This window comes from Myxocyprinus asiaticus, chromosome 9, assembly GCF_019703515.2.
Source record: "Myxocyprinus asiaticus isolate MX2 ecotype Aquarium Trade chromosome 9, UBuf_Myxa_2, whole genome shotgun sequence".
Lineage (NCBI taxonomy): Eukaryota > Metazoa > Chordata > Actinopteri > Cypriniformes > Catostomidae > Myxocyprinus > Myxocyprinus asiaticus.
In genome coordinates this window covers 27,815,223-28,873,203 of record NC_059352.1, presented here as the reverse complement: position 1 = coordinate 28,873,203, position 1,057,981 = coordinate 27,815,223, and the positions used below count along the sequence as shown (strand labels likewise).

At 39.0% G+C, this 1,057,981-nt stretch overlaps 23 protein-coding genes, 2 long non-coding RNA genes, 2 other non-coding genes and 2 pseudogenes across 59 annotated transcripts in view; 20 read left to right on the top strand and 9 right to left on the bottom strand.

The window, feature by feature from the left end:
* Nucleotides 1-6,782, bottom strand: part of LOC127446521 (serine/threonine-protein kinase 25-like) — an 8,446-nt gene extending 1,664 nt beyond the window's left edge. The window contains exons 1-10 of the mRNA XM_051707506.1: nt 6,654-6,782; nt 6,284-6,514; nt 5,651-5,707; nt 3,696-3,804; nt 3,422-3,579; nt 3,017-3,202; nt 1,110-1,255; nt 912-1,014; nt 643-714; nt 405-541 (exon numbers count right to left, since the gene is read on the bottom strand). Of these exons, the coding sequence (XP_051563466.1) occupies nt 405-541; nt 643-714; nt 912-1,014; nt 1,110-1,255; nt 3,017-3,202; nt 3,422-3,579; nt 3,696-3,804; nt 5,651-5,707; nt 6,284-6,514; nt 6,654-6,749 (1,295 nt within the window). The 5' untranslated portion in view covers nt 6,750-6,782. The remainder of the gene's footprint in view (nt 1-404; nt 542-642; nt 715-911; nt 1,015-1,109; nt 1,256-3,016; nt 3,203-3,421; nt 3,580-3,695; nt 3,805-5,650; nt 5,708-6,283; nt 6,515-6,653) is intronic.
* A 53,273-nt stretch (nt 6,783-60,055) lies between these two features.
* On the top strand, nt 60,056-76,153 carry boka (BCL2 family apoptosis regulator BOK a). The gene is made up of 5 exons (XM_051707512.1): nt 60,056-60,309; nt 60,576-60,905; nt 62,275-62,403; nt 66,754-66,917; nt 75,006-76,153. The coding sequence occupies exons 2-5, from the start codon at nt 60,680-60,682 to the stop codon at nt 75,129-75,131; spliced, it is 645 nt and encodes a 214-aa protein (XP_051563472.1). The 5' UTR covers nt 60,056-60,309; nt 60,576-60,679; the 3' UTR covers nt 75,132-76,153.
* A 7,442-nt stretch (nt 76,154-83,595) lies between these two features.
* On the top strand, nt 83,596-92,105 carry LOC127446519 (cysteine protease ATG4B-like). Of its 8 annotated transcripts, none has more exons than XM_051707503.1 (13): nt 83,687-83,837; nt 84,328-84,429; nt 84,511-84,582; nt 84,726-84,824; nt 84,984-85,085; nt 85,199-85,263; nt 85,349-85,460; nt 86,266-86,465; nt 86,577-86,655; nt 86,818-86,963; nt 91,281-91,337; nt 91,440-91,530; nt 91,966-92,105. In XM_051707503.1, exons 1-13 carry the CDS (start codon nt 83,738-83,740, stop codon nt 92,022-92,024), a joined length of 1,284 nt encoding a protein of 427 aa, XP_051563463.1. In that variant the 5' UTR covers nt 83,687-83,737; the 3' UTR covers nt 92,025-92,105. The 8 variants fall into 8 exon arrangements, with proteins under 8 accessions (XP_051563461.1, XP_051563465.1, XP_051563463.1 ...); XM_051707502.1 differs by having other exon boundaries at nt 91,951-92,090; XM_051707504.1 differs by having other exon boundaries at nt 85,199-85,271; nt 85,381-85,460; nt 91,951-92,090.
* Nucleotides 92,106-92,623: 518 nt separating this feature from the next.
* dtymk (deoxythymidylate kinase (thymidylate kinase)) lies at nt 92,624-94,398 on the bottom strand. Its single transcript, XM_051707513.1, has 5 exons — nt 94,112-94,398; nt 93,767-93,875; nt 93,297-93,387; nt 92,915-93,112; nt 92,624-92,791 (listed from the first exon to the last, which is right to left on the bottom strand). Exons 1-5 carry the CDS (start codon nt 94,239-94,241, stop codon nt 92,681-92,683), a joined length of 639 nt encoding a protein of 212 aa, XP_051563473.1. The 5' UTR covers nt 94,242-94,398; the 3' UTR covers nt 92,624-92,680.
* Nucleotides 94,399-103,491: 9,093 nt separating this feature from the next.
* Nucleotides 103,492-109,805, bottom strand: agxta (alanine--glyoxylate and serine--pyruvate aminotransferase a). The gene is made up of 11 exons (XM_051705991.1): nt 108,798-109,805; nt 108,228-108,420; nt 105,832-105,896; nt 105,340-105,440; nt 105,074-105,144; nt 104,910-104,994; nt 104,698-104,796; nt 104,481-104,550; nt 104,225-104,320; nt 103,992-104,120; nt 103,492-103,864 (listed from the first exon to the last, which is right to left on the bottom strand). The coding sequence occupies exons 1-11, from the start codon at nt 108,954-108,956 to the stop codon at nt 103,757-103,759; spliced, it is 1,176 nt and encodes a 391-aa protein (XP_051561951.1). The 5' UTR covers nt 108,957-109,805; the 3' UTR covers nt 103,492-103,756.
* Nucleotides 109,806-109,942: 137 nt separating this feature from the next.
* Nucleotides 109,943-124,917, bottom strand: zgc:103559 (Allantoinase, mitochondrial). The gene is made up of 11 exons (XM_051705988.1): nt 124,696-124,917; nt 124,020-124,171; nt 116,097-116,211; nt 115,847-115,993; nt 113,434-113,479; nt 113,236-113,329; nt 112,930-113,116; nt 112,629-112,767; nt 111,007-111,179; nt 110,817-110,849; nt 109,943-110,681 (listed from the first exon to the last, which is right to left on the bottom strand). The coding sequence occupies exons 1-11, from the start codon at nt 124,840-124,842 to the stop codon at nt 110,535-110,537; spliced, it is 1,380 nt and encodes a 459-aa protein (XP_051561948.1). The 5' UTR covers nt 124,843-124,917; the 3' UTR covers nt 109,943-110,534.
* Nucleotides 124,918-135,064: 10,147 nt separating this feature from the next.
* Nucleotides 135,065-248,795, top strand: LOC127445723 (kinesin-like protein KIF1A). Of its 11 annotated transcripts, none has more exons than XM_051705969.1 (50): nt 135,065-135,300; nt 145,855-146,018; nt 162,364-162,437; nt 162,996-163,175; nt 163,492-163,560; nt 163,841-164,019; nt 165,712-165,823; nt 166,021-166,098; nt 166,387-166,452; nt 166,568-166,585; nt 167,012-167,090; nt 167,177-167,255; nt 167,891-168,033; nt 171,591-171,629; nt 180,239-180,372; nt 181,768-181,847; nt 183,395-183,470; nt 184,396-184,475; nt 184,595-184,701; nt 184,793-184,873; nt 185,951-186,131; nt 186,218-186,290; nt 186,873-186,963; nt 187,094-187,242; nt 187,330-187,508; nt 187,757-187,894; nt 194,412-194,705; nt 209,588-209,706; nt 211,556-211,662; nt 212,006-212,141; nt 212,906-213,068; nt 213,373-213,463; nt 213,562-213,680; nt 218,029-218,084; nt 221,520-221,628; nt 221,981-222,047; nt 222,184-222,268; nt 222,356-222,461; nt 230,768-230,794; nt 235,473-235,587; nt 235,815-235,948; nt 236,066-236,127; nt 237,653-237,798; nt 237,913-238,110; nt 238,334-238,405; nt 239,008-239,132; nt 239,775-239,903; nt 241,888-242,080; nt 244,510-244,628; nt 244,732-248,795. In XM_051705969.1, the coding sequence occupies exons 2-50, from the start codon at nt 145,913-145,915 to the stop codon at nt 244,772-244,774; spliced, it is 5,406 nt and encodes a 1,801-aa protein (XP_051561929.1). In that variant the 5' UTR covers nt 135,065-135,300; nt 145,855-145,912; the 3' UTR covers nt 244,775-248,795. The 11 variants fall into 11 exon arrangements, with proteins under 11 accessions (XP_051561929.1, XP_051561926.1, XP_051561925.1 ...); XM_051705966.1 differs by having other exon boundaries at nt 180,170-180,372; nt 211,577-211,662; XM_051705965.1 differs by having other exon boundaries at nt 180,170-180,372.
* Nucleotides 248,796-249,987: 1,192 nt separating this feature from the next.
* scly (selenocysteine lyase) lies at nt 249,988-265,808 on the top strand. Its single transcript, XM_051705989.1, has 13 exons — nt 249,988-250,247; nt 251,075-251,208; nt 251,303-251,412; nt 251,498-251,598; nt 251,727-251,910; nt 252,905-253,032; nt 254,111-254,272; nt 254,359-254,465; nt 254,589-254,625; nt 259,912-259,995; nt 260,119-260,221; nt 260,808-260,883; nt 264,196-265,808. Exons 2-13 carry the CDS (start codon nt 251,078-251,080, stop codon nt 264,347-264,349), a joined length of 1,377 nt encoding a protein of 458 aa, XP_051561949.1. The 5' UTR covers nt 249,988-250,247; nt 251,075-251,077; the 3' UTR covers nt 264,350-265,808.
* Nucleotides 265,809-266,275: 467 nt separating this feature from the next.
* Nucleotides 266,276-300,419, top strand: espnla (espin like a). Its single transcript, XM_051705981.1, has 10 exons — nt 266,276-266,569; nt 269,886-270,076; nt 274,160-274,346; nt 275,855-276,037; nt 276,164-276,295; nt 295,968-296,108; nt 296,279-296,423; nt 296,662-296,807; nt 298,346-298,510; nt 298,634-300,419. Exons 1-10 carry the CDS (start codon nt 266,276-266,278, stop codon nt 300,131-300,133), a joined length of 3,084 nt encoding a protein of 1,027 aa, XP_051561941.1. The 3' UTR covers nt 300,134-300,419.
* Nucleotides 300,420-300,622: 203 nt separating this feature from the next.
* Nucleotides 300,623-308,239, top strand: klhl30 (kelch-like family member 30). Of its 2 annotated transcripts, none has more exons than XM_051705986.1 (8): nt 300,623-300,754; nt 301,467-302,305; nt 302,453-302,633; nt 303,895-303,981; nt 304,684-304,839; nt 305,031-305,219; nt 306,829-306,974; nt 307,657-308,239. In XM_051705986.1, the coding sequence occupies exons 2-8, from the start codon at nt 301,532-301,534 to the stop codon at nt 307,900-307,902; spliced, it is 1,779 nt and encodes a 592-aa protein (XP_051561946.1). In that variant the 5' UTR covers nt 300,623-300,754; nt 301,467-301,531; the 3' UTR covers nt 307,903-308,239. The 2 variants fall into 2 exon arrangements, with proteins under 2 accessions (XP_051561946.1, XP_051561947.1); XM_051705987.1 differs by having other exon boundaries at nt 300,670-300,754; nt 301,583-302,305.
* An 811-nt stretch (nt 308,240-309,050) lies between these two features.
* LOC127446495 (rootletin-like) lies at nt 309,051-402,580 on the top strand (annotated as a pseudogene).
* Nucleotides 402,581-404,028: 1,448 nt separating this feature from the next.
* Nucleotides 404,029-477,250, top strand: LOC127445725 (sushi, nidogen and EGF-like domain-containing protein 1). Of its 4 annotated transcripts, XM_051705977.1 has the most exons (33): nt 404,029-404,526; nt 416,900-417,187; nt 417,342-417,482; nt 417,704-417,866; nt 417,958-418,083; nt 418,336-418,449; nt 418,856-418,969; nt 419,505-419,618; nt 419,899-419,949; nt 420,043-420,150; nt 421,664-421,756; nt 423,312-423,443; nt 423,769-423,888; nt 424,075-424,191; nt 426,466-426,609; nt 427,810-427,983; nt 429,329-429,442; nt 430,902-431,015; nt 431,427-431,540; nt 434,621-434,737; nt 434,955-435,242; nt 436,180-436,363; nt 456,744-456,856; nt 456,933-457,211; nt 457,308-457,440; nt 457,531-457,613; nt 474,890-474,955; nt 475,228-475,326; nt 475,779-475,895; nt 476,194-476,281; nt 476,385-476,464; nt 476,681-476,711; nt 476,793-477,250. In XM_051705977.1, exons 1-32 carry the CDS (start codon nt 404,317-404,319, stop codon nt 476,704-476,706), a joined length of 4,224 nt encoding a protein of 1,407 aa, XP_051561937.1. In that variant the 5' UTR covers nt 404,029-404,316; the 3' UTR covers nt 476,707-476,711; nt 476,793-477,250. The 4 variants fall into 4 exon arrangements, with proteins under 4 accessions (XP_051561937.1, XP_051561939.1, XP_051561938.1 ...); XM_051705979.1 differs by lacking the exon at nt 418,856-418,969; XM_051705978.1 differs by lacking the exon at nt 474,890-474,955.
* A 2,164-nt stretch (nt 477,251-479,414) lies between these two features.
* LOC127445727 (tyrosine-protein kinase RYK-like) lies at nt 479,415-570,863 on the top strand. 2 transcript variants are annotated; one of them, XM_051705983.1, is made up of 16 exons: nt 479,415-480,039; nt 519,146-519,267; nt 520,534-520,633; nt 524,948-525,079; nt 526,746-526,811; nt 526,927-527,068; nt 528,641-528,741; nt 538,842-538,925; nt 544,799-544,924; nt 551,719-551,805; nt 553,261-553,330; nt 557,181-557,313; nt 561,122-561,231; nt 564,104-564,263; nt 568,764-568,900; nt 569,752-570,863. In XM_051705983.1, the coding sequence occupies exons 1-16, from the start codon at nt 479,817-479,819 to the stop codon at nt 569,861-569,863; spliced, it is 1,905 nt and encodes a 634-aa protein (XP_051561943.1). In that variant the 5' UTR covers nt 479,415-479,816; the 3' UTR covers nt 569,864-570,863. The 2 variants fall into 2 exon arrangements, with proteins under 2 accessions (XP_051561943.1, XP_051561944.1); XM_051705984.1 differs by lacking the exon at nt 538,842-538,925 and having other exon boundaries at nt 479,416-480,039.
* Nucleotides 570,864-580,476: 9,613 nt separating this feature from the next.
* Nucleotides 580,477-620,369, top strand: LOC127445728 (solute carrier organic anion transporter family member 2A1-like). Its single transcript, XM_051705985.1, has 14 exons — nt 580,477-580,599; nt 595,142-595,279; nt 595,959-596,121; nt 597,365-597,580; nt 597,659-597,757; nt 597,864-598,000; nt 610,692-610,770; nt 611,884-612,048; nt 612,901-613,108; nt 615,339-615,486; nt 617,321-617,481; nt 618,111-618,175; nt 618,498-618,618; nt 618,785-620,369. The coding sequence occupies exons 1-14, from the start codon at nt 580,540-580,542 to the stop codon at nt 618,903-618,905; spliced, it is 1,881 nt and encodes a 626-aa protein (XP_051561945.1). The 5' UTR covers nt 580,477-580,539; the 3' UTR covers nt 618,906-620,369.
* Nucleotides 620,370-622,709: 2,340 nt separating this feature from the next.
* Nucleotides 622,710-771,855, top strand: LOC127445733 (ras-related protein Rab-6B-like). The gene is made up of 8 exons (XM_051705992.1): nt 622,710-622,900; nt 686,453-686,511; nt 713,889-713,942; nt 714,367-714,472; nt 716,677-716,788; nt 742,369-742,462; nt 757,362-757,428; nt 769,447-771,855. The coding sequence occupies exons 1-8, from the start codon at nt 622,831-622,833 to the stop codon at nt 769,509-769,511; spliced, it is 627 nt and encodes a 208-aa protein (XP_051561952.1). The 5' UTR covers nt 622,710-622,830; the 3' UTR covers nt 769,512-771,855.
* An 8,585-nt stretch (nt 771,856-780,440) lies between these two features.
* LOC127446320 (RING finger protein 223-like) lies at nt 780,441-784,254 on the bottom strand. Of its 2 annotated transcripts, none has more exons than XM_051707134.1 (4): nt 784,126-784,254; nt 782,396-783,052; nt 781,712-781,850; nt 780,441-780,957 (listed from the first exon to the last, which is right to left on the bottom strand). In XM_051707134.1, exons 2-3 carry the CDS (start codon nt 782,737-782,739, stop codon nt 781,742-781,744), a joined length of 453 nt encoding a protein of 150 aa, XP_051563094.1. In that variant the 5' UTR covers nt 782,740-783,052; nt 784,126-784,254; the 3' UTR covers nt 780,441-780,957; nt 781,712-781,741. The 2 variants fall into 2 exon arrangements, with proteins under 2 accessions (XP_051563094.1, XP_051563093.1); XM_051707133.1 differs by having other exon boundaries at nt 781,746-781,850.
* Nucleotides 784,255-787,458: 3,204 nt separating this feature from the next.
* LOC127446494 (centrosomal protein of 63 kDa-like) lies at nt 787,459-810,298 on the top strand (annotated as a pseudogene).
* trnap-ugg (transfer RNA proline (anticodon UGG)) lies at nt 788,407-788,478 on the bottom strand. Its single transcript has one exon. It is a non-coding gene; the product is annotated as a tRNA-Pro (tRNA).
* On the bottom strand, nt 788,712-788,783 carry trnap-cgg (transfer RNA proline (anticodon CGG)). The gene has a single exon. It is a non-coding gene; the product is annotated as a tRNA-Pro (tRNA).
* Nucleotides 810,299-844,435: 34,137 nt separating the features above from the next.
* LOC127446509 (angiomotin-like 2a) lies at nt 844,436-854,011 on the top strand. Its single transcript, XM_051707480.1, has 11 exons — nt 844,436-844,636; nt 845,545-846,327; nt 846,448-846,640; nt 848,127-848,271; nt 848,374-848,460; nt 850,034-850,329; nt 850,429-850,628; nt 850,734-850,835; nt 850,957-851,120; nt 851,459-851,641; nt 852,016-854,011. Exons 2-11 carry the CDS (start codon nt 845,615-845,617, stop codon nt 852,102-852,104), a joined length of 2,172 nt encoding a protein of 723 aa, XP_051563440.1. The 5' UTR covers nt 844,436-844,636; nt 845,545-845,614; the 3' UTR covers nt 852,105-854,011.
* A 13,066-nt stretch (nt 854,012-867,077) lies between these two features.
* Nucleotides 867,078-892,017, top strand: LOC127446126 (histone deacetylase complex subunit SAP130-like). 2 transcript variants are annotated; one of them, XM_051706800.1, is made up of 21 exons: nt 867,078-867,142; nt 867,885-867,988; nt 868,083-868,339; nt 868,712-868,876; nt 868,974-869,097; nt 874,030-874,154; nt 879,718-879,842; nt 879,949-880,093; nt 881,978-882,068; nt 882,165-882,269; nt 883,002-883,143; nt 883,287-883,405; nt 883,491-883,769; nt 884,353-884,530; nt 885,418-885,516; nt 886,388-886,743; nt 887,212-887,466; nt 889,295-889,420; nt 889,623-889,726; nt 889,867-889,980; nt 890,832-892,017. In XM_051706800.1, the coding sequence occupies exons 1-21, from the start codon at nt 867,099-867,101 to the stop codon at nt 890,988-890,990; spliced, it is 3,216 nt and encodes a 1,071-aa protein (XP_051562760.1). In that variant the 5' UTR covers nt 867,078-867,098; the 3' UTR covers nt 890,991-892,017. The 2 variants fall into 2 exon arrangements, with proteins under 2 accessions (XP_051562760.1, XP_051562759.1); XM_051706799.1 differs by having other exon boundaries at nt 868,080-868,339.
* A 1,730-nt stretch (nt 892,018-893,747) lies between these two features.
* LOC127446125 (unconventional myosin-VIIb-like) lies at nt 893,748-932,752 on the top strand. Its single transcript, XM_051706798.1, has 47 exons — nt 893,748-893,797; nt 894,016-894,117; nt 894,214-894,360; nt 897,373-897,557; nt 898,217-898,338; nt 898,760-898,902; nt 899,410-899,523; nt 899,686-899,839; nt 899,931-900,007; nt 900,764-900,883; nt 904,457-904,599; nt 904,882-905,092; nt 905,307-905,442; nt 905,553-905,710; nt 905,834-905,974; nt 906,047-906,205; nt 906,380-906,469; nt 906,547-906,641; nt 906,722-906,806; nt 909,307-909,525; nt 910,134-910,343; nt 910,436-910,645; nt 910,766-910,933; nt 912,893-913,162; nt 913,331-913,491; nt 913,579-913,705; nt 914,149-914,268; nt 914,382-914,555; nt 914,680-914,907; nt 915,049-915,216; nt 917,073-917,190; nt 917,379-917,505; nt 917,685-917,839; nt 917,956-918,137; nt 920,757-920,875; nt 921,027-921,181; nt 922,721-922,874; nt 923,350-923,505; nt 926,728-926,833; nt 927,041-927,154; nt 927,304-927,391; nt 929,159-929,265; nt 929,494-929,679; nt 931,050-931,166; nt 931,255-931,338; nt 931,592-931,711; nt 931,836-932,752. Exons 1-47 carry the CDS (start codon nt 893,780-893,782, stop codon nt 931,923-931,925), a joined length of 6,633 nt encoding a protein of 2,210 aa, XP_051562758.1. The 5' UTR covers nt 893,748-893,779; the 3' UTR covers nt 931,926-932,752.
* On the bottom strand, nt 921,236-926,251 carry LOC127446127 (uncharacterized). Its single transcript, XR_007898146.1, has 3 exons — nt 925,978-926,251; nt 922,644-922,801; nt 921,236-922,533 (listed from the first exon to the last, which is right to left on the bottom strand). It is a non-coding gene; the product is annotated as an uncharacterized LOC127446127 (long non-coding RNA).
* Nucleotides 932,753-934,957: 2,205 nt separating the features above from the next.
* LOC127446167 (uracil nucleotide/cysteinyl leukotriene receptor-like) lies at nt 934,958-940,919 on the top strand. 2 transcript variants are annotated; one of them, XM_051706873.1, is made up of 3 exons: nt 934,958-935,356; nt 936,206-936,308; nt 938,625-940,919. In XM_051706873.1, exon 3 carries the CDS (start codon nt 938,627-938,629, stop codon nt 939,650-939,652), a length of 1,026 nt encoding a protein of 341 aa, XP_051562833.1. In that variant the 5' UTR covers nt 934,958-935,356; nt 936,206-936,308; nt 938,625-938,626; the 3' UTR covers nt 939,653-940,919. The 2 variants fall into 2 exon arrangements, with proteins under 2 accessions (XP_051562833.1, XP_051562834.1); XM_051706874.1 differs by lacking the exon at nt 934,958-935,356 and adding an exon at nt 935,787-936,111.
* A 4,401-nt stretch (nt 940,920-945,320) lies between these two features.
* Nucleotides 945,321-982,890, top strand: LOC127446034 (phosphatidylinositol 3,4,5-trisphosphate 5-phosphatase 1-like). 2 transcript variants are annotated; one of them, XM_051706639.1, is made up of 28 exons: nt 945,321-945,661; nt 946,110-946,173; nt 951,168-951,303; nt 955,229-955,394; nt 955,632-955,772; nt 957,403-957,493; nt 957,623-957,703; nt 957,818-957,895; nt 958,249-958,372; nt 958,604-958,710; nt 958,821-958,923; nt 962,715-962,828; nt 963,940-964,136; nt 964,626-964,743; nt 964,859-964,955; nt 965,379-965,517; nt 965,864-965,972; nt 968,298-968,386; nt 968,569-968,650; nt 968,754-968,843; nt 969,008-969,118; nt 969,267-969,346; nt 969,449-969,536; nt 969,782-969,928; nt 970,207-970,270; nt 971,149-971,370; nt 980,543-980,976; nt 982,479-982,890. In XM_051706639.1, the coding sequence occupies exons 1-28, from the start codon at nt 945,522-945,524 to the stop codon at nt 982,526-982,528; spliced, it is 3,462 nt and encodes a 1,153-aa protein (XP_051562599.1). In that variant the 5' UTR covers nt 945,321-945,521; the 3' UTR covers nt 982,529-982,890. The 2 variants fall into 2 exon arrangements, with proteins under 2 accessions (XP_051562599.1, XP_051562601.1); XM_051706641.1 differs by lacking the exon at nt 962,715-962,828 and having other exon boundaries at nt 945,322-945,661.
* Nucleotides 982,891-987,097: 4,207 nt separating this feature from the next.
* Nucleotides 987,098-992,080, top strand: LOC127446160 (U6 snRNA-associated Sm-like protein LSm2). The gene is made up of 5 exons (XM_051706858.1): nt 987,098-987,154; nt 987,633-987,700; nt 987,818-987,848; nt 987,990-988,049; nt 991,600-992,080. Exons 1-5 carry the CDS (start codon nt 987,152-987,154, stop codon nt 991,723-991,725), a joined length of 288 nt encoding a protein of 95 aa, XP_051562818.1. The 5' UTR covers nt 987,098-987,151; the 3' UTR covers nt 991,726-992,080.
* Nucleotides 992,081-992,334: 254 nt separating this feature from the next.
* LOC127446174 (uncharacterized) lies at nt 992,335-995,295 on the top strand. Its single transcript, XR_007898159.1, has 3 exons — nt 992,335-993,446; nt 993,622-993,678; nt 993,781-995,295. It is a non-coding gene; the product is annotated as an uncharacterized LOC127446174 (long non-coding RNA).
* Nucleotides 995,296-999,461: 4,166 nt separating this feature from the next.
* Nucleotides 999,462-1,040,563, bottom strand: LOC127446173 (B-cell lymphoma 6 protein homolog). 6 transcript variants are annotated; one of them, XM_051706881.1, is made up of 10 exons: nt 1,040,390-1,040,563; nt 1,009,875-1,009,967; nt 1,003,576-1,003,747; nt 1,003,243-1,003,464; nt 1,002,156-1,003,124; nt 1,001,637-1,001,818; nt 1,001,384-1,001,551; nt 1,001,168-1,001,298; nt 1,000,945-1,001,082; nt 999,462-1,000,849 (listed from the first exon to the last, which is right to left on the bottom strand). In XM_051706881.1, the coding sequence occupies exons 1-10, from the start codon at nt 1,040,415-1,040,417 to the stop codon at nt 1,000,706-1,000,708; spliced, it is 2,247 nt and encodes a 748-aa protein (XP_051562841.1). In that variant the 5' UTR covers nt 1,040,418-1,040,563; the 3' UTR covers nt 999,462-1,000,705. The 6 variants fall into 6 exon arrangements, with proteins under 6 accessions (XP_051562841.1, XP_051562839.1, XP_051562840.1 ...); XM_051706879.1 differs by lacking the exon at nt 1,040,390-1,040,563 and having other exon boundaries at nt 1,009,875-1,010,464; XM_051706880.1 differs by lacking the exon at nt 1,040,390-1,040,563 and having other exon boundaries at nt 1,001,637-1,001,815; nt 1,009,875-1,010,464.
* Nucleotides 1,040,564-1,057,537: 16,974 nt separating this feature from the next.
* Nucleotides 1,057,538-1,057,981, top strand: part of LOC127446356 (lipoma-preferred partner homolog) — a 324,624-nt gene continuing 324,180 nt past the window's right edge. For both annotated transcript variants that reach the window (XM_051707243.1, XM_051707241.1), the window contains exon 1: nt 1,057,538-1,057,709. The gene's annotated coding sequence lies outside the window, so the exon portion shown is untranslated. The remainder of the gene's footprint in view (nt 1,057,710-1,057,981) is intronic.

Sequence of the window (1,057,981 nt, the reverse complement as noted above, 5' to 3'; positions counted from 1 at the left end):
ATATATGTTAACATGATTTTAGTGTGATAAAAACACTTATCGGGATTACAGGGTTTGTCAACGTTGTGAAGTCATGACAAAGTAGTAATATTGGATATAACTTTATACAGCTACGGTTAAGTGACTATCACATTAAAATCATTTTAACATGTATAATAATGTTTAAGACTTTTGGCTATAATTTTGAAACGGTGTATTTTAATGTTTATGGACTGGCCCCATTGACTTCCATTATAAGTGTTTTAAAACTGTGATTTTTTTGCTTTTTGTTAAGTAAACGAGGAACGAAAAGTTTTTGTTTTTGTGGGAAACTAAATTCCAAAAATGCTGTTGATTGCGCTTTACTTGTATTGAACCCGGAACATTCCTTTTAAAAACTGCATTTATTTAAAACTAATTCCTACTTGCACACTCTCTCCATGATGTGACTGATTAACCGATCAGAGATTCCAGGGTGTGACTCTTCAGCGAGTTTGAAGGTGTTCTCCAGCTCCTCCAGGGCGCACACACCACTTCCACTTACACGCCGCTTCTCTTTCATCTGCAAACAAAACATGTCAGAATGCTAATCCACAGTGTTTAGGCAGATGCACCAGTAGTGGCTGGAAGCTCATTACCAAAAGTAAGTTTAAATCCTGTTACCTCTCTGAAGATGGGCGTAATGAAAGTCATCAAAGAAGGTGACTTTGGCTGCCTCTTCAAAACATCTGTTGTCTTTTATAGAAAACAGAGTTACCTAGATGATCACTTGCTTTAAAACTCATTGGGCAACCATGAGTTTTGTAATGCCACTATTCAACATAAACCAATAGCTTTGTCAAAACTAATTAAGCCATATCACACGAACAAGAGTGCTGTTGTGTTTGACTGAAATTAAATGTTGTATAATTATGCCTTAAAACACATATTACCTTACTGTCTGAATGATTGAGGCCTCTCTGTAACTTGTTCAAAGAATTTGGCCGTACAGTAGGAAAAGTCCACTTGGGACATTGGTCTCCATCATCCCCTTCCCTGAGTTAAAACATATAAAGTAAACATACTGTACACAGTTTTCAAAGGTAACACTGAATGCTCAAAGCAGAAATATGGACTGGACACATACTTACATGTCCGAGTCGTCAGAGCTTGATTCCTCCCTGTGGCCCTCTGACCTCCAGCAGCGGTATCGATCAATGAGTTCTGTCAGGTATGAGGTTTTCTTGGTGTAGCGGGTAATGAATTTGTTTTTCAGCAGCTCTTTGGCTGTTGGTCTCTGTGGGATGCAAACAGCAAAGCAACCTGTCTGTCAAATTTCAAGTTTAATTAACATCTTCACACTAAATGCTAACTGTAAGAGCGAAGTGCACCGCTTGCACAGTTTTAAAGGAAATTGTTGCAAGAGTTTGTATTATAAAGGGTATCTGGATACGTAGCCAAATTTCAACTAAACATGAATTCCTTATGTATTTTACAACTTTTTTTATTTCCACGATGTAGTACTCTCAAAATTAGGTAAAAAAACAAACACTGTGTCCATGTACAGTAACAGGCAAAAATTTGAACACACCTGACAAAGAATATTTCACAAAGATCTTCTGATCTAAAGGTTTTTGCTTAATGCTTGAAATTAGTTTTGTGGGAAAAATATACACTCACTGAGCACTTTAAGAACGCTATGGTCCTAATAAAGTGCCAGATGTGGTCTTCTGCTTTTGTAGCCCATCCAACTCAAGGTTCAACATGTTGTGCATTCTGAGATGCTGTTCTGCTCACTACAATATTATGGAGTGGTTATCTGAGTTACAATAGCCTTTCTGTCGGCTCGAACCAGTCTGGCCATTCTTCATTGACCTCTCTCATCAACAAGGTGTTTCCATCACAAAACTGCCACGCACTGAATGTTTTTTGTTTTTGGCACCAACTCTAGAGACTGTTGTGTGTGAAAATCCCAGGAGATCAGCAGTTACAGAAATACTCATACCAGCCCATCTGGACCTAAAAATCATGCCACGGTCCAAATCCCTTAATCACATTTTTTTTCCCCATTCTGATGGTTGATGTGAACATTAACTGAAGCTCCTGACCCGTATCTACATGATTTTATGCATTGCATTGCTGCCACACGATTGGCTGTTTAAATAATCACAGGTGTACAGGTGTTCCTAATAAAGTGCTCAGTGAGTGTAAATTGTCTATGTATGAATTTCTCTACAAAACTAAAATTTTAATTAAAGAATTTATTTAAATGGATAAGCTGGACAAGGCAGAGAAGGTTTAAAGCAGACAAATGTGCCTAAGTTCTCCTTAAAGAAAAGCATCCCAGGTAGCACTTCATAAATTTGGTTGAGGAAGTACCAAGAGTGTGAAAATGGTGGCTACTTTGAAGAATCCAAATATAACATAGTTTTGATTTGTTCAACATTTTTAGTCACTGTATTTCTCATACTTCAATTTGTGTTATTTCATAGTTGTTATGACTTAAAGCTGAAGTATTTTTTTTTTTCTGTGTTAATATACTTTCTCCATATCCCAGCTTAATATGTAGACACAACTATTGGTAAGGTTAATTTTCTAGAAAATTGAAAACACTGTTTCTGTGGTGCTATGAAAATTGCTCTGTTTGTTTTGAGACACGCTTAGACCTGCCCCAACAACGTTTCTCAACCAATGGCGAGTGAGTTGGGGGCGGGACTATCTCTTTGTTTGATCAATGGCAGATGGGGGTATTCAGAAAGCTGTTTTGAGCAAAAAAAAAAAAAAAAAAAAAAAAAAGTTTTTGCAATTCAGTTTGGTGGCGCTAGTGGCACAGAAATTGCATACTTCAGCTTTAACAATTATTCTAACATGTGGAAATTAGTAATAAAGAATTAGTAGGTGTGTTCAAACTTCTGACCGGTACTGTCTTTAAGGCTTAAAGGTTCAAACTGTTTATACTGATTTCAAAAAACACATTACTTGAGGGAACACTGCTTGAATTAAACAGCATTAGAATAGGATCTATTCTTCCAAGTACTAAATGTGCAGAGGTACTAACAAATTGTGGGTCTTTATTGAGACAAGCTTCAACAAAGTCCTTAAAGGGCTTGCTGTAGGAGCCTTCCAGGGTGGGGGGGTTATTTTTAGGGATGAGGAACAGGACTCTCATGGGATGAAGTTCTGAGTTTGGGGGCTCTCCTTGAGCAAGCTCAATGGCTGTGATACCCAAGGACCAGATGTCAGCCTAAGACAGATGGAAAGAAAAGGGTAAAAAAAAAGTTGGGGGTGAGTGCTTTTACCATCTGTCTGTCTCTGAATATTTTATTGAGCTTATTTTCATTACAGAACAGAAGCAGTCTTCAGTCCTTACTAGCTAACAGATGTTCACGTGGAAGACTTGAACATAATACCTGTTAAGTAAATGTCAAACTCAAGAGCAGATGAGACAGGGACGTATTCTTACCTTGAAGTCATATGCAGACTGTTTGATAACCTCTGGTGCCATCCAAAATGGTGTTCCTACAAATGTGTTCCTCTTAATCTGTGTGTCTGTCAACTGGCCTGCCACACCAAAATCTGCCAGCTTCACTTCTCCATGTTCGGATAGCAACACGTTGGCCGCTGTAGCCAAAGGGTAGGAGGTTATCAGTATTATCACTTAATGTTCACAGCACTAAAATCAACAAGAATAATCAACAAAACTAATTTAAAAGTAGAGACAAGTTTTAAATACGGACCTTTGATATCTCTGTGAATCTTCCTTTCTGAGTGGAGGTAGTCGAGTCCTTTCAGTATTTCTCTGAGGATGGTGGCAATGTATGTCTCCTTCAGAGGCCCTGGCTTTAGCTGTCCAATAACACAGTAGAGGATGTCGAACAGAGGCAGAAATTAACCAGGGTTTGAGCTATTTATACATTTGTTTTTTTAATTTTGAAGGAATCAGATCCAAACAATATTCTTTCAGTTTAAAGGAATAGTTCACTCAAAAATGAAAATTCTCTCATCATTTACTCACCCCCGTGCCATCCCAGATGTGTGACTTTCTTTCTTCAGCAGAACACAAAGATTTTTAGAAGAATATCTCAGCTCTGTAGGTCCATACAATGCAAGTGAATGGGTGACAAAATGTTGATACTCCAAAAAGCACATAAAGGCAGCATAAAAGTAATCCATAAGACTCCAGTGGTTAAATCCATGTCCTCTGATTTGATATGATAGATGTGAGTGAGAAACAGATAAATATTTAAGTCTATTTTTGCTAGAAATTCTTCTCCCTGCCCAGTAGGGGGTGTATGCATAAATAATATGAATCACCAAAAACATAAGAAGAATGTGAAAGTTAAAGTGGAGATTTACTGAGCAGGGAGGATAATTTATAGTAAAAATTAACAAACATATTGATCTGTTTCTCACCTACACCTATCAAATAGCTTCTGAAGACATTGATTTAACCACTAGAATTATATGGATTACTTTTATGCTGATTTATGTGATTATTGGAGCTTCAAAATGTTGGCACCAATTCACTTGCATTGAATTGTCCAAAAGAGCTGAGAAATTCTATGAAAAATCTTCATTTGTGGTCTGCTGAAGAAAGAAAGTCATACACATCTGGGATGGCATAAGGGTGAGTATATGATGAGAGAATTTTCATTTTTGGGTGAACTATCCCTTTAACAACACTTCGATCTCAAGATGCTGTATTAAATGTTTCCAATGGATGTTGGTATGTCTATATTATCAGATTTGTTGTTGTTTACTTTTATATATACCTTTTTATGTCTTTTGTTCTGCTTTCTGTCTATTGTTGTGTCTGGGGTTGATATATTTTTTGTTGTCAAAATCAATAAAGATATTGCTTAAAAATGCCACTGAAAGTGAAAATAACCCAGATATTTAAAATATAGGGGCAAAAAAGTGCATTCCTCTGTTTATTTTTATTAGTTATTGAACATTTGATATATTTCAAATACTTTAGGTAAATAGTCCAAGTTTTTTTCTATTCTGTCTCTTTATTTGTTTAGCTATATTTAGACACCATAGTGACCTGTAGCTGTCATATTTCTGTATTCACTGACTTGTTATTGTGTTAAAGGGAGAGTTTGCCTAAAAACAAAAAATTCTGTTGTCATTTACGCCCCTCATTTCATGCCAAACCTGTATGACTTTCTTCCTTGGAACACAGAGAAATTTTGAAGAATTTTGACACTGCTCTTTTTATCCATACAATGAAAGTAAACGGAGACTGAGCTGTCAGTCTTAACATTTTGCCTAAAATCTCCTTTTGTGTTCCACAAAAGTTAGTTAGTTATGTGGGTTTGGAACAACATGAGGGTAAGTGATGACACAATAGTCATTTTTGAGGGAGCTATTCCTTTATGATTTCTTGTGCATTATTTACAGATACTTTTGTATTTCCTGTTTATTTGATTTTATAGGAAACATTAAAAAAAAAAATTGCTCATTTTGAAAATATATTTCAATTAATTGATTCAATTGAAGCATAGGACATCACACTGCGTGTTTTCATACGGTTCGAAAAAAATATGCCCTCATTTCTGATACTAATATCAAATGTAGTGATAATCAACATTTTCCAGTGTAATTCTTTCAGTCATTTCTGTAGTTCAGTGCTTTCTTGCTTTCAAGAACCCATTAACATCTCCAATTCCAGCTGTACAGACCAACTTACTAAGTCCAAGGCTGATCCACCTCCCAAATATTCCATAATAATCCATAGTTTAGTCCCCTGAGAAAAACACACACACACACAAAACATTCCTTTAAAGTTGCAGCATAATCTAAATAGACGTTTAATGAAATCCCTTAAAAGAATACTTCTGTGCAACGGCAAAATACAGTAACTACACGATTTGAAATTGAGTTACAAATCAGATGAATGACTGAAAAATGACTGAAATTGGGTCTCTTAGACTATGATCTGTCCTAGGTGTGACAGAAAGGTTTGTTTCAACAATGCTCAGATTCATGCATATATCTAATCATTGCATTACAATGTGTGCATATACAAAACATTTGGCTGGACAATTAAAAAAAAACTTTGAAGCCTTTTTTCTCAGTTTCAGTGCTGGCATAGTTACTTCATTTTGCCTTAGCAGGGCAGAATAGTTCACCCCAAAAATGACCACTTTTGTGGGGCTTTTTTGTTGTTTTGGGAGTTTAACAGCTACTTGTCGCTGTCAACTTTTGTTGTATGGCAAAGAGCAGCTTGGACAGAAAAAGCATGACATTTGAATGAACTATTCCTTTAAAATGTGAAAAGATGGTTTAAAATAGCATTTTATAAGAAAGAAAGACCACCGACCATCAGATAGGAGCTGTAGTATTTGGTGACATAAGGGCTGTCACACTGGCTGAGCAGTGTGATCTCCTGCTGGATGTCCTCAATCTCATCCTCTGCCTCCTCCAAGTCAATAATCTTAATGGCCACCACCTCTTTTGTGTGGTTGTTTATGCCCTTGTAGACCTCTCCAAAAGAGCCTTTGCCAATTCGATCCAATTGGGTGAAGTATTCCTCAGGATTCAGGTGAGGATTCTGACACAAAAACACCCCAAATAGAAAGATTAAAAAATTTGTACCTGTTGTATACGACGAGATGTTTATTCCTAAGATCAGCAGTGCACTCTACATGTTTTGCCCCTTTTTAACAAGCAAGAAGTTCAGGAAGGTCTACCAGAGGATAGTTCCTCTTCTGTTGGTTCAGAGAAGATGAGAATCCATTCTGGGGACTACTGGAAATCCACTGAAGTTTTTGATGCAGTTTTCTCATTTTTCTGCCCTCGGTCTGCTAGGAAAATAATTAGAGCCTCTGCTTCCTTGTTCTGTGTAGCATAAAGTAAATTGTAATAAACAATCCATGTGGAAGTGGCACTGTTTTATGAAAATACAACAACCACTTCTTGATCTCAAAGTTCAGGAGATAACAGGGACAACTCTTGGTATCAGTTCAACATCTGATTTCTGCATTTGTTTGACTAACTGAACTTTGTTTAAAGACTGAGCAATCTAACCACTGATCTTTCCTACTCTCTGTATCATCGAAACACTGGAGCCCCCATTAAAGTAACTGGGATAACTGAACTTGGTATGCCTTCTAATAACTCCCTGAAACATGGGTTTATTACTCTGCTAACTAGGACGGGTGATCGTTGGGTGTGCCACTTTCTGGTCAAAGATCTACCTATAGATCTAAAACTCTAATTCCTTATCAAAACCAAATTAAAGTGCAATTACCCTAATGCGACTACAAAAGCTGAGCATGGGCAACAAAACTACCCTTTTAAATGTATTACAAACTAAATAGCCAGCATCAATTATCCTTTAATGCCAAATACTAGGTCGTCACTAGAGATGCATGATACATTTGTGACCATATTGGAAAACCATTAATGAAAGAGAATTTTATGCATCCATCCATCCATGAGGAACACCAAAATCATTAGTGCACATAGGGCGTGTGTCACACTTTACAGTGCAGTACAATGTTATAGTGTATTTAAATAAACACTGCATGTACAGTACATGCAATTATTTAGTGGAGCAGTTAAAAATTACGTTTAACGTTAACGCTTTACAATAAGGTTCCATTCGTTAACATTAAAGCATTAGGTATCATGAACTAACATTGAACAGTATATTTTTTACAGCATTTATTCATCTTTTTTTAATGTTAGTTAATAAAAACACAATTGTTCATTGTAAGTTCATGTTAGTTCATAGTACATTAATGTTAACATACAACTTTTTATTAAAAAAAAAAACGATCAATTCGGGGGTTCACAGATCCCCCCCCCCCCCCCCCCTCTCTCTCTCTCTCTCTCTCTCTCTCTCTCTCACTCTCACTCTCTCTCTCTCACTCTCTCTCACTCTCTCTCTCTCTCTCTCGTGACTATGACGGTATATCACAATATATTTTTTTATTCGTAAAGCTTGTTTTTTAACTTCATTATACAACAATATACATACATTACATTAAAGATTATATATATATATATATATATATATATATATATATATATATATATATATATACACACTATATGGCCAAACGTTTGTGGACACCCCTTTCTAATTAACGAATTTGGTTACTCCATTAAATCCAGTAAAGTAAAATCTTAATGTTTCTTTATGTAATGGCATGGGCTTAGTGTGCTTCCAAATTTGTGGCAACTGTTCGGGGATAGCCCTTTTCTGTTCCAGCATGACAATGCCCCTGTGAACAAAGTGAGGTCCATAAAGAAATGGTTTACTGTGTCTGGCGTGGAAGAAATTGACTGGCCTGCACAAAGCCCAGACCTGAACCCCACTGATCACCTTTGGGGTGAACTGGAACAGGTAACTGTAAGTCAGGCCCCATCGACCAACATCAGTTCCTGACCTCACTGATAGCCTGATGTCTAAGGTTTTGAAATCAAATGTTCATCAAGCACATATGGTGTCCACAAACTTTTGGCCATATAGTGTATATATATATATATATATATATATATATATATATATATATATATATATATATATATAACACACACACACACACACACACACACACACACACACACACACACTGGCGGACAAAAGTTTGGAATAATGTTCAGATTTTGCTATGAAATTGGTACTTTAATTCACCAAAGTGGCATTCAACTGATCACAAAGTATAGTCAGGACATTACTGATGTGAAAAACAGCACCATCACTATTTGAAAAAAGATTTGATCAAATCTAGACAGGCTCCATTTTCAACACCTTATCCTTAAGTAATCATGCTAAATTGCTAATTTGGTACTAGAAAACCACTTGCTATTATATGAAACACTGTTGAAAATTATTTGGTTCATTAAATGAAGCTTAACATTGTCTTTGTGTTTGTTTTTGAGTTGCCACAGTATGCAATAGACTGGCATGTCTTAAGGTCAATATTAGGTCAAAAATGGCAAAAAAAGAAACAGCTTTCTCTAGAATCTTGTGATATACAATGCTTGAAATTGAAAGATTTTATACAAAGGTGTACACTACAGTCTTCAAAGACAAAGGACAACTGGCTCTAATAAGGACAGAAAGAAATGTGGAAGGCCAGATGTACAACTAAACATGGGGATAAGTACATTAAAGTCTCTAGTTTGAGAAAGAGACGCCTCACATGTCCTCAGCTGACAGCTTCATTGAATTCTACCCGCTCAACACCAGTTTCATGTACAAGAGTACAGAGAAGACTCAGGGGTGCAGGCCTTATGGGAAGAATTTCAAAGAAAAAGCCACTTTGGAACAGAAAAACAAAAAGAAAAGGTTAGAGTGGGCAAAGAAACACAGACATTGGACAACAGATAATTGGAAAAGAGTGTTATGGATCTTAACCCCATTGAGCTTTTGTGGGATCAGCTAGACTGTAAGGTGCGTGAGAAGTGCCCGACATGACAGACACATCTATGGTAAGTGCTACAGGAAGTGTGGGGTGAAATGTCACCTGAGTATCTGGACAAACTGACAGCTAGAATGCCAAGGATCTACAAAGCTACAAAGTCATTACTGCACGTGGAGGATTTTTTTATGAGAACTCTTTGAAGTAGTTTAAGAAGTTCTGAAAAAAAATAATAATAATAATTCAAATTGTAATAGTAATTTTTCACGTTATTAATGTCCTGACTATACATTGTGATCAGTTGAATGCCACTTTGGTGAATAAAAGTACCAATTTCTTTCCATAAGAGCAAAATCTGAACATTATTCTAAACTTTTGGCTGCCAGTGTGTGTGTGTGTGTGTGTGTGTGTGTGTGTGTGTGTGTGTGTATATATATATATATATATATATATATATATATATATAATATGGGCTAACATGCTCATATTAAGAATGATTTTCCCCCTCATGTTTTTACTCTACCCTTTACTGATTCAAGATCACAAGATCACATCAGTTTTATTGACATGACAAACATGTGTTTTTTTCCACCTCATTTTATCTGATGAGACAAAATGGATGTAGCTGCAGGCATTGCTCCAAAAAGGGGCAGGAGCTCCAAACCGCCATTAAAGATAGGGAGCCCCTTACCTAACCCTTTCTCTAACCTTAACTGTGAGTGGAAGTGACACCCGTTTGGAGTTGACGCAACCCCTTTTGGAGTAACCACGCCCCCTCTTGGAGTAACCCAGCCCTCCTTTTGAGAATCCGCCCCCTTTTGGGGGTCTCTGGCCTGCAGCTATACCTACTTGAAAAAGTGTGCCCCACTGTGAAAACTAAATACATTCTTGTTAGTTTTAGGTAGTCCTAATATGCTCTGCTGGCTTTATTTGGAGGTTATGTATGCATAGAATATTCTTGTAGAATTCTGCAAACCCCTAATGGGTCTGCAGTGGTACCTCTGGGATTCCACAAATTATGGATTGATCTCAAACCAAAATTTTCAAATATAACACTGAAAGTGCATTAAACAAAAATACACTATTAAGTTAAATTTAACAAAAGCTAAAGCTTGGCAAAAAACTTTTTTCCCACATTAAAATTAAAATTAGATTAAAATGATATGTACATGTAGGTCTACATGACTCTGTACATCAATAATATGTATTTAAATGCCTTTGCAATATAAGCAGTAAACAAAGTATGTTAATACATTAATACGGTACTAAATGCATGTTATTAAAGGCTAGCTTAAAATGCAATACTTTATTCAATAGGTATAAAAATGCTCCGACTCTATCCACCAAGGGGTCCTTGGCCTGAAAAAAGTTGAAGACTCCTGCCCTATAAAATGTCTATCCAATCTTGTGAACGCTTGATTTTGGAGTGGACCCTAGACTTCACATTCTGATTACTTATTTTAAACAGATTTTAATACGGATGCCAATTTGGAAACTTTTTCAACAGCACAGAACACTCTTCATGCCTTATATATTTCTCCTCCAGCATAGTTTTATACTTGATTATTTTAGGGTTTGTATATAGTCTGAAATAATGTCAGTATTATTGGAGAATCCAGGGTCCAGGGTTCTGGTAACCTTTGATGATTTCCTAAAGCAAATGATTTATTATATAGGCTAATGCAGTTTGTTTTTGTTTTTTGTTTGTGTTGCTAAGAAGGTTGGAGAGGAGGTTTCCACATAAATCATCTCCATTTTGGATGGCTATTTCCTCTAAATAGGATTTGTTTTAGTGTGCTCCAATTCTATAATTGCATTTTGCCGATTTAGGATCTAAAGATGCCCTAAGGATAAACTAAAATGGTTTGATTTTGTGGTTCCTACAGTGCATCCGTAAAGTATTCACAGCGCTTCACTTTTTCCACATTTTGTTATGTTACAGCCTTATTCCAAAATGGATTAAATTCATTATTTTCCTCAAAATTCTACAAACAATACCCCATAATGACAACGTGAAAGAAGTTTGTTTGACATCTTTGCAAATTTATTACAAATAAAAAAAATAAAAAAAAATCACATGTACATAAGTATTCACAGCCTTTGCCATGACACTCAAAATTGAGCTCAGGTGCATCCTGTTTCCACTGATCATCCTTGAGATGTTTCTACAACATGATTGGAGTCCACCTGTGGTAAATTCAGTTGATTAGACCTCCGAGACAGGATTGTATCGAGGCAAAAATCTGGGGAAGGGTACAGAAACATTTCTGCAGCATTGAAGGTCCCAATGAGCACAGTGGCCTCCATCATCTGTAAATGGAAGAAGTTTGGAACCACCAGGACTCTTCCTAGAGCTGGCCGCCTGGCCAAACTGAGCGATCGGGGTAGAATGGCCTTGGTAAGGGACGTGACCAAGAACCTATGGTCACTCTGACAGAGCTCCAGCACTTCTCTGTGGAGAGAGCAGAACCTTCCAGAAGAACAACCATCTCTGCAGCACTCCACCAATCAGGCCTGTATGGTAGAGTGGCCAGACGGAAGCCACTCCTCAGTAAAAGGCATATGACAGCCCGCCTGGAGTTTGCCAAAAGGCACCTGAAGGACTCTCAGACCATGAGAAACAAAGATTGAACTCTTTGGCCTGAATGGCAAGTGTCATGTCTGGAGGAAACCAGGCACCGCTCATCACCTGGCCAATACCATCCTAAAGTGAAGCATGGTGGTGGCAGCATCATGCTGTGGGGATGTTTTTCAGCAGCAGGGACTGGGAGACTAGTCAGGATCGAGGGAAAGATGAATGCAGCAATGTACAGAGACATCCTTGATGAAAACCTGCTCCAGAGCGCTCTGGACCTCAGACTGGGGCGAAGGTTCATCTTCCAACAGGACAACGACCCTAAGCACACAGCCAAGATAACAAAGGAGTGGCTCCGGGACAACTCTGTGAATGTCCTTGAGTGGCCCAGCCAGAGCCCAGACTTGAACCCGATTGAACATCTCTGGAGAGATCTGAAAATGGCTGTGCACCGATGCTCCCCATCCAACCTGATGGAGCTTGAGAGGTCCTGCAAAGAAGAATGGGAGAAACTGCCCAAAAATAGGTCTGCCAAGCTTGTAGCATCATACTCAAAAAGATTTGAGTCTGTAATTGGTGCCAAAGGTGCTTCAACAAAGTATGGCTGTGAATACTTATATAAATGTGTTTTTTTTTATTTTTGTTTTTAATTATTATAAATTTGCAAAGATTTCAAACAAACTTCTTTCACGTTGTCATGGGGTATTGTTTGTATAATTTTAAGGAAAATAATGAATTTAATCCATTTTGGAATAAGGCTGTAACATAACAAAATGTGGAAAAAGTGAGGCACTGTGAATACTTTCCGGATGCACTGTATGTAGCTACCCATTTTTCCCTGTAGAGAGCAGCACTGTATAAAATATTGCACATATGTAAAATAAATGGATTATTTCAGAGGTTTTCAGGGTAACTGTTTATTTGCATGTCTGCAAAATTTTATTTGTATCTATAATGATCAGTGTCCCTATCTGTGATTCAGATATGAACAAAGGCCTTCACAGCATGGGAAAAGAAGAGAAAGAGGTCATATGACAGGCATGCAATGACAAGTACAGGTTATGCAGAAAAGCTCACCATTATCCCTCAGGGAATAAAAAGGAGTGGTGTGTTAAAGCTTACTGACAGTTCTACTGAAAATGACAAGTCTTCTCATACCATTCTGGGACATCCATTATTCAATGGAAATGAGCGAAGCGGAAACTCTGTGGTGTTTTACACTTAAATTATTTAAACTAGACCTTCTGGAAATTAAGAATTAATAAAAAAGTCACTATTTAGACAGTTGGATTTGATATATTTTAAATGTAATGTAAATGTGGGCAATAACACTGGCCTTGTTAAAAAAAGACCTTCAACCTCTTTGACTGTATTCAGTTGAGTTTTGACAAGATAAACTGTCACAAGCTATATATAACAGGCAGAAGAATCGTCTTTAAAGACTCTCTTTAAGCTGGGATACAGAGGAAATCTCAAATGTGGTCAGAAAAAAAGGAACTGGATCATCAAGATAAACTCATAATGTTCCAGTGTTTGACAGAACTGCCCCATTGATCATGTTACTTTCTGTTCTTTTGTGTCCCTTTTTAAAATTAAATCATTAAATAAATATTTTTAAATAAAACCTTTAATACATAATTAAATCTTTAAAAAAAAAAAATACTATAAAATGATTAATCATTAAATAGCTAAATTCATTAATAAATGTCCCTTCTGTTTGAAGTTAGCACTATTTTGCATTCATTTTCATTTTAGCATTATCTTTGGGTTGATGTTACATTTAAGCATGAGCTTCATATCTTTTCATTTTCAGGGTTATGGTTATTGGCACGTAATTTAACGACAGTGGGCAAAATGTCAATGAAAAGACTTGTGCTTAACTGAAAAATCAACCAAAAGAATGGCTGAAATGAAAATAGCACAAGCTAGTTATACAATTGACATTTATTGAATTATTTAGTGATTAGATAATATATTTAAATATTTATGTAATTATTACATTTGGAGTAAAGTGGCCCTGCAAGTATATATATCAGATTGAGGTCAGGGCTTTGAGATGGCCACTCCAATACCTTGACTTTGTTGTCCTTAAGCTATCTTGCCACAGCTTTGGAGGTATGCTTGGGGTCATTGTCCATTTGGAAGACCCATTTGCAATCCTAGATTCAGGTAAAGTTTAGTTGTAATTTCAGAGGCTTATATATATATATATATATATATATATATATATATACACTGTATACTGTATATACAACAGTTAGTTCCGTTTCTCAAATCTGATTGGACAAGGGGCGTTCCAAGGGTGCTGATAGCTCAGACCATCAGCACTGGGATGCTTTATTTTTGTATCACTCTGCTTGTGTTCGTGGCATTCCAAACTAATGTGAAATAGCAGTGCAGATGTGTAAGAGCAGCCAGATGTGTGACCAAACACCATCTTGTGTGTAATATGAGCGAGCTGAGCTGACGTTGACAAACTGTGTTGTCAGTCAGTGCGCAAGTTTCTTTTAAGCTATTCAGAATTGTCTCTCGCACCACCCAGTTAGCAAAAGTAAAATACAAAAGCCAGTTTTGATTAAATCCTCATCAACCGGAGTCTTACCCCTCGACCCATTTCCATCTGCTGTACTCACTGAGTACTCACTCCCAGAATCCAACCAGAATCAATCGGGCCAGATGCTGCAGCCGGTGACACGCCAATGCTGCAGAAGGTAAGACGGAATCGGCACAAAACTATAGTGGACAGCGTGCCAGAGCTGGCCCGAGTTAATTTTTGCATGTAACCATATAAGGTTCATAAATGTTACATTTTAACATGGATATTTAGCCTAATGTTCTCTTGCATTTTAATTAGAGTTTGTAATACATAAATATATATATTTTTTAAATCTGTATAACCATCTCGTTATTATAAATGTAAAATAACTCACTTGAAAGTATTTTGAACGTTTATGTACAACATTACAAAAACAGCAATTGATTAATAAGAATACTTTTAACATTTACAACATTTTATAAACATTTTAGTGTATGATGCATATGAATTTAAAAAAATAAATGTCACAACCAGCATTTAGGCCTATATAAATATGCTTTCAAGACAATTTTACAACTCACATTGTTGTAATTGAGTAATCTTTACAACTGAGTAATCTTTAGATAAAGTACATACAACCCCAATTCCAAAAAAGTTGGGGCAGTATGAAAAATGCTAATAAAAACAAAAATCTGTGTTTTGTAAATTATAATCACCCTTTGCTATATTGAAAGCTCTACAACTACACATTATATGATGTTTTACCCTGTGAATTTCATAGTTTTTTTTTTTTTTTTTTAAATGTACAGTCATTTCAAATTAGATGATTGCAACACGCTCCAAAAAAGTTGGGACAGTCGTGTGTTTACTATTGTGGAACATCACCATTTCTTATAATAACACTTATTAAGCATTTGGGCACTGAAGACACAAGTTTGTTAAGTTTAGAAAATGGAATTTTCCCCCATTCATCCATTGTGTAGGTCTTTAGCTGCACAATTGTACGGGGTCTTCATTGCCAGTTGGTGTGCTTTAATAGTGTGCCACGCATTCTCAGTTGGATACAGGTCAGGACTGCAGGCAGGCCAATCTAGCATCCACACTCTCTGCTTACACAGCCATGTACTTGTAATCTGGGCAGTATGTGGTTTGAAGTTGTCCTGCTGGAAAATGCAGGGACGTCCCTGGAAAAGATGGTGCTGGATGGCAGTATACGTTGCTCCAAAATTTTTACATATCTGTTTGCATTCATGGTGTTCTCACAGATGTGCGAGTTACCCATGCCATGGGCACTGACACATCCCTGGCCCATACAGACACTGGCTTTTGGACCTGACGCCATTAACAGCTTGGATGGTCCTTTTCCTCTTTGGCCCGGATAACAATACGGCTATGTTTGCCAAAAAACACAATTCCACTGTTCTATTTTCCATCTAAGATGAGACCGAGTACAGAGAAGTCGGCTGTGCTTCTGGACAGTGTTGATGTAGGGCTTCTGCTTTGCATAGTAAAGTCTGTGGATGCAGCGGTGAGTGGTGTTGACTAACAGAGGTTTACTTAAGTTATCCCAAGCCCATGTTCATGATGAATGACGTTTTTTAAGACAGTGACATCTGAGGGATCAGAGATCACGCGCATTCAGAAGTGGTTTTCGCCTTGCCCTTTATGCACCGAGATTTGACCAGATTCCTTGAATCTTTTAACTATACTGTGTACTGCAGAGGGTGAAATGTCCAAAATCCTTCCAATTTGTCTATGGGGAACATTGTTCTCAAAGTGCTGGATTATTTGCTAAAGCATTTGTTGAACGATTCTTGCTTTGAAGGTCTAGGCTGTTTTTGGAGGCTCCTTATACAGTATACAGTACTATGACATGATTGCCTCACCTGTTTAACATCTCCTGTTTCACATTGCCTTGTTATTTCAACTCATCAAATTGTTATTAGTCTTAAATTACCCCTGTCTCAACTTTTTTGGAGTGTGTTGCAATCATTTGATTTGAAATTACTGTACATTTTCAAAAAAAAAAAAATAAATAAAAAAATTCACATGGTAAAACATCATATTATGTGTAGTTGTGGTGCTTTCAATATAGCAAAGGGTGAATTTGTTGAAATTTGTTGAATTTGTTTTTATTAGCATTTTTCATACTGTCCCAACTTTTTTAGAATTTGGGGTTGTATTATGAATTTAGAATATCTGTGAAGTATTTACAGTAATTAAACTTAAATGAGGAGCATGAACTTATAAAATGTAGCAGGACTTAACAAAATGAAGATGTTTTAAAAAATACAGTTTGGTAAAAGGCAAAGCAGCTGCTTAATTGACCTCAATTTATATTTAGCAAACTGTGATGAGGAGGAGAGTGTGGCTGGACCGAGTGGATGCGTGCCCGGCACTAAGTTGCCCAATCAGCAGGAGGGGGATAAAGGAGGAGCCGGGGATGCTAGAAAGAGAGAGAGAGAAAGAGAGAGAGAGAGAGAGAGAGAGAGAGATGCATGCAGCCGCTCTGTGTGTGTGTGATAAGCTTGTTTCACTGCAGTATCCTGCAAGAGTTTTTCTCTGAAACCCACCTAAACCCCAGCTCCACCTGTCTAAATCTGCTACATGGGGATTGTATGTATGTCTATTTTTGCAGCAGCATGTCCTAAATTCTTGATGCAGCATGTCATGCGTTTTGTCTAATTGTGCAGCAGCAGCAGCAGAATGTCCACATGATAACTCAGTATGTCTGTGTATGTTCTAGCAGTAGCAAGTCTCCGTAATTGCTCAACAGCAGCAGCAGCAGCAGCAGCAGCAGCAGCAGTGTTGTAGATATTGTCTGCCTAGACCAATATCCTGTCAGTATATCATACCCACATTGACATGCTGAATCCTTCGGAGAGTTGACATGACTTAACAGTAGACATTAGATCTGTCGGTGAATGGCCACATGTTACTGTTGCAGTTGTCACTTACCAAGTATCAGGAGTTATTAGGACAGGTTTTAAAACAAAAAGAGTTGCCTGCCAGAAATTCAAGTATTGGCATTTTTCTGATTGGGATGAAACAAGGAGACTGGTGGATCAACAGTTCTTGTTGTCATGTTGTCCTTTAACACACTATCACGGTGTATGCAGAGAAAATAATGTTAATTTATAGAGAAACGCTCCAACACTGATTACACTGAGCCTGCTTCATCTTTAAAAGAGAGAAAGTGAAGGATGTTTGGTCTGTGCAGACAAGATGTGACATGCAACGCATGGCTGTGCACCCTCTAGATTTTCAACGTCTGCTGGCATGATTACTAAAAGCATTTGTTCTGATATTTATTAATCGATGATCAATAAGCTTAATAGATCACATTATTACCAACAATTAATCAATTATTGATTAATCATTCACATCCCTAGTGGGGAGCTGCAGTTACTGCAGCATGCAACTTTGGTGCAACTTGTCAGATGACTGCCCATGTGACAGCAAGCTCTGAGACAACCGTGGCAGGAACCTCAGGTGTGGCAGTAACAGAAACCTCTGGGGAAGCCATTAAGGGTGAGCTTTGGACCAGCTTGACAGGGAGCTCTGGAACAGATGTTATAGGACACTTTGGGATGGTATTTAAGGGTAGCAGTGGGGTGACCCTGACAGGGAGCTCTGGAATAGCTGTGGCAGAAACCTCTGGGGCAGCAATGGCAGGAAACTCTGGGGTGGTTTTGACAGAAATGTTTCGTGCTACCTTGACAGGGAGCTCTGGAACAGCCATGGCAGGAATCTCTGGGGCAGCAGTGGCAAGGGAGGCAAGGAGATGTTGAAGTCTAATACAAAAAGTGCCAAGCAAACGAACTGTTTACAAATGTACAATATTGACACATCCCTAGGAAAGCAACATTGCCAGATGCAAATATTACTGGCTCAAGCCAAGGTGCCAGACGTGACCATGGCCTGCCAACCTTGCAAGACACTAAGGCTGGAGGGATGGAGAGGTCACTCATGTCAGCCCACCAAACGCAAAGAAGAAATTTTTGTACTTTGTAAAACAATATAATTAGAACTATAATTTCTTACATAAGGTAGAAACATAATTATGCAGTGTATACGGATTGACAGTTGCAGTAGGTTTTAAATGATAATGTAAGAAAGCTAAATGTCCAAACTGCCCTAAAAAAAAAAAAGCCAAAACACATCACTGTACCACTGAAATGGATAAAAATGGATTCTAAAGTAAATTTTAATTGTCTAAGTCTCACTACCTTGAGCCAGTTGTGGAGAAGGATTTTTCCCAGACCAATCTGCCACTTTGGCTTCCGCTGCATGCAGGAGCTTATGAAATGGTAACACTCTGTGCAGAAAAAGAAAGAGAGAGACATCTGATTGTCATCTTAAACTTCACTTTGCTCTCTCTGATCATGCTATTCTAAGCTTTAAGGTGTTTAAGGCTTTAAGGAATCTAGGTGAGAAAATCTTAAACATTTTTCACATTATCCATTCAGCTATTCTTTATAAAGCAATTTGGCTCAGGTGTTACTTTTCCTGTCTTGATTCTTTGTTCTGTTTTGTATGATTTAGAATTACAATTGACCTTCTTTGCTGTGATGAACCAGTCGTGCAGAAGGATCATGCAACCAGGCCTTTCCGGCAAACCTTGCAAGTCGCTAAGGCGGGAGGGATGAAGAGGCCACTCATGTCAGCCCGCCAAATGCAAAGACTAAAGAGATAAATAAGTTAATATATATCACAATAGACAAAATAATATAATAGCAAATGTGCATAAGAGTGAGGGAACAATCTTAAAGATGAGAACTAGAAATTTTAGAACTTTGGAAAACATTTCATGAAGCACAAATATCATCTATGCAGTGAATAAGGATTGAAATTATGACGTATTGAATGATAATGTAAGAAAACTAAATCTCTATACTGCACTACAAAGCAAAAATGCAGTAACTATGCTACCACTTAAACAAAAAAAAATCTTTTCACAGTTTTTACATTTCCAGCAAAATGTAGAATATAAAATAGTCTCACTCCTCTTTCTTTGAATATGTGCATAGTTGAGCCAAACCTGCCTGTCAAAGGATAGATCATAGAATAAGAGACCAGATTTCAGTAGTTTCTGTGTTTTGCCTTTGCAGGGAAGAATAGTCTAATAATCATACTAAACAAAGAAAAAATTACTTTGAAAACTTGGAATTTCTTGGGCAAAATATAGTCATCTTCACTGACGTGCACAGAATGGGGGCTACAGGGGCACAAGCCCCTGCCCCTTTCGTTCACAACTCTAAAGGTGCCCTTCACAAATCTAAAAGTGCCCTTTTGGTCGAGGGGATAATTAAGCGGATGTGCCATTAAGAGCGCACGCTACAGCACAATCCCCTGCTGACAGGCTGAAGCAGTCAGCACATTTCCCATAACGGATTTCGCATGGAGTTCAAGTTTGGTGAACATTATGGTGAACTTTCCAAGTATGTATAGCTGCCAAGTGGGAGGGTCTCACCTCCAAGTGTGAGGAGCTTACGCTGTAAGTAGGCGGGCACCTCCAAATGGGAGGAGTTTATGCTGCAAGTAGGAGGAAATCCCCATCACAACCGAGGCTGGAGGTTTGTAGAGCTCTCTTGGAGCTAAAGCCCACCCATTTGGAGATGGCTTCGACCTCCGTTTATATCAGACTCTAAATTTCACCACGTTGACCAATAGGAAGTTGCTAGGTTTGGCAGTAACCTCTGAGTGGGTGGTGCTTTGTACACAGCTAAACTGACTATACAAAATGGACAAGGATATTATTTCAGCGGCAAGCCTCTTTTCAACTTCACTCTGCCAGAGTATGAAGTGCAACATTAAAAGAGGCTGCTTGGCATTTATTTTTGGCTGAATTCACACACACTCAACATCCACCCATGCAAATTGAATGGCAACACTTTGTGCAGAAAAATGAGAGAGATGCTTGATTATTACATTAAACTTAAGACCTGCCCTATTTGATCATGTTTTTCTAAGTTTTAAAATCTGACTTTAGGTCAGAAAATATTGAAAACTTCCTGAATTATTCATAGGCAAGCTTTTATAAAGCCACTTGGCTCAGATGTTACTTTTCCTGCCTTGTTTCTTTGTTCAGTTTTGTAAGATTTTGAATTACAATTGACCTTCTTTGCTGTGATGAACCAGTCACAGAGAAGAGCCATTTTACCAAACTGGTAAAATGTATTGAATGAATGAACTGTAAGTCACTTTGGATAGGAGCATTTGCCAAATGCATAAATGTGAATATGTAAATAGAAAATGGCTACCAAGTCTTTTGATTGTCCAGCCAAATAAGGTTAAATAGTCTCACTCCATTTTCTTTGATAATGAGCATAGGTGAGCCAAACCGGCCTGTCACAGGATAGGTCAGAATTTATGAGACTCGATTTCGGTTATAATTAAATTCTGTAGTTACTGTGTTTTGTTTTTGCAGGACGGCATAGTCTGTTAATCAAACAACAACAAAAAAAGACTCTAAAAACTTCTAAATATAAATATACTGAATGTAATTTTAGTTGACCTTAGCCTCAGTACCATAAGCCAGTCATGGAGAAGGGCCTGCCAGCCCCACAAGACACTAAGGCTAGAGGAATGGAGGGGACCCTAATATCAGCCTGCCAGATGCAAAACGGACTTAAGGGATAAATTAAAACTCCCAGGGCAGTCATGACAGAGAGCTGTTTTCTCCTTTTCTCCAAATATTATGAAGTGACCTGAAACAAAAACAGAAATCAGGTTTATTTTCTAAATATATTAAACTTTTATACTAAGAACAGATTTGACTTGCCAATTTCTTCCCATGACACAAAAGACAAAATAAATTAATAAATGGAAAGAAGGGAGGAAAAAATCTTGAAGAACAGAATTAGAAATTTTAGAACTTTGGAAAACATATTTCACAAAGTGCAAGTATCATCTTTTAAGTTTAACAGGACTGACTAACAGTTGCAGCATGAAATTAATGATAATTTCGAAGAAAAATAAAACCTAATAATTGTCCATACTGCTCTACAAAGCCAAACTGCAGTAACTATGCTCCCACTGGAATTAATTAAAAATGGCTTCAAAGTTTTTTGATTGTCCAGCCAAATGAGGATAACTGAGTTTGAATATGAGCATAGTTTAGTTAGATTAATAATAGATTAAAAGACCCATTTTGGTTATAATTCAATTCTGTAGTTACTGTTATTTGCCTTTGAAGGACAGCATAGTCTGATAATCAAACAAAAAGAAAAACTTCAAACTATAAATATATCTAAAATCATATATAGTTATGATTTCACAAAATCATTATAGTAACACCTGTATAAACCTAGTGATCATGGCATTTATATTGGATGATTTACAATGACTTATAGCCATGTACTTATTGCTATACTGTGCTTTGTTTTTATTCTGATGGCATTTTTAATACATTAGACATGACAAATACCTCCATAGCTGTAAAGAATATCTTCAATTGGTGTGCAGCAAAACTAACAGGTTGACTGCAGATAAGTGACACTTAATTATATGAATAAATACAAGATAAGCATATTTCAAATGAGTAAACATAATAATTTAATTAATAATGGAATGCAAAGATATAACAAATCATGTACAAATTTAAAATGCATGGGATTGGAATAAGAGATAATAAATCATGTACAAGTGAACTTGGAATCCTGTTCATTTCTTGTTGTTTCATGGTGTTCTTACTCGTCATCCTCCACAACACTGCTCACAGGCAGTGAACACCAGAAAGCCCTCCTGTTTGGGGGCATAAAAGGACATAGATTTTTTATGATGTCCTTCTTCTTTGCCTCTTCAATCCCCCGGTCATGTGGTCTCAGTAGAGAGGGTAGGCCAAGGTGATCTCTGCTGCACTTCACCCTGCCGTGCCCTCATTCCAGACCACAGAGATGGTGTTTTTTTTTTATTTTTCTTCTTGCCTACAGAGGCATAGATCTCATGGAATGCCACGATACATTTGATTGATTTACATGAAGATTGATGTTTTCAGCCCAGGCATATGAGGCAACATGATTACTTTTTGAAGGTCCACACTCCTCACTGATGTGTCCTCTGGCCAGTCATTCTCCGCATCAGCCTGGTATGTCATCCTGCTCTGCACGGCAGACTCCTTATGCCCATGCCACCTCTGGCACTGCAAGCAGTCCGTGACATGGCCATCCCCATCATGGTCATTTTTCATGTGCTGATCCTGCAGTAGGCACTCCTGACATTCCTCCTCTCCAAGCTTTGCAAAGCTGATGTTCTTATGCTTCACAGATTTGCGGTAGCTTTCATAGGAGCAGCTGCTGCCTTTTTCCAAATAATCAGCATACATGAGCTTGATGTTAATGTCGCTAGGGAGGTAGCGACGATGTGGGGCATGCTCCCTTCGATAGTGTCTGACTGATGGGTGGAAGGATTCAATATGGTCATATATAGGCTGCATGTCCAGTTTGTTGGCCGGTGTATGTCTTCCTCTTTGTTCTCTTGGGATCACTTAATTTCCTATCTCCTTCCCCATCACAGAGAGGACCAGGCTGTCATTCGCCGGGTGGTACCCCAAAGTGGCCAAAAAGAAAGTTTTACAGACCTGCTCTGGGACCTGATCTTCATTATTTAGCCTGTAAACAAGGGACCTGCCACGCCGACTTGTTTTTCCATCCACACACATTTTGATGTTGGTAGCTGGCTGACACTGCGGAACATGAATGCACGTCTGTCTGTGTATTCCATGTCCCAGTACCTGTTCCAGATCTCCTTACGCCTCTCCTCACTAAATTTGTCTGTGCATATTCTTCTGCATTTCTGGCCACACGGATCTCTCATTGGTGGGGTTTTGGATGGAGTGAGGGTGGGCTCTGGTAGTAGAGCTGTGGCTGGAGCGAGGGTGGGCTCTGGTGCTGGTAGTAGAGCTGTGGCTGGAGTAAGGGTAGGCTCTGGTGCTGGCAGTGGTGCTGATATTTTATATATATATCCAATACACATAGGAAATAATATTGTAAGGTCCATCAAACATTTGTTTTTACCAATAGGCTATTTGATTAATCAATGTCTATTTTAACAAATTGGGCACAGCCACAGGCCTACAAGGTAGTGCCACAGCTGGTTAATCAAGGGTTAAGTGCACAGCTCTCTGACTGCTGGACTGGATTGGCTAATCTCAAAGGCTATAATGTAGAGTAATGTGACTATATTAATTGTTTTTCTGAATCTGACCGTAACTGACATCCAGACAAAAAGTTATACATGTGGTTGGATACCGTTTTGAAACCAGTTTATTTATTGCAGTGTTCACTAACGTAAAAGGATACAAGACATAAGTTAGCCTAAGTGCTTTTACAGCGAATTGAATGAAAGTAGCTGTTGGGCCTCATGTATTCAGACAAAGGCAGGCCTAACACAGTCGTAAAAACCTAACTCAAGCCCCCACATTCCAAGTCGTAAATTATACTGATAAAAATCGCACCAAAATCAAACAAAGGGAGTCCAAAACAGACTACAAATCCCATGAAGCCTTGCTCACTAAGGGATCAAACTCTCAACTCCTATTGGATGAGGCACACAACAGAACTTCCCTCAAACCATGACATCATCAGGAGTAGAAATACCTCTGAAATGCTTCCGGCATTTTTCCAGCAACTTTGTTCACCGGGTATAGACGTAGCTCATCGCTGCTCTCAGGTGCAACCTCATGGCACAAGGAAGCAACGTCCGACTTGAAACTGTGGCCATACAACCTCCATCTCGCTGGACGAGTTGAGATTACTCTGTGTTCAACCGAACACTCTAATGGATCCGAAGGAGACCGTTGCCATCGCGGGTGAAACCGGCAAACTGAGTTATCTATTAAAGAATCAAAGAACGCGGGACTTTTATGAGCCGTCCACCTCGCCTCTGAGCGATAAACTAACAGCTGCTTTCTCTCCCACGATCGCGAAATCGGCTTTAGGGCCGTCACTTTATTCTCTCTCTCTCTCTCGTATTAACCACACACACACACACACACACGCACACACGCGACCCCTCACAAACATTCTGGCACACATTTTTGGCTCGTAGATAGCTTAATGCTAAAGCCCAGCTTTGTCCCTAAGCTATCGTACAAGTGGATACACGCGGTAATTGGTAGACGCCATTGACTGGTTTCTCTCCGCCCCCATTCGCGGTCATATTCCCTGGCCGGAAGTCTCACGTGACATACTCTCCACGAGAGTCACGTCCGCCATTTTGTGCACGTCCCTCCTTACACACACACACACACACACTGTCACACACACACCTTATGTGTTATAGGATTATTTTAGTTTCCATATCTAATCATATCACTGTTTAGTTTGTAGTTGTAAGTCGGAAGTTTATTGACTGCACTGTATTAATTATTAATTGATTTTACTGCATAAATAAACTTTGTTTATATTACAAAGAGAAGTGTTTTGGTTTGTTTTGCATACGCCTGTGTCATGCTGACGGGATGTCAGTGCTCGGATTCAAGCCTTCATTCATTGTTTTTTTTCTCGAAAATCGAAATTCTTCAGATGTCGATTTTCCTAAGAAAACAATCTAATATTGTGACTGTTATACTATCTGGTTATTAGTCCCTAATTCCAGGGTGGTGCCCCGTCAATGTTAATCCTTATTAATATTCTGTTGATTTTTGATAATTGATAATTATCTTTGATGATTGTTGAATTTGAATGATCAATAAGCTAGTGTTAATTTTAATTAATGTTTCATTGATGTTAACAATTAATGATTATCTTTGATAATTGTTGATTTAAAGGATTAAAAAAAAAGCTAACATTGATTCTCATCAATGTTCTGTTGATTTTAATAATTAATAATTATCTTTGATAAAGCAAAACCAATAAAATAAAGCCATCTATGGTGTCACGGGAGACTATCCTTTTGACAAATTGGACTGTTTTGATGTCACAATGTCGCTTCCACCTGATGTGATGCTCGACTTTTTAGAGGGTGTAGTTCCGGTAGTACTGCGACTTGTTTTAAGCAAAGCTCACAGAGAGAATGTCATAACAATTCAAAAGTTTAATGATGAGCTAAGGATAAAGACTCTTGAACAGAATGATAAGAAAAACAGACCTGTTCCTCTTTCTGATTTTTTTTTTACAGAATTCCAGTGTTGTAGGATCGGCCTCACAGAAATGGTATTTGTTTCGCCTTCTGCCCTTTTTGGTAGCACAAAGAATCCCTGAGGGCTGTAGCAACTGGCACATCTACTTACTTTGTTGTGAAATTTCCAACATAATACTGGCTCCAGTTGTGAAAAAAGAATGTCTTCCCAATCTTGATCTGTTAGTTTCTGAGTTTTTGTTATGTACAGTTGAATAGTTTGGGAATGTTCTTACTTCAAAATGTCATTATTTAATACATTACTCTTGCTTGATCTTAGCATATGGGCCGTTACGTTCTTTATGGTGTTTAAAGTTTGAATGCAAACATCAATATTTTAAACAGGTTGCAAGCAATTTTGTTAACATTGCAACAACTTTAAGTAACCGCCATCAACACAGACAATGTTGAAAATTTTCCTCTGTCAATTTGTTGGGGGAGTACGAGAAACTTCCTGGAAATTGTGTGAGCACACCACAAGGTCATTACCTTTGGCTCTACGGAATTCAGTCATTGCAAGTAAGAAGTAAGAGAAATGTCAATTTTGATGGCAAAAACCTTCAGCGAGTAACAGAAGTAATGATTAATGATGTAAAATATTGTGTTAAAAGATGTGTTTTGTGTAGTTCTTATGCATGCAGAAGTAGTTCCACTGTTCTTTCAGATTAAATACATTCTTAACATTGACACAGACTGGGTATTGTGTGGCAAGCTCTTAATTCCAGTGTCATTCTGTTATCATAATTTTTCATACTGTGTGAAATGTGAGGAAGACTGGACTGTCCTCTCACCAGGTGAGGAGGCTGATTACCAGGCACTTGATACATATGTTGTTGATGAAAAATTGTTTGTTAGCACTAGGTATTCCTGCTGAAGAAAAAAACTGCACTATACTGTAACCCTAAAAAGGTGCAGTACATGTATTAATGTAGCCTATATAAGGTGTATGCATATCAATGTTTAACATTGGTTTTTATTTTCTGTATGTTTGAGATTTAATTTTGAATTTGACTTTATGGACTTGGATTCATATATGAATTATATTACAATGTTTGTGTTCTTTACATTTCAACATATAACTCTTACAATGTTTTAAAATTTGTCATTTAATGCCCATTTTAAATTACTGCTTTATATTGTATTGTATGTAGTGTATTTACTGTTTAATGTATGTGTAACAGTATAAGGACTAGCAAGGAGGAGGTGGGAACCGGCTGAACAGTAAACATAAACTTTAATGGTAAATTTAAAACCAACATAAACAAACATGCAGCACGGCCACATGCGTCTCTCTCTCTCAAACTGGTGTCTCAGGCCGCCCATTTATCTCGCTCTCACACTGATCAGCTGATTCAGCGCCGACCGTGCTCCATCACGGCCCGACCATACCCTCCTCCTTGTCACAGTATGTAATAATACATATTGATCCACACCTGCTGTTGCGAGATGTGCAAAGTTATGAACTTAATGTACATTGAACAAAAATATAAACGCAACATGTAAAGTGTTGGTCCCATGTTTCATGAGCTGAAATAAAAGATCCCAGACATTTTTCATACACATTGATTAGATTAGATTAGGGCCTAATGAATTTATTTCAATTGACTGATTTCCTTAAATGAACTGTAACTCAGTAAAATCTTTGAAATTGTTGCATGTTGCATTTATATTTTTGTTCAGTATAGCTCTCTTTGAAAAAAGAGATTTATAAATAAAACTGAATATCTGTAAGCCTGTGTCCTTTTTTTTTTTTTTTTTTTTTTTTTGCCACCTAAAGGATCAAAATGGCTCTGTCACTGGAGTGGTACCCTAAAGATACAAAGTTGTACCTTTTTGTACCTTCTTCGTAGAGTGCACGATTGTACCTAAGGGTACAAAATTGCCTTGTAAATGGTACAAAGTTATAAGATACAAATGTATTCCTCAATTAGATACAAAAAAGGTCCCCTTAAAGGTACCACTCCAGTCATGGACACTTGTACCCTAAAAGGTACAGTTTTGTTCTTTTTTTTTTCTTTTTTCTGAGAGTGTGCTGTTATTCACCTTCTCTGCCTATCTTCATCTTCCCCTGTCTCTCAACACCAACAGGTGACAGATTGTGGTTCACCGCCGTGTTGGTGCTGGATTTTGTGGTGTACATTGATGGAGATTGTACACAAACTCGCAGGTCTCATCTTTCTCAATTTGAAAACTTTTCTTTTCCATGATGACTGTCATGCACTAAAGTCACAGCAGACACAGAATGATTTAATGATTCGAGTTTCACGCCTTCATGTAGTCTCAAACGCGTCACGTTCTAAAACTCTTCCGATACTCTGCATGACGTAAAAACATAGCATTAAAAAATAAATTATAAAACAGATGAAAACTTACTACTATATATAGTTTTCACCTGTTTTATTAATTTTATGTGATCCAAAATAAAATTAAACAATTATATTTAATATTAAAGACTAAGGAATGCCTAAGTGCTCTTTTTATCATTATCATGAATTCTCAAACGTTACATTTTTTGATGATTCAATTTGTAATAAAATGTCAATCATTCAATCAGTCAGCACATTAGCCTACACTGTAACAAAATCCTATTATAGATTTAGAGTAAAATAGCCTACTTTCAGCAATATACTGCAAATATAGGCTTAATGTATTAATGTATAGTTCAAATGCAGTTTTTACTGTATTCATGAAATACTGGCAGCTACTGTTTTTTTTTTTTTTTAAGGAATATTTGGGGTTCACTACAAGTTAAGCTTGGCATATGTTTATTACATTATATATATATATATATATATATATATATATATATATATATATATATATATTATTATTTATTTTTTTCTCGTTCTCGACTCGTTCTTCTTAAAAAAATTAAAAAAAAAAAATCTTACAGTGAGTTACAAGTTACAGTGAGAATCTTACAATAGAAGTGAAGTTGTACTATTGGTTATAACTTTACACAGAAAAGGTTATTAAGCGATTTTATCACACTAAAATCATTTAAACAAGTATTTTGTTTGTGTTTTATGGCTATATTTTTGAAATATTGAATATTTGAATGTTTACGGATTGGCCCAATTCACTTCCATTGTAAGTGCATCACTGGAACCCAGATTTCTGCTTTTTTTTTTTTATTATTTTTTATTTTTTTTTTTTTTAAGAAAAGGAGGGGCAAGTCAAAATTAATTTTTGTGGTAGTCAATATTGTCACAAATGCTGTCAATTGAGCTTAACTTGTATTGAACCTAGAATATTCCTTGAAGTAATTACAGTACAGTTTTGGCAGCAGCACTGTAAAGTACAGTATGTTACTGGCAGCAGTTTCCCCAAAATGTAACTTTTATAAAAAAATGTTTTACAGCTCTGTAGCTCTTACTGTTGTAGTACATTTCAGTATAATACAGTATTACACTGTATTTGCAAATGCAACATATAACTGTATTTTAGTACAGTCATCTTTTGTATATTTACAGATTAACTGTAATAGTGTGATGTTCACAGTATGTTGTTGCTTAAGTTTCCAGCATACAGTACACAAAGAAATTACATGGATTGTTTTTTTTTTTTTTTTTACTATTAACTGGTTTATTTTTCTGTTGTTTTTGTTTCAGTCTTAGTTACTTGTTTTTTAATGTTCAAATTTTACTTTCTAAAAGTATGTTTGTTGATTGTCGCCATTAAGTTTTGAATGCTGAGTGTTGATATCTATGTGTAGACACTGAGATATCAAGTCATTAGTTCATCAGAAACAACAATTACCAAATGTACTAAAATAACTTGCAGACCTCTCTTTAAATGCTTACAATTATTTTACTTATGTACTGTATAATGACAGTATTGCCACATATAGTGGCATTTTCAAGTTATGATTAGACTAACAAGTTTTGCTTTTTTGTCTTCCAAGTTACACAGTGATACAATCGCTTTTTACTAAAACACAATTACGCTGGCCGGAAGAACATAATATAATAATAAAGAAGGTCCAATGTGCCAAATCAAAAGCACACTAATCACCATAATGGTGACTTCAAACAAAATACTGCTATTTATAACAACAACAATAAATAGTGTTAAGAGTTCCATTAATTCTTAATATATAAATAAAAATTCTGCATGTCCCTATAAAGCCCCAATGCATTGCCCAAGCATTCATACTGTACATTAAAGAGCAAGGGCACTGTAATGCTTGGCAAATCACAGCTATTTACCACCAGTCAATCCATCTTCCAGAATAAAAAAATTTTATACAGCAAACTGTTGTATTTAAGAATTATATTACATTGCTGTTAGAATTTTGTCATAAATTTACAGAATTGTTTTACAGTGCAGAAATTTACTGTAAATTACTGAAATTCAGCCTGTATTTAAAAAATGCAGTAAAACTCTATATTTTATCTTTGCAGTAAGACTACTTTGCATTTTACAGTAAGTGGCTGGCAACTGTGCTGCCAGAACTTTACTGTAAATTCTACGGCCAATTTTTTTAAAGTGTAGGAAGATCTAAATGTCAAACGGCTTCCATCACCCAAAAGCTGACATTAAATCACCTTTACATCCCTAGGATAGGTGAACATGGTCTTACAGAACTAGAGAGTGCATATAACAGTGCAATGTTTGGCCTAATTGACTACATTAAGAAATCCACGGACAAGTTCACAAAGATGATCAAAAACCATGAAAATTCCAAAGCCAAATGCTCCCTCTCTAATATCGGATCCTATCCCCTAAAGCTCTGAGGCTGGCAAGAGCAGCATCCAAATTGTCTGTTGTCATTCTACTGGACCTGTCTGCTGCTTTCGACACTATCAACCACCAGATGCTCCTTATGAAATGCGCTCTGCTGGTTTGAGCCCTACCTCACAGGTAGGTCCTTCAAGGTGTCTTGGAGGGGAGCGGTGTCCAAGTCTCACCAACTAGCTACTGAGGTACCTCAGGGTTCAGTGCTTGGGCCCTTCCTTTTCTCTATTTACATGACTGTGGCAGGGCGGGGGCCTTGAATAACCTGTGGATTTTACATAATACACACTGAGTTCTTCTAATATTTACTTAAAATAGTAAAGTGAAAATCTTGGTTAACCCTTATAATGAGTCAAGTGTTACCACATCCAGATGAGTACAAACAGGCGTGGGTAAAATAACCAGGGCAACCAACAATAACAGAGACAGGGCAGTAACGTAGTCAAACAGGCAAAGGATTGGGGCAGGCAGCAAAACAGCAATAGAGATAGTCCAGGCAAACACAGTAATAGGCAGGCAGCAGAGAATCATACAAGGTAAATCCAAAGCAGAGTCAAACATGGGTAGATCAACAGAGTAAGTAATAATGCTCAGAAATGTAGCCAGGGCAAACAAGACTTTGCAATGAATGAACACACACATCGGGCTTAAATAGTCTGAGTGATATGAGGCAGGTGTAGGGTAATCAGTCCAGGCATGTGGACACTTGGGAAATGTAGTTCAATTTTAATATTCAGGTGAGTGAGACCTCTGGTGGTCGATTGAGGAATCTTCACCGGCATTTGTGACAGAGCACCACCCCCCCCCCCGTGAGCGGCTCCTGATGCGAGAGCACATCCAACGTCGGGGTCTTCCTCGAGGCCGAGGGGCCGGTTTCTCCGGGTGAGTCCTATGAAATTCTGTGATGAGATTGGGGTTGAGGATCTCATCCGCCTTGACCCAGGACCTCTCCTCCGGACCATACCCCTCCCAATCTACCAGATATTGGATCTGGCTATCCCGACGTCTGGAATCTAGCAGATCTCGTACTAGGAATGCCTCCTGCCATCCACGATCATGGGTGAGGTGCCTGTGTCACCGCCTTCCTCCTCCACCCTCGGACCACCGGCAGGTTTTAGCAGAGAGATGTGAAAAGTGGGAGAAATACGATAATTAGCAGGTAATTGGAGGCAATATGAAACAGGATTGATTTGTTTTAGGATTTTGAATGTACCCACATACCTGGGACTGAGCTTCTCGCAAGGTAGATGGAGACGAAGGTCCCAGGTTGAAAGCCACAACCACTATCCTGGAACGTAGTTGGGACTGGGATGATGATGGCGGTCCGCTTGTTCCTTTCCCCTGTTGATGGCACGCTGTAGATGGACATGAGCTTGATCCCAAACAGCCTCACTATGCTGAAACCAGTTGTTAACAGCAGGTACTATTGGCTGAGCGCAAGTATTCGAGGTTGTGATGATCGGTTAATACCAGAAATGGATGTCTGGCCCCCTTCAGCCAGTATCGCCATTCTTCGAATGCTGCTTTCATGGCTAACAGTTCACGATTGTCCAAATCATAATTCTGTTCAGCAGAGGAGAGTTTACGTGAGTAGTATGCACAAGGGAAAAGCTTAGGAGGATTATCTTGGCGTTGAGAGATTAGCACCAATACCAGTGTTTGATGTGTCTACTTCAACCATGAAAGGTACGTTGGGATCAGGATGATGCAGAATAGGAGCAGAAGTGAAGCAACTTTTCAATTCATTAAAGGCTTGGATGGCGTCAGAAGACCAGCGAAGCTTGGTATTACCTCCCTTTGTCATGGCGGTGAGTGGAACGGCGACAGTGCTGAAGTTTCGAATGAATCTTCTGCTAAAATGTGCAAATCTTAAGAATCGTTGTAGTTCCTTTACAGTAGTGGGTTGAGGCCAGTTTAGAACCGCTCGTACCTTGCCTTCGTCCATAGACACCCCTTCTGATGATATAACCGAGGAACGAAATTGAAGTTTGGTGGAATTCACATTTCTCTGCTTTGGCATACAATTGGTGTTCCGTGAGATGCATCAGAACTGCCCAGACCTGCTTGATGTGTTTCTCCAGGGTGTCTGAATAAATCAGCATGTCATCTATATATACAATTAAGCCCTGGTTAAGCATGTCTCTGAATACGTCATTTATGAAAGACTGGAACACAGATGGACTATTGGACAGTCCGAACGGCATAAAGAGATATTCATAGTGCCCGCTGCTGGTGGAAAAGGCAGTTTTCCACTCATCCCCCTCTCGAATGCGAATGAGGTTTTATGCATAGCGTAGATCAAGCTTAGTGTAAAACTTAGCAGTTCTTAGTTGAGGAACTAACTAACTGAGGAATCTTTACCGGCGTTCGTGACAATCCTAAAGTGAAAATCATGGTAACTCTTTATTAATGAATGGGATCTTATTGATTCCTTCCATATGTGTTAATGGTTATCTTGAACAGTATTATAAAGTGAAAACACATTTTAAACCATTAACAGTAACTGAGGTGTTATACATTTTATTAATTGAATCAAATACATAAATAAGTTACATAAACATTCACACATTTTCAAAACATCTTTCTGTGACATTAAAGTAATTGGCCATATACTGCACAATAAACACTTTAATGGTGTACAATATGTTTTATCAAACATAGAGCAGGATATACTGTAGCAAATGCTTTTAAAGGCTATTACACATGCTGTGTGCTGTGAATGAGTGCTGATTGGCGGCCACTGCAACTTGCGGTGAGCGATTTAAAGGAATCGTTCACCCAAAAATGAAAATTCTCTCATCATTTACTCACCCTTATGCCATCCCAGATGTGTATGACTTTCTTTATTCCGCAGAACACAAATCAAGATTTTTAGAAGAATATCTAAGCTCTTGCAATAATAATTTTAATCAGTTAAAATGGACATATAAACATCCTGTAAAAAGCTTTCAACATTTTATTTTAATGAACAGCCTCTTTAAAAAGTCTGGGGAACTAAAATATGAATCCCATAAATGACACCTATTAATGAAGGAACACTATTGTTAAGTGTTACCTTCCAGGACACCTGTTTGAACTTGACAGGAACTAACTTCAGTTCATATAGTCACTATTTAAAAATCACCTTGACACCAGCTGATTAAAAGTCATTGCAAAAATGGCTCAGAAAAGTGAAGTTAGTTCTGAGAAAAGCTTTAGCGTCATTTGTTTGAAGATGACATTTCCTTTGATATTTTTCAATGACATTCCTATTATTTAGGAATATGTTTTTGAGAGTATTTCTATCCACCATCAGCCTTTGTGAATGAATGCTTTAAATATGCTATATTTCTTTAAAATAAACAGCACTTGCGGTTTGATATGTTGTTATCTAAAGCAATGACATTCTGTTTTTTTTTTTTAAAGTATGAAGCTACCTTTAAAGTGCTACAAAAAGGTTTATTATTATTATTATTAAATGTTATTGCAAATTGAATAATCAAAAATGGTAACGTTTGAGGATTCATGATATTCTCAGTGAAAATACGATGGCATTCCACGCGAACAGTAGCTGTACAGCTACTGCTCATTAATATTAAATGTTTAATTTTTATTTTGAAACACATAACAATATAAATAAAACAAGTGAAAACTATATACATTTGTCAGTTTTCATCTGTTTTATGAATTTTTGTTACGCTATGTTTTTACATCATGCAGAGTATCTGAAGAGTTTTAGAACGTGACGTGCTTGAGACTACGCGAAGGCATGAAACTCTAATCATTAAATTTAGCGCAGGACAGTCATCATGGGAAAAAAAAGGTTTTCAAAGTGAGAAAGATGAGACCTGCGAGTTTGTGTACAATCTCCATCAATGTACTCCACAAAAATCTAGCACCAATACAGCAGTGAACCACCATCTGTTGCCTTTGGTGTTGGTGAGGAAGATGAGAGACAGGCGATGAAGATAGGCAGAGAGAAGGTGAATAAGAGCAGGAAAAGAAAGAGGTTGAGCTCTTCACACCTGAGACCTGCAAAAACCACAAGGAGCAGTTCAGGTCGGACTGAGAAGGTGGACCAGTGTGCTGAGGTGGTACCTGGGACACGAAGGCCTACTTACGGTACATTACATAATAAAAATGTTATACAATTGAACTGTTTTCCATTTACTGGTGCTCTGTAGGCTACATCATATTCACTTCATTATTTTCCATTATATAAGTATTTATAAATGGAAGTTTTTAATTAATCAGTTAATTAATTAGGGGGACTTGTCTGTCCCTTAAGCAGCATTTCTTAAAAGCGGAAAATGCCTTAAAAAAAAAAAAAAAAAGACAGTCTTGTTTGATGGTGCATTCACTTCATGTCGTTATTACTATAATAAGGGATTTGCAAGAACATATAGAGGTGAACTAAAGAATTCATGTAGTGATTAAACATTTTGGTTTCATCAACAACAAGGCCGCACATGGATTTGTGTATGGCGTTATGAGTATTGCCATAGAAACGAGTGATTTCTGAATCCGGTGACGTTACAGCTCCGAGTAGAATCAGAGTCATGATTCTGACAACACATTCGGATTCCTTAACGCAGCAATAAAGGATAGATTATAATAACTTTTTTTATTGTCTCTCTGTAATCACATTTTTTCTCATTTTTAGAGTGCTGAGTAGCCTAATTTGTCAGAATTTAATTTATTTGGGCTTTTTTCCCACTCACACTTTTTTAATGTCTCTCATCTCCTAATTAAAAAGAAGTAAATTAATAAATAAAAAATAAAAGCAATTTATTTAGCATTCATGTGTACAATTTAAGAATTGTTGCCCTGAATACTGCCATTATTACCATTAAACTATTTTTTATATGTGACCGATTAAAAAGAGTTCCTCTGAAGAAGGAAACGGGAGCCGGGTGAACAGTCTTTATTTTTCCACTTTTCAGCTTAACACAACAATTTGCTTTTCAGCACAATATAAAATGAACGAACACACAGAACACTCTGCTGTCTCTCTCTCTCTCTCTCTCTCTCTCTCTCTCTCTCTCTCTCTCTCTCCTCCAGCAGCCTGGACACCCTTTTTATCCCCCTCCAGCTCTCACTGTAACACAGAACAGCTGTTAGAGATAATTTCCCACAGGTGTCAGTCCTTACCGTTTTTCCTCTCCCAGCCTCGCTCTCCACAGATGTCGCTTGGCCACATTACCACACACCCCCATCGCCCAACTCAGGCCGGGGACCATTCGGCCTGTGACTTACTCCCCCCATTTCTAGAGAGGAAATCCACCACAGCCATCTGTGCCCCCGTCCTGTGGACCACCTCGAACTTAAAAGGCTGGAGAGCCAGATTCCGACGGGTGATCCGCTTGTTGGCATCCTTCATGTGATGGAGCCAATGGAGCGGGGCTTGGTCCAAACAGAGGGTGAACAGATAGTACCGGAGGGTGAGCACTGCCCACTTGATAGCCAAACAATCCTTCTCTATCGTGGTGTACCTAGTCTCCCTCAGAGAGAGTTTACAACTAATGTACAGCACGGGGTGCTCCTCCCCCTCCACCATCTGGGACAGTACCATTCCCAACCCCCTGTCTGATGCGTCCATCTGCAAGATAAAAGGGAGCGTGAAGTCAGGAGAGAGCAACAACGGCCTGCCGCAAAGTGCAGCTTTCACCAGCGTGAACGCCTGCTGACATGACTCCATCCACTGGACCCGATCTGGTGCCCCCTTTTTAGTGAGATCAGTCAGTGAGCTGGTGACTTGTTGAATAACAGGCTGAAGTCACTGTGGTTTTATCAATTTGGGGCCGCACCTGCCTGTGACCCAAGTGGAAGCCCAGATCCCGTACTTCCACCCACCCAATTGCGCACTTCTTTTGGTTTGCCGTGAGTCCCAGGTGCCGCTGCCAATCATTACTGTAAATAATGATATCATCCAGATAGGCAGCGGCTTAAGCAGTGGGCGGTCTGTGGATTCGGTCTATGAGCTGGGGCCCCGAACAAACCGAATGGAAGCGTAACAAATTGGTGTAATCCAAATGGTGTGGAAAATGGCATCTTTTCACGGGATCTGCCAATATCCCTTCGTTAAATCCAGTGTCGAATAAAAGCGAGCCACGCCTAACCAATCGAGCAGTTCATCAATCCAAGGCATTGGGTATGCATAAAATTTTGTGGGATTTTTCTATTACCCCCATATCTAGCATGGCCTTTAATTCTCCCTGAATCACTTCTTTTTTCTGCTCGGGTAATTGTTAGGGACGACTAAGTACCACTACCCCTGGGGTCGTTTTGATATGGTGCTCTATGAGATTCGTATGATCGGGAAGAGGCGAGAACACATCTGAGAATTCTCCTTGCAACCTGGCAACCTCAGTGACTTGTGACGGTACGAGGTGGTCTCTGCAAGTGACTGGGGTAACTTGATCGGTGGCTTTTAAGTTCACCTCGGGTCTGAGCTCCTCCCTTTCCAGAATCACCATAGCCTATCTCCAAGGTTTTAGAAGATTGAGGTGGTAAATCTGACATGCTCCACCTCTATCCATTCGTTTAACCTCATAATCAACTTCCCCAACTATAAGTAATTTAGAGCTTGATGTTGGGAGCACTTTATCTCCCGGTATAAATTCTCGTAGCTGAGTACCCCTATTATACAGCCAGCTTTGACGTTCTTGAGCCTGGAGCAAATTCTCTGTGTTAATTGCCCCAGTGTGTGGAGTTTTGCTCTCAGGTCAAGAACATATTGAATTTTATTTTTGCTGTTTGAAGGTCCCTCCTCCCAGTTTTCCCATAGGACGTCGAGCATGCTGCACGGTCCACGCCCGAACAATAATTAAAATGGGGAGAACCCCATGGAGGCTTGCGGGACCTCTCGTACTGCAAATAATAGGGGCTCAAGCCACTTGTCCCAATTTCGATTGTCTTTGTGCGCAAACTTATGAATCATATTCTTTAGTGTCTGATTAAATCGTTCGACCAAGCCGTACGTTTGGGGGTGGTAAAGGCTGGTCCTAATCGATTTAATCCCCAACATTCGTACAATTCGCGTAGTGTATGTGACATAAACATAGTGCCCTGATCAGTGAGGATTTCTTCTGATTATTCTGAAGAGTGCCTCCGCAACACTTCATGCCGACGAGGTCCATGCCAATTCTTTCAAAGGGGACCTCAATCAATGGAAGGGGATGCAATGGCGCTTTTGGGGTGGCCACGGGATTCACCAACTGACATTCACGGCATGCCGCACACCACCTGTGAACATCCTTGTGAATGCCTGGCCAATAGAAATGGGCCATCAGACGGTTTAGTGTTTTTCCCTGCCCTAAGTGATTTAATGATGAGCCGTCTGGAATAGCATTTTCCAACGGCTCTTTGGTATTAACAATTGGGTTATTGGAGTCAAGTGACGCCATGCGAGGTTCGGACGTGTGAACAGTGAGATTTGCGCACTTTGCTAGTTTTAACACTGTTAATGTCATAGTCGTAAACCGGTGAGATTCGATACACCCTGTTCCATAACTGTTCTAGGAAGACAATATGTCAAATAATTCCAAATCCTCGGGCTCTGGAGACAAAAAAAAACACTTTTGGCACTCAAGGCCGCAGACCAGGGAGCCAGTTTGGTCGGAGAAGTGAGGGAAATTCGGCTAGAATGGTTGAGAACATGTCGGCAATGCTGACGAAGGTTGCTGTTGACTTGGAGGAACTTGCTGTAATACATCGATCGATCACTGCCATGGAAATGAAATTCATTGAGGTCATTACAAGAATGGGGGATGTCGAGAAATGGATTGATTATCTGGAGTCATCGGAGAGGGAATTATATGCAAATCCACTAGCAAACAAGGTGGATTTAAAGCGCTCTGGGAAAAGTTGGAGGATATGGAGAATCGTAGTCAGTGGAATAACATCCGTATTGTTGGAATTCCTGAGGCTGAGGAGGGTCAGGATATGGTGAAATTTCTGGATGGGCTCTTTCCGTGTCTGCTTGACATAACAGGCCATAAGCTGGAAATCGAGCGAGCTCACAGGGTTCCAGCTTGGTGATCTGCTGAGGGAGACAGGCCCCGATCAATTCTGACCAAATTTCTAAGATCATCCGATAAAGATCTCGTGTTACGTGAGGCGAGGAGTAAAGGAAGGCTTTCTTGGAAAATTCACAGCATTTTCTTGTTCCCAGATTTTGCAAATTCGATAAGAGAGAATCAGAATCAGAATCAGCTTTATTGCCAGGTATGCTTACACATACAAGGAATTTATCTTGGTGACAGGAGCTTCCAGTGCGCAACAATACAATACAGCAACAAGACAGAGATAATAATAATAAAAAAACATTTTTTAAATCAATAAATAAATAGAAATAGAATAAGAATAAAAATTGGATAGAAAATAAAGTATATAGAGAATACACAATAAGACAATATATATATATATATATATATATATATATATATATATATATATATATATATATATATATATATATATATATACGTAGTGCAAATACAAATCTGATATATACAGTGCAAGGGAATGTAATGGCAGTAGAGTTAGGATGTGTGGCCAGAAGGCAACAGTTCAAAAAGGGAGTGGGCAGGGTGAGTGGGGTCCAGAGTGATTTTTCCAGCCTTTTTCCTCACTCTGGAAGTGTACAGTTCTTGAAGGGAGGGCAGGGGGCAACCAATAATCCTCTCAGCAGTCTGAACTGTCCTCTATATTCTTCTGATATCTGATTTCGTAACTGCACCAAACCAGACGGTTACCGAAGTGCAGAGAACAGACTCAAGTAGAACTGTATCAGCAGTGCCTGTGGCAGGTTGAACTTCCTCAACTGGCGAAGGAGTTACAACCTCTGCTGGGCCTTTTTCACAATGGAGTCAATGAGTGTCTCCCACTTCAGGTCCTGTGAGATGGTATTGCCCAGGATCCTGAATGACTCCACTGCTGCCACAGTGCTGTTTAGAATGGTGAGGGGGGTCAGTGTTGGGGTGTTCACAATCATCCACAATCATCTCACCGCTTTGAGCGTGTTCAGCTCCAGGTTTTTTTGACTGCACCAGACAGCCAGCTGTTCAACCTCCCTTCTGTATACAGACTCATTGTCATCTTGGATGAGGCCAGTGACAGTGGTGTCATCTGCAAACTTCAGGAGCTTGACAGAGGGGTCCTTGGCAATGCAGTCATTTGTATACAGGGAGATGAGTAGTTGGGAGAGCACACTTCCCTGGAGAGCACCTGTGCTGATTGTACATGTGCTGGAAGTGAATTTCCCTTGTCTAACTAGCTGCTGCCTGTCCATCAGAAAGCTGGTAATCCACTGACAGATAGACGTGGGAACAGAGAGTTGGTGTAATTTAGTCTGGAGGATAGCTGGGATTATGGTGTTGAAAGCCGAACTGAAGTCCACAAAAAAGATCCTTGCATATGACCCTGGTCTGTCCAGATGTTGCAGGATATGATGCAATCCCATGTTGACTGCATCCTCCACAGACCTGTTTGCTCGATAAGCAAATTGAAGGGGTCTAGAAAGGGTCCAGTGACGTCCTTCAGGTGGGCCAACACCAGTCTCTCAAATGACTTCATGACCTCAGACGCCAGGGCGATGGGTCTGTAGTTATTAAGTCCTGTGATTTTGGATTTCTTTGGGACAGGAATGATGATTGTTTAAAACAGGATGGGACTTCACACTGCTCCAGTGATCTATTGCAGATCAGTGTGAAGATGGATCTAAGGCCCTATGCTATCCTTGTCTTTTGTTTTCAGAAGACACGGCACACCTCTTCTTCACAGATCTTAAGTGCAGGTTGAGTAGCAGGAGGGGGGAGGAGGGGGGTTGCAGGAGGTGTTGGTGTTTGTGTGAAGTGAAGGTCAGTGCGGTTGTGGGGTGTGAGATTGGGCCTTTCAAATCTACAGTAGAACACATTCAAGTCATCAGCTAGGTGTTGGGCCCCTACAGTGTTGGGGGCAGGAGTCCTGTAATTCGTAAGTAGTTTCATGCCACTCCACACTGATGCAGGGTCGTTAGCTGAAAACTTGTTTTTCAGCTTCACAGAGTATCTTCTTTAGCCACTCTGATTTCCTTATTCAGTGTGTTCCTGGCCTGATTGTACAATACTTTATCCCCAATTCTGTAAGCATCCTCTTTTGTCTGACAAAACTGCCTGAGTTCTGCTGTAAACCACAGTTTGTCATTGTGGCAGGGCGGAGGGTGGGGCCGGGTCGTGATTCCACACACCCGGCCCCTAATTAGGCTGATTAAGCCTGAGAGGGATAGGTCCGACCGGAGACGACACTGCGAGAGAGAGAGAGAGAGTTACGGACAGCTGTCCGACACCTTTGTGTGTGTGTGTGTGTGTGTGTGTGTGTGTGTGTGTGTGTTTATCTTTTAGGTTAAGTTTCTCATTAAATTATCATTTATATTGTCAAGCCAGTTCTCGCCTCCTCCTTTCCATTGAGCTGCGTTACAGTCATTGTTGTATATTAAATAAGTCCTAGGAGGAATGCACATATCCTCACAGAAATGGATATATGATGTCACAGTATCTGTGAGCTCATCCAGATTGGTGTCTGCAGCCTCAAATACACTCCAGTCAGTGCAAAGCAGGCATGTAGTTCCAGCTCTGCTTCATTGGTCCATCCTTTACAGTCCTTACTACAGGCTTAGCAGATTTGAGTTTCAGCCTGTAGGTTGGAAGAAGATGAATCAGACAATGATGAGAGAGTCCCAAAGCTGCTCTAGGGACAGAACAGTATGCATCCTTTATTGTGTAGCAATGATCTAGTATATTTCTGTCTCTGGTTGGGCATGTAATGTGCTGTTTGTATTTGGGCAGTTCATGTGTGAGGTTTGCTTTGATAAAATCTCCAAGAATAATAATAACTGAGTCCGGGTATTGTTGTTCCATGTCTGTGATTTCATCAGCCAGCTGTTGCAGCGTGGTACTCACGCATGCATGTGGTGGGATATAAACACTCACCAGAATAAGCAAGGAAAACTCCTGCAGCAAGTAGAAAGGCTTACAGTTAATAAAGAGCGCTTCCAAATTAGGACAGCACATCTTCTTTAACGTTGTTATCTCTGTACACCAACCTTCATTGATATAAAAGCATGTTCCACTGCCTCTCGTTTTCCCCGTTAAATCCACGATGCGATCCGATCTGAACAGCTGAAAGCCCGGCAGATGTAACATGCTGTCCGGAATAGCTTCACTCAGCCAGGTTTCTGTGAAGCACAAGGCAGCAGAGGTTGAAAAGTCCTTGTTTGTAGAGGTGAGGAGATGTAGTTCGTCCGTTTTGTTAGGAAGAGAGCAGAGATTCGCTAGATGAATACTCGGCAGCGCTGTTCGAAAGCTGCGCTGGCGGAGCTTGACTAGCGTGCCAGCTCATCTCCTTCACCTGCGTCTCTTGAATAGCACAGCTGCGCCTCCGACTAAAATGTCCAGCAAAGCATCCGAATAGTCAAAATCCGGGAAAAGATTGTCTGGTATATGCTGCCAAATATTCAACAGTTCGTCCCTGGTAAAACTGATTGGAAAAAGATTACTAAACACAGGACAAACAAACAAAAACAACAAAAGAATTGGAGAGCTCTACACCGAGGTGGCCATCCGTGGCGACATCTTCCTCCTCGTGATCGAACGTGACCGATTCAAGGAATGCAAGAAACTCTTATATCAATGGAAGGTCACTTTTGCACTGAAGTTCCCGGCCAAGTTCAGAATAGATGCTAAGGATGGCCTAAAACATTCACAGTCAATGGAGTGAGTAAGTTATTTTGTGGTACTCACGCTGCAGCCGTGCACTTGACTGTTCTAGGAAATGAGTGCCTTTTTTGTTTCTTTTTGTGCTGGTTCCACCTAGCGGCTGAAGTTTGTTTGTGGAATAACACTCCTTCAGGACAGTGTTGTGGATGAATCTGCACGTTCTTTGTGCTTATGCCTCCTACTGGTTGGAGTTTATTTTGTGCAGTATTTCTTGCAAGACATTGGAGTGATTAGGTAATTTGTTGCACTCACGTAGCAGTCAAATGGGCCGGTTCACTGAACATTTGTTTGGCTGTCCGAGGAAAATGAGCGGCTATTTTTTTTTTGTGCTGGTTCCGCCAAGCGGCTGAAGTTTGTTTTGTGGAGGAACACACCTTCGGGACAGTTATGTGGATAAATCTACACGTTCTTTATGTTTATTCTGCATATTGGCTGGAGTTTGTTTTATAGATTATCTTTTGTTTTGTATTTCTGTCTCACAAGATTTGTATAGAAACACCGGACTTGGACTGTTTGAGTTTAGAGGTATGGGCGCCAGTTGGCGTTGTCGTGTGTGGAGTTAGTGCGCATGTTTTCTTTTTTCTGTTTGTTTGGTTCTGGGGGATGTTTGGGGTTTGATTGTTGGTCTAATGTTGGAATGTGGTCTTTATAATTTTGTTTTTGACACATAATCTATTTTTTCTCATATGTTAAAATGTCAAATGTTAATATGAGCGGATTGTCTCTCTCCACGTGGAATGTGAATGGGTTGGGGCACCCCATAAAAAGAAGGAAGGTGTTTTTCTCTTCTTAAGCGTAAGAAATTTGATATAGTGTTTCCTCAAGAAATGCATCTTTCCCCACAGGAAGCTGAAAAATTTGGGAAGATATGGGATGGACATGTTTTCTTTAGTACTGGCTCAAGTAAGAGCAGGGGAGTCATTACACTGTTAAATAAGCATCTACAATTCAAATGTCTCTAACAGATTAAAGATAAATTAGGAAGAGTCATTATTGTTTTGGAAGAAATTCAGGGGCAAAGTCTTATTTTGGCTAAATTTACGCACCTAATGTTGATGATCAGGGCTTTTTATAGACCTTGAAGGGATGTTGCAAGCTGCTGGCACCCCTCATGATATAATATTGGGAGGAGACTTTAATCTTTTGATGGACTCAGTCTTTGATCATAGTGAAGCAAAAGTGTGCAAGCCTCTTAGAGCAACATTGATGCTTCACAAGATGTGTAAAAATCTTGGTCTTACAAATATTCAAGACTTTTGAACCCATTTGGTAGGGACTATACAGTTTTTTCATCAGTCCATAAGATTTTCTCTTGAATAATTGTTTTAATATATCCAATAGCATAATTCCCTCATTTCATCTGTTGTTGACTGCTCAACTGGAAACATTTTAGTCTCAGGTCACGCCCTGGTGTGTTCAGAGGTGTTGCCACATACAGAGAAAAAGAAATCATGTAGTTGGTGCTTTAATGTATCCCTTTTGCAAAATCCTGAATTCCAACAAATTCAAAAGGCTGAAATCAATGTTTATATGGAGACCAACTGGTCCTCAGTAACCTCTGTGGGTGTGGCTTGGGAGGCACTTAAGGTGGTTCTTAGTGGCAGTCTCATACAGTATGCCTCATTCACCAAAAACATCCAAAGCACAAGAACTCGTGGAATTGGAAGGGAATATTAAAAATGCTGAAGCACAGCTGAAGCACTGAATGTCATCTAATGGCCTCAGAGAAATGACACGATTGAAATATAATACTGTTTTGTCGCGGAAGGTGGAGTTTTGGCTATTCGGGGCAAGACAGTCATACTTTGAGTCAGGGGACAAAGCAGGGAAGCTTTTGGCTAGATATACTGTATAAAACAGAGAGTCTTTTTCTACCATTCGCTCAGAGAATTCTGCTGGTGGTGAACTATTTACCTCGGCAATTGACATTAATAATGCTTTTAAAGAAGGGGCCTGGGTAGCTCAGTGAGTAAAGACACTGACTACCACCCCTGGAATTCGCGAGTTTGAATCCCATGGCATGCTGAGTGACTCCAGCCAGGTCTCCTAAGCAACCAAAATGGCCCGGTTGCTAGGGTGGGTAGAGTCACATGGGGTAACCTCCTCATGGTCGCTATAATGTGGTTCACTCTCGGAGGGGCGTGTGGTGAGTTGTGCGTGGATGCCGTGGTGGATGGTGTGAAGCCTCCACATGTGCTATGTCTCCATGGTAACACGCTCAACAAGCCACATGATAAGATGCATGGGTTAACGTTCTCAGATGAAGAGGCAACTGAGATTCGTCCTCCGCCACCCGGATTGAGGTCACTAAGCCACCACGAGGACTTAGAGTGCATTGGGAATTGGGCATTCCAAATTGGGGAGAAAAAAAAATAATGCTTTTAAAGAATTCTATCTTGATCTATCTTGATAGTTCCACGTCATCATCTAATGATGAAGATATTAGAAACTTTGTGAAACTATTAGAACTTTCTAAACTGACGACTGAGCAAAAAAATTCTCTTGATTCTGAGATAATCTTAGAGGAGCTTGGTGAGGTAATTAAGGCCTTGTCTAGAGGCAAGTCTCCAGGGACAGACGGCTTTGCCGCTGAATTTTTTAGATCTTATGCTACAGAACTGGATCCACTTTTGCTAGAAGTTTATACAGAATCATTAAAGAATGGAAAGCTTCTACCAACCATGACACAAGCTCGGATCAGTCTGATTCTTAAAAAGGACAAAGATCCAAATGAGTGTAAGAGTTACCATCCAATTTCCCTGATCCAGCTAGACATTAAAATATTGTCAAACATTTTGGCTAACTGATTAAGTAAAGTTATGACATCTCTTATACATATTGATAAGGTGGTGTATATTCGGGGCCGTAGCTCTTCTGATAACATTAGGTGTTTCATCAATATCATTTGGTCAGTGGCGAATGGTCAGACCCCGGTTGCTGCCATCTCACTTGACGCCGAAAAGGCGTATTTTGGAAATGTACAGGTTCGGGAATACTTTTATTGGATGGATTAACTACTTTATAAACACCCAGTAACGGTGGTACAAACAAATGGATTAATTTCAGATTTTTACTCTGGATAGGGGCACCCGTTAGGGTTGCCCTCTTTCCCCATTATTGTTCTGTCTTGCCTTGGAACCATTAGCAGCCACGATAAGAAAGGAGGATGATTTTCCAGGGGTGTTGGTGAGAGGTGTGGCGCATAAACTTTTGCTTTACGCAGATGATATTTTATTATTCGTCTCCGACCCTACTAGATCTATGCCTTGACGCCACAGAATTATTAATTCCTTTTCTAAATTCTCAGGATACAGAATCAATTGGTATAAATCTGAAGCTTTGGCTCTGACAGTGTACTGCCCAGTAACGGCTTTTTAGCCAGGTGCCTTCCAGTGGCCCAAACAGGGCATTAAGTATTTGGGCATTTTATTCCCAGCAAATTTGTGTGATTTAGTTAGAGTCAATTTTGAGCCTTTAATAAAAAGGTTTTCGAGCGATGTGGACAGGTGGGCTTCATTACATTTATCTATGATTGGGAAGGTTAATGTTATTAAAATTAATTATATTCCAAAATTCAACTACCTGTGACAATCTCTCCCTGTAGATGTCCCCCTCTCTTATTTTAAGCAATTTGATAGCATAGCAAAGTCCTTCATTTAGAATGGTAAACGTCCCAGATTACATTTCAGTAAATTGCATATGCCGACTGACAAAGGTGGGCTAGGCCTACCCAAGATTTTGTTTTATTATTATGCATTCGGTCTCAGACATTTGGCTCATTGGTCACTTCCACCTGAGAGAGCCCCTCCCTGGTTTTGTATTGAACCGGAAGTTCTTGCCCCTATTTCACCATTGCAAAGCTTTTCTATCAAACTAATCGGAAAAATTAAGTTACACCCTGTTATCACGCATTTGCACTCGGTATGGACAAAAGTGTCCAGATTGTTTAATTCAGACATTTATTTAAATGTTGCCTCGAGCATATGGCTGAACCCCAAATTATGTGTTAATAAGTCCCCTTTCTGCTGGTCAGAGTGGATTGTGAGGGAGGTTAATACACTCAGTGACCTATATGAGAATGGAGTGTTGAGATCCTTTGAAAATATGGTTCAACATTTTGGGATTTCCAGATCTCAGTTCTTTAGGGATTTACAGTTGTGCCACCTGCTCTGTACTATTTTGGGGAGTAGCATACACCCCCTATAGCGGCAGATACTCTGGGAGTGGTGATTACTGCTTTTGGAAAAGATCAGGCATCAGTGTATTACTCCCTGCTAATTCAGAGTCTGGGGGATGGAGATTATGGGAGAAAGATTTAAACTTGGTATTGGAGGAAGGAGTGTAGGCTAGGATTCTAAAAAAATGTCAAGTCTGCATCTAGAGATGCAAGGGTGCGCCTCATGCAATTCAAGATTTTACATAGATTCTATTGGACCCCCTCTAGATTGTACAAGCTTGGTCTTAAAGACACACCCACCTGCTGGCGATGCCAATCAGAAGATACTCTACCCATGTATTTGGTGGTGTGTTAAGATCCAAGAATTTTAGTTGAAGGTTCAGAGTTTTATGTGTGATGTATATATGTATATATATATATATATATATATATATATATATATATATATATATATATATATATATATATATATATTATTTTATTTTTTTAATTTTTTTTAAATTTTTTTATATAATCATGTGTGACCACAGGGATGTTGTTGAGGGTCAGGGTGGGGTTGGAGATTGGGAGGGGTAATAGTGGGGGTTAAATGTTGATTCTGTATATATATGTTTTGCTTTTCTTTGTTATCTATATGAATCAATAAAAAAAATTAAATAAAAAAAAAAAAACAATTGGGTTATATCCTCCTTTGTCTGAGTGTCCTGCGTCACTCGATACAACCAGTCCTTGATAACTGAAAAATACAGAAATGCAAGTGCAATGTTTGGCTGAAGGTGTTGACCATCAATCACTTTCACTTGATCAAAGGCGTGCCGAAGGGTCTTGTCTCGTGTCTGCTCCAGTGGGAAATCCCCTGCCTTAAATCTTCTAAGGGCTGGGGAAGCCAAGACTTCCCCCTCCCTTACGTCCTCCTGACATGGAGCTGGCATAGATGGCCCTGGCACCGCTTCCCCAGCCAGTGAATCACACATCACACACCAAAACTTTTTGTTGCAGGACTTATCCACACACATTCCCCTTAATAAATTTGTAAATGCCGGCCAATTTGTACACAAGATTAGTGGATGGGAGAGGCGGGGACTAACCGCAGCCTTGATACTATGCTTTTGTCCCTGAAATTGAATAATGACTGTCACTAACAGGTAATCGTGAATATCCCCATGCACACACCTCACCTTCACCCGATGGCTTGTACCCAAAGCCTCGTCTTGAAACAAGCATTGGTGGTTGGAGGTTTGGTTACAACCCAAATCCACCAAGGCTCTCAGGCATCAGTAATACTCACGTGGAGGTTCATGCCTCTTCTGAGCGATGGCGAAAGCACCTAGGTTAGCGGAGGCTTCATCAGTATACGGCGAATACTCCTCGCGTAGGGCTTTACAAAGAGCTGAGTAGCGGTCTCAGGTACCAGTCGGTAACATTTCCATGAACACATGGACACTCCTCATCGTGGTCTTCCATATGAGCTTGAGTTTTTCACGCAATGAAGCATGAGGTAAGTCAACAAGGCAGCACTCAATGTCTCTAAGATAATCATCGATGTTTGAATCTCGACTACTCGGGTCAAAGTGCTCTATATCCCTTGCGAGGGACTCGAGTTTTTGAGTGTGCAAGCCTTGGTGTCAGTATGACCGCAGGTGGTCCAAGTCATCCGAAACACCATAGTCACTCAGATAGCTATAGCAATGAGGACGACTTCTTCCCCTTCATCACATGGGGGTGGGCCACGTGTTGTGTACAGCTCCCTGGCTAATGGGGCCCTCGAGCCGCTTACACCACTCTGGGCTTGGAAGTCATTTTCCCCCCTTCGTGGTGTGGAATCAGTCTGGTCAAAATGCAAGGTTGCGTAACTGAAAATGGACTGAGGGGGGCAACTGGAAGGAGGGGCACCTGCATCCAACCAGTGAGCAGTCAGAGACTATACCACTAGGGGCAGCTCGGCCTCTAGCGTGTGTCCCTGGTTTCCTAGGGGCACATTTCTACTGGTTGTGCTAAAGAGGGGGCCCTCTTCAATGTCAGATGTGGTGCTGTGCGTTTCCTGGGTGGCCAGGTCAGCAGCTGCACTTACCTGATCTGACCTGCTCTTAGCTGGGCAGCTTTGAGCTGCCTGCGCAGAGTTTCATTGACCTCCTGCATCTGGGCATTATCATCCTGTGCCCGGAATCGCTCAGCTTGGGTGCACCTAACTTCTTGGCGCAGGCTGAGATTTTCCCTCTGCACCGCCTGGTAGCTGTTCTGCAGCTGGGTGAGCTGGGCCTGGTGCTCTGCAGTTTGCAGTTGTGTTCTGCAGTGATGAAGGAAAATTTGGCCAACGAAGTCTGAGATTGTGCATAATAATAAAACAAAATCTCTGGCTTCCTGACCGTGTTGTTGATATAATCAACTAGTTCCTGCAATGCTTCATCACAACGACTAACATTGTAGCCATTGAGGTTATCTCTCTCCTCTGCGGAGAGGCGGAGGACAGCGGTGACCACATCTTGCAGTGCTGGGTTGTCTGACTTCTGAGGAGCTTCAGATCCGGCCACGTGGGGCGACTGGTGACTTATTTTACCAAGGCAGTAAAAATGCTCGCGACACAGTGGCTCTGATAGCTTATTGTGTTACAGTTGCTATAATGCTGACACGAACACACAGGTGAGAGGCTTCGACCTGTGGCTTAAGGGTTACTGTTATGCAATGTGCAAATTTCACTGCGACCTCTCCTTGGTGGACGTTAATTAGGTGACCTGACACCTCTCTGTAACATCTAGGCAAAAACGTTAGGAGTTAAATAACAACAGCAGCAGCAGGCTTGGAGCAGACTATCGTAAACTTACCAACCCCTAATCCACTCAAAGAGCATTTTCACACCACACTGGCTTATGCTTGGCAAGTCATGAGAGAAGTCAATCGTCAAACAGAACCAAACTTTGAACTAATGATTCAAGTTATTACTTTGGATCCTTATGCATACACACTGTGACATAGGAAGCATCACATGGGATGGGGACAGCGGATTTGGTTATTAGCAATAATTAATAATTATCAAAGATAATTATTAATTATTAAAATCAATAGAAAATTTATTAGAATCAACATTAGCTTATTAATCCTTCAAATCAACAATCATCAAAGATCATTATTAATTATTAAAATCAGTAGATATTGATAAGAATCAACATTAACTTATTAATCTTTCAAATCAACAATCATCAAAGATAACTATCAATTATCAAAATCAATAGAATATTAATAAGGATTCATATTGCCAGGGCACCACCCTGGAATCAGGGACTAATAACCAGACAGTATAGTAGTCTCAATATAGGATTGTTCTCTTAGGAAAGTCGACGTCCGGAGAACATCGACATTCAAAATGTAAACAATGAAGGCTTGAATCCGAGCACTGACATCCTCTGCCAGCCCTTGTTACAGGTGCATGCAGAACAATACCAAAACACTTCTCTTTAAAGTACATGTGAGAAAAGTTTAGCTATTAGTTGACTTCTGAGTAAATATATTTAAGCAAGCTGACATTTCACAGCTAGTACTCAGTTCCTATTTTCATAGTGTGTGTGTGTCAGTAACGGAAATCATGTGGAAAGGGTTCCCTGTTTTACTCCTCCGAGTGTCTGAAGTCAAAATTTGAACATCACACCTGTATTCTAGAACATTTGTTATCATTTACATAATTAATGCAGAATCTGTATGTATGTCTTTTTCAAATAAGGTAATGACTGATCTCATTGGATAATGTAGTTAGTGTACTGCTTTTCCTGTTCTACAAAGATATATAATGCTGTGCTGAACAATAAAGTACGAGAAATCTCTGATGCATACTTAAGTGTCTGTGTCATTCATTTCTCCCCTCACGAGGATCCGGATCGAGACAGAGACTGCAGATCTGACTTGATACTTAGGGGCCAATCCTGAAAATTCCTAACAGTATAACAAAGTTTATTGAGACAGTAATATCAATTAATCATCAATACAATGCAATCGATAAACTTCCGACTTCCAACTACAAACTAAACAGTAACATGATTAGATATGGTAACAGATAAGCCTATTATACATGAGACGAGGGTAGGTGTGTATGTGTGTGTGTAAGAAGAGAAGGAGTGCACAAAATGGCGGGTGTGGCTCTTGTAGAGAGTACGTCATGTGAGGTTTCTGGCCAGAGAATGTGGCTACGAATGTGGGCAGAGAGAATGGTGAATGGCGTCTGCCCGTTTAACGCGTGTCTCTGCTGGTACGATAACTTAGGGACAAAGCTGGGCTCGATCGCCAAGTTATCTGTTTGCCAAATGTGTGTGCGGGGTATGTTTGTGAGGAGTCGTGTGTGTGCGGTTAGTGCAAGGGAGAGAGAACTGAGTAACGGCACCGAAGCCGGTTTAGCGATCGTGGGAGAGACGGCAACTGTTAGTTTTTATCACTCGGTGACGCGGCTTCGTAATCCATCCGCCACAGTCGTTGGTTCTTTAATGGATAAACTCAGTGTGCTGGTCTCACCCATGATGGCGGAAATGCACAAACAGCCCAACATGGTTGGACAACAACACAGCAAATCTCATTTGTGGTAACAGTAAGTTACAGTAATACCTTGAGTATTATTAGCAGCAATGAGCAGGCTCGGTGGTCAGTAAACTGTACAGGCAATAACCTTGATACACAAGAATAACACACTATAATAATCTATCTCTACCCAGACATAAACCTTGAGTCGCATGAGGATGCAGGTAGAATATGTGTTTGTCCGTCGTTTGACTCCGACTCGGTTCCTCGAAGCTCGGGTGATGAAGGGAGGCCGATTCCTTGTTCTGTTGGCAGGCGGTACGGCAGCTGATTCTCGAGATATCAGCGAAGTTGACCTGGTTGAAGAAGGAAGAGATATTTTCTTTCTTCACTTCTGCAGGCAAAAGGGTGGGACACGGATTGCTTGCCGGTCTTCTTCGGATCCGTAAGCATGCTCGGTGGAACACGGAGAATCTCAGCTCATCCAGCGAGATGGAGGTTGTATGGCCAAAGTTCAGGTATGTACGTTACTTCCTTGGGCAGCGAGGCTGCACCTGGGAGCAGCAGGGCTGCAACTAGATGCAGCGAATACTGTCACTGTAAGCAAGGCTTAGGAGGAATCTCCGGGGTTTTATACTCTCGATGACATCATGGTTGAGGGACGTGTTCTGTTGTGCATTTCATCCAATAGGAGTTGAGAGTTCTATCCTTCAGAATTTCACACCTAGGTGTAAAGTGAGCAAACTTGATGGGATCTGTAGTCTGTTTGGTCTCCCTTTGTTTGATTTTGGCGCCTTTTGTGTTATCAGGCTTTGAGAGTTCCTACAGGCCCCAGTCAGGCTTTATGACTGTGTGTAGGCCTGCCTTTGTCTCCTATCTGAGCACATGAGGCCCAACACAGTGTAACTGACTCGCCTACAACACAAACAGTATCACATTTTATCACTTTATTCTTTTGCTTTTCACTCTGCATGTAGAAACACATGGATTACTGATATTATTTCTCATAACATGCTACAAACTGATAGACAATATGCTCATGGCTAATGTTGTGTGCTTGTTTTTATATTCAATAGCCAAAAAATCATAACTGAAGACCCTGAAGAAATGGCAGACATTAATTTTCAGACACTGTGAAAACCAAAGAACCGGGGAATCTCAACAGAAGAGGCTGTGAAGTGGATCATGGGCAAGCTTTGGCAGCTCCATGACTAAATGTGAAAGATGAAAGATTTTTGGGACCTACTTTATATTAGATGGCCTTAACTACTATGTACTTAACCATTTGATACAATGTACTTATTATGTACATACATGTTGTTGCATTGTAACTACATTTAAAGTACTTGCATTTAATTACATTTGTAGTTACACTGTTAACTTTACCCCTAACACAACCCTTAGCCCAAAACCTAACTCTAACCTCTAACCCTAACCCACCCTTACTCCTAAACCTAACCGTACCTCAACCTCAGTAGCAGCAAATGTGGGAATTTTGCAGAACAACATGTAGTTACACGGTAAAAACATAGTCTTGTATGTATTTAATGTTAGTACATAGTACTTAAGACCACCTAATATAAAGTGTGACCGATTTTTTTAATCTGTAAGTAATGCAATATACATATACATGTTCATGTAGTATATGAGAAAACAGCTTCTATAAGACTGGTTTACTTTGTTATATGCTGAATGTGTATTTTTGCCGCTTAAACAAGCCTTGTTTTATTGTTTCACTGTTATTGTTTCTGAACCGCAATGATCAGGGGGAAAATAAGTGTATCTACTTGCTCTGTTTGATGTTACACATATTTCAGTATTAATCATGCCACTTCTTGTTCTGTCAATAAACGTTGCATTGTGAATAATCTATCAAACAACATTACAGGTGTTGGCAATACATGAAAAATGGGCCTTCATTTGAATATATTTTATTTAATTAAGTTTGCATTCAGTTAGACCATGTTGCTTTTATTAATAACTTCTTGTACTATATTATTTACTCTTTACAGGTACATCAAAGAAAAATTCCCACAAAGAATTCACTGGATTAAGATGTTGAAAGACATGTTGCACAGTGACAAGCTCCTGATAGAGTAATTGCTGTTTCACACAGAAAATAATAGTCTGATAATAGTTTGATTTAAACAAATGGTTTAAATGATTTAAATATGTTTACATTTGATAAGTATAAAATTAGTTCAATTAATGACAAAGACAATATTGTTGCTTTTGCCTTTTACCAAACTGTATTGTTTAAAACATTCTAAATCAGCCTCTCTTCACAACATGACAGTTTTAAATATTTTAATTTTGTTTATTTATTTATTTATTTTTTAGAATATGTTTCATGTTTTTAAAAATATGTTATTTGAAAGCAGAAAAACGTTTAAGAAACATCAGGATTTTTTTATGATAGAACTTAAATAATTAGAACTAAAATGTTGAAACCATGTATGAATGAACATGTTCACATTAAACAAAATAATTATCATATAATTTAATGACTGTAGAAACCATATATGAATGAAAATGTTCACATTAAACAGAAGAATTTTCATATAATTTAATGACTGTTTAACATTTCAAACATTGGTCCCCCACCACCACTTTAGGAATACCATCCATTGGTATTCACGGTCATTTTTGACCAGAAGGTTTAGATGTGTAACCCTTTTTTTAATGATGATGATGATAATGATACCATTTTGTATTCCCTGAAGTAAGAACAATACAATTATGCATTTCTTTTCGGATTTTATGCTATTTTAATCTTACATGTAAATGTCAACATTTTTACTATTAATTTGCATATACAAATAAGCACATATTTGGGAATCTTTTTTTTTTTTTTTAAATCAGAACCTATAATCCTATAAGTTTAAACATGAAGAAAATATGAGAATGTGACATAAATTGGAGGCAGATTGCTGCCATATGGTGAACAAACTATAAATAACATGACTTGAAAACCATGTAATGCCTGTAACAGCCAGTAAATGGCTGTAGCCACATACTGGTAGTCTGATGGTTTGTTGTAATACAATTTAATATTTTATCACAAGATATGCATTTGGAAATATATTTAGACATTATCAAACTATTATTTGTCAAAGTTTAGCATTTTAAAGTGGATTTGAAGTGTCAGTTTTTGCAGTTTATGTCATTATGCTTGTCATCAAACCTGACCATGGTGTTACAAAGAGAATAATAAGCGTTTTTCTACCTATAATTTATTTCAGACATAAAAATGTAATAACTCGAAGTAAATGCATAATAATGTCAAGAAAATGAACATCAAGAAACAAATGAACTGCAAAATTCTGAAAATTCAATTAGAGTATAAAACAGAAGAATCAGAGTAAACATTTTTCAATTTCAAACTATTTATAGTAAAAATTTATTTTGCAAACATGTATGTGTGTGTCAGATTGTTTTCATGCCCACCATCACCAAGTCTTGTACTGCTCAAATAAAGGAAACCATTTTTATTAAATTTTAAAAATCTATTTAGGTCAAAAATGCCGGTCAAAATAAAAATGGTTTCCTTTATCTGAGCAGTACATGGATTAAATATATAATACCATAGAAGGGTTAATGTCTGTGTCAAATATGATCTTACTTAAACATTTTCAGAAGCTTGCATCACCTCTCTGTCTACACTGTTAACTTGGTCAGTAATCTTTTTTCTTTTCTTTTCTAAAATAGTTATGCCACAAACATCACCATTACCATTCATCTATATTCAATATAATAGCCAAACAAAAAAATGAAAAGGTCAAAGAACAAAATCATTGTTTAGATGTATACTATGTCATAAGATTATATTTGTCACACTTACACACGAGTCTATTAAATAAATCCGAATGGCTGTCTCCTTCAGTTTTTTGGCTGGGGTTGTCCATGAGACAGTATTGGTCATTCAGTGTTTCATTGAAGAAGACTAACAATAAAGAGGTCAGAGGTTTAAAACCTGTTAAAATGTCTTGTCTCAGGTAGTTTGCCTGGCAGGCTGTTGGGCTCATTAATATTAATCACGTTGTCTGCGTCAAAACTTGGACTGTGACTTGTGAGCTTTCAAACTAGTTCCGCCAACTACCGAAGCAACCAGCTGGCAGAGGCTTATGCTGGGTCTTAAAGGCTTCATTTTAGGGGAACGGCTGCTCTTTTTTTTCCCCCATTGCACTACAATTAAGCAAAATAAATTTATTAAAATGGATTTATTATTTCTCAAAATTGTTTTATTTTTTAATCCATATGTATTATACAGTAAAATGTTTGTAAAATATTGAAAATGTTTAAAGTATACTTATTAAACAATTGCTGTTTGTGTAACGTTGTAAATAAATTTTCTTCATGCATAGTTATTCAAGTGAGTTCTTTTACATTTATTTTAATTAGATGGTTATATAATTTGCCTGGTATATATAATGGTATATTGCTTAATTTATTGCTTTGTAAACTTTTAATATGCTTAATAAAGTCACTGTTTTTCCATCATCATTGGTGTGAAGTGAACATACATTAGATACTTACTGTACTGTTACACTTTATTTAAATATGTCATTTTAAAATGCCATATTACAGCATAAGAGCGTGCTTGTGGATAAGATGTATGGACATTTCCGGACATTTTTATAAGTGGTACACAAGAATTTATGTGCTAGTGCACGGGAGTGCTCAGTTGTGCTTCGGCTGGTGCGCAGAAGTGTTTGGGTGTGTTTTGACTGGTGTGCAGGAGTCCTGTGCACAAAAGTAGTCCATTCCTGCAGGTGTACACTAAGCGTGTTAGCTTGAAATTGTGGCACACTTTCCCATAAACTTTTAGAAATCAGATTTTTTATTAAGTGTTCACAGTTGCCTTATAGATTTGCCCTTTTAATATGAATCTTTACCAGTAAAAGTGTTACTACTGTAAAAACATTCTAGTAAGGATGATGATGTGTACTTTAAAAAAGCAGTGTAATTAATTTTGGTGCATGACACAATGTTGTCTCCTCTTTACCTCATCAGAGCAGTTTATAATGTTGCTGCTGTCAAGCAGTTTGAGTAGAAACTTTAATGTTGCTTTAAATTAGAACATGTTCTGTAGAATTCAAATGAGTCACAAGTTTTGCTATCCCAGAGCTCTGGCTATCCCTTTTCGAATGCTGATTTTTTCATTCACCCGCGCATATGCGTGTCATATTTAGTGCTTAGAAAGCGTTCAAATACAGTTCAAATTTGCTTCAGCGGCCTGACATTCACAGAATTGTCAATGCAGGAAAAACCCTGAAAATGTCACCCAAAATAGTGGCTAGTAAAGGCCTTTGCACAACAAACGTGAATTTTTGGTGCCATCTTAATGAGCCATTCTCACCTGGAGCGAACATTTGCACTGAATCATGCGCTGACAAAGCAAAGCTTTTTTTTTTACACTGTCATTTTTTTTTTCTTTGCACAACAACAAAATGCAGTGACCAGAAGCGGATTTAGGCATGGGCGACATGTGCAGTTGCCCAGGGCAGCATCTTGCGGGGGGCGGCACAAGGCACCCACACAGACCCCCCCCCAATCAACAACTTTGGGGGCGTGTTGAAGCGGGTTTCGCGCAGGGCACCAAAAAGCTAGAACCGCCACTGGCAGTGACCAATCAAATCTAAGCTTTAGATCACATGTCAGGAGCTGTTGCAGTTACAACTTACCAGAACCAGCACAACTAGTACCACTAAAGCACATAAAGTTGTTTTTACTGCCAACATTAAACGCCGAATCAACTCGGGGAAGAAATCCTGAACCGGCAGTGAGGATGTATAATTAATTTGCATGAAATGCCTTAAAAACTGAAGAAGAAAAATTACTCTTGGGTTCTTTTAACATGTAGGCCTAAATGATATTGCTGCATCAATGCCTTGCATACCCTTTAAAAATATTGTGATCTTATGTGGATTGTCTTCATAACTATTCCATTTAGCTGCATTGTTTTGCCTTTAATCTTACATGAGTTCTCTTATAAAAACACTTATCTCGAATGTTTTCTTTCTCGTTGTGCAAATCCAACAATAAACTCGTCATCGCTGCTGCAGCTTGTAGGGAAATCCATATTATTTTTTCGATCTGCTTGCTAGCAGAGTTGCCAACTTTGGATACCAGGCTAGAGTGAGATTTTTGTCTTGGCCAGGGCTGCATTAATGAACAGGCAAATCATCGTTCAATCCAGTAGAGGTCTGCACGGGCCTTAAAATGAAACCTGAACCCGACCTGTACCCAAGGCTGTGTGGCCCGACCCTACCCGGCCCGAACGATACCATCAGATTTTAAGCCCGATCCCGAAATTGTTTACTATCTAATTTCTTCTAGCAAGTACTGTTGTAATAGGCTGTATTTTAATGAAGCATATAGGCAACATGCGTAAAAGTACTGAAACAGTAAACATACACAGTTTTAACAAGGCACAGCAGCCCCTTAGTACACTAGAGCAGAAGGAAAAATAAGCATTGACTCACCATTTATTTGCTGAAACTTCACTTGGTGCAGAACAATCTGGAATAAAATGAAACAATGCAACATTCCCCTCTTGGTGCAGAACAGTCTGGAATAATATGAAACACTGCAACAGTCCCCTTTGTGCTGCCTAAACTTGTTCCGATTGTTGAATCTTTTTGACAACTGTGCTAAAAACAAACTAAGTGCTGTCATGTAAAAGCATCATAGTGTCAGCTATCATAAGGCCTTAATGACATGATACTGTATCATTATAAGTGGTCTTGGCCTGCTTTAAGTAAAGTTACAAAAGCAAAGTCTTACAAATAGTCATAACATAAACTTGTAACATACAATACATTACAGTATTACACGTCAAGCTTATATAATGGGAGTAATATAAAAATGCACAGAATACAATGGAACACATTCACATTGTAAATTTTTTCCTATGTAATTTTGCCCAATAGTGTGTAATTTAAGTGGAACACAGACCATAGGCCTACTGAAAATGTATAATAAAGCTTTCAAATAGATGAAAATATGTAGTAAGCATTTTACAAGCTTGAAAAATATCTTATGGATGTTTATTAGAAGACATTGCTTTTGTCACTTAGCTTAAACCATACCTAATATATATAATATAAATATATATAACACAATATAACTTCTACAGATCAAATTTGAGGTTGGTTATGTTATAATGCATTATATTCTAAGATATTCTATGAATATTTAAGTATTATAATGTGTTATAATTATGAGAAGTTATATTTTATAAGGTGTATTATAAAACATTACAAATGCATTATGATAAATTTAGAATGCCTTTAAAATGCATTATAAAATATGGGCTTCATAGAAAGTGATACCGAGATTTCTTGTTAACTCTTGCCGCTGAAGTTGCCATTGAGAACATTGACAATTACTTAATTTGAACCCATATAGACAGTGTAAGGGAAATGTTGGCCAATATAAATAACCGTAAACATTAGCTTAGCTGTTGATTGTTAGAGAGAAGTTTATGGAAGAGGACATCCATTGTGAAAGCGACACCCACTGTTGTTGAAAGATAATTATAAAATGACAATGGATGCAAACCAGTGCCATAGGCGTAATTTACGGGTGGGACATGTCCTTTCCACTTTTTGCCTTTGCCAATTTTGTCCCCACCACTTTTTGAAATAGCTTCCATCAGGTAAGTGTCTAATGCAGAAGAAACATCTCCAGTTCTTGAGCAGGAGTTTCCATTTCATTTGTGTGTGTTATAATAAGTGGCGATCTAGCGCTGAAGTTTGTTATTTTTAAAGTTATGATGAGTGTTTGTTGCGGCTGTTATCAGTGGCGTTTAGTGACAGCGGGCTGCGGTTTTTTTCTCGCGCATCCAGACGCCAGCTTGCGCTCCTTTGCAGTTAAATCACAGAGCAAAATGCAAACAGATGTGTCCCCACTCATAATATACATCCACTGATGAGCAGATGCATTCTTTGTTTATTAAAATAAAAAGTTTTATTAGGGCGGATGAGAACACAGAACTCCTTATACTGGAGGCGAAGATTTTACCATGTTTTAATCCACTAACAAAATCCAATTACTGACAGTATTAGATGTACAGATCAAGTTATCAAATTAATTATGTAAAATATTTATTGGAGCTCTTAAATTGGTCATCAAGACAGACTGTTTATCAAAACAGTAATATATTATTTGACATAATCTGCACATAACCTAATTAATATTCATGAGTTTGGCCACTTAACTACTCCCCCCCCCACCCCAAATAAAACTAAAATAAAAATGTCCGCACCACTTTTTAAAACAAAGTGACGCCCATGACCAGTGCTAAAATGAAATACAAGGGACAATTACTGATTTATTTAGTGATTTAATGATTGATTTAATAATTTTTTATACAGTATCACATCATTCATTATGTATTTAATCATTTTTGTATATATTTAAATATTTATTTAATGATTTAATTTTGAGTAATTTGGTCCTCCATATTTGTTTTGGAGGAAATTTAGCTTCAGTATGATTTTTGTTCTTTTTTATTTAATCAGTTATTCAACATTTAAAGAAAACCGATACGCTTTGCATAATACCAGAGAATGTTAATCACAAGGCATGTAAAAACAGATCTTTGGGTATAGTGTTTTTCTGCATGCTATGGGAAATCCTGACTGGGTGGGTGATTCTAAAGAATCGAAACAGGCAAGCTTAAAGCAAATAACAATTACGACTTGTAAAACAACTTGTAAAATCATAGATGGGGCTGGGATTGGAGTAACATAACAATTTCCATTCAACAGTGACAACATGTACACTAAAATTACATTTAAAAACATTACGATTAGCCTATATGCACAAAACTCTACTTGTTGGAGTAAAAAGGCTGACGATACAGTGAATTTGGGGCTGACAAAAAAGCAAATCAGACTGATAAATAAGCATCATCTATTGCAGTCGTAGCATAATGTATGTGCAATTGTTTTCCATGGTATGTATTGCATGGATGGCACATCTAAAAAACGATATACTGATGGGCCAATCCATCTGTTGTATGACTCGATTAGTTGTTTTTCTGTTCTATTTGGAAAAGGAATGTTTACAAATCTAAAACTGATATTTACTACTGACACACTAAAGCAGAAGATATAAAATAACACATCTAATGTACACATGACAGCCAGCCAGACAGATAGATATATTGTTGGCTCCTAGTCCAATCATTGTTGCTTGAATAACCAAATCTTCGGCTTGCTAAATACTAGGTAGGATACAATGCTCTTCGGGAGGGGCGGACTATCAAAGCCATAACTCTGCTTATCTCCGCCTTAACGGAGAGCTTATCCATAGAAGGAAACTTCATGTGTGCATGCGTACACAGCCCATCTGACAACAGAACGAAGCGCTGTCTCTTGGAACAGCAGTTTAATCTTATCCTCACAGGGTATAGTTAATAAATCTGTAGAAAGAGCAGTTAGCATTAGTTATCTTTTGTGAGCATGTCGATTTAATATATTTGAGACTTTTTAAGGATTTTGATGACTTGAGAAAATAATCGATCATCTACACTTCTTCTGAATCTGTGTGGTTCTAGTTAATGTTCATCCTAAGTGACCAAAAAGGTGAGATCGAGTCTTTTTAACACATAATGTACGACTTTAAAGCATATTGTAGCTTACTTTTTTAACTACTTAAATTGTGATATTTACCATGTTCTTCAAATCCAACATTTTTTGTTGTAAAGGTAAACAGGCAGAATTTGAACAAAGACAGCAGTTGCATAGCCTACTTCATTTTATTATTATTATTATTATTATTATTATTATTCTCTTTTTCCTGTATTCGATGTAATGACACTAGCTTTTCTCTCTTGTGGATGCATATTAAGACTCCAGCAGACATTGCAAAGAGAAAAGGAAGGAGAAAACACTTCCATACACGGTGCTGGTGGAAGTTGTCAGCTGATTGAGGAGAGTTTGTTGTTCTCCGCTCATGAGGGGCATGGAGATGTTGCGCCGCTCCTCAGTGTTTGCGGCTGAAGTCATGGAGGTGTTTGATCGCTCCCCGACGGATAAGGAGCTGGTGTCTCAGTCAAAAGTGCTGTGTAGGGATTACATTCACTCCAGACTCCACCGGGCTGGGATCGGTTGGTCTAAACCGGAGCACGGACCATCGGGAGGAACACTGGCTGAAGTGTCTTCAGTCCTGCTGTGGTTAGGTAGGTAGGACATGTGAGATTTCACTTGTGTACATTGAATCATGTTGGGGATTTCAGTGGCGCTCATGTATAGAAATCGTTTGGTATAAATGGTAACCATGATGGTGCACTACGGTCAAGTAGGCAAATTAAATGACATTTAAATGAATATGAATGATTTAACACAGGCCAATGTATGTAAAGGTTTATTCCTTGATCATAATGTATAAAAGGTGCTGAAGAAGGTTACTGTGTTTTATGTAACCTATTTATACACAATGTTGTGCATTTATTTATTGACTTTTGTTTGGTTAAACTATGGAATCATTGTAAGACTAACAGCTAAAAGTACAGACCTTCCTGTCAAATTTCTTTCTTTCTTGAGTTGTGCTGTGGTTCATAAAAATATCAGTGGAATATTGGCCATCCTTAAATGTCCCACGAGCTTTCAGAAGCTAGAATAAACCCATGTGTTTTTCAACTTCCTCATAATCAAAGCATAGGATTGCATAAGAATTTACAACACACTTATAAGGTTCATCCATGTGTCACCCATTGAAAGGTTTTGCCAAGTACTTTGCCTTTGTACCATGTTAATTGAAATGCATTGTGGTCTACTTTGAGATCTTCCTTTATTGCTGTGTCATGCTGTTAAACATTATGAGAAGGATGATCAGACTAGAGCTATAAGCCCCCTAGACATATACCATATGACTGGCATCTGTGTTATTCTATCATCTTAACTGCCATTGCTCTGTAAGAACCAGTTTTTCTCCTCTAAGTAAACAGGAATTTTAATGGTACACAACTTGGTTACGGGGAAAGCTGCTTTTTATGGACAAAGCATGAAAACTTGCAGATCGTTATCACAAGGAAGATCGAGGGTTCCCCACCCACACTTAAACAGATTAACCCTATACTGTCCTTGACCTATTAAAGTCCTCCACATTGTGACAGACAACAAGCACTGTATGCCTTCCAAACACACCTCACCCACATGAATCACCTACATTAACTAAACTAATCCAAAAGGCTTATTTGTTCACTAATGGAACTTCACTCCAATATTCAATAGGCTATATTATTCCATAATTATTATTCATAGAGGATAAGGCCATATAAAATAATTTAAATAAAAAGCTCTTTCTGAAGTATCACTCCTTTTAGGCCTGTGATATGGATAAATAGTGGTAATAGTGTAGCCATGTTGTTGAGTCATTGTTTGAAGCTGCACTGAAAAAATGATTTTATTAGATAAGAATCTCAACAATTTCTTCATGTGATGAGAAAACTGATAGCTTGAGCCAAGGCAAGAAAACACATTCCTCTCTCTCTCTCTCTCTCTCTCTCTCTCTCTCTCTCTCTCTCTCTCTCTCTGTCTGTCTCCTAGGTGACGAGCTGGAGTACCTGCGTCCAAATGTATACCGCAATGTAGCACGACAGCTCAACATTACAGTTGCCTCTGAGAATATAGTTTCTGATGCCTTTTTGGCCGTCGCTGCAGAAATTTTCTCCACAGGTTGGTCAACATGCTCCTGCCCGAGTCTTGATGTGCATTTACTAGGGAAAACAATTTATATTGATGAAAAGCTTGTAATATCTGCTTCCAGTTCCAGAGATGTTGTCCATGCTGCCAGTTTAACCTTAGCAAATATTAACACTAAAATCAGTGAATAAAAATAAAAAAACACACACACAATGAAACATGGTTTATTTGCTCTGCATTTTATTTTATTTGTTAGATAGCAGAATCAGGGTGGAATGTACTGCCTATACATTTTACAGTTCTCTTAAAAGTGATTTATAGAGAGACACAAGCTTTGGTCCTTTTAAGGAAGAAAAAAATGTATCCTTTCTGACATTTACATATACACATAGAGACAGTGCCGCACTCGTCCAGAGAATTCTGACAGCACCATAAAATATTTCTTTTTCTTAAAGTAAACAGTGTCTAGGCACCATGGAATTTCTTATTCCCTTTGCTGCATATGTCGCTCATATGTAGTGCAAACCCATGGGATTCAGATTAGTTCACATAACAATAAAGCTTATTTGACCTCCCATGTTTTAAGGTTTGCAAATCTACAACATACACCCTGTGACACCCTTGCACCTCCTGACCTGTCCTCAGGCAGAATAGCTGATGTGGTCTGGTATGATCATGGGTGTTCATTATTTAGTTTTTTCAATGTCCTGTCATACCCAGATTCAACTCCCGGAATGCTGTTTTGCTAAAGTATTGTTGTATTACTTAAAAAATCTACTTTTAAAGGATTTGAGGAGATTGATTGCTAATTATTAATTACTAAGAGTAATTTATGACAGAATTTTCATTTTTGGGTGAACTATTCCTTTAAAGGTGCACTCAGTAAGTTTTTATGTATGTCATCTTGGAATTACACTGACACCTAGGGATATGGGTGCAGCATCATTCAAACACAATAATAGAAATTCACTATTCAAAGTTGGCCATGATTAAATTAGACCATGAGTGAAAGTGTCCAATAGCTGGCCAGTTACTGAGATTAAGTGAGTAGTATTCAGCTGGTCATGTGATTGTAACATGGTAGCCTCCATGAAAGGACCCTCTCCATGTAGAATAAAACAGCTTTTATAAGGTAACAGATCGGACTGGTGTCTTCATCTCATATCTCATATCATATCTAACATATCATACATAATTTCTTTAGGAGTAAAAAATTACTGAGTGCACCTTTAAATGGTCAGTGTGAGACAGGGATCATGGTAGTGATCAGTGTGTTAGCTATTAAAAGGGAAACCTCACACAGTCACAACATTGATGTGAGTGATGAAGTGAGATCATAATCACTGTATTTTAGTGATATGTAGGAAAGCCCAGCTCAGTTTTTGATAGTGTTTCTATACAGACAGGGATTGTATTGTTGAAAAGGATTATGGTGTTTGTCCTGTATTTTCGTGCATAAATGTACGAGAGTCTGTGTGTGCCCATATTTATTTAATTGCTGTAGTAATTATACTGCAAGATATGACTTCTGGAATGTGAATTCAGCAAGTAACTGTCTTGCCAGAGATAGTGGGAGGGAAGTTTTTGCTGTTTATCTTAAACTTTAAACCCAGCATTTATTTCTGATATGCCTCAATATGGTTTCCTATTCTTACTTTGCCTTTTGTGCTTCCTGTGTATGCTAGTCTCAGATTACGTGTCTGACCTCGTCTGATCCCCCTGGGGACTTGCAGCTTTAATAAGTTAAATTTCATGCGAAAACACTAACCAATATTTTACATAAAGTACCATGATACTATGGAGTTTTTGGAAATATACTATGGTAGTTCCATGGTATTCTTTGAAGTACCTTGGGGCACCATGTAAAAACCATGATATATGTCAAATAATCAAGTATCTGAAACCATGACTGTACCATGGTACAACCATAGTACTTTTTAAAGGAAATGTATTCTGTATGTATTCTGTAAAAATGCATTCAGTATATGTATTAATGTTTTTGAAGGTACAGTCAGATCTTTTGGAATAGTGTATCAAGGGATTCTTAGTCTATTAGTGCAAAAGAGGGCTTTTGTTTTCGTTGGTTTATTACACTAGCTCTAATAAATCAGGATGCCCACTTAACATAATCGTTTACAGAGAGCCTGTTTGCTGTGCTGAAGAAAAGTTCCTTCTGTCCCTCTGTTCCAGACTGGCTGACAGCTTGCCTGGCTGCTAATACAGTTATGTAACAATAACCCACCCACTTGCACAGTACAATGATTTTGCTGTCTTAATAAAGGGGTTAGGGATTGTCCTATTAATATGTTCTTGTATAATCTGGTGTCCCAATGACTCACCTGGTTATATATGCAGTCAGAAAACAGTTGTTTGACTCAGAAAACAGTTGTCTGACTCAGGCTAGTATGCAGCCACAGACTTGGCAAATAGTATCTAAATCGGTTAGAACAGTCAAGACTATGAGAGATTTAAATGATAGTTCAGCCAGTTCTGTCATCATTTACTCACCCTCATGTTGTTTCAAACCCATATGACTTTCTTTCTTTTATGGAAAACAAAAGCAGATGTTAGGCAGAATGTTAGGGGGCTGACCTCCTCAGTCACCATTCACCACCATTGCATCTTTTTTTTCCACACAATGACAGTGAATGGTGACTGAAGTGGAACGTTAAGTCATACGAATACAACATGACAGTGAGTAAATTATGGATGAACTATCCCTTTAACTTGCTCATTGTCAGATAGGTTGCAAATTAATTTAGCTATGAATGTGTAATTTTTCTTACCATGTCATACTGTTAAATGGTTTACACTGTGTGCCCAATTATTAGGCAAACTGTATTCCTCAGTATTCATTTTATTGTTGAAAAAACACAATGCTCTCAGTCAATCCAAAATGTTATTGAACCTCAAACCTGAATGTTTAACAAAGAAAAAGTGAGTTTTGTCTTTCTCAGGGGAATATATGTGTGCACAATTATTAGGCAACTAAATTACAAAAATAATTTCTCCCAACTCAATTGTTTATTCTCAATTTTTAGAGTAGGTACAACAAATAAGTAACACAAAATGACAATTAAATAACATTTTTGGCCTTTCAAAAATATTCAGTGACCAATATAGCCACCCTTCTTTTCAATAACTGCCATAAGCCATTGGAAGATAATCCATGGAGTCTGTCAGTTTCTTGATCTGTTCACGATCAACTTTCGCTGAAGCAGCAACCACAGCCTCCCAAATGCTGTTCAAAGAGGTGTATTGTCTTCCCTCACTGTAAATCTCACATTTGAGAAGGGCCCACAAGTTCTCAGTTGGATTTAAGTCAGGTGAGGAAGTCATTATTTGGGCATCTTTGAGGCCCTTGCTGGCTAGCCAAGCAGTGGAGTACTTAGATGCATGTGATGGAGCATTGTCCTGCATAAAGATCATGGCCTTCTTGAATGCTGAGGACTTCTTCCTGTACCACTGCTTGAAGAAAGTACTTTCCAGAAACTGGCAGTAGGTTTGAGAGTTGAGTTTCAGTCCATCTTCAGCTCGAAAAGGTCCAACTACCTCATCCTTAATGATAGCAGCCCATACCAGTACCCCTCCTCCACCTTGCTGGCACCTGACTCGAAGTGGTGCCCTGTGTCCATTAGTGATCCAGCCACGGGCCCATCCATCTGGTCCATCAAGAGTCACTCTCATTTCATCTGTCCATAAAACCTTTGAAAAATCTGTCTTCATGTATTTCTTTGCCCAATCTTGTCGCTTCAACTTGTGAATATATTCAGTGGTGGTCGTGTTTCAGCCTTCTAAACCTCGGCCATGTCTCTGAACACTTGACACCTTTTACTTCTGGACACTCCAGAAAGGTTGCAGTTCTGGAATATGGTAGCATTGGAAGATAATTGGTTCCTGGTAGCTTCATGTTTAATTCTTCTCAAGTCTTTTGCAGTTAATTTGCACCTTTTCTTCTCCATGCGTTTTTTTGCACCCCAGATGACTATTTGCAACAAAATGTTTGATTGTCCGGTGGTCACGCCTCAATAGTATAGCTATTTCAATAGTGTTGCATCCGTCTGAAAGGCATTTTACAATATTTGACTTTTCAGTGTCAGTTAAATCTCTTTTTTTAGGTAATGAAGCTGCATAATAATTATGCACACCTTGATATAAGGTGTTAGTCACTTTCACCACACCCTCCCTCATTACACAAATACATACCACCTGAAAATGATTTAATCCAATAAGCATTCAAGTTTATATGGTTTAGTGTTGGAAAATGTGCATGGAAACAATGATAAGATCAGAATACTCACTTGCCTAATAATTGGGCATGCAGTGTATATACAGTACATACATATATACTGTAGATGTCTATCTTTGTCTGTCTTTATACAGGTGTAACTTGGGGGAAGATTGTGTCTCTGTATGCAGTGGCTGGAGCTTTAGCTGTGGACTGTGTCCGGCATGGCCATCCAGCCATGGTACACACCATTGTTGACTGTATGGGAGAGTTTGTCCGCAAGAGTCTTGTGTCTTGGTTAAAAAGGAGAGGAGGCTGGGTAAGAAATTAATCCATTTATAGCACATTTATTTTCTATGGAAACAGCATAAATTTTGGAACACTGTTGCTCCCAAAAATACTAAAATTGCAAGCGAAATGCTCTTTATCAGATACAACATTTTTGATAATGTCCCCATATGAGTGTGGCTTACCACAAAAACCTGAACCAGGAGATTTAATGAAATGTTATTACATGTGTTGACTGTGTGGCATTAAAACATCTAGCCTGATCTCATGAAATTTACGTGACAATGCCAACATTTTTGCAAACCAAAATTACGTGCTTCATTACACGTTTGGCTGCAGTTTCCCAGTAAAATGTCCAGCGGGGGTTGCCAAAAATGAGTGAAATGATGTTGTAATCAGATGAGGTTTTTAAGGTAAATATTAGAATGATGTTTTAATCAGTAAAACGTACCCCCCTAACATAAAATGTTAACCTAAACCTAACCAATAGTCTCTTACAAGATAAGGTGAACAAGACATCCTTACCTTAACTATGCCTAAACCTAACCGATAGTGTTTTAAAAGCAAATTTGACATGAAAAGCACTTTTGCTTCATTTTCACTTTCGTTTCGAGCGTCCTTAGTTGGGCTGGAGGCTCGTTCTCCTAGTCCGAATCCAACACTCTGTTAGTTGAGCTAATCATGTTAGAATAATTGTGTAAATGTAGGTGGGTCTGTAATTCAAGTGGTAAAATTTATTGTTTTTCAAATGATGCGATAGAGTAAAGGTGTTTTGATATAATAACATAGCAAGGTGTGAGTAATAGTGCGAAAAATAAGTGTTTATAATAGGACTGCAACTAATGATTATTTTTATAATCGATTAATCTAACAATTATTAGAATGATTATTCGACTATTTGGGTGATTATTGCAATGATTAATCATTAGTTCTTAAACGACTTGTGCCCTGACTTAAAAGGTTGTATTAAACGTGCTTGCTAACAATAAAGCAGACAAAATCATCTTTTAAAAATACCTCTAAATGACATTCACTGAATGTAAGGAAAAATAAATACTTTTTTATTAAATTTAATTCCGTAAAAAAAAAATTCACTGCAAAAAATCCTATTGTTATCAAATGTTTTTGTCTTATTTTCCATTTCAAATTGTCTAAAAATACATTTTCTTGAGAAGCAACATATAAGATATTTAGACTTGCTTTAAGAGACAAATATACAGTAAGTGTATTTTTTCGCTTGATTATACTTCTGTGAGTGCTGTAAAGACAAAATGTACTTATATTCAAGATCTATTCTTTAATAGCAAGTGTAAATATCGTATATGTTGTTTCTCAGGTGAATGCATCTATTTTTAAATGATTTTTAGATATTTAAAAATATTTGTATTTTTAATAATATATTCAACATTCTCAGATTAAAAAATGTCTTCTGCAGTATAGTTGCTAAAGTAAATGTACGTTGTTTTAAATGAGTTTAAGATATTTATATTGGAAAACAAGCCAAAACAAAAACATATCAAAAATGTATTTTGTTGCAGTGTATAATAGGGGAAGACTACCCTCTCTCACCTTTTTGTTCACTTCAATCCATCTTTCACTCACAAAAAAACAAACTCTCTCTTATTAATAAAGTTGCATATTGCCAATTTTCTTCATGATAAGAAATGCGCAGTGACTGTATTATGATACAATAAGTCGTGAGCCATCACGTTATAATATAGCAGTAGCAAGCGTGCATGCTCGAGGGACAAGCGTCCCTGTGCCAGAGTGTGCCTCAGCCAGATACAGTTTCAGTCTCTCCCTCTTAGATTGGGACACTTTGCGCAACTCATAGAAGAGGCTCTGACTGCACAGAGAAATGCCAGTTTTGGAGTTTGTAGTTATTTACATGACCTGCTTCCTTATTATTTGAACTTTAATAAAGCTATAACACATTAAATATAACTGCATTAAAGATGTAACACCGGGGTGTTTCCTTTAAAGATGCTTGACATGCAAGTTTTGCTTCATGGGAGAGGCAGCTCCGGCTCCACTTATTCCGTAACGAGAGTGCTTCTGTATGTACTTATTTGGTATTTTTGTATAATTCCCTCATACTGTGCATCTGGACTGTGAGCTGTGTTTTCTTCCTCTCCTCAATCAGACGCGAGCTGCAGTGCTGCTCTCGCGCGCCATCACATTGTCGATAATGTCGACTAATAGTTTTAGCCCTATTTATGAAGTCATAATCAGCCATAGTACCCATGATTTGTGTTGATGTGAATAAAACACACTGTCACGTATTCCCTGTTATTGTTTAGACTTCTATGTTGAAATTCTTGTTTAGTTCCCTTGTTCCTGTTTCCTGTTAGTTTTGTAGTCCTTTGTAGTTTCTTTTCATGATTGGTTTTCCCCTGATTGTTTCCCCAGGTGTTCCTCGTTCAATTGTTTCCCTTGTATATTTTAGCCCTTGTTTTCCCCTGGTTTCTTTGTCAGTCTTCACATGTATTACGCTGTGCTCCGTGCTTCATTCTCTGTGTTTTGTTTTGTTTCGTTATGTTCTGAGTTACGTGGTTTACTTTTGTTTTATTAAAAATTGTGCATTTAGATCCTCATTCCTTGCCTGCTTCATTACAAAAAGACTCACCATACAAGATGGATCTAGCGGCTTTGTTCACTCAGTTGAGCCGGGAGGATTTACCCATAAGGGAATACTCCCTTCATTTTTGCACCATTGCCGGCCTCACAGGTTTTGCAGACTCCCATCTCAAGGCAATATACCGGATTGGTTTAATAGCTCACCAGTGGAGGGAATTGCCTGAGATTGGAGACTATGGAGGGAGTATGTGAAGTTAACATTAGAAGCTCTAGCTTCAGAGGATCCTCCTCCTCCTACCCTGATCCCAGCTTCCAAGCCTTCCACGCCTGAGTCTGCTCCATGTCTTGTCACAGCCACACCTGAGTCTGCTCCATGACATGTCACAGCCATGCCTGAGTCTGCTCCATGCCATGTCACAGCCACGCCTGAGTCTGCTCCACGCCATGTCACAGCTGTGCCTGAGTCTGCTCCACGCCATGTCACAGTCACGCCTGAGTCTGCTCCACGCCATGTCACAGTTACGCCTGAGTCTGCTCCACGCCATGTCACAGTCACGCCTGAGTCTGCTCCATGCCATGTCACAGTCACACCTGAGTCTGCTCCACGCCATGTCACAGTCACACTTGAGTCTGCTCCATGTCACAACCAAGTCTGAGTCTGCTCCACGCCATGTCACAGCCAAGCCTTCCGCAACTCCTTGCTCCAAGCCTCGCGCAGCCCCTGTCTCAAAGCCTTCCACGGCCCCTATCTCCAAGTTGAATGATCTGCCACTGATGTCGGTGCTTAGGGCCATGAAGACCCTACCTCACAAATTGTCAGCACCCACGCCTGCCACAGCCAACAAGCCAGCGTCCATGCCTGCCACGGCCAACGAGCCAGCGCCCACGCCTGCCACGGCCAACGAGCCAGCGCCCATGCCTGCCACGGCCAATGTGGTTGAGCCAATGCCCATGCCTGCCATGGCCAACGAGCCAATGCCAATGCCTGCCATGGCCAAAGAGCTGGAAGTCTCATCTGTCCCAGAGCCTGCGTTGTCTGCCTCAACTGTCCCAGAGCCTGCATTGCCAGCCTCGTCCGTCTCAGAACCTGCGTTGCCAGCCTCGTCCGTCCCAGAACCAGCGTTGCCAGCCTCGTCCGACCCAGAGCCAGCATTGCCAACTGCACCCTTCCAGAGGAGGAGGAGGAGAAGAAAGGCTTCTGCTCCCAAGTCTCTTCCCGTGTACACAACCACGGAGGTCATTTCCAAGTCTCTGCCCATGTTCATGACCACGGAGGACGTTCCCGAGTCTCTGCCCATGCCCACGACCACAGAGATCGTTCCCGAGTCTCTGCCAGTGTTCACGACCACAGAGGTCGTTCCCGAGTCTCTGTCCATGCACACGACCAAAGAGGTTGTTCCCGAGTCTCAGCCAGTGTTTACGACCACAGAGGTCATTCCCGAGTCTCTGCCAATGTTCACGACCACAGAGGTCGTTTCCGAGTCTCTGCCAGTGTTTATGACCACAGAGGTCGTTCCCGAGTCTCTTCCCATGTTCGCAACCACGGAGGTCGTTTCTCAGTCATCCAGGACTCTTTGTCTCGAGCCTCCCACGGCTCTGCCTTCCATGGCTTCTCCCCTCGAGCCTGCCATGGCTTCGCTTTCCTTGGCTTCACCCCTCGAGCCTCCCACGGCTCCGCCTTCCATGGCTTTGCCCCTCGAGCCTCTCCTGGCTCCACCCGCCTTTGTCGAGCCTGCCCACAGAGTCTTCCAGGTCTCCGCCCACAGAGTCTTCCACGACTCCACCCACAGAGTCTTCCACGGCTCTGCCTGCTTCCCCAGAGACTATTCCTCCAGCGGCTCTGCCCACTTCCCCAGAAACTCCTCCTCCAGCAGCTCCACACGCTCGTCCAGAGACTCCTTCCCCAGCGGTTCCGTCCGCCTTACCAGAAACTCCTCTTACAGTGGCTCTGCCACCTGACTCAGTCCCTGTCCTGTGGCTGCCTCCCAGGCCTCCTGACCCTGTCTCGGCCCTGCAGCCACCTCCCAGGCCTCCTTACCCTGTCTCAGCCCTGCAGCATCCTCCTAGACCTCCTGACCCTGTCTCGGCCCTGCGGCCACCTCCCAGGCCTCCTGACCCTGTCTCGGCCCTGCAGCCGCCTCCTAGACCTCCTGACCCTGTCTCGGCCCTGCGGCCATCTACCAGGACTCCTGACCCTGTCCCCACCTTGAGGCCATCTCCTTGATCTGCTGGCCATCCGCCTGATCTGCTCTGGTCTCCGTGGTCTCCTGGCCGTCCGCCTGATCTGCTGTGGTCTCCTTGGTCTCCTGGCCATCCGCCTGATCTGCTCTGGTCTCCTTGGTCTCCTGGCCATCCACCTGATCTGCTCTGGCCTCTTTGGTCTCCGGTTCCGCCTTGGTCTCAAGCCTCCCTGACTTTGCCTTGTTCCTCTGCTCTCCTTACCCCTCATGCCCCCTTGAACTGCCTGTTTCCCCTTCCCCCCACGGACAATTTATCATTATGGAGCGTCTGGAATCCGCTCCTTAAAGGGGGGGGGGGGGGGGCTCTGTCACGTATTCCCTGTTTTTGTTTAGACTTTTATGTTAAAATTCTTTTCCTGTTTCCTGTTAGTTTTGTAGTCCTTTGTAGTTTCTTTTCATGATTGGTTTCCCCTGATTGTTTCCCCACTTGTTGCTCATTCCCTTGTTTTCCCTTGTGTATTTTAGCCCTTGTTTTCCCCTGGTTTCTTTGTCAGTCTTCACATGTATTACGCTGTGCTCTGTGCTTTGTTCTCTGTGTTTTGTTTCGTTATGTTCTGAGTTACCTGGTTTACCTTTGTTTTATTAAAAATGCTGCATTTAGATCCTCATTCCTTGCCTGCTTCGTTCTACCTCTTGTGTTCATTTCACCAGGAAACTGCAGCAAAACGTAGAAAGTGGCATGTAAAACTCAGTTTGTAAAAATGTAGTTAGAATAACATTCATTTTTTGAGACAAGGTTGCAAACGTCTGTGTAAACACACTGCTTTCATGTGGCTTCTGTGATGCAGCTGTGGAGTAAAATTGCTCTAGATAGGCAAAACATGATTACTGTCTCATAACGCCAATGGGTTATATCCCAGTTTTTAGAACTGGAAAAAATAGGTGCTCCTTCATGGTTCTGGAATTGTGTGCTGTTCATTTTATTTCTACCAACATGACATTGACCCCTTTTAGTATTCCTGAAAGTCATTCTTAATGGTGGTTTCTCAGTTATGGTCTGTGATGTTAGAGGGTCTTTTATCAGTTCTCAGTTAAACTAAAAGTAAAGGTATGTATTTTTTATATAACTAAGCTCAAATAATGCTGCCTTTCCATCTTTGTAAGTATGTATAGACAGAACATTCAGCGTTTATGCAGCTTTTGGGTGGAAATCAGATTAATCTCTGAAGACAGGCACAGTTCAGCAAGCCTGTTGAATGAGGAGCTGTGCTGGTATGTGCGCCTTTCTTTGCAGGGCATGCCTGTGGTGTCTGTGTTCATTAGACTGTCTTTGTTCAGGCAGATTCAACATCGCCCTGAGGCAGAGTCATAACACGTGTTTAGGTCCATATCCAACTCTTACAGACCTTCCAGTCAGGTTGGTCTTCTTTCCAGTGAACTCTCTCTGATTCTACATGTTCTAGGCCTGCTTTTGGTACTGTACTTTGTTCATAATGATTAAGATAGTAAGCTTGATGTCTGTTGTTTAGAGAGATCAACAACATCAGATATGTTGTATTACTTGTTTGGAAATGAAACATGATGACATTCAGTACTATTAAAGTATCAACTTAGTTCAAAGTTGGTTTTAGTATTCTTTTGAAGACTGCAGTGGGAAAAGGGAAATTTAATTGGATGGGTTAAAAATCATAATGGTTGCTTCAAGCAAAATCATTCACAGCATTCATCAAGGTGTTCTTCTTGGGAGTGTCCTGATATTGTAACTGCTGTTTTTGTACAAAATGGTCACACCCACACACTGAATTGAACCTGAAAATTGAGGACTTTTTGTTGGGAGCATTAATTGAGACTCTGTGTGGCATAAATGAGGACCGGCTGCACAGTATTTTCCATGCTGTTGATTTGAGTATGTGGGCACTTGTGTCTACGTGCCATTTGGTGTGTTTTGCTCTGCGGGATTGCCCTGGGAACTAAACACACACTCACTCACACACACGCACGCACACACACACACACACACACACACACACACACGAGAGAGAGAGAGAGAGAGAGAGAGAGCGAGAGAGAGAGAGAGAGAGAGAGAGAGAGAGAGATACAAAAACATTACAGAGTAGCATAAAATTCCTAATTAAGGGATACCCCCAACTTTTCTTTGTTTTTCTTGATCCATCAATTTGTTTCTTGATGAATTTCCCTTTTGAGAGAGAGAGAGGATTTTCATTTCTGGCTTCTGCCATAGAGAAATGCTGTGAGGTAATTTTATATTTTGTGATGCAGGAATTTCTATGTATATTATATGTATTTTTATATACTGTATATACTGTGTGTGTGTGTGTGTGTGTGTGTGTGTGTGTGTGTGTGTGTGTATATATATATACATTTTTTTAATTTATTTATTTATTTGCTTTTAATTAAGATATTTCAACCTTCTGTGCTGCAATGCCAGATTTGGCCCTGTCAGTTTCCCTTAGCAATGAAATTGTTGTTGTTGGCCATCCAAATCCAAACAAATGGAACAATCCATGCTGAAATCTAAAACATTTAGGCCACTGAATATTGCTTTTGGCCGAAAAGGTATGGAGGGCCAAATTACTCAAAATTAAATCATTAAATAAATATTTAAATAAATAATTTAATACATAGTGAATTAGTGAATTAAATGCATCATTAATAAACAATTACATATTTAAATAATTAAATAAATAATTAAAAACATAGTGAAGTAATTACATGCTAAATTAAATACATATTTAAACATTTAAATAAATAATTAAATACATTATGGAATTTAAAAATAAAACTATAAAAATATTAAATTGATGATAAAATAATTTAATGAAACAATAAATACCCCTTGTATTTTATTTTAGCACTATTTTGCATCCATTTTCATTTTAGGGTTGATTTTACATTTATACATTTACTTCTTGTCTTTTCATTTAATTTTTCAGGGTTATGGTTTATTGGCAAACCATGGCAAACTTATCAACAGTGGGTAGTTTTTTTTTTTTTTAACTATGATTTAATGAAGCATTGAATTAATTCACTAAGTTTAAAAAAAATAAATAAATAAATAAAAAAGGGTTTTTTTTTATATTTAAATATTCACTATGTATTTAATTATTTAATTTGGAGTAATTTGGCCCTCCATAATAAGGCACATACTTTAGTGCACACAGCTATTGTTATTTGTTATTGTCAAATGTCTTTAAAAAAAAAAACAACAAAAAAAAAACTTTGTTTTAGGTGTTTAATGAAAAACTCTGTATGTAAATGTTTTGTGCTGTTTTAATAGTATTTATCAGCACAACTGAGTAAAGTTTTTTGTATTTAAATGTGTTTTCTGTACTCTCTTACAGACTGATATCACAAAGTGTGTAGTCAATACAGACCCCAGTTTCCGTTCTCACTGGTTAGTGGCAGCTGCCTGCGCCTGCGGTCACTATTTCAAGGTTGTGGTCTTCTACCTGCTTAGGGAAAAATGAAGGGTGACATTAGGAAGTGATGGACTGCTGGACTCTGGCAGAAGGGGTTTCTACTCACCGCTTCAGTCTTTCACTGCTCTTGATGTGTTTACGCTTGCACAGAGTTTGCACTTTTACTTTAATGGACACTCTTGGGCTCCAGGATGGACCGTTATCTTCAAGGCTTTGTTATATGTTTAACCTGGCCTCTTGCACTCTTAAATCATTCCTTGCTGTTACCAGTTCTTTTTGAACGTAGTGCTGATATGTAGAATGTCAAGCCCAGCGGGACACAGCTTAGTGGAAGCTACCATGACCTTTGTATTTGCAGTGGAATATAATGCTTGTGTAATGAATATGTACTTGTCTTTATGCTACCTAGCCCAACATTGGCTTATCAGATGTTTTTTGTAATTGATATTGCATTTTTCAATGTCTTAAATTGATCAAATGCAGTTTAATAAAATTGCCAGGAACCTATAAGCAAATTGCTCTCTGTGGAATGGATATCAAAGGATTATCCTCCTTTATATTTCCCAAGTGAAATGTTTATTAAGGGTCCAATTATGTAATTGGCCACAGGAGAGTGAAAGTATGCAAAAACAGATTTTGGTTGGCTTTTAATCAAATATTATTTGAATTATGCTCACTATTGAGCGAGCAGAGAATATGCAAATGCTCTGTAATATATCATTTCATGTTATATTTCAAGTCTGGACCTGTCAACCAGTATATGACTGCCTCAACAGTCCTGAGCAGTCAACAGTCATGTATGGGTGTTTTTTATTTATTTTTCTTGTAATTTGTTATCCCCCTTATGTTTCATTTGTTGTGGTGTTTCTGGTATTGTTGGTGCCACCCTGAACAACTGTAAGACATTATGGAACCATAACTTAAAACCTGCCATTTTATAATTTTATTTGTTTTGTTCTATTTTATATTTTAGTTCATAAAAATGATTCTGTGAATAAGGACACATTTTATGTGTGTGCCACACTGAATGTATTCAAAAAAATAAAAATAAAAGTTTTGTATTGATGATACTTTTGTGAAACATTCTTGTTCCGTATGCTTGTCTTGTGGTTGAATGATCATTATCACAAAACTTTCACCTTCATGCTGATATCTATATGCAACATTAGAGTAAACCATAATTTTTATTTGTATAGGCCTAGTGCTTTTACAGCACACATCGTTTCAAATCAGCTTTACAGAAAATGATGCTGTAATGTCTGTAATGTCTTGAAGTCAGACAGATTCAATAAATAAAGTTATCAAAAATCATGCTTTTAAAATTATTTACAGTTGTGCACCTACAGTTGTGGCCAGACATATTAGCACCCTTGGTAAATATGAGCAAAGAAGACTGTGAAAAATATGTCTTTATTGTTTATCTTTTGATCTTTCATTCAAAATATTCACAAAAATCTAACCTCTAATGGATATCAAACAATTGCAAACACATCACAAGTTTTACCAAAAAACAATTTATTTCTCAAATATATGTGTGGCACAATTATTGGCACCCTTTTATTTAATACTTCCCTTTACCAAGATAACAGCTCAGAGTCTTCTCCTATAATGCCTAATAAGGTTGGAGAACACTTGGCAAGGGATCTGAGACCATTCCTCCACATAGAGACTCTCCAGATTCTACAAAATTCAGAGATAAACGGTGGTGGACTCTCCTCTTCATTTCACCCCACAGGTTTCCTATGGGGTTTAGGTCAGGGGACTGGGATGGGCATGACAGAACCATGATTTTGTGGTCAGTGAACTTTGTGTTGATTTTGATATGTGTTTTGGATCATTGTCCTGCTGGAAGATCCAACCACGGCCCATTTTAAGCTTTATGGCAGAAGCAGTCAGGTTTTTATTTTTTTTCTGTTGGTATTTGATAGAGTCCATGATACCATGTATCCGAACAAGATGTCCTGGACCTCTGGCATAAAAACAGCCCCACAACTGGGGCATGATGTACTTTTCCATCCGGCTACCTCTATGTGTTCGACAAATCCATCTCTGGTGTTTGCTGCCAAAAAAACTCTTTTTTTGTTTTATCTGATCATAGAACCCGGTCCAATTTGAAGTTCCAGTAGTGTCTGGCAAACTGAAGATGCTTGAGTTTGTTGTTGAATGAGAGCAGAGGCTTTTTTCTTGAAACCCTCTCAAACAGCTTGTGGTGATGTAGGTGACATCTGATTGTAGTTTTGGAGACTTTCTGACCCCAAGACCCAACTAATTTCAACAATTCTCCAGCTGTTATACTTGGAGAATTTTTGGCCACTCAAACCATCCTCCTCACCATGCGTGGAGACAATATAGACACACGTCCTCTTCCAGGCCGATTCTTAACATCTCCAGTTGACTGGAACTTAATTATTGCCCTGGTGGTGGAAATGGGTATTTTCAATGCTTTGGCTATTTTCTCATAGCCACTTCCCATTGTGTGGAGCTCAACAACCTTTTGCCACACATCATAACTATATTCTTTGGTCTTACCGATTGTGATGGATGACTAAGGGAATTTGGCTTGTGTGTTACCTCATTTTTATACCCCTGTGAAACAGGAAGTCATGGCTGAACAATTTAATGTTCCTAGTCACCCAGGTGTTCTTAAAATGTAAAATATGAATGGGAATATAGATATATTTTACTCATATAAATAGATTCAATTAGTTTTAATTAACCACCTTTCAATTAGTTTACTTCAATTAAAAGTTAGATTTGTTTGAATATTTGGAATGAAAGATCAAAAGGATAAACAATAAAAACATATTTTTCATAGCCTTCTTTGATCATATTTACCAAGTGTGCCAATATTTGTGGCCACAACTGTATAGTGAGCAAGCCAAAGTCAACTATGGCAAGGAACCCAAAACTCTATAAGATGTTAGTAGAAACCAAGCTCAACTGGGGGAGCCAGTTACACTTTTTTTTTTTTTCTTCAGGTATAATGTTTTATTTTGTCATTTTAATGTACATATTCTGGTTAAAATAGTATTACAGTAGGAAGACTAGCTTTAGAGTCCTGCAGCAATAGACCATACTCATTTGGTTGGCCCAATTCAGGGTTTTGCTCTAGACAAGGCCAACCAGTTAACAATACTTCAACCCCACCACCTTTAAAATTCATAAACAATAAAGCTTGCAGAATGCCATCTATTTAGTTAACAAAAATCCATTCTTCAATAGTTAATACAGTATGTAGTTCAGTAATACTGTTTGTCTTTATCTGTCATCTTTGTAGGGGAATACAGCTTGACCCATCAGAGACCAGTATGAACAATGAAGAGTTGAGTTTCAATTAGTTGAAAGAGAGTTTACTGAAGACAAAGTTCTGCACATTTTCAAAGGCAAAAGAGAGAAACAGAAAATGAGTTGAGGATCTAACCTTGAACTAACAATGGTAATTATAAGCATAAATGAATTGACATCCCTTACAAGAACAGAGTTCTGATAGGTGAGCAATACAGATAATTATAGAAATGTCCAAACATGGTGTTCTGTTCAACAATGTGAATGCAATCATTTAAATATTTTTTTTTTTTTTTTTTTAAAGATTAAGTCAAGATCATTTAAAGATTAAGTCAAGCTGGTCAGCAGATAAGTGTCAGAGGTGAGTCATGAATTGAGAGGCTCATATCCTTTTAGATAACTTTGGAGCTCAATTCCTTAGACTCAGTCTCATGACTCTTAAAACTCCAAACAATCCCTGCAATGACAGAATTAAACAGAACAAATCAGAGGGCTATCATTCCCTCAAGGTTGAGGCAGACCTCACTAGAACACAGGCCTTATCCAGCTGGAACAACATGAAAATAAAACAATACGTCCAAACTCAACAGAGAAAGTTCGACTGAAATGTACTTTTAGTTACAAATGCTAAGAATGCATTTATGTCAGTAAAACATGGTACATTAGTGACCTAAAACTTAAACACACTAAACGCTTGCTTAATGTAATTATGACTGATGAACTAACTACAAATCACACACATTATTATTCTCAGGGAGCCGGGCTAAATGAGCAAGCACTGTTACTGCATTCCTGACATGGGTCAGACCCTCAGTCACCCCTCAGAGACCAATACACAAATGACCTGTAACATTCATAATTATACACATAACCTGAATAAATGCGAATGGTAAGAAGACTTTTATTACCTTTTGATTATAACAATTGCTAGTCAATGTATTCAACTCATCAGTAGGCCAAAGAGACAGGAGTGAACCCACCCCTTCATCTTATTATCTTTCCATAAACATCCATTGCATTAGTGTAAGAGGTGGAAAGTGAGTGGGAGGATGTAGTTGAGATCAGATAGCATAGTTAATGGATATTGTTACTATGGTGATCAAGCTCAACATGTGGTTTTATTTACCCAGAAACAGATTAAAGTCCCTCTGCTTCTGACTTGAGCACACAGCCATAAATTAATATAGAGTGCTTTGCTGATGTACAGCATAAACATCAAGCAGTAATGCAAGTGAGTGAGTTCTACACATTTTACCATCTTAAAGAGATCGTTCATCCAAAAATGAAAATTCTCGTATCATTTACTCGCCCTCATGCCATCCCAGATGTGTATGACTTTCTTTCTTCTGCTGAGCAAAAACGAAGATTTTTAGAATATCTCAGCTCTGTAGGTCCTTTCAATGCAAGTGAATGGGTATGAAATTTTGAAGCTCCAAAAAAGCACATAAAGGCAGCATAAAAGTAATCTATAATACAGTGGTAAAATCCATATCTTCAGAAGTGATATAATAAGTGTGGGTGAGAAACAGATCAGTATTTAAGTCCTTTATGACTATGTAGGTGGCAATATGCACGAAGCATCCAAATTGCCAAATACAAAATTAATTTTCTTTATTTATCACACATTATACATTTGCACATATACAGTGAAATTCTTCTTTTTTTTCACATATCCCAGCTAGGCTGGGGTCAGAGTGCAGGGTCAGCCATGATACGGTGCCCCTGGAGCAAATAGGGTCAAGGGCCTTGCTCAAGGGCCCAACAGTGGCATCTTGGCAGTGCTGGGGCTTGAACCCCTGACCTTCTAATCAGTAACCCAGAGCCTTAACTGCTGAGCTACCACTGCCCCTCAGAAGAAGAATGTGAATGTGGAGATTGATCAAATAAAGGACTTATATTGTATTGATCTGTTTCACACCCACACCTATGATATCGCTTCAGAAGACATGGATTTAACAACTGGAGTCGTATGGATTACTTTTATTTTTCCTTTATAGGCTTTTTGGACCTTCAAAATGTTGGAACCCATTCACTTGCTTTGTGAGGGCCTTCAGAGCTGAAATATTCTTTTAAAAATCTTCTGTTCTGCAGAAGAAAGAAAGCCATACTCATCTGGGGTGGCATGAGGGTGAGTTAATAATGAGAGAATTTTTCATTTTTGGGTGAACTATTCCTTTAACAACTGGGCCTAATATGTGGAGAAATTGAGGACTCTATAATAATTCAGATCAATATTAGATCAAATCTCGTGGGATTATGATCCAGAATATTATGATGGAACGGGCGGTTGTAGGCATGGGCAGGGGTGGGCTGAGCGCACCCAAACGTGAGTCTTGCCCACCCAGTCAAACATTTGGGAAACACGGTTTTAAATAATATATATATATATATATTCCAATTTGTGCATTGGTTAAAAGCAATATGGGGGCGGGCTGTGTGTTGCAAACATTGAGGGTGGGCTGTAGACTGCCCAACCAATCACAAAACAGCACCAGAAATGTGAAGCGTTTTTCTATTTTTGTCATTGGCCGAAAGCAACAACACACTCAAGAAGCAGCTGCTGCAAACCAGAGAGTCCGAGACGTTATGCGAGCGAGAACGGTAATAAGAGATATTTTTGTGTAATGTATAGGATTTTAATGCCCATAAAGAAGCCTGGTGCTGTCTCAAGTGTGCTGTGACCATGTGGCTGCTGTTAATGTATCACAGGCTCCCTCTTATGAAATATCTCCCTCCAAATCAGCTACCCAAAATAACGCTGCAGGTGTTCGTGAAATACTGGACATGAATTATAAAGTAGAGGTCTATGCGGGATGGTTTTTTCAGATCCGCTCAGGAGAGTTTCTGTCCCTCTCCCGCAATTTTTTTTTAATTTCTTTTTTTTTTAATATTTTGTCCTGCTCCCGCCCGCAAAATTTTTCAGCCCCACTCCCATAAGTTTCTGTCCAGCTCTGGCATCATAGGCTATTTTTATTCCAATTCCCAATCTGAAAAAAACAAACAAACAAAAAAACAGGTAGAGTGAAAAAAAAAAAAAAAAAACAAAAAAAAAACAGGTTTTGTTATCACTCTAACATTGCCAAATATCTGATTGACATTTGGCTGGTTTCAAAGATTTGTTTGTACCTTTCTTTAATAACGCGTTAACATCCATAGCACTAAGGGACTTTACGCTGCATGGAGCACAAATAACACTGTACCTTAAATACATGAAATACATCTATTTTATTTTTTTAAATAGATTTATATTTTGCGGGAGTCACGCGGGCCATTTCTTTCTCCTGTTTCCGCGCACACATCATCCGCCCGCACCTGCACTCAGCAATCAAAACTTGTCCTGCACCGCACTGTTGCGGGACGTGTGCTTCTGTTTTCCCTGTTGTTAATTCGGTGTCGATGAGAGATTCTGTCTCCACGCGTCTTACATCTCTTATACATCTTTTTACAGTGCTGTGACAGTTTTTTGTTTATTGTTGGTCATCGCTTTTTAAACTACTGTATTTTTGCTATGAAAATAACCTTTGGTGCTTACATGGCATTACTTTCCATCCATGCATCCATCCAAATCCCTGTGTTCCCTAAATTACTTTACACATAGTTTCACTGGTAAAAAAAATATGCAATACCCTTTGCTACCCTACAAATGCCATATTCATTAATGGTTACTCTGAATTTCAGCATATGAGGCAAACTCGTCTGTCACTGGACAAATCATAAGAGACCTGTTTCAGTCAGAACTCAATTTTGCGTTTTGCCTTTGTAGGGCAGTATCATTGCTTATTACATTTCTGTCAAACAGAAAGAATTGTCATCATTTAATATGATATAATTACTTATTTAAGCAGTTCCCATCTGTGTTTCAGTTCCATCAGTTCCCATCTTCCCATCAGATTTCAGGATCTTTAACTTATATGTTATTAATCTCTCCATCTAATACAGGTGCATCTCAATAAATTAGAATGTCGTGGAAAAGTTCATTTATTTCAGTAATTCAACTCAAATTGTGAAACTCGTGTATTAAATAAATTCAATGCACACAGACTGAAGTAGTTTAAGTCTTTGGTTCTTTTAATTGTGATGATTTTGGCTCACATTTAACAAAAACACACCCATTTTACACAAATGTGTAAAATATAGTTATATTGGGTCTTATGATCTTGACAATTATGCCATGTTACGCCAATTAAAGACATTAAATTAGTAGTCTGTGTAACCCCTCCCCCATCCCAAATGCCCACCTATGATATCCCCCAGCCCACCCTAGCTGTCAGAAGCCGGGCCTATGATGGAATGACTTAGAAACTGTGTCATCTTGACTAGATCTTCTATGTAAATTTAAACTTTATATGTACAGGGTGCAATTTTTATATTGTGACGATACACTGACATCTACTGTCTATAATGAGAACTATCCTTAAATAATGACACGTGGGTGCTTAGAAGTATTTATCAGTGCACAAAACGCCTGTGGTAATGCGGTGAAGATGATCGAAGTGATTTAATTGACACTGTTCTTCATTTATAGAGGTAGCTCTCATGTACCAATAGACTTTAACATTCAAAAATGTCACTGATGAGTTCTTTCGGTTTTCCTTCTGATGGTTTAATGTTGATCGAACTAAATCAATGGCACAAAAAAAGTGTATGTGGCTAGCCTGTCCAATTTACACGTACACCGATGTAATGTATACAGTATGTGAAAGAATTTAAGAGGGTGTCCTGGGACGATGGACTTGAAGACTCGAAGGGTGTACCAATAAATGAATAAATCACGTTTTATGGTTGTGCCCGATGGTGTTATTGCTGAGTTATTTATAATGAATTAAATTTGTATTAATATTATTGTATTATTTGTTGTTGTCATTTGCATATCAATTGAACAACTTCCAGGCTTCTAATTGTTTTTATCAACAGGTCGGGTTCTCATTTATACCGAGCAGCATCCACGTGACACTGTATTGAACAAAGCTGCTTACATCGTACACAACGTTTCTTGTGTAAAGTATCTTGGTTTATAAAAACATGAAACCATTTAAAATGGGGAATGCTAATATAATGCCAACATTCCACAACTTTGGCTTGCGAAAAATATTTTGGCTTGTTTACATCAGCTTCCCAGAAAGGGCAACATATCCCTCACTGGGAGAAATTCAATTGGTTAAGAAAACATCCCAGTCCGTAAAAGTGATTTGATTGGTTTTAACATATATGACGCACCCGAGGCAAAGCGGAAGTCATTTCCTATTGGTCCGTACAGTGTAAAGAACGCTCAACAAACAACATAGGCTGAATCACTGTCGGGATGGATGCAGGTAAGAAACCAGCAAGGAAACAAGTCCTTTACATATTCGGTAACCTGTCCGGAACTAATGAAATGGTTAAAAAGCAAGATTCTTCTTTCGACAACCAAATACGTGCCGGTTTGTGGAGAGGCGGCCTCTACAGTTTGGGATTTTGACATGAAATATGGTACATACCTGCCCCAGCTGCTGCCAGCTAGACAGTAAAATGGCACAAATCTAGTGTCAGTTGAGGGACAGACACACTTTTGTTTTTACATCTCACTGCACCAAAATTCCACGGTTGTGCAAACAGTTATGTTTTAAAGGCTGTTTCAAAAACTAGTAAGCTGCCTACTTAACGTTTGATAATGCGGTCTTGGTAAAAAGCTCACTAGGTTTTGAGACAAAGGTATGTGGGGTAGCACTTAAATTACTAGAGCTGGAGACGCCGATGCAGGTTGTCCTTGTCATTAGTAATAAGTTGTTATCAATTAGGTAAGTAGTTGTAGCATAGAGACTTGAATGCACCGTGTCATGCTCTAATGTGACATAAAAGATCAGCAGGTGTCTAAAGGAATGTCTTTGGTTTTATGAGAAGATAAAAAGTAAAGATTTTTAATGTTTCTAGTGTTCATAGGTGATGAAAATTGTTCAGTTTTCCTTTTTCCTCAAAACAGCTACTCTCACATACGACTCATTGCGTTTTGGAGAGATCGAAGATTTCCCAGAGACCACAGAGCCTGTTTGGATTTTGGGAAAGCATTTCAGTGCACTAACAGGTAGGTGTGAAACATTTGTGCTTTTGTGCTGTTGTCTCTAATTTTGGCTTCTAAGGAGATTTGCATTTCTTTGTATCTCAGAGAAGGATGAGATTCTGGCTGATGTCACTTCACATTTGTGGTTCACTTATAGAAAGAACTTTCAACCAATCGGTGAGAGTCAGAGTCATAATCCTCAATCATAATGGTGTCGGCACACTTACAGTCTAATGCCACCATTTCATTATTCATGCGCATAGTCCATTTAGTTTTTTTTTTTTTTCTCAGATGGTTTGTTAATGGACGTTATGTTACAGGTGGCACTGGGCCCACTACAGACACTGGCTGGGGCTGCATGCTCCGATGTGGGCAGATGATTCTTGGGGAGGCATTGATCTGCAGACACTTGGGTAGAGGTAAGTCGGCCACAATAGAAACACTGTATTTTATGCTTTTTTTAAATATATATATATATATAAAAATTAGATAATGTGCAAAAATTGGTCCTAAAATTTGAAGATCAAATGTAAATCCAAGGGTTCACTTTTTACTGCAACTGTGTTTTGTTTTATTAGACTGGAGATGGAGTCCAGGTCAGCGGCAGAGAGCGGAATATATCAGTATCCTCAATGCCTTCATTGACAAGAAGGACAGCTATTATTCCATTCATCAAATAGGTACTACTCAAGTCAGCTGCCTGAATAGTATTACATCATAACAGTGGTGCTGCAGTTACTGACTTGGAGTAAATAACTCTGGATGACAGATATGGCTTGTTCTTTTCTTTTAGCTCAGATGGGTGTAAGTGAGGGCAAGTCTATAGGCCAGTGGTATGGTCCTAATACAGTGGCACAGGTACTCAAGTAAGTGCCAAATTAGATTAATAAATATTTTTTGTTATTAAATGTTAAATGATCTGTTTTGTTTCTTGCTTATATAGAAAGATGTGCTGTTGTTTCTGTGCTCATCCAGGAAACTGGCAATTTTTGACTCCTGGAGCCGACTGGCAGTTCATGTAGCTATGGACAATACTGTGGTCATAGAGGAAATCAGTGAGTTCTCTTTCATAATGTCTCACAAGTGAGCAAATGGTGACGTACGTATCTGTTCTACATAAATCCCCCATAAGTGAGGTTTATGTCAAACCATTTATCTAGAATCCCTTAGGGTGTTATCAGATACCTCCATTAGTACAAGGATTGTTTAAAAGTATAGTTCACCCAAAAATGAAAATTCTCTAATCCTTAACTCACTCTCATGCCATCCAAGGGAGGTATGACTTTCTTTCTTATGCAGAACACTAAGATTTTTTGGAAGAATATCTCAGCTTTGTAGGTCAATAAAATGCAAGTGAATGGTGACCAAAACTTTGACATTTCAAACAGCATATAAAGGTAGCATTAAAGTTATCTGACTTCAGTGGTTTAACTCTTTTAATGTCTTAAGTGATCTAATCAATCTGTATGAGAACAGACCAAAATATAACTCCTTTTTCACTGTACATCTGCCTATAGCAGTCTCTTAGCATTATCATGACTTCAAGCTTGATTACACTTCCTAGTGCTTGACGCATGAGCAGAGCACTAGATGGTGCTAGGAAGGGAAATCGAGCTTGAAATCATAATCGTAAAGGAGACCACTGATATCAAGATTTACTGTAATAAAGGAGTTATTTTTTGTATAAGTGAACTAGAGAATTTTTATTTTTGGCTGAACTATTAGGAACTGGTTCTTGAAAGGGGACATCTTTCCTTTGTTTACTTTTATTCACATAGGAACTCCTATTTCAAGATCATTGTGACATAATTAATCACATGTCTGATATATGAGTTTGATCATTGTTTCTATTGTCTGTAGAGAGGTTGTGTATGCCGTGGCTGGACTTTGATAGGGGAGCGTGTGCAGCTTCTGAAGAGCCTCGGGAGATGAATGGATATCTGGAGGGGGCTTGTGCTCTTGCAGAGGAAGAGACAGCTCTGTGGAAACCTCTCGTTCTATTGATTCCTCTAAGACTGGGCCTTAGTGACATCAATGAAGCCTACATTGAACCACTCAAGGTAAATATTTCATATCTGTTGTACAAATAGATGTGAGCACTTAACATCTTTCTGTTAAGGCTAGTTGCTGAAACTTATGTGTTCAAATTTAATTTCATATCTTATCCACAGCAATGCTTCATGATGCCTCAGTCTTTAGGAGTAATAGGTGGCAAGCCAAACAGCGCTCACTACTTCATTGGCTTTGTAGGTAAGCAAAGTTAATCAAGCTTAACCCATCTATGCCATTAGTCGCATAGTAGTCTGGAAGTTTATCTGTGTTGTAGACATTAAGTAAATGTTGAGAGCCACATGGCAGTATATTCTATTTGAAACTGCATCATGCTTTTTTCTTATTGATGTCATCCTGCAGGTGATGAGTTGATTTATCTAGATCCCCATACCACTCAGCCAGTTGTGGAACCGAGTGAAGAGGGTCACTTCCCAGACGACTCCTACCACTGCCAGCATCCTCCCTGCCGAATGCATATCTGTGAGCTTGACCCCTCCATTGCTGCTGTAAGTAGTGCCAAATATAAACAAACACTAATTTTCACCATGAAAGGTGTTGCCAAATTCAACGTTAAGACCCTACCAGGCTTGGTAGCAGTGTTGAGGAGTATCTATGTAAAAGTAGCAACATTCCCAGTAGCATGTCAGTAACTCGCTATTTTTAATATAGTGTAGCTTGTCCAGTAAAAAGCTACTTTTTCCATGTGATAAAACTTCAATGTTTGCACACGCTGCTTAACAGCCAGGCAAGCTGTGGCATTAATCAAACTTTCTCTCCTAAACTGTCCTCTCTCTTATACGTATGTAGTGTTGGAAAGTCCAACACATTATGATGAATTGGTTTGTTCAGATGGTTCAAAAAAGTATTAACTGATTCAAGTCCCTGCATTGTATTGTAAATCATTATTCATTCAAACAATCAAAGATTGTTCATTATTCATTCAAAAATGTATATATAATTTTTTTTTTTGTGCCAGATAAATTTGGATAAAATCAGATTAAATTATATAATTGGATGTTATATATTTAAGCAATATCACGAGCAGTAGTGCTGTATGGCCCTACATCAGCACGGCTGTGATGGTAATGCCATAGGCGAGTGTAATACTGCTTATTTTTTTATTCATTTGTTTGCTGAACTGTTGTATATGAGGAAAAACGAAGGACTTCTAGCCTTGAGTATGTGTGATTACTAGGGATGCACCGATCCGATACCTGGATCGGTATCGGCTCCGATAGTGACGTTTTTAAATGGATCGCGTATCGGTCCGACGAGTCTGATCCAAATCCGATACTGTGTGTTAGTCATGTTCGTTACTGTCAAGCTCAAAATGACAAAAGAACCATTAAAACACAAAGTAGTTCATATGAATCGTGCATTTTATTCAAAGCCACTTGAAGACGATCGATAGCTCTGTGAATCACAAAAGGCTGTTTAATAAGTAAATTTATAAAATGCATGCGCAGCTCCAGCGAGTTATTGAATGCCGCTGCTCTGACACACACTCGCGGCTATTTTTAGCCTTCACGCGGTGCGCAATATTTGAGCGCTACTCACAAACAACATCTCAGATGTAGATATAATATGCATTTAGAATGGCACTGGAGGTGTTTTTTTTTTTTTACCAGAATTTGAATAAGAAGCAAATTAAACTACTGTGAACTTGTCTACAAACAGACACATACATGACTTCCTGGAGAGTTCAGAATGTCAAAATAAAAACGTGAGGGTTTTAAAAGTTAAAGGTGTCATGGAGAGACTCACGGAGGCAGAGATATGAACTCAGTAGCAGGGTTTATTGAACAGATGATTGAAAAAGTGATGTAAACATTGTGAGTAAATCCAGTTGAGCAGAGTGGCAAACAGCAGGTGAGTAATATCCAGACAGGGTATAGACACGATGAACAGAACTCACAACAGTCTTATGATACTTGCAGGCAATAATGAAGACACGGGTATGTTTGACATAGCAGAAAGGTGTCTCAGAGATACTATCGATGAAAACAGACAAAGCGTGTGTGTGAAAGCAGGGTATTAATGCAGTCCTTGATTAGCCACTAATGATATGCAGGTGAGTGTAATCAGAACTCAGGGGAGAGTGAGCGCTGTGACGGCAGTGAGGAAGAAAGAGAGAGAGAGATACCGGTGGATCTGTGACAAAAGGTGCATGATTGAGATATTACTATTATAATATATTATTATTATCATTTGTTTACAAAATATAATAAAATGTAAGTAGAATGGGTTCCAAAAAATTACTTTGTGAAAAAGTGGACTGATGTCTTACAACTAAATTGAACAAAAAAGAGATCTGAATCCTTTAAAGTCCAGATACAAGTTGAAAAAAAAATTGCAAAAAAAAAAAAAAAAAACGGCTTCTTTTCTACTGATGACTTGTACTGGAATTACTGTTAATTTTGCTGCTACATTATCCAGTATACTAGTTAACAATAACGTTTTTCTTAATAAGCTATACATTTATATTGAAATAATGTGTAGTTAGAGGTTTGTGTTTCTTTACATATTAAAGATTACACCCAATTAGTTCCACACAATAATGTAAAGATATTCTAAACTGATTATACAAAAAAAAACACTGGTATCGGATTGGGATCGGTATCGGCTGATTCTGAGATTTCCGATATCGGAATCGGAAGAGAAAAAGTGGTATCGGTGCATCCCTAGTGATTACATCATCTGTTGTGTCTCTCAGCTGCGATAAACCTTAATGGTGAAGCTGTACTTCCCAGTTGTAGTCTGGTAGTAATCCGAGCGATCACTGAGTGAGAGGCAATTGCCGATGACTTTAAAGAAACTGCTCACTGACTGGCAGCGCTAACTCAAATGCACGCCAGTTCAACTCGCTCACAGCACACAAAAATGGTCTTGTCACCACCTGCTGGCTAAAATGTTTAATGTCACAGGGAAATATAGTATACTACTTTTTTGTTCAATGCCTATAGAAAATATCATACCCTTTGGAATAGTCAATTTTTTTTGTGTGTGTTAAAGCCTGAAATCAAAACCCATTAAAAAACAAAAAAAGCTTTTTTTTTTTTTTACAAATGATTTACAAAAAGGCAATAGTTCCAAAAATGTAGAGGATGAAAAACTAGAATAACAGGTTTTGAAAAGTGATCATACCCCTGGATTTAATACTTTGTAGAGCTGCCTTTTGCTTTAATGACTGCCATCAGTTTGTTTGGAGATGTCTCTACTTGCTTTGCGCACCTAGATTGGGGAATCTTTGCAGAATTGTTCAAATTGCGGGGCGAGCGGCGATGACCTTCCTATACTTGAGCCACTGCATTGTTTTTTGGGTAGTGTGTTTAGGGTCATTGTCATGCTGAAAGGTGAACCACCTGCCCATCTTCAGTTGTTGAGCAGAGGGCAATCCTCAAGAATTTGGGTGTACATGGCAGCACCAACTTTCTCTTCAATCCTGACCAATTGCCCAGTCCCCGATTAAGAGATCACCCACAGCATAATGTTGCCAACACCATGCTTCACAGTAGGTATGGTATATTCTGGATGGTGTGCAGGGCTGGATTGGTAATATGGCATACTGGGCATTTTCCCGGTGGGTCGACGCACTTTGGGACCAATCAGGGGCGGATTGGCCATCGGGAGAACCGGACGGGCCGGCCGCGAAATGGGCCACGATAAGCTGAAATGAGCCACCACGTTATGCAGAACGGGCCACAAAACCCAAGCTCAACAACTTTTGGGCCAGTTGCTATGTAAAATCCCGGGCTGATTTCTCTTCCCAGTCCACCCCTGGTGGTGTGTGTTTGGTTCTCCTAATGTAGCACTTGGAGTTCAGTCCAAAAAGTAAAATTTTTGTCTCCTCTACCCATTAAACCTTTTGCCTTTTGTCTTGCCATACAGGCCAGCTTTATGTAAATCTTGAGAGATTGTCGTCATGCACAGACAGATCAGTCTCAACCGTAAGGGCTTGTAAATCCTTCAAAGTTGCCTTTAGCCTCTTGATAGCTTCCCTGATCTATATCCTCTTGGCATGATCATCCGGTTTGGAGGGATGGCCTGATCTGGGCAAAGTTTTGGTGGTGTCATGTGCTGTCCAGTTCTTAATAATGCTCTGAAAGGTACTCAGAGGGAAAGAAACATTTAAAATCTTCTTGTACCCTTCTCCTAAACTATGTCTTTCCACAATTTTATCCTGGAGTCCTTTTGAAAGGACTTTTCCAACCATGGTGAATTCTTGAATTCATTACTATGCACTACTTAGTAATGGAATTCTCATGGAACAGCCGGTTTATTTCTTAAGTAATCAACTACTACAATTGATGTCAGGTGGGGGCCAGTTAGTCAGGTATGTGATCTGAAAGGTGATTGGTTGCACCTGAGCAAGTTGTAATGGTTAATCTTGGGGGCTGATCACTTATCTAAAACATGTATTTTACTAATTAATTTTTAATAATTGTTCAGAATGTTTTACATGGTATTTTCACTTTGATGTTGAAGGTCATGTGTAAATACAGCTGAAGATGGTGAGATTATATTTATTTAAATTTCCAGGTTGTAATGTGACAAATGATAAAGAATTTGAGAAGGTATGACTTTCTGTAGGCACTACTTTTTCAAAAGAGCAGCTTGACTGTAGTTGAAGTACTTTATATTACGAGTAGCTTGGCAAGGTATAGTTTCAAAATAGCTTCCCTTACACTCCTAACTGAATTGATAAGTGTCAAAACAGCAAAGGTCATTTTTTTTGTGAATAACATGGGACCCCTTGGATTAAGTTGCCATTTTGCAAATAATCCTGCATGTGCAGTAACATCTGTACTAAATTTGTGTCTCAGGGCTTCTTTTGTCAAACAGAGGATGATTTTGATGACTGGTGTGCACAGATTCGTAAGGTACTTGGTCATTCCATTTTTTATTTTATTTATTGTTTTGTCTAAATGTTGCACTTTTTATATTTATTAGCTTCTGTTCACTGTCCTTTTTTCCTTGTACAGGTTTCAAACTGTAGAGGTCTTCCTATATTTGAATTGGTGGACAGCCAGCCATCTCGTCTAATTAGTGCCGACATACTTAGTCTAACTCCAGGTAACATCTTATACTATTCGTTTTCTGTATATTCAAAATGGCCACGTACTTACTGCAAAGTGTTGGGAGTGTCAACCCCTACGTTTCTATTCCGTGTGTATACAGGAGTCACTCCCGAAATTGCGATGGATGACAGTGATAACCATAGCAATGTTTTGGCGTCTTGCGCCTATAATTGAAACAAGGCATTTTAATACCACTGGTATTAACTATCGACAGAGGCGCAGTAAATGTGAAGTTGATTCTAGAATGCGGTTGTCACTCTCCTAAATAACTGAGTGACAACTGTATATAGCTGCAGTGTATATGTGGCCAATAAGCTTTAATGCTTTATATATATATATATATATATATATATATATATTAGTATACACTTATGGTATATATTTTTTCTTAGCCCCTATATAAATTTCTTAACAGACTTCTCTGATTCAGACCGGCTAGAACGCTTATTTGATTCTGAAGACGAAGAGTTTGAAATCCTGTCTTTGTGAAGAAAGGTTACTTTTGTGAGACTTCCTGAATCCTGTGGTAGAACCTCCTTGGAGGACAGAGGGGAGTGAAAGATAAAAACCATTGATGTCCAAGGCCAGTGTGGCATTTGGTGGCATAGTCACTCATGTCAAACACACAGCTTTCTTCTTAAACAGCTAAATTGACTGCCCTGTGTCATCTTGAGTGAGCCAGGGTCAGGACTCACAGTCACTCAGGATCATCAGTATGTACATTTTATGTGTATCCATATTGAGTCTTAACACAACAGATTTATTTTTAAGTGATATGGTGCCTTTTTACCCCCTTAACTTAACCACAGGTTTGCCATAACACATTTTATGGTTTTGGTTTGGAGCACTGCTAATTGGATCTGAGTTAGCATTTACTCTTAAGTCAGTGAAATTTTGGATGCGTATCAACTTATAAATGGCAACCAAGGAAGGTTGAGCATTTACCGACTGTGTAAGTTCTGTAATTATACAGACAAACGTTTTTTTTCTTCATGTTTATAAATCTATGTACACAAGTGTATTTTGAGTATTTATTTAATCAATTCATTTTAAAATAAAAAATAATACAATCAATTTATTCTCTTGTTTTTTTTTCACTAGTTAGGTCAATATGAAAAGCTTATCCATTGCAAGTGGAGGTTTGTTCATTTCCACAGATCTCCAATCAGTTGATTTTCAGATAATCTGATGATATCCTCACTCAAAAGCTTAATATCTTTGTGCACCTCCTCTATGGTCCTAGCAGCATCAATCACCTAAACAAGGAAACTTATGAAAGTCAAAATAGCAGACATCATCTGATAGAGTCAAATTATTAGAATATAAATGGATATATACTGCAAATGTACAATATACTGGTTTATATGAAAATAAATCACCTTCCAGTTGACTGACTGATCTTTCATGAGCTCTTCAAACCTCTGCTGAACTGTGCATTGAAAAGTGCTTGTTTCATACCGTTCAATTCCATATTCTCCACGGTTTGCTGCAACATTAGGATTCAGCTGCAAAAACATTACCAGATCTGGCTTCGGAAGTCCCACGTCTGGCCGTGTGCACCACTCCAAAGAGAAGCCCTGAACACACAAAACAATTAAACTGAGGTATCTACATATGCTCAAATTGTGTTGCTATTGACTAATAAAAAAATAAAATGAAAAATGTGATGCCATTTATGCTCATTTAAAAATCCACATTTCTACACCTATTTTTTCTATATATGTCTAATTTATATTAAACTGTTGTGGTAATAACACTCACAGGCTTGGCACTAGTGAAAGCCACTCCTGAAAATGCATAGCCGTCCACCACTAGATTTATGCCTTGTTCCAACTTCTGTTTCATCAGAGGCCTGAAGTTAGAAAAGAGCTTTGAAAATGCTGACTTGTTGCACTTCGATCAACTTTTGACAAAGTATAATCTCTAACTGCAAACAACAAAAATAAGATTTGAACAAGGCTAAAGGTCAGTGCAATCTAGTTAACCAATGCAACGTCAACAAATTTTTTTTATCTTTGATTCGCATGGACATAATGAGGGAAAATACATAAATTATGCAATAAAGATTTTAAGTTATGAGAAAGAAACCCTTTTTTGGTGATTGTGATTGACAGACGGATGGATAGATAGATGGATCAGTATCAGTCAATGGGACATTCCTGTGCATAAGATTCACTGCATTTCTAGACACACCATGGAACTGGATGTAATACTCTGAAGTGATAACATACACCATTTCCCAGCGGTTTGCTGAAAAGAGCAGGTGGACTGTGTGATCCTCCAGATTACTCTTCTTCTCCAGGTATGAACTGATGAGCTGGCCAATCTTAGTGGTTCTGTCTGGATGGAAAACACTTTATGCGGTCAATACAGAACAAAGACAAACACTATATGGATTAAGTCTGTGTCTCGAATCCAAGTGAGAAGCCTGCTTAGACAAAATTTTTGTTCACAGAAGTGTTCCAAGTAAGCTACATTTTTGGACCTATGATTCACATTACTCTGAGAGAATTGCAGTATGTCTAGATAACAAACACTTCTTATAGGTTGGTCAAGGACGGGGTCCGTGATTTTACCAGGAAAGCGCATAATTTCTGCGGCTCGTCCACTCTGCTGTAACGCCTCCATGAGTTTGTGACACTGTGTGGTTTTCCCGGCTCTGTCTACTCCCTCCAGCACAATCAAAGCTCCTCTTCCGCAAGACATAGCTCTTCAAAAAAAAAAAAAACAAACACTTTAAAACCCTAAGTAAACGATAGCGATAAACGATAGCAAATCGTGCTCAATCCGTCATGTCTTTAAGCGGTTCTTTTCTTCAAAAAAAAAAAAAAACACATTTCTGTTTGATCCTCCCCCTTCTACGGTGCACGGGAAAGGACAAATAAGATTCACTAAATTGTGTAGTGGTCAAGTCATATACAATTGTAGAGGCGAGGTGTTGTGTCGAAGTCTGTTCCCCCGTCGGATTCTGTTTCCCCGTCGGATTCTGTTTCCCCCTAGCCCCGCTCCCGTCCAAACGGCGAAGGAAGCGTAATAATTTTTTTTTTTTTTTTTTTTTTTTAATGGGAACAGTGTCCCCCAAACAGCTCGCTCGCTCGCTCTCTCTCTCTCTCTCTCTCTCTCTCTCTCTCTCTCTCTCTCTCTCTCTCTCTCTCTCTCTCTCTCTCTCTGTCTAAACCATGCCAGCAAGCATTTTATATATATATATATATATATATATATATATATATATACATACACACACTATATTGCCAAAAGTATTCGCTCACCCATCCAAATAATTGAATTCAGGTGTTCCAATCACTTCCATGGCCACAGGTGTATAAAATGAAGCACCTAGGCATGCAGACTGCTTCTACAAACATTTGTGAAAGAATGGGCCGCTCTCAGGAGCTCAGTGAATTCCAGCGTGGTAATGTGATAGGATGCCACCTGTGCAACAAGTCCAGTCGTGAAATTTCCTCGCTACTAAATATTCCACAGTCAACTGTCAGTGGTATTATAACAAAGTGGAAGCGATTGGGAATGACAGCAACTCAGCCACGAAGTGGTAGGCCACGTAAAATGACAGAGCGGGGTCAGCGGATGCTGAGGCGCATAGTGCGCACAGGTCGCCAACTTTCTGCAGAGTCAGTCGCTACAGACCTCCAAAGTTCATGTGGCCTTCAGATTAGCTCAAGAACAGTGCGTAGAGAGCTTCATGGAATGGGTTTCCATGGCCGAGCAGCTGCATCCAAGCCATACATCATCAAGTGCAATGCAAAGCATCGGATGCAGTGGTGTAAAGCACGCCGCCACTGGACTCTAGAGCAGTGGAGATGCGTTCTCTGGAGTGACGAATCACACTTCTCCATCTGGCAATCTGATGGACAAGTCTGGGTTTGGCGGTTGCCAGGAGAACGGTACTTGTCTGACTGCATTGTGCCAACTGTGAAGTTTGGTGGAGGAGGGATTATGGTGTGGGGTTGTTTTTCAGGAGCTGGGCTTGGCCCCTTAGTTCCAGTGAAAGGAACTCTGAATGCTTCAGCATACCAAGAGATTTTGGACAATTCCATGCTCCCAACTTTGTGGGAACAGTTTGGGGATGGCCCCTTCCTGTTCCAACATGACTGCACACCAGTGCACAAAGCAAGGTCCATAAAGACATGGATGAGCGAGTTTGGTGTGGAAGAACTTGACTGGCCTGCACAGAGTCCTGACCTCAACCCGATAGAGCACCTTTGGGATGAATTAGAGCGAAGACTGTGAGCCAGGCCTTCTCGTCCAACATCAGTGTCTGACCTCACAAATGTGCTTCTGGAAGAATGGTCAAAAATTCCCATAAACACACTCCTAAACCTTGTGGAAAGCCTTCCCAGAATAGTTGAAGCTGTTATAGCTGCAAAGGGTGGGCCGACGTCATATTAAACCCTATGGATTAAGAATGGGATGTCACTTAAGTTCATATGCGTCTAAAGGCAGGTGAGCGAATACTTTTGGCAATATAGTGTGTATATATATATATATATATATATATATATATATATATAATACAATTGTCAATGTTAAAATAAAATGTAATAAAAAAAAAGAAAAAAAGGGGGTGATCACGTGATGCCATGCGAGAAGCAGATGTGTGAGCGGCTAGCTCTGCGCACTTTGCTGTTTTTTTTTTATTATTTTCATGTTATAACCGATGAGATTCGATACACCCAGTTACATATTTGCTCTTTGAGGTAAACATGGCAAAGAAGTAAAAATCCTCAGACTCTGGAGACATTAAAAGACACTTACGTGTTCAAGCTGAGGCCTCTAAAGGGCCTGCGAGCCGGGGACTCGATTTGGACGGCACGTCGGGAGATGAAATCCAGCGTCAACTGTCCAACATTACAGTGATGCTGACGAAGGTTGTTGCTGACTTGGAGGATCTCGCTGTAATACGTCGATCGATTACGGCAATGGAAACACAATTTTCTGAGTTGGTCACGTTAGTGACAGATGTTGAGAAACTAATCGATTGTCTGGAATCATCGGAAAGGGAATTATCCGCTAATCCGCCCGCGTACAAAACAGACTTGGAATTTATTTTGGAAAAACTGGAAGATCTCGAAAATAGGAATCGAAGGAACAATATTCGAATTGTTGGAATTCCTGAACATGAAGAGGGCAGAGATATGGTGAAACTCCTAGACGAGCTCTTCCCAAGTCTGCTCGACATAACAGGCCATAAGCTGGAAATCGAGCGAGCTCACAGAGTCCCGGCTCACAGATCTGCTGAGGGAGACAGGCCCGATCAATTCTGGCCAAATTTCTGAGATCATCCGATAAAGATCTCGTGGAAAGGAAAGCTTTCTTGGAAGAATCACAATATTTTCTTGTTCCCGGATTTCTTGTTTTGCACTGGTGTTTCTGGCCAAACTGAGAATAGACAGCAAGGATGGCAGCAAAGTATTTTTATGCCCCAAAAAGGCACTGGCCTTCATACAAACTATGGGTGAGTAAACCAATTTCTTATGTGAGTGGACTGACTCGCTGTTCAGTGACTCGACTTTTTTTTTTTCTTTCTGCATTGGCTCCGCCTAGCGGCTGGAGTTTGTTTTGTGGCATGACACTCCAAGAAAATTTTGCATTGACGGAAGTTCGCTTTTACACTGAAGTTCCTGGCCAGATTGAGAATGGATACTATGGATGACTGCAAAATATCTACATGCTCACATAAAGACGTCTTTATAATGTTGACAGACTGAGTAAGTCATGATGTATTTTTTTTATGCGGCCTCCGAATGAATTTGACTCTTGATCACCCAAGGAACCAGGATGCCTGCTTTGTTTCTTTATGTGCTGGCTCCGCCTAGCAGCTGGAGCTTGTTTTGTTGAATAACACTCCTTCTGCTCAGCTGTGGATGAATCTGATCATTCTTTGTGCTTACGCCTCCTGTTGGCTGGAGTTTGTTTTGTGGAGTAATTTTAAAGGACATTAGAACATCTGCTGCACTCATAACAGCCGGCTCACTGAACAATTGTCTGTCTGTCCGAAGAAACTGAACAGCTTTATATCAGCTGGAGATTGTTTTGTGGAGGAACACACCTTCAAAATAGTTCTGTGAATGAATCTACATGTTCTTTGTGTTTATTCTGCCTGTTGGCTGGGGTCTGTTTTACAAAGTATTTTCTTTTATGTAATTTTGCCTCACAAAACCTTTGCAGAAGCACCGTACTTGAGCAATCCGATGGCAAATTTGTTGCAGGGGTTCTCGCATGCGTACATGGACTCTTTGAGTTTAGACAGATTGACGCCAGTTGGCACTGTCGTGCGCGGGGTTAATGCGCATGTTTTTATTTTTTCTGTTTGTTTTGTTCGGGGGGGAATTTCGGGGTTTGATTGTTGCATTAATGGGGAATGTGGGGAATGTGGTCTGTATAATCTTGCTTTTGACACGCTTATGACACACAATTAATTTTTTTATTATATCAATATGTCAGTTGTTAATATGAGTGGATTATCTCTCTCCACATGGAATGTCAATGAGTTGGGGCACCCCATAAAAAGAAGGAAGGTTATTTCTATTCTTAAGCGTAATAAATATGATATAGTCTTTCTTCAAGAAACGCATCTTTCCCCACAGGAAGCTGAAAAATTTGGGAAGATATGGGGTGGGCATGTTTTCTTTAGTGCTGGCTCAAGTAAAAGTAGGGGAGTCATTATACTGATAAATAAACATCTACAATTCAAATTTCTCAAACAGATTAAAGATAAAATAGGAAGAGTCATTATTGTTTTAACAGACATTCAGGGGTAAAGGTTGATTTTGGCTAATATTTACGCACCTAACGCTGATGATCAGGGCTTTTTTATTGATCTTGGAGGGATGTTACAAACCACTGGCACCCCTTATGTTATAATATTGGGAGGAGACTTTAATTTATTGATGGACTCAATCCTTGATCATAGTGAAGCAAAAGTGTGTAAGCCCCCTAGAGCAACAGTGACACTTCACAGGATGTGTAAAAAATCTTGGTCTTGCAGATATCTGGTGACTTTTGAACCCATCTGGTAGGGACTATACATTTTTTTTAATCAGTTCATAAGATTTATTCTAGAATAGATTATTTTTTTTATATCTAAATCCCTCATTTCATCTGTTGTTGACTGCTCAATTGGAAATATCTTGGTCTCAGATCACACCCTGGTGAGTTTAGAGATGTTGCCACATACAGAGAAAAAGAAATCATATAGTTGGCGCTTTAATGTATCCCTTTTGCAAAATACTGATTTCCAACAAATCTTAAAGACTAAAATCAATGTTTACATGGAGACCAACTAGTCCTCAGTATCCTCTGTGGGCGTGACTTGGGAAGCACTTAAGGCGGTTCTTAGGGGTAGGGTCATGCAGTAGCCTCATTCATCAAAAAATCCAAAGGACAAGAACTCGTGGAGTTGGAAGAGAATATTAAAAATGCCGAGGCAGAGCTGAAGCATCAAATGTCGTCTGATGGCCTCAGAGAATTGATCTGATTGAAATACAGATATAATACTATTTTGTCACGGAAAGTGGAGTTTTGGTTGTTCAGGGCAAGACAGTCATACTTTGAGTCGGGGGACAAAGCAAGGAAGCTTCTGGCAAGATATATAAAACAGAGAGAGTCTTTTTCGACCATTCCCTCAGTGAAATCTGCTGGTGGTGAAATATTTACCTCAACCATTGATGAAAATAATGCTTTTAAAGAATTCTATCTTGATCTTTATAGTTCCATGTCTTCGTCTACTGATGAAGATATTAGAAAATTTGTGGAACCATTAGAACTCCCTAAATTGACGACTGAGCAAAAAAATTCTCTTGATTCTGAAATAAACTTGGAGGAGCTCGATGAGGTAATTAAGGCCTTGCCTTCAGGGGCCAGATGGTTTTGCCGCTGAATTTTTTAGATTTTATGCTGCAGAACTAGCTCCACTTTTATCAGAAGTTTATACGGAATCATTAAAGAATGGAATGCTTCCGTCAACCATGACGCAAGCCCGGATCAGTCTGATTCTTAAAAAGGACAAAGATCCAAGCGAGTGTAAGAGTTACCGTCCAATTTCCCTGATCCAGCTAGATGTAGAAATATTGTCAAATATTTTGGCTAATCGATTAAGTAAAGTTATGACATCTCTTATACATATAGATCAGGTGGGGTTTATTAGGGGCCGCAGCTCTTCTGACAACATTAGGCGTTTCATCAATATCATGTGGTCAGTGGCGAATGATCGGACTCCGGTTGCTGCCATCTCACTTGACGCCGAAAAGGCGTTTGATATGGTAGAATGGGATTATCTTTTTAAGATTTTGGAAATATACGGGTTTGGGAGTACATTTATTGGTTGGATTAAGTTAATTTATAGACACCCTGTAGTGGCGGTACAGTCAAATGGATTAATTTCAGATTATTTTACTTTGAATAGGGGCACTCGGCAGGGTTGCCCTCTTTCCCCATTATTGTTCTGTCTTGCCCTGGAACCATTAGCAGCTGCGATAAGAAAGGAGGAGGATTTTCCAGGAGTGGTGGCGGGAGGTGTGGCGCATAAGCTTTTGCTTTACGAAGATTATATTTTATTATTCGTCTCTGAAACCACTAGATCTATGCCTTGCCTAAGTTTTCAGCATACAAAGTCAATTGGTCTAAATCCGAAGCTTTGGCTTTGACAGCGTACTGCCCAGTAACGGCTTTCCAGCCGGGTGCTTTCCAGTGGCCCAAACAGGGCATTAAGTATTTGGGCATTTTATTCCCAGCAAAATTGTGTGATTTAGTTAGAGTTAATTTTGACCCCTTAATAAAACGGTTTTCGAGCGATGTGGACAGGTGGGCTTCATTGCATTTATCTATGATCGGGAAAGTTAATGTTATTAAATTGAATTGTATTCCAAAATTCAATTACTTGCTGCAGTCTCTCCCTATAGATGTCCCCCTCTCTTTTTTCAAGCAATTTGATAGCATAGCGAAGTCCTTCATTTGGAATGGTAAGCGTCCCAAATTACATTTCAATAAGTTACATAGGCCGATTGACAAAGGTGGGCCTGACCTACCCAAGATTTTATTTTATTATTATGCATTTGTTCTCAGACATTTGGCTCATTGGTCGCTTCCACCTGAGAGAGCCCCTCCCTGGTTCTGTATAGAACAGGAAGTTCTTGCCCCTATTTCACCATTGCAAAGCCTTTCTATCAAATTAATTGGAGAAGTTAAGTTACATCCCGTTATCTCACATTTGAACTCAGAATGGACAAAAGTGTCCAGAGTGTTTAATTCAGACATTTATTTAAATTTTGCCTCGAGCATATGGCTGAACCCCAAATTATGTATCAACAATTCCCCTTTTTGCTGGTCAGAATGGATTGGGAGTGGGGTTACTACACTCGGTGACCTATGTGAGAGTGGAGTGTTGAGACCCTTGGTTCAACTTTTTGGGATTCCCAGATCTCATTTCTATAAGTATTTACAGTTGCGCCACCTGCTTTGTACTGTTTTTGGGAGTGGTTTACACCCCCCTAAAGCGGCAGATGCTCTGGGATTGGGGGGGGGGTATTAGTGGGTAGTTAGGGTTAAATATTGATTCTGTGTATATATATGTTTTGCTGTTTCTTTCTAATAGATGAACCAATAAAAATGTTAATCACAAAAAAAATAAAAAAATACAAAAAATAAATAAATAATGAGACACCCTTTACACGCTATGTGAAAGTCTGAACATTGGCTGTTGCAGACCACTCGACAAAAGCGGGGGAAAGATTCTGACCAAGCAGATAAGTGAAGAAGTTAATGTTTTGCTGTTGTTATCATTGAAATACATTATTTTATTTTATGGAAACAGAGAAAATAAGGGTCTTAAATTAACAGGTAACCACTTTATTCTGTTTGCTAAATTTTATATTCATAAGCAAAAATAAAATAAATAAATAAAACAAATACAAATAAAATGCCCACTTAAAGGGATAGTTCACCCCAAAATGAAAATTCTCTTAATAATTTACTCACCCCCATGCCATCCCAGATGTGTATGACTTTCTTCTGCTGAACACAAACAAATATTTTTAGAAGAATATCTAAGCTCTGTATGTCCACTCAATGCAATTGAATGGTGTCTAAAACTTTTAAGCTCCAAAAAGCACATAAAGGCAGCAGAAAAAGTAATCCATATGACTTCAGTGTTTTAATCCATGTCTTCTGAAGCAATTCAGTCAGTTTTGGGTGAGAACAGACCAAATGATAAATTTTACATAATTCATCTTGTTAAACACACAAATGCACTTCCTGACAGAACATGTGGTGCCCTTGCATAATTGTGCCTCAAGGTGGCACTCTAATATTAATTGGGATGTTCTTAGATGCTTTGATTTTCAAAGTACTTTATTGGTATGGTTGTTGTACATTACAAAAACTGTTTACACAACACACTGTTATATGTTCATCGGTACTACTTGTCATCTGTTCGTTACGCAATCTGTCACACTGCTGGTGCGCACTATTGCTGCCCCTGTAAGTGCACATGGGAAGCTCATATACCTTAGTCGCATTCAAGTCAGAAACAAACTACAGAAGATGCCAAACTAAAAAAGTACACAATGAACTGTTTTGCTAGTGGATAAGCATAAGCGAATACACCTGCATCACTTTTACATGACCTATATGATTTAATAATGCAAAATCCCCTTTTGGAGTTGGTGCAGCCCCCTTTTGGAGTAACCCCTCCCCCTTCTGGAGTAACCCCTCCCTCTTCTGGAGATTCTGCCTCCATTTGGAAATCTCTGGCCTGCAGCTATACCTACATGGATGGTTCAGTTAGGGCTTGTTGCAGTTCCATATTTGACCACAGATTTCCATTGGGAAAAATGAGGGGCGCTGTGAAGTTATGATGGGCAGCAGATTTTCCAAGTAGATGCAGGCCGGAGATCTCCAAAGGGGGGGAGGAATCTCTAAAAAAGGGCGTGGTTACTCAAAAGGGGGTTGTGCCAACTCCAAAGGGGGGGCGCCACTTCCACACATGGTTAATCCCAAAGTATGCTTCGATGCAAATTTTGTCATCAGCAGAGTGCTCGAACACTGAACGAACGCAGCCCAATTATTCTGCATGCGCCTGATATTATTTGCACTACTTAGTGGGTCCACAAGTTTAGCCGTTGAAGTCATGAAGAAGCACTAGAAGATGTAACTGCCTCTAAACAACAGGAGACGAAGGTGGTAACAACAACAGTGGATGTGCACGTCAAGAGGTCAGGAGGCTGAAGAATATAAAGACATATTTATGCATCTAAACTCCTGAGGAGAAATTGTCCAGTATCTCATAGCAGTCGTAGCACGCATGTGCCAACCGCCCATGTGCCAACTTTGACAGGCTCGCATTCGACTCTGCGTGGAGTCGACGCTGAGCATAAAGTATACTTTGGTCTTTAGGATTAAAGAAAGGGTTAGATTAGGGGCTCCCTATATTTTTGGTATATATTTGTTGGTTTGAATCTCCTGCCCTGTTTTGGAGCTCTGACTGCAGCTATATCCTTCTCATATTTTCTGCCCCATATGCTACCACAGAGTGTAACGGAGATTTCGGCTACATTTACATACATGTTGTCAGCATTTTTAACACATTTATGGGTTATCAAATAAATCTTTTGGCAGTTTATAGTATGGATCTCTGTTTTCAAATGGATAAATATGTTAGTAGGACACTGCTCCATCTGCCCATATAGAGGAGCCGTGGCTGATTAAAACACTTATTTAAATCCATTTCCTGCAAAATGGGAGAAGTAAATAAACCACAACAATGGGTCCATCCTCACCGTTAGTCAGAAATGTTAAATTTATCATGCACAGGACCTGCATGGTGACTTCTGCTCACCTTTGTCCTATGGGTGAAATGTATTCTTAAGCATGTGACTGTAATAAGACGAAATGCACTTTCTTAACCCTATTTTAAGTTGTCCGAAAAAAACAAAAACAAAGACAAAGTCTCATATTTTATTTAAATATAAGTAATACTTAGTAATTAAGATCTCGCTATACATATGTAAGGTGGTTACGTTTTGGAAACAAACACATTTGTCAGATTAAGGGTGTTATGGCTCAGTCACATTTACTAAAATTTTATGTTGTACCTATAACTCAATACACCAAGATTAAAATATCAAAGCGATAAAATATCACAGCTGTATTACTTCAAAGACTAACTTTATATGGGGTTGAAAAGATTGACAATGATGGTCATGCTGTCAAACTCTGCTCTTGTGGCAGTGTTGAAGAGCATCAGCCAAGGCCTCTAACACCTTGTCCACATTAGCATTGCTGCTGTTACATCCCATCAATCCCACACGCAAAACCTGTAAAACAACACGAGAAGTCTCTTTAACAGAGCCATGACAATGCACAGGCAGTGGGTTATTGTTCTGTAGTTTGATCAGTCAATTGTAAAAAATAAATGGTTAATTGAAGCCAATAGCTCCTCACCATGCCAGCAGAGGGCCCCAGGCCCCCAGAGATTTCAATGTTATAGGTTTTCATAATGTACCCAGTAATTTCTCGCCAGTCATATCCTGGGGGAGCTACTATTGTGGTGACTGTTGGCAGTCGTGCTTTCTACAAGACATAATAAGTTTTCAGGTAATATTTGTTACATTCACTTGATTGATATATTTTCCTTGTAAAATGTGTAGAGATGTTTGTTGCTCTCTTCTGTTCACCTTGTCCTGCACAAACAGTTTTAGGCCCATCTCCTCTAGGCCCTTATGGAAGTACTCTGCGACCTCTCTATGTCGTTTCCATGAGTTTTCAAGACCCTTTAAAAAAAAAAAAACGATATTGGCTTTTCTCTAAGTAACTGTGTCATGTCTTTGATTTGCTCATTTGCTCTTCAAGTGAGCACAGCAATGTGGAAATGGCAGAAAACAATGTGAATTTGAAAAATAATGTGTAATACAGAATACTTTATATGCTCACACTTTCTGTGAGGATGGACAGGCTCTCCCGTAGACCATAAAAAGCAGACACAGGCCCAGTGTGATGATAACTGCAGAAAAAGCATCATATTCTTTTATTATTTAGCAATGGAAAATTGATTTCTTTGATTGTTCTTCTCTAACAAGGACAAAATATTAATGAATGCAGCCTATATGTATTATGTCCGTGCTTGGTAAACGTGATAAATGATCCTTACACGCGTACAGGTTTGTCATCGCAACCCCAATAGTTTGCCAGCCAACTCATATCCAGAAAGTAAGAGATTGGCTTTGTCTTCCTGTTAAATATTTTCTGACTGCAAAAAAAAAAAAAAAAAAAAAAAAAAGAAAGCTGTTTAGAAATGTGAACTTTTCAAACAACAAAGTAAAAAATCTGCCATTATTGATGCTTGTAGCTGTTCTGTCTCACCATGCCTTCTCACTGAAGGAGATTGGTGCAGTTCCCGGAGGGGCATTCAAGACCTTCTGAGAGCCAGTATACATAATGTCAATACCTACAGACACAAAATGTATGTTTAAATCATGGATCCACAGACAATGATGGTGATCCAAGAACTTGTAAAAAGGCAATACCTTGTTTATCCATGAAGATGGGAGCACCTCCCAATGCTGCCACAGAGTCGACCAGAAACAAGCAGTTGTACCTGAAAAACACATCAGAATTACTAAAAAAGTTCAAATAAAATAAAGTTAATAAGTACATTTGTGTGCCAACAACAGCTCAAACACAAGGAGGGAAAATATGGACAAGTTAAGAGAAAGAATATAAAAGAAGATGAGGTAGTTCAAAGGAAGAAAATCTGCCTTTCTAATCTGACACATCTGTTGATATTTCTTACTTGTGGCAAAGTTCACCTATGCCATCAATGGGGTGGACCACTCCTGTAGACGATTCCCCATGTGTGAGGAAGAACACCACTGGTCTATATTTGTCTAATCCCTAAAAAACAGCAGACATTTTTTTTTTTTTTCAATTATACTCAGTAAATGCGTATTGCAACTTATACAACAGTTAGTTCCAGTCCTCCAATTTGATTGGACAAGCGGTGCTCTAAGAGTGCTGATATTTTATGTAATAGCACATGGGAAATACACTGTTTTTATCACTCTGCTTGTCTGTGTTTATGGCATTCCAGACAAGCTCTCAGTCTGTGTATTGCTCAGCGACATGCAGTGATTGCTACTTCTTTGGCTTCTTTTGAAATTATTTTCAGTGGTGGAACTATTTCATAGAATTGTTGTATAAAAGTAAATAAATGCTGTTGTAATGAACACAAGCACCCTTGTTCGTGTGATATTGCTGAAGTATAATTTAAATGTGAAAACATTACCTGCTCAATTTCCTCATTTGTGAAGTACCCACCAGCAGAGGTAACAACTGTGTTCACTTTGGCACCTGTTGAAAGCAGGATGAGTATATGAGTTGATCATGTTCTGAACCACCTCTGAAAAACCCATAGATTTATGCTGTATACTTAAATGGATAGTTCACCCAAAAATGAAAATGATCCCATCATTTACTCACTTTCATTCCATCCCAGATATGTATGACTTCTTTTTCTGAAGAGCACAAACAAAGATTTTTTAAAAGAATATCTCAGCTCTGTGGGTCCATACAAGTCAGATGAATGGTGACCAGACCTTTCAATCTACTAAAATCACATAAAGGCAGCATAAAAGTAATCCATATGATGCCAGTGGTTTAATCTATGTCTTCATAAACTATATAATAGGTGTGGGTGAGAAACAGCTCAACAGTTAAGCCCTTCTTTTACTATGAATCTCCACTTTCACATTCTGAAGTGAAAGTGGAGATTTATAGTAAACAAAGAAAAAAAATATTGATCTGTTTCTCACCCAAAGTGATTGCATCGCTTCAGAATACATACAGGTGCATCTCAATAAATTAGAATGTCGTGGAAAAGTTCATTTATTTCAGTAATTCAACTCAAATTGTGAAACTCGTGTATTAAATAAATTCAATGCACACAGACTGAAGTAGTTTAAGTCTTTGGTTCTTTTAATTGTGATGATTTTGGCTCACATTTAACAAAAACCCGCCAATTCACTATCTCAAAAAATTAGAATATGGTGATATGCCAATCAGCTAATCAACTCAAAACACCTACAAAGGTTTCCTGAGCCTTCAAAATGGTCTCTCAGTTTGGTTCACTAGGCTACACAATCATGGGGAAGACTGCTGATCTGACAGTTGTCCAGAAGACAATCATTGACACCCTTCACAAGGAGGGTAAGCCACAAACATTCATTGCCAAAGAAGCTGGCTGTTCACAGAGTGCTGTATCCAAGCATGTTAACAGAAAGTTGAGTAGAAGGAAAAAGTGTGGAAGAAAAAGATGCACAACCAACCGAGAGAACCACAGCCTTATGAGGATTGTCAAGCAAAATCGATTCAAGAATTTGGGTGAACTTCACAAGGAATGGACTGAGGCTGCGGTCAAGGCATCAAGAGCCACCACACACAGACGTGTCAAGGAATTTGGCTACAGTTGTCGTATTCCTCTTGTTAAGCCACTCCTGAACCACAGACAACGTCAGAGGCGTCTTACCTGGGCTAAGGAGAAGAAGAACTGGACTGTTGCCCAGTGGTCCAAAGTCCTCTTTTCAGATGAGAGCAAGTTTTGTATTTCATTTGGAAACCAAGGTCCTAGAGTCTGGAGGAAGGGTGGAGAAGCTCATAGCCCAAGTTGCTTGAAGTCCAGTGTTAAGTTTCCACAGTCTGTGATGATTTGGGGTGCAATGTCATCTGCTGGTGTTGGTCCATTGTGTTTTTTGAAAACCAAAGTCACTGCGCCCATTTACCAAGAAATTTTGGAGCACTTCATGCTTCCTTCTGCTGACCAGCTTTTTAAAGATGCTGATTTCATTTTCCAGCAGGATTTGGCACCTGCCCACACTGCCAAAAGCACCAAAAGTTGGTTAAATGACCATGGTGTTGGTGTGCTTGACTGGCCAGCAAACTCACCAGACCTGAACCCCATAGAGAATCTATGGGGTATTGTCAAGAGGAAAATGAGAAACAAGAGACCAAAAAATGCAGATGAGCTGAAGGCCACTGTCAAAGAAACCTGGGCTTCCATACCACCTCAGCAGTGCCACAAACTGATCACCTCCATGCCACGCCGAATTGAGGCAGTAATTAAAGCAAAAAGGAGCCCCTACCAAGTATTGAGTACATAATGAACATACTTTCCAGAAGGCCAACAATTCACTAAAAATGTTTATTTTTTTTTGTTGTTGTTTTTTTATTGGTCTTATGATGTATTCTAATTTTTTGAGATAGTGAATTGGTGGGTTTTTGTTAAATGTGAGCCAAAATCATCACAATTAAAAGAACCAAAGACTTAAACTACTTCAGTCTGTGTGCACTGAATTTATTTAATACACGAGTTTCACAATTTGAGTTGAAATACTGAAATAAATGAACTTTTCCACAACATTCTAATTTATTGAGATGCACCTGTATATTAAACCACTGGATTACTTTTATGCTGCTTTTATGATTTTTTGGAGCTTGAAAGGTCTGGTTACCATTCACTTGCATTGTATGGACCTACAGAACTGAACTATATTTCTAAAAATCTTTGTTTGTGTTCTGCAGATGAAAGAAAGTCATACACATCTGGTATAGCATGAAAGTGAGTAAATGATGAGAATTTTCTTTTTTGGGTGAACTATCCATTTAAACTGACTGCAGAATCAGTACCTATCCTCTCAGCTATCTCAGCAGCCCTCTCCCCCCATATGCCATTGACTGCTATGAGCACACTTTCTCCGGGCTCCAGTGAGTTAAAGATGGCACACTCCATTGCAGCATGACCCGGTCCACTCACAGCCAGAGTCATTCTGTTCCGAGTCTGAAATGCATACTGAATGCCACTCTTAATGTGATTCATAATCTGAAATGAACACAAACAAACTTTAATGCATCTGATCAAATGAAAGAGCGGCAAGAATTTGGCACATATTAAAGAGTTGGCTGATTTCTAGAAAAGGACAATTGATTTACTTACATTTATAAAAGATTTTTTTAAACATGGTAGTCTCTGTTGTTGTTTTCTTTACCACTTTTTGACTTATTTCTACAAGATCTGACATTACTAAGGCAATTCAGTCCCACACTGTATTGTATTTATTCATCTGAGCCAGTGCAGTACTACACTGTAAAGCACCACCTCATTATATAACAAGAAAGACCAGTCATTATGATGTTTAGAAGTAGTTTTAGACATTTCAGAAGTCATTAAAATATACACTTAACCAAAGCATATATTACCTCAATGGTTTCTGCATGCAAGTGACCCAGCATGGGTTGGGCTCCAGCTGCCGAGATCCGTGCAGGTACATTGGACGGTCCTGGTCCAAGCATAAGACGCTGGGGGACGGTGAAAGGCTGTAACAGACATGCCGGTGGAGGAACAGATAGAGAGGACATAATGCTGCCGGCACACAGAGAGGCTGAGGCAATGGTTAACTCCTGTAAACTGTGTGTAAACCTTTCACCTGTTGGTCAATCATCTAACTTTGAGTTCTGATACAAGCTTGTGGCTGAACAGTGACTGTAACTGTTTAATAAAACAGTCATTCATTTTCCTTTATATTCTGTTTAACTGAAAAAAGAACCATTTTGTTGAGATCCTAAAACCATAAATTGTGTTTTAGGTCAGAATATTTAAATCTGCATACACAAATTAACAAATAAAAGTAAACCTTAGTAAAATAGCTATGTGGACTGCAGTAAATAAATACGTTTTTGTCAGCCCTCTTAAAATATTTTTGGACATTTAGTTTGTGTAAGAATTTTACAACTACTCTTCCATCAAAAAAAGAGCAAATGAACAGATTTCTGTTTAATAACACAAAAATATTTACTCCATAAAAAAAAAAATAAATAAATAAAAAAAAGAGGCTTTATTAATACAATTTTACATGTATGGCTAAACTACTGCTGAGAATGTAAATGTAAAAATTCAGTCATTGCTCCCCTGTTGGGTTAAACATTATTTACTTATCTTTGCAGTGATGTAATCAAATCTTATTTACATTTCCTGATAGCATCTACAATTTACACGTCATGAACAACATTGTACAGCATGTTAACACTATTAAAGGTAATGTCCAAATACAATATTCATATTTGAATGTACATAAAATACTGATCTGATAACCTTGATGTTCTGTTTTGTTTCTAGGGTATCACAAGGCCAATTGATTATAAAATAATTTAAGCTTGATAACATGCTAAAAATGTTACATTACTTCTGTTTGGTGTCTCCCATGTATAAACATCAATACAAGCTAAGATTTTATAATGGCCGCAAACAGAAACAATATTACTATCCAGGACAACAGTCACTTTTCATTTCTACACTGGTGTTGGGAACACCAAACAAAAAACACAATCTCAACAGAGAACAAGTGTTAAGCATTATTTAAAGTTTATTTGTTTTATTCAATACTATTTTTTTTTTAATCATTAACAATGACATTTTTGTAAAATTAATAGATGATTTTGGTCTTACAGTAATACTTAATTAAAAGCACAATAGTTTTGAGAAAATGTCCAGGACAAATTGTTTGCAGATGCCACTGCGTTTGATATTTTGTTTCTAATTCAATGAAACTCATACATTCTATGTGTTACTTAAGTGTCTGAATACTTTTAGGGGCTGATGATAAACACTTGTATTTGATCATTCATGTTTTCATATCAATGTCAAGCATCAGTGATATTTTTATTGTAATGTACTGCAAGTAATGATTTCAATAGATTATTCAAGTTATTAATTTTTTTAAATCATTAACAATTTTGTTTTATTATTATGTTTTATTAATATACATCAGTCATTAGATAATTTTTTTAAAGACAGTAATAGGCTACTTTATTAAAAGCACAATAATTAAAATAAATGGCTAATTAAATATAATATAATACGTATATATAGTAGCATCAGCACTGTAGCACATCACAGTGAGTATATGGAAAGATGCAAGAGTAATGTGCTGTATATATTCACAGAGAGTTCTGTGTCTTGTGCTGAATGAGCAGATGCTTCCCCAGGGGCTGAGAACTAAAAGAGCCATGACTGTAAACCAGCCTACCTCGGACTATAGTGCCCTTCACCTCCCCTTGCAGAGCAAGGCCAAGGTATGGCGTCAACTGAAAAGAGAGTGGAATTTTTTTCCTCATATATACAAAGAATATATATATATATATATGTTTACATGTATATGTGTCAATATATGAAGAGTCATCTTCAGCTTTATGTTTTTTTTTTTATGTAATTGTACTTACTTTGTTTTTGTGATGAACATTGTCCCCTGTCACCTAGGAAATTAAATTACACATATTTACTTGCACACATGGCAAGCTTTTTATGTATTTATAGAAGAATACAGAATTATAGCAACAAACAGTTAGTCATTTATAGCACAGCTGAAGGCCTTGACAGAATGAATAGGTGGAGTGAATCTCTCCTTCTCACCGTAAACTCTTTTTCTGGATCCCAAATGACTAAGTCTGCATCGTGACCTGGAATGAGACTCCCTTTTTGGTTGTCAAGGTGACAGAGTTGAGCAGGCTCTTTACACAAGAGTCTTACTGCGTCGGAAAGTGAAAAACCTCTTTTAGAAGCTGAGGTCCAGAACAGAGATAAACCTGTTGGTAAAACAGTAATATAAATCAAAATTGTAGCTTGTACGATTAAGTTTTTGCTTAATCGTAACATACAGTGGCTCCAAATGTATTTGGACATTTAAGCCACACTTAAAAATACATGAATGTTTTTGTGACATATAACACCATATCTAACCAAGTAGCATTTATCGTAAATAAATGGGGTAGAGAACAAACTCTTTCCAAGAAAAAACATTTCACAAAAAGAAGTTTGTAAGACTTTACATTTTGAAAATGTAAATATAAATTATATGGACACTCTCTGGTTGTAAAACTTTGTGGAACATGTCCATAGATGATGAACTACACACATGGTTACTATGCTTTGCTACACCTGTGTGAACTTAATTTCACCTATCCACAAATAATTACCTTTGGACCAGTTAGTTTAAGATATATTCGCAAAAATGGCGGCGAAAACTGGTTAGTTTTGAGAAAATGTCCTGGACAAATTGTTTGCAGATGCCACTGTGAAAAACATCTTGTTGTTTCAACTAGAAATGAAGTGTTCATGCTGCCTTAAAATTTTAAGTTGTGTCAACTTCAGAGGGAAGGTTGTTTAAACAGAGCGTAAAGTTCACTTAAATCAATATAACTTGTTAAATGTTAAACCTTAATGTCTTTTAAAGTAAACCTTACTTTCTTAGTTCAAACAACTTAATTCTAATTCAATTTAAATTGAATATAGAAATACAATTACTTATAATATATTATTATAACCACTGAGGTAGTTAGGGCTATCCCACTGACAGAGGTAAATAAAATCATGTGATGGCAAATGGTTAGTTGATTATCAGAGACCATCATCTGACTCTGATCATTCTAACATATTCAGACATAAGCTTGCAAAGAAGACACACATAGGCCTCAACTCTTTACATGAAAATCACAATGATGGTGATAATCATCATAATCATCGAGTAAAAAGATGAGTTTTGAATTATTGCTACATGTCAAACAACTGGAAGTGACAACAAACATAAGAACCAACAGCATAAATAAAAGCAGCAAACAGTAAAAAATTTAAAAGACAGTAACACTGCAATTTGCATAATTTATGCATGCCAAAATTACTGAGTGCACCTTTAAGTGTTTGAATACTTTTTGGGGCTGATGATAAACACTCTTGTATTTGGCATTTATGTTGTCATATCAATGTAAAGCATCAGCGATACTTTAATTGTAATGTACTGTAAGTAATGATTTCATAAAATAATTCATAATTTAGCACTTTTTAAAGTTAGAATTAGAACTAGAGACTCTGACCCCTAAACGATTCCTAATTCTTTCTGTAGAGTCAATCATTATTCTGATTGGTAAACAGTTAGTGGACCACTGTTTACCTCCCACAGGACTTTGGCCATCAAAAGGCACACATAAATAATAGGTGTGTGAGTGTATAAATGTATTGGTTCACCAGTGACAACCTACCAAATTGCAGAGAAGAGATCCCTCCCCACGCCTGCATGAAATCCCCATTGTCCAAACACTTGAGGTCAGGCGTGCAGGGTGAGTGATCTGACACAACCATGTCAATGTCCCCAGCTTTAAGTGCAGACCACAAGAGCTCCTGACAAAGAAATATAAAAAAGATTCTTTAACAGATGGGTAGATAGAACATGCAGAGTTTGGTCTTAAGAGAAAAACTCTTTAAACCCATAACTTGCCTTGTCTGTATTCATTTATTAATGTTGTTTAAAAACCTTTCTTGGGGTTTAATTTTTTCCTATACCTGGTTGGCTGTGTCTCGGATAGGAGGGCAGCATTTAAACTGAGTGGCCCATGCTGGGATGTTCTCGGAGGACAGGTTGAGGTAGTGATGTGTGGTCTCCACAGTCAGAGGAGCTCCAGCCTGTCTGGCAGCCCTGATAAGCTCGAGAGGCTGGGCTGATGACAGGTGCACAATGTGGCAACGCACTCTGATGGATAATTAGAACAGAGTTACAGTCAACATTTTACCTCTCATCTCCTATTGGGCCATTAATCAAAAGTTGAAGACTTGATAGCTTTCAAATGTTATGGTCTCATCATAACATACTGATACTGTAGGCAGAGTTGAGTGACAGTGCGGATGGCCTCAAATTCCATGATGTCAGGTCTGGACCTCAGGAAGGTGGAGTATTCACATGGATCTGAGGAAAGAAAAAACAATAACTTCCATTTAGAAGATTCATAAATGTTCACAGTCTCAAAGTAGGATTTTATTTAATCGACTTTTAAAAGGTAAGAATCATACCTCCCTCGTCAGCAACTGGATGCTGGACTTCTCGCTCGGCATGAAACTATACCAGATAGGAGCATATAGTAGTAACACATTCACAACTCCGGCAACATCATTAATTTAACTTCCATGAGTGATTGACACCAGGGTCAAAAATGCCACAAAAATAAAAATAAAAAAATAAATTAAAAAAATTACAAAAATGCCCCAGAAATTCAAAATATGGGGGCAAAAATGCTCTTTTAATGAATTCTTCTGTTTTTTATTTGTAAAATTTGATTTAGTTCATTTTCTATTAAAGTCCTAGTTATACATACTATGGCATATACTGTAAGTCAACAGATAAGACACAGTTTGTTTTAAATGGATGGAAAAAAATATGTCCTCATAAAGGTAATTAAATGCCCCTTAAAATCAAATCCAGGGGCAAATACTGACACTGACTGACACACACTATTATTAATTTAGATCATTCCAAATTCTCTGTGTTTATAACTGATATTTTATGCGGTATAAAATAGTTCACCCAATAGATCATCCAATAATTAAAATTATGTTGTCATTTACTTGTGTCGCCATTCCTCACACAAACCTTTGTATGATTGCAGAAGACTTTTGAATATACAGTAATGCACAGTGGCAATTTCTCAGGGCCAGCAAAGCCTAACATGCCAAATAAATAAATATTTTTCATCCTGTCATTCTCAGTCACCTTTTTGCCTATGTATTTTTCACTCTTAATTAATCTACAAACAAATAGAGAAAAACGAAAAGTTTAACCAGTCAGAATTTATTCCTTGATGCTTACAAGTGAAGCCTGAAAACTGTTTCACAAATCACATGCCTGAAGCAGCGCGTGAGTCTGAGCTCCACCCCTCAGGCCTTCAGAATTTCTACAAAATCCCTCAACAGTGCAAATGAATGGGCAACTAAAGTCAGATTGTCAGATTCATCAGACAATCAGATTGATTTATTTGTTCTTGGTGGGTGTGATCTTTAGGATATGTCCCAGTCAAGGCCTTCTGGCTGGCCTTGAGTGACGCAATCATGCTTTAAGTGATGTAGGTAATTCAAGAGCGAAAAGCGCGAGATCTTTCTGACCAGTTGGCTGTCACCACCACATCACCACTGAGAAAGAGATCCTTATGGATTTAAAAACACGAGATGGTCTGCATGATTTTAGTTGGATTTTACAACTTCCTACTAGGAAAAGTGCAATTGAATGCATCTTGAAGTCAGAATTACAACTTGTAGGCTCATGCAGAAATTCTTAACTCTGATTTCACCGAGATGCAGGGGCATGATGTCACACAAACATGTCGACACACAGGGAGATATACAAAGTAAGTGATAAACATTCACTTTATTAAGTAATATCGATAAATGAGTTTGCTTCCACATTACATGATATTAAAGCTTGTTTAAAAAACGCCTGCAGAAACAGGTGTATAAAACATTATAATCTCTTATGATAATCATACACCTGAAGTTCAAATGCTAGCGCTGCAGCACTGTTTATCAGTTGGGTTGATAGGAGACATCTCTAATGAGAGTCAAACCCCTGCCAAGCTAACGGGAGCATTGCAGTTTTGTTTCCTTAAACATCATCTTCCGAATATCGGGGAATGGAATGCATTTATGGTCAGAGATATCAAGTAGGAATATCCCTCATCCAACTTGAATGGACGCAGCATAACCGTGTACCCTGACGAAACAAAATGTATTGCAAGCAACATTTAAATCGCAAATATTATTAGATAGATTTTTCCAGGTATTATAGAACTTGGTAAATTCATATGAAAATTTATGATTTTTGAATGTCTGTTCAGGAGACATTCATTTCACAAACAGTCATTCTGCAGTTACAATTAGGCTTGCTTGAGCATTAAGTGTCATTTCAAGTTCTGGCTTTCATGCGTGGACATGTTTTTAAAATGTCAATTGGTATGACTAGTTAGCTGCAACATAATGTATGATGCCCAAAGGCATAGGGTGTCTTATTCATTGTGAAACTGTGTTTTCTAAATGGCATGAATCACACTGAAGGCCTGGACTTAAAATGCACGGCCCGCCACTGGTAACGCATGATTAGGATGGGGTGCTTTTGTGTCCTTTTTTGTGTCCAGTGTGTTAATTGTAATTGCTTGAAAATGAGCGTCCAGAACATTCTTCTACAAAAAAATAAAGTCATACGGGTTTGAAATGACATGAGGTTGATTAAATGATTTTGTTGTTTATGTATGAACATAGATTTATTTTTACCACCTGTTCTCAGTGTCTGTTGTGCAATAAGTTGCATCATATAGCCATTAGTACATAAAGTTTTGAGGTTGTAGTAGTAGGAAGCATGGCAGAAATGTTACATGAAATCAGAAATCAGAAATGGAAATGGAAATGATTGCGCCAAAGAGAAAATGAGGTGGCTCACCAGCAGAACGCTGTCTGTGCCCTGGAGCTCTTTCATAGCTGCATGCAGATCACTGTCACTCACATGAGGAAACTCATCCACTCCACTGTGAATCAGAAAGCACTTAAACCCGGCCACACCTGCCTGGGCCATCGGCCTCAGCTCCAGCTGACATGGAGAAACAGAGAGAGATGGACAATATTGGTAATTTATAGAAATCAGAAGGTTAGAATATCAGACTAAAACTAGAGCTGGTACAGTATGTTAGTACTTGGTTGCCAGGGATGACCCCTCCCCAGAATGCGGTGTCTACAAAACACTGTCCAGTAGCAGCATGCAGCTTCTCTTGAAAGTTTCCAAGAGTGGTAGTTGGTGGGATGCTGTTTCTATAAAAAGGAATGTGTTGACATGATACAAATGAGATTTTAGCTACAGTATAATATTTCAAGACATTGAACTGAAGTTTTAATTTCAGTTGCAAGCAACTTAGTTTGTATGGGTATAGTTACTGGCAGGGTTGGGAGGGTTACTTCTGAAATGTATTCCACTACAGATTACAGAATACATGCTGTAAAATGTAATTTGTAACATATTCCGTTAGATTACTCAAGGTTAGTAACGTATTCTAAATACTCTGGATTACTTCTTCAGCACTGGTAGATTTTTTTCACTTGTTTTGACTATAAAAACTCTGCCAGTACAGTAAAACAAAATACACATGTTAAAAATACATTCTCTGAAAAACCTAAATATCTTATGCAGTGTTGTTTCTAAAACAAGATAAATCAAATTGATCTTGTTTTAATATTTTTAGATATTTTTACAGGAAAACAATACAAAAATTATTATCAAAAATAAGATTTTTGCCCTAATATCAAAGGTCTTACTTGAAAAAAGAAATTATGATCCAACGTGAATTTTCTTGATAAAAAAATAGGTAACGTGCATGTAAAATGGCTAGAAATAGCATTTTAGCTTAGCATAAAGCTGAATGTTTACACAAGGTTTATTTCTATTTCTTCTGCTCCAAACTTCAAACTTAGTTCTCTGTCTGCTAGTGTGAATGTAACACATCATAAGAAAGTGTTTCACTGCTGTTCAAATGCTCTTTGGATTGCATCATTTATATGTATAAATGTTTTCCATCTGAAAGGACTAAATATTAAATGAAACAAATGACAATAAAATGCAAATTTCTTCAGTAATCAAAATACTTTTTTAATGCAACTGTATTCTAATTACCAATTATTTAAATTGTAACTGTAGTGGAATACAGTTACAGTTGTGCTCAAATGTTTGCATACCCTTGGAGAATTGGTAATATATGTACCATTTTTAAAGAAAACATGAGTAAGCAGACAAAACACATTACTTTTATTACTAATGGGATTCATATTCAACTGTAGGTTATAACAGAATGGCACAATCATAAAACAAAACATGGCAACAAAGAAAAAAATGAAATTACCCCGTCCAAAAGTCTGCATACCCTTAGTTCTTAATACTGTGTATTGCCCCCTTTAGCATCAATGACAGCGTGCAGTCTTTTGTAATAGTTGTCTATGAGGCCCCAAATTCTTGCAGGTGGTATAGATGCCCATTCGTCTTGGCAAAATGCCTCCAGGTCATGCAAAGTCTTTGGTCGTCTTGCATGAACCGCACGTATGAGATCTCCCCAGAGTGGCTCGATGATATTAAGATCAGGAGACTGTGATGGTCACTCCAGAACCTTCACCTTTTTCTGCTGTAACCATTGGAGGGTCAACTTGGCCTTGTGCTTAGGGTCATTGCCATGCTGGAAAGTCCAAGAGCGTCCCATGCGCAGCTTTCGTGCAGAAGAATGCAAACTGTCTGCCAGTATTTTCTGATAACATGCTGCATTCATCTTGCCATCAATTTTCACAAGATTCCCATGCCTTTAAAACTCACACACCCCCAAAACATCAGTGAGCCACCACCATGCTTCACAGTGGGGATGGTATTCTTTGCACTATAGGCCTTGTTGACCCCTCTCTAAACATAGTGCTTATGGTTGTGACCATAAAGCTCTATTTTGGTCTCGTCACTCCAAATTACAGTGTGCCAGAAGCTGTGAGACGTGTCAAGGTGTTTTCGGGCATATTGTAACCGGGCTTTTTTTTTGTCATTGCCGCAGTAAAGGCTTCTTTCTGGCAACTCGACCATGCAGCTCATTTTTGTTCGAGTATCGTCGTATTGTGCTCCTTGAAACAACCACACCGTCTTTTTCCAGAGCAGCCTGTATTTCTCCTGAGGTTACCTGTGGATTTTTCTTTGTATCCCGAACAATTCTTCTGGCAGTTGTGGCTGAAATCTTTCTTGGTCTACCTGACCTTGGCTTGGTATCAAGAGATCCCCAAATTTTCCACTTCTTAATAAGTGACTGAACAGTACTGACTGGCATTTTCAAGGCTTTGGATATCTTTTTATATCCTTTTCCATCTTTATAAAGTTCCATTACCTTGTTACGCAGGTCTTTTGACAGTTCTTTTCTGCTCCCCATGGCTCAGTATCTAGCCTGCTCAGTGCATCCATGTGAGAGCAAACAAACTCATTCACTATTTATACACAGAAAATAATTGCAATTTAAAATGCCACAGGTGTTTAGCCACTTGAGTACAACCTTTAATTGCCATTTAAACCTGTGTGTGTCACCTTGTGTGTCTGTAACAAGGCCAAACATTCAAGGGTATGTAAACTTTTGATCAGGGCCATTTGGGTGATTTCTGTTATCATTATGATTTAAAAAGGAGCCAAACAACTATGTGATGATAAATGGCTTCATATGATCACTATCCTTAAATAAAGACAATTTTTTTTTTTTTGCATGATCAGTCATATTTTCAAAATCAATGCCAAAATTTCACAATTTCTACCAGGGAATGCAAACATTTGAGCACAGCTGTACTTAAATTTTGTATTTTAAATACTTAATCCTGTTACATGTATTCATTACTCCCCGACCCTGGTCAATGGAAGGCCTGTATTTTGTAATATGTTTAAGTGCATAAAGGTCAGTGTTGGGTGTAATCCAATTACAAAGTAATTATTTACTGTAATCTAATTACCTTTTAGTAAAAAAAGTAGTGTAATGCATTACATTTAAAATTCTTGTAATCAGATTACAGTTACTGACTTTCAGTGAATTTACTTTTAAGTTAATTATAGGGTTATGCTTATTTCTAATATATTATTTATGTAGAATACATTAATTATGGCCCCATAACGAGTCATTGTGAAGGAGAAATGTGAGGTATGACTTGTGTATAACAATGAACAAGAAAGAAATATTGACATTATTTTGAACGGTGTTTTAGAAAGTAACTTAAAAGTGGAGTAATTATTAATGTGATTAATTTCTCAATGAAGTAATTAGTAAAGTAATCTGATTACAATTTTAGATAAATAATTATTAATTTATATAACTATTTTTAAGTAACTTACCCAACACTGATAAAGGTGTATAGGCCCTACTGTATGTATACTCCCAGTGGCATGTAAACTTACTATTGAACTTGCACTTACTGTACCAAAAAAGAAAATAAAAAAGTCTTTCTCTGTCTCTTTCTTCAGCGCCTGCGCCCAGAGGTGGGCAGTAATGCGTTACATTTACTCCGTTACATTTACTTGAGTAACTTTTAGATTTATTTTTTTACTTTTAGAGTAGGTTTAAAAGTGGGTACTTTTTACTCTCACTCAAGTAAATTTCTAATGACATTTTTTTACTTTACTTCTTTACAATAGGTGGTGTTGCTTTCGTTACATTACTGGGTTTTATTTTAATTAATGTGTAATTTATTGAGAGATTATTGAATAGGACTTTTATGAGAGCGGAAGTTCACACAGCTGCGCGCGCTGAGCCGCTGTCACAGACTGTCACTCAAGTCATCAGTGCTGCAGCATCATGCTCTTCAAACAAAGTGAAACACTTTCTTCGCTCCTCACAGTGAAAAAAAAGAATAGTTTCATCATGCAATGCCTTCATTTAACACCAAGACAAGCTGATATTTCAAGATTAAAATCACAGCTCCAACTTAAGGCAACACGCTGAGGTAAGTTTTGGCTCTAATCCTAAAAAAAGCCATGCTTTTCTGTGTAATGAGATGGTCATTTTCAGGGTGATAATGTAACTGGGTCTTATGACATCAGTTTTTAAGTGTACATTTTTAAATCAGTGCAGCAATATATCAGTGCGCTTTGTCCCGCGTCCCACTTGTCATGAGCAGTATTTACGCATTTAAGGCAAATACTAACTTAAATGCGTTACATTTAGTTACTGGAAACTATCACAGCTACTTCAGGCGGATTAACTGTATAAATCCATGTAAACATCCAAGTTAAGTGTAAATCACTGCCATTTGTGTGATCGACAACTGGAGCACGAACAGACATCATTTCTGTGCATGCACAATGAGGGCGCGTGAGTGAAATGTGCGGGCGCGAGGCAGTCGTATGGTGAAGAGAGTGTCCACAATGGTTCACTCATTCACTATTTCCTATGTAGTGAATGGCAGTTAGTGCACTATATCTCAGCAGTAAGTGAACGAAATTAGTGAATTCAGACGCTGACGTATACACGGAGCGTCGAAGCTCTGGGGCTGTCGCAGAAACAACGTCACATATGAAATTTTGAAAATACTTGGGCCTTACTTGTTATTCTTATTAAATAATATATTAATACAATAAATCTTCATTCTGTTTGTAAATTTTAATATATACTGTGTGTTAATATGAAGAGTAAACACATTTGATCAAATAAAGAGTACATTTTAAAATGTATCTGTATGTTTTGTCTCTCTATATGTTATGTTATTTTAATCAAGTAATGGTTTGTCAAAAATTAATTTACTACATTCAGCATGAAATAAAACATTGCAGGAGTGAAGGAAGCAGTAAACTCCCAGCTCGTATGTCTTCCCTGTGGTGGATTGTGGGAAATTAACCATTGTCGAGTGTACATCAAATGTACACTTGAAATTAGAGTGCTTTGTGGGTAAGAATGAGTGAACAAAAGTAGGGAACGAGTGGCTCACTCAGAATTCAGACACTCCTACAAAATGGCAGACACCCGAAATAGTGCACTATATACAGGTGCATCTCAATAAATTAGAATGTCGTGGAAGAGTTCATTTATTTCAGTAATTCAACTCAAATTGTGAAACTCGTGTATTAAATAAATTCAGTGCACACAGACTGAAGTAGTTTAAGTCTTTGGTTCTTTTAATTGTGATGATTTTGGCTCACATTTAACAAAAACCCACCAATTCACTATCTCAAAAAATTAGAATATGGTGACATGCCAATCAGCTAATCAACTCAAAACACCTGCAAAGGTTTCCTGAGCCTTCAAAATGGTCTCTCAGTTTGGTTCACTAGGCTACACAATCATGGGGAAGACTGCTGATCTGACAGTTGTCCAGAAGACAATCATTGACACCCTTCACAAGGAGGGTAAGCCACAAACATTCATTGCCAAAGAAGCTGGCTGTTCACAGAGTGCTGTATCCAAGCATGTTAACAGAAAGTTGAGTGGAAGGAAAAAGTGTGGAAGAAAAAGATGCACAACCAACCGAGAGAACCGCAGCCTTATGAGGATTGTCAAGCAAAATCGATTCAAGAATTTGGGTGAACTTCACAAGGAATGGACTGAGGCTGGGGTCAAGGCATCAAGACACAGACATGTCAAGGAATTTGGCTACAGTTGTCGTATTCCTCTTGTTAAGCCACTCCTGAACCACAGACAACGTCAGAGGCGTCTTACCTGGGCTAAGGAGAAGAAGAACTGGACTGTTGCCCAGTGGTCCAAAGTCCTCTTTTCAGATGAGAGCAAGTTTTGTATTTCATTTGGAAACCAAGGTCCTAGAGTCTGGAGGAAGGGTGGAGAAGCTCATAGCCCAAGTTGCTTGAAGTCCAGTGTTAAGTTTCCACAGTTTGTGATGATTTGGGGTGCAATGTCATCTGCTGGTGTTGGTCCATTCTGTTTTTTGAAAACCAAAGTCACTGCACCCGTTTACCAAGAAAGTTTGGAGCACTTCATGCTTCCTTCTGCTGACCAGCTTTTTAAAGATGCTGATTTCATTTTCCAGCAGGATTTGGCACCTGCCCACACTGCCAAAAGCACCAAAAGTTGGTTAAATGACCATGGTGTTGGTGTGCTTGACTGGCCAGCAAACTCGCCAGACCTGAACCCCATAGAGAATCTATGGGGTATTGTCAAGAGGAAAATGAGAAACAAGAGACCAAAAAATGCAGATGAGCTGAAAGCCACTGTCAAAGAAACCTGGGCTTCCATACCACCTCAGCAGTGCCACAAACTGATCACCTCCATGCCACGCCAAATTGAGGCAGTAATTAAAGCAAAAGGAGCCCCTACCAAGTATTGAGTACATATACAGTAAATGAACATACTTTCCAGAAGGCCAACAATTCACTAAAAATGTTTTTTTTTATTGGTCTTATGATGTATTCTAATTTGTTGAGATAGTGAATTGGTGGGTTTTTGTTAAATGTGAGCCAAAATCATCACAATTAAAAGAACCAGAGACTTAAACTACTTCAGTCTGTGTGCATTGAATTTATTTAATACACGAGTTTCACAATTTGAGTTGAATTACTGAAATAAATGAACTTTTCCACGACATTCTAATTTATTGAGATGCACCTGTAGTGGATAGGGGGTGGTTTCAGACACAGCGAGTGTTCCACGACCGTATTCACTAGGCTGCATATATGCATTTAGTGAGTGGCGGTACTGCTGTACAGAACTAATGATCTACATACTTACAACACTGAAAACTGTAACTACACTGAAATAAGAATCCGCACAGGACTTTAAAAGCTATGAAATAGCGAATGGAGGCATTAATAAAGCATGATCTTGCTTTGGTTTATATTTCATCATTATATATAATGTCCTTGTGGGACATTTTCATGTTTTCACTGTAATAATTACTAGAAATGTTTCCAAACCTCTCTTCTTATTGACAAATTCATCCAGATCTGACAAGAGCCCTTAAAGGGATAGTTCACCCAAAAATTACAATTCTCATTATTTACTCACCCTCATGCCACCCCAGATGTGTATGACTTTCTTTCATCTGCTGAACTCAAATGAAGAATTTTTAGAAGAATTTCTCAGCTCTGTAAGTCCATACAATGCAAGTGAATGGGTGCCAACATTTTAAAGCTAAACAAAATCACATAAGTCAACATAAAAGTAATCCATAAGACTCCAGTGATTAAATCAATATCTTCAGAAGCGATGTGATAGGTGTGGATGAGAAACAGAGAATCTGATCACTTTCACATTCACATTTTGGTGATTCACATTCTTCTCTGCATATCGCCCCCTGCTGTCTAGCAAAAAATGACAAATATTGATCTTTTTCTCACCCACACCTATCATATTACTTCTGAAGACATGGATTTAACCACTGGAGTCTTATGGATTACTTTTATGCTGCCTTTATGTGCTTTTTGGAGCATCAAAATTTTGGTCTATAGAGCTAAAATATTCTTTTAAAAATCTTAACTTGTGTTCTGTAGAAGAAAGGAAGTCATACACATCTGGGAACACATTAACTGAAAGTGACTCAGGCAAACATTCAGTCTAATATCTCCTTATTGTGTTGCATGCAAGAAAGAAAGTCATACGGGTTTAGAAAAACATGATGGTGAATAATGACAGAATTTCCATTAATAATAATAATAATTCTGTAGTACATGTTCAATGTGAATTATGTAATGGAATATAGGGGAGTAAACGTCTATTATGTCATTTGTGAAAGTAATGAGTTACTCACTACTTGAGTACTCTTTAAATTGAATACTTTCTAACTCTTACTCACATAATTATTTATGTTAGTACTTTTACTTCTACTTGAGTAATTATTTTTTTGAAGTAATTGTACTTTTACTTGAGTACAGTTTTTGGGTACTCAACCAACCTCTGCCTGTGCCTATACTACTCCAGCCACTTTGAAAACTTGGCAGTACAACACTGCAGATGTTGTTGAATGTATGACAAATTGCTTGCTATGTTCCTCATTTGTAAGTTGCTTTGGATAAAAGCGTCTGCAAAAGGACTAAATGTAAATATAACAAAAGTGTGAATGTATATGGAGACTCACAGCGGCATGTCTACAATGGCATGTGTGCATATACTGTACATACTCACAAGGGCATGTCTACAATAGTAGTCACCCCTCCAGCAGCAGCTGCTTGTGTGGCGGTCCAGTAACCCTCCCAATTTGTACGTCCTGGTTCATTCACATGAACATGACAGTCCACTATACCTGGCATTACCAGACTGTTACCCACATCCAATACCTGCAATAAAGATGTTTTCCAGCGAGTGCAAGAATGATAAGCACCAATACAGAGTTTTACTTGGTAGAAAAATCAGTGTTGACTTAGAAGCTTAAAATTAGACTGTTGTTTTAGGGATCTACAATGAATGCTCCAGAACAAAGCATATTCCATTGTCCAGCCAAAAAGCAACACTTCACCTTTATCTCTAAAAATGTCAGTCTTTTCTGAACAAGATAATATTCACAAAATGTTTGATTACAACAATTTTAGACAGTCCAGTTGATAGTGGTTTTCTAATTCATGGTAGAATATTTGTTAACTTTGATTTAATGTATTTAAAATAATAAATGTTATATATACATATGTAAAAAATATACAAAATTTTCACAATTAGGCATTTCAGTTATCAGTACTTGAAGAACAATGTTGAGTTGATTATGACTGAATTCTACCACACATCCTTCAGACTCAAGTGAGAACTGCAGTGCATTTAGTCTCCAGCAGGAGGGGTATGTCTACGTCCTGCTCTCAAAGTATCTTACCTCTCCAGCTGTGTGCACTGAAGCTCCAGGATCAGGCAGAATGCTATGAATCTTTTCTTCTTTTATAAAGATGACTGCAGGTCGAATTTCCTCTCCACACAAAACCCTCTGGCTCCGCACAGCACTGACTATAGATCCTGGCTCCATTTCTGCACCTAGCCTGCAAATCTTATGTAGTCTTTATGAGCCTCTGTCTTTCCTTGTTCTGGCGACCACAGCAAGTTACACTTGAGGGTCAATGTACCTCCACTCATTGCTCTTTATGTAAGAGTTTCAGCAGGGAAAAAAAAGGTTGTTGACCTGTTTTTGTCTTGCTTCCTTTAACTGTAATAAAATAAATTAGCATCCTAAAAAATTTTTTTTTAAAAATGCCCTCATGGGTGATGGCAGTTACACCATAAAAGGTGCTGTAAGTGATTTTTTTCTTGAACAGGCTCTGTAAACAACAAAGAAAAAAGTTTCCGTGGGCCGCGGTCTCTTTCACTTTCTACCTGTCAATCATTTTGCATATTCTCATAATATTGTAGTTGCAGCAATTTACTGAGGCTCAAAGGGATAGTTCACACAAAATATCTCATACTCAACCTCATGCTATCCCAGATATGTATGACTTTCTTTCTTCTGCTGAACACAAACAAAGAATTTTAGAAGAATATCTCAGCTCTGTAGGTCCATACAATGCAAGTGAATGGTGATCAGGCCGTTGAAGCTCCAAAAAAGGAGATAAAGTCAGCATAAAAGTAATCCATACAACTCCAGTGGTTTAACAATGTCTTCTGATGCAATCCATTTAGTTTTGGGTGAGAACCAATCAAAATATATCTCCTTTTTCACTGTACATCTTGATGAAAAATTCTAAGGAACTCACTGCGCCTTTCAAAAAGTCCAAAAAACCATTCACAGGTGCGTAGGCCACAAAAATCCAAGTCGATAATCCATATGCAAAAAGAAGCCTGCACATTATCACTTCATGTGAGGTAAGTATAGGTTTACTGAAGGTGAGCAGTGTGCAAACATTTAGGTCACACGTGACCTTTCTCAAGCACTGAACATCTTGCCATTGCAGTCTCTATGTACAATCATGATTTCAAGCTTGATTACACATCCTAATGCTTGACGCATGTGCAGAGCGCTAGATGGCGCTATAAGAAGTGTAATCGAGATTGAAATCATGATTGCCAAGGAGACTGCTGTCAAGATTTGTGTTCTACTGAAGAAAGAAAGTCAAACACATCTTAGATGGCATGAGGGTGAGTGAATGATGAGAGAATTAAAATTTTTGGGTGAACTATCTGTAGAGTGGAGGAGGGCAGGGCCGTGCTGGAACGACGCACGCCCAGTCCCCAATCAGCCTGATGGGGTGCGCGAGAGATAAAGGCGGCCGGAGACGACAGTTCGAGAGAGAGCGAATTACAGGCAGCTGCCCTGTGTGTGGTTATGCTTGTGTGTTTTTGGTTAAGTTGATCATTAAAATATTATACTGTTAAGTCGGTTCTCGCTTCCTCCTTTCCACTGAATTGTGTTACACTTGTGCCGAAACCCGGAAAGGAGGAGGCGAGAACCGACTTAACAGTATAAATGTTAAGTAAACTGTCGTCTCTGGCAGCCTTTATCTCTCACGTGCCCCATCAGGCTGATTGGGGACTGGGCGTGTGTCATTCCAGCCCGGCCCTGCCCTCCTCCGCTCTACACTATCCCTTTAATGGAAATTCTAGAACGGCCAAAATTGCTTACAGAACCTTTAAAGACTAAGCTTCTAAATAATGCCTGCCAAAACCTCATTTCTTTTGAAAACTGCATTCTGTATTGAAGGTTCTTTATAGAGTGGAGTTAAATTCCTCAAAAGTTTATGCAAAGATTAAATGAAAACCTCAGAATGAGTCCTTAGTCAGGATTATAGACTAGCACTAGTAGGATTAATTCAGACTGATTTATTTTGTGTAGGTTACACAGATATTTATACAGATGATTATTGTGTTGCAAAAATATTAGAATTGTTTTGTTAGGATGTATTATCAATGCCTATTGTGAAACATTAGCAGTACTAATTTTGGCAAAAGGCATGTCCCTTTAAGACTGTATCAGGTCAGGCCCACACCAGTGATTCTTAGCTGGATAAATTATTCATGGTATTGCTCTACTGAGCTGAAAAGAGGAGTAGGAAGGGTTGGGAGGGGGAAATGGACAGAAGGAGAGAGAAGCAGCCACAAGGGACTGGTCAGACTGGCATTGTGTCGAACTAAAAGCTGGTTTCTCACTGCTTGCTGTGCCTTCCTGTCTGGGCCATATACCTTTCTTGTCTTCCTTTTTTTACTCTGATCACACACTCTGTCATAGATGGAATGGACAGGAGTTACATTTAGAATCAGGTGGCCATTTTGTTCTCTGCACAGCATTAGTGATGTTTTAGATTCACGTTTCTGGAGCGGTGTGAGTCACACACAAATGGATCTCTGTGTGTCATGATTGAGTTGCCTTGGATACTTTGATAGTTATGAGTTATTAGGAACTGATGATATAGCTTGATGTAGCTTGGTCATACTGTTTGTGGCTAGAGTGAAATAAAAATAGAACAAGAGGTGTTAGGAAGTATATAACAAACAAAAAGATGATAGAATAAGAAGGAATAGCAAATAAACAATAAACAATTAAGTCCCAGATCAACAACCAGCTGATGGGCTTTGTATATGTGTATAGCTAGATCAGTGTATTGTTTTACATTCGATATGTGTGAAACCCAAGTGGCCACTGCCATGGTATGTTCTGGATGCACCATGGATGGTCTGTGTCCTTTCATTTTATTGTAGATGGACAGACCAAACAATTGCTTTGAACTACACACAAAAACTATATCATCATAACAGCATTCAGAGGGACTGATGTGCTGGTCTGTTTTTCATTCTTACATTGTCACATTGAGGCTAGCAGCACAGATGTTCAGTCCTATAACATGTAGCATCTAACATGTGCCTTTATTTTTAATTAATTTAATTCCTCCTTGAGGTTCACTTATAATATTAGTAAAGTTGTTTGCACAAAAAAATTTATATTATCATATATTTGTAAAACATGACAATTTTTCACCCTCATTCTGACACTGTCAGAAAGGCTCGGTTTTGGTACTGCTTCTCCTTTAAGACCTGACAGTTAATGGCCACTGTTATGATTGGTTCTCTGCTCTTGACTGACTTGCCCGCTTCTTGCCATCTCACTGCTCACCGCTGGGCAGGCTAAGGTAAATTAGGCATTGATGTGTTGCTGTAGAAGCAGTCAGATGCAAATGTTTGCCACAGTGTGACATCACAACGTGGAGGAAGTAGAGAACGAGTTGTTTTGGCAGCTTGGTTTCAATAAATGCTCTTTTAGCAGTGTAGGGCTTTACTGGTTGTTTAGATCAGTGTTACTATCAGAAATAATTAATAATTATTTCTTTAGTTATTAATTAATATTTAAATTAATTAATTGAATCTAACTCGTTAAAACTTCATATGGGGCTCCAGTAAATGTAGTGTGCTACGTTTAGTAGCAAGTTTGGTTATTAGCAATAATTAATAATTATCAAAGATAATTATTAATTATTAAAATCAATAGAACATTGATGAGAATCAATGTTAGCTTTTTTAATCCTTTAAATCAACAATTATCAAAGATAATCGTTAATTGTTAACACCAATGAAACATTAATTAAAATTAACACTAGCTTATTGATCATTCAAATTCAACAATCATCAAAGATAATTATCAATTATCAAAAATCAACAGAATATTAATAAGGATCAACATTGACGGGGCACCACCCTGGAATCAGGGACTAATAACCAGATAGTAAAACAGTCTCAATATTAGATTGTTTTCTTAGGAAAATCGACATCCGAAGAATATCGATTTTTGGGAAAAAAACAATGAATGAAGGTTTGAATCCGAGCACTGACATCCCATCAGCATGACACAGGCGTATGCAAAACAAACGTAAACACTTCTCTTTGTAATATAAACAAAGTTTATTTATGCAGTAATATCAATTAATAATTAATACAATGCAGTCAATAAACTTCCGACTTACAACTACAAACTAAACAGTGATATGATTAGATATGGAAATAAAAATAATCCTATAATATATAAGGTGTGTGTGTGTGTGTGTGGTTAGTACGAGAGAGAGAGAGAGAGAGAGAGAGAGAGAGAGAGAGAGAGAGAGAGAGAGAGAGAGAGAATTAAGTGACGGCCCTAAAGCCGATTTCGTGATAGTGGGAGAGAAAGCAGCTGTCATTTTATCACTCAGAGACGTGGTGGACGGCTCGTAAAAGTCCCGCGATATTTGACTCTTTAATGGATAACTCAGTTTGCCGGTTTCACCCGTGATGGTGAAAATGCACAACAGTCCAATTTGGTTGGACCACAATACAGCAAAACAAATTCGTGATAATTAATATCCTGAGTATTAATAATGAGCAGACATGGCGGTCCGTAAACTGTACAAGCAAAAACCTTGAAACACAGGAATAACACACTATAATATTCTATCTCTGCCCAGACGTAAACCTCTTACTTGAATCGCATGAGGACACAGGTAGAATGTGTTTTCTTCCGTCCTTTAACTCCGACCCGGTTCCTTGAGGCTTGGGTGATGACGGGAGGCCGTTTCCTCGCTCTGTCGGCGGGCACGGCTGTTGATTCTTGGCGGGCTGGCAGAGAACTCAGAAATATCGACTTGATTGAAGATGGAAGAGAAATCTTTTCTCTCTTCACTTCTGCAGGCAAATGGATGAAGATGCAGATTGCTCGGCGGTCTCCTTCGGATCCGTTAGAGTGTTCGGTTGAACACAGAGTAATCTCAACTCGTCCAGCGAGATGGAGATTGTATGGCCACAGTTTCAAGTCGGACATTACTTCCTTGTGCCACGAGGTTGCACCTGAGAGCAGCGATGAGCTGCGTCTACACACTGCTAACAAAGTTGCTGGAAGCAAATCCCAGAAGCATTTCAGAGGTATTTCAACTCCTGATGATGTCATGTTTGAGGGACGTTCTGTTGTGTGCCTCATCCAATAGGAGTTGAGAGTTCGATCCTTTAGTGAGCAAGGCTTCATGGGATTTGTAGTCTGTTTTGGACTCCCTTTGTTTGATTTTGGCGCGATTTTTATCAGTAAGATTTACGACTTGGTGTGTAGGGGCTGAGTTAGGTTTTACGACTGTGTAAGGCCTGCCTTTGTCTTCTATCTGAATACATGAGGCCCAACAGCAGCGAGGAGGAAGTTTTGAGTTCTGATACTTACAGTATGTTTTTATAGTACAATGACTTCTTATATGTCAAAAGATCAAGGAAAATTTAATTCCTCATGTACTGACCTTTAACATATTTTATCTTGAAATTATATGCATAAAAACCTCCCTCATCTTCTACAAAAGATGCCTATGAATTGCTACTACATGCTTTTGATTGTTTAAACCTTAATAATTTTTTCAAGATCACCAAAAACCTTTTTACTTTAAAAAAATAAATAAAACAATCAATAAATAAATCTAGTTATTTTATTCTTGCCCGTTTACAGGCAGAAACTGAAACAGGAAGCACCCACCCTCAGAACGATCCAGTGCTGGTCGGACCAATCAGACTCTACATTACAAGACTGTTTTGATCACACGGACTGGGAGATGTTCCGGTCCGCCTCTGATGACGACATCGAGCTTTACGCTGATAGCATAATATGTTTCATCAGAAAGTGCGTGGAGGACGTCGCTCCGACCAGAACAACACGGATCTATCCTAACCAGAAGCCATGGATAAATAGCGATGTTCGCGTGGCACTTAATGTGTGGACCTCCGCTTTCAATTCCGGGAATGCTGAGGAGCATAAACAAGACAGTTATGCCCTCCGAAAAATCAGAACAGCAAAACGCCAGTACAGGAACAAGATTGAAGGACAGTTTAACACCACCAACTCTAGGAGCATGTGGCAGGGAATTAACATCATCACGGACTTTAAAGGGAATAAAAACTCCACCATGAACACCGCTGCCTCTCTCCCAGATGAGCTAAATACTTTTTATGCTCGTTTTGAGGGAAATAACACCACCCTCGCGGCGAGAGCTCTCGCAGCCGAAGCTACAGAGGTTAGTTCACTCTCCTTCTCTGTAGCGGATGTAACCCGATCCTTCCGACGGGTGAATATCCGCAAAGCCGCGGGCCCAGATGGCATTCCGGGCCGCGTCATCAGAGCGTGCGCGAACCAGCTGACTGGTGTTTTTACGGACATTTTCAACCTTTCCCTCTTTTACCGGGGCCTAGGTAGCTCAGTGGTAAAATACGCTGGCTACCACCCCTGGAGTTTGCTAGTTCGCTAGTTCGAATCCCAGGGTGTGCTGAGTGACTCCAGCCAGGTCTCCTAAGCAACCAAATTGGCCCGGTTGCTAGGGAGGGTAGAGTCACTTGGGTTAATCTCGTCGTGGTTGTTATGATGTGGTTTGTTCTCGGTGGGGCGCATGGTGAATTGAGCGTGGTTGCCGCGGTGGATGGCGTGAAGCCTCCACACGCGCTATGTCTCCGTGGCAATGCGCTCAACAAGCCACATGATAAGATGCGCGGGTTGACTGTCTCAGACGCGGAGGCAACTGGGATTCGTCCTCCGCCACCCGGACTGAGGCGAATCACAATGCGACCACGAGGACTTACAGCGCATTGGGAATTGGGCATTGGGAATTGGGCATTCCAAATTGGGAGAGAAAAGGGGAAAAATCCCCCCCCCCCCAAAAAAAAACTCTTTGTCTATAGTCCCCACATGCTTTAAAACATCCACCATTGTGCCTGTTCCAAAGCAATCAAAAATAACTTGCTTAAATGGCTGTCGTCATGTTGCTCTGACCCCCATCATCAGCAAATGCTTTGAGAGACTAATCAGAGATTACATCTGCTCTGTGCTGCCTCTCTCTCTAGACCCATTGCAGTTTGCTTACCGCAACAACCGCTCCACTGATGATGCCATTGCATCTACAATACACACTGCTCTCTCCCACCTGGAAAAAAGGAACACTTATGTGAGAATGTTGTTTGTAGACTACAGCTCAGCATTCAACACCATAGTGCCCTCCAAGCTAGATGAGAAACTCCGGGCTCTGGGCTTAAACAGCTCGCTGTGCAGCTGGATCCTGGACTTCCTGTCAAGCAGACGCCAGGTGGTTAGAATAGGCAGCAACATCTCATCACTGACCCTCAACACTGGAGCCCCACAGGGCTGTGTTCTCAGCCCACTCCTGTATTCCCTGTACACACATGACTGTGTGGCAACACATAGCTCCAGTGCCATCATTAAGTTTGCTGATGACACGACGGTGGTAGGTCTGATCACTGACAGTGATGAAACAGCCTACAGAGAGGAGGTGCACACTCTGACACACTGGTGTCAGGAGCACAACCTCTCCCTCAACGTCAGTAAGACAAAGGTTCTTGTGGTGGACTTCAGAAGAAAAGACAGAGAACACAGTCCCATCACCATCAATGGAGCACCAGTGGAGAGAGTCAGCACCTTCAAGTTCCTGGGTGTCCACATCACTGAGGAACTCACAAGGTCCATCCACACTGAAGTCGTTGTGAAGAAGGCTCATCAGTGCCTCTTCTTCCTGAGACGGCTGAGGAAGTTTGGAATGAACCGCCACATCCTCACACAGTTCTACACCTGCACTGTAGAGAGCATCCTGACTGGCTGCATCTCCGCCTGGTACGGCAATAGCACAGCCCACAACCGCAAAGCACTGCAAAGGGTGGTGCGTACTGCCAGACACATCATCGGAGGTGAGCTTCCCTCCCTCCAGGACATATATACCAGGCGGTGTGTGAAAAAAGCTCGGAGGACCATCAGAGACTCCAGCCACCCGAGCCATGGGCTGTTCTCACTGCTACCATCAGGCAGGCGGTATCGCAGCATCAGGACCCGCACCAGCCGACACCATGTTAGCTTCTTCCCCCAAGCAATCAGACATTTGAACTCTTGATCTCCCACGATCAAAATACATCAGCACTGCACTTTATTACTCTTACTCTTATATCTCATAGCAGACTGTCATAAATTATATTATTATTATATTATATTATATTCTCTCTTAACAGCTTACTATCAACCGACAGCCTGAATGTCAATACAGTACAACCTACTGTACATTCTATATATACTACTATATATACTTTTTTTTAATTGAATAATGTGTATCTATATTGTGTGTATTGTATACTGTACAGTGTATATTATTATTTGTATATTGTGTTGTGTGTAATTATGTGTATATTAGACTTTAAATTGTGCTGTGTTAATTTGATGTTATTGTAAATTGGTGTATGTCTCATCACTGTCACGACTGCTATGTTGATCGGAACTGCACCCAAGAATTTCACACACCATTGCACTTGTGTATATGGCTGTGTGACAATAAAAGTGATTTGATTTGATTTGATCTTAAATAGTTAAAATTCCCAGAATTATTCAAGTTTATCCCTTGAATTATTATTTTTAATTACAGTTTTTAAAAGGACTGTTAAAATAATTATCAGATTAGGCTACTAGAATTTTTTTTTTTTTTGTTTTACAAAAGATACGTTTCTTAATCATGATTACATAATCAGATAAATTTCTTCACTGGTTTCATTTCCTTTAAGTCTTTAATTCACTTCCTCACTTCAGAAAATGCAAACAGAGGCTGAGTCAGAAGAACAGAGGTGGATTAATGTCAGAAGGATGTGTCTCCTTTTTTTGAATGTGTTACATGGGTTTACTGGATTTGTGGGGAGAGTACAGTCCAATTTGCTCTAATAGTTTGTGAACTGAGAATAATCTGGAAAGCTGATTTTCCTTGACAGATAGCTCAGAGGAAAGGCCAAAAGGTGGCTAAACATTATTTACAATGTTTTGCAATTCTGTTCACTCTTTTTATTGAAAAAGGAAAGTAAATGGAAAGTAGTACTATTTTGTAATGTAGATTATACAGTTACCAGCACTGCTGAATGCCTGATTCTGATTGGTAGACAGACATTCATTATCTACCATATAACTGCATGGTTACAAAGTAGTTGTTCTGTTGTTCTAGGTCTGTTGTATTTTCCAGCTTGAGGTGTGCATTAAATTTCAATAATTCAGTGGTTCATTGTCAATTATTCTTTGCATTATGTAAAATGGTTAAGGAATACTGCTGAGCCACATTTCCTGAAAATTGTGTTTATAGTTCAACATTTTGACCTTAAATCAATTAAAGAGATAGTTCACCCATTTACTTAACCTCATGCCATCTCAGATGTATATGACATTCTTACTTCTGCAGACCCTCAGTGGGTCTGTATAATTCAAGTGAATGGTGACTAGACCTTCGAAGCTCCAAAAATCACAAAGGCCACATAAATGTAATACATGAGACTTCAGTGATTGAATCCATATCTTCAGAAGTGATATGATAAGTGTGGGTGAGAAACAGATCAATACTTAAGTCCTTTTTTACTAAAGATCTCCATTTTCACATTCTTTTTGAAAGTGAATGTGGAGATTTAAGGCAAAAAAGGACTTAAATATTGATCTGTATTTAAGAGTCTTATGGATTACTTTTATATGGCCTTTGTGATTTTTGGAGCTTAAGGTCTGGTCTGGTCATTCACTTGCATTATATGGGCCTACACAGCTGCGATATTCTTCTAAATAAAATTTGTTTGTGTTCTGTAGAAGAAAGTCATACACATCTGGGATTTTGGGTGAACTATCCCTTTAAATTAAAACAACGTATAAACTACATTATGTAGATACATTTTCACCATTACAGAAGTGTTGACGGGACATTTGTTGAACTTTTAAATTCCTTAATTTAGACTAGTCATGAAAATGTTTCATTTAATTTATATTAGCCTTTCAATTACCTGAGTTGTCAAAAACATACGTATTATTATCTAGAATTCTGAATTATGTTTCTTTTGGGACCAAATTTTAATCAATCAAGGTTCTTAAATTTATCCTAGGTACTTACATGTTTGGTTTCTTTTAACACACTAACCACATACAGTCATTCTAACCAGTATTAGCCACTGAATGTCAAGTATTTTAAACAGGTTATGCAGAGCTGTCTGTGTGTGTGTGTGTATGTGTGTGTGCATGTGTGCAGTACTCCACAGGGAATCTAATCTCACATTCTCCATCCCCCCTCCCCCTCCTCCTCCTCCTCTCTTCTCCTCTCTCCTCCCCCCCCCCCCCCCTCTCTCTCTCTCTCTCTCTCTCTCTACTGCATTGATGCTGCTGCCTTCACAATGATGATGTCACTGGTTCAGTCAGTCTCAGCATCACTGCTCTAGGCAGCCAGCAGAGCCATTTTGGCTTTTACATTACAGGGCACTCCAAGATCTCTCCTCCAAGAAGACTTCCTCCTTACGAGTAGGCCTCACTGGGCACCCAGCTACACGACACCTCTCTGGAACAATAAAGGACCCTCTGTTAAACAGAGGGAAAAGGAGATTGGTTTCGACATTTAAGAGGAAAAGCTGGATAAAACAAGAGCATTTGAGAAAGCGACACAAGAGGCAGTAGTGGGAGATCATCCTTAGAGTCAATAGCTGAGGGCATAAGAGAATCATCATTGTAAAAGTAAGAGTTTTTTTCTTTGTCATTGTGTTCTAGAGGATAATGCAGTATTAATGAGGCTCTGTCTGTTTATTTGGTGTGGGTCACCAGGGTGGAATTGCCATGGGGTGCGGCCATTCAGGGCCTGTCAACAAATCCAGACATTAGTATTATGAGAGAGAGAAAGAGAAGTGTTTTATTGAGTAGAGGAACAGATGTTGTTCGCCATAAATGGCCCTCTGTCCTTGTGTACATATTTCTAAGTGTAGGCTGGATAAATGCACTGTCATTCAGGGTCTCGGGTTGGCAGCCACTCAGTCATAGTTTCAGGATAGAGCTAATGAATCACGATTGTATTGTTTTGCCTGGGAAAGTTTAATGTATTGATAAAAATGATAAATTCTCTATCTTTTTTGAGGAAATATAGGACACATGTTTCTTTTTATTTCATATGTATTATAATAGCTGGTTGGGTAAAATATAATGACATCTGGCTTTATAAGCTTATGCAGTTGCTTACAATATGAATCCCACTACGTTCTTAGATTACGATATTCTAAAAGTGAGATCAGGCAAGATTAATTATTTCTTGACTTCTTGATTTCTTGACAGTTGCCTTGAACAAGCCTTGAACATTTTTATACCTTGATTGATGATTTTATGGGAAAAAAATTGGAAACATCTTTCTGCTTATCTGTAATGAAGATCTGTAATGTACATTTGAGTGCATGAAGTGGAACGGAAGTCCAATCTTAATTGTGACAGCAATTCTTTACAAAATATATGACGTTTGTATTTTGAGTGACTGTTCTTGTTTTAAGGGATGTCTTTTTGACTTTTTGACCTTTTCCTTTGTGGCCAATTCCTCAAAATAAAGTCAAGGTCAATCACAAATTATTTGGAATGGACATAAACAGAGAAATTATAAGGTAATTTATAGATTTAAATTTAAAGGTAAATTAACTGCAGGTCACCATTATTTTTTATTGTTAATACATATTTTTGTTTATTCTGTTCCTGCTTAATTACTTTCCTATAACACCTCAGGGGGGAAATTATAGCATAATACACCATTTGCAGTATACAGTATATACACTACTGTGCAAAATTCTTAGGCACATAAGATGTTTCACAAAAGCAATTGTCTTAAGATGGTTATTTATAACTTCAGCTTTAGTGTGTCAATAGGAAATATAAATGTTAGACTCCCAAACATTACTTTTGCAAATAGAAAAGATTAGAATAGAAGAACAGGGAGCCCTGCAACAGATGTCATGGCCCCCACAAAGCCCCCCACTGAACATTGTGTCTGTCTGAGATTTCATATAGAGACAGAAGCAATTGAGACAGCCTCAACAGATAGAAGAACTGTGGCGAATTCTCCAAGAAGCTTGGAACATCCTATCTGCCAACAACCAAGACAAACTGTGTCCAGGTGTACCTAAGAGAATTGGTGCTGTTTTAAAGGGAAAGGTGGTCACACCGAATATTGATTTAGCTTTTTTATGTTTACTGGATATGACATTAAGTGATAAATGAAAACTAATTATTTCATTACCTTTGAAGACATCCTCACTATGCAACATTTTCCACAAGTGCCTAAAACGTTTGCACAGTACTGTACATAGAACCAACTTGTTAATACAAGAACAATGCAGCTTTTTGACTGAAACTGAAACTGTGTTATAACTGTCATGCTGTCTTGAGGTTCATGTCATGGATTCTAACTAGACTAGAATAAAGAGACTCCTTTATGACACTGAACTCACCCTGACACACCAGAATGTGACTCAGCATGATGTCAGTCTAAACGAAAATGACAGAATTTAGCTCATATGTGATCACTATATTTTTTAGTCAAGCAAACAACCATGCTTTGATACACAACACTGGAACTCGTTGAAGATTGAGGCTTATAGCCCATAAATCTTCCCTGACACATTTATTGTACCTCCATTTTTGTCTGACATAGAGGCTGAGCTGGACTCTGGGTTTGTGGCAGCCAGCTCTGTTACTCAGTCATTGTAATCCTAGGAAGCATACTGACATTTAGCCAGCCATGCACTTCTTTTGTTGCTGTCGGGCCCAGTATCTCTCTCTATCTGTAGCTGACAATGCATGATCTTTTTTATGGTGAAGTCATATAAGCCCAACCTTCCTGTTTTGCCTGAACATTAAAATATTGCTTGTACTATGCAGAACATATTTGTTATTGTTTAACCTTATCTTAAGTCGCCACCGCTCAATTGCTATTAATTCATGCTTACCTTATTTGCTTTAGATGTAATATGTTTTCATATGCTAACCCCTCATGAAATTTCTTTATAGATACAACAAAAATTATTCGCATAGGTTGCTATGGTGATGGGCAGTTTAACAGCCTCTCGAAAATGTAATTTAATTTGTGATGGAGAAAGCCTAAATCAGTATTTCTATGCTGATATATAATAATGGAACTACAAAAGGGGTAATATCCTTTCTTTATTTTTAAAAGGAACAAGTGCTGTACATGCATGCAAATCCAATTAATCCATAAATAAATCTTAAAGCGATCATGACATACTCTTATTATTTTATTATCTGCCCTGAGGTCAAATTATAATTTTAGTATAGTATTTTTTTTTTTTTCATTTTTCTTTTTTTTTTTTTTTTTGCACAAAAATGTTTATAATTTATTCATATATAATAATTTTCCACCCTGTCTCTGGCCCTCTGTCTGAAAGACTCGGTTTTAAGCTGTCTGGCCCTTTAAGACTTTAATGTAAATGCACGCTGTTCTGATAGCTTAACATCGTGCAGCCCTTCCAATACAGCTATATTTGAAATGCAATCCGAAGAAAATGAATAAACTCCACACTACATTTCAGGGTAAGCACATAACATACACCCAACACATTTCATCTGAATATATTAAACTGTTCACTGTTCAACTGTTCAAGCAGCTCCATAAAATATTAAACAGTCATGACATTTGAAATATTCATGATAAAATTGTTTACTTACGGATTTGCAGTCCACTAGTGTTTTAACTGCCCCATCCTTCAACAACAATTCCTTTGCAAATCTTGAATCATATTGTGACTGTAAAACAATCCATGATGTTGGGTGCTTCAACAGGCCAGAGCTAAGTTGCTGCTCTTCACATCTCACATCTTCCGTGGTTGTTTACACACAAGACTGCATGTTTCACCCATCCAGTGGCAGCATCAGAATGAGACGCTTTTTAAAAGTTGTGCCTGTGCACTCTTAAAACATGGTGCACATCGCCAGTGTTGTGCGGAAAGGCACCAATACGATCAAAGATGTCCATGTTTACAAAAGGCCAACAAATAAAAATAGCACAGATGGGTGCAAAAACGGTCCAGGGTGCCTTCAAAACAGCACAACAGCATAACAGTGCAGCTGAATGAAACACAATGGAGGTTTCTATTTTATATGAGTTATAACTTGACATCGCGTCTTTTAAAAGCGGCCCGAGATGTATGATAATGGTCAAAGCCATTCGTCTAGTTCAAGTTTATGTAGAAAAACATTTAAATCCAGACAGGAAGGCACATGAAGGTGTCCTGTGTAAGTCCACTTTGGATGAATCTCTCATGACAGGTCCATCTCACTTATTCACCTGTGTGACTGACTGAGCATCAGTGGGCGGGTCCAAGGGTGCAATGACAGAAAAGTAGGCATTGCATATGCAGATGCATTTGGTCCTTGTGATGTCACAAGTTCCACAAATTCCAAACGAGCAATTTTTGCAGCTTAAATAAATGCTATTTTTCTATTAAGGAGGAAGTTTTCAGTTCTGAAACTTTCAGTATATTTTTATAGTACAATGACCTCTTATATGTCAAAAGATCAAGGAAAATGTTATTCCTCATGTCATGACCCCTTTAACTAATATGCATTCAGTTAGATTTGCTGTACATTTATTGTATCTCCTATTGTTTTGTTTTGTTTTGTTTTTTGCATTGAACAAAATGTATGTTCTTTTAAAAATCAATTAGTATATTTAAAGCTAAAGTGTGTAATTTTTCCAGGGTTACTTTTTACTATCCCAACTTAATGTTTTTATTATTAACAATTTTTATTGATTCCATTCAACAAATTAAATAAACATAACAGAAAATGCAGAATCAAATTATATCAAATTAAACCCTTCCCCCTGAACATAACCTCCCCCCTCACCCGACACAAAAACACACTTCAGTGGTCATAAATATTTAGAAACATAAAAAAACACAAAACGCACGCAAACACGCACACAAATATACTTTTAAAAAAACAATAAAATTGCACAGATCCCTCTCCACTACCCCTCCCCGAGAGCCTTCCAAAAAAGCCAAATATCTGCCCAATTTCCTATCAAATAACCCCAGACTGCCCAGCCTTCTATACGTCATCTCCTCAAATGCCGCTACCCTGACCATCTCCATGCACCACTCTCGAAATGAGGGCACTCCAGCCGATTTCCATCCCCTGAGAATAACCCGTCTGCCGATCAAAACACTGGCCAGGACCCACTTCTTTATGTACTTATCCCCTATATTAATGACCGCCCCATCGTCTAAAATACAGAGTCTGGGGCAAAATGAAATTTGAGTGCCCAATATGTCACACATAAAACTCTGAACCCTCAACCAAAATTCTTGAATCTAAACACACCACCAAAAAACATGGGTTGTGTCCCCATCTTCTGATTGGCATCGCCAGCAGGTGGGTGTGTCTTTAAGACCAAGCCTATACAATCTAGAGGGGGTCCAATAGAATCAATGTAAAATCTTAAATTGCATAAGGCACCCCTTTGCATCTCTAGATGTAGACTTGATTTTTTTTTAGAATACTAGCCCACACTCTCCTCCAATACCAAGTTTAAATCTTTCTCCCATAATCTCTTGAGAGAAGCCAAAGCTTCATCCCATAGACACTGAATTAGCAGGGAGTAATACACTGCTGCCTCATGACCTTTTCCAAAAGCAGTAATCATCACTCCCAGAGTATCAAAATATTGAACCATATTTTCAAAAGATCTCAACACTCCACTCTCACATAGGTCATCCCTCACAATCCACTCTGTCCAGCAGAAAGGGGACTTAATAATACATAATTTTGGGTTCAGCATTGTGCTCGAGGCAACATTTAAATAAATGTTCGAATTAAACAATCTGGACACTTTTGTCCATACCAAGTGCAAATGCTTCTCCAGTTAGTTTGATAGAAAGGCTTTGTAATGGCGAAATAGGGGCAAGAACATCCTATTCAATACAAAACCAGGGAGGGGCTCTCTCAGGTGGGAGTGACCAATGAGCCAAATGTCTGAGACCGAATGCACAATAGTAAAACAAAATCTTGGGTAGGCCTAGCCCACCTTTGTCAATCGACCTATGTAATTTACTGAAATGTAATCTGGGACATTTACCATTCCAAATGAAGGACTTCGCTATGCTATCAAATTGCTTGAAATAAGAGAGGGGGACATCTATAAGGAGAGATTGTCACAGGTAGTTGAATTTTGGAATACAATTCATTTTAATAACATTAACCTTCCCAATCATAGATAAAAGTAATGAAGCCCACCTGCCCACATCGCTCAAAAAACTTTTTATTAAAGGGTCAAAATTAACTCTAACTAAATCACACAAATTTGCTGGGAATAAAATACCCAAATATTAATGCCCTGTTTGGGCCACCAGAAGGAGCCAAAGCTTCAGATTTAGACCAATTCACTCTGTATCCTGAGAATTTAGAAAAGGAATTAATGATTCTTTTGAGGCAAGTCATAGATCTAGTAGGGTCAGAGACAAATAATAAAATATCATCTGCGTAAAGCAAAAGCTTAAACGCCACACCTCCTGCCGCCACCCCTGGAAAATCATCCTCCTTTCTTATCGCGGCTGCTAATGGTTCCATCCAGGGCAAGACAGAACAATAAGGGGGAAAGAGGGCAACCCTGCCGGGTGCCCCTATCCAGAGTAAAATAATATGAAATTAATCCATTCGTTTGAACCGCCACTACCGGGTTTCTATAAAGTAAATTAATCCACCCAATAAAAGTATTCCCGAACAAGTACATTTCCAGAATCTTAAAAAGATAATCCCATTCTACCAATTCAAATGCCTTTTCGGCGTCAATTGAGATGGCAGCGACTGGAATCTGATCGTTCGCCACTGCCCACATGACATTAATGAAACACCTAATGTTATCAGAAGAGTTACGGCCCTGAATAAAAACCACCTGATCTATATGTATAAGAGATGTCATAACTTTACTTAATCTGTTAGCCAAAATGTTTACAATATTTTAACCTCTAGCTGGATCAGGGAAATTGGACGGTAACTCTTACACTCGCTTGGATCTTTGTCCTTTTTAAGAATCAGACTGATCTTGGCTTGCGTCATGGTTGATGGAAGCTTTCCATTCTTTAATGATTCCGTATAAAATTCTAGCAAGAGTGGAGTCAGTTCTGTAATATAAGATCTAAAAAACTCAGCGGCAAAGCCATCTGGGCCCAGAGCCTTGCCTGTAGGCAGTACCTTAATTACTTCACCAAGCTCCTCCAAGGTTATCTCAGAATCAAGAGAATTCCTTTGCTCAGTCGACAGTTTAGGAAGTTCTAATGGTTTCACAAAGTTTCTAATATCCTCATCAGTAGACGAAGATGTAGAACTATAGAGATCAAGATAGAATTCTTTAAAAGCATTATTAATATCAATGGATGAGGTAAATATTTCACCACCAGCAGATTTCACTGAGGGAATGGTAGAAAAAGACTCTCTCTGTTTTATATTTCTAGCCAGAAGCTTCCCTGCTTTGTCCCCCAACTCAAAGTATGACTGTCTTTGCCCTGAATAGCCAAAACTCCACCTTCCGCAACAAAATAGAATTATATCTGTATTTCAGTCGGGTCAATTCCCTGAGGCCATTAGACGACATTCGGTGCTTCAGCTCTGCCTCAGCACTTTTAACATTCCCTTCCAATTCCACGTGTTCTTGTGCTTTGGATTTTTTGATGAATGTGGCATACTGTATGATCCAACCCCTAAGAACTGCCTTAAGTGCCTCCCAGGCCACACCCACAGAGGATACTGAGGACCATTTGGTCTCCATAAAGACACTGATTTCAGTCTTTAGCATTTGTTGGAATTCAGGAATTTGTAAAAGGGATACATTAAAGCGCCAACTATATGATTTCTTTTTCTCCGTATGTGCCAACACCTCTAAACACACCAGGGCATGATCTGAGACTAAAATGTTTCCAATTGAGCAATCAACAACAGATGAAATGAGGGACTTAGATATATAAAAAAAAAAAATCTATTCTAGAGTAAATCTTATGGACTGATGAAAAAAATGTATAGTCCCTACCAGATGGGTTTAAAAGTTTCCAAATATCTGTAAGACCAAGATTTTTACACATCCTGTGAAGTGTCAATGTTGCTCTAGGGGTCCTGCACGCTTTTGCTTCGCTATGGTCAAGGACTGAGTCCATCAAAAGATTAAAGTCTCCTCCCAATATTATATCATGAGGGGTGCCAGTGGCTTACAACTTCCCTTAAGATCTATAAAAAAGCCCTGATCATCAACGTTAGGTGCATAAATATTAGCCAGAATAAGACTTTGTCCCTGAATTTCAGCTAAAACAATAATGACTCTTCCTAATTTCTTTACACTGTTTGAGATATTTGAATTGTAGAAGTTTACTTATCAGCATAATGACTCCCTGCTCTTACTCGAGCCAGCACTATAAAAAAAATGCCCACCCCATATCTTTCCAAAATTTTCAGCTTCCTGCGGAGAAAGGTGCGTTTCTTGAAGAAACACTATATCATATTTCTTACGCTAAGAAGAGAAATAACCTTCCTTCTTTTTATGGGATGCACCAACCCATTCACATTCCACATGGAGAGAGACAATCCACTCATATTAACATTTGACATTTTGACATATAAGAAAAAATAGATAGTGTGTCAAAAACAAGATTATAAAGACCACTTTCCAACATTGGTGCGACCATCAAAACCCAAACTTCCCCTAGAACAAAACAAACAGAAAAAAGTAAAACGTGCACATTAACCCTGCGCACGACAGCACCAAGTGGCGTCCATCCCTCCAAACTCAAACAGTCCATGCACGCCTACGAGAGCCTCCTCAACAACTTTGCCATTGGATTCCTCAAGTCCGGTGTTTCTATACAAATTTTGTGAGACAGATTTAGACCACAAAAGATAATCTATAAAAAAAACTCAAGCTAATAGGCGGAATAAACACAAAGAGTGTGTAGGTTCATCCATAAAACTGTCCTGAAGGTGTGTTGCTCTACAAAATAAGCTCCAGCCGCTAGGCGGAACCAGCACAAAAATAGCGCACAGATTCTTCAAACAGTCAAGCAAATGTCCAGTGAGCCGGTCCACTCGGCTGCAATGTGAGTGCAGGCAAATTACTTAATCACTCCAATGTCTTTGCAAGAAATACTCTGCAAAACAAACTCCAGCCAATAGGAGGAATAAGTACAAAGAGCATGAAGGTTCATCCATAAAACTGTCCTGAAGGTGTGCCACTCTACAAAATAAACTCCAGTCACTAGGCGGAAACAGCACAAAAGAAAAGCACTCAGTTTCCTCAAAGAGCCAAGCGAATGTTCAGTGAGCCGGTCCAATTTGGCTGCAAAGTGAGTACCACAGGATGACTTACTCACTCCATTGACTTTATGAAGGACATCACTTGCTGTGGGCATGTGAATGTTTTACTGCCCTCCTTAGCATCTATTCTCAATTTGGCCGGGAATATCAGTGCCAAAGCGACCTTCCGTTGATTTTAAAAGTTTCTTGCATTCCTTGAATCGATCAAATTTTTCTCTTGTCGAATTCGCAAAGTCTGGGAACAAGAAAATGTTGTGATTTTTCCAAGAAATCCTTCCTTTACTCCTTGCCTTGCGTAACACAAGATCTTTATCGGATGATCTCAGACATTTGGCCAGAATTGATCGGGGTCTGCCTCCCTCCGTGGATCTCTGAGTTGGAACCCTGTGAGCTCGCTCGATTTCCAGCTTATGGCCTGCTATGTCAAGCAGATTCGGAAAGAGCCCATCCAGGAATTTCACCATATCCTGTCCTTCTTCACCCTCAGGAATTCCAACGAAATGGACGTTATTCCACCAGCTACGGTTCTCCCATGTCCTCCAACTTCTCCCAGACACGCTCCAAATCCACCTTGGTAGATAGCGGATTAGCAGATAATTACCTCTCCGATGACTCCAGATAATCGATACGTTTCTCAAAATCCCCACTCAGTGAACTTCACTTCCATGGCAGTGAACGATCGACGTATCACAGCAAGATCCTCAAAGTCAGCAACGACCTTTGTCAGTATTGCCGACATGTTCAGCATCTCTCGCCGCATTTACTGCACTTCTCCAACTAAATCGACTCCCTGGCTCACGGCCTGCTCAGGGGCATCAACTTGACCATGTAAGTGTCTTTTAATGTCTCCAGAGCCTGAGGATTTTGAAAGATTTGACATATTGTCCTCCTAGAACAGTTATGGAACAGTGTATCGAATCTCACTGGTTTATGTCATAAAAACTAGCAAAGTGCGCAGACCTCACCGTTCACATGTCCGATCCTCGCTTGGCAACATGTGACTCCCTCCAAACTTAATATGTTGAGATAAGTATAAGTAAGCTATTTGTAGGTTGATTTGTAGGTTCCCAAAAGGTGTAAACACTGTGTCTCTGGTGCATTCAAAACATTGCTTTGTTTGTTTGAGCAACCCACCCTGGGGTGAGTTTCCTGTACAACTACATAACTCACTGCTTAACCACCATTGTACGATTCATCGTTGGAGAAATTAACTAGCTAGTGACGAGTGTAAAAGTGACCTGAAAAATTAGCTGCAATAGTGAGGTTTCCCTTTACATCAGACTTTGGGGTTCCCCCAATGCACTTGAGCACATACGCACATGTGCACTCTTCAAAAACATATAACAACTTCACTTATGCGTTAACATGGACATATAAGCCACGTATGTTAAAGAGTTTTTTTTTAACAGCCTTCAAACCCTTAAATGGCTGCATTTGCGTTTATGTGATATTTCAGAATGCCATCTTGATAGAATGAAACATATATATGGAATAAAAGATATAGAAGCCTCAACGAAGTCAAATGATGTCCACACAGTAAACTAACAAGCAACTATGTTTCTAACCACAGGTAAAGAGCTGTAGTTCTATCCACACAAATTTGCGATGCTGTTTGCAAATGTTTGTTGAAACTACAGTTTTGGGAAATACCAAAACGTTGAGCTATGTTGGTAACAATGGAACTTGCAACCATAGTTGGCTAACGATGCTTTTGGGAAACGCACTTCTGCCCAACATAGCCAATGGCATGAGTCTGGGTTGGGGCTATCTGTCTGTACAGCTAATGGCATTTACAGTAGGGTGGAGTGTTCGAGAAACTTCTTTGAAAACAATTCCATTTGGTGACACTACTGGGGAAATGACACACTTCAGCTTTAATGATGTTGTTCGAGGTTTTATTTTGTTGAAATTAGTGTTGTGAATGCTCCATTTCTCTTTTAACAGGTGTGAGCATTGACCTGGACTTATAGAGGAGTACTTTCACCACACATAGAGAGGCACCATGGCAGGAGCCTCAGTGAAGGTAGCAGTGAGAGTCCGCCCCTTCAACTCTCGAGAGATCAATAAAGAGTCGAAATGCATCATCCAGATGTCTGGAAACACAACCAGTGAGTATGCAACTGCTCCCGTAAACAATTTCCTGCCATTAAACCCCTCAGAATGCCCCAAACAACCAGCTCCAAAATCAGGTTTATAGAGCATCACCTTTATTGTGTGTTTGGATGCTGCTTGTCTCTCTTATTGGATTTGTTCTGTGTTTATGGGCCCTGTCTGAGTGCTTGACCTCATATTTAAGGATTTCATAAGGGCAGTTTTGAGACGGTGTGGCACAGTATTTAACTGATCACTGACCTCGGGGGTGAACAAACGCAACAGAAAATCTGATCCGACATTAATTTCATGTTCAGCTATTAATCTAATGTCCCTACAGAGAAATGGAGAGCTATTAAAACAGAGATAAAAATAAAGGGGTGTTGCAATGAACTTATCACAACTGACTAGCAGCAATGTCAGTGACCTGTACAGCTGTAATTAGGAGTGATCAGTTTTGCTATGATGTTTTTGATAGTTGTTATGCAACCACTGTTTTAACTGGTAGGGTGAGTGATCATTTTTGAAAAATTATGGAGACTTTGAGAAGTCTTAAATGTATAGTTTACCCAAAAATGAAAATTCTCTCATCATTTACTCACCCTCATGCCATCTCAGATGTGTTTGACTTTCTTTCTTCTGCTGAACACAAACAAGGATTTTTAGAAGAATATCTCAGCTCTGTAGGTCCATACAATGCAAGTGAATGGCTGCAAGACCTTTGAAGCTCCAAAAATCACAAAGACAGCATAAAAGTAATCCATAAGGCTCCACTGGTTTAATATATTTCTTCTGAAGCGATGCAATCATTTTGGGTGAGAAACAAATCAATATTTAAATGTTTTATTTTTTATTTTTTACTATAAATCTCCACTCTTTAAGGATGTGAAAATGTGAAAGTGGAGATTTAAAGTAAAAAAATGACTGAAATATTGATCTGTTTTTCACCCACACCTATCATATTGCTTCTAAAGATATAGATTTAACCACTGGAGTCATTAATAACTTTTATGCTGCCTTTATGTGATTTTTGGAGCTTCAAAGTTCTGGGAACCATTCACTTTTGTATGGACCTACAGAGCTGAGATGGTCTTCTAGATATCTTTGTTTGTGTTTAGCAAAGAAAAGAAAGTCACATATCTGGGATGGCATGAGGGTGAGTAAATTTTCCTTTTTGGGTGAACAATCCCTTTAAACAGTTAGATGAGCTCAAATAAATGTGTCTGTTTCAATTATTTCCAATCAAACCTACACTTTAAAAAATGAAAATGTCCAGTTGTTACCTTTAAGGTTTGATCTAAACCCTTAAAATTAGTTTGGTTGGTTTAACCTAATATGCCCATTGTCATCATGCTGCAGAAATTTCCTGATTCTACAGAGTTGAAGGAACTTGTAGGAGACTAGAGAGCGATCTGATTTCTAATCTTCCTGGCAAGGCACAGCCATTGGTCAATAATGGATGAGAGCTTTTAAAATATTTAGAGTTTGGCCTAATTTAGCTTCCTCTCTTCTACCTTGTGTTGCTTGAGACAAACAATGTGTCCACCATTGTCTCTCAAGGTCACTCTTGATGAGGTGTTGAGAGATGTTTACATCAAATATTGAGTCAAAAACTACAGTGGGCCAAAAGACAGTACAGTATAAAAACTGTAAGCCAATTGTGATACCTCTGTTTTTGTAAAAACACTGCACATTCAGGCGTTTCAAGAAACAAAGGGGTCTTGATAGTGGATGTAACTTTACACCACAGTATGTATAGGACAAGTACAGTATAGGACAAGAGGGAGGTGCTCTGGCTAGCAAGATAAGCCAAGTTGCTGAAGATATTTTTGGTGTTGTAAGTTTTTCACCCCCTAAGTTAATGTGGCATGGTGTAAATATGATATTGTTCTAGAGTGATACCAGTGGGTGAGGATAAAATCCAAAATCAGCCTCTAGTTATTTTGTTTTGATGGGCGCAGGCTATGAACCTTGAAAAACAGAGAAATGAGCCAGCAAAATCAGTAGAAACACTTTCTATCATTGTAAATGTATTGTGCTAGTCAGCTCTCTCTAATGGTTCAAAGATGAACATAAATGCTCTGACAATATTTGTAAAACCATATCTGCCACCTGCTCAAACAGTGATGGAAATGGGAACTGTTGTTACCACATAATGACGTGGTCTGTTCCCTGCACCCATCATCCTGTTAATACTAGATTTCTAAAGCAAATCATTACCTTTTGTCTGTGACCTGTATGTTTGTTAAACATATTTTGCATAGGACATCAAGTGCTCTTTCTATTCTGACTTTAAAATATTTAACGTTACTCTCACAATTTTAAATGAATTCTGATATACTGGAAGCATTACACATGTTCTAATCTTAAACATTTACAGTTAAACATTGGAGGTGCATTGAAGTGCACAGCTGGTAGTGCCTAGTTGCAACCCTAGTTGAAAACTTTGATTAATATTACATAATGTAAATGTATTGTACAAACTGTTTTATACATTTTATTAGTTTATGAGTGTCCTGAAATGCAAGATTACGTACATTGCCTTTATTTCGTACTGTTTGAAATATACTTTATAATAGTTCTCAATTTCTGAAGAAACATTTTAATTATTTAGTTATTTATTGATTAAATTTCAGTTTCAGGATTTTTTTATAAGCAATGTTCCCAGGGTCATGGAAAATCTAAAAAATATGAGAAAAAAATTGCAATTTCCAGACCTTGGAAAGTCATGGAAATTTCTATAATCAGTTTTATTGTTTGTAGTTATACATAGCTCTAAAATATTTCATCAGTTAAAATACCTTTCTGTGAGTGCAATCTCTTAAAAAAATCCTTATCCAGTAATTATGAATGACTGGAAAATCCATCGAAAATTCATGTAAATTGATTGCTCAGAAGGTTTGGGAACCCTGTTTTAGTGTCTGCTTTAGGTTTTTCTTTTTCCGTGCTGATTGTCAGTTTTGTTAATAGGTACCATTTTATATTTATAACTGGATTGCGGATAAACAATGCTTTTCCATCCACTCCCCATCATTTCTGTGTGAACCCTATGACCATCTTGTCTCAGCACAGCAGTGCTGTAGGCCAGGACACAGTAAAAAATCAATTTGAAATGCAAAACAGTCTGTGTGGTTTGCCTGTGTCTATTCAGAGTCCTCCCAAAGACATCTATTCAATAAGGTCTCAACACAATGGCCTGGCTGCTTAAACCGAGCATTTAAAAGCTCAGCAGAGTGGCATAACGGAAGAGATCTATTCAAATCTAACGTGAGAAACCTCTAATTACTTAACATGTTTGACCTTTCTGTGGGTGAGAGAGCATTTTAGTGTATTCACATAACCCAAACAGTACATATACATTCACTAAGCACTTTAGGATCACCTGTACACCTAATTATTCATACGATTATCTAATCAGCCATTTGTGTGGCAGGAGTGCAACGCATGCAGATATGGGTCAGGAGCTTCAGTTAATGTTCAACCATCAGAATGGGGGAAAAAACGTGATCTCAGTGATTTCGACCGTGGCATGATTGTTGGTGCCAGACGGGCTGGTTTGAGTATTTCTGTAACTGCTGATCTCCTGGGATTTTCACACTCAACGGTCTCGAGAGTTTACTCAGAATGGTGCCGGAAACAAAAAACATCCAGTGAGCTGCAGTTCTGCGGACGGAAATGCCTCATTTATGAGAGAAAATGGCCAGACTGGTTCGAGCTGACAGAAAGGCTATGGCAACTCAGATAAACGCTCTGTACAGTTGATTAGAATAGCATATCAGAATGCACTTCAAACCTTGAGGTGGATGGGCCATAACAGCAGAAGACCACGTCAGGCACTTTATTAGGACCATAGTGCAAGTCTGCAATCCAAGTTACTTTTTCTATGGGCTAGTTAGCTAACATACAGTATTTAGCTACAATATAACATGTCTTCAGTTTTGAAGTTCTCTCTTTGGTATGTTGACATGGACAACTGTTAACTATACAATGCCATGGTCATAATAAAAAAAATATTTGACAGCACAATGCTGCAATTGTAATAAATGTAAAAATGCACACACAAAAACAGAAATGTTTCTCAATTACTATGCAGATTTTTATTTTTCACATCTTTGAAATGTAAACTCAGTTTCATGTCATGAAAGAGCCTTTCTAGTCAGCAGTAATTTGGAGAGAGGCCAGTCCCAGTCTCAGTCTGATGGTGTAAATAACTGGTTGTTAGCGGGAGTCTGAGCCCAGATAGTGTCTTTTGTGCTCTGTGCTGGCTGCTTTGTTACCACTGCCAGCTTAAGATGGGTCAATAGCCAAGTTCCAACAAAGCTGTAGAATGGTGGAAAGCTGAGTGATTGGCGGCTCTGGCTGGTCTAAGCCACCCAGCTATAACGGAGGTACCACTGGGCTGATCGCTCAGGCCTTTAAGTTCATTAAGTCTCATTATAGAGCGTTAGAAGATTTTATCTCTTCCTGTCAGAGCGGCGAGAGCGAGACAAACAGACCCAAGAGCAGAGGAACAGTTCAAAGGATTTATTCACAATAATAAAAGGTAGATCTGTGAGGAATCCTCCGTGAAAGATCGGCTGACACGCAGCAAACTGAAAGGCAACCACACACGACACGTGGGCAGAGACGAGGTATCTTCCATGGAAGATCGGCTGACATGCAGCAAACTGGAGGGCAACCACACACCCGACATGCGGGCAGAGACAGGCAACCAACAGATACACGAGACAGGACCAACTATGCAGAGAGAATGAGGTATGTTGCTTCACATCAAATGGCTCTCTATAATGACAACATAGAATGACCATTATAGACTACATTCAACAATACAGGAAAATATTCAGTCAACGCTGAACAACATTTACTACATTCAACAATCCAGCCAAGGACATGACACACGAGAGGATTAATATAGGTATGAACAAACAAGGGGCAGGTGCTGCTCGCCAGCTGAAAGTTGGCATGATCAGCGTTCCCATGGAAACAATCAGGGTTCCCATGGAAATGCTGATTCCATGTGTCAGTGGCACCTGAAACACATGAGGGCGAAAACGTCAACACGTTTGGGACAAAATAAACAGAACATGGATCATGAGTGTCCGGAACCTGACACAGACCAAAACCGATCCAGACACCATGCCCCGGACATGAAACACAAAACAGACAGGGAACGATGATGCTACGGTCCTCGTCAGAGAAAAACCCAGCCTGACAAGATGACAGGACCATGACATCACCAGTGAGTGCACGGTGGTAACTCACGCATGGCGGTCACTAACAACCGGACCCTTGCACTCACACAAAGAACGTACACGAAACACGAGACAGACATGGGGCAATGATGCCACAGTCCCATCAGACAAAAACCCAACCTGACAAGGTGACAGGACTGTGACATTTCCTGCGTGTGAGTGAGAATACTAATATAAGATTCAGTTTAATGGTTTCTAACAGAAAAGGATGTTCACTGAACAGCCTGAATTTCGTTAGTCTCAGTGGTGCTGTGAATTCTGTGTGATGTCTCAGTCGATATTGTGGTATTTTACCATTAGGCTGACCTCCATTTAGATAAGATACTGAATTGTGAAATCATATGATTATGGAAATGGAAGACTAGATAACAGTTTGTGAGGATTTGTCTGTCATTTTGTGTGAAGCATTAAATGATGCTCCTCTAATCACACCTGTCTCAGTCTCAATGAATTCTCTTCAGTCTGAATTCTGTTGCCTCTGTTAATTTGGGCCGTTGTGTATGAAGATTTTTTCAGGTTGTTCAGTTTATTTAATTCAAATTAACTAAAGCAACACAATTTTAGAACATTTTGTCACAACTTGATTTCATTGAGCTCTATACAGTTACATTTGTAAAATTTAAGTTTACTTAAACCATTTGAGTTTGGACTAAATTAATAGTTTTTGGATCATTGATGAAATTGGGCAGGGGATTTCCATTTCCCAGCATACTTTGCATGGGGATGGGTGGGATAAACACATTTTGAAATTAAGTGTTATTTTATGCATTTTTAAACAAGATGAGAGTAGGAGGAGATTTGTTCATGTTCAATGTTCTGTTAAACTGGTATTTAAAAAGAGGGTCTGTTAGGCTGGAGTTTTGTAGGTTACCATTGTGGTAAAGATTGGCGTTTATGCTTAGGTTGAGGATGGACGTGAATGGTGGTGATTTTGATACATTTCAGTGACTCCTGTCTTTTGAATCCGTTCACCAAAAAAATCAGATTCATTCATTGATTCGTTCATTGACCATTTCTGAAAATTACACTTTGCGCCAGTAGATGGCGCCAAATGACTTTTGCGTTTGGAACAATTATTTACATTAAACCAAAATCACAAAGTCATTCTGGATGGGACTAATAATTTATTTAAATTTAAGTGTCAACAAACATACTAAAAGACTTCAGCACTGCAGAGTGTTTAAGCATTTCCCCACAAATGACAACAACGCATATCGACCATACTTTGAACTGCTGAGCACAACTTTTTATCAAGCTATCCAAAAAAAAAAAAAAAAAAAAAAAAAAAAAAGACAACAATATTAACCTAAAATATAATTATAGTCCATATGTCATTGTAATGTGTGGTCATCACTCACTTATATTCATAATTCATCCAGCCCCTTTTCATGTTGAACGAGATTGACGAACTGAATGAACGACATTCAGCTTGTCCTCTCATTCAGTCGAACAGCTATTTACATAAAGTATAATATGCATATAGTAGTGTGTTGAGCATCAGTGAATGTTTGCACCTTGTGTAATAGTTGTGTATGAGCCTCTCAATTGCCCTAAGTAACAAAAGCTGGATCTCACATCATAAATAAATAAATTATACTGTATATACACCGATCAGCCACAACATTAAAACCACCTGCCTAATATTGTGTAGGTTCCCCTCGTGCCGCCAAAACAGCGCCAACTCGCATCTCAGAATAGCATTCTGAGATGCTATCCTTCTCACCACAATTGTACAGAGTGGTTATCTGAGTTACCACAGACTTTGTCAGTTCGAACCAGTCTGTCCATTCTCTGTTGACCTCTCTCATCAACAAGATGTACTTATCCTCTTGTTTAGTTGTACATCTGGCCTTCCACATCTCTTTCTGTCCTTGTTAGAGCCAGTTGTCCTTTGTCTTTGAAGACTTTTGTGTACACCTTTGTATGAAATCTTCAGTTTTTTGGCAATTTCAAGCATTGCATAGCCTTCATTCCTCAAAACAACGATTGACTGATGAGTTTCTAGAGAAAGCTGTTTCTTTTTTTGCCATTTTTGACCTAATATTGACCTTAAGACATGCCAGTCTATTGCATACCGTGGCAACTCAAAAACAAGCACAAAGACAATGTTAAGCTTCATTTAATGAACCAAATAGCTTTCAACTGTGTTTGATATAATGGTAAGTGATTTTCTAGTACCAAATTAGCAATTTAGCATGATTACTCAAGGAAAAGGTGTTGGAGTGATGGCTGCTGGAAATGGGCCTGTCTAGATTTGATCAAAAATTACTTTTTTCAAATAGTGATGGTGCTGTTTTTTACACCAATATTGTCCTGACTATACTTTGTGATCAACTGAATGCCACTTTGGTAAATTAAAGTACCAATTTCCTTCCGAAACAGCAAAATCTGTACATTATTCCAAACTTTTGGCCACCAAGACTAAGATTTTTTTTTTCTCTTATATATATATATATATATAAAAAAAAAGAATCTTAGTCTTTCTTTACTGTGAATAGATGACACAAAGACTACAAGAGTGCAAACTGAATGATATCCCAGATGCTGTTTATTGTGCTACTCCAATCTCAATCAATAATAACCAGGGGGGAAAAAAAGATTTGTTACATAACACAGGACTTTTACCAGAAATACACATGGGACTACTATTTTGAAATGTCTGCGCTCCCAGTTGTACTCACTGACGGCTGATTCGCTGAGAAATTGACTCGAATTCAAACTGCTAACCTGAGCTCCTGAGTTCAAAAGAGCTCTTGTTGGGTGATTCATTATAAAGACCCGGTTCAAAAGTCATTTGTTCACGAATCAGACATTATGGCTCACGCTGTGTTTGTTGTTGCGTGCAGCTAGCGAGCTTATATCATCAACAGAAAGGGTGAAAAGCTATGCGAGACACACTGGCACCCTAAAGATGTATTCAGTAACTCACAAGCTGATATCTGACGAAACCGCATATGAAAGCACACATACCGACTGTCGCCAGTGGTGACTAGATTTTAAATTATTGCAATCATTTATTTTGGTCACAGTCTGGAGCCCTGCTACTATTTCATTAAAGGTACGTATTCGTTCAGTGAGTCAATCCAATGATATGCTCCTTCACAGCCCGTTCTTGAATGCTCTTGGCTCACGCTAAAGTCAGTTTTTAAAAGCAACGCAAAGGGAATTTGCATGTCTACAAATGTACGAAGACATTTTAAAAAATAGAGTTTAAACACCATAACTGTTTTCACCACAAATCCTATATTGTCAAATGCTGGGCTTCATGGTCTTCAGTCATTTTTACACATTCATAAATTAGGGATTATGTTTGTGCATACATATAAATGTGTTTTAGTGCATTTCACCTCTTTCTCTCCTTGTTGAATGCAATTGATTAGCATGCCGAACTGAATGAGTGACATGCCTCCTCTCGTTCAGTCGTTCAACCCAGTCATTCAACTCATTCGCGAACGGGTGTACCAGTACATTCAGTTCATTTATGAACGAGACATCTCATCTCGTTCAGACTCCAACGACCGATTCGACTATTTCACTGAAGGGGCGTATTCGTTCTGCAGGTGAAACCAATGATATGCTGCCTCATATAAAATAAAAAATGTATTTTTATTTCAATTTGTTTTAATTTAATTTAATTCATAGCCCGCACTAGAATGCTATTGGCTCATGCTATAGTCAGTCTTTACAGGCATGAAGAGCAGTAGAGCTTATTGGCTTTGAAAGGTAAAGGTGAACGAGAAATATGAGTCAGTAGGTTCGTTTGAGATACCAAATGCCTCGCTTTGAAAGTAGATGAGAGTAGACGGCTGCAATCAGGGGAGGAGTGAAATATGTGCTGTCAAATTGGACAATGGACTCTATGCACGGCACGCAGCCTACGTATTTCTGCTAAAATCTCAGCCAGCTACTTGACTTTACTATATAGCGTTTGCCTATAGCAAAGTGTACTAGTGGAGAAACTGAATTGCAAACAACGATTATTATTTAAGTATTATATAGTTAAGTATTGTTATAAATATAAACATAAATAATATCTCATTATAGTAATGACTTCCAGAAAGTTTAAATATCAACGACGGGTAAACAATAGTTCGGCCGAACACTTTTGTTGTGGATGACTGTGTGCAATGCAAAGTCTACAGGCCTGTACCTGTCAAAGAGGGAACAGATGTCGGCTGAGGACAATTCTCGCACCTCGTAGTGGATCAGACACCTACGAGATCAAAGGCAGATATCGCGGGGTTCACGTTCATGCGCTCTTGCTGATAAAGTGGATATAATTTAGATTCTCTTGCTTTAAAATGAAAATAAATATGATGAAAAAGACATTCAATGTACCTGTTATTTAATTTTGCCAATAACAAGTGTCTTTCCATCCATTTTTAGTTTAATAAAGACACGTATTTTAGATATTTCAGAAATATGATAAAACTCACATATCCCATAGATCGAACTGTCAGAGTGTTGGGAATATTCACATATAATTTATACACATAAAACATGATATTAGAGAAATTTAAATGTTTTTTAGAAGAGAACTAAACATCACGGTTGTTTAATCCAATGAGCATTAAGCTGTGTCGTCAGCAAGTTGTTTCCCATCATGCTTGCAGCTTGCTCAACTGGAAAAATCCAACTGTGCCGCCTGAATTTTTTGGCATACGTCACCATGACATCACAGCAAGTCGGACAGATTTCTAACCGGCATGCACCTACCACTGATCACCGGTGATTGGTTCTGCACAGAACATGCTCATCTCAAATGAGTCTAGTGTATTGGGGTGAACTAGAATGATTCGTTCACTTAAAAGATTTGTTTCAAAAGACTGAATCGTTCATAAACGAAACATAACTAATGGACATTCACTTTCAAGTGAAACTTGATTTGAGTGCTGCTTAGCTCTTTAAGCAGTTGCTATCAAATTGACAGTGCAACAGTTTCACTGTTCTTACACTTGCTCACCTGGCATATATTAATTATTAATAAAATAAAGTAAGCTGGACCAACTAAAATAATTAAATGAAACATTAATAAATTTAATTTGACAAACCAAATAAAGGTGAGTTAAAACTACTATAGTACATAAATTTGAGCTAATCCAACTAAATTATGTTGGCTGAAAGACTTAATTTGAATGAAAGAAATTAAATTGCTTGTAAAAATTTCTCAAAATCAATGAAGTAAGAGAAATGACTTCATTTTTTCAGCTAAAGGTGTCTAATCTTTTAACAGAATTGAAGTCTGTAGAAATGGTAAATCTAAGCAAGATACCAGGGCAGGGCTCAGGGCAAAAATGTCACCAAAAGTGACAAAAATGCCCCATAAATGTGAAATGTGGGGGTAAAAATGCCATGTAGTGAATTCCTTCTATTCCTCCTATCTGTTTTTCTTTTACATTTTATCTATTTTAGTTTATTATTTTCTAGCCCTAGTTATCATTTTAGTGCTTTTGCAGACAACATAGTGACCAGTTGCTGTCAGATATCTGTATTCTCAGGCACAAGTGTTGTTGAATGCATAAACAGAAATCCCACAGAACTTGTTTTTAGTCTGATGCATGATGCCTTTCGTCAACTGGCTATATTCGAAAAACATTTTTTATTTATTTATTATGAATTGGCAAAGGTCCACATTCAAAGTGACCTTTCGTTTGACCTTTAATAGGTGTGCATGAGTCAATGGTGTTGTTACACACTGTTACACACATTTATACTAAAGGAAACTTGAACCCAGTGAGCACAAAAACTCCCTCTCTCTCTGCACACACACACACACACACACACACACACACACACACGTCAACTTTCACCACGTCCTCCTGTGGGCATTAAAAGTGATTAAAAATCCTCCTTATTAGGTTTGTTCATTTACCGCCTCAATCATGACTCTGACGTTATGTTTGCTGAGAAGGGTGGATGTGCAACATTGCCTCTGTTGAGAGGAAATGCAAGATGAGAAGAAAGTTTAGATATTTACTGTGTTAGACAATCATTTACTATTTACCTCCTAATGTATTGAGTTTTTTTTTTTTTTTTAACAACTTACTTACAGTAATGCTGCAGTACAACAGATCAGCAGCATGAAATCAAACTCCATGAGTCAAATGAATAATTCAAGCAGTGACATCTCAAGGTTAGCATCATTAGCACTGATTTGACTGGTTAGTGGACTCCACACCCATCACAGTTTCCACCACCTTGAGAAGAATGTGACCTACTGGGCTCCTAGCAACAGGCCTGCTGATAGAATGCACACAATCAGCAGTGCCACATTGTCTACAATTGTCATTTACACAGCTCAATGTCTGCCTTTTTAACTCTTTTTGCTATATCCGTTTTTCACACATTATGCTGGGTTCACACATCCTCCGTGAGCGTTGCATGAGTGAGGCGTGAGCGGGGCGGTCGCGTTGGACATTCGCATTGGCCACATCTCTTCTGCGAGAAACAGCAGCGCAGAAATAAAGTTATCTATGGGCTCCTACGCCAATTTTTTTCTTTAATAAGGTTGTAATTAGCTGAGGTTATTGCTGCTTCAAGAACAACAGGGGCAGTCACGTGCACTTCATCTTTATCAGCACACTTGGTTGTGATTGGTTAATGTTGTGTCTAAACTGTACACCTATATACTGAGAATGGCAAAAGGTCTGGCAGTTTATTTATTCTTTCCTTTATTAAGTAATTTTATTGAGTTTACTTGCAATGCAGACATCTAAATTGTAGTGTACTATTGGTTCGGTTTGAATTATTTTGATTTGCTTTTGTGTCTTTTTGATAATCTCTTGATTATTTTAGCGTTGTACTACACCCAGAGCTGCTGAGCTCAGCGTGGGGGGGAGGGGGGCGGGTAGATGCCCAAAAGTTGTTGAGCAGGGGGTTCGGCCCCATTTTGCAGCCGGCCCACTGGGCCAGCCTTGCGACTCACACCTGCAGTGTAAATGGTGTAATCTGTTAATATGGGTACTGAAACGAAAACGCCCTGCTTACGGAGGATGTGTGAACCCGGCGTTATGATTAATTACTGTATGATCTACTTCATTTTTTTTTTATTTTTTTTTATTTAATACCAGTTCACTTCTTTGATGAACTTTTATTTAAAAGTTATTTAAATTACATTTATAAATGTATATAGATCAATTTATACATTTAAATTTTCAATATTTAATCAAAAGCGATAGTCCAGTCTAAAAGCATTTATTTTAATTTGGCTTCTATATTCAATAATTGAGGTACAAATTATTATTTATTTATTTTTTTTAGAAGGTGCAGTGAAATATTACATTCCCTTTAAAGCATACCTTGTTCTTCAGCTGGAACACCACTTGGCACACAATTTGTAATTTACTTTCAGAGTAGACGTCAGTGCTCTCATACTGATGTCCCCTGTGCTATATAGCTCTATTATTATAACTCACACTTTATACTCTATGGTACAGCCGGTACTGCAGTGCCCTAGAGATAGTCAAACACAGATGTATAGACCTAGTAAAAGGATCTGTCCCTTTTTTCTGAGACAAGTGAATGAATTATTTCACTCCAACTCCTTAAGTGGGGTTGTTTATTTTAAAACAGGTCTTCCAGTGTTGCATAATGTGGCTGCAGGATGTTGCTTGATGTATGATGCAGATGATGCAGATGTTCAAATGGGTTTTGATGGTTACAACTATTTAAATTAGAGTTCCAATAGATCATATAATAAGGATATTTAAGCTTGTTTTTAGAGTAACCTGCATTATTTTTATTGCAAGATGAATTCGATTTGCTAATACTTGGAGCTCAGTTCTCTTATAGGTGTTTTAGCCACTAGACTGACTGATTGTTTTTAGGCATTAGCTTTGCTTGAGTGATAGTCTGGAAAACTGGAGCAGGGATTTACAGACGGGATTGTGTGACACATTCTTCTGTTACTTGGTGTGTGTGTGTGTGTGTGTGTGTGTGTGTGAGAGAGAGAGAGAGACAGAGAGAGATAGAGGGAGAGAGAGTGTGTGTCTTAGAGTCAGTATTCAAATTATTGAATAGCCCTATATTATTGAAGAACAAAATTACCTTTGGCAACCTTAGGTGATGCAGGTTATGGTTAGCCAGAGACTGATTGTGACAAAATAAATCCACACTATTTTTTTAATTAGTAAAACGAAATGTACAAAACAGACCTTAACAAAAGAGAACTGATTTGGGGGACCATGAATAAGGCCAAATTTACAATTGATGCTGAAGTGCTGTCACACCAAAAATAAAAACATATATATTACAGTAATTTTTCACTAGCATAGGGTTTTGAACTTTCAATGTGGTGAACAATATTTCTGTCTAGGTCGCATTGCAGTGCATAGAATATGAAATATATATAGATCAGCTATATAATGAGATTGTATGTTTGTTCACTGACAAGTACATGTCCCTGGAGAAACAAGCTAAGTGTTTGTGGAGTACAGAGAATCCTTTCTCTATTGACTATTGAATATCTATTGACTCTCTGAAGGTCAATCTATTGTATCAGAACACATTGTGCAGCTTGAAGGGAACATGTTGTGCAATTGCGGTTATATATGCAGCCCATGTATCTGATTTTCTGTTGACTATTTTGTTGTACTTGAGACAAAACTACTGGGAGTGTGTGCATATGTGTCCGTGAGTGTTCAGAAAGATTTCCCCATTACTGGTTGACTAAACTCAATCTCTCAGTTCAATAAAGGTTGCTCAACCATGTACTTGAAATAGTTTACTTGAAATGTCCTTTTCATGATATGTTTGGTTTAGGCCTTTTTATTTATGGATGAATATGTTTAATACATATTACTTAAATTTATATTTTTATACTTCAAATGTTTGTTTTTAAAAACAATTATTCCACATCACACCATATGGTAGCTGAGATGTATTTCAGAGCAGAGAGAGTATGTTCTGTCAGGATTTATGCTCATACTGGCTGTCAGACACTAGGCTGCACCGTCAGTGATGCCACGTGGGCCAGTTGTGAGTAAGCCTGACCGAAGACTGGTTAATGACATTAGGCGAGGTACTGATGAGCATACAGGGAAATGATTGTAGAGGCAATTTTAATGCAGGTATGTGATTCCAGTGACCTCATTTGGTACTGACTGAAAGTGGATGAATTGTACAATTCGCAAAAGGGCTATGAGGTCACAAGTGCTTGTTAGATGTGCCTACTTTTAATTGACATTTCCTTACATGAAAACATGAGCGATGCTGGCAGAAGGTTTTTGGAAATGCGCTTCTCTTTTATGTCCAAATATCATCTGCATTTGATTAACTTCCTGTGGGATAATGTTTGTTTTATCAAGTGCCAATTATTATTAATCCTTAATCATTACACCTACATAGTACTTATACTACTTTTTAAATTTGTTAAATAACTGTTAAGGGTAAACAAATTTGGCTTGAGCCTTCTCCCATTCCGTCTGTCACTTATTCTCACCACTTCTTGTTCAACAAGTGGAAGGGCTAGGTCTTTAGAACCAGCTATGCTTGACGAACTCAGAATCCCATGCTGCATTGCAATGTAAACAATATGGCGGCGCGCATAGCCAGCAATAGCGATCGCATCTTATCAATCATAATCAATCATTATAAACATCTAAAAATCACATTATATATTTGAAAATGTATAATCTGTCCTCCAGTGCATCTGCTGTGAAGTGTAAGGTAAGAATTTTTTTGTTTTTTAATTACAGCACGCATTAAAGAACTCAAGCTAGAGGGTCTGCAGTACAGGAGAAACTCGCATGCGAAAAAGTTTAATAGGTGCTGTATTCTAAAACAAATGTCACCTTACACCTCACAGCAGATGCACTGGAGGACAGATTATACATTTTCAAATATATAATGTGATTTTTAGATGTTTATAATGATTGATTATGATTGATAAGATGCGATCGCTATTGCTGGCTACGCACGCCGCCATATTGTTTACATTGCAATGCAGCATGTGATTCTGAGTTCCTCAAGCATAGATGGTTCTAAAGACCTAGCCCTTCCACTTGTTGCATAAGAAGTGGTGAGAATAAATGACAGACGGAATGGGAGAAGGCTCAAGTGGACTAACTATTTTATACATTCTTTGTTTGATGCCAGAAAGACGGTAACGGCTTTGAACTTTTATTTTGTGATTGTTTGAATGTTTGTTACATAAAAAAATAAAGATATTGTGATGTTGAAAAGACTATTTGAGCAGCTGGTTCATCATGACAACCGCTTCAGTCCCTCTTTGCTGGAAAACAGCAACACGAATGCAGTTCACACCAGTTTGATAGTACACCTCTGAGCCCAGCCTAGTGTAATCACACCAGTTTGATCGTACATGCAAAAGGGTTAAAAATTGGGACCCAAACTTTCTGCTTCAACAGGAAATACATCATCACAGTAAAATAAAATTGTACTCATCAAGCCATTTCATGGGGTCTTTAAACCAAAAGTCTCAACACTAACATCAGTCCATATATTTATGGTTTATTGCAGGACAATAAAGCAGTGATTCTGTATTATAAAACTGATGGTTCTGACTCTTTATGCTGATTGAATGAGCTGCACTCCATGCTGTTGTAAATGACTATAAATGCACACCTAGCATTGCACATTCTGTGTTAATGTGTAAGGTTCCCATTTTTGCCTAGCAGCCTCAAACAGCCTACAGTTAGGAAAATGAACTTACTATTGATATATGTAACTATTTATTGAACACTGGTGTCTTATCATTTTGCTTTTGCCACTTTTTTATAAAAGTCACTTGTGGCCCTATACTCATGGCTTATTTATTTATTGTATTATTACATGTGCATATTCCTAAATAGAATTTCCTTTGACTTTGAATGTTCAGATGACTGCAGTCTTTATGTGAAGAAACCGGTTTATTTGGTCATTTTCATTTACACCCATTCCCTTATTCAAATTAACATAATTACTGCCTGGTGAGATTCCTGCCTCCCTGTGATGATTTCCATTTGGGCATAATTCAGTGACTCAGCACTGCTTACTCTGTGTGGCAACCATTTAGTGTCTGACAGCCAGGTATTGGGTATCAATTCAGGAGGATCTCTAGCATGTTTTATTCACCTTAGTCACTCTCTGTTATCTTTTCACTGTCTTTCAGCTATCATCAACCCCAAAGCACCTAAAGAGAACAAGAGCTTCAATTTTGATTACTCCTACTGGTCACATACTTCGGTGAGTCAGTGAAACTGTATCAGAAAGTACATTTAGAATATTAAAATAAGAGAATCTAGATGAACTTGAATCAGCAACCTAAATGTGTAAATTCTGTTATCATTAACTCACCCACATGTCATTCCAAAACCTTTACGACTTTCTTCTGTTGAATGCAAAAGGACACAAAAGTACCTTAAAAGTGGCCTTTACTACTTTTTTTGTCTGTTCCTCACACAAAGTTATGTTATGGCATCAGAAGACTTGGAATATAGCACACAAGTCCTCTTTGAAGGTAAAAAGCCTCATTTCCCATGGGGACTAATTGAATGGAAAAGAGCAACCAGTACAATGATCTTTTTCTGTTCCACGGAATAAATATAGTAATGTGGGTTTGGAACGACATGAGGGTGAGTAATTGATTACAGAGTTTAAATTTTTGGGTGACCTTTTGCTTTAATTGTTGAAGTGCACTAAACAAGGCTTTTATAGGTGGGTATTCTTTTTGTTCTTAGAAGAAATAATGGCTATCAAATAATGGTTCAGAGATATTACATTTTTCTCTTCATCTATCCACAGCCAGAGGATATCAACTATGCCTCCCAGCAGCAGGTGTACAGAGACATTGGAGAGGAGATGTTACTCCATGCCTTTGAGGGCTACAATGTCTGTATTTTTGCATACGGCCAGACAGGGGCTGGCAAATCGTATACTATGATGGGCAAACAGGAGAAGGACCAGCAAGGAATCATCCCACTGGTAATATAGATACATGTTCAAACAAACACAATGAGGAGCAAGCATTTGCAAATATAAATTCAAGCACCTACATATGTTTAAAACTTGAGTGGCCTTTTTGTGGATCTTAAGCACATATTGTTACTTATGTCACATCACTACTCCTGTGTAAACATGGAAGTGATAATGCATTCAGAAGCAGTGTGAACAATGTCAGTTCAAACAGAATTAAATGACAAGTCAAACACTACGCTGAGACCAGTACACACAATGTGAAACGATTTATTCACTAACTACTCTCTTTATCTCTTTCTCTATTATGTCTCTCTCTCTTTAGCTTTGTGAAGACCTTTTCACCAAGATTAATGACAGCAATACTGATAACAGCATGTCCTATTCTGTGGAGGTAAGATTTCACTAAGCCATCTCTTTTGTTTCTCTCCAACTCTTTTTGCAGCTTATTTCAGAAATTAGTTTCCATAAATGGTCTTACGTGTGTTTGATGAATCTGAGCTCTGAGTTATAATATCCATAAACAAAACAACACCTATGGGAAACATTTTGTAAACATCTCATTATCAGTTGTGCTGTAACAATGTTATTGTGAATTCTGTAATGGATGATATAATCCTCTGTATTTTTGAGTCCATTTCTCCATTTCAAGTCTATCATTTTTGGTCTTTCAGGTTAGTTATATGGAGATTTACTGTGAGCGGGTACGAGATCTTTTGAACCCCAAAAACAAAGGAAATTTGCGCGTACGCGAGCATCCCTTACTGGGCCCATATGTAGAGGACCTGTCCAAACTCGCTGTCACATCGTATAATGACATCCAAGACCTGATGGACTCAGGAAATAAGGCCAGGTAATAGATCTATTCTATATTGCTCCTCACACTTATCGTATAGTGACCAGTGGTCTCACTCCTGAGTACAGTATGGACTTATATATATGGTTTCTGGTCAGATGTGTTGTCTTCTAGGAAAACACATGTTTACACATTGTGCTTGCATCACAAAGCCTTGGCAACAAATGGATCATTTAATTCCCAGAGGCATTGCTTTTATGTTGTTACCTAAGCATAGTGTCACTCAACAGTTCTCTAATTTGACTCAAGGAGTTGTACACCCCTGCAAATACATTACAACTGTTATCACGCACATTTCCTCCCACACCATACATTTAGCTTGTTATATAACAAGTCAGTAGCACAGCACAAAAAAACAGGAGCTAAATGAGTGGAATAAATAATGAGGTCTAAAATGTGTGTTGTGGATCAGAGCAAAAGACTTAAAGGAACAGTTCACCCAAAATTTAAAATTCTCTCATCATTTACACACCCATCCAGAATCCAGAATGTGTATGACTTACTTTCGTCTCTTGATTACAACTGAAGATTTTAAGAAGAATATCTCAGCTCTGTTGGCTCAATTAATGCAAGTGGATGGGTACCAAATCATTGAAGGTCCAAAAGCACATAAAGGCAGTATAAAAGTAATCCATAAGACTCCAGTGGTTAAATCCATATCTTCAGAAGTGATCATATCACTTATCATATAAGTGTGGGTGAGAAACAGATAAATATTTAAGTCCTTTTTTTACTATCAATCTCCACATTCAGGTTCACATTCTTCTTCTTTTGTTTACTCCATTCGTCACTCCAGGTCACTCTTCATGCATATCGCCACCTATTGGTTGGGAAGAGACTTTATAGTAAAAAAGACTTAAATATTGATAGTTAAATGACTATTAGTCTGAGGTCTACTGAAACTGAATTTTAGCAGTATTTGATGAATGTGTGTATAGATTAAAGAATGGATCTGAATGCATCAGGGAGACGTCTTCCACTTTTCTGTGCATTATTTGGAGCAGATGATTCACAGAGGAACAAACATTTATAAATGCTTTGATGTTATATTATGGCAATGTGATCTCATTATTATTCATAGATATTCATACGTAAAGTATGGTTCTATCATACGTAAATTTTTTAACGTACAATATAGATGAATTGACAGCATCTAAAATGTACTGTAGACCCCTTTAGGTTTGAAGAAATGTAGAGACATACCAGTATGTACTTTTGGATTAAAATAATCACGTTTCGGAACAATTGCGACAGCACATACACATACCAGGAAATGAGTGAAACGTTAATATTACACTTAAATTTCATACTTATTGAGCTTTAATGATTATATTCAGCCATACAAAAGTGTAAATAATTATACTTCATTTTTCTTAAATATGCCATTTAAAAAGGTCTTATTTTGGACAATGTTTCTCCATCATTCACGGATAAATAAAAGTCCCGCTCATCAAGATTTGTTCGTTTCTAAAGCTGCACATACGTAAAAGTGCTTACATGCTTAGCGTGTATACTTCAGTGGCTATCCAAACATATGAAAATGTATCTATGATATCTGTAATGTATCATATATCTATGAATTCTAAAATGAAGAAGACTTGCCAGAACACAACTTGCACCTATGTGTCTGAACACCTGATATGAATGAGGTTTCTGAATGGTGAAATTCTCCTGTCTCCTGTTATGCAGGACAGTAGCTGCCACTAACATGAATGAGACAAGCAGCCGTTCCCACGCTGTCTTCAACATCATATTCACCCAGAAGCGGCATGATGCTGATACAGACAACACGTCAGAAAAGGTATGCAATGCTCTGTCGTGTTACAGACCCTGTCAGTCACGATAAACAGTTCATTGCAGAAAGTAAGGCTGGACTGCTTCTTTTATGCCACACAATCCATCTAGTTGTATTGGATGACTTTTGACAATGGGAGTTTTTTTATGTGGAAGGTAATATAGGCTTGTCCATTATTGACCTCTCCTAAACCTCTCTGGCAGGTCAGCAAAATCAGTCTGGTGGATTTAGCTGGCAGTGAGAGAGCAGACTCCACTGGAGCCAAAGGAACGCGGCTCAAGGTGAGTGTTGTCTACAGTATTTTCCTCTCTTAATATCGCTATAGTTGTCTTCCACACCATCATGTTCCTCTGTGTTTGCTTTAAACCTCTACTTATAATCATAATCTCTGTATCCTTTTGCTTTCTACTTCTTTCTCTGCTTCTTTCTACATACTGTGCTTCCTGCTCTTCATTCATAAAGAGCATATTGGCATTTAGACAAGTCTCTCAAGCTTTGTAGTGTACCTCATTTAGATGTTTGACTTTTGTTATTTTAATTATATCTTTTACAAATTCATTTTATCTCAGGAAGGGGCAAACATCAACAAATCACTCACTACCCTGGGGAAAGTCATTTCAGCTCTGGCTGAGGTGGTAAGTGTTTTGTTTTGATCTGAGCTTTCAGAATGTTTGATTATTTATGAATATGTGCATGAAGAGTTCATTGTGCGTCATCTTAATCACCTGTGTTGCATTTTATCACTTGCAGGATTCTGGATCAAACAAGGTATAACCCTATCTCTCTGTCTGTCTGAAAAATCTGTCTGCCTGTAAATCTGTGTGTCTGTCTTTCTCATCTGTCTGTTTATTTATCCATCTATCTGTCTGCAAATCTATCTATCTTTCTGTCTATCTGGTCTTGTCTTGTTTTTCAGTAAAACATCCTTAATTCAATATAAATCTACCTGAATATTAAAACTGCATAAGATATTAAGACTTGTTTTTTGAGAAGTTTTGCTTTTCAGATAGAATAATCTTATATTAAGAATGTTTAGACATTTTTACTGGAAAACAAAACTTAAAAATATAAAATATATATATTTATTATTATTATTTTTTATGTTTATTTTTTGCTCTGTATCTTATTATCTTTTTATCTACTACTTAATATAATGTTAATGGTGAGTATTTTATGTTCTCCTGATCCACACAGAACAAAAAGAAGAAAAAAGTGGAAAATTTTATTCCTTACAGAGATTCTGTACTGACCTGGCTCCTAAGAGAAAATCTTGGTATGTATCAAAGGTATTCTGTCACATAAAGCAGAATTTGAATTTAGTCTCACTCTTGAAACACTTGAACTTATGACCTTGTGTAGGTGGCAACTCTCGCACTGCAATGGTGGCCGCTCTCAGTCCAGCCGACATCAATTATGATGAAACCCTCAGCACTCTTAGGTATTCTGCATCTGTAAAGCATTCATTCAATCATTCTCTCTCTGTTCGAGGTTGTTAATGAGCTGACAGCTAAAGCAGTGTGTTACGTAATGAGAACAGTCCCTCTCCACGCACCTGCCTCACACTTCAAACGCCCTTCAAAGATGCTGCTGTGCAGTAACACTGCTGAACTGAGTAATTGGGCACCCATGAGAAGTGTGCGCATGTTTGTGTTGGTGCTATAGACAAGAATGTCTCAAATCGCATTTTAGTTAAACTCAATCTCTTTCTTTTTTCTGAATACGTGGCATCATGAAATTGTACTTTGCAATATAACCACAAGAAAATCAATGTTGTTAAAGCACATTGTGGTACATACTGTACAGTGAGGTTCAAATGTCTGAGTCCATTATGAAAATGCTTCTGTTTTGCGTTTTTCTCATTTGGTGCAGTATAGTACAAATTATATTGTCAGCATAACAATTTTAGTGAAAAGTTGAAAAACATGAATCTCAGAATTTCTTGGTATTTTGTATGTCTCATTTTTTTTATTATTCATTTTATGTTATAACGTTCCTTTGTTTAAAATTGTAATTCCAGATTTTCAGTATTTCAAGTCCATGTCACTTAGTGACAATTCTGTGTTTGTGATACAGGTATGCAGACAGGGCTAAGCAGATCCGTTGTAATGCTGTGATCAATGAAGATCCTAATAACCGTTTGGTGCGTGAGCTGAAAGATGAGGTGTCCCGTCTGAAGGACCTCCTCTACGCCCAGGGCCTGGGTGACATTATCGAGAGTAAGACAGCTTTATCTGATAATCACCTCCGTTACATCACTATTATTTCATCAGGCAATGATTATGTCACATTGATAATTTTAAATGTGTTTATGGTTCTGAAGTGCTAAGTACCTACTTTTCTATGTCTATATAAGAGAATAAGAGAGTTGCATAGATAATCATGGATTAAATAGGCAATTAAAACACACCTGCATTAGGGCTGGGCGACATGGCAAAAAAATAAAAATCTCGATTTTTATCATTTATACGATTTACGATTCATTTTTTTTTTTTTCAACTTTTAAATGTACTCCAACATGATTCAAATTGCATGTTCTTTATTAGAATGTACTTGCTTGTTTTGATTATTGGGGGGTTACCCGGAATCTACGCCCCTGAGTACACTTGAAACACATCACAGAACAAAGCAATAACTAGCCATCTATCTGAATCATCATGGTAAAAGGAGCGGTGGATGTTCGATTCTCCCATACACAGTATAGCCTATCCATATGATTTGAAATGAAGCGCACATAACTGTTACATAACTAACGCTTTTTTTATGGGTAAAAAGAAAAGAAAGGAGACCATTCAGCAACATGCGCATGCCGAGGCCAGTTATGGTCTTAAGCCACCATAAAACCCAGCATTCTCTGAATTACTTCAGTGGCAATGTTTTCCCCAGTTTGAACTGAGACAGACACGAAGAATGGTCTGTACGCGCTCGATCGTGAGGTGCGCGCGCATGCTCATGGTGTCGAGACGAACCCCTAAAAAGGAGATTTGCTGGCTGGGGAAAAGTGTGCTTTTCGCACAGTTGACATTCAGACCCAGATTTTTCAGATGGCAAAGCAGCAAGTCTCTGTGTTCATTCAATAGTGCCTCTGATTGGGCTAGTAATAGCCAATCGTCAAGTTAACTCAAAACACGCACACCGTTCATTTTCAATGGGGCGAGCACCACATTGATACACTTCGTGAACGTGCGGGGAGCCAGAGACAGACCGAAAGGAAGGACTTTGAATTGATACGCAGTCCCCTCAAATGCAAATCTCAAAAACTGCCTGTGACGCGGTGCAATTGGAAATTGAAAGTACGCGTCCTTCAGATCTATTGACGCAAACCAGTCTGAAGACGGATGTGCGAAAAGATCTGTTTTTGAATGGGCGCTTTGCAAGCACGCGATTCAAGCATCTCAGATCTAGAATGGACTGAAACCCGCTGTCTTCAGAACGAGAAAATAATGGCTGTAAATCCCACTGTATCACGTTTTTTGTGAGAAGACTGTGAACTCGCACGGATGCGAGTTGGCCGGCGTATAAACTGAATTGTATAACCATGCTCAATTGTTTTTAACACTCAGTCTGACATGCCCATGAGGGCTCGCCACGCGTTCGCGCAGTGGGACAGCGGGCTTATTGATTTGCTCGCTATAGGAAATAGTTTCCACTCACCATAGGGAAGCGGTTGAGCAAAGTGTGTGGGATGTATGACACGTGAAGAGGAAATGTCCCTTTTTCTGAGATTGTGTGAGCATCCCGTGTTTGTACAATGGCACTTTTTTCTCTTTTGTGAGAACAACCTCTGTTTGAGTAATACGCACAGAAGCAACATTTTGAACAATGTCCCATTCCTGATGAACAGTAATGGGGAAGAGGGGAGAAACACTGTGCACCTCGAATCGAGCCTTCTTCGCTTCTGGACTGTGAATAACGGCAAGCTCTGGGCTCCTCTTCACGGGTCTGGGCATGTCAGGAACGTTTCTTTTGTCTGGCCCCGGTTTTTCCGTCAACGTGTTTTCGTGCAGAGACGGCGGGTGCTTACACTTGGGCCACGGTTTGTGTGGCTTCACAGATGGCTCAACAGTAGCTTTCGGCTGCGCTGGGGCAGCGAGAGATAGATTTTTAGCTGGGCGCTGACCGGAATTAGATCGGGAGCATGCCGGGAAAGGGAAAGTGCTACTTCTCTTTGGCAGAAAATGTTTAATCGCTTGAGATTGCTTTTGTGTTGTGATGAAGCACTCTTAAAAAGAGACCGTCGGGCAACACCGGGGTGTCAAAGAGGGCGGCTTTCTCTACGTCAAGCATCTCTGTGAGAGTCAGCCAAATATGCCAGTCCAGAACCACCAGGCTGCTCATCACTTTGCCAATGGCCTGAGCACCTGTGTCATGACTTGCAGCACCAAATCTGTAGCGGTGCAGAGCTCTTTGAACAGCTCTGGATCAGGGCCTTGCTCATCCATTTGTTTGAGGAGCTTAGCTTGAAAAACCTGGAGCACCGACATGCTGTGGAGTGCTGAACCAGCTTGGCCCGCTGCTGTATAAGCTTCTCCGGCCAGTGCTGATATCAGTCGACACTTATATCCCATGGCAGTATTACGGTAGAAGTGAGCTGTGACCACCTGTTCCACCGGGGGAAGCATTGAGTAGCCTTTTTCTTCGGCGTGGTCCACTTTAGTGAGGACGGCAGCATCTCTGACCTGAGTGCGTGAAAAGTAGGGCTCTTTGTGAGCTCCGTGTGGACCTCAGGGAAGAATGGTGCGCTCCTCCGAACCGCAGTCTGTTGACGACGGCCGGTTTGCAAAAACCATTCATACAGGTGAGACTTTTCTGGCTCTTCTGGAGGGAACCACTCAAAACCGAGCTCTTCAACCGCCCTTTCGAGAACGCAAAGAAGCTCCTTGTCCGTGGGGTGCGCACGTTCTACACCCTAGCTGGGGGAAAAAGCGGCAAACATTATGAGGCCGTGTTCTTCAAAAAAAGCCGGAGCTCATATCGCGCATATTGCACAGACGAGGCTCGCAGGGCTTGCACCGGCACGAGATCCTCTAATTCTTCCATCTCAACCTTGCTGCCCCATAGGCTAACTGCGCGCCTAAAGGGGCGGGGCTCAGACACCATTGCCAATCAGAAGGGTTTCAACAAGGTCATCTAGAAGAACTTCCCCATAGTGCTTACGGCAGTGCCGAGTGAACTGAGCCAATAAGGAACTGCGTTTACATGAGATTTTAAATCATCACCACAATAAGAATGCCAGTAAAGGTGTTGACATGCAGCGTGAAATCAAGGTAATGGGCAAAAATCTAAGTGTACCGATTGGTTTATTCTTAAGCCATTTATGACCTTACCCCAAAAAAGGAAAACCATTTAAGGCATTTACATGACAACACATGTTGTCGGCTTATTAAACATAATCAGTGAAAGATTGTGTATGTAAACGTGCTTATTAATTCACTGGGTCCTCTTCTCTTCCCTGTGCACTCCTAACTCTATTTCTCTCTTTCTTCTAATCACTCTTTCCTCATCTTATCATCTCTTGATGGTGATCCCAGTGGAGAAATGCATATTACAGAGGATCTGGAGTTCAGCTCTCTGGGTTTGCTTTAATTCAGTGTCAAGTGACTTTCAATAGTCTAGTTCAACTTTAGTTCAGTTTTCCCTAAAACTCTTCGCTTTGACTGTCTAACAATGAGTCTCACTTTCCTCTTTGTCTCTCTTTCCCTCTCTTCAATTTGACCTTTTTTGTCTCTTTTTTTTTTCTTCTCACTCTTGTTTCTCTTTTGTTGTTCTCTCTCAGCATTTCGGGGGACAGTTGAGGATTTTGCTGGTTTGAAATGTGTGTTTCTTGGGCTCTGTCTCACTCTCTCTTTTGTGCTTTAGCAAATTTTATGGATACAGATCTCTGCAGCACCAGGGTCCATTGAAACTTAATCAAATTTCCTGTTCTATCAATCAATCCAAAATCATATCAGAATCATATTGATGTCACATCACATGAAAGCCATATATTCACATCTGCTAATGGAGGGCAGCAGAATATAGAGTAGTTCCAACCCAGCTTGTACATAAATGCCTGTCATTTTTTAAATAATCCTGAAGACCTTGCTTAACTTGTTTTGGTGTGTTTAATTAGGGTTGGAGCTAAAGTCTAAAGGATGGTGGCCCTCCAGGAGCAAATTTTAATACCCATACCTTAAAGGTTAACTTGTGATTTGATAAGACTTTTAAACAATTTATCAAGATATTATAATTATTCATTTAGTAAATATTAATATTATTATAATTATTCATAATATACTGTAAATCTAAGAAAATGTACATTTGTACTAGCATAATATAGTCTTATTTAGGCCTAAATGATTATTACCAATATAACCCATTATGTTATTGTTAAAATGTATTTTTCTAACCCTGGTTGCTGTTATGGAAGCTGCTTTATCTAATCTGGTGCTGCAGGGCTGTATGCACTTTCTCTTTCTCACTCTCTCTTTCTCACCATTATCTTTCACTTTTGGCTTGCAATGTTAAGCAAGATGAATGTTATATCATACTGATGAACTAACTGATTTTACTCATCCACTCATCTGACATACTGTATCAGTTAAATGTTTAATTGCCCTCACATGTATCAATGTCTTTTATGCATTAAAAAAATTAAAAAATAATCTTAGCATTGCTTAAGAATTGTTTTAATGCTGAGAACAAATTCGTAAATATGCAAAAACATATGGCTTAGTTTAGTATATTTAATGAACAAAAATTGTACCAGACATAGGAGGAAGCCTTGACACCTCTTCGTCTTTTGTAGTAGCAGATGTGTGTTTGACTGACAGCTTTTGTTCTCTGAGACTTTATCGTCTGGCTGCCTTTACTGACTGCAGCTTTAGTAACAACTGAGCTTCAAATCTAAATCTTCTTAATGACCAGTTGTGTTGTAACTCACCACTGTTATTTTAAAAGACATAATTTACTCACCCTCATGTTGTTCCTAACCTGTATGGTTTTCTTTCTTCTGTGGAACACAAATGTAAGCCTCAGTCACCATTAGTTTTATCACGATACCAAAATTTCAGTTGTCGGTACCGATACAAGTAAAATCTTACTGTTCTCAATACCAATTTCAATACCACAGAAAAAATAGGTAATATGCTATTGACAACACACTCCTTTAGCCTATTAAAATGTTACATTTCTGTGTAAATAATTAAAACATTAGTGTTTCACAATTAAGTAAACATTGCTTCAAGTTTTTTTTTTAAGTAGGACCCTATGAAATTAGTTTGATTTTTTTTCTAAATTAATCACATTTTTAAATTTTTTGATGAATTCCATGTTTTAAAGTTTAATTCAGTTTCATCATTAAAATTGTATCTAATCAAATAAATCCAAACTTTACTCAAATGAAAACAGAAATGTTTTTTTATTATTTATTTTTATTTTTTAAATTAAGTGTTTTTGTGAAGATCCTCACAACATAATCTAAAACCAGGGGCGCCAAAACCGGGGGGCCGGGGAGGGCCACTTTTAGCCTATATCTCATCTGAAATTCGACTGACATAAAAATATGCGCACTTCTGGCACATGCATTAAGAGTAGTATAGCATGGGAATTGACTGAATAGAAATGATTACTAGCCGCTTAGAGTCATTGCTTTCTTGTTCTAGATAGACAACAAAGATCCTACTGATATCTCTCGAGCAATCAATAGGTCAGATTTGAGCTAACTTAAACTAGTGATATATGTATTCGTAACACGCTTCTTACAGTTTCTAAACCTTTACAAATCAGTTGTTTTGAACCAATGCTTCTTAGCACGTATCAAACTAAACAAGTCATGTGATTTCACCTGCGTGTGTCGCCAGTGTGAGATGTTTCAAGTAGCGATATCCAGTACATGAACGAATCGATCTTTTGAACTGGTTCTTTTCAGTGAACGAGTTGAACCAGTTTACCAAATCAGACTGAATCATTTGTTACAGTTCGCCTCTTGAGTCAACACTGATCCACAAGTTACTCTATCTTAACTTCTCTCTCGGACTTGCCTGACACTTCGACTCGGAATGAGCTGATAACCGGGAGTAATATGATCTTAGAACTGGTAATATCTGCTTTTTATAACTCTTCCTTGCAATGAACCGCTTCAACTAGTTCACAAATCGGACTGAACACTCCGGTCGCAACAGTTCTTGCATCACCAGTACAGTGAACCGCTCGCAGCAGGTGTCCGACATACTGAGAACTGATGAGCTGCTGATACTTAGCATACCTGTGCCGTGAAATTAAGGGGAGCGAAATGTATGTTTCTGATGTATTTTGCTGAACAGCAGAAAGTATAACAAATAAAATATACTGGAAATATTTTTATGACTTGATTGTATTACTTATCCAAGATGTAAGATCACTGAATGAAACACTAATGACAATAAACACCCTTATTATAACTTCACTGAATAAAATTTTATTATAAGCAATATGCGCTTACATATGGCTTTATAGAATGCGTTTGAGTGTATATTCCACAATGCCGGGTTATCATTATGTACAGTGACGTCATTAGTATTACGCAATGTCATAAAAAAATGGTTTACCGTTTCATTGAAGCAATCCATCCGAAAGATACTGTTTGCAGAGAAGAATCATATTTCCCATCACTAGTTTCAAGCATTTTGCGACAGTGATTAACTTTGCAAAGTTTCAAAAAGCATAATTTGTATCACCGTTATTTTTTTAACGGAATCACAACTAACTCAAAAAACTCTAATCTCACCCAGGGTAACAAAAAATAAACCCATGTCATAACATAAAACGACATAATTAACATTAAACAGAACTTTAAACACAACTATAACCCCCAATAACTTTTAAATGTTAATCAATAACACCCCCAAACAGTCCCCAAAACCTGCACAGACATACCTCATTAATTATGCAATGACAACAGCCAATAGCAAGTCCTCAAGTATAAACAACAACAGACGTTAAAGTATATTCCTGGTAAGGACTATAATTCGATGTAGTTTTAGCATCTGATTTTCATTTAAATACGTAAATGTGCCATTTTGCCCTTTGTACTAAGAAAAGTAAAAATATGCATACGTCTGATCTGTCCATAACCACTGATCTGCAAACGCTCCGGAACATGAATAAAACAAGCAAGAAATGAATGAAAGTGGATGAGGGCGCTGGCTATTTGTCACTGCCATTCTGTGTTTGTAGATGCATGTTAAACCATAAGGAACCGTTATACACAAGTCCAGATGTTTATGTACTGTAAATAGTTATACTTGCATGATATGACTTATATGATAGTTGTAGAATGACCATTTACTGTTTGCACAATGTTATGAAGCTAAACTGTTTGCACAGTGTTATGAAGTGGGAGCCAGGTAAACATCCAAATGTAAGACATTTATTAACACACACTTTTCAGTGTCACACATAACGGTTTGCTTTTTAGCACCCCCTCAACATAGATACACACACAGACAGCTTTGTGCATCTCTCTCTCGAACTGCGGCTCTGTCTCCTCTTTATCTGTCTCTCAGCTGACAGCCGTCTATCCTTATCATTCGGCCACGCCCTGCTCGCCACAGTTATCAAGCATATCAGGTAAAATAACAGTGTTTTAAAACCTATGTGGGTTTTGTGTTATTCTTCTTTCAAGAGGGAAATTGATATCGATGATCAGAAATAAAGTCAGCAGCATTAGACAATGTAGGATAATGAAAAAATATTGCTTTGTATCCTATTATTGGGGATGAGTAAAGAACTTTAACCCTTACCTCTTCAAGTCACACAATGTCAAATGTAAAATGCTGCTTTAAAAACAGTATAAAACACAGGACATGTTGTGCTTATGTAATGGTGTTGAATGCAGACACAAACAATAAAAGACTGTCGAACAATTTAATAGACACATAAAAAGAGGAACCCATATACAAGAACTCGCAGTTGAGCCAATACAGTGTTCCAGTAATATCCGAAACCGAAGTCAGCTGCCTCATCAAAAGTTCTCTCTCTGTGCCGGTGGCGCAGAAGCAGATTTGAATCTCTTTAGTTAGATTACGTCAACATTTGAACTGTGTATGTAGATAAATAACTAGTCAGTCAAGATTTTGACAATGTTGGAAAGTGGTCTGGTATAAATTGGTCATACTGACTGTGGAATGTTGTTGTGATTGATGTCACAACCAGTCCAGTTTACTGCCCCCCCCCCCCCCCCCAAAAAAAAATATAATTATGTAACTATAATTATTAAATTATAAATAAAAACATTGACAAAAACTTTTATTTAGTGCAACAACACTCTTGCTTGTGAGATATACAGTAGGTTCGACATGATGATAATAATAATAATAATAATAATCAAATGCATTTTACTAAACACTAGTAATATACTTCTGTTATAATTTCCTAAATTTCATATGTCAAACTTTTATATTGAATGAAACGTTTATTTTTACATGAAGGTGTTTCTGGTCCTTTTCTGGTCGGATGGTCTTCCGGGTAAGACGTTGGTTATATTACCCGTTGTGATTATTGAAGCGCAAAATGCTGCAATTTAATTAAATAAATATATAGTCTGCAGGCACTGCACACATCACAGTGAATGAGCGCTCTGTCATCTACTACAATAAGCACAGTGCGCAATGCTCATAAAATGTGGGGCTTTCAGCATATGTGCAGCTTACACTTTCACTTTGCAGAGCACAGTACATGTAGACTACATTTATTTAATTAAATCACATGTATTTACGGTTTAATAATCACACTAGGACATATCGCAGTTTTAATTTGATTAATTGTCCATTTCTGTGTAAAAGGGGTATCTAAAATACGCTCAAATGAGTGTGTGAGCATTTGTAAGCTGCTGTCTGTCAGCCAGGCAGCTTGTGGGGACTGAACTGAGTCTGTGCTCGGTACTACCGGTACTGCAGAAACACTGGTATCGTAAAATATTTGTTATTTTAGTATTGACCTGTATTACCAAAGTACAGGTACTTTTGACATCACTAGTCACCATTCACTTTCATTGTATGCAAAAAAAATATGCAATGAAAGTGAATAGTGACTGAGGCTAATATCACCTTTTGTTTTGCATGGAAAAAAGAAAGTCATATGGGTTGGGAACAACATGAGGGTGAGTAAATGATGACACAGGCAGGGAGATTTCGTGGTGTTGATCTTATTTGTTCAATTTTCTTAAGTTTTGTCATTTGTCACATTACATGTGATGATGTCTTTTTTATGCCCCAATTTTGTATTTTTATTTATTTATTTTATTTTATTTTTTTATTTGCCACTAGCCAGTTATGTAAAATATGCTTAGTGCATCTTTGATCGCATTTGCTCTGTGTAAGGTGCAGCCATTATTCAAACAGAAGATTTGTATAGAGAGGGGAAAAAAACCTCTTGAGTCAGCGAGGTACACAGAGAAGAAAGTATTAGCTTAAATTGCCCTTCTTCAATGTGCATTATGTAATCCTTGCATATCATCTGCCACTATGCATAGCACTGCAGAATCCTCAATCTCCATTTTAGATAAGGGTTTACTCATCCATCACTAGGGGCCACGTCTTCTCACGTTTTACCCAGGATACTTCCCTTGCAACTCCCTTAGGAGTATAGTAGCACCGAGTAAGCACTCTGTTGCCATAGCAGCACAGTCGTAGCTGAGATGTTATTGTGCTGAAGGTTACAGCGACATTACAAAGCCTGGCTCTCTATAAAAAATTAATTTAGCCAGTTACATTCTCTTGTCACATTTCAAATGGTACTAGCATTATATCCAGCTAGATCTAAATGATAGTGGTAGGATATAGGTGGTACCTTATGAAATTGTAAATGTGTCTCTTAACAGTGCATTAACCATCAAATGCATTGATGGTGACAGGTTCTCCCCAATGTTTACATTAATGGTTGACTAATATGTTTTTTTTTTTCCTCAGTCTTAAATATTTGATTACATCCATGCCTTGAAGTGAGAAAGATGTGGGAGGATATTTCCTGTGAGCTGTTCACAAGAGTTGCAAATGTTATTTTGTAGCTCAGATAAAGACTACGTTTTTTGCATTGTCAGATGGATTTCATGAGAGTATAATGGAGCTGGTAATGGAGGTTTTGTGGTTAGTGGTGATGACAATCACTGTTGTCAGTGATGACAGTAATGACTTTTAGCAGCAATGTGAGCTGCACTGCTAATGTTTAAATGTACCATAGACAACAGTTTCTTACATACAAAGTTTGTTCATCATTATGAGAGATGGGGCATTGCTGGATAACATACAAGATGTTTGGCTTTCTGTTTTGTTGCTTGAAAGGACTAACAGCATTGTTTTGCTCAATATATGCTAGCAAATGCAATAATAAATTGGTGTCAAATAAAGGGTTAGTTTACCCAAAAATGGAAATTCTGTCATTTACTCATGTTGCTCCAAACCTTTACGACTTTCTTTCATCCGTGGAACACAAAAAGGGCATTTTTGAAGAATATCCTGGCCACTCTTTTCCATTTAATGAAAAGGGGCTTTTAAGCTCCAAAACTATATAAAAAAAAAAGCGTCATAAAATTCTTTAATTGGCTTGTGCGCTATTTCCAAACCTTCTGAAGTCATACGATGACTTATGGCCCTGATATAAAAGGGCTGCTCGTTGCACAATAGTTTTTGTCTTTTCAAACATATTTCTCAACACAACTTTGGTTAAGAGTGAGTGGCAGGGTTAACTAAAGTGCGTCGTGCACCTGACATGTCTGGCAGACAATATGGCGCATTCTAAAATTTGAAACAATTGTTTTCTATGAAGGTACATACACTGCGGGTTTGCCATTTCTGGAGGCTGTTAAAAATTCTGCAGCGCCATAGAGCTCAACTCACATAGTTTTCCATTAAATTCAACCCAAATCATTATCAAAGGATATCGATTATTTACTCTAGTTATTACTGGATGATATATTGTGTATAAGTATCTTTATAGAGCCTACCCAATGTTTTTATTTTAATTTTATTTTTTTTAGTTAAAAGTATACCTTTTTGTGGTTTAACAGCTTAAATGAAAGACCTGTTCATGGCAACATACAGAGAAATGGCATAATAAACATCGGCATTTCTAATCATTCAGTTTTACACCAGTTTCATACACTAACCTCAAAACTCATCAACGTCACTGTTAATTCTTGAAGTACAAAAACCTTTGTAACTTTGGACTGCCATCAGCTCGTAATGTGGGTGTGATGCCTTGTTCATGCCGTGACTGGCTTCCGTAAGTGTTATGTCGCCCCCTTGTTTTCTCCCAAAGCTATTATGTCAGAGTACATTGAATGGAATGCAACTGGGAGTGAATTGAAAGCACACAAATTAGGCTTCTATTTTAAAAGTAGGCTGATGTTAATATATTGATGCCTCAAAAATGTATCTATAAAATAATTGATCAATAATCTATATATAAATCTTTTATGTTATCCCTACTGATAACACATTTTAATGTCACATTAGAGTCTTGAGCATCCTCAAATTTAAATGTATTTCTAAATGCCTCCCAGCTCCCACAGCGGTGTGGCCGGTGTCTGAATGTTCGCAAACTGTATACCGTTGCTCGGCTGTTTTGAACTTCGTTTTACCCCTGAATGAAGAACTTCTTCAGAAGTGTATCGGAGCCTTTAGTGTGAGGAAAAGACCGAAATCTTCCCCTCCAGTGAGCTGTTAACTATTATGACCAGTCAGATTCATGAACTAATCATTCAGACTAGTTGTGAATTGGATCAGCTGATTCATTAAAGATCCAACTCGAAAAGAATGATTTGTTCAGGAACTGGTCATTGGAAAAGAGATGGCAGGATTTTTAGAAATTCACATTTTGTGTTCCGTGGAAGAAAGAAAGCTATACAGGTTTTGTACGATGAGGGTGAGTGAATAATGACAGAATTTTTTTTTCGGGTGAACTATCACTTTAACAGCACAGATCAATGCATGCATGCCTGTTCAATTTTTCAAAGGTTGCTATCAGGTTGCTCTCATTGGGTGGCAAACATGCAATGCTTTAGCTTAAGCCTGCAGTGTTACAGTGTGCTTGAGATGGCTGGTGTATCTCTGTGCTGTGCTTTAGCTCCTATTTTATTTCCATTTGTCCCCTTTAGTAGGCTGCGAATGTCTCTCTCTTTTGTAACTCAGGCATTTCTCCTCACATGTGAAATTTCTGGCTCTCTGAATTTCAAATTCATTTCAAGCTACATATATCTTTCTGTCTTCTTTTCTCTACTTTTCCATCCTTCTGCTCTTCCTTATCTGTCTGCTTCTTTCTTTCTTTTTAAACTCTGTGTCTGTCACCCTCCGTCCCTCCCTCCTCTTCCCCCCGCACCTCTCTCCCCTTCCCTGACAGACTTATCCGATTACAAGAACAATAACAATAGTGGCCAAGCTGTCAATCAAAGAGGTGATCTCTCCACAGTGACCAATGCTATGACGGGGATGAGCCCCTCTCCCTCTCTCTCCGCCCTGTCCAGCCGGGCAGGCTCCATCAGCAGCCTGCACGATCGCATCATGTTCAGCCCTGGAAGCGAGGAAGCCATTGAGAGACTCAAGGTGAATGCCATAAAGTACCATATAAAAAACATCTGCAAAGTGACAGTACTGACATAAACATCTGACAAACATGCATCTCCCTTATACAACTCCAGATTAAAAAAAAAAAAAAAAACAGCGTTTGCAAGCCCTTTTTGCAAGCCCTTTTTGTGTATTCCACAAGTTACTTGCAGTAATTTAAAATAAAGGAATGGACAAAGAACCTGCAAGTTGTAAATTAAAGAAGAGAAATATAGGTATAAATGGGAAATATATGTATTAAATCAAGAAAACTCAAGAAATATGTATGTATTAGACAGATATATATACTATACATATATAATAATAGAAATATACATAGTTATGTGCAATACATAGTTACATACAATTATATTATAGAGAACTGTATGCTTCCAACTTTGTGGCAACAGTTTTAGGAGTGCCCTTTTCTGCTTCAGCAGAACAATGCCACTGTGCACAAAGCAAGGTCCATAAAAGAAATGATTTCTGTTCTAGTCTGGTGCCAAACTTGCCTGGCCTGAATAAAGCCCAGACCTGAACCCCACTGAACACTTTTGGGTTGAACTATGAGCCAGGCCCTATCGCCCAACATCAGTGGCTAATTTCACTGATATTCTTGTGTCTGAATGTGTCAGCCATGTTCCAACATCTAGTTCCCAAAACAGTGGAAGCTGTCATAACAACAAAAGGAGGACCAACTCCCTATTAATGCCAATAGTTTTGAAATTAAAATTCAAATAATTAATAAATAAACGAACATAAGTAAAATTCAAATTTATTAAGCACACATGGGTTTAGTGTTGGATTGTCCACATATTGTTGGCCATGTTTTGTACTTCAGAGAGTGAAACAGAATATTGAACGGGTAAAAAAAGAAAAATAAATAAATGTAGGGCCAGATTTTATTGGGATTGTGAAATCTAAATTACTGTAGTTGTAGGGGAGGGGTTGAAAATAAGAGGGCTTGGTGACATCAGGAAAGGTGTTTCAGAGGCGGAGAAAGTTGTAAAACAATTGTCATTGAAACCAACATTTTCTTTTACTTTGAAAAAGCATCTACTGATGAATCATTTACAGTAAGACCACTAAAATATGTTAAGAAAGTAAATAGGTAAATATCATTTTCTTTTACTTTGGAAAACATCTACTGATGAATCTTTTACAATAAGACCACTAACATGTGTTAAGAAAGTAAATAGGTAAATATTGATTTCATGTTGACTTCAATGCAAAAAGTAGTACACATCATAAGCGCATCCCAAAAGCTTGAATCACATTTTCCATGAACAGTCATTGAATAACTCTCTGTCTAAAGATTTGACATAAATGTATCTATAATGCTACCACAACCTTGCTTACATGGGTTAACTTGATATTGTTTTCAAATCCAACTAGGAAACAGAGAAAATCATTGCTGAGCTCAATGAAACATGGGAAGAGAAGCTTCGCCGAACAGAGGCCATCAGAATGGACAGGTTTGTTTTATAGAGCCAATAGACCCTTGATGCATTCCCACCTTAATTTAGCTGTGTAAATTTAGCAAACTTTTGTATATTTAAATTGTTTTTTATTATTTAATGTTAACTTATATAGTTGTTCTTTTTGTTATATTACCCTGTCATTAATAAAATAAAATAAAAAAACTAGTAAACATTGCTGTGATAAGGTTTCAAATACAGCTGCTGACAGTAAATTTGGTATCTTTCTTTCTTCTGACTGCCGTAATCCATCTCTCTTTTTTCTTTTTTTTTTTTCTTCTTTTGGAAAGTTGTGGAAACATACAGTAATAGTGGATGACTATGGCTGAGCTTAGTACAATAAGAGATTTGCAGAAGTTGTGAACAAAATATTAAACATTTCTTAATTTTAACCCATATAAAGAATGTAAGGGAAGTGTTGGCTGAAATAAATGCTTTAAATGACATTGGCTTAGGTGTTGATTCTGTGAGAGAAGGTCATATACTTTGAAAGGTGACACCCACTGTCTGCCATTGAGTGACGTGCTGAAAGCAGTAACCCTGAAAATAAAAAGACACAAAGCTCATGCTTGAAGGGATAGTTCACCCAAAAATGAAAATTCTCTCATCATTTACTCACCAATCATGCCATCTAAGCTGTGTATGACTTTCTTCTGCAGATTTTTAGAAGAATATCTCAGCTCTGTAGGTCCATACAATGCAAGTGAATGGTGATCAGGCCTTTGAAGCTTCAAAAATCAGATAAAGGCAGCATAAACATAATCCATCAGACTCCATGGATTTAATCACTGCCTTCTGAAGTGATCCAGTTGGTTTTGGGTGAGAACAGACCAAAATGTAACTCCTTTTTCACTGACAGCAGTCTCCTTGGTGATCATGATTTCAAGCTCAAATACAATTCCTACAGCGCCATCTAGCGCTCTGCGCATGTGTCAAACACTAGGAAGTGTAATCGAGCTTGAAATCATGATCGTGCATAGAGACTGCAATGGCAAGATGTAAAGTTACATTTTGGTCTGTTCTCACCCAAAACCAACTGGATCACTTCAGAAGACATTGATTAAAGGAATAGTATTCTATCATCATTTTCTCACACTTATGCCATCCTGGGATGGTATGAGGGTGATTAAATGATGAGATAATTTTCATTTTTGGGTAAACTATCCCTTTAAATGAAAAACCAACCCAAAGATAATGGTAAAATGAAAATAGACGCAAACTAATGCTAAAATTAAATGCATGGGACATTTAGTGATTCAATTATTCTTTTAATAATTTTATAGTTTTTAAAACAATTTATGTATTTAATAATTTATATAAATATTTCAATAATTATTTGATGATTTCATTTTTAGTCATTTTAAAACTTTTTTTAAAAATTTCAAACCACTATAGTTTACTTCCATGTTCTAAACCATGAAATGTGAAAAGGTTCATTCCTATGTGACAGCCAGAGCATGTGATTCATAGGCAGTTTTAAGCTATTGACATGACCACACACAACTTTGATTTTTACGAAAACATTTAAATAATTGTTTTTACAGAGAAGCACTGCTAGCTGAGATGGGTGTGGCAATGCGTGAGGATGGAGGAACTGTTGGAGTCTTTTCACCAAAGAAGGTAAAGTGATTATAAAGAGCTGAATCTAGTGAGGAACGTACACTTCAAACAGGTGGACCATATTTTACAGCTATTGTTTTGTTTGCAAATAACTAAATAAGCCTGTGATTGTTTACACTCCCCTTTTTGAAGCCTGCACAGAGAAAACCTCAGCCCGTTTTTATAGACACTGTTGGGCTGTTCTCTCCCAATGAGGTTGGTTGCCATGGACACTGTGTGGTTGCATCCTGACAGCTCTTTTAAGACTGTTCTAATGTACCTCAGTGTGTTCTTTCCCCTTCAGAACTCTTTTAAACACCATCTGTGATCTTTATTTAGGGATCTTTTGCTTATTACTATCTGATGTGAATTCTGAGATGCTGCAATTCCGCCTAGACTTCATAGTAACAGTAATGGAATACAAACCAGTCTTCAGATCTCATGCATCATGGCCCACACGTTGCTTTTAAAGGCCTTCCTGCTGGGAGCCTTAGACTTTTGTGACATTCAAATTTAATTGCATGCTATTTTGGTTGGATATCCAAATTGAAATTTGTGTTTTAAAAAATGATGTCTCAGTGAATTTTGTTTTCCTCTCTTAAGGGCCTTTAACATTTTTACAGTGCTTACAAGGCAGTATTGATATTTCTCAAACATTCTGGTTAGTTTGTTCTAAACCCCTATTCCAAAGGAATAAACTTCTGCAATGGATTCTGCCCACACCATTTAATATACTGAATACATTCATACTTTGTTTTGTAGATAATTTCAGCTGTAGGTGTTTTTGTAAACTTTATACTTTTTCTCATATACGTAGAACCAACGCCTAAAACCTCAGCCTATTTAAAACTTTAACACTGTTCTTTCGCTGCTTTGCATGCACTGGTATTTCCTTCTATTTGAGTGTTGTAGTGTTGATTAAAGTATTTTTGACCTGTAATTACAGACGCCCCACCTGGTGAATCTAAACGAAGATCCTTTAATGTCTGAATGTCTCCTGTATTATATCAAAGATGGAATTACCAGGTTAGTGTCAAGCCAAGTGTTTTCATTTCTCCATTGAGCATACTGTACAAGTCACATATAAACAAGTATGCTTTCGTTCAGTACGATTTTTACTAAGTTTGTTGTGTTGCTCTGCTCAGGGTGGGGAGAGAGGACGCCAGCAGAAGGCAGGACATTGTTATGAGTGGTCATTTCATTAAGGAGGAACATTGTACTTTCACCAGCACCACTGGACCCATGGGCGAAGGTTTGTTCAAAACTTTAGACACATTTACACATATAGAGTACATGCAGGTATTGGCCACAGTTCTTATGGCTGTTCTTGCTGTTGTTTACAGCTGTCATTCTGGAGCCATGTGAGGGAGCAGAAACTTACGTCAATGGGAAGAGAGTGACAGAGCCCACTATTCTCAGATCAGGTCTTTTTCAACTGTTTCCTCTTACAGTTGCCCTGCTAGTGGATTACCGAAACAGAGAATGGCATGGGAAGAGTCATTCATATTTATAAGTGCTACCTGATTTGTTAGGGTTACGTTTAGGGGTTGGGATTAGGGTTGGGTTATGGTTTCTCTGTCTAATCAGGTAGATTTTTTTCTGATGATTATTACTAAATCATCCAATCAGGTATAATTTCCTCATGTATATAAATAACTCTTCCCTTGTAATCCTACGTTTTGTACATTTGCATTTTGCTACAATAATTGTTCTGAGCATTATAGGATGGTGGGGATGGGCGGATTGATCTTGGAATATTGATAGTTCTGATCTTTACATAATAATATTTTATTTTTTTATATAGGGACAGTACAAAAACATGATTTCAGCAATAAATAAACAAATAGATAAATAAATAAGATGCATTGTAGATAGAGATAATTGCACATGCTAATTTGCATTTAAGGTCACTACGTAGATAGGCTTTTTCCCTAAAAAACAAGAATACCTAGATGTAACTAAACAAAAGTAAACCAAGAATTTGAAAACTAAAAAGAGAAAAATTTAAATGAAATTGATATTAAGTATAATAATAGATTAATTTATATTATTTATTTAGCATTAAAACAAAATACGTATCATAAGCTTTGAAAGGAATTTTGTTTTTTTTTCTGTGAATAGTTGTGCAAGGAAATACTTCTCCCTCCACTTTTGTTTCACTCTACCAGATAACAATAAAACTAAATGTCACATTTATTTTATTCGATTTTCTTTGATGTCTCATAATTTGATATTTATTTATCGTTAATGATGATGGCTTTTAAATATGATGTTAAATGGCTGAAGATTTCCATTTCACACTTTTAAGCATTTCTGTTTAAAAGAAATATAGTACTTGGTAGTGCTATATCAGCGATATTGACTTTGACAGTATCAGATTAAAAGGAAAATAACTGGTATCGCTAATCACTATTTTCAAGGAAGTATTATGGATTCCTATTCTAATCAAAGAGCCTTAGTATTTTCATTTATTGAAATCTTCACCCATTGATCTTTTAAAGGGAACCGAATCATTTTGGGCAAGAACCACGTGTTCCGCTTTAACCATCCAGAGCAGGCCCGTCAGGAACGGGAGATGACTCCGTGTAGCGAGACCCCGATGGAGCCTGTAGACTGGGTGTTTGCTCAGAGAGAACTGCTGGAGAAACAGGGCATTGATATGAAACAGGAAATGGATCAGAGGTAATAGAAATATGGAGGAAAACAAGAAAGTTCAAGACAAAGATTTGTTTTGTATTGCTTGACTCATCAGCTCTTTGTATGTACAGACTGCAGGAACTTGAAGATCAATATCGCAAAGAAAGAGAAGAGGCCAACAATCTGTTGGAGCAACAGAGATTAGTAAGTGTCATAGCTGACATTAAGAGTATAAATTGGTCCCTATCCAGGATATTTTCATTTAGAAAGTTTCACATGTTTTTATTTTGTTATTTTTTAGTTTCAGTTTCAGTAGGATATTCATTTAAGATTTCATCACTTATATCCATCTGCCAATGATAAAAACACATGCCAATGTATAAGAAACTGCTTAAAATAATAACAAATTACCTTTAAAGTTTTAATCACAACAACATAGCACAGTCCAGTATGTGTTTCATTGATCATTGATGGCCCCTTCCTTGTTTTTTCTTTTTTGACAGAGTGGTGATCCAGCATTGATTAAAAATAAAAAAATCTAAAGTCATTTTCGCCATGATTCTGTTTAGATTTCATTTGAATTATAGTTTTATAGAATTTATGGTTTTGTTTACGTTCTTTAGCATATTCCCAGTTTATTTTTTACTTAAATATATTTTCTCACCGCTAGTTTTCATCTATGTAATAGTGTTTGTTAACCTTAAACATGGGCCCCATACTTATAACTTTATTACTAGTATTATACAAGACTATTGAGAATTTACTTTATTTCATTGTCTTTTCCAGGACTATGAGAGCAGGCTAGAAGCCCTGCAAAAGCAGGTAGATCGTTGTTACCCTGATATAGCAGAAGAAGATGATGAACCTGAGGAGGAAGGTGAGATAATATCTAGATTGCACAAAGTTGAATGGCACAAAGTTGCATTGTGTTAGCTTGAACTGTTCAGAATGACCCAATTGAATCCCTTGAGTGTTGAAGTCTATTGTATGACATCTTTTACCTATAGTGCAATGGACTGAGAGGGAGACAGAACTGGCACTGTGGGCATTTCGTAAATGGAGATGTTACCAGTTTACATCCCTCAGAGACTTGCTTTGGGGCAGTGCCATCTTTCTTAAGGAGGCCAATGCCATTAGTGTGGAGCTTAAGAAGAAGGTGAAACTGCATCACTCATCTGTACCTATAAAATATGATAACATCATAAATGATCGTGCCTAATGGTAATCTTACATTCACTCACAGGTTCAGTTCCAGTTTGTGTTATTGACAGACACGCTGTACTCTCCTCTTCCACCTGATCTGTTACCCCCTGAGACAACCAAAGACCGGGAGAAGAGCCCATTCCCTCGCACCATTGTGGCTGTAGAAGTCCAAGATCAGAAGAATGGAGCCACACATTACTGGACCCTAGAGAAGCTCAGGTACAAAACGTTATGTATAAAAGCAAAACTTTATGTCACTAAATACATAACTTATATAGCTTTATATAACTACTGTACATCCTTGAGTTTCATGTCTAATATATTTAAGATCACCGTGTCTGGGTTTATTTTGGAATAATATCTGGCTGACTTTCATTTAGCTTTTATTTTTATCATAGTATGTAAATGTGTGCCATCTTGTGTTCAATATTTATTTTGTGAGTGGTGTGTAATTCTGCCCCCTGCAGGCAGAGGCTGGACCTGATGAGGGAGATGTATGATCGTGCTGCTGAGGTGCCCAGCAGTGCTCTGGATGACTGTGACAGTGTTTTGACAGGAGGAGATCCTTTCTATGACCGGTTCCCCTGGTTCCGTCTGGTTGGAAGGTGAGTTGTTAGGTTATATCAGTACAGTACAGTTTCAGGACAGAATGCTTCCTGGCAGATTGTTTTCTACTCCTCAAATGACACTTGTATTTGAATAGCCAATTGTAACTGATAGTATTTTAGTTATGCTGAATGGAATCTGATGTACTAAGCAGCATGTATCATTGTCTTTTTCTGCTTGTAATAGTAGATCATATTGCAGGGCAGGACAAGTGCTGAGACGAGGAAATGTTATGAAAACTTCCTGTAAAATTTGTTTGCTAGAGGATGTGCAAATCATTGACAGTATTCATTCGTCTGAGGACTTAGTCCAGAGTTATTGCCCACAGAATTTTAAGGATTGATTTTTAATGCTGCTTTATTCATTAGAGCATGAAATCGATTCTCCGTGCATTTTCAAATTAGGTCACACACTTTCCCTTGGCCTTTCTACTTCCCTTGAACTGCTCTATGGAATAGAATAGCTAAATCCTGCTGTTACTTTATCTTAAAGAAGCCATAAAATTGTGTGATGAGCACAGTTTTCTTCCCTTTTTTAAATCTCATATATATATATATATATATTTATATATATTTATATATATATATATATATATATATATTTTTTTTTATTTCTGTCCCTTTTTATAAAATAGCTAATAGACTTTAGTTATATCACACCCATTACCCATAATTTGCTACTTAACTAGCTAATTACTAGTCAGTTGCAGGTGGTATAGACCTTATTCACAGCAGTGCCATCTATTATTTTTGATGGGAATGAAAACTAGGCCATGAGGGATAGACTTACCGTCACTTCAATGGCATGCACTGTATAAAGCTATCAAAAAGCTCCAAGATCACATCTAATTTTCCACAACTCATGTTGTCTGAAGTTTTTTGTCTGCTGAAATTTCTTGGAAAGACGTTTTTTTCAATGGTTCATCAGGGGAACGATCCAAAAACACAAACAAATGTACAACCCATTGAAGAGACAATGTACATCTAACCTAGTCTCGCGTAGCCAGACCTATGACTAAGGCAAAGGTCTGGGCTCTATAGCGGCTTCAATTGGCCAAGAACTGCCCATTTAGACAGGGAAAGCCATCTAACTGATATGTTAAGCCAGGGGTTCTCAACGGGGGTGGTAGCATCCCCCAGGGGGCGTTCAAAGGATGCCGGGGGGGCTGAGAGCAAGTTAGGTTACAAATGGGGGGCATTTATCACTCATAATAATCAAATCTATCATCAAGTTCCTCTTTGCATTAAAACATTTATCTAGACTTTGAGTATATTATACGGGTTGGTATGCATTTGTACAGCGGTTCATCTGATTTTTAAGTCTAGCGACGCATCTGAAATATCTGGTTTAGCAGCATCAAATACACAGGCAGAGGCACAACCTCCGCTAATGCACCTGTATGGCTCTGTAGATGGATACGGCTCAATGGACAGAGCAGCGCGAGGCAAAGAAGGTGCTTTTTTACTCGCAGACCGGTCTCGGGCTCTTAAACTCGCAGCATTGCGAGAATCAGTGAGAAGCAAGGCGTGAGAAAGGGAAACCATTTGAATTCGGCACAGAATTCTACATCACCATCCTTGAATTTACTATAGTAACATTAACTGTACTTTAGGCAGAAATAGATTGATAATAAATATTATCATATCACTACATAAGCTCTAGTAAATTTGTCATAGGTTACAATAGGGGAGTGAGGGAATATAATTAAGTTTTGTAACAACTTATAAATATTTATATTTTGTATTTATTGTTTTTACATGTGTTTAGAGTAGGTCTACTGTTTATAATTTCAAAAATGCCATAGTTTGTTTTATAGAACTTATGTTACATCTAACCATGTTAGTGAAGAAGATCCATGCTTCCATGTGTTTACTATGGTCTTGTTACAAAAATCACTGTTAAAACTATACAAATATATAATTAATTAATAAAATTACAATTTTCAAAAGGTCAAATGCAAAATGCACTTTTTTTTTTTTTTAAAGATGAAATAGAAATTTGTAAATCCTAAAAAAAAATAGGCTAAAATATTTTTGTTTGAGTGTAAGAAAAAAATAACTGGTTTACTTTATGTAGATGTTATAGATAACCTTACTGTTGTTGATACGAGTAAATTAGGTAGGGGGGTGTTCATCAAAAAAAGGTTGAGAACCACTGTTAAGCGAAGAAATCACAGTCAGATTTGTCATTACGGGGTGTTTAGGGGCAGGATATTGGAGATGTATCATAGCATAATAAAAGGCCGACATGGGGAAAAAAATAATTTATATAATGGCGTGCAAGTCTCCGTGAGAAAATAACATGGGGAAATAGCAGAAGACGTGTACAGAGTCTACTGTAAGTACAGCACAGAAAATGTCTCCGGTTACTCACATAACCTCGGTTCCCTGAGATGAAAGGAACGAGACATTGCATTTGAACGCTATGGGGAAAATCCCTTTTCCACGACCTAGTTGAAGCCCTTGTATCATAACGGCAATCTTGTGATTAGCAGTGATGTTTGAGCTCCGCCCTTTTAGGCACGCATTTGCCCTATATAAGCAGGCGCTCAAACATCATTTCTTCAGACTTTCTGACTGCGGGACAAGAACATTGCTTGTTCCTCGAAACTCTAATGCCCTGTGACTCATAAGCGAGGTCGATCGCATCAACGATCCACTGAGAGAGCCTTTGTTTGGAGATGGATGCCTTTTGTGTGTCCTCCATAACAAACGAAGAGCTGATCTGACAGTATAAACTGGCGAGTGCGCTCCACTAACATGTGCAAAGCCCGCAAAAGGCGTAATAAATGTGCTAACTGCTCCTCATCCGAATTAGATGGTGGAGAGCCCTGAAGGGTATTAAAAGCACCTTAGGGACATTTTTTGGGTTTGATGGTGGCTTTTGAAAGCCCCGGATTGAATTCCAGACATGAACTGTCAACCGACAGCGCCCGTATATCACCAACCCATTTTACTGAGGCCAGAGCCAATAGCAGTGCAGTCTTTAAAGAGAGCACATGCAACTCAACGGATTCCAATGGTTCGAACGGGGGGCTCGTGAGCACCCTCAGCACCAGATTTAAGTCCCATGTTGGAACCATAGCAGGGCAAGGGGGGTTCAAGCGCCTCACTCCCCTAAGGAACTTTATGATCAGATCATGTCTGCCTATAGAAGAACCAGCCTCTCTGGCGTGAAATGCCGATATAGTCGCTACATAGACCTTATGCATTGACGGAATAAGACCTGCGTCCAACCGTTCTTCAGTGAATGTAAGGATCTCCGTTATGGAGCAATTCACTGGGTCTTTGTTGCGTGAAGAGCACCAATCAGCAAACGCAGGCCATTTTAGTGCATAGAGGCATCTCGTAGACAGCGCTCTAGCTTGCAAAATGGTGTTCCTTATAGACTGAGCCAATTCCGGCTCATGCGCTGTGCTCCGTTCAGGGGCCATACATATAGGTTCTACAGCTCCGGCTGGGGATGCCAAATCCTGCCCTGCGCTTGAGAAAACAGATCCCTCCTCAGCTGTATTTCTTATGGAGGGCCGCCTAATATCTCCATGGCTGCTTGGGCCATTTTGGCGCAACCAACAGAACTGTTTCCTTGTCCTCTCTGACTTTGCTGATGACAGAGTGGAGGAGACGGGGAAATGCATATTTGCCTTTTGTCGGCCACTTGTGGGCCAAGGCATCCACTCCCAGCAGGGCTTGGGACATGGAGTACCAAAGAGGGCAATGGGCTGTTTCTGCGGAGGCAAATAAGTCGACTTCTGCTTTTCCAAACATTTCCCAAATCCTCAGAACTGTCTGAGGATGAAGTCTCCATTCCCTGCCATCGGTCCTTGGCGTGACAGCATGTCCGCTCCGCAGTTCATTTGGCCCGGAACATATGTCGCGCGCAGGGAGAGGAGATGGCGCACTCCACATGAGGAGGCTCCACACGTGCCAGGCTCATCATTGATAGTGATCGAGTGCCACCCTGTCGATTTATGTACGCTACCATTGACATATTGTCTGTCCGAATCAGAACATGATGATTCACTATGTCGAAATGGAAAGCTTTCACCACCAAGAAGACGGCTAGCATTTCCAAGCAGTTGATGTGCCACACCCGTTTAGCACCTGTCCAAGTGCCAAAAGCCGGGCGTCCATTGCACAGTGCCCCCCAACCCGTGTTGGACGCATCCGAGGCCACCACTTTTCATCTGAAAACCTGAGCCAGCATTACACCCTGCTGATAAAAGTTTGGAGCTGTCCATGGTGCTAGAGCAGCCAGGCAGCGGCAAGTCATGGTGACATGCATGTTCCCCCAATGCTAGGCGTGACTCGGTACATGGTGTTTCAGCCAGCAATGGAGAGGTCTCATGTGTAAAAGACCTAACAGTATGGCCGCGGATGCTGCCGCCATAAAACGTTTTCTGAAAAGACTTCACCGTTCTCATTCATAGAGGGCAGAGGTCATCACGTGCGTACTGCATTGGCAAAGATGCTGCATGGGAAGATCAAGGGGCTCATGGGTCTTGTGCCGGCGTGAGATCCTCCTCGGGTTCTTCCATCTCTACCTCGCGGCCCCACCATACTTCCTCATGTGGTCCCTCGAGACTTAACATAGAGGAAGAGGTCGGGAGGACGCAGAAGGTGGAATCTTCCCTCAGAACGAGGGCGACTCTAGAGCAGAGCGTCTTGAGACTCATGTCCTCACTGTGAGGGTAGTCTGTCCCAAGAGAGCTGCTTCAGCATGGGTGTGCTCCAGGCAGCGAACGCAGCTCTCATGTTGGCCTGACAGAGCGACGTGTCGCTCACAGGAACACTTGCAATGACATCTTTAAAAAGACATGTACACACAAGCAGCTCTTTTATGTGTGTTTTACATCACTTGGATGGAATTATATTATATATATTGAAAGGATACAATTCCTGCCTGGATGCTGCGGGAAGTGGGTAGATGTCTTGCTGAGCAAAGAACCCGATCCAGTGGCGAGGCGGAGAGACTTCTTTGCCGGAACACTAGAGGGAACGGGTGAATCTTCGTTGCAGGTGGAAGGATGTCCGTTGACGGCAAAGAGTGGGCTGATCAGGATGAGATGATCCATCGTAGTCAAGACGAGACGATGTCAGTCATGAAGGAAGAAATTCTGAAGAAATGATGTTTGAGCGTCCGCTTATATAGGGCAAATGTGCGCCTAAAGGGGCAGAGCTCAAACATCATTGCCAATCACAAGATTGCCATTGTGATACAAGGGCTTCAACAAGGTCGTGAAAAAGGGATTTTCCCCATAGCATTCAAATGCAATGTTGAGTGAAGTGAATCGATAGGGAACCACATTATAGAGAATTTCATAGACATAACTAAGTAAACAAAGTAAAAAATTTAGTTCTGCTAGTGGATATCTGCTTCACTTTCTGCTACGTGCATCAAATTAAACTCTGAATAGCTTTAAAAGATTTGATGTCACTAACCTGGTAAATTTGGGCAAATTCTGTGATTATTTCGTCCTCAAAAGTGCTCATTGTATCAGCACGGAACCTTGTGAACACAACTCGGCTTCAAGGCAGACTGATAAAATGTCCTGTGTGTATCTACTCACGGAAGTTCCATTAAACCAGCCAAACATATTTGTGCTGAGTTGATCGAGAAAGTGATTTCCAGTTTTGTGTGCTATGTGCATCAGACGGTTAGAGAACGGACTGTGGGCATGCCGTCTGAGGCTGAGACAACCCTCACAGCCTTAATATCATTCACATCAAAAATCAAAGATGGCACTGCTTTGAATAATGTCTATTGGGTGAGGGACATCCTCATTCTAGAAAGCATTTGATTGGACAAAAATCGGTGTAGTGCATCAATATTTGTAGTCTGTTGTTCCAGAGGAGAAAGCTTTAAAGCTCATAGACATGGACTAAAAAAGTCACAAATCTCTCATTTTGACTTAATGTGGTCTTTAAAATGTGAGGATGGACCATCCACTTAAATAGGCTGCAGTTTACCTTTCAAACGGTTTCATGTCAGCCACTCAGAATGGCTGTGTGCCACATGGTGTGTGGTCAGTTTAGTTTTTTTAAGGACTGTATGTCTTGAAACCCTCCATGACCCAGCGGCTATGCTGCTAAGATGACCGGTAACACTTTACAATAAGGTTCCATTTGTTAACATTAGTTAACAACATTAGTTAACTTGAACTAACAATTAACAATACTTATTAAGCATTTATTAATCTTAGTTAATGTTAATTTCAACATATACTAATACATTTTTAAAATCAAAAGATGTATTAGTTAACATTAGTTAATGCACTATGAACTAACAGGAACAATTGTATTTTTATTAACTAACATAACAAAGATTAATAAATGATGTAACAAATAGTTTGTTAATTGTTTATTCATGATAACTAATGGAACCTTATTGAAAAGTGTCACCAGTTGGCCTCTTAAAAAAGTGTTTTCTCTCCCACTTGCGAGTACAAAAACAAACTCTTAAATAGACAGAATGCCCCACATACTAACTGGGCTCTCGTGTCTTTGGCTACACCAGAAACCCCCTTTTCTCCACATGCCTTAGTGAGCAACCGAGCAACCCCAACTCCTCCCCCACCCCCTCTGCACCCATGTCGAGCTCTGAACACACTGAGCTGGTCCATTCATGGTCCGACAAGAAGGTGGGAACAGAGTTGGATGACTTGGATGATGATTTCTTATCTGATGACCAATGCTCGGATTTTGAGGAGGAGGGGGAGGATGATGATGATGAGGGAGAGCTCTGCAGAAGCTCCAACAAAGCGGAGGACCCATTTTACGATCGCTCACCATTGTTCAGTGTAGTGGGAAGGTTGGTGAGGTTTCAGGAGTATGCTGGAAAAGGAAACTAGCTCTTTCACACTGAGACTACTGTGTTATTGTACAGTATTTCGTCTTACAATCTTATTGTACATTACACACACACACACACACAAAGAAATCACACAAGCATGCAGATACAGTGTAGTGCATGTAGGTTAAATTTGAGCTAACACTACACTCACACACATGTACACAAACACGTTTCCTATGTCGATGTAGTGACACTAGGGGTTTGCTCTTGAGAGCCCCAATCACCTTTGCTTTATTCAGAAAAGGCCAATGAAAATTGGCGAGTGGAATTTGCATGCCACTCTCCACCCCGGACATACAGGTATAAAAGGAGATGGCGTGCACCACTCATTCAGACTTGTTCTTCGGAGCTGAGCGCATGTTTGTGTGTGTTCGTCCCGTCACCTTATTCCTTGCTGCTGGAATTTATGGCACATATCAGCGGTCGCCCACGCACGGTCGAGTGTTGTGCTTCCCCTGGGCGCTTCGGCGGCTGATTCCAAAGGGGTTAAAAGAGTATATTCCAAAAGAGTATATTTTCTCTAAAAGAGTTCGCACAAACGATTGCCGTCTTTTTAAAGATGTCCTTTCACCTTTGTGCCACTGGGTGCGGCCGCTATCTCTCCCCACCGGGTGGCCATGAGATCTGTCTCGAGTGCTTGGGTCACCAGCATGCCAGGGCAGCTTTCGTGGAAGGGTCATGTTCTCACTGCGAGAACATGCCCATGAGAACGTTGCGGTCGCGGCTCTCTTCTTTCTTTGTGAAGCAGAGAGCCACCGCGGCTGCTTCCCGACCCGGTCCGTCCTGTGTTGAAACTCAGGTGGCTGCATCGGCGAGCGCTGTGGACGATCTGGATGTGGATATGGGAGCGTTTCCGCCGGCTCAATCCCCGTGGACTTCCCAGCCCCCAGCTCATTCTGCCCGGTAGAGTTCACGAGCAAGGTAGGTGGTCCGCCTCAGGGTGGATTTAATATCTCGTGAGGCCAAGTTATCGGTTGCAGCATCGGAGGGTGGGCTTCTGCTTTCAGAAGCGGACGAATCTTCTGAGCTCCCGCTCTCGGGTGATAGATCTCAGGATGAGGCGGACGCTGAGTTGGCAGCCGTGCTTGCCCGGGCGGCCGTGAACATCGGGCTGGAGTGGAACCCTCCACCCTGCCCTGAGTGTTTGCGGCTAGATGATTGGTTTCTGGGATTCCCTTCTTCCCGGAAGTGCATGAGGAGCTCGCGAAGTCGTGGAAGGCACATTTCTCTGCTCGTCCACCCTAACTACCCTCAACGGCAGAGGGGCTAAGGGATATGTCGAGCTTCCCCAGGCAGAGCGCGCCGTCACGGTGCATTTATGCCCGCAGGGCGCAGCCACCTGGAGGAACTGACCAAGGCTCCCGACCAAGGCTCCCTTCCAAGGCGTGTACGTTTTCTTCATCACTCATGGCGAAGGCTTACAACGCTGTGGGTCAGGCCGCTTACACCCTGCACACCATGGCCATTCTGCAGGTCCACCAGGCCAAGGCACTCAAAGATCTGCATGAGGGTAGGACCGACCCAGAGCTTATGTACTAACTGTGTACCACGACCGAACTCGCTCTATGGGCGACAAAAGTCACGGCGCGCGTCCTGGGTCGGACATTTTCCACCTTGGTGGTGCAAGAGCAGCATCTGTGGCTCAACCTTGCAGAGATGCATGACGCCGAGAAAGTCCGCTTTCTCGATGCGCCCATCTCCCAAGGGGGGCTCTTTGGTGACACTGTCGAGGATTTCGCCCACCAGTTCTCGACGGTGAAGAAGCAGATGGAGGCCATGAAACACATCCTGCCGCAGCACGGCTCGGCCGCCTATAGGCCTCCAAAGTCCCGTGCCCCGTCTGCCTCTCGCCAGGGCCATCCTCCAGCGGTGCCGGCCCCAGCTCCCCCACCACTGGAGCCTGTACACCGGTCTTTGAGAAGAAGATCCTCCTGCAGGAAGGGGGCACTGCCTGCCCGCCATCCGGCCGCCAAGAACCCTGGACAGGATTCGAGGTGGTCCTGAGACGGGCGACCCAGGGATGAGGCAGCGCTCATTGACTACTCTGACCCAGGTGTGCACACGGGCCACACTCCCACCCCTGGGTCAGCACGAGGTGGGTATCCCAACATCGCCGGATGCCTTCTGGGCTCTGGCACCCAAGTTGTCAATAAAAGAGCAGTTTCCTCATTCCCTGGGTCATTCTCCAATGCTCAGCCCCTCCGGCCCTCGCACCCGTGATGGCCAGGTGCTGAAAGTCTTTCCGGTCAGCGAGCGGGACGCGAGTATCTCGCGTTCCCTTGTTTTCCGTCAAAAGAATGCTGGCTAAACAGGTAAGTACGATGGTTCTTGGGGCCGCTCACCCGCCCCAGCCACCGGTCACCGTTGCGGGCTCACGGAGCAGCATGCCACCCCTGGATGATCCTCCCAGTGGGGCGTCTGCTCTGCCCTGCCGCGAACCACCCACTCCGGGCGTGATAAATCCAATCGTCCCCCTGGTGCTGTTAGCGCAAAGGCTGGAAGTCTGGTTAGTGCTTTCCAGGTCTCCCCTTACCCTGAAGGTGTACGTGGCTGCTATTGCAGCATATCATGATACACTTGATGGGAGAAACCCTCTCGATAGCATGACCTGATCACCAGGTTCCTCAAAGGCGCGAGTAGATTGAATCCCCCTAGACCGCTCCTGATTCCCTCTTGGGATCTCTCTGTGGTCCTACCTGCCTGACAGAGAGCCCCCTTTGAGCCCCTGGAGCAGGCCTCATTTTTATCAAGAGGTTGGGGGAACTGTAGGCACTCTCTGTCACCAGAAAATGCCTGGAGTTCGGGCCGGCACACTCGCATGTGATCTTGAGACCCCGGCCAGGTTACGTGCCCAAAGTTCCCACCACTCCCTTCCGGGATCAGGTGGTGAACCTGCAAGCGCTCCCTTCAGAGGAGGAATACCCGGCCTTGTCGTTGCTGTGTCCAATTCATACCCTGCACATCTATCTGGACCACATGCAGAGCAGCTCTTTGTCTGCTTTGGAGGGCAGCAGAAGGGGAAAGCTGTCTCCAAACAGAGGTTGTCCCATTGGATTGTGGATGCCATTTCTCAGGCTCACCAATCACAAGACCTGCCGTGCCCTTTGGGAGTCCGGGCGCACTCCACCAGAGGTGTTGCGCCCTCCTGGGCACTGGCGTGGGGCGCCTCTCTAGCAGACATATGCAGAGCAGCGGGTTGGGCTACACCCAATACCTTTTGCGAGGTTCTACAACCTGTGCATAGAACCAGTTTTGACCCAAGTGTTATGAGTGTATCACTTGCATTACGCTTTTCCCCTTTTGAGGTGATAATGTGCGCTATCTCGTCCACAACATTTCCCCATAACTGGTGAACACTGGACGCCTCTTTAATTCCTTAAGCACTACTCAGTGGTGAACTCGGCGGAGGAGTGATGCCGCCAGGCCCAGTACTCGTGGTATGCTCCCTTTCAGGTGAGCCCGTGTACTTGGGCTCAGTACTCCATACGTGGTGATCCCCCCCCTCGGTAATCCCGTATGATGCATTTCCACTGTTCGGTTTCCCCTCAGGTGAACCCTGTGTTTCCCCTCGTCAGAGCTCTGCTCTGCCTCGGACACTTTTGCTGTGTACCCTCTCCGTAGATAGGGTCATCCCCAGTGGCATCATTCCATATGTGAACTTCCCCGTCGGTAAGTCCATGTGAGGTATTCTCCACATGTTAACCTCCTTCCGGTAGAATGTGGTCTCCGTAGTGCTCTCCCTCCTGGAGAGGGAAGAGCACTTCCCCAACACTATTCTGGCAGGTGCTCAGTGGGAAATTACATAATACAAAAATCATGAAAGGCCACTGCCTGTATCTTCTCGGGTAAGTGCCTCCTCCCACCCATATTGGGACCCGGGAGATGCCTTACCTAACTCGCTGGAAGGTCACGACGTGGTCGAGCGCTCACTGTGAGGCACGCAGCAGTCTGCCCATGTCCGCTCCTCTGTATCTCGCGACACGGTTCAGCGCCTGCGGCATTTCGTATAGGAACCCCTAGTGTCACTACATCGACACAACGTCGAGTGAGTGACAGACAGGGAACGTCTTGGTTACTGGTGTAACCTTTGTTCCCTGATGGAGGGAACGAGACTTTGTGTCCCTCCTGCCGCGGCGCTGAACCGGCTGCTGACATGGCCGGGACTCTCTCTCAGCTCCTCAGCACAACTCTGAATGAGTGGTGCACGCCATCTCCTTTTATACCCGTATGTCCTGGGCGGAGTGTGACATGCAACTTCCACTCGCCAATTTTCATTGGCCTTTTCTGAATAAAGCAAAGGTGATTGAGGCTCTCAAGAGCGAACCCCTAGTGTCACTACATCGACACAACGTCTCGTTTCCTCCATCAGGGAACAGAGGTTACACCAATAACCAAGACGTTTCTCTTTCATGGTCATTATGAATGAAAGACATTACAAACAACATCTCCTTTATAGAGACATTGACATCATAGTTTTACACTTGTGCTCATCTTCTATCAACTCAAAAGACTTCAGAAGACATGACAACATTTCTGATACTGGAACTTACTGAGCAATGATGCTCCCTGGTTTTTATGGAGTATTCTGGGAATTTTTAGGGACCAAACACCCTAGAAATGTCTGACTCCTTGATCAGTGCCCTGACTACTGAACTAGGGAGCTAATTGAGACTAAAATTCTCTAGGAGAAGTAAAAATAGAAACAAATAAGATGGTTTTAATAATAAGTATATAGAGCTATAATTCTTGGAAGAATTTGATGAGAAATGTTTGAGTTGTTGAAATCTCTGGCTTTTTTATCTTGGCAAACCTGAGCACAGTTTGTGACATTGTTGAGATCATTGATGAGAACTCTTGAGGAGATACATGTGAGATTCAGATCTTTTGCTCAGAAGAAATATCTGAAAAGCAGGAGACATAAGCAGAAGTCCATTGGATCTCTATTTAATCTCTTTTTGTCTAGGAGAAAAAACAGAAATATTAAAGAGAAACCTTTTCCTGATTTTTCTGAATTTAGTCAGCATGTCTGAACTTTACCCCTGTCTTTTCTAATTGCCATACATTTGGCTGTCATCAGATCGCTGCATACACATACCTTGAGCTTCTGGGTTTAATTTCAGCCTAATGATTTTGTTAATTGAAATTAGAATTGGCTCAAACTCAGCTCAACCACCCGGCACAGCAATGCTTCTTGTGTCACGCCAAGGTCTGTGTCCATGCTTTCCATGCACTGCCTCACTCATATTGGCTGTTTGTTTTGTATACTGCTGAAACAAATAAAACCAGAATTTCTTTAAATGGCATGAACCTCTGATGAATGTGAATTAACCATTCATCTAACGACAAACTAATTGGTTCCTGTAATACATCATTATGGTTACTCAAAATGGTCACATATCTCAAGATGAAAGAGCTGGTTTCTAGCACAGCTGTCTCTCTTCTGGGCATGTGAGATCATACGCCTTATTTTAACCTTTTTTTGTGAGATTTTACATGGAAACTTTTGATGAATTGGCTCACTCCTTTAAGTTGCAGTACACTGTACATTTGTGATAGTACAACCGCTTTTTGCTGTATCTTATTTTGTATGCTTTAATTTTTTGGTATTTAGCACTGATCTTGCTTGCAATGTCCAGTGCTGTCACTTTTGTGTTACTGTTAACCTTTTGAATCAGTTAAACACGTTTTTTGTCCAAAGCATGCATTTTTGGACCCCACCAAATCCCTTGTTTTGTTCAGCACAACTGTATCTTAAAGTTTTTAACCCCTGACAATGGGTAATGTAGACCTTGCTGGCATATGGATGAAGGTGAAACAGAGTTAGGGCTGAGTTTTGACATTTTATTAATTATGAATATCAACATTATATATTCTACAGTGTGTGTGTATGTGTGTGTGTGTGTGTGTGTGTGTGTGTATGTATATATATATATATATATATATATATATATATATATATATATATATATATATATATATATATATATATATACACTAAAAGGTTTTGAAATACTTACTCATTCTTTATTATGTATTTTTTTTTTCTTCCACATTTCAGAATAATATAATAGTAAAGTCATCAAAACTATGGAATAACATAAATGGAACTATGGGAATTATGTTGTGACTAAACAAAATCCAAAATAAATCAGAACTGTGTTATATTTTAGCATCTTCAAAGTAGTCACCCTTTGCCTAGAATTTGCAGACCTGTACTCTTGACATTTTCTCAACCAACTCGAGGTATCACGCTGGGATGCTTTTTAAACAGTATTGAAGGAGTTCCCATCTATTTGGAGCACTTATTGGCTGCTTTTCTTTATTATTTGGTCCAAGTCATCAATTTCAAAAACTTTCTTTTTTTTAATTACATTTTTGTTTTATAATGAAATAAATTAATATGGTGGTACAATAATATTTTTGTCTACAAAACTAATTTTAAACATTTAAGCATACGCCTTCAGATCAAAAGATTTTTTAAGATCATTTGAAACGTTTCAATCAAGTGTTTCAAAACTTTTGACTGGTAGTGTATATGTCATTTTTTAATAAAATGTTGAATGGCAAACTCTAGGTTTGGGAAAACATTCAAACATACCTATTTCTAGTTTGGATCATGGATGTGTAGATTATACAAATACCCCACAGACAAACAGGTTTACAGTCTTTAACACAATAACATATTTAGTCCCTCTGCATGTACATATGAAATATATCATCGCTCAGACACAAACCTTTATTTTATATAGTGTATATCTTAGACACATAGGCCTATACATACAGTATTTAACATACATAAAGCCTCTTTTATTAGTTTCACTCCAATGCCATGCTCCTTAAACTCACCAAAAAAATTAGAATATAAACAGTATATAAATGTAAAAAAAAAAAAACCTAGCCTAAATTACCTTCCTGCCTTTAACCCTGTAAAGCCTGACCTATGAAAGATATGTCAGAAAATTATATTTGTTTTATATTAAACTATTTTTAGTACCATTAGACAAACTATAAAAAGAAATCTTAAAAACATTTTTTTTTTAAATTCCCCATGTTTTTTTAAAATCTTATTTGATACATTAGGCTTTAAAGGTCATTATCCTCCTGAGGCCCAGCAATTCATTTTTGTGTAGGACATTTGTTATTTAAGTTTTTTTCAGCCTATACATGCTACAGTGAGGTATTATCAGAGGACTTCCTGGGCTTTTCAGAGATACCAAATGTTTGAGATTTGGCCATGGCAACTTTCTCTACTTAGTCTATAAATGTGGAATGAAATGTATCACAGTTCATTTCAGCACATCTAATAGAATATGAATAAAAAATTAATCATATTGTAGCATGCAATGATAATGCAGGAGACCGATCTCAATAACGTTTTCATTTATTAATGGCTGTTGTCGGCCACAGCCACACCTTACACTCTAACTGGAGAACTTCACTTGAAACACCTTCACTTGGCGTCTCCCCCACACACACCCAACATTGAAAACAGCTCTGAAAGAAATGTGCAACACAAAATGTACAACCAACATTTCTCTAACAGTAAGAGTGTAACAAAAACAATAAACCGTTTTTGAACATGCTAAACTAGCTCCAAGATCGGGCATGGCCCTACCCAGTGGCTGTCCAGTTGGGGCACCTGCCTCTTTTTCTGACTGGGCTGTAGACCCAAACAAGTTCTCCAGCAGTGAAGTGGCAACCATGGGCATGGTTAAAAAAAAATAGGCCCTTTTTTGTCGCATCCCTGCACTCCACAGCTGATTTCTGGCACTGTCTCTAAGCGGCCCTGGAGCTGTCTTGCATACTCGGGTCCTGCCAGGGCAGGCAGAGCATCTGGTGGCTGCCCAAAGGCCAACTCTGCTGGGGTCCTGATCTCTCTGCCCAACATGAGCAGGGCAGGTATGCAGAAGGTTGAATCCTGGACTGCTGAGTGGCATGCCATCAGGACTAGGGGTAAGTGAGTGTCCCAGTCGTGCTGGTGCGTGGATGTTAAGATGGACAACTGCTCCACCAAGGTCCTACTGAATCTTTCCACCAGTCTGTCACTTTGAGGGTGGAGGGGAGTGGTGCGGGTCTTTGCAATTCCCAGCCGCTCGCACATGGTGGAAAATACCCAGGACTCAAAGTTTCTCCATTGATCACTATGGATACTCTGGGGGACACCAAGACGGCTAAACATCCCCTCGACCAGGGCATTAACAACAGTCTCAGCTTCCTGGTCAGGCAATGCGTATGCCTCTGGCCATTTTGTAAAGTAATCCATAGTGGTCAAGATGAAACTGTTCCCCTGTACCATGCTGGTAAATGGCCCCAAGATGTCCACTCCCACCCTCTGGATCAGCTTCCCCACTGGAAACTGCTGCAGCTGGGCCTGGAACTGTCCCTGCGGTTCCTTGCATGCTGTGCAAAGGTCGCAGCGCCTACAGAAATCCTCTACGTCCCGCCGCACCTGTCCCCAGTAGAAGGCCTGATGTAGATGGCGGAGCGTTTTCATCACCCCAAAGTGACCGGACCCCGCAGAAACATGTATGGCCTTTAACACTGCTTCCTATATGCCCCTAGGCACCAGGACCTGCCACCTCCTCTCCCCTATTGCAGGTACCACCCAGGATTGTTGGAGAACCCCCTCTAGGAGCCGTAGACTGTTGAACTTGGCCCACAGCCCCTTGGTGAATGGAGAAAGAGCCGCCACTTCTTCCCATGGTGGCCGCTGTTGCGCACCCACCCACTGTATCACAGGCTGCAGGTCTGGGTCCTGCCCCTGCTTTTCTGCCCACTCAGCAGCATCCACCTCCTGCTGCTCTTGTCACACATGCATGGCCACCCTGTGCCTTAGCTCACAGTCTTTGATCTCTCTGCACTCACAGTACCTACATTCCTGTTTGCTGCATGGCCGTCTGGACAGTTCGTCCGCATTGCTGTGGTGCTCTCCTGCACGGTGGGTCACTGTGAACTCATAATTTTGCAGTTCCTCCAACCAACGTGCCACTTGACCCTCTGGTTCCTTGAACGACATCAGCCAATGCTAGGAGGCATGATCTGTGTCAGCCACACAAGTAATACTTGAAGTGTTTGATGGCGGAGAGTGCCTATTCCTTCTCCATTTGCGTTAGTGTCCAGCATGAATGGTAACTGGGGTCAGGGGGTGCCAGCACAGGTGTGTTTGTTAGGGCCTGTTGCAGAGTGTTAAAGGCTTTATGACAGTCCTCTGACCAGACAAAATGTGTATCTTTTTTTGCAAGAGCCTGTACAAGGGGGCTGCAATGCAGGAAAACCCCTGCACAAACTTCCTGTAATATGAGGCCAGTTCCAATAAACTTTGGAGTTCTCTCTGGTCAGTTGGAATTGGCCAATCACGTATGACACACACCTTGTCCTCTGCTGTGCCAATCCCTTCACTGCCTATTTGATGCCCCAGAAAGGTCAGTTCCTTGCTTAGAAGCCTGCATTGGTCAGGGTGCAACTTCTGTCATGCAGCCCTGATTTTCCCCAACACCACACGCAGGGCAGTGACAGAGACAATGGACCAGAATATTGTCCAGAAAGACAAGGCACTGATGATGTGGAACCTCCTCTCTCACCCTTTCCATAAGGTGTTTGAATGTGGTAGATGCGTTGCAAAGGCCAGAGCAAAAGACCTTAAACTGCTACAGCCCTTTTCCTGTGCAGAACACCATCTTGGGTCTTGCCTCTGGGGCAAGCGATAGCTGCCAGTAACCACTTTTAAGTCCAATGACGAGAACCAGCATGAGCCAGCCACCAGGTCCAGGCATTCATCCACATATGGGAGGGGGTATGAGTCTTTTTCTGTGACTTCATTGAGCCATCTGAAATCCACACAAAAGCAGCACTCACCCCCTTCTTAGAAGCCATGACCACTGGGGATGTCCAGGGGCTCTCAGAAGCCTCAATGATACCAGCACGCTGCATTTTTACCAGAGCCTACTCTGCAGATTCCTGTCACCCCAGGGGGAGGCGCTGTGGCCGCTGTTGTATCGGCACAGCATCCCCTGTGTCAATGTTGTTCTGCACCAGGGAGGTTGCCCCAACTCCCCCTCATCACATGCAAAACAGTCCTGAAATTCTACCAGCAGCTGCCAGAGCTCTTCCTGCTGCAGTGTGTCCAGGACGCAAAGCTGTCTCCAGGAGGCTATTCAGGACCCTTGCCTTTTCAAGGTCTCTCTATGGAAACTGTGCGGGTTGTACCTGAAACTTGGGCTGGGGCATACTGTGTGGTGCTGCGTGAATGATTGTTCACCTTCCCCCACTCTGCATGTCAGGGCCCCAGCTGTCAGTTGACCACTGCCGAAACTCAACATAGCCCTCATCAGGTCCAACTGACAGCCATGATCTCTCAAAAAGTCCAAACCCAGAATGCATATGTCTTGTACCTCTGCTATGCACACAAGGTGCTGCATGTCCTTTCCCCCAACTGTCAGTGTCAGCAGTCCCCTCCCCCTCATTGGCACTAGCTTACCAGTAACTGCTGAACTGCTGTGTCCTCCAGGTGCGTTCCCTTTGGCACCACCTCAGGCCAGACCACTGTAACTGTAGACCCTGACAAAAGTCTGAGATTGAAGTCCTCCTTACCACCACCACAGTTTCAGGTTTATCAGTCCTGCTGTTCATGGTGGGTGGGGCTGCCTGCACCTCCAATGGGTGGGACATGGGTGTGGGGGCCTGCAGCATCCCACCTACTGCAACCCCATTTTGTTTCCTGTCACCTTTTCTAATGCAGGGCTGTTTTTAACCAAGTGTATTGGCTGACCACACCCCCAGCAGAGACAGCTTCTTGTCTTTTGGTGTGTGGGTGGGGGCACAGCCAACCCCTGGATCATCTCCGTATTTTCCTCCACCCACTCTGGCTTTTGTCCTACTATTTCCCTACCTCCAGCTGCTCTTACTGTGGGGCTTGTGACGTTTCCCGCCCCCAATTGTGCAGCTCCCACTGCCATTTCTTTCTCCAGCATTTTTTTTTCTTGCTCCAGGGCTTCAGGCATGTCGCGTGGGCGGGCGATCTGCGTATGGACACGTAGCTCTGCTGGGGAGAGCATTCTGATGTACTGACTGTGGGCCAACTCGCTCTTCACGGATGGTGGAATGTGCACGTAAGCCCGTTGTGCTAAACTCTCAATATAGTTTGCCAAAGCTTGCAACGGCTCACCTAGCAATCTTTGCCGGCTGTGCAGTTCAGCCCGGAGCAGTTCAGACGCAATGGCGGTCAGCTCCATGGCTCTTAGCAGCAGCTGGGTACTGCTCCATTACTGCATTCTCTATCTCATGACACCCGGAGCACCAATTGGACGTTTGTGCTGCTTCCACTAGGGCATACTCCTCATCGCCCTCCTTCATCATAATGCGGACAGAACGGCCCAACGCAGTGTTAGCAGCTAGGCGGCTAATGGGGTGATGGCTATGTTCAGCATCTGCAGCTCAGTTATATATGCCTCTCTTCTGACACCAGTTGTAGCGTGCAATGATAATGCAGGAGACCGATCTCAATAACGTTTTCATTGATTAATGGCTGTTGTTTGCCAATTTCACACCTCACACTCTAACTGGAGAACTTCACTTGAAACAGCGTGAACCCCAAGTACCCACAGTCTCTCTCTTGCCTCCCCCCCACACCCAGCATTGAAAACAGCTCTAAAAGAAATGCGCAACACAAAATGCACAGCCAACATTTCTCTAACAATGAGAATGTAACTAAAACAATAAACAGTTTTTTAACATTCTACATTATGTATTTTATGCACAAAAAAACTATATTTAAATTAAAAAAAAAAGTCAAATTTACTTTTTTAACTGGGTCTCAGGAAGTTATGGTAAGATGACATCATAATAGCTTGTAATTTAAAATAATGAGATCTTTATAATGATAGAGCAGGCTGCATATATGAAAATACACAGAAATATTAGTTCACACTTTATATCTTGTAAAATGTATGTCAAAATTTTCAAAGCTCTGTGGTTTTTTTTTTTTTTTTTTTTTTTTTTTGTGATGGGCATGAATTTAATGTAATGTTTATTGAGAGATATGCCTGAAAAGCCTGATGTATCATATTTGATACATGGTTTTCAAATTAGGGTTTTCAATCAAATGTTTTTCAAAATTTTAACCAAACACAAGTAGTTTATATTCAGCAAATACTCACTTTAAAATTCTGTCACTTTTACTTTATTAAAATAGGCTGTCATATATCCCAACATCACTTGCTATGAAGGTAAATCAGTAGCAAAACTCGAGAGCTTGCATATTTGGATTTGAGAACTTGTACAATAAATATGTGTACTCGTAATTTGAAACTTTGATGAAAAACTTGTAAAATAAAAAGTTGAATGTTGCAATCTGCACTCACAGACAATAATTCAAAGTTTGTGTTTTGAATTCACAATTGCAGACAAGTAGTCACAAATGTGTAAAATGACATTCACAGAAATACAACTGCAGACACAAACTTGTATTACACATTAACTTTTGTACTTTCACAGTACAACCACAAATCGGCACTTACAACCTTTCAAATCTGGCATTGCAACTTCTCTTCAAAATCTTCCCGCCTTGACATTTGCAACTACTTTTGTGAAAAACCTGTAGCAAAACTCATTTGTGCACTTGTAAAATCCTGATGCGAGAGAGAAAGACCAGTGTTTGGTGGGAGAGGCAAGTATAGGTCTCTGCAGAAAAGTAATGGGTGTTTTCAAATCTGTGGCTGTTTTCAAACTGGGATGGACATTTCTAAACTATTCAATGAAAGTAGGGAATCTCAGTGTAGAAATAAGTGGGCGTTTCCAATCCAGGATGGGTGTTTCTAAACTGACCAATGAAAGTAGGGAATCTCAATGGTTTGAAAACGCCCACTGATTGGGAAAAGCCCAATTTTTGTTCTGCAGAGATATAAGTCTTGGGGGAGGGGTCAATTAAGTCATTTTATTGGTTGATGCCTAGCCAGTGAATGCTACCAGTGTGGATCGTGCTAACTGGGGATGTTAGCGTGCATGTGAATAATTTCACTTGCCTTTTCAGCAGGTTTGTTCAATGTGAATTGTCAAGGAGCAAAGAAAAAACGTTTTGCACATTATAATTCTTTTTTTACATTATTAACCCACTTTGTTTCATGGATGTCTGTTCTAATGAATTTGACACAGGTTAAGAGTGATTTTAATGGTTTCACAGGGAACATCTGGTTTCCCATGTTAATGTGGGACATTGGTTTGAATTGGAACTGGTGATTGCACTTGTCAGAGCAGTAAATATCAAGTGGAATTATTTTATTTTAAAATTAAAGCATCATAGGCAGTTAAATGTTTCAATAATTGGCCTATACACTTAAATTACATTAATTTATTTATGAAAAATAATATCTTTATAAAATGATTGATCCCTTTTCGTTGGTCTAGTGGTAGCATGTCTTAATCTTTCCAATCCTTCCAGAACCTGGGTTCAAATCCCCTTTGAACATCTGGATTTTTATTTACATTGTTATAACAGCATCCTTTACTTTTCAAAGATTATGTTCAAGCCAAATCTACACCCTTGTCGCTGAATGTACTGCCAGTAGGATTAACCACTGGACCAGTGTCCCAGCTCTATTAGATCTGTCACTTTGTTGATATTCAGGTTAACGGTAAAAGCAATTGAAAGTATATTACTGACACATATCAGCCTATGATGCTTTAATGTTTCAAATAAAATAATTCCACTTGCGATGTACTGCTCTGACAAGTGTAAACGCCAGTTACCATTCAAACCAATGTCCCATGTTAACATGGGGAACCAGATGTTACCCTGTGAAACCGGTAAAATCGCTCTTAAACTGTGTCAAATTCATTAGAACAGACATCAATGAAACAAGGCAGGTTAATAATGATTGTTTTTATAATGTGCAAAATGTCTTTTCTTTGCTCCTTGGCAATTCACATTGAAGGAATCTGCTGAAAAGGCAAGATCATTTATTCACATGCACACGCACATCCTCAGTTAACTCAATCCACACCGGTGGCATTCACTGGCTAGACATCAAACAATAAATGACTTCATTGACCCCTCCCCTGCCAAACACTTGTCTTTCTCTCTCACATCAGGAATTTACAAGTGCACAAGTGAGTTTTGCTACAGGTTTTCGCAAAAGTAGTTGCAAAAGTCAAGGCGTGAAGAGTTAAAGTTGCAGTGCCAGATTTGAGAAGTTGTAAGTGCTGATTTGTGGTTGAACTGCGAAAATGAATTAAAGTACATAAGTTAATGTGTAATATAAGTTTGTGTCTGTATTTATGTAAATGTAATTTTACACACTTGTGACTACTACAAGCTTTGAATTATTGTCTGTGAGTGCAGATTGCAACATTCAACTTAATTTTTATTCTACATGTTTTCACATCGGTGCTGTGAGTGTAAAAGGCACATATTTATTGAACAAGTTCTCAAATCCAAATATGCAAGCTCTCGAGTTTTGCTACTGATTTACCTTTATAGTCTGCCACCATTTTAAATAGATTGATATAAACATTGAAACCACTTTTTTTCACAAATAACCACTAGATGGTGCCATAAACATGTGAAACTTAAATACCATAGGTTGTTTCCCTCATCAGCTTGAACAGAGAGTGAAACAGGAGCCACCAAACATTGTGTATCATATTTGATACACACAGCTTTATAGGGTTAAGTATATATCCTGATCTTTGAGGAACAATCAGGAATTTGTATCCTGATCTTCAATCTGCTCAGGGCCACAGCACTTCTTGCCTGTTTAGTTGCTTTGCTTCTCAATGTTTTGTTTTTCCTGTATGCTCTATAGTTATTATTTTACTTCCCTCTAAAATATTTCTCTCTCCTTTAGGGCTTTTGTATATTTGAGTAATCTGCTCTATCCTGTGCCCCTGGTGCATCGGGTCGCCATCGTCAATGAGAAGGGCGAGGTCAAAGGTTTCCTCAGAGTCGCTGTACAGGCCATATCAGGTAAGATTAGGACTGCAGATATCCCATAGAAAAACAAAAAAAATATGACTAATGTTCCCAGGTCTAATTACACTCTGGTGAGTGGCACATTTTCCCTCTTCATTATCCTGCATCACTTCTGTGTGTAGATCAGTGGTTCTCAACTGGTTTTGCTTTTGGGCTCAAGTGGACTCATTAAGGTTCTATTTGTTAACATTAGTTATAGACCTTATTCACAGCAGCGCCATTTAAGATTTTTGATGGGAATGAATAAAAAACAAAAGGCTGTGAGGAATAGATGTACAGTCTCTTCAATGGTTTGTACAGTTGTTTTATTTTATTTTTTTTTTATCATTCCGCTGACAAAACATTGAAAAAATATCTTTCCAAGGAATTTCAGTAGTGAAAAAACTCCAGACAACATGTGTTGTGGAAAATTAGATATAATCTAGGAGCTTTTTGTTAGCTTTATACAGTGCCTGTTATTGAAGAGACGTTAAGTCTATCCCTCACAGCCTCATTTTCATTCCCTTTAAAAAGATGCCAATACTGTGAATTAGGTCTATCACACAGGTATCTGGAATACTCATTCTGACTGGTCAATGGAGCCATCTAGCGGTCTGATATTTAACAGTAACAGCTGCACATCCAGGGATTAAAACATATCAGACCTGTCATCCGGTATTGCGAGTCATCTTTCCTACTACTCTTATCACTCTGCAATGTCTACAAGTATGTGTAGCGGTAGGCAGCTGGTACGTGATAGCTGTGCAGTGTGTAAACCTCACTCTCCTGGCCTTAAGAGACACTAGCGACGAAGGCTAGAGGCTATGGCTTTTATAGCGCATCCGACTCCCATGCCGGGTGGGGATCGCCAGTTCGAATCCAGCTCGTTGAGTAGGACCGGTGACATAAGCTAATAAAATAATATCAACTCATATCAATGTTTCATGTCCATTAATTTATTTGCCAATATGTCATGTAATAAGCTGGACAATGAACAGTAAGAAGGTCATTTTCGCAAAATAAACACTACCAGAACTCAGATGCAAACAGGAGGTGCAAATCAGCTGTTCAGTGATTTCTTTCTTCTCACATAATACCATAATTTCTACACAAATCAATGTTTCATTTTTTTAATTATGTGGTAGCTGTGTAGTAAGCAGGATAATATACAGTTAGCCAGTTGTATATGTATGTATGTATGTATGTGTGTGTGTGTGTGTGTGTGTGTGTGTGTGTGTGTGTGTGTGTGTGTATATATATATATATATATATATATATATATATATATATATATATATATATATATATAAAATTCTATTTATTAAACCAATAAATCACACCACAAAAAAACATTGTGGTTCGCACAAACTTGCAAATGAACCCATATTTAATGTAGTCTGTTTTTGTTTTTTTTTTGTTTTTTTTTATTTTTACCTTTTTTGTTATCTTTTTTTTATGGTTTTCGAGGATAAAGGCATGTCACAAAATCTGTCCATGTTGGCATCTACCTAATTTTTATAATGTAGAGAAGTGTAAAGCCTATTTCTTTGCTTTCCTAACTATGCAAGATTATGTCATGGTTAGTTGTATTTTATTATTAGTTGTATTTAGCATTGTTTTTGCCCTGCTGATCGTGACCCAATCAGAACAGACTAACCATTTTGAGTTTGGCCAACCATTTGAGAACAACTGATCTAGAATCAAAACTTTTTATTCAAGTGGTAGATAGAATATACATTGATATATGTTTTAGGGAAATAGGAAATAAGTTATTGGGGGATTTTTCTCCAAGTGTATTTAGACCTTGGAGATTATCTATCTGAAGGGCAGTTTGTGTGTGACTTCGTGAGGAAGTGATGTGAAGGTTCTCTGGTTTTTCCTCCAGCCGATGAGGAGGCACCAGACTACGGCTCTGGTGTCAGACAGTCAGGGACCGCTAAGATTTCTTTTGAAGACCAGCAGTTTGAGAAGGTATTTTTTACATATTTAAACTCTTAAAAATAAGGAATGACATAATGAAACACTCTATGGTAAGACCAAGGTCCCCTTAAAATCCGTGTTGACCATCTTACCCAAGCATGGATTTCCTTGCTGATCCTGGCTGTTTTATGCTGGTTTGGTGCTGGTCTAGCTTGTAAAGCTGGTTGACCAAGGTGGTTTTTCTTAAGATAATTAAGCATTCTGTTGAAGACAAACCAGCACACCAGCATCCTGTACTTGGCCCAGCATCCAAAACACAACATATGATGGTCTTACCAATGTATTTATATATGACTGAAACTCACTTGAAGTGTCTCTGTTTCCTGTTGAGCAGTTCCAATCAGAGTCCTGCCATTCTGGTCTGTCCCATGCTGGGGTTTCTCAGGAGGAACTGCGGATCGTGGAAGGGGAGGGCCAGAACACAGAGATGGGTCTGTCAGCAGATGAGGTCAACAATAATACCTGTTCAGGTAATACATGCTTATGTTTTTTGTATTTTTTTTTAAATATGAAAGCAACTTTTATGTAAAGTTTGATCCCATCTTCACATCACAGGCAATATTTTTCCCTAAATGTACTGTTAAATTTGCAGAAATTTCAGGTATATTCTGAAAGCATGACCTACAAGTGTGTGTGTGTGTGTGTGTGTGTGTGTGTGTGTGGGTGTGGGCAGGTTTAAGTGGTTTGTGAGGATTATTTTATTTTTTTTAGGTTACAAACTGGTAATTACAAGGGTATAATGCTATAAATGTGGTTTATGAGGACATTTCTAGTGTCCCCATAATTTAAATCACTTAAAAACATACTAAACGATGTTTTATTGAAAATTAAAAAATGCAGAAAGTTTTTGTGAGGGTTAGGTTTAGGGGGGTTAGGGTATGTCTATTGAGAGTCCTCATAATGATAGCTGCAACATGTGTGTGTGAGTGAGTGAGAGAGTGTGTGTGTGTGTGTGTGTGTGTGTGTGTGCGCGCGGTAGGGCTAAATCTGGCAAATAAAAAATAAAATAAAAAAACTAAAAAAAAACTTGAATGTCCTTAATTGTAAAATGTTTTAATAAATAAAGCAAAACCTTTTTAATCTAAAAACGCAAAAAAAAAAAAAAAAAAAAAAATTACTAATTGTGATATACTGTAGTCTATAGTCTAGTCTGTGGTATGTGTCTACAAGTATCCCATGGAGTTTTCCCATTTCTTTCACTTGAAGGACCTTTTATTTTATGTGGTTGTCTTAGCTAACCCAGAGGATCTGGACAGCCCTGTCAAAGCATGTCTTGATGGCATACTGGATGGAGCTCTGGATCACTTGAAGATTGGAGATGTCTTTACATTCAGAGTTACTGTGCTGCAGGCGTCAAGCATATCTGCAGAGTATGCAGACATATTCTGCCAGTTCAAGTGAGTGAAGCTATTCTATTCTAAACAAAAATGTTATGTTATTTTCTAAAAAAAAAAAAAAAAAAACCTTCCCTGCTGAAAAGACCAGAATGGCTGGTCACCAGCAATGTTGTGTTTTGGATGCTGGTCCCCAGTATGGAAATTTATTTTGGTCTATGCTGGTCTTTTCAGCAGCATTTTTCATTAAAACCGTATGTCTGTAAATGTGCATGAACATTTGTCAGTTTAAAGGCAGTGTTATTATTCTGTATCTAATGCGTATTCTGTATCTAATTTACTTTTATTTAACTCTCCCTGTTTGTAGTTTTATTCACAGGCACGATGAAGCGTTTTCCACAGAGCCATTGAAGAACACTGGACGTGGTCCACCACTTGGCTTCTATCATGTGCAGAATGTAAGATCTACACTTAACACTGTAGCACACAGCACCACATCATACTGTTTTATTAGGCTGCATAAAATGGTAAAACACTTGTTTCTCTAATTTTCCAGATTGCAGTGGAGGTGACCAAGTCCTTTATAGAGTACATAAAGACTCAGCCAATCGTGTTTGAAGTCTTTGGACATTACCAGAAGCAGCCTTTCCCTTCGCTCTGCAAGGATCTCATTAGGTAGGTCCTGGGACATATTTATTATTTCCAACTCTGATTAAAACATTAGCTCACTTAAATATGAAAATTCAGTCGTCATTTACTCACCCTCATGTAGTTCCAAGCGCACATTACTTTCTTTTTTCTGTGGAACACAAAATAGGATGTTAAAGGGATAGTTCACCCAAAAAAAAATTCTCTCATCGTTTACTCACCCTCATACCAGATGTGCGTGACTTTCTTTATTCTACTGAACACAAACGAAGGTTTTTAGGAGAATATTTCAGCTCTGTAGGTCCTCACAGAAAAAGTGAATGGGTACCAACATTTTGAAGGTCCAAAAAGCATAAAAGCAGCGTAAAAGTAATCCATATGACTCCAGTGGTTAAATCCATATCTTCAGAAACGGTATGATAGGTAGGGCTGCAGCTAACGATTATTGCAACGATTAATCATTAGCTCTTAACTGACTTTTCAGCTTGTGCCCCATACAGATTTTGTTGATTTGGAAGGAAACTGGTACTTTAATTCACCAAAGTAGCATTCAACTGATCACAAAGTATAGTCAGGACATTACTGATGTAAAAACCAGCACCATCACTATTTGAAAAAGTAATTTTTGATCAAATCTAGACAGGCCCCATTTCCAGCAGCCATCACTCCAGCACCTTATGCTTGAGTAATCATGCTAAATTGTTAATTTGGTACTAGAAAATCATTTGCCATTATAACAGCTTTCACAGTTTCACAGGTTTGTTAAATTAAGCTTAACATTGTCTTTGTGTTTGTTTTTGAGTTGCCACATTATGCAATAGACTGGCATGTCTTAAGGTCAATATTAGGTCAAAAATGGCAAAAAAGAAACAGCTTTCTCTAGAAACTCATCAGTCAGTCATTGTTTTGAGGAATGAAGGCTATACAATGCTTGAAATTGCCAAAAGAAAACTGAAGATTTCATACAAAGGTGTATACTACAGTTTTCAGACTCTAACAACAGGCTCTAACAAGGACAGAAAGAGATGTGGAAGGCCAGATGTACAACAAAACAAGAGGATAAATACATCAGAGACTCTAGTTTGAGAAATAGATGCCTCACATGTCCTCAGCTTCATTGAATTTTACCCGCTCAACACCAGTTTCATGTACAACAGTTAAAAAAAAGTCTCAGGGGTGCAGGCCTTAGGGGAAGAAGTGCAAAGAAAAAGCCACTTTTGAAACAGAAAAACAAAAAGAAAAGGTTAGAATGGGCAAAGAAACAGACATTGGACAACAGATACTTGAAAAAGAGTGTTAAGTGGATCTTAAACCCATTGAGATTTTGTGGAATCAGCTAGACTGTCATATACTGTATTATGATACAGTAAGTCACAAGCCATCACGTTATAATCTAGCTGCAGCAAGCGCGTGCTCGAGGGACAAGCATCCCTGTGCCAGAGTGTGCCTCAGCTGGATGCAGTTTCAATCTCTCCTCCTTAGATCAGGAGAGTTCTTGCAATTCATAGAAGAGGCGCTGACCGCACAGAGAAATGCCAGTTTCGGAGTTTGTAGTTATTTACTTGACCTGCTTCCTTATTATATTATTAAAGCTGTAACGCATAAAATATAACTGCATTAAAGATGTAACGCTGGGTTGTTTCCTTTAAAGACGCTCGACATGCAAGTTTTGCTTTAGCGGAGCGGCAGCTCCAGCTCCGCTTATTCCACAACTAGAGTGCTTCTGTATTTACTTATTTGGTATTTTTGTATAATTCCCTTATACTTTGCGATCTACATTACCTGAAGCTGTGAAAAATTAGAGTGCATCTGGACTGTGAGCAGTGTTTTCTTCCTCTCCTCAGTCAGGCACGAGTTGCAGTGCTGCTCTCGCGCGCCATCATTAGAGTTTCGTATGATCTTATGGTATGTTAAATGACATCAAAGACTATTCGACAATAGCCTAGTTTCCATCCACTTTTCACATTATTTTGTTATCGACAAACTGAAAATTCATAATTTATTTTTTTTTTAAATTTGCTGTCTTCTGCCTGTTTCCATTCAATTGGCCTTATATCGAAAAAATGGTGTGCGTGATGACGTCATGCCTAAAAAAACACTTTGTCTTGGTTTTGGTTTATCACAAAAGAAATTTGCCCTTAAGCCATTTCCATACAGAAATGTGTGTTTATCGCTAATTGTGTACCTTTCGCCTCCCAGATGTCCCTAATTTTTTTGGTAAGTTTTTGTTAAAATGGGGAGAGTATTGAGACAATTCATTGAAATTAGCCAGCTTACTGTCATTTTAATTTCACAAATAAATGCAATCAGAAGATGGAATTGCAATCAAAAGGGAACAGTTGCCCTTCTGATAGGACTGTAATATTGGTCCTGATGTTGTGCCTATCGCAGGTTGCCACCGGTTCCGACCCGAAAGTGAATCGTCATGGCCCTGTTCAAGCTGGCAACCTGCACCAAGTAGAGGGGGAAACTTTCGGTCTTAGTATAAGGACCATCCATCGATGTGTATATGTTGTGCACAGCTATTAAAGAAAAACTGATGCGGTGTAATATCAGGGTTTATATATGATACATTCCTGATATTCAATAGGCTATTTTAAACAATCATCTAATCTAAAGCATTGCCATCACAGCTGCATTATGTCCCGCATATTTGTCCAGCAACTTTTAACGACAAACTGAACTTGATTGTCATCTAAAATGCAATTTACATTTTCTGAAGAAGCTCAGCAAATGCGATCCGAGGTAAAGCTGGTTAGATTTAAAATATTTAAAAGTTTTAAAATGTTCAAAAACTAGTTTTCTGAAAGTGAACTCAGCATTGAACAAATAGTTCTGATAGTTTATAGTCTTGAAAAAAGTGCAGCACATTCTGAGAATGTCATTCAGCCGACTTTTTTCATCTACAGAACAGGGTAAGGCTAATTTAAGTTTGTGTAAAGAAAATGCATATATAGGTCTAAAAATATTCTTTTTTTCGTTTGGTAGCCTAATGAATTATTTTATTTGATGCTTTATTCATTTGGTAATTTATTTAGCCTAATTTAATACAGGGAATTTTGCCTGCATTTTTTCAAAAGTATAAACAATATTGTTTTAGAATTGGGCTATATGTTAGTGTTCCAAAAAAGCACACGGATGCTTTTATCCTAGTATTGTATATTTATTTTTAATTTAAAACATCTTTGTGCACAGAAATTATATGTTTTTTTTGTATTATGGGCTAATTCCATGACTGTCATCTATTATTTTGAATGGTGTGGAAAAGCAACTTTAATAAATAAATGGATGGATTAAATGAATCGCAAACAGTGGCCATTAATTTGTTCTCTATGCACTTGTCGACGTGCATGATACGAGATATTTGTGTTGGCACTCCTGGAAGTGTGGAAGTGTCATGTTTGCAACATTGGATCTATATGCTGTTACTGTAAGATCAGTCCATAATCACGTACAATTAATTGGCTTTCATGGATGTATACCGTCGCCGTCTAACGACTGGGGTAAAATCTGTCATTTGACATTACATTTTTGCATTAATGGCAATTTTCGCAACAAAAAGAGTTTCTAAAACAGTTTTTCACAACATTTGAAGTATCAACAGAGTTTATGCACAAGAGTTAAATGGAAAAATATTATGTCGACACGTGAAATTTTAGCGATAATTTGCGTTTCCATCAGCTTTATTTTGATGCGCTAAAACTTTTTTCACAAAAAATCCTTGGATGGAAACGTAGTTAATGAAAATTGTTTTCGACAATTTCTGCCCTAATAATAGGTGTGGGTGAGAAACACATAAATATTTATCTGTCTTTTTTTATTATAAATTGTAATTGTAAATATTAATTTTATTATAAATCCTGCCCAGTAGACGGCAATATGCTCAAAGAATGCAAATTGCCAAAAACAAAAGAAGAGGAATGTGAAAGTGGGGATTGTTCATAAAAAAAGTACTTAAATTAAAATTAAATCTGTTTCTCTCCCACACTTATAATATCACTTTTGAAGATGTGGATTTAACCACTGGAGTCATATGGATTACTTTTATGCCGCCTTTATGCTTTTTGGACCTTCAAAATGTTGGTACCCATTCACTTTTTCTGTGAGGAACTACAGAGCTGAAATATTTGTTCACCAGAAGAGAGAAAGTCATACACATCTGGGCTGGCATGAGGGTAAGTAAATGATGAGAGAATATAAATTTTTGGGTGAACCATCCCTTTAAGCAGAAAGGAAGTCAAACTGGGTTGGAACAACAGCAGGTGGTGACAGAGTTTTATTTTTTGGGTGAACTATCCCTTTAATGGATGCTGCAACGTGTTCACTTACCCACAGCTCTACTGAAATTACATCCAGATAATTTGTCTTTTTGCAGCCCGTTCCGTCTATGTCGGCGGCAGTTCCAGAGAGTCATGCCTCTTTCCAAACCAGGTGAGAGCAATGATCATTTTTATGACCATGAGCAATCTCCTTTTAACATAGAAGCCAACCCTTTTCATCCCATATGCCACTGCATGTTCCACAGCTTTTAAAACATAAAGCACTTGCAATTATTATTTGTTTTTGTTTTTTTTGTGTCCTGCTAAATCAGGTTTGAGTCTGAAACTGTTTAGCACATAGTCTTGGCTTCTTTTTTTGTGTTTTTTTTTTTTGCCTTATTTATGTTGCTGTTTGGGGTCCATGTGCCCATATCACAGTCTTTATGTTGTTGGTGGTGGGTGTAGCCGCAGACAACGACACTCCTCCTGATCGGGAGAAGAACCTGGAGCTGATTCGCTACCTGTTGCCAGAGGTCTTTAATGGGTCTCTGGTGGACTCGCTGTCAAGCCACGCTCTCAATGCAGCAGGCATGGCTATTTCCTACCTCCTTGAGGGGGAGGAGCAAGCCAGACTGCCGGCCCTGCCCTTGTCTATCTGTTCAGTAATAAAAGCACAGAAGCCGGGTCTGTAATTGTTATAAGTGCATAAGGCCAAAGAATGTCCCTGGAACTGAACATGTAGTCTGTCTAATGCACTGGGGTTACATTTTCAGATAAAGTCTAATTCCAGTCTGAGATCACTTAATTTCAAACTAAATTTGTCAATTCTTAAAGGGGTCATATCATATAAGAAATCATATTTTCCTTTATTTTATTTTTTAATAAAAGAGCTTGATTACTATAAGAGGACTAATAAAATTACTTTTAGAACTCAAGTCATTTTATTATTTGTATAGCGCTTTTTACAACTCACATCGTTTTAAGGCAGCTTGACAGAAATTGAAGTTGTAATCTCTTAAAGTCATCATTGTGCGGTTTAAATGAATAACGTGATTGTAGATTGTCAGAGGTGACTGTTGCAAGGATCTCAAAACTCCATAATATGGAGCCACATCCTCTCTGGCTAAACAGCATGAATATAATGCTAATATTAGTTATCAATGTGTAATGGTAACACATAGATGCTGTGTCCTTAAACTGGAAGAGTGTGTCTGAGTCCCAAACAATGCTAGGAAGACTATTCCATGGTTTAAATTCGTTTACTGAGTAGATGTTGGTGGCCAATGTTTAAATTAAAGGATTTTATTTAAACTGCAAGATTAATGACTACGTGTCTTTGAAGTCCATCCAGAATTAACTGTGGAAGTACACATAGATGCTGTGTCCTTTGTTATTTGGCTGGTGAAAGCTTTAGTTGGCATTAATTTATTGTCTTATCTATTCCATTTTAAGAGAGTGTAGTCCATCCTATGACCAAGATGTTTTAGGCAAAGTTCAGTGAGGGGCATCGCAGTCCGGCTGGAAGCGTGTGGCAGTTCATTTCGGTGAAATCTGAGGTGCAGGCAGTGGCCACAAGTATCCCAAGTCTTACAGTTGGTGTTGGCAGTGGTTCATCCTCTGTGACGTCCATTGTAGGAGACTGAAGTGATGTCTGGCTGGCACAGACTACAGTTAGTAGTCATCACTCAGCGACACATAAAAGTGGGAGTGGGACATTGGTAACCTCAGGATATGTATCCCAAGGATGAGACAGAAAAACAAATAGAAAAATATTAGCATAGATGCAATTTAATTTAAAGTTGAGTTATAGAATATGAGAAGTGTTTCCGGTTCTGGCAGACCTGACTAATGCAGCATAACTATGAGTTGTGGGATAAATTAGATTATATTATAGCGTGATAGAAGGTCTTGACCAGCTAAACACCAGCTTGGCCAAGCTGTAAAAATTTATCTTTTACAAATACGTCAACAACGTCTATTCAGTTTTGATAAAGATTTGATATCACAGTAAGATAATGAGGAAGTAGGATAGATACTTTTATTCCTAAACACCAAAAGAACTAACGTTCAGAGTAGAATGTGGGAGAGTCTGCCAAACATTTAGCTGTTTCTGGCTGTGTGTACCATCTACAGCTCTGCATATTCTTCAGAAGTACCTCAGCATTAGGAAAGAGTGGCTTTAGTTTGGGTATGCACATTACAGCATGGATTGTTTTGTTAACCTGTTACAATGCAATGCAGGCTTTGCAAAGATGCTGCTGATGCCTTGAAGGATGGGGCAGTGCCAACTATATTAGACCTGGCAGTAAATTTGCGGTGCGTCTGTACTAGCTGTTACTCGTTTCACTTGCAAAGAGTCTGTTTACGCTGAAGTCAACAAAAAAACATATTCTAACCAATTCTAATGATAAGAGAGAGGATGGAAAATGATAATGAAAAACGTAATCATTACAGTTTTTTTGGCTCCAAAAATTTGACGCATTATAATTAGGGGGGAAAAGTAAAATGTAAAATATGATCCCTTTAATAAACAATTTTACATGGTTAGAGAAAGCGTCCACTTATTTCCTTCATTCCACAGGGAGTCACACAAACTCTCTGCATTGACGGACTGAAGGACGCTTTGTTCCAGTGACTGTGTTTAGCCTATTAAACCTGTGTGTGGATATATTCTACATCTTTTTCTCTCCCTCAGTCTCTCCATTCATACCTCATCAAGCAGATGGACAGTTGTGGGCTTTCTCTCTGATATAATATACCATAAATAAATTGATGAACAGTACCAGAATAAGACTACATCACTGCATGAGTAAAACTGGGAGTTCTGTCATATTTGAAACTGAGCTTGATGGTGCAGTAGTCCCTAAACCTCTGCAAAATCTAAATCTAAGATTTTAGATTTGAGTTGTTATTAATATTTTTAGGTTCTTGTTTATTGTAGTGTTTGCTGAGATTGCAGTGTTTTTTGAAAGAGAAAAAAAGCTTAACCCAGCCTAAGGTGAATTGCTGGTCTCTCAGGCTTGTTAGGCTTGTCTGTTTTAATAGTTTTAGAGTGTTTTAGGCACTTGTCAGCAGGTCATGCTGGGAGACCAGCTGGCCGAAATAGCTTAACCAGCTAAACACTAGCTTGGTTAAGCTGGGAGACCAGATGCAGGTTAAACTAGACAAGAAGATTAAACCACTTTAGGCTAGTTTAGCTGTTATTTTTATTATTATTATTATTATTATTATTTCAGCAGGTATTACTGACTCGTCTTAAAAAGAGTGAAATTTTTAATAAGCTTAAAAAAAAACTTTAGTAAGAATTTGTATTAGTTATGTTTGAGCTCATCTTGCTATGTGCAGATGTTTAGGGTTCACTCTTTTTCACATTACTTTATTCATTCTAACAGCTGTGTGCCTTTAAACCAGACCCTGGTCTCCTACTCCTGCTCCTCTAACTACAGTTTATTCTTCCTCTTATACTGTGATTCATATCTTCCTCTCACCTGTGAAACTCTAGTATCCCTGTCATCTGCCATTGAGTTTTTATATCCTTTGGTCTAAGATTAGCTCAATATTGATTTGAGCCTCTGTTTCTCTTTGTCTTTTTCTGTTTTCTGCCTAGTACCTGCCACCAAACTGACAGCTATCACACGACCCACAGCAGGACCATGCCACTGTAAATATGACCTGATGGTCTTCTTTGAAATCTGTGAGCTAGAGGCCAATGGAGAGTGAGTGTCTTCTCTGAACAGATTTACACTGAGTAAAATAGATTACTGTCTCAGACAATAATTTCCTAAAGCCTGTAAAATCAATAATATCTAATGTATAAGTAAAAATTTTTTATTGTTATTTAGATTATAATGATATTAGAGTAAAGGGACATAAAATATAATATACAGAGGAAATTATATTTGAGTAATTGAATAAATTGGCTCCCTTGAAACTAATAACGTCAGAGAAAGAGCGAATATTTTTAGCACACCCTGAACTAGATATGCTTAAAAATGTACTAGCTAATAATAAATCTATTGGTTGTGTACAGTGTATATTGGTTGCATACTGTTTATCTCTCTTTTGCAGCTACATCCCAGCTGTAGTGGATCACAGAGCGGGCATGCCCTGCCATGGCACATTCATGTTACATCAGGTACTGGGAAATCTTGTTTTCTCTTTTTTTAATCTCAATATACCTCCATATATGGGCCTACCTGTTGCTGTTTACTCTCTATTATAAAATTAGAATATTGTAATATGAGGATAACAACATTATATTTACATAACAGGGCATCCAAAGGAGAGTGACAGTCACGATTGTACATGAGACAGGAAGAGATATTGAGTGGAAGGAAGTGCGAGAGCTGGTTGTTGGTGAGTTGGGGCTTAAATTTTTAACTTTAAACTTAAATATTTCGCTTTAACTTAAACCAGAACAATATTCTGATATGCATTTGACAGGGCGCATCCGGAATACACCTGAAGCAGATGAGACAATCATAGACCCCAACATTCTCTCTCTCAACATTCTGTCTGCTGGATATATCCGACCCGCACATGATGACAGGTAATTTCCAAGCTCATATACATACCAAGACTTTAAGAAATCAGAAGACCACTTTAGAAGTTTACAAATAAAATGTTCTCATGTTAAATAGTACTTTGTCTTTGGCACACAAGCCACTCCAAAAATGATGTTTGCTTGTCGTTTTATATTCATGAATAGTTCCACAGTTGGTTACAGTACATGTGTGGATTATATTCTTCTGTCTGTGAGGCCTGGGTCCCCTTGAGCAGTCAGCAGCAGATGTGCTTCACTTCGACTTTGTTTCCTATTCAGGTCTTTTTAGTACCAGGACTCCATTTTAGTGATTGCTTCACTTAATATGACTCTCTTCTCAGCCTTGGCATATGATCTGAGAACTGAAGCCAAACCTCCTACAAACATTTCTCTGAACAACTTTAAAGTGATGAGTTTTTGCCAAATAGAAATGAAGCCTTCCAAATGGCTCTTAAAGGCCTGTCACAAGGGAGTGCCTCAGAATCAAACAGCACAGCCACAGTGCCAGCCTTAGATAAAGAAAAGAAGAATATTCTCACTTTTATGTTCCTTTGCAAAAACATACCATAACTCTCTGCATCATTGTAGTGACTAAAAAACTGGTGCATGATAGAGTGGCCATATTTAGGCTTGTAGGATTTACATGGTACACTGGCAGTGTAAGCATTTCTGGCACTTTCCATGAATAGGGTACAAAGTAGGGCCTAAAAAGTGAATAAAATGTATTTATTTTTTATTTGTCAACAAATGGTCAGTGAAAAGGGTACTTAACCTTCAGAAAAGTTTTATATGATTTTGATTTGATTCAATCAAGTTCATCAAGATATCCTACAGGATAATGTCGGGGGGGCTGTGCACCAGCTGAAGCTCAGTAGAAGTTGGGTGATGCAGCAGGACAATGACCCTAAACATCGAAGTTAATACACTGCATAATGACTTAAAAAAATAGTCCCACTTTTGGAGTGGTCCAGCCAGAGCCCAGACCCAGTAGAGAACTGTTCACACCAGACATCCTGAGAATATGGCTGAGCTGAAGCAGTTCTGTAAGGATGAATAGTTAAAACTTCCTTCTGAACATTGTGCAGGTCTAGTCCGCAGCTACTGGAAATGCTTGGTTGAGTTTGTTACTACCAAAGGAGGATCAGCCAGTTATTAAACCCAAGGGTCCATTTACTTTTTCCACAGCGCTGTGAATGTTTAATGGGATGTGTTCAATAAAGACAAGAAAGATTATAATGGTTTGTATGTTGTTAGCTTAAGCACATTTTGTTTGTCTATACTTGTGACTTTGATGAAGATGAGATCAAATTTTTTGACCAATTCATGCAGAAAAGCAGATAATTCCAAAGGGTTCACATACTTTTTCTTGCCACTGTACCTAATAGTTATCGCTATAAATAAACATGGGATTTGTGCCTCTAATGCTTTATAATAAAAAAAAAAGTAATGGGACAAAAAAGTATACTATATTCATGGAAAGTGCCTTCTAGATATATTACTTAAAATGTCTCAATTCAACCAATCTCTCAGTACACCTCTTCCACAACTGTAGGGTCAGGTTCTGTTGTCGTTAAGTTTAATCACTGCAGAGAACCTCTTGCATGACATAACCGAAGAGCTATGGGTGAAGATGCTTCAAATGCTGACTAACAGACTAATCCATGCAGCTGCTTTTTTCTGCTTTTTTTGTGATTAACATTTTTATTGATTCATACAATAAACAAAGAAAAGCAAAACAGAATCAACATTTAACCCCCACCACTATCCCTCCCCCTCCCAATCCCTGACCCCACCCTGACCCCCAACAAACATTTTTATATATATATATATATATATATATATATATATATAATAATCACACACTATTTATAACTATACCTCTCTCTCCACTGTCCCTCCCCGAGAGCCCTCCAAGACGCTAAATAGTTGCCCCATTTCCCAACAAACACATCCAAGTTCCCCAGTCTTCTAGATGATGCTTCTTCGAAAGCCGCCACTCTCCCCATCTATGTGTATCACTCCTGAAATGGGGGTGCTCCAGCCGACTTCCATCTCCTTAAAATGACTTGTCTGGTGATCATAACACTGGTTAGAACCTTTTTTTTATGTGTTTATTCCCAATATTGATGACTGCCCCATCACCTAAAATACAGAGTCTGGGGCAAAATTAAATTTGAGTGCCCAGTACGTCACACACAAAACTCTGAACCTTCAACAAAAATTCTTGGATCTTAACACACCACCAAAAAACGTGGGTTGTGTCTCCATCTTCTGATTGACATCACCAACAGGTGGGTGTGTCTTTAAGACCAAGCCTATACAATCTAGAGGGGGTCCAATAGAATCTATGTAAAATCTTGAATTGCATGAGGCGCACCCATGCATCAGGCATTTAGAATCCTAGCCCACACTCCCTCCTCCAATACCAAATTTAAATCTTTCTCCCATAATCTCTTGAGAGAAGTTGAAGCTCTGTCCCCCAGACTCTGAATTAGCAGGGAGTAATACACTGATGCCTCATGACCTTTTCCAAAAGCAGTAATCACCACTCCCAGAGTATCTGCCGCTTTAGGGGGTGTATGCTACTCCCAAAAATAATACAGTGCAGGTGGCGCAGCTGAAAATACCTAAAGAACTGAGATCTGGGAATCCCAAAATGTTGAACTAAATTTTCAAAAGAACTCAGCACTCCACTCTCATATAGGTCACAGAGTGTATTAACCTCCCTCACAATCCACTCTGACCAGCAGAAAGGGAACTTAATAATACATAATTTTGGGTTCATCCATATGCTCGAGGCAACATTTAAATAAATGTCCGAATTAAACACTGATTAAACATCGAGTACAAATGCGATATAACGGGGTGTAACTTCTCCGATTACTTTGATAGAAAGGCTTTGCAATGGCGAAATAGGGCAAGAACTTCCTGTTCAATATAAAACCAGGGAGGGTCTCTCTCAGGTGGAAGCAACCAATGAGCCAAATTTCTGAGACAGAATGCATAATAATAAAACAAAATCTTGGGTAGGCCTAGCCCACCTTTGTCAATCGACCTATGCAACTTACTGAAATGTAATCTGGGACATTTACCATTCCAAATTAAGGACTTTGCTATGCTATCAAATTGCTTGAAATAAGAGAGGGAGACATCTATAGGGAGAGACTGTAGCAGGTAGTTAAATTTTGGAATACAATTCATTTTAATAACATTAACCTTCCCAATCATAGATAAATGTAATGAAACCCACCTGCCCACATCGCTCGAAAACCTTTTTATTAAAGGGTCAAAATTAACTCTTGTAGATCTTGTAGGGTCAGAGATGAATAATAAAATATCATCTGCATAAAGCAAAAGCTTATGCACCACACTTCCCACCACCACCCCTGGAAAATCCTCCTCCTTTCTTATCATGGCTGCTAATGGCCCCAGGGCAAGACAGAACAATAATGGTGAAAGAGGGCAACCCTGCCTGGTGCCCCTATCCAGAGTAAAATAATCTGAAATTAATTCATTCGTCTGTACCGCCGCTATAAAGTAACTTAATCCGGGTGTCTATAAAGTTACTTAATCCAACCAATAAAAGTATTCCTGAACCTGTACATTTCCAAAAAGCATAAAAAGATAATCCCACTCTACCATATCAAACACCTTTTCGGCGTCAAGTGAGATCGGAGTCTGATCATTCGCCACTGACCACATGATATTGATGAAATGCCTAATGTTATCAGAAGAGCTACAGCCCCAAATAAACCTCACCTGATCTATATATATAAGAGATGTCATAACTTTTCTTAATCGGTTAGCCAAAATTTTTGACAATATTTTAACGTTCCACAAAATTTCTAATATCCTCATCAGTAGATGAAGATGTAGAAATATAGTGCTCAAGATAGAATTCTTTAAAAGCATTATTAATATCAATGACTGAAGTAAATATTTCACCACCAGCAGATTTCACTGAGGGAATTGTAGAAAAAGACTCTCTCTGTTTTATATATCTAGCCAGAAGTTTTCCTGCCTTGTCCCCCGACTGAAAGTATGACTGTCTTGCCCTGAATAGCCAAAACTCCAGCTTCCGCGACAAAATAATATTATATCTTTATTTCAACTGGGTCAATTTTCTGAGTCCATCAGACAACATTCGGCACTTCAGCTCTGCCTCGGCACTTTTAATATTCCCTTCCAACTCCATGTGTTCTCGTGCTTTGGATTTTTTGGTGAATGAGGCATACTGTATGATCCGACCCCTAAAAACAGCCTTAAGTGCCTCCCAAGCCACGCCCACAGAGGATACTGAGGACCAGTTGGTCTCCATATAAACATTGATTTCAGCCTTTAACATTTGTTGGAATTCAGGATTTTGCAAAAGGGATACATTAAGGCGCCAATTATATGATTTCCTTTTCTCCATATGTGGCAACACCTCTAAACTCATCAGGGCGTGATCTGAGACTAAAATGTTTCCAATTGACCAATCAACAACAGATGAAATGAGGGACTTAGATATAATATATATATATATATATATATATAGATAGATAGATAGATAGATAGATAGATAGATAGATAGATTCTAGAGTTAATCTTAAGGACTGATGAAAACATTTATAGTCCCTACCAGATGGGTTCAAAAGTCTCCAAATATCTGTAAGACCAAGATTTTTAGACATCCTGTGAAGCGTCAGTGTTGCTCTAGAGGGCTTACACACATTTGCTTAACTATGATCAAGGACTGAGTCCATCAAAAGATTAAAGTCTCCTCCCAATATTATATCATGAGAGGTGCCAGCGGCATGCAACATCCCTTCAAGATCTATAAAAAAGCCCTGATCATCAACGTTAGGTGCATAAATATTAGCCAAAATAAGACTTTGCCCCTGACTTTCTGCTAAAACAATAATGACTCTTTCTAATTTATCTTTAATCTGTTTGAGACATTTTAATTGTAGATGCTTACTTATCAGTGTAATGACTCCCCTACTCTTACTTGAGCCAGCACTAAAAAAACATGTCCACCCCATATCTTCCCAAATTTTTCAGCTTCCTGTGGGAAACACTATATCATACTTCTTAAGCTTAAGAATTAAAATAACCTTCCTTCTTTTTTATGGGGTGCCCCAACCCATTCACATTCCATGTGGAGAGAGACAATCTGCTCATATTAACATTTGACATTTTGACATTTGAGAAAAAATAGATTGTGTGTCAAAAACAAAATTATAAAGACCACATTCCAACATTAGTGCAACAATCAAACCCCAAACCTCCCCCAGAACCAAACAAACAGAAAAAAGAAAAACATGCGCATTAACCCCACGCACAACAGCACCAACTAGCGTCCATCTCTCTAAACTCAAACTGTCCATGCACACTTACGAGAGCCTGGTGTTTCTATAAAAATTTTGTGAGACAGAGTTACACAACAACAGATAATCTATAAAACAAACTCCAGCAGATAGGCAGAATAAACACAAAGAATGTGTAGATTCATCCACATAACTGTCCCGAAGGTGTGTTATTCCACAAAAAAACTCCAGCCGCTAGGCGGAATCAGTACCAAAAAAACAAACAAAAAACAAAAGGGGCGCTCAGTTTCCTCGGACAGTCAAACGGATGTTCAATGAGCCGGCCCATTCGCCTGCTACATGAGTGCAACAAATTACCTATTCACTCCAATGTCATGCAAGAAACACTCCACAAAACAAACTCCAGCCAATAGGAGGCATAAGCACAAAGAACGTGCAGATTCATCCATTCAGCAGTCCCGAAGGAGTGTTACTTCACAAAACAAACACCAGCTGCTAGGCGGAACTAGCACAAAAAGAAACAAAAAATGCGCTCAGTTCCTTGAACAGTCAAGTGAATGTTCATTTGAGTCGGTCCATTCGGCTACAACGTGAGTACCACAAAATAACTTACTCACTCCATTGACTTTATGAAGGTCATCGCTTGCTGTGGACATGTAAATGTTTTGCGGCCATCCTTAACATCTATTCTCAATTTGGCTAGGAACATAAGTGCAAAAGCGACCTTCCATTGATGTAAGAGTTTCTTGCATTCCTTGAATCGATCACGTTTCTCTCTTGTCGAATTCTCAAAGTCTCTGAACAAGAAAATGCTGTGGTTCTTCCAAAAAAGCCTTCCTTTACTTCTCGCCTCGCACAACATGAGATCTTTATTGGATGATCTCAGAAATTTGGCCAGAATTGATCGGGGCCTGTCTCCCTCAGCGGATTGCCGAGCCAGAACCCTGTGTGCTTGCTCAATTTCCAGCTTATGGCCTGTTATTTCAAGCAAATTCGGAAAAAGCCCATCCAGGAATTTCACCATATCCTGACCCTCTTCGGCTTCAGGAATTCCGACGATTCGGACGTTATTCCGCCGGTTACTGTTCTCCAAGTCCTCCAATTTCTCCCAGATGTGCTCCAAATCCACCTTGGTCGCCAGCGGATTAGCAGATATTTCCCTGTCCGATGATTCCAGATAATTGATCCGTTTCTCGACATCCCACACTCTTGTGACCACCTCAGTGAATTTTGTCTCTATGGCAGTGATCGATCAATGTATTACAGCAAGATCTTCCAAGTCAGCAACGACCTTCATCAGCATTGCCGACATGTTCAACAATTCTAGCCGAATTTCCCTCACTTCTCCGGCCAAATCGGCTCCCTGGCTGGAGACCTCTGGAGGGGTGTCAGCTTGAGCACTTAAGTGTCTTTTAATGTCTCCAGAGCCCGATGTTTTTGAATTCTTTGACATATTGTCCTCCTGGAACAGTTATGGAACAGAGTGTATTGAATCTCACAAAAGTATTAAAACTAGCAAAGTGCGCAGAGCTCGCATTCACACGTCTGAACCTCACGTGGCGTCATGTCTGTCCCCCTTTTTTCTGCTTTAAGAAACTCAAAATTGTCATTCCTTTCCCACAGCACACAAGACAAAATGTGGTTTTATCAGCCTCGATGAAGGAGGTCACAAGGTCAAAGGAAGAATTAAAATCAGTGAACTAAGACAGACAGGAAATTGAAAGATGGTTCTCTAGTTCACCTCCTTGCTGGTTGTGCAAGTCTTCTCATCTGATGTTGGTCTGCATTTGTGTCCATTCCTCATCTATTCATTCCATTCACCATGTCTGTCCACACTATGTCACTCAAACTCAACTAATCACTGCTCACTGATTCACACAGTGGATAGAGTGCTTGACACCTCTGCTGATCACGATCACACAGCTGTGATCTGCATGCAAATCTTTAATCAGATGTATTTTATTGTGCTATAGGAAGGATGTTTTCATCTAAAATGGATGGTTCAGCCAAAATTTAAAATGTATTCATTTTCTCAACCTTATGCTGCTCCAAACCCATATGTCTTTCTTCCATGGAACACAGAGGGAGATATTAGGCAGAATGTTAGCCTCTAAGGTCAGCAGTCACTATTCATTTTCATTGTATGGAGATGGACTGAAAAAGATGCAGTGAAAGTGAATGGTGACTAAGGCTAACATTCAGCCTAACATCTTCTTTCGTGTGTCCACAGAAGAAAGAAAGCAAAAATGGTTTGGTTTAAATTTTTTGGGTGAACTACTGTATCCCTTTAAAGCAATGTGAACAGTATAAACCACTAAAATGCAACTTATTCTTTGTCGAACACTTTACTTATAAGATTCATCATTAACAAACCCTCATCATAAATGTTACTGTAATCAAGAGGCCACATTTTTCATGCACACAAGCAGCCTAACAAACATTTTGTCATAGCGTACATGTACAATGCATAACTATGGAATCACCTTAGATAAACATCATATATCAGCATCCAGACATTGCAAACTTGAAACGCTTTAAATGAAAACATTAAATAAAGTCCTAATGCCTCATATTTTAGATTTCTTTTAGACCCAACAGGACTTATCCACTTGCACGACACTGATGCAAAACAATTACTGAATAAAATACATTTTTGAAACTCCATTTTCAAGCAGTCGTGACCTCCTCTCCTGTGATTTAACCACAATGCTTTACTAGATAATCCACACTACCCATAAAACCATGTAACGAAGCTGGATTTATGCATCAATGGAAAGGAACAAGGAAAAAGATGTGACAGGAGAATTGTGCAGAGGCCTTGACAGCTGTGTGTGCCACATTATACCCCCCCAAAACAAACTTAATTAGGAAAAAAAGCGGCTGCAGTGATAAACTAGTCTCTGCAGTACAGCTGGGCATCAACACAAACTTTTCTCTACAACCTTCTTAGAAATTCTGGCATTTCTCTAGTTCACTAACAGAATGTTTTGTTGTGTTTTCCAGACAGTTTCTTGATTCGGACATGCCTAGGTATATTACTTTCAAATCCCTCACCTCTCATTTTATCAGACACAAACAGAATGTGTATTTTTTTCATCCTTTTATTCTCATGCCCTTCTGTCCACCATCATTGTTTGCATCTTTTTTTTTTTTGCTCTCATGTTTGTCTTCTTTCTGCTTTCCTGTTGGTTTGTTTATTTATTTCTCTCCTACTATTTCTGGAAATGTGAGAGAAATTTGCTCCCATGGAAATGCTTTTGTGTGTGAAGCCTCTGTTCTGTACTGTATGTTTTGTGTATGATATTTTGCAGCACCTCTAGGTGACTGTGGATTGCATGGCTTGGCTTTGTATGGGCTGCATTTTGGCTGTATCATTCACAGGAGGTGTGGTAGAGATCATAGTCAACTGATTGAACCCATTTTAAAGGTATAGTTCATCCAGAAATGAAAATTCAATCATCATTTACTCACACTGATGTTGTTCCAAACCTGTATGACATATTTTATTCTTCTGTGGAACACAATAGGAGATGTTAGGCATAATGTTAGCCTCTTAGGTCACCAGTCACCATTCACTTTCATTTGTATGCAGATGGAATGGAAAGATGCAATAAAAGTGAATAGTGACTAAGGGTAACATTATGCCTAACATCTTCTTTTGTCTGTCCACGGAAGAAAGAAAGTCAAATGGGTTTGGAACAAGACTATTGGAAGGGCACTAATAACCTAATAAAAATAACTGGAATCATAATCAATTACTCTTGCTACTATATTGACATTTTCCTGCAGTTTTATCTTTCTTAAAAGTAGTGAGTCATTCTTACCACCCACAGTCCCATATACATTTACAACTCTTGCTCAGCAAATTCTTAACAAATTGAGATGACATCTCTTAATTAAAAATGTATGGTTTAATTTAAACTGTTCCAAAACCAGATGAATTTCCAACATGAATGTCAAAGCAACACTGTAAAACACAACTTTGCCTGTGTGGGGTGATCAGTGTGGGCCAGACCACACACCATGAGATCTGTGTTGTTAATGGAAGGGAGGGCTTGTCCTGCTAACCTCAGTATTAATCATCTATCAACTCTGAGAAAAGTTAGTGTTTTATCAGTCCACTGAGATTTAAGATCTTATAAGAAATATGTGTTTAGTTTAAGTTTATTAGCACTTAGCCTCAGCTGGCATTCTATGCTAACTGTTAGACAGGGTTTTTTTTTTTTACCACTAGGGAGCAGTGTCGATCAAATTTCTTTAAAGGTTTCGCGAATGGCAGTCTTTCTTGTGCTGCCTGAAGCCTTAAGAGTAAACAAGGGTTGCTTGTCTTACAGACTGTAATTACCAAATCAGGACAACTTTAATCCCTGGAATTAGCTGCTTGTTTGTAAACATAAGGGTGGTGTTGCCACAGAGGGGTATGAGAGAATCGTTTTGATCCGAATCTGTTCTCTTCTTGTTCTGCCAAGACTGTTCTGTTAGCTGGGGCAATTGTAGATCCCACTGAGAATTTTATTTCTTAAACCTATAATTCAAACCTGGGGGACCTACAATGTTTTTGATGTATGTTTGATCTATAGGTGCTGCTTCAAACCTCAATTTCATACTTAAAAAGTAAAAAAATAAAAGTGCTTAAAAATAAATGAGACACTTTGGACCCTGAAAAAACATTCAAATTAAAAACAGTCATGTGCAAGTAATGGTTCGGGCAGGCCTAAGCAATAAGAAAGCTTCCCTTGACTCCTTCAAGCATTTCATATCATTTGTAGCACACACGTGTCACCTTGGCAACAGCACTGTAAGCAGTGTCCGCACCCCAACACCCTTCAATGTAGTTCCGAACATCCCAAGGGCAGGGGTTTGCAGAGGATTGTGGAACACGTTAAGGACAACGCTGCGGTGTCCCTCCCAACCATATTGTTACGGGAACAAGATTTAATTTCCAGCAGCCTGACTGACAGAGTGCAACAGCTTACCAATCCATGCAACCATTTCCTCAGTGGTAGCATGCTTTCTGTCTTACCCCTTTGCCTTAAGCAAGTCTAAAAAATCTTATTCAGGCCCTCAATGGAAGCAGAACCAATTTAGAAAGAAATGTCTCCCTGTATGTTTTGCCAAGAACATGACTTATAGGTTGGATTGGCTGATAGAAGAAAATGAAGAGAAAGAAATATTGAAAAGGAAGGTAAAACAACAGGAAATCTCTTTTATCATGTGTAAGTGGGAGGTGGAAGTTCTCCACACAATCCCTCAGCTAGCTTTGTATGCTGAGCTTGATAAATGTGGTTGTTTATATGTGTGCGAACAATGGTGTCAGAAATGGAATGATTGGGTGTTCTCTAAATCTAAGCCTCCATGTGAACTTTGGGAGGGTGTGCATTTGCTTTTGTTTGAGGTTCTCAAAACCTGCTGGAACCAGCTGAAAACTGATTAAGTTGGTGGCTGTGTTTGGAACTGGTTAAGGTGGTTGACCAGCTAAACTACCAGCTTGAGGTGACATGGCTGGGCTGGTAGACTATCTTGGTCAAGGTTTTTGGTGGAGTTTCAAGTAGTGTATGTATTTGTTAGAGTGTGTACAGGGGGTAGCACACCAAACACATCAGGCGGACAAGTACAGCACCCAAAAATTCGAATGGTTCTGAGCACGGTTAGTAATAGTTCCAGTAGCATTTCCACTTGAGCACAGTTCAGTGGGGTTAGATTACAAGCCATTCCTGCATTTCTCAGCAAGGTTAGTGGTAACACTTTACAATAAATTTGTATTTGTTAACATTAGTTAACTACATTAACTATGATTGGTCACTTGCTCAGTCAGTTAATTCTAATCTTGAGCTCGCAGCCCCAAAGTGGAAAGAGAAACCGTAACCATGCCAACGAACCCAGATCAGTATGGAACAGCACAGTTCCGCAACGAGAACCACTCGGCCTGATGGTGGAAAGTGGCTATAATTTTCTATGAATGTAAGCACACTGCCACCACAGCAGTTCACATCCTTTAACTTTGGGGGCTGTACAGAATTATTCAGCGCCACTGACAATATTTTTCCATTCAGTTCCAATAAATTCGACCCAAATTACATACAGTATATTGTGTATATTGTGAATAGGCAATTTTTCAGTAATATTATTTTTTTGTGGTTTGACAGCTTGAATAAAGCCTAGGCAAAAATTTGCATAATAAACATCTCACTTTCTAATCTTTCAGTTTTCCACAACTGCATCGTTGTTTTTATACACCAACCTGCAAGTTCATTGATGTCACATTATTCGTTCTTGAAAAAGGGCAAAAGCCTTATATATAACTTTTGTCTGAATTCACTGTTAGATTCACTGTTAGAATTACTGTTTTGGACTGCCTTGTCAATGCCACACCGCACTGACGCACTGTATTTGCGTTATCTGTGCTTTGTCCTACCTGTGTGACAATGTGGCGTGGCACTTTTCGTCCAGTGTGCGACCCCCTTGAGAGTGTGTTAAGGACCTTAATCAATTAAGAAGTTCACCCCATGACCCCAAAGCGACCAACAAGACTTATAGGCCTTGTTGTTTTATTTTCTTTCTCTCTCTCTCTCTCTCTCTCTCTCTCTCTTCAAATCTCACACTTTCAATGTTCTCTTTCACTCCCTTTTCCTTTTTGCACATCTGAATGACAACCTCAAGGCTACCCATTGGGTCATCCCAGTGCATTCACTTTAACACTCAACATCTAAAGCACACAAGATCCATCTATCACAGGCCTCAGAAACGCTCGACCCCTCTCATATATTTCTGATTCAGGCATGTAGATATTTAAGACCATTACCAGGCTGAGAGCCAGAAATATAAGTGGATCCAATGTGTGATAATTTCAATGGGTTATGACCTATATTTATCAGTGTAAGGGAGGGAAGGATGGAGGTTCAGCAGGGTGATCATAACAAATGAATCTATAAGAAGCAGCCCATACAATTTTCATGCAGTCTCTTTTCATGAAATTGGCATAGATTCAGGAGGAACTAATACTGTTCTATTGTTGGATCTTTGGTGAACGGAACATGAGATCATAACAGGGCAGAAGTAAGCTGATGCGAGATACATTATATAGACTCTTGTTGAAATTAAATTGCATTATCCTCAACTGATAAACAGATACTGCAGTTTACCTATCTCACCTACTATATGATCATTGATCTGACCTTTCCACCTAAAGCATTTCCTTGGGGATTGATCCTAGGTATAATTGTCCCTGTGTAACTGCCTCCCTCTTCTAGTCACATTTTTCATCCATCATCCTTTTATTTTCACTTTTGTCATTTTTGTCTATTGCAACTGTCATCATTCTATGCATCATTGGTGGTGGTATTCATATCAAGTGCTGATGTTAAAGTGTTTTATTGCATGTATTAATATTGTCTAAATCTTGTTTTTATATTATCACTGTTTTATTTAAATACTGTTGTGTCCTTAATTTGGCACTGTAAAATACAGTATGATCCATTGATATCAACCTTAAAAAACAATTACACAAACATTATAATGCTCCAAGTGCCTTGCAGCCACCAAACTGATATTATTCTGTATGTTATATCATAGTTAATGCACTTAATTATCTTTTAATATCCATGTAATTGTAACATAGGTAGGAGAACTGGTCAATTCATTTAATTTTATAATCTTCATATAAAATGATGTCTTTAAGGCTATTTTCTACCCTTAATATACTCTATAGGACATTCTACCATTTTGAGGCTGCTTGGGATTCATCCATGCACAACTCTTTGCTGCTAAACCGTGTCACTCCTTATGGAGAGAAAATCTACATCACTCTGTCTGCTTACCTGGAGGTAACAAAGGCCATTCAGTCATTTTATATAGGAGGGGGACACTCGTTTTTGGGAGTTGCAGGCCAACATTGTATAGTTTCAGCCCAGTGCATATGCAAAAGAGTGGAAAATGTCAATAAACATTGTGGCACTGTAGATATTGCTTGTTCTTCAGCAAGCAAGGGTTTTTTAATAGCTATTCAGAAACTATTTCAATTAAAAAGCTTACAATGTTTTTATTTTCCCAGATAGAGAACTGCACACAGCCTACAGTGATAACCAAAGACCTATGCATGGTGTTCTACTCACGAGACGCCAAGCTTGCAGCATCTCGCTCCATCAAGAACCTCTTCAGCAGTGGCAGTTTGAGGCCATCTGAAGGGTAAGGCTGCTCCAAATTACAAGTCATGGCACAAATCTTTTGCAGTGTTGCTCTTGTAACAGCATTTTAATGTAAGTTGCCTTAACAATGTATTCTATTGTTTGTTCTGATGTTTAGGAACCGTGTAACTGGTGTATATGAGCTCAGTCTGTGTCACCTGGCTGATGCAGGGAGCCCAGGTAAGACACCAATCCTCAGATGACTGCTTTCCAGAGTTTATGGATACTGGGCAATTTAAGGGAGAATATAGACTTGGTTAATTCATGTGTTCTTAATAATCAGATATCTATCCAATCATTAAAAAAAGACCAAGTGCGACTCGGCCAAGTGTAAATGCATCTGATTGTTCTGGCCACATACTGTACGTAAACTTTACTCCTCTCAAACAGAACTATTTCAGAATACATCAAGTTTGGGAGCCGCAAGTTTTTGTACCACAATCGACAAAGCAATTTTAGCTGCCTCCTCTTTGTAGTTTTTATGAGCCACATCAATTGCAGCTAAATTTAGCTTCCCAGGCATAAGCATCATCACGGAAGTTACGGTTCTCTTTGCTCTAAAATATTTAATGACCTAGATATTGCGTAATCTTGTCTAATGTGAAAACTCTCAAGCCATAGTAATGTCCGATTTGTTAGTGAATCATTCTTGTGAGTCATTTATTTTCAATCAATTAGTTAAAATTGTTCACAAAATGATCTAAATGATTAATTACTTAATTGGAATCAAAATGGTTGGTACAAATCTGTATCCAGTAGGCTTAGGATCTATGCCTTTTTACACATCAATAATAAGAATAGTTCCCAGACGATTATCGATATATATATATATATATATATATATATATATATATGAAGGTACATACACAGTGCGGGGTCGTTATCTCCGGAGGCTGCAAAAATCTGCAGCGCTCGCATTGTTTTCCATTTAATTTCACCCAAATCATTATCAAAGCACAAAGATTATTTACTCTAGCCATCAGTGGATGATATATTGTTTATATGTATCTTTCATACAGCCTACACAATGTATTTTCAGTTACATGTATGTCTTTTTGTGGTTTGACAGCTTGAATGAAACCTCTTCAAAGGTACATACAGAGAAATTACATAATTTCTAATAATTCGGTTTGTGCAATTTCATACACTAGCCTGCAAACTCATGAACGTCACTTTCATTCTTGAAGAACTACAAAAACCTTTGCAACTTTTGCGTGTATGCGTCCTGTGCAAGGAACTCTAAAATACCCATCCTATGTTGATACCTGTGCCTTGCGACCTGCTTCAGTAAATGTTATATCACCCCCTTGTGGTCTCCCAACGCTATTACACCAGACATTCAACAGAAGCCCAACTGAGTGAATTGGAAAGCACGCTAAATTAAATGTCAGCTAATTTTAATATATCTATACCTCAAAAATATATAGATGAAAAAACGTATTGATTGCTGATCAATAATCAGCATATGGATATTTTATGACATGCCTAGTATCCAGTAATCACGAACACCTGGAAAGGTAATGGAAAAGTCATGGAAATGTATTGGTCAAAAAGGGTGGTAACCATGCACATAGCACAGGAATACTAGATCAGATTTGTAAACAGAATGTGCATACCCAGTCTGACAGCAATCAGATAGATTAAGACGCATGAATTGAAAGTGTAAATAGGCCCTTGATTTTAAAGGCTGCTGTTGAATGTGTAGGAATGCAAAGAAGGCGCAGGAGGGTGCTGGATACGTCAGTAGCGTATGTGCGAGGGGAGGAGAACCTGGCTGGCTGGAGGCCCCGCAGTGACAGCCTCATCCTGGACCATCAGTGGGAGCTGGAGAAACTGAGCCTCCTGCAGGAGGTGAGAACATCCATTCATTTTATTTGGAGTGGAACAGTAAATGTGAAAAGATTGAACTGTATTCCTGGCTGTTCTGGTTAGGATCTAACAACTTATTTCCTTTTGCGGTGTTAGGTGGAGAAAACCAGGCACTACCTCCTCCTTAGGGAGAAGCTGGAGTCCACCCTGCTGCTGGGTCAGGAGTTGCTGCTGTCCTGCGGGAGTGAGGATCTAACCGAGTCCTCTTCCCCCTCCACCCACCTGGGCCTGGGTCACAGCCCTGGCCCCAGCCCTGACACGCCCAATGAGAGACAGAGAGAGCTGGCTGCCAAGGTGAATCAATGACTATCCTAAGGCGAACCAAGAGGGGAATATTTTTTAATAAGAACTCAGGGAATTTTCTTTTACAGCCTTGTTATTTCTTGATTAATTGCAACCAGCCACTGCATTCTCTAACTATTACTCTGATTTCCTGTAATATGATGAAATAGTTAATGTACAGGGATCATTTTAGTTATAGTGAATATAACACCCTTCTTTCTGTTTGTTCCACCAGTGTCTGCGTTTGCTTAACCACACCTTTAACAGGGACTACATCCATGTGTGTGTTAGCGCCAGCGAGAGCAAGGTGAAGATGTTATTAAGAATATTTTACACTAAAATCCAATTTTCCTGTTTTACCTCCTGTTTGCCATCATCAGTACATATTCATTACACAATGATACTAAACATTTTATAGAGGTCAGACCATGGAGATACACCTAATTGAAAAGAGTAATTACAAAATCTTCACTGAAAAACATGGGAATATATAAAAAAAAAGTTCTGACTAGTCCAGCAGAGAGAGTTTGTGAGAGTTTAAAAGAAAACAAAATTTATAATTTAGTCTTGTGAGAACTAAAGCTTGTTCCAGAGTATGTGCGTGTGTGTCCACAAGTATAGTAAAACCTGAAATCATTTTTATTTTGTGGAGTAGCCAATGGTCTCAATGAGAAAAAAAAATGGCTTAAAAAAACATATTAAATAATGTTTCAATTTAAATGTAAAAATGCACTAATTTTTGTGTGAGGGTTAGGTTTAGCGGTAGAGTTAGGGGATATAAAATGTAATTAGCTCAATATAAATACGGATGTCAATAGAAAGTCCCCATCATAAAAGAAAAATAAAGGTGTGATTGTGTGTGTGTTGTGTTTGCTGTGTTTAGTAACTGATTTCTCTTTTGTTTTGTAGTTGAGTGAGATGTCAGTGACTCTCCTGAAAGACTCTGCCTCAGTCTGTGATCAAAGCACACTCACACCTTCTTCCACATGCCCCTCACTCGTGGAGGGACGCTACAGCAGCAACACTGAACTCAGGTCAGTACTTACCGACTGCTGTCTCTAAACAGGATGTTTATAGCACAGGATGATTTTGCAAAAAAGTGTAACACGGTGACTCTATTAAAACATTCCTTTGTTTGTTTGAATGGCCAGGTTGACACAGCAACTCTGGCTCTACAAATTGTGTGAGTTTTGGGGCAGGATTATCTGTTTGCACAACCTATGTCAGACAGGAAGAGTTTTCTGGAATCTCTTTGAAAACAACGATTATTTTTGAAATTCTGTTTCGCAAGAAGGTCCCCAGTCCGAGTCCCGGCGCACCCTGTGCCTTTCTTTTGCATGTTCTCCCCATGTTTGCGTGGGTTTCCTCCCACAATCCAAATATATGCAGGTCAAGTGAATTGGAGACTCTAAAAATGTCCTATAGGTTTAAGTGAGAGTGTGAATGTGTTTGTCTGTTTGTTAACTCTGAGATGGACTGGCCACCAGTTTAGGGTGTTTCCCTGCCTTTGGCCCAAGGCAGCTGGGATAGGCTCCAGCACTCCCTACATAGGACAAGAGGCTATAGAAAATGGATGGATGGATATTTACATACAGTGTCTTTACATTCATGACTTTAAGTTTGGCTGGCAAATATTTTGTATTAAAAATCAATATTGTGACTACTCATGTGTATAGACCCCCAACACCTCGATCCCGCGCTGTCAGCCCGAACCCTGACTCTGAAACAGAGGGCAAGAAGTCTCCACCAGAGTCCAGACCAAGGACACGCACTTTTGTGCCAGACATTCAGGAAATCCGTGTCAGGTGAATAATAATAACAAATAACATCCCTCTTAAATACTGCTAAGTACAGAAATGTGTGATGTTAATGTATTGTAAAAGTAAAGATTTTACTTGCCAAGACAAATTACCAAATGCATGAGAATTTATTATGCTTAATTTGGTACGAAGATTGAATAGTGCATTCAAAGGAATGTATTTTATTCTAAAAATTAACAGAGGTTGAGTAATTAGTCTGTATATGAAATGCAATATCTGATATTTAATGAATGTCAATCAAGATTTTCTACATTTTACCAATTTTACATTTGCATATTTGGAAGTTGACTCCAACCCAGTGTTAATCTTGTCAATGAAATCACTGACAAAAACATTCATTGACAAAGTTTTTTTTTTATTATTCTGTCAACAATAACGAGTACGAGACGAAAAAGATGCATTATGATGATAATTATGATGATTGTTAAAGCATACTGTTGACGAAAAGATGATGAGAAAAAAAGATTATACTGCAAGATATTAACATTGCAAGAAATTGAGTTGAACGCGCTGAACACCTGCAAATGAACCGCTTTAAAATGAGTTAATTACCTCACTCAAACAAATCCTATTTATACATGATGAATATATTTAATATAATTTATAAATATCATTATATATATATATATATATATATTATACACTACCGGTCAAAATTTTGAAACACTTGACTGAAATGTTTCACATGATCTTAAAAATCTTTTGATCTGAAGGCGTGTGCTTAAATGTTTGAAATTAGTTTTGTAGACAAAAATATTATTGTGCCAACATATTAATTTATTTCATTATAAAACTAAAATTTAATAAAAAAAAAAAACGTTTTTGAAATTGATGACTTGGACCAAATATTAAAGAAAGGCAGCCAATAAGTGCCCAACATAGATGGGAACTCCTTCAGCACAGTTTAAAAAGCATCCCAGGGTGATACCTCAAGAAGTTGGTTGAGAAAATGTCAAGAGTAAATTTCTGCAAATTCTAGGCAAAGGGTGACTACTTTGAAGATGCTAAAATATAACACGGTTTTTATTTATTTGGGATTTTGTTTACTCACAACATAATTCCCATAGTTCCATTTATGTTATGCCATAGTTTTGATGAATTTACTTTTATTCTAAAAATGTGAAGAAAAAAATTATAATAAAGAATGTGTTTCAAAACTTTTGACCGGTAGTGTGTGTGTGTGTGTGTGTATATATATATATATATATATATATATATATATATATATATATATATATATATATATATATATATATATAAACTACCTTGCTTTGTGGTGGCAGCTTATACCACTTTTAGCTAGAAATGGCCCTGATCATTGTATCCACAACATGTGTGTAATATTACAACTTACATCTACACAGACAATGAAGCCAATGATAAGGTGTAGTTGAACTAAGTTACTCACTAGTCATAATATGCCTGATTTGCCTTGCGTAACTTGTGTGTTGAATACGCAGTGTCTGTAAAATAAAAAAATATAAGGTTACACTCAATGCAATATCCTAAACTGGATAAACACGGAAAATGTATACGTCTATAAAGCATGGATAATTCAGAAGCTAACTTATAAAGAGTAGTTAATACTTCAGTATATTCATTATAATTTCAGGAGCTCAGGTTTTCACAACCAGGTCAGTTGTCCAGTATTATGTATGTAGCCTGTCTTGTTTGATACATGTTTAAATTAAGAAAATGTCAACTCTGTAGTTTTTTTTCTAAATGTTTAAATATTTAATTTAAGTTTGGTCTGTTACAGTTTGAAACACATTTTTGTCATTTTGCACATTATCCTCAACTAAAAGATACTACTTTGCAGTAAAACTGTCTAAAATTAATGAATATGACATAACAAAATATTGACTAATTTGAATAGACATTTTTGTCAAAAGACTAAATCTATGACTAAAACAAAATTTGGTGTAAAATTTAACACTGCTCTAACCTGAATTATGTTTTGATGTCACAGCCCTATTGTGTCAAAGAAAGGGTATTTGCACTTCCTGGAGCCCCACAGTAATGATTGGGTGAAGAAATTTGTGGTGGTACGCCGGCCATATGTCTACATCTACAACACAGATAGAGACACAGTGGAAAGGGCCATTCTTAACCTGTCCTCGGCACAAGTGGAATACAGTGAAGACCAGCAGGCCATGCTAAAGGTAAACCACAGACACACACAAACACAAGTCTACATTATTTTAAGAATTTAACTGAATAGCTCAGTTCCAAAACCTAGTGAGCTGCCTTCAGTGCAATTCATGCCATTAAGAAAACACAGTTTCACAATAAATCATACATTAAGTGGCAGTCAACTAATAATACCAACTGACATTTTAAAAACACATCCACGCACGAAAGCCAGAACCAAGAAGGTCTAATACCAAGAAAAAGCTCTCTAATATAAATATTTGCGATTTAAATTTTGCTTGCAATAAATTTTGTTTCGTCAGGGTACACGTTTACTTTTCAAAATGTTTTCTGACACTGAATGCTCAAGCAGCCTAATTTACACTTAGAAAACTCCTGATGTTGCTATAACAATGCAAAAAGCACTTACCAATTTGCTTGAAGTGAAAATCAGTCCTCCTTTCCTGTTTAATTAATCAATCGCACGATCATGCAGAACATCTTAGGTTTTTAAATCCATAAGGATCTCTTTCTCAGCGGCAATAACAGCAGTGATGACAGCCGTCTCATCAGCAAGATTTTGCGCTCTTCGCTTTCAAATTACGTACATCACTTAAAGCGTGATTGCGTCATTTAAGGCCAGCTAGAAGGCCTGGACTGGGACATATCCTAAAGACCACACCCACCAAGAACAAATAAATCAATCTGACTGGCTGATGAATCTGACAATCTGACTTTAGATGCCTGTTCACTTACACTGTTGAGAGATTTTGAGGAAATTCTCAAGGCCTGAAGGGGTGGAGCTCAGACTCACGCGCTGCTTCGTCTAAGGAGCGTGGCTTCGGGCATGCGATTTGTGAAACAGTTGTCACACTTTGCTTGTAAGCATCGAGGAATAAATTTTGATTGGATAAATTTTTTTGTTTTTTGCTATTCGTTTGTAGATTAATTAGGAGTTGAAATGGATTGAAAATACATAGGCAAAAAGGTCAATGAGAATGAAAGGATGAAAAAATATGTATTAATTAGGCATGTTACGCCAGCAGAGAAGGCTTTGCTGGCCCTGAGAAATCACCACTGTCAGCAGATGTATTAGAAACCCCATCGCTGCTGTGGTAACTAGTATTTTTAAACTAATTGCAGGGTAATATAACACAAAGCATAATGTTATAATTCAAAAATATAAAAAGAAAATATAAAAAATAGGGATGTCCCGATACTGGAATCGGAATCGAGTCCGATACCCCGCTCATGTACTTATGCTCGTGCTCATAAAAATGCTCTGATACCAAAAAAACGATACCATCTTATGTATGAATGTCATTACGTTTGTCATTCTTAAACCACAAAGGTTGCGATTTATTGAGATTAATACATAGAGTTTGCTTGTGTTGCGCACTACAAATGTGAGTGTTTGTGAATGTGTGGAACCAGTGTTGTGTTGACATAAAGGCACAAAGTGCTCATACCTTTTAGAGGTCCTTGGCTCATACACGGAAAACACCATCATGAGCATCGCACACCTTGTTTGTAGCAGATGACAGCGAGCAGAGTGCTAATTCACTTTGTAACATGAGACACATACAAACTACATATTTATTTAATTAAATAGCAGCCTTTTGCGGTTTAATAATCACCTTGAGTCACATAGCAACCGGCTTTTCCACACTGAGAAAGTACCGTCATACCAACACAGAAACACTTCCAAATAAAAGCTCAGATAAAATAAAAGCTCAATATAAAGAGAAAAAAGTATTACATTAATAGATCACAACTGTATAGTTATGTAATATTCACTGTAATACTACTACTAATAATAATATTAAATAAATAGTTATTGTATTATATTTAAGCAATATGTCATCTGTGATGCTCTGTTATGCAGCACTTTATTTGACAAAAAAAATCCAATGTTGTAGTTTGGATTGTGCTGTGCTGTGCTGCATTTCTGTATAAAAGTACTTGTTGAAAATTAATTGTTATATTTTCATTTGATGAAAAAGTTTTAATGAATTCATTTATTTAAACACCATTTTGATAAAAACATTTTTTTGAAGTAAACTGTTGATATGGAAAAATAAAACAAAAAACAGGTATGAGACTCCGTATCGGCAAGTGCCAAAAAGGAATTATCTAAAAAAAAATGGTTTCGGGACATCCCTAAAAAAAAAGCAGTTTGCTAGATTTATGCTGCTGAATAAGGCGGAAACACATTCTGTGAAAAGGGTCCATTGAACAATTTGTAATGCCCTATATAGGCAGCAATTAATTTTTAATTACACTGAACTATGTTTGTTATCAAAATTTTTCAGTAATTAAGATGCCTAGCTTTTGGAACAGCCTTTGTGTTGGGCTATGACACCTTAAAATGAACAGAGCATAAATCTTACATTCAATATCTTTTTGAGTGAATTGACTCTTTATTGACTGAAATGTAATCCAATGTCTGCTTGAAATGCAGACCCCCTACACATTTGCGGTATGCACAGAGCATCGTGGGATTCTTCTTCAAGCCAGTAATGACAAGGAGATGCATGACTGGCTGTATGCCTTTAATCCACTGCTTGCTGGATCTATCAGGTACAGAGGATCAATGGCCAATGATACATCTACTTGTAACTCTTTCACTTTAACAACATACCCTGTCATACCAACATTAGCTAAACTCTCTCCTTCCCATTAGGTCTAAACTGTCTAGAAGAAGAGCCGTGCAGATGAGGTTTTGAGACCATCACACGTATACCCACTGTACAACTCTCCAAGGACAAAACACGAAAGACTTACCTTGTAAATAGATCTACTGACAAAGCCCCAAATTTCTGGGCTTAATCAAGTCTCTCACCCCTGTCCCTCTGTTACCTAGTACATGTGTTTACCTGCACCTACCCACACTAGCACCTACTGTGCACCTGTACATATTAAAGGCCCCATTGTTGTGTGTCTACAGTGGCCTAAATATTCAACTTATAGCGCCATCGGATCAGGCTAACTACTTTATTGGGTTAGAAGTAGTTGATGCTTATGTAGTCCTCAGCAACAGCCTAGAAAGAAACATGGCTGGCAATGGAAATTCCCAATTCTGAAGCTGTCAGCTCATGCTAACAGATCTAAATTTGTTACTGTGAAGAGCGAAGTCCATATCCATAAGGCTGTGCCTCATCTTGAGTTCAGTGGAAAAATGAAGACTAGTAAATTATTGCAGTCACATGGCCTTATTGTGTTAATCCTGAATTATGTAAGTCTCTAAGTTTAAATGGTTAAAACTGATCAGTATTTAAGTCAGAATACCATATGTTTATTCATCTCTTGGCTATGGCTGATAGAATTGATCAATGATAATAAATTCTTAGCAAGGAACACATGAATCACATCATATTACACTCTTTCTCTCTTTAAGTGCAGTTCTTGGTAGAGTAGAACCCGTCATAAATACTCATATACCTTTATAATGTTTCCCTTGTAAGGCCTTGAAATGCATAAAGATTTCAAAATAATCAGGACACATGAGGAAAAATTTGGCAACAGAATATGTTTGCATTCTCATATCTCTGTATGAGAAGCATTGTAAAGATTTGGCCTATTTTTGTTGGAGTACCGGTCGGTAGATTTATCTAAAATGTATCATAATGCAGTCTCATATTTTATATAGAAAGATTATCAGTATCCCTAGATGGTCTTATAGCTGTCTAATTTATTTTTAAATTTTCTATTAAAGTCTTATCTCCTTAGATATTTATTTAACATGTTTTACTTTATTTCAGGATGTATTTATTTACAAAGACTGTACTGTTTTTGAAGAAGTACAGTGCAATTTCTGCATATGGCACTTTTTGTTATCATGAGTTGACTAACCTCGCTTTTACTGACCACACTGCTTTCATTCCCCCAACACAGTGAAATGCATTTGAGGAACAAGATAGAAATGAATGCTGGGATAGCTACTATTACATGTAGATTACTTGAATTTTACTTTTTAGATATGTTAAGTAGTTGGTTAAGAAAAAGGATTTTTGCCAGATTTATCAGGTAGAGAAAAAAAAACACCATACTTATCAACCCAAATCATAAATGAGTGTGTGTGTACAGTGATAAAATGAAAAGTTTTAAAGATTGTTTGAACAAATCAACATTTTCTACAAACTCCCCAGTAAGAGAGATGAACTATGATTTTTGTGCATCTATAGCATCATACTCTGTTTTTGTTTTATATTCTTAATCATCTTAAACCCTGTACACTTTTTAACATGGTGAACTTCCACTTTCAGCTCCACCCATTTGTATCATCCTTTCTCTTTGTGTAAAAATGTGTAAAAACAGGAAAAAACAGTTTTCAGTTTGTTTGCATGAATATTCGGGTTTCAATATAAGTTAAGCTCATTCGACAGCATTTGTGGCATAATGTTGATTAAAAAAAAAAAAAAATCATTAACAAAAGCACAAATCTGGCCTTAAGTAAGGCACTTACTGTACAATGGAAGTGAATGGGGTCAATCTGTAAACATTAAAATACTCGCTGTTTCAAAAGTAAAGTCACAAGATGTAAACAATGTGTGTGTTAACATGATTTTAGTGTGATAAAATCACTTGCTAACCTTTTCTGTGTAATGTTATATTCAATTTTACATCTTTGTTGCCATGACGATGTAACGCTGTAAACCCTACAACAACGATTTAAACATCTTTACAGCTCAAATAATACACAAGTTTTAACAGAAGAATAATGCGTGCTTTTTTTTTAATTGTAAGTTTCACATTTCTGCCTTTAAACCCTCAAAAAATTGGCCCCATTCACTTTCATTGTAAGTGTCTCGCTATAACCTCCATTTTTGCTCTTTTTAAAGAAGGAGGGACAAGTTGAAGTTACATTTTGTGGTAATCAGCATTATGCCACAAATGCTGTCGATTGATCTTAACTTGTATTGAACCCAGAATATTCCTTTAAGAGATCTTGCCCTGCATTTAATGTGACTAAGTATAATGGCATTTTCCAAACATATCTAAATATGGTTTCAATTATCTTTTTATCTTCTTTCACTCATACAAAGGAACAAAACAGCCCATTTTAAGTTTCTCACTGTAACAACATCACCTCATCTCCGTATTCCAGAAATAAGCCCTGCTGACCATCCAAAATCGTTCAGCTCTGATTTGTCGTGATTATAATCATATGATATATTGCGGCATTTTATATCCTGATTTCCATTTTTAAAGTTGTATCAGGTCTTTTCCTTGTGATGTGCGTAATATCAATAGGCTTATGTTGCGCAAACCAGTAAGATGCTGCCTACGTTGTAAAATGCCAAACAAAATGTGCATGAAAATCCGGATCAGTATCACTTTGGATAGTTGAAACTGCTGACTTACAGTTGTTCAACCTCAGTCTTAACTACTTTTGGAATATGGACTCTGACATTACTAGGCTAACATAGTACCATAACCTCTTATTTTTTATGTATCACTGTTTTTATACAGAAGCATTTGCTAGCAAGTGTGGAGTCCTGTGTGGCAGATCATGACTTAGGCAGTCATTGGAGCAAAGCCCACAGATCCACAATTGTTGCTTTAAAAAAGAAAAAGCCAAACTGCTTATAATGTGGTGTGATTGAGTGATCCTGCTCTTTTTAAATTGCAAGCATTTTCTTTATATTGTTCAGAGTGCAGACCAACTGTTTGCATGTGGCGTAAGGTGTTTGGCAAATAGGTAGATTAAAAACCTGCAAGAGTCAGGCATATGAGTATGACTGAGGCCAGCCAACCTGCAGGGAATGCTCAGTACTGCAGGAATCTGACACTGAACAACTCCGCTTAAAGCCTGTACTGTATATGTTTGTAAGATCATACACACATAAATTCATATAGATTCAAATAGGATTTGCAACACTTGTGTTTGTTTTATTTGACCAGCTCTTTCTGTAAAAAACTAAAACAAATGGTATACAGTTGTTACCCAGTCCTAAAAGGCTTCTCAATCGCTAATGACTTTGTCATTTGTCATTATTTGTTTCTGTATGTTTTTTTCTGTTTCCGTTCTCTGTCACGACTTGTTCAGATTAAAAATAGGGTCACTCACTACTTTTAAAAATTGCGTAAGTCAATGGTAATAGCAGATTAATTTTTAAATGGTTGACCTTCAGGTTGACAATCATTTCCAGTTTGAAGTACATGCATGTAAATGAGAGTTGTCTTAGATTTTTGTCTGTGCGTCTTTTAGAAAGTAGGCTAACGCAGAGAACTGAATGGTGTTCTTCATGTTATAGCCTGTCCTGTACCATTTCTACAAGCAATTTACATAAAACATCCCATTATCATGTTCCCAATCTAAAGGCATCATGTACATATTTCCATCTCCAAACTGAAAGAAGGATGAATCAGTTCTCTTCATGACACCAATTATTTGTGTGCTTCCATTCTCCTCTTACAGACTCCATTCAGAGGCATTTTTCTAACGGTTTCTCTTGGTTTTACTTGCCTTTGTATATAAACATGATTGCTGTGAATGTTGTAATATGCAGTTTGTACCATCTTCAATGGGCAGTACTATCAATGTCTCTTTCTGAGTGTTGGATATGAGTCAAATGTTCTTGTACACTTAACACATTGTCAGTTATGAAATAAATGTTGAACTTATGCAACACAGTGAATGACTTTTGTGAGTGTTTAATGATTCTAAATGTAAGCCATTGCCTTATGAATGTGAAGATACAGCCTGTGGAAGATAGGAATAAAATATGTTGAATATTTGCCTGAGTTCATTTAAAGATACACAAGCTTTCTGTAACCATAAATACAAACAAAATATAGAATAGTAAACCCTCTAAGTGATATATGCATTGTTCGTTGCATTTAATAGCTTGACTGAATTAATTTGAATTTAATCTGATTCTCAATCAATTCAGTTGGGTTAATTTGTCAGTTTTGTATTGTTCGGTGACCCTGTGTCATCCCATGTTTTGTTTATTGTTTTACTCTGCAACAATAATATAAAAAGGTGAATATTAAATAGTCATAGGCATCTTTGTCGAAAATATAATACAAGTTATTGACTTGAGGACTTTTTATCATTTTAAAGGAATATTCCAGGTTCAATGTTAAGCTCAATCGACAGTATTTATGGCATAATGTTGATTACCACATAAAATAATTTTGACTTACTCCTTTTCTTGAAAAAAAGCAAAACTCAAGGTTACAATGAGGCACTTGAAATAGAAGTGAATGGGGCCCATTTTTGGAAGGTTTAAAGGCTTATAAACACGTAAAGCTTATAATTTTATAAAAGCACTTACTTTAATTCTTCTGTTAAGACTTGTGAATTATTTGAGATGCAAAGTGGTTTATATCATAATTTTTACAGTCATTTTAGGGTTTGTTGACATTACAGCTTCATGGCAATGAAGTTGTAAAATTAGATATAACTTTACACAGAAAAGGTTGGTAAGTGATTTTGTCACACTAAAATCATGTTAACACGCATATTGTTTTCATCTTGTGGCTATAGTTTTGAAATGAGTATTTTAACATTTACGGATTGACCACATTCACTTCCATTGTAAGTGCCTCACTGGAACCCAGATTTTTTTTTTTTTTTTAAAGGAAAGGAGGGGCAAGACAAAATGTATTTTTGTGGTAATCAACATTCTGCCACAAATGCTGTCAATTGAGCTTAACTTGTATTGAACCCGGAATATTCCTTTTAGCTATCAATAGCCTACTGGGGCCACTCCATTTATAAAACTGCTGTTGAGGTGATGTTTTTAAAAAACAGCATTTTTCAATAATAATAATACAAATAAATACATAAATAAAAACACTGAGCACAAATGTCATGAACCAGGATGAGGGCTTAGCTCATGAATATTAATTTAGTACCGTGACCTTCGGCTACTGGCCTAAATGATTGGCTGGAAGAAAATTGGGCGATAGTCATGTAGCGAATGAAGAAACAGTAGTATCTTGAAGACTTGTCTTATGAATATAGCTTATGATACGTGATTGGAAGCTTCATGAACGTTAGCAAATACCACCATGACCTAATTAATATGTATGACCAAAAACTTCGCCATAGTAGAGAGAGCTCGGTGGCTGTCTGTTAGAGGAGGGATTAAACTATGTGCGTTTCCTGATTCAAAGTCAAGTGTGTTGCATCATCACTTTTAAGTGTAACTGTGAATCATTGACAAGACACGCCAAAGAGCAAGAGAGGTCAGTAAACTAATTAAGCACAATTACAAAGGTTTATTAGCCTAGTCGTTATCTTCCTGGTGGCATTTCTTGTAAAACGACTGTATAGAGGATTTAAGGGATTTTAGCTATCAGGCTAAGCTAGTCGCGTTGACAGCACTTACAGTAATGTGTCTCCACCTGAACTGAATCACACGTATAATACTGTGTTTAATGAATCGGTTTTTCTATCACATACTATGTGACATATAGCAGCATTATGCTGCATTTATTTATTTATTAAGATTGCTTATTTTACCATGTACACCGAATGTCTGTCAACCTCTTTGTTGACATTGGCTTGACTAAAGTCTAAAACACATTTACCTGCTATACATATGGATGATTCTCACGAAACCTGTCAGGAAAATGTCCTGGTCATAAATTATATTTTGCATTAATGAAGCCTACATTTAGACCATAAGGGTTTTTATTTATTTATTTATTTATTTATTTATTGTGACTCATCACTTTAACACAGTCATCTTTTTTTTTTAATTTTTTTAAAAAAAATTTTTTTTATACGTATTAACTTTACGTTAGCGAAAATTAAAGGCAGTACCAGTCACTACTGTGATTTATAAATAATTTACAATTGAAAATTATATCATAATGACCATCTTTTTTTCGTATAGTGGCATCATTATTTGTTTTATTTTTAAGTAAAATAGGACCAGGAATCATCCATGTGCCTGATTACACAACCTATAGCTCACTGCTCATATATTCTTTTTATTTATATTAGGGATCATAGCCAAGTGCATGCCTTTTATCATTATGTATTTTTGTTACCTACCAATATAATCCAGATAATGGCTGAAAAGGATGGTACTCCTGTAATTCTGGATCATAATTTATGGGGCAGATTTACAAACTATGCCGGGACTGACTTGGATCATCATGTTGTTTTGGACCACCATGCTATGGTTGATGGACCAGACAGGTAATGAATAGGCCATATCAGTTCTAGACTCATTTGCATTCGATCTGCCATATACTTCAGAATGTGGTTTGTAAAACAACCTCATCTGATACAGAATATATATGGACTACAATGCCACAACGCCAGTGGATCCAGAGGTGGTCAGAGCTGTCACTGATGCTCTAACTGATGCGTGGGGAAATCCCAGCAGTAATTACCTGCCAGGTATGTGACTCTCACACACATACAGCAGCAGACCTCATAATACGTCTTCGGAACTTACTGTAATATTGTTTCTCACTGATTCTAGGTCTGAAAGCCAAAGACATTATTTACCATTCTAGAGACACCATTGCTAGGATGGTTGGTGGAAAAGCAGCAGACATTATATTTACATCAGGAGGAACTGAGGTGGGGACTTATTTGCAGTTGGCCAAAGCAACGCATACATTTCAAGCAGAAATTCAGCATACTATATACAGACTGAATACTATTTCGCTTTTTTTTTTTTTTTAATTATCTTTTTTTTGGTCCTTCAGGCCAATAATTTGGTGCTTCACACAGCTGTGGAGCATTTCAAGAAGAGCAGGACTTCTCCAGAGGCAGGCACAGACAGCCAGAAGTTGAATGGAAGGGGCGCCCTCCCCCATATTATCATCTCCAATGTGGAGCATGACTCCATCAAAGTCACAGTTGAACACATGTTGAAAGAGGGCAAAGCAGGTTAGCAGGACTGAACTTTCCTTTCAAAACTGTAAACGGAGACACTATCCGCGATTCCACTATCGGGCCAAATGTGGGCATGCTAGTGCGTGCCAGTTGCATTCCCACTGTCACTTCCGGGGCTTCATCGTGCCTCCTCAGGCTTTCTCAGGGCCAGCGGCAAATGGCCATCGGCCTGCCAATTACCCTTGGGCCAAACAAGGCCAACCGGGGATTGAGGTTGGTTCAATGTCAAAGGCGTAGTTTTGCCGAACTTCCCAGGTTGTATCCAGCGCACAACGGTACATATTCTGAAAAAAAAAAAAATGCGGGCACAGTACAAATCCGTTAAAACACCCAATAGACAAAGCGGCGCCCAAAGAAATTACTTTCCATGGTTTGCTGAAATTTCATAGACGGTGTGCTGGGACATCGTCCCGCTGATATGGAGAGGCCACTCGGGACACCATGGCAGTTACAGTCGGTGAGTTGTCAATGCTAACTTATCTTGCTGTTTACATTTGATATAAACTTGATATTCTAGGTAACTAGATAACATGATACCTCAGCTTGAGCTTCTCTCTTGCTTTTGAAATAGGCGGGGTCTGTGACGTTGGCACCGCAGCGGCATATTAAGGGCGGGTTTTTGGCCAACGCTGCAGAGTTATTGGCCCGATTGTGGAAAAGCAGATTGATTTTGGTCTTGCGGCTCGAGGTCCGAGGCTATTGGCCCTGGCTGGCCAGTTGATTGCCCTGGCTCACACTGGTCCGATAGTGGAAAAGCGGGTATTGTTCTACCCTTGTTTGCCTTGATAAAGGAGGAATGTATTCATCTCTGTGTTGTCCATAATGAGGAAAATTGCATAATTACATATTGTGCCACATTTAATTTTTGCCGGAATGAAAACAAGGCTGTGAAGGATAGAAGAACAGTCCATCTTAAAATACCATCTTAGAAAACATCCAGTGTGCTTTGATTGCACCTGATTTTGAACTGATTGGATTCTCGTTGTAGATGTCACATTTGTGCCCGTTTCCAAGGTGACGGCACAGGTGGAGGTTGAGGATGTGATTGCAGCAATTCATCCCACCACCTGCTTGGTGTCAATCATGCTGGCCAACAATGAGACGGGCATCATTATGGTGAGCATGTTGCCATGACAACAGACTAAGTGATAGTAAAGGATAGTTAACTCAAATTGTAAAATTCTGTCATCATGTACTCACCCCCATGTTTTTCCAAACCTCTGTGACTTTCTTTCTTCTGTAAAACACAAAATGACATGTTTGGCATCAGTCACCATTCACTTACATTATAAACAATATACATAGAAAGTGAATGGTGACTGAAGCTAACATTCTGCCTAACATCTCCTTTTTTCTACAGATAAAAGGAAGTCATATGAGCTCGGAACAGCATGAGGGCGAGTAAATGATGACAGAATTATTATTGTTGTGTTAACTATTTAAGTACATTGTAACAAAGCTTTATTAACAACTTAAAGGGATAGTTTACCCAAAAATGTTCTAATCATTTACTTCCTTTCATGCCATCCCAGATGAGTATGACTTTTCTTTCTTCTGCTGAAAACAAACAAAGATTTTTAGAATAATATAAGTCCTTTCAATGCAATTGAAAAATGGTTGCCAGACCTTTGAAGCTCCATAAGTCATATAAAAGCAGCATAATAGTAATCCATAGGACTCCCAGTTGTTTAATATATGTCCTCTGAAGTGATGCAATCACTATGGGTGAGAAACAGATCAATATTTTACTTTCTTTTTATTTATTTTTTTTACTATAAATCCACACTGTCACTTTCCCTTTGAGAATGTGAAAGTGAAAGTGGAGATTTATGGTAAAAAAAGGACTTAAATATTGATCTGTTTCTCACCTTACTTGTATCATATTTCTTCTGAAGACATATAATTAACCACTGGAGTCATATAGATGACTTTTATGCTGCCTTTATGTGATTTTTGGAGTTTGAAAAGTCTGGTCACCATTCACTTGCATTGTATGGACCCACAGAGCTGAGATATTCTTCTAAAAGTCTTTGTGAGTGTTCTGCAGAAGAAAGTCATCCACATCTTGGATGGCATGAGGGTGATTAAATGATGAGAGAATTTTCATTTTTGGGTGAACTATCCCTTTTTAGTTTGTTCTACAATTATTTTGCATGAACACCCAAGGTAACAGATCAGACATTCCTCTCAACAGCCAATTAAGGATATTTGTCAGAGGGTGAAGGAAGTAAACAAACAGAGGTCTTCGTCAGCTCCCAGAATTCTCCTGCATACTGATGCGGCCCAGGCTATTGGAAAAATTAGAGTGGATGCACATGAGCTGGGAGTAGACTATCTTACCATCGTAGGGCACAAGGCAAGTAACAAGAGTGCTTTTGATATATCATCTCACTCCAAGCATTGGAATTTAGAGATCACAGTCCTGTTGATGGTGTGTTCCAGTTTTATGGCCCTCGAATCGGTGCTTTATTTGTGAACAGTCCCGGAACTACAACCCCAGTGTACCCTCTGCTTTTTGGTGGAGGACAAGAGCGCAACTTCAGACCAGGGTTTGATACAGTGTTATTGTGTGGTGTTTCATATATGGGTGCTAAATTATTTAACAGAATTAACACAAACGGTTTGTTACTGACTCTGAAATTAATACTGTTTGTTATCTCTTTATTTCTCAGAACTGAGAACACCGCAATGATTGCTGGTCTGGGAAAGGTAAAACCCACCATATTACTGTTACTATCAATAATCACAAGTGTCTTTTTTTTTTCTTCATTATACCGTTTTATATATATATATACACATACAGGTGCATCTCAATAAATTAGAATGTCGTGGAAAAGTTCATTTATTTCAGTAATTCAACTCAAATTGTGAAACTTGTGTATTAAATAAATTCAGTGCACACAGACTGAAGTAGTTTAAGTCTTTGGTTCTTTTAATTGTGATGATTTTGGCTCACATTTAACAAAAACCCACCAATTCACTATCTCAACAAATTAGAATACATCATAAGACCAATACAAAAAAAAACATTTTTAGTGAATTGTTGGCCTTCTGGAAAGTATGTTCATTTACTGTGTATGTACTCAATACTTGGTAGGGGCTCCTTTTGCTTTAATTACTGCCTCAATTCGGCGTGGCATGGAGGTGATCAGTTTGTGGCACTGCTGAGGTGGTATGGAAGCCCAGGTTTCTTTGACAGTGGCCTTCAGCTCATCTGCATTTTTTGGTCTCTTGTTTCTCATTTTCCTCTTGACAATACCCCATAGATTCTCTATGGGGTTCAGGTCTGGTGAGTTTCCTGGCCAGTCAAGCACACCAACACCATGGTCATTTAACCAACTTTTGGTGCTTTTGGCAGTGTGGGCAGGTGCCAAATCCTGCTGGAAAATGAAATCAGCATCTTTAAAAAGCTGGTCAGCAGAAGGAAGCATGAAGTGCTCCAAAATTTCTTGGTAAACGAGTGCAGTGACTTTGGTTTTCAAAAAACACAATGGACCAACACCAGCAGATGACATTGCACCCCAAATCATCACAGACTGTGGAAACTTAACACTGGACTTCAAGCAACTTGGGCTATGAGCTTCTCCATCCTTCCTCCAGACTCTAGGACCTTGGTTTCCAAATGAAATACAAAACTTGCTCTCATCTGAAAAGAGGACTTTGGAACACTGGGCAACAGTCCAGTTCTTCTTCTGCTTAGCCCAGGTAAGATGCCTCTGACGTTGTCTGTGGTTCAGGAGTGGCTTAACAAGAGGAATACGACAACTGTAGCCAAATTCCTTGACACGTCTGTGTGTGGTGGCTCTTGATGCCTTGACCCCAGCCTTGAATCGATTTTGCTTGACAATCCTCATAAGGCTGTGGTTCTCTCGGTTGGTTGTGCATCTTTTTCTTCCACACTTTTTCTTTCCACTCAACTTTCTGTTAACCTGCTTGGATACAGCACTCTGTGAACAGCCAGCTTCTTTAGCACTGAATGTTTGTGGCTTACCCTCCTTGTGAAGGGTGTCAATGATTGTCTTCTGGACAACTGTCAGATCAGCAGTCTTCCCCATGATTGTGTAGCCTAGTGAACCAAACTGAGAGACCATTTTGAAGGCTCAGGAAACCTTTGCAGGTGTTTTGTGTTGATTAGCTGATTGGCATATCACCATATTCTAATTTGTTGAGAGAGTGAATTGGTGGGTTTTTGTTAAATGTGAGCCAAAATCATCACAATTAAAAGAACCAAAGACTTAAACTACTTCAGTCTGTGTGCATTGAATTTATTTAATACACGAGTTTCACAATTTGAGTTGAATTACTGAAATAAATTTTTCCACGACATTCTAATTTATTGAGATGCACCTGTGTGTATGTGTATATATATATATATATATATATATATATATATATATATATATATATATATATATACTATTGTTTACAAGTCATTTAGGACATCTGCTTTGTGCATGACACAAGTAATTTTTCCAACAGTTGTTTACAAACAGATTGTTTATCACAATTCCAGTGGGTCAGAAGTTTACATACACCAAGTTAACTGTGCCTTTAAGCAGCTTGAAAAATTCCAGAAAATGATGTCAAGCCTTTTGGCAATTAGCCAATTAGCTTCTGATAGGCTAATTGGAGTCAATTGGAGGTGTACCTGTGGATGTATTTTAAGGCCTACCTTCAAACTCAGTGTCTCTTTGCTTGACATCATGGGAAAATTAAAAGAAATAAGCCAAGACCTCAGAAAAAAATATTTGGACCTCCCAAAAGTCTGGTTCATCCTTGGGAGCAATTTCCGAATGCCTGGGGCCTGATGTATAAACGTTGCAGTTTTCTACGCACATATCGGGATTTATAAAAAAAAATAAACTTAGCGTAAATATCTGCGCATTGTACGGACACTCGTGACTGTGCGTACGCACTCTTTTAGTGGTGTGTGTGAACTGGCAACTTTAGCTGGGCAAATAATGAACTGAACAGACTGATTATAAACTCTGATTTTCATTCAATTCACATTTAGAATAAAAAAAGTATACAGTTAAGCCCTTGAAACAGAAGTAATCGTTATCAGTCCAATAGCAGGCTATATTATTTTTATGTAACTAATTGAAAAGGCATTCAAATATAAGCTGTAAAAGGGAAATATTGGTTTGGGATGCGCTGCGTTTGGAGAATTTTCCCGTGTCATCATAGAGAAGGAACATACAGTAACTAAAAATGACAGTGAAGATTTCTTAGTTTGAGATATTTTCTGTTCTATTACAATCATGTACTGAGATAAGTACAGCATTTGAATAAAGATTATCTGTAATGCGATGTGCACTTGACTCTGACTGACGAGAAATGGCTCGGTAAAACGGACAGTAGCTATAAGACAGGCACTGCTGGCCACATTCAGTAGTTGAATGGACCATAGGAGAGACGTCTCATCAGAAACAGTATTGTACAGCTGCAAACAGGTACAGCAATGCATATAAAATGCGTATCAAATGTGCTGCCTGCTCCACTTCATCCCGACCCTCATCAAAATGAAACCCCCATTCTAGTCTGATAAAAACATTATGAAAAGTACATTTGCCATTCAACTGTTTTTTTTTTTTAAATATAAAATACCAGTAAAATATCAAATCTTAGTAATCCAATGATATCAGACAATGCTGCACAAAGAATTGTAATAATTTTCGTTTTTTTTCCAGTACTAAATATTTAATTTCTCAATAAAAACACCCTTAAAATGATTTAAAAGATTTTCTGAGAAGCAAAATTGCCTTGGTTAGATTTATGTCTGCAAAGATAAAAACATTTTGCCAAGGGATAGGCCCTATTCAAGATATATTCTTTGAAAACAAGTTCATATCTTAATAAATAATGTTTCTTCATGGTGCAGCATCTAACCTTTGGGCACATGTGACATTTCTTTTATAATACAGTTTCTCGTACTGTTAAACGCAGTAATCACGTGTCTGGATGGTGAAATACATATGGTAATTGTATGCAGGTAAGGATTTGCATAGTAAAAACAGGCGTTGTACACTCCATATATGGTAATTTTGGGGAGGAGACTGGTGGGGAATGAATCACATGCATGTACGCACAATCTTCCGCTAGCTGGGATTTATTAAGGGAACTATGTGCAGGTTCTGGAGTAAGTTGGGTTTTATAAATCTGAATTTTTTTGTGTGTACGCAAAATCTGACTTTTGTGCTTACGCACACTTTTAGGGAGAAATCTAAGTAGAGTTTAATACATAAGGCCCCTGAATTTACCACGTTCATCTGTACAAACAATAGTACGCAAGCATAAAAACCATGGGACAATGCAGCCATCATACTGCTCAGGAAGGAGACGCATTCTGTCTCCTAGAGATGAATGTAGTTTGGTGTGAAAAGTGTAAATCAATCCCAGAACAACAGCAAAGGACCTTGTGAAGATGCTGTAGGAAGCAGGTAGACAAGTATCTATATCCACAGTAAAAACGAGTCCTATATCGACATATCCTGAAAGGCTGCTCAGCAAGGAAGAAGCCACTGCTCCAAAACCACCATAAAAAGCCAGTCTTCAGTTTGCAAGTGCACATGGGGACAAAGATCTTACTTTTTGGAGAAATTTCCTCTGGTCTGATGAAACAAAAATTTTACTGTTTGGCCATGATGACCACCATTATGTTTGGAGGAAAAAGGGTGAGGCTTGCAAGCCGAAGAACACCATCTCAACCATGAAGCATGGGGATGACAGCATCATTTTGTGGGGGTGCTTTGCTGCAGGAGGGACTGGTGCACTTCACAAAATAGATGGCATCATGAGGAAGGAAAATTATGTGGATATATTGAAGCAATATCTCAAGACATCTAAAGTTAAAGCTCAGTTGCAAATGGGTCTTCCAAATGGACAATGACCCCAAGAATACCTCCAAAGCTGTGGCAAAATGGTTTAAGGACTACAAAGTCAAGGTATTGGAGTGGCCATCACAAAGCCCTGACCTCAATCTCATATAAAATGTGTGGGCAGAACTGAAAAAGCATGTGCGAGCAAAGAGGCCTGACTCAGTTACACCAGTTCTGTCTGGAGGAATGGGCCAAAATTCCAGCAACTTATTGTGAGAAGCTTGTGGAAGGCTACCAAAAAAAAATTTGACCCAAGTTAAACAATTTAAAGGCAATGCTGCCAAATACTAACAAAGTGTAGGTAAACCTCTGACCCGCTGGGAATGTGATAAAATAAATAAAAGCTGAGATAAATCATTCTCTCAACTATTATTCTGACATTTCACAATCTTAAAATATAGTGATCCAAACTGACCTAAGACAGGGAATGTTTTCTATGATTAAATGTCAGGAATTGTGAAAAACTGTAAAGGTGTATGTAAACTTCTGACTTCGACTGTGTATATATTTTGACACTACCGGTCAAAAGTTTTGAAACACTTAACTGAAATGTTTCTCACAATCTTAAAAATCTTTTGATCTTAAGGCGTATGCTTAAATGTTTGAAATTAGTTTTGTAGACAAAAATATAATTGTGCCACCAAATTAATTTATTTCATTATAAAACTACAATTTAATACAAATAAAAAAAAAATTTTTTTGGAAGATGACTTGGACCAAATAATAAAGAAAAGCAGCCAGTAAGTGCCCAGTATATAGATGGGAACTCCTTCAATACTGTTTAAAAATCATCCCAGGGTGATACCTCAAGAAGTTGGTTGAGAAAATGTCAAGAGTACATGTCTGCAAATTCTAGGCAAAGGGTGAATACTTTGAAGATGCTAAAATATAACACAATTTTGATTTATTTTGGATTTTGTTTAGTCACAACATAATTCCCATAGTTCCATTTATGTTATTACATAGTTTTGATGACTTTACTATTATTCTAAAATGTGAAAAAAAAAAATATATATATATATATATTTTTTTTTTTTTTTTTTTTTTTTCAAAAGTTGACTGAGTTTATGTATGTAAAATAGACTTGAATTACTTTGCATTGTTTTCTTTTGTTAAGGCTGCAGAGTTGGTAAGCTTAAATCTAGCAGAGTATGAAGCCCATTTCCTGGACATCAGATGCTATCTAGAGCAGAAGCTGCTTGTAAGTCCTTTTTGTGGTTTACTTTAATATTGCTGACAGGTCTTTTTTTTTTTTTAAACATCTGTTTAATCTCTTTTTTTTGTGTGTTATATTTCTAACATTCTTTATTTTCATTATTTTCAGGCTGTCTTTGGAAAAGATAAGATTAATTTAAACAGCCATTTCCCTGGCTCAGACATTTTGCCCAACACATGCAATGTCTCCATTTTGGGAAGAGGACTTCAGGGTGAGTTGGAGGACGCTGTCCTAGTTTTGTTCTTTGTCTTTTACAGTACTTGAAGGCTGATTTTATGCCCGGCTATCCGTAGATACACAATTTCACATTATGCATACTGCCCTGCAAAGGGAAAACACATTTATTACACATTTTGTCAAAACTGAGTTGTGACTGAAATCGGGTCTCTTTGACTACAGTATGATCTGTCCTGTGACATACTGGTTTGGTTCTACAATGCTAAGATTCAGAGAAAATTTTTAAAACCGGATGAGGCTGTTTTAAAATCCATATTTAGCTGGAAAATAAAAAAACTGAAATCATTTATTCTCAGTTTCAGTGTTGGCATTTTGCATTTTGACTTTGAAGGGCAGAATAATGCTATATAGATTCATTACAGACACATTGTGTTACATTCAAGCTGTATTAATTGAAATGCAACTCTGGTGTCTCCATGTCCTCTAAAGATTAGTAAAGTTTTTTTTTTTTTACATTTCACACATGTTGGTCAGAAGTAGGTCAGGTCTTGACCCTGTAGATTTGTAAAACACAAGAGCTCCTTTGAATAATTCAGACTCTCCCCCACCCTCCGCCGTAGGACGAAGAGTGCTGTCCACCTGCAGGAGATTGTTGGCTAGTGTGGGTGCTGCCTGCCACTCAGACAGAGGAGATCAGTAAGTCATCTGTACTTACAATTGAAAGGGTTAAATTAAGATGTACTTTGGGGTCAATATCTTTTTGATTGTAATGGATGTGTGAATTTTTGCCAGGGTCCTGGCAAATCCTGGCCCCACGAACCCCTCAAATAATCAATTGACTGGAATTTTTGTTTTTTTTTGGGGGGGGGGGGGTTGTGGTGTGGGGAGTATTCTATTCATTGCCTGATTTTTTTAGAAATCACGTGATGTAACCAGCATTTCAAATCATAAAATTAAACACTTCTCTTTATCTTATGTTACCAAGCTAAACCAAATAACCTTGTAAGAGTATACCTCGCTTGTAAGCTTGTGGGTGATATTTCATAGTTGGTGAGTTTTGAGGATAGTTAAATTCTGCCATGCAAAGGCTGTCCCATTTTGGAGTGACTACAGCGCGGCTATATTTTGCACACCAATAGTCTGATTGAAACATAGAAATTTACAACAAACTGCACTTCAAGTGTTGCTGCAGTGGCATGGGGCGTAACTCCGGTGCGAATGCCCTTTTTCGTGCGGGCGACCCGTGTTCGGATCCGCCTTTTGTCCCACACATTTTTCCATCCTGTTTCCTGTCTGCAATCTTTTTTGTAATTTATTTATTTTTTTAATCCCCTTTTCTCCCAATTTGGAATGCCCGATTCCCACTACTTAGTAGGTCCTTGTGGTGGTGCGGTTACCTCAATCCGGGTGGCGGAGGACAAGTCTCAGTTGCCTCCGTGGCAGTTCAATCCGTGCATTTTATCACGTGGCTCATTGTGCATGACACCGTGGAGACTCCACATGTGGAGGCTCATGCTACTCTCCGCGATCCACGCACAACTTACCATGTGCCTCATTGAGAGCGAGAACCACTAATCACGACCACGAGGAGGTTACCCCATGTGACTCTACCCTCCCTAGCAACCGGGCCAATTTGGTTGCTCAGGAGACCTGGGTGGAGTCACTCAGCTCACCCTGGATTCGAACTCGCGAGTCGCGACTCCAGGGGTGGTAGTCAGTGTCAGTACTCGCTGAGCTACCCAGGCCCCCTCCTGTCTGCAGTCTTAAGATTTCCTTTAATACTATTTATATAAATAAAAATAAATTTAAATGTAGATTATATTCTCACAGTGATTTGGTTACGGTGAAGGTCAGGGAGTTGAAGATAAGAGGTGAGGTTTTTCTATCACACATGTTCCTCATTCAGGGTGAGAGGAGTGATTGCTTTATCCTGCAGCTCCGCATCGGTCGTGCGTACATTGTATTGCTCATTTTGCGAAAGTCTCGCAAGACTAACCTGTTAATTTAACATGGTTTTACTATAGTAATATTGTAGTAACCATGTTTTTGGTGTAAAGTTTAGATGCAGTTAACAATGGTGTTACTACAGTAGTATGTTATATGTGTTAATGTGTGTTTATTTGGAATAAGACAAATAATGTTAAAGTAAAACCAAAATGCTAAATATAACAGTATGCCACATTTCAGTTTAAAATGTTGCTGACCAATATTATTATTATTATTATTGTAAATTTTCCTCAAGAAACTTAAGATCTTCTCAAAGCAATGCGACAAAGAAAATAAAACATAAGTATTTTTTTTAAACTAATAAACACGAAGAAAATAGTGTAAATATCAAATAAATATCACTTCTTGCAAAATAAATAAATAAATATGACCGAATTAATGCAGAGTTCATCTTTTTGCTTTCATAATATTCTTTTGCGTGCTTCATTTTGAGGTGATAAAACAGATTGCTTGTATTACGAGTGATCGTCGTGCGACACAGTTTGCAGATTACATTTTTCTGCTTTGTGCCGGCTTTTGGAACCCACACCACTGATGTCGCACATGTTTTAATAACAAGCTCCTCTTCATTTTCTTGACCTGTTTGGGAGTTGTCCTGTTCTGTGGAGATTTCTTTCTTCATTTGGGGTTTTCCTTGGTCAAAAATGATTGAGTAGCTCGAGTAACCCGGCTCTGAGCTTCACTGTCTCTGGAGCACAAATATCGGAAAGCCTGCTGGACTCGCACGCACTTCGGAGCTCCAGAGTCAGTGAGCGCCAGAGTCACTTGAAACATTCACGTGTCAGATGAGAAGAATATTTTTTGCGCTTTTGAAGCGCCAAACGCGAGATGAAGGTCATTGGGTAGAATGTTCTGTGCCGGAAAACCCCTGTCCATTTTTCTTCAATTCTCTCAGTCTGACGCGAAGCCCTGCGCACTGATAGATAAGCCCACGCTGCACACATGGATATTTACATATCGCGATATACACGTTATAGCAAATCTCTATCGATTGACACTTTATATAGTCGCCACAATACATATCGTCATATAGCCCAGCCCTAACTAAAACCATGGTTTACTTTTGAAAGTGAGTGGTGGTGGTGTAGTGGACTAAAGCACTGAACTGATAAGCAGAAGGTTGTTGGTTCAAGCCCCACAGCCACCACCATTGTGTCCTTGAGCAAGGCACTTAATTCCAGGTTGCTCCAGGGGGACTGTCCCTGTAATCAGGGCACTGTAAGTCGCTTTGGATAAAAGCGTCTGCCAAATGCATAAATGTAAATGAAAGGGAAGGTTAGGGGTAGGGTTTGGTATAGGGTGTCTGTGGGACTCTAAATAAACAAGCTGCAGTGATGCCCCTATACTTACTGTATGTTAGTATTTAAATTGGTGTCTGACACTATTTGCACCTGGGTTGAAATCAAATTGACCACTATTTGCTTCAGAGTTGGGGTGCAAATAAATATGTGCACTATTTGCCATAGGGTGTAAATAGCATCTACTACCTTTAAAAATTTGCCTTGAAGGCCTTTCTCCGTCATTATGTACTAATAAATAGGAGAGCTGCTTGGAGGATTGTTGTGTTTCTGAACACTAGTCGCTTGTGCTGATGCTCTTAAAAATGCTCAAGCCACGTCCACACTAATATGTTTTCATTTGAAAGTGCACTGATTTTGCTACGTTTACGACCACCAAAAAATGGAGCATTTCGATAATGCTCTCCATCATTGCATGCTTTGAAAACAATGATGTTAGGAAACTGAAAATGTCCAAGTATTTAAGTACTTTAAATTATGACTGTATTTATGGGATCCACTACAACAAGGCAACCCATGGGTCCAAGGGGGGCAAGAGTTGTCACTAAGTATGCTATTTTTGCTGACAATTTGCGACAATTTATTGCATCGCTGTTAGTGGGAAGAGGCCCTTATATGTTCATTCTTTTCAGATGAAAATGTTTTATCTTTAGTATAATAGTTTTTGAGAAATTAAGATTGTCATGTTCTGTTAATTCCTCAGAGCTTCCCATATTCTTCTGAGCAGTGGAATTCCATATGATGTGGCTACCAATGCTCTGAGGATCAGTGTGGGTAGAAGTACCTCGCGTGAAGATGTGGACATTGTAGTGAAGGATCTGAGAGACACTGTAGAGCAACTGGAGAGAACGAACTAGTGCCATTTGTTCCATGTTCCTTGGGGCACCCCTGTGGCAAGGATGTTGCACAGACCTATTGGTATTGAATTCTAATTGGAACTGAGCTTGGCTGAACTAAGTATTTGCACACAAAGTACATTTTTGGTAAGATAGAGTGTCATGAGTATAGGCCAAGGATGCAATCTACTCACCTTTCAGTAAATTTCTTTTGAGTCCAAATTATGTCATTTACAGGTTGTGTTAACCAGCGAGTTTACGTCCAAACCAAAACATTGACTGACAAAATGTAAACGATGTGCGTCTCTTTGACAGATAAAAAAAAAAAAAAAGCAAGAAAGCCATTTAAACCTAGCACGTTAGTTTACATGGCTTCACTCTCTCTCTCCCTCTGTAAGAGAGCAAGACTTTGCAACACTTAAGTAGCTAACGTGCTACAACTTACTCTGTCAGAGTGATGGTGATGGATAATGAGTAGTTGTAGCACAACCGCTACATATGTGATTTGTGCAGACCTGAGGAGGTTTTTGATTTTGGGCATCCCAAGAGATATAAGTCCATATAAATGCCAATCTTATACGAAAATATTGCCAGAGTTTTTGCTTTTGCCTGGTTTTTCGTGTGGTAGATGTGTACACCCCACGAGATGTCCTTTCTTGAAGCTAATTCCCAAATTGTGACATTTTATACATTTTAATCATTTAAAGGACACTTTAAGCTTATACTTAAAAAATCTAAATGAAACAGACCCCCAAAACACCTTTTTCGTGAGTTTGCATCCCAGTGTTGGCTGTATGTTTCAGGGTTATTTTCCAACCACATGGATCTAAAAGCTCTTTCCTTTACAGCAGAGTATCATATTTAATGTAAATCAGATTAGATGTACCATGATCAATGGAGCTGCAGGATATTTAAAAGATCGATGTAAATAGTTTTAAGAAACTTTAACAGCTTGCATATGACTACTGGCATAGCCATGATAATTTCAGGTCACAGTTCTCCTTCAACATGGTTTTTGTAAGGTATTTGGGGTCAGTTTACCCCTCTTGATTTTATATTAAAAACACTGTGATATATTGTATATGTTCCTGTAATCATAGACATGTGGTTGCACTTGTATGGCCTCAGATGCACTAGATAATTCGGGAGATGATGCAAACAAATTTCATCACATACTTGAAAGATGTATAATACAGTAAGAGAGATTTACAGATTGTATTGATTGTGTTGTAGATGTACATACCCTATGTTTCATGGAGAGAAAGAGCCCTCACGTGTACATTGTAATTTGGAGGCTGCATTTACAATGGGATATGATGTAGTGTGCACGTACAGAATGAGGCAGAGATGTCTGTTACCAGTACAACAAAGCTGCAACAGCATTATTAAATGAGCTAAATGGTCTCTGTTTTTACATCCCATTGCTGAGCTGATAACATCCCCTGGCACTGAATCATTAAAGTTTATATGCTCTACCAAACTGCCCCAGTCTAATCCCTTGTTCTCTTTCCAGACACACTTTTGGCCATTCAGACAGAAATAAATATTTAACATGAAAATGAGGCTCACTGTAATCTCTAATCTCATGGCGCATGCATGCACACCAGTCACACATGTTTTAGTAGGTCTTCAGAGGTCAGAACTCTCATTACTCGGGTGTCTAGAGCCAGAGGAGAGGGCAACCTTGTGCAAGTTGGTAACAGAGCACAAAGGCAATGGCTGGGCCATGATGAGCACCTGTGCATTGTGACGTCTTTCATTACCTTTACAGCTCACCGGGCCAGACCTGCTCCTCTCCTCCGCTCACCTAACCCCACCAGCTGGCAGACGGTTAGGTGTCGGCTTCCCGTGTATGTGTGTGCAGTAGGGGGTAGGTTGAGTTGCCCAAGTCAGCCTACCAGATCCAGTCATAGGCAGCCAGTGCAGGTGCAGAGAGGCAGGGCTGACATGGTGCTCCAAAAGGCCATCACTGCAGCCCGTGAGGGAGATCTACAGGGCCTCCGGGAACTAGCTGAAACTGGATGTCTGACTGCAGCCATTGCGGATGCTCAGGGGGCAGGACTAGTGCACCATGCGGCTCGCTGTGGTCAGCTGGACTGCCTTCGATTTATGGTGACAGAGGCGGGGCTGGCGGCTGACACGAGGGCCCTTAATGGGGCCACACCTGTCCATGATGCTGCAGCTACAGGTCACACCCGTGAACTACAGTGGCTTGTACAGGTTGCAGGATGCAATGCAAAGGTGAGTGTGATTTAAAGAGGTTGTGGAGCTATTGGAGATTACAGGGATAGTTCACCCAAAAATAAAAATTGTCATCATTTACTCAACCTGATGTTCCAAAAAGAGCTGTTACGATGTTAGCCTCAGTCCCCATTCACTTTGATTGTTTGGAAAAAAGATGCAATGAAAGTGAATTATGACTGTAAAGCCATGTCCACATTAAAACATTTTCATTTGAAAGCGCATTCATTTCGCTTAGTTTACGCCTCCTATCCACCCTAGAACGCAGTTTTCTTCCACCGAAAACAGAGCATTTCAAAAACCCTCTCCATTACAGCGAACTTTGGAAAAAGATGATGAGAAACTGAAAGCAGAGTTTCAGACTTATGAACTTATCATTAGTATGGATGTGGCCTTTGTTTTGTTCCACGGAACAAAATTTTGGAATGGGTTTGGAATAACATGTTAACAGAATTGTAAAAAAATTTGGTGCACTATCTCTTAACGGTGGTGTGGACAGAGTTTGGTGGAAGTTTGATTATTAAATGTTTTCAGCACAGTTTTAAATGAACACACTGACAGTGCAGTCCTGAAATTCACCCATAGCTGCTGTCAAGTGTACTAAGATTTATGTACATCCACTTAACACAGAGCCCACACCCCTTTCCAACTTTTTTGCAGAGCTGTACATCTCACTCTTGCATATAGTATGTATGTGCAGTATTATATGAACTTTGTGCATGTTGCTTACTAAAATATAACACGGCACATGATGAGGTGACATAGCAAACGAGAATATCATTGGTAAGCTACACCTGCTCCAAATATAGCCCCTTACATAACAAGTGGTTCACTTAGTACAGGAACCGTAGAATGGTGTGAGTGGTGTGATTACATCACTTTCCCTTGCTCTGTTTACGCTCTGCCTAGTAGTATTGCATGACCACTGTAATCATGACCAGATGGGTTAGAGGGGGCTCAATCTAATCGTTAACACTGTTTGTTTACCAGGGGAGTGCAGGCCATGCCGCCCCTACGAGACCCCACTGCAGCTTGTTCTCACACTAATGCAAACCAGCTCTTTTAACCTCAACAACCTCTTGATCAAATTTATGGTCAGCTGTGCTGTATTAAAGTAGATGTTTTAAATGCCTTGTTATCATTGACCAAAGTGATAACAGTATTCCAAGTTGGTGGTCTTTCTGGGAGTTCATCACAGATTTTTTTTTGTTTTTTTTTTGTTAAGCCTATGCTTGCCAAGGTGAGGTCAAGGTTGTATGCGATTGAATTATTAATGAATATTTCCTTGGTCTGATTAAATAAAGATGCCTACACTAATTTGATCACATTGGGGGAATAGAGGAGTGCTGGCCAGTTGGAGAACCTGGTTCTATCAGGCTTTTGTTCGTACTATTATGAATTCAATGGCAGCACTTAAAAAACTGTAGGAAGTCAGTGATTACATGTCATATTATCAATCACATTAATAAGCAATAGCATATCATAATAATACTTACTTTCATTTCCTCTTTTCCCTGTCATGTTAAAATTGTGTTTGTGAAATGTCTTTTGCAGAGGAGGTTAAGTAGAAAACCGTTTTCACAGTAGTAAAGGTTTGGGTCATCACATGCAGTATAAGCTGTTTATTATAATCTCCAATTAAACTGGGGCCATAATAATGCAATTTTATAGTGTTTGTAAAACGTTTTATAAGGGGAATGGATTTTCTCACATGGGCTGTAATGAAAAGTAACATTACGTTCCCCTGCATTTTTATCTGATGCTTTCTTTCAAGAAATCATTGAATGACACAGTAATGTGATAAAAAATTCTTGGAGGCTGTGAAGCAAAATCGAGGCAAACAATTCTCACAGTCACTTAAAAAGAGACAAGCCTAATTTAATAGCGATTACATACCTGACAACATTAGTATAAGTGAATAGAACTGCTCATAACGTCTCTACAACACACTCAAATTGGTATTGAAAATTATTTATTTACCTTCACCTCTACTATGGCCTGAATCAGTACATACTGTATATAAATTAACGTTAAGTTCAGACATGACAGCTCTCTGAAAGATCTAACATGTTAATGTGGTCATGACATATTGATAAGATATTGGTCTTTGCAGACTAGATCTGCTAAGAGCAAGTTCTGAGACTTGCTACTGCTAGAACATACACAGACATACTGAGTTAAGCATGTGGACATGGTGCTGCTTCTGCACAATTAGAAAAACACAAGACATGCTGCATCAAGCATGTATGACATGCTGCTGGACAATAAGACATACTATAAATACAATCCCCCAAAAAAGCAGGGAAGCTGCAAAAACACGTAACACAAAACATAAACACAATCCCCCAAACAAGCAGATTTACCGGCAAGACTTGTGTACTGCTGCTTCTGGTGCTAGCTAGGTGTGCCTTGGCCTGCTTGGCCTAATGGCATTACACTTATGTACTAAAATCTCTATGTATGCCTAGGCCTGCTTGGCCAAATGAGTTAAACGGCCAGTGACTTGACTCATAATGTGTACTTGGACCAGGAAAGCCCAGAGGTTATTTAGCTAGTTATGTGTTGATTTATTTAAATAAATGACCTAAGATAGTGATGTTTGATGCCTGATTTTGCTATGGCTTACCTTGATAAAGATGCGCTTCTATGTGTCATGGCCTAAAGCGGACCTTACTGTGCAAGCTGATAGCAGAAAAATCCTAAGCAACCACCTGAGCAAAATTAGCATTTTCAGGGAAAACTCGCCTATCCCTCACAGCGTAGTTGTGATTCCCATCAAAAATGAAAGATGGTGCTGCTGTGAATAAGGTCTGTGAATATATGGGTGTCCTTACTATTGTTATACATGTTCATTTTGGAATGAGAGCTGACATATTGTTTAATCCATAGCATGCTTTTCTCAAGATTTATTTAAAGATACAAAAAAATAATACTGTGTGTTTCTTCTATGGGTTCCTCGTATCACTAACAAAAGTGACCCGATAATGTTTTTCCCTATATTCTTTTGATATTTTCTGTAAAATCTGCTTAAGACTACCCAAACACACATGACTTCCATAGACTCAAAACAACAAAAACTTGTCTGATGAAAATGGTGAACAGCAACATTTGCTAAGGTAGGACTGGTCAGTAATATTTTTAGGCTGGTCTAAATTTCTAAATTTCTATTTAGTTTGGTGACACTATGACTGCCAAACAGTCCTTAAAGGAATAGGCAACAGATTGATTGGCCTTTTCTGCTCAATGAAGAAAAACAGTCAAGCTTTTAGTGAAGCCTGTTGTTTGTAACTATTCTTACTTGTTTGTGTGTATTCAGAGCCAGGATTCAGGAGGGGCCACTCCACTCCACCTTGCTGCACGGTTTGGGAGGGTGGATGCTGTCCACTGGCTGCTGGCTCATGGAAATGGAGCAGAAGTGGAAACAAACTGCGGTGCTCTTCCTGCACACTATGCTGCAGCAAAGGGTGACCTCACCTGTCTGAAGTTGCTGATTGATCAAGCTCCAGGGTACGGTGTTACAAGATCAGATACATACAAATAAATTCAGATTAATCTCATGTGGCAGAGGTGGATGAAAAGACACAAGCTGATCTTGTGGGTCACTTTGTCTTTGTCTCATGCCTTGCATTATTTGTTGGAGTACATGTGAAAACAAAAAACAATTAAAAAAATAGTATCTTTTTATTCTAAAAACAGATTCAATGACTTCATGAAAGCACAGCCAATAATCTATTTCAAGAAGACAGACATTTTGTGATGATGGTACTGTATGATGTCAATTAATTTGAGCAATTCAATTTGCAAATTTGAGACTTAAAATACTTGAGGTGATTTCATTCAATTATTGGAATTGGAGCAGGATGAGCAGAAAAAGTTTTTAGAAGCACAATGATATTCTTCAAGTACCACAATGAATTATGGTTATAATTCTTGTGATGTCCTCTTGTCCTGATCCAATGTATCTTGTAACGAAGCCACCAGACATTTTAAAAAAACAACACCAGCAAAGTATCCTCTCAGGTTATTTATCCATGTTCTCTATGCTTTCGGCCTATTGCGACTCTCATGGAAATGTGAGTGTCTCATAACATATGCCCTCCTCAGGTAGTGTAACAGGAAGTAAACATGTGGCATAGTGTGACATGACAGTGTGGCATGTCACACTATGCCACATGTGGCCACACATAATGAGGCCATACATAATTCACCCCTGACACCAAGACAACATGACTGTGCTTATATAGTTATTAGTGTCATTGAACAAGATAAAGTTTAGAAGGCCTTACGCTTGAATTTGTCTCAGTTTGTTCTGTGCTATTCTGATTACTGATCTATTTTGATTTTGTGCCTTAAGAAATTGGATGTTGTCTTTGAATTATTGGACCCACTTTATATTAGGTGTCTTTAAATACTATTAACTGCTTAAAGGAATAGTTCATCCAAAAATTAAAATTCTCTTATCATTTACTCACCCTCACAAGACTTTCTTTCTTCAGCAGAACACAAATTAAGATTTTAAGAAGAATTTCTCAGCTCTTTTGGTTCATACAGTGCAAGTGAATGGGTGCCAAAATGTTGAAGCTCCAAAAATCACATAAATGTAATCCATATGACTCCAGTGGTTAAATCATTGTCTTCAGAAGATTTACATGTGTGGGTTTGATGTGTGGGTGAAAAACAGATCAATATTTTAGTCAATTTTTACAATATATTCTCTTCCCTGCTCAGTCAAACTCCACTTTCACTTTCACATTCTTCTTGTGTTTTTGATGATTCACATTCTTCATGCATATGCCCCCTACTGTGCAGAGAGTATAATTTCTTGCAAAAAAGGACTTAAATATTGATCTGTTTCTCTCCCACACCCATCAAATCACTTCTGAAGATATTAATTTAACCACTGGAGTCTTATGTGTTGTTATGCTGCCTTAACGTACTTTTTGGAGAGTCAAAATTTTGGTACCTATTCACTTGCATTGTATGGACCTACAAAGCTGAAATATTCTTCTAAAATCTTAATTTGTGTTCTGCAGAAGAAAGTAAGTCATACACATCTGGGATGGCATGAGGGTGGTGTAAGGGGGTTATTGTGAAAGCAGAACACAGGGAAGTGGGTTTTCCAGGCTCAGGTAAGACTTTTAATCAGCCACTTCAGTGCTTTACAACTTCACAAACTCATCAGCTTCACAGGCATGTAGTAACTTAAACACATCAGCTTCTCAGACACGTAGTAACTTCAACTCATTAGCTTCACAAACATAACAGAATAAATGTAACAGCTTCAGGAGCACGGTGGCCTTCCTTGTGCCAGACTCTCTCTCTCCCTTCTGCTGGTGGCGTGGCTGCGTATATGCCACTCTCCCCATGCTCACTGGAATTAGAAACAGGTGTTAAACATAATCTAGCTCAGGTGCAAGGGCCCTTACTGCTTTCTCTCTCTCCGGACGGACGCTTGACGACGCCCCCGCTGCCACAGGTGAATAATGATGAGATAATTTTCCTCTTTGGGTGAACTATTCCTTTAAGCATTTGATACAATGTTACTGTACCCAAAGGCCCAGTCCTCATGCTTAACACCTTTAAGAGATTGGCCCTGGATTGTGAAATCACTCTTAATTGTTCAACACAACATATGCTAAACCTATGCATTCTGAGCTCCAATAACATTTGAATATGTTCTAGGAATTTGTGGGTACCAGAACAGTGTGTCCTAACCAGTGTTGGTTATTCAAAATAAGTAATCCACTACAAATTACTAATTACTTCTCTAAAATGTAATCACATTACTAATTATTTTACTTTTATGTTACTTTCTAAATTACTTTTCCTAGAAAAGTTTTTGGTTCGCTCCTATTCAGAACGTCTATATTTCCTCTTCATTCAGTTGTTGCACACCCTTCAGCTGTCACCAAAATGCTAACAGACGTGCATATGAATTCATATTTTACATTTATTACACATATTAATTTAGCGCAAGTAATGTACCCCATGAATTCCTCTATTTCTTATATGTAACATCAGATAGTTTATTTCTTATTCTATTCTAGGCCGAGTATACTAATTATTGCATTAAATTATTCGATGTTCATTTAAATTTGTAGGTAACAACTTATCTGATTATTCAGATTTAACATGAATTTTAATGAAATAAAGTATTTGACATAAAACAATCATATCATCATATTGTCATATTTCATATTGTTAGAAAAAATATTCCCTAAAAATTCCCTCATACAGGTAAAAAATCCTCCTTAAAAACAACTCCAGGGGGGCAAATATTGCACCTTAATAGAAAAATTATTTTCTGACACTAGGCTATACCACTTATTTTCTTTTCGATCTGATACCAAGTACTATCAAAGACAATATCACAGATATCGATACCAAAACCTTTATTAAACTATTATATATTTTTTCTGAGGATGGAATGTGTAATTCTTTATTTTTTTGCATTATATTTACATTATAACATTATATTTAAAAACCAAATATATTTAAAGACAACATAACATTTTCAATTTTTCAACAGATTTTAATTGAATTGAATTTATAACAAACAAGGGTTTTGACTGAGTGCCGTCTGTGACTTCTGTCTTTCAGCATTTCTGTGTGTTAAGATGAGTGGATGGAGAAATAGAGCCAGTCATATGCAACTATTTTATTAAATAAACTAGTTCATTTTTTGCCTTTGAATATCATGAAATTCAATTCTTTTCATACTAAACAAAAAATAAAATCACCAGATCAGTAAAAACCTGTAGTATTGATATTTTTTATGTGAGTATCAATCTTCTAAATACAACATCAGTATCTCTGAGGTATCGATACTTTAGCATCGATCTGCCCATCCCGAGCTGTCACTCACTCATCCCTTATCACAGTCACGACTGGTTAGGACAAAATCACTGGTTTACATGGAAAATATTTAATAGCTTGACACTTTATCCCATTGTGTCTGGCTAGTACACCATTTCTATGAAGAATAAACTTAGAAGAAAGTTCACTTTGCTGAAGATATGGTTCAGTTTCTTGGTAGTGTTTTCAAAGCTGTTGGCTTTGGGATGTAGTTCAAGAAGATGGGGCCTTTAAAGACCCTTAAGATCCCATGAACTTTACAAAAAGCCCCAATGATTAATAGGCAGACAGTAATTGGTTTAACAGAGTGGTAGACAATCACACAATCTGGTTGAAAAAGCGCCCTCCTTTGCTCCATTTATGTTTGTTTAAATTGGTGATCTCATGGTTCAGATGGTACATCTAACCAGGCTTTATATTTCAAGATGCCTTTAGCACATGTGAGAATCATGATTAGATCAAATGAGTGAATCTCATGCTGCTGGCCACACAAGCTGAGATGGCCAGTGACACAGCAGTACAGAGAAATGGAAATGGTTGAGTAGTGAGGTGAAGAGGTTGATTAAAGGGGGAATGCAGTCATTCATAGATAATGACATGGGAACACCAATAGCCTGTGTGGAGAAGGGATTTCACTGTGAATTTCACTCATGGCTCATATTCATATCAGTCAGCCACTCATTTGGAAAGTATGAAATGATGCCTGTATAAACTTATAAATGGACCTTTTCTCAGGTGTGTTAATGGACAGACAAATATGGGTGCCACGCTGCTGTATCTGGCATGCCAGGAGGGACATCTACATGTTGTGGAATATCTGGTGAAAGACCGTGGGGCCGATGTGCATCTAAGAGCCCAAGATGGCATGACACCACTGCATGCTGCAGCTCATATGGGCCACCATGCACTGGTGGTATGGCTTGTGAGTATAACTATACACACTATTTAAAGGGCTAGTTCACCCAAAAATGAGATTTGTCATCATTTACTCACCCACATGTTGTTTTAAACCCATACGACTCACTTCCATGGAACACAAAAGGAGCTGTTAGCCTCAGTCACCATTCACTTTCATTGCATCTTTTTTTCCATACAAAATGAATGTTGACTGAGGCTAACATTGTGTCTAACATCTCTTTTGTGTTACATAGAAGAAAGTTATATAAGTTTGACACAAAAGGAGAAATTATGGAGAATGTCCTGGTCATTTTTTTCCATGTAATGCCAATGAATGGTGACTGAAGATGTCAAGCCTTAAAAAAGGGTGCAAAATCATCATAAAAGTAGTCCACACTTAAGCTTTATTTTCCAAGTCTTCTGAAACCATGCAATCACTGTAAAACCTGTTGCTAAAAATAATTGTTTTGAGTAGGGAAAAATGTAATCATACAAATTAGTTCAAATAAATGAACCTTGATGAGTATTTAGAAAATTTTCTTTTGAGTTCACGAACTTTAAGTAACCTGAATTGTTTTAAGTTTAATGAGCTTGTCTCTTTAAATTTACAGGAACTTAAATTTAACTAAAAACTGAGCAGGGGATTTCTATATCCCAGCTTGATCTGCATGGCACTCGACAGGGAGAGTAAATGTTATATCATGTGTCTTTGCGCAAGATTAATATAAAGGGGGAGACTTGTCAGTGTTTAATGCTTAAAGTTATTTAGAAGAGTTTCTGTTATGCTAAAGTTTTTCTGGGATTATCATTGTGGTGAATAGTGGAGCTTAATTTAGTTCTACAGTATATTGCTTTACTTGTTGAGCAATTACTTTCCAAATCAAAGCATAGTGTTTCTAATTTGCATGCATTCAGCATGCTAGCATTCACTGTACTAGCTTGTTCTACCTAGTTAGGTTTGCTCTACATGAAGTATTTAAGTTGAACTTGCATAGTAATTTTAATTTCAGCCAAAGAGTTAAATTTAAAGTTAAGTGCCATTAAAATAAATGTTAGCTTACTCAAGATTTCAAGTTAAGAGCAATTAACATGCATGTGTAGTACAAGATTAAAATCTGAAAGTTCTATTAACTTAAACTTGGGAGTTTATTAACTTAAAAAATTTGATGTAATTGACTGCCTTATTACTTATTAGATAACTTATTAGGGTTTGCAGTGTTGCCTTGTGTGAGGAACAGACCTACATTTTAAGTAATTTTTCACTGAAATCTGCCCTAGTTTTCTTGAGAGTTCATGAGAAAAGCTTGTTCACACTGAATCACACTTAAACTTCTCTTTTTATGTATCACTAAAGAAAGAAATTCAAATAGGTTTGGAATAACATGTGGGTGGGCAAATGACAGAATTTCAATTTTTATGGGTGAATTATTCCTTTAACTTCACTTTCCATGCTTTAGTATTATATTTTAGTACAGATCTACTGCAGGTTTTCGAGTACTTCATTAAGGGTTCAATACAGTTTCTCTGCTGCAGGCATCCTTCACAGATGTTAGCTTGTCTAGTCAAGATAATGAAGGGGCGACCGCTTTACATTTTGCTGCCAGTGGAGGGCACCATCGCATCCTGGAGCGGCTGCTACAGATGGGATCAAAGGTCAAGAAGGATTACTGGGGTGGCACACCTCTGCACGATGCAGCAGAGAATGGGGAGATAGAGGTATGCCTAAATTAGGGTGAAAGTCTGTTGTGTGGTGTCTAAAATGGAATCACATGTATTGACATTAATTGTGCTATTAAATCATGATTACAGTTATGAAACTGGACATTATACATAATTTTCCAGTGCTGTCGAATCCTCCTAAGTCACCAGAACAGCCCAAAAGAGAGAGACGTAGACGGCTTCACAGCTGCAGATCTGGCCGAATACAACGGCCACTTTGAGTGTGCCAGATACCTTCGCTCTGTGGAGAGAAATGTAAGATTTAAATTTTAACAATAGCAGGGGATAAATGACATACATCTCCTAATCAGTTAGGGTTAGTGATCAAAGTGCTCAAATGTCTCTCTAATGCTGTATGGCACGCACATGTTGAGAGCCGGCAATTATTTGAAATCTAATGCTGCTCATATCTTGTTTGTGGAAATATTGAAATCACTGACATATGACAGTCTAAGCGAGTTACGCAATATTGTTTTACAGTTTCTTTGTTTGTTTGTTTGATTTTTCTAGCTTTGTTGACTCTTTTGTCATTTTAAATTGTGCATTTTGATCTCCAGTCTGAAGCAATGTGTGAACTAAAACTTCTACAATCAGTTTTACAAAGACTGACTTTAAATGTAATTTGTAGTCAGAGCATTTCAGATTTAAAATACAAAACACTCCAATACGACAAGTTAGTATTAAAACATTGTAGTGATATGTCACAAAGATAATCCCTGAAATCAAAAGCTCTCATCCAAGTTCCATTTCTTGCCCTTAAAGGAAAAGATCACCCAAATTACAAATGGGTAGAGGGAACTGAATGCTCTTTTTGAAAGAAGCTGATCTCCTTCTGCAACAGTTCGCGGTCCGTAAAGCGCTCACATACCAGTCCGGTTCCGGCGTACGATCGCTTCTGCGAATTTCACTCTTTCCCTTGCTGCCAGAGGAGCTGCGAGCCGCGTGGGGGCTTGTAGCGCTATCTGGAGCATCACGTCACTCTCTGTCGCACCTCCGTGTCTCTTGTGGAGTGAAAATAAGCAGGTAACTACCAACACGCGCTGATTTGCACAGCAATCCGTTCTCACAGCTCACAAACTGTCTGTTAAAGAGCAGTAAATGTTTGTGATGAAGCTTATAAGCACCGATGTCATTTGAACACTGTGAAAAGAAATACTATAAAATGTCTGCCACTTACAAACGTTTACTATAACACAAAAAAAAATTTAAACACTTTTATAATTAAACAAAACATTATAACTTGCTTGTTTAAGCAGTTAATTCACCTGTTCTCAATATCGGAGCGTTATTGCATCTCTTTACGATCTGTCACTCTAGATTCTCTCGATGTACTGACTTTCTAAATTTCATTCAGTGTTGCCAACTAAACTCAGCAAAAAAAAAACGTCCTCTCACTTTCAACTGCTTTTATTTTCCACAAATTTAACATGTGTATGTATTTGTATGAACATAAAAAGATTCAACAACTAAGACATAAACTGAACAAGGTTCACAGACATGTGACTAACAGAAATGGAATAATATGTCCCTGAACAAGGGGGGGGGGCAAAATCAAAAGTAACAGTCAGTATCTGGTGTGGCCACCAGCTGCATAAAGTACTACAGTGCATCTCCTCCTCGTGGACTGCACCAGATTTGCCAGTTCTTGCTGTGTGATGTTACCCCACTATTCCACCAAGGCACTTGCAAGTTCCCAGACATTTCTGGGGGGAATGGCCCTAGCCCTTACCCTCCGATCCAGCAAGTCCCAGACGTGCTCAATGGGATTGAGATCCGGGCTCTTCACTGGCCATTGCAGAACACTGACATTCCTGTCTTGCAGGAAATCATGCACAGAATGAGCAGTATGGCTGGTGGCATTGTCATGCTGGAGGGTCAGGTCAGGATGAGCCTGCAGGAAGGGTACCACATGAGGGAGGAGGGTGTCTTCCCTGTAACGCACAGCATTGAGATTGCCTGCAATGACATTGCAATTTATTGCCCTGGCCACATCTGCAGTCCTCATGCCTCCATGCAGCATGCCTAATGCATGTTCACGCAGATGAGCAGGGACCCTGGGCATATTTCTTTTGATGTTTTTCAGAGTCAGTAGAAAGGTCTCTTTAATGTCCTAAGTTTTTATAACTGTGACCTTAATTGCCTACCGTCTGTAAGCTGTTAGTGTCTTAACGACCGTTCCACATGTTCATTAATTGTTTATGGTTCATTGAACAAGCATGGAAAACATTGTTTAAACCCTTTACAATAAAGATCTGTAAAGTTATTTGGATTTTTATAAAATTATCTTTAAAATACAGTGTCCTACATTGTTCTAAAAAAGAAATGGAAAAAGGGCCGTTTCTTTTTTGCTGAGTTTATTTCTCATGGGAAATGTCGCTAAAAGTAGATAAAACATGCGATAACGTCATTTATTACGTAATATGTAAATTAATTGGCATAAAGAGCTATGGCAATTCTTTAAAGGTGTAGAACCATACAGTTGTGCTCAAAAGTTTGAATACCCTGGCAGAAATTGTGACATTTTGGCATTGATTTTGAAAATATGACTGATCACTGGTCTTTTATTTAAGAATAGTGATCATATGAAGCCATTTATTATCACATAGTTGTTTGGCTCCTTTTTAAATCATAATGATAACAGAAATCACCCAAATGGCCCTGATCAAATGTTTACATACCCTTAAATGTTTGGCCTTGTTACAGACACACAAGGTGTCACACACAGGTTTAAATGGCAATTAAAGGTTAATTTCCCACACCTGTGGCTTTTTAAATTGCAATTAGTGCCTGTTTATAAATATTCAATGAGTTTGTTAGCTCTCACATGGATGCACTGAGCAGGCTAGATACTGAGCCATGGGGAGCAGAAAAGAACTGTCAAAAGACCTGAGTAACAAGGTAATGGAACTTTATAAAGATGGAAAAGGATATAAAAAGATATCCAAAGCCTTGAAAATGTCAGTCAGTACTGTTCAATCACTTATTAAGAAGTGGAAAATTCGGGGATCTCTTGATACCAAGCCAAGGTCAGGTAGACCAAGAAAGATTTCAGCCACAACTGCCAGAAGAATTGTTCTGGATACAAAGAAAAACCCACAGGTAACCTCAGGAGAAATACAGGCTGCTCTGGAAAAAGACGGTGTGGTTGTTTCAAGGAGCACAATACGACGATACTTGAACAAAAATGAGCTGCATGGTCGAGTTGCCAGAAAGAAGCCTTTACTGCGCCAATGCCACAAAAATGCCCGGTTACAATATGCCCGACAACACCTTGACACGCCTCACAGCTTCTGGCACACTGTAATTTGGAGTGACGAGACCAAAATAGAGCTTTATGGTCACAACCATAAGCACTATGTTTGGAGAGGGGTCAACAAGGCCTATAGTGCAAAGAATACCATCCCCACTGTGAAGCATGGTGGTGGCTCACTGATGTTTTGGGGGTGTGTGAGCTCTAAAGTCACTGGGAATCTTGTGAAAATTGATGGCAAGATGAATGCAGCATGTTATCAGAAAATACTGGCAGACAATTTGCATTCTTCTGCACGATAGCTGCGCGTGGGATGCTCTTGGACTTTCCAGCACGACAGTGACCCTAAGCACAAGGCCAATTTGACCCTCCAGTGGTTGCAGCAGAAAAAGGTGAAGGTTCTGGAGTGGCCATCACAGTCTCCTGACCTTCATATCATAGAGCCACTCTGGGGAGATCTCAATCGTGCAGTTCATGCAAGACGACCAAAGACTTTGCATGACCTGGAGGCATTTTGCCAAGACGAATGGGCAGCTATACCACCTGCAAGAATTTGGGGCCTCATAGACAACTATTACAAAAGACTGCACGCTGTCATTGATGCTAAAGGGGGCAATACACAGTATTAAGAACTAAGGGTATGCAGACTTTTGAACAGGGGTCATTTCATTTTTTTCATTTGTTGCCATGTTTTATGATTGTGCCATTCTGTTATAACCTACAGTTGAATATGAATCCCATAAGAAATAAAAGGAATGTGTTTTGCCTGCTCACTCATGTTTTCTTTAAAAATGGTACATATATTACCAATTCGCCAAGGGTATGTAAACTTTTGAGGACAACTGTATGTTGTTTTTTTTATTGAACTAATGATTTAACAATAAGTATTTATTTATCATTTAGCTATCACTAATTGAACTTGTCAAACATTCAGACAGTGGGGGATCTCTATGTATTTATTTATTTGCTTTGTAATTAAACTGCATTATTGAACAATGACAAAGTCCAAAATTATCCTAGCAATAGCAACCAGGGGTGCAGTGTTGGGGATGTTTTTTTTGTTTTTTTTTACATATCTGTTGTGTGATGCTGAAACATCAGTATGTATTACTTGTGCCAGTGTTACTGTGTCACAATGACTTTTTGACTGACACCTCATCTGTTCATATCACTTATCTCTACACCTTATTATAGATCAGGGTTTTTTTTTTGTTTATTTACTAGGGGGTAAAAGATCGCTAAGGGGTCAAAAAGGTCGCTAAATCTAGTTGGCAACACTAATTCCAATAACAACCCGCATAATAGTGTACGGGTGGGTCTTAAGCAATTAACATCCAATAAGATAAAAGTGAACAAACTTGATGGCAAAAGTTTTGCACAAGTGAAATTAAACCGAACTTTTATGTCTGCACAGGGTTTCTTAAAGAAACATTCACCTATATATACCATTGCAATTATATGGACTTTTACAACCCATAAAACATATCTAAAGGAACAAATAAGAATAAAATTGAATTATTCTCAGAATGTGTTTAAATGTACCTGAACATGTATTTATATAAGTGTGTGTAGACTTCTCTTTTTTAACTTCACTTTAAAGTGGGGTTACAAACACAAAAGGAGATGTTATGCAGAATGTTATCATCCAATTCACTTGATGCAATGAAAAAAGACACAATGAAGCTGAATGGAAACTGAGGCTAGCATTCTTCTTAACATCTCCTTTTGTGTTCCACAGAAGAATGAAAGGGTCAGTTATCCCTTTAATTGTCAGTTTCTCTCTAAGAATGGCATGCTTTTCATGAGCTCTATTTCTAGGTCTGTCTCCAAGAATGCCCACTCACACGACTCGTGGTTGATCAGTTGATCAGGATGTCATGTAGTGCCCATGTTCTGAGAAGAGGCTTTTGTGTTCACAGCATTGAATGATCTCAATTGCCTCTAAGAACGTCTTAAGCCTTCTTGTTGCACGTGGTAAATAAGATGCTGCTTAATTTGAGTCATGCATTTTTAAAGAGCATTGTAGAGGAGCAAGGCTGGGCTCACCAACTGAACCACACAGGACAAGAGAAATGGATTTCAGATTTAGAGCATAAAGCTGATAGATCAGTCTTTGGCATATTCTACTGTTGTAGGCCCATGTGTTTTCATTTATTATATCTCACAACTGTGCATTGTTCATCTATGTTAATGGTCAGTAGAAATAGCACCTGTTTTTGCTGTTACCATTCTAGGAGTTTAGATTTATTTCTTGGACGTCTTCCAACATACCTTGCTAAGCTGATAAAACATGTTTAACTAACTAATCCTGAACGTAGGATCTAAAATTCATATGAACAAATTCTTTTACGTATGGTGTATAGGGATATGCTGTAAATTTATATAAAAATTTGGACTATATTGGTTACTCAGCTGTTGAATTGTAATCATACCACTGACACTGACTTCTAGTGTAAACTGAGTGTAGGTCAATTCCAGATTATTTTCATGAAAGACTGGGAGATTGGGCTGCAAATTGAACCTGCAGTTGTCATTACAATTTGTTAGATATTTTAGATATTTTAAAACAATTATTTACTTTTTGGAATGAAACGGAACCATAAACCAATAAATGTGCCATATTAATTTGACTAAATAATAGAAAGAAAGCCAAGTAGGTAGATAAACAACTTATGAAGCAGTCTTTATAAACCCAAACATTTTTATTACCCTTACTTAATTGAATTGTAGAAAGGTTTTGCAAGTAATTTAATGTCTCTCATTCAGATTAAGTCAGTTTCATTGAGCCAGAATAATGTATTTGGATTAGGTTAAATTAATGTATAATAGTAGTTTTAACTCAACTTCATTAGGTTCGTCAAATACGATTTACTAAAGATTTATTTAATACATTTTCATTTGTCGGACCAACTTAGTTTATTTTATTAGTCATTAGCATATGCCAGGTGAGCAAGTGTAAGAACAGTGAAACTGTTGCACATTCATTTTAATAACAACTGCTTATACACCGATGAGCCAAAACGTTATGACCACTCACAGGCGAAGCTAATAACGTTGATCATCTCTTAACAAGGCCACATCATGTCAAGTTCTGGGTAGATGAGATGGTAAGCAAACAATCAGTTCTTGTAGTCAGTGAGTTGAATGCAGGAGAAAGGGGCAGGAGTAAAGACCTGAGTGACTTTGAGGGCAAAATTGTAATGGCCAGATGACGGGGTCAGTACATCTCTGAAATGGCAAGGCTTGTGGGGTACTCCTGGCCAATAGTGGTGAGTACATACCAACAGTGGTCTGAGGATGGACAAACCAAAAACTGGCGACAGGATGTTGGTCACCCAAGGCTCATTGATGTGCAAGGGCAATAAAGGCTATCCTGTCTGGTCTGTACTGACAGAAGTTCTACTGTGGCACAAGTCACAGAAAATTGTAATGATGGTTACGGGGAGGAATGTGTCACAACACACAGTGCATCGTACCCTGCTGTGTATGGGGCAGCGTAGCTGCAGATCGGTCAGAGTGCCCATGATGACCCCTGTCCACTGTCGAAAGCGCCTACAATGGGCACACAAGCGTCGGAACTGGACCTTGGAGCAGTGAAAGCAGGTTGCCTGGTCCGATGAGTCCTGTTTTCTTTTACATCACGGCCGTGTACGTGTGCGCCATGTACCTGGGGAAGTGATGGCACCAGGATGCAATGTGGAAAGACAACAAGCTGGTGGAGGGAGTGTGATGCTCTAGGCAATGTTCTGCTGGGAAACCCTGGGTCTGGCCATCCATGTGGACATCAATTTGACACGTGCCACCTACCTAAACATCGTTGCAGACCAGGTACACCCCTTCATTCCCTGATGGCAGTGGCCTCATTCAGCAGGATAATGCACCCTGCCACACTGCACATGTTATTCTGGAATGGTATTAGGAAAATTATGAAGAGTTCTAGGTGTTGCCCTGGCCTCTATTTTCCTCAGATCTCAATCCGATTGAGCATCTTCGTGATGTGCTGGACCAAAAAGTCTGATCCACGGTGGCTCCACCTTGCAACTTACAGGAATTGAAGGCTCTGCTACTAATGTCTTGGTGCCAGATACCACAGCACACCTTCAGGGGTCTTGCAGAGTCCATGCCTCGGCGGGACGGCACTGTTTTGGTTGCATGCGAAGGACCAACAGCATATTAGGAAGATGGTCATAATGTTTTAGCTCATTAGTGTAGAGCTAAGCAGCACTTGAGTCAAGAATCACTTAAGGTGAATATCCATCCTCAACTTAGGCACAAATGCCATTTTTCACCACAATGGGTAACCCCCAAAACTCCAGCATAACAGACCCTCATTTTAAAAACCACAAATTATTAGAACATTAAACATTAACAAATATTTTCCTTTTCTCATCTTGCTCAAATTACATAAAGTAACACTTAATTTCAACACTTTTTCTTCCTGTTCCATGTAAAGCATGTTGGGAAAAGGAAATCCCCTGCCCAGTTTCATCAATGCTACATTAACACAAGAAGTATTAATGTATTCCAAACTTAAAATGATTAAGTAAACTTCCATTTTACAAATTTAAATGGATAGAAAGCAATGAAATCAAGTTGTGACAAATGTTCTAGAATTGTGTTACTTTAGTGTGAGTGTAGTGTCAACAGGTTAAGGTTAACAGGTTTTTTTTTTTGGTTTTTTTTTAAAGAAAAAAGCAAATTAAGAATTTAATTAAAACGTTTCATTAAATTTTAAGTATTATATATTAGATTTCACACTAACCCCTTCGGATTAATTAATTACTTTGTATCCAGTCACCCTGGTCACACTCTTCTATAGATCTAATGCAGTAATATAAGCTGCCTGTCAACATGGGCATGAATAAATGAACAATCAATTGCTCATATATTGATGTGAAAGGCTAGAGGCGCCACTAGACATCAAAAATAAGCTGATCTGTCTCAACAATAGAGTTCTAATTAGTGAAGGGAGGCAGGTGAAGCATCAGATCCTGCCATTTGTAGTCTCTCTCCATGCTGGGGGTGTATCAGTTACCTTCTTACCAGCAGCCTAGCTCAGGTAGAGGGCCGGGGGCTGAGCTCGTTATGGGATCCACAGGGTTTGGTTTCAGGGTTTTTACCATTCTAATGCTTGGAAACAGATACACGATCTATCAAATAGGTTAGAGAACAGGATGTTTGTTGGCTTCAGATGTGCATCTGATTGTTTATCTTTTTTCTATAACCTTACTACCACTGTAACACATATGTTCCTGCAGTAACTCTTTTTGTAACTTAAAAGAATACGAGAAACAAAAAAGAAAAAAATTTGTATGTTGCTTTGTATAAAAGTTTGTGCTCAATGAAGAATAATCTAAAAAGAAAACTAGGGCCCCCTCCTTAAAACCTTGTCATGATCTGGATGGTGGGATGTTTAAAAAATCGAACTTAACAATAATGAATGTACAAAGTGATGGAAGAAAAAGTAACAACATGCTTTTAAAGGAAATCAACTTGTTAGTTTCAAAAGTTTTGTCAGCCAATTGGACCTGATATGCCCAAATTTCAGACAAGCGCCACCTTGAGGTAAATGTCTATGCTTCCAAAAGTGCCTTTGATGTCACACACTTATTGATTTTCTAATGAGACTAGTGAGATTTGCAAAGAAGAAGTTCCAAAACTTTCAATTTCCAAAAACGTTAAAGGCAGCTTAAAAGCAATCTATACAACCTGAGTGGTTTAATCCATGTCCTCTAAAGAAATGCAATCACTTTGATCACTTTGACGACCAAAGGTTTGTTGTGGAATAGTGATGGGTCATTCATGAATGATTCGTTAATTTTGAACAAATCTTTTATATGACTCGGGAAGAACGAGTAGTCTCAGATAATTAATTTAGTCGTGGCTGCACATGCGCACAATTTATAGTTAGTGTTTCGTTCATTTGACACATGACAGCCGCATAGACTCCGTACAGGAAACAGAAATGATTAGTTTACCACCTGAGCCTTCGGGTACAAGTCTTTCGTTCATTTGACACGTGACAGCTGCATAGGTAGGCTACCCATAGGCTCTGTACAGGAATTATTAATTCATCTCCTGACTGGGTCTTCAGGTATGAGTCTTTCACATTCATAAAGCAAGATGCCTTAAAGGTGCTATATGTAATGTTTTTACTGTACTAAATCATAAAATGACCATAATATGTCATTAGAGAATTAGGAAACATGCTAAGTTGAAATACTGGCTTCTCCGATAACAGTGCTACAGCCAGTATATTCTACTTCGAAGTTTCAATTCCGGGCCGGAATTTCTGTTTATGTTTTGGCCTGTGTGATCCCGCCCACTGCCCACTCACCAATAGTATTTCGACACCGAAATTACTATTGAACAATTTGCAGGCAAACAACACTGCGTGCTGCAGCCATGGAAGCCAGCAAACGAACTGGATCAGGGATAACGGATTCCACCCGACTGTTTTCATTGTTGATGGGTTTCCGAGCGGGGGGATTGCTAAACTGGACTGCGCAACCTTAAAGCCAAGGGATCCCCTGGGCAGTCAAGGGCCCCTGGACACTGGCCCCATTGGCCCGGTCGGTAATACATCCCTGCCGTCACCTGAATGCGCATCGCAACAACGGATGCTTCCAGTAGGCCTGCAGACAGCTAGGTAGATCATGATGGAAGCGTTCTAGTTTTGTTAAGTATGTAATAAACCATGTTGAATATATTAGGCTATGGTTTAATAATCTTTTAAGAGAATTACGGGAAACATTAAAGACCAAAACAAAATGCAGAAAGTAACAATTCATTTGCGGGCTGGGTTTGAGCAAATTGTTAACACGCGGACCGTATGAAACTTTCTCGCTGGCCGGTAGTTTGAGACCTTCTTATGATTTACGTCCTTCTTACGTCCTTGGTAAGAAATGTAGACCCAAATCAATTCCCTTTGAATTTGCTAATAGTCATCTAAGACCATTTTATTTGGCAGAATATAGGCTATCTAGTAAACACTTCCTGCATTCAATTGCCTAGGCCTACATGAAAATAATTCATCATGACAATTTGTATGATTTTAAAATGTCGTTTATTGTCACACTAACATGTATAGATCACGATACAAACAACTGGAACAAATGGAACTGTACGTGTTGCAGAGAAAAATAAACGAAAGACCAGTCATTTTCACTTGTGAACAAATCAGTTTTCTTTTATGCTGAGCCTAACAGCGGTCACGTGTCAAATGAATGAAAGACTCCGATCCGACCCAGTCGGAAGGTGAACTAGTAGTTTCTGTTTCCTGAAGAGCCTATGCGGTTGTCACGTGACAAATGAACGCAATGACTTGAATGAAGTTTTTTCATTTTGCTGAATGAGATTCAAAGATCCAAGTTAGTAAAATGATCCGAGCTTCCCATCATTATTGTGGAATCTTAAAAGGCATGTGTCCAGAAAACACAATAATATCTCTGCATGTGGAAAAATATCTAAAGTTCACTAATACATAGAATTAGTACATAGTACATAGTATCTCTCCCCCTATATAAAATATTTGTAATAATCATATCATCATTTTATTTTAATGCATCACCATCTCAACTGTATTATGTCCCACATTAAATATATATTACCTATACAAAGGGTCCATTGAGTTTCAAAGAGCCATACAGGCCTCCACAGCAAAATAACCAATTAAAACAAAGACACTGGCTAAGTACATCGGAAAGAATGACAATGTTTATAATATCTTACATTTATTTCAATTTCTGTTGAAAAGCACCCTTGCCCTCCCTCTCTCTTTCGCTCTCATCTCACCCAAACTCACACGATGGCACATACACACACACACACACATAGAGACTCGAGACACGACCAACAAACAGAGCCTTGATATTAATGCACCCCTGTGACTTAATCAATAAATCAGTTTCTATGTAATCCGAAAAGAAAGTTTAATATCTGTGGAAAGCACCCACACAGTTCCCCTCCCCCTCTCTTTCACTCTCATACACGACACACATATGCACACACATACTTGCGAGCCTGACACATAGCCTTGATGTCAACGGACCCACGCCACTTAGCAAAACAGCTGTATGGCAACAGAAAAGCTATATACAAGAATGGTGATGCTGTTGCTGAGAAGTATACTTAAACTTACATCTTGGCAATTTGAAGCGATGTAATTGCTGACGAGAGCTGCAGCAAACACAGGTAATCCCACGTGCAATTTCTCTGTTTTCTCTATTTTTCTTTCTCTCTCTCTCGAATACACACACACACACACACACACACACACACACACACACACACAGTAAGTGCTTGAAAGCAGCACAAGCCTCCATTACTAGTTCTAAGTGATGTTTTCGAACTAGTAATGCAGACTTGTGCTGTATCAAAGCAAGACGCTGAATCCATGGTGGAAAAAAGTAGTCCTCTCACAAGTGCTTTTTAGGGATGAAAACCAGAACATTGTTTCAAGGTGTAGTAATGTGGTATAAGTGGAATAATTGACTCAGGCCTGTTGAATTATTGTAAAATAATGCACACCCGAGGTGTAAAGGCCACGACGCGAAGTGGAGTCGGGGTGTGCATTATTTTTCAGTAATTCAACAGGCCGGCGTAAATTATTCTGCATAGTTCCACATTTATATCCTTTACGGAGCTTGAAAGTTTTGAACCCCATTGACTTACATTGTATGCAAAAAACATCAAAACATCCTTCAAAAAAATCTTTCTCTGCAGAAGAAAGTCATACGAGTTTGAGACAGTATGAGGGATGTGTAAATGATGAAAGAAATATACGTTTTCGGTGAACTATTCCTTTTATAAGCTTAATCATCAATCATTGTAACAAATCTTTACATAAAAAAGAAAGAAAAAAAGTTTATCTTAACCTAGGATGAGATGAAATTGATATAGCTATTTTGATCATATTTAAAAACAACTCCAATGACTGAAAATTATCAGAAAATGTCCCCTTTACCTGTATGCACCCTAAATAACAGTACATTTTCATTTATTTTCTTAATTTGGCAGACAGATTTATCCAAAGCAACTTACAAAAGAGGAATAATACATCATTAGCGATTAGTAGTATCCAAGCCAGATTAGAGTGCAACAAGTAGTATAATTTTTTTTATTTTTTTATTATGTAGGCAGTAGATGTTTCCATATCTCCAGTCATTTCCTTTTGAAAAACGTAATCAATCCAGTGTTTGTTAAAATGAATTTCCAGACAGTCATCCCACTGGTAAAGGTTAAAAAAAATAAAATAAAAAAATAATCAGCATTTTTTTGGAATACAGCATTTTGTTTCATATAAAGTATATACCCTTGTCTTCTACTGTACATCTACAGAATTGTAAGTAATTCACAAGGTTGTATTCCACCTCAGAAGGCTTGGGACAGGCCATCTTATTTCCTAACAGTGCCTGTAATGGATTGTTTGGGCCGCTGGCCAGAGAGTTGCGTGCTAGGTATTTCCTCATGTTTTGGTTTCATCCCAAAGAGGTCACCCTCCATGAGCACAGCCCTCTGCTCAAAGTGTGAGTGCCTTCTCTGTGAGACAGCTGCAATCAAATAAATGGATCAAGGGTTTGTTTTACAACACACATCTATGCTTTTCCACATCCTCTTCAGGCAAGGAAATAAAAGGCCAGCTGTCCTAAATGTGTCTTTTTTTCACTTTCCAAAGAATCTTGAGGTTTATTTCAGTACAAAAAAATAAAATAAAAAATTTAATTAGTGAGAGATGATTCTTGTGGGGTGTACAGCCCAGCTCTGTGATTTGTTTATTGCAGGAACTTTCAAGCGTTATAAAAATGTGCTCGGGGAGTTGAGGGACTTTAATCATGCGTGCAGTGTGAAGCCTTTATAGACATGTTGGTGTTAATCAGCCACTAGGGGGTGGTAAGGGAGCTTTTTAATGAGTTTACTAAGATAAAGTCTACTAAGATAAATCTTTAAACATGTTTCTCATCAAACGTTCAGTCATATCTCAAGAATGTTCTGATGGCTTTGACCTTTAGTGGTCTGATACTGACATAGAACAGTGTTTACCATTTAATAGAGAATGAACACTGATAAAAATCCTGGCATTTAGCTTGTGTACACAGCTAACTACATTTTAAAAAGTTTAATCTTTGAAATACTATGACATGAGAGAAAATTACATGACAGAAATTAGATTTTTTGTTGTTGTTGTAGATGATACAAAAAGAGAATGGGACTTGAAGGGGAAATGAGTTGTTGTAAGTGTAAATTTTATTTTTGCTGTAGGAATCTTTGTCAGCCAGTTCATATTTTTTTCCTGTCTTTGTCTTTCCTGTGGCAGTGGTTTTCAACCGGTTTTTCTTCAGGGCCCAGTTTTTCAAATGGCGGCCCAGTACAATACCAAAATTATTAACATGACATAGGCATGAAAAAGAAAACATACATTTTGTTAATTGTTTCAATAATTCATTTATTAAAACATATTGTAGTCAGCACAAACCATGTTTATCCTTACAGGTGAACCCATATTAAATTTGGTCTGAATCGTATTTTCAACTTCTACCAATTGGCTGATGCATTTGTGCCAAAATACCTTAGAATCAACAACAAAAGATATGGAAAGTGTTTTCTAATCCCTTTTAGAAGTTGATAAGCCTATTTATTTTGCTGCACTACTGCTTTGCACAATTATATGGTTAGTTGCATTGTTTATTTCCAGCTGTCAGAACAAACACGCGACCAACCACTGCTAAAAGGGAAATGTTTGCAGACAATCTCTAATCTGAGACATGATTTACTTTCACTAAAACCTACAATATTTTACTGTGAGCCATTGCATTATTAATTTAGAAAAACAGCTTTGGCAGTGAATTACCAGACTAATGTGAAGAGATCATCATTGGTTGCATTAATTGACCTGAGTGTGTTGTCACCAATTTTTCCAGGTCATAAATACTTAAGCAAATAATGGAAATGTTCTCCTTATGAAACTTCCTGTCCTTTCAGGGTAAGACTTGAGAATAGTGTTTCTATTAATTACTGTTGATGTGTGTAAGGTCACATCCTCCCAGTTTACTATGGTGCAAGAGTAAACAAAAAACATCTGAATGAAAGAGATACTGTGTCTCTGTCAGCATCTTCTGATTTGACTGTCTTTCTATTGTTCGCGTGTGCCGATTGGTTTGTTCCTTTTCCTTCATTAGTGGCATTGCTGGCTACCCAATCCACTGTGTGAATTATTAAGTGCATTCTCCTATCAGAGTTTATTGTTTATTGACCATTGTGCCATGGTCAGTTGTTGGGATGGTGTGAAAGGAGTCAAGCCATTTCTGGGTTTGGTGTTCAGACTGTTTGTCACTGTCTAGTGACACAGTGTGCTCAGGCACTGCATACGTGGATATCAACAAAAATTAAGCGGACAGTAGTTTGTAAGTAACTGTTATGCTTTTTGTTTATTGTATGTGTTGGGCTAATGCTGGTATCTGTTCTGCGTACTTATTTTGAAGAACACTTGGTTGTTAATTTCAGAAATATCATCACGTAAATGCCGGAATAATTTCTAAATTTGTGGTTTCTTTAGCATTGCTGGTTAAATAGAACCTGGTTGCTTAGTTTGAACACATTTTCACAATTGACTGTCAACTTGCTCATAAACCATTTAGATGTTTCTTTTTGTATGGTATATCTTAAAACAGACACAATATCTATCCTCTTGTTTTTCCTGTAATATGAACCTTAAAATATTTAAAATGTCTTCATAACATTAGGTTTCTTACATGTTTGCCATGCTATATCTACATGTAGATTTGAATATATGTTCTTATTACAGTGCAGTGTCTTTAGTGTAAGTTTATTGTTTTAGGGCCTCTAAACTTTCATTAATGAACAATTTGAATTTATTTTATAGATGAAATTTCTATTACAAACAAGCGCACCACTCCGCCACTTCCGGGTTCTATTGGCAGCCCAAAAAATGAGCTGCGTTCAATGGGTGCTTCGCACAAATTGTGCTGAAAATGCCACCCCTCCCCCCGATTTTTTTTTTTGTAGGGTTTAAAACACCCTGTTTTTCCTACAGATCACTGGAGATTATGCTTCTTTAATTTCCACCAGGATCAGTGGATAAGGACAAACTCTGGATTTGACATAAATTATGATATTTCACGCATCACTGTCATTGTTATCGCATCTGGTCTAATAAAACCCACTTACAACGCAGCTGCTGTTGGTAGATTTTAACTTTTCACAAAGAAATCACTCAAAATCTGAAGGCAAGCAGCTGTTTTTAAAGTGCAATCACTGTGACGGATATAAGGCCATGTTAGATCTAACAATGATCTTACATACACTCAATGACCACTTTATTAGGTTCACCTGTACACCTACTTTTTCATGCGATTATCTAATCAGCCAGTAGTGTGGCAGCAGTGCAGTGCATAAAATCATGCAGATACAGGTCAGGAGCTTTAGTTAATGTTCACATCAACCATCAGAATGGGGAAAAAAATTTTATCTCAGTGATTTCGGCCGTGGCATGATTGTTGGTGCCAGACAGGCTGGTTTGAGTATTCCTGTAACTTCTGATCTCCTGGGATTTTCATGCACAACAGTCTCGAGTTTACTCCGAATGGTTCCACAAACAAAAAACATCCAGTGAATGTCAGTTCTGAGGATGGAAACGCCTTGTTGATGAGAGAGGTCCACTGAGAATGGCCAGAATGGTTAAAGCTGACAGAAAGGCTATGGTAACTCAGATAACCACTCTGTACAATTGTAGTGAGCAGAATATCATCTCAGAATGCACAACATGTCAAACCTTGAGGTGGATGGGATACAACAGCAGAAGACTATATCGGGTTCTCAACAGAAAGCTGAGGTTGCAGTGGGCACAGGCTCACCAAAACTGGACAGTAGACAATTGGAAAAACATAGCCTGGTCTGATGAATCTCGATTTCTGCTAAGGTACACAGATGGTAGGCCCACTGCTGTTGTAGCCCATCCACCTCAAGGTTTGACATGTGCATTCTGAGATGCTATTCTGCTCACTAGAATTGTACAGAGTGGTTATCTGAGTTACCGCAGCATTTCTGTTTGCTCAAATCAGTCTATACATTCTCCATTGACCTCTCTTATCAACAAGGCATTTCCGTCCACAGAACTGATGCTCACTGGATGTTTTTTTGTTTGTTTTTGGCACCATTCTGAGTAAACTGTAGAGACTGTTGTGTGTGAATATCCCAGGAGATCAGCAGTATCAGAAATACTGAAACCAGCCCGTCTGGCACCAAAAATAATACCATGGTCGAAATCACTGAGATCACATTTTTCCCCATTCTGATGGTTGATGTGAACATTAATTGAAGCTCCTGACCTGTCTTTCATGATTGTATGCATTGCTGCAACACAATTGGCTGGATTAAGTAGTTTTACAGGTGTAATAAAGTGGTCGTGAGTGTATATTATACTATATACACTACCGTTCAAAAGTTTGGGGTGACTTGCCTCTCATGATCATAAAACCTTTTGATCTGAAGGCGTATGCTTAAATGTTTGAAAGTAGTTTTGTAGACAAAAATATAATTGTGCCAACATATTAATTTAATTACAAAACTAAAATTTTATTAAAAAAAAAAAAAAAAAAACGTTTTTGAAATTGATGACTTGGACCAAATAATTAAGAAAAGCAGCAACTAAGTGCCCAGCATATACATGGGAACTCCTTCAATACTGTTTAAATAGCATCCCAGTGTGATACCTCAAGAAGATGGTTGAAAAAATGCCAAGAGCACATTTCTGCAAAGTGTGGCCACTTTGAAGATGCTAAAATATAACATCGTTTTGATTTATTTTGGATTTTTTTTAGTCACAACATAATTCCCATATTTCCATTTCTATTATACACAATACTGTACAAAAGTTTTAGGCACTTGTGAAAAATGTTGCATAGTGAGGATGTCTTCAAAAATAATGACATAAATAGTTTTCATTTATCATTTAATGTCATACAAAGTCCAGTAAACATAAAAAAAGCTAAATCAATATTCTGTGTGACCACTTTTGCCTTTAAAACCGCACCAATTCTCCTAGGTACTCCTGGACACAGTTTTTCTTGGTAGTTGGCAGAGAGGATGTTCCAAGCTTCTTGGAGAATTTGCCACAGTTCTTCTATCTATTTAGGCTGTCTCAATTGTTTCTGTCTCTTTATGTAATCTCAGACTGACACGGTGTTCAGTGGGGCCCACTGAACATCGAGTCAGTCTGGGATTACATGAAGAGACTGAAGCAATTTAGACAGCCTAAACTGATAGAAGAACTGTGGTGAATGTGAATATTAACTGAAGCTCCTGACCCATATCTGCGTGATTTTATGCACTGCACTGCTGCCACACAATTGGCTGATTAGATAATAGCATGAATGATTGTTGGTGCCAGATGGGCTTGTTTGAGTATTTCTGATAACTGCTGATCTCCTGGGATTTTCACACACACAACAGCCTCTAGAATTTTCTCAGAATGGTACCAAAAACAAAAAAACATCCAGTAAGCGGCAGTTCTGTGGACGGAAATGCCTTATTGATGAGAGAGGTCAACATAGAATGGCTAGATAACCACTCTGTACAATTGTGGTAATAGCATTCTGAGATGCGGGTTGGTGCAGTTTTGGCCTACACAATATTAGGCAAGTGGTTTTAATGTTGTGGCTGATCGATGTGCGTGTGCGTGTGTGTGTGTGTGTGTGTGTGTGTGTGTGTGTGTGTATGTATGTGTATATATATATATATATATATATATATATATATATATATATATATATATATATATTAGTACATACATACACACACAGTATACATTTATTATAACTTTTATTAACACCAACAAAACATTTTACATTATAAAATGCTTAAAATATTATTAACACTGCAGCACTGCCCATATTCACAATTGAAATCTGCTGCTCGAACGAACCCAGAAGTCTGGTTGCATGGAGTGTGACAGAGTAATCTCCTCTTTATTCCGTTTTTTTCACTATATACATTAATTCATGTTACTATAGCTTTTCTTCTATTATTTAATCTGTAAAGTATATGGACTTATTCAGTTATCAATTTACACAAGCATTTAACTTGTGTGTGTGCGTGCATGCGTGAGCATTTGTTAAAAAAAATCTTTGCATAGTTCTGTGGTTGAAAAAAGATTTACGAATGCCATCTTCACCTCAATAGAATTTGTTTTCATTATCCTAATTTTATTTTAACAAACTTTACAGCACAGAGGTTTTGCAGGTGTGGAACAGAAACTTTGAAAAGCATTTTCACTCAATCCTCTAAATTCAAGAACTGTCAAACATCTTCATCAGGTGTTGTAACCCAAGGTGTAATTGTGATTTAACATAGCATATACAGTACATGTCAACAGAAGTGTGTGGTCTTGAATTCCTCCAGCAAGCAGAGATTTATGTGTGGGGTTAAACTTTAGTAAACCTTACTCAAGCTGGTTATGCCTACATATTTTTACCATTTCTGGTTCTTTTTATGTTAAGTATTTCATTTCATGTACTAGAACAGAACATTAGGAAATATTACATTGTTTCCCACTGACCTATTAATGATGCTGGTGTGTGTGTTTGAGATAAAGATCTTGTATATCTGAGTGATTTTTATCCAGATTTTTTCCTGATTAACTGACTTTGTGGAGCCACCATTGCAAATGAAAGACTGTCTGAAATTGCTTTACATTAGGCTTCCAACATATCACCATTTAGGACTTATGAATTTATGGCTTTTGCTGTAGCCTCCTCCTGTATCTCCTCCATCTGTGTCTGTGTGGCCCATGAGGCAGATAGGAGGATGGGAGGACTGTGTTACTCCTGCATCCACTGCCTAAGCTTTAGAATAGGATAGCTGATGGAAACCAAATGTGCCATGGTGTCCGCTGGCTTTGATTAAACCTTCACGCAGAAACAGATGCATCCTGATCGTGAGTGAGGAACTGAGCTGTTGCTAAAAGGTCATGAAGGGATGAGATTCCACTTTGTTAATGTAGTTTTGCCCCATATACCCACATTACCCCTCCCAATGTTTATCTATTTATGAATTGCACAAGTTCTGGGAAATTTATTCCTGCCTCTGTCCAAGCCATGTCACAGCGCATTTCGTGCTGTTTGGACATCAAAGTGCCGTGCAAGAGGAAATTGGGAGGACCACCTCACAGAGGCAAAGCAAAAAAGCATGCTGCGGCATATCAGTGCTCCCTTTGATGCTCTGTGTGTGTGTGTGTGTGTGTGTGTGTGTGAGAGTGAAAGCCCTTTGAGAACACATTTGATATGCATTCTGCATGGAGTCCATTAGGATATTACAGTTTCATCAGGGGTGATCTAAATGTTTCCATATACTCTGCTTTTTCTCTCTGGTGAAGTGGGATCTAGATGTTGGGCTCAGGTACAACTATTTTGCCCCCTAGCTCGGGCCCCTCTTACAGTAACTCCCACATATTGTTGTGTGGAACACAACATTGCACAAAAAAAGACGACAAGTACAGTAGCTGTTGTTTAAGTATATGATTATGATGCTGTGCAGCTAATCAAATGGCAGTAAATGGGCTTTCATTGCATTTCCTTACAAATGCATGTAAAATAGTTTGCTTTGATGGCATATTACCTGAATAAGTAAGTAATATGTGATCATAAAAACTCTGTATTGCAGCTCTGGGCAGCTGCTCAGCCTCTGGAGGAGAACTGTCCTATAGAGGAAGAGCTGAGAGAGAAACCAGCTGTGTCACGGCAACCCAGCTCAGATTATTACAGACAGATCACTAATATACAAAAAGACATGGACAGTCTCAAGGTGAACATTCTTAAGTCTTTGAAACATAAATATATGTGTGATAAAGCAAGTCATTATGTGCATGTTTTGATGTTCTAAATCAGAAACAAGGCTCTGGTATCTGGCTTAAGTAAGTGTCGGTTTCATTTTCACATAATTGATTGACTAACCATTTCCTTCAACCCCACCAGCACCCTGAGACAGAAGATTCCCCTCAAGCTCATTACCCCACTCCACCTCTCTCACCTCCTCCTCCCCCTACCCCCTCGGTCACTTCGCCTCCATCCTCTACTTCACATGGGAACACTTTTCAGCATGTCCACATGGCCACCATGGGTGAGAAAGTCTTAAGGGACTGTTTAATACCTCAAGTGCTATTTGTACGTTTTGCAATCCTGACCAAAACAATTTATGGGAACTGCTGTCACCATTGACTCATCCTTCCTTAATTTCACTTAATGACTTAATTCCACTTCATTGAGTAATGGTAATCAGCCTATGTGAATATGATCAAAACATAATTGGAAACAGATGAGAGTAACAAATAATGCTCTTGTTCTGATTGTCATTGCAGTGGTGAAGAATCTTAGCTCCAGTCCGCCTGAGAGTACGCCAGTACCAGAGAAAGTGAGACTGTTGATGGGTAAAATGAAACTGGGAGATGTAAAATCTATCGCCAGCTCGAAGAAATCTGGATTGACAGTGGATTTGACGGTTTCTGTTAGCAAATCTTACATATTCAGTCTCTCATGATATTTTAGTCTATTGACTTGACCTTTGAACGGCACAAGCTGGGTTTCCATCCACATATTTTTTATGGGATATTGCATTAAAAAAATGCTGGATGGAAACCCCAAGATGAGAATCGAATTTCCACTATGCGCATTATAAAACGTTTGCGCAATAAAAAATACAATAAAATTATAATATAAGAAGACATGCACATAAACTACATTGGAAACACATTTACCAAATAAATTCTTAGATGCACAACAAAAAAGCCTTGTTGCTGATAATTCGCTCATAATTAGATGTTTTGTCGCATAGCATCTCGAATGTTGTTCTAGACACTATGAAATGCTGGGGCCAAAGTCATCGAAACTATTGGCTGCTATTACCTCTCAGAACTTCTTGATAAGCTGTCGGTCCCAGACATAAAACAATTTCCACCAATTACTAGCCAACATTAAATTTGTCAGTGTTTTATCTTTGCACTTTAAATCACAAGAAAGTTATAAAAAAATTTTCTCCCAATTCCTCGGAAGTGAGTATTTTGTTCTCTTGAATGCATTGGATGGAAATGCTGCTTTGTTCGCAAATTGTTTTTGAGATATTACGATTTTCCCATAAATGTCACATACATTAATTTTGCAACTTGGATGGAAACCTGACTAATGTTGCAATAGCTATGTTTCCATCCAAGTTGCAAATTTAATTTATGCAAAAAAAAAAAACAAAAAAAAAAAAAACATAATATTGCTAAAATAATGTGCGAATAATGCCCATGTGTTCAAAAGAACAAAATTGTCACTTCCGGAGAAATTGTAGCCATTGTGTCTCTTTTATTAATAAAATACTCGAGGTTGAGAGCACAAAGGCAATACACTGTAAAGAACTTTGTCTCATGTCTGGGAGTGACAGCGTGTCACAAAGTTCTGGGAGCACTATGTGTGTGAGTTCCTTGTTCCTTATGTCTTTGCTGTGCGGATATATAAGATATTTTTCAAAAGTTTCAATAAATTTGCTCTTCGGCTCAGTTCAAGTTTGTATTGGACTTATTTGATATGCAAACTCTATGCAGGCTGAGTTATTTCAGGATGAACAGAGCAACATTTCAGATATGGTCATTGGTCCTCTGGATAGTCCAGTTATAAGTTATTCATTCACATTCCTTTTTTTTTTTTAATGCAAATCTTGTATTCCTAATAAAGTCAATAGGAGTTTATTTGGTAAACGTGTTTCCATTATAGTTTATGCAAATGCTAATTTTTACGCGAAAAAATGTATCCACCTCAAGTGACCATATAGGTTTTTATGCGCATTTTGGAGATTTTATTTGCATCTTGGTGTTTCTATCCAGCAGTTTTTATGCGATATCTTAAAATGTGCATAAAAATACGTGGATGGAAACCCAGCTAGTTTTGCATGCATGTAGAAGAAAAGTCAAGCATGATAGTGCTTCTTTTTCATGTACTTGAACTTGTTTAGGGCACCCTTTGAACTGCTCACCATTACATTATGCCTCTGCCTTTTATCAGAATAAAATGGTGGTGTTACCCACAGAGGAGGCTAATTTGTCTGATATTGATTACCTGGTACCCACCAATGATGAGAAGGGCAGACCTATAGCAGAGTGGAAGAGACAGGTGATGGTACGACAGCTACAAACCAGATTATTTGAACAGGAAACTCAGAGAATGAAGGTGAGATATAAATATTGCATGAAATGTCTTCTAAGCATCTGTGTGACATTACCATAGAAAATGAGCAGCTTTCTCCAGGTTAGCTTTTAACTGAATGTTTTTAATCTTATTTGTCTGTAACAGGAGAATGGTAGTAGATATGAAAAAATGGACAGTTGGAGGTTCTCCCAGGCTCACAATGCCATCCTGGGCCCATTTGGAGAGCTTCTAACAGAGGATGACCTCATTTATCTGGAGAAGCAAATTAAGAGTGTATCCATGCAAAAAAACTGTGAGGGCTATGAAATGGAACTTGCTCGTCTGGCTGAAGAACTACGGAACATTCTCCCGACACCCATAGTCAACATCACCGTCAACACCCAATACAGGAACCTCTCTACACAGACTCCCTTGCCAGTTTGGTGCAACCGTATTTCAGGCATTGTGAAGAGTATGTCACTGCTAATGACCAACCTAACAGACCAGCCCTACTGCAAAATGCCAAACACTGAGCTTGTGAATGTCTTCTCTCAGGCTTCAGAGAGACAAGTCTCCAAAAGAGGCAGGAGGGAGAAGATAGAAAACGAGATCCACCAGTTTGGGGTATCGGTGAGGAATCTGAAGGACAACTTCGAGAATCAGAATGCTTCCTCATTAGAGGGCTCAGAGAGTACAGAGTCATTGAGTACAAAAGAACAAGGGTTGAAAATAGAAGTAGAAAATGGATCAGATAAGGACTCTCAAAATCATGTACAAAGACCAGAGGCTGATCAGAGTAATGATTCCGGTACAGACTATATTGACATCAGTGATGTTATAGAAAGTACGAGCCTGCGCAAGGAACGTATTGTGGTCTTGTTCCTTGGACACTGGAAGAAGTCCGCTTACACTGTAACCTTGAAAAACGCCCATAGGAAGCAAAGTATTGATTCACTGGAGATGCCCAAGAAACCAAAGTGTGAACGCAAAGCTAGTTTGGATATATCTCAGAAGAGGACCATGGAGAATGGTAAATTAGGGCACTTCTTCAAACAGAGAAGTGCTATCAACAAGATGATTGGGAACTGGAGAAGCATGATCTCGTTTGTACCATCACGGCAGATCCGAAGACTCAACCGGCAACAGGCCATTTACTCACCTGAGCAGTTCCTGCCCCGTGTGGATGGATCTCCTGTTGACTATGACACACTGACCCTGGACCTCTTCATGCTTGGCTACTTCCACATACTGGAGCTGGATTTGCCAGCAGATGAGAGGAAAATGAGACATCTGCTTTGCTTTGAAGTTTTTGACCATGTGGGTCGGTTCACCTGGGAGAGAGTCAGGGATTTCCACAAGGCTGTAATTCAGGACATTGAGGCTGGAAACCGGGAATGGAAGGATGGATTTGAGGACATTAAAGTTAAGTTTTTTGGGGACGGATCAGGCCAACCAGAGCTTGAACAATCAGAGCAGACCACAACAGTAGAAACGAGGCCCGTGCCTAAAGTCATCATTCAGACACCCACCCCAGATGAGGGAGATGTTCTGAGAAATGGTCCAGATATTGGTAGTCTGAGTAATGATGAGATTTGTCAATATATTGACCGTAGTTTTGCTTTTTGGAAAGAAAAGGAGGCTGAGATATTTGACTTTGAAGAATGACAATAAGCTTTTCTTTTTTTCTTTTTCTTTTTGTGGAAACAAACATATACTGTAGACTTCACTGTCTGTATAAACTACATTTCTTTTCTTTCTGGATTTGCTGTAGATATGGTACCAATATGTATACAGTTTGACAGTTTGGTATACTTTTTGCTAATCTTATCCTCAATGGAGTTCATTGAAAGACTACCATAAACTGACATGTTTGTTACTCTGTTTTGAAGCTTTGTAAAAATTATCAAAATGTGAAGCTATTTTATTGAAGTTTTCGTTTCTCTTAGAGGATCGGCAGACTTTTTTGCTTTACCTTGCACCAATATTGGAGGCAGGTTACTGTAATGATTAAATAAATGATCAAATAACTGTCTTGTCTTGTCGTGTGCTGTTGTAGAATTGTGTCTGTCTCTTTAAGAGCAGGTGGGAATTCAACCATACTTTTTAAATTTCTGTGAATAGCCCCCCTGAATGACTGGCCTAAAAATAGCAGAGTGAAAGACAAGCATGCTGTCCCAGTGACTCTGCAGAAGACAGTGTGTCCCTCACCCAGCAGCAACAAAATACTTGGCCTTTTTTAACAAATGCTGTGAATAATGTGTGATTTCTGCTTTTATTTTCTACTAGGTAAGTTTGCTTTAGACATTTTCCTGTTTTGTTCTATTAAAAAACAAAGTCTATGCAAATACATATTCAAATACTGGATGTCCATTACTCCTTGGACAATAAATTTTGTAATGCTGCTTTGTGAGCAATGGAACTAAAATGATGAATGTTATCATTTTAGTTAGCTATAATGAACTTAAAATGTTAAAGAACTTGTACAAAAACGAGCAACATATTTGTATGACTTGAAGCCTCTTAAAAATACAGCATTAGAATTGATTTCTAAATGTTACATCACAAAGAGCATTTAACACAGGAAAGTCAAGGGGGAGCTAATTTCTCCTTGTTTTACATCCTCTGTGGCTTTGCCAATTAAACTTTTTTTGTATTTTGCGAGCAAACTCTCATAGGCAAGGAAATAATTTTTGAATGGTAGAAACTTTAATTCCTAGCCTTATACACTACCAGTGTGCTTGTCAAATAAATTGCTTTTGGCAACAATCGGTTTTTAAATTGTAAACGTCCAATAATTTGACTCTCACTGATGTGCTAACATGACTTCATTCCTGCTCGTCCAGTTGGTTTCTTAAATGTTTTGTCACCAACCCAGAAAGGCAAAAAATTGTCTTCGGGTCAAATAAGGCTCTAAGTGAACTACACTAAGCTATTATCATGAATGTTGTAATGGGATTGCATGTGACTCATCGTTCCCATTTTGTCTCATCCTGTATAGGTAAACACTGACAACAGCTGTTGGTTAGCTCTGAATGTATTAAGGTCATAGGTCAGAGTGTCATCATGGTGCGTAATGTAGACGACCTAGACTTCTGCCTCTCTTCCCATCCACAGAGCATCTTAGAGGGCCTGCGCTCCCTCTGTTCTCAACCCAAACTTGTGGATGTCACCTTGAGTGCTGGTGGACAGGATTTCCCCTGCCATCGGGGCATCCTTGCACTCTGCAGCCATTACTTCCGTTCCATGTTCTCTGGAGATTTTGTAGAGAGCATTGCTGCTCGTGTCGAGCTTCATGATGTAGATCCGAATGTGTTGTCAACCTTACTGGACTTTGCCTACACAGGAAAACTCACCATCAACAAAAACAATGTGGAGGGACTTATCTGCACTTCCAGCCTGCTCCAGTTCCATACCGTCCGTACTGTATGTAGCCGATATCTGCAGCACCAGATGGATGCCACAAACTGCTTAGGAATCCTTGAGTTTGGAGAGATCCATGGCTGCCCTGAGGTGGTGGCCAAAGCCTGGAGCTTCCTCCTTGAAAACTTTGAGGCAGTGCTACAACACGAGGAGTTTTTGCTGATGGAAAAAGACAGGCTGGTGGCCTGCTTACAGGATGAGGATCTGCACATAAGAGATGACCGTTCTTGTGCCCAGGCAATTTTGGCCTGGGTCAGGCATTGTAGAGACAGTCGGATCTGCCACCTGCGAGAACTGTTGAGCTTGGCTAAACTCTCTCTCCTCCCAGAATCTTACCTCACTGAGAACCTCCTTCAAGAGCCACTGGTGCAGGATTCACTTGACTCCAAAGAGTTGGTAGAAAGAATATGTAGAGAGGTCAGACAAAACGATACATTTTATACTAATCTTTTTTTCAAAATATACTTAGTAGATTTCTTAAACTTAATGTTCAGTTCATGCTAATCATATTGCACTACCAAATGTATTTTTGTTACAAATGTTTTTGTTTTGTTTTTTCTTCAGAAAGGAGAAATGACAGAAGATGATCCAGAGCAGAGAGTCGCTCAAAATGTCCTCAACCTGCAGGAGGTTTTATTTGTTATGGGTGGTCGATCACTGGATGACTCAGATGATGAAGATGAAGATGAAGAAAGGGATGTAAGGTTGAAGCCCAGAAACTGTGGGTTCTACAACCCAAAGCTTGGTAAGGACAAATTCTTCCATCAGCTGCCACATCTGTTCTTTTTGTAAGTTTATATATGGTTAATTAGAGTAATCTGGGACACTGGGTGATGTGGGACATGTAAGCTTGACCTAAAAGCTGACAGGCTTTATTTTCGTAACTGCGGTACGCCCAAAGACTGTGTGCTACGTCTTATCCAATTTTCGTTAGAGTGCTAATTCTAAGTGCAATTTTCGTGTCAACATCTGTGTATGTATTTGCGCAAACCGTGAGTGTATTGTATGTTAATGAAGTTGCGCAAAGTGCAGATTGCTATTTTCTGAGAAATGCGCTTGACGTTTGAGAAGCACGTCTAATCTCGATGCAAAGTCTAAACTCAGCACTTGCAGATAATATCAAAGAGCTATCGATCACTTTTAATAAGAGCCATAATTTGTGCATCAAAATGATTTATAATAATAATAATAATAGTAGTAGCCTATTAAGTTTATTTTGTATTGCCCCTTTCCAAAGCTCAAGGACACTGTACTGACATTAAACATAAAACAATAAACAGAGAAATATATATCAAATATACATTACAAATCAATGAGCAATGGGAGAATAGCAAAGCATATTTCAAGCGGGTGAGATATGGGTGAGCAGGACAAGAGCCAACAGCCAAGAGAGGCCAAAGGAGAACATACAACACATACATCGTGGTCCGGAGCAATGCAGACGGCAATATAGTCACAGAGCAGGGGATTCTTGCATACAGCCCATTTACACTACCAAATTCTTATGAATGGGCTGTCCGTTTATATCAATTTATATCGATGTTGCTTGACATGAAGTGAAATATATAATAGGATGTAGACAGTGCAATAACCAGATAAGAACCTCAGATTTGAACTGTACTTGACCCAGTCCATTAGCGCTTTGTGCGTATGATTTCGCCAACCCACTTGTGGGTAGACTTATCGCATACTCGCACGAAAATGTAACATTTTCATGGTCATGCCCACTGACTTTGCTCGTATAACGTATCATATAGTGCTGCACTTAAGGCATAGCACTCTTAAAATAGGGCCATATGTGTACATTTCTTGCTTCATTACAAGCAAGTGTACGATAACCTTACTATATTCTTGCGGGGTTGTCCTGTGATAAGGTCTCACATGTTGGTCACAGTTAATTATAGTAGAAAGTGCACAAAGTGTTCCAGAGCCTGTGTCATCCTACATATAAATGTGCATTTTAAAGATGTCAAAAATAATAGTGCATTTAATTCCTTTTTTCACAGGGCAGTGGTATCAGCTACCTGATTTTCCAAACTACAATAAATGGGGTTATTCTGTTGTCTCTTTAAATGATAACGTTTATGTCACAGGTGAGCTGAACTCTTTTCAATAGATATTTTAAATGACCTGTTGCTCAAACCAGGGCTGTAGAGGGAGGAAAACCAGAATATTTTATTCACAATATTGATTGTATAATGGAAGATTTGATGCTTTGCAAAGTTTGGGGGACGTGTCTTCGCCATAGATCTACACCGCTGTCTCAAACCAGAATGAGAGGATGATAGAGAGAGAGAGTAAAGAACAGAATGAAAGGACATCAACGAATAGAACAGGAGACAACTTCTATTTTTACCGAGAGAAAACAAAACCACAGATGAGCTAGAGATTTTTGGGGGGTGTTAATAGAGACTGGGCCCTTTGAGGAGAGGATCAGAGAGATTTATAGTTTTACTGCACACATTTAAAAGGTATGTTACATGAATGGAACATCATCTGCATGGAGGATTTGAAAATGAGACAGAACAGTCACCTGTCTTATAGACAATCCTGTTAAGATTCACAGAAGATCTGACACCACTTTAGAAATGAGGGGACTAGAGTACAAAGTAACAGAACATTTACTTTGTGATGACTTGGGAAAATAGCTGGGTGCATTATAGCCTTATGTTGCATGATCACCAATGGGGACAGTTTGAAATGCAGATAAATCAGCTAAATCTTCCTAATTCATCGGAATTTAGAAATAACACAAAATAAAAAAGTGGGAAAGTATTAGTTTATCTAACTCGCAGGAGGATCAAGAGGGTCTCAGTCCAACACCTGGTCCACCACTGAGACCTGGAAGTACATCACTCGTGAGGGGAAATGGGTCACAGTCGCCCCAATGTTGCGGCCCAGGACGAACCACGCCTCTGCAACTCTCAATGGAGAGATTTATGTAATTGGAGGTAAGAAAACAAATATATTACAAACAAAATAACTGGAGGCTTTAGAAAACTATTTTTGGGTATAAAATTGGTTAGATTCCCCTGCAGAATTAGACAACTTATCTCCATAATAGAAAGTAATAGCCTCATCTGAGTCACAGACAGCTCTTGCATTCTTATGTAAGATTTTAAATTTTTCTTTCCATTAATAGGAACTGCAATGGACTTTGTTGAGGTTGAACATTATGACCCATTCAGTAATTGCTGGACTCTCACTGGCCCAGCGCTGAAGTATGTGACTAACTTTACAGCCACCTCATGTGAAGGAAAGCTGTACCTCATTGGTTCTTGTGCTGTAAAATATAATGCACTTACTATGCAGTGTTACAACCCTGTCATAGGTAAGACACAACACTTGTCAGTGTGACTAGTATGGATTTAATGGTTATTAAAGGGATAGTTCATTATTTACTCACCCTCATGTGTACCTGTCATGACTTCCTTTCTTCTCCTGAACAAAAAAGGAAGTAGTTGAAAGAACGTCCTGTTGGCTGAATTCAATAGAATGGCAGTACAATGAGACTCACTTTAACGTTTAATAAAGCACCCAAAAGTGTCACAAAAGTAGTCTATGCAACTTGTGTGTCATATACCAAGCCTTGTATGATGAACAGACCATAATTTATGTCGTTTTTTAAATGTTTTTTTATTTAAGCACTGAAATCCAATATGCCAACTACATACAAACATACATACATACAAACCTCATTGGTTCTTACAAACGTAATCACATGTAATGCAACATATAGCAACCTTATTAATTATTGCGACTGTTACATTAAGCGTTATGCTGAATTCCATTCAAATCGAATGTGGGATATTCCTACTTGATATGTCCGATCTCCGACCATAAAGGCATTACATTGTCAGATGCTCGGAAGATGACATGTAAGGAAACAAAACTGTAATACTCCTGTTAGCTTAGCAGGGGTTCGACTGTCACCAGAGACGTCTCCTAACAACCCAACTGATAAACAATGCTTCAGCGCTAGCATTTGTGCTACAGGTGAACGATTATCAAAAGAGAGTATAATTTACCATGTTTTGAACACTCGTCTCTGCTAACATTTGTTAAAGGAATAGTTCATACCCAAACATGAAAATTAATTGACTGACGCCTAAATATGACTTTTGAACCGTCAAAGTGCTGGCACCCGTGTACTCCCATTTTAGGACCTGACAGAGATCTATCTGCTTCTAAAAATCTTCATTTGTGTTCTGCTGAAGAAAGACAGTCATACACATCTGGGATGGCATCAGGGTAAGTGAATAAGGAGAGAATTTTCATTATTGCATGTACTATTCCTTTAAACAAGCTTTAATATCATGTAATCTAGGAAATTTGACTCATTTATCAATATTATTTAAAGTTAATGTTTATCACTTACTTTGTTTATCTCCCTGGGTGCCGAAATATTTGTGTGACGTCACGCACCTGCATCTTGGCGAAGTTGAAAATTTCCGCACAAGTTTCCAAGTTGGAATTCCTACTTCAAGTGGCGTTCCATTGCACTTTTCTTAGTTGGAAGTTGGAAAATCAGACTTTCCTAGTTGAATGAAATGTAGCATATGTCACTATGTACTGCCATTGTATTGAATTTAGCCAACAGGACATTCATTAAATAATATCCTTTAGTGTTCACAGAAAAAAAGAAAGTCAAATGGGTTTGGAACGACATGGGGTCCTTAAATAATGACAAAATGTTCCTTTTTTGGAGAACTATTGCTTTAATAGATATTATAAGTATCAGTAATAACAAACAACCCTTGTTGCAATAATAACTTGTCATAACACGATTAATGTCTTATTATGAACATTTATTTTGCTATATGGGACAAATGATTCAAAACTATTTTATGAAACACTTTACAACTTGCAGTGTAAATTATAATGTTGTTGTTGGCTCACAAATCTAGACACATGATAGACATATTTCTCTTCTTTAACAGATAGCTGGAGCATCGTCTGTTCTCCTTTTATTCCTAAATATCTCTCTTCTCCCCGCTCTGTCTGTATGGATAGAGTAATTTACCTCATTGCGGATAACACCAAAAAGGTCTATCTGTATGACCCAGAGGGCAATATGTGGGAAAAGGTGTGTTTTAGTTTATATTTTTAATTTATTTTTTTAAACCAGTATGGCTTAAGTGCTTTGACAAAGAACAGTTATTTTATCTTAACTATTTAATTAGCCGATTTTTGATTAAAGGAATATTACGGGTTCAATTAAAAAAAAGTTAAGCTTAATCGAACAGCATTTGTGGCATAGTATTGATTTAACACAAAAATGAATTTAGTCGTTAAAATACTCACTGTTTCAAAAGTATAGCCACAAGACATTAACAATATGTGTGTTAACATGATTTTAGTTTGATAAAATCACTTACTAACCTTTTCTGGTTGAAGTTATATCCAATTTTACAACTTCATTGCCATGACGATGTCAACAAACCCTAAAACCCAAGTGTAAAAACTACAATTTAAACAACTTTACAGCTTAAATAATACACAAATTTTAACAGAAGAATTAATGTAAGTACTTTTATAAAATTATAAGCTGCACATTTCTGCCTTTTAAACCCTCCAAAAATTAGCCCCATTCACTTCTATTGTAAGTGTCTCACTGTAACCTCCATTTTTGCTTTTTTTAAAGAAAAGGAGGGAGTCGTCGAAATATTTGTTTTTGGTAATCAACATTATGCCACAAATGCTGTCAGTTGAGCCTAAATTGTATTGAACCCGAAATATTCCTTTAATAATGCCAATCTATTTTTCAGGTTCAGTCCCTACACACTCTTCATGAGAATGGGGGTTTGGTGGTTCTAGGTGGGCAACTTTATGTGACAGGGGGGCACTGGCAGGGCATGGAGGGGGATTACAGGGTGGAGGTGGAGGTGTACAACCGTGCCTCCAACACTTGGAAGGTGGAGTGCTTCCTTCCCAGGCTCTGGACCTACAGCGGCTGCTGTTCCATCTTCCTGGACACCTCGCAATGGACAGAACTATTCCCCGATGAGACTTAGGGTCTTCTGTATTGTAAATAAATCCTGCCTTAGGCTTTGGTGTGAAAAATGTTGTCTCCACATACACTGGTGATCATCATTTAGAATTTGACCAGAATCACAGTTTATAGCAATCATATTGTAATGTCACTGCAAATAATATTTCTTAGATACTTAATTATTTGGTTTGTGTGTGTTTTCGAATTTGTATATTTAGATATGCATTTTTATGAGCACTTGATATGGGATTGGTGTTTGTTTCTCTCTCTCTCTCTCTCTCTCTCTCTCTCTCTCTCTCTCTCTCTCTCTCTCTCATCTATGCAGCGTGTAAGTCACCATTTCCTCTGTCGTCTTCATATGGCAAATAAAACTCTTTGAAGTTAAATAGCCTTTTGATCATTTACTGTAGTTGAATGTAGGATGTTGCGATGTATGATAGTTATTTTGTACCAACAGTGTCATGCTACTTAAATTTTAATTTTCCCTAAAGAGTCCAAGCAGCCAGACGTCTTAATTCCATATTCTTATTTTTATTTTTATTTTTTTCATTCTCATTCTAATCTCCTTGGTAACTCAGAATGTTTTTATTCAGCAAAATTTTTTGATAATTACCCGCTGCGAAGTTCTAGTTCCTAGTTCTCCCTCGACTTATAATATCATGATAAAACTCCTGTTAGTTATTATTAACCTCAATGGAATCTAAACAAACACTTATATATATATACACTTGCTCAGACGTGACCGACAGTGTCCCTGTTACTATGGAAACTGGAAAGCTTGCTTTCTAATTCCCATGGCAACACCCGAGAGCATCCGATTTGCTTCACAACCATTGGCACCCGCCTCAAACAAGTGCTGTGATTGCAACTTTTACACTGGAGGCTTAAAACTACTAGTCAGAAGAACTATTTTGTTTTTAATTTGTTTATGCGCGTTATTAAAGCATTGGCATTTGATGCAACGCAGTGTGCAATGGCAAGCATTTATTTATAACAAGCAAAGCTTTTATGACATTTGATGCACTGTCATTAGTTTACATAGCAGCTGGCTAGCTCCAGTTTAAGGCTTTAAGTCTCAAAAACTCTTTAAGTCTCTGTAAGAATTGAGAACATTTGGAAAAACGTTGCTGTTCGGATATTAGCATACTTGGGATCGATACCAGTTTCCAGATGAGTTGTGAAGGGGAGCAGGGACTGGAAGCTGTGATTCAGGTGTGTGTTTTCCAGCTGGAAAGCAGATCTGCACATGCTGTAACTCAAACAGGTTATTGCACCGTTACCCCGTTCAAAACAGCATGTGTGAATGAAAGAGGAGAGCCCTTGATTTAATATTAACGAGTCTTGCAATGTTTCAACAAATTAAGGTTGATCAGGGGGTCAGTTTCAGGTTCATCTGTGAAACTTGAAGACAGGTGATGTACTGCGAAACTCATTTCCTTGTGCTGTTGTGACATCCTGCAAAACTGAAACAGAGACAGACGTGATGAAAAAGTTGGCAGTAAATAATATTCTAAATATTTAATCATTCATAAATATTTATTAGCAAACATCAAAGCAGTGTTTAGATCAATTCTACAAAAGGTGAGTGAGTAAAACTTAAAAGGCCGTAAATATTATATAATCGATTGATCGAGGGAACATTTGTGGTTCCTCAGCTGAAAAGGTGTCATTTACGGGTGGGACAGCTGGGATGAGGGCAGTGGTAGCTCAGCGGTTAAGGCTCTGGGTTACTAATCAGAAGGTCAGGGGTTCAAGCCCCAGCACCACCAAGATGCCACTGTTGGGCCCTTGAGCAAGGCCCTTGACCCTATCTGCTCCAGGGGTGCCATATCATGGCTGACCATGCACTCTGACCCCAGCCTAGCTGGGATATGTGAAAAAGAAGAATTTCACTGTATATGTGCAAATGTATAATGTGTGATAAAGAAAATTATTATTAAAATTATTAATTATAATTATTATTGATATGTCCCTACCATTTATTGCCTTGACCAATTTTGTCCCTACCACTTTTTGAAATAGCTTTCATCAGGTAAGTGTCAATTGTAAAAGAAACATTGCCAGTTCTTGAGCAGAAGCTTCCATTTCATTTGTGTGTGTTATAAGTGGCGATCTGGCGCTAGAATGTGTGATTTTGAATGTTATTATGAGTGCTCATTGTGGCTGTTATCAGTGATGTTGAGTGACAATGGGCAGCGATGTTTTCTCATGCACTCAGGTGTGCGCTCAACTCGCACCGCTGTTCCACACGAAGCACGTGCTCTTGTCCAGTTAAATCTCAAAGCAAAATGCAAACACGTGTCCCAATTCATGATATACATCCACTGATGTACAAATCTAATCTTGGTTTATTAAAATAAAAAGTTTTACTTGTACAAGAGGTGAAAAACTTTGTCATGAGACCTGTAGGTCACTGTGTATCCAATTGTTGATCCATGTATTTATCAATAAATTGACAAAATCCCAGGATCAATAGTTTTCATAAAGTTTTCAAATTAATTATGAATAATATTTATTGGAACGCTTGAAATTGTCTTCAAGAATGACTATTGGGGTTGGGGGTGAGGGGGTGATCAAGAGACAGACACAGTGGGCATGGTATCAAGCCTCGTAAAGGAGTTTATTAGAAATAATAAAAAACATAAATTGTCCAAAAATGGGGAAAATAGTGTCCAGGGGGAATGGTGTTCGAAATAAAAGGGGGTCTGGCATCCTCGCGGTGAAACGGGAATCCGTGAAGGTCGGGGGAGTGTCCATGGAATGGCCCAGGCGTGAGTAGGATCCGATGGCCATACGTGCTCCCCTCCTGGGTTTTAAGCATGTGGGGCGGCAGCATTCTTGGTAGCCTGTCTTCATAGGCCCACGGCAAGTGAGGGGGAAGGCGGCCTGGCCTCTAGCCCGTCGACCGCAACACGTGCTGTCCTCACCGGTGACATATCTATCTCATGCCGGGGGTCTGATGAGCGGGTTCGGCAATGCATCTAACTCGGCCAAACCCTTCCTGCTCTGATCCTGGGCCTGCGAGGATGCCAGTGTGTGCACACATGGAGAATAGAAATTGGCTCCCTGAGAAGAGGTGCGCTCTGTGTTTATGTGGCAGCGGTGACGAAGCTAAACACACATCAGGTGTGCCTTTTTCCCCCACTGCCCAAATGAGGCTTATTAATTATGTGCCTCTTCTCTTCTCCTGCCCAACTCCCGCCGTGAGCCTGGCTGAAGGAAGGGTGGGTCATTCCGCCACACTATTTATGAAAACAGTAAAAGATTGTAATTAATATTCATGATTTTGTGACATCATAACCAGCAGGCACCCTTTAAATTAGCCTCAAATATCCTATTTATGTACTTAAGGAACTTTCCTTTATGATGATGGGGTTACTGAAGGAACCGTTGACAGTCCTTAGAGTTGTTTTCAAAGAACTGAAAGGGTGCCTGGAGGATCTCCAGAGGTTTCCTCTGGTGTGGCTGCGGAGGAACCCCATATAGTGCCTCAAGTATTTTTACAGTAAAGATCACTTTACTGAGAATGTGTAAGTCTCTCTTCTGGAGGAATCACTGCTTAACCCAGATAGCAGTACAGAGGGGAAGACTTACACTGTGCGTGAGGATAAGGAGTCCAACATCACACCAGTTCCTGCCCGCATCCAGGAGATCATCACTAGAAACCTGGCGGAAATGCTCACAGGTACTCTACAATGTGCATAAGCTCATTGGGGATGGGTATCCAGGTATAACTAGAACACATGTATTTTCTATTTTAAAAATGTTTGCCATGCTTTTCCTTTGCCGATGTATCAGCTGAGAGCAGTGAGTTGGAGGAGAACCGGCTGCCGAAAGATCTGCCCTCTCAGATGTACACAGACAGAGACCTCCTGATCATCAGGCAGGCTGCTCTCACTAGCAGGGTAGGAGCACAGACACAAACCTCACAAACATGCCCTTGGATTCCTGGACGTTCAGTTCTTCGTGAAGTCTTCTGGATTCCAATTATGTTAGCCCAAACACAAAGGGTAATAACTGCATATGATGGAATGCATGTTAGTTTAAATGTAAAATGAAACTATCACCTGCATCTGAATACAGGTAGAGTATTCATGCATGCTTCCCTACCATATTACAGTAAAAAAAACACTCAAGGCACCATGTAGGGTTCCTCTAATGCCACACCAGAGGAACCTTCTGTAAATCCTTCAGACACCAATTAAAAGAGCCTCAAACATCATATGTACCTTCATCATATGTATTGAAGTAACTTCAATATATATTTTAAGTGCCTCGAAGCCTTTCCCTTATGATGTGGTTACTGAAGGAACAGTGTCAAATGAGTAGGATGTCTGAATTCGCAGTATTCATGAAATAGGAGAACAATACACTGATGGCCTACTGCATCCACATAGATTCTAATGTGTGTAACCAGTGGGCACTTTACTATCCCACTACAGTAGGGCCACAGGAGTTGAAAAGCTGTCCGATTAGAAATGTTGAATTAAAAAAAGCACAGAACCAGCAGTCGTGTGGCTCTTATCTAGTGTACATATTATAGGTACCAAAAAAGTTGTTCCTCATGTTACATTTTATTTTTTGACAACACCTGAGTAAATAAACAGTATCATACTGTAGGTCCAAGAACATATGGACCACTTGTGTTAAAATGAATGGGAGAAATTGGAATGCCCAATGGATGTAGCAAAGGTAGTCCTGTCTTACAGGTAAAAGAGCCAATCAGCTTTTAGACTCAGAGATTGCCTGTCAATCAACTCGAGAACTTGCATGCCAATAACTAAACCAGCCTGAAAAATAGTGTTTTCTATCATGATCTTAGCTAAAGAAGCACAATTTATGATACCATTGTAGTCAGATGTTCTTTGATCGTAATCTTGACCAATCGTTTTGGAGATTTTGGTCTTTCCCTATTCAAGTATAGGAGCTGTACTTTTATGCCACTTGTTTATATAGAAATTAGCTATGCAGGACCATTCCAAAAATGGCTGCCAAATGGACCGAATTGCCTTGAAAGGGACTTTAATATGGGTTAAAGAGCAATCCCCATGTTCCTGGATGTAGAATGACCTGGAATGTATGTAGTTCTACATACCTGCATACCTAAAGATCATAATTCATTAACAGTTCAAGAGAAAGAGTTAAAGTTCTTTATCAAATTCAGTACATAGTCTGAAAGTTTGGAGGCAGCTCATTAGTCTCATGTGTCCCTACTGTGTTCTGTCTTATCACCCCAGATAAAAGGCAAGACACTACTGTGATGCAATGGCACAAGTGTATCACTAGTGTTTTATGATCTGCAAAAAACAAAACATGAACCTCCAAGTTTTTGAGAACTGCACATTTGCTTCCCTGCTTGTAAGTCAAAACATGTCAGTATAATGTAGATTATTGCCTTAAAACTCTTTTGAGGCTCTGCATAATGGACACTGCGGGATTGTGGATCGGTGACCTGGTGGCAGAGGTTTCATGCACAGTGAAATAACGCAGTCTCTCTATCCAGGAAAAGATTTGAAGAAAGTGTTTCCCTATTCCAGCACTGTTTTTAAAGGACTGAGAACACAGAAGGGACCATCACTAATAACGTGAGAGGTTGATGGAGCACCTTTGGACCTTATTTTTATTTTCCTTCATTTTTTCTCCACACATGTTGGTGTATAGACAGATGAGTGTAGGGAAGAGATCAAGAGATAGAGGTACAGAGGCTCTTTGACAGAGATAGAAGGAGCCACATGGCTTTATGTGCACAGCAAACATCACAGCCATAGTGCTCTTTCCGAGAGGGAAAACCCGTTTGGAGTTTTTGATAAACAAACTCAGTGGTAAAGGGCCATGTGAAAATGAATGAGTCACTATGAGTCTAGAATAGTTTATTCTACATCTACATTTCATTAGATTTGATCAAAGTGGCAGCTCTCTAACATTTACATTTAAAAAAATTGACTCTTGTGTAAAATGTGACTTGGGATAAAGTAGCTAGTCACATTTGCTCAGATACGGTGATCACAGACAATACACTGTAACTCGGGTATACCTCAAACTATCATATTCATTGCAGAGCCATGTAGAAGAGTAGTGCTGAAGCATAACTGATGTAAAAAATAAATAAATAAAAAAATTCCAAACAAATTTGCCAAAGGAACGGTATCAGTAGGAATGGAAATCATAATAATTAAAAAAAAAAACAGACATTGATGAATAATTTGGGGAACGAAGGTTCTCTCTCTCTTTCTGAGGTTTATAGCATTACATTGGCCACTGTCTGTCTTCCCCCACAATGCTGGTTTGGGGAAACTGAGAAGGTCAGTGGCCTTCTCCCATGGGGCTGTGGAAGAAAAAGCTCATTTTACATGGAATGCAAAGCCACTGTTTGTGATAACAGTGCCCTCTTTTTGCTGGCCAAGTCTAATGAATGGCAACTGTGTACAAATCAAGTGGAACCTATTTTAAGATCTGTGCAGCCTATAAGAAAAACTTAATTAGTCTGGTTGGTATAAATAGTCTTTTTAATCCACACATTTATATTTTTGGAGACAAGAAAAACTTATGTCACAAGCACTTTGAGAGTGGAGACATGCTTTCTCTCTCTCTCTCTCTCTCTCTCTCTCTCTCTCTCACACACACACACACACACACAAACTCATTCTCTTGCCAATTGAAAATTTGCCAAAGTTAATGTGCTGCTGACATTGTGATGTTAATAGATTGCATGAATGTTATGGTAACACTGCAATAACTATGGCTCACAACTTTATGGTGGTAGCCAGTATATTAACATAACATCCTAGATGCTTGCTTATTCCTAGTCTGTATTCACCCTCATTCTGTCTTGATGTGGGAATGACATAATCTGGTGTTATCCATTTCATCTGTCATTTCCAATTAGAGCATCAGTCTTTGTGTCCTTTTTCATTCTTGTGCATACCACATAGAGCTCGCTTAGAACATGGATAAGTCTCTCAAGTTCCTTTTTTGATCGTTCATGTTGATGTTTGGCATATACATTCAACTTCAACTTGAAAAGTTAAAGTGACAAATTGTCAACATTTCTTTTAATCTTTGCTGCAAGCCACCAAAGATACCCCAAAGATTTTACAGAGCTGGGCCTGAAGTCTGCTTACCAGCACCACTGCTCATATAGTTTATCTTTTCACCTGGTGTAGATGGGTTTCCTACTTCGTGATTGTTATCATGCACAGATTTTTCATCAATCAGAGTAAATTCAATATCCCATCCGAATGCAACAATCCGATGGCAGATTCCAAATGTCATGTTTATACGTACTCTAAACTCTGCAAACCCATGAAAATATGTGCAGAACATAGGAGTCCCAATGGTCAAGTGATTAACGACCTCCCGCTGGCAGGCGCTAATGCGTGCGTCGTCTCCCTCCATCTGGCTGGTGATTATGTTAATGAAGCTCACACTTAAAAATCACTGAAAAATTCACTTAAAAATCGGCTAGTGTGGCGCCGACTTAAGAGAAAGTGGCACAGTCAGCAGGCTTATAAGGAGCCGTTCACACAGGACACATTCTAGCATTTAAAAACACAGCACAGCATAAACAGAGCACAGCGTAATGGAACTAAAAGCAAAGGTTATAAATTGAACTATTTTAAACCTGACACAGCGTCAAGTTAAAAATGTAACACGTTGTGAGACACTGAAAAAAAAGCAAACATGGCGCCACAGCCAAAGACATTCTTCTGTTGCAGATGTACATTAGATAGACTAAAGATTGATTAAAAAACTATTGTTAATCAGTTTTTTTTTAATCCATGGCAATTATTCATCTGTTTAACAGATTATTTAAGATCTGCACCACCTCTTTTAATCGAATATTAATTTAATTTGGATTGAGCTCACTCAGATATTTTTTTAGATATTTACATGTTTACCTTTTAATTGACCCATCTGTCAGACTTTTAAATGGTAAGTTCACCCAAAAAATGACAATTCTTTTGTCATTTATTCACCCTCATGCCATTGTTAACTTCCGTGGAACATGAGGAGAAATTTTTAAGAATGTTGATGCTGGTCTTTTGAATGGGAGTGAATGGGGACTGAGGCGGTCAGTCCTTAACATTGTGCCTAACATCTCCTTTTGTGTTCCATGGAAAAAAGTCATACAGGTTTGGTACATGAGGTTGAGTGAATGATGGTGAATTTTCATTTTTGGGTGAACTATCACTTTAGCGATTTATTAGGCTGCATGTAAAAGCAGTTTTAAATTTATGCGATCCTCAGACTGTAAATCACAGATTCAAGTGGGCTAGTTAGCACTGTAAGCTTTTATACAGTATGTGTTTATTGAGTCTAAAGTCTATCCAGTTTATTTAACTCAGCATCTTTGCAAAATTGGTGGTGAAATAAAAATGTATCTCTTTGATTGTGTGGTTGTATTGAAGCATTAATAATCCTTTGTCGTGTTTCTTGTTCATAAGTATGACAAGTTTATTAAAGATCGCTTTATTGATCTGATCTGTGAGTGTTCCTTCACACTCCAGGGGAGAGTCCCAGCATGATTGTGGCGGAATAGACCTGCTGTGGCACATTTTGTTGCGTTCAGCTAATTCAAAAAGAACAGTAAACCCCATAAAGTTTCTTCATGGCTCTCAAGACAGTTTGAGAGTGGCCTCCTAAACAAGAGAGGGAGAATGAAAATATTTGGGCAGAGAGCAAGGTTTTGCTCTTGAAAGCACACCTCTGTCTCCTGTTAAAATCTCAGTAATCTCTTGTGACCCTTGAAAATTGCCCCTGAACCGGGATAAACCTTGACCCAGTTAGAAAAGCTGCATCGTCTCAGGAGGACGAAGTAAATGTTGAAGTGAACTTTGACCTATCTGTGTTGATATTGGATTTCTGCCAGCTTGCAGTTTCTCAGGCACTGGGGCTGTGTATGTGCGTGTGTATTTGTGTGGGAGTGTGTACATTTGTATGTGTGGGTGTGTGTCAGGGGATTGCGTGGGTATATATTTTACAGCTCCAAGGCAGTTTTTGGACCAGGATTGTGTGAAAAAGTCTCCCTGTGTGTTTTTGTAGGCGGTACCAAAACGTAGAGTTAGATGTATGATAAAGCAGCAATGTTAACCAAATGGAGCACTGTAGAAAAACAACAATCACAGAGCCACAAGCTTTTAAGCTGAGAGATAAATCACCACACAAGAAATAAAAAGGGGGGTTGTAGCTAAACTGTGATGCTATTTGTCAGAAAACCTTTTGGAATTGATCTGGACTTGCAGACTAGTTGGAGACTTTTTGACAAAGAGCAGGGCAGCTTCCAGGATCAAAGTTTTTGTTCTAATCCCCAGTCCTTTTTTCTATAAAGGTCTTGTCAAACATGATTGCCACTGATAAGGTTGTTTTGTTAGGGTGGGTATGGTGTACTGTCTTCTCTGGCTCAATGTTTTGAGTTTGTTTTCTTGCCTACATAAAGCTGTTAAGCCTCGCAGTGGTCGTGAGTGGAGCTGAGTCATTGAGGCTGGATCTGTCAGCTGTCTCTGAGTTGTAAAAATGATGGGCACCCCACAAAATCATCCCTTAAAGTAGAGATCATCCCAGAGTCCTCACTACATTTAATTAGGTGCCTTTTATGTTTTTCCACATTGCCATCCGCCAGGGGACAGAGGAGTTTCTGCCATCCACCAGGAGCCAAAGGAACCGCTGCTGTCTGCCAGGGGACAGAGGACCCACTGCCATCTGCCGGTAAGCGGAGGAGCCATTGCTGTCTGCCAGGGATGGAGGACCCACTGCCATCTGCCGGTAAGCGGAGGAACCGCTGCCATCTGCCAGGGGGCGGAGGATCGGCTGTTATCCGCCTGGGGGCAGAGGAGCGGCTGAGGACCGGGTGGGCAGCATGCCTGTGGGAGCCGAAGAAGAGCGTTTTCTCTCTCTCTCCTTTCTCTCTCTTTGTTTCTCCTGCTTGCTCTTTCTCTCTCCCCCTCCTTCCCCTCGTCTCTCTTAGATTCTCAGGAGGCGGGGAGGACCATCGGGTGGTGGAACGGCTGGAAGGGCAGCGTCTCCCCTCCAGAGATGGGGGGAGCAAGCCAGTCCGGATGGCGCCACAGCCTGAATCGGGCGGTGGAGGAGTGTGACGAGGAGGAGAGCGTGGCCAGGCCGTGAGGATGCACGCCCGGCGCTGAGTTGCCTAATCAGCGGGAGGGAGATAAAGGAAGAGCCGAGTATGCCAGAAAGAGAGAGCGAGACCCATGCAGCCGCTCTGTGTTTGTTTATGTTGCTGTGTTTTCAGTTTGATGTTCTGTTAATTAAAGTCTTGTTGAATGTGGATCCGGCTCCCACTTCCTCCTTTCCCAGATGAACAGAGATCCTTTACAATGAAAAATGCTAATAAAAATAAAAAGGAGTGATTTGTAAATTATATTCACCCTTTGCTATTGTAACGCATTCACACGATGGGCAAGGAGGAGGCGGGAACCAGCTGAGCAGTCCACGTAAACTTTTTAATGACACAAATGAACAAAACACAACATAAAACTGATGCACATACACAACTCTCATCTCTCTCTCTCTCGAACTGGTGCCCCGGCTCCTCTTTATCCCTCTTCTGGCTGATTCAGCGCCGGGCATCCATCATTACGGCCTGGCCACGCCCTCCTCGTCACATACCCCCAACGCCGGATTCAGGCTGGGGAAACCTCTGGCCTGATTTACAACCCCTCTCCCTTCCTGGAGGGGAGGTGTTGCCCTTTCAGCCGTCCTTCCCGCTGACCGGTCTTCCCTGCCTCCTGGGAATCTGAGTAGGATGAGGGGAGGGAGAGGGGAGAGAGCGAGCGGGAGAGATAGAGAGAGAGGAGAGAGAGAGAAAAACTGGCTCGCCAGTCCCCGAACACGCTGCCGACTGGTCCTCAGCCAGCTGTGCAACGATCCTCCGTGACGCCAGGTGATGACACTGGACCTCGCCTCCTGGTGGACAGCATCAGGTTCCTCCACCCCCTGGCGGCCGGCAGTGGCTCCTCCGCTTCCTGGCGGACAGCAGCTGCTCCTTTGCCTCCTGGCAGACGGCAGTGGGCTCCTCCACCTTCTGGCAAACTGCTCCAGTACCACTGGACCATACCTCCTCGGTGTCACAACCCTCCATCAGCAGCGAGGGCTCTCCAACAGCACATCCCTCCCAGGTTTCTGCACTAATGTAACGCATTCACACGATGGGCAAGGAGGAGGCATGAACCGGCTGAGCAGTCCATGTAAACTTTTTAATGACACAAATAAACAAAACACAACATAAAACTGACACACACACACAACTCTCTCTCTCTCGAACTGGCGTGTCCGGCTTCTTTTATCCCTCACCTGGTTGATTCAGCGCTGGGCGTCCATCGTTATGGCCTGGCCACGCCCTCCTCCTTGTCACAGCTATATCGAAAGCACCACAACTACACATAATATGATGTTTTACCTCGTGAATTTTATTGTGTGGAGCAGGGTGTGGTCATGTGTCTGTCACTGGGGAGAGAGGAAGTGGTAAGGACCATCACCTGGTGATTGTTAACACTAACATCTGTGTCTCGTTTCAGTGATGACGAAGATGGGCTTTAAAAGGCTGCCGAAGCAACAGACAGGGAGAGAGAGTCAGGGACAAAGAGACATGAAGTTGTGAAGCTAAAGTGTATATTCTGTCATGAAGCTAAAGTGAATATTCTGTCGTGAAACTAAAATGTATATTCTGTCGAGAAGCTAAAGTGTATATAATGTTGTGAAGCTGAAAAGCCAATACTCTTTTGTGAAGCTGAAAATCCAAAGACTGTGTTTGTTAGACTGAAAACCCCATTAAAACTTGACTTACCTGGACAGCTCCCTTCCTTATTCCTGGAACCTTTTACACTGGTGCCGAAACCCAGAACTTCTGTGAAGACTGGCCACCATGGACACCTCACCGCTGGGCGAAGTCATCCGTGCTCTGGCTAGCATCCAGGAGACCCATCACCAAGCCCTGAAAAACATGATTCGCCAGATGGTGTGCGGCATTCCGTGAATGTCAGTTTCTGAATCCAGCGGCCACCCCAAGGGCCCCATTGCGCCCGTTACCGTTAATTGAGGCCCCCTTCGAAAACATTGGTATGGACCTTGTCGGGCCATTAGAATGGTCAGCACGCGGATATCAGTTTGTATTAGTCCTGGTGGATTATGCAATGCGATATCTGGAAGCAGTGCCTCTTTGCAACATCTCAGCATGCAGTGTTACGGAGGCACTCTTCAAAATTATCTCCCGGGTGGGAATTCTGAAAGAATTCCTCACCAACCAAGGCACGACGTTTATGTCATGTACACTACGCAAACTTTATGAATTGTTGGGGATTAAATCGATTCGCACCAGCGTTTATCACCCGCAAACTGATGGGCTGGTGGAATGATTTAATCGAACCCTGAAAAACATAATTCGCAAGTTCGTGCACGAGGACGCAAAAAATTGGGACAAATGGCTGGAACCCCTATTATTTGCAGTTAGGGAGGTCCCGCAAGTCTCCACGGGGTTTTCCCCCTTCGAGCTTCTGTATAGACGTCAGCCCCGTGGGGTGCTTGACGTCATATGGGAGGCGTGGGAGGAAGGACCTTCCCTAACCAAAAATTAAATTCAATATGTCCTTGATCTTCGAGCAAAGCTACACACACTGGGTCAGTTGTCACAAAAAAATTTGCTCCAAGCTCAAGAAACACAAAGCTGGCTGTATAATTGGGATACCCAGCTACGGTAATTTGCACCGGGAGACAAAGTACTTGTATTGCTCCCCACGTCGAGCTCAGAATTACTCGCCAAATGACAAGGACCCTTTGAGGTTACACAACGAGTCGGGGAACTCGATTATGAGGTTAAATGAATGGATAAAGGCGGAGCACGTCAAATTTACCACCTTAACCTCCTTAAATTATGGAGAGAGGCGGTCACCATGTCCATGGCGACGGTAGTTCCAAAGAGGGCAGAGCTCGGGCCAGAAGTGAAGTTCAAAGTTGATCCATTCACCCCGGTCCCTTGTGGAGACCACCTCTCACCGTCCCAGCTCACAGAGGTGGCCAGGTTGCAAAAATAATTTGCGAACATGTTCTCTGCTCTTTCCGGTCGTACTAATCTCATACAACAACATATCGAGACCCCACCGGGAGTGGTTGTGCGTAATCGGCCATACCGTGTACCCAAGCACAAGAAAAAGGTGATTCGGGACGAATTTGGGGCAATGCTCGAAACGGGGATAATAGAAAAATCGCACAGCGATTGGGCCAGCCCAGTTGTTCTTGTACCTAAGAGTGATGGGTCAGTCCGGTTCTGTGTTGATTACTGGATCGGTTGGGTGCGGCTCAATTTTATTCGACACTGGATTTAACTAAGGGATATTGGCAGATCCCCTTAACTCCATTATCCCCAGAAAAAAATGACTTTTCTGCACCGTTCGGATTACACCAATTCATCACTCTTCTGTTTGGTTTGTTCGGGGCTTCCACCACATTCTAGCACCTCATGGATAAGATTCTCCAGCCACACGCTGCGTATGATGCCACCTATTTTAGGGGGGGTTTAAGCAGGCTGGACATTGCCCCGGCCTGAGTCGGGTGGTGGGGGTATGTGGAGCGGGGCGTGGTCATGTGTCTGTCACTGGGAAGCAGTAAGGACCATCACCTGGTGATTGTTAACACTAAACACCTGTGTTAACAATCACCAGGTGATGGTCCTGTGTCTCGTTTCAGTGACGACAGAGACAGGCTTTAAAAGGCCGCAGAAGTGACAGACGGGGAGAGAGAGTCAGGGACAAAGAGACCTGAAGTTGTGAGGCTAAAGTGTATATTCTGTTTTGAAGCTAAAGTGTATATTCTGTCATGAAGCTGAAAAGCCAATGCTCTCTTGTGAAGCTGAAAAGCCAAGACTGTGTTTGTTAGACTGAAAAACCATAAAACTTGACTTACCTGGATTGCCACCCTGCTTCCCGCTCCTTTCCTTATTCCTGGAACCTTTTACATATTGTTTTTTTGAAAATGTACAGTAATTTCAAATCAGATGATTACAACACGCTATAACTAATAACAATAAAAGACTAATAACAATTTGATGAGTTGAAATAACAAGGCGATGTGAAACAGGAGATGTTAAACAGTTGAGGCAATTGTGTCATAGTACTGTATACTGTATAAGGAGCCTCCAAAAACAGCCTAGTTCTTTAAGAGTAAGGATCGTTCAAGACTTCTCAGTTTGCCAACAGATGCTTCAGCAAATAATCCAGCACATTGAGAACAATGTTTCCCAAAGACTAGTGGAAGGATTTTGGGCATTTCACCCTCTACAGTGCACAATATAGTTAAAAGATTCAAGGAATCTGGTCAGATCTCGGTGCGTATATGGCAAGATGAAAACCACTTCTGAATGCTCATGATCTCTGATCCCTCAGATGTCACTGTCTTAAAAAACATAATTCATCTGTAATGGATATCATGAACATGGGCTTGGGATAACTTTAGTAAACCTTTGTTAGTCAACACCACTCGCCGCTGCATCCACAGATGCAAGTCAAGACTTTACTGTGCAAAGCAGAAGCTGTACATCAACACTGTCCAGAAGCACTTCTCTGAGATCGGTCTCATCTTAGATGAAAAGTGGAACAGTGGAACCATGTTTTTTGGTTTGATGAGTCCACATATCAAAAAGGTTTTGAAAAATACAGCCGTCATGCTATCCAGGCCAAAGAGGAAAAGGACCATCCAAGCTGTTATTAGCATCAGGTCTAAAAGCCAGTGTCTGTATGGGTCAGGGGTGTGTCAGTGCCCATGGCATGGGTAACTCTCACATCTGTGAGAACACTATGAATTCAGACAAATATGTACAAATTTTTGGAGCAACATATACTGCCATCCAGCACCGTCTTTTCCAGGGACATCCCTAAATTTTCCAGCAGGACAACTTCAAACATCATACCGCCCAGATTACAAGTGTATCGCTGTGTAAGAAGAGCGTGTGGGTGCTAGATTGGCCTGCCTGCAGTCCTAACCTGTCTCCAATTGAGAATATGTGGCGCATTATGAAGCGCATTAGATGTCAATGAAGACCCCGTACAATTGTGCAGCTAAAGATCTACATAATGGATGAATGGGGGAAAATTCCACTTTCTAAACTTAACAAACTTTTGTCTTCAGTGCCCAAATGCTTAATAAGTGTTATTATAAGAAATGATGTTTCACAGTGGTAAACACTCAACTGTCCCAACTTTTTTGGAGCATGGTGAAATCATCTGATTTGAAATAACTGTACATAAAAAAAGAAAAAAAAAAAAAAATGAAATTCACAGGGTAAAACATCATATTATGTGTAGTTGTATAACTTTCAATATAGCAAAGGGTGATTATAATTTACAAATCACTCATTTTTGTTTTTATTAGCATTTTTCATACTGTCCCGGCTTTTTTGGAATTGGGGTTGTAACTGCATGCACCATCCTCTAAAAAAATAGATAATTAATCATTATTTTATCAAAACCCTATTTATGTGGCATATTTTCTTCTCTTACTTTATAGTTTAATCTTAGGATATTCCCAATCAAATTATGATTACAGTGTGCATGTGTTTTATACTTGTTCACTTTCTTATTTACATCCCTTGCCGTTCCAAGCCCAGTTGATGCAACAGTGTGCATGAACATGTGTTTGTGTTTTTGTTTGCATTTTGCTTGTGGATATGGCCTGTGTTCCATTCTTACCTCCACAGCAGCTGTGACTGTGGTCATACAGTGCTCCATGGTGATAGTTGTTGGTTTGTGCCTGGGGGCTTCACAGCTCTCTGTTTCTTGGCCAGCATTGTGTAATCACTCACAGTGGCTCTACAAAAACAGCTTTCAAAATCAGCTGGATGTCTCTCAGTGGAACAGCATTCCAGCAAGGACAGAGAGAAGGGCATATTAGTAGAAAGAGGACAGCAAGGCACAAGGGACCTGTGTGTGTGCATTTAGTATGTATGAATGTTTGTGTGCATGTTTGTATGGGTAGTTAACTTGTCCTGCAGTGTGACATGCTATACTGCCCTACAAAGCCAAAACGCAGTAACTACAGCAACATTAAAACTGAGAAAACTGTTTTTTTGTTGTCCAGCCAAATGTGGATTATAAAATAGTCTCACTCTTTTTGTTTCTGAATTTGAGCATAGTAGAGTCAAACTCATTTGTCACAGGAGACCCGATTTTGGTTTTAACTCAATATTGACAAAATGTGTAGTTACTGCGTTTTGGCTTTTTAGAGCAGTATACTCCATCTAAAACTATTTAAAACAGCATTTAGCTAATTCTTTTAGAATTATTATGTATTCATCTTTTATGACATCATATTAATTGAGAGGCTACATGGATTATTTATACTTTTAAAAAGTTGTTTGTCTCACTGCAGGACCATTTTAAATGAACTAGTGAAAGCAAAAGTTGATAAGCTTAAACAAAATGGTGACCAGTTACATGATTTAAGATATACACTTTATGTATCTTACATATCTTACATACATTTATATACATTTTAATCTAAAATCTTAATGTTGATAAAAGAACCATTTTCATTTGTGAATTTTCAAGTGTGTGAGACAGAATTCTTACAAGTTTGTGTATGTGTGGGGAAGTGAGTTTAGGTGTGTGCGTGTGAGTGTGTGTGTATACGTAGAGGATTTGTACGTCCGCTCCAGCTGTGTTTGGGAATCTGACAGATTATTCACTAAATTTATTCTCTTTATTAAGCCTCTGGGTCTAGGCCAAGCCAGTAAGAAGCACTCTCAGCTGTAACCCCCTCCATGCCACGGCACATGGCTGACTCACTGAGTGTTCTGTTTATGGGTGATATAGAGAGCAAGAGATTTTTTCATTTTCTCTCTGCTTGAAAGTCTGTGTGTGCACTCGTATATTTATGTGTTTCCGTGTTTGTGTATATGTGTGTTTCTTTGTCTACATGTCTGTGTGTGTACATGAATGTCTGTTTGCATGAGTGTGTGTTTATAAGAGGAAGTCCATGTGCGATTCACCCGTGCGGATTTCAAATTCTATGATAATTTTGTTCAGCCTTATATCATTCCAAACCAGTATGATTTTCTTTCTTCTGCGGAACACAAAAAAATAATTTTAAAGGATGTCCTGTTCACTGATTTCAATACAATGACAGTTGATAGGTACTCAAAAGGGGTCATGTCATGCATTTTTTCCCCTTTAGGTTTACTTAGAATAGTAAAAGTTTGTGCTCAAAAGACAGTTATAATATAGTATTAAATTACCTTTTTCCACCCTGTCTCTGGCCATCTGTCTGAGAAACTCGGTTTTCTTTGCTGTCCCCATTAAGACTTAATATACTGTGTTATGACTGACTAACATGTTTGAAATGCAAACATCCCCTGCCAACACTCGTAATAAAGAATTAAAATGTGTAAGCAATTTATAAAATCCACTGAAAGCTCAGTCCACGCAGTCATTAGCTATTTGTCCCAATTCATGTAAGCCACACAATCAAACTACAAAAGTTGTTCACTTTCAATACACATCCCGTGTAATGGGAAATATGGGATGTTTGCCGGTCGACTGGGGGAGGGGATTGCTCTCGACTGTTTCGCTTCTTTAATACAGGATAATGGGTGTCCTAGCTAATACAAACCAGATGAGACGGCAGCCACTAGCTTGTACTACACCATTGTATTTTGTTGCACTCTGTGCTACACGTTCTTCTTACTCAATAAAATCATTTAATCTTACATCAATATTTCATGATCAATATTACGTATTTCTTTGGTAAGTAACTGTGTAATAAGCACAATCCGCTCTGCACTGGATTCAGGGCTTAACATTAAATTTTTGGCTAACCGGCCTCTGTTGCTAGTGGTATTTCAGCCACTCAATATCTTCACTGGCCAAAATCCCCCGTCCCACAAAAAGTAATGAAACTAACTAGAGACTGTAACTGCATGCATTTGTTTTGGACATTTTATTTTAACAAGAATGATGAGCTCAGCAGGACGCACGCCTAATGATTTAAGTCGTCTCTTAGAATATCTAAAGCAAACATGACCAGTTAACTGGAGTAGGACAGAACAGGAGGAAAACTTTGTTAATAATTTTTTTATTGGTCTATGGAAGGTCAGAGTTTAACCCATTTTAACCCCTTTAAACATTCTAAAATGTACTTGCCTTTATGAAAGTTGTTCTTCTGTTTTTTAAAGGTGGCATTTGTAATAATAAAGCCATTGCCACAGGTAAGACCATGGATGGCTCCACATTACTCTGGTTAGGCCTAAACATGTTTAGAAACCTTTAACTACAACAGTTAATAATTCCATGGAGTACAAAATGGATAATAAAATGGAGATGTTAGGTAGATAAAACTCAGTCACTATTTACTTTCATTGCATCTTTTTCCTGGAATGGAAAAATACATGAATCTTTGATGGAAGAAAGTCTTAAGGGTTTGGATCAAGATAAAGGTGACTGAATGATGACAGAATAATTATTAATAATAAAGATGAAGTCTTGTAGATTAGCCCTAATCGATTTAATATGCATATACTGTATACCAGTTACCAGTTAGTGTTTCTGCAGTAAAAACATTTTAGTTTGGATGTATTTAAAAAAAACTTGTAATCGATGTTGTCGCAGGGCACACTTTTCCTCTTTTCAAGTAGAAACAATAAATGCTCTTTTCAGACTTGAGAGGAAATTTTGAGTTCTGTACATTTTGTACATGTGCTCTGCACATGCGTCAAGCACTAGGAAGTGTAATCAAGCTTTTATAAGTCTTTTAAAGACGTACGATAGGCTTTGGTGAGAAACAACCCAAAATGGTTGTTAAAAATCTTGACTTCAGCCATGGCTAACATTTTGGGTTGTTTCTCACCAAAACCTATTTTATGCCTCCAAAAGACTTGGAAAATGGTGCACAGGTCGCATGGACTAATTTTATGATACTTTTGGGTCCTTTTATACATTTTAAATGTGAGTCACTATCAACTGCATTGAAATCAGCGAACGGTAAATTTCATCCTTTAAAATTCATACAAGTTTGAAACAGCATGAGTAAATGATGACAGAATTTCAAATTTGGGTGAACTTTTCCTTTAACTGAAAACTGAAATCATTTCGAAAGCTTGAGGAAGCCTTAACTAATTAAAGGAAAGTTAATCTCTGTGACAAATATTTAGACCATTCCTTCTTCAGCAACATCTTGTAAACAGCCTTGACAATAATGTGAAAAGAGATTTATTCAGCACCACAACATGTTTTAGAAAGCTTAATAAATGGTAGCACTAGATTATGGAAATGCTGGTTTTAAAAATTACAAAATGTGAAAGTTTTGATATTCATTAAGAGTGGCTGACAGAGTCTATTTAAGTGAATATTCTGCACAAAGTTGAAACCACAGGAAGTTTGATGTAAAATTAACATGATTCTAAATATGTTTTCTCTCATATTAGAGGATCAATCCACTCTTATGACCACATAGAGGGAGAAGCTGAATATTCTTGGCCCTCTCGCAAAGAGCTTTCAGTGGCCTTGAAATTGTTCTCTTGTTGGCAGATGAATCAAAGTGCAGCCGTTCCTTGATGTATTGTGAAATATTTATCAAACAAGACAATGCAAGGAGTGGCACAAATCATAAATATTAAGTAATATAAAAATGCTAACGTGAAACACATTTTAGAGAAAGAGCAGTGCAGGGCCTATCTGTCCATAAAAAAATATACTGAATTCGGGGAATAGATGCATTAAAAAAAATGTGGAAACCAAATGCAATATAAACCATACATCTGGTCTTTTGCAATATGTTGCATGTTGACCATTATTGTTAGGAGTGGGAATTGCCACAGACTTCCCAATTCGATATTACAATGATATTTAGATGCTGATTTGATATGCATTTAAAAAAAAAAAAAAATTTATTGCGATTTTATCCACCTTATTTTGCAATGCGGAAGTAAGCAACGGCTGCGTTTCCGGCGAATGTGAGGAAGTTCCGCTGGCATTGACGAGTGTAAATAACTAGAAGGTTATAATACCAGAGTTACTGATCTGGGCTTATAAACTATCACACAACCACAGGATGTACAGCAGAATTATGCAGATAATTTTCTAATGTCAGCATTTATAGTAAAATACTAAGTAAATCATTCACTTGTTGCTGTTGTTGCATTCTGAGATGCTATTCTTCTCACCACAATTGTACAGAGCGGTTATCTGAGTTACCGTAGATTTTGTCAGTTCGAACCAGCCTGGCCATTCTCTGTTGACCTCTGTCATCAACAAGGCATTTCCGTCCACAGAACTGCCACTCACTGGATGTTTTCTGTTTTTGGCACCATTCGGAGTAAATTCTAGAGACTGTAGTGTGTGAAAATCCCAGGAGATCAGCAGTTACAGAAATACTCAAACCAGCCTGTCTGGCACCAACAATTATGCCACGTTCCAAATCACTGAGATCAAATTTTTTCCCCATTCTGATGGGTATGTGAACATTAACTGAAGCTCCTGTCCCGTATCTGCATGATTTTATGCACTGCACTGCTGCCACACAATTGACTGATTAGATAATTGCATGGATGATTGTTGGTGCCAGAAGGGCTGGATTGAGTATTTCTGTAACTGCTGATCTCCTGGGATTTTCACACAGCAGTCTCTAGAATTTACACAGAATCGTGCCAAAAACAAAAAACATCCAGTGTGCGGCAGTTCTGTGGACGGAAATGCCTTGTTAATGAGAAAGGTCAACAGAGAATGGCCAGACTATTTTGAACTGACTAAGTCTACGGTAACTCAGATAACCACTCTGTACAATTGTGGTGAGAAGGATAGCATCTCAGAATGCTATTCTGAGATGCGGGTTGGTGCTGTTTTGGCGGCATGAGGGTGACCTACACAATATTAGGCAGGTAGTTTTAATGTTGTAGCTGATCGGTGTATGTACCTGCATAACCTCTGATGATGCCTTTATTTATTTCCAAAGGCGATGTTTCATAAGCCATGCTGAATGTGAGATCTGCGTGTCAGTTTACTATACACTGCTAAGAAAGAGCGAATGCTCTCTGACAAGAACGGAGAGTAAAATGCGTTTATTATTTTGCCAAGATGAAACAAGATGCAGTTTTGGTGCAAAGAAAGTTGAAGCAGCATTTTCCCTGCATCTTTCTTCTTTCTGCTGGTTGTGTAAAGTTTGTGGAGGGCAGTGTGTCAGATGGCGACGAGGACTGTCCGTGTCAGCGCTTATTTGATTTATTCTGCCAGTGCAACAGTGTGTGATTAAACAATGGCAAAATGTGATAAACAGTAAAACTATATGCGCTCAAAACCAAAGAGTTTATGAAAATCGTAATTAATGATAATAATATGCCCACATTTATTGCCAGCCTGTAATATAAAGCAGCATAATGTAGTATTTTTGCATAGCTAAAATAGCTGGAAGTGGCTTATGCCGGAAGTGGTCCACATTCAAGGCTGATAATGGTGGCGCCCTAGTTATGCTGAAAAATAAGGTGGATATATTTAGCTGTGTTAACAGCATTTTGTCCATGTGACTCCCATACAACATGCTTCATAGGGATATATGGACGCTAAGCTCAGCCCTTTAACAGGGCAATTAATGGATACTTAACAAATAAATAGACTAAATATCTATAACTTGTTGATTCAAAGTTTAAACAAGAAAGATTTCAATTCAGATTAACATAAAACTGCTTATGCGCATCTCGGAAGCAGAATCATACACTTCAATATAGGTCTGTTGTTCTTCCCTGTTTTATTTGCAAAAATAAAAATATAAATAAAATGTATATTTCCTATTGACACACTAAAGCTGAAGATATAAATAACCATCTTAAGACAAATGTTGTTGTGAATTATCTTATGTGTCTTAAACATTTGCAAAATAATGTATGTATAATTATGTTTTTAGCCTTAGTCAACCTGTGTTGTGTGTTCACAGTTTCCTACATTCCTGCACCCAGAGGCTTTTCCTTGAATGCCTGCCCTTTTGTTGGGTAAAGTGAAGATCAATAGAACTTCAACATCACATCACAAGTTCTTCATATATAAACTTTTATTCTGAACAAGAAAAGCAAATTGATGTGTGGCTAACAACCATGTTTGAAAATTCATCACTTTTATACATAAAGCACAAAGGCTGAGTGGCCTCTAGACACATGTGACAGCATTCTCCCTGTGGGCGAGAGCCAAGCGTGTGGTGGCAGATTGGCTGCAACATGAGAGAGACCAGAACTTGAATTTAATTCCATCATAATGCTGGGTTTGTTTAGTGCCACTAGCAAGAAGGATCCAATATTGATACATATCATTGTATCATCCATCAACCCTGCTTCAGAAGTTGTAGACAACCTCCTGTCTTTTTGATTCTGCTGGTAAAGTTTCCCTCAGTAGCAAATCTGAGATCACTTTTGAAATCATATGATGGTGAATGTTAAGATTTGGATTGGAGAAGTTAGTTCTGGACAGTAATAAAAAGCAGGTTAGAGCCATTCTCTCAAAGTGCATGACAAATTATCTGTTTGGTAAAAGGAGAGATGCTGTATATCACTTATGCACAGAAGAGTCCATAATATAGCCTGTCCATGTGGATGCCAAATACACTTAATCAATCAAAGTCATAACCATGTGTTAATATGGAAAAATAACTACGATACTGACTTTGTTTAAATACAGTAAAAATAATTTCATGTTACTTTTGAATATTTCAATAAACACGTGAATCTTTCTTCTTATGGATGCATATACTGTACAGAGGTCAATGCATTTTAGAGGAGTGCTTAAAGGGATATTCCAGGTTCAGTACAAGTTAGGCTCAATTGACAGCATTTGTGGCATAATGTTAATTACCACAAAAAATAAATTCGACTCATCCCTCCTTAAAAAATAAAAGCAAAAATTGGTATTACAGTGAGGCACTTACAATGGAAGTGAATGGGGCCAAATTTGACAGGGCTTAAAGGCAGAAATGTGAAGCTTATAATTTTATAATAGCACATACATTAATTCTTTTTTTAAAACTCATGTATTATTTAAATTGTAAAGTTGTTTAAATCATAATTATTAGTCATTTTAGGGTTTGTTGACATTACATCGTCATGGTAACGAAGTTGTAAAATTGTATATAACTTTGCACAGAAAAGGTTAGTAAGCAATTTTATCACACTAAAATCATTAACTTTTATTGAACCCAGAATATTCCTTTAACTGCCATTGACCCCCATATGTAAAGGCAGTACAAAAAAAAGCTTGTGTAAATGCCATTTATTTCATGATTTTGCATCAAACGCATTTAGTAACCTTTTTGTGTTGTAGCAACAAATTGCTTCTAATTGTGCCAAAATAGTTGCAATGATACATAATCAATGGTGTAGCTCACAGCTGTTGCCAAAGTAGCCTTTAAACACAGCTGCTGCTGCACCCAACACCCCCCACTCCCCATCCCACCCTTCCATTCCCTCTTTCTCTCTTCTCTCTTTTTCTGACTCGTCCTCCACCCATGTTTTTAATTTTCTGTTCACTTTCAAAAGCTGTCACCTTAACAACGGACTATAAAATAAGTCACTGTTTCCTCATGATCCCTGAACCCCAAAAACCGCCCAAAGCTGAATACTGGTTTGCCCCACTTTGTAGTGTACGGAATTAAAGCTCTCAGAATGACTGTTTGAAAATATTTTATTAAGGTTTTGGAAGCCCTTGGCTCCAGTTGGGAACAGGGGGACTATTGTCCCTGCATCTTATAGAGGCTGCTGTTCTGCTTAGCACTATAAGATGAGGAGTGTTAACCCACGATTCAGAATTAGCTGTTAGTTGTGTGGATGTGTGCTTCTTACTTCTTTCTTTTTTTTTTTTTTTTCTTGTTGCAAGGATGGAGGTGACTTTATAACCAACTTTCTTCTCATGCTTTGTGTGAATCAGCTGAGGCAGCATGTTGTTGCGTTGAGGAGAAACATGTGGTTTTTGTTAGTAGGGACTGGTTGTCTGGCACTATGATATTCACTGGGGGTTAAAGATAAATGGGAGGGGTTGGAAGGGTAATGGGACAATGAGATTGAAGATCCTGTACAACAGGATGGGAATCAAGGGAGAAACACTGCTATTGTGATAGACAACTTTCTCCACTGAAAAGACCAGCATTACTGGTCACCAGCATACAGTATGTTGTGGACTGGATGCTGGTCCTCAGCATAGGATGCTGATGTGCTGGTGTTAACTAGCTTAACCAGCAATACTTCCTTGGTCAATTCAGATTCAAAGTTGTCACAAATGTAGTGTTGCAGTCATGCAGTGTGACTGCTCCTATGATATAAAAACACCCAGTCAGCTTTGTCAATCGGCACATTTGAGACCAAGGTCTCATACAGTCTGATAAGCAACAATAGCAGAGGACCGTAAAAATTGTACAATGTGCATCCGGCTTAAGCTATTTGTATGTTGATTTCACTTAAAAGTGTAAACAATGTGGCTCTGTGGCACTACTAAAATATGTCTCTGTAAGTTTGGGAGGCCTGTGCAGCCTGACACAGCAACATCAACTCGACCAGTGGTGTAAGTTTGGCACAGGACTATCTGTTTGTACAACTAATGGAAGATGAGGGGAGTTTTTTGGAGTCTGTTTATTTTAGCAGTTCCTCTTGGTGATGCAATCCCTTTTAGTGGTGTAGAAATTACATACTTAATTTAGACAAACCTGCAAATGAGTACATAAAAAATATACACACAACATGCACATCATACACCAATATTTTGTTTGTTGACCAATGTTCCCGAATTCTGTGATTCAAGGACATTTAATTTTGATTGCATTATTCACTGTAAATGTCACTAAATCATACTAATACAAATTATGAAAGCCATAAGGACTAAAAGGCACAAATGTTCCAATATGTGCATATGTATTTGCAGCTGGAGCAGATGCTGTTGCAGCAGTCATGAGATTCAGACCAGCAGAGTGTGTCTGGTGCAGAGAAAGGCTGGCTGAGAGAAGAAAGCAGATCTTATAGACTGAAGCTGCAGGCCTATCAGGAAGGCCAGCACAGACAGGCCCAGCTGGTGCTGAAACTACAGGCCAAGGTCCACTGTTAATCATTCAATCCATTCAGTTTTGTCAAAGACAGAGAATATATTAATTTCCCTGCTGAAAAGACCAGCTTAGACCAGCATGAATTTCCATGCTGGTGGACCAGCATAGCCCTGTTGTTTACCAGCACAAAATGCTGTCAGCATGGTTTCTGATTAAACTGGTTGACCAAGGGAGGCTTGCTGGTTAAGCTAGTTATGAAGCCTGGTAGGGCACAACCATACCAGCATTCAAAACTGTTCAAAGCAATGCTGGTCTTTTTAACAGGGCTGGGGCATTTCAACCATAAGATGAATTGATGTAGTTGGGAATGTGTTCCATCTTAAGTTGTGAAGAAAATAGTAAAGGTGTGTCTGTTTCCACAGTTGCTCCAGTTTAAGGAGAGATGTGGAAATCTAGAGCAGCAGGTCTTGGAGAAAACCTCAGAGTCTGAGAAACTGAGGCTCTCGGTTTGTCCCTCTTGAGAACTTTGCAGGTTTACTGAAGGAAGAACCTATCGCTCCCTCACACAGAAATTTCACACAAACAACACATAAAAAGCACAGTTGTGGCTCTTTGATTTAAAGAAATATATGTGCTCCTGTGGCTGTTTTCGTCTATTGTCAATCGTTGCCAGGTGTTGAACTGTATGTTGCTGTGTCCGGAGTAAACCTGTCTCTGTCTGTGTTTAGCTGCAGTCTCACCTTGATTCCTCAGCACAATGTCTCCAGCGCTTTGAGCAGGACCACAGCCTGGGAGTCCAGAGTAAACTCGCTCTGCTGGAGGATGAGCAGAAACGGTGAGAACAAGAGAGAAATGTGCTTCAGAAAGTGAGAGGCACAGAGAAAAATGCAGCCAGACAGATAGAGGTAGAAGAAGGGAGAATGGGTGAGAAAACCTGGGAAAGACAACCAGGCAAAGAGTGCATACAGAGTTGCTGTTTGGAACCAAAGGGGAGTTGTACATTTTGAGAAAATTAGAATGATAAACCTTGTAGAAAGGCTGTCTTTCTGGTTTTCCCTTGCTACAGAGAAATTGTTCTTCACTGTTCTTCCGTGAAGAACGTGAATTTTCTTGATAAAAAAATATGATTGTGCCTGGTAACGTGCATGTAAAATGGCTAGAAATAGCATTTTAGCTTAGCGTAAAGCTGACAATTTACACAAGGTATATTTCTATTTCTTGTGCTCCAAACTTACTTCAAACTTACTTCTCTGTCTGCTCGTATGAATGTAACACATCATAAGAAAGTGTTTCACTGCTGATCGAATGCACTTTGGATCGCATCATTTATATGTATAAATGTTTTCCATCTGAAAGGACTAAATATTAAATGAAACAAATGACAATAAAATGCAAAGTAATCTCTTCAGTAATCAAAATACTTTTTGAATGTAACTGTATTCTAAATACCAATGGTTTAAATTGTAACTGTAGTGGAATACAGTTACTTATATTTTGTATTTTAAATACGTATTCCCGTTACATGTATTTCGTTACTCCCCAACCCTGGTTATGTCAAACTGTGTGCTGCCAGGCTGCCAAGCTTTCATTCATTTTTAAACCTTAGTGGCTTTGTCAGAGAATGCACTGCAGAGCACAGTTAATTCTATCATCTGTGGCTCTGCAGTCTTAACACAGTCTATTTAATTTTCTGTGTCAGAGAAGTCAGCTGTGCTAGGGCTCATGAAAATTTAATCACAGGCCACAACTAGCTGAAAATCAGCTGGGAAGAAATGTTACATTAGCTGGGTTTCCATCAGATATTTTTATGCAAATTTTGGGATAAATACTGGATGGAAAAACCAAGATGCTGATAAAATTTCCAAATTGTGCATAAAAACATTTATACACTCACTTGAGAAGACGTGCAAAAAGTACACTGGAAACACATTTACCGACTAAATTCCTAGAAGCACATCAAAAATTTATGTAACTTTGCCTCAACAGGTCATGTGACTGAAATATATGCTCAAAACTGGACTAACCAGCAGAGCAATACCCTTAGAGGACAGGGTGGGAATTTTTTTTCTGAAATACTTTTGCGTGCCCTTGCAAAAAGTGTTGTGTGCCCTCGCAATAAATTTACCATGGTTTTACTATAGTAACCATATTTATCCATGATATTCATAGTGAAACCATAGTGATAATACAGGAAATCAAAACTATGGTAATAAAAATAATAATTTTGTGGTTATTATATTTCCCTTTCGTTTACAGTTCAATCGACATTGCGGTAAACGCTTTTGGGGAATTCCTTCTCTGACAACCTAATTGAAGCCCTTGTATAATAACGGCAATCATATGATTGGCAATGGTGTTTGATGAATGGCGGGCCCCTTTAGGCGTGCAGTTCGCCAATACAAGCGGGTGCTCAATCACCATTTCTTCAGAATTTACTTCCTTCAAGACCGACATCGTCTCGTCTTGACTACAACTACATCTCATCTTGAAAAGCCCTTGTAACAGATAAAGGCTGGATAGTCAACATAAATTGAATATAAATGAACTTAAAACCAACATAAACAGGGGGCCTGGGTAGCTCAGTGGTAAAGACGCTGGCTATCACCCCTGGAGTTAGCTAGTTCACTAGTTCAAATCCAGGGTGTGCTGAGTGACTCCAGCCAGGTCTCCTAAGCAACCAAATTGGGTAGGGTCACATGGGGTAACCTCTTCGTGGTCGCTATAATGTGGTACGTTCTCGGTGGGGCGCGTGGTGAGTTGAGCGTGGATGCCACGGTGGATGGCGTGAAGCCTCCACACGCGCTATGTCTCCGTAGCAAAGCGCTCAACAAGCCACGTGATAAGATGCGCGGATTGACGGTCTCAGATGGGACTGGGATTCGTCCACCGCCACCTGGATTGAGGCGAATCACTACGCGACCGCGAGGACTTAAAAGCGCATTGGGAATTGGGCATTCCAAATTGGGTGAAAAAGGGAAACCCCCCCCCCCCCCCCAAAAAAAAACAACAGACACAAAATCAAATCAAATCAAACCACATTTATTGTCACACAGCCATATACACAAGTGCAATGGTGTGTGAAATTCTTGGGTGCAGTTCCGATCAACATAGCAGTCGTGACAGTGATGAGACATATACCAATTTACAATAACATGAATTTAACACAACACAATTTAAAGTCTAATATACACATAATTACACACAACACAATATACAAATAATAACATACACTGTACAGTATACAATACGCACAATATAGATACACATTATTCAATAAAAATACAAAATAAAAAAGTATATATAGTAGTATATATAGAATGTACAGTATGTTGTATTGTACTGTATCGACATTCAGGCTGTCGGTTGATAGTTCATTTTTAAGAGAGAATATAATATAATAATATAATTTATGACAGTCCGGTGTGAGATATAAGAGTAAGAGTAGTAAAGTGCAGTGCTGATGTATTTTGATCGTGGGAGATCAAGAGTTCAAAAGTCTGATTGCTTGGGGGAAGAAGCTATCATGGAGGCGGCTGGTGCGGGTCCTGATGCTGCGATACCGCCTGCCTGATGGTAGCAGTGAGAACTCGGGTGGCTGGAGTCTCTGATGATCCTCCGAGCTTTTTTCACACACCGCCTTGTATATATTTCCTGGAGGGAGGGAAGCTCACCTCCGATGATGTGTCTGGCAGTTCGCACCACCCTTTGCAGTGCTTTGCGGTTGTGGGCTGTGCTATTGCCGTACCAGGCGGAGATGCAGCCACTCAGGATGCTCTCTACAGTGCAGGTGTAGAACCGTGTGAGGATGTGGCAGTTCATTCCAAACTTCCTCAGCCGTCTCAGGAAGAAGAGGCGCTGATGAGCCTTCTTCACAATGACTTCAGTGTGGATGGACCATGTGAGTTCCTCAGTGATGTGGACAACCAGGAACTTGAAGCTGCTGACTCTCTCCACTGGTGCTCCATTGATGGTGATGGGACTGTGTTCTCTGTCTTTTCTTCTGAAGTCCACCACAAGCTCCTTTGTCTTTCTGACGTTGAGGGAGAGGTTGTGCTCCTGACACCAGTGTGTCAAAGTGTGCACCTCCTCTCTGTAGGCTGTTTCATCATTGTCAGTGATCAGACCTACCACCGTCGTGTCATCAGCAAACTTAATGATGGCATTGGAGCTATGTGTTGCCACACAGTCATGTGTGTACAAGGAATACAAGAGTGGGCTGAGAACACAGCCCTGTGGGGCTCCAGTGTTGAGGGTCAGTGATGAGGAGATGTTGCTGCCTATTCTAACCACCTGGCGTCTGCTTGACAGGAAGTCCAGGATCCAGCTGCACAGCGAGCTGTTTAAGCCCAGAGCCCGGAGTTTCTCATCTAGCTTGGAGGGCACTATGGTGTTGAATGCTGAGCTGTAGTCTACAAACAGCATTCTCACATAAGTGTTCTTTTTTTCCAGGTGGGAGAGAGCAGTGTGTATTGTGGATGCAATGGCATCATCAGTGGAGCGGTTGTTGCGGTAAGCAAACTGCAATGGGTCAAGAGAGAGAGGCAGCACAGAGCAGATGTAATCTCTGATTAGTCTCTCAAAGCATTTGCTGATGATGGGGGTCAGAGCAACAGGACGCCAGTCATTTAAGCAAGTGATTTTGGATTGCTTTGGAACAGGCACAATGGTAGATGTTTTAAAGCATGTGGGGACTACAGACAAAGAGAGGGAAAGGTTGAAAATGTCTGCAAAAACACCAGCCAGCTGGTTCGCGCACACTCTGATGACGCGGCCCGGAATGCTGTCTGGGCCCGCGGCTTTGCGGATATTCACCTGTCGGAAGAATCGGGTTACATCCGCTAGAGAGACGGAGAGTGAACTAACCTCTGTAGCTTCGGCCGCGAGAGCTCTCTCCGTGAGGGTGGTGTTATTTCCCTCAAAACGAGCATAAAAAGTATTTAGCTCATCCAGGAGAGAAGCAGCGGTGTTCATGGCGGAGTTTTTAATTCCCTTTAAAGTCGGTGATGATGTTAATTCCCTGCCACATGCTTCTAGAGTTGGTGGTGTTAAACTGTCCTTCAATCTTGTTCCTGTACTGGCGTTTTGCTGTTCTGATAGTTTTTCGGAGGACATAACTTGCTTGTTAATGCTCCTCCGCTTTCCTGGAATTGAAAGCGGAGGTCCGCACATTAAGTGCTGCGCGAACATCGCTATTTATCCATGGCTTCTGGTTCGGGTAGATCCATATTGTTCTGGTCGGAACTACGTCCTCTACGCACTTTTTGATGAAACACATTACGCTCTCAGCGTAAAGCTCGATGTCGTCATCAGAGGCGGACCGGAACATCTCCCAGTCCGTGTGATCAAAATAGTCCTGTAGCGTAGAGTCTGACTGGTCCGACCAGCACTGGATCGTTCTGAGGGTGGATGCTTCCTGTTTCAGTTTCTGCCTGTAAGTGGGCAGAAGCAGAATGGAAGAGTGGTCCGATTTGCCAAATGGTGGGCGGGGGAGGGATTTGTAGCCATCCCGGAAGGGAGAGTAACAATGGTCCAAAACCCGGTCCCCTCATGTGTTGAAACTAATGCGCTGGTGGTATTTTGGTACGACTGATTAGAAAATGGCTTCATTAAAGTCCCCAGTCACAATGAACACAGCCTCAGGGTGCGCACTGCCAGTGCAGTATGCAGATGATGAACTCCAGCCTCTATTGGAGAGCACTGTCTGGTCACATACGGCGGTTCTGAAGGCAGAGATTATGCCATGTCCCTCGCAGCATCAGACATGGGCGAATGGTCCACGGAGGATGTTGCCACCCCTTTGCCCAGCGAGGGCAAGGAAAGTGCACAGGCCACTAACAGAGAGCTTCTTCACATCCTCACATGAGCGATTGAGGAGCTCAGTAGCTGGCACGTTCCTGACCGGCTCAATGCCATGAAGAGGAATCTGGAGCCCCCTGTTCTTTGCTGTTCCACGCTCCCTCCTTGCCGAAGTTCGTCAGGACCGGGATGTTATGAAAAATGTTGTTTCTGTGTGTTGTGTACAAATAAAAAATGCTTTCAAAAAGAAAAAAGCACTCTTTGCGGCTGCACGAGACACACATACATTCTCAAAGAAAAGGCTCAATTTCCCTTAACGCTTCTCATACCCCACACACTATGCACAACCGCTTCCCTATGGTGAGTGGTGCTTTATCTCCTATAGTGAGCGAACCGATGCACCCGCTGTCTCATTACATGAACTCGTGGCGAGCTCTCACGGGTGTCTCAGATTGGGTGCAAACAACTATCGAACGTTTTTATACAATCTAGTTTGCATGCCGGCCACCTCGCTTCAACGGCATTCTACTGTCCACAGTTCCGTCACGAGACACGCCTCTGTTACGGGTAGAAATACACAATCTCCTTGCAAAAATCGTGATAGAGATTGTTCCTGGATGCCATGCCAACAAAGGGTTTTACAGCCGCTATTTTCTCGTACCAAAAAAAGACGGTGGGCTTCGACCCATTTTAGATCTGAGACGATTGCAATACGCCTGCTCAAAATGTTAACTCAGAAACAGATCTTATTGCACATCTGCCCACAGGACTGGTTTGAGTCAATAGATCTAAAGGACGCGTACTTTCATTTTCAAATTGTACCGGACTGTTCTTGAGATTCACATTCATCAAAGTCCTCCCCTTCGACCTGTAATTTTGGATCCCCACACATTCATGAAATGTGTCTATGCAGCACTCGGCCCTTTGAAGATGAGCAGTGTGCGCATTCTGATTGGCTATTAATAGCCCGATCAGAGGCTCTGTTATGAAAGCACAGAGACTTCACCATTAGAACAGTCTTGGCCTCAATGCCAACTGGGCAAAAAGCACACTTTCTCCCAGCCAACAAATCTCCTTTTTGGGAATTCAATTTGACTCTGTGAGCAAAACAAAAACTGGCGCACCTCATGAGCGAGCCTGTTTTGACCATTCATCAGTGTCTGTCTCATTTTAAACTAGGGAAAGCATTTCCACTGAAGTCATTTCAGAGAATGCTGGATTTTATGACAGCAGCATCCGCCATCATACCGTAGGTCTTTTACACATCAGATCTCTCCAGTGCTGGCTCAAACATCACGTACCACGGCGCGCCTGGCGCCAAGGACACATGCCCTTGTGACTCGCCACTGTCTGGCTTCCCTAGCACCATGGACAGCTCCAACTTTTTATCAGCAGGATATTATGCAGGGTCAGGTTTTCAGGCAAAAAGTGGTGACAACGGATACATCCAACACAGACTGGGGTGTGCTGTGCGATGGACGCCCAGCTTTCGGCACCATGACAGGTGCAAAACGGGTGTGGCACATAAACTGCCAGGTCTTCTTAGCCATGAAGGATTTTCATTCCAACATAACGAATTATCACGTTCTGATCCGGTCGGACAACATGTCAGTAGTGGCGTATATAAATTGCCGGGGCGGAACTCGATCTCTAACAACGATGAGCCTGGCACAACGCCTCCTCATGTGGCGCGAGCACCATCTCCTTTCCTTTTGAGCGACATATGTCCTGGGCCGCTTGAACTGTGGAGTGGACATGCTGTTGCCCCAGGGACCGATGGCAGGGGAATGGAGACTTCATCCTCAGATGGTTCTGAGGATTTGGGAAGTATTCAAAGTGTAAATCGACCTATTCATTTACATTTATGCATTTGGCAGACGCTTTTATCCAAAGTGACTTACAGCGCCCTTATTACAGGGACAATCCCCCTGGAGCAACCTGGAGTTAAGTGCCTTGCTCAAGGACACAATGGTGGTGGCTGTGGGGATCAAACCAACAACCTTCTGCTTACCAGTTCAGTGCTTTAGTCCACTACACCACCACCACTCCATTCCCATAATACCCACCTAATCACCTCTGCGGAGACTGCCCACTGCCCTCTTTGGTACTCCATGACCCAAGCTCCACTGTGGGTGGATGCCTTGGCTCACAAGTGGCTGGCAAAATGCAAATACGCATTTCCCCCGGTACGTCTCCTTCACTCTGTCATCTGCAAAGTCAGAGAGGACAAGGAAACGGTTCTGTTGGTCGTGCCAAAATGGCCCAACCTGTCCTGGTTTCCGGAAATGATGGAGATATTGGACGGCCCTCCATGGGAAATACCGCTGAGGAAGGATCTCCTCTCTCAAGCACAGGGCACGATTTGGCAACCTACACGTGTGGCCCCTGAAAGGAGCACAGCGAACTAGCCAGAATTGGCTCAGTTGGTAATAAACACCATTTTGCAGACTAGAGCACCATCCACAAGAAGCCTCTATGCACTAAAATGGCACGTGTTTGCAGATTGGTGCTCTTCACGTGGCAAGGACCCAGTGAATTGCTCCATAGCGGAAATTCTTACATTCCTTCAAGAGCGGCTGGATGCAGGTCTTACTCCGTCAACGCTTAAGGTCTATGGAGCAGCTATCAACCAGAAGTTGGCTCCTCTATAAGCAGATATGATCTGATCATAAAGTTCCTTAACGCTTTAACCCCCCTCGCCCTGCTACAGTACCAACATGAGATTTAAATTTAGGTGCTGAGGGCGCTCACGAGCCCTCCGTTCGAACCATTGGAATCCATTGAATTGTGTGTGCTCTCTCTAAAGACCACACTTCTGTTGGCTCTGGCCTCATTTAAATGGGTGGGTGATATACAGACACTGTCAATTGATAGTTCATGTCTGGAATTTGGACCGGGGCTTTCAAAGGCCACCATCAAACCCAAAAAAGGCTATGTGCCTAAAGTGCTTTCCACGCCACACACTTTATCTCCCCCACCGTTTAATTCAAATGAGGGGCAGTTAGTGCATTAATTACGCCCTGTGCGGGCATTACACACATATGTGGAGCGCACCCGCCAGTTTAGGCTGTCAGATATGCTCTTTGTTTGTTATAGAGGATGCATAAAAGGCATGTCCGTATCTAAGCAAAGGCTCTCTCACTGGATTGTTGACGCGATCGCCCTCGCCTATAATTCACATGGCGCGAAATGCCCTATTAGTGTGAAAGTGCATTCAACTAGAGGCATGGCCTCTTCATGGGCATGGACAAACGGTGTGTCCCTGCAGGACATATGCCTTGTAGCAGGATGGTCTTCGCAAAACACATGCACGAGGTTTTATAATCTAGCTGTGGCATCCATCTCTTCGCGAGTACTCTCTGTATAGAGATCTTACTTTCCTAACACCCAGCGGGTGAGCCCAAGCTCCTTTATTACGGGTGGGTTACCTGTTATAATTTTAATACAACCGCCTGTGTAGGCTGTTATCCAAATTACTCTACCTAAAGTCACAAGCACTTCCAATAAGAATAAACCTCCCTCAAACCTCTGGTTAAGAAAGGGTTAAATTTATACTGTGTGTATTATATGACTCACATATGTCCCCAGCATAAGATTAACTTCCTGTCTGATGGTCTCCATGTGGGGTTATTCAGTATTCTATACGCTTGAAATATGTTGTGATAAGTCACCGCCCAACAGGCCCCTAACTTAATATACATATTCTTTTACAAGTGTTTATACTCTGGTGTATCTCTCGGGGTATGACATCATGTAGTGCGGCGTGATGGGACCGCAATGTCGAGTGAACTGTAATCGAAAGGGAACGTTTCCGGTTACACATGTAACCTCGGTACCCTGAGATAATGGGAACGAGACATTGCGAAAGCTGGCCGCACTACTGCTTCATAGTTTCGAGGTATGAATAATGCGCTTTTATCCTTCAGTCAGAAAATTCTGAAGAAATGGTGATTGAGTGCACGCTTATATAGGCCAACTGCATGCCTAAAGAGGCCGGGCTCAAACACCATTGCCAGTCATAGGATTGTCATTATTATACAAGGGCTTCAATTAGGTTGGGGGAGAAGGAATTCCCCAAAAGTGTTTACCACAATGTCTCGTTCCCTTCATCTCAGGGAACCGAGGTTACATGTGTAATCGGAGACATTTTAGTATACAAATACCATAGTTTAACTATAGTTTTACTATAGAAATATTGTAGACTGTAGTAACCATATTTTTGGGCGGAAAACATTTTTCTATAGGAATATTGTTTTAGGGTAACCATGTTTTGTTTTTGGCAGAAAGCATGGTTTTAATTTAGTATACTGTATCCAAATGTACATGTAGTACTATGGTGTTACTACAAATACCATGGTAACATTTTGGTTTTTATTGCCATAGTTTTAATTTTCCTGTATTATTACTATGGTTTTACTACGAATATCAATGTTAAAATATGGTTACTATAGTAAAACCATTGTAAATTTATTGAGAGGGAACGCAAAACTATTGTGAGGGCACACAAAACATATTATGAGGGCATGCAAAACTTCTTGCAAGGGCACGCAAAACTATTTCAGAAAACAATTCCTGCCCTGTTTTCTAAGAGGCTCTGCAGAGCAACATCATCACATAGCATATCAAATGTTGCTCTGGTCATTCTGAAAAGCTGAAAGTGGAAGTCATCATAACTATTGGCTTCTATTACCTCCCAGAACTGTCTCACACGCTGTCACTCCCAAACATAAGGCATCGGCATGAAGTTCGTCAGAGCTTTTTGTCACTAAAACACAAATTCGTTTTTTACATTTAATAAAACAGCCACAGCTGCTTCCCCAGTAGCTACAAATTCCATTTCTATTTTGCATTAATTTCCACGGAAGTGATGATTTTGGACTCTTTTAACACATAGGATGCAAAATTGCTTTATTCGCAATAATGTTTTACATAAATTAAATTCACAACTTGGATGGAATCTCAGCTATTGAGAATTAACGCTAAGCTGTCTGCCTTACCTTTTTTTTTTTCTCTCTCAGAGGGGTACAATAAGCAAATTAATCCAAAAAAAAAATTCACAGAGCTAATCCGTTGATTGAAAATTATGAAACACATTCACATGGCTTTGATCGTCACTCTCTCTCTGTTCCTCCACCTTTGATGATCATTTTGTCCATCACCCTCACTGCCTCACACCCTGGCATCAATCGTAGTGTGTAACTGGGTGGATTCTGCCATGAATGATGTAAATAACCCTGTAAACTATTTGACAAGAAAATCTGGTGACATTTCGGTTGGAGCTGACATGGACTTTATAAAAACTATCATGCACATTCCCCTCTAAGCGTGGCTGGCAATGCAGAATATGACGTGGGCCTTTACAAGCCTGTAAACATAGAAGCTGATAGAGACCGTACAATGGAGGGATGAAGGGGGGTGAGATCATGTGAGAAGTTTAAAAAGAACATTTGACTCGCAGCTTAACAGGTGGAGGCCCCAGGCTACAGTGCTCTGAAGCAATCGCATGTATTTCACAGGTGTTCTGGTTTGAGCCAGGTCAACGCGCTGCTCCGGGAACAACTCGAACAAGCTAACAAAGCCAATCAGGCCCTGACAGATAGCCTGCAGAAGGCACGAGAAGAGGCAGAACAGAGGGACACGCGACTCAGGAGGGATCTTGAGGTGAGAGGGAGGAGGAAGGAAGGATCTGCAGTGTATGTTTTTATCCAAATCCACAGTTTAAATCTTTCCTTAATCCGACCCAATGAAACTCAACCCTGGAACTTGTGGAATTCCGCCCTGGTGCCTGTTTTGTCAGTCTGGACACTGTCTTTGTTTTAAATCATTGTTGTGATTTTCTCAGCTGTTGTTTCCTGTGAAAACATTCCAGTCGATTGGAAAAAAAAAGAGTGAGAATTCATTGCTCTGTGCAAACATCTGGTGATATTAAAGAGCACATGTAGTTTTCAGACACATACAGTCAAGAAAAGTACACAGTACCATTTATAAAGATGTGTGTCTGCCTAAAATTTACATGTAGCCATGTGCTTGTGTGTATGCATGTATGTGCGGGTGCATTCATTATTTTTCATGTGTGCATGTGCGTTAATAATTTTTTCAATAATGGACACATCTTTTACCTGACACTGTTGGCCCCTTTATTACTGAAACTGCCGACCATATGACCATGTCACCCTGTGCCTCCCACAGATGTGTACCTCCCGAAATCACCGTGAGCAGGCCGGTGTGCGATTTCTGTGGTGTCAGGCTACCTTTCTCCAGAGCTTGTTTACCCAGACGCAGGCTTTTGCTGATAGGTAAGTGTTTCTTGCTTTTAGAACTGGCAAAATCATCCTGGTCTCATACAATCACATTACTATACCTACATTTTTGCTCGTTGTACGTATCACGGCCGTTTCCTGGTGAAATGAACACTAGAGGCGCTCCAACTATGACTTTTTTCCCCTTTCACACAAATCGTAAGTAAAATGGCAGATAATAAGTTCATAAATACTTATTTTTTCACCCTTTTCCTCACGCAATCTATGACAACTAACACATTTACTATAGCGCATGACTTGTAAGGTGAGACTTTTTAACATTTGAAGTACATAACCAACTACATTTAGAAGCTTGTTCAGGCATAATCAAGTCGCGCGGTAGCTCAAACAGTTAATTTTTTCACCGGTTTTTTTTTTAGTCATAGTTTCAGTCTTTTGATGAAAATCTCCTTTAAAATGAGTCAATATTTTGTCATGTCATATTCATTAATTTTAGTCAGTTTTGCTCTGACGAAAATGACAAAATTTTAGTCAACAAAAATTATATCTTTTAGTTGATGATGACTTTCAAAATTGACAAAAAGTGTGTGAAACTGTAAAAGACAAAACTTAATCAAATATTCAAACATTTAGAAAAAAATTATAAACATTTTCTGATGTAAACATGTATCAAACATATAAATATACATACTGTCCTTGTTGTGAACAACCTGAGCTCCTGAAATAATCATGAATAGAAGTTATCCTACTGTATTCTGAAATCTTCATGCTTTAGAGACGTATTATTTTTCTGTAAAAAGATATTATATTACGTGTAGTGTGTTTCTTACGGAAACAGCGTTGTCACAATGCAAGTTACGCAATGCAAATTATGCATGTTCTGACTAGCGCATCATTTAGTTCAAGTTTACCTGTTCATTCACTTCACTGTGCAGATTTAAGTTTTTATATTACATATATAGTGTTTTGTGGCTATAGTGATAAAACTCATGTATAAATAGGATGTGTTTGAAAGAGGTACTGTACTTACCACGTTTTGAAGCAGCTCATTATGCTGAGGTAGGGTAGTGTAGGTTAGCGTTAGGGTAGGTAGGGTAGGGAAGGGTTAGGCTTAGGTTTGTGCATGGGGGAACGTATTCTGACAGTGGAGAATGTTACCGTCAGATACTGTTCCCCCCATACAGATCTGCTGTGGGGAAACAGATCCCAATGGGGAAACAGAGTTCAACACAACACCTGTGATCAGCATGTTCAACTCATGCAGCTCAAGCGGAGAAATCCCTAACATACTGGATTAATGTATTAGATTAATCCATGTCTAATATTTTCTTCTATATACAGATTCTCAAGATGTTTCTTCTGTTTATATCTTGCACTGTTAATATCTTGCAGTATCATTTTTATCTCGTCATATTTTCATCAACAGTTTGTTTTATTAAAATCCTTTATTTATCGTCATGATGCGCCTTTTTCACTGCGTCTTCGCTATTGTAGATGAAGTCAAAAAAACCTTCGTCAACAAACAAACTGATTAACACTGAGCTCAACTGATAGATTGTTGCACTTCTGATACAAAGGACTGGAGTACAAGTCCAGCAGAGCACGTCAGTCGACACGTGAGCCAGAAGCGTCAAGAAGCACCAAAAAATTATGTGAATGCATCGGCAATCAGTTAGGTTTAAAGTTTTGGGTAGGGAGTTAAGTTTTGTAGATTTGAAACCCGATTAACCTTCAAAACCTCATTTGTTTGGGAATTCAACTAGCTTTTAGCGCCACACAATGGACATTTTTTACCTCGTAACTGCTGCGATATGTGTAACTAATCACGTAATTTCATTTTGCAAGAATGTCAAAATGAGATCAGGCTGGGTAAAATACTAATGCCAAAGAAACATGATCCCCTCCTTCCAACCCCAATGCCATTTATCCCCATTCAGGATCAAAGCATAGTGGGTCACCTGGGTCACCCCTCACCCATCCACACCACATCCTTTGGGGAAAAGTGATGGTTAGATTGCGCCTCAGATTAGCCCTGGACCATCCATCAGAGCCAAGCTTGATGAGGGCTCGGTCTGTGTAAATGCTGTGATCACTGTTGAGTAATTTGCTGTAATGTGGAATACTCAACACATGGACAGCGGAGAAAATGTTCATGACCCTTCCTTAGGCACAACACTGTTCAAAGAGTTTATTCCCAGATCGCAATATATAGCTTTATAGTTTCAGCCATCTGGCTCTCGTCAGTCGAGAGCAAAAAACATTTCCTTGGGAATGCTCTGAACCTAAGAACATACTTTTTGTAGTGTAAGGAAATGTTGCTCTTTCTCTGGTTACCCCCTGTAATCATTATTTTGTGCTTTACAGGAGTTTGTCGGACATGCGAGTAGAGTTTGCAGTGACTGGTCGCCTTCTTCATATAGCCTGTGTGAATTTGGAGGCTAGTATGAGCCAGCACAGTACCCCCACCAGCAATGAAGTATCGGCACTGGAGATTCAGGTGAGAGAGGCTATGCAGCTGTAGGCCTGCTTTGATGCAGAGAAAGTACAGCTTAGCTCTAGGTCTGTACAACATGTCTATCTGTTTACACACATGTCCCATTCATTTTTCACCCGGACAATATATAAGAAGTGTCATCATACTTGAGCAGCCGGCTATAATAAATATGTACAGTATTGCCAGCTGGGGTTAAATTATCATATTCAAAGGATTTTGCAGTGTCCAATATTTCAGCACATATCCCAAGATAACCAATGTTTTGAATTGAATTATTGATGTCCTGAACTTACATCTCCTAGATGACTCATTGCGCATTGTCCTGAGTGCTGACACACAGGGAAGGTCAGCATGGATTGCTTAATCAATCCAACTATGTAGCATGCCAAAACAAGACAAAGAAAGAGAGAGAGGGTGTCTCTTTTTGCTCAGTATGCACTACATTCTTCAATGACTTGTATAATGTGTCAGTGGTCTCTGACACTTTCTTTTGTGATCGGATCCATGGATCTGACAGAGCAAGGTTTGGGTCTTTTGATAAATAGAGTCATTGCAGCTTCTCTCTCCTTAATCTTTTCATCAGTTACAGTTTTATAATGGAGAGAGCAGAGATCATTCTCTATTTTGGTCATTGAACTTTTAGCTACACTTTATTGCAGAGGGATGAAAAGGACCATAGACAAACGAGAATCACTATAGTGTCTGATCATTTCACTGTAACCTAGGTAGTGTTACTCAAAATGGATTTCATTCTCTAATATATATATAATAATGTGTACAACCAGGGGTGTAACTACCAATTAACAAGGATGTATGCAATGTCAAAGTTAGCACCCCTTAAATATGGTGCCCCCTTAAATGTTTCTCCATCCTCTTTTGGGATGATTTGTTGCTTATGTGCTGCATATGTGCAAATATTCTAATATCTGAGTATAATAGGTCTCAGATAGTAATTTTAATCATACTTCAAAGCAGTGCTTTTTCAAGCAGATAACTTCCAGAATACAGCAGACGACGGTTCATTTGGAATAAGGTTGTGAATTTCTCAGAATAACATTTAATGAGAGTGCTTTTCTTGCTCAAGATGCATAACCTGATATGTGCAAATATCTATGCAGAATTCTGGAATTGGGGGAAATGGTGAAGCATCTCCGAGCACAGAACAGTGAAAAAGAAGGCAATGTGACAGAATTGCAGGGCAAATTGGACAGGATGGTAAGGCCACACAATGAGTAATGCAATGATATGATCGAATCATGGTGTAACATCATTATGTTTTTTTTTTTGTTTGTTTTTTTTTCTGGATGAAGTTGTCTTGTCTGATATGTGTCATGGCTGTTAAAGAAGCTGTCCATTGACCTGAATACTTTCCTGCACAGGAAATAAGTTGGTCTGAAGGTAGAACCGAGAGGGATACCTTACGCAGCGAGATCAGCAGTCTGCAACAGATACTCGACAACATTAATCAGGTTTAATGAACTTGTTAATTATATTTTGGATCAGATTTACTAAATATCTTAAGGCTCTTGACATCCGTGATGTGAAATTGGAATCACATCTACATTTCTTTCCATCATATATTTTTATGTGGCTGGAATGACAATAAACTACTTGACTATTGAACATTTTAGAGTATTTGTTAATAAAATGCCATTGACCACTCTTACTCATTATCTCTCCTCTGTTAGGTGGTTTGGGGAGAGGGTAGTTCAGAGTCAACAAAAGATGAGCAGGCTCCTTCATCTGTTTTTGCAGTATCTATTTCCTCTTCGCAACGAGACAGTATTCTGACAGCTGTGCAGAGAGTCTTTTTACAACGACGGGCAGAGATTCAGGTTAGCAACAAGCCTCCTGAACACCATCCTGATATGACACATAGTTAGCTTTTCTAAATAAGGTTAAATAACATGCATAATACTTATAAATGGAGGACCTGCAAGCACGTCTGGAGGCTTCACTGGAACAGGTTGCCACCTTGCGAGATAAGCTGCATGTGGGAGATGATGAACGCCGAAACCTGGAACAGAGAATTCGGGAACTGGAACAGGAGAACCAGCAGTTGGAGAGAGCTGAGGAGGACAGCAGAGATGCCCAGAGATACCGCACCTCACTAGGCTTAGTCACCAGGTCGAGTTTGGTACTTCATCAACCAGTGACTTCAATAAGAGACGTACTGTAATTGTTTAATGATATCAGTCGAAAAAGAGATTTAGAAGACTGCACATAAATCTGATTTCTCTAATTTGATAGTTAGGACTGATCACACAGTGATTTTGTAAGTGATCAAATCTGATCCATTTGTTCAGACAGCGTAGTGAATTTCCAGTGTATTTATATCTGTAGCTGTGGTAATGGTAAGTGTGTCACCACGATGCCAAGAGACATCATATGAGAGTAGCTGTCAGTGTATAAAGAATTGAAATAATAGTAGAACATTTTTCATGTCTATCATGAAAGAACACAGTCATTACTGTATTTACACATTTATGTATATGCTGTGTCCAAAACAACTGACTCGTTCACTCAATCATTGTTCACTACAAAGTTAATGTCATATGTTTGTTATAATATACATTTTAGTAGGAACACTATGGTCCAACATGGTCTTCTGATGTTGTAGCCCATCCACCTCAAGGTTTGACGTGTTGTGCATTCTGAGAGGCTATTCTGCTCACTACAATTGTACAGAGGGGTTATCTGAATTACCGTAGCCTTTCTATCAGCTCGAACCAGTCTAGCCATTCTCTCATCAACAAGGCATTTCTATTCGCAGAACTGTCACTCACTGGATGTTTTTTGTTTTTGGCACCATTCTGAGTAGACTCTAGAGACTGTTGTGCATGAAAATACCAGGATATCAGCAGGTACAGAAATACTCAAACCTGCCTGTCTGGCACCAACAATCATGCCACAGTCTAAATAACTGAGATCACATTTTTTCCCCATTCTGATGGTTGATGTGAACATTAACTGAAGCTCCTGACCCGTATCTGCATGATTTTATGCATTGCACTGCTGCCACACGATTGGCTGATAAGATAAATGCATGAATAAATAAGTGTACAGGTGTTCCTAATAAAGTGTTCAGTGAGTGTCTATTGATAGTATATATAAAATACAGTGCATCCGGAAAGTAATCACAGCGCTTCACTTTTTCCACATTTTGTTATGTTACAGCCTTATTCCAAAATGGATTAAATTCATTATTTTCCTCAAAATTCTACAAACAATACCCCATAATGACAACGTGGAAGAAGTTTGTTTGAAATCTTTGCAAATTTATTAAAATAAAAAACGAAAAAAATTGTGCATGGAACTACTTTCTTACATCATGGATCAGGATCTGCCATTGGTACAGTTGAAGTCAGAAGTTTACATATACCTTAGCCAAATACATTTAAACTCCATTTCACAATTCCTTACATATAATCGTAGGAAACATTCCCTGTCTTATGTCAGTTAGGATCACTAATTTATTTTAAGAATGTGAAATGTCAGAATAATTGTAAAGAGAATGATTTATTTCAGCTTTATTTCTTTCATCACATTCCCAGTGGTCAGAAGTTTACATACACTTTGTTAGTATTTGGTAGCATTGCCTTTAAATTGTTTAACCTAGGTCAAATATCTTGGGTAGCCTTCCACAAGCTTCTAACAATAAGTTGCTGGAATTTTGGCCCATTCCTCCAGACAGAACTGGTGTAACTGGGTCAGGTTTGTAGGCCTCCTTGCTCGCACATGCTTTTTCAGTTCTGCCCACAAATTTTCTGTCAGACTGTGGTCAGGGCTTTGTGATGGCCACACCAATACCTTGACTTTGTTGTCCTTAAGCCATTTTGCCAAAACTTTGGAGGTATGCTTGGGGTCATTGTCCATTTGGAAGTCCCATTTTTGACTGAGCTTTAACTTCCTGGCTGATGTCTTGAGATGTTGCTTCAATATATCCACATAATATTCCTTCCTCATGATGCCATCTATTTTGTGAAGTGCACCAGTCCCTCCTGTAGCAAAGCACCCCCACAACATGATGCTGCCACCCCCATGCTTCAGGGTTGGGATGGTGTTCTTCGGCTTGCAAGCCTCACCCTTTTACCTCCAAACATAACGATGGTCATTATGGCCAAACAGTTAAATGTTAGTTTCATCAGACAAGAGGACATTTCTCCAAAAAGTAAGATCTTTGTCCCCATGTGCACTTGCAAACTGTAGTCTGGTTGCTTCTTCCTTGCTGAGCAGCCTTTCAGGTTATTTCGATATAGGTCTTGTTTTACTGTGGATATAGATACTTGTCTACCTGCTTCCTCCAACATCTTCGCAAGGTACTTTGCTGTTGTTCTGGGATTGATTTGCACTTTTCGCACCAAACTACGTTCATTTCTAGGAGACAGAATGTGTCTCCTTCCTGAGTGGTATGATGACTGCATGGTCAGATGGTGTTTATACTTGCGCACTATTGTTTGTACAGATGAACGTGGTACATTCAGGCATTTGGAAATTGCTCCCAAGGATGAACCAGACTTGTGGAGGTCCACAATTTCTTTTCTGAGGTCTTGGCTGATTTCTTTTGATGTCAAGCAAAGAGGCACTGAGTTTGAAGGTAGGCCTTAAAATACATCCACAGGTACACCTCCAGCTGACTCCAATTAGCCTATCAGAAGCTAATTGGCTTATTATCTAAAGGCTTGACATCATTTTCTGGAATTTTCCTAGCTTCTTAAAGGCACAGTTAACTTAGTGTATGTAAACTTCTGACCCACTGGAATTGTGATTATAGACAATTAAAAGTGAAAATCTGTCTGTAAACAATTTTTGGAAAAATTACTCATGTCATGCACAAAGTAGATGTTCTAAACGACTTGCCAAAACTATAGTTTGCTAATATTAAATCTGTGGAGTGGTTAAAAAATGACTTTTATTGACATTAACCTAAGTGTATATAAACTTCTGACTTCAGCTGTAGTTCAAAAGATGCCACAATCCTCTGTTACTAATTCGAAAACGTCACTTTAGAACTAGTAACTGCAGCATGGGCTGTTTCTAACAAGTTATTGGAGAAACAAGGATATGTGTGTGTGTGTGTGTGTGTGTGTTTTTGTGTGTTTGTTTGTTTGAGAGAGAGAAAGGGAGAGAGAGAGAGCGATTGAGCAATTACTTGTGTCTGTTGCACCTCCCAAGCAGAGATAAACAGTAAAGCTATAGCTGTTTAACTCTATTCCTCATCATTTGTGTTAGTCAGCTTGCTGAAGATAATTTTCTCTGTGTAAAAAAATATCTGTCCAAGTGTGGTCTTCCCTGAGTATTTTGTGGTAGCTAGTTCGTTTCTATCCTCCTCCATGTTGAATGGTGTTTACATCTGAATTCTACTCCCAATGCGGAAACTCCGGTATGAAAGCACCTTGAGCATGCGTGATTACTTTGTCTGTTGTGTCTCTCAGCTGTGATAAACTGTGATAAGCTGAAGCTGTATTTCCCAGTTGTAGTCTAGTAGTAATCCCGAGCGATCATGGAGTGAGAAGCAATTGCTGATGACTTCAAAGAAACCGCTCACTGACTGGCAGCACTGACTGAAATGAATGTCAGTTCAACTCGCTAATAACACACAAAAATGGTCTTTTGTCACCACCTGCTGGCTAAAATCTTTAATGTCACAGGGAAAAATGAAAAGACACTTATCTAGCTTTTTACACATCTGCGCTGCTCTTACACTTTTGTTTAGAATGCCGCGAACAAATGAAAGAGTGAAGTGTTTGACTACTGCTGTTCTGAGACATCAGCACTCAAGGAACGTCTCTCGTCCAATCAGATTCGGGGACCAGAACTAACTGTTGTATATAATGTCATATAGTTTATTATATGAGGTAAAAATTAGTGAAAATTAGTGTATTTAAACACTATATGTGTTGTGTCTTAAATGATGAAAAAAACAAAAAAACATCTTGACATCCAATCTAAGAGTTCAGACTGAGAAGCATTGTAAGAAAATTTCATTTTAATCTGATTTCAAACCATTTTAATCAGATTTTAAATCTGATTTGTAAAGATTTCAATTGTTTTTAACTCTTCAGATTACAAACAACAAAACCGATTTGAGTCAGTTTAAAAAAGAAATATGCTGACTGTCTGAACAAAGCCTTTGTGTTTTGTGCTGTGACATGTGCAGATGCAAAAAGTGTTTCTAACTGAACATTTTTACCCTCTTCTTGAATTTACATTTATACATTTACATTGATTAATTTAGCAGACGCTTTTATCCAAAGCGACTTACAAATCTTCTCTCATCAGCCAGTCTATGACAATGTATTTTTCTAAAGCTAGCAACATCCGATGTGCACGCTCTCTCTCTCTCTCTCTCTCTCTCTCTCTCTCTCTCTCTCTCTCTCTCGCTCTCTTTCTCTTTCTCTTCTCTTCTCTTCCTAGTGAAAAAGGAGAGCTAGAGAGGCAACTCTCAGCCCTACAGCAGCAGTTGGAGTGTGTACAAGCAGAGCAGGAAGGCATGAGAAGTTCCTCTCTGGATGTTCAGAGACAGAGAGACCTCCTCAGGCAGCAGAGGGAGGACCTGGAGAGACAGCTGGCTCGAGAACGTTCTGAATCTGATGGGGGTACGGTATTGCGAAACCTCAAACTCCTGGACCTCCTTCTCGCCCTTGTTTGTTTCCCTGTCCTATTGTTTACAGTCAGTATCACTAGCACATGTTGTCCTTAAAGTAGCCTTGAACTAAACCAAAATAATATTGTTTAAAAAATCCATTAAACATGGAGATGCATAATGCAGTTACTTTACTGTTCAAAGGTAACAAGCCTGATCATGATGTGTGCGCATGTGCTGTGAGACGATGTGACCTTTAACCTCAAGTCTTCTTTTCTGCCCAGATGAAGAAAAACAACTATTTGAGGAGTGTGTTTACAGAAACATGTCTTCTTGTTTATGTTTGTGTGTACATGAGAATGTGTATATACCTATGTGTTTAGATTAATTTCATGTTTTGTTTGTGTGCACAGTTTTGTCATGAGGCTGGTTTGCTTGCTGTTTTCCCATAGTTTGCTTTAGTTTTCATGTTGATTCTTGTTGTTTGTGCTGGCTTTGTTTTGTGCTGCTTTGCCTATATCACAGATAAAAAAGTATGCATTAATGTGTGCATGTTTGTGTGCATTTTGTACAGACGACAAACTCTAGAGCAGCTAGAGGTGAGATAGATTCTATCCCCTAACCCTCACAAAAAACTTTCTGCATTTAAAAAAAAAAAAAAAAAAATTCTCCCCAATTTGGAATGCCCAATTCCCAATGCGCTCTAAGTCCTCGTGCTGGTGTAGTGACTTGCCTCAATCCGGGTGGTGGAGGACGAATCTCAATTGCCCATCAACCAGGGCATCTTATCACGTGGCATGTTGAGTGTGTTACTGCGGAGACATAGTGCGTGTGGAGGCTTCACGCTATTCTCTGCAGCATCCATGCACAACTCACCACGTGCTCCAACGAGAGCAAACCACATTATAGCGACCACAAGGAGGTTACCACATGTGAGTCTACCCTCCCTAGCAACTGGGCCAATTTGGCTGCTTAGAAGAACTGGATGGAGTCACTCAGCACGCCCTGGATTCGAACTCGCGACTCCAGGGATGATAGTCAGTGTCTTTACTTGCTGAGCTTCCCAGCATTTTTACATTTTCAAAAAAACATCATTTAGTATGTTTTTTTATAAGCGATTTGAATTATGGGGACACTAGAAATGTCCTCATAAACCACATTTATAGCATAATACCCTTGTAATTACCAGTTTGTAACGTAAAAAAATGTCCTCGTAAACCATCCAAACCCACACACACACACACAATGTCTGAGATGTAAAACAGTGCATATAGGCAAACCGGACTGCTGATATTATTTGTTCATTTGTTTTTTACAGCTATAAAAACTAAATAAATAAAACAAAAAAGTACAGCAGACATAACACCAGACATTCACATGTTTACTATATTATATACAGTATTTTTGTTATGACAACAAATCAAAAATTAAAATAAAATTTTTACCGGCTGTGCAATGACATGTGCAAAAATAATTCACTCCAGGGAGCACTGCAGAGGAATTTAGACTCTAATCATTAAAAACAACCTTATCAAAGGGGATAGCAGGCACAACAATGCTGCTACAACATGGGTCGCCATCTTGATTGTTTTGGGTTGAATGGATCACGACAGTGTCACATGACAACAAATACGTCATCATTTTTAAATATCTCTGTTTTCCCTGTCCAAGCTACAACATGATGGCAGCGTATTCAAATTTATTTGCTTGGGAGAGCATTTTCATAAAGCTCAGTTTTCTCTGGACAAAAACACCATCTCAGTGTGGACGGAAGGCCAAAATGTGGTGAAATGAATGCATTTTCAAATGAAAATTTATTAGTGTGGATGTGGCCTTACTCACTCAATGATTCACTTGTTTATCCACTCATTCACTCACAACTTCATTCTATCACACTCATTTAATCATTCACACATTCTCTCGAACCACTCACTCATTTATGCACATTTTACCTCACTTGTTTACTCCCCTCACTTAATAATTCATTCATTCACTCACTCACTCATTCCTTCATGATTTCTCCCTCCCTCTCTGCCTCATATTTCATTCATTCACTCACTCAATCACCCATGGCACCTATCTAAGTCTGTATACAGTAAATACGCTTTGACTGTGAATTACAACCAGTCATAAAACATGTTTATTCAGATTTTTTTGCATTATTTATCCACTAAATAAATACAGAAGGTTTTTTTCCTGTCAAAAGTCCAACTCAGTTGCTGAATTACTGGAAACTCAGTTTACGCTTTGACCATGAGTGAGTTATGTAGCTCTGCTTGTTTTTAGTGGTTCATATTTGCCATGCAAAAGTGCCTATGTAAGATTTTTCACCTCTTGCTCTGCCTGTAACTAACAGCTTTTCCACACATCCACAGTTCTGCCACAGGTCATTTTGGAGACAAAATGTAACTGTTAAACTCCAGTGCTCTTAACAAACATATTTTATCCAGACCACTGATTACAAAATAAATGGCAGTTTCGTGAACTCGGTAGCTAATCATTGTATGTAGCCAGACTCCCCACTGATTTTTGTACTGCCTCCCTGTAGGCAGAGGCCCTGAATGCTGAACAAGAACTGGCGCTCACCAAGCTACGAAGTGAAGGTGCAGGGCTACAGGACTCCCTAGCCAAGATGGGAGCCCTGAGTGAGGGGTTGGCTAAAGATAAGGTCAAACTGAACTGTCTTCTCCTACAGGTCAGGGTCATGGAAATGGATTGTGCATGGTGTTTATACTCTTTATATACTTTTGTATTTAATTTTGTATGTATTCATTTGAGTTAACGGTTAATTAGTTTATTGCAGGGTACCTTTTAAAGACACTTTGAAAAAAACTGTTGGTTGTATCTGCACTCTTAAATTTGTTTTGCATTCTTGTTGGAGTATGAAATATCGGTCTGGTATTACAGTCATCATTTTAATTAATCATAGAGAAATTGTGCTTGACCTATGGACCTTATTTAGAGTAGCATCGTTTAATTTTAGATGGGAATGAAAATGAGGCTGTGAGGGGTAGAAATACAGAATGTTCAATGGGCTGTTCTGTTGTTCAAATTGGTGTTGATTGTTCAGATGACAAAACATTGAAAATACATCTTTCCAAAAAGTTTTCAACAGAGAAAGACACTGGAAAATTAGATGTGATTTAGGACCTTTATATGACTGCATGCCAACATACAAACTGTAAGTCAATCCTCACAGCCTTTTTATCTGTGTAAAATTCAATATGGCGTCTACCTGGACTAAGGTCTATTGTGGAGTGCCATTTGAAACAACTGAAAATTATATTAAGGATTTGAGACACTAATGGTTAAAGGTGCACTCAGTAAATTTAGCTTTTAAATTGTGCTGACAATCTAGCATCAAAGATGCTGCATCATGCAAACATGGAAGTTCTCAGTTATCGATGTCATTATAGAAATATGCTATTTGCCGTCAACTATGAAAATATTCTGCGAGTGAAAGCATTCAAATGCAGAGGATTGTCGAGATAAAGTGAGTAATATTCAGTTGGTCATACGATCTTAACATGATGCCGTTCATGAATATGAGCCCAGCACTAGGATGTAGAAAAGGCCGCCTTTTCTCTTTGGGCATTTTCTTCAATTTCTTCTTGGTTCGTTTGCTTTCACAAGGCAGCATTTCAAAATGGTCCAAAACTGTGTCAATAAGGGTGCTTTCTCACTAGCACTTTTGGTGCGCACCCGAGTTGAATGACGTCAAAGTTCGGTTATTTTGGGTGGCGTGAACACTGTTTTCCGAACTCGGGTGCACACCCACGAACCGCATCTGAGTCCACTTGAAAAGGTGGTCTGGGGTACGGTTCATGTGAACTCCAGTGCAGTTCGTTGCTAATATAAACGCAATCGTACCAAATCGCGGAAGTGAACCCTTATTGTTGACATTTAATTCGCATCTTTGCAGGCTCCCGATCGCAATTATTATGGTTTAATGAATTTCTCATACCAGCTTGTGTCCAGATAAATCACCTTCAAAGAGCAGCTCACTTTCTTCACTCTTGCAGCGCATCCGCAGGCTCGCAGCAGACAAACGCTAATATTCTTCACGTCATTGCACATTCAATGCATCTGTGGCAGACCAAACATAATTGTCTTTTTGTGCATGTAAAGTTTTGGTTGTAAATCCAAAGAGATGAATACTTAAATAACACAGCAAAGCTGATGTCTTCTTGAGTTGTTGCTTAGTTACAGTAGTAAACAGCTACCGCTTGTACTCACATTGATGAAGTTATTGGACCGTGGTTCGGACCCAAAAAATATTATGTGAACGGGAGTCGGCTAAGACGGCGGGCTGAGCACATGTGCTTTTACCGAGCTTCCTAGTTAATCTCCCAATTTTGATTTGAAAGTTACAAAATTCTCATTTACACCTACCCAAAGTCTTATTTAGACATTGCGTGATTGTTTTTGTCCTCAAAATGCGGAAGTCTACTCAGCAAACGATTCACCCCAAGATTATTATTCCTCTGGCTCATCACATGGCCCCAGCCTCAGTTTAAGACGTCCCAGAGATAAAGTAAAGGCTGATTTAACAGAGACGTCGTGACTCGTCTCATTTCACTAGTACTAAGTCAAATACTTAGAAAGAATTAAGCAACTCTGCTACAAACCATTACTTCACTGACTGTTCGTTTTGATTCACAAGATGAAAAATTAGAAGAAATGGCAAATCAAATGGAAAGGAATAGTATCATGATAGGAGAGATTTCCAAGGCTGTTGAGTTCAATTCCGCTGAAATTAAAGAGTGCTAAGAAAAATGCCTAGAAACAAGCAAATCGTTCATGGGTTTAACCACATCACACAAAGAGCTGGAGAACAGAACATCTGATCTTTAGCGGTATAAAATGGTATCTCTGGATCAACGGCATGAAGGAGAAGCCTGAAGGGGATCCCCGCAGGGAAGTGATTGGCCTTATTGCTGAAATTGCACCGCACTTGATACAGAAAGTAGAAGATATTGTTGACACAGTGCACCGAATCGGTAGGAAGGAAGCAGGGAAACCAAGGCAGATGATCATGCAGTTCACAATGTGGAAATACAGGGATGAAATTTGGAAATTGACAAATAATTCGCCAGTCTGCCTGAACCATGGATTCAGATTCATGGAAGATCTTGCGAAGGACGATCGAAACGCCCGTGCTGCGCTGTGGCCTTTGATGGAGCAAGTGCGTAAAGAAGGGAAAAAGGCTTACTACCGGGAGCTGTTTGGTTACATTGAAGGAAGACACATTGACTCAGCATAATCTTTTACTTGAACCGATTACGGGTAGGATGGTGTGAGATATGATTATTTGGAGACATACTGGGTTGTGAGGTATATTCTGGTTTTGTTGATACCCAACCCTGAGAACCTCTCATTTCTTTTCATACCAGTGCTTTTTCTTTTTCTAATTTTACACTTTATTCTTTTATGTTTCCAGTTAAGTTACCATTTTCATTAACGTCATTAAATGTTTGGGGCATTCAAAACAAGGTCAAAAGAAAGGCAATGTTCTTATTCTGTAAAGGTAATGGCTCTCACTGTACTTTTCTACAAGAAACACACTCTAATGTAACTGACGCTGTTTTTGGTCCAATCAATGGGCCATGCCATGGATCTTCTCACTCTGCAGGAACTGCAATTTTATTTAATAACTGTCCAGGAAAAAGAATTTCTTCTAGAACTGATCTTATTGGACATTGGATAGCGGTGGTTTTAGATATTGAAAATATTTTTTTCTTTCTGATTAATATATACGGTCACAATAATGCTAAACAGAATCAACATCTGCTTTCTGAGGTTTCTTCCTTAATCTCTGATTTAAAGAGATTATATCCAATAGATAATATTGTTGTAGGTGGGGACTTTAATGTTGTACTAGATGAGACACATGATAGACATCCACCCAAAAGCGATACCTCCCAACCAAACTCCTTAATTACCCATTTTTGCAATAATCTCAAACTGATAGATGTGTGGAGATATCTTAATCCTGATCTCAGACAGTTTTCTTGGTTAAGACCCAATGCTTCCAGTAAATCAAGAATTGATTACTGGCTTATTTCAGATAATTTATTGTTGTTTGTAAAATATTGCCCTATCTCGCAGCACCTGACAGATCACTGTGCCATTTCTTTATTAGTTAAACCGAATTATAACACTTCAAGAAATAAGGGATATTGGAAATTTTATTCTGATTTACTTAATAATGAGGAATTATGTGATAGAATAAAAGATTTAATTTGGAAAATTAAGAATATTAATGACTTCAATTCTCATAAAGCCAGATGGAAGTATCTTAAATTTAAAATTAGTGATTTTTCTATTAATTATAGCAAAACACTCGCTAAAGTAAGGAGACAGCACGAACATAACATTATCTATGAGATTAACAAATACTGTAGTAAAAGTGTATTAAGTAATATTGAAAAAAGCTAAATGTATTTGCTACAATTAGAATTGGATGATCTTTACATTAAGAAAGCCAAAGGTGCATATATATGTTCAAAAGCTAAATGGATAGAAGAAGGTGAAAAAAGTACTTCTTACTTTTGTAGATTAGAAAAAAGATGACAGTCTAACAATGATATTCTTTCATTAATGGTGAATGATACTGAAAGCACAGATCCTAAATTAATAAGCAAGGAAATCCATCACTTCTACAGTGACTTGTATTCTTCTAACTTCTCCCCAATAGATTGTAATAATCTTTTTGAAAAAATAATACATTTAATTCCCTGCATTGACAACGAATTGAGAGATCGCTGTGATGGTGAGTTACAGATTGAAGAACTTGATTTAGCGGTTCAAAAACATAAGATAACAAATCTTCTGGTCCTGACGGTCTCACAGCAATTTTTTTTTATTTTATTTTTTTTATTCTGGAGTGATGTTAAATTGTTGTTATTTAATGCATTTGTAGAGTCTATGGAAGAGGGGTCCTTAGGCCCCACTATGAGTCAGGGCCTGATTACCTTAATCCCTAAACCAGATAAAGACCTAAGATATGTAGATAATCTTCACCTAGTTACATTGCTCAACAATGATTATACAATTTTCACACATATTTTTGTAAATAGATTAAAAGATGGCATTAATAATTTAATTAATGAGTCACAATCAGGATTCCTTAAAGGGAGATCTATTCATAATAATATAAGATTGGTTATGGATTTAGTGGAGTACAATCACTTGATAGAGGATGATGGATTTATTCTATTCTTAGACTTTAAAAAGGCCTTTGACATGTTAGAACACATTTTTCTTTTTAAAACTTTAGAACTTTTTGGTTTTGGTGAATGATTTGTTAGTGTTATAAGAATGATTTATAAAGACATGAACAGTTCAGGATCTCTCCCTTTCAATACATCACAAAGATTTCCAATTGGTCGTGGAATAAGGCAGGGTTGCCCATTATCCCCTCTTTTATTTATTTTGGCTGCGGATATGTTGTCCATTTTGGTTAGTCATGATTTAACGGTAAAGAAATTAAATGTATTTGGAAAAACTTTAACAATCAGTCAGTTAGCAGATGACACCACATTATTTTTACAAAATAAAGACCAAATCCCTCTGGCTATCTCACTAGTTTACTCCTTCTCTAAGGCATCAGGCCTTCAGTTGAATTTGAACAAGTGCAAGCTTATGGCCCTGCACCACAATGAAGTAACTTCTCTGTATAACATCCCAGTTAAAGATACAGTGAAATACTTGGGTATTTTAGTCAGCAGAGATTTGAAGATTAGTATGAAAGAACATTTTGAAAATAAGTTACAAAAAGCCAATAGAATCTTAAATTGCTGGTTGCAGAGAGATATTTAAATTTTTGGGAGAATTTTGCTGACCAAAGTTGTCATCCAAAACAATTCTTCACTGTTATTAATGCAAGACCTTCTGGTATAAAAATGACAATGAGATGTACCCTTTCTTATTCAAAAGTTACTGCAGTTCTTCCCTCTTTATATGTTGGTGATATTGAATTTAAGAATAAACACTGCAGTAACAAATACATAAGACAGGTTATAATCAAAACTTGCCATCCTTCTCAAATTTTAAGAAATAAATTAGTTAATATATTTGATAAAAATATGGTAAAATATTTTAGAACAGCCTATTTAAGATTTCCTCTGCCCCCCAAAGTGAAAGAAACACACTTCAAAATATTAAATGAAATATATCATTCTAATACATTTCTAAATCTAAAATTTAATCTTGAAAATGTGCCTTGTCATTTCTGTAATTGCTCTTATGAAGATACAGAACATATATTTTTTTCATGCAATTTCTCTAGTGCCTTTTGGAGATCATTACAGGATTGGATGATAGAAAAAGATGTGGTTGCTGATGGTTTCACTTTCACCTTGCAAAATATAATGTATGGGATGACCAAAGACTGCCATGTTTTGTTTTATTTGATTAATAACATTATAATATTGGCAAAATATTTTATACATAAATGTAGATTCTTTAAATCCCCTCCTCTGTTTATTATATTCAAAAATTAATTAAAACACTTTTCAGAAGCCCTGAAACAAAACTGTTTGATCTCCTTGTAATATATAATTTACTGTAGAAATTATGCCCCCTTGGATTTAATTTGGTTTTGATGTGTAGAGCCTTCCATGTCAGTTTCTTGTTTGAAAATTTACTATTTATGCCATTTTGTTGTAATCATATTTTGTATTCAATAAAAAAAAAAATGTCACCAATGTCAACAAACTGTCCCCTTATTGGTCAGAATGTTTGTGCACTGTTCTGGTATTTAGCACATCCATTGATATACCGGTTAAAATGATATACCTGTAAAGATTTGTCAACCGTCACAAATTTTTGAGTATTGTTTATTTCACGCTTATGCAAAACATCACCGCATGGTACAGAATGCACATCCCAGTCAGAGGTTGTGCTGCAAATAAACATTATCCGACACACGGATGATTTGATTTGATTTGTAAAAATTGTTATTTTTATCCATCATTAGTTGTTTTTGCATTATTTCTGCATTGAAAAGTGCCTGTTCTCACAGTCACAGAGCTCGCCCTGCCCCTTTCTCGTGCGCCACACACACACACACACACACACACACACACAAATAAACAGCAGAGTGAAGCTACGTAAATAAAAAATGGGACCCATTTTATATTAGGTGGCCTCAACTACCTTAAGGTACTTAACCATTTGATACAATGTACTTATTATATACATACATGTTGTTGCATTGTAATTACATTTAAAGTACTTGCATTTAATTACATTTGTAGTTACACTGTTAACTTTACCCCTAACCCTAACACAACCTTTACCCCAAAACCTAACTCTAACCCCTAATCCTAAACCTAACCCACCATTGCTCCTAAACCTACCCGTACCTCAATCTCAGTAGCAGCAAATGTGGGAATTTTGCAGAACAACATGTAGTTACACAGTAAATACATAGTCTTTTATGTATTTAATGTTAGTACATAGTAGTTAAGGCCACCTAATATAAAGTGTGACCAAAAATGTTGGTGACGCCATCCTACCTGTGTTCCGAAAGAGAGAAGCGATCATACTAAAATTACCTCAGGAATTATAAAACAGCTCTTATATTAAACATGCAATGATGTCTAATATAGTCGCCAAAAGGCTATATCCACATTTTGATTAAGAATTACAATGACAAGCTGATCCATCAGGTATGCTCATGGTTTTTATAGGGATTTTGTTTGGTTGGGTCGGATTGCATTCTCACCACAAGCCAACCGCTCCAGAGTTTGCTTGCAATCGGTCTGAGACCACCTCATCTTGGTGATCTCGGACCGATTGTTTTGGTGTGAATCCAAGTGCGATTGCTGTGTTTGTATATGCCTAAATGAACTGAAGCAAGGGAGAAAACACACCAGGTTCTGAAACAAATGCTCCAAACGAGCCAGGTAGGGTGAAAAAAACGCCCTTAGACTGTTTTCATCTCATTTGAGTGTATATCACTTTAAACATATTTTTTTGAATCACTGAGTGGACCTTTAATATGACACTTTGATTGTACATGCACACTTAAATTTTTGCATAGAGATTGCAAGAAGTACTGGTCTAGTTTTACAATCATTATTTTAATAAATCAAGGTGATATTGTGCTTGACATATCTGCTGCCAGGTCGAGGCCAAGAAGGCAGAGCTCAGTGAACGCAGACGGGAGGCAGAGTCAGAGAGAGCGGCAGCCAGGGTGGAGCTAGCTCGCCTACAGCAGGATCTGTTAGACATGACAGCGAAGAAGTGTGCTCTGGAGGCCTCAAACATTCACCTCCAAGAAGCCCGAGTAACCGAAGATGCAGAGTACAAATTCCTGCAGAGGGAGAAAAACTCAGCCCTGGAGCAGCATGCCCAGGTCAGCCCCTTTCCACCTCAATAAATGACTGGGCATGTGCCCTATTACCCGCATGATTCACAGCTCTCAGCCGTGCCCTGATGGCTCTTGTTGTCACATTAAAATACCCAGGAAAGATATTGGACCCATCTGCTGTGGTACTTAACATCTTCCTCCAGGCGTTCAGAATATGAATCTAGGCCCAAACGTGTGTTTTATGAGTGTCAAAGGAACAGAATGGGGGAAGCAAAGGGGATCTTAAGTACAAGTGGAGGAGAGGAAGATGGGAGAGATAGATATTACAGAAGGGTAATATCACAGTGAGAGAGAATGAGTGAGAAAAGCAGTAAATTATAGGCTTTATCTGTCTGCTCGTATCTCTGCTACAGACAGTGTGAATGTTTGTGCTCTTTCTCTAGACATAAAGTCATGTTTTAACGTGGTTTCACTACTTTAAAAATGTAGGCTTTAAACTGACATAAATGACTGGATCCTAATACCATTCAATTTTCTTGTCAATATACTGCAAATTATTATTTTGCTACTGTAGAGAGACTAACTAACCCCCCAACACAAGTTCCCTGTGAATTTCTCTCTGACAGCAAATTATATTAGTATGGCGATCAGCTTGTCCTCATGTTGCGCTGAGGTCAGACAGTACCCACCACACATCTTCAGAAATTAGTCACTATGTCTGATTTTGAGGCGATTCATTGCAAAACCCTGGAAGAAATAGTACAGCATCTTAAAACTTCAACCTGCTGTCTTGACACACTCCCCACATCATTTTACAAAAATGTGTTTAACTGTCGGGAAAAAGATCTGTTAGAAATAGTTAATACCTCATTACTTTCAGGCATGTTTCCGAAGTCCCTGAAAACTGCAGTTGTTAAGCCTCTTCTAAAAAGAGCAATCTGAATAACTCTATATTAAACAACTGCAGACCAATCTCAAATCTTCCTTTCATAGGCAAGAACATTGGAAAGCTTGTTTTCAGTCAGCTGAACAAATTCTTAAACTCGAATAACTACTTGGACTATTTCCAGTCTGGTTTTTGTACACATCATAGCACAGAGATTGCGCTCATAAAGATACTTAATGATATTCGGCTAAATACTGATTCAGGAAAAATATCAGTGCTTGTATTACTAGATCTCAGTGCTGCCTTTGACACTGTTGACCACAACATTCTCCTAGACAGATTGGAAAACTGGGGCTCTCTGGGACCATCCTTGGCTGGTTCAGGTCATATCTAAAAGGGAGGGGTTACTATGTGAACATAGGCAACTATGAATCTGACTGGACATCCATGGTGTGTGGAGTCTAACAAGGCTCAATTCTTACACAGCTCCTGTTCAACCTGTAAATGCTCCCACTAGGTCGAATTCTATAAAAGAACCAAATTGCATACCATAGCTGTGCAGACAACACCCAGATTTACCTAGCCCTATCGCCAAATGACTACAGCCCCATAGACTCTCTGTGCCAGTGCACTGATGAAATTAACAGTTGGATAGGCCGAAACTTCCTTCAGTTAAACAACGACAAGATAGAGGTCATTGTATTTGGCAACAAAGGCGAAATTCTCGAGGTGAACACATACCTTGACTCCAAGGGTCTACAGACAAAATATCAAGTATGTTTTTTTTTTTGTTATTTTGGATCAGACCTTTGCTTTAGTAGCCACATCAAAGCAATAACTAAATCAACCTACTATCATCTAAAAAATATAGTGAAAATTATATGTTTTGTATCCAGTCAAGACTTAGACAAACTTGTTCATGCATTCATCACCAGTAGGGTGGACTAATGCAATGGACTCCTTTCCGGCCTCCTCAAAAAGACCATTAGACACATGCAGCTCATTCAGTATGCTACTGCCAGGATTCTCACCCGAACCAAAAAATCTGAGCATATTACTCCAGTTCTCATGTCTTTACACTGGCTGCCATTTACATTTAGAATTGAATTTAAAGTACTGTTACTCGTTTATAAATCACTCAATGGCCTATGACCTAAATACATTGAATTACATATGCTTGTTGAATATAAACCTAACAGACCTCTCATATCATTAGGATCAAGTCAGTTAGAAATTCCAAGGGTTCACTCAAAACAAGGTGAGACAGTGTTTAGCTATTATGACACCCACAGCTGGAACTAGCTTCTAGAAGAAATCAGGTGTGCTCTAACAGTAGCCACATACAAGACCAGACTGAAAACACATCAGTTTAGCTGTGCATTTATTCACTGAGCACTGTGCTGCACTTACTGATTGCACTGCATGATTTTATTTCTTCTTTTTGATTTTTTCTTTTTTTATTCATTTTAATAATTTTTACTTTTTAAAATGTTATTTTATTACTTTTTATTCTTATTTCTATTCTTATTTATCTTGTATTTTCTTTATCATTTTTATGTAAAGCACTTTGAAATGCCATTGTGTATGAAATGTGCTACATAAATAAACTTGCTTTGCCTTGCCTATTTGTACATTATTTGTAATGTCGCACTATTCCTTGTACTCATTTACTCCTTTTTCAGTTGACCTGTTTGGCAATGAAGTGAAGTAAAATTTATTTTTGTTTGCTAGCGAATGGTTAAGTACAGACTCAGAGGGGAAAGTTTTTACATTTCAGGAAAGTATTCAGACACCCTGTTGTTCCTAAGAGGTCAGTTACTGCCATAATCAAAAATTCACCAAATTATTGGATTTCTTTTTGAGTAGATGACTCAATCTTGACATTTGATTTACTATCAGCAAACACTGGAATTTATTTCCATTCTTCCTGCCCTTCACCTCACTACCCCTATAAGCAAGTCTCAGTCTAAGTTATTCCAAACCCCTATGACTTTCTTTCTTATGTGGAACACAAAAGGAAAAATGTTAATGAATATCCTGGTCCATCTATTTAATACAATGGCAGTTGACAGTGACACACTTCAAAGCTTAAAAAAGGACCCAGAAGTATCATGAAAGCATTCATGAATGCTATAAAGGAAGCTTGTTCACATTGGCTTGCATGTTCACGCGAGAACTTGTGTTGTTTAGTGCTAAAAATAAAGCAAGTTCTTGCTTGAAAACTTCTCTAACATTGCTCATGAATGCGCAAAGGACGTCAAGATGTTTTGCTGAAATATTACATAACGGGATAGCTCACCCCAAAATGAACATTCTCTCATAATTACACAACCCTCATGCCTTCTCAGATGTGTATGACTTTCTTCAACAGAACACAAATGAAGATTTTTAGAAGAATATCTCAACTCTGTAGGTCCTTACAAAGTGAATCAGACCTTTGTAGCCCCAAAAATCACATAAAGGCCACATAAAAGTAATCCGTACGACTCTGGTGGTTAAATCTATATCTTCAGAAGCGGTATGATAGATGTGGGTGAGAAACAGATAAAAATGTAAGTCCTTTTTTTTTACTATAATTCTCCACTTTCACTTTTACATCTGAAAGCCACATTTAGTTTAACTTTCAAATCTGAAAGTGAAAGTGGAGATTTAGATTAAAAAGAGGACTTAAATCTGTATCTGTTTCTCATAAACACCTATTATGTCGCTAATGAAGATATGGATTTAACCACTGCAGTCATATGGATTACTTTTATGTTTCCTTTATGTGATGGATCATCATTCACTTGCATTGTAAGGACCTACAGAGATGAAACATTCTTCTAAAAATTTTTGTTTGTGTTCTACTGAAGAATGTCATACACATCTGAGATGGCATGAGGGTGAGTAAATAATAAGAGAATTAAAATTTTTGGGTGAACTATCCCTTTACATTTTTTGTTGTTTTTCACAAACCTATCTTCAGAAGACTTGGAATATGACAAACAAGCAGCATGGGCTACTTTTATGATACTTTTCTGTCACAAAGCAGAGGTTTATGTGAATATTTATATTTGTACTACCATGTAAATGTGTGTTTTGTGTAGGTCTGTAAGCAGAAACAAGCCCTGCAGGAACAGTTGAGCACATATCGCAGGGGAGCGGAGCTGAGTGCTGCCAAACTGCAGAGGACTTGCAAAGAGAGAGACGAACTGGCAAGAGACAAAGCCAATCTCACAGTGCAACTCACCTCAGAGCAATGCAAATCCAAGGCCCTGGCCCAAGACCTGGCTGCTCTGCAGTGAGTCAATGTGTGTTAGTGTTTTAGTGCGACTAGGATTTGGTGTATTAATGTGTTTATATGGGCTGTGTTTTTATTTATGTTGGAGTTTGAGGTTGGCAGGCAAAGTAAACTACCTGTTTTTTAAACTATTTTTTTTTTTTTGAGTTATTATTAATTGGGCCTTTTCAATCATGTAATTCTTCTTGTGAGAGAAAGTCTGTGTTTTGCAGTGTAAATCATGTCCAGAACATCTCATCAGTCTTTAAGGATGTTAAAGCTGGTGTGTAATTGTTTCAATTAAAAAAAAATCAAAAAGTTTGAGTCTACTCGTGAAAATGTTTCTAATTTGCATTTTTCTAATTTATTTGTTTGTTTGTTTTTATTACAAATGATATTATCAGCATAACAGTTTGAGTGAAAACCCAATGATTATGATATAATCATGATCCTGCATATGAATTTTCACAGAGTATCTTGTAAAAGTGCTTTAATGAAAAGCTTGTTCAAAATCGCACCTGCAGAATCCTAAAACTTTATTTCCAGGTTTCATTTATATTTTGAATAGACTTGAAAGATTTTTGAACCCCATGATGTGGGTTTATGTTTTCTCTTTTAATCGTTTAATGTAATTTTGAGTTTGACCATGGTTTAAGGAGGGTGTACCTGTATGCTGGGTTGGAAATCTCAAGGATTAATAGTGGTGTTTTCCTTATTACATCACGTGTTTTTCTGAAAGCAAAAAGAAACAAATAAAACAAGGAATGTAGGCTGTCATCCGCTCAGCCTGACTGAAGCAAAGCGGGTACGTTGACTCGTGCGATTAACCGATAGTGAAGCGCTGCCGGCTGGTGATGTGCAAATGGCTTGCACGTGCTGCACGAGTCTGTTGGGTGTACTGCAGACTCGTCACATTTTTGTTTAGCCTCCTATTCAGCTCTTGAAAACATGCTGCGTGATCACGAGGAAGGAGTACATCAAGATGTAGATTGGAATGCAGGTGCGGAATTTATATAAATAAAACAGTCTACTCCTCTCTTGCCGTTGCTGGTATGCCAGTGATTACCCCTCCGCGTGCCAATGCCATAGGTTGCCGACCCCTGATGTATAATGATTACATGTATTTTCTGGAAAATAAGTTGAATATTTTTTTACCCTCCAAAACGTCCTGCGATTTATATAGTCCAATGCGACTTATAGTCCAACGCAATTTACATAACATAATTGACTTTGGACGTTTGAACACATTGCACACCCACACCAGGGTCAGAAATTTAAGGGGGCACAGGGCAAAAAGCCACTGAAAGTAACAAAACTGCCCCAATGATTTAAAATGTTGTAAGAAATGCCCTCGTAATGCATTCCGCTGTTTTTTTTTTTTTTTTTTTTTTTAACATGGGTTTGCTTATGGAGGGTCTCATGGTCTTAATCATTGATCAGCATAGATCAGCATTAGGTTTGGACTAAACGTCACGTTATGCGGGCAGATTATATTTTGTTAAACCTTGTTTTGTACAGAGCTCTGGCATATGTTCTTCTGTAGTTAATAAAGTTCTGATTCAACTTTATACTGCTTTAATAACGGATACTGGGTTAAAAAATGGACCACACACTCATTGCTCTTTACAGGGTTCCCACTGTCATGGAAAACATGACAATTTCAGGGAATATAAAAAAATTAAAAGTCTATAATTAAAATGCTGTAAAAAAAAAAAAAAAAAAAAAGAAGAAGAAGAAGAAAGAAAGAAACTGGCAGCTGTGGTTGCCAGAATAATTATGTAAAAAATACAGTAAAAATGTAAACAACTTTACAGAGCAAGCTGTATATTTTACAGTGCAGTACCGTTGTTTATATTATTAAATGATAAACTTAATATATTAACCTTCAGAAACTGTAAAAATCTGCTTTTCACTTTATAATGTATTGTTTTATTTAATTTTATTTTTGTTTTTATTTTTGTTTTTTTTCCCCTTTTTCACCCAATTTGGAATGCCCAATTCCCAATGCGCTTTTAAGTCCTCGTGGTGGCGTAGTGACTCGCCTCATTCCAGGTGGCGGAGGATGAATCCCAGTTGCTTCCGCGTCTGAACCCGCGCATCTTATCATACGGCTTGTTGAGCGCGTTGCCACGGTGACATAGCGCGTGTGGAGGCTTCACGCCATCCACCGCGGCATCCACGCTCAACTCACCAATCAGAGCAGAGTAGGCTCTCTGAAAGGAGGAGTTTAGAATGAATCCTTTAGAATGGATCATTGAACAAGTCGTTTTTGACACTGGGAAAAAAGGCAATGCTGCAATTTAAATTATGAGCAAATTGAAGTATTTTTTGACCTTGGATACATGTAAATCTATTGTATGAGACCTTTAAAGCAAAATTAGGCACGTTTAAAAAACATAATAGGTGCTCTTTAACCAATGTCTTTGTTTTATATGGTTATTTTGATGTGGTAGTCTGTAATGCTCTTTGAAATAACTGAAATAATTTGGCAAAGTGATATGGAACCGTTATGCGGTCAAGGCCTGGAACTACTTCATAGCTGTGCGTTTACTGAAAAATAACTGCACACCTTAGAATGTCCATCAACCAATCAGAATCAAGCATTAAACAGACCCGTGGTACAATGAATGAATAAAATACAACAAGTAGATTGTTTCATTCACAAAATAAAAGATGTGTTTACAGCATAGAGTTACATATGTTATAAGAAGATGTAGCTTATTTGTCGTGTTTTTAATAAATCCTTAACAGAATATGAAAAATACTAATGCCTACCGAATGTAACCTGTGTCAGGCTATTGGTGCGACTTTTAACAGATGTGAGATATCTTTGTTTTTTCCTCTCTCAACAACACGATTTTGGCCGTGTGCAATTTATATTCAGGTGCGACTTTATATGGTAAAATACGGTATTTTTGCAATTACATTTGTTGACACTAATGTTGCAGGAATTACACACTTTAGCTTTAAAGAAACAAGCATTTAAGGATGTTTAATAATTACCTAAAACAACCCATTTTCTTTGTATTCCTCACTCTCTCACCATCTCTTGCTCTCTCTCTTGTTTGTTCTCTTTAATTCTATTCTCAGGGCTGAGAGAGAGTCTCTAGAGTCAGGCCTGTTGGACAGGCAAAAACTGGTCTCATCGCTGGAGGCCGATCTGTCTAGGCTAGAGGAAGAGAAAGCTAGTCTACAGCAGGCTAACAAGGCTTTGACTTGTGAGTGTCTCCTCAACCCCTTTCTCACTGACTTGGCTGAGTCTACTGGCCATTGGGCCCCAGAAATAACCCACAAGGGGCCCATATTTCAGCCCAGAACTAGGGAACAGCTGAGGGGTGAGCTTAACAAAGTTCCCTCACAGATAGCATCCACATTGTACTATTTATGTGTAGGTGCTGTCACTATATATTGTGCAGTAATGATACCAATGAGCATATAATTTCATATGTTTCCAGCATGTTGGAACTCAGTATACCCTAATGTATATTTTCATTAAAAAGCATGTTTCTCCTCTGTGTATATTCTTGTCCTTCCCTTTGCACAGGTGAGCTGTCTAGCGTTCAGAGTGAAGTCGAGCAACAAATGTCCTGGGCTTTGCAGGAGAAACAGGCTTTAGAGTTAAAGCTTGCTCAGCCTGAGAATAACTTACAACAAACCCTCATTACCACACAGCAAAGCTATCAGGAACAACTACATACTGAGCGAAAGAACAAGGTATCCATGAGCTTTTGATATATAAAGTGAACCCAGCAGGCAATACAACTTAGCAGACAACTTAATTCTAAACAATGGGATAAACTGAGCATTTTTCTCCTGAACGAATTAAAGCCCCCTTGTTGAACGAAGCCTGCATTTATACTAGGAGATGTGTCCTTTTAAATTTAGCTTGTTGAGGATCATGAAAGTTGTCTCGGGTGGACAAAACATCAGTAGGAAGTAATGCCAATAATGCAGGTTGTTTTTTCTCCAGGGATCGTTGCTTTTAGTGCTGTATAATTGAACTTGTGAGAGACAAAGTAATCTATTTTGATGTTAAGATAGTGTCCTCAGCTGGCTAGCGCAAATGTAAATGAAGAGCGACACATCCAAACCACACCCATGTTAAGTTTTAACAAATCATCAATGCTCTTCAACTAGCCGAGGACTCCTAGGTCAAGAATTTCAGCGGTGTGCATGAATAGGAGAAATATCACCAAACAAATATGTCAGTGCATTTCATCATAATTTTTAGGTTAACTAAAAGAAGACTGCTCACTCAGTAAGTATAAATTAGACTTTAGACTCTAGTATGCACAGTGTGTTTGTTTTAGACATGTAAAGTTAGAACTGCTATAGATTTGGGCCTTGACTTTCAGTCTGTGAGAGGACGTTGGCAGAGTGATTCTGAATTGATATGCAACAACCCTAAACTGTATAACACTCCTGTGGATCAAGAGAGTATTCATTCCAAAGAATTTCCAAAATACTCTCTGGATCAGCCTCTGGATGCTGAAATTCTAACACATGCACCTGTCCTGTGTGTCTCAGGAACGCATGCGTGCAGTGTTGTGTGCACAGAGCGAGCAGGCAGAGGAGCAGCTGCTAGCGGAGTGCACAGAGCTGCGCATGCAGAGTCGCAGAGAGCTGCAGCAGCTGCAGGAAGAACTGGCCAAACTGAAGCAGCACTGCACAGACAGCCTGCTTCAGGCCGAGAGCCACAAACAGCAGGTGTGTGTGTTTATCTGTCTTTCAGAGGAATAGATTAAAGATATTGTCACAGCTTCATTTCAGTCTGGTCAAAGGGTGTGTCTGTAGCCCCATATAGCCTTAAGGGTCAACAAAGTGACCTGAAGTCATTTATTTTCAATGAAAATTTGCGATTTCCAGCAATAATTCTTAATAAAGCCTTAACGCAACTCGGGGAGTCAAAACAGTGTAGCTTACACAAACTTCTATTCAGTACAGTAAACAAGTGTAGTTACTGAGAGCAATTTCACTGTTCTGTATAATTTGTCTCTGCCCACATCGTTCTTCATGCTCATGATGTGATGTATTTTGCACTGCTGCGATTTACATACAAACACTTTCCCCTGCAAAATGTTCATTTTTAGCAGCAAGAAAACTGATTCCTTGTCAAAATAGAATAAAATATAAATTTTACTGGCAATACATCTAATTTGTGATGAGATTTTCAAAAGCTATGTCCTGGTTGTGAAGCTCACCAATTAAGTTAAGGCATCAAGCAGCAGGAATACCTAATAGATCTAACAACCTGCAACAATATAACCACAGTGTGAACAGGGCATTTTACAGATCTGAGGTAAAAACATGGGGCTTCCATTGTTTCAGTACATTAATCTTGAGTTGACTGTGCAAATGGGGTTTTTGATTGGCAGGTCCTTTCTCAAAAGGAGGCAGAGAAGGCAACTCTTACTGAGCACATAATCACCCTGGCGCGTGACATTGAGACAGCTACCCTGTGAAAGGATTGTATGCACCGAGACTTCCTGAGCAACCGGGAGCAAGACAACGTGAAATAAATCCCAACAAATCCCAATCCATGTATCATGTTCAGGGCTGGAAGGGTTACTTTTAAAATGTAATCACTTACAAATACTGATTACTTAGTAAAAATGTAATCAGTAATTTAATCCAGTTACCCGAGTAAGAAAATAATGTAATCAGATTACTTTTAGATTGCCTCAAGATCGCATATGTGAATAAAGTCAAGAGAAAAGCAATATGTTCTTGAAGACTTTTAATCATGCCTTCTGAATGCAAACAAACCATGTTTGAGTAATGTAGCTATTATTATATATAAGAAAAAAACATGAAAAACAGGGACAGTGCCTCCTTATTAGGAAACTAATAAGTTGTTCTTAGCTTTTGTAACCAAATCAGGTGAGTCCTCTATCTGTTACAGAAAAAAGTTTATTTTCTCATTAAGCAAATACAGTTAGAATAGATGCACTGAATTATGTCTTGGTTAACATAAAACAAAATCTGGCAGGATATACCTCAGATTCAAAAACACTACAAAGTTAAATTCTGCCATGTATTGCAGTAGGCATGTAGACTAATTGGCACTGACCATTCATTAACTTCTGACTGCAATATGTAGATCACAGGCTATCTTCATCATTATCATTATTATTATTATTATTCTTGCAGTGCCTCCGGTGTCTGTCCTCTGCTTGCTCACGATCCACGGTCATACATCACCAGCTAACGTTTATGGGCGATTCTATGATAATAAAGTGTATCTTGTTTTAAAGAATAGATCGAAATAGATTTAAACCTTTTTAGTGTCTTGGTTTACTTATTCCTACTTTCTATGAGTTTTAAAATGTTACATTTGCCAGTATTTCTCCCTCACCCATACATTTGAACTGTTCTTAACAATACATTTATAATAAGTATCAAAATCAGATAAATTATCCATTGCACTTTTCCCTTAAGAACTTAATATTTTCAGTTCATTTGGTATTCATATGTACAATCAGGATTTTTTTTAACAAAGGAAAAAAAAAAGAAATGCTGTCCCAATACTGTTGTCATTACAACATGAACACATTTCAGAGAACAATTTTAGAGTTTCAACTGATGTTAAGATGGAAATGAGAAGTCACAAAGTTTAGACAGCAGGCATCCCGTGTACCAGAATACTGGCTGTTCACCGGGGGGAGTGGTCATTTCTCCACTTCTATTCCTGCTCCCGCGAAAACGATCAACAGACGGTCGGACGGCGAAATTAGGGAAAACTTATGACTAATTTTAGCTATTCTAGCTAACGTGATTTTCGTGTGGGTTTTACCTTTAAATGCTTCTTTAAATTATATGTCGAGTCCTTGGAAAATCAGTGCATCTTCACAACCGGAAGGTAAATTGCACTGAACTGTAATGTTGTTTCACTTTTCTCCATTGAAGAGACAAGAATGTTGGAATTTCCACAAAAATAATCATATTTCTCCATTGGCAATTGCGATTAAACAGTCCTTAATGGTTTGACCTTGTTTGCCTCGAGAGCACAGTGTTGATGTGTGACAGATGTTATTTGTGTATGCGACAGTAAGTGGCACCAGATTCACGTGATTCACGAGAGAGAACCAGAGGAGATCTCGAGCATGTATTTGATCATATCTGTATTCTGTACTAAAGCAAGCAGCGGTCTTTATCATTTTATGTCAGGAGGATCTTTTGTTTTTTGTTTTTGTTTTTTGTTATAAATTTAAAATTTTAATCCTGCTAGTAATCCCAATTTTTACCAAATGTAACTGTAATCTGAATACATTGGCTTTTTATGTAACTGTAACGGATTTTTTGTATCCTGATTGTGTAACGCCGTTACATGTATTCCTTTACTCCCCAACCCTGATCATGTTTTGTACTATTTAGCCATTTAAGAAATTCGGAATAACTCGATTTGTTTGGGGCCTGTCACATTCACCGATTAAGATCTAAATGGCTGCCTTAGACTTTTCTCAGTGCTTCACTATCACACCTCATTTTCAAATCAAACAACAGAGAGCAAGAGCACCGCACAAACATAAACAATAACCATGAACAACAATCAGTGCTTCACGGCAGCTTTTGCAATTTGTGTCTTAATATTTGCGGTTGCACATGAAAAGAAGCAGAATAAGCACCGAAAGGTTTGGACGAGATGACATTCGCATGGTCTCCAGCAGGAATTTGAGATAAGAAAGTGCTCATAACAGTTTCTTATTACACGTGTGAAAGGTTATAAATCGATATTAATAGACGGTTAAGTAAGGCCTAATATACAGTCACCTTGGACAGGTTTATTTTGGAATAATTTGGAAAAAATATGGAATATGGAATAAACGAAAACTTATTACAGAACTGCGTATGAAATATGTAGATATTAAATATTTTTATATATATATTACAGATAAACAATTTTATAATAATAATACGTTTTATTTATATAGTGCCTTTCCAAAAGCTCAAGGTCACTTTACAATCAAGATACATTTTAACAGAAGTCACAATCACAGTTAGAAAAAAAAAAAAATCAGCAATGGATAGATAGTACTCTGAGAAAAGATGAGTTTCAAGCTGAGACTTGAAGATGGAAATGGAGGAGATGTTGCAGAGGGTCTGAGGCAGTGAGTTATATAGTTTAGGTGCAATTACACTGAAGGATCTCCCACCAAAAGTGGGCAGATGAAATCTGGGGATAGACAGCAGTTTGGAATCAGAAGAACTAAGAGAACGTGCAGGTGTGTATGGATTAAGCAGATCACATAAATAATGAGGAGCCAGATCATGGAGAACTTTGTAGGTTAAGAGAAGAATTTTCAACTTAATATGGCAAGAGACAGGCAACCAGTGAAGACTAAACAAGGTAGGAGTAATGTGTGCAGACCCCTTAGTGTTTGTGAGAACTCTAGCTGCAGAGTTTTTGATATATTGTAATCGGGCAATGGTTTTAAGGGGTAGGCCAATGAAGAGGCAGTTACAGTAATCAAGACTTGATGTTATGAAAGCATGATTCATGCAATGTGACATAGATGGAAGAATGTAATTTTAGTGATGGTTCTGATATGGGCTTCAAAAGTGAGAGATGGAACAAAAGTGATGCCCAGATTCTTAATGATTTTGGAGGGTTTGGTCAGAATTCCATCAATATTGATACAAATGTCAATATTTCTTGTAAGTGTTTGTGGGCCAAAAATCATAATCTCTGTTTTGTCGGCATTGAATTTGAGGAAATTGCTTTTTAGCCAGATTTTTGCATCATTGATACAGGCTGTTAATGAGCTAATTGCATGAATTTAATAAAAACGGGCGGATGTATAAATCTGTGTTGTCAGTGTAGCAGAGATAACTGAGACCATGACGACGGATGATTTGATTTGAAAGTGGGAGAACATAAATTATGAAAAATAGAGGACCCAGAATGGAACCTTGAGGGATACACTGAGTGAGAGGAGCAGTAGCGGATTTGTGTTTATTAATTATAAAATATTGTCTGTTAGTAAGTTAGGAAGAAAACCAGGGAAGAGCAGTGCCAGTAATACCAATATCTGAGAGTCGGGAAAGGAGTGTGTTGTGGTATACAGTTTCAAAAGCAGAGCTCATATCAAGCAGGATCAGAATACTGAGGGACCCAGAGTCAGCAGAGAGGAGAAGATCATTAACAACCCTCAAGAGTGCAGTTTCAGTACTGTGGAATAGATGAAAACCAGACTGAAAAGGGTCATAGAGATTATTGGCTGCTAGATGTGATTGTAACTGTGAAGCTACAACTTTTTCCATGAGTTTAGATATAAAAAATACAGTTAAAGTCAGAAGTTTACATACACATTAGCCAAATACATTTAAACTCAGTTTTTCACAGTTCCTGACATTTAATCGTAGAAAACATTCCCTGTTTTAGGTCAGTTAGGATCACTACTTTATTGTAGTTAAGAATGTGAAATGTTGGGGCCTGGGTAGCTCAACGAGTGTTGACGCTGACTACCACCCCTGGAGTTGTGAGTTCAAATCCAGGGTGTGCTGAGTGACTCCAGTCAGGTCTGCTAAGCAACCAAATTGGCCCAGTTGCTAGGGAGGGTAGTCACATGGGGTAACCTCCTCGTGGTCGCGATTAGTGTTTCTCTCAGTGGGTGCATGGTAAGTTGTGCGTGGACCGCGGAGAATAGCATGAGCCTCCACATGCTGTGAGTCTCCGCGGTGTCATGCACAGCGAGCCACGTGATAAGATGTGTGGATTGACAGTCTCAGAAGCGGAGGCAACTGAGACTTGTCCTCCGCCACCCGGATTGAGGTGAGTAACCGTGCCGCCACGAGGACCTAGTAAGTAGTGGGAATTGGGCATGCCAAATTGGGGAGAAAAGGGGATAAAAAAAAGAAATTAAAAAAAAAATCAATGTGAAATGTCAGAATAATAGTAGAGAGAATGATTTATTTCAGCTTTTATTTCTTTCATCACATTCCCAGTGGTTCACAAGTTTACACACAATTTGTTAGTATTTGGTAGCATTGCCTTTAAATTGTTTAACTTGGGTCAAACGTTTTGGGTAGCCTTCCACAAGCTTCTCACAATAAGTTGCTGGAATTTTGGCCCATTCCTCCAGACAGACCTGGTGTAACTGAGTCAGGTTTGTAGGCCTCCTTGCTCGCACATGCTTTTTCAGTTCTGCCCACACATTTTATATCAGATTGAGGTCAGGGCTTTGTGATGGCCACACCAATACCTTGACTTTGTTGTCCTTCAGCCATTTTGCCACAAATTTGGAGGTATGCTTGGGGTCATTGTCCATTTGGAAGACCCATTTGCGTCCGAGCTTTAACTTCATGGCTGATGTCTTGAGATGTTGCTTCAATATATCCTCATAATGTTCCTTCCTCATGATGCCATTTATTTTATAAAGTGCACTAGTCCCTCCTGCAGCAAAGCACCCCCACAACATGATGCTGCCACCCCCATGCTTCACGATTGGGATGGTGTTCTTCGGCTTGCAAGCCTCACCCTTTTTCCTCCAAACATAACGATGGTCATTATGGCCAAAAAGTAACATTTTTGTTTCATCAGACCAGAGAAAATTTCTCCAAAAAAGTAAGATCTTTGTCCAGTGAGCAAACTGTAGTCTGCCTTTTTATGGCGGTTTTGGAGCAGTGGCTTCTTCCTTGCTGAGAAACCTTTCAGGTTATGTCGATATAGGACTCGTTTTCGTTTCCTCCAGCATCTTCACAAGGTCCTTTGCTGTTGTTCTGGGATTGATTTGCACTTTTCGCACCAAACTATGTTCATCTCTAGGAGACAGAATGCGTTTCCTTCCTGAGCGGTATGATGGCTGCATGGTCCCATGGTGTTTATACTTGCATACTATTGTTTGTACAGATGAACATGGTACTTTAAGGCATTTGGAAATTGCTCCCAAGGATGAACCAGACTTGTGGAGGTCCCCCAATTTATTTATTTATTTTTTTCTGAGGTATTGGCTGATTTCTTTTGATTTTCCCATGATGTCATGCAAAGAGGCACTGAGTTTGAAGGTAGACCTTAAAATACATCCACAGGTACACCTCCAATTGACTTCAATTAGCCTATCAGAAGCTAATTGCTTAAAGGCTTGATGTCATTTTCTGGAATTTTCCAAGCTGCTTAAAGGCAGAGTTAACTTGAATGTAATGAATGTAATGTAAACTTCTGAACCACTGGAATTGTGATATAGTCAATTAAATGAGAAACAATCTAAACAACTTGCCAAAACTATAGTTTGCAAATATGAAATCTGTGGAGTGGTTAAAAAATGAGTTTTAATGACTTCGACCTGAGTGTATGTAAACTTCTGACTTCAACTGTATACACTTCTGTACATTTATAAAAAAAAAAGTACAATGCCATGATTGACCAATCACAATCAATTATCATTTTTAAATATATAATAAGTACTATTATTATTAAGTACATTCTCAGAAATACTACAGTATATCTATAATATAAATAATATATAAATATATAATTATAATATAATTTGTCATACAAACAGGCATGTTAGCTCTAAAGAGCAATGATCCTCTTCTCCATATGCACTGTCCACAAGTGCTTTCCATTGGACACCATTCTTTTTTTGCAGAAAAATATTTTGCTTCCATCCTCTGAAAAACTTCTGGAAAACACCCATATCTATGAACTGGACTTCGGCATGAAGCTCATTGGTCACTGCCTTTGTCACGTATACTCATCCCACCAACTGCTAGCGATCATTTCAAACAAGCCGGATGTTGTTTAGGAGTATGTGAAGTGATTATCTCAGCAGAGAGTCCTGACGGTCAAGGAATTAAGGACCTACCGCTGGCAGACATTAATGTTTACTCCCTCTCCCTCCACCTGGCCGATGATTATGTACACACCTGAAAAATCAACAGAAAACTCTAGTATGGCACCAGCTTTACTCATAACATAAAAGATGCTCATTTGTTGCCACCTACTGGTGTAAGATGTTATCTGCCGAAATGGTCACTGAACGAATCAGTGAATGAATATAAACAAACCTTTTTGGTAAACAGATTTAAAAGACTCAACTCCCAGGAATCAAAATGGGAATCAAGAACCCAGCACTTTTGTAAAGCAATGATCACAGACAAGGAGAGCTATAAAAATAATGAAGCATCCTAGTGCTGTTATAGGAATATTAGCACTCTTGGAACACCCTTTGGCAAATAAAATTCGAGGACTGGAACTATCTGTTGTATAAATTTCATTATCATGCTCATTTTCTCTCTCTGTAGGACACAGTTTTAGGGTTGCAAGATGAGCTGAAAGACCTGCGCTCTTGTTTTGAGGAGTCTCTGAGTTTCCCGTGAAGTTTCGGAGCACCATCTGAATGACAAGATCAGAGAGCTGTTTATGCAGAGGCAGAAGGCTCAGCAAGAGGTACAACAACCTAAGACTTTACACTCACATTCCAATAGATTAGTCATAGAAACAAATTTATCATCCAGAACATGAGAAACCTATAGCCCAGGAGAGCAGAAAAATAATGTCTGTGCCAGAGCCAAATAACCAACGTCATGTAAGTGAGGAGGTGAGCTAGTTTATGTTGGGCCATAAGGCAACATAAAGCCTGTTGGAGTCCAGTATGTACCTACCAGAGGCAGTCCTGGGGAGAGTCATTTAGCACAGACTCCTGTTGAACTTGGCATTGCCACCAGTTTGATTGGTCAGCACACAGGAAGTTAGTTACATGATTGCATGTCTGTGCTTGTATCCGTGTATGTACACCTCCACCTTTAACGGCATAGTTCACCCAGAAAATAAAATTGTGTCATAATTTACTCACCCTCATGTTGTTCCAAACCCATATGACTTTCTTATGGCGCCAATATACATCAAGCAAATGAAGAAAGAATGGGTGTGACATAATTCTGAACAAAATCTGGCCAAAAAGAAGGTTTTTTAAGTTATTTGCAGTGGTTTGAAACAGCTTGCCAGCACGAACTTTAATGAAAAATCTGTACCGGCTTTTAAAAACCTTCATACTGCCATTGGTCCATGTAATCGGTGGGTGTACTTATTACATAAATGCAATTTATTAATATTTAACATACTTATGTAGTTTCATTTCATGTTAACATTGTATATACAGGTTATTTTTGCATCTGGAACCTTTTGAATTCCATTTTTTTGTAACTTTAAGCAAGGTGCTGTGGGGAATCAAACTTGATTTTATTAATACTTCTATAGGACTAGTTATTGTGATTGTACCCATGATTAAGCCACTTTACGGAGTTGGGATCAGTAAATACGCTTCTCATCTAAAACACGCATATGCTTGGCACGATTAAAGCCTGGTTTCACATGAGAAATTCGCGCAAGCCATCACAGAACTATTCCCTCAAGTGATCCGCTCTGAACTACCCTTTCTCGGGAGCTCGCATACCAGGGGAAGCCTGGTTGATGCGCGTTCCTGTTTGCTCCACAGATTGGATAGCGCAGAGTGTATGCGATGGCTCCTGGACATTCATGTGAAACTAAGCTACGATCCCCCGGTGCAGATGTGCGTTTAATAGGAGAAGCATATTTACTGCTTTTTGCGCACTGGACGTGAGCTGAATATAATTAAATGTGCTTTGGTTGCCCGAGATTTCGCTTGGCTGGCTGCCAAAAAAATTCTGATGTAGGAAAAACTCTTTTTCAGTGTTGATTTGATACTGGATGTATCATTTCATCTTTAAAAACAATTCCACAGTTCCTCTCTTAGACAATTTTGTATTTTACAGGATGGGTGGCAACCCTAATTATGACCATGTGTAGTGTGTTAGCACATAGCGCCGTGAAAACTAAATGTAAATATTACAAATTACACATTATCTACTGCATATACATTACTTTAAATCATCATCAAATGGTTAAAACGGTTTCTTTTACTGATCTCATATGGATTATACTCATAGAATGAGGCCTGTAGTCATTGATAACATACACTGTACTGATTGTGCTCTTATGGAAAGAAATTGGTACTTTTATTCACCAAAGTGGCATTCAACTGATCACAATGTATAGTCAGGACATTAATAATGTGAACAATTACTATTACAATTTGAAAAAAAATGTTCAAATCTTCTTAAATTACTTCAGAGTGTTCTCATCAAAAAATCCTCCACGTGCAGCAATGACAGCTTTGCAGATCCTTGACATTCTAGCTGTCAGTTTGTCCAGATACTCAGGTGATATTTCACCCCATGCTTCCTGTAGCAATTGCCATAGATGTGGCTGTGTTGTCGGGCACTTCTCACGCACCTTACAGTCTAGCTGATCCCACAAAAGCTCAATGGGGTTAAGATCCATAACACTCTTTTCCAATTATCTGTTGTCCAATGTCTGTGTTTCTTTGCCCACTCTAACCTTTTCTTTTTGTTTTTCTGTTTCAAAAGTGGCTTTTTCTTTGCAATTCTTCCCATAAGGCCTGCACCTCTGAGTCTTCTCTTTACTCTTGTACATGAAACTGGTGTTGAGCGGGTAGAATTCGATGAAGCTGTCAGCTGAGGACATGTGAGGCATCTATTTCTCAAACTAGAGACTCTGATGTACTTATCTTATTGTTTAGTTGTATATCTGGCCTTTCACATCTCTTTCTGTCCTTGTTAGAGCCAGTTGTCCTTTGTCTTTGAAGACGGTAGTGTACACCTTTGTATGAAATCTTCAGTTGTTTGGCAATTTCAAGCATTGTATAACCTTCATTCCTCAAAACAATGATTGACTGACGACTTTCTAGAGAAAGCTTCCTTTTTTGCCATTTTTGACCTAATATTGACCTTAAGACATGCCAGTCTATTGCATATTGTGGCAACTCAAAAACAAACACAAAGACAATGTTAAGCTTCATTTAATAAACAAAATAGCTTTCAACTGTGTTTCGATATAATGACAAGTGATTTTCTAGTACCAAATTAGCAATTTAGCATGATTACTGAAGGATGAGGTGTTGGAGTGATGGCTGCTGGAAATGGAGCCTGTCTAGATTTTATCAAAAAAGTACTTAGTGATGGTGCTGTTTTTTTTTTTCATCAGTAATGTCCTGACTATACTTTGTGATCAGTTGAATGCCACTTTGGTAAATTAAAGTACCAATTTCCTTCCGAAATAGCAAAATCTGTACATTATTCCAAACTTTTGGCTGCCAGTGTATTTTAATGTCATATTGGGTTTACATGTAGTTTGTTCTCTGGACAGCATGCATCTCACATCTAAATGCTGGCCCCAGTTGTGTGGGTGGTGTTCAAATGTTTCCAAACAGTATACCGTTGCTCAAATGTTTTGACCTTCTTTCTAGCTCTGAGCCAAGAATGAAGAAGAACTTCGCTATAAGTCTACCAGAGCCACACTTTATTGTTAACTTTCATAACCTATCATTAACATGTTTAGTCAGAAAAAAAATGAAATTGAAGTAATTTTTTTCAGTGAAAATCTTGACGTTCGTTGCGTGTTCATTAGCGCTATGAGAGAAGCTTGTTCACAGTGGCTTGCGTTCATGCGTTGTTTATCACTCAAAATGACGCAAGTTCTCACGTGAACACATACCACTGTGAAAGAGCTTTTCTCATGAACAAGCAACTGATCAATTTTTAAGCATTAAAGTGAGGTACTATCCACAGCCAATGAATTAAAAAACACAGACAATGATATTAATTAAAACCTTCTGTTTTCTGCATAATAAAGAAAGTCATACAGGTTTGGAACGACACGAGGATGAGTAAATTCTAAAAGAATTTTCATTTTTGTGTGAGCTATTCCTTTAAGGCTCAAGGTCACTATTGGGAATGACCTCTGAACAAACATTTATTTAATTCTACCACAGCCTCAGGCCACAAATTTGGATGGTCAAACAGTTTTTCCCCAAGCATCTAGGGTGAGTGGAGTGACTTAATGGATGTGGTGAAAACTCTGTCTCTGTGTGCGGCTGTATGCACACAAAGATGGATTCTCTACTTCTGTCTGATTATTTCCACTAATCCTCCTCTGATTTGCCCTGGTCAGACAATGACAAACCACCAGTAGTGGGGGGCTGTGTGAAGGGAACAATAAAAGGCAGATAAAAGAGGCTTTCTCTATGATAAAAAAAAAATTAAAAATGTTGTAATTAGGGTTTTTCCACAAATAAGCAGGTGCTCAGGAGTTTTATTTATTTATTTTTTTTTCTTATACTGTAGTGAATGTTTTCCCCATGGAAACATCCCCACAACTCTAAAACAGGGGTCATTTCTAACCCCTTTTACTGTCATTCACTGTCCTGCTAACCCAACCCCCCATCAATGAATTAAACCAATGTGGGCTTGGCACAGGCTTATTTCTCTTACATCAAGATTTATGAGAAGAAAACATCTTGTGTGGCCCAGTAAACTTACACACACACACACACACACTTCTCTTTCACACACCAGCATCTACACACACTTGTGCACGCTGCTGATGTTTCTCATCATCGCTGCTGTGTGTGGCAGTCTTTGGAGCCTGTCCTGTCTTTTTCTGTATTTTTCTTCTCTCTCTCTCTCTTCAATCTGGCTGCATTGTGAGTAAAAAAATAAACAAAAAATACACCGTAAAACGATTATCTGTAGCCAAGAAATTACCAGAATGTGGGTCATATTTCTGTGTTTACATGGGCCAGGAATTTCACCCTTAGCACATTTGATGAAAGTGTTCGAAAAAATTGTACCAGCCCAACTAATCACTGAAAAGAAGGCAGAACTCCTTGGATGAGTCTGATGCTCACATGCTTTGAGAAGCTGAATGGAACAAGGCAGTGGAATATTACTAATAGGCTGTGTTTCCATTTCATTCATCTCATGGAAAATGAAATTGAATTGTCTTCAGCAAAACAGTGCCACGTATGGAATATGACCATTAGAAGTCTTCCCCTCTCCGTCGTGTCACCTCACCATACTCGAGTCATTTAAATGGCTCAATGACGCTTTATTTTAGATCATTTAGATTTTAAAGTTAGACCATTTTACTCAGACATTCTGATCATCACAAGGGTTGGGGAGTAACGGAATACAAGTAACGGGAATATGTATTTAAAATACAAAATATAAGTAACTGTATTCCACTACAGTTACAAATTAAATAATTCGTATTTAGAATACAGTTACATTCAAAAAGTATTTTGATTACTGAAGAGATTACTTTGCATTTTATTCATTTAATATTTAGTCCTTTCAGATGAAAAACAGTTATACATATAAATGATGTGATCCAAAGTGCATTCGATCAGTGGTGAAACACTTTCTTATGATGTGTTACATTCATACGAGCAGACAAGAGAAGTATGTTTGAAGTAAGTTTGGAGCACAAGAAATAGAAATATACCTTGTGTAAATTGTCAGCTTTACGCTAAGCTAAAATGCTATTTCTAACCATTTTACATGCATGTGTTACCAGGCACGATCATATTTTTTATCAAGAAAATTCACGTTGGATCATAATTTCTTTTTGCAAGTAAGACCTTTGATATTAGGGCAAAAATCATATTCCTGATAATAATTTTTGTATTGTTTTCCTGTAAAAATATCTAAAAATCCTTAAAACAAGATCAATTTGATTTATCTTCTTTTAGAAACAACACTGCATAAGATATTTAGGTTTTTCAGAGAATGTATTTTTAACGTGTATTTTGTCTTACTGAGTTTTTATAGTCAAAACAAGTGAAAAAATCTACCAGTGCTGAAGAAGTAATCCAAAGTATTTAGAATACGTTACTGACCTTGAGTAATCTAACAAAATACATTACAAATTACATTTTACAGCATGTATTCTGTAATCTGTAGTGGAATACATTTCAAAAGTAACCCTCCCAACCCTGATCATCACACATCACTCTTTCTATATTTACAATATAATTTTGTTTCATTTCATCTTTCGTTCTCTTCTTTTGTCTATCTCCCTTTTCTTCATCCCTCTCTAAATCAGGTGGAGCAGTTGAGAAGGGAGCTGAGTGAGGTGGAGGAGAGCAGGGACTCTGGCCATAAGGAGCTGATCGAGGCTCATGGAGAGCTGAGGGAGTATATGCAGGACAGGGACGCTCAGCGGCATGAAAGCTTGGAACTAAAAAGAGCTTTAGGGAATGCTGTGAGAGAGAAGGAGGCCATCCAGACTTCCAACCATGAACTCCGAACAGCTGTAAAGAGGGCAGAGTCTGAAAATAAAAGGTCTAGCATACTTGGTTTACTTTATTGGGCTTGACAGCCCAGAGTGACAATCCACTTTCATTATATGTGAAGATAAAAAAAATAAAATAAAAAAAAATCCTTTTGTTTTCCACAAAATAAAAATAAAAGTTGTCAGAATTCTCATTTTGAGTGAACTATTCCTTCAACCTGGCTAATGTACTATATGTAACTTTAGATCATAATTTGAGATGTGATTATAAATGAACAACAAATGTCAAGTGATTTGTTCAAGAATATTCATTTTGCAATAGATTACTCTGTTCTCTGGACAAATTGTATGTAGGATAGCCTAAATATCAGTAAAGGAGTAGAAATATTTTGTAACAGATGGCATATTAAATATTCCCTGTAAGTGCCATTCTCAAAGGTGAGGTAGCAATTAATCTTTTGTGTCTTTCTCTTTTTCTCAGTTTAAAGCGAGCAGGAGAGAAGGAACAAAGACTGACAGTGCTAGAGGAGTATAAATCCTCCCTCCAGCAGGAGGTGCTGAAGCTGAGAACCAACTTGCGTGAGCTGGAGAAATCTCGCCTGCAGGCACGCAGAGAACTACAGGAACTGCACAGAAAGGTGAGGGCCATATACTGTAAATCAGAACGTTTTCCCTGGTAATCAGTGCCTTAACATCAACTCTTAGTATCAACACAGCCTGATCCAGGTCACTTTTTTGCTAAATAATGGCACAAAAAACATTTGTATGTGAACAGGTGAAGACACTGGAGGGTCAGTGCACTAAGCAAGGGCAGGAGCTGAGTGAGATGCAGGCCAGACTGACTCAGGAAGAGCAAAGAGAAGAGGAAATGAGGAGGGAGACCTTTACTCTAAGACAAAGAGTATTGGAGAGTGATGCTGGCAGAGAGGCAGCCCTAAAGGAGGTACAATACACAAAGAGACTGGTGTACAGTATGCACAGACTGCACAGTAAGGGGCAGTTCACACAGGAAGTATGTTTGCGTCAGCCATATTGGAATGGTCAGGAGTCTTTTGTTAACACATGAAAGCATACGGTCTGCAACAGCCAACTTTCACATTAATCAGATTTTCCATAAATATTGGGCAACATTTTAAATGTTATAAAATTCCAAAATTAAACTGAATATTGGTAAAACGCTTTTATAAATAATGTTGAAAATCAGAGCACTGTCTGATGCTGGAAGCATCAAGTAAGTGGTGGTATAAGTTATCATAATCACAATGGGATAGATGGGTCATAAGATGGGATAGATAGGTTATATATTAAAAATAATATGTTTGTTTATTCAAATCATAAATTAGTTTTTTAATCTAAAATACAAAATATAATATAACATCAATAGTAAGGTCATATTACTACACATAGTAAGTTGTATTTATATAACTTTTCAGACTTTTATGATAGTAAGTTGCTGTAAAATAAATCTTACCTGATGCAATTTCCTGACTATTTTTGTAGCAAACTGCAAATAAAGTCAAATAAATATATCATGGCAAACATACTGAAAATTAGCACCCAGTCAGTGAATTCATTACTTGATTAACTGTTTCCACACAAAAGCAGTTTATGCAGCAGACTGAGGCATCTCCTCCATTCACTTGCATTCAAACTGCTCTCCTTGTTGACCGTTCCAAGATGGAGCCGTGGTTGACGTATCCAAACCAGCCGAATAAGGCATCTGTGCATGTATAATATGGTGTGAACGGCTCCTAACACACTCAAACTGATAGAAGTGGTGTATGTCTGTGAACAGTCTGCAGGATTGCAGAGGCGTGTAGCTGAACTGGAAGAAGCGCAGCGCTTGGAGAGGGAGTTGCAGCAACTGAGGGATGTCAATCTTCAGGAAAGCCAATTGAAGCAGCACGAGGAGACAGCGCGCTTGGAGAATGCACTGCAGGAAGCCCAGGCCCAGCTCAGGGAGCTAGGTCTGAAGGTCAGTCTAGCAGAAACCAGAGCCCAGAGGCTGGAAGAACAACTGGGACAGAATGATGCCATACGGAGAGATCTTGACCACAGGCTGAACATTCTCAGCTCTACCCTGAGACGTACACTTGGAAGAGGGCATGGAAGATGTTCATCCACCACTGGGGAACGTGGACGGAGCCCCTCACCATGGAGAACTCGCTCACCTGTGAAAGGTATAGGGTTCTCAGTCTAATAATGAATCCTGTAGCAAAGGTTAGTTTAAGGTCAAGAGGAACATCACCACCCTTAGATTACAAAGGATTCTTTTCTTGAAGCATATTAAACAATATACTGTTGTAACTTACTTGGTGTTCTACCTTACACAACAGAGGAATTGCATGGAAAATGAGTGTGTGTGGGTATGTGTGTATGCCCTAAGGTGAAATCATGTCAGATGAGACTGGGATGGGTGGGTTGCCGGTTTGTGCTCTGTCCTCCTCCCGTGGAGAGGATGAAGAGCTGGATCTGGACTCAGTTCAGATGTCACTGCGCAACTTCCAGCAAGAACTCAGGGACACACAGAGAGACCGGGTACCTCTACATTACCACAAATACACACTTAAAGAGATGAAAAGGGATGAAGAGATTAAAAGAGATTAAAATACTGTCATCATTTAATAACCCTCATGTTGTTCCAAACCCATGACTTTTTTCCTTCTGCGGAACACAAAAGGATATTCTGTATTTTAAAGAACGTCCCAATCGCTGATTTTCATACAATAGCAGTTGATTGTGTCTCACTTTTGAAGCTTAAAAAAAGCACTCTAAAGTGTAATAAAAGTTGTCCATGCATCTATATTCCATGTCTTCTAAAGGCATACAATCACTTTGTATGATAAGCAGACTGAAATAAAAGTTGTTATTCACTCAAATAAAATAAAATCATTGATCAACACGTATACAGAGCCCACATCACATATGGCGACACATCAATAACATCAAACTCCAGTGACCATATTAACCTGAACATGACCAACCATTGACAAAACAACAGATTCCATAGTAAAAAAGTATAAAACAAGGCACACAATAACAACACAATTAAAGGAACCTGATCAAAACAAGGTAACATATTAGGCCATGCACACTGCTACAAGACATGATCCACTTAGATCCTTCTCTCTGATTGTATGTAGGATGAGGCCCAGTCACAGGTGCAGAGTCTCAGCAAACAGGTGGAAAGCCTGCAGGCCAGTCAGGAGAGAAGCAACTCACGAATACAGATGCTGAAACAATCTATCAGAGAGCTGGAGGAGGATAAGAAGGATCTCTAGTCTGAACCTTGGGTGCACTCCACTCAGTGATGTCCTTTTTGCTGCACTGTTTTAGATTAGCATGGATGTGAATGTGTGGGTGTGTGTTTGCCAGGAAAGCGTGAGCTGGCCGAGCATTTAGAGGGGATGCAAGCATCCCTCTCTTTACGGGATGAGGCATTTCAGTGTGGAGAATGAGAGAAAAGGATTATGAGTGAAGAGTTGGCCAAATTTAGAAACATCCTACAGATAACTGAGACAGAGGCCAAAGCACTGCATGTTAACACTAATACATACTATATACACACATGGATGGTATATACAGTAACCCCAACTCACCCTCATTCAAACAGTATAGCTTGAACTTATTATGGCAAAATAATTAGATACACACTGATGAGCCAAAACAGGTGAAGCAAATAATGTTGATCATCTCCTAACAAGGCCACATGTCAAGGTCTGGGTAGATTAGATGGTAAGTGAACAATCAGTTCTCATGGTCAACGTGTTGAATGCAGGAGAAATGGCCAAGAGTAAAGACCTGAGCAACTTTGACAAGGGCCAAATTGTTATGCCCTTGTCAATGACTGGTTCAGAGCATTTCTGAAATGGTAAGGCATGTGGGGTGCTCCCGGTCAGCAGTGGTGAGTACCTACTGACAGTGGTCCGAGGAGGGACAAACCACAAACTGGCAACAGGGTGTTGCGTGCCCAAGGCTCATTGATAGCAAAAGGCAGCGAGGGCAAAGAAGGCTATCCCATCTGGTCCACAGAAGGTCTACTGTGGCACAAGTCACAGAAAATTTTAATGATGATTAAGGGAAGAATGTGTCAAAACACACAGTGCATCACATCCTGCCGCGTATGGGGCTGCGTAGCCGCAGACCGTTCAGATTGCCCATGATGACCCCTGTCCACTGTCAAAAACGCCTACAATGGGCACACGATCATCGGAACTGGACCTTGGAGCAGTGGAAGAAGGTCGCCTGGTCCGATGAGTCACGTTTTTTTTTTCATCACGTGGACTGCCATGTACGTGGCATTTACCTGGGGAAGTGATGGTGCCAGGATGCACTGTGGAAAGACGACGAGCCGGTGGAGGGAGTGTGATGCTCTGAGCAATGTTCTGCTGGGCAACCCTGGGTTCAGCCATTCATGTGGATGTCAATTTGACACGTGCCACCTACCTAAACATCATTGCAGACCAGGTACACCCCTTTATGGCAGTGGTATTCCCTGATGGCAGTGGCCTCTTTCAGTAGGGTAATGCACCCTGCCACACTGCACACATTGTTCGGGAATAGTTTGAGGAACATGATTAAGAGTTTAAAGTGTTTCCCTGGCCTCCAAACTCCCCAGATCTCAATTCGATTGAGAATCTGTGGGATGTGCTGGACCAACAATTCCAATCCATGGCGACTCCACCTTGCAACTTCCATGACTTGAAGGATCTGCTGCTAATGTCTTTGTGCCAGATACCACAGGACACCTTCAGGGTTCTTGTAGAGTCCATGCTTCAGCGGGTCAGTGCTGTTTTGGCGGCACGCGGAGGACCAACAGCATATTAGGCAGCTGGTCATAATGTTTTGGTTCATCAGTGTATACTGTAGATACATGTTCATTCTCACTTCACCCCACAATCTTGTCAGGTCACGTGAAGTTTATGGACCCTTTTCACAGACTGTTATGTCGTATTTCCACCTTAATTTAGCAATGTAAATCTAGCAAACTTTTTTAGATTTAATTGTTTATTTTTTATTTAATGTATATTTATAACATAATTATTATTATATCACCCTGAGATTAATAATAATAATAATAATTATAAAAATCTTACTGCCATAATCCCTCTCTCTCTATTTTTTCCACTTTTGTCATGGAAACATAACAGTGGATTTTTTGTTTTGCTATGGTCTCCCATTCACTGCTACAGAAGTTTATCACACTAGAGTTTACTTCCGCATTCAAAACTCAGAAATGTCCAAGGGTCCATTATGATTCCAGCCATATACAAGTATACAGTGGAATTAAATGTTGTTTCACCGGGTCTGCAGTGCAACTTACAGACATGACAATAAACACTTGTAAACATCACACTGTAAGCAATGCAATAACTCCACTGTAAACAATACACTATGTAGACAGTAAACTGTAAACAGAAAACACTTTAAACAATAAATAAATATCAAAAACAATTATTTTAGGGATATAAATAGTGTACACACAGTTCTCAGAAACAAATGAAAACTGACAGGTGCAATACGATCCCGCAGTACAGTGCAGAACAAAACAGAGATGTTGTTTATGCAAGTACTAATTATTCGTTAAAGTTCACAGTAAAAATATCTGATGAGTTGCTCCTAGGCCAGTATCAATATCAGTATATCACTCTATCATGCTCAGGAGAAGCTGAAGCGCTCCCAGGCTTCTGAGGAGGGTCTAGATGCTGAGTGTCGCTATATAAAGGAAATGCGTGAGGCTGCGGAGGCTCAAGCCACCAGGCTGGAGCTAACGAGGCAAGGGTTGGAAGGAGAGCTGCAGCGTGCCCAGCTCCGAGCCACAGAGAGGGATGCGGAGGTCAGCTCATTGCAGGAACGCCTTACCAACCTCCACAGAGAGCTGGGAGACAGTGAAGAGCATGCTACCCTTTTGAAGGTGTGTGAAGGTTTGTGCAGTCTCTAGAGGAATGGTGTGCTGTATAGGTTAAAGATGTGGGCTGGTAATCAAAAGGTTGTAGGTTTGAACTCTACAAGGAGTGAGCCATGTCTTGCTCAAGGCAAGGGCACAACCCTGTAACAGCTAACAGGACATCAGTCATCTTTCTATCATCTTTGGACAACAAACTCTAATGCAGTTCTCTTGTCCCAATCTAGGTGGAGGGTGAGAGGTTGGCGACTGCCCTGGCACACACAGAATTGCAAGAGGCCCAATTGAGGGAGAAACTGCAGGCTATGGTTGCATCCCTGTCTGACAGCAATGCTGCTGCAGGAGCAATGCGGGATCAGGTCGCACAACTGCAGCGAGCTCTCACAGCCAGTGAGCTTGACCGGAAAATGCTGCAGGTCAGCATGGGTTTTGTGTCCCAATGTATGTAGATGCAGGATGGGTTGCAGGTGTATAGTTAATGTAAAGTATCAGAAATGTACAATATTTAAACATTATCTTTCCTAGTTATGAGTTAACACGTTTACATTGGGCCTATGTGAAAATTATTATGTTCAGTATATTAAATCTATCATAATGTAGATTAATGCAACAGCACCCTTTACTTGTCTTACTCGCTCATTGCCATTTTCTTAAACTGCATCAAAATACACAGGGAAATGCAAACACAGAACTCAAACCTGCAGTAATTAAATGATAGATCAACTTTACCCAAACTTTATGGATGTGGTTGTGTGTACAAATGCTGCTGGCCTGTGTAAAGTCCCCCGCTGGTGTTTGCATTTCTATGAATGTTGGTGCTTTGCTCATGGGGAATGTTTCACTTGAGCATCAATGATGATTAAATTCCACAATACAAAGTGCAAATGACTTCAGTTCTGATCAGTACTGAAAGTCTGTACAAATCACATATAACAGAATCAAACAGTTACAATGGCAAACTGAATAAATGCATTAATAGTGTTAAAAAAAATCTCACATTAATCATAATTAATTAATTGTATGCATTAATGTGTTAATTTCAACAGCTCTAATACTTATATTATCATATAAGTTATCTGACCTTACTAGCAGCGATATATACACTTACCTAGCACAATATTATAGTATATACTATAGTATATAGATAATAATATGGGTCTATAAAAACAGCCTGTACTACTGACACAAGGCTGGTTGGGTCCATGGATTCAAGCTGTTGGTGCCAAATTCTGACCTTACCATCTGTGTGCCTAAGCAGAAATCGAGATTCATCAAACCAAGCTACATTTTTCCCATCTTCCACTGTCCAGTTTTGGTGAGCCTGTGTCCACTGCAGCTTTAGCCTTCTGCTCTTGGCTGACCGAAGTGGAACCCGACGTTTGTCTTTGCTGTTGTAGCCCATCCGCCTCAAGGTTTGACATGTTGTGCATTCTGAGATGCTTTTCTGCTCACTACAATTGTATAGAGTGGCTATCTGAGTTACTGTATAGCCTTACTTTCAGCTCGAACCAGTCTGGCCATACTACGTTGACCTCTTTCATCAGCAAGGCGTTTCCTTCACATCACATGTTTTCCCCATTCTGATGGTTGATGTGAACATTAACTGAAGCTCCTGACCCGTATCTGCTTGATTTTATGCATTGCACTTCTGCCACATGATTGCCTGATTAGATAATCGCATGAATAAGTAAGTTTTCAGGTGTTCGTAATAAAGTGCTCAGTGAGTTTATGCTAGCTCTACAATAATCTCACATACAATACACATTAGCATCAATAGTCCAATAACAGCAACATAGACTAGCTCAAAAACCTCAACTTGATGAAACTTTGCTCTGCAACGAGTTAAAGCAGCAAGCTGAATTCTTGATCAAGACTTTGGGCTAATAATATTGCTTAATCTTGAACTCACAAACAACCTTATTAAATTCATTATGGTTTAGCAACATGCATACCGTAATTAGAACTACACCCATTTTGATCTCTCTTCACCTTAGTTCACGTACAGCTTTAATTGCAACTCCCAAATCATCCTCTACCATGGCCATAATATGCACTGATTTATATTGTGGTTATATAACCTTTCTAGATGATTTTTTTTTTTTTTTTTTTTTTTTGGTATTTACCTTTGCCACCGCCTGTTCCCTGAAGGTGCTGGATGACGGTGCAATAAAAAGCTGAACCGAGCTCATTAATTTTCTACGTCTCCTCTGGAGGGCTTTTAAGGCTTAGTATGCGTCTGTGTTTTAAGGATGCTGTACAAACAAAAACACTACGCCCTCAGTGTAAATCATTTTCAGTTTGCTTGAAACCGACCAGCTCTTGCCAATAAAAAGAGGAGAAAAAGAAAGAGAGGGAGAGAGGGAAAGAAGACAGAAAAACAGAGCATTGGTGGCAGCAAGGAAAAGTACAGCCTCCTCGTTAAACTGTGTATGGGGGTGTCTGATTATGCATGTGTGAATTGATGCCTCTTCATACTTGTCTCTGTGTGTACACAGGAAAGGTTGGATAAGACACAGGAGGCTCTGACAGACTGTAAGAAGCAAAATCATGGCCTAAGTGAGAGATTACAAAGCCTGCAGAGAAACCAGGAAGAGTCGGAGCTCATGGTCTCCAAACTGGACAAACACACACGTGGCCTGAAGGAGGTTATGCTCACATGTATAATCATACTGTTAACACAATGTTTCTAAAGGCATAGTTAATCCAAAAATGAAAATGTTGTTATCATTTACTCAGCCTCAAGTCAATGACGTTCTTTCTTTTGGTGAATGGATGTGGACCATGGGCTTTCAAACTCCAAAAAGAAAAAAAAAAAAAAGAAAAAAAAACACACACACAAAAAAAAAGCACTATAAAGGCATGATAAAGTAGACTGTTTGACTCAAGCACAATATTCAAAGACTGAAATTTAAGTCATATGGGTTTTGAAAGACACAGAAGACTTTTTCGGTGAACTATTCCTTTTAATATAATTTGGTCCTTACAGGCACACATCCAAAAAATACTGGAAAACTTATTGGTGTCACGTTAATGTGACATGCACCATTTTTAACATGCAACATTCTAGTCCTGAAAACCACGATGATCTACAACCAGTTCTTGTCTCGTCGACAGCCATATTAGATGGTATCTGTTTTATGTTTGTTCTAATTTACTAGGCCATGAGACAGAGGCAACAGGCTGAGCTGGAGGCGCAAGATAGTTGTGCACTCCTGCAGAGTGAAAAGGGCCAGCTCCAGGAGCATTTAGCTGCCCTGCAAGCCACTGTCCATCGAGTGGAGGGAGAGAAAGCTGAGCTGGAGAGGATGCTGCTTCATATCGGCAAAGACAAGTCCTCTCTAAAACGTACCCTGGAGAAAGTACACGTCATGTTAATGTGAACGAAGCCCAGCCATAATGACTTTCAATAAGAAGTTGCTTAGTAGCTGTGTCATTAGCTGTGATGTTTATTCTATGCAGACTAATCACAGTTAGTATTATTGGTTGCGGTAAGTTACATGAGAGCTTGTTTGATGTAACTCCCACATGGCAGATTTTATTCAGGCTTTGCACTGAAAAAGTCATTGTCTTAATGGTTTTCCAGTAAAAAACAAAAAATATCTAAACATCCTAAACAGAGTACATTTACTTTAGAAGCAAATTTACATAAAATATAATTTTTTTTATTTATTTTTTTTATTTTTTTGAGAATTCAAAAATAAAGTTATGCTTAAAACAAAACAACTATTTGGCAGTGGGTTAAGAAGAAACTTTTCCCCTTTAAATTAAGTTTATAATTTTTCTTTAACCCATTGGATAAGTTTTTTTCTTTCTTCTTGTTTTAAGCATAACCCTCACTCAGTTTAGTAAGAGATATCTCTAAAAAACAAAATGTAATATTTTATGTCATTTTGATCTCATGTAAATATATAATATAATATCTTGGAATATGACTAATATAATAGTAATATTATAGTATAGTAATAGTAGTAACCATATAATATTACTAAGATAATAGTAAATATCTTGTTTTAATGATGTTTAGATATTTTTACTTAAAAGCAAAGCAAAAATACTTAGTAATAAAAAAAAGATTTCTGTGAGTGACAGGCATGACTTTTATCTTTTAAATATGTCTGTGCGTGCGTGTTTGCTGATCACTGTCTTTGCATGTTTTTTTGTCTCTATGACTGAAACATCCTGAGAGGTGTAGCTTTTTGTGTAGAAGAGGTGTAGAAGTTTTACTGAGAAAGGAAACAATTGAATGCCTTTTCATCAGTTTCCATTTATAGATTATTGCCTTATTCATTCTTTAGCACAAGTCAAAGCTCATTTTTGCTTTTGTTTTAGGGGAGCTGTTTGTTGCATATTTGAAATTATAGTTAAAATCTTATGCTTATGAATACGATTAGATCAGCATCTAGTCAACTGAATATGTGTTCCAATGCTGAATTGAAAGATTCCACTTCCCTTTTTCAGCTAAATTTTTTTTGTGTGTGTATTGGATTCAACATGCCATTGACCCTCACTCAAGGTTATGTGTTGTCTCTGCAGTCCCAAATCTCTATCCTGGAGCAGACTCACTCCCAGAGGCTCATGGAAGTGACGGCTCGTCACAGGCAAGAGCTCGACCTGGAGACAGAGCGGATGAGGGACACCCAGCAGCAGGCAGAGAAAGCGCTGGAGGCTCAGGAGAAAGCCCACCACCAGAGGGTTCACTGCTTGATGGAACAGGTTTGAGAAAGCTTTATAAATGTGACCACATCTATTACAGATGGTACAGATGGTTTTCCCGCTGCGATTGCTGTCCACATGCTGCTGTAAATTGCTAGATGGCACTATAACTAAATGCATCACAGCTCACTTTTGCAAGAAGTAGATTGCTACTGTATTATATTCATAATGCGCCGGCGCGTCCTGCTGGATTTTTTCCTCATAACAGCGGAAACAACTTAAAATACTAATTTTTGGGCATACAGATAAGTGTAAGACATCATTAGAGACTATAAAGGGTCTACTTTTATTTGTGTACACTCACAATAACAACAAAACATTGTGCTTTTGTAAAATAAAGAAAATAAACAGGGTGCGCTTTCAGCCGTCTCTGTCTCCATGAGCATCTTTCTAAAACACGTCACAAAAATGAACTGAAACTCCACGAATACTTATTAGACAAACTTGAAACATATGTCTAAAGAAAGCTTAAAATGTCTACTTTTAAATTAAATAATTCAAATTTAAAACAAATACTCTCCTGCAATGTAATCTGTATGAAACTAAGCGATGTACAGTTTCTCCTGGCTCAGTTAATTATCGCTAATGTGATCCCACCCACCAGCAGAGCACGCTATTCATACGGTAATGTGCTGAGGCGATCAATGCAAATGATAAACGCCCCCAACAATGCCTTAAAAAGCATCAAGTTCATCATCAGATTCATTCACTTTTCTGCACGTTTGGAAGATGGCACGCTACACAGGTGAGGAAGCTCTACAGATTGTCCTGGATAGTGACGAAGAGTTCACAATTTCCTCAGAAGAAGAGCGGGACTCCGATGAACATTTGCATTTTGAAGAGCGACTTGATCCAGCCAAGGATACAATTTTGGATGAGTAAGTCATTTAGTTTTACTTACATATTAGTTGACATGCTATTTTATATAAACATGGACAGATTTTACTAGTTGGACTATTTCCAGACTTGCTAGCCAGTATTCAGAGTATTGAAATTTGAAATATGTCCTAATAGGCAAGTTTTAGTTACATTTAAATGTTGTTTCAGCTAAAGTAGGTATTTAAATTGTATGCTGTATGATATAAATATGATATGTAATATGATATAAAAATAATATGAATGTTTAGATTATATTTTAACTAGTGTTTATGCTGCCTCATCATCAATGAAGCTTGTGCTTGCAAATATCTGTTCGGGTGTAAATGTGTAAAATGTGCTGTAAATATGCCCATATTAGAAAATCAGCATATTAGAATGATTTCTGAAGGATCATGTGACACTGAAGACTGCAGTAATGATGCTGAAAATTCAGCTTTGATCACAGGAATAAATAGCATTTTACAATACATTCAAATAGAAAAGTTATTTTAAATTGTAAAAATATTTCACAATATCACTGTTTTTGCTGTATTTTGGATCAAATAAATGCAGCCTTAGTGAGCAGAAGAGACTTCTTTTTAAAACATTAAAAATTATACAGATCTACAACTTTTAAACAGTAGTGTAGGTCTAAAGTTTTTAAGTAAAGTCTTTATGTAAAGAAAATGTATAGTCAGATTACTTCTTTTAACTTAAACTTGATATTGTGAATAAGCTACAAACAATACATTCAATCATTAAGTCTCCTCACATTCATTCTCTCTCAGGGAATGAGAGTCTTTGTCTCCTCAGGTGTGAATCACATCAATATTCATGATCATCCACGCCTCCTCGCATATGGCCTTTCTAACACTAAAAGTGTCTTACAAAAGTTAAATGACTATATTGTTTTGTATGAATGAGTGATCAGGATGGTTTTCACATCATTTTTGTAGCAAAAAATCTAGGCTACAAGATCCATTTCTCAAAAGTCTTGTGAACAAATGTTTAGTATGTGTTATATGGCCTATTTCAGTGACTTAAAATTTTTGTTTTTTCAAAAACCATGCATAAACGTTATTTTCTCAAAAATACAAACATGTACATACATGTTGTTCCATATTATTGTACCCCAGTTTGTGCTGAATACAGTGTTATCAGACTTTAGCCATTAATAGGTTTTTAAGAAACTGAAAAAAGCACAAATGTCAAGGCATGTCAAAACTTCTCCAGGGCCCAAAACACCCTCAGACACCAAAGGGTTAAAGAATGTGACTGATAAGGAGACGGTTGTTGATAAAGCCCTGGTTCATGCAGTGTGAGAGACAAGGAGCTTATGTACAGTAAATGTGATTATGTTTAAAGCCACTGTTTTTACAGAGTGACAATGTGTACTACACTGCCTGGCCCAGTTGCATACTCTAATATTTGGAGTTGGACCCGATTACGGTGCGCATTCATCGTGGCATTGTAACGACAACCTTATGCAACGGCACAACATTTATTTCCATCCAGAGTTGCATTAATTTTTGGCCGAGATCTTGTACTGATGATGGGAGATTCGAACCACTCCATAAAATCTTCTCCAGCACATCCCAAAGACTTTCAATGGGGGTAAGGTCAGGACTCTGTGGTGGCCAATTTATGTGTAAAAATTATTCCTTATGCTCCCTGAACCTCTGTTTCACAATTTAAGCCCGATGAATCTTGGCATTGTTGTCCTGGAATATTCCTGTGCCGTCAGGGAAGGAAAAATCAATTGATGGGATAACCTGGTCATTCAGTACATTCAGGTAGTCAGCTGACTTCATTTTATTCCCGCATAACATTGCTGAGCCTAGACCTGACCAATTGAAGCAACCCCATAACACTGTCTCCAGAGGCTTGTACAGTGGGCACCATGCATGACGGGTACATCGCTTCATGCGCTTCCCTTCTTACCCTGACGTACCCATTGCTTTGGAATAGGGTATATCTAGACTCATCAGACCACATGACCTTTTTCCATTGCTCCACAGTCCAATCTTTATGCTCCCTTGCAAAATGAAGTTTTTTCTGATTTTCCTCACTAACAAGTGGCTTTCTTGTGGCCACACAGATGTTTAGTCCCAATTCTGTAAGTTCTCGTCACATTGCGCTTGTGGAAATGCTCTTACTTTCACTATTAAACATTGCCGTGAGTTCTACTATCAGTTTTTTTACGACGTGACTTCACCAAGCGTTTTAGTGATCTTCGATCACAATCATTCAAGATTTTTTCTGACCACATTTCTTCCACAAAGCTTATGGTTCACCACTATCCTTCCAGGTTTTCATAATGCATTGGACAGTTCTTAACCCAATTCCAGTGATTTCAGCAATCTCCTTAGTTGTTTTCTTTGCTTGATGCAGGCCAATAATTTGTTCCTTCCGAAACACAGTAACATCTTTTCCACAACCACGGGATACGTCTTCTTGTTTAAGAAATGAGAAGCTACACACTGCATCAGTTAGGGTTAAAAGCACTGTTGCCAGCTGAAACATATTAATCACTGCAATAATGATCCAGTCATAGGCTCTTAAGTATCTGCTTATTTAAATCCAAACGGCAACTTTTTTTTATGTAAATAGCACTAACTGCCTTCATGATCTGACCATTTGCACTCTAAATTAGAGGGAACCAGACAAAACTTTAGAAAACCACCTGTATTTAGTCAAAAAACTGGTGTGAAGAGTAGTGTTTGATTTGGTTGGAGTTTCCTGTGTTCTAATCTGCTTTATTTCAATCCCACTCTATCATCCGCATTTCAAGTCATAAAAGACATTTGACTTTATTTTAATAAATGCTAACAAAGTATTATAAACATGGAAATAAAATGTCTAAAGGGAGTATGTTGAAAGTGAAACTGAAAGTAAAGGTTGTTCTTGTGGTGACTGGATGGGTCCAGTGAAGACCAGGCCGCACAGAGAAGGCTTTGATTCAGGTAAGGGGTTAGGAGGGCAGCAGTTGCTTTCTCCAGTGCAGCCACCATCCTGGTCAATCGGCCCGATTCAGCCGATTCGGCGGACACACTTGCTTTCTGTCCGTGGAACGGGTTGGGGAATTTCATTCACATTTCATGTCAGTGAAGACAGACACTTCCTTTTAATAAACATTAACATAAAATAAGTTTTGCGTAAACGCGTAAAATACGGCCAAATACAATGTAGGTATAATACCAAACAGAAGACCAGATGACCAACGATGATCTTACAGGACACATCACATTGTGTCAGCACCATAGTATATCAAAAACACAAGCACACAAGAATGATGTTTGTAAGGTTTTGAATTTGGAACAGTGTCAGCACCAGCCACGGTGCAAACTGGCTTTTTGTGAAAGGATAAGCAAATGAAAAACTTCCAATGCTGAAAAATATGTCTTTCATGTTTTGAATGATGTAATTAACTTTTAAGTCATCTATATCAAGAGTGGGAGTGTGCAGCTACATTATATTCAATAGCAAGAAACCCCCATTGAATTCATGAAAGGTCCAAGTTACTGCTGCTTTGTAATAATTGATGTGTGTGGGGCCTGGGTAGCTCAGCGAGTATTGACGCTGACTACCACCCCTGGAGTCACGAGTTCGAATCCAGGGCGTGCTGAGTGACTCCAGCCAGGTCTCATAAGCAACCAAATTGGCCCAGTTGCTAGGGAGGGTAGAGTCACATGGGGTAACCTCCTTGTGGTCGCAAATAGTGTTTCTCGCCCTCAATGGGGTGCATGGTAAGTTGTGCGTGGATCGCGGAGAGTAGCATGAGCCTCTTGTGCTGTGAGTCTCCGCGGTGTCATGCACAGTGAGCCACGTGATAAGATGCGTGGATTGACTGTCTCAGAAGCAGAGGCAACTAAGACTTGTCCTCCGCCACCCAGATTGAGGTGAGCAACTGCGCCACCATGAGGACCTACCAATTGGGCATTCCAAAATTGGGAGAAAAAAGGGGATAAAAAAAAAACAATTATAATAATTGGTGTGTTTCTGTGTTTCTCAGGTGTGCACACTGAAGGAGCAGCTGAAGCAAGAGAAGAAGAGGAGGCAAGTGTATATAAGGCAAATGGTCAGATTGGGCTCTAAAAACCCAACTGGCTTGGGATTCAGTCCACGGTGACCAACATCTGACCACTGACAGCTTTGTGTCACCAAACATCTCAAAGCCCTTTAACCAATGAAGCATTGGAAACACACACACACAGAGAGAGAGAGAGATACAGATACACTTCTTCTAACAAACTGAAATCACTTGTCTCAGGGAGAATTGTTGAACTACATTTGCACAAACACTTTAAATAATCCTGATCCACACCATAAGAACCCAATAACAACAAACAAAGAGATCACTGTTTCTCCTATTGCTTCTCAGTTGCCAAATTGCTTAAAGGATTTGTGCAGCAAATTGTTGAAAAAGACCATAAATCTACCTTAAGTCTGTTCCTGTTTATCCTTGTGCATTAAGTACAATTTCAGCTCTATATTACACATGTACACGCACTCACACACACTACAACACATCTGTACCTACTTTAAACATCACCCGTACACTGTCACTCAAAATTCTTTCTTTATGACATGTCCTATACTCTGTTACATGTATGATTGCTATGATTATTAGTATTTAATCACAAAAAATAAATTTTGAGCATAAAGATAATATTATTTTAGTATATCAGCTTAAGTGAATCAGGACCGAAAATGATCAGATAGTTCCTGTATACTATAATCAGTAATATTCAGTAGTTTATGTTATGTGTGTTAATGTGATTCCTAATTATTAATCTGAATCACTGAATATCATTGCATATAACAACTGATTTGTTTTATCACAAAGTAACTTGTATAAGTCAATAAAAACTTGAAGTGAACAAACAACCAGATTTTTGTGGTCTGAAGAATTGCTTTTTTTTTCCTCTCTCTCTCTGACTTATTTTGGATAATTGCTGTAGTTTCTAATGATGTGTGCAAACAAGCTACAAACTACCTATATAAGATCCTCTTTGATGTTCTGGCTTCAATGTTTCATACCCATTACCAGTGGTAAAATAATTTTCACCGAGAGAAGAAACAATATAACCTTTAAAATTTACTGGCAAAATTGTATTTCCGTAAATTTCCATACAGAGACTACCTCCCCCCATAAATAAGAAATGATGTCAGTTTACACATACATCTTGCCTTTTGGTGAGTTTTAGCATTTTCAGGTTTATTATAACAAGTAAAATTATTATAAAATAGTTTTACTGTAATTTTAAATAATTTTAAGTCATATTGAGGCCCCCTTGGAAGTTAGCTGGTGCCCCCTGGTTGAGAACCACTGGCCTAATTCATTCTGTAACCCAAACAGCCAAAGCTCATTTTGTTTTAGGGGAGCTGTTTCATGTATAATTAAAATTGCATGCCTTCAATTATAAGTTTTGGGCGAAATTGATTTTCAGAGAGTAAGAAAACTATCAGTAACTCTCTAATCCAAAAAAGGGGGCCTTTGTATATTTTAATATCTTACACAATACAAGAGGAAGGCACTAACTTTGCATTATATGATTGAAAGGGCAACTTATGGAACTCTTACACCATATGGCATTGTGTAATTGCAGGGAAGGGTATTCCTCAGCAAGGGTTAAGAGCAGAGGAGTCTGCCCTGTCAGAGACTCTTTAAAGCAGCTCTTTGATTACCATAGCTCCACCCAGTGCTTATCCAGTTACTGGTCTCTCCTCAGCTATTGGATGAGAGTCCCTAATCATGCAAGGTAGTGAATCCCTGGAGGGGTGGGGTTGGGTCTGAAAGAACTCCTTTGGCAAGCAGAATAGAGGTTTTATTGAGGATATTTCTAAACTAACCATCAGGGACCAAGTCACTGGATTTATAAAAAAAAAAAAAAAAAAAATGAGCCAAATGACTTTGCTCCCTCTGCTTCTTTCTCTCTCACTCTGTTCATTTCAGTGAGCAGCAAGGAGCACGGCAGCTCTTGAGCACCCAGCAGCACACAGAATGCAAGGAATCTACCCCCTTGTCTTAGACCAACAGCCCAAGTACCAGGGTTGAGAGAAGATCTTTGAGGAATCAGAGGGAGGAAATAGACACAGAAATACAAAAAGAGGGAGGAAGGGAGAACACAAGGGAGAGGATCACTGATTGTATATTTGGCACAGGGGTTTAGTGTTGTCTTTTTGTCCTTTCAGAGTATCCGGAATCCTAGTCCTCTCCTCTCCATCCCGTGCAGACAAGGTCATGGGGAGGCTGAGGAAACCGGTGCTCTCCCTGTGCATACTATTCATTTTGCTTGGTGGCGTGGAGCCGGCTGTGCCTCTGGAGGACTTCTACCCATTTGGCCAGGATGATGGTGACTCCCAGACCATCAAGCAGGATGATGGAGGTTCAGGATTGGTAGCAATATCGGTGGCTTTCCCTTTCTTTGGAGAATGGCACACGGGACTCTATGTGAGTAAAGATTGTATGTTTGCATGTGTTTGATGATTGTGCAGGAGAATCAGCTCTTTCATTCAGTAACTTAATTGGTTTGTATGTGTGTCTTTAAAGGAGACAGAGCAAGGTCTCACAGGCTGAGATTTGATAATGATCCTATGCACCACAAAGTTTTTACATGTCACATACACATAAGGCCAAACACACAGTGACTGAACTACTTAAAAGTTTCTAGTGAAGAGATGACAGCTTACATTGCTGCCAATACACATCAGCATAAATTGTGGTTTGAGAGAATGAGGTGAAGAGAAAAAGTGAGAGGGACGACTGTCATGAGGAGAAAGTGGGAGAAAACATAAGCACATGTGAGGATGGTGAGTGCTCTGACAGGTCCCTCTGCTTTGATCAGCGTCATGACCTGCTTTGGGTTTGGTGAGCGGGACTTTTATCTGTGTCATGTACACTTCTCAGCATTAGAGCAGGGGTAGGTCCATCATTGTAAATCAACACCATCTGTTGTGTTGCAGCATCTTAACCATTCTGCCTCCCAAAATGTATTGGTCCATCCAGAGCACACATTCTTCCCATCATCTCTTCATCCCGTAACATCCTACTCAACCTGGGTGAGGTACCACGGCAACAGAGGTTAGGTTTCCAGACTGGGCTACAAGCGAGTGGATGAATGAGATCACATTCCCAATGCAGCAGACGAGTGACATGGCAGACATGCCACTCTACCATTTTCCACCCTGCCACCACATGTCATTCAATCAATTGCCCCCTCACAACATTGAGGGGTAATGATGTATTTCTTTTCTGAACTATTTTAAAGTCATGAAGTCACTTAGATTCATGTCCTGGCAAAGGCAGCTTGCTAACATAACACAAGGTTCTCTATAGAATAACGCAATGTTGTCTGTAGAACTTGGCTTAACTTGTGAAGTGTATGTGTGTCATCCTGAAGGCAAAATTATACTTATTGGGCAAACAGGCTTCTTTTAGTTTGCCTAAAAATTATGATGAAATGCACTGACATTTTTGTTCTGTTAAGTTTTTTTTTTTAAATGATATTTCTCCTGTTCGTGCACATCCCTGAAATTCTTGACATGGTAGAACTCTGCTAGTCGAAGAGCATGGGTAATTTGTTTAAACTAATCATGGATGTGGTTGGGACTAGGGATGGACATCTTCAAGTTATTTTGTATTTGAGTACTCTAACCCCCAAAAAAACAAGTAATTGATTACTCGTAAATTAAAATGTCAGTTGAAAATATCAAGTATGACAAGAATGTACAATTTATATTTTATTCACTTTTTTTTATGTTTTATTTACAAATGTTACCAAGAACGGTTTCAAAATAAGCTAACTTCAACAAACTATTAACTACAAATTAAATGAACAATATGCATTAATAAAATAAAATGATTTAAAAATAACAGTAAAAAACATTTGCGCTCACCTGGAGCTTATATAAAAACCAGTAGTGGTGGCATTAGGGTAATGCACATATATAAACTCTGAGTCTACATAAAAAGGCTATCACATTTTATCATTTCTATAAATGTTATTATTCAGAAAAACAAGTGGTGAAATTTGGTTTTTTATAAAATGTGATCTGCCCATGTTCAGATACTTAACTTACATACCAGTCTGATAAGCTTCAGAGTTTCTCGTACCGCTTCACATTTCCTTTCCATCATAAAAGCAGATGGAATGCATGACTCCAACAAGAACCGAATACCAATAGAGTAGATCTCATTAAGAATATTCCAAGTATTGCCACATTTAGCTTTGCTTCAAAGCACACAAATATGCTATCATGTTTCCTTCTCTCATCCATCACCTCGACAACACATATCCACAGCACTCCCCCAGCAGACTCAATTGTAACTGTGAACTCCAAAGGGAAAGTACAAGATAATTCAGCGTTGCCTACGCCAGGCAAATTCACAAAGAAAATCTATTTGCAATATTCGAGTAGTGTTTTTATTATTTGACTAGCTGGTGAAAAACGATTGGTCGATTAATCGTGTACATCACTAGTTGGGACGTGACATTCTTTTTTATTTTCCTCAAGAACTAATTTTAAAATGCCACTGCGTGTAGTATAAATGCAGGCTTTGTTCACCTAGGGTGCTTTAGTTCATTCAAGAGAAAATAGTTTGGCTTCTTTCATTGTATTAATTAGGCTTGAGTGGTATCTCATATCTCAGAGAGTGATGTAAATATTCATGTGAATTGAAGACAAGATAAGACCTGCTGCAGATAGCAATGCAGATCTAAAATTAGATTAGCTCAATGTACTTGAGCAGAGGAATGAGGTACGGCAACGGGTGGTAACTAGAGAAAGGGGGGGCATTTTACCCAACAGTGCACCAAGTTCAAAGGGGGGGGGGGGGGGGGGTAATTAAAATCAGATTTTGCAAGTCACCGGTGCGTTGAGGCATGCGACAGCATTCAAATTGCGGTCATGATTTCAGTAGCGCACCGAAGCTGCTTGAACTGAATCAATTTCGCTTCTGCTATATTGCACGCTAGCCACATGTCAGTCTGTTCCACAAGAAAGCTGCTTTTGAATAGGTGAGATTTCAGATGGTACATGAGGCCAGATCCTCATGGATAATTTCTTCCGGGATGGCATTCCAAGTGTTTGGGGCAGAGAAACAGAAAGGCTCTTGAACGAAACAGTTTAAGGTGGTTCTTGACAGTTGTCTCAGGATATTATTGTAATAGCTTCCATTAAGCAAAATGAAAGAATCAGTACTGCCTGCTTTTGTATGTTTCACCATCTTTCTGACATGCTCTCTCTCTGTCCACCCCCAAATTTTCTCATTTTTTTTTATTCACTCCCAGTCCACAAATTAAATACCTATTACAACACTACAGTGCTACTAATACTTGTTACATAAAGAACATACATGCCTCTATTTTCTACATCTCAGCATCATTGACAGGAACATTAGCGCAGTGTTCAGCCTGGGTATGTCTTTCTCATGCATTCCGAGTAACAAATAACTCTGGTGGTCATCCAGAATTCACAGAACCACAGCTACCTATGTAACTAGCATTCTGTTTCATTCCTCCTGACCGCCAGAGGCGGTGCTTAAGCACTAGTGGATGACTACTACCAACATAGTCATGAGGAATGCCACTCACCTGAAAAACAGTCAAGGCTGTCCCTGAAGAACCACTGAACACACAGCATCAGGGGTAGCAATATTGACCTTGTAGAAGTGAGCAAAGGTGCATGGAAAAGCGCAGGTAGCAGCTGCACAGATATCCACCATGGAGACTCCTCTAAAGGCAGCCCAAGATGTAGACACAGCCCTAGTAGAATGACAAGAGATACCTCCTGGCAAGGGCTTTTGGGCTTTCTTGTATGTCAGAGTGATCACCTCCACAATCCAATGTGACACTCCCTGCTTAGATACAGCGGCACCCTTCTGGACACTACCATAGCAAACAAATAGCTGATCTGTTTGTCTACGAAGAACGGTAGCATCCACGCAACACCTCATGGCTTGCACAGGACACAAGAGGTGATCCCTCGACTCATCTGATTGGGACGAACACTGAAATGCAGCCAAATTAATGGACTGATTTATGAACTGAGGAAATGATGGATTTGGCCGAAGCACAAATCCAGAATCATCCGGCAACCAACGCATGCATAACTCACTAACAGACAATGCATGTAACTCATTGACTTGCTTAGTGGAAGCAATGGCCAACAGAAAGGCACTTTTCAAAGATACGCACTTAAGGTCAGCCATCTGCAAAGGTTTGAATGGCAGCAACAGAGAAAGTCAAGCACAAGTGGTAAATCCCACACAGAAAAATGGGGGTTGCAGGCTGGCCTTAAATGTTTCGCACCTTTTAAAAAACTACAAACAAGATTATGGGAACCAAGAGTAGAACCATTAACTGGTAAATGATATGCAGAAATGGCTGCAGTGTACACCTTTAATGTGGACGCTGCCTTGCCTGTATCCATGTTGCAAAAAACTCAAAACTCTTGGAACTTCACAGTGTGTAGGATTCAACCCACAATCCCTGCACCATGAAGAGAAAATTCCAATGTGCAGCATAGAGCTGACGTGTGGATGCAGTCCTAGCACGAACAATAGTATGAACATTTGCAGTTAGAAAAGAGATTGGACCCAGAAGCCAAACACAATGCTGCAGATAGGCTGGATCCAGTTGCCAAACACCGCCATACATCTGCGACAGCAGATCCTTCTGGAGTGGATGCTGCCACGGTCTGCCCACCAACAGTTTCAGAAGTATGGGAAACCAAGGCCTGGCTGGCCATCGGGGTGCTACAAGAAGCACACTATGGTTGCACAGGGAGATCCTGTGTAATGTCTCCACAACAGTGGAATAGGAGGAAATGCATAAAGTAGGCAGTTTGGCCACTGGTGAGACAGCACCCTAACAGGATGTCCTCACAAACCACAAGCGACAATGGGTGGTTGCCCCTGATGCGAAAAGATCCAATTCTGCTTCGCCGAGCTGATGCAGTATGCTCTGCACCACATCTGGGTGAAGCCTCTCTTCTCCCAGATGCAGAAGATCCCTTGAGAGAGCTGCTGCTACCTGATTGCTCGACCCCGGGAGGTGAATTACCCTCAGTGATGCTAGTCGGGGAAGAAACCAGGTGAGAATCTTGGGAGTGAGATGCTAGAACTTGAGCGGCTTCGTGCCACCCTGATGGTTCAGGTGGAACACAGTCGAGATGTTGTCAGACCGAATGAGGACACGACGGCCTGCCAGATCCAGCAAGAAATATTGCAGGGCAAGGAAAACCGCACATAACTCTAGGAGGTTGATGTGGTCTGTGGACCAATGACCACAAACACCCCTGTGATTCCATGTTGCACCCCATCCCCAGAGGGAAGCATCAGTCATGACCACTTCCCGTTGAGAAGGAATGACCCCTAGGGGTACACCTGTCATTAAAAACTCCTAGCGATTCCATTGTGTCAATACATGAACACAACGGTAGGAAACAACAATCAACTGATGACAATGTCTGGTGGGGTTCAACCGCAAACTGTTGTTCCACCGCTGGAGAGGTCTGAGGTGGAGCAAGCCCAGTGGAATCACGGAAGTGGCAGCAGTCAGCATCCCCATAAGCTGTAGTAACACTCTGTATGGCAACATTGTTCCCAGCCGGAAACGAGCAAGGAGCTGCAGAATATTGCCTGGCCGAGCATGTGTGTGTGTGGCAGACAGTGCACGAGAGTCCAGAGTCATTCCAATGAAAGTAACCGACTGCACCAGTATCAGGCAACTCTTTGTCTCATTAAAGCAAGACCCAGTTTCTGAACATGCTCTAAAAGCAGTCTGGTGTCACGGACAGCTTGATGCCTTGAGGTGGCACAAAGCAGCCAGTCAACCAAATAAGAAAGGATCCTCAAACCTCTGGATCATAGAGGATACAGAGCTGCACTCATGCACACTAGAGGCCAGAGACAGACCAAATGGTAGGACATTGAATTGGTAGGCTTGGTTTTCGAAACTGAATCAAAGAAACTTCCTGTGCTGAGGTGCAATCAGAACATGAAAGTTGCATCCTTCAAGTTGACGCTCATAAACCAATCCTCCTTCATGACAGACTGAAGAACATCGGTTGCGCATAACATTCGAAAGGGCAGAGTTTTCTGGAACAAGTCTTAAATCGAGAATTGGACGAAAACCACCATCTTTTTTCTGAACTAGAAAATAAATTGAATTAAAACACTCCCTTTGAACGAGGGGATGTACCTTTTCTATGGCTCCCTTCTCCAACAGAGAACGAATTTCCTGAGAGAGAGCCACTGAAAGAACTGCATCCCTGACCACTGTAGGGAAAATTCTTGAGAACTTGGGTGGATGGCATCGAAACTGTATAGCATACCCTCTGCTCAGGTTAGTCAAAACCTAGGGATCTACTGTTGTGCTCCTCCAGTATTGTAGGTGTTGCATTGAAAAATGATCGGCCACTGGCCCATGCACTTCAAGCTTTATGGGTGTGACTTTTAGTGGGAGGGGTGGGGGTCCCCCTGGCAACTGCCGATGAGGAGGCTGAAAACATCTAGCATCATCAGCAGCACGGGGCCTCTGAGGGCTCTGAGGTGGTGGTGTAGGATGCTGGTGGAAGTGTTGTTCTGGCGTTGTATAGTGATGGCAACCTTGAGCTGTCAGCACCTTAAAGGCAGGATTGTGCTGCACCTGTGTCAGCTGGCGAGTGGCCTCAGACAATTTCACCCACTTTTCCAGCAGTTCTGGAACGTTAGGCCCAAAGAGGTGTCCAGGAATGATTGGGAGGTCCCGCAGAGTCTTCTTACAATCCTCAGGCAGTTTCAACTGAGCAAGCCACACTTGGCAGCAGGATGCCAGAAGTGTGGCAGTAAGAGTATCTAGTTCACAGGTCACATGGCTATTAGTCAGAAGAGCCATCTACTGGAACTGAGAATCTGAAGGGTCAACGTTTGCTGACTCCAATGTACTGGTGGTAGCGAGGAGTAATTGACAGATTGTATTCTCAGCGCATTATATAGGCAGCAGATTCGTATGCCTTTTTCAGCAATGTGTCTGTGTGACCACATTGGGCACTAGGGCACTGCACATTGCCCCATAGGGCCTCATCAGGTAACACCACCAGGGCTGCAACAGGCTGCTCTATTTCTGAAGCGCGGCCCACCCCAGTGGAAACTGCTTCAGCCATGGACGCTAGTGTACGAGCGGTCTTTGATCGCCGCTTAGGTGCACTAGAACCTGTGAGGGCGTTAGAAAATTCAGACACAATCTTTACATGGTGGCATAGCAAAGTACGTTGCAGCTGAGTACTGCCTAAAAAGACATTGGACTGGGCTGGTTGGGCAGGTGACTTGTTCAGCCCTAGAAGAGCAACTGCCATCCAAACCACAGCCAAAGTGTCATCTGAAGAGGATGGAGCCTGTCCTGATGACTGAACTGAATCCCCACTAGAAACCCCCCTTCTGAAAGACCAGAATGAACATCCTGGGGGGAAAGTTGCACAGTAATATCCACAGCATCCATCTGTGAAGCACTAGTAGAGAGCACATCCAAGTCAGAATGACGTGAAAGAAAAGGGTAGTTAAAGAGGCTCTTCCCCAATTCTTTAACTTGAACTATCCTCATCCTCCTGTGTTATAGTTACAGGAGTGGCAGGCACCCCAGGCTGAAGCGTTTGAAGGAGACGTTTTTAGCTCTGACATCTCAGAAGAAAGGACAGCAACTGTTTTGGAAAGTGAATTCTCCTCCATACGATCGCTCTGTGAATTTGCCTTTTTCTTAATGGGGCACCAGCTGCCGCAGATGCACAACATTTACGAGTCCGTGTGGTGGGTGGTAATTCCGACTCCCAGAGTTTCACCGTTGAATTAAGGTCTAACCCAGCTAGACGGAACCACCTCTCCGACATTGGCAAAAGACTACAGTGTAAGCACGGGTCCGTGATAGCCTCTCTCAAATGCTGAATTCCCAAACAAGGCAGACAGACATCATGGCCTTCGTCAGGGAGAAGAGTATTGGGACACAGCTTACATGTCATTTGGAGGCCAGTGGCAATAGAACCGTGAGCCATGATCACTTCGTTAACAAAAACACCCCTGGATAGTACCAAAAGGCTAAGGCAAGCAGAGCGGTAAATAGCCCAGGGAGTTATCGCGATGATGAACAAAAAAGTAATACAATTCCTCCGGATAGAACCGAAAGGAAGTACAGCAAGAAATGCTCGCAAAATGTTTTTAAATAGAATATATCCACACTCTGATAACTGGCCGCCAGATTGCACCAAGGAGCACAGCATATCACAAACATCCAAATAGAGATTTTAAATAGAGATAATCAAGTTAGCAGGGGACCGTCAACTTTTCAGCGTGGTAAACACTAGCCACCGGATAGCACCGAAAAGTACAAAGTGTTACTGACAGATCGTGAAAATATATCCAATAAAATACAAACGGTGACAAAATAATCCAATCCGGATCCAAAAGGCTTAGAAGCGCGCTGTCACTGCTTGCGAGGACGATTCTTCACTGCTCTAGTAAGCTGCAGCTGACAGCGTGGAATCACATGAAGAATAACGACCAATCTCTATCAGGCAAGAAAGTGAAAGAGGCTGAACACTGAGCTAATGTGGCTATTATCCTCGAGGCTCAGCATAGGTCACTATGTGACTTTGTTGGTATATTCTCTCGACCTGTCTAGCTGGCGCTGCGATAATCCATTAGTGCTTAAGCACCAAATCTGGCTGTCAGGAGGAATGAAACAGAACTACAATTAAATCTGATTTGTTATAATAAAAACTAAGTACACTTCTCCTTCCCCTTTTATAGTTTTAATATGAATCTATAACATTTCTTTCAAATCATACAGTGCTGTTTATAATGTCAGGTCTGACTGGCCTTATGAGATTTTGACATTCTTTATAGTGTTTTAGAGTAGAACATTTTCAGTTTATTTCAGGTTTTGTGGTCTGCGGCACACTAAACATTCCAGTAAAGCTTGGTTCATGATGCGTCCAGTCATACAGTAAGTTGCACCACGCCGTACAATTGGGAAGCTCATTTAGTGCTTAAAAAGCACTTTTAGTATAAACCATTTAACTTCTTTTGGTAGATCCCACACACTGGATTATCTTTTATTATCAAGTAAAAGTGGTCTTCATTTTAGCCAACCAGTGCAGGGTTAGTGGCCATTTATCACAAAATCATGGAGAAGACTTGGGGGTACTGCTGGTCCCCCTGTCTGTCCAGTGCCCTTAGAATTGTCCTAACCTTCCCCCCTGTTATGGTGCCCCTGGTGAAGAGCCCCCTAGAGTAACAAAATTCCCTCTCTGCCGCTATACTCTTGAACCAAACTGTCCTTTCCATGCTTCCATAATTCTGTCCTTTTGTTTTGGGTATGAGATATTTCACATGTGGCTGCGACCTCTCCTATCTCCCTTCTACTACCCTCACCCTTCCTCCTCTTCTTCAGCCTAAGATAACGAGGAGGTCTTCCCAATGGACCTGTCCAGCTGCTCTACTGCATAAAGGAGAAATCCCTTTAACAGAACACAGATGCATCTGCAAAGTGTCTCAGGGAAGCCAAACAACACAGGCCCTCAATTAACTAACCTTATGAATGGCTGGGATGAAGAGCAGAGAGGCTAGAAGATCTAAGGCTAGAAAGGAAAACACAAATTGGACTTTCAAAGCGTAAATAAAAAACAGAAAGTTTTAAATCAATGTTAATGAAAATTTGTGTAGGTTTGTATAGGGAACAGAACACAATGGATGATTTTTGGGCAGCTCAAGTTAAGAAAATGATACATCGCAACAGGTTGTTTAACATGAGAGGATATAAAAAGGATGTTTATAATTGTTTAAGGTGTAAAATTCAACCAACAGTTGAGTCAAATTAGAGGAGGTAAAATGAAGGAGACAGAAAGATTTGAGGTTTCATGGCTCACTGAGAGCACATCTGCTAAAGCTCATCCTCAGCACTTCAACACTTCATGTTTGCACAACTACATCTTCAAGGGAATCTTCAACTTTGAAGGATTTTTCCTCTTTATCTCTTTCTCTTTCCTCTTTGCTCCTCTTCTACTCCTCCTTTTCACTTAAGTAGCCCAAATATTATCTAAGTGTGTGAGAACATATGTGTGATTCTGTTAGGAGCTTAGCATGTAATGCTTTATGTCAAGATAAGTCATATGTTACGTTAGGCTTTAAGCTAATATTTGGACCCAGTTCAATAGGGGCAACCACTAAAATGAATTTTCTCTACTTGCCATAACTTATTTATCCAAGAATGGTAAAAATCTTTGTATATTATTATAAGATATGAATGAGCCCAGTGCCATACAAAGGGTCATTGCTTGGCGCTCTGTGGAATGCCAGTCATGATAAAGAAACCCACCAGAGCTGAACGAGGGCGTGGAGCAAGGGAAACAAGGTCAGAAAGTAAGGAAGCTGATCTTTGGGCACCTCTTTATGGAAGGATTTGTTTTGGCATGGCTTTTCCCAGGTGAATGTTTATTTTAGTCTCAAAATTACTTACCTCCAAAGAAAACTACCCTATGAAAACTTGTGATATATCTGGTGGGTATATACAGTATCTGAGAGTAAATGGTATGATGTAGACCTAAAAAGATATTGATATAAACTCATATAAAGGGTAGGAGATTAACCACGTCCTCATTTGGTTTATAAACGTACAATTATTATAGCTGTGTTGGATGATGGTATGTTTCCACAGATAAGATCCACCTCCTTCTCAAAGCTATTTTTCCAGTTCTGTGATCTCATCTGTCTGAAGTTCACATCCCAGATAATCTACCTGTTTGAATAAAGCTAGGTTTCCTTTTCATCACTTATTCTGTGGTTACATCCAATTACTCTATCCTATATTTAATAAGATACCAGGAGATAGAGGAAAAGCAGCAATTTTAACCTTTTCCAGATGCTACTAAAGATCAGAATGAATGCCAGTGCACATTACAGCACCATAGAAATACACAATAATGTAGTGTTTAGTGCTAATTTAGCAGCAAGGTAAGCAATTTTCATTCATTTCCCATGCGCACTCCTGCTACTTCCTTTCCACTACATGCACTGGTCAAAACACTGCTCTGCTTATTGGCTGTACAACTTTCCTTTTCCAGTTTGCTGTTTATATCATTACCATGCAAGTTTAATACTGTGGCTAATTCTCAAGTGTTTTGGTCATCTGTGAAACATTCACTCTAAATCACACTTTGGTTTCTGTAAATGGTTTGTATTTGTCAGTGAACTGTGCCTGCACTTTCCACCCTTCCATCATTTCCATCTCTCCAGCTTCCCTCTTTTTGTCTTTTCTTCTCATTCTCCTGATATCATAGAGCTCCTCTAAATGACCCCAGAGTTGTGGCCCTGCAGGCTGCACTCTATTTCTCTATGTTAACCACACTCTTGCCACAGTACGCTGATACAGAGAGGGGAAGACTGCGGTCGGCCAATTAACCAAGCACCCGAGTCAGGCCAAACAAAACTTCCTCTACTGTTTTTACAGCAAAGGCCTCCGAATTATGGTTTCCATACGCACGGGGAGGGGAGAAGAAAGGCTATACATCTAACATTGCGTTTGTTGCTGTTGCCGCTGTCCAATTTTGGTGGTACAATAAGGGGACCGGGTAATTGGCATCGGTGAGTGAACACATGGAGAGAAGTGCGATTTTGCAGGTGCACACTGCTTCCTTTAAGTTAGACACACTTTTTATTCTAGATCTGTTGCTCTGTACTGTGATTATCTGATATACATGCAATGTAGAATTGTTATTGATAGTATTTCAAAAGCTAAGAGAAATTAGACAACATATTCAATTAATATTTTGCAAGGAAACAGAAAATGTTTTTTAAACTTTTGTCTCGCAATGTTTTTTTTTTGTGTGTGTGCAAAATCTACATTTACATTTAGTCATTGAGCAGACGCTTTTATCCAAAGCGACTCACAAATGAGGAACAAAACAAGCAATTTGTCATCTAGTGTTCAGTGTTACAGGAAAGAGTGGCAACTTACATGTCAGCCTGGCTGGACATTAATCACAGCAAACTCAGTCACCAGAGCAAAGCCAGTGGTCAGCAGAGCCAATGTTGGGCTCTGTGGTAACTTAAGAGACAGTATAAAGTCCTCACCCTCTAAAACCACTTTTTGATCTGGCAGTGGACTGAAGCCAGGGCAGGTGTGTCGGTGTCTAAACAGTGCTTTGATTTTCAAAGCTGCAAGACATGGATGTCTGGCAGTACAAGGCAGTTGTCTGTTCCTTGATGGAAATAGATACATCCGCCACAGGAGCCTGACTCACTCTTTCATCCTGAAACGCTACTGCTTACTGTAGATTGTCAACACACTGCTGGACTCCTCAGCCTGACTCCCTTTATCCCCTAGTCAGCATATTCCAATACATCATAACATACATCAGATTACTGTTCCAGAGAGTTCCTCACAAAGGTCATGGTCTCCACACAGGCCTTTCGCAATATAATCTACTGTAGGAGGCACCAAAAGAAACTGAGTTTTTTGATGGATGTAGTCCTCCTGCTTGATAAATCCTTGGAAAATCACCTTTCTGCATAATTTGCTTTCATTTCTGTTGGTCTATAGTTTCACAACTCTGCAGTTCTCCTGAATAAACCAGCCCATTCTGTGTTGTCAGGTAAATGTTAGTGTGGAAAGAATTTAATGGAGATGAAATGTTATTTGCGCAACTCAGAAAAAGAATGTCCAAACATGCAGCTCATGGTGTGGTAAAGCTTCAGCAGTGGAATCTGGGGATCTGGAGTGCCAGAGGTGAGATGAAGGAAGCTTACTCTTCTAACATTGAGCATTTACTTGCTCTTGTTCTGTGTCCTCTAGGTCAACAATAATGGCCTGGTGTCGTTCCTGAGGGAGGTGTCCCAGTTCACACCTGTGGCATTCCCAATTGCTGGAGACCGAAGGGTGGTGGCTCCATTCTGGGCAGATGTAGACAATCGATGGGCAGGAAAAGTATTTTATAGGGAGAGCAAAGATCCTGCTATCCTGAGGAGAGCAACTGCAGACATTAGCCGTTACTTTCCAGAGTTTCCTATGTTTGTCACCACATGGGTGCTAATTGCTACCTGGTACCAAGTCACATTTTTTGGTGGCAGCTCAATAACTCCGGTAACCTCTTCACAATCTTCAAACTGACATAAGCAAAACTGCATTTTGTATAACTGTATTATTAATACTACTTTAGAAGACAATATAAATGGTAATAGTGAACACTGCATATTGGTGGTTGAGATTGTGACTTGCCCTCTGTTTTCTTCTAAAGGTGAATACATTCCAAGTAGTGCTTATTACAGATGGTGAGCTCTCCTTCACCATCTTCCAATACCACAATATTACCTGGACAACAGGGATGCATGTTACCAGTGGTGGTGATCTAGCAGGCCTGGGGGGCATAGCTGCACAGGTAAGGTCATTGCCTTTACTTTTCAACACCACCATTATGGATCTTAGTTATGAATGAATGAAAAATTCCGCTCTGAACCGCACACCTGTGTTTCCAAATGTCCTCTGAGACCTGTGGAATTTAAACTGTCAGACAAACAGCAAGCTCATTTCTTCTTATTACATGAATGTGAAAAGAAAACGCTCTGAGAGAACTGTCCTCCCTTTCCCCTCTCTTCCTAGGCAGGTTTTAATGCTGGCGATGGGATGCGCTATTTCAACATTCCAGGCTCTCGAACAAATGATATTGTAGAAGTTGAGACCACAACGAATGTGGGCTATCCTGGCCGTTGGGTGTTTCGTATTGATGATGCTCAGGTGCAAGTCGGCAGCTGCAATGATTCAGGTAAACCCCCAAAGAAAAATTTTTTTTGTGGAAACTGGAAAATCCATACAGTGTGACGACTGTAACCTCTCTTTTCTATTGTCCTCCTCAGCCTCTGTCTGCCCTAACTTGAGGCCTTGTCAAAATGGTGGCCGCTGCATTGACGACTGCATCACTGGAAATCCCTCTTTCACTTGCTCGTGTCCGGCTGGCTTCACTGGACGCAGGTGCCAGATAGGTAAAGGAATGACGAAATCCTTCCATCCCTCACAGCTTTTTACTCATCCTCCATGTTATTCCTCACCAGTTCATCTGTATGTAGTACACATACAGTAGGTCCAGTCCAACATTTAGCTGTGGTCAAATCATTACCTTTTCCTGCAACCCCCTCCATTTTAGGATTCCCTCATCTTTTCATTCCTGTGTGCACTTCTAATAAGAGTTACAAGTCGTATCTAATGGCTTGTTGATCTTTTATGTGTCTGGGTAGAGGTTGATGAGTGCTCCTCATATCCTTGTCAGAATGGAGGCACATGTGTGGACAATATCAACTTCTTCATATGCCTGTGTCCAGTGGGATTCACAGGGACAACATGTGAGACAGGTAACATCTGCCTAATGTTTCAAAACATTCCAATAAATAAAAATAAAATAAGCCTTACGCTATTTTGAAGCAATACAAAGAAGCTTGCTTTTCTCTAAATTCTCCAAGTTGCGTCAGGTGAGTTAAAATAGCTATAAAGTTACACAGATTTGGTTTGAACTCCATAACTTCTTTTTTTGTGCTGTGGCCTCTCTCATCACTGACTTTGTCCTCCTCTCCTCCCCTGATGCTCTGCTGGCTTCAACCTCCTTCTCATTCCCACAGTACAGCCTGCAGAGATGTATCAAACCTCTAATACCTTTCACAGCCAGAAGTGCATACTTTCAGAGTGAGGGGAACGGTGTGGAGGATATATTAATCAGCTGAATAAATATTCAGTGTGTGTATATGTGTGTATTGACTGCAGACATAGATGAGTGCCAAGAAACCCCATGCCTCAATAGAGCACGGTGCATACAGGGTGTGGGCAACTTCACCTGTGAATGCCAGGCAGGTTACACAGGGCTCCTATGTGAGTCAGGTGAGTGTGGCTCTTGGGAGTGTCACTGAAAGGGCAGGGCTTTCCCCAGGGAGCCTTTCCTTTTTTCCATGTTAGGCCGACTGATGATACCGATGATACTGTTAAGCACAGGCTAATGGAATTATTTTGTCAGTTACTCCATCCCCCCCACCCCATGCTTTCATTTTGGGTCCGGTTTTATGTTCCAAATATTCAGAGCACTCTGAGCAGTCCTTGATCTGACATTTTGAGAAACAGCACTGACATGACTGCCTTGCTTAGCAAATTGGACTTTTCACAGTAGAGGTTATTGATGAAACACAAGCCCAGCTGGGAAGTACTCTGGAAACTAAACCACTGGCTTTTGCCCATCTTGAACCCATGTTTCTACATAAGACCAGATTACTGTTAATACTAGACACCTGTTCAACAAAACCATACACCTGCATGAACTTTCATATATCCTAACATCTTAAGATATTGACATTTTTTGAGAAAATATTGCCTTTCTCAAAGTGTCTGCACTGATAAATTAATCCTTTGTTTTTAAATCCAGACATGAATGAATGTGCATCCATGCCATGTTTGAATGGAGGTGTGTGTGAAGACCTGGTGAATAACTACACCTGCACCTGTAAAGCAAACTTCACTGGAATCCACTGTGAAACAGGTGTGCAAGTTCAACTCCCCCAACCCTCTTCTGTGATTTTATAAATGCCAGCCACAACATTATCTGGCCTTTGTTTCCCTTTGCAATGAAAAAAATATTTAATGATAGAAGATGTTTACACAGCCATCCACTTATTTTTCTTTCTTTCTTTCTTTCTTTTATTTTTTATTATTTGGCTTCCTGTAACATTTTCCATCTGGGACCAAAACAAAGAAATTGAAAAAGTGAAAAGCTGCCTTTGTAATATCTGTACTATCTACTTTATTTTTCCCTAACACAGAGTTGGTTGTCATTGAAAAGTCCTCTACTACAGATGCTACAAATCAGACAGGTAAATAAATGTCCTTCAAGTTGTTGTTAAGCTTGTCTAAAATCCCTTTTTGGTTTCTTTAAAGACCAAATAAATGGTATATTTGACTTGCAGCTCCATGTGATGGGGAGGGATGTGAAAAGCATAAAATCTGCGAGTACACTGGCCCTGGAAACTATAACTGCACCTGCATCCCTGGCTACTATGGTGACGATTGTGAAGGTAGAGTACTCTGAGCCTTTTTAACCACAGCAGCAATTCTCCTCAGGCTGTTGGGCAGGAACATGGCACAGAAGAGAGTGAAGCAGACAGCACCATCCCACAGGAATTTGGAGCGCTGCCTGAGAAGACCATGCAGCCGTGATGGATGAGCATAATTATCCAAACCTACACAACCTCACCAAGTTTACTGCTCAGACCTTGCAGCAAGTCGCTTGATGTTGTAAATAATTGCTTCACGGCACTTTTTACTACTTTACCAACAAGAGGAAGGGCTCCTGTCTAGACTTAAAAGGGCCTCTCTTTTATGAGACAATCCTAATGTTTGGAATTCACTTCCACTGCAACAAAGCAGGTGAGATGTATTTGGAAGTGCTGACATCCAACCACAAATCTCCATTGGCTGGGGATATGAAGATGATATGATGTACTACATTCTCATCCTCAATCAAGGAGATGATGATTGCATAATGTCAAAGCCACATCACATAATACGTTCACCTGTCACACTACTGTGCTGACTTTCCTCCATTGATCAATGTTGGTGTGATATCACACTGTGTACGTCTTTGTGTTTGTTTGTTTTTTCATACTTTTGAAAAGGTAAGTGCATTTTTTAAATGAAAGGCAAGGTCTGCTCACAGGGTCACTGTGTCAACTGCACACTTTGTCCCCCTCCCTTGGTTTAATAGCACTCATGCAAGAGTATGTGAGCAATGGCAAATTCACACTACTCCTCACCCTTGAGCTGAAATAACTATCAACGCTTATATAGACTCTCTTAAATCTCCAGAATACCTTCCTGCCCGACTGACTTGGAAAGTGTAATGGAAAAAGTCATGCAGTCCTCCAAGGAAGAGGAGGTAGCAGCTCACAGGCAGAACCCAGGAGTGTCTAATAGGGCACAGAGATGAAAGACGCCGGCCTTATAGACAACAAATTAACAATCTATTAATTGCCCTCAGGGTTAAACATGTTTATCAAAAACATGTTCCATATTATCAGAAAAATAACACCCTCACGCAAGCCCCCTGGACTTCAAAAGGAAGCAATTTAACAGTGATACAGCTACTTACTTTGATCCGCTGCTGCAATTACTGGGGAAAGAGGAAAATAAAAACTTCCAATTTGTACAGCAAAGCCATACTGAATACCTACTTACGATCATGCAGCACACTATGAACTGTGTGGGAAAAGTTGTGGGAAAGACTGACCCATGAAAAAGTTAATAATGTACAAAAAATCCCTCCACAGTGCTAAACACACACACACACACACACACACACACACAGATTGTAACATTCCCACACATGTGCTTCCTCTGTATTTACACTGTGTGCCAATTTGACTGATGTGAAGAAAGAGCAGCATATTTGAGAATGGTTAGAATGTTTACTTATCCAGCACAGTGAAAACTACATTGACCTCTTTCCAACTAACAGCAAGAGCATACGCAACTCTTACAGTCTCTCTTTGTCTGTCTCTTTCTCTCTACTTCACATTCAAATCCATACAGAGGAGTGTCCCTGTCAGAACGGAGGAGTTTGTGCTGATGTGAATGGCACCTGCGAATGTCCGACAGGCTTCACTGGACTCTACTGTCAGTTTGGTATGTATTAACTGCAAAGGAAAACACACTTTTCAAAATTTTGTTTTTCTCAACAAAAACCAAATCTTTGGGCTGTCCATTTTCATTCACGTGTACATAGTTTGTTGTTTGCTGATCTTTATTTAGAGGGATGCCATCTCCTTTATTGTTCCATGTGTAAAAGGTAGGGGTGTAACAATTTGCTCTGACAATGATTCGATTCAATTACGATTCTTTACCTAACGATTACAATGCATCTTTAAATCTGAACTTTGGTCACGATTAGATCTGATCCGATTATATTATTTTGGAACGATTAATTTATTGGGAAATTACACATTTTATGGAGATACAAAAGCAATATTAACATAATATATCATAATCGGGGAAGAAGGCAAAAACAATAAACTTATTTGGTCAGATGAATGAAAAACATTTTGAATAATGACAGAGAAAGCCTAAAGCCCCGTTCACACCGCAAGTGACACGATCCCATTCATTTTCTATGAGAGCACAGCGACTTCCGGTGACATGAGCTGCCACGGCCATTGGCGACAGAGATCGCCAGTTGAGAAAATTTCTAATTTATGCAAATGACGAGCAACAGTTGCAAGCAACTACAGATGAGAGACAAGACAGCGGAGCTTACGTCACCCGTCTGCTGTCAGTGGAGTGGAGTGTCGAGATGGGAAGATGGAGGAAAAATTTATTTTAGTGGTCAGCAATTTTCCTGTTTTATATGATATGTCTCTGGCTTCATACAGGGATGTATTTTTTTTTAATTATGCATGGAAAGATGTGTCAGGGATTGTGGGCATTCCCAGTAAGTTTAATTACTGCATTGATTAACATGTAATATTACCTTTTCAATATTAACAGTGTTGACAACATGGCATGACATCGGCTAATTACGTTTCCTAGGCAACTAGCACTGGGAACGCCCACCTGTCGCCAGTGGCTGGCTTGAGAACGCCCACTAGTGACAGACTGCAGAGTCTAGTGAAACCAAGCTACAAAGTCGCTGGCGGTGTGAACGAGGCTCAACTCAGCATCAATACCATCAATCCATCCATCCATTTTATCTTTGCGGGGTGAACTCAGCACCATAATCTTTTTTTATTTCAAAGTGCACTTACTTTCCCTTCAATCTCGCATACTCCACTCCGTGTCTGTTGCGAGAAGGCTTGTGTAATAATATGAGACGGTCACATTCGTTATTAATATAGTGATGATAATCGATTATTAAATTCTTTAATCGATGCATCTGATTTTTTGTTTTTTGACAGATCCATTTTTGATAGATGCATTTTTACACCCCTAGTAAAAGGCTCCTCAAAACTTGGTTAAAAGTGATAAATGTGGTGTTGCTGAAGACATCAGTCAGATTCAACAATATCAGTTGTAAAGTAAAGGTCACTGCTGCTATATGCTGTGTTGGTTACCTGACAAAACTGTATCCACTCAAGAATGTACACAACTACATTGTTTCACACAATAGTTTTTCACAATTAATATTGGTGAATTTGTATTTTAAAATTAATTTATAAATTCATGAACAATATTTTTCACTCCTTAGAAGTAACACAAACACCCTGTAGTAACGGCAGACCGTGTCCTGATGGAGGCCCATGTTTAGAGTATGGTGGCACGTACCTCTGCACCTGCCAAACCGGTGCCGACTTTGACCACAAGGATTTCTATCCATATGGTAAGAGCCCTGGACAGCCGTAAAGGGAGGGCCATGTCTCCATGACAAATAAACAAATACTGTGCCAAGCTGTCATGATGGTAAATGCTGCCAATGCAATGCAGATGTTATGTTGAGGAAATGAGAAAAGAAAGATTTATTTGTATGTTGACATAACATGCAGGTAATGTTTCAACTTGGCCATTAAAGTACACAGAGGATCTATGCTGCAGTGTGCATTTAAATAAAATAATTCCAGCACACGCAAATAAAAGTTACCAGTGAGCGGTGAAAACAATCACCTGGTGTGAAGGAACGTGGTGAAGTCGGTGTGTGTGTTTTTCAGTACAGCCCCGATCAGCCTGCGATTCCTCACCGTGTCAGAATGGAGGGTATTGCTATGATCGAGACGGAGGCTACATCTGTGAGTGCAAGCATGGCTTCAGAGGCAAGCATTGCGAAAGAGGTATGTTAGATCGGCCATCCTTGTTCATATTTTGTCTTTGCATGCTTACATCAAAAGGAAGGCAGATCCTCAGTAAATCAATCATTTTATATCATGGTGTGTAATGCACCACATATCCTTTCAGCTGCCATTTTGCCTTTTTGCAGGTACATAGAGCTTTGATTTATTGCATTTTTTCCCCCTCAGTCAGATTAAGTATCTGTGCCTCTAGTCCCTGTCGTAATGGAGGCTCTTGTAAAGAAGAAGCTGACACCTACTGGTGCGTGTGTCCCTACCGCTTTACAGGGAAACACTGTGAAGTGGGTGAGTATTTAGTGTCCAAAATATTGTTCACCCAAAAATGAAAATTCTATCATTTCTTATGCGGAACAAAAAAGATGTCTTAATGAATATTAAAGTCCATCTTTTCAACACAATAAGTAGCTCTCCAGCAACGCAACAAAAGAATGATACCCAAGTTGTGAGCTTGCATTCTGAATTGAATGTGATGAGATAAAAAGAGCACGTGCCTCAATACCACAAAAACAACACGTCTTTCTATTACATTGTGTAGGGCTGAATGATCCATCGAAATTAAACAGAAATCAAGATGTGACCTTTTGTGAATGTTAAACCACAAAGGGCTGTGATTTAATCAAACAGTCTGCACGCACTGCTCATGAGCTGCTCTATTCGGAGCACACGTGAGGCGGTTCTGTGCTCGCTCCACGAATTTCATCTTGTGCACATAATAACAGATGTGTTGCATTCGATTCAGTTTGGTAATGTGTGCTGAGCTTGTTATATTTACAGCACTCAAAATGTACTTTAATTGGCCACAAGTTACTATGCAAATCTAAAACAACCCTATGACAGAAGAGGAGAGCATCTTGAGGGTCTAACCAGATCCCATAGCATTGCCACATTAAGAAACGATCAGAGAAATATTACTTGTATAAATAAAAATAATATGTGGCAGGGTGAGCAAGAGACAGACACAGTGGGTGTCGTGTCAAGCCTCGGAGAGGCATTTATTGGAAACAGTAATAAACGTAAAATGTCCAAAAGGGGTAATAAAGTGTCCAAGGGGGAATAGTGTTCATAATAAAGGGGGAATCTGGCATCCTCGCAGTGAAACAGGGCTCCATGAAGGGCGGGGTAGTGTCCATAGGATATCCCAGGCACGGGCTGGGTCAGTCGGCCGCTCACGCTCCCCTCCAAAGTCCACGGCGCGAGGGGCGGCAAAGTCACTGGCAGCCTGTCTTCCCAGGCCCACGGCAAGCATGAGGAGAAGGCGGCCCGGCATTTAGCCCGTCGGCGGCAACGTGAGCTGACTCATCAACGCGTCCGGGGGTCCGAGGAACGGGTCCGGCAGCACACCATCTCGTCCAGCTCCGAACCCTCCCAGCTCTGGTCCTGGGCGTGCGAGGATGCCAGTGTGTGCACACGTGGAGATTTGAAGCCGGCTCCCCGAGAAGAGGTGCACTCTGCGTTTTAAAGACAGCAGTGATTAAGCATTATTCCCATCAGGTGTGCTTCATTCACTGCTGACTAAATGAGGCTTATTAATTATGCCCCTCTTCTCGCTCTCCTGCCCAACTCCCGTCGTTAGCCTGGCTGAAGGGCGGCCCTAAGTGGTGGGGCGACGATGACGAGCCGGAGGGGCAGATCATTCCGCCACAAATAGTTTTTATTAGTTATTATAATACAATTGTAATATATTTCTATCATTTCTTAACGTAGTAATAATAACCATTATTATTATTATTCAGTATTATATTACAATGATACAATATTCAAGTTGACTAGGTTCCAAAAAATGTGGGAAAAATGGGCCCCATCACAAGGTCTTATGAAACCTTGACTCAGTTAATCAGTGTTGTTCAGTGTTTATATGACATGTGTAGCTAGCTACAGATAAAATTTTGCAATAATTTTTTTGTTATTGAATAAATGTAAATAATAAAATGTTACTGTATTAGTCAATGTATTAGTATTATTTATTCAAACAATGTCTTTGATACAAAGAGGCTTGTTAGCTGTCAAGCGTAAGTGAGTGCAAGCATATTAAATTCTTAGCCAGCAGTGAGCAACCAGGGGATGTCACAGTCCTCATTCACCCCTTCCTCTGCACTTTTCTGGTCAAAAGGAATAAGAGCCTAATCTGCTTCATGTTTGGAAAATGGCATTTCCGCACACAGAGTGCCATAAAACCCCGCAAAGAAAGCAGTTATTCAAAAGCCAAGAGGCTTTTCATCTCTGGATTTTCATTATCCCAACTTTGTCCCACATTAAAGTTGTGCAACTGCTTGGCCTTGTGAAACGATCCAATTTGCTGGAGTTTGTTCAACTCTTGGATTCCTCATATGTAGGAAAAAACAACTTACCCTGGCACATGCATGGAAAGCTGTTTCTCTCTTTCTCGTGCTACTGTAATGATCAATGATTTCTCACACATGTTGACCTTGTACAGAGGCGCACACACATAATCATATTTTCTTTTTAACCCCTTAAAAGTACATGTGCAAACGCACACTATAAATAAGCATACACACATGAACATAAAACTCTTTTAACCATCCAATACTTTTTGTTTAGGAAAGCCTGACCCTTGTGCTTCCAGTCCCTGTCTGAATGGGGGAACTTGTTTCCACTACATTGGTAAATACAAATGTGAGTGCTCCCCATCCTTCATAGGAAGACACTGCGAGATCAACAGAGAATCCAATCCGGCTTTGGAAGGTAATCAGTCTCTGTTTTTACCTCCCATTAGTTACACTGAGCTGTTCGCTAACACAACAGGAATCAGGTACTCAAACAAGCTCTTTTACTTTACGGTGGTCACTATTCATTCATTTAGGTGTAATTGATAGGCATGTTAGGATGAGAAGAGCAGTCATCCATCTTCATTCGTATGATGCCAGGAAGAAGCAGCAGGTGCCAGTTCCTGCTGTAAAGCGGGGTTGTGTCTCACCTCCCCAGAGATTGAGCTGGATAAAGTCCTCAGTGCATTTGATACTCTCTCTGAACAGGGGTAATAACTCTGCTGTGTCAGGTCTCCGTGTTACTGCTGGTTCTACAAGGTTTTCCATGAGGTGGGGTTAAATTTGTTTCCTGCTGTTCCATGATAATTTGAAATACCATCCCCTTGTCACCTAAAACATTTCACAATAAGAATGTTTTTACAGCTTCTCTCTCTATTTATGGATCTGCTTGTGGCTATAAATGTGGCCATGTGGATTAGGTAAAGTGAGACTGGTTGTTCTTTATGTTTTAGGGAAAAGCAATAATTTATTTTGAAAAGGAAAAAGAGACATATATTTTGCTGCCTCTGCTCACTGTGTTTTGCTTCATAGTGTTTTTTTAAATGCTGCAATATGGTTATATAGCTTTGTCAGTGGGGTTCCTCTGTAAGTGTTGTAAAAATATGGTTATGATTTAAAACCTTATGTTTATTAACAGATGTATTGGGCCAGATTATTCAGATTTTTGTCTCATTAGGTAAAGGTATGATCATATTACTATTCAGTGTATTTGCTGTATGCTGTCATGATGAGTGATGAAAATCATAGTATGTTCATATTAATTTTTGCCAATTATGTTGGTGCAAAGGTTTTAAGTTCTCTATACTTTGAAATAACTTCATTAATGCAAGTTACATTCCTTTTTGGATGCTTTGGTTAGATGCTAATTTAGCTAGAATTACATGAGCTGCTTCAGTGTTTTATTGTATTTTTTGTTGTAATAATGGCAAATAACTTAAAAACAAAGTAAACATTCTTATATTAGAATTGGTGTTTCTGTTTATGGTTAATAAACCTGATTCACTGCAAATGATAGATGATCCATTAAAAGGAAAAAAGATGATTAATTTTTAATAAAGAAGGCTTCTTTCATTGCCTGTAAATGACACCTTCTCTGTTTACTTTGTGCACACTGCAGGTTTGGACTGTGGCCCTCCTGTTAAAGTCAAGCATGCAGAAGTGCAATATTCCACCACTACCTCAGGATCCACGGCTCTTTATGCATGCCACCCAGGCTACACTCCCCTCCCCAGGGCCACCCAGAGCATTTGCAGCGGCCAGGGGTCTTGGAGCCAGCCTCCTGTCTGTGAAGGTTAGTGGAAGCTTACTGTATATTCAAAACCCTCGTTGCCTAAAATTGCTCAAGAGGCATCAACCTTGCCGCCCTGAAACTGACTTTCAAAAATGGTTGGTTGGTTGGTTGGTTTGGAATGCTGGGAAGAAGAGCTGAGTCTATTGTATGTCAAACAAGGAGAAAATAAACTCTAAAATAAATTGTAGTTGGAAACCAAGTTACGTAATATTTGTTAAGTTGGCTGTTGAGGTTCTAACAGAAAGTTTTCAGGCCTTTTAGTAGTGTGGTATACAGTTCAGAGCTCTTGAACACAAAATAATTGTGTCATCAGTCAGTGAGCAAATTTCTTTGAAGTAATCTGGATTCGTCTCTCACTCCATGATCGCTCAGATTACTACTACACAATAGCTGAGAAATAGAGTTTAACTAACAGCTTCAGTATTAAGACTTATCACAGCTAAAGAGTCGCAACACACAAATGAATCAAACACGCTCAGGGCACCTGACACAAGTTTCCAAGTTGTGAGGAGACAAACTTTCAACATGGTGGAGGAGAAAACGCTTTCTGTGTCTGTGTCAAAATAAGAAACTGACATCCTCCATGTTTTCTCTCCAACAACAAAACACTTGAACGTGAGTAAAATACTTGTAGGATAATTCTGATAGCATGTATGGCAGCATCACTCCATGATCGGAGCAGATTACTATTACACTACAGCTGAGGAAAATAGTTAAACTAACAACTGCTGCATTACTGTTCATCACTACATGGTAATCTCTCTCTCTCTCTCTCTCTCTCTCTCACACACACACACACACACACACACACACACACACACACACGCACACACACACACTTCCTTGTTTCTCCAATAACTTGTTAGAAAAAGCCCAAGCTTTTGTTACTTGTGCTAAAGAGAAGTTTTCGAATTAGTAACGGAGGCTTGGGCGCATCTTTCGAACTAGCAATGGCAGATTCTGAATCTGTGGAGAGAGAAAGTAGTTCCACAAACAGGGGACAGTCCTTTGTTTTTCCCTACTTCATTTATTTATTTACCCGTTCGTTGATCTGTTGTATAAAAGCAATATCAAACTCGCAATCATGCTGTATTGTCCATCTATCAGCACGGCTGTGATTACCTGCGTCACTCGGCCAAATTACAGTGATGCTGATAACTCGACATACAGCAGTCTTGCTCTGGTGATACTGCTTTATTAACATGCAGTGTTGGTTCTTGGAATTTCAGTGTAAATACTTAGGTCAGAAAGAAGCTGGGTCACTCTGTTTTCATGAAGCATTCCGATTTTATGTGCTGTGATATACAGTATATGTTTATAACTTAAACCATGTGTTTCTCCTCAGAGATAAACGAGTGTTTGTCTCAGCCATGTATGAATGGGGGAACTTGTCGTGACAGGGTTGCCTCCTACCTGTGTGAGTGCGAGGATGGTTTTACCGGCCAGCGCTGTCAGACAGGTAACTCACTGCACATCTCTTGTTCATTCTTTATCTCATAAATAAACATTATGACGTTATACTTATTAGCTCTGTTCCAAAAGCTAGTGAGCTGTCTCCAAAGGCAGCATTTTAAGGCATCATTGGTGCAATCCTGATGCAAAGCCTATGGAGCGCAACAGTGCCCCCCACTTTTCAGCCATCTGGGTTCCGGAAGTATTTTTCCCATTAATTTTTTGCATAGGCTTTTCAAAAAATCCATAAAAGAGTTGTAAGCCATGAACCAAACCAACCAGCTCCGAGATGAATCAGAACATTACAAACTTTGTTTCAAGGCAAAAAAAGTATTTGAAAATTGGACAAAAAGACATTGGTACGAGACTGTGTACATACCGTCTTTCATAAGAGCACGGACGAAAATGCCACTCACGAATGACAGAGTCAAATTAAAAATGATGGAAATATATTAAACTTGATTTTTGGAAGTATAAAAACAATATATTTTACATGTATTGCAAAATATTAAGACATGTACAAACATAAGTAGTTTAAGGGTTGAAGGGAGACACACTCTATTAAGTCATTCACAGTACATCATGGGAGTGGGCAATTGCTCCTGGGCTTGTTTCGCAGGCTTTGTTGGCTGCAGTTTCTGATTGGAAAAGCTTTCTCTGCTGGACCATGGGTTATGTAGATGTTCACCAGGAATTCCACAATCAAACACGATTTTTAGCTGAAATATCGCAGACTGATTGCTTCAGTGAAAACATATACCATTGATGAACAACCTCGGAGCTCATGATAAGTCTGTCTTTAAATGTTTCTATTTTTTCTATGGAAAATATTTATGTGATTTTTACTTCCGAAGCCAGACTTTTGCACTCTATTCTAAAAGTTAGGCAACTTAATTAGGCTGCCTCCTCAGATACCTCATTTTGGCAAAATTCAAATGCAGCTTTGTATGCATCCTTCACAGAGAAGGCAATCCCAAATTGTACTGTGATGAACTCGGTGAAAAAATAAATCCAAGATATACTTATAATCCATTCAATACTGAAAGGTATCGATAAAAATAGTTTAAAATAATAGAAAACTGCATATTTTTCCCCAAAATGTGTGTGCCATGTCCAAATGTATGCTCATTAGAGTATTGCATCATTCCTTTCACATTACCTGTATTCAAATCAATTGTGTGTCGAATCTTCCATGTGCTTCTCAGGAGGAGAGCTATTTGTGTGGTGCACAGAGTTGCCACCTATGTAGAGGGTTCCAAATCAGCCACTAATGAGAATCCATGTCAATTATAATGCTGCCATAGAAGGCAGCTGCCTAGGCAGAAGGCAGCCCACTTGGTTTTAGAACAGTACTATTGACAGCCAAGTGTGTTAAAATCTGGCATGCATGCCTTGAGTTCAGATTTGTGTTTGATTGGACATATCGCATGTGATTGGACATATTGCATGTGTGTTTGTTTTGGCAGATATTGATGAATGCATTTCTGAGCCATGTAAGCACAGAGGAACATGTGAGGATCATCCTGGCTCTTACTTCTGCCACTGCCAGCTGGGCTATGCTGGACAGGACTGTGAGATAGGTAACATTATCAGGAAACATATAACCTGAGGTGATTGTTCTGCAGCTTTAGGGTAGGTTTAGGAGTATCTACTGGAAAATGTATGCTTGTAACTTGTACTATAGCAATAATCTTTGAAACTCTGAAACTTGCATATGCGTGTGCTACAATATGATAACCATAGATAGGAAAAGCAACCTGTTTTTGATAAGCTAAAAACACCAAGAGTTAAACAACCTGATTTCCAACTTATTTTTCAGAATGATTCTGGGCCTTTGTTGTTCTTGTATACATAGATTTCAACTTTGATCCTGACTTGAATTTGATTTGAGAAATACAAATCTTTTCACCTACTGTATCTCATGCAGGCAGCCAACCTCTCAGAATGAAGGATTTCCCATCTTATGATACAGATGTGTGTTTGTTCTGCAGAACAGGATGGATGCGAGCCAAATCCCTGTTTGAATGGAGGTGTGTGTCGTGGTTACAGGAGGAACCACCTGTGTGTGTGTAAAGAGGGATATGTTGGAGAGCGCTGTCAGACATGTATGTTAACCATTTATTACACATTCCTATTTAAAGAGTGTACAGTAAATTAGAGAGTGATCATGGACATTAGTCAGGGTAAATGCCATATTTAATTTGGCTCAAATGAAAATTAGTGATATACGGTGGCAAGAAAAAGTATGTGGACCCTTTGGAATTACCTGCATTTATGTCTAAATTAAAATAATGGAAAAAAACAACAACAATCTGTTTTAACTAATAACACACAAATTATTGTATTGTTCTTGTACATATTAAATACATCATTCAAACATTTACAGTGTAAGTTGGCAAAAGTATGTGAACCCCTAGGCTAATGAGAGTCAGGAGTTGGCAAATCTGGCATTAAATTAATGAAATGAGATTGGAGGTGTGGGTTAGAACTACTCAAACGTGGGGCCTGGGTAGCTCAGCGAGTATTGATGCTGACTACCACCCCTGGAGTCGCGAGTTTGAATCCAGGGTGTGCTGAGTGACTCCAGCCAGGTCTCCTAAGCAACTAAATTGGCCCGGTTGCTAGGGAGGGTAGAGTCACATAGGGTAACCTCCTCGTGGTCGCGATTAGTGGTTCTCACTCTCAATGGGGCGCGTGGTAAATTCTGCGTGGGTCGTGGAGAGTAGCATGAGCCTCCACATGCGGAGTGAGACTTGTCCTTCACCACCAGGATTGAGGTGAGTAACCGCGCCACCACGAGGACCTACTAAGTAGTGGGAATTGGGCATTCCAAATTGGAAGAAAAGGGGATAAAAAAATAAAAATAAAATAAAGAACTACTCACATATTTGAATTTGTTATTCAAAACAAACATCTGCTGACATGAACCATGCATCGCAAAAAAGAGATCTCAGAAGACCTACGATCAAGAATTATTGCTTTTCATAAAGCTGGAAAGGTTTACAAAATTATCTCGAAGAGCTTAGATATTCATCTGTCCACAGTTAGATAAATTGTCTATAAATGGAGACAATTTAGTTCTGTGGCTACTCTCCCTAGAAGTGGCCGTCCAGCCAAGATGACTCAAAGGGCATACCACAGAATGCTCAATGAGGTAAAAAGAGTGACAAATAAAGACTTGAAGGAATCACTGGAACTGGTTAGCCTCTTTGTCTACTACATGGAAAACATTAAACAGGCATGGTGTCCATGTCAGGACACCACGAAGGAAGCTGCTGCTTTCCAACAAAAACATTGCTGTGCGCCTGAAATTTGCCAAAGACCACCTTGATATTCCACAACGCTACTGGAAAAATTTTTTGTGGACTGATGAAAATAAGGTTGAATTGTTTGGGGCACCGCATACCAACATGAAAACATCATCCCAGTGGTGAAGTACGGCAGAGGAAGCATCATGATTTGGGGCTGCTTTGCTGCTTCGGGGACAGGACCGATTGCCATCATCGAGGGAAAAATGAATTCCCAAGATTATCAAGATATCTTATGAAATTCACATTTTATGACCAATTAATGCAGAAAAACAAGATAATCCTAAAGGGTTCACATACTTTTTCTTGCCACTGTATATATATATATATATTTGGATATATATAAAAGTTTGGAATAATGTACAGATTTTGCTCTTATGGAAAGAAATTGGTACTTTTAATCACCAAAGTGGCATTCAACTGATCACAGTGTACAGTCAGGACATTAGTAACGTGAAAAATTACTATTACAAATAGAAACAATTTTTTTTTTTTAAATTCAGAACTTCTTAAACTACTTCAAAGAGTTCTCATCAAAAAATCCTCCATGTGCAGCAATGACAACTTTGCAAGATCCTTGGCATTCTAGCTGTCAGTTTGTCCAGATACTCAGGTGACATTTCACCCCACACTTCCTGTAGCACTTGCCATAGGTGTAGCTGTCTTGTCGGGCACTTCTCACGCACCTTACAGTCTAGCTGATCCCACAAAAGCTCAATGGGTTTAAGATCCATAACACTCTTTTCCAATTATCTGTTGTCCAATGTCTGTGTTTCTTTGCTCACTCTAACCTTTTATTTTTCTGTTTCAAAAGTGTCTTTTTCTTTGCAATTCTTCCCATAAGGCCTGCACCCCTGAGTCTTCTCTTTACTGTTGTACATGAAACTGGTGTTGTGCGGGTAGAATTCAATGAAGCTGTCAGCTGAGGACATGTGAGGCATCCCTTTCTCAAACTAGAGACTCTGATGTACTTATCCTCTTGTTTAGTTATACATCTGGCCTTCCACATCTCTTTCTGTCCTCGTTAGAGCCAGTTGTCCTTTGCTTTTGAAGACTGTAGTGTACACCTTTATATGAAATCTTCAGTTTTTTGGCAGTTTCAAGCATTGTATAGCCTTCATTCCTCAAAACAATGATTGACTGATGAGTTTCTAGAGAAAGCTGTTTCTTTTTTGCCATTTTTGACCTAAAATGGACCTTAAGACATGCCAGTCTATAGCTTTCAGCAGTGTTTGATATAATGGTGATTATATAGTACCATGTGATTTTCTAGTACCAAATTAGCAATTTAGCATGATTACTCAAGGATAAGGTGTTGGAGTGATGGCCGCTGGAAATGGGGCCTGTCTAGATTTGATCAAAAATAACTTTTTCAAATAGTGATGGTGCTGTTTTTTTACATCAGTAATGTTCTGACTATACTTTGTGATCAATTGAATGCCACTTTGGTGAATTAAAGTACCAATTTCCTTCCGAAACAGCAAAATCTGTACATTATTCCAAACTTTTGGGCACCAGTCTATATATATAAAAACAAGATGTACTGTATAAAGATTTCTGCTGACGTTATGGTTGATAAAGAGTATTACATAAGAATAAACTTAAAATTATTCCACTGTTATTTTACTTAAAAGCAATGAGACTTTATAACTAAGGATAACTTAACAATTTGACAAAAATTATGCATTACATTTTATAAATTTTAACTTTGCCTGGATCAATCAAAACCTTCACAGACAAAAATATTATTACTTTTTTGACCGTAAATAGTGGAAACGGTTTCTCTTGAACTTTGAGATCATTATCTGAGTTCTGTACCTTTATCAGACAGGGTGCTTTAAATCTAAGGTCTTGATTGGTCCTCTGTTGCCGTCTAGTGGAGAACCCTTGTGTACTGCAGCCATGTGGGAACCGAGGCATCTGTTGGAGTGATAGGAGGGGGAACTACAGCTGTGCCTGCAGGGTGGGCCACACAGGGAGAGACTGTGAGAGAGGTCAGCACCTGATCATCCATTATTCAGTTTCAAATTATATCTATTCATTTTAATTCTTTTTTTAGGTGTAAGTGGAAGCTATTTATAAACAAATTAGATATGAAGATAAAGTGAAATTCTGAGTTTGTGTGTTCTGTTTAACTAAAAACGTTTTACTGTTAAAAACTATTTTTGCCTGTACCAGCAATTTGATTTGTCATACCCCCACTGTTCTCAGACCTGTTGCCTCCCTCTGGCCTGCGTGTGTTACGGGTAGAAGAAAATGAAGTCGAGTTACGCTGGGACCAGTCAGATGCCACTCAGAATTTGATCAGTGGGTTTGCCGTTGCCTTTGCTCCCATTGGTCGTGGACCAAAGAAGACAGACTTCCTGGAGAAGCAGCACTCTACATACGTGCTACAGGGCTTGAACCCTGGACAGCTTTACAACATCTCTACCTTCTCTATCAAACGCAACACCAACAGCAAGGACATAAGCCAGCCCGCTTTTGCTCTCATCCGCACAAGTGAGAACAAATTTTTTTTTTTTTTTGTGAGCCTACTTGGTGATGATATCACATCCTGTTTTCTTACAGTTTTTTCAGGATTTGGGCCCATTGCTTATAGTTTTCAATAGATTCTTTAAATGTCTGTTTTCTTAAATGTTTGCTGGTTATGGTCCTTTAATGGTCCATTATGTTTGTGGTATATGAAAAAGATGCTAGGCAGTAGTGGCTCGTGACCACAGATATAGGTGGGGCAGATCCCACCCCACCCCCTTTTTTTTTTTACATTATTATTTTTTTTATTTTTTTTCTTTCTCCCCTTTTCTCCCCAATATGGAATGCCCAATTCCCAATGCACTCTTAAGTCCTCGTGGTGGCATAGTGGCTCGCCTCAAACTGGGTGGTGGAGGACAAATCTCAGTTGCCTCCGCGTCTGAGACCGCGCATCTTATCACGTGCCTTGTTGAGTGCGTTACCGCGGAGACGTAGCGTGTGTGGAGGTTCACACCATTCTCCGTGGCATCCACACACAACTCACCACGTGCCCCACCGAGAGTGAGAACCACACATTATAGCGACCACGAGGAGGTTATCCCATGTGACTCTACCCTCCCTAGAAACTGGGCCAATTTTGGTTGCTTAGGAGACCTGACTGGAGTCACTCAGCACACCATGGATTCTAAGGGTATGGTAGTCAGCGTCAATACTCACTGAGCTACCCAGGCCCCCTTTTTTCACATTATTAAAATATAACTCATTATTCAAACCCAAACGCGCTGACACAATATGTGGTGTCCTTGCATTATTGCACCACAAGGTGGTACCTTAAGAAAATAATGTATTCTAAATGAGTACGATTTATCTTAAAATGTTGATTTGCTGTTGTTCAAAATCAAAATGTGTTGCTGAAGAACACGTACATGTACTCATAGGCTCTTACTCTCTTGGTCTTTGTTAGGGCCACGTAAGGTGGAACAGCTGGAGGTAGTGAATGTGTCATCCTCTCAGGTATGGCTGCGGTGGCTGGTGCAGGTTGGCCGTCAAGCTGCAGTCAGTCAGGCCCGAGTGTCCCTGTTGCCTGCAGATGGGAGTGGACCTCGCACAGCCACACTCAATAGCAGCATCACAGAGTACACCTTCAGGTCAGTCATGGCATAGAACACAAACACACAGAAAGAGAAAAGATAACTTCATGTTAAGGAGATACTGTGCCTGTGTCCTGAAAATATATGCTACCTATCAGGATGTGCTACCAACGCTATATTCGCAAAGTTTTAGGGTTGGGATTAGGGCTTAGTACAGCCTCACACCATATCACACTTTCTGATAGTTATGCTGGTAGCACATCCTGATAGATATTATCTGCCTGACAAGATGTGCTCCCTAGGTTTTTAACACATTTCATGCTGTTGTAGTACATACCTACAGGTTCTCCCTTGCCTCCCGACATGTGCTACCCATGTTTTAACTTTACATATCACTGTTACATTGTTACTGCTGGTAGCACATCTTGAGCAGGTAGCACAGATTGTCAGAACACCTGCACTACTTGTACACTTGCTCTGTGACGTAATGTTCATAACCTCATGTTTGCCGGTTACAGTTCCAATGGCATGAGGTATGAATGTGTAAAACTTCCAAAATTAAAATCAGTTTATAGACAGAAAATAAAAGGTGAATAAACAGTGGTAAATACGTATTGAATATATGCCTGAATATAACAAAAACACTTGAACACTGGCAACTTGGGACTTTTGAAATTAAATATTAGAGGTTGGATATAAAGACTGTAGATGAATGAAACACCTGTCACCTGCATGACATTTTGTATTCAAAGCATCTTATGCTTAAGGTATATTAAAGCCCAGCGACACACAGGGACAAAGTAAAAGGATGTCATGGTTATGGTTATGTTTATTGGTAGGTGTAAGGGTGGCCTTCAGGGATAGTGACCAATGACTCCCTACTATAGTTATGGTTAGGGGTGGGGGTAAGAATCAATCAGGAAGTGTGTAGAACAAATCTGGCGAAGAATAAGATTTCAGCACAACACTGAACATTAAGTCAGGTGTACTGTCATTTTTACACATTGCAGAGCAATGAACAAAATGAAATGAGGTTCTCTCAGCAAAATACAGTGCAACATTTAACATGCATCCAAGCAGACATATGACACAAACTGATCTATATCTGCATGACAGTAGATTGCAACAGCCCCAACAGTAAATGACAAACAATAAATTCAACTTAGTTATACAGCATTTACATGATAGTGGATATATATATATATATTTTGTTCTTACTCCCCCAAGCACGAGTCTAGTGAAACCAAGATGTTCAATAAACCTGCACTAAAACAAGAGTTTAAACCTTACATGCTGCTTTTAAAGGAAATAGCCATCCGATCTGAACATTTTAAAACGCACGTAGTACACATACATGCACTAGAACTTGACAGAACTTCTTCAGTGTTCCTGATATCAACATAAGGTGACACAGATGAGAAGCATGTACACCCAAAGCTCGAGTGGTTCTTATACTGGGCACGTTTGCTGCGGCCTAATCCGAGTGTGATTGTTCCTGGCGCCCTACACCAGTAAAAGAACTGAGAATTCTGCTTGAAATGTTGTGTTTGTGCTTAGATTAAATTCAAGTAGCCTATAATAGTTGGTAGAACTGGTGTGCTGATTTTTTCTTTCTTTTTGTTCTTATAATTTTTTGCACTTCATTATCATGCTCGGTAGTGATAAGAGCGAGAGCGCAGTCATGCAAAGTTGGTTAAAATAAAAAAATAAAAAAGAGATGCACTAGGTTTAAATAGTGCTCGTTTCTTTTTTATTATTATTTGTCAAAATGATGGGCAGCATTTGGAATTATCTGTCAGTTTTAACAAAAATTATGTAAATGACGAAGAATTTTCAGCTAAAGGAACCCCAGGATGAGTGGTTCCAGTGTTAATTATTTTATTTTTATTTTTTTGTATCAATTCATCGTTGTCAAAATAATTTTCTTTTTAAAAATAGTATTTTATTACTAGTTATAAAAGCACATAACATGAAAAAAAAAAAAAAAAAATCATTGCTAAGTCATCAACTTCAAGTCTAAGTCGAGTCTTGAGTCATTGGTCTTCAAGTCAAAGTCAAGTCATTATTTAATCAAGCATGTCACAAGTCCTTAAATTTGCGACTCAATTCAGACTTGAGTCGAGTCATTTAACACAAGTCTCCCACCTTTGGTTACCACAAGCATAGATATAATTTTTAAAAGATAATGCGTGGAAAACCATATCATAAACTGTCGTCATTCTTAGCGAGTTTGATTCATATATTGATAGATAAGATAATTAATCTTGTTCATGATATGATGCATTGAGCACTGCTGCAGATTGTTAATAAAACCCTCTCCTTTGCAGACTGTTCATTTTTAGAGGCAAGATAACTGATTCCTTGTCAAATTAGAATGATATATTAGTTTTACTGACAGTATATTTAATCTGTGATAAGATTTTCTAAAGCTATGGCCAGTTGTGCAAGTCCACCAATTACATTAAAGGGGTCATGGGATGAGGAATCAAATCTTCCTTGATCTTTTGACATATAAGAGGTCATTGTACTATAAAAACATACTGTAAGTTTCAGAACTGAAATCTTCCTCTTTAATAGAAAAATAACATTTATTTAAACCAGGCTCTAGAAATGGCCGGTTTGGAATTTGTGGAACTTGTGACATCACAAGGACCAAATACATCTGCATAGGACTGCCTCTTCAGCAAAACATCAACGCCTAGTTTTCATCATTGTGCTTCTGGCCCCGCCCACTAGTGCTCAGACAGTCACACTCGCACAGGTGAAGAGGAGAGAGATGGGCCTGTCATGAGAGATTACAACAAAGGGGACTTACGCAGGACACCTTCATGTGCCATCTGGATTTAAATATTTTTTTACACTAGATGAATGGCTTTGACCGGTATCATACATTCCACTTTTAGAAGATGCCATGTTATTACTCTACAAAGGAGACCCCCATTCTGTTTCATCATGCTGTTTGTTTGCTCTCATGCTGTTGTGCTGCTCTGAAGGCATCCTGGACCCTTTTTGCACCCATCTGTGCTAATTTTAACTGTTAGTCTTTTGTACACATCCACAGTTCAATGGAAAGGAGGCGACGAGAACTGGCTTGACAACATAAATAATATTTAATGATTAATTAAAACAAAAAGACACAACCAAACACATACAGGTCAGCTGCCTGTAATTCTCTCTCTGTCGAACTGCTGTCTCCGGTCAGCCTTATCCCTCTCGGGCTTAATCAGTCTATTAGGGTCCGGGTGTGCAGAATCACGGCCCGCCCCCGCCCTCTGCCCTGCCACATTCCTCCCTCGTACTTTCAGGCCGGGGAGCCCTTCCGGCCCCGTCTGCCGGCAGGTCATTCCCGCCTTCCTGGATCTGGGAGGGGACAGGGGGAGGGAAACAACAATTACAAAAAAAAAACATACTTATACACCATAACGGTGATTATACCCAACTAAAACAATACTACTATTTAAAAAGAGAGGGAAAGGCCAACGCGGAGCGGCAGCGGGAGAGAGAGAGGAGAGAGAAAAATAAATCAATAATAATTTACTCGCCGGTTCTCTGATGTCGCCGTAGCCGTAGTGGACGACAGCCGCATCTCCCCAGGCGGATCGGAGGCAGTCCTCTGGCTCTGCCGCGTTTTTGGTGGACGGAAGGGTCTCCCCCACCCCTGGCAGTGGGTCTCCCTCTCCAGGCGGTCGGCCAGGAGCCCCTCCTCCCCTCGGCGGTGTAGTTTGTTCATTTTCTTCGGATTGCGTTTCAAATATGGCTATATTGGAAGGGCTACATGATGTTAGCCAATCAGAACAGTGGGCGTTTACATTGAAGTCATAAAGGGCCAAATAGCTTGAAATCAAACTTTTCAGACAGAAAGCCAGAGACAGGGTGGAAAATTATTATATATGACTAAATTATGACTGTTTTGGTGCAAAAAAAAAAAAAAAAAAAAAAAAAAAACTATACTAACATTATAAGTGGACCTCAGGGAAGAAAAAAATAGCTTGTCATAACCCTTTTAAAGCAGCAGTGGGAACATCCACTAGCGACACAGATTACAGAGACTAGCAACATAAAGGGCTGCAAAAATGGGGTATGCAACATATGCAACGCATAGGGGCGCCACACGAGGGCGCCAAGTTCATACTTTTAAAAAAACTAAAAGCACACTTATGAAAGGATGTATTTTATTTAATGTAAAATTACTTAGCATTTTTTGGGTTCAAATATGCACCAATAAAACCAGTCCAAAAACCAGCCCAATACCAAAACTTTAGGTTACAGTTTTAACCCCGGTTCTCTGAGGGAGATGAGTGAGACATCTCACTGTGGGACATGCCTCTTGTGTGGTAATCCATGAAGCCCTATGCAATCACGCTTAACAGGCTGCTGGCCAGTGCACCAAGGAAGCTCTGCCCCTTCCCTATATAATCAGTAGCACTGGCCCAAAATGGCATACATTACAGTTCTTCCGAGCGGATGAATAATGGACCCTCTGGTGAGATGTCTCTCTCATCTCCCTCAGAGAACTGGGGTTACAACCGTAACCTAAAGTTCTCTTTTGGTTGACTCATTCGACATCTCACAATGGGATATAGATACCACTGTGGGATATAGATATTATTCAGTCATCAGAATAGGCCTACCATCAAGGCACCTGGACTTATTAAGGTCTATCCATCTCTCTTTTCTTTTTTTTTAAGACTGTGCCTCCAGCACTGCCTGTGTTGAAGCGGATCTTGTGATATCCAACTTATAGAACCTCACGAATGTGTGCGGGGAAGCCCACTCAGCTGCCATACAAACATCCTCTATGGAGATTCCCTTGAATAAAGCCCAAGAGCAGCCATTCCCTTTGCAGAATGGGCTCTCAGGCTTCCTGATAACAACTATCCCTTCACTGAATAAGCCAACCTAATGGCTTCCACTATCCAGTGAGAGAGTCGTTGTTTTGATAGTGCCTTACCCCTCACTGGCCTTGCAAAGCACACAAATAGATTTTCTGCGTCTTATTCAGATATATTTATAATGCCCTCACCGGACATAAGTGATGCAATTTTTCTTTGTTTGATGAACCAAACGGAGGAGGGTAGAATGCTTGAATTTCTGTTTCTGTACATGAATAGCCAGGTTTAATCACCTTGGGCACAAACGCCTGGTTTGGGCATAAAGTGACCTTGGAGAAAATTTGTGTGAATCTGATACATGCAGGGTTAACTGAAAATGCGTGCAACTCACGAACACGCTTCATAGTGATCAGAGCAAGCAATAAAACTTTCTTATATGAAACCATCTTTATTTCTGCTTCCTCCAATAGTTCAAATAGAGCTTCGCTGAATGCTTCTAAAGCCAGAGATAAATCCCATGATGGTAACATGGGTTTAATGTCCGGCCGAAGACGACGCACACCTTTCATACATCTGCATATGATGTGTACTTACTGTCTTGTCATTAAACCCTACATGACGAGAAGAAATACAGTTGTGCTCAAAAGTTTGCATACCCTGGCAGAAATTGTGAAATTCTGACATTGATTTTGAAAATATTACTGATCATGCAAAAACATGTCGTGGAAAAGTTCATTTATTTCAGTAATTCAACTCAAATTGTGAAACTCGTGTATTAAATAAATTCAATGCACACAGACTGAAGCAGTTTAAGTCTTTGGTTCTTTTAATTGTGATGATTTTGGCTCACATTTAACAAAAACCCACCAATTCACTATCTCAAAAAATTAGAATACATCATAAGACCAATAAAAAAACATTTTTAGTGAATTGTTGGCCTTCTGGAAAGTATGTTCATTTACTGTATATGTACTCAATACTTGGTAGGGGCTCCTTTTGCTTTAATTACTGCCTCAATTCGCCGTGGCATGGAGGTGATCAGTTTGTGGCACTGCTGAGGTGGTATGGAAGCCCAGGTTTCTTTGACAGTGGCCTTCAGCTCATCTGCATTTTTTGGTCTCTTGTTTCTCATTTTCCTCTTGACAATACCCCATAGATTCTCTATGGGGTTCAGGTCTGGTGAGTTTGCTGGCCAGTCAAGCACACCAACACCATGGTCATTTAACCAACTTTTGGTGCTTTTGGCAGTGTGGGCAGGTGCCAAATCCTGCTGGAAAATGAAATCAGCATCTTTAAAAAGCTGGTCAGCAGAAGGAAGCATGAAGTGCTCCAAAATTTCTTGGTAAACAGGTGCAGTGACTTTGGTTTTCAAAAAACACAATGGACCAACACCAGCAGAAGACATTGCACCTCAAATCATCACAGACTGTGGAAACGTAACACTGGACTTCAAGCAACTTGGGCTATGAGCTTCTCCACCCTTCCTCCACACTCTGGGACCTTGGTTTCCAAATGAAATGCAAAAATTGCTCTCATCTGAAAAGAGGACTTTGGAACACTGGGCAACAGTCCAGTTCTTCTTCTCCTTAGCCCAGGTAAGACGCCTCTGACGTTGTCTGTGGTTCAGGAGTGGCTTAACAAGAGGAATACGACAACTGTAGCCAAATTCCTTGACATGTCTGTGTGTGGTGGCTCTTGATGCCTTGACCCCAGCCTCAGTCCATTCCTTGTGAAGTTCACCCAAATTCTTGAATCGATTTTGCTTGACAATCCTCATAAAGCTGCTGTTCTCTTGGTTGGTTGTGCATCTTTTTCTTCCACACTTTTTCCTTCCACTCAACTTTCTGTTAACATGCTTGGATACAGCACTCTGTGAACAGCCAGCTTCTTTGGCAATGAAAGTTTGTGGCTTACCCTCCTTGTGAAGGGTGTCAATGATTGTCTTCTGGACAACTGTCAGATCAGCAGTCTTCCCCATGATTGTGTAGCCTAGTGAACCAAACTGAGAGACCATTTTGAAGGCTCAGGAAACCTTTGCAGGTGTTTTGAGTTGATTAGCTGATTGGCATGTCACCATATTCTAATTTTTTGAGATAGTGAATTGGTGGGTTTTTGTTAAATGTGAGCCAAAATCATCACAATTAAAAGAACCAAAGACTTAAACTACTTAAGTATGTGTGCATTGAATTTATTTAATACACGAGTTTCACAATTTGAGTTGAATTACTGAAATAAATGAACTTTTCCACGACATTCTAATTTATTGAGATGCACCTGTAGTTGTTTGGCTCCTTTTTAAATCATAATGATAACAGAAATCACCCAAGTGGCCCTGATCAAAAGTTTACATACCCTTGAATGTTTGGCCTTGTTACAGACACACAAGGTGACACACACAGGTTTAAATGGCAATTAAAGTTTAATTTCCCACACCTGTGGCTTTTTAAATTGCAATTAGTGTATAAATAGTCAATGAGTTTGTTAGCTCTCATGTGGATGCACTGAGCAGGCTAGATACTGAGCCATGGGGAGCAGAAAAGAACTGTCAAAAGACCTGCATAACAAGGTAATGGAACTTTATAAAGATGGAAAAGGATATAAAAAGATATCCAAAGCCTTGAAAATGTCAGTCAGTACTGTTCAATCACTTATTAAGAAGTGGAAAATTCGGGGATCTCTTGATACCAAGCCAAGGTCAGGTAGACCAAGAAAGATTTCAGCCACAACTGCCAGAAGAATTGTTCGGGATACAAAGAAAAACCCACAGGTAACCTCAGGAGAAATACAGGCTGCTCTGGAAAAAGACGGTGTGGTTGTTTCAAGGAGCACAATACGACGATACTTGAACAAAAATTAGCTGCATGGTCGAGTTGCCAGAAAGAAGCCTTTACTGCGCCAATGCCACAAAAAAGCCTGTTTACAATATGCCCGACAACACCCTGACATGCCTCACAGCTTCTGGCACACTGTAATTTGGAGTGATGAGACCAAAATAGAGCTTTATGTTCACAACCATAAGCGCTATGTTTGGAGAGGGGTCAACAAGGCCTATAGTGAAAAGAATACCATCCCCAATGTGAAGCATGGTGGTGGCTCACTGATGTTTTGGGGGTGTGTGAGTTCTAAAGTCACGGGGAATCTTGTGAAAATTGATGGCAAGCTGAATGCAGCATGTTATCAGAAAATACTGGCAGACAATTTGCATTCTTCTGCACAAAAGTTGCGCATGGGACGCTCTTGGACTTTCCAGCACGACAATGACCCTAAGCACAAGGACAAGTTGACCCTCCAGTGGTTACAGCAGAAAAAGGTGAAGGTTCTGGAGTGGCCATCACAGTCTCCTGACCTTAATATCAGCGTGCAGTGTGCATTTTCCCTTGAGGCGAACAGATCTATGTCTGCTTGGCCCTATCTGTGGCCACCGGATAGAGCCTCCATTCTCCTGAGTGAGGGTTTCCCCTTGACAACAGATCCGCCCCAATATTCAACAGGCCTGGAGCATGTGATAGCAGATGTTTCTGGCTCCATAACATAAATTGTCTTGCCAGGGCATGTAGATGCCACGAGTGAGTGCCTCCCTGCCTGTTTATATATGCAACTACTGTAGTGTTGTCTGATCTCATCAATACATGACAGCCTTGTATTTGTAGGAGGAAATTTCTGAGGGCCAAGGACACCGCGAGGAGCTCCAGACAGTTTATATGCATCAGTCTTACCGGCCTCCCCCATATTCCATTCACAGGACATCCCTCCATGACTGCTCCCCAACCATGGGAGGATGTGTCGGTGGTGACAACTTTGCAATCTGATATCCTGCCCATTGTCATGCCTTGTTGTCTTAATGGTGTTAGGGCTGCTTCAACACATTTGTGGTAGAGAAAGGCCAAATGGAAGAACTTTGAACTCGTAAGTCATGTCTTCGATTGCAAACCTCAGAAATTGTCTGTTGGGGATGGATCTGGATGTGAAAATATTCATCCTTGAGATCGATTGTGGTGAACCAATCTTCCCTCTGTACAGAATGAAGCAGGGATTTGTGCATCAGCATTCTGAATCTGTATTTCCTCAGGTATTTGTTTTAAAATCTGAGGTCGGGCGGATACCTCCCTTCTTCTTGGGAATGAGAAAGTACCAGCTGAAAAAAACTTTCTGTGTTTCCTCTGTCGGAATTGCCTTTTTGAGGAGAAGAGAATTTATTTCTTCTCTCAGAATGTTAACATTTTCCCACGGAACATTTGACTGCTTCATTCCCGAAAAATGCGGGAGTTTTGTCACGAATTGCAGTCTGTAACCGTTTTGTATTGTGTTTAAAACCCACTGGGAGACTGTACACTTTGCCCAGTTGTGCAGATGGGCTGATAAATTCCTTAGCTCGCTCATTCGTGGTCTTAGAGAGACCTCTAGTGGCGATAGTGGCGATATTTAGGAATATGCAGGGTTCTTCACCTATATTTTGGGGATTGTAGATGGATTTTATTACAAAACGGTTTTTGCAGGGTGCTTGTGAATAACAGTATGAATGTGTTCAGTGACCCAAGAAGTTGCTGCATATTGGGGGATAAACGTTGTTTAATTCACCTGACGAAAATCGACAAAGTTTTCTCTGCACTGCTGTTTAACGTTCTCTGTAGTTAATACGGAAAGATTTGCATTATCCAGCTCAATCTGGAACTGGAGGCCATAGTCAGCTGCAGAGAGAGGCCGATGGTTGCTTTCTGTGGTTGCGTCAAAGTCAATCTCGGATCAACGAGTCGTGTCCACCAGGTTGAGTTTTGCAACCTTTTGTAGTAGGCTCAGTAACAACGTGATCAGTTCATGAAATAGATTGCATGGATTTGTTTTCCATCTGAAACATTTTGTTTACTCTGTTTGCTTCTTGAATGATGGGCCATAGGAACACTAAATACAGCTTGTTGACCGGATCTGAGTACATCTGAAATTGGACCTCCACACTGTAGTTTCTAACCTTATCCTTAGCAATCTGAAAGTGCAATTTCAGTTCATCATATTGATTCAGCACCCTACTGAAACATGCACTGACAATTAACATTCTCATGTCTGAAAGGGACAAAGCTTGTTCTCTTGCAAAAAATGTAGTAATGCTTCTGTTATTGACGTTGCATCTCCCCCGTCCAGATGAACAATCCCAGAAAAAGATGACACTATGTGCTGCTGTTTTTGGCTGTAATATCGAATTACAACAGATAGCTGATTATGCATGCCCACATCAGTGCTCTCATCGATAATTTAAGAATACAGTCCCTCCTCTATATCCGTTAGTAGTTCCTGTTGCTTGTCTGGCCCAATTACCTGCTTTATGAGGGTAGTCAGAGATCCTTCTGAGCAATTTCCCAGACAAGTTCACCTAAATAATCCACTGTCCAAATGTTTGAAAGGCACGCAATGTGCTGCCAGCACTGGCAATGACGGGGGAAATGACCTCCGTGGTCGTGAACACTGGCAGTGACAGGGGAATGACCTCCGTGGTCGTGAGCATAGGCAGTGCCTGAAGAGTAGGGGTCCTTCTCCTTCTCCTCTTCCGAGTGGTAAGAGGCACTGCAGTAGTATTGATCTCCGCCTCCTGGCAGTCAGCAGCGGACAAGGGTGCAGCAGCCGACTTCTCTTCTTGGGAGCGATAGGACGAGTGATAAGACGAATGGCTACCCCGTCCACTGCTGGTGAGTATCGTTGTCCTCGGGTTGGGGTGAAGGAAGTCCTCCGAGGCACATGCTGAGATAAACTCATCCCACTTCATGGCCAACTTGATGGTAGCGGCAAGACTTCCCCCATCACCCATCTCTGGGATACAAGATCTAACGGGCTTATTCAGACCAGCCCTAAAGACTTGCATAAGGCTGGCCTGAATGTAACCCAGACCCAAGGACAGCACCAAAAACTCCAACGCATATCCCCTAACTGACTTGTCCTCCTGCTTCAGATCAAAGAGCTTCCTGGACTGCTTAGCTATATGACATGCAGAAGGATGTGAAAAGAAAAAGAAACACTCATTCCTGCTGGGTCCATGGTTGGTCGGATCGTTATGTCAGGAACTGGTAATGTGAATGAGGACCCAAATGCAGAAATGATAACTAAAATATTTATTAAACAAAACAAAAACAAACAGGGAAACAAACCCTCTCGATTGAGGAAAATACAAACAACAAGACAAAACTGAACCAAATAATAACTAGAAGGGGAAACTGGAGTACAAAAAACTGACATCTGACAACTGACTGAAACAAAATGATCTGACAACCAGACAAGACAAATGAAGGAATATAAAGGAAATGGAAGGATTGAAATCAGGTGCTACCCATAAACACAAGCAGCACTAATCAGCTCTGATTTGGCAATGCTGATTGCGCTGCTGAGAAGCACCAGGAGAAACAAGACGGAGAGCAGAAAACATAAGCACATGGGACAACCTGAGAACTGGGTGGAGGAAACTGTCACAACCCTGCCAAAACAAGAATGACACAAGATCAAAATGGCAGGATCATGACAATAGTATGCTCTTCTCAAGATTTATTTAAAAGTTTTTAAAGAAGAAAGAAAAAAAACACTGTGTATACTCTTTACATACCTCGTATCAGGAAAATAAAGTGACAAAGTGAACAAAGTTCATGAGTTTGCAGGTTAGTGTATGAAATGGGTGTAACTGTGCAAACTGAGTAATTAGAAATGGCAAAGCATATTATGCAACTTCTCTGTATGTAGCATTGAATAGGTCTTTCATTTAAGTGGTCAAACCACAAAACAACATACTTCTAACAGAAAATACATTGTGTAGGCTATATGAAAGATACATATGCACAATATATCATCCAGCAATGGCTAGAGTAAATAATCTTATGTAAATAATGTTGTGACATGGGGGGGCGTGGTCATGTGTCGGTCTGAGGGAGAGGCAGAGTGGTAAGGCTCGTCACCTGGCTCATAATTATCTCTAACACCTGTCTCTTCACCTAATTATACATACCACATAATTATCGAGAGACAGGTGTTAGAGATAATTATGAGCCAGGTGACGAGCCTTATTACTCTGCCTCTCCCGCAGACTGACCACGCCCCCCCATGCCACAAATGTAAATAATGATTTGGGTCAAATTTTATAAAAAATAAATAAATCAGAGTTGGGCTCCATGGCACTACAGAATTTTGATGCTGAGCATTGGCGGTGTGTGCATATCTTCGTAAAAAATAATTGTTTCTAATTTCAGAACGCGCCATACTGTCCGCCAGACATGTCCGGTGTCGCTTTAATTTACCCTGCCGCTCACACTTTACCAAAAGTAAAATGTTTGGAAGATAAAGGCTATTGTGCAATGAGTAGTCCAATTTATATCTGAAAAAAATCCAGATATCCACCTTTTTCCTGTGGGTCTTAATGTGGAAACGGATGTGGGTGCAACTTCCGCCAGAATTCGTTCTATAGCATTTGCTAGCTTTGGATGCAGTCATTTGAGACCCTATTTACAAGTGGTATTAAGATGCATTTCAGATGATCCAAGCGCAGATGGTCAGCGCTAAATGGCAATCGGGAAGATTGGGAGAATTCCCGCTGGGCCGGTCAAAAATTGGGCCGGTTAGGTCCGCATGTTGATTGACAAACTTTCATCATATGTCGCATAACAATTGCCAACAGTCCGTAACATCCGGTATTTAAAGGATCAGAATTGCGTTCCGTATTATAGCGGACGCAGTCTGTATTTTATCATCTCACACCCAAACAAATGAGAGAGTAGCCTGTGAGAGATGAAACTGATGTTGCTGATGTTGCGCCACTTCACTTGACAGCACGGGAAGGATGATGGAAGATCCATCGAGAACAGATAGGCTACTAATAGCTGAATGGATGAACGTGCTTCAGGTAGACTACAAGATCATCTCAAGTTTAATACTGACTGCAGTCTCACAATCTCAGTCAATTAATATCTGAAATCCTCTTCCCAAGCAATGCAGAATGATAATAGCAAAATATTTTTTTTTGTCACAAAATAACAGAATACTTTAAGTAAATTAATACAGATGCAACAGCACGACACGGTACAAAAATTATGGGACTTTACAGCTCGCAAAAGATTAAACTCAACAAAACAAACTGCACAGAGTGCCTTCAATGTTGTATCATGCGAGAAAACCCTCTTAAAGAGACAGTAACCATTTTGCCTTTGTCCTGAACATTTACATTCCAAGTAAAAGAAAAGTACAAATGTGTTATTTTTAGTCTTTTATTTCACTCTTATCGTTGTAAAATGGCACGTTTTTGAATGGCATGTAAAAATGTAAAAACAATCACTCAACCTTCATTGTTTCACTGGATCTGTTGCTATTTTAATGATCTAAAATACAAAGCACTGACCATTTAAAGTGTGAGCCTGTACATTTACAGTTCTACAGTGTTATTATGTGCCTAGATAGTCTTTAAAATAAACTTATTTTACCCAAAAATGAAATTTCTCTCATCATTTACTCTCATAAATGATGCTGAGATAATCTTCTAAACATCTTCATTCACATTCTGCAGAAGAAAGTCATACACATCTGGGATGGCATGAGGGTGAGGAAATGATCAAATATCCCTTTAACATTCACTTATTTTTACAACACATACAATGAAGTCTTATGACAAAGCGAACATCTTAGTGAATGCTGTATGTGGAATAATGACATGGAGAGCTAAAATAGGATTGGTCAGAAAAGCTTTGAAAGCGGGGCTTAGCAAAGTGAGTCCGGAAGTGAACGCCCAATGGAGGAATTCATTTTATCCACCTTTTTCCTGAATGTGGAAGTATTCCACGGTTCACCTGTTTTGTATTACTGTTTATTCTTAGCGGTAAAGTATTACATTTGTACAAGTTGTCTAAAAACATGTGAATCTATAGTGCCGATTAGGGTTTTATATATATATATAAACACCATTTGATAATAATTCATTAAAACATTTAACATGGAATCCAGAAAAATTTAAATGGAAAACGCATAATTTGAATCTGTAAGACTTTATGCAGTTCTTTTAATTAAGTCATTTTCTGTGTAATTTAATCAAAAATCTGAGGCTTTTTATTTGTTGATTATAGTTTTGATTTAGTATCGATATTGAGGTACCAGGGCTGGTATCGTACCGAAGCCAAAATATTGGTATCGGAGCAACCCTAGTGCCGATTCTTCACAGAGTCGAGATGACTGCCGTAGAATCATCCCCTTCACAATGCTGTGAAGGAGGTGATTTGTCCCCCCAATCATGCATCTGTCCTTGTGTATATATTTTTATCAACACTGAAAATAATTTCGTATGGGATCCCTTGCAGTTGCGTGGCTGTGAGTCTGTCATACTGAGACAAAAAAACTGAAGAACCCCGTGTTGTATGAGTTGGTATCGCCCAACTAGACGGTGGTGTGACGTGGTACCTGTTACTTTTCTCAGCGCTGGCCAGGATGCATGAACTCACAGTCGTTTATTATTACTGGATGAGGATTTTGAAAAATGCTTTTATAGATAATGCTGAGGTGGAATTTCATCCACAGGTATGAATCCTTGCAATCATCAGTTTTTATTAAAAATAACTATCCAGTGTAAAATGTCTCCAAATGGATATAAAGCATTCATAGATTTAAATGCGGATGAATCAAGGATTCGGTTTTCAGAGCGTCAAGCGCCCCTTGCAGGAATAAAACTCACAAGACAGTCAGTGGCTGACAACGTGCAATTTTGGTCTGTAGGTCTTTAACCCACACAAAACTTTCGTATGAATTTAGAAAACATTAATATATCACATGAGTCATATGTGGTCATATGTTGGATGTTAAAGGCATCCAAAGAAATGATCAGTTGTTTTTCATGGTGAGGAAAGCAGACAGGTATTTCAGAAGAGCAGGTTAGAATTTAAATTTTCTGAAAGGGTCAATTTTTTCTCAAACATTAACCCTAATGCTTTTTCTGAATGTCTGACAAGATACAGCATATAAATATTTAAGCATATACATTGAATTAGGGATGACGGGAGTATACAGTTTTACTATTAACTGCGATTAAAAATATTACGGTTAATTTAAGCATAAGAATTTAGAATCCACGGTTAAAAACCGTGAAATGCTTTATTTACACATGGCAAAAATATTATATATAATGTATAAATATATAATATAAAAGAGTTTTTCGTAAGACTTTGAAAGCCTAAATGGGAAAACTCTCGTGCCTGTGTGGGTACTGGAGCTGTTGCTATGGTTACGGATGGTGGCCGTGTGGTGCTTTAATGGCCAGGTGTCACGAACTGAACGTGAACTTTCAATCCACTTGAAACTGAAGCTTAAACACACAAATTCCAAAATATAACAGAGGAATTCAATCTACCAGACTCATATCCATTTAAAAAAGCTACTTAAATTGGCTGTTTGGCAGCATTTAAATTATGCAGATAGAAAGTCATAGAAAGATACACATTCTAAAAATGGGACAGGATGCTCAACTAGTCGTCCAACAACAAACTAGTAAGTTTAATATTTTTAGCTGTATTGATTTTAAAAGTGATCAATTAAGGATGCCACTTTTTGTAATGATTAAGCATGCTGACCGTGTGGTGCATTTGCATGTAGAGTGGTTACTATCAGTGAGTAAACTTTGAAAAGTTGCGCCTTAGGGGCCGTTTACACGATAACGTTTTCAACTAAAAATGGAAAACTTTTTATGCTGCATTTTGGGACCTGAAAACGCAGGTTTTTGAAAACGATGCCGTTATCGTCTCTTTTTTTCTCAGACGATAACACTGTGTAACTATTTTTTTTTGTTCTTTTGTTTTTTTGTTCCTGGGTAGTAAGTGTTATTTCCTAATTGCTTATGCCTCAAAAGTACAGAAAATGGCTATTATTCCCCACAAACTTTGCTTTTGTGACCAGGACAGTGATATGTTGAAATGTACCTATTTCCAATGAGAAAACAGGTGAATTTGTGTCTTTTCGTTCACATAAAGTCAATAAAAAATAACATATGTATCCAAATTAACATGTATTTATACTAAAGTAATATTCAAAGCCGTGCTGGTCCATAATGGTAACAAGTACCCGTCTCTTCCCCTGGCTCACTCAAAGAGGATTACAACAGCATCATGACCTTGCTGGACACCTTTAAGTATGATGAGTATGGCTGGGAGGTCATAGGAGACTTAAAAATGGTGGCATTCCTGATGGGTCTACAAGGCGGCTTTACCAAGTTTCCCTGCTATCTTTGCCTTTGGGACAACAGAGACATCAAGGCGCACTACCACTGGCGGGACTGGCCACAGTGGACCGAGTTCTCTGTGGGGAGGAACAACGTCAAGTGGGAGCCACTGGTGGACCCCCGAAAGGTGCTGATGCCACCACTGCACATCAAATTGGGCCTTATGAAACAATTTGTCAGAGCTCTAGATAAGGAGTCGGCAGCCTTCAAGTACCTTCAAGACTTATTCCCTAAGCTGTCTGAGGCAAAGGTCAAAGCCGTTGTCTTTGTCGGACCACAAATAGAGAAGGATTTTGGATTCATATGTTGTTTTTTTCTGACTTTATGTGAACGAAAAGACACAGATTCACCCGTTTTCTCATTGGAAATAGGTACATTTCAAAATATCACTGTCCTGGTCACAAAAGCAAAGTTTGTGGGGATTAATAGCCATTTTCTATACTTTTGAGGCATAAGCAATTAGGAAATAATACTTACTACTCAGGAACAAAAATTGTGTTACATAGTGTAATCAAACCATCATAAACTCACACCATGGCATCTCTACATTGAATATACTTTTTTATTTATCTATGCATTAATTTGAACTGTTATTATGCATTGTGTAATGTGTTGTAATGAAACATTAGGACCCCCCACCCCCCTGGCCGGACCCACGATTTGGGCCCTCTCAATGTTCAAACCAAATCTACGCCATTGCTTAAATGGTTGTTCTTCTCTGTCTGGATCACTCGTTTTGGTTAGTTTTATATTGCATCTGGAGACCAGAAACAGAAAACAGGCTATTTAGAATCATCATGGTGCTGCCCAGTGGTTGCTCAAGAAAACTGTGGATTAAAAAATATAAAAATCTAAAATAAATATTTCAAATGTTGGGAAATTGTTCTGTTGATATGATTTCAACTATTTACTACACACAATCCTGGAAAGATTCACAATCTGCAATTGCACATGACATAATAGAACTCCATACAGAGCCCCTCCCTCACAAAGATCTCCACACAGTCTCCTCATCTAGCACACAGATCCAGCATTGGTAGAATATAAATTGGGTAGAGCAAAATAAGCAAACATTTCAATCAAATACAATTTATGCTAAATGACAAACCTTAAACCCGTGGGGGTTAGAATCAACCTGCGGCAACTGTTTAAAAAGTAACCCGGAAAAACCGCGGACTTGGCAACACTGGTTGGCGGGTATGAACGGGGCAAAACACTTACAAAATGTGAAATGTTATGTTTATTAACTCACATCATTACCCCATCCATAACGTCCGTATTTTAAATGTCACTGATTCTTACAATAATTTCATAATGCTTTAGTTTCATTTAGCTACATTGTTGCTTTAATCTCCATTTAACGTGATAAAAGTCACGTTACCAAACAACTCTCAAACAAAATGTTTTTCTTGCCGTAATATAATTATTTATTTAACATTATAAACGTAATATTTCATTAAAAGGTGAACTATAAAATTAGGTTTAAACATTGAATTAAGCCAAGTTAAACTTACTTCAGTTTGCTAATTTCTTACCACAGAGCTAAACGCATCTCTCCATTTTGGTCTGTCAAAGAACAAACAACCTCTTCTCAGTTCCACTTACTAACAGCCTCTTACATTGAACTGAACTGTATGTGTCATGTTTGATGTTTCCTTCCCACATACAAATAGGCCTAGTTAGTGTAGTTCGCATCTTTTATCGCTGTGGCGCAAGCGAGCTGATTCTTGGCGACCTTTGGTGGCGGTTTTAAAAAATATATTTTTCGTGTGTTAAGCGTTTTCGGTTCAAGCATCACTATAGATATATATAACCTGTCGAGGGGCCGTTTACACGACAACGTTTTCAACTGAAAACGGAAAGAAAGAAAAAATATGCGTTTTGGCTGTTCGTTTACACGACAACGGCGTTTTTGCCTGAAAACGCAACCTTTTGAAAAACGGGTTTCAATGTGCAAGTTTTTGAAAACGATGCCGTTATAGTCTCCGTGTAAACATACAAAAACGATGACGTCATGCGCACGCTTATTACGTGTTATATAAATAATTATGGATTGATAGGCATCAATTTGAGATGTATAATTATCAATATGAATACTGGTGTCTGTGCAAAAAACAATAATCAACAATTTATTAATTTGGAGTGTTTTGTATGGAGTGTGAACATTGTATAATAGGCAGTATCTGCAATTTTAAAATCTTGAAATTAATGTATGGATACAGATAGGAAAAATGTATTTGTATTTTAAATGTTATTTATTTAATTCATTTTATTTGATGTATCTTTATCCTGCAATTCATTCACCCACCGCTAATGTATATAGCCTATAGACAGAGATGTGATGCCATGTACAGTATTCAGTGAGATGCTTAGAATATGAAAACATGAGGCAGTGAAAATGCATGTTAGATCCAGTGTACACAAGACCTCTCTCTCCATCAGAGTATATCCGAGTTCTGTCTGATATCCAAAACCAGTCAACATCAACAGCTTGTTATGTTAACTCACTCTCCTACCAGCCCAACAGTCGGCAGGAGACGAAGTGATGGTAAAAAATGAGCAGAGTTTATTGAATAATCTTGAGAGTTCAGTCGGCATGCGCGAGACATTCAAAACTACAATGGCGGACTACAGGACTGTGTTTGTGCTGCTCAAGATTTTGAGTTTATTGACACTTCTCCAGCAAAGTAATTGTAGTAATAAAACAACCTCATCATCCGTCCAGACAAAATTGCTCGATGCTTTCGCCATCTTCATTGTTTGTATTGTGGAATAATGCTAATGTGCGTAGGCGCGTAGTGTTTCTTTACAAAGTGACATCGCCGACTACTGGCCTTGCATTCATAAAACAGCGTTTTTAGTCTTTTTCACGGGTCCATGTGAACGAGGATAGTTTTTGAAAATGTTGTCGTCTGTACGCGAAACTTTTCAAAAACGCAAAGGAAAAACTTTTCCGTTTTTAGTACATCGTTGTCGTGTAAACATACCCTAATCATATTTAAGTGTTCTGTACACGCAATTCCCCTGCCAAACTGCACTGGGCTGAACTGGTTCGGCATTGAACATTAGGCTACTATGGGGAAAGGCAAAACAAAATTGTGCATTAAACTGCAATTGTACTGCAATATACTGTACTAACGTGAATATCAATGGTTTATTGTGAAGTGCAGCATCATTGTACTATATAAACTAATACATAGAACACAGCAGTGTAGTAATATTGAAAATGTTCCAGTAGTTTGATGCTTTATTCAATGCATGTAGCTGTATTTTGAGATAAAGCAGAAACTTAGACTGACAAATTAGAAAATCAAGTATGATAAAATAATAATAATAATAAAAACAGAAAAAAAGGAAATAAGAAATGTATTAGTTAATTAGTCATCTGAATGGTTGCACCCGCTGTGAGTGTGTTCTCATGTAAGTTAGGACGTCAAGTTCACACTAAGGGCTTACTAGTTAGTTTGTAACTAAGTCAGTGCTTAATTTGGTTGCACCACCTGTTCTTAAGGCAAGACTTAACTAATAGGTCGTAAGCTCTCCGTAAAATGATGCGTAGTAGCATAATATGACGTTTACCTGTATTGATCCAATAAACAGCCTTCAAATGTGACACAGAAGTGTTAAAAAGCTGTGAACTTCAATTTGATCTTGTTACGGTTGATGTTCAAACCTTGTTTACTCACGTAACTGTCAGCTGTAATAAATTATATCCCCATTGTAATACGATATGTAATAAAACAAGATTTCATTAATGGTATATTTAGCCTATGTAAATAACAATATTTAATAGCTGTATCTGAAATGAATAAAGGACAATAAATATAAAATTACTTATACAACAGGCTGGAAAAATAGACATTTATTCATTTTTATATTTTATATATTTCATACATGTTGAAACTTGACATTGGGCGGCGTACACAGGAAAGTGCACCGTTAGATCGGTTTCATGCTGAAGAAGTGCATTTTTTACATAATGTTTTCTCCCGTACATATAAACGAGTGTAAATGCCAACATCATCATATATATTGGATTGAAAGGATTGAAGCCTGTCAACCAAAACATGATCTCATTGATATCATTAAATGAGTCTGCTTTTTTATTCCATCCGTTAATTCTGGTCGGAGGCTGCCGTAAATATTTAGTTTATACGTAGGGTTACGCCCTACCTAAGTTTAATGGTGCAACGCTCAAATATTTAGTAGTGCATAAATTGTGACTTACTTGCCCATTTACGCCACAACTAGGCTAAGTTTTAACTTACGTTTAGCTGGTGCAACCGGCCCCTGATGTCCTTTGAAAACGTAGTCCCATATTCATAGAGGGCTAAAATCTGAAAATGAAAAATACATATTTTACTGATTAGTTGTATATAACCCACAGCACATTACTCCCAGGTCAGATGTACACAGTAGACGTGGTTACACAGAGTGGATTGCGCCCCGAAGACCTGCCATCAACCAGCAAATCTGCTGGCCCACTCCACTTCTGGACCAGTGAGTATCTCTCCAGATCTGTGTTACAAACTCAAACATCTCTGTCACAACACCATTTTCCTGTGCTTTCAATTAGGACCCCTCCCCCCTCAGAACCTTTCACTTGCCCAAATCACCACCACTTCTGCACGGGTGACCTGGGACCGTCATCCTCGGAGCCTTCCTGATGGATTTGTGGTCAATGTTACTCGAGGCCTCAGCACCCGTAGCCGCTACTTGCCAGACGGAAGTTTAGGGATGTATACCCTACAAGACCTTGTTCCAGGACAGCATTATCGGCTAGCACTGACTGCTGTACGCAAAACAGGCCAGGACCACATTCAGAGTGTCCCCCAACACCTAGCTTTCACCACCCGTGAGTTGCTAACATTTAAGGTCACAGCTCATCCTCAAATTTTTCACATTTTGTTGCCGTCCATTGTGACCTGTCTCTGTAACCTGCATTGCACAGTATCTCTTGTGAAGAACCAAAGTAGAGGTGACAGACCTCACGGAGAACGAGACTACCAAGTGTGGCCGACCTTGACACAAATTCAAGATGGGGGCACAGTTGATAACACAGAACTTGTAGAAGAGCCAGTAAGGTAGAATACTTTACAGATCAACCAGAATTATGGATGTGATGATAAGGAGTCATTCTCAATAACCAGTTCTGTGTATATCTTTTCTCTCAGATATACAGAGCTTATTGATGGTAGGGGGAGGATTACAGCCAGATTTACCAACCGTCCACATAAAACCATCAGACATCACAAAAGTCAGTAATAATTGCACAGATAATTTTTTAACTAGTAATACTATTGTATTTAAGTTGAATTTTTCACTCTGAATTGATAATTGCTTCACCCTTGTGCCATTCCAAATCCGTATGACATTCTTTCATTGAACACAAAAGGAGATGGTAGGCAGAATGTTCATGCTGTGAAAGTAATGAAAGTAAGTGAGGACTGGTGATGTTGAGCTCCCAAAATGAATATATATATATATATATATATATATATATATATATATATATATATATACAGTACTGTGCAAAAGTTTTAGGCACTTGTGAAAATGTTGCATAGTGAGGATGTCTTCAAAAATAATGAAATAAATAGTTTTCATTTATCACTTAATGTCATACAAAGTCCAGTAAACATAAAAAAGCTAAATCAATATTCGAAGTGACCACCTTTGCCTTTAAAACAGCACCAAATCTCCTAGGGACACCTGGACACAGTTTTTCTTAGTTGTTGGCAGATAGGATGTTCCAAGCTTCTTGGAGAATTTGCCACAGTTCTTCTATCTGTTGAGGCTGTCTCAATTGCTTCTGTCTCTATATGCAATCTCAGACAGACACGATTTTCATTGGGGGGCTTTGTGGGGGCCATGACATCTGTTGCAGGGTTCCCTGTTCTTCTATTTTCTATTTGCAAAAGTAATGTTTGGGAGTCTAACATTTATATTTCCTATTGACACACTAAAGCTGAAGATATAAATAACCATCTTAAGACAAATACTTTTGTGAAACATCTTATGTGCCTAAGACTTTTGCACAGTAGTGTGTATATATATATATATATATATATATATATATATATATATATATATATATATATATATATATATATATATATATATATATACACTGGAAGACAAAAGTTTGGAATAATGTACAGTTTTTGCTGTTTCGGATGGAAATTGGTACTTTAATTGACCAAAGTGGCATTCAACTGTTCACAAAGTGTAGTCAGGACATTACTGATGTAAAAAACAGCACCATCACTATTTGAAAAAAGTCATTTTTAATCAAACCTAGACAGGCCCATTTTCAGCAGCCATCACTCCAACACCTTTTCCTTGAGTAATCATGCTAAATTGCTTATTTGGTACTAGAAAATCACTTGCCATAATATCAGACACAGACACTGAAAGCTTTTTGGTTCGTTAAATGAAGTTTAACATTGTCTTTGTGTTTGTTTTTGAGTTGCCACAGTATGCAACAGACTGGCATGTCTTAAGGTCAATATTAGGTCAAAAATGGCAAAAAGGAAACAGCTTTCTCTTGAAACTCGTCAATGCTTGAAATTGCCAAAAAACTGAAGATTTCATAAAAAGGTGTACACTACAGTCTTCAAAGACAAAGGACAACAGGCTCTAATAAGGACAGAAAGAGATGTGGAAGGCCAGATGTTTAGGCAAAATTGGAAGACCTTGAGAATCGTAATCTGCGTGGAGAGAGAGAGGCATAGATGTAGATGTTATGTGTATGATTATCATACTTTATTTATTTAATTATTATTATTATTATTATTTTATATTTGTTTTTGTGTGTCTATAATCATGTGGGACCACTGGGGTGTTCTTGTGGGTGGGGTTGGGGATGGGGGGGTGGGGTAGATTAGTAATAGAGGGGGTTAAACATTGATTCTGTTTGTAAATGTTCTTGCTTTTATTTGTTAATATATTAATCAATAAAAAAAAAATGTAATCTGAGAATTGTAATCGGCGAAAAAACGTCCGCATTGTTGGAATTCCTGAGGAGGAAGAAGGCAGAGATATGGTGAAATTCCTCAACGAGCTCTTCCCGAGTCTGCTCGACATAACAGGCCATAACCTGGAAATCGAGCGAGCTCACATGGTCCCGGCTCTGAGATCCGCTGAGGGAGACAGGGCCCGATCAATTCTGGCCAAATTTCTGAGATCATCTGATAAAGATCAGAAGTGTTACACGAGGCAAGGAGTAAAGGAATGCTTTCTTGGAAGAACCATAACATTTTCTTGTTCCCAGACTTTGCGTATTCGACAAGAGAGAAACGTGATCAATTCAAGGAATGCAAGAAACTCTTACATCAACGGTAGGTCGCTTTTGTACTGATGTTCCCGGCCAAATTGAGAATAGATACTAAGGATGGCCGCAAAACAAAATCTTGGTCTTACAGATATTTGGAGACCTTTTAACCCATCTAGTAGGGACTATACATTTTTTTTCATCAGTCCATAAGATTTATTCAAGAATATATATATTTTTTATATATATCTAAGTCCCTCATTTAATTGGTTGTGGATTGCTCTGTTGGAAACATTTTAGTCTCAGATCATGCCCTGGTGAGTTTAGGGGTGTTGCCACATATGGAGAAAAAGAAATCATATAGTTGGTGCTTTAATGTATCCCTTTTGCAAAATCCTGAATTCCAACAAATGCTAAAGGCTGAAATCAACGTCTATATGGAGACCAACTGGTCCTCAGTATTCTCTGTGGGCGTGGCTTGGGAGGCACTTAAGGCGGTTCTTAGGGGTCGGATCATACAGTATGCATCATTCATAAAAAAAATTCTAAGCACGGGAAATCGTGGAGTTGAAAGGGAATATTAAAATTGCCGAGGCAGAGCTGAAGCGCCGAATGTCTTCTGATGGCCTCAGAGAATTAACCCGATTGAAATACAGATATAATACTATTTTGTCACAGAAGGTGGAGTTTTGGCTATTCAGGGCAAGACAGTCATATTTTGAGTATCTTCTGATAATATTAGGCATTTCATCAATATTATGTGGTCAGTGGCGAATTATCAGAATCCAGTCCCGGCTATCTCACTTGACACCGAAAAGGTGTTTGATATGGTAGAATGGGATTATCTTTTTAAGATTTTGGAAATATATGGGTTCGGGAATACTTTTATTGGATGGATTAAGTTACTTTATAGACACCCATTAGCGGCGGTACAAACAAATGGATTAATTTCAGATTATTTTACTCTGGATAGGGGCACCTGGAAGGGTTGCCCTCTTTCCCCATTATTGTTCTGTCTTGCCCTGGAACCATTAGCAGCCGCGATAAGAAGGGAAGATGATTTTCCAGGGGTGGTGGTGGGAGGTATGGCGCATAAGCTTTTGCTATACGCAGATTATATTTTATTATTCGTCTCTGACCCCATTAGATCTACGCCTTGCCTCCATAGAATTATTAATTCCTTTTCTAAATTCTCGGGATACAAAGTCAATTGGTTTAAATCCGAAGCTTTGTCTCTGACAGCGTACTGCCCAGTATCGGCTTTCCAGCCGGGCACCTTCCAGTGGCCCAAACAGGGCATTATATTCCCAGCAAAGTTGTATGATTTAGTTAGTTAATTTTGACCCCTTAATAAAAAGGTTTTTGAGCGATGTAGGCAGGTGGGCTTCATTACATTTATCTATGATTCATTACATTTATCTATGATTGTTATTAAAATGAATTGTATTCCAAAATTCACCTACCTGCTACAATCTCTCCCTGTTGATGCCCCCCTCTCTTATTTTAAGCAATTTGATAGCATAGCGAAGTCCTTCATTTGGAATGGTAAGCATCTTAGATTGCATTTTAATAAATTACATAGGCCGATTGACAAAGGTGGGCTAGGCCTAACCAAGATTATATTTTATTATTATGCATTCGGTCTCAGACATTTGGCTCACTGTTCGCTTCCACCTGAAAGAGCCCCTCCCTGGTTTTGTATTGAACAGGAAGTTCTTGCCCCTATTTTGCCATTGTAAAGCCTTTCTATCAAACTAACCGGAGAAGTTAAGTTACACCCCGTTATCTCGCATTTGCACTCGGTATGGAGAAAAGTGGCCAGGGTGTTTAATTTGGACATTTATTTAAATGTTGCCTCAAGCATATGGCTGAACCCTAAATTATGTATTAATAAGTCCCCTTCCTGCTGGTCAGAGTGGATTGTGAGGGGGGTTACTACACCCTGTGACCTGTATGAGAGTGGAGTGTTGAGATCTTTTGAGAATTTGGTTCAACATTTTGGGATTCCCAGATCTCAGTTTTATATGTATTTACAGCTGCGCCACCTGCTCTGTATTGTTTTTGGGAATAGCACACACCCCCCTAAGCAGTACTAAAGATACTCTGGGAGAGGTGATTACTACTTTTGGAAAAGGTCATGAGGAATCAGTGTATTACTCCCTGCTATGTCTCGGGGACAGAGCCTCAACTTCTCTCAAGAGATTATGGGAGAAAGATTTAAACTTGGTATTGGAGGAGGGAGTGTGGGCTAGGATTCTAAAAAATGTCAAGTCTGCATCTAGAGATGCAAGGGTGCACCTTATGCAATTCAAGATTTTACATAGATTCTATTGGACCCCCTCTAGATTGTATAGGCTTGGTCTTAAAGACACACCCACCTGCTGGCGATGCCAATCAGAAGTTTGAGACACAACCCATGTCTTTTGGGGGGGTGTTAAGATCCACTTTTGGTTGAAGGTTGAGTTGTTTGTGTGACATTTTGGGCACTCAAATTTTACTTTGCCCCAGACTTTGTATTTTGGGGGATGGGGCGGTCATAAATTTGGGGGATAAACATATAAAAAATTGGGTTCTGACCAGTATCATGATTGGCAGACAAATTATTTTAAGGGGTTGGAAGTCGGACGGAGTGCCATCATTTCCGGAGTGGTGTGTGGAGATGGGGAGGGTGGCAACTTTCGAGGAGGTGGCAAATAAAAGGCTGGGGTTTGGGGACTTGTTTGTCAGGAAATGCAATAATTATTTAGCATTTTTGGGGGACTCTCGGGGAGGGGATGGGGAGAGAGAAGTCTAGTTTATTTATGGATGTTTATTATATATTTCATTTTTCTATTTTTTTTTTTTTTTTTTTTTGTGTGTGTATATATATATATATATATATATGTGACAACAGGGGTGTTCGTTGGGGGTTAGGGTGGGGTTGGTGATTGGAGAGGGATATTAGTGGGGGTTAAATGTTGATTCGATGTGTATGTGTTGTGTTTTTCTCTGCTGTGTTCTTTTGAATCAATAAAAAATGTTAATTACAAGAGAAGACTCCTTAAGAGTGCAGGCCTTATGGGAAGAATTTCAAAGAAAAAGCCACTTTTGAAACAGAATTAAAAAAAAAAAAAAAATTGGACAACAGATAATTGGAAAAGAGTGTTATGGATTTTTTATTTTTTTTATTTATTTAAAAAAAAAAAATTTTTTTGGTTGTCATTAACAATTTTTGATTGATTCCAAACTCAAATGAACACAAACAGCACATGAAAACACGGAATCAACTTTTATCAGTATATCTTAGTACAGAACCAAACAAATGTGGGCTATGTCCCCATCCTCCAACTGGCATCGCCAGCAAGTAGGTGTGTCTTTAAGGCCAAGCCTATACAATCGAGAGGGAGTCCAATAAAAGTGATGCAGAATCTTAAATTGAATGAGGCGCACCCTTGCATCCCTAGACATAGACTTGACATTTTAAAAAATCCTACACCATTCCTCATCCTCCAGTACTAATTTCAAGTCTCTCTCCCATAACTTCTTAAGAGATGTTAAAACCCCATCCCTTAGACTCTGAATTAGCCAAGAATATTGCACTGAAGCCTCGTGACCCTTTCCAAAAGCAGCAAGCACCATCTCAAGAGTGTCTGCCTCTTTAGGGGGCTGCGTACTACACCCAAAGGTAGTATAAAGTAGATGGCGCAGCTGTAAATACCTGAAGAATTGAGATCTGGGAATCCCAAACCGCTCTATAATATTTTCAAAGGATATCAACACTCCATTTTCATACAGGTCACCCAGCGTAGCAACTCCCTTCTCAATCCATTCTGTCCAGCAGAAAGGGGACTTGTTAATGCACAATTTAGGGTTTAACTAAATACTTGTGGCAACGTTCAGGTAAATGTTTGAATTGAACACACGGGAAACTTTTGTCCACACTAAATGCATGTGCGAGATAATGGGATGTGTCTTTACTTCTCCGTGCAGCTTGGTAGAAAGACTTTGCAATGGCAAGATAGGGGCAAGGACCTCCTGTTCAATAAAGAGCTCTCTCAGGTGGAAGCGACCAATGCGCCAAATGTCTGAGACCAAAAGCATAATAGTAAAACAAAATCTTGGGGAGACCTAACCCACCTTTGTCATTTGGCCTGTGTAACTTATTAAAATGCAACCGAGGACGTTTACCATTCCAGATAAAGGATTAAGCTATACTATCAAATTGTTTAAAATAAAAGAGGGGAACTTCAATGGGGAGAGACTGTAGTAGGTAGTTGAATTTTGGAATACAATTCATTTTTATAACATTAACCTTCCCAGTCATAGATAAATGTAGTGAAGCCCACATATCCACATCACTCGAAAACCTTTTTATTAAAGGGTCAAAATGAACTCTGACTAAATCACACAAATTTGCGGGGAATAAAATACCCAAATACTTTAATGCCCTGTTTGGGCCACTGGAAGGCGCCCGGCTAGAAAGCTGTAACCGGGCAGTACGCTGTCAGAGACAAAGCTTCAGATTTAGACCAATTGACTAATAATAAAATATCATCTGCGTAAAGCAAAAGCTTTTGCACCATACCTCCGCCACCACACCTGGAAAATCATCTTATTTCTTATAGCGGCTGCTAATGGTTCCAGGGCAAAACAGAACAACAATGGGGAAAGAGGGCAACCCTGCCGCTACCGGGTGTCTATAAAGTAACTTAATACATCCAATAAACGTACTCCCAAACCTGTACATTTCCAAAATCTTAAAAAGATCATCCCATTCTATCATATCAAAAGCCTTTTCAGTGTCAAGTGAGATGGCAGCAACCGGAGTCTGATCATTCGCCACTGACCACATGATATTGATGAACGCCTAATGTTATCAGAAGAGCTGTGGCCTCAAATAAACCCCACCTGATCTATATGTATAAGAGATGTCATAACTTTAGTTTAATCGATTAGCCAAGAGTTTTGACAATATTTTAACATCTAGCTGGATCAGGGAAATTGGACGTTAACTCTTACATTCGCTTGGATCTTTGTCCTTTTTAAGAATCAGACTGATCCGGGCTTGCGTCATGGTTGGCGAAAGCTTTCCATTCTTTAATGATTCCATATAAACTTCTAGCAAAAGTGGAACCAATTCTGTAGCATAAGATCTAAAAAAAAACTCAGCGGCAAAGCCACCTGGCCCCAGTGCCTTGGCTGTAGGCAAGGCTTTAATTACCTTGCCATGCTCCTCCAAGGTTATCTCAGAATCAAGAGAATTTTTTTGCTCAGTCGTCAGTTTAGGGAGTTCTAATGGTTCCACAAAGTTTCTAATTTCTTCATCAGTAGACAAAGACATAGAACTATAGAGATCAAGATAGAATTCTTTAAATGTATTATTAATATCAATGGCCGAGGTAAAAATTTCACCACCAGTAAATTTCACTGAGGGAATGATAGAAAAAGACTCTCTCTGCTTTATATATCTAGCCAGAAGATTTCCTGCTTTGTCCCCCAACTCAAAGTATGACTGTCTTGCCCTGAATAGCCAAAACTCAACCTTCCGTGACAAAATAGTATTATATCTGTATATCAATCAGGTCAATTCTCTGAGGCCATCAGATGACATTCGGCACTTCAGCTCTGCCTTGGCACTTTTAATATTCCCTTCCAACTCCACGAGTTCTCGTGCTTTGGATTTTTTGATGAATGATGCATACTGTACGATCTGATCCCTTAGAACCACCTTATGTGCCTCCCAAGCCATACCCACAGAGGATACTGAGGACCAGTTGGTCTCCATATAAACATTGATTGAGTCCATCAATAGATTATAGTCTCCTCCCAATATTATATCATGAGGGGTGCCAGCAGCTTGCAACATCCCTTCAAGATCTATAAAATAGCCCTTATCATCAGTGTTAGGTACATAAATATTAGCCAAAATCAACCTTTGCCCCTGAATTTCTGCTAAAAACAATAATGACTCTTCCTAATTTATCTTTACTCTGTTTGAGACATTTGAATTGTAGATGTTCACTTATCAGTGTAATGACTCCCCTGCTCTTATTTGAGCCAGCACTAAAGAAAATATGCCCACCCCATATCTTCCCAAATTTTTCAGCTTCCTGCAGGGAAGATGTGTTTCTTGAAGAAACACTATATCATATTTCTTTTGTTTAAGAAAATAAATAACCTTCCTTCTTTTATATGGGGTGCCCCAACCCATTCACATTCCACGTGGAGAGAGACAATCCACTCATATTAAAGAGCACCTATTATGGTTTTTAAATGTGCCTAATTTTGTTTTAAAGGTCTCATACAATAGATTTACATGCATCCAATGTAAAAAAAAAACACTTTAATTTGCTCATAATTTAAATTGCAGCATTAACTTTTTTTTCCCAGTGTCAAAAACGACTCGTTCAATGATCCGTTCTAAAGGATTCATTCTAAACTCCTCCTTTCAGAGAGTCTACACTGCACATTGGTCAGATGTCCCAGTCTGTTGTGATTGGTCTACCGCTTAGTGTAGTGTTTGAGGGCGGGTCAAAGCTGTTCGCGAGCAGCCAATGAAGACCAGAGGCGAGTTTTTTGTTACCAAATTACGTAGGTTAGTGCAGGAAGTAAGTCTGGAATTACTAACGACTCATTTCAGGTGTTCAGAATCGGTTCTTTCTTTTGGGAGTCAATAACTCCATTTGTCGTGCACTTTGATTTTTGACTTTTTTACATTCACAAACAGCTTTATAACACACTACATGAAAGGTAATATTTAAAAAACGATAATAGGTGCTCTTTAACATTTGAAATTTTGACATATTAGAAAAAATTGATTGTGTGTCAAAAACAAAATTATAAAGACCACATTCCAACACTAGTGCAACAATCAAACCCCGAACGTCACCCAGAACAAAACAAACAGAAAAAAGAAAAACGTGCGCATTGACCCCATGCATGACAGCGCCAACCGGCGTCCAACCCTCTAAACTCAAACAGTTCATGTAGGCCTATGAGAGCCCCCATGACAAATTTGCCATCGGATTGCTCAAGTCCGGTGTTTCTATAAAACTTTTGTGAGACAGAATTACATAACAAAAGAAAATCTATAAAACAAACTCCAGCCAGTAGGCAGAATAAACACACAGAACGTGTAGATTCGTCCACATAACTGTCCCGAAGATGTGTTCCACCACAAAACAAGCTTCAGCCGCTAGCGGAACCAGCACACAGACACACACACACAAAAAAGCTGTTCAGTTTCCTCAGGCAGTCAAATTAATTTTCACTGAGCCGGCTGTTACACGAGTGCAGCAGATGATCTAATCACTCCAGTGTCCTGCAAAAAATACTCCACAAAACAAATTCCAGCCAATAGGAGGTATCAGCTCAAAGAACGTGCATATTCATCCACAACACTGTCCCGAAGGATTTTTACTACACAAAACAAACTCCAACCGCTAGGCGGAACCAGCACAAAAAGAAACAAAAAAGGCGCCCAGTTTCCTCGGACGGTCATGTGAATGTTCAGTGAGTCAGGCCCTCTCGGCTGCAACACAAGCACCACACAATGACTTACTTATTCCATTGACTTTATAAAGGACAATGCTTGTTGGGGACAAGTAAATACTTTGCGGCCATCCTTAGCATCTATTCTCAATTTGGCTGGGAACATCAGTGCAAAAGCAACCTTCTATTGATGTAAGAGTTTCTTGCATTTCTTGAATCGATCATGTTTCTCTGTTGTCGAATTCGCAAAGTATGGGAACAAGAAAATGTTGTGGTTCTTCCAATAAAGCCTTCCTTTACGCCTCGCCTCGCATAACACAAGATATTTATCGGATAATCTCAGAAATTTGGCCAGAATTCATCGGGGCCTGTCTCCCTCAGCGGATCACCGAGCCGGAACCCTTTGAGCTCACTTAATTTCCAGCTTATGGCCTGTTATGTCGAGCAGACTCAGAAAGTGCCCATCCAGAAATTCCACCATATTCTGACACTCTGCTCGATTAGGAATTCCAACAATTCGGACGTTGTTTTGCCGGTTCCGATTCTCAAGGTCTTCCAACTTTTCCCAAACGCATTCCAAGTCCGTCTTGGTCTCTAACGGATTAGAAGCTCATTCCCTCTCCGATGACTCCAGACAATCAATCCGTTTCTCAACATCCGCCACTCTTCTAACCAACTCAGTGAATTTCGTCTCCATGGCAGTGATCGGTCGATGTATTACAGCAAGATCCTCCAAGTCAGCAACGACCTTTGTCAGCATTGCCGACATGTTTGTCAGTTGACGCTGAATCTCTTTCACCTCACTGGCCAAATTGAGTCCCGGGCTTCCGGCCTGTTGCTCAGGGGCTTCACTTGAGCATGTAAGTGTCTTTTAATGTCTCCAGAGCCCGATGATTTTGAATTCTTTGACATATTGTCTTCCTAGAACAGTTATGGAACAGGGTGTTTCGAATCTCACCAGTTTATGACAAAAAGTATTAAAACTAGCAAAGTGCGCAGAGCTCGCTGCTCACACATCCGAACTTCGCATGGCGCCATGTGACTCCAGTGAGTGTTATGGATCTTAACCCTATTGAGCTTTTGTGGGATTTTTTTGTGGTTAGACTGTAAGGTGCTTGAAAAGTGCCTGACAAGACAGCCATATCTATGGGAAGTGCTACAGGAAGCGTGGGGTGAAATGTCACCTGAGTATCTGGACAAACTGACAGCTAGAATGCCAAGGATCTGCAAAGCTGTCATTGCTGCACGTGGACGATTTTTTGATGAGAACTCTTTGAAGTAGTTTAATAGTAATTTTATTAATGTCCTGACTATACATTGTGATCAGTTGAATGCCACTTTGGTGAATAAAAGTACCAATTCTTTCCATAAGAGCAAAATCTGTACATTATTCCAAACTTTTGGCCACCAGTATATATATATATACAGTTGAAGTCAGAAGTTTACATGCACTTAGGTTGTAATCACTAAAACTCATTTTTTGACCACTCCACAGATTTCATATTAGCAAACTATAGTTTTGGCAAGTCGTTTAGGACATCTACTTTGTGCATGACACAAGTAATTTTTCCAACAATTGTTTACAGACAGACTGTTTCACTTTTACTTGACTCTATTACAGTTCCAGTGGGTCAGAAATTTACATACACTAAGTTAACTGTGCCTTTAAGCAGCTTGGAAAATTCCAGAAAATGATGTCAAGCCTTTAGACAATTAGCCACTTAGCTTCTGATAGGTGTACTGAATTGGAGGTGTACCTGTGGATGTATTCTAAGGCCTACCTTCAAACTCAGTGCCTCTTTGCTTGACATCATGGGAAAATCAAAAGAAATCAGCACAAAAAAAACTGTGGCCCTCCACAAGTCTGGTTCTTCCTTGGGAGCCATTTCCAAACGCCTGAAGGTACCACGTTCATCTGTACAAACAATAGTATGCAAGTATAAACACCATGGGACAATGCAGCCATCATAATGCTCAGGAAGGAGACACATTCTGTCTCATAGAGATGAACGTAGTTTGGTGCGAAAAGTGCAAATCAATCCCAGAACAATAGTAAAGGACCTTGTGAAGATGCTGGAGGAAACATGTAGACAAGCATCTATATCCGCAGTAAAACAAGTTCTATATCGACATAACCTGAAAGGCTGCTCAGCAAGGAAGAAGCCACTGCTCCAAAATTGCCATAAAAAAGCCAGACTACAATTTGCAAGTGCACATGGGGACAAAGATCTTACTTTTTGGAGAAACGTCCTCTGGTCTGATGAAACAAAAATTGAACTGTTTGTCCATAATGACCATCATTATGTTTGGATGAAAAAGGGTGAGGCTTGCAAGCCGAAGAACACCATCCCAACCGTGAAGCATGGGGGTGGCAGCATCATGTTGTGGGGTCCTTTGCTGCAGGAGGGACTGGTGCACTTCACAAAATAGATGGCATCATGAGGAAGGAAAATTATGTGGATATATTGAAGCAACATCTCAAGACATCAGCCAGGAATTTAAAGCTCATCGCAAATGGTCTTCCAAATGGACTATGACCCCAAGCATACCTCCAAAGTTGCGGCAAAATGGCTTAAGGACAACTAAGTTAAGTTATTGTTGTAGCCATCACAAAGCCCTGACCTCAATCCGATAGAAAATTTGTGGGCAGAACTGAAAAGCGTGTGCGAGAAAGGAGGCCTACAAACCTGACTCAGTTACACCAGTTCTGTCTGGAGGAATGGGCCAAAATTCCAGCAACTTATTGTGAGAAGTTTGTGGAAGGCTACCCAAAACAATTGACCCAAGTTAAACAATTTAAAGGCAATGCTACCAAATACTAACAAAGTGTATGTAAACTTCTGACCCACGGAATGCGATGAAAGAAATAAAAGCTGAAAGAAATAATTCTACAATTATTCTGACATTTCACATTCTTAAAATAAAGTAGTGATTCTAACTGACGTAAGACAGGGAAAGTTTTATATGATTAAATGTCAGGATTTGTGAAAAACTGAGTTTAAATGTATTTGGCTAAGGTGTATGTAAACTTGTGACTTCAATTGTATATAATTTTGGGAGCTCAGCATCACCCATTCAGAAGACTGTTTTCTTATGGGTTCAGAAGACTTGAGTCATGAACTACATCTATTATTTTATTTATTATCTATTATATATGTATATATACAGTTGTGCTCAAAAGTTTGCATACCCTTGGAGAATTGGTAATACATGTACCATTTTTAAAGAAAACATGAGTGAGCAGGCAAAACACATTTCTTTTATTTCTTATGGGATTCATATTCAACTGTAGGTTATAACAGAATGGCACAATCATAAAACAAAACATGGCAACAAAGAAAAAAATGAAATGACCCCTGTTCAAAAGTCTGCATACCCTTAGTTCTTAATACTGTGTATTGCCCCCTTTAGCATCAATGACAGCAGGCAGTCTTTTGTAATAGTTGTCTATGAGGCCCCAAATTCTTGCAGGTGGTATAGCTGCATATTTGTCTTGGCAAAATGCCTCCAGGTCATTCAAAGTCTTTGGTCGTCTTGCATGAACCGCACGTTTGAGATCTCCCCAGAGTGGTTAGATGATATTAAGGTCAGGAGACTGTGATGGCCACTCCAGAACCTTCACCTTTTTCTGTTGTAACCACTGGAGGGCCTTGTGCTTAGGGTCACTGTCATGCTGGAAAGTCCAAGAGCGTCCCATGCACAGCTTTCGTGCAGAAGAATGCAAATTGTCTGCCAATATTTTCTGATAACATGCTGCATTCATCTTGCCATCAATTTTCACAAGATTCCCCATACCTTTAGAGCTCACACACCCCCAAAACATCAGTGAGCCACCACCATGCTTCACAGTGGGGATGGTATTCTTTTCACTATAGGCCTTGTTGACCCCTCTCAAAACATAGCACTTATGGTTGTGACCATAAAACTCTATTTTGGTCTCGTCACTCCAAATTACAGTGTGCCAGAAGCTGTGAGGCGTGTCAAGTTGTTGTCGGGCATATTGTAAATGGGCTTTTTTGTGGCATTGGCGCAGCAAAGGCTTCTTTCTGGCAACTTGACCATGCAGCTAATTTTTGTTCAAGTATCGTCGTATTGTGCTCCTTGAAACAACCACAATGTCTTTTTCCAGAGCAGCCTGTATTTCTCCTGAGGTTACCTGTGGGTTTTTCTTTGTATCCTGAACAATTCTTCTGGCAGTTGTGGCTGAAATCTTTCATGGTCTACCTGACCTTGGCTTGGTATCAAGAGATCCCCGAATTTTCCACTTCTTAATAAGTGATTGAACAGTACTGACTGGCATTTTCAAGGCTTTGGATATCTTTTTATATCCTTTTCCATCTTTATAAAGTTCCATTACCTTGTTATGCAGGTCTTTTGACAGTTCTTTTCTGCTCCCCATGGCTCAGTATCAAGCCTGCTCAGTGCATCCATGTGAGAGCTAACAAACTCATTGACTATTTATACACAGGCACTAATTTAAATTTAAAAAGTCACAGGTGTGGGAAATTAACCTTTAATTGCCATTTAAACCTGTGTGTGTCACCTTTTGTGTCTGTAACAAGGCCAAACATTCAAGGGTATGTTAACTTTTGATCAGGGCCATTTGGGTGATTTCTGTTATCATTATGATTTAAAAAGGAGCCAAACAACTATGTGATGATAAATGGCTTCATATGATAACTATCCTTAAATAAAAGACAGTTTTTTTGCATGATCAGTCATATTTTCAAAATCAATGCCAAAATTTCACAATTTCTGCCAAGGTATGCAAACTTTTGAGCACAACTGAATATATATATATATATATATACAGGTGCATCTCAATAAATTAGAATGTCATGGAAAAGTTCATTTATTTCAGTAATTCAACTCAAATTGTGAAACTCGTGTATTAAATAAATTCAATGCACACAGACTGAAGTAGTTTAAGTCTTTGGTTCTTTTAATTGTGATGATTTTGGCTCACATTTAACAAAAACCCACCAATTCACTATCTCAAAAAATTAGAATATGGTGACATGCCAATCAGCTAATCAACTCAAAACACCTGCAAAGGTTTCCTGAGCCTTCAAAATGGTCTCTCAGTTTGGTTCACTAGGCTACACAATCATGGGGAAGACTGCTGATCTGACAGTTGTCCAGAAGACAATCATTGACACCCTTCACAAGGAGGGTAAGCCACAAACATTCATTGCCAAAGAAGCTGGCTGTTCACAGAGTGCTGTATCCAAGCATGTTAACAGAAAGTTGAGTGGAAGGAAAAAGTGTGGAAGAAAAAGATGCACAACCAACCGAGAGAACCGCAGCCTTATGAGGATTGTCAAGCAAAATCGATTCAAGAATTTGGGTGAACTTCACAAGGAATGGACTGAGGCTGGGGTCAAGGCGTCAACCACACACAGACATGTCAAGGAATTTGGCTACAGTTGTCGTATTCCTCTTGTTAAGCCACTCCTGAACCACAGACAACATCAGAGGCGTCTTACCTGCGCTAAGGAGAAGAAGAACTGGACTGTTGCCCAGTGGTCCAAAGTCCTCTTTTCAGATGAGAGCAAGTTTTGTATTTCATTTGGAAACCAAGGTCCTAGAGTCTGGAGGAAGGGTGGAGAAGCTCATAGCCCAAGTTGCTTGAAGTCCAGTGTTAAATTTCCACAGTCTGTGATGATTTGGGGTGCAATGTCATCTGCTGGTGTTGGTCCATTGTGTTTTTTGAAAACCAAAGTCACTGCACCCGTTTACCATGAAATTTTGGAGCACTTCATGCTTCCTTCTGCTGACCAGCTTTTTAAAGATGCTGATTTCATTTTCCAGCAGGATTTGGCACCTGCCCACACTGCCAAAAGCACCAAAAGTTGGTTAAATGACCATGGTGTTGGTGTGCTTGACTGGCCAGCAAACTCACCAGACCTGAACCCCATAGAGAATCTATGGGATATTGTCAAGAGGAAAATGAGAAACAAGAGACCAAAAAAATGCAGATGAGCTGAAGGCCACTGCCAAAGAAACCTGGGCTTCCATAACACCTCAGCAGTGCCACAAACTGATCACCTCCATGCCACGCTGAATTGAGGCAGTAATTAAAGCAAAAGGAGCCCCTACCAAGTATTGAGTACATATACAGTAAATGAACATACTTTCCAGAAGGCCAACAATTCACCAAAAATGTTTTTTTTATTGGTCTTATGATGTATTCTAATTTGTTGAGATGGTGAATTGGTGGGTTTTTGTAAAATGTGAGCCAAAATCATCACAATTAAAAGAACCAAAGACTTAAACTACTTCAGTCTGTGTGCACTGAATTTATTTAATACACGAGTTTGACAATTTGAGTTGAATTACTGAAATAAATGAACTTTTCCATGACATTCTAATTTATTGAGATGCACCTGTATATATTAGGGGTGTAATGGTACACAGAAGTCACGGTTCGGTACGTACCTCGGTTTTGGGGTCACGGTTCGATACGTGTTCGGTACAACAGGAAAAAGCAACAAATACCAAATGCCAGGTTTCTTTTCATTTATTTTGAACAGACAGTAGTGCAAATTACAGTTTGTTCCACCTAGCGGCATTTAGTTCCCCCTGAGGTAGTTGGTACAGTACAGCCTCCTTTAGTGTATTAAGCATTAAGCAGTAAACAGAATGCACTCTTGCATAGGCCATATGTTTTTGTAGGGTTGATAAAATACAAAAGGTATTTGGTCACAATCAGCTACAAAACTGAAAAGCATCTCTTGTGTTATAAAAGTACAAAATAAATAGAATAATTAAAAATAAAACTTGTGCATTCGGAGAAGCCATTCTTGTTTTGGGTTGGTGCATAGATGGTCTCTTCTTCTTCTGCTCTTTTTCCTGTTGTGGTGGTTAGCAAACAGCGTTGCCCTCGTGCACCCCCTTCTGGATTGGAGTATGGATCGCCTGTGACTGACTCAGATGTATTCTTCATCTGACTGTATGCACCGAACCATGACGTCAGTACCGTGATGGTTCGGGACGAATACATGTACCGTTACACCCCTAATACTGTGTGTGTGTGTATATATATATATATATATATATATATATATATATATATATATATATCACCATAATATATGTAGTTCATGACTCATCATGCATGTTATATTCCAAGTCTTCTGAACCCATAAGATAACTTCTGTGTCTGAAATTGGGTACTGTCAGAGTATGTACTGTATTTTATCACTGTATTTGATAAAGGACGCTATTTTCAGCTGGTAAAACAGTACGTTCTTTTAGGTGTGCATGCGAGTAGTAGGAATACATTCTGGACATACTTCATCTGGTGACATGGATATTGACCCGTGATCCATATATATGACGTAAAAACAACAACTGCTAAAATTTTGTGATTTGATTTTGATTTTGATTTGATTTTGTTAAACAAACACTGTTTAAGCAAAAGGAACAACTTTCTTGGTATATACACTCACCTACCACTTTATTAGGAACACCTGTACACCATAATTCATGCAATTATCTAATAAGCCAATCGTTTGGCAGCAGTGCAATGCATTAAATCATGCAGATATGGGTCAGTAGCTTCAGTTAATGTTAACATCAACCGTCTGAATGGAGAAAAAATGTGATCTCAGTGATTTTGATCGTGGCTACACGATTGACTGATTTAATCACATGAATAAGTAGGTTTACAGGTGTACCTAATAAAGTGGTCGGTGAGTGTATAGCACTTACAGTTAAAAAGAACCACCCGTCTTGTGGTTAACCGCCGTTCTTTTAAATCAAGCATTTTGAATGAGATGTCTCCTCAGCTCCCAAGGGATTATGGGATCGTAAAGTGTCCAGTCGATCCATATTTCAGAATCTCACCAGAAATAGTAAGTCATTGGGGAATTTCTCACTTATTGTTTTATGATTACTGAGGATTCTGACATACTACTCCTTTGGCATACTGGTTTTGGCATACTATATAGTAGGGAAGCATGAATAATCATACACAGTGCTGGTGTACTATTGAAATTTGGTATTGTAGCACTGCTAATATTGTTTGTTCCTTATGATCAATCACTTGTATTTGTAGCTCTCTCTCTTTTTTGTTAGTCACTTTGGATAAAAGATCCTTACCTGGCTGCTTTGTTTTCTTAAACAGATCCTGAACCTCCAATCAAATTAGAAAAGATAGAAGAAACCACCAATAAGATAAGTCTAGCTCTGGAAATCACTGAAGAAGTGACAAAGAGTAAATCTGGTAGGTGATCTTAAAATAAAGTTGAAAAAAGTGGAATTTGTTGGTTGGCTTTAGGCAGGGTGTTTGTGGTATTTGGAGCAGGAAAGTGCATTTTTACATAGTTGGTGGTATTGTTACTCTAATTTATCCCAGCTGAGAGGGGGACTGAGGCATTTCCTTTTTTAAAATACTATTGCGTCTATTCTGAATAATTTGCAGCATGACAGTAACCATAACAACCACACAATAATCTATGAGCAATCTGTTATGTTTCAACTCAAAATATAGTGACCTGTGGTTGTTTATAATTGTGTGTTGTTGATGTGCATGTGATTATGGTATTTGAGAGAGCAGTTAAAGGAACAAACAATGAAGAGCTGTAAGCTTTACAGTATTGCAGGTAATCAGTGGCAAAGGATTGCGTATTTGTTTGTATTCAAATCACTAAAACCATTTTATTTTTCTAATTTCAGAGTCATCCAAAGACTGCAGAACTCAGCCCTGCCAAAATGGTGGGACGTGTGTGCAGATCGACGAATCATTGAGCTGCAACTGTGCCACTGGTTTCAAGGGCAGATGGTGTGAGCTATGTCAGTATGATCATAGCTATTCATTCACAAGCATGCATGCATGAACAAACATCGATGTTGTCAATTACTAACAAAGCAATGTTGAATTAAACTCTTGGCAATCAAACACATTTCATTAGTGTTATCCAAATTTTCTTTCCCATTTAGACATCTGAATCTGTATTTTAATATGTAATTTGAAAAAGTTGTGCATTAATCTGAAATTAGATTCTAATCTTCCACTATCATGCCTAAATGAATATGATCTTCAGTCAACTTGGCCTTTCCTTATTTCCTTACTGTGTCATGTTGCATACAGATTGCCAGCGAGTGCCTCACCCATGTACTCGCCTTTTCTCTGAAACAAAGAGTGTGCCAGTGTGGGAGGAAGGTGTCTGCCATTATTTGTAAGTGTTTCTGTCTGGCAATAATCCAGCATTTTAAGATGCAGGTCTATTCCTGTTTTGTTCTTATCAAATCTATTAATTGCTTACCTGTTTTCACCCTCAGGTACAAAAGGACATATAAAGTTCAGCAGGATGTTTGTTTTAGAGAGATCTGTGAGCCTTTGCTGCCTAAGAAAACTCCAAGTAAGTACAACATATACAAACTATCCTAGATTCTGTCCTCTCTATTTTCACAGTGAGTATATATTTGTCCAATGAAAATGTGGTGTTAGGTGGCATGACAAACAGGGAGAGTCTATTCATGAATATGTAATGTAAATCATAGTGTGTAGCTGATAGATTGCTGTATTGCTGCTATGGATATGCGTTGGACATAAATTGTCTCCTGTCTCTCATAAGGCAGAAGAACTCGAAGACAACAATGATAGTGGTGGGTATATTTTCTGTCACTGAAAACAAAATCACTTTATCTCATACTTCATGTGTTATAAATTATTTTATTTTATTTTAGGAGGCTGAATCAATGAAGACTTTGGGGAGTAATGGCTTCTTTCAGTCTTAATTTAAATGAGGATGCATTCCCATCATTATTGACCATTTTTTCATCACTGGTCATCTTTCATTGACTTCACTGTCCTATGGACGTTTTTACAGCTCCAGTTCTTCCATACAATTTTGCAATTTACCTGCATCAGATAGCATACCTCAAATGTAAATATTTTGAGATATTGGCATGTAGTGACCGTCAAGTCCCTCAGGGAAATTTTCAGAATTTTGCGCCCTTTTTTTTTTTTTTTTTTTGGCCTGTTCCATCTACCAAACCTACAAGTCCTCTTCATTTAACCATCTGAACTGATTTAGGCCTTTTCCTCACAACAAGAGTAAACCAAAATACTGGAAAAATGCCACACCATTGTTTCTGTTTGTGTAAAGCAAAACTCTCCGCTTGCTACCATGTAAATAGTGTTTATAGTCTTTTTTTTATGTTGTTGTTGAATATTTTAATAAAAAATGTTAAAACTTCATGTTCTCTCCATCTTCTTAAAGTTTTTTTTTTTTCACTTGAAAACAAATAAATCTTGGTGGATTGCAGTGTGAGGATTTTATATAAACTCAGCAAAAAAAGAAACGTCCCTTTTTCAGGACACTGTATTTTAAAGATAATTTTGTACAAATTAATTTAACTTTACAGATCTTTATTATAAAAGGTTTAAACAATGTTTTTCATGCTTGTTCGACGAACCATACACAATTAATGAACATGCTCCTGTGGAACGGCCTTTAAGACACTAACAGCTTACAGATGGTAGGCAATTAAGGTCACAGTTATAAAAACCTAGGATACTAAAGAGACCTTTCTAATGACCCTAAAAAACACCAAAAGAAAGATGCCCAGGGTCCCTGCTCATCTGCGTGAATGTGCCTTAAGCATGCTGCATGGAGGCATGAGGACTGCAGATGTGGCTAGGGCAATAAATTGCAATGTCCGTACTGTGAGATGCCTAAGACAGCGCTACAGGGAACAGGAAGGACAGCTGATTGTCCTCACAGTGGCAGACCATGCGTAACAACCCCTGCACAGGAGTGGTACATCCGAATATCACACCTGTGGGACAGGTACAGGATGGCAACAACAACTGCCCAAGTTACACCAGGAACGCACCATCCCTCCATCAGTGCTCAGACTGTCCGCAATAGGTTGAGAAAGGCTGGACTGAGGGCTTGTAGGCCTGTTGTAAGGCAGGTCCTTACCAGACATCACTGGCAACAACGTCGGCCTACGGGCACAAACCCACCTTCACTGGACCAGACAGGACTGGCAAAAAGTGCTCTTCGCTGACGAGTTGCGGTTTTGTCTCACCAGGGATGATGGTCGGACTCGCGTTTTTCGTCAAAGGAATGAGTGTTACACTGAGGCCTGTACTCTGGAGTGGGATCGTGGAGGGTCTGTCATGGTCTGGGACGGTGTGTCACAGCTTCATCGGACTGAGCTTGTTGTCATTGCATGCAAACTCAACGCTGTGCGTTACAGGGAAGACATCCTCCTCCCTCATGTGGTACCCTTCCTGCAGGCTCATTCTGATATGACCCTCCAGCATGACAATGCCACCAGCCATACTGCTCGTTCTGTGCATGAATTCCTGCAAGACAGGAATGTCAGTGTTCTTCCATGGCCAGCGAAGAGCCCGGATCTCGATCCCATTGAGCACGTCTGGGACCTGTTGGATCGGAGGGTGAGGGCTAGGGCCATTTCCCCCCCAGAAATGTCCAGGAACTTGCAAGTGCCTTGGTGGAAGAGTGGGGTAACATCTCACAGCAAGAACTGGCAAATCTGGTGCAATCATTTTATGTTCATACAGATATTTACACATGTTAAGTTTGCTGCAAATAAAAGCAGTAGAAAGTGAGAAGACGTTTCTTTTTTGCTGAGTTTATATATATATATATATATATATCTGCAGGGAACTTACACTTCATTGGTCGGCATTCTTGTGTCCAAAGAATGAGTTTCATTTTTTCACATTTTAAAACGTTGACTCTACATCACCACAAGATGTCCCTATTTTATCAGAAAATGCAAGGGTGCCTCCCTTAATCAGGCAAAGTTTCCTGAGTTTGGTTTTCTTGTTTTGGATCATGCCCTCTAAACTCAAAGGTTGCAATCCAATGTAAGCAATGACGAACAAGACAGATACTGATATCAAATTCCTGCTAAGTACCTAAACCAAGTTGCTTGGACTGCAGTTAGTACACATACAGCCTATGTCACCATAGAAAAGTCTGATAAATGGTAAAAGGGACCGAAGTTTACAATCAAGGAAACAAACTGGTGTTGACACATACAAAATGTTATTCTTAGGTAGTGCCTAGAGACAAAATAAAAGGTAAACCTAAATTATAAAAGCATTTTGATGTGTGATACAGCTATGTAATATATATTATGTGTATAACCATTTTAGATATATTGCAAACTAATAATAGCTTAATAGTTCTCGACACCCTCCAATAGCCTAATTAGAGACAGTACAACAAAGCAATATTCGTATCTAACACACACTGCTCCAGGAACGAGCCCGACCGTGCGTGCGCGCGCGCACTGGTTGTAATTGACAACCCCCCTAACGGCCCCCTTTCTTCAATGAAAACTGAGACTGCGGGGGGAAAGCCCATGAAAGGAAAGAGCTATAGGTTACTTTTAATGGGTTGTTTGTTTGGGATAGTATTTGTGGCGTGTCCCCTGACTTTTTAAAGAAATAAACAGACAGGGGCTTAATACAGCCCAGCTGTTTCACAGGCCCCGCTCGCGCCCGTGTGGTCGCTGATACTGAGCGCGAGCTAACCGAAGTTAGCTGGACGGCTATCGGCAATCCAGGGGGACAAACCGGGAAAGGAGACGGGAGGAGAGGGGTCGACAGAGAGCGCCGTTGTCATCAAACTTAGTAGTATGTCGCCCTCGGGAAGTAACTTAAGCTTTGGATGAGGTTCCTTGGCGCTTTCGATCGCAGAGGGTTTTTTAACGCGACACTGGGCTGTGATGTTTGAGCCAGCGCGGGGCTCCGGTGGAGGCGCGACGGCGGTGGCGGTGTCCCGGGGTTGGCCGCATACGGTGCTGTGGAGTCTATGGGTTTTCTTTCTCCTCCTGGTCCTCGAAGGGGTCCGATGCCTCGCCAACCCGAGCAATGCGCCGGGCATAAACCATAACAATAGACCGAATGTGAACGTGTTCATGAGCGAGGAAGAGGTGAAAAAACTCCTGGGTATGTATACTTTATTCTCTTGTTTGCTTAACCTTATTCTGGCTTTGGCGCAAAGCTACTAAACATATCCAAAAGTTTTGCTTCGCCTAGGAATGTTCTGTCACTCCACAAACAAACTGATCTTCTTCTAAACTAACTACGAACTAACCTTGAAAGTTGTTTAGTGTACACAATAAGTACCATAAGTAAATCAGAGTTCTTGAAACATGCTCACAAACCTTTCTGTGTTGTTGTCGGTTAGCTCTCTCCACATGTTAGCTTTGATATTTAGGCCAAACAAAATATACACCGTCCTTGTAACCTCTAAATAGACCATTTATGTTTGTAGAAATGCTCTAAAAAAAAAATAGGCTTGAAAAGAAAAGCAAAACACACACTTTGAAACTATTTTCAGGGTGCTATTTTCCAGTAATACAAATAAAAAACCTTGATGCATGTAATTAGGGTTGCTTTAAACGCTTTTCAAGTGTTTTATTTTTAATTTTTTAATTTTTTAAATAGCTTTTTGCTTGTTTTGTTAGAGCCTTCATCAGTCCTATCCTAATTGTGTTTGTATCGCACTAATGCTTGTGGCTGTTTTGAGTCATTCATCCTGCTTGAGGTGTCTCAGAATCGTTGGCAGATAAGATCAAATGAAATTTATTTTCTGTTTAGTGAAAGGTTTCCGAGAATTAATGTAGCTCTGTGCCAGTTTAGTTCAGTAAACACTTAGTTTTAAATGCATATTTAAATCATATTTTTTTGTGTTGCTTTTAATTTTTAGGTATGGTTTATACTCTCGTTACTCTAATGAAATGGGTATGATTAAGATAAAGTATGCCTAAAACATAAATACTGCATTTGCACAGATATTTAAAGTCTTCTTCCTAGACTAAGAAGCCAAACCAAGTGTTTGAACCAAGTGTACTCTTTATAATTATATTCATTATTTGTACTGTGTTGTTATGAGTAACCCCTTGTAATGTATAAATTCAGGGTGGGCTCTTGATTCAGCACCACTGTAATTAATGCAGTGAGAACTGATTAGTGATTGTTAATTGCTGGGTATTAATGGCTGAGCCTGTAACCAGTCATTATCATTTCTAATGTCACAGGTAGTTTAATGAAAGGGTTGGGTGGTGGGGGGCTGGAGCATCAATTTCCTGCTGGAAAGAGGAGGCAGAGGCAAGGACATTTTGGAGCAGCCTTGTTTGAACTTGTTTGGAGGGGTCACCCATTCAGCTCACATTTTCCGTGAGACTGAAAACAAAAATTAAATGTGGCATTTATGTAAAGTGATGCAAATGCTGTAGCATTTTGCTTGAATGTTGCCTTGGTTCAAATTAAGCAGCAGCCTACATACTGTGCATGTCTTTGAATTTGAATGATTTGTGGCCAAAACACATTCACTGAAAACTAGCCGACATAAAACTGATTTGCAAGTCATTTGACTAGAACGTCAGTTGCATCTAGGTATCGACGTAACGAGATATTCAAGATTGCCTTGGGTTTACGTGGGTTACAGGGTGGTAACAGTTAGTGGTTGAGCTATGTGGTTTTTTTTTTAATTTAATTTAATTTTTTTATGGCTGAGAACAATATCTAGGGAGCAAGTAGCTGATTGTCTATAAATGTATATTTAATTCAGCATGAAAATAAGGGTGTTCATATGCAATATTGTATACCGATCATGCTTAATATGCAGACAACGTGTGGGGTCATGTAAATGCCTTCAAAGAATATTCCGGTTTCAATAGAAGTTAAGTTCTATCGACAGCTTTTGTGGCATAATATCGATATCCACAAAAAATAATCTGTGTTACAGTGAGGCACTTATAATTGAATGGGGCCAATCTGTAAACTTTAAAATGCTCACTGTATAGCCACAAGACGTAAACAATATGCTTTAAACAACTTTACAGCTCAAATAATACATAAGTTTTAAAAGAAGAATTAATGTAAGTGCTTTTATAAAATTATAAGCTTCACATTTCTGCCTTTAAACCCTCTCAAAATTGGCCTTATTCCCTTTCATTGTATGTGCCTCACTGTAACCTCGATTTTTATGAGGGACGAAATTATTTTTTTATGGTAATCAGTATTATGCCACAAATGCTGTCAATTTTGATGAGCTTTAAGCAACTTTGCTTTATCTGCTTAAACAATGGGTTAAGCAAAAAACTATCGGCACACTTTTTGCCCATTACTCCAATTTCGTGTTGCATGTAAACGCCTTTACTGGCATTCTGATGGCTAATTCAGTGTCTGCATGTGGTCTGCGCATACATCTTTACGTTTTGACTTCAGAAGCAGAGAATAACCAGATGATTTCAAGTCTCATGTAAACAGAGTTTTCCTGCATTGTTGTTTTCTTTTTTTTTTTTTTGGTCATTATAAGTATATTAGTGTGCATGTAAACAAACTCAATGAGTTTTACATATGATTTAGACCACATTTACACCTTGATTGAGATGCGTATTTGGTGATTCGATCACATGTGGTCCGCTAAATACAGGTCCAAATGGGGTCTAAACGTTTTGTTCACAAAAATCACATACGAATGTGGCCAAAAACGCATGTGACAACATCGCATTTGAGGTGTAAATGCTAATTTGTCCTGAATGCGTCCCAGCAGCAGCGAAGTGCCACCCCTCACCTGTCAATCAACCGCTGTGCTAAAACAAGAGTTTAAACTTTGGTGGTTATGAATAGTTTAAAAGGAAATGACCTTCCGATCAGAAGATTTCAAAAAAGCGAAACACAATAACTAAAGCGACAATAAATAGCTTAATAAACATCAGTGCTATATGTTTAGTATCAGACAATTGCTGACCATTTAAATAAAGAATAAATTAAAATAAAATAAAAATCTGTACTTTATGTTTAGTATCAGTAAAATGCTGATCATTTAAATAAAGAATAAATAAAAAATACAATATATAGCGAAATAAACACCAGTAGTACTGTTTAGTTTCAGTCAAATGCTGACCATTTAAGTAAAGAATAAATAAAAATAAAATAAATAGCTAAATAAACATCAGGGGCCAGTTGTACCAGCTATACGTACGTTACAACTTAGCCTAGTTGTGGCATAAATGGGCACTAAGTCAAAATTTATGCACTACTAAATATTTGAGTGTTGCACCATTACATTTATGTAGTACGTAACCCTACGTATAAACCAAATATTTATGGAAGCCTTCGACCAGGAGTAACTGATGGAATAAAAAAGCAGACTCGCCTAATGACATCAATGAGCTCATGTTTTGGTTGACAGGCTTCAATCCTTTCAATATATATGATGATGTTGCATAACACGTGTTTAAATTTACGAGAGAGAGAAAAAAAAACGTACATTTAAGCGGCTCTTCGGTATGAAACCGATCTAAGGGTGCGTCGCCTGGTGTCAAGTTTCAACACATTCAAAATATATATAGGATAATAAAATGAATAAATTATTTTTCCAGCCTGTTGTATTAGCATTTATTTATCACCCCTTATTTATTTTAGATACAGTTCCTATATATTATTATTTACACAGGGCAAATATACTATTTAATAAATCTACTTTTAATTACATATCCTATTTTAATGTCTGGAAAACCAGACTTTTAATTATTACATTTTGTAAATGCAACAACTGGAATTGTTCGGTTGAAGGGGGTACCAAACTGTGAATCCTGAACAAAACAGTTTGGTGAATACATGTTTACACATTAGCTTCCACTCAACTGATAAGCAATGAAAGTAACTGCGTGGTTAGCTAGTTAGCTATAAGCTCGTTGTCACAGAGAGTAAAAGATGGACCAGCATTGCGTCTCACCAACTAGGTAACGCGTAGCGTGAAATCAACACTCAACAGACATAATCCATCACAGCACCATTGTCTGCTGAGCTGCAAAAAGATGCTCTGACGTTTACCTTTCAATCTGCTACATTTCTTACTGCACTGACAACTATAGCTGGCTAACACAGCAAACAGACATGATAAACAGGAGTGACATGGTTGTCAGGGACAGGGTTAACGTTATATTAGTTATATAAAATGATGGGGTCAATGTTTATTAACTTTCCACTGTGTATTTCACAAACTAGTTAGCAATTTACCGAAGCACCTGAAAATGAATTTGCCGCTTAATTCCGCCCTGTCTGCAGAGCCACCGTCAGTTCAGCTCTGTAAACAATGGAGTCGGAGCACGATCTGCTGGACAAACTACGTTATGACACCAATTCTAAAGCATTGTTTTCTGCATTATATGTTCTGAAAAAGAGTTTTCATATCTGCGCATATCGGTAAACATATACGGCGATACCGATATATTGGCGAAAGGCTAATATTGTCCGACCGATATATCGGTCGGGCACTACATTTAAGTGACCAGGTGTAAACAGTGATGTGTTTTATCCGACCACATGTGATCGGATCACCCGAGATGCATCTTAATACCACGTACAAACAGGGTCTTACACAGAAATTTGTTCTGTCCGTGTTTTGATAGTGTGTGCATTATATTGTTTATTTTTTGGGTATATTTTTTTTAAATGACTCAAACCCTAACACTTCTCAATCTCAAAATGGTTAATATCAGCCGATTAATCAGCCTAGCCGATATACAGTATTAGTCTTTCTGCTCTTGCAGTCCTGCATAAATAGACAGTATTTACTGCTGGATATTGTAATCAAGAATCTAAATGTTAAGGGTTTGGTTTGTTATAGCTTTGCTGAAACCTGAACAGGTTTGAGAGATGACGGTCCTCCTCCGGCCACATACTTCTGTTATCTCCTGTAAAGCTGACCTGTTATGGAGCATATTTTTGTTATGACTGGCTTTGACAGCAGAGCTCATGTCTATGGGTGTCTTTCTGTGGGTGCGCACTGCATGGCTGTGTCTCGTCAGTGATGATTGATGAAGTTTGTGTTGGGCTTTTACACTATTTGATGCCCATATGTAATTATCAACATGTCGGCTGAAGTTTTATGTGGAGTGCTCTGGAATTTGTCTTGTGATGGAGGCCAGAATGCAACTCTTTAAAATAGGCTATATCTTTTGGGGGAAAGTGGAATGGAGCTGCTGTCTCAAAGCAGTGTGCAGCACCACACACACACACACACACAACAGATGTCCATTGCCCCTCAGCAATGTCACTTCTGCTGAGTGCATTCTGGTATCCTTAAATCTACTCATATTTCTTGCATCCATTTTCATTACCTGAAGGTCTTGTCAAGTCTTTTGTGCAGCATATGCTTTTTTCTAATAGCAAAGAGGCAACAATAATTACTCAAGCCTGTGCGTCTTTCTCTGTTAACATGCACTTTTCCAAGATATTTGAGGTGCAATAATGGGTGCTGTCCATCTTGAAATTGAAACCAACTTGTTACGCTGAGGCAGACCGAGGGCCATTGTATGTTGTGGAGTAGTGAGTGCCTGAATGCTCTTATCACAGAGACAAGAGCAGCCTCTGGTTTTGCACAGCCAGTTCCTCAGAGAATCAGGTGTATTCTGTACTGCACAGGAGTCCACTTACCACTGATGTGGTTCAGGGATCCTGTTCTATGAGTCACATCCCTTGGCTTTCCTTGACTTTTAAAAGTTTTAGATGCCTAATTTTTGGTGCTGTCTTGACTCTTATTTTTTAAGGTAGGTTTGCGTTTTCTCTTGAGTTTGTATAGCTTTGAAATCTTTGACTATTTTGGTGAAATGGATGCACTAATTTGCGGCAAAGCCTAAAGTTCAAAGTGTCTTCCAACACAGGGTTCTTTAACTTTGGTTCTTTTAAATCTACAGTGCAAAACGTACAGTGTTGCCAGTGCATTCCTATTCCCAAACTAATAATTCTTATGAGCCGGTCCTTTAGTTAATAATAATAATAAAAAAAAATACTTAATTTGGAGTTACTGACCTGACCTGACTTCTGTCATGTCCAGCTCGAAATGAACCAAGAGCTGTTATCGTGTTATGTTATGTCATACTAAAAGCTCCTGAAACTTAAAACCAATGTGTAGTTAAAGATAGGTCTTCACATAACAAGTTTTGTTGTAATCCATGGAATTATACATACAGTATATACATATTATTATTTATGAGAATTGTTATGTAATATATACTGTATATACAGTAGGTGCAATTATTGGATTGCATTTATGCCTCTAAAATTTTTTTGAAACATCATTAAAGTCTGCGTAAACACGCCTTTTGCAAGAAGTGCATTAAAGGGATAGTTCACCCAATAATGAAAATTCTCTCATCGCTTACTCACCCTCATGCCATCCCAGATGTGTATGACTTTCTTTCTACAGCAGAAAACAAAGATTTTTTGAAGATTATCTCAGCTCTGTAGGTCCATACAATGCAAGTGAATGGTGATCAGACCTTTTGTAGCTCCAAAAATCAAATAAAGGAGACATAAAAGTACCATAAGGGTCCAGTGTTTAAATCCATATCTTCAGAAGCAATATAATAGGTGTTGGTGAGAAACGGATCAATATTCAAGTCCTTTTTTTCTTTAAATCTCCACTTTAACTTTAATTTTAAGATGTGAAAGTGAAACTAAACAGGCACCACATATGGTTTCCGATGTAAAAGTGAAAGTGGAGATTTAGAGAAGAAAAGGACTTGATCTGTTTCTCACCCACACCTATTATATCACTTCTGAAGATATGGATTTTACCACTGGAGTCTTATGGATTACTTCTGTTTTCTTTGTGATTTTTTTTTTTTTTTTGGAGCTACAAAGTCTGATCACCATTCACTTGCATTGTATGGATCTACAAAGCTGAGATATTCTTCTGAAAATCTTTGTGTTCTGCTGAAGAAAGTCATACACGTATGAGATGGCATGAGGGTGAGTAAATGATGAGAGAATTTAAATTTTTGGGTGAACTATTCCTTTGAATTTGATCCCTGATTGTATTATCTGCTCTTTTGAAATCTGAAACAATCTAATCATTTGGCAACAGAATGCTGAAGGCAGTAAATGCAATAAAAATGGCATTTCTTCTTATTAAATATTTCTTCCTCAAAAGAAAGAATCGTTAATGGCACTGTTAAGGAATCAGAATCGTTAAGAAGAATCGGAACCGGAATTGTTAAATTCCTTATGATTTCCATCCCTATACACCACATTATTGCCCATGCAAGACAAATCTGAAAGCAAATGCTTCTCTGGTTTCTGGAGATGGAATAGTATAAAATTTGAGAATAATTTGGGCCAATTATTCAAGTCTTCAGTACTACTTTAAATTCTTCAGTGCTTTTTTGTTTTCATCTTGCTTGCTTTCTCTGTCTTGCTCTGTCATTTCCTGCTGTTCTGTCTGAGGTCTCCGGAGCTTTGTAATCCCTTTTGCAGACCTTAATCTTGTTCTTTTTTAATTTTTTTTTTTTATAAATGAATGAGTTCAACTCAGTTTGACATAAAAGTAAACTTAATGGCTTCGTAATAGGGTAGTTCACCTAAAAATTCAAATAATTTACTCACCCTCATGTTGTTTCAAAACCATATTGACTTTCTTTTTTCTGTGGCACACAAATTGTGAAGTTAGGCATGTTAGCTGCCATTCACTTTTATTGAATGGAAAAAGATGAAATGAAAGTGAATTGTGACTGAGGCAAACATCCTGTCTCATGTCTGCTTTTGTGTTTCACAAAAGAAAGTCATATTGGTTTAGAATAACATGAGGGTGAGTAAATGATGACAGAATTGTTATTTTTTGATGCACTGTCCCTTTAAATGAATATTACGGGTTCATTACAAGTAAAGCACAATCGACAGCATTTGTGGCATAATGTTGATTACCATATACTACGGATACTTTTAATTTTGACTCGGGCCTCGTTTTCTTTAAAAAAAAAAAGCAAAAATCAAGTTACAGGGAAGAATGGGGCCAATTTTTGGAGGGTTTAAAGGCAGAAATGTGAAGCTTATAATTTTATAAAAAAACACATTAATTCTGTTAAAACGCATGCATTATTTGAGCTGTAATGTTGTTTAAATCATAATTTTTGCAGTAGTTTTAGTGTTTGTTTACATCATCATGGCATCTAAGTTGTAAAATTGGCTATAACTTTATACAGAAAAGGTTAGTAAGTGATTTTAACACTAAAATCATGTTAACGTGCATTTGTTTAAATCTTATGTCTTTTGAAACAATTAGTATTTTAATGTTTACAGATTGGCCCCCATTCACTTCCATTGTAAGTGCCTCACTGGAACCCAGATTTATTTTATTTATTTATTTATTTTTTTTAAAGAAAATGAGGGGCAAGTCAAAATAATTTTTGGTGGTAATCAACATTATGCCTCAAATGCTGTTGATTTAGCTTAACTTGTATTGAATCTGGAATATTCCTTTAAAGAGACTGCTTTGGTTATTACTAGCTCTGCCTATTGTGATGGTGGTTGCTAAAACCCTATTTCTATTATCTATTTCAGGCCCGATTTCTGAATCATGTGCTGCATCAAGTACAGTCTCATTTCACTAATCTCATGACCATAATGACATTTTAAAAGAATTGGTTGTAGGTTTGTCAAAGTCATAGTGTATGAAGATCAGAACACATGAGCCAAATGTTTGCAAGAACGATTATCTCAAAGCATCAAAACCGTAATGAAATCAAATTAAGCGAAGAATACTCTTCGGTCAAGTAAACTTAAAAATTGTTTTAAAAAAAAAGCCTAATTTGTTGCAATGAACTTTAGAATTCTTCTCCCTTGTAAGGCTCTATGGCTTTCTCAATTACATCAGTGCTCTGTTTATCCAGTTTCACACTGATATAGTATGTGGAAAAGCTTTCTCTCCCTCTTCCAGAGTCCGAACTAAACACCATGGGGATAAAAAAATCTCAGTTATCCAGCTCTTCATTGGACAACAGACAGCGTCAGCCCTCTTGTGTCTGAGTTATTTTGGGGGATCATTATATGGCCTTTGTACAGCATGATGGTACATGGAATGTTTAGGTCACGAAACATGTCCACTCTGTCTTGTGAAACATTTAAGTGAAAGGGCCTCAAATGTGAAGCAGAATAATTTCTGCAGCTCTTCTGAGACTTTTGACAGAGAATTCTGAATTAAAGTTTGTTAATGGAAGCTTAAGGTTTATGATTTGTAAAGAGACATGATTATTGTTAAAGTTTAGGATTCACGATGAAAAGGTAATGAGCTGTGCGTTATATTAACAGTGCTCTAGATTCACTTTTCGCAAAATATCACATAAATCACATAATTCTAAATAACCCCATAACACCAGGTTTTTGTGCACAGAAGAATGGATGAGAGCATTTCTCTGCATTACAGTGCCATTGCCAACTCAACCACAAACAGAAATGTCTTCCTTGTTCTGCCAAAAATTGTGATACAATTTCTTGGATGGTACCATTGCCCAAGAAGATTCTGTATTGGATCACAGATCTGAACTGCATGCTTATCTGATACAAAGCCCTGGAGAATGTTTCTGTATACTGCTACTCTTTTGATGGGCCTTTTCATTTATTCTCTTTGGTGTTGTTCCAGAGCAGTCTTCGTCTCTGTGGCCTGTGATGTAAACCTCTGTCTTGTGGGGAGTTCCCTGAGTCTCAACTCATCAGATACCTCAGTATTAGTACCTTACATTCCTCAAAAAGAGAGGTTGCTCTCACTTGGAGAGGGTGGCCTGGGACCTTGTCTTCAGCAGGCTTTTTCCTGTGACTCCTTATTAGGAAAGACCTCAGGAGGTTGAGGAATTTGGCAAAGTCCAGTGCCTTATCAGTAGTTGTCATGGCAGCATAAGAGGGAGGTGAGTGAGTTTCTGTTTTAAATCGTAAGTTGTTTGTGTGGGGATTGTCCTGACACTTGACAGAGAAATGGCAATGATTGGAAATATGACACATTCATCCATTGTGTGGTGGTATGCAGACTGTAGAGAACTGATGCAATGAAGAATGTGTCAGCTGAACGCTTAAGAGAGACTCGCCACAAGACTCTGACTTGAGGGCCAGTTCAAGAGTTAATTTAGTTTAAACGGTTTCTAGTTAAACACATTTATCATTAATGCCGAGGCCTTTGCTGAGCATCCTTATAGACTTTGCATCAAGAGTGTGGTCACAGTATCACAGTACTCTCTTACTCCTGAGGTATTTTGTAGCCTGCATTGCAATTACAGATCAGCTTGGCCTCCCACTCATATGAGTAAGAGAGCCCTCCCTAATTTGTATCATACCCATAGAAGTTTGTTTACTTAAGCAGCAGCTGTACTGCCATGTTGTTCCAGTGAAGGCGGGAAGTTCCAAGGATCCCTCTTACGGAACAAGCCCTGTTTGCTTGACTGCAGTGGCGACTGCAGTGGCAACTGTAGTAGGATTGCTCATGTGGTTGTAATTAATGACTGGCGCTGACTTCTTTTGAGCACCAGACATGATTCATTACCGAGCTGCCACAACTCAGCCATGACAATCTGGAACCTGCCTCCTCAAAACAATGTGCTTTCCACAGACTGACCTTGCGGGCAAAGTGATCCCTCAGACACTGTCTTAAGGAAAAGTAGGCCTGCAGGAAACTAATGTTCATTAATGAGCTGAGTGCTAGACTCTGATGGGGCACTGAAAGAAAGGATTGTCACTACTTTAAATTTGATCAAAGAACCTGAGCTGAAGTCCAGCCATGAGGATACGTGAACAGCCTTACAATGAAGCTAAATATTATATAGCTGTGGAGCTTTGAAAGAATGGTAATTTTGACTGTTCTGTGCCTCCCAGTTGGGCCTCACATGATTTACTGAATTGTTTAAAATGCTGGTGAAACATTTTCAATCAGTCCATTTACATGCTCGATATTACATCGAGTATGCTACATAAGCCGGCAATGTGTAAGGTAATTTAAACACCTTCAGCAGTTTTCTTTTGTTGATGCAAGGTCATAAACTGTTTAAGGGAAAGAAAGAAAAAAAGATCAGCACGCATATATTATTGCTCATTACCACAATTTCATATTGCATGTAAACACCTTTATCGGCATTCTGGTGGCTTATTCAATATGCGCATGTCTTGTGAGCATATCAAAAAACTTATTACGTCAAAACCAAAACAATTACAGAATAATTTCAAATGTAAATGCCGTTTTCTTGCGTTGTCAGGTTTTTAGGATAAGCTGATTTTTTTTTTTTAATTAACATTTTTTATTCAAAGAAAAAAACACAACAGAGAAAAACACAACATATACACACTGAATCAACATTTAACTTTTAACCCTCATTAACATCCCTCCCCAAACACCAACCCCACCCTACCCCAAAGAACACTCATGTGGTCACATAAAATAATATGAATAAGCTGATTTTTGATAGTTTTTTAGTAGGATTGGGAACCGAGAACTGGTAATTCTTTTTTTTTTTTTTTTTTTTTTTTAAACTGGTTCCATTTAAAAAAAAAATAAATAAATAAATACCATAACCGTTTGATTTTTCAGGACATTCAGTTCCATTAACGGCATGTGCCAATCTCCACTGATGCAGACAAAACACCTTAATAAAATACTCTGGCAATGTTTCCTGCAGCACATTTCACTCGGAGCGCTGCCCCTACTGAATCTACAGCGTGAAACACAGCGGGTCCAGTGTATTCTGATTTTAGACATTAATGATTCTTTTAGGCTGGTTCTTAAGGAGGAATCAGAACCAGAATTGTTACATTTCTTCAGATTCCCATTCCAAGTTTTCAGCGTATTGCTGTGCATGTAAACACAAATGTGCATGTTCTTTTATTCTTACTACTAAGGACTACTTTTGGTCATGTGCTGCTAATTGATTTTCAGCACATAATCGCAGTATTCAGTATCCAAAAAGAAAAGAACAACCCCCTTGCTTCTGGTTAATAATAAGGATGCGCGCTACAACTAATTTGACTGTCGTTTAAATGGAAGTTTTATAACTGACTAGTCTAAAAGTAAGAAACCCCAGAAGACCAAGAAACTTTGTGTGTGATCCATTTGAAATACTTTTATCTATGAATTAAACAGTCAAATCCCATAATTAATGCCGCTAAAAATAGGCCATAAATATGCTATGTGTTTGCCTTGCGTTATGATCATTTAACATTTAGGCTGTCGTTAAAAAAACAAGCATACACTCAGCTTCAGCCAATATAGGCATATTTATTAAAATCAACTGGATCAGTGCAAGACCAATAAGTACAAATAATCAATAGCCTATTATTAACCGAATTCTTCAAATAACGTACTAGCCAACATATTACATCAACATATGTCAAAAACAATTAACGGGTGACCACTATTCTGTTAAGAAAGTTAACGATCAAGGAATAGCTTAAAATCAACCTTTGAAAAATGTAATTCATATAGGCTATATTGTCCAAAAAAAGACAACCATTCTCGAATAAAAATGTATATGCATTGTATATTAAACAATTTAATAGTGAATTTATTAGCACTTCGTTGAAACTGTGAAGGACTAACTACAAAAAAATCATGTGGAACTGATATTCATATCCATAAGAGTAAAACAATAACAAACAATGCCCATTTTACTTACTCAGACCATGCATTTTTGTTGAGTGAAATTAACATGTCATCGTGGTCTGGTGAAAGACGGGACCTGAGGCGATTTAATAATAATCCCTGCACTTGAAAAAACCCGCCCTGGTATTGTGTATTCAGGCTCGACGAAGTCCATCAAAGCGGTCGGGATCACCGTGGCGGCGAGTAAAAAAGTGAATGACGCAATGGGCATTTGCTTGTTTCGGCTAGTCTCTCCTATGCACCTATGTGTCTGGGCTGAATATGGTTACTTATGGCTCCAGTGGAATTATTTTATGCCAGTTTGACATGACATAGCTTACATAAAAATTCAAAATACTCCCACACTTTGCTCGTCTTTCGAGTGGTCATTTCTGAGCCCGCCACGATCTGACACGAAGAAAACACATGCGAGATCTGAGGTAAAATAAAAAGATTTCGTTTCTGCTCCAGATACAATAATGTACAATAATTTTTTTCAAACGTTTTATTTTAATGTGTTATTTTAATTTTTTTTTTAAACATAACATTAAAATGACAGTAATTTGAATGATTCTTGTGTATTTTTTTTAGTGTAATCGACTATTGTTTTCAGTGTCAACTAGTAGCAGCTGTACCATGTAGTTGACTAGTCGACTAGTCTCAAACATCCCTAGTTAATAATCGGCCATGTTCATGAGGATATATTTAACACTGTAAAATTTAGGGGGGCCTGGGTAGCTTAACGAGAATTGACGCTGACTACCACCCCTGGAGTGGCAAGTTCAAATCCAGGGCGTGCTGAGTGACTCCAGCCAAGTCTGCTAAGCAACCAAATTGGCCCGGTTGCTAGGGAGGGTAGAGTCACATGGGGTAACCTCCTCGTGGTCACGATTATGGGTTCTCGCTCTCAATGAGGCACATGGTAAGTTGTGCGTGGATTGCGGAGAGTAGCATGAGGCTCTACCTGCGGTGTCATGCACAGCGAGCCACGTGATAAAATGCTCGGATTGATGGTCTCAGAAGCGGAGGCATCTGAGACTTGTCCTCCACCGCTCGGATTGAGGTGAGTAACCGCACCACCACGAGGACCTACTAAGTAGTGGGAATTGGGCATTCCAAATTGGGAGAAAAGGGGATAAAAAAACTAAAATTTTCCAATCCACTTACTTGCTTTTGCATTCCTAGAAGTACAATTTTGGTTCATTACATACAGGTCTCATGTCTCTACTCTCTTCATCAAACACATTGCTGCGGTATAAATTGTGTACCTTTGCATTATCCATTACTTTAAAGGGAGGTTGTCTCTGAATTGAAGGATAGCCTCAGGACATAGGCTATCTCTGTCTCTTGTCATCACAGTTGCTTTTATGTATTACCTTCATGAGTATTTGGAATGCAAATACAAAATGGAAGAGACAGTAAGAGTTATCGTCTCCTGCAGTATTTCTAGTGGCAGATTTGGGCATGGGTGACATGGGCAGCCGCCCAGGGTGGCATCTTGCACCCTGAACTCCGCCAGCCATCTCATTTACAATCAAGCTCAACAAATTTTGTTAGCGGGGGTGGGGGTGTGTATGAGAACTGTAGATGAGAACTTTGTACATCTGAGGCTAGAAGTGAGGGTGTTCCTAGAAAGAAATCTATAAACATTAGCCTCAAAATGTGGACCTATAAAACAACAGGTCCACCTTCTTGCTATATATCAACTACAGTAGATTCAAGAAGCGCATTAAATTTAGCATGTTTACTATATATTTTTTTTCTTTTGTAAAACATCAAATGTAAGCAGTAGAATAAGACAGTAAGGGCTTTTTTTTATTTTTTTTTTTTTTTTTTTTTTTATAAATATGGCAACAACTTTTGACCATTTCATTTGTTTGGTTCCCAGCAGTTTGTCAAGTAATCAATGAGTATGTTTATGCGCAGTTATATTTGAGCTGCAGTGGGTTTTTCAGAGTTGAGCTACATTCTTAGCCTATGTATGGAAACACAGATTATCTGTTGGAAAGACAGATTATCACAATATGTAAAGGAGTATTTGAAGGAAGGATGTCAAATACGCTAGGTTAAATACACGTCGTGCGTTATCTCTGTATTTCGGTGCATTATCACCATGCTGAGGTGAATTGTGTTCTGAGAAATGTGTATAGGCTACATGCTAGACGAAGCCAAGCTACAATAGCATCATCTAGGTCTGTTAGTGCAACTTTGCAAAAATCAGACGGGTACGTTTTCTGTCGGACTAAAGCCGTTTACATAAAATAGACAAATTATTGTTTTGACTGAAATCGGACTTTAAAAGTGCAAATAAACATACTAACTGTAAAGTATTCTGTTGGTGTATTTCTTTACAGATTGAATGCTTTACCAAAAACCACTTGATGAAAGTCCCTCATTAACAGATGGAATTTGAGGACAGCTAGATCTTCCTTTCAGTGCCTATGTGGGATTTACATTTACTTAGATGCTTTTGGGAAGTATTTGTAATTATTTCTCCAAATGTGACTGCCACTGACCGAGCCTATAAATCCTTCACTGCTTGGGGGCAGTGTTATTATAATTAACGAAAACTGAACCTAAAACGAAATAAAAACATTTTCGTTAACTAAAAAAAAAAAAAAACTGAAACTAAACAAATACTTTAAGCTCAAAACTAATTAAAATAAAAATAAAAATGGTCTTAAATTCATTTTAGTTTTTGATATACTAGGGTGACTATGGGCAAAGTGGGACACTTTTGGAAATTTTCCATTTCTTGACACTTTTAATTATAATCCAAACACACATAACCTAACATTATACCTTTGAAGAAAGCTTAGGATGTCTTCTACTTTAGTCAACATAAAAAATGAAGAAATACTTGGAAGTGGAAACTTTGAAGACCCTCTTTTTACCAAATCCCAGATTTTTTTAAAACAGTAAAGTCGGACAGAGGAAAAATGTATTTTGAATTAATTTGTATATTTTATTATTCACTTTGTTCACTTTTACATCATAAATCCAAATTTAACATTTAAAAGCATTACACCTCAATTGATTGTCATTTTCTTTACCATTGCTTTTCCCACCAGTGGTCGTGAAATTGAGCTCTGCTACACATCCTAAAGTAAAATCATCATTTTAAAACATCAAAAAGTTAAAGAGATGGTTTACCTAAAAAATGAATATTCTTTCATCATTTACCTCATGCCATTCCAAATGTGTATGACTTTCTTTCTTCTGCAGAACACAAACAATGATATAAGAAGAATATCTCAGCTCTGTAGGTCCATAGAGTACAAGTCAACAGGTTCCAAAGCTTTGAAGCTCCAAAAAGCACACAAAGGCAGCATAAAGTAGTCCATAAGTGGTTTAATTCATGTCTTCTGAAGTAATCTAATCGGTTTTGGGTGAGAACGGACAAAAATTTTACTCTTAACACTGTACATCTTACAATTGCAGTCTACAAGAACGGTCATGATTTCAAGCTCGATTACACTTCCTAGTAGAGTTCGCAGAATGCTAGATGACGCTATTAACTGTAATCGAGCTTGAAATCATGATCGCCAAGGAGACTGCTGATGTCAAGATTTACAGTGCAAAAGGACGTAAATATTAATGTTTCTCACCCACACCCGTCATATCACTTCTGAAGATATGAATTTAACCACTGGGGTCTTATGCATTATTTTATGCTGCTTTTATGTGCTTTTTGGAGCTTCAAATTTCTGCCCACTATTCACTTGCATTGTATGGACCTACAGAGCATATATATTCTTCTAAAAATCTTCATTTGTGTTCTGCAGAAGAAAGTCATACACATCTGGGATGGCGAAAATATGAGAGAATTCATTTTTGTGTGTACTATCCCTTTAATTGTTTACTTAGCAAAGATTAGTTTAGTAATGATTTATAATGATTTAAGGAAATTCATATGGATACAATGGGGATCAAGTTTAAACGTCCTTTGTCACTTTACCCATATTCACCATGTATTTTAAAAATTGCTACATTTGCAATCCAAATTAAACATGATAATACAACTAGATAGAGGTAACACAAGACTGCCCTGAGAAATATAATGATGTTAGACATTTTAAATGATACCAGTAAACATTCAGCTTTGGCAGCCATAAAAAAATACTAAAACTAAAATAAAAATTAACTAAACTGAAACTGAGAAAACAAAAACTAAACTATAATATAAACAAATTTTGAATGACAAATTGAATATAAAATGGAAATAAAAACTAAATTAAAAATCTATAACAACACTGCTTGGGGTTTTAGGGAACTTTGGGGACCACACACACAAACATACACACATTTATTGTACCCCTGTTAAAGCACCTGGGGCTTTACATTTACTTTTTGAACCATGGTGCTCATCTTTTAGCCTTTTAATCCAGTTCAGATTAAAATGAAAATATGGTTCACTTAGGTTGATGAATTGCTTATTAAATCAGATTCTTTACTGGTCAGTTGATAAATTCAATCCAAGGGTTTTTCCAACCCTCTACGGACACGTTGCAGAAATAATTGCCATTGGCTAGTAAAGTTTTCTTTTTACTCCCCAGACGTATGACGACATGTTACCGTAATGCAACTGAATGGAAACAACAGAAAGGATATAAAAAGAGACATGGAAATGGGGTGCGTGGATCTCTTCTTTGGACACATATTACATGGAACACAGAGTCAAACCTAGCTTTACTCACATAATGTGTATTGACTTGGGCAAATATTTATTGTACAAGTTCTTAAATTCCAGTATGCAAGCTTTGGAGTTTTGCAACTTTTTTTTTTTCACCTTCCAGCTGTCATACAACAGACATGTTACACTGGTCTGTATCCATGATGTAAAACAGAGAATGTTGTTAAAAAGATTCAGTGGAAAAGTTTTAGCAAAATCAGAGTTGACATCATTAAATGCAATGTAAATGTAACTATGACGTATCATTTGCTCATCTAAAGCAATGGTGACACCGTGATCCACGACAGCTCACTGCAGCCAAATAAGGTAAATTTCCTTAGAGTGCATGCTCATGAGACATGGCATGCAGTGAAAGGATCTCAGTGCTAAAGTTCTTTTCCACTACGCAACTCAATTACTGGCAAATTAAATCTGAATATTAACTAGCCAGTGGCTAATAAGACTTTTTTTTTTAGCGCAAAATTTGGTTGCATATGTGAGTGATTTACTTGCAATGTAGAGGGCTGGTTTCACGTAATTCATCAATTGTATGTAGTTACTTACGTGTAGTTGAAACAGCTAGCCTGTTATTGCAGTGGTTTTATGAAAGATCCATTAGTGATCCATAGAGTGCATTAGCTTTCTGAAAAGCCCAAGTAGTGTAAAATAGGCACTATATTACAGGACATTTCTGCACTTTGCTCAGCACACCATATCAAATTTTCACTCATGATGGCAGAAGAGGTAATGGTCCACTGGAATGCCACCGAGCCTGAAACCGCAGAAGACCCAGTATCAAGTGAAATCATTCTCCATTAAACATGCCTAAAAGCTGCTTCTAAAATAACAGGACAAAGTATGACACTCTGGACAGATTCCTGTACATTGCCCAAATAGTCGCTTGACTTGAAAATGTGCCAAAGCTAGAAAAACCTGTAATCGGGCAATGTAGCCAGCTAGCTGCCACAGTTTCAATATGATTAATCTCACTGGATCTGCAATAGAGCAATTTCAAAGTAAAAGCACTTCACGTATGCTATAAATAAATGTCATATTCACTGTGCACTGTATGTACAATTAGTTTCAGTCTTTTTTGAGAAAATGCGATTGCTAATGCGCACATACCGTCCATGGTTGCTGGACTACTGTGTGCACTGTTGTTATTTGTTGTTCTTCTAAAATGGGAAGACTAAACAGAAATCAGGAGAAACTGCTATCTGTCATCTAAAACACACAATCTATATATTTATTTTTTTTTTGCCAATTTATGTCCTGTTTACCTATATATTTAATGTGTTATATATATCGGCCAATCGGCCACCCTGCTTTCTGTATATTGGCTTCAGCCATTAAAAAATCTATATCAGTTGGCCTCTAGTAACAACATACTATTAGTAAGATTTTGACACCAAAAAAAGAAGAAAAAAAAAATATGCACACACAATGGAAGTGGTCTTTTCCATGCTCATTAAGACATTTGCAACACTGTAAAATTGGCTTTGATCAGACTCTCCTTCCCTTATACTTCGCTTTGATTCTGCTGGTTTGTTATACTTGAACTTCTAGCAGAGCCACTCACTCCTCCCTCTCGCTCACTCTCTCACTGAGCATGGCTGCTGTTTGTGTCCATTGCACTGAAGGATTGAGAATGAACCAGACAGAGTACAGGAGTCTCATTGTTCTACCTGTGCTTGCCTCTTTCCCTGTCTCACTTTTTTTTTTTTTTTTGTCCTATCTTTTCGAAGACAGAAATGTGATCTCCATAAGGCCAAGGAATCCAAAACCACACTTCGATAACTTTGGCTGATTGGGGGGGATAATTTCTGTAGGCGATAATGTGAGATCTCATGATTCGGTTCAATGTAAGATATGAGGTTCACGATTCAGTACAGTCTCGAGTCAATATAATAACACATGACAGAAAATTAATTTTTTGGAAAATTATAATTCCTTATCAGAATAAAGTTCTTTAATACACAATATAAATTCTCAAAGTTCAAATAATGAAGAATTTCTTATATAGTTTTATAAGAAATGATCACAAAAAATAATTAAAAATAAACATTCAAAGATGGTTGGCTACATTCAATCTGATCAGGTGCATGACAAGCAATATAACTGAACAGAACCTGTCCTGAACGAGTGTGTGAAAGTGTATGTGTGTATATATATATATATATATATATATGTGTATATATATGTGTATATGTGTGTGTGTGTGTGTGTTTATATACAGTTGTGCTCAAACGTTTGCATTCCCTGGCAGAAATTGTGAAATTTTGGCATTGATTTTGAAAATATGTCTGATCATGCAAAAAACTGTCTTTTATTAAAGGATAGTGATCATATAAGCCATTTATTATCACATAGTTGTTTGGCTCCTTTTTAAATCATAATGATAACAAAAATCACCCAAATGGCCCTGATCAAAAGTTTACATACCCTTGAATGTTTGGCCTTGTTACAGACACACAAGGTGACACACACAGGTTTAAATGGCAACTAAAGGTTAATTTCCCACACCTGTGGCTTTTTAAATTGCAATTAGTGTCTGTGTATAAATAGTCAATGAGTTTGTTAGCTCTCACGTGGGTGCACTGAGCAGGCTAGATACTGAGCCATGGGGAGCAGAAAAGAACTGTCAAAAGACCTGCATAACAAGGTAATGGAACTTTATAAAGATGGAAAAGGATATAAAAAGATATCCAAAGCCTTGAAAATGCCAGTCAGTACTGTTCAATCACTTATTAAGAATTGGAAAAATCGGGGATCTCTTGATACCAAGCCAAGGTCAGGTAGACCAAGAAAGATTTCAGCCACAACTGCCAGAAGAATTGTTCGGGATACAAAGAAAAACCCACAGGTAACCTCAGGAGAAATACAGGCTGCTCTGGAAAAAGACGTTGTGGTTGTTTCAAGGAGCACAATACGACGATACTTGAACAAAAATGAGCTGCATGGTCGAGTTGCCAGAAAGAAGCCTTTACTGCACCAATGCCACAAAAGCCTGGTTACAATATGCCCGACAACACCTTGACACGCCTCACAGCTTCTGGCACGCTGTAATTTGGAGTGACGAGACCAAAATAGAGCTTTATGGTCACAACCATAAGTGCTTTGTTTGGAGAGGGGTCAACAAGGCCTATAGTGAAAAGAATACCATCCCCACTGTGAAGCATGGTGGTGGCTCACTGATGTTTTGGGGGTGTGTGAGCCCTAAAGGCATGGGGAATCTTGTGTAAATTGATGGCAAGATGAATGCAGCATGTTATCAGAAAATACTGGCAGACAATTTGCATTCTTCTGCACGAAAGCTGCGCATGGGACACTCTTGGACTTTCCAGCATGACAATGACCCTAAGCACAAGGCCAAGTTGACCCTCCAAGGTGAAGGTTCTGGAGTGGCCATCACAGTCTCCTGACCTTAATTTCATCGAGCTGCTCTGGGGAGATCTCAAACATGCGGTTCATGCAAGATGACCAAAGACTTTGCAATGACCTGGAGGCATTTTGCCAAGACGAATGGGCAGCTTTACCACCTGCAAGAATTTGGGGCCTCATAGACAACTATTACAAAAGACAGCACGCTGTCATTGATGCTAAAGGGGGCAATACACAGTATTAAGAACTAAGGGTATGCAGACTTTTGAACAGGGGTCATTTCATTTTTTCATTTGTTGCCATGTTTTATGATTGTGCCATTCTGTTATAACCTACAGTTGAATATGAATCCCATAAGAAATAAAAGAAATGTGTTTTGCCTGCTCACTCATGTTTTCTTTAAAAATGGTACATATTACCAGTTCTCCAAGTGTATGCAAACTTTTGAGCACAACTGTATATATATATATATGCACACACACACACTACCGTTCAGAAGTTTAGGGTCACTTACTCATTCTTTATTTTGTATTTGTTTCACATTTTAGAATAATAGTAAAGTCATCACAACTATGGAATAATAGAAATGGAAATATGGGAATATGAAATCCAAAATAAGTCAAAACTGTTATGTTCTAGCATCTTCAAAGTGGCCACACTTTGCCTAGATTTAGCAGAAATGTACTCTTGGCATTTTCTAAACCAACTTCTTGAGGTATCACCCTGGGATGCTTTTTAAACAGGATTAAAGGAGTTCCCATCTATGCTGGGCACTTAGTGGCTGCTTTTCTTAATTATTCGGTCCAAGTCATCCATTTCAAAAACTTTTTTTTTTTTTTTTTAAATAACATTTTGTTTTTTTAATGAAATAAATTCATATGTTGGTACAATTGTTTTTTTGTCTACAAAACTAATTTCAAACATTTAAGCATATGCCTTCAGATCAAAAGGTTTTTAAGATCATGAGAAACATTTCAAGCAAGTGAATTATATGTATAATACAGTGTTTACCCTAGGATCTTTTCAGCAGCGGTGCTGTTGTGCGTGCATCCACCAGCCCACAATGCCGGACCTGTGTTAACACGTGTTGGTAAAAGAATAGACTAAAACAGGGGTGTCAAACACAATTCCAGCCAGGGCCACATCAGGGTTAATTTGTGCCCTCAAAGGGCCCTTTGAAAATGTGGCACCAGCACCTGCTTTGGTAGCACCCATGCAAATAATATTACATGTTATGTGCATTGAAATGCACATTTGACAGTAAAGCATTGATTTTGAGGTTGGGATGCAGATGAAAATTATGATATCAACAACAGTAACATCTATGCAAAAAATGAACAGCTAATTTTTATATGGCTGAATTGAAATATTCTGGCAGTGTGAATAAGTTGGGTCTTCTTTACAGGTTCCTTTCATCAGGCTCCTACTAATTAAACTACAGTCATGTCTTGGAATTTTGAAGGCAATTTCATTCAACATTTTCCTATAATCAGAGAGCATTACAAGAGTACAGATTTTACACAGATGGAAAACTGATAGCTTGGTCCATAATAATGAAAGTGCACCATAGTTCTTCCATAGGATCCATAGTTTTAACAATGATATTTGTAATAAGACAGAGGAAACCATAGGTAAAACCATGCATGGCTCCTCACTACCATGGTTAGTAACTGGTTTCTATATAAAGAACTATTGCATTTTTGAAATGGAAAAAACAGCAGTCTAAATACATTTAGAAAGTTTTTCTGCCACAACTACCATAGGTAATACAGTACAGTTAGTGTTACTACTGATCAAACTACTGAATTGAAAAGCCTTCTAATTTGTTTTCTCCTGTTGTCTTTGTCAGTGCCGTTTAGAATGTGGGGCTGTTTGTTTTAAACTAGTTTCATCAGAGAGACATAAGAGTTCCCTTTCGAGTTTGGTCACTTACATCACGTCACTGATGCTTACGGGAAATATTCCTTTTCTCAGATTTCTGAACACCTATTGGATCATGCCAGTTCAGATGCAACTGAATTGAGCCAATGGCATTTGCGCCTGCTCAGCCAATGACATTGAGCGTGCGGTGCTCAGCTCTCAATATAAGCGGGCGGCATAACGCCATCAGTCAGAATTTATCTCCTTCACTCCTGGATTTCACCATTGAATCGAACTTATCTGCAGTGCACGGCGCTTTCCTTCCTGAAGACGACCGCTCCCCTGCTGTGCTCTGGTGATCTAAAACAGTTAAACAGTTTCCACACTTGTGCTGACTGGACCGTCTTTTTCAAGATGCCATCGCGTAAGTGCAGATGTGGGGAAACTTGTTCCCACGTCTGATGGCCACAAGAGCTGTGTGTTCTATCTGGGCCGCGCCCATGCAGAAGCAGTGCTGGTCCAAGCTGAATGTCTGCACTGATGCAATGTGCCTCAAAACGCTCTGCGCTTGGATAGCGCTGTTTAAGCGCAATGACATGACCGCTTTCGCTCCATTGCCTCCCCTGTCCCTCGAGGACCTGGTGCCACCTTGCACACGATTGCAGTGCTCCAGGTCTACCAGGCCAAAATTCTAAAAACAATGGATGAATCTGGTCTCAACCCAACCATGTTTAAAGAACTTCGCGTCGCGACTGATTTGGCGCTAAGAGCAACAAAGGCCACCGCTGGAGCAATTGGGTGCTCCATGGGAAATCTGGTCATCCTAGTCCATCACCTTTGGCTGACGCTGACCGACATGCGCGATGGGGACAAGTCGGCCCTCCTTGATGCGCCAGCATCCCCCACTGGTCTCTTCGGCAACGCAATGGAATTGGAGTGCTTCCAGACAGCCCAAAAACAGCAGCAGGCTATGAAGCATTTCATGCCTAAATGAGGCAGTGGCACTGCCCATGCTCCACTTCAGCGCAGCGTCCCCCGAAATGGCAGCACTCTACTCCCCAGGCCCCTCAGAGTCCATCTGAGCCAGCTGTTCACCCGAAAAAGCCTTGGTCGAAGCACTGCTATCCACAGCCACTGTGCCAAAGGCCCCGCCCATCAGAGAAACCTTCCTCTGATCAGCCTCAGCATTCCCGACAGCTTAAGCAGCGTAAAGAGTAGTCCGCGCTGTTCACCGCGGGGAAGCCCCGCCCCCAAGCCGCACAGAATGTCTGTTCTCTCCTCCCGCTGTTTCTGTTCGGGAGATTGTTCACAATTGTTTATCTGTGCCAATAAATTGTATAAAAAATATGCACTCTGCCCACCGTGCCGGCAGAGCGAAAAGAAAAAAATACACAAACACTCACAAAAAGAGCTATGTTCCTCTTCACGCACCCACACACATCCCACAAACCGTCAGCCCCGCCCCTGGGCCAGGCGCCGTGTTAAGCTCTTCAGTGATCTTGCTATCTGTGCTGTCCGAGCGAATAAAAGCATGGGAATACCTTCCTGGCATATCAATGCCTTGGGTGTTAACAACTCTAAAGCACAGTAACACACTTCAGTTTGCGAGACGGTCGTGCGCTTCAGTGGTGTGATGCCGTCCATAATGTCATCTCAAAATGCTCACATTCTGCGTGCAGAAATCGGCAGCCTGCTAGCAGTACAGGTAATAGAACCTGTCGAGCTTAGCGAGTGTCAAAAGGGCCTTTACAGCCATTATTTTCTTGTCCTGAAGAAAGACGGCGTGTTATTTCCAATTCTGGACTTAAGGCTTCTGAATCGTGCACTGTCAAAGCGCCTGTTTAAAATGTTGACACACAAGCAGATCATAGCATACATCCATCAGAATGCATTCGAGGAGATGGCATATCAATTCAAACTCCTACCGTTTGGTCTTTCCCTTGCTCTGCACACATTCACGAAATGTGTGGACACAGCTTTAGCCCCTCTGAAAGCGGAGGGGCTGCGCATTCTCCATTACCTCGAAGACTGCCTCATTTTAGCACAGTCAGAGACTGTGGCGCACTCGCACAAGGACAGGTTGTTCACACATTTGTATATACTTGGTCTACGGGTCAATGTAGAGAAGAGCTCATTAATTCCCAGTCAAGAAATATCCTTTCTGGGGTTGCGTTGGAACTCTGTAACAATGCGCGCTTCGCTCTCGGCCGAGAGAATACACTCGATATGCAGCATGGCAGCGAGTTTCAAATTGCCTTTATTTTTTACAGGAGCGCTTAGATGCAGGTCTATGCTAAAAGTATATGTAGCTGCTATTTCAGCAGATCATGCAGCTGTAAGTGACATGCCAGTATGTAGGTAGACACTGTTTCGTGGTCAGCTTTCTAATTGGCACGAGGTGATTGAATCCTTCCCGCCCATCTACAATCCCTACATGGGACCTGGCCTTGGTGCTGAACATGCTGACTAAAGCCCCCTTTTAACAGATCGAGACTATCTGCGTTCTCTTTCCTTTAAAACAACTCTCTTACTCGCCCTGGCGTCCATAAGAGGGTGAGTGATCTGCAGGCGTTCTCAACGCACAGCTCCTGTCTGTAATTCGGTTCGAGCAAATCTAGAGCCACGCTGAGAAAAAAGGTTATATTCTCAGAGTGCTCTCTACCCCCTTTTAAGGCGCAGGTAGTCACTTTACAAGCCTTTTACCCCCCTCCATTCCAGTTGGAAGAGCAACGCTCCCTTCATACGCTCTGTCCAGTCAGAGCGCTACACACCTATGTGTCCCTCACTAGCCAATTCAGACAAACGGACCAGCTTTTTGTCTGTTTCGGAGGTCGCTCGAAAGGCATGCCAGTCTCAAAGCAGAGACTGTCACATTGAATTGTCGATGCTATAACCCTGGCTTACAAATCTCAGGGAACCTATTGCCCTATTGGCATTAAGGCCCACTCAACGAGAGGTATGGCCGCCTCTTGGGCGTGGGAAAATGGTGTGTCCATACAAGAAATCTGCCTGGCGGCGGGTTGGGCTTCGCCCAGCACCTTTGCAAGATTTTACAACCTTGACGTGCATTCGGTGGCTTCACAGATATTTTCTGTGCAGCAGTATTAATTAATTGTGTTCTAAGGTCCGCTTCGAGAACTCCCGGACCGCGCACACGCCTGTGCTTTCCTAGGTCCGCTTATGTCTCTATTCAGCAATGCAATACTCGGCCCTTCATGTTAAGCGCCGTCATACTTCATTTATACTGCCTAATTACACTACATGCAATATCTCTTATGTCTCAGCTGTGCTTTAGACATTCGAATGTAAAGCGGTGCCACACTCTGGCTATACCGCTTGAATATATATATTTACTGTGTTTCCCACACAAATACGTTGATATACTTGTGTCTCGGCCATGCCTAAGACACTCATTCTCTGGTTAAAAGATAGATATGCGCTGTGTTTCCCTTAGTGGAACTCGGCTAACTGTTTCACTACTGGACTGTGCACCTGGCTGTGCTCTACTAGGTCCATTTGGAGCCCTCTTAAAGGCAAAGCATCCCGCTACTGAGCGATGCGGATGTGCTTGTTACCTCGCCCCCTCAAAACTGTCAGGGCGAGGTTGATTTCTTACAGCTTAAGCTAAGCATTGTATCTGTACGACACAATTTCATGTCCTGCCCCTTCTATAGACTCGGGGTAGTTACAACAATGTTCACTCTAGAATGTTATGTGTTACATGTCCTTTGTCCAGTACAGTGGCATGATTGTACACATTCCCATAAGCGTCAGCAAAGCGATGTAAGTGACCGAAATTGAAAGGGAACATCTCTGGTTACGTATATAACCTTGGTTCCCTGAGATGTAGGGAACGAGACATCGCGTAACTAGCCACGCTACTGGACGTCACTATCGGGCAGCTCAGCCACCACTTTCAGTCGATAAATTCTGACTGATAGCATTATGCTGCCCGTTTATGTGAGAGCTGAGCGCCGAACGCTCGTTGTCATTGGCTCAATTCAGTTGCATCTGAATTGCCGTGATCCAATAGGAGTTCATAAATCGGAGAAAAGGAGTTTTTCCCATAAGCTTCAGCAATGCGATATCTCGTTCCCTACGTCTTAGGGAACCAAGGTTTCATATGTAACCGGAGACGTTTTGCAATTATAGTTCTGTACCGCATTCAAACGGGTCTCACCATCCCCGCCATGCATCTCACTGGTTCACAGGCACATTTAAAATAGTCTGTTGTTTGGTTGAGACAGTCCGCGAATTACCACACCTGCTCTTCCCCGTGCTGCTATGATTAAGCCGTGTTGATAATTGACCCATGTAGCGCAGTTTCGTTACGCTTTTGGAGCAATCAAAATGCACTTCAAAACGTACAGATGACAGGGGAAGGCTCATTTATATTCACAAGGAAAGCGCAAACTGATTGTTCGGTGAAACATTGCGATCCCCTGCCATCCTACGTTTCAGAAATGAGCTCGCAGGCCACTTGAAATTAAGCAAGTTTGAAAGTGTTATTATGCAGTGACGTCACTGTGAGTAAGTGCATGTATTTGTGTGTGTGAAAGTGGTGGGGTCTCTTTCGCAGTGTAGAAAGTGCACAGCTTACTGGAACTGGCAAGCGTTATGTTGCGTCAAGAGTATTAAATAAACTATGTGAAATCCCAAGAGTGGCACTCATAATTCTGCAGTGGCGCAGCGCCGCTGCAAAATGCATATACGGGAAACACTGTAATAGTAATATGAGCTGTCACTGTTTGAAATAATGTGTTCAATTTACAAGTTTTTACATTGTTTACATTCATTTGTATAAAAAGCGCTAAAATGGTACTGTCTCTTTAAGAGTTCAATAAGGTCACGGTAACCTAGTTTCCATCCACAATTTTGCAAAATTTGCCTTCTGCTTGTTTACATTCAAATGGCCTTTTATTGATAAAAATGGTGTGCATGATGACATCATGCTTAAAAAAACAGTCGCATAAGTTTTGGTTTATCGCAAAAGAAATCTGCTCTGAAGCCGTTTCCATACAGAAATGTGTGTATATCACTAACTGTATACCTTTCGCCTCACAGATGTCCCTAATTCAACCACCTCCATTCATTGAAATTAGCCAGCTTACTGCAATCAGAAGATGAGGAATTGCAATCAAAAGGGAACAGTTTCCCTTCTGATAGGACTGTAATATTGGTCCTGATGTTGCGCCTATCGCAGGTTGCCACCGGTTCCGACCCGAAAGCAAATCACCTTGGCCCTGTTCAAGCTGGCAACCTGCACCAAGTAGAGGGGGAAACTTTCGGTCTTAGTATAAGGACCATCCATCGATGTGTATATGTTGTGCACAGCTATTAAAGAAAAATTGATGCGGTGTAATATCAGGGTTTATATATGATACATTCCTGATATTCAATAGGCTATTTTGAACAATCATCTAAAGCATTGCCATCACAATTGCATTATGTCCTGCATATCTGTCAAGCAACTTTTAATGACAAATTGAATTTGATTGTCTTCTAAAATAAATTTTAGCGTCATAATGCAATTTACATTTTCTGAAGAAGCTCAGCAAATGCGATCCGAGGTAAAGAGGGCTAGATTTAAAATATTTAAGTTTTAAAATGTTCAAAAACTAGTTTTCTGAAAGTAATCTCAGCATTGGACAAATAGTTCTGATAGTTTATAGTCTTGAAGAAAGTGCAGTACATTCTGAGAATGTCATTCAGCCGACTTTTGTCGTCTACAGAAAAAGGCTAATTTAAGTTTGTGTAAAGAAAAGGTAATTAAATAGGCCTAACAATATAATTTTTTATTTGGTAATTTGTTTTATTTATTTTAAACAGGGAATTTTGCTGTAATTCGATCAAAAGTAAGCTAAACAATAATTTTATAGAATTGGGCTATATGTTAGTGTTCCAAAAAAGCACACTGAAGCTTTTCTCTTAGTATTGTGTATTTATTTTTTATTTAAAACACCTTTGTGCACAGAAATGATATGTTTTTTGTATTGTGGGCTAATTCCATGACTGTCATCTATTATTTTGAACGGTGTGGAAAAGCAACTTTAATAAATAAACGGATGGCTACCGTGATTAATCGTAAAGAGCGGCCATTCATTTGTTCTCCGTCCACTTGTTGATATTGAAAGGTGCATGATACGAGATATTTGTGTTGGCACTCCTGGAAGTGTCATGAAGCAGATGTGTTTGCTGCATCGGATCTGTGCAGGTATGCCATTAAGACCAATCCATAACAGTGCGAGTAATGCTTGACATACAGTAAATTGGCTTTCCAGGATGTATACCTTGTCGTCATGATTAACACAGGCTAACGATTGGGGTAAATTCTGTCATGTGACAGAAAATTTTTGCATTAATGCCAATTTTCTAGACAAAAAGTGTTTCCAAACCAGTTTTTCGCGACATTTGAAGTATTGACATAGTTTATGCGCTAGAGTTAAACAGAAAAATATGATGTCAACATTTGTGAAATCAGCTATATCAGTAAACTTTTTGAACAGTCACAGAGATTTTGATGTGTCATTTAATTTATGATCACACGGACTGAAACAATTGTTGCAAATTTTGAAATATCAAGTTTTTTTTCCTCAGTGTTGTTCATTTATTTTGGTTCGCAATATTTCCAAATTTCATAAATTGTCCCATCCTTAGTAATAGCATATCTCTACTCAACGAGCTGAACAATTTGACATGTCATGACTGTAGAAAAAATGGTGTTGGACAAGTTAATCACCAAAGATTAAGGGTTTGTTCAAATCCTTAACTGTACATATGAGCAATAATAATAAATTTTGCCTTGTCGAGCACCACTAATAATTGCCTTTTCATGTATTGTCTAATTATGCTTTGCTATGTGTTCAAAACAAAATAGCCTTGTTTTTGTTTTTTGTTTTTTGTGTGTGTCCCAAACCACATTTAAAAAACCTAAAATTCTTACTATGCTTTGAAGTAGCTAAAATAAATCCTGTTAAATTTACGGTAAAAATCTGGCAGCTGTGGTAGCCAGAAATTCACTGTAAAATAAAATACGGGAACCACGCTTCAGGCTTTACAGGATGTAATTTTGATAAAACTTAATACTTTAACCTTCTGAAGCTGTAAAAATCTGCTTTTCACTTTATAATGTATTGTTACTCACCGTAGTATTTACAGATAGGCACATGATGACATGAAGTTCATCTGTAGTGGCCTTTCCAAGACCAATGACCATTAAACATGTAGAGACAGTGCTCAGTGTCACTCACAAACACTAAACACCATCAGGGTAACACATGTGAAATTAAAATAATGCAGTAAACATTAACTAAACATCAAATATAACACAGAACACCCCAATGTAGATAAGTGATATTAAAAATAAGAAGAAACAACTATTCCCATAAAATATAATGAAATGTGATTGGTAACACAGGGAATTCTGGGAATGCCTGATTATTATTTATTTATTTATTTTTTAACCATAATTTAACGTAAAAAGTACATGTACTCTCTTGTTAAAAATAATATACATTTATACCGTTAATTATACGGTAAAATCATACTTTTTACATGTAAATTTGTTTATTTTTACAACATTGTACTGTAAAATTACATGTATTGTCTTTTTAAATATATATATATATATATATATATATATAATTACCATATATTTTAAGGTAACTGCCCATTTACCAATGACATTTTTTTTTACTGTAGCATTTTTGCATTCTTTTACTGTTAAAATTACGGGCATTTTTTACAGTGTACAATACGTCACAAGCAGAAAATTTTTATGTTGAAAGTATATTTTGTGGCAGTAGTATTTTAAGACTTGTACCAACATGCATGGTCCTTCCAGTACCTAGCTGAATAGTGATTTAATGCCATCAGCTAATGAAGCATGTCACTCACTCTTGGCTTTCTATGGAAGATGTAAGAGCAGACAAAGAAGCCAATGACTGTCTGTGATTTGCCTACAGCATTTACATCTGGCCCTGTCTCTGTGCCCTTCCCATATCTTTATGAGACCATCATTTTTTTCTTTTGCCTGGGCCGGGTTGAAAATGACATGCAAAGCTCTTTCTGTTCGAAAGCCACCAACATAATGCAGTATGGGATTCTCGCCCTGTAGACTTGTTTTCTCCCTGCTCTCTGGGTTTTCAGAACAGTGGAAGCAATTCAACCATGAAAGGGGTTTTGAACGGCAGTGCTCTGTAAAGGTGGTTTTTTTTTTTCAATCTGTGTGGTTAACCACAGCTCTTTTGAAACAAACTTGTTACTTGAGCATAAAGAAATGGGTTTAAAATGGTCCCCACAGAGTTGCAAATAAACAAGTTTGAGAACATAGATTGTACATATGCCGTAATAAACTCATTGTCTTAATGATACAGCAATGAACCACCTCTTCAAGGTTGGGTTCACTTGCCACACAAGGAATTATGCATTTTTGTAAACCTATGGTCAGGGGGTTGACCACACTTGACTTGACCCATGAACTTCACCCTCTTCATCCACTGTAGTGTGGGCTCAGTCCATGACTGACCTAAGGCTCGAAACTCCTACAAAATCCTTCACCGATCCAATATATCACCGATTAGGGCCTTGGTTTGAGAGAAAACAAGGATTTTTTTTAAACTCAGAAAAGCTTCACTGCCACTCCCCACTTTTCCTGCCTCTGCTCACATGGCTGTTTTTTCAGGTATCAAAGCAGTCTGAGCAAGACATGGGAACAGTAATTAGTGTCAGGTCTAGTGTGGGTATGTCTAGTATATTTCACGCCTCAGTACTCGCTCACAGCTAGCTGATATTTTTTTCCTCATTCAGAGGATCATGTCAGGCAGAATGTCTGTCTAGACTGTGAGGACTCCTGCATCGTGACACTGTCTGTCACAGGAGCCATAGTTGTGCACAGACATAAGTTTGACTATCAACATGATGTCTGTTCCTCTTTTCAGTTTATTCTGGTTCTTATTCAGGAACCATCCACTTGAACATGAAGAGACCTGCGGAGTGAACACCCAGTCTTTTTTTTTTTTTCTTTTTTTTTTTGGAGGGGGGAAATCACACAAGTGTCGGATCATAACAATGTGTACAGAAAGCACACACACAAATTATTAGCGGGAAGTGTGTGAAGACTTTGAAATGAGAAAATCTGTGCATAAGTACAGATTATCTGGCAGACACAATTTAGAAAACAAAGTTTTATCATTTTGCATGGTTATCTTGTTTACTTGCTCCTAATTTCCTCAAACAGAACTTTGGGTGTTTCTCAATGTGCATTCTTATGTGTTATTATGTTCTTGTGGACTTGTTCGACATCATCATCCACTGCTTAAGTTCAATTCCAATACTCAAGAATGCATTAAATTATCCGGATGTGTTCTTGATCAGGCCGAAAATGCCTGATGTATCAGATGATGACCTTAAGCCAAGAACCCATCTGAAGTCCCAGAAGTCATAGCCGCACTATGGCGGAAGACGAAGGACATGTGTCATTATGTTTCCTGCTGTAAGCTAGCGAAAGTCTGACGGCTTGTGAGAGTTGTCATACTCCGTCAACATTTGTTGTTTAGTTGGGCATCATTTTAATAAAGTAATAAAAACGTAGTTAATGAGTGTTAACAGACTTTTTTCTTTTAACATGTCACTAGTCCTGCAGAACCTCACTGGTGTGATAATAACGCTGTCACTTCTCAGTGACTACAAATGTGCTGGGACAGGCAATTGCACAACAGGAAGATCGCAGCACACCTCAGAGCTCGCAAATGATGCGCTCTACGTCCTTCAGTCCTTGCGAGTTCATTCTTCCAAGGTAGCTTTGCAAGACTGGTCTTAATAACAACGCAAGTCTGTTCTCTGTGTTCTTAGCATTGAGAAGCACCTTTTGAATAGATTTTAAAGATTCGATGCCACTTGGCAAACTCTGATTATTGATTATTTATTTTACGAAAGCGCTCATTTTATCTACCCGCTACATTTTAAACACTTTTCAGTCCACGTTTCCAGGTGGACTGGTACACCCCGATACCTGGAAGTCATGTAGCACCAGACAGTCATATTGGAACTCATGAATTCTGCCAACGCTTGCCATTTCTTTGGTGCAGTACCCATCAGACAGTCAGTGAACAGACTGTGTACAATCTACTGGCATGTCTGATGGTGAGACAAGGGGCCACACACCCTGTTTGTTGCTTTCTCATATCACTGTAGGCCAGGTTTCTGATAACTCGGACTATCCTGTAATGCTGCCAGCTGGTGCTGAATGGCTTTGTAGAGCTTTCCTGAAGGAAGAAGAGATTATAGAAGCTTGGGAAAGAGAATCCTTTGTTAGAACCCTTACTTCAAGGATTATTAAATTACTCCTTTATTAAACATGCAATTATGTAGTCATTAACGAGTTTCCAGTTTTGTAGTGGAATGCTAAATCTAAATTTTTTTTTTTTTTTTATTTGAATTATATAGATGTGCTGACCCACAATTTTGTTCTCCATAGATTCATCAGGTGTACTCCTTAGGTGTGGGAGAAAAAAAATAGATTCTCCGATGCATCACAATTCTTTCTCCATCGATTCTCAAAAATTCAGAAATGATTTGGGGTTCTATTTAAACCGCGGGAGCGCGGTGGCACTTATGTGCTCACCAGAGACCGAGCGAGGGGCTAGAAACATGGTCAGATAGATATGGCACGGCTGACCGGAGCCTATCAGTCTGTGATGGGTCCTGCTCTAACACGAAGGGAGGGGAGTACATTAACCCTTTCATAGAACATATCAAATGAAACATTAAAAGATCATGTTTCGGCTGTAATTTTTGGTTTTAGCTTAAGTGTGAGCTGTACATCTGTGATGTAATGCCCTTAAAGAGAACATGAAATTAAAATGTACTCTATGTCGTTGTTGTCGCAAACTCTCATTCAGATCCAGCTTCATTCTGGAATGGAACATCCACTTTTCATGATTGGGTTACAGAATGAATTTATATATATATATATATATATATAATATTAGGGGTGTAACGGTACACAGAGGTCACGGTTCGGTACGTACCTCGGATTTGGGGTCACGGTTCGATACATGTTCGGTACAACAGGAAAAAGCAACAAATCCCAAATGCTAGGTTTCTTTTCATTTATTTTGAACAGACAGTATTGCAAATTACAGTTTGTTCCACCTAACGGCATTTAGTCCCCCCTCAGGTAGTTGGTACAGTATAGCCTCCTTTAGTGTATTAAGCACTAAGTAGTAAACAGAATGCACTCTTGCATAGGTCATATTTTTTTGTAGGGCTGATAAAAAACAAAAGGTATTTGGTCACAATCAGCTACAAAACTGAAAAGCATCTCTTTTGATATAAAAGTACAAAATAAATAGAATAATGAAAAATAAAACTTGTGCATTAGGAGAAGGAGTGTTACAATTTGTTCCACTTAAACTATTTGTTGTTTGTGTATATGCCAATTGCCTGGGTAATGACCCAATTGACTGGGTCTGTTCTCACATCTAGAGGCTGGTTAAAAGCTGCAGGGATATGTTTTTGCACTGTCATCTTTTTCTGCCTAGCTCCGGTGATTGGCACATCTGGGTAATGTTGTCTGATATGTGTTAGCATGTTGGACGTATTTCCACTCACATACCATACAGCTGCTTTACAACGTCAACACACCGTCCTCGTCCTATCTACCACTCGCTCTCTACTGCTGCCGTAGTTCACTGGGAACCCGAAACTTTCCCACACTGCTGATTTGAAACAAGTAGGCGGGTCTTCGAGCTCTTGCGTGTCATCTGAACTCGCCATTCTTTAGCAAAAAGCGTTGCATTACTGCGCGCACCCCCTTCTGGATTGATGTGTGAATCGCCTGTGACTGTCTCAGATGTATTCTTTGTCTGACTGCATGCACCGAACCGTGATGGTTCGGGATGAATACATGTACCGTTACACCCGTAATATATATATATATATATATATTATACAGTTGTGCTCAAAGGTTTGCACACCCTGGCAGAAATTTTGGCATAGATTTTGAAAATATGACTGATCATGCAAAAAAATTGTCTTTTATTTAAGGATAGTGATCATATGAAGCCATTTATTATCACATAGTTGTTTGGCTCCTTTTTAAATCATAATGGTAACAGAAATCACCCAAACCTGATCAAAAGTTTACATACCCTTGAATGTTTGGCCTTGTTACAGACACACAAGGTGACACACACAGGTTTAAATGGCAATTAAAGGTTAATTTCCCACACCTGTGGCTTTTTAAATTGCAATTAGTGCCTGTGTATAAATAGTCAATGAGTTTGTTAGCTCTCACGTGGATGCACTGTGCAGGCTAGATACTGAGCCATGGGGAGCAGAAAAGAACAGTCAAAAGACCTGTGTAACAAGGTAATGGAACTTTATAAAGATGGAAAAGGATATAAAAAGATATCCAAAGCCTTGAAAATGCCAGTCAGTACTGTTCAATCACTTATTAAAAAGTGGAAAATTCGGGGATCTCTTGATACCAAGCCAAGGTCAGGTAGACCAAGAAAGATTTCAGCCACAACTGCAAGAATTGTTCAGGATACAAAGAAAAACCCACAGGTAACCTCTGGAGAAATGCAGGCTGCTCTGGAAAAAGATGGTGTGGTTGTTTCAAGGAGCACAATACGACGATACTTGAATAAAAATGAGCTGCATGGTCGAGTTGCCAGAAAGAAGCCTTTACTGCGCCAATGCCACAAAAAAGCCCGGTTACAATATGCCCGACAACACCTTGACACGCCTCACAGCTTCTGGCACACTGTAATTTGGAGTGACGAGACCAAAATAGAGCTTTATGGTCACAACCATAAGCGCTATGTTTGGAGAGGGGTCAACAAGTATTGTGCTCCTTGAAACAACCACACCGTCTTTTTCCAGAGCAGCCTGTATTTCTCCTGAGGTTACCTGTGTCACCTTGTGTGTCTGTAACAAGGCCAAACATTCAAGGGTATGTAAACTTTTGATCAGGGCCATTTGGGTGATTTCTGTTACCATTATGATTTAAAAAGGAGCCAAACAACTATGTGATAATAAATGGCTTCATATGATCACTTCTTAAATAAAAGACAGTTTTTTTGCATGATCAGTCATATTTTCAAAATCAATGCCAAAATATCACAATTTCTACCAGGGTATGCAAACTTTTGAGCACAACTGTGTGTGTGTATGTATGTATGTATGTATGTATGTATGTATGTATGTATGTATGTGTGTGTGTGTGTATATATATATATATCTTAATACTGTGTATTGCCCCCTTTAGCATCAATGACAGTGTGCAGTCTTTTGTAATAGTTGTCTATGAGGCCCCAAATTCTTGCAGGTGGTATAGCTGCCCATTCGTCTTGGCAAAATGCCTCCAGGTCATGCAAAGTCTTTGGTCGTCTTGCATGAACCACACGTTTGAGATCTCCCCAGAGTGGCTCTATGATATTAAAGTCAGGAGACCACTCCAGAACCTTCACCTTTTTCTGCTGTAACCACCGGAGGGTCAACTTGGCCTTGTGCTTAGGGTCATTGTCGTGCTGGAAAGTCCAAGAGCGTCCCATGCGCAGCTTTCGTGCAGAAGAATGCAAACTGTCTGCCAGTATTTTCTGATAACTTGCTGCATTCATCTTGCCATCAATTTTCACAAGATTTCCTGTGCCTTTAGAGCTGACACACCCCCAAAACATCAGTGAACCACCGCCATGCTTCACAGTGGGGATGGTATTCTTTTCACTATAGGCCTTGTTGACCCCTCTCCAAACATAGCGCTTATGGTTGTGACCATAAAGCTCTATTTTGGTCTCGTCACTCCAAATTACAGTGTGCCAGAAGCTGTGAGGCCTGTCAAGGTGTTTTCGGACATATTGTAACCGGGCTTTTTTATGGCATTGGCACAGTAAAAGCTTCTTTCTGGCAACTCGACCATGCAGCTAATTTTTGTTCAAGTATCATCGTATTGTGCTCCTTGAAACAACCACACCGTCTTTTTCCAGAGCAGCCTGCATTTCTCCTGAGGTTACCTGTGGGTTGTTCTTTGTATCCCGAACAATTCTTCTGGCAGTTGTGGCTCAAATCGTTCTTGGGCTACCTCACCTTGGCTTGGTATCAAGAGATCCCCGAATTTCCCACTTCTTAATAAGTGATTGAACAGAACTGACTGGCACTTTCAAGGCTTTGGATATCTTTTTATATCCTTTTCCATCTTTATAAAGTTCCGTTACCTTGTTACACAGGTCTTTTGACTGTTCTTTTCTGCTCCCCATGGCTCAGTATCTAGCCTGCACAGTGCATCCACGTGAGAGCTAACAAACTCATTGACTATTTATACACAGACACTAATTGCAATTTAAAAAGCCACAGGTGTGGGAAATTAACCTTTTAATTGCCATTTAAACCTGTGTGTGTCACCTTGTGTGTCTGTAACGAGGCCAAACATTCAAGGGTATATAAACTTTTGATCAGGGCCATTTGGGTGATTTCTGTTAACATTATGATTTTAAAAAAAAACAAACAACTATGTGATAATAAATGGCTTCGTATGATCACTATCCTTAAATAAAAGACAGTTTTTTTTTTGCATGATCAGTCATATTTTCAAAATCAATGCCAAAATTTTGCAATTTCTGCCAGGGTGTGCAAACTTTTGAGCACAACTGTGTGTGTATGTGTGTGTGTGTGTATGTATGCATATATATATATATATAATATATATATAATTTGCACTGATGAATTGTGTAAGACCATAATGTTTGTTTTTTTTTTTTTGTTTTTTTTGTTTTTTTGAGAAACTTGAGTACATTTTGATTTCATGTTCTCTTTAAGGGTATTACACCACAGATGTACAGCTCACACTTAAGCTACAACCAAAAATTACTGCTGAAACATGATCTTTTAATGTTTCATTTGATATGTTCTATGAAAGGGTTAATGTACTCCCCTCCCTTCGTGTTAGAGCAGGCCCTATCACAGACTGATAGGCTCCCGTCAGCTGTGCTGGGGCCTTTCAGTCGTGATGAGGTTGCCTGGGGGCATGGCAAGAGATTCCAGCTGCCAGTCAACTTCACACATCCCCATGTTTCCTTTTGTGGGAATCGGCCTCCACTTGAGACTTCAGCCTCACGTCCATCAGCAGGGGATGGATGTAGTATAACTGAGAGCACAGGTGTGCCGTGCTGTCTGGGAGAAAGGTTGAGTCTGTCTCAGGATTGCAAGAGGGAAGGAAACCATGTTTAGACTACAGCGTCTTTAGCCTTAGGTTTTAGAAAATGGGGGCCAGGCAGAGAGAGCAGGGCTGTTTTGCTTTGGCAATAGAGAGGGATGAAGACCTTAAACGTAAACAAATACTCCACTTGAGCATTTTCTCTTCACTCTATAGTTGAGGTGATGTCTAAGGATACTGCCCTCTGGAAAAAGGGGAAATCCGCTTCTCTTGGTTTTAGTAGACCGAGTAAGAGAGAGGAATGAACTGTGATCAACAATTTGGGCGGCAACCTTGATAGTTTTATAGACTTAAAGGCATAGTTCATACAAAAATGTATTTTCTGCAATTTACTCACCAGCACGTATGTTTAATTCTTCCGTGGAACATGGAATGCTTGGCAGTATGCTAGTTTCAGTCACACTTCACTTTCATTGTATCTTTTTCCATACAATGAAAGTGAATGGTCACTGAGGCTGTCATTTTGCCTTTTGTATTCCACAGAAGAAAAAAAAAAATATGGTTTTGGAATAACATGAGGGTCTTCGAGAAAATAATGAAAGAATTTTCTTCTTTGGGTGAACTGTACCTTTAATGGGAAGCATTCTACAACCTCAGCATGAAAATAGAGCTGTTCAAGTTGTAGTTCACAAACCCGGTAGTCTAATTCGCCATTTGGTTCCCTCTGGATTTTCCTTTGGGTTTTATAATGGGGTTTTTGAACTTAAAATAATGTCTGTGGTAAACATTTCTTAACGATACTTGGATGTTTTGTTCTACAACATAAATTACACACTTTCATACCTCAAATGTGAATTTTGAAACCGAATTGAATAATTAAAAAAAAAAACAAAAAAAAACACGGCGGCTTCAAAATTCACGTTTGTGGTATGAAAGTGTGCAATTTATGTTGTAGAACAAAACTTCTCCGTATTATTAAGTAATTTGTATCACAGACCTTATTTAACTCAGAAGTTCAAAAACACCATTATAAAAACCGATAGGAAAATCTTGAGGGAACCCGGTTTCGCTTACAAATTGACATCACGGCTGACCATCTCTATTGGAGCCTGTTATAACTCGTATCCAGTCGGAAATTTATCATATTTCAGTGGTTGTCTCACCTGCACTTCATGATATGATGGATCCAGATCTTGCTCACGTTTGTATCCCGCAGGATGTGGACCCCTTCCAAGACAGTGGTTGGTCACCACACTAAAAGAATGCTTTGGTGGTTTTTTTTTTCTTCTTCCTTTTTTTTTTTTTACATTTTTTTCTGGAATGATTTGTTGCCATGGTTTCTTCTTGCACCATATACTTCCAGGCCCTGTAGAAGACATTAGACCCAAATAATCACATAAGATGTTTTGATGGTGAAATACAGAGTTCATATGAGTGCATAGCTGGAGTTTGGCAGTATGAAACTGTATTTTACATCTCCCTTGTTGGAGGGTGGTTGTAAGAAATTGAAAAGCTGTTTAACTGTTTAAGCTCCATCTATCCTGAGCATTTTGTCATCTCTCTCTCTCTGCAGGTCTGGATGCTGAGCTGTACTATGTAAGGGATGATGTGGTAAATCATTATGCCCTCTCCTTCATCCTCCCTGTTCCCAGTGACACCAACAGCTTGCATTTCACCTGGCACTCCAGCAGCAAGGTTGGAACCATTCATCCTATACACAGTAGCTACCCCTCATGTTTCTCTGTCCCAAAAGTTTCTCACAATCTGTAAACTTTCTTGTATGTTGTCATTAGGGCTGGATATTGATACAGATTTCCAGATTCGATTCTCATTTAAATTCTGTTCCATTTTATTTGGGTATAGTTATAGTATCCATTTTGCTTGCATACAAAATCATTTCTCTCTCAGCTAATGCTATTAATTATACAGGGGATCTTCTAACTTATATAAATGTTAAAAATGTTATTTTATCATTAGTTTTTCATCATTTTGTTCAAATTTAGCTTTTTAAAAATGTACATGGGTATGTAAAACAAATGCTAAAATGGTACTGTCTCTTTAAGGAAAGTGTAAGTTTAGTGAGCGTCTCAGAAGTGTTTTGGTTGAGTGCTTACTGAGAATGGAATCGCACGGCTTCTTTACCGTATCCGAGCTATATATGATTAAAAAAAATTGCTTCTTTTTTGTTGTTTTTGATCAACGGAGTGTAAAGAACAGAAAGGGTATTGAAATAGACTTATTCCATTGCAAATGGTTTGTGTGGATCTCTTCTTTAGAAACACATTGCACGGAATGAGTCAAACCAAACTCTTACTCACATTGTAGAGGGTTGCACATAGAGTAAAAGATCGATCTTGGGATTTTAAGAATCGATATCGGAATCGTTCTAATGAAGTTTGCGATTAATTGGAAAATCTATATTTTTACCCATCCCTAGTTATCATTGTCAAACAGTAAAATCTTGGCATGCTCAAATTCAAGATCCACAATGGTTTAAAGCAGGCGTTCTCATCCTTTCTTGTTCCATGACATTTTTTTTCATGTTCCAAAATTCTTGGGACATAGGACCACCTTCCTATTCCCACCCATGTCACCGAATTAGGCTATGCACTTTAGAATCTCATAGGTGTAATTACATAACTGGTAACGATACCAATAGTTTTAGGGCGTTCAGTGACACTTCTGAGTATTTGCTGTACCTACACAAGTGTTGTTACTCTTAAGTTGATGGTCACATTCTAGCCTACATTTCACAATATTTTAAGTACAAGTGAAACTACATATTTTATCTTGGAGTAAATACAAATATTTTCAAAATGTACAATGAATAAAACACAGTTGAGAAATCTCCCACAACCTCATTCACACTCCTGGCTACCCCAGTGAGAACCTCTTGTTTTAATGGGATCACTTTTGTTCACATCTAATACTTTTTCTCCCTACTTGTTGTCTCCATCACAGGTGGATTACAGGTTAGGGTTTCAGGTGGAGAACATGTCAGCCATGGATCAACCTCAAAGCAATATCTCAGCCCAAGGAGAGGTCCCTCGAACCCGTTCAGGTTAGCACTACATACACCCTGTTTTTGTGCTTTTCTTTACATTTACATTAAAGGTGCTGTAAGCTATTTTTTATTTTATTTATTTATTTTTTTTTCATGGAAAGGTATGCAAAAACATTTCATACTCCCTGAAAGATATTAATGAAGTAAGTGTTGTGAGATGTCACCGGTCTCTGTGACAGCACTAGACTAAATAACAAACAAAAAATTTGTCCGTGGGCCATGGTTTCTGATGCTTTGTGCCTGTTAATCATTTTGTGCATTCTCATAGTTTTGTATTTCAAGCAAATGATTGAGGCTTAATGGCATTTTTATGCCATGTTGTTCATAACAGTTGTCAGAGGCGCTATTTTGCTACTGTTGTTTTTGACAACCGCTTCTGCTCTGTGTCTGTCTCAATAAAGCTAATTTGTTATCTTTGGAGTGGAAAGAGGGTTTGTGGAAATCCAACGGCTCAGCTCATCCAAAGGCCACAAGTCATCTTTCTTGTTATATCTGTTGTTTATGATGAATAAAGATGCAACTGCTTTTAGTTTTTTAAAGCGGTATTTGGCTCTACCTTTGGATCTGTTTTTAAAAATCTTAATAAAAATGAATGGTGGTAACATTGGTAAATCTATTTTCATTCCTGACTGACTTTTATGTGTGAGGAAATGGTCATTTGCTAGAAACCCTTTAAGTTAGGAAAACTCTTAGTTATAATTGTATGTGTATTGTCAATAAGGTTTTTCTTAACTTAAGGGGTTTATTGCAACTGGCTGCAGATGTCATAACTTTAAGTCCCTGTGAACTGCCTTGACGAGTGCAGTTTTCTTTGGCTTGTTGACGTATTTCCTACTAAAACATGAAGTTGGGGTGGGACTTGTTGAACGGCCTGGCCCTTTTTTTATTTTTTTTTAGAAATAGCCAATAGACTTTTATTTACATCACCTAAATAAAAGTGTTTTTTAAAATCATATTTTATCAAACTTCACAGTGATGACTAAGACATTATAGATATTACAGTTTAATTTTCTGTTAATGCATGATATTCTGTAAAGCTGCTTTGAAACGATGTGTGTTGTGAAAGGTGCTATACAAATAAAAATGACTTGACTATGCCCTATTCCATTTAAATACAATTATCCTCCACTGTCAGAGCTTCAGTAATAATGGTCTTTTACAACTCACTTTTTAGGTGATTTAGATTGGCTCCCTTTGAAGCACCCTGCGAAGGTTAGAACACAGTCATGCGTGCTGATCAGATGTAGGGAGAGGGTCCATTCTCCATTTAGAAAGCGTTTGATTGGACACATTTTCACTGTGGTTGTGCCTGGGACTCGCTAGCCAAAAGAGAGAAATACTTTTGGAGATTTAAATGCTTCTATCTTCTGAAAACAAATTTTTGTCAACGTTTAGAGGTACAATAGTGTAGATTACCTTAAAGGGATAGTTCACCTAAAAATGAAAATGTTCTCATTATTTACTCACCCTCGTGCCATCTCAGATGTGTATGACTTTCTTTCTTCAGCAGAAAACAATGAAGAATATTTCGATTCTGTAGGTCCTTACAATGCAAGTGAATGGTGTAGCTCCATAAATCACATAAAGGAAACATAAAAGTAATCCATATGACTTAAATCCATATCTTCAGAAGCGATGATAGGTGTGGGTGAGAAACAGATCAAAATGTAAGTCCTTTTTTAACTCTAAATCTCCACTTTCACTTTCAGATGTAAAAGTGAAACTAAACAGGCACCACATGTGGGTTTCAGATGTAAAAGCGAAAGTGGAGATTTAGAGTAAAAAAAGGAATAAAAATTTTGATCTGTTTCTCACCCACACCTGTCACATCGCTTCTGAAGATATGGATTTAACCATTGAAGTCATATGGATTACTTTTGTGTCCTTTATGTGATTTTTGGAGCTACAAAGGTCTGATCACCATTCACTTGCATTGTAAAGGCACGGTCACACATACCTTTGCACTGCAAAATTCCACAGGCGAAGATGGCGTGGGTAGATGCTGAGCGTGTGAATCACCAAAAAAATAACTGCCAAGCAACCTCTTTTTAATGCTGCACCTCATACTCTGGCAGAGTGAAGTTGAAAAGAAACTCGCCACTAAAATGAAATCCTTGTCCATTGTGAGTATATAGTGTAGCTGTGTACGAAGCACCGCCCCCTCAGAGATCACTGCCAAACAAGCAACTTCCTATTGGTCAACGCGACAAAAGTTTCACCAAACTTGAACTCCATATGAAATTCATGAGGGGAAATTCTTCGCTACCGGAAGTACATCACACAGATTCCCATTGAGACGACTGTATTTTGCCCGTGGAATTTTGCCGTGCAAAGGTATGTGTGACCTCGCCTTAAGGACCTACAGAGCTGAGGTTTTCTTCTAAAAATCTTCTTTTGTGTTCTGCTGAAAAAAGAAAGTCATACACATCAGGAATGGCATGAGGGTGAGTAAATGATGAGAGAATTTTCATTTTTGGGTGAACAATCCATGTAAAGTGGTCATGACATGAGGAATCCATATTTCCTTGATATTTTGACATATGAGAGATCATTGTATAAAAACATACTGTACGCTTCAGAACTCAAAACTTTCTCACTGCAAAGAGTATTTGTTGAAACCAAGCTGCCAAAACGACACGTTCTCCATTTTCTCCACTTTAATTGTGATGTTACACTGTGGTAGACATTTGCATCTGACAGCCTCAACAACAACAACAACACCACATCAACTTTACCTTTAATCACTTCCGTAGCCTGCCCAGTAGCAGTGAGCAGTGAGATGGCAAGGAGAGAGCACGTTAGACAATAGCAAAGAGCCAATCATAACAGTGGGCATATACTGTAAAGTCTTAAAGGAGAATCAGCACCAAAATCAAGCTTTTCTGACAGAGGGTCATAATTAGGGTGGAAAATTATCATGTTTACAACTATATGACTATTTTTTTATGTGCATTTTTTTTTTTTTTTTTTTTTTTTTTAACTTATAAATGAACCTCAAGGAACATATTCAAATAATTGAAAAAGGCATGTCATGACCCTTTTAAAGCAGGGGTCTTCAACAGCTTTCGGACTAAGGACCCCTTGGTGGGTAGAGAGAGATGAAGCCAGGACCCCTGTTACATATTGGATAAAATTGAGTGTTGCATTTTATGCCTATAAAAATCACTGTTCCATACCCCCTCCTAATTAAAAATAAAAAAGACGGACAGACAAACAGACCCTGTCCATGCAGAATATATATATTTTTTTTATAAGGTTACTAATATGGAGTCTTCATATCATGTGTGATCAATTTTATACATATATTTTAAAATTCAATTTCATAAGATGTAAAACTCAAGTCCTTCATTAGTGTCCATTTCACATGTTTAAGAGCCCTCCAAAAAGTGGTTACTGGCAAAAGATCTTCTATATAATATGAAATATTGTGGGGCTGGGAAATTTAATGCTTTAATTTCTCAGATTAATAGTTGACTTGTAAAAATAAATAATGCAATTAATGCAGTATACATGTTTTTGTTTTTCTCTACTCTACTTCCTTAAACTTCACTAATATTTTTCCCCATTTTCAAAATGTGGCTAAAATTGCCATATATAAATTTACAGGCAGTACACGCTCGACTGGACTGTACATTCTAGCACAAAAACTGATTGTGTGAAGCAGTGCACACTTACTACGTGTGGCATATTGTATTAAACACAGGAGCGGATCTACTGTACAGAGAATGGAGACTTCACCGGCAAATGTATCTCAATACTGTATCTCTTCGCATCACCCGAAAACACTCACTCATTGTCATCTGAACCAGTGTCAAAAGCAAAACCGCACAAGAGACCCAGCGTGTGTGTGATTAGAGATTGAATGGCAGCCAGTGAAATTGATAGTTTTAAGTTTCAGCAAATTAACCTTAAAGGGGTTGTTCACCCAAAAATGAAAATTCAGTCATTGTTTACTCACCCCTGTGTTGTTATAACCCCTTATGACTCTCTTTCTTTTTCTTAACACAAAGGGAGAAATTGTGGAAAAAAATTTGTTCTCAGTGATGTCATACAATGGCAGTTTATGGTGACCACCTCTTCAAGCTTCAGAAGGACACAAAAGTATAATTCAGACATCTAATAAATTATTGTATGCGACTCATGTCTTGTTCTGAAGGAATAAGATTAGATTTGGTGAGAAACAAACTGAAATCTAATGTATTATTAAGTGAAACTCTTGACCGATCGTTGCCATTGTTGATCTAATATAATCAAATAAGGGTAACCAAGTTGTCAAGTGAGTGTATTTTTGTGTTTCTCCTCGATGTGTAGTGTTCAGAGTGGACCTCTTCTGTTCTGGGAAGGCTGACGGTGAAGCTGTGCTAACGGTGCAGTTGAACCTGACAACACCAGCCAACAACTTCACAGTGCTCAACTTCAAACGCAGGAAAATGTGTTACCGAAGTAAGATCTTACATACACTAACCTCGTTATTTTTTCCAATGCATCTTTGTTTAATCTTTAAGTGTGTGTGTGTGTGTTAGCAGTTCATTCCCTTTCACTCTTTCTCATGCTCTAATGAAGCGGTGTTTGTTGTGGATTTGGAGAAGCGCTGTTTTTGGAAATGTGAATCTTGACACAAACAGATTATAATAACACAAGCTCTCTGTCATATGCTTCCTGAGAGGAAATAGCCAATGACTTTATTCTTTGCTTTTTTGAAGCACATGAGCCAAATTAGCTGCTGGAGAAGAAAAAGTGTTTGTATGTGCCCCAATTTCCTCTGCCCTTGTAGAAGAACTGGGTCAGCAAGTGTGTGTGTAATGCTTCAGAACAGGGGTTTTCAAACTGGGTCCGGGGACCCCCAGGGGGCCTCGAGGGAGTGCTAGGGGACAAAAAAGTGCAAAAAAATCATGTTGAAGTAAAAAGTTTTATTTTCATTCAGTTTATTTTTGCTTTCTAAAGACAGGTCGTAAATCATGAGGTTAATCATGATTATTTATATTAATAAATAAAAACAAATTTACATATAGATTTTGGGGGGGGGGGGGTATGGAAAAAAAATTTTCATCTCTCCTTCCTTGCACCATACATGCTTTTGAGAATAGATTATACTTGTGGTGTTTCTTTCTAAGGAGTTCCTCCTTGACACTGTCACCTTTAGCTTGCTCACTGGGGTTTGTAAAGTAAAATTCTCTGTAAAGCTGCTTTGGAAAAATATATATTGTGAAAAGTGCTATAAAAGTACATGTAAATTAAATTGAAAATGTTTATCTTCAGGTTTTTGCATCTAACATTATATTGTGTAAAAAAAAGATATGTTGTCATCTTATTTTCCAGATATTTTAATAAGATTATATCCAACTTCTTTATTGTTATCTTTAGTGCAATAAAAATAAATAAAAGCCAGTTATTTAATTTTGGAATAAAATGTTGTGTTTATAATACATTTATTTTAGGAAGGGTGTTGTTCCTTCGCAAGGGAATCATAATATCTGGGGTGCCTTGATGCCATAAAAGTTTGAAAAACCCTGTTCTAGAAGATATTGTGTGTATCACTTTTTGTGTGGAATGAGTGAGATTTTACTGTGATGACAATGATTTGAACTGAATTTAAAACACATTGAACCATCAAATATTCATTGTGTGTTGATGTGTTTGGGTGAAAGTGACAAAACATGTCAGAGTCATATTTCACCCCAAAAAGAAATCTAAGAAATTATATTTTGTTTAAAGAAAATTAAGCCCCCATTCTCATTACTGTAATGCAAAACAATCTCATTCTTGATATCATAATGTGAAAATCTAATTCTGATTATGTAAATGGTATTTATTGTACTGCCTTTTTTATTTTTGCTGATTTTAATAAAAAGAAAATCATTGTATTTCAGGAATAAGAATCATTATTGAGAAAAATTTGATTTAAAGTCAAAAAGTACATTTTACGGTAATGAAAATTTGGGGACAAATGTGCTTTCATTTTCATAATACAGTTTTTTTTTTTTTCATGTCATAGTATCATTGCTGTATAATTTTCTATTTGTTCTAATGAGTTGCTGTAACATTCAGTGGTGTTTGATAGTGAACTGGTATTCATTAGCATGGCTTCCTTTCTATCTCTACTTCACAGGAATTGAGCAGCCAGAGCCCCCCAAAACTCTGCCATTCCCAAACACAACCATACAGAGAATAGACCGTGAGAATAATTATAATAATATTATATATAATGCACCTAATTACTTTTTAGTGAATGTTATTCTGTACTGAGAAATAATTAGACTCTTTAACTCTGTCCCGTCTTTTTTCCTTAGCGAGCAGTTCAAATGCTCCCACCACATCCACTCGAGTTTTCTACATCAGTGTGTGTGTGTGCTGCATCGTCATCTTTCTAGTGGCCATCATCCTTGCTGTGCTACACCTGCACAGCATGAAGAGAGTGGAAATGGATGACAGGTGTGTGTGTGTGTGTGTGTGTGTGCGTGTGTGTGTGTGCACTTGATGATAATTTTGTTACTCCTAGAATAAGAATGCAAATTTGTACTTTCTAGTATAGTGATTCTCAACTGGTGGGTCTTGACTCAAAATTAGGTTGCAGATCTGTTCAGCGGACAGCAGGGAGAAATAATGCAAATGCAACTTGCTATGCAATCGTGTATAATTAAAATAAATTGGCTTGTCAACTTTTAAAAGGGTTGAGAAAACACCTCCCATTCTTTTTTTTTTTTTTTTTTTCTTTTTTTTTGGTTATTGACACCAAAAGCTGGATGTCCAAACAAACTCTACAGTGCAAATTAATTCACTGGGTTGATTGGGTAAATTAGGTAGATGTCAACATGGACAGGTTCATGGAAATGCCTTCATCTTCAAACCATGCACAAACTATGGGTCGCACTTGATGTCCAATGTAAAATCTGGGTCACAAAGCAAAACCACTGTTCTAGTAATTCCTCAGCATGCAAACCATCTGCTTGTTATTATCTGTCATGGTGGGTTCCAGTAGTGAAGTGTCTGTTGTTTAGTGTGAATTGGGTTTGTGATGGTTCTGATCAGTTGTTGATTTTACTTTTCTCCCCTGGTCCAGGTTGTTGTAGCTATGCCTTGTTTTGAATATTATTGTTCATAAAGGGTCTCTGTTTGTTTGAAGATGAAATGAAAAAAAAAAGAAAAACATCTTTAAAAGGTTAATCTCTGTCAGTTCCATACCAGTGTAGTTTAATTGTGTTTTCTGAAAATTGAATTATACATCAGCACAAAGAGACATCTATTTCAGCATTATATATAAGGGTCATACTGTAGATTAGATCTGATCAGCCGGCATTCACGAGCCCGGGCACATAGCTCCACTTATCTCCTCAAACAAATCAGCCTCAGAACAAGGACGATTCCATCCCCCATTTACGTCTCGCTCCACAGCCCAGGAAGTAGACTAGAATTCTTTCATAATAATAATGATGATGATGATGGGTCATTGACATTAGAGTAGATTGGGTTCAATGAGTTTCTGGAGGCAGGTTAAACCTGTAGTGCTTTAAAGTCTTTGAACAGGGGACTCAGTGTTTAACCTCTACAGCGGGTGACCAATGGCTTTAATTAGTACAATTATACAGCATTTAGCTTTTTTATGCATTGGGGTTCAGGGCCAGGTAAAACTCTACACCTTCTGTGGATATAAAGAGCTGTAGAGGATCAGATAAAGAAGGCAATCATTTGATAGAGGTTATGATCGTTTTCAAAGCTGAAAGACTCTTCTGTTTCAGTAAATAAAAATGATGTATGACCCACAGTAGGGCTGTGTCTATAGAATTAAATCTCTCTCTCATATATATATATATATATATATATATATATGAGAGAGAGAGAGTAATATTTTTCATGCCAGGCGATACCAAGCCATAACACAGTTTGTTTTCTTGGCCCTCATTTCTGAAATACATACATAAAGTGCAAAAATAAGCCAACACATTTCTTGATTGGTGCATTTAAATTCCTAAAATAATTAATTCCCATCTGTATGTTCTCTTTCAGTGTTAGTGACAGTGGAAGCTCCCAGGGCCTGTCTCAGCCCTCCACCCAGACCACCCAGTACCTGAGAGCAGACACCCCCAACAACGCTACACCTGTCACCAGTAAGAGACACCACAACCACACCATGTTCCTCACCCTTGACCTCAGATCACCACCCTTCTTAAACATCACACCATTCTCATCCTACATCACCATTTGTACTCCTTTTCCATGTTTTTAAATGGCAGAACTATCAGTTAAAGAGTTAGTTCACCCATATACTCACCCTTTCTTGGAACACAGTAGGAGACATTTTAAAGAAGGCTTATGTAGCTCTTTCCCACAGGGACAAGGGGCTGCCATGCTCCAAAAGGACAAAAAAGTAACATAAATGTTAGGGGTGTAACGATTCACTAATTTCACGATTCGGTTCTGTTCTCGATACTAAACTCATGGTTCGGTTTATGATTCTTTTAAACGAAGGCTGAATCAAGAAATGTTAAGATTAAAGTTATAATAATAATAATAAAAAACATTCAAAGACATATGCAAAAGAGTTCCTTTAAAATTTAGGTGAAAGTACTGTTCTTTGAAGTGCTAAATGATCCATCAAAGATGTACTGGGACTAAAAATCAGCCCAGAAGTGGGCAATGGTGCAGCCTGATGTCACATAAAATTCGTCAAGTGTGTGCTGATTTTTCTTACAGTACCTCCAGAGGCTAAAGCGGTAAGTGTTTCAGAGCATATAAACAAGTGTGACATCCATTTATATCCAGGAGAGATTGCCAGAAGCCAGTTGTAAAAAGAATTGTTTTCAGCTGAACAGGGTATAAAACAGTGAAGAGAAATGTTTATTTTATTTAATCTACCCCCCAACCAAAACCCAAATCTAACCATAACCATTAGTAGAGACAAAATGCAATGTTAGGGATAAAAATGCATCCTCCTTATCACACTCGTGATTGTTTATACAAATGTGATTACTTCCTCATTTGACTGGGGATTGAACTGTGGTCTCACATGCACCTGACGTAACGCAATAACAGTAGTGCCATGGGGGAAAGGAATTGTTGTTGAGCCGTTCCAAATATGTCCAATGGGAGATATGGCATGTCAGTGAGTCGGCATACTGTTGCCGATCCTAGGGTACCAGAACTTTCGGAAACAGCATGCTGACTTCCCGTGTGATCATGTTGAATGGTGACACCAAATGGAAATATTAGCTAATAATTTGCTTACTGAAAATACGGAATTATGTTAGATGCATATGCTGCCTACACACCGTCACTGATTACATTTAAAATATTTTAAATGAGCATTTAAATGAGCAAATAATATTGTCTCTGATTACATCTAAATATTCTTTTAAATACAACACCTGTGGCTGCTAGTATGCAATTGTATTTTAGAGCTCCTTGTGTGAAATGAAACTATTTCTATTTGTATGCCTGCGTTATGTAGGCGTAGGACGCGCGTATTGGATAGAACAGATGCTAAAACAATAATATAAAAAAAAAAAATGTCCCATCTTTTACGGTGCATATCATAAAAAAATTTAACCGCAGTATATTTTATCGTGCCACGACAAATCCTTACACCCCTAAAAAAAGTAGTCCATATATGCTATATTACAAGTCAACTTCTAAAGCCATATGTTAGATTTTTGTGAGGAACGGACCAAAATTTAAGTCATTATTCATGTTGAAAGACCAAAATTTGAGACCCAAGTCACCTATTTATCATGCTTGTTTGTCCTTTGTGTCTTTTGCTTTTAGGATAAGTCATTGTGTGCTTTCATTGTATGGAAAAGAGCAGTGCGAATATACAAAATTAGGAATTTTAAATTCCATGGAAGAAAGTCAGTCATATGGTTTTGGAACAACATTAAATGATGACAGAATTTTCATTTTTTGGGTGAACTTACCCTTTAACCTGGAGCACTAACTTGCACCATACATTGCTCAAAGAGCAGATAAACACCACCAGGCTTCTTTGCTTTCTTTAGCTTCAGGAGCAGATTTTTAAATGGTTGTACATTTCACACCTCTGGCTGCCTCCTGTCTTCTCCTGGTCACACCAAATGTGCAATGATCACATTAGCTAAACTGGTATCAGAAGGTTAGAATAAACAAGCATGTACATTCCTATCTCACCCTCCACAATTTTGTTCTTAAATTTGGTACAGCGGTGTCTCTGGCAGAAATTATTTTTGTGGGATCAAAAAAGTTTGTGTGTGTTTGTATCTGTGTGAGTGTTGCTGGTAAGACATGAGGATAGTCTGCATTTTTAGATGTTCCTTGGGAACACTGTATGTATGCATTAGAAATGTGCCATGGTGGTCGTCTAATCGTCTTTTCGTCAAGCAGCTGACTAGTCGATTAGTGGGGCTGACTACTAACATTAATATTATATTAATAACATTCAGCACAGTAAAACCCTCTGCAAGAAGTTTTGTCTCTTTAATGCTTTAGGTTTCGTCTTTTTATGCGCTGTTCTTACAGCAAAGTGCTGCATCAACAATACATTTCAAGACGATCACTGTCAAACATGAAATCGTCTGCTGTGAGTAATATTCCTGTATTTGTAAGGTGCTGTGGAGAGATTATAGTTTTTTTGTCTGACACTGCTTGAATAGTTGGAGTAAAAAAGGTTTAAACAGCTTGATGCTGTAAAATAGATATGTACCCACAATATTAAACATACTGACTGCTCCACATCCCTCACATAAGCAAAAAAGTAATATGTCAGTCTCCCAGTATTTACTCAATCCCTCAATGTCATTTAAGTGTGATCTCAGAGAAAGGGGTCATAAAGGGGTCATGACACGCTCTTTATTTTTATATATATATATATATATATATATATATATATATATATATATATATATATATATATATATATACACACACACTGGCGGGCAAAGGTTTGGAATAATGTACAAATTTTGCTCTTATTGAAAGAAATTGGTACTTTTATTCACCAAAGTGGCATTCAACTGATCACAATGTATAGTCAGGACATTAATAATGTGCAAAATTACTATTACAATTTGAAAAAAATGTTCAGAACTTAAACTACTTCAAAGAGTTCTCATAAAAAAAATCCTCCATGTGCAGCAATGACAGCTTTGCAGATCCTTTGCATTCTAGCTGTCAGTTTGTCCAGATACTCAGGTGACATTTCACCCTATGCTTCCTGTAGCACTTGGCACAGATGTGGTCTTGTTGGGCACTTCTCACGCACCTTACTTTCTAGCTGATCCCACAAAAGCTCAATGGAGTTAAGATCCATAACACTCTTTTCAAATTATCTGTTGTCCAATGTCTGTGTTTCTTTGCCCACTCTAACCCTTTCTTTTTGTTTTTCTGTTTCAAAAGTGGCTTTTTCTTTGCAATTTTTCCCATAAGGCCTGCACCCCTGAGTCTTCTCTTTACTGAAACTGGTGTTAAGCGGGTAGAATTCAATGAAGCTGTCAGCTGAGGACATGTGAGGCATCTATTTCTCAAACTAGAGACTCTGATGTACTTATCCTCTTGTTTAGTTGTATATCTGGGCCTTCCACATCTCTTTCTGTCCTTGTTAGAGCCAGTTGTCCTTTGTTTTTGAAGACTGTTGTGTACACCTTTGTATGAAATCTTAAATTTTTTGGCAATTTCAAGCATTGTATAGCCTTCATTCAAAACAATGATGGACTGATGAGTTTCTAGAGAAAGCTGTTTCTTTTTTGCCATATTGACCTTAATACATGCCAGTCTGTTGCATAATGTGGCAACTCAAAAACAAATGCAAAGACAATGTTAAGCTTCATTTAACGAACCAAATAGCTTTCAGCAGTGTTTGATATTATGGCAAGTGATTTTCTAGTACCAAACTAGCAATTTAGCATGATTACTCAAGGATAAGGTGTTGGAGTGATGGCTGCTGGAAATGGGGCCTGTCTAGATTTTATCAAAAAATTACTTTTTTCAAATAGTGATGGTTCTGTTTTTTACATTAGTAATGTCCTGACTATACTTTGGGATCAGTTGAATGCCACTTTGGTGAATTAAAGTACCAATTTCCTTCCAAAACAGCAACATCTGTACATTATTGCAAACTTTTGGGGGGGGGGGGTCTACTAGAATAGGTTTACATGCTTTAATGTTCAAAAAACAAAATTTTTCTCATACTGTACATTTCTTTTCCCCTCTCTTCATCCTCTGGCTCAAATGCTCTGATTTACCTCATGTCTCTTTAAAGCCCCCCTTTCTGAAAAGCCCAGTCTGCTCTGATTGGTCAGCTGGCCTAGTCTGTTGTGATTGGTCAACCGCATAAAGCATGTGTCGGAAATGTAACGCTCCTTACCATTTCAGCGTTTTCATGCGTCTCTTCCTGAGCAGCTGTAAACACTATTGTAACTATGGTAACAGTGGCGTCGGTTTTTGCTGTACAAGCTCAAGCCCGATTCCGGTAATGAATGAAATAATGAAAGTTTGGAAGAACAAGCTGATCGACACGAACCACCTTCACAAACACGACTTGAGCAAGACGTTTCACAGTGGTAAGTTTTAATTTATTAGCTTTCTTACAAGTACACTGTTGATTATTGTGAACCTCAAAGCTTCAAGTAAAAGACACACAGTGCATCTAAGTTGGTCATCTTTTGCTGGAATGGGTGCAGCTGAACTTTTTTCATGCGAGATATGAACGGAAAACAGAGGCTTACTCCCGGTTAGTGAGCAAGTTAGGTGTAGACTACCCGATAGTGGCTGTAACATTACAGCTTGTAATTATATAATCATATAAGACTCTTGAGATCGACCATTTCTTACACAGTTTTAGGTAAATGCCAGCCCACAGCTGAATAGGAAACCCTTACCAAAACAATAACATTACATAGCAAGTTAGCCAAGCACTAACATGGATTGCAGATGTAAAATGACCGTTTGTAAAAATAAATCCATCTCCACACTTGATCACTATTCATGATAGTAAGAACGTCAAACAATCTGCATAATTCTACACAACTGTAGGTAAGAGTGGGCCCGCAGCTGATTAACAAAACTATTTCAACACAATAACATTAGCTAGCACGTTAGCAGAGGCCTACAGCTGTGCACTGGGTGTACACTGTAGCTACAACACAAAACTCCACTTTTGAGCTTTCGATAGTAGATCAAGCATACTTACAGTTGTGATCCTGAAGCACCAGATTTTCCCAACAAAGTGGGAACTGCACCATCTTTCAGGAGTAACTATTTTGAAAATCTGGCATTGGTTGTGGTTGTACTGCTGAGGAATATTGGTAAAAATACATTTTAACCACTGATACTTAAATTCGTCTGCCTTTGGAAGTCCAAACAAAGAGGTTTTGCTTTAGCAGTGAAGAAAACAGCGTCTTCTCAACATGGCGACAATACTAATCCAAATCATCCTGGCCTCGGCTATAACTGTGTTTGTTTGAGGGCGGGCCCTTAGGCGGGCATTATGCAAATGTGTTACATAGTGACATAGATACTTTACGGAAGAAATGGCTGTACTACAATCCAGCCGTTTCTTGTAGTTCATGAGCAGGGTTGTCTGTGGGAGAGAATAACTCCCTTTTGCGTGGACTTTGTGCTTTGTAACTTTGCAGATCTTTTACATGCACAAAGAGCTGTTACACACTAAAGGAAAGGTAAAATCCCAAAAAGCATAATAGGGCCTCTTTAAACTGTTCACTCAAGCAGCACCATAAACTATCAAACAGTCATGACATATGAAATATTCCTGGGGGTGGGGTGGGGTTTGGCAGGCAAACAGGCAAACAAACTGAAAATAAACAAAAAAATGGAAAATTCTTTCCAACACAGCCAAACCCACTCAAAGCAATATTTAACCCATTTAAAAGCACCAACAATATATGAAACCTTAGAAAATAATGACATTTAAAGAACTGACTTAAATGTAAATCAATCAAATTATCAGTTGGAACATATATTTTGAAAACTGCCAGTGCATTGCATAAAATGTAAGACTTTTTAATGCCAAAACCTTAATTTTTGCTAAATCAATTTAATGTCCATTCATATATTAATTATATACATTTTAATGGCCTGTTATAACAAACAATACAAACCAAAAAACAAAACGCACTGTAATGTTGCCTAAACACTGGCCAGTAGCACTACTTGAACATAATGCTGCCCACCTTTCCTTCTGGCCTACAAATTTTTCAATGACTTTCAGGTAAAATTCAGTCATCTCAGCCACCAGTCTCTTTTCCATTGACAACATGGCCATTGTATTCAGCCTCTCCTGGGTCATGTTGTTTCTCAAAGTCTTAATTCTTTTCAAGATTGAGAAGCACCTCTCAGCTTCCGCTGTGGTCATTGGTGTGGTGATGAGGATCTATAGGAGAGTGACAGTCTTTGAAAAGACTTCTTCAAGATTGTTCTCCATAAACAGCTGGAGTAGGTCCACAGCACCACAACAGGCTCTGAACTCTTCCTTGCTGTAGATGAGACTAAGCTCTGTCTTCAGCTTACTTCCATTGAGCACTGGATAGGCCTTCAAGGTGTTGCTCAGTGAATCTTCAGGAAATGCCATCTTGTACTGTTCAAACTTGTCCCCGTGAAGCAGGGTGGCACTAACAAGGTGGTTTGTGATGGATTACCGTTACTGGTGTGTCCCAGTATGGTATCGCAGACCTACAGAGAGAAGGATAAAAAAACATACAAATTATGTAGTGACAACAAAATGTCAGTTTCACCTGCAACATTTAAAATTACCAACCAACAAGTATTCTTTCTAAATATGGAACAACTAAAGTTATTTTTACGGCCACTGTTACAGTTTTTGAAGTCATAGAGAGTAGAATTAGCCAACTCTGAGGGCATTTACAGAGCCTTTGCTGCCATCTTCAGGACAAAATGTGTTACAGCATTTTGGGATGTTTTTTGGGACAAGCTAATACACATTTTAGAAAATATTTTGATTCCCCATCCTCACACCTCTAAAGTGCAGTGCAGCCAGAATAATAAAAATAACTTATAAGCTAACAATGCTACATCAAAAAGACAATAAATTGTGGGAAAAAAAAACAAATGAGGTAGTTATTTCTGATGAAAATGCCTCCAGTTAAACTGCATTGTCCTATTTTACCTTCTATGGGCATTTATACATTTCTTCTCACATGTTTGTCTTTGATGATTTTAAAATATTATTGCTTAAATCATGTAGCCAAGAATAGATCCTTAAATGAAAGACTAATATATATATATATATATATATATATATATATATATATATATATATATATATATATATATATACACACACACGATCCTTTCATGGACCTCTGGACTGAGTGATCGACACCTCTTCGCTGGCTGAGAACCACCTACACTGCTTTGGTTAACCATGGAATGGAGAGAATTTCTGTAAAGGAGAGAGAATTTAGCATAATAATAATATTAACAACAACAACAATAAGAAAAGAAGGAATACAGCTGCTACCTGATTATTTTGTTTGTCCTGGAACTGCTGGATGCTCCCCTTGATATGGACAGAATCCATGTCCTCCTTCTGGAGTTTGGCATAGAGGAGGTCCACATGTGGCATGATGTGGTGGAAAAGATGCAGAAAGAACTTAAAATCCTGATCATCCAGCAGCATGGCGAAGGCTCCTGCCTCTCTGACAGTAATAAGGTCAAAGTAACCCGAGTCTCGTATGCTTTCAAAACAGCGGACGAGGTTCTCTCTGTGCTCAAACACGGTATTGATGGCACAGCTGTGAGAGTAACATCTGACGTTGCTGGATGTTGGTAGTCTATGGGCCACTACTTTATCAAGAACATGTGCGCTTGGGTGATCTGGAAAAAAAGCTGGCAAATCCACCATCTGGCTATGTGAGAAGTGGCCTGTTGCAATATCAGATTGAGCTGATGTGCATGGCAGTGGATGTAGTGGGCATTTGAGTACACATCTTGTATATTCCTCTGAACACCTGCAGTGGCACCCCTAATCACGCTGGCTCCATCATATGCCTGGCAGATGAGCTTACTCTTCTGATGCTCAGGAAGGATGGCAGCAAGATGCTCTTTTAGTGCTGTAGCAATGGAATCAGCTGTAGCTAACTGCAGAGGGATAAACTATGTCATTAGAGAATGAGCAAACATACTAAGTTGAAATACTGGTTTCTCTGATAACAATGCTACAGCCAGTGTATTCTACATTGAAGTTTCCATTCCGGGCTGGAATTTCTGTTTATGTTTTGGCCTGTGTGATCCCGCCCACTGCCCACTCACCAGTAGTATATCAACACCGCCGGGTTGCCAGATTTGAACAAGTTTGCAGGCAAACAACACTGCGTGCTGCAGCCATGGAAGCCAGCAAACGAACTGGATCAGAAATAACAGATTCCACCTGACCTAAAAAGCCTTGCCTTCCGTTTAAAACCACCATGACCAGAGGCATAGTAAAACAAGGATAAATATTGGAGATGCCTTTGGAAGATGGAGACAGCTTAAAGCCCAGAAATCCTTTAAAAACGGATCCTGTTGCGTGTCTTCATTCTGGCAACCCGCATGAGCTTCGAGTCTGGGGCGGGGCAGACAACTCTCCAATATTTTGAATTTGGACTGCAGTACCCATTTCAAACGCTTGTTGTCAATCTTATATATAGCACCTTTAAGTTTCATACCCCTGTCATTGTCCACAACGCTTCAGTGCCAGGACTTTGAAATAGCATACAGGGAAAACAATAAAAGACATTACTTACACCGCATCCAGCTAACCAACTCCGTTTGCCATAACACTAGCTGGAGAAAGCGCGGGTGTAAGCTCGTCCTCGATCAATTGATGACTGCTGAATTTGTAAATTGGGCCGATCCAGTCCAAGGGTGCAATGATGAAAAATAGGCATTGGTGTCTTACTGAAGAGGCACAAATTCCAAACAAGCCATTTTTGCAGCTTAGTTTAAATAAATGCTCTTTTTCTGTTATGGAGGAAGTTTTCAGTCCAGAAACTTACAGTATGTTTTTAAAGTACAATGGAATTCTAGATAATACCAGAGTTAGGAAATTGGAAGGAGTATGTCGACATGAAAGATGATGGAAATCATTGATTTTGTAAAGTTATTTCAATTTTAGTGCTTTAGTTCAATAGTATTAATTTGTTATATATGACAATTAACTAATGACTCACCCTTTGCAGTTTGTTTTAAACAAATTAACATTGTTAGAAACCATGCATTAGTAAGTCATATAGTTTGTGTAAAAGTGATGCAGGTAAATTCATTAAAGCTTATTCACTGGTGAAACAAAAAAAAAAAAAAGGTGCTTTTAACATCATTTGTGTATTTTTTGAAGTTTGGCTTCTTCCGTATTTTGTTTCACACTTGAATGCATGAGGGAAACAAAGCTTCCCAAGTCCACATAAAGGCAGCATATGCCTCCCTCAAAGAATACCTGCACAGTTCTTTGAATTGAAATTTTTGAGCCAGTGATCTGAGCTATAGTGATTTGACTAATCACTCTGGAACTGATGGAAAACTACATCCTGATAACACACATTGGCTACACAAGAACAGTCCCAAGCCCTTAACTAACCACTATATTTTTGGTGCATTAAAACTCAAGTGTGTAATTCCTGCATCAAGAGCGTTACTAAATAAAATTGCGAAAATGCTCACTTATTTAGATGGGGGGTTTTCAAACTGTTTCTAGAAAACCCCCTTCTTCTATTGATTGTACTAACAGTTAGTCTCACGTCAAACTCGCACCATTGGTCGAGCCAATGTTGCTTTGTTGCACTGAATGTTTTGTTAGTGCCACAGTGTTGCACTTAGGTGAAATGATCATTCAAATGGCGTACTTAATATAGTTGAAAAAAAAAAAAAAAAAAGACTCCAGATTACACTACCTTTGAATGGCTCTTAAAAGAGGAAAATGCTCTTTAACCCTTGGAACATGTATTTATGGCATCTTCCAGCAGGGGGTAACTATCCCATGCTAACCAGCGAAACCCCTGACCCTTTGGTACTCCTGTTGTGTGTATTGCCTCCTAGTGGTCATACATGCTTAGTGCACTGTATTTCATGCTTATGCTAGCTGTTTTCTTGTGTCGCTCTTGCTCCTGTGTGTGGAACAGCTCAGGCACCATCTACCTGCCATGATTATCCATCCTTCATACACCTCTTTCTCCCTCTTCCTTTGTCTCTCTCACTCTGTCCTCCCTCCACTCATTTGTTCCTCCATCAGATGTTCAAACTGGCTCTGCACCCATGCTCCAGCTTGCAGGCGCCTCCTTTCCCCACCCTGGTTCCCCCTCGCATGAAACCAAAAGTAAGTTCTGCTGTTGTGTACCAAATAGAAAAAGCAACAGGGAATCATGACATCATGAATCTCAGTGTCTTTCTCTAACATCCTGTTTTCTGCATCACCTTCATCATTGGATTGTTGTTATTGGTCTTCACTGAACTTGTTCATTGGTTCACACTGTATTATAATGGGGCACACTGTAGAAAGACAATCTTAACTGCTCTGCAAGTCCTACAACAAGGAGAATCGGACAGAGCTATGATGAATTCATTTATTACTATTATTATTATTTTCTTTAAACAATCATGTCTTTGATTGCTTGTTAGCAAATATTAGACTCATTTTGGAGTATGAATCACATCTGTTTATCTGAAAGATTAAGCACTTTTCAGATGGGATTAGTTTTCTAAACGGTTGAGTTAGAATTATTAACTGTCATTTCATGCACTGATTCGTGCAGGATTGAGATCTGTGATCTGAGATATGATGACATAATTTTTTATTTTTTCTCTCTTTAATGCTAAGCTAAAAGTGTATTTTTTTTTTTTTTTTTTTTGTGGATGTGGGTGTTAAGGAAGATTCATTGTAAATAAAATAATATACAGCAATCATAGACATTTCTCTCTGGATGAGGTTAGTGTCTCAGAGGACACAATTTAACCAAAAAACAGTAGGTAAAGTTGTGTAAGAAAAACACCCAGTGTTTTCGATTCAGACAAGATTATAATCATAAAGTACATCTGTGAAACAAACATTTTCCTAACCTGCTCGAGAAAAATCTGTCACATCTGAATATTAATTTTTGCAGTTCAAACTTAACACAAGGATTGTTTGATGTTAATGCTCAATATAATGTCAGTTATCTCTCTTTTAATGTAAAGCTCTTAAGTAATATTTGTATAAATTAAAGAGAAAGTTCACCCAAAAATGAAAATTCTCTCATTGTTTACTCACCCTTATGCCATCCCAGATGTATATGACTTCCTTTCTTCAGCAGAAAACAAACAAATATTTTTGAAGAATATTTCCGCTCTGTAGGTCGATCATGTTTTCAACCTCGAGCTTGAAATCATGATCGTGCCTTGAGACTGCAATGGCAAAATGTACAGTGAAAAATGTGTTATATTTTGGTTTGTTCACATCCAAAACCAACTGGATAGCTTCAGAAGACATTGATTAAATCACTGGAGTCATATGGATTACTTTTCTGCTGACTTTATCTGCTTTTTGAAACTTCAAAGGGAAGCTTCACCATTCACTTGCATTGTGTGGACCTACAGAGCTGAAATATTCTTCTAAGAATCTTCATTTGTGTTCTGCAGAAGTAAGTAAGTCACACATCTTAGATGTCATGAGGGCGAAGTAAATGATGAGAGAATTTATTTTTGGGTGAACTATTCCTTTTAGGATGTTGGTATATTATGTTACCCAAAATAGCCACTTGGCGGCAGCGTTATGCACATTTACTGTGACCAGAAAAAATTAATTTCCCTGCCTTTGCCAACAATAGAACACTGGCTAATTGAATTGTCATTGAAAAGTGAATACACATTTGCATTTAAACCCTCACCTGTTGAAATGAATTCATTTAAATATAATCATTTATTGTTTTACCACAGATAAAAGATTACCACTGGGCAGCTATATATGAAAAAGTTAAATATTTGAGATAGCACACGATGTTTTATTAACAATAAGATATTAACTGTACCATTCTATAATTACTATTGAGTAACTTACATTTTATACACAATATGGCCAATTATTGACTCTTATTTTTTTCCACTATCAAAAGTAGTTCCACATAAAGCCAAAGCAGCATCAGTCATTGCATAATAGTTGTGTACATGCTGACATTTTGTGTGTGTGATATTTTTAAATATACAGCACTGTGAAAATGTTTTAGGCACATAAGATGTTTCACAAAAATATTTGTGTTAAAATGGTTATTTATATCTTCAGCTTTAGTGTGTCAATTTGAAATATAAAATGAAGGCCCCCAAACATTCCTTTTGCGAATAGAATAGAAGAACAGGGACAACAGATGGCATGGCCCCCACAGAGCCCCCCACTGAAAATTGAGTCAGTCTGGGATGACATGAAGAGGCAGAAGCAATTAAGACTGATAGATAGAAGAACTGTGGTGAATTCTTCAAGAAGCTTGGAACATCCTATCTGCCAACAACCAGGAAAAACTGTGTCCAGGTGTACCTAGGAGAACTGGTGCTGTTTTGAAGGCAAAGGTGGTCACACCAAATATTGATTTAGCTTTTTAGTGGACTTTTTATTACGTTAATTGATTAATGAAAACTACGCTGCCTGGCCAAAAAAAAAAAAAAAAAGGAAAAGTCGCAGTTTGGATTTAAATAAGCAGATACTTAAGAGTCTATGATTGGATCATTATTGCAGTGATTATTATGTTTCAGCTGGCAACAATTCTTTTAACCCTAAGTGATGCAGTGTGTAGCTTCTCATTTCTTAAACAACCATGTCGGAAGATGTATCCCGTGGTCGTGGAAAAGATATTACTGTGTTTCAGAAGGGGCAAATTAATGGCCTGCATCAAGCAAAGAAAACAACTAAGGAGATTGGTGAAATCGCTGGAATTGCATTAAGAACTGCCCAACGCATTATTAAAACCTGGAAGGATAGTGGTGAACCATCAGCTTCGCAGAAGAAATGTGGTCGGAAAAAAAATCTTGAATGATCGTGATCGGAGAGCACAAACGCTTGAAGTCACATCGTAAAAAATTGACGGTAAAACTCATGACTATGTTTAATAGTGAATGTAAGTACATTTCCACATGCACAATGCGATGAGAACTTACAGGATTAAGACTAAACATCTGTGTGGCCACAAGAAAGCCGCTTGTTAGTGAGGCAAATCAGAAAAAATGACATCAGTTTGCTTGGGATTGGATGGAAGAGCAATGGAAAAAGGTCATGTGGTCTGATGAGTCCAGATTTACCCTATTTCAAAGCGATGGGCGTGTCAGGGTAAGAAGGGAAGCGCATGAAGTGATGCAGCCCTCATGCATGGTGTCCACTGTACAAGCCTCTGGAGGCAGTGTTATGATCTTGGGTTGCTTAAGTTGGTCAGATCTAGGCTCAGCAACGTTATGCGGTAAAAAAAATGAAGTCAGCTGACTACCTGGATGTACTGAATGACCAGGATATCCCATCAATGGATTTTTTCTTCCCTGACAGCACAGGCATATTTCAGGATTATAATGCCATAATTCATCAGGCTCAAATTGTGAAAGAGTGGTTCAGGGAGCATGAGGAATCATTTTCACACATAAATTGGCCACCACAGAGTCCTGATTGAAAGTCATTAGGATGTGCTGGAGAAGATTTTACAGAGTGGTTCGACTCTCCCGTCCTCAATACAAGATCTCGGCCAAACCTTAATGCAACTCTGGATGGAAATAAATGTGGTGACGTTGCATAAGGTTGTCGAAACAATGCCACAATGAATGCATGCCGTAATCCGAGCTAAAAGTTGTCCAACGAATTATTAGCGTATGCAGTTTTTTTTTTTTGGACAGGCAGTATTTTTATGCCATTATTTTTGAAGAAATCCTCACTATGCAACATTTTTCACAAATACCTAAAACTTTTGCACAGTACTGTGTGTGTGTGTGTGTGTGTGTGTGTGTGTGTGTGTGTGTGTGTGTCACATTACCGGTCAAAAGTTTTGAAACACTTACTCTTTTTTTTTTTTTTAATTATTATTATTTTATTTTTTTTTTACATTTTAGAATAATGGTAAAGTCATCAAAACTATGGAATAACATAAATGGAACTATGGGAATTATGTTGTGACTAAACAAAATCCAAAATAAATAAAAAATGTGTTATATTTTAGCATCTTCAGAGTAGTCACCCTTTGCCTAGAATTTGCAGAAATGTACTCTTGACATTTTTTCAACCAACTTCTTGAGATATCACCCTGGGATGCTTTTTAAACAGTATTGAAGGAGTTCCCATCTATGTTGGGCACTTATTGGCTGCTTTTCTTTATTATTTGGTCCAAGTCATCCATTTCAAAAACTTTTTTTTATTATTATTACATTTGTTTTATAATGAAATAAATATGGTGGCACAATTATATTTTGTCTACAAAAATATTTTCAAACATTTTAAGCAAATGCCTTCAGATCAAAAGATTAAGATCATGAGAAACATTTCAGTCAAGTGTTTCAAAACTTTTGACTGGTGTTGTGTGTGTGTGTGTGTGTGTGTGTGTGTGTGTGTGTGTGTGTGTGTGTGTGTGTGTGTGTATATATATATATATATATATATATATATATATATATATATATATACACACACACACACACACACAAACACACAGTGGCATGCAAATGTTTGGGCACCCCTGGTCAAAATTTCTGTTGCTGTGAATAGTTAAGTGAGTAGAAGATGAACTAATCTCCAAAAGGCATAAAGTTAAAGATGAAACATTCTTTTCAACATTTTAAGCAATATTAGTGTATTATTTTTATTTTGTAAAATTTTAGAGTGAAAAAAAAAAAGGAAAGGAGCACCATGCAAAAGTTTGGGCACCCCAAGAGATTTGAGCTCTCAGATAACTTTTACCAAGGTCTCAGACCTAAATTAGCTTGTTAGGGCTATGGCTTGTTCACAGTCATCGTTTGGAAAGGCCAGGTGATGCAAATTTCAAAAAAGCTGTTAAAAAGCTGAAGATGAAAAGAGAATTTGCTTTTACAACAGGATAATGATCCTAAACACACCTCAAAATCCACAATGGACTACCTCAAGAGGCGCAAGCTGAAGGTTTTGCCATGGCCCTCACAGTCCCCCGACCTAAACATCATCGAAAATCTGTGGATAGACCTCAGAAGACCAGTGCATGCAAGACAGCCCAAGAATCTCACAGCACTATAAGCCTTTTGCATGGAAGAATGGGTGAAAATCCCCCAAACAAAAATTGAAAGACACTTAGCTGGCTACAAAAAGCTTTTACAAGCTGTGATACTTGCCAGGGGGTGTTACTAAGTACTGACCATGCAGGGTTCCCAAACTTTTGCTTCAGGCCCTTTTCCTTTTTTGTTATTTTGAAACCGTAAAAGATGAACATAAAAAGTTAAATTGCTTTAAATATTAAAGAAATGTGTCATCTTTAACTTAAGCCTTTTGGAATTCAGGCCATCTTTTGCTCGGCTATTCACAGCAAGATAAATTTTGAACAGAGGTGCCCAAACTTTTGCATGCCTGTGTGTGTGTGTGTGTGTGTGTCCCATTCATTGATACCACTGTTGTTTCAGCAATAGAGAAACAGCAGCTTTTGAGAAACAGTGAGAGCTAATTGACTACTGATTGGAAGTAAAACCTTTACCAATTGCACATGAATGTTTTTAGAGCTGTGAGAAACTTTAAAACATGGCAGACTGTGTCACATGCCTTCAGCACACACACAAAGACACAAAGAATACAAAATGTTTTTATCCGGATACACAAGCGAACTAAACAGGCCTTATGTACTTATTTATTTACTAGCAGTACATTTTGACATTGTCTTTTGGAGTGGCTTGTGTATTTTAAAGTACACTACAGCTAAATGATGTAATAAAACACTGTGTTTTCTCGAAACTTTTAATACAATTGGCTCCCTATAACAGTGAGATAAAATCAGTTACACACCAACACATGTTGTGCAAGAGTGACACTGCAGTGTTTGCCTTTGGCAAAGCTGTGGTTTTACTCCATTGATAAAGTGTCTAAATACTTCCAGTTGTTTAAATGTTATTGCAAACCGCTGTCTTTACCTGACTGTACATTGTTTGTTTTGATTTTCCTGTCATTAGACAGGCGTTAATTAGTACTAATGCGAGTTGTTAACAAATTTATGTGGTATACATGTGTGATTTCAGGCTATCCCTCGCTGCGGATAGAGAAGAATGACTTAAGAAGTTTAACTTTTCTTGAGGCCAAGGCAAAGGTGAAGGACATCGCCATCTCCAGAGAGAGAGTAACACTCAGAGACGTCCTTCATGAAGGTATCTACTAATTAACAAGCCAATCCACACCTTACACAATCATTAAACAGAAAACCCCAGCAAGAACATGTGTAGGCCAATGTCTAAAATTAAAAAGTGGCTTTGGTGAGCAAAAGAAGTCATCTCGGCAGTTGGTCTAACTTTTTAACATAATGTGTGAAATAATTCAGATTTGCTGTTTGTCACTAACAATAAAGGGAAAAAAAAGGCTTAATAATTCCACTGTCATAGGGACAAAATTATTGGAGTAAAACTAATGCAAAATAAAGTTTAATGGCCGGTAAATTTTGCAGTTCACTACGAAAGTGAACTTTGCTCAGTTTGGACACTAGTGTATATTTTTGAAAGCCTTGACTTCTCTGTACTCTATTCTTTTCTCTGCCATCAAAAATCTTTCTCTTCGTGTACTATGTTTTACTTTTTAATATTAGTTCCACTTTTAACACCTAGTTCAACTGAAATTGCATCACCGCCACCGTCATTTGGCTGCTCAGTCTGAGGTTAGGACACACTTCCCTCAGCAAGATCATTTTTTTTGGATCACACAAGAACTGTACTCCAGTGGAAAATCTGCACTCAAGCACTAAAGTGGAGTCCAAAAAGAAAACCTTTCTGCCTGGCCTTGTGCCAGTGCAGCTCCAGGAATGCACAGATGTTGTCACAAATGACATTGGTCACCTTATCTATAAAATTACACAAAACTCTGCATCAAGAACTCTCCTTATGACTTATGTTCTTCTTAAACATCTCTGATACATCTTTCCTCCTCTATTCACCTTATTCAGCCCTGTCCATTTTCCGTGCTCCGCCCTTCCGAATTTTGTCATCTAAATTCTTGTTTGTATTGAAGCTACTTAGAAGAGTCGATCAAAAGGGATTATGTGTGGGAGCACAAAGTAATTTTCACCAAGAGATGATGGTGTGAGTGTACAGCACCCCTTTACTATTCATAAATGCTAGTGAGGTGTTCTTTCTGTCACTCTAAATTTTAATTTTGTCCGACACCCGCGGAGGTAAATTGGACCTGGCAGATCATATTTGGACAGCTATGCCACACTGCACTTTTTCGTAATACAAGCGTTTAATTGTTATACGTGTAATTCTGGTTAATTTTTAGGTTTCAACTTCTATAATTAGTATTAAAATGTGTAGTTGATATGAAATTTCCAACAGTGACAGCTCGTATTATTACACATGCAAGTTCAACATTAAAGAAAATTACAATTGTACTTTTTAAAATTAATTTGTCACCCTTCATTTTTTAGAGGCTTAAATGTGATGAAAATAGTTGTAAACAGAATATAAAATAAAACATACACTTTCACATGTGACTTTGTGTGTATGTGTGTATAAATATAGTTACACCCTCGTCCTGGATTAATGCTCAAAAATCCTGCCTTAACTATAACATGATGGGTGAATGACATGAGAAGATGGTAAGAGATGTCGTACGAGATATTTTTAATGACTTTGTGTTGTCTCTTGGAGTTTCCTGAGCACAGAGGCACATCAGTAGTCCACAGCTTGAAGGTAAGATCGTGTGTATTATTTATGAATGAAGTACTCTTGTTTTAAAATCTCCCCACTCTGCTTCCAGTTGTTAACACTAAAATACTCATGATAGCTTTTGACAACTCTATAACCTGTAAATCTACTTCGCTGGCTAATTACACTTTGACTTCAACACCATAGATATCTATATAGAACCGTTATCTCCCGGTGTAAATTCCCATAGCCGAGTACACCTATTATACAGCCGGCTTTGACGTTCTTGAGCCTGGAGAAAATGGTCCTGTGTTAATTGCCCCAGTATATGGAGTTTTGCTCTCAGGTCAAGAACGTATTGAATTTCGTTTTGCTGCTTTAAGGTCCCTCCTCCCAATTTTCCCGTAGGCTGTTGAGCACGCTGTGCGGTCGACACCCGTACAATAATTCAAATGGGGAGAACCCTGTGGAGGCTTGCGGGACCTCTCGTACTGCAAATAATAGGGGCTTGAGCCACTTGTCCCAATTTCGAGCGTCTTCGTGCACGAACTTACAAATAATATTCTTTAGTGTCTTGATTAAATCGGTCGACCAAGCCATCACCACAGACCACTAAAACTGAAGTTCCGAGACAACATTTTCAAGATTTCTGCGTGCTAATTTCTCTGGTGCATAAGGTGAATAGCATCTTCTATCACAGAGGGTATTTTAATCCTGTGCTTCTATCCACAAGCTTGATAAAGCTGCTCAATTATTTATAGGGAGTTATTGTGTTTTAACTGCTGACATGGTGATAAAACTGAGTGAATCTAATTAAACCATGACTAGACTTTTTAATAGAAATTTAGGGGGAATGTCAGATGAATCCCTTTGCAGGGCCCCACAATGTGTGTGTTTTATGACCCACTCGGTGATCTTTATTGGAACAGCCTGAGCACAAATTTCAAAGTTCATTTACTCATTAAATATTTGCTGCTACTGCTTTATTTGGTAATAATAATGTTGTAAGGAGCTGAAGTCTATGCCAAAACAGCCTGGATATCTTTACCTCTTCATTGTAACAGTTAAATGGTAAATACAGTTTAAATCACCATTTTAAAATGGGTTTGATCCATCAATTGATTCAGAACACAGAACATATCCTTAACACTTTACATCTTAGGATATTCTATACTTCATGTCTTGGCAAAATATTAAGATGTTTTTATACCAAGAAATGCCCCAAACTACTGCATAAGGACATTTTTTTATCTGAAGTGTCAGTTCTCCCCAACTTAACTAACTTATCATAAACTACATAAAGATAAAAAAGACATGACTGAAACCAAGCAAGTTGCACAATGTATAATGCAATAATTATCCTTTTTTTTTTTTTTAAAGTCGGATGTAATTTAAGTTCTGCATTATGACAGAGAAACCCTTCATTTACAGGACTTACTACTTTTGTTCAGTTCGTTTGTCTTTCACCAGTACACTTCCAAGAAATTCACTTTCTATAAATTTTACTTGTGTAAGAACAAGATTTGTGGCCCAACCAATGTATTTGGCTACGTACGTCTACCCAACAGACAGTTGGAGAAACATATTGCATGCTAACTTGAACCTAACTGGCTTAATCTCACAAAACCTGTCAAAAACATGTCTGGTACATATTTCACCCCAAAGAAAGAGAGAAATCAGAAATTGCATTTTGCTTTAAAAATGAAGACATATAAGTACCATTAAGATTTTTTTCCATCAACATTATTGTCATGAAAAGCAAATTTTTCCCCGACCCATTTACATTCTCAAAAATATTATATTTTATTTTAATTTTGCATAGCTATACGGAATGGTAGTAGTATTTGCACTGCCTTTAATATGTTAATTTAAATGTCAAAATGACATTTTAGACATTTAAATGTCTAAAAAAAGTATTACAGTTTCCCTGTATTACAGGGAAAATATGCTTAATTGTCATAAATATCAACACAATGCAAAAAAATCAAAATTAGTAACACTACCCAAAATCAACCTATTCTGAAGTTCACGGCTCTACAAGATCCGCTGACCCATTACATTGTCGAGCGTCATCTGGGCTTATGGAAACTGCAGCTATGTCTGAGAAGCAGTAGAGCAGCATTGGAAAGAGGAGAGGCGGTCCTGTACCTGCTGGCAAGTCCATGCTGTGTTCATTCTCTGAGGTCATCCAAAATGCCTATTTAGGCCTGCTGTTTCAGGTTTTTCCATGCAAAAGTTTGGTTGGCCTTAACAGATGAATGCTGTGCTTTTCCAGAGATGCAGTCAAATGTATATGTCTCTATAGCTTTTCCAAAACCTAGTGAGCTGCCTCACTGTCACTGCCTAGACCAGCTTCTTTCTAAGACCACATTCACAATAATACATTTTCGTTTAAAATTGTTTTCTTATTTCGTCGTTTTTCAAAGTGTGTGGTACTAGAGACAATTTTTTTGTAGATTCCAGTGTGGATGAGAGGCATAAACATAGCAAAATCAATGCATTTTCAACTGAAAAATCAGTGTGTACGTGGCCAAGGACCATTCATAACAAATGCATGCTTATGCTAAAAAAGTTAGACACAGGTAAACAAATAGTACAGAACAAAGGATACATGCGATGCTGCCTTAGAGTTTAGCTAAAACAACATATCTTACAAAGCAACATAATCAAGTTGCCTACCTTTTAGAACAGACCTATATGTCTTAAAGGTGCATTCAGTAATTTTGGGGCTTTTACTTAACTTTTTTTTTTTTTTATTGGGGGTTTTACACATTAACGAATGATGTACACTCACATGAAATGAAGACTGTACTCTTAATATTTTTCTATAAAAAGTGTTTTTATTAGACATGGTGCGGGTCACACCCTTCAATGTGATTCACCTTGTTGAAATGACATGGCCCGCTGTGTTTCACTAAATGTCAAAGAGGAGAATCCTCATGCTAATTGGCTGCCGCCTATGTAGATACCCTTGGCTATGCTTAGAGCCGTGTTGTTTGGTGACGCAAAGAGCGAAAAGAAAACATTAGCTGTGTTCCAAATGACACACTATACACTATGCACCTACAAAATATGCTATGAATTTTCTAAGTGTAGTATTGTCCCAAATGGAACACTTAACAGTTTTTTACTACACGGAAGCGTTTGCCGCTTAACAGCTGATGGATGTGACCTTTCAAACCCAAGCGTTGTGTTGCTGCTAGCTTTAGTGCGCTATCCACCCTCAGTTCAACACTTATATCTCAATAATATACATATTCACGCAGCATGGTGTGATGGTAAAGCGTTTAACTCACTTTTGTAAGGTGCTGTCTTCACAGAAGTTTCACTAGTTGTCCTATTCTCCATTATTTACAATTATTTTGCCAGATCACCATCGCTGCCAGTAACTCCGCCCCTTTCGCTATGTACGGTAAGCCACGAAGTGCTCGAAGTGTCCAACATTCCACAGTCCCTTTTGATGGTTGAAAAAGTGAATCATCCGGGTCCTCATAGTACACTTTGTTGCATTTTCAGTGTAAACAAACTACTCGCACTACTTGCACTTCAGAATGACGTAAAGTAGTGCAGAACCGATAAGTATTCCATTTGGGACGATATTACACTTTGGAAATTCATACACTACATTGCTGAGTGCATAGTACATTTTGTAAGTGCATTGTGTATAGTGTGTCTTTTGGGATACAGCTCATGACTTTGGTTGCTTGGAAAACAAAACAATTTCGCCAAATACAGTATTCATGGACATGCTAAATTTGATCATCAAAAACAATACTACTGTTTCCTGTACCATGACTGTAAAGTGGTTTCTGTATCGCTAGATAATTAAGGTTCATTTTACGCCAAGCGTAAAGGTAATAACCATCTTTATAATGTGAAACGTAGACAGTCCCCAAAGATTATTGATATGAGGCACAATAATAATCTGTCCTTAACTGTAGAAGTCTGTTTGCTTGAATTCTGACGTTTGTTTTAGGCAAAGCAATTATATTATAGTAGTAATAAATAACTTTAGAAATTATCTCAACCTCTGACACTTTCCAGACACAAATGGTATTCCAGATCTGGCAGGGGCAGCAGCTTACTAGGTTTTGGAACAGCGCTAGGGCTGTCAATCGATTGAAAGTTTAAATCTAATTAATTCCATGATGTTCCGATTAATCTAATTAATCACAATTAATTGCATATGTCAAAGGCCCCCAAATAAAGTTAATTTAGTATATAATAATTAAATATAATATATAAATATAGCTGCGAGCAGCAGGGGCCAAGCACCTAAATACCCTATATGGACTACAGGACCCATAGGACCCACAGAGTGGGTATGATGTGTATTGCAAACGCACACTGGTTTGTATTGCGGTTGCTGTAATGTGTGTAATGGGAATTTTAATGTAAGGTGTCCTTTGGAATCATCAGGATGAGAGTAATCAGATGCAAAAAGATTTTCTGGGACAAACGGTTCAAAAGATATGCACAAAAGAAATTATAAGAATTTTTGAACTGGTGGTGGTGCAATAGAGTGTGTCCTAGAGACCCCAATTTGGTATGGAGGCTATTCATGCCCACTCCTATCAGTGTGCCAAATTTTAGCATTTTCCTAGTACATATGTTTCATAGGGTTGCATTAGACTCCAATGGCGGAATAATAAGAAAAGTTACAAAAGCAATAGGGCCCCTAATAGATATTATAATTCAGATCATTCAAATACATTACATCATATAAATGTATTGTGGCAGCAGACAAGAATTTTTACAATACAAAAACTGTCTTAAAAGTCAAATTGTTGTTTGTTTTATTTCCATATCATTGAACACAACCCTACCTTATTATTGGCCTACTTCCATCTGAACTACTTTTAATTGTTGGTCTATGTACTTATGCATCAGATGGACATTTTTGGAGGTTCTCACTTTGGTTGTCACATTTCACTAGTTTTCAGCATCTCTAGTCATAAGCGAGATACCTGCATTCTGTTGTGCTCGTCCAGCTGTCTTTGCGTGCAAAAGCGCATCTGTGTAAGGCTGTGCTGTCTTTTGCTCTCATTGGTTTGACGAGGTGTGACGCCTGTACAGCTGGAGCTGACTGCCCCCTACTAACACATCAAGCATAAGTTGCTCCGATGGTTGAAACATTACTTATTACACAATTTACATACGGATTGGGGGCATGATAGATTGCATTTTTTTTTTTTTTTTTTTATTAACCCTAAACTGAATATATATGTGTATACATGTGCACACTGAGGTACAGATATCCACCTTTTATGCTGCTTGTCTAATGTAACTTTTTTTTTCTTTTTCCTCAGGGACCTTTGGCCGCATATTCCATGGAGTCTTGCTTGATGAGAAAGACCCAAGCAAAGAGAAACAAGTCTTTGTGAAAGCAGTGAAAGGTACATCCGCTAACTCTTTTGATTCCTCCCTTGAGTACAATACTCCTAACATGAAACATTTTAAATTACTTTCCCTAACCTTCTCAGGAAAATCACGTAAAGATTATTTGTTGGTAATGTGCCTTTTTGTGAACAAAAGTTAATAAGTTTATTATCTACAGAAAAGAAGCTAGGGTATTTAAAATATTATGCCTATGTGTGGTAAACACGCAAATGCTATAGTTCACTATGACAACATTTTCTGTAAAAAAAATAAATAAATAAAAACGTTTTGTTGGGGAATCTACTTCAGCTCTTCCGGTCACATTGGTCACCCCTCATTTGCCCTTGTGCCCTGTTTACCCAGCAAATGGCTGGTGCCAGCCACCAAACAATACCACCGTACCAGCTTCTGCTGTGCCAAGCCATACTCTTTTACCCCCCAACCCATGCCCAAGGGACAGGAAACAATACACTTAACCCATACACTCTGCGCATCCGTCAAAAGCTGTACTTCGAGATAAAACCAGACCTCTGTGAACTCAACCACAATGTGTTCACTCTGCCAGAAATCTGTGAGACTGGTTGAAAAGAGCTGTAAGGCTGTTGTTAGAGCAATGAGACTTTCTCAAGTGGACGGTAGTTATTTAGAACTTCCTGCCAATATTCTCCTGAGCTTTCACTTGATTTACTCCCTTTTTTTTAATTTAAAGCTGAATTAAACAAGATGTCTCGGAATTGCTACTTTTCTTTGGTGCTACTTGATATTTCAGGCTTTTTCCAGAAGTTTAAAGGATGTGTAAAACTACGTGTTTTATTTTTTTTTTAATTAACTAGTTGGGTTATTTCACAACAAATTACTAACGCCAATAAGACCCTCAAAAGACCCTTTTAGTAATGTTACTATGCTGGCTTGTGAGTGTTATTCTACACAAACTGTTACAAAGAGCAATATCTTGTTGATTAAATATTTTGGAGTGGAGGACTAGAAAAACATCTATATTTACACTGTTGAGATTTTTTTTTTTAATCATAATTGTAAAATTTGAACACATGCATGTATTAAGGGGCGTTCACCAAGAGGCATTTTACAATTCAAAAGCAGCAAAATGGAGCAACAGACTGAAACAGAATGCAGAGGGCCTCAGATGAGAATGAAATTAAACTATTAAATTAATCAATAGATACATTTTTCTGCTTTAAAGTACTGCTGCTAAAAATATTCAAGCTGAAATATATAAAAATCTATATTAAACTGACAAAACAATTGATAAAATAAGATCAGATCAACCTCATTAATCGACTAGTCGGTTGTTGGACAACTAGTTGACTATCCTTTCCTATCACTATCACTTGTAAAATTTTGATTGGTGTGTAGGGAAATGGGGAGGTATTGCAAGATGTTTGGCTCAGGTTAGGGTTCTCCAAGTTTGCATCATAAATTGCTGACTCTGTTTGTTCTTGTATTTGGGTCAGATCACGCCTCAGAGGTTCAGGTAACCATGATGCTGACAGAAAGCTGTAAACTACGAGGGCTTCACCACAGGTGAGTCACAACCACCTCATGTTCTGCTTTCGTCAGTCCTGAACAACAAGTTTGTACAGAATGGTGTTTCTTCATTTGTTTGTAAACTCAATCATCTGATAATTGATTTGCTGCATGGCTGCACGGTGATCCATATATCCATCACAGAAAAACTAGACCCTGTTTACACCAGATATTAAGATGCATCTCAGGTGTTTCAATCACAAGTGGTCAGCGGAGACGCATTACTGTTTACATGTAGTTGTAACATGCGCCTTTATTTAAATAATAGAATTGGGGACCGTGAGCCGGCTCTTATTCAGAACCGAATAGTTTTCATGATGTTCGGTAACGCTAATGTGCATTCTTCTACGATGCGGACAGAAAACCAAAATAAGTACTTGTGTTTCCTGAACTGCTATTAAACAACTCCACAACAACGCTTCTAAATCTGCAGTGTGAAACATAAAGCGTTGCCAGTGTAGTCTGATTTGCAAACAAATTACTCTTGAGATTTTTTTTTCTGCTTTTTTAAGGGAATTAACTTCAGTGATCAGTACTTTTGGATTCCCTTACGAGTTACTCTTAAAAAGTATACTTCGGTTTTGACGTAAACGCTTGGCGTCTGCATACAGTTGAACGCTAGCTTTTCAAAGTATACTTCATTTGACTGCGTACATACACGGGTGGTTGGCGCAAGCACGCTACGACTGCTATGAGAGACTGGACTATTTCTCTTAATGAGTTTTAACCCATACATATGTCTTTTATATTGCTTCAGACTCGATTTATACAAATTGCAGGTATCTCCTGACCTCCACACACACGCATTTTTGACCTGCACATCCATTGTTGTTGTTTCCACATTCATCTCCTGTAGTTTACAGGCGATTACATGTTCTAGCGCTTGTTCGTGACAGCAACGGCTCGAAGGTGAGTTGCCACCTTGTGGACCCACTAATCAGTGCAAATAATTCCAGTACTCTGAACGCACAGTTAGAAAACTCAGGAAGCGCACGTTCAGTGCTCGAGCACTCTGCTGATGACGAAATTTGCATCACGTGTCCTGTATGCAGATGCCTAGCATTCACATCTGACCAAAGTATGCTTTTGGCTTTATGTCCCTGCTATTTCAGTGAGTCAGGTCAAGCTTTATTGAGAACGTTTACATGGGCAGTTATAATCGAACTATCGTGGGTTTTTGCGTTGTTGAGCTACAGTCTTCATTTCTCTGACCAAGTATACATTATACTATGCCCAATCGATTAGATGAAGAAAGGATGTTAGCTGAGGAAGTGACGTAGATGTTTTCTGGTTGACCTTTTGTGTCATAGTAGCTCATCGAAGAAATCAGTTAACTAGCTTGTCAACAGCGAGACGCACACAACAGGCACAACAACGTGGAAAACTTTACAGCCACGTGCATTTTTTATATTCTTTACACATTGATTTTGGTGCAAATCAGATGTATGACATTTTAAAAAGACAAATTATTGCTTTAATCCGACTGAAATCGAACATTTAATGTGCATGTAAATGCACTCATTGTCATTCAACCACATTCTAGCGGAACAAGATATAAAATCTCACGGACCACAGTGCCAAATATAAGCCCTCAATTAAGTACTGTACAAGTAATTATGATTTAGTTGGAAAGATAACTGTGTGAATCTGACTGAATTAATTTACTCGAATTAAACCAAAAACTGTTACTGTGTTATGTGTACTTAGAGGCTCCTCATACTTATATCAGTTACTAACTGGTTGTTCATATGACAAAATGTAGCTTAAGATGCACATTATAGGATTTATGTAATAAGTAAATAATCTGAAAAAGAGCTTTCAGACAGTTAAATATTTCATAAATTCAATTCTTCAAAAAAGCAGTTCTCTTTTAAGCTTGCTTAAGAGTATTTTTTATTTGATTCTCATGTCTGTCAAATCCACTTGTGAAATGCAAATTAGAAAATGACCAGTAAAAAATCTAACTGACTGGTAAATTATCTACTACCAGCCACATTTTGGACCATGCTGAACAATTTACAGTTTTTTGTTTTTGTTTTCTTTCCACAAAAATTGTCAAAAGAACCCCCCCCCCCCTTTAAATATAAATTATTTAAACAATTGACATGGTGTTTAGAGCAAAATTCTGTTCTTTAAGTGCTGTTTCTATATTAGGTGAACTTCAGATGTGCGTGCTTCATATGATCTGTGCCACTGCAATTTCTGTTAAGTCTTGTGCATGCACAATGAATGTATGGGATTTTCCTGTTATTTACTTTTAAAACTGCACAGAACTGGTTTAAAACCCTTGTTTTGTTACAATGATTGATTGACAGCCCTGAAAGCACACTTACGTCACCCAGACGTCTCTATGATGTGTACAATACAATACTGTACATTACTTTTTTTTTTTACATTGCTCATCTGAAATATGTCTATATGACGTTTCCTCTCGGATGTCAAGAGGACATTCAGCGGATGTCTTTTAGATGTTTGATTTAGATAGTATGTAAAATCAGCTCTTTTAAGTTGTCTATCAGAAGTTAATAAAAATGCTCTTAAACGGACATCTCAGAGATGTACGTGTGCTGTCTGGGAGGTGAGTAGGGAGACCTTCGCTGTTGTCTGGGATTCATCAGGATGGATTAGTGTTTACACTACACGTGTGATGTAGTCACATGTTTGGATCACAAAACTTTTAGACCCCGTTCGCACCTGTTTCCCGTTTCAGGTGCGAACGGGGTCTAAAAGTTTTGTGATCCAAACATGTGACTACATCACACGTGTAGTGTAAACACTAATCCATCCTGATGAATCCCAGACAACAGCGAAGGTCTGTCCACTTAAAATCGGGTCACCAGAGATGGATCTTGTACCTGGTAGAAATGGGATCCTAGTCATTGATCACAGAACCTTGTGGTTGTAGCAGGTCATGGTGACCTCCTTTTAAATGAATCCTTTAATATATGAGAAAAGCTAGCCAGCGTTTCCATGTCCCAGAGTCAGATGGAAATGTGTTGTGTAATATCTGAATGTGCGTACTGTACAGCTATGCCACTGCTATTACTACAGTCTGCACACTTCCTCTGCTGAGAGAATTACAGTTTTGGTTCTTCTGAATTTTTTTGTTTTGGCTTTTCTTTCCCCCAAATTTGGTTTCTTGTTTCACTTTTTGGCCTTTTTTTTTTTTTTTTTTTTTTCTCAAGTACATTTTTTGTGTATTCTCATTTGCCACGTTTCCTTTAACAACTAGAAATTGAACTGGTTTTAGATGCATTTCAGAAAAGCTATGGTAACGTGAGAGAGTAGAGCTGCCCAGTATTTATATTTTGTTCATCTGTCTGTTTCTTCTTTTAGTATCACTCAACTCTGCATTTATTATCACTTCATCTTCATTCAGAATTGTTGTCCTGAATTTAATACAGCAACAGTACAATGGTCCTAAGGTCATAGAGACTGTTTGGATTTTTTTGTTTCCCTCTTGGTTGTCTTTGGGATGGGCTCAAACCCATATCCTGTTCTGAGCGCACAGAGGTTTGCGGTCACGCAGGGCTGTGTCTGGGGTTAAATGGTCAACGCAGTCCACAACCTTAATGTTTTTCTGGAATCGGCTTTTATAGATCAAGTATCCTTAGAGAAGCATGTCACTTCCTGTCTATTTGGGCACTGCCATAGGTGTGATTTGTATATCATTTAACTGCTAGTGGAAATGTAATAACAATAAACCATTTCTCCAGTGTTATACATGGAATGAAACGGCAGGAGAGTGTTTGTGTTTTCCTGAAGAACTGTGAAAATCAGCCCTGTCCTGACATTTCTCCTGCATGATTTGATCTGAATTTTTTCTTTGTGGTCTGTTTGCCCATAGGAACCTTTTACCAATCAGTCATGTATGTATAGAAGATGGTGAGAAGCCCATGGTCATGCTGCCCTATATGAACTGGGGAAATCTAAAGCTTTTCCTCCGACAGTGTAAGCTCGCAGAGGCCAACAACCCACAGGTGAGACCAAACTTCTTTATCTGTACTGTTATCTATCTGTGTCTATTTGTCTATCTATCCTTTCATCTGCCGATTTGTCACAGTCCAGACTCTGTCTTGACCTGTCAGCAGTATGAACACTACTGCTATGTCATATCGCTGACATAGGGATGGGAATTGTAAGAAATTGAACAATTCCGATATAGATTCCTCTTATGGATTCCTCTTAATTCCGCTTCCTTAACGGTTCACAATTTTTTTTTAGTACTTTTCAAAATGAAATATTTGGAAATAAGAAATGCAATTCTTTTTGGAATTACTGCCCTCAGCAGCCTGTTACAAAATTATGAGTTCATTTAATATTTTAACAGAACAGATTCTTGCAAATGCGTAAAGGCAAAATAACCAACTCTGAATAGTTTCTTTTTAATTGGATGACAAATTAGAAGTGTTTTGTTTTATAACTTAAGAAATATGATTATTTACTCTACACCATACTGTTAGACATATGGTCAAAACATTGTACAGATTGGAAAGTTCTTGAGTAAAATATAACAAATATTGTGTCACATACCAAAGATGTATCGTGTAAAAGCACTAAAAAAGCCTTAAGAGAATTTAAGTTGTAAACCGATGAGTCTTTTTATGATGATTCTTTTTTGATACTTGCGGAGGAGTCGGACTACACTGGTCACGATGGATATTTTGTGCCACTCTCAAGAGTATTTTAGCATGGTGTTCTGTCCACATTGGTGGAAGAATGCACGTCCAAGTGCCATTAACGGAATTGAAAGTCATGAAAATAATTTGGTTCCAGTATTTTTTTTAAGAACTGGGTCTCGGTTCCCAACCTTACTCTGACTTTAAGTATGGTAGAGAGAACTACTGTAGAACACTTGCTTTCAAAAGTTGGTTTATGTAATATACAACACTTAAACACTATTTACATTTAAGTGGTGTGTGATTTTTGGCAGTGTGTGTAAACAGCTAAGTTATGCCACTGCTACTGCTGTTTGTAATAATTCTGTCTGGCAGGTGTTTATATAAGACGGAAAAGTATGTTCAGTGTTGTTGCCCTCTAGCAGAACACCTGGAGTATTCAGACCATCCTGATTTAATTGCTTTCTTCAGAACAATGAATTCGTTGTGCAGCTCCTCCGTCAACATTAAAAGAACTCACTATGATAGGTGTGCACAATCAAGCCTTTGTTATGGGTAACTCTGGGCCATCTGTCATCCTGTTGGCATTGAACTCTCTCCAAAGACGAGATCACATAGATTCGATCAGTCTGGTAAAAAGGGTGCTTCAAGCTAACAATTTTTTTACTTCAAGACTAAGCATGCTGTGGCAGTTAAAGATGCAAAGTGTCTTCCTGCCTCAAGGCACAACTGACATTTTTCAAAGATATAAATTATAAACTATCCATCCTTTAGTTAATAAATTAAGCATGCAGTAGGTTGTACTTAAAGGAATCGTTCACCCAAATATGAATGTTCTTCTATTTACTGTCCCTCATGTCACTCCTAACCCATATGCTGCTATCTTTTTTTCTGTGGGATACAAAAAATGAATTGGTAAAAGGAATCATTACACAGGTGTTTTCCATACAATGACAGTTCGGGCTGTCAAGGTTTAATACTATAAAAGCACCATAAAATTAGTTAATGCAACTTGTGCACTGAAGTCTTCTGAAGCCATATGATAGCTTAGGGTGACAAACAGACTGGAAAAATTGTGCACAAGTCGTATCGACTATGTCTGTGGTGCTTTTATAGTGCTTTTATGTCCTTTTTGGAGCTTGAAAGCCTGTGAACTGTCATAGTTTGGAAAATATCTATTTGAAGCTTCTTTCATGAAAAGATTTTTTCCATCTCTGTGTATTCCACAGAAGAAAAAATAAAAAAATACAAGCATACAGGATTGGAACAACATGAAGGGTGAGTAAAAAAATGACAGCATTTTAAAATTTGCTTGAACTATCCTTCTAATGCCAAGATTATCACCTTGAACTTCAGGTTTTGAATGGATCTTTGATGTTTGTTTGCCTTTCACGCGTACTGTGTAAGTAAAGATTGCAATCTGCACTAAATCACTGTAACAAAATTCACACCAAAAAACATGAATGAACATATCACCTGCATCTAAGTTTGTCATAGCAATTATTTTGTTCTAAGGTGTTGCGTATGTTTTTTGTTTTTTTTTGTTATTTTTTCTGTTTTCTTCTTATAAGCCAGACTCATTTTGAGAGGATTATGTTTTGACTTTGTCAGTTAGCACCCAATGTGTCTTGTGTCTGACTCAGGTAGATTACATAAGGATGCTTGAAGTTGAGCCACTCCCTCTGAATACTTAAACATTTGTCTTCAGCTAAGTGTCTGTTTTGCGTCTTGGTGAGGGGGATGTTTATCTTCAGTGAGGTAACTCATTACTGCTCAGACGTCACATTCTTCTTACTAACTGAGATTCAACAGAGGAACTTGTTTCATCAAGTCGGGTTTCTTAAGAGGTGAACTGTAACCACAAGTGTCTGGGTGCCCACTTATTTCTTGTGTTCCATCTCTTTTTTTTGTCGTCTTTTTTTTTTTTTTTGTCTTTCAGTTTCCCTTGTTGCGGCTCTTGCAAAAATTAAGCAGCAATCTTTGCAGTTCAGTGCAGCATATCCCAGTCTTACACTTGCTAAGACCTTAAAGGAGTAGTTCACCCAAAAATGCAAATTGTGGCATCATTTACCCACCCTTATGTTGTACTAAACCAGAATGGACTATTTCCACATAACACACACAGAGAAAATTAGAAGAATGTACTAGTCACTTTTTTCCATGCAATTACAATGAATGCTTTCAAGCTTCAAAAATGACTCAAAGGAAGCCTAAGAGTGGTCCATGTGACTTGCGCATAGAGTAAAAGATCTATCTTGGGATTTAAGAATCAATATCGAGGTCGTTCAAATGAAGACCGTGATGCATTGGGAAATTGATATTTTTATCCACCCCTAACGAGTACGCAAGAGAATTAGGAAAGTCCTACTTATAAGTCGGATCATTTGAAACGGTTGATCTGGTACAAAACTGTTCATTCACAAATCTGACTGATTAGGTGTTTAATGTTGGCTCTAAACTAGCTGATTTTTCCAGTGATTTTCAGGTGTTAGCTTCATTAACATAATCACTGGCCAGGTAGAGGGATATAGAGCGGCCATTAGCACCTCTCTGCGGGAGGTGTTAATCACTTGAATGTCGAGGCACTCTGCTGATCTCTTTTTGTTTGAAAAAATAATTCTGTCACTGAGAAGAACTGACAAGATGACAAGCTGATCCGAACTTATTTTATCACACTCAGCTGCATATCATCACAAACGCCAAGTAAAATCCATAGGGATTCTTTCATTCTGCAGAAATAATAAAAAAGTAACTAATGATGGATAAAAATAACCTTGACTGACATTTTACAGTTTTGGTGCATTTTAAAATATAACCATGTGAAAGCCAACCGAACCATGAAGAAAATGCAACATTTTAACTATTTTAGCCCGTTTCAGAACAATCAAGCAAGCTACAGGTCTAAAAACGCCCCAAATCACTCTATTGCAATTGCAGTTTTACTCATGTTGTTATTTTGTCAGAGAGATAGTTGCGGTGAGTTGGAAAGTGTGTCACCCCTCCAACATTTTAAGTCAGCAACTGTGTCATACCTCTGACTGAAGAGAGCTAGATCTCAGTCTGCATGTGTGACACCCTTGGCCAAAACTATTTGTTTTGAGTCTGCTAGTGTAGAGCCAGCTTAATTTATTTCTTAATCACTGATATTTGTCTTGGGTTACCCGCATAGGCCATCTCTCAGCAAGACCTGGTCCACATGGCAATACAGATTTCATGTGGGATGAGCTACCTGGCACGGAGAGAGGTCATTCACAAAGACCTGGCCGCCAGAAACTGTGTGTAAGTGCCTTTTAACCACTACTCCCCTACTGCTCTGCCTTTTACATGTAGGAATGCACAGTTGCACCATATGTTACATTTTGGCATTGGCATTAAAGGATTATTCTAGTTAAAATTGAAGTTAAGCTCTACTGACAGTAGGTGTGTTCAACTTCAACTGTGCCTGGCCTTACCGGGTGCAGTCTGGGGAGGAGATGCAGAGAGCAATCAAATTGGACCCTTCCCATAGCATGCTAAGGTTTTAGGATCACATTAGATGCTAAATTTGTCAGATAGACAGACACCTGAATTTTACATGTAATGAGTAGAAACACTATTAATTTGAATAGTTACGTGGTGCTTAATATAGTGCTGTGTGTACAAGAAGAAATTCTGAGAAAAGCCGAAATTAATTTAAAACCAATATAGAAGTTACATTTTTAATATATATATATATATATATATATATATATATATATATATATATATATATATATATATATATATATAATAAAATTTGTAATTATATTTTAATAAACATGATGTTAATAAGTAATGTCGTCATCAGAGGTGCCGATTGGTCTGCACAGCGGTGCATGAAATGGAACACACCAAGTATCTGTTGCATGCTTTTGTTGGCATCAGACAGTAATTTTTACTTGTACCTTAGTTTGTAAAAACAAACAAAATGTGTTATGCACATAAAATGGAAGTCTATGTTGCTAGTCACTATTTCTTAACCACACACGAAGCAACAAGTTTGTAGTGACGAGCAATTTGTCTGTCTGAATGCAAAACTGCTGCGTGATATGACAATTCCAGTCAATCAGAAAATATTTTTAATACATAGGTAAGTGGAGTTGGATTTTGAACCAATGAGATTTCACACTGGGCGGGGCTACCCAGCGCAACACCGCACAAAAAGAAACCAAGAGATTAACAAAATGGCCTGTCAGAATTTTTTGTGGACTAGATTTAATCGCTTTCTGCTTTATTGCTATTGTAAGTGTGCATTTCTGTTCAACAGGTTTTTTGCACCATACAGTGCATCCGGAAAGTATTCACAGTGCTTCACTTTTTCCACATTTTATGTTACAGCCTTATTCCAAAATGGATTAAATTCATTATTTTCCTCAAAATTCTACAAACAATATCCCATAATGACAACGTGAAAGAAGATTGTTTGAAATCTTTGCAAATTTATTATAAAATAACGTACATAAGTATTCACAGCCTTTGCCATGACACTCAAAATTGAGCTCAGGTGCATCCTGTTTCCACTGATCATCCTTGAGATATTTGTACAACTTGATTGGAGTCCTCCTGTGGTAAATTCGATTGATTGGACATGATTTGGAAAGGCACACACCTGTCTATATAAGGTCCCACAGTTAACAGTGCATGTCAGAGCACAAACCAAGCCATGAAGTCCAAGGAATTGTCTGTAGACCTCAGAGACAGGATTGTATCGAGGCACAGATCTGGGGAAGGGTACAGAAAAATTTCTGCAACATTGAAGGTCCCAATGAGCACAGTGGCCTCCATCATCCGTAAATGGAAGAAGTTTGGAACCACCAGGACTCTTCCTAGAGCTGGCCGCCCGGCCAAACTGAGCGATCGGGGGAGAAGGGCCTTAGTCAGGGAGGTGACCAAGAACCCGATGGTCACTCTGACAGAGCTCCAGCATTTCTCTGTGGAGAGAGGAGAACCTTCCAGAAGAACAACCATCTCTGCAGCACTCCACCAATCAGGCCTCTATGGTAGAGTGGCCAGACGGAAGCCACTCCTCAGTAATAGGCAAATGACAGCCCGCCTGGAGTTTGCCAAAAGGCACCTGAAGGACTCTCAGACCATGAGAAACAAAGATTGAACTTTTTGGCCTGAATGGCAAGCGTCATGTCTGGAGGAAACCAGGCACCGCTCATCACCTGGCCAATACCATCCCTACAGTGAAGCATGGTGGTGGTGGCAGCATTATGCTGTGGGGATGTTTTTCAGCGGCAGGAACTGGGAGACTAGTCAGGATCGAGAGAAAGATGAATGCAGCAATGTAAAGAGACATCCTTGATGAAAACCTGCTCCAGAGCGCTCTGGACCTCAGACTGGGGCGAAGGTTCATCTTCCAACAGGACAACGACCCTAAGCACACAGCCAAGATAACAAAAGAGTGGCTCCGGGACAACTCTGTGAATGTCCTTGAGTGGCCCAGCCAGAGCCCAGACTTGAAACCGATTGAACATCTCTGGAGAGATCTGAAAATGGCTGTGCACCGACGCTCCCCATCTAACCTGATGGAGCTTGAGAGGTCCTGCAAAGAAGAATGGGAGAAACTGCCCAAAAATAGGTGTGCCAAGCTTGTAGCATCATACTCAAAAAGACTTGGCTGTGCTTCAACAAAGTATGGCTGTGAATACTTGTGTTTTTTTTTTTTGTTTTTTTTTATAAATTTGCAAAGATTTCAAACAAATTTCTTTCACGTTGTCATGGGGTATTGTTTGTAGAATTTTGAGGAAAATAATGAATTTAATCCATTTTGGAATAAGGCTGTAACATAACAAAATGTGGAAAAAGTGAAGCGCTGTGAATACTTTCCGGATGCACTGTAGACTTCCATTGTAAGTTAATTTCTGTTCTGCACGTTTTTTTTTTTTTACAAACAAGCCAAAATTACTTTCTGTATTAATCAATGTGAAATATGCTGTAAATAGAGCTTAACTTTTTTAATTCAGAATATTCCTGCAATATTGTTTCAGTGCATATTTTTCAAAGCTCTAGCATATAATTACTGTTGCATTGTTTACATTCCTTATCACCACAAGAAATGTGAGTTAACACATATTGTGTATATTGTGTTTAGATGTCTGATGTCTCATCTTGTTTTTTGTCTTTCTAGAATTGATAACAGCATGCAAGTGAAGATCACAGACAATGCGCTCGCCCGTGATTTCTTCCCCATGGACTACCACTGCCTCGGGGACAACGAAAACAGACCAGTTCGCTGGATGGCCTTGGAGAGTTTGCTCAATAATGACTTCTCAAGTGCTAGTGACGTGGTAAGGGTTGCTGCTCCTGTTTGTTTTGCAACAAACTGTAACTTGCGCTCACATAATATTTTGTTTCAATCAGCAGCCAATCTCCTATAAATAATAAGCATTAGCTAACAATTTTTTTTTTCTTTTTTTTTTTTCTGTCCTTATGGATATTTTGCCTGTTAAAGAATATTGTAGCCTGTTAGTGTAAATTGCACAAGTTGGTTTGCTGTTTTAACATGTTCATTTGTAATGGCACACATAAAACTGCAGTTTTAAATTGAAGGCTTGCACAATCATTCATTAGTTTTCAGATTGTGTATCCTAATAACAGATTTTCAATTGCATAACTTCTCTACGTCATAGCGCGTGCTCCATCATGCTGTGTTACTGCTTACAGTTGCTGTAATCATGTTTCAGATGCCCATGAACATGTTGCGGCCTTGCTAATCTGCTTCATACAACATTACAGCAGTTAACAAAAAAAAAGAAAGCCAAAATGCAGTAACTACGGTAACACTGAGAAAATGGCTTCAAAGTTTTTTTGTTGTCCAGCCAAATGTGGACAATAAAATACTTGTGACGAGGAGGGTGTGGCCGGGCCGTAAGGATGGACGCCTGGAGATGAATTACCCCAATCAGCCAGGAGAGGGATAAAGAGGAGCTGGAGATGCCAGTTAGAGAGAGAGAGAGAGAGATAGATGCATGCAGCCGACCAACATGTGCATACTGCGCTGGGCCGGGAAGGCTAGCATTGTGAGCGACACAATCGCTGGCACACACACACACAGCTCTGTTAGCTGCATGCATCTCTTTCTCTCTCTCTCTCTCTCTCTCTAACTGGCGTCTCCGGCTCCTCTTTATACCTCTCCCAGCTGATTGGGGTAATTCATCTCCAGGTGTCCATCCTTACGGCCCGGCCACGCCCTCCTCTTCACAATAATCTTACTCTGTTTTCTCTGAACCGTATCATAGTCTAAGAGACCCGTAACCCAATTTTGACAATGTAGTTACTGCTTTTTGCTGTTGCACGACGTATAGTGAAAGTGCTTGTGCATGTTTACATTTAAGGAAACTTTTGCCTTTGTATTAGCAAATCAAACCCTTGGCAATTTTTTGTCTTGCTGAAAGAGTGAAGTGAGGGGAAAATGTGTGTCTTGAACAGTGTGTTTTTGTGACAACACACTCTACGTTCCCATCCATCTCACACAAAATGCCAAGGAAACAACCCACCCTAGACAGTCAGGAAGTACTGAACGCCGCCTCATAAATGACACTCCGGTTCAAAACCTGTCAGCTGTCTTACCTCCTTAGCCCTCTAAACTAACAGAACAACAGAGGCTAATGCTGCCCTCTTGCCAGAGACATTTATTAAGGTCCCATTTATTATAATACAATAGGAGCTGGTGATGAGCTGTTGGCTGTATGGAAATTTCTCCTGTTTACTGGGATACAGTGGAAATTCATCAGTGGTTTACAGTAAGTTCTTAAAGTGCAGGATACCACCCACCCAGTGAGACATTAGACAAAATTCCAGATCATCAGTGCATGTCAACTGTGTAGATTTGCACCCAACTCCCCTCTCGTGGCCTCAACAAACATAAACACATCAGTGCAGAAGACATCCTTTTATACGTTGTTAGAGACCTGTCTCCTGAATGTCTTGCAAGATGAATTGAAAGGAGTGGTGGGCAGATCTGTTGCTTTTTACTTTCAAGTGTGTTCTGCAGTCAGAACATTTGTGTTGCCCCCAAGCACAGACATGATTTTGCAGTGCTTTTTCTGTTCAAATTTTTCCAACATATTCCCCTAAAAGGCACACGCTCGATATGTGAAGAACTGTTTACAAAGCTATTTTACTGAGGTAACTGCTGAAAATAGTGCAGCCTTTTTATAATCTTGGTACTTTGTATCCAAACGTATTGACCCATGTTTAATTCAGACATGAATGGCTTCAGAAAATAGTCTCCATTACACTTTATTTACACAACAACATGCTGGAGCTCTAATTATGTTACTTTTGCATCAGTTAGTTTCACAGTTAATGTTGTAAAATGATTATGCTAAATGATTATGAAGAGATTTCATCTATTTAAAGCCCCTTAAAGGAATAGTTCACCCAAAAATGAAAATTATCTCATCATTTACTCGCCATCATAGATGTGTTTTGACTTTCTTCAGCAGAACACAAAGATTTTTAGAAGAATTTCTCTTTTTGCTCTTTTGGTCCATACAATGCAAGTGAATGGGTGCCAATATTTTGAAGCTCCAAAAATTATATAATAATCCATATGACACCAGTGGTTAAATCATTGTCTTCAGAAGCGTATGATAGGTGTGAGTGAGAAACAGATCAATATTTTAGTTAAATTTTTCTATAAATTCTCCTCCCTGCTCAGTCAATCTTCACTTTAACTTTCACATTCTTTTTTCACTTTCTTCTTGTGTTTTTAGTGATTCACATTCTTTATGCATATGCCCCCTACTGGGCAGAGGGGAGAATTTCTAGTAAAAATGGACTTAAATATTTATCTGTTTCTCATCCACACCTATCATATCACTTCTGAAGATATGGATTATCCACTGGAGTCTTATTGAGAAATTTAATGCTGCCTTAATGTGCTTTCTGGACCGTCAGAATTTTGGCACCCATTTACTTGCATTGTATGGAATACAGAGCTGAATTAATTTGTGTTCCGCAGAAGAAAGAAAGTCATACACATCTGGGATGGCACAAGGGTAAGTAAATGATGAAAGAATTTTCATTTTTGGGTGAACTATCCCTTTAAATATCTCAGTATGTTTACATGCACTTTAAAGTTCGATTTCAGTTCTAAATAGGGCTGTCACGATTATGACATTTGGCTGACGATTAATTGTGAAAGAAAACATTGTGATTATGACTATTAATTGTCTGTTTAAGGGCTCTCACGATTATGATGATTGTCCGTTTTAGGGCTTTCATGATTGTGATTATTAATTGTCATGCTTTTGTCATAGGAGTATGTGTGCTTCATAAACCTTAAGAAGTATTTTATTCATATTTAAATTTTACATCATTTTCTTTCATAAGGCTATACAAACTTATGACATTAAAAATATCCAAATATTTCAAAATACTTAAAATATCTCTTTGGTCAACTTTAGTCTTGGTCCATTTTGTATTTACACTTTTGCTGTTGGAACCCAGCCAACCTGAATAGTAATTATATTATGTTGTATTAAAGCAAAAGTAAAATATTTCTGTCCAAAACATAAAAAATACTTTCACACATTATTTTAAGGCTTTCTGATTAAACATAAAATGGTTATCTCTGGCATGACATGCAGCTCTGTGTCACTGCGTGTCATTAACACTGCGTGTATGAACCCACAATGACAAATAACATTTTCCATTACACGATAGTTAAATTTAAGTAAATCCAGAGTGCTTTCCATTCACTAAAATCCTTGTTTATATTTTCACTGTAGTTTGGTGCAAACCTCCACAGACAACGCATGCATCAGAGCACTTCAGAAGCGGTTAATCTTCACGCACTCTACAGGAGCTGCACTCGGTTCAAATAAATGAGACACTCAAACGTGTTTTTCTCTTATTTGAACAGTAAAATGTGAGTGGAATTTAAAGTACACAATAATCGCAGTTATCTGAAATAACCGCTTTTAGATCAAATAACCGTGATCAGACGATTATTTAATATTTGCGACAGGCTTAAATGTCATGTACTAAACATTAATGTGTATGTTGAACTTTAACCTTTTGTAAATGTAAGCTTTAATCTGACTGAAATCGCACCAGTCTGATTTTACGAAGTTGGACCTAGATAATGCAATTGTAGCTCTGCTTCATCCAGCATGTTTAAGCATTAATCGGACCACAGTTGGCCTCGGCTTTGTGCACATGCGCCAAAAGACGCGTATATAACACTTCCTCAGCTGACGTCCAGAAGACTGAAGTACGACTTACACAAAAACCCGGTTAAGCTTGATTGTAACTGCACAAGTAAACGTAACGTACTTCGTAAAAATGGCCATGAATGTTTTTAAAATCACTGGAATAAATCCAAGTTTCCTTCTTTTGTGTTTCTGGAATGCTTTGTTTCCACAGTGTTCACTGCTGTTTATGGCTTAAAGGAGACTTCATGGCTTAAACAGAGCCACATACAAAAGCATTTTTGCTGCATATTATTCTTCGCTGCATTTTCAAGATCATTGTGATTCTCTTTATTTATTTTTATTCGATCACACTTTCTGCTTTCAAGTCAATTTTGTTTTTATTTATTTATTTATTTATTTTTTATCTGTGGTATTTCTCAAGACAAAAAACTTAAGCTCCTCATTAAGATTCAAAGAGGAATGTCTGTCTTTCTGCATTCAGTTAGTGATCTATAAACAGTATCTATTTGTTTGCTGAATAATGTCCTCGTCTGTTATTTCGTCTTCACTGGTTGAAAGGGAGGGATCATTTTTCTGGTTCATTTCTTTTGTGGCTATTTTAAGCTCTCGTGTGATGTTTCTCCACAGTGGGCTTTCGGGGTAACTCTGTGGGAGCTGATGACCTTGGGACAGACTCCGTATGTTGATATCGACCCCTTTGAAATGGCCGCCTATCTGAAGGACGGCTACAGAATAGCACAACCCATCAACTGCCCTGATGAACTGTGAGTGTCTGCCAAGTGATTCAGTATTTGGCTTCTCTATTTTGGCAGTAAATAAATTCATTTAACAATAAATTGGTTTGGATAATTGTTATATAACTTTGTTTGTATGTACTGAGGTAATTTAGCAGAACCAATCAAAAGCACATTTCTCATCTGCTTGAAGGGTGCACATTTACAATAAACACTCTTGAAGTAATGTGGCATTCCTGAGTGATTGGCAAGTCTCCCAAATCGTCAGTAACAACTAATTTCTTAAATCTTGATTGTTTTGTGAGGGAACCAAACGAACCTTTAGTAAACCATTCGAGAGTATAAAACTGACATTTGGAGTTGAATAAAACAACTGCTGGCTCTCTGCACAATTACGATCTGACCCTTAACGGCATCCTGCAATTGATAGGGAACTGGAGCCATGATGATCGAACCAGCCAGGAATAAAAAAAGCAAGGAATGCCATTGACCATGTTAGTGATCCAGACACAGCAAGATTTATTATGTTGCACGCGGTCGCCGGAACACAGTTTACAGAAAGCAGGAAAAGCTAATCAGTGGTGGATCATAGCTTAGCACTCTTTTCCTCTAGAGAATAGGTGATAAATAACTTTCCTGCAGTATGCCTTGTATATTGGAAGATTTGAATGGAATCGCAGTGATAAGGTGATCAACTTTCACTCAAGCCTGTTTCAATTGTTGCTGTCAGAATTAATCAAGACCAATCTGTCATCGTGGCCATGTATTTTCTTCTTTTATAAGTCTGGAATAGATTCATCATTGGCTAAACTCACAGTCACCAATCTAATTAATATAAATGTTCTTGCTTATATCAGTACATTCTCTATCTGTTGTTTCAGGTTTGCAGTAATGGCTTGTTGCTGGGCCTTGGATCCAGAAGAAAGACCAAAATTCCAACAGCTCGTCCAGTGCCTTACCGAGTTCCATGCAGCTTTAGGGGCGTATGTCTAAACTCTCGCCCAAGGTTTCTTTCTCAAACCCAGCAGAGATGTGGAACAGCACTATTTTTCAGAATAAGAGTTAATGCAGTTCCTTACTTTATAAGAAAATCAGCCATTTTGTAAAATGTTTATTTCATGTTATATGAAATGTGGCTTTGTTTGAGAGGTGTAAATGGTGTATATGCGTGAAATATCAAGAACTCTTTCCCCATACTAAAGAGCACTCAGTACTCCAATATACACACAATTGTTTGGAATGCTGGTATTAGGTGTCTTCAGGAAGCTGCTGTTCTACTTGTTTCACTAAGAAACTTTTTTACTTTCCAACAAAAGAAACAATAAAAGAAATGGATTAGAAATTTCCTTTATGGACATATTTTAAATATTGTTGTCAGAAATATCTGTACATACATTTTCCAAAAGACTTGAGTGAGATGATCTACATCCACTGTATTAGGTCCTGCATTTATTTTTAAAGACAATTCAGTGAGAGAAGAAGACTGCATTAGAAGAGGAAAGCCTCAGCCTGGGCATGGCAATTGGTACGTGAAGTAAACAACCTTTTTGTTCTCCATCCAATCACACAACTGGGACTGAAGATGGTGGAGCCCTACCGCTGGCTAGAAGCTTTACCTCCTTTAATTATGAGATGGCCATGGAGGTGTGGACCAGCGTGTTGGGACCCTGAAAGTCAAATTGGACTTTGGTACAGGGTTTTTCAAATTCCTTAAGCTTTTGATGTTTGACTGTTCTGCGTCAGAACAATGCCTTCCCTGTATGTTTAAAAATGAGTGAATACATAGCAAAGAAATGCGAATCACTGTGAATATTTGGCATGTACGGCCTAGACATCATTTTCAACAAATCTTTTGTTCTGAATCTATAGGCTCTTCTTGCTATCTTTGTGATCACTGCATGTTGACTTTTTTAAGGGTTTTGTGTAAACTTTTCTGAATTCATACCTACCAATGAAATGAGGCCTCTAAATAAAATGGGATCTCAGTAAGGAATGTTGGTGCTTGTTGTTTTTGATGTATAATTTTTTGTCTTGAGGACAGGCGTAGAGCAATACACCAAATTTATTCAATACTAGATACAATGGTGCCATTTATTTTTAGTAATCTAAGCAATGTTATGAACTGCTTTTGTTGCATTTTAATGTTCCATGGAAACATTTTGCAATATTTTCCTCTGCTTTATAATGTCATGAATTAGATAAGCATGTCATTTGATGACTAAGCATGCTGTTTGACTACTTATGCAATCTTTACTTGTTGCTGTATATATCTGAACTATTCATTTGATGCCACTTTTGCTATAAAAAAAAAAAACAAAAACAAAAAACTACATTACACTTTTACATTACATTACACCGTACCTTACATTTGTATATTTAATATACAGGGTCCCTACAGTCGTGGAAAACCTGGCAATATCATGGAAATTTAAAATGGCTTTTTCCATACCTGGAAAAGTCTTAGAAATTATTAAAATCTTAATTCATGGAAATATATACACTCACCAGCCACTTTATTAGGTGATTATCTAATCAGCCAATCGTGCGACAGCAGTGTAATATATAAAATCATAAAAAAAATGTATCTCAGTGATTTAGACTGTGGCATGATTGTTGGTGTCAGACAGGCTGGTTTAAGTATTTCTGTAACTGCTGATCTCCTGGGATTTTCACGCATAACAGTCTCTAGAGTGTAAAGAGAATGGTGTGAAAAACAAAAAACATCCAGCGAGCGACAGTACTGTGGGTGAAAATCGCTTATTAATATCAGAGGAGAATGGCCAGACTGGTCCAAGGTGTCAGTAACCAAAATAACCACAAGTTACAACAGTTCTATGCCGAAAAAGCATTTCTAAACATACAACACGTCGAACATTGAGGCAGATGGGCTACAGCAGCAGAAAACCCCTCCGGGTACCACTACTGGCAGCTTAGAAAAGGAAATTGAGGCTGCAGTGGGCACAGGCTCACCAAAACTGGACAGTAGACAATTGGAAAAACATCGCCTGGTCTGACAAATCTGGATTTCTGCTGAGGTACACAAATGGTAGGCCATGCACTGCAGCCTCCATTTTCTATTCTTGGCTGACAGAAGTGGAACCCAATGTGGTCTTTTGCTGTTGTATCCCATCCGCCTCGAGGTTTGACATGTTGTGCATTCTGCTATTCTGCTCACTACAATTGTACAGAGTGTTTATCTGGGTTACTGTAGCCTTTCTGTCAGCTCCAATCAGCCTGGCCATTCTGACCATTGACCTCCCTCATCAACAAGGCGTTTTTGTCCACAGAGCTGCCGCTCACTGGTTGTTTTTTGTTTTTCGCACCATTCTCCATACACTGCGCATGAAAATCCCAGGAGATCAGCAGTTACAGAAATACTCAAACCAGCCGTCTGGCACCAACAATCATGCCACGGTCTAAATAACTAAGATCACATTTTTTCCCCATTCTGATGGTTGATGTGAACATTAACTGAAGCTCCTGACCCAAATCTGCATGATTTTATACATTGAACTGCTGCCACATGATTTGTTCCCATGGAGAGGATCAAACCTCAAAGTATAATTTGATGCAGTATTGGAAAGTTGTCTAAAGTCATAAGCTAATTTGTTTGAAGGCTAAAATCTGAGTATCAAATTAGACTAGGTTTAGAAAGATCACCTCATCCGAAGATCCCTTCTTTCTCGTTTCATTACGTATGATACACATTGTTTAATCTCATTGGTAAACACATTTGAGACTTATCAGAATGCATACATGCCTTCAGTGTACACAGGTACAGCAAAGCTTGAAAAGAACAGCATGCTGAGTGAACACTCGTAAAGTACTTATGGTGCACTGTTTCTGTAAAATCCTGGCAAACCCACAAAAATGCCAAGTCCCATTCATACAGGCTTTGGCCAGAAGCTCTGCAACTGACCGTCATCCAACCATCAGTTACTTGCTTTTTCTCTATGTTAAATAGTTATATGAAATGTAAAATAAATATGAAAGGTTGGATAATGCTTTTTAAGAAAAATATCTCATGTAACGGACCTGTACTCACACAACCACATTTATTTTTACTCATATTACTTAAAAGGTTCATGCACCCCACCGTACCTTCCTTTGATTCAGATTCAGTCTTTTTTTTATAACAATTTATAAAAATATTGTATGAAATTATATATATAAATTTTTATTTTTAGACCTCAAATTAGATATCTAGTGCTTAACATACTGCATTCCAACAAATATTCTGTGTTCGTCACAAATGTTCCAACATCCTTATATATTCCAAAGTTTTGTTGTCAGTTTCACAAGCTCTCCAAATAATCTCTCTAATTTGTCATCAGATATTTATTGAATTCATTTAAGAATACAGCTCTGTGGAAATGGCAATCTAATAAATTCCTGGAAACTTGTCAGAAAAGAACTATATTACAAATTATTATTTTTTTTCCCCAATTGGTTTTAAGTGTGATGTAACGTTTACGGCCTGTTCAGTGAAATCAGTTGTGCCAAATGGCACTAATTTCCAAGGTTTTGCTTTGCTTGACTATAGAACAGACAAAATGACTTTGTTCCATGTGTTTCTATGGGTACAAGGGAGAACTTGAGGCCCATTAGAGGAAGACTCTCATAGGGGAATTCATTAGGCGTCACAAACCACTAAAAGTTGATTTGAAAAGTTAAATTAAAGAGAATCATTTGAAAATACTTGGAAATAATCGTTTGTATGCCTTTTATCAGATTGTAAACTTTGACTCTAGACTGAATGAACCTGAGTCACGATTGTCAGAAGGTATGACATGTTTGTAAGAGTGGACTTTGATTTAATCACAATTACACCTGGACTTGGATATGATGAGCCTTTTCAATACAGACTGAACCTTTAGCCGACTACACTGCCTGGCCAAAAAAAAAAAAGTTGCATACTCTAATATTTAGTTGGACCGCATTTAGCTTTGATTATGGTGTGCATTCGTCATGGCATTGTTTTGACAACCTTATGCAATGTCACAACATTTATTTCCATCCAGAGTTGCATACATTTTTGGCAGAGATCTTGTATTGATGATGGGAGAGATGAACCACTCCATAAAGTCTTCTCCAGTACATCCCAAAGACTTTCAATAGGGGTAAATTCAGGACTCTGTGGTGGCCAATTCATGTGTGAAAATGATTCCTTATGCTCCCTGAACCACTCTCACAATTTGAGCCCACTTAATCTTGGTATTGTCATCCTGGAATATGTCTGTGCCGTCAGGGAAGAAAAAATCAATAGATGGGTGTAACAAGGAAGGACACCGGGAACTGGATTATTCAAACACAGGTAGGGAACTTTTAATTGACCACTTCTCTGGTTTACAGCTTCACAATAACACATCAGCTTTCCACTAACACATCAGCTTCACAGTAAGGCTCTCGACCCAGTCTCTCTCTCTCGATCTGGCGCTGGCATGGTCCTTTTATGCCACTCTCCCCAATCTCACTACAATTAGAGACAGGTTTTAGTCATAATTTGGCTCAGGTGTATGCACCCTTACCACTCTCTCTCTCCTGACGGACGCTCGACCACGCCCCCGCTGCCACATATCCCCACCGTCCGACTCAGGCCGGGGAGACATCTGGACTGCCTACCACTCCCGCCCATTTCTGGTCAGGAAGTCAGCGACAGCCATCTGCACTCCCGGTCTGTGGACCACCTTGAATTTAAAGGGCTGGAGTGCCAGATACCACCGGGTGATCCACGCGTTGGTATCCTTCATGCGGTGGAGCCATTGGAGTGGGGCGTGATCCGAGCAGAGAGTGAAGGCCCGCCCCAGCAGGTAGTAACAGAGAGTGAGGACTTCCCACTTGATGGCCAGACATTCCTTTTCCATAGTGCTGTACTTTGTTTCCCTCAATGAGAGCTTGCGGCTGATGTACTGCATCCGGCGCTCCTCCCCCTCCACCACCTGTGAGAGTACGGCCCCCAGCCCCCTGTCTGAAGCATCCGTCTGTAATACAAAAGGGAGAGAGAAATTAGGTGCATGTAAAAGCAGCCCCCCGCAAAGTGCGGCTTTAACCTGCGTTAACGCCTGTTGGCACTGCTCCGTCCACTGGACCGGGTCTGGAGCTCCCTTTTTAGTGAGATCAGTCAGCGGGCTGGTGACGACCGAATAGTTAGGCACAAATCTCCTATAATAGCCAGCCAGCCCCAGGAACTGTCCCACCCCCTTTTTGGTCTTGGGTCTCGGGCAGGTCGCAATCGCCGCCGTCTTGTCAATCTGGGGACACACCGGCCCATGGCCCAAGTGGAACTCCAGATGCCGTACCTCAACCGCCCAATCGCGCACTTCTTAGGGTTTGCTGTGAGCCCCGCCCATCGCAGCGACCTCAGAACTGACCTCAGATGCTGCATATGCTGCTACCAATCATTGCTATAAATGATGATGTCATCCAAATAGGCAGCGGCGTAAGCCGAATGCGGTCTGAGGATTCGGTCCATGAGGCGCTGAAACGTGGCCAGAGCCCCAAACAAACCGAACGGAAGTGTCACAAATTGGTGTAATCCAAACGGTGTGGAGAAAGCCGTTTTTTCACGGGAAATTGGTGTCAAGGGGATCTGCCAATAACCCTTTGTCAAATCCAATGTCGAGTAAAAACGAGCAGTGCCCAACCAATCGAGCAACTCATCAATACAAGGCATTGGGTAGGCATCAAATTTAGACACCACATTGACTTTTCTATAATCCACACAGAACCGTACAGACCCGTCGCTCTTAGGCACCAGAACAACCGGGCTGGACCAGTCACTTTGGGATTCCTCTATTACTCCCATATCGAGCATTGCATCCAATTCTTCCCAAACCACTTTTTTTTTTGTATTGTTCGGGCAATCGGTAGGGACAGGTACGTACCACCATCCCCGGCTCGGTCTCAATGTGGTGTTGGATGAGGTGCGTGCGACCCGGTAGAGGGGAAAACAAATCCACGAATTCTTGTTGTAGTTTAGCAACCTCTGCGAGTTGGCACGGTGAGAGGTGGTCTCCAAAAGTGACCGGGATGACGTGATTGTTTTTTGTGTTTACCTCCGTCCCGAGCTCTGCCCTCACCAGAACTACCGTTCTCTATCGGTTCGCTTTACCTCATAATCGAGCTCCCCCACTCGTCGTGTGACCTCAAAGGGTCCTTGCCACTTGGCGAGTAATTTGGAGCTCGATGTAGGGAGTAATATGAGTATCTTATCTCCTGGGGCAAATTCCCTTAGCCGAGTTCCCCTGTTATACAGTCGGCTCTGTCGTTCTTGAGCTTGGAGCAAATTCTCCTGTTTTAGTTGCCCCAAGGTGTGGAGTTTTGCTCTAAGATCAAGAACATACTGAATTTCATTCTTACTGTTCGAAGGTCCCTCCTCCCAAGCTTCGCATATGACATCAAGCACATCCCGCGGGTGCTGCCCATATAGCAGCTCGAATGGGGAAAACCCAGTGGAGGCTTGCGGGACCTCTCGTACTGCGAATAACAGGATCGAGCCATTTGTCCCAATTTCTAGCATCCTCATGCACAAATTTATGAATCGTGTATTATTTATTAGTTCCACCAGGCCATCTGTTTGTGGATGGTAAATGCTGGTGCGGATCGATTTAATGCCCAATAATTCGTAAAGGTTGTGCCCTGATCTGTGAGTATTTCTTTCGGAATCCCCACCCGTGAGATTATTTTGAAGAGTGCCTCCGCAACACTTCGTCCTGAGATGTTGCACAGAGGCACTGCTTCCGGATATCGCGTTGCACAGTCCACTAGGGCCGATGCAAAGCGATGTCCGCGTGCTGACCATTCTAATGGCCCAATGAGGTCCATTCCAATTCTCTCAAAGGGGATCTCGATTAGCGGAAGAGGGCGCAATGGCGCTTTTGGGGTGGCCGGTGGATTCACCAGCTGGCATTCGCGGCATGCCGCACACCACCTGCAGACATTGCCGCCAATGCCCGGCCAATAAAAACGGGCTATTAGGTGGTTCAGTGTTTTACTTTTCCCTAGATGACCCGCCATGGGATTATAATGAGCCGCCTGGAACACCATTTCCCGACGGCTCCGTGGTATTAAGAGCTGGGTTGTATCTTCCTTTGTTTGAGCATCCTGCGTCACTCTATACAACCGCTCGTTTATAATTGCGAAATAAGGATATGAAAGTGTGACATTCTGCTGGAGTTGTTGACTATCGATCACTCTCAATTGGTCAAAGGCGTATAGAAACTTTCCCTTCGGTAAATCCCCTGAGGATGGGAGGGGCTGCAGCCCCCCCCCCCAATGTCATCCTGGACGAAGACGGCCCCGGCTCCGCGTCCCCTGCCAGAGCATCACACATTTCACATCTCGTCGCTTTTGTGCAGGACCCATCCGCACATATTCCCTTTAATACATTTCTGAATTCAGGCCAATCAGTCCCCAAAATCAGCGGATGGGTGAGGCGGGAACTAACCACGGCCTTTACTCTATGCTTTGTTCCCCTAAATTTAATAACAAGGGTCACCACAGGGTAGTTGTGAATATCCCCATGTACACATTTCACCCTCACCCTTTTAGTTGTGCCCAAAGCCTCATGTTGAACCAAGCATTGGTGGATAGTGGTCTGGTTACAACCTGTGTCCACCAAGGCTTGTTGTGTACTCCCCTTGATTCTTACTAGTATCCTGTACCCTCCAGCCCGATCAGGGGCAGCCTGTGGTGCGTCGGGGATCCAGACTACAGTTCCCAGCTCCATCACAGGACACTGATCCCGGAAGTGTTCCGGATCCCTGCAACACCAGCAGGCTGGCCCAGGCGCTGCATTCGCACTTGTGGAGGCGGGTACATCCACCTGAGGGGGAGAGCGGGTAGACCCTGAAGTCGCCGGGAAAGGGATAAACAAGCACACCGCCATATGGTCCTCCGCCAGCTGGACCGTTTCCTCCAGTGACGCCGGGCGATGGCACTGGACCCACTCTGCTGTCCCTTCTGGAAGCCGGAGGATCAGCTGCTCCAACACCATTTGGTCGACCACTCCCTTGACGTCGCGGTCCCCTGCCCGCAGCCATCACAGAGCAGCTGAGTAAAGGCAAACGGGTGACAAGCCCCTTCCATCTTCATCGAGCGGAACAGTTGACAGTATTGCTCTGGGCTCCAGCCGACCCGCTGCAGGATAGCCTTCTTCAGGTCGCCGTAGACCAGGAGATTAGCCGCCGGCAGTTGTTGTGCTGCAAGCTGGGCTTCCCCGGACAGCAGAGGGATGAGCCGGGCCGCCCACTGAGCATGCGGCCAGCCCCAGATTTCAGTGGTACGCTCAAATATGTTCAGGAAGGCTTCAGGGTCGTCTTCCACCCCCATCTTCAACAGCATGGACGGGGGCAGGGGGCTACTGTTGTCCGGGGTCACTGCCGGGACTTCCTCGTGGGTGAGGAGGCTCCTAATGACCTGCCGGTCCTCTAAGGACCTCATGGAAATGACACTCTTGATCCTGGCGGAGTTCAAGCAGAGTCTGTTGGTGTGTGTGATGTAGGTTGGCGAGGGACTTGATGATGTCGGACAGCGGGAAGGACTCCATGGGGCGTGCAGTCTTCAAATCAGATCCTGGCTTTCGGCACCAGTGTAACAAGGAAGGACACCGGGAACTGGATTCTTCAAACATAGGTAGGGAACTTTTAATTGACCACTTCTCTGGTTTACAGCTTCACAATAACACATCAGCTTCACAGTAAGGCTCTCGATCCAGTCTCTCTCTCTCGATCTGGCGCCGGCATGGTCCTTTTATGCCGCACTCCCCAATCTCACTATAATTAGAGACAGGTGTTAGTCATAATTTGGCTCAGGTGTATGCACCCTTACCGCTCTCTCTCTCCCGACGGAGGCTCAACCACGGCCCGCTGCCACAATGGGATATCTTGGTCATTCAGTACATTCAGGTAGTCAGCTGACTTCATTTTATTGCTGCATAACGTTGCTGAGCCTAGACCTGACCAATTGAAGCAACCCCAGATCATAACCTTTTTCCATTGCTCCACAGTCCAATCTTTATGCTCCCTAGCAAATTGAAGTAGTTTTTTTCTGATTTGCCTCACAAGTTCTTATGGCCACACAGCTGTTTAATCCCAATCCTGTATGTTCTCGTCGCATTGTGCTTGTGGAAATGCTCTTACTTTCACTATTAAACACAGCCGTGAGTTCAACTGTCAATTTTTTTTTTTTTATGTGACTTCAAGCGTTTCAGTGATCTTAGATCACAATCATTCAAGATTTTTTTCCAACTACATTTCTTCTGCGAAGCTGATGGTTCACACTATACTTTCAGGTTTTCCTAATGCGTTGGACAGTTCTTAACCCAATTCCAGTGACTTCACCAATCTCCTTAGTTGTTTTCTTTGCTTGATGTAGGCCAATAATTTGCCTCTTCTGAAAAACAGTAATATCTTTTTTATGACCACGGGATACATCTTCCGACATGGTTGTTTAAGAAATGAGAAGCTACACACTGCATCAGTTAATGTTAAAATAATTGCTGCCAGCTGAAACATAATAATCACTGCAGTAATGATCCAATCATAGGCTCTTAAGTATCTGCTTATTTAAATCCAAACAGTGACTCTTTTTTGGGGTGGAAGCAGGCAGTGTATAATTGTGTGTTGGTATGTCATTGTACTGTAAATAACTCCTGCTCCATCAACTGTGTAAAATGTCTGCATGTAATATCCCAACTCGCCAATGTGTCTGAATTTATTTGAAAGGACTGTTGAAAAGAAGGTTTGCAGCTGTAAAAGCAGTGGGGCAAAGGGTATGTAATTGTTAGGGGGGAAAGTTTGGAGATAGTTCAGCCAAAACTGTAAGTTCTGTCATCACAATGATAACACAGAAGACAGAAAGTCATACGGGTTTGGAACAACATGAGGGTGAGTAAATGATAACTTGTTTGGGTGAACTATAACTTTAAAACAGCAGAATGAATAAAGCATGCAAATATTTAATTGACCTAATTGATTAAGGAAGACATTTTACATGTAAAATGCAATACAAGTGTTTGCTTTTGTTTTATTGCTCATTAAACTGTCATTGCAGCCTTTTATCTGTGGCAGGTTTGCCATGTATGACCACTTATATTTAAATGTATGCACGTTTATCTTTGACAGAGCAAACAGCCACAATATTAAAACCACCCTCCTAATATTGTGTAGGTCCCCCTCGTGCCGCCAAAACAACATCATTTCCTGGTGCATTTGTCAATTTGCAATTAAAACATTTGGAAATGAGCTTAATCATAATCTTTATCATTTCAGAAACTTTCCACAATTTACATTGTTCTTGTCACTTGCTTCATACCAGTCTTATCTTTAGTGTACTATATTTGCGCTGAGAGAAACTTTACTCTCCTATTCTCCTCCTGTTTTATATAGTCAAAGTATTACAATAACGTTGTGTTTTACGATACCTGTTTTGCGAAATATGAGAATGTTTGCACAGCTCCCTTACCGAGACACCGTAGTCGTCTCTCAAATGGAGGAAGGTCACCAAAACAATCGCGCGTGAGTAGTGGGCGGAGTCGTGGGTTTGTGGGCGGGGTCTCATTACATCACAGATGATAGGCATATATTAACAAAGTCGAAGAGCGGAGAGGAAACGTGTCTTGTTCATTTCTCATGAAACTTTCTGAACAGGCTACTTCACCTGTATGAAACATGGAGATATATGCCAAAGATATAAAGAAACCCAAGCCAGCGTTGTTTTGTAACCTAAAGGTAAACTATTGTTGTTATTATTATTTTATTGTTGTTCATATTATAAGTAGCAATGCTCCAAAATTATTATAATATCAGGTTAAGTTGTAGACTATTATAGTAGACACTTTTTTAAAATCTTAATAATAATAATTAATAATTTATAAAGTAAACATTTTGATTTTAATCTTTTAAGAGATTTTTATTAAAGCAACTTTCACTTGCTGTTGTTGTTATAGCTGAAGGTGGTGATGGGAATTGTGGTACATTATGTTATTATTTGTGCTATCCGAATGTTTATCGCTTCTTTTGAACTTCGAACCTAAACTTTTGTCTTTAACACTGATGTGTTCTAATAATAGCCCAGGTTTATGTGGTTATATTGGTTCTAATCAAATACAATCTTAATACTCTAACCATAAAGACATTGTGTGGCCAGCTCTAGGATTCTGAAGTCCCTTTTAATTAAGTCTTGCTGTTTACAATCCATCATCCTTTATCTGGACATCTGATGAGCTGCATAGTGAAAAGTTATGACTAATAACCAGTTCACTGCTGTGGATCTGATCTATAGATTTATGCTATGTGTATAGTCTTGCTTGTTTATTTTATGCCTCTCATATTTGTAAAATACTGATTATGCAGATTTTTAAATATTTAATTCAAGGCATTTGAAAGCTAAATCAGGAAAGCAGCATTTGCTCATTCTAATAGACTTTGGTCAGCCTGAAGCAGCTATGAAGGGTATTAGAAGCTCAGGATTAGAACCTGGGCCAAAGGGCAGTTTGTATATCAGGTGGCTTCCCAGGAGCTTTGCTTCACTGAAGTACAGCATTATGTGCAGTCATACAAGATTTAGTCGCTATAAGCAAATGTTCGTGGAATGTAGAGCTACTAGACAAATATGGTTCTGTCGTCTCACCCATTATGCTCGATGTTTAATTATGGTGTTTGAGTGAGAAAGATTGTTTTGAGAAGTACTCCCTGACCACAGCCTTGTGTTTTGTGTTATAGAGTAACTACTTTGAAGTGTCAACTATTTCAACTTGGATTTGCCTGACATTTGTGGATTTGCAATTTATTATTGAAGGTTCATATATCTCTTCATTTTTTAAAAATACATCTTGTTTAAAAATAAAATGTTGTACTTTCACTGTGACACACAGATCTTCACTGCCATGGTTGGTTTGTTGCTCTTTCTCAATTTCACAGTGATCAATTGACTTTTTACTTAACTTTGTGGTTCTGGCATTCAATGAAAGTTCATTTGAGTTTGTCTGAAATTGCACAAATCATTTAGACTCACATCTCTCCACCTTCCATATGTGCTGGTGAATCCCCTCTGATAAACTAACCCAGAGGTTGTTGGTCATATTGAAAGATGAGCTTGCAATTGTATCTGTCATACGCTCAAGTGAATTCCATACTGACTTCATTCACACAAATCGCAGTTCCTTGTTTGCTCATGAAAGTCCTTCACACCCACTTAAAATCTGTTGTATAATTGTGATAAATTATTGATACAAATGGTGGCGCATTACTGGAACAATGAGTGTAGACTAAATAAGCACAGTATCAAAGAACTTGTGTTAACTGTTCCAATGAAGAGGGCTGTTTGTAATTGGAATAGCCAAGACAGTTTGATATGATTCAGATACTTTTACATAAGTCAATATCTGTTTAGTTTGACCCATTCTGCTCTAGCTGTCCTCATTAGGGCACAATATGTTGAAAGAGAAGTAAAAGTAGAGAGAAGCCTCACACAGTCCAAAATCAACAAAGATGAATATGTATATTTTTATATACAGTGTGTATATGTATAGTTGTTGTGTTGCAGGGGTCTTTATAGAGCTCTAGTGTAACCCTTTGGTGATTATTGTACATTCTGCATCTTGTGACACACAAACACACTCACGTCACAAAAACTTAGTGTGTTACCAACCCAACTTTATATGTTTGCAGTAAGAGTGTGAGAGTTTTGCATGTACAGTACTGTGCACTTTTGTTTCACAAAAACATTTATCTTAATATAGTTATGTATATCTTCAGCTTTTGTGTGTCAATATGAAATATACATTTTAGACTCCCAAACATTACTTTTGTAAATAGAAAAGATTAGAATAGAAGAACAGGGAGCCCTACAACAGATAGCATGTCCCCCACAGACCCCTACTGAACATAGAGTCAGACTGGGATTAAATGAAGTGATAGAAGCAATTGAGACAGCCTAAACAGATAGAAGAACTGTGGCAAATTCTCCAAAAAGCTTGGAACATTCTATCTGCCAACAACCAATAAAAGCTGTGTCCAGGTATACCTAGGAGAATTGGTGCTGTTTTGAAGGCAAAGGTGGTCACTTCAAATATTGATTTAGCTTTCTTTTTTTTTTTTTTCTTTTTTTTAAGTTTAATGGACTTTGCATGACATTAATTGATAAATGAAAACTATTTATGGCATTATTTTTGAAGACATCCTTGCTATGCAACATTTTTCACCAGTGCCTAAAACTTTTGCACAGTACTGTGTGTCTATGTGCATTGAATACTTGAATCTATCTGACCAATGGAGCATTTCTACTCATGTGAAATATGTGTGTATTTGTGTTTTTGTTCATCAGGGGTGAGTCAAGTAGTAATGACGTATGTTGAAAGAAGGTGTAGAACATGTTGTTCAGTGTACTTGGCCTGTAAATCTCACTGTTTTCACTACCTGAAACTTTTTTAGATATGCTTTATGGTGCATTCAGACTAGCAGTTTTGACTGTTGTTTAAACATTAACCAGTTTATTATTATTATTATTATTATTATTATTATTATTATTATTATTATATTGGCATGCTTTCAAATATTTTGTAAAGTATTGGTTTTGCAAATTCTTTCTGCTTGGAGCTTATTACAAAATGTCTGTTAAAGATATCTCGGGCATTAAACCTTTAGTTTTGTTGAATACAGTTTTTGCTGAGCTTGTTATTTGCAAGTTCTTCGAGAGGGAGCATCATTTATTTGGGCTATAGGTCAGCATAAGATTGTACTTGCTCACAATGAAATGAGGAGAAAGTAAATACTCTAAACATTAATCTTGCTTTTGTGTCAGATTTGAACATGTTTTATCATCCAGTGATTTGCTCTTGGCAGTATGCACAGTGTACAGTGTTTTATGTCATGCAGAGGATCATTTACACTTTTGCTGGGAAAGAGAAATGATGAATCTATAATACATTAAGGTAGAAAAACTTTTTTTATTTAAATGAAGCTTTGCTAAAAACTGCTAGCTTTCAGTGTCCCATTTGCAATATTTTGTTTCCACAAATTCAATATGTAAAAATGTGAATTCAAGCAGCTTACATCAAGTTCGTAATTATCTCAGGCGTACCTGTTCCCCGTATCCGAATTTTCTTACTTCCCTAATACTGTATATACATTAGTATGCCAAAAGCAGTATACAAAATGAATAGGATGTCTGAACCCCCAGTATTCATAAAACGGTAGGCGAAAAATACCTAGGTGATCAACTGTATCCAAGGATAGCATAAGTGCACATCCACTGGTGCATTTGAATGGGAATGAATGGAGCACAAAGTCTAGTGTGACTGCACCTTTAGTGGTCGAGAAGTACTTCAAATGCAGTACAAATTGACAGTATACAAATTCTAACGCAGCTCTAGACTCGAGGCATTTGATAATTGCAGTCATTAAAAATGTTTGTCATGACTAAATGTTTTATTGTGATCTGCTGTGCCTTTTAACATAGCTGAGGAACATGCCCCTCCACCCATTGTTGTATACAGCAACAGACTGTGCTTGTTTCAACTCAAAGAAAAACAGTTCCTGAACCACTCTCCTGCTGTTATTGTGGCTGTGGTGCACAGGATGGGCAAAAAATTACTGGGACTTTGGACTTGCACTTTTTTTTTTCTCTGTTTCAGTTTTATAACCTCAGGAAATCCAAAAAATGTCTGACTAATGGCTCCTTTCACACATGATAGCAGTGCAGAGATCTGTGTGGAAACATCAAAGTCAGTTCTTCCTCTGATTCTCTTTACTCAGCAGGATTCCTCATGTAGCACAATGGCTGCTGAGGAGGGGTCGAGAGATCTAGGTCTGGACGGATGACATGAACTGCCTTTTCGGCACATTTATAGAAACTTTCATCAAAGCTTTTTATCTTTGGAGTTTGAGTACCTGTAGGATGAGGAACATCATGCTTGGTGTACAATTTCAGCACACCAGTCATGAGGTGCACTGGGTGAAAGCATGGGGGAAACAAATCATATGGTGATCATATGCTGCCTTCAAAATATTAAAGTGCATCTGGAAAGCTCCTATGTCGAAATTGGGGATTCGTTATTATGGACGTCACGTATTCAAGTCAGAAACAAATACATAATGAATGATGGCAAAACTTTTTTTTTGTGAATACACCTACATTACTTTTATACAACCTATTTGGGTAACACTATGTAACACAATTTTTGTTCCTGGGTAGTAAGTGTTATTTCCTAATTGTTTATTCCTCAAAAGTATAGAAAATGGCTAGTAATCCCCACAAACTTTGCTTTTGTGACCAGGACAGTGATGTTTTGAAATGTACCTATTTCCAATGAGAAAACGGGCAAATTTGTGTCTTTTCGTTCACATAAAGTCAGAAAAAACAACAACATATAAATCCAAATTAACATGTATTTATACTAAAGTATTACGAAAATGACTACAAAAGATTTAGAAGTGAGTAGTTTTTCGAGATTTACGATTATACTGTAAATCATTTTCACGAATCAGCCCCCAAATGTAGTCTCCCATCATGTTCTCGTTATACTGTCCTTGGTAGCGGCGTTCAAAGTCCAGTATATCCTGATGGAAGTGCTCGCCTTGCTCCTCCAATTACGCTCCCATGTTCTCCTTGAATTTATCAAGATGAGCATCAAGTATATGGACTTTGAGGGACATCCTACAGCCCATTGTGCCGTAGTTCTTCACCATAGTCTCAACCAGCTCCACATAGTTTTTGGCCTTGTGATTGCCCAGGAAGCCCCGAACCACTGCGACAAAGCTGTTCCAAGCCGCTTTCTCCTTACTAGTGAGCTTCTTGGGGAATTCATTGCACTCCAGGATCTTCTTTATCTGTGGTCCGACGAAGACACCGGCTTTGACCTTTGCCTCAGACAGCTTAGGGAATAAGTCTTGAAGGTACTTGAAGACTGCCGACTCCTTATCTAGAGCTCTTACAAATTGTTTCATAAGGCCTAATTTGATGTGCAGTGGTGGCATCAGCACCTTCCGGGGGTCCAACAGTGGCTCCCACTTGATGTTGCTCCTCCCCACAGAGAATTCGGTTCGCTGTGGCCAGTCCCGCCTGTGGTAGTGCGCCTTGATGTCCCTGCTGTCCCAAAGGCAAAGATAGCAGGGAAACTTGGTAAAACCGCCTTGGAGACCCATCAGGAATGCCACCATTTTGAAGTCTCCTATGACCTCCCAGCCATACTCATCATACTTCAAGGTATCCAGCAAGGTCTTGATGCTGTTTTAATCCTCTTTGAGGTGCACCGATGAGCCAGGGGAAGAGACGGGTACTTGTTACCATTATGGATCAGCACGGCTTTGAGGCTCCTGGATGAGCTGACAATTAAGAGGCGCCACTCATTCTGGTTACAGGCGATTCCGATTGCCTCGAACAGACTGGTCACATTGGGGCAGAAGCAGAGCCCATCTTGACAGGTGAAGAAGCTGGAAAAAGGTTGGTGATGCTTTCACTGATCTGCGACTTGCACTCTTTCATCCAGCAAGTTCCACTGCTTGAGCCTAGACATCAAAAGCTTGGCATTTGACTTGGTGAGACCAAGATCTCTAATCAAGTCATTGAGGTCTTTTTGGTTGGGGTAGTATGGGTTTTTCTCCTCAGTTCCACTTCTGAAATCCCTCAAAGTCCATATCCTTGATGCTCATCTTGATAAATTCAAGGAGAACATGGGAGCGTACTCAGAGGAGCAAGGCGAGCGCTTCCATCAGGATATACTGGACTTTGAACACCGCTACCAAGGACAGTATAATGAGAACATGATGGGAGACTACATTTGGGGGCTGATTCATGAAAGTGATTTACAGTGTAATCGGAAAAACTACTCCTAAATCTTTTGTAGTAATTTTTGTATTACTTTAGTGTGTGTGTGTGTGTATGTGTGTGTGTATGTGTGTGTATGTATATATATATATATATATATATATATATATATATATATATATATATATATATATATATATATATGTGTGTGTTAATCTGGATTCATATTTTGTTTTTTTCTGACTTTATGTGAACAAAAAGATACAAATTTGCCCTTTTTCTCATTGGAAATAGGTAAATTTCAAAATATCACTCTCCTGGTCACAAAAGCAATGTTTGTGGTGAATAATAGCCATTTTCTATACTTTCGAGGCATAAGCAATTAGAAAATAACACTTACTACCCAGGAACCAAAAAATAAAAAAATAAAAAATTGTTACACAGTGTTATTAATGCATGGTATCTAGTAAGTTAGTAATTAATTTGCTGAAAAGGATTAGCGAATGATGAGTTCCCTCATAGGAATAATCAAGTAACTATGGTCAACAAGATCACACGGGAGGTCGGCATGTTGTTTCCGAGAGTAACAGTACCCTAGGATCCACCACATTATGCCAACTCACTGTCAAGCGCAATCTCCCATCAGACATTTTTGCATCGGCTCCAGTGTGTTTACCTCCCCTTGTGGCAGTGTGGGAGACCCTGGTTCCGATCCTGCACTGAAAAGCAAAGCAGGAAGTAATTGCTTTTGCATAATCAGTGATCAGTGTGCTTCAGAGGTTGCATTTTTTCCTCCAACATTAAATTTTGACTCTATGGTTAGATTTTGACTCGCTTATGGATGGATTTAGGTTTGGGGTTTGGTTTGGCCAGTACAGTTTATAAAATATGCATTCCTCTTCACTGTATTACATCCTGTACAGCTAAAAAAAACAAGGGTCTGTCTGCATCCTGCAAAATTAGTACAAGCTCATTACACACTCACTGTGCACCCCCCACAAATAACCAGCGAAAAGCTTGAGTCTTATAACAGTTGGATGTCGCATTCATACACTGTTTTTTGTGTTTATTCAGAGTCCACAGCAAACCTACACTTACTCCAAACAACCGTAACAACAAAAAATAAAAAAAAGTTTTTTAAATTATTAAATATACCACAACTTAAATGTTCTATTAAATACAATCGTACTGCCGTATTACTAGGTAGCGACGTGAGGAGAAATGTGATGATGAGGAATGAAGAGGAGAAAAAACTATGCTAAGTTAACAGAGGTAACTTAAAAGAGGTAGTTTTTGGCTAACCAGAACAAAGAAATGTTTATCTTCGGTTTAATAATATGATGTGTGACATATAATTTAAAAGTTATTCTTTGTTATATTTACACAGTTAAAAAACATGAATCATACAGCAATTGCATTTGATTGTAATTGTTCTTTTAGCCGATAGCATCGCTTTATGATCCGGGGGTGGGGGGGCTTTATTTGGAGTGGGCGTGTCGTGTAATGGGTGTTCCTTGTTGTCTTGAAGGACACAGACAGATACACTTGACCCATTCGCCCAACAACACTTTCCGTCTTGGCCACTGGGGTCTGTGTTTTCGAATTTCAGTAAGCACACACCGATTTATGCTAAAGAAAGGTCAGCCTACTGTTTCTGATTTCACTGTGAGATCAGTCTGCTATGGTCACCGGGAATTATTTTCCCCCGCAAGTGGGTGGGCCCTCCTTTCAGATTGTTTCTATACATAACTCTAAGAGTAGGTACATTCAAAATGGGCTCATCATTTAAGACTAACCCTGATAATCTACCGAGCAAGTGTAGTAGGATGAAATAATTTGTGGTAATAGGCCACGTACACACTATAATTTTCTGGAGTGACAACCACATTTAAATGCGAGAGTGAATCCCCTACATTTTCCTTCTATGTGTACGGAATACAGGAGATACTCCTGCAGTTATGATGATTGAGAAGTGATAACCATAGCAATGCTGCATCGCCTGTGATCTAGAAACAAGAATACCACCACTTTAACCCGTTTTGTATTTGCTATTTTTGAGCAAAGATATTATCCAGAATCTGGCAATGTTAAGTATGTTTAGATGGAAGAATCATTTTGTTTTGTTTATGCTCGTCTAAGCGGCAGTTGTTCTCAACTGGTATTGCTTGAACTCCTATTGTTATTTTTTGCATTTAGCATTGTTTATCCTGCTGTCTGTGACCCTATCAGAACAGATCTGTTGAGAACCGCTGATGTACAGGTTAACCTGAGACCGCAGTGCTGATGAGAGAAACTACAGTGGAGAGTGAGACTGGTATATATGAAGACAGACACATCTCACACAAGCTAACCACATCATATCTTAACCACATCAACAACTAGTTGTTCAGTTTGGTTCCGTACACACTATGTTGAATTTACGAAACTGCAGTTGTCACTGCAGAGTTAATTCAGTTATAGAATGTGGTTGTCACTCCCGTAAATTGCCGAACTGTTTTGTGATTTTACAGTTGCTGTGTGGACAATAACTGTACACACTGATGAACCTTCCAGCTGTAATTTACATAGGACCATGTGTCGAGTTATGCTCCACATATTTGCTATTGCTTGCACTTTTGTGACCACCTATAGTGTATGCAATATAGTTATGTCCCCTTCTTATAATACAACTCATGCATTCACCTCAGGGGCACTCATTGTGTAATGGCCCCTGGAGATAGATTGCTCATAGTATTGGCTTCAGTCTATCAGTGAGCCTTGAGAAAACAATAAAAATTAGAGATCTACTCGAGATTCTTTGCAACATTATATGTGAAAGGATCCAGACATTGGCAGTCAAACTTCTACCAAAAGAATAGTTCAAGCTGGAGATCCTGAGTCGAAACTGGTATTGCCACTGAGGCAGAAAGAGGCACAGAGCTGCCATTCAAACGTCTAACAAAGGCATTTATTTGGGTGGCTTTAGTGGGCACAGCCTATTAAAAATATTTTCGTAATTAAAAGCCCCTTTGCTGAAAAACAAGAATGAAAAAAGAAGCTATTATGTGTGCTAACAAACCATAAAGTCCAAGCTTTAATGGGAGCATTAGCTGTTCTATGCTGTGCTTTGCTCTGCATCGGTAGAGAGCTGGCAGGGACCTGAGGAGATGGATTTATATCTTGTGATTGTGTAGGAAATCCAGTCCAGATCTCTACATGCCCCATCAGGTTGCTTCATACCTCTGAGACCTCTGCAAATGTTACTCTGCTTCTACTCATGATGTCATCTCATTTGCCAACCATTACAAGAAGTAAATAGGACTAGCTCTGTGCACTAGCCAGTTTCTGATGTGTTGTCCCTGCTGAAAAAACCTGCATAGCTGGCCACCAGCTGTTGTGTTTTGGATGCTGGTTACCAACATGGGATTCTGGTTTGATGGTGTCTCCTACAGGCTTCTTAACTAATATAACCAGCGAGATGTCCTAGGTCAAGCAGCTTTTAGTTCTGCTGGTAAACAACATGGCTCTGCTGGTCCACTAGCTAGACCAGCTCCAAACCAGCCTGTGCTGCATTTCCCAAAAGCATTGCAAGCTTAAGTTGTTCGTAGAGACCATTTCTACAATCTACTTAAGCTCATGAAGATTTTGGGACAAGGAGCCCTGGACCGGCATGGAAATTCATACTGGTCTAAGGTGGTCTTCTCAGCAGGGGTTTTAAATTGGCATGTCATGTAGTATTTTACTAGATTTCAGGCAGTCTTGCCAATGCATTTCAGTGGTCTCAGTAAGGGGTTATACCCCAGTAGAACTTTAGCACTGAAATCCTTCCACTGCATGTCTCATGAGCACACAGTCTGAAGGAAATTTACCTTATTTGGCTGCAGTGGTTCTTGAGTTGTCATGGATTGCGGTATCACCATCGCTTTAGAGCCGTGATATTTACTTTTGCATTTAACAACGTCAACTTTGATTTTGCCTAAACTTTTTCACAGACTTTTTTTTTTTCTCCCTATTTCTCCCCAATTTTGAATGCCCAACTCCCAGTGTGCTCTAAGTCCTCATGGTGGCGTAGTGACTTGCCTCAGTCCGGGTGGCAGAGGACGAATCTCAGTTGCCTCCGTGTCTGAGACCGTCAATCCGCACATCTTATCACGTGGCTTGTTGAGCACGTTACCGCAGAGACAGCGCGTGTGGAGGCTTCACGCTATTCTCCGTGGCATCCACGCTCAACTCACCACGTGCCGCACGGAGAGCGAGAACCACATTATAGCGACCATGAGGAGGTTAACCCATGGGACTCTACCCTCCCTAGCAACCAGGCCAATTTGGTTGCTTACGAGGCCTGGCTGGAGTCACTCAGCATGCCCTGGATTTTCACAGACCGTTTTTAAAACATTCTCCATTTCACAGCATGGCTACAGACCAGTGTAACACGCCTGTTGGATATCTGTTGTAAGGTAAAACATGTTGCAAAACTCAAAAGCTGAATTTGAGAACTTGTACAATAAATATTTGTACATGTACACTGGCGGCCAAAAGTTTGGAATAATATACAGATTTTGGAAAGAAATCGGTACTTTTATTCATCAAAGTGGCATTCAACTGATCACAATGTATAGTCAGGACATTAATAATGTGAAAAATTACTATTACAATTAAAAAAAAAACTACTTCAGAGAGTTCTCATCAAAAAATCCTCCACAGGCAGCAATGATAGCTTTGCAGACCCTTGGCATTCTAGCTGTCAGTTTGTCCAGATACTCAGGTGACCCCACGCTTCCTGTAACACTTGCCATAGATGTGGCTGTCTTGTCGTGCACTTCTCATGCACCTTACAGTATAGCTGATCCCACAAAACTCAATGGGGTTAAGATCCATAACACTCTTTTCCAATTATCTGTTGTCCAGTGTCTGTGTTTCTTTGTTCACTCTATCCTTTTTCTTTTTGTTTTCTGTTTCAAAAGTGCCTTTTTCTTTGCAGTTCTTCCCATAAGGCCTGCACCCCTGAGTCTTCTCTTTACTGTTGTACATGAAACTGGTGCTGTGTGGGTAGAATTCAATGAAGCTGTCAGCTGAGGACATGTGAGGCATCTATTTCTCAAACTAGAGACTCTGATGTACTCTTTCTCTTGTTTAGTTGTACATCTGGCTTTCCACATCTTTTTCTGTCCTTGTTAGAGCCAGTTGTCCTTTGTCTTTGAAGACTGTAGTGTACACCTTTGTATGAAATATTCAGTTTTTTGGCAATTTCAAGCAGTGTATAGCCTTTATTCCTCAAAACAATGATTGACTGATGAGTTTCTAGAGAAAGAGTTTCTTTTTTGCCATTTTTGACCTAATATTGACCTTAATACATGCCAGTCTATTGCATACTGTGACAACTCAAAAACAAACACAAAGACAATGTTAAGCTTCATTTAACGAACTAAATAGCTTTCAACTGTGTTTTGATATGGCAAGTGATTTTCTAGTACCAAATTAGCAATTTAGCATGATTACTCAAGGATAAGGTGTTGGAGTGATGGCTGTTGGAAATGGGGCCTGTCTAGATTTGATCAAAAATGACTTTATTGACCTAATCCTTCCAATGTCCTGCAAAAAATACTCCACAAAACAAACTCCAGCTAATAGGAGGCACAAGCACAAAGAACGAGCAGATTCATCCACAACTGTCCCGAAGGAGTGTTATTCCACAAAACAAACTCCAGCCGCTAGGCAGAACCAGCACAAAAAGAAACAAGAAAGGCACCCAGATATCTCGGATGGTCAGATGTATGCTCAGCGAGACAAGCTCACTTGGGGGCCACGTGAGAAACACCAAATGGCTTACTCGCCCCATTATCTCTATGAAAGACAATGCTTGCTGTGGGCATGTAAATATTTTGCGGCCATCCTTAGTATCTGTTCTCAATTTTGCCAGAAACATCAGTGCAAAAGCGATCTTCCGTTGATGTAGGACTTTCTTGCATTCCTTGAATCGATCACATTTCTCTTTTGTCGAAATCGCAAAGTCTGGAAACAAGAAAATGCTGCAGTTCTTCCAAGAAAGCATTACTTTATTCCTCGCCTCGCGTAACATGAGATATTTATCGGATGATCTCAGAAATTTGGCCAGAACTGATCGGGGCCCTCAGCAGATCTGCAAGCCGGGACTCTGTGAGCTCGCTTGATTTCCAGCTTATGGCCTGTTATGTCGAGCAGACTCAGGAAGAGCTCGTCTAGGAACTTCACCATATCTCGGCCTTCCTCGTTCTCAGGAATTCCAACAATTTGGACATTATTTAGCCAATTATGATTCTCAAGGTCATCCAGCTTTTCCCAAATGCACTGTAAATCTGCTTTGGTCGCTAGTAGATTAGCAGCTAATTCCCTCTCCGATCCATTTCTCGACGTCCCCGATTCTTGTAACCAACTCAGAGAATTTCGCCTCCATCGCCATAATCGTTCGACGTATTACAGCCAGATCTTCCAGGTCCGCTACGACTTTTGCCAGCATTACAAACATGTTGGACAGTTGGCGTTGAATTTCTCCCACCACACCGTCCAAACCGAGTCCCTGGTCTGCAGCCTTGTCTGAGGTATCAGCTTGAGCACATAAGTGTCTTTTCTCCAGAGCCTGAGGATTTTGAATTTTGACATGTCTTCTTAGAACAGTTATGTAGCAGGGTGTATCGTATCTCATTGGTTTATGACATAAAAAGAATTAAAAACTAGCAAAATGTGCAGAGCTTATCGTTCACACGTCCGACCCTCACATGGCGCCACGTGACTTCCCAAAAATGACTTTTTTTCAAATAGGGATGGTGCTGTTTTTTACATCAGTAATGTCCTGACTATACTTTGTGATCAGTTGAATGCCACTTTGGTGAATTAAAGTACCAATTTCCTTCTGAAACAGCTAAATCTGTACATTATTCCAAACCTTTGGCTGCCAGTGTAAGTCAACACACATTATGTGAGTAAAGTTAGCTTTGACTCTTTCTGTGTAATGTGTGTCCAAAGATGAGATGCACACACTATTTTCTTTGAATAATGTATCTTTTACTATCCTTTCTGTCATTTACTGTCGTTGATCAAAAAGTAAAACTAAACTAATCTTACATTGCTCGGATGAGGTTAAAACTTGCTCGCAGAACTGCCGGTACTCCTAAAGAGGTAGTACCATTTTAGCACTTGTTATACATATCAATGTAAACTCAATGTAAATACTTGTAAATCGTACAAATTATGTACAGTACTGTGCAAAAGTTTTAGGCACTTGTGAAAAATGTTGCATAGTGAGGATGTCTTCAAAAATAATGCCATAAATAGTTTTCATTTATCAATTAACATCATACATAGTCCAGTAAACATAACAAAAGCTTAATATTTGGTGTGGCCACCTTTGCCTTTAAAACAGCCCCAATTCTCCTAGGTACACCTGGACACAGTTTTTCTTAGTTGTTGGCAGATAGGATGTACTAAACTTCTTGGAGAATTCACCACAGTTCTTCTATCTATTTAGGCTCAGTTGCTTCTGTCTCTTCATGTAATCCCAGACTGACTCGATGTTCAGTAGGAGGCTCTGTGGGGACAATGCCATCTCTTGCAGAGTGCCCTGTTCTTCTATTCTAATCTTTTTTATTTGAAAAAGTAATGTTTGGGTGTATAAAATGTATTTTTCCTATTGACACACTAAAGCTGAAGATACAAATAACCATCTTAAGACAAATGTTTTTTGTGAAACATCTTAAGTGCCTAAAACATTTGCACAGTACTGTATATAAACAAACATGATACAAAATTTAGTAAGTGTAAGAAATTTTTAAATATCTAAATATTTAAAGTGGAAATCATACATTATGAAATATTTTAACTTCATCATTTAACAAATAGGCTCTTTCAGGATCTGAGCAGAGGTTTGATAAAAACCTGTGTATAGCCCTGCCCCATTTTTTTCACTTACTAAATTGTATATGCAGAATTCTGTTTTCATCAATAGGTTGCAACCTTGTGAATATTTTGTATTAAAAATGTGTGTGTAATTTCAAACTGTGACATCATATAAATTGATAGAATGTAAAATTTTTAAAGAGCTATAACGTGATTAAAATGGCTTGCTTAGTATCTTTTTCAGTTTCATTATGCTTACATGTCATCAAAAGACTTAGAATCGCTATTGGCTTATATTTTTTCTCCAACGTGTTCATAGAGGGTTGTAGTGCTAATTGAAGATGTTGAGGAGCTCTGTTGTGATTCATCTCTACAGTTTGATTCACCTCCCAGCCTGACCACACTGGGATTTGGGAGACAAACTAAGACCAGTCTAAGCTGGTTGATTCTATTTTAAGCTGTTTTTTAGATCCAAACATCTGCATTTTCTAATACCTCCCATGTGACTGCAACATCATATTGATGAATGCACTTGTTTAGATCACAGAACATTAAGAACATTTAATCATATGAGCACATTTAGTAAACTTGATAACTATAATTTGTTAATAACCTGACCATTCTTGTACTCTTTGTTGTTCTGTCTTTGTGCAGATCTTTGTGTTGTGTCATGGCCTGCTCCAGCTCACTCAGCTCTTGTACAGCTCTTACTTCAAAAGCACCATCACCACAATAGAGATACGCTTTGGCCTGGATAGCCTTTCCTCAGGAACCATTTCTTCCCTCCACGAGGTACTGAACACTTCACACAATTAGCCAATGAGAATTTGTAATATTTAGCTTGGTTGAGATCTACTCTAGTGGAGCCATTGAAATTAAAGATGGCACCACCAGGCTTGGACTCCTAGCCTGGCCAAGCTGCTTAGGCCGGTCTGTATTGCTGGTTTTAGAGGGGTTTTGGGCACTTGTCAGATGTTCAGTCTGGGAGACCAGCTGGCCGACCAGCTAAACGCTAGTTTGACCAAACCTGGACTGTCTAGACCATCTGAAGACCACCTTAACCAGGCTGGAAGACCATCTAAACCAACCAAGACCAGCAATCCAACTTTGGCTGATTTAAGATGTATTTTTATTTTATTTATTTAATTTTGAAATTCTCTAATTTGGGAAAGTGAATTCTAGATGTGATGGCATTTAATCTATACAAATATTTTCTTTCTTGCTGCCATCCAGTTAGCTGTTAGCTGTTGCAAATCAATGAGTGTCATATTGTTGTTGTTGTTGTGAATTGATGAGTTTAAAGAATGAACCTAAAACTGTCAAATATACAGTTTAGGGATCATTATATTAAAATATTTGATGACAGAATGCAGCAATTGACCAATCATAATTAAACATTCCAGAGCAATAAATATTGATGAATAGAAATAGATTGGCTACTTTGTGTGACATGTTTTTCTGCTCTTTGTAGGTAGGAAACACAGTGTTGATAGCGTTTGTCAGTTACTTGGGTAGTCGGGTTCATCGACCTCGCTTCATTGGACTGGGTGGCCTGCTAATGTCAATTAGTGCCCTGATCCTAGCTCTACCTCACTTCCTGTCTCAGCCCTACACCTTTGACTCTGTTCTACATGGTGAGAGCTCAATATTTTTCTGCATTACTTTATTAATTATAAAGTTAAATACTAAACAAACCACAACCTGCTCTGCATTCTGAATGGCAGGAACATACAGCAGTCAGTGCGCAAAATAGACAGGAAGTGGTACAGTCATATCCACAGACCTTATTATGTCTTTCGTTCATAATAAGAATCACACAAGCTGAAAAAAAAATATGTGGAAACATATTAACATATGTAACATATCTGTTCGAATAAATTTTAATTCTGCATCTCTCTTTATCCCTATTTTCTGTTTTTATTTGTTTTTCTGTTTATGTTCTTTCATGCTCCAGAGTAATGAATCTTAGCCCCTAAACTCATCAAAATTTTAATACCAGTAGCTTCATTTAAAAGGTCTCAAGTCGCTCTGTAGTAACCTAGACAAAACAAAGTAAGGATCTAAAATGGCATAGCTGGATGATAAACATCAGCTTAGACATAACAGAGGTTATAATGCAGAGAGGACTATAGAAAGTTGCTGCAGAAAGGGATACTGTACTGTTGTGACCCTCCACAAACCACTGCTTAGACAGGGTTTAGCATTAGGTTGGGAAAAATGCCATGAGGAAATAAATAAAGTTAAAAAAGGAGAGAACAAAGAGGAAAAAGGGAAAGAGATGAGAACATAAAAGATTAGATGAGGTACAAAAGAGGCAAGACTGCAAAGATCCTTGCTTTCATTGCTCAGACTCAAGTTAAGATCACCTGGAATTTAGTCCAGAAGATAAAAGTTAACTCCCTACATCTTTTAGTTTTTCATCACTTTAGTTTTTACTTCCCCTATTCTGCCTGCAGATACTGTGATTTGACCTTACACATTACAATAGTATGCAAAGGTTAAAGTAAATATGTAGCCAGTCATTTTAAACCTTAACCTTCAGGAGTGGCAAATCATGCCTTATTTTATTGTGCCCCCAGCAAATTGCAGGAGATTATTCTTGCTGTGTGAGCACTTTTGCCTCCAGTACAATGGCCCCAAAAAGCCACATGTAAAACTGTATAATGAAATGACATTCATACATTTATTATTATGGCCAAATACATTTTTAGGCATGCATATTATGCATATGTTGTGCTCATCACCAGCCCTTGAGAAAATCAAACATTTATCAAAGTTGTTACTAAACATGAATATTTGGAAGACTGATAACATTTGGCACTGATAATGGTTAGATGAAGTTCTAATGTGGTGTATCTCTGTGTTTTAAACCAACAGCAAAAAGACAGGACATGTGTTATTTGCATGCAAATGCAACAGGTGCTGAGGTTTGTGGTCAGGAGGATACCCGGAAGCTTGTGGACACCAGTAAATTTTGGGTATTAATGGCTACGGCCCAGCTGCTGTTTGGAATCGGTTCTGTTCCTATCCAGCCTTTTGGCATCTCTTACATAGATGACTTTGCAGGGCCTGAAAATTCTCCTCTCTATATTGGTAAGTTCTGTTTTGAAGTTATTACTTATTAAAAAAGAACTGTGAAGAATAATTAGATGTCTTTTTTGTATATTTCAGCTATTCTCTTTGCTGTGTCAGTGTTTGGACCTTCTTTTGGATACCTCCTGGGCTCTGTGGTTCTGCGGATTTATGTGGACGTGGACAGAGCCGATTCTAGTTTGTTTCCTTTTAAATCCTAGCAATAGACTATTCCTTTTCGGTATGTTACTCTTGTAATTAATGAAGATACATTATTACATGTTACGCAGTTTCTGTTCTACAGGGGAGGCATTGGAGTTAACCCCTACTGACCCTCGCTGGGTTGGCGCATGGTGGATGGGTCTGCTCATCACTGCTGGAGGTCTCGCTCTCACCTCCATCCCATACTTCTTCTTTCCTAAAACCCTTCATGTGGAGAAGGTCAGTTGTGCATTTGTATTAGTAACAAATAAACCGAAATCGAGCCAAGAGCAAAGCTACTTGGGTTTTATGCATTCACAGTGAACACAGTGAGTCTTGACAAATGGCACTTATATTAAACAGTGCTCGTACCCATCAGACAGAGGGATATATTGCTCGTTTTTTATATGCTTGTGGAAACATTTGCAAAACATCATCTTTATAAATACGTTGTTAAGCAAAATACTCTTTCAGTTTCTTTTCACTGAAAGAAACACACTCAACACAATTCACAATATTAAACACGGAAGAGTTAAAAAGATACGCTGTTCATCGGAGCACAAGCAGGGAGGTAAAAAATAATCGACTCGTTAAGGTGTGCCATTTCACCAATGAAGTGAACATTTGAGCATCCAGAGCATGAGAGAAGAGAAAAATTCTGATGAAATGGAGCTGTGCCCCAGTTTATATGCCCGTGATGATGCGTGCATCAAGGGCGGAGCATCAAGCACCATATGCCAATAGATTGGTGTGATTACACTTGGGAGGTGTTTCCCATAGCGTCAGCTATTGATGCACTGTCGAAGTGACTGACTTGAAAGGGAACATTACTACTGTGTCCTGGTGGAAGGAAGTGGTTATAACAATTTTACCTCTTAAGGGGCCTGGGTAGCTCAGTGGAAAAAGACGCTGGCTACCACCCCTGGAGTTCGCTAGTTCGAATCCCAGGGCGTGCTGAGTGATTCCACCCAGGTCTCCTAAGCAACCAAATTGGCCCTGTTGCTAGGGAGGGTAGAGTCACAAGGGGTAACCTCCTCGTGGTCGCTATAATGTGGTTCATTCTTGGTGGGGCGCGTGGTGAGTTGAGCGCGGATGCCGCGGTGGGTGGCATGAAGCCTCCGCACGTGCTATGTCTCCGTGGCAACGCGCTCAACAAGCCATGTGATTAGATGCGCAGGTTGATGGTTTCAGACGCGGAGGCAACTGGGATTCATCCTCCGCCACCCGGATTGAGGCGAATCACTACGTGACCACGAGGACTTAAAAGCGCACTGGGAACTGGGCATTCCAAATTGGGTGAAAAAGAATGAAAAAAAAAAAAAAAAAAATATATATATATATATATATATATATATATATATATATATATATATATATATATATATATATATATATATATAATTACCTCTAAAATAAGGTTTCACAGCTGTGTCCTTAATTGTGAAATCACCAGAGACGTTTTATAAAACATAAAATCAGGTAATATTAAAGTCAGCCTTTATCCTGTAGGTCCTTTTTCAATATTTTACCTGCTGTTTGATCATCAAGGCCAATGAATTTATAGGTTAATTTTATAGTATTTTATACTAATAAAATAAATACATTTATTTATTTATTAGTTGTAACACCTACACTTATTTAAAAATAAACAGAAATTCTATAAAATTCACCTATACAATCTGTGTATAGTTTATTTTTAAATAAGTGTAGGTGTTACAACTAATAAATAAAATATGTTGTATTTTATATATATCAGTCCAGCCTCTCTCAGCCTATTGCGGACAGTCTGAGCACTGATGGAGGGATTGTGTGTTCTTGGTGTAACTCGGGCAGATGTTGTTGCCATCTTGTACCTGTCCCGCAGGTGTGATATTTGGATGTACCGATCCTGTGCAGGTGTTGTTACACGTGGTCTGCCACTGCGAGGACAATCAGCTGTCCTTCCTGTCTCCCTGTAGTGCTCTCCTAGGAATTTTACAGTATGGACATTGCAATATATTGCCCTGGCCACATCTGCAGTCCTCATGCCTCCATGCAGTATGCCTAAGGCATGTTCACGCAGATGAGCAGGGACCCTGGGCATCTTTCTTTTGGTGTTTTTCAGAGTCAGTAGAAAGGTCTCTTTAGTGTCCTAAGTCTTTATAACTGTGACCTTAATTGTCCACCGTCTGTAAGCTGTTAGTGTCTTAATGACCGTTCCACAGGTGCATGTTCATTAATTGTTTTTGGTTCATTGAACAAGCATGGAGAACATTGATTAAACCCTTTACAATAAAGATCTGTAAAGTTATTTGGATTTTTCGAAATTATTTAAAATATAGTGTCCTTAAAAAGGGACGTTTCTTTTTTTGCTGAGTTCATATATATATATATATATATATATATATATATATATATATATATATATATATATATATATATATATATATATATATATATTATGCACAGATTCTATAGGTAAATTTGATAGAATTTATGTTTATTTTGTAAATACAAATATATTGTATTTATTTATTTATTAGTTGTAACACCTACACTTATTTAAAAATAAACAGAAATTTTATAAAATAATATAAAATTCACCTATACAATCTGTGTATATATATATTTCTTCATTTTAAGATCCTATTAGAAGCTAGCACCACTAGAAAAAATGGCTAATACATTTTGTTAATTTATTATTTGCAAAATGCTGTTATTTTGTCACCAGTGTCAGCTGTCAACACCAGCTGGAACAAATATAGAGCAATGTTTGAAATTCACTCAGTCCTATCTGTCCTATGCACAGTCACTTCCACATTATGGGGGAGTTCCTGTGGATAACATTGGACAATATTCATCACACATTGAGACAGAGCTGTTGCTTCATCTAGTAAAAAGGAGAAAGGGTTTAACAATGTGTATTTATTAGTTGTAACACCTACACTTGTTTAAAAAATGGCTACTACATTTTGTTAATTTATTATTTGCAAAATGTTATTTTGTCAACACTGTCAGCTGTCAACACCAGCTGGAACAAATATGGAACAATGTTTGAAACCATTATCAATTCACTCAGTCCTATCTTTCCTATGCACGATCACTTCCGCATTATCGGGGAAGTTACTGTGGATAACATTGGACAATATTCATCACACATTGAGACAGAGCTGTTGCTTCATCTAGTAAAAAGGAGAACGAGTGTGTATTTCAAGTTCTGTTTCATTCCTCCTGACCGCCAGAGGCGGTGCTAAGCACTAGTGGATAATCGCAGCGCCAGCCAGATAGGTTGAGAAAATATAACAACAAAGGCTGCATTCCACTTCACTTTTAACAACCACTCGCTAACTCCCCTAAGCACTTCCCCTCAGGGGAATCCCCGCTGCCATTTTGGAAGTCCGTTCCACTTCATCAAGTGAGCGAGGGAAGTTTCTGTTGACAGACCCTCAACCCCTCGATTTTGACCGAGGGAGCGAGCCTACTCTGATGTACGCTTCAGGCAGCTCCGTATCCCACAATGCAACTCGATTGTGATGTGACAGCACATCGTACTTCATAAACCCCACCCCCACACAACTCTAATGTATATTGAAAGTGAAGTTAGGTCAATTAAGCAGTTTAGAAAAGTTATATTGAGATTTAACAGCATAATTCTTGTAGCTATCTTAATCTGTTTGTCACACAGTTATACTGTATGTGTTCACTGTTATGTTACCATATTCGTTTTTGTAAAAGTTGATTAATCCTTTCTAACAATTCTAATAAAAAAAAATTAAACATATGAGATTTATACATAAGCCTCTGAAATTACAATTCAGACAGAATTACCTGAATCTGTGGTTTCATCAATCTCCGAAAACATTGTTTTCTCAGGTGCAAAAATCACTTAATAATTCCACAAATTGACATCAGCCTTCAATGTGATCAAGGGTTTAGGGTGTTCCAGTTAAACCCACTGGTTCCGCCAGTAGTGGACACTCATGCAACGTAAGCAATGACGTACATCCGAGTCCGTGAGACAGAGGGAAGTTAGAGAGGGAAGGGCATAAAAATTTGAAGTGGAACACAGCCAAAGTCACATCAGACGCAGACCGAGCTGCAAGGATATATACCGCAGCAGCTCGGTGCCCAGCCTCTTTCGCTTTCTCACTGTATGATAGGGCATTGTCTTCTCCTCGCTGTCCAGTGCAGCTTAACTGAATAGCGAGGATTCGCCCTCTCAAGCTGTGACAGTGCTCTCTACACCATTATCTGGATGGATTTTTTTCATCTTTCATCATACGTGAGTGTATATTATTTGATATTGATTGTTAGTGTTGGCGATACCCTGTGCTTCACAGTACTATCTGGTGGATGGTGTCTGACCGCACTTAGGTAACGGTTTCCCCAAAAGCATACAATATTTTTTTTAAATAATCTTCTGTTACATACTTACTATCGTGCAACACTTTATCGCGGCGCTATCCAACTGCCAGATGATTTGTTCACATTTTGTTCTGGGTGTTTTTTGTCACGATGCAGCTAACTTTGGTTCTATCCGAAGATTATATTTTATGGCTCAATTCCCTGGGCTTGCTTATTATCAGCTGTTTTGATTTCCTATGGTCCTAACCGAGGGTGTGTATTATTTGGCTAAATCATGGCTCACGGCTCCCTTGTCATTGGCTTTCCACCAAGTTGTAAACTGTGTCCGAATACGCTTCTCGATGATGGACACGATCGCTGCCCATCATGTTTAGGAATTTAGCATTTAGGAGAGGCTTTGATGGATTCACTGTAGTATGTTTCCGATGTCAGAGAGGCAGCTTCGCCTAGCTGAGTTGGATCCTTATTCTCCTGTTAGCCTCGTACAACATGATCCAGTCCCGCGGTATGCTCAAAAGCACCATACATCAGCAGCGGCTGGTGCTCTGCTGGCAAAATAAGAAATCTGTGCCGCAAACTTACAATTTTGAGTATTTGCTGTTGAAGACTGTCGCTGATCTCTCATCAGAAATGGCGGAGATGAAGTGTCTTCTTCAAGCTCTTCAACTCCTAGTATCGGCCATGCCCTCTGGGAAGACACTGGCAATTTCACTGGGTCACTGGTCGCTTGGCGATTTCCAAACTCCACATAATATTGATTTGGAATATCTTTCCATGAGTGCCTCCAATTCGCATTTTCATGAAGAAGAATTGGTTGATGCTGCTATGCATCCTCCCTCTCAGGAGGTTTTCTCCAGCCTGTCTGTTGCGGGTGGCTCAAGCGGGGGTTCTGATCATTCATCGGGGATGTGAGCAATGTATGCTCAGTGTGGATGTACTAACACGCTATTAAAGAAGGCATACAAGTCAGTAGCTTATGTAACTCAGAGAATACTATCTGTCAGCTGCTTCTTATCTGCAACACCATGTTGGGGTCGTCAAATGTAGACTCTTATGTGACTCAGTTTCTACAGATGGTTTTGTTAGCCATGGGTCATGTGACTTGTGAGCTGGGTACACTCTCAGCAACCTTTCTAACAGCCTGGCGCCAGGTATGGCTTGCTCAGGTGAGGCTGCCTGAAGATTATAAAAAGACCCTGAGGGAACTGCCAATTGTTTGGCCCCAATGTCTCTGAGGTATTGGAGAAGAGAATTAAGCTGTCGGAAGCTTCCCGTCAGCTGACTCAGGTCACACAAGCACCTACTTTTAGGATGCCGCCAGCTCCAGCTCATCATCGCTACCCGATACCAGAGCAGCGATTGCGTCTCCACACTGCTTCCCAACCTCAGGCCCCACAGCGTCCTCGGGGTGTTGAGGAGGCCCAGGGCCGTCGCCCATTTCACAATCAGCCTCAGGGGGGTCCATGTCAGTGTCCCCCCGCAGGTGCTAAAGGCAGAAGCCACAAACCCTCAAGTGCTTGGGCTGGCAGTCGGTCGTTTCATATAAACTATTGGAGAACTTCGGTGTCAGACCCCTGGGTTATGGCAACTTTGATCAGGGGATATACTTTGCAGTTCTGACACCGGCCCCCAAGTTTTCTGGAATTCTTCCGACAGTTGTCGAGGATATAACCCATTCAATGGCTCTTTCTCTGGAAATTTGTTCACTGTTGGAGGGAAAAAGATCTTCCCCTCCGTCAGAGGGACAGTTTTTACTCAACGTACTTCCTCGTTCCAAAGAAGGATGGCAGTTTTCGTCCAGTTCTGGACTTGTGACGTCTAAATGTGTTCCTAAAGTCGCTTCCTTTTCACATGTTGCACACTGCCGACGTTCTTCGGTCTGTGATGAAAGGAGACTGGTTTGTGAGTGTAGATTTAAAAGATGCTTATTTTCATGTTCCCATTGTACACCACCAGAGAAAGTTTCTATGATTCAGCTTCTAGGGTCAAGTTTTTCAGTTCAGAGTCCTACCATTCAGTCTGTCTCTTGCTCCTTGTGTTTTTACAAGATGCATGAGTGCAGCCCTGTCTCCTCTTTGGTCCAAAGGCATGAGGATTCTGCCTTATTTAGACGATTGGTTGCTTTTTGCCCCAACAAGACTGCATGCTCTACACAACACCAGGATATTGCTAGAGCACATTCAAAAACTTGCCTCACTCTGAATGGAACAAAGAGTTGTTTGCAGTAGTCCAAACCATTGATAATGTCAGAGCTACTTCAATGCAACAGCTTTATGCTGCTCGTTGGAAGAATATTCTCTTCATGGTGTGGGGATCAGGGATTTGATCCTGTCCACTGTACTGTGCCAAAAGTCTTGAGCTTATTGCAACATCTATTGGATGACAACAAAGATGCTTCTACTTTAAAGGTGTATGTTGCTGCCATATCTACACCTCATGCCTCAGCTGGTGGTTCCTCTTTGGGGTCTCATAGCCTTGTTTGCAATTTTTCGAAGGGATCAAGGTGTTTAAAGCTGGTTTGTGTGAACCCTTTTCCTGTGTGGGACGTGCCACTTGTGCTAGAATTCCTTAGTGCACCACTGTTCGAACCATTGGGTGGTGCAGATCTTAAGTGGATGTCTTTGAAAGCAGCGTCTCTGCTGGCTGTTGCTTCCACTAAACATGTTGGTGAGCTCCATGCGCTGTTTGTGAGTGAGTTGTAATTGCACTGGTTGCCAGAGGATTCAGGAGTCATTCTTCATCATAATACGACCTTTATTCCAAAAGTCCTTTCGCCACAATTTGTGAATCAGTCCATTAATCTGGCTGCTTTTCAGATGCTATCAGACTTCAGTCGGTGAGTTTTTAAAAAAAGAAATTGTATTATTCATACAGAGCCCATTTGATATTGTTGGTGTCACTGTGCCTCTTGGTTTTATCCGGAGGTGTGTCATACGTGCTTTGGGCTAGGTTTCCTCTTTAGCCTGTATCTTCGTTAGTGTATTACTATCTGCTGAAGTTACGATCTGTTGGATTCGAGCTGACGTGTTCACGTTGATCGCACATTTTTCCCGCTATTTTGTGTGTTATTTTTCTTTCTCTTTACGCCTGTCGGTCCTATCCGTGGGTGTAATTGAGCCAATTACATGGTACTATAGTTCTGGTATCCTTCCTCCAGAGATCCTCATGGTTTATCCGGAGGTTGCGACACATTTGCATATAGCTATCACTCCTTGCGGTTTTATCCGAAGGGCTACTTGACAGTCGATATGGCTTGAAGCTCAATTTCTCCTGCCTATACCCTGAATTGTCCTAATGAGATCTTTCCTGATGATGGGCATGATCGTTGCTCATCATATCTGAGACTTCAACACTTGCATGAAGCACATACAGACCCGTGCCCACGCTGTAGCTTACTGCCTTTGTCTGAGAGACAGTTTCGTTTGGCTGATCTGGACTGCAACCGGGAAGCTAATCTTGTAGAAACTGAACCGTTTTCACAGCAGAGACCTCTAAAGTGCCATGCCTCTGCAGCTGCTGGCACACATCCGGAAAAGAAAAGATCCACTTCTAAGGGCAGTCTTTTGGCAGAGCATCTGTTGTCAAAAAAGGTTACTGGCCTTTCCTCAGATATGGCAGAGATGAAGTGACTCCTGCAGTCCCTTCAACCAGCAGGCTTGGTCTCTGCATCCACTACAGACCCCACTGAGGATGCTCAATCACATTTATCGAACAAAGAGGTTACCACCCCTCATTATCCTCCTCATAGCTCCCACCTTGACACTATGTCCATGTGTGCTTCTGAAACACAGTTTCAGCAACACCTTGGCTCTGAAACTGCCGAGTTTGATGATCCACAGGACGTGCCAGCTGGATCCATATTGGGTGGCTCTGGAGTTTCACACCATTTTTCAGGGACTGCTCCACCTCCGGTGGATGACACATCGGCAGCACTTCAGATGGCAGTGTCTCATCTCGGACTTGATGAGCGCCCTGCCCATCCTGTTCGGTCCAATATGTTCTTTTGCAAGTCTCTTCGTACAGATAATTTTACTATGGCTGCATGTGAAAACTTTGTGGCACAATTTTCTAGCACTTTGAAAAGATCAGGAAAGGCCAAGAAGTGATCCAAAACCGCACGTACCTTAGCTTCTATGGCCGAGGTGGAATCCATTGGGGTGCGAAATGTGCCAAAAGTTGAACAGCCGGTCACATCTCAGTGGTGTCCCCGGATGAAGCATTGCAAGGTAACATCCAGTGCCCTAGTGCCCAGTGTGGCCGCATGGATTATTTTCTCAAGAAAGAGTCTGTTGCCTATATCACTCCTGCTGACAACATTATTTGCCAACTGATTCTTGCAGCAAATAGCTCTTTATAGTCTGTTGACATGGATCCCTTTGTTCAACAGTTCTTGCAGACAGCCTTGCTGGCCATGGGTCACGTGACACGGAATTGGGTTCTCTCACTGCAACACTTCTAACAGCTTGTCGGCAGGTATTGCTTGCTCATGCCAGATTACCCGAGGACTGTAAAAAGACCTTGAGGGACCTACCCATCATTCCCGGACATCTTTTTGGTCCGAATGTCTCTGAGGTTTTGGAAAAGCATGTGAAGTTGTCCGCGACTACCCAGCAACTAACACAGGTGCAATGTTCCCCAAATTTCAGGGTGCCAACAATGCCTGCTCATCATCATTACACGCCTACACAGCCACGCTCCCTACAAATTCCCACCAACTGACCTCATACCCAGCTGAGATTTTGTGGCTCTTACGGTGTCCAAGTACTTCATACCCAAGGTAGCCCCACTTCCCGTTGTACTCCAGGGGGACCACGTAAGCACCCCCCCCCCAACTTCACAAGGATGGATTTTCAAGGCCTGAAGTGTTCAGACTGGCAGTCGGATGCTTCTTAGCTCATCATCTGAGTTACTGGAGAGAGGTTTCCGAGGTTTCCATCCAATTCTAGATTTAAGGAGACAGATTCTTAAAGAGGCTCCCCTTTCACATGTTGCACATGAGTGATGTTCTTCCTCAGTGACGGAGACTGATTCATGGGCGTAGACCTGAGGAATGCACACTTTCATGTTCCAATTGCCATGCATCACAGGAAGTTCCTACACTTCAGTTTTAAGAACCAAGCATATCAGTTCAAGGTTCTGCCATTCGGCCTTTCTCTGGCCCCTCGAGTGATTTCAAGATGTGTGAAAGCTGCCCTTGTTTTTCCGGTGCAGTCCATCACATTTATCGGTATGACAATTAATTCTGTCACAATGCGTGCCTCTCTTTCTCAGTCCTGGACAGCGGACATACTGAAGCTTTTTGCTCAATTTCGTCTGGGCATGACCCTTCAGTATGGGGTTTTACTGAGGCTGATCGGGATGTTGAAGGTAGCCACTTCCGTGATTCCCCTCGGGCTGCTTCACCTACACCCCCTGCAGGTGTAGAACAACAGCCTTTGACTGGATCCATCCCATCATCGACTGATTGTGGTGTCTCTCTGCTGCACATATGCTCTTCGGCAGTGGACTTCCTTGGACTTTTTGGTAGTGGGCATTCCATTAGGTGTTGCTCCCTCCCATTGGGAGGTGGTAACAACCGATGCATCCCTCATGGGTTGGGATGCAGTCTGGAACCACAGAGGCATCAGCAGCCAGTGGTCAGAAGCCCAGTCAATGGACCACATCAACCTTCACAAGATGCAGGTAGTACTTCTCTCCAGTGCTAGTGGACCGCCACGTGCTTGTGTGTTCAGAAAATACTTCAACTATTTTCAATCTGAACCATCAAGGAGGCATGAAGTCAAGGAGCTTGTTAAGGCCCACTCACAGCATTCTCACCTGGTTGCTTCCCCGCTTCGCATCATTGAAGACTGTCCACCTGCCGGGGGTAGCCAATCGGGCCGCCGATGGTGAACCCCACAGTGAAGGTGGTCCTCTTTGCCTCGGAGGACACAACCCACTGCCCACTGTGGTTTGTCCAGATGGAGACATCCAGTCCATTGGGACAGGACGCTCTGTCGCACAGCTGGCCGGATTGTGTACTGTATGCCTTTCCCCTGATTCCTCTATTTTGGGAGACATTTCACAGAATTGCTCAGGGGAGACACAGGGTGCTTCTGGTAGCATCCTGCATGAGATGAAAACCGGAAGGTGTTGGTGTTACCCTCTGGCCCAACCCGACCTTCCTTCCTAAGGTGCTCCTTCATCCATTCATTAATCAGTCTATTGAGCTGTGTTCTTTCAATCCAGCAGCACTTAAGTCCAGTGATGATGGACGTTTTCTTTCCTTGTGCCCCATGCAGACTTTGAGATGTTATGTAGAGGCTACTGTGCAGTGGAGATGATCTGATCAGTTGTTTTTCTGGCATTAAGAAGGGTGCCCCTCTGTCCAAACAGAGGCTGTCATGGTGGGTTGTGGAGGTCATCACCATGGCATACAAGAAATCTCAATGGCCGTTGCCTGAGACAGTCACTTGCCATTCCACCAGGGCAGTCTCCTCTTCATGGGCTGCCTTCAGGTGTGTTTCCCTCATGGACATCTGTGCAGTGGCCACCTGGTCCTCCCCATGCTCTTTTGCAAGATTCTACAGCATCAATGTTGCCTCATCCCATGATGTGAGCTCTCATTCTTTGTGACTTTGTTGGTATTGGTCATCCATTACTGTAACACCATCTCTGGCGGTCAGGAGGAATGTAACAGAATGCTGGTTACCTATGTAACTGTAAATTCCGGATGATCGCCAGAGTTCCTGGTCACTCAGAATGTGCTACAATGTTCTGAGGCTGGGTGCCGAGCTGCAGTGGCTTATATTTCCCTTAGTTCGGATTACGTCACTACGTGACTTCATTGGCATACTTTTTTCGACCTATCTGGCTGGTGCTGCGATCATCCATTTACTGTAACACTATCTCTGGCGGTCATCTGGAATTTACAGAACTATGGTTACATATGTAACCAGCGTTATATCGATTATATTCAGAAGCCATAGACCAGCACTGGTTAAGCAAGGTCCCGACTGTATATGCATTTATTTGTTTTGATTCATCTTGCTAGATAAAGAATATACAGTACAGGTTCATTATATTTCTATATATTTTTTTAGGTTTTTAAGTATTACAGGTTAGTATAATTTGGCAATTGAAGATATTCCAGCTTCACGGCAAATAAAAACATATTAATCCTTCACTGTATTTTTATTTTGCATTCAGAAGAATAGGGTGCTTTATCTATGTGTACATATGAGCTTTGGCTAGGGGAAAATTATAATAATTGAAAAAAATAAAAATAATAACTAGGACTGTTTGAGCGAATAATGTTTTGTTGCCCTGTGGATGCCGCTAAAACCCAGGCTGAGCAACAGACTGTCCCTAACTTAGAGATCTGGTGTTTGTTTGTGCTTTCGATTACATGAATCACTTGTGTTATTGTATTCCTCACATGTAAATCGCTGTAGAGTTGCTGGATGTTGCTAAATATTACTGAAACACTTTTCGCACAGAGAAAGCTTCACACAATGGGAAAGCAGTTCTGCAAGCTTCATATTGTTTGTATTTAAACTTAGTGGTGCTCATTGACATCCTTTCTGGAACTCCGCAGAGTGCTTGTCCAATCAGATTAGAGGACTGGAACTAACCATTATATACTGTAGTAATACCATTTACGGCTTGCACATTTTTGTGTCCACTACTACAGCAACCAGTTGGAAGAGCCTTTTGTTATGCTTTAAATACTGACATTTTTTGTTTTTTTAATGCATTTTTTTTTTTACTAAATAATGTAATTTTTTTGTGATCATTTTATTTTTGAAAAAAAGAGTAGTTTGCAGCAACTCTCTTGACACTTTCGCTAAGGCTGAATATGATACCGGAAGCTTGTTATTGCCCTCAGATTTTAACGGAAATACATAGGATATGTGCAGTGCATAGAATATTGCCTAATGCCATCCACAGAATCTCCTGTAAATAATGTTTGTGAAAAGTTATTTCCCCCAAGTCATCTTGACAGCATTTATCAGCATCAAAAGAAATAGTTTCCGGCACTGCGCCAGATGTAAACGCCCTGAGGCAAAACGTGGAAGTGACCGTGCATGGTCTATTCAACACAATTCCTTACATCAACTTTTATTTTTGTAGCTTGTTTTGTCTCAGCAGTTAAAAATCAGTGATGGTTATTTTGATTCCATGACTCTTTATGAGGTACAACAGATAGCAGATAATTTTTTTTATTTTTTTTAATTATTATTTTTTTATTTTATAGAAACTCAAAAAAAAAAAAAAAAAATACTATTTGGCATGCTGTCATGATTAACAGATCATCTGTTTGTTTGACTCTGCAAAAATTAAATATAGCGTTTGCCTCGTACACCATAGTTGTGAATTTGATATACCTCCCCACAATTTACAGTAAGAAGCTGAGTCTATTTATATTTTTCTGAAAGCTCTCCACAGTTCTATAACTTGAAAGAGTGGTCAAAGAAGCGAAAAAGACAATAGGGATTTTTGTTAGTTCAAAAACATGGGCCTAATGCATAAAGATAGTCATACAAAACAAAGGGAATGTTCTAGACGTGTGCTTGCTACTTATTTGAGTGAAATTCTTCTTTTGCAGTCCTTCAAACTGGAGGGTGAGATCATGAAGGATGACCACAAGAAATCACAAGAGAGCTCCATGCTGGATTTCTTTAAAAGTGAGTCCACTCTAATGTATAATGGCCAGTTAAATAAACCAGCCTGTCTTAATACCAAAAATCAAACATAGTCCATAGATGTTAGGCTTCACCATGAAGTGTGCTGCCTTTCTTTCTCCTGTATCATGAGTCATACAGCATACTCAGGCTATTACTTTAACAGGATCTGTCACTACTCTTACTAATTTACCGGCCCCCAGAGCATGATTTGTAAACAGCCGTTTTATGCATGCTCATGTCTTTATTCATGTGTGCTCAGGGTAAATTTGATTTTCTGTTTGAAAATAGTTGTGCATGTCAGTGTCCTTTTATTGAGTGTTATAACATTTAGCTCACAAATGTACAGGGATAAATCTATTTTATGTACTTTAATAGTATGTGGATATATACACTATGAGAGTATATGTTTGGGTTTTTCTGGACAGCAAGCTGGACTTTAGAGAGAATGGGAACAAATTGGTCCTGCGATGTTCTTGACTTTTTTTTTTTTTTTTTAAGTAGAGAACACTTCCAGACCCCCTATTTCACCAAATATTTGCCCCACCCATGATAATTTCTTGCCTCAACTATACTGTAGCTCATCCAAGTGTCAACCACCTTGTTTTTAAGTTCACAAAAGTCAAGGAAAAAGTCAATTTCTTGCCCAGATGGCTCTGTAATATCAGATTTTAGAATCTGACCCTAGCTTCCAGTAGATATCCTATTTGTATCTGACCCACTTTGGATCTGTGAGAGAATGTTGCTCAATCAACTATATTCCTAAGGTTTTGTGCTTTCTCTGGCAGGATGATTTCCATGCCACCATGTAAACTAACAAATATCTTTGAATATGAGACATACTTTGAACGAAAAAGAAAAATGTCTATGACCATGAAAAAGCAATCATTGTAATTACACTAAAATTATACTACTTAATCATTGCTATAATACTAGATTACATTAACAGGTTACATTTTTACTGCAGGGATGATCCCAGAAACCCTACATAAGGCATTAATGCATGTTTTTTTGTTCATATAAATAAAATCCTCTTAGGTTCACTCAAAAAGTATCAGTGTTAAATTAATATGTTAACATTTGGATCTGTTTTCTGTCCTATCTGGGTTCTTGCAGTGTTCCCGAAGATGTTCGTTAAGTTGTTGCTAAGTCCTCTCTTCTTGCTGCTGGTTCTGACCCAGTGCTGCTTCTCCTCTGTGATCGCTGGACTCGCCACCTTCCTCAACAAGTTCCTGGAGCGCCAGTACAGTGCCTCTGCTGCCTACAGCAGCCTTCTTATAGGTCAGCCACCATATGACACTAAAAAACATTATAGATGGGCACAGTTGTTTGGTGGTTGACTGAAATGGGTTTTCAAAGGCTAGAGAGCAGATGGTTGATATAATACGATATATAAAAAAATTAATAAAATTAATGATGGCAAATGAGACACACAACATTTTGGAAATTGATGAACACTTACTAATGTTTACTCAAAATTTACCATAAACATTTGGAAGCAGAAAAACTTAAAATCTAGGCTGTCAATAGATTTTGAAACTGACACAAGGGAATACAAATGCTTCTGTCACTTCTGTTAATTGGCCTGCTTGGAATTTCTGGACTACAAAGCCAAAACACAAGAACTACGCCAACACTGAAACTGAGAAAAATGGCTTAAAGGTTTTTTGTCCAGCCAAAAGTGTATTATAAAATAGTCTCACTCAATTTTCTCAGAATCTGGACATACTGTAGTTAAGCCAAACCCATCTGTCACAAGACCGATCAGAGTCTAAGAGACCTGATTTCAGTTGTCTGTCTATCACTATATTTTAAGACAAAAAACTTGCTATTGTTACCTTAAGGAGCTTTTTCTACCGGATCTAACCATTAAAATGGGTTCTGTTGGTGTAACCTTATGTATTCAGGTTGATTCAGTGATGTTACTGTAAATAATATTTTTGACTTTTTGAAACATTTTTACACATGAAGCATTTTTTAAGTTAAAAAAAATGTTTCAGTGTAGTTTCAGATATTGGTGTGTATACGTGTGGATATAATGTGGCATAATCTTGCTCTTAAATTAGTCTTAGTATTTTCATAAACAGAATCCTTTTTAAGGATATCTGTAATTAAATCTTTATTCTCTTTCAGGTGCTTTAAATCTGCCATCCGTTGCCGTGGGGATGGTGCTTGGGGGTTTGATTATGAAGCGCTGGGGATTGTCCTTCAGAGTCATTCCACGCTTCTCTGTCATAATGCTCACCATCTCTATCTTTTTCTGTGTGCCACTCTTCTTCATGGGCTGCCCCACACAAGATGTTGCTGGTGTTTATCCCAAAAAATCTAATGCCACTAATGGGTGAGTGACATAGGATGCTCTTTTGATTTAGTAAACGCTTGTTATCGTGGAAATATTTTTACAATTTTCCATTTATCTCATTTTATCCATTAAATAAAAACATTACATTTTTTTTGCCCACATTCCCCATAAACCATATGTGTCCTGGTCACACAGTACTGGTGGTGTGAAACAAGAAAGTTTTGACAGGTCAGGCTGGCCAACTTAAGTGAGAAACCAAATAACACATTGTAAAATGTCTTGGACTAGTTTTAAAGGAACATTCTGCATTCACTGCAAGTTAAGCTCAATTGACAGCATATTCTTAGAAAAAAAGGTATTGTTTAATGTACAATGGCCATCACTGGGGTGGTACCCACAAGGGGACCTTTTTTGTACCTCTAGTTAAAATGTAAACTTGTTTTGGGTGCATATTTGAACCCTAAGGACTTATTGTGTCCTTTTATACATAAAAGGTACATTTGTATGTTTTGTTCCTCTGAAAAAAAAAAACAAAAAAAAAAAACAAGGTTAACAAGGGTACCATCCCAGTGATGGATTTGTAACTCACAATTTACCTTTTTTTTTTTCTAAGAGTGCATTTGTGGCATAATGTTGATTTTCCACAAAAAAAAAAAAAAAAATTGGGTTTACAGCATTACGTCATCATGGCAACAAAATTGGATATTACTTTACACAGAAAAGGTAAATAAGCGATTTTATCACACTTAAATCATGGTAAAGGGATAGTTCACCCAAAAATGAAAATTATCTCATTATTTACTCACCCTCATGCCATCCCAGATGTGTATGACTTTCTTTTTTCTGCAGAACACAAACGAAGATTTTTAGAAAAATATTTCAGCTCTGTATGTCAGTACAAAGCAAATGAATGGCGATCAGGCCTTTGAAGCTCCAAAAAGGAGATTAATTCAGCATAAAAGTAATCTATAGAACTCCAGTGGTTTAATCAATGTCTTCAGAAGCTATCCAGTTTATTTTGGGTGAGACCAGACCAAAATATAACTCCTTTTTCACTGTCCATCTTGTCATTGCAGTCTCTAGGCACGATCAAGATTTCAAGCTCGATTACAATTCCTAGTGCTTGATGCATGCGCAGAGCACTAGATGGCACTATAGGAAATGTAATCAAGCTTGAAATCATGATCGCCAAGGATTACAAATTCTAACAATCTAGCAAATTTGTCTTATTGTGTTGATTATTTTAGTGGCTTATCTGATCAATTACCATTGTAATAAATTATCTGTAAGCAATGCACAGCTGTAAAAAAAGGAGTATAAATTGAAGCTGATGTGTCTAACATTTTTTATGTTAAAACAGTGTCTCCTACCCCAGCTTAATATGCAGAGACAACTGTAAGTAAGTCATAGGTTGACTTCCTCAAAAAGTGTAAACACTGTCTCTATGGCACTATCAAAACATTGCTCTGTTTGTTTGAGCATCCCAAATAGCCGGATGCAACAACTTTGACACAACCAATGCCGTGATTTGAGGCAGGACTATGTTTGTTGACAGGGCTTTATGCAGGAAAGATGTTTGCAGAAAATGTTTCCGCTTAGTGGTGCTAGTGGTGCAAAAATTAAACACTGCAGCTTTAATGCAAATAATAGTAATAGAAAGACCCTTTCTATTTTAGGATGTGTTAAAGACAGCTAGTCCCCCTCACAGACTCCGAGAACACCGTTAAACTGTGTCTGTTCCATGTCATCTGCCAATGTTTGGAAACAGACCATTGTGTTCTAGGGAAAGTTTCAGCTAGTAAAAAGCTGTAATCAGAGGAGTTAGCACCCAGAGGAGAAAGAGCAAAGGGTAGAATCATTGAGAGTGGTTCTTGTACTCTTAAGTTGGGGTTCAGGTCAGCATGCAAAAATTCAGTGTCCTGTCAGACAAATATCGGAACGCCTTCACTTTGCCTGCTGGGAGAAAGGGAAATGGATATGATGTCTGTTTGTCTAGAACACTATGCATTCAAATGGAACACTAGTGGTAGGACTTTGTGCCATGAAATTTATGAATGTGCTACTGTTATTGTTACAGTCTTGCAATAATAAATACATGCTTAAATACATACACACACACTGTCTCACTTAATTAAATGCTCTACATTCTGTTCCTTGACCTCTGTTCCCATTAGGCTTCACTGTACTCTGAATGTTAAGATTACTAATTCATAAAATGGTTGTTTGTGTTCTGCGAGTAAAGGCTAAACTGTTTCGTCATGCCCTGCAGGCTGCTCCTGTCCTGTAGTGCCAATTGCTCCTGCCCCACCAGTGCCTTTAACCCAGTGTGTGGGGAAAACAACATTGAATACATCTCACCCTGCCATGCTGGGTGCACGAACTTCACCATGGATCCCAAGAACCCATACAGAGTCCAGGTAAGAAACTACCCATATATATCTGGCAGCCAAAACTGAACATATTTCATAGAAAGCTCTCATTTGGTACACTGTAAAAAACAAATAAAAAAACAAATTGTCAGGTAGCCTTAAAATGTGCATCATGTGGTATCATTTATATTATCTAGCTTGATTCAAGTAAAAAAAAAAAAAAAAATGTAATCTGATTGAATCACCTGACCACAATAAAGGTGAAGTGTGTAGTGTTCTCCGAAGGTAAAATACTTCCTTCCTTTTTTAAATGTCATACAAACGGACATAGTCCGACTGAAATTGTCAGATGTTTGTGAAGTCAGACTAACATACCTAGAAAATGTGATTGTTGCATGGCTTTGTCCAATTTAATCATACTACAATTAGTCTCAGTGTTGTGTGCATGCATGGTTCAAAAGACAGTGGTGACACATTACAGGTACACTGTAGCACTTGCTTAGCTTACAACCTTCCTTCAAATATTCGATTTCGCAATGGATAATGTATAATTGGACAGACAGATGAAGATTGTTGCCTACTCAAAAACCCTAATTGCGCAAATATAAACATACTGACTGTGGCTCTGTGGTGGTATCGAAACAATGTCGATTTGTTTGAGCATCACAACCAGCCCAACACAGCAACTCTGGACCAACCAATAGAATGAGTTTGAGTCAATATAGACATCCCATCTTTTTGTCCGACCAATGGAAGATGGGGTAGTGCTCGGGAAACTTACTTGAAAACAGTCATTATATTCGCAATAGTGTTTGGTGCCATAAGAGGCACAGAAATTCCACACTTCACCTACAAAAGTAATTTTTTATGGGTCAGGTCACATATAAATAGCTCTTTAAGGTTATAACTGCACATTTTCATTTTTTACATTGTAAAATTATCTCAAACCGCTATTATTTAGCAAGGCCACAGCATACTTCTGTCAGTTTAGACTTTTATTTAGCTCATTAATAGGGCCAGATAGCAGCTCATTGGGAGTCTCAGCTGTACTAGAAACACTGAGCAAGTGACCGGTCACGCTCTGTTAGAAGTCAGTGACTGTGTCCAATCAATCCCTAATTAGCAATATTTCCTGGAGGAAGTGCTCTGGGGACTCAAACAACTTTACAGTGTTAAAGCTTCTGTATAATTGCAAAGAGAGTGTCTTCCAGGACCAGCTGATGATAATGTATTATTCAATGTGCCACAGCACATATCATACAGAGAGGTAATTATGATGAGAAAGAGTTGCTAATGTGAGTCTGGGCTTCTTGTTGAACTGTACAAAACAGACAATGGAGGACACTGTGAATTTGGAAGCCAATAGAGCATAAGGAAACCATGATAAGCAAGTGTTTGTCTAATAACTCACCCCAAGTTGCTGTTTTTCTTAGACTCCACAGCAAACATAAATTAAATAGGACACACTTAAAGGGATAGTTCACTGAAAAATGAAAACTCTTGTACCATTTCACTCACCCTAATATTGTTTTAAACCTGTATGACTTTCTCCTGTGGAACACAAAAAGAATAGTACAGCAGTAGTAGTTAGCCTCAGTCACCATTCACTTTCATTGCATCCTTTTTCCATACAATGACAGTGAATGGTGACTGGTACTAACATAGTGTATAACAAATCATTTTGTGTTTCATGTAAGAAACAGATGGTCAGATGGGTTCAAGTAAATGATAACAGCGATTTCATACTGGGTGAATTATCCTTTTAGATTCACTCTGCTTATAGCATTCTTATAACAATCACTTGTAATGATACTTGTTGTGCACAAAATGTTGCAATTGATAAAGTAAACCAGAATATTGTCTTTTATTTCTCCATATGCAGGTTTTTAGTAACTGCCACTGCATTCCTATTATGGGCACTGCCAAGCCTGGCCCTTGTGCCAACACATGCCCCCACTTTCTCCTGCCTGTAATGTTCCTCATCTCTCTGGCTGGGCTTATTGCAAGCTTAACACACAATCCTATCTACATGATGGTGCTACGGTGAGAAACACACATGCACGCACGCGTGCACACTTACACATTATATACTGTTATTATCATTTTGAGTTTTTGTGCAGAATTTTAGGTATAATTCACCCAAAATTTAAAATTCTCTCATCATTTACTCACCCGCATGCCATCCCAGATGTGTATGACTGTCTTTCTTCAGCAGAACACAAATTAAGATTTTAAGAAGAATATCTCAGCTCTGTAGGTCCATACAATGCAAGTGAATAGTGATCAGACCTTTGTAGCTCCAAAAATCACATAATGGAAACATAAAAGTAATCCATATGACTCCAGTGTTTAAATCTATATCTTCAGAAGTGATATGATAGATGTGGGTGAGAAACAGATCAAAATGTAAGTCCTTATTTATTTACTCTAAATCTCCACTGTCACTTTCACCTTTACACCTGAAAGCCACATGTTGTGCCTGTTTAGTTTCACTTTCACATCTGAAATTGAAAGGGGAGATTTAGAGTAAAAAAAGGACTTACATTTTGATCTGTTTCTCACCCACACCTATCATATCGCTTCTGAGTAAAGTAATGAGAGAAGTTTCATTTTTGGGTGAACTATTCCTTTTTAAGTTTTATTTCACTAAATCTGTATGTTTATACTTATAGAGTAGTTCCTCCAGAAGAGAAGTCTTTTGCCATTGGTATCCAATTTCTGCTACTCAGGGTTCTGAGTAAGTCAATTCCAACTAATTTAATGTTTGTGTCATATAAACAAGCAGTGTTAAAAGCTATTTGAATTTCTAGCCTTGGGTTAAATAGGGATGATATTTGCACAAAGTGTATTGGAAATCAAATCTACTTCATATATTACTGTATATATAATAGTGCCCCCTTGTGGTGAGACAAGAACCTAACTATATAGTGGACAACATTTAGAAGTATTATTATGAACACTAATGATGAAATCCATGCTAGTTTGGTTATTTTGGGGAGAGTAATATATTTGATTAAATTTATAATAAAAAGTATTTTTATCTCTCTTTCTTTGCTCAGCTTGGTTGCCAGCCCCGGCTCTATTCGGAATGACCATAGACTCCACATGTATATGGTGGAAAACTGCTTGTGGGAAAAAGCAAGGCTGTGGTTACTATGACAACAACCTCCTTAGAAACAGGTAAGGATATATTGTCACTTGACCTAAATGCATTGTGAAGGTATGTTTGAGCTGAAAATCCTGAAGTGGTACATTTAGCCTTTTAAGAATTGTATAAGATCAAAGACACATAATGAATTGACTAATTACTAGCTATGATAATGATGGTGATGATGACTTGTTGTAGGTATCTAGGACTTCAGGTGGGCTATAAGATAGTAGGCATTACACTTATGGCATTTATTGGCTGGAAAATGCATCGGACCAGAGAGTACAGCTTAGAGAAAAAGCTTGAGGAACCTCTGTGATGCCTCAACCCTGCTTAGCCCACCGGCTTTAACTTTTGAGGACCTCCTCAGTGAGTTGAGCCCTTGGATGTCTTTCATCAGAAACCTCTCATTCCAGCACCTGGCTGGAAATGTCATGAATTCAGTTTGGATATTTCTCAAGTTGTACAATGAGTGACAGCTTGGGTATTAATTCCCCCCTACAAGAACGGACCCTAACTGGATAGATTCAGGGACATGGTGCCAGCTTGCCACCTCATCCACATTTATTTTGGTGAAAAAAGAGAGCAATGCACAGAGTTCAAAAACTGTAATGCTCTCTGGACATTCATCCAAACTTTAGCAACAGTTTTCATCTGCAGATTACTGGAAATATGTGCTGCTGGATTCACAATTGTGGCACCACTAGGTAGGACACAAAACTAGGTTTCCAAACAAAACATAAAAGAAATGTTCATTTACTGTTTTTTTTTTTTCTTTTTTTTTTTTTTTTAATATGCAATTGATATATGACATTTTTAAATATATATATTTGTATTCTATTTGAAGACTATTTGAAGGATGTAGGATGTTCTGTATACCAAAATGCACACATATAAACCTGAGTGGTTCAATCAGTTGTAAACTGTAGGGGTGTAAATCAGACGTTTGATCAGGAGACAATCTTGAATCAATTCTCTTGGCCTGCGATCCGGTATTTGCCGATACTTCAAAGTCTGCCGTGATACGATTCCATTCCGGGGCCTGGAATCGATATTCCGATATTATGTGCCTATTTTACACAATCAATTACATGTTTTTTTTATTATTATTTATTTATTTTTGCCCTCAAATGCAACCAAAGTATAATTTGATTAATTTATTCAGCTCTCTGTATCCACATTGGGACATCCACAACAAAATAAGGTATTTTCAGATGTTGAAAAACGTATACAGATGATAATACTATAAAAAATAAAGTCACACACAAGTGATCATCACTCGTTTGATGACAGCTAATTTTTGCAATGCATACGGATGTGGCTGACATGAGAGTATTAAAATAAAGGTACATCTTAAAAAAAATTCTATATCGATATTTCCGCGTTGTAGGCTATCGATAACATTGGATCGTGGGTCATTGAATCGATGGATCGTTACACCCCTAGTAACCTGTGTATATATTTAAAAACTCACAAAGTGCGAGTTCAGATGTGTAGCTTCTAATAACAATAGTAGACTGATATTTTAATTGTTTCTTTCAAATGTGAAGAAATTTTGAAAATAGGCAAATGTTTGTAAAATATATTTTTTATATATAATGTTACTGTTGTATTATACCATTTATGTATATTTTTTCTCACGTTTCTTAATTCTAGTGACAATGCTTTTCGTATCGCTGCTTGGAGTAATGAATCGTGGCTTTCTGAAAACTCTGTACTAAGCTAAATGTAATATGTATTTACCAATGTATAAGTTATTTCAGAAATGAAATTTGTTCAGGAACACCAGATTGTTGCTTATTTTTTTGTTTTTGTTTTTTATTTCTATCATTTAGCTCAGTGGTTCTCAAGGCCCCTTATTGTCCAAGACAATATTTGAAGGCCCCCAAAGTAGTTCATCTTCTGCTGTAATTACAGAAAAGCTGCTTGTTTTCCATTTTTATTTATTTATTTTTTATAAAAAACTAGTGTTTAGTTTTTGTATATAAACAAAAGTAGACTAATTATTTTAGTCACAATTCATTTCAGGACTCTAGGAGTCTACAAGAATGGTATATTCTTCAATAAAAACAACAGTTGTTGTGGGGATTAATTACAGCAAGAAATATGATGTCAGTTTACTGTTTTATTTATTTAATTATTATAATTATTTTAATTAAGAGATTACTTTAAAGGAATATTCTGGGTTCAATACAAATTAAGCTCAATTGACAGCATTTGTGGCATATTATTGATTACCAAAAGTGTAGCCACAAGACATAAACAATATGCGTGGTAACATGATTTTAATGTGATCTCTAACTAACCTTTTCTGTGTGAAGTTATAGCTAATTTACAACTTGGTTCCCTTGGTGATGTAATGTCAACAAACCTTAAAATAACTGTAAAAATGACGATTTGGTCACACTTTATATTAGGTGACTTTAACTACTATGTACTAACATTAAAGTACATACAATACAATGTATACATGTTGTTCTGCAAAATTCTCACAAGATTCACATTTACTGCTACTGAGGTCAGGGTCGTAGCTGAGTATTCTGGGGCCCCTGACTGTATATTGCCTTGGGCCCCTTTCCTATTAAAAAATACAGTTTAGAATTTGCTGTGGGCCCCTAGAATCATTACCACCTTTCACCCCTCTAGCTATGGCCCTGACTGAGGTTGAGGTATGGGTAAGGTTTAGGATTAGGGGTAGGGTTAGGATTGGGGTTAGGTTCTGGGTAAGAGTTTGGGGTAGGGTGAGGTTAACAGTAACTACAAATGTCATTAAAAGCAGGTACTTTAAATGTAAGATCAATGAAACAACACGTATGTACATAATATGTACATTGTATCAATTGCTTAAGTTCATAGTAGTTAAACGCACCTAATATAAAGTGGGACCAATGATTTAATCAACTTTACAGCTCAAATAATATATGAGTTTTAACAGAAGAATTAATGTAAGTGGTTTTATAATGTAAGTAAGCTTAATATTTCTGCCTTTAAACCCTCCAAAAACTGGCCCCATTCACTACCACTGTAAGTGCCTCACTGTAACCTCTGTACTTAGTAGGTCCTCGTGGTGGCACGGTTACTTACCTCAATCTGGGTGGCGGAGGACAAGTCTCAGTTGCCTCCACCGTCAAGCCGCGCATCTTATCACGTGGTTCGCTGTGCATGACACTGCAGAGACTCCGCATGTGGAGGCTCATGCTATTCTCCGCGATTCACGCACAACTTACCACGTGCCCCATTGAAAGCGAGAACCACTAATCGTGACCACGAGGAGGTTACCCCATGTGACTCTACCCTCCCTAGCAACCAGGTCAATTTGGTTGCTTAGGAGACATGGCTGGAGTCACTCAGCACACCCTGGATTCGAACTCGCGACTCCAGGGGTGGTAGTCAGTGTCAATACTCAATGAGCTACCCAGGCCCCCCATTTTTGCTTTTTTAAAGAAAAGGATGGACGAGTTAAATAACTTTTTTGTTGTCATCAACATTATGCCACATATGCTGTTGATTAAGATTTACTTGTATTGAACATGGAATATTCCTTTCAAATAACTTAAAGTAATTTTAGATCATCTTGCTGAGGTCCCTGGCTCCATAGTTTAGTGTTCAATGTGTTTTAAATATGTCGTTTCAAGTAAATCATTACTAAACAACAACAACAACAATGTAGGGCACATTTTGCTCTGCACACAATATATTAAGCCCACAATGTAGTAAGTAAGCAGTGATTTGCATGTAACAGACATAGCCTACTTATTACAGACCACAGACCCTTAAAGCAACCTGTGGTTAAGCACCATAAGTGCTCAAAAAAGTAGCCTTTCGATTAGCTTCAGCTTGAACCATTAATTTAGGAACAACCAGTGAACCAATATATTTTAATAAATCTCATAACCATAAATCTTTCAAGCATTGTATAAACCTGTGTCCTGTGGGTGATACGGAATGATGTCACGTTCTGTGGGTTAATACAACGTCGTGTGTGTGTGTGTGTGTGTGTGTGTGTGTGTGTGTGTGTGTGTGTGTGTGTGTGTGTGTGTGTGAGAGAGAGAGAGAGAGAGAGAGAGAGAGAGAGAGAGAGAGAGAGGTGAGGCCGCGCATGCGCAGCAGCTCTTGAGCCTGTCAGGCGATCCAGTGCAGCATTCCCGTTTCCAAACGCACAGAAACGCTGCTTTTACATCGCGCTACCCTATCCAGACATCGAAACCGGTGGGAACACGCTGGTAAACAATAAACCCCCAAACATGTCCGTGGGCAATGACTTTGGAAACCCTTTAAGGAAATTCAAACTCGTCTTTCTTGGAGAGCAAAGCGGTAAGTGTCATTATGGAAATTCCTACTTAAGTTTTAATAATACGCTTCGTGATCGATTATTTCCAGGGGGTCTGCATGCACCTGCTTGACATGTCATGATGATCATGATGATTAAGTTTTATTTAACGTCAAATTCATGGACCGAATGTAGTGCGGTATGTTATGGGATTTCCATATTCAATTGGAATAAACTGTATTATTTCCAAGACTATGTTTAAAAACGCCGACCTGGCATTCAGAGTTTGTATGTATTTATCCTTGCTGAATTGGTGAGTGGGCCAATTGTTTACATTTACAGAGTTTATTTATTCTATTTATTGTCAAGTTTATTTTTAAAGACTTGACTGATATTTTATTCAGTAAATGTTTATGGTATTGCATTCTCGGCTTGGACTGTTTTTTAAATATTTAAAACAAATGTTTATATTTACTATAGCTTCGTGAATTAAATTCATTTGCCACACTAAAATGCAGATTATATATATATATTTTTTAATAAAAAAAAAAAATATATATATATATATATATATATATATATATATATATATATATATATATATATATATTTTTTTTTTTTTGTTTGTTTTTTTTTTTTTTTGTTTTTTAGTAATGTACAATCTGGATGGTATAAAAGTTTCATAAAGGTCCATTTGAATGCATTTGCAGACTTAGAGAACACAATAAATAAATAAATAATCTGGATGTTGAGAGACACACCCAGTGTGTGCCATTGAGAGAACTTATGTAGCTGCAGCCTGCAGATTCTTCCTGGTATTATTTCTCTATGAAACCATTATAACAGTGATGATTGGGTCAGTTATCTATTTATTTGAATTAATGAGTCCCAGCAAATTTGAGTGTTGTGAGTTGGTAAGTTAATGTTTAGCTGGGAAGATCTCCTGGCATTCTGCCTATTCTGTCATCATCCAAAACCTCCTACTAGATGAATCAAGCCTTCTAAATGTCTTAGATGTGCTCAGATCTGTGGGACTTAAGTCTGGGATTGTGCTGTGGAGAGTATGATTCACACTGTGAGAGTAAACAATGGATGCTGCCATGGTACAGAGGCACTGCTCCTCTCCAGGGATTCTGCTTTATTTTGTTCTCTCCGACTGAAGCCTTTCAGTGTTAAGGAGTAGCAGAAAGATCCTCCTCGCTCCCTTTTCTGTGGATGTCACTAGGAGTTGTTGATTCATGGAGAATGTGTATCAGCTTGCGGATTTTTCCAGTCATTTAGTACCATAAACTTGTTTCGTAGACTGATGCGGCAGGGAGAGATTTCCTCCCTCAGTTTTCTATTTCAGTAAAATCAGAAAGAAGTGAGAGGTTCTGAAATGTTTTCTTATTTTATAATAACCATTCCTGTGATATCATATAACTTTAAATGCAAAGTAAAGATGGAACTTCTTGTCTTTATATAGTTACTTGATTTGGATTAGTCACAGATTCAATTCAATGCATTGTCTTTGTACCAGTTAGGGAGCCTCCTTTACTGGTAACATTTTTATTGGGGGGAAGTCGCATGTGTTTTATATGTTGTTATTTTATAAAAATAAATAAATAAATAAATGGAATATTCAGAGCTCAATAAAAGTTAAGCTTAATCAAAAGCATTTGTGGCATAATGTAGATTACCACAAAAAAATAATTAAGATTTGTCCTTCCTTTTCTTAAAAAATAAGTTACAGTAAGGGTTACAGTAAGGCACTTACAATTGAAGTGAATGGGGCAATCCGTAAACTTTACAATACTCACTGTTTGAATGTATAGCCACAAGATGTAAACAGTATACATGTAAACATGATTTTAGTGTGATAAAATCACTTACTAACTTTTTCTGTGTAAAGTTATATCCAATTTTACAACTTTGTTGCTATGACAACGTTAAGCCGTAAACCCTAAATAACCCTAAAATTTACTGTTTAAACATTACAGCTCAAATAATACACAAGTTTTAACAAAAATGTAGGTAAGTGTTTTTATAAAAATATTAGCTTTGCATTTCTGCCTTTAAACACTCCAAAAATTGGCCCCATTCACTTCTATTGTAAGTGCCATCAATGTAACCTCAATTTTTGCTTTTTTTAAGAAAAGGAGGGATGAGTCGACATTATTTTTTAATAGAAGACATTAATCAATGTGATGCCACAAATGCTGTCGATTGAGCTGAACTTGTATTGAACCCGGAATATTCTTTTAATTTTAATTTCTGTTGGTAAACAATGGTTGGATTTAATTTTTGCTGATTCATGCGTTGTTTTGTGCTTTGTTTTACTGTTTAAGTTGGGTGAATAGTGTATAATATAGGCTAGTTCTTATTGTGACAATTTGGGGCATGCTGTCACAAGAGGTCAACATGTGTTCAATGAACTATTTTTTCCCCTTGGCAACAATGATGGAAATGCTCAATAGGTTTTTTGGTAATTAAGACTTTAAGGTATATGCCTGTACAGAAATGGACTTTCAAACCTACTTTCTAAACCTACCCTGAGAAATACTCACCAGAGTAAAACTACTGTAACAACTACTGTAGCCCCAGTCAGTCTTCCCTAAGACAAAATTTAGTAATTGCTGAAAAACTGATCTGTGCATTGGGAAAGTACTTTAAAAATTAAGCAGAGCTTGGCCTGATGGGCAAAAGCCCTTTAAAACAATCTGTCTGTCAGTCATGACAGTCATGTCTTTATTGAAACAGGTGATGCGGTGGCTTATTGTCAGAGCCATCCAGTTTCTGAAAGCCTGCAAGACAGCTGCAATTACTGTGGAATGGCTTTAATGTGTTGCCTGTTACTTAAGGGAGAGAAGTTGAGGGGATTCTTATTGACCGGCTCAGACAGTGAAGTGTGTATTATCCAGTATCACTGATAAGAAGTGTAAACTACAGTGAACCTCTTGCTGTATCAGGCAGTATCAGGCATGTTGCAGTAAAAAACACAAATTACTCTGAACTATGGTTTATGAATTATTCTTTTGTTTGCATTTGCTGATTTAAAGACAGCTCAAGTCATAGTATTCTCTAATTACAACCTGTAACCATCAATAACAAGTACCTCTGCCAGTAAACAGATTGTCAATATGTGCTGTGTTGTTGACTTTGAGAAGGGCCAGCAATGTTTCATTCTACAGGCTCTTCCTCTCCCTTACCTTTTATTTCCTTTAGAGACACTTAATGCAGCCATTTGTAGAGCAATTTGAGACATCGTATTGATTTTTCTCTCGAACTGTTCTTCATGCCTCTTTTTTGCACTCTCCGTGTACAACAGCACACATCTGTGTGGAGATAAGGAAAGTCCTCATTAAAATGTTTTATTGCATAATTGAAACATAGACCACATATTAATGGCTTCTTGTTTGGAGCATGCAACCTAATTGAAACATACTGTATACAATTGTTACATGTTTGGGTTAGGTGAATATTTTCTACCTTAAAGGAATAGTTCACCCACAAATTAAAAACCTGTCACTATATGCTATACTCACCCTCATGTAGTTCCAAATCCATGTTACTTAATTTCTTCTTTGGAACTTAATAGGAAATAAAATGATGCTGTACAATGAATACAACTGAATACAATGGCAGTACATAGTGATTCACTTTAATGCTTAATGAAGCACCCAAAAGTGTCATAAGTAGTTAATGCAACTTGTGCCAAAAAACAATGAGGTTTGATGTAATCTTCATAGCCCCCATATTGGATTGCAACACTGTTTAAGGACTTATCAATTATTTAATTTGATTTGAAAGTGAATAAGGACTCAAATTACGGTTTGTTTATCTTACAAAGTGATCGTATGCCTTAAGAAGGTTTGGTATATGCCGCATTAGTCACATGGACTAATTTTATGACACTTTTGGGTGCTTCATTAAACATTAAAGTGAGTCACTATTAGGGCTGAACGATTTGGTCAAAAAATCTAATTGCAATTTGAACTGTGATATGATTATTAACAACAACAACAGTTGTTTTTAACAACGTTAATATATACAGTACATATTAAAAAATAACTTAAAGTAATTGGCAAACATGCTCTTCTGCCAATAGAAATACTGTTTAAGAAAGGGTGTTAACATTTGAGTCTTCTTAAAAAGAGCAAGACTAAAAAAAAATAATTAAAAAAAATACAGTGAAGCATAGAGGGGGGGAAAACACCCGCACCTGCCGGCAGGCTTTCCCTGCTTTTCGAGACCTGGGAGGAAGACAAGGAGAGGGAAAGGTCAAGGCGGATCGACAGTGAGAGAGAGAGGAGAGAGAGAGAGAGAGAATTTGGCAGAACTTTTATTTTGACGGAACAAAAAGGAGAAGTTTGTTTGTAGTTGGGTTCACAATGGCCGTTTACTGCAGAGAAATGCTCTCATCCACTCTTCTCTCCACAAAAACCCGGCGTTATGGGATTGCTTTAGATTTGAATTTTAACTTTTTGCAGCCAAGCATATTTGGTAACCCGGAAAATGTGCAATTAGTTTATCTAGAATGCTCATTAGTTTACAAATATGTAAAGAGAACAGACCACCACACTACCTTATATATATATATATATATATATATATATATATATATATATATATATATATATATATATATATATATTTTATTTTTATTTTTTATTTTCTCCCCAATTTGGAATGTCCAATTCCCAATGTGCTTTCCCAAATTCCTCGTGGTGGCGTAGTGACTTCTCAGTCAGGATGAATCTCAGTTGCCTCCCCGTCTGAGACCATCATTCCACACATCTTATTGCTTATATTTCAATTAATCGTTCAGCTCTAGTCACTATGTACTTCCTTTATATGGAATTCAGTCAATGGAACATCCATTAAATTGTTTCCTTTTGTGTTCCGCATAACAAAGAATGTCATGGTTTGGTATGACATGAGGGTAAATAATGACAGAATATTCATTTTTGGGTTTCATTTTGGTTTTCCTTTCAAAATAATTTAAACAGTAGTGTTAAAAAAATTACTACATTCCCTTTAACCTTCTAAATTAGAACATATTTGCATATCAGCGTGGAATAGACCAATTCCCCGTGCTTGAATCCAAGCACACACACAAACACAGCGTGTTGAGTGTGCACCTTACTCACCTTTCTGCCTAATGTGTACAAACATGTATATTCCTTGGAGTGTTAAATTTAACATGTTCAGGCTCAAGACTGCTAATGTCAGCACAGCTCTTCATCACCCCACACATTGCTAATGCATAGTAATTACCAGCACTCAGTGCCTAATATATGCAAGTCTTGCCTGCACTTTGAGAGGCCAGTTTGCATGGACAGCATTTTGTTAAGCAGGTATAGTATGGGTGATTACCTGACAGAGATTAAAAAAAAAAAAAAAAATCGGAGAGAGGATAGATGCAATATGGAAGAGCAGATAAGATGATACTGGAGAAGTTGAGTGACTGCAGACGAATTATGGAAATCCAACATGTGGAATGTCTGGAATCTCATTTATATAGCTCTGGAATGGGTGAGACTCCAGAACCAGAATAGTTTCTAGTGGCCAGGTAAGACACTGGACTGACATTAAAGGGATAGTACACCCAAAAATGAAAATTCTGTCATCATTCACTCACTGTCATGTTGTTTCAAACCCATATGAAAGCCTCAGTCACCAACGACTTTCATTGTATTGAAGAAAATGTGATGGAAAAAAAGAGAATGGTGACTGAGACTAACATACTTCCTAAAATCTCCTTTTGTGTTCCACTGAACAGAGAAAGTCATATGCATTTAGAAGAACATAAAGGTTGAGTAAATTATGACAGAATTAAATTTTTGGGTAAACTATCCGTTTAAATTGAAAATAAAAGAAGTATTAGAAGTGGACCACAGTAAATAGAAATAAATACAAAACAGATACAAATAGTTAGAATGGGAAAAAAGTAGAAATGTATAAAAAGTCTACTGGCATATGTTGTATCATCAGCATGATATGTAAAGTGATACTGGACAGTAAAGGGGCAGTAGTGTGCCAGATGAAGAAGCTACACAAGTAAGCTGTCCAAGGTGCTGAATGCCCCCTCCCAAGCCTTAAACCCCCTTCCTAAGCTCTAACAGGCCCGACATTAGGTTCTTCCCAGGGCCAGTTGAGGAAGTAGGCTCTCTGAACAGGTCTCCAGTCAGTATGTGGAAGATGTGTTTCTTTGGAGTGTTATCACACTGCAGCACACTTTGCACCACTTCTGGAACTTTTATGTCTCCTTTTTTATGTGCTGTCCTCCTAATTGATTCAAGATACCGTTAAGCTGGGCAAATGCAGCTAATTTGACTGGCTTCATGTTAGCTCTCATTTCTCACTTGCAGCCAGCACATACTGTAGAATATATTTGTTGTTGTGAATCCTGGCTGATCAGAGACCATAATTTATTAATGCCAGTGACAGCGGATGAGGGAGGCTGGGTCAGCAGAGAAAAAAAAAGAAAGAAACGGTGACCAGTCACCACGATCCAGCCCACAGAGCTCTGACACAGCCACCTAATTGAGTGTCATGTGGGGTTCTGTATTTTGTTTGTGGTTTTAAGAATCCCAGTGGTGCTCGTTGTCCTCACACACTGGGATCTTGTGATCTGACAGCCTTTGCAGCTTAATGGTGCTGTAAGCGATTTTTTTCATGGAAAGTTATGCAAAAACATGTCCTACTCCCTGAAAGATATCACTGAAATAGGTGTCCTGAGATATCTCAGCGGTCCCATTGACAGCACTAGACTCTGTAAACATCAAAAAAAAAATTGGCCGTGGGCTGCGCTCTCTGACGCTCTCCGCCTGCCAGTCATTTTGCGTGTTCTCATAGTATATTAGTTGCAGAGAATAATTGCGGCTTAATGCCATTTGTATGCCAAGTTGTTCATAACAGTTGTCAGTTGAGGGCGCTATTTTGCTGCTGTTGTTTTTGACAACCACTACTACTCGTGTCAGCCTTGATAAAGCACGTTTGGTATATTTAGAGTGCTGGGTTTTGGAAAGAGGAATTGTGGCTAATCCAACGGCTCAGTTGGAGGAAGTTCCTGAACGGCTAAAAGCGCTTACAGCTTCTTTAAATATCCGTTGAGTGGGCTCAAAGGTTTGAACAGCAAGACTCTCAACCTGAGCTGACTGCTTCCAGAATTAAGTTGGGTACAAATGTGTGTATTTGTTCATAATTCTAACAATAGTGAGAACCATTATGATAGTCATACTGTAGGGTCCTTCTAAACATAATTTTTAATTTAAATTACTAAAAAAGTGAGCTCTGAAACTAATTTAGCAAGAAATTTTTTTTTGCTTATACTGATTAGCTAAATAAATCTGCTAAATAAATCGACTGGTTTTATGATCTGCATAACATTACTGGACAATGTATTGTATATTATGTTGATGTAGAAAGAAGCAATATACATACAGTACACTGGATTGGTATCGGCTCCGATACTGAAGCTTTTAGACGGATCAGGTATCGGTCCGACGAGCCCGATCCAAATCCGATACTGTGTGTTAGACATGTTCGTTACTGTCAAGCTCCAAAAATGACATAAAAGAACCATAAAAACACCATTAAAGCAGTTCATATGACTCGTGCATTTTATTCAAAGCCACTTGAAGACGTACGATAGCTCTGTGAATCACAAAAGGCTGTGTTTAATAAGTAAATATATAGTATGCGCAGTGCCAGTGTGATATTGAACGGCGCTGCTCTGTTTACACACACACTCGCGGCTATTTTTAGCCTTCACGTGTTGCGCAACATTTGAGCGCTACTCACAAACAACATCTCAGATGTAGATGCTCAATAATTCGGTTCACGTATAATATGGATTTAGAACGGCACCGGAGGTGCATTTTACCAGAATTTGAATAAGAAGCTAATTAAACTACTGTGAACTTGCCTACAAACAGACACATACATGACTTCCTGGAGAGTTTAGAATGTCAAAATAAAAGCGTGAGGGTTTAAAAAGTGCATGATTTAAATATATTACTGCTCTTTTTAAAATTAAAATTAAAAGTCAATAATAATAATATTAAAAACAATTTATTATTATTATTGTCATCATTGGTATTTGTTTACAATTTATAACATTATTTAAGTTGAATGGGTTCCAAAAAATAACTGTGAATGAAAAGTGGACTGATTTAACAAAAAAGAGATCTGAATCCTTTGAAGTCCAGATGTAAGTTGAAACATTATAAAAAAAAATTGTTAATTTTGCTGCTACATTATCCAGTATACTAGTTAATAATAAAGTGTTTCTTAATAAGCTATACATTTATATTGAAATAATGTGTAGTTAGAGGTTTGTGTTTCTTTACATATTAAAAAGTACTCCCAATTAGTTCCACACAATAATGTAAAGATATTCTAAACTGATTATGCAAAAAAACAACACTGGTATCAGATCGGGATCGGTATTGACCGATATCGAGATTTCCGGTATCGGAATTGGATCAGAAGAGAAAAAGTGGTATCGGTGCATCCATAGCACATACAGAAAAATATATAGTGGAGTACTGAGAGGGAGGAGGTAAAATTTATAATGCTTAAAGGATTGTGGAATTAATCTGTCTGTCCACCCTTTACTAATTCATTAGCTGGCTTTTTTGCCTGTGGACATTGGGCAATTTTGCATTTGTGGCTAAATGTTCAGGTGCTGAAGTAAGCCGGTGAGTTAGATGGGGGTTTGTTTGATTCGGCAGTGTGTGAGGCCTGTGCTCTTTGAGGAAGCAATCTCCTGCCAACTTTCTGTCTCAGAGTAATGAAGCAGGCCTTTGTGAGAGTGGCTCATACTGATTACTCACATTCACTTATAGTTGCCTAAACAGCAAGCAGCCTGCAGTATGATCTCCCAGTTTCATCCATACAAAATACCAGCCAGTTGTCCCATTCCTAATTGGTTTGGATCATCAGTCAACACTCACTGAAGTTGACCATCTTAAAGGAATTGTTCACCCAGAAATGATAATTCTCTCATATTTTTTTCACCCTCATGCAGTCCTAGATGTGTATGACGTTGTTTCTTCTGCAGAACACAAACAAAGACTTTTAGAATACCTCAAATCTGTAGGTCCATACAATGCAAGTGAATGGTGATCAGGCCTTTGTAGCTCCAAAAAGCACAAAGGCAACATTAAAGTAATCCATAAGACTCCAGTGGTTTAATCAACGTCTTTTAAAGCAATACAATCGGTTTTAGGTGAGAACAGTCCAAAATGTTACTCCTTTTTCACTATAAATCTTGACATCAGCAGTCTCCTTGATGATTATGATTTCAAGCCTGAGTACCCTTCCTAGCGCCGTCTAGTGCTCTGCACATGCGTCAAGACTTAGGAAGTGTTACTGATCTTAAAATCATGATTGTGCCTAGATACTGCAATGGCAAGATAGAAGACCTTATTTTAAGTATTATTAATCATTTTCATCTACTGACACACAAATCATGGATACTATGAACAGTGATTGTATTGGAATGCGCTTCACTTTTAGAAGTCGATATTTATTTTGAAATATTAAATACATTTATTGAAACACGAAAAAATTGGACCAAAAATATTTCAAAAGTCAAATTACACTTCAAATGAAACGGAAATTAAATCAAAATAACGAAGTGGTCAAAAAATCATACCAAAACCAAACATTGTACTCTCTCCAACTTCTTCTACCAGCCCCTTTTGCAGTTAAAAATCACTCTTAAGACAACAGGTGGAAAAATACCAATATAAATGAGATCATAAATACAATTGTAAATATAAACATAATAATAATAATGGAAAAAAATAAACCACGACCTAAAGATAGTTGAACACAAATCTCATATATATATATATATATATTTATTATTATTATTATTATTATTTTATTTTTTTCATAAAATGGCTACAACAGTGATCGTCATAGACATGATTTGATGTTCCACTTTATTTTTAGAGTTTGAACATGAACTTTGTTACCCCCTGCTGGTGGAATCTCCAAACTGCAAATGCAGGAACTGAGTTTGCGCTGAAAACATACGTGCTTTAGAAACGTCTTAGCGCAATGACCTATTTCTCAGGAAAATAGCAAATTGATCTTTGCGCCACTTTATTACCATACAATACACCCACAGTTTGCACACATACACCCACAGATAGCGCATACATTACCACCAACGCTCACTAGTGTAAGTGTGAAAATTGCACTTAGAATTAGCGCTCTCACAATAATTGCATAAGCGCTGTGGTTTGTGCACCCACAAAAATAGAGCTCATAGAGTGAAGAATGAATTAAAGCTGCACTATGTAAGATTTTTTTGTTAAAAATGAACAAATTGTCATTATTGACTGAGTACATCAGTTTTTCCCACAAGATTTTGTGAGACTGTGGTGGGTAGACCTCGGACCCTCTAGGGGGGGTCAGTGGCATGCTCCCCCATAAGAACATTTTGTACATTTTAAAGTTAAATGCATCAATCTGTTGAAATTTGAGCGCAAAATTAAGAGGCTAGATCTATGAAGAACTTTGTGTTCTGATAAACAATTTTTGCTCAAGTAGTAATTTAATCATAAACACATTGGTTGTATAGATATGAATGGTGATGACATGGTAAAAAAGTCACACCCAGAAAGCATGGCAAATGAGATAGAGTTTAATGCAGTTCACAAATGGTCAAAACACAAAATCGACTAGAACATACATTTGAGCCATCAAAGAAATGAAGCAAAGGTGGTTATCTGTGTTGAACTTGCTCAGATACTGACTTGGAGTGAGAGATGCTTTGCCAAAGCAACAGTACAAAACACAACGCTATAGATAATAATTTTATATTATTATTAGAAGTGTAAAAATATTTTCGAAATATTTATGAAACTGTGGTGGGATGCCACAGTCTAGGTAATTAATGGGAAACACTTGTACATATACAATCAATGTTCAAAACAGTGTCCTTACCTTACCCCAATTCACTATGGTTAGCTTATAAAATTTATTTGTATTTTGAGCTGTCGGGTTCGATTTGGCGCGAAATCGCTGGCTTATGACGTTCATCTTTGCATAATTACGTCATGTCCGCACACACAGGAAAGAAGTACCAGCTGTCTCGTGTTCCGGCTGGAGAAACTAACTACGCTGTTCATCTCAGTTCAGTAACACTCACACAGTTCGAACATCGAACATTACTCGTGTGTTAACCGATCGCAATGTATCTATGTTGTCCGGTGATGTTACTGTGACATGTTTGATATGTATGACTTCTGAAATTGATTTCTTGTAATTGTTATATTCCATATTTAAGCTTATTATTTTTACTTTAATAAAGTATATTTTATCCCCATCATTATTGAATCCTCGTTTTATATTTTTAGTTACAGTGTTATTGTGTGCATTGAATAGACATGCTATTGTAGTAACTGAGGCTGGACAATATAGTATAAAAATAATAAATATTTCTATTGAACTCGTATCAGCCATATTACGAGTTTAACCTCTTAAATTGAAAATTGTAGTACAATTCAAACAATAGTAGATAAAACACTTGAATAATCATATTAAGATATACTGGTGGTGGCTTAGGTGTTTCCTGTTCTCTTTTTAAAAGTGCTTTCAGTGTAGTATCGGAAAAGCGATTTAAGTGTAAAATTCATTCAAATATGTAAATAAGTGTTGTTTATCTTAAACAAAGCTTGTAATATTTCAGTTTCAGATGTTTAACCATATAACATGAAAGTAGCACGTTATGACTGTGGCTTCAGTCATGATCACACACAGGGCGATGTCAGGTTAAGCTCAAATTTTGAGATTCATCTGCCAGAAGAGCAGTGCCAGAACATGACTGACGTAATGTATTCTTCCTCAAATTGCTTGCAATTTTAAGTTTCAACCACAGATGTCGCTTGAAAGCACAAAGTTACGTAGTGCAGCTTTAAATTATTTAGGAGTTAAAACCTGGCCACTAGAAAATTATAGTACAGACAACCACTGTGAATGATAAGAAGATGTTGCCCACATATCTTTGCTGACTCACTGAGCCAGTTGCACAAGCTTGGATCAGCTCAGAGAAACCCTCAGAGAGCAAGTCAATGCATCAATCAGCATGTCTCCAGGCAACAGTGTTCAGAGAATATAAAATCAGTATTGCTGTACACTCACACAGAAGGTCATGGTTAGCACTTACCACAAAAAGTCTAATTTATTCTGTCTATCGATTCATTAGGAGGTTTGTTCTGGATGTTCAATATAATGCAGAGACCCAATCAAACCACACCTTCTGAATTTCCTCTTCACAATTTGAATTTGCCTGTTCTTGATTTGTGATGAAGACATCACGTTAAAACAGGATTCCCACACTTTTTGACCAATGAATTTTCATGACTTCTCCATTAACTTTTCTGTCATTCATGATTACTACATACAGAGTTTTTTTAAACGTCATTTTGAAAGAGATTTCCGGGACAGATTTCCATTTGTATGTCAGAAAATAATTTTTGGAATTGGTTTGGATTTAAACGATTACACCTATTAGTGTACAGATGTCTCCAATAAGACCCCCAAGGAACAGAGTAATGTTATTATGCTAGCTACAAGTGTTACACTACATGCAAACTGATCACATGGTAAATTCGACAACTGGAGTTCGAAAGAACTGCTGCTGAAACCGGCCTGTGCACTGCCTCCAGTGGCCAAAGCTGGAAGTGTTGCTGAGGTGAAAGCGAGTTGTGTTTTTAGTTGTAAATTATGTAATACAGTCAATAGGAATGCATATTTTATTAACTCTACCCCCTAAACCAAACCCCAACACTAAACCTAACCGTCAGTGGAGTAAAAGTGAAATTTTTGAGCGAAAATGCAACCTCCGGATTGACTGACCGTTCCGTATGTCAATGTTATTTGTCATGTCAATGGCCAGAATGTCATGTTTAAGAGATTAATTCAGTAGCGCCACAGAGGTAGGTGCACACGTTTGAATTAATGCAAAAATGTCAGATGGGTGATGACGCTTGTTAGTAATTCAGGAGATGAGGAATGATGTTTGTCAGTTATTCTGCAGAATGGGTTCGATTTTAGGGCACATAAACATTTGAAAGCAGCATTTCGATTGTAATCATGTTGCTACATGAACACTTACTGATATTTCCAGCTTTTCTATTACTGTGGAAACCCTGTTACAAACAAAAACAGCTTTGTCTCTCTTTGTGCTTGTTTAAGACTTATTGGAACTAATGAAGTAACTGTTGCATTACTTGTAAAGTGCATGCAACCAGTCTTTTGATGTCAGATCCTCTAGTCCAGAGGGTTTATAGTCTAGCCACACTCAGATTAAATCTTTGCATTATCTAGCAAAGTGACAGTCAGTACATTTGCCTGAGGTTTTGTTCAGCGCTTGATAGAAGAGATTAAAATTTATCTCCAGACTTCTTGAGGGTGCACCCAGCAGTGCTTGATTTGCAGGGTCGGGGAGTAACGGAATACATGTGACGGGATTACGTATTTAAAATACAAAATATTAGTAACTGTATTCCACTACAGTTACAATTTAAATAATTGGTAATTAGAATACAGTTACATTCAAAAAGTATTTTGATTACTGAAGAGATTACTTTGCCTTTTATTGTCATTTGTTTCATTTAATATTTAGTCCTTTCAGATGGAAAACATTTATACATGTAAATGATGCGATCCAAAGAGCATTTGAACAGCGGTGAAACACTTTCTTATGATGTGTTACATTCATATGAGCAGACAGAGAATAAGTCTGAAGTTTGGAGCACAAGAAATAGAAATATACCTTGTGTAAATTGTCAGCTTTACACTAAGCTAAAATGCTATTTCTAGCCATTTTACATGCACATGTTACCAGGCACGATCATATTTGTTTATCAAGAAAATTCACGTTGGATCATAATTTCTTTTTGTCTAGTAAGACCTTTGATATTAGGGCAGCAATCGTATTGTTGATAATAATTTTTGTATTGTTTTCCTGTAAAAATATCAAAAAATCCTTTAAACAAGATCAGTAAGATTTATCTTGTTTTAGAAACAACACTGCATAAGATATTTAGGTTTTTCAGAGAATGTATTTTTAACATGTGTATTTTGTCTTACTGTACTGGCAGAGTTTTTATAGTCAAAACAAGTGAAAAAATCTACCAGTGCTGAAGAAGTAATCCAAAGTATTTAGAATACGTTACTGACATTGAGTAATCTAACAAAATACGTTACAAATTACATTTTACAGCATGTATTCTGTAATCTGTAGTGGAATACATTTCAGAAGTAACCCTCCCAACCCTGTTGATTTGGCACATTCCTGTTGAAATGTGACGATAATCATTAAGGGTGTGTTCACACTTGGCAGGTTTGGTTAGATTAAAACGAACTCTGGTGCAATTGCTCTGTTAGTGCAGTTCATTTGAACAAGTGTGAATGCTGCCATCTGAACCTTGGTGTGCACCAAACAAGCGGAATGAGACTGCCTGAATAGTGGATCTCGGTCCGCTTCCAAACGAACTCTGGTGCGGTTCGACTGATATAAATGTAGCATGGACCAAAGACGTCTAAACGGACAAATAACAGGAAGTAATTTGCCTTTAATACTGATCTCAAGCATATCTGGTCCTTCTCATCATAGGAGCTATGTTGCCCATTACAGTTCGGTACAGGCGTCGGAATCGCCGTAAGCCGTCCTTGCAGCATATCTTCGTTTGTGTGTGCAACGGAGGAATTCCTGGTGCTGTTTTGACTCCTTTACACATTTTATTAGCTCTTCGTTTGTTCTCAGCTGGTAAAAATACCACCATGTATATATACATAAATCCAACGAGTGCATTTAGCCCAGCAGCCAGAATTGTTTTGGATGTTTGGCAAGTTCCGTCGCAAAATATGTGTCATAAAAGCTATCCAATCAGGTTGTGAACTTATCCTTATGCCTTTTTCTTTTGTATCTTTAGGTTCAGTGTTAAAAATGCCAGTGTGAACGCTAAGCGAACCAGGACTTAAATGTATCATTTTCTTTTTTGGTCCGGACCAAGAGAACCGAACTACAAGTGTGAACACACCCTAAGACTATGAAATATTTTGACTCAAAGATTTTGAGGGACTTTTGAATGGATTATGGTTGTGCTTTTCTGATCAGTTCTACTTTATAGCTAATCTTTTATGTTAGGTACTCCATCTTCTATGGGAGCTCTTAATGAGTTATGGTAATAAGTAATACACATATAATTTCCAAAATAATGTCTATGGAGGTCTGTTTGATTTGGTTAGAACCAGTGGTGTGCACAGACCTCAGTAGTGGCAGGGGCGGAAAGGATTTTTTTTGAACGAGTAGTACTTATATACAGTATATATATTTCTTTACTTTTATAGCATTTAAGCATTTTCTTTTATTATATACATATCTTATGTTTTCCATTATTTCCTTCATAACAAATAATAGCCTATTTTGTTATTTTTCTCACAAAAGCACCACTGTATTACAATGTTTTTTTTGGACATGGCCTGTGGTTGTGCCATGTTTTTGACGTGCTATAGTAAAACCATGGTATTTTATTGAAGTAACTTGGACAACCATGAAAATATCATGAAATATTAATAAAATAATGATTTGGTTCCATGGTATTACCCTTGTAACACCACAGTGCTTCACAGTGCTAATCTTGTTTTTGTCTCATCACTCTTCTCTTCATTTTCTCTCATCTCTGCTCCCTCACCTCATCCTGTCATCTTTGATGCTTCCTCTCTAACCTCATAATCCTCTTTATAGAACTGATACTTTCTATAGCACTGTCACTTAACTTTCTTTTATATTAATGTAATGTTATTTGTCTATATTCTGTGATCAATATTTAGTACCTTACAGCAGTAATGTGGCAAAACCATGGTACAATAATGGTACCAATATAGCAATACCATGGTTCTGAATGGTTACCATGGTAGCCAACATGTCCAAAAAAATGGTAATTCCATGGTACTTTTTTCAGAGTAATTAGTCTAATGGCTTATTTGTTTAAACAAAAAGTAAACAGGTTTCGGCTGAATTGGACAGCTCCCTTAGTTTATTATAGTATTCTATGAAAGTCGTATTGAATTTCTATCTACACACACAATGAGCACTTTATTAGGAACACCTGTACACCTACTTATTTATGTGATTATCTAATCAGCCAATTGTGTGGCAGCAGTGCAATGCATAAAATCATGCAGATATGGGTCAGGAGCTTCAGTTAATGTTCACATCAATCATCAGAATGGGGAAAAAATGTGATCTCAGTGATTTCGACCATGGCATGATTGTTTGTGCCAGACGGGCTGGTTTGAGTATTTCTGTAACTGCTGATCTCCTTGGAGTTTCTCAATGACATTTTTACACCCTTGAAGGGCACTGTGGGAAGGGGACACCACTTGAGGATAATGAATCCTTACTCAAAGGGCCCTTCCCCAGAAGGGTACATTAATACAGTAATGGTGCCATGTTCCTTTTAGAGTACCTTCTTCAAAGTCTCTGTCTTTCAGAGTGAGAATGGCTAAATGATCACTTTCGATTGGAATTCGTCCCGATCTGCTGTGGCGCACACTGTTAAAGGCACCTCTGCCTAATTTTCTTTAATGCTTTCGGGATTTACAAGGAAATCTCACATTGACACATTATTACTCTTATTGTGAGATTAAGATATTTTATTTTTGTTTTATTCAATCATTTTATGTTTATTATTAAAATTTCCCCCATTTCTGCATGACCAGAAGAGCACCTTCAGATTGTAAATAAAAGGGGCATTGGCTGGCGCCCCTGCTGCCCATTGCACGCCACTGGTTAGAACCATTTTGCCTTGATTTTTCCTTGAGTAACACATGCACATGAATGCCTTCAAATGCTGTTTGCAGTGTCAAGACCACCGTGCATGCAAAGAATCTTAACATTTCAAAATTATGCCACTTATGACCCTCCACAGATATTTGATCCTTCTTAGTTATACTTTCCCTTCATTTTTTCTTTTTTTTTCTTTCTTTTTTCTGCACCATCTCAACCCCTTTGCGCAACTGGAAAGCTCTCTAATTATTAATCACCCCATGGTGATGGGTTAGTTTACCAATACTACCCCTGCAAGTCTCTCTCTCTCTCTCTCTCTCTCTCTCTCTCTCTCTCTCTCTCTCTTTCTCTTTTAAACTCACAGCACTTGCTTCTCTCTTTAATGTTCATAGATGCCCTCTTGCATTTTAATGAGATTCACAAGCAAGTTTTCTTTGTCTCATCTGTTCTCCCTCTCTCTGTTGCTCACTGTTTTCTTGTCTCTCTTTTTTTGCTCTGATTCTTTTCTCTCTCTCTCTCTCTCTCTCTCTCTCTCTCTCTCTCTCTCTCTCTCTCTCTCCCTTCCTCTCTCTATCTGGCTCATTTTGTTTTTCTATACCTGTCTGTATCGTTTTAACAAAATGGCCTCCAACAGACTTCCCTTTTCCCTGACTCATTTTTTATGCCTGTCCAGAAATCAATATGGCTTTCATTAGGTGCCTGTGAGACATGTGTATTCAACTAAATCTGATAATGCATTTTAAACTTACGTTACAGCAGGCTTGTGCTCATTTAATAGTATGATGACATCCAACCAATGAGCTGGACTGGGGCTCAGTCAACCTCGATATTAAAACTTTGGTATGGTGATTTAGCCTACATCATTTTAATCATGTCAAGCGCTTATGAAAACGTTTACAATTGAAATTATTTGGTGCAAAATATGTAACTTATGTTTTTCAAGTACATCTCACCATCTGAAGGTCTCTGAAAAGTTTAGACAGGAAATTATCTCGTTTAGATTTTCTCAAACAAAGGCAATGCACTTTGTATTATAATTGATTATACAGCAGAGAACGAGTAAAACTAAAGACCTCTTTTTCATTTCACATTGTAAAAAATTAAATAATTAAAGAAAGGAATGCATCAAAATCTATTTCACGTAATCGTACTCTCCTGTGTTTTTATCCTTGATAAGGTCAACTCATTCCTGCGGTTCTCCCTTCAATGTGCTGAGTGAAAACAGTATTTTATATTTTAAAAGACAGGCAAGCACAAAATATAGGCAAGCAGCTACATAAATGTGTGATTACTGGTTTTATTTATAGGATCTAGATGAGTTATCTCATCAGGAAAGATTTGACATTCAGATGCCTCAGTGGGGCTCTTCCTGTGTGTAGGATTGATGCTGTTGGATGAAGAAAGGTCTACATTTTTCCAGAGGCCATTAGCAACTCCCTCCTCCCATTATTCCACATAGCCAGCTCAGAAAAAAATGTTTACAAACACCTGTTAGTAAACTTTATCTGGAGATTAGAGAGAGTTATGGGATTCACACCTGCCTGGTTGCACTAAGTGCAATTCTGGAGATACAGCACAAGTAGAGAATGGTGGTGCTGTGGCTCATTTGCCTTTCTTGTCTCATTGGCAGCTGAACCCGAGTACTGGCACTTGTTAATTTTGCAGATGGCAAATATACCCAATTTATTTTAGTACCACGAATAATGAATAATAATGAGTTTGATAATGAGTTTTGAATGCATTGCATATATAATATGTTCGTGATGTGGTCAGTTTCCAGAATAAGTCGAATTAATGTAGTAATGGTTTGGTTTTATAGCCAGTTGCTGATTGATCCTGAGACTGAGGTCAGGAACAACATAACCAGGGTAAGTTATGGAGTAGAAGGGGTGGAGTCTGTAGCCCTCCCATTTTTCCCAGCTCTACTGGATTTGTTATGGGAGATTTGAATTTGATAGAATAACTTTGATAGCTTCTTTTCCTCATTATATACATAACAGTACTTTTACAATGTTTGTGTTTGTGTCTCTCTGTGTGTGTAGCTCTCAGAGTCTCATCTTTGCTTTGGATTACTGCAGTCCACCTATTATTCCTATTTTACGCTGTTTAATGCTTAAAGCCCTTTATTATAAACATTTTGATTATCTATCACCTCTTAAGACATATTATTATTATTAATATGTGTATTAAAGAGACTGATTATCAGAATGGTTTGTAATGTCCTTATTTACACACACTCATGTTGTTCCAAACCCATATGTTGTTATTTATTTATTTATATTTGTGTGTGTGTGTGTGTGTGTGAGAAATTTACTGTTTTTTACTGTTCTTTTCCATATAGGACAGTTCATAGTGTCTGTCAAGCTCCAAAAATAACAATGTTTACTAGGGATTAGGGCTGCAACTAATGATTATTTTGATAATTGACTAATCTAATGATTATTAGAACGATTATTTGACTATTCGGCGATTATTGCAACGATTAATCATTAGCTGTTAACCGATTATTCAGCTTATGCCTCGGCTTAAAAGGTTGTATTAAACGTGCTTGCTAACAATAAAGAGGACAAAATCATCCTTTAAAAATGCCTCTAAATGACATTCACTGAATTCCAAGAAAAAAAAAATTGTTTAATTGTTGTTTTTGTCTTGTTTTCCATTTAAATTATCTAAAACTTCTTAAAAAAAGATACATGTACTGGAGAAGCAACATATTAGATATTTAGACTTGCTTTCAGAGAATGTATCTTGAATATAAGCGTATTTTGTATATAAGTGTAGTTTTTTTACTTGTTCATACTTCTGCCAGTGCAGTAAAGAAAATTTTTTACTCATATCCAAGATCTATTCTCTAAAAGCAAGTCTAAATATCTTATATGCTGCTTCTCATATAAATGTATCTTGTTTTAAGTAGGCATTTTTTAGATATTTTAAAATATTTAAATATAAATATTGTATTCAACATTTTTCCAATAATTTTTTTTTCTTCTGCAGTATAGCTCTTAAAGTAAATGCATGTTGTTTTAAAAGAGTTTTAGATATTATTTTTGGAAAACAAGCCAAAAAAGACTAATCAGAAACATATTTTGTTGCAGTGTATAATGGGTCTAAGACTACACTCTCTCACCTTTATGTTCACTTCAATCCATCTATAACTCACAAAAACAAACTCAATCTTATTATTAGAGCTGCGTATCGCCGATTTTATTCACAATAAGATACACACCGTGGCACATACAGTATATTATGATTCAATATGTCACAAGCCATCACGTTATAATCTAGCTTCAGCAAGCGCGCGCACTCGAGGGACGAGCGTCCCCGCGCCAGAGTGTGCCTCAGCCAGGTGCAGTTTCAATGTCTCCCCCTTCACGTGACTCCTAGAAGCGGCGCTGACTGCACAGAAATGCCATTTTCAGAGTTTGTTTATGACCCACTTCCTTATTATTTGAACTTTAATAAAGGATGCATTAAAGATATAACGCCAGGTTGTTTGCTTTTTAGACACTCTGACATGCAAGTTTTGCTTAAGCGGTGTGGCAGCACGGAAAACTCCGTATGCCATTAAAATGTTATTTTACTTTCACTTTGTCAATTCAGTGATGTAAAGGGAGGTATGCGTCAATTAAAGGGAGAAGCGAATATAAGGGCGAGGCTAGCGCACCGGGAGAAGGACGTCACAAGTGAACGCAGTTCTTGTGAGAGTGTTGTCAGAGAGGAGTGAAAAGTACGGGTTACCGTGTGGAGTGGGGCTTATGTTTCCTGTTGGCCTGACGCTTCCAGACACGCTGTCTTCATTGAGTCCGTGAAATGGTGCGATGCACTTTCACGAACCAGCTTCATTCTTAAGCCGTCCAAATGTGAATGCACTGTCGGATATAGGATCATCCTTGAGCCCACTGTGGTCCCAAAACACTCTTCAGTAACCTGGTGATCTGCTAAACTTGGTCAGTGACACAAAGCCATTCTCCAGGCATGGATTGGCCATTGGGAGAACCGGGACTTTTCCCAGTGGGCCGGCAGTGAAATGGGGCCACATGGGCTGCCACGTTATGCAGAACGCGCCAAAAAAGGGCACCGTGATTTGCGGAAGGGGGCAGTGATATGCAGAAAAGGACACCCCCATAGACTGGAACTATTGTTCTATGATCGTTTATTTGTTTGTTTGTTTTTTGATCAAATTAACTTTTGACTTATGTTCATTGAACTGTTGAAAGGAAGAAAATTCAGACTCCTTGTACATTTTTGTTTTGTTGTATGTAACAGGTGGTTTTCTTACGCTATCCTGGGTTAAATTACATTGTGACCTGTCTGGCGCCTGAACTTTTCAAAAATCAAATAATTTAAAAAGAAAAGAAAAATGTAAGATTTGGGCGGTCACCAACGTTACAGCGGAATGCCAGATCCGGCTCTGCTTTATTTCACGATGACAGTGCTTCTGTATTTACTTATTTTGTATTTTTGCATTATAATTTCCTCATACTTTGCGATCTACATCACCTGAAGCTGTTTGGAAAGTTTAGAGTGCATCTGGTGTTTTCTTCCTCTCCTCAGTTAGAGCGAGTTGCAGTGCTCCTCTTGCACGCTATCATTAGAGTTTCAAATGATCACGTTATGTTAAATGACATAAAGCGACTATTCGACAATGAAAATTTTTGTCATTTTTTTATGCAACAGCAACAAAACTTGTACAGGAAGAATCTTTGGACAGCCTAGATCAATAATTATCAAAAAAAAAAACTTTAATTTGGCAAAGCTATAACAAGGTAATTTAAACATATGTGTGTGGCCTGGATTACTCACAATAACTCCTTAACGAAAAGTCTTATTTTCATCAAATTTAGCAGACATTGGACAATATGTGCTGTCATGTTTTAAATGCATGTGAATGGTTGTATATTCTGCAGTGTTTCACACAGACACACGTTATTCATATCATATGATAGATCTCATCATTCTGAACAACTTTGCCTAAAGAACCATAGGTGTCAATCACTTGCCTGACTCCTGAGCTCAGTGTTGATGGCTACACTGCAGGCTACCTGCAGGTTTTTATTATTTTTTTTCTTTTTTTTCTTTATTTAAAAAAAAAAACAAAAAAAACATTCCACTCATATGCCCTGATAAAATAGTAACCCTTTACCAATGACATGCCACACACAAATTCAAGCTCAGCAATCCTTTATGCCACACGTACTGCTCATACCCTGAACTACATAGACTGTGAACTGCACTGCAGATACTCTTGTCTACATAAGTATATTAGACTTCCTATTAGTCACTTAATAATTTATATTCCTGAGAAATCTTCCACCCCGTTTTCAGATGATTTCTGAGATTCTATGTATAGTCTTGTAGCTGTTAAGGTCACATTACATTAAATTGAACTAAAAATACTAAACCTTCCTGAAGAGTTAATATCTTTCGCAACACATACTCTTGCTGCATTCCAATTTACATTTTCAAACTTATCCTTAGTACTCCTAGCACCCTCCATTTCTGGCTTGTTCAACTCCCCTACTGATGTTAGTCAATATACACTACACTTTTTTCTGTAAAGTCAGGTTCTTGCAATAACCATTTCTTAAATCCATACTGCCTTTTGGGGTGATACTTTTGAACCTATCTTGTATTGAAATTCACTGACATGTCTTTAACTCATGCAACTCATGCTGATGTCAAATATGCTTAAGTTTTCCACAAACATTTTCTCAACCTTCATGCAACACATGAAACAAACTAATAATTATTTACCATATTACTGTTGTAAATACCTTGTGCAATAATCATATCTCCATCTTCTGTTAGAATATGTGCATGCCTCCACACAACATTGAAAGTGATGACTTTACTTTTTACAAAGAACAGCACCAAACAATTGCGCGCTGACAATATCTCTTTATTTTAAAATTCAGGAAAGTTAACAAACTCTCTGTAAAAAACCATAGGAGAGGTCTGGACAAATAAAAAATAAAAAATTGGCCACCAGAAGACACTATCACATTTCACGTGCATGTAAATGTTTGTATACTCTATTGACCCATTTCATGTGACGTCACTGTATGCCCGCACTGCTATGTTTGTGACCAAAATTCCATATACCTTCAATGTGCTGCGCTGTGGGATGCGGCAAAAGCTGGCGGAATTGTTGTTGCTATTTATAAATCTTGCAAAGATGATACTGCTGTATAGTTATCAGAGCCAAAATAAAAATGTTCTTTCAATGAAGTTGTATATAAAGTTAAATAAAGTTTATAGTTTATTTTAAGTGACACAGCTTCATTTCGCCAAAGTCAAGCAAAGAGTATGGTCTCTGCTCATGTATTCAGACATGTCAGTTATCTATACACATGTCTACTATATTTATAACATAATCGAGTCGGATACAATTAAACTGGAAATGCACATAGGACAATGTTATTCATAACACCCAGACTGTATATAAAGGTGTTTCATAATTGTAACACATTATTTTAAATAAAAAGCACTATAATGTGAATATATAGTACATATTTAATGTGTATATACTAATATCAGTCAATAAACAACACACCATAAGATCATGAAGCACAGACTTATTCACACCACCAGATTATGTAAAACACTAATATGCCTCGGTTGCTTTCTGTGTGTTCTTTTTCACGAGTTAAAAGCAGCTCTTACATTCATACAGATGGGATCATCACAGATGTTTTGTAATATTTTGACCAAATCAAAAACCGCCATTGTTTTCTCCCGCTGATGGTTACAAATATAGTGGCTGCAGGGAAAAAGTGATGTCACTGAAACAGGTCAATAGTGTTTCACAAGCACAATTTTTCCATATCATATGCTAGACCTCTTCATTCTGAACAACTTAACCTCAAGAATCATTGATGTAAAAAAAAATCATTTGTTACACATTTCACATTATTTAAACATATGGGTGTGGCCTCTTCAAAGAAACCTGTTTTCATTACATTTAGTAAGCATATGTGGAATATGCTTTTGAAAAAGCATGCAAAGTTTCATGAACGTCAGGCAATAGGTGATGCTATAAGTCAAAAATATTAAAAGCACTATATCTCTATTGTAGATTTGATATTGCTGAACTTTTTGCTTATTGGCTGTCTGAATAATTATTCATATCTTGTAACACTCAAAGTTCCTATGCCACTTGATCCAAGTTAATTGCTGCTTGCAGCTATATATATATATATATATATATATATATATATATATATATATATATATATATATATATATATATATATATTAAATTACATGCACTGATACATCGTTCGCAATAAAACCAGGAATTTGCATTAAGAAAGCTTAAGGTCCTGGAATAATGCTTATATACAAGCGATGTGACAAACTCCCCAATATTCAGTGAAACATCATGGGATCAGACTTTGGATCCTATCAGGGGACCTGGAGACACTGTTTGGGTTGTGTTGATAAAGCAGTACAGAGCTGCTGGACTGAGGACAATTCTCAGCTCACTGCCGGCAATAATTCACCAATCTGCTCTTCAAAATTAAAATGCGTGCAAGGGCAAAATAGGGTGTTGAGAATTTGGATGTTAGGGAGAGGAACAGATGTGGGGTTGGACTATGTGCAACTGTGAATCCTCAGGCATTTCCAAATTCTTTTGTTGTTTGTATATCATTTTTGCAAGACTGAATTATTCCGGCAGTGTAAATACATTCAGTGGTTTATGCCAAGTCAAGCTCATTTTATTCTGAAAAGAGCTCTGACATTTCACTCTACAGTAGAAACAGAATGTGGAAGACCGGGCCAGTGAGATGCCAAGTTAAAAGAGCTATCCCATCTACAGGACAAAAAGACTCCAACATGAAGTCTTTAAATGTTTTATCAATATACAGACATGCATTGTGCTTTCTCAGCTTGTGAAAGGCGGAGGGAATTCTTCGATGTGAATGTGTGTTTTTCTTTGTGCCAGGGGCAGTTAAAAAACACTAAGGCCAGAATTCACATCGGCTGGATGTAGAGATAACTCTGTCTTCTTCATTTCACATCTCATTGCTCCTTGCTGCAGTTGTCTTGCTCGCTGATGGATTGGAGGAAGCGGCTCACTGGCAGCTTTGATATGCTATTGATTGACTCGGCTACCAAGTAACGGCCAGTAATTGATTGCAAGCTGTACCTCTTTTTCTCTTATGCCACAATACTGGTACTGCTGTCTGGAGACAGGCATGGCATTGTATAACCTTAATGTGTGTAATGTCTTCGATGTTACAATACTTTCTTCAACCCAAGTGTAACTGGTCCTGCTTGACCCGCTCCAAGCGGGATTTAACCGGGGTCTCCGGCATGGGAGCGTCAGTTGCTAGTGCGCCTCTTGAGGCCAGGGGAGTGAGGTTTACACACTGTACAGCTACCTGCCAGCTGGCTACCATTACACAAGCTTAATTTAATTTGATTTCACCTAAAATGTAACCCTGTGGCAATATTCAAACATTCCTCTGTTTGATTGAGCGGCCTATCCAGCTCCACACATGTACATTATTTAACCAGTAGTGCGAGGTTAGGGTGTGACTAGGTTTTTGTACAACCAATGGAAGATGTAAGGAGTTTTCTCTTTGGTAATGACCTTGGACATACAGTGGTACTAAAAAGTTATAGGTTACTTAAGCCACACTTTAGATAACAAAATATCAAATCAAGTGGCATCTGCAAACAAATAATGCTAGACCTTTATAATGCTCAAAACTAACTTCGCTTTCCTTCGTCATGTTTTTCTTTTTTCAATTACTTTTAACCAACTGGTCCCATGGTCATTTTTAGTGGACGTACACACACAGGTTCTAGCAGAGTAATCACAGAATTATGAACATGTTTTACAACCAGAAATAGTCTTTATATAGGTATATCTATTGTTTAATAATTTAAATCCTAACAAACTTATTTTTTTAATGTTTCGCTTGAAAAGTGTGCTTGTGCTAATTCTTTTAAATAAATGCCACTTGATTTGGTAGTTTGTTATCTAATGCAATGGTATTCATATATGTTCAACTCTAGCTTAAGTTTCCTGATACTTAGTCCTGGGCCACTGTAACATTGCAAAGACAGAAAAGGGACTGTCAGCTTTTATTTATTTAGCTGAAGATTTCATGCATGTTTATAGAACTGCTTAGATTTTATATTTTATCAAAGCATATATGGAAATGTCATTAATGTTTGATGAACTCCTGTAGTATAAGATTTAGAAAAATTCAGGACTATCTGAACAAATGTTGGAATAAACGTTATTGATTTATCTTTGTGTGGGATCAGCATTTAAGACATGCAAACATGTATTAGTCTTTGCTGGTGGGCTCTATTTAAATTGTGCTGGGGCTTTCCACTTTTTTCCACTTTCTCATAACTCACTCTGCATAATGTAATTGCAGGAATGTACCATATAGGAGGAGATGAGTGCATTTATGAAACCTAACAAAATAAGCCACCACATGTCTGTGCACTCTTTATAATTATCACTATGAACTGTAAAATCACCAGAAATTTAATGGTTCAAGCTTTCTTCCTTGCTGTTGGAGGAGGTCATATACAGAGGCATTAGCTCCACCTTTTGTCAGTTCCAAAATCTACCAACAGCCTTATCAACAGATAATAGGGCTGCAACTAACGATTATTTTGATAATCGACTAATCTAACGATTATTAGAATGATTATTCGGGCGATCATTGCAACGATTAATCATTAGCTCTTAACCGACTATTCAGCTTGTGCTGAATATAGTATAGCTGCTAAAGTAAATGTACGTTGTTTTAAAGGAGTTTTAGATATTTATATTGGAAAACAAGCCAAAACAAAAACAAATCAAAAACGAATTATATTGCAGTGTATAATGGGGCCAAGACTACCCTTCTCACCTTTTTGTTCACTTTAGTCCATCTTTAACTCACAAAAAAAACAACTTTATCTTATATTGCCAATTTTTTTTTTCACGTTAAGAAATGCACAGTGACACATATACTGTATTATTATACAATAAGTCGCGAGCTGCAGCAAGCTTGTGTGCTCGTGGGACGAGCATCCCCGTGACAGAGTATGCCTCAGCTGGATGCAGTTTCAATCTCTCCCCCTTAGATCAGGACACTTTGCGCAACTCATAGAAGAGGCGCTATATGCACAGAGAAATGCCAGTTTCAGAGTTTGTAGTTATTTACATGATCTGCTTCCTTATTATTTGAACTTTAATAAAGCTATAACGCATTAAATATAACTGCATTAAAGATGTAACGCCAGGGTTTTTCCTTTAAAGATGCTCGACACGCAAGTTTTGCTTCAGCGGACTTATTCCACGCTTATTCCACAATGAGAGTGCTTCTGTATTTACTTTTTTTTTTTTATATATATAATTCCCTCATACTTCGCGATCTACATCACCTGAAGCTGTGAAAGTTTAGTGTGCATCTGGACTGTTAGCTGCGTTTTCTTTCTCTCCTCCGTCAGGCACGAGCTGAAGTGCTGCTCTCGTGGGTCATCATTAGAGTTTCATATGATCTCATGTTACATTAAATTAGATTAAATGACTATTCGACAGCTAAATGTTTTTTCGAAATGTGTTTATTGTCGATGTTGTCGATAACGTCAACTAATTGTTTCAGCCCTAATAGATAATACACAATTTCTGTTTTCAAAATATATTTTGTGAATTTCGAGTAAATATTGTGAACAAATGTTTGTTACATTTCAGTGTGTATGTTTACATCTCGTTCTGAAATCTGTCTGTGCGTGACGTCATGAAACATTGCTCATTTGTATTTACACATCCCACAACATGGGTCATCGCACCTTTGGCCCTGCCCACTGGCACGCAGATCAAGTCAAAAGAGCAGGTCTTCCGTGGCTAATTATACCTAACGTAACACCAAAGGGGACCATCTGGACTATTTTGAATTATTTTGTATATAAACATGAACTACACAGACACTTTGACCGCTGCCATGTATCTTGCTACTTTTAAAAGACGTGGGGTCAAGTTACAACTCTGATAAGAAGAAGCAATTCTCTCATTCAGCTGCTGCCTCTGTCAAGGACGCATTCTTTCGCCCATCTTTTAATTGTTGGTGTATGTAAACATAAGACTTCTTTGATGATGGACGATGGACGTCTTTGACCGTTTCAATGTGTTTCTGCCGATATGCATCTCAGTGCGCCTATAGTATGTGTGTGTCATTTCACCGTTCTTTGGACTATGATGTGTTCGTTTTTTCGGCTCCTGTCAGCATGGATTGCTTGTGAACAGACATGATACGATTCAAGCTTTGCAAAGGAACTGTTATTGAAGGATGGGGCAGTTAAAAACACTTCAAAAACGTAAGTAAACCATTTCATTCATGAATATTTTAGATGTCATGTTTGATAGTTTATGGTGTGTGTTAACAGTTGTGCTTGAGATGAACAGTTTAATATATTCAGATGCAATGTGTTGGATGTGTGTTATGTGAAAACCCTGCAATTTTGTTTTATAATATCAAGGTTCATTTTCTTTCGATTTGAGTTTGCTAAATTTGAGAGGCAGCATGATGTTAGTCAATTATTACAGTGGGTGTTTACGTTGAAGTTGTAAGGAGGCGCTTAGGCCAAAACCAAGCGTTTCAGACAGAGGGCCAAGAACAGGGTGGAAAATTATCATATATTACTAAATTGCGTCTGTTTTGGTGTAAAAAACAAAAAACTTTTATAACATTATTAGTGGACCTCAGGGAAGATAATACAATTATTAAAGAAAAAAGCACTTCATGACCCCTTTAAAAATGGCTTCACTTGGTTTTGAAGAAAATCAGATTGTTATACAACAGACTGCTAAATAACAAATTAGGCCTTAGCCATGTACATAATCCACATGGCCAAAGAATACAAGATCTCTCACCGTCGCTATAATTCCACGGAACAAAATGTGACGAGCATATCCATAGAACTGTTATAGAATAGCCTTGAATAGGCTATGTACTGTAGGCTATGCCATAGGCTTTATGCAGGGCTCGACATTAAGCATTGTCATGTGCTTGTCCTCCGGACAAGTAAATTGGTCATTCACTTGTCCGAGTAAAAATGTTACTTGTCGGGATTGAAAAAAGGACATTTAAGTTACATGCTCAAGTAACATGTCATAATTTTAGAAAATATGACCGATGCCCAACCTAATAGTGTACCTATGCAACCAACTCAATTCTCTGCAACAGAAATGTAAACTGCACTGGGTTGGGGAGGAGGCAATTGGCATATAATAATTATGTTACATATGGTAGTCAAATAAAGAAAAGCCTCCATCGCCACCATTTACAGCAGGGGTGCTCATAGTTCTATGGAATGAGATCTACTATTTCATCATGTTATTGCAGCAATATCTACCATGTACAATAAAGGCTATACATTATCACAATACCAAAATTTCAGTAGTCGGTAGTGAAATTTGACGATTCTCAATACCAGCTTCAAAACCACAACAAATAATAACACTAACTAATATAACTTAATTATGGAAGAATGGTTTCAAGTTCTTAAGTAATTATTCAAGACTATTAAACAGTCAGTAATAAAATAACAATAAAAAACAGCAATGAATAGAGACAGATTAAACATAATAGAACAAAGAATACAAATTAAGAAAATGCAGTGCTTTTTTTAAACAGCTTTAAAAGTTTTTAACAGCAGTAGGCTATCAAATATTCAAGTAAACATTCAGAATGAAATGCAACATAAAAGTACTACTGGTCTTCACTGTATGATTATAATACATTAATTCTTCAAATTAATACTAAAGCTACTAAAGTTACTCAGTCAAGAGCAGTGAGTGTTTTCTCATGTTCTTGTTATGGTTGTTTGATTAATATAATGACACACTAGACAGCAGCAGGTCTATTAGCTTACATTTATTCTTACAAGTCCGACATTTGAATAGAAATCCACTTTTTTATCCACTGTTTACATTCACTTTAGACATCCCTCTCTGTGTTTACATGAATACCTCACCAATATGGGCATTTTGGCGGAATTTTGAAATTTATTTGACCGTTCAGGTGCGCATTAGAGCAAGAATTTTCAGAACACACGTGCATGTTCAGCACATACATATATGCCGCCTGTCAATCAAACAGCAGAATAAGAATATTAACTTTCTAATAAGTGACACTGCCCTAGGATATCACAAATATAGCTGGTTATTTTTTTGTTACTGACGTTTTAATCAGTCTGCTTGTCCGATCGGGCAAGTAAAATTCTCTTTCACTTGCCCCTCCAAAATCCACTTGTCCCGGACAAGCAGACAAGTGTTAATGTCGAGCCCTGCTTTATGTATTATATTTTCAATGTTATATCTAGACATTGATGTATGGTTAATTCTGGTTAGGTCCAATTTTGGGTTTTTTTTCTTTCTCAGCTCAACTGGAAGGCAATTTAGACTTCTAAAACTATAAGCAAATACATTTGCAAAAATAGCCATTCTCTCTTAAGATATTTAGAGGCATTTTTAAAAGAGTCAGTATGCCTCTAACAAATTGGTGAATTCAACAAACTAATGAAGCAACCTTTATTAATGAAAGTTTTTTAAAGTTAGATAAAACATACCTATTTTTAACCTCAGCATCATTTTTGCTTCAAAAATGGAAGGTATTTAAGTCATTACAGTGTAACTTTTGGACAGGCATCCTCTAAATGAGAAGTGTTCCAATGGCTGAGCAATATTCTGTGCTGCTGTTAATGGTGAGGAAAAGTGTCATTTTATTCCAGCATGGAGCTCTGTCTCACTCCAGTGAATCCAGCAGGCTGCTGATGTTTTGTTTCTCCTTCATATGGCTTCTCTGGATCAGCCCTCTATCAGTAAGTCAGAGGGGACTGCAGCCTCCCTCCCCTGCCTAATGCTCACCTCCTTTGTTTCTCCTCACTGACACTCCCGACAGCCTGATGAACTCTCTTTTCCCCACTCTGAGCACATGGGAGGAGTATAGGATGAGGTGCAGTGCTACCATGGAGTATCCAGCCGATTACTACTTTTACTTTGGATAATAGAAAGACTTGTTGAGAAATCAGATATCAGATGATTGAATTAAATTGCTTCTCAAACCATTTTACTATGTCCTATGCACAATTGAAAAAAAGGGAAAGAAGCTCTATTGAAAATACAAACCAGAACACTTGAGATCAACTTAATACATTTATGTTTGATATGAAAATATAATTATATTGCGTAAAGTCCAAGTGAATTTTGACACAGTCAACAAAATATTGTAAGATCACATTGCTATGAAATGTTCAAATGGATTCAGACATCTAATGAACATCTGATGGTGTTCACTCAACGTGATTTTTACTGCATGCTCGATTAACTGATTTAAAATTAATGAAATGCAATTCTTTAGCATTTGGTCTCAACTTGATTTCATTGTGTACAATCTGTCTATGTTAACTTAATCCAGTTGTGTTGGGACTATGTGAATAATTTGTTTTGCATCAATGTATTGCTGAAGCCGGGTAGGGGATCTCCAGTTCCCAGCATACTTTGCATGGGACTTGATTGGGAGAGTACATTTTTAAATGAAGTGTTATTTTAATGTATTTCTATGTAAAATAAAGACAAGTAGGAGACATGTTATGTTGGGATTTTGAGGTGTTTCTGTCATGCTGAATTTTTTTGGAGGTTACCATTGTGGAGAAGAGTGGAGCTAATGGTTAGATCGAGGTTGGGTACATTACTAATGAAAGTTTAGGGTGTATTGCTTTCACTGAAGTAAATACTAGGGATCATCAGTATAATGACTGATTGGAGATCTGTACACTCTCAGCAGCACCATACTTGTTATGCAGTACAAGAAATATATATATATATATATATATATATATATATATATATATATATATATATATATATATATATATTGTATATATAGTGTTTGCTGCTAGCTAGTATCAAGCTACAAGGTTCAATAGAGTTGTTTGAACTGATCAAATTTAAGTTAGGTTAACTCAATTCATTTAGGTTTTAGCTACACAAAGTATTTGAGTAGAGCCTACATTTTAATTTTAAGAAACTCATTTTCATTGTGAGGAACCAATGTCAACAACTGAGTTAAGTTAAACCAACAGATTATTTATTTTATTTTATTTTTTTTCAGTGAATTATAATGCAATGCAAAGAAAAGAAAATCAGGAATGAGATCTCTTTAAAAAAATAGTCTTGGTTAAATATAACTTAAACTCTAAATTAAGCAGAATACTGGACTTACAATTGCACCATAGGGTTCAAAGTCAGTAATGTGTTTTTTTTTTATGTTAATGTAAATGTTTCACATTTTTTAGAGCACCAACATAAATTACAATACATTTTAAATTGAGACAATTTCTCATTTGTGTGAATTTAGTTACATTTCATTGTTAAACAACAATGAAACATAATTTAGAAACCTGACCTATGAAAGAGCATGCAAATACATTTACCTTTGGGAATGTTTACTCCCTTGAAAATCCTTACAGGGATGTACAATCTTAAAGTTTCTGAGGGATTTATGAAATGGGAACACATCCTCTATTCATCTCCCCATTCTGTGTCTGCACTATCAAACAAGCCTCAGAAAGGTGTGTGTGTGTGTGTATATGACTGAGTCACAGCTGTGTGCTAAACTGCCTCATGGCTCAGACTGACTCTATGGGTAATTAACACTCTAAACCCGACTGGGACTGTTAGTAAGAAATAAACCAGAGATGTCTGGAAAGAACATCTGTACAAGCTGAATATCAATACAAGCATCCTCAGTCTCCCCCAACTCCTTTTTATCTATGATCATGCATTCAGTTCAAGGTTTCCCTTAGGGAGTGGTCTTGTTTTTGTTTTGTTTTTTTTGCTTGTGTTGAAGTGGAATTTTTACTCTGTTCCTCTGCCTTGGTGGTATGTATCTTCATCCTGGGCCTGATGAAGTGAAAAATGAATGGCAACAATAAGGTGTTTTTCTTTTGTCTTTTATTAGTGAGCCTCCCAGGGTACTGGCCTTTATTCTTTCAAAGTGTCTTACATCAATAAAAATAGTCATTTAATGGCATTATCTGCATCTTGTACTATATCAGTGTGATCATTTATAACCACATTAGAGTGCTATGGAGTTTTTATGAGCCTCAGCAGTGATAAATTGTGTGGTGATGCACCAATGTCAGAGACTGATGTGCCTTTCAGTGAGCGACCTTTTGCAATAGAAGTGACCCTCAAGAGAAAATTCTGCAATGATTAAAAAAAATCACTGACTTTTTTATTTTAAAACTTTAGTGTTAAGATGTGTTTTTAAGTCTGGACTAAAGATTTTAGCTTGTCTGCTATGCTTTTATCAAGATTTGGAGTTTGATTTAAAAGGGGTCATGATATGCATTTTTATTATTATTAAAAAATGTTCCTTGAGGTTCACTTATAATATTTATAAATTTGTAAAAGATTATAATTTTCTACCCTCATTATGACCCTCTGCCAGAAACTCTTGTTTTTGGTGCTTGTTCTCCGTTAAGACTTGACAGTAAATGCCCACTGTTCACTTCTTGCCATCTCACTGCTCACTGCTACTAGGTGGGCTACGGAAGTGATTAAAGGTAAAGTAGGCGCTGATGTGTTGTTGTGGAGGCGGTCAGGTGCAAATTTCTACCTCAGTGTGACTTCACAATGTGGAGGAAGTAGAGAACAAGTCATTTTGACAACTTGACTTCAACAAATGCTCTTTTTGCAGTGAGGAGGAAGTTTTGAGTTCTGAAACTTACAACATGTTTTTATAGTACAATGACCTCTTTAATGTCAAAAGATCAAGGAAAATTTAATTCCTCATGTCATGACCCCTTTAAGCTCATTTGTAAGATATACATGTATTGGTCATAGACTTGGGATGCCTTTTTCACGCATCGATAATCGAAAGATTTTCCTGATGATTATCAATGTATCGCGATTTTTTCAGCTATAAATAGGGCTGCTCATTGTACAATAGTATTTGTCTTTTCTAAAATATTTAAAAATACAAGGGTCACACACAGACATGTCTGTCGGATGACATGGCACGTTCTAAAATTCAAAATAGTGTTTTTCAGTTAAAAGTATGTCATTTTGTGGTTTGACAGCTTGAATGAAAGACCTGTTCAAGGCTACATACAAAGAAATTGCATAATAAATGTTCCCATTTCTACTCGTTCAGTTTGCGCAGTTATACCAATTTCATACACCAACTTGCAAACTCATCAACGTCACTTTGTTCATTTTTGAAGAAGTACAAAACTTTTGTAACTTTGGTCTGCTGCATCAGCTCGTCCTCTGTGTTGTGATATCTGTGCCTTGTGACCTGCTTCACTAAATGTTATATCACCCCCTTGTGGTCTACCAACACTTTTACACCAGACTGTTAAACAAAAGGCCAACTGAGTGAATTAGACAGCACAAAAATTAGGCTTCTAATTTAAATGTCGGCTAATTTTAATATTTTGATGCCTCAAAAATATATTGATAAAATAACGTGCCGGGGGGCCTGGGTAGCTCAGCGAGTATTGATGCTGACTACCACCCCTGGATTCGTGAGTCGAATCCAGGGCATGCTGAGTGACTCCAGCCATGTTTCCTAAGCAACCAAATTGGCCCGGTTGCTAGGTAGGTTAGAGTCACATCTGGTAACCTCCTCGTGGTCCTTGTGGTTCTTGCTCTCAGTGGGGCGTGTGGTGAGTTGTGCGTGGATGCTGCGGAGAATAGTGTGGGCCTCCACATGCGCTATGTCTCTGCGGTAATGTGCTCAACAAGCCACGTGATAAGATGCATGGATTGACGGTCTCAGACGCAGAGGCAACTGAGATTCGTCCCCCGCCACCCCGATTGAGGTGAGTCACTATGCCACCACGAGGACTTAGAGCGCATTGGGAACTGGGCATACCAGATTGGGGAGAAAAGGGGATAAAAAAAATAAAAAATAACTAAAATAATGTGCCGATCAATAATTGATATATCTATATTTTATGACATTCCTAATTAGTCAAGAAATATTTTATTTATGATAGGTGTTGTTTAAAAGACATGCCCGAACAAATAGTTCCTCAAAGCACATCATCGGTTGAGTAAACACAGCCCTCTATGGGGGACTCCACCTAACCAATTAAAATGCTACCTGGATGATCTCCAACTCAAATTAGGATCTATGAGGCGGCAGAAGTTGGCAGCCTTGTCTATCAGTACTCTGAGGGTTTATGGTGCTCAGAGCAGCCGTCATTAGACACCTACACATGACTAATGTGAGGCATGACTCGGCTGATCCTGCTGGCTGCTGATATTGATGGGCCTCTGACACCAATTACAGCTGAATAATTAGTTGATTGACTTGCTGTTTGGGAATTCTGTTGCACAAAACGCAACCAGTGCAGTTCATATGAGGCCTGAACACAAGATGGTGATCAGCCTGTGCACAGGAGTGTTGTGGGTTTTTTTCTAATATTCATTCTAAGGAGTGTTTTATTATCCATCAATTTATAATCACTGGCAGCCTGCTTTGAGTAAATTATTACACTATATGCATGTGTGTAAAATAAATAGACCATAATAAATTCTATTGGGTAATGTAACCATGTCATAATGCTACTGTGGCTAATCAGTTTTATTATTATTAATCAATTTATGTTTATTAATGTCTGTTAGTGATTAGTAATTCAGGAAACAAATGCTGGAACAACTATGCCATTTCCTTTTTTTAAAGCTCAAAGAAAAGCACTCTCCGTTTAAAATTGGGCTCATCCATTTATTTGACTAACATGCTAAAATAGTATCACTAAATTAAATTTTTTTTTATAGTTTCATAATAAATAAAAAAAAAGCTATATTTTTGACTAAATATTTGACGAAATTCCCCTGCTTTTGATGGAAACATAACAGAAGACGTGCGCATAATGGCACTGATCTTACTTGATCTGTCCACCGCAGCCGCTTCGGTCATGTAGTATCAGTGTTATCTCATGCAACTCACCAATAGTTGAACCTGATGTGAGTCTGCAGCTGGATACATCTCCAGTTTTTTTTGCGACACGTTCATGTGCAGTTTGTGTGTGAGCCGCTAAAATCCTGGGCAAACCATGTCCTGCCTCGCACAGTTGTTGCTGTCAATTAAAAGTAACATCTTCTGTAAGTGCACGTACATAGTAATTTTGATATGTCGATAAAGAACATCTGTCTTTCAATGCGTTCATTTAGGTTCATTTATGAGTCACAAACTCGATAGGCGACATAATTTAGGCAATTCTATTAATTTGGCTATTGGTATAGGAACTGTTTTCATTAAGTAAGTTTCTTTCATAATGTTTGCTAATTTTACCGGTATAAAATTTCGCACCAGTGTCGTCCTCTGTACCAAGTATAACCGGTAATACCATGTACCGTGCCAAGCCTACTGTGCACGCATACACAGGCGATTGCCGCATGCACGCTCAGACTGCTATGAGATATTGGACTATTTCTCCTAAAGGGACTGTTCACCCAAAAATGAAAATTCAGTCATTGTTTACTCACTTCTGTGTTGTTATAACCCCTTATGACTTTCTTTGTTTTTCTTAACACAAAGGGAGAAATTGTGAAAACATTTTGTTCTCAGAGATGATGTCATAAAATGGCAGTTTATGGTGACCACATCTTCAAGCTTCAAAAGGACACAAAAGTATAATTCATTATTATTACAATACAGTTTGTTTCTCACTAAACCTTATCGTATTCCTTCAGAACAAGACATGAATCGCATACAATAATTTATTAGACTTCTGAATTATACTTTTGTGTCCTTTTGAAGCTTGAAGAGGTGGTCACCATAAACTGCCATTGAATGACATCACTGAGCACAACATTTTTTCACAAGTTCTCCCTTTGTGTTAAGAAAAAGAAAGAAAGTCATATGAGGTTATAACAACACAGGGGTGAGTAAACTGACTGAATTTTCATTTTTGGGTGAACTAATCCTTTAAGGAGATTAGAGCCATAAAGATGTCTTTATGTTCCTTCAGACTTAAGTTATACAAATTCAGGTGTCTCCTGACCTCCTCACACACGCGTTCTTGACATGCACATCCAGTGTTGTTGTTTTCACCTTCGTCTCCTGTTGTTTAGTGGCAATTACATATTGGACTTGTTCCTGACAGCAATGGCTCAACTGTGAGTGTTGCCACCTTGTGGACCCACTAATTAGTGCAAATAATTCCAGGCGCATGCACGTTCAGAATATAAATTCTTTTATGGTTATAAAAATTGGGCCACACGCGTTTAGTGCTCGAGCACTTTGCTGATGACGAATTTAGCATCACGCTTTCTGTACTTAGACACCTAGCTTTTGCATCTAACTAAAGTATACTTTGGGCGTAATACTGACACCTAGCTGCGTGGATGCAGTATCACACAAAAGCATACTTTCAGTGACAGGTACAAGTTTTTCAGGTAGAAACGCATAAGGCTGGCTTATACTTCTGCATCAAACCTAGCCGTAGGCTCTGCATTGTGAAAAAGCATTAATAAAATAAATTAGCAGCATTATTTACCTTCATATACTTAGAAAATTATTATACATACATATATATATATATATATATATATATATATATATATTATTATTATTATTATTATTTTTTTTTAATTTATTTTTTTAATGAGCAAGGTTAAAAAAACTACTTATTTTTGGAACCCAGTTGAAAATTGCATAATACTAAATTATTACTGTGGGACCCAGTCAAGTTTATTATTATAATATAATACTCAATTATTATTATTATTTTGAGGATTAGATTTGTTTTATATAAAAATGTATATATATTTCTGTCCTGCTTACTTAACCTTCCCCTGGAGCTTTTATTTTGACAATAAATGTGCAGCATCAATGTGTGACAGTTTACAATGTTCCGCATCTGCTGAAAAGTTGTCATCTCCTCCATTTCTGATATACTGTGCGAAGTTTGTAGATTTGTATATTAACTTGTATGCCTAAATCTGCAGTACTTTTCTTTCACAATGAATGTGAACTGCTCTAAAAGTGCTTAAAGTTTTTTTGCATTAAAACTTAGTAAAATATGATCATTTTCCAATCTGTTTTTGGCCCTCTGACTGAAATGCTCTGTTTTGGTCTAAGCACCTCCTTAAAACTTCAACGTAAACGGCCACTGTTATGATTGACTAACATCATGCAGCCCCTCGAATAGAGCAATTTTTGAAACTCAATCGGAAGAAAATGAACCAGCTCAACAGCATCATAAAACTAAATGTCAGGTTGCATCCGAATATATTAAACTGTTCATCTAAAGCACAACTGTTAACACTCACACCGAACCTCGAGCTCCTTTCACCCAGGACAGCGAGCCACAAATGTTTACACTATCCTCAATGCAGGATTACATTTACTTGCAAACTACTGAATCAATGATGCTGTCTACCATGGAAGCGTTCATTGTGGCGCGTCAACGCGGTTGCGCGGTTGCACTACTACTACTGCCAACAACACAAATAAATGGTTTAGAAAGTTCCTGTTGACGCACCCGGTTTAGACAGCCTCAAGCCGTTGCATCGCGTCGCCAACAGATGTGCCCCGTGTAGACAAGATTTCAGCACCATAAACTATCACACTGTCATTACATATGAAATATTCATTAATGAAATGGTTTACTCTTGGTTTTTGTGATCGCATCCAAGTGTTTTTAACTGCCCCGTACTTCAATAACAGTTCCTTTGCAAACTTGAATCGTATAATGACTAGTATGATATGAGCCGAACATATAATTTACTCTAAAATATGCTAAAGACACAACCACATCCAGTTTCCAGTATCATTCTATCATGTTTTCATACACCAACAACTAAAAATAGTGCAGATAGGCAAAAGAACGTGAGGCAGCAGCTGAATGACAGAGAGCTTCTCCCCTTCAGAGTTGTAACTTGACACCGCGTCTTTTAAAAGCAGACCGAGATAAGTGGTCAAAGACGTCTGTCTGTGAATGTTTATGTAGAAAAACATTTAAATCCAGGTGTCCTGTGTAAGTCCACTTTGGATGAATCTCTCTTCTCTTCAACTGTGTGATTGACTGAGCACCAGTGGGTGGGGCCAAGAGTGCAATGACGGAAAAATAGGCATTGCAAATGCAGATGTATTTGGTCCCTTTGTCGTCACAAGTTCCACAAATTCCAAACAAGCCGTTTTTGCAGCTTGGTTTAAATAAATGCTCTTTTTCTATTAAGGAGGAAGTTTTCAGTTCTGAAACTTACAGAATGTTTTTATGTATGTTTTTTTAGTATGTAAGGAAAATTTGATTCCTCATGTCATGACCCCTTTAAAACATGAGCCCATGAGTCCCTGTGCACAAAACAGCGCGTTCTTCTTCTGAAGCGCACACAGACCATGTTTATCTGTATTTAATGAACTCCTTTTGCAATTTACAATGTCAAATTGCCAATCAACATTTTTATGTTTTTTTTTTTTTATTATTATTAATTGTGCAGCCATGAAGGATCGTAAAATTAGTCTACTGATGCACTCTTTATGAAAATTAATATTAAAATAAAAAGCACATTTAATTATCGCTATATTCACAATATTTTATATGGTCAACACAGTCATCGTGATTATATTGTGAATATTCAATATATCACACAGCCCTAGTTCTGAGTGACCTTCATTTACACTGTTACCTTTATAATGATCTGTTGGTGCTGTAGCCTGGTCAGAGAGCCATCAGGCTGCAGACAGATACAGGTCAGACACAGATGGGGAAGCTCCGCTAGGGGCAAAGAGACCGCCATTATACAAGGAGGCCATTAACATGGTCTTGGCTGCAGGGCTGATTCTAACAGACGGAGCTTAGTTCAACATAAATGAGTCACTGCAACAACTTGACACAAACTAGACAAAGATAGGATAAGTGTAGAGATTTATCAAAGGAGCGAGGATGACAGGCAAAAATAAGAGCTCTGGGAGAAAATAGAAGAGAGATGGCAAGACTTCAGTAGGAGAAGAAAAAAGAGAGTTAGAGACTGCGATGCAATATTCAGCACTGGTACTCTGGATGGGATGTCACTTTCTATGACGCACAGACTCCAAAGACATGGAGGAGGGCTAGAATTGCTCCATAGAGCCTGGCACATGTTCCTCCATATAATTATCACTCTGACTTGGTTGTATCCTGTAATTTGATTCATGTCAAAAATCCTTTTTTCTGTCATCAGTTTGAGAAGAATGAAAAAAGACATTACAATATGTGATTCTTTGATAACAAAGGAGAAAATCTGTTCTCTCATATCTGATCTTTCCCATCTCTTGCCCTTGTCTGTGTCCTTTATGCTTGTCACACTCAGCAGGGTTGATCTGTTTAGGTGTTTTTTTCCTGAAACCTTTTATGAAACCATTTGCCCATGTTAATTAAATGTGTGCCAGGGTGCCCACCTCTGCTGCCATATTAAATGATGCAAAGTCAAATAATTCACCTTCAATGGGAGCAGTAATCCTGTCCTCTACCATTAGAACTAAGGCTCTTGGTCTCTTTAAACACAGAAGGTACATATTTGGACATGTCTATTTAATGAGAGAGCGTAGAGTGATGGACATTATGGCCTTCATTTTAGAACTGCTCACCTAGAGTATTATCAGTACTGCATCAGACATCAGATATATGATTTGAGGATCTTGTTTGTTTTGTGGTAGACAGTCGTTTGCTGCTTTCACTATGCTGTTCTATGGGAATTGTCCTACTTTCCACTTCTGAAGTTGTTATTATGAGTATGTTACTTTCAAGTGCTTTGTTGTTGGAGAGATAAGGAAACAGAGAATGCCAGGTTCAATCTTAAATTTTTCTTGGGAAACTCTTATTTTTACACTATAGTAAATTTTAGTCAACTTGCTGACTATAATGGAATTTTATGCTATTTTCTCTGTGTGAAAAATGTACAATATGCATCAAATGTTTATTGGTATACATAAATGTATATGTGAGAAGCAAGTGATAACAAGGTAGCTGCATTTAGAAAAATAAATAAAACCTATCATTCACTATAGAAACCGTATTGTCCTCCACCATGTTGAAAGTTTATGTCTCCTCCCAACTCGGAAACTCGGTTATTAAAATAAAGTGTCTCAGTCGGATTTACGATAATTCTGATAGCACGTGAAGGTAGCATTAAAGTAAGTTAAATGTGAAGTAAATTATTTCTGTGCTAGTAAAATGACTAGCGTCTAACATCATCAAACGTAATTGCAAAATAAAAATAAACAGGTTTGTTTACAAACAGGTTTCCTGAATATCCCCCCCCCCCATGATGTTGCTATGCCAGGTTGGTCAGGATGCCCAAACAAACAGGGGTGCGTTTCATGTACAACAATGTAACTTACTGCTTAACCACCATAGTACGATGCATCATTGGAGAAATTAGCAAGCTAGTCACAACTGTTTCCCGAAACCTTAGTAACTGTGTCACACATCCATCGCTTGAACCACGTTGGTTCAACAACATAGAGCTGTCATTAATGATGTTACGCAGGGGGTGGTATAATAACTTAAGTGAATATTAAATTATAAAACTCATTTACACATACATCAGAAAGTCGTTTAATGCAAGAAAGCTGCTGAAGACAGGAAAGCTGCATGCACTGTGTAGATACATATGCTGCAATAGATGGGTTTCCCTCTACATAAAACTTCGAGGTTCCCAGACACACTTGAGCACATACACACATGTGCACTCTTCAAAAACATATAAACGCCACTTATGTGTTAGCATAAACACATAAAAGCCATGTTCTCTGACAGAAACAGTATGTGATAAAGCCCTTTCTCGTAACAGCCTTTAATCCCTTAAATGGCTACATTCATGTTTAGGTGACGTTTCAGAACAGCGCTTCTCTGCAAAACCCCAGAATAAGCAGTTTTCTTAAATGCATGTAAATGTGGTCAAAGTGTTGAAAGAATGAAATATACAATATACATATGGAATAAAAGATATAGAAGCCTCAGCGAAGTGAATTGATGTCCACACAGCAAACTAACAAGGAAGTATGCTTCTCACCACAGATTGGAGAACTGTAGTTCCAACCACACAACTTTGGGATGCTGTTTGTGAACTGTTCATTGGAACTGCTGTTTCGGGAAACACCTAATCGTTGAACTATGTTAGTAACGATGGAACATGCGACCTTAGCTGGCTAATGATGCTTTTGGGAAACGCACTCCAGAACACTGTTTTGAAAGGACCTTAGAGCCAGTGTTTACACTTTCCGGGGAAATCAACCTACGATTGGCTTACTTGTAGTTGTCTCTGCATGTTAAGCTGGGATAAGAGAAAGTAAACTATTTTAACATCCAAAAAAATTAACACTTCAACTTTAAAAATTTGGATTTTTAAAAAATTAAGATTATTAATTAAAAAGTTGCTGAAATATCATTGATTCTAATTTAATGCTGTTGCTTTCTTTAGAAATCTGACATTTCAGAATCATCAGAATCTATGCTTACACAATATTGGATGTTCTATTTCCGAAATGACACTGTTTCTCAGCACTGTCAGTGCAGGTTGTTGTTCTTTATGTAGTCTTTGCACATTGTGGCCACTGTGCTTTAGCAGACCCTTTATAGTGTCAGCAGGAAAGTTTCATGCTCATCTTATCCCATTGGACATGCTTCAAGGGTTAGACTTTCCTGAGTCTTTCAGTTTCCAGCCAGGCAGTTGCCGTGTTTGAAGGGAATCTAATTTAAACATTGAAACGTCAAGCCAGCCTCCCCTGGACTGCTGGCCTTAAATGGCAGATATATGACTCCCATCTTCTCTCTCAAGGCAATCACTACCCCCTCTGGAGTCATAAATTTCAAATTTCTTGTCACTTTGGTGTGTTTGTTGCTGTGCTTGGTGCCCTTATACTGTAGAGATAAAACGCTTCATTAGAGCACGCTAGTGGAGATTGAATGGTACAGCTGAGAGTTGTTTGCAGAAGAGTGAAGGGTCCTGATCTCATCTATTTTTTTCTAGTGGAAAATGTAAAAGGTTTGCCCTTTAGATAGAGTTTAGTGTGGTGGTGTCTATAGCCGGTTCTACAATGCAATATTTTATGACCCGTAACATGAATGGTTATTGGAGATGCACAGACATGCAGGGGGCATTAAAGATTAAGAAAAATATATTTTGACAACATTCTCACAATTTTCACTGGCCATCCATAATAGATCTAAACTGTATCGAGGGATTTTACCTCTACATAATATACTGTACTACACAAGTCACGTGCTGAGCTGCCTCAAGAGCTTAAGAGAACACTCAACAAATGATGCAAGAATCCTCCAACAAATATACAGTTCAAGATACTGTTGAAGTATGTGATCAAATAATTTTAGACTCCTTAAAGATGAGTCTTTTACTTAGTGTAAATTCCATTATAGTGCCAGTTAGCAAGGGAAATGTTTAATATTTTAATGAAGCGTTTCACCTCAGCAGTACAAGGGCACCAAGCATACAGGCAAACACACCAAAGTGACAAGTTAAATTTATGACTCCAGAGGGGGTAGTGATTGCCTTGAGAGAAGGTGGGAGTCATATGTTTTCTTTTTATAGTTACATACAGGGTCCAAAAGGCTGGTACTATGCTGAAAATCTAGAATTCAACATCTGATTAGAAAGTTTTCAGGATTTTGGTAAATCTGAAACAAACTTAAATAATAAAAAAATATTTAAGATTCTGCACTTTTTTCTATTGTTAACTCGTTTGTACAAAAGGTCAGATTTCTTTGCTTCTATTCAAGCACAAAAGATGCACTTTGTCTTATTCTCAAACGAGCTGAATTTCAGCACTTTCAAAATCTGTGATTAATAACGATTAACTATGAAAAATTATGCGATTAACGCAATTAAAATTTTTAATCAACTGACAGAACTTAAAATAATTGATATTATATTTGTAATAAATTAGAAAAAAAAAATGTATTAGCATTTTCAAGTGTTCTTAGATTTAGACCCCACTGTGTATCGTAAGTGTGAAAAGTTGTGTCTTCAGGCTTTGTTCTAATGTTAAGAGAAAAATTAATAAGCGAGATTGGAGAAACGTCCTATTCATTCCATTCATTCCTTTTTCAGAAAGAGGATTACATAAAGTAGTTCTCTAAATCCTGCTCAACGACACCATTACATATCAAAAGAACCAGAAAATTTGGGATTATTCATGGAAAAGGGAATAAGGTGATGGGATTAAAGTCCAGAAAGGGGTGGTTTTTAAGGTGTTTTATTACTAGTTTAAAAAGAAACAACACTAATGCATAATCAACTTATGTAAATGTCACAGTTAATTTCATTATAAAGATGCATGTACTTTTATAGTGAAAGAATAGGTTACAGCTCTGTGTCGATGGATCTGGTTCATGCATGACTGGGTGGTAAAATAATCACAGAAGACTGCGAGTTTCCTGATCGCTGAGTTAATTATACAAACATTACCAGCTAGAGCTTTTAAGGGCAAACCTGATGCACTGCTCGGATCCTTTCTCTCCTTTGTCTCTCCCTTATGAATGCCTGCTGTCTGTACAGACGCTACATTTTCTTTGTAGAATATTGAGTTGTCTTCCTGGCAAGCCAATAAAGGTGAATGGATCCTTAACAGTTGTCCTCTGGCTGGCTCAGTTTCTGAGGGGCTTAAAACAAACCCTCTGTAGTCAGAATTTTGAAACAAAATCTGTACAAACCTGCCATCATTGATTCTGTTTGAGGTAAACCATCGGGATCTTCAGGCATCACTTTTGTTTAGATTTAAACCAAAGAGTGGCCAGAAAACAGAAAGTATGGTGGTTGAAAAACACAAGGAATAGTGCTGTTCTACTGAATATGAGCACGACTGTGATTTGGCCGAAAAAGGTAATCACAGACAGCACAAAATGATAAAGGTGGATGTTTTGTTGAACGTATGGGTGTTTGTGAGCTCTAGTTTCTTGGTGAAATGTCCATAGAGTGGCGCCAAAAGTGAGTTGTATTTTTAGTTGTAAATTATACAGTCTACAGGAATGCATATTTTATTAACTGCACCCCCTAACCCAAACCCCAACCTTAAACCTAACCAGTGAAGTGGAGTAAAAATGTAATTTTAGATTGAAAATGGAACCTTTGAATCAAACTGTTTCAACATTGTTCATGTGAATGTGAGTACTTTCTGGTTTCCATGGGACCAGAACTCATGTCATAAACCCTCGGAACATGCTATCTATAGTGCTAGAGGGAAATGTGTTCACGCTTGAATTGATGCAAAAATATCTGATGGGTATGGTGCTTGTCAGTAATTTGGCTGAATGGGGTTGATTTCAGTGAACATGAACTTTCAGAAGTAACCTGAAATTTCCTGTGTGATCATGTTGAACAGCATATTTGCGAGTGTGGTATTGCTTTTATACAACCGTTGGTTCAACAGTTGGATCAACTCTTGAAACGTTGCTTGCCTAATCAGATTAGAGGACCGGAACTTACTGTTGTATAAAATGAATTTAATTAGAGTCATTATTTTTACCATTTTTTGTCTGGTTTAATTAGATCAGGAATTCACCATCATTTTAATTCAGTCACATTGATCTGCTTTGTGGTCTCTGCTTATTCACAGCTCTCAAGCTAACACCAGACAGAACAAACAACCATATCTACAGTATCTAGCCTTCTCTCCTGACATCCCCCTTTCACTCCCTCTTCTTAAATTTTCTGCATTACTCTTACACATTATCTCTCTATCTCTACCTGTCTGTCTCTCTCTCCTCTCCTGTTCTGTCTCTTTAATTAATTTTTGATTCTCTATATTTCTTTCCGGTGTGTTGGGCTCATATTCCAGTGTCGTGTGGAGGAGGCATGGCCAAGAAGGCTGCCCTGCTGTCATTTATTTTTACCCTTCTCTTCACAAGTGGGAAGCAGTCCCAGGGTGTGGCGCTGGACTCTGATTGGCTCTTTGTCTCAGTGGGATTGCATGATGGCAATGCATCAGAGGGTAAAGCAGGAGCTATTTCTCTTTGGCACTCTACTGTGGTGAAGGAGCACTGCTGGGAGATATCATTGTTTTGGAGATGGTTAAAGCCACCTTCAGAGAATGCATGCATTTGTTTATGCTGCATTGGCCAAATTAGCCATAGATGCTTTGCCATCATAGAAAAGCTCACAGACTGAGAACAGCTCTGTTGGATAGCAGAATTTTCAGTTTAAAGCAAATCATCTGCTGAAGGTGTGAGTTAATTTATCTGATCAAATTTAGTTGTAATAGGGTGATTTCTGCCACTATGTTTCAGACAAACACTTTTTTACCTACAATTAGTGTTGTCACAATACCAATATTTCAGTAGTCGGTACCGATACCAGTGAAATTTTATGGTTCTCGATACCAATTTCAAAACCACAGCAAAATATACAAATATGGTAATTTGCTATTGAACACACCCCTTTAGCCTATTTAAAGTTACATTTCTATGTAAATAATTAATTAAAAGAGGTGCATGTTTCCTTCAAGTGTTTCTCAATTAAGTATGAATTGCTAAAATGTTTTATAAGGGCCCTACTGAAATCTGTTTAATTTCCCCCCAAATCTTGTTTTCCCTTTTTTCTTTCTTCTTTATCTTTTCAGAATTGCATGCTTTAAAGTTTAAATATATATATATATATATATATATATATATATATATATATATATATATATATATATATAGTCTTAAAGTTTAAATAAAAATATAGTCTACATGTGCTGCATGCTTCACAGTGGATGGGTGCTCTGATTTGTCATCTCATACAGCACGAATGATTCTCAGTGTCTGTGGAGTTTCCAGTGTATGAGCGGCTTCACACATTTATTTAAAACACGTAGTTTATGCAGACTATGATTGCAGCCTTTTGCGATTTAATAATCACACTAGGACATATCATGATTTTAGTTTGATTATTTGTCCATTTCAGTGTAAATGGAGTAACAGAGCATGCGCTCATATAAGCATGTGAGTATTTAAGAGCCATATGTCAGTCAGACAGCGCACTGGGAGCGAATTATGTCGGTGCTCGGTACTACCGGTACTGCAGAAACACTGGTATCATGACATCTTTTTTATTAGATTTTTTGTATCAACTTGGTACCGAAGTACCATTACTTTTAACATCACTACCTACAATAATTATGCAACTTAATTATCAAAGATACAAATATTTTATTTTATTTGGTTTTACTAAAAGGAAACAACAATGATGTGTAATCTGCTTAAATGCCACAGTTCATGTCATTTTCAGGAGCTCTGTTTCTAAAACTATAGTTTTGTATCTTTTGTTTCTCTAAATATGTGTGTATTTTTCTTGCGGAAGAATAGGGAACAGCTCTGTGTTTATTGTATTTTATTTATTTTTTGTTTTATTTAATTTTAAGTAGTTGCAAAATCTGTTCAAAATCTACATGGATAAAAAAATCTAAGGGGCCACATGTCACCATGGTTTGAATAGACATATACTCTTCTGTTACATAGGAAGAATATTGGATCTCAACACCAAATAACTATCCTGCCTTCCATGTTTACAGTGACACTAACAAATGCATAGCAGCAGCTTTGCAGCACTAAAGGTGTCTTTTCCAGTTAATCATTGGCAGGTTAAGCTGGGACTCAGACCTCTTCATAAATCAATATGCTTGAAAATAGAAGCTCATTAGTTACCAAAGGTTTTTTTTTTTTTTGTCAACAAATGGTCTAATTGGTTACATTGCAGTTTATTCAATTCAGTAATGTCATTGAGGGCACATAAGAGGGAAAGTAGCATTTTTATTTTTTTTTAATAACCTGAAAGTTAAAAAGGGCAGGGAAGAAGTTTTGACAGAAGTGTTCATGAATAAAAGAAATTAAAGCCATCCATTTGGTGCCATATGTGCAGAATCTCTTTAATTAGCTTCCCCAATTAGCCGTTACCATTAATCCATCTGCTGGCTAAGAAATAGTTACAGAATGCCTACCCTAATTTAATAGCCTAAGAGAACTGATTAAACAACTTTTTGCTTTTTTATTTGGTCTTCGTCTTGGAATCCACAGTAAAAGTGTGTGGGATGGTGCTATTCAGCATGACACCTACACGTCTGAAACTGTGAAGAAATAACCCAGACACAGACCTTTTCCTTATTATTCAACTACCATGCTTTAATTAGGCGCTGTGAGTGAGCACAATTGTCCGATTATTTGAATATCATAAATGCAAGAACATGGAGGCATTGTAGTAACTCAAAGCTCTTTTCACAGTGTATCTTGCTCTGTTCTCTCAGTGTGGCTGCTTGTCCAGAAGGTATAAGTTTGACCTTTAGTATGTGGTTCCTGTTCCTCTCAATGTCCTCATTTGAGCCACAGTGAGAGCACCTTTAATCTGGCACGCTAGATTGTGGAGCTCTGCAGGTCAAGGTTCAGAATAACAGCTTTTCAGGGGCAGCAGATGTTTCTCTACTGGATTTAATTGGGCCTCATGATGCAGCCCCCACCACAGTGCCTTTGAAGGGACAAATAGGGGGCACTCCTGATTAAAGGAGAAACCAGTTAATTGGTTGATTGCATGACTTCAAGCACATCACTTATGCTTATTATGTTGTCTATGACATCACTGCATAATTGATAGCTAGTGACCTCCCAGAGGATCTTTGGATCATATGCAGGGTGGATGCTTCTATCCAAAGGAGCCTATTCCAACAAAAGCTGGCTATTACATTCTCATATTGTGGCCATTAAATTACAACCTGATCTCATGAGATTTACATGACAATGAAAACATTTTTGCACACCAAAATTACATGCTTCGTTACACATTTGGCTGCAGTTTCCAAGTGAAATGTCCAGCGGGGGCACCAAAAGCGAGCGAAATGATGTCATAATCAGACGATGTTTTTAAGGTGAATATAAGATGGATGTTTTAATGAGTAAAACGTACCTCCCTAATAGGACTTGGCGATTTGACCAAAAACAATTATCACAATATTTTTTTCATATAATTCGATATCGATATTTATCATGATATATATTTCAAACCATTAATGGGGGCGGAACTGCATTCCACATGTGTGTTAGACCTCAAGAATGAATTAAACATAACTCCAGAGGATAAGCTACACTCAGTGTACTTAAAGTGCACTCAGTTTATGATTTAATCCTACGTAAGATGTGTTCTCCCTTTTTGATAAAAATTTGCCAATTTCATCATCTTTAGCTGACGTTTGACTCCACTAAAAGACTTTCTTGGGACATTCCACAGTCCAGCTGGCGGTAGTGGCAGTAATGAACCAAAAGCTGGATTGCCAACTGCCAATAAACATCACAAGAAGAATCACTTTCTTCCTGTGACAGCATTATGGATCATGAAATAACTTAGTACATAAATAAACAGCAATGGTGTTAATGTCTGTGTTGTTGTTGTGTTCAGCCAGTAGCTGTTTTATTGATTGTCAGTGCTGTCTTGTTTGGTACACAATGATATTAAATTAGCCGGCTAGCTAGCTAGCTTGCTAATACTTCCTAACAGGCTGATTTCATGACTGTGATTCAGTTATCTAGTTGTGTGTATAACTTTGCCAAACTGCTGTGTTTTTAGCGACACATATCTGATCCGATCGTCTAGATGTAGAACATAGGCTAAATATAGAAAATTACTCAAAAGTTTATCATCAAATCATTTCGCGTTGCTTCTATGACACTTTCGCTTCACTTTCATATTCACTCTGAGTCCAAAGTCCAACACTCTATCAGTTGAGCTACAGCGGAAGCTAATCAAGTGGGAATACATGTATAAATGTAGGTTGGTCTGTAATACAAGTGTTAAAATTTATCGTTTTTCAAATGATGCACTAAAGTAAAAGTGTTTTGATATCATAACATAGTGGGGTGTGAGTAATAGTGTGTTTATAAAGTCATAAACAGCACTGGCTCAGCAGTTAAGGCTCTGGGTTACTGATCAGAAGGTTGGGGGTTCAAGCCTCAGCACTGCCAAGATGCCATTGTTGGGCCCTTGAGCAAGGCCCTTGACCCTATCTGCTCCAGGGGTGCCATATCATGGCTGACCCTGTGCTCTGACACAGGAGATCAGATATGTGAAAAAAAAGAATTTCACTAAATGTGTGATAAATAAATAAAATTGTTAAATTAATTATTATTAATTATTAAACTGCAGCGAAACAAAGAAAGTGGCACGTAAACTCAGTTTGCAAAAATGTAGTTATTCCTGTAGTAGTGTTCATTCTATGAGACTAGGTTGTTAAATGATGTTGTTGTTATACCATACTAAGGACTTTCTGGTAACCTGATTTTTTTATTTTAAGCTTGAAGCATTAGAACTTAGATTTAGACTGTGTCTGGTGGGGATAAGAACCCCTCCCGCAAAAAGCTTTAATTTCAAATTCAACCTCGCAAAAAGAATGAGGTACCCCAGAAAGACTTTTGATCAGGGTAATTACTGCACCCTGTATTGATGCTAAAGCTGGCTTGTAACATAAGCAAATTAGCAGTCGGTCAGCTGGTATTTATGGCCGATGTTTAGCAGCAGGGGATTTGAGGAGTGCACCATTATGCTGTACTGTGAATACCAACAAATCACAATAAACAATGCTTAGCCTCTTCATGGCAACACCCGACCCTAATTAATGGAGTTCCAAGGGAGATACATTTGCATATGCAGATTGCATGACCATGTAAGGAAGCACGGGATGTGAGCAGGGTGAGGGGATATGCTACTTTGATCCTGGTCTATCGACAGCTATTAACACATAAAGGTCTTGTACACAGTATCAGCCTGTGACTGTGGCTTCCAAAGAGATAAGTAGGGGCTAGTACCTTGGCAAAAGTCTTCAAAAGACTGCGTTTTATCCTCCGTGTCTGAGGGAGACCAGTGCACCTCTCCACATTAATTAGAGTTTATTGGCAATCAATAGGTCTCAGGCCATGAAGAAAAAAATATTGATTTGTCCATATGTCAAGGTGGGTGTGGGGTGGGCTGAATAGGGATCATGGGGAGCTAAGGTTAGGTGGCTTTTAGAGTACATTGATCACCAAAATCAGGAGCTCTTCTTTTACCACATGAAAGCATACATGCCAGTGCACTAGCACAAAACAAACTGACACACATATGCACACACTCACACAGTACACACTAAGGCCTGTACATGTAACCTGTATATCAGTGGTTTTGGTCAGGTCTGTTTTAATATGGTCACGGACAGCAGGGAAGAAACAATGCTAAGTGCAAATAATAAAATGCAGCTAACAATATATTTGTGTATACACTGATCAGCCACAACATTAAAACCACCTGACTAATATTGTGTAGGTCCCCCTCGTGCCACCAAAACAGTGCCAACCCTTTGCATTCTTTGCAACAGTGCATTCTGAGATGGTATTCTTCTCAGCACAATTGTACAGAGCGGTTATCTGAGTTGCTGTAGACTTTATCAGTTCGAACCAGTCTGGCCATTCTCTGTTGACCTTTCTCATCAACAAGGCATTTCTGTCACAGAACTGCTGCTCACTGGATGTTTTTGACACCATTCAGAGTAAATTCTAGAGACTGTTGTGCAGGAAAATTCCAGGAGATCAGCAGTTACAGAAATACTCAAACCAGCCCATCTGGCACCAACAAACATGCCACGGTCCAAATCACTGAGATCAAATTTTTTTCCCCATTCTGATGGTTGATGTGAACGTTAACTGAAGCTCCTGACCCGTGTCTGCTTGATTTTATGCACTGCACTGCTGCCACATGATTGACTGATTAGATAATCGCATGGATGATTGTTGGTGCCTGAAGGGCTGGTTTGAGTACTTCTGTAACTGCTGATATCCTGGGATTTTCACACACAATAGTCTCTAGAATTTACTCAGAATGGTGCCAATAACAAAAAGCATCCCATGTGGGGCAGTTCTGCGGATGGCAGAGAATGACCAGACTAGTTCGAACTGTCAAAATCTACGGTAAACGTAAGCGCAATGTAGTTCTAGCAGGAAGACTAGCAGCTGTACATCATCGCACCATTAGCTAGGTAACTCCTAGCCAATCACATGTAAGCCATTGCTTTATAAGTCTGCTCACAATCTATCACATTGCTGTTTCAGTGTGCTAACACAGCAACCTCCACCTCCGCCACCAGTTGAGTCCCGTCCTGCATGGGGGTAGGCTCCTCGCCCCTGCCTTCTGTCTCCGGCAGGATCTGATGGTTCCGAGTAGAACAACTTCAGACCGCCAGACGGGGCTTACGCCAAAGAGAGATATTACATTCCTGTTTTATATTCATCAAATAAATGCAATCTAAAACTTTACTCAAATCTGTGAGTCTTCCTGATAGAACTCGGATAACCTCTCTGTACAGTTGTGGTGAGAAGAATTTCTCACCACAACGCGGGTTAGTGCTGTTTTGGTGGCACGAGGGGGACCTACACAATATTAGGCAGGTGGTTTTAATGTTGTGGATGATCGGTGTAGTTTGGATAAATAAATTTTCAACGAGGAAAAACATTGTTTGTGATAACTACAAAGTGTTTTGCATGGTGATTTATGCAGAAAGCATTCAACTATTGAATTTTAGGACATTTTTAGAAACCAAACATCCAATAATTTTGCATATTGTTGGACCAGTACAGATTTTAAGGATATATACAATATATATATATATTTTTTTACTTTGGTTCGATAAACAATTTTAGTAGCATGTTGGATGCCACATGATGTGCAAAACAATCTGGATCTTAAAGCAAAACCATTTGCAAACCACTTTGGTAATTCATTGCTTACTGTTATTATATGAATATACATCCAAAATTTTCTATTTGAGTTATTTCTCCAAATATTCATTATGAACTTGAGTCACTGCCGTAGATTTGTGGGTGATTTGTTCCCCCCAATCATGCATCTGTCCTTGTTTATATATTTTCATCAACGCTGAAATTTTTTTTGTATGAGATACCTTGCAATTGCCGGGCTGTGAGTCTGTCATATTGAGACAAAAAACTGAAGTCCCCCCTCCATTGTATGAGTTGGTATCGCCCAAATAGACGGCGGTGTTACGTGGTACCTGTTACTTTTCTCAGCGCTGGCCAGGATGCATGAACTCACAGTCGTTTATTATTACTGGATGAGGATTTTTAAAAATGCTTTTATAGATAATGCTGAGGTGGATTTTCATTCACAGGTATGAATCCTTACAATTATCAGTTTTTATTAAAAATAACTATCCAGTGTAAAATGTCTCCAAATGGATATTAAGCGTTCTTAGATTTAAGTGCAGATGAATGGAGGATTCGGTTTTGAAGGATCAAGCGACCCCTGCAGGAATAAAACACCCAAGACAGTCAGTTGCTGACAAAGTGCAATTTCGGTCTGTAGGTCTGTAACCCACACAAAACTTTCGTATGAATTTAGAAAACATGAAATACATCACATGAGTCATATGTGGAGTCAGTGAAGATGTTAAAGGTGTTCATAGAAATGATCAGTTGTTTTTTATGGTGAGCAAAGCAGACAGGCATTTCAGGTGAGTAGGTAAGAATTTTAGTTTTCTGAAAGGGTTCATTTTTTCTGAAACATTAACCCTAATGCTTTTTTCTGAATGTTTGATATGATACAGTGTATAAATATTTAAGAGTATGCATTGAATTAGGGATGACGGGATTATACAATTTTACTATTAACCCTGATTAAAAAATATCACAGTTAATTTAACCATAATAATTTAGAATCCATGGTTAAAAACTGTGAAATGATTTATTTACATGTGCCAAAAATATTATTTAATATAAAATAGTTTTTCGTAAGATTTTGTAAGCCTAATGTGAAAACTCTTGTGCCTGTGTGGGTACTGGAGCTATTGCTATGGTTACAGACGGTGGCTGGTGTCACGGACTGAACGTGAACTTTCAATTCATGTGAAATTGAAGCTTAAACACAAGAATCCCAAAATATAACAGAGGAATTCAATCTACCAGACTCATATCCATCAAAAAAGCAACTTAAATCGGCTGTTTGGGAGCATTTAAATGACTGACTGAAGACGACGGATGTAAAACAAACAGACAGACAGCGGTCATAGAAAGATACACATTCTACAAATGGGACAAGGATGCTCCACTAGTCCAACAACAAACTAGTAAGTTGAATATTTTTAGCTGTGTTGATTTTAAAGTGATGAATTAAAGATACCACTTTTTGTAATGATTAAGCGTGCTGACAGCGTGCGGTGCATTTGCGTGTAGTTAGTAAATGTGAAAAGTTGCATGTTTTAGTCCTCATTTAAAGTATTGCTTCTGAACAAATTCACAAATTCTTATTATAGGGCTTCCCTTAGCGTCCACATATCCCCCAGAAACACGTCCACGTAGAAGTTCAATTGTTATATGATATGCATTTTTTGCATCAGTGCTGTTGCATAATAATAATAACAAATTGTGCAAATAATTGTAAAACCGTTTAACTGTGATTTTTTTTTTTTTTTTTTCAGACGGTAATCTAAATGTCAAAAACTCACACTGCGGTATCCATACGTTGAATATACTTTTTTATTTATCTGTGCATTAATTTGAACTGTTCTTATGCATTGTGTAATATATTGTAATGAAATATTTCAACCCCCCTCCCAAACTACTTGTTAACTATGATATTATCAGCATAACAGTTTGAGTGAAAATTTTGTGCAAAACCCAATTATTATGATATCAGGGGCGTGTTTAAGATTTCTGAGGCCCCAAGCAATCGACCAGCCCAGGGCCCCAATTTCAATTTTTTTGGCTTAAAAATGACACAATTGATTTTAAATGATAATTTTAAATTCATCCTATCAGCCATTGTAGCCAAGTACATTCAAAATGTTTAATGAAATAAAAATCAGTTAAACTAGTTAAATATAATTAATACATGTTTTCCAGATTTTCCACAATACAGTGATAAAAAAGCAATGCATATATTTTTACCAAACACTTTTATTTTTTTAATGAACAGGGTGTGCAAAACCTACTACTTCACTCACTAACATTTTGGAATTCAGTTGTCATTTATTATTATAACCCAACAATTATTTATTGTTGTCCAGTTTGTCAGTATAATATGATGCAGTATTCATTTTATAACTTTGAGGATTTGTTGTATACAATAGTAATATATTTCTGTCTTATTTACTTTTTTCTTCTGAAAAGCAAAAAGAAACGTATGAAACACGGAATGTAGGTTGTCATCCGCGCAGCCTGACTGAAGCAAAGCGGGCGCGTTTACTCGCGCAATTAACCCGAAAGTGAAGCGCTGCTGGCTTGTGATGCGTGAATGGCTTGCATGCGCTGCACGAGTCGGTTGGGTATACTGCAGTCACATCACATTTTAACTTTTTGTTCAGCCTCTCATTCAGCTCATGATAACACGCTGTGTGATCATGATGAAGGATTACATCAAGGTGTAGATTGGAATGCAGGTGTGGAATTTATATAAATAAAATAGGTTGCTCCTCTCTCGCCGTTGCGGGCGTGCTGGTGAGTACCCCTCCATGTGCCAATGCTGGCACACATGCTATAGGTTGCCGACCCCGGTATAGACCAGTACTGTTGTTACAAAAATTTTAGCGCATGCGGCAATAAGTGGTGGCAGTAAGCCGGCAAACTGTTGAGTTAGATATGACAGATTAGACGAATACATGAAAGTATGACACAAAACAATCATAAATAAAGAAATATTTACAATTACATACAATTATTATAATGGTATGAGTTAATAACATACCTGTAATAATTTTTGTTATAAATGCTCACTGAAAGCAGTGAGTTAAAATGATCTGTTCTGTCCAGACAGATCTGTTGATGGCTTGAAGCCATAGCCGTCTATGAGAACCCTCAAAATAATTTTTCAACAATGGAATCCGATATATGTTTACTGTTTGCGCACGGTTTTTGCCACCACTTCCGTGTGTGGCGTAAGCGGTGACATTGCCAAAGGTTTGGTCTTTTAGTAGGATATTTTAGGATAGTATTACGATAATGAATGCATGACTACTGAGAATTTTAGAAACTGTCAGTGGTGTACTCTTAATAGAAATATAAGATTGATGTTTTAGTTAGCGTGATTGATTTGTATGCTTCTGACCTTTAATAAAGAATTTAAGTGCTCAGGGACATTACACTCTTCAAGGGACAGTAACATCCATGTGCTATCACTGTTCCCTATCTATCTGTTTTTTCTTTTCTTTTCTGTAATGAATGACATGAGCTAGTCATTATCTACCAATATCGTTTCAAGCTCCTTGAGTTTCACCTCATGTGTATTGTGCTATGATCTACGTGATTGATACATGTGATATAATGCAACATGAAAAACATAGTGTAGCCCACAGTCACCCATCTTTCGACTGGGGTTTTGGGTATGAGGCACCTTGTTTTCCTGTATTTTTTTTAGAAAGCAGCAAACACCTCTTATGCCTCTTGAAAATTGTTTAGAACTAAAATGGCCAGAACCTTTGCAAGGGCAGTGCTAATGAACGAGTTCAGTACTCACACAGACACAAACCTGTCAGACTCAGCACATTAATGGCAAATTTATTTGAAATAATATCCAGATGGGACTAATAAATAATACTGAACCAACAAATCAAAGCATTCGTAAATATATGTTTTTATGTGAAAGAAATTATGTTTTAGAAGCTGTCGATAAGTTGATACTGTATGTTCCACTGTCTATCCAAATGTATGAAATTCTAAATATGCTAGAACTACATTGTATGTATGAATACCTATGAAAAAATGAGATGACATTGGATATGTAAGAAACTCAGAGTTCAGTGATAGAATGACAGTGGTGTCAGTAAGCCTCTCCATCACTCTGCACTCTTCCACCCTCTTTATAGGCCTGCCTCCTCTTACCCTGTGCCATTAACTGCAGACTGAACAGTCTCTTTAGCTAATGGCCTTCTAATTGTTTTGCATGCGTTTTTATGCCCCTTCAGTCTGTGCTGAGTGTGATGATTCATAAAGTAGGCTATGCTGGAAAACATGAGCTTACCTGGGAAACCATGGATGAAGAAAACAGCAAATAGCTGACGGACAGAAATGCGTTAAAGAGAGCTGTGCAGGTGTCACTATGGATATATCAGCAACTTTTTTTGTTGTTTGCTTTTCAATACTCTTTTCACATCCTTTTGTCATTATGAATTCTTATTTCATTACATACCTTTGGTGTAAACAGATTTTTGGTTCTGTGTGATGTGATCACAAGCTTGAACCATGACATCCGGATTTTCAAACACGCCTAGGTACTGCTAAATTACGTATACCACTTTTCAGAATCCCTAATTACAGGTAAACCTCCCTTCATGATAAGGCAGCAAAGGCCCAGAATGAAGTTCATTAGCTAGACCGATAAGTGCTTCTTGCATGAGCTTTCATAATTGATATTATTGGTAGATTGTCTGTGGCATTTCACATAGAACAGACGGTTCCTTTCCCAAAACACATTTTCACATTAGTACTGAGGATTTTATCAGCATACATGAGTGGATATGTCATGAATATGTAATAATTCTAAAAGAAGGCTGTTTTAAATTCATTTCTTGGAGTTCTTAGTATGCCTGCTAATAATTATCAGGCTGTGCCTCAAGTGTATTAAAAGACTAGTGTGTTGCCAGAAGACTCTGGAGTTCATTTTATCAGTGTAGGTCTTAAGTAACATTTGGAATTTGAACTATACAAAGCTTGTTTTGTGTTCCATTGCATGACAGTTTTATTTAAGTCCTTCATTTCCCCCTCTTTCTAAAGGAGTTTTAAACCACTCTACAACAGATAATCTATAGAGCACCTATTTTTGTCCAAAATATGCATGCTGAATGCTGGAGGCAAAAGTGTCTTTGTTAAGCTTTAATCTGACTGGAAGGATTTTTGAAATAAAAGCATGCTCCCACACTGAGTCATGTTTGATTTGAAGAACCCCAAGAGTGTCAGACATGTCTTACAGACATGTCTTCTTTTCATATATTCAACTAAACGCAGACAAAACAAGAGTAAAATGAGAGATTTTAGTTTTTGTCGGGTTAAAGGAATTCAAGATTTTTGAACTTGCCTTGGCTTGAAAAATGAAAGATGAGCCATATTTCTTCTGGCAACATATTCTCATTTCTTAGTCGTACGTATGGATAATAGTGACAAATGTCATCAAAGTGATGCTAGCTGAACAGATTTGAGTATTTCTGTTGAATGAGAATGTAGTGTTGTATGTGTGTTAATTGTTCCTTCCTTTAGTTATATACTTTTATATGAAATCATATGATCTGTTCCTGTGCCGAAAGCAATATGAAAAGTGCATTTGCATACATGCGTATGAAACAGGTTATGATACATGTACTGGATATATTTACTCATAAAATACAGAAGGGAAGTTGAAGCAATGCGTGCTGTTTACAACAAACATGTTTTTGTATCCCTCCAAACTGTTTTTCAATTATTTTCTTGTGTAAACATGCTAGATGGTTGTCTTTGACCGTTGTGGCACATCTCGCTGTTTTTTTCAGTGTCTCACGCAGGAGCGCCTCGTTTTTTTTGACACTGTGTTAAGTTATGTCTATGAGCTTTTTTTTTTTTTTTTCAACATCAAGATTTTAGGTAAACTGTACATATGAATGTTTAAGGAAAAGTATATATCTTAGATGATGTAACAACACCATTTCTTTAGTTTTTCAACATTTTAAATCTACTTTTTGCCTTCACTAGTACATTTTAAATGTATGGAGGGCCAAATCACTCGAAATGGAATCATTAATAAATATTTAAATATTCTTTAAAAAAACCATTAAATACACTACATAAATGAAAACATTACAAATGTTATTGTAATTTATTTTAGCATTTTCATTTTCATTGAGAGATGTGCTAATAACCTTACCCCTGAAAATGACAAGACACAATGAAAAACCAACCCAAATATATGGCTAAAATAAAAATGGATGAAAACTAATGCTAAAATGAAAATCAAGGGACATTTCTTGATTTATTTAGTGACTTAATGATTAATTAAATTATTTTATAGTTTTTAATTATTTCATTGGGTATTTGATAATTTATTTAAATGCTTATTTAATGATTTAATTTTAATAATTTGGCCCTCCAAATAAATGGTGTTGCAGTGTGACAAATGAATTGTTAAAAATAAAAATATCCCATGTAATCTCTCAATTTGAAGGAATGTTATGGGTTCAATGCAAGTTAAGCTCAATTAACAGCATTTGTGGTATATTGTTGATTTCCACCAATTAAATAAATAAATTGACTTGTCCCTTGTTTATTAAAAAAAAGCAAAAATTGCAATTACAGTGAGGTAATTACAAAGGAAGTCCATAAACATTAAAATAAACACTGTTTCAAATGTATAGCCACAAGATATAAACATTATGCCTGTTGACATGATTTTAGTGTGATAAAATCAGGAATTAACCAGTGTTGCAGCGTTTTCCAGATTTCAGGGTTTACCGCCGTTATGTTGTTGTGACAACGGAGTTTTAATATTGAATATAACTTTACACAGCTTTAGGTTACTAAGCGATTTTATCACACTAAAATCATTTTAACATACATAATGTTAGTCTTTTGGCTATACTTTTGATGAAGTGTTTATTTTAATGTTTATGGACTGGCCCCATTCACTTCCGGTGTAAGTGCCTTAGTGTAACCGTGATTGTTTTTTTATAACAAGGGACTAGTAAAAAAAAATTTTTTTTTACGGAAATCAACATAATGCTACAAATGCTTTCAATTGAGCTTAACTTGTATTAAACCTGTAACATTTCTTTAAAATGAAAACGGCATCATTATTATAAAAGAATGAGCAAAATGCTGTTTAGAATAGTTATAGATGGAGTATAGCTTGTCTACAGCAGAGGACAAAAATTTTGGCACCCTTGGTAAATATGAGCAAAGAAGGCTGTGAAAAAAATCTGCATTGTTTATCCTTTTGATCTTTCATTCAAACAATTCACAAAAATCTAACCTTTAATTGAAGTTAAACAATTGAAAAAGGGGAAATATTTCATTATTAAATAAATATTTTTCTCCAAAACACATTGGCCACAATTATTGGCACCCCTAGAAATTCTTATGTGTAAAATATATCTGAAGTATATTCCCATTCATATTTTAAATTTTTTAGTGCACCTGTGTGACAAGGAACATGAAATTGTTCAGCCATGACTTCCTGTTTCACAGTGGTATAAATATGAGGTAACACACAGGCCAAATTCCATTAATCATCAATCACAGTGGGTTAGACTAAAGAATGTAGTTCTGATGTGCGGCAAAAGGTTGTTGAGCTTCACAAAATGGGAAGTGGCTATAAGAAAATAGCCAAAGCATTGAAAATACCCATTTCCACAATCAGGGAAATATTTAAGAAGTTCCAGTTAACTGCAGATGTTAAGAATTGGCCTGGAAAAGGACGTGTCTATATTGTCTCCATGCACTGTGAGGAGGATGGTTGAAGTGGCCAAAGAATTCCAAGGATCACAGCTGGAGAATTGCAGAAATTAGTTCTTGGGGTCAGAAAGTCTAAAAAAAAAAAAAAATATCAGACATCACCTACATCACCACAAGTTGTTTGGGAGGGTTTCAAGGGGGAAAAAAAGCCTCTGCTCTCATCCAACAACAAACTCAAGTGTCTTCAGTTTGCCAGCCACTACTGGATCATCAAATGCGACTGGGTTCTATGGTCAGATGAAACAAAAAAGAGCTTTTTGGCAGCAAACACCAGAGATGGGTTTGGTGCACACAGAGATGAAGTACCACCCAATGCCCATGGTTAAATGTGGTGCTGTGTATTGAATGTTGTGGGGCTGTTTTTCTGCCAGAGGTCCTGGACATCTTGTTCGGATACATGGCATTATGGACTCTTATCAAATACCAGCAGATAAAAAAATCAAAACCTGACTGCCTCTGCCAGAAAGCTTGCAATGGGCCCTGGTTGGATCTTCCAGTAGGACAATGATCCAAAACAAACATCAAAATCAGCACAAAAATGGTTCACTGACCACAAAATCAAGGTTCTGCCATGGCCATCCCAGTCCCCTGACCTGAACCTCATAGAAAATTTGTGGGGTGAACTGAAGAGGAGAGTCCACCAACATAGACCTCTGAATTTGAAGGATCTGTAGAGATTCTGCATGGACGAATGGTCTCAAATCCGTTGCCAGGTGTTCTCCAACCTCATTAGACATTATAAGAGAAGTCTCAGAGCTGTTATCTTGGCAAAGGGAGGTTGCAAAAAGTATTGAATAAAAGGGTGCCAATAATTATGGCCAATGTGTTTTGGAGAAAAATATTTATTTAATAATGAGATATTTCCCCTGTTTCAATTGTTTTACTTCAATTAAAGGTTAGATTTGTGTGAATTTTTTGAATGAAAGATCAAAAGGCTAAACAATGCAGATTATTTTTTCACAGCCTTCTTTGCGCATATTTACCAAGGGTGCCGATGTTTTTGGCCACAACTGTAATTGCAGGGCGTATCAACTTCCCAAATAATTTCATGTCATATTCATGGATCCAACACAACATAAAACATATATGGGTGGTGCACAGCTTCTTGTTGTCATAGAGGCAGCAATATGGTAGTAGTGCATAAGCCTATCATGGATCGTTTACTGCACAATTTTTCTATGAGTATCAGTCTTAGTTTAAGACAAAGCTAAATTCGTTAGGAGCCGTATGTTGTCCTACAGTATTTATTTTGAAAGATTTTGTAACATCTAAATTGGATAAGTTCCCAGTACTACTCATCTGACCAGTGTTTGTGTAAACACACGGGACATTTTTAACAAGTTTAATCTTTTTATCACACTCCCAAATCTTGATTTAATTAGAATAAAACTGTACAGTTTTTTTTTTCTCCTTCTCTGTAATTCAGTTCCACCCAACTTCTCCCATTGAGCCATTGCCTTATCCATTCATTTTTCAACACACTTTAGTTACTTTAGTCTCTTCCTTTCCATTTCCTTATCCTGTATCAATTATCTGATTGTGCCTCTAATGGGGCGCTCTTAGTGAGAGTCTGTGCACCAAACCCAATCTATCACTAAGCGCTAAGCTCTCTGTCCAGCTATTGCTCTTCTGTCTGGCATAGGTGATTAACTAAAAAATGTTGCTTGCCCGCTGTCCCACTAAATGACATGATATTATATATTTAACAGGACTCAAATTAGACGCCCACTACTCCATCAGGAACAGAGCCTGAGCATTCTCTCTTGGTGGATTCTAACAAAACAGACTAGAGAAAGGAAAATGGCTTGCATTAACTGGATTGCTTAATTGTTTAAGAGATAATTCACTTAAAAATTAACAAAATGTTGTTCTAAACCAGTATGACTTTCTAGTTTGAAACACAAAAGAAGATATAGAATCTAGCAAAAGTCCAAGCTACTCTTTTCTATACATTGAAAGTGAATGGTGACCACAGCTGCGTAAAATAAATGATGACAAAATGTAAAATTGTGTTGTTGTTTTAATCTGTGTTTTAGTCTTTAAAGCATTTTCTTGAGAAAACTGATAAAAAATGTAAAAAAATTCCTGGATTTTGACAGAAAGTTGCTCCTTTAGAAAAGTAAATCTAAGTCAGTTTTTTATTCCCAGTAGTCTCACTGCAGTAGGAGCTGATGGTTTATGTATACAACGCGTGTGTGTGGTTTTGAGCAGATCTGTGCATCACTGGTCACCTCTTCTCCTGTGCAGGGCTATAGCAGGGGTGTCTGACTATCAGGGGTGTCAGGGGTGCTCCTGGCGAGTGCAAACGAATTCCATCCAGCTGTTTCGTCTGCACTCAGAGGATCAATAATCATGGTTCGTTTGGTAGAGAGGGAAAGGGCAATAGTCAGAGCTATAATTCAGCATTTACTCAAAAGCATTAGATAAACCTAATGAGCCCCATTAATTTAGATCCTCCTCACTTTTAAACAGAGACAGAGCCGTGACTTAGGGAAAATTAGCATTTAGATGACTTGTGACCTGCAGCCTCCAGCCCCTGCCTTCCTCAGCCAACTCACTGTGAAGACTTCTTAGCCATTAGAAATCCTGCTCTCTCCTTTATTTGATCTGTAGAACAGAAGTAATTTTCTGTGTGTGGGTGTGGGTAGATTCAACCATTTATCGACACAGTTATCTCTTCTTGTGTTTTTCTCTCACGTCTCAAAGGAATCTCGGGTCAGGAGGGCAGATACATTTGCGGTGATGTTTTTATTGCAGTTCAGACAGTGTCTCATATCTGACTTTAGGATCTGTGATATTTTCAACTTTTTTTGACACCCAGCTTTAATAAAAATGCCTGAAAGAAGTCAAATGTAAATAATCTGCCTTTTCAAAACCTTTTATTGCTTGCATGCAGGGCCTTCACAAAAAATTAGGATATTAGATGCTGCCGTTCATGCGATATAGATGAGAAAATAAAACGCAGTTATTTGCTGCTCTAGAAATAATTTCAATGTGTCATGATGTCTCAGTGTGACAGCTAATATTGACTAATTTTATGGAGTCTGTTCTTACCACAAAATAAATCCTTTTTAATATTTAAAATGAAAGGCTAAAAAGTATATTTTTGTTTGTTTAGGCTCTACCAGTCAAACCATAATGATTTTCAATGGCTCCATAACATCACAGACAACCTTCTGGTTAGTTTAATATTGAATGATCAGATCCTTTGGCAGTGGTTTCAATTAGTGCAGTTTGCTACACGCAGCTTGGAAATCAATCCAGTAAACCCATGCAGGCGTCACTGGCTTTCTCACTCTTTGTCTACCTTCGAATGGCTTCTGTTTTAATGTTTCTCTGTCTCTTTTTTCTCTTACAGTGGGGAAGACGTCCCTGATTACACGCTTCATGTACGACAGCTTTGACAACACGTATCAGGTAAGCAGCTGGCAGGATGCTTGATGCCCTGTCATTCCCATCAGACAAAGAGCAGGAAGTGTCCCTCCACTTATTGTGCTCCATCAAAGACGTGATTTACACAAACTTCAGAAAACATAATGGGCCAAGCTGAAACTTTCATGATTTAGGACTATTCTTCCAATTTATTATATACTTACAACATGATGTTGTTGTTGATGTTTGTGGGTATTGAATACCAGTGGTTCCCAACCCTGTTCCTGGAGGCCCCCCAACACTACACATTTTGAATATCAACCTGATAAAACACACCTGATTCAACTCATTAGCTCATTAGCAGAGACTCTACGACCTGAATTTGGTGTGTCAGATAAGGGAGATATACATGTGCAATCTTGGGGGGCTCCAGGAACAGGATTGGGAACCACTGGAATACACTATAGTAATGGTTAGATCAAAGCCACATGTGTTAGTAATGTGTTAGTAATGTTCTTGGGTTAAAGTTTCATGTTTGGCATTAAAGCTGTTATAATATTAAAATTCTTTCTGGTATCCAATCTAAATGTTCAGACACATATATTAGACACTTTTCTAATTTCCTTGATTTCCTCAAAAAGTGTAAACACTGGCTCTGTGGCACTATGTTTGAGCATCTTGACCAGCCCGATAAAGCCATTCGCTCAACCAATAGCCAGAGTTTGGGGTGGATCTATTTCTTTGTAAACCAATGGAAGATGGGGGAGTGTTCGAGGAAACTTATTTGAAAACAATCATTTCTGCAACTCAATTTGGTGACACTAGTGGCATCGAAGCTATATAAATCTGTAAATGTAATACAAAATTATTTATCTGCCCTGGTATGCATATATTTGTATATTAATTTCCGTAAAATTGATTTAGCAGCAGAGATTAACATATGTGCAAGTCCAGTTTCATATGACACCACAGGAATTGATTTTACAATGAAAATGATACTGAAGCAATGGTAGAACCTTTGGGTGAAATGGGAAGCATCCTAAAAGCTTACTGCATGTTCCTTTAGACAGTTGATATAGCTATCATTGAATAAGGTGGGGGAGGAAAGCATGATGGTTTAAAGTATCTCAAGGGAAGCGCTGTCTATATGAGGTTCATATTTTTAATTAAACCTGTGAGAGAATTGGCAGGGGAAAAGAAACCACCTCATGTTAGGTTGATATGTAATTGTCTCAAAAAATAGCTCTTTGGCTGAACTTGATTCAATCGTTTACAGTGGTTCCATGTGTTAGAAATGAGTTTTCTTAACTTAAAATTACTATGTAATCTCAACACAAACACTTGGTGTAGTCAAAATTAGACATGTCAATGTAATGCAAATAAAAAAACATTCTTTATGTATTAACTAGTGAAAGTGAATATTAGCATGCTAAATACATGCTGGTTGGAAGCACTTCAGAGTGTAGTTTAGTAACTATGCTATGGTTAGCATTTCCTCAAAGCAAGCAGTCAGTTTTATGTGCAACAACTACATGTCCTCATCGTTAGCTCAAGATCCACTCTTTACCACAGTGGTGACCCCCAAAACTCCAACATAACAGAAACTCTTTTAAATCTCATTATAAATAAACATAGAACACTAGCACGTATCCCCCTTTATATTCATCTTGTTAAAAAACACGTAATTTTAACATTTACTCTCCCTATCAGGTTCCATGCAAAGCATGCTGGGAAATGAAAATCCCTTGCCCAGTTTCATCAATACTACATTAACACCACAAAAAGTATTTATGTACTTCCAAACAAATGGAATAATTAAACTTACATTTCACAAATTTAAATGGATGGAACGCAATGAACTCAAGTTATAACTGAATGTTCTAGAATAGTGTTGCTTTAGTTCATTTTAATTAAGTAAATTCAACATTCAGCAAAAATTATTTTTTGACTATGTGTGTGTGAGAGACATACTGTCAAAGTGCTATTTTAATAAGTGTTTAAGATATTTTATATAAGATCATTCCCCCGTCACCCTCCATCACAACCCCCTGTTACCCTCCATCACAACCATCAAAACAACATTTTTGCCTCTCTTTAAATCTACACCTGAAACAATTATGAGGCACAAAATGATTCATGAAATAACAACAACGGATAGGTAGCGTACAAAAATATCAAGACATTTAAAACACAACCTGCCCCCGTACAAATGTGACAACATTCCCCAAACTGACTTTTGGCTCGTTAGGTCCTAAGAACACATTTAAATCTTTCAGTAATAATCTGCCTTTATAATATAGTTGATCTTTGCCTTAAAGTATGTCAGTGTGGCTTTATTGTGGTTATTGTGTACTGTTTACCCAAGAACTATAACCAAAAAACATTCACAAAATTATTTATAATTTAAAAGTTTACTAGAGCTTTGACACCATCATACAAAACACATATTTGCACAATAGGACAGTTGACTTCAGATCTAATCGTTTCTGCAATGAAGCCTTTGTGACAACTTCCCTGTTTGACAACTTACCCCGGTCTGCACTATCTGAATGTTTCATTGCCCATAAAAACAATTAAGGACATTGAAATGATGTGAATCAGATTAGATTGTGTTTTTTCAGGCTAAAACACTATGTAGGCATGTGTCTATTTAAATGTCTTTGTGTCTTTTTGTCTTTGAGCTTTTATGCACTACAGGTTTTTACTGTCACAATACTCCAAACACAGGAGACACGTGCAAGATGACAGCTCTCTGAAGTCTCTCTAGCCTTGATCTTACCTTTTACTCTCTCCTTTTCTCTCAGTTCTCTATTTTTTATACTGCTGCACCGTTTACATACGGCTCTGCACTTACACCTAAATGTGGCTTTTTGATTCACTCTTTGTGAATATCCTGTTAAAATGTGCTGTGTGCACTCTGCTAATATATTTAAGAACAACAGTTGTCCTCCACTTACTTCAAGGTGAATATTAAACAAAAGGCTTAAAAAACAGAGTTAAGCATTTGTCATCCCCCTAATCTCCACTGTTACCTCTACTGGAAGAAGCAATGCATGTGATGATAAGAGGCTAAGACAATATCTGTGTAGTAAACCAAGCTACAGTGTCATACTGTAATAAGATTACACAAGTGCTTTGTGAACAGATCATGACTATTGTGCTTTATGACTGCAGATGCTAAATTCTAGAAACCTCAATTCAGCGTACTGTTATGCACCATGTGTTTACTCTTACTGACATGCTTTGTGTTTAGTTACTGTAGAAGTATAACACATATCAAAAGTAATAGGATGGTTTGTAGAAATATTTTCATATACACTCACTGAGCACTTTATTAGGAACACCTGTACAACTGCTTATTCATGCAGTTATCCTATCAGCCAATCATGTGGCAGCAGTGCAATACATAAAATCACGTAGATACAGGTCAGGAGCTTTAGTCAATGTGTAAATCAACCATCAGAATGGGGAAAAATATGATCTCAGTGATTTTGCCCGTGCATAAAATTGTGCAGATATGGGTCAGGAGCTTCAGTTAATGTTCACATCAACCGTCAGAATGGGTAAAAATCAGTGATCTCAGTGATTTCGACTGTGGCATGATTGTTGGTGCCAGGTGGGCTGGTTTGAGTATTTCTGTAACTGCTGATCTTATGGGATTTTCACGCACAACAGTCTCTAATGTTTACTCAGACAAACATTAAACATTTTTACTTTAAACAAAAAAAAAATTCCAGTGAGTGGCAGTTCTGCTGATGGAAACGCCTTGTTGTTGAGAGAAGTCAATGGAGAATGGCTGGATTGGTTTGAGATGACAGAAAGGCTCCAGTAACTCAGATAACCACTCTGTACAATTGTGCTGAGCAGAATAGTATCTCAGAATGCACAACATGCCAAACCTTGAGGCAGTTGGGTTTACAACAGAAGAAGATGATGTCGGCTTCCACTTCTGTCAGCCAAGATCAGAAAGCTGAGGCTGCAGTGGCACAGACTCACAAAAACTGGACAGTTGAAGACTGGAAAAACATAGTCTGGTTGATGAATCTTGATTTCTGCTGAAGCACCCAGATGGTAGGGTCAGAATTTGGTGACAACAACATGAATCCAACCTGCCTTGTGTCATCAGTTTAGGCTGGTGGCTGTGGTGTAATAGTGTGAGGAATGTTTTCTTCTTTCACAAAACAAAGTCGTCTTCAACTGGTTTCATGAACATGACAATGAATTCATTGTTCTTCAGTGGCCTTCCCAGTCACTGGATCTGAATCCAATAGAAACCTTTGGGATGTGGTAGAACGTGAGATTCGCAGCATGAATTTGCAGCTGACAAATCTGCAGAAATTGCGTGATGCAATCATGTCAACATGCACCAGAATCTCAAAGGAATGTTTCCAACATCTTGTGGAATTCATGCCATGAAGAATTGAGGCTGTTTTTAGAGCAAAGGGAGGCCCTACCCAGTATTAGTGTAGTGTGCTGTGACAATTTATGAAAGCCAATCGTAGGTTGACTTCTCAAAGAGTGTAATCACTGTGGCTCAGTAGTGTTTTCAATATCTTTACTTGTTTGAGTGATCCACCATGTCAACTTCAGGCTCAACCAGTAGCATGAGTTTGTCCAAACAATGTAGGATGGGGTTTTGGAATATTGTTTGGAAACAATGATTATTACCTCAATTCCATTTGGTGCTGTTACTGGTGCAGGAATTACACACTTCACTTTTAAAGCTGGAATTGCAGACCTTGTCTTTGAGTTTTTTCAAGATACCTTTTTATATACACTCACTGGGCACTTAATTAGGAAAACTATACTGGCATAGGGAAGAAAAAAAAAAGTTTTTTTCTAAAAAAAAAAAAAAAATTATACATATCAGTTTTAACTATTTTCATTCTCAAATCCCTTTCTTAAAAGTTTATTTCTACATGCATGAATTGTCACAGCATGGATGTAAGCAGCTGTTTATGTACGCTTACGAGGGGGGGGGTCTCCTGAGTCTATGAGGGGGGCATAAGTGCCACAGATGATAAGAAAAGCAGTTGCCGCTTGCGGAGGCAGCCTTATGCTAGGGTCTGCTTGGGTGATAGGAAACTGAGAGCTACAGGATAGGTAGAGAATGAGTAGATTGAAAATAGGTGGAAACACTGCGGAAACGGTGGTGGTTGCTGCCGCGTGGAAATGAGCTCTCACGGGAGCTGCTGTTACGCTGGAGGACTCTGCAGGTCTGCCCATGGCCGGACTCAACCCTATGTCACATCCAGATGCAAGTCATTCGACGGGAGGGGCCTGCTCAAACGGGCTAGCCCATCCTGCGATCGAATGGGGACCCTCACTGCATTCGAATGGTCCTCACAGTGGTACGAATGGAGACCACGATACAAATAAACGTGAGTTAGCTCACACAGCATTCGCACGGGAGAACCCTCACTGTGAATTGAATGGGAGAGCCCTTGAATGCATGTAAGTGGGAGGGCCTTCATAGCATCCGAACGGGAGGGCCCTCCATGTGTACAGACGAGGCTGTTTGGAATTTTGCGTAAATGATTTACTCTGCTGCATATCCTGCATCCTACTGACGTAAGGTTCGCATGGCGATTCCAACGGGTAAGCCCAGCTGTGGAGCCCAATGGGGGTCTTCCCGTGTTCGACCGGAAGAGCCCTCACTGCGATTCGAATGGGAGAGCCCGTGCTGCGTTTGAACGGGAGAGCTGTACTGCGTTTGAATGGGAGAGCCGTACTGCGTTTGAACAGGAGAGCTGTATTGCATTTGAATGGGAGAGCCATACTGCGCTTGAACGGGAGAACCATACTGCGATTCGAATGGGAGAGCCCACGGCCTGCACGTGGTGATTCTTTCTGCATTCGAACTGAAGAGCTCTTACTGTAATTCACAACAGGAGAGCCCATGCTGCGTTTTAACGGGAGAGCCGTACTGCATTTGAACGGGAGAGCCGTACTGAATTTGAACGTGAGAGCCGTACTGCATTTGAACGGGTGAGTCGTACTGCGTTTGAACGGGAGAGCCGTGCTGCATTCAAATGAAGTGATTAAAGTTGCTTTAAAATGAGAGCCCTCCCCCTTTTTTGCGATATGAACAGGCTGAATCTTCAAGCGCGGGACTGTACTGCGTTAAATGGGAGAGCATACGATTCATTTGAGAATGGTTTATGCTGTATTTACTGAGCTCGCTCAGTGCTGCGAGCGGCTGAATGGGCCTGCAAAGCATTCAATGGTAGAACACTTGATTCTTGTGAAAGTGATATATGCTACATTTTAAAAGAACTCCCTATGCGAAATGAACTGGCTGAATCCTCGAGCACGGGACCACACAGTGTTTAACAGGAAGAGCCCGTGTTTTTGTGTGAAAAGTTTACACTGCATATAAATGAGAACTCACTCTGCTATACGAATGGTCTGAGTCATCAAGCATGGCGTTGGATGGGAGGATGTATTGTAGGCTATATTTGAATGAAATTGATTGATGCAGAGATGCAGGCTTATGGTGAACTGTTTAGGGAAGACTTTAAACAGCCTGATTGTTGTCAATCACTAGGTGGGTAATGGTTCGTTTGGTATGAGTGGCATAATATGGGATGATTAAGCAGAAAAAACACATCATGGTTACAGAGCCATGGGTGTTTAGACACATGACCTGAGAGACATGTCACGGTTGCGGCACGTGAACAGTGTGTTTTTGCACCTTTGGAGATGTATTGAGCCAATAGCAGGGGCGCCGTGGTTGCGGTGTCGCCAAGCTTGAGCGCACTGCCCTAGGAAAGGATTTGCGGTGAGGTACCGGGGTGGAACGTATGAGTTAGAGGAGAAAGGGACTTGCAGTTGCAAAGACGGGGCTTGTTACAGCTGCGGTGAGACATAGACAAAAGGGACTTTGGCGGAAGCATGGTAAAATGCTGAGGCTGCAGTGGGCTGGTATTAGAGCCATTTGTGAATGTGGCCAAAAGAACCTGAAGCAGTCGAACATAGATCACATTGGTCCGCAGTTAACGTTGTGGCTAGCTGGGGCTCAAGGTTGGGCAAGCATCTTCGTTCTGCTGAGATAACGGCCTAGCCCAGTACTCTGATAGTGGGTGTACATTGTTGGAAATATTGGAAGCAGGGCTTCCACTACTTGCTGCTTCCTAGAGGGACGGGTTTATGGACAATATAACATTTACGGATAATGTAAACAGTAATATGTAAAACATGCATTTACAGAAACGCCTAGCATTAAATGGTGCTTGCGACTGGGGTAACAGACAAATAGTTGAGCCAAGATCATAAAAGGGGATCCCCTGTAGCGCTTGCTTCATAGTAATCGGAGCTGCGCGGCGAGCTCGAATGCTGTGAGGAGGCAAGACACGTTTGCGGAATGATTCATAAATTGTGACGCGGAGCGTGACCTGCCACTTGTGGAGCCGAATTTGGCTCGGGTCTGTTCGGACAGAAGCTGTATAAAGCCGTAGTGAGCTGTAGCATGGTCAGAGTGGATGCTGCTGTGGCAGTGTGCTCATGCTAAAATGTCTGCACTGATTTGGAAAGATGTTTGTAATTAGAGTAGTGGTCGTTTGAAAGGAATTTCGCTTGTTGCATGATTGCTCCTGTGTTCCAAATGGAATAAATTACACTCCGAAGGACACTTTGAAGGGAGAACAATCATGATAGTCATTTTGGAAGATAACTTCAAACAGAATTTCTGATAATAAAGGCTTAAAAGTGAGTTCCGAATTTTTTGAGCCCTCCAAATATCTCATGGTTGATGGTAAAGTCTTCGAAGGGATTAGGGCATGGAACGATCACTGAATTTAAATAAATGTCCGAATAAAACACTCTGGACACTTTTGTCCATATCGAGTGCAAATGCAAGATAATGGGGTGTAATTTAACTTCTCCGATTAGTTTGATAGAAAGGCTTTGCAATGGCAAAATAGGGGCAAGAACTTCCTGTTCAATACAAAACCAGGGAGGGGGTCTCTCAGGTGGAAGTGACCAATGAGCCAAATGCCTGAGACCAAATGCATAATAATAAAATAAAATCTTGGGTAGGCCTAGCCCACCTTTGTCAATCGGCTCATGTAACTTATTGAAATGTAATGTGGGACGTTTACCATTCCAAATGAAGGACTTCGCTATGCTATAAAATTGCTTGAAATAAGAGAGGGGGACAACTACAGGGAGAGATTGTAGCAGGTAGTTAAATTTTGGAATACAGTTCATTTTAAAAAACATTAACCTTCCCAATCATAGATAAATCTAATGAAGCCCACCTGTCCACATTGCTCAAAAAACTTTTTTATTAAGGGGTCAAAATTAACTCTAACATCAGACAAATTTGCTGGGAATAATATGCCCAAATACTTAATGCCCTGTTTGGGCCACTGGAAGGCGCCCGGCTGGAAAGCCGTTACTGGGCAGTACGCTGTAAGAGCCAATGCTTCGGATTTAGACCAATTGACTTTGTATCCTGAGAACTTAGAAAAGGAATTAATAATTCTGTGGAGGCAAGGCATAGATCTAGTAGGGTTGGAGACAAATAATTAAATATAATCTGGCAAAGCAAAAGTTTATGCGCCATACCTCCCGCCACTATACCTGGAAAATCATCCTCCTTACTTATCGCGGCTGCTAATGGTTCCAGGGCCAGACAGAACAATAAGGGGGAAAGAGGGCAACCCTGCTGGTTGCCCCTATCCAGAGTAAAATAATCTGAAATTAATCCATTTGTTGGTACCGCTGCTACTGGGTGTCTATAATAACTTAATCCATCCAATAAAAGTTTTCCTGAACCTGTATATTTCCAAAATCTTAAAAAGATAATCCCATTCTACCATAACAAACGCCTTTTCGGCGTCAAGTGAGATGACAGCGACCAGAGTCTGATCATTCGCCACTGACCACATGATATTGATGAAACGTCTAATGTTATCAGAAGAGCTGCAGCCCCGAATAAACCCCACATGATCTGTATGTATAAGAGATGTCATAACTTTACTTAATCGGTTAGCCAGAATTTTTGACAATATTTTTACATCTAGCTGGATCAGGGAAATTGGACAGTAACTCTTAGACTCATTTGGATCTTTGTCCTTTTTAAGAATTAGACCGATCTGGGCTTGCATCATGGTTGGCGGAGGCTTTCCATTCTTTAATGATTCCATATAAACTTCTAACAAAAGTTGAGCCAGTTCTGTAGCATAAGATCAAAAAAATTCAGCGGCAAAGCCATCTGGCCGCGGAGCCTTGCCTGTAGGCAAGGCCTTAATTACCTCGCCAAGCTCCTCCAAGGTTATCTCAGAATCAAGAGAATTTTTTTGCTCGATCGACAGTTTGGTTCCACTAATTTCCTAATATCTTCATCAGTAGACGAAGATGTGGAACTATAAAGGTCAAGATAAAATTCTTGGGCCTGGGTAGCTCAGTGGTAAAAGTTGCTGGCTACCACCTCTGGAGTTCGCTAGTTCGAATCCCAGGGTGTGCTGAGTGACTCCAGCCAGGTCTCCTAAGCAACCAAATTGGCCCGGTTGCTAGGGAGGGTAGAGTCACATAATGTGGTTTGTTCTCGGTGGGGCGTGTGGTGTGTTGAGCGCGGACGCCGCGGTGGATGGCGTGAAACCTCCACATGTGCTATGTCTCCGTGGCAACGCACTCAACAAGCCACGTGATAAGATGCGCGGGTTGATGGTCTCAGACGTGGAGGCAGCTGGGATTCATCCTCCACCACCTGGATTGAGGCGAATCACTACGCGACCACGAGGACTTAGAAGCGCACTGGGAATTGGGCATTCCAAATTGGGTGAAAAAGGGAAAAAAAATCCCCCCAAAAAAAATTTTTTCTTTAAAAGCATTATTAATATCAAAGGCCGAGGTAAATATTTCACCACCAGCAGATTTCACTGAGGGAATGGTAGAAAAAGACTCTCTCTGCTTTATATATCTAGCCAAAAGCTTCCCTGCTTTGTCCCCCGACTCAAAGTATGACTTGCCCTGAAGAGCCAAAATCCACCTTCTGTGACAAAATAGTATTATATTTGTATTTCAATCAAGTCAATTCTCTTGAGGCCATCAGACGACATTCGGCGCATCAGCTCTGCCTCGGCACTTTTAATATTCCCTTCCAAATCCACGAGTTCTCGTGCTTTGGATTTTTTTTATGAATGAGGCATACTGTATGATCCGGCTCCTAAGAACCGCCTGAAGTGCCTCCCAAGCCACGCCCACAGAGGATACTGAGGACCAGTTGGTCTCCATATAAACATTAATTTTAGCCTTTAACATTTGTTGAAATTCAGGATTTTGCAAAAGGGATACATTAAAGCACCAACTGTATGATTTATTTTTCTCCGTATGTGGCAACACCGCTAAACTCACCAGGGCGTGATCTGAGACTAAGATGTTTCCAATTGAGCAATCAACAACAGATGAAATGAGGGACTTAGATAAAAACAAAAATAAAAAAAAAAGTGTATTCTAAAATAAATCTTATGTACTGTTGAAAAAAAATTATAGTACCTATCAGATGGGTTCAGAAGTCTCCAAATATCTGTAAGGCCAAGATTTTTACACATCCTGTGAAGCGTCAATGTTGCTCTAGGGGGCTTGCACACTTTTGCTTCACTATGTTATCATGAGGGGTGCCAGCGGCTTGTAACATCCCTTCAAGATCTATAAAAAAGCCCTGATCATCAGTGTTAGGTGTGTAAATATTAGCCAAAATCGACCTTTGCCCCTGAATTTCTGCTAAAACAATAATGACTCTTCCTAATTTATCTTTAATCTGTTTGAGACATTTGAATTGTAGATATTTACTTATCAAGGTAATGACTCCCCTGCTCTTACTCGAGCCAGCATTAAAGAAAGCATGCCCACCCCATCTCTTCCCAAAATTTTCAGCTTCCTGCAGGGAAAGATGTGTTTCTTGAAGAAACACTATATCATATTTCTTACGTTTAAGAAAAGAAATAACCTTCCTTCTTTTTATGGGGTGCCCCAGCCCATTCACATTCCACGTGGAGAGAGATAATCCACTCATATTAACATATGACATATTAGAAAAAATAGATTGTGTGTCAAAAACAAGATGTTAAAGACCACATTCCAATATTAGTGGAACAATCAAACCCCAAACTTCCCCCTGAACCAAACAAACAGAAAAAAGAAAAATGTGCGCATTAACCCTGCGCACGACAGTGCCAACTGCCGTCCATCCCTCTAAACTCAAACAGTCCATGTATGCCTACGAGAGTTCCACCAAGATATTTAAATTCAGTAACTATATCAATCTTATCACCCTTAATGAAAATGTCAGCATTAGGAGGCTGCACACTGGTTTTGGAAAAGAACATACTTTTTGTCTTGCTAATGTTCAAGCGAAGACATGATTGATCAAGCCACTGTGTGATCCTTTCCATAGGGGGGCCTAACACCGATCCTTGAGGTACACCCATTGTGCACTTCATGTTGCTTGACCATGCATCTTTAACTTTAACACATTGCATCCTATTAGATAAATATGAAGACGTCCACGCCAGTGCTCTACATGAAAAATGGAACTTTGAAAGTTTAGAAATGAGAACATTGTGATTGACTGTCAAATGCTTTACACAGGTCTAAAAATACAGAACCAACTACTCCTCCTTTGTCAAGCCTAGATTTTATTTGCTCTATCAGGTGTAAGGTAGCTGTTTCAGTGGAATGATTTGTTCTAAAGCCAAACTGCATATGATGTAAACCAAAATTGCTTGTATTAAGATAAGTTGTCAGTTGTTCAATGACAACTTTCTCAGCAACCGAGACTTTAGTCTCTAAAGGATGAAATGACGCGCTAGACAGAATATGCATAATTTGTGTTGTGTAACTTGCGTTGTGAATACACTTTTTCTTTAAGAAATATGCTACACGCAATGTAATATCCTTTCATGGAAAATTAATACATCTCTAAAGCATGAAGAATTCAGAATTCAGGCTAACTTCTAAAAAAGTATCTAATACTTTATTATTATAATACTTCATTATTATTTTAGGAGCTCAGTTATTTTCACAACGAGGACAGTAGGCTATGTATAGTTATATGTTTGATACATTTTTAAATTAGAAAATTTTTATACATATTTTCCCTAAATGTTTGAATATTTTATTAAAGTTTGTTCTGTTACTGTTTGACACACTTTTTTGTCCATTTTGCACATCGTCGTCAACTAAAAGATTTTATTTTCGTTGACTAAAATTATGTCATTTTTGTCAGACTAAAACTGACTAAAACTAATGAATATGAGATGACGAAATATTGACTAATTTTAAAAGGACATTTTTGTCAAAAGACAAACTATGACTAAAACAAAAAACTGTGAAAAAAATTAACACTGGCTATAACACTATTGTATTTGTACTGATTTTGTTATTATTATTAGGGGTCCAAGCAACAAAGGTGATGGAACCCTATTGTGTTTGTACTGATTTTCCTATTATTAGGGTTTCAAGCTCGAAGGGCTGAAACTCTATTATATTTGTAAGGATTATCATTATTTTCCCTAAAACTGAGCATGCAGACCAAACCGTAAGGCCTAGAGACTTTAAACTTTGGGGAATGGTAGTACTCTGGCTGGCTAGCCATACACATGGACTCGCCCCTATTCATCGATTTACACAGGATCACACCTATCACAAAGCAACACTAATCTCAACCAGGGTAACTAAATAATAATCTCTTTTCATAACATAAAATGATGTATTTAACATTAAGCTGAACTCGAAACATAACTATAACCCCAATTACTTTTAAATGTTAGGTAATAAAAAAACAGTCCCCTAAACCTACACAGACCTACCTCATCATTAATTATGCAAACACAACAGCCAATAGCAAGACCCCAAGCAGAAACATCAACAGATGTTGCAGTATATTCCTGGAAAGGACTGTAATTCTATGTAGTTTTAACACCTGACATTTTATTAAAATAGGTAAACATGCCATTTTGCCCTTCGCACAAAGTTAAAAAATGCAGACGTTTGATTGGTCCATCTAATCACTGATCTACAAAGGCCCTTGGACGACAGTGCTAACTTGTGGCTAGTAGCCAGAAATGAATAAAATCATAAAGTCAGCAGCATTAGACAAAGTAGGATAATGAACAAATATTGCTTTGTATCCTGTTATTGGGGATGAGGAAATTAATTCAGCCCTTTCCTCTTCAAGTCACACAATGTCGAATGCAATATGCTGCATTAAAAATGGGATAATACACAGGGTATACTGTACTTGTGTAATGTTGTTGAATGCAGACACTATCAACAAAAGACTGATTGAGACTGATTTAAGAGATACATAACGAGGAGGAACCCATACACAAGATCCCGCAGTTGAACCAGTTCAGCGTTCCAGTAGTATCATCATCAGTGGCTTAACAGACAGCATTTCATTTGGTTGAAAAAAATGTTTTGAACAGCGTTTGTGTGAACTGAAAATAATGACAAGCACATAGCGAGTCTCTCTCCATGGAAATTAACTAAATCCTTTTAGATTGATTTCGTCAACATTCAAACTGTGTAAGGGGACAGTTTTTGACAAATATTTATGTAGATAAATAACTAATCACCGTGATTTTGACAATCTTGGAAACTGGTCTGGTATAAATTGGGTGTACAACACACTCTGCATACTGCTTACTTAATGTTGTTGTGATGATGTCTCAACCAGCCTGTTTGAGGGCCCCCCACTTCAAAACTGGTTGTGGTGTGATGACTTCTGCAAATTTAAATGTAAATTAGTATCACGTTACTATGTTTTAAGGAGTGTGCTTTGTGCAATTGAAAAAAGTACTCAAAATAATAATAATGATAATAATAATAATAATGTTTTAATGATCATATTTAAATTAATACGTTTCCAGCGTTAGTAACCTCTTGCTATAAGACATCCGAGTTATAAGACAGACAAATAAAGAGTATAATAACAGGATGTTGAAATGCAAATGAAATATGCACATAAAAGTTCTCAGAACAGATGTGGTGTAATTTAAAATATACAGTATATATATTAGGAATATAATATTTTTTTGTGCTTGAAGTACATTATTATGACGATAGCTTTTAACACTGTTCAAACAAGTTGTAGAATCATAAAACAAGTAGATGGAAACAAGCACCTAACCAATATACTTTCTTAAAGTACACTATATTTGAACTTCATGTATACTTCTAATTGCATTTGTAAAAGCTATACTAATTTATCACTTAATTTGTAATGATCAAAGATTGAAATAAGTGCAATTACATGGTACTTTCAATTAATACATGATATGTTAATGTATTTGTAGTATACTTATCATGAAATAAATGTATTTTAAATACAATTTGGTGTATTACTTTTTCACTTGGGTACAGGAATTCAATTTTGCTTTTTCTTATACCTCATTTCTCTGAGGCTTTAGAGGAGCTGTGCCAGAAACCCCACTCTTTGTGTTTTAAAGCTGATGTGTGTGAAACTTAATAATTAAATGTTTATGAATAATTCATTCTGAATCTCTTTGTGCAAGTGCTCCTCTAGCTGTGCAAGTTCCTATATTTAACATCAGTGACACTCCCTCTCTCTCTTTTTCTTCTTCTTTCCTTGAAAAGCTGAACACCTTTGGGCTTTCATCTTGACACTGTTTAACACAAGATTTATTTTGGCACAGAAGTCCCTTTTATATTTTAGTTTTTAAAACCTGTTCTCAAATGTGCACTAAGCATAAACTAAAAATTCATCTCAAGACTTAAATGTGAGTGTAAACACATTATGTGGGGAAATATCTAAGAATGAATTGTGTCTGCTGATAGGTTGCTTGGTTACAATGCTTTTCTCCATCTTTCTCCATCAAAATGTAAACAAACATAAAATAATAAAATTAACAAAATGTATAAAAATTCTGTTTACCACATGCTTTCTGTGAATGGTAATAGCGCACGTGAATTATGCCAGACAAATAGTGCAAGTTTTGAGAATAAAGCGCAATTTATAATAAACCTGATTTACATAAAAATGAAGAATGACAAAAACGTAATCCCAGTAATCACACTGCAGTGCTATTTTAGCACATTTAGTGCCTGGTTAAATTGTTTTGCAAAATGTTAGTGAATAAGACTAGTTTAGCACTGAATACCGCACACAGAAGTTGCATATCTCTCAAAAGCAGTCTGTTCTGAAATCCTACCTTTGAATTGAACATACATACTTTGGATGTATTATTATTAGGACTGTCGATTTAATGTGTTAAATTAGTTTGGTTAATTATATTAAAAAAATTATGTGTTAAAAATCCTTAAAAATTAATGCAATTAATCATGCCCCCAGACCGTAATAAGGAATATTCCTACCATCAGAGCAATTCAAGCTTGAAGTACCATCTGTTTTCAGTAGGGGGCATTAAGCGAAACTTCAGCTGTATAGGCAACGCACAGCTGTACAGACAACAAACCACGCTTGCTTGACACTAGCGACAGCAGAGATCTTCTATACCGAGATAACAACCTCCGCAATTTTACCGTAGTAGAGAGCATAGAAGTCAACTAGTGTGTTATGACAGCAAGTCACCGTTTGCGGATACCATACAAAATGAGGAGAGCAGTAAACTGATACCTACCTGTCGCAAAATTGTCAGTGTCTTCTCTTATAAAACAGCAGTTTTATTGTAGTAAACTGCACACATAGTTCATTCCAAAAGGATTGTTTAGTGTACAAACATGTTAAAGATTAGCAGACAGGCAGTCAATTAATTAAGTGATGAGCTATTTCCTCACAAAATCAGTTTGTTCAGCACACTGAAGCATCTCCTTCATAGACATCCATTAAGAAAATAACAGCCTCTTGTCTCCTTGCCAGTGTACCGCCCACAGAATATCTATGGGACCAATGTGTTATGCAATGCTATGCTAACCTTGTAGGCTCCCCTTGATAGGAGGTTTCCGGTGACAGCACAACATGAGGACAGCTGCATTCTTGCAATTAAACACAGCTGGACGGAGCGCAGTTCCGAATGCAGGGACCTTCAGTGGTGTTTTTTCTAAGATTAAACTACATTTAACTTGACACAATGACCTAAAAACACTGTTTATGATGCGACACAACCAAGTGAGACACTCGAAAACCATCTTCTGAATGCGTCCTAAGAAAAGCTTTTATTATAAATCTGTCTCGGACAAACTGACGAATTAAATTACAAAATGGATTGCTGTGCAGTGTAGGTCATTGATAGGCTTATGTTCAGTAATATGGAAATAAATAATAATAATATATTGCCTTCTAAAGATACTTTTTGTATTGTCTTATAAATGCTTTACCGTCTGCCACAATAATGTAATGCATTTTAATTATCTGTATTATTAAATGTATAATAAACAGAATATATATATATATATATTTTATTATATTATATATTTTATAGTGATATGCCATTCAGTTTCTAGAGAAGGCTGGATAATGTGATGTTTTTCAGACAAAAATTCTAGTGTAGCAGTATTGAGTTATATGAAATAAAATGTGAAAAATAGGCTGTGCAAAGGTTTGGCCACCCTTTCAGTTGTGTTGATTTGAATACTGTAGTCACTTAATGCTGATTGACTGCAACACTAAATTGATTTGATTGGCTCAGTGAACATTAGACTGAAAACACAGGTGCAACCAATCATGAAAAAGGATATTCAAGGTAGCTAATTGCTAGTTGTGCTTCTCTTTGATTCTCTACTGGAAAGTAGCAACATGGGAACCTCAAAAGAACTCCCTAATGACTTAAAAACTAGGATAATTCATCAATATGAATTAGGAGAAGGATACAAAATGTTATCACAAAGGTTTAAGGTCTCTGTCTCCACAGTCAGAAATATAGTTAGAAAATGGAGGGCCACAGGAACTGTCCTTGTGAAGGAAAGATGTGGTAGGCCGGGAAAAATATCTGAAAGGCAAAGGCGAAGAATGGTTAGAATGGTCACAGACAAATCACAGACCACCTCCAAAGAGATCCAAGAACATCTTGCTGCTGATGGTGTCATTGTACATCGTTCCACAGTCCAGCGCACTTTGCACAAGGAACAGCTCAATGGAAGGGTGATGCGGAAAAAGCCTTTTCTGCATACTGCTAACAGGCAGAGTCGTTTGAGGTATTCAAAGGCTCATCTGGACAAGCCAGAATTATTTTGGAATAATGTGCTGTGGACAGATGAAACTAAGTTAGAGTTATTTGGTCACAACCAGAAGCGCTTTGTATGGCGGAAAAAGAACACAGCGTTCCAGGAGAAGAACCTGCTTCCTATTGTACAATTTGGTGGCAAGTGCTATGCATGCTCTGGGGCTGTGTGGCAAGCACAGGTACTGGACACCTTGTCAAAGTTGATGGTCGCATGGATTCCACCCAGTATCAGCAGATTCTTAAGAACAATGTTCAAGAATCAGTCAAGAGGTTGAAGTTATGCCGGGGTTGGTTGTTTCAACAGGACAATGATCAAAAGTATTGTTCCAAATCTACCAAGAAATTCATGCACAGACACAGATACAGTGTTCTAGAATGGCCATCCCAGTCCCCAGACTTGAACATCATCGAAAATATATGGAATGATTTGAAATGGACTGTCCACGCTCAGAAACCATCAAACCTGACTGAACTGAAGACATTTTGCAAGGAAGAATGGTCCAAAATACCTGCAGCCAGAATTCAGGGACTTATCAGTGGTTATAAGAAGCGACTACAGGCTGTTATTTCAAGCAAAAGGAGGCTCTACTAAATATTGATGTGATAATTACATTGAGGTGTCCAAATTTTTGCACCTGTCTGTTTTTGTTATGACTCACATTGTGTTGTTTCTGTTGATTCAATAAATGTTATTTCAGAATTTAAATGTTACTGTTTCCATCAGGTATAAATTATATACAAATGAAGTTGCTGCTTCGAAAGCCCAGCAGATTATAAACTGAAATTATGATAATTATCAGGGGTGCCCAAACCTGTGCATAAAACTGTATATATATATATATATATATATATGTGTGTGTATATATATATATATATATATATATATATATATATATATATATATATAGAGAGAGAGAGAGAGAGAGAGAGAGAGAGAGATAGATATAGATATAGATACAGTTTTAACTATTTATAATTATTAAATAATTATATATTAAATTATTGTTATTTGAGGGCTTTTCTCAGCAAATATTGCAATTATTTGATTAATAAAAAGCATATTATGTAATTAATTAGATTAAAACATTTTAATCGATAGACAGCCCTACTTATTATATTATATTATATTTATAGTTTACTTATTCCTGTATCAAGTTTTTATGTGAAAGTGGGAAATGTATAGTGAGAGGAAGCGTGAGAGTGAAAGGGGAGGTGGGGACAAAAAGTTAGATCTACCCACAGCAAAACTGAAAAAAAGAGAGTGAGAGTGGCAGAGTGAAAGAGTTTAATCCTGTTTTGAAAAGAGCACAGTGGGTTGGCACTGCTACAGAAACTGATGTATGACCATTATCCTGATGACCAGCTGTGTGTGAGTGGAGAGAGGGACATGCTGTTGGTTTCATTCTCATACACACACATCCTTAGATGTACATGCATATAGACAAACTCAGTACGAATCTGTGCTCTATATGACAGTGTAAATCTTTAGTCTGGCTGCTTTAAATCAGCTTTAGACAACAAGATCAGACAGCCTGCCAGCACGTGCCAATTCTCAACTGTTCTTCAAACTGTGCTAAACTCCTCATTGAAGAAAACACAATTCCAGTTTTGAGGAGCAGCAATCCAGAGCAATGATTAAACATTTATACACAAACAAAATAAAAAATTCCCCTTATACTCCCTCTAAATTTCTTCGTATACCATAATGTGGGCATTATAAACAAAAGCTTACTAAACATGGTATTGTGATGCAAAACTGTTCCTTGCTGCAAATAAATTAAAATGTGTACAATTGAGTTGTTGGTTTATATCATCCATCATATTGGATAGCCATAACTGCTTGGACCATTTCATTGTGTGGGATATAAATGTCCCTGGGATTCAAATAGCATAGAATAGCATAGCAGTAGTAATAAACTAAATCTAATCTGAAATAAATAAAACTGAGGAGGAATTCAGTACAAAATGTTGTGCTGAATGCAAATATGCACAGCACTATTGCAGATCTTGTGGGTTGGTAATCCAGATACCTGAATTAAAAATTCTGAAAGTTGTGCATCGTGCATAATACAGCGTTCAAAATTGGTGCAATTTTTATTTTTTTTATTCACCTCTGAATCTTTGAATGCCTGCCTCCGGACTGTACAGGTCTCTTGTGAAAGGGTGATGTCTAGTTGTCATTGGTTTTTTCCTTGCTAGTTGCCTTTATCTTTACACTTATCGCAATCAAACTGTATCATGCACTAAAAGGCCAACCATCTGTACTGCAGACATCCATGAAGTGTGTTCCTCAGTCCTCAGCTAAATACAGCTACAGGATTAGGGCACTGATCTGTGACCCTCTATTGATCCGTCAGTTGAAGGAGCCCAAACAGTGTACCAGGCAACCAGGCTCATATATATGTACTCAGAAAAAAGGCTTCGAAAAAGTGTGCATGTAAATTCCTATGCACACATCTGGATTATTAAACAACAAACTAGACATATTTATCACGCATACCATCATGCAAATTTTTGACCATGCATATGCATACGTCTTATGTTGTTGCCGTTTTAGCAACTCCAGTGAATTTAAATATGCTTTTTTGTTAATTTCAGCTGTCACATTCATAAGGCAATTTTCATCAATCTCCAATTTTACAGATGTATTCGACACAATCGACTGTGCTCGTTTTGCAATAAATGCACCAGTGGAAAGCGACAGAATATACTTTCATTCCATCAGTGTGCAAGTAATTTCACTGGTGCATTGTGTGGGATATAAATGTCCCTGGGGATCCAAATAGCATGGAATAGCATAGCAGCAGTAATAAACTAAATCTAATCTGAAATAGATGAAACTGAGGAGGAATTCAGTACAAATGTCTGACCATGCATATGCATACATCTTTTGTTGTTGCCGTTTTAGCAACTCCAGTGAATTTAAATATGCTTTTTGTTGATTTCAGATGTCATATTCATAAGGCAATTTTCAGCAATCTCCAATTTTACAAATGTATTTGGCACAATCGACTGTGCTCATTTTGCAATAAAAGCTCCAGTGGAAAGCGACAGAAGATTCTTTCATTCTGTCAGTGTGCAAGCAATTTCACCGGTACAGTTGTGAGGTGGCCTGAGTCAACCCATGATTCCACCATTTTATTTAACAGTAGCATTGGCAACCACCTGTCCAAGTTAAATGTGATGACTGGATAATCTAGTCAAACACAAACAAAAATACTCTAGTAATAGTATCAATTCTTTTTGCATTGAAGGCGTATTTCACCAAAAAACAATACAAAATCACAATTATCCTCGTTCAAAACTAGTCTTACTTTTTCTTCCACTTATTTAGTAGAATGTCCAGGCTGCTGCTTGACTGGAGCTCCAAAAAGGACAAAAAAGTACCATAAAAGTAGTACATGCGACTTTTGCGCTATATGTCAAGTTGTGTGTCAAAAATATTTTTAACCTGACATGGTGTCGTAAAAACAATGCTCGTCATGCAGGACAATCTAGTGCATGTTTATAGTTCATAGACAATAAATAAAAACATAAATAAATCAAAATGCAAAACCTCCTGTGTGAACAGTCCCTTAAGCCATAGAACAGCTTTGCATGGGGAATAGACAATAATTTAAGCTGTTGTTCACTGAAATTCTTCCCCCAAGATTTATAATTTTTTAAAGTAATAATGATAATAATAATAGTCCAATGTGGTCTTCTGCTGTTGTAGCCCATTAGCCTCAAGGTTCGACGTGTTGTGCATTCTATGCTATTCTGCTCACAACAATTTTACAGAGTGGTTATCTGAGTTACCATAGCCTTTCTGTCAGCTTGAACCAGTCTGGCCATTCTCCGTTGACCTCTCTCATCAACAAGGCGTTTCTGTCTGCAGAACTGCCGCTCACTGGATATTTTTTTGTTTTTGGCACATTTTGAGTAATCTCATGAGACTGTTGTGCGTGAATATCCCAGGAGATCAGCAGTTACAGAAATACTCAAACCAGCCCGTCTGGCACCAACAATCATGCCACAGTCAAAATCACTGAGATCACATTTTTCCCCATTCTTATGGTTGAGGTAACCATTAACTGAAGCTCTTGACCCATATCTACATGATTTTATGCATTGCACTGCTGCCACATGATTGGCTGATTAGATAATTGCATGAATAAATAGGTGTACAGGTGTTCCTAATAAAGTGTTCAGTGTGTGTGTGTGTATATATATGTGTATATATATATATATATATATATATATATATGTCACGAACACCGGTGAAGATTCCTCAATCGACCACTGGAGGTCTCACTCACCTGAATATTAACATTGAACTACATTTCCCAAGTGCCCACATGCCTGGACTGATTACCCTACATCTGCCTCATATCACTCAGACTATTTAAGCCCGAAGTGTGTGTTCATTCATTGCGAAGTCTTGTTTGCCCTGGCTACATTTCTGAGCATTATTACTTACTCTGTTGATCTACCCATGTTTGACTCTGTTTTGGATTTACCTTGTACGATTCTCTGCTGCCTGCCTATTACTGTGTTTGCCTGGAGTATCTCTATTGCTCTTTTGCTGCCTGTCCCGATCCTTTGCCTGTTTGACTGCGTTACTGCCCTGTCTCTGATATTGTTGGTTACCCTGGTTATTTTACCCATGCCTGTTTGTACTCTGAACTTGTTGTGTTAATAAACCGCACATGGATCCCACTCAGCCTGAGTCAGTGTTACAGAAGACTTCGCCATCTACTGATCCAGCAGTCCTCATGCATCTGTCCAGTGAACTCTCTGCCCAAGCTAACCTATTGGCATCTCACCAACAACAACTTTGCCGACTCACCACACTAACGGAAGTGTTAGTGAAATCTGTGCGAAGTCTCAGTCAGCACGCACCTGAATCCGCTTCCACAACGCCTCAAGCAAGTCAGGTACCAGTCTCAATGCCTCATAGTACAGTGACTGCTAATCCACGTTTAGCCTTTCCAGGAAAATTTGATGGCACCCCAATCAAGTGTAAAGGCTTCCTTATGCAATGCTCTATGCTCCTGGCTCAACAGCCCTTGCTATACCCGTCTGATGATAGTAAAATCTCTTTTGTGTGTTCTCTGCTCACGGGTAAGGCATTGGAATGGGCAACAGCTGTCTGGGCCAGTCAAGGACTGAGAGAGGTGTTCGAAAATTCTGTGGGAGGAAGGAGTGCTGGTGAGCAACTGCTTGCGCTTCGTCAGGGTAGAAATACTGCAGCTGAATTCGCTCTGCCTTTTCGCACTTTCGTTGCGCAGACTGTGTGGGTGGAGGACACACTAAAACTGCTGTTTCTTCAAGGTTTAAACTTTGACGTGCAATCTGAGCTGGCCTGCTGTGATGAAGGCAGAACCCTGGACCAATCGTCGTATTGACAGTCTCATTCGCTCCAGGAGATCAAATCGATTTACCAGTCCTCTCACTCAAATGCATCAACCCAGTGATGTCGCTGAACCCATGCAGGTTGGTTGAACTCATCTCACCACAGAGGAGTGTGAACACCACATCAGGAACCATCTCTGTTTATATTGCGGCCAAAGGGGTCATTTAAATGCTGACTGTTCGACACGGCCCCTCAAACTCACAATCGCAGGGTAAGTGTGTTGATTCCCTCTATCCAAACCACTGCTTGTATTGAAGTGCCAATAAAATTAACGTTCCTGTTAGATACCATCATCGCTAAAGCCTTGTTAGATTCGGGGGCAGCGGGAAACTTTATTGATGAAAATTTAGCCCGACTGCATAAGATACCACTAATTCCTTGTGACTCTCCTTTGGCAGTGGCAGCGCTAGATGGGCATCCCCTGGGGACCGGCCAGGTTCTGTACACCACCACTGACCTCATTTTGCAAGTTGGAATTTTACACACTGAAACAACACGCCTCTTCATCATCCACTCTCCACACCACCCAGTTATCCTCGGATTACCCTGGCTGCAGGACCATAACCCACAAATTTAATGGTGTGAGAAACAGATCATGCGATGGGATCCCAGCTGCTCGTCCAAGTGTCTCAAACCAATCATCCCTATGGCTGTGAGTACTACTATGGTGACTAACGAGTCCAACATAGCACCACATATACCTGCTGAATATGCTGATTTGTTTGAAGCCTTCAGTAAAACCAAAGCCTCACAAATACCACCACATCGATCTAGTGACGGCGGCATTGATCTGTTACCTGCTACCTCACCTCCTAGAGGCAGAATCTTTCCCCTGTCAGAACCTGAGGCTAAAGCCATGAAATCGTACATTGAAGAAGAACAGGCCAAGGGTTTCATTCATCCATCCACTTCACCGGCAGCAGCAGGATTCTTCTTCGTGGGAAAGAAGGATGGGGGCCTTCGTCCTTGTATTGATTATCATGGTCTAAATTATATAACGGTTAAATTCAGATATCCCTTACCCCTGGTCCCCGCAGCTTTGGAACAACTAAGAACTGCTAAGTTTTACACTAAGCTTGATCTACGCTGCGCGTACAACCTCATTCGCTTTCGAGAGGGGGATGAGTGGAAAACTGCCTTTTCTACCAGCAGCGGGCACTATGAATATCTCGTTATGCCGTTCAGACTGTCCAATAGTCCATTTGTGTTCCAGTCTTTCATAAATGACGTATTCAGAGACATGCTTAACCAGGGCTTAATTGTATATATAGATGACATACTGATTTATTCAGACACCCTGGAGGAACACATCAAGCAGGTCCGGGCAGTTCTGAAGCATCTCATGGAACACCAATTGTATTTCAAAGCAGAGAAATGTGAATTCTTCCAAACTTCAATTTCCTTCCTCGGTTATATCATCAGTCCAGAAGGGGTGTCTATGGATGAGGGCAAGGTACGAGCGGTTCTAATCTGGCCTCAACCCACTAATGTAAAGGAACTACAATGATTCTTAGGATTTGCAAATTTGTACAGAAGATTAATTTGAAATTTCAGCACTGTTGCCGCTCCACTCACCGCCATGTTAAAGGGAGATAATACCAAGCTTCGCTGGTCCTCTGACACCATCCAAGCCTTTAATGAATTTGAAAAGTCGCTTCACTTCTGCTCCTATTCTGCATCATCCTGATCCCAACATACCTTTCGTGGTTGAAGAAGACGCATCAAACAGTGGTATTGGCGCTATCCTCTCTCAACACCAAGGTAATCCTCCTAAGCTTTTCTCTTGTGCGTACTACTCACGTAAACTTTCCTATGCTGAACAGAATTATGATGTGGGCAATTGTGAACTGTTAGCCATGAAAGCAGCATTCGAAGAATGGTGACACTGGCTGGAGGGGCCAGACATCCATTTCTGGTATTAACTGATCATTGCAACCTTGAATACTTCCACTCAGCCAAAAGACTAAACCCCAGACAAGCCAGATGGGCGCTATTTTTCACTCGTTTTAACTTTTCAATCACTGATCGTCCAGGATCAAAGAACATCAAAGCCGACTTACTATCCCGTCAATTTGACTCCACTCCTCAGAATTCCTCTCCAGAACCCATCATCTCACCCTCTCTGATCCTAGCTCCGGTCCAGTGGGACATCATGTCCGAAATCTCCCAGGCACATGCACAGAACCCGGCCCCTCCAGAATGTCCGCCCAACCAAACGTTTGTGCCACCTACTCTACGAGAAAAGGTAATCCGATGGGTGCACTCCTCCACAAGCTCTGGCCATCCAGACATTCGTACTACAGTACGATTGTTAAGAAATTGGTTCTGGTGGGAGACATTACAGGCAGACACCAGTACATTCGTGAACGCTTGTCACACCTGCGCCACAGCAAAAAAAAAAAAAAAACGGACAACTACCGGAGATTGTAGCAACACTGCTACCCATTCTACAATGACCTTGGTCCCACATCGCCATTGATTTTGTCACCGATCTACCCATCTCCCAAGGTAACACCACCATATTAACTGTCATGGATCGTTTTTCTAAGGCATATCGAATAATTCCCCTGTCTAAGCTTCCATAAGCCTTTGAAACCGCAGAACATCTTTTCCATTATGTGTTCCACTACTATGGTCTTCCTGAAGACATTGTCTCTGACCGGGGCCCTCAGTTTACGTCAAGGATTTGGACAGCTTTCTTTCGACTACTTAATGTCAATATAAGTCTCACTTCCAGTTATCACCCCCAGTCTAATGGCCAGACAGAACGTCTGAATCAAGAACTCACCAAATTCCTTCGCATGTACTTTCAACAGAATCAAGCCAACCGGAGCCTCTTTCTTCCCTGGGCAGAATATGCGCAGAACTCGATCCTCAAACCCTCCACAAAATTGATGCCCTTTCAGTATTTCCTTGGTCTGGTGAACCGTCTGATGTACCTGCTGTTAACAACTGGTTTCAACGTAGTGAGGCTCTTTGGGATCAAGCACATGTCCATCTATAGCGTGCCATCAGCAGGGGAAAGGAACAAGCAGACCGCCATCGTCGTCCCAGTCCCTATTACATTCCAGGACAGTGGGTGTGACTTTCAACCCAGGACCTTCGTCTCCATCTTCCTTGCAAGAAGCTCAGTCCCAGGTATGTGGGTCCGTTCAAAATGCTAAGACAAATCAATCCTGTGTCATATCGCCTCCAATTACCTGCTTATTATCATATTTCTCCCACTTTTCATGTCTCTCTGCTGAAACCTGCTGGTGGTCCGAGGGTGGAGGAGGAGGGCGGTGACGCAGGCCCCTCACTCATGTTCACGGATGGCGAGGAGGCATTCCTAGTACGAGATCTGATAGATTCCAAACGTCAGAAAAATCCAATATCTGGTAGATTGGGAGGGGTACAGTCCGGAGGAGAGGTCCTGGGTCAAGGCGGATGATATTCTCGACCCCAATCTCATCACAGAATTTCATAGGACTCACCCGGAGAAACCGGCCCCTCGACCTCGAGGAAGACCCCGACGTCGGATGTGCTCTCGCGTCAGGAGCCGCTCACGGGTGGTGGGGGTGGGGGCGGCTCTGTCACGCCAGTGAAGATTCCTCAATCGACCACCGGAGGTCTCACTCACCTGAATATTAACATTGAACTACATTTCCCAAGTGTCCACATGCCTAGACTGATTACCCTGCACCTGCCTCATATCACTCAGACTTTTCTGAGTGTTATTACTTACTCTGTTGATCTACCTGTGTTTGACTCTGCTTTGGATTTACCTTGTACGATTCTCTGCTGCCTGCGTATTACTGGGTTTGCCTGGACTATCTCAATTGCTCTTTTGCTGCCTGCCCCGATCCTTTGCCTGTTTGACTGCGTTACTGCCCTGTCTCTGATATTGTTGGCTGCGCTGGTTATTTTACCCAAGCCTGTTTGTACTCTGAACTTGTTGTGTTAATAAACCGCACATGGATCCCACTCAGCCGGTTTAACTACCGGTCAAAAGTTTTGAAACACTTACTCATTCTTTATTATAATTTTTTTCTTCATATTTAGAATAATAGTGAAGTCATCAAAACTATGGAATAACATAAATGGAACTATGTTGTGACTAAACAAAATCCAAAATAAATCAAAACTGTTATATTTTAGCATCTTCAATGTAGTCACCCTTTGCCTAGAATTTGCAGACATGTACTCTTGACATTTTCTCAACCAAATTCTTGAGGTATTACCCTGGGATGCTTTTTAAACAGTATTGAAGGAGTTCCCATCTATGTTGGGCACTTATTGGCTGCTTTTCTTTATTATTTGGACCAAGTCATCAATTTAAAAAAAAAAAATTATTTATTTATTTATTTTAAATTAAATTTTAGTTTTATAATGAAATAAATTAATATGGTGGCACAATTATATTTTTGTCTACAAAACTAATTTCAAACATTTAAGTATCAAAGATTTTTCAGATCAAAAGATTTTTAAGATCATGAGAAACATTTCAGTCAAGTGTTTCAAAACTTTTGACCGGTTGTGTGTGTGTGTGTGTGTGTGTGTGTGTGTATGTATATATATATATATATACACAGCATGTATTTTTTATTTTTTTTAATCTGATGTGTTTTATGGTCAAGAGCCATAGTCTGACAGTGTGATATGTGTAATATGTCGTAAAGGGAGGCTGGTCCTAGAACAGTGTACTTATATATATATAGCAGTTATTACCCTTTATCAAACTGAGAGGCATAACGTAACGACTGTCCATTTTAATCCAGACAGCAGTTTTAGATTCTCAGGATGTTACCAACAACCCCTTTATGTTTGCGATACTCAAAAACAACCATATTTTCATCTGATTTAATTTGTTCTTACATGTATTCTTTCTTTCATAACAGGCTACAATTGGAATCGACTTCCTGTCAAAAACCATGTATTTGGAGGACAGAACGGTAAGCATTCTAGTATGTTCTAACACAGCAGTAAATGAAATGCACTCCTCTCTTTTCCATTCAATGTCAAAGAGAAATATTTTTAATGAAAACTGTCTGAGCGATTATTGAGTCTCTGGAGATTTTTTTATTATAGCAGTTGGATTGCTAACAGCTTCAGTATATGGCTGGAGGCTCATGTATAAAGAAAATAGACATTATCCTCAAGAGATCTCTTGTTGAAAGAAGGGTCTGTGAGGATATAACCCAGAAGTGATTCCATTACCTTCACGGGGCAGTTTGTAGTCGCTTTATAAGGTCACATTGATCCATCTCTCTGCAGGACTCTGGATGTTTTTATGTTGTACATTAAATTATTGTGTGTATATATGTGTTTGTGGGGCTGAAAAATTTGACTGTTACTTCGAGTGTCTCTGACTTGCAGGTTCGGTTGCAGTTGTGGGACACAGCAGGGCAGGAACGTTTCAGGAGCCTCATCCCAAGTTATATACGAGATTCTACTGTAGCTGTTGTGGTGTATGACATCACAAGTGAGTGTAACACACACAAACGCATACATACTAGAAATGGGCACTCCGAAATGAAAGTAATGATCTATTCTAAAAGACAAAAATAGTGTTACTCCCAGTGACAATTACACACCAAAATGGCCTCGTTTTTAAATTCTGTTTCTCATGTTATTATTTTTACCTTTAGTTTGTTGTCTGATTTATAAAACAGTGATTTACATCGAAAATGTACATGGTGACTTTCAGTCCAGGGCAGCAGCAGTACTCAACACTGTGTTTGGAGAGGATTAAAGGGCTTTCACACAGTATGCATTCTTTTATTGGAGCAGCAAGACTGATTGCAACTCAATGGAACAGAACGCAGGGGTCAAGAGATATGTTTTTAAAAGCTGATCTACTCTGTAAATATAATTCAACCCACTAAAATTGAAAACGTAAGTCTAATTGCTGTCTTTTCGACCACTTTGACCTTTATTTATTTCTCACAAAAATAGCAAATTAAGCCTTGCGCCACATGTACATAGACCTCCCATTTATTCTGCTAGTACTCCCACTGTCTGTGCAAATACGTCCACAGATAGCGCAAACATCCCCACCCACACACAGTTGCGTGTTGCCCAGGCATGAAAATTGTGCGTATATTTAGTGCTCTCACGAAAATTGCATAAGCCGTAGCCAGTGCTGGGTAAATTACTTCTGATTTTGTAATCGGGTACTGATTACAAATTACATGACTAAAATTGTAGTCAGTAACTTAATTTTTTCGGATTACAATTTGGAGGTAATGTAAAATGATTTATTTTGGATTACTTTCAGGTTACTTCTGACAATTCTTTTTTGTTTGCAATGTCTGGAATTTTGACATTACAAACGCCATCCATGTGTGGTAGCAGATCAGACCAGTTATATCTGTGAATCAATATCACAAAAAAACAGTCTCAAAAGTATTCACAAAAGCAAAAGCGCATTTATTTACATTTTTGAAGCCGAGTACAAAAGCAATTTGCGAAACTAAAACTTTACCGCACTATGCAGTCGGTTCTGCATTTATGTGTGGATTACCACTCCATTTTCTGTGTAATTATGGCTGGTGGCTAGTATCAGGTTTTTTTTAAAGTATTTGAAAAGAATAAGATATAGAGGGATCAAAAATTATGAACAATCATACTTTATTATTATACTGTAGTTTACCTGATTAATGTAATCAAGTTATCCATAAAATAGTAACTGTAATCTGATGATGAGTATTTAAAATATAAGTTAATCTAATTACAAGTACTTGATTTTTAGTACACGTGCTGTAGCGCACGGTCGTAGTGCATATCCCTGCACATAACACGGGTACGAAAGTAGGGCCCATTTCTTAAAAATCCTATGCTATTTCACTGAGATGCAATGCATCTGCAAAAGATGTTCGTCTGACACCTTAACATTTACACCAACAGTTAATAAATGTAACACAGATGGAACTCCATTGTTTCTGTCCCATTCCGAGTACTCAAGAATTCAGTTGATTTATCTATTGAGTACCCAAATAGACATAATGACCAAAATTCACATCTCTAATACATAACTGATTGTTCATACCCTTTTGTGTAACTCCTTTAGCTCTGAAATACATTTCCAAGAGCAATACAACCAAAACAGCTAACATGTTTGTAGCTGCACAATTTGTCATTTTGAGATGTAATCAATGTTTTTTTTGTGTATGTGTTCTACCAGGTAGATTCACCCCCAAAGAAGCAGCTTTAGGTTATTTTTCACAATAAAAAGATGACAGTTTTTTTTTTTTTTTTTTTTTTGATAAAGCCCACTGTGGCTTTTAGAGGTTGGAGTGTAACACATTAGAAGTGCACACAGGATTACAGCTCTGTTGATATGACCACTTCTGGGAGATGAAATGAAAAGCCTTAGTTTCACCTTTCCAAATTCAAATTGAACCAAGTCAGTTTCACCTTGAAGCAAAGACAGGGTCATTGGTGTCAAGTTGTACTGGAGAGAAACTATTAATCACACAGTAAAATTTCACAATCAAAAAGAGTCTCTACCCAGCAATCTGTCATTGTATTTGAAAAAAATATTGGTATATAATTACTGTGTGAGTCCTGTTTTAATATAGTGAAGATAAAACACAATGGTGTAGAGTAGCTGCAATACATTCACTTTATTTGGACATTTTTGTTATTCCACTTTATTTTCATATCTCTCTATCTCTCTCTACAAAGATATGAATTCATTCCAGCAAACTACCAAATGGATAGATGATGTCAGAACAGAGAGAGGAAGTGATGTCATTATCATGCTTGTGGGCAATAAAACAGATCTGGCAGATAAGAGGTGAGTCGTCCTGCTCTTTTTAGTGCTCATGCATTCTCAGACGCTTTCATTATTAAGCTGCTTAACAAAGTTGTTTCACTCACCAGAGTGTGAATCAAGGCTGTCAGATTCATTAAAGAGATTCTCAGAAAAACAAGAAGGAAACCTGTACAAAACATTCAGCCTTATTATCACTTTAGAGTTGTAGAATGAAGGAGGGTGGATAATTTGAGAACAAACTCAAAAGGGAAGTGGTGTAAAAATAACACATGGTTCAAAGAAGGTTACCCCTAAAATGATCTCTCCCTGTCTACCCTCTCTTATTTCTGTTTTAAACGCTTTCCTCTTACGCATTAATTGGTAAAAACTGTCAATGCCACTGTTCCACAGAAGCTGCATCTGAAGAAGCAAATAGGGCTAGTTGTGACACAGGGAAGTAGTCACAATGCCAAATAACGCAAATATGTGTGTTTTTCTAGAAGTATGTTGGTTTCAAACACCTAGTTTAAAAGCCTCTTAAATGTGAATACTTTTTGTGTATTCTACCCTCCAAAAAACACTCTCAGTATCATATTTGTATGTGTGACGAGGAGGAGGGCGGGCTAATCAGCCAAGGAGAGGGATAAAGCCGAGCCGAGCCAATGTAACACAGTTCAAATGGGCAAGGAGGAGGTGGGAACCGGCTGAACAGTCAAAATAATGTTTAGTGAAAACTTAAAAAGACATGAACACACACAGCTGCTGCGTGTGGCTCTCTCTCTATCCTGAACTGCCGCATCCGGCTCGGCTTTATCCCTCTCCTCGGCTGATTAGCCCGATTGGGGGCCGGCCGTGCGCACTCACGGCCCGGCCCCACCCTCCTCCTTGTCACAGTATGTTAATGGATTAACATGTGAATAGAATACAACTACACTGGTATACATTGAGGCAAAGGTCAACTATAAAATTAAGGTACATTTTATATACAAACATTCAAGGTACATTCAAGTTCAATTCAGCATTTTATTGAGACAGGTTGTCACATGTTTTAGGCCCCATTTCCACCTGGTATTAAGATGCGTTTCGGGTGATCCGATCACATGTGGTCAGCCCTAAATACAGGTCTAAACAGGGTCTAAACCATTTTGTGATCGGATCACAAAAACCACATACGAATGTGGTCAAAAACGCATGTGACAAGACCACATTTGAGGTGCAAACACCAATCTGTCCTGTATGCGTCTTGGCAGCAATGAAACTCCACCCCTCACCTGTCAATCAACCGCAGCACTAAAGCAAGAGTTTAAACTTTGCCGGTTATGAGCAGTTTTAAAAGGAAATAACCGCCCAATCGGAAAATGTAAAAAAGCGGAAACATACACAATCACGAGAGCTTCACGGATCTTCTTTAGTGTGTCTGATATCAACACAGATGATGAACACCAACCTCCTTTAATACAGGTAATCATCTAAAATAAAGGAAAATTCTGCTTGACATGTTTGTGTTTAGATTAAATTTCAACCACATCTGCGAGAAACAGCATGCCATTTTTTTCATGCTTTCTATGTCTTTTCTGACTTTGAAAGTAACAGTAACACACTGGCATAGTGATTGATGTATGTTGTCATCAAACAGAGACCATCCCCTCCAAATCCAAACACAAGTGGTCACAGGAGACACATTTAAACGTCCAAGTGTACACAACCATGTGTCTCACCTGACCACATGTGATCGGAAACGCTTCTTAATACCAGGTGGAAACAGGCCTTAAGTGTGAAACCATGTTAATTGTTCAATCTCGTACACAGCCGACAAAAACAAGCTGCACACTGATTGTCATGGCAGTAGCTAAGGTTAAAGTGGCTGTGGCATGTAAAAACACAGAGCGAGAAGAACTTTAGATTGTGGCAAGGGTGAAGTGCCAGTCGTAAGATACAGTTGAAGTCAGAAGTTTACATACACCATAGCCAAATACATTTAAACTCAGTTTTTCACAATTCCTGACATTTAATCGTGGAAAACATTCCCTGTCTTAGGTCAGTTAGGATCACTACTTTATTTTAAGAATGTGAAATGTCAGAATAATAGTAGAGAGAATGATTTATTTCAACTTTTATTTCTTTCATCACATTCCCAGTGGGTCAGAAGTTTACATACACTTTTTTAGTATTTGGTAGCATTGCCTTTAAATTGTTTAACTTGGGTCAGACGTTTTGGGTAACTTTCCACAAGCTTCTCACAATAAGTAGCTGGAATTTTGGCCCATTCCTCCAGACAGAACTAATGTCAGGTCAGGTTTGTAGGCCTTCTTGCTCACACACGCTTTTTCAGTTCTGCCTACAAATTTTCTATTGGATTGAGGTCAGGGCTTTGTGATGGCCACTCCAATACCTTGACTTTGTTGTCCTTAAGCCATTTTGCCACAACTTTGGAGGTATGCTTGGGGTGAAAAAAAAAGGCATATGGGAAAAAAAAAGCATATGGATGGGGACCATATGTTAAATCAAATTAAATCTGTGTTAAATCACTTTCTTGAATATGAGATTTCAGTGTTAAATGCTTCACCACAGCTAACAGATCAGAAGTACATGTTCTTCAAATTAATTCAGATTTTGTGTGACATGGTCATTTTATGCTTCACTTGCTCACTTCTTTTATTCCTGAGTCCTGAAAGCTCAGAGATAAAACTCTGTCTCTTTTTGTTTCTGTCATTTTCTCACTTTTTTACTGTGTGTTTCCCTGAGGGAGGTCAATGTATGTCCTAATAATAATAAGAACTTCCCTCTGTAGTTTTCATCCTCCATTGCACCTCATGAGCCAAGTTCCCTGTCTGTCACTCACTTGACGTTGTGTCGATGTAGTGACACTAGGGGTCACTCTTGAGAGCCCCAAACACCTCTGATCTTTTTTTAAAAGGCCAATGAGAATTGGTGAGTGGAATTTGCATGCCACTCCCCCGGACATACGGGTATAAAAGGAGCTGGTATGCAACCACTCATTCAGATTTTCTCTTCAGAGCTGAGCGGTTCTATTCATTGAGCTGAATTCATCCGCCAAGTTCATTCACCTCTCTCTGCTGGATCTTACGGCGCATTTCAGCGGCTTCTCCCCCTCTGCATTTGTGGTTTGCAGAAAACTCCCCTGGGCGCTTCGGCAGAACATTTAAAAGAATATATTCTAAAAGAGTATATTTTTTTTCTGAAAGAGCGGCACACACGGAATGTCTTTTTAAAGACACTCTGCAGAGTGCCACCACCTGTCCCGGGTCATTCGTAAGAAAGCAAGCCACCCCAGCGGCTCCCCGCCTCGGGCCTTCTACCTATGGGTACGAGGCCGTGCCGGTTAGCACTGGGGGCGATTTGGGGACCTCAGTGGGACCACCTCCGCTGGGTATCCCCCCACGGACCACCCATTCACCGGCATGCTCGCTTGTCCCGGTCGCGCGCTCGGACAAGATCGCTGGCTCGTCTCAGGGCGAGTTCGACCCCTCGTTCAGAGCCCGGGAAGAGGATGAGTTATCGAGTGCAGCATCGGAGAGTGGGCTCATCCAGTCAGACGCAGAGGCTTCGACTGGGCTTCCTACTTTGGGAATGGTCGTCCAGTCCCAGGCTGATGTGGAAATGACGGACATGCTTTCCCGGGCGGCCGCGAGTGTCAGGCTAGAGTGTAACCCTCCACTCTCCCCGGAACCCTCGTGGCTCGATGATTGGTTCCTGGGCTCGGGGCGCCGCTCACAGCCGCGCCCCGCCCCCGTTCCTTTCTTCCCGGAAGTGCATGAGGAGCTGTCAAGATCGTGGGAGGCACCTTTTACTGCCCGGTTCCGATCTTTCAGCTCCCCCGCTCTCGCTACCTTTGATGGCAGAGCGGCCATGGGGTACTCGGTGATCCCCCAGGTGGATAAGGCGCTTGCGGTGCACTTATGTCTGCAGAGTGCCACCACCTGGCACGGGTGCCCGAAACTCTCGTCCAGGGCCTGTTGGGTTACGTCGTCCCTGACGGCTAAGGCCTACAGTGCTGCTGGACAAGCCACCTCCGCCCTGCACGCCATGGCTCTCCTGCAAGTACACCAAGCCAAGGCGCTAAAAGAACTGCACGAGGGTAGTTCTGACCCGGGATTGATGCAGGAACTGCACTCGGCGACCGACCTCGCTCTCCGGGCGATGAAGATCACGGCGCGGTCTCTTGGGCAGACGATGTCCACCCTCGTGGTCCAGGAGCGCCACCTTTGGCTCAACGTGGTTGAGATGCGAGAAGCTGACAAGGCACAGTTCCTTGATGCCCCCATCTCCCAGGTTGGCCTATTCGGCAACACCATCGAGGACTTTGCCCAACAGTTCTCAGCTCCTGTGGCCCGGCCCCGACATAGAGCCCAAGGAAGGCTTTGAAGCGCCCCTGAGACGGGCGACCCAGGGGCAAGGAGACCTGCTACACTGGAGCTGGTAAGCAGACCACTCCATCCCCCGGTGGAGGGCCGGGAGGAGAATCTTTTGTTTCATTTTCATTTAATTGCGCCAGATGCACAAGAGGCAGCAGTACCCAAAAGTTCAGCAAAAGAGCAGTTTCCTTGTTCCCTGGGTCACTTGTCCGGTGTGCACGGCCGTCGTCACGACCACCGTCCACTGTCTCATCTTTGCAGGTATGGCGCTCCAGTGGCGGTCCCCCCACCCCTGTGCGCCCAGCTGTGGCACAAACACGCCCACACGAGGTTGGGTCCGGTGGACTACGGAGATGAGACTCCTCCTCCCCCCCTTCAGCCAATCTTATGGTGGGCGGCAGGAGCCAGGTAAGTTCTTCGATGTCCCTGGACTCAGCACAGCCACGGGGCTTGGATCCCCTCGACGTGGAACCTCGAGCTCTGCCCCGCCACTCCGCCCCACCTGCCGGTACGTCTGTCGTGATCATTCCCTTGGTCCCCCTCACCCGGAGTTTGGGCGCGTGGCTCGCGCTTTCCATCCCATCTCGATGGCTGGTCCAGACCATCCGATTCGACTACGCGATTCAGTTCGCCAGGCGCCCGCTCAGGTTCAGCGGCGTCCGCTTCACCTCGGTGAAGGGCGAGAACGTCGCTGCCTTGCATGCGGAGATCGCTACCCGGGGCTTCGGGTCAACTGGGAAAAGAGCAAGCTCTCCCCGGTTCAGAGCATCTCTTTTCTCGGTTTGGAGTTGGACTTAGTCTCGTTGACAGTGCGCCTCATGAACGAGCTTGCACAGTCAGTGCTGAACTGTCTGAAGGCGTTCAGACCGAGAACAGTGGTTCCACTGAAACACATTCAGAGGCTCCTGGGGCATATGGCAGCCACCCCGCAGGTTGATACATACGAGACTGCTTCAGCACTGGCTTTGGACTCGAGTCCCAAGATGGGCATGGTGCCGCAGGACACATCGCATGACCATCACACCGGTCTGTCACCACCTCTTCAGCCCTTGGACCGACCTGGCATTTCTACGGGCAGGGGTTCCCCTAAAGCAGGTCTCCAGGTGCATCATGGTTACAACAGACACCTCCAAGACTGGCTGGGGCACCGTATGCAACAGGCACACAGCTGCCGGCTCCTGGAATGGCCTGCGGCTGCGTTGGCACATCAACTGCCTAGAGTTGTTGGCAGTACTGCTCGCCCTGCGGAGGTTTCGGCCGTTGATCCAGGGCAAGCACGTGTTGGTCCGGACGGACAACACAGCGATGGTAGCATACATCAACCGCCAAGGTGGTCTACGTCTCCTCCTCTGGAGTCAGCAGCGCCTCAAGTCGCTACAACACACTCACATCCCGGGCGACCTCAACACTGCAGCGGATGCGCTGTCACGTCAGGTTACCCTCAGAGGAGAGTGGAGACTCCACCCTCAGGTGATCCAGCTGATTTGGAGTCGATTTGGTCGAGCACAGGTAGAACTGTTTGCTTCCTGGGAATCCTCCCACTGCCCGCTTTGGTACGCCCTGACCGAGGCACCTCTCGGTATAGACGCATTGGCACACAGCTGGCCCCCTGGACTATGCAAGTATGCATTTCCCCCAGTGAGCCTACTTGCACAGACCCTGTGCAAGGTCAGGGAGGATGGGGAGCAAGTCATCCTAGTAGCACCCTACTGGCCCACCCAGACATGGTTCTTGGATCTCACACTCCTCACGACAGTCCCCCTGGCGAATTCCCCTAAGGAAGGACCTTCTTTCTCAGGGATGGGGCACCATCTGGCACCCACGACCAGACCTCTAGAATCTCCACATCTGGCCCTTGGATGGGACATGGAGGACTTAAGTGGCCTACCGCCCGCGGTGGTAGACACAATCACTCAGGCTAGGGCTCCCTCTACGAGGCGACTGTATGCCTTGAAGTGGCGTCTGTTCGCTAAGTGGTGTTCTTCCCAACGCGAAGACCCCAGAGATGCGCAGTCGGATCAATGCTTTCCTTCCTGCAAGAGAGGTTGGAGGGGCGGCTGTCCCCCTCCACCTTGAAGGTGTATGTAGCCACTATTTCGGCTCATCACGATGCGGTAGATGGTAAGTACTTGGGGAAGCATGACTTGATCATCAGGTTCCTGAGAGGTGCTAGGAGGTTGAACCCCTCTAGACCGTGCCTCGTCCCCCCATGGGATCTCTCTATAGTCCTTCAGGGTCTACGGGGAGCTTCCTTTGAGCCCTTGAAGTCAGCTGAGCTTAAGGCACTCTCTTTGGAGACTGCCCTCCTGACTGCACTCACTTCCATCAAGAGGGTAGGGGACCTGCAAGCGTTCTCTGTCAGTGAATTGTGCCTGGAGTTCGGTCCGGGTTACTCTCACATGATCCAGAGACCCCGACCATGCTATGTGCCCAAGGTCCCCATGACCCCTTTTAGGGATCAGGTGGTGAACCAGCAAGCGCTGCCCCAGGAGGAGGCAGACCCAGCCTTGGCATTGCTGTGTCCGGTGCGAGCTTTACGCATCTATTTGGATCGCACGCAGAGCTTTAGAAGCTCCGAGCAGCTCTTTGTCTGCTTTGGTGGACAGCGGAAAGGAAGCGCTGTCTCCAAACAGAGGATCGCCCTCTGGGTCATTGACGCCATCACGATGGCATATCAGGCTCAGGACGTGCCACCCCCTGCGGGGTTACGAGCCCACTCTACCAGGAGTGTGGCGGCGTGCTGGGCCCTGGCCAGTGGCACCTCTTTGGCAGACATCTGCAGAGCAGCGGGCTGGGCAGCACCCAACACCTTTGCGAGGTTCTACAATATCTGGGTTGAGCTTGTCTCGTCCCGAGTAGTGGCAGGCACGAGCAGGTAAGTTCCGGGACAACTGGCCAGGTGTACTGCTTGCGCATAGCGCCTTTCCCCTCCCTTGAGGGGAAGACGTGTGCTCTTGACTCCCAGTAGTGTTCACAGACTGTGATCCCTGGATGACTTTCCTCCTTAGCCCTGTGGCAGTCGAGTTTGCGGAGAAACTCGCTGCCGGCTCAGTAAGTGCGCTAATGAGGCCCTGTACTGAGATAGGTGCTCCACATGCGCTGGTTCCCCGAAGGCAACCCCATGTGATATTTTCTGCAAAATCGTTTCCCTGTCGGTAAACTGCGTCTTCCTAGGGCAGGGGCCCCTCTGCCCCCGGTTGCCATGCTTTGTGGAAACTCCTCCCCCTTTAGGTAGGACCTACCATGGGACCTCTCCACATGACATACTTCCGACAAGGCTCGGTAAAGACCATGTGACGTATTTCCACAGTTCAGTTAGTTATGGCATTTTGTATAGGGACCCCTAGTGTCACTACATCGACACAACATCGAGTGAGTGACAGATAGGGAACGTCATGGCCGGGACCTTATCTCGGCTCCTCAGCACAAAACCTGAATGAGTGGTTGTATACCAGCTCCTTTTATACACGTATGTCCGGGGGAGTGGCATGCAAATTTCACTCACCAATTCTCATTGGCCTTTTAAAAAAGATCAGAGGTGTTTGGGGCTCTCAAGAGTGACCCCTAGTGTCACTACATCGACACAACGTCTCGTTCCCTCCATCAGGGAACGGCGGTTACGAAAGTAGCCATGACGTTTTCCATACTAATTTAAATGTACAACTCTTACACTTAGGAAACTTGGAAAGACTGAACATTTATTAGAACTAGAAAAGTTTATTAGAAACAAGAACAGGTACTAGAAGAGAGAGCAATAATTGGTTTGACTGATATTTATAGCCAATATTTACACTTTTCCACTTTGAGTAATCAGATTAGGTTTACCTACAGTATAAAGTTAATCACTTAGATTACATAAAACTTAATTTTAAACTTAAAGTTTCTTAATTGAAGAAACTTAGACAGGTGTATACTGCGAATAATAATGATAATTTGTCATTATATGAATTCTTTGTTGACTATGTGACAATGTACTATATTAGTCTTGAAAAGCAATCTGTTTACCTTCAGATATTAGTGATGAGTAATGACATAGAAGTAGAAATTCAACAATAATGGTTATTATGCATAATATGTTATTGGACACTTAAATATAATGGACAAACCATGTATTTATTAAAACCATGTATCACTTAACTTCCTTGCACCAAGAGCTCTTAAAAGCAATGGTCTTATCAACATAATTGAATTGAAACTGCATAAGGTACTCTGGCTTTGCAGTCAAAGACAGAGTTAAAGAACCTTGGTGTCATTCTAGACTGCGATCTGAATTTTAAGTCTCATATAAATTATGTTACTAAGACCTGTTTATATCATCTTAGAAATATATAATTCGACCCTTTGTTTCACTTGATGAGGCGAAAAAATGTATTGCTTTTATTTATTCTCGCTTTTACTGTTGTAAACCACTTTATACTGGCTTACCTAAGAGTTGTATAGATAGACTGCAACTGGTGCAGAATGCTGCAGCCAGAGTGCTTACAAGATCCAGGAAGAGAGATTACATTACACCAGTTTTAGCTCATTTACATTGGTTACCTGTTAAGTACAGCATTGATTTGAAGGTTATTTTAATGGTTTTTAAAGCACTTAATGCCTTAGCACTGTCATACATTTCCTACCGTTTATCAAATTATGTTCCAATTCTCAGTTTGAGGTCTTCCAATGCAGAATTTCTTACATAATGTAATGTACATTTTTAGAGATCTGATGAATCCGCTTTTAGCCATTATGCAGCAAAAATCTGGAATGCTTTACCAATTGAAATTAGACAAGCACCAAGCATTTACATTTTTAAAAAGCATTTGAAGACAAATCTTTTTAAACTAGCATTTGATTGATCTATTTTGTTTTTTATTCATTATCATTATATTCAATTAGTATGTTTTTATTTTTGTTTTCCCTACATTTCTTTTAATTCATTTTAATATACTGCCTGGCCCCCAAAAAAGTTGCATACTCTAATATTTTGTTGGACCACCTTTAACTTTGATTACAATGTGCATTCGTTGTGGCATTGTTTCGACAACCTTATGCAACGTCACAACATATATTTGTTGTTGAGTTGTATACATTTTTGGTCGAGATCTTGTATTGATGACGGGAGAGTCGAACCACTCCGTAAAGTCTTCTCCAGCACATCCCAAAGACTTTCAATAGGGTTATGGTCAGGTCTCTGTGGTGGCCAGTGCATATGTGTAAATGATTCCTCATGCTCCCTGAACGACTCTTTCACAATTTGAGGGGATTCAAACTGACCCTGAATTGGTGTTCTTATTGGACAGGTAAGCTTACTGCAAAGCATGTGAAATATAGTGCCATGAGGTTTGATCTGTGTAATTTTAGCTAACTTGATCTTGCCTGCTAATATTAACGAATTGCAAGCTACCTTGCTTCATAACTTTCAAATAATTTCAACGATCTTCTCTTTATACTAAAAGTCAGGTATACAGGATCAATTTAAGCAAATATGCTGGTTTCTTGATCGTACAACATATGACATACAAAACATACAATAGTACAACATAACAGTGCAACAGTAAACTGTCTGGTATAGTTCGGTAGTATGTAGCTGTATGTATGTATCAGTATGCTGTGTTAGCTGATAAGTAGTTTTAGTTTAGTCTCAAAGTTTGTTGTAAAACAATCATAACTGTGTAATTTTAATTATGCTACCTCAACTGTCAGCATGATGCTAGAGAATCACGTTCAGTCTCTTTGTATTTTACATCATTGTTTTGGCCGATGCTCGCTCGCTCACGTCCCTATGGAATGTGTGCACGAGTGCGAGCACGAGCAACAGGTAGCTGGCTGCAGTTCACTTAACAGCCACAGGTGTCATTAATAACAAGGGTTTCTGAATCTTACATACGGCACCTTTAAATAAACACAAGGGAGAAAGAAATTCAACCATTTTCATTGATATGCACTTTATATTTATATTTCATACACAATGATACATAGTAGCTTAATAAAAAGTATTATTTATCTTCAAATGTTTTTACCGTGCAAAGCTTCTTCACTGACTTATTTTTGAAACCCCAGTTGAACATTGCATAATACAAAATTATTACTGTGGGACACGTCAGGTTTATTATTATAATATAATGCTGAATTATCATTATTATTCTGATTATTAGATTTGCATTATGCAAAAGAAATATATTTCTGTCCTGTTTACTTAATCTTCACCTAGGGGCTTTTTATTTTGACACAGCATTTTATGAAACACTGTAATCTCCTCCTTTTCTGTTATTCTGTGCCGCATTTATAGATTTGCATAATAACTTGTATCTGTTAATGTTTGGAATTGCGTGAATGCTTGAACCTGCATCACTTTTGTGGATTAATAATCATCACATATGATCAACTTTCCATTTTGATGTCATTTTAATTGTGCATCCCTGAAGGATTGTGAAATTAGTCTAATAATGTGCTCTTTATGAAACGTAATGGCCAAATGAAAGCACACTAAAATCATCGGGATATGGACGATATTGGCCAATTTCACATTGTCAGCAAAATTATCTCGTTTATATCGTTAATATTCGATATATATCACACAGCCCTACTAACAAGCGGCTTTCTTGTGGCCACACAGCTGTTTAGTCCCAATCCTGTAAGTTCTCGTTGCATTGTGCGTATGGAAATGCTCTTAATTTCACTATTAAACATAGCCGTGAGTTCTAATATCGATTATTTACGATGTGACTTCAAGCATTTTAGTGATCTCCGATCACGATCATTCAAGGTTTTTTTTCCGGCCACATCCTTCCATGAAGCTGAGGGTTTATTACTATCCTTCCAGTTTTTCATAATGTGTTGGACAGTTCTTAATCCAATTCCAGTGATTTCACCAATCTCCTTAGTTGTTTTCTTTGCTTGATGTAGGGCAATATATTGCCCCTTCTGAAACACAGTAATATCTTTTCCACAACCACGGAATACTTCTTCCGACATGGTTGTTTAAAAATGAGAAGCTACACACTGCATCAGTTAGGGTTAAAAGAATTGTTGCCAGCTGAAACATATTAATCACTGCAATAATGATCCAATCATAGACTCTTAAGTATCTGCTTATTTAAATCCAAAAAGCGATTTAAAAAAAAACAAAAAAAATTTGTTTGCCAGGCAGTGTATTATATCTTTCATTTTAATTGCCATGACTTGTTTTACTTTGTCTGAAATGTTGAATTCTATGTTTTTTATACTTCCAAGTGCAAAGCACTTTGAGCTGCATTTTATGTATAAATACAACAAACATTCAAAGCAAAAACAGGGCACAGCAAAACATTAAATTGTAGTTTGCCACTATCTTTTAGTTTACAAAGAAATATTCAAATAAAATAAAAAATCATATTATTTCTCGCCTTGGCTAATTTATTTATCTTTATTTTTATGACTATTTTCTCATATTTTTCATGGCACAGAAGCGCTCTGCTGCCAAAGTGAAATGAACATCTGCCTGGTGACCTCCTCCTGAAGGCGGCTACGCAAGGCTGTTTTAATGCAATTCTTCAGTGAGAAGCCTCTCTCTGTGGGCACCATAGAGACGGGAATGACGCAGGCTACTTTGGCCATTGTGGCGCACTCGGGATACAACTCATTGTAGTCACAGATCAGGACTTTACAAGCTGTCAGGAAAGTTAAACCTCCAGAGACCCAGCCAGGGACCTTATTTATGTGTGCAATTGCATAATTTGAACATACTCTATCTAACGTATGCCTGCTTCATATTAATATTTTCACTGGACATTGTGTCCGGCAATTTTTTTATTTATCGGACGTTGGGACGCTTTAACGGTATGTACCGGCTAACAAAACCCTGGTTTAATGATATATTTCTGTTCATTGGGTCAGACAGTATACATGGCTCTTTGTTTTGTTTTTAACCCTTTCATATGTACCGTCACACGTGTGACAGTTAATAACTGGGCCCCGCAGAGTACAGCCACACATATGTGTTTCTGCAACAGCCAGTTACATTACAAGCTGCCAGATTCAAATCGGCTTTTGCGCAGACACAGGCTGTGCTGGTCAAGGGTCTGTAATTTATATTAACTCAAACAGATACTCATACAGTCTTTTAAATAAGTTTATTTTATATACATACATCCAACTCATCACCAAAGTACCACGATAAAAAGTTTACAGCTTATATATATGCACAGCCATCATATCTAAACGTGATCTTCCCATACACGTGGCCATGTCTACTTATTAGGTGCAGATGCGGTTTTCATTCACACAAACAACAACTCAAACAGTCTTTTCAGGCATAAAATATGTTTGTTTTCTGAAACAGACAGCCAAACTATCACAAAAGCACCACGATAACATTTTAAAACCTGTATACTCACAGTGAAAACATGCTGATCGAGCGTGATTATCCGATGCACGCAGCCAAGTCTGTTTACATTAGTGCTTGTCCACACACACACACACACACACACACACACACACACACACACAATCTCTGAGTGCATAGGCAAACCAGACTGCTAATATTATTTGTTTATTTGTCTTTTTATAGCTATAAAAGCTAAATAAATTAAACAAATACAGTATAGCAGACATAACATGTTTACTATATTATATAGAGTATTTAGTTTTATTTTTTATGACAAGAAATCAAAAATAATAACAAAAAAATACTACTCTACACTCCAACCCCCCTCTACCAGCTGTGCAGTGTCACCTGCAAAAATACCTCACTCCAGGGGGCACTGCAGGGAAATTAAGACCCTACTCATGAAAAGGTTAATGAGTCACCATGGCGATCTATACTGTACGCACGTGATTAAGTATGAGTGCTGTGCAGGGTTTGTTTCCACGACGACTGTGATGGAATGTGGCAGGTGGAGGTGGCTGCAGTGAGAGTAGCAGGCTGATAATGAAGCTGATTAGGTCTGTGCTAACATGACACCCCACTGCTGAGAGAGAGAGAGAGAGAGAGAGAGAGAGATAGAGAGAGACCCGTCACCTCTCGTTATCTCAAAATGGTCTCCATACACCACCATAAATTCACTTTATTATGGTCTGTGTGGTATGTCAGTGTCTATCAAGAATTAGATTAGTGTGGTTCAAAGGTGACATTTCCCTCTATACTTAGGAACTTTTTGTGAAATGTCAGTGTGCCATTTTGTCTTTTCGGTCCACCAATTGTCCAGTCCAATCACAGTCTCTCCTCGCTCTCTAACACAGACTGATACACTGCACAGCCCATTGGCGAGGCACCAAACAACGGAGCCATTTTCTGGGATCATAAAGAACAGCCTTGTTAGCATAAACAGTACATCAACCCCTTCATCTCAACCCCCTCTCTTCCTCTTCTGTATTTGTAATTTCCAGCCTTGTAACTAATTAATCTGGCTGAAAGCAGGAAAAGTGCTGTGACTGGCACTGTCATCAACAAGATTGATCGATTTACATAACACCATGGAGGGTCAATGGAGCCTCATAAAGCTGTGGGTTAAGGCTAGTTCATGGTGTTTGACAAGACTCAGAGTCAGGTTTATTGTAATTTTTAACACATTGGCGAGCAACAAAGAAAATAAAATGTATGTGATTCCTTCAGGAAACTATACTGTGCAGTAGAACCAGCCTGAACCACCATGGGAATTCAAATTGCTTTTTTCAGCAGGGTTGTCTCTCGAAGAAAGGTATGCTACTAGAGGTAGACCGACATATCAGTTTTACCGATTAATTGGTGCCGATAGTTGCATTATTGGCAAAAAATCTATGCCAATAGTTTTTTCCGTGTTCCTCTGTGGCCGGCACTGGAGGAGTCTACAGTTAGAACAATTCTACAGTATAACAGTGACCTCTAGAGGTGAAATAAAAACTATCACTGGCTGACAAAATTCATCCATATTTTTATCCTCACTTCAATGCAAATTTGGTTATTTTGATTAAATGAATCAAGTGTTCTAAATTGAAGTGAGGGCATGAAAAGAAAAATGCGACTATATGGAAATGTGCCCTGTCAGCATATACATTAGCCGCGATTACAATATCGGGCCAAATTAGGGCGTGCTAGTGCGTGCCAGGGCCAGTTGCGTTCCCACTGTCACTTCTGGGGATTCATTGTGCCTCCTCTGGTCTTTCTCTAAGCCAATGGGCAATGTCCTTTGGCCAAACTAGGGCAACCTTTCAATTTCAAAGGTGGAGTTTTGCCGAATTTACCAGGTTGTGCATCCAGCGCACAACGGTACAGGTTTGGAAAAAAAATAAATAAATCCGTTAAAATGGCCAATGGACAAAGCGGTATGTACAATCAAGCTGTTCGCTTCAAAGTCTATGCCCGCTGCTCTGTCCTGTCTGTATTGTCTAAGCATTATTACAGTGTTTTCAGAGTGGTTCTGTGCTCCATAACTACATCTCGTGCTTAGAGTAACAGATGTGCTCCATTCGGTCCCATGTGCTGAGCTCGTAATTTTTGAAGCGCTCCAGATTCACTTTAATTTCACTTTTGCATATTTCCAATTATGTTTGACCATTTCATGTTAATATACAATTAATTCACCCCTGTAACGTCAGCAGGCAGACGAAGATGATGATGTGAAGAACCCAAGTGCAATGTATTTACATAAGTGATAACCAAAAACGTGAATCCAAAACATAACAAACATAAATGGCTTGGCTTGGCTTGGCTTGGCTTGACTTGACTACATTACACAAAACAATACTCGACAAAGGACAATGGCAAACATGAGGGCTTAAATACATGGACATGGTAAGCACATGAAAATGACAACCAATAACAAGACTAAACTAGTAACAAGATAACTAGATACTAAATCATTAACCACTGACACGACAAGACTGATAACGAGATAATCAAACAATGAACCAATGAAAACAAGAAACATCAACAGTGGAAACATATGACTGGATCACATGAGGGAACAGTAAATCTCAAGACATGACTATAAACCAGGAACTAAACTTCCAAAATAAAAGGCATGAACACAAAACATGAACAAAAACACATTTAAACGTGACAACCCCATGGCATTTATATACAGTGGTGGAGATGTTAAAATGAGGAGCACATTATAGTGAGGAGTATATTGCTTAATTTATTTTTATTTTTTTTCGATGGGTGAAGAGGAAAAACGTGGGAAGTAATTTTTCAAAATCCATGGTAATATTAAACAAATGTTTCAGTGTAATACTTTAAAACTAATAATGTACTCAGTGTAATGCATAAAAACCAAAACATCCACTACGTCACCAAAATCCACTATGCCGAGTATTAGATCAACTATGTCGTTGTGCTACAGTCTCAGGTTTTTGGGCAATGCTTCAGAGTAATTGGCCCAATGGTGGGAACGCGGATCAATTTTGGTCTTGCTGCTCGAGGTCCGAGGCTATTGGCCCCGGCTGGCCAGTTAATAGCCCTGGTTCACACTGGCCCGATAGTGGAAAAGCAGCTAATGTGTCTCCAAAATATATTACATATCCTTAATCTTATGATTATACAGTATACAGAATATAGGCTTTAAAAACTTAATGTGTTAAATACTTACATATAGAGCGTTGTAACAGAGCCAAGTCTCCGTCATTTCAAAATTAGAGTCCCAAAATAAGTGTTTATTTCGGGCTTGTTATGCTCCAAATCTTCATTTTTTTTTATGGTTATAGATTTTATTAATTACATATAAGGCATTACATGGGTTGGCGCCTGAATATTTAGCAGAACTTTTAAGACCTTATGAAACAATTAGACCGCTTAAATCTTGTCATGAACTGTTGGCTGTTCCAAGATCCAGATGCAAAACAAAAGGTGATGGAGCATTTGTAGTGAAGGCCCCATGATTATGGAAAAGCCTGCCCTGGGATATTAGGTCTGCTGAATCTGTGACTGTTTTTAAGTCTTGTTAAAAACTAATTTGTATAGACAATATAGACACTATAGACAGTGTTTTACTGTGTGTGTTGCTTTTAGTACTGTGTGAATATTTTGGGTTTTACTATCTGTGTTTTTGATTTTATGTTTTGTGAAGCACTTTGTGCTTAATCGCTAAAATAAAATTATTATTATTGGGATTTTGGTTGCACAGTAAACTGCATCTGGGATTTTATTCATTTTGGATTCTTTTTGTCACTATGTCTTTGCCCATTATAGTAAGGGAAAACTAAGAAAGGTTTTAACATTCTATAAATCGATTTTAAAAACTATCAGCCGATTAATCGGTTATCGCTTTTTCCACCATCTTAGTAATCGGTATTGCAAAATCCACTATTGGTAGACCTCTACATGCTACTGCCTTCATAGTAGTGGTTACTATTGCTGTTATGTGCTATTTACTTCATGTGCACCTCATCACACGGCGGCAGTAGTAATTTATAGCCACGCCCCTCTCTTCGCCAACTGCTTCCATTTTGACTTCCATTGGATTGGTAACGCTGATAGTACGACCAAACTGTCAATGATACAACTGATAGCGAATCCTCTGTCACAGAGTAGCGAGAGTCTGTGTGCACGGGTTATATTTAAAACATTGGGTCAGGATGTTGCCATGGCACCCAGTGTTAAGTCAAGAGTGAACAAACTGTAAGAACATTTGTTGCTAAATGTGACATGAAAGAGTTATTGTTAGTGTATATATACAGGGCCGTAACCACCATAGTCAACGAAGAGGACACCAATATTGGTCCACCAATATTGGTTTTTCAGTAGTTATTACATGTTGCACCCCCAAATCCTAAATGTGTGTTGCATTATTGTCTATATTTGTGTATAAAACAAATCTTTGCCAATAAATATGTATATCGTATAATATCAAAAGATTATTGGTCTATTAGATCTGAAAGATGTATGTGGGTGTAATGCATGTGTTTCTGTCCAAATTAAGTTTGTTCTTTCAGAGGAACAGATGGTGCTGCACTCTTCCAGAGACCCTACTTGATTTTAGCTGAGATTGTATACACTTGGGCCAGTACCAAACAGAAAGAGAGGCATTCAACACAACCTAGTACATCAATCTAAAATGTTAAATGCAATCTTTTTATTATGGACTTGAAAGATGTAAACGTGTTCAGAAAAGTATATGTATAGAAAGGCTGAAGTAGGTGTAAAGAAAGGATAATAAATGAACTATTCCAAGGTTAAGGTGAACCATGTGTACAGTAAGCAGTAAATCTAAGATTTTAAAACTAGGGATGCCACTTTTTCTCTTCCGATTCCGATATCGGAAATCTTAGTATCGGCCGATACCGATCCCAAGCCGATACCAGTGTTGTTTTTGTTTGCGTAATCAGTTTAGAATATCTTTACATTATTGTGTGGAACTAATTGGGTGTACTCTTTAATATGTAAAGAAACACAAAACTACACATTATTTCAATATAAATATATAGCTTATTAAGAAATACTTTATTATTAACTAGTATACTGGATAATGTAGCAGCAAAATTAATAGTAATTCCAGTCTTCAGGTCTTCAGTAGAAAAGAAACCAGTGTTTTATTTATTTATTTATTTTTCCCCAAAACATTTTTCAACTTGCATCTGGACTTTAAAAGATTCAGATCTCTTTTTTGTTCAATTTAGTTGTCAGACATCAGTCCACTTTTCATTCACACAGTTATTTTTTGGAACCCATTCAACTTAAATATTGTTATAAATTGTAAACAAATACTAATAATGACAATAATAATAATAATAATAATAATAATAATACATTGTTATTAATATTATTATTGTTATTGACTTTTAATTTTAAATACAACAGTAATATATTTAAATCGTGCACTTTTTAAACCCTCAGGCTTTTATTTTGACATTCTAAACTCTACAGGAAGTCCTGTATGTATCTGTTTGTAGGCAAGTTCACAGTAGTTTAATTCGCTTCTTATTGAAATTCTGGTAAAATGCACCTCCGGTGCCGTTCTAAATCCATATTATAAGTGAACCGAACTATAGAGCATCTACATCTGAGATGCTGTTCTTGAGTAGTACTCAAATATTGCGCACTGCTGTGAAGGCTAAAAATAGCCGCGAGTGCATCACCAGCCTGTGCGTGAGTTTGTGTCAAAAGAGCAGCACCATTAACTAACGCGCTGGCACTGCGCATACTATATATTTACTTATTAAACACAGCCTTTTGTGATTCACAGAGCTATCGTACGTCTTCAAGTGGCTTTGAATAAAATGCACGAGTCATATGAACTGCTTTAATGCTGTTTTTATGGTTCTTTTATGTCATTTTTGGAGCTTGACGGTAACGAACATGACTAACACACAGTAACTGATTTGGATCTGGCTCGTCGGACCGATACCCGATCCATCTAAAAGCTTCAGTATCGTAACCGATACCGATCCAGGTATCGGATCGGTGCATCCCATCTAAAACTATTATCATTCATAGCAGTGTGTTATTGAATCAGTTATTGAAAAAAGTGAATAGTAGTTCACCCAAAAATGGAAAATCTGTCATTATTTCATCACCCTCATGTCATTCCAAACTCGTTTCTTCTGTAGAACACAAAAGGAGACGTTGTAGTATATTTTGCAGCCTGACTTTTCTATAAAATGGCAGTGGATATTGCCTTATTTTAAATCTTAAAAAAGGACCCTAAAGAAGTCATATACCAAGTTGTCTGAAGGCATACAATAGGTTTTGGTGGGGCGGTGAAGTTCATTAAAACATCACCTTTCAGAACAACATCACGGCTTTGGTACAACATTATGATGACTATTTTTTTCATATTGCTTTTCCTTTAAGCAATATCTGACGAGTAAGAGTGATGTATATCAGTGTACTGAATGCTGCAAATTTGAAGAACATTTATAGCATTTTCTAAAAAAAATAAATAAAATAAAAATACTTTCCTTGCCCCTTGGATACATGTGAGTGTACACAACTTAATTACTATTTTCAAAAAAGTTTTAAAACATATTTTTCAAAGTATTTTTTATTTTTTTTACAAGTATCATTTATTTGAGTCATTAATATCAGGGTTGCTCAGTTTGACCTGAACAAAATTTGCCTCTTCATAAAAATTAATTTGGGTTTTTAATGGCCAATTCTTAAACTATTTCCCCAATCCTAAATATGTGGTTAAAGCTTTACAGAGTACTAATAATAACTGTGGTTACACCACACTGATTTTGATTTGATGGACAAAAGTTTTTTTAAATATGAACAGTATTTTAAAACAGTAATAAAAATAAAAGATTATGCTTTTCCCACTTTTAATGGGACTTTCATTTATTTATTTATTCTTAATGTGTTTTTTACTGTCTCCGGACAGTTACATCACTTAGACATTTTTTACTTTAAGCTCTAGAAGAAAGATATAGCAGAATGACTTAACTTAAAAATGGACAGCATGTTTATCATAGTAGTGGTGTTTTCAAGTAATTGTCTGGTGTGAAATGCATTTTAATCTATTCATGAATAACTTAATAGATGCAGACAAAAAATTAGTATCTCATCATTGACCCATAAACTACAAGTTAATGTAGAATAACTTTTTGACACAACATGGCCAGTTTTGTTTTTGTTTTGTTTTGTTTTTTTGGTCTGTTTTTGCTCCACTAATAACGATAATAGTTCCAAACAAAGCCTAAGCAGGATATTGCATGTCACAAGCAATGCACAGAATGGCAGTCTGTCTGGATCACCACAAACACTGAATGAAATTTGATTTATAATAATGTGGAGCATAACATTGCTGTTATACTAAATATCATCACACTTGCAAAGCCACTTGTCCAATCAGTTTAGAGGATTGAAAATAACTGTTGTAAATGTAATCATGGCAGATATGGACTCAATGACACTGCATGTTAAATTTATGTGTGCTGTATCTGTGAGCTTAAGATAGCGCTGGATAAAACATTTATGACCATTAGATGCAACAGAGAAGGTTTCCTTGTCGTAAAAAAAAGGTAGGAAATTTCGGCAGACATTGTGCGCCATCAGCAGTTCATCTTGTACTACATGTCCTCGGCCCTCTTCTTAATCCCCTCTTTCTTTTTGTGACATGAATTTCAAATATTTAGCTTGTGTCTACTGTGGGACTTCAAAAGCAAATTTGTTAGCCAGAGATGTACTCCAGGGTCAGGTTTGGGGTTCTAGAGTGTGTGGGATGGTTACATTTGTTTTGGTTTCACTTGCCTTTTAGATTTTATGAATAATGGTGTCTGTTACTTAATACATTTTCTGCTGTCATCCTTTAACATGCCTAAGGGTTTCAAGGTTCTTGAGTAAACTAAATGAATTAAGTTATTTAATTCTTAAACTATTTCCCCAATCCTAAATATGTGGTTAAAGCTTTTCATAGTATTAATAATTATTTTCTCCTCACTAACCCAAAATGCTCCACTTTTTAACCCCGTCATATTTAGTTTGAAGTTTGTTTAAATTTACCTGTAATCTAAAAAGTTAAGTAAATTCTGGTAGTAGTCTGTCACTATTGTAATAAATCACACATTAACAAGCACAAAGACATGAAGCATTTTAGAAGAAACTAAACACTAATACAATAAAAACATATTATTTTAATTTCAATTAAAGCACTTTAGGTAGAGCTTAATTTTTAACTCATTAAAACTTTATGAGGATGAAGATTGGACATGCAAATTGGCTGATATTGTAATGAAAAACAAACATTTTGAAATTAAAATCCTTTTCAACTCTGCGGACATGCCGACAGGTCCAAAAGGGGGCGCTATGTCGCAAAAAAAGTTAAAGTTTACAATGTTCAAGTCTACGAATGCATAAGTATATAGGGTATCGTTTTAAAGCTTAGAAGCTTTAAAAGCTATGAGCTTTTCGTTGATAGCCATCACTTCTGCATTTATGTTACACAAAATAAAAAAAAGGCCTTAAAATATTCGCGTTGCAAATCAGCGCCACCTAGAGGTCATGTGATAGAAATATAAATATGAATATAAAGTCTTTCACATAGCAATTAAATAGACAAATCATATATCAAATAAAAGCTCTCATTCTCAGGAGTGTGACTGTACAGTTTATTTTGTTGCTCTAATATCACAGTTTAAAAGAATCACAAAGTGAAATATTATATTTTTAAAACATTAAATACAAACGTCTCTTTTATTTGGTGATCACTGCTGCTGTAAGCCCCAAGTAGCTAAAAAAAATCTATATCTGATTTTTCTTTAGACAGTTAAAAAAAAAAAAAATTGCCATTTTTACTTGTCTGTGAGCTTGCTTGGCTGAATAATCCAGTGTTATATCTTAGATGTCCAGAACAAAATATGCGGTCCAGCAGGAAAAGCATGCTAAACAAATCATGGGGAATATATGTTATCGACTATTGATGATACAGTTTTATACATCATCCCAAAAGGGAGGATCTCAGATGACACCGAGATTGAGCTTCTAAAGTCTAAATGAGATTTTTGGCAATTAGTCAACAGTATGTGTAAATGGTGAGCTTTTAAATTTGAGTGTGAAAAATTATAAGCAGCAGCCCAAAAATTCCCCAGAGTTGAAGAGGTTGATGTTTTTTCTTTGCATTTTACCATATACTGTACAGCGTTAAATCCATCAAACATGTGACTTAGTTCAGTATCATGGTAATTATATCAATAGAATTGTTAAGTATTTGGTGACACAAATGGCACCAGGTTCTGAGAATAAGTCATGCACACTGAGTTGCAGTGGGCCATGAATGTGATTCGGGAGTTGAATAAACTCATGTAGTGCCTCCAAGCTCTTGTCTGTGGAGAGAACAAAAGAGTTTGGATGGCTACATCATGGCAGTCCCAGCAGACAGAACTCAGTGCTTTAAATTCAGCACGTCTTATTCCCTTCTCACTGCTTTTGAGATACAGCTAGTCTCCTCTCATCTCTTTTGCTCTTCGGTCTACTAATTTCTTTGAAATCTTTGTCTCCCAGCCACCTCACAAACTCTGTCACACTCACATAAACAAGCTCCATAGGCACAAACTTGGATTAATGTCACAAATGTGCCATGCAAATGGGCCTTTCCTTTTGTGCAATTAATCAGTTTCAACATCAATTAATTAGTTTAAAGAGATGATGGGAGAGAGTCAGTGACTGATGCTGTTGTCTCAGAGCCTGTGCTGTCTGATGATAATACTTCACCCATAATATGGGACCCACAAAACATTTTATCAACAAAATTTATTTTTTATTATTATTGCTGTTTTCATACATCATGTTTGGCTACTATCAAGGCTGGGTAGTTATGTGAAACTGGTTGCTATTTTGATACTGGCAGAATGATTATTTGTTCAAATATGTAGTCTTGGTTAGTATGGCCTCAATTTCTTGGCCATTATTCTTTGTTTTCATGGAAGCCCTGTTGAAAAGACCAGTTACGCTGCAACGTAAAAAGTGGTAAACTACATTTGTTCCCTTAAGGAGCTATTTCTACCTGATCTAATCCTTAAAAGTTGTTTTGTTGGTGTAACATAATGTATTGAGGCTGATTCATTGATGTTAAATAATACTTTGGTTTGAATCAAACCAGTTAAATTAATATTCCGGGTTCAATACAAGTTAAGCTCAATCGACAGCATTTGTGGCATAATATTGATTAACACAAAACTTAACTTTGACTTGCCCCTCCTTTTCTTTGAATAAAGCATAGATCTGGGTTACAGTGAGGCAATTACAGTACAATGGACGTAAATGGGGTGATCCGTAAACGCTAAAATACTCACTGTTTCAACATTATAGCCACAAGACATAAACAATATGCATGTTAGCCTGATTTTAGTGTGATAAAATCACGCGCTAACCTTTTCTGTGTAAAGTTATAGCCAATTTTACAACTTATTTGCCATTGGTGGGTAACAAAATATTTTAGGTTTATTTAGTCAGATTAAATAATATTTTTGACTTAAATAAAACAAGTTAATTTACATGTTACCACATGAAGCATATTTTAGGCTACCTGACAAAACATTTTTAAAAGTGCATTTGTTGTGTTTTAGATGCTGGTGTGCTGGTGTGCTGGTGTGCTGGTGTGCTGGTGTGCTGGTGTGCTCACCAGGCTTATTACATAGATTAACCAACAAGACTCTCTTGGTCAACCAGCTTTACCAGAAAGACCATGCTTGCCAACCAGCTTCAGCAACCCGTGTATACCATCGCTATGCTGGTCTAAGCGGATCTTTTCAGTGTAGAAAATCTGCACGCAGATTTTCCGCATTTCTTTATTTCTTTTATTCTCATTACTTAATGGGGGTGTGGTATTGGATTGAGTCAATCATTTAATTGCCTGTTTTACCTGCTCCACACCCAGGGTTGGGAGGGTTACTTTTAAAATGTATTCCACTACAGAATACATACTGTAAAATGTCATTTGTAACATATTTCATTAGATTATTAATCATAAATAACGTAATCTGAATACTCTGGATTACTTCTTTAGCACTGGCAGATTTTTTTCACTTGTTTTTTGAGGATCTGAAAATCTGTCTTTAGCTACAGTAAAACAAAATACACTCATATTAAAAATATATTCATTGAAAAAGCCTTGTATCTTATGCAGTGTTGCTTCTCCAGTAAATTTATTATGTATTAGTATTAGGATGTATTAGATATTTTTACAGCAAAACACTACAAAAATTCTTACTAAAGAGGAAGATTTTTGCAGTACATCTTTGCCCTAATATCAAATGTCTTAAAAAATTAAATAAAGAAATATAGCATGTATTTTAGATTTACACAAGGTTAACTGTTTCTAAACTTTGAAACCCAAAGAGTGTACACTACGGCTGTGTATCGTTTGGAAGGATGCGTCTTCCATAGATCGCATTTGTCGGCTGCATACGTCATTGAGACATACGTCTCGTTTCATAAAAGCGAGTAGGACACTTCAAATGCAGCCTTCGAATGCAACATTCTTTCACGGGAATTCGGAGGATGCATGAGGTGTATCCTTCATGGGCACTCATAACCCACAATACTTTGCTTCAACGGAAATGTCTAAAAAAAAATGACGCCAATTTGCCCGTAAATATGATGTTCAAACGCAAGGAATGTTAATTCCCAAGTTGAAGTACCTCAGTAGATGGGTGCAGAGTATACAATATGTATAATTATATTATTATATAATTAAAAAAAAGTATTAGACTAAAAGTACACCTGTAAAATCTATTTTCTTTTCTCTTTACATCTTTATAACTCTCCTAAAATGTACCTCATACATTCCCTTCCAGAGGGACTTTGTTCCCTTCTCACTCAAAGCGCTCCCGCTTGTTAAAAAGTGGCGTGCTGTCATAGCAACCATGTTACGTTCCGTTTCCATTTGTCCTACGAAGGCCGTCTTGTTTAAACGAGGCTTGTTTAAAGGAGGACACTCGGTATACTGCAGCCTTCAAAGGACGCGTCCTACCTAGCACGCAGCCTTCCAAACGAGACACAGCCGACATCTCTCTTTATTAAGCTCCCAAAGGTAAAGTTCTTCACTGACATGTTAGAGCGCCCTCTGTTGGCTCGTATGAATGTAATACATCATAAGGACAAATAAAAAAAACTAAAATAGTGTTTCACCACTGTTCAAATGCTCCTCAGATCGCATCATTAAAACATATGATTTTTTTCCAACTGAATTGACTAAATATTAAATGAAACAAATGACTATAAAATGCCAAGTAATCTCTTCAGTAATCTAAATATATTTTTAAAGTAACTGTATTCTGATTACCAACAATTTAAATTGTAACTGTAGTGGAATACAGTTACTAATATTTGTATTTTAAATACGTAATCCCGTTATATGTATTCCGTTACTCCCTAACCCTGTCCACACCATAGTCATTTGGTAGAAGTACATCACTACCTCATAGTTAGGCAGGTATACAAGAAGGAAAAGTTGACGTTTGTTACATGAATAATAATGTAAGTTTGCTATGCTTCTTTAAATATTTAAGTGTACTTAAATTTTGTACCTTATATTCCATTGTAGTGTTTATCATTTGTGATTTATAGAAAAGTAACAACAAGCCAACATCAATAAAAGTCAAAAAGGGAATTTTTGCTCCTGTGTTTTAATCAAAATACAATTGTGTTAGCACCTAAACCTTCTAACCAGTGAGCTCCTAAAGAAATAAGTATGTTACAAATAGGGAGACTATTTTTGATTAGTGCAGCATTAGGATCAGAGTAAAAGACTATGATAACAGCTTTAATTTATCAGTTCTCATTGGGGTTTTTTTAAGGGTGTAATCATTGTTCAGTAGTGTTTTATAAATAATCTTTGGAATAAAAGATGAATCTTTTTCTTTTCACAGGCAAATCACGATTGAGGAAGGCGAGCAGCGAGCCAAAGAGCTGAGCGTGATGTTTATCGAGACCAGTGCTAAGACAGGCTACAACGTCAAACAAGTGAGTTTTACCTCACCACCTCCTTCCATCAGTGGAAAGAGCCGGAAAGAGCGGGCTCAGTGTGTGGGTGTGAGAGGCTCTGCGTTCGTTCTGATTTTTTCATCTGAGGTGCAGTTGAAAGCGTGATTCAGGATGACTAAGTGCCGAGGTGGAAGAGATCAGATCTGACGCGGAACTGTGCTGTCTGTTCTCTCTCTCTCTCTCTATAAGGCAGAATTGTGAACAGCACACTGTGTGTGTTGTGTGGGCTAAACTGTGTGTGTTTATTTATGTTAGTGTCAGCTTTGTCTGACTGGATCAGACTGTGCTAGTTGTTCAGGCAACCTGTTGGAATGATCAAGCTTTTCATCTTTCTCTGAAAGTGTCAACTATTCAGTCAAGTACAAAAGCATTTACAAAAGCTTCTTTCTTTATTGTCTCATTTTAGTAACATTTCCATGATAAAGATGTCATTTTATTAAATAGTTATTGTAACAGTGCTTCAAGATCACTTTAAAAACTTTAAAACTGCAGCTTGTTTAGTTAATATTCCAGGTTAAATACAACTTAAGTTCTATCAACAGCATTTGTGGTGTGCTGTTGGCTACCACCGAAAATAATTTAGACCATCATTTTGTAAAAATGAACATTTTCTCATCATTTACTCACCCTCATGCAATCCCAGATGTGCATGAATTACTTTCTTCTGCTGAGCATAAACAAAGATTTTTAGAAGAATATCTCCGCTCTGTAGGTCCTCACAGTGCAAATGAATGGGTATCAACATTTTGAAGCTCCAAAATGCACATAAAGGCAGCATAAAAGTAATCCATAAGACTCAAGTGGTTAAATCTATATTTTCAAAAGCGAAATGATCGGTGTGGGTGAGAAACCGATTAACATTTAAGTCTTTTTTTTACTATAAATTCTCCTCCCTGCCCAGTAGGTGGCAGTATGCAAGAAGAATGTGAATCGCCAAAAATAAAAGAAGAATGTGAAAGTGAAGATTGATAGTAAAAAAGGATCCAAACCCAATCAAACTTCCTTTTGCAGTGTCATTTTTAGATAAATACAACTGTAAATATAGCCTAATAATAATAATAATAATAATTAAAAAATAAACCATGACTTCTAGGAAGTTTAATACAAATCTCATAAATCTTTGATTTTTAAAACGGCTACAACAGTGATTATTAGGGACATAATTTGATGTTCCACTATATTTTTAAAGTATGGGCATGGACCTAATTACCACCTGCTGGTGAAATCTCCGAACTGCAAATAAAGGAACTGATTTTAGACTTGCTGAGATAAGACGTGCTTCTCAAACAATTTAGCGCAATGACCTATTTTTCAGGAAAATTTGTGGCAATTTATTAACATACAAAACACCCACAGTTTGCACGCATACACCCACAGATAGCGCAAACACTCCCACCCATGCCCACTTGTGGTTTGTGCTGGCACGAAAATTGTGCTTAGAATTAGCACTATCAAAAAAATTGGGTAAGATGTTGTGCACAGTTTGGTGAAGTCAAACCTGTGAATTTGTATTACGAGAACATGTGTGAGAAATAAAAGGTTAAAAAATTCACACATTGACCTCTTGGCTCAAAACAAAGAAGACATATTTCAAAGCTGCATGTTTTTATTGTTGCAGGACAGTGAGTCAACAGTATATTTTAACATTTTGAATATAATATTATTTGCTATTTGGGATTTATTATTTATTAAAATCAGAAGCTAGACTTTCGCATGCACAAACGACCGGCCCATTATACTGCCCTACAAAGGCAAAAGGCAGTAATGCCTGTTTCAAATCACAAGCATGAGCAGCACGTATGCAAAGCTACAGCGCAACTGCAGCATAACTACAGCAGCAGACTTGCTAGGGCTTTATAGGGCAGCTCAAATACAAATATGCTTATTCTGTGCAACTTCTACTTTTTTGTGTCAAAAAAGTTGTTATGCACTGCTTTAAAGTTCAATGTAAATTATCTAACCTGTTAACATGGGTGGCGAAAAAAATGTGCTCTGCTCACACACTGCTCTTGCTTGCGGCCTAAGTGCGCCAATACTGAAACTGAGAAAAATGTCTTAAAAGTTTTTTGATTTGTCCAGCCAAATGTATTGTGCACACACATGGTAATGCACTGATTAGATATGTACATGAATCTGAACACAGTTGAGCCAAATCCATCTGTCACAGGACAGATCATGGTCTAAGAGACTCGAAGTCTGTCATAACTAAATTTTGTGTAGTTACTGCTTTTTAGTAGAGAGGTGTTGATCCACACACATATACTATTATTCTGTCACTTTATTTTATATATATGGCGGAAAAAAGACAGGAGACACAGGGGTTTAGCGACTAGGCCTTCCTCAATGTATAAAACAATCAACATGTCCGCCCTCCTCTTATACAGACAAGAACTGCATGACACCATCATGTAACCCTCATTCACAAACATAATTTTTCACAGAATACAAACAATTAGTACCCAAGTAATCACTTAATACAAACAGCAATGCAAATTAACGATTGGCACATGACATATGATTAGTCACATAATATAAACAATTGCCATAAATGTACAAAACCTCAAATATATAACCATTAAAAATCACAACAATCAAAAAATATATATAGACATTAAAAATGACAACACTCAGGGCTCTGTATTTCGTGACTTCGCTAAGCAGGTACCAACGGGTGATCCGCGCATTGGTATACTTCGTGCGGTGGAGCCACTGGAGTGGGGCATGATCTGAACAGAGGGTGAAGGCCCACCCCAGCAGGTAGTAGAGGAGAGTGAGGACGGCCCACTTAATCGCCAGACTCTCCTTCTCCACGGTGCTGTACTTGGTCTCTCTCAGCAAGCGCTTATGACTAATGTACAGCACCGGTCGCTCCTCCCCCTCCACCTCCTGCGAGAGCACTGCCCACAGCCCTCTGTCAGATGCATCCTTCTGCAAAATAAAGGGGAGAGAGAAATTAGGAGCATGTAAAATCGGTCCCCCACAAAGCAAAAATTTTATTTTAAGGGAAGCATGTTGACACGACTCGGTCCACTGAACCGGATCGGGGGCCCCCTTTCTAGTAAGATCAGTCAGCGGGCTGGTGACGTCAGAGTAACTAGGCACAAACCTTCGGTAGTAGCCAGCCCAAGAAACTGTCTCACCTCCTTTTCTTTTATATGTTTTCTCTCCCCTTTTCTCCCCAATTTGGAATGCCTAATTCCCAATGTGTTCTAAGTCCTCATGGTGGCGTAGTGACTCGCCTCAGTCTGGGTGGCGGAGGACGAATCTCAATTGACTCTGCGTCTGAGACCGTCAATCCACGCATCGTATCACATGGCTTGTTGAGCACTTTACTGCAGAGACATAGCGCGTGTGGAGGCTTCACGCTGTTCTCTGCGGCATCAACGCACAACTCACCACGTGCCCCACCGAGAGCGAGAACCACATTATAGCGACCACGAGGAGGTTACCCCATGTGACTTTACCCTCCCTAGCAACCGAGCCAGTTTGGTTGCTTAGGAGACCTCAGTCACTCAGCATGCTCTGGATTCGAACTCGTGACTCCAGGGGTGGTAGTCAGTGTCAATACTCGCTGAGAATATGTACAATTATAAATATAAAAAATATATAAATATACAGTGGGCTCCAAAATTACTGGCACCCCTGACTGGCAATGCACAAACAATACTTTAAAAAATATAAACAATAGTTATAGAGATAAACTCAAAATACCAACATGTGAGAAATACTGTACTTTTTTAACGTTTCAATGGAACCAACCAAAATCATTTATTGATTTAATTAAAAATCAGTGTCCTCCAAATCAAGGTTTCACAATTAATGGCACCCTTAAAGATTATTGTAAATAGAATCTACCAAAATTAAACGAGGAATTAAATTCAACTTAAGTTTATCTAAGTCTTAAGGAACTATATTGAATCAGTACATCACAGAGGGTATAAAAATGAGGTAATGCATGCAATATCTCTTTGTCGTCCAACATCACGAAGAAAACAAAAAAAAAACTGGCAGTTCAAAAGAGCCTCATAAATCTGGTAATGGCTACAAGAAGATCCACAAATGATTGAATATACCACTGAGCACTGTCAGGGCAATTATTACAAAATTCAAAAGATATGGAACAGTTGAAAACCTCACAGGTAGAGGATGCAATGCATTTCGCTCCCCAAGATAGGAAGGAGGATGGTGAGAGAAGCAACAAAATCCCCAAGAAACACTGTGAAAGAATTGCAGGCCTTGGTGGCATCTTGTGGTCACAAGATTTCAAAAAGCACCATCAGATGCCACCTCCACAACCACAGGCTCTTTGGAAGTGTTGCCAGAAGAAAGTCCTTTCTGACCTCAAGACACTGATGCAAGCGCTTGAAGTTTGCCTAACATTATTTAAATTATGACTGGAAGAAGGTGCTCTGGTCAGATGAGACCAAAATTTAATGTTTTGGTCAGATACAGCATCGGCATGATGCATACAAGGAGAGGCACATCATACCCATGGTGAAATATGGTGGTGGGTCAGTGATGCTTTGGGGCTGTTTTAATTCCAGAGGTCCAGGGGCACTGGTTAAGACTGATGACATAATGAATTCCACCAAGTATCAAGCAGTTTTGGCTGACAATCTGGTTGCCTCTGCCAGAAGGCTGGGACTTGGCCGTAGGTGGACTTTCCAACAAGATAATGACCAAAAACATACCTCAAGATACACAGAAATGGTTCTGCGACAACAAAGTCAATGTTCTGCCATGGCCATCTCAGTTGCCGGACCTCAGTCCAATCGAAAACCTGTGGGCTGAGTTGAAGAGGGCAGTTGATAAGCGCAAACCCAAGAATGTGAAGGATCTTGAAAGGATCTGCATAGAGGAATGGTCCAAAATCCCTCCAAATGTGTTCCTTAACTTTTTCAAACATTAAAGGAAAAGACTCCATGCTGTTATCCTTGCCAGAGGTGGTTGCACTAAGTATTAAATGAGGAGTACCAATAATTATGAAACCTTGATTTGGAGGACATTGATTTTTAATTAAATCAATAAATTATTTTGGTTGGTTCCATTGAAACATTAAGTTTATCTCTATAATTATATTGTTTATATTTTTTAAAGTATTGTTTGTGCATTGCCAGTCTGGGGTGCCAGTAATTTTGGAGCCCACTGTGAAATATAAACATACCTCTTAAAGTGCAGATTTTTGCAGATATTTTGCAGATTAATTCCTTATATTTTCAATCTGTCAATTTGTTGCATCTATATATCAGCAGTTTTTTAACTACTTCCCCAGATTATTCTTGGGGGGAGGGGGGGGGGAATAAAGTTAAAATCCCTGTGCTTTTACAGGTGCTGTTTTTGCCATCCTTTAAACAAAGTAAGCCTCAAAGACTTAAATAGCCACAAAGATATATTTCTGCCAGGCCTGAGCATTATACAGCAAGATGTGCGATCTGTGAAGAAGCCACGCTTTAGCTCCCAGCAATGCTTTGCGGTACGAGTAAATTATGCATATGACTGTGTACTGCTCATAGCTTTACTGTTTGCTGATTTGCTGATGCTTGTTGTAACTTGCAGTTATTTGTTTTTGTATATTTTGTGATTATTCAGAGCTCATCTAATACTTAATATTTTGTTTTTGGTTGTCACTATTATTGTGATTTGTATGTCAAATAATGGAGTACACACGAGTTACAGAGTAAACACACATATGGAAACCATGCCACTGTGTAAGCGATTTCAAAATAAAAGTCAATACAAGATTTTAAAACAAAAGCCATTGTATTGTTTTGACCTTACAAAGTTTATTGAATTGTCGCTCTGTTACGGGGTCCGTGCGGCCATGTTGGAGCCCAGGCCAGCCGCCTATGTGCCTTTAGGACGGTCTGGCCCTGATCAATATTATCATTGTTTTTTTATACTTGTGCAGCAGTGGGCTGGCCCAAATTACCAAGCGGCCCACCGTGAAAATGCCCAGTTCTCCCGATGGCCAGTCCGCCCCTGATCGCAATGACCGTGAGCAATGTCTTATACCACCAGCAGGTGGTAATAAAGTTCATGTCCAAACTCTGAAAATATAGTAAAACATCAAATAATGTCCCTGACAATCACTTTTGTAGCCTTTTTATGAAACAAGAAGTGTCTGTTATTTTAACAGAGGCTATATCCAAATCCTGACGAGAACCACATTTTCCATGCATGCAAAAGGAGCGTGTCACTGTCATAGAAATATGCCTGATATTCAACAAGGACACAGTTAATGCACAAAAGAACATCCATATTTCTGTTCAGTCCATTTACATTGCCAACTTCTTTTGAATGTGCTGTCTTTGTTTACAGTGCATCCGGAAAGTATTCACAGCGCTTCACTTTTTCCACATTTTGTTATGTTACAGCCTTATTCCAAAATGGATTAAATTCATTATTTTCCTCAAAATTCTACAAACAATACACTATAATGACAACGTGAAAGAAGTTTGTTTGAAATCTTTGCAAATTTATAAAAAAAAAAAATGAAAAAATCACACGTACATAAGTATTCAAAAGTGAAGCGCTGTGAATACTTTCCGGATGCACTGTATATCGCTGATACTTGACAGGGAATGGACTATATAATAGGATGCAGACGAACAAATAACCGGAGAAAAACATCACAATTAAATTGCTCTTGACCCAGCCCATTAGCGCTTTGCGCTCACAATTTCACCAAACACACTTGCGCCTTGACTTAGTGGATGCTTGCACAAAAATACCAAAACTTCATGGCCATGCACTTTGACTTTGCGCATAGTGCATCATTTGGTGCTAGCACTGTTAAAATAGGACCCTCAATCTTGCATATTTTACAAGTTTAAAAATCAAGAATGAATGATCAAGTGAGGATGATCTAATCATTGCGACATCAGGTGTACACCTTCATAAATCAACATTAGTCCTCACAATTCATATCCTTATTGATGTCCTTTGCCAAAACAGTTACTGTGTTTTGCCTTTGCATGGCAATATAATTGTTTCTGCACATTAAATTGGGATAGAAGTAGCTTAAGTTGTATTTAACCCAAAATATTCCTTTAAAGCATGTGAGGCTTGTTCTCTAGACTGCAATATCAGACTTCAGAATAGAGAATGAACTATATTATTGTGCAGTTTCATCAGCTGTGCCAGACACTATGCCTTCATTCTTCTCAGAAGCTCAGCACTGACAGTACGACAGCATAAGGCACTAAAGCTCTTAACATATCTGACACGAAAGACACCGTGTCATGCTGCATTATTGGCACCAGACATTGAGCTTGCTGGTTCCAGTCCCCATTACAAATTGGAATCATTCCCAAGCCTTAAAAATGTGTGCTGTGTTCTCAGAAGCATGTGTTTCTGAGCAGGGTACTCCATTCATCTGAGATTACAACCGATACTGAAATTTTCATATTAATTTCTCCAATAGCAGCAACATTATTTAAACTGATTACAACACAGAGGTAATTGGGAAATGATGGCTTAAATATTGATTGAAGAATTGTGGGTTGTCGGGTACTTTCCAGAATGAAATTGAACTCATGTGTAAATAATACAGAACATAAGAGCATAGTAACACTACTAACACAGGTTGGGATAATTATTATAGAGTCATTTGTTCTAAAACAGTGTTCATTGCCATAATTTGTAAGCATTTTAAGTTTCGGTCTGTACTTTATTGTGCAGTGAAGTGATGCCATTATTTTTATTTTTTTATCAGATGCAGGGGCTCTCTTCCATGCAGTTCCAAAGTGTGTGTCTGTCTGTGTGTGTTTTCTCTAATTGGAATGGATTGTGTTCCTTTGCTTTTGGCCCGGCTACATTAAAACATGCTTTATAGCTCTCTCTGTCTTTCCTGTCAAAAACAATGGCCTGAAGGTAGTTAACAAAATGAGTCTTTTTTTTTCTAACCCTGTCTGCCTAATGGTCACTGGTTTCTATATCCCTGTGGCTAGTCCATTGTGATTGATGACGTGAAACGAGGTGGCGCTGGCTACATAAGCTAACTGACCTGTTTGATATGATTCAGAGTGAGTGGGGCTATATATCATTGCTATATAGCCTTATGTAGCTTCTGGGAACAGCGCTTTAGAGTGGATAGCTGTAATGGAGGTGTGCGTCGCCATTATTTGCCTTGGTAGGAGTGGTGCACTGGCAATGCATGGCAAGTTTCCGAAGACAGAGCCTGTCTAAGTGCTTTTTGCTGTCTCTTATCATCTTGTACACAAAGTCTGCTTTAAAGGTCAGCAGGTGTTTTAATCTGTGACATTTATGATTCTGAAAAGAACTGCTTGCATGGGGATCTTCATTTCTATTAATATGTATAGGACAGGGCTGCTTTAATACACCAGAGGAAATCCACTTCCAGTCTTTACTCCATCTCTCTTTTTATACCTGTTTAAAAATAGTCCAGCTCATGTTTACTGCCTCACTATTTTAAAGTCAACATGAAACACACTATATGGTATGTGGACACCCGCTTCTAATTGTAGGTGCTGTTAGCGATTTTAGCCATTCTAGCCATTCGAGACTGAGCTGTTGATTTAGCCATGCCCCCTTTTTCCAAAACACTGCACCGATACCATTAAAAACCGACACAAAGCATGTACCCACGGTTGTCATACACAACAGTAGTGAAATAGCGCTCTCAACTGACAAATTATGAGTCAGAATATAGCATTAAGCCTCAATAATTCACTGCATCTACAACACTATTAGATCGCGCAAAATGTTTGACATGCAGAAAGCGTCAGAGACCGCAGCCCGTGGTCACCTTTTTGTTTGCCGTTTACAAAATCTAGTGATGTCACAGAGACCAGTGAGATATTTCATGAGACTTATTTCAGTGATATTTTTCAGGGAGTAGGAATATATTTTGCATACCTTTCCATAAAAAAATCGCTTACAGCACCTTTAACAAGTTTGGCTGTTACTCCATTAATTTCACTGATGAAAAATCATAACACTACTTCATACAATGGCATTCTGGTGTATTTTGTGCTTACAACATTGTGACAACAGTTTGGGGAGAGCCTTATTCTATTCCAGCATGACAATGCCCCTGTGCACGAAGTGAGGTACTTAAAGATATCGTATACTACGTCTGCTGTGGAAGAACTTGACTTGCCTGCACAAAGCCCAGACCTGAACCCCTTTGAACATCTTGGGGTGAATTGGAATGCCGCTGACATCACTAAAGGCTAGGATATGTAAGGGATAATTTACAGTCAGATGGCTGTTATTACAAAATAAACCCAAACAGGGTGATCAGGACCCCAATGTGAAGCAGGAAAGATGGTTCGCAATTCCCAGATGAGTGGTCTGATACGTGGATGTGCAGTTGTTACTGAGAAATATCAGACCATTAGATGGTGCCATTGAACAATCAGAATCAAGTATTCCAGAGAGCTGTGTAATAAATGTTGTTTTTTCCGCATACCATTACGTCTTGTGTGTGGTCAAGTGCTCTAGCCTTCCTAAATGTACTCTTTTGAACACGAGCCTGTACTGACGTGTTCGTCACATGTCTACTTTGTCATTCTCTTCAATACAGTCAACTCTACAGAATCAACACTGTGTGCAAAACTTATCAGCATGGGAAAAACTGAAATACTTGGCCTCTTGGCTGCAAAGGCTGTTGGAGAATGTTAACCAATAGCCAAAAAGCTATTTAAGCATTGTTTTAGACCACACTAATCCATTTTCATTTGAAGCTCAGTTTTCAGTTACTTAACGTCATCGTTTGACTACAACGGCCCTTGACTATTGTGGCTGATCGCTTGATTAAATACAGCAGAGTCCAACTGCATGTTTTGCTACTGCAGCGCGTGCACAGTGATTCTGCATCTGACAGGCATAGGAGCCAAGTCTGCTTATTGCTAGCAACTTTAGGCTTTTTTGTTTCCATAAAGTTGCTTATAAGCACTCGTAGGTTGCATTTTCATGGGCATATTTCCAGAATACAGTAACATTTTTAGGGCTTCCAACACATGTCTAATCTGCCCCGTGACCAGGGTTGGGAGGGTTACTTTTTAATGTAATCTGTTACATATTACTGATTACTTAATAATAAATGTAACCAGTAACATAATCAATTACATAAATCAGACTACATTTCATTACTTTTGGATTACCACAAGGGCACATATGTAAATAAAGTCAAGATAAAAACAATATGATCTCTAAAACTTTAAATTATGCCTTGAATGCAAACAGAACATGTTTGAGTAATGTTGTAGCTGTTATTATATCTAAGGAAAAGAAACATGTACACTGCACCCTACCAAGAAAACAGAAAATTAGCTGTTAATGTTGAACAACTCAATTTTTAAAGGTGAGTTCTCTGTCTGCTACAGAAAAAGAACATTTCTCATAAAGCAAATATAATCAGAACAGATGCACTAAATTATGTCTTAGATAACATTAAATCTGACAGGATGTACCTCAGATTCAAAAACACTGCAAAGTGTAATTCTACCATGTATTGCAGTTAGTGTGTAAAGGGAATTGTAATTTGCACTATTCATTAACTTCAGACTGTATTCAGTTGGTAGATCACACGTTATCATCATCATCATCGTTATTATTGTCAGAATTAAATGCTGGAGAGTGTCTGAGTGTCCTCTGTTTGCTCATGATCCAAAGTCAAACATCACCAGCTAACAGTTTATGGCTGATTTCTATGTTTCTGTTTAAGGAGGATTTTAAAGGGGATTTTAAAATCTAGTTTTAAAGAATAGATCAAAACAGATTTAAACTTTTAGTGTGTCTTTTCAGTTACTTATTCCTAATTACTATAAGTGTTGAACATTTTCCAGAATGTCTCCCTCACCCAGATATTTGAACTGTTCTCAACAATAATTTATCAAAATCAGATCAATTCTTCATTGAACTTTCTTTCCTAAGAACTTAAAACACATTTTCAATTAATTTGGTATTCATGTGTACAATCTGGATTTGTTAATAATGATCAGGGATGCAAAATCATGAGAGGTGAAAAAGGAGAGAAAGTCATAGCCGGTTTTCCAGGGGTATTTTTTCAGTTGATTTTGGTATTGTTGTTTTATTCAGAACTTTTTTTTCTTAAATGATGATGGTTTAAGTACCGTTCACCTGGGGGAGGGGTCATTTTTTCAGCTTCAAACATCAACATACAGGAAGTCCTGGCTAATATAGTACAGTTCGCATTTGCAACCATGCAACCCAGGGGATTTCTATGCCGTACCAGCAATGATGCGCAAATCGTGTCAGTACTGGCAGCTGTTCCTGCTCCCCCCAGATGATGAGGGCCACGGATTTCTTTGAGCACTAAGGCTAACTCATTTTAACACATTTTAATATTAACTAATTTTAGCTAACCATGCTAATGTGATTTCTGTGTGGCTTTTTTTACCTTCAAATTCACAGGTCCTTGGATAATGAGAGCATCTTCACAACTGGCAGGCATAAATTCCACTGAACTTTAATGTTGTTTTGCTTTTCTCTTTTAAAGAGCGAACTTAGTTTATTTTTTACTTAACCATGAGAACAATGACAACATGGACTTATACATGAAAAAATAGAGGTAAAATGTTTATTTCTGAGTTGTTTCCAGGTATTCACTGAATGATTATTAGATATAATGCATTCATACAGAGATGATGTCTGAGTTGTCCTGTAATTACAATTATCTGTGCATAAAATAAAACAATTCAGCCTGCATAAAGTGACTTTTTAGTCTAATCTGGCCCTCAATTTAAAAAATGTTTTCCTTGTTTCTGCCTTTCCCTGCCCCTACCCCAATGATGCTTAACAGTGTAATCTATTCACTGACCTTAGATTGCCAGATCTATATGTGAAATGTTTTAATTATTTTTGGAAATGGATGTAATTATTGAAGCAAGATTATTTTGATATGGGGAGACCGGGGCTAATTGGGAAGTTGATCACATTATCACATGAATGTTCACAGGAAACCTATGCCACTGGTTTAATGGCAGATTCCATTGTGACAACTTACCCTTGTGGACAATAGTGGGCAATATAACAGTGAAAATGTTGGATTGCTTTTTTGTAGCCAAGACTTCAATGTATGTGACTGTACAGGTATGTCCAAATAAATCTACTGTTCCACCTTCTCGGAGAAATACAGTATTTACTGGAGTAACAATTGTGACAACTAGCACAGTTCAAGCTAAGGAACATTAAGAATCTGTTGATGTGTTAAATCAGATTGGGGAACGTCCAGCCTCAGGGCCATATAAGGCCCGCAAGACCATTTTAAATGGCCTGTGAGGCCATTCGAAAATTAATTTAATAAGCATAAAACTTTCATTGATTCCATTAATTATAAATATATATATATATATATATATATATATATATATATATATATATATATATATATATACACACACACACACACTTGTGGCCAAAAGTTTGGAATAATGTACAGATTTTGCTCTAATGGAAAGCAATTGGTACTTTCATTCACCAAAGTGGCATTCAACTGACCAGTTGTCCTTTGTCTTTGAAGACTGTCGTGTACACCTTTGTAAGAAATATTAAGTTTTTTGGCAATTTCAAGCATTGTATAGCCTTCATTCCTCAAAACAATGATTGACTGACGAGTTTCTAGAGAAAGCTGTTTCTTTTTTGCCTATTTTGACCTAATATTGACATTAAGACATGCCAGTCTATTGCATACTGTGGCAACTCAAAAACAAACACAAAGACAATGTTAAGCTTCATTTAACGAACCAAATAGCTTTCAACTGGTTTAGAGATTGGCATTGTTATCAGCATAAAAGTTACATATTTTCCTTATTTGAAAATGAAATTGAAATCACTGCATTACCACAATCCATAATAAAATGCCCCATTAGAGTGGCTAATGATATCTAACAAACTACCTTGCTAAGAGAGCTAACTGTCAATCAGTCCAATAAAATATCTTACCTGTACAGCAAGAAAAACTCAGTTTTAAATCCTTTAAAAGATCTTGGAGTTGTCACCACCTCTGAAAAGCCAGTCCGATGTTGTTTCGTGTTTTATTATGGGCTCTGTCACGTTCCATTTTTGCTTGCAGACTCTTCAGGTCTGAGGTTTCTTTATTTTTAAAATGGGTAATTCCACAGAGAGTTGCCTTTTTGAATGATCCATTGTCAAAGTCGCTTATTTGTTGTGGCTACAAGCTTTCAGCTTCAAACTATTACCACACCTATCACAGCACATATAAATGCGCTGTAATAGCTGGATCTTCTTTTTCTTTTATTTACAGACATGATGTAAAAACGCATGGACCAAATCAAATCAAATCAAATCAAATCAAATCAAATACCTTTATAGTCACTCAACCATATACACAAGTGCAACAGTGGGTGAAAGTCTTGGGTGCAGTTCCAAGCAACATAGCAGTATGACAATTACAGTAAACATCTGATTTACACATAACACAGTTTACACATCTTGTTACACAACACAATATACAATATACACCTAATAATATACACTATACACAAAATAAGGAGACTGTATACAATAAAATACACTGTACCTCATGTGGTCAGTGGAAATAAATATGAAGTGTTACGTTGACATTCAGCTGTCGGTTGATGGTCAGTTGCCAGTGTGTTATTAAGTGAAGTATAAAATGTGGGACCAATCTGAGGCTAATAAAGTGCAGTTCTGATATATGTATCGTGAGCGATCAAGAGTTCAAAAGTCTGATTGCTTGGGGGAAGAAGCTGTCATGAAGTCGGCTGCTGCGGTTCCTGATGCTGCGATACCGCCTGCCTGATGGTAGCAGTGAGAGCAGCCCATGGCTTAGGTGGCTGGAGTCTCTGATGATCCTCAGAACTTTTTTCACACACCACCTGACAGAAGTATGCAATTTCCCACCAAATCCGTCCTGATAGCACTAAAATATAAATCATAAATCATCGGGGTAAGGCAAAAACATGGTTTGGAGTGATTGTTGGTGTACTTGCTCATTAATGAAATTTTGTTAATTTATAACAAAATAATCTTACATATTGTAGCTTTAATAACTACAGTCTTGACCAACACAAAATAGGTATCGTTTAAAGGCTTAGAAGCTCTATTTTACAATGTATGTAAGCATTATGACCAAAACTGAACAAGTGTTTTGAAATGTGCAGACTTTTGATTGCTTTTTTGAATCAACACAAAATTTTACTCAGTTTTAGCTATCATGTTTAAAATAAAAATAAAAAAAGAAACTGTTTTTCGGAGCCACGTCATTTACACCGAGAGATATAGTATATTGTGTCAAATCAGAAAAACAAGAAAAGTACATTTTTGGCTCACGTTTTCTTTGTGATTTTTCAGCAGTTTCAGAATTTATCATAATCTATATCATTACAAAAATGGAAAAGCTTTCTTTACAATGATATAAAACACTTGACCCTCCTTGTTTTTTGTTTTGTTTTTGTCAAGTTCTAAGCTTTTAATTTTGGGTATGCCACTGAAACAGGAAATCTTTAAAAACACCTTCAGAGCTTAAAGGGTTAATGTTAGCAAAATAGTAGAAAAATGATTTGTGGTCACTCTGTGGAAATGCAACTGTACTGCAAATTCATGGGCTATGCCACACCATAAATAATTTTCTAGATCCGCCCCCGTCAATTCCTGATGGATGATTTTTTTTTTCTCATTGAATATCCTGTTTCACACTATACAGAAGTGCAGAAGTAAAATGGATTGTGAACAGGGATTTATGTTGACTTTTAAGCTGCACAGTTTGATATTGCAACCATTTCAATATTTTTTTACTCTATTTTCTGTGAATAAGAATAACCTTTACCAGAAAAATACTGGGTACTGCTGATGATAGCTTCATGAGTTTAGTCAAATCTCTAACCATCTTCTCTTTTCTCTCTGACAGCTGTTTCGACGTGTGGCAGCTGCCCTTCCAGGAATGGAGAGCATGCAGGAGACAAGCAAAGAAGGCAGTATCCTTTCAGTGAGCTCAAAGCTAAAACAATTAGTTACTGAATGTCTGAATGTAGTGTGTCTTGTAAGCACCCAAACATTTCTTGTGTTTTCACATCCTATTTGACATAGAGTAAAAGAATACTCTGCTGTACTCTAGTTTACATTCAATAGGATGTGAAAAATAAATAAATGATTGGAGTTTAAGACACTTACACATATCAGAATTAGAATGAGCTTTATTGCCAAGTATGCTTACACATGCAAGGAATTTGACTTGGTGACAGAAGCTTCCAGTGCACAAACAATACAACAACAAAACATAAATAATTAAAAACAGAATACGGAATAAAAATAAGTGAATAGAATATAATGTTTATATAAAAATACACAAAAAGGCACAAACATATATGTAGATACAAATACAATCTTTTATATACAGATAGTGCAAGAAAATTTAATATGCAGAATAGGTAGGATATGTTAAATAAATATAATTGACTAAGCCTGTTATTGCTCATAATTATTGCTCAACGGGGCAGTTTTAACAGTTCATGTGTTATGGATGGCCTGAGGGAAGAAGCTGTTCCTGTGCCTGGCTGTTCTGCTGCTCAGTGCTCTGTAGCGCCGGCCAGAGGGCAACAGTTCAAAGAGGTAGTGGGCTGAGTGAGTGGGGTCCAGGGTGATTTTTCCAACCCTTTTCCTCACTCTGTATGTGTACAGTTCTTGGAGAGTGGGAAGGGGAGAACCAATAATCTGCTCATCAGTCCTTCTGATGTTGGATTTGGTAGCTGAAACAAACCAGACAGTTATTGAAGTACAGAGGACACACTCAATGACTGCTGAGTAGAACTGTATCAGCAGCACCTGTGGCAGGTTCAATTTCCTCAACTGGCGAAGAAAGTACAACCTCTGCTGGGCGTTTCTCACAGTGGAGTCAATGTGGGTCTCCCACTTCAGGTCCTGTGATATGGTAGAGCCCAGGAACCTGAATGTCTCCACTTCTGCCACAGTGCTGTTCAGAATGGTGAGCGGGGTCGATGCTGTTTCTCCTGAAGTCTGCAGTCATCTCCATTGTTTTGAGCGTGTTCAGCTCCAGGTTGTTTTGACTGCACCAAATGGTGCTGTTCAACCTCCCTTCTGCATGCAGACTCATCGTCATCTTGGATGAGGCTGATGAGAGTAGTGTCGTCTGCAAACTTCAGGAGCTTGACAGAGGGGTCCTTGGCGATGCAGTCGTTGGTGTACAGGGAGTAGAGTAGTGGGGATAGAACACATCCCTGGGGGGAACCAGTGTTGATCGTAATGACAGATAGAGGTGGAAACAGAGAGTTGGTTTAATTTAGTTCGGAGAACAGCTGGGATAATGGTGTTGAAAGCCGAACTGAAGTCCACAAAAAGGATCCTTGCATATGTCCCTGGTCTGTCCAGATGTTGCAGGATATGATGCAATCCCATGTTGACGCATCATCCACAGACCTATTTGCTCGATAAGCAAATTGAAGGGGATCTAGAAAGGGTCCAGTGATGTCCTTCAGGTGGGCCAACACCAGTCTCTCAAATGACTTCATGACCACAGACGTCCTTTGATCTTGGGTTTCTTCGGGATGGGAATGATGGTGGAGCATTGAAGCAGCAGGGAACTTCACACTGCTCTAGTGATCTGTTGAAGATCTGTGTGAATATGAGGGCCAGTTGGTCACAGTCTTTTAAACAGACGGGTGAAACGCCGCCTGGGCCTGATGCATTCTTTGTCTTCTGTTCCTGGAAGACCCGGCACACATCCTCTTCACAGATCCTGAGTGCAGTTTGAGTAGCAGGAGGGGGAAGGAGGGGGTGTAGCAGGAGATGTTGATTTTTATGTGAAGAGAAGGTCAGATTGGGTGTGGGGTATGAGACTGGGCTTTTCAAATCTACAGTAAAACACATTCCGGTCATCAGCCAGTTGTTGATTCCCTATAGAGTTGGGGGATGATGTCTTGTAGTTAATAATGTCTTTCAGGCCTCTCCACACTGATGCAGGGTCGTTAGCTGAAAACTTGTTTTTCAGCTTCTCAGAGTAGCTTCTATAACTCCGCAATGCAATCCGCTCTGAACAGCTGGAAGCCCGGCAGATGTAATGCACTGTCCGGAATGGCTTCACTCAGCCAGGTTTCTGTGAAACACAAGGCAGCAGAGTTTGAAAAGTCCTTGTTTGTAGGGGTGAGGAGAAGTAGTTCGTTTGTTTTGTTAGGAAGAGAGCAGATGAATATTTGGCGGTGCTGTTCGAAAGCCACGGTGTCGGAGCTTGACCAGTGCGCCGGCTGGCTTCCCTCGCTTGCGTCTCTTAGCACGCTTGAACAATACAGCTGCTCCTCCAAATAAAATGTCCAGAAAAACGTCCAAATAGTCAAAAACCAGGAAAAGATTGGCTGGTATGTGCTGCCGAATGTTCAGCAGTTCATCTCTGGTAAAACTGATTGGAATAAAATTACTAAACACAGGACAAACAAACAAAAACAGCAAAAGAATTGGAGAGCTCCACACTGAGGCAGCCATTCGCAGTGCCATCATGCATACATATGACCTCTATTACATCATTTTATCTCTTTTCACAGTCTACATCAATGTTAAATATTAACAAAGGTTACACATTTTGAAGCAACATCATCTAATGATATAAAATGCAAATCTCTTTCATTTGCATTTAGATTCTTCAAAGAATCTTTTTTACCTAAGAGAATTAAAAAGTGCCTTTGAAATCGTTTGAAAAAAGAACGTGTTATACATTTTCTGACCTTCATGTCTATGAATTTGCACTCGGGTGTTTTAGCATTGTATTGATCAGAGTATATTGATCAATAGTGGTAGAGGGTAAAGTGTGTTAAAAGCAGTGTCAGTGTTTTATTAAGGGACAATATTTATTCCCTGGAGTTGATTTTCTTGGATGTTTTTTACCTTTATGAGGGCATCTTTTTTCAAACCATATAAAAACCTTTTATGCTTCAAAGCATTATTTTATGCTAAATGCTTAGATTTAAGCAGTTCATTAAATTACATTCACCATCTGAATCATTCAAATAATTAACTAGGCCTAGAATGGAATTATAAGAAATGATGAGCTCAAAGCAGCTGCCATCACCCCTCTGTTGAATAAGCCCAATCTTGATCAGAATACACTGTCAAATTATCGACCCATTTCCAATCTGCCATTTATAGCCAAAGTTCTTGAAATACGTGGGCAAACTATCCCTCTTTTGAGTGTGCTAACCAACCTGTTAGTTTAATCTAACAAAAAAACATTTCTAGGCTGAGGCCATCACTCTGCTTATCTGACACTGCGAAGCTCGTCCATTCACTTGTGTTCTCTCGCCTCGATTAACGTAATGCTGTCTTGAGTGGCCTGCCAGGGAAGACTTACATAAACTCCAGCTGTTTCAAAACAGTGCTGCCTGAATCCTTACCAGAACTAAAAGAGCAGCACACATCACCCCAGTTCTGGAAAAATTACATAGGCGAAGGTGCTAAATTATAGAGACTGTTGTGTGTGAAAATCCCAGGAGATCAGCAGTTACAGAAATACTCAAACCAGCCCATCTGACACCAACAATCATGCAATGGTCCAAATCACTGAGATCACATTTTTTCCCATTCTCATGGTTGATGTGAACATTAACTTAAGCTCCTGACCCATATCTGCAGGATTTTATGCATTGCACTGCTGCCACATGATTGGCTGATTAGATAATCGCATGGATCAGGGGTTCTCAACCAGGGGGCCGGGACCCACTAAGGGGCCTCAGTACACTTTTTTATTTTATTTAAAATACGAAATGTTAAAATAATCCAACTTAATTCAAATGCAAAAAATATTTTAAGATGTATGCCCACAAATTATATACAGATTCTTTCTGAAACTTCTGGAATCAAAAATGATCCATGATTAATTATTTTAATCAGACATGTCTAGTGGGGAGTGTAATAGACAGTGGGGGGCCTTGGAGTCAAAAAGGTTGAGAACCATGGATGATTGGTGGTGCCAGATGGGCTGGTTTGAGTATTTCTGTAACTGCTGATCTCCTGGGATTTTCACACACAACAGTCTCTAGAATTTACTCCGAATGGTGCCAAAAACAAAAAAAAAACATCCAGTGAGCGGCAGTTCTGTGGATGGAAATGCCTTGTTGATGAGAGAGGTCAACAGAGAATGGCCAGACTGGTTCGAACTGACAAAGTCTACGGTAAATCAAATAACCGCTCAGTACAATTGTGGTGAGAAGAATATAATCTCAGAATGCTATTCTGAGATGCGGGTTAGTGCTGATTTGGTGGCATGAGGGGGACCTACACAATTTTAGGCAGGTAGTTTTAATGTTGTGGCTGATCTGTGTATATATACAGGTGTATACCGAGCCTCATTACTCGTGTTCTGTCGAATTCTGTTCCCCCTATTTTTCGCCTTAGGTTAGTGACGAAGTCTGTTTCCCCTGTGTTTAATGTTCAATGCCGCTGTCGAAGTCTGTTCCCCCTATGTTTCCCCTTAGGTTAGTGTCGAAGTCTGTTCCCCCTATGTTTCCCATTAAGGTTAGTGTCGAAGTCTGTTCCCCCTATGTTTCCCTTTAAGGATAGTGTTGAAGTCTGTTCCCCCTATGTTTCCCCTTAGGTTAGTGTCGGAGTCTGTTCCCACTATGTTTCCCTTTAAGGTTAGTGTCGAAGTCTGTTCCCCCTGTGTTTCCCCTTAGGTTAGTGTTAAGACTGTTCCCCCTATGTTTCCCCTTAAGGTTAGTGTCGAAATCTGTTCGCTCTATGTTTCCCATTAAGGTTAGTGTCGAAGTCTGTCCCCCCTATGTTTCCCCTTAAGGTTAGTGTTGAAGTCTGTTCCCCCTATGTTTCCCTTTAAGGTTATTGTCGAAGTCTGTTCTCCCTATGTTTCCCCTTAAGGTTAGTGTCGAAGTCTGTTCCCCCTATGTTTCCCCTTCAGGTTAGTGTCGAAGTCTGTTCCCCCTATGTTTAATGTTTAACGGCGCTATGGGGAACACTAACCTAAGGAGAAACATAGGGGGAACAGACTTCGACAGAACACCTGTTTCTATGACAGCAGGGCTATGTAGCCGCTAGCCTGCTAATACTTCCTAATAGGCTCATTTCATGACTGTGATTCAGTTAGCTGCGTTTTTTAGTGACACATACCTGATCCGATCGTCTAGATGTAGAACATAGGCTAAATATTGAAAATTACTCAAACATTTATCGTCGTTATCGAAAATTATTATTTTCTGATAAATATCGTTATCATTTTATCACCCAGCCCTACCCTTTCTCATCATTATTTTGTCTGTATTCTTCCCATTAACACTATTTTATACACCAGTCTTTGCAGTGGTATCAGTGTCATCATAAATTACAATAACAGTGTAATCACCGCAAATTATGTCAGCATATAGTGTTAGCACATTAGCATCATGAATTCAGTATATAACTGAGACATATTGCAAATTTTTTACTGCATATTACTTTAAATAATCATTGAGCGGTTAAAAAAACGTCTTTCAATGATCTTGTGTGAATTCTACTCATTTAAGTAATTGATAACACATTTTAATGTCACATTAGTTAAGTGTAACAAGGTTAAAATGGGCAAGGAGGAGGCGGGAACCGTCTGAACGGTCAAAGTAATATTTTAATAAGATCTTAAACAAAAAGACACAAACATAAACACACATTTGGCAGCTGCGTGTGGCTCTCTCTCTCCCAAACTGCCGCATCCGGCTGCATTTATCCCTCTCCTCAGCTGATTAGCCCGATTGGGGGCCGGTCGTGCGTAGTCACAGCCCGGCCCTACCCTCCTCCTCATCACAAGAAGGTTTTACTGAGTGTCCTACTCAGTGTTACTATATTGCCCTTCTGGCTGTGCCTGCCGGCAGGCTTTTCCCCACCTCTCTAGAGCTGGGGAGGGGGACAAGGGGAGGGAAAAAAAAGAGGAGAGGGAAAGGGAAAGGGCAAGGGCAAGGCAGAGCGACAGTGAGAGAGAGAGAGAGAAAAAAATTGCGCGCCGGTTCCTCGACACGCCGTCGCCTGGTCCTCGACCACTCCTCCACCCTCTGGCGGACGACAGCCGCTCCTGCCCAGGCGGACCAGAGCGAGTCCTCCGACCCCTGGCGGATGGAACACCCCTCCATGTTCTGTTGGCCGGAAGTGAGCCCCTCCACCCCTGGCAGCAGCTCCACCACTCCAGGCGGCCGGCAGCGAGCCCCTCCTCCCCTCATGGACGGCAGCTCCTTTGGGCAGACGGCAGTGGTGAGGACTCCACGACAGCGCATCCCTCCTCCTTCCCGGTCTTCGGCACCAATGTAACAAGGTTTAGGATGGGCAAAGAGGCAGCGGGAACCGGCTGAACAGTCAAAGTAATATTTTAATAAGAACTTAAACAAAAAGACACAAACATAAACACACATGGCAGATGCGTGTGGCTCTCTCTCTCCCGAACTGCCGCATCCGGCTGCATTTATCCCTCTTCTCTGCTGATTAGCCCAATTGGGGGCCGGTCGTGCATAGTCACGGCCCGGCCCTGCCCTCCTTCTCGTCACATGAAGGTTTTACTGAGTGTCCTTATATTTAAATGTACTTCTAAACGCCTCCCACAGTGGTGTGGCGGTCAGTGATGGGTAGTAGCTTCACTACAAATAGCGAAGCTATTAGCATAACTACATTTTTGAGTAGTGAGGTGGTAGCTTCAATAGTTTTTAAATCAAGTAGCTTTTCAGTAGCAAAGCTATATTTTTGATTAGGTAGCGGCGTAGCGTTGACAAAAGCTACACCACTACATCATGCCTTGTACCCGGTGTTTACTATCGTCAGTTTTGTATCAGAACTAAAGATGTCCGATTCACAAATTAATCACTCATTTGAGTCAGTTCTTTACAATGAATTGGTCACATGTGATAGCAGAGCGATCTGAATCGGTTCGTGATTCAACCTGAATTACTCAGGAAGCTTGCTAGCTTGCTTAGCCAAATGTGGATTATAAGATTTTCACACTCGTTCAACATAATTGCCAAACCTGTTTGTCCCAGGACCAGTCATAGTGTAACAGACCCGATTTTGGTTCTAATTTGGTCAAAATATGTAGTTACTGTGTTTTGCCTTTGCACAGCTTGGCCATGCTATCAATTTACTTTAACTTATGGGGTTATTTTCAGTTGTTGTTTATTGTAATCAGTCAGACCCTGATTGTTTTATAATCTTATTTTCTTTGATGGAGAAAGGTGAGGTTTTTGTATATAATATACTTATGAGTTACTCATTTATGTCATTTCCACCATCAAATGCAAATTCTGGCCTTGCTCCACTCGAAGGAGCTGGGTGATTTATTTCTGTCTCATTATGTTCTCTGTCACATTCAGTCACTTTTTATTAGCCTCAGTGGAAAGTCTATTGCTATGGTAACAAGAAACTTTTTCTCTTGGCTATCTGTGTGAATATGTAGGCTGTAGAAAAGGCTTAAAGGGATAGTTGACCAGAAAACGAAAATTCTCTCATCATTTACTTACCCTCATGCCATCCAAGATGTGATGACTTTCTTTCTTCTGCTGAACACACACACACACAAAAAAGATTTTTAGAAGAATATCTCAGCTCTGTATGTCTTTTCACTGCAGGTTAATGGTTGTTAGACCTTTCAAGCTCCAAAAATCACATAAAGGCAGCAAAAAAGTAAACCAACTCCAGTGGTTAAATCTTTGTCTTCAGAAGCGATATGTTAGGCATGAGTGCGTTCAGATCAATATATAAGTCCTTTTGTTTTCTAAAAATCTCCACTTATACACAGATTTATAGTAAAAAATTACTGTTTTTGCCATTTTTTTTTTTTTTTGCAAAGTGAAAGTAAAAGTGGATATTTATAGTAAAAAAAAATGTTTTTACTATTTTTTAATAAAAAAGGATTTAAATATTGATCTGTTTCTCACCCAAAGCAATTGCATGGCTTCAGAAGACATATCTTAAACCACTGGAATCGTATAGATTACTTTTATGCAGCCTTTATGTGATGTTTGGAGCTTCAAAGGTCTGGCCACCATTCACTTGCATTGAAAGGACCTACAGAGCTGAGATATTCTTCTAAAAATCTTCATTTGTGTACAGCAGAAGAAAGTCATACACATCTGGGATGGCATGGGGGTGAGTAAAAGATGAGAGAGTTTTCATTTTTAGGTGATCTATTTTTAGGTGCAGTCCTAACAATATGTTTTTTGTCAGAGCTCTCACACAACTTCACTTTTGGGAGATACTTAAAAAAGAAATTGAAATTGATCCAGTGGAATATGACGCATACCTACTGTTTTGCTTTCTCTCTGTCATTCCCACTTGTGCATGTCAAAGGAAACACAATACCATGAAAACCAAAGAACATTCCAAGCAAATCTGAGACTATAATCTTAAAAAATATTCAGGGCAGGCACATAAGTATACGCACTGAATATACCTTGTGGCACAGAGCATTATGAAAAATATGAAATGATCGTGAATTTGCCCACAATTTGCTGTCTTCCAAAACTGATGATTCGGGAATGAAGATCTGTAATAAAATGGCCTCCAGCAGCTGTAAAAAAGAGCCTTGTAAATTTATGACAAACTGAATGTGAATGAGACAACAACAGAGGGCTGTAAGGAACCACGTAATATCATTTTCAAAAATGTTGCCACAGTAACATAATTTTCATGAAGATTTTTGAATATGGGTTATCAAATTTTCACACAAGTTCAACATAATTGAGCCAAACCTGTTACAGGACAAATCATAGGGACCCACCTTATATTAGGTGTCTTTAATTACTATGTACTTAAGCATTTGATACAGTGTTCTTATTATGTACATACGTGTTGTTGCATTGTACTTACATTTAAAGTACATGCATTTAATGACATCTATTGTTAAACTGTTAACATTAAGGGTTAAACCCTAAACTTAACCCTAACACAAACCTAAACCCTAACCCCTAACCCCACTCCTAAACCTACCTGTACCTCAACCTTAGTAGCAGCAAATGTGAATTTTGTGAGAATTGTGCAGAACAATATGTAGTTGCACAATAAATACATTGTATGTATTTTATTGTACATAATAAAGACACCTAATATAAAGTGGGACCAATCATAGTCTAACAGATGCAATTTCGGATTATAACTCTTTCAAAATGTGTTATTACAACAGCAGCTCTGAAAGGTAAAATGAATGTGAATGAGACAACAATAGAACAGGGGCTTTATAGCAAACAAAGGAGGATAGACAGCAGTCTTTCAGTGGGGGTGTTCTAAGAAGAGTTTATTTAGCAAACTTGTTTACATTTGGTATAGTGAAGTGTAGGATCACTTAATTTGTATGTTTGAATGTTGGTCCAGAAATGTGATGTTTCTAAGCAAGAATGTAACCATATATTCACAACTGGGTAGGGGGATATGTACTGATTTCAAACTTGTGATTTGAAAACCAACCATTGAAAACCCCAAATCGGTGGACCACTACCTGGGGGGGGGGGGGGGGGGTAGTCAATCTTACCCAGTTTAGTCAGATTAGAATGCAGAAGGGTCAAGGCACTTGAGCTGTAGTTTAGGAAAAGCTTTATCAGATGACAAAACAAACCTCTTTTGTATGTGAAACAGAGACCAAGAGTTCAGCCTTTAGCTGTTAAATATTACATTTGTCCTCGCTGTGCTTTTACACTCCAGATATGGTTTGGAATTATGTGGATGGTACTTATGCAGCAGATTTAGTAAAATTATTGGTGCATCTGTTAAAGGGACAGATCATTTCAAGCGGGCATTATTACCCAAACTACACACTTTTAAAGATGTCTCATCTCACCACTTCAACATTTGTTCATGAATGCAAACATGAGCACATTACATTTCTGACAGTTGGCCGAAGGTGCAGCTGGTGTGACTGTACAAGCACAAAACAAGCCATGCTAAATCCATTCATCTCTCAAGGACATCATCAGTTAACATGTATTTGAATAAGACTCTTTTATGTTGAGCTTGTTATGCTGCTCCCCTAATAACCACTAGATAGTGCACATTCCCTTTTGCTGAGGGAAGTCAGCTCACAAAAAATACATTAATGAATTCAAAGTAGGATAAGGTTAGGGTTTGAGCAAAAATGTGTTATTTGCTATGCTATGCTATGCATGAAGCACTTTGTAGGTACAAAGACTCCATTTGTCAAACATGATTCAAGCATTTATGGCTGCATTTACTCCTAATACCACGAGGGGTCAGTAGTAATGCATATTTTGCAGTTATTTAAACATATTTGGGTTGTTACCACCACACACACATACTGTGTGTGTATATATATATATATATATATATATATATATATATATATATATATATATATATATATATACAGCTCTGGGAAAAATTAAGAGACCACCCCAAATTTTTCTTAAATCAGCATCTCTACATGTATGGCAGCCATTCCATTCCAGTGTCTGTTGAATTCCTACTTGAAGTTTTGCACCAGGAGTGGCATAAAATCACCCAAAAGCAGTATGAAAGACTGGTGGAAAGCGTGCAAAGATGCAAGACAAATTCAGGGTTATTCCACCAAATATTGATTTGTGAGCACTTCCTAAGTTAAAACATTAGTATTGTGTTGTTTAAAAATGAATATGAAGTTGTTTTCTGTGCATTATTCGAGGTCTGAAAACACAGCATCTTTTTTTGTTATTTTGACCAGTTGTCATTTTCTGCAAATAAATGCTCTAAATGACAATATTTTTATTTGGAATTTGGGAGAAATTATGTCACTTTATAGAATAAAACAAAAATGACAAACACATACCTATAAATAGTAAATCCAGAGAAACTGAACATTTGGAGTGGTCTCTTAATTTTTTCCCGAGCTGTGTGTGTGTGTGTGTGTGTGTGTATATGTATGTATATATATATATATATATATATATATATATATATATATATATATATATATATATATATATATATTTAGGGTTGGGAGGGTTACTTTTGAAATGTATTCCACTACAGATTACAGAATACATGCTGTAAAATGTAATTTGTAACATATTCCGTTAGATTCCTCAAGGTCAGTAACGTATTCTAAATACTTTGGATTACTTCTTCAGCACTGGTAGATTTTTTCACATGTTTTGACTATAAAAACTCTGCCAGTACAGTAAGACAAAATACACATGTTAAAAATACATTCTCTGAAAAACCTAAATATCTTATGCAGTGTTGTTTCTAAAACAAGATTAATCAAACTGATCTTGTTTTAAGGATTTTTAGATATTTTTACAGGAAAACAATACAAAAATTATTATCAAAAATATGATTTTTGCCCTAATATCAAAGGTCTTACTAGAAAAAAAGAAATTATGATCCAACATGAATTTTCTTGATAAAGAATATGATCGTGCCTGGTAACATGTGCATGTAAAATGGCTAGAAATAGCATTTTAGCTTAGCGTAAAGCTGACAATTTACACAAGGTATATTTCTATTTCTTCTGCTCCAAACTTACTTCAAACTTACTTCTCTGTCTGCTCATATGAATGTAACACATCATAAGAAAGTGTTTCACCGCTGTTCAAATGCACTTTGGATCGCATCATTTATATGTATAAATGTTTTCCATCTGAAAGGACTAAATATTAAATGAAACAAATAACAATAAAATGCAAAGTAATCTCTTCAGTTATCAAAATTCTTTTTGAATGTAACTGTATTCTAACACACTTATATATATATATATATATATATATATATATATATATATATATATATATATATATATGATATATATATATATATATATATATAGATGTATATAGATGTGTTTTATGAACACATTTATAGCTAGTCTCCAAGAAAAAAAACCCAATGAAATATATTTACCTACAGTATGTTTGCTTAGTTTGATTCTTTTCAGCAGCCTTTTTCAAACATTTTATAAATATCACATTCAAATGTGAAGTTCTTGAATATAATGTCGGTTGTTTGTATGTACAGAGGTTTTCTTCCTTAACAGCATTCCCCAGTGATTGACATTAAACTGGACAAACCACAGGAACCTCCAAATACTGAGGGCGGATGTTCCTGTTAATAGCTCATGTCTGACCTACAGCATCATTTTCACCACATGCTTGTTGTGTTGCTTCCTCTTGGTTAGCTTCCAGTTGTGTTTTCGGATTGGATATATGGCCTTCACGTCTGACTTTCAGTAACTGGTTGGAATCAGTGTTACATTAATTTAAATTGTAAAATAGTATGCTTTATTAACAAATTGCCAAAAATCGTAAAAATTTGAAAAGCTTAGGGCAAAAATCTACAAAAATCTCTACTATGTCCAACATGTATACTTTTTGAAAATGTAGAGTAATTACCACCCCCCCCCCCCCCCCTTATTTTGTATTTTTGTATTTAAGGAAAAGCGCTAAAACAGATGCAGACAAGAAATTCTATAATTTTGCCATAAAAAGCAGAATTAAAGCAAAGAGATCAAAAGCAAGAGGGCAATTTAAACAATAATTAACATACTGAAAATACAGCAAGCATGCATGTTAGCCATTTTTAAAAGTATCATCTCAGTCTTACTGACTGCTGTGCACAAGGACATGTGAATGCTGACGTCAATGTGTAACTCATCAAAATAACGTAATTTTTTTTTTCCTCTTCTTTTTTTTGCTTTTTCTCTCTGTGAAACCGAACTCAAAATTCAGGCAAGGAGTTTCAGGCAAGGTTTTTGTTCATCTGAGTTTGTGTAAATGTACTCATTTGTGTCATTTCAGATCCCCCACATCTTTGCCACATTCATGAATCTGTTTTTTATGTTTGTGTAATGTTTGTCATATTTATTGAGTTCATGAATGTTTACAGCATATTTTTATGATTTCCTGTTTGCAAAGGAATTTAAGCAAACACTTGCATCCAGTGGGCAAACTTAACAAGGAAGGTTCCTTCCTCTTCTGTAGAATGTTTCTTAATCTTTAACTGAATAGTTAGGAAATTTAGTGTATCGCAGATAGTCGAAAGACATGTGACAGAGGAGCAAATCATGCACATCTAAATTTAGTTAATTATATTTAATTGATTGGCATAATTAGTTTGCACCTTAGCCATTTCCACACTGATTCTTTGAACATAGACAAATGCTACTGTAAAAATATCGACTGACGTTTTCAAACATGCGTTATCATCAGAAATTCAAAGATGGGACATTCCTCCTAAAATAACTGTAGTTCACTTTTAAGAGTTGGCATTATGCAGCATTATATTGTTTGCCTTGTGTAGGGACCCACTTATGTCTACAGCTGCTCTTTGGGCCAGTAAATTATAGTGCACTGACCAGGGGGACACGCGTTGTGTAGTATATCAATTTGTTTGAAATGTATTTCTTGTGAATCTTTAATGCACTTTTTCAAGAAAATGTAAATGTTTCAAAATTGCTGTCAAATGTCTGTCCTTGAAACCACTTTAGAGGTAAAATTGTAGCGTACATCTCTGTGAAAACCCCGAGGGTCACTGTACAGATAAACTATTTGTAAAGTTGCTTTACATAATGGCAGATACGAGTTGAGACTAGCTTTTTGTGACGGAGAGGAAGCGTTGGAGTGCATGAAATAGATGCATATATGTATGATGTTTGTGCCAGGAATGGTACCACATAAAGCAAAGTTTATGTTGAATACCAGTTTATTTGTATTAAATCCATCAGCATTTTGTTGGAATGGGATACGAAAAATTATGCTGGAATTGATTGACTGACTCATCCATCACAGTAAAACCCTTCCTTTTTGCCTATGGATTTGACTGTCTCTGTTTCATATGCCTGTTCTGCTTTTAATGCATCTCTCAGTTGCCCCTTTTAACCCATAATATAGAAAGACATGAAAAAGTGTGGCCAAACACTCCATAGAAACTTTAAATGGAAAGTCAGACTTTGTGATAATCTGGGGTTGTCACTCCTAGTATCGATTTGTCTGTGCCAGTGCCTTCTCCGTTCATAGAGAAGTGCAGAGAGATGCCACTTTAGCAGTTTATCAATGGCTTTGAGAATATGAAAACTGGATGGAGGTATTTATGGTTGACTGGTGACATTTTGTTATATTTCCTTAAGTCATTTTCACTTGGTTGTTATCTTTTGAAATGAGGTTCTCATTTGGATTTAAATGGGGTGCAGATATGCTTCATGTATTGAATCATATCATTAGTGTACCTGTAATACCAGTAGTCATTGTGATATTGACACAACGCTAAACAGCCTCGGGTGAATGTCTACGCGTGAGTTGAGTTATGCTTTTGAGGGTGCAACTATTCCCAGTGTATATGTTTTAGCTCAGTGGAGCCAGCCTGATTGATTCAGAGATAGCGGTTCCATTCACACTGTATAGAAATCTAGCATGTCAGTCTAAATCAGTAAAATCAATAAAATGTCTTATTACCAAAAACATGAATGTTGATCCTTTCTTTTTCATTAATTTCATTAATATATAGTATGTGCTTCTTCTATATTGAAATTGTATTAGATAAAATTATGTAAAATTATATCATTATGATTTCAAGAAAGAATATATTTTACAATATATTGATCCAAGTTGTTTTCATACAGTTAGTAGGCCTACTATTTATAACTTTGGACTGTTCTTATCGCAAACTGATTATAATATCCATTTAGGAAGCTACTTTGGGAAGTTATTACATTGGCTTCTCGAGAAATTGTAAGTGCATATAAAGCAACCTAAAGTTGTTACTGTCAATACAATTAATCTGTATAATTTTACATGTGAAAGCTTTGCAAGACATGTCAAAGCATATGAAAGCTTTATCCACTGTTTCGGTCCTAACAGGTTTTTCAAAGGTGTTAATAAACCTGCAGAGTTAATGCTCTTTACTGACATTAAAAGCTAATTTTATTTGATTTGTGCTCACCTGTCTCTTACAACAGTTACAAGCTAGTGAGTTGATTTTTCTTGCAACGAACATTGAGGGAGTCAACACTGATATTACTGGACTTTGTCACTGATACCACATGGCTTTTATAGTGCATATATAAATGTATGTTTCTGTTGAAGCCATTTATTGTGATATGTGTAAACATTTTGACATTTTACAACATAGTTTGCTTGTCATTTGTTTGGGTTTTCTTCTGGCACGTAGCACAATGCTTCCATGGAACACACTCAAGGAAATATGTGTTTTTTAAACTTTCCCAGACATGTCATGTCATGCTTTTATAAACATGTTGTTTGTGCATCATTGTGTATTTAGCAAATGACAGCTTCTGTGACTTTTGTTTGGGAAAAGACCATATTATGCACCATTTCCCTCGGAAAACAGTACATGAGTACAATGAAAAACTTTTGTAAATCACAAAAGTCAAAGCTCTCAAAACTTGAGAGCCTTAGAAATCCTTCATGTTTAAAAATAACAGATGTCTACAGAAAAACATATACAATCCATTGTCATGGTTGAATGATTTCTTTCTTTGCAGTTATTGGACTACTACAGACTCACTACAATAATTTTGGCCAGCGGAAATGAATATGCTTACTTGTTTTTTTATTATTTAATCACCCTGTGACATTTCTTTTGATGAAAGAATGTCATTAGCACTGTTTGGACAGGATTATTTTTTCGAATATAGGACGTCTATGATTTCACATTCTGATCGGGATGGGATTGTAATCGCTATAGCTTTCTTAAAGATGGGAGTACAGTGCATGATGTCTGGATGAGGGTGTTATACAAATCATTTCTGTGCTCTGAATTTGTGCAGCAAAAAAAACCTATTGAAATAAACAAGACTAATATATGTGATATTATACATTATGTATATATTAAAGGGAATTAATTAAGGTGAGGATCATATCAACCTAACACTACTAGAGTGAGCAGTCCATGATCGGATTCTCCTATCGATGGGATTCCGTGTGTTCTTGAACCACCTAATGTTATTTTGCCCAAAAATTCTAAATCTATAATAAATATGCACCTGGCAGCACAACAAGATATTTAGCTTTAGTTGTGGTATTCGATGAAGATAAAAAAAAAATGAGGAGAAGCAAAAAAAAAAACAAAAAAAAAAACATGAAAATAAATAAATAAATACAAACAAAAAAAACAAAAAAAAACAAAAAAAATATATATATATATATATATATATATATATATATATATATATATATATATATATATATATATATATACACACATACAGGTGCATCTCAATAAATTAGAATGTCGTGGAAAAGTCCATTTATTTCAGAAATTCAACTCAAATTGTGAAACTCGTGTATTAAATAAATTCAATGCACACAGACTGAAGTAGTTTAAGTCTTTGGTTCTTTTAATTGTGATGATTTTGGCTCACATTTTACAAAAACCCACCAATTCACTATCTTAACAAATTAGAATATGGTGACATGCCAATCAGCTAATCAACTCAAAACACCTGCAAAGGTTTCCTGAGCCTTCAAAATGGTCTCTCAGTTTGGTTCACTAGGCTACACAATCATGGGGAAGACTGCTGATCTGACAGTTGTCCAGAAGACAATCATTGACACCCTTCACATGGAGGGTAAGCCACAAACATTCATTGCCAAAGAAGCTGGCTGTTCACAGAGTGCTGTATCCAAGCATGTTAACAGAAAGTTGAGTGGAAGGAAAAAGTGTGGAGGAAAAAGATGCACAACCAACCGAGAGAACCGCAGCCTTATGAGGATTGTCAAGCAAAATCGATTCAAGAATTTGGGTGAACTTCACAAGGAATGGACTGAGGCTGGGTTCAAGGCATCAAGAGCCACCACACACAGACGTGTCAAGGAATTTGGCTACAGTTGTTGTATTCCTCTTGTTAAGCCACTCCTGAACCACAGACAACGTCAGAGGCGTCTTACCTGGGCTAAGGAGAAGAAGAACTGGACTGTTGCCCAGTGGTCCAAAGTCCTCTTTTCAGATGAGAGCAAGTTTTATATTTCATTTTGAAAACCAAGGTCCTAGAGTCTGGAGGAAGGGTGGAGAAGCTCATAGCCCAAGTTGCTTGAAGTCCAGTGTTAAGTTTCCACAGTCTGTGATGATTTGAGGTGCAATGTCATCTGCTGGTGTTGGTCCATTGTGTTTTTTGAAAACCAAAGTCACTGCACCCGTTTACCAAGAAATTTTGGAGCACTTCATGCTTCCTTCTGCTGACCAGCTTTTTAAAGATGCTGATTTCATTTTCCAGCAGGATTTGGCACCTGCCCATACTGCCAAAAGCACCAAAAGTTGGTTAAATGACCATGGTGTTGGTGTGCCTGACTGGCCAGCAAACTCACCAGACCTGAACCCCATAGAGAATCTATGGGGTATTGTCAAGAGGAAAATGAGAAACAAGAGACCAAAAAATGCAGATGAGCTGAACGCCACTGTCAAAGAAACCTGGGCTTCCATACCACCTCAGCAGTGCCACAAACTGATCACCTCCATGCCACGCCGAATTGAGGCAGTAATTAAAGCAAAAGGAGCCCCTACCAAGTATTGAGTACATATACAGTAAATGAACATACTTTCCAGAAGGCCAACAATTCACCAAAAATGTTTTTTTTATTGGTCTTATGATGTATTCTAATTTGTTGAGATGGTGAATTGGTGGGTTTTTGTAAAATGTGAGCCAAAATCATCACAATTAAAAGAACCAAAGACTTAAACTACTTCAGTCTGTGTGCATTGAATTTATTTAATGCACGAGTTTCACAATTTGAGTTGAATTACTGAAATAAATGAACTTTTCCATGACATTCTAATTTATTGAGACGCACCTGTATATATATATATATATATATATAAGAATATATATGCATTGCATGTTAAATTTGCCAAGAACTGCCTACTTACACAGGAAAAGCTGTCTAACTGATATGTAAAGCAGTCAATTCCAATTTGTCATTACACACTGTTTAGAGGCAGAGTTACGTGAGATATAGCTCCACCATAATAAAAGAAAAAATTATATATATAAACATTTTAGAATAATAGTAAAGTCATTAAAAATATGGAATAACATAAATGGAACTATGGGAATTATGTTGTGACTAAACAAGATCCAAAATAAATCAAAACTGTGTTATATTTTAGCATCTTCAAAGTATTCACCCTTTGCCTAGAATTTTCAGAAATGTACTCTTGACATTTTCTCAACCAACTTCTTGAGGTATCACCCTGGGATGCTTTTAAACAATATTGAAGGAGTTCTCATCTATATGCTGGGCACTTATTCAAATCAAAATCAAATCAAATCACTTTTATTGTCACACAACCATATACACAAGTGCAATGGTGTGTGAAATTCTTGGGTGCAGTTCCGATCAACATAGCAGTCGTGACAGTGATGAGACATATACCAATTTACAATAACATCAAATTAACACAACACAATTTAAAGTCTAATATACACATAATTACACACAACACAATATACAAATAATAACATACACTGTACAGTATACAATACACACAATATAGATACACATTATTCAATAAAAATACAAAATAAAAAAGTATATATAGTAGTATATATAGAATGTACAGTAGGTTGTAATGTACTGTATTGACATTCAGGCTGTAGGTTGATAGTAAGTTGTTAAAAGAGAATATAATATAATAATAATATCATTTATGACAGTCAGGTGTGAGATATAAGAGTAAGAGTAATAAAGTGCAGTGCTGATGTATTTTGATCATGGGAGATCAAAAGAGCTGCTTTTCTTTATTATTTGGTCCAAGTCATACATTCCAAAACCTTTTTTATTATTATTATTAAAGTGTAGATTTATAATGAAATTAATACGGTGGCACAAATATATTTTTGTCTACAAAACTAATTTCAAACATTTAAGTATACGCATTCAGATCAAAAGATTTTTAAGATCATGAGAAACATTTCAATCAAGTGTTTCAAAACTTTTGACCGGTAGTGTATATAAAAAAATGGTGTGGTAGTCTCTGTGAATGATTACCCATCAAACACTCAGACATAACGGAAAATGTGTAGAGACTCTAACTTTGAGTATCTTTAAAAGATTTGATGTCACTAACATGGCAAACTTGGCAAATCCTGTGATAGTTTCATTTTCAAAACCACTTGTTGCATCAACTCCGAAACTTGTGAACATGACCCTGTTTCCAGGCAGACCGATTAAAAGTCCTTTATGCTTTTACTCACAGAAGTTCCATCAAACCATCATATAAGAAATTGTGTGGATCGAGAAAGCATTTTCAGTTTTTTGTGTAATATGAATCACCTAATGTTATTTTGCCCAAAAAATATGCCCAAAAATGTTGTTGATGTTAGTTTTGTTAGTGTTTACTGTCCACATAGGGCTTTTGACTGTATTCCTGACACCCTTAACATAAATTCTAAATGATCCTAAGCCATTAAGCTAAGCCATCAGATGTAGTAACTTGTTTAAACAGGGCTTTATTGAAATCCATCCATCCATCTTCTAAAGCCACTTGTCCTATATATAGTGTCACAGGTAGTGCTGGAGCCTATCCCAGCTGTCTCAGGCCGAAGGCAGGGAAACACCATGGACAGGTGGCCAGTCCATCACAGGGAAAACACACACAGACATACACATTCACACTCTCACCTATGGGCAATTTAAAGTTTACAATTAACTTAACCTGCATGTTTTTTGAACTGTGGGCGAAGCTGGAGCACCCAGAGGAGACCAACGTGAACATGGGGAGAACATGCAAACTCCACACAGAATTGGCCGTGGGTAAGCTGGGACTTGAACCAGGGACCTTCTTGCCGCTGTGCCGCCCTGCTTTATTGAAATTAAAAATACAAATCTCCATTGTGATTCAGCTCAAGAAATGCCATTGTGGCGATCCTGGATCAGATATGAGACACTATTAAGTAAATAAAATATTAACATGGGTCACATTTTATTTTGTGATTTGACTAACTTGGTCTGGCTTCTAGCAAGTAAAAAAGGATAAATGGAATGTGGAATCAACACAGTGAAAATGCTTCCCAAGCTACAACATTTACATTTATTCATTTAGCAGACGCTTTTATCCAAAGTGACTTACAAAATTAGGAAGGTTACAACAAAAGCGATTCATCTTAAGACAGTAACACGAAAAGTGCTGCATTACAAAGTTTCAGTTGCAATAGAAAAATACTAACCAACACAGAGATTAAAGTGTAACAATTATTTATTTATTTATTTTTGAGTGCATGGTCAAGTGCTCACAAAAAAGTGTCTTTAGCTGTTTTTGAAGACAGAGATGTAGTCTGCCTCACGGATGTTGGGAAAGTCATTCTACCATCGAGGTACAGGGAAGCTAAAGTCCGGGAAAGTGATTTGGTGCCTCTTTGTGCTGGTACCACAAGGCGCTGCTCATTTGCAGACCACAGCCTACTGGTGTGAACGTAGCTCTGCAGGAATGATTGTAGATAAGCTGGCCCAGACCAGACTGTTCTGTATGTCAGCATCAGAGCCTTGAACTTGATACGCACAGCAACCGACAGCCAGTGTAGAAAGATACGGTGTGGTGAAACATGGGCTCTCTTGGATACATTGAAGACCAGCCATGATGCTGCATTATGGATCATTTGCACAGGCTCAATGCCCATGCAGGAAGGCCGGCTAAAAGAGCATTACAGTAATCAAGTCTAGATATGACAAAGGACTGAACAAGGAGTTGTGTGGCATGATCAGAGAGGAAGTGTCTTATCATCCTAATGTTATAGAGTACAAATCTACATGATCGGGCTCTTTTTGAGATGTGGTCGGTGAAATTGAGTTAGTTGTTGATGGTTACCCCTAGGTTTTTGACCGTTTTGAATGGAGCTATTGTAGATGGACTCAGCTGAATGGTGATATTGTGCTCAACAGTAGGGTTGGCTGGAATGATGAGGAGCTTGATGGGTCCCAGTGATGTTGTATATATAGAGAAGAGAAGTGGGCCAAGCACAGAGCTCTGAGGTACCCCACTAAGTAGCTGATTTGACTTGGACACGCCACCTCTTCAGGCTACCTTGAAAGACCTACCTGAGAGATAAGACTTGAACCAGCCAAGCACAGTTTCGTTGATGCCCAGAGTAGAGAGGGTGGACAGGAGGATATGATGGTTGACTGTGTCAAAGGTTGCAGATAGGTCCAGCAGAATAAGGATGGATGATCTGGAGCCAGCTCTTGCCTGTCTCATGGATTCGTTGAGAGACAGCAGGGCAGTCCTAGTGGAATGTTCTCTTTTGAAGCCTGACTGATTGTAGTCTAGCAGCTTGTTCTGTGAGAGGAAGGCAGAGATCTGACTGAAAACAACCCTTTTGAGTGTTTTCACCATGAATGGGAGGAGAGAAATGGTCTGTAGTTTTCTACTTGTGTGGGGTTAAGCGCAGGTTTTTTAAGCAGTGGAGCTACTCAAGCCTTCTTAAATGCGGTGGGAAAAGTATCTCCAAGTAAAGATGTGTTAATTATGTGTGTGAGTGCAGGTAGGATGGATGGAGAGATGGCTTGGAGAAGGTGGGAAGGAATAGGGTTAAGGGGGCAGGTGGTGGGGTGGTTGGAGAGGAGGAGTTTAGAGACCTAAGTGCCGGTTAGAGGAGAGAACATACAAGCTAATCATAACTTAAAGTAGCTACAGTCTAGCTAATGATATGCCTATTGATAGGCCTATTATTTAATTTAACTATAAATCTACTATCAATACTACAGATTTTTCATTAACTTATGACTCTATTTCTAGCAAAAACAATTTATTAAATACTTGCTTGGTTATGTCTGAAGCTCACCTTAATGGGTTTTAAATAATTAAACATGATGTTGCCTTATAAGGCTGTCTTATAACAGTATACTTACACTGCCTTGATATGCAAATCACTGCCTTTCAAGTCTTTGACTGTTTGGGCAGCGAGGAAACATGAGCTTCGCTTTTGGACATAGCTGCAATGACTTCTACGCCAGGGGTTAGGTGAACTGGCAAATCATTTATTTGAAGTGATTCATTTACATGAACTGTCCAAACAAACTGATTCAACAAAATGAAATGGGACTTCCCAATGCTATATATAAGTGGATTGGTGAATCATTTGTTTTAACCAGTTCACTTACATGAACCATAATGTTTAAGTGAAACATTAAATTCACTTAAATGTTTCAACTTCCCATGAGAAAGAGAGAGAGGACAATATAGGTGTGCTTGTTTGATTACTTGTTTGCTGTGTGCACAATACAATGTGTCAAAAAGCTATGTATTGTTTTGTCATGTTACACCAGTACTAGTTGGAAAATGTAGCTTGTTATTAGAACAGCTAAAATACTGTGAAAAAAGTTGAACTACTGACAAATTTAGTAGTGGTTTTTTAAGTTGATAATTAAGTTAGAAACTAGTTTGTTGCTTCCCTACACTAATGTGATATGGCTTTGCTCATCGAGCGCCCCAGAGAACGCTGCCGCCCAAGGCCACTCACACTGCCTATATTTCCAATGCCAAGATCCATCACTGGTGCCATTAAAGGATGTTGTGAAGTGTGTATTTTTAAATTACATAGAAGAGTTGCAAAAATTCACTCTATTCAAGGTTTTTTCAAACAGGTTTACCAGACATATGGGGATCTTCCATTGGTCGATCAAACAAATTGTCCTGCCCAACACTCACATGATTTTTTGAGCCAGTGTTGCTGTTTCGAGATACTCAAAACAGTTGTCTAAGCATATTAAGCAGGGATAGAAGAAAGTAGATTTACATCAAAAAATTACACACATCACCTGTAAGACCTGTTCCTTCAAAAAAGGACCTGTGGGCTGACACACAGAGATGGTTTGGATTTGCACTTGGCCAGTGATGCTTCACACATGGCTACGTTCACTAGATTAAACTGTGCTTTAACAATTTTGCTCATTCAAACTGACATAATCATGTGGGATTTAAAGTTTTTACTATTTTGTCCTCTAGCTAGCATAGTCGAATGTAACAAAGAAAGATAATATGGGAGCAGAGAGTAAGAGGCCAACAACATTTAGCAATCAGAATTTTTAATGCACATTAATTTATACATTATATGAATAACAAAGATTATAATAACTTAAAATAATCCATCTGAGACATAGGGGGTGATCAGAATCAGGGGGAAATCTTTCTCAAGATGCCATCTGCTCTGAAAGTCTTGCTTTGCATCTGGGACTCTCTCTCGGGACAGTTGAAACAAATCCGGCCCCAGCTGCTGGGATGGATTAAGGGTGGAATATCTAATGAGAAGTTCCCCTCAGATGGAGAAGCAGGATTCAGACTTGTGGCTATTCAAGTGGAAAATGCAGTCAGGGAAGCACATGGAGGGGATTGTGTTAAACGACCTTATCTGAACGTAGCTGACTGTTGCTCCTGCATTTTCAGCAAGCCAGGCTTAATTAGCACATGACATACAGTTTTAATGACCATAGCAAAAACAGACTGAGAAAGTCCATTGTTCATATTGCTAATCCATTGTTTACAGAGTCTGTACTTGTCCCACTTTTTAAAATACCTCTTCTGATGAGAGCTTTCGCCATGACATCATTTCTCTGCATTGAAAGACAAGATTGAAGTTAGTAAAACTGAAAATATTATTTTCTTTATCCTTTGTCAAAGATGATGGATCTAGCTGTTGCAGTTTTTTAAGCATCATTCAGCATCAGTGTTCAGTCAGTAGGCTACATTTACATGCACTTTAAAAGTCAGACTAAAACAATGATTCACTTTATAAAATGTCATGTAAACGCTTTTGATGGCTGAAATCGTATCAGTCCGATTTTTGCGATGTTGAACTAATAGACCTAGATAATGCGTTTGTAGCTCAGCTTCGTCCTGCATGTATACACGCTAATCAGGCCACAGTTTGCCTCAGCATTGTGCGCATGCTCCTAAAGACATTATATATATAATTTCAGGTCGATTTGTATGTAACACTTCCTTAGCTGACGTCTTTACTTCAAATTTTGGATTACGCATTATGTCATGTGTACTTGGACAGATGGAGACTATAGCTCTACAATGCAAAAACCTGCTGTAGCTTGAATATAACTGCACATAGAAACATACTGCTAACATTGTATGTACAAAATAGGAATGTTTTCTTATTGTTTAATTGGAGTGAATCTCATTTTAAGTACATGGATGACAAACATAGTCACTTTGCAGATGTGTGATCACTAAAATAATAAAATAAATTATTACAGGTATGACCGGCATTTGGTCTACTCTCACTGAATTCCTAAAATTAGCAAACAGAGAAGACACAAAATGCAATTATTAACTGACTTTAAAAAAGTTTCTTACTGCTGCTTGGTGTAACAGCAGGAGGAACACTCACACAGTGCAACTGGGAATGATTCTCTCTTCAGGGTGCTTAGAGAAACTCATTTTCTTCAGGAAAGATGGGAGTCGGAGTTTGGACCTGTATTGTTTTGGCACCGGACTGAAACCAGAGAAAAGAGCAGAGAAGGTATGAATGGGAAAGCAAATGCATTTACCCTTTTACTTAGGACTTGGATTATTGTTGCAACTGCTAGACAGACACTCTTTAAAGCTCAAATGTGTAATTTCTGTGCCACTAGCATCACCAAACAAAATTGCTAAATTAAAAAACTTTTTTCAAACATATTCCAGAAAACTCCCCGCATCTTCCATTGGCTGTACAAACTGATAGTTCCACCCTAACCTCATGCCAATTGGTCAAGCCATGCCAATAATTCTGACAGTGAAAAAAATGACACACATCTGCTTTAAAACGGCATAAAAACTGTTTAGATATTGAACACCACCCAGATTTTCACCAAAAGCTCTACAAACAAAATCACATTTAGCAATGGGTGTACATTTTCTGCTAGTATTCTGGCTTCTTATGAACAGAATCAAGTGACATACAGGTTGCTGATTCAAGAGGCTCACTTGACTGTAAATTAATTGCAGCATCTGTTTGTACTGTTACACATTAGTCACTAGTCACTCTGAGATACTCACCATTTAGCCTGTGATGTGGGCAGTCCATGAATATTAGAAGTACTTCCCCTTTCCTCTTTGTCTTGCTTTTTCACGTCCTCTTCCTCCTCTTGGATGTCAGGAATGCCATCCCATAGTTGGCTATTGACAAAAAGTGCCTCCTGCAAGCTCAGTCCATGGTCCACACAAGTCACCTGGCGACAGAGAGGACAGCGAATAGTGCGCAGGCCGCTGTAATGCAGTGCCATTGTCTCCAGACAGTGGGTGCAGAACGTGTGGTCACAGTGCAGCATTCTGGGAACGCGATCGCTACGGGAGTAACGCAGGTAACAGACCCCACATTCCTGATTCTCGGACAGCACCATGGCTTCAGAAAGAGTATGCACACAAGCACTTTAAAGAAAAAGGTAGAAGCCAGACCAAAAGTCCTGCTGAAAGTCAGATCTCTTATGTTTTCAGAGCTAATGAACGTGTGAAGACTGAGGAAGCAGAGATGCTCTGACTAAATGAAGGTGACGTTGGTTGGTGGGTAGGAATATGCTTGTTGTAAACGGTCCATTTTAGAGGAACAGCAAATATGTAGACAGTCTAAAGAAGACAAGCCTCTAATTTCTGAATTGAAAAGAAGGGTTCTTCATATGATTGATGCTCTTGTGGTTCTGAAATATTTTCAGCTTTCTGTGTAAAAAAAATCAGAGATATATAAATATTAATGCAGCACAAGAGAATTACTGCAGAACCCCCCAAACATAACTGTTATGGATTAAGAGAAACGATAAAGTTACAGTTAAAATCTTGCAGCAGATGGCACAGCTGTCACCAGACCTGCCCCCACTGAGCATTCATGCTTATAATATAGTATTCTACTCCATTGCTGCAGGCCACCTGTTAGTCCAGAATTATTAATTTAATTTAACCTCTAAGTACTGACCTCTGACCACACTCTGACAAGTGATGCAGACAATTCAATGTGTGAACAATGAAAGTGAGCTATTATGGCAAGATCTCTGGTTTCTGCAACCAGGAGAACATTAACAAGTTTGGTCCCACTTTATATTAGGTGTTTTTAACTACTGTGTACTTCAACATTTGATACAATGTACTTATTATGTACATACATGTTGTTGCAATGTACTTACATTTAAAGTACCTGCATTTAATTACACTGTAAACCTTACCGCTAACCCTATAAACCTAACCCAACCCTTACCCTAAAACCTAACTCTAACCCCTGAACCCTACCCCTACTCCTAAACCTACAGTATCTCAACCTCAGTAGCAGCAAATGTGAATCTTGTGAGAATTTTGCAGAACAACATGTAGTTACACAGTAAATACACATCGTACTGTATATATTTTAATGTTAGTACATAGATAGTACATAATTAAAGACACCTTATATAAAGTGTGACCACAATTTTTGTACAGTATACCAATTCAATATTCAATGTATAGAGTACTGCAAATAAAGAACTATTGTTTTTATATATACTGTATAACATTAGATGTTCAGTTAGTTTTGCTGTCTTGTTAGTGGTAATCAAGTATAACATTATGACAGACATCCTTAGTCAAATTGTAACTTGACTTTTACGTCAAACAATTTGCATTGCATGTTCTTTCTATTTCAGTAAATAAAGGTTATAATCATTTTTTAATCAATTCCAGTAAACACTAAACAGAAAAGTGAAGGTGGCCTAGGGGTAATCAACCTTATTTTTTAAAGGAAATAAACATAGAAAAATACTTACTGAAGAACAAATAGTAATGCAGCTCTCTGCAGATGCTGTTGCACGTCTTTGTTAGAAGATTAACTCATCTGAGTAGGAATTAGTAGTTAAGTGAAGAGGAGCAAGCTCTGCTGTCAATGTGAATATCCACCGCATGTTTTAAACTGGCAGTAGAGTCGTGGGGGAGGTAATATCTGCCACTCTCCTCCCACTTTGATACACAATGCAAGAGAACTGGCCTTACAAGCAGCACTCTCTCTATCTCTATTCAGAGTACTTCTTTAGAATCCCATTCATCATAGAAATTCTTTAGAAATTCTGTCAGTTCAGAGATTCCATGCTAAAAATAAATACTGGCTTCTTTATTTTGAACAGTCATTATTGTTCTACAGCACGGTCAGTGATTTTGTTTTTCAACTTTCAACAATTGATGTGTCTTCTTGTGTCAGGCAATTCTTAGAGTTTAAAAAATACTGCTGAAGGATTCAATTAAATGCCCCTGTTAAATGCAGTCTAGTGGTATTTTAGAAATATAAAGTATTGGCTTTTTCTTGTCTATTGTTTTCTTTAGTTCCATGTATGCACTTTCTTGTTCAGTTCAGTCAAATTTAATTTCTATAGCCCTTTTCACAATGTAGTTCCAAAGCAGTTGTAAACTGTTGTGATCCCCCCTGTAAGCAAGCCAAATGTGACAGTGGCTAGGACAAAAGTAAAGTAAAAACATAGAGGGGAAATGGTCTTCACTGGCACATATTAAAGATGCTAAACACTTGACAATTAACTAGACATACAATGATTATAATATTAGTCATATAATAGTTTTCACAAATATATTGAGAGTCAGCTGGCAATAAGGAGACAGGGCTGTCAAATGTCTTTTTCCAGATACCATTAAAGGGATGCAGGAAGTGGTTGGGGAGGGATACTTTACTGTTTTGCTGGCATCAGGGAAAATAAAAATACTGATCACAGAACTAAAAATGTGTTGTCAAAATTATGGAAAGGCCCGAGTGAAAGGTGTTCTGGTAGACCTTACAAATGCAGCACAACTACATAGTTCTGAATGTTCTAGGACTACTTGGGATAACACTTTATACCGAATTACCTATGTTAGTAACAGGGTTGGGAGGGCTTTTAATGTAATCTGTTACAGATTAATGATTACTTACAATAAATGTAATCAATAACATAATCCAATTACCAAACTATGAAAGTAATGTAATCTGATTACTTTCCACTACTTTTGGATTACCACAAGGGCACATATGTAAACAAAGTCGAGATAAAATCAATATGATCACTAAAACTTTAAATTATGCCTTGAATGCAAACAGAACATGTTTGAGCAATGTTGTAGCTGTTATTATATCTAAGGAAAAGAAACATGTACACTGCACCCTACCAAGAAAACAGAAAATTAGCTGTTAATGTTGAACAACTCCATTTTTAAAGGTGAGTTCTCTGTCTGCTACAGAAAAAGAACATTTCTCATAAAGCAAATATAATCAGAACAGATGCACTAAATTATGTCTTAGATAACATTAAATCTGACAGGATGTACCTCAGATTCAAAAACACTGCAAAGTGTAATTCTACCATGTATTGCAGTTAGTGTGTAAAGGGAATTGTAATTTGCACTATTCATTAACTTCAGACTGTATTCAGTTGGTAGATCACACGTTATCATCATCATCATCGTTATTATTGTCAGAATTAAATGCTGGAGAGTGTCTGAGTGTCCTCTGTTTGCTCATGATCCAAAGTCAAACATCACCAGCTAACAGTTTATGGCTGATTTCTATGTTTCTGTTTAAGGAGGATTTTAAAGGGGATTTTAAAATCTAGTTTTAAAGAATAGATCAAAACAGATTTAAACTTTTAGTGTGTCTTTTCAATTACTTATTCCTAATTACTATAAGTGTTGAACATTTTCCAGAATGTCTCCCTCACCCAGATATTTGAACTGTTCTCAACAATAATTTATCAAAATCAGATCAATTCTTCATTGAACTTTCTTTCCTAAGAACTTAAAACACATTTTCAATTAATTTGGTATTCATGTGTACAATCTGGATTTGTTAATAATGATCAGGGATGCAAAATCATGAGAGGTGAAAAAGGAGAGAAAGTCATAGCCGGTTTTCCAGGGGTATTTTTTCAGTTGATTTTGGTATTGTTGTTTTATTCAGAACTTTTTTTCTTAAATGATGAAGGTTTAAGTACCGTTCACCTGGGGGAGGGGTCGTTTTTTCAGCTTCAAACATCAACATACAGGAAGTCCTGGCTAATATAGTACAGTTCGCATTTGCAACCATGCAACCCAGGGGATTTCTATGCCGTACCAGCAATGATGCGCAAATCGTGTCAGTGCTGGCAGCTGTTCCTGCTCCCCCCAGATGATGAGGGCCACAGATTTCTTTGAGCACTAAGGCTAACTCATTTTAACACATTTTAATATTAACTAATTTCAGCTAACATAGCTAATCTGATTTCTGGCTCTTATTAACTTCAAATTCTCAGGTCCTTGGATAATGAGAGCATCTTCACAGCTGGAAGGCACAAATTCCACTGAACTTTAATGTTATTTCGCTTTTATCTTTTAAAGAGCAAATAAAGTCGAAATTTCCAAGAAAATGATGCATGTTCTTCTGTGGCCATCGCGATGAAGCAGTTGTTTGCCGCGAGAGCAGAGTGCTGACGTGAGACAGGTGTTATTTGCGCATGCGACAGTAGGAGGCACTCCTGACTCAAGTGAGTCATAAGAGAGAACCCGAAGAGAATGCGCATCTAAACCATCTCTCACTCTCAACAAACAGCTGTCTCTATCACTTTATGTCAGGAAAATTCACTATTTCTTTTGACAGAAATTAAAATTTGTAATCCTGACAGTAATCCCAATTTTTTTATGTAACTGTAATCTGAGTATGATGGGTTTTTATGTAACTATAACGGATTACAGTTACCACATTTTTTTGTATCCTGATTACCTAATGCCGTTACAATTAATCAGTTACTCCCCAAGCCTGGTTAGTACTTATATGTATTATTGTCAAACTTTTTACTCTAAAGCCCTATTCGGACGGCAATTATTTTACATGGGGACGTGAGGAAATTCCAGCATTTACAGGGGGTAGTTCAGTGATTTTATTGCCATCCGAATCCGAAATGTCTGTTTTTCTCCGGCCAAATTACTAACTGTTTTTTGACAAACACCAAGGTCATGTGGTAATTTAATTAACGTCCGAATCCACATCTCGAGTTTATAACCCAAAAGCAGTTTTGGAAATCCTTTTTGACCACTGCTAAATGCCGTACGTTTGCGATGCGCGTGGTAACAGCTCTGGCGGCAATGGACAGTTGTGAAAGATGGAGGATTGTGTAACAAAACATTTTAAATAATTCACAATAATACAATTAATCATCGGTCCACCACAGTGAGTGGGAACTCTTAAGTACAAGGGGAAGACAAACGAGAGCCAGATCACGTAAGCTTTTGAAATGGTCCATTATTATAGCAGCAATGTAATAAAATTGTAATATATCACATTTTAATGTAGAAAAGTTTACTAAATACATTTATACATAGGGCTTGCATGACTACTCGTTTATACGGGTCGAGAAGTCCCAGAAAAGTTGCCGGGTTAATGTCTATCTTATTTAAAAGGTTTCATTTCCACCTCCACTTTTTAAACACTGACAGATCATTCCAGATGATGTCCGTCATTTTGATAGATAAAACATAAGAAAACCATGTTTATAATAGCTCCTCAAATTTCATTTTAACTATCTTTACTGTACTTGATATGTGCGCTTAGGAGAGAGAGAGCAAGCAGCGCAACTGAAGTGATGCGGGTGACGAAACATGCGTACCCTCATTGACAGATTATTTGTCTGCGCTGATAAACAGTCTTGTCCCTACAGTCTCTTGATTCGTTTAATTGCGCTTCACAAGAATTTTGGCTGGCTCCGTATGTGAAAATGTACACTCGTGCTTTAAATTATTATTATTATTATTATTATTATTATTTTTCATTTTAGCGTAATTCCAAACATATTTAAATGTAAATACAGAGGACACAGTTTGTGGGTTGATACATTTTCCATATAACAAGCGCAACTGCAATCATGTGATCGACAAAAAGTCTCTCTTGTCCCCCGTGATTTAATTATCATCCGAACGTATGAGTTTTATCAGAGGATCCATGAAAATTTACTTTTATAGACGTCATCCTGAGAAACAATTGCCGTCCGAATAGGGCTTAAGTGTCATTTTTCAAAAAATGTAAACGACAACAAAAATCTGGGCTCGTCAGGGATTTGAACCCGGGACCTCTCGCACCCAAAGCGAGAATCATACCCCTAGACCAACGAGCCACTTGTAAATATAATTTCCATCTTCAAATAAAATAGATAAGTACATTGTATGTAGCTATAATTAAATTAGTTTAGATGAATACGCGTCGGTCTGTTTTCACTTCTTTCCGTTGCGTGTTTTACTACATACGTATGTATTATTTTGAATAATACTTAGTCATTTCTACAGGTAAATACTGGCAAGCGACCTATCCTATTTTAAGACCCAGATACTTACACACAAATAAAATAATGGGCTCGTCCGGGATTTGAACCCGGGACCTCTCGCACCCGAAGCGAGAATCATACCCCTAGACCAACGAGCCACGTGCAACTACGAATAAGAAAATAACCCATTAAAAGATACCGTTATTGTTTTAAATGTTGCTGCTATACCTAACAGTTGGTCAACTCGCTAGGATAAGCAAGACCTAAAGCCACTTATAATCACCATTTTCATTTCAGCTCAGCCAAATGCATGGTAGTACATGACTAGCATAAAATAATTATGTTTTAAGAAACAGTTACGTTACTCTTTAAGATGGCATACATATATTAAAGTACAAGTTCGTACACTTTATCAATAAATAACTATTTATAAGAATACGTGTATTTGTAAACACTCAAGATCGTTTATAACTGAGTGTAATATTATTTTTGTTACTACCTATTCACTGAGTTCGCTGAGTGAACGATCAGAACGTCTTGCGGTTAACTGTTTTGTATAGTAGCCCTCTTGCATTCTCCACGTAAGTTGATGTCAGTACCTCATGGTTGAAAATTCACCCACAGTGTTGATACAGGCGGTTGCTCATCTTAAGTAAAATCAGAAACAAACAAAAAACACTTCATGGACTACGAAAGTTACAGATTGCATTTCTCAGATTTGCAAATATATGGTAACGTACTTATACCTAAAATAATTCTAGCGTGATAACAAAAACGTAGCCGATAAAGGTGCAATATGTAACATTGACATCAAGCGTTTAAAATGGGTACTGCAGTCCAAATTCAAAATATTGGAGAGAGTTGTCTCCCCCCGCCTGCCCTTTGCTCATGCATGTAGCCCATATTTTGACCTTCTGTAGGATGCACCTGGAAGATCACTGAGACATAATGGAGGAATTTCTGAGCACTCTCCAGGATCATGATGTGAGGTAAAGAAGAATTCATTTTGTTTTTTTAGCATTTGTTATATAGATAGAAATACCATCATGATTTTTTACGGCGTAGAAGAGGGCCACAGTAGCTGCCATGACAAATTTAGTTCTGCTAAATCCACAGATTAAAATGTTGTGGCACACGTGTTAAGCATTTCTATGTATACCCGGCGTTCCCTGTTTGTAATACATTGGGTTTAGACTTTCCCTGTGTCCTTCTGCTGTCGATGCCCTCAGCTCTGTCCTGTCATCCTGTGAGCCGGAGTTGCAGGAGTTAATGAGGCAAATTGATATCATGGTGGGGCACAAGCACCAGGAGTGGGAGGCTGAGGTGCGAGACATGGAGTTGTGTCTGAAGAATGCACAAGAGGAGCTCCAGTCATCTAGGGCCCTGCTTGACAAGAGGAGCTCAGAGGTACTGAATCTGTTTTGGGACTGTGCCTTTCTTCGCCTTGCTATGCTTATTCTTTATATAGGAGTGTAAGCAATTTTGCAAATTGGTAGTGGAAAAGGGATTACAGCAGGTAGATTACAGCATGACTAGACTACTGACAGTCAAACTATCCATGAATGTTTCTGTTTGAGCCTCATTAGCAATAGTTAGCTTGGTAAAATCAGGCTGGTTAGTAAAGCTACCTTTAATCATTGATTTGATTGGCTCTTAACTGCTTTATTAATATTCTGTGATCACATATCAGCATCATGACCCCAGTTACAGTAGTTTTGTGAGAAATATAAAGACAACATTCTGTTATAACATGTTGCCATTACTGTATTTCTAAACATATATATATATTTCTTTTCATTATATTAATTCAGCATGCAGATGTCAAAGCAATTGTTTTAAATTGACTCCAAACATATATCTGTATAATTGATTGAATGCCTTTGATTAAATTGCAAACTGTAAGCGTAGGCTTTAATCACCATTAACTTTATACAGTGGCCCCAAAATGTTTTTGGACACTTTTCATTACATACAATTTCATTGCTTTATCTGCATGTAAGTGACGCTAGTGAGTTATTTTATTGTATTTTATTTTTTTTTTTAGTACAAAAACATACTTTTTCTGAGGCATTTTTTGCAGTGACTGTCAAGATGATTTTTAAGAATTCAGTTCCTCTCAGGAACAGCATAACCATAGGTGCGTATGGACTTTTTTCACTAACGTTTGACTACCAAATACTAGTGTAAAAAAAAAAACTTTTTTTATAGGACAATGGCTCATTTATTGTGTTAACAATGTATTGTTTTATAATTTAAAATGTAACAAACTTTTTTTTTTCTGGAAAAGTGTGCTTGTTTCTTTAAAACAAATAGCACTTGGTTTGATATTTTGTTAGATAATGTAAAGAAATGTGTCCAAATAGTTTTTGGGGCATCTGTTTGGGGTTTAAGTTAACCGCATTATGTAATCTTACATATCTTCAATAGGAAATGTGAAGGAGAACACTTTCCACAAGGTTCACATTCCACTGCAGTTCACATTGGCTCTGATTTTTTTGTTCTCCAGATCCAGGTGCTGGTGCTGAGGAAACAGTTAGATGAGATGCAAGCTGGAAAACAAGAGCTGGTTGTGAAGTATGAAGAACAGCTCCAGCATGAAAAAATGAAGTAAGATCAGCAATGGGAAGCGCAGATATGAGAGGCTACAGCGTAAGCATCTGCCAACTTAAACGAAGGCAGTGTAATTTGTGAATTAAATAATTTTTATTTGTTTTAGGATCATTAAACATGATTTCATCGAATATATATATTGGACAAAATCTCACTTTATGCAGGACAAATATGTTTTATTTGTTAAAACCATGGTTAAAACTTGCTGTACATATAAAGAGCGCATGCACAAGACATGATCGTTTGACGCATATAAAGTCCAGATTCACATTATAATGCCGTAAAAATATCAAGGAAAAACAAAGGGGGCACGTGGTATCTACTAATATAATTATTATTATATAAATAACCACAGTCCTTTAGATTGCATATGATTCGTACATATAAAATTATAGAGAATATTAATCAAGCAACAAAACTGAAAAAGAGAAAAACATTCACTGCTCTTTTATGGATAACTTAAACCCTTTAAAACTGAACACAAAATTAGGATGAGAAATTGCTCATTTTAATTTACAGACCCAAAGTCTGATAGCATTAAATCAGAAACCTATTAATGTATCAAATCTACAGTATAATCATTCCGCGGAGACAACTGAAAAACAATTATGAATTTCACTTTTACCTGCAATTTTTTTCCTGGTACCAGTCCATGTTTTCATTATTGCCATAAATGACTCAAACAAATTTTAAAGTTGAAAAGATTGTAGTTTTCTGGGTCAGTTGTATCACTCGGGTCCAGTTTAAACTTAAAAGGCATTATTTGAAGACATTTAATGACATATGTGCTAACAGAGAAATATTTGACAGATTACAAATGATAAGGAAGGTCTGGTAGACCCGATTTTCTAACAGCAGTTGTAAACCAGTCCAAAAAAAAAACAGCGAGATTTTATATACTAAAGCACAAAAATACAATCACATAATTTCAGATGTGTACATTACTAATCATTTGATAATTTAATAAATGTCACCTTATAGTCTATATTTCACCCAGAGGGGCACTTCAACCTAATGTGGACAAAGAGGCAGTTGCTTGGGCCACTGTAGCTACCCCCTGTGTACGTGTTTGGAACCAAGTATACTACAGAGAAATTTAATGTCGGAGCGGGATTCGAGCGAATGCTTTTTTTACCGTTGAGCGTGAGCGTCCGCCTGGGCCGTGAGCGGCTGAGCGCAGCGCACACGCATGGAGTGGGTTATTGATTGGAGTGTCACACCGCTCCGCTTCGCTCACATGCTCTGGTGCTGCTCCACACAACCAGTTTCTCTGCCAAACTGTGAAGCTGGCGTGAGCAGATTCCCCCTTGCCGATTTAGATAGGCTATCACTGTCATGTTGTCTGTTCTGATCAACACGTGATGATTCCTGAGAAAACTCACAAAATGTCTGAGAACTAGAAACACTGTTAGTAGCTACAGAAAGTTTATGTGCTTTTCTCTCAGTGCGGAGTCCAAACACTGTGTTCTGCCCTCGAACACAGTGCCCCAGCATGTGAGAGAAACGTGCATCATACCGCTTTTCTCATTAAAATGAGGCCCAACGGGCATCTTGTTCTGAGAAAAATGGTACTCTCCAATAACCAAGAGCGTTCATGCATTCTGACGAGATGATCATTGTGCGACTGAGGCAGTGTTGATGGCCCAAATTCATTCACAATAACCCCAGTGGAATCACGGCCACTGTTGAGGCCATCAAGCCCAACAGTTGGAGACACATCCTTAGAGAAACTAATCTCCCCTGTTGAAAAAGGGAGATGCAGGTGCGAAAAGCTTCGATGCGCTCCCCTGAAAGTAACTCTCGAAGCTGATAAAGCCCCAGATAAATTATCTCTTGCGAGGGAATAAGGCAGCTTTTTGCTTGGTTTATGTTGAATTCCAAGCTCTCCAAATGTGTCACCAGTGTGTTCGTTTTTCTCTCTTCTTGCCGCTGAGATGACATGCATACGAGCAAATTGTCCAGATAAGCCGACACCCTGATACCCACATTTCTTAGCGGAATCAGAGCCGACTCCACACATTTGGTAAATACCCGAGGTGCTAGAGAAAGTCCGAAAGGGATTTTCACGTACTTGTAGGCTCTGCCTGATAAGCGAACCTGAGATATTTCCTGTGAAACAGGAAAAATGTCTATGTGAAAATACGTGTCTCGGAGATCTATTGATGTAAACCAGTCTCCGTGACGAATAGAATGAGACAGCTCTGAGTGTGAACATTTTGAACTTGTATCACTTGAGGTGTTTGTTGAGGACCCGTAAATCTAGAATGGGACAGAGACCTTCTCCTCTTTTGGGAATAACAAAATACCAGGAATAAAAACCCTGATGGCGTTCTTCCAACGGTATCATTCTTATCACTCTCTTGCTCAGTAAAGAGGATATTTCTTCCTCTAATATCTGAGCTGACTCCTGAGCCGCTGACAAAACCACTCCATTGAAAAGAGGTGGCTTTACAGCAAATTTAAGCCCGTATCCATTCTCTACTGTGTTTAAAACCCAGGGATGAACTGCACATGCACGCCAGTTCCCGGCATAAGCAGCGAGCAGGCCCTGACCATCTATGCTCACTAGTGGCATGGTGCCACCATCTAGTGATGAAGAGGGGAGCAGCCCAGGAGTGATATATATGTTTATTGGTTTTATTTTTGTGTAGCAACTTTTTTGTTTTCACGCACCACTGTGTCCTCGGCCTGGATGCAACAGAGAACAATTAATTATTGTTGTATGACTGCTTGTGCAAACGTCCTCTTTTACCACTCCACGCACAGTTAGCAGTGGAAAACTCAAACTTTCTGCTTCCCGCGGGAGGGAGAAAGGTGTTTATTCTCGTGAGGGACTGGGACAGAGAAGCCCTGGGTGCTGTCTCCAGACCCCTCCTGGCAAATTTGACTGACCTCAGGTCACTTGCCTCTTCTTACCCCCCTGAGTGTTAGCGGGACATTGCTTTGCAGCTGCGGCCGCAAAGGACTGTTTGGGTTTAGAGTGTGTGGTGATGGGGGTGTGGCCAAGCGACGTCAGTGGAGCGCGAGGCAGAGAGAGTGAATACGGTAAAGATTGACTCCTGTGGGAAATCACCACTAACAGCTGTTTTGTGTTTGTGGTCAGAGCGGAGAGGAATTTAAAGGGCAATCCAGACCGCCGGAGGGGAGAGAGAGATGCAGGTAGCAGCGTGTTCATGTGTGTGGTCATTGTGTTGAAGCCAGAAAGCATTCTGAAGTTTGTGTGGGAAATAAAAAACACACATTGAATTGTTACCCGTCTCCCACTTTCTCCTCAAGTGAGTTGAAAGAAACTTGTCACAGTGGTGCCAAAAACCCGGATGGAAGAAGGCGACGCCGCAGATGTCATCAGCATCGTGGTGCTGGAGCATTTCGTCTCCCAGCTGCTGTAGGGGACGGCGGAGTGGGTCCAGTGCCACCATCCGGCGTAGCTGGAGGAGGTGATCCAGTTGGCTGAGGACCATATAGCAGCGTATCCGGGGGGCAGCGAGCCCTTTTCTCTCTCCCTCTTTCTCTCTTTCCTCCCCCTCCCCTGTCCCTCATCCTTTTCCTGCTACCCGGAAACGGGGAATTCCTTCCCCAAAACCGTTTCCCCAGTCCTGTGGGCCGTTTGTCCCGCTGGCCTTCCCTAAACCTCTCCGCTCTTCCCCACAGGCTGGTGAATCCACTGCTGTGGGCATGAAATCTGGGCCGGTCTGCTGGAGCTGCGGGGTTCTGGGGCATTTCCTGGACCGATGCCCCACGATGAAGGAGGAGACATTGGTTCGGGTCCCCAACATGCCATAGTAGCCCCTAATCGAGCACGAGTGTACCGGATACTTGTGAGTATAAAGGGGGGTACATATCAAGCCTTTTGTGGATTCAAGTTGTAATCAAACCTACATTCACCAAAGCTTGATTCAGTTCAATTCAGCGGGTGAAGGTAAGATGTGTGCATGGAGATGTTCACGATTACCCATTAGTGACGGTCGTCATTCAATTTCAGGGACAAAAGCATAGTGTAGAGGCTGCAGTTAGTCTCCGCCTCAACCATCCACTAATCTTGGGTACGAATTGGCAGGCATTTACTGCTTTATTGAAGGAAATTTGTGTGGATGGGTCCTGTAACAAAGTGTCTCCGTGTGTGGTTTCCGCAGGCGGAACCGGGGCGTCTACGTCAGCTCCATGTCAGAATGACGTAAGGGAGGGGGAAGATGGCTTCCCCAGCCCTTAGGGGATTCCCTGCCGGGGATTTCCCTCTGGAGCAGACGCAAGACGAGACCCTTAGGCACACCTTTGATCAAGTGAAAGTGATTGATGGTCAACATCTCCAGACAGACATCGCGCTCGCATATCCATATTTTTCAGTTATCAAGGATCGGTTGTATCGAGTGACACAGGACGCTTAGACAAAGGAAGATACAATCCAATTGTTAGTATCGAATCATTATTATCCGATGGCGGGTCACTTAGGGCATGACAAAACACTGAACCGTCTAATGGCCCATTTCTATTGGCCGAGCATTCAAGGGGATGTTTGCAAATGATGTGTGACATGCCGTGAATATCAGCTGGTGAATCCACCAGCCACCCCAAGAGTGCCATTGCATCCCCTTCTGTTGATCAAGGTCCCCTTCGAACTAATTGGTATGGACCTCGTCAGGCCATTAGAGCACACGGCACATGGGCATCACTTTGTGTTGGTTCTGGTGGACTACACAATGTGATATCTGGAAGCAGTGCCTCTGCGCTATATTTCAGCACGTAGTGTTACGGAGGCACTCTTCAGAATAATCTCCCGAGTGGGGATTCCAAAAGAAATCCTCACTGATCAAGGCACAGTTTATGTCATGCACACTATGCAAACTGTAAGAATTATTGTGGATTAAATTGATTCAGACCAGCGTGTATCACCCCCAAATGGATGGCTTGGTTGAGCGTTTTAATCGGACACTAAAAATATGATTTGTAAGTTCATGCACAAAGACGCTCAAAATTGGGACAAGTGGCTCAAGCCCCTATTATTTGCAGTTTGAGAGGTTCCGCAAGCCTCCATGGGGTTCTCCTCATTTGAATTATTGTACGGGCATTGACCACGCAGCGTGCTCGACGTTCTACGAGAAAATTGGGAGGAGGGACCTTCAAACAGCAAAATGAAATTCACTACGATCTGGACCTGAGAGCAAAACTCCACACACTGGGGCAATTAACACAGGAGAATTTGCTCCAGGCTCAAGAACATCAAAGCCGGCTGTATAATAGGGGTACTCGGCTATGGGAATTTGCACCGGGAGATAAAGTTCTTGTATTATTCCCCTCAGCAAGCTCTAAATTACTCGCCAAGTGGCAAGGGCCCTTTGAGGTCACACGGCGAGTCGGGGAAATCGATTATGAGGTTAAGAGGCAGAGCACGTCAGATTTACTACCTCAACCTCCTAAAACTGTGGAGAGAGGCGGTCCCCGTGACTTTGGAGACAATGGTTCCGGAGAGGGAGGAGCTCGGACCGGAGGTGAACTTAAAAGCCACCAATCGTGTCACTCCGGTCACTTGTGGAGACCACGTCTCACCATAACAAGTCAGGGAGGTTGCCAGGTTGCAAGGAGAATCCTCCGACGTGTTCTCTCCTCTTCCCGGTCATACAAATTTCATAGAGCACCATTTCGAAATGACCCCAGGGGTAGTGGTACGCAGTCATCCCTACCGTTTACCCGAGCACAAAAAAAAGTAGTTCGGAAAGAATTAAAAGCCATGCTAGATATGGGGGTAATAGAAGAATCCCACAGTGACTGGGCCAGCCCGGCGGTGTTGGTTCCGAAGAGTGACGTCAATGCAGTGTCTAAATTTGATGCGTACCCGATGCCTCGGCTTGATGAACTGCTCGATCGGTTAGGCGCGGCTCACTTTTATTCAATACTGGATTTAACAAAGGGATATTGGCAGATCCCCTTAACTACCATGTCCCATGAATAAAACTGCATTTTCCACACCGTTTGGCTTACATCAAGTTGTCACTCTTCCTTTCAGTTTGTTCGGGGCCCCAGATATGTTTCAGCAGCCCATGGACAGAATCCTCAGACCACACACTGCATATGCCACTGCCTATCTGGATGACATCATTATTTATAGTAACGATTGGCAGCGGCACCTGCAGCATCTGAGGGCTGTCCTGAAGTCGTTGAGATGAGCGGGACTCACGGCAAACCCTAAGAAGTGTGCAACTGGACAGGTGGAAGTACGGTATCTGGGCTTACACTTGGGTCATGGACAGATGCAGCCTCAAATTGATAAAACCACAGCGATTGCAGCCTGCCCGACACCTAAGACCAAAAAGGTGGTGAGACAGTTCCTGGGCCTGGCTGGCTATTATCATAGGTTTGTGCCTAATTATTCAACCATCCCCAGGCCGCTGACTGATCTTACTAAAAAGGGGGCACCAGATCCGGTCCAGTGGACGGAGCTGTGTCAGCAGGCGTTCACACAAGTGAAAGCTGTGCTTTGCGGCGGGCCATTATTGCACTCTCCTGACTTTTCTCTCCCTTTTATCTTGCAGATGGACGTATTGGACAGGGGGTTAGCGCTTTCTCCCTCTGTTCGGACCGTGCCTCGCTCCAGTGGCTCCATCGCATGAAGGATTCCAACGCGTGGATCACCCGTTGGTATCTAGCTCTCCAGCCATTAAAGTTCGAGGTGGTCCACAGGCCGGGGGCGCAGACAGCTGTTGCGCATTTCCTCTCCAGGAATGGGGGGTGGGGGGGGGGGGTAAGTTACAGGCCAGATGGCTCTCCAGCCTAAGTTGGGTGATGGGGGTATGTGGTGATGGGGGCATGGCCGAGCAACATCTGTGGAGAGCGAGGCAGAGAGAGTGGGTACAGTAAGGATTGACACCTATGGGGAATTACCTCTAACAGCTGTTTTGTGTTTACAGAGAGAACGTAGAGGAATTTAAAGGGCAATCCAGACGGCCGGAGGGAGAGTTGCATGCAGCAGTGTGTTCATGTGTGTGGTCTGGAAAGCATTCTGAAGTTTGTGTGGGAAATAAAAAGCACATTGTATTGTTACCTGTCTCCCGCTTCCTCCTTGAGAGAGTTGAAAGAACCTTGTCACAGAGTGGCCCGGTTTCTGTTGCAGAGCCGTATTACCCAGTTGCTAAGATGGGGCCAGATGAGAAGGCTGGTAGACAGACTGTTCTCCTCTCTCGGAAGGCCTGAAACCTCCTCGGTTCAGCTGATAAGATCACAGAGTGGGCTTTCTCGGGAGACAAATTTCGAATGCCTCTCCCTCCTTCTTACGAGTGTCGCACTGTTGGCGCATTGCTGAAACAGTGGCACCAAACAGAGCTTTCGGATCCACAGGGGCATCAAAAAACTCTGTCTGAAAGTCCCGACAGACTCAGCCATAAAGTTCTTTCCCCCACAACAGCCAAGCCCATGTTTCACCCACAGCTCTGAACTGCACCATGTGACAATCACAAATTTAGATCTGTGATTACGCAAATCTCCTCCCAAAGTGATTGGTTGGGAGATCCCGAATCCAACTGACATCACATTTCATCTAATAACTCAGCCTGGTAGGCCGTGAGGAGAGACGTCGCATTCAGAGCACGAACCTCTAATGCAGAGGATCTGTATACTTTTTTAAAATAGCGGCTGCGTAGTGCTCTGTTTTTTCTCGGCAATGAAGCCCCGGCAGAAGAGAAAGTTGACTGGTGGCTCGGGTGCAAGTGGTTCGCAACCGACAATTCCACGAAGGGGGGGGAAGGGGTCTGCCATACTCAATTCCACCATGTCCTGAACATCCAGTCTTGAGAAACCCTTAACATGCACCTAGTGTGAGAAGGGTTTATCCCAAAATCTCTTCATTTCAGCCACACAATCCGGTACAGCCGGAATAAATTGCCTCGCTGGAGAGAGATGTGACTGGAGCCTTTTTCTGTCATACAGATCTCAAACAGCTCCTGGGCCTGCCGGCTAGGTTGGCCACTTTAACAATAGTCTGGCTGCAGCCCTGCGACAGACTTCGATGAGATCCAGACCAGCTTGCACAGGGGAAGGGGCACTTCCTTCCTGTGCGCTCGGAGGCCGGGACAAATTCGGGTGTAGAATAGCTTCTTCATCGTCTTCCTCTGACGACACTTAATCCTCACCATCGTCTTCCTCTGCCGCTAACCGGTCTTCAAACAGCGGGGGAAGAGCTGAAGATGCCTTGTCCATCAACTCCCCCCATGTGCACGGGCTTCGAGAACTCTCCAAAACCTCTTCTCCCATGAGAGAGGAGAGGCATAGGTCCTTCTTCCCCCCTGCCGCCACCCTAAGTCTTCTTTCTCTAACTTTTTGTGAGAATGAAGCACAGTGGGGACAGCCATCGGAGCTCAATAGCACAGCTTGAGCGTGTTTAGTGCCTAAGCATGCAATACAGAGATTATGAGAATCTTTTGCAGAAATCCATGCACATGGGTGAGGAGGAAGGCTTTTCCCCCGGGGCTCTCAGGCACTTTGGCTGTGCCCATGATAGAGCTAGCACACTCTTCGTATGGTAAGTCCACCACGACATGAAAACTTAGTAGTACAGAGCAGTGTATTAATAGAAAACTCTTTTTCCCTTCTCTTAAAAGCGGGGTGAGCACTGTAAAAGTCAGAAAATAGCATTGAAAAGTGCAAAGAGTTTTCTTACAGATGAAAAAGAGAAAACTCTTTCAAAAATTGTGGCTCCGTCAATGAACTGTTAAGCAATAATCCACAAATGAGTGTGCTGAGGAAAGCTTCCGAAAATCTTCCACGGGGAAGAGAGTGAGAATGAGGCAGCAACAGGTAGCTGTGTTTATATTAGGGAGGTAGAACTCCTTAAGGGCTGCAGCAATTGGTCTGTCAGTCTTGTCAGACAATGTGTCATTGGAGCTTCCGCAATCGGTCACGCCTGAGGCGCTCCCTTAGTGAGATACTAAACGAGTGTTAGAAAGAGAACTACATCTGGTAAGAAACCTAATTAAGTTTTTACATTGGAACCTGTTTGAAACTTGAGTCAAAAGGTTAGAGTCTCTTGTTTCATCCGATATGCCATTTGAAAAATTTGAGCAATTTATCGTAAAACGCCACGCTGCTAAACACAATGTACACTAATATGTACTTGATGCATTATTTCCTTAGAAGTCCTATATTTACTGTGCATTATTACATTGCGAATCAGTGGGTTAATCCCAAAGCTGAAACATTTTGCTTTCAGAGGCTTTATATGGAGTTAGGATGAAATTAAGGTGCATTTTGAACTGTTCAGAGACCAGTGCAGACAGACAGCACACTGGAGGTTAAGTCATTCACTTAATAGGGAGCAAGGGAGTATCCTGTAGCTTTCTATGCAGCTAGTTTCAGGCTGCAGATGATGTGTGGACCACTCTACATGTTTGGCAGACATGGGACAATGGTAATCAGTACATACTGTAGATTCAGAATTTGTAATGTATAATTTTATTTTAACATGGTTGGCAGTGATTGGATGATGCTGGCCATTACTTTGAATCAGAATTATTTTTGCTAATTTCTGATGTAATGTCAGTAATGTCTCAAAAACACGAATAACCAACACTCTTGGAAACATAATAAACAAATTGATTGAAAAGAACCTGACTTTCTATAAAAAAATCTTGGTATTATTTAAAATTTCACAAAATCCACATACTGTCATACTGCCATCAATTTTTAGGAAAACATTTGGAGCAACATTAGTGTGAGAATAAAATGACAGAATTTTCACTGCATACACAGCAAGCATGCACATAAATCTTATTTTTGAATTAAATATTTAATATCAGACCATGATTCAAATAATATTAGCATTTTAGACTTTAAGTAGTAACTTGCTGTAAATCAAGCTCAGGATGTAATCATGCTTTACTTATCATTTCCAGGTCTCTAGAGGAGTGTTTAGCAACACATGGCTCATCTTCGAACTTAGCCTCCCTTAGACAGGATCTGGAGAAAATCCCAGCCAAACTGAACAGTTCCCAGACTTGTGATAGTCACATTAAAGCTGAGGTCATCAGACTTAGAGACAAGTTAGATGCTTTTAAGAACTGATGTTTCTATCAATGGCTGAAGCTTAAATCATTCTGGAATATAAAACCCTTAATCCCATTTTGTTTTATCAGATTGGAGAGCATGCAAAGGCATAATGGAGAGATTTGCAGGAGAGAACAAGAATGGAAACCGATTGAGGAGGAGCACACTCACTGTACAGCTGAAATCAAACATGTATGTGAAGTTAGGTTTTACAATTTATGACTATCTGTGTATCTTTGATATTTTTTTCTCTGTGTGTATAGTTACGTGAAGAGCTTGAGAGGGCCGAACAGACTTGTTATGGAGAGTTGGAGGGAACGAGAAAGGAGGTTTCTCAGTTAACCAGTGAACTTCATCAGCGTGACATCTCCATCGCCACACTCATTGGACCCGCCTCCAGCATCGAGCGACAGCTGCGGGCAGAAGTGGAGCGAGCAGAAGGCAGGGCATCAGAACTCAAGGTTCACCAGTCACGCTTACCCCTGAATTAACAGCAGTTACAGTTCTAAATGTAATCAGGACACTTATTGTCAACTCATCAGGCCTATGTAGTGTAATATTATAGTTATTAAATTGTATTATCTAATAATTGGTGAAACTGAAGGCGTTCCTGTACTGGTTTTGAAGGTTACACAGGTCCAGCTTGAGACTCTAAATCTTGAAAATCGAAATGATCTTCTTGAGAGAGTCGAGTCAAGATCCCCTAAGGTTTCTATCCTTTTTTGAATAAATCTTTTTAGTTTTAATGTGTTAAAACTTTTTAGTTTTTAATGTTAATTGAATTAATGAATGTGATTTGTTTGTTTGTGTTACTTCTGTTTTATGCATGCATCAAGAACTCATGAAATGGCTTGATGAGCTAACTTTTCTTTCTTGTGTTGACGTATTTCCTGTTGAAACAGAAAAGGCTTGTCTGTTCTTTTAAGCCAATAAAAAATAGCCAGTAGCCTTTAGTTTATGTCACAGCCATGAACCATGATTTGCTCCTTGCTATAGCTAGTCAGAGGCAGGTGATATTAGAGTGGAGGGACATTCTCATTCTAGACAGTATTTTATCAGGAAATTGGATGCACCCTTTAGTGTGTTTGAGCAGTGATGAGCTGGTTTGTCATCATTATTTTTGGTCTGTTTTTCCAGAAGAGAAAGACTGTAAATGTTTAAATGTGTATACCTGCTAAAAGTTAATAAAATCTACTTTTAAGAGTACACAAGCATAATAGATGGCTTCACTCTCTATTTAACTCAATCAGAGAAATCGGATTTTAAATGTAAGGTTTTGTCAGGTATTTGTCGCTCATTCATAATTAGGGCTCGAGCACCGATGGTGCGAGGACCCTATTGTTCTTCTACGTGTTTATTATTTTTTCCCCAAATGAATTGCATTTTGGAGGGCCTAAACATACTCGAAAACTCATGAAACTTTGCACACGCATCAGAAGTGGCAAATATTTACATCTGATATGGGTTTCAGAATTAGGTGTGGCAAAATGGCTTGATAGTGCCACCTACAAACATTCAACGATAAGCGCTTTACGCTACATTTCACCTACACGTACAAAAATCTGTACACATATGTCACATGCCAATACCTACAAAAAAGTCTCTTTGACCCATGCCCTAAACTCAACAGGAAGACAGCCATTTTTATTTTTCTCAATTTTTGCTCAGTTTTTGACATTTCCAGGCCTCGTACTTTAACGAACTCCTCCTAGAGATTTCATCAGATCTACTTCATATTTGGTTATTCTAATCTAAAGGCCTTGGCGATGCTAAATTGCAAAGCTTTTGAGTTTTCACTGCACGGCGTGGCCGTGACAGTCTGACAAAATTCGATGTTTCGCCATGAAACAGGAAGTTGTTATAATTCATACATACAATGTCCAATCTGCCCCAACTTCACATGTTTCATAATAATCCCAGCCTGAATACATCTGCTGCCAATATTCAGTTATAGTCATAGCGCCACCTACTGTCAACAGCCAATTCCAGGTCTTGTACTTTAACAAACTCCTCCCAGAGATTTAATCAGATCAACATTATATTTAGTCAGTCTTAATCTAAAGGCCTTGGTGATGTTAAATTGCGAAGCTTTTGAGTTTTCGTTGAAGGGCGTATCCGTAGCGGCCTGACAAAGTTCGATATAAAACGAGTCACATTTTTGAGGCCTAAACATGCTCAAAAACTCATGAAACTTTGCACACATCTCAAAAGTGGGGAAAAATTACTTCTGATACTGGTTTTAGAATTAATTGTTGCAAAATGGCTCGATAGCACCACCTACAAAATTTCAACGAAGCAGCCCTCACGCCACATTTCACCTACTTGTAAGAAAGTCGGTAGGCATATGTAACGTCAACACGTACAAAAATGTCTCTTAGAACCATATCCTAATCCCAACAGGAAGTCAGCCATTGTGATTTTTCTGTTCAATTTTTGCTCAGTTTTTGCCATTTCCAGGCCTCGTACTTTAATGAACTCCTCCTAGAGATTTCATCAGATCTACTTCATATTTGGTTATTCTAATCTAAAGGCCTTGGCGATGCTAAATTGCGAAGCTTTTGAGTTTTCACCGCATGGCGTGTCCGTGGGGGCCTGGCATATTTCGATGTTTTGCCATGAAAAAGGAAGTTGTTGTAACTCAAACATACAATGTCCAATCTGCCCCAAACTTCACATGTTTGATAACAATCCCGGCCTGAATACACCTACATGCCAATATTAAGTTATAGTCATAGCGCCACCTATTGGCAACAGGAAGTGTCATGTTTCGATGTATAGTTATAAAATGATTGATATGTCATTTATTTTCTCTAGCTTCAGTAATACATTGAAAAATCACCGATTAGGTGCAAGTGTTTTAAATGTTGAGTTATGAACAAATATACGCCATAAAAATCATGGTCACCACAGGGAGCTGGCACAGCAGCCCCAACGTGCACCAAGGTGCGAGGGCCCGTTCATCGCTGCTTGCAGCTTTAATTTCCCTTTGTTTCTCTGTCAGAGGGGTGATGAAAAGCTGGGGAGTCTTAGAGACAGCTACTTGTCATCTCTAAACAGTCTGGAGGAGGAGAATCAGCAGCTAAGGTAGGAAATGACTGAGCTACTTGCTCGCATGTAGGCCAGCAAACAGACCTGGCAGAACAAGTATGAGAGAGTGTTACTACAAAACCAAAACAAGAGCCATTCACACCATATTCAGGACAGGTAATCCCTAGATAACAGATACACACTCATTAAACTTGCTTAAGCAACAAAACACATGCATGCATGTATATGAAAAATATACATGCATGCAGCATATCCCAGCTAAGCTCTGACCCCAGCTTAGCTGGGATATGTGAAAAAAAGAATTTCACTGTATATGTGCAAATGTATAATGTGTGATAAATAAATAAAATTATAATTATTATAATTATTATTAATTATTATTATAATTATAATTATTATATGAGTATATTATGTAGTCCTTTTATGTGCTGTGATAGATCTGATGAGGATATACAGAGCAGACACCAGGAGGAGCTACAGGATATGGAAATTTGGATGCAGGAAAGAGCCTCACACTACCAGGACTAAATACAGATGCTTCTAAAAAAAAAGCTGGATAACCTGTAATGGTCTTCCCCTCACCGCCTGGATGGCCAATCACAGGAAAGCTGGACAGCTGTGTCCCCAGCCATTTCTTCTGCATCATCTAGCTCATCTTCATCCTCAGCCCGTAAAGCCCACAGGATGGCAGCTCTGCTCAGTGCAGCTGTTAATGGAGAAGAAGCTCCAGCTTCCAGCTCGATAGACAACTTCCTGCCTGTGGTCAGTCAAAGAGAATTAGGCTCTGATACATAATGATGCACTACAATTATTTAAGTATTTTTGTCTTGTTTTCCAGTATCAGTATCTAAGGATCCTCTTGTTGTCAAAGAAATCTAAAAATAGTAATAATAATTATAATAATTATGTTTAATGCTCAAAACAATAAAAAACAATTTTCCAATGGTGTAAGGACAATAAACTTTAATAAAACAGCACCAGTTCTCCTAATTAAGCTGGCTAGACTGAAAAACTCGCTCTCTATAGTCAGAGATATGACACATTTGCTGATTAAAAATGGTGGAGGGGTGGCACACATAACGACTCACCTCAACTATCTCTCTGACAAAATAACAACATGAGTAAAATTGCAATTGCAATAGAGTGATTTGGGGCGTTTTAAGACCTGTAGCTTGCTTGATTGTTCTGAAACGGGCTAAAATAGTTACAATGTTGCATTTTCTTCATGGTTCAGTTGGCTTTCACAAGGTTATATTTTAAAATGCACCAAAACTGTAAAATGTCAGTCAAGGTTATTTTTATCCTTCATTAGTTGCTTTTGCATTATTTCTGCAGAATGACAGAATCATTATGGATTTTAATCAGTGTCTGTAATGATATGCGGCTGAGTGTGATAAAAAAAAATACAGATCAGCTTGTCATCTTGTCAGTTCTTCTCAGTGACAGAATAATTTTTTCAAACAAAACAGATGTGTTTTTTCAGTGCTTGAAGCCATTAACTCAGCAGGGAGTCCCGCAGTCAAGTGATTTCCCGCTGAGAGGTGCTAATGGCCGCTCTGTCTCACTCTGCCTGGCCAGTGATTATGTTAATGAAGCTAACACCTGAAAATCTTTGGAAAAAAATCAGCTAGTGTAGAGCCAGCTTTACACTTTTGCACAGTTTTTTCAAGGTTGTTTGTAGATAGGATGTTCCAAGCATCTTGGAGGACTTGCTACAGTTCTTCTATGTGTTTAGACTGTCTCAATTGCTTCTGCCTCTTCATGTAATCCCAGACTGACTCTGTTGGGGCCATACCATCTGTTGCAAGATTCTGTTCTCTACTTCTATTTTATTCTAATTGCAAAAGGAATGTTTGGAAATCTAAAATTGATATTTCCTATTGACATACTAAAGCAGAAGATATAAATAACCATCTTAAGACAAATGTTTTTGTGAAATCTAATGTGCTTAAGACTTTTGCACAGTACTGTATGTATACAATAAGAACATTGTATTAAATGCTTATTTTTAATGAAGTATATAACAGTTAAAGACACCTTATAAAAAGTGGGTTTTGTTTTTCTTGTTTTATGCATAAATGCCACTAATTTGTTTCACCCCACTAACATTTAAACCTCACAGATTTCTCTGACAACAAGACTTAAAAGTTTAGTTCACCTAAAAATGTAAATTCTTTCATCATTTACTCACCCTCATGCCATCCTTGATGTGTATGATTTTCTTTCTTCTACTGAACACAAAAGATTTTTAGAAGAATATCTCAGCTCCGTAGGTCCATACAATGCAAGTGAATGGTGACCAAAACTCCAAAAGCTCCAAAAAGGAGATCAAGTCAGCATAAAAGTAATCCATAAGACTCCAGTGGTTGAATCAACGTTTTCTGAAGTGATCCAGTTGATTTTGGGTGAGAACAGACCCAAACATAACTCCTTTTTCACTGTACATCTTGACTACAGTCTCCTTGGCGATCATGATTTCATGCTTGATTCCACTTCCTATAGCGCCATCTAGTGCTCTGTGCATGCGTCAAGTGCTAGGAAGTGTAATCAAGCTTGAAATCATGATTGTGCCGAGAGACTGCAATGACAAGATGTAAAGTGAATAGGGTGTTATATTTTGGTCTCTTCTCACCCAAAACCAACTGGATCGCTTCAGAAGACATTGATTAAACCACTGGAGTCATATGGATTACTTTTATGCTGACTTTATCTCCTTTTTGGAGCTTCAAAGGCCTGATCACCATTCACTTATGTTGTATGGAGATATTCTACTAAAAATCTTTGTTTGTGTTCTACAGAAGAAAGAACGTCATACACAACTGGGATGGCATGAGGGTGAGTAAATGATGAGAGAATTTTCATTTTTGGGTGAACTGTCTCTTTAATATCATATGTAAATTTTCTTCTTATGTAAATGTATCTTATTTTAATGATGTTTAGATATTTATTCTGGAAAACAAGAAAAAAATATTTTTTCTTGTTTATAATTATTTTTATAATTATAATTATAAAAGAAAATTATTTTTGCTGTATGTTTTGATGGTATCCATTGATATCCTTGGATGGTAAAGGCAGAGACTAAATGTCCAATTGTTGGTAATGATTGTGCAGCATGAATTTTGGGTTTCTTGACTCATTGCTTTTTAAAAATGCATGTATTTGTCAATTGCTCACACATAAGCTTCTAATTTCTGAGTCTGCCTTAACTCTCTGATCTTTCAGGACTCCACTGGATCTCCAAATGGCTCAACAGCCAAATGGTTTCTAGAAGAGGAAACACTGCGGTCTCAAGAGCTGCTTCAGAGGTTGGACGCCCATATTCAGGGCATGAAACAAGAAAACGCCAACACTGTCTGCAAGTACCTGGGCAAGGACAGTAATCCCCTGGAGGAAAGAGTCCTGAGTGCCTTCACCTGGCACAGGTGGGAATCTTTTGCGTATGTCCATTTCTGTTTGACAAGATAAATTTGTTTTGACAGCTAATAGAGATTCCGTTGTTCTAAAGTGATTGGACAAGACCCTAACCATAACTCAATGAGTCCTTTTCACAACAGTGCAGTTCTTTAACTAAAGACACCAAAGAAGTGCCAAACTACCTTTTGTTTTTAAAGTGCCGAATAACTCTATATTTAATGCAGAAGTAAAAGACCATCATGCGCTCTCTCTCTTGTTCTCTTTCTCTCTCTCTCTCTTTCTCTCTCACAAAAACTCTACCCTGTACTTTGGCCTATGACCTTCTTTCATATGGTCTCATGCATCTTGACTCTCATCATCTGTCTCTCTTTTGAGCACTTTTGATATTACATCTGTACTGTTTTGTCAGTGCCTTATTATCACTGCCTCTTGCACTCTTTACTTTCTTATACAATCAATGTTCATGTACAGTGTGACCCAGATTGTGTGAAACTTAATAATGACATGATTATGAAGAACATGTGTTTTAAGGACTGAATTAAAAGAGCTTGTTTTGATAGTCGTTTGTGTTATGGGAGTGGATATGTTTGTGTAAATGGTTTTATTTGATCATCACTTTGTGCTTTGGGGGGAAAGGCTGTTAGAACATGTGATGGATCAGATACATTCTCTGGGGTCATATCCTTTAACAGTGTTGCACAGCAGATGTCAAACACTCCAGCTTTCTCTCAAGTCTCCACCTATGTTTAGTGGCCTATCACAGACCTCCGTAAGGATTTAGTAAAGTTTCACCACAAGAATGCACAGACTGTGCCAGGCCTGACAGTTTAAAACACACATACACACACAGTCACCATCTCAAACAACAGCAAACTCTCTCATCATGAGAAAGTTCATGGAATGTTAATGTCATCCATGTGGGATCCTGAACTTGGAAATTGCCAAAACCTGTTATTGAGAAAGAAGGGGGAAAGAAGTGGGGGAAAAAGCGAAGTGATACTGAGTGCTCCCTAACTATGAGAAATGGGGAGAAGAGGAATATCCTAAAACTAATTTGTTCTGGAATGTGTCTTTTTCCTTCTCTTCCCTTCTTCAGATTAGCAAATGCTGGAATTAGGTTTTGCCAGGCTCCAGTCCAGCGGTTTTGCGATCGGAATTCCATTACCCTGGTAACCAGGGCTACAAAGCTCAACAAACAGCACTGAGGAATTTGGCAATGTGGACGTTTACTCTTGCTTGCAGAGGAAAAGCATTTTTGATTTGCAAGAATCTTTTGAGACTTGGGGCCCTGAGCGAAGTCATGGGTGGACTGGGGGATTAATCAACATTTGACTTGCTTCATTGGTAGAAATGTGGCCAAGACTGTACCTGATAATTTTGTTTTGAACTGTCAGAATGGTTATTTCAAAAGCATATATATTGTTTTTATTTTTATTTTTTTTTTTTTTTTTTTTTTTTTTGCTTTAATACACAAACTGTTTTTTCAGAAGAGACATTTTGCATGGAAGTGCTCAGACTTTTTTGTAACTCCTTTTTCACTGTACATCTTGCCATTGCAGTCTCTAGGCATGATCATGATTTTAAGCTCGATTACACTTCCTAGTGCATGACGCATTGGCAGAGCGCTAGATAGTGTTAGGAAGTGTAATCAAGCTTGAAATTATGATCGCCAAGGAGACTGCAGATGTCAAGATTTATAGTGAAAATTTTTTTATATTTTGGTCTGTTCTCACCCAAAAATTATTGGATCGCTCCAGAGGACATGGATTAAACCACTGGAGTCTTTGGGATTACTTTCATGCTGCCTTTATGTGCTTTTCTGAGCTTTAAATTTTTGGTCACCATTCACTTGCATTGTATGGACCTACAAAGCTGAGATTTTCCTATAAAAATCTTTGTGTTCTGCTGAAGAAAGAAAGTCACACATCTGGGATGGCATGGGCATCAGTAAATAATGAGAGAATTTTCATTTTTGGGTGAACTATTCCTTTAAGTCAAGTGAGGCATCTTTCTGACCAATTTTATATTACTTTCAGAGTCCAACAGATGGCGCCATTATGACTCCCTGTGCCTTTATTCACACAGAATTTTGGTGTAATTTCAATATGTAACATTTGTTATTAATATTTGTACTGACCTTTATATAATATAATATGTGTTTTGAATCTCTGTTCAGCTGTTTAGTGAGCAGCCCACTCTCTTGGTCAACACAAACACCACACTATTGAGGCGTTTACCCTGTTGGCTCTGCTGCTTGACCTTTCATGCCACATTAGGTGTTATTTCACTTTGCAGGCTTTATTGCTCAAACAGTAAAAGAGGAACAACTTTTTTACTTGTGGGAGATTTTTTTTGCAAACTCATTTTCACTGTGCATACAACTATTGGCCGTTAAATGCTTTTGGCTTCTGTTCCCCATGAAAAAAAAACAAGATCTTCCTCTAGGGGGCGTTTATAAGCTTGACAAGCTTTCGTCCATTGGGCCACATGCAACTTTTGAGACGTTTGTTGTCTTCCTAGGGACATCTATATACAAGAAATGTATGCTTGTTTGAATCTCTTAATTCCAAAATTGGTAACTGAGCTGTGTTGAGCCATCTAGATTTGGTTTGGTTCCTCCTTCAATGTAAGTCTATGGGATTTTTCACCTGTTTTATCATCCACCTGGTAAACCATGAGTCTGATCATTTCAAAAGTAATAATACGCTTCTTCTCAACAAGCTGTATTATTTGAGGTGACATTCATGTCTGTGGCACAAATGGTTTTATAAAGTTTAACTGACATCTAACCACAAACACATTAAATTGTTTTTTTGTTTGTTTTATGGACACCTTCAACTGCAACATACTTTACTAGACATATAATCATGGCTCTAATAACCACTGTGCAGAATGAAATTTTGCACATTGCAATTACACCATCATGAGATAGAGATGCCATGAACATTCCAACCAATTGCACATCCCACTACGCTATGAGATCAGTTGAAGTTACAAACGTGGCCTGACCCTCTGAAAGAAAAATTTCCACTTCATAACTCCCAGTAGACCTAAACATGCGTAAATGTGAGGTGAAACCATAAGTCACTAAACAACAGAGGTGATGTCATGGCTGGCCTTTAAAGTGATCATAGATTAATGTCAGAGAATCTTGGGGAAGGTAGAAGAACTGCTGCCAAAGCCAGTGGAGCCACATCATTTACCAGATGTTTGTATTATTACTTCATATTTCATTCCTGAATGTTAAAGTTTGCTTGCATATCTCTAGGTTCCAGGCCCCTAGTTCCAGTGCTGTTAAAGGTGAAGGCTATTTTTTTGCATCTTTACACATAAATTATACTAAGTACATTTAGTTTGATAAATGGCTTTCTGAAAAGCGTGTAATGCCATTTCTGTCTGCACAGGAATTACAGTGGCATTGTTATTAAATACATGAAGAGGTACCACTGTGATCTTTTAATAAAGTTGGATTGAGTTACAAGTGCTGTAAGCAATTTTAGCTGTTCTGGAACTTCCACCAGTCCATTGAGTTAGAGGCGCTCCCTCTTTCCTAAGCCTCGCACTCCAAAGACACGCGCTCACACACAGACACCAGACACCAGACACCTGGAGAGCGTTGTATAGACCATTTAAAGGACTGTTCGTTGGTGACGTCATTGTTCCATGAACATTTTCTGCTTGTCAAAACAGAGTCTATATAGCAGAGACAGGCCACTTCTATTAAAATGAATGGGAGAAACTGGAACGCCCAATGGCAGCCAACTGTTAACAGATGTAGAAAGGAAGTCCCACCTTACAGGTAAAATAGCCAGTCACCTTTTAGATAAAGAAATCGCCTGTCAATCAACGTGAGAATGTGCATGCGCATTAGGTATACAAGAATAAAGTGCATTTTTAGCGTAATCTGATTTAAAGACACAGAATTTATAATACCACTTGTGACGGAACGACATGCCATGGATCATCGTCGCCCACGGTGACTTTTTCCCGTTTGGAGGCATGTGGGGCTCACCTGAACACAATGAAGAGCCTCTTCACCGTTGCCTTAAAACACAGAGTGCGTCTCTCCTCGGGAGATCAGTCTCTACCTGCTGGCATCTTCACAGGTCCAGGAACAGAGCAGGGAGGGTCTGGTGCAAGTTAGATTCATTGCTGGACCCGCACCCCGGAACCCCGGTGTGAGTTAGAGGCAACGGCGGGGATTGGAGCACGCTTTGCGGCCAAGGGATCAGGATCTAGACTTTGTAAACACTGAACAAAAATGTGTCCACGGGCCACGGTCTCTGACGCTTTCTGCCTGTCAATTATTTTGCGCGTTCTCATAGTGTTGTCGTTGCTGCAAATTATTGAGGCTTGATGCCATATTCTGATTTATAACTTGTCAGTTGAGTGTGCTATTTCACTACTATTGTGTTTGACAACAGTGGGAACATGCTTTGTGTTGGTTCAACGGTATTGGTGCAGTGTTTTAGAAAGAGGGGCCGTGGCTGAATCATGGCTCAGTCTCGTGAAAGTTAGAACAGCTAAAATCGGTTACAGCACCTTTAAGTGATTTTTTTATTGAATGACATGCAGAAAACACCCCTATTACCTGTCAGATATCACTATAAATATGTGCCATGAAATATTAGCGATTTTGGGTGAGAACAGACCAAAATATAACTCCTTTTTCACTGTACAACCAGACTTTGGTACAACTTCCCATTGCAATCTCTAGGCACGATCATGATTTCAAGCATGATGCGCAGAGTGCTTGATGGCCCTATAGAAAGTGTAATCGATCTTGAAATCATGAAGGATAAGGAGACTGCTGTCAAGATGTACAGTGAAAAAGGAGATCTATTTTGGTCTGTTCTCATCCAAAACCAACTTGATTGCTCCAGAAGACATTGATTAAACTACTGGAGTCTTATGGATTATTTTATGCTGATTTTATCTCCTTTTTATACACACACACACACACACACACACACACACACACATATATATATATATATATGTGTGTGTGTGTGTGTGTGTGTGTGTGTGTACACTGCCGTTCAAAAGTTTGGGGTCACTTGACTGAAATGTTTGACATGATCTTAAAAACCTTTTGATAAAAACCTGTTGATCTGAAGGCGTATGCTCAAATGTTTGAAATTAGTTTTGTAGACAAAATTGTAATTGTGCCAACATATTCATTTATTTCATTACAAAACTAAAATTTTATTTAAAAAAGTTTTGAAATTTATGACTTGGACCGAATAATAAAGAAAAGCAGCCAATAAGTGCCCAACATAGATGATACATCAATACTGTTTAAAAAGCATCCTAGTGTGATACCTCAAGAAGCTGGTTGAGAAAATGCCAAGAGTACATGTCTGCAAATTCTAAGCAGAAAGAAAGTCATACACATCTGGGATGGCATGATGGCGAGTAAATTATGAGAGAATTTTCATTTTTTGGTGAAGTAACCCTTATCATGTTGATGTCAGAAGAATGGTGAAACTCTTTGTGATGTTCCAACTTACCTAATCCAGTCAATGCATAAACACTTTTCATGACTTCATGCTCATTCAGTATACACTCACTAAGCACTTTATTAGGAAGGCTATGGTCCTTATAAAGTGCTTGATGTGGTTTTCTGCTGCTGTAGCCCATCTGCCTCAAAGTTCGACGTATTGTGCATTCTGAGATGCTGTTGTTCTCACTACAATTGTACATAGTGGTTGTCTGAGTTACCGTAGCCTTTTTGTCAGATCAAACTAGTCTGGCCATAATCTGATGACCTCTCTCATCAACAAGGCATTTCCATCTGCAGAACTGCTGCTCACTGGATGTTTTTTGACACCATTAACTGAAGCTCCTGACCCGTATCTGCATGATTTTATGGACGGCACTGCTGCCACACAATTGGCTGATTAGATAATCGCATGAATAAGTAGGTGTACAGGTGTTCCTAATAAAGTGCTCAATGATATGTATATCATGTATCAAATTTATGTACATAGGTAACTAAAGTTGGCAACTCCTGAATAAATGCTTCATCTACGTCCTCTTTACATTAATGGACATTTTCATATTTAACATTATGAAAAAATTCAACATTTTTCTTATTCAATATTACTAATGTTATAATGCATTTTTAAATTACTTATTGGTCATTAACGAACCCTTTATAATCCCTTCACAAAGGGATTTACATAATGTAAAAAGTTTTACCGCATTCTTTTACAGTACAGTTTCTCCGAATATTTGAATAGCAAGAATAGAGTCTCAGTTCATTGTCCCTTGTTTGCTATTATAGTAGGAATTAACTTTTCTTTCTTTCTTTCTTTCTTTCTTTCTTTCTTTCTTCAGGATGCATCTGCTACTTTTGAAACTTTGCATATTGCTGTTTTCAGATAGCTTGCATTCCTTGATGAGATAAGAACAGTACGAAACACTTTCCCACGATTGCTGCTGTTGACTGTACAGCGTTTATGCCTATATCTCACATTCCAAAGCCTGGCGAAGCCTCCGGGGGGCAGCGTGTCTCACCTCCAGCCCACAGTCTGTTTGTTTGTGTACATTGTTCATCTCTGTCATAAGAGGGTTGAAAGGGGTATAAAGGCCTGGCTGGTAAGACCTTGCATCAGGCTGCTCCATACGCCCAAAAACGGCCCACAGACATATGTGGAGTGGGTCTTATCAGCATGAGTCAGTGTGTGGGGAACAATGTCAAGGATCCTCTGAACAAACAGCTTGCTTTTGAGCATATCCAATCAACCTCTCCTTTGCCATGGCTAAATTATTCTTGTCTGGTCCCCTTTGACCTGAATATTTCAATATTACCCTTATCAGATCGTCCATGGGGAAGTTGTTCAGCATTGACTGTGGCTCGCTCTTATCTTCAGTTCAGCATGTAACACAGATAGTGAACCCATTTTACTATGCAATTTACCAAGCAGTCAATAGACAAAGCAAACAACCTATTTTAGCCACATATAAAACAGGTCCATTTAGGTTTTTCATGTGTCAATTCTACATTTATTTTGAGATTCCCATGGAAAGAGCATGTTCCTGTTTTGGTCCCTTGCTCAGTCCCTTGCCGATATGATGGCACACTGAGGTGGTGCCTCACCCTGATAGGTGTTTGAAGTGTGCTGGGACTTTCTCATACAGCTGCCAGATGGAAACCGTTATGCGACTGGTCAGCTATCTGATCTCAGTTCAGTGGAAGCAGGCAGCGGCCTGTGTATCTGTGCTGATGGAGGAAGAAACTGGGTTATTTTGGTGCCTGAACTTAATTTGACATTGGTTATGAGATGGGTTGGTGTGGGACCTTGGGAAATTCAAATAAAGCCACCACAAGGCCAACCAGCTTAACTCTAAAATGACAGCTGAAGTACGTGTGTAACTTTCTGTCTGATTTTTCTCACGGCTAAACGCTGAACCATAAGTAGCACTAGGGGTTGTCTTCCGGGGCTTAAGACCTGTTTGTTTTTAGTAAAGCCCTAAATGTTTTTTTAATCAACCACTAAGCTGTCTTTACTAAATTTTCATGCCTGGTAATTTTAGTCACTATTTAAAGCCATTAAGGTCTGCAGTTGTGTTCTATAATTAAATTACAATTTCATAATTACATTGCATTGCATTGTTTTTTTGTTTGTTTTTTTTTTTTTTTTTTTGTAATAAATGTTTTTTATTGATTCAAAGAAAATAACACAACAGTAAAAAAACACAACACATACACACCGAATCAACATTTAACTTTTAACCCTCACTAATATCCCTCCCCAAACACCAACCCCACCCAACCCCAAAGAACACCCCTGTGGTCACATAAATAATAAACACCAAAAAAAAAAAAAAAAAAAAAAATATTATATATATATATATATTTCCCTATCTGTCACTCACTCGACGTTGTGTCGATGTAGTGACACTAGGGGTCACTCTTGGGAGCCCAAAACACCTCTGGTCTTTGAAAAAAGGCCAATGAGAATTGGCGAGTGGTATTTGCATACCACTCCCCTGAACATACGGTTATAAACGGAGCTGGTATGCAACCACTCATTCAGATTTTCTCTTCGGAGCCGAACGGTCGATGCTCACTGAGCTGAATTCTCACGGCTGTTCATTCACCTCTGCTGGATCTGATGGCGCATTTCAGCGGCTTCTCCCCCTCTGCACTGGTGCACTTTGGCAGAAATAAAAGAGTATATTCTAAAAAAAAGAATATATTTCTCTAAAAGAGCGGCACACACGGAACGTCTTTTTAAAGATGCCTTTCCGTTTGTGTGTTATTCCTGGTTGCGGTCGTTATCTCTCGCCTTCTGATGGTCACGATCGCTGTCTTTCGTGTCTGGACGCTACCCACGCGGAGACAGCGTTCGTGGATGGATCATGTACTCATTGCGAGAACATGACCATGGCAATGTTGCGGTCGCGGCTTGCCTTCGTAAGAAAGCAAGCCACCCCAGCAGCTCCCCGCCTCGGTCATTCTACCAACGGGTATGAGGACAGTGCGGCTAGCACTGGGGGTGATTTTGGGACCTCAAAGGGACCACCACCGCCGGGTATACCCCCACGGACCTCCCATTCCCCAGCAGGCTCGTCTGCCCCGATCGGGCTTCCGGATGAGTCCGCCGGCTCGTCTCGCGGCGAGTTCAATCTCTTGTTCGGAGCCCGCGAAGGTGATGAGCTCTCGAGCGCAGCATCGGAGAGCGGGCTCGTCCAGTCGGATGTGGAAGCCTCAGCTGGGCTTCCCCCCTCGGGTACGGTCGCCCAGTCACAGGCTGATGCAGAGATGTCGGACATGCTTTCCCGGGCAGCCGCGAATGTCGGGCTAGAGTGGAACCCTCTGCTCTCCCCTGAACCCTCGCGGCTCGATGATTGGTTCCTGGACAATCCTGGATCCTGGTTCCTGGATGATTGGTTCCGCGGGCACCGCTCACAGCCACGCCCCGCCCCAGTTCCTTTCTTCCCGGAAGTGCACGAGGAGCTGACAAGGACGAGGGAGGCACCTTTTACTGCCCGGTCCCGATCTTTCAGCTCCCCCGCCCTCACTACCCTCGATGGTGGGGTGGCCAATGGGTATTTGGTGATCCCCCCAGTGGATAAGGTGCTCACGGTGCACCTATGCGCCCGAAGCTCCCGTCCAGGGCCTGTAGGTTTACGTCGTCCCTGACGGCCAAGGCCTACGGTGCCGCTGGACAAGCCGCCTCTGCCCTGCATGCCATGGCTCTCCTGCAAGTCCACCAAGCCAAGGTGCTAAAGGAACTGCACGAGGGTAGTTCCACCCTGGGATTGATGCAGGAACTGTGCTCGGCGATCGACCTCGCCCTCCGGGCGACGAAGGTCATGGCACGGTCTCTCGGGCGGGCGATTTCCACCTTGGTGGTCCAGGAGCGCAACCTTTGGCTCAACCTGGTCGAGATGGGAGAGGCCGACAAGAAACGGTTCCTTGGCACCTCCATTTCCCAGGTTGGCCTGTTCGGCGACACCATTGAGGACTTTGCCCAGCAGTTCTCTGTGGTGAAGCAGCAGACGGAAGCTATCTGCCGCAGCCTGCCCCCCGGCCCAGACCCGGTGTGGAGCCCACCGCAGGAAGCAGATGCCACCCGTCTCACGGCCGGCCACCAAGAACCCGAGAAAGGCTTCGAAGCACCCCTGAGACGGGCGACCCAGGGACGAGGAAACCCACTGCTCTGGAGCTGGTAAGCGGACCACTCCATCCCCCGGTGGAGGGCCGGGAGGAGAATCTTTTGTTACCTTTTCATTTAATTTCGCCGTATGCCCAAGTGGCTGCGGTACCCAAGAGTTCAGCAAAAGAGCGGTTTCCTTTTTCCCTGGGTCACATACCTGGTGCGCACAGCCATCATCATGACCACCGTCTACCATTCCATTTCGGCAGGTTTGGTGCTCCAGCGGCGGTCTCCCCGCCCCTGCGTGCCCAGCTGTGGCACAAATCCGCCCCTGATGTGACGGTCTCCATGAGTCGCGAGGAAAAGCCTCTTCCTCCCCCGTCCCAGGCTGTCCGGGGGTGGTCACAAGGAGCCAGGTAAGTGCTTCGATGTCCCTATACTCAGCACGGCCATGGCACGATGTGGCACCTCAGGCTCCGCCCCGCCGCAAGGCCCCACCTGCCGGTACATCTGACAAGATTGTCCCCTTGATCCCCCTTGCCCGGAGCTTGGACACATGACTTGCGCTTTCCAACCCGTCGCGATGGCTGGTCCGGACCATCCGACTCGGCTACGCGATTCAGTTCGCCAGGTGTCAGCCCAGGTTCAGCGGCGTCCACTTCACCTCGGTGAAGGGCAAGAACGGCGCTACCTTGCACGGAAATTGCTACCCTCCTACAGAAGGATGCGATAGAGCCTGTCCCTCCAGCCAAGATGAAGAAGAGGTTTTACAGCCCCTAATTCATTGTACCGAAGAAAGGCAGTGGGTTGCGGCCAATCTTGGACCTGCGAGTACTGAACCGGGCTTACACAGGCTCCTGTTCAAGATGCTGATGCAAAAATGCATTCTAGCGAGCGTCCGGCATCAAGATTGGTTCGCGGCGGTAGACCTGAAGGACATGTACTTCCACGTCTCGATTCTACCTCGACACAGACCCTTGCTGCGGTTTGCATTCGAGGGTCGGGCATATCAGTACAAGGTCCTCCCTTTCGGCCTGTCCTTGTCCCCTCATGTCTTCACGAAGGTCACAGAGACAGCCCTTGCCCCATTAAGAGAAGTGGGCATTCGCATCCTCAACTATCTTGACAACTGGCTAATCCTAGCTCACTCTCGGGATGTGTTGTGTGCGCACAGGGACCTGGTGCTCTCGCACCTCAGCCGACCTCTCTGTAGTTCTTCAGGGTCTATGGGGAGCCCCCTTTGAGCCCCTGCAGGCAGCTGAGCTTAAGGCACTCTCTTTAAAGACTGCCCTCCTAACTGCGCTCACTTCCACCAAGAGGGTAGGAGACCTGCAAGCATTCTTTGTCAGCGAAACATGCCTGGAGTTCAGTCTGGGCTACTCTCACGTGATCCTGAGACCCCAACCGGGCTATGTGCCCAAGGTTCCCACAACCCCATTTAGGGATCAGGCGGTGAACCTGCAAGCATTGCCCCAGGAGGAGGCAGACCCAGTCCTGACGTTGCTGTGTCCAGTGCGCACTTTACGCATCTATTTGGATCGCATGCACAGCTTTAGAGTCTCTGAGCAGCTCTTTGTCTGCTTTGGTGGACATTGATGTCATAGCAACGGCATCTCATGCTCAGGAAGTGCCGCCTCCAGGAGTGTGGCGACCTCCTGGGCCTTGACCAGTGGCGCCTCTCTATCAGACATTTGTAGTGCAGCGGGCTGGGCAACACCCAACAACTTTGTGAGGTTCTACAATCTCCGGGTTGAGCCGGTTTCATCCCGTGTAGTGGCAGGCACAAGCAGGTAAGTCCCGGACAGCTTGCCGGGTGTATCGCTTGCGCATAGCACCTTTCACCTCCCCTGAGCTGAAGACGTGCACTGTTGACTCCCAGTAGTGTTCACAAAGTGTGTTCCCTGGATGAATTCCTCTGAGCCCTGTGGCAGACGAGTTTGCAGAGAAACTCGCTGCCGGCTCAGTACATGTGCTAATTAAGCCCTGTACTGGGGTAGGTGCTCCGCATATGTTGGTTCCCTATAGGTGATCCCATGCGATGTATATCTTCCGCTAATTCATTTCCCTGTTTGGTAAACTGCGTCTTCCTTAAGCAGAGGCCCCTCTGTCCCAATCACTATGTTTGTAGGAACTCCTCCCCCGTTGGGTAGGACCTACCATGGGACTTCTCCACATGACATACTTCCGACAAGGCTTGGCAAGACCATGTGACGTATTTCCACTCAAAATAAACCCCCCCCCCCCGGGCTGGGTGTGGTCTCCGCGGTGTCTTCCCCTTGGGAGTGACACCTCCCCCCCGAACGTAGACACTGGTGGCCCCAGTCGGTTAACAAATTTCACTATTTTTTTTGGGGAGAAAAAAAAAAGAGGATAAGAGGCCAAGACTGGGCTAGCCTGTCCCTAACTTTTGGCCAGTCGACTTGTCCCCAAAGGGCCGTTTGACACTCATAACAGCGTTGGGGCAGGTTACGTGTCAGCCTGGTGCGCTGGCTACGAGGCACACAGTGATCTGCCCGTCTCGCACCGCCAGTTCACGTAACACAGTTCAGCTAGTTGTGGCGTTATGTATAGGGACCCCTAGTGTCACTACATTGACACAACGTTGAGTGAGTGACAGATAGGGAACGTCCTGGTTACTTTTGTAACCTCCGTTCCCTGATGGAGGGAACGAGACTTTGTGTCCCTCCTGCCACAACGCTGGACTACCCGCTGAAATGGCCAGGACCTTGTCTTGGCTCCTCAGCACAAAACCTGAATGAGTGGTTGCATACCAGCTCCTTTTATACCCGTATGTTCGGGGGAGTGGAATGCAAATACCACTCACCAATTCTCATTGGCCTTTTTTCAAAGACCAGAGGTGTTTCGGGCTCCCAAGAGTGACCCCTAGTGTCACTACATCGACACAGCGTCTCGTTCCCTTCATCAGGGAACGGAGGTTATGAAAGTAACCAGGACGATATATATAATAAACATGCATAATTAAACTAAACTTCTCTCTCCTCATCCCTTCAGAGTCCCCCAAAACCACCAAATACCTACCCCACTTCTGAAAAACAAGTCCCCAAACCCCAGCCTTCTACCTGCCATCTCCTCAAAAGCTGCCACCCTCCCCATCTCCGCACACCACTCCGGAAATGATGGCACTCTGTCTGACTTCCAACCCCTTAAAATAATTTGTCTGCCAATCATCACGCTAGTCAGAACCCAATTTTTAGATATTTGTCCCCCAAATTTATGACTTCCCCATCGCCCAAAGTACAAAGTTTTGGGCAAAGTAAAATTTGAGTGCCCAAAATGTCACACAAATAATTCTGAACCTTTAACCAAAAATCTTGGATCTTAACACCCCCCCAAAAGACATGGGTTGTGTCTCCAAATTCTGATTGGCATCGCCAGCAGGTGGGTGTGTCTTTAAGACCAAGCCTATATAATCTAGATGGGGTCCAGTAAACTCTATATAAAATTTTAAATTGCATAAGGCAAACCCCTGCATCTCTAGATGCAGACTTGACATTTTTTAGAATCCTAGTGAACACTCCTTCCTCCAATACCAAGTTCAAATATTTCTCCCATAATCTCTTGATAGAAGTTAAAGCTCCACCCCCCAGACTCTGATTTAGCAGGGAGTAATACACTGATGCCTCATGACCTTTCCCAAAAGCAGTAATTACCTCTCCCAAAGTATCTGATGCTTTAGGAGGGCGGGTGTGCTACTCCCAAAAACAGTACAGAGCATGTGGCGCAGCTGTAAATACCTATAAAACTGAGATCTGGAAATCCCAAAATGATGACCCAAATTCTCAAAAGATCTCAACACTCCACTCTCATACAGGTCGCCAAGTGTAGTAATCCCCCTCACAATCCACTCTGACCAACAGAAAAGGGACTTGTTGATACATAATTTAAACCCCCAAATCTATGAAACTACATTCATAATGGGGTTCAGCTGAACTAGACACACCCAGGCCTGATTACTGCCAGCCCTGTTCAATCAAATCAACACCTAAATATAACTTTTTCAGCAGCATGAAGTTGGGCTCTCACCCAGTGGCACACTATGCCAAGGTCGAAAGAAATTCCAGAAATGATGAGGAAAGAGGTGATTGAAATACATCAGTCTGGGAAGGGTTACAAAACTATTTCAAAGGCTCTGGGACTCCAAAGAACCACAGTGAGAGCCATTATCTCCAAATGGAGAAAACTTGGCACAGTAGTGAACCATCCCACAAGTGGCCGGCCTTCCAAAATTCCTCCAAGAGCACAGCGACAACTTATCCAGGAAGTAAAAAAAAAAAAAAGAAATGCCAAGGACAACATCCAAGAAAATGCAGACCTCTCTCGCTTCAGGGCATGGGCGACTTGCAATAATGGAGGGCAACATGGATTATGCAGTAAGACAATGATCCAAAGCATAGGATGAAGTCCACCTCTGAATGGCTCAAAAAAAGCAAAATTAATGTTTTGGAGTGGCCTAGTCGAAGTCCTGACTTGAACCCGATTGAGATGCTGTGGCAGGACCTTAAACGGGCAGTTCATGCTCAAAAACCCTCCAACTAAAGCAGTCCTGCAAAGAAGAGTGGGACAAAATTCCACCACAGCATTGTGAAAGACTGATCTCCTGTTATTGGAAGTGTTTGCTTGCAGTTGTTGCTGCTAAAGGTGACACAACCAGATATTAATTTAAGGGGGTAGTCAGTTTTTCACATGGGTGATATAGGGGTTGGATAACTTTTTTGCTTCAATATATATATATATACACACAGTATATATATTTGAAAACTGTATTTTGTGTTTGCTCAGGTTGCCTTTGTTTTATGTTATATCTCGTTTGAAGATCTAAAACAATTTAGTATGAAAAATACACAAAAATAGAAGAAATCTTAAATCAGGGCAAATACTTTTTCACAGAACTGTATATAAACCCTTAACAAAGTGAACATTAATGTAAAGTGTTACCTATACAATGAACATGTTATAAATTTAAACTAGCTAAATTATATAAACAATAAAATTGTAACGAATGCTGGCTGCTGACGATGACAATGACTAAGATGACGTGAAGATGAAGAACCCAAGTGCAGTATATTTACAAACGTGAACCAATAACCCTGACTACAAAACAAAACATGAACATGGACTAAACTAGACTAGACTTGACTACAACGTACCTAACACATACCATCACATTCAATACTAGACAACTAGACAATGCAAACATGAGGGCTTAAATACAAGACATGGGAGAACATAAACCAATGAACAAACAGAACTCATAACAAGCTAATTAAACAATAACCCAATGAAAACATGACACAAGAACATGGAGGGAAAACAGAAATCACATGACAAGGGAAACAGGAACACATGACATGAACCAGGAACTAGAATTTCAAAATAAAAGACATGAATCAACACAATACACATGACATATCCCCCCCACTAAGGGGTGGCTCCTGACACCCCAACACGTAAAACATGACATAAATTCAAAGTTCTGTAGGGAGCTGGGGGGGGGGTGTCTTGAGACGTGGGGCGTGGCGTGGCAAGAAAGGGCGAGGGGCATGGGACCAGGGCAAAGTCCGTGGGGGGTGAAGCCATGAGAGGCTCGAGGGGCGGAGCCATGGAACGTGGTGCCTGGAGAGTAGCCGAAGACTCGAAGGGCCAGGGTGGAGCCGATGGCAGGGAGGACCAAGGCGGTGCTGGAGGCTCGGAGGAGCAAGGCGGAGCTGAGGGATCGGAAGACTGAGGTGGAGCCAGTGGGACTGAGGACCAAGGTGGTGCCGTAGGGAAGGAGGTCCCCGGTGAAGCTGACAGATCGGAGGGACGAGGCGCAGCCAGAGGATCGGAGAGCCAAAGCGGAGCCAGGTGACCGACAGACCAAGGAGGAGCCGGAGGGACGAGGGACCCCGGAAAAGCCGACAGGCTGAAGGACCGCAGTGGAGCCGTGGGAACGCAGAGCTGAGGCAATGTCGAGGGACTGACAGTCCAAGGTGAAGTCCAGGGCTCGGAGGGTCCAGGCGGGGTCGGAGGGCCAAAAGTTTCCCTTGCCTGCTCAGGAAAACTAGATTCAGTCCAAATCTAAAACAGTCTTTGAGGGCAACCTCATTAAAGTCCACCTGGCTGGCTAGACCGCAGAAGTCCTCAACATAGTCCTCCAGGGGACGATTCCCCTGACGTAGGCGCAGAAGTAAAACTGCTGGGTTCATAGTGTGGTCGAGTATTCTGTAACGAATGCTGGCTGCTGACAATGATGACAATGATGAAGATGACATGAAGATGAAGAACCCAAGTGCAGTTTATTTACAAACGTGAACATGGACTTGACTTGACTTGACTTGACTTGACTTGACTTGACTTGACTTGACTTGACTTGACTTGACTTGACTACAGCGTACCAAACACATACCATCACATTCAATACTAGACAACTAGACAATGCAAACATGAGGGCTTAAGTACAAGACATGGGAGAACATAAACCAATGAACAAACAGAACTCATAACAAGCTAATTAAACAATAACCCAATGAAAACATGACACAAGAACATGGAGGGAAAACAGAAATCACATGACAAGGGAAACAGGAACACATGACATGAACCAGGAACTAGAATTTCAAAATAAAAGACATGAATCAACACAATACACATGACAAAAATAAGAAAAAAGGTGCCAAAGTTTAATATGAAGAAGCTTGTTTTTACTACAATGCCTTACAATACATGCAGCAGTAAAAATGGAAGACTGTGTCTGAGGATGTTTTTTTATTTTTTATTTTTTAGCTTTAGCTTTTTTTTAATTTTCTTTTTTTCTTTTTTTTTTTTTTTTGCTTCAGTAATATTGAAAGATTTTTTTTTTTTTTTAAATGACTCCTTGCTGATGTAACAGTTTAACATTTATTTTAAAGTTTATTATTATTATTATTCCTATTTTTCATCAAAGGATGGCCCAATACACTTTCACAGAGGTCTATGCTAATCCCTGAATATTCACTGCCCTACAACAGCCCCAGAAAGAGATGTTTCCAGAGAATAGCCTACTATTTCTATCATTAACTACAGAGGTCTAATTATAATGCAGGATATTTTCTTCCCTTCATTCTTTATTTAGGTGTGACTGTGGGATGGGATCTCACCATAAACCTATCATTGTGGCTAAAGCTGTAACCTCTGTTATGTAAAACTGTATTGTATCACTGCCTCTTATGAGCACTAATGAGGGCAGCCAGTTGGAAACTGGTCATAATTTGATTGGGTTGCCCTGTGACCAAAGCATTCAAATTAAGTAAATCCTGCTCTGCCCTTCTCTCAACAATGTACCTCTGAGATCTTATGTAATAGAGTGAACACACACCCCTGGGTGTGAGCGAGCATGTGTGCATGCATTTTGGGGTGTAATTCTACATAGTAGCAATAAACTTGATCTCTGTGTGTGTGCGTGTGTGTGTGTGTGTGTGTGTGGGTGGGTTTGGGTGGTTTATGAGGAATTTTTTTAGGTTACAATCTGGTAATTACAAGGGTATTATGCTATAAATGTGCTTTATGTGGACATGTCTAGTGTCCCAATAATTCAAACAGCTTAAAAAAACATACTAAACGATGTTTTTTTGAAAATGTAAAGATGCAAAAAGTTTTTTTGTGAGGGTTAGGTTTAGAGGTAGTGTTAAGGGATAGAATCTATAGTTCATAGAGTATAAAAATCATAATGTCTATGGAGAGTCCTCATAAGGATAGCCGCACTAACGTGTGTGTGTGTGTGTGTGTGTGTGTGTGTGTGTGTGTGTGTACTCGCGCATCTGTCATTGTGGATCCTTGTTATGAGGAATGACAAAAGCAGAAAATGAGGATGAGAACACCTTTATTTGTGAATCAATGGCAGCTCTGCATGCCTAAGGTGGAGACACTCATTCATATTCAAACCTTCTCATAACTGCTGACATTACAGGAAGAAATCTAACTGGAAAAACCTATTATTAGGTTAATCAAGTTTAAGTCATGTATCTATTCAACTCTAAGGTCTAAGATGCAAGGTTAGCTCAAAAAGTCTTAGGCCACATCCATCACTAATAATATTTTGGTTGAAAATTCAGTTTTCTGTTCCGTAACAACATCAATTTCACAAGTATGCGGTGCTAGAGAGTGTTTTTTTAAAGAATAAATTTTTATTGGAGGAAGACACCGTTCCAGTGTAAATGAGAGGTGTGTGTGGACATGGCCTTTGTGCTCTTTAACCCTCATGTTTAGTTGAGATTGACTTTTCTGCTTTAATGTTTGGGGTCGCAGAGACCCCAAACAAGTATGTGTTAAAAATGACAAAATTCACCTCTTCCTCTGACCTAATCAAAACTCAATTGGCAGTTATTATTGAAGTCTTCCATGTCTTTTTTTCCACCAAGTAGTTTTGCACTTTGCAGAAATGTGACTGCCATTGTGACTGTTTGTGGTCAGTTTGACCTGAGCATAATAACACATTGTACAAACATACCACCAAGGAAGAGTTTCTCTGTAAAGTTCTTGTTTTTATTGTCAATAGACACATACCATTTAATGGTTACACTGTTACGCAGTAGTGCGTCAGTGCTACTTAACTGGACCCTCCAACATAAGCTGACATTCCTCTCAGCTCTTGGTTGTGCTGGATTCTTGTTTGCTGTTTTCCAACAAGAGAGGTGGAGGGAAATATGATTGTGTTTGAGGAATGTGAAATGTACAGGCAGAGGATGTGCCAAATCTGGAGGGTCATAACTGAGGAACTATGTAGATACAGGAGTCTCAATACGGTCTTGTTTTACTGCAGAAAGGATTACAGGATTGATTGCTGTTTACATTCTTACATGGAGGGCTGATGCAAACTCAAAAAATGTTTTGGTTTTCAAGACCCCTTGAAAGAACTTTGGTTAACATGAATATGCGAGAAAAATAAATGCTTAATTCTTATTTGCAAACTGCATTGTTTTCACTGTATTCTAGTTATAGCTAGTGGAAGACAAACATTCATTAGCAAAGCCATGCTCATGTATTGAGATCACTGCTTACTTTCGGATCTCAAACATGGCCTTTTTTTGGTAACTCATTATTGGTTTTCGACTACATGCAAATTCTTTTATAGCTTCATTCAGAAGTGTCTTAAAAGCACTTTACAATTTACCCAGCCAATATTACAGTATATGCTGGTGTTCATCATACGAGAACACTGTTGTGAATCAGTATCATAATGTCTAATTTCTTTGACTTGACTTAATGTTTCCATGTAAAATATACAACTTTACTCAGATAGCTCTGAATATAAGATAAAACAGCTCAGTCAAAAACAAAATGTGCCTCAAACTTGGAGCTAGAATTATAATTAGAGTAATCTATGTTACTGTTCCAAGTCATTCTTTTGTTACACACTTCAACTAATTTCCCTTAAATTCCCTCATGTTTGTTACGTGTGCAGTAATATGAAAAACTACACATTTACATTGCTATGTTTATTTAAGGTGGAGACTCTCAGGTTGGGTTGAGGGTAACTTCCTTAACATAGCATCAGATTGATATCACCATAACAGGAGACTGAATCATTGATCAGCCCATTTGCCCAGTAATATTTTATTGCTGTCATGCTTGGTATCTGGTCAATTGATCACAATACATGCAGGTCACATTCTCAATGTTCAATTTTCTTGCACTAGGCAGAATATTGTTAGCATGCTCCCCAGAGTAAACATTTTTTTTTTTTTTTTTACAAGTATTGCATGGTTATCAGTTAAAGATTAAATAAAAAAAAGTATTTCCTGGGAGTCTCTTCTTATACTGACATGCAGACCAAAATAGAATCTGCCAGAGACAGTTTAGCTGAAATGGACCACTTGTATTCAAATTAAATGGGAATGGGCAATATGTTAGGTGTTAAAAAATTAGTCACACTTTAAAAGATCCAATCACCTTTTTGATAGAGAAATTGCCTGTCAGTTAACTTGTTGTCAGTTAAGAATGTGCATAAGTTTTAGCTTGACCAGCCTAAAAAATAGTGTTATTTTCTGTGTGATCTGACATAAAGAACAATTTATGGTACCATTGTTGTTAAATTTGAACTTTTTGCCTTGAAAGGGACTTTAAATTTGCTCAAAAGGATTTCTGAAGTATTCAAAAAACCCATCATAATTTCTCACAAATGCCCATACACCCCTTGCAAATATTTTGGCAACTTTGATAATGCATTCAGTGAAAAGTATGAGTGATGTACACATCAGCTCTGTTTAGCACATTTTACCATACTACATCCATTTTACGCAATTACACAGATTTCTTCTCACATTCAGTGCAGAAAAAACATGAAAAATATGTGCAGATTCCGTGTGGGCCTACTGATGGGTAAGCAATCCAAGAATGTTGCTAATGTTGCCATGAGCCAGGCAGAGCATATGTGAGTCAATGTTCCTCATTAATTACATTTTTAAGATGGCTAAAAGATCAGGGGTCACAGAAGGATAGAGAGTCTATTAAGGGGGTACTCACACACACACACACTTATCTCATCCATCTAAAAGCAGAAAATGATGGCACACTGCCTCTGTGGGTCCGCAGGGAGAAACACAGGCATTCGTGGAATCCAGCACGGCAGCAGGAGGCCATACAATAGGAGTGAAAATGTTAATGTGTGCTACAGGCATGGAGCAAAGCCTGTGAACTCCTACTGAGTTAATGGGCAATCAGATTCTTTTTCTACTCAGTCTTGTTTGATCATTTATATTGCTCCAACAGATGGGGTCATTTGAATATATGCAGTGTTTTTCATGCCATCTTGTTACTTATATAACCACATACTTTTCACAGAGTGGGGGATAGCACATTCCGCTCAGCAGTCAGGGATGTGTTTTTCATCATATCTGAGGCCCTTTTACAGTGTTGGCTCATTCCTAACATGTCTTGTTCTGTGATGGAGACACAGACTCGAGGCAGACCACATATTGTTCCTCACCTCTCTCTCTCAGGTGTAAGGGGTCAGTCTTATCTCTCTTGCTCTCATCCATGTTTTGAGAAAGCACTGGGCTTGTGCATGACATAAATCGCTCCATTGCACGCCTGATGAGGGCTATCTGCAGATCAATTGTCCCTCCCTCCCTTACTGATCAACACGCACACATGCATCCACACAATAGAAGTATGTCACATGTCCTGCCCTACCACGAGTCCTCTTACCTTACTGGTATTTTGGATCACAGTGTACATATATATGTATGTACATGTGTATTAGTATGAGGATTTCCTCATTCCATTGACTGCCCATCTGCACTGTCTCTGTTTGTCATCTCTGGTTGCACTAGCAGCATGGTGAAGTGGGTCACTCAGAGCATTCCCGTGGCCAGTTGTAAGATGTTTGTTCAGTTGGCTCAAGTGTTTTCTCAGGCTGTAACCTATGACTATGTGGGTCACAGACTCTACATAAAGAGAGGCAGCTCATTGGAAAGACTGCTGAATGAAACATTACACTAATTAAACTCAAATCAAAATAATTTGTATTCTAGCAATATCTTTTCAATTTTAAATAAATGTGACTGTCCATTCTGGTCATGTTCTTTGCTATTTGGCAATCAGTTTACTTTACTTGCTTGTCGAATATGTATTTACTATTTTATTTTATTTAATATTTCCCATACATTATTATTTTTCCTTTATATTTTTTCTTTATATATTAAAAGTTGTACCTATTTTACTTATTTTAACTGACAAAGAGCGATCCAAAATTCCCCTATGATGTGGTCAGCAGAAGGTAAAGTGACCTCGCCTGGAACAGTGAAACCGGGGCACTCTCCTGGAGCCAGGCCTGGGAGAGGAGCTCGCAGAATGGCACCTGTTGACCGGGCTTTGACCCATGGGGCACAGCCGGGCTTAGCCAGAAGAAACAACATGGGGCCACCTCTTTGTGGACCCACCACCTGCAATGAGAGAAACAGGGGACCAGTGCAATGCCCAACAAGTGTCAGGTGAAGGCCAGCCTTTGCGGACTGGACATTGGTTTACAGAAACTGGGTCTTGGAACATGGAACGTGACCTCTGTGGTGGGGAAGGAACCAGAATTATTGTGTGAGGTGGAGAGATACCAGCTAGATATAGTTGGAATCACCTATATGCACTGTTCTGGCTCTGGATCCAAACTCCTGGGTTGGGGTTGGACTATCTCCTTCTCCTGAGTTGTCCAGGGCAAAATGCACCAAGCAGTTGTGGGGATACTCACAAGCCACCGGCTTGGCACTATGATCTTAAAGTTTAGCCCAGTAGAGGAGAGGGTCACCTCAATGCAATTTAGTGTTACAGGGGGGGAAAGCTGTGACTGTGGCCTTTGCCTATGCTCTGAACCGCAACTAACCCTAAGTGGGGCCCTTCATAGTTCTCTTGGGTGACTTCAACACCAATGTTTGCAACAATGGAGAAACCTGGAGGGGAGTGAGTGGGAGGAATGGCCTGCCTGATCTGAATCCAAGTGGTGTTTAGTTATTGGACTTCTGTGCTAATTATTGATTGGCCATAACAAACCATTTTTGAACATAAGGTTGTTCATAAGTGCACTTGGTACAAAAGCACTTTAGACTAAAGGTCAATGATAGACTTAATTGTCGTATCATCAGACCTACGGCCATATGTTTTGGACACTCGGGTAAAGAGAAGAGCAGAGCTGTAAGGTGATCACCACCTGGAGGTAAGTTGGATCAGATGGCGGGGGAAACTGCAGGACAGACCCAGCAAACCTAAATGGATTTTGAGGCTGAACAGGGAATGTTTGGCGGAGAACCCTGTCCATTGTATCTTTAACTGCCACCTCCAGAGGAGCTTCTCCCTCATCCTGGAGGAGGCTGGAGACATGGAATCCGAGTGGACCCTGTTTACGGTCTCCATTGCGGAGGCGGCTGCTGTGAGCTGTGGCTGGAAGGTTGTTGGTGCCTGTTGGGGTGCAACCCAAGAACCTGCTGGTGGACACCAGAGGTGAAGGAAGCCGTCAGGCTGAAGAAGGTGGATTTTCGGGACTGGTAAACCTATGGAACTCCAGATTCAGCTGACATGTACCGGCAGACCAGAAGGACTGGAGGCACGGCAGTTGTGGAAGCAAAAACTCGGGTGTTGGAGGAATTTGGGAAGGCCATGCTGACCCCACCTGGAGATTTAGTTGAGCAGTGGAAGGAATACTTTGAGGAACTCCTAAACCTGACTGACACGCACTCAGTGGAGGAGGCAGGGATTGAGGACTTGGGATGTTGAATCCCATTTCCCTGGCAGAGGTCACTGAGGTGGTCAAAGAGCTCTGAAAGGGTGGATGACATTTGCCCTGAGATGCTGAAGGCCCTGGATGTTGTTGGACTGTCATGGCTGACACACCTTTTCAGCATTGCGTGGAGATTTGGGGCAGTACCTAGGAATTGGCAAACAAGTGTGGTGGTTCCCATTCTTAAAAAGAGGTACCGGAGGGTGTGTTCCAACTAACAAGGAATCACACCTACCTGATAAAGCTCATGCCAGGGTCCTGGAAAGGAGAGTCTGACCAATTGTCGAACTTCAGATTGAGGAGGAACAATGCAGATTCTTTTCCTGTTGTGGCACAGCAGATCAGCTCTTTACCTTAGTGCGGGTCCTAGAGGGGGCATTTGCCCATTCAGTTCACATGTGTTTTGTGGACTTGGAGAAGGTATACGACCATGTCCCCTGGGGTGTCCTGTGGGGCAAGCTGTGGGAGTATGGGGTACTGGGGGCTGCTACTGCGTGCCATTCAGACCCTGTATAACCACTACAAGAGCTATGTCCGGATCCTTTGCATTAAGTCAAGCTTGTTCCCATTGGGCATTGGGCTCCGACAGGGCTGTCCCTTATCACCAATCCTTTTAGTGATATTCATGGACAGTATTTCAAGGTACAGCTGAGGTGTGGAGTGTGTCTGGATTAGGGGTCTCAGGATTGCATCCCTGCTATTTGCAGACAATTTGGTCCTGATGGCATTATCACGCTGTAACCTCCAGCGTGCACTGGGGTGGTTTGTGGCCGAAAGTTAAGTGGTAGGGATGACGGTCAGCACCTCCAAATCTGAGGCCATGGGTCTCTGCCGGAAAAGGGTGGATTGTCCTCTTCAGGTAGGGAATTGACAGCTGCCCCAAGTGGAGAAGTTCAAGTATCTCTGGGTCTTGTTAACAAGTGAGGGAAAGTTGGAGCATGAGATTGACAGGCGGATTGGTGTAGAGGCTGCAGTAATGCGGTCGCTGTACCGGACTATGGTGGTAAAGAAGGAGCTAAGACTGAAGGCAAAGCTCTCAATTTACAAGGCAGTCTATGTTCCAACCATCTCCAATGGTCTCTGACATACAGGAGGGGCTCGGAGTAGAGCCGCTGCTCCTCCGCATTGTTCAGATATCTGATTAGGACGTCACCTGGATGCAAATGTGTTCCAGGCATGTCGAACTGGGAGTTGGCCCCGGGGAAGACCCAGAACATGCTGGAGGGATTATGTATCTCGTCTGGCCTGTCAACACCTTGGGATTCCCCAGGATGAACCGGAGAATGTGGCCAGGGAAAAAGACGTATGGGCTGCTTTGCTTAGTCTGCCACCACCATGACCCAGTCCCGGATAAACAGTGGAAGATGGATGGATGGATAGACTTATTTTACCTATTTTTCCCCTTTTTACTCTTTTTTTTCTCCTTAATTTCCTCCTTATTTACTTCACCTTATTTATATATTTATATTTTCTAATTTGGCTTGACTATATAGCAGCATTTACTAGATGAACCCATACAGTATATAAAAGGCTGAAAGTAAGATAATGTATAGAGAAGCTTCTGTTCACTGAAAAAGATTATGTAATTTAATTATATCCTGTATCATGTTTGTAGACTTGAGTGTGAATGTAAAGATAGTCACCTGACAAATTTACTGCATGCTGCTATGCCCTAAAGTAGAAACTGTAAACAAGCATTCTTCTTGTCCACATGTCCACACTTCCATCTTTAGCCTATGTGATGCATCACTGAAATACTGGGGAATATAGTCACCATAAAGCAAAAACAGAGTGAGATGAATTACTTATAGTCTAAAAGTTTGTCATTTTTTAATGTGGTGCCTGTGCATTCTCTCTCTCTCTCTCTCTCTCTCTCTCTCTCTCTCTCTCTCTCTCTCTCTCTTGTATTCCCTTTTTTCTGTTTCTTTTCTGTTTTCTCTCTTTCACTTATTATCTTCTCTTTTTGTCTGTCATGCTTACATACACACACACACACACAAACTGACAAAGACAATTCAGGCCAATGTCATCTCCACTCACATCTCAGTTTACACACTAGATAAGCCACAGATGAAGAGCAACAGATATTTGCCAAAGACAAGAATGTGGAAATTCAGGGTTGGATGGATGTGGTCCAGACAGTAGGAGTTGCATTTAGACATCTTCATGTTAGCAAGAAGTAGTTCATTATATTTAGGCCTACAAAGAACACTTTGAAATCATATTATAGTCACTATAAAGATATATACAGTACATTGTGGGTGGTGATGCAGTTTTTGTAAATGTGTGTGTAAATGCATATGTATCTGGAAAGTCGGTGCATGTGTCATGGACCTTTTTTATCAACATCAAGATTTTGTTAAAATGTATATGAACTTTAAGTATGTAAGTACATCTAAAGAAAGATGTACTTACATACTTTTTCTAAAGTATAATAGTATAATGTATTTCCTGTAACTTAGCACCATTTTTCAATTTTGATAAACTTTGTTCATTTTAAATGGTCCTGTGCTGTTATAAATTCGTTTTTAAAAGTGCTTAATAATAGAAATAAAGAATTAGCAAAATGCTGTTTACTGAATGTAAAAATGTTTTAGTTGTACTCGCTAGTCTTGATTATTGGGGAGGTTACCTACCCCCATCCCCCCAGAATCTACGCCCTTGCTTGTATAACAAAGGATGTCTATTGAAGATCCTAGGATATTTGGGGAGATATGTTGTTATTAATAGCAATATAGATTTCATCTGTTTTCTGGATGAAAGCCCTTCAGCATGCTGGAATGAACGTGACTTTCTGATTCTAACTCATGTTTCTCTCCCATTTTCTCCTCTCTCTTTCCCACACTTTCCCTCCCTCTCTCTTTGTATGTGTGCTAGCATATTGTTCTGAATGGTAAAGGAGTGAGCTGAATTCTCAGGTATCTGAGTAAAGTGAAGGCCTGGTGAAGTTCTGCCACGGCTGATGTAAGGAGCCATTACGCTTCTCCTATTCTCCTTTTAGCTTTATGTGGTTTTGGCTGGGCTAGTTTAACACAGCCTCTGGGCATGGAGCCCCATTTCCTCTTGCCCAGTCAAATGGTAATTACACTCTTTAATGTTAAAAGGTGAGTCAGCTTTCTTTCTTCAACTTTTGTGATGTGGTTCTAATGGAAGGAAGTAAAGGAGGGTGTTTTAAAGGGCCCATGTGTCTCATTTTACCCTTGGATGGGTGATGGGTCTAAGTATGTCAAGCATTTATTGCCATATTCACACTTGTCTCTCTATGAAATGATGTCTCAATGACTTGGATTCTGCAATCCAAATACTCAAAGCTGTTATACAACACACAGTAATGCGGCATCATTTTTCTTGGGTTAGTGTAGAAGGGTTGTTCATGAATCACACTTAAAGGAATTGTTCACCCAAAAATGAACATTGTTTCTTAATTTACTCACTCTCATATGATTCAAAACCTGTATGACTTTCTGTCTTATGTGGAACACAAAAGGAGAAATGTTAATGAAAATCCGATTTGTATTTTCAATACAGTGGAAGTTGATAGTGACTCACTAAAGTAGTCCATGCGGCTCTTGCTTCATATTCCGGGTCTTCCCAAGGCATACAATAGGTTATAGTGAAAAGATGGACCGGTATATATATTAAAATGTATCTTTTGTGTTCTGCTTAAGAAAGAAAGTCATATGGGTATGGAATGACATGAGGGTGAGTAAATTATTACATAATTCTCATTTTGTGGGTGAATTTTTCCTTTAATTGGAGCATGAAATATATTTGATGTTTTTTTCATGATTTTTTCTTAAAATGTTGTACCCTCCTCCTAAGTGTGAGGTTTTAGGCACGTACATTGTTGCAGTGAGTTTTTTGGCCCTGTGTCCTCCTTTTTAAAAGACGTCTGTCTCACTTCCAGTGACACGGTTTCAGGGGTTAAGCTGTGTGTGTTGTGTGTTTAATGCGTGCATATAGCCGGAAGCACTCACTCCAGACGCCTGGCTGGAAAATAGCAGGAATTGTGTTCTGAAATCCCAGGAAACATCCGTAATTTCTGTTCGCATTCCTTTGCAGTTGAATGAGCTCTCTCTCCCCAAGCACCTCCCATCAGGAAGTGGCTGACAATGGGAGCAGAGTGGCAGAAACAGACAGGGCAACAGACAGGACAGAGCTGAGGGCAGCTAAGGGAATCCAGAGTCCATTCCCCTTGCCTTCCTACCGTAATTAAAAAAATGAATGATTGCACAACACACAATCGGGGGACATTAACCGACATTTTATCTTTAGCACCAGTGCCAGTAACTCAACCCATAGAGCATGGCGCTAGTCACACACATACTGTATATGGCTAAAGATAAAAAAAAGTTCCTTGAAAAAAATAAAAAATAAATAAAAAATTATATATATATGTATGTGGCCACAAATTGATCTTAACCATGTATTAGAACACTTAAGGAAGTTTTCTTTTTTTTTTCCCTCGATTCATTGTTTATTTTTTTATTTTCAGAATGTCTGCTTGAATTTTGTCCTGCTTGGACATTAAAGTTGCTTTAGAGCATTCGGGTTGACATGAGAATTACACTTGGCCTTTCAAAAATAATAAAACTTCCTCTGTTGTGTCCTTGTATAGGATCATTATGATAATGTAACCTGTTTTGATATTTAGATCACAGCTCAGAATTCATTGGTGCATTGCTTTAATGACTGCAAGCAGTCCTGTGCCTGAAGCAACAAAGTTGTCACACACTCCTTGCATTATGCTTTACACCAGAGATGAGATTTTGGTGAAGGTATGCAATGTTTGTTTGATTTTTCTCTCCATAAATGTTACTTTTAAGTTTTAAATTGTTCCGGTAGAGTTTTGGAACTTCCAAGTGGCCTTTAGTAACAGAAACAGTGATGTTTCTTGGGGAGCATTGCTTTCCACTGTGGTGACATACAGTGCCTAATACTATCATTGTTTTTCTTATGATACACATGATCATTTACATTATCAGTTGAAAGCAACACCTACATTTTCTGGTTTAATAAGATTTAACTCCTTCTGAGTTCCTCTGAAATCTCTTTTGATCAGGCCACATTGCAATCAAAGTTTTTTCTAAAGTACATGTAACCTCTTGAGTTTATTTGTCATATGGCATTCCAGTAACCTTCTTTTTAAAACATCCATAAATTAACCTAATTGTTAAAATATAGCGGTTACATTTAACAAGGTTTTAAATGTTAACATTAGTTAAAGGTGAAGTATATAACCTTTTCTGTTAAAATACTTTCTCCATATCCCAGCTTAATATGCAGAGACAACTATATTAGTAAGCCATTCATAGGTTAATTTTCTCAAAAATGTAAGCACTGTTTTTCTGTGGCATAATGAAAATTTCTGTTTGATTTTAGCGACCCGCTTAGACCTGCCCCAACAACGTTACTCAACCAATGGCGTGAGCTGGGGGCAGGACTATGTCTTTGTTTGACCAATGGAAGACGGGGGCATATTTAGAAAGCAAATTTGAAAACAACGTTTATTTTGCAGTTCCGTTTTTGTGGTGCTAGTGTTGCAGAAATGAAATTCTTCAGCTTTAATGCATCAGGTATCATTAACCAACAATTATTTTTTATGACACTTTTTAATCTTGTATTTAATTTTAATATGTGAATGTAATATTGTTCATTGTTAGCACATTTAGGCTCATAATTCCTTAACTATTGTTAAAATATACAACTTTTAATGTTAAAATGTATTAGTACATGCACAAATTTATCATAAAATAAATACCATAAAAGTACTGTATATTGTTAGTTCATTTTAAATATTAAAGTATCCAACCTTATTGTAAAGTGTTACCATAATAATGTAGTCAATAAACATATGGCAAGGCAAAATGTTGTTTTAAAGTGCTATTAATATTTAATAATACTATATGTATCAATCAGATAAATATAATGTGATAAAAATCAAATCACATTTCAGGATTCATTCATATTAACATCTATATAAAAACAATTCAAAATGTTTTCAAGTGTTTTTTCCCACATAGTTTTGCTTTTACAGTAAAGACAAGCACACATGAATACAACATCTATTCTTGACCTCTGTAGATTTTACATCACTGTCACTGTGCATTGTGTGTACCAAATATATTCTAGTTGATAACATAATAGATTTCAGTCACAGAAAACATGTACATGTTGAAATAAGGACTACAGATTAATGTTTCAGTTTTTGATCAGCATTTTCTTCAAGAAACTGTCTCTGAAGCAAAATTATCTGAAGAAATTCCTCAGGCACCATATGCAGACAAAGAACAAAACAGAAGGCGCCACAACAATCATGCTTCAACAATACTATGAGATTCCTCTCAGCAGCTGGGCAGTGAGATATACAGCCCAACCCTGTCCATCCGATTCTACTCTTTCCACCTGACCCATATGTGTGTTTCTATATGTGTGTTGGTCTTTTCACTATTGGCTTTAGGCTTAGAGGCATCCATCTAATTTCAGTAGTTGATAAGACAACCCATGGACCTTGAGTCAAAATGGCCTAGAGACACAATTTTATCTGCACTGGTGGGGGATATTTCCGGGCCATCTGTGTACTGTGTGTCTATGTGTGACCTGATCCTTTTTGATTGTTATCAATATATACATACAAAAGAAAATGTTAAGCATAGTATTCTGAAATGGACATTGGGTTTAGTAAACAATAAAGAGCATTACTTGTTTAGCTAGTGAGAGGCCACATATTTGAGCTTGGGTTTAATTAAATTAAAGAAAATCTGATTGAGAATTTGTTGTACTCCACAAGAGCACCAAAATAGTTTGAGTTCATATATGGTGCAGGGTCACAGTATGGAAGGCCTCTGTAACAATTACCCCTTATGATCGCTAAAAGACTCTCCTGATGTGAAGCTGAAACGCTATCCAGCTCAGACTGTTTCACACCTGCTCCCAACATAATAGCCATGTGGAATGCAGAGAGAAAGTGAGAAAATACCTCTTATTCATAAAGCTGCTCTGAGGGGGACAGGTGCTACCAGGAGAGAGTGCTTTCAGAGCTACATGGGGGTGACTGTTGGTAAACACATTAACGGGTGGAGTTTGGAACAGAAGTGGCTCAGACGTTTGCTTAACTAGGGTTGGGCAATTCCACAGCATCAAAAGTAGCCAATGTTTTTTTTGTGATCAGGTCTGGTGCTGGAGAAGTGCTATGTGTGAACTTATAGGAATAGTTCACCAAAAAATAAAAATTCTGTGATCGTTTACTCACACTCATGTCGTTCCAAACCTTTATCCCTTTTCCCCATCTGCATAGAACACAAATGGAGACATTTTATACTTTCTTTAAAATGTCTCCATTTGTGTTCTGTGCAGATCTGGAAAAGGGATAAAGGTTGTGTTTATATATATACAGTTTAAAAGCAAATTTGACTTGAAAAGCACATTGCAACCACATCATTTCATGTTGCCTTTATGGCACTTTCACTTCACTTTCACTTTGAGTGTACTTGGCTGGGCTCAAGGCTTGGTTTCTAAGTCAAATGTCCAACACTCTATCAGGTGAGCTAGAGCAGAAGCAATCCATGTTGAAATACACATAAATGTAGGTGGGTCTGTAATACAAGTGTTCAAATGTATAGTTTTTCAAATAACGTGTTAGAGTAAAAGTTTAAAAATAGAGTAATAGAGTGAAAAATAAGTGTTTATAAAGTCACAAATGCCATAGAACCTGTGATTTCTGTGAAAGTGAATAAAAAGTTGTTGTAGTACCTCTAGTGTTCATTTCACAGGGAACTGCAACAAAACGTGGAAAGAGGCATGCAAAACTCCTTTTGCAAAAATGTAGTTATAGTAATGTTCCTTCTATGAGACTAGGTTGCGAAAATCTATTTTGTGAATGATTCATAGAAGTTCCAAATCACAAGAACAATTCGTTCACGAATCAGACTACTTAAGAACTCTATTGAAAGCTAGGGTGGATGTCAAGATTTTCACGGAATAACTTAAATTTCAGTCTGTTCTTCACTCAAAGCTATCATATGATCTGAATACTTGCAATGTAGCATGCTATGATATGGACTACTTTTATTATACTTGTATGGTGCCAGCGTCCTTTGGGAAGCTTGAAAGCTCCAGTCCCCTTTCATGTAATTGCATGGCAAAAATGTCCATTTCTCCTTTTGTGTTTCATGGAAGAAAAAAAGTCAAACAGGTTTGGAACAATATAAGGGTGAGTAAACAATATTTTTGGGCAAACTATTCTTTTGAAATCTCTTTTTCGTTTTCGTGACATTTAATGCTACTCTTGAGTGATTGCATAATGTGGCTTGTTCATATCAATGCGTTGTTTTTTCCTGTGCTTTCACAAATGTAGCAATTTAATAGAAAGTGAGAGGACATGTTTCCCTGTATATGTGTAATTGTGTTTAAAAGGAAGAAGGGTGGTTTGAAGAGTGGGTCTAATGCTCCTTTCTCAGACGTGCCATATGGTGTTCGTGTGACAGGTGCATCTGCTAGTTCCTCAGGCTTTGTTTACACAAAAACAACCTCGAAATCAACCAGAAATCTTATTATAGCAGGCATTTACTGCAGGCTATATTTGACAAATAATGTAAGTTATATATTTGTACTCTGTGAAATATTTTCATGTTTCATGTCCTTCACTTACACTATTATAAATATAGTAAATATAGTAATATCCTAAAAGAATAATTTATTGACATACTCCTTATATTTATACTAAAGTATTAAACCAAATGAAATGTCCTCAATGTTTACTAAACAGCAAACCATGAGGGTTCAATATTATCAGCAAAAATGGAAAACTGGAATCTGGTCCATGCTAAAGTGAGTGTGTTTATGGTATAAACAAGTGCCACAAACAGAGGTACTGGGTCCATAGAAAATTGGAATAGTTTTCCGCAACAGTGATATCATGGAATGTTCTGACCCTCTGCTAGGCACAAGGGCAGGTTTTGACACAGCTTTTTCCAACCCAGTTTCTATGTTGTTGCACTGTAACTACAATAACATAGACAGATTTTTTTTTAAAAAAATTTTAAAAAAATTGTTTTACTTTTTTTTGTGGTTAGCAATACAATATATACTGTATAAAGCCTAAACCTTTGAAACCCCTCAATATTATGTTAATGTTTTAAGAATGCATTAAGAAATTCCTTAAATCATTGTTTAATAAATTTAAAATGAAGCAGTAATTATAGCTTGTCTGTGTTTTCTGTGTAAATATCAGTCCACTGCTAAAGTACAGACCGGTCCTTTGTTTTTGTGTGGACTCTGATGTACTAGCCAAAGCTTTCATTGTGTTCTCTGAAGTAGAGAAGACAATTGCAACCTGTCTTTGAAGGCTACTGTCAGTGAGACATTTGGAACTCAAACAAGCGGTCAAAGAGCAGACGTCACAAGTGTGTGACAGTGTCCTGAGTCTCGACCCCCACTATTAGACTGAATGCACACCTGGATACCTGTCACGGTTTAAAAAGAAAATTAATCCTTTCAATAAAGCGATAAGCCACGAGAATTCTGCTCATTATTGTGCCTAAGAACACCACTTAACTGAGGAAAAATCACTGTTAACACACGGACTGGAGTGGCTTATTGCTTTTATAATATGGTGGCAACAGTAGTATGATAAAAGAAATCAAATTTCAATAAACAGCTCAATTAATCATTAATTATACCCAGAATAAACAATTATTCCAACAAGTAAAATAGTTTATTATTCTAACTATAGAAACTTGCCGCATTAATATACAATGTGCAGCAACGGATGTGGTTTTATAGTCATTTTACAGTGCATTTGAGCGTGGCTTATTCAATCAGAATTTAGAGTCGGAACTATTCATTTTATATTACACATTTTTTAATATTCAGTTATTGTTTATGGTACGGAAAAAGTTTAGAATATTTAATATTCTAAATATTCAGCAGGTGGGGGAAATTCCAATAGCAACTTAGTGTGTCTGCCTTCACCTGACTTAGATGATGCCACAATGGTCCTTGAGGTACCGTGTAAATACCATTTAACAAGACACTTATATTCAAAGCAACTTGCATTTTTTTTACTCCATTCTTCCCCTGGAATTTGAACCCATGACCTTGCAAGCTACAAGTAGGCCTACAATGCTCATACAGTTGAGCTACAGAAAAAACAACTTGATAGACATGACAGTAATTTTGTGATTAGCTGTCCTTGATGCATGAGGAAGACATATTTCGAAAAGGGCCGACAGGTCATTAGTACACCACTGACCCTCAGGCAAGGATGGATTTGGTTAGGCAAATGAAAGGCCAAAAGGCTGGTTGAAATATGGCTGAGGTGATGAGAGAGATAAAGATCAGTGCCCCAGCAGCTGCACTCGGACACCAGAAAGAGACCCAGGATCTTCGTCAGTTGGATCATGGATACATACAGTAGTTTACAAAAATTTCCTTACCGACTCTTATTGGAAACAAGAAGTGAAGAAATCAACCTCTTAATTTTCATTAAAGAAAATGCATTCCATGGCAATGGTCTTTTCAAGCTGTAATATGACATAAATAATGTTAAATAATCATTATCTCACCTCTCCTTGAAGTTGTTGTGTGGAATTTATGTTGTGGGCAGATGCAGTTGGGGGTCTGCCAATGCATTTTTAGACCAGTTCTTTGACACAATCTCATTGACATTGTGTTTGATACCTGTCTGCAAATGCCGTCATTTTTTTATTTTCAATTTTAAGTTTATCTGTATGATAGTTTTAGCTGTAACCAAAACAAGAAGAAGGCAGCCAGGAGTGATATAATCTTTATAATGCCTGTTTAAAGTCTAAAAAGCACACACAGAGCTATTTTATTATGTTCATGCAGTAGATCATGCATGTATGTGCTGTTTTTAAAGAACAGTCTAATTAAGTCGAAAACCCCCTCCTTGCCCCTCTTTTCCCAGCCATAATGGCTGCCACACTGACCCCAATGCACATGCTAATGTGTGGAATGCAGCCATTTCCTCCCTCTCCAGGAAGACAAAGAGAGTCAAGGCTGAGGCAGTCTTCCCCCCTCTCCTCAACCTTCAGTTACTTTCTAATGAAAAATTACCTTTTATAAATTGTACATTAAACAATCTTTTGAAACAAAAAAATTATACAGTAAAACCCCAGCTAGATTATTAGAGAAGAAACTATGATTCAACATATTAACAGCCTGATGCAATGGTGGCCATTGACACATTTCGATTTTTATTTGTGTAGAGAGAAAAAATATTCCTGATTATAAAAATAATAAAAAATTTGCAATTTAATAATGGCATTTTATTCTCATTTTATAGTGGTACCAACATGCACAAAATGCATAGAAGATCAATATCTATTTGATTACATAATTTGAATGAGTGTAGAAGCAAATTAACAAAGAAATGGCTTAACCTGGTGCTTCCTAACTGCCATGCAAATAACCTATTTGTAGCTTTCTAAGGAAATGAACATTTAACTGTTTACAAGTTTGCATAAAAAGAGTAGGAAGACAAGGAACAGATCCATGTAGGTGATGTGAAAGGAGTCCAACTGTCTACTCAACAAGTGCAGGCTTGATTTCTACACAGCTGCCACACGCAAAATGTAAAGGTCTTCTAACTCTCCAAAGCATGTTCTCCAGAGCAGATGGCAGTGTTTTCAACAGATATTCTATATTACTTTAATCCATAACTTATCTAAGCAACCGAGGGAGCAACAATTAATGTGGAAATGTCTATATTCTGACTGAGGCAACCATTTTCTCTTTATTTTTTCCTCTTTTGGAAAGTCGTGGAGACTTAATAGTGTTTTTTTTTTTGTTTTGTTTTGCTGTTGGAGGAAATAGGAACATACAAATAATATTTGCTATGATCTCCCATATACTGTATCTTTATAGAAGTTTAACCCAGTATAGTTTACTTTTGTGCTCCAAACCCAAAAATGTGAAAGGGGTCCATATTCAATAACAGATCGGACACCCGTAGCAATATGGCTGTCTGCTTTTTACCAGCTTGTCATTACCTGTAAATATTTGTTTGCGTACCAAAAATTTTAGCTGTGAATTAAAAAATGTGTCATATGGGGAATGGTCTGTAATGAAAGCATAAAGCATGATGAAAGTTTGTGCATGGTATACAAAGGTTATATGTGTGACGGGTCAGATGTGTGTGTTTGTGAATAGAGTGTTTGTGTAAAGTGTGTAAGGGAGGTGTAGGGTATAGGAACAGATGGTGGACCTCTCCCAAGTAATGTCTGCTTGAGCGAGAACAATACATCTCTCTTTCTGAGGCATGATTAAAGGGTGGAAGAGGATTGCTCTCCATGGACAGCTGGTTGGCAGCATGCCTCAAACATACAAACAGACACCCCCTCCCCATCTACTACACAGACACACTTAGCAATTAACTGGCACGGGCCATGGCTTAAGCATTCACCAGTCCAAAGCAAATAAAAGACCTTTAAATCAATTCTCTAATAGCTAATGGTCTGTATTTTTCTTATACACAACCAATCAGTTAATTCAGGGGATGTTTTTGTCTTATTTTTTAAGCTTTTTTTCTCTTGATTTTCCTTTATGTTCTCCGTTATCACAAAACAATGAATTATAACAAGAATATGGGTCACTGACAAATAAATGTCTGGTGGTCAGGTAATCAAAATGAGAAATCTTTTTAAAATCTATTTTTAAACAGTGTCAAGTTTGTAGAAATTTAATCTTTATTTCAATAATGCTTTTATAATTTTTTTTTTAAAACATTTATGGCAATTTTTTATTTTTATTTTTACAAAAAAATCAATTTAATGACTTTAAAAGGCATTAAAATATTTTCCTTGTACTTTCCTTATTTCAGTGAGGTTTTAAAACATATTTTTCTAGATTTTTTATTTTTTTTAATATCAGAGTTTTTTGAGTCATGCATATAAAAAAACATTCATAGGATTATTTCATTTGACCTGAACAAGTCATAAAAATGACATTTTGATATTTAATATAAAACAGTGGTTATTGGCCAAAGGGGTCCTCTCTGTTTTGTTTGTTTGTTATATGACATGGCTACCTGTATGTTGATCACACCTTCAATTAAATTTTAATGTCTCATTTTCCATTTTTTATTTCAGCTTTATTTACTGAAATAAATTGTTACACTGCTTACACATTGAATTAAACCCCAAATAAAAATGATTTTGAACTCAGAAACTGAAAAACATGTTCATCATAGTAGATCTGTATTTTGTGTGAATTGTAGTTTTAAGTATTTATGAACAGGAGAACTTTTTTTTAAGAGCGTCACGTCATTAACCCAGATACCAGTTATGATATTATAAAGCATTTAATGTGATTTACGACAGAAAATTACAGAAATAGCATGTTTTAACGATAAAATTGTTACAAAAAGTGGCTATAAAAAGTAGCAGTAGGGCTTATATAGAAAATTATTTTTATATCAAAGAACACACATAAACCTTATCTTAGAGGACAACCTTTCCATTGGTTTATGTGGGTATAAATTAACCTATAATTAACTTAACTGTAACTTCAAAAGAAGGTAAAACAAAACAGAATAACAAAAGAATTTAAAGTTTCACTACACAATGTGCGACGACCTTTTCAGCATCCTTTTTACTGTTACAAACAAACAAACAAAAAAACGCCTCAACTGGTGAAGCAAGACAAGCGCTGGCTGTGCTGAGAGCGGCGGCGAATGAATGCAGTTCCGCTCGTTACGCGCACCGCGATACTATTGGCTCTCCCTGCACTCTCTGAAAGGAGGTGGGGCGAGCGACAAGCGGAACTGTGTTTGATCCCCGAGGGACTCGCAGCCTTCGCATTCCACGCATTCCAGGGGCCGCGGACAATCGGAGCTCGGTCATTTATTAGCGGTGCCCCTCCCCTTCTGCTCTCAGTCTGCTGGAGGAGCTCTCCAGACGCGCACTGAACTGAAACATAGGCTATGCATGGAAATATAAGCCTTTTACTCAACGAATTTTCTTAAGGACTACATCGTTAAACAGATATATGAGTACAAACCACGGCACATAATTTTTATTCGTGATGCGACTGTGATTTGGTGAGTTTAAAAGGTTTTTTAAAGAAGTGCTCTGTTGATTGAGAATCTCTGTAGATGGACGACTTTTATGGCACATTCCTGGGATAGGTTTTTACCAGTAAACTATTAATTTGATAGTCTACTGTGTGTCTGTCTGTATGTCTACGATATGGTTTTAGGATTTTGTACAAGCTGCTCATCCAACAATTGTACATACAAGACGCGTTGCCCCCGTGTTGCACATATAAATGGAATGTTTTGTTTTGGCAGAAATAACATTGTGGTTGTACGTTCTGGGTACACTGCGTGAAAAGAACGAGGAACTAGCCAACGTTTACAATCTTCCTTACATAGCATTTGACAAGTTAGAATGTAATATTGCAGTTGGGGCTGGGAAACAGAGGTGAGACACTGGCTAGGAATTTGAAAGTGTTTGTAGCAGGTAACAATTGTCGCAACTTTGGAAAGTTTATGGGAATTACACACATTCCATTTACTCTGTTCAACTTTGGTTTAAAACTTTTTTATTTTGTCTTGTGTTCTTTTTTGTTTTCTATTGTTTGATGTTTTGAGTATGCCCTATTGCGCATACATTACAAGTGCTACTTGCTTACATATCCAGTATGTGGACCCTTTTAAAGTTCTGTTTTTGGAACATGTGAAATGCAGAATGCATGATGGCTGTTGGAGGATGGTGCTAGTGGTATTTTTGGCAAACGTGGTGTTGCTATGGGTAAATGCAGTGAGCCTAGAAGCATGTGGAGTGAGTGTGACATCACTTACTTGTGTTTGCTGTTTCTGTAGAGTATGCAGTGGTGTTTCAACTCATTGTAGTGTTTTATATAGTTTCAATACAGAAGAGCAAAAATAGAAAAGGTTTGCATTTGAAAATTTGTATTGACCTTTTTTATATTTTATTTTTTAATCAGGTACACAGTCCAATCAGAAAATTTCTCATAACATTATCATTGATTGCTGTTGCACAAAAAACAGACTGAAATGAGAACCGCGGAGGATTCGTCAGGCACGATGCTGCACAGACTGATTCAGGAGCAGCTCCGTTATGGGAACCCCACAGATCCTACTTTGTTAGCCATCCAACAGCAGGCTCTGCGTGGAGGCAGCAGCGGTGGAGGTGCAGGAAGCCCTTGCTCGTCTCTGGAGAGCCTAACGCAAGAGGAATCCCTTTCCCCCCAGTTGTCCACCAGGCAGGAGCCTCAGGGCCAAGAGCACCAAGGGGACTACCAGCATTCAGAGAGTCCCATCTGCCAACTTTATCAGCTCCACACAGAGGAGTTGCCTACTTATGAAGAGGCGAAAGCACACTCCCAGTACCTGGCCTACCAGAGGGGGCAGGTTGGATATCTCGAGACCCCTGGAGTGGTTGTGGGGTCTGAGCAGGACGAAAGCATGTGGGATATAAAACGGGAGCATGCTCGCTCACTCAGCGAACGCCTCATGCAGCTCTCTTTGGAGAGGAATTGTGCCCATGACAATGTTCCCATGAACTCATCACATAGCTACCCTCAGCTCTCCAATAATCACCCTGGGCCTGTTGTGATTGAGAGGTCAATTCATGAGCCAGACCTGCGTGGTCCACCCCCGGAGTATCCCTTCATGGTCAGATCCCCTGGATATATGCTTAGCCATTCACAGGAACATGGACACTATTACAAAGAGCCCCCTCCTGCTTTTCACTCACAACATCACAGGTACTTTCAGCTACTGGTGTTGATCTTCTATTGAATGCCATGGTAGATTGTTGCTAATTTGGTGTTTATGGCACAGTAATAGGTGCTGAATTTGTATTTATCTGTCTGTTTTTCTATCAGGTTATTTCCAACCCAATCACAAGTCCACCACCATAGCAGCCTGCCCATAGTGACCCTTGCTGGCCAGGATGTCATTGTTGGAGGATACAGTATCCCCACAAATAACTGTCAAATGGAGCAGCTGATTAAAGAGAACGAGAGGCTGAGGGGAGAAGTAGAGAGCTACAGTGAGAAGGCAGCAAGGCTACAAAAGGTAAGAGAGAGGGCTCTTTGTTTCATGCGACTTCTTAGAAACTTCCTAGGACTGTGATATTCTTGGCATAACCCCACACTTTGCATAAATGCAAAGGTGGCAGCTGTGGTCTTTGAGTCTTTCTCAGAAGTGACCTACAAAGGGTATAGACAGAAGAAATCATTGTGCACCGATGTTTTCTAGCTGCTGCATTCTTAGAAGTTTAGCCCTCTTGCCGTGTAGGAATGTGTGCAGGGAGAGGATCACAACAATTCTGATTTAATTTGAAAAGGACTCATTCCTATTGACTGTGTGAAACTTCTCAGTGACTTATTTAGCTATCGGAGAAAACACTGAATTTACCCATGCCTGCCATGTCAGGCATTTTTCTGCAATGTGATAATGTCATCACCAGAATGCCTGAATGTCATAGCAGAACAAGGAAAGAAAAACTAGCTTATCTTGGCATTTGTTTTGCAAAGCTTTATTTGGCTAGTTATTGTGTTATAGCTTTATTGAGCTTTCCCACACGCAAACACATTCATCTTGGTTCTCCTTAAATATGTCATACAGTGGTTTAATGCGGATTGAATTTCAGTTAAAATAAAATGTATTTAGCACTTGGAACCTGAACAACCTTAAAAGAGAACCATTCTAGTACAGCAGATTAGAAAGATCCAGCTGCCTTCATATAGAGCGATATATTGTAACTCAGAAGGGGGAGGCCTCCCTGAGTTGCTCTATGGCCCTCTTTGTTAGGATTCCAATGGGATGCCAATAGAAGCAGATGCCTTAGCTCATCCCAGTGTCTCTGCGTAGCCCACAGCTGACGGATTGGGACGCAAAGAACAACAGCCAGACCCCACAGCTGTGGATTCCCCATCTGAATAGCCCCTTTCACTTTCACTCTTATACAGAACCCCACATGGCAAGTAGGGTCCTCTCTATGAATTTACCAACACATTCATTTCATCAGTGTCAACAACTACAGTTCTCATCCAATAAAATACTATAATCACAGTTCAAACCTTCACTTGGTCACACTTTGTCTATTCGTTTTGGGGTAAAATGTGCCCTTTCATGAGTCGTTTTCCCTGTCACAAATGCCATATAGGTGCATAAAGTTTGGAGAACTGTTCCTCTGTTGATGGTATGCCGTCAACACTTACTGTTCCTTTGTTGAATGTACAGATGAATGTGCAGACACCTGGGACTCATAAGTGTTCCTTCTGGAATGTTGATTCAATTCCCAGTCCCTGAAGAGCTCTGAGAGAGTGATTCACTTGTGAGCAGAAGCAACGCAGAGCTCAGACAAAGCACATTCTATGCTCTTTCTGTCTATTTCACTTTTTTATCTAACTGTCATTCCCTCTTTCTGATCCTTTAGTCATTATGCTTATGTGTAAGTAATAAGGTATCCTATAAGCTTATTCAGATGACCATTTGTGGATTCCTGTGGGCAAAAGGGACATGGTGGATATTAAGATGCCTTTCTTTTCTCTTTCAGCTGGAGCAGGAGATTCCGAGGATAACTGAGGCCTATGAGACCCTAATGAAGGGATCTGCAAAGAGAGAAGCCCTCGAGAAAACCATGAGGAACAAGCTCGAAGGTGAAATCAAGCGACTCCATGACTTCAACAGAGATCTCAGGGGTAAGATGTTTCACATACCTCAGTAATTGTCTTCAGTGTTTGAAATATGAGCTACATATTTAGGTATGAGGCGATACATATAATTGTTAACTCCCACATTAGATCGCCTGGAAACAGCCAACAAACAGAGAGCAGCTATGGAAGTGGAAGACAAGAGTCAGCATGCCTTTGCCAAACTGGTTGAGCAAAGTAAGAATTCCCCTTGGCTTCTCTAAAAATTGTCTTTCCCCTAATGTGCAAGAAGCCCCAGCTGTTCCCACTGAGTTTTTATGTTTACATTGTAGGTATAACGATGCATTCCTCTGACAATAGTGCACTGCATGTTCATCATTGCTGTGATTCCTGAGAAAGCGTTTGTTTTGATATATTGCTTGCTAAGCTGAAATGGCCCATTAGCATAGTAAATGACGGTGCTTTTTACAAACTTAAGTAGCATGTAGAGTTTAGTGAATAGCTCCTATTTGGTACTGACTCAAACCCAGTGAATGTATTTTGCAAACTTGCTTTCGGAATTTGACCACAGGCCATTATTATCACAAAGTAAATGTGACCTGGACCTGGTATTTTGGTATATTCTGGCCTCCTGGTATGCCCAACACCCCCACCCCTATTTTAGCCTCTGAGGCCCTATGCAACCTCTTTTGGTTCCCCGAGATACCTATGGCAGATTCATGGAAGACCTGGCTCTCTGGCTCTCCATTTTTGGGCATATTAGCACTGAAGAATTCAGAACTGTGTTAGGGTAAACTGGATTCATTTAGCTAATCCTAATAGGGATTGTTATCAGTTTAGAGGGGTTTGTTGTTTTTTGGTACAATCATTGACCCTTATGGAATGACAGTTTAACCGCCCCCCCCCCCCCCCCAAACTGAGATAAACCTCTTCCTAATCCAACACATAGTTACACAGAGGCATATCCTAGGCAGGATTCAGCTCCTCTGAAGGCTTAAAATTATGTGTATGTTAACATTATGCTTTATGACCTTGTGGAGGTATTTGCTTTGCTTGTTTACTGCCTGGCTCAGAAGCATTCCAGAGATCCAATTGGTACAAAGACGTGCCTGTGTGCGTAAGCGGATAAGAGTCTGCATTCCATCCAAAGGCATTTGTTTTGGGTTGTATAATCAGGGCCCTAGAGAAGAAGAGGCATGAAACACTAATTGCTGTCTAATTTGTTTTCTATTTCGCAAGGTATTCAGAGTGACCCAAAAACATGTGAGTTGAGATTTACTCTGTCCCTTTTCACTGTGCCAAGTGATCTTAGGAGAGTATGTGGGTTTGTGGAATTCAGCATCCCTAATGGCAATTCATGAATCGCTTTTGTAATCTGGGAATTCTAAAGCAGTCTGCAGTGTAGGTCAAAGGACATGCGGAGACTTGGCCACTCCCCTACAACCCAGACAGATGTGTGTAAATTAAGCATCCCTCTTTTGTTCCAGACTCTTGTGGGAAGCTTATCCCCTTATAATCGGTTAGAATGCAGCCCAGATGCAAGAATACTTTGGATACATCCCAGTCCTAAAGCATGGCCATTCATTTTGTGACCTGCCTAACAACTATGCATAATGTCTGAACAGTATTCACTGTGCATGATCACAACATTCCATAGGAAATATGATTGGGCAATACTTGGACAAATTTGGGGCTGTACCGTTACCGCATAGTGAGAGCTCTCCACTTGAATAGTGTAGTAGAGTTAGTAAGAGTTTAGTACCCATCATTCCGCATAGTCCTCACAATGTCTGTCTCTTTCTCTCCACAGATGAGGATCATCTGCGAGAGCGTGAACGTCTTGAAAAGGAGCTGCTGCATCTACGAGGCTCAGGAGAGGAGTGGAAGAGGCGGCGAGAAGCCTTGGAGCAGGCATTGATATCTGCTCAAACACGTAATAGACAGCTGGAAGAGGAGCTACGCAGGAAGAGAGCATATGTGGAGAAGGTGGAGAGGTTGCAGAGCGCATTGGCACAGTTGCAGGCAGCATGTGAGAAGAGGGAATCACTGGAGCTACGACTACGGACCAGACTGGAGCAGGAGTTGAAGAGTCTGAGAGCTCAACAGGTAAAAACAGACCTCATTCATGCATCAGACTGGATGGTCTCATTGGGTATCTTATGTGTTGGAATATCATTCTTCAACCACATCTTTACTCTCTTTCAGTGGCAGTCTCAAGCCCAGCAGATGAGCCCTGGATCCTTCTCAGACTTGAATGTGTCATCTCTACAACATAGGTTGATGGAAAGAGAGGAGCAAGTTTTGGCACTGGAGGCCGACATCACCCATTGGGAGCAAAAGTATCTTGAGGAGAGCACAATGCGTCAGTTTGCCATGGATGCCGCAGCTACTGCAGCAGCCCAGAGGTGAGTCAACAGAGAGCCAGTAGAAAAGCCTAGCCTTAAAGGACAGGAAATAGAAATTATTAGTAGTAATGTTTGCCTCCTGAATAACTGTAATGTTCTTTCCAGGGATACGACTATCATCAACAACTCACCTCGCCATTCACCAAATAACAGCTTTAATGAGGACCTGCCATCCCCCAACCACAGGCATCAGGAGATGGAAAACAGGTACGCCCACTGTTCCTTTCTTTGTGACAACAGTCAATTCTGTCTAATTTGTTCGCAAAATTATGCGTTTAGGAATTTATTATAGAGCTGTACCTCAAAGTAGTCTTTGTGTTCTCACCAGGATTCGTGCGCTTTATGGTCAACTTTTGGAGAAAGATGCCATTATAAAGGTCCTGCAGCATCGCTCACGACGAGAGCAAGGTAGACCTGAGACAGGCCTACGTCCTGCTCGATCTGTCCCCTCCATCAACACAGTCGAAACAGCTTCAGCAACCCGAACAAAAGGTGAACATAGTGGTGCAGCGCCACAGGCCAAAAGCGTATAGCTGCAACATTCCTCAACCAAAAATTACATATACGTTTAGCTGGGCAACTGGTGGCTTCTTTACTTAGTGGCTATGTAATGTCGCCAAGGAAGAATGTGTCAACCAAAATAAAACGAGTGCAGCGACTAGCCGCTGTTCCTGAAATAGTTTACGTCTTGTGTAATGGAATGCATTTTGGTCTTCCTGTTTTCTAGAATAGATTCTCCAGAATAGTAAAGGGAGTGTACAGGATAGTAAATGTTTGCGCGATGGCAGTCCTAGTAATTAAACCCTTTCCTTTTCTGTCTGCGATTGCAGGGAAGAGCCTCTCAGATGACCAAACAGCAGCCGCATTATTGCCCCCATTGCACCATCCACTCGCCAAAGCCCAGTGCCGAGACAGCAGCACCCAATGCGAGGAGTCTGTAGAGGAGACAAACCCTAAAGCAGAACCTGCTGCCACTTCATCTGCTCCAGAACCATCCATTGCCCCTGGCTCTGGTGTGTAAGCCATCAACGCTGACATTTTCCACCCGTTTAGAATCTCTCCTTCTTTTCCCATCTACACCCATCTCTATTTTGCACTTATTTATTTGGTTTTATAAGCACATATGGTTATTCTTCTAGTATTATGTGAAACCTATTATGAGCATGTAGTTAATTTGTATGACATGTAGGTGACAACGACATCACACAGTGGTTTGAAGTTCTCTCTATAAATTATATATATTTTCTCCCTTTTTAAGTGGTTAAAGGGTAATCTGATTACCCTGTCAAAGTGGTTCTTGGGGAGTGAACTCAAACGGTTTTTGTAAAATGTTCCACTTTATCCAGGTATTAGTCAAAAAAACTGAAAATCTTGTATTTCATTACAGATAACAACTCAGAGACACCTCTGGTCTCTCTCAACACAACTCAGATCAACAGCAGTGTTGAAAATGACATGGTAGAAATTCTCATCTAAAAAAGAGTGGATACATGAGATGAGCACTATTCAGCTTAATGCTGCTTTTACAAAAAGAGGATTCTTGCTCGGTCCTGGTCTGAAAACTACTAATGTTAAATGTTAAGAGAAGCTGTGCTTGCCTTGAGCATGGATGCCATTGGAGCCAGTCAGCTTCTGCATCAGGAACTGAGAGGAAGAGATCGGTAAGAAAACTTAACATTGAAGAGAACTTCAGCAACAGATGGGAAGAACTCTGTGAAGGAAGGAGCTGAGCTCCCTTGACAAGTTCCCCACACATTAAAAAAAAATATTGTTCCATCTCAGCTGGTGACTCAACTAGCAAGACTGAATCTGAGGTACCTGGACAGTACTCTACTACAAAAAGTTACAGTGAGACTTCATAGGTGCATATAAACACATCATATATGTTTATGTTCATTTTTATGCAACATATTTATATGTATTGCTGCTGACTGTGTGATGTTGAGTTAGTGAGTGCTGTAAGCATTAAGAACTATCCCACTGATTGTGATAAACATTTATGTTTTTGCATTTGCTTTCCTTAAAGAAACCAGAGGCAGTGTTCTTTTTTGCCAGCTAAGTATACCAACCCATGTAAGAATATCCCACATTCTTAGATAAAAAATGTATATGAATATATCTCTAACTTTACATGTTCCATGTTTAGTAGATGATCTGGCACAACTGCATCATCCTTATATATCAAGAAAAGAATAGTTTAGATTGTGGGAACTCAAATACAGTTTGAACCGTTAGGCCGAGGATTAGACCATTTACAAGAATAGTTGGGTAAATACATCTGGACAATACTCCCTTTGACTAAATTATCATTACAGTTGGTGTTCTTATTATAACTGACTGACAGTGGGAGCTTTTCTCTCCCCGTTTTAAATAGTGAAATGGGACATCTCCTTTTGTGGACAGTGGAAGGGTGCATACTTCTGTCTTCTCTTTTTAGTGACACTTAGGGGAACTGCTACCCTTAGGAAGCACAGATTCCATATTATTATTATTATTATTATTTTGTGCCCAAAACTGCATCCACCAATTCTATTCCCTCACAGACAAGCTTGAGCTAATCACATTCCTCAGTGGTGGAATGCCCCTGCTCAGAGGAAAAAGGCTATCTGCAGTCTGACCCTTGGCCCTGTTCAGAACCGTTGGCATTTAGACAACCATCCTCTTTTTGGATCTGTTTATTTCCATAGTGCTGTGGTAGCTGGTTCTATTTCAAGCATTTAAATGGAAAGGTTATTTACATTCTGTGACTCAGAACATTTGACAATTTATCCATGGTTCTCAGTCTAGCAACTGTGATTAGCCTTTATTTATGAGAGGTTTGCTGAGAATTTAACATTTCTTTTGTTCTGTCTGTCTGAAATATTTGTGCTCAATTTAGACTGCACTTGTATTGGTTTAGACAGTGGGATAATGGTATAAGCAGCTGCCATTTGTAACCATCAGTCTATCTATGTAGGTAATAAGTATCGTACCATGTTAATTTAACCTTTTCTCACTCTTTACATCCTATGTTTATTTTCCTAACGCCTCCGATACAATGTATTTGCTGGTCAATGTTTGTAACGGAGTCATACTTTTTAAATGCTTTTTTGCTCACTACTTGGACTATTTACAGAAAGGGCTGTTTTGAAACGAGAGAATTTAATATATTTTGTATATTATTTTACTTTTTGGTATTTTGCGATGTGAACATAATGCCAAAGATTTGCATTACAATTTAAGTTAAATAATAAAAAATATGAGCATTAGTGAGGTGAAATGTAGAAATGCAGTTCAAACTGGTTGACCCATATTTGGATGTTGCTGTGAACTTCTAGATTGGGAAATTTTTTTGTATGTCATTAACATTTCAGTAATTTGAATAAAACCTTAATATATATCTTTACAAATACAATGTGTCAGTTGGTCTGTATCCTGTAACAGATGCACTTTTGTGTGGTATGCCTGTAACAATTCAAGGATGGGAAAGGAGGAAGCTGGGGCCGGCTTGACAAACACGTAGACATTTATTTCTTAAACATAACATTAAACAACTTCACATGCTGTTTCCCTGCAGATGCGCCGAACACACATACACAGCTTCATGCGTCTCTCTCTCCCTAAATACTCCTGCTGCCCCTCACTGGAACGTGAGACCGGTGTGGCACACAGGTGGAACTCATTCATCACTTATCTTCCCGGCCTCGCTCTGCCCAGACGCCGCTCGGCCCTGTCCTGCTCGCCACAATGCCCCCCTGAGATGTTTCACAAGTGCAAGTCTGTAAAAACCGCTCTTATCTGTGTCCCCACATTGGCATGAATGGCATCTTTCTTTCTGAGCAGAAGGGAGCCTTATTCACAATGATAAAACAATTCTGCCACCTGCTTCACTGTTGGCAAGCAGTCTTCATCAAGAGTGGCTGTGATCTCTACACACAGACTTGCAAAAAGTATGTTGTGCTCATCAACAGCAAATATGTTAAAACAAAATAAGTGCAAAAGCCCACAATTCAGACCAAACCAATTTAAGTACATTATGGCAGCAAAATTGCAAAAGTGATTAACCAAAAGCTTTTAAAGGTCATTAGAACTTAGGGTTAGATTTGGGTTTCAGAATTTAGAACTTTAGGTTTTGAAAATTTTCAAACAAAGAATGCCTTGGTCTCTGTAAGCTTCACATGGGAGATTTTTTTTACTGACAACTCTTGGACATTGCAAGAAGTGCTGTTCTCCTTTTGTCTTTAGCAGTAATCAGATTGGGTTTCTCATGTGTTCTTATGGCTTGGATGAGCAACAAACTATATAATTAATGCCAAAAAATGTGTCTGGTAGAGTTTCAACTTTCCTCCCTACCCTGTCAGCAACATTAATCTCTTAAGACTTTGACTCCCAAGATCTGTTCATCAGGCACATTTCTGAAATAGTTTTCTAAAGAATGCAGACAAATGATTCACGCGTAAGTGCAGCCTTTTTGGTGTTTGGGCCAGCCAGCAGTGGCTATACATTCATGTTTCAGAATAAATGATCTTATAGAGTTCTTTAATATGATGATCCTCTTTTAATAGGAACGTAATTTATGCATACACCCTGAACAAAAAGATTAATGCTCAGATTATGCATGAAAAGTGTTTGCATAAAAGCTGAGCTATTGTTAGCTACGTAAGTATACCAGAAACTACTATAACAGGATCTTGTGTGATTTTCAGCAGGATTCTGATTTCAAGATAAATATTTTGCTTTGCATGCCTCCTTCAGTAGGTGTGAGCTGGCATTCCATACATGTTTTGCAAGATACCTGGCTGGCGGGTTTACTTGTAGCGGATCAGTGTGACTTTTCTCAGCTGAAGGAGTACAGAGGCAAGGAATGCTCCCATTGAAATGTATCTCTTGTCAGGGGGCTCCAGCACACTTCAAGGTCAACTAAAGCCCTGGTGTGTAAGCAATCACCACTTTCTACCTCCAGAAACATTACTTCCTATTTGCAATGACTTCTCAGGTTCCAGAGCTTTTAAATCATTTGTATATAACTGCACTTTAATTAATAACTCATTGCAATTCTTCTTTTTTTATTCACTGTGTACATTCGTACTGTTCCGTCTATGTTAGAGGTCTAGTCTGTGGACTGAGCGACTCAACATCTGTTTGTATGCATACGAACATCACACAATGTTCTGTGGGGAATGCCATTCTTGGCACATAGCTTGTTTTAGCAGGCTTCCCAAGCTCCCTGAATTTCAGTGGAATCATTAGGGACTGAGTCTATTCCAGAAAATTTGAAGGTTTTTATTTTTTCACAACCGGCTTTGTTGGACACATCTGCTCACAATAAGGTCTTACTAGCTATGCCCAGCTAAACCATTTCTTCAGATGAACATATATGCTGTAAAAATTAAAAAAGGTACTCGAGACGCCATTTTGGATTTCTTACATGCCACATTTTCGGAACCCTCTGGAAAACCACCAGACACCCTCCAGATCCTCCAAGCTCTATAGCAGCTTCACTTGGCCAAGAACCACCCATTAAGATTGGAAAAGCCATCTAACTGACATGTTAAGCGACCAATCAGTGGGGGTTTTTAGGGGCTGGGTTATCAGAGATGTATCATACCATAATAAAAGACTGACATGGGAGAAAAAATCATTTATATAATATCGCATGAGTCTCTGCAAACAATTGCTCAGAAAACACACAGGAGAACAGCAGAAAATATGAGTTTGAGTACAGCACAGAAAACCTCATTATAGAGAATTTCGAAACTCTGAATATCTTTAAAAGATTTGTCACTAATTTGGCAAACTTAGGCAAATTCTGTGATTATTTCATCCTTAAAAGTGCTCTTTGTATCAACGCGGAAACTTGTGAACACAACTTGGCTTCCAGGCAGACTGATAAAATGTCCTGTGTGCGTCTACTCGCGGAAGTTCCATCAAACCAGCCAGTCAGATTTGTGCCGAGTTGATTGAGAAAGTGTTTTCCAGTTTTGTGTGCTATATGCATCAGGCGGTTAGAGAACGGACTTGGGCGGTCCATGGGCATGCCGTCTGAGGCCCAGTTTTTGGGTGAAATGTCTGCAGAGGGGTGCCAAAAGTGATTCGTAAAGCGAGTTATTTTTAGCTGTAAAGGATGTTATAGAGTAAAGATATGCATATTTATTAACTCCAAACCCGAAACCCCAACCCTAAACCTAACCATCAGTGGAATAAAAATGTATTCTTATAGGGAAAATCAGAACCCAGATCTCCCACATGGCAGTGCCTGGTTGCGCCACAGGAGAAGGTAAACACACTTGAACCGATGCAAAAATGTCTGATGGGATATGGCGCTTGTCAGTAAATCTGCATTTTTGGGGTATGTCAGGGTACTGGAATATTTGGAAGCAACATTCCGACTTTCCCATGTGATCATGTTGAACGAATAGTGGTGTAGCATCTTAAAATGCTACATTTAACACATTATATTGCAAACTTAAAAATCATGTTAGTGCCTAGAGACTGCAAAGGCAAGATGTACAGTGAAAACAGAGTTATAGTTTGGTGTGTTCTCACTCAAAACCAACTGGATCACTTCAGAAGACTTGATTAAACCACTGGAGTCATATGAATGCTTCAAAGGCCTGATCTCCATTCACTTGCATTGTCTGGACCTACAGAGCTGAAATATTCTTCTAAAAATATTTGTTTGTGTTCAGCAGAATAAAGAAAGTCATACAAATCTGGAATGGCATGAGGCATGAGTAAATGTAAAAATGTAAATTTTTGAGTAAACTATCCCTTTGAAATTAGGCCTAGCTTGTAGCTTAGAGGCTACAGTAAGTAGCTTCCCCAACACTGCTATAGTGCATGTTCATCCAAAGAAACATACTTTAACTACTGCTATGAGGGTGGTGTTCAGGGGTTGTCATGGTGAATTTTGTGGTTTATTCACAATTCTTTGGTTAAAAATAAACATGGTAAAATAGTATACCCATCATACATACTAATTCCACCAATGTTTAAGAGATTTTGTTGAAATAATTTTTCCACTAGTGATCATGTATGTCAATCACATTGAACTGAACTCACTATCAGGGCAAATGGAAAGCACACAATTTATTCTGGCATTTACACATGGTCTAAAGATGTTATTAACATGTTCTTTGTCCAGGAAGACCTTAACTCATACCTAGAAAAATAGTTCAACTCAAATGTTTTTTTCCATCAGTTTCCATGGAGACCCATTGAGATTCCAAAACGTCCTGCTCAGAGTGCACGGAATGAATCTCCACCACCAGATTTTTCCCCTTTGCCTTTCCAAAGAAGGCTATGGTTTTCTAATTTTAGGTTTGCTTTATAATGGAAAATACTGTATTTTTTGCCTAATAACTTTGACATCTGTTGGAAGCAAATCTCTATTGACTAACAAATAACACATACACATTGAATGGTATATTTAACAAACAGATGCACTAAAATAACAAACTATTAAAACTTGTACAATCTTAAAATAAAAATTTTAAGTGATTAGAAAAAAAAAATACTATCTACTTCTATGTATTGAAACCAATTAACTACTTTGACTCAAACCTGTCAACACAAAAGCATTACACTAATGGAAAGTGTGGTATAACTGAGTCAGTATAATCTTGTCAGGTAAATGGATCTCTCCTATTTACTATCTACAAATGAGTGCTGAATGTGGAGCAACAGAAAGTGGCAAAAGTATCACCTTCCTGTCCTAAGTATCTAGATGTGACACCCAGCTGGTTTAAGGTGTGTTACGGTGTTTTATGCAATATTCAGTGTAAAGTAGCTATTTTATGAGTCACAGTGGTGTGTGTATTCGGGAGAGGCATGTCTCCATGGAACCAGCTATGATTAAAGATGTTTATATATCAGATATATGTAGAATTACTTTATAACGAAATGAGGAAATTTGTTTCTCCATTCCTTCTCTACAGGCTTCCAGCCACAGTCAATAAATATATATATTTTTTAAATAAATAAAAAGCTTGAAGCATTTTATTTTGAGAGTTTCAGTTAAAAACATGAGGTGTCTGTTCTCAGTTGCATTCCCAGTTAATACAGTATTTATTTTTTTTTTTTTTAGGTGTATTCATCCTAAAGATAATTATGATCTTTGTTATTGTGCCTCCCGTCTAGAGAACATCCATTGACTTACATCAGGAGTTTCACGGGAAGGTCAGCGTGCTTGGTGAATGACAAACTGATGAAGTGTTCAAATTACCTAGCAACAGATTGAAAGCTTTTTATGTTGTAGTCTCTAGCAGCATTGCAAATATGAATTAGTCATCGGTCATTGCAAAGTATATGTCACCTGTATCTGCTGTTAACACCATGTCTGGGTGTTATGAAATAGCTGGTTATATAGCAATCAGTTTTCAAATGTTTTCATGTTTGTCATGAATTCCAAGCTTTCACTGAGACATGTTTATCCACAGATAATGTTTTATTTACCCTTATGTCACAATTTTTCCCAGTAAGAGCCCAGATAAGGTTCTTGCACTGCTATGTAATGCATGCTATATAGACAGGAATGTTCACTATGCTGTTTCACAAGACTCAATCCCAGTCACACACTGACAGATGAGGATAGACAGAGGGTGACACTTATTTAGTAGCTCATGTGCTCTTGCCTCATGTTGGAGCATGGCATGGGAGGGAGAGCGAGAATGTGAAGAAACTTTTTTTGTAACTGGCCAGACCTTTGTGGTACATGTGCACACACACACACACACACACACTCTCCATAGACTTCCATGCATTTTATGGATTTTATACAGATCTAACGATAATTTCTATCCCCTAACCCTAAACCTAACCCTCACAGAAACCTTTTTGCCTTTTTACATTTTCAAAAAACATTTTCCTCGTGGGGACCGCTGGCTGGGCCCCACAAGGTAGGTGATCTCAGGTTTTACTCTCCTTGTGGGGACATTTCATCCCCACTATGTAGCATTAACATGTACACACACACACACACACACACACACACACACACACACACATGTTGGTATTGGTGGTTTACGAGGACTCTCCATAGACATAATGATTTTTTATCATAGTACAAATGTACTATTCTATCCCCCAACCGTAACCTTACCCCTAAACCTAAGCATCACTGAAATCTTGTGGCATTTTTACATTTTCAAAAAAAACATTGTTTAATATGTTTTTTAAGCCGTTTGAATTACAGTGACACTAGGGATGTCCTCATAAACCACCTTTATAGCATAATACCCTCATAACGACTAGTGTATAACCTAAAAAATGTCCTTGTAAACCACCAAAACCAACTCCCACACACAATACATATTTAGTCCATTTTTGAAGAATGTTGGCAGAAGTTGCAGCTTGAATTGTAAGAAGATTTTTTCCCCTTTTTCCACAGCAGACTGCAGCCCTCATGAGTGCCAGTGCAAGTTCATAGAATTTAAAGTATATAGAACATGTGTTGGGCAAAAGGTTAGGCCTATATCTTTTGCAGTGAATTATTAATTATTCTTCCATCCAAAGCCCAAAAACGTTTTGGTCTTTTTATACTTTTGGTTCATTTAGTAAATAACTAACTGCTATATAAAATGTAATGCATGTATTGTATCAATTTGAAATTCTGTTTGTTTATTGGTTGGTCTCTATGGGAATAACTAACTTTTCGTGAGAGCTAAGTTGTACATATTTTTTCCCATTTTGCAATCTCATATGAATTACTACGAGTTGTCATAAGACTCTTTTGGTTCCTGTAGCTCAGCTCGTAGAGCATGGTGCTAGCAATGCCACGGTCATGGATCCGATTCCCATGGAACACACAAACTGATAAAAATGCATATAAACTTATATGGATAAAACGACAGCTAAATACATAACTGTAAACATGCTAAACCATGGTTCTTAGTCTTAGTTGCTTTTTGCATCTGCTGGAATTGTCTGTATCTCATAACCAAAGAATAAGATAACATAGAAGGAACAAAGATTGAGAGATTTCAGACATAGATTTTGAACACATTCCCAAGGGGAAACAGATGGGAAAAGGAGAAAGACAAGAGCGATCGCATCAATTATAATTTGTCTTGTGCTCTGGAGAATTCCAGAGGAGAATTTATGGATATATAATTCAAAGTTACATACTTTCCAAACATTTTAACCCATTTGCTTGAGGGTTATGGATGTTTTAAACCTGTCACAAACTAGGCTATTCCATCCTTGCATATCCTCTAACCCTCTGTCCTGACCCCATGTTTTCATTTATTTTTGTCATGTTTTTTTTCCACTCCAGTTTTTTGCCACAATTTACATTGCTTTCATTAAATTCAATGTTTGCTTTTCAAAACTCCATCATTGACATCACAGGGCAAATCACATGGCAGATGGTAGATGTATCAAAATTGACACAATGGCATTTAACTTTCTCAGTGTTAAAATACTTTATTCTATCCCAGGTTATTATGCAGAGAAAACTATAAGTAAGCCATTGATAGGTTAATTTTCTCGAAAACTGTAAACACTGTGTCTCTGTGGCACTATGAAAATTCCTGTGTTTGTTTTGAGTGACCCGCTTAAACCCGCCCCAACAACGTCACTCAACCAATAGCGGGAATTGGAAGTGGGGCTATCTCTTTGTCTGATCAATGGCAGTTGAGAGGCATATTCAGAAAGCTGTTTTGAAAACATTGTTTTTTTTCTGCAATTTCGTTCGGTGGTGCAGAAATTACATACTTCAGCTTTAATGTTGCGCGACAGGACCTTTGTGGATTTCATATATGCAGTCGAGTATTGAGCAAAAGAGAGACATTAAGCAATCCTATCATCTTCAGGAGCTTTGTGTTTTCATTCATAGATACATTTTGCCAGTAAAAGTAGGGCAAAAGGAAAAAGTCAGCATCCATCTCTTTTTATGCTGTTTTTATGCTAGTATTATGAATGAATGCCATTATACGCACAACAGTATTAGAATGTATCTGAATTTAAACATGGATGGCCTAGTGATTAAAGCTCTGGGCTAGTAACTGAAGTGTAATAAGTTCAAATCCCACAAGAAACAGTCCATGAACTATCACCACTGAGCAAGGCATTAACCTCAGGTTGCTCTGTGGGGGTCTGTCCCAGTAATAATCATGAATAATCTATAAATTCATGAATAAAAGCATCAGCTAAATAACAAACTAGAAGAATGTGAAGTGTTTACTAGTATAATTATTGCAAAAGTATAACAAGCCATTTAAACTCAAAAACACTTCAGATGATATAATTTATCAGATAAAGAGAAGGAGATTCCATTGATACAAATATAGTTCCACCACATGCCTAAGCTTTGCAGAAGCACCTTACTGGACTGACAGAAATAATACCCTTCTCAACTGGAAAAACAGTTTTGACTCTTAAAAGCACACACCAGGCAGGGCTGCCAAACATCCTGGGTATCCTTGTGATGTAATGCTCTATGTGAGTGTGCCAGTAACATGATCCTAAAGCAATGGGGTTGTTATCCATGGTCTTAAACCCCATCCTGGACCTCTGCAGACTTCATTGCTTCTTTCCAAGGAGGATAGAATATCATGACGACCTTTTGTCTTTGCAGTAGCCTTAAACTAATCTAAAGAGACATGATAGCATGAATGTTTAGAAGGGGCCAAACAGCTTTCACTTCATTGCGCATAGCACACATATTTTACGAAATATCTCAATATTCTGACTTGGTTTTAATTTAATTTGTATATTCTTCTTGGGAAATGGCTACCTTTCCTGGGTTTTTACCAGCAATGTCATTTGTACATTGTAATGTGCCAGGAACATGAATGTAATTGTTAACTACATGCTGATTTTGCTTCATTTTATAGGTAGCACCAGCAGATAACATAAAGGGATCATTTACTCATCCTCTTGTTTCAAACCAGTATGTCTTTCTTTCTTCCATGAAACATAAAAGGAGAATGTTAGCCTCTCATCATTCACTTTCATTGTATGGAACAAAAGATGCAATGAAAGTGAATGGTGACTGAGGCTTAACATTCTGCCTAATATCTCCTTTTGTGTTGCAATGAAAGTAAGAAAGATAGTTATGCAGGTTTGGAAAAAACATGAGGATGATTGAATGATTCCTTTAAGTTATCTGCTGGTACTACCTATACAAATACAATATTACATAATAGAAATAAGTCAACACAACAGAATTATTATTGAAAATGTTGAACAGTGGCCTCTTGATAGTTATCTCAGACACACCTTAACCCTTTCCTTGGAAAGGGACACTAGGCTCTATCTCAGACTTCATAACAAAAAAAAAAAATAAAATAAAAAAATAAAAAAATCCATGTAAGTCTTGTAAATTATATTGGTAAAGCATTGACTGTATGGAACATGTAAATGCTTGTCACAACAGAAGCTGTCAGTTGTGTTTAAACTACTCTGTAATATCCTTCTGATGGGAACATCTTTATTTTATGAACAAGGAACAGAGTTGCTGGTTGAGTTGGTGATGCAGTATGTTAGCCTTATGCTTTCATATCCCTGTCTTTACAGGAATCATGAAATTAAGACTAACTAGAGTGGCTTTATTCCACAGATTTGGTGGAATGTCTTGTCTAAATACAGTGCATCCAGAAAGTGTCACATGTACATAAGTATTCACAGCCTTTGCTCAATACTTTGTTGAAGCACCTTTGGCACCAATTACAGCCTCAAGTCTTTGAGTATGATGCTACAAGCAGTTTCTCCCATTCTTCTTTGCAGGACCTCTCAAGCTCCATCAGGTTGGATGGGGAGTGTCGGTGCACAGCCATTTTCAGATCTCTCCAGAGATGTTCAGTCGGGTTCAAGTCTGGGCTCTGGCTGGGCCACTCAAGGACATTCAAAGTTGTCCCGGAGCCACTCCTTTGTTATCTTGGCTGTGTGCTTAGGTTCATCTTCCAACAGGACAACGATCCTTCGCCCCAGTCTGAGGTCCAGAGCGCTCTGGAGCAGGTTTTCATCAAGGATGTCTCTGTACATTGCTGCATTCATCTTTCCCTCGATCCTGACTAGTCTCCCAGTTCCCGCCGCTGAAAAACATCCCCACAGCATGATGCTGCCACCACCATGCTTCACTGTAGGGATGGTATTGGCCAGGTGATGAGTGATGCCTGGTTTCCTCCAGACATGACGCTTGCCATTCAGGCCAAAGAGTTCAATCTTTGTTTCTCATGGTCTGAGAGTCCTTCAGGTGCCTTTTGGCAAACTCCAGGCGGGCTGTCATTTGCCTATTACTGAGGAGTGGCTTCCGTCTGGCCACTCTACCATACAGGTCTGATTGGTGGAGTGCTGCAGAGATGGTTGTTCTTCTGGAAGGTTCTCCTCTCTCCACAGAGAAATGCTGGAGCTTTGTCAGAGTGACCATCGGGTTCTTGGTCACCTCGCTGACTAAGGCCCTTCTCCCCCGATCGCTCAGTTTGGCCAGGCGGCCAGCTCTAGGAAGAGTCCTGGTGGTTCCAAACTTCTTCCATTTACGGATGATGGAGGCCACTGTGCTCATTGGGACCTTCAATGTTGCAGAAATTTTTCTGTACCCTTCCCCAGATCTGTGCCTCGATACAATCCTGTCTCGGAGGTCTACAGACAATTCCTTGGACTTCATGGCTTGGTTTGTGCTCTGACATGCACTGTTAACTGTGGGACCTTATATAGACAGTTGTGTGCCTTTCCAAATCATGTCCAATCAATCGAATTTACCACAGGAGGACTCCAATCAAGTTGTAGAAACATCTCAAGGATGATCAGTGGAAACAGGATGCACCTGAGCTCAATTTTGAGTGTCATGGCAAAGGCTGTGAATACTTATGTACATGCGATTTTTTTCATTTTTTATTTTTAATAAATTTGCAAAGATTTCAAACAAACTTCTTTCACGTTGTCATTATGGGGTATTGTTTGTAGAATTTTGAGGAAAATAATAAATTTAATCCATTTTGGAATAAGGCTGTAACATAACAAAATGTGGAAAAAGTGAAGCGCTGTGAATACTTTCCGGATGCACTGTATTACTGGAGCCCCATGGAATGTTTTCTGGACTGGAGCCCCAATCAAACCAGGATATTAATGGAAAAAGGGACCTTGCTACAGGGCCACAGACACCCCAAGGTCAAGGAAAGAATAACATCAAATCAATATTGAGTTAATACTGTGGAGCAGGTGTAAAATGTCCCCCACAATTTAGGAACCTCTATTTTTATTTTTATTTTTTATTTTATTTTATTTTTTATGTTTTATGGAACCACTATGGCAGTCCCTACAACCATCATTGTTTTGGGAAATATTGCTGGAATGCCATCAAAGATGGAATGTGGTGAGGGTCATTTACATTTTTAGAGCATTGTAAACACTGACTGCACTGTTTACTTCTGCAGGCTTTGAATTGCTGACAGTTCTTTATGAAATACCGAACATTTGTGGAAACTTAAAAATGTTTTGTACAGTAGGATATAGATCTTTGGAAACTTATGTTTGTAGATTCTTCTAATTGAGTGCTGATTAGAATTTGGTTGACCTTCTGAAATGCAGTTTAGTTGTGCCACCTGGTGAAGAGGAAACATACACCAACAACAAAAGATTATAAAAACAGTTAAAAGTCCTATGTATGCAACATCTTGTATCTGTTCATTTGGCTGAATGTGTAACTGTGGAAACTTTTCACATCTTCCTGAAATCAGACAAAGTATTTTTTCAAAGATGTGTAGTTTTTACGATTATCGCTACTAAAGTAAAACCATTATACATTATTATGGGATCTCCTTCAAACGGTGAAAAATAAATAAATAAATATCACAGTTAAAAAAAAAAAAAAAACAACAAAAAAAAAAAAAGATTTCTTTGTTGAATAAATCGATTACTAATACAAAGCTACCATAAGTTTATTATGCTAACAATATCAGTAATTATGGTATATCTGTGGACAGTATTCTGATCCATGATTTTTTTAATCATTACTCATATCTAAACCCCAGCAGCAGTTATTTGTTCACATTATGCTTTCTTAATCCAAACGTTTTAATTTAACTTTAATTTAAATATTTAAATTTAGTCTTAATTTAAATTATTTTTAGTATAAACTTGCATTTAAACCTCTTAAATTGAGTTCATTTGCACAGTAATTTGCATGAGCAAAATCTATCAGTTGTCCTGTCATCACAATATACATTACTAGCAAAGCAATAGTCTTACATTTCTGATTAAAGTAAGAAACCAATGCCTACCTTGCAGTGAAAAATTCAACCTCCTGGTACCAGGTGTGTCAAATTCATTCAGTACTCGTTCTTTTTATTCCAAATTCTTTGTGAATGTTCATTATTACCTAGCCTGTGAGGCGCATCTCCGTCTTGCAGGATTTATGTGTACAAAAAAGTTCAGATACGAATTTTGAGATTGCGAATAAGAAATCCCAAGTGGAAACGATTGATATGCGAATAAACTCTCAAAATTCGCTTTAAATTTAATGCGCTAGCCAGAAGTGGATTTTCTAGAGTTTCGCATTAGCATTAAGGTGATGGAAACAGTTTATTCGCAAAACGATGGCGTGTTTTGACCATTTGTGCGTGTTTTATGAGTGTGCGATAGCTTGTGACTGGCCCAACAACAGGTCCAACCTGGGCACACAATTCTTTGAACAAAGCCCTTGACATTCAGAAATGTTTAACCCAAAATGGGTCCACACAATCCGCCAGAACAGTTTTGAGCGCGGGCGCTCTCAGGCATGCGCAGGCTGGTGGCATGTAGGCATCGCAGCCCGTTTCAGCCCTCTTTATCAGATATTACACGTATTCTACCTAGCAGCATTTAATAAAACAAGGTACAATTGCTCCAATCCTGCAAATAAAACTTCCCCCGAAGGAAGTCATTCAGCTGCCCCATCATGACAAGGCAGGCTCCATCAAGATAATGTGATGGATAGATCAAGATATTGAATAGAAACGTGCAAGGATTCATATTTTCTTAGACTCATTTTTAGAAACACGCTTAAAAATGATAAACATTTCGATGGAAACCCAGCTATTGTTATAGAAGAGGTTGTCACGAAATGTTATTACAATTACATTCTCCTTGTCAACTCCAGATTGACAAACAAATATGTCGAGCGTCCCGCCAATCACATTCTTTCAAAAATAATTCGAGTTTCGCTATTGGCCTTTTATTCAGTTTGTATTTTTTTCTGATGTATTTAATTTAGTGTGTAATATAATTTTGTTATTAATGTGTGGTTATTTTTCCCCAATGTATTTTAATATAAAAATACACACATCACCTTTCATTTAGAAAATAATTTACAGAATTCATATCGAAATGCTGGTAATGTTAGGGTACGCAGTGTGCGTACTCTGCGTACAGGCAGGGCGCCACTGTTTGTGGACACTGTATTTGTTGCCAATACAACCATTCTGAGGTATTTCTTGGATAGTGATACGTTTTATGTGGTCTTTTATTTTGAAATCTCTCACACCGGTCCGCCATTTTGCGTCTTGTTTGTTGATGCTGTGTTCACACTATGGAGTGGGAATAGCTGCAGACACACGGTAGGATTTGCAATGTTTATTTTATTTTCATATATCTTCGTTGTGTTCGCTGTAATTCACATGTTGGTATCACTCAATAATATTGATATGTCCTATACGGAATGAGGACACGGTTTACGGACAGTTTGGTATTAGCTTTTGTTGTCGAGCAGGAGAAAATAACGCCTCTTTATCTGACTAACCCGCTCTTTCGATCTAATAACATTTACTCTGTTGTCATGGTCCGTTGATTCGTAACACGATAAACTCACTCAAATGAACGTGGTCTGCTGTACTGATGTGATGTTTCAACTGAAACGGTGAGGTAAACAGTCCGATCAGACAACCTGACAGATAATATACGCTCATCGTTCTTCGTCTTAATGTTGTTCTTTAATAAAAACAATTTACGACACTCTGTGTTAATATTGCTTTGTTAAAACAGAGCTGATCTAAATGTATCTTAGTACTCTGTATCGATCGATGCAGTTCGATTTAGGTTTAATTCGATCAAGTTCATTGTTCGCAAATTCTTCCTTTTGATCTGCTCATGAACTGTCTATCATACTTGTGTCATGCTGAATATGTTCACCGTACACACTGCTGACTCTCCATACTGGGGCATTGTTTAAAAGTAAATAAATAACATCTTCTATTTTCATGAACTGTAAATGTTCTTTCTTGCATTAATACAAAGAAGTAATAATCCCGTGAGTTGAACTGTAATTGATTTTTTTCCCCCCTCTCTCCCCACTGATTATAGACAGAATATGAGTTCTCAGCAGTTTCCCAGGGCTGCTTTGCCTCCCTCTGGAGTTGGACAAAGTCAGACATCTGCTGGCAGCACTGGTATAGGAACACAATCAGGTAAGATTGTCATATCAGTCAAGATCATTTAGTACATACTAAAGTATGACAGTGATGGAGTAATGACTAAACGTGGTGAATTATGTGTTAGTAGGTGGTGAGGACAGCAGCCGTGAGGTGGATCACTTTCAGGATCCTCCACCTGGCAGCGCAGGTGGAGCGGCACAATTTTGTGATGACAAGCAGGAGACGGTGGTGGTCAGGCCCTACCCACAGGTCCAAGCCCATGGCCAGTCTCTAACTCTTCCCCAGCATGTGCCTATCCAGCTCAGCCCTCCGGTTACCGTGGCTGCCCCGTCAGTCCACCTGCCACAGGGCCAGCAGACCAGCATTGCCGAGGGTTCAGTAAAGGTGATGCCATTTCATTATCTTCACTCCTGTGATTTTACTTTAATGGTGCTTTAATCGTTCTTTTATGACATTTTTGGAGTTTGACAGTAATGACCATGACAAACACGCAGTATCTGATTTGGTTGGGATTTCAGACCTATACCCCATCCTGTTAAAAATGTTAGTATCGGGATAGGTGCATCCCTGAACAAAAATGTCAGCCTTGATCACTGGTCCTTCTGAAACAATTTAAGTAAAGAGTGAAGTACCTTCTTTTTTGGCATAATAGTTCTAGACCAGGATTGTGAGTTTCCAGTTCCAGGGTCAACTTTGCCTTAACGTATAGGCTACCAGCAACCACCAGTTTTTTTTTTTTATTTGTTCTTCTTCCAGGCTGCCCTGAAGTCACAGATGCCCAGTCGTCTCATAGCTCCTGCTCCTGCAGTTAGCCAAGGGCATATTCCTGTTCCAGCCAAAGTGTCTGGACATATCACTGTTCCGCTTGAGAGCAGCATTGCTCCAGCCCCAATACCAGTTGCGACCATCAGTGGTCAGCAGGTATAGGCACTTCTCCTTTACAGATTTCTTAAGCTTACACACAGTGCGCTTGTCAATGCAGATGTTTTGAGATGAGTTTTGAACTATATTACTCCAGGGACAGAGTAACCTGCATCATCTAATGGCGACTAACGTGCAGTTCATCAGGAGCAGTGCACCTGCGCTACGTATCGGATCACCTGCTCCTCCTGCTCATACTTTCACCTCACACCTACCTAGAGGTCAGTGCATTTCATTTATTCAGGGCTGACAATTTTGCCTATTGCTAATGTCTGGAATATAGCAAGATTAACCCTTGTGTTGTGTTCATTTGTGCTAACACCTTTTGTGTTCCCGGTCAAAAATGACTGGCCCACTAAGATTGATAATAAATATCTAGTACTGCATATATTATCCCAAGATATTGTATTAGATCTTTTTGTCAACTCCTTTATAGTAATTATGACAGGTTTTGTACAATTTTTTTAAATTTTTTTAAATTTTTTTATATATTTTGAAAAATAGACATTTTTTATTGATAGAAAGATTCATTGGACTGAGTTTATGGGTCTAGTGGGGGACACTCCCTGCAGAATTAAAAAAAAACATAATAATAATTATGTAATAAATTAACCAATTGCTCTATCTAAACAAAAATTTGTAATTTTAAAGCTTAGAATCTGGACTTTATCATGCATATAGCTGATCCTATCAATCCTTAAATAATGCTTTTTAATTTGCTGACAAATTAGAACTGTATTGTTCTCATACAAAAAAAAAAAAAAATGGACATCTTTTCCAAAAGCACTTGACCATACGCTCATATATATACATACATATACACAGTTGAAGTCCAAATTTTACATACACTTAGGCTGAAGTTATTAAAACTTTTTTTTTTTTTTTTACCTCTCCACAGATTTAATATTAGCAAACTATAGTTTTGGCAAGTCGTTTAGGACATCTACTTTGTGCATGACACAAGTAATTTTTCCAACAATTGTTTACAGGCAGATTGTTTCATTTTTAATTGACTATATCACAATTCCAGAAGTTTACATATACTAAGTTAACTGTGCCTTTAAGCAGCTTGGAAAATTCCAGAAAATGATGTCAAGCCTTTAGGCAATTAGCCAATTAGCTTCTGATAGGAGGTGTACTGAATTGGAGGTGTACTTGTGGATGTATTTTAAGGCCTACCTTCAAACTCTGTGCCTCTTTGCTTGACATCATGGGGAAATCAAAAGAAATCAGCCTCAGAAGACCTCAGAAATTTTTTTTGGACCTCCACAAGTCTTGTTCATCCTTAGGAGCAATTTCCAAATGCCTTAAGGTACCACGTTCATCTGTACAAACAATGGTACGCAAGTATAAACACCATGGGACCACGCAGCCATCATACCGCTCAGGAAGGAGACGCATTCTGTCTCCTAGAGGTGAATGTAGTTTGGTGCGAAATGTGCAAATCAATCCCAGAACAACAGCAAAGGACCTTGTGAAGATGCTGGAGGAAACAGGTAGACAAGTATCTATATCCACAGTAAAACGTGTCCTATATCGACATAATGTGAAAGGCTGCTCAGCAAAGAAGTCAATGCTCCAAAACTGCCATAAAAAAGCCAGACTACAGTTTGCAAGTGCACATGGGGACAAAGATCTTACTTTTTGGAGAAATGTCCACTGGTCTGATGAAGCAAAAGTTTAACTGATTGGCTATAATGACCATCGATATGTTTGGAGGAAAAAGGGTGAGGCTTGCAAGCCGAAGAACACCATCCCAACCGTGAAGCATGGGGGTGGCAGCATCATGTTGTGGGGGTGCTTTGCTGCAGGAGGGACTGGTGCACTTCACAAAATAGATGGCATCATAAGTAAGGAAAATTATCTGGATATATTGAAGCAACATCTCAAGACATCAGCCAGGATGTTAAAGCTCGGTCGCAAATGGGTCTTCCAAATGGACAATGACCCCAAGCATACCTCCAAAGTTGTGGAAAAATGGCTTAAAGACAATAAAGTCAAAGTATTGGAGTGGCCATCACAAAGCCCTGACCTCAGTCTGACAGAAAATGTGTGGGCAGAACTGAAAAAGCATGTGCGAGCAATGAGGCCTACAAACTTGATACAGTTACACCAGTTCTGTCTGGAGGAATGGGCCAAAATTCCAGTAAGTTAAACAATTTAAAGGCAATGCTACCAAATACTAATAAAAAGTGTATGTAAACTTCTGACCCACGGGGAATGTGATTGAAAGAAATAAAAGCTGAAATAAATCATTCTCTCTACTATTATTCTGACATTTCACATTCTTAAAATAAAGTAGTGATCCTAACTGAGACAGGGAATGTTTTCTGGTAGGTTATAACAGAATGGCACAATCATTAAACAAAACATGGCAACAAAGAAAAAAATGAAATGACCCCTGTTCAAAAGTCTGCATACCCTTAGTTCTTAATACTGTGTATTTCCCACTTTAGCATCAATGACAGCGTGCAGTCTTTTGTAATAGTTGTCTATGAGGCCCCAAATTCTCGCAGATGGTATAGCTTCCCATTCGTCTTGGCAAAATGCCTCTAGGTCATGCAAAGTCTTTGGTCGTCTTGCATGAACCGCACATTTGATATCTCCCCAGAGTGGCTCGATGATATTAAGGTCAGGAGACTGTGATGGCCACTCCAGAACCTTCACCTTTTTCTGCTGTAACCACTGGAGGGTCAACTTGGCCTTGTGCTTAGGGTCATTGTCGTGCTGGAAAGTCCAAGAGCGTCCCATGCACAGCTTTCGTGCAGAAGAATGCAAATTGTCTGCCAGTATTTTCTGATAACATGCTGCATTCATCTTGTCATCAATTTTCACAAGATTCCCTGTGCCTTTAGAGCTCACACACCACCAAAACTTCAGTGAGCCACCACCATGCTTCACAGTGGGGATGGTATTCTTTTCACTATAGGCCTTGTTGACACCTCTCCAAACATAGCGCTTATGGTTGTGACCATAAAGATCTATTTTGGTCTCGTCACTCCAAATTACAGTGTGCCAGAAGCTGTGAGGTGTGTCAAGGTGTTGTCGGGCATATTGTAACTGGGCTTTTTTGTGGCATTGGTGCAGTAAAGGCTTCTTTCTGGCAACTCGACCATGCAGCTAATTTTTGTTCAAGTATCGTCGTATTGTGCTTTTTGAAACAACCACACTGTCTTTTTCCAGAGCAGCCTGTATTTCTCCTGAGGTTACCTGTGGGTGTTTCTTTGTATCCCGAACAATTCTTCTGGCAGTTGTGGCTGAAATCTTTCTTGGTCTACCTGTCCTTGACTTGGTATCAAGAGATCCCCGAATTTTCCACTTCTTAATAAGTGATTGAACAGTACTGACTAGCATTTTCAAGGCTTTGAATATCTTTTTATATCCTTTTCCATCTTTATAAAGTTCCATTACCTTGTTATGCAGGTCTTTTGGCAGTTCTTTTCTGCTCCCCATGGCTCAGTATCTAGCCTGCTCAGTGCATCCACATGAGAGCTAACAAACTCATTGACTATTTATACACCGATACTAATTGCAATTTTAAAAAAAAGTTCTGAAACACTCATTCTTTATTATAATTTTTTTTTTTTCACATTTTAGAATAATAGTAAAGTCTTTAAAACTATGGAATAACATAAATGGAACTATGAGAATTATGTTGTGACTAAACAAGATCCAAAATAAATAAAAAATATGTTATATTTTAGCATCTTCAAAGTAGTCACCCTTTGCCTAGATTTTGCAGACATGTACTCTTGGCATTTTCTCAACCAACTTCTTGAGGTATCACCCTGGGATGCTTTTTAAACCGTATTGAAGGAGTTCCCATCTATATGCTGGGCACTTATTGGCTGCTTTTCTTTATTATTTGGTCCAAGTCATCAATTTCAAAAACGTTTTTTTTATTTTTTATTAAATTTTAGATTTATAATGAAATAAATTAATATGGTGGCACAATTATATTTTTGTCTACAAAACTCATTTCAAACATTTAAGCATACGCCTTCAGATCAAAAGATTTGTACGATCATGAGAAACATTTCGGTTAAGTGTTTCAAAACTTTTGACCAGTAGTGTGTGTGTGTGTGTGTGTGTGTGTGTATATATATATATATATATATATATATATATATATATATATATATTGTTGCACAGTAATCTGTCTTGATAGTACTATTCTGATGCAATTGAAACTTTGTAATGCAGCACTTTTCGTACTACTGTCTTCTTAAGATGAATCACTTATTTGTATTATTCCTCTCTTGTAAGTCGCTTTGGATAAGAGCATCTGCCAAGTAAATAAATGTAAATGTGAATTTGTTATCACAGCAGTTATATTCAGAGTTCCTAAAAACATTAAAAAAAGATGAGAAAGCGTTATATATCTTTGGAAAGGTCTAAATTAGTAAAATGCAATGAGCGAATTTGTTTTAACTCAGCACCCAATCTGAACTGAGTATTAGTGTATGAAATTCCCACTGACAAATATAATAAACAGTAGTGTCTCTTTGTCACATTTTTCAATATTACCTCCAGAAACACAGAGAGTGACATATAACTTACAGCAGAAATATCCCAATTCAAACAAGCCCAAACACAACATAATATGATAAGTAGATCTTTAAATATTCCTCAGAGTGTACATGGAAAGACGATACACAAAAGGACACTCCACATTAATGTATGTGCTCATCTAAAGGACTGGGATGCTCTTGAACACCTAATATTTCTGTATTTTGTAGTCTAATCAATTTATTTCCAGTGGCCAGTCACTTTAGACCGAAATTATCTAAACAAATGTTGTGTGTTCAGATGTCCTGTTTGAACAAAGTCATGGAATTTTATTCCAACTGGATTAAATAAAATACAGTTACAGTTACTGCAGTTGTCAGAAAAAAATGAAAGTTAATCGGTCAATTATGACTGGAAAACAATATAAGGTGAAGTGCGTAATGTATGCTCTCCTAGCAGCACCAAGCGAAGGTCATGCATTTTCATTATTGTTCTGTTTCTGTCTTGTTGTCTCTAGATCACAGTTCATTTTATTGCCTCTGTGGGCTTCCGTGTATTTGGGCATGTAGTTGTGCACATTTAAAAGGCATGAACTGTAGTCTACTGTAATATTGTAATAAATGTGTATGTGTTTTGTGTTTTAGGTGCAGCCGCTGCAGCTGTCATGTCCAGCACTAAAGGCCCTACTGTTCTCAGACCAGCCGGAGGAGGAAACACAGGCCCTGGCCAACCTGCAGCTGTGCAGCATATCATACACCAGCCTATTCAGGTGTGGACACTTCACACCATACTGATCACACACAGTTAAGCACACCAGCCTGATCGGGTATTCTGTAAAGCATAGTCAGTTTTTTTAAAGGTGCACTCAGTAAATTTTTTTTTTTTTTTTTTTTTTAAGTATGTTGAAGTGGCTTACATTGGCTTACACTGACACCTAGTGGCCTGAATGCTGCATCATTCAAACACAGTAGTTTTCAGTTACCAATGCCATTGTAGAAATTCTCTATGCACAATAAGCAAGGATTAATTTAACCCATGAATGAAAGTGTCCAATAACAAGCCAGTTACTGAGATATAGCGAGTAGTATTCAGATGGACATGTGATGCTAACATGGCTGCCCCCATGAGACGCCCCTTCCCATGTAGAATAAAAGAGCTTTTATAAGGTTACTGATATGTCTGAACTCTTCATCTCACGAGTGTTCATGATTTTTTACATATGGTTCAAAATATAAAAAATATAAAAATAACTATTATTTATAAGTCAAATTTTTAAATGAGGAAAACAATTACTGAGTGAACCTTTAAAGTCATTAGATGGTCATTAGTCATTTATGTCCTGTACAGTGTAAATCCTTACAGCAGATGCCTCTATTGCACTGTGTACATATAATAGTTTTAAGAATAAACTTTTGATGTTGCTGGTTTGCACCAAATATGGCAATGGTTCTCAATTTTTTAAGGTCACGCCCCCCTTTGAAACAAGAAAAACTTTGCCCCCCCCCTTCTAAATAATCAGAAATATTTAAAATACAATGAAAACTGAATGGAAAGTTTCACTTCCCTCCAGGGGGCGCTTGGCTGCTCAGAAAACCTAATCCTCCATTCATCTGCATTTAACTACCAGAAAGTTTTATATCTCATTGGAGACAATTTTAATCAATTTTTTAAAAAAAATATTTTGATAAAAAACTGATAATTGCAAGGATTCATACCTATGAATGGAAATAAGCTTCAGCAGTCTGTATAAAAGTTTTAATCCTCATCCAGTAGTAATAATTGACTGTGATTGTTGCATCCTAGCCAGCACTGAAAAAAGTAAGTTATCACGTGACAGTGCCGACTACGCGCTTTCGGTAGGGGTCAGGACCTCTCGACAATAACTTGCACCTGATTAATGACACTGATAAACTTTAATTAAAACGGACCTTTCCGCCATCATTTACTCACCCTTGTCGTTAAAAATCAGTATTACTTTTCTCATCCGTGAAACCGAGAGGATCATGTTTGTGGTTGTCCAAGCTCCGAAAGCACAAATAAAAGCACGATTAAAATCGTCCATAACACTCGGGCCTTAGATCTCAATTATTCTGAAGCCATATGATAGTGTTGTGTGAGGAACAGACTGAAAGTTAAGTGTTAATTCACCTCGTCACTCAAGGCAAGAGAAAAGGAAAAGAAATTGCGCACATTGGTTCTTGTGTATATTTTTACCATTTTTGTTGAATGTGTGAAAGTGAACGAGATTTGAGGACGGGTCAGTCTTCCACGCCCCCCTTGCAATACATTGCTTGCCCCACACTTTGAGAACCACTGCCCTATGGAATCATTAAAGGATCTGACTTGTCTGATTTAGTTATTAACTGCTTTGTCATCTTAAGCAATGATAGACCGATATATATTGGCCAGGCTGATTAGTTGGCCTATTTTTGGTCATTTTGCGGTTATCGGTTTATAATTGTATCAACTTGGCTAATTAACAGAAGTGGTAATTCCTGGTGTTAAGTGCCTTGTTTAAAGATTAAGTGTGTAATTTAGCCCTGCTAGTGGCACAAAATGGAACTGCAAAAGCAATTGTTTCCAAATATACTGGAGCCCACTAAGGCCATACATTATTATATTTCTTTGTTTTTTCAAAATCCCAACTTATGTTGTGCCCTCTGTGTGCTTTTTTTATGTTTGGAAACAATCATTGTTTTTGCAACTCTGTTTGGTGCCGCTAGTGGCACAGAAACACATCACCTTTAAGGCCCAGATATGCTTCCAGAGAAGTTCTTCTTCATTCTTTGTTCAGGGTCAAAAAGAAGTTCGAAACAGCCGAACAATGGTACACTATTTACAAACATTCAGACACCGGCCACACCACTGTGGGAGGTGTTGAGAAGTACATTTAAATATGAGGACACTCAAGACTACAAGTAAAACCTTAACTAATGTGACTAGTGATGCACTGAAATGAATTTTTTTTTTTGGCCGAAACCGAAAATTCTGGAGACATTATATTTATATTACACTTTGGAATAATTTATCTATCTATCTATCTCTCTGTCTGTCCATCCGTCTGTCCGTCTGTCTGTTGATCTATTGTATATGTGTTTGTAGTAATACAGTTGAAGTCAGAAGTTTACATGCACCTTAGCCAAATAGATTTTAACTCAGTTTTTTACATTTCCTGACATTTAATCGTAGAAAACATTCCCTGTCTTAAGTCAGTTAGGATCACTACTTTATTTTAAGAATGTGAAATGTCAGAATAACAGTAGAGAGAATGATTTATTTCAGCTTTTATTTCTTTCATCACATTCCCATTGGGTCAGAAGTTTACAAATAATTTGTGTGTATTTGGTAGCATTGCCTTTAACTTGGTAACTTGGGTAGCCTTCCACAAGCTTCCTCAAGCATAAGTTTCTGGAATTTTGGCCCATTCCTCCAGGCAGAACTGGTGTAACTGAGTCAGGTTTGTAGGCCTCATTGCTCGCACACGCATTTGCAGTTCTGCCCACAAATTTTCTGTCAGATTGAGGTCAGGGCTTTGTGATGGCCACTCCAATACCTTGACTTTGTTGTCCTTAAGCCATTTTGCCACAACTTTGGAGGTATGCTTGGGGTCATTGTCCATTTGGAAGACCCATTTGCAACAGAGCTTTAACTTCATGGCTGATGTCTTGAGATGTTGCTTCAATATATCCACATAATTTTCCTTCCTCATGATGCCATCTATTTTGTGAAGTGCACCAGTCCCTCCTGCAGCAAAGCACCCCCACAACATGATGTTGCCACCCCCATGCTTCAGGGTTGGGATGGTGTTCTTCGGCTTGCAAGCCTCACCCTTTTTCCTCCAAACATAACGATGGTCATTATAGCCAATCAGTTAAACTTTTGCTTCATCAGACCAGAGGACATTTCTCCAAAAAGTAAGATCTTTGTCCCCATGTGCACTTGCAAACTGTAGTCTGGCTTTTTTATTGTGGTTTTGGAGTATTGACTACTACTTTGCTGAGCAGCCTTTCAGGTCATGTCGATATAGGACACGTTTTACTGTGGATATAGATACTTGTCTACCTGTTTCCTCCAGCATCTTCACAAGGTCCTTTGCTGTTGTTCAGGGTTCGATTTGCCCTTTTCGCACCAAATTACGTTCATCTCTAGGAGACAGAATGTGTCACCTTCCTGAGTGGTATGATGGCTGCATGGTCCCATGGTGTTTATACTTGTGTACTATTGTTTGTACAGATGAACGTGGTACCTTCAGGCAATTGGAAATTGCTCCCAAGGATGAACCAGACTTGTGGAGGTCCACAATTGGTTTTCTGAGGTCTTGGCTGATTTCTTTTGATTTTCCTATGATGTCAAGCAAAGAGGCACTGAGTTTGAGGGTAGACCTTTAAATACATCCACAGGTACACCTCCAATTGACTCGGAAGCTAATTGGCTAATTGCCTAAAGGCTTGACATCATTTTCTGGAATTTTCCAAGCTGCTTAAAGGCACAGTTAACTTTGTGAATGTAAATTTTTTAACCCACTGGAATTGTGATATAGTCAATTAAAAGTGAAACAATCTGTCTGTAAACAATTGCCGGAAAAATGACTTGTGTCATGCACAAAGTATATGTCTTAAAAACGACTTGCCAAAACTATAGTTTGCTAATATGAAATCTGTGGTTAAAAAATCAGTTTTAGTGACTTCAACCTAAGTGTATGTAAACTTCTGACTTCAACTGTATACAGCCTATATATAAACAGACTGTTGCCTAACATAAGCAAATATTTACCCTACAAAGTGCTAATAAAGTACTTATGAATACACAACAAATGACAAAAGCATACCTTTCTATTCTAAGTTTTTCTTGTATCTGTCTATCATCCATATTGTCAATATTGTTGTGAGTGGGGAAAATAAACTTATTTGAGTATATCTGTGACACTGTCACTCACTGGTCCAGTTTCAGACAAAAAGCAACAAATTGCCTGTTTGCACAAGACCACAAGCGACGGATGCAAAGCGGGTTGAGTTGGACTTGTGTATGACACCACTGATTTAGAATGCGGCACAGCTCAAACAGTGGGTGGGGATATTTTACTATGATATATGATGGTGGCTCAAGATAAACGGCTTCACAGCCTCTGAATACGCATGAAAAAACACTCTTTATTAATGCTCTGATATTCAAGAGAGAGATCACTTCATTACTTTTGGGAATGTAGACTTTAGGCAACTAGGTAAGGCAAATACCAACAGAATGTGCGTTTGCATTTTAAACACAGGTGTTCTTTCATAAACTCCTTTGAGTGTTTTTGTGCTGTTTCACTCGTTCGTGTGGACACACATATACACACAGTACAGATGCGCATCTCAATTATAAGCACAATCTTGTTTCCATCAACATATATATTTAAACATTTGCTGCTGTTTACATCTTTTCGCATAAAATGCTGCACAAAATGTTAGTGTCTCTGTTACTTGATTTTACAGTAAAAGTTTTTGTTCAGATTTTTGGCCAAGATTTTTGGCTTTTTTCTCTTTGCCCGAAAACCGAAAATAGCATTTTTCGACAGCCAAAATTTCGGTGCATTTAATTGTGACATTAAAATGTTTTATTTATGACTTTATGCCTCATTCTAGTTGTAGAATTCACATGAGGTCAGTAAAAGAAGCTATTTTAACCACTCAATTATGATTTAAAGTAATATTGATACTACAGCAAAGATGGGTGTATAAAAGAGGCAAAATACAGACAAAAGTATGATGCTAAGAGGCATGTCTTATTTTGGGAAAATGTATGAATGGCTTTCGCTGCAGATGAGTGAATGCGCACTTTGGAGTTTGAGTAGATTTGATTTCTTTTGTAGACTAATTAGACAACAAAAAACCCATGACATGGTCTTGGAAAACGTATCTACGTGAACAATCGTACAGATGTAGGTAAATTTGCACCAGCTCACTAGTAACATGTTGACTGATCTTGACTGATTGAACAACGTAAACAGAATTAGCTGGCGGTCTCAAAGTAGGTTGACCTTTATGTCACACCTACCGATGGCATGAACAAATGGCAGTAAGAAGGTGTTTAGCAGCCGCTAAGAAGTTTTCCTAAATGTTTGCCCCAGCGAGCTGATACAAACCACTGAAACAGCTTTTTTTTTGGTGCCAGATTTTGTTCTAAATGACGTCAGACCCGTTTGTTCTTCAGTTTCATATGAAGTATATCTGGGACTTTAAGGACACAGTCGATAGGGACTTTATGAATCTGTTCAGATCAAAGATCTGCTCCATCTATCTTCAAATCATGAAAGAGTTTTTGATGTTAACCCAATGTGTTTGCTTTCATAGTCTCGACCTTTGGTGACAACCTCTACTGCTGTTCTGCCCACCATGGTAGCTCCCATCCCAGCTGCCAGAACCCAGTCTCCAGTTATTAGCACCCCTGTGACGCATGCAGAGATGGGTCACCATGGGTAAATGATTGTATCAATTTCTAATGAGTGCTTTAACTGTGTTAGATATCATGATGGGTTGTATTGTGTTACGACTCCACTGAAGGTCTTGAATTTTTGTTTGTAGACGACCAATGACCATTCACCCTCCACCGAACACCATCAACATCCAGCGTCCATCCACCCCACGGGACACTGCCACTTGCATCACCCTCCCCTCCCACCTAGCTCTTGGAGCCCAGAAGGCACAGCCACCTCACACCGTCACACAGGTCAGTTCTATTACAAACTTATTGACCCAAGTTATTTATAGAACAAATTAATTCTGTGTATCCATATACTGTACGTAACTAGCAGTAAGGTTGTTCTCAATGATCTAAAATATAGAACTGGATCGCTGATGCAACAGTAAACTGCCAGCAGAAGGTGAAGCCACCAGAAGTGTTCGAGTGGCCATCTTGCGGTGCCCCAACTACCATAGAGCCTCAATGACTGACAGGCGATAATAGCGCCGTTGCACTGTCTCCGAACTCCGGATACAACAGTTGCATTTTACCCTCTAGTGACAATCATGATTAACTTTTATTTAGCTTGTTATGGAAAATATTTGTTACGAAGGAGAAGACATAATTCAGATCACAATGTCAGAGCATTCACCTGTCCCGGTTTGCTGCTTATCATTGCAGCACAATGTTCGCTAAGGGACGTAACAAAACTGTCCACAAGATGTAATGTTAGTTGGAAAAGCTGTAACAACTGTGGCCTGTTTCAAAAAGCCAGTTTCAGTGGCTAACCGGTTAAGATTGAGTTTAGTTTGAGCAAACTCAGTTTTTTCGGCAAGTCGGTTTTTACCAGTGCTCATCGTCATAGCAATTTACGATACCGTAGCAGGTTTTATTCTGGATTACAGATCGCAAACTGATGCTGAACTAATCAGCTGTGAGAAAAATTACAGCTCTTACATAATAAAGTCACTCCCCTGAATATCTTGCTCCAAATTAAAGCATGCTTCATGGGGAAATGTATATATTTAATAAATGTAGAATTATATAATATGATTTAATATTTTAGACCTACATAAATATTAAGATAAAATATGAAGTCGTTTATTTGAGAGATCAGGAAATCTTTTGAGCAGCACATAAAAAATGTATTATTGAGTTTCTTTGCATTTACATACTGTACCTGTATGCAGTGTGTAATGCTGAAAAGCACAAAAGGTTATTCTCACACTTTAAGGACGCATTTATTGTGTGATGAGTCTTTCCATCTGAACAAATACACAGTTTTAATTTTAACCATCTTGGCTTTGCTTGTCTCCCTCCCTATCTGCGTGCTCGCTGCGTGCATGTGAAGAGAGAGAGAGAGAGAGCGAGAATGCACTCCCAGGCAAGTGGCCGTGAGAGAAAGGCACTTATTAATGAAAACATTTATGTAGAACAAGTAACACTCTGATTTGCTTGTCTCCCTTGATAGAAAGGTCTGTTTCTATCTTCAGTTTCAGTGAACTTGTTTGCATGCATCTGATCTGTTAGCCACTGAAGTTTGTTAGAGGTATACTGTTTGTACACTGTTTATACTCGCACAGGCTTTCAAGAAACAATAAAAATTCCCAACTTTAATTAAGTAATTACATTTGTAGGATGTTGGCATTGTAGGGATGTACAGGCAGATTTCAAAAGTCAGTAGGTGGCTTCAGTGTTATGATGTCATCAGCAATCCAGATCTATATGTTAGGTCAGTGGTTGTGCACCATTCAGAGTCCTTTCAAATTCCAATTAAATTCCTGAATTTGAATTTAGGTAGCAAACTAATTCTAGGAAATAGAACTGAAATTCAAATTTGAATTTAAGGAAGTAGAAGTAATTTTGCTAATGTTTGTGTGACTTACATTTCTTTGAATTACAATTCAGCAAATGCCACTTCAGGTTATTCCTATTCAAATTCTAATTCAACTTCCTATGGGGCTTGGCCAATTCAATTTCAGTTCTAACTCATTATTTGAAAGTGTTCAATTCTGAATTTTGCCCAACCCTGACTAGCAGAATATCTAATCCATTATGCATTGGGTGTTCTTGCTGAAACACAATGCCACAAACATTTATTTTAACTTGTTTATGAATTTGGAGTTGTTCTCAATCATTTCTTTTATGCAGAAGCCAATCTTCAACACTGTGACTCCTGTTGCTGCTGCCACTGTTGCTCCTATATTAGCTACAAACACTGCTCCATCAGCAACTACTACAGGTACCTTGCCTTTTATCCCCAAATTCCTTATGCTCAGAGACAAAGCAATTCCATACAGTTCAAAACATTATCTAAACCATGTCTACCCCAAAACAGGCTCTGCCCCACATAGCCATATGACCAGTGGCACTATTGTCACCATGACGATGGCCTCTCACTCATCACATGCAACAGCTGTGACAACCTCAGCAATTCCTGTTGGTAAGCACAAATTTAGATGTTTTTATAGCACTCATGTTTCTTTATTTATGGTCTGTTGAGCTGAGCAGTTTTGGTTCACTGATCAATTTTTTCCACTTTAAGAAAATGTTACACTTAAAGACATGAATAGCACTTCTGATAAAATGATGAACACTCACGTGAGGAGAGCTGCATGTTGAGACCACATGAGCAGCTGTGTCTCTCAATTTGACCGAGTTAATAATGTTTTTTAAAATGTATTTATGTATTTACAGACAATAAACATCAAAGTACATTTAAAGAATGACCCATCAACAATGGGCAAAACTTTGTTGGGATTGAGTCCAAGAAAGTCAATTTTATATATCAAGTAATTTTTATTTGTATAATGCTTTTCATAATACATATTGTTTCAAAACAGCTTTACAGAAATTCATGCCATAAATGTCTCAGAGCCCCATGTGAGTGTGTGTAGAATTTGAAAAAACAGACAAGACGAACGAAAAAACATGAAACAAAACAAACATAAACAAATGAAAAATAAAGACAGAAAAAATTGCACAGTGCGAAGCAGCAGCAGTTGATAAATATGCCATATATCTATGCTGATAAAGTTTGTTGTAGAGTACAAGAGTTCTTGAATAATTATGAGCAATCAAAAGAATAAGGAAAAATTGAGACAAACAATTATGGTCTTGCGGTTAGAATTGACAACATATTTCATAACATGCATACTGTCTCTGTTTTGTCCAGCTAAAGTGGTTCCTCAGCCAATCGCGCACACGTCCCCCCGTATCCAGCCAGAGTACCCAGGGGAGAGGACCAACCTGATTCCCATCTCAAGCCATCGCTCCTCTCCAAACCCTGTCACCATGGAGGCCCGCAGTGATAACAGGTGAAACTACAGCAAAAGATCTTCATATGAAGAGAACAAGACTAGTATACTGATACAGTATTTACAAATATAGCTGATCAGTTTATCATTATTCTCATTATTTAGAACTTGCATTTTGTTAATTTCACTGTATTTTTCTGTAGGCCGTCAGTACCAGTGCAGTTTCAATACTTCTTACCCACATACCCCTCATCCCCATATCCTCTGACCCACACATACACCCCCATCACCAGCTCTGTCTCCTCCATACGACCCTACCCAGGTAAAAACAACACATATGCTCTCCTAAAACTTCTGTGCTACAATCTGATGCTTTCTGAATACTTACTGTGCCGTGTACCCCTTAGTCACAGCTCAGAGCTCCGCTCTTCCTGCTCAGGCCGGTGTGGGTGTGGCCACCACTGTGCACTTGAACCCTATGCAGCTGATGGCAGTGGATCGCATTGGCCTGCAGTCAGCCCAGATCAGCACCCAGAACATCCAGCCAGCCTCTATGACTGCTCAGGGCATTCAGCCTGCATCAATCGGAGTTCAGGGACTGCATGCCACTGCACCAGTCAGCACGCAGAGTGTACAACAGGCTTCGGTCGCCACACATCAGCCACAATCAGAAACAAAACCATCAGGTAAGTGTTGACATGAATGTTCACTTGCATGAAGCAAAGACTCCAGTCAAATGAGTGATCTAGAAAAAATGGTATTCTTCATTTGGTGGGTCACACATTCATTAAGCCCTAGGTATACTTCTATTTTGATGCGAACGCTTAGCGTCTGCGTACAGTACAACGTAAGCCTGTCAAAGTATACTCCATATAACTGTGCGCACATACACAGGCGTTTGCCGCATGCATGCTACGACTGCTATGAGACACCAGACTATTACTCTTCAGAAGCTTAGACTCATAAAAATATCTTTATAGTGCTTCAGACACAATACAAATACTATACAAATGCAGGTATCTCTTGACCTCCTCACGCACTAGACATGCACATCCACTGTTGTTGTTTTTACCTTCGTCTTCTGATGTTAACTGGTGATTACATCTAGAGTTTCTTAGTGACAGCAACGGCTCAAATGTGAATGTTGCCACCAATTGTTTTGAGTAATTTTTAGGTAATCTGCTATTTCCTTTCCGATTATAGATCATGTATTTTACTTTTGTTGTTTGTCTTGTTTGCAAATATCTCACAAAAATCTGTGTTATACAGGTGTAGTTCTGGCTGAAAGTACCGCATTTGTCACTAATCCATTGGGGAGCACTTTCAGTGGCACACAGCCCATCACTACGGTGGTGCAGACACACCCGCAGGGGGCAGGCACCGGTGCACCCACACTTGTGTCCTCTCCCCGACCCAGCATCCTTCGCAAGAAACCTGTGAATGAAGGGTAAGTCTGGCTTAACCCAATATTACAATTTTCATAGCATGTGTATTATTAGTTTGATTGCTGCAATGGCTAAACTTAGTAAACTATTCAATAGGAGGCCTTTTATATATGGGCAATTACATTTAGTTTTAAGGTCTGGAAAGCTAGTTCAATGTTAATTAAAGGATAGTTCATCCAAAATTTAAAATTCTCTCATCATTGACTCAACCATTCCAGATGTGTGGCTTTCTTCTGTTGAACACAAACAAAGACTACAATGCAAATGAATGGGTACCAAAATGTTGAAGCTCTAAAAAGCACATAAATGCAGCATAAAAGTCATCCACACAACTCCAGTCGTTAAAACCATGTCTTCTTAAGTGATGTGATAGGTGTGGGTGAGAAACAGATCAATATTTAAGTCTTTTTTTACTATAAATTCTCCTCCCTGCCCAGTAGGTGGCAATTTGCTTGAAGAATGCGAATCGCCAAAAACAAAGAATATGAATGTGAAAGTTGAGATTGATGGTAACAAAGGACTTAAATATTGATCCGTTTCTCAACCACACTTATCATGTCACTTCAGAAGATATGGCTTTAACCACTGGAGATGTGTGGATTACTTTTACGCTGCTATGTGCTTTTAAAGCTTCAAAGTTTTGGTACCCATTCACTTGCATTGTATGGACCAACAGACCTGAAAAAGTATTCTAAAAATCTTTGTTCAGCATAAGAAAGAGTCATACACATCTGGGATTGCATGACGGTGAATAAACAATGAGAGAATTTTTATTTTTGGGTGAACTATTCCTTAATATCCTGAGAAGTGAAGGCACCAGTATCATGTAAATGTAGAGTAGTAGAAGTTGATAAAATATTGTGAGACTGATTTTGGTGTGTATTTCTAGGGCTGTGCGTAAAAGTCTGATCCCAGCACTGCCGAGTGAGCCTAACGCTGGCCGGGTGGATAGTGGGATAAGGCTGTCAGGATCCCCTCGCCCAGCAGGGTAAGCCCTGTCAAAAGAGCCATTATTAACTAAGAGAAAAGGACAACAACCACCCAGTGTTCTTAAAGGAAAGGTTCACACTAAATGGAAATTTTGTCATCATTCACTCACCCTCGTGTTGTTCCAATCCCGTATGACTTTCTTTCATGGAACACAGGCAGAATGCTAACCTCAGTCACTATTCACTGGAAAGTTAATGGTGACTTGAAGCTAACATCCTGCCTAGCATCTCCTTTTGTCTTCCATAGAAGAAATAAAGTCTTACAGGTTTGGAACAATATTAGGGTGAGTGAACTATGACAAAATTATATAAAAAAAAGTCTTTTTTATTTTTTATCCCCTTTTCTCCCAATTTGGAATGCCCAATTCCCCCTACTTAGTAGGTCCTCATGGTGGCGCTGTTACTCACCTCAATTCGGGTGGCGGAGGACAAGTCTCAGTTGCCTCCACTTCTGAGACAGTCAATCCATGCATCTGATCACGTGGCTCGCTGTGCATGACACCCCGTAGACTCAGAACTGGAGGCTCATGCTACTCTCCGTGATCCACACACAGTTTACCATGTGCCTCATTGAGAGCGAGAACCACTAATCGCGACCACAAGGAGGTTATCCCATGTGACTCTACCCTCCCTGGGCCAATTTGGTTGCTTAGGAGACCTGGCTGGAGTCACCCAGCACACCTGCATTCGAACTTTCGACTCCAGGGGTGGTAGTCAGCGTCAATACTTGCTGAGCTACCCAGGCCTCAAAATTATCATTTTAAGATGAACATTCCCTTGAACAGTTTAGCATGAGCAAAGTCTTATTGTCTAAAATGGAGTTTACTTCTGCAGATCTATGTAATCTGCTTATTCTGCTTCTGCTATTAGAGTGAAGTCCAAGTCTGATGTTCATGTTGCCATGGCGCCCCCTGTCATGGCTACTGTGGAGGCTCTGCCCAGTCATGGAGGAGAGCAGCAGATGCTCACCACTCCTGCCCAGCATCTTTCACAAGCCATTCCCACCCTCCTAGCTCCACCAGCTCCAACACCCCCCTCTCAGCCCACAGCAGTTCTCTCAGCCCTGCCGGCAGCCATGGCTGTTACTGCTCCTGCGCCTGCCTCCATGGCCAATGCAGTGGCCTCTCCCACCCAGCCTGCTACCAGCAGCACTGCGGCCCTGAGCTCCACCCTTCCAGAGGTTAAAGTCAAACAGGAAGCGGAGCCAATGGACACCTCACAACCAGGTAGATGTGCTTTTCTAAATAAGTGTCCTCCTGTTCAAAAATTAATAAAGCAATAAGCAGGTTTGCCACGGTCACTGGAAACCCGGAAATTGTGATCATGCCGTAAACATGATAAAATCACTATAACGCACTGTAACTTTTATAAATGTAGACTAAAGCAATATGATTAAAGACACATTCAAGATACATTCAATAAGAAATAACATTTATTAATGATAATCCTTATCTCAAGCAATTCTACCACCAAGTATTGTAGTTTGTTAGCCTACTTTTGGCAAACTCTGTGGTGAATTAAAAATAAAATTCAATTGATAAGCAGTCATAGGTGTATTTGCTAATTTACAGTGTCTTCAAACATGGCTCATCCAATCAGATTTTAGAGCTAGAACTATCCATTTTGTAGAGGTAGTTAACACACCAAGTATTTACTGTATATGTTTCAATCTCTTTGGTTCTGTTTGTTTATAGTGCCCTTAGCACCCTCCTCAACGGTTCCTGCTCCAGTCCTCTCCTCCCAGGCTTCCACCTTGGCCATACCTGCCCAACCCGGAGACCTCCTGCCTGGGGCCTCCCCAAGGAAGAAACCCCGAAAACAGCAGCACGTCATCTCCACTGAGGAGACGGAGATGATGGAGACCAACAGCACAGACGAGGAGAGAGCTAGCAGCCGAACCCCAGGAATCAGACTTGACAGACACGAGTCTCCACCCAGGGAATATGTTGGTGAGTTTACAAACCAGTCAAGTAGAGAGTCTTTTGTCTTTTGATCTCATTTCCCTTTTGTAGGTTTTCTGATGGATGTTTTTAGCCTGTTTGTTTTAATTTGGTAATTTAATTGGGTAACCAATATTACAAATCTACACCACTTTTCTCTCTGTCTGTTTCTTTCGTCTGCTGTAGCTTCTGTACTACTCGCTTTACTTTTAGAACTTTTCAGTGTGATACTGCAGATACTGTTGTCTTTTGTATGATAAATGACTTAATTCCCTGATTTGTAAGTCGCTTTCGATAAAAGTGTCTACTAAATGTTAATTTAATATTCCCAAAAATCTAGTTGTGTACACATCCCCTCACTTGATGTTGTCCTACAGATAGAAATTGTGCTGAAAGCAAACCCAAGTATAAATGCTTGAAATTTCTTGAATGAAAGCTAAATGAATGGGCATTGGTTCAGCTGGTGTTGATGTGGCATGTCCATTGTCAGTATGGAACTTAATCTGTGAGAATTCTTGAATGTAATACATAGTGCTGATGAATTTGCAAGATAAGGAGCACATACTAGAACAGTACACAGAAGTTCATAGTGTACACCAGTGGTTCCCATCTTTTTTTCCATCGAATTCCCAGGATGTTTGCATAACCGCGATAGAAACAAAATTTTCTATTGGTTGACACATATCTACTGGTATATTATTTTGCTGATTATCGAGGCAGAGCCCTACAGCTGCTTCATGGTCTCATTATAAAGTAGGGGTGCACCGATGTGTAGGCCACCAATATTTATCGGCCAATTATTGACTAAATTAAAACATCTCGGTTTTAAGCATGAAAACGCAGATATGAAAAACTGATGGTTCAGTAATAATTAATTATCAACACACTTTGTAAAAACTCTGTGGATTCAAATGCACAATCCAGAAATAATGATAACCACAGAATTTGGAAGGGCTGGCATTCCTAAGAACATGTTCTTAGAATTTTTAATCATTCTCATTCTCACAATAATGAGGAAAATACATTGTTACAGACATGACAGTTGTGAAAGTGGCACTTACCTTTACATAATGAGGTAAAACCATCCAAAATGCTTTGAAGCCAACCGACTTTAACTTCTTAGACGTTACTATGGTATCCTCTAAGGCTACATGATTGATTAAAACTGAAATCGCAATATGGTCTTGTGCGATTACTAACCTTGAAAGCTTAAAATTATACTGCATATATAACAATTCAGTCAGCGCTTCAGTCAGTTTTGTGTAAGCAAGCGGCGACCTCTAGCGGTCTGGACGGCATTATCCATTATTCCACAATAGAACTTAAAAGGGTGTTCATTTGGTAACTTTTTATTTTCCATGATAAAGTTGATGTTTTTGTGAAATTGCCCAACATATGCATAATAGGAATTTATGACGTTCTACTAAATACAGTACAAACATGTCAAAAGTTCTGTTGTTTTGAACGGCAAAAACAGAAGTGCAGAAATTTTAAAGTACAAAATAATATTTTTTCACATAAATCAACATGATCTGATATTTAGGTCAAAATAATGATCTGATGACAAAATAAGGTAAGTGACAAAATATTGGTATCGGCCAATAGTTTTTTGTTAAAATCCTTATCATATTGGCCAAAACTTTTCATATCAGTGCATCCCTACCACTAACTTTCTGTCTTGTGATCTCAACAGAAGTTATCTTGAGTTTTCCACTTTTTTTTTTTTTTTTTTTTTTTGAGAAAGCACAATGGGTCCACCCAATAGAAATAGGTGGTGCTAAACAAGAAGAAAATTAGATTATATTGTTTGTAAAGTAAAATATTTGCATTTACATAGATGAGGAGGGTGTGCGTTACGTACCAGTCCGCCCCAGACCTCCCCTCACTCTACTGCGACAATACCGTAACCCATGGAAGGCTGCCTATCATCACTTCCAGAGGTACAGTGACATCAGAGTGAAAGGTAAGGGATCTCTAAAACATTCTGTCAGCTTTCTCAGTTTGGTCTTGATTGATTCTTCAGTGTATTTGGTTTTCTGTGTTTTGAGTAACCATCAACACCAAATTGTTTGCTTGCTCCTGTTTAATTTATCTAGCATTAATTATATAGTATTGAATCTGCTCTTGTGGTATGAGTTTAAATCATCTTCCTACTGTCTGTACAGAGGAGAAGAAAGGAAGCCTTCAGGACATGGCCAATCAGCGAGGAGTAGCATGTCGTGCTCAAGGCTGGAAAGTGCACCTGTGTGCTGCACAGCTGTTGCAGCTGGTGGGTTCTGCAGCTGATAGGCTTATTAAAATAGTTTCAGTGTGTTGTATAAAATATCTTGTGCTAACAGCCTATTGTTGAGGCAGTTAATGCTACATATTGCTGACAGCTTGATAAACTCTATTCCTCTCTGATCACAGTCTAACATGGAGCATGATGTGTACAGCCGGCTGACCATCCTGCAGGAGGGGCTCATCCCAAAGAAAAGAGCTGGAGCTGATGATGACCTGCACCGCATCAATGAGCTCATACAGGTTAGTATCCCAGTATAAATCAAAAAGTTGTCCAAAGCTTCTGAACACTTTTTTTTTTAACATTTCAAGAAGATAATAAGCATTTATTTGTCAGGTGTTTAATATGCTTTGAATATTTTTCCCAGCACATAACTTTTACTGATAAATTCTCTGGTTAAATGTTATGAATTCAAAGTCATATGCATATTTCCATTTTGCAAAACAGTTTGTCTTAACGGCAAGTGAGTTGCCTTTCGTTTGTATTTAGGTGAATTTAGGTTTAAATTGAACCATAATAAATTGAAATCCTACATATAGAATAAGAAATAATGTTTTTATAAGAACAGTAATGCGTGTGTTTGTAGAGTACATTCTACCTTTTACATCCACTTACCAGCTAATGATTACTTTGTAGTTTTGTTTTTCTTTATTAACATTTATAATTTAGAGACATAAATAGTCCTGTTGCTTCCTACTGTGGACAAACTGTTATTTTACTTTATATTTTATTTATTTATTTCTGATAATGTGAAAAGCATTATTCAATATATGATATAATGTATATAATGTAACATTTGCATTTCAAAAACGTTTTTGCAGACAAAAATTGTTTTTTAATATAAAATATTTTTATCGCTTAATAAAGTACAGGAAATAGAATTTAGATTTTTTTATCAGACTAATCAAAAAATCAAAAGATTAATTGATTATCAAAATAATTAGTTGCATAAATTATACATGCAAAAAAAAAAAAAAAAAAAAAAATGGACCCAAACCTGGCGCAGTAGTTTGTCTGGTCCCCTCAGGCTTGAGTCGGGTAGTACACCTTTACTGGAAACACATTTATGACCTTTTGATGTGAATCTGTCCAGGGTAACATGCAGCGTTGCAAACTTGTGATGGATCAGGTGACTGAAGCTCGAGACACCATGATGAAAGTGCTGGACCATAAGGACAGAGTCCTCAAGCTGCTCAACAAGAACGGAACTCCCAAGAAGAGCTCTAAATTAAAGCGCAAGGAGCGGGCATAGAAGATCCCGCACACTCCATGGTCTTAGTCTTTCTACTTCAGCAGAGTCAGATACAGGAATGATCTTCAAAAGCTGGACCTGTCATGGTTTATCAGGTTGCTGTGCACAATCATTTACTTTCTTTTACAGTCACAAAGACAGAGCTGGTTCTACACCATCAAAGCATTTTTACAGGAATTGCTGCTTACTTTGGACTTAAGACTGACCATTGGGTCTGAGGCAGCCCAGTTTAAACATAAATGTTTTTTTGTTTTCCCCTTGAAGAAAAATTCTGTAAGTATTACATTTTTTAAATAAACGTTATGTTGCCTTATTTTAGTTATAGAGGCAAAGCATTTGCAGTAGTCAACTTTTTTGCCCTTGTAATTCTTTTTAAGTTTGATTCACAGCTGTACACACTGCACACATACACACTTTCCGTGTTTTCGTGCCTTGTAAAATGGGTGAAACTGTGGGGTTTTTTTTGTGTGTGCTGTTAAATTAAACACTCCCAGATTAATCAGAAAAATTAAGTCCACTATGAAATTCTTGGTATTAGTCTTGTACTAACCAGACAGGATTTCCCTTCTAGCCCTTAATACATTTTCTTATAATTTTTGTTTTGTTTTGTTTCCATCACTGTAAACTTAACATTCAAGCGCTAAAGAATAACTGATGATAGCACAAAGTGGTAAAATATGTACTTGAAAGAATCAGTATAATTATGATTATAACAATGTTTGGATCATTTTATGTTTCATTGTAAGAAGATTATTGTTAATGGAAGTGATGTGGTTTTCACTTTAAGTCTTTTGTGCTGTTTTAGAGACTATAAGTGAATGTTCTAAGTTTAAATAATAATTTGACTCTTGTACATTTTGTTTCTTCATTCTTTTATTTTTTTGTGTGTAATCTATTATGTGCTATTGTAGTAAAACAAGACATTTACAAAGCATTTTGTTGAGCGAATGGATTTGGTACTGAATGCACCTCACACAATTCCACAAGGGAGTCTCTCTCTTCAGCCAAAACTTCTCTTTAGCTCAATCTTTTGCCAGAACAACTTTCACAGTTATACAAGTTTTAATATGAATTAATGTAAGAGGAAGGTATCCTGAGTAATAGTTGAAAAAAGAAGCAATATTTAACTATTCATGTTCTGACTTTTATACATGTTAATATTTTCCACCAGCATAAAGGTTTGTCCACCAAAAACTTTATCTCCCCAGAGCCCTGTAATGAGGCTGATAATACATACTCTATTGAGTGGAATTTTCTGTAAACATACACAGTTTATAGGCTTATATAATTCAAGAGTTGAGAATAGGATACAGGATGCGTTTACTTTGTAAACTTGAGAAGTTTGGGTGGTATTTGTTCATAATAGACCTTGCAAGGCCACCTTATCGCTGCCAGAATAAATTATCTAGGCAAAATGTCACAATCAGCTTCAGAACTGAAGAATTGTTATTCAATCATGGATGATACTCGGGTTTCCTGATGTGCAATCTGGAAATTTTCATATTCATGTTAAAAAAATATGTACGATGAAGATATACCTCAAAAGTTTCAGGGAAAAGTTATGAAATGTGAATAGATCTTCCTACATACATAATACTAAATTGATTGTGGGAATGAGTTTTTTCTCATTTTGGTTCTTTGATTCTTCTCTTATTTTATGGTCAAACATGTTTTAATTGGATAAAGATATACATTCAGCTTTTTTTCTTCTCTTTATCTGTAAACCGTCTGTCTTCTGGAAAACTCGCTTGAATGAGTATACATCATACAGTACTGTATGTTCCTTGTAAAGTAAAAACACTACTAATGTAGTGCAGTATTGCTTGGTGGAAATATGACTAACCAGACTACACCCTGGGTAACTATGACACCTCTGATATTTACAGCTTGATTACCCCTTTATGAGCTCAGCCCTCCATTCTGTTTCACACAGGTCCAAAGGTTCAGCACTTTACCTCTATGGAGGAAAAAAAAAAAAAAAACATTATTCATAACAGACACTGAGTTTATGTACATTGACACATAGCAGGGATTGTCTGTTGTAGGTCCACCTTGCTTTTCTGCTGAATTTTTACAGGCTTAAATTTAAAAGACACGCCGTGTGAAGCCTTATGTCCTTAATATTTTTCTCTGATGCGCTTTAGCTGTATTAATTTGATAGCTTTCTATTCGAGTTTCATGATACTGAGGGCAGAACCTCCTTTATCATAATTATCTTATAGATGCATTGGTCAGGGAGCAAAGTCAAAGTATCGTAAACGCCTGTTGTCCACAGACAGACTCCTGATGCCACCTCTTTTTACTCAGCACTTGAACTGTGGGGGTCTCTTCAAGGAAGAGGGACAGAAAATATTTTTTGGTTGTCACTAAATACAAAATCCACAGGTAAAGGTAGCTAGCATTGTTGTGTAATTGTTTAGATGACATTGTTTTGTAAAAAATTTTAATTCCTTGGTAGACATTTGCAGGTAAATGCAGATGTTTTTTCATAGTTTTGTACTGGACATCAATTCTGACTGTTATATTAGATCATTTAGGATTTAGTTTATGTATTCCAGTATCTGAGGATCCATTTATGAACTTGGAATCTGCACATAATGACTAGTTGGGTTGTTTTGCTGATCTTTATTAGGACTATATGGTTGAAACTGTTTTACCTGATTGTAATGTAGATAACAGAAGTTCTGGTGTATTCTAGAGGGCATATTTTCTCTGGAGTGATATTAACTGGTTTAAAATTTTCAATTGTTTCTCAAATTTTCAGACTGAGGTGAGAGAAGTACTCAGTCATGGTGGTTTTAAGACAGGTAATTTGTTTGAAGCATTTTCTGGCACTTGACTGTTTTACTGTCACGATATAATGTTTATGACAATTTAAGTTATCAGGCATTTGGTTTAGTAAACATCTAAAACAAAAGTTGCGTTTTGTTAAATTTTTGTAAAAAAAAAAATTGTAAGCAACATAAATCATTGGTTAATTGTATATATAAATATAACATCCTAAAATGTTGATCAACCGCTTTAGGGAGATTATGTGTGGGTGGATGGCAGTGATGGGGTGCCATTGGGAGCTAAAGTCACACTCTCTGACACTGGCCAACTGCAACTCATTGATGATGAGGGAAAGGTAATAATATCTGAAGCCAGAACTCTTTTAATTAATAGAGAAATGCTGTTATCTGTGTAAGTGTATTGCTGATGTGTGCTATGGTGTGATTTCCAGGAACACAAGATTAAGAAGGAGAACTCTCTGAAGCCCATGCATCCCACCTCTGTGAATGGTGTGGATGACATGATACGGCTGGGTGACCTCAATGAGGCTGGACTGTTACGGAACCTTCTAGTGCGCTACAAAGAGGGAAGCATCTATGTGAGTAATTAAACACCATAACAAATAAAACATGTATGTGTTAATTAATGGAATAAAGTGTGACCTGCCCCATCATTTTGATTCACTTTGACCCAGAAATGCATTGAGTTTTGTGCAGTAAAGTAAAAAAGGAAAGCATTAAAAAAATTATATTTCAACAACTGTTGAGAGTAGAAGTAATTATATCATTAGAGAGTTGAGACTTTCCCTTTTACTTAACTAGCCTCATATGTTTGTTTGCATAAAGCTTTGATAACTATTATTCAGAATAGAGTTTATGGAATTGAATTATCCACTTTAACGAGTTCATTTACAAGCTGTTCTTTGCCCTTCCTGTTTAATAGCAAGATTGTCTACGTAGATACAATCAGCTTCAGCTTTGATGAGAGGATCATATTGTAGTATCAGACTGACATGGCCATCTCTACGCATTGTGTAATTAATTCAACCAACCCCCTTGAAGACCAGCTATACTAAAATACCTATGAAAATATTTGAGGAACCCAGTTTTATTTCCTGTGTTTGTCATATGTCCTATTGAACAAGGAAGTTGTGGCAGGACATTACGAAGTGCTAGCCCCTTTCTTTTAAAATAGCCAGTAACCTTTTAGTGTGAATATTATGTGAAATATTATGTGTTACTTGCTACAGGGTTGCCATGGTCAAGGAGAACCATGAAATGTCTTTTAAAATCAATTCAGATGTGGAAAAATCATGAAAATGAATAAAATCAGAAAAGTCATGGACATTTCTATAATAAATATATGCTCACTTAGCACTTTATTAGTAACACTATGGTCCTAAAAAAGTGCCGACATGGTCTTCTGCTTTTGTAGCCCATCCGCTCCAAGGTTCAACGCGTTGTGCATTCTGAGATGCTATTCTGCTCACTACAATTGTACAGAGTGGTTATCTGAGTTACCATAGGCTTTCTGTCAGCTAGACCCAGTCTGACCATTCTGAAGTCAGAAGTTTACATACACCTTAGCCAAATAAATTTTAACTCGGTTTTTCACAATTCCTGACATTTAATTGTAGAAAACATTCCCTGTCTTAGGTCAGTTAGGATCACTACTTTATTTTAAGAATGTGAAATATCAGAATAATAGTAGAGAGAATGATTTATTTAATATTTTATTTCTGGGTCAGAAGTTTAGATACACTTTGTTAGTATTTGGTAGCATTGCCTTTAAATTGTTTAACTTGGGTCAAACGTTTTAGGTAGCCTTCCACAAGCTTCTCACAATATGTTGCTGGAATTTTGGCTCATTCCTCCAGAGAGAACTGGTGTAACTGAGTCAGGTTTGTAGGCCTCCTTGATCACACATGCTTTTTCAGTTCTGCCCTCAAATTTTCTATCAGATTGAGGTCAGGGCTTTGTGATGGCCACTCCAATACCTTGACTTTGTTGTCCTTTGGGGGTATGCTTGGGGACATTGTCCATTTTGAAGACCCATTTGCAAGAGAGCTTTAACTTCCTGGCTGATGTCTTGAGATGTTGCTTCAATATATCCACATAATTGTCCTTCCTCATGATGCCATCTATTATGTGAAGTGCACCATTCCCTCCTGCAGCAAAGCACCCCCACAACATGATGCTGCCACCCCCATGCTTCATGGTTGGGATGGTGTTCTTCGGCTTGCAAGCCTCACCCTTTTTCCTCCAAACATAACGATGGTCATTATGGCCAAACAGTTCAATTTTTGTTTCATCAAACCAGAGGACATTTCTCCAAAAAGTAAGATCTTTGTCTTCATGTGCACTTGCAAAATGTTCTCTGGCTTTTTTATGGCGGTTTTGGAGCAGTGGCTTTTTCCTGGTTGAGCAGCCTTTCAGGTTATTTTGATATAGGACTCATTTTACTGTGGATATAGATACTTGTCTACCTGTTTCCTCCAGCATCTTCACAAGGTCCTTTGCTGTTGTTCTAGGATTGATTTGCACTTTTCTCACCATACTACATTCATCTCTAGGAGACAGAATGCGTCTCCTTCCTGAGCGGTATGATGGCTGCGTGGTCCCATGGTGTACATACTTGCATACTATTGTTTGTACAGATTAATGTGGTACCTTCAGGCATTTGGAAATTGCTCCCAAGGATGAACCAGACTTATGGGGGTCCACAATTTTTTTTTTTCTGAGGTCTTGGCTGATTTCTTTTGATTTTCCCATGATGTCAAGAAAGAGGCACTGAGTTTGAAGGTAGGCCTTAAAATACATCCACAGGTACACCTCCATTTGACTCCAATTAGCCAAGTAGCCTATCAGAAGCTAACTGCCTAAAGGCTTGACATAATCTTCTGGAATTTTCCAAGCTGCTTAAAGGCACAGTTAACTTAGTGTGTGTAAACGTCTGACCCAATGGAATTGTGATATAGTCAGTTAAATGTGAAACAATCTGTCTGTAAACAATTGTTGGAAAAATTACTCGTGTCATGCACAATGTAGATGTCCTAAATGACTTGCCAAAACTATAGTTTGCTAATATGAAATCTGTGGAGTGGTTAAAAAATTAGTTTTAATGACTTCAATCTAAGGGCATGTAAACATCTGACTTCAACTGTATATATAACAATATCATGTTAGCACAAACACCTGGAAAAGTCATGAAAAAGTCATGGAAATCCATTGGTCGAAAAGGGTGGGAACTCTGTTGCAAGTTGTTGCAGGTGGTATTAGGGGAAGGGACATTCTCAATCTAGAGAGCATTTGATTGGGCAAAAATCTGTGTAGTGAGATGAGTCATCGATAATTTTCATCAGTTTCTTGAAAGAGAGAGACTATAAAATTTAAATGTGTGTATCAGCTTAAAGTTAAAAGCCACAAACATATATTAAGCTGCCAACTACCCAAACTGTGGGCTTAAAAATAAAAGTAGGTGTATAACAAATATCCCAGGGACTCTAAAAACATTAAAACAAATGTGCTTTCTTTTTCTTTCTTTCTTTCTTTCTTTCTTTCTTTCTTTCTTTCTTTCACTCTCTCTCTCTCTCTCTTTCTCTCTTCATCAGACATACACAGGGTCCATTCTGGTCGCAGTGAACCCATACCAGCTGTTGCCCATCTACACTCCAGAGCAGGTGGAGCAGTACACAAACCGGCGTTTGGGTGATCTCCCCCCTCACGTCTTCGCCATTGCAGAGAGCTGTTTCTTTAACATGCGCCGGAATCGCAAAGACCAGTGCTGCATTATTAGGTCTTTCAGTCATTTAAACCTACATAGTGTAATTCGCTTCTTTTAGTTTGGGTTAAAAAAACAAGTATTACCTTAATATTGATATTTTCTGCTCATTTTACTGTCAGTTGCATTAGAACAAATTGACTTGCTCATTGTTTCTGCACCCAGCTAAAAGACAGATTTGGTAGTCACAAGACAAAAAGTTGGAGGGATAATTTACCCCAAAATTAAAATTCTGTCATCATGTACTCATCCTTATGTTATTCCAAACCCATATGACTTCCTTTCTTCCATGGACCCCAAAAGGATATGATAGGCAGAATGCCTCAGTCACCATTCATTTTCATGGCATCTTTTTTTCCATACAATGAAAGTAAATGGTGACTGTCATTCTGCCTACCATCTCCTTCGGTATTCTACAGATGAAACAAAGTCACTTGGGTTTGGAACAATATTAGGGTGAGTAAAGCATAACAGAATTTTCATATTTAGGTGAAAAATCTCTTTAACAATAATATTGCAAATGGCATGAGGTTTTATGTGCCATTGGCAGCTGTGCAAATACCCAGTAAAAACTGTATATTAATTTAAAGGTGGACTTACATTGTAACATCAAACATCTGTCGTTATTCTGTTTGATGCATTCTGAGAGTGTCTGTGTATGTTGTGATTGTCAGTGGGGAGTCTGGAGCAGGAAAAACAGAGAGCACCAAATTAATGCTGCAGTTTCTTGCAGCAGTGAGTGGACAGCGCTCCTGGATTGAGCAGCAGATTTTAGAAGCCAACCCTATCTTGGAAGGTACACATGAAATTGTCTTTCCTATGTTGATGTATTTCATATTGAAACAGGAAATTTGGGCGGGACATATCGAAAGGCTTGCCCCCTTTTTTAAATAGCCAATATTTAGTGGTTTCAGGTGGAGGGATATTCTCATTGTAGAGAGCTTTTTATTGGACAAAAATCTATTTAGTGCAAGATGAGTCATCAATATTTTAAAGACTGTAAAGTTTAAATGTGTTTATCTGCAAAAAGTGAATTTTGTCAGCATTTCGGAGTACACTAGCATATATATGGCATTAAAGCTAACAGATATGGGCTAATAGACACAACTCTAATTTTGATTTCATGGGGTCTTTAAATAAATAAAGAGTTGGCTCTTTAAGTTCTCCAGACACTTATTGTAAGCATTTTAGTACTGACATCAATTCTTATTTTTTAGCGTTTGGTAATGCGAAGACCATTCGCAATGACAACTCCAGCCGCTTTGGAAAATACGTTGACATCCACTTCACTAAAGGTGGAGCTATAGAGGGTGCCCGCATTGAACAATACCTGCTGGAGAAATCTCGTGTTTGTCGACAGGTACACCACAGTGATATGATCAGAGATTATAATTAAATCAGGGTTCCCACGGTAATGGAAATTCAGGAAATATGAGGGAATTTCAAAATTGTGCTTTCCAATTGTGTATTCTATTATAATTAAATCTTAAAAGTCAGGGCAAATAAATGAATGAATAAATATTTTTTGCAAGTTATGCTTTGTTCTAAAATATTTCTTAGGCTACATATTGCTCCTGGGTAGAGTATGTCTGATTTGTTAGCGAATCATTCTTTTGAGTCACTTATTTTCAAAGATTCGTTTGAACCTGTTCACAAATCTGTCTGAATGATTCGTTAGCAAGTTAATCTGAATTTGAATGATTTTTGAAAAACTGTATCAACTAATTACAAGTAATGGAAATTAATCGGTTAAAGTGTGGGAAACCTATGCTTAATGTTTTGTGGTCTTTTAGGATAAATGAAACAATAGAAGTAATGTAAGTAGAACTGCCTGATCACCAAATAAATGATAGTATGTTTGGCACAGGCCCCAGAAGAGAGAAACTACCACATCTTTTACTGCATGCTGATGGGCATGCCACCTGACCAAAAGAAAGTCCTGTCACTGGGAAATGCAGCAGAATACAACTATCTCACTATGGTATTGATCATCATGAAGTGCATATTTTAACTGTTTCACACACTCTTCATGTGTACATGTAAAGTTGTTTAATCAAAGCCATTCTAAGAGCATATGAACTGGGCAGTCGGTATGACTGAAGCATCATCATCCATAGCATTAAACATGGTTATGTTGGATTAGGGACAGTGCACTACATGTGATGGACGGGATGACATAAAGGAGTATGCCAGCTTCCGCTCAGCAATGAAGATCCTGACATTCACGGAGAATGACACCTGGGAAATTAGCAAGCTTTTGGCAGCCATCCTCCATCTGGGGAATTTAGACTTTGAAGGTGAGGTATACTCAAGTGTAAATGCAAGAGAATTTAGTCTTTGATTAAGTTAATGCTTATTTTGGCTTTATTTGTATTTTCAATTTTTAAGTCACCATTAAGAACAACATGGAGGGCTGTGATATTCTAACTTCTTCCCATTTCAACATGACTGCAAAGTTATTAGAGGTAATCTTTACATTTGAGATTGTTTTCATATCTATTTAGATAATTAAGCTATATCGCACGAGCAAGAGTGCTGTGTGATATGCTTCCTGCTGAATCAAAAACTGTGTGATAACATGCTTACTGCTGAATCACAGCCATGCTGATATTCAGTACAACAGCACAACTGCAAGTGCGATATTGCTTTTTTTTTTCTTTTTTTTTTTTTTAAACAGTTCTGTTGTAATAGAAGTTAACATAAAATCAAATAACATTTTAGACGCAATGTCATGTCAGCACTCTTGGAATGCTGCTTGTCCAGTTAGAGGTCTGGAATTAACTGTTGTATAATTATCCGAAAAATGGTTCAAATGGGGAAAGGAAGAGGTGGGAACCGGACGAACCATCAAAATAATACTGAATAAGAATTTAAACAAAAAGACACACAACATAACCACACACATGGCAGCTGCATGTGGCTCTCTCTCTCCCGAACTTTCATGTTCTGCCACATTTATCCCTCTCCTCGGCTGATTAGCCCGACTGGGGGCCGGGTGTGTGTAGTCATGGCCCGGCCCCGCCCTCCTCCTCATCACATTATCTTTTAACCATGCTGATTGTCCAATTAGAGGACTGGAATTACCTGTTATATAATTATCTTTTAACTGTGCTGCTTGTCCAATCAGTGGACTGGAATTAACTGTTGTATAAATAACTTTTTTAACCATTTTAACTATCTGCCAACAGCACATTCAAGCGCATTAACCTGTTTTTTTGCAGGTAAACCCAAAAGCCCTGGAGGTGAGCTTGACACAGCGCTCTCTGATGACCAACAGGGAGAGTGTATCTAAACCTCTGACCTCAGTACAAGCAGTGGATGGTAGAGACGCCTTTGTTAAGGTTGTGCAAATGAATGTTGACCACTGTTTTATGACAGATCTGGTATAGGGCAGACGGGGGACAATTGTAACAGTAATTTCTTCAATTACAAATAAGTCAGAGTGATGAGACTTATTCAGCACACAAAGTTCTCTTTTTCCCTGCTAAAATAATGGCATTCATTCACTTTATGTGGAATTTTCAGCAAAGAAACTGATTTTGAAATTATTTTGGATGTCTTTTTTTTTTTTTTTTTCTGCTATCTAAAGTTTTGATGCTTTTGAATTTGATATCTTATCTCTTGGTTGATGGTTATTAATATAACAATTTTTAAATGAATATGAATTAAATTTGCTTATATTGTCACTGTCTAATGGATCAGATGCACTAACATAAGTAGGATTCATGTTCAGGAGATTTATTTAAATCATATCCAAAGAGAAAATCCAAAAACACAATACAAAAATGCATGTAAACATCGGACAACACAACAAACAGGCAAGCTAGTCGAAAAGATGTGAGGCAGTACTCACAGGTAGAGGAAAACAGGCAAGAGATCAAAATCATGAGAATAGCAAAATACAAAAACCCGCTCAGAATTGTAGACTAAAGCTGAAAAGACTTCGCAAGATTACATGTGAATGAGGTGAACTGTTTTTACAGGTGAAACAGGAAGTGAAACCACAGTTAGTACTCAAGGGAGGGCTCCCTGTGGCGGTTTGGAGGGAGCCTTGCAGGCTCAGATATTACTTGTCTGATAATCTTTAATGGACTTAAGTACCTGGGTCTGAGTTTGTACAGGGGAGTCACAGATGGAGGTCCCTTGTTGAGAGCCATACCATCTGACCTGGCTGGTACGATGGACGTGGTTATCTCTCATCTGACAGCTCTTTGAAGGCATTCATGGAATCCCATGTCTCTTTGCTTCTCCTCTTCCAATCTTCGACCACTGGGACCTCAGAGGGGCTCTTCTGACCATGGAAACAGTGGTGGCTGGTATCCCAGTACACATTGGAATGGCCAAAGTCCTGTAAAGGAATGGGTTAAAGAGTTCTGAGCATACTCCGCCCAGGGCATGAAATGGCTTTACTGGTCCTGGTTCCGACTACAGTAGGAACAGAGCAATATACCAATCTCCTGTTTAAGACATTCCACCTGACCATTAGACTGTGGATGGTAACCAGAGTTGAGACTGACATTGATATTCAATTGCTTACAAAACGTCTTCCACAGTTGAGAGGTAACTGTGGATACAATGTCCTCTGGCAGACCATAAATTCTGAAAACTTGGTTGAAGATAACCTTGGCTGTCTCCATAGCAGTAAGTAAGCCCTTAATCTACAAGCCTTAGAGAACTGATCATGTACCCAATGGATTACCTGGTCTTTTTTCTGTGCCGGCACATATATCTTACCCTGAGGGCATCCATCTGGAAGGGGGTCAGTTTGATGAGCCTGCTGAAACTCATTCATCAGTTCCCATTGGACAAATACTACAATTAAGGCAGGAGGTAGAATGGATTCAGGCACTTGTTGGTATAAATTCCCCTCATGTATGCAAGAAAGAGTATCGGCATTTGAAGTCTTGCTGCCAGGCGATATGATTACGATTAAATTAAAGCATCTGAAAAAGAGAGTCCACCTTGCTTGTCGGGGATTAATTCTCTTGGCTGCCTTAATGTACTCCAGGTTCTTATGATTTATGAGAACTTGGAAAGTGTGTCGGGCTCCTTCTAGCCAGTGTCTCCACTGCTCTAATGCCCCTTTGATAGACAGCAGCTCTTAGTTCACAATGTCATAGTTTCTTTTGGCTGCAGTGAGTTTTCGGGAAAAGCAAGCACACAAATATAGCTTAGATGGAACACTATGGTGTTCATGTGATAAAATAGCTCCTACTCCCATATCCATTGCATCTACCTCCACAATGAAAGGCAAGTTTGGATGCTTGAGTAATGGGTCATGAATCATTCCTTTAACATATTGAATGCATTATCAGCTAATATATACAATAACAACTTCTTTTGTTTACCTTTGAGTAGGGAAGTTAAAGGTGAAACCACTTAATTGATGCCACAATTTAATCTCCTGTAGAAGTGTGCAAATTCAAGGAATCTTTGTAGCTCTTTTACAGTGGTTGGAGTAGGCCAATTGGTTACAGCTTGCACCTTTGTGTCATACATCATGACTCAAAACATAGCCCAGGAAAGAGATAGTCGTTACGTTGTACATTTTTCTGCCTTGACATAGAGCTGGTTCTCCATGAGTTTCTATAGCACTTGTTTTACGTGGGAGGTATGCTCTGCCCTTGCATTGGAATAAATGAGAATATCATCAGTGTATACAATAACGAAGAGGTTAATCATGTCTTTGAGGACCTCACTGATGAAAGATTGGAAGATTGAAGGAGCATTTGAAAGACCATACGGCATGACGAGATATTCGTAGTACCCTCTAGTGGTGATGAAATGCGCTTTTCCATTCATCCGCAAGTCAAATTTGGTACTGATCTTTGTCTCACATATTTGCTCCAGTGTAGATGGAATGAGCAGAAGGGGGCAGCGATTCTTTACTGTGATAGCGTTGAGATTTCTGTAATTGATGCAAGGACACAGACCACCATCCTTTTTCTCAACAAAGAAGAAACCAGCTGCTGCAGGGGAGGTTGAAGGTCTGATGAATCCCATCGAAAGTGCTCCTTCCACATAAACTTCCAAAGCTAGACTTTCTGGTAACGACAAAGGATAAACTTTACTTTTAGGTGGAGAAGTTCCAGGCAGCAGCTTGATAGTACAGTCCCATGGTTGATGGGTTGGGAGTAAAGTGGCTTTCGTCATACTGAACACTTCCACTAGGTCTTGGTATTCTTCAGGAACGTTAATTTTCTTTTGTAACTCAGGTCCCTCAATAATAGTGGATCTGCAAGGAACAATGTGCACAACAACCTTTTGACCATATGGTTATTTCACCATCCTTCCATGATGTCGATGGTTTATGTTGAGCCAGCCATAGATAGCAAAGCACCACAGGATTCCTGCAGGAAGTAATGACATAGAAATAAATTATTTCTGCATGTAAAATGCCAATCTGTAGTTTGAGAGGAACAGTTTGTTCAGTAATGAGTCCATCTCCGTTTGGTTGGTTGTTCATAGCAGTGACCCTTAGCAGTGATGAACTAAGGATTTTCTGGAATTGTAGTTCTTGAATCAGGTCACTGATTTAGATTCTACTCAGATTTCTACTGTTCATAGAGGAAGAACTGGTTTGATTTACCTTGTCCATTTTTCAGAAGGATTGGGTTGGTTTTCTGGGGCAATTTACGCAGGCGGTTTGCAGGGAGTTCATGTTAACTAATGTAGTTAAATAATGTTAACAAATTCAACCTTATTGTAATGCATTACCAGTATTTCTTATCATAAGTCTATTAATAGTACAGTTACCTTTGACACATATAAATGTATTTTTTTCCAAAGGATTTAGGCAATTATATTTTTAGTAGTCTGTGAGTTATGAAGGAAAATGTAAAAAATGTAAAAAATAAAATAAAAAAAGTGTCCCTCACTCTAGTATTGAGTTCTCATATTCTTTGTGTGTGCAGGCCATCTATGGAAGGCTATTTGTGTGGATTGTGGGGAAAATTAACAGTGCCATTTTCAAACCGCCTTCTGATGACCCCAAATATCTCCGGCTTTCAATTGGTTTGTTGGATATTTTCGGCTTTGAAAACTTCAGCAACAACAGGTTTGTAATGTAGATGCTTAGATCACATTTTATTTTACAGTGTCTGTATTACTGTGTATTTAGCTACTGTAGGTAAGTACAAAGTAAAATTAATTAACTACTTGTTCATACTGTGTACATGTTTTGTGCAGCTGCATGTAAATGCACATGTAAATATTGATATAGTTATTACTATAGTAATTAAGTTTAGTCACATGTAATATGTGTAACAGACACTGTCAAATAAAGTGTTGCCAAATCTTGTGAGCATTGTTATCTGAACCTTATGTGTAATTCTTGCAGCTTTGAACAGCTCTGCATCAACTTTGCCAATGAGCAGCTTCAACAGTTCTTTGTGAAATACGTCTTTAAGATTGAGCAAGAGGAATACGCCCGTGAAGACATTGTCTGGAAGAACATCGATTTTAACGACAACCAACGCACACTCGATGTGCTGGCCATAAAATCTCTCAACATTCTCGCCCTTATTGATGAAGAGAGTCACTTCCCTAAGGTTGTAAAATGTGTTTGCTCTTGTTTAAAACATAAACTTACCTTTAATCATCTTTTATCATGTGGTGTGTATTTGGTATTACTCTGATATCTCTAAAACACACATCTATAATTGCAATGTGCAATATAGTAGTTATATTTCAATTTTATGTACAGTTGAAAACATTTATATGTGAACTACCCATTAATATAACTCAGTGTTTGATTTCTTCCAGGGCACAGACACTACTTTACTTAACAAAATGAATCAAGTTCACGGGAAGGGTGATATATACATCCCTCCGAAGAATAATCACGACACACAGTTTGGAATCAAGCATTTTGCTGGAGCTGTGTACTATGACTCTAAAGGTAATTTATATTGAGCTGTCAGATGATCCAATGAAGTACTTTCACATTTGTCTTTGGGTTTAAAATGATCAAAAAATGGAAACGTTTGATGACATTTGCTGTACATATAGGTTTCCTTGAGAAGAACAGAGATGCTCTGAGTAGTGATGTCATCCAGTTGATCGAAACATCATCCAATAAGCTCCTAAAGCAGATTTTCCACAATGAGCTCAGCACCACAGATGGAAAAACTAGTAGCATGATCATCACCCCCAGAAACTCACTTCGGGTAAGCTAACGCCTAGCATCATCCTATTATAAGTGTATAAACATGATGTACACTGAAATTTAGACCATGTTTTTAATCAGCTTGATTTTCATTGGCCTTCCTTTTGGTTTGCCACCATCTCAGCAAATAGCAGAATCAAAGAAGCGAGCGCCCACATTATCTGGTCAGTTTCGGAAGTCGTTGGACTCTTTAATGAAGGCTCTAACTGCCTGTCAGCCTTTCTTCATTCGCTGCATTAAACCCAATGACTACAAGAAGCCTATGGTAGGTTCCATACACAGAGAACGTACATGTTTGCCTTCACTCCACAATACTGAGAAAATCTTTCTGTTTCAGCTCTTTGACAGGGGGCTGTGCATCCGTCAGCTTCGTTACTCAGGCATGATGGAGACTATCCGCATCAGGAAGGCCGGCTATCCCATCCGCCACACATTCGACGAGTTCCTGGATCGCTACCGTGCACTGCTCAAATCCAGTGTTTGTGACCCAAAAACTGTGAGATATGCTTTACATTATGAAGATGTGTTGTATCTGTACTGTTCTACATTAGTTACGGTTTTTGCGATTGAAGCCATTTTGCTAACTTCCGATAGATTCAGTTCTATCCCTTCAGCCACATGCCCTCTTTCCAAATGGTCTGTGTTTAAATGCCCTTTTGGTTTGTTAAAGGAGAGTGTCAGGACCTGCTGTGAAAGCATCTGTGGGAATGTTCTGGTGGAAGACGACTGGAAGATCGGCAAGACCAAAGTTTTTCTGAAGGTACTGAGAAGATTTTACAGGTACTTTTATGGAATTGTTAAAGCAGAATTATAATGTAATATAATTATTTGTGCCAGGATTACCATGATACTGTTTTGGAACTGGCACGAGACAAAGCTTTGAACGAGAAAGCTCTTCTTGTTCAGAGAGTCCTGAGAGGATACAAACACAGGTAAAAGCAAGAGGCTTATCTCACAAATGTTTCTAGTGTAAATTATATCACTGATATATTCATAATTTTGTTCCTTGCAGGAAACTGTTCCTGAAAAAGAGAGCAGGAACTTTGGTCATACAGAAAAACTGGCGTGGATACAAAGTCAGAAAACTTTACAGAGTGGTGAGCTGTCTTCAGACTGCTGACAGTTTTTTTTTTTGTTTTTTTTTTTTTACTTGTTCACCTTCATAGAACATGAAAATGCCACTAGATAGTCTTAAAGCTAATGATTGTACCAGTGTTGTAGTTGAGACCAGCTCATCCAAGACCAGAGTAGATCGAGTTCGAGTCAAGACCAAGACAGGAGAGGGCCGAGTCTGAGTCGAGACCGAGACCAGTAAAGGCTGAGTCTAAGACAGGAGTTTTTTATGATTGTATTAAATGTATAGTTTAGAGAACTATTGACTCTAGGTGCATAATTTATTATTTTCTTAAGCTTATGTTGGTTAAATAATGTTACTAGTTAAGTATAACAATTTAATACATGATATGTCCTAGGTAAAGTGAACAAATTGGTATTACAATTAGGACATGTCAGTGTTAACAAAGTGAAAAACTCAAATTAAAGGTTCAAAGTGCCTGTGTGGCTTAGCATGGCAATACAAACTACCAGCTTCTGTATACTATTATATTCCATTCAAGAAAACATTTCTGCTTTACAAAAGACAGTATTACTGTACTATAACTAAATGGGTCTAAAAACCAAACAATTATCTATTAAATATGACAATGTTTATGCAGAAAGTGAATATAAACATTTACATTCAATTTGTTAACAATTTCCTCAATTGCACTACTATATTTAAATCAAAGCATTTCTGCTTATTTTTGCCTGTAAGATTTAATCGCACAGAATTTTCTTTTTTTTTCTTTCAGAAACCATTCAATTCTGTTGACATTGAGAGAAGTTTTTTTTTTCTTCAGTATGTGAAGCATGTAGTATGTGTGGCTAAAGCATTTCTAAAAGACTAAAGGCCGTTCAGACCAACGCAGTGCAACGAGCCCAGAAAGCACACGTACCTGTACGTCTCCAAGATGTCTGTTTTAGATCTTTTCATCTGGAAAGCATCTAACATCTGCAAAATATCTTAAAAAGATCAGAATTACAATCATTCTAAATCATAAACGTCTCAAAGATATTTGCAAAATGTCTTATTGACATCTGAGACATACTATGACATTATTGGCAAACAACGTAAAATAGATGTCTTCCAGATGTAAACACACACATCAAATAGATGTCTGGGTGTTGTACGTGTGCTATCAGGGAATAGAGTATAACACAGATGTCTTGAGACACGTTTTTAACAGTTTTTGTTCTTTTTAACTTAAAAAAGAAACATAAAATAGTGGTGCTCCTGCACGAGATGCCAAAAACACAGTGATACATAATGCAATGGTCAAAGACATCCATTTAGCATGTTTACATAGAAAAACTACTGAAAAACAGCATGATTGGATGCAATAACTTTACCTTATTAACAAGAGGTACCAATAGAAGTTTCTCAAAGTTACCTCTCAAAAAAGCTGTCTTTTGTTGACAGTTGTTAAATATCCACTTTATCCAACGATTGGTTTGTTTTCCGTTTTCTAAAATATCGTAATGCTGGTTTAATTTAGTGAGATAGCAGTCCGAACGAATCAGACTGAATAGCCAATCGATTCAGACATTTTTGCTAACCTGTTTGGCCAATTCGCTGAACCCCCACCCCACACACACCGACTCAATAGGATTATTTATTTGCATGACTAGTTCTGATTGTACGCAGCTGATTGAAATGCAGGACAAATGTCAAGATCTCTCATATTGTAAGTCAAAAATGTTTGTCAGATAAGTCGAAGCTTTCGCTGTATATTTTTTGAAAAGGGACTCGACTGGACTCTGGGTTAAGTCAGAGTCCACACTTGTTTGAGTTCAAGTCAAGACCGAATCAAATTGCTCACGAGTCCATGATAAGACCAAGACCATGAAAATATGAATCCGGTCTCGCGTACTACATGACTGGTATGTACCTTTCTCAGTGTTAAAATACTTTCTTCTATTCCAGCTTAATATGCAAAGAAAACTATAAGTAAGCCATTCATAGGTTATTTTTCTTAAAAACTGTAAATATTGTGTCTCTATGGCGCTATGAAAATTCCTCAGTTTGTTTTGAGCGACCTGCTTAGACCCACCCAAACAACGTTACTCAACCAATGGTGTGAGATGGGGGAGGGACTAACTTTTTTTTTTTTTTTTTTAAATGAGGCAGTTGAGGGGCATATTCAGAAAGCTGTTTTGAAAACATTGTTTATTTTTGCAATTCCATTCGGTGGCGCTACTCTCTCAGAAATTACATACTTCAGCTTTAATATTAGAAAGCCCTGAGAAATTTTACAACATTAAACATATTTTAATTATATTCATGAGTTAACACTAACTTTGGCAGGCCTAAAATGCTAAATTACAATAAAAAATAAATATACTGAAAAAGTGAAACTAAACTTAAACTAAAAGTCAGAGTACAGTTATAGCTAGCTAAAATAAAACTAAATTGAAAATGAAAACTATCAATTCAAATTTCAAGCTATCATAACCCTGGTGCATGTATATGTATGTAGAGTGTCACTTCTCTTTCTGCAGGTCCAGTTGGGTTTTGCCCGTCTGCGGGCTCAAGTGCGTTCTCGTCAACTAGCCTGGCAGTATAAACAGAAACGACAGGCAACTCTACTGCTTCAGACTCAGACCCGTGGCTATCTGGCGAGAAAAGAGTGGAGACGAAAGAGAGACGCAGTGGTCCTCCTGCAGGCTTATACCAGAGGAACTCTAGCCAGAAGAGCTGTCAAGAAGATGAAGAGAGATGTAAGCTGTTTCCCGATAGATAGACTTGCCATGATTTGATGACAGTAGTTGTGAAATACAGTAGTTCAAGCTATCTACATGGCCAAAAGTATGTGGATAGCCCCTTCTAATTGACGGGTTTGGCTTTTTCAGTTACACCTATTACTAGCAGGTGCATAAAATGAAGCAAGCAGCCATATAAACTCCTTAGACAAAATTTTTCCCATGACAATGACCCTGTGTGCAAAGTGAGGTCCTTAAAAAGGGTTTACTGAGTCTGGTGTGGAAGAACTTGATTGGCCTACGCAAAGCCCAATCCTGAACCCTACTGAACACCCCATTGAAGTGCTTGACCTCACTGATACTCTTGTGTCTGAATGGGAGTGAATCCCCAGCAGCTATGTTCCAACATCTAATGGAAAGCCTTCTCAGAGTAGTAAAAAGCTTTTATAGCAAAAAACGGAAATCTAACTCCCTATAAATGTCCATTGTTTTGAAATAAAATGTTCTGTAAGCACAAATGGGTGAAGTGTTTGGATGTCCACATACTTTTGGTCATATGGCTGAATTAATCACAAAATCCCATAATGTGGCTGTTGTATCTTACTCACTGTCTCTGTTGTTTGTAGGCTTTCCTCTCACTTCAGGAACGCAAGGCAGAAGAGTTTGCTGTTCTAGAGAGACAGAGGAAGCTAGAGGAAGTTCTGCGTCAGAAAAAAGAAAAAGAGGTGGCTGAGCGCTTGGAATCCATCAATGACCAAGAAATGGTGGATGATATCTTTGGCTTCTTGCCTAGCATGGTTGGAGGACTGGAAGGCCAGGCACCTGTGGGCTTTGAGGTCAGAGATCAAGATTCTCAATGATGCATAATGTTAACACTAATTTAAAAACTACTGGTGCCAGCTGGAGATTTGTTTGTTGCATTTTTCAGGATTTAGAGGGAAAACGGACACTGCTTGAGGAGGTGGATCTTGATGATGCTCCAATGATAGACAATCCAGAGGAAGACTATGATGATTTGGATGAGTACTCTTTCTCCAAGTTTGCTTCAATGTACTTCCAGGGTGCTGCCACACCCACACATATTCGCCAGAGAATACGTCAGCCCCTGCTCTACCATGAGGAGGAGAATGATGTCCTGGTAAATTTACTTTAGACATTGACCAGTGCTGTAATCTTTGATTGCTTTATGTTTTGTTTTTTTTCTGGCAAGGCATGAAGAATCACAACTTAGTACTACTGTTCCTCTGTTTCTCCACAGGCTTCACTAACAGTTTGGTGGATGATTCTGAGGTTTATGGGTGATCTCCCCGAACCTAAGGTTCAGCAGATCTCAAGAAGCACACCAGGCTTTGCTGATCGCTCCTTGCAGCAGGATGTGGCCTCCAGACAGGATAGACGCCTCAGCCATATGGTGGGCCTGGACCAGGTTAGAGGACTCTTGCATCTTATGACTAAATGATGTGAAATGATTTCTAATGACGACTCAAGGGGTTCTGCAACACTCCATTCCTGTTAACACATTTTGCTTCTTAAAAGGATAATTTAACTAAAAAAGTTTCTTTCATAATTTACTCACTGTCTTGTTATTCCAAACTCGTATGACTTTCTTTCTTAGTTGGTACACAAAAGGAGATTTTTTTTATGAATATCCCAGTCTGTCTTTTCAATGCAATGGCAGCTGATAGTGACTTACTTTAAAGGGATAGTTCACCCTAAAATGAAAATTATCTAATGATTTACTCACCCACATGCCATCAGATGTGTATGACTTTCTGCTGAACACAAACACAAAGATTTTTAGAAGAATATTTCAACCCTGTAGGTCAGTAGAATTCAAGTGAATGGTGGCTAGAAATCTGGAGTTCCAAAAAGCACATAAAGGCAGTATAAAAGTAATCCATAACACTCCAGTGGTTAAATATATATCTTCAGAAGCGATATGATAGGTGTGGGTGAGAAACTGATCAATATTTAAGTCATTTTTTACTATAAATTCTCCTCCCTGCCCAGTAGATGGCGATATGCACAAAGAATGCGAAACGCCAGAAACACAAGAAGAATGCGAAAGTGAAAGTGGACCTTTATAGTAAAAAAGACTTCAATATTGATCTGGTTCTCACCCACACAAGATTTGGATTTAACCACTGGATTCATGTGGATTACATTTATGCTGTCTTTATATGCTTTCTGGAGCTTCAAAGTTTTGGCTACCATTCACTTGCATTGTATGGGCCTAAAGATCTGAGATATTCTTCTAAAAATCTTTGTGTTCAGCAGAAGAAGGAAAGTCATACACATCTGGGATGGCATAAAGGTGAGTAAATGATGCAAGAATTTTCATTTTTGAGTGAACTATCCCTTTAAAGCTTAAAAAGTACCCAAAAGTGTCATAAAAGTAGTCCATGCAACTCATATTCCAAGACATGCGTCATATTCCAAGTCTTCTGAAGGCATATAGTAAGAAACAACCCAAGATTTAAGTAATTTTTCAGTGAAAATCTTGATGTTCGTTGAGCATTCATGAGGGCATTAGAGAAACTTGTTCAAAGTGGCATGTGTGTTGGTGTGAGAACTTATGTTTAACAGCACATTCTCGTTTGAACATGCAAGCCACTGTGAACAAGCTTCTTTCATAGCAAAAATGATCCTTTTCTGTTCTAAAAGAAAGTCATATGCAATTAGAATGACATGAGGGTGAGTATATTTTGGGTGAATTATTTCTTTAAAAAGAAAAGCATTCAGCAGTTGTATGTTTAAAGGAATATTCCAGGTTCAATACTAGTTAAGCTCAATCGACAGCATTTGTGGCATAATATTCATTACCACAAAAGTTTATTTTGACTTGCCCCTCTTTTTCTTTACAAAAAGCAAAAATCTGGGTTCTAGTCAGGCACTTACAAAAGACGTGAATGGGGCCAATCCCTGAACATTAAAATACTGTTTTACAAGTATAGCCACAAGACGTAAACAATATGCGTGTTAACGTGCTTTTAGTGTGGTAAAATCATGAACTAACCTTTTCGGTGTAAAGTTATAGCCAATTTTACAACTTTGTTGCCATGATGATATAATGTCAATAAAGCCTAAACTGACTGTAAAAATAATGATTTTAAACAACATTACAGCTCAAATAATACACGAGTTTTAACAAAAGAATTAATGTAAGTTCTTTTATAACATTATAAGCTTCACATTTCTGCCTTCAAACCCTCCAAATATTTTAAGTGCCTCACTGTAACCTCGATTTTTGCTTTTTTTTTTATGAAAATGGTAATCAACATTATGCCACAAATGCTGTCGATTGAGCGTAACTTGTTTTCAATCCGAAATATAAGATGTTCTCAAAGTGTTTATTTTAAATATAATGCTATCTTATTATTTTCAGAGGATAAGAAACACAAGGAACACTCAGAACACAAATGTTTCTACAATTCCAGAAGAGGTTTCCCGAAAATCTTCAACTCGAAACAGAAAAACATCTATCCCAGAAGAGGCTCAAAACCGCAAACAATCTGCTATAGCGGAGCAGGGTCCTAAAAACAGAAAGACTTCTACTTTCACTGATTTAATGTCTCGAAACAGAAAGACCTCCACAACACCTGAGGGGGTGCCACCAAACAGATCCAATAGAAAACCATCTACTATTGAAGAAGAGGTGAGACAGACATAAATGCTGTAAAAGTAAATACACTTCTGCACTAATACAACACTTAATCATTCTTACAAGAACATGGATAAAAAAAACTCCAGATTACTCAAATTATTACAAATCCTAAATAGATAAATTATTCAACATCTTGACTCATTTACTCTTCATATGAAGTCAGAGAATGGGTTTGAAGTTTCCAAACCACCCACTGTACAAACTATTAACGAAGAAGATGAAATGATTAATGGAGAGGGACTCACCCTGGACCGACCAATGACATCTCTAGAAAAGCTGCATATTATCGTTGGATATGCCATTGTCAGACGCGACCTCAGGTTACTAATTACTAAAAATAATAAGGAATCTATTGTTTAGAAGTCAGTAGAAGTTTCTACTTCTAAGTTCTTACCATCTCTGGTTAGGGATGAAATCTACTGCCAGATCTGTAAGCAGCTCCAGGAGAACCCGAGTCGTGGAAGCTTCTACCGTGGCTGGATCCTTTTGTCCATCTGCTTGGGCATCTTCCCTCCTAATGAGCGCTTTATTAAGGTATTTTTAGGAGTTGATCATGTCTTTACGTAGTAACACATTTGCAATGGTCTCTAGGGTGTGCTTAAGCCTTTTAGATAAAATATCTAAACATACTTTAAACAAGAACCTTTTCTTTGAAAACCAAAATGATTTAAGATATTATATTTTCATATAAATCCAGCAACAATCAGTAATATTTATGCTTAAAAAAATACAAATAAATAAATAAATAAAAAATGTGTCAATGAATTGTTTATTTTTCTTACCCCATAGGCAAATATATATTTTTTCTTATTTAAAGCATAAATCTCACTGTATTTTGTTATATTTCTCTTATAAAACTAAATCTTAGGTAATTTTGCTTCTCAAGTAAGTGTATCATGTTTTAAGGATGTTTAGATATTTTAACTGGAAAATAAGACAAAAATACTGAGTAAGAATATGATCACTTCTTCTCACAGTACCTCCAAAGTTTCCTTCGTTTTGGTCCTGTGGGATACGCGCCCTACTGTGCAGAGAGACTGAGGCGTACTGTTGCCAATGGAGTGCGTGGAGAGCCTCCCAGCTGGCTAGAACTCCAGGTGAAGACACTAAAACTTCACTATCCTATGGTCTAGCACAAAGGTTATGGTTAGGCTAGACAATCTGCCATAGGTTAGACTATATAATTAATGCACTTATTGTTCACTCACAGGCAACGAAGTCCAAGAAACCCATGGCTATCTCGGTGACTCTGATGGATGGCAGAACTATCAGTCTGCCTGTAGATTCTGCATCCACATCCAAAGAGGTCTGCCAAGTTCTTTCACAGAAGGTCAAACTTCAGGACATGTTTGGCTTCTCACTTTACATGGCTTTATATGACAAGGTATTGAGCCCTCAGTTATTTTTTGAAGAAAATGATGAAGACTTCAGATGACTTTCAAGTTTTTTCAAGACTTCTTCTGATTTAGGAGCAGTATTGTACCCTAATTGTATGGTACTCTCTGTAGGTGTGGTCTCTGGGTAATGGCCGTGAGCATGTGATGGATGCCATCTCTCAGTGTGAGCAGGAAGTGAAGAGGAAGGGTGGCCAGGAGCAACATGCCCCCTGGCGCCTCTACTTCCGTAAAGAGATCTTTACACCTTGGCATGACTGCAGCAAGGATACTGTCAGCACAGACCTTATCTACAGACAGGTCATCAGAGGCCTGAAGTATGGAGAATACCAGTGTGAGAAGGTGTGCTTGAGGACAACTGCAGTATGAATGATATAAAAAATTATTGTTTAGCTTTTTATTACCATAAAAAAAAGTACATAGAAATACTATGATATTGTATGTCATTCATTCATATGGAGTTTATTTTCATGTGCCAATCAGGAGACGGACTACGTTGAGCTGGCAGCGAAGCACTTCTATGTGCAATTTGGCTCAGACTGCAGTATGGAGAATGCCAAGACTGTAGTTCAGGAGTGCATTAACTCAAAACTTGTAGAAGCTAAGTCTGAAGCCAAGTGGGTCCAAATAATCAGCACAGCACATGCCCAGGTAGAGATGTTTCGATTACTTCTCAAGTTCAGCCAAAAATTTAAATTCTTTCATTTGCTCACCCATGTTGTTCCAAACCACAATGACTTTTTATGTGACTGAAGGCTAATATTCTGCCAATTAGGCAAATATTCTGCAAATATGATTTGCTCCGACAATGATTCAGTTTGATTACAATTCTTTACCTAACGATAACGATGCCTCATGAAATCTGAAATTTGCTTATGATTCGATTATTTTGGAACGATTCAAAATTATTGTAAAAAATATGCAGAAAAAGATTCAAGTTTTTACTGAACCTTCTTAATTTAGACAGTACAGACATGCACCAGACTTGAGCACTAGAGAAGTTTTGGCTTATATATGTGGCTGCATATATAAACAGAAAAATAATGTTACATGCTTTATCCTCCTGAGACCCAAGTGTGACTGCTGTGTGCATTTTCAATTTCAATTTCAATTTTTTGTAACCAGTAGCACCTAATAAACATGCCAAAAAAACAAAACAAAATCGAAACAAATAGTTTTCTAAAAAAGAATTATGTCCACATATGTGGACAGTGAGACTAAGTCGTGAAATTTTAAATAATACCAAGATATTGAAAGCTTGCACTCTATTTTGTAAATTACTTAACCTCCATTGTGCTGTCTGTCTGCTCTGGTCTCAGAACAGTTCAAAATGCACCATATTTTCATCCTAGCTCCAAATAAAGCCAACTTTTTTTTTTTCTCAATGTGAAAATGCACAATAAATATAGGATTTCTAATGAAAACCTTGTACTATTATACACATTAGTGTACACTGTGTTTAGCAGCGTGGCATTCGCGATAAATCTCTTAAATCTTTAAAATGGCATATCGGATGAAACTAGGGACTCTCTTTTTTTGACTCAAACAGGTTTCAATGTAAAAACTTAATTAGGTTTCTTACCAGAATTAGTTTTGTAGTTTTGTTGGCATTTCTCCCAAAGATAAACTCCGCTGTGATCAGTGCCATGTTGTTTGCCATGTTGCCATGTTGTAAGGACGTCGAAAGTTCAACCCTTTACTGACAGCTCAGAGTCTTTTGAACTGAGATCAGTCAGTTTAAATTAAATTATGCATTGCGTATAGCAAAGCCAAAATACGTCCAGGCATGAGTACTCGGGGTCACACAAGGTTATAAATATGAATATGTTACATATAGACATGATATGGTACATATAGATATGTTAAATCCATTATAGATATCCAATATGAATAAAGGATAACAATGTCTGATTCAACACAATTACTTGATACAAACACACTTACAAACAGACAGTATGTAAACTGTGGAAGAAGCATTATGATTTGCATATCATGTAACGTTAACATTAATTGCACCCATAATTAAGAATGAAATATGTTGTGTGCAGACAGATAAGATCCATGTTTAAATCGAGCAGGGTCATAGATTTAAAAACTATCTGTTAGTAGAGTATAAAGGCGGTTTTACATGGCAAATTCCCTATTCATTAGGGAATTCCCTATTTATTTTGGGATAGGAAGAGAGGTGGCTGAACGGAGGTGGCAGCTCCATTCACAAGACTCAGCGCTAGATAAAAATGTTTGATCTTTTTGCGGTTGCCACGTGTCATTAACTAATCACAGGTTACTGTAATCAACAGACAACTGGTTAGTTCCCTTCGCTCCCTATCCCTATATTCTGTGGTGATAATTGATTCGTAAATACTGTGATTGAAATTCCTTTCTCAGATGGATGCATTGATACATTTTTCATGGAAGAAAGTCATATGGGTTTGGAATAGTGTGAGTGTGAGTTAATGATGACAGAATTTTCATAATTGGAAGAAATATGTGCCTCTTTTGTCCAGGGCCCACTTATAAACACTCGGACCAAATCTGCTCTTGTGAAAGCTGAGGTGGTTGACTATGCTCGTCAGAAGTGGTCCATGTTCTTCTCCAAGTTTTTTGAAGTTGCAAAGTTATCTGGTATGAATTATTAATATATTTATATACATTCAGTATTAAATACATTGCAAACTAATTCAGAAATTAGATCTTTTCCACAATAACTAATAAAGAAAAATATCAGTAAAAACCTTAATATATATATATATATAATATTATTATTATTTTTTTTTTTTTATGAAATAAATATTTTACCGTTTCATATTCAGGTCCTACCCTACCCAAGAACAGGTTTATCCTGGCCATAAACTCAATGGGAATAACATTCCTAGATGAACGCGAAAAGAAGCTTTTGGTACTATCTTACCCAGAGGTCACCGGGATCAACACTGTTAGGTTAGTTTGGGCATCAGTTAATGTATGATGGGCTTGTATCATGTTGTCAGTTACAATATTAAAATATTCTCAGGTGTTCTTTGATGATAGGTTTTCAATTAGTTTTGACAAAAATATGCATGATTTCTTTCCTAAATGTATCTGAATGAACTGAATTCCACCTGTCTAATTTCCTCCAGAGACAGGAAGTCTGTGTGTTTGCTGACTCTGAAAGGAGACTTCACACTGAATGCAATAATGGCTTTGGACATCTCTGATCTGGTAGCCATGTTCCTGGCAGGCCTCATAGAACGCTCACATTATGCTGTTACTCTAAAAGAGGTTAACAGACCAGGTCAGGAGAGACAATTAGCTGCATACATTTTACTAAATCGTTTTTGTTTTAAAAGGTGTGAAAATGGGTATTTGTGACATTGTCTAATGAAGAAACAATATGGGTTTTTCTTCAAGATGATCAGACATTTCTCAGCTTTAAGAAGGCCGAGCTACTCCTCCTCATTAAAGATGATGAGTTTTCTGTTGACCGTGGCTGGTTGAAGGGTAAGAATGAACGAACTGGAGAAATCGGTGCAGTGCCTGCAGATGCTGTTTTGATTCTTCCAACTCTTATCAAGCCGTCCAATGAAGTCCTGGTGAGAACTGTATTATATGTTGAAATTTGCTTATTGCAAAGCTTACTGATATTATTATACAGTATTTAGTTCTGTGAAGGTCTACATTAGGCTTAGTGATTAAATAAGTCTTGATGCTGCTGGGTTATGTCTCTGAAAAAGATTTAAAGCAGTGCTTCTCAGCTGATTTTGCTTCAGGACCCAGATTTTACATTGGCTATCAAGTGGCACCCCAACAAAATGCAAATACATTTTATCATACAAATATAATGTCTTTATATTCTAACATTTATATTTTTATTTATTTATTTATTTTTAGTTATTTTTTTGTGTTTGTTTAGCCAATAATCCACAGCACAAAACACATTTGTGATCAGCACAAACCATTTTTATCCTCATTGCAACTCACTTCATTGCAAACCCATATTTAATAAAGCCATTTTTGCATCTTGACCCACCATTTGAGAACCACTTCATTGTAAAGACATCATAAATTCAATAAAATGCCATATAATACATTATAATACTAGCTTGGAGTATAAGAATATGTCTACATAAATCAAATACATTAATATCTGAATACATCAATATTTACCAGAGAAACTAAGAACCAATCTCAATACCAGCCTGCTTTTTCACTGATTTGTGAATCGAACTATGATCTAACTCTAACTTTTCTTGTGTGTCTTCAGAATGACCTTACTGAAGTATACCAAATTTGGTGATAATATGTCATTCCGTTCAAGAGTTATAACCATTTAAGCTAAAGTGGCCACTCTCGCTACGTTCGTTTTGGTGTACCGTTGCGACGATGAATCAAAAGTTAAAAATTTTTATGATAGTTATTGATATTGGGACTCCAGAGAATCTTTCTGCGCTGGTTTGGTGCCGATCAGGCAAACGGCCTAGGACGAGTTCGAAAAAGTAGGTTTTGAAAACAATCCAAAATGGTGGAAAATTTAACACAGGGGTAATATCAATACATAACCAGACCACAAAGGTTTGTGTACATGACAGACTCTTGAAGGGATGGTGTTAAAACTTACCAAAAAATTTGACTATTGGTTTACATACCTTACATACATCAGCAGAGAAGAGTCAGTCATATCAGTGGAAGAGCAAGTTATGACATTTTGATTTGTAATTGCAAGGTCAATTTTTTTTTTTTAATAAAAAATCAATTATGCATGGATATATCATTCACAAAAAGACCAGTTACATGCACAAAGAAAATAAAAAGGGTCAATTTTGATTTCATGCCGACTTAAACACTGTAAAGCTACAAAGTTAAAACATATCAGTAGCTCTCATTTGAGAAAAAATATGCATGTTGATCACACATGTAACCAAATCTTACTACTTATAAAAAACACACCCAAGAAAAAAAAAAAAATTAAACTGAATCTATACTGGACTCTATTTAATAAACTCTAATGTTTGTGCATATTATTTTTTGAACATAACAACTACAGAACTGCTGATGTCCTGATATGCACAAATGGATTTAAATTAACTAGATTTAAAAACAAGTATGGTATCGTACAATCCATTTAAGACATTAACCCAGACATAGGATTCAATTCAACAAGGAATGCCTGTTTAGTCTCAATACTAATCTTGATTTATGATAAATGTTACATTTTATTATAAATTTTCATTAGGCCTATGGCCTAAGTTCCAATTAAATTACACCCTTTTGGGCAAAATTGCATGGGAAATTCCTTAAAGTTTCAAAATTTACATTGTGAATGTGTGTTCTGTGCATTCTTGAATCTAACTTCCATTACATAAGCTTGACTTGTAATGTATTGCATGTACAAGTTTATGTTATGTCTGTTTATATGAATACACTGGTTTTGTAACATTACTTAAAGCAGGCCAAGACCTCTTATAATGGTATATGATTACATCTTAAAGCCTTATGTACGGTGGCTGCTTTTGCATGACAGCACTTATACGATACCTATATATGCTGTACTGTGCAAAAGTTTTAGGCATATGTGAAGAATTTTGCATAGTCATGATGTCTTCAAAAATAATGTCATAAATAGTTTTCATTTATCAATTAAGATCATACAAAGTCCAGTAAACATTAAAAAGGCAAATTAATATTTATTGTGACCACTTTTGCGTTCAAAACAGCACAAATTCTCCTAGGTACACCTTAACACAGTTTTTCTTGGTTGTTGGCAAATAGGGTGTTCTAAGCTTCTTGGAGAATTTGCCACAGTTCTTCTATCCATGTAGGCTGTCTCAATCTCTTCATGTAATCTTTTATGATTGTATTAATTGTCACTGTTTAGTATTGTGTTGGTATTTGATGTGTATCACTGCGGCTTTCGAGTCCAAGACAAATTTCTTTGCAAAAGGACAGTAAAGTATAACTTAACTTAATCCTAGACTGAATCAGTGTTCAGTGGGGGCCATGCCATCTGTTGCAGGGCTCCTTGTTCTTCTATTCTATTCTATTTTCAAAAGGAATGTTTGTGAGTCTTACATTTATATTTCCTACTGACATACTAAAGCTGGAGATATATGTAAATACCCATCTTAAACCAAATGTATTTGTGAAACATCTTATGTGCCTAAAACTTCTGCAGTGTTACCAAAACTCTCCCGCTTCTTTTGTCTGTGTTTCAGAGCCTGATCAGCTTGTCCCCAGATCAAAGAAAGACCATCATAGATAACACTTTTAAAGGAACCGTGACTGAGAGAGTGGCACTTGCAACCCTTCAAGAGTTCTCCATTGAATATTTCAGGTACTTGCATTAGCTGTTAGAGCTCATTGTTGTTACTACTTGGTATTATCGTTTCAGAAGTTAAAGAACTATGATACTACAGCATATCACCATGCAATGTGTTTCAAAAGCAAACAACAGTAACAACCTGTTTTTTTGTCATTGTGTCCAGGCAGCCCATTAAAGATGTGAACAGACAGGTGATCGCAAAGAATGCAGCACCTGAAAGGCTGTGGGCCAACTCCAGAGAACCCATCAGACAGCCCCTGCTCAAGAGACTGGTGGGGAATCCAGAATTAAGCCCGCAAGCCTGCCAGGCCTTCACTGATATCCTTTGGCACACTTATACAGACATTATACAGCCTGGGTAGCTCAGCGAGTAAAGACGCTGACTACCACCCCTGGAGTCGTGAGTTCGAATCCAGGGCGTGCTGAGTGACAACCAAATTGGCCCGGTTGCTAGGGAGGGTAGAGTAACATAGGGTAACCTCCTCGTGGTCGCTATAATGTGGTTCTCGCTCTCGGTGGGGCATGTGGTGAGTTGTGCGTGGATACATTGGAGAATAGTGTGAAACCTCCACATGCACTATGTCTCCGCGGTAACACGCTCAACAAGCCACATAATAAGATGCGTGGATTAACGGTCTCAGACGCGGAGGCAACTGAGATTCATCCTCCACAACCCGGATTGAGGCGAGTTACTACGCCACCACGAGGACCTAGAGCGCATTGGGAACTGGGCATTCCAAATTGGGGTGAAAAGGGGAGAAATAAAATAAAAAAATAGGTTTATTGCCATGGTAAGAAAATGTTGTAGAAAGAGTTTAAAATGTGGGTTTCATTAACAAACATAACTATTAAGATCAACATAAATTGCCGTTCTCAACTCATTTTACTTCTGTAATGTGACATATTTCCAAGTGAAACAGGATTCTCAACAACAAAAAAACATGGAAGGCATGACTTAATTTTTATCCATCAGGAATTTACGTAAGTGGGCATTACATACCAGAATGAAGCCAGACCCACTGTGAGTCTGCTAAAACAATACCTACAATAAGCGTAGTTCTAGCAGGAAGTATTTGGGATTCATTCTGTCAGGCATCTCATCCAATCACAATACAGCCACCACTTTATAAGCCCACTCAACTGTCTCTCATTGTTGGCATATTCTGTTGTTTTCACCCCCCTCCACCCCATCATCACCAGTTTTGGTCCAGTCATCGCTTCCGGCAGGATCTGACGGTTCAAGCAAGTATCCGAGCTCTGAACCGTAGGATGAGGCTTATGCCAAATTATATAAGTATTTCTATTAATCCCAATAATCCAGAGAGCCTTTTCTGATAGAATTAACATTATCCTATTGCCTGCATGGCTACAACTGTTGTCATTTGAAAAGACAAGTAGTTACAGAGGATAAACAAAGGATTACATTTTGATTAAATATTACGAAGAGAAGCATGCACTGATGAACCGTTTGTAATAAGATCAGGAATGTGCAGTAAGAAAGTTAATAGGGTCAGTCAAAGAAGGGCTGGTCATCTAGGATGACATCAAGCATCTTAAACCTGGAACTTTTGACTGTGTGGCCTTTGACTACGTTAGAGAGGGATTTGACAAAATTGAGCCTCAGATGATGAGTACTCCACTTTGACATGTTGGAAAGGCACTCTGAGATCCTTTTTGTGATCATGGATAAATAGAAGGAAAGAATCAGAATGAGATGAATTGAGTAACAACTGATCATTGCAGTAACTCAGTGGTGAGGGTGTGGGGTGTGAAAACTTACCTAACTTAATAGGGCCTGTTATCCAGGTAGGGTATAATCCAAGAAAGTGTTGATTCCTTGAATGAAATGGTGTCCACCTATCCTGAAATACATGGGCGACTACCCCACCAGACAGATCCAAAGCCCTCTGGAACTCACAGACCAGATCTTTGGACCACCTACACAGAATGAAGCACTCAGAGATGAGATCTACTGCCAGATCATGAAACAAATGTCCAGCAACAACAACCGGTAAACAAGAACATTTCATACTCAAACAGAAACAAATGTTTTGTGTATATTCTAATGTCATATGTGTCATTCTTATATAAATTGTTGAGTCTGTTTAATACTTATACAGGTAAACACTACATTAAAAGAGCCACATCTGTTAAAATCACAATCTCTGTGAATGCATTCACAAATCATTTATATGGACGTAAAAGAATAGTTCTGTTACAACAAAATTAACTTGCCTTTTGTAACTTTGAGGGGACACTATGCAACCTTTAGCACAGTTAATATTCAGTTTTCTCATTATTATTATTATTATTATTATCTAAGCTTGTAACTGTTAGAATTAGGTTTGAAGTATAGATTGCAGTGGTGTTTTATCACTTGACAGGTATTTACCTTGTCAGTTCATCTTAGTTATGCCTCATCATTTAAGCTTTGGCCAGAATATTTGATTTAGATGGTAAGTTAACTTCTCAACCTTCTCAATCAGGTACAGTGTGGAGCAGGGCTGGCAATTGCTGTGGCTGTGTTGTGGTCTCTTCTCTCCGAGTAACTCTCTGCTGAAACATGCTCAGCGTTTCATTGAGACACGTAAACGAGAGCCACTTGCCCTAGACTGCCTCCAGAGACTGCAAGGGGCTCGGAGGTATGGCCAGCATCTTAAGCATATTTTGTATGACATTTAAAATGAACTTTTCAACCCACATCGTTATAATTACAAATTAGATTATACTTTTCATCATTTGCTGTGGTGGGCTATCTTAGAGTTTTGAAGTTCCCTTCACTGTAATGTGGTTAACAAACCTGGGACTTCTTCATAGCCATGCAGTTACAGAAAATAATCAACACCTTTTAATGCCTGTCAACCAGGCATTCTGTTATGGTTGAACGCTTGATCAGAATCAAGCTTTCAACCATAACAGAAATGAGTAAACAGACTTCAGAGCTGAAATGAATATATTATACTTCTCCAATATTCATATCATGTGAGTTCAGTTATAAAATCACAAAGGTTTGATCCGGGTACAATTAATCATGGTTTTACTACAGTAATAATATAGTAACCACGTTTTTTGGCAGAAGCCACAGTTTTAACGAAATTAACCATGGTGTTTCTACAGTAACATGGAGTAGTATAGTAACCATGTTTGATTACAAATTACCATGGTGATACAATGGTTACTGTAGTAAAACCATTGTAAATGTTTGTAAGGTAAGGCTAGGGTTAGGTTTTGGGGTTGGTGTAGGGGTGTCTGTGGGACTCTAAATAAACACAATAAACATTCTGTAGTGATACTGTATTTAAGTTTTTAATTAGGAGTGCAAATAGTATCTGCCACTATTTGCACTGGTGTGAAAATAGCTTCTAACACTGTTGGCAAAGAATATGCTTTTTGTTGCTTTTTACACTTAGCTATTTGCACTAAGTGTAAATAGCAACAAAAAGCATCTTTACACATTAAAAGCATATATATACACACTACCAGTCAAAAGTTTTGAAACACTTACTCATTCTTTATTATAATTTTTTTTTCACATTTTAGAATAATAGTAAAGTCAATAAAACTATGGAATAATATAAATGAAACTATGGGAATTATGTTGTGACTAAACAATATCCAAAATAAATCAAAATTGTGTTATATTTTAGCATCTTCAAAGTAGTCACCCTTTGCCTAGAATTTGCAGAAATTTACTCTTGACATTTTCTCAACCAACTTCTTGAGGTATCACCCTGGGATGCTTTTTAAACAGTATTGAAGGAGTTCCCATCTATGTTGGACACTTATTGGCTGCTTTTCTTTATTATTTGGTCCAAGTCATCCATTTCAAAAACTTTTTTTTTATTTTTTTTTTTTATAAAATTTTAGTTTTATAATGAAATAAATTAATATGGTGGCACAATTATATTTTTGTCTACAAAACTAATTCAAACATTTAAGCACACGCCTTCAGATCAAAAGATTTTTAAGACCATGAGAAACATTTCAATCAAGTTTTTCAAAACTTTTGACCGGTAGTGTGTGTGTGTGTGTATATATATATATATATGTGTTATATTACTGAATAGATGTGCTGTAAAAACCAGGACCGGGTAAACATCCCATCAGCAGATGTTAGAAGTTTACCATGTTGAAAATATGTTAGGCTTGGCATATTGCCATCTTCAAATAACAGCTTGACATATGATGGCACCTTAACACATAGATGATCTAATGTAAGTTAATTACCACTTAGTTATTGTGTGTTCTAGTTATTTGGTACTTTATTTGACCTTAGCATGGACAGGGGTAAAAGGATAAAAAAGGGCACTGATTTATTTATTTATTTATTTTTGAATGAGTAGTAATTATAAATACTTAACTAATTTCTTTGCTTTTTGAGCAATTTAACCATTTTCGTGTATATACAGTATATAATTTACATTAATTTGTTCAATTTTTCCATTATCAAAAATAATAGCCTATTCGGATATATTTCTCACAAAAAGCACCAATGGTAATACACTTGTTTATTTATTTATTTTCATACATGGTCTGTGATAACCCCATGTTTATGACGTGTTATAGTAAAACCATGGTATTTTTTAAAATACCTTGGAGTACCATGACAGTATCATGAAATATGAACATGATCAATCATTCAGTACCATGGTATTACCTTGGTGCAAAGGTACAAAGGCGCGATGAGAAAGTGCGAGCGCGGGGCAACTTACTGTGTTCCGCGAATGCTACCGGGTCCTTGAATAACATATAACATGCGAGTAAGGGCAGCCCGTGGAGTTTCTGGTGCCCCCCAGACTGCGACATATGCATATAGGGAGATGCGGTACTATGGTAGCCTAATAGTATTTTTCTGAAAGTGATTAGTCTAATGGCTTATTAGTTTCAACTAAACATAACTGGCTTTGGCTAAACCTGACAGCTCCTTCAGTTTATATCAACATTCTATAAAAGTCGAACTGAATTTCTATCACTGAAAGCGACGCAACCACTCCCATTATAATTAATAATCTGTCTACACTAGTGGTACGCGATGTCAGAAATGCGGTAACAACTGAGTATTATTCATCTGATGAACTTACAACACAATACATGGAGTGGACTTTTTATCTGACCTGTTACTCGTCTGAGGTAACGGCACTTCGATGTTCCGGGGCGAATTCAAAACTGCATTTTTTGCTTCCTTGCAGGGCACTCCTGCGAGAGGGGATGCCACTTGAAAGCTCGTTCAAAACGAAAGTGAGAAAATGAATCTTGTCTCAGAGGGCCCTTCCACAAGACTGTTTGCGAAGGGTACATTCATACAGTATTGCCATGTTTCCTTCAGAGTACCCACTTCAAGGGCTCTGCAGTTCGGAGTGAGTATAGGGCATAGAGAGGACACTTGCGATTGGCATCCGCCCCCTATCTGCAGTAGCGCGTGCTCTTAAAGGCACCTCCGCTTAATTTTCTTTAATACGCCCGTGATTTACAAAGAAATCTCATAATAACACATTATTATGCACCCCTGCAGCCCCCGTTATGTGCACGTCAGTGTATATAAAGTAAAGCACTGTATGTCTGTTAGTACAGCAACACCTCTACTTTTATTAGTTTGCTAGCCTTTGCCAGACTCGAGCAAATGCCAGGAAAGTGTCAGTGCTGAGAGATTGGATAGTATAGAATTTACAGCGGCTTCATCTGTCTCTGCAACTGTTCAAAGACTTCCACATTTGGTAAACACTACTATAGCCCTCTTGTTAACCTCAGTCAAAAGCTGTGTCACAGATTATGTGAACTGCATTGTACAATCATATTTATATATAGGATCCATATGTTTATTGTGTATGTATATGATGAAAATTGTCTCTGTTTTTCTGAGTTAGAATGGAACCTAGGAAGCTTCCACCTCACCATGTAGAAGTAGATGCCATTCAACAGAACAGCACCCAGATTTTCCACAAAATTTACTTCCCCAATGACACTCAAGAGGTAACAGACAGACTAGAATGCAGTATCACATACTGCATCGCACCACAATCGTTTTTGTACTGTGCTGGCATTTATTTTTGCAGTCATAACTGCAGGCAAACTGATTGCAGCTGATTTATCAACATTTATCGCCAATGCAAGTCATGCATTTTATTCATGACATAATCAATCGTGTATCCCTAAACCTCTTTTTCTCTCCCTGGACAGATTTTTGAGGTGGCAACCAACACCAAGATAAAAGACCTGGTTCAGACCATTGCCAAGAAACTCACGTTGGTCTCAGCTGATGGTTTCAGCCTCTTTGTGAAAACTCCAGATAAGGTTTGAACCAAGGCTACCATGGTTTATGACCAACAGCACCATTTCCTCGTTTCTTTAATAATATAATGCAACATCATGCACCTTTTCCATGAGTAAAAAGTACATGATTTTGCCTGCATGTTAACTGCCTGATATTCTCTCCCTGTCAGGTTCTGAGTTTGAATGAAACTGACTACTTCTTTGACAGCCTGAGACAGATTACTGATTGGTCTAAGAGAGCAAAGAGAGTAAATCAGAGTGAGTCTATATCAGAGATGCCCAAACTAGGGCCCCAAAGTTGTCCCGCCTTGACGTATATGACAAGAGTGGAAAAAAATTGAGAGGAAAAAAAAAAAATGCTATTGGCGCTGCTTTCATTGCATTAATTTAGCAGATTGCAGAGTAATATTTATTTATTTATTTATTTATTTTGTAATTTTTTTTTGTATAATGAAATCATAAAGGAGGAGAACCATGGCAATATATAATATAATACAGTTTGCACAGCCTGAAATTTGTCGCGGGATTGCAGGTATTACGCACAATTTTAATAATTCTTGCAATTTCCACGTTCAAAATGCGGGAAATTCCTGCACACTTTTATTCACTTTACAGTGCAGCTGCGAATTAGTAAACCAATAGATAGAGATGAACTAATCAAATCAATAAACTTGTTTTTGTATCAAACTGTAATTCCAGAAGCTGCGCGAGTAAATCTGCTGTCTTTCACTTTCTCGTGCAGCTGTCAGCAGTGTCAGAAGTGTGAGCGTGCGCAGTGAGGAAATGCTTTGTCACGTAGTTACTGAACTTAAGATGTTACAGATGCATAAACCTTTCTAAACCTGTTAATTCGACATGCACAAGGAGTTATACCACGTCTCCTTAAGCAAGCGACGCGATAAAACTATATATCGTTCCTGTTTATAATCAACAACATTGCAAGCGCGTGCGCCTTTCATATCCTGGTGCTCCCTCATTGTTCATAAATCAGCACATTTGCAAGAAAGGCAGAAAAAGCAAAATCTCTAGTTCCATCCAGGGTCGGAAATTAACAGAGACTCTGGGCAAAAAAAAAAATTCCCCTGCAATCTGATATAGTTTCAAATTAATATATCCATCGCGTTCTTCATTTGAATTTTCACTGAACAGTATTTGTTTCGTGCCGTCCGTTGTGCAGATGGTGCCGAGTCAGTGGTGGATTCTTGCACCATAAATGAGCACAGATGGGCACTCTGCTTCTCACACTCCGCATCAGTTCGATGTCGTGCTCACGCGCTAAAATGATCAAATGCTGCGATGTAGTTAATAATAATATTAACAATAATAATATCTGGATGTGTTAAATAGCCTTGATGTTAAATAAAATGTTATTAATGATACAATAATAATTTTACAGAACATTAACCACTCTAGATGTATGAATCATATCTCTGACTAATGTTCATTGTTTTATTAAATTGGCTTTTGGAAGTTGCTAAGGAGTTGCTAAGTTTTTTTTTTAATAAGCCCGTCATTTCAAATCTGGAGAAATGCTGTCATCTCCTCCTCTGTTTCGTAGTGTTTTTTGTAGGCTGTTAATTTAATAGCCAAAATATTTGGAAATATGTGAATGAGAAATAAAAATAGTTTCAGTAACAATGCACATTATGCAATGTAGAGATCATGCAATTCTGTAATTATTGAAACATGCCATTTTAAAATTGAATTAATTGCTTAAATTGAAGTATATGGCAAAAAGGATGATGGAGTCATAAGGCTAGAAAAAAGAAATACCTTTGTAAAGGTAAAAAAAAAAATGCCCCCCATTTGAGTCATTTAAGGGGGGGAATCCACTGAGTTTGTTATAATGCAATGTTCTCTTTTGGCCCACAACCCTCAATCAAGTTTGATTTTTGGCCCTAGGAAAAAGTTTGGGCACCTCCGGTCTATATCTGTTTAAGTGCATCTTAGCTTGAACAGATCACATTTGAGTAAAACGTGATCTAATTGAAATTTAAAACATCTGATATGCCCTTTAAATGGTAGGTGGTCCAGTGAACGTTTCTTACATGGTGTTCTTTATGAGAAAACTATGGTTCAACGTTAGCCCTGGGAGAGATGTGAAGGCTGATCTAATCTTCCATTACCCACAGGTACCGTAATAGGAATCTGTGCCAGTTACATAAAAGTGAATCGTAGTGTTTTCTGCATTTAATATTCCTTTTAGCTCAAGTCAAGTCAGTTTTATTTGTAGAGCACTTTTCACAATACATACTTTATTGTTTCAAAGAAGTTTCACAGAAAACAGTTCCTTAATGCCTTGAAGCCTTGATAAACGTACAAGATTTTTGGAGGTATTTTAATTTTCTCACACTATTTAGGAGTTGCCCAAGTACCTGCGAGGTTATCATCGTTGCACGAAAGAAGATATGGTGCAGCTCGGTGCTCTGCTCTTCAGAGTGAAGGTGGACAATGATAAAACTCAGTTTCCCATGATTCCTAAGATGCTTAAAGACCTGGTTCCTAATGACCAGCTTAAAGCTATGTCTACGGATGAATGGAAGAAGGTCAGTTTCCAGAACAATGCTCCTCTAAGTATTGCTATGTATCCCAATATGAGTATACAATATGAGTATGTAAATAATTAATGCATTTCAGTCATGACATCTATCGGAACAAATTATAAAGTATTGTCATGGATATGACGAGTTAGTAGGGATGGAAATTTTGGTCGTCTGCTCGAGTACTCTTTGTTCCAGTGCCTCGCCTATTCATTATTATATGCTGTTAAAACTTAATCTGTTACAAAAAGTACAAAATTTGGCATAATCAAAATATAATGCATCATATTTTGTCATTATGTTAAGACTCGCTGGCCAGCTCAATGGAAAAACTGCTCAGAAAGCGTGTCTCTCTGCTCTTCTTACAGGTTATCGTAATTATCTTAATAAGCACACACCACTGTTTCTTTGTGGCTGGCTGAAGGAGACGCTATAACCATCGTGTTTTTAATATGCCGTGTTAAGTTTAAAATAGTTTTGAAGACCCTTCATTCTGTTCCATTCAGCTGTGCTCCATCTAGCTTTTTGATAGAAAGAACTCGCCTGGTGTGTGTGTGCGCTTCTCCAGAGTGTTGAGCACAGTGTTGCCAAACTCATCTCTCTGAAAATCTCCAGAACCAACCTCGAAAGTCAAATTTTTTTTGTTGTTTTTTTTGTTTTAGCAACAAATTCGCTAATTAAAAAAAACTCACTATATCTAGGGCTACGTATGTATGTGTAAGATAATACTGAAAATCACAACGTAATCAGTCTTTAAATTAACAATAAGGCCCCTCTTTGACAGGTTTGTGTATAGTTGTCACTGAATTTCGAATTAAGTGAAATATCATGTCACGCATGATTGATCTTCATTTTCATGATCGATCATTGCTGTCATTTATGAGTACTCATGCCCAGCCCTATGAGAGAGTAGGCTTAGTCTTGGCAAACTAGATCTGCTTACACTACTGCTGCAGAGCATGTACTAAGACTTGCTACCGCTAAGAACATACACAGACATGCTGCATCAAGCATGTAAGACATGTTGCTGCACAATTAGAGATACATTCAATGCCCCTTAAGTAGGTCTAGTCAGGTGGTGCTGGGGAGGAGGAAGATTTCAGATAGAAAACTCTCGTAGCGCACTGCAGTAAGACCAGCTTACTTGCAAGGCAATCAAAGAGGGAATATGCAAGTTGATTGGCTGACAGATTACAAGTCAAGGATCTATTAGCTTGCACCATTGAGTGTGTGAGCCGATTGGCTGACAGATTGCAAGTCAAAGGACCTATCTGCCTGTGCCCTGTAGAATTTCATGACTGAACTTAAAATCATCAGTATATATCAGTAATATTATTTCTCTCAAGTGTTTCTTGTATACAAACTTTCATCAACAGAACATTTTTGCGGAGTACAACAAACAGACAGGCATGACAGTGGAACAGGCCATGGTTGGCTTTTTAAAGATTGTCTATAAATGGCCCACATTTGGCTGCGCATTTTTTGATGTGAAAGTAAGTACATTTGACCCTACTGCACAGACATTTATGCTGATATTACTTGCTTGAAAACCTGTGCGTAAGAAAATGTCTGATATTACAGCAAACATCAGAGCCCAATTTTCCTGACATTTTGAGGATTGCCATCAGCAAACAGGGCGTCACAATCATCCATCCCAAAACAAAGGTATCAGCAATTGATGACTCTTTTAAGTGAGCATTGTATTCTTCTTTTATCTTCTGAGTATGTGAATTGCCCTCAGAAAAATTCTTCAGAATAAAATAATTTTACACTTCAGATCTGTGTTCCAATAAGCTTGAATTAAAAAATTACATTGTGAGCTTAAAATCAGTATCATAACCCTGTCACTAGTTTCAGTAATTTTGTTAGAAATGACTAATTCTTCTTAATGACTAATTGAATTCCACTGGGGTTCAAGGACATCTTGGCAGTGCATCCATATAACAAGATTGCAAACTGGTGCAGTGGAAGCACATACTTCCACATGACTATAGGAAATCTGGTGAAAGGGAACAAAATCCTATGTGAAACCTCCCTGGTAAGTGACTCCAGTTAAATTCATAATTAATATCAAGGAAAACAGGTTAATTCTTCTCCAGCTATAGGCTTTTAACATGGTTATATTCTGAAAATAATGGAAATATTTTTATTTTATTTATAAGGGCTATAAAATGGACGACCTGCTGACTTCTTATGTCAACATGTATCTTAGTGACAGGAGAGGACCAAGAAGAAATCAACATTATGACTAATGATAATAGATCAGCAATGAGGAGTTTTCTCTGTCTTTCATTTAATGGCATACACTCACAAATATGCTAAAACTTTGTAGTCAATAAGAGAAACTTTTTGGAAAAAAAGTTTTTTTAAGAACAGAATTATCATGTTGTTTTATCATACCACTTTCTCCTTTCTCCCTGCTCCCTGTAAAGGCTGTAATTACAATTTATTTAAGTTTACTGGTTAAAGATGCATTCAGTAATGTTTTATGTTGTGTTGGCAGTTATCTTGAACTTATACTGGCACCTAGTTGTGTTTATGCAGCATCATGTAAAAGCTGAAGTCTTCAGTTACCAATGCCAATGAATAAATGCACACTACATAGTCAGCCATGATTAATTTATTCTGTGAGCAAATGTCTAATAGTATATGGGGGTTACAGAGATAAAGTCAGTAAAATTCAGCTGGTGGTCATGTGTACTCAACATGGCGGCACCCATGAGACATTCCAGCTCCATGTTTTATTAGGCTACTAATATGATTGGATGTGGGTGCAGCCCGTCCCACCCAATACTTTGCATCGCCTGCACTTAAACTTACAGTAATCAAAAAGATGCACATAGACAGCAGATTGTTTATTGCTGACAGCATACAGCATTCTGTAGGACAAAAGCAATGATCATCCTGACATTATCTGTAAGAAACATTCAAAAAACAGTAGCACAGTACACTAGTACACCATCTGTAAAACCGGTTGCAGTATGAAATATGTCAAATATGCGAACACTGGCCATGATGAAGGCTAAGCTATTTCATTCAAGTAGCTACCATTTCACAACATCATTGCTAAAAATATAAATAAGAGCATTATGAATATATATATATATATATATATATATATATATATATATATATATATATATATATATATATATGTATGTATGAAGTGGACTGCGTTGTGTTGACAAAAGTTCAGGCGAAGGGTTGAAGTCTGCTGTTTAGTGCTTGTCAGAAAACAAACAATAAGCAGGACCGTGAAACAGTAGCTCACTATTTTGTAGTCGAGTACTCACAAATATGCTAAAAGCTTTGTAGCCAATGAGAGAAACTCTAACCCACAAAAATGAGTAATCGATTACTCGTAAATGAATATGCAAGTTAAAAATAAAAAAATATTACATGTACATGAAATTTACATTTTGTTTTATACAAAAACGTTACCAAGATCGGTTTCAAAATAAGCTAACTTAAACAAACTATGCTTTTCTTTTTGGAAAAAATGAAATTAACAATATGCATTAATAAAAATGGGGAAAAGATTTAAAAATAACAGCAAAAACATTTGCACTCACCCAGGGCCTACATAGAAACCACTTCTGACGGCATTAGGGTAATGCACGTATATAAACTCTGAGTCTACATAAAGACTATCACATTTTTTTTTATCATTTTACATGTTATTATTCAGAATAAATTGTAAAAGTTGGCTTTTTATAGAGTGCACTCTGCCTGTATTCAGAGATTTAATAAACATACAAACATACTTTTCTGATAAGCCGAATTTCTCCTACTGCTTCACATTTTCTTTCCACCATAAAAGCTGTCGCTCATCTGTTGGTTTGCGCGACTCCAACGTGAACTGAATATCAATACAGTGTAATACCATAAGAAAAATATGAAAATATAACAAGTATTGGCACACTTGACTTCACACTTGTCCAAAAATGGCATTATAGTTCCTTCTCTAATCCAAAACTTCGATGACACACATCCACAGCGACCCCAGGGGACACAATTTTAACAGTGAGATTTGGTAAGAGACTCCAAGAGACTCATAGTCGACTAGCTGGTGCAGAACTATTACTCGATTAGTCGATTACTCATTTATATCACTAAATCTCAAGTAAAAAAAATCTTATATTTATGTAATGATAGAAAAAATGTATATGTAGTGTAAAGAATGGATTGCTTTTATGGGTGTAAAATTCACACCAAACCTCACTAATTTTCAAAACCTGGTTACAGCCCTGTTCATCTTATGTGAGTGTACATGATTTTAAACATATTTTTCAAAAGTACTATTCATTTCTTTATGGGTAAAAGTTTTTTAATAAGTGCAATTTTAAATTATGTTTAATGATATAAATGAATCAGTCATAGTCATGGAAACATGCTACAATCATATACTATTTTTGATGTATTTCATGTTTTTTTATATTTAAAAAAAAAAATATTTATTAAATATTGTCTAATAAATTAATGACAAAACTCCCTGTATTTTATATTTTGATATGCTAATTCTCCCAGAGGGAGAGGGTTTGGTTTGTGTTAGCTCAAATATGAAAACAATGTTATTAATACAACCTTAGGGGCAAGAGGGGAAGGACAACAAAATCTTGATTAAGGAGGGGCAGCAGATAAAGGGGCTTGGAGACATCCCATATAAGACTTGGCACTGTATTATTTTCCCTAGTTTGGTAGAATAGAGGGGACTAGATAGTGGGCTCATTCAGTAAAGTGAACTATATTAGCATATCGTTGAGGACAGGCCCAGACAGAAGAAAAATAGTTGATGTGTACTCTACACAGCTGTGATCTTCCAGAATGAAAGACAGATTATTACTCTTGCTGCTCGAATGGGGCTCCTCTCCACATCTGTCAAAGGATCACGTGATGGAATTAATTCTGCCCTCTGCCGCCCCAGTGTATGATGCCCCAACAGTCCATAGCAGGGACCCGAGGAACAAGGACCCCAGTCTGTTTTTCTCAGACCCACCCGCCCTTGTGTTTTCTGCTCAAATTGCTTCTCACTCATTCCAAGGGGCCTCCTCTATCTGGCTTTTGATGATCTACAATAGATAATCTCTCTCTTTATTCATAAACTGGCCCTTAAATGCTCGGTTCATCGTCATCTGTTTATTGATTTGGTTAAGGGGGTGGGGGGCTTTTAACCTAAAGGCATGCAGTAGACCACTAAACCCCGTTGCCATGACACCACACACAGCTCCACATTGCGGCCAAGGCATGCCATTATTATCCCCCCACACCCCCCGTCGAAATGTGTCGCTTCTTCTGACTCAATTTACTGTGGAGCACACAAGTGGCCCTCAGAAGAAAATAGCTTTGCAAAGAAAGGCTGAGGTCAGGGGTCATATTTGAGCCTTCCCATCGGGAACCACGTTTTTGTGATCAAATTTGTTGGAGACACAAAAAAGCCACTGTATCATATATCAAACACACTCAAGTGTAGAGACAGCACAGTATGCCAGCAACAGTTACCACAGCCCAGCCTGGGAGAGTAGAGACTCAACTCCATTAAACTCTGCCCCTGAACAGAAGCTGCTGGTTAGTCTCTTGCTACTCAACCAGCTGTAATAAAGCCACGCCAGCAGCAGAACTCCATCTCCTCTGCTCAACTCTTGTCCTTTACTGCTGCACAGGCTGTTGAAAGATCAACATTCTGGTAAGTGTCTCATAGACTCCGTTACTTTCTCTTATTGACTGCTGTCTTGAGGTTGCTCATTTGGCATTGTTTTGCATCTACTTCTTAAGAATTATTTACTTGTTTCTATATATTACAGATTGACCCTATATTTTGTTTTCATGGTTTAAAGTTAATGACATGAACAAAATAGACTTTTTAGATTTTATTTTAAAGTCTACACTTAATAAGGACATGGGCAACCAGTTTGATTTATTCCAAGGTATTTGTAGGTAATAATTGGTTGTCGATTAAATAATTATTAGGTTGCTTTTGGTTAAAGGATAGAGTATAAAGTGTTTGAAGCTCATATTAGCACTGAACAAGAAAGCTAAAGTTTTGGATTACCTAGCAGCTACGAGTTGTAATAGCTCATTTGTTTTCATGTGTTCAAATTTCATGTGCTTTGAGTGACTAAAAATTAGAGCTTGGCTTGAACTTGTGCTCTGGAAGCATGTTCATGCACACTGAGCCACAGTTCAGCTTTGGTTAATCTGCAGAATACCTCACGCCTGTGATTATTTCTACTTCTTTTGTGTGATCTACTAGTATAGAGGCATTAATGTCAAAGCACAACCCCAGCTTGACCCCACTTATTTCTTTAATACAAAAGTGATTTTGTATTATTGCCAGTCAGTGGAGCTGCCTTGTTCTGCAAAGATTTCTGTTTACGAGCATGCTTTCCAAGACGTCAGCAGCTAAAACTACACAAAGACTTGGACTAGCTCTATTGGATTGTAGGTTTTTTGAAATTCTAATATTTTGAAATGTTTTTTGTCCTGGACCACACAATATACTTACTTATGGTCTGTTTATTTCCACACATCCAAGGACTAGAGTCATCTATCAACATCTGGATTTCTCCTCGCAATCACGCCATTCCTTGTCTCTAGAGGGAAGTGCAGTTTGGAACATATTTTTGTTTTCTTTCAAAGTAAGTTTTTTAGCTGTTTCCTTTTATATTTTATCTGTTTAAATGACTGGAGGGTTTGGAATGTTCTGAGACTTGGTTATTTGCCTCCCCCTTAATTCCAAATACTGCAGCACTTTTCTATGGCAAAACCCCAAAGGATCTTGAGACACTCCTTTGTACACACCCATTTCATTGTTTCTTTCTAATGTTCTGAAAATATTAATAATGTGTCTTCCCATGATTCCAACACACTACTGGGAGGTCATTGGGAAACATTTTATTGGCAGAGATTTGTAAGATTAAAAAAAATAAAAAATAAAGCACTATTCCTTTCTGCAATGACTCTTTATTTTACATTTTTACATGTTAATTTATAATAAAATGTACAATTGTATTTACAGTATAGAAAATATACAACATACCAGCTAAAGCTAAATTTTTCATCTAATTTCAATCTATCTTAAAAAGGTCTTTATTTCAATTAATCTCTTTGGCTTGATTATAATTAGAACAACTGTTATTTGGTTGGCGGGTTTCAATGAATGCCTCTTCCAAACAGAATTTGCTCATCGAATATAAGGCAGGCTGCCTAAGATAAAAAATAGAATGACATGAGGACAGCTGGGTCAGACTGTAAGCAGATAGCAGGGAGTATATTTGGGGTCCCATGACAAAGGTGTGGCCCCAGATGCACCAGCACCTATATGCAGCCCTCCACTGGAAGTGCAGCATGTGTGGAGTGTGGAGGTGCAATGAGTGTGTAGTCAACTGTTCCACAGGGACATCTGCTTTATCCCCTGAGACACATAAATTTCTTATTTCTAAGTAGCTGAGTTGCTGCCAAATACCCAGACAGCTCCAACACTCCCTCCCTTACTCCCCAAAGCAGAAGGGCAAAATATTTACTACTGGCATAATATAAAGTGTTACTTTGTGTATCACTTCTGTGTCCTTATTCAGTTTTCGTGAGAATGTTATGGCAATGAGAAACTTTCCCAAAGATTAAGTTAGGAAATTAATCTTTGTTCAGTTTTTTCTTCTTCTTTTTTCACGTAATCTATGAGACAGTAGCCCTCAAAAGTATTTGGACACTTTAGACACACAAATTTCCGAAAATGAAATTTCTCTCATCATTGACTCATTCTCATGACATCCCTGATGTGTATGACTTTTTTTATTCTGCTGAACACAAATTAAGATTTCTAGAAGAATATCTCAGCTCTGTAGGTCCTTACAAAGCAAGTGAATGGTGATCAGACCTTTGTAGCTCCAAAAATCACATAAATGACACATAAATGTAATCTATGACTCCAGTGGCTAAATCTGTATCTTCAGAAGCGATATGAAAAGTGTGGGTGAGAAACGGATCAAAATTTAAGTATTTTTTTTACTCCAAATCTCCACTTTCACTTTTACATCTGAAAGCAACATGTGGTGCCTGTTTAGTTTCATTTTCACATCTGAAAGTGAAAGTAAAAGTGGAGATTTAGGGAAAAAAGGAGCTTAAATTTTGATCTGTTTCTCACCCACATCTATCATAACATTTCTGAAGATACAGATTTAACCACTGGAGTCGTATGGATTACTTTTAAGTTTCCTTTGTGATTTTTGGAGCTACAAAGGTGTGATCACCATTCACTTGCATTGTAAGGACATACAGAGCTGAAATATTCTTCTAAACAATTTTGTTTGCATTCTGCTGAAGAAAGAAATCTGGGATGGCATGAGGGTAAGTAAATAATAAGATAATTTTAATTTTTGGGTGAACTACCCTGAAAAAAATTATTTTGTTATATTAATAACAAAATATTAAGTCAAGTGGCATCGGAAATAAATTATGCTAGACCTTTTCTAAGAACTGACTTTTACTTTTTGTGATTCATTTTTACCAATTGGTGATTTTTAATGGATGAATGAAGTCAGTCCCCCTTAAATGTATACAGGTATCAGAGTAACCACAGAGTAGTCCATCACATCACATGTTCCCTTAAGTTTGGCAACCAGAAAGTGTCCAAACACATTTTTTATCTGAATTCAGGGCGTTACATTTGTTTAAAATATTGTTTAATTTAAAACATAACAACATTTTTTTACAAATGTTTTGCAAGTCCCAAAAATGTGTCCAATTACGGTTTGGTGACACTGTATGTAAAATAACCTACAGTTTATTTCATTTTATGTTATAATAGAGGTTATTTATTTGGTTTTCTAGTGATAAGTCTCTTTGAAAGGCTGCAAGGTATCTCTTGAATGGACAACAAAATAACCCTAACGTCACTTGAAATAAAATGATATAAATTAATAAATTGGTTTGACATTCCCTTCTTTTGTTTTTAGTAATGAAGATGGAGTCCCCCCTGACAGAACTTCCCACCATGTTGTCCAATCAATCCATGGAGAGCTGTCCACCTGTGGATAATACAGTGGAGAATATGGTGTTTGGATTGTACTACATCATCATTTTCCTCATGGCACTGAACGGCAATAGTCTCGCTCTGTGGATCTTCACTCGCCAGAGAGGCCCCTCTTCTCCAGCCAATGTCTTCCTGCTCCATCTCGCTGTAGCTGACCTGTCTTATGTCTTCATCTTACCCCTCAGGGCCACTTATCATTTAACTGGCGGACACTGGCCATTTGGTGAAGTCCCCTGCCGTCTCGCGGGCTTCCTCTTCTATGTCAACATGTATGCTAGTTTGTACTTTCTGGCTTGTGTTGCAGGTGATAGATACCTTGCTGTAGTACATGCTGTACGTTCCCTCAAGGTCAGACACCCTCGCTACGCTCACATAGTCAGCATTGCACTTTGGGCTTTGGTGACAGTGTCTATGGCACCCCTACTGGTCACCCATCAGACTGCGGAAGTGAATGGCTCTACTGTATGCTTACAGCTGTACAGAGAAAAGGCCTCAAGCCGTGCTCTTGTCTCCCTCATCGTGGCGTTCACACCCCCTTTCCTTGCCACCCTGTCTTGCTATCTGCTAATAGTGCACAGTCTGCGGAAGGGCTCAAGGTTGGAGCCTGCTCTGAAACTCCGAGCTCTCCGCACGATTGGATTGGTCATGCTAATCTACATAGTGTGCTTTTTGCCCTATCACTTAAGTCGTGCAACTTTTATTCTGGGTTATGGACACCCAGATCTGTCCTGCCAAATAAAAAGAGGGCTTGCTCTGGCCAACCGCCTTACTTCTTCTCTAACCTGCCTAAATGGAGCTCTGGATCCCCTGGTCTACTTGTTTGCTGCTGAGAAGTTCAGGGGGAGTGTTCGCAGGCTTCTCTGCAGACAGAAGTCAGGGGGATCCAGTGCAAATAGCGGAGATCTGAAAGGAACTCATGAGAGCTCTCTGAGTGCAAAGTCTGAGGTCTGAGAGAATGGTTAATTGGTACATTGGTGGTTTTGATTTAAAAGTGGTATGATTAGTTACCATCTGTTTAAGTGATTTGGCCCATACTTCCTGATTGTAAACACTTTGTTTGGTGGTCAATTAAAGCTGAAGTGTGCAATTTCTGCACCACTAGCAGCACCAAACAGAACTGCTAAAATAATAACTGTTTAAAAACAGATTCCAGAAAACTCCCAGTCTTCCATTGGTTGGACAAACAGATAGTCACACCTCAAACTCATACCGTTGGTTGAGCCACTGTTACCAACAAGATCAGTCAGGAAATCAACATGTTGTTTCTGAATGTTTGTCTGCCCTAAAATTTACCCCATGCCAAAAAATTACTGGCATCTTCCATCAGACAGTTTTACATAATTTCAAATGTGTTTACCTTTCCCTCTGGCATTACTGATAGCACAGTATTTGAGCGTTTTGGTCCTGTGGAAACCGTGAAGTAATCGCATTCACTTAAACAGCAGTTGTTGCATTTTTGCTTTAAAATTACATTTTTACTCCACTGAGGGTTAGGTTAAGGGTTGAGGTTTGGGTGTGGGTGTAGGGTAAATATAATATGACTTCCTGTTGACTCTATTACATCCTTTACAACCAAAAATACAACTTGATTTTGGCGTCACTCTGTGGACATTTCATCCGGAATCTGGAGCTCACCAGTGCCCATACGTTCAACAGCACTTCCAGCTTCGGCCACTAAGGGCAGTGGTTCGAATTTCGGTATGCACAGACCAATTTCAGCAGTAGAACTTTCAACCTACTATTGGTGAATTCACATTGCGATCAGATTGGTCTTTCTGTGTTTAGCTGCACAGTTCACAAACAAAATGTGAAATATTTTGAAAGCTCCACAGAACTATGATATTTACACTTTTGAGTGAAGTCAATCTACAAATCGCTTATAGTTCTCTGCATATTAAGCTGGGATACAAGAACGAAAAAAGAACACAGAAAAAATTACATACATCAGGAATAACTTTAAACAGTCTAACATTTCACAAAGCATGTCATATGGGCATGTTTAGGTAAAAGTAATTTGGGCGGAAAAAAACTAATGTGACTGAAATTTCAGTACTAGTGACATGAATTTATGTATCAGCCAGTTGCCAACTTTAGCAATCATGGGTGGTGAAAGACTCCATTAAGGCTCAAGAAGACATATAAAAGTGTATGTGAGTGTGTGGAGCCTTTAAAAAAAAAAAATTAAAAATTAAAAAAAACTAAAAAAAAAAAAAAAAAACTTTTATTTTGGCCTTTTACCTGTTTACTGATGACATGCTTTAACTCATACTTGTTATAAGCACTTGAGCAGCTATAATAACATCAGTGTGAAACTGACTAATGAGCCATTGAATACTCTGTGTAAATACTACACTACACAAAAAATAAAGGTGAAACTGTGGTAAAGAGTGTGAAGGGGTGCCAAAACAGTGAGGAGCTGAAATGAATAATGATTTTTACATTCCTTGACAGCTACACATGTTATTAAGCCATCTTGATGTATGCTTCATACTATATGTTAAATTAATACTATAATATTTGTAATGTACCTCTTATTAATTAAGGCTATATATATATATATATATATATATATATATATATATATATATATATAATGTTTTGTCACTTGTTCAAATAAAGGTGACTAACATATTTGTGATGCTTTTTAAGTACTTTAAGCCCATCTGTATCTACTGTATTTACTTGCTTTGAGACTTTATGTCGTCTTATTTCAAATGTTTTCTGTATTTCACGTGCAAAATCCATTCAGGTTAATCACTTTGTAAATGTGTGTACATTTTCCACAATAAATTCAACCTCAAATGGTTATGGTGTTTTTTAAGTTTAAAAAGAAGCATCATATCAGAGGTATCAAAATGCATTGTGGTAGTCTTGGCAATTACAACAGCATTATGAATGCATCATTTCACCACACCAGAGGAAAGAATCAGTGCAACTGTTTTTCTAACATCTCTCTTTCTCTGTTTTCAGAGGGATGCAACATGTGAACTTCTCCATAGTCATCACCCCAATGACAAAGAACATTGTCCCAATGCATACAACTCCCATTAGTCTTAAAAACACTTGACGTTTGAGTATCTTCTCATGTGACAGCTGCTAATGACAATAGGCACAATCTTGTGAAAACGTACTGTGCGAATCATTATGTGGAGGCTTTCACACACATTATAGCTATCACCGCAGAGCTCTTATTTACAGTAGGCCTATAGAACATAACTGCTTTCTTTATAGTTGTGTGTGTGTGTGTTGTTACGTGTGTGAGAGAAAGGCAAGACGGAAACCACCAGACTGAAGTGACTGTGGCAGTCTTTAGGTTCTCATTTCACATCATGTGACTCAAACTGTGGGCTGTCAGCAGATTCTCACTCTCTCTCAATCAAGCACTTACTCTCTGTCTTTGCTTCTCTTTTCTAATATTTGAGCAAGGCTTCCTGTTCATTAACGTAACAGGGCATCTTCACAGAGCAAGAGACTGAAAGAGAGGAAGGACTGTAATGTGCATGGTGTGTATTACTGAAGATTACTCAAGACTACCTGGCCCTATGGTGCCATCCATTCTCACAAAACCAAAACAAAACAAGCAAGGACTGTAATGTGTGTGGTGTGTATATTACTCAGGATTACTCAAGAAGACTAGGCCCTATGGTACCATCCATTCTCACAAAACAAAAAAACAAAGATTATATCCAATTTTTTAGGTTCACATTAAAGTCTGCATATTACAAATATTACATTATTATTAGAATTAATTACATACTGTAATTGAGTAATTGGATTCCATTACATTTTATAAAGTGCATAATCGTAGTGTACTAGTTACATTTTTAAGGATTCCATGATTACATTCTTAAATGCATCACCCATCAGTCAAAGGCAATAACTAGTGCATCTGAGAGGTCTGTATTTTAAATATTTTATGTAACATCTAGCCATGTGTGCATGGAGCAACCGAAATTGATACACTGCATTAAAAATGCTTAATGGAATCCAAAGGGCATTTGGTTTCTGTTTTAAATTAAGTTACTAAATTAATGCACAAATAAATACCAAGCTGCTTGTATTAATAATGTATTTCAAACAAGCCATTGTCCACCTGTCCATCATTTTAGATACTCTTGTGTAAAACAACATGTTGCAAACAAACATTTCAGAGGTGTCGGTCACATGCAGTTTTGTGCTTTTGCACCATGCAGATGGACTTCGGCAGATTCTTCAGGATGGCAGAAAAAGTGCTTGTTTTATAAAGGCCACCGCTTCATGAATAATTATGAAGTACAAACTGTAACTCTCCACATCATATCTAGTGACATTTTCTCATTACTGATTTCAAAGCTGGATAGGCTAATAAAAGGTCTTTTCCCTAAATTACAGTTCTTTTAAAATTAAAAATACAAGCATGTTGTCTTTTATCTTGAGTAACATACATGTATAGCCTGCAACTGACAAATAGCAAGTTTCCATATGATTTTACAGTATAATGTTAAATTATTGTTAAATGGTACTTAAAGGTGTGCTAAGTTTTTTATTTTTTGCTTTAGTTTTTTTTTGCTCAAGTTTTACACATAAATACATGAACAGTATCTTTTAGAAGTATGTTGAAAATAGCTATGCTTCCATCCAAACTGCAAATTTAATTTATGGGAAAAATCAGGATCTCTCGTTTCGAAGGCTGCGTCCTCCAGAGGTCGCATTTGTCAGCTGCATACGTCGTTGAGGTTGTAAAAAGCGAGTAGGGCTGCGTTCCATTTCAAATTTTTATCCCCTTCCCTCGCAAACTTCCCTCCGTCTCACGGACTCTGATGTACGTCACTGCTTACGCTGCGCAAGTGTCCACTACTGGCGGAAGACGTGCAGTGGGTTTAACTGGAACACCCTTAACCCTTAATCATTTGGAGCATGTTGAAGGCTTGTGTCAAGTTGTGGAATTATTAAGTGATTTTTGCACCTGAGAAAACTGTTTTTGGAGATTGATTTCAGAGGCTTATGTATAAATCTCATATGTTTCTTTTTTTAAATTAGAATAAATTGTTAGAAAGTATTAATCAAGATTTACACAAACGAAAATGTTAACATAACAATGAACACACATGCTATAACTGTGTGATAAACAGTTTAAGGTAGCTGCAAGTATTATGCTGTTAAATCTCAATATAACTTTTCTAAACTGCTTAATTGACCTGACTTCAATTCCATTATACATTAGAGATGTGTGGGGGTGGGGTTGATGAAGCGTGATATGCTGTCACGTCACAATCAGTTTGCTGATATGGAGCTGCCTGAAGCGTACATCAGAGTAGGCTCGCTCCCTCGGGTCAAAATCGAGGGGTTGAGGTCTGTCAACAGAAACTTCCCTCGCTGACTTAATGAAGTGGAATGGATGGGGCCTGGGTAGCTCAGCGAATACTGACGCTGACTACCGCTCCTGGAGTCACGAGTTCGAATCCAGGGTGTGCTGAGTGACTCCAGCCAGGTCTCCTAAGCAACCAAATCGGCCTGGTTGCTAGAGATGGTGGAGTCACATGGGGTAACCTCCTCGTGGTCACTATTAGTGGTTCTCACTCTCAATGGGGCGCGTGGTAAGTTGTGCGTGGATCGCAGAGGGTAGCATGAGCCTCCACATGCGGAGTCTCTGCAGTGTCATGCACAATGAGCCATGTGATAAGATGCACGGATTGACTGTCTCAGAAGCAGAGGCAACTTAGACTTGTCCTCCGCCACCCGGATTGAGGTAACCGTGCCACCACGAGGACCTACTAATTAGTGGGAATTGGGCATTTCAAATTGGGAGAAAAGGGGATAAAAACATTTTTTTTTAATGAAGAGGTACAGACTTCCAAAATGGTGGTGGGGATTCCCCCGAGGGGAAGTGCTTAGGGGAGTTAGCGAGTGGATGTTAAAAGTGAAGTGGAACGCAGCCCTAGTTCACCTTTAACACATTTAAAATTAATGATTCTATTTTCATCAAAATATTAAATGGGCAATACAAAAATAATCAGATTAGATTACCTAAAAATATTACACAAGTCATTCTACATGTTCATTACTCAGTGCTTATGTAAAAAACACTGTAGTGTAAATTTGGACCCATTTTTCACATATTCACTCTCACTGAATACCTTTCATACATTACACGAGAATATGTTCTGTTCTATTATGTTGGTTGAACCTTTCTTTACATCCATGTGAACCTGCACCCAAATGCTGACACATAACATAAGATGACGAGTGTGATCCAGAAGCCACTACCTTCTCTAGACCAGTGGTTTGTTCAAAAAGATAAATCCATAATCTACCTCTCAACAGAGCCTTGCCTGTGCATTTGTACTGTAATGGCCATTACACAGACACTTTTATTGGGTTATCATTCTCAAAGTTTTGGTTAGCAGGGTTAAACACTGATATGGAATCAAAGAGCTCTCTGACAAGAGTTCTTAAAAACACCACATTACAGTACAAATTTTTCACCTCTTTTGTGGCAGAGAAAAGTGTTGCAGCTGTCACCTGGCCACTCTTCTGCCTTCTCTCTCGCACACACACTCCCTCTCTCTGAGTTTTTAAACTCTGTGTGTGCAGAATGAGGAAGTTCACCCTTGTGTTTGTGGCAGCTTCCTTTTTGCAGCTTTCGCCCCTCTAACAGGAAGAGAGAAAAACAGTAAGCCCAAAGCCAGACAGAGCAGGAACGGCTATCAATTCTAACAACGCAATGACATTGACTTGGGGTGTCTGAAGCTGGCCTCATGTTTATGACCTCTTGAAAACAACTGGGGCCAAAATAACCTGGGTGTCTTCAGACTGAGTCAGGGAAAAGTCTTGGGAAAGGATGATCTCCCACCAGCCATGGTACCATGGCAATATCACTCGGTCTACAGCAGAGGACCTCCTCTCAACAGCAGGCAAAGATGGGAGCTTCCTCCTACGGGACAGTGAATCCATACAAGGAGCTTATGCCCTTTGTGTTCTGTGAGTATTACCCAACTCTCAAAGCTACATCTCAGGTGGAAGTACGCGGAAACTGTCACTACTCACTAACATTAGATATAAGATTAAAAGATTGGATGTTTGCATTGAAGCTGTTGCACTGTTGTTTGATGAAAAACAACAACAACAACAAAAAAAAATTAACAGTATGAAGTTTAACATTTACAAAGTGTTGGAGGATTTGCATGAGGTGACAGTCAAGTCCATCATAAATACAGCATATTAAACATGCTCGGTTTTGTGGCTCTGATCATGCAACCTACTTATTTTATAAACTTGTTTTGGTTTTAAAATAACTTCCTCTGACTTTGGGTGCCTATTGTCAATTTTACCTAACTCTGACCTTATAATTTTTTTTATATCAATATACAAAACAGAGACCTATTTGTTTGAAAACTGATCTGAGTTTCCTTGTTTCATTCTTTTGCAGGTACCAGAACTGTGTTTATACCTACAGAATATTACCAAATGAAGAGAAAAAGTTATCAGTGCAGGTAAGAAATTCACCATACCTGTATGTAACTGACATATTTGACCTGCTCCAACATTCTGAGTCACTTTGAACCAGAAACACATTTGAGTTTTATGCAATACAGTAAAAGGGAAAGTCTCAGCTTTTAAATATTATAATTATTGTTTTTCCACTCCAAACCGTTGCTGATTTCAATGTTGGCTGAGACATTTCTTTTTACTTTAGTGCATAAAACTCAAAATGTGTTTCTGGCTCAAAGTGACTCCAAATGATCGAGCAGGTAGAGGTTACTGACCTCTGATTTGAATACTGTGCATGAGTATTGTTTGGCCCTAAGCTTCCCGCTCACACAGACAGGTGCTGAGTATGCTAGCTAGTGGACTATTTTGAGAGTGTGACTCGGGGCACTTCTGCTTGTGACGTCAATCGAGCATTATTATAATTGAAAAGTTTGTTGCTCACTGCAGTGGCACCACTTTGAAATTGTTCATGATTTATTTTAAAGGGATATTTCACCCAAAAATGAAAATTCTGTTATCATTTACTCATCCTCATGTCATAGAACTTGCTTTCTTCCGTGGAACATGGCAGATTGACAGCCTCAGTTGCCATACACTTTCATTGTATGGAAATGAGACGTAGAGAAAGTGAATGGTGACTGTGGCTAACATTCTGCCTTATGTTTAACATTAAAATAGGGTACAATGGGGCTAAAGCAAGATGCTTTTTTGAGTAACAAATTAAGATAATGCTTATTCAAAATATCCACTTCTGAAAAGGGTTAACCATTTTCTGTTCATTTCAATCACATTTAGCATTTCATAACGTCTCATGTATTCTATAAACAAATGAATCTCCATTGTGAGCCAACTCTGAACATTTTTCATAACAAATCTATTCGACCCACTTAAGAAAAACTATGTTTTTTATGGGGGCCTTTAGCCTAAAGGGGGCTTTTTACCCCAAATACTATCCGTTCACTTATTGGACAGTTATTAAAAAACTTAATGAGCTTGAACAAAACTGAACATGACAAATAAGTATTTTGTCTCAAAATGAATGGGATCATTTCAGGGAATCTCATTAGCTACATATATTTGCAACATTTTAAAAATGATTAAAAATTGGACCAAATCACCTCAAAATCAAACTCATGGATCAGAAATATTTTGCAGTGTATAGTGACCTACAGGTGTTAACAAAAGTGCTGTGGTAGTTTTTGTTGCTGTTTAGTGTTTTAAAAGAAGATAAAATAAAATGTGCCATTTAACCCAGGGGGCCTTTAGCCCCATTGCACCCTACACACTGTTTCAAAAGCATAGCCACAAGACGTTAACATTATATGTGTTAACGTGACTATACTGTGATAAAATCTCTGTTGTACATGATTTTAGTGTGATAAAATCACTTTTAGGGTTTACCGGTGTTCTGTCGTTAGGAAAGTATTAATATTGGATATAACTTTACATTGATAAGTTTAGCAAGCAATTTTATGACACTAAAATACTGAAATGCAACATGTTTATAATGTTTACAATATTTACTATACTTTTAAAACAATGTGTTTTTTAATGTTAATGGACTGGCCATATTCACTTTCACCGAAAGTGCCTTACTGTATATATATATATATATATATATATATATATATATATATATATATATATATATATATATATATGTATAAAAAAAGAAAAAGTTTGTGGTAATTAACAGTTATATTACCAGTGTTGTGGAGTAATGGAATATATGAAACGGGATTACGTATTTAAAATACAAAATATAAATAACTGTATTCCACTACAGTAACAATTTAAATCTTTGGTAATTAGAATACAGTTACATTCAAGAAGTATTTTGATTACTGAAGAGATTACTTTGCATTTTATTGTCATTTGTTTCATTTAATATTTAGTCCTTTCAGATGGAAAACATTTATACATATAAATGATGCGATCCAAAGTGCATTTGAACAGCGGTGAAACACTTTCTTATGATGTGTTACATTCATACGAGAGACAGAGAAGTAAGTTTGAAGTAAGTTTGGAGCACAAGAAATAGAAATAAACCTTGTTTAAATTGTCAGCTTTACAATAAGCTAAAATGCTATTTCTAGCCATTTTACATGCACATGTTACCAGGCACGATCATATTTTTTTATCAAGAAAATTCATTTTGGATCATAATTTCTTTTTTTCTAGTAAGACCTTTGATATTAGGGCAAAAATCATATTCTTGATTATAATTTTTGTATTGTTTTCCTGTAAAAATATCAAAAAATCCTTAAAACAAGATCAATTTGATTTATCTTGTTTTAGAAACAACACTGCATAAGATATTTTGGTTTTTCAGAGAATGTATTTTTAATGTGTATTTTGTCTTACTGTACTGGCAGAGTTTTTACTGTCAAAAACAAAACAAACAAAACTCAAAACATGTGAAAAAATCTACCAGTGCTGAAGAAGTAATCCAAAGTATTTAGAATACGTTACTGACCTTGAATAATCTAACAGAATACATTACAAATTACATTTTACAGCATGTATTCTATAATCTGTAATGGAATACATTTCAAAAGTAACCCTCCCAACACTGTATATTATCAAAATTGCCGCAAATGCTGTCAATTCAGTTTTACTTGTATTGAACTCGGAATATTCCTTTAAAGGGATAGTTCATCCAAAAATGAAAATTCTTTCATCATTTACTCACCCTCATGCCTTCCCAGATGTGTATGACGTTTTGTCTTCTGAACACAAACGAAAATATTTAAAAGAATATCTCAACTCTGTCGGTTCTTACAATGAAAGTGACAGGTGGCCAGAACTCTGAAGGTCCAAAAAGCACATAAAGGCAGAATAAAAGTAGACCATATGACTCCAGTGGTCTTCAGAAGCAATATGATAAGTGTGGGTGTAAAACAGATCAAAATGTAAGTCCTTTTTTACATATAGCTCCACTTTCACTATCAAATTTGTTTTTTGTTTCTGGTAATTTGCATTCTTTGTGCATATTGCCACCTTCTGGCCAGGGAGGAGAATTTATAGTACAAAAGGATTTACATATTGATCTGTTTCTCACCCACGCCTTTCATATCACTTTTTGATGATATGTATTTAACCACTGAAGTCGTGTGAATTACTTTTATGCTGCATTTATGTACATTTTGGACCTTCAAAGTTCTGGCCACCATTCATTTGTAGTGTTTGGACCTACAGAGCTGAGATATTCTTCTAAAGATCTTTGTTTGTTTTCAGCAGAAGAAAGAAAGTCATACACATTTGGGATGGCATGAGGGTGAGTAAATGATGAGAGAATTTTCTTCTTAAAGAACCATCCCTTTAAGATGCTAGCATGGCTTTTTACGTTTTAAATTGTCCTTTTTTACTATGGCTACTGTACATGTATTATTTATCAATTTTTAATCTTTTGAATACTCAGTCTACAACACCACTGACACCCAAGTTGCACCGAAATGATTGTCACTAGAAATATAATTACCGATAAATAAAATCTTCAAGCTGAGACAGATGTGCATAATCTATTTTCTGTTAATATGATGTTATTGTCATAAAGTCCTGGTCACTCGACAAAACACTTTCTAGCTCTATGACTGATTGCACAGAACATCTGGCATCCCACAAACCGTTTACTATGTAGCGCTTTTTAATGAATGTGTGACCTTGTGACAGTTGGCTCTTCAGCTGCTAAAGACTCACTGAGACCATTGTGTGAGTGTCTTGTCTCTCAAGCAAACATCTATTCTGTCCTCTGCGTTTAAGCATGCATTGGACTACCCGCGTGACAGTGCAGCTGCAAAACCAATTGGTGTTTTTATTCAAACTAAACATGACTGCTGAACTCAAGACAAGCAAAATAATAAAAGTGTGCATGTGACCCACCACATAGAAAAGCAAGATGGGTGACCTTTAACTATAATTTGCATTGTTCTCTCATGGCTGGGTGGTGTTTGGTACATTTTGATGGAACCTGCACTCAAGGGACGGGGGTGAACCAAAAATTGTAGAGCTGTAGAATGCCCTTCAATGTCTCTCAGCCACAGTTCTTCCTCTTTTAAGACTGAATTGCAGCACAGCCTCAGTTTTAATTTATCCATCAGCGTGGGTGTTAAGCTAGCTACAGGGTTCCTCTTGCACCCTGCCTTAAATGGAAAGTTAAAAAAAAATGTCATAAATTCAAATTAGAGTTGATACATTCAGCTGAAATGCACAGTTTGTGCTAACCTTTTAACAAGCTGATAAGTGTGTAAAGAGAACGTGGGTGGTTTTTGAAGCTAAAATTTCATCTATTGTGAGTCGGACATCTTGCGATTGGACACACTAAAATAGATGACATGTTGGGTTGAACACTTTTTAGAGTGTGATTTTAAAAAGCATTGCCATTGTCCTTTAACTTACACCAAATAATATTAAGACTTAGCTTTAATTATGATATTGGGGGCTCTAAATGTCTTGCTTTGTCAGTAGTTTTGTGTATATGTGTGCCTCTTGAGCTACAAGTTATATTATATGATTGGAGCTTAGATTGGATATTGTGTGCTTTGTTAGGGAACAATTATTTGTTGATGGTTTGTATTGCTCGCTTGACATTTAATTCAATGCATCACAAATGTGGCATTTAAATGGGTCAAAATATTTGCTGAGCATCAAGACTTACAGTAAGTCAGATCAGGTGACTAAGAGTTTATACTCCAAAGTCCTTAGAAAACAGTGGCTTACACACTAGACACTGACTCCATAGTTTTAAAGGAAACCATTTAATGTGAAGAAATGCAATTTGCCACTGTTTGGATTTTGACAAGCAAAGGAAGAGCAACTAAAAGACTGACTGGTTGTAAAGTTTTAGCAGAGTAAGTTAGGTTGTTGTGCATGTTTTTGCAAATTTGCATGTCTGCATATCATAAAATGCCATAAAACCTGACTTGACTGAGCAATCTTGTGGAATCAGAACAGAAGATCTTTCATGGTTACCTCTTCTTGTTACTATGCTTTTTAGGCATCTGAGGGTGTGCCCATTAGATTCTTCTCTGCACTGCCAGACCTGGTGGAGGCATACTATAAAGAGAACATGGGTCTGGTTACACACCTTCAGTATCCTGTGCAGAAGGAGGAGGAGCCAGAGGAGGAACCAGGTAAGTGCTTCTTCTGTAGATCTCCCAACAAAGTTTCAGAGGCACTTAACCAGAGAGAAATTGGATGGTTGTTGTTGCCATAGTAACTTAGATCATTGGTTCTCGACTGGCAGGTCATGACCCAAACATGTGCCGTAGGTCTGTTCTGGTAGGGGTCGCAGACAGCAGAGAAAAAACAAATGCAAAATAATAAAATGCAGCAACTATATAAACATGTATAGCCCTCAGAGACCCAAACATTGATAATATATATTTTTTCTACTCCTTGAAAGTGTTTTTAGGAAGCCACTTGTTTGTTTATATTGTTTCAGGGTGGATTTTGGAAAACCGTTGAGAAAATAGCATTGCTGGGCATTAAGGGTTGCGTAAATTTACCACTGTTTAACATAGGAAGTTTTGAATTTACAACACAATTCAACACACAAAAGTATGAGAAATAATTAATTACAAGCAGTGAGGGTAAAATGATGAATAGTTAAGAAATTCAACTATTTAAAACTAGTGACTAAAAGTTTTAGGCTATTTATGATATATTTGCTGGTATAATCAAAACAATAATAAAAATAAATAAAAAATACCCATCTCTACATAATGTAGTATACTGTAAATACCATAAAACAAGGATTTCTTAAATGACAGAACAGCACAGAAAAAAGCTGAAAATAATTTGGATATGATTTATTGTATGGGCGCCATTGTGTGAATATAGAAAACGTTTGCCCATTAATGCCCAGCGTTGCTGTGACGAGGCAGGCGAGGAATGAGGATCTAAACACAGCTTTATTAACAAAAGGATAAACAAAGAAACTCAGAATATAAAAAACTAAACACAGGAATCTAAGCACAGATCATGACAACACATGTAAAGACTGACAAACTAACCAAGGGAAACAAGGGCTTAAATACACAAGAGAAGACAAGGAAAACCTGGGGAAACAGTCAGGGAATGAGGAACACCTGGGAAACAATCAGGAGAAAACCAATCATAAAATGAAACTGCAAAAGGACTACACAAACAGGAACTAAACAAGAATTTCAAAATAAAACACAAAAACAGGGAATATGTGACAGAGCCCCCCCCTTTTAAAGGAGTAGATTCCAGACGTTCCATAAAAACAAAAACAAATTCAGGGGGGCACAAGAGGCAAACAGGCAGTTCAAGGGGGCACAAGGGGGCAAACAGGCAGTTCAAGGGGGCACAAGGGGAGCAGAAGAACAAGGCAAAGACAGGGAGGCTTGAGACCAAAGCAGAGCTGGAGGGATGGAGAGCCAGGGGTTCAGAGGGCTGAGGTGGAGCTGGGGGCTCGGAAGACCGAGGCAGAGCCAGTGGGAGTGAGGAGACCAAGGAGACCAGAGCAGATCAGGCGGATGGCCAGGAGACCAAGGGGACCCGAGCAGATCAGGTGAATGGCCAGGAGACCAAGGGGACCCGAGCAGATCAGGCGGATGGCCAGGAGACCAGAGCAGATCAGGCTGATGGCCAGGAGACCAAGGGGACCAGAGCAGATCAGGTGGACGGCCAGGAGACCAAGGGGACCATGGAGATGACCTCAAGGTGGGGACAGGGTCAGGAGGTCTGGGAGGCGGCTGCAGGGCCGAGACAGGGTCAGGAGGCCTGGGAGGTGGCCACAGGACAGGGACTTGGTCAGGCAGCGGAGCCGCAGGAGGAATAGTCTCTGGGGATGCAGGCAGAGCCGCGGGAGACTCTGGGGACGGAGCCGCGGGAGACTCTGGGGACGGAGCCGCGGGAGACTCTGGGGACGGAGCCGCGGGAGACTCTGGGGACGGAGCCGCGGGAGACTCTAAACAATGAGTCCTGGATGACTGGGAAACGACCTCTGTGGTCGCGAACGTGGGAAGAGACTTGGGAACAGAAGCCTTTCTTCTCCTCTTGATGGCCGAAGTTAGCAAAGCTGGCTCTGGGACAGACAAGGCTTCCCGCTCTTTGGCTGTGGCAGGCGTGGGCGCTGGCTCGTGGGCCGTGGCAGGCTTCGAGACTACTGAAGCCGGGGTCAGTGTAGGGAGAGGAAGATCCTCAGATTCCAGAGTGTCCTGGGTTAACCTCACATATTCTCTCCATGTGTAGTCTCCCATCTCAGGTAATTCCCTCCACCAATAATAGGTTAAACCTATTTGGAATATTGCCTTGAGGTGGGAGTCCTCAAAACCTGTGAGGCTAGCAATGGTGCAGAGGAAACGGGAGTATTCCCTAATGGGTAAATCCGCCTGGCTCAATTGAGTGAACATGGCTGCTAGATCCATCTTTCGGTCAGTCGTTCTGTGACAAGGCAGGCGAGGAATGAGGATCTAAACGCAGCTTTATTAACAAAAGGATAAACAAAGAAACTCAGAATATAAAAAACTAAACACGGGAAACCAAGCACAGAACATGACAACACATGTAAAGACTGACAAATTAACCAAGGAAAACAAGGGCTTAAATACACAAGAGAAGACAAGGAAAACCCGGGGAAACAATCAGGGAATGAGGAACACCTGGGAAACAATCAGGAGAAAACCAATCATAAAATGAAACTACAAAAGGACTACAACACAAACAGGAAACAGGAACAAGGAACTAAACAAGAATTTCAAAATAAAAACACAAAAACAGGGAATATGTGACAGTTGCACTTTTGCTACACATAGAAAAATTGTCTCAAATTTATAAAAGTTTATATTTTCGAAGGATGTAGGCTAATCATTTATCAATTAGTAAACATGTTGAAAATTTAGAGAAAATATTACAGGTCAAATACTTACTTTTTGAAAATTGCTAAAATTGTTCCAAAAGTGTTTTGAGTCAACTATAGCTGTTACCTTTTTGCATTTATTTAGCAAGCTGTGACAGTTAATATGTGGGGGGTTTTTTCCTGTGGAAACTATTGTTGTGATACAGTTCAGAGTGTCAACTATTGTTATGTGTTGTTTTTACCCATATTTAATGAAAATGAGATATTATTTAATTATTTTAAATTGCAATTCTGCTATGCTGGGTCTCTGAGGGAATGGTTTATCTTTTAAAAAGGAGAAAATGCTTTCTATATCTTTTGCTGTTGATGTGAAATGCCATGTGTTCAATCAAACTCTGTAATATTTTGGTGCAAATGTATCTGTCACTTAGTAGAATCAGGCTTAAGCAGATGCCAACATGGACAGGTTCTGTGGCATACCCTCATCCACAAAACAAACAAACAAACAAAAAAACTATACAAAGTAAAAGAAAATATCCTCAAATCCAATGAGGATAAACATGGATTGTGGTGACCACAATGTGTTTTGTGCTGTGAACTATTGGCTAAAAATGTAATAAATAAAGTCTAATCATATATTTTAATGTTTGGTTTTAAGGACATTTAAAAAAAAAAAAATTATTTTTATTTGATCCCCTTTTCTCCCCAATTTTGGAATGCCCAATTCCCACTACTTACTAGGTCCTCGTGGTGGCATGTTTACTCACCTCAATCCGGTTTCTGAGACCGTCAATCCGCGCATCTTATCTCGTGGCTGCTGTGCATGTCACCACGGAGATTCACAGCATGTGGAGGCTCATGCAACTCTCTGCAATCCACGCACAACTTACCACACGCCCCATTGAGAGTGAGAACCACTTATTCACGACCACGAGGAGGTTACCCCATGTGACCCTACCCTCCCTAGCAACCGGGCCAATTTGGTTGCTTAGGAGACCTGGCTGGAGTCACTCAGAACACCCTGGATTCGAACTCGCGACTCCAGGGGTGGTAGTCAGTCACTGAGCTACCCAGGCCCCCTTTTAAGGACATTTTTGTTACTTTTGATACAGCTTTGGATCGCTACTTGATGTCCAATGTAAAAACAGGGCTCCGAACCAAAACCAGTCGAAAAGCTTTTAAGTAAGTGTGATCTTTAAAGGCTGTAATTGTTCTGATCTCCATTTCTGCAGAGCCAGTCAGTTTACCTCCTCAGCTTCCACCCAGAAATTTCACACCTAATGAATGTAAAGATTTCCAAAGTGACATGTCCAGAGGAACAGAGAGAGGAATGGAGCTTACCCGCCCCTCCATCTCAGACACCTATATCCAGCGTCTGCAGCAAATGGACATATCAAAGTACAATGAGATTAATCTATCATACTTTATTTTATATAATTTCTTGATATGATTAAAATCATGGCTATAAAGGCCTGGCTTTGCAGAGAGATGTTTGGCTAATTTAGTCCACTTAAAACAGATGGTTTTGAACAGTGATTTTGTATTTGTGTTGTACATTGGACTCCATTAGTTTAGAGTAATTTCACTATGTAGTATTGTTCTAGTGTGCTAATGATTCTGGTACTTCATATCTAGTCTATCCGTGGACCATCAGAAGTCCATCCAGGAATATTTCCGCTCATCTCTGTGTCTAGATGCAGAGCAGGTGCAGAATGGAAACCCTACTCTGCCCAATTTTAAGAAGCTCACACTGAGTATCTGCAAAAACCTCAACAGGTAACAATTAATCAGCATCCTACAGTGTAAATCTAGAAATCTTACTTTAAAAGAATGACTGGATGCCCTTGATTTGGTAATGCCACTTTTTGTATTTATTAAGCAATAAGCTCCAGCGATTTTACCACGAGTAAGGGGTGTACTTAGGTATGACTTATAGCAGATTGTAACAGTAAAATTTGTCAAAAGATTATTGGAATAAACTATTCTACCACCAAGTAATATAGTTCATTATCTTAACTGTAGGCAATGTAGCAATTTGACACATTAATACTGTATGTGCAGTTAATGATGTGCTAATATAGTCATTTTACTATATCTTCAAACATGTTCATTCAATCAGATTTTAGAGTCAGGTCTTTTCACTTGTTCACATTTTCTTATCATTTTTGACCCTTTATACTAAGGATGAACTGAAATTTCGGCCACTGTAAATATCCATCTTCTGTTCGAAAGAGAAAAAAGGATAAAAATCTTGGCCGAAAATTTGAACAGAAACTGTTACTTTAAAATCCGGTAACAGAAACATTCACATGGAGAATAAGCACTGTTTATGTTGAACATTAAAGTCCACATGCCCAGAAGTGAAGTGATCGCTCTCTTGGTCATAAGCGCATTAATAAATAGTGTTTCCAGTGCTCCAGTATTGTGTTTTATTGTGTGTCGTGATCATTACTGTCAAGCACCAATATGACATTAAAGAAGCATAAAAGCACAATTAAAGTAGTAAATATGACTTGTGCATTATATTTTAAGTCTTTTAAAGCCAAAAAATAGTTTTGTGAATCGAAAAGGATGTATTTAACAACTAGCAAGTAAATATACAGGGTGCTTCTCATTTCTTAAACTGTGCATCCTCGTTTCCTTTCCTTGCTTCCTTTCATCTCTTCCTACTGTAGCTCTTCCCTCTTAGGAAATGAGGAAGGAGGAATCGAACCAAGATGGATTTGTAAAATGAAATGTCCTGGGGTGCTTCTCATTTCTGAAATTGTGCATCCTCATTTCCTTTCCTTGCTTCCTTTCCTCGCTTCCTATCTCCACCCTCATAGGAAACCATGCAAGGAAAGGAAACAAGGATGGAGGAATCGAAGCGAGATGGATTTGTAAAATGGAACGTCCTGTTCACTCAAGCATCACTTCATAAAACTAATCCATATGACTCCAGTGGTAAAATTAATATCTCCAGAAGAGATATGATAGGTGTGGGTGAGAAACAGATCAATCTTTAAGTCATTTTTGTCTATAAATCTTTCTATTACGCTTTCACTTCCACATTCTTTTTCATTTGTTTTTGCCGATTTGCATTCCTTGTGCATTTCGCCACCTACTGAGCAGGGAGGAGAATTCTCACACACACCTAGCATATCGCCTCTGAAGATATCAATGCATTGGTGCATCCCTAATAATAACATTTAGGATTTAATTATTCCAAACAAAGTCTAATTTAAAATAATGATTTTCAGATTTCAGTTTCGGTTTTTGGCCCTGTGTGTCCAGAATTTTCTGTTTCTGTTTCGGCCAAGAACTTTCATTTCGGTGCATCACTAGCCTACTACATACCCTTGCATTGTAACTGACAGTATCCATGTTTGCATTTATAATCGTTAATTGAGATTCCTACTTTTTGTAGTGAAATTGCCCGCACGATTCCGAGCCTTGAGGCACTGCAGAGAGTTCTGGATCAGCCTCTCTCTCCTGGATCTGGGAGACTACGGAGTCAGGTTAGTCAGCATTACAGACAAATAACGGAATTGCAATGAAATGAGAAAAGAATGTTGATATTTAGAATATAAAACTGTTTTATGGTGATTATACACAAATTTTATCTAGGGATTTTGCATGTCTTCCAGGTTTCTGGAGATTCTATGAATCAGTCTGTAGCTTTCAGACTTGAGCAACTGACTGAGCTTATATATTCAGTAGAAGAGAAGGTATCACTGTTCCTTTGTTTATGCATCACAACCAGCATGACACTGTACATATAAGGGAACTTCCTATAGAAGACTGTACTTTTATTGTTGAATAAAATCCCCTCTAATTCACAGACCAAGAATGCTGTGTTTGAATTTGTCGGATATGATGGAGGGCACAGAAAGTCACTTATACCTCCTGTGACATTTGAAGTAAGAAATGCAATTCAACAGGGAATACATAAGTTTTTTGTATTTGGAATTTTAAAGGATTAGGTAGACTAATACAAGTATATATTGTATGATTTCTATAAATTAAGTGAAAGACATGACCTGTTATTTACTTCCTGCTTCTCATAATGCTGTAATAAAAATGAAAGCATTGACGTTTTTACCGCTGCTGCTTTGCTCTCCAAAACCACATGCAAATTAGAGAAAGACAAGTGTCTGAAATATAGCGGTGTCCTTTCAGCGGTGTGCTTTTTTGTCACACTATTTATTTAAGGAACAACAGAAAACACAACATGTTACTAATGAGTTCGTATTATCCTTTTCTGTGTAAACAGGTCAAATCGGAATCCATTGGTATTTCAAACAAAATGTTCCTCAAAGTAGATATGGAAGGCGGGAAGGTTTACTTCAAGAAGTCCAAAGATGGACCCGAAGATAAATACTATGTGCACAATAAAAGTATGCTACCCTGCCAAAGTAAAAACTTCTTACTTTCCTAACGACTCTGTCATTGATAAAACAGCACACAACTAGATTTGATCAAATGTTGTTCTGACATTTAGCATGTTTCAGAATTGACATACAGTAGGTATGTCAAACAAAGCAAAGGGTAAACACAGGTCCATATTCGACTATTCCAAGATGTTTCAAATTAGCCAATAAATAATGGGAAACATGCTTAATTTGCAGTCTTGCAGCTGGTGAAGTTAAAGAAGATGCAAAACAGATTAGTATTGGTTGTGGAGACAGAGAAGGAAAAAACCCAGCGCAAAGACTTTGTCTTTAATGACACAAAGGTAAAAAACAAAAACAAAAACACAGCTATTAATTGTGTTATAGTTTGATAAAAGCATCAACAATATTAAATTGTTTCCAATATTTTGCATGTGTGTTAATGCTCTTGCAGAAGAGAGAAGGCTTCTGCCAGCTTCTGCAGCAGATGAAGAACAAACACTCAGGAAAACCTGAGCCGGATATGATCACCATCTTTGTTGGCACATGGAACATGGGTAAGACATTGCGATTGGTTTGTACTTTTTAGGGTTTATAGTGCACTGAATAGCCTTCATTCTGCACATACCCATAAGCAACTTTCACATGACTGCTGTACAGTATGTTGAAGTAAAGCACAGTTCTATCAGAAAGACTCGAGATCATTGGAATAAATTAAAATGAAAAGATACTTATATCATTTGGCGTAAGCCCCGTCCTATGGTTCAGTGCTCAGACGCTGCTTGAACTGTCACATCCTGCCGGAGGCAATGACGATAGGGGAGTGGAGCTTACCCCTGCCAAGGACGGGACCTGAACTGGTGGAGATGGGGGGTAAAAACATGAACGTATGCGAACAATGAGAGACAGCTGGCCGGCTTTTAAAGTGGAGCTGTATTGTGATTATTTTAATATTTTCAATGACAACTGAGTAGACTGAGAACAGTTCAGTCATGACGATGCTCAGAATGAAGTTTTAAAATGTTTATTTCTGAAAATGAAAGTTAGTAGTTTTGGTCTTGACGGACTAGATCTGTTTATGCTGCTGCTTCAGAGCAAGTACGAAGACTTGCTACTGCTAGACATACATAGACATGCTACAACAACCATGCAAATACATGTTTCTGCGGCTGAAACAAGGCATGCACATATACCTGAAGCAGATCTCGACAAGTGGAGCTGGGGAGGAGGAGGGTAATTGCGAAGAAAACTCTCATAGCTTGCGCAGTGAGACCAGGGGCCGGTTGCATTAAATTGTTTTAGACTAGTCTTACAAGTTGTCTAAAATTTTGGTCTTAACTTTTTCAGTCAGTTGCATAAAAACTTAGATCGTTCTAATTTAAGACAAAAATGTAAGACTGCAGACCCATAGGCTAACTTTCGTTTATATTCCATGTTGCTATTGAAAATAACTGTCAGCTGAGCTTGTAGGGGCTTCAGTTGAGGGCTAAAAGGACTTGAGTTGAGACTTTGTAGAAGATTTGACTTCTAAGATGGTAAAAAAATTCTTTAATTTTTTTAAAAATTATTATTATTTGGGGTTAAAATCACTAAATTTGTTCATTACAATAGGTTTTGAAGCATTGCATTCTTCTAATAGGCAAATATTTTCCAGCAAAGAAAAAACTGTGCTGAGCACCCAATGTCGGGCATGTTATTTAAGCTGTTCAGTGTCTTATTTTCTCACAATGCAATGCCAATTAGACTATCTTACTAAAGACAACTGTGAGCTTGTTTTATGCAACAGGCTTTCTAGCAATCATTGTCTTTAGCTAGTCAGACTAATTGTTAGACGAAATCTTAAGTTAATGGTTATGCTTATGCAACCGGCCAGCTTGCTGGTAATGTGCCATGTAAGCTTATTTAAATGTTTGATGTAATTGGTCGAAACAAGTTGACAGGCTACCAAGATCACTTTGAGGGAACCTATCGGCTTGCGCCACAGAGTTTCCTGACTGAACTTCAGGTAATTTGTAAAACGTTTTGCTTTTTGTTGTACTGCACAAATACGGAACAGAATAAATCTATCTATCTGTCTGTCTGTCTATCTATCTATCTATCTATCTATCTATCTATCTATCTATCTATCCATCTTAGGGTGACCATACGTCCTCTTTTTCCCGGACATGTCCTCTTTTTCGGACCTTAAAAAAGCGTCCTGCTGGGATTTCTAAATTTGCGAAAATGTCCTTTATGGCTTTAACCCCTCTTTGTAAGTCCCACCTTCTCACACATTAATTGGTCGATTATAAGAGGCTTGCAGCAAGTATTGGCCAAATTCCTGCCTGTCAATCTCTCTGCGAACACGCAAAGCGAATGACAGCTGAGTAGCAAACGACAGCTGAGTGGAAACAATGCCCAAACGAAAGTGCAAATTTACAGAAGATTTGCACAAAAAATTCCCATGCTTTTGTTCAGGTTGAGATCCGTGGGAAGCAGTATGTATGACATGTAAAGCTGGCACTTATGTGTCAGTTGCTAATAAAGGTGCAAGTGATTTAGAGGCATACATTAGCTCTGCCAAGCATAAAGGGTCAGTAAAAGGTGAAAGTTCATCAGGTAAATTAACCAGGTAAAACTGTTATCTCATTGCTTCATTTTCCATGGCCATTCAAAATAATAGTAAATTAAGGTACACTCATGGCATCAAATATTTTATTTTAGTACATGGACATTCAAAAGAATGTTGGACATTTTTATTTATTTATATATATTTATGTTATGCTAATAGAGTGTCTTTTTCACTGTATTAAAGTTTTTTTTTCAGAATCAGGTTTATTACCAAGTATGCTTACAAATACAAGGAATTTGTCTTGGTGACAGGAGCTTCCAGTGTACAACAATACAAAAACAGCAGCAAGACATAAATAATAATAAAAAAAAAAAAAATAGTTATACACATATGTACATACACACACAGACACACACACACATACATACACACATACACATACGTAGTGCAATCTAATACAAATCTGTTATCTGTTATGTACAGTGCAAATACAAATCTGTTCTGTACAGTGCAAATTTTTTATTTTTTTTTCTCAGAGGAATGAAATGGCAGAAGAGGTTGGATGTGTTGGATAAATATAAAAAACACTAAACTGTGTATTGCACATAGTTATTGCTCAATGGGGCAGTTTAACTGTTCATGAGATGGATAGCCTGAGGGAAAAAACTGTTCCTGTGCCTGACGGTTCTGGTGCTCAGAGTTCTGAAGCGTCGGCCAGAAGGCAACAGTTCAAAAAGGTAATGGGCAGGGTGAGTGGGGTCCAGAGTGATTTTTCCAGCCTTTTTCCTCACTCTGGAAGTGTATAGTTCTTGAAGGGGGGACAGGGGGCAACCAATAATACTCTCAGCAGTCCGAACTGTCCTTTGTAGTCTTCTGATGTATGATTTTGTAGCTGAACCAAACCAGACAGTTATTGAAGTGCAGAGGACAGACTCAATGACTGCTGAGTATAACTGTCTCAGCAGCACCTGTGGCAGGTTGAACTTCCCCAACTGGCGAAGGAAGTACAACCTCTGCTGGGCCTTTTTCACAATGGAGTCAATGTGGGTCTCCTACTTCAGGTCCTGTGAGATGGTAGTGCCCAGGAACCTGAATGACTCCACTGCTGCCACAGTGCTGTTTAGAATGGTGAGGGGGGTCAGTGATGGGGTGTTCCTCCAAAAGTCCACAATCATCTCCACCATTTTGAGCGTGTTCAGCTCAAGGTTGTTTTGACTGCACCAGACAGCCAGCTGTTCAACCTTATCGTCATTTTGGATGAGGCCAATGACAGTGGTGTCGTCTGCAAACTTCAGGAGCTTGACAGAGGGATCCTTGGTGATGCAGTCATTGGTGTAGAGGGAGAAGAGTAATGGGGAGAGCACACATCCCTGGGGGGCACCAGTGCTGATTGTACAGGTGCTGGAAGTGAGTTTCCCCTGTCTCACAAGCTGCTGCCTGTCTGTCAGAAAGCTGGTAATCCACTGACAGATAGACATGGGAAAAGAGAGTTGGTGTAATTTATTCTGGAGTATATCTGGGATGATGGTGTTGAAAGCTGAACTGAAGTCCACAAAAAGGATCCTTGCATATGTCCCTGGTATGTCCAGATGTTGCAGGATATGATGCAATCCCATGTTGACTGCATCATCCACAGACCTGTTTGCTCGATAAGCAAATTTAAGGGGATCTAGGAATGGTCCAGTGATGTTCTTCAGGTGGGCCAACACCAGTCTCTCAAATGATTTCATGACCACAGACTTCAGGGCAACAGGTCTGTAGTCATTAAGTCCTGTGATTTTTGGTTTCTTTGTGCAGGAATAATGATTGAGTGTTTGAAGCAGCATGGGACTTCACACTGCTCCAGTGATCTATTGAAAATCTGTGTGAAGATGGGGGCCAGCTGGTTAGCACAGGATCGAAGACATGCTGGTGAGACGCCATCAGGGCCTGAAGCTTTCCTCGTCTTTTGTTTCCGAAAGACACGGCTCACATCATCCTCACAGATCTTAAGTGCAGGTTGAGTAGCAGGAGGGGGGAGTAGGGGAGTTGCAGGAGGTGTTGGTGTTTGTGTGAAGTGAAGGTCAGAGTGGGTGTGGGGTGTGAGATTGGGCCTTTCAAATCTGCAGTAGAACACGTTCAGGTCATCAGCCAGTTGTTGGTCCAACACAGGGTTGGGGGTAGGAGTCCTGTAATTTGTGACTTGTTTCATGCCACTCCACACTGACGCAGCTTCTCAGAGTATCTTCTTTTAGCCACTCTGATTTCCTTGTTCAGTGTGTTCCTGGCCTGATTGTACAAGACTTTTGCATTCATAGTAACACTGTTTTGAACCCTATTATTCCACCCCACCCCAACTAATGTGAATATGCGTACTGAAAATGAAAGTTCAAACTTGAGTTTGGAAATATTCACAGTGTTTCAACTGTACTCTGTTACAACTGTATTCAGTCTACCCTACACCAAAGTGATTTTTACATGTTTCTTCCTTACTAATAATGTCATTTAGAGTACAAATCAACAATAAAAATTAGAAAACTGTCCAACTCTGTAAAGACATATTGTTATTATTTTCTATTATTAAATATTGACCTTAGTTTATGACCATCCAGAGACCTCAGTGGTTGAACTAATTTAAATTCACAGAAAACATCATAAGACCTTAACGTAAACGAGTCCTCTTATTACTTTCTATAGTTAATGTATTAAAGAAATTCCCAGGACTTTTTCTCCTCAGTGTTTACTGTGCACACCTCACCTTTTTACCTGGAAAACTCATAAAATGACCCTCCTGGACACTATCTGCAATGCTTTTCATGTGGATGCATGGTTGGATGATTCAAAGCGACCTAATAAACCTAATAAAGTACGACATAATATAACTAAATTATGTTGGCTCAATGAAAATGATTTAATCTGAATCTGCTTGTAAAAACTTTCTCAAATTCAATAAGTAAGTTAATTACTTAATTTGAAGGGAATTAAGGGAATAAATTAAAAGCAAGTACAGGTGAAGTGAAGTAAACTGGTTCTGTCCATTCAGGAAATGCAAGTCCACCACACAACATCACTTCCTGGTTCCAGTCAAAGGGTCAGGGAAAAACCCATGATGACACAGCCAATCAAATCCCACATGATATCTATGTCATTGGGACACAGGAGGACCCATTGGGAGAGAAGGAATGGATAGACAATGTTAGGGGAGCCCTTAGGAATATAACCAACATTAGCTTCAAACATGTAAGTGACACAAGGCCAGATTCAGGCTACAAAGTGGTTTGTTTATTACATTAAATCATTCCACACTCTGTTGGGAGTCATGATTCTTTTAACTACCTGTATACATTTTGTGTGTCTATTTGTATGAATGTGTTAAATGTTTGACCATTTAAAGGGATAGTTCACCCACAAATGAAAATTCTATGATCATTTGCTCACCCTCATGTTTTTCCAAATGCGTATAACTTTCTTTCTTCCAAGGTACACAAAAGGAGGTATTTAGGCAGAATGTAAGAGACTGACAGCCTCTGCCACGATTTACTTTTAATGCATCTTTTTTTTTCTTTTTTCTTTTTTCTTTTTTTTTTTTTTTCATAAAATTAAAGTAAACAGTCATCTCCTTGTACGTTTCAGTGGAAGAGGGTGAGTAAATGATGACTGAGTTTTCACTTTTGTATGTACAGTACTATCCCTTTCAGTGAAATAACCATTTGCTTGATTTTTCCACAGATAGCTACTCAAACACTGTGGAGTATAAGAATTGTGGTTCTAGCCAAGCCGGAACATGAGAACCGCATCTCTCATGTCTTCTCTGGCAGTGTTAAGACTGGCATAGCTAATGCTCTAGGTCTGTTTTTGCCCTTTCCTTTTCATAAAAGAATCTGAAGGAACATGTAAATCTAGTGAAGTACAATTATTTTTTGTGTGTTAAAAGCAAATGTGAATATGTATGTGTGTTATAGGGAATAAGGGAGCAGTGGGGGTGTCTTTTATGTTTAATGGAACCTCCTTTGGGTTTGTCAACAGTCACCTGACCTCAGGAAGTGAAAAGAAGCTGAGGTAAGCCACAACCCAAAAAACAGTCAGTGAAATCAACATATGTATTCCACATAAATACAATATCCAAACTGCAATTTATTAGGGTTCACCCAAAAAATTAACTTCTGCCATCATATACTCACCCTCATGTTGATCCAAAACTGTATGAGATCCTTTCTTATGTGGAACACAAAAGGAAATGGTAGGCAGAATGCTAGGGACTGAAAGCCTCAGTCACCAATAACCTTCATTGTATGGAAAAAAGGGCAACTCAAGTGAATGGTGATTGAGGCTAACATTCAGACTATCATCACCTTTTGTGTTCCACAGAAGAAAAAAAGTCATAATGTATGGGTATGGAACAAAATGAGGGTGAGTAAATAATGACACAATTGAAATATTTGGGTGAACTATCCCTTTAACTGACATCTGTACCTTTTCTAGACGAAACCAAAACTACATCAGTATTCTGCGCTTTCTGAATTTGGGAGATAAGAAGCTGAATCCTTTTGATATCACACATAGCTTCACACATCTCTTCTGGTTGGGAGATCTGAATTATAGGGTTGACTTGCCATCACAGGTGAGTTGAAATAAATGTGCATCAACATTTAAGCTCGTTGCACACATAAGGAAAAGGTTTGAATATTTTGCAGTTTGTTTTTTTATATTAAGGGTATTAATTTTCTCCTTTAGCAAATATTGAAGAAATATTTAGAACACAAACCTAATTTTCATTTAATTTAGTGGATGACTACATATAGCATTTCTATATGATACTTTTAGACTGCCTCTGTGGTTAAGAGAGTATAGTAGTGATCGTAGCTTAAAAGATCAGGCAGTTCCTCTACTACGATAAGAGTCATGTACAAGAGTTCCTGACATCAACAGGAAGAGCATAGTTTTGCATTGTTGTTTGCTCTTTGCAGGAAGCAGAGAACATTGTGATGAAGATCAAACAGCAGCAGTATCAGGACCTGCTAGCCAGAGATCAGCTTAACATGGAGAGGGAAGAGGAAAAGGTCTTCTTAGACTACGGTGAGAGCTTACTTCTCTCTCCCTCTTTTACTCACTGCAGAGAATCAGTTCTGCCCCAGCTGACTGTACTCATGCTGCATCTGTTGATTATACAGCTGATTATAAGCTGTACATGTTTGTTACAGTACTTTGTTACCTTTCATTTAGTCTTGTGTAGCCAGCCTTTTGACTAAATGCTATAAGGTCTGGTCATTGCAACCAGCTGAGACAAGAAGAGACCAGAAGCCCTGTTCACACTGCCAGCGACTTTATTGCTTGATGACGCTATTCCCTTTACTGTATGTCTGTAGTAGGTGTTCTTTCTACTGTTGTTGTAACTTTATTGGTGGGCGTAGCTTTTGAAAATCTGATCACAGATGAGATCAAACTAAGATATCATTCTAATTTGACAAGGAATCTGTTCTCTTGTCTCTAAAAAGGAATATTCTGTAGTGGAGGGTGTTTTTATCTAACCTGCAGAAGAGCAATGCATCAGATCATGAAAAAGATTAACAATCTATCAACATATCACTCAGTCAGAATACTGTAAATTTCCAACACATCATTCTAATTTGACATGGAATCAGCTTTCTTGCTGCTAAAAATTAACATTTTTGCATAGAAAAGTGTTTTAACATGAACTGCAGCAGTGCTGAATGCATTTTTCACTCATCAGTTTTAGTTTTTCCATGTATGCGGTAACAGACAAATCATATAGAACAGTAAAATCACTCAAATTTTCAATTTTGCCTGCATTTGAGATGATGTGAGCTCCACTGACTATACTCCCATTGGTAGGCACTACCAATTGACGCTTGTCATTTGCATAAAGTTAAACTTTTTTCAACTTTGTTGTGTCACTCGCTACGCCCATCTTGTCGCCAACAGTCGCTGTTACTTGTGTCTACGGAAGTCGTTCTGCACTCATTGCAAATGAAAGAGATCATATCTCTTTATCGCTGTGTCGCTGGCAGTGTAAACGGGGCTTTACACCTAGTGACCGGACCAACCAAAGTGCGTTTTGTTTTGTTTTTTTATGTGCAGTGTTGGGTAAGTTACTTAAAATAGTAATCCACTCCAAATTATTAATTATTTCTCTAAAATTGTAATCATATTACTTTACTAATGACTTATGTAATTGGAAAAGTAATCACTTTACAAATTACTTTACTTTTAAGTTACTTTCTAAAACACTTTTCTGCTCAACCAATTCAAAATTTCTATATTTCTTGTTCATTGTTACACACAAGTCATACACTTAGCACCTCACAATTCTCCTTATCCAATTCTCCCTAATTCATGTATTCTACATAAATAATATATTAGAAATAAGCATAACCCCATAATGTACTTAAAAATAATTAAATGAATTGAAAGTCAGTAACTGTAATCTGACTACAAGAATTTAAAATATAATGGATCACACTACTTTTTGACTAAAAAGTAATTAGGTTACAGTAACTAATTACTTTGTAATTGGATTACACCCAACACTGGTTAAAAGTATTGATTATTTCACAGACGTGATTAAGATTTCACTGGGGAACTGAGCATACTAGCTAACATCAATCTACTATAAGGACCCTTGAGCCCGATTTTAGGCGGACACTTGCTGAACATTATAGGCTAAAGGTGGCCTCATGGTGGCTGGCAGCGGGCTCCTCCACCTCCTGGCGGTCGGCAGCAGGCTCCTCCGGCTCCTGGTGGTCGGCAGCAGGCTCCTCCAGCTCCTGGCAGACAGCAGCGGGCTCCTCCGCCTCCTAGCGGACGGCAACAGGCTCCTCCGCCCACTGGCGGACCACATCGGTAGACCGCTGATGAACTGCTCAAGTACCACCAGATCGTATATCCTCGGCATCACATTCTTGATCCAGCAGTGAGGTCTCCAGGACAGCATGGACCTCCTCCAGTCCCAGGTTTCGACACCAGTGTAGCAGACAAGGTCTCTTGCTTAAGGGAAAGGAGGAGGCGGGAACCGGATTAACAATCTCGAAGACTTTTAATTCAAGACTTCGGCAAAGACTTTCAACTAAACGTAAACACTGATGCATACACACACACACAGCTTCGTGCGTCTCTCTCTCTCTCTCTCAAACTGCCATCTCCGGCTCCTCTTTATCCCTCTCCCAGCTGACTGGGATGATTCAGTGCCGGGCGTCCATCCTTATGGCTTGGCCACGCTCTCCTCCTCGTCACAGGCACCTATGATCATCATTTTACAAATTGGTCCTTTGTAAAGAAAAAAGGCAATTCAAATTGTTTGTGAACCCTAAATCTTAATGGATCATCCTTAACTTTGCCAACATGCCAGTATTTAATCCTTGTTGTGTATGTTTTACTTCACAGAGGAGGAGGAGATTACATTTGCCCCCACTTATCGTTTTGAGAGAGACACAAGGGAGAAGTATGCCTACACCAAAGCAAAGGCCACAGGGGTACAGTGTTAATCATCTGTTTAGCTTACCATCTCCATCTGAAGCAATTATGCACTAGACATGCTCGAACAACCTCATCTTTAGGGACACTATCCATTGAGCAGATATAGTATATAAAGAAATTCTGTCCCAAATTAAATGACAAAAATGTTGTTTACATATATATCTGATCTCACAAACAGACAAAATACAACCTGCCTTCATGGTGCGACCGTGTGCTTCGCAAATCCTATCCTATGGTGCATGCGGTTTGCAACTCATATGGTTAGTGTACTGATTATAAAATACAATATATCAGTATATCAATGCAGTTAAGATGCATCCATATTTAACCATGACAATTTATCAATACACTTTAATTATTTAGGATGCACCAATGATATCATGACAAGTGACCATTCCCCTGTATTCGCCACATTTGACGTTGGTGTGAGTTCACAGTTTGTCTCAAAGAGTGGTAAGACATTCCTCCGTCAATTAACTTGCTATCAAAAATATATTTAGATTTGACCACACTGGAACTATTCATGATTTAGTAAATGTTGAAAGTTTATCATTAACTATGGTAACAATAATCACTATAGAGAGAAAAAAAATGATGAACTATTTTACTCTTTACAGATCTGTCAAAGGATGCTCAGGGTGCTATAAAATTCATGAACTGTGTGGCTGTTCTTTTTACTAAATCAAAGACCAAGTTCTTCATTGAGTATCACTCAAGCTGCTTGGAGAGTGAGGAGCTATATCCATTATACTTTTAAATATTATATCATAAATCACCCCCTTATTTCTTTGTTCTTTGTATTATCACATTAAAAAGGCAACAGTGGCGTATGTTTGGTCACAAATACAAAATGAATGTCTCCAATTCATTTTCTAGAGTTTGTGAAGAGTCCAGAAGGAGATAATCAAGAGAATACAGAAGGCTCAATAAAAGTACGCTTTGGGGGACAAGTTGAGGTAAAAACTCTATTAGCAAACACATTATAAATAAAAAGATAGTAAATGACACGTTATGCATAAAAAGCTTTTTTTTTCTATTGTTGTTAAATCACTTTGCAGCTCACCCCCATCATTGCAGACCCAGAATACCTCCTCGATCAACATATCCTCATCTGCATTAAGTCCACAGATTGTGATGAGTCATATGGTAAGTTTACTTGAAATATGTGTAAGCTTACTAGCACTCACATACCCTCAGTTTTAGCTATTTGAGGTTAGTAGCACACTAATATCTTTAACGATTGTAGTGCTGTAGGTTTACTCTTAATTTTGGGTCTTGGTTTACCTCAAGGCTTTCTCTGCCTCTTTCCCCACTGCATAATTACTGTTTAGGTGAAGTTTGTCTGATAAATCAAAACTGATAATATAGCTCATTGTGTTATATGCCTTTAGGTGAGGGCTGTGTGGCTCTGCGTTCTGCAGAATACGCTTACACAGAGTTCTCTATCAAACTCACACATCATGGTGAGCGCACAGGCCTGCTAACAGGTAGCATTCAGCTTCGCACATCTGAAGGCAAACAGACAGAGAAATTGTATGGTGAGTGCACAAAATGATATAACTACAACAATGCCTGATTCAAACGGTCCAAATTGCAATACATGTAAGCTTTAATAAGTTAATCTCTCACAATCACACTGCTCGGTTACTCCAATATCATGCTGAGTATTTTCCTGTGAATTACTCAATAAACAATTTTTGGAGCAAGAGATTTACATTAACATTTATTTAGATGGAACCCTGATAGTGTATTTGTCATTGTTTTGTACCAAGGCAGGCTATGTTCCTTTCCTTAAAGCTGCCTTTCTTTTCTTCAGATTTCATTAAAGTTGGAGATGACCCAGCAGCCAGTAAGAGCAAAACAGGAGATAATACCAAAAAGTATCTTCCCTCTTTTTTTGCATTACTTTTTAAATAAAAGCTAAATGCTAAATGTCTTAAATATTATATATGATTATTATGTTTGTACACAGAATTAATCCAGACTTTTATTGTTTAGTAACACAGTTTCTATTTGTTAACATTAATGAATGCATTAGATATCATGAACTAACAATGAACAAAATTTTTTTTTTTTTTACTGAATTAATGTAAAATTCATAAAGATACAATTGTTAAAGGAAAATTCCGGGTTCAATTCAAGTTAAGCTCAATTGAAAGCATTTATGTTATAATGTTGATTAACACAAAAATATATCTTGACTTGTCTCTCCTTTTCTTTAAAAAAAAAGCAAAAATTGAGGTGACGATGAGGCACTTACAATGGAAGTGGGGTTTAACTTGTTAGCAAGCGATTTTATCATATTAAAATCATGTTAACACGGATATGGTTTACGTCTTGTGGCTATACTTTTGAAACAGTGAGTATTTTAATGTTTAAAGATTGGCTCACATTCTCTTTCATTATAAGTGCCTCACTGTAACCCAGATTTTTGCTTTTTTAAGAAAGGGAGGGACAAGTCAAAATATATTTTTGTGGTAATCAACATTATGCCACAAATGCTGTTGATTGAGCTTAAACTGTATTGAACTCAGAATATTCCTATAATTGTTAGTTCATGAAAGTTCATAATGCATGACCTAATGTTAATATATACACCTTATAATTTTATAAATGCATTTGTATACAGTATGTTGCAATTAACATCAACCAATATTAATAAGTTGTGTAAAAGTATTTTTATTGTTAGTTCAAGTCAATCTCTTTCTTCTTCTTTTTTAAAAACAAACAAACATTTTTTTCATGAATTATTTGACAGACCTTCTTCTCTGGCCACCGATATAAGTAACCCCAGTTATATGGGTGTAGGCTACAAGAGCAACAACCAGGCAGACAAGGGCACCACCAACATTATGTCCCCAAGAACAGGGTCATCGTCTGGGCATTCAGTCAAGGATATGACACTTGGCAATCTTTCCCCAAAAAAGACTGGTTATGACCATTCTACATCCAGCCCTACTGGAAAGGCATCAACTCCTACGTATGTATCTTATAGGCCTATTTGTAGGTAGACATTGGCAAGTTAATCTTAAAAACACACAATTTACTTATTGAAATACCTAGAATCTTAATGTGATTCTACAACCCCAATTCCAAACAATTTGGGACAGCATGAAAAATGCTAATTAAAACAAAAAGGAGTGATTTGTAAATTATATTCACCCTTTGCTAAATTGAAAACACTACAACTACACATTATATGCTGTTCCCCTTCTGTCACTCACTCGACATTGTGTCGATGTAGTGACACTAGGGGTCGCTCTTGAGAGCCCAGAACACCTCAAATTTTTGAGAAAAGGCCAGTGAGAATTGGCGAGTGGAATTTGCATGCCACTCCCTCGGACATATGGGTTTAAAGGAGCTGGCTCGCAACCACTCTTTCAGATTTTTTCTTCAGAGCCGAGCGGTTGTACTATCAGCGAGCTGAATACTACTGCTGTTCCATTCACCTCTTAAGAAGCGTATGCTGTTGGATATACGGTGCATTTCCAGCGGCTTTCTCTCCTTCTGCACGACGAGTGCAGATTTTGCCCCTGGATGCATCTTTATAAAGATGCCTTTCCGTCTTTGTGTGATTCCTGGATGCGGTCGCTATCTCTCCACTTCCGACGGCCACGGGCGCTGCCTCACGTGTCTGGGCAGCGATCACACTGAGGCAGCGTTCATGGATGGTTCATGTTCTCATTGCGAGAATATGACCATGGCAAAGTTGTGGTCGCGGCTTTCCTTCTTCCGGGGGAAAGCCACTCTAGCCGCGCCTTGCCTTTTACCTCCGGGTACGAGGCTGGCCCGGCTGACGCTGGAGGCGATTTGGGGGCTTCAATGGGCCCGGCTCCGCCGGGTAAATCCCTGTGGAACTCCCATTCCCCAGCACGCTCGTTTGCCCTCGGCAATTTCCGAGAGGATTCCAGCTCGCCCCAGGGCCAGCTTAGTGTCCCATTTGGAGCTCCGGAGCGGGATGAGTGCTCGATCGCTGCATCGGAGAGCGTACTGGCGATGTCAGATGCCGAGGACTCGACTGGGCTGCCACCTTCGGGTCAGCCCGCCCAGTCTGAGGCTGACGGCGAGATGACCACCATGCTTGCCCGGGCCGCCGCGTGTGTCGGGCTGGAGTGGAAACTTCCACCCTCCCCTGAGCCCTCGCAGCTAGATGATTGGTTCCTGGGTTCAGGGCGCCGCTCACAGCCACGCCCCCCACCCAGTCCCTTTCTTCCCGGAAGTGCACAACGAGCTGACAGGATCGTGGAGGGCAACTTTTTCTGCCCGAAACCGACCTCCCAGCTCGTCTGCTCTCACTACCCTTGATGGCAGGGTGGCCCACTGGTATACGGAGGTCCCTCAGGTGGATAAGGCGGTTGCGGTGCACCTGTGCCCGCAAAGCACAGCCACCTGGCGGGATTGCCCGGCACTCCCTTCCAAGGCCTGTAGGACGACGTCGTCTCTGATGGCCAAAGCCTACAGCACCACTGGTCAGGCCGCCTCTGCCCTGCATGCCATGGCCCTCCTGCAAGTACACCAGGCCAAGGCACTAAAGGAACTGCACATGGGTAGTCCTGATCCCGATGTGATGCAAGAGCTGTGCTCGGTGACCGACCTCACCCTCCGGGCAATGAAGGTCATGGCACGAGCACTCCGGCAGGCGATGTCCACCCTCGTGGTCCAGGAACGCCACCTGTGGCTGAATCTGGTCAAGATGAGGGACGCGGACAAGGTTTGCTTTCTCAACACCCCATCTCCCAGATCGGCCTATTCGGCGACACCGTCGAGGACTTCGCCCAGCAGTTCTCAGCGGTGAGGAAGCAGATGGAGGCTATACAACACATCTCACCCCGGCGTGGCTCAAGATCTCATATCCTGTCTGCTCACCGTGGGCATCCCCCTGCGGCAATGAAAGCCCAGGCGGCTCCGCCTCAGCCCAAGCCCAGTTCTCGGCCCCAGCGTAGAGTCCCCCACAGGAAGCTCACGCCCCCCGCCTCACAGGGTGGCACGAGGACCCAGAAGGCTCCTAAGTGCCCCTGAGACGGACGACCCAGGGAGCGAGATGTCTGCTGCAAACCCGGGGCTGGTATCCATACCACACCATCCCCCGGTGGAGGGCCGGGAGGTAAATCTTTGATTTCCTTTTCTTTTATGTTCTCAAAAGAGCAGTTTCCTCACTCCCTGGGTCACATAGCCAGTGTTTACAACCGCCGTTATCACGGCAACCGGGCACTGAGCACCTGCGACTTAGACGCTGTGAATGCGGGCCCCCCGTACTCACACCCACGGCCATGCAGTTGTGATGGACTACAAGGACGGTCGAAAAGTACCTCCTCCCCCATCGCCAACCCCCTCGACGCCGGGTACATGGAGCAAGGTAAGTGCTTCGAGGGTCCCTTCAGTGCAGCCACGAGTTCGAGACGAAACGAGGCTCCTCAACGTGGCATCCCCTGCTCCCTCCCGCCGCGAGGCCCCACCCACAGGTACGTTAAACACGATCGTCCCCTTAGTGCCCCTCGCCCGGAGCTTGGACACGTGGCTAGCGCTTTCCAACCCATTGCGGTGGTTGGCCAGGACCATCTGACTCGGCTGCGCAATTCAGTTCTCCAGTGCCTGCCTCGGTTCAGCGGCGTCTGCTTCATTTCGGTGAGGGGCGAGAACGCCGCCACCTTGCGTGTGGAGATCGTGAACCTTCTGCGCAAGGGCACGATAGAGCCTGTCCCTCCAGCCGAGATGAAGAAAGGGTTTTACAGCCCTTACTTCATCGTACCGAAGAAAGGTGGTGGGTTGCGGCCAATCTTGGACCTGCGAGTTCTGAACCGGGCCTTGCACAGACTCCCGTTCAAGATGCTGACGCCAAAGCACATTTTGGCGTGTGTCCGGCATCAAGATTGGTTCGCGGCGGTAGACCTGAAGGACGCGTAATTTCACGTCTCGGTTCTACCTCGACACAGACCCTTCCTACTGTTTGCTTTTGACAGCTGGTCATATCAGTACAAGGTCCTCCCCTTCGGCTTGTCCCTGTCCCCTCGCATCTCCACGAAAGTCACAGAGGCAGCTCTTGCCCGTTTAGGGAAGTGGGTGTCCGCATACTCAACTACCTTGATGACTGGCTGATTCTAGCTCACTCTCGAGAGTTGCTATGCGCACACAGGGACCTCGTGCTCAGGCACTTCAGCCGGCTAGGGCTTCAGGTCAACTGGGAAAAGAACAAGCTCTCCCCGGTTCAGAGCATCTCTTTTTTCGGCATGGAGTTAGACTCAGTCTCTGATAGCGTGCCTCACGAGCAAGCGCGTATGGTCAGTGCTGAACTGTCTGAAGTCGTTCAAGCAGAGAACAGCGGTTCCACTGAAACACTTTCAGAGGCTCCTGGGGCATATGGCATCCTCAGCACCGGTCACGCCACTAGGGTTGATGCATATGAGACCGCTTCAGCACTGGCTTCAGACTCAAGTCCCGAGATGGGCATGGCACCACAGCACACATCGTGTGGCCATCACGCTGATCTGCCGCCACTTGTTCAGCGCTTGGACAGACCTTGCATTTCTATGGGCAGGAGTTCCCCTACAGCAAGTGTCCAGGCGCGTCGTCATTACGACAGACGCCTCCAAGCGAGGCTGGTGTGCCGTGTGCAACAGGCACGCAGCCGCTGGCTCCTGGACAGGACCGTGACTGTATTGGCACATCAACTGCCTCGAGTTGCTGGCAGTATTGCTCGACCTGCGGAGGCATTTGCTGTTGATCCGGGGCAAGCATATGTTGGTCCGGACGGACAACACAGCGACAGTAGCGTATATAAATCGCCAAGGCAGCTTACGCTCATGTCACATGTCGCAACTCACCCACCGTCTCCTCCTATGGAGTCAGCAGCGACTGAGGTTGCTGCGGGCCACTCACATCCCGGGCAACCTCAACATCACAACAGACGTGCTGTCGCAGCAGGTGACACTTAGGGGAGAGAGGAGACTCCACCCACAGGTAGTCATGCTGATTTGGAGTTGGTTCAGCAAAGCACAAGTAGACCTATTTGCCTCCCGAGAAACATCCCACTGCCCGCTCTGGTATTCTCTGACGGGGGCCCCCCTTGGCCCAGACATGCTGACACACAGCCGTTCCCCTCAGTGAGCCTACTTGCACAGACCCTGTGCAAGGTCAGGGAGGACAAGGAGCAGGTCACCCTTGTGGCCCCATATTGGCCCACCCAGACTTGGTTCTCAGACCTAACGCTCCTCATGACAGCCCCTCCCTGGCAAATTCCTCTGAGGAAGGACCTTCTTTCTCAGGGACGAGGCATGAGCATGGGACACGGAATGCATGGGACACGGAAGACCTAAGTGGCCTACCACCAGCAGTGGTAGACGCGATCACTCAGGCCAGAGCTCCCTCCATGAGGCAGCTTTATACCCTGAAGTGGCGTCGGTTCATGAATTGGTGTACCTCCCAAGCTGAAGACCCTCAGAGATGCGCAGTTGGGTCAGTGCTTTCCTTCCTGCAGGAGAGGCTTACAGTGGATGGTAGGTCCTTAGGGAAGCACAACCTGATCATCAGGTTCCTGAGAGGCTCCCAGAGGCAGAATCCTCCTGGGCCACGCCTGTTCCCCTCATGGGATCTCTCCATGGTCCTCCTGGGCCTTCATGGAACCCCCTTTGAGCCGCTAGAGTCAGTCTAGTTGAAAGACCTCTCCTTGAAGACGGCCCTCCTGATTGTGCTCACCTCCATCAAGAGGGTTGAGGACCTGCAAGCGTTCTCTGTCAGTGATACCTGCCTGGAGTTTGGTCCGGGTGACTCTCACATAATCCTGAGACCCTGACCGGACTATGTTCCCAAGACTACCACAACCCCCTTCAGGGATCAGGTGGTGAACCTGCAAGTGCTGCCCCAGGAGGAGGCAGACCCAGCCCTGTCATTGCTGTGTCCGGTGCATACTTTGCACATCTACTTGGATTGCACACAGAGTTTTAGAAGCTCTGAGCAGCTCTTTGTCTGCTTTGGCGGACAGCGGAAAGGGAACGCTGTCTCCAAACAGAGGCTTGCCACTGGATCGTGGATGCCATCGCTATGGCATACCAGGCCCAGGCCCAGGCCCAGGCCATGCCTGCCCTTCGGGAATATGAGCACACTCCACAAGGAATCTGGCATCCTCATGGGCACTGGCCCATGGCACCTCTCTAGCAGACATCTGCAGGGCAGCGGGCTGGGCGACACCCAATACCTTCGCGAGATTTTATAATCTCTGGGTTGAGCCGGTTTCATCCCGTGTTCTGTCACATATGAACAGGTAAGTTCAGGAATACGGCCTTTCCCCTCCAAAGAGGCGAAGATGTGCACTGCTTTTCCCATGCGAGTTCACAAACCCGTGAACCCTGGATGTCCTTCCTCCCTAGCCCTGTGGCTCGTGAATTCAGCAGAGGAATTCACAGCCGGAACCAGTATGTGTGCTAATATGCCCTTAGTGAGGTAGGTGCTCCACAGGTGCCGGTTACTCTGGTAACCCCCTGTGATGTATTTTCTGCAGCACGGTCTCCCTTTGACAGAGCCCTCTCTGTCCCGGTCGTCGTGTTTGTAGAGCTCCTCCCCTTTCAGGCAGGACCTACCACCATGCCTCTTCCATGTGCGGCTCTGAGCCCAGATGACGTGCTTGCCACATGTTACCTCCCCTCCGGGCAGGATGTAGTCTCTGCGGGGTCTTTTCCCCCTGAAAGAATAGGAGAGGAAAAGAACACCTTCCCCAGCGCATATATTGAGCATTAAAATGGCCCCAGCCGAATAAATGAATACTCTGTGGAGAGAAAACTTAGAGAGAAAAGGCCGTGGCTGGCACGGCCTGCTGACATACTAGATATGTCTCTTCCCCCCCTAGGGATGTGGGTAACTATATGATGTTTTTTGGGGCATTGGGGGAGGCTACGTGCAGACCGGTGCACCTGCTACTATGCACTCAGCAGCTTGCTTACACCTGCACCAGCAGTCCACGTAACACGGTCCAGCTAGTTGTGGTGTTTCGTATAGGGACCCCTAGTGTCACTACATCGACGCAACATCGAGTGAGTGACAGAAGGGCAACGTCTCAGTTACTGTCATAACCTCCGTTCCCTGATGGAGGGAACAAGACGTTGTGTCCCCCCTGCCACAATGTTGTACTACCCGCTGAAATGGCGGGACCCTGTCTTGGCTCCTCAGCACAAAACCTGAATGAGTGGTTGAGAGCCAGCTCCTTTTATACCCGTATGTCCGGGGGAGTGGCATGCAAATTCCACTCGCCAATTCTCATTGGCCATTTCTCAAAAATCTGAGGTGTTCGGGGCTCTCAAGAGAGCGACCCTAGTGTCACTACATCGACACAACGTCTCGTTCCCTCCATCAGGGAACGGAGGTTACGACAGTAACCGAGACTTTTTACCTTGTGAATTTCATTGTTTTTTTATGTACAGTAATTTCAAAGATGATTGCAACATACCAAAAAAGTTGAGACAGGGGCAATTTAAGACTAATAACAATTTGACGAGTTAAAATAACAAGGCAATGTGAAACAGGAGATGTTAAACAGGTGAGGCAATCGTGTCATAGTACATAAGGAGCCTCCAAAAACATGCTTCTGCAAATAATCCAGCATTTAGAGAACAATGTTCCCCAAAGACAATTTGGAAGGATTTTGGGCATTTCACCCTCTACAGTGCACAATATAGTTAAAAGATTCAAGGAATCTGGTCAAATCTTAGTGCGTAAAGGGCAAGACGAAAACCACTTCTGTATGCGCATGATCTCTGATCCCTCAGACATCACTGTCTTAAAAAACATAATTCATCTGTAATGGATATCATGAACATGGGCTTGAGATTACTTTAGTAAACCTTTGTGAGACAACACCATTCACCGCTGCATCCACAGATGCAAGTTAAGACTTTACTATGCAAAGCAGAAGCCCTACATCAACAATGTCCAGAAGCACTGCCGACTTTTCTGGGCTCAATCTCATCTTAGATGGAAAGTAGAACAGTGGAACCGTGTTTTTTGATCCAATGAGTCCACATTTCAAATAGTTTTTGAAAAACACAGTCGTCGTGTTCTCCGGGCCAAAGAGGAAAAGGACCATCCAAGCTGTTATCAGCATCAGGTCCAAAAGCCAGTGTCTGTATGGGCCAGGGGTGTGTCAGTGCCCATGGCATCTGTGAGGGCACCATTAATGCAGACAGATATGTACAGATTTTGGAGCAGCAAATATCAGAATCAGAATGAGCTTTATTCCCAAGTATGCTTACACATACAAGGAATTTGTCTTGGTGACAGAAGCTTCCAATGCACAAACAATACAACAACAAGACAGATAATAATAAAAAAATAGAATAAAAATAAAAAGTGAATAGAAAATATAAGTATATATAGAAATACACAATAAGACTATATATATATATATATATATATACAAATACAAATCTATTATATACAGATGCAAAGGAATGTATGGCAGAAGAGGCTGGGTATTTTGGATATATATAAATAGACTAAGCTGTGTATTGCACAAAATTATTGCTCAATGGGGCAGTTTTAACTGTTCATGAGATGGACAGCCTGAGGGAAAAGACTGTCCCTGTGCCTGACGGTTCTGGTGCTCAGTGCTCTGTAGCGCCGGCCACAAGGCAACAGTTCAAAAAGTAGTGGGCTGGGTGAGTGGGGTCCAGAGTGATTTTTACAGCCCTTTTCCTCAGTCTGGAAGTGTACAGTTCTTGAAGGGAGGGCAGGGGGCAACCAATAATCTGCTCAGCAGTCCAAACTGTCCTTTGTAGTCTTCTGATGTCCGATTTCGTAGCTGAACCAAACCAGACAGTTATAAATGTACACAGGACAGACTCAATGACTGCTGAGTAGAACTGTATCAGCAGCACCTGTGGCAGGTTGAACTTCCTCAGCTTTTTCACAATGGAGTCAATGTGGGTCTCCCACTTTGGGTCCTTGAGATGGTAGAGCCCAGGAACCTGAATGACTCCACTGCTGCCACAGTGCTGTTTAGAATGGTGAGCGGGGTCAATGTTTGGGTGTTCTTCCTAAAGTCCACCATCATCTCCACTGTTCTGAGCATGTTCAGCTCCAGGTTGTTTTGACTGCACCAGTGAGCCAGCCGTTCAACCTTCCTTCTGTAGGCCGATGACAGTAGTTTGCAAACTTCAGGAGCTTTACTGAGAGATCCTTGGTTGTGCAGTCATTGGTATACAGGGAGAAGAGTAGTGGGGATAGCACACATCCCTGGGGGGCACAAGTGCTGATCGTACATGTGCTGGAAGTGAATTTCCCCTGTCTCACAAGCTGCTGCCTATCCGTCAGAAAGCTGGTGATCCACTGACAAACAGACGTGGGAACAGAGAGTTGGTGTAATTTAGTCCGGAGTATAGCTGGGATGATGGTGCTGAAAACCGAACTGAAGTCCACAAAAAGGATCCTTGCATGTGTCCTTGGTCTGTTCAAATGTTGCAGGATCATCCACAGACCTGTTTGCTCAATAAGCAAATTGAAGGGGATCTCGAAAAGTCCAGTGATGTCCTTCAGGTGGGCCAACTTCAGTCTCTCAAATGACTTCATGAACACAGATGTCAGAGCGACGGGTCTGTAGTCATTAAGTCCTGTGATTTTGGGTTTCTTTGGGACAGGAATAATCGTGGAGCTTTATAAGCAGCAAGGAACTTGCTCTGCTTCATTGGTCCACACTTTACAGTCTTTACTACATGTATAGCTGATTTTAGTTTCTGCCTGTAGGTTAGAAGAAGATGAACCAGACAGTGATCAGAGAGTGCCAAAGCTGCTCTAGGGACTGAGCGATATGCTTCCTTTATTGTTGTGTAGAAATGATCCAATGTATTTCTGTCTCTAGTGGAGCATATATGTGCTGTCTGTATTTTGGTAGTTATTTTGGTAGCTCTGTTAAAATCGCAGAGAATAATAATAAGTGAGTCCGGGTATTGTTGTTCTGTGTCTGTGATCTGATCAGCTAGCTATTGCAGCGCTGCGTTCACACATGCATGTGGAAGAATATAAACACTCACCAGAATAAAAGTGGAAAACTACTGTGGCAAATAACTCCTTTTTGCTTTTATTAGCCTTTTTCATACTGTCCCATCTTTTTCGGAATTGGGGTTGTAGATCATCAAAATGAAATTCTGAATGGTTCTTTTTGGTTTTAGAACTGAGGATGGCAGGCCTCCAAAGATGATTGACAATCCCCTTTATGGCTCAATGAGTGGATCACGAGGAGCCAAAGACCACCTCCATCCTCCAGACTCCTTTCCCAAAACAGACCTTGATGTCGACTGGCAACCCCCAGTTCCGACCCCTCGGATCCGCTCCTTCACCTGTTCAGAAACCAAACCCCAGTCACCATCAACCACAAACAGAAACAATAGTAGCAGTGGTCTACAACCCCAGAACATCACCAAGAAGCCTGTGGTGCCTTCTCGCTCTGAAGGGGGCATGATTGGTCCTGGCAGGCCTCCGGTGCCAGTGAAGTCTCGCTCAGGTCAGTCACAAGAACCTCAACTAAAGCCCAGAGACTACAGAGACAGCTCAGAACTGCCTTCCAAGATACGGCCACCAGCCAGACCAGATCAACCCAAAGATGGTATGATAACTACTGTATATGCTCCACATTCCTTACTTCTGGAAGACTGTGAATAGTCTGTCATATAAGGTCTGTTGATGAGACTAAATAGTGCAAGGGATCAAAAATGGACAGCAAAATCACCTGCTGGTCAACTTATTAAGGTTATGTATGACTTTCTGTCTTCTGCAGAACACAAACGAAGATTTTTAGGTCAATATCTCAGCTCTGTAGGTCCATACAATGCAAGCGAATGGTGATCAGGCCTTTGAAGCTCCAAAAAGGAGATAAAATTAGCATTAAAGTAATCCGTACGACTCCAGTGGTTTAATCAATGTCTTCTGAAGCGATCCAGTTGGTTTTGGGTGAGAACAAACCAAAATATAACTGCTTTTTCTTTGTACATCTTTGTTTCTTTGACAGCAGTCTCCTTGGTGATCATGATTTCAAGCTGTGTAATCGAGCTTGAAATCATGATTGTGCCTAGAGACTGCAATGGCAAGACCTACACTGAAAAAGAAGTTATATTTTGGTTTGTTCTCACCTAAAACCAACTGGATCGCTTCAGAAGACATTGATTAAACCACTCATATGGATTACTTTAATGCTGACTTTATCTCCTTTTTGGAGCTTCAAAGGCCTGATCACCATTCACTTGCATTGTATGGACTTCCAGAGCTGAGATACTCTTCTAAAAAACTTTGTTTGTGTTCAGCACAAGAAAGAAAGTAATACACATCTTAGATGGCATGAGGGTGAGTAAATGAACTAGTGAAGGCTTCAATGTATGACATGTTTCACACCATATGCAAAAGCAATGTGTAAGCAATGCATATTTTTTTCAGAGCCCAAATTAACAGGTTAGAGGATTCACACTGGGCATGTGAGCTGTGCAATGCACACATGCTAAACTCAGCAGAAAACTATTTATCAACACAAATGTTTGTATTATCATCTTGAATAGAGCAACACAAAAAAATGGAGGAAGCTACTCACTGTTTGAAAAAAAAAAAAAGGGATGTTGTGCTTGATGCAAGTTTAACATGCAGTGACAGGTACACAAACAGTTTCTATTCAATAAATCTTACTGAATCCAGACTTTTAAGCATATAGCATATGTTAATTTATATTCTACAATTTTATGTTAGGTTCTGTTCCATGTAAATGAATATCCATTTGGATGTAAATGTGGTCCTCCCCATGCAAATTATAATGACTGACTCCTGATAACCATTTTATAATTTATGGTCATTATTAAAGGAAATATGGTCATTTTTAAAGAAAATCTGTAGATACCTAAAAATTACTTAATTTTCTGTATAGAGCAGCAGCTCTATTACCCATCAAAAACACTTTCATTGTGAAAGCACATTGTAAGCCTGCTATTGTAATTATGCAGCAGCTCTGCATATACCCTGCTTTGTGTGTAGTGTGAAACAGGTGTGAGAATTAGGATTTGATATTATGATGCATTTATTTTTCTGCATATTAATTCAATATTTATTCAATATGTATACCCTCAGTGCATCATGAGACACCACAGCCTCTGAAGATGGGTCGCCCTTTAAAATGATTTCCTATTGATGTGTCATGGCAGAAGAGCTTTCAGGGCATCTTCATGTCTGAACTTTGAGACTCTGGACTGGACAAAAGACAGGACCTTCCTTACCTCTTGAGTACAAAAATGAATAAGTGCATAAATATAATAATAAAAAGAACTTATTTCACATATTTTACTTTAATCAATACATCACCAAAATTACTAGGATTTATATTTTTGCACCAGCAGACACTGGCAGTTTCTTTCCACTCTGTCCATTTGCTTTACTGTAAATTTGTTCTGGCAAAGTGAATCTTCTGTTTTGATTTAAAAATTATGATGATGATGAATATTTCACAGTTTGAATGTAACTATAAAGAGAGTCTTAACATCCATCAGCCTCTTGTCTAAATATTTTTCCTTGCTTTGATTAAATTATTAAATGAGGATGCGGGAAAAGCTGTAAACTTCAAATAAACACCAAGTGTTAAACGAAAGTTTGGGCATATATGAATGACAATTTTGAAAGGTTTTTTACATTGAGTATTCAGAACATATTCAGCTTTCTCATTTCTTCTCAGCATGCCCTTTTTTAAAGAATTTGTTTTTAGTTTATTTGTTATTTTTTAATTGTGAAAAATGATTTAAAATAAATAAATTAACAACATGGTTTGGTGGCTCAGGGGCCCCAAGCATCCACTTATACCGCTTATAGCCAGAAACGACCCTGTCTATTGTTATTCTCCTAAAAGGGTTGAATGCTAATTTTATAATACGTTACCATAAATGTTATAGTACAAATTTAAACTGACGTCTGTTGAACTTATAGAACTTTTAAGGCCAATTCACATTGCCCCAGTACATACCAACATTCTAGAGTTGGCTGTTTAGGCCACATCCACACTAATCCATTACTAACATGCTAATTTCATTTTAAAAACTCAGTTTTCAGTTTCCTAACATCATTGTTTTCCAAAATATGCTGTAATGAAGAGCATTTTCGTAACGCTTCAAATGAAAATGCATTGTGGATGACGTGGCCTTTGAATATTGGTATAGGCTTCATAACTGTCATTGCCACACTGCCCCAACAAACACTAACAGTGTTAAATGTGCTGTAAGCGATATTAGCAGTTCTGGAATTTCCACAAGGTGAGCTGTTGGATTAGCAATGCCCCCTCTTTCCAAAACACTGTGCTCCAAAGATACCAAATGAGCCTTATTGAGACAGACACCGAATAGAAGCTGTTGTCAAAAACAACAGCATAATAGCGCCCTCAACTGTTATGAACAGCGTGGCATAAAAATGCCAGTAAGCCTTAAAGCAGTGGTTCAAAGTGTGCCCCGTAGGGTGCGGCGGAGGTACTGAGCAGGGGGCGTTCTCAAATCACTTCACACATATTCAACAAAATTAGTGGCAATACACGCAAGACCCAATGTGCGCGACCCAATGTCTTCTCCTCTACCTTTTCTCCTGCCTTATTTAAACTTTCGCCAGGCACTGCGGCGCTTCCAGCTTTCCACAGCCCAAAGCGTTTTGTCAGTGTGCACTCTCAGTTGCGCTTATGTAAACAAAGATCTTGCGCGCACCACATTCAAATGGGGGAAAAGATGAATTGATACTTACATTTCGGTCTGTTCCTCACACAACACTATCGAATGGCTTCAGAAGAATTTAAATATAAGGAACGAGTGTTATGAATAACTTTTCTGAGATGGGTGTAAGTGCCCGCAAAGCAAATTTCTGATGGGGAGATGTGCAGGAGCGGTAGATCGTCTGGCAGAGGGAGTGTTCTGTGACCGCTATTGGCCCTTCAATAACATCTAATGTGTGGAGAAAGGAAGTTGGTGGACCTTTTGGTGTGAGCTCAGGCATGTACCCAGGGACACCACGTGACGGCTTTGGTCTCAGGTCCATGGTTATTTCAGTGGTTATTAAGAGTTTTTCAATATTATTAATCATTGGTTAATTATTGTCCAGAGGTCCACTTCCGAAACAGCGCGAAAATGGCACTGTCACGTGGTAGGCTACTTGTCACTTTTCTCAGCACTGGCCAGGATGAGCCAATCGAAGTAATTTATTATTACTGGAAGTTTACTGGAGATTAAGGCTGTGTCTCGTTTGGAAGGATGCGGCCTCCGTAGGTCGCATTTGTCAGCCGCATACGTCATCGAGGCTGTCTCGTTTCAGAAAAGCGAGTAGGACACTTCGAATACAACTTTCGAATGCGACCTTCTTTCATGGGAATTCGGAGGATGCATGAGGTGTATCCTTCGTTGGCACTCACAACCCACAATTCTTTGTAGACCTCTCTACCTGCAGGCTTTTGCGGGTGGGAGCGGGACAGAATATTACATATTTTTTGCGGGAGTGGGACAGAATTTCATGGGAGCGGGTCTGAAAAATCCATTCTGCACAGACCTCTACTTTATAATATAATTTAGGTCCTGCAGTGCGATTTTGGGGAGCTGATGTGGAGGAAGATATCTGATAAGAAGGAGTGCCTGTGGTACATTAACAGCATCCACATGGTCACTGCTAGAGACACCACCAGGCTTCTTTATGGGCACTAAAAATTATTTTATTTAAAACCGTGTTTCCCAAATTTTTGATTGGGTGGGCAAGACTCAAATTTGGGTGGGCTCAGCCCACCCCTGCCCATGCCTACATTCCAACAGGCAATTAGAATCATCATGGCGTCACCCAGTGGTTGCTCAGGAAAACTGTGGATAGATACTGCTGAGGCAGATTTCCATTCACAGGAATGAATTCTTGCAGTTATTAGTTTTTATTAAAAATATCTATCCAGTGTAAAATGTCTCCAGCAGTTTGTCCTGCAGCAATATAAACTGTTATTCTTTTGTTCTATGCATTGAATGTATATTGGCATAATTAAAATGTTTAATGTATTTATGTAACATAAAGCATGCATAAAATAACAGAAAAATGTTGTCATTTTGACAAATCCTTTTTTAATGAATTGTAACTTTTCATTTAGTTTTCGTAGTATTTTTAAATAAAACTTAAAAATGACACTTAAAACGATTACTTTATTAGCTTTAAATCGGCACTTCCATCCAGGGCTCTGATGCCGTTTGAAATGGCCGAATTCTTGCATGACGTTCATTCTTCTGTTGTAAATAAGAAATGATTATGAATTCTGGCATGAACTCGCTGACGTCACACTTCGCGTCAGCTGCTGGCAGGAAGCGCTTTTTAAAAGTTAATTTATTTTTTACACAAACTTATCGATTTGCTTCAGAAGACATTCATGGATCGACTGGAGTCGCATGGATTACTTTTATGCTGCCTAAATGGGACTTTTGGACCTTCAAAGTGCTGGCACCCATGTACTTCTATTATAAGGATTTGACAGAGCTCTGTCTGCTTCTAAAAATCATCATTTGTGTTCTGCTGAAGAAAGACAGTCATACACATCTGGGATAGCATCAAGTGAATAATGAGAGAATTTTCATTTTTGGGTGAACTATTCTTTTAACAATTCGCTGCATACTAAGAAAACGTTCAAAATGATTGAAAGGCAGAAAGCGTCAGATCCACTGGGTCAACTTTCCCCAGATTTTTCGGTTTATTTTGCTAGTGATGATTCCGGAAAAAAACCTAGCTTAGTGCTTCAGAGCTAATATTGTGCTAATCAAATCATGGTTATTTATGCACTGGATATACACCATTATGAATTATATGTAATTTTGTACCTGAATCAATTTTCTGTGGCACAACAATCAGTAAACCTAAAATGTAAAAAAAAAATAAAAAATAAAAAATAAAAAAATAAAAAAAATAAAAAAATTTTTTTTTACTCTGGCCAGCAAAAAACACTTTAAAAAGATACTTCCCTCTTTTCCTATGTACTTCTCTTCTTCACAGTCAGATAGAAATGAATACTTCCTACTAGATCGCATAAAATATGTACAGTTGCCTAGATTCACTACCCACAGTACATAAACATGCATGCACATGGTACATATATTCGAATGAAAATTTGTTTTCAAAGTTCTAAAGTAAACCTTATAAAGTACATCCGGTACATAAAATGTGCACATTCACGAGTGCGAGCAAACAGTTTTACATGTATGACTACTGTAACTACATTCAGAACTCCACACTCTTAAGATGGCACAATGGAGGGAAAAAACAACTCATAATAATAGCATAACACACCTACGTAAAATGGGCAAATATGTGAAATGATAAGTAACTGGGATAGGATCGCGCAAATTCAAACATGCGTAATAGCCTACATTTTACCCAGATAGAAGTAGATTAGAAATTAGATGTTTTTTGTTTGTTTTTTAGAATATGCTTCCATCTGCTGGTAAGAGAGGGGAATTACATCTCTTGCGTGTTAGCAAGCAGAATGTGCGTAGAATAGTGCATGTTTCTTGAATAAATGTAATTATATTAAAACACAATAAAAAACAACATGTTACTTTTATCTATAAGATTCTTTTGTTCATCGATTTCTTAGTGTTTAGAGTTGCAGGGGAAACATTCCGAGATGCATACAGATGACGGAAATCTTTTCTCCAATGGGGCCGTCTCGTCTTCATTCCTCTAGCCAATAGAAACACTATGCGAATAGTTCTGGCAGCGTTTGATGACGTTTGTTATCTGAAGCGCAAAACCGCGTGAAAATGGTAGGTGTTGTTTTTTTGTTTTTTACCTCCCGGCAATATATCATGGTTTCCCCAAAAGCCACATAACTCCTTTAGCAACATTGCATTGGTTAGTGTTCACCGTTGTTGGTGAGTAAATAATAATGACCGCAGCTTTATCTCGTGAAGCCTACTAACAGTTCAGCTAACTCTGGTTAGCCCAAAAAACATATGTAATCTCGAACAAATTATTATTATTTTAACTGATGTTCCTATTGAAATAACTCTAACACCAAACACTCCTAACCATTTTATGTGATAGAAAAGCGGTTCATAATGCAGAGAGACAGACAGTAACCTGCTATTTGTTGGCTTCTCTCAATGTGTCTGGCGTTCATGTTAAACTTTACAACGTATTTTACACGGCACTATTTAATATCGTTTAATAATAATTCGTCAGTGTTGTCATATCAGGCTATATTTTGAATCTAACACATGCACATCATATTTAATTCCTTAGCTATTCTACTCGTTCTTCAAGTCTTTGGTAGGCAAAGATGTTGTGGTGGAGCTCAAGAATGACTTGAGGTGAGTACTTTTCACTTTCCATTACATATCATATATATTTTCAAATACTGTTACTGCATATGGCTGGTAGTCTACTGTATTTGGTAACTCATTACATTTTGGTTTTCAACTTTGCAGCATATGTGGAACATTACACTCAGTAGATCAGGTATGGCAGCAGACTCCATTCATCCTTTTTTTTTTTTTTTTTTTTTTTTTTTTTAATTGTATTTGTTTTTACATAGCACAAGGAATTAAATATAAAACAAAGGGTTTTGTTTTTAAAATTAAACGTGCTCCTCCTTTACAGTATCTGAACATCAAACTGACAGATATCAGTGTCACAGATCCAGAGAAATATCCCCACATGGTGAGTATTACTCAGCTTGGTTACACCTGTAATTGTTTTTATGCATATATAGCATATTTGACTCAAATCTGTGTATTTAATATAAGCAATGAAGTAAAATCTGATGCTTACAAAACCAATACCAAACCACTTCCATATGTGGTTGGTAATCAGATTAAAATCAGACTTTTTGGAATGTGTGTCTGTCTGAATGATCAGATCAGATTTCAAGTACTTTCTTTTATCCTTCACAATGTGTATATATCATTATACAAAGTGTGCAATACAGAGCACAACAGTACCCACCCACTTTTTCAGCCATCTAGGTTCTGGAAGTATTTTTCCCATAGACTTTTCAAAAGAGTTGCAGCCATGAACTAATCCAATCAGCTCCGAGGTAAATCACAACATCAATAACTTTGTTTTGAGGCAAAAAAGTATTTGAAAACTGGACAAAAAGACAAAGGTACAAGACTGTGTACTTACCGTCTTTAATGAGGACACGGACTACAATCTCATGAAGCATTTTGAGTGATGTCATTGAATAAAAAAATGATGGGAATATATAAAACTGTTGATTTTAGGTTGTTGATTATAAGTATAGAAACAATGTATTTTTAGTTTATTACGAAATATTCCGATATGTAAAAATAGGTAAGAAGTTTAAGAGTGAAGAGACTCGATTACGTCATTCACACTGCATCATGGGAATGGGCGGTCGCTCCGAGGCACATTTCACATGCTTGGTTTGCTGCGGTTCTCTAATTGGTGAAGCTTTCTCTGCTGGATAATGTAGTTATTTACAATGAAGTTGATATAACGCAGATGGATTGCTTCAATGGAAGCATATACCATCGATAAACAACCTCGGAGCTCAGAGTAGGTCTGTCTTTAAATGTTTATAAGTTATTGTTGAAAGTCAATTAGTATATGGAAAAAATTAATGGGATTTTTTTCTTCTGGAACCAGAGTGTAGTGTCTGGAGTGTAGCTGTGTCTGCATACACTAATTTTCACTTGTTCCTTTCTCAAGTAGCAAACTGTGTTCAATATGACATTCACTATGTAGTGAATGAGTGAACAAATCAGTGGTTTTGGACACAGATGCACAAATGTGAGAAATGTTCATGTCGTTTATGTTCTCTCATGGTGCCTTCACGTGCTATCAGAATTATTGTAAATACGAGTTTCCCACTCGGAAGTTGCACATGAACGACCCCTCAAGTCGTAATTATGACTGGGAAACTCTGAGATAATTTTGATACCCGAGTTTCCCAGATGGGAGGAGTAGGAAACATTCAACCTGGCGGAGGAGAATAGCGAATGACAGGTTTTATTAATTTTTCTAAATACAGCTAATTGTTAGTGCTTGCCATTTTGGTCACATTCATTTATGTATATCAGCAACCATTTGATGCATGTTATACATTTTACACCGTGAAAATAGCTGGTATTTGCCCAGAGTTCCATTATCGTCAGAAAGCTAACTATTATGGTGTCAAAATAAAATTTCCTTAAGAAATATGTATAAATAAACCTGCCATTGTCCATGTTTCCTATTCTTTCTGACAACAAAGCACTTGAACGCGACATACTCATAATTACCACTGCAATAGTGGGAAGTAGGATAATTCCAATAGCACATGAAGGCAGCATCATTTGCCGCCTGAGATTAGCACCATAGAATGAGGTTGTGATAGACTTGAGCAGTGACTTTTTGCACTTCCTGCTATGTATGAGAGAGTCTATTGGCAACGTGTTGGTGAATGCATCATTACTGAGCAACCAATGTAGATATAAACTCAGCAAAAAAAGAAATGTCCCTTTTTCAGGACACTGTATTTTAAAGATCATTTTGTAAAAATCCAAATAACTTTACAGATCTTTATTTGTAAAGGGTTTAAACAATGTTTTCCATGCTTGTTCAATGAACCATAAACAATTAATGAACATGCACCTGTGGAATGGTCGTTAAGAAACTAACAGCTTACAGATGGTAGGCAATTAAGGTCACAGTTATAAAAACTAGGACACAAAAGAGACCTTTCTACTGACTCTGAAAAGCACCAAAAGAAAGATGCCCAGGGTCCCTGCTCATCTGCGTGAACGTGCCTTGGTCATGCTGCATGGAGGCGTGATGACCGCAGATGTGGCCAGGGCAATAAATTGCAATGTCAGTACTGTGAGACACCTAAGACAGTGCTACTGGGAGACAGGAAGGACAGCTGATCGTCTTCGCAGTGGCAGACCACGTGTAACAACATCTGCACAGGATTGGTACATCCGAATATCACACCTGTGGGACAGGTACAGGATGGCAACAACAACTGCCCGAGTTACACCGGGAACGCACAATCCCTCCATCAGTGCTCAGACTGTCCGCAATTGGCTGAGAGGGGCTGGACTGAGGGCTTGTAGGCCTGTTGTAAGGCAGGTCCTTACCAGACATCACCAGCAACAACATCGCCTATGGGGACAAATCCACCTTCGCTAGACCAGACAGGAGTGGCAAAAAGTGCTCTTCACTGACGAGTCGTGGTTTTGTCTCACCGGGGTGATGGTCGGACTCGCGTTTATCGTTGAAGGAATGAGCATTACACCGAGGCCTGTACTCTGGAGCGGGATCGATTTGAAGGTGGGAGGTCCGTCATGGTCTGGGGCGGTGTGTCACAGCATCATCGGACTGAGCTTGTTGTCATTGCAGGCAGTCTCAACGCTGTGCGTTACAGGGAAGACATCCTCCTCCCTCATGTGGTGCCCTTCCTGCAGGCTCATCCTGACATGACCCTCTAGCATGACAATGCCACCAGCCATACTGCTCATTCTGTGAGTGATTTCCTGCAAGACAGGAATGTCAGTGTTCTGCCTTGGCCAGTGAACAGCCCGGATCTCAATCCCATTGAGCACGTCTGGGACCTGTTGGATCGGAGGGTGAGGGCTAGGGCCATTCCCTCCCAGAAATGTCCGGGAACTTGCAAGTGCCTTGGTGGAAGAGTGGGGTAACATCTCACAGCAAGAACTGGCAAATCTGGTGCAGTCCACGAGGAGGAGATGCACTGCAGTACTTAATGCAGGTGGTGGCCACACCAGATACTGACTGTTAATTTTGACCCCCCCCCCCCTTAGTCTTAGTTGTTGAATCTTTATGTTCATACAAATATTTACACATGTTAAGTTTACTGAAGATAAAAGCAGTTGAAAGTGAGAGGACGTTTCTTTTTTTGCTGAGTTTAGAAGATGTTGACTACACTGTCTGAACAAATGGATTACATTTTATCACTTGCAAAATTTTAGTTCTAAAGATCGGATTTTAAAAAACGATTTTGTGTGCAGTATAAAGAAAGCCAAAAGTTCCAGATTTGTTTTCTGAGCACAGAACCTCTTATGAATGGGTCAAGCATGAGCTTGTGTAATGAGCTTGTTGACCAAGTGCTATGCCAACAGATCCACTTAACAGACCCATTAGACAAACACATTACATTTTCTAGCTGTGAGTGGGAAAACAATGTATAATTTAAGGTCAATGCAATCAGCTTTAATATTGCTTTGTTGTTTGTTTGTTTTTTCTTCAGTTGTCAGTGAAAAACTGCTTCATACGTGGGTCAGTGGTGCGGTATGTTCAGCTTCCAGCAGATGAGGTGGACACACAGCTGTTACAGGACGCTGCACGCAAAGAAGCTATGCAACAGAAGCAATGATGTGTCCGTACTGGGAATAGTTTTCTTTTTTTGTTCACAGTTCTTTTTGTTGAAATGTTCAAAAGTCATCTGTGGTGCATTGTAGATTAAAAAATATTTTTCTTACCTGAAATTATATGTAAAGTTTGTAACCTGTAATTTTTTTATTTGTTATTATTATTTTTTTTTTTTATCTCTTTTGTCTCTTTGAGGCATACGCCCAGTAATGAGAGGCTGTGAATTTTTTTTGTTGTATGCTTTTAATGATTGTTTTGAAAGGGTCTGCGCTCCACTAAACTGACTAGGTTGTATTTTAGTTAAGTTCTACAGACCTACAGAAATAAAGGAATAAAAATGTTTTCTACCATTGTCTCTATGATGGAAAAGACTCTGTTTCAGTTCAGTTGTTTCAGTTCAATACCACACAAATTTATTTGGACTCGTTTCTCCTAAAAGAAGAAGAAGAAAAAAAAAAAGAGCAAAAATCGTTGTTACAGTGATGCACATTACATTGGGGCATGGGGCCAATTTTTGGAGAGTTTGAACAGAAATTTGAAACTTATAATTTTATATAAGCACTTACATGAATTATTCTGTTAAAACTCATATTATTTGAGCTATAAAGCTGTTTAAATTGTCATTTTCACAGTTGCTTTAGGGTTTGTTGATATTACATCGTCATGGCCCTGAAGTTGTAAAATTAGATATAACTTTACACAGAAAGTGTAGTAAGTGATTTTATACTAAAATCATGTTAATGTGCATATTGTTTACATTCTGTGGCAATACTTTTGAAAGTATTTTAACATTTACCGATTGGCCCCATTCACTTCCATTGTAAGTGCCTCACTGTAACCCAAATGAGGAATGAGTTGAAATACATTTTTGTGGTAATCATCATTATGCCACAAATGCTGTTGATTGAGTCTGAATTTTGTTTATTTTCGTTTCCATTCACCCATCATTATCACTGCCTAACTTGTACACAATATCAGTAAGAAATGTTCTACCTAAAAACAGGACAAGTAAAATATATATATATTGTTTTAATGAAATGACAACAATACATGAAAAACACTACTACTGTTATGTGCACTCTTTTACAGAGTCTCCATCCAGTATCCAATTAGCCCGCCAATTAACCATTAAATTTGTGTTGATTTGGCTAAGCAAGGATCGACCACAAAAATCAATTTGCAATCAGCGTTTGGTTTGTTGAGCGCTGTCCGTTCCTGGATCTACTGACAGACTCACGAGTTATTTTAAATTTGGCAGTTGAACTGAATTGAGTTTCACAAGAATGGTAGTTCTGCGTTTTGTCTTTTGATCCTATTGTCTATTGGTGTGTTTCAAAACCTAGTGTGCTGGCTACCTAGACAGCATTTGCGCATGGTTAGCTCGCTCTGAGACTGAACGCGTCTTTGATGCCCACAAAAGCTATCTAGGTAGGCAGTTCACTAGGTTGAGACCCAGCCTATATAATGAATGGGGTAAGGCAGAGCTGATCAGTTGCCATTAAAACTGTATTCCTTATTTACTGTTTAATTTTTCTTTTGGATACTGAAACCTTGAGGTCATATACGCAAGCACTAGGGTCATTTTACTGATCTCACAAATTGTGGACTATTGATTTCTCACACACTGGCAAAGAATAACAAGTTTAAAAGGTGTTTGTGTATTAGGAGCAATATTTGAACGAAAGCTTCGACACAGACGAGTGTTCTGACCTGCACAAGAGCAAAGTGAGTTTAGGAAAGGGTTTGACATTTTCTACTACAGGCCATTACTTTAAAATACAGTTTAGCTGTGCTCGGTATTTTTATACAATATATGCAAGTTTAAACATATTATTTGACTGATTGCAAAGTTTAGGAGCTTTCATAAACTATTAACCTTGATATTGTTTACATTATTTAGGTGGAACATTGTCGTACTGCTATAAACTCCGTACTCAACGAGTTATTTGAAGAAAAGGTAGGATTAATACGTTTTTTTTATTTTTCTTAATTTTTTGTTTTGTTAGAATTTTGTAAAAAAAAAAAAATTATATATAATTTTTTTATTTTTATTTTTAAGATTTCAACTCAGCAGGCACATCACTGGATACTTGGCCCAGAGGACCTCGATGAAACTCTTGTTTACGATTTTGAGGCAGAAGCGGATTGAGCTGTGCTTCAGAATGACTGCACATTCTGTGTCTTGCTGCAGTTGAACTTGCAGTTTATATAAGAGGTTTACGTTGTAAATAAACTTTATATTAACTTAGATCTTTACGTTCTGTGCGTTAACATGCAAACTTTGCGTAGGCCATGTTGACTGATCTTCCTACTAGACTAGAGGTGTGTGAGGTTGGGATAAGACCCTGGACCTGTTTCGGGTGCATGCAATGAAAAAGTAATTGCCCTCTGCATTTCGGTCATCAGTGGTGTGTGCATAAATAGGCAAGTTGGTATTCTTATCATATTTTTTTCCAAGCATATTTTTCCAATTCCAAACATATCAATCTGAATAGTTACAAAGCAGAATTACTTAAGTGCTATTTAATTCTCATTGAGGTTGGGTGTTGCTTAAAGCAGTTAACATCGTGTTTTCGGATGTGCATAATTATTAGGCGGCTTACTACAGGTAAAAGGGGCCAAAAAACAAAAGATCTAACTGACACAAAGTGCAAAATAATGAGGAGCCTATCAGAAGGATACAGCACTCTTGAAATTTTCATCCTATTGAGGCGTGACCACAAGACAATAAAAGACTTGTAAAAAGCTGTAAAAATGTGGTGAGAAGAATAAGCGCAAATGAACTAAAATAGATAAAAATTTGAAACCACCAGAAACCCTTTAGCTTCCAGTGCCAATTTCTAGAGCTGTAACGTATTGAGTCTCCAAAAGTACAAGGTGCCTGTTCTCAGAGTCTTTGCTAAGGGGAGGAAGGCTGAAATTCATCCTTGACTTTATAAGAATCACAAGCTGAAGCATCAAGATTGGGCCAGGAAATACCAGAAGACTTTGTTTTTTTGTTTGTTTTTTTTTTTTTTTTAAATGGTTTTATGGACAGATGTGATGGCTCTTGACGGACCAGACGGGTGGAAACATAGCTGGATCCCTAATGCCCACATTAAATGGGTTCGGGTCAGGTGCCAGCAGGGTAGGAAAGAGGTAATGATGTGGGTTTCTACCATTAATGATGAGCTTGTTGGACCTTTATGGGTTGTAGATGGACAGTAAAATCAACTCTAAAAAGCTACAGCCAGTTTCTGGAAGACACTTTCTTCGAACATTGGTTCAAGAAGAATTCAACAGTATTCAAGACGACCGTGATCTTCATGTAAGATTGGGCTCCTTAACATTTGTCTCTAAGTACTCCAATGATTGGCTAGCCAGAAAAGGCTTCAAAGGTAACTGAATAATGACTGGCCCCATTCCTCACTCGAACTTAACCCAACTGAGAACTTGTGAGCCCTTTTAAAACGTTAGATTTACAGTGAGGGAAAACAATGCACATCTTTGAATGATATCTGGGAGGCTGTGGTGGCTGCTAGAGCTGTGTAGGTCCATATAATGCAAGTGAATGTTTACCAGACCTTTGAAGCTCCAAAAAAGATATAAAGTCATCATAAAAGTAATCTATATGATTCTTGTGGTTTAATCAGTGTCTTCTGAAGTGATCCAGTTGGTTTTGGGTGAGAACAGACCAAAATATAACTCCTTTTTCACTGTACATCTTGATAGCAGTCTCCTTGGCGATCATGATTTCAAGCTTTATTTCACTTCCTATAGCGCTTCGCACATGCGTCAAGCACCAGGAAGTGTATTCGAGCTTGAACTCATGATCATGCTTCGAGCATACCTGCAAACACTCCCAATTGTACCGGGTTTCTCCCTTTTTTCCACCCCACCCCCTCCCACTGTACTTCCTTTCGTCCCATAAGCTGGTCAGATGGCGTCACGGCGAAATCATTCCAGATCGCTTAATTAACATTGATATAAGTTGGAATCATCTGAAAAGTCCACACGTTGTGCTGAAACATGATAATACTGTGGAGGGTGTGGCAAGGGACCGTCTGGAAAGTCCACCCAATGTGCTTGAAAAACAGTTTTCCATAATAATGTTAAATAAAATGTACAAAATTACACAGACAGTGTATGAATGGATGAATACAATCACTGAGACATAAAGACACTGAAGTACTAAAGAAGTACTGGTGAAGGGAAAAAAAATAATAATAATTATATTTTTTGAAAGTCATGTGTCAGGAAAGTTCTCAGCATTTAAGAAAGGATTTACACTTTTTATTATTAACTCAAAAAGCATTTATTGTTAAAACTGTGAGGAATGTGGTAAGGGACCATCTGAATACATGGTCAATTTATAGGTATTATTAATCTTCAATGTAGTACTACTGACCAGTGCTGCTGCTCTCTATACGCATATTACACAGTCTATGTAGTGCACCTGCTCCCTACGGGGGCACCATCAGAAACTCCACGTTGCCGTTCCTCACACATACGACTCGTGTACATTTTTTTTTTTTTAAATAAATCTCCCTATTTTTCACAATCCGATGTTGGCAGGTATGGCCTAGAGACTGCAATGACAAGATGTACAGTAAAAAAAAAAAAAAAAAAAGATTTATATTTTAGTCTCACCAAAAATCAACTGGATCGCTTCAGAAGACATTGATTAAACCACTGGAGTCATATGGGTTACTTTTATGCTGACTTTATCTCCTTTTTGGAGCTTCAAATGCCTGATTACATTTACATTTATTCATTTGGCAGACGTTTTTATCCAAAGCAACTTACAAAAGAGGAACACATAAGCGAATCATTTTAAGGAGTCAGTGGTACAAAAAGTGCCATATTACAAAGTAATTTTTTTAAATTTTTTTTTTTTTAGTGACTGGTTAAGTGCTCATGGAAATGATGTGTTTTTAGCCGTTTTTTGAAGACAAAAAGTGAGTCAGCTTGGATGGAGTTGGGAAGGTCATTCCACCAATGTGGTATGATGAAACCAAAAGTGCTTGAAAGTGTTTTGATGCCTCTTTGTGTTGGTGCAACAAGGCAATGTTCCTTAGCTGACTGCAGGCTTCTAGTGTGCACGTTGCTCTACAGAAATGATTTTAGGTATGCTGGAGCAGACCCGGTGACTGTTTTGTATGCCAGCATCAGAGCCTTGAACTTGATGCGTACATCAACCAGTAGCCAGTGAAGAGAGACAAGGAGTGGTGTAACATGCGCTCTCTTTGGTTGATTAAAGACCAGACTTGCTGCTGCATTCTGGATCACTTGCAGGGGTGTAATTGCACATGCAGGGAGGCTTGCAATGAGAGTGTTACAGTAGTCCAGTCTAGTTATGACAAGTGACTGAACAAGAAGATGTGTGGCATGTTCAGAGAGGAAAGGTCTTATCTTCCTGATATTGTAGAGTGTAAATCTACATGATTCTGCAGTCTTTGAGATGTGGTCTGTGAAATTTAGTTTGTTATCAATGGTTACCCCTAGATTTCTGACCATTTTGGAAGGCGTTACTGTAGTTGCACCCAGCTGCACGGTGATGTTGTGTTCAACAGCAGGGTTGGCTGGAAAGACAAGGAGTTCAGTCTTGGCTGGGTTAAGTTGCAGGTGGTGTTCCTTCATCAAGGCCGAGATGTCTGCCAGGCAGGCAGAGATTCGAGCAGTCACTGTGGTGTCATTGGGCTGGAAAGACAAGTAGAGTTGCGTGTCATCAGCGTAGCAGTGGTAAGAGAAACCATGTGCCTAAATGATGGGTCCCAGTGATATTGTGTAAATACAGAAGAGAAGTGGCCCAAACACTGAGCCCTGAGGTACACCAGTAAGTAGCTGATGTGATTTGTACACCTCACCTCTCCAGGCTATCTTGAAGGACCTACCTGAGAGATAGGAATTAAACCAGTCAAGCACAGTTCCTGTGATGCCCAGCGAAGAGAGGGTGGAGAGTAAGATCTGATCTTGACTGTGTCAGAGGCTGCAGAAAGGTCCAGTAGAATCAGGTTGGATGATCTGGATTCAGCTTTCACCTGTCTCAGCGACTCAGTGACAGACAGCAGTGCAGTCTCGGTGTAGTGTCCACTTTTGAAGCCTGACTGATTGTCATCCAACAGCGTGTTCTGTGAGAGATAGGCAGAGATTTGATTGAAAACTGCCCTTTCAAGTGTTTTTGCCATGAATGGGATGAGAGAGGCTGGTATGTAGTGTTCTATTTGTGTGGGGTTAAGTGCGGGTTTCTTCAGCAGCGGGGTTACTTGAGCCTGCTTAAATGTAGTGAGAAAAGTGCCTGTAAGTAGAGATTTGTTAATTATGTGAGTGAGTGCAGGTAAGTTGGACGGAGAGATGGCCTGGAGAAGGTGAGAAGGAAAGGGGTCAAGGGAACAGGTGGTGGGGTGGTTGGAGAGGAGGAGTTTAGAGACCTCAGCGTCAGTCAGATGAGAGAACATAGAGACAGGAGTTGCATACAGGAGACGGGTGTTTGACAGGGTGAGGTGCTGAGAATGTTCACTTGCTCACCATTCACTTGCTTTGTATGGACCTACAGAGCGGAGTTATTCTTCTAAAAATCTTCATTTGTGTTCAGCAAAAGAAAGAAGGACATACACATCTTAGATGGCATGAGGGCGATAATAGAATTTTCATTTTTGGGTGCAGTATTCCTTAAATAAAACAAGAGCATATATACAGCACCTTTAGATCACTTCACAGTTATGCAATCCAGCCTGGCAGGGTTAATAAACTGTGTGTGTTGCATTATATAGCCAGGGCTATGTTGTTGCATTTTACCTTGCATTGGTTTTGCAGGAGGAAGCAAAATAATCTTGCACCGTACGCATTCCAGAGTAATTTAATGCAGTAGGATCTGATACCTTTGTGGCTTGTGATGCACAGTACTCTGACAGTTCTTGAGAAAGGCCATCAAATGTCAGAAACTTGCATTAAGTAGTTTAGCGTTAAACTGATTGAACTAAATCATTGTTAAGTGGATGACACTTCTCCACTCTCCTCTAGTTATAGAACAATTTGTGTTCTCTATGCATTAGTTGTGAAGGCTTTGATCATTTTAGCTAATATTCCATTAATCAGCATGTTGAAGTGGTGTCATCCTGGTTCTTGTCTTACAGATGCAGTAGTTTGTCACTATTGACCATGTGGATCAATACCAGGGTAACCAGATTAGCTGTGCTCAGTAGAAACTGTTCTCTAGTGTTGAACTCTTAGTTTGGTTGGTAAGAGGTCAGGAGCTTCAAGTTTTGCTTTTCACTACCCCAAGCTTGTGGTGATTTGGTTCCCTGGTTTTTACTTGACTCTCGAACAATTCTACTATTGTTGTAGCAATCAAGCCTTCCCAAAATGCTCTGCTTTACTGCCTCTTTATACATGCACCACCTTTACCTTTACTACTGGGATTGTATTAATTTGCAGCAGTTAGTTGTGGTTGCCTGGCATCTCCACAGCTTTGAGAAGTTTCTCTTTAAAACCATTATTTATTCAAATCCGGGAAACATTGCTCATGAATTGATTGTTTGTTCCTGGTCTGACTAAACAATGGAATAAATTATTGTGCAAGATACGTTAATTGGTTGAACTATGTTGTAAACAAAAAAAGACTTCCTAATGCACTTGAAACAGAAACTTTAACTGTTTCCCCAAAGTATGCATGACAATGATCTTCATTGTTCAAAAGGCTTTCAGTCATGTTGGATGCATCTCTCTAAATATACAATGAGGCTGTCCACAAGGCTTAGACATAGACATCCAATACTTTTATTTGACATTCATACATCTATATTTTACAATAAGCTTAATGCATTTATTTAAAAAAAAAATCCAATCCCAAAACAAGTGCTGAAGGTGTATATAGCTCACGCAATAATGAGTTGTTTTTTTTAGTGTGTGAAAAGCCTTTTATAAAGCACACATGCACACACACACACAGTCACACTGTCCTATTCTGTCATACAAACACATCCTCGCATGTCTACACGCTCAAAAAGGGGGGAACAAAGAGGACAAGTGTTGCCCTTTAGTTGTACCTTAATAGAGCTGGGCTGAATGTAAAGAAATTCAGAGAACATTGAAAAAGGCACCTTGAGTACACTGTATACACAGACAAAAAGTAAATAAACGACAATAGTATAACCTTTCACTGTAGCTTCTAGAACAACGATACAACTGTAAACCTTCACTTGCCAAAAGAAATAAAGTCACGTTTCTATACAAATACATCTGAAGCAAAATATCTCCTTGGTCATAACATAGCAGTACCTTTTATTTTTTATTATTATTTCTTTGAATGCATATGTTAACATGTAATTCCAGATCGGCTCTGCCAGCAGAGAGCAATCTTGATGTAAAATAATTACACTTTATGTCATAAAATATATGCTGCTGCCCACATAATGAAGCTTTATTTGTGGCAACCTACCTCATGCATGTTTTCCATTTTAGAGAGCAGCCATCATTCTCAAAATTACACAACAAAAACCAAGAAAGATATTCAATGCTATAGTCACAGTTAGGAGTTCCTCTTACAAGGCTGAGGCTATTCCAACATAGTGTAACCTGTACATTAATATATAAAAATCTATAGACACAATTCTTTGCTTTGCGAGAAATGTGTTTGACTCAAAATATTCCAACCTCCAATCAAAATTCCCCAAATACCTTCAGAAAAGTATGTTTTTTTGTTATAAAATACTGTATTCTCAAAAAACGGATTTAAATGGTTTACATTCCATCCTTCCAACAAAATAAAGATTTTTATAACTCAAAATGTAAAAACACTCTCAACAATAATATATATTCATATGTAAATATAAACAATAAAGTGACTACAAGAGACCATAATGTGGTTGTATGGTCAAATGTAGAGGACACCCATTTAGATTGGCTTTTCCTGCCGAGTTCTTTTTTCTTGTCCGACTGACACAGTGTGGCACTAAAATTTTGAATGATTGTACAAGTCAGGGTCATATAATGCCAGTGCTTGCTCAGCATGCCTTTGTCAAGTCCGTCGGTAGGTCTGTTGAAGACATGCGATATTGGATCTTGGTGTTGGTGATTGCTCCGTGCTTCTGACGGAGGTGTAACCGAAGCTGACTCTTGTGGCGAAAATGCAAATTGCATTTTTCACACTGAAATCAAATGAAGAACAAAACAGCCTTTAGGGACAAAACTATATATTTTTGGTCACATTCCTGAATACCAAAATCACTTTATTCATGCTTACATGATAGGGCTTTTCTCCTGTGTGTATTCGCAAGTGACTCTTAAGTGTCTGCAGATGGCGAAAACGTGTGCCACAGATTTCACATGGGTATGGCTTCTCTCCGGTATGAATCAGAACATGAGCACGAAGGTGAGCAACCTGTTGAAAGAGGTCACACAGTTTTTGCAATGTCTTTTTCTGTCTGTAAATTTGTCTGCAACTCAGTGTAGTAAAAAGCACTTACCTGCACAAATCTAGCTCCACATGTCTCACACTTGTATGGCTTTTCTCCTGAGTGAATTCGTGTGTGGGTTTTGAGGTTAGCTGGTCTGTTGAACTGAGCCCCACAGATATTGCATCTATACGGTTTCTCTCCTGCCATGTGAATGAAACGAAGTTTAGAAATGCATCTATGCAAGTTGCAGCCAAAATGACATTAATAACAGCAGCTTATTCTTACCGGTGTGAACTGTTTTGTGACTGGCAAGGTTTCCCTTGTAGCGGAATGCTGCTTGGCAACGATCACATTTGTATGGCTTGTCACTGTGGACCTGAAGCGTGTGGCGTTTCAAGGCTTCCTCCTCTGCAAACTTTGAGTCGCATTCATTACAGAAGTATGTTCCGTTTTCTGTGAGGAAAGAGAAAAACGGTTTTAGATTGGTTTTGGAAGATGCAAATAGGTTCTTAGGAAACTATTTAGAAAAGTATCTCACCACAACTGGAATCAGAGTACTCCGAGTGCATCTCAGACATCTCCTCAGCCAACCGCGAGGAAGACGTGTTCGGACACACGGAGTGTTGTGGAGACTGGGATCCACAGGACGAACATTTTAAGTGGCTCCTATACAGAGAAGAGCGGCTGACTTCGTTCCTCTGTGATCCCTCCAGAGTTCTGCTAAATAAAATGTCATATTTTAATTCTTTCTGCCGAGCAATGACTGCCACCACAAGGGTTTACTCTCATTTTGTATATGATATTTTAATAAATTTCACACATTCCTCCTAAGAGGTAAATACTCAGTGTGCTTTAAGAGGATTGGAATGGATGAAGAGAATTTCAATCTGGCTTTGTAGAGGTGGTGGGAGGAGAACTGTTCTACAAAATACTCATAAGCCTGTAGTTCTAAAGTTTATTGCACTAAGAAACAATATATTATAATCTGTTTTTTTAACATATCATAGGTATGACACCTTTTTTCTGTACCACATTTAAAGATGATTAAAACTCTCACCTGTTGATTATGTTATTGAGACGACTGGCCTGAGGCACAGTGAAGTCCTCGCCTGGTTCACTAATCTTTGTCGTTGCCTTTGAGTCTGGATGTTCAGAGTCAGTATGGTGAAGGAAAGCAGACAAGCATGGCCTTTGTGGGGAGTGCATTCCAGGATCACGAGGATTGGTTTCCTCTTCCTTGGAGCTCTGATTGAGCACAATGAACTTGTATTTCTTCCAGTTGCGAGCTTTAGGGTCTTGTGTACCTTGAGAGGTCAGAGGTTGCGAGGCCTGTGCGAGGGCAGCATTTTTGCTGCTGCTGGACTCTGTTGGAGAATTTGGCTGACAGTCTGATTTGAGCGGACTCTGGGGGCTGCTCATCAAGCCTTTGCGCCCATTGGAGGACATGCCCATAGAGTAGTGTTGGTGGCTCAAATGTTCCTCTGCCGGGGAACTCTGCTCTTTGTCAGTCTCCCTTTGCTGCTCCTGGGCCAGGCTGCTAAAGCCGTGCTTTCTGGAGCTCATGCCGATTGATTGGACAACTCCCTCCAACGTCTCCCGCTTCATTTCCTCATCTCTTCCAAGCTCTCTAGGGGAGTACAAGCCAGTGTGGAAAGCATTTGCGCTTCCACTGGTGGTGTTGTGTGTGAAGTCAGACAGCACAGTGTTGTTTCCATCAGCTGGTGAGCAGTGTTTGTGATGGATGATGCCCCCTTTTGAGAAGTCTGAGAATGAGTTTTTGGTGTCCGTCAGCTTGCAAAGAGGAAAGGGGAAACCTTGCATGTGAAACTGGCTATAAAGGTATGAGCTGTTAGGAGCACTGACCCCATTAAACATGCAGACACCATAGGGTCTCCCATCTCTGAAAGTTGCTGCCCGTCCAGATATGTTATCCACCACCTCATGGGGTCTGTAACTGTGAACATCTTGAGGTAAAAGCAGAGGGCTAACCAAAAAATCCTCTCTGGGCAGTTTGATGGAGGAGTCACTGCATGAAAATATGGAGAAAATTAAGCAAACTGATACCTCTGTTTTCTCTCAGATTCAAGCACAGTACTCTGTTTCACATTCAGCATGGTGTCCTTTTTAAAGAAAGCAAAATATACCTGGACTTTATGAATCTGTGGCAGGTGTCAACAACGTGGTCCATCTGCAAGTAGATGGCGGTGTTCATGATGGCCATGATGAGGCTCTCCTTCAGTGTGAGACGTGAAGTGTACATAAACTCCAGAAGTATTGCGAAGCCCTCTGGGTCAACCTTCGGGTCCAGACTGATGACGTTCAGGTTACATTTGTGGGAGTCTGTGAAAATTGAGTAGAAGAGCCCACTGTGGAGAAATTAAGATTAAGTTAACTCATTGGGTCACACTTTGGTAGGTTTTCACCACATTTTACAGGTTGCCAACATGGAAAAGGACGTAATTGAAATACAAATGCACCTGCATGCCATAAGGACGGTTTTGTGTGCTCGAAACTGTTGTCTGTTGACCAGAATCGTGACATCTGTGATGATATCTCTGCTGCGCAGTCGGTTCAGGTTGAGCAGAACATCACTTGCATGACGCGTGAATTGGATGCAGCTGTCGGCTGCACAAGCCATTTTTTCAAGATCTGTTTGGAAACAAATTGAACCATGAATGATATACTCAGTGCTCACTGAACAACATTCACTACAATCGGAAAAGTAGTGTATTATTCTAACATCACAAGAATCTTTACAGCTCATACTGAGTGTGGGGAATAAACTTCACCTACAAAGGCAATGCTGTTTTTTGTTTAGCTTTTTAGGGAGGTTTGTCAAACATCTATTAAGATTTAATTTGTGTAGCTCTGTTCTTTACCAAAAATGACTTGCTGTGTATTATTATGCAAATATAATCAAATAAGACTGATTAACAGGAATAAAGACTGTTCAAGAAACCAACATTAACCTGAAAATCAATTTACATGAGTAGTTCTCGAAGATGCGGCCATATTTCTCTCTCCATTAGGTGGCGGCAAACGATAAAATTACTAGTTAGAAAAAACTGACTTCCACGTGCCGTAGTTCTGTCGGGTCTGAGAATCATTTTTCAGTTGATCCAAATTAAATGATCGTTTCTCAGACAGCAGTTGGAATTCAGAACTTGGAACAGCATTGGAACTTTATTTAAATTCACAGTTAAAAGTAACTTTTAGGTCACTAAGAGTTCAAATGCATTTTTAACCAAATGTGTTCACCGATATGTGCTTTTTACATATGATTTTAGCCTTCTGGGGAAAATTGATTTTGCTTGGATTTTAACGTCTTAACGTGTGGAGAATAGACTCAAATGAGTCATGGGAACATGGCGTTAAGCTGTTTATTGCTGTACTGTGCACCGACACGCTTCACCATTGAGGAATGAGTTGAAGAACAGACTGGAATGGTCAAAAAACTCAACTCAAGAATTATGTTAATACATATGAAGCGTTGATTTCTTTATTAAATCAATTTTGTGAATTTTGTTGCTCTTCTACAGTTGCTGTTCAGTCACTTCAAGCGCCTTGACACAAATATAGTTTCAGTGGGCGCCTGTAAATAGTAAGGCGAACATTTCTTACATGTTGAACATTCAGTATTAGAGATTCTATTTCCATTCGAACCTACATGTTCACTAATATACCCGCACTGTGTCATGTTGCCAAAGCAGCTTAATCAGCCCACGACTCTAGGAATGCTCTCTGCTGGGGTAAACACCCAGATGACAGGGAAAGGGCTCGGGATTTCAACTGCTGGACATAAAAACAAACTGAAGACAGTTCCCATCATGCCAGCAACCCACATAGTATACAGCAGTACAGCACACTTGTAACGGTTTGAAAAATTTTCAGCTACTTATCTGAAGAACATCTGTAGCCCTAAACTGTTTATAAGTTATGTACAACTAGTTTTATTTCGGCAATTTTTAAAGAAACCTTCTGAAGTTTTGCGTCCACGAGATGTCACTCGGCACTAAACGACACCGACAGCACCTGAAACTCACACGTATCAAGTCGTATAGTCATATTGACAATTTCACCAGTCTTTAAAGGACATGTAAACAGAACATCAAATTCTCACGAATGCAAAAAAAGTGTCAAATGGCAGAGCGCACTCGCAATTGAGCTGTTATAGCCTATGTATTGCATGCTTACTCTCATTTTCCATCTTATTTAACCCTTCTGAAGTGTTAAATCGTAATTAACACTTTTACCCTATGAAACTGAACGCCTGTAAATGTGCTGACTCCAGGAATAGAGCCCGATCCATAACACGCAAACAGCGGACTGAGATTTATTAGCCACTCAATGCCAAACACCACTTTAAAGAGCTATTACTTCTTTTCAGATATCTGTACAGTATGTCCATCTTTCCGTTATATGTGACTATTTTATAATACTCATAAGATAAATGTCCTGTTCATGACTACAAGGAAACATGTTTGCAGGTCTCTTACGCTCCTGCTGTTACAAAGTGACAACTACAGAACGCTGCAAACTTTTCTATTGCATCGCTACTGACAACGCATACGCGTTCAGTTATGACCGAAATTGATGCAAGAGTATAAATATTACCAATCAGAGCTAACTGCAACTTTTTATACAACTTTCTCCTCGATGCACTTTGCCAAAGCAACATTACTACTTATAATATAAAGGAGCATTTTAAAAATAATTAGCCTCATCAATACATTAAAACTACTAATGACCAATGGAAAACAGATGCTCAAATCAGAAACCATCTCTAAGCTTAGGATGTGACTTAAATCAGCTCTCTCTCACACACACACACACACGCACACTTTGTAAACACAATGTACACGGGTTTTGGCACAGAACAAGACCAAAACAAGAGAGCGAGAGTGCAGACTCCAGTTTCTGAGCTTGTTTTAAAGCATAAGCTGAGGAAAAAAAGGAGTGAAATCAAACATGATTTTAGACACATTACACGCACTGCAAACCCAAATTTATTAACGTATTTCCCTATGCGCTATTTAGTCAGCTTTCTAAGCTGTCTTGTCGCTTTGGACAAAAAAAAAAAAAAAAAAAACCGCGCAGCGCATCTACATTTTCACTCTCCGCAGCATGTACTATTTACGACCCCACGATCCCACAGTGAGCGAACTGACAGAGCTGTGGTTCATGCAGGACGACCTGAACTGTCAAAAGTATTTTCCCCAGGCAAAGCCTCTCTGCGTAAACACTCAGCTCTAAAACTGTCCATAAAACACCTTAAAAATCGGTTGAGATCAACAGTAAAAATTCAATAAAACAGCCAAATGAACATGTGTGGGTAAGAGCAACAACCAGCCAGAGGAAAAGAATGTAAAAAAAAAAAAAATCACCTGGTAGTGCTTTCCTAGAAACTTCTTGCATCACCACTTCTAAGAACCCCAGTTCTAAGAATCAGGAGAGCTCAATTCTCGGAATTTGAGCTGGTGACCATACCATTTTTAGAGGGCAGGGGAGTGTCATATTTTGCTGTAAGTTGTCATTTCCCAAGTTATTGTCAATATTTTCATTTTACACGACTAAACTTCAATAATAAACCACAATATTTCTGTATTCGACGATTAGCATGAAGGCGTAAACATCATTTTCGCGTTTTGGTCGAGAAAAATAGGTGCATCAAATGTTTAATTCCTCCTATCGTATGGACTCTTCCATAACGAGACGGTCACGTGGGCAGAGAAAGTGGCTTACGTTCATTTTCTCTTTAGCCCAGCCTCAAAATACTCAGAACTAATTTGCTATTCCATGACATAAGCAAAGTGTCCATTCATTGCCTTTCCGTTTTAAACCCACAGCCATAACCTAGTCTATACAAAACATATCTGGAGCGCTTATTTACACGGACATTATTTTTTAGTGACAACTTTTTAAATTTTAAATGAAATCTCTTCAATGCTGTGGATCTGCTTGCCAGTGCGCTAAAGGGTTTGTTTGGACGGGATTATGTATGTATGTATATGTATATGTATATATATATATATATATATATATATATATATATATATATATATATATATATATATATATATACACACACACGTACATATATAGAATTTTACGTCGAGCCATTGTGCTTGAAAACTGACTTTATTCCACCTCTGGAATGTCGTTAATCTGTTTGGGAACTTTAATTTTGATTACTACTGCTTTGCTCTCGTCGTGCTGTGTCTGTCAAATGTCGTATTATCTGTTGAGGTGGTGAACTGCGCTTAGCAATGGGTATTTGATGAATGTGCTTGGACCGAAAGGTAATTGTAATTTGGAGAAATATTAATAGTACTTGTTAAAGCGCTTTTTAAAAAGCGTCTCTAAATTGTGTTATATTTTAATTGTCGAAATTAAGCTGGCGGTGGGAGTACTGCACTGGTGTGCGAGCGCGTGACCAGTGACAAGCAAAAACTGACAAACGAATTAATCTCATTCTTACGTACGACTGCGTGTATTACTAAAACATTTGCGGAGCCGCAAGTTCCGTACGCAATAGCTGATGCCATCCTCTCTGCAAGTGTTGGATTTTTCGTTAAGCAGTGGCCTTAACCTTCACGCTGAAACTCGCTGAAAAACTTAAACAGACAAAAAATGCCGTTCGTTCACGTCCGATGTCGCCTTATGCCTTTAATATGCTGTTTTATTTACTTTGTGCTTAATTATGTCTTGAACAAAAGTTGTGTACAATTTGACACCTTTTTTTTTTTTTTTTTTACCCCCCACACGACTAAACTTCTATTAACGGGTCACTTTAACACTTCAGTTGAAATTAAGCATCAAATGTCACCTAGTGTTGACTGTCCTCCGTTTATTATAGGTCACACATAGTATTTTTAAAGGCATTTTAGTGTTTTTTTAAAACTTTTTTTCCTAAAGAATATTAGATATGTAAAATTGGTCAAGAAGTAAGATTCAAATATTTAAAATTCAAACAAGTACTGTTTTAAGAAGAGCTGCATATTTTGACATTCCCGTGGCCTTGTTACTCAGAGAGCATCTCACACTCATTATTTTAAGATGATGAGATCATTATTATATCTTCGTTACATTATTATTATATCTGAGGCGTCTGCTGACATTATGCAGGTTTATTGATATTGATATTATGTTTTGATATGTTAATTAGAAGAAGTTTTGATCATATCTTTGTGATTTTGAGTGTTTTGAGAAGCAGCAGAAGAGACGGCGTGTCTGGTTGGTGCTTTTCTTTAGGATATTATCTTCTTTTGAAACCGCAGATGCTTGTGTATTTTTTGTATCTACAGCATACTAAACGTGTACAGTCAGTGCTTGTCTAAATTCTGTCATTTGCCACATTTGTTATCCAACTGCAGTAAACAGCAATTTTACGTAGGTCTCTGTTTAACCTCATTAAAAGTGTTATAGGTCAGAAGTCTAAGTTTTCACATTCAGAGACAGCAGTAGTCTCTGCAGTATCCCTCGAGACACCATCTCATCTCATTAGAGTCGCTGATAGAAAAATTAGTTGAATTGATCCATAGGATAGACTGGATAAGCAGCGGCCAACATGAAGAATCTAATTTACTTAAGATATTCAAACTTGAAGTTCAGCTAACACATGGCTTAGCGAGTACAGTTTCTGAGAGAGATAAAGATGACTTTTATATTCTGTCTTTTGGCATATATATATATATTTATCAAATGTGTCTCTTAGCTTGGTCTCTAATTATTTATTACGCATTCAGTAACCTATATGTTGTTCAGGTGATTTATTATTAAAAGTTAGTGTGCAATAATAATAAATGTGTACTTAATGTACGTGTGGACGTATATTTTGAAATGCGTTTCCTCTTGACATTTTCACATTTCGAGTCTATTTGCAGAACATTGCTGAGAGTAGATTTTGAGAATGTAGTTTCATGCCGGTTGTCAGTATGAGGTTCTATTAGAGTCATGATAATAATTTCTTGTAAAATCCTTACTTTGGAAAAAAAGACTTTTTCCTGTACCAAGCTGATTTTTATAATGACCATATGGAATAGTTTGTCATGCCCTAATTATGCCCTACGACATATGTGCAAGACAAGATTTGTTAATTGCTTATGTGTATTATAAATTCATTGTTTTTTTTTTTGTTTTTTTTGTTTTTTTTTAATTCCTGTAGATCCATAATGGCATAAGGAGAAATAAAATACATTTTTTTGCTTTGAGACCAAGAGCTTTGGTGCTGACTCTATATGGTGTACATGAGCTCAGGCATCTATACGCTGTACACTAAAAAAAAAAAAAAAACTAAATGGTGATAGTAGAGAGAATGAGATAAAAGCTCATCTTTAAGTGTGTCGTACTCACATTTGGTCTCACACATTTGCTCTGTTAGGCTAACAGTAAATGGACAGCTCTGACCCACTTATACTACTTTTTACATAACTATCATCTTTAGTTTTTAATTTGATCTAACCCACTCTGTAGTCACAAAGGAATTTCATCAGGAACTTATGTGTTTGTTTTTTATTACCATATAGAAATTTTATTTTTTTATCGGAATTTAAGGGGGAAATGCATCTGCAAGTGCATCCATAACTACAAGTGGTAGTTCTGTACGATACCCACACTTAATACTGTTGTAAAAAGAATGATTTGAAGCACAAAACTGGCTTCACTTGAAGGAATCACCATCTGGATCACTTACCTGTTGATTACTTTTATTTACATACTTAGTCAGGTGTGAAACAAATGTCTGCGGGCTTAGTGAATCGCATTCTGACATGCTCACCTGGGTAACTTCGTTTGTGGCTCCAGCTGGGGGGAGCTGGTCCGTCCTCCCTTGAGCCATTCATACCCTGACACAGGAGGAGCATCTGTTGGGCTGTGGTGGAAAGGATAAGAATTTCAGTGCACTTGTGATAAAAGACCTCCACGTTTAAAACTTCCATGCATTTTTTTCCCCCCCAAACAGATCCAATGCTTTTGTCTAGATTTGGCATTGTTGTCCTTTGTGCTGCCTTAATAAGTTGCAGAATAATTGGCTGATTTAGGGATAAAGATTCAGATATCAACACCAACACACACACACACACACACACACACACTGAACCTGACAATGACTTAATCGCACACTTTATCATATGACATAATTGATTTAGTCTGTCTATTTAGACTATGATTACATTTTTGTGATTGGTGTTTGCCTGGTTATTATACCCAAATCCATGTATGCCATTTATCTTTCAACAAAATAGGGCACTACTTATTAATGCACATGCCATGAATAAATGTGTGCCTATGTAGCAAAATTCTTCCTCACTCACCTGTATTTGGCTTTGTCTTGGCAATCACATAACCCAATAAAAGGGATTTCTTTTTCCTGTTTTTTAAGAAAAGCTAAGCTCTTTATACATATATATATATATATATATATATATATATATATATATATATATATATATATATATATACCCATGTCACTTGCATAAGCAAATTAGCCTTAACCAGTGTAGTGTTTGAATATTACTTATCTTTCTTCCTGCTGTTTATCTCTGTCTAATTCCTTTTGTGTTGTAATAGTATCTTGTCAAGTGATTTGCATTATTTTCACAGAAAAAAAAAAAAAATCAGGTATTGTAGAGTATTGCGAGTGAATAGCTTTTTTTTTTTTTGAGTTCTGTGTGGATGGCAACAGTGTTAGTTTTTCAGTGTTGGTTTGGGGAAGTGAAATGGTGGAACGTCACCAGCAAAAAATCACAAACAATGTGACCTCATGTGACCCCATAGCATGACTCAAAGGATAAAGATCAGTGAGATCAAGATAAAATCAAGAGAGTGAAAAAGTGACAGAACTTGACACAATTTTCCTTTTCTGACTCTTGGAGTTATGTTTCAAAACATGACTGTTAAAAACTCTTGACTTCATTACATCATGATATTTTCGATATAATAATAACCCAAATAAAATAATTTAATAAAATATATTAACACACCAATTCCCGGTTTCTGTTCGGGGCACCATGCTCTCAATAATTTTTCTTACATGAAATAGTCTAGTTTTTCTCCTTCATTCTTTATATGCCTGTTTCTGTCTAAACCACTTCAATTTGAAACACTCTTTTGTGGTCTGATCAGATAGTTTGATAATGTGCTAACTTGTAGAGCAGTTTTGTATTATTATAAAGACTTCTCATAACTGTGGCCTCCCTTTGCAAAAGACTCCTCAAATAAAAGCAAAGTGGAAATTTGTGCACATAGTAATGCTCTGTTTACATCTTTACAGTGCTTTTACTCTTGCAATAATTAAAATTTTTAGTCGCTGATATACTGTAGACAACAGTACCCGAGGCATCTCTTAACGTGTTATTACTGATATGAAATATTTGTCTTATAATTACCCTCAAAGAAATATGTCGCTATTGTTGAAGTATACAAGACAGGAAGACATGCTCCAAAAATAGTTTGCCTCTGTGCTACCTTGGCTAGTTGTGTGGGATGATTTTTGAAGAACAGAGGTGGAACAGACATATGAGATGGAACGCCTCTTTACTTTCTTGTGATAATCTTGCTTCTGCAGTTATAATAGAAGCGACAGCTTGAATATTTTTGACCTTCTGATGACAGCCCACAATTTAAAATTAAATTTTAACAACAACCCACATAAAATGCATTTAATGTTGTAAAGAGGTAAAAGTCATTTACTTTGCTCACTTAAACATAGATTGACCTACTTGGTTTTTTGGCCTGCGGAGAAAATTGAATCAACGTAATAAATTGATTTTTCTGACCCACTAATATATTTCTCCAGCTTTGATTCAGGTTTATCAGTTTATAGAACGTCTAAATGTTGTAGATGGGACAGTGAGACAATCTGGCAGATTTCTTTCTCACTTCTCACGGCATCAGATGCAGTATTTATTGGATATACATGCACTAAGCACTTTATTATGAACACCTGTACACCTACATATCCATGCAATTATCTAATCAGCCAATCGTGTGGCGGCAGTGTAATGCATAAAATCATGAAGATACAGGTCAGGAGCTTCAGTTAATGTTCACATCAACTATCAGAATGGGGAAAAAGTATGATCTCAGTTATTTTGACTGTGACATGATTGTTGGTGCCATATGGGCTGGTTTGAGTATTTCTGTAACTCTTGATCTCTTGGGATTTTCACCCACAACAGTCTCTAGAGTTTACTCAGAATGATGCCAAAAACAAAAAAACATCCAGTGAGCAGCAGTTCTGTGGACAGAAACTGGTTTGAGCTGACAGAAAGGCTGTGGTAACTCCAATAACCACTCTGTACAATTGTAGTTAGTAGAATAGCATCTCAGAATTCACAACACATTGAACCTTTAAGCGGATGGGCTACAACAGCAGAAGACCACGTCAGGCACTTTATTAGGACCATAATGTTCCTAATAAAGTGCTCAGTGAGTGTAACTTGCAATTGTCAAGCCCTTATGTGTTTCTGAATATGATACAATTTGCCTTATCTTAACGTATAGTCATGGAAAAAGAAAGTAATTAGATGATTCACTCTGAATCAAGGAAGGTGAATTGAGGTTCACTACCAAATGATGTTGGTGATTATTTACAACATTCCTTGGATGGCCATACTGTTTCCCTAACATTCACATAACTACTTTCTTCATGATTAAAAGACGCATATTTCTGAATGGAATCATACAGACATCCACCCATCTGGATCCGGCACCCCACTAAAAACTCCTCAGGTGTTTGGTAACCAACAGGGAAAGTGTCTGAAATAGTTAAGACCCTCCTTCACAACAACCTCCGATTCAGCATTGCCAAACAAAGAGCATGTTGAGCTTCAAAACAAAGTGCAGCGTCAACTTTATTTCAATCCACTGGAGGGTTGTTTAAGGTGCTCCAATGTGGTTTTGCATACTACACGGCAATAAAAGCCTCCAGGAGTTTGGAGAGAAATATGTAATTTACCATGGCCCCCTGCAGTGCCCAGCCACATGCGCGTGAGATAATTACTGCAAAACCTTACAAACATTTAGCCAACAAATTCAACACAAAAATAAATGACCCACTTAGAAAAGCTGGGTAGGGTTAAGAGATAATGGAGCCTTGATCAATACTGCATGTGTTACATGAACAGTTAATAGCTACTGAGCAACAGGTATGGTTGACACATGATTATGGTGACATCATTGTGTTGTTCCCTGGCCACTCTTTGAGTGATTCTGCTTCTGTTTGAAAGGGAAACATGTTAGTGATGATAGAGGATTGCCTATCATTATTATTCAGTCTTATACTTTAATTGTTTTTCGTTAAACATTTGGACAATAATCAGCTGTTCGTTGTATTGGCAGTGATCTGCTCTGCTTCACAATTTCCTTAACTTTTTACTTGCAACTTGTAAAACAACTGTCTGATGATGCTGAATTGGCACAGTGCACTGCCCATTAACATTTGCCTGAGCACCGGAAGCTGCCCCACAGTCTTTTTTTACATGAATGGCAAATTTTTACCCCCATCTGAGAGCAACTTTTTTGTGTTTTTAATTTCTTTTGCCAGCTTCAGCCTTCATTGTCAGCGAAGTCTTGAGCCAACTGTGTTCATCAGAGGAATGATGCAATGGAGCTGTAACAAGGAGCGGATCCGCTGTTAGCAAGAGCACAGAGGACCTTTTAGTTCTTTAAGATAAAAAAAAAAAAAACTGCTTCTGGGTTGTGAATAAAAATTCAGAAGATGGCCTTTTCTTTTCTAAATTTCCATAGGGAATATAAACCTGTATCATGGATAACCACATTTTCATATAAATTTTATGCAAAGTTTACAACACACTTTTTATAGGTATATACACTGTCTCATGTGTGTCTCTTTTTTAGGAAATTATGAATCTAGCACAGCTATAAAATATCTAGCTATAAAATATACATATTTCCCCCTGCCTACTACATCAAAATTGTAGTCTTTTTTTTTCTTTTTTTTCTTTTTTTTTTCTTGTTTTTACAAACAAGTGTATGACCTTAATGTCAGAGAAACATTTAAAGCACTGTTGCATCTTGAAGGAAGTGTACAAAAGTTACTCTAAATTATGAGTAAAATTGTGAGTTTAAAGTCTGTATTGGCATTGATGCAAAGTGTAATTAGAATACATTATCACTGTGTATGATGTGCTGCTACACAGTCATTGAATGTTCTCTCGGCAAATAATTTTTTATTAATCTATTTACTGCTATTAGAGTTATGTAACAAATACACCAGTACTTTGCTTTGGGTTTAATAGTGATATTATTATCCACCTTTTTAGAAAACACATGCAGTTGATAACAGCTGTTTCAGTGTTCAATGTAATCTGTTAAGCCAACTCTTCAAGTCTGAAAGAAGATTGGATTCCTGTCTGTGATGAGAAACACTGAAATGCCAGTATTGTTATCATTCATTCTTGTATCTGTTTTTCTCACACTGGCTGACCTTATGCTTGGCTTACTAAGCAACAGGCCTCCATGAGTTGTAAATATGGACTATTTACAGATACAGATAGGCCTGTTATTCTACAACATATTTCCAGATAATTCCCAATTAGAAGTATCACTAGCCACTATCACAAGACACATTTCCAAACAGCTTAGGTGAACTTATACTGATTGACTGACCAGTTCCATTTGCTTCTCCAGTGAAGCCATAAGGTATGAGAGGCCATGCTATATTGTCCATATAGTCACGGTTAAAGGGCGTTGTTAGCAGACTGATCCGCTGTGAATTCGGCGACTGTAGGTCGATTGTTCTACTGCTGAAATTAATTCAAACTATTGTCCCTAGTGGCTGGAGCTGGAAGTGTTATTAAATGTATTGGCACATGTGAACTCCAGTTTCTGGGTGAAATGTCCATAGTTTGTTGGCAAAAGCAAGTTGTATTTTTAGTTGTAAATGATTCAATACAGTCTACGGGAATGCATATTTTATTTACCTTATGCCCTAACCCAAAAACCCAAACCCTTAAACCTAACTGTCACTGGAGTAAAAAAATGTCATTTTAGAGCAAAAACACAACCTCTGAATCACTCTCACCATTGTTTATGTGAATGCAATTACTTCCTGGTTCCCAAGGGACCAGAACACTCATCTTGGAGGTTGCCTGTGCAACATGCTATCAGAAGCGCGAGAGGGAAAGGTAATCATGACTGAATTGATGCAAAAATGACTGACGGGGGATGCTGCTTAACAGTAATTTGGTCGATCTTAGGGTACATAAATATTTGGAAGCAATCGATTTCCTGTGATCATTTTGTTGTTTGGCACCAGGGGCGCCCGAAGGATTATGATCCATGGTACGCAAAATACAATAATTTTTTTTTTTATCATTACTCGTATATGAACTCCAGCAGTTATTGGTTTACATTATGCTTTCTTAATTCAAACATTTTAATTTAACTTTAAATATTCTAATTTTGTCTTAAATTATTTTTATGAGAAACTTGCATTTAAACCTCTTAATTTGAGTTCATTTGCACAATAATTTGTATATGCAAGATCTGTCAGTTGTCCTGTCATCACAACATACATTATTGAAAAAGCAATAGTCTTACATTTTTTCTTTTTTTTTTTTCTCCCCTTTTCTCCCCAATTTGGAATGCCCAATTCCCAGTGTGCTCTAAGCCTTGTGGTGGCATAGTGATTGCATCAATCTGGGTGGCAGAGGACAAATCTCAGTTGCCTCCACATCTGAGACTGTCAGTCCTTGCATCTTATCATGTGGCTTGTTGAGCAGTTACCGTGGAAACAGCGCCTGCGGAGGCTTCACGCTATTCCCTGCGGCATCCACGCACAACTCACCACGTGCCCCACCAAAAGCGACCACAAGGAGGTTACCCCATGTGACTCTACCCTCCCTAGCAACCGGGCCAATTTGGTTGCTTAGGAGACCTGGCTGGAGTCACTCAGCATGCCCTGGATTCCAGTTCGCGACTTCAGGGGTGGTAGTCAGCGTCTTTACTCGCTGAGCTACCCAGGCCCCAATAGTCTCTACATTTCTGATTAAAGTAAGAAACCAATGCCTACCTTACAGTGAAAAGTTCAACCTCCTGGTCCCAGACGTGTCAAATTCATTCAGTACTCGTTCTTTTTATTCCAAATTCTTTGTGAATGTTCATTAGTGCCAAGCCTGTGAGGCGCGTCTCTGTCTTGCAGGATTTATGTTCACAAAAAAGTTCAGAAATTGTACTCTGCATGCTCTGCATGTATTATATTTTTAAACACTAGTTGGTTTTCCATCCAACTATTTTTTATACGAATTCTGAAATTGTGCATAAGAAATCCTGAATGGAAACTGTTGATGTGCGAATAAACTCTAAAATTTTGCTTTATAAATTTAATGCGCTAGCCAGATGTGGATTTTCTAGAGTTTTGCATTAGTTAAAATGCGCATTAAGGTGATGGAAATAGTTTATTCCCAAATCGATGATGTGTTTTGACCATTTGTGTGTGTGTTATGAGTGTGCGATAGCTTGATGTGACTGGTCCAATGACAGGTCCAACCTGGGCACACAAATCTTTGAACAAAGCCCTTGACATTCAGAAATGTTTAACCCAGGCTGGTGGCATGCAGGCATCGCAGCCCGTTTCAGCCCTCTTTATATCAGATATTACACGTATTCTACCTAGCAGCATTTAATAAAACAAGGTACAATTGCTCCAATCCTGCAAATAAAACTTCCCCCGAAGGAAGTCATTCAGCTGCTCCATCATGACAAGGCAGGCTCCATCAAGATAATGCGATGGATAGATCAAGATATTGAATAGAAACGTGCAAGGATTCATATTTTCTTAGACTCATTTTTTGAAACGCTTAAAAAATGATAAACATTTCGATGGAAACCCAGCTATTGTTATAGGAGAGGTTGTCACGAAATGTTATTACAATTACATTCTCCTTGTCAACTCCAGATTAACAAACAAATATGTCGAGCGTCCCGCCAATCACATTCTTTGAAAAATAATTTGAGTTTCGCTATTGGCCTTTTATTCAGTTTGTATTTTTTTTTTTTTTTTTACATTTATTTTATTTAGTATGTAATATAATTTTGTTATTTTAGTGTGTGGTTATTTTCCCCAATGTATTTTAACATAAAAATACACACATCACCTTTCATTTAGAAATGAAGTTACAAAGAATTTATATTGAAATGCTGGTAATGTTAGGGTATGCAGTGTGCCCACTGTTTAGCATGAGTGCCTTCAACCACTTCAGTTGTGACTATATTCTCAATATAGCATGGTATCTTATTGCTTTTATAAAACTGTTAGTAAATAATAATAATATATGGGACACAATTTTTCATTAAATCATTTATTTAATAAGCAAATTCATTAAGTGATATGTTTTAAGTTTATAAGATTTAGACCCTGACAATAGACCTTATTCACACTAGCACCTCATTGATTTTTGAGGGGAATAAAAACTAGGCTGGAAGGGATAGACTTACTGTCTCATTTAATTTTTCACATCACTTGAAGTTTTTTGTTTACTGAAATTTCTTGGAAAGATATGTTTTTAATGTTTCATCAGCTTAAAAATCCAAAAACAATTTAAACAACTTTACAACCCATTGAAAAGACTGTACGTCTATACGTCACAGCCTTGTTTTCATTCCCATCAAAAATCAAAGTGCTGCTGTGAATAAGGTCTATAACAGCAACATTATTCTATAGGTGCTGTGCAATATTATACATAGAAAAAATAATAACAAAGCATTTTTAGAAAATGCATTTCCCAGCATTTAATTAGTGTACACATTTTGGGGGCAAAGCTCAATGTTTATAGGCTATTTCTCTTACAGTTGCCATTGAAAATCAGTTATTATAAAGAGCTTGTGAAACATTCTTACATGATGGACATCTTGATTTTGCAGGCTGAAGATAATTGGTCTTTTGCTGCTATAACATTTTAGCAAGAAAATAAAGCTGATATGTATTTAACGCCTACAGTATTTCGTTCTCTTAACTCCTCAGCTGCGGTGAGAAAACCAACCTGATTGTGGTCAGATCTGATGTTTTATACTTTCTTACATCCCACGTTAAATTTACCATGCACACTCAGTTTATGAGAAGCTTCAGTGAGGTTTTTGTTGTAATGGAAGGCATTTTATAGTTAGGAAGTATTTAGTAAGTTGGAACCAGACACTTCAGGCTGACATATATGTTGCAGATTCGATTTAGACTGAGGCGTGGGCCACACCATCTTGAGGTTTTGCATGTGAGCTGATCAGCACAGGATGCCACAGCCTAAACAGCAGTAGGAGGGCTGGGGGTTGCAGAGTGATGGAGGTACTGCTGCTTTGCCTACCTCGAAGCAGTAACATTACAGATGTGGGTATGCAGTCTGCAAGCAGGGCCTGGCATGGAGGTGGTGGGGGGATGGGCGAAGGCACACAGCTGCCACACTGACGCCATAAGCGCCACTCTATTCCATACAGTTAAAATAAATGAAAGTGAAAGGTTAGCATTCTGTGTTCCAATCCACGAAATAAATTACGTTGAAAGTGTTTGGAACAATGTTTTCATTTTTGGTTGAACTATTCCTTTAATTAAAGCGGCCACTTATGTGACATTAGAAGATTTAGATGAAGAAATCATCAAAATAACTTTTATATGAGCATGGTTTTCATTGGTTCTCTTCTAGTTGCTCATTTTCTTTTTTTTTTTTTTGTTCTTTTTTTTTTTTTTATGTGTACATATAGTATCTATAGGGTATATTAGGGATGCACCGATGTATTAGACAATTATTCACCAAATTAAAACATTCGGCATATCGGTAATAAGCATGAAAACGGCGATATGAAAAACCGATGGTTTATTTATAATTAGTTTTAACACTTTGTAAAAATTCTGTGAATTCAAATGCACAATACAGAAATAATAAAAGTCACAATTTGTAGAAGGGTTGGCACTCCTAAGAACATGTAATATTAAATTTGTATTCTTTCTCATTCTCACATTAATGCGGATAAAACTCCATGAAGTGACAGCTGTGAAAGCAGCACTTACCTGTAGGCTACATGATGAGGGAAACCATCCAAAACACTTTGAAACCAGCAGACTTCTGAGATATTGTAAAAGAGATATATTGTAAATCATTTATTATTAGAACAGTAAAAATTTTTTTTTACTTCTTTATCAATATTTTTTAACCATTCCTAAGTGAAACATTGATCTGATGACAAAATAAGCTAAGTGTTGGTATTGTTATCTGCCTATAGGTTTTTGTTAAAATCAGTATCGGCCAAAAAAGTTCATATCGGTGCATCCCTAATATATATATATATTATATATATATATATATATATATATAATATATAATATGTATATATTATAAATAAAAAAAACAATTTTTTTGAAAGTTTTAAACAAATTTCTCTCTTTCCGTAAGGAACTGGTCTCTAGTGTTACACTTACTGTGGCATTTGTTTATGTGAACCGTATGAATTATATAGCACCTGTTTGGCAGCATCTCTGCAGATTTGATAATTGCCTTTTTAAAGGACCAAATGCATCCATAAGTGCAGCTGCTCTACCACACCCAGCATCAGTCCTCATGGAGATCAGCACAGTCACTTTGGGAAAAATCTTTAGTGACTCAGAGACAGTGGCAGGAAACACATTGCATCACACCTTGGAAGCGTAATACAGTTCGAGTTTTAGTTTATGAGGCAAGCCTGCCAAAACTCGTGGAAATTTTTTCCCATAGTGTGCTGGCAAGAGTAGTTTTTGCGTGTGATGAATATAATGTGTTATAGCACAGGATGTTTGTGCGTTTATGAAAGTGCAAATGTTATGGCTTCAACCAATCTAAACATATTCTTCTTCAGGAAAGGGATTTAGTCATCTGCTTCACCTATATACTCCAAAATAATTTTTTTGCCATGAAAGTTTTGTCTAAAACACTTTGTTGGGTCCTTCAGAAATGTTTGATAGTTCTCATTGTATTTTCTTTTCCCATTACAAAACTTTGGTTAGACACTCAATAGTCAACATTCTGACCTAGCCTTTTACTGGCTCTGTATTAGTTTCTTTTGGAAAAACACTGGCACAAACAAGTGTCTAAATAGGGCCAGGGTGCATCTAGTTTTGGGCAAATTAAAGTCTATGGCAGCCTAAAAGCAAGATAGAGACCCAAAATGTGATGAGGGGCCAAAATGAAAAAGGAGAGCACAAGAATGAGAGTGGAAGAATTCAGTGTTGTGGAATTTTTCTGTGTTTTCCCTCGAGCTGATGTTGTTTTCTGAGCCCTGCTCCACCTGGTGGATTGTATAAAAGAGAAAGTGTAGAACAGATCTCTGTTTTTTTTCTTCTGATTAACAGTTTTTATTGATTCATACAATTGACAAAGAAAAGCAAAACATATATTCACAGAATCAACAATTAACCCCCATTATTCCCTTTCCCCCCTCCCAATCCCCAACCCCACCCTGACCTTCAACAAATATCCCTGTGGTCACACTTGAATATATATATATATATATATATATATATATATATATATATATATATATATATATATAAACACACACACACACACACACACACACACACACACACACACACACACAAATTAAAAAAATAGAAAAATAAATAAAAATAATCACACACATTTAAAACTACACTTCTCTCTCCACTGCCCCTCCCTGAGAGCCCTCCAAGAAGGCCAAGTAGCTGCCCCATTTTTTTATTAAATTAATCTAACTTGCCTAACCTTCTACATGATATTTCCTCGAATGCTGCCATCCTCCCCATCTCTGTGTACCACTCTTGAAATGAGGGCACTCCAGCCGACTTCCATCCCCTAAGAACAACCTGTCTGCCAATCATAACACTGGCTAGGACTCAATTTTTTATATATTTATCACCTATATTAATGACCAACTCATCGCCTAAAATACAGAGTCTGGGGCAAAAAGAAATTTGAGTGCCCAATACGTCACACATAAAACTCTGAACCCTCAACCAAAATTCTTGGATCTTAACACACCACCAAAAAACATGGGTTGTGTCCCCATCTTCTGATTGGCATAGCCAGCAGGTGGGTGTGTCTTTCAGACCAAGCCTATACAATCTAGAGGGGGTCCAATAGAAACAATGTAAAATCTTAAATTGCATAAGTTGCACCCTTGCATCTCTAGATGTAGACTTGATGTTTTTTTAGAATCCTAGCCCACACTCCCTCCTCCAGTACCAAGTTTAGATCTTTCTCCCGCAATCTCTTGAGAGAAGCCGAAGCTCCGTCCCCCAGACTCTGAATTAGCAGGGAGTAATACACTGATGCCTCGTTACCTTTTCCCAAAAGCAGTAATCACCACTCCCAGTGTATCTGCCGCTTTAGTGGGGTGTATGCTACTCCCAAAAATAGTACAGAGCAGGTGGCGCAGCTGTAAATACCTAAAGAACTGAGACCTTGGAATCCCAAAATGTTGAACCATATTTTCAAAGGATCTCAACACTCCACTCTCATATAGGTCACCGAGTGTATTAACCTCCCTCTCAATCCACTCTGTCCAGCAGAAAGGGGACTTATTAATACATAATTTTGGGTTCAGCCATATGCTCAAGGCTACATTTAAATAACTGTCTGAATTAAACACTCTGGACACTTTTGCCCATACCGAGTGCAAATGTGAGATAAAGGGGTGTAACTTAACTTCTCCGGTTAGTTTGATAGAAAGGCTTTGGAATGGCGAAATAGGGGCAAGAACTTCCTGTTCAATACAAAACCAGGGAGGGGCTCTCTCAGGTGGAAGTGACAAATGAGCCAAATGTCTGAGACCGTATGCATAATAATAAAACAAAATCTTGGGTAGGCCTAGCCCTCCTTTGTCAATTGGCATATGCAACTTACTGAAATGTAATCTGGGACGTTTTTACCATTCCAAATGAAGGACTTTGCTATGCTATCAAATTGCTTGAAATAAGAAAGGGGGACATCTATAGGGACAGACTGTAGCAGATAGTTAAATTTTAGAATACAATTCACTTTAAAAACATTAACTTTCCCAATCATAGATAAATGTAATGAAGCCCACCTGCCCACATCGCTTGAAAATCTTTTTATTAAAGGGTCAAAATTAACTCTAACTAAATCACACAAATTTGCTGGGAATAAAATACCCAAATACTTAATGCCCTGTTTGGGCCACTGGAAGGCGCCCGGCTAAAAAGCCGTTACCGGGCAGTACTCTGTCAGAGCCAAAGCTTCGGATTTAGACCAATTAACTCTGTATCCTGAGAATTTAGAAAAGGAATTAATAATTCTGTGCAGGCAAGGCATAGATCTAGTGGGTTCGGAGACTAATAATAAAATATGATCAGCGTAAAGCAAAAGCTTATGCACCACACCTCCCGCCATCACCCCTGAAAAATCATCCTCCTTTCTTATTGTGACTCCTAATGGTTCCAGGGCAAGACAGAACAATAATGGGGAAAGAGGGCAACCCTGCCGGGTGCCCCTATCCAGAGTAAAATAATCTGAAAATAATCCATTTGTTTGTACCGCCACTACCGGGTGTCTATAAAGTAACTTAATCCATCCAATAAAAGTATTCCCTTATATTTCCAAAATCTTAAAAAGATAATCCCATTCTACCATATCAAATGCCTTTTCGGCGTCAAGTGAGATGGCAGTGACCGGAGTCTGATCATTTGCCACTGACCACATGATATTGATGAAATGCCTAATGTTATCAGAAGAGCTATGACCCCGAATAAGATCTCTGTTTTTAACTGGACATTTCAGATTGTGCTCTGGGTAATTTACACACCCAGGCTGTATTTGTACAGTGTGTACACTATGTATGTTCAAAGCCCTCAAATTACAAAGATGACATATATCACTTGTAAACCGTTCAAGCCTCCCTTTGAAACGATACCAGTGAGCCATGCTCTTCTCAAATCTCATCATGTTTCAGAGAATTCAGAGAGCATTGGAAGGCAGGACATCAAAAATTTGAAAATATGACTCTCTTTTTCATAATCCTACCCCATAACGCTCTTAACATATCATGAACCAGTTTGCCGAAGAGCCCGTTTATTTGTTGTCATTGTTTTAAAGTGTCAAGGGAATTCTTTGATCATTATCAGAGAACTGCAGTTAGCTTTTCATGTGCTCTGCTTTTAGTGTAGGCTAAAACTGCAATTCAGATTCAACAAATTCACATTTACGGCATGCAAATGTATAGTATGCATTTTTTGAAGGCGTGATGAGTGGTATTAAGGTTATGTACTCACTCCTCAAGATTTATTAACCTTAATCTTCAGGTGATTATTAAATCCATTCATTATAATGTGTACTATTTCTTTCACTCTACACCTTGCCTTAAATTGTACAAAAGATAATATTAGGCAGAACGTCAGCCTCAGTCACCAATTACTAACATTGAAGATCATCAAATATAAAAAGGCAGAGTCTATTTGCACTAAGTGTAAATAGCAACAAAAAGCATCTTCTTTGCAAATAGTGGCAGATACTATTTGCACCCCTAATTAAATACTATTACTGCATAATATGTATTGTGTTTATTTAGAACCCCACAGACCTACACCAACCCCTAGATCTTAATCTAGCCCTAACCTTCCCTTACAAAAAATGTATTAGCATGGTTACTATATTATATACTATATTATATGCTATATACTATATACTTGTAACGATGGCTGGCAGTAACAATGACAGGCAGACAAAGACGAGATGATGTGAAGAACCCAAGTGCAGTTTAATACAAACGTAAAATCCAAAAAACAGTAAATCCAAACATGAACAAAACATAAACATGAACTTAACTAGACTTGATGAAACTTGACTTGACATGACATGACTTGACATGACATGAAACTATGTTACACCAACAATGTTACATTAACAATACCTGACAAGAGACAATGGCAAACATGAGGGCTTAAAAACACAGACATGGGTAACAAGTAAACAAGACAACCAATCACAAGACTGAACTAATAATAAGACAATGAACCATGAACCAATGACATAACAAGACTGATAATGAGATAACAAGACAATGAACCAATGAAAACAAGACACATGAACATGGATGGGAACAGGATATCACATGACCAGGAACACATGAGGAAACAGGAAATCACATGACCTGAACAAGAACAGGAACTAAACTTAAAAATAAAAGACATGAAAACAAGAACAAAACACATAAATGTGACATATCCCCCCCAACTAGGGGCGGCTCCCGACGCACCAAAACATAAACACAAAGTTCACTGTGAGGGAGCTGGTGGGGGTGGGGGTGGGGTGCGGTGTTGGCGGCCGTGGTGACTTGACGTGGCTACATGGCATGACGTGGTAACATGATATTTGCCTTTTTAAATGACCAAATGCATCCATAAGTGCAGCTGCTCTACCACTCCCAGCATCAGTCCTCATGGAGATCAGCACAGTCACTTTGGGAAAAATCTTTAGTGACTCAGTGACAGTGGAAGGAAACACATTGCATCACACCTTGGAAGCGTAATACAGTTTGAGTTTTAGTTTATGAGGCAAGCCTGCCAAAACTCGTGGAAATTTTTTCCCATAGTGTGCTGGCAAGAGTAGTTTTTGCGTGTGATGAATATAATGTGTTATAGCACAGGATGTTTGTGCATTTATGAAAGTGCAAATGTTGTGGCTTCAGCCAATCTAAACATATTCTTCTTCAGGAAAGGGGTTTAGTCATCTGCTTCACCTATACACACCAAAATAATTTTATTGCCATGAAAGTTTTGTCTAAAACACTTTGTTGGATCCTTCAGAAATGTTTGATAGTTCTCATTGTATTTTCTTTTCCCATTACAAAACTTTGGTTAGACACTCAATAGTCAACATTCTGACCTAGCCTTTTACTGGCTCTATATTCGATTCTTTTGGAAAACACTGGCACAAACAAGTGTCTAAATAGGGCCAGGGTGCATCTAGTTTTGGACAAATTAAAGTCTATGGCAGCCTAAAAGCAAGATAGAGCCCCAAAATGTGATGAGTGGCCAAAATGAAAAAGGAGAGCACAAGAATGAGAGTGGAAGAATTCAGTGTTGTGGAATTTTTCTGTGTTTTCCCTCGAGCTGATGTTGTTTTCTGAGCCCTGCTCCACCTGGTGGATTGTATAATAGAGAAAGTGTAGAACAGATCTCTGTTTTTTTTCTTCTGATTAACAGTTTTTATTGATTCATACAATTGACAAAGGAAAGCAAAACATATATTCACAGAATCAACAATTAACCCCCATTATTCCCTTTCCCCCCTCCCAATCCCCAACCCCACCCTGGCCTTCAACAAATATCCCTGTGGTCACACTTGAATATATATATATATATATATATATATATATATATATATATATATATATATATATATATATATACTGTATATATACACACATACACACACACAAATTAAAAAAAATAAAAAATAAAATAAATAATCACACACATTTAAAACTACACTTCTCTCTCCACTGCCCCTCCCTGAGAGCCCTCCAAGAAGGCCAAGTAGCTGCCCCATTTTTTATTAAATTAATCTAACTTGCCTAGCCTTCTACATGACATTTCCTTGAATGCTGCCATCCTCCCCATCTCTGTGCACCAATCTTGAAATGAGGGCACTCCAGCCGACTTCCATCCCCTAAGAACAATCTGTCTGCCAATCATAACACTGGCTTGGACTCAATTTTTTATATATTTATCACCTTATTAATGACCGCCTCATCGCCTAAAATACAGAGTCTGGGGCAAAATGAAACTTGAGTGCCCAATACGTAACACATAAAACTCTGAACCCTCAACCAAAATTCTTGGATCTTAACACACCACCAAAAAACATGGGTTGTGTCACCATCTTCTGATTGGCAGCAGGTGGGTGTGTCTTTCAGACCAAGCCTGTACAATCTAGAGGGGGTCCAATAGAAACAATGTAAAATCTTAAATTGCATAAGTCGCACCCTTGCATCTCTAGATGTAGACTTGACGTTTTTTTAGAATCCTAGCCCACACTCCCTCCTCCAGTACCAAGTTTAGATCTTTCTCCCGCAATCTCTTGAGAGAAGCCGAAGCTCTGTCCCCCAGACTCTGAATTAGCAGGGAGTAATACACTGATGCCTCGTTACCTTTTCCCAAAAGCAGTAATCACCACTCCCAGTGTATCTGCCGCTTTAGGAGGGTGTATGCTACTCCCAAAAATAGTACAGAGCAGGTGGCGCAGCTGTAAATACCTAAAGAACTGAGACCTGGGAATCCCAAAATGTTGAACCATATTTTCAAAGGATCTCAACACTCCACTCTCATATAGGTCACCGAGCATATTAACCTCCCTCTCAATCCACTCTGTCCAGCAGAAAGGGGACTTATTAATACATAATTTTGGGTTCAGCCATATGCTCAAGGCTACATTTAAATAACTGTCTGAATTAAACACTCTGGACGCTTTTGCCCATACCGAGTGCAAATGCGAGATAAAGGGGTTTAACTTAACTTCTCCGGTTAGTTTGATAGAAAGGCTTTGGAATGGCGAAATAGGGGCAAGAAATTCCTGTTCAATATAAAACCAGGGAGGGGCTCTCTCAGGTGGAAGTGACAAATGAGCCAAATGTCTGAGACCGAATGCATAATAATAAAACAAAATCTTGGGTAGGCCTGGCCCACCTTTATCAATCGGCCTGTGCAACTTACTGAAATGTAATCTGGGACATTTACCATTCCAAATGAAGGACTTTGCTATGCTATCAAATTGCTTGAAATAAGAAAGGGGGACATCTATAGGGAGATGCTGTAGCAGGTAGTTAAATTTTGGAATACAATTCACTTTAAAAACATTAACCTTCCCAATCATAGATAAATGTAATGAAGCCCACCCGCCCACATCGCTCGAAAACCTTTTTATTAAAGGGTCAAAATTAACTCTAACTAAATCACTCAAATTTGCTGGGAATAAAATACCCAAATACTTAATGCCCTGTTTGGGCCACTGGAAGGCGCCCGGCTAAAAAGCCGTTACCGGGCAGTACTCTGTCAGAGCCAAAGCTTCGGATTTAGACAAATTAACTCTATATCCTGAGAACTTAGAACTTAGGCTAAAACTGCAATTCGATTCAACAAATTCACATTTAAGGCATGCAAAATTATAGTACGCATTTTTTGAAGGCTTACATGATGAGTGGTATTAAGGTTATGTACTCACTCCTCAAGATTTATTAACCTTAATCTTCAGGTGATTATTAAATCCATTCATTATAATGTGTACTATTTCTTTCACTCTACACCTTGCCTTAAATTGTACAAAAGATAATATTAGGCAGAACGTCAGCCTCAGTCACCAATTACTAACATTGAAGATCATCAAATATAAAAAGGCAGAGTCTATTTGCACTAAGTGTAAATAGCAACAAAAAGCATATTCTTTGCAAATAGTGGCAGATACTATTTGCACCCCTAATTAAATACTCTCAGTGCATAATGTGTATTGTGCTTATTTAGAACCCCACAGACCTACACCAACCCCTAGCTCTTAACCTAGCCCTAACCTTCCCTTACAAAAAATGTATTAACATGGTTACTATATTATATACTATATACTTGTAACGATGGCTGGCAGTAACAATGACAGGCAGACGAAGACGAGACGATGTGAAGAACCCAAGTGCAGTTTAATACAAACGTAAAATCCAAAAAACAGTAAATCCAAACATGAACAAAACATAAACATGAACTTGACTAGACTTGATGAAACTTGACTTGACATGAAAAGATTTTACACCAACAATGTTACATTAACAATACCTGACAAGAGACAATTGCAAACATGAGGGCTTAAATACACAGACATGGGTAACAAGTAAACAAGACAACCAATCACAAGACTGAACTAATAATAAGACAATGAACCATGAACCAATGACATAACAAAACTGATAATGAGATAAGACAATGAACCAATGAAAACAAGACACATGAACATGGAGGGGAACAGAATATCACATTACCAGGAACACATGAGGAAACAGGAAATCACAAGACATGAAACCACATGACCTGAACAGGAACAGGAACTATACTTAAAAATAAAAGACATGAAAACAAGAACAAAACACATAAACGTGACATATCCCCACCAGCTGCCCCAAAACATAAACACAAAGTTCACTGTGAGGGAGCTGGTGGTGGGGTGTGTGTGTGTGTGTGTGTGGGGGGGGGGGGGCGGTGTTGGTGGCCGTGGTGACTTGACGTGGCTACATGGCATGACGTGGTAACATGGTACGGCAGGATCCTGACCTGGCCATGGTAGGTGTGGATGGTGACTCGTTGGCCGTGGCAGGCGTGAGCACTGTTTCATAGAGAGGAGGCGGGCCTGGACCTTGGAACGGAGGCAGGCCTGGACCATGGAACAAAGGCTTGCTTGTGACATGGCATGGAGCAGTCTGGGGCTTGGCTGAGACATGGCATGGAGCAGACTGAGGTTCAGCTGTGACATGGCGTGAAGCAGACTGAGGCGTTATTGTGACGGGCTCAGGCGTTGCTGTGAGATTGGCATGGAGCAGGCTGAGGAGTTGCTGTGACATGGCATGGAGCAGGCTGAGGCATTGCTGTGACATGGCATGGCGCAGGCTGAGGCGTGGCTGTGACATGGCATGGAGCAGACTCAGGTGTGGCTGTGACATGGCATGGAGCAGACCCAGGCGTGGCTGTGACAAGGCATGTAGCAGGCCGAGGTGTTGCTGTGACATGGCATGGAGCAGGCCGAGGCGTTGCTGTGACATGTCATGTAGCAGGCTGAGGTGTTGCTGTGACATGGCATGGAGCAGGCCGAGGCATTGCTGTGACATGGCATGGAGCAGGCCGAGTCGTTGCTGTGACATGGCATGGAGCAGACCCAGATGTGGCTGTGACATGGCATGGAGCAGATCCAGGCGTGGCTGTGACATGGCATGGAGCAGACCCAGGCGTTGCTGTGACATGGCATGGAGCAGACCCAGGCGTTGCTGTGACAAGGCATGGAGCAGGCCGAGGCGTTGCTGTGACATGGCATGGAGCAGGCCGAGGCGTTGCTGTGACATGGCATGGATCAGGCCGAGGCGTTGCTGTGACATGGCATGGAGCAGGCCGAGTCGTTGCTGTGACATGGCATGGAGCAGACCCAGGCGTGGCTGTGACATGGCATGGAGCAGACCCAGGCGTGGCTGTGACATGGCATGGAGCAGACCCAGGCGTGGCTGTGACATGGCATGGAGCACCCCCCAGGCATGGCTGTGACATGGCATAGAGTAGACCCAGGCGTTGCTGTGACAAGGCATGGAGCAGGCCGAGGCGTTGCTGTGACATGGCATGGAGCAGGCCAAGGTGTTGCTGTAACATGGCATGGAGCAGGCCGAGTCATTGCTGTGACATGGCATGGAGCAGGCTGAGGCATTGCTGTGACATGGCATGGAGCAGGCTGAGGCATTGCTGTGATATGGCATGGAGCAGACTCAGGCGTGGCTGTGACATGCAATGGAGCAGACCCAGGCGTTGCTGACAAGGCATGGAGCAGGCTGAGGCGTTGCTGTGACATGGCATAGAGCAGGCTGAGGCGTTGCTGTGACATGGCATGGAGCAGGCTGAAGAGTTGCTGTGACATGGCATGGAGCAGGCTGAGGCGTTGCTGTGACATGGCATGGAGCAGACTCAGGCGTGGCTGTGACATGGCATGGAGCAGACCCAGGCGTGGCTGTGACATGGCATGTAGCAGTCCCAGGCGTGGCTGTGAAATGGCATGGAGCAGAACCAGGCATGGCTGTGACATGGCATGGAGCAGACCCAGGTGTGGCTGTGACATGGCATGGAGCAGACTCAGGCGTGGCTGTGACATGGCATGGAGCAGGTTGAGGTGTGGCTGTGACATGGCATGGAGCAGACTCAGGTGTGGCTATCACATGGCATGGAGCAGACTCAGGCATGGCTGTGACATGGCATGGAGCAGACCCAGGCATGGCTGTGACATGGCATGGAGCAGGCAGAAGCGTGACATGGCATGGAACAGACTCAGGCGTGGCTGTGACATGGCATGGAGCAGGTTGAGGCATGGCTGTGACATGGCATGGAGCAGACTCAGGTGTGGCTATCACATGGCATGGAGCAGACTCAGGCATGGCTGTGACATGGCATGGAGCAGGCCGAGGTGTGACATGGCATGGAGCAGGCAGAAGCGTGACATGGCATGGAACAGACTCAGGCGTGGCTGTGACATGGCATGGAGCATACTCAGGCATGGCTGTGACATGGTATGGAGCAGACTCAGGCGTGGTTGTGACATGGCATGGAGCAGGCCGAGGCGTGGCTGTGACATGGCATGGAGCATACTCAGGATCCGGGGAAGAAGGTTGCGCAAGCTTGGCGGACATGACATGGGACCCTGGCTTGGCGGACATGACGTGGGACCCTGGCTCAGTGACCATGATGTGGGACCCTGGCTCGGCGACCATGACGTGGGACCCTGGCTCATCGACCGTGACGTGGGACGCTGGCTCGGTGGTCGTGACGTGGGACTCTGGCTCGTTATCCACCTCCCCCACAGTGAATGGTGAACCACTTATCAGTAGGGCAAGGTCGATATACTGAGTCAGGCTGTAGGTACTCCAACCGTCAGGCATCAGGGAGGAGACCGGCTCATTCAGCCCAAAACGGAATCAGTTCCTTGAGGGCAATCTCATTCAAGTCAACCCTGCAGGCCAGAGCGCAGAAGTCCTCTACATATTCCTCCAGGGGACGATTCCCCTGATGTAAACGGAGAAGCTGAACTGCTAGGTTCATTTTGCAGTCAGGTATTCTGTAACGATGATTGGCAGTAACATTGACAGGCAGACGAAGACGAGATGATGTGAAGAAGTGCAGTTTAATACAACCGTAAAATCCAAAAAAACAATAAATCCAAACGTGAACAAAACATAACCATGAACTTGTCTAGACTTGATGAAATTTGACTTGACCTGACTTGACTTAACTTGACTTGACATGACTTGACTTGACTTGACATGAAACGACGTTACACCAACGTTACATTAACAATACCTGACAAGAGACAATGACAAATATGAGGGCTTAAATACACAGACATGGGTAACAAGTAAACAAGACAACCAATCACAAGACTGAACTAATAATAAGACAATGAACCATGAACCAATGACATAGCAAGACTGATAATGAGATAACAAGACAATGAACCAATGAAAACAAGACACATGAACATGGAGGGGAACAGGATATCACATGACCAGGAACACATGAGGAAACAGGAAATCACATGACATGAAACCACATGACCTGAACAAGAACAGGAACTAAACTTAAAAATAAAAGACATGAAAACAAGAACAAAACACATAAACGTGACAATACTACTATATACAATTATATACTTTACACCATATTACTGTAGTTACACCATTGTTAATTGCATTAAAACTATGTCTTCTGCCAAAAAAACATTGCAACTACAATATTACTATAGTAAAACCATGGTTAACTTTACCCGGATCAAACCTTTCTCTCAACTCTCTTCATCGTGACCAAATCACTGCAAGGAAATCAACCTTTATATTAATTTATATTTATTATTATAAATAAGTAGTTGCGACAAGGAGGAGGGCGGGGCTGGGCCGTGACTACGCACGCCCGACCCCAATCGGGCTAATCAGCCGAGGGGATAAATGCAACAAGATGTGGCAGTTTGGGAGAGAGAGAGAGCTACAGGCAGCTGCCCTGTATGTGTGTATGTTTAAGTTTATTAAAACATTACTTTGATGCTTCGTCCGGTTCCCGCCTCCTCTTTTCCATTGAACCCTGTTACATTGGTGCTGAAACCTGGGAAGGAGGAGGGATGCGCCGTTGTAGAGTCCTCGCCACTACCATCCACCCCAAAGGAGCAGCTGCGGCCATCCGCCGGGGGACGGAGGAGTTGATACCGGCCGCTTGGACGCGGAGGAACGGCCGCCATCCGCGAGGGGAGGAGAGCTCACTGCCGGCCTCCTGGAGCGGTGGGGCCGCTGCCAGGGGCGGAGGTGTTCCCTACCAGCCGGCAAAACGTGGCAGGGTAGGAAGAATGGCCGCCATCTACGAGGGGAGGAAGGGCTAACTGCCGACCACCTGGAGCGGTGAAGCTGGCAAAATGCGGAGGGGCGTTCCGTCCACCAGGGGTCGGAGGACTGGCTCCGGTCCGCCCGGGGAGGAGCGGCTGTTGTCCGCCAGAGGGTAGAGGAGTGATCAAGGACCAAGCGATGGCGTGTCTGGGAACAGGCGAGTAAGTTTTTCCTCTCTCTCCTCCCTCTCTCCCTCTCACTGTCGCTCTGCATTGGCCTTTCCCTCTCCTCTTTTTGTTGTTTTGTTTTTCCCTCCCCGTGTCTCCCTCCCAGGTCGCAGAAGGTGGGGAAGGCCTGCCGGCAGGCCTGCTAATGCTGACGAATTGCAAGCTACCTTGCAACTGACACATAAAAGTCAGGTATACAGGATAAATTTAAGCAAATGCGCTGGTTTCTTGATCGTAGTACAACATATGACATACAAAACATACAATAGTGCAACATAACAGTGCAACAGTAAACTGTCTGGTATAGTTCGGTAATATGTAGCTGTATGTATGTATCAGTATGCTATGTTAGCTGATAAGTAGTTTTAGTTTAGTCTCAAATTTGTAGTAAAACAATCATAACTATCAACATAAATATGAACGTCATATAGAAAAAAGATGCAATGAAAGTGAATAGTGACTGAGATTAACCTACTGCCTAATATCTTCTTTTGTATTCCAGGGAAGAAAGTCATGAAGGTTTAGAATAAATAAAAGATTACAGTATTTTCGTCTTTGGGTAAACTATCCCTTTATTATATACTGTATGCACAGTATATACGACACAGATTAAATAAAGGCCTCTACAAAAAGCCCCCACCCCCCCTGAATTTTCTTCCCAGTCCACCCCTGGCTGACAATTTTAGAATTAACAGACATCTACACACTGTAAATATGTTATTTATGTGTCCCGTTATTGAGCAAATTAAATTAAAAATTGTATTGTATATACAGGTTTAGAAAGGAACTTAAATCCCTATTGTCTGCATTGCTTTCTCAATAAGAGAGTGCCACTCCTAAATGCAGTGTTCGTTTTATGCAAGGTGAGACAAATTAATTTTGAAACATGTTAGATGCTCGTTTTTACTGGATATGCAATTTATCTTAAGCTTAAACAAACATGTATCTGTATCATAGAAAAATAGCACATTAGATCCACACAGATGCACTAGTTCTTTTTTAGGCTTCTGCCATCACCTGCCTTTAAAGAGATAGCTCACCCAAAATGAAAATGCTCTCATCCTTTACTCACCCTCATTCCATCCCAAATGTGAATGACTTTTTTTCTTCTGCAGAACACAAACGAAGACCTTTAGAAGAATATCTGAGCTCTGTAGGTCCATACAATGCAAGTGAATGGTGACCAGACCTTTCAAGCTCCAAAAATCACAGAAAGGCAGCAAAAAAGTAATTCATATGACTCTAGTGGTTAAATCCATGTATTCAGAAGTGATATGATATGTGTGGGTGAGAAACGGATCAATATTTAAGTCCTTTTTACTATAAATCTCCACTTTCACATTCTGAAAGTGAAATTGAAAGTGGAGATTTATTGCAAAAAAAGGACTGAAATATTGATCAATTTCTCACCCAAAGTGATTGCATCGCCTCAGAAGACATATATTAAACCACTGGAGTCGTATGGATTACTTTTATGCTGCCTTTATGTGATTTTTGGAGCTTGACGGTCTGGTCACCATTCAGTTGCATTGTATGGACCTACAGAGCTGGGATATTCTTCTAAAAATATTTGTTTGTGTTCAGCAGTAGAAAGAAAGTCACACACATCTGGGATGGCATGAAAGTGAGTAAATGGTGAGACATTTTTGGTGTACTATCCCTTTAAATGTGCCAAATCTATTTATTTTGTATCAGTGTTTAAGGCAGCTTTTTAAGGGCTGATTGCTGGTAAATGTGAAGTCAGTATGGTTTGGTTTGCCCAAACACTTCTTATATCAGAAAAGTCAGGATATCAGGAAATCAAATCCAGCAGAAATGCCTTAGTGGAATATCCATTAGGCCTGTGGAGGGGTGTGGTTCTGTGCTGCCTATTTTTGGCCCTCTCCCTCTATCCATCAGAGAGAGCAAATGGAGTGTAATCCATGATAACATGGATGCAGGGGCTTTTGGCCCAGATGAAAGCAAGTCCCAGAAATTGCCTCCTCTTAAACCTGATTTTATTTGGATGATCTCCAACTCTGACCAATTCTAAAAACCCAAGAGGTAGATAAACATGTATTTCCAGAATTTTAATAACATATTAATTTACATGGGATTTTGGGGTAGGATTTGCAGCTTGTTGTTGAGTGGGTTTCAAATTACCTAAAAAAAATATATTTTTTAAATGTATTCCATTTGTGTGCTCAATCGGCAAATCTATGGATACATTTTCTTGCATCGTTGCGTCAGTTAAATTTGTGTCTGATTCTGGAAGGTAAAGATTAATCGGGAAGGATCTAAGAGAGCAATAAGAAGAAAATGTAATGTATTCTCCATTACATTTATCAAATAATTTCTTTAATGGCCCCTTTTCTGTAAATAACAATTGTGTTAATAGTTGTCTTATATATAATACTATAAGGGGTCAGTGTGCAGTGTTGGGTATAAAGTAATTAGTTACTGTAATCTAATTACTTTTTTAGTCAAAAGTAGTGTAATGTATTACATTTTAAATTATTGTAATCAGATTACAGTTACTGACTTTCAATGAATTTAATTACTTGTAAGTACATTAATAGGGTTATGCTTATTTCTAATATATTATTTATGTAGAATACATGAATTCTGGCCATAACAAGTCATTGTGAAGGAGAAATGGAGGTGCTGAGTGTATGATTTGTGTGTAACATTGAACAATAAAGAAATATAGACATTTTGAATTTGTTGAGCAGAAAAGTGTTTTAGAAAGTAACTTAAAGTAATTAGTAATGTGATTACTTTTTCAATGAAGCTGATAAGTGAGGTGCGCACCCGAGGCAGGTGAAAATGCAGGTGACAGAGCACACTATCAGTAACCGTCCATTGCACGGCATGCAGTGTTTTTGCCTAACTAAGCCCCTAAGCTTTAAAGAATGAAAGATTCTTTTTCATTTTTTCATTTTTTGTTTATTTTATATAAATGTACAACCATTTTATTCACATCAGCATTGGACATGTTTTAGTGGAAGCAAGAGTCAGATTGATCTAAGCACTAGTGTTTCTCAAGTGGTAAAACAAAAAAGGAAATGGGAACCAAGGTTATTGGAAAAACCAAACTTTGTTTTAGCCACTACATGCAGGGTATAAAACTACTTGAACTGTTAAAATCATTTGCCCAGTGTTGATTTGCAGGTTATTATTATTTTAGCAATGGTATAACTTTACTAAGAATACATGATCAGAGTTTTAAATATGGAACAGAGTGCAGGCATTGTCAGTTGCCAGGTAACTTTCTCATGTTTGTTAGAACAAGTTGTAATACCAGTTTTCTGTTAATACATTTTCCATCCTTATGAAGAACTTTGATTTTTGACATGTTGATGGAGAAGCTTGTATGTTTTTAAAGTGTAGTACTGTTTTTCTATGCTATTTACAGATGGTGGAGAAGGTGTTTAGTTTTCCATAATTCATTTAATTATCCATCCTCCCTGCATTAAAAATGAGTGCACTGCCCTCATTTCATGTTAATAAAGGTTATCTGCATATATGAAGAAGAGTTTATGAAAATCTACTCTGGTTAATGATCTGGACAGAGTTAAGTAAGGGTGAAAAGTTTAATTAACCCTCTAGACTTCTTCTTCCACTTTAGTACAGCTACTGGAGGTCCAGATGGCATCGGCATATGTATTTTGCTCTGCCAACTTTAAGATTGCGTATGGAACCAGCTACCCATCAACACTCACTGCGCTGGCTCTGACTTCAACTCCGTTAAACTAGGCCCTACTAATGTTTACAGCAAACAGATCAGCTTGAGTCAGCATCACTTCAGTGGAGCTGCACTCTTTTTGCGTGCTCATTGCTATGGTGAGAGCCCATGGTCATTACTGGAATTGTGGTGTTGGTAGCTGTGGCATGTTGAGTCGGTCATGAATTATGAGGGTATCAATGCAAATCAGTCAAATTAGCCAGGAATGCGCTACTCCTTAAATTTTCCTGTAGTTGAACTAGATCATAGCTCTATATGGTTCATAAATGCTTTTCACACTACACTGAACCCTGGTTTAACATTTTCAGCTGCGAGAGGCTTTATATCATTCATCTGATCATTATAATGCATTTTGGCTTTAAATCCTATACACTGTGATCTTTATTTCTACATTTAATGAAATGCTGTACTGGACAGCTGTTGTCTGACAAAAACTTTGAGTTTATGAAATGCACTCACTGAGCGCTTTATTAGGAACACCTGTACACTTATTCATGTGATTATCTAATCAGCCAGTCAACTGCAGGCAGCAGTGCAATGCATAAAATCATAAAGTCAGGAGCTTCGGTTGATGTTGACATCAACTATCAGAATGGGGAAAAATCTCAGTGATTATAACCGTGGAATTCTGTGGATGGAAATGCCTTGTTAATGAGAGAATGGCCAGACTGGCAGAAAGGCTATGGTAACTCAGATAAACACTCTGTACAATTGTAGTGAGCAGAATAGCATCTCAGAATGCACAACACATCGAACCTTGAGACAGATGGGCTGCAAAAGCAGAAGACCATATCGGGCACTTATTTGAACCATAGTATTCCTAATAGAGTGCTCAGTGAGTGCATAATGAAAAATATTTAAATGATGATGAAAAATAATGAAAAATTAAAGCTTAACATAACCATTAGCTAGTGTTTTGTCCATTCTTATTAGTTTGTTACACAAAAACCTCCATGCAACGATCTGAGAACGTTATCTTATAAAAAATAAAACCTAAACAAAAGTTTCCTGGAACATTAGGAATTGGTTCCCCAAAAAAACAATGATTTTGAAAAATAATGAAATGTTGACAAAATGTTTTTTAATAAAACCAGTAACACTTTACAATAAGGCTCCATTCATTAACATTAATTAATGCATTAAGCACCATGAACAAACAATAAACAATATATTGTTTACAGCATTTATTCATCTTTGTTAATGTTAGTTAATAAAATACAATTGTTCATTGTTAGTTCATAATACATTAACTAATGTTAACAAACACAACTTTTGATTTCAAAAATGTACTAGTATGATGAAATTAACATTAAATGCTGTGAAAGTATTGTTCATTGTTAGTTCATGTTAACTAATGTTGTTAACTAATGTTAACAAATGGAACCTTATTGTAAAGTGTTACCATGAAGACTAAAATAACCATTAGCTAATATTCTGAATAAGTTCTTATTAGGTTGTAGCATGAAAACCTCCATGTAAAATTCTTGGAATGTTAGTGTATGGTTATAAAAAAATAAAACCTAAAAAGAACATCCTAGAACATTAGGAATTGATTTCCAAAAAATAACCAAATGGGAACCATAAACTAACATTAAGGGAACGTTCTCTGTTTGCTGTGTACCAATTCTAAGGTCATAGATTTGATTCCCAGATATAACACATATACACTGTAATAAGTGTAACCTGCAATTTTTAACCCTTAAAATGATTTTTGTTGGTGTAACCGAATGCAGTCAGGTTGAGTCAGTTTTATTAAATCATATTTCTGACATTAATTTTAGGTTACCTGTATAAACTTTTCCATGTATAATGCACTGTATGTCACTTTGGATAAAAGTGTCTGCCAAATGAATAAATGTAAATTAGTCTGCCTCTGACCTCAAGAGAGATGCGAAGAGCTTATCTGTACACAGAGACAGAAATAAAGACATGTATGTAGGCTTAACCAAGGCTGAAATGAGTCATTTGTGATTTGCCCTGTATTTTTTGGGGAACCTTGCCATGATATTACCATTAAAGCTTAGTCAAGCAAGCCAGAGAGAGACAAAACAGTAATAACCAACACTGCAAACACAAATCAGTGATAAATGAGAGCTGTTTGTCCCCCAAGGAGCTGCTTGTACATGCCTTGTTTTCTGCAACTTATCACTCTGTCTGCTAAATAATCGGAAATGAAAGAATTCAGAGGGGTTAAACCCTACCATCTAAAGTAAGCAGACCAGAGTGCACTGAGGTCTTTATGAATGAGGCAAGACAGTGCAGTGTATGTTGGAACAGCTTTTCCTGATGTGAGCACATGAGTGGAAAATGAGCTTTAACAAATCTCCTTCATGACTCTTAATCAGCTTCGTGACTGTCCCACTCTAAAGAATTAGAGGAGATCTTTGTAGCTCATGGCTGTGCTCGCATAAAAACATACTGTATATCAGCAAGTGCATCTCCAGCACTGGTATACATTCATGTATCTCTACAATACAAATAGTTTTTACATGCTGCACCAGAGAGCAAGACTGATAGCTTTATGGCTTTTTTATCTTTATGTGCATTCAAATGTATAAATAAATTGGAAATATTACATGCTTGTTTTTTGTGTATGCATGAATACACTGACCCAACTATGTTTAAATGTAAAACAGTTTTAGCCTTATACTGTATTTGTGATGCAAAGCACTTGCATAATAATTAATTATGCAACACATTCTATAAATTAGTATAAATTAAAATTATGGAATGGTGTGATGTTGTTGTAATGTGTGCACATGGTTATCTCGCTTTGATTTATTTGATTACTGCTGCTAGAATGATCACCTTCAATGTCATTTACAAATAAACAAAGCTTCTGCATACATCTCTGCATGTACAGAAAATCTGTACTTCGGAGCTCAAATAATTGTTCAACAACTAAAATAGAATTTGTCCCTCCTCCCACACTTACTTGTGTCTTCATTGTCATGTTGCTGGAACTTGAGACATTCCCACTCCTGTTCCATTAGCTTTTATCATTGCAATGGCAAATCATGTTGTTTTCATTTCTCAAATATTTATTACATTATCTCTCAATGTGAGTTCATAGACACCCAGTTAAATACATTTTTATTCATTAGTTTATCCCAGTAAGCATCATTTCCAGATTTGCATAAGCCAACTTGTAATGAAGCACAGTTGGTGGAAGATGTGTAAGCAAAGGGAGCCCCTTTTTAAAATGATGTCAAATACTTTTTTATTACATCAGCATGAATAAATAAGTGGATATGAGTTTGATGACTGAGAGCATTTACTGTTTAGACTGCACGAGCAAATGCCAAGAAAAGAAAACACTCAATCTGAGATTTAAAGAGAATGCTGAGTCTAAACAGCTTCAGGCACTTTCTTCAGTTCTCTACTTCTCTCTCCTCTCTGGTGCCATTTGCGCTCATTTTTGCTCACATGCTTAACATTCTTAGCTAATTAAAAATGTATTTTATCTTGAGCAATGGGGCAAGCTACATGTAGTTCTAGCATTTCTGTGAATTCACCCAAGTGTTTATATATTTCAGGTAGTTTTCTGTAGGAGTGATTGAAGTTAAACTCACAATCGGGACATTTGAGGGAGCAGGTGGTTGTAACTGATATTTACTAATTTGTGAACAGGCATCTGGCAATACCATCCCTGACTATACAGTAGTTTAGATTGACTACAGTCAGATTGATCAATAGAAGTGTATTAATACCTTGAAAAAAGTTGTAACCTGCAATTGTTACCCTCAAAATTTACTTTCATTGATGTAACCTAATTTGCCAGGTTGTTTTAGCAATTTTTTTACTTGAATAAAACCAGTTAATTTAGTAGTTACCCCATAAAGCCCATTTTGTAGGTTACCTGACAAAACATGTTTACAGTGTAGGGGTTATGAAACACAACATTCAAAGTATAAGAATCTTTTATCACTGTTAACATGAAGATTCAAGTTGATTCAAACACTCACAGGACATTGGCTACTAATTTACAGTAGAAGTGCGCTTTTGAACCTCTCTCAGTGTTTCAGTGTTTGTCTTGACAGAGTTTTGTTTCATTTCTGTTTGACATCACTTGTGTCAAATGAGGAAATTGCTTTCCTGCGATCACTTTTGCTCTTTTGTGTTCTTCCCAATTAATGCGTTTTCTATTTATTATTTCCTTTAGACCGCTTAGCTGCAACCACAGCAGAAAATGAAAAGCAACACTGTTGGGACTGTGAGGTCACAGAAAGGGGGTAAGACAGAAAGTAAAAAAAGAGAGAAAATTCTCACCGTGTTTCTGCTGCATGGAGTGAGGCATGCCGGAAGATCAGGTGTAACTCAGTGCCAAAGGAACCCCAGCTTCACCACGTCTCAAACTCTGGGGAAGGCGCTTCTGGTCAGTGTCCAAAAGTTGCCAATGAGAGGCTGAAGTATCTTTCTTTTTGTTTTTTAACAGTCACAGAAATATCGTTGATGCCTGAGGGGAAGAGGAGGACACCCAGAGTTCAATGAGAAAGAAGAAAGCAGAGCTAATTGTGACAGCTCTTCAGTGGAATGCAAGGATCGGCAGCAGCGGAGCTCAGATTGGAAGGAAAGCTAGCATGCGACAGAGGAGCTCAGAGCTGGGCACGCAACCGTGGCAGATGTTGAAGATGCCTGGCTGGATGCTTGGGGAAGACTAAGTAGGTGCTGATTCTTTCTGTCTCTTCTTCTTCTGTCTTACAGGCAATCAGCTGCCCCTAAAATATCCGGACGAGCAGGATCAGTCCCTGGTTGGATGTGGTTACGAGAGAATGTGTGGAGGAGGAACGGCGTAGCAGAGATCTGAAGCGAGTCGAGTCGACTGAGCGTGCTCAGCATTGCAGAAGAGGTCCACAGGGCATCTGTGGCACTCTAAGCTGATAGGCCAGCTCTGATCTAGCGTATATTGTTTGCCATGTACTTACTTGGTCCGCTTTCCTTGAATGCTACAATTGTGGGGCGTGCCCCATTTTTTGGGTAGGGCGGGGGGGAAACCCTACAGATTAAGCTATCCTTGCCTGTAATCCCAGTCCTCCTTTGCTTTCTCTCTCTCTCTCTCTCTCTGTTTATAATACACCCGAATGAGGTGCACGCTGAAATCTCATTGATTCACATGAACTCTAAACCTTGTGATATTTCCATTAATATGGAACAGCTCTTGGACTACGGGCCATCTGCCAGATTACATTCATATACTGCTGTGACACATTGTTTTATAAACTGAGATTTTATACAACAAACATTTCAGTGTCCTCGAGCATTAATCTACCTAAGATCATCTCAATCCAGGGAGCTGGATATTGCTCTTTATATCTCGTCTAGCAATGGAAGCTGATATTACATCACTCCAGATGTCAGTGTGGTTCACCCCTGGTATTCGGGACAAGGCGGCATCTTTAGTGCTTGGGACAGAAAATTGTAAAATAATTGTAAAATGCATTAATGTCACCTTTCCACCTACTTCACATTTACAGAGATTTAAGTGTGACCCTTAAAGTATTAACCCAAAATTAATAATCAAAGGTTGTGTATGCTCTGTCTATATCATTAAGCTTCTCACACACCTGCTGTCATTGTTTTTGAAATCATATATGGTAAAATGCTATAAGAGCATTTCTCCATAACCTTTTAATCCTTCCTTCTTTATTTTACAAGCATTTTAGAGTGTTGGCCCCATATGTCTGATTGAAGAATAGATATTATGGAAGGGGATAAGTCGGATGGTGGTTGCATGTGACGTCACACATTTACATTATGAGCTTACCAAAATGACAATCCATATTGTCTCAGGCTTTGTGTCCAAACACTGTAAGTGCCTTACATTAAGTGCTGTACAAATGTCATTGAGATATTCCCTATAGCTCACACTCATTTATCATTTGAAGTTAAAAGTTCAATCTTGATATGAGAAGTCTCCAGATGTGCTTACAGAATCAGAAAGCATGGCTTATGTCAAAATGTGTTCTGACAGCTGCCTTAATGTGTTAGTCACCTGATGTTTTTGATATGACATATTTGTGAATTCTGATTGATGTGTTGTATAGCACTTTAAACAAAAAAAAAGCCTGAGATATGCATATCATATACAGTATGCCAAATGAATTTTCTTTAGACATCACATTTAAGATGAATTAGTTGGATATTCAGCGCTGAATGTATTATTTTTTGAATTCATGCCTTGTATTAATAATTCTGGAGCATTTGGCCTAAATCTTTAGATTTACTCTCTGACTGAACATTGCATTAAATAATAATTTTATATGTATAATGAACTGTGTTTATGTGGGTGTTCTGAAGTCTTTATGTCAGATTTAAAGAATATGTCAAGTCTTTGAAGTCAGTGGTATGAGCATTTGTCTGTTTTTTTCTGTTGCTGCTGAGGATGTTGCTACAGATACTTGCATCAGCTATGTAGTGTGTAGCTGTTTAGAGTCCTTAGCCACTCTTATTGACCAAAAGTGGTCTATAAGATCTATAATGTTTTTAGTGATAACATATAAACCTTTTAACACAGACCTATACCATGAGCTCAGAGGTTGTTCTGGGTGAGAAATGGATCAATATTTTACATTTATGCATTTGGCAGACATTTTTATCCAAAGTGACTTACAGTGCCCTTATTACAAAGACAATCCCCCTGGAGCAACGTGCCTTGCTTAAGGACACAGTGGTGGTGGCTGTGGGAATTGAACCAACAACATTCTGCTTACCAGTTCAGTGCTTTAGTCCACTACGCCACCACCACTTTGTATTTAAGTCCTTTGTACTATAAATTGTCCTTCCTGCCCAGTAGATAGCGATATGCATGAAGAATCTAATTGCCAAAAACAAAAGAATAAGAATGTGAAAGTGAAAGTGGAGATTTATAGTAAAAAATTACTTAAATATCGATCTGTTTCTCACCCACACTTATCATATCGCTTCTAAAGATGTGGATTTAACCACTGGAGTCCTATGGATACTTTTATGCTGCTTTTATGTGCTTTTGGAGCTTTACATTTTTGGCACTCATTCTCTTGCATTGTGAGGACCTACAGAGCTGAAATATTCTTCTAAAAATCTTCGTTTGTGTTCGGCAGAAGAAAGAAAGTCAAACTGTCTATCTGGGATGGCATGAGGGTGAGTAAATGATTAGAGAATTTTCATTTTTAGGTTAACTATTACTTTAAGCAATGTAATGCTCCTGTAGAAGCCAGTATTAGTATCATCAGTATAAAGTCAGTATCATTTCAACTTCATTGTGTTTAATTTTGGAATTCCCATTGAAATACTACATTACCCACAATCCTGAAGCAAAATCCACCAATCAGAGAAGTTGCTGTCAACATGGAAGCGTGAATCACAGCAAACTGACTAGTTTTATATTGTACCAGCATTTCTGATTTGATTACGTAATTTGTAATGCTTCATGGGATGAGTAGTTGATTGCCTCATAAAAGATGTTACACAGTCACAGTACACAGCCTTGTATTTTTGTTTTATCAGATTTTCTAACACTTTTTTTTTTGTTGTTGTTGTTGCTTCAACTCAAATGATTCATCTCATAGCTTGTTGGTTGAAAAGGACCTGGCCACAGCCTGCAGAATGGGGCGGGGCAACACATGGAGCGGAAATATGTGTCACTCTGCGCATAACTTACTCTCATTGGCTTGGCCATTTTGCATAAGACCTCTGACAAAATAATGAAGTCGACGCTTCAGGCAAGCAAATGTAGTCATGCGTTTGGCAAATTTAATTCAGTCAATTGGGCCTAATTCATAAAACACACAAACGATCATATCTGATCCTGATTATTTAATGAGGGTAAGTTATGGGCGGAGTGACACATGTAGCCCCGCCCCATATGTTGCCCTGCCCCGTTCTGCAAGCTGAAACCAGGTATACTTGAGCTGGTTTGGTTCATTGCTTAGAACTCTTTATTGAAGAATGATTGAAATATCCAAGTAAAAAAATGAATGGGAAAAATACTTCCAGAACCAGTGCCACTGAAAAAGTGGGTGGCTATTGTTGCGCTCTAGTAGGGTTAAAAATAATTTGCAATTTGTGCTGGATCATGTAGTTGGCAATTGTGCATGTGTGCAGAAAATTATTTTCTTTAGCGCAGCTGCTGTGAGCGGGATAGTGAACAAAGCAGCAGCCAATTTGATCAGCTCCTGAAGAAGTTGTTTGCTTTTGTCTATTCCTATTTCTAAGTTATGGCTGAGTGACTTGTGTGGTTTTCTCTGTTCCAAGGCATATCATTATAAACAGCATCTTTCAAAATTTGTATCTCCTTTTAGAGATATTGTGTGTGCATGCTGCACTTCCAGAGACACAAATTAGTGCTGTCATAAACACTCCCACATGCCTGGGTGTTCACATCACACAGGGTGAGTGGGTGGAGCTCCTCCCTCTGAGTCTTGGGTGTAAATGCAGGTCTCAGACATAAGGATTGTCAGCCTTTATTCTGTTAACAGTGACCTTTATCAAGTCATTCAGTAATCATTTTGGCAGCTTACAGTAATGGCATTTAGCATCAACAATATAGCCTAGGTGAAACGCTATTGTCACTACTATTGTAATTTAGTTTGTACTTCGATTTTTTGTGTCTGCGAAACCCTTTCTGAGATCAGTGTGTGGCTTCTATCACCAGGTTATGTGTTTATACAAAACGGATAAAGCGGAAGCTATCATGCATTTTCCCCACTTTCGGAAATAATGAATCATGTCTGACTGTGAGTAGGGCATTTGTACAACAGCATCAGTAACAGAAAATTTGGTCAATGTCACTAGGTGTCACTATAAAGACCACTGTCATATTGGCCAGTGCAACATAAATAAAAAACAATGAGGTCACCTTTAATCAAAGTTGCTTTAAGGCAAGTCAGATCACTCGGCAGCTTTATTTGTAATACTTCCATGCAGCTATTTTCTGCTGATACAAGTACAGCTCCTGTATGCTTGAAATCACGCAATTTTTCAGGCTGGTCCAGCTCATCCATGCATTCTTGAGTGAACTGACAGGCGATGTCTCTATCAAAAAAGTAAATGTCTCTTAAATAAATATTTCGGGTTCAATACAAGTTAAGCTCAATCAACAGCATTTGTAGCATAATGTTGATTACCACAAAACTTTGTTTGAACTTGCCCCTCCTTTTCTTTCAAAAAAGCAAAACTTTTGGTTACAGTGAGTCTCTTACAATGCAAGTGAATGGGGCCAATCCGTAAATGTTAAAATACTCACTATTTAAAAGTATAGACAAGACATGAACAATATGCGTGTTAACATGATTTTAGTGTGATAAAATCAGTTACTAACCTTTTCTGTGTACAGTTATAGCCAATTTTACAACTTCATTGCCAACAAAATGTCAACAAAACCTAAAACCTTAAAATGACTGTAAAAACGACAATTTAAACAACTTTACAGCTCAAACACGATGCACATCAACAGGTTAAAATTTTGTGTTCAGCTTCACCCACTGATACACTATAAAAGTCTTCTGCAAAAGGCCACTATCATTTACCTTTCTAGTCAAATCCAACATTCAAATAACTGTCTGGCAAGAATACATCTATTTCCTCAAGTGGTTTAGATGGCTTTGCCTGCACAAATGCAAAGACTATCTCATCACTTTTATTTGTCTCACGGATTTGTACAAGAAGGGCAGATGTCGACTAAGAGATTTCCAGTACAAAAGATGCGTCAGCCTCACTTCCTGACACAGTGTTGTAGACTGTCTGATGAACTGCATGATTTTGGACTAGCTCTTGATTTTGAATGGGCCTAGCACTTTTCTGACTCTGTTTCAGAGATAATATGGATGTTGCTGCTCTCTTTACATGGGGCTGATGTTAGGAACACAATAAAGCAGACTGAGGTGCAACCTCACCAGGAGAAATGTTTGCAATGTTTTTTTCTAGGTGCTGTATAAAAAGATTTTAATGATTTTTTATATTCCTTGTGATCACTACTGAAACATAATCTGAAATAAACTGAAGTTCATTGCATGTATCACAATTCGTATATTGTCTTTTTTAGTAAGATTGCTACTAGAAATATTCAGAAACTTTCCAACAGCACAACTGTAAATCGTAGAATACCATAAATGACTTGTTGCTGTCAAGAAAATTAAATCAAGCAGTGAAACAAATGGCCTTATCTCATCACCAGAAGGCCATTTGCTCTGACCACAGCCATATCCTACTAAATTTAATGGCTTCACTCGGTTTACGTGCAGTGTGCCATCCCTTACACGTTTTCCTTGCAGTATCCAGGACAAACTCTTCTCAGATTTGTGTGGTAAAATCACTCTGGTGAGAATGATATGAAGGGGCTGAAAGAAGGTACAGAGAGACAAACTGCTAGACACACGTCTCATCAGCTCAGTGTCTTACTCTACCTGCTGTCTCAATTTCAGGCAGAGAAACCTATTTTTTTTTTTCTCAGACTATTTTTTTTTCTCCAAATGTTGGACATTTTATGTCTTTTTTAGGCCACACTAACAGAACCAAACTTCCAGTTATTCTTGTTTTATGGGTAAGCTTCACCCATAGCAGAATGTGCTACTTGTTTTTAAATATTTTTTTTTTAACTCCATTTTCTTTAAAGCTGATGTGTGTAATTTGATCAGAGAGGCACAAGTGAAATAATAATAATAATAATAATAATAATAATAATATATATATATATATATATATATATATATATATATATATATATATATATATATATATATATATTTATATATTTAAGAAGAAGAAAGAAGACAGTTATTGCATTAGTAGGGATGGGTCAAGTGCTCGTGAAAGAGTTGTGTCTTTATATGTGTCTTGAAGGTGGCTAGAGAATTAGGTGCTCCAGTGGAGTTTGGCAGGTGGTTTCACCACAGAGGAACAGTTAAAGTGAAAGTCTGGAAAAGTGATTTTGTGCCTCTTGGCACCACGAGGCGCCGCTCACCCACTGATCATAAGCTTCTGGAGGACACATAGATTTGAAGTACCAAGTGTAGACGGGGGGTGCAGAGCCAGTGGTTGTTCTGCAAGCGAGCTGCAATGCCTTGGACTTGATGCGAGCAACCATTGGCAACCAGGGGTTGGGAGGGGGCATCCAAACATCATCATTTACATATTAACACCTATAGAAACATACAAATGTTTATGTGTACTGTTTGAATTGATTCATTTTGAATCATTTACAGAATTAATCAGTTAATTACATTTAATTTATTATCAATGCCATCATAATATGACATTTTAATGGTTTCATTCAGTTCTGTGTGAATTCTGCTGCCCTATACAAAGTTTTAAAGGAGTATATCACTTTATCCAACACTAAAATTTAAAATGTTAAAATTAATAAAAACTCTGTAATCATTTATTCATTTATTAAGCATTTTATTTTTGTTTGCCATGGGACACAAAAGGAGTTTTCAGAATATGCCAAAAAACAAAATAAACCACAAAACCCATAATAAAACAATAATAAAACGAATCCATACATTTGTTAGCTATAATCTAAATCTTCAGACTGCTTTCTGTGAAGAAAAGACCCAAATTCAAGCCTTTTATTCAACGATCTCCATCTCCATCCGCCCCAGTGGTGTCGCGCCCGTAGTAACCGTCAACCCGCGTTGGTTTCGTTTGAAAAATTCTAAAATTGCCGCCTCAAGCATTACGACCAGCGGTTTTGGCAGTGATGTCGAATGGTCATTGGCTCTCAAGTGTCTCGTAACCATTTGCGACATGCCGTATTCTGCGATGTATATGTTTGAATAAGATATGACAGCGGCTTTATGGAGTGCATCAGGAGAAGATTTACAGTGATTAATCATTTAAATTGTACTTTCCACCTCACACAGTTCTATTGCATGCCGTCAGGTAGCACATCGGATGCAGCGCATCACCCTTTGGACTACTTTTGTACTGAATTTTGCAGTGTTTCTGAATAAATTATTGTGATTAAATTTATCTGCCTGTTATGTGTTTTATATTCTTAATAAATAGTTATGGTTAGGTTTAGGAGTATTTGTTGGATTAGCGGCTGTAACATATGTATACAATTATATATTGTAAAAAAAGAAAAAAGATTGCTACTGTACATTAATCTTCTTGTTACATGTTTTTATATTGTTGAAATGTGGTTATGTTTGAGGTTGGGGTAGGGTTAAGGGATATATAATATCTATAAAACTGTAAAAATGTAAAAAACAAAAGTTATAACCGATTAGTGTTTTCAAATATAGTTGTATTGGATTTGTCAATATTTTACATTTCTAAAGCTGTAAATACGTTAAAAAAAATTACGTTTTATATGCTTTCAAATGTCCATATTGTACGATTTATTGTCTATCCAAACATACAAACATGTACGTGTAAATGTTACAAAAATTAACGTACAAAAAGCTACATATATTAATGAGATCATGCTGCAATATCATAAAATAAGCCCGATAGGCTAATCTGATGTGAAGTTTAGGGCTCTCGAATCATCCTGAAGGGGTTTATTTTGCGATAAAGACTGGCTGACTGTACATTACCCCACTTATTACGTAACTACTTAACAAATAAGTAAAGTTTTGTAGTAATTAATTGGATTTTCTTATATTATGAAAGATTTAACTTGCATAACATCTTATAAGTTTTACAAAATTTTAACACTGAAAAACTACCAGAATAGATTAAATCGTGCCTGAGGCACAAAAGTCATATTAAGACAAATCATTAAACATTTTTTATTGCAAAAGAACTGTGGTGTATGTCATTTATCTGTTACATATAATAGCATTCTAAAAATGTCATGCCCAAAAATGTATTTTATAAAGACCTTGACATCACTTTGTAAATGCAACATTTCCCAATAATAATTCTGTAACTCTCTCCAAAGCATGTTAAACACTCATTCCTTCTGTTCTGTGCATGGAATCAAAAGCCACGGCCGCAGGCTTGGATGTGCTTCTGCTATCCTGATGAATATTTACATGCTTAAACACTCAAATTAGAATTCATTATCATGTGTAATCTTGGGTTTAAATCTACATGTGGAGTTGTTTGATTAGGTGCTTGAGGACATGGGTTTTGTGCTTGGTTTGTGGGCCTTCTACCTTTTCTCAAACTTTGCTTTTGATGCTTATGTCTGGTGTATGTTAGGCCTGTTATGCTATGAATTAGCATCTTTAGTGGTATTGAAAGACTGTTATTGGAATTCTAGTTGCGTTGCATCTTTGTCCACAATAAACTATCCAAACCTCTCATACCTTCATCCTATTTAGCCCTTTGTTGAAGGTATGCTTTCATACTAGCTATATTACAATGAATAATTTAAGAACAATACTGAATTTAGTTGAATGAGCACCTGCACATTAACCGGTTTAATGCAGAAGCTTTGCAGTAGCTGTGGGAGCTTTACATTATTAAAGAGAAAATGCATCATGGTCACCTTTGTCATTCTTGACATTTCCTGAAACCATCTTTGCTATTTGACAAAATTAATGTTGCATGAGAGGACTACGAAAGAATTTTCTTGTTCCTCGAGGACTGAAATCTTGTGTGGGCTCTAGTTTGTGAGCCTGAAAAGGTGAAGTAGCTTTATTCTGTTTCTGTCACAATCAGCCCTGCTGTTAAGCAGGTCATTGTCACGTTGACATTCTAAAACATCTTAAACATGTTCTCTCTTTTCTCTACTGCTGCTTGAGGTTTATCTCGTGCAACAGAGGAAATGATGCGGGAACAAGAATGCGTCGACCCCAGCGTTTCGTGTGTACAACAGGATATCCGATGCTGGGAGCGTTAGCGTCATGTCGAGAGGTGATATAAAACAAAGATTGTCACTAGGATCCTTGAGATGCACCCAAACACTTTTTGTTTTGTTTTTGTTTTCCTTTGCCTTGTTTGTCTCTGCGCACATTTGCGCTCTCGCTGTATTGCAGTGGCCCACGCACTGAAGCGCAAACGTCTCAATTCAGCTCATCAAAAGTACTAATATGACTCACAAAGTAAAACACATTGCATATGGACAACATACCTTATATGACACTTGTTTTTTATCATCCTTATACAGTAATTGAAATGTTAAATAAATAGTTTACCCAAAAATAAAAATTGTATTTAAATTTTACTCACCCTCATGTTGTTCCAAACATGTGGGAATTTCTTTCTTGCGTGGTACACTAAAGGAGATGTTAGGCAGATTGTTCGAGACTTTTGACTGAACTATCCCTTTAAATTGACTCATAGATAAATACATTTATTGGCTGTTGATTGATAGCAGGAAAACATGGATTTGATGCTGGGGAGAGGGTGATTGTTTTTTAGATTTTTTTTTTTTTTTTATGAGAGAGAGAGAGAGAGAGAGAGAGAGAGAGAGAGAGACAAGAAGAAGAAGGAGAGCAAACCAAACTCTACTCAAGGGGCCTATTAGAAAATTGCCAGTAAGCAAAGTTGCAAATAAGCTGTCACACAGTACAAATGAGATTACCTTTCCAATGTGCCCTGGAACCTGCACACCAGAGGATGCAGAACCAGTCACAGCAAAACAAGGCACAATCATCTGATTTATCTCAGCGCTTGATCTTCTGGTGGTGTTTTCTCTGCCTCTGTTTTTCATGCGTGGTGTGCAAAGCAGTTTACAAAGTGCTTGCAGCACAAGTTAATCAGTTGTAGACAACCTCTGAAGTGAGATGACATAGTGTTTCAAGTCAGAGCAGCATCTTATTAGACTTCACTTATAGTCATCATCACTAAATTCATAGACCCCAACAAACAAACGTTTACTTACCTAAATCTAAATGGGGACATTTTGTTTAAAGAGGATTCTGTTGTTTTTATATAAAGCTAATTATAATTACTTTGGATTAAGCCTAACCCACACCTTGACCCTACCCCTAAAAGAAAACTTTTTGCATTTTTGTTTCATTTATGAATATTTGTATTTATTTTTTTCAAATAAAGGTGTGCCCAAATTATTTTTTGTAATATCTGATTGACAAATTCATTCCCAAATAAATATGTACTCACTGTAAATTTACTGTACTTTTTTCTCATCTTGATCAGTTTATGTGTTAATTATTATAAACCCCCCATCTCATACTCCCATATAAGAATAAAAATTAAAAAAATATACTGTGTATTGCCATTTTGCGCATTTTTTTTTTTTTTACATTTGCTGCTACATTTGAGCTCAATGCGCCTTATTTGTTTTTACACTGTTAATTGCATCACAATATTAATTTGAAATGTATTTTTCCTCACATTCTACCTCATTATTAAAACTATCAATCCTGCCTTTTTGTAATTTTTTTTACTACTTGTGAACGTGATTTATACACAAGTGACATTTGCACTGTCTACTGCCATTTATACCTCATTACCACTGTACACTATACCCTCCTGAGACCCGAGTGAGACTACTGTGTGCATTTTCCATTTCCATGATTTGTAACTAGTAGCACCTAATAAAAATGCAAAAAAATAAATAAAATAAATAATAATAATAATAATAATAATTTATTAATATTATAAATATTATGTGGACAGTGGGACTAAGTTGTGAAATTTTAAATAATACCAAGCTATAGAATTTTTTTATTTATTTTGTTTATCAATTTGTTTATCATGTTTCCAGGAGTGTTGTTTTTGAGATGTTACAGACAATACATCAGAAATTAGCATAATTAATTCTGATTTAAAGTAATGTCCAGCATAATCCAATCACTGCTAACCATTTTAAAATAAAATGATACATTATAAATTCTAAATACTGATTACTATTGTCCCATGCCTGCCAAACATGTTAAGTGGTCCAAACATCATCTGCAGCCTGAAACTGAACTTTTGGTGGGAAGTTTGAATGCACTTGAAGAGCTGCATAGAGAGTTATAGGATGCTTCCTTGCTCCCTATTTAGTGAATGATCTAACCTCCAGTGTGCTGTCTGTCTGCAGTGGTATCAGAACAGTTTGAAATGCAACTTATTTTCATTCTAACTCCTTATAAAGCCTCTGAAAGCAAAAAAAATGCAGCTTTTGGATGAACCCATTGATTCTCAATGTGATAATACACAGTAAATCTAGGATTTTTTATAGAAAAAATATGCTAAAGTACACATTAGTGTACACTGTGTTTAGCAGCGTGGTGTTTCGCGATAAATCGAATTTTTTTTTTAAATATCGTTATATCGCATATCGTTTGAAACTAGAGACTGTAATCTTTTGACTCAAACAGTATTCAATGTAAAAACTTAATTACGTTTCTCCCAAAGACAAACTCTGCTGTGGTTGGCGCCATGTTGTTTTGTCACATGACTCATGCAGCTAAAGTTTAACCCTTTACTGACAGCACAGAGTCTCCTGAACTGAGATCAGTCAGTTTAAATGAATTTAAAGTACACATTGCATATAGCGAAGCCAGAATACAATGTCCACGCATATGTATGCAGGGTCGCACGAGGTTACTATCTCTATTTAAATTCCTTGCCATTTGCACTGAACTGTCTCTAACCATCTACACATCATATTATCTGTACTTGTGCCCTAATATTTAAAAAATGATACTTTACCATTTGCACTTCTGGTTAGATACTAATTGCATTCCATTGGCTCTATAATTGAACCCTGCACAACAACAATACAAATAAATCTAATCTAATTAATGATTTGTTTTCATTATTGAAAAGATACAGAATGGGTAAATAACTGCAGTATGAAATTGTGGGAGGCTTTTAGTAAACCAATTAAATACACATAACTGCCATAATCCTTACTATTATGAGAAATTGATGAAAATATGTTTGCCAACTGATCCAATACATAATGTATTGATTGCTGTATCGACCACAAAAATTCCTCAGCATGTCAAATACTGTGCACTCTGTATGTGAAGATCATGAAGTCAAATGTGAATATTTATGAGTCACTATGATGAAGAGACAGATAAGAACCCCCAATGGCTGCACTTTCACTTTCTTTATGTAAGAAATATCAGACCATCAGTGTCCATGCCTGGCAATATTTCTCTTGCCAAAACAAAAATCTTTAAAACAGTTATGATTACTTTGGATGTACTTACTGGTGAAAAGGGGAGAGTGTCCTTGTTGCCAAAATTACTAAAAAAGAAACAATGCTTATTTTAATAATGAAAATCATGCTTATCCAACCAATGACCTTGTGACTTTCCTTCTTCTGTGAAAACACAAAAGGAGCTGTTTTAAAGCATGTCACGATCACTGACTTCCATACAAAAGCAGTTGATAGTGACTCACTTTAAAGTGTAAAAAAGCACCCAAAAGTGTCATAGAGTAGTCCATGTGAATTGTGCATCATATTCCAAGTCTTCTGAAGGCATACAATCACGTTGTACAGTCTGAAGTTTGAGTCATTATTCACTCTCAAATCAAATCAGATCATTGATCAACTCATGTATACAGAGCCCAAATCAAATATAACATGTCAATTAAATCAAACTTCATGGACTACTTTTATGACACTATTGGGTGCTTTTTTAAGCTTTAAAGTGAGTCACTATAAACTGCAATTTTATGGAAATTAGCAATCGCAATATTTTTTAAAATATACCATTTCGTGTTCCGCAGAAGAAAAAAAGTTGCATGGATTTGGTACGATATGCGTGGTGAGTAAACGACATAATTGTCATTTTTGAGTGAACTATTCCTTTAACTTTAAATTCCCTGAAATTCCCTGAATTTACAATATGTGAATTTGGAGTTTATTTTGTGGTGAGACTTTCACCTCTTTGCGCCAATCCTCTCCCTCCTTAACTCAAAGTTTGCATTGTGGTGTAACACAAGTCTATTTTCATTCTACCAAAAAGCCATTTCTATAGACAACCAGGAGACCCTCATAAAAATCAAACCAAATTTATGATTCTGTCACAGCCACAAAACCCCCTTTAGTCACACCAAAGTCCCGTTCTATGGCCCGGCCTTGTTTGTCTTTTGTAGGACCCAAAATTACTACATTTGAAACTATTCTGGCAAAAGTTCGAATGAACCATGCTATTCAGATGAGGATGAGGTTTATCTCAAACTGTTACCTTTAGCGAGCGCAGACACCACTGTCATCATTCAAAGCTATAGTGGTACATTCCCTGGCACATAGAAATCAAAATGTAGAACTGGAACTCTGCTATGATCTTTGCATCGACAGCTGAACATGCAAACTTTCTCATTTGAATACAAACAGCAGTATGTGGTTGAGTGTTGGCGGGTGTTGAAGGGCAGGCCGTGTCTGAGAGTCAAGTGTCCTAGTGAAAGAGGTGTGAAAGCAGATAAGTCTACAAAAAAATAAATAAATAAATAAAATCTATCTGTAGATTATCAATGAGGTATATTATTGAATTGCTATTACGCACAAATGTCTGGATTACTGTTATTTTGTGTGGATGTGTGAGCATGCTGTGCTCTTTTGTAAAAATGCACTTGAAACATTGCACTTGAAAAAAAAAATTTTGTCTACATTATCAGAATAATAATTCTGAAATGAAAGGAATATTTACCCAAAACTGAAAATTCTGTCATCATTTACTTACCCTCATGTATCATAGAAGGAGAAATAATGCAGAATGTACTGAATGTAATGTATTTTAATGAAGAAGGAGGTTTTAAGTTTCAAAAAGAACCCAAAAGTACCTTAAAAGTATTATAAATGTAGTTTCTACCATACTTGTGAGCTAAATTCCAATTCTTCTGGTAATTACTTACTTATATGGACCACTTTTATAAAGCTTTTATGGTGTTTTTGTGTCCTTTATTGAAGCTTGATTCGTCTAGTCTACATTCATTGTAATTGCATGGAAAATAGCAGCCAGTACATTCCTCAACATTTCTCCTTATGTGTTCCACAGCAGAAAGTAATTCAGGTTTGGAATGAGATCTTGGGGTGCTTTATTAGGAACACCTGTACACCTACTTACTGTATGTATGCAATTATCTTATCAGCCAATCATGTAGCAGCAGTGCAGTGCATAAAATCATACAGATACAGGCCAGGAGCTTCAGTTAATGTTCACATCAACCATCAGAATGGGGAAAAAATTTGATCTCAGTGATTTCAACCATGGTATGATTGTTGGTGCCAGTCGAGCTGGTTTGAGTATTTCTGTAACTGCTGATCTCCTGGGATTTTCATGCACAACCGTCTCTAGATTTTACTCAGAATGGTGCCAAAAACAAAAAAACATCCAGTGAACAGCAGTTCTGCGAATGGAAACCCTGTGTTGATGAGAGAGGTCAACAGTGAATGGCCAGACTTATTCGAGCTGACAGATAACTCAGTAACTCAGGTAACCACTCTGTACAATTGAAGTGAGCAGAATAGCATCTCAGAATGCACAACATGTCGAAATTTGAGGCGGATGGGCTACAACAGAAGACCACATCAGGCACTTTATTAGGACATAGTGTCCCTAATAAAATGATCAGTGAGTGTAGATTGGGCTCAATGCAATAACCATATAGGCTATATATTAAAATGTAATATTTATTAAATATATATTTCCAGTCAAACCCATTTACAGTTCTTCGGACCCAGGCCCACCCATAAATGACATGAGTCGCAGCTAGTATATATATATATATATATATATATATATATATATATATATATATATATATATATATAAACTCAGAAAAATGAAATGTCCTCTCGCTTTCAACTGCTTTTATTTTCAGCATACTTAACATGTGTAAATATTTGTATGAACATAAAAAGATATAAACTGAACAAGTTTCACAGACATGTGACTAACAGAAAAGGAATAATGTGTCCCTTTTTTTTTTTTTTTGCCAGTTCTTGCTGTGAGATGTTACCCCACTCTTCCACCAAGGCACTTGCAAGTTCCTGGACATTTCTGGGGGGGGGGGGAATGGCCCTAGCCCTCACCCTCCGATCCAAAAGGTCCCAGATGTGCTCAGTGGGATTGAGATCCGGGCTCTTCGCTGGCCATGGCAGAACACTGACATTCCTGTCTTGCAGGAAATCATGCACAGAACGAGCAGTATGGCTGGTGGCATTGTCATGCTGGAGGGTCATGTCAGGATGAGCCTGCAGGAAGGGCACCACATGAGGGAGGAGGATGTCTTCCCTGTAACGCACAGCGTTGAGATTGCCTGCAATGACAACAAGCTCAGTCTGATGAAGCTGTGACACACCGTCCCAGACCATGACGGACCCTCCACCTCCAAATCGATCCCGCTCCAGAGTACAGGCCTCGGTGTAACGCTCATTCCTTTGATGATAAACGCGAGTCTGACCATCACCCCAGGTGAGACAAAACTGCGACTCGTCAGTGAAGAGCACTTTTTGCCAGTCCTGTCTGGTCCAGCGAAGGTGGGTTTGCACCCATAGGCAACATTTTTGCCGGTGATGTCTGGTAAGGACCTGCCTTACAACAGGCCTACAAGCCCTCAGTCCAGCCTCTTTCATCCTATTGCAGACAGTCTGAGCACTGATGAAGGGATTGTTTGTTCCTGGTGTAACTCGGGCAGTTGTTGTTGTCATCCTGTACCTGTCCCGCAGGTGTGATATTCTGATGTACCGATCCTGTGCAGGTGTTGTTACATGTGGTCTGCCACTGCGAGGATGATAAGCTGTCCTTTCTGTCTCCCTGTAGCGCTGTCTTAGGCATCTCACAGTACGGACATTGCAATTTATTGCCCTGGCCACATCTGCAGTCCTCATGCCTCCATGCAGCATGCCTAAGGCACGTTCACGCAGATGAGCAGGGACACTGGGCATCTTTATTTTGGTGTTTTTCAGAGTCAGTAGAAAGTTCTCTTTAGTGTCCTAAGTTCTTATAATTGTGAGGTTTATTGCCTACCGTCTGTAAGCTGTTAGTGTCTTAATGACCATTCCACAGGTGCATGTTCATTAATTGTTTATGGTTCATTGAACAAGCATGGAAAACATTGTTTAAACCCTTTACAATAAAGATCTGTAAAGTTATTTGGATTTTTTACAAAATTATCTTTAAAACCGTGTCCTGAAAAAGGGACGTTTCTTTTTTTGCTGAGTTTATATATATATATATATAACATACTTTGCGGTCCCCCTGGTGGCTCCGGGGCCTCAAACGGCTGGTTACACTGCTTATAGCTAGAAACGGACCTGGTCAAGCCCCATTTACATTTTCTCCATTGGCCAGCCACAGTCAGATTACAGAATGTCCTTCAGACAACAGTTGACAAAATGACAAATTAATCATAATAACCATTTAATTTTATTTTATTGCAACAATTTTGTAACATTACTCCCATAAATTGAAAATACTGCAGCACTTTTACACAAAGAACACATTGTCCAGGCCTTCAAATGGTTTCACCACTTCCACACAACATATGAGAAATAATCCCAGTTATTACACTGTTTGCACAATAATATAAATGCACCCGTTTTGAGGAAGAGATATTGCATGAGTGCTGGCCGAGACTGCCATACATGGGCAATTTTCTGAACAGTCCTTTTGTGTGTGTGTGTGTCTGTGTGCTGCCGGCTGGAATTTCGCCCTCTGACGTCACTGCCTGTTACTCTCCCAGATTTGGGAAAAAGAAGTTTCACTTTAAGTGGGGATTTGAAACTCAGTGATTCTTAGAAAGCAAGGTAAGAGAACTATTAAAGCTTTCGAGGGGCGGCTCCCCGCACTGAAACCGACGCGGGTTTTATCGCAGGCCCGCGATAATTCAGTGTTGTTTCTGCTCTCGATGTGAACAGCTGAACTGTTTTTGACAACTATATGTTCTTCTGCAGTAAGAGAATCGAGCTGTACCACTGAAATGGAGGGCACTAGAAAGGAGGGGGGCGAACTTTTTTATTCATTTACCCTGCTGCTGAAACATTTGAACTAACGTATAAAAGGTGTCGGCATCGTTTTA

What these genes read in the sequence shown, in the direction of transcription:
- zgc:103559 (XM_051705988.1), bottom strand. Translation starts at nt 124,842, where the DNA reads ATGGAGCCAGGATCTATAGTCAGTGCTGTGCGGAGCCAGAGGGTTTTG. An exon ending in TCCAGTTGCTGACGAGGGAG is followed by an intron (nt 113,330 to 113,433) that starts GTATGATTCTTA and finishes TTCTTTCCTCAG; the next exon opens with ATCCATGTGAATACTCCACC. An exon ending in GATCTCTTCTCTGCAATTTG is followed by an intron (nt 111,180 to 112,628) that starts GTAGGTTGTCAC and finishes TTTTACCAACAG; the next exon opens with GTTTATCTCTGTTCTGGACC.
- LOC127445723 (XM_051705965.1), top strand. Translation starts at nt 145,913, where the DNA reads ATGGCAGGAGCCTCAGTGAAGGTAGCAGTGAGAGTCCGCCCCTTCAAC. An exon ending in GCTCCTAAGAGAAAATCTTG is followed by an intron (nt 167,091 to 167,176) that starts GTATGTATCAAA and finishes GACCTTGTGTAG; the next exon opens with GTGGCAACTCTCGCACTGCA. An exon ending in CACTGGACCCATGGGCGAAG is followed by an intron (nt 184,702 to 184,792) that starts GTTTGTTCAAAA and finishes TGTTGTTTACAG; the next exon opens with CTGTCATTCTGGAGCCATGT.
- LOC127445733 (XM_051705992.1), top strand. Translation starts at nt 622,831, where the DNA reads ATGTCCGTGGGCAATGACTTTGGAAACCCTTTAAGGAAATTCAAACTC. An exon ending in CAGGCTACAACGTCAAACAA is followed by an intron (nt 742,463 to 757,361) that starts GTGAGTTTTACC and finishes TCTCTCTGACAG; the next exon opens with CTGTTTCGACGTGTGGCAGC. An exon ending in GGAGACAAGCAAAGAAGGCA is followed by an intron (nt 757,429 to 769,446) that starts GTATCCTTTCAG and finishes AGCATTCCCCAG; the next exon opens with TGATTGACATTAAACTGGAC.
- LOC127446320 (XM_051707133.1), bottom strand. Translation starts at nt 782,739, where the DNA reads ATGGTGCTGTCCGAGAATCAGGAATGTGGGGTCTGTTACCTGCGTTAC. An exon ending in CCCACATCACAGGCTAAATG is followed by an intron (nt 781,851 to 782,395) that starts GTGAGTATCTCA and finishes CTCTGGTTTCAG; the next exon opens with TCCGGTGCCAAAACAATACA. An exon ending in ATCATTCCCAGTTGCACTGT is followed by an intron (nt 780,958 to 781,745) that starts GTGAGTGTTCCT and finishes CTTTCAATGCAG; the next exon opens with AGAAATGATGTCATGGCGAA.
- LOC127446167 (XM_051706873.1), top strand. Translation starts at nt 938,627, where the DNA reads ATGAAGATGGAGTCCCCCCTGACAGAACTTCCCACCATGTTGTCCAAT.
- klhl30 (XM_051705986.1), top strand. Translation starts at nt 301,532, where the DNA reads ATGGTGCGTAATGTAGACGACCTAGACTTCTGCCTCTCTTCCCATCCA. An exon ending in TGATAACGTTTATGTCACAG is followed by an intron (nt 303,982 to 304,683) that starts GTGAGCTGAACT and finishes TCTAACTCGCAG; the next exon opens with GAGGATCAAGAGGGTCTCAG. An exon ending in AGGGCAATATGTGGGAAAAG is followed by an intron (nt 306,975 to 307,656) that starts GTGTGTTTTAGT and finishes TCTATTTTTCAG; the next exon opens with GTTCAGTCCCTACACACTCT.
- LOC127446034 (XM_051706639.1), top strand. Translation starts at nt 945,522, where the DNA reads ATGATCTCCCACCAGCCATGGTACCATGGCAATATCACTCGGTCTACA. An exon ending in ATACTATGTGCACAATAAAA is followed by an intron (nt 958,373 to 958,603) that starts GTATGCTACCCT and finishes CTTAATTTGCAG; the next exon opens with TCTTGCAGCTGGTGAAGTTA. An exon ending in GCTTTGGGGGACAAGTTGAG is followed by an intron (nt 969,347 to 969,448) that starts GTAAAAACTCTA and finishes ATCACTTTGCAG; the next exon opens with CTCACCCCCATCATTGCAGA.
- dtymk (XM_051707513.1), bottom strand. Translation starts at nt 94,241, where the DNA reads ATGTCTTGCGGAAGAGGAGCTTTGATTGTGCTGGAGGGAGTAGACAGA. An exon ending in AGAAATTATGCGCTTTCCTG is followed by an intron (nt 93,876 to 94,111) that starts GTAAAATCACGG and finishes TTTTCCATCCAG; the next exon opens with ACAGAACCACTAAGATTGGC. An exon ending in ATCAGTCAGTCAACTGGAAG is followed by an intron (nt 92,792 to 92,914) that starts GTGATTTATTTT and finishes TTCCTTGTTTAG; the next exon opens with GTGATTGATGCTGCTAGGAC.
- espnla (XM_051705981.1), top strand. Translation starts at nt 266,276, where the DNA reads ATGGTGCTCCAAAAGGCCATCACTGCAGCCCGTGAGGGAGATCTACAG. An exon ending in ATGCACTGGTGGTATGGCTT is followed by an intron (nt 274,347 to 275,854) that starts GTGAGTATAACT and finishes TCTCTGCTGCAG; the next exon opens with GCATCCTTCACAGATGTTAG. An exon ending in TTCGCTCTGTGGAGAGAAAT is followed by an intron (nt 276,296 to 295,967) that starts GTAAGATTTAAA and finishes TCTGTATTGCAG; the next exon opens with CTCTGGGCAGCTGCTCAGCC.
- scly (XM_051705989.1), top strand. Translation starts at nt 251,078, where the DNA reads ATGGCTGAAAAGGATGGTACTCCTGTAATTCTGGATCATAATTTATGG. An exon ending in ATGGTTGATGGACCAGACAG is followed by an intron (nt 251,209 to 251,302) that starts GTAATGAATAGG and finishes CATCTGATACAG; the next exon opens with AATATATATGGACTACAATG. An exon ending in GTTGAAAGAGGGCAAAGCAG is followed by an intron (nt 251,911 to 252,904) that starts GTTAGCAGGACT and finishes TTCTCGTTGTAG; the next exon opens with ATGTCACATTTGTGCCCGTT.
- LOC127446125 (XM_051706798.1), top strand. An exon ending in TCATTGATGATGAGGGAAAG is followed by an intron (nt 894,118 to 894,213) that starts GTAATAATATCT and finishes TGTGATTTCCAG; the next exon opens with GAACACAAGATTAAGAAGGA. An exon ending in TAATCTTCCATTACCCACAG is followed by an intron (nt 929,266 to 929,493) that starts GTACCGTAATAG and finishes CACACTATTTAG; the next exon opens with GAGTTGCCCAAGTACCTGCG.
- LOC127445728 (XM_051705985.1), top strand. Translation starts at nt 580,540, where the DNA reads ATGGAGATATATGCCAAAGATATAAAGAAACCCAAGCCAGCGTTGTTT. An exon ending in AAATCTAATGCCACTAATGG is followed by an intron (nt 613,109 to 615,338) that starts GTGAGTGACATA and finishes CATGCCCTGCAG; the next exon opens with GCTGCTCCTGTCCTGTAGTG. An exon ending in ATCTACATGATGGTGCTACG is followed by an intron (nt 617,482 to 618,110) that starts GTGAGAAACACA and finishes TTATACTTATAG; the next exon opens with AGTAGTTCCTCCAGAAGAGA.
- LOC127446160 (XM_051706858.1), top strand. An exon ending in CATTACACTCAGTAGATCAG is followed by an intron (nt 987,849 to 987,989) that starts GTATGGCAGCAG and finishes CCTCCTTTACAG; the next exon opens with TATCTGAACATCAAACTGAC. An exon ending in CAGAGAAATATCCCCACATG is followed by an intron (nt 988,050 to 991,599) that starts GTGAGTATTACT and finishes TTTTTTCTTCAG; the next exon opens with TTGTCAGTGAAAAACTGCTT.
- LOC127446509 (XM_051707480.1), top strand. Translation starts at nt 845,615, where the DNA reads ATGAGAACCGCGGAGGATTCGTCAGGCACGATGCTGCACAGACTGATT. An exon ending in GCTACTGCAGCAGCCCAGAG is followed by an intron (nt 850,629 to 850,733) that starts GTGAGTCAACAG and finishes TGTTCTTTCCAG; the next exon opens with GGATACGACTATCATCAACA. An exon ending in CATCAGGAGATGGAAAACAG is followed by an intron (nt 850,836 to 850,956) that starts GTACGCCCACTG and finishes TGTTCTCACCAG; the next exon opens with GATTCGTGCGCTTTATGGTC.
- LOC127446519 (XM_051707498.1), top strand. Translation starts at nt 83,738, where the DNA reads ATGAAATGGTTAAAAAGCAAGATTCTTCTTTCGACAACCAAATACGTG. An exon ending in GGATTTTGACATGAAATATG is followed by an intron (nt 83,838 to 84,327) that starts GTACATACCTGC and finishes TCCTCAAAACAG; the next exon opens with CTACTCTCACATACGACTCA. An exon ending in GCATTTCAGTGCACTAACAG is followed by an intron (nt 84,430 to 84,510) that starts GTAGGTGTGAAA and finishes TTTGTATCTCAG; the next exon opens with AGAAGGATGAGATTCTGGCT.
- agxta (XM_051705991.1), bottom strand. Translation starts at nt 108,956, where the DNA reads ATGTCCTCTCTATCTGTTCCTCCACCGGCATGTCTGTTACAGCCTTTC. An exon ending in TGCATGCAGAAACCATTGAG is followed by an intron (nt 108,421 to 108,797) that starts GTAATATATGCT and finishes TGTTCATTTCAG; the next exon opens with ATTATGAATCACATTAAGAG. An exon ending in AACTGTTTGTGCAGGACAAG is followed by an intron (nt 104,121 to 104,224) that starts GTGAACAGAAGA and finishes TATGTCTTGTAG; the next exon opens with AAAGCACGACTGCCAACAGT.
- LOC127446126 (XM_051706799.1), top strand. Translation starts at nt 867,099, where the DNA reads ATGCTGTGTTCACACTATGGAGTGGGAATAGCTGCAGACACACG. An exon ending in CTGCACAGCTGTTGCAGCTG is followed by an intron (nt 889,727 to 889,866) that starts GTGGGTTCTGCA and finishes CTCTGATCACAG; the next exon opens with TCTAACATGGAGCATGATGT. An exon ending in GCATCAATGAGCTCATACAG is followed by an intron (nt 889,981 to 890,831) that starts GTTAGTATCCCA and finishes GAATCTGTCCAG; the next exon opens with GGTAACATGCAGCGTTGCAA.
- LOC127445725 (XM_051705977.1), top strand. Translation starts at nt 404,317, where the DNA reads ATGGGGAGGCTGAGGAAACCGGTGCTCTCCCTGTGCATACTATTCATT. An exon ending in TGGGGGGCATAGCTGCACAG is followed by an intron (nt 417,483 to 417,703) that starts GTAAGGTCATTG and finishes CTCTCTTCCTAG; the next exon opens with GCAGGTTTTAATGCTGGCGA. An exon ending in TGGACTCTACTGTCAGTTTG is followed by an intron (nt 421,757 to 423,311) that starts GTATGTATTAAC and finishes TTCACTCCTTAG; the next exon opens with AAGTAACACAAACACCCTGT.
- LOC127445727 (XM_051705983.1), top strand. Translation starts at nt 479,817, where the DNA reads ATGTTTGAGCCAGCGCGGGGCTCCGGTGGAGGCGCGACGGCGGTGGCG. An exon ending in CTGGCCGCCAGAAACTGTGT is followed by an intron (nt 561,232 to 564,103) that starts GTAAGTGCCTTT and finishes TTGTCTTTCTAG; the next exon opens with AATTGATAACAGCATGCAAG. An exon ending in ATCAACTGCCCTGATGAACT is followed by an intron (nt 568,901 to 569,751) that starts GTGAGTGTCTGC and finishes CTGTTGTTTCAG; the next exon opens with GTTTGCAGTAATGGCTTGTT.
- LOC127446173 (XM_051706879.1), bottom strand. Translation starts at nt 1,010,226, where the DNA reads ATGATAAAGTGTGCGATTAAGTCATTGTCAGGTTCAGTGTGTGTGTGT. An exon ending in CTCAATAACATAATCAACAG is followed by an intron (nt 1,001,819 to 1,002,155) that starts GTGAGAGTTTTA and finishes CATTTTATTTAG; the next exon opens with CAGAACTCTGGAGGGATCAC. An exon ending in TCACAAAACAGTTCACACCG is followed by an intron (nt 1,001,299 to 1,001,383) that starts GTAAGAATAAGC and finishes TTCACATGGCAG; the next exon opens with GAGAGAAACCGTATAGATGC.
- boka (XM_051707512.1), top strand. Translation starts at nt 60,680, where the DNA reads ATGAGGGGCATGGAGATGTTGCGCCGCTCCTCAGTGTTTGCGGCTGAA. An exon ending in TTCAGTCCTGCTGTGGTTAG is followed by an intron (nt 60,906 to 62,274) that starts GTAGGTAGGACA and finishes TCTGTCTCCTAG; the next exon opens with GTGACGAGCTGGAGTACCTG. An exon ending in TGCAGAAATTTTCTCCACAG is followed by an intron (nt 62,404 to 66,753) that starts GTTGGTCAACAT and finishes GTCTTTATACAG; the next exon opens with GTGTAACTTGGGGGAAGATT.